The 1,153,433-nt window shown below is 43.6% G+C and overlaps 2 protein-coding genes, 1 long non-coding RNA gene, 2 other non-coding genes and 2 pseudogenes across 5 annotated transcripts; 1 reads left to right on the forward strand and 6 right to left on the reverse strand.

Moving 5' to 3' along the window:
- Positions 1–182,020: 182,020 nt before the first annotated feature.
- Positions 182,021–213,825, reverse strand: LOC124605935 (ataxin-1-like; the record flags this gene model as incomplete). Its single annotated transcript, XM_047137893.1, has 2 exons — positions 182,021–186,699; positions 213,589–213,825. Coding segments are annotated over 2 exons (711 nt in total), but the record flags the coding sequence as incomplete, so codon positions are not given.
- Positions 213,826–213,969: 144 nt separating this feature from the next.
- Positions 213,970–222,808, reverse strand: LOC124605936 (putative uncharacterized protein DDB_G0271982; the record flags this gene model as incomplete). Its single annotated transcript, XM_047137894.1, has 2 exons — positions 213,970–214,071; positions 222,572–222,808. Coding segments are annotated over 2 exons (339 nt in total), but the record flags the coding sequence as incomplete, so codon positions are not given.
- A 316-nt stretch (positions 222,809–223,124) lies between these two features.
- Positions 223,125–962,108, reverse strand: LOC124606807. The gene is made up of 5 exons (XR_006978732.1): positions 961,526–962,108; positions 808,742–808,776; positions 694,267–694,356; positions 361,089–361,190; positions 223,125–223,244 (listed from the first exon to the last, which is right to left on the reverse strand). It is a non-coding gene; the product is annotated as an uncharacterized LOC124606807 (long non-coding RNA).
- LOC124608150 lies at positions 259,720–259,837 on the reverse strand (annotated as a pseudogene).
- LOC124608942 lies at positions 627,859–627,976 on the reverse strand (annotated as a pseudogene).
- Positions 724,346–724,420, reverse strand: Trnat-ugu. Its single transcript has one exon. It is a non-coding gene; the product is annotated as a tRNA-Thr (tRNA).
- Trnas-cga lies at positions 753,313–753,387 on the forward strand. Its single transcript has one exon. It is a non-coding gene; the product is annotated as a tRNA-Ser (tRNA).
- Positions 962,109–1,153,433: the final 191,325 nt, after the last annotated feature.

The following is a 1,153,433-nucleotide window of genomic DNA, read 5'->3' on the forward strand; positions in this document are numbered from 1 at the left end:
ACTTAAATTAAATATATAAAGTTATCCTCATACGAATTGCCAAGCTGATTTTGTATGGGTTCCTTAAAATGGGTGGGATCATAGATCTCTATCAAAAGAGTAGCATAATTTAAAAACATGACATTAACACAGTTAGTGATGATAAACAATCTGTTAGTTACATGGCTGTTGTATCTGAAATAAGTATACAGTGTGAAGTTACTTGCATATACTGATGACTCAGAGGTAGTGTAAACTCATTTTTAACAAATAAATTGAACTTCTGCACAAAGTTTCAATAGTGTAAACTGATTTTTAACAAAGAAATTGAAATTCTGAACAAAGTTTCAGTTTTCAAAAGTAAAATAATGTCTTGTGGAGATAAATATATTTCACCATATTCTCACATCACAGTAGATCATGACATTTCAGTTACAGAAAATCATCTCTGAAAGAGAGGGTTTATTAACATATAATATAATTTTAAGTGTTAGGAAGCCTTTTCTGAAAATATCTGCTCAAGGTGTAGCCTTGTACAGAGGTGAACAGTGGAGAGTAAGCAGTTGAGTCAACAAGGAAATAGTACTTCCGAAAGGTTCTGCAAGGTTCGCAGGAGAGCTTCTGTAAAGTTTGGAAGGTAGGAGACGAGATACTGGCAGAAGTAAAGCTGTGAGGACCAGGCGTGAGTCGTGCTTCGATAGCTCAGATGGTAGAGCACTTGCCCACGAAAGGCAAAGGTCCTGATTTCGAGTCTCGTTCGAGCACACAGTTTTAATCTGCCAGGAAGTTTCATATCAGTGCACACTCTGCTGCAGAGTGAAAGTCTCATTCTGGAGAATAATGGTGTTTGTCATGTAAATCAGATTCACAGGTGCTGGAAGGAAGGAAAAAATTGCAGTTTTAACACTGATGGCTCTCACACCAGTAATAATTACATGTTAAATGCTATATACACTTATGGCTGCGACTACCAAACTATCAGTAGGATAGAAATGTTCACTGACAAATTGTCTACCATCTATCAAACAATGTAAAACCCAGGATGGAATAATGACAGTATTATGAAAAGCATAGATTGCTACTCACTATAAAGTGGAGATGTTGAGTCAAAGATAGGCACAACAAAAAGACTGTCAAACAAGTAAGCTTTTGTCAAAAAAGGCCTCCAATTAGACAACATACGCACACACACTCATGCAAATGCAACTCACACATACATGGCCACCAAATGACATTGCCCATATAGTACCTGCGTTGTTTATGTCAGATGTCAGATCTTTAAAAGTTGTTAGTGTGTGTGTGAGTTCATTCATTCTCTTCTTTTTCCAGTTCTCCATTTCCCACATCCCCTTGTTGTTGTTGTGGTCTTCAGTCCTGAGACTGGTATGATGCAGCTCTCCATGCTACTCTATCCTGTGCAAGCTTCTTCATCTCCCAGTACCTACTGCAACCTACATCCTTCTGAATCTGCTTGGTGTATTCATCTCTTGGTCTCCCTCTACGATTTTTACCCCCCACACTGCCCTCCAGTGCTAAATTGGTGATCCCTTGATGACTCAGAACATGTCCTACCAATCGATCCCTTCTTCTAGTCAAGTTGTGCTACAAACTCCTCTTCTCCCCAATTCTATTCAATACCTCCTCATTAGATATGTGATCTACCCATCTAATCTTCAGCATTCTTCTGTAGCACCACATTTCGAAAGCTTCTATTCTCTTCTTGTCCAAACTATTTATCGTCCATGTTTCACTTCCATATATGGCTACACTCCATACAAATACTTTCACAAATGACTCCCTGACACTTAAATCTACACTCGATGTTAACAAATTTCTCTTCTTCAGAAACGGTTTCCTTGCCATTGCCAGTCTACATTTTATATCCTCTCTACTTCGACCTTCATCAGTTATTTTGCTCCCCAAATAGCAAAACTCCTTTACTACTTTAAGTGTCTCATTTGCTAATCTAATACCCTCAGCATCTCCCGACTTAGTTCGGCTACATTCCACTATCCTCGTTTTGCTTTTGTTGATGTTCATCTTATATACTCCTTTCAAGACGCTATCCATTCCGTTCAACTGCTCTTCCAAGTCCATTGCTGCCTCTGACAGAATTAGAATGTCATCGGCGAACCTCAAGGTTTTTATTTCTTCTCCATGGATTTTAATACCTACTCCAAATTTTTCTTTTGTTTCCTTCACTGTTTGCTCAATATACAGATTGAATAACATCGGGGAGAGGCTACAACCCTGTCTCACTCCCTTCCCAACCCTTGCTTCCCTTTCATGCCCCTCAACTCTTACAACTGCCATTCGGTTTCTGAACAAATTGTAAATAGCCTTTGGCTCTCTGTATTTTACCCCTGCCACCTTCAGAATCTGAAAGAGAGTATTCCAGTCAACATTGTCAAAAGCTTTCTCTAAGTCTACAAATGCTAGAAATGCAGCTTTGCCTTTCCTTAATCTAGCTTCCAAGATAAGTCGTAGGGTCAGTATTGCCTCACGTGTTCCAATATTTCTACTGAATCCAAACTGATCTTCCCCGAGGTCGGCTTCTACTAGTTTTTCCATTCGTCTGTAAAGAATTCGTGTTAGTATTTTGCAGCCGTGACTTAGTAAACTGATAGTTCGGTAATTTTCACATCTGTCAACACCTGCTTTCTTTGGGATTGGAATTATTATATTCTTCTTGAAGTCTGATGGTATTTCTCCTGTCTCATACATCTTGCTCACCAGATGGTAGAGTTTTGTCAGGACTGGCTCTCCCAAGGCTGTCAGTAGTTCTAATGGAATGTTATCTACTCCTGGGGCCTTGATTCGATTCAGGTCTTTCAGTGCTCTGTCAAACTCTTCACGCAGTATCATATCTCCCATTTCATCTGCATCTACATCCTCTTCCATTTCCATAATTTTGTCCTGAAGTACATCACCCTTGTATAGACCCTCCATATATTCCTTCCACATTTCTGCTTTCCCTTCCTTGCTTAGAACGGGGTTTCCATCTGAGCTCTTGATATTCATACAAGTGGTTCTCTTTTCTCCAAAGGTCTCTTTAATTTTCCTGTAGGCTGTATCTATCTTACCCCTAGTGAGATAAGCCTCTACATACTTACATTTGTCCTCTAGCCATCCCTGCTTAGCCATTTTGCACTTCCTGTCGATCTCATTTTTGAGACGTTTTTATTCCTTTTTGCCTGCTTCATTTACTGCATTTTTATATTTTCTCCTTTCATCAGTCAAATTCAATATTTCTTCTGTTATCCAAGGATTTCTACTAGCCCTCATCTTTTTACCTACTTGATCCTCTGCTGCCTTCACTACTTCATCCCTCAAAGCTACCCATTCTTCTTCTACTGTATTTCTTTCCCCCCTTCCTGTCAATTGTTCCCTTATGCTCTCCCTGAAACTCCGTACAACCTCGGGTTTAGTCAGTTTATCCAGGTCCCATCTTCTTAAATTCCCACATTTTTGCAGCTTCTTCAGTTTTAATCTAAAGTTCATAACCAATATATTGTGGTCAGAGTCCACATCTGCCCCTGGAAATGTCTTACAATTTTAAACCTGGTTCCTAAATCTCTGTCTTACCATTATATAATCTATCTGAAACCTGTCCCATATTTTTCCTATATTTGTTATGAACATTGCATATTCATTTGGAGCTTGTTGTTTCTTTCCGACTTATCGTACAGGGCGGCCTGCCAGTCTGGGGATATGTAGCACTTTTGGTAAAATATTATTTCAAACTTCATTTTCCATTGAGTCTCACCAGTTCCAGTCAATCTTTACCTCCAACCTCAGGTCAAGCCCCTTCTATATTCCATGTAACCCAGGTTTTCTTTAATGAACTCTTTATTTCACCACCTCACTTCTGACGCTCACCCATCCCCCTTCATATTCTGCACATTATTTTATACAAATTTTGCTCTTATTGCTGACTTATTGACTGCCTACACCTCATTATTAGAAGTAATGGACTTGGATCTTGGTTTTCAGCTATTGATTTACTTCATAATCATTTCCTGTACATTGTGTAGGCCTATATCTTAATCTGGAACTTCTCGCTTTTGACACTTGTGTAAGAACTTTTTGTTTGTGTTATTCTCTGCCTTTGTTTGATGAAGGGATTTCAGAAATTCCCCATCACTAGTGGCTTCATATCCAGCTATTATTTTGAGATATTGTAAATGAACAACCCTCGCTGTTAGCAGTGTTATTAGGTTTAATAGATGTAAACCTACAGTTAGGCATGCTGAAAAAAAAATTAGAAATGTATACTAACCTATGAATTTCTCTGCACATGTTTCTTGCCCACTGCTTTGCCCTTTCTACTAGTGTATCTTCACGTTCATTAATTATGCGTATGTGATATGCATGAGAATTTTTTGATGCTTTATTCAGTGTTTCTTTGTCAATCATTATCTATATGTGGAAAAATAAAGAACTCATTTAAAATGTTTCAGGCACAAACCAACATTCACATCAAAGTAATCAAAATCTCTTTTAAAATTATTTAAAGTTGCACTATTTTTTGTGTATAATTCACAATGTACAAAATGTGATTTTATGAAAACTGGCATATAAGAAATCTATGATTATAACAACACCATTAGATGCTTTATCACTTTTAATTTTCAAAATCATAATTTTAATCATTATTGGTTTTGATTTAGTCAGAATAAAAGTGAAAGTTGAATACTTGTAATATCTGAAATGGAAGAGGAGTACCTATTTACCCCCATAAAAAGAAAAATTACTACAAGACTGTCAGTCAGACAAATGAAAAATTCAGTTTAATCCCTAGCTTTCAGAATTTTAAAGGAACCCCTCCTGCATGCCTGTAATCATACAGCACGGAGTACACACAGGCCAAGCACAACTATGGCAAAGGATTAAAAGAAAACTCAGAATGTGGGAGCATAAAAATAAAGTTCCACAGTTTAGTTTTAGATAATTCCTATTCTTCATCCATATAAATGACATTCCAGTGGGTTTAAACAACTATTGAAACTATAATATTTGTTCCTATTGAGATGCAGCAAGCTGGAAACTTATCCATCTGTTATGTTTTGTGCTCCCATGAATAACAGAAATTTTTTCACTCTTTCATTCTATATCTAATGCAGTTGCACACAAAATATGTAATATGTACAGCAATATGTCAGATTGCTAATTACGTGCAATTCTGTCTCAATTCATAGTTCAATAGTTTATATTTATCTTCCTTGATGTAATAATTTACTCACCCCAGGAACAACTGTAGTTCTTTGAGGTTCTTAGGACCTGGTAAGTCAACAATGGCAGCACAAGATACTGTGTGAGGGGTGAGTGCATTTTCACTTAATGTATGACAGGAGTACTTGACTTGTAGAGTGACAGCACTGACCACTGGTTTCGAGCCACTCAAACAGCAGCTGGGGAATGTGAAGGTGCTGTCTCTATGTGGCCCCAGTAACTAACAAATAGTCTAAATAATTAGCACAGTTGTGGATACCTTGGATGAGATGCTCAAGATATTTCTGAAATATCACAGAAGCTCTTGCAAACCCAAATGGCAACCTGTTATAACAATACACGCCAAATGTCATATTAAGCTCTAAAAACTTCATCTAATCATCTACCAGAAATCAAAAGTAGGCGTCAGCAAGATCTATGTCTGAAAAATATTGCCCCCAGCCAATTTAAACAATAATTACTCCTGCTGAAGAAGTAGATACATATCATTATTTGCTTGAGCATTAACAGTAGACTTTTAAAATCACCCCAAATGCCAAGTGATCCATTAGGTTTCTGAATCACGATTGTGGGTGTAGCTCATTGACTAAGAGGTACTGGCAAGAGAGAACCCACATTTTGCAACCTATCTAAATCTGCTTTAACTTCCTCATGCATAGCAAAAGGCACTGGAAGAGCCCTACAAAACTTACACACTGCCAACTGATTTAAGGAAATGTAGCCCTGAAACCCTGTGCCACAACCTGAGGTATGGTCAAACAGCTGCTTAAACTGTGCACACAGGTCAAGTTCCATGAACGGGACTGCAGGTGAAACCAAATTAACTTGCTCCTGAATTTGAAAACCAAAAAGCACAAAAGCATCTCAACCACAAATGTTAGTTGTCAGCCAAGAGTTGACTGCAACCAAACCTAGTTGCTGAGTGATGTTTTTATACTTTGCTGAGCTGACGATCTGACCCCACAAGGGGACTGACTGGTCACTGTATGTCACCACTTTGTGCTAAGGAAACTGCTGCTGCAGGGAGCCATTGTGCTGGTATGTGTCCTCATTAATCAGACACACAGCCGTGCCTGTGTCCAACTGGAAATCCACCTTAATCCCATGAACGTCCAGTTGTAACATCTCATCCACTGCTGTCTCTGGTATCGGCATGATAGTGTGCAGTGTGGTGACGGCTGAAGTTGTTAATGCATGCTGGCTGAGGCAGACACTCGTGAGATGCTCCAGCCTGTAGCATGCAAAACAGATGATGTCACAGAAAGGGTAATGATGTTGAGGCTGTTGGCCATAATCTGGACGTTATTGGACAGCACAAACATTACTGGGGTCCATCGATAATGATGGGGAGTAAAACGTTGAAAGAGCCTCTGCTAGCTTAGGGACCTGCTGATGGCGAACAAAGTGCTTCCATTTGTGCTCATCTACCGACGATGAGGGAAGGGTATCGCTAACTACTGCACTAACTACTGAATCATTTGTTGTTGGACTTCTGGATGAATGGGTACTTAGTAAATTGGATGATGATGTTGACTGGAAGTCAACAGTTGGTCATGGAGCACAATGATGACAAAGACTGCTAACAGTGTCAACAACTGTGGAATTATGAAACAGAGCTTGTGCTCTTGCAGTTACTTCGTGAGCTTTGGCAATTTTTAACACATTGCTCAAGGTGGGATCAAATGCCTCTACAGCTTTTGCTGTAACATCTTCATCTGGAGCAAGATGGAAAGTAACATCACAGATTAAGAAGTTCGCATATGATGTGCCACATAGTTTACAGGAAAAGTCACACTTGTGTGCCAACACTTGTAAGTCAACAGTCCATGCTGCATATGACTGCTCATGTTGCTTAACACACCATAGCCTCAACAATGTGAGTTTTATGGCTATAATAGTTATTTGACAAACCACCAATATCAGAAAAAGTCAAACTACTAGGGTCCAAGAGGGGACATGACTTCAGCACCACTTCATAAAATGTACTACTAGAAGATAGTAAGAGCGCACACAGGTGCCCCTGGTCAATTATTTGACTTGCCTTGCAGTGAAGAACAAGATGACATAAATAGAACTCGCAGCTCTCATTTGCCTGATTGAAACAAGGGAAGGGTGGAGGAAGAGGCAAGCCAACTTCAGCCGCTAACTGCAGCTGGTTTTGCAGAAGCTGTAACAGGTGTGTCTGCTGTTGCTGCTATAGTTCCCACCACCTGTCTTGCTGTTGTTACTGCTGTAGGTGCTGTTGCTGTTGTTGATGCAGTTGCTGCCACAACTTGAGAAACTAGGATACATACCACTCTGGAATAGCTGTACAGTGATGAATTTCTCATCACTAATTTTCTATCCCACTCTGTGTAGGTAGACATACAGTTTATAACAACTCACATTGGTGGAAATGAGGAGACGAGCAGAACAAAAACAGGTAGGCCTGCAGGTGAATGATAGCAGATATCACGAGGTGAATGAAAAACCAACACAACTCTAAGGTGTAGCCAAGTCATCTAAAGATACACCGTAACCAAAGGGAAAATCCAGATCTTAAAACGTAACCAGGCAAGACCAAAATATTCTGTTATTCAATGGTGCAATACTCAGGTTTCAGAAACTATCGAGAAACTGATTGCAATTACCAACCTGTGGTAAATCAGTAAGGTTTCGCCAGAGGGTGACACCACTTCACATGCTTGCTGCTGCTGTTGTCTGCAGCCTGAGTACCTCTGATGTCTTCTCTCTATCAATATTTGGGTTAGGCAGGAAATCCAAATCATCTTTGGATAATAAATAAACCTTCAAAACATGTTGTGGAATTAAACAAACAATGACTAGTAACAGTAAACTAGTTGTTTTATTTGATATCAGTAACAGTCGTGGTATAGCCTAAAGTATTTGCATTTAAAGTTACTAGTAAAACACACGTTCTGGAATAAAGTGGTAGATCTGTGTCAATGTGAATAATTTAAGCATTCCTCAGTGCTATAGAGACTATTAGATAATAACAACTTTTTCAACTCTTTCTTGAATGTTTTTAATTCCCACAGGCAAAGCGTTGAAGACCAAAATTGTTTTTGGATATGTTCCACCTTGAGTACACACATTTTTTTCTTCTTTTCTATCAAGACATGTATCTTGTAAACAGTGATGCAGTGTAAGTTTGAAAGTGCAGTTTCACAGTGAAGATAGGGGAGGAAACCAGCAAAAGTAATTGAAAACATACTGCACACACACACACACACACAAACTTTTCACATAGAATAAAGCATCTAACATTCCCAGTCATAAATTTTTTTTATGTAAATATCTTTTCTATATTATATTCTCTATAATTTTTTGTAGGCAGCTGTCAACAGCATCAACATACTTGGAGAAATGCATGATACACACTTTGCTGTCTTATAGTACATTTATTCACTTGTGTGTTAACCTGCTGGGTGTTGTTGTGCACGAGGAATGGTGCTATGTAATTACTGCTGTTACATGTTTCCAATGTTTTCTCCTTGCTTAAGCAATTACGCACGTCCTCTACGTGCGGCGCTGTCTGCCAGCTATGCAGTAGCTGCGCCACCTAAGCGGCCAGCCGAGCAGCGGCCACTAGACTGGGACTAAGTGCTCATTCGAATGCTAACGTGTACACATGTCTTGCTTGTCAACTTACTCTGTGACTTATATGTGTTGTTGTGTCGTTCCGAAATATATGTGTTAAACTTGAAGTTCAAACAATTGGCAACGAGGTAGTGGATTTTTCCTTTTCACCGTTGACTCACAGGGTTCCATGGCTACTGTCGAGCAACTATTGCAAAATCTCCTTGAACAGCAAACGCTTCTCACAGCGGCGATTCGCGATTTCGTTGCGGCGTCAAGTGCAGGGTGTTTCTCGTCACTGGCTATACCTCCTTTTCCTCCTTACGACGAGACGGCGGAAAACTGGTCTGATTATGAAAAACGTCTCGGACAGCACTTCTTGGCATTTCATGTCACGGATGAACAACCATGTAAGTCTCTGTTCCTTTCCTGGATTTCACCTCAAATGTATCAGTTGTTGTCGCAATTGGCTCCTTTGAAGGATCCTGCGTCTTTGTCCTTTGCTGAAATGTGCTCACTTCTGTCTGTCTATTTTCAAAACCAAACGCATGTGGTAGTCTCTCATGTCGCCTTTTATCGTTGTCAAAAACAACCGAATCAATCCTATCGCGCTTGGGCTGCTGAACTTCAAGGCCTCAGTCGAAAGTGTCAATTTGTTACTGACGTTCACAAAGAATCCTATGCCGATTCCATGGTACGGGATGCTATTATCTGGTCAGCGCCCGACAAAGAAGTTCGGCAACGTGCCCTTCAGTTGGCGAATCCGACTCTAGATGAAGTTCTCTCCATTGCGCAGTCTTTTGAAATTTCTCCCGCCGCTGGGGCGCAAATAGAGACGTGGGGTGATGTCGGGGAAATACAACCTCTGTGCGCTGTTGACGACACGTGCAGCGCGTCCCCGCCGGCCGACGTGGCCGCAGTGCACTCCCACGCGCAGCCTCGGCCTAGCCGTAAACAACCCGCTAATGGTTCAAATGGCTCTGAGCACCATGGGACTTAACTTCTGCGGTCATCAGTCCCCTATAACTTAGAACTACTTAAACCTAACTAACCTAAGGACATCACACACATCCATGCCCGAGGCAGGATTTGAACCTGCGACCGTAGCAGTCACGTGGTTCCAGACTGAAGCGCCTAGAACCACTCGGCCACACCGGCCGGCTCAACCCGCTAAGAAACTGCAGCAAAACCCCCGGCAACTTCCTTCAAGTCCGCGGTGTTTTATGAAACATTCACGTGAGGATTGTCCCCAACGTTGGGCTGTGTGTCACAACTGCAAAAAGAAAGGTCATGTGTCTTCCATTTGCAAATCCGACCGCATACATGATGTTCATGAACATGACGCTGATTCTGTGTTGTCTGTCAATTGCACTTCTTCCCTTTCAGGGAAGTTATTCCTCACTGTCCAAATCCTTGGGCGAGATGTTCGCATGCAAGTGGATACCGGTTCTGCTGCCACTATAATTAATTCTCAGACGTATCTTCAGCTGGGTTCTCCAATCCTGTCCCCTGTCACTCAGCAATAAACAGAAGATTTCTCTCTTGGGACAGTTTGATGCTGAGGTATCTTACAAATCCGTCGTTTGCACTGTTCCCATATTTGTGGTCGACCAGAGCAATGCAGAAAATCTTTTTGGTTTCGATGCCTTTCGCATTTTTGGGTTCTCCATAGATGACTCTGTCAATATTGTCTCTGATGCTATTCCTTATGTTCAACTAGATTCCTTGTCGATGACATTTTCGTCCCTTTTTTCTCCTGGGTTAGGCTGTGCAAACGACTTTGAAGCTCATATCACGCTCAAACCCACTGCTCGGCCTAAGTTTTTTCGGGCTCAGCCCGTTCCTGTGGCCCTTCATGATTGGGTAAAATGGGAGTTGGATCGTCTCACTGCTTCAGGGGTCTTGCTTCCTGTCACTTCCAGTGAGTGGTCCTCTCCTGTCGTTGTAGTTGCTAAGCCAAATGGTGATATTCATCTCTGTGGCGATTTCAAAGCCACTGTAAATGCTCAATGCCTCGACACTTACCCTATGCCCCGTCCTGAAGAACTGTTCACTAACCTTGCTGGAGGCCAGTATTTTTCTAAAATTGACCTGTCAGAAGCTTATCATCAACTTCCTCTCGACGCTGCTTCCCGGCAGTTTCTGGTCCTTAACACGCCTTTCGGTCTCTATCAATACCAACGCTTGCCATTCGGGGTTGCTAGCGCCCCTGCTCTCTTTCAGCGATTCTTCGAACAATTATTGCTCCCTGTCCCTGGGTGTATCAATTACATGGACGACATTGTTGTCACTGGCTCCACCACTGAAGAACATCTTCAAAATCTCCACACACAATTTTTACATGTCTTACAGACTGCTGGTCTTAAGTGTAATCTTCAGAAATCACAATTTTTTGAGGCATCTATCACGTACTTGGGGTTTCAACTCTCTCAGGATGGTATTCGTCCGCTTCAACAAACTGTCGCTGTGATCGATGTCCTTCCTCGCACTACATCTGTTAAGGAACTGCAGGCCTTCATGGGGAAAATAGCATACTATCACAAGTTTTTACCGTCTGCGGCTTCGGTGGCTCAGCCGTTGCATCGCCTGTTGCATAAAAACGTGCCTTTTCACTGGTCCGCGCCATGCGATGCGGCTTTCCAGAAATTGAAGACTATGCTGAAACAGGCCCCGTGCCTGGCTACTTATCGACCTGGCCAACATCTTGTTCTTGCCACAGACGCCTCTCAATACGGGGTCGGTGCAGTCCTTGCGCACCGTTTTTCTGACGGTTCGGAACAACCCATTGCTTATGCCTCCAAAACGCTCACGGATGCCCAACAAAAGTATTCTCAAATTGAGAAAGAAGCTTTGGCCATTATTTATGCTCTTCATAAGTTTGGTGTTTTTCTCTATGGCTCAAAATTTCATCTTGTTACGGATCACAAACCACTTGTTTCCTTGTTTCATCCATCAACGTCACTTCCCAACAAGGCTGCACACCGCCTCCAGCGTTTGGCTCTTTACTTGTCCCATTTCAATTATGAGATTCATTTCGGGCCAACGGCTCAACATGCGAATGCTGATGCTCTGTCTCGCCTTCCCATGGGTCCTGATCAGGCATTCGATAGGGACAAACTTTTGTGTTTCCACCTGGATGTTGCCGAGCAGCGGGTTGTGAACGGGTTCCCCAACACTGGGGACAGGCTGGCGGCTGCTACGGGTTCTGACCCTACCCTCTCCCGGGTTTTACGCTGTATTCAGAAGGGTTGGCCAGATCGCTTTTCCGCTAAGACTTCTGATCCGTTGCGGAACTACTACACTTTGTGCTACCGCCTCACGGCTAGGGATGGTGTCATCCTCCTCTCCACTGACAATGCTTCGCCGCGTGTTGTGGTACCTGTGTCTATGCGTGCTTCAGTCTTGCACCTCCTTCACCTAGGGCACTGGGGTGTGTCTCGCACAAAATCTCTGGCGCGCCGTCATGTGTACTGGCCTGGCATCGACTCTGAAATAGCACACATGGTCGCTGCCTGCGGCCCTTGTGCGTCACACGCCGCTGCCCCGAAGTCATCTTTGTCACCGTGGCCTTCGCCTGAGAAGCCCTGGGAGCGCATTCATGCTGACTTTGCGGGACCCTTTTTAGGTACTTATTGGCTCCTCGTAATTCACGCCTACTCTAACTTTCCTTTCATTGTCCCTTGCACGTCGCCTACCACCGTGGCAACCACCAGTGCTCTCGCCCGCATTTTTTCTTTGGAAGGTCTCCCCTCTACTCTTGTTACTGTTGTTTGCTTGTATGTCAAAGAAGAATAAATTTTGGTTCATTATGGCCACGGTGTTGTTCATATATTTCAGTACAATACAATTGGCAATGAGTGTAGTATTAACATCTATGTGCTCAGTCATTTGGTTTTTCCTTTGGCTCTTCTGTCCATGGAGGCAGTGCTCCAGTCTCTCTCCAAGCAGTGGCAGGTTCTTATAGCTGCTACCACAAAAGTCACAAACGCTTTTGGCCACACTGACTATGGAGGCTTCCATGTTGTCAGTGTACCCACCACCCTTTCCCTGTTATCATGATGTGGCCAAAGACTGGGGGGCACACAGAGTGTCTTCGGCAACACTTCCTTGCTCTTGGTGTCACTGATGCTAACATATGTAAGCCTCATTTTCTTTCTTGGGTTTCTCCTAGTATCTATCAACTGTTGTGCCAGTAAGCAAAACTGCAGGAACCTCTGTCATTTTTGTTCAGCAGAATGTGTAAATTGTTGTCAAATTATCACCATAAATGCAGGTGTGTCACTGCAGTGTATGTAGAGTTCTATCATTTTTATAAAAAGCCCCACCAGTCCCACCGGGCTCGGGTTGCTCAATTCCACAGCATCAGTCGCAAATGTCAATTTGTTAATTGTTGCTCATCGTGACTCATACACTGATTCTACGGCCCCATCATTCGGCTGGCTCCTGAGAAGGAGGTGTGTCAATGCAAACTATAGTGTGAGAAATCATCTTTGGCTAAAGGTTATTGTTCAGCCTTCTGAGGTATCTTGAGGCCTAGTCTGACAGTGGCATGGTTACTCCTGTTCCTGGTCATCTGGCATTGTCAGTCCTCAGGTTGAGGATGATGTGGCAGCCATACAAATGTGGCTTCTGTAGTGTGCTGGACAGCAATGTGCCAAACAATAACCACAACAACCACAGCAATGGCAGCACTCCGCACTTCCATCTTACCCATATTGTTTCATCCAACTTGACAGAGCCAGGTGCCCTAAGCGCTGGGTCACTTGCAATATCTACAGGTAAAAAGGGCACATAGTATTATTTCCAGCCCTCACCTGCAGACATAGACATGGATGTTAATTGTGTGTCTCCAGTGCTTACGAATCATAACAGTCTGTTTATTGATGTGCAAGTGATGGACAGAGTGCTCAGGCTACAAGCGGACACGGGAGCACCTGTGATTTTACTGAACTCAAAAACTTATATGAATTTGGGATCTATGGTATTGTCTCCAGTTACTCGACATTTGGTGAGTTACAATAAGCAGCATATTCCAATTTCAGGGCAATTTACAGTTCCTACTATGTATAAATTTGTGGTCCATTCCTTGACATTTTTGGTAGTGGACAATGTTGGTACCACAAATTTATTCAGTCTGGATGCTTTCAGTGATTTTGGTTTTCCCATTTTGGATACAGTGCACCTCATTTCTGACCATGTCCCTTACTAGCAGTTACATTCTCATTGTTCTGAGTTCTCATCTCTTTTCTGAGATAAATTAGGTTCTGCCACTAATTCTTCAACCCACATTACACTGAAAACCATGGTGCCACTGCTCTTTCTCTGTTTTCATCCTATTCTAGTGGCTTTGCGTGATCAAGTGAAATCAGAATCAGGCAGACTGACATTATTGGGGTCATATAGTCTATTACCTTTTGTGATTAACATACCCTCTGGGTTGCACCAATATCAGTGTCTCTGGTTTGGTGTGGCTAATGCCCCAGTGATTTTTCAGCATTTTTTGGAACAACTGACCAAGTCCATTCCCAGGTGCATCAACTAGCTTGATGACATCGTCATGATGGGTGCATCCACAGCAGACCATTCACGTAACTTACACAACTTGTTCATGGTATTACAGAGTCCAGGGTTGAAATGCAACTTGGCCAAGTCACATTTTTTTCAGCCATCCACTGTGTATTTGGGTCTGAGGTTTCTTGGGATGGTGTTTACATCATCATGTCGCCATTGTCACAGCCTTGCCCTTTAAGTGTCAAAGAACACAAAACATTTTTAAGTAAAATGGCTTATTATCACCTAAACTACATTCTAATCCTTGTGTGGCTACTTTCTTTCCTGGTCACCACCTGATTTTGGCTATTGACACCTCTTAGTATGGACTCAGGACCATTCTTGCACATCAATATGAGCATGGTTCTGACCTTCTGAGTTCAGCAGCGCTATTCCCAAGTTGAAAAGGAAGTGCTTGCTATTGTCTACACCTTCAAAAAATTTATGTGTTCTTGTATAGGTCTACCTTCCACTCTCTACTGACTGAAAACCCTTGTATTTGTTGTTTAATCCATCTGCTGCATTGCCCAAAAAAGCAGCACATTGCCTCCAGAGATGGGCCTTGTTTCTATCTCATTACAACCATGAAATACATTTTTGGCTTACTGCACAATATATAACTGCCAATGCCCTGCCCCAGCTTATGATAGGCCTGGATTCCACTTTTGATCAGGCTGAACTCCTTTATTTTCACTTAGATGTTCAGTCAAAATGTGTGTCGGGAGGGTTTCCTATTACTGGTTCCCACTTCACAGCTGCTGCGATCCCAGCCCGGTTACGCAACAAGTTGTTCATCTCATTCAGCATGGTTGGCTGGAAAAGATTCTTGGCTGGGCTCCTGATCGTTTACATAACTATTTTGCTCTCCATCATCACCTTTCTGTATTTGATGGTGTTGTTCTCCTAGCTGTGGATGGGCTGTCACCTAGAGTTGTGATCCTGGCGACACTATGTCAGTAAATGCTTCAACTCCTACATCAGGAATATTCAGGGTCTCACATATGAAGTTACTGGCCCTCTTTACTGGCACTTGTTTTGGACTGACATCAATGATGATATTGTACATCTTGCTGTGGCCTGCTGTCAGTGCTCTATCCAACAGTCAGAGGCGTCGGTGATGCTCTCTCCATAGTCGCACTGCAGCCTGTGTGTGAATGTGTCCATATTGATTTCAGAGGGCCTTTCCAACATTCTTCCTGGTTGTTGACTGATGATGCTTTCTATAAATTTCCGTACTTTATCTTCTTTCCTTCAATGTCAGCCATGGCTATGATTCAGGCCCTCTCAAAAATAACTGCTATTGAATGATTACCTTATGTGCTATATGGATAATTGTTCACAAATTTTTTGCACCCATCAAGGCATTCGCCACATGACAGCTCCTCCACTGAGGTGCTCCATGGTCACCAGGTGCTCACTCTCCTGCATATGTTCATGCCACCCTGCCAACACCCATTGGTGCGGCCCTCATTGTGGTTCACTCTTGGGTCCTTTAGTCTAGGCCACTGACTGAAGTGAATATCGGCCACAGCTGCCGAGGCTGTTGCCTCTGTATGGTGCACAGCAGTGGGTACACTGCTGCCAACTCTGCGTCCTCCCTCAGTGCCTGTCCTGGACTCACAGTGTGTCCCTGCTGTGGAGATGGTCCACCCTCCTTGTGGATGTCGCCACCTCTTGACTCTGGTCTAGGGTCCAGCCCCTGGGGCCTGTTGCCAGGTATTCCCATGATGCTTCACTACTACTGGCAATTCCACTGCCGGCAGGGCCAGTGCCTTTGAACCCTTCAACACCCATGTCCCTGGCACCCCCGACCGTCTGTCAGTGTAGTTCCACCATGTCAAGAAACTGGACATCAGCAACCTTGTCATGGTCCTCTCTTATGGCACTTCATGGGGGAATGGCTGATGTGCATATCCAGGGCTGCTCCACTTCCATCCCTTCTCACTGGTTCAGGTCCAAAATCTCTTCCCCCCGTCATCTGCTGCAGAGGGCATGAACGTTTCAACAGTTGCTCACATCCCTGCATTGGCAGAGCACCCTTTACCCAAGGGGGGAGGGGTTCTATAACCCTGTATGGATGGATAAAGCAGCAACAGGCTGCCGGTGCACTACGCTTCAAACATTCTGTATTGAAGATTATTTCTATAAAGCTGTGTTTGTGAGACCTTCTCACTCATTCATTCTCCTTCATTTTTCATTAATGTACTCTTTTCAACATGGTTCATGAAACTTAACCACAGTTCAGATTGCACTCGAACTCATTACATATGACTATTTTATACAGTTAGACCAAATCAACGGACTGCAAATACATTCTAAGCAACCATCCAAGGGTGAGCTCATCAACAATGAGTTATAATAATAATAAAAAATATAAGAAATATGCACATGTGAATGGAAAAAATTCAATTTAAAGAATAGTACAATTGCATTATTTGAAATGATCTGCTTGTACGAATTTTAGCTACTTGGTCTACCTCTCTTACACTTCAATTGTAGATGTGGCAGCCAACTTCAAGGACACCAGTGCATGTCAAATAAATGAAGAAAGTCCTCTTTACTTGGTTCTAATTCGTTTCAATAAAAATACTCAATACTGTTGCTAAATACACCATTATTCATGTGCACATATGATACATAACACTTGTAATACTTCATACTTACAGCCATACATCATCACTGTCCTTCTACAGACGAGAGAGTGGAAAACAAAATCATGTACAAAGAAAAATGAATGATGTTTTTTTTTTTTTTTTTTTTTTTTTTTTTTTTTTTTTTTTTTTTTTTTTTTTTTCGGCGCCTTACCACGCATTCATAATTAATGTCTTCGCCGATGTTTATGGGTGATCGCTGTTTCATTTTCTTGTTTTTAATACATTAACTTTACCATATCGGAGGGATTTTCACCATGTACTTACACAATTATCCCCATACTGTGCGTTGACATGGTATGGAGACCTACAGTGTTTTTAAATGTGCATAACGTAAATTTATATTCACTGATAGGGGTCGATACCCTTTATTTGTCAGATTCTCTTTTATTTAATGGAATGGATAGGTCAGCTTATCCTATGTATGTTAGAGTTCTACAAGAAATTAAAAGATTATATACATAATATGATAGGCCTTTACATATGTCTGCTTGTGTCCGTATATGTGCGGATGGATATGTGTGTGTGCGCGAGTGTATACCTGTCCCTTTTTCCCCCCAAGGTAAGTCTTTCCACTCCCGGGATTGGAATGACTCCTTACCCTCTCCCTTAAAACCCACATCCTTTCGTCTTTCCCTCTCCTTCCCTCTTTCCTGATGAAGCAACAGTGGGTTGCGAAAGCTTGAAATTTGTGTGTGTGTTTGTGTTTGTTATTGTGTCTATCAATGTACCAACGCTTTCATTTGGTAAGTTACAGAATCTTTGTTTTTAGATATAATATGATAGTCCATTACATATTGGAATTTAGCGTACCGACAATAATGTTCAGTTTGCTTCGGTCTCGCAGCTGGGTTTCACGCTTATGCACTAGCAGATTTGGCTGCTAAGAACTAGTTGCTAACAGTCAACATGTTACATGCTACTGTCTCACGTGCGTGCACTCATTTCCTTAGTGTTGATTTCATATTGAGTGTCACACTTTCACCTGAGTATCACGTATTAAAGAATTGCCATGGTGTTTGTCTTCACTCTGGGTGCAGTGGATGTGTGATTATTGTACAAAAACCGACACTGTGGCAGAATATCATCATTTTTATGGCCCGGACATTAGTATTACCCGTCGCACTCACATTTTCAGTAGAGAGAACCCTGGCCAACAGCATCCATCAATGAGGTAATTGCTTGCTCAAACAACTATAGTTCACTTATTGTGAGCCATGATACTCAGAAATTATTTCGTTGCACACGTGTGTTAATGTCACCACACTTGACCATCTACTTGTTGAAAGACACAAATAGCCATCCAAAACATTGTAGAAATTGCTTGTCTTTGAATTTCATTCCTTCACACGAAGTTTTGCTTCCAATGAAAATTCATACAGGTATTGAGTTACAACAATATATATAACATGACAGCTTATACCTATGGCTGGCATTCCATACATCGCTTATACTACAAACACAAATTTCTTCAGTTTTGAAACATCACAAATTTTTCATTAACTGTATTCTGTTACTACAGTTGTTCATTAGTTTTAACTTATCTTCATTCACATCACATATACATATTAATTATATAACACATTATTATGATACAATACAAGCATATGATATATTTATACTTTAATTTATAGATAGTGTTTTATCACTTATGGGAGCCCATTTCTTCCTTAGGTGGAGTAGGGAGAAAAACATTCAAAATAGGACTAAAACATTACGCCTTGCTGGCCTAACTACGCTTGGCACCACCTCCTTTGTCTGGGAGGGAAGAAAGGAAATACCCATCTACTAGTTCAAGGATTTATGAGGAAATGTTACTCATACAATCATAGCCTAGTTGCCAAGGAACTTTTATTTCATGGAAATAATATGTACCAACTAATCATTCATGCAGTATCATGTTGTTTCTTCCTGCGTTAGTGCTGTTTACTTCAATTCACGTGTAGCTTAGTGTGAAATACAAATAAGTTTTTACCATCATAGACTTATCTTTCTCAAATACCTGTAAATGTCATTATTTATGCTTTCATGTGACACGATAAAAATTAGTTGGTTTTTGTAAAATCATATGCTTAAATGTTTATGTGTACTCTGCAGCAAAAAGGTACTGGTAAATGTCATGGATATATACTGCGATGATGCATATTTTCATTTTTCATTTGCCCTGTGACCTTTGTATAAATATGCTTATAACTAAATTGTTTACGAGAGGTGTGCCCCATTTCTTCATTTGGTACCTGCTGCTCCCGACGTAATTCTCTTCTTCTGTGCAGTGATGATGCACTGGCTGCTGAAAGAAAAAAACAACTAACTTAAAACTAATTGCATTACTTGGTTCAGTGGCCACTGATACATTTGGTCATTACATCCATCCACAGATATTTCCATACTTTGTTTAAATTCATAGACATATGTTTATTCTGTTACCCTTTAGGATCATTTACCCTGCAAAGAGAGTTATCTGACATTTCCTACAGTATTTTGTCATTTCTTCTTAGCTTACACATCTTGTAGATTTTTTCATAATGCTTCCTTTTGCTTTTAAATATGTTGTATGTAGCTTAGAATTTAATTAAATCTCTGTGTACATATATCAATAGGTTCCTTAGTTCTTAGGCAGTAAATGTAACTGCATAGCACTTACGTTTACTTTGTATTTTAGTTAAGTACTCGTACATATCGCATTCCTATTTGGTTGCGCCTTCTGCCAGTCTGTCACGCATGTGGACAGGTCAGTGCCTCCTCTCCCACTACTGATGTCAGCGTGTATTGTTGAACAGGGACAATTGAGCCATAAGCTAATTTTTTTTTATACTTCCGCTTCGCATGAAGTGATGTATTACTTCTCATTGGTGTTAATTTTATGCCTACATGTACAAATCAAAAGAATTATTTATGCCTATACACATTACTTTTTCTTAAAATACATTCCATAAGAAAAATTACAGAGTTATGTACACTATGTACAATTATCTTGTGATGAAAAGAAAAAATGCTACCTTGCTTCATCATTCTATAAAAGCTTTTATATCTTTGTGAAGGTGGAGGCCCTTGTCTATCCCTGTTTTCTCATAGACTAATCTGTACATCCCAGGATATGGTAATTTGGAAATTATATATGGCCCTGAATTGAGTAATTGCCACTTCTTATTCAGTTTGCCAAATTTTGTCAATTTAGGGTGCGACTGTAAGAGGACTCATTGCCCTTCAAAAAATTTTGTTTCAGTTTCTTATTATAAATTTTCTATCTATACTCAGCTCTGTTTTCTAGTGTAACCATGGCTTGCTTGATTTTGTCTTGTAGTGTCATTTCTGTAGTGGGTATCTTTGGTATGGGCGACTCCAACTCATTCGTTTGTTTTCCCCAGAACACCAATTTGTTAGGTGTGAAACCTATTGAAGAATGTGGAAGATTATTGACAACTTGCATTAAGGAGTTACATATTCTGCGCATCAGGTGTGTTTGTGAGGGGGTGTACATCCTAATAAACCGGTTAAATTATTTGAAGACTCATTCTACTGGGCTTGCTTCTGGGTGAAAAAAGCTTACTAATACATGTTTTATGCCTTGTGAGGTCATAAATTGTTTCCACTTTTTCCCAATGAAATATCAAGCATTATCAGTTAGTAGTACCTTTGGTTTACCTACTCTTCTCAAATAGTCTCCCTCAACTCTTTTTCTGATATTTGTGGTTGATGCATTTTTAATGGCACACATTTTGATATGGTTCGAGAAAATATCGTATAGCGCTACTACGTATCTTACTCCCCCTTTCCTTCTTGGATATAGACCAGTTGTGTCCAGGGATAGTGCGAGGGCTGGAACATAAATAGTGGCAACTATTTATTCACAACCGATACAAAAGAGTTACATGTTTGCACCTGTTACTGTCCAAAGTAGTCACCAGCATTGTATAGAAACCACTACCAGTGATGTGGAAGGTGTAGTATACCATTAGCAGAGCCTGTTCTGTTGATGGTGCGAATGGAGTGGTCTACTGCCTGTCGAATCTCTGGAACAGTTCTGAAGTGAATTTCACAAAGTGGTTCCTTCATCTTCAGAATCAAATCAAAGTCACAAGGACTTAAGTCCAGGGAGTATGGTGGATGGTACAGTAATTCCCAGTCCCATCAACCGAACAGAGCGGCCACAGCTTGCACTGTATGCACCCGCATATTTTCATGCAAAATGATGGGTGGGTTGCGCAGAAACGCTTTTTCACAAAGCTGGTCACACATGATGCTCCAAAAACAAACAGTAATACTGAACACTGATGGTCTGCCATAGAAGAACATAATGCTTTAAGATTCTTATTTTCAGTACAACAGCCGAAAGCCAGAGCCAGGACTCCGACTACAATGCAATGGTTAATGGAGGTAAGAAAAAATATTCTCGTGCATGTGTGGGCCGCAATTGTAATTAATAACTAAAGATTTTTTGCTTTAAAGTGAACTGACTAGCTGAGGAAATTAATATGAAAAGTTTATTCCATTGTTCAACTTATATGTTCATGTTTTAAGATTCAGCGAGTCTAACATTCATTAACGTAAGAAATAATTTTCACTGAAGATCAATATTGTTAAAGAAAAGAGGACTTCAATTTTAATTCTAAATCAAAATTTGAATGAAATACCATTTTGATTAAGGCCCACCACATAAGTCGGCAACAATCACTGCTACCAATAAATTTCTGTAGTAAACAATAAATTAAATTACGATGGCAACAGACGCAAGATTGGTGCTGCAACTTTGGGGCCTGATCAAAGAAAATGCGAGATTTATTAATATGATACTTATTATTGTAATGAATGTAATTATGTATGTGCCTAATTGTTGTAAAATATTAATGCCTATATGAATTCTTATACATTTACAGCAACAAAACCACATCCTGAGGAGATCTGGAGAAGAAAAAGTGTAGAAAAGAAAACAGATTACGTGAAAGAGAAATAACAAAGGTAAGTCCTATTGTGCAAGCATCCTGTGCACTCTGTGCGGAATATCAAACCCATGTGCACATGAGATACCTTTGGTGAAAAAATAGTAAGTAAAGTGCAAATTAAATTATGCGTATTTGTGTATTTATGTGTTTATTTTTGGAGGGGATAATTATTTGTGTATGTATCAGTGTTAAAGATCTGTCAGTGGCTTAAAGTGAATTTATTATGGGTGAGATAGGACAATCTAAAGCATCGGTACCAGATGAACAAAATTCTGTTAATATGGAAAGTGAGGATCATTTGCAAAATGTAAACGAATCCCAAGCCACCTCCTTGGATAACATAATTTCCGGAGTGGGGGGCGAGGATCTGTGGACGGTGAATGACGCTCTGCAGCAGAATGGGAATAGAATAACAACTCCACTGCCTGGGCAGGAGGGCCAATTGAGTGCTAGATTAAGCGCGGCACCAGTATGCTCACCGATTGCAGACCCATTTGCAGAATTTATGTGCAGGTTAGAAGAAAGAGATAGGAGGAGACATCAGAAATTTACTCAGATGCTCTATGATCAAGAGCTACAAAGAGAACAGAAAAAAAGGGAAAAAGAAAGAATGTTACAACAGAGGGAAAGAGAAAGAGATGAGAAACTTGCTCAAATGCTCAATGAGCATGAGCAGAAAGATAGGGAGCAAGACCAAAAGCTAGAAACGAAACTAAACAGTATCCAAAGCGAACTTGCTGAGACCCAAGACGCTTGGAAAGAAATACCTGATCTTTTGCAAAGCCTAGCCGACGAGATGCAAAAACTACAGATATCGCAGGCCAGGCTAGAAGACAATGTCCAGACTTTAACCAACCACGTGGATAATGTGGAGATAGATGCATGGAAAAGTATTGATACATATTTGGAAGTGCAAGCTCAAAAAGTCGAAAAAGAATTTAATGAATGGCTAGAAGTAAAGGATCGTGAGATATCTGCAAAGATTGAAAGCGATGTAAAAACAGCTGTAGAACAAGTGACTGGGCCGCAAGTGTAAATATTGACACTAGTATTGCCACACCACACGCCGAATTTACACAGATCAAATCCCGTGTGACAGGAGGTAGCGTGCAGACTGTCTGCGTTGGAAAGCAATGTAAACAGTGGCGGACAGATCATGAATCAGACTCCGCGTACTGATTACTATAATAACACTGGCGGTATGCAGGGTGCGAGTGTGCAACCGCAACCTAATGTGAATTACGGGCACGAACAATATGCGATACCGTGCAGTGCACATCACAAAGTAATGAATGCCACAGAAGGTAGCAATCAGATGTGCAAAAAAGAGGACAATGTGATAAAACATAGGACATTCCAACCCTTCAATAGCGAAAAATGAAATGTCCACCCTATGGTATTCATTAAGAGCTTCAGAAATGTGTTTCCCAGGACATGGACAGAAAGACAAAGAATACAGTTCGTGGTCTCCTGTATTCAAGGTGACGCAGCACTGTGGACCACTGACGTGTCCGAAAAATGTCTAACGATGCAACAGTTTGAAGGTGCATTCTTGCAAAAATTCTGGTCCAATAGCGTCCAAGAAAGACTACGCAAGGAGTTGTACAGTCCAGAAATATACAATCCTAAGGTGGGAACGTTATGCAAATATTTTGAAAAGTATATAAACAAAACCAGGTACTGGGATGAGCCAATGTCTGATCGTGACATAATCAGATTGATAAAAATGAAGTTGCCCAGTGAAATTAAAAGATAATTCATCAATGTGCTGGAATGTGATATAGAACAATTCATGGAAATAATGGATTCTGCTGACTTATTGATCGAAGGCATGAAAACCAAAAACAAGTGGAACCATGGAGGCTGTAATCAACAAAAAGCCGATTACAATGGCAGCCACAGTAATGGTAGTAACTTAGTACCAAATGGTAACAGGAATGGGCAAGAGCACCGGCAACAGAATCGAGGCACAAACAATGGCAATGGTTGTAACGGCAATGGTTATAATCGTCAAAATCGGAAGAGACGTCATGATGGACGTGTGACTAGTGGATATACTGGCAACAGCAATCCGCAATGGCGGAACAATCAAAACCAGTGGCATGGTTATAATGAATTGACACCGCTGTGGCAACAAAACACAGCGCCACAATGGAACGCCAATCTAGGTCCATCACAGAACATGTCAGGAAGTTACAACCGACCACCGCAAAACCAGAGCCATGCACAGTATCAAAATACGCCATCAGGGAGGCAGGGCGGCCAACCCCACAGTAGCAACAACAACAACAACAACAACCAGAACCACAATGTGAGATTAGTGGAACTGACAGAGTCAACCCACTAATGCTCATCCATTAAACTAAAGACAGCCACAATACGCTCTCCGTTGTTGACTGCAGGATGGTGTAGTGAGAGCACATTCAAGGATGACAACCATAAACTTTGTATGGTGAGATACAATGGGGGAATAAAAATAGAAAAGGAACTTGTAGACACACTGCAGAAATGTAACCGAACCGACAAAAGTGTTGTGCAGGCTACATTGCAAGCAGATATGTACGGAGCACCAATACAGATAATAGCCGATACCGGTGCGTCAACCAGTGTCATGAGTGCAAATTTTTACAAGTACTTGAGTCAAAATAATAGAATACCAGTACTGCCAGTGAAGAATTGTCGTGTAACAGGTGCAATAGGTGCACAATCTCATATCATAAAGCACCAGGTCCAAGTCGAGTTTACGGTAGGAAATGAAGCAATGAGAAGCTCGTTCCTAGTAGTTAAGGGATTAGGTGTTGCTTGCATCCTGGGGATGGAATTTTTATGCCAGAGGGATGCAAAAATTGACCTCTTGTGTGAGGAAGTAAGCCTTATGAATGAGGGTAGACGTGTAATTTTGCCATTGTTGAGGACACGGGAAGTGCACAGTAAATATTGCTGGAGCTGTCAGTCTAGATTCGAAGAAATACAGGTAATGAATTTATATTCTAACTTAAGTACTAGACAAGCATATTATAAAGAGTTCATTACTGAAGACAGAGAGGAAAAAAGGAAACTGATAGCAATGAAAGTCAAGGAGTCAGAACATTTGACTGAAGCACGACAAAACGAATTGACTCAGCTACTTACAGATTATGAGAATGTGTTTTCGGAAAAACCAGGTGTTATCGAGGGCTACACCTATAACATCGAAGTGGTACCTCACGATACTTTCTGTCTCGCAAACTACACCATCCCATGGTCAAATAAGGAGGCAGTTCTGAAGGAAATAAGAAAAAATACTTACAAATACTTAAAGAAATTAGCGCAACTTTTACATATATGAGTAGTAGGTTAAGTTTATAGTGTATTTTTTTCTGTTTGTACATGTTCAGATTTTAGTGTAACAGGTAAAGACAATGAGGCACTCAGGATTAGTGTGATTCAATTTTGTAGATGTTAAGGAATAACAGTAATTTGAAAGCAATTTCATTTTGAAAGAAAAATGAATGTAGGTTTAGGAATATTTTACAAATTTCATTTTTAAAAAATGCTTTAAAAATATTTTTAAAAAGTTCAACAGCATGTAATGATGAAAGAATTTTTCATTAGTGTGTCATGAATATTTTTGAATTGTAGTAGTAATGAAACTTATGAAATTTAATATTATAGTGTATATGTTATTCCATGTATTTATGTCTATACCGATCCTGAAATATGATAAATCATAATTTACTATACAACATGACCCAAGGTACTTCATTTGTTATGGACAAGGTACAAAGCAAATCAGTAAATGTGATTAATGCCATCTGCTAAGGTAGAGATTTGCACAAATTTATCGTATAAACAAAAGTCACAAATCTAACACCAATCTAGGAACTTGTATGACAGGCCTAGATTACAAAACGTGTAAAATAATGTGAGAGGCAAAGTTTTGTAAAGTCAAGCCTGGCTCTGGAGGGCAAGTACGCAGTGAGTAGGCAGACATGACATGGGGACTCACCTCAGATGATACAGAAATATAATTGTATAGTCAAAAGTCTGAAGGCAAGTACGACTCTGTAAGTTGAAAATGGAAAGAGGTAATTAGTGCGTGACTCTGGCAAAATCCAGCATGAGCCAAAATCCAGTTCAGACTGAATGAAATACATTAGTGTTTGTCAACTATTTGAAACAGTTACTTTGAGCAGTGAGAAAACTGTGAAGGTGAACTGTGATACGGACAGTGCAGTGCTAGTATTGAACGCTCAACAGCGGTGAAGACGCCAAACGCCAATATTATGCACAAAAAACTGTGAATTTGCTTATAAATGTGAACTGTTAAAGTGAAATGAACCCACAGTCAATATTTTTGGGACAGACTGTAATTTCAGTGAGTACAATAATGCAAGACTGGAATGCAATGCGTGGACTGTTGCAAAACAGCGAGTGCAGAAATGGCGAATGTTTGTGCTAAGCTCGTATTGGGACACTCACCAGTGCCTGCGAGTGCTGCAAAAACATAAATAATTTTATCAAAAAAAACTGACATGTAATGGAAACAGTATTGCATCAAACCTGCATTCACGGGAGAAGATCCATGTCATGTATGCTGCAGGACAATGCTACCTTGACACTCGGAAACTGGCGAAAACTTAACAACAACTGCCACATTAATAAATGCTTCTTTCCCACTAGTGTAACCATCTGCAGTGGGAGGGAAATATTACGTTGGTTGCGAGTATGTTTCATGTACTACATCGGGGATGCGTAGCAGAGCTGACTCCTGCCAACAAGCACGGGGGCAGATATCATCCCACTCCGCCACGCCCGGGTGAGACAGAAATGCATCGCCAACGGTGCAGCCGACCAGCTGATTCTGTTATTCCGTGACGGCAAGAGACACGCTGGCGTCGAGCGGGCATTGACCTCTCCGCAGCCGCCGCGAACACCGAGCACCGAAGACACCAACCGGCGCTGTCGTGAGCTAAACGTTGCGGCGTAGATCATCAACAACACCACAATCAATAACGATGATATATTGTTATAATGACCACATTTTTTGCATAGTGCAATGAAAAATTGTTCATAACACATGCACATCCTGTACTTCAATGACATTCCAAAAAGAATTAAGTGAAAGTAACCAAAGCAGTTAGTCCGTCGCTCCGCTGAGGTTTCCCCAGGGTTTCCCTACGGCCACACCAAATGGAGAGCAAACAGTTGACACCCCCTGGACTGTTAAAATTACAGACTAACTCATAATTGTATACCTTCGAAAACTGCATAAGAAGCAACCACAAAAAGCAGCCAAAATGAATGTACCAATGTAACATGCAATAACATAACTGTCAAACTAATTGTACTCTATGTCCTTTTCTTTTGTACATGACTCTATTCGTAACCAATTGTATATTATATTGTTATGTAAATAACTTCACCTGTATTACTTTGTGTGCAAAAAACATTATTAAGTACAATGTCTAAAACATACAATGCGACATATGTAGACTGTGAAAGCAAAAACTGCGTGTGTGAGAACACTGTGGACATGAAATAGGAAATATTTATATATAAAAAAATTAAAAAAAACCACTAACATTTTTTATGACATAGACATTTTGGGGGGCAATATAGCGTCCCCAGTGAAATAATAAGAAAAGACTTAAAAAACAGTATTTATAAAGAAGAGGCATTTAAAAATTGAATAATATACATTTTTCTCATGTATCCGTATAATAATAATTTCTCTGTGTAAGTTTCGAGGGCAAAGAAATATAACAAAATGATCTAAAGAGACGACACGATACGCTCTTTTGTTAATTTTTTAGTCATCTTCACTTCTTCTCTTGTCTTGGTTGTGTGTAGACGGACATCTTGCGAGTGCTGGCAAATGTAAGCATATTTGCACTAATTAAGTAGATAATATATTGATTTAATATTATTGTTCACTTTTAATTTGTAAGAGGTGATCCCGATTTCATGTCCGCCTTCCTTTGAATTAACCTGCATTCGAGTAATTTCCAGTTCAACAATAGCAGCGGCTGATGCAGCCAACGATGCCATTATGTGGCAATATTAACTTATAAAAATTAGCGGAAGCGAAAAACTTGCCCGCTATTAACATAATATACATTTTTCTCCACAGCCGTCTGACGTTGCTTTAAGATTCTTATTTTCAGTACAACAGCTGAGAGCCAGAGCCAGGACTAAGACTATAATGCAATGGTTAACGGAGGTAAGAAAAAATACTCTCGCACATGTATGGGCTGCAATTGTAATTAATAACTAAAGATTTTTTGCCTTAAAGTGAACTGACTAGCCGAGGAAATTAATATGAAAAGTTTATTCCATTGTTCAACTTATACACTCCTGGAAACTGAAATAAGAACACCGTGAATTCATTGTCCCAGGAAGGCGAAACTTTATTGACACATTCCTGGGTCAGATACATCACATGATCACACTGACAGAACCACAGGCACATAGACACAGGCAACAGAGCATGCACAATGTCGGCACTAGTACAGTGTATATCCACCTTTCGCAGCAATGCAGGCTGCTATTCTCCCATGGAGACGATCGTAGAGATGCTGGATGTAGTCCTGTGGAACGGCTTGCCATGCCATTTCCACCTGGCGCCTCAGTTGGACCAGCGTTCGTGCTGGACGTGCAGGCCGCGTGAGACGATGCTTCATCCAGTCCCAAACATGCTCAATGGGGGACAGATCCGGAGATCTTGCTGGCCAGGGTAGTTGACTTACACCTTCTAGAGCACGTTGGGTGGCACGAGATACATGCGGACGTGCATTGTCCTGTTGGAACAGCAAGTTCCCTTGCCGGTCTAGGAATGGTAGAACGATGGGTTCGATGACGGTTTGGATGTACCGTGCACTATTCAGTGCCCCTCGACGATCACCAGTGGTGTATGGCCAGTGTAGGAGATCGCTCCCCACACCATGATGCCAGGTGTTGGCCCTGTGTGCCTCGGTCGTATGCAGTCCTGATTGTGGCGCTCACCTGCACGGCGCCAAACACGCATACGACCATCATTGGCACCAAGGCAGAAGCGACTCTCATCGCTGAAGACGACACGTCTCCATTTGTCCCTCCATTCACGCCTGTCGCGACACCACTGGAGGCGGGCTGCACGATGTTGGGGCATGAGCGGAAGACGGCCTAACGGTGTGCGGGACCGTAGCCCAGCTTCATGGAGACGGTTGCGAATGGTCCTCGCCGATACCCCAGGAGCAACAGTGTCCCTAATTTGCTGGGAAGTGGCGGTGCGGTCCCCTACGGCACTGCGTAGGATCCTACGGTCTTGGCGTGCATCCGTGCGTCGCTGCGGTCCGGTCCCAGGTCGATGGGCACGTGCACCTTCCGCCGACCACTGGCGACAACATCGATGTACTGTGGAGACCTGACGCCCCACGTGTTGAGCAATTCGGCGGTACGTCCACCCGGCCTCCCGCATGCCCACTATACGCCCTCGCTCAAAGTCCGTCAACTGCACATACGGTTCACGTCCACACTGTCGCGGCATGCTACCAGTGTTAAAGACTGCGATGGAGCTCCGTATGCCATGGCAAACTGGCTGACACTGACGGCGGCGGTGCACAAATGCTGCGCAGCTAGCGCCATTCGACGGCCAACACCGCGGTTCCCGGTGTGTCCGCTGTGCCGTGCGTGTGATCATTGCTTGTACAGCCCTCTCGCAGTGTCCGGAGCAAGTATGGTGGGTCTGACACACCGGTGTCAATGTGTTCTTTTTTCCATTTCCAGGAGTGTATGTTCATGTTTTAAGATTCAGCGAGTCTAACGTTCATTAACGTAAGAAATAATTTTCACTGAAGATCAATATTGTTAAAAAAAGAGAACTTCAAAAAAGCATTTAATTCTAAATCAAAATTGAATGAAATACCATTTAGATTAAGGCCCACCACGTAAGTCGGCAACAATCACTGCTACCTATAAATTTCTGTAGTAAACAATAAATTAAATTACGACGGCCAATGGACGTGAGATCATACACAAAAATCACCATAACTTTCACCATATTGGGGCTTTGATGCACTTTCAACTTTCGTGGCAACCCATAATAATGCCATTTGTTGGATTGGTGTTTCAGTTTTGGCTTGTACGATGTGGCCCATGTCTCATCCACTGTTACAATACGGCATAAAAAAGCCTCTCCTTCCCACTCATAGCACTCCAAGTGCATCTGAGCAGCATCGTAACGCATCCATTTCTGCATTTCAATCAAGTCCTGTGGAACCCATCCTGATGAAATTTTTCACATGCCCAGGCGTTCCTTTAGGATGTGAAGCACAGTCGTATGCACTAATCCGGTTTCATGGGCGAGCTCACAGATCATATGGCATCGATCATTGTCCACTAACATGGCAACAGCATGCACTTCTTCTTCAGAGATACTAGGATGACCTGCTGAATGCATATCTGCCACAGTTTGCTGACCTTCGTTGAAGGCTTTTACACAACATGCTACTGTTCTGTACAGCAATGCCAAGTCCCCGCACTCCTCTTGAAGACCTTGATGACACTGTAGTGCTGTACGACCACTGGCACATTCAATCTCGATCCAACTCTGTTGTTCCTGTTTCGAAAACATAGAGACACCGTTACGTTAGATCACTCCCTCACAAGTGACTGTGTTTCCCTCAATTGTGTGCACGCCAGTGACGTGGGACGGGCAAGTCCATTTGTTCGGAGGTAAGGTAGGTATGTCAACAACGTGTGCTATCAGCAACAATAGTACATTGCATTGCATAGTGTCTCCACAGCAGTGTTGCCACTATTTAAGTTCCAATCTATGTACATCTAGAGGGTTTTTTGTGAGAATTGGGTGTAACTCAGTATATTTTGACACATTGGACTGTTTTGATTTTTGACATATTACACACTTTCTTAATACCTGTAGGACTCACCTTATCAAATTCAGAAAATAACAAAGTGTTGCAATTTTTTCAGTACATTTGCCTACTCCGTAAATTCCCCATACTTCATGTGTGTCTTATAAATTTGTCGACATAATCTTCAAGAATACATACACACCATTGATCAGATTTCTCATGTTTCCTATGAATCAAAATGCCCTTGTATTCCTGATACTGTTTACTTACCTTTCCACCTTCAACTTGCTTAAGGTTTTGCATTACTTTACTCCATGTGCAAAGTTGCTATTGTATAATTTTCATTTGCTTACAAAACTTACGGTAATCAGACTGTTGTACTGTACCTTGCAATAATAATGTTTTGATTTCTGCATCTTGCTCTGTTAATTCACTAAATCCCTCTAAACCTTGTGGTAACCTAGACAAAGCATCTGCAATAACATTCAGACTTCCTGTAATATAAATGATCTCAAAATTGAATTCTTGTAAATACAGACACCACCTAGCTACTCTATGGTGCAACAGTTTTCATGTCAAAAAAAATGACAGTGACTGATGGTCACAGTACACTTTGATATTCCTGCCCCACAAAAAATATTCAAACTTTTTAAATGCCCATATTACAGTTAAACTTTCCAATTCTAACACAGAGTAAGATCTTTCTGCTTCTGACAATGTGCGACTAGCAAAACTGATGACCTTGGGTACTACTTTACCTTCTTCTTCTTGCATCTGGAAGAAGCATGCCCCCAGCCCTTGAAAGGTCAATTACCTGGGGCTTAACTACGACCAGTTGGTGTTTTCCGATGGTATAGAGTGACTTAATTCATTATATGTAGTAATTTCAGTTAGTTGCACTGTGGGGGTGCTTTGGCAATTTGTGTCATTGGCTGCTGTGCAGTTATTTTGCTGCCCAAAGGTCGGCTGCAGTACAGCATAAGGCATGGCATTGCTGCCTTGCATCAGTCACTGCAGCGGCTGACTGTTTCCGTTCATGTGCGGCATAGGGCCTAGTGATGGTGGACTGTAATTCACTCACGAGTTGAAATTTCTCCTGTTGATTTGAAAATTTCTTTTAAATAGTATGTTTTTTCTGTTCCTGTCACCATATTCGTTACCTCTGAGTATGTGACTTTACTGTTATGTGTAGTTATGTGTACCATCCTTGCTGTGTGTTTAGATCACATTTTACTGACTGATTTACATAACTATGTTGTTACTGTGCCTGATTTTCTGTTGCTGTATTGGGTACAGGTGTTTCCTCATAAATTAAGTCGATAAAATCAAGCACTAACAGAGAATATTCAGTGTGGTGCTCTGGTGCTGTAACTAATTTTTCTCTAATGTGCGATGGTAAATGAATTTTCAAAAATTTTAACACATACACCTGTGGTATTGGGTTTGTCCAGTAGCATGTCTTGTTCAGGTAATTTTCAAAGTATCTACGTAGGCTACCGTATTTGCCATTGAATGGTGTGGGATTGAAAACGTCATGTCTGAGCCTTTCGTGCTCTGCCTCAGACCAGTATTTGTCGAGAAAAGCTCATTCAAATTGAATATAAGTGCTGCAGTGTTCAGCCACTTCAGTTGCCCATAAAAGAACGTCACCTTTTGTATATCCCATGACAAATCTAATTTTCTGTGCTTCAGTCCAGTTGTGTGGAAATAAATGATGAATAGCACTGATAAATACTACAGGATTCATTCTTGTACCATCAGTAGTGAACATAGGAAACTGTCGATGTCTTAGCAAACGTTCATCTGCAAAAATAGTTGATAGATATGTGGCATTTTTGGTCATATTTATGTGGTTATTGTAGTTACCTTTAATTCCGGTTGGTAATTGCTCAGATATTGGAGTTGTGGGTATGTTTACATTTTGCACCCTACAACTGTCACTGGTACCTGCTGTGGGACTCGTGACAATTTGTGGATTAATACCGACAGGTTGTGGTTTGTTCACTATAGCCTGTGTATTATTTACATGCATATTTCTAGATCTGGTAATATTTTCTTCCAAAAGATTGCGGATCCTATTTTCCGTGGCTTGTAGGTTAATCTTTACCTTGTTCACTATTTCATTTTCTTTTCTCCAAATAGCCTTTTATACTACATCTATGTATAACTTACAATCAGTTACTAACTTCTCTGCAATGGTATTACCCTTATCTAATGTACCTGCTTCAGCTTGACTAATGATATCACTCAGATTTTCATTAATCTTCTCTCTCTCCTTGTTAGCACATGCTGGGTCAACTGTTCTACCCTTAAAGTAAGCTCTTCTAAAGCTAGAGGTACACCTTCATAGTCTTTATTTAGTTTGTTAACAACAGTGGTAATCTTTTTTACTTTCAAACACAATTGGTTTCATGTGGCTTCAATATCTGTGTTTGCATCTGTGATTTTCCTTATCTGTGGCTCTACTCGATCATGATGGTAGCTAAAACAATCTAACTTCTGTTTTAACTCTGCAAGGTTACTGTTAACTTCAGAAAGTACTTCATGCTTTACTTGTTGTTGTTGTTGTTTTTTATTATTATTTTTTTTTTTTAAATCATTCAATTTTGCCCCAATTTCAATGCAAAAATTTTTTGCTGAGTTACTGAATTTCTGTGAGACCATGTCTTATAACCCCTTGAATACTTGTTTTTGTTCTTGTTTCATTATATTTAGATCTTGTGTGATGACGTTCAGATTCTGTGTCAAATTATCAATTTTTGAACTCATATCTTGTTTCATATCACTGAAATTTGTGTTTATACTACCTAATTTCGTATTTATTTTAGATAATAACTGCCATAGCAGTGCGTCGGCTGTACTACAAGGGTCACTCCAAAAGAAATGCACACTATTTTTGTAAAAATACAGTTTTCATTCTGCATGTATGAAAGTTTTACAGTGTGTAGATACATCCTTCCAGCTTGTTTTCAAACTTAGTTCAACCTGTTCCTGTGAGTGGCGTCGTCACAGCATGGCTTCAAGATGACTGCTACACTTGATGTTCGTCAGAAGCAATGTGCTGTCATAGAATTCCTGTGCTGTGAAAACGAGACAGTGGGAAACATCCACAAGAGGTTGAAAAAGGTGTATGGATATGCTGCTGTCAATCACAGTACAGTTAGTCGGTTGGCAAGCAGGTTACCTGATGAAAGCTGGCACGGCAATATTGAGGATTGTCCTCGCAGCAGCAGGCCTCATACTGCACACCCTCCAGACAATGTGCAGAGAGTTAAGGAATTGGTGACTGCTGACAGATGCATCACAGTGAACGAATTGTCACGCTACGTTGGAATAGGGGAAGGAAGTGTTTGCAGAATACTGAAAGTGTTGGCGTTAAAAAAGGTTTGTGCCAGGTGGGTCCCCAGGATGTTGACAGTGGCTCACAGAGAAACAAGAAAAACGGTATGCAGCAAACTTTTGGAACAGTACGAGAATGGTGGAGATGAATTTCTTGGAAGAATTGTGACAGGTGATGAAACATGGCTCCATCATTTTTCACCAGAGATGAAGAGGCAATCAATGGAGCGGCATCATGCAAATCCATCCAAGAAAAAAAAAATTCAAAACCACACCTTCTGCTGGAAAAGTTATGGCTACGGTGTTTTTCGATTCCGAAGAACTCTTGCTTGTGGACATCATTCCAAGTGGAACCACCATAAATTCTGATGCATATGTGTCGACACTGAAGAAACTTCAAGCTTGACTGAGTCATGTTTGACCACGTCAGCAAAAGCAGGATGTTTTGCTGTTGCACGACAATGCACGGCCACATGTCAGTCAAAAAAACCATGGAAGCGACCGCAAAACTCGGATGGACAACACTAAAACGCCCACCTTGCAGTTCTGACCTGTCTCCATGTGACTATCATCTCTTTGGGAAACTGTAAGACTTTCTTCGTGAAACAAGGATTGAAGATGATGACTCCCTGTGCACACTGACAAACAGTGGCTCCAACAGGTTGGTCTAGAATTTTACCGTGCGGGTATACAGGCACTGCTTCCAAGATGGCGTAAGGCAGTTGAGAGGGATGGAAATTATGTGGAGAAATGAAAATATTGTTCCTGAAGGATGTATCTACACATTAAAACTTTCAAACATGTAGAATAAAAGATGTATTTAAAAAAAATAGTGTGCATTTCTTTTGGAGTGACCCTCATACTATGGTTGCTGTCAGCTGTACTTTCCAAGTTAATGTTTGTGTTGTGACCAAGTGGTGTTTGTAACGCGTGGTCAAAATTCATATTGGAATCGCTCTCCAATGTTTCATTCATGAGTAGTATGCAGCTCTGGGAGATGCATGACATTGTCTTGTCAGTTGTAAACATTGTCTTGTCAAGGTTATTCTGCTGTGGAGTGTCACTATCATTTGTCACACCTTTGATACTCATCTCTGACCTACTTAAACCTTCTGCAGTACATGCGTGGCGCCTGAACTTCATTTGTTCAATCACACTTTCGCTATTGCTCTCAACAATGGGCATATATTTTTCTGCCATGTTGTATGAAAATGCAAAAATAAAAATTTCACAAAAAATGGAAAAATTTCATATGCTAATTATTACAATTGTAATTTACGTGATGTCAAAGCCTGTTTTACATCTATTATGATGTGCAAGCTATTATATTGCAGTTCTTTATGTTTTACTGACAAAGAGTATAACACTCAAAATTTCCTGTAAATTTTTCGCAAATAAAATTTCAAGGAAGGGAATAATGAGGCAAAGGTTTCCATCTACATCAAAAGAGGCCTACCAAGCGTAACCATGCAAGCAACTTGCGTAGTCATCCTACCTTTGCTGCGCCGAACAAAACAGCTTACTATGGAAACTTTTATGTAACCTGTGTCCAATTCTTATTCCTTTCCAAAATTTTCTCCTCAATTTTTACCTTTTTGCTTTACTTGCTCCCCGTCATTACTCATGTAAACAGAGAATACAGACAAATAGTTTTTATGAACAATAACTATGGCATAGAAATTTCTTACTATAATAATAGTTACAAACCCTACTTACAACCAGTGCCCCCTGAAGTCGTGGCACTCAGGCTGCCAGTTGTGTTATAATAATTAGAAAAATATAATAAATACACATATGTGCATGGAAAAAAATTTAATTTAAAGTGTAGTACATTTGCATTATTTGCGAATTTTGGCTATTCGGACTTCCTCTCCAAAATTTCAATTGTAGATGTGGCAGCCAACTTCAAGGACACCATTGCATGTCAAATAAATGAAGAAAATCCTCTTTACTTGGTTCCACTTCACTTCAATAAAAATACTTAATACTGATGTTAAATATACTATTATTCATGCACACATATGATACATTACACTTGTAATACTTCATACTTAAAGCCATACATCTTCATCGTCCTTCTACATACAAGAGAGTGTAAAACAAAATCATGTACAAAGAAAAATCAATGATAATTTTTGTCATTTGTCCGCACCTTAAAGCACATTCATAATTAATGTCTTAGCCGACACTTACGGTCGATCGCTGTTTCATTTATTTGTTTTAAATCAATGATGATTTTTGTCATTTGTCCGCACCTTAAAGCGCATTCATAATTAATGTCTTATCCGACACTTACGGTTGATCACTGTTTCATTTATTTGTTTTTAATAAATTTTAACTTTACCATATCTGGGGGGTTTTTCACCATGTATCTACACAACAACTGCCAGTGCAGGAGATTAAATCACAGGATCAGGTTTCCTCCTGTCAGAACAATGCCCTCTCACAAACATCTCACCCCTCTGCAATGGCAATGTTATGTCCAACCAGGTATGTAAAGGTGTGGGAAGAGAGAAGAGAGGGGGGGTGAGGGGGTTGGAGGTCCTGAGATGGCCCATATCCTCAGCTTTGAAACTGGGCTAACTCCAATACACATAACACATCATATGGTTGATCTGGCACAAAGTCACTAATACCTACTTTATGAGAATTTTTATTCTCTTTTACATTCTGAAGTACTTTGTCGAAAATTGCATTGTTTCCCAGTTATAAGCGAAAAACCCGAAAGAGTCCCATTTTTCATGTTTTTCCAGTTTTGACCCATCCAGGCTGAAATTTTGGTGGGACTTTGAAAATTAATATTCAGCACCCTCAAAAACATCATAGAAACCTTGTCAAAAAACTTCTACAAAACTGTCTGCTATTTGGCCATTCTGAGCAGCATTTTACTGGATTACTGGCACTGTTCCCTTCAGTCTTTTCTGAGCATTGGTCTATCAGTGTCAACTATGTTCCACTGCCATTGTGTCCCTCTCATTCTCTCAGAATGCTATTGTCTCCTTTGCCCCACAACCACTGTCTTTTGTCTTTCACTATTTATTACATTTCTGTCTCTCTCCTTTTTGAAAATTAATATTCAGCACCCTCAAAAACATCATAGAAACCTTGTCAAAAAACTTCTACAAAACTGTCTGCTATTTGGCCATTCTGAGCAGCATTTTACTGGATTACTGGCACTGTTCCCTTCACTCTTTTCTGAGCATTGGTCTGTCAGTGTCAACTATGTTCCACTGCCATTGTGTCACTCTCATTCTCTCAGAATGCTATTGTCTCCTTTGCTCCACAACCACTGTTTTTTGTCTTTCACTATTTATTACATTTCTGTCTCTCTCCCACTGCCACTTCTTCTTCTTCTCTCTAAGCATAAAAAAGCATGAATATGTTTGCATGCCAAATTCCTTGGGAAAAATTTTAAGGGTGCTGAGAAAGGTGTATGAGGCAGCTGGTACCCCACTTTTCAGTCAAGAGTCTTTTAAAACAGCTATATATTAGCCTTTTCTGTGCTCCAATACAAACATTTTTCCACTGGGTCTCTTATTTTTCCTGCTACAGTATGGAATATCACTGATATGGAACACACTTTATGGGTCAAACTTTGACAGTTTACTTATGTGAAATTGAAATAATGCAAAAGAAATTCTACACCTCAGACCAGATTTTAAGTGCACAAAAATTTTGCATGAGTTTCAATACGATGACACGAGGCTTCCACAACCCTTCTGATGATAATGAAGAGAGTACATTTCTATGTGCTAGTCACTTAATAAACTACCGTTTCACTCACACCAAATATTACATGCATATCTTACATGTGCAAATAACGTAACCTTGATCCTCTGTGTCTTGGAAATGGACACAAATATCAAGATAACTTCAAGTTTTTCAAGATCGGGCTCTTAGGAATATATCACAAATAATTCATTCATTTCTGTGCATAGCCATTTTGAAATACGTGGCTTGGTTTTGGTTGAAAAAATGATAAAAAAACTTTTTTTGTGTTCTAAGGAACTGCCCATCAACTATTGGTGTCTCTTAAGGTTTTGGAGGCCCACTGTAGACCACATCAGATGTAAAAGAACCAACCAATTTGCCCCTTCTGCCTAAGCGGGAGGAAGTGTGTTATATTAATACTTTGACCCTGTACTGTAGGACTGTGACACTTAAGAAGATCCTTCTGTTGGGTGTACAAATGGTTCCAAGCCTAAGGGCTATCCAAAACATTTAACCCTGCCTTTCTATCACCAACAGCATCTGAGATATGAGAGCTGGAATAATTGTGTGTTAAAAAATATGCACAGCATTTTGAACATATTAGGTAGTGCATCCTGTCATATAAGTATCAATTCCTAAAGTTGTTCAGTCATAGAGATGTATGCAGGTTGTCTGTGGTTGACTTGTTGAGTCAGAAGATGAACAGGAGAGGTTGGATATGTTAAATTCTACTATATTAGTTTCAGAAGGTTGTGTTTAAGTACTGTACATGATACACCACTTAATAAGCTAAGAAGTTTTGTTGTAGACTTTCATGTATTTCTCTTCCACAGTGACACACTTAGGATTTAAGAAACCCATTGGAAAGCTCTTGTGACTAGTCTAGGCACTATACAAACATAAATCTATAAAGCATTTTCCAAGAATAAAAATTCAAGAAAGGTAACAATAAAGCTACTAACATGGTTTACAATGAATGCTGGTCCATGAGATCAGATTCACTACATAATCTAACAGACCACTTGACACTACAAAAATACCACAAGCAATGAACAGACTATAGTCTGTACCCCTAGTCTACACACTGATCCAAAAATATACACTTAACCACTAACGTATAATTGCAATAAACTAACAGACCTATTTATTTCTTGAATCAGAACAGTAAGGGATACATCCAGAATGGCAAATACTGTGAACTGCTAGATATGAAGGCTCAATGAAGTGATGTGAACTGGAACTGTACGTCACTTTTATCATGGGTTATCAAAATTGGGCAGAAAGCTGAAAATGTTTCAAAACTGAATCAGGGATACAGTTTTAATGTCTCTATGGGTTTGAAGAGGTACGGGATCAAATTGGCTGAGAAAAGATATTTATGGCACAACTCGACTAAAAGAAGGGATAAGTTGATATCACACATCCTAAGTTGCCCAGAAAAGTCAATTTTATAATAGAGGAAAGTGCCGTGGGGTACAAACAGTGAAGGCAAACTGAGGCCTGACAACAGTAAGCAGATTCAAACGGATGTTGGATCCAATAGTATGCGTATATGAAAAGACTTATGTAAGATGGACAAGTGATGAGAATGCATCAAACCAGTCTTCGGACTGAAATGCAAAGCACTCAGCACAGGTAGCCTTATTAGGAAATAACAATGCAGCAATCAAAACAAGAAACAGTGAGTATACCAGCAACAACCAAGAAGTGAATATACCATGATGAATCACATACATCTTTGGATGTGTTTGTGTTTTGTTTGTAAGCATCTTTTCCTGGTGCCACAAATAACTACGGAAGTAAGTGTTGAACTGACAAAGTGCTGCACATAACTGGCAACTGTAACACAGTCAAGGAGCAGCGTATGTCTCACAGGTCACTACCTAATAACTCTTCAGCCTTAACAACCATTCACCCCATCAATGTGCAGCTCACTTTTAGTCTGAGGTTGCTCATTTTTTCCAAAAGTTTTATACCTACATCACCATCCAGGCAGTGCAGTTATGATCACTGCTCACCAATACATACAAAACTGAAGATCAGAATTATGGATTTATGGCAGCAAATTAAATGAATATAATAAATGTACACATGCTCTTCTCTGAGACTGCTCTGAGACTGCATTACAAAAAAGTGAAATGGAGCATTGAGATAGGTGAACTAGGCCTTCACAATCATCTACTGTACCAGTATTCTTTTCTGGTATCATATACAGTGGCGAGTCATCAAGGGAAGAGCACCACTCACTTGCTGCACAAGGATATAGATATGCTTTGACACTCTGAATTGGCAGTGTAATGGATGGCTTTGAGTAAGAGCACCACTGACAATGTCAATGAGTAGTTGCAATGGAGTGAAGGAAGAAGAACTATCAAATCATCTTCTAACACCAGTTGCCTCTCTTCTCTCTTATGCTAAAAGCACAAATTATTGCCCTGGGACCTCTGTATTCATAGATTACTGGTAGCATATACACATTTTATTTTATTTTGTTTGGTGAATATAAGATGACAATAATTCTGGATTCACTTCAGAATGTCTGGTAATCTGCTTTTTCATTTTATGATATTTCATCAATAATTATGAATCTCTATATGATCATAAAATGTCCCTACTGTGAAGCAAACTCATTAGTGTTTACCATCACTTTGCAGGTTTATATGCAGAAGCACTTACTGTAGAAAGAAAAGTGTGTACACTAGGTTCTCGATACTGTGAACTTACCGACTTCAGTTCAGGTGGCAATGAAAATGTTGGATCATCAGCTCTAACAATTGCATTGGTAAGATAACAGTTAGCATATTCTGCCAATCGTTCACTAAATATCTTCTGTATGTTACAGCATTCACTGAACAGAGCTTGAGCATCCCTGATAAACACTTCCACCAGTTGATTAAGATTGTTTTCAAAAGTTTTATTCACTTTCTGTTTGCAAAAAGAATACATGCATCAACATGGAATAAAAACTTAAATGGCACTACATAGGACTAAGTATGGATATTGAAAACATTTCATGAATATATTTGGAAAGTAACTGTAACATACAAGATCTTGCTTATTCATAAAATACAGTAGGCCAGTAAATTAACAATTCTCAACTTCGTATACCAGGTTAGCAGATTATTTTTTTTATTACTTTGCCAATTTTGGTGCATATTCCTCATATCTATATTATACACAAAAACCATTAAAATGTAAATACATTTGAAATGAAATATATAGTCTATATAACAAAAAAAATAATCAATTTTTGACAATATAATATAAATTGGTAGATAAAAAATCTATTCACCATGCAGCAGCAGGAAAACACGCACCCCTCTTCCTTCTCCTTCTACCCTTCTGCTGGAAAAAGGAGCCACTGGCTCCAAAAGTTTGAATATGTTTTTATATGTGTGTTCTCCTGTTACCGTTTGGTGAGTGGAAGTATGTAGTCTGTAATTCTACTAAAAATTGACCTTAGTGATACAGTCTGTAGGTGTGAGTCTATGTCACCTGACTTTTTAAAAACTAGGACAACCTACACATTTTTCCTATCCCATGATACATTCTTTTGCTCCAGAATCTGTCACAAACAGCTGCTAGAAAAGGAGCCAGTTCTGTCCTAAAATGGATGTAGCATCTGAGAGCATCCAGTAACCTACCTATTGTTGATTGGCAGTAGAATATTTTTACACATGTCATTTTTGTACAGGAAACAAATAGGATGACAAAGAAATTAAATCACTTTCCAATTCAATGACGTATAATCTTTGTTCAAGTGGCTAGATGATATTGAGCTATTGACTGACTTTATGATTTATGATTCTAAAAGAAGATTTAGTCTTTAAATTGCATGAATACTTCTTTTACAGCTGTCCTTTTATTGAATTTGGCTGTTTTCAACTTTCGTCTCTCAACAAGGCTTCATCTTCATTACAACCTGTGATACAGATTTCTATGCTTCAGTACTAATGTATTAATTTTGCTGCTGAATGCTGACGTAACTTTCCTCTTCTTCACTCTCGATTGAAACATATTCCATCAACACATGCTCTAAAAAGCTCTTGTATTTGTGTCATTTAGAAATAGGAATATTTTCCTGCCTGTTTCAGCATCTCTTTTAATGTCAACAATCACTGATGGCATAACATAATAACTAATTTCTTTCTCTATATCACTGCTGTACTTCTATTATTAATACTGTTTTACTCTATGTTTTCTTTAATGATTTTTTTTCTGTATTATTGACAATGTTTTGCCTATAACTAGGTAGTTCCTTAGCTGACTGGGTGCTAAAACTATAGCTGGACATGGAAAATCTGTAAAAGTTTGAAGCTGAAAATAAAATTAATATGCCTAGTAAGAGAGTAGTCAGTATTCCTTGCAAACTAACCTCAAGTTGATTATTCAACGTAAGCTCTGAAGCCATAAAATCTGTGAATGCTGAATGGCAAATACTGTTAAACTCTTCTGTACACTTCTGTGCTTGGGCATAATACACCTTTGCATCACACTCACAATTTTCTATTGCTCTAATAGCTGCTTTCATGTTGATATATATCAATGCTTTCTTTTCAGTGAAGGTATCCCTAATCCTGAAAAAAATAAAAACAATCATTCTCATAATTTTAATTTACAAAAAAGCAAAGGTAAAAAACATCAATGTAAAATAAAATCAGACAAATGATAAGTCTCACATGCCTAGGTGTTGCAAATTGTGGGGATATGAAGTGAAATGATCACATACATTCAATAATATGTAAAGCAGGAGGCAGAACAGGGTTCATTTGTAGCATACTGTGAAAATTAAGTCAGTTTAGAAAGAAAATTGTATAGTGTGACAGGGCATTTTATCAAATATCCTGCTCCACTATTTTAATATTCGTACAAGCTAAAGATGATCCTGGTAGCTGATATACATTAAGTAGTGCAGAAAAAATGATCATACATTGTTCACCCCAATCTGTGTTTGAACAGAGGGTGCATCAGCAGTAACAATGAGAACAATGCTGAGTCATCAAGGGAAGAGCACCACTCACTTGCTGCACAAGGATATAGATATGCTTTGACACTCTGAATTGGCAGTGTAATGGATGGCTTTGAGTAAGAGCACCACTGACAATGTCAATGAGGACCTGAAACAAATGAATCATTTTTTATGATAAAAAGACGGAACTTTGATGTATTACACATACAACATTGTGTTGAAGGTTTAGACTATTTTGATTGTAATTAAGGAGATCTGTCATTTTGAGAGAGGAAGAATTTAAACTATACAGAAATTAAAGATAAGAGTTTGAAAGTTTATTTTGTAGCTCAAAATAGTTATTGTGACCTCATATTTCAGCATCATCCTACAAAGGATCGAAGTCCAGAAGAGATGAAAGTTCACACATGGCAGTGGGACCAAGATGCTGGACCACCAGAACCATTCATAAAAGTGAATGAATGCAGGCAAAAATAATATAACGGTGAGCGACAGATCTGACATGGTAAAAGTACCAAGTGCAAGCAGCAGCTGAAGTACATTATACGGTCAAACACACCCTTTCTTTTAGCAGGGGAGTACTGTATGCACTCAATAATGACAGCACAAATGCTCACAGGTTTGCTTGACCCATAGAAGAGCATCATGGAGTAACTGAAAAACTGAATTGGCAGGCAGTTGTCTAAAGATAGATGCCAATTATCATGCTAAAGTATACTTACAGAGTTTCAAGAAGATGTATTAACTGAAGAATCTGAGAATACACTACAGCCTCCTACATATTGTTCCCAAAGAGACCATGAAGACAAGGTTAGGCTGATTGTACTGCATATAGAGCCATTTAACCACACAGGAATGGAATGGAAAAAAAACCTAATATGTGATACAGCAGGAAATACCTTCTGCAATGTAGAGTATGTACGTAAATTTTGATACAGATATGAGGGATCAGAAGAACCACTTCTTAAGCCAGAAACTGTGCAATTAAATTGTGGAACTGTAATCACACAAAATATGAAGCAACTACACTGGTCTCTGCTGTGGTGTTGCATAATTTGACAACAAGATATTGGTTTGTTACTGGTCTGAATTGTCTTTGGTGATCCATTTAGACTGATAGAGGAAAGAGACAGATTTAGTGCACCATATATCTGGAAGTCAGGCAGACTTCAGGAAGTTATTCTAAGAGCAGTGGGAAGGATTTTCAACAGTGTCAATGTTAGTCCAGTGCCTGATTTAAGGCAGCAACCTTGCCACTGGAGATGAAGTCCTGTGTAGTGTACCCAGCATACTCACTGCTTTTGGTAGGTTTTCATTCCATTTGAGCGAAACTATAGTTTTATGCATTGTCCATTAGTTGCACTGATCAGCTTGGGTTCTTTGTCTGGCCAACTGAATTATTCAACAGCAACTTTTCTAGCTGTTGCATCTACCTTTCCCCACTCTAAACACACACACACACACACACACACACACACACACACACACACGCACGCATTATATGAAGGGTGGTCCACAGGTTTGAAATCACCCTTCAATACAAAAACACATGGATGTATAGGAATTTAAAGTGGAACAGTATGAGATAGGAGAGAGAAAACCTGTGGGGCTATGTTAGTAACATGACAGCCATTTTGGGAGCCTCCACCTTTGATACAAATAAAATTTTCAGATGGAAATAGGGTCATGTGACATATAAGACAACTGAAGAATTAAACTAGAAAAACAATGGCAATTTTCATTTGAAGATTCAAAACTGCCACCATGTTTGTTACATAGATGCATACATACATACAGGTCCCTTCCTCTCTCATCTCATACTACTTAGCTTTAAGTTTTTGTTTATCCATCCATTTTTGTTTTAAAAGAGTGGTTCCACAACTATGGAGTACTTTTACAAATGGTACTATATTATTTAAAAGTATTCATAAGCTGTATACTGCAGGGTATGAGGGCCAAATCATAATCTAAGCCTATAACAGTAAGTGGAGAAACAGTGTTGTATTAGTTGGGAAACATGCAAGAGATAGAAGTAACAAACCTTTCTAATTGTTTTGCATTTTTATCTTTGGCGTCTTCCACACATCTACTGAACTGTTCTATTTCAGCTTCCCTGATCTTATACTGTTTCAGACCCAGGTCAAACAATTTCTGCGTAATGGCACAAAACTCATCATGAAATCATATTTGCATTAAGGAAAATATTTTCTTCAACTACATCATCTGGCAAATTTCTTCAAACAAATGAACACACACAAACACACACACACACACACACACACACACACACACACAGAGTCAAAGGTAACTTTGTGTAACTTTTTCCTTAATATTAATGTATTTATGTAGTAATACTGAGTACAAAGTAATAACATTCTCAGTTTAGCACTCCATTGGCTGGATTCTCAGTTTAATGTTTGCTACATCTATTTGCCAAAGCAATTCATCATTGTAGTATTACAACTGAATAATAAATACAAGTAAGTCAAGTAACATCACAGTTCACTAATCATTATTCTGACCACAGTGAGTGTCACTACAGAGTTATAAGATAAATTTAGGATTTCAATACAGACAGCTGGTCATTAAAAGTGTGATACCAGGAAGGATAAATAGTAACAAAATTTTACTTACTGTATGTATACTACAGGATGAATATGTGATAAAATTTGTAAGGGATTTTGGTGCAAAATCAAGTACACAGAGCTACCATCTCTGATCAGTAACAATGGCTGTAACCCAGCTGAGGGCAGAGTCAAAGTAAGCTTGGATGACAAAACAGATAATTCTATGCTGCTTCTACTCTGTGTCTGAGTTCATCAATCATAGTGACAGACAAGTAATAGTATTTCCATCTATTGGCAACCCAAGACCAGATGTTTTCAGTGAGTGATAGATCAAGAAAATATGCTAGCTTCAACAACAGTTGAACAGCCCCTGCATCAAGATATGTCAGGATGGCATGGGCAATATGGGGTCTTACATTATCTAGCTGAAAGATTATGTCATGGAGATCCTGAAGATAGGGGATGGCCACTGACTTTAATGCATCAGAAATATAATCCCTCCTGTCAAAATTATTGTTTGTGAATCAGAAGTGATTATATTGTGTATCAAATGGCACTGCCCACCATCACACCAGATGCTGGGCATGTATGAAGATGACAATCTGCCAATATTCATTCTCCTTGAAGATGCTGTATGCAGGACTGGAATTTGTCTGAAAAGACAATGTGGTGCCATGTACGCAAACCGAGTAGTACATGCCATGTCAAGGGAGGCCGAGGGCATAGCAATGGTCATTGTGCCAATGGTGAGTGGTTCTTCAGAATTCGATGCACCGTCACTGTCCTTGTAGATATTTGTATTACTCCAAATGTGTCCTCTTTCTGACTCAAGATGTGTCATGGCTGTATGATTATGCACAGCCTACTGAACATACTGGTCTACAACATAAGGAGAAGAATAGATTGCTACTCACTGTAAAGATAACATGTTGAGTTGTGACATGCACAATGAAAGACAGTTACTCATTTAGCTTTAGGCTAAAACCTGGTTCAGAAAAGGAAACACACACATTCATTCACACAAGCATGCACACATGACTACCATCTCCAGCAGCTTGTACTGGAATGCAACTGTAACAAGGAATGAAAGCAGGAATCTGGAGGCGACAGGGAAAGGAAAGGGATAACACGGTATGGATGGAAGGAGAAAAGAGCCCTGTCTGGTGGAGTGTGCAGAGACTAAATGGAGGCATTACAAGACTGCCACCAATACAACAAAAGGAGGCTTGGTGGGCGGGGGGGGGGGGGGGGGGGGCATGGAAGCAGGGAGGGGGAAAGGGGAAAGACTAGAGTGTGCATTGGCAAAGCGTGGAACAGAACGAGAGTGAGGGGATGTGAATAGGGAGGTGGTGGTAGGACAGATGGGGCAGAAACTGTGGCGTGGAAGGTGTCGGAACAGTAATTTGCCATAGGGTAAGGCTGAGATAATTTTTAGAGTGGAGAATGTGTTGTAAGGATAACTCCCATCTGCAAAGTTCAGAAAAGCTGATGGTGGTGGAGAGGGTCCAGATGGCCCTGGTTGTGAGTAGCTATTGGAATCAACCATGTTATGTCCTGCAAGCTGTGCCAGAGAGTGGTCTGCTTTGCTCTCAGCCACAGTTTGGCAGTGGTTGTTTATTCTGTGGACAGCTGGTTGGTAATGATACCAATATCAAAAGCTGTGCAATGATTCCAGCAGAGCTGGTATATGACATGTCTGGTTTCACAAGTGGCCTGGTCCTTGATGGGGTTGGATAAGCTTCTGACAGCACTGCTGGATGGGAGGATTGGGCAGGTCTTGGACCTGGATCCAGTTGGCCCAGGTTGTGAAGCAGTCGCTGAAATCAAGCACATTATGTTCAGCTGTATGTTTGTGGCACGGTGGTCCTGTTTTGCTCTAGGCCAGAGTTTGGCAGTGGCTGTTCATCCTGGTGGTCAGCTGGGTCACAGTCATACGAATACAAAAAACTGTGCAGTGATTGCAGTGATTGCATAATTGATGCCACTCCCAACCTCTTGCCATAGAGATCATATCCCTGTGGTAGACCCAGGTTAAAGACCTGCTCAACCCACTCACCCAGCACTTCCCATACCAGTCCTGTCACAGGCTTATCCTACCCCATCACAGGTCTGGCCGCCTGTGAAAGCAGATATGTCATATACCAGCTCTGCTGCAATCATTGCACAGTTTTTATACTGGTATGACTACCAATCCACTGACCAAAAGGATGAACAGCCACCGCCAGACTGTGACCAAAAGGTTGTACTTTTCACCTGCATAGCACTGAAGAAACTGGCAGGAAGTTACAACACGTTGCTGTTTTCTCGAGAACCATCTTACACACACCTTCTGAAATTTCAACATTGCCGGTGAATTGCACTTCGAGAAACCTGTTCAACCTTTGCGACTGTCTCTTTCTGAATTGGCAGTCTCCACTTCTTTCCTCATCATGAATTTCAGTACGACCACATGCAAACTCTCTACACCACTTGTGGACATTTTTGACATCTGTATATGACTCTCCATACAATTTCCATCAACTGTCAATGAACGTTGATTGGTTTAACACCTTTTGTACTTAAAAACTGAATAATTGCATGAAGTTTGCACCTGGTGCTAATGGCTAATGAGAGCTTCTTCATTACAACTGGTTGCCAAGCCAAGACTGAAAGCTCTAGTGGATATGCAGTGATTTCTGTAGAGAGTGGAGGGAGCAAGAAAAATAACAGTGTGGCCAAACACTATGCAAACAGTTCAGTTTCCTTGTCACCCCCATCACTTTGGAGACGTTACTTTTGGGATAACCTTCTTAACAAGCTTTATTTCAATGGCTGGGCCAACAGAAATTGTTATAGAGGGTTTAATATGGACTCCAAACCATAGTTCAACTCAGTATTTTTCACATTAACACACATTGTCAAAGGTAAAAGAAGTGACAAGTGACAGACAATACTACTAGCCAGAGATCGAACATGAGACTTTCGGATCCATAATACCCACTGAGCTACACTAATATATCTGTATATTTTTTTCTGTTGTTGCCCTTTATTGAATACCATATTCTTTCAACCATGCAAATCTTACATTGGCTAAGTTGATGCACTGCCAATGAAATTTTATACTTCAATGATGTGTGCTCTCAGCTAGTATTCAAGAGTGGCAGGTTTTATGGATCTTAGAATGAGAGTTGGGAGATTATTAGTGAGACAAAACTGAGACTTCCAAAAGTATTATAAATAATTCTATAAACCGAGCCAGTAAAATTAAAATTGTTGAATGTTTTACTTAATTTCAATTAGTATTCTTTGTCTCTACATATTCACTTCTGGGCCATCTGGATCCTCTTTTCCAGCACCAGGTTTTCTGAACTGCACAAATGGGAGTTATTCTTAAAACACATTCTCCATTCTTGAAATTATCCTGACCTCAACCAGCAGTGTGGTAAACGACACTCTCCATCCAACAGTGTCCACCCCTCTGTTCTATCACCATCTCCCTATTCACATCCCCTCATTCTCATTGTGTGCCGCCCTCTGTCAAAGCACCTGGCCGTCTTTCCCGTTTCCTGTTCCTCTCCTTTTCTGCTTCCTTCCCCCCCCCCTTCCCCAACTCCCCCCCCCCCCCCCCAGCCTCCTGACACTGTACTTGGTGGCAGTCTTCACATGCCTCCATCTAGTCCCTGCGCACTCCACCATAAAGCACTCTTTTCTCCCTCCACCCATTCCCTGCTATCCCTTCCCATTCCCCGCCACTCCAAACTGCTGCTTTCCTTCCACATGACAGCTACATTACAGTCCAAGCTGCCAGATATTGGGGTCATGGGTGTGTGAAGTGTGCTTGCATGTATGAATGAGTGTGTGTGTGTGTGTGTGTGTGTTTCCTGTACTGAAGAAAGCTTAAGTATGTGTTAAGTATCTCTTCATTGTGCCTGTCTGCAACTCAACATGTCATCTGTACAGTGAGCAGAAATCTGTATTTTCCTTATATTGTTGATATTTCATCCTAGAATTTCCACTGTTTGTTATCCATATTTGAGATTTAAAGTATGCCCATCATCAACTAGAAGGTTGGTTTAAACACCACAGTGCTTTAGTCAACAAGGTTCTGTTGCAGGTGGTATGCCACTATGTTCCTCCAACATCTGTACAGAAACAGTTAAAGAGGGTTTAATGTGGACTCAAAACTGTGATTCAGCTCAGTATTTTTCACATTAACAAACATTGTCACAGGTGAAAGAAGTGACAAGTGACAGAGAAGACTATCAACCAGAGATCAAACATGAGACTTTTGGATCCATAACACCCACTGAGCTACACTAACATACCTGTACATTTTTTCTGTTAATGCCCTGTACTGAATACCTCATCCTTTCATTCATGAAAATCTTACAAGGACTAATTTGGTGTACTACCAATGAAGTTTTATACTTCAAGGATGTGTGTTGTCAGCTAGTATTCAAGATTGGCAGGTTTTGTGGATCTTAGAATGAGATTTAGGAAATTATTAGTGAGTGAGACAAAATTGAGACTTCCAAAAGTATTAGGAATAATTCTATAAAATGAGCCAGTAAAATTAAAATTGTTGAATGTTTTATTTAATTTTAATTAGTATTCTTTGTCTCTGCATATAAGAAATGCATTCACTTCCATAATGGGACCAGTGCTTTAAGCATGGACAATACACAGCTATGTGATGCCTATTATCAGATGAGTGTTAGGTGTTTACCTCAGAAACGAGAAATTTGATTTTGATTGTAATGGTCAAGGTGTGTCATCCAATTGAAAGCCTATAAAATAAAACAGCTGATTCATGATTTCTTCCCCTTTTACGGGGCAGGGAGGGAGGGAACGGGGAGGAGACGGGGGGTGGGGGGGTGGGGGGGGGGGGAAGAAAGCTTAATGCGGTACTTTCCCCAGGATCACTTTGCTGACTAACAAATCAGAAAATCTGAAGCACATATAAAAAGAGCTAATACCCATTCTGTTGTGTTAATCTTGTTCATCTCCTTATCATTTTGAGCTCTTATTTTGTTTCACTCTCAGTGCAAGGTAATTATTATCACCTTACATGTTATTCTTTAAACTCAGCAATACAATTACCCATACACAACTTAAAGGTCAACAATTGAAATTATAAAAAAATGAGACTGTAAGCAGGACAGATAACTAGACTGTCAAATCGGGTAAGAGCAGCTATCTGTAGTCTAGATGTCACCAATAATTTCATATCTGTGCAGATTGGACAAAAAAAGTGTTCATTCATTCATTCACACATCATTTTCCATCAATTCCATCATGAAAAAGAGCATTCAGGGATGTGGAATGAGTTAAGCTATTCATTAGCAGGCAGAAGCAACCACTTCTGGGTACTTTTGTAAAATATACAAGCAATGAATTATGACTAGTGCTAATCTACTCAAACTGATAATTATGGTAATTAATTCTAGATCACTGTACTTTATGAGAAAAACAACTACTTTGAAAATAAGGCACCACTCCTTCCATACTCTGAATTATTATCTGATATTTCATACAAAGCGTTTTAATTTTCCACACAACACTGTTAGCTGTCTGTATGCTGGTTAGACAGGAATCTATCTGATGTAATTATTAAAGTCAATATAATGTAATTGGATAGATAAAAGAGTCTACTCACCAAGTGGCAGTAGGAGAATGCACACACAAAAAGGTTTAACTTATGCAAGCTTCTGGAGCCAGTGGCTCCTTCTTCCAGCAGAAGAGTTGAAGGGGAAGGAAGAGGGGTAAAGGAAAAAGACTGGAGAGGTTTAGAGAATGGGGTACAGTTTATAAAAGTCACGCAGAACCTCTGAACAGGAGAAACTTACCATACAGGATGAGAAGGAAAGAGTGATTGTTGGGGACTGCACCAGACGAGATTTGAAAACCTGAGAGCTTGAAGGTGGAAGACAAGGTAATTTGCAAGACATAGATTACCACTAAAACATCATGCATGAAGTAATAAGAGCAAAAAGCTAAGTGCATGTAACAGAGGTGGGAGGGAGGATGGCGAAAAATGACTTAAGCTCTCAGGTTTTCAAATCTCGTCTGGTGCAGTCCACAGCAATCAGTCTTTCCTTCTCATGCTGTCAGGTAAGTCTCCCCTGACCTGGGATTCTGGGTGACTTACCATCCTCTTGAAAATGATTATTTGAAGAAACAGTGTAGATTAATTTGTAAATACATCCACTCCATCATGGTATTTTCAATTAATACCAAGAGTGAATTTCAGATGAGTTGTGCAATTCACAACAACAATACTACTTCTTCCTCCCCTCCCTTCATGGACTAGCTGATTTCACCTGTTAGAATCAACAAGGCCAAGCCATCTCTTCCATGATCTTCCCCTCTGTCTTCTCCTTTTAGATTTGCAGTCTGTTCGATCTATTTTCTTGTGTACCGAATCAACTTGTGATCCATTCCTAGTTTCTTAATTTCTGAAATGATCTTCTCTGGTATGACCTTTAACACTATAGAGACATCTCATTTCCACAGGCCAGATCCTGCTCACACCCTTTTGCATGGAAACCCTAGTTTCAGATCCATAATGCATTGTAGATACTGCCAAGACTTTGTAAAACTTGATCTGTTTGTCTTTTGCGGCTTTTTTATAGCATATTTCTAATTCTTCCATGGGTTGAAATAAACTTTAGGATCTTGCAATCAACTACATCTTTGGAATTTCATCTCATGTTAACAGCCAAGATATTGAAAGTGAGTTAACTGTTTCACTTTTAAAATATTTGTTACAACTGTATATCTTACTGATGATTTTCTCTTGTTTTATTACTGGAGATGTTAATGTTACACTTAGAAGCCAACAAATTAATATGACAAATGGCTCTTTGAAGATTATCTTCATTTTCTTGGGTTACTGTTTGATCATCTGTGCATAGTAGAGTATTTAAACATTTCTCTCTATTGTTCTTTACACCATAGCAGCCAAATCAAGCACAAACGTCACATACATACTATGAAGCAGCACACACTCAGAATTAGTAGTTACAGCAATTATATTTATTTAGGCTGTAGTTTTCTCTTTTTGGTTCATGTGCCTCATTAATCCGAATGCTACTGACTGCTCTCCATAAATGTAATTTTAAATTTGGTTAATGAAAAATTTGAATTATTTCTGCTGCTTTGTCCAGGTTATATTTCTGGCTATATTTCTTTTCTTGCGATGCGTCAGAAGATGATCTTGAGAGTGTGACTGAAGATAAATATTATGCATTTGTGTGCTTCTTGTTTTTCCTTTGCGTTTTGCTCTCTCTCTCTCTCTCTCTCTCTCTCTCTCTGTCCTTAAATTTTAAGCCTTGCTATTTTTTACGTAATTTTTTTTCTGGTCATCTCGTCACTGCTTTCCAAAGTGCATTTTTAATCTTAGAATGGTTCATTTAATCAGCTAGTGCTGTCTGATAGAGATAGCTAATACTTTTCATTTGCAGGATGTGTATCATGTGTTTTTCTACACAATACTGGAAGTTAAAATAATTACTGTCTGCAGACTGTGTGTAGGTTTCAGTGTGAAGCTCTATATTGCAGTGCAAATGGCTCTGAGCACTATGGGACTTAACATCTTAGGTCATCAGTCCCCTAGAACTTAGAACTACTTAAACCTAACTAACCTAAGGACATCACACAACACCCAGCCATCACGAGGCAGAGAAAATCCCTGACCCCGCCGGGAATCGAACCCGGGAACCCGGGCGTGGGAAGCGAGAACGCTACCGCACGACCACGAGATGCGGGCGTATTGCAGTGCAAGTGCAATGTGTTACCAGTAGACATCACCCAAAAAATAAAAAATAAAAATACCCAGATATTCAAAAATAAGTAAAAGAACACCTTATTGGCCACGCCTTGCACAATTTATCAGGTTATTTGGGCTCACAGATGTAAGTTCCACTTAACTCTAATGCTTGTATTAAAGAAATCTTGACTTTGCCAGTATGCAGACAGCTGATAGTGTTCTGTGCAAAATTACATACACATTTTCAAGCAATTAATAAAAATGGAAGCTTAGTAGTATAAGAGAACAGGCAGTAGCATTTTAAAACTAGGTATTTTTCTCTTAGCACACATATCTAAAATAATCTGGAAGTCATCGCCATAATTATCAATGTGGGTAGATTAGTAATACTCATAACTTGTTATTAGCACACTTTACAGATCACAGTGTGTGAATGAATCAAAATGAATTACTGACTAAATGATCAAAAAGTTAAAAATATGAGATCAGGTACACCTGACATAGAAGTTTTTACCCAGCAATGAAATCACAGAATCAACAGCTGCAATAAAGTTTGTAAAAGTCAGTCCTATTAAAAACAATCACAAAACTAAAAGGATACTCATTACACACTTCCACAACTTCGTCATCCATTTTCAGTAGCGCTTGACCATCTCCATCATTTTCAAATAAAGCACTAAAGAGCTGATCACTGTCTAAATACTCTACAAATGCTGCTGTGTAAGACTTGAGCTTCCTTTCTTCTTCCTCCCTTTGTTTGATGTAGGCTGCTGTTTCAGCTTCTGTATCTTCAAGTTCTTTGAGAACATTGCTGTAACACGGAAAAGCATTCAGTGAAAATTCACACATACTACTAACTTCAAGTAAAAATAGAAAGCAAACACTACTTTAACATCTACATAGGCATAATAACACTGCTACACTATACAGTCAATGCAGATACTCCATCAGCTGATGAGGGCTCAATAATAGCCAAGCAAGGAAAACCTTTGCAAGAAAAACTAACTCACTGTGTGAGTCAATCTATGGGAAGCAGAGAGTCTGAACTCAAATAGTGACAGGCATGGGATTACTCAGTATGCAGCAGGCATGCACATCTACTGGCTAACGGCTAAACACTCGGCAACAGCACACAGTATGAAGTGCAAGGCAAGGTCAACAGTGGTTGAACTTCAGGTAAACATTGGACCACCTGCAGGTAAAACCTCCACCAGTGGGTCTGCCCATACTATGTGTCACATGCGCCATCCAGGCCTCCATCAGGTTGTCCGTTGGTGGAGATACAAAATCCCTCCCCCAAGAAAAGGCCACACAGGGCCTTCTGCCACAGAACTGGAGAGGCTCCTGGAGAGTTTGGTAATAGACCAACAACTGAAGGAAGCCACTGGCTTCACTCAAGGCACAGAAAGGCCCAAAGGCTGAGCTAAAGGGAGCTTATCAGCATCAGTGGAGGCAACGCCACCACTGTCAGTGAGTTGGAGGAGGAGGGGGAGTAGGAGGAGGAGGAGGAGGGCAGATTAAAACCCATGGAGGTGCAAATGTGTGGCTCAGTGAGGGCAGAGGCTGCAGGCAACAGGAGGATGCAGGGGGCATGGAGGGAGTGGCAACAGTGATGTACACCACTGCAAGTGGGATCCCCCTCCCAGAGCAAAGTCATGACTAACACTGCATCTGGCTGACCAGAAGACCATGGTGATGTGTCCCAATAGGGTGTGGGCAAACTGATTTGCATGGCAGGTCAGGTACTCCTTGTCAACATGTACCACAAAAAAGTGCTGACCTCTGTGGCTCACACAACACCTAGCAGCCACCACTACTGTTGTCTGCAGGACTAGGCGCAAACGACAGATCCTGGAGGACAACACAGTTGTCAGTGGTGGTTTGCTGTGGCATGTGACTCAAGACGCAGCAAAGCCAGGAGACCTCACAGCCACCACCTGTACAAATGTTCTGTCACAGTGCACCCATTGGCTGGATTCACCTAGCATACAGTCATAAGAGTCAACTATGCATCAGCACAGGAAGAGAGACACTCTAACTTCTTCATTTGGGTCTTAAATGTACACATGAAGTGCACAACCTCCAAATTAGAAGCCAGGTGAAATGGGGCATTAATCAGATGCCAGATACCACTATTAACACTTCTTCAAACTTCCAAAATACGAACAGCCTACAGTTATTGGACACAAGGATCCCCCAATGGCAATCATAACTGACAGCACACTAACAGTGGCAGTCGAAAATGTGGAGGATAGCTTGGCTTCTTACAGTAAATTGGACATTCATCAACCACCAACAACCACTTGCTGCCCAAAAATTGATGTGCACTCTGTCCCAAGGGTGCTCTGGGACTGACCAGGGAGAGAACTGGTTCTGTGCAAAGGCCCAATAAGCCCACACCTGATGTTCAACATCATGATCTATTGCTTGCCAATAGATTTGATATGCATCCTGCATACGAATCATAAAGCACTGCAATGCACGCAGAATATGGAGTGTGCAAGGATGCCACTTGACAGCATTGCTCCTGTATGGCAAGCAAGAGGACCCCTTGTACAACACCGAGCCAAACACATAGGAGGAAAAAGTACACAAAAGGATCACCAATGCGAATGTGAGAGCTTCCTGCCAATCAAACTCTGGAGCGTGTCCCACTGATAGCTGTGCTAGTGCATCAGCATTGGCATGCTGGGTGGTAGAATGATGACAAATATCACAGCAGTAGTTATTAAGAAAGAGGGCCCACCTTTGCAATCAATGTGCAGTCAGTCCTCTCCAGCACCTTGAAATGAGGGCCAAATAAGGAAACCAACAACTTGTCATCAGTGACGAGGAGGAACTGCACCCCATACAGGAAAATGTGAAACTTCTTAATTCTGAAAACAATAGCTCATTCCTCCTTTTCCACCTGTGAATAATTATACTGTGCAACAGAAAGCAGCTTTGAGGCATAAGGTATGGGCTATTTGGTGCCACCTGGGTTCCAGTGGGACAGAACAGCACCAGTGCCATACTGCAATGTTTCATAGGCCAGGTTTAAAGGTCTACCCAGTGTAAAGAAAGCCAGACAGGGAGCGAAGCACAAACATTGCTTGGGAAACAGAAAAGTTCACTGACAATCTGCAAACCAGATAAACTGAATACTCTTCTGGCAAAGTCAGTTAAGGGGCCAGGCCTTGGGAATGAACTGAGTGTAATATGATACCTTACACAACATTGTGCGCTGGCAGGTTGACAATGGCATCAATGTGGTAATCAGTACATATGAGAGAGTCCGCACGAGAGGTAGCACATTTAGAACACTCAAAACAGCACTTGCACAAGAGGCCCTGCATATCAGTGATCCAGGCCAAACATGACTGTCTAGGATGCTTGTGGTGCTGGTTAAACTGCCACCGTGCCACTATCACATGGCCTTGATGTCCAAAATACTGCTTAAGTAACTGACAAAGCTCATTAAAGGAGAGTTTCTTGGACTTGGTGGAGGGCTTCAAATTTCTGACGATTTCATACTGCTGAACAAGAAGGCAGCCTTTTCAATTGGATGGATAATACGCCTTACCTGGCAGTGCAGCAAGAACTGGCACAGGTAATTCTCCCTCCTTTCCATTGACTCATCAAAATTGGCAAATGGTATTGTGGGGCAGGGGGGGAGGGGGTGTTGGTAGCAAATAAAACTGCATAGTGGGCACCAGGTCCTCCACTGGTGAGCCAAAGGCACAAAGCAAGTGCATATTCTGGTTTATCTGTGCCTGCATCTTCTGTTGCTGTTGATGATACATCTGCAACTGTTGCTGCTCCTTCTGTAGGTGCAATTGTTTCTGTCAGCACTGCAGAAATGCTGGATCCATGATGGTCCAACTTACCATTATGAAAAGGAGAAAAGAAAAGAATAGGGGCATCACAATGTAAGAATGTCTTTTGTTGCCACTTTAGCATTTGCACAGGCATAACAACACCACTACACAACATGATCATGAGCAGGCAGTTGTTTGATAATACCTGGTCAACTGCATCCTGTGAGAAGAAAATGAACTCAGAGTGTCAATTGATGGGAGAGTTTGAACTCACTTGGAGACGGGCACAGAAATGACTCAGCACATGGGAGGTGCAGTTGGCTAGTGGCTAAGCAGTTAGCAACAACACAAGACATGGGCAGAAGGTGAGGTGCACAGAGTTTAAACTCTGGGTAAACTCTGGCTGGCCTGGCCTACTGCCACCTGAAGGTAAACAGCTCCACCAGCAGGTCTGCCCATACTAAATATCAAGTGTGCCCTCCATGACGTATTCCACACTACCCCATTGTTCTACCCATATCAGCTCATCTGCCTCCATCGTAATGCCCACTGGTGGGAGTACCAAAACTACATTCATGAAGTACTTTGTCTTCACATGGGAATACCAAAACTACAGTCATATTTATTTATATCAATAACATACTTTTGGTTAAATTTTATTTCCATCCCCTTCCCACAATAAAGTGCACATATTCTGTAAATCTAAATATGATCTCTCTCTCTCTCTCTCTCTCTCTCTCTCTCTCTCTCTCTATCTATCTATCTATCTCTCCCTCCACTTTTACAGTAGTGTAAGAGTGTTCCATATATTGTATCAATTTTAGAAACAAATAGGACTTTTTTTCTACAAGAGCTGGATATATGGTGGATACAGTGAGTCAACATTGTTAGTGACCTTGAGCTCTACCTATGTTTATTTTCTAGCATTTAACTGAATCCCTATTAGTAGACATACAAATCTACAAGGCCTTCGGATATACTTATCTTTGTCAATATTTCACTCGAAGTTACAGAACAATGGTTCAGTTTGATATCTGGAGTGATACCATGGTTTGAACAACAAACAAAAACTTTACAGAATGTTTGTCTACTGCTGATATCCAGTGAAAAACAAAAAGAACCTCTATGTGGAACACTCCAGTCTGCCGGCTATCAATATTGCCACTGTATGATTACTGAAAATGAAAATACACTGCCTCCCCTGTTTCTGTCAAATTAATCACTACTTTTCACTTTCAGATATTCAGCTGTCTTGCAATTGATCTTTTTTAGTCATGGCTTGTGATGCCATTGTTACGCCACCAACTAAGTGATACATCACAACTACAACATGACCTTTAATTTTGATGACGTTTTATGTATTTTTTCAGGTGACTTACAATAGTCATTATACACTTGAGAAAATGCATGACACAAAGTCTCATTAATCTTTACTAATTATTAATACCAGTTTTGGTAAAAGACCATCTTCGCAGTATGAAAGTACACTAATACTATTCACATGCTATTGCACATACATGGAAAACTACATGTCAACTATAAATTTATCATAATGGTGAATCTTTAGCACAACAGTAAATGTTCTAAAACAAAAAAGCAGTAATCTACTAGACAGCAACTGAAACTCAATGATTGGATTTCATGATAAGAGAACAAATCTGAAATCAGATTTTGCAATATATTTTGAAGATTACTGATATATTTATAATGATGTTTTGATTAATTAAAATTACTTAAAAATCATGTTTAAGGTGAAAACAAATCAAGGTACCTCTTCTATTAGGCTTAGTGGGACTATTTCATGGAAGTTATCCCCCACAAAATCTATTACATCACTTTCAATAAGAAGTGGTTCTCATTGTCAATCAATGTTAGTAATGAAACTTCATGGCACACAGTTTTAATCTGCCAGGAAGTTTCATATCAGCGCACACTCCGCTGCACTGTGAAAATCTCATTCTGGAAACATCCCCCAGGCTGTGACTAAGCCATGTCTCCCCATATCCTTTCTATCAGGAGTGCTAGTTCTGCAGGGTTCACAGGAGAGCTTCTGTAAAGTTTGGAAGGTAGGAGACGATATACTGGCAGAAGTAAAGCTGTGAGGAGAGGGTGTGAGTCATGCTTGGGTAGCTCAGTTGGTAGAGCACTTGCCCGCTGAAGGCAAAGGTCCTGAGTTCGAGTCTCGGTCCGGCACACAGTTTTAATCTGCCAGGAAGTTTCATATCAGCGCACACTCCTCTGCAGAATGAAAATCTCATTCTGGAAACATCCCCCCAGGCTGTGGCTAAGCCATGTCTCCCCATATCCTTTCTTTCAGGAGTGCTAGTTCTGCAGCATTCGCAGAAGAGCTTCTGTAAAGTTTGGAAGGTAGGAGACAAGATACTGGCAGAAGTAAAGCTGTGAGGACGGGGCATGAGTCGTGCTTGGGTAGCTCAGTTGGTACTAAGACCCTTCAAAAGTCTTCTGCTAAATGTGTTGTAATCTACTTTATGCAATATTCTTACCGTTTGCATCTGCTGGACAAATGTTCTACTTACTTCAGGTGCACTTCCTACAAAGATAATTATGTAAGACAACAGAAAATGAGAATATGTAAAATAAAACAAAACTCTTGTCTTCAGGTCAACACAATGGGAGATACTTCCAAGGATGTAGCACGCTAAACTGAACATCTTTATTAGTTTACTCAGTGTGCTGACTCAATATTTATTCTGGACCCCAAAGACTTCTCTCAGTATACAACCATTAATGTCTAGTTCTGCAGATAGAGAATCACTACTGCTCATTTGAAATTGCATACTATGAGCCTCTGTGGGACTAAGACATAAGACAGTTAGCTACGATCCACTCGTAGACCTGTTTAGCTATCATCTGATTTGTGATTGCTAAGACTGTTTGGACCCTTGATTAGGATACTTGAGAGTCATTGTTGGCAAACATTTCATTTTTTAAACTGCTCTTTAATGTCAATGGAATGTCACTGGCATAGGTCAGAAACAAAAATTGGTCCAGTACTGCTTCCATGGCACTCCATTCCTTTTTTGTTTATTTATTTACTTTTAACGCAGCCCACCATGAATTACTCTGCTGTGCCAACTTTTTGACCTGAGAGTAGCACTTGCAACAAACATGTTCAGTTATTTGCTGGATGTATTCCAATCTCTGTTTTCCCCATGCAGTTTTTACCTCTACAGCTCCCTCTAATACCATGGAAGCTATTCCCAGATACCTTAAGAGGTGTCCTCTCCTCCTGCCTCTTCTCCTTGTCAGTGTTTTCCGCATATTCCTTTCATAATCGATTCTGTGAAGAACCTCCTCATTCCTTACCTTATCAGTCCATCTTATTTTCGACAGTCTTCTTTGGCATCACATCTCAATTGTTTCAGTCCTCTCCTGTTCTGGGTTTCCCACAATGCTGTGCTCCAAACATATATTCTCATAAATTTCTTCCTCAGATCAAGGCCTATGTTTGATACTAGTGGACTTCTGTTGACAAGGAATGCCATTTTTGCCATTGCCAGTATGCTTTTTGTGTCCTCCTTACTCCATCTGTCATAGTTCATTTTACTACCTAGACAGCAAAATTGCTTAACTTTGTGATCCCCAATTCTGGTGTTAGGTTTCCCACTGTTCCTGTTTCTGCTACTTCTCATTATTTTTGTCTTTCTTCGATTTACTCTCAATCCATATTCCGTACCCATTAGACCGTTCATTCCATTCCACAGATCCTGTAATTCTTCTTCACTTTCACTGAGGAAAGCAATGTCTTCAGCAAATCTTAGCACTGATTATCCTTTCACCCTGAATTTGAATCCTGCACTGAAATCTTTCTTTTATTTGCATCATTGCTTCTTCAATTTATAGATTCAATGGTAGAGGTGAAAGGCTACATATATGCTTACACACTTTTTAAAATGAGCACTTTATTCTTGGTCTCCCACTCTTATTACTCCCTCTTGGTTTTTGCACATATTATATAATACCCATCTTTTTCTATACCTTACCCCTACTTTTCTCAGAGTTTCGAACATCTTGCATGATATCGCACTGTCAAACACTTTTTCCAGGTCAACAAATCCTATGAACATGTCTTGATTTGTCTTCAGTCTTGCCTCCATAATCAACTGCAACATCAGAATTGCCTCTCTGGTGCCTTCACCTTTCCTATAGCCAACACGACAGTCATCTAACACATCCTCAACTTTCTTTTCCATTCTTCTACATATTATTCTTGTCAGCAACTTGGATGCTTGAGCTGTTAAGCTGACTGTATGATAATTCTCCACTTGTTGGCTCTGGCTATCTTCGTAATTGTGTAGATGATGTTTTTCTGAAAGTCTGATGGCATGTCGCCAGTCTCATACATTCTACAGACCAAAGTGAATAGTTGTTTTGTTGCCATTTCCCCCAAATGATTTTAGGAATTCTGCTGGAATTTTATCTATCACTTCTGCCTTATTCGATCTTACGTTGACCAAATTCTGATTCTAATACTGGATCACTGACCTCTTCTATGTTGACTTCTGTTTCTTCTTCTATCATGTCATCAGACAAGTCTTGCCCCTTGTAGAGGCCTTCAATGTACTCTTTTCACCTGTTCACCCTCTCTTCTGCATTTAACAGTAGAGTTCCCATTGCACTCTTAATGTTACCACTCTTGCTTTTAATTTCATCGAAGGTTCTTTTGACTTTCTTATATGCTGATTCAGTCCTTCTGACCATCATTTCTTTTTCGATTTCTTCATATTTTTGGAGCTCCCATTTCATTGTAGCTTCCCTGCACTTGCTATTTATTTCATTCATAAGTAACTTGTATTTCTTTATTTCTGAATTTCCACGAACATTTTTGTACTTCCTTCTTTCGTCAAGCACCCGAAGTATTTCTTCTGTTACCCACGGTTTCTTCGAGTTACCTTCTTTGCACCAATGTTTTCCTTTCTAGCTTCTGTGATTGCCCTTTTTAGAGATGGCCATTTGTTTTCAGCTAAACTGCCTTGTTAGCTATTGCTTAGAGAAAGTCATATCTCGTCATTCATTAGTACTTCCATATTCCACTTCTTTGCGCACAGATTCTTCCTGACTAGTCTCTTAAACTTCAGCCTGTTCTTCATCCCTACTAAATTGTGATCTGAGTCTATATCTGCTCCTGTGTAGGCCTTATGATCCAGTATCTGATTTTGGAATCTCTGCCTGACCATGATGTAATTTAACTGATATCTTCCTGTACCTACTTGCCTTTTCCAAGTATGACTCCTCCTCTTGTGATTCTTTAACAGAGTATTCACTATTACTAGCTGAAATTTATTGCAGAATTCAATTAGTCTTTTTCATCTCTCATTCCTAGTACCACGCTCATATTTTCCTGTAACCCTTTTTTCTACTCCTTCCCCTACTACCACATTCCAGTTTCCCATAATTATTAGATTTTCATCTCCCTTTATGTACCTGAACTATTGTTGTGAGTTCTGGTATGCTGTCAATTCTGATAAGAACAATCCTATCGCTGAACTGTTCACAGTAACTCACTCTCTGCCCTATGTTCCAGTCCTTAATGAATCCTACTCCTGTTACACCATCTTCTGTCACTGTCGATATTGCCCTACACTCATTTGAACAGAAATTCTTGTCTTCTTTACATTCCACTTCACTGACACTCACTATATCTAGAGTGGGCCTTAGCAATTCCCTTTTGAGATTTTCTAGCTTCCCTACCACGTTGAGACTTTTGACAATCCATGCCCTGACTCATATAACATTATTCATCCACTAGTTATTCAATCTTTCTCTCATAATCACCTCCCCCTTGGCAGTCCCCTCCCAGAGATCCAAATGAGGGACTAGTTCGGAATCTTTTGCCAATGGAGAGATCGTCACAACACTTTATCAATTACAGGCCATACGTCCTGTGGATACACATTATGTGTCTTTTATACAGTGTTTTCCATTGCCTTCTGCAACCTCATGCCATTGATCATTGCTGATCCTTCCACGTTAGGGGCAGTTTCCCAACCCAAGGGGAAGAGAGTGCCCTGTGCCTCTATCCATTCCTCCATCCTCTTTGACAAGGCCATTGACTGAATGAGGGTGACTTCTTACGTTGGAAGCCTTTGGCCACCATTACTAATGATTTTTATTCAAAATTTAAGCTATGGTGGGGCCGAACCCAGGTCAGAGGACATTTTCATTATTAATAAAAAAAAAAAGCTACCCCTAGACCTTGGGTGCCTTAGATACAATCACTCAATGAAACCCTCTGCTGTCTGTCATTGAGATAAGATTCCATCATGCAAAAGGATGCCATTAATGCATTAACATTTCAATTTGCATGAGTCACAATTGGAATCACAATGATCACATAGGTTCAGTCATACGTAAAACAGATAATAAATTTTATTTCATTGGTAGGGTACTAGAAAAAGCAATCAGTTTACAAAGGAGAAAGCTTTCAAAAACACTTGTGCGTCTATGACCCATACCAAATAGGCCTAATAAGGGATACTGAACATATACAAAGGACAAAACTAATGGTCATAGGTTTGACTGACTCAGAGGAGAGCACCACAGAAAAGCTGAAAAACGTGAACTGCCAAACAATTTAAGATGTATGTCCACTATTCCGCAACAACCTATATTAAGTATCTAAAATCAGAATACATTAGAGATCTCTATGTATCACTTTTGTAGGGGCTGTAAATATTATTAGACCAATTACAAAAGGCACAGAGGCATCCAAGCAGTCACTCTGGACATGCTACTTGTGTACATGAAGCAGGAAGAAACCCTAATATGTGATGTAATGGAAAGTACCTATAGCCAAGCTCTTCACAGTGGTTTGTAGAGTATGAGTACAGACGCATGATTAATACTTACAGAATATTTTTCCCGTTACACATTCAACCTTGGTTATTCTAAAGCTAATATTAACTGATTTTGAAAAGAATGACATTTTTGTCATACTGGAGACATATGTGATTGGTCAAATTCTTGTTTTGAAAATAATTTATTTTCCAGCACAATCACAAAAATAAATTATCAGTTTTGGGCATCACCAGCCATAATCAGATCATAAAATGGATACCTATAGTATTTCACTCCAGCCACTGAGAAAACCACATTGTCAATTTCTATTTGAAATTCTGAGTGATACAGCAAAAAATAAACCACAAACTACCAACTATCCTATATCTTATAGATCAGCACTGGTACAACAAAAAATTCCAGATGTTATGCTCTTTTTTCATCCCTCCCTTTACAGAAGATACCTGCCTTCAGTTATACATAAATACCCTGTAACACTAAATTATTCTATCTCTAAAGGTCATTCTTAGCAGGAAGTAAATTTCATGATTAAAATAGGTAAAGTAAAATAGTCCATACATTTAATACTACACATCCATACACAAGTTATGGCTGCCCAGCATCTCACAAACTATGAAACTACTCATACTGGTGTCATGATTAATTCTGCCAATGTTGGAGTAATTATCTGTATCTACATCTATTCTCTTCAAACCATCATGAGGTGCATGCAGAGGGTACATCCCATTGTACCAGATATTAGGGTTTCTTCCTCTTCCATTTACATATGGAGCGCAGGAAGAATGACTGTTTGAATGTCTCTGTGCATATAGTAATTATTCCAATCTTATCCTCACAACACTATGTGAGTGATACAAAGGGGGTTGTAGTATATTCCTAGAGTTATCATTTAAGGTCAGATCTTGAAAATTTATTAACCAACTTTCTCGTGATAGTTTCCAGCTATCTTCAAGAGTCTTCCAGATCAGTTCCTTCAGTATCTCTGACACTCTGCCACGGATCAAACAAACATTGATGCTGCCCTTCTCTGTATATGCTCAATATCCCCTGTTAGTTCTATTTGGTATGGGTTCCACATACTTGAACAATATTCTAGAATGCGTCATACGAGTGATTTGTACACAATCTCTTTTGTAGACTGACTGCACTTCCCCAATATTCTACCAATAAACGAAGTCTACCAACTGCTCTACCCACAATTAAGCCTAGGTGTTTATTCCATTCCATGACCCCACAAAGTGTTACACCCAGGTATTTGTATGAGTTGGCCAATTCCAACAGTGACTCATTTACATTATAGTCATAGAATGCTAGGTTCTTTCATTTTGCAAAGAGCACAATTTTAATTTCTGAACACTTAAAGCAAGTTTCCAGCCTCTGTACCACTTTGAAATCTTATCAAGATCTGACTGAATATTTATCCAGCATCTTTCAAACAATACTTCATCATAGATAACTGCATCATCTGCAAACAGTCCAAGTTTACTATTAATATTGCTTGCATGGTCGTTGACATACAACATGAACAGCAGGAGTACCTACACACTTCCCTGGGGCACACCTGAAGCTACTTCTACTTCTGATGATGACTCTCCATCCAAGATAACATGCTGCTTCCTCCCTAACAAAAAGTACTCAATGCAGTCACAAATTTCACTTTATACCCCATATGATGGTACTTTTGACAATAAGCATAGGTGTGCTACTGAGTCAAATGCTTTTCAGAAATCAGTATTGGATCTGCTTGACCACATTGAGCCAAAGCTTCCGGCATGTCATGTGAGAAAAGTGTGCGTTGGATTTCAAATGATTGATGTTTCCAGAATCCATGCTGGTTGGCACTGAGGAGGTCATTCTGTTCAAGATACCTCATTATGTTTGAGCTCAGAATATGTTCTAAGACCCTGGAACAAATTGATGTCAAGGATATTGAAAAGTAATTTTGTGCATCTCTTCTACTATCCTTCTTGTAGATGGGTGTGACTGTGCTTTTTTCCAAGAACAGGGCATGGTTTTTTGTTCAAGGGATCTACAACAGATTATAGTTGGAAGAGGAGATAACTCAACTGCACCTTTGTACCGCATCTGATGTGGATTCCATCGGGCCCTGGGGCTTCATTCAATTTTAATGATTCTAGCTGTATCTCAACACCACTGACACTAACACTTCATTCATATTTTTGTGGTACAAGGATTAAATTGGGCCAATTCTCCTGGGTTTTCCTTTGTAAAGGAACTTTTGAAAATGGAGTTATGCATTTCCACTTTTGCTTTACCACCCTCACTTTCAGTTCCTGTCCCATATGCTAGGAGCTGGACACTAACTTTGGTGCCACTAACAGCATTTACATATGACCACAATTTCTTTGGGTTTCATGAAACATAATTTGACATTATTCTGCTATGGTAGTCACTGAAGGCATCACAAATTGCTGTCTTGACAGCCAAATATGTCTCATTCAGCATCTCTCTATCTACAGCCCTAAACTTTGTTTAACACCTATATTACACACAAAACAAATAAATATACACTTTTTTATATATACTATATTTTAGTTGTGCTTATGATGAGGTGACAAAAACTGCTCTGCAACTGCTACTTGTACTCTAAAATACATAAAAATAATTTCAAATTCATCTAATTTTCTCTTTTTCTGATGAGATTACAAAAGCGTTGATACACACCATAAAATGCTTCAAGGCAACCATCAGCCCCCACAATGAAATATAAAGTCGTAAGTCCAGTACTGCCCAATATGGCTCCATAACAGGCATAAGAGCCACAAATAAATGATAATTGCTTCTTAGTACAGTACTGTGACAATAGAATTCCCTCCCCTCTTTTTTTTAAAACAAATTAGGTACCTATTTGGAATAATGACTGCCAGCTACACACTCAACACTGTGATTAAATTATGTAAAATTTCTTGTATAATTTGAAAGAAAGAAAAATTGCACAGTAGGATTCAGGTTTACCTGTACTTTTTTTTGGCAGCTTCTTTTTCATGTGGGTAAATAAATCGGTAATGGTAATACATTAGCATTGGAAGACACGCATAAATGTATTCAGTGAAATCATATTCTTGTGAACATGGATTCCCTTCCATTGTAAGAGATCGTAACAGAGGAAACCGCCTTAAATACACAACCTGAAAAATATCTTTCTTAATTAACTATCCTGATTTAGCAGTGTATACTATAATGCAATGTAAGTTTTGAAATATTTCCTTCACATACTAAATCGATCTTACACTATCTCTGCCATCTATTCTGTTTCTTCCAATGCTAAACAGTTTTAGATTGATTAACTGGTCCATATTTTCTACTTTTTTAATATTATTTTCATAAACTGTGAGTATTTCAAGCTTTGTAAGTTTTTCCAGATTTTCTAAAACCTCGATCTGATTGAAAGATAAATCCAGCTCTTTCAGATTTACAAGCGCATCCAAATTCTCTATCTTCTGAATAATATTTAATGTAAGTTGCAGTTTCACTAGGGATGTCATCATCCATAAATTGTCGATTCTAAGAATATCTGAAACGTATAAAATGCAGTATTTTTGTCATTAACAAAACTTATTATATATATTGTATTCTGCTCTATGAACAATGAACTAATTCGTAATATTTGTATTTGTTTTGTTGACTCTAAGAACATCTGAAACGTATAAAATGCAACATTTCTGTCATCAACAAAACTATTACATATGTATTGCATTCTACACTATCAATAACGAACTAATTCTTAAATTTCTATTTTTACTGACTCAGGTCCTCTAGTCGAATTGTGTGAACTTTCTCCAAAACTATTCCATCTCTCAAAAATACTTTTCCGGCTTCTCCGACAGGTGCTTGTTGCATAACCAAATTCTTTAATAGATCCGTATCTATAACTCCAGGTTCCGGATTATCGTGTATGACACTCATCTTGAGCTAAAAATTCAACAATCCTCAGTCTTCTTATGAAATTACACGAACTTACAATTGCAATCTCGTAACTTTCCAATTACAGCTGTCCCGTGAGTTGTTATAGCAACATGTTTCTGTGTGTGACGGAATTATGGACGAGCGAAACTGAGCGGAATGAAGCAGCAATTTATGCTTACAGGGGCCCTCACACGCTCTTTATTTATTGCGCAACAATATTGTGTCAATACATTGCGCGAAAGAGCTAGGCCAACAACGACACAATATTTCTGTGCAATATTTATGCACGGGACGGCAGAATTCTGCCTTCAGAGCGAAAACGTAGGCGCTCGATAATGTGCAACTTGTACGTTTTGTGATTGAGTTGCTTGCAAGCAGAAATTATGCAGAAAGTGTGAAATAAATCTGAAATATTTCAAGGAAACATTTCAATAGGCTACAGGCTCTTTCACAGCAGCATAGAGCCGTAAACCTAATCAGACAACGTTTATTATTAAAGAATTTGGCCACTTATAGACCGCTTAGAAGTATTGCATGGTGTTTTAATATACATCCTCTAGCCCACTTCCTGATCTCATGTCATTTAGTTTTATAGTTCTTTACGGGAATTCGTTCAGGCCGGATTGAACTTCTCTCGGTCTCGGCAGGAACTGCAGTTCATTGCGCACATTTGCCATAGAAAACGAGCCAAGTTAAAGATGATAAGGGAAAAAACGGTGCTACTAACAATGGTATTTGTTTCGCTTAAACGACAGATTGTCCTAATCCATAGCCAAGTCGTAAGATCTGTCGGAAGATCGCAAGTGGACGGACAATTTTCAGTGTGTTGAATCGCAGTCGACGAATCGACCTTAGCGCATAGGTAACAGGTATCGACCATGAGTAGCTTTCGGCTGCCTATATAGCAACCTTGTTCGGCTGCTTGGATCCGATCCTTCACGGGAAGAGCCGAAGTGGCACGAGGCAGCAGAAGCTAAAATTCGGGCTATTTAGGGGATTGCTGCCTGACATCAAAAACTGCAAGAAGTGCTCGAAAATTTTGTGTATCTGTTGAGTGTGTAGTTTTCTTTGACGTCGCATAAAAATTTTTAGGTGTGGTTTAAGTACGAAGTTTTCTCCTTTTTGGAACTGGGACAGAACCTTCAGAAACATGATGAATGAAGATAAAAAATACAAATGTTCAGAGTGCGGAAGAAGCTATAATTATAACAAGAATCTGAGGAAACACGTATCACAGGCGCATCCAGGAATGTTAAGCGATATCGCTCCGGAATTAAAGATGCAAAAGTGTTATAAATTGTAGTGTAGTGTATGTGGTAAACAGTTCAACCAGAAGCGCAATTTAATGTGCCACGAAAGAAACGCACATGCATCGGAGAATAGTTGTATAAAAATAAGATGTGCATTGTGCGATATTTCAGTCCTTTCGAAGAAATGCTATTACGATCACTTATCAGTAATACATGATGTATCGATAACATCAGAGGAGACTGAATTTGCATCTTTCCAGGAATTCGGTGACTGGAAGCAACAGACTGAGAAAAAGACGATGTCATTTTATGTCAAAAAGCGTGGAGCCTATTGCACTTCAGATAACGTCGTACGGCTTTTCTTTGTATGTCACCGTTCAGGACAGTTTTTATCCGAAAGTAAGGGCATACGCAACATGAAAACACAAGGAACAAACAAAATAGGTGGTGTCTGTCCTTCCAGCCTTGAAGTAACCGAGACTATAGATGGTAGCTGCAAAGTAAAGCACGTTATTACTCACGTGGGGCATCAAAATGTTATTAGTTATTTAGATTTTGACATAAGCTGAAAGAAACAAGCCAAGCTGTTCACATAGCAAAGAGTATTCCAAGCCATCCGATACTCGATAAAATAAAACATCCTTTGTCTTATTCCAAGTTAGTGACACCATCTGATAAAAAAAGAGATTAATGCGGTACTGAGAAGTATACTAAATCGATGTCACGAGACATAAAGACTGCGGCACCAGTGTAGAAGAGTGGGTTAACGAATTAGTGCTAACGATAACCCGTATGTCTTGTTCTACAAGACTTGAGAGAAGGGAAGACTTTCCTCATTATGAATAGGAAGTACAACAGTTGACTATATTTGCATTGGTGGAACTAATGATTTTTAACTGATATCTCTACTTGTGCATGATGGCATGAGACAAGGTTTTCCTTGAGCTTTCATATTTCAAAATTTTCTGTACAAGAGGTGCTATATAAAAAAATGCACCGTCAGGTGTTAGTCAGATTTCGCTTGCGTTGTTTTATAATGCTTAGTTTTAACAGATGGAAGAACCAGTAATAAGACTGTTTTGTTGACCTACTTATTTTATTTATTACACAATTCAATAGAACTGGTTCACAGTTATGTATAAGGCCTCCTCCTTCAAATCTTGTTTGTGGTGACAGACTGATCTGCATCACAGCTTGAGGTCTACGTTAGGTTGGAAGCTGATGATTTGGTTATGATTTGGCGAAGCCAACGAATGTGAAATCTGCTTGTGGTAACAAATTGACCAGTAGAGAAGCTTATGTTTACGTTCATGGCATATTGAAAAATGCAAGAAGGGGGGTGGGGGGCAAGGTCCAAAATGTAACTTCAATGTGTACCTGTATGTGTCAGACAAATTACAGAAATAATATATATGTGTATAAAGTAGGTGATGATGCAGAATGAAGTTGACCATGAGCTTATCAGTGGGACCACCCCAGCATTCATCTTAGCAGCTTGGAAAACCCATGTCCCGATACTTGGACCAGTGCACATGCTAATTCTCCCAAATGTGAGCTCAGTGCACTAACAATGGCTTAGCTACCTTGTTGAGAGCATGATTGGAAGGGAAGCCACATATGCATAGTCAACAAGGAGATTGAAATGCACCGACAGGGCGTGGAGAAAAGATATATGCATTAAAATAAATTGAAGGAAAGAGAAGCTAAAACTTTTCAGTTAGTGAGAAGTTTAGTGCAAGAAGGAGAAATTATAACTTTTGAGCACACATTTCCTTTAGCACTGCAGTAATTGACTTCAGAACCTATTACAGCTGTGTCTGGATTGTGTATCCAAAACTGTTATTCTAAAAACATCAGAATTTGGCAGCGGTCTACTGTTACAGAACTAATATTGGTATTAACAGAAACATGCTTGTTGAATGAATGCACTGAACAATAAAATACATGTGTTTCCTTGGCAGAAATGTGAAACAATGTGACAAACCCATAAGTGCATCAATAAGTTTAACTAGGAACCAGTTATGTAACAGACTCATTATCCTGACAGAGCAAAAATTCACAGGCAAACTCAAAGATATTTGAGGAAAGCACAACTTTAAACAGAAGTGGTTCCTGAACACATGGTTGAAGAATGAAAATACTGGCTTGTACCATCTACTTCTGAGGTAAATGTCACTTATTTTGTTCAGAAAAAAATTTATGGCTGTAGCTTCAAATTACTTTGTTTTGCATGCCATGCCTGCATCCATCAATACACATGATCACACATAGATTCCAATATCAGGTGAAACATACATAAGAATATTCTTTCTGCCATTGCGTCTGAAGTTACGAGCAGTCACACATTATGTCTTGGGTCTTGATGGGGTCTTCCCAGACCAAAATTACCCTCCCATCTTGCCCAGAAATAGATCTCCTCCAACTTGTCTCTCCAGTCACCTACAATCCATCATATATCCACTGACTGCCCACGAACGAGCGTCCCTTTGTGACTCAACCAACCATGAGTGGAGCAACTGAATCACATTCTCTCTATGGTTTCAGCTACCTCTTATCGTACCCCGAGAGAGAAATATTCTCCTGCCTATCCTCCCTATCTTTCCCTCTGTAGTATTCCATTGCCCACCCAATCTTTGTAGTATCCTTGTCTAGCCCTGCTCCCAGTCACTTGCCCCATGACTCATTCTCCTGTAATATACTTAACCTACAGAACATTTTTGTACTTTGTAAGTTATCCTCTTGTCTGTTACTTAAAAGTAAACACCATTTATAGCAAAATTGAAATTGTTAATATTTAATTCAGGTTTTATTAAAAAATTGTTGATGTGTAATGTTAAGCAGAGGTAAACATTGCTTCCCTATGGTACTTCGTCAAACTTATACAAAACATTTCTGTTATTCATAAACAACTTTCACATTTATCAATAACAACAGGAAACTCTTTCCTTTGATCATGATGAAGAACATTTTGTTGAGTAAAAAATAACAGTAATTATACATACTTTTTAAGTTTGTGTATTTAAACTGTACTTGCATCAAAAATAATTGCTTTGGTTACATAATTACTTGTAAAAACCAATTTATATTCCGTAAGGATATAAGGTCACTATGGACAAACACAGAATGATGTGCAGTTCTAATTATGTGCAAAACAAACAAAAATCCCAGTATCTCACTTACACATTCATTTATGTTTTTTGTATCCTTATCAATACTACTAGTAATCCTACAATTTACTATGTCATTCATATAGTTTACCAAAACTACGGAAAAGTAGTTTTGATAGAGTTCAGCTCTAGTCTTGTCACAGCCATTTCCTGCCACATCAATGACTGGGCCACCTGTGAAAACAGCCAAGTTGTCTACCATCATAGCTGCAAGTACTATAGAGCATTTTATGGTGTGACCACCAACCAGCTGTCTGTCTGCAGGTGAATGGCCACAGCCAAATTATGTTCAAGTGACAGCTGGTCCATCCAGTTGCCGACCATGCCACGCAACATGGTGTGCTTGCCTACAATGCCTGCTTTGTGCAGATAAGCACACAAGTGTGTGCACATGCATGGGACAAAGAAAATATTTCAAGTCCATAAATCTGTAAAGAATAATGCCCTCCAACATCAGCATGCATGGTGGTTGGAAATCAATTTACACATGATAAGGTCTACAATGGAACTACAAAGAGGAACATGAGTAGGGCTATGATGATGATGATGGAGGCAGTCATCAAAAGCTTAGAATATTGTCCATATTTTATGTGGCAAGTAAATAGATAACTTTTTATGCAGAAACATGAATAAATATCTGCTGAAAGAAAACAAAGGACTTTGTTGAAGGGGGGGGGGGGGGGGGGGGCTTTTGCAGAGCATACTCTTCAGTTAGGAAATTATGAATTGAAGGTGTCCAAAACAAAATTTCATATACAGTGACAAAGTATTAGTCACAGCTACATTGAAAAACAGTTGTAATATATAAACATAGGGACTGTTTTAAAAGAAAAGAAGTAGTCATGAAACTTACTAATATATGGAGAGTAGCTGTACAGAGTTGATAGAGAAGTTTTATCTTTGACTGATGACAATTCGGTAGTTAGATTTCATCTTTGAGAAGAATTATCTGTGCTGATCATGTGTAAACTTTCGCCACACCCCCTTTTTCTCGGTACTTACGTCATTTTTTGATATCTGATCTGTCAGTTGGCAAGACTCTGTGGATTCAGCAGGACCTGTTAGTATGTCCAACATAGCTCTGGATGAAACATCAGGGAAAAAAAGACTCATGGACCCAGCCTAGAAGATTCACCAGCAGCTAAGACAACCAGTTATGAAAGCCTCCATTCTACTAATACTATACTGTGATCTTCTTGTTTTTCAGCATCAGCTACAGGAATATTTCTGAAACTCTATTGTTCCTTGAAATGCAAACAGCAAGTTGATTCCAAACAGGAAAATAACATTTAGTCCAGCCCTCTGCTTCTTAATGCTGTGTGCTGTAGTTGGAGATAATGAGGCCTCCTCCTCTTCAGGTATAGTTAGCTTGCCTGGCTCATACCACAGACAAGTCCAAAACTGCAATCTGTCGTGCTGCTTTCCAATTTGGGAAGGAACCCAAATTGACTTTTAACACAGCACTGTCTTCATTTACACTGCCTAACAGACAATGCACTTCAGTACATGATATTAAACACACACCCAACTCTCCTTCAGGTTAGTTGAGAACCTTAGTATTGAGGGGAGGGGGTTCAAAAATGGTTCAAATGGCTCTGAGCACTATGGGACTTAACATCTGAGGTCATCAGTCCCCTAGAACTTAGAACTACTTAAACCTAAGGACATCACACACATCCACGCCCGAGGCAGGATTCGAACCTGCGACCATAGCAGTCACACAGCTCTGGACTGAAGGGGAGGGGGGTTGGTGAGACAGAACTAAATCTAATAGGTGCCACAAAAAAGTTATTCTATCCTGGATAACTGATGGTTATCCACTCATTTCTAGAAGTGTATAAGAATAGAGATGCTCGGGGGAACAGACTGGTAAGCACCAAAATGATAGTTTGCAGATAAAGAGGATTCACAAATCTGAATAATCTTATTCTAACATCCATTATGTTCTGTATGGCCTTTAACATTTATATTCTTCCATACATATATAAAGAAAACAAGAAACACACAGCAACATATGAAATATCCAAAAATAAGTACATTTCTGTTGTGAAGGTGCCATTATGTTAATACACACTAACAGCAGATCATAATTACAAATATTCATATGAGAACATTTACAAAGAGTTACTGGAAGACTAAACTCTATAACTCACTGCTTGAAAGTACTTAATCAGTCACCACTCTCACCCCAAATGTGTCCATTGTCCAAATGAATTGGTTTTAATGACAAGAAAAATTCATAATTAACAGGAGTGATGCAATCTATGAAGGACAGAATGTCAGCAGCTTTCATGTTTTCGATGAGTCTAGGTTCATCACATTTTATTTGAAGAATAGAAAGTGGATTTTGCGTCTAATGTCTTGCTGATGAAAATAGATGATGGATATTCAGAGGTCACCTTCCACCTGGAGATATTTCTTAGGTTAACAGAGAGATGCATTTGGAACATCAAAGTCACCAATTTCCCATAATGTTTTGAGCATTTACCACACATTGGTTTCACTAAATTTGCCACAACATTTAAGAGTACAGTGGCAATTATGCCCTGTGTCCTTTTTATCTGCAGTTTTTCCAGAACAAGATACATATTCTTCACCTGTATTACACACCTGCTTAAACTTCTATTGTAAAGTGCATCTCATCCTTTTCCGAGAAGACATCTTCATCCGTTCTTCCTCCCTTGATGACAAGTATCTGAGACAGAGACAGATTGCTTGGTATCAAGGCCAGACAGAAATCTTCTGCAGATTACCTGAATAGCAACAAAGATTATTACTATTACTGTTATTATTATTACATATACATATTATTATTATTAATGATATGGATATAATAGAGGGAAACATTCCACATGGGAAAAATATATCTAAAAACAAAGATGATGTGACTTACCAAACGAAAGCGCTGGCAGGTCGATAGACACACAAACATACACACAAAATTCAAGCTTTCGCAACCCACGGTTGCTTTGTCAGGAAAGAGGGAAGGAGAGGGAAAGATGAAAGGATGTGGGTTTTAAGGGAGAGGGTAAGGAGTCATTCCAATCCTGGGAGCGGAAGGACTTTACTTAGGGGGAAAAAAGGACAGGTATACACTCGCACACACACCCATATCCAACCACACATACACAGACACAAGCAGACATTTGTAAAGGCAAAGAGTTTCGCCAGAGATGTCAGTCGAGGCAGAAGTACAGTGGCAAAGATGTTGAAAGACAGGTGAGGTATGAGCGGCGGCAACTTGAAATTAGCGAAGGTTGAGGCCTGGCGGATAACGAGAAGAGAGGATATACTGAAGGGCAAGTTCCCATCTCCGGAGTTCTGACAGGTTGGTATTAGTGGGAAGTATCCAGATAACCTGGACGGTGTAACACTGTGCCAAGATGTGGTGGCCGTGCACCAAGGCATGTTTAGCCACAGGGTGATCCTCATTACCAACAAACACTGTCTGCCTGTGTTCATTCATGCGAATGGACAGTTCGTTGCTGGTCATTCCCACATAGAAAGCTTCACAGTGCAGGCAGGTCAGTTGGTAAATTATGTGGGTGCTTTCACACATGGCTCTGCCTTTGATTGTGTACACCTTCCGGGTTACAGGACTGGAGTAGGTGGTGGTGGGAGGGTGCATGGGACAGGTTTTACACCGGGGGCGGTTACAAGGGTAGGAGCCAGAGGGTAGGGAAGGTGGTTTGGGGATTTCATAGGGATGAACTAAGAGGTTACGAAGGTTAGGTGGACGGCGGAAAGACACTCTTGGTGGAGTGGGGAGGATTTCATGAAGGATGGATCTCATTTCAGGGCAGTATTTGAGGAAGTCGTATCCCTGCTGGGGAGCCACATTCAGAGTCTGATCCAGTCCCGGAAAGTATCCTGTCACAAGTGGGGCTATTTTGTGGTTCTGTGGGAGGTTCTGGGCTTGAGGGGATAGGAAGTGGCTCTGGTTATTTGCTTCTGGGTGATGCTGAGGGGATTAGATTAGGAAATGAGACACTTAAAGTAGTAAAGGAGTTTTGCTATTTAGGGAGCAAAATAACTGATGATGGTCGAAGTAGAGAGGATATAAAATGTAGACTGTCAATGGCAAAGAAATCGTTTCTGAAGGAGAGATTTGTTAACATCGAGTATAGATTTAAGTGTCAGGAAGTCGTTTCTGAAAGTATTTGTATGGAGTGTAGCCATGTATGGAAGTGAAACATGGACGATAACCAGTTTGAACAAGAAGAGAATAGAAGCTTTCGAAATGTGGTGCTACAGAAGAATGCTGAAGATAAGGTGGGTAGATCACGTAACTAATGAGGAGGTATTGAATAGGATTGGAGAGAAGAGAAGTTTGTGGCACAACTTGACTAGAAGAAGGGATCGGTTGGTAGGACATGTTTTGAGGCATCAAGGGATCACAAATTTGGCATTGGAGGGCAGCGTGGAGGGTAAAACTCATAGAGGGAGACCAAGAGATCAATACACTAAGCAGATTCAGAAGGATGTAGGTTGCAGTGGGTACTGGGAGATGAAGAAGCTTGCACAGGATAGAGTAGCATGGAAGCTGCATCAAACCAGTCTCAGGACTGAAGACCACAACAACAACAACAACCAGGTTGGGAGGGTAGTTGTGGGATGCGAAAGCTGTTTTCAGATTGTTGGTGTAATGGTTCAGGGATTCCGGACTGGACCAGACTCTGTCATAATGGAGGTACTGTTGCTTGTTGGTGGGTTTGATGTGGACGGACGTGTGAAGCTGGCCATTGAACAGATGGAGGTCAACGTCAAGGAAAGTGGCATGGGACCAGGTGAATCTGATGGAACCAAAGGAGTTGAGGTTGGAGAGGAAATTCTGGAGTTCTTCTTCACTGTGAGTCCAGATTATGAAGATGTCATCAATAAATCTGTACCAAACTTTGGGTTGGCAGGCCCGGGTAACAAAGAAGGCTTCCTCTAAGCGACCCATGAATAGGTTGGCGTACGAGGAGGCCATCCTGGTACCCATGGCTGTTCCCTTTAATTGTTGGTATGTCTGGCCTTCAAAAGTGAAGAAGTTGTGGGTCAGGATGAAGCTGGCTAAGGTAATGAGGAAAGAGGTTTTAGGTAGGGTGGCAGGTGATCGGCGTGAAAGGAAGTGCTCCATCGCAGCGAGGCCCTGGACGTGCGGATTATTTGTGTATAAGGAAGTGGCATCAATGGTTACAAGGATGGTTTCCGGGGGTAACAGGTTGGGTAAGAATTCCAGGCGTTCGAGAAAGTGGTTGGTGTCTTTGATGAAGGATGGGAGACTGCATGTAATGGGTTGAAGGTGTTGATCTATGTAGGCAGAGATACGTTCTGTGGGGGCTTGGTAACCAGCTACAATGGGGCGGCCAGAATGATTGGGTTTGTGAATTTTAGGAAGAAGGTAGGGGTGTCGGTGGGGTCAGGAGGTTGATGGAGTCAGGTGAAAGATTTTGTAGGGGCCCTAAGGTTCTGAGGATTCCTTGAAGCTCCGCCTGGTCATCAGGAATGGTATTACCTTGGCAAACTTTGTATGTGGTGTTGTCTGAAAGCTGACGCAGTCCCTCAGCCACATACTCCACCGTCGTGGAACCCTTGTCCGCCGGAAGAATGACGATGGATCGGTCAGCCTTCAGATCACGGATAGCCTTGGCTTCAGCAGTGGTGATGTTGGGCGTAGGATTTAGGTTTTTTAAGAAGGATTGAGAGGCAAGGCTGGAAGTCAGAAATTCCTGGAAGGTTTGGAGAGGGTGATTTTGAGGAAGAGGAGGCAGGTCCCGCTGTGATGGAGGACGGAACTGTTCCAGGCAGGGTTCAATTTGGATAGTGTCTTGGGGATTTGGATCATTAGGAGTAGGATTAGGATCATTTTTCTTCGTGGCGAAGTGATATTTCCAGCAGAGAGTACAAGTGTAGGACAGTAAATCTTTGACAAGGGCTGTTTTGTTGAATCTGGGAGTGGGGCTGAAGGTGAGGCCTTTGGATTGGGAGAGAGCTTTGGAGGAAAGGTTAACTACTGAATTAGGGTGTTGTGGTTCCAGATTGTGTTGATTGGAATTTTGAGGTTTTGGAGGGAGTGGAGCTGGAAGTGGGAGATTGAGTAGATGGGAGAGACTGGATTTGTGTGCAATGAGAGGAGGTTGAGGTTTGTTGGAAAGGTTGTGAAGGGTGAGTGAGATGCCTTTCCGGAGGTGGGAAACCAGGAGATTGGATAGTTTTTTGAGGTGGAGGGTGGCATGCTGTTCTAATTTGCAGTTGGCCTGTAGGAGGATGCTCTGAACAGCCGGTGTGGATGTGGGAGAGGAAAGACTGAGGACTTTTATTAAGGATAGGAGTTGACGGGTGTGTTCGTTGCTGAGTTGATGTGTAGGTGAAGGATTAGGCGGGTGAGGGCAATGGATTGTTCAGTTTGGAATTGGTATAGGGACTGATGGAAAGAAGGGTTGCAGCCAGAGATGGGAACTTTAAGTGTGAGGCCTTTGGGGGTAATGCCAAATGTCAGACAAGCCTGAGAAAATAAAATATGGGAGTGTAATCTGGCTAGGGCGAAGGCATGTTTGCGGAGGGAATGTAAATAAAACTTAATGGGGGTGTTGTGAGGTTGACATGGTATTAGAAGGTGGAAAGTGTAACATGAGGCTGAAGTGAAAATAAAAATATATGGGGAGAGATAAACGTGAACTAGAAAGTAACTGGAGATTTTGTGTGAAAAAAGGCGAAAAAGTGTTGTTTAAAGCTGGGCTACGTTGATCTTGTGGTGAACTTGAGTTGGTAGACAACGATGTGCACAAAGGTTAGGTGGTTGTGTTGCCGCCAAAACACGTTAAAGGGTGGAGAAATTCGGGAAAATTTCGAAAAAACTGCGTGTAAATGTATTAAAAGGAGTGGTTTTGTGGTGGAAGACTATGAAAATGAGGCTAACAATTGTCTGACGAAGAAATAATGACGTTAAAACCTGTGGGAAGCGGCTAAAAATGATCAGTGATGTGGGAAAAATGGAAATGGAAATAAAGCAAAAGTTATTAGAACTAGCCGAAACGGTTGTTTAATAGGTGAAAGGAACTGTTTGGGAACTAGAAATGATGGATTTTATAGAAGCGGTGGTGTTGAAAGCGGAAAAAAAAATTTTTTTTGGTTATGGTTTGGAAGTGGGTTACGTATTATTGAGTTTTTCTCAACTATATTATATAGGCGGGATAAAATTGTATAGTAGATTACGGTAAAAAGGAGAAGGTGAATACAAAGTGAAACTAGTGGCAAAAACAGAGAGAGCCAATAAGACGACAGAAAAGATTTCGAAATGCAACAGTGAGAATAACAAACGTAATTGTTGGGTTCAAATTAATGATATGGATATATTAGAGGGAAATATTCAGCTAGCCGTGGTGGTCTAGCGGTTCTGGCGCTGCAGTCCGGAACCGCAGGACTGCTACGGTCGCAGGTTCGAATCCTGCCTCGGGCATGGGTGTGTGTGATGTCCTTAGGTTAGTTAGGTTTAAGTAGTTCTAAGTTCTAGGGGACTTATAACCTAAGTAGTTGAGTCCCATAGTGCTCAGAGCCATTTGAAACATTCCCCGTGGGAAAAAATATATCTAAAAACAAAGATGATGTGACTTACCAAATGAAAGCGCTGGTAGGACGATAGACACACAAACAAACACAAACATACACACAAAATTCAAGCTTTCGCAACCCACGGTTGCTTTGTCAGGAAAGAGGGAAGGAGAGGGAAAGATGAAAGGATGTGGGTTTTAAGGGAGAGGGTAAGGAGTCATTCCAATCCCTGGAGTGGAAGGACTTACCTTAGGGGGAAAAAAGGACAGGTATACACTCGCACACACACCCATATCCAACCGCACATACACAGACACAAGCAGACAACTGTAAAGGCAAAGAGTTTCGGCAGAGATGTCAGTCAAAGCAGAAGTACAGTGGCAAAGATGCTGTTGAAAGACAGGAGAGGTATGAGCGGCGGCAACTTGAAATTAGCGGAGGTTGAGGCCTGGCGGATAACGAGAAGAAGGATATACTGAAGGGCAAGTTCCCATCTCCGAAGTTCTGACAGGTTGGTATTAATGGGAAGTATCCAGATAACCCGGTCAGTGTAACACTGTGCCAAGATGTGCTGGCCGTGCACCAAGGCACGTTTAGCCACAGGGTGATCCTCATTACCAACAAACACTGTCTGCCTGTGTCTATTCATGCGAATGGACAGTTTGTTGCTCGTCATTTCCACATAGAAAGCTTCACAGTGTAGGCAGGTCAGTTGGTAAATCACGACAGCTGCCACCCATTCCATATCAAACGGTCCCTTCCCTACAGCCTAGGTCTTCGTGGCAAACGAGTCTACTCCAGTCCGGAATCCCTGAACCATTACACCAACAATCTGAAAACAGCTTTCGCATCCCGCAACTACCCTCCCGACCTGGTACAGAAGCAAATAACCCGAGCCACTTCCTCATCCCCTCAAGCCCAGAACCTCCCACAGAACCACAAAAGTCCCCCACTTGTGACAGGATACTTTCCGGGACTGGATCAGATTCTGAATGTGGCTCTCCAGCAGGGATACGACTTCCTCAAATCCTACCCTGAAATGAGATCCATCCTTCATGAAATCCTCCCCACTCCACCAAGTGTGTCTTTCCGCCGTCCACCTAACCTTCATAACCTCTTAGTTCATCCCTATGAAATCCCCTAACCACCTTCCCAACCCTCTGGCTCCTACCCTTGTAACCGCCCCCGGTGTAAAACCTGTCCCATGCACCCTCCCACCACCACCTACTCCAGTCCTGTAACTCAGAAGGTGTACACGATCAAAGGCAGAGCCACGTATGAAAGCACCCACGTGATTTATCAACTGACCTGCCTGCACTGTGAAGCCTTCTATATGGGAATGACCAGCAACGAACTGTCCATTCGCATGAATGGACACAGGCAGACAGTGTTTGTTGGTAATGAGGATCACCCTGTGGCTAAACATGCCTTGGTGCACGGCCAGCACATCTTGGCACAGTGTTACACTGGCCGGGTTATCTGGATACTTCCCATTAATACCAACCTGTCAGAACTTCGGAGATGGGAACTTGCCCTTCAGTATATCCTCTCTTCTCGTTATCCGCCAGGCCTCAACCTCCGCTGATTTCAAGTTGCCGCCGCTCATACCTCTCCTGTCTTTCAACAGCATCTTTGCCACTGTACTTCTGCTTCGACTGACATCTCTGCCGAAAATCTTTGCCTTTACAGTTGTCTGCTTGTGTCTGTGTATGTGCGGTTGGATATGGGTGTGTGTGCGAGTGTATACCTGTCCTTTTTTCCCCCTAAGGTAAGTCCTTCCGCTCCAGGGATTGGAATGACTCCTTACCCTCTCCCTTAAAACCCACATCCTTTCATCTTTCCCTCTCCTTCCCTCTTTCCTGACAAAGCAACCGTGGGTTGCGAAAGCTTGAATTTTGTGTGTATGTTTGTGTGTGTTTGTGTGTCTATCGACCTGCCATCGCTTTCGTTTGGTAATTCACATCATCTTTGTTTTTAGATATATTATTATTATTATTATTATTATTATTATTATTATTATTATTATTATTACAAATACATACCATCAAGTATTCAACAGCAACCATTTGATAATAACCGCATATTTCATGGTTTTCAGGAACATAATTGTATGTACATGCATTACCATAATGTTTATGAAACATATTATGTCTGCAACAGATTTGCAAATTCACATACCTCTGAGGCACTGGGAATGAACACTGGATCCTGGTCAGAGATATCAGCATCACTAAGGACATCTTCATTTTCTCGTAACTCTTCAAATGTTGCTATAATCTCAGAAATTGTACATGGGTCCCTCTTAACGCCAGTCATTTTATCTGTCACTTGCTGTTGCGTTTCTGTGGCAGGCAGCCATTGTTGTTTACCATGAAGCATCACCCTGACATTTGTTGAGTGAAATTACAACTTTTTGTTGGCGTATTACATGCTGCTCCTCATAGGAATCGCTGATTGCCCTATGACTCAAAGTGTATGGCATTGCACTTATCCATGTGTTCACCTGAGCTGCATAATTGTTCTGTAATAAATAAAAACACTGTAATCTAAATTCTGGGGGGGGGGGGGGGGGGAGATGCAGCAGGAGGCGACCACATGCAAAGTGCTTGTTGGTTTTTACATTGCAGAGATCTCGTAATTGTCAAGCACTTGCCTGATATAGCATTCAATCTTTCTTGTTATTTAACTCTAGTGTCTATCAACTCCCTGTAATTTTTCCTTAAAAGGAAATCACTTGCTTTCTCCTCAGTGTAAAGCTTATCGTCCTGTCTATGAAACTGAACTGAACTGTAGGAATTTTTCTAAATGGCAAAATTTTGTTTTACAATTTACATGAGATCCTTCAAAAGTTCCTATGTCTACCATTGTAGGCCTGAAAGACTTCAAACTCAGTACAGCTTCCTCATCTGAACTGATTGTGTAAATCACATTAATATTTTGACCCTCAACCAAAATTGATACTAGATTATCTACAATGGCAGCAATCAGAAATGGAAATAAATACGGATAACTCAAAAATGACAATTCTGGGCTGTATGACAGCTTCAAAATGGCATCTGTAGATGGTGTATGTTACAAGCAACATGCCGTCATTGAATTTCTCGCTACAGAGATAGAAACTGTGGGTAAGTACAGATAGTCGTTGGACATGGAGGGTGAGGTTATAAGAAGGCAGTTCAGCAGAGCTCCACAATTTGCAGTGGTTGGGGAGACAATCCACAGCTGTCACACCTGACACACCTGACCTAGCCACCTTGGACTTCCATTTGTTTGGGCCATTCATGGAAGACTTTGAGGAGGTGATTCACACAGTGAAGCACAGGCTCCGCCACCAGGACAAGGATTGGTACCAACAGGGCATACACACCCTTGTTTCACGCCAGAGGAAGACCATAGAACAGGATGGAGATTACATGTAAAAATAGGATGTGTAGATAAAACACCATTCTTTCATGTGTAATTGTCATCATGTTCAATAAATAATTGTCGAAGAAAAAAAAATGGTGCATTACTTTCTGGGCAACCCTTGTAGTTTTAATCCAGAGGTGATGTCAGTTACAATCAAATTTTGATAAATTACTAATTACTGCTCACAAGAACATGTGATGCTGGTTCCTTGTGTGTTAGACAACCTGAACACAACCTCATAATCAAAATGATACATCATCCCAGAATGCAATTTCAATAATCAAAAAATATTTTAACAGAAGGATTTTAAGGAATGGCTCGCTGCTCAGATGTGGTGGCCATGAATGCTTAGTACGGAGAGACAAAAAGACATTATAACCCCACATTATCTCATACTGTCTCTCAGTGAGTCGATGCTCTCACCTTTGTGTAATAATTTTTTTATGCCACAATCACTTAGATATGTAAATGACTCCAATGAGTCAAACAAACTTGTGACAATTTGTGCTGCTCTTCTTTGAATGCATTCAATGTCCACTGTTGGTCGTATGTGGTATGGGTACCACACACTTGAGTAGTATTCTAAGACTGCTCGCGTAACAGTTTTGTAAGTTGTCTTCTTTGTAATCTGGCTGTATCTCCCAAGTATTCTGCCAATGAACTGACATCTGCCACCTCCTTTGCCTATGACTGAAACTATGCAGTCATTCCATTTCAGACCCATACATATTGTTTCTCTGAGGGAGAACAGTAGTCCAACTCCATTTAAAATCAAACATGAGCCATCATAGTCATGTGCAGTAGGAAGAGACAAAACTCATTACATCCTCTTTTCTCGGATGTTGGTGTGAAGCCACTGTCATACCCATACATAAACCCAGTAAGGACAAAAACCTTCCTTCTAGCTACCGCCACATTTCTGTCACCAGCTGCATCTTGGTGATGGAACATATGATTCAGGCCCGGCTGGTATGGTGGCTTGAGTCTTACCAGTTACTAACGACTGCAGAGTGAGGATTTCGAGTGCGTCATTCTACAGTTGACCATCTTGTTACTTTGTCCACCCATGTCATGAATGGTTTTCTGTGGAAATCCCACTGGCCATGTTTTTTGATTTGGAGAAGGCCTACAACATCTGCTGGAGAACCGGTATCCGCAGTGGCTGTCTGCGCTGTTTCCTTCAGGAATTTTTAAAAGACCGAAGACCGAGTTTTCAATGCGCTTGTGGGTTCTGCCTTGCCGGACACCTTTATCCAGGAAAACAGTGTGCCTCATTCCGTCCTGAATGTCATCCTCTTTGCTATCGCCATTAACCCTATAATGGCCTGTCTCCTGCCAGGCATCTCCGGCTCCCTTTTTGTTGATAATTTTGCGATCTATTGCAGTTCTCCACAGGTCTGTCTCACTGAGCGGTGTCTTCAGTGATGTCTTGATCATCTTTACTTTCTGGAGTATTGACAATAGCCTTCGTTTTTCCACTGACAAAACTATCTGTCTGAATGTATGGCAGCCCAGATGGTTTTTCCTACCTTCTTTACATCTTGGGCCTGTTGCTCTTCCGTTCATTGAAACTATGAAATTCCTCGGGCTCATACTCAATAGGAAACTCTCCTCCCATGTGTCTTACCTGGCAGCCCATTGTACACAGTCCCTCAGTGTCCTACGTGTCCTCTGTGGTACTTCCTGGGGTGCTGATCGAACCATTCTCCTCCATTTGTACCAGTCCCTTCTCCATTCGAAACTCAACTATGGGTGCTTTGTTTATGCATCTGCATGTCCATCCCTCTTAAGCCATCTCAATACTATCCACCATTGTGGCATCCGTTTGGCCTCTGGTGCCTTTTATAGTAGCCCAATTGAAAGTCTGTATGCTGAAGCTGCTGAACTATCACCGTCCTACCACAGTGACTTTCAAGCCGGCCGAAGTGGCCGTGCGGTTAAAGGCGCTGCAGTCTGGAACCGCAAGACCGCTACGGTCGCAGGTTCGAATCCTGCCTCGGGCATGGATGTTTGTGATGTCCTTAGGTTAGTTATGTTTAACTAGTTCTAAGTTCTAGGGGACTAATGACCTCAGCAGTTGAGTCCCATAGTGCTCAGAGCCATTTGAACCACAGTGACTTTCTGCTCAGCAGGTATGCCTGCCGTTTGTCTGCTATGCTTGGCCACCCATCCTGTCTCCCCTTCTTCAATGATTCCTTTGATCGCCAGTATGGGACGTATCCCTCTTCTCTGTTACATCCCGGAGTCTGCTTTCGAAGCTTGCTTCTGCAGCCTAACTTCACACTACCTGCAACTTTTCCAGAGGGTGTGAACCTTTCACCACCTTGGCTTCATGAAGTGGCCCGTGTTAACTTTGGCTTCATTTGTTCCTAAGGACACTACTCCAGCCTCGTCCTATCGCTTCAGTTTCATGACCTTCGCATGGCACTTCGCGATAGTACCTTTGTGTACACTGATGGCTCTCGGACTGACCGTGGTGTCGGGTGTGCCTTCGTCATTGGCGCTCACATCTGTACATATTGACTTTCGGCACACTACTCAGTATTTACAGCCGAGCTCTTCGCCCTGAATCAGGCCACAGAGTACATCCAGCAACACAGATTTTCAATTGTGTCCTCTGCTCAGACTTTCTAAGCGCCCTTCAAAGTCTATGTGCACTGTACACTGCCCATCCCTTAGTGCAACAGGTCCAGGAAAACTGCACTTGCTCTATGAGTTCTAGCTCATGTCAGTCTGCCAGGAAATGAAGCTGCTGCCAAGGCTGCAGTCCTCGTACCTCAGCCCACTAGTTCCTACATTTTATCCAATGATCTCTGTGTTGCTGTCTGTCAGGGGGTGGTGTCCCTTTGACATTGCCATTGGTCTTCCCTTGGTGGGAATAAGCTCGGGATTATTAAGCCTCTCCCAGCAGCTTGGACGACCTCCTCTCAGCCCTCTCGCTGGGAGGAGGTCATTTTAACCAGGCTGCATGTTGGGCACTGCCTTTTTAGCCTTCGTCATTTGATAAGTGGTGCTCCCCCACCACTTTGTACATGTTGTGCCCAAGTTTCAACTACCTGCCACTTCCTGAAGGAATGTCCATTTTTCAACCGTTCCCGCTTGGGTTTGCTGACTGAGTTAGTGGCTGTTTTAACAAATGATGTGCAGGCTGTCGACCGCATTTTACTTTTTATTCATCAAAGAAATGTGGCGAAGGCCATTTAATTTTTAGTTTTGGACCTCCATTTCTGTATGGTATCTTTTGTAGCCCTTTCTCCATGTCTTTGTTTTAGGTGTCTTCTCTTACGTCAATTGGGATTGACGTTTAGTCGTTTCTTAACTCCTCTCTGTCTTCATGTTCTACAGTTTTGATGTGGGTGTGTATGACTCCAGTTGTTTTTGCGCCCTAAGACAAAACAAAACAATAATTATCTATCATTCCACTCTCGAACAGCACATGGAAAAAGCAAACACCTATATATTTCTGTACGAGCTCTGATTTCCCTTATTTGTTATGATGTTTGTTTCTCCCTTTGTAGGTTGGCGTCAGCAAAATATTCTTGCATTCGGAGGAGAAAATTGGTGATTGAAATTTTGTGAGAAGATTCTGATGCAACAAAAAATGTGTTTGCTTTAATGATGTCCACTCCAAATCCTGTATCATTTCGTGATAATACAAAATGTGCTGCCCTTCTTTGAACTTTCTCAATGTACTCTGTCAATCCTATCTGGTAAGGATCCCACACTGCACAGCAGTATTCTAAAAGAGGATGGACAAGTAGCGTAGGCAGTCTCTTTAGTAAATCTGTTACATTTTCTAGGTGTCCTGCCAATAAAATGCAGTCTTTGGGTAGACTTCTACACAACATTTTCTATGTGTTCCTTCCAGTTTACGTTTTTCATAATTGTAATTCCTAGGTATTTAGCTGAATTTACAGCCTTTAGATTTGACTGATTTATTATGTCACCGAAGTTTAATGTATTCCTTTTAGCACTCACATGGATGACCTCACACTTTTCATTATTTAGGGTCAATTGCCAATTTTTGCACCACATAGGTGTTGTTGTTGTTGTGGTCTTCAGTCCTGAGACTGGTTTGATGCAGCTCTCCATGCTACTCTATCCTGTGCAAGCTTTTTCATCTCCCAGTACCTACTGCAACCTACATCCTTCTGAATCTGCTTAGTGTATTCATCTCTTGGTCTCCCTCTACGATTCTTACCCTCCACGCTCCCCTCCAATACTAAATTGGTGATCCCTTGATGCCTCAGAACATGTCCTACCAACCGATCCCTTCTTCTGGTCAAGTTGTGCCACAAACTTCTCTTCTCCCCAATCCTATTCAATACTTCCTCATTAGTTATGTGATCTACCCATCTAATCTTCAGCATTCTTCTGTAGCACCACATTTCGAAAGCTTCTATTCTCTTCTTGTCCAAACTATTTATCGTCCATGTTTCACTTCCATACATGGCTACACTCCATACGAATACTTTCAGAAATGACTTCCTGACACTTAGATCAATACTGGATGTTAACAAATTTCTCTTCTTCAGAAACGCTTTCCTTGCCATTGCCAGCCTACATTTTATATCCTCTCTACTTCGACCATCATCAGTTATTTTGCTCCCCAAATAGCAAAACTCCTTTACTACTTTAAGTGCCTCATTTCCTAATCTAATTCCCTCAGCATCACCCGACTTAATTAGACTACATTCCATTATCCTTGTTTTGCTTTTGTTGATGTTCATCTTATATCCTCCTTTCAAGACACTGTCCATTCCATTCAACTGCTCTTCCAAGTCCTTTGCTGTCTCTGACAGAATTACAATGTCATCGGCGAACCTCAAAGTTTTTATTTCTACTCCATGAATTTTAATACCTATTCCGAATTTTTCTTTTGTTTCCTTTACTGCTTGCTCAATATACAGATTGAACAACATCGGGGAGAGGCTACAACCCTGTCTTACTCCCTTCCCAACCACTGCTTCCCTTTCATGTCCCTCGACTCTTATAACTGCCATCTGGTTTCTGTACAAATTGTAAATAGCCTTTCGCTCCCTGTATTTTACCCCTGCCACCTTTAGAATTTGAAAGAGAGTATTCCAGTCAACATTGTCAAAAGCTTTCTCTAAGTCTACAAATGCTAGAAACGTAGGTTTGCCTTTCCTTAATCTTTCTTCTAAGATAAGTCGTAAGGTCAGTATTGCCTCACGTGTTCCAGTGTTTCTACGGAATCCAAACTGATCTTCCCCGAGGTTGGCTTCTACTAGTTTTTCCATTCGTCTGTAAAGAATTCGTGTTAGTATTTTGCAGCTGTGACTTATTAAGCTGATAGTTCGGTAATTTTCACATCTGTCAACACCTGCTTTCTTTGGGATTGGAATTATTATATTCTTCTTGAAGTCTGTGGGTATTTCGCCTGTTTCATACATCCTGCTCACCAGATGGTAGAGTTTTGTCAGGACTGGCTCTCCCACGGCCGTCAGTAGTTCCAATGGAATATTGTCTACTCCGGGGGCCTTGTTTCGACTCAGGTCTTTCAGTGCTCTGTCAAACTCTTCACGCAGTATCATATCTCCCATTTCATCTTCATCTACATCCTCTTCCATTTCCATAATATTGTCCTCAAGTACATCGCCCTTGTATAGACCCTCTATATACTCCTTCCACCTTTCTGCTTTCCCTTCTTTGCTTAGAACTGGATTTCCATCTGAGCTCTTGATATTCATACAAGTCGTTCTCTTATCTCCAAAGGTCTCTTTAATTTTCCTGTAGGCGGTATCTATCTTACCCCTAGTGAGATAGGCCTCTACATCCTTACATTTGTCCTCTAGCCATCCCTGCTTAGCCATTTTGCACTTCCTGTCGATCTCATTTTTGAGACGTTTGTATTCCTTTTTGCCTGTTTCACTTACTGCATTTTTATACTTTCTCCTTTCATCAATTAAATTCAATATTTCTTCTGTTACCCAAGGATTTCTACTAGCCCTCGTCTTTTTACCTACTTGATCCACTGCTGCCTTCACTACTTCATCCCTCAAAGCTACCCATTCTTCTTCTACTGTATTTATTTCCCCCATTCCTGTCAATTGCTCCCTTATGCTCTCCCTGAATCTCTGTAAAACCTCTGGTTCTTTTAGTTTATCCAGGTCCCATCTCCTTAAATTCCCACCTTTTTGCAGTTTCTTCAGTTTTAATCTACAGGTCATACCCAATAGATTGTGGTCAGAGTCCACATCTGCCCCTGGAAATGTCTTACAATTTAAAACCTGGTTCCTAAATCTCTGTCTTACCATTATATAATCTATCTGATACCTTTTAGTATCTCCAGGGTTCTTCCATGTATACAACCTTCTTTCATGATTCTTAAACCAAGTGTTAGTTATGATTATGTTGTGCTCTGTGCAAAATTCTACCAGGCGGCTTCCTCTTTCATTTCTGTCCCCCAATCCATATTCACCTACTATGTTTCCTTCTCTCCCTTTTCCTACACTCGAATTCCAGTCACCCATGACTATTAAATTTTCGTCTCCCTTCACTATCTGAATAATTTCTTTTATTTCATCATACATTTCTTCAATTTCTTCGTCATCTGCAGAGCTAGTTGGCATATAAACTTGTACTACTGTAGTAGGTGTGGGCTTCGTATCTATCTTGCCCACAATAATGCGTTCACTATGCTGTTTGTAGTAGCTTACCCGCATTCCTATTTTCCTATTCATTATTAAACCTACTCCTGCATTACCCCTATTTGATTTTGTGTTTATAACCCTGTAGTCACCTGACCAGAAGTCTTGTTCCTCCTGCCACCGAACTTCACTAATTCCCACTATATCTAACTTCAACCTATCCATTTCCCTTTTTAAATTTTCTAACCTACCTGCCCGATTAAGGGATCTGACATTCCACGCTCCGATCCGTAGAACGCCAGTTTTCTTTCTCCTGATAACGACATCCTCTTGAGTAGTCCCCGCCCGGAGATCCGAATGGGGGACTATTTTACCTACCGGAATATTTTACCCAAGAGGACGCCATCATCATGTAATCATACAGTAAAGCTGCATGCCCTCGGGAAAAATTACGGCTGTAGTTTCCCCTTGCTTTCAGCCGTTCGCAGTACCAGCACAGCAAGGCCGTTTTGGTTAATGTTACAAGGCCAGATCAGTCAATCATCCAGACTGTTGCCCTTGCAACTACTGAAAAGGCTGCTGCCCCTCTTCAGGAACCACACGTTTGTCTGGCCTCTCAACAGATACCCCTCCGTTGTGGTTGCACCTACGGTACGGCTATCTGTATCGCTGAGGCACGCAAGCCTCCCCACCAACGGCAAGGTCCATGGTTCATGGGGGGGGACCACATAGGTATCTTTTCTAAATCATTTTACAATTTGTTTTGATCTTCTAATGACTTTACTAGTCAGTAAATGGCAGCATCATCTGCAAACAACCTAAGACAGCTGCTCAGATATGCTCCTAAATCATTTATATAAATAAGGAACAGCAGACGGCCTATAACACTACTGTTATAACACTACCATGGGGAACACCAGAAATCACACCTGTTTTATCTAGTGGCTAGCATTACTGCCTCTGGATCACAGGGTCCCGGGTTTGATTCCCAGCCGGGCTTGTGTGTCCCCATCATTTCGTCATCATCATCATTTGTGACAGTGGCTCAATTGGATTGTGAAAAATAAAATTGGGACTTTATACGAGCCCTGATGACCGTGCAGTTGAGTGCCCAACAAACCAAACATCGTCATCATCATAACATCAAACATCTGCTTTACTCGATGACTTTGTGTCAATTACTACAAACTGTGACCACTCTAACATGAAATCATGAATCCAGTCACATAACTGAGACAGTATTCCATAAGCACACAATTTCACTACAAGCCACTTGTGTGGTACAGTGTCAAAAGCCTGCTGGAAATCTAGAAATATGGAATCAATTTGAAATCCCTTGTCAATAGTACACAACACTTCATGTGAGTAAATAGCTCCATGGAGTCGCCAATCAATAAAATAGCAAGCTGTGTTTCACAAGAACTATGCATTCTAATCTGTGGTGACTGTGTGTCAATAGACCATTCTCTTTAAGGTAATTCGTGATGTTTGAACACAATATATATTCCAAAATCCTGCTGTGTATCGACATTAATGCGATGGGCCTGTAATTTAGTGGATTACTCCTACTACCTTTTTTGAATGTTGGTGTGGCATGTGCAACTTTCCAGTCTTTGGGAATGAATCTGTCATCAGGCGAACGGTTGTACATGATTGTTAAATATGGAGCTATTGTGTCAGCATACTCTGAAAGGAACCTAACTGGTATTCTGTCTGGACCAGAAGACTTGCGTTTGTTAAGTGATTTAAGTTGCCACACTACTCCGAGGATATCTATTCTACATTACTCATGTTGGCAGCTGTTCTTGATTCAAATTCTGGAATATTTGCTTCGTCTTCTTTGGTGGAGGAATTTCGGAATGCTGTATTTAGTAACTCTGATTGGGCAGCACTGTCGTCAATAATATTTCCATTGCTATTGCACAGAGAAGGCATTGATTGTGTCTTGCTTCTTTACATACAACCAGAATCTCTTTGGATTTTCTGCCAGATTTTGAGACAAAGTTTTGTTGTGGAAAGTATAAGCATCTCACATTGAAATCCACACTGAACTTTCAGCTTCTGTAAAATATTGCCAGTCTTGTTGGAGATTTTGTGTCCATTTAAATTTGGCATGTTTTTTTGTTGTTTCTGCAACAGTGTTCTGACCCATTTTGTGTACTAAGGAGGATCAGCTCTGTCGTTTGTTGATTTATTTAGCATAAATCTCTCAATTGCTGCTGATACTATTTCTTTGAATTCAAGCCACATCTGGTCTACACTTACATTGTTAATCTGGAGGAGTGGAAGGTGTCAAGTGAATATTTACCTGCTTTTTTGAATAGGTTATTTTTAGTTTATTTTTGGAGGATTTGGGGGTTACAATATTCAATCTCACTACAACAACCTTGTGTCCACTACTCCCTGTATCTATTTTGATGCTTGTTATTAGCTCAGGATTATTTGTTGCTAAGAGGTCAAGTGTGTTTTGACAACCATTTACTATTCGTGTGGGCTCATGAACTAACTACTTGAAATAATTTTCAGAGAATGCATTTATCACAATTATGGATGGTTTTTTATGGTCCTCCAGCTTTAAACATGTATTTTCATCAACATACTGAGGGCAAATTGAAGTCGCCTCAACTATAATTGTATGAGTCATGTATGTGTTAGAAATTAAACTCAAGTTTTCGTTGAACCTTCCAGCAATTGTATCATCTGAATTGGGAGGTTGGTAAAGGAATCCAATTATTATTTTTTTCCCATTGCTGAAAATGGCCTCTACCCATACTAACTCACAGGGACTACGTACTTCAATTTCATGACAAGATAAACTACTTCTGACAGCAACAAACACGCCACCCCAACTGTGTTTAGCCTATCCTTTTGGAACACTGGTAGAGTTTTCGCAAAAATTTCAGTTGAAATTTTCTCCAGCTCTAGTCTGCTTTAAGTGCCTATAACAATTTGAGCATCAGTGCTTTCTATTAGAGCTTGGAGTTCTGGTAATTTCCCAACACAGCTACCACAATTTACAACTGTTATACAGTTTACAACTGTTATACCAGTGGTCCTTGTATCTATGTTCTTCCTGTGTTCGGCCTGCACCATTTGAGACAGAAGCCCTTTTCGTGTTTTCACGAGACCCTCTAACCTAAACAACTACCCAGTCCATGCCACACAGCCCCTGCTACCTGTGTAGCTGGCTTCTGCTTGTAGTGGACTCCTGACATAACACAAAATCTAGCCACCCTATGGCACAAGTTGAGGAACATGCAGCCTACACAGTCGCAGAACTGTCGTCTGAGCCTCTGATTCCGACCCTCCACTCGGTTCTGTAGCAGAGGTCCACAATCAGTCCTGTGAACTATGCTGCAAATGTGAGCTTTCATCTCACAAACAATACTGACAGCCTTTACCACATCTGTTAGCCACTTGAAACCAGAGAGAATCTCTTCCGATCCAAAGCAGCATACATCATTGGTACCGACATGAGTCACCACCAGCAGTTGGCTGCACCCTGTGCTCTTCATGGCATCTGGAAGGACCAGTTCCATGTCTGGAATGACTCCACCCAGTTTGCGCACAGAGTGCATATTGGCTTTCTTCCCCTTCATGACAGCCATGTCCCTAAGGGGCCTCATAACATGCCTACCATTCAAGCTCCCAAACTTGTCTCACCCAATATGCTGAATGTCTCACAAAACCTTTCACACACACACACACTCACACACACACACACACACACACACACACACACACACACACACTATCCCCCAAACCCAGTCTGCAAACAGATTTCCCAAGCCATATCTTCACATAACCGTAATCTTCCCACTATCTCCCGAGAACCAGCTGCATAGGAGCACCCCCCCCCCCTTTTCATTATGCAATGCCACCAACATGAGAGCAACTCAACTATGTCCTTCACCAGGGCTTCAACTACGTATCATAATAAGCAGAAATGAGGGACATCCTACCCAAGATCCTTTTCACTCCTCCTAAAGCAGTATTCTGCCATCCACCCAATCTAAAAAACATCCTTGTCCATCACTGTGACACTTCCACTCCCAACCTCTTGCCACAGGGGTCATATCCCTGAGGAAGGCCAAGGTGCAAAACCTGTCTAATTCACCCACCCAGCACAACCCACATGAGCCCTGCAGCAGGCTTAACTTATCATTTTTATGGACTATAGTATGCACCTTAATTTGTAAGCAATTTTTTTAAATAACATTTTTACCATTTTTAATATTAGACTGCAAAAACAGATTAAAATAATATTAGTTTATAAAACTGAACTGACCTTTAAAACCTCTGAAAATTGTTATCTGAACTGTCTTCTTCATCATCATCATCATCGTTGTCCTTGTCATATATCAGATGGTCTAAAATGCCACCAAGAGCATTACTTATGCCACAGTTCTTGAAAGATTTAACAATGATGTCTTTGCTCATTCTTGACCATGACCATTTTATCCACTGACACATTTGTTTGATTGTAGATCATTTTAAATCTCCCTTTGGCATGAATTCATGTCAGGTTTCATCCATCATCCATTTGTTCCATTCCTCTCTCATACACACTTTAAATGGTTGCTTTATCGAGACATCAAGAGGTTGCAGTTGTGAAGTAAGTCCTTCTAGAATAACAGTGAGCTCTGTATTTCCCTGTCTCAAATTCTCTTTCACAAAAATTTTCAAATAAATATGAAACTGATCTAGCACAAGAAGAGAATTCTTCTTGAATAAATCACCTTTCCTGCTCTGCCACACTCTGTTAATCTAGAATTTCATACCAGCCTTATCCACCAAACCCTTGTCATGTATGTGAACAACACCACTTGACAGCATTTCAGAAGGTTTTGGAATGTTTTTGAACTTGAAAATGATCATTGAATTAAGTTTAGTACTGTCAGCACAACATGAAAGGACAACAGTGTAGTGCATTTTCTCATTTCCACTTGTTTTTATAGTGACGGTTTTAGCACCTTTCGTGGCAACAGTTCTGTTACTTGCCGCATCAAGTGTCAGAGGAGTTTTGTCCATATTCTCTATTTGGCTCTGTTCCACACTGGTTTTCTTTCGATGTTGAATAATAAATCAACGGAAATATAATATTTTCTCTTCATACTTTTACAGCGTTTTCTGAGATATTTTGATTTTGGTTCACATGCTAAGTCCATGACACTTCATAAAACGTAGCGCCAACCGACTCCAACCTTAAAGTCTGTCATGTTCCACTGTAGCACTAGCTTACGAGCATGTATTTGAATCATTTTTGTATTAATTCCAGTGCCATTCTGATGGTGTCGTTGAATCTATTTCAATACGTCATCTTCTAGTTTTGGCCATTTACATCAGTCCTCTGTTTGCACATTTGGTCTTTCTCATTTTTTTAAAGTTCTTCTTTACTAGCCTGCCAGTCGCGAATGTGTTTTTCTTGGTGGAGGGCCGAAATGCCGCTCAGTTGCTCTGTTTCCACGTTCTTCAGCATATGCTATTACTTTCAATTTATAGCCCACATCATATTATTCATATTTTTCTCCATTGTGAAACTAGCTACTAACAAAAATATTGTATTGTTACCAATAAAATAAATCACTTTCAGTTCAAGTTCACTGGCACCTAGACTGCAATGACACGTCATAGGCCAGACAGTGTTCTGGGTTTGTTATAGTGGGGTGGGAGGGAGACAGTGTGAACCCCGCAGCTCAGCTTTGTCCCAGTGCCCTGCAGCTGCCAGTTGAATCCAATGTTGCCAGACAGAGAGGTTTTCCTGCCACATGGCCATTTTTACGGCTGGCAGGGATTTTAAATCAAACACTGGACATTTTTATATTAATTTCGAATGTAAGACACACCTGAATTTTAGAGTCAGTTTTTTGAAGAAAAAAGTGCATCTTATAGTTCATAAAATAGTATCCCTCATAGGAAAGGTGACCTGTGGAAGCAGACATGTCATATACCAGCTGTGCTGCAATTTCTGTAGTATTACATGGATAAAATGATGTTATATTGACAAAAGAGAAGATTTTTCATGATTGTAAAAAGTGATACAGTAATGCTGGGAGGAAAATGTATGAAGTATGGGTTTATCACAGCTATTTTGTGGTAACTCTAGAGGAATTTGTCTTGATCTGTAATGAAGAAAAACATACAATTGTAGATGAATATAAATATATATAAATCTAGTGCTTAGAGGTCATGAAAACATGAAGTAAGTTCCACTCTATTTAGGAAGTAACAAGCAGTTGTCTTCCACTAGTAAGCATTTATATAATGAGCCACAGTATAAGATTAAATAGGTAAAAGGATTAATATAAGTAAGTCATAAAGCAGGTTGTGACAGTAAAGGAAGTTTGAAAAGTAATAGAAAGTTTCAAGTCCACATAATATATTTTGCAAAGTGACCTCCATGATATATGTACTATCTAAATTTTACTTTCATAGTGTGTAAAAATCTATTAACCATACGACGGGGACATATGTAGCAATTACTGTACAGTTACATCAAATGCTGTGTGAACTGAATTCAAAAAGGATTAATCCCTGTACAATGTATGTTTGGACTTGCATGTCCATGAGTATATGATTGGAAAGCCAGTATCTATATTAGTAAGTGACTATCCTTGAACCTGGTAGTAACTGATAGCCTAATGGCTCCTAGGGACAACAAAAATTTGATTTTCAGTATTTCATGCGGTTACTGACCAAATTAAAAATTTTTAAATGCTGTTCATAATCTACTCTTATGTTACAAGTTTTAACACAGTAAGACAAGGTTTGGTATGTAGGATATTTGCAACTGAGAGGCATGATAATTAATTTAAAGAGATCCGCTTCAGATGTAGTAATTATTTATTCAAACCTTGACCGGTTTCGAGATTTTAAACTCCCTTCTTCAAGAGTATGAAACTGGAAACTGTAACATACAAAGGAAAGGAGGAATGAAATATAATGCAACATATGTGTAAAAGCCAAAAGAGCGGACAGCCGAAACAAGGTGATTCATTTATTGTATTTGATAATGCACTACATGCAGTCGAACCAGTCAGTGCAAGAGCTCCAGTCACTGCATGTTGGGGGAACTAGAAAATAGGGGCGGGCGGGCCCAGTAACCAAACTGCCCCAAGAATGTTATCTCCAGGTGGTTGGGACAAAGTAAACAGAAGCTAAATAAGGGTACAGAGATGTAACTGACATGATAAGGAATTATTGAATTACATGGTTAATTGTTATCACCTGTGTGATACCCCTTGCATATATGATGTTTTTCGGACTTCTGTTGTAATAGTATAATCTTAGTTTTGTATTTGTATGCAGTAAACTTGAAGATCAATTAATGATGGACTATTGTTAGTTAAAATTAACATAAAATAGGAATCAAAATGATACTAATGACATTCAAATAAAAATTGGTTGTATTTAAAATCGGAATGCTTTTCATTCTCTGTGGTACAGGATTAAATTATTAAATTCAAATGTAATCTTTGTCAAAATGAAAGAAATGTCATATAAATATGGACAAATACTGGGCATCAATAGCAAAGAAGAAACCCTTTTATGAAAACATTGTTTGTAGATGTTATCAATTTATTACAACAAAGTTGAAATTCTGGAAAATTTTATGTTTCTGTTAAATGTAAAAAATAAACTGAAAATTGTCAAAACATGAAATAGTTTATAAAGGCAATGGGCAGCATTAAATCTGATTGTGAAATGAATTTTTAACAATATTCATTTATTTATTTAATCCCTTGCAGGATTGGCAGGCTTCAGGCCCTCTCTTACATCTACGCATTCATTCTGCATATTTTACATTCCATTAAGTATGACAAGCATGTTATGCATTACAACTAACATAGAATCCAGCATTATGGCAGAAATAGTATGGAGGAAAAAAGCCTAAGTAGGTATATGCAATAGTTACATTTTGAAAATTAGAAGAAACGTAACAAGAAAAAAAATGCATTACACATTTAAGTGTGAAAAAATGATGCTGTGAAAGAAAAAGCTGCTAATAAGAAAAAAATTAAGTTGCTAATTATAATAATATCACTGAATTGGTCTCCAAAATACCTCTGAAGTTTCTGATTACTCAGTGCAACAAGTACTGAATCTTTTTAAAGAACAGTGTTTCTTAGCAGAAACTAGCTGAAAAATAGGGACAAAACTGAAACATAAAGTAAGGATACAGTAATGATCTGCACCATTCATCGTAATATAGTTTTAATAGAGTGAGTTTTTCGTTCTTCAGTAAGCATGCACTGATATGAAATTTCCTGACATTGAGTGTGCTAGATTGAGATGTGAACTCAGGACCCCTGCCTTTTGTGGGCAAGTACTCTACCAACTGAGTTTATCCAAGCACAACTCATGACCTGCCCTCACAGCTTTGCTTCTGCCAGTACCTCATCTCCTAACTTCTAAACTTAACAGAAGTTCTCCTGTGAAATGTGCAGGACTATCACTCGTAGAAGAAAGTATATTGCAGAGACGTGGGTGAGTCACAGCCTGGGTCAAGTTTCCAGAATGAATTTGCCATTCTGTCATGTAATGTCTGCTGTTATGAAACTTCCTGGCAGATTAAAACTGTGTGTAGGATTGAGACCCGAACTCGGGACCTTTGCCTTACAGGGGCAAGTGCTCCACTAACTGAGCCACCCAAGAATGACTCATAAGCTATCCCACAGCTTTACTTCCAGCAGTATCTCATCTCTTACCTTTCACACTTCACAGAAGTTCTCCTGTACCTGCCCACAAAAGGCAAGAGTCCCAAGTTTGAGTCTCTGTTCAGCATACAGTTTTATCTCCCAGGAAGTTCATACCGGTGTACACTCCACTGTAAAGTAAAAAATTCATTCTGAAATATTCCCTGGACTGTGGCTAATCCATGGTTCCACAATGTTATTTCTTCCAGGAGTACTAGTCTTACAAGTTTCACAGAAGAACTCTGAAGTCTGCAAAGTATGAGATGTACTGGTGGAAGTAAAGCTGTGAGAATAGGTTATGACTCATGCATGGGTAACCCACTCAGTAGAGCTCTTGCCCACAAAAGGCAAAAATCCTTAATTCAAGTCTTGGTGTGGCACACAGTTTTAATCTGGCAGAAACTTATATAATTTTAATAATTAAGACAGTACTATCTGAAGAAAACTGTAATGATCTTTAAAATGCTGCTATTTGAAAACTGAACTGTGTTTATGTGCTGTGGCTTTGTAATGAATGCCCTCCAAAAAATAACAAATAAGTTAACTATAAATAAATATTGAAAACTGTGATGAAAATGAAAGCTTTGAGTTTAATCAGATGTTCTGCAAAAAGTGCCAATTTTATAAAGGAACTTTCATCTAAATTTGAAAAACTTGCTCATCACACTTACATTTCAAGTCTCAACCAAATTGTTCTCTTATACTTAAAGGTGCACCTAATGTAAATATTAGCACAGAATTTAGAGTTAACATAGATCTTAGAGAAAATTACTGTCTTACTGCCCAGAACAAGTCCCAAGGCAATCTGACACTTACAAATCTGCAATGTAAGATATGATACTTGTGTGGTCTACAATAAACAAAAACTGTGTCAGTTTTCTTCAAAGAAAAATATGTAAATGTCACAAAACTCCACTATTTTACTATGAGTTTGCAAGATAATATAAAAATAAATCAAATTTTATAAATCAGTGTCCAAACCAAAATGATTTCAAGAGCAGTGCTGGTTGAGTAATTGTTCTTTGCTATTAACCATGAAAAAACTGAGCATGGTGTGACAACTTGAAAGTAAAGTTGACAAAGATCTCTGAAAGTCAAATATTATCTGCATCAGACTTGTTTTGTTTCGGAATGTTAATGTCGCCAAAGTTAATTTTTATCTTATTAGGGGCCATCAAATAAAACCAAACACCCTCCACAATGATTCCATGGAATTATTCTGTTCAAAAGTAATCTTCACACACATTAAGATATTTATCCCACTGGTAGACAAGACAAGACAATTCCTGTTTCATAGAACATGGTTGGCCACTGACAGATACACAACCACACCCACTCTTCCACTTCCTTGTCCAGCTGAAACTGAGGTCCTCGTATTTCTTTCTTCAGATCACCAAAGATGTAACAATCATACAGTGAAAGGTCTGGGCTGTATGGAAAATGTCGCAGTGTTCACCAACAAAATAGCTGAACTGTACCCTTGGTAGTTTGGGGGCCTGCATTATTGTTGTTGTTTCCTCTGCTCATCGAGTTCCTCGAGCATGGACCCACAACCAGCACTATGAAGACACTTTACAGAAACTGTGACGCTCAATAAAGTCAAAATGCCCAGGAATGCTGTCATATGGAATCATCCTGTTGCACAATAATGCCCACCACCACTGCCATTCAGGCAAAGGCTACACTTCTGCAATTTTGTTGGAAAGGACTGTGACATCGTCTGTACAGCCTGGATCTTTCACTGTGTCATTTTCACATATTTGGTGACCTGAAGAAAGAAATTCATGGATGCCAGTTTCAGTCATACAAGGAAGTACAAGTGCGAATGCAGTTGTGGATCCTGGAGAAGCTGACTACCTTCTGTGAAACAGAAATTGATCATCTCATCTCGTAGTGGGATAAATGTCTTAATGCTTGTGCTGACTACTTTTGAATGGAACTATCCCATGGCCCCATTGTGGCAGGTGTATGGTTTTGATTTGACTCTCCCTCACATTTCAGAAGAGTCTGTATAATAGATCTTGTGAAATAACACACAGTGCTTCAAACATTTTGAGGAACCAGAAGTTCCCATAACTTTACACCATTGGATGGCTTAGGAAAGTAGGAAACAATTAGATTAGTAATGATATTTAACTTGATGGGAAATATAATTCAAGAACTAAACTGAAATCCTTTGTGAGGTAAGAAAATTTTATCCGATCTAGATATGTAGCAAGTGAAGATTACAATCTGTATTACTTTTGGATCATCACAGAAGTAGACAGTGCTGAAATTATAAGTCCTTCAGGATCATCAATGTCATTCCAGTGACCCAAATGAGGGGATATTACTCTTGTGCCAAGCCTTCATGTGCTTCTTGTTGTTGAACCTCCTAAAACATTAACCATCTGGTCCACAATCTATGACATTGCCTGTTGTCATTTGCTGAGTCATGATCCATGCATGTTGCAGTTTGTTCCATCTGGTCCACAATCTATGACATTGCTTGTTGTCATTGCTCAGTCATGATCCATGCATGTCGCAATTTGTTCCTTGGTTTTTAAACAAAGTTTTATTTATTAAAAAGATATTAACACTGCAAATATAAAAAAATATTTTTGCAAATATTTTAACAATAACAGGTTTTGTAAGATGATCAGATGAAAAGTGACATAAAATTTTCACTATAGCAATAAGAATGCTGTAAATGAAAAAAAAAAAATAATTTTACTTTACCACTTTTGAAGATAATTACAGAAAAAAGATTTTGAGCTCATTCCTTTCTATTTGTGTGATAGAGCAATAATTAACCATGTTTTCTTTCTTTATTTATTTATTTTTTTATGAAATAAAGCACTAAAATGGAAGTAAGCTCTTTTTGCTGCCTTGGTGAGTTTGGTTAAAGTTATTAGGTAATTTTGTTTATAATCAGTGTATTTTACATTATACAATGACCAAATTTTACATTTCTTGGATAAAACAAATGTTAAATTATTTTCAAAATATCAGCAGTTGTCATTTTGTGCCATCACAATGTTAAAAATGTGAAAGCTTCCAAACCATGAAGTGCAAAAAAATGAAAACAGAAAAAATAAAGTGCTAAAATTTGAAATGATTTCTTACCTCTGTATCAAAAATAAACAAGTTTCATTGAAATCTGAGATGGCTTTGTTGGTTTGGCATGCTATTGCTTCAGAAGAGATTCTCAATGTTGCTTACTCATGTTGTCTTTATTACACTGCCTTTTAGGCAGAAAGTGTCAGTGTTAGTCTGAGGGATTCTTGTGAGGTAATAGTTTCCACCAACTTGCGGGCTGTCTGGTGGTGAAATGAAAAATAACTGAGATCTGAAAACAGTTTCTGATTTTGCTTTTTGACAGCCAAGCTATTGAGGTTCTTCCATAGAGCCATGGGTACTGGTAACATATTGAAGAACACAACAGAACGAATGTTCCTGATTTAATTTTGCATCTTTTTGTATTCTTTGTAGCATTCTGGTTTCAGATTTTACTGGAAATGTCTGTGACAAGGATCCTTGTTGTCCTTCGTTTCACATAAATCAGTTATCAGTCAGGGAGCAGAAATTTTTTCTTAGACAGATTGTACATGTAGAAGCATATTTGATGTAGATAACTAAGAGCTTATCTATACGCTCATGAATTTTTTCATCAGTTGTCTGTTTGATACCATTGGGTTTCTGAGCCATCTGCTGTTAGAGCTTCTCGATGTACATGTTTAATGTTCCTCCAAGTTACGTGATGCAGTTTGATCTTTGACGGCTGTGAAAAGTTGTTACTGTTGTGGTCTTCTGTCCGAAACCCGGTTTGATACAGATCTCCACACTACTCGATCCTGTGCAAGCCTCTTCATATCCTAATAATTATTGCAACCTGCATCCATTTAAACCTGCTTACTTTATTCATCCTTTCATTTCCCTCAGAAGTTTTTAACCCCCCCTTCCCCCTGCCCCTCCCCTTTACCAAAATTATTTTACCAAACTGACAATTCTTTTAAACTTGAAAGTGTACCATATCAATCAAACAATCCCTTCTTTTACTCAAGTTGCGCCATAAATTTCTTTTCTCCTCAATTCAGTCGAAATAGCGTGAGAGAGGAAGGTCACAAAAGACATATCCCAATGGACACAATTGTACCCTAGAATCAAGAAAACCAAGAGACAGAAGCAATTAGAAATAAGAGAGGGGTAAAAGGGCAAAAGTGGGAGAGTTGCCCTGCCCAGAAAGCAGCTGGAGGCCCCAGAACATGTTATCCAATCAGACACACACCCTCTACATCCAACCAATGCTTCCGCACCCTCCATTACTACAAGAAAACTGGCTACACGGACAAGATAAAATCTCAGGAAAGAGAACAATGATGACGAATCTGTCAACCAATGACAGATGTAAAAAAATAAGAAGAATTAAAAAGGTGGAAAGGGCAGGAGCCAGGCCAGGCCACCAAGCAAGGGCAGCCACATGCCCTTTGGGTTGGAGCAGGTAACTTTCCCCAATTTGTCACTTACTGCTTGACAGAGAGTTCATCAAACTAGTTTCAGACTGTTGCTTACCATTCCACTCTCAAATATCATGTGGGAAAACAAACACCAATATCTTTCTATGTGAACTTTGATTACTCTTATTTTATTACAATGGTTGTTGCTCCATATATTATAAGTGGGAGTCAACAAAATATTTTTGCAAATAGTAAACCTCATGTACTATTTTAGTGTTCCATTTCCTATTCTAATTCCCTTGGAATCACCACATCTAATTCGATTGCATTCCATTACATTTGTTTCACTTTTGTTTATGGTCATTTTATAACCTCCTTTCAAGACACCATTCATTACATTCAAGTGCTCATCAAAGTTCTTTCTGACTCTGACAGAACTGAATTACAACATCATTGGAAAAACTCAGAGCCTGTACTTCTCTTCCTTGAACTTTGGTTCTCTCTCCAAATTTCTCTTTGGTTTCCTTTACTAATTGGTCAATGTATGGATTGAATACATCAGGGATAGGCTACTACCATGTCTCTCTCACTTCTTAACCAGAGCTTCCTTTTCCTCTACTTCGACTCCTATAACTGTAGTCTGGTTTTTGTACAAGTTGTAAGTAACCTTTTGCTTTCTATATTTTATCCATGCTAGATCAACACCAAGTTGTAAAACTGGAATGTTACATCCCAGATGTCTGTCTGACTGGTACCAAGGAGAACCATTGTGATGTAGACGTGCATTCATGTTTTAAGTCGGGAGATCTGCTTCAGATAGGTATGGCTGCCCTCTTTGACACCCCTTTAACTCCACCCAGCTGCCTGTGCTACAGTGCTTGCAAGTGCTATACCGTGCGAAACCAAAATTTGGCTTATAAACAAGATGTTCTGAAAAATATTTCCAAGTGGTCTTCAGCAATTGATTAGGCAGGCAGAAGAAACTTAATAATTATCTTCCAAAATGTTCATTTTTGGCACCAGTCCTGTTCAACTTGTACATCTAATCTATCTCTAACAGTTGAGGAAGTTCGTTTATGTGGAAAATGTGGCTTTGGCCACTCAGCAGAGAAATCTTGAAGTTGGTGAAGAGAGACTCTCTGCAGATTTAAGTGCAATGCATGAATATTTCAAAAAAAGAAGTGAATACCAAATCCAATGAAGACCAGAGTTAGTTCCTTTCATCTTAACAATAGAATGGCCAATGAAAAGCTCAATGTCACCTTTAATGTTTGAGTCCTCCACCACCAAATTAAAGAAACATGTAGGAAACAACACAGCAAAACTGAGATCACACAGTAACATCATACAAAGCTGAGTAGTGCCTCATGAGTAGGCTTACTATACATCCAGGATGCAAAAATGTTCAGGACTTGAGAATTTTACGAGGGCAGTTCAATAAGTAATGCAACACATTTTTTTTCTGAAACAGGGGTTGTTTTATTCAGCATTGAAATACGCCAGGTTATTCCCCAATCTTTTAGCTACACAACACTATTTTTCAACGTAATCTCCATTCAATGCTACGGCCTTACGCCACTTTGAAATGAGGGCCTGTATGCCTGCACGGTACCATTCCACTGGTCGATGTCGGAGCCAACGTCGTACTGCATCAGTAACTTCTTCATCATCCGCGTAGTGCCTCCCACGGATTGCGTCCTTCAATGGGCCAAACATATGGAAATCCGACGGTGCGAGATCGGGACTGTAGGGTGCATGAGGAAGAACAGTCCACTGAAGTTTTGTGAGCTCCTCTCGGGTGCGAAGACTTGTGTGAGGTCTTGCATTGTCATGAAGAAGGAGAAGTTCGTTCAGATTTTTGTGCCTACGAACACGCTGAAGTCGTTTCTTCAATTTCTGAAGAGTAGCACAATACACTTCAGAGTTGATCGTTTGACCATGGGGAAGGACATCGAACAGAATAACCCCTTCAGCGTCCCAGAAGACTGTAACCATGACTTTACCGGCTGAGGGTATGGCTTTAAACTTTTTCTTGGTAGGGGAGTGGGTGTGGCGCCACTCCATTGATTGCCGTTTTGTTTCAGGTTCGAAGTGATGAACCCATGTTTCATCGCCTGTAACAATCTTTGACAAGAAATTGTCACCCTCAGCCACATGACGAGCAAGCAATTCCGCACAGATGGTTCTCCTTTGCTCTTTATGGTCTTCGGTTAGACAGCGAGGGACCCAGTGGGAACAAACCTTTGAATATCCCAACTGGTGAACAATTGTGACAGCACTACTAACAGAGATGTCAAGTTGAGCACTGAGTTGTTTGATGGCGATCCGTCGATCATCTCTAACGAGTGTGTTCGCACACTCCACCATTGCAGGAGTCACAGCTGTGCACGGCCGGCCCGCACGCGGGAGATCAGACAGTCTTGCTTGACCTTGCGGCGATGATGACACACGCTTTGCCCAACGACTCACCGTGCTTTTGTCCACTGCCAGATCACCGTAGACATTCTGCAAGCGCCTATGAATATCTGAGATGCCCTGGTTTTCCGCCAAAAGAAACTCGATCACTGCCCGTTGTTTACAACGCACATCCGTTACAGACGCCATTTTAACAGCTCCGTACAGCGCTGCCAGCTGTCGGAAGTCAATGAAACTATACGAGACGAAGCGGGAATGTTTGAAAATATTCCACAAGAAATTTCCGGTTTTTTCAACCAAAATTGGCCGAGAAAAAAAATGTGTTGCATTACTTATTGAACTGCCCTCGTATGACTGGTGAGGATTTCATTTTAATTTTAGGCCTGTATGTTCCACATCACATTTTTAATCATTCTCTTACAGTAATGCCTCTCTCAGCCTACCTTAGAGCAAGCACTGACATCAGTGGGTAGGTACGGGTATCATGTTCCCCACAGTTTTTCACTTAGTCATTTGGGAACACAACAAGGGCAGTGTATTTATGCTGTTTTTGCATTTGAAATTATTCATCTATACTTTTTTGTCCTTTTTCTCTATTAATTTTTTGTCTCATCATTTAACAATGGGCAAAAGAAAGTGCATGTTTAATATTAATCTGCAACAAATATACAAATAATTGAAATTGTATAATGACGATAACAATGAAGATGTTCACTGCACACTATGTGCTGGAAAATTTTCTGTTGCACGTGAAGAAAAGGATGATATTAAAGACCACATGAAAACAGCTAAACATAAGAATGCTCTTAATGCTACTACATCAAAAAGAAGAAGATATTCTTTAAAGCCAAAGACTGGAATAACTAATCTGGAGTGTACTGCTTAACTACTTAAAGAAGCTAGTTTTTTCATACCACACTGCTTAACATGATCTCAGTTTTGAAACAGACTGAAAATCAAAATAGTGAAAAAGTTATATGACCCAAAATTTCCAACTGCTAGACCCAGAAGTGAGACAGTTATTACTGCTAACATTATTATAAAAGATTCCATGAATACGGTTACATCTTCAATGGACATACATTGTTGAACCAGGTAATATGAAACCAAAGGGTAGGTTGCGGTTAAAGTTCTGAAAAGTACTAGATACTATCATAGAGAACTGCAAAGCAGTTTTAAGGTGTTCCCAAAGACTGACATTTCTTGTTACTATGTTTCTAAAATGATTGAGTTTGTGATATCTTCACTTGGAATATCTGCTCCAGTTGAGAAGGTTTTTGTCAGCAATGCTGAAGATTTGGTTTGCAGAATGAGGCAGACTTTCAGTTCTAATGTTAAACATCTGCTAAATGTTAAAATTAATTCAAAACTTCCTCGTTGTGAATTTTTATGATGTAATTAAAACAAACAAAACATTTGTGAAAAAAGTTATGTCTAGTGAAAACTACAACTGAAGAAATTGTTAAGATTTTTTAAAGTTATTTTAAAAATATGTTCTGTGTTGCACACAAACAAATATGTTAATACACTCCTGGAAATGGAAAAAAGAACACATTGACACCGGTGTGTCAGACCCACCATACTTGCTCCGGACACTGCGAGAGGGCTGTACAAGCAATGATCACACGCACGGCACAGCGGACACACCAGGAACCGCGGTGTTGGCCGTCGAATGGCGCTAGCTGCGCAGCATTTGTACACCGCCGCCGTCTGTGTCAGCCAGTTTGCCGTGGCATACGGAGCTCCATCGCAGTCTTTAACACTGGCAGCATGCCGCGACAGCGTGGACGTGAACCGTATGTGCAGTTGACGGACTTTGAGCGAGGGCGTATAGTGGGCATGCGGGAGGCCGGGTGGACGTACCGCCGAATTGCTCAACACGTGGGGCGTGAGGTCTCCACAGTACATCGATGTTGTCGCCAGTGGTCGGCGGAAGGTGCACGTGCCCGTCGACCTGGGACCGGACCGCAGCGACGCACGGATGCACGCCAAGACCGTAGGATCCTACGCAGTGCCGTAGGGGACCGCACCGCCACTTCCCAGCAAATTAGGGACACTGTTGCTCCTGGGGTATCGGCGAGGACCATTCGCAACCGTCTCCATGAAGCTGGGCTACGGTCCCGCACACCGTTAGGCCATCTTCCGCTCACGCCCCAACATCGTGCAGCCCGCCTCCAGTGGTGTCGCGACAGGCGTGAATGGAGGGACGAATGGAGACGTGTCGTCTTCAGCGATGAGAGTCGCTTCTGCCTTGGTGCCAATTATGGTCGTATGCGTGTTTGGCGCCATGCAGGTGAGCGCCACAATCAGGACTGCATACGACCGAGGCACACAGGGCCAACACCCGGCATCATGGTGTGGGGAGCGATCTCCTACACTGGCCGTACACCACTGGTGATCATCGAGGGGACACTGAATAGTGCACGGTACATCCAAACCGTCATCGAACCCATCGTTCTACCATTCCTAGACCGGCAAGGGAACTTGCTGTTCCAACAGGACAATGCACGTCCGCATGTATCCCGTGCCACCCAACGTGCTCTAGAAGGTGTAAGTCAACTACTCTGGCCAGCAAGATCTCCGAATCTGTCCCCCATTGAGCATGTTTGGGACTGGATGAAGCGTCGTCTCACGCGGTCTGCACGTTCAGCACGAACGCTGGTCCAACTGAGGCGCCAGGTGGAAATGGCATGGCAAGCCGTTCCACAGGACTACATCCAGCATCTCTACGATCGTCTCCATGGGAGAATAGCAGCCTGCATTGCTGCGAAAGGTGGATATACACTGTACTAGTGCCGACATTGTGCATGCTCTGTTGCCTGTGTCTATGTGCCTGTGGTTCTGTCAGTGTGATCATGTGATGTATCTGACCCCAGGAATGTGTCAATAAAGTTTCCCCTTCCTGGGACAATGAATTCACGGTGTTCTTATTTCAATTTCCAGGAGTGTATATCCAGGGTTGGAACCAAAACAATATGGTAAATGTACTGATGATTCCAAAGAGCTACAAAACCACTATGTTCTTCCTTATGGCTCATCTACTCTGCTACCGAATACTGCACTAGCTTAGTAGTCCTTGTGTAAGAAAAATCAATGTTTAGCTAAGTGCACCAATGAGGACAATTACAGGATGCATGAGGTCTACTCCTCTTCACCGGTAACAACATCTAAGCAGCACTGCATCAACAGATCTGCAAAGGCAAAGGCTTTTCTCAAGCAATATGAAAAATTAATTAAAATTCTCCAGATTTCAATTCACTCTGATGTGTCTGCACTTAGACTAAATTAGTTCAAATTCAAGCATCATATTCACAAAATTACTGCAAGCAACAGATTTCAACATCAACAGGAAGTGGTCAGAAATGGGAAATAGCATTGTCAATGACAAATACCAGACCGTCATAATATCTGGTGCACAACCAGCTGGCATAGAACTATCGTGACATGCTTGAAAGACAGCTAATGGGATTCATACAGGCCACGGCATCTGTACAGAAAGCCTCCACCGATGGGAAAAGGCATCATCTTCTCAATGCGGCTGTGGCAATGAACATCAAATATAGTGTAACCAGCACTAACAGGTCAGCTTATTCAAGAAGTCTAGAAGATTTCTTTGGTGTGACAGATGCAGCCCTTGAAAGGACTGAAAATTTAGATGTAAATTTGTAGATTTAGTGCTTTAGTTCTGTTTATTTTGTAAAATTGTGTAATTCATGTATGTTAGTTGCACTTAATATGCTGAATAAACAAATAATCGCTGCTAGCTTCATAATGGCAAAGAGTTGATTTGAGTTGACATTCTCAAAAGCTTTCTCCAATTGCTAAAAATGTATGTTTGCCTGTCTTTAACCTATATTCTGCGAAATCTAATAGGATCAGTATTGCTTTGTTTGTTCCTAAATTTCTCCAAAACCCAAAATAATTTTACCGGGAGTCTGTTTTGCTGTTTTTCCTTTCTTCTGTAAATAGTTCATGTACATATTTTGAATCAAGACTTATTAAATTGATACTTTGGTCAGCATCTTCCTTCTTTGAGATAGGAATTATTACTATCTTCTTGAAGTTTGAGAGTATTTTATAAATCTTGCATACCAAGTGGAATTATTTTGCATGTCTCATAACTTGTGTACCAGGTGGAATAGTTTTATCACAGTTGTCTCTCATGATAATCCAGTTAATTCTGTCTAAATGTCATCTACTCCATGGGATTGGTTGGGACTTTCAGAACTCTGTCATATTCTTCTTGCAGTATTATATCTCCCATCTCATATTCACCTACTTCTTCTTTGCTTTCTATAATATAGATTTCAAGTTCATTTGTATCTATTCCTTCCACATTTCAGCTATTCCTTCGTTGCTTAGTACTGGCTTGTCATCTGAGCTCTTGGTATTGAAACAGCTGTTTCCTTTTCCCCAAAGATCTGTTTAGTTCTTCTGTATGTGGCATATATCTTTCCCTTGTTATGCATTCTTCTGCATTGTGCATTTGCCATGTAGTCATCCATTTGTATTTTCTGTCGATCTCATTTTTTAGTCTAGTACTCCCTTTCAGCGGCAAGGTGGCTTAGTGGCACATTGCCGTACTACAAATCCAAACGTCTTGGGTTCGATCCCTGGTCAATTCTAGCATTTTTATCTGTCACTTACTACTTCTTTCACCTTGGGCAAAGTTTGTCAATGTCAAAAATGCTGAGCTGCACCATGGTTTAGAATCGACATTAAACTGTAGGTTCCCTGTAACTGGCTTGGTCAGTTCAAAGGTCAGAAGGAGGCAAGGGTAAAACATTCCGTACAAGACCATGCCTGGTAAACCATTGTGGTGTTCAAAACAATCTCTGAATTGATGACTGCTTTACTTTACTTTATTATTCCCTTTCACCTGTTTCATTTGCTGCATTTTTATATTTTCCCCTTCTGTCATTTAAATTCAGAATCTCCTTTGTTACCCATGGATTTTTACCTGGCCTTGTCTTTTATAACTATTTGATCCTCTGCTACTACCACTATTTCATATCTCAAAGCTACCAATTTCCCTTCTATTGTATTCCTTTCTCCTGTTTCAATTAATCATTACCTAATGTTCCCTCTGAGAATCCTGACAATCTCTGTTTCTTTCGATTTATCCAAGTTCTGGTATCCAGCTTGTACTACCACAACCCTTTTTGGGATCCTGTACCCTATTCCAATCTCATCTCCACTCTCCCAAAGAGGGCACATATGTGATATTAGTAATTTACACGAATTTAAACTGTTGCTTTGATATTGTCTACATTGTGTCTTATCAGTATATAGAATGAAGGAGACATATTTCTCGTTATCTGGATTCCAATACTGTGATACATCAAAAATTCTTCATGCAGAAACTTAGTAATTTACACTAATTTAAACTGTTCTTTTGATATGGTTTACATTTGGCCTCACTGGTACATACACACATTAAAAAAAGTTTTGCATCACCTCGGTTCCGAGAGTTCCAGAACCTGTACAGAAAATTTGAATAGAGATCAACATAAACATCATTTCTGCCCTTATTATTGCTCATGAAAATCACACATTGTATGTTGTGCCACCATACAGTGAGACTTTCAGAGGTGGTGGCCCAGACTGCTGTACACACCTATATTTCTAATACCCAGTAGCATGTCCTCTTGCATTGATGCATGCTTGTATTCACCGTGGCATACTATCTACGAGTACATCAAGGCACTGTTGGTCCAAATTGTCCCACTCCTTAATGGCAATTCGGCGTAGATCTGTCAGAGTGGTTGATGGGTCACGTCATCCATAAACAGCACTTTTCAACCTATTCCAGGCATGTTTGATAGAGTTCATGTCTGGAGAATATGCTGGCCACTCTAGTCGAGCGATGTCATTGTCCTGAAGGAATTCATTCACAAGATGTCCATGAAGACGAATGCCTCGCCAATATGCGGCCCATATGGTTGCATTATGGGTCGGAGGATGGCATTCACGTATCGTACAGCCGTTACAGCACCTTCCATGACCACCAGTGGTGTACGTCGGCCCTACATAATGCCACCCCCCAAAACATCAGGGAACTTCCACCTTGCTGCACTCACTGGACAGTGTGTCTAAGGCATTCAGCCTGACCGGGTTGCCTCCAAATATGTCTCTGACGATTGTCTGGTTGAAGGCATATGTGACCCTTATCGGTGAAGAGAACGTGATGCCAATCCTGAGTGGTCTATTTGGTATGTTGTTGGGCCCATCTGTACCGTGCTGCATGGTGTTGTGGTTGCAAAGATGGACCTCACCATGGACATCAGGAGTGAAGTTGCACATCATGCAGCCTATTGTGCACAGTTTGAGTCATAACATGATGTCCTGTGGCTGCACGAAAAGCATTTTTCAACATAGTAGCGTTGCTGTCAGGGTTCCTCCGAGCCATAATCCATAGTCAGCGGTCATCCACTGCAGTAGTAGCCCTTGTGCGGCCTAAGCGAGGCATGTCATCGACAGTTCCTCTCTCTTTGTATTTCCTCCATGTCCGAACAATATTGCTTTGGTTCACTCCAGGATGCCTGGACACTTCCCTTGTTGGGAGCCCTTCCAGTCCTTCCTGGCACAAATTAACTATGCAGACACATCACCACATGGGAATCATGTAAAGACGTGTTTTAGCAGGTGATACAAAATGTTGGGGTTTGGGTTTGAAGACAGACCAAATGACTTTCAATGAATTAATCAGTAATTTCTTAATGGAAAATGTTCAGAACAAAAACAGGATTGGTTATTGTGGGAAATTATTATGACCAAAATTTACAGAGGCAAAAACTCCATGAAAGATTTGATTCAGGAGACAAGTGCATATTAGGAGTAGGTGCTCAGGATCCGAAATTGACTGAAAACTTCAGAACAAACTCCCAAAAGATTCTAAAAGATAACTATGTAGCAATCAATACAATTTTGGTACATTTCTACAATACTTGTAGGATGATGACAACTGAAAGGGATACCAGGATTCAAATGGCTCTGAGCACTATGCGACTTAACTTCTGAGGTCATCAGTCGCCCAGAACTTAGAACTAATTAAACCTAACTAACCTAAGGACACCACACACATCCATGCCCGAGGCAGGATTTGAACCTGTGACTGTAGCGGTCGCTCGGCTCCAGACTGTAGCGCCTAGAACCGCACAGCTGCTCTGGCCGGCAATACCAGGGTTCCACCTGTTTTAATACCAGGAATGATCAGAGCAATAATGAAAGAAATGGTAATGAAGTATACTGGATCAATATGACGCACAGACGATGCAGACACTGAAGATTAACCTCAGCAAGAGGTGACAGAGAATTCCAGCCACATGACTGCAACGAAAACAGTGAGGACACTGAAGACCATGTCTGTTGTGGGTTGAACATATGCAGCGTGCCTTTAGTAGTCCAGAAGTAATAGACATGAGTGTAAGTGAAGAGTAAAAATCGTAGAGGGAGACCAAGAGATGAATACGCTAAACAGATTCAGAAGGATGCAGGCTGCAGTAGGTACTGGGAGATGAAGAAGCTTGCACAGGATAGAGTAGCATGGAGAGCTGCGTCACACTAGTCTCTGGACTGAAGACCACAGCAACAACAACATAAGTTGATTCTAATTCTTTTTTTTTTTATTTTTTTTTTTTTTTTTTTTTATTTTTTTTTTTATTTTTTTAAAGGTTACCACATGAAATCTGAACAGTACTGAGCAAGTCAAAGATGACTTTGAGGAAATAGCTAACGAAATAACAAACTGTACCACTGCACAAAAGTTAGAATTACACAATATTTTAGAAAGTAACTGTGAAGTATTTTCCAATAAACCTGGACTCATAAAGAGTTTCAAGTACCTTATACAAGTAATACTCATAAACCATTTTTATATATCGTTTGTCAGTTTCATTGTCTCAGAAAGATGCAATTTAACAGGAAATTGATAAAATGTAGAATCATGAGGACTGAAAAAGCAACAGTGACTATAAAAAGATGGATAGGCCAGAGTCATAATCAATTCTTGGATGTTAAACCAAATGGTAAAGAGAGAAATTGATTGAACTGAATTTCAAAAAAGATAACATATGCCACTGTAGGTTGTAAAATTTATCATTTGTTTGTAGCATTAATATTTTTGAGTGTGAAGCCATTTTCAAGCATATACATAGTGTTACTGAGCACCATGCCACATGAGGCATGACATGTCAAGCAATTTATCAGTTCGCATATGGAACCACATATCAATGTTGGTAAGTTCTACATCACATATGAACAGAGAGGTTTGAAATATGTTGAAGTACCATTTACAGTACAACCTGATGCCAACCTTAACAAAATACACTGATGTAGCACATCATATTGTGTGTCTTCTACTCTCATTACACCACCATAATTGAAACATCGCACTTGGAAATGTCATGGCCCTAAACAAAATTAACAGCAACTGACAACTGTCCACCTCCTACAAACAAGAAAAAATGCAAAGCATATCTTAGTCGCCACAGATTTTATGACAAATTCCCAAAGGGGCATGCTTTCAGTAATGTGCATTTAAACAACTTATTAAGAAAAAAAAACGTTTTTTAAAAAGCAGTTAATAAGGAACAATGGGTTACTTCATGCAGACTTGTCTCAATCTTTCCATATGGGCACTGACATCAGCTTTTATGGAATAGGCATAGAAATATTTCAAGAAATAGATGACCCAAAAAGAAAATTTCATAAAATTATTGCATTCACAAGATGATCATTGACCAAATATGAGACTATCATATCAGAGTATTATGGAACGATCTCTCACAAAACCAAAAGAAATCCTCATCATATGTAAAGTTAATGTCTAGACACATGATGGCATGTGACCTAAAACTGCAGATAGCAAAACTAAAGCACAAATGCTAAACTTCAATTTCAAGTGCTCCTTTACTAACTTTGTATTACATAAATGAGGGGAGTTCAATAAGTAATGCAACATTTTTTCTCAGCCAGTTTCCATTGAAAAAGTGAGGAATTTGTTGTGCGACATCATGGAATATTCCTACTTCAGCCCCTACAGTTCCACGGAGTTGTAATAGCTGGTGACATTGTATGTAGCCTTCAAAATGGCACCTGTATAGGAGGTGCACTTCAAGCAGAGAGCTGTCATTGAGTTACTTTGGATGGAAAACATCATCATCACAAATATTTGTAGGTACTTGCTGAATGTCTATGGAGAGTTGGTTGTGAAAAAAAGCCCCAAGAGCCAGTGGGCGAGACATCTATCATTAGCGCAACAAGTTTGTGTAAACATGTCCAATCACTCACATTCCTGCTGGGTACACAGCTTTGACTCTTGCACTGTTGGAACATCCAGACATTCCCATGTGAGGTGATCACACTCAAACACCTTGCTGTTCTACTGGATGTCTCTGTCAGTAGCACTGACACACTCATCCAGCAGTTGGGGTACTCAAAGGTGTGTGCCCATTGTCTTCCTCGCCACCTAACCGAAGACCACAACAAGCAAGAAGGGTCCATATGTGTGGAATTGCTTGCATGCTATGATGGACGTTATTGATGTAGCAAGACACTGGCTCCAATGTCAGCCAGTAAAGTGGTACCATTCAGGCATACAAGCTCTCCCAGTTAGGTAGCATAAGGCCATCACATTGAATGAAGATTACATTGAAAAACAGGATTTTGGAGCTAAAAGAGTGGGGTATAATGTGATGTACTGGAATCCTGAATAAAACAAACCCATTTTTCAGAAAAATGGGTTGTATTACATATTGAACACCACTTGTCAGTAAAAGTAGTATTGTAAGGAGAGAATAGGCATGATTTTCTGGCCTACTGACATCACCAATGATGCCATCTGTAAACCACCCTCCATCCCTCTCCCCCTAATAAAAGCCATTTGCCCTATGTATGAAATGGTGGGAACTTCAATTTGGCAAGAAATTCAAAATATTGGTGGGAAATTTAAAAAATAGCCCAATTGTGCTATTGTGTTTCCTGTGGGAGTAGGCGTGTTATCCTAAATATAAATTGGTAGGGAATTCAAAACGGAGCATTGTCATGTTGGCTGACGTGGAATACCGGCCCTGTTTCTATGCTGTCAAAATCTGAGACTTGGACCACGAGCACCAGCCAAACTATGACGTCAGAATCCAAGATGGCAGACCTGGAATACTAGATGGCCATAGAACTTGGTGAGTGGGGAGTGCTTTTGGAGCTCTGTGACGGCCCAATCCAATTCAGACCTGTCGGGCACTGCTTTATATCTTTAAACAAACACTGGGGATGGGAAAGGTCCCTCCCTATAATGCTGGCTCACTTGTGCTATACTGCAACAACCCTCAATTCCCCCTTGCTGACATTACAGTTTAAACAATTTACTCCTCCACACCAGCTGCCATAAGTCCACATAGTGAGAAAACCGACTTACCCTGAGTTTGAAAAAAATGGAAAATATGTTAGCTATCAAACTACAGAGCACTCGTCCTAACTTTAAAACTGAATAGCCCACTGGATGCAGTCGGTATGGTTGTAACACTTGTAGCTGTCATATGTAGTTGGGGGAAAGGAACAGGAGAGATATTCACCCGCATCTTCATTTGAACACCGCTACATCAGTACCGCGGCGAACATCAATTGCGTCATGGAGCCAACCCGTGTCTCAACGCCACACCTCGATGCATGTGCCTCGTTGGGTGCCAGCAGTTTGATATGTCTTTATACAAAGTGTAGTGACATGAAGATGTTAGACACTGACTGTACTAGAAGGATGCATGACACCATCGGTCAGTGTGCTGTAGGACAGAACAGGGCAGGAATGTTTATTTATCCAAACAAACATTGAGTGTTGACATCATCACACAGCATGTCTTGTATTTAACACCAACCAGAAGTCAGGAACGCTAACATTATGCTCCAACAAATACTGGACAAAATAATCGAAGAGTAGTCTAAGGTATATCGACCTTAAATTGTCTCTCACCATATTGCGTCGACCTTAGATTGTCTCTTAGCATATTGCAGAGTACAAGTTACACAGATTCGCCACTCTTGGATGCTTAAGGTTACTGGACAGGGGCACATATTCATTCTCTCATAGCTCCATAAGCAAGTGTTGTAGCAAAAGACACCGACTAGTAGCGATATTAGATATGTTGTACAATGTGTTGTATTCAGGCTGAAGCCTACTACACAACAAGAATATATCAGAGCAAGGCAGTATCAAAACACACAATCACAGATGAAACTCCATGTCAGGCCTCTCATTTCTGATGAATTGGAATGGTACTTGTACAGCAAAATGTAGTATAATAGGTCAACAGCAGCAGAAAACTGCTTCCCAGCATCTAGATGCACAAAGTACTACAACCGTATGCACACATCGGTGAATACTGTTACACAGTATATGGCATAGTGTGAAAAAATACCTAACAGCGCAGTAGGGCTGCAAGTAGCAGCTTAATAACACATTCCTTCAGTCATGGAACTTTATAAATTAAACCGCAACCACCTTTGCTTAAGTCAGGTCACAACACAGCTGCAGAAATAGATAGCAATCCTCTATGCTTGCAGGAAAATGAGACTCGTTTCCAGCACTAGCCTCCAGCACAAACCCTCCAGTGCCTTAACCGCCTAACCTACTTCACGTTTGGTGTTTGATGACAATGATGTTATGTGGAGGGCGTCACAATATTAGGAATATTCTAAGAATTAGCAGAAAACCAAGGATAAAATATGTGATAAAGATTAATACACGACTCCATAGGAAAGATGAGAGTCATCCTTCAGGAACTTAAACGGAATTCCATGGAGGAACAATAGTGCTGTCCTCGCAAAACAGTTTTGGATTAAGGGATATGAATATCAAGATGGAAGAAAGACACTACGAGGAGGAGTGACTTAAACAATCCAAAATTAAATGCTCATATGCAGTACAGTACAGACAGTTAATTTTACTACAGATTTACGCAATTTTACTGCGTTTTCTCTGTAGTTGTGGTTTTACTGTACAGCATTACGTAGAGAATTCGTAAAACTGAGTATTATGCATGGTCATGAAATGAAATGTGTACGAGAGAAATATTTAACTGAGAGAATATAATGTGATATAACAACTGACTGTAGCCGAAATCTTCAATCGAGTGTAATTTCAGATCGCCAGTTAGGCACACTCTTGATCCTGGGCCTGTAAGTGTGTCTGCTGCCGTTAATAATCTGTGTTATCAGAACAAACAAACCTGCACAAGAGCAAAATGGAAACCAAACGTCACAGTTTACTAGAAGCGCATAGAGGTACCGTATCTAGTGTTAAGGGACCATACATAGCTCCACGATACACTGGAGCAGGACACACAGAATTGTCTGCAGACTTTGCTTTGATGAAGCAGGGTACTCCTATCCACCCATACATCGTCAACCTACAGGTAGTAATCGGCATAACCATTTTTAAACTAAAAGCACAATAATGTAACATGTCGCCGAGTGTAGATTGGCAGAATACTAGGTCCAAACAAAAGTACAGCAGAGTCCCGCTAATCCGAACCCCGGTAATCTGAACGTTCAGTTAATCCGAACATGAAAAATGTTAGTCTAAGTATAGAAAACTGTGCGGTAAACTGCTGTACATACATACTATTTTAATTTACACAGTAAACATGTTTTAGAAAAATTGGCAATAAAACATTAGGTTTAAACAATGCATAACAATGAACTTGCTAAAATACAGCGGATATTTTATCCCCACTTTTTAGATGACAAAAACTCAGTCATTGTTTTTTTGGCGTAATGAAGACAGTCTGTTACATGGCGCATAGTTGCGCCATCGTCTCATAAACATCAAATCAGCAGGTGTAGCAATGGGCTGTTGCTCCAAATAACGTAGCGCGAGGTCGAGGGCTTCTGCTGCGTCATTGTGTGGCACCAGCTCTCCTTTGTCACTTCCGTCACAGCAGTCCACTTCTTCCTGGTCTTCAGTCACAGCAGCAACTAAATCAGCGTCAGTAAGGTTCTCCACACATGCCCCATCGTCTGCCATCCACTCATCTACGTCTCCTTCACTAGCTTCTTCACATCCAGGGACTGTCTGTATCATTTGTAGCAGATTTTCCTCTTCATATTCAACTAGGTTGTCCTGAAATTCAAGAGATGTCCACAGTTTTCGCCACGATTTTCTCAGAGTATTTTCTGAAACATTCTGTCATGCTTCAGCGGCCTTCACATTGGTCTTTTTTATTTTGTACACTAAAGGAATACATTCTTAAAAAGAAATCAGTTTTAATGTTTACAGTATGCCCTGGTCCATCGGCTGTAGAAGTGGTGTAACATTCGGCGGCAAAAACTTCGCCACAATTTTTCCATCACATAATTCCTCAGTCCGGGGTGAGATGGCGCGTTATCAATCAAAAGGACTGCACAGGGAGACTAATGATTTTCCTTAGAAAACCGTCGAACAGAGGGAACAAACTGGCCGTGAAATCATTCTTTGAACAGCTTACCATCCATCCATGCTTTTTTCTGGTTGCGATAATATACGGGCATTCTTTGAACATTCATTCTTTGAACATTCATTCTTTGAACAGTTTACCATCCATCCATGCTTTTTTCTGGTTACGATCATATACGGGCAGGGTCTTCATGTTGTAGCTTTTAAAAGCTCTGGGCCCAGCAGATTTGCCGATCAGCATTAAAGGCAGGTTGTGGCTACCAGCAGCATTGCTCCACGCTAATACAGTCACATGATCTTTGCATATTTTAAAAACAGAGCATGGTCTTCAGCTTTTGATGCCAGGCTTTTTGTTGGCAATGCTCTAAAATTAAGGTCAGTCTCTTCAGCGTTATAAATTTGTTGGGGAGAATACTTTCCCGCTCTTATCATTTTTTTCAAACTCTCCCAAGTATTCCTTCACTGCATCACGGTCAGAAGAAAGCTTCTCTCCAGTAATTGTTATGTGACAGATTCCATGACGTTTCTTGAATCTGTCCAACCAACCCGAACTCACACTAAAAGCCTCATCACCGTTCATTAACTTGTTCAGGTATACAGCCTTCTCCTGAACCAGTGCTCCACTCAAAGGAGTTCCCCTTTCTCTTTTCTGCGTAAACCAGAGGAAATGAGCTTTATCTACTTTATCGTACTGGCTGTTTCAAAGTCTGCCGAATTTCGAATATTTTTTCGGAGGACGTTGCACAGACTGTTCAAGCTTCGCTCGGTTCTTCTACCAATCACAAATGGTTGCTTTATCCACACCCAGTAACGTTGCCAGTTTAGATACATGCTCACCACTGTCTATCCGCTTCAAAGCATTCAGTTTTTCTTTGAGAGTTAACACTGTATGTTTCCGTTTACGCATGACGAAAATGCGTACATCACTACACCTGAACGAATACAGTACAACTGATTTGCGTGCCAGCCATCGATAACTAACACAACCAAGCGCTTTGCGAGCCAACTGGCAGTGCACTGACCTCAACCACTACAAAGGTCTCAACAATGCACAACAGCAGGACAGGGAGTAAGAGTGAGCCATTGTTCCCACACTGGTTCCTATTTGTTACCATGGTGTACCTACTTATCTGCTGGGTATACTTCATTCTAGAAATTCGTCACCGTAATTCAGGCTAATCCGAACAAATCGGTAATCCGAACAAGGTCCGATTCCAATCAGTACGGGTTAACGGGACTCTACTGCACAAAAAGAACATGAAAAACTGTACAATGTGTAATAGTATCGATGCATATCGCAAGTATTTGTGTTTTTCGTGCTACATCATCAGAAAAGTAACGAAAAAAAGAATGAAGCTAGAAGAAGGTATGAAGAAAACTTCACACATGGAGCGTCCACATCGCCATACGACGAATCAAGTGAAATAACACGTTCGGATCCCTGCATCTGCGAGAAACGTGCAGCAAAAGGTGTAATGTGCGCGATATGGAGAACAGTGTTCCATTATAAATGTGTAAATACCGATCCAAAACCTAAGATATGGTTCTGCTCAAAATGTCTCACAGATGATTTAGTTCACAAACTTAACGGAAAAGACCGTACAAACAAAATTATATCAGTGTTATTGGAGGAGATAAAGGTTTTAAAACGCGACTGTAACAAAGGCACGCAACAGAACGCAAGTAAATCGTACGATAAATTTCACTCAGATTCAAGATCTCAACATTAAAACAAGTTATAGGCTCTAGCGTGTGTAAAAACTACGATAGAGGTGGCAAAAATGGCGTCATATGCATAGTATGCGAAAGAGAGCTCAATTTACTGTACGAAAACTCAGTCCGTCGCAAAAAAAAAACAGCCGAAAGCACAATATCGGAGTGGAAATGTGATACCGGTAACAGCAGAGAGTTACCAAATTCCTTTAAAAAACCGATATGACGTCCAAAGTACAGTAAGTGACCACTCTGCATCAGAAAATGCTACTGCAAAGATTCAGATACCTATACCAGCCGTTGCTGCACCCCTGAAGACTCGCAAACTACGACAACATGTACCTATGTCGCAGCAAAAAATTCGTGATCGCTTGATGAAACTTTATATTCTAGCCGATAGCCGTTTAAGGGAGTCGCCTCAGCAGCTGTGAAAGCCACGAGCTTTGTCAAGGCAGGAGCGCTCCTCTCAGAAATAATGAATGCTATCCACTATAAAGAAATTATGGAGTTATCTTCAGGCGACTTTATAGCTCTGTTTGGCGGCTCAAACGACATATACAGAAACGAAACATCCACAGCTTGCTCAGAATTAAGGAAACAACTGGTTCATATGTTGCACACAAACGTTCTCTTTGTGACCATTCCACAACGCTACGATTTGCCACATTGGTCTTATGTAAACAAGGAGATTAGAGCTGCCAACGACCTTCTTTCTGATATATGCAAGCATTTCAAAACCGTTGATGTTGTTGATAATAGTGACATTGGGCGCGAGTTTCACACATCACATGGGCTTCACTTGAACAGTCTAGGGAAGGAAATTGTGACCCAGAAATTACTGGAAAAAATCAAGAGGCACCTGCAAATATCTGCAACACAAACAACAGTATCAGTAAAATCACCAAAGCCAGCTTTAGCAAGTACAACACAGATGACAGTAGCAGCAGTACCACCCCCACTACCACCAACAACAACATAAACAAAAATAATAACAACAACAACAACAGAAGAAACAGCAATAACAACTAAACCTGCATCAACAGCAGATGAACCATCAGTAGATGAGGAAAAATCAACATCAGATACAACAGCAGCCTCACTTCGTCTACATCTACATCTACATGGATCCTCTGCAAATCACATTTAAGTGCCTGGCAGAGGGTTCATCGAGCCACCTTCACAACTCTCTTATTATTCCAATCTTGTACAGCGCGAGGAAAGAATGAACACCTATATCTTTACATACGAGCTCTGACTTCCTTATTTTATCATTGTGATCGTTCCTCCCTATGTGGGTCCTTGTCAACAAAATATTTTCGCATTTGGAGGAGAAAGTTGGTGATTGGAATTTCGTGAGAAGATACCGTCGCAACGAAAAACGCCTTTCTTTTAATGATGTCCAGCCCAAATCCTGTATCATTTCTGTGACACTCCCTCCCATATTTGGCGATAATACAAAACGTGCTGCCTTTCTTTGAACTTTTTCGATGTACTCTGTCAGTCCTATCTGGTAAGGATCCCACACCGCACAGCAGTATTCTAAAAGAGGACGGACAAGCATAGTGTAGGCAGTCTTCTTAGTAGGTCTGTTACATTTTCTAAGTGTCCTGCCAATAAAACGCAGCCTTTGGTTAGCCTTCCCCACATTTTCTATGTGTTCCTTCCAATTTAAGTTGTTCGCAAGGTATTTAGTTGAATTTATGGCTTTTAGATTTGACTGATTTATCGTGTAACCGAAGTTTAACGAGTTACTTTTAGCACTCATGTGGATGGCCTCCAGCAGAAACAGTGTCAGTAAGAAAAGCAAACGGATTCACTATACGAGAAAGCATGTCACCGACAGCACCAAGAGCAGCGACCACTGAACCTCCAGCAACAGTAGCAGCTGATCAACACTGCATGAGGAGCAGCCTAAGCCTAGATACAGCTGCTTCACTTAGTGACGATTTATTATGGCACCAAACGAAGAAGAGATTGTGACAAATCAGCCTGAAAAATTGCAGATAAGTTTCAAAAATCAGCAACAAATCGGCACTTCACCAGATATTGGCAAAATAACAAGTACTTGCAAAATTTTCAAGATAATGAGTCAAAACATTTAGTGTCTCAAGAACAAAGTGTTAGAATTAGAAGTCGCCATAAACAAGTTTGTAAGTATCTCTTGTATTTGTCTATCAGAACATTGGTGCAGGGTCAGTGAATTTAGTCTTATAAATATAAGCAATTTTGAATTACCATCTCATTATTGCTGCAGTGTTTCTAAAAATGGTGAAGTATGCATATACACTAGGGCTGGGCTGCAGTATAAAGTTAGATCTGAAACATACCATTTAAATATCGAGAAACATTTTGAATCATGTGCCATAGAGCTAAAATCTGAGGAGAAGCGTAAAAAACTAATTGTTATATCAATATACAGATCACTACTAGGTGACAAAAACATATTTTTTTTAAAATTTGGAAGTACATTTTGTACAACAATGAAGTGAACTTATTACTATGTGGGGATTTTAACATCATCTTGTTAATTGAAAATGAAGAAAAAAGACAGCTTTTGAGTATCCTAAACAACTTCCACATGAAAACACTCTTCACAAACCCCACTAGAAAAGCAGAGTCATCTTCATCCCTATTAGATAATATCTTTACAAATATCGAAAATGGTGTTACTGAGGCACAAAACGTAAACTTAGGTCTTTCAGACCACAACACACTAGTAACATGCAATAAATTCTTCTGTACCTGAGGTGGTTAAATACAAGTGGGAATATAAAAGGCACTTCTACCCAGAAAAGGTTAATGTTTTTATTCAATCATTAGCAAAAAAACCTGGGAAGATGTATTCTCAAAATCATCAACTGATGAATCATTCAATGCATTTTATAATACTTTCATGTCCATAATTGAGATGTGTTTTCCAAAAAAACTTACAAGAATTAATGCCATGCCAAGAAACAGCAGCCGGTGGATAACACCCGCTATCAGAGTATCCAGTCAAAAGCTTCTCAATCAACAGAAAAGACAACCAAGATGAACACTTTGCAAAATGTTTTAAGACATATAAGAAAATTTATAAGAAAGTAATTAAACAGCCAAGGCAATGCACAATGACAAAGTAATCATAGGGACAGCAAACAAACCAAAGGCAATATGGAATATAGTGTAAAAGGAAACAAACAAAAGTGTTAAAAAGTAGGATGACATTATATTAAAAGATGATTGTTGTGTGTAACTGAGAAATGGTACTCTAGCAAATTACATAAATGACTATTTCATAAACATTCCAGTCAATCTGAGTAAAAATTTTGCTAGTAATAGTAGTACCACAGTTCAAAGAGAGTGGAGTGGTAATTCACTATTGCTATGTCCATAAATAAATTAGAAGTTCTTAAGATAATAAAAACAAGGAAGACTAAAATGTCCTCTGGAACTGACGAGGTACCAGGTTCAGTCATAATTAAATGTGCTACTGTCATAGCAGAACCACTCTCAAATGTCATAAACATATCATTAACAGAAGGGGCGTTCCCACAAATATTAAAAATTTCAAAAATAAAACCATTGTGTGAAAAGGGTAATACAGATAAATCGGGAAACTATAGACCAATAGCTTTGTTATCTGTATTTTCAAAAATAATAGAGACTGTCATGAAAAATATAATTACAAATTACCTCGAAAAATTCAATCTCTTGTCTGTGAACCAACATGGTTTTCGCAAAGGCATGAGTACAGAAACAGCAATTACTAAATCATCGAAAACATTGTAATAGGACATGACAGAAATAACAGTACAGTAGGAATAAACTTGAACTTATCGAAGGCATTTGATACTGTTGATCATGATATCTTGCTAGACAAACTAGAAGCTATAGGTATTCAGGGAGTCGCATTAAAATGGTTTCAGTCATATCTCCACAATAGAAAACAGGTAGTAGAAATTACCTCAGCAAACAATAAAAACCAAAGCACTGTGTACAGATCAGACAAGCAGACTGTACCATTCAGAGTACCTGAGGGCAGTGTTCTAGGACATCTCTTATTTTTTATTTATATTAATAATATCAAGATCCCAATCAGTGGTGCGCACATAACTTTGTTTGCTGATGACACAAATATTGTTGTAACAGACATAAATAGGGTATTGCCAACATCTGCAACCAGAGTTTTGGAATACGTACAAAACTGGTTTGAACTGAACAGGCTAACCTTAAATATTTCAAAATCTAATTATATACATCACAGGAAAACAGAGTCTTATCCTGATGTGAACCTCAAAATTCAAAATAAACAGACTGAAAGTGTAGCTGCCACAATATTCTTATGTGTGCAAACTGATGAAAATTTATACTGGAAAGCCCACATTCTCCACCTCAGTAACTAGTTAAGCTCTGCTAGCTTTGCATTACACATAATTAGTACTGTTTGTAGTAGAGAGTGTAGCAGAACTGTCTACTTTGCTTACAGCCATGCTGCTACCACCTATGGACTAACCCTCTGGGGTCATAAAAAGGCAAACACGAAACCATCTTCACCTTACAAAAACGAGCTGTTAGAATAATTTCAAACAGTACGCCTTCCAAACAGTTATTTCAACACCTAAATATTCTACCCTTACCATGCCTCTATATAAAAAGGTGTTGTTAATATAAGCATGCACATTGATAATTATAAAACCAACTCAGATCTTCATTCCTACTATACAAGAATGTGCAATGACATCCGCATAAAAAGAGTAAACAAGGCTTTAACACAAAAACAGACCAACACTAAGGGTGCTGTTTTGTACAACAAACTTCCAACTCAGCTAAAAGAAATAAAAAATTGTCTACATTCAAGGAAGCAATATTTAAATTCTTAATGACCAACTGCTATTATAGTACAAATTAATATCTGCAGTAACCTTGTAGCAAGTAACTACATTTATTTAATATGTGTTAATAGTACGATAAATCAAATGCTTGTCACAGCCTCAATGGTAATTTTTCTGAACAAAAGTGTTAAATCAATTATTTACTTGCGATGTCTTTCATGTAAAAGGCCCCAGACAAAAGTGTTAAATCAGTTATTTACTTGTAATGTATTTCATGTAAAAGATCCTTTTCATACTTTTATATTATTACAGTAATCAAAGTTGTATTGCCCAAAAATATTGTGATGGGTACAACGAAATATTGTATTATGTAGGAAACTGGACACCCTTATCTTATTTTTGTTGTACTATATTCTTTTACGAAATCCATACAATGTACATTGTCGTTGGGTGAATAAACTACTACTACTACTACTACTACTACTATTACTACTACCATCAGCTTTTTTTAGCTACCCTACTTTTACCACAATACTATTCGAAGTCTACAAGCATTTTTGTTCCTCACTTGCCTGGAAAACAACACAGTAAATAACATGGCAGTGTACTAACCTTCAGGCATCTGTTGCATCAAAATGTCTCATAGTTTGCACTGTAATGACAGTATATGCCAGTCGCCGACAAGCGCCCTTTAACTTGTAAGTTAGGTCAGTAGTACTCACACACATGCCTTGTAATTTCATAGAACTACTCTTTAAGTAATTTTTTAAATAATACCAGACATCATCACAGTCCATGTATTTTTATGAAATGAAACGTCTCGGAGTTAAATTTTCTGGTACGGTTTCTTGCAGTCTCCTCCAACTTATGACGATTAACCGGTGTGTAGTACTTATATCTAAATGGTAAATTTCTCTAGTTCATCTCTGTCAAGGCTGTAGATCATTTGTCTTACATGGGGATGACAATGTGGTAGCAGGAGGGGAACTGGCCAAAGCAGGTGGAAAGCATTTAAGAGACGCATGATCTTACCACATCAGTTGGAGTTCGTTGATGTTAAAATTGGTGTTCTGATGGAGCGAATGTCTAGAATATCGCTGTTAATTCTCGGTTCTTCTGCGATGTACATGATCAATTGTAGGTTAATGCCACTTGTCAATCCAACCATCTCGCTCTTGAACTTGTATTGCAATAGTTTCTTCCACATGTTGCTTATTAGGATACATTCCCCTATAACATATGCCTGTTTTGCTTAGAATTTCCAACATCTGTTCGCTCTCTCGTAGGAAATTTGCCCTCTTGTAGTCGAATGTGTCGCAAACTCTTCCCACCAGTGCAGCAGTGTGAAAGGAAGATACCCGGTAATCGTCATATGTTGGAGGAAACTGCAAGAGGCTGCACCAGAAAATTTAACTCCGAGATGTTTCGTTTCACAACAATACATAGACCGTGACGATTTCTGGTATTATTTATAAAATTACTTAAAGATTATTTCTATGAAATTACAAGGCACTTGTGTACTACTGACCTAACTTACAAATTAAAGGGCGCTTGTCGGCGACTAGCTTTATATTCCAAAATGATATTTTCACTCTGCAGCGGAGTGTGTGCTGATATGAAACTTCCTGGCAGATTAAAGCTGTGTGCCGGACCGAGACTTTAACTAGGGACCTTTGCCTTTCGCGGGCAAGTGCTCTACCATCTGGTACAGCACTTGCCCGCGAAAGGCAAAGGTCCCGATTTCGAGCCTCGGTCCGTCACGTAGCTTTAAAATGTCATTACAGTGCAAACTATAAGACACTTTGATGTAACAGGTCCGTGCAGGTTAATACACAGCCATGTGGTTTACTGTGCTATTTTCCAGGCAGGTGACGAACAAACGTGCTTGTAGACTTGAAGGAATGTGCTTCTGGTTTAAAAATGGTTATGCTGATTACTACCTGTAGGGTTATGATGTAGGGGTAGATAGGAGTAGCCTCCTTCATCAAAGCCAAGTCTGGAGACAGTTATATCCTACAACAAACATACACACATACATCGGTAATGACATGTTTTGTAAAGGAAGACGCTAGTACGACCCGTTTTATAGTGCATGACAAACACATATCGAAAGAATCATAGACATCCTGTTACGATCATAACATTCGTATATAGTCCAGACGAAAGTGTAGTGGTATGACGCGGAATTCACTCGCTTTGGTAAAATTTTCATCGATTTGAGCGTAAAGTTGGGTGATATGGTCTGAATGTGTGCTGGATGACCGAAGGACGTATGTGTGGTGCTGTCTTCTTGCTTCTGCGTCGATGTTATTGGTCAATTTGTAATCGTGGGAAATGTGAGGTAGCATTACTTGTGTGCATGCTGCCGATTGTGATCATTTAATATCTACTCCTTCTCAATAACGTCTCGCAAATGGAACGCCTGCACATACACACCTCGAAAATTGTTTCGATCTCTTCCTCGCTGATGTGAAATGGGGCACTGTTCTTTACTGTAAAGATCAGTTATAGAATCCGATTTTTAAAATTTCACCAGCGAGGGCTTTGTATTATTTGAACTTGCCACCGTTTTGTAGGGTTCCGTATATCGTTTTGTAAAAACGGAATCAGTATAACATCACTTTGTTGTCCGTCTGTCTTTGTGTCTGTCTATCGTTCTAACTGTTAAAAACACTTTTTCGCAGGCACTGTTAGACGTACCAAGTTAAAATAGCTGAAAATTTATGTCATGTAACTGTGGTCTATATCCCCTTGGCAATGTTACTCGTTGAAGTTTCTTCAGTCAATTCAGTCAAAAGATACGGCCATTCACGTCACTATTTTAACGCTTGCAAACTCACTCATCAAAACCTGCAGCGCATTTCCCGTTGACGTGGAATCATGAATTTTGCAAAAAGGAAGTTTTCACAGTACACCCAAAGGAAAAAAATCACAAAACTGTTAATTTGTAATTATGTGGCACGGAAAAAATTGTGTCCTTCGTTATCAGATTGACTGTTTGTTAATAACCCCTTTTTTCTCAAGAAACGGCTGAAATATATGGCACATACTGAAGTCTATGGTCCTTGGGTGCATAATAAACGTTAACTTTTCAGTCAGGACATTCAAAAGGTACGGCCATTTACTTCATCTATTTTGATACTTGCAAACTCACTCATCAAAACCTATAGGGTTTGTGAAATTGTCAATGTGTCACATAAAAAATTTCCTTATGCTTTTGAACATACATTTCATTCACCATCCGTCGAAAGTATGATAGCTGAACATCATTGCAAGCAAACATAAAATGTAAGTTGCAGTCCATGTTTCAGTAAGTAAGGAATCTTCTCTCTCTACACATATAAATTGAAGCCCCTTGTTTCCTTCTTTTTGTATGTCTGGGCTATTCTGAGGAACTACTCTAAAGACTTTGGTAAGGTCATGGGACTCCCGTGTCTAATATCTTGCCAGTATCGCTGCCGATAACAGGCAAGTATACATGAACTATCTACACACATCAAAAAAAGTTTTGCATCGCCTCGGTTCCGAGAGTTCCGGAGACTGTACAGAAAATTGGAATAAAGATCAACATAAACATCATTTCCGCCCTTTTTATTTCTCATGAAAGCCACACATTGCATGTTGTATCACCACACATCGAGACCTTCAGAGGTGATGGTCCAAATTTCTGCACACACCGGTACTTCTAGAACCCAGTAGCACGGCCTCTTGCATTGATGCATGCCTGTATTCGTCGTGGCATACCATCCACAAGTTCATCGAGGTCCAGATTATCCCACTCCTCAATGGCGATTCGGCGTAGATCCGTCAGAGTGGTTGATGGGTCACATCGTCCGTAAACAGCCCTTTTCAAGCTACCCCAGGCATGTTCGATAGGGTTCATGTCTAGAGAATATGCAGGCCACTCTGATCGAGCAATGCCGTTGTCCTGGAGGAAGTCATCCATACGATGTGCACGATGGGAGCGCGAATTGTCGCCCGTGAAGACGAATGCCTCGCCAATGTGCTGGCGATATGGTTGCACTGTCGGTCGGAGGATAGCATTCACGTATCGTGTGGCCGTTAAGGCGCCTTCCATGACCACCACTGGCGTACGTCGGCCCCGCATAATGCCACCCCAAAACAACACGGAACCTTCACCTTGCTGCACTCGCTGCACAGTATGTCTAAGGCGTTCAGCGTGACCGGGTTGCCTCCAAAGACGTCCCGACAATTGTCTGGTTGGAAGCATATGCGACACTCATCGGTGAAGAGAACGTGATGCCAATCCTGAGTGGTCCATTCGGCATGTCGTTGGGCCCATCTGTACTGCGCAACATAGTGTCGTGGTTGCAAAAATGTACCTCGCCATGGACGCCAGGAATGAAGTTGCGCATCATGCAGCCTACTGCGCACAGTTTGAGTCGTAACACGACGTCCTGTGGCTGCACGGAAAGCATTGATCAACATGGGGACATTGCTGTCAGGGTGCCTCCGAGCCATAATCCGCAGGTAGCGGACATCCACTGCAGTAGTAGCCCTTGGGCGGCCTGAGCGAGGCATGTGATCGACAGTTCCTGTCTCTCTGTATGTCCACCACGTCGGAACAACATCGCTTCGGTTCACTCCGAGATGACTGGGCACTTCCCTTGTCGAGAGCCCTTCCTGGCACTAAGTAACAATGCGGACGCGATCGAACAGCGGTATTTGCCGTCCAGGCATGGTTTAACTACAGACAACACGAGCCGTGTACGTCCTTCCTGGTGGAATGACTGGATCTGATCGGCTGTCGTACCCCCTCCGTCTAATAGGCATTGCTCATGCACTGTTGTTTACATCTTTGGGCGGTTTTAGTGACTTCTAAAAGGTTCAAATGTCTCTGAGCACTATGGGACTCAACATCTGTGGTCATCAGTCCCCTAGAACTTAGAACTACTTAAACCTAACTAACCTAAGTGATGTGTTGGTAAATCTGCCAACACCTTGTAGATATAGGAGGCCTAAATGCACGCTATCTAACGCAGGCGGGCGTGAATTCTGGAACAGGATAAGTAGTGAATTCTCATAAGAAAAGTATGCAGCGCCTCGAATACTTATCTTTTATTCTTTGATGTGAATTACAGCATTCTTGATGAGACATTTCATACGATAACTATCAAACTATGTAAGGCTAATGGCGCCTTGCTAGGTCGTAGCCATGGACTTAGCTGAAGGCTATTCTAACTGTCTCTCGGCAAATGAGAGAAAGGCTTCGTCAGTGTAGTCGCTAGCAAAGTCGTCGTACAACTGGGGCGAGTGCTCGTCCGTATCTCGAGACCTGCCTTGTGGTGGCGCTCGGTCTGCGATCACACAGCGGCGACACGCGGGTCCGACATGTACTAAATGGACCGCGGCCGATTTAAGCTACCACCTAGCAAGTGTGGTGTCTGGCGGTGACATCACACTAAGGACATCAGACACATCCATGCCCGAGCCAGGATTCGAACCAGCGACCGTAGCGATCACGCGGTTCCAGACTGACGGGCCTAGAACCGCACGGCCACACCGGCTGGCTAGTGACTTCTCTGAACAGTCAAATGGACTGTGTTTGTGATACAATATCCATAGTCAACGTCTATCTTCAGGAGTTCTGGGAACTGGGATGATACAAAACATTTTTTGATGTGTGTATATACACTATAAAGTTTGTACAGAACCCTCAGTGTGCGAGTCCTACTCGCGACTGGCCAATTTTTTCAACATAATTTGGAGCTAATGCGTGATGATCACATTCTCATATTTGCCTGGCATTGTAACTTAGGTCACATTGGGATATGGTCGTAGCACTGTCACAAACATTATACTAGAAGTATACGAATGGTGTATCCCTTCAGAAACCTACAAATCGTTCATGTCAGACTAAACTGATGTTGCATTTGATGTACAAAGTAGTAGTATCTTCCTCTTGAACATTGCCACCACTGTGTTTGGAGCTCCGTACAAGGAAAACTTGCAAGGTGAATGTATGAGTATGTCAGCTGCTGGAAAGCGATTTCCTCCTGTTGTAGAGAGCGCCGACTGTGGCTAGGCACACAGCACCTACCGTGCAATAGTCGAGCATACGAGGTCTGCTCAAAAAATTCCGGAACATTCGCAATTTTTGTACCGTGTTGGAGCGAAATGCGACCGGCATCCCTGCACACGCCTGTGTTTAACGTGTAACTGCCGGAAGTTTCATTGTTAAGGTTTTTAACATGGCTGTCAATCAGCGACTGTTGTATAATACCAAATTTTGAAACGCACAGCCCGCAGTCGCAAACACAATTAATTTGTGACCTAGGTTTCGGTGTCACAAGGGACACCTTCTTCGGACGAAATTAAAACTAAATGTTACAGCATAACGTACCAAAAAATACGATAGCTGCGGTCATACCTGACAGCGTCAGATAGTCAAAATTAAAATAAAATGCAACAGAGGTGCAAGCCACTAGGGGCTGCCATGTGTCCTCTGCTACAGTCAACACAAAACTGAAACATCATGTGACTTGGCGCCACGGCAACTTCAAGACAATACCGCCATCTAGAGGCTCATTGGTAAAACAAGCTATATTGTAAGCATCTCTCGTAACTGCAGAGAGGGAAATAAACAGACACCTGAACGGTGTACATGAAGTAATTACAATAGCGGGATACTCCATGATATAAAATACAACTAATGAATGACTGGCTGTAGTACAAAAATTCCAGAATAAATGCATGAAGTTGGAAATTTTGCGTATGGAAAAAAGGGCGTAAACTTGATATTTTGGAGGAGCTGGAAGTTTTCAAGCATTTACTTTCGAATGACGGACTTTTTCTCAACAAGCAGTTGCAGTTGCGCGGAAAAAGTTATTTCAATGGCATAAAGCCGCTGCTTGACGAGATCTAACACTTTGGTGTACCAACTACTTCTTGCAGACTCAGAGATACCTTTTCTTTCTACTTTTTACGGCTCATATTCGTAAATAACAAAAAAAACTTTCTTGGTTTTTATACCGAATCTATTATAGTAAGCAGTAATATCATTTAAAGGATTATTTCGTATCTGTTTTCTTTATGCATTTATTCTGGAATTTTTGTACTACAGCCAGTCATTCATTAGTTGTATTTTATATCATGGAGTATCCCGCTATTGTAATTACTTCATGTACACCGTTCAGGTGTCTGTTTATTTCCCTCTCTGCAGTTACGAGAGATGCTTACAATATAGCTTGTTTTACCAATGAGCCTCTAGATGGCGGTATTGTCTTGAAGTTGCCGTGGCGCCAAGTCACATGATGTTTCAGTTTTGTGTTGACTGTAGCAGAGGACACATGGCAGCCCTTAGTGGCTTGCACCTCTGTTGCATTTTATTTTAATGCTGACTATCTGACGCTGTCAGGTATGACCGCAGCTTTCGTATTTATTGGTACGTTATGCTGTAACATTTAGTTTTAATTTCGTCCGAAGAAGGTGTCCCTTGTGACACCGAAACCTAGGTCACAAATTAATTGTGTTCGCGACTGAGGGCTGTGTTTTTCAAAATTTTGAGTTTCATTGTTGTATATCTGTTATTTATTGTTCAGTGCTATATTGAGTAGAACGTTTGAGTCACACAGTTTGCCAATTTCGAGATGGCAGAGGAGCAACGCGACTTCATTAGTTTTTGCGTGGAAGTGAAGAAAACCATTACAGAGACAGACCAAATGATGGAGGAAGCGTACGGTGATGAGTACTTACGCCGTACTCGGTGTTACGAATAGTTCACACGGTTTAAAAACGGCCGGACAGAATTCAAATAGGACCCTCGTTCGGGATGCCCTTCGACGCCTACCGACGACGCTTACGTCTGGAACGTCGACAAAACTGTGCATAAAGAGTGACGGTCCGAGAGTTGCCGAAGAATGTAAAATTTCAGTTGGATCGTGTCATGATATCCTGACACAGCGTGTTGGAATGCATTGTGTTGCCGCCAAGTTCGGCCCACGGCCATGAGTTAAGACCAGAAAGACCCTCGCCTCGCAATCTGTGAAGATCTTTGGGATCGTGCAAATGAGAACAAGGTGTTCCTTAAGAGAAAAATAACTGGTGATGAGAAGTGGGTCTACGGTTATGTTGTTGAGACCAAGGTTCAGTCTTCACAATGGGTCGGGAAAGGTTCTCCATGCTCCGGCGTAACGACAAGCGCCTGCACGAAGACGAAGAGTAGAGAAGGCTGTGAGATGACGCCATCCAATAGTACGCTGACTAAAGTGCGCGTCATATATCTCGGCGGCCGAGTTTAGGTTCGTTCTGCGCATCTGACGTCACAAAACACAGTCAGCCAATGAACAGAGAACGACGTTGCCAGAGCTCAACTGCAGTGCAGAGCACGGACGAGTGTCTTCAGTTTTAGAAACGTTCAGTCATAAATAAAGTAACAGAACAAAAGCAATGTCTTGATAGCAGACTTTCTTTTACAGAAAGTTTGGAAAAAGCATTCTTTATACCAATTGCTTCATATTCTATTAATTAATTAAACCAAACAAGCAATAAGACTCCTAATTCAGGCGATAGCAAGGAAAGGTGTTTGTTTCAATCTCACGAACTGCTTTTTCGCAATAAAGAACAGCGGTAATTGTTTATTTCCTATTGTACTTCCACGAAGCGTGAGTAATTCATAGTCATACCAACAGTGTTTATAAGTAGTTGCGTGACGTGTTAGAGTCCTTATGGAGTTACAATGTTTGATGAGATGAGGTAGCGGAAAGGATAAGATGTTGGGCTGCCAAGCGAAAGGTTATGAGTTCAAACCTTGTGTGGTGCTTAACATTTTCATTATTTTAAAACAATATTGGAGTGCCTTACTTCACGAATTTTATTCGTTTGAATTAAATTTCTAGTGCTTTGCCTCTTCATTAACTTTTTCGCTGCTGCAGACACGTGCTCCCGGCATTCCGCGCTGTGCGCGATTTTGTCATCACTGCACTTGTCGCCTGTGCAGACACATGGTGTTCCCACTGCTTTGACACACTTATCATTCGATTTCACAAAAACTATTTGGCCAAAAAATTTGATTTTTACACGTCACCGTCCCCCCATAAATGACTTAATTTTGTTTTGATGTGCAGCATTAAATGTAGTAAACCATTGCACGAAATTTTGAAGAGTTTGCAGAGGTAAAAGTCCATAGCGTATACTTTCCGTATGGTCGATTTTAGTTGCCACAATGTTGAGAATGAAATGTGGACAAGATACCTAAATTTCATATAATATTTACTGTATAACAATATCTCATTTAATTTAAGTACCACATAGGCGTCGTATGTAATATTGAGAAATATTCCGTCTTTCGCGACTGTAATAAAAGTTTTATGTACACACGGCGCGTCTGGCTTTATTTTAAAGCACTTCCATCGGTGAAAGGTATGGCACATACACAATGGTATTCATGTTCTATTTCTTGTTTTTGTTCCACAGTCGCAGTTTTACCAATGGTATTGAAATATATCCCTCTTCTGCAACTGTAATAAGCGACTTATTTAGACCAGACGCGTTTCTCTCTTTTGAAGCATCATAAGAGGACTGTATTTTGTGTCCTCCATTGCCAAGTCACCTTTCGTAGTTTTGTGCTGCGGTAGCACAATATTCAACGTTTGTGTTGGCTCATCAGTGTTTTAGCAAATAAATGCTGTATTTGTGTGCCACACACAAAATTATATTTGACATAGCTCTGAGCACTTCACTGACAGACGGTATATTCAAGTCCTAATGTTTTTGTAAGTCCACAGTTTAGTTTAATGTATTTTGTCTACTTCCTTTTGATTGATTGAAGTGCTTTAAAATAAAGCCAAACGTGCCCAGTGTAAGTAAAACTTTTGTTACAGTCGCGAAAGGTGGAATATTTCTCAATATTACATACGACACTTATATGGTACTTAAATTAAATGAAATATATACGTATCTTGTCCACATTTCATTCTCAACATTGTGGCAATTAAAATCGACCATTCGGAAAGTATACTCTATGGACTTTTACCTCTGCAAACTCTTCAAAATTTCGTGCAAAGGTTTACTATATTTAATGCTGCATAATAACTGCGTTGAACATCGAAACAGAATTAAGTCATTTATGGGGGGAAGGTATCAGTCAAGAAGATAGGTAAAAATCTAATTTTTGAGCCAAATAGTTTTTGTGGAATCGAATGATAAAGAGTGTCAAAGCAGTCGGAACACAATGTGTCTGCACAGGCGAGCAGTGCAGTGACAAAATCGCCCACAGCGCGGAATGCAGGGAGCACGTCTTTGTAGCAGCGAAAGGGTTAATGCGGCCGTGGTGGCTTTACTTCATGAATTGCACGCTCCCCCCTACACGTAAGCTTGCGAACTATGCTATACTATGGCGCTGCTTCTATTGGCGCGTGCGTCGTGTGCAACTGGCAACGCAGCAATCTCCAGCGTCTGGGCGGGCATGCGCGAGCCGCCAAGATAAAAGAATTGAACTATAGCACCACACCACGACAGGAGCGTCCTCTGTCCAAAGAGAATATAAGCACCCCTCCTGCCAGCCTCGGCCGGACGGTAGAAGATGCGTAATAGGAGACGGACACTAGTAGACTCGGACTAGAAGAGCGCACTAGAAGAGCCGTGACTTGTGATCCATATGCATTACTTGCATGGACATTGTAGATACACTACTGGCCATTAAAATTGCTGCACCAAGAAGAAATGCAGACGATAAACAGGTATTCATTGGACAAATATATTATACTAGAACTGACATGTGATTACATTTTCACGCAATTTGGGTGCATAGATCCTGAGAAATCAATTCCTAGAACAACCACCTCAAGCCGTAATAACGGCTTTGATACGCCTGGGCATTGAGTCAGCGCTTGCATGGCGTGTACAGGTACAGCTGCCTATGCAGCTTCAACACGATACCACAGTTTATAAAGAGTAGTGACTGGCGTATTGTGACGAGCCAGTTGCTCGGCCACCATTGACCAGACGTTTTCAATTGGTGAGAGATCTGGAGAATGTGCTGGCCAGGGCAGCAGTCCAACATTTTCTGTATCTTCTTCGCAGGGATCGAATGAAGGGTAGAGCCACAGGTCGTAACACATCTGAAATGTAACGTCTGCTGTTCAAAATGCCGTCAATGCGAACAAGAGGTGACCGAGATGTGTACCATCACGCCGGGTGATACGCCAGTATGGTGATGACGAATACACGCTTCCAATGTGCGTTCACCGCGATGTCGCCAAACACGGATGCGACCATCATGATGCTGTAAACAGAACTTGGATTCATCGGAAAAAATCACGTTTTGCCATTCGTGTACCCAGGTTCGTCGTTGAGTACACCATCGTAGGCGCTCCTGTCTGTGATGCAGCGTCAAGGGTAACCGCAGCCATGGTCTACGAGCTGATAGTCCATGCTGCTGCGGACGTCGTCGAGCTGTTCGGCAGATGGTTGTTGTCTTGCAGACGTCCCCATCTGTTGACTCAGGGATCGAGACGTGGCTGCACGATCCGTTACAACCATGCGGATAAGATGCCTGTCATCTCGACTGCTAGTGATAAGAGGCCGTTGGGATCGAGCACGGCGTTCCGTATTACCCTCCTGAACCCACCGATTCCATATCCTGCTAACAGTCATTGGATCTCGACCAACGCGAACACCAACGTCGCGATACGATAAACCGCAATCGCGATAGGCTACAATCCGACATTTATCAAAGTCGGAAACGTGATGGTACGCATTTCTCCTCCTTACACGAGACATCACAACAACGTTTCACCTGGCAACGCCGGTCAACTGCTGTTTGTGTATGAGTAATCGGTTGGAAATTTTCCTCATGTCAGCACGTTGTAGGTGTCGCCACCGGCGCCAACCTTGTGTGAATGCTCTGAAAAGCTAATCATTTGCATATCACAGCATCTTCTTCCTGTCGGTTAAATTTAGCGTCTGCAGCACGTCATCTTCGTGGTGCAGCAATTTTAATGGCCAGTAGTGTATATAGCAGAGGACATTGATTATTTGCATGTCGCCACTTGCTTGCAACAACTCGTGTAAATACAAATTTAGGTATTGTCAATTCAATCACTGTAATAAACTTCATTAATATGATTTGTTTGTATGTTGTCTAGTCATACGAGAAAACAGCTTCTGAGGCACCCTATAAGAGACGAGTGGACAGGTTCCCACACTCCAAGACCAAAAAAAAAAAAGCTCGTCAGGTCAGGTCAAATGTCAAAAACCATGTTGATAGTTTTCTGTGACTTTGAAGGATGAATTCACCAAGAATTCGTGCCACAAGGAGAAACTGTTAATCGATGATACTATCGGGGTGTGTAGCAACCCCTGCGAGAAAACGTGAGAAGGAAACGGCCTGATAAGTGGAGAGACAATTCGTGGGTCTTGCATCACGATTACATACCCGCACATTCATCCCTGTTGGTGCGTGACTGCTGCACAAAAAACGAAATCACTGTGCTGCCTCATCCTCCATGCTCTCCAAATGTGGCCACTGCAGACTTTTTTTATTTCCAAAGTTGGAAAGCTCGCTGAAAGGACGAAGATTTGCAGGATCGACGAGATAAAAGAAAATTCGCAGACGGCGCTTCGTGCAATCCAGCAAAAGGCGTACGAAGACTACTTTCGGAAGTGGAAACGGCGTGTGATCAGTATATCAATTGTGGAGGAGTGTTTCGAGGGAAACTATGCACAATAAGTTACAGGTAAGCGTAGGAAAAAGTTCCAGAATTTTTTGAACAGACGTCGTATGCTTCCATTCAGCCTGTATGTCGGGGTGTCGGATACTCCAGACTAGTTTCGTGCAGGAGAAAGCGGGCAGTCGCGGAAGATGACAACAGCAGCCGGGCTATGAAATCACAGGGCTGCACGGTTTCTTGCTTATGTGGAACCGAGGCTCACGAGAAAAGTCTTTGTCGTCGGCCACGCGTGGAATCGAGTGATGTCATGCAGAGCTTGGAGTGCTCCGGTGGCTGTCTGCAGAAATTTGGGCACACCACTATTGTGTGCGTAAGGCCAAGCTGCGTGTGGGTAGAGTGCTGTGGCCCACACTGAAGGAAGTACGTGCACTTCCACTAACTTTTTGTCAGTTGCTCAGGTCCACAGCCCAGCAGAGAGTGTGTGATGTTAAGGGAGGAATATAAAATCCAGGAATAGAAGGTGATTAACTGCACACCCTTCCTAAAGCTAAGATCTCTTTAACACCCAACCTTAAATTTTATTGGCCACAGCATTCAGGAAGAAACAGGCAGCAGTGTGAGGGATTGCAGGGCACTCTCACTTTTCAAAAAATGGTTCAAATGGCTCTGAGCACTATGCGACTTAACTTCTGAAGTCATCAGTCGCCTAGAACTTAGAACTAATTAAACCTAACTAACCTGAGGACATCACACACATCCATGCCCGAGGCAGGATTCGAACCTGCGATCGTAGCGTCGCTCGGTTCCAGACTGTAGCGCCTAGAACCGCACGGCCACTCTGGCCGGCACTCTCACTTTTGATACGGTGTCATGCTGCTTAGTGTTAAAAGAGAATGTGATCTTTATTACTTGGTTGTTGTATTTGATACAATCTGACTTTATTCATATGACGAAATGATTGGCAGTAGTTAACGCTCTTGCTTTTGTGCTTTAGTGAAGGAATAGTGACAGGCTTTACCTGCATTCGAAGGAGGAGGGTGCCAAGTTAATTGACTGTCGTAAGAGCGTATGACAGCTGAGGGCCTAGGGGAGCTTTTTTTCAGCTAACAGCCAAGTCCCCCAGTCTCATTGTGCAGACACATTGGGTGGCGCTGGTCGGTCAGCAGACGCGTCCGGGTAGGCTGACTAGCGCCAAGCAGTCACTGCAGCTATGTGCGGAGCATTGTAAGATCTGATGACTGGCAATAAAGCAGAGGATGGGTCTTTGTTAGGTAGAAAGCGGATGAGACAGCTGTGAGTTTCTGCAAATTTCTGTGGGTGGGGCAGTGGCGGTCAAGTCTCCTGGCCCTGCTATAAAACATATTTGTGAAGGCACGAGGCTTTTAGCAAGTTTAGGGCTGTTCTTTGGAAAGTTCGAAATGGACGCAACAGAGGATATAACGATCTTTTTATGGAGGGCTGTAGTTCCATCCAAGTCATGCTTTCAGCAAAGACACGGCGTAAACGCATGGGAAAGAGGGTGCGAAGCTGAATCTTTTTTCCTTTTCTCCCAATCAATTTTTAATGTCGCTGGTTGGTCAAATCCGTGTATGCAGAGCAAGGGGGTGGTCTCCCAGCTTCGAATGCCAATCTCCAGCTCGTGACTGGATTGCGCTAAAGTGGGTGTAGTGTAAGAGTGCAAATGTGCTAAGCTACTGACAAGGGAGCCTCCCCATCACAGCCCCCTCAGATTTAGGTATAATTTGGCACAGTAGATAGGCCTTGAAACACTGAACACAGATCAATCGAGAAAACATGAAGAAGTTGTGTGGAACTATGAAAAAAATAAACAAAATATACAAACTGAGTAGTCCATGCCTAAGATAGGCAACATCAAGGATGCTCTGACCTTAGGAGCGCTGTGGTCTCGTGGTTAGCGTGAGCAGCGGTGAAATGAGAGGTCCTTGGTTCAAGTCTTCCCTCGAGTGAAAATTTTTACTTTCTTTATTTTCGCAAAGTTATGATGTGTCCGTTCGTTCATTGACGTCTCTGTACATTGTAATAAGTTTAGTGTCTGTGTTTTGCGACCGCACCGCAAAACCGTGCGATTAGTAGACGAAAGGACGTGCCTCCCCAATGGGAACCGAAAACATTTGATCGCAAGGTGATAGGTCAACCGATTCCTCCACAGGAAAACACGTCTGATATATTCTATACGACACTGGTGACGGCATGTGCGTCACATGACAGCAATATGTTGTCGACCCACCTAACTTGTACACTTGGCGAATGGGTAAAAAGATTCTTCTACCTTGCCCGATTTAGGTTTTCTTGTGGATGTGATAATCACTCCCAAAAAAGTGATGAAAAGAAGAGTTTGTCACATAAACTGCAACAAATGAATGCAACAGTTTCACAGTCGCACAGTTTTCCCTGTGCTCTGTCAAAACATATGTTTTTAACGTTTTCAAATTTTTCCTTGTGTAGACCGTCAAATCCTGCGTATGTCCAAGCAAATCTGAACATGTCGTGGAATTTTGGAGAGCGAAGTTGATTATGTGTGAGTGCCTGAACTTTGATCCGCAGCTGCTCACGCAAACCACGGGACTACGGCGCTCCTGAGCTCGCAGTTTCCTTGATGTTGCTTATCTTACGCATGGACTACTCAGTTTGTATATTTTGCTTATTTTTTCATAGTTCCACACAACTTCTTCCTGTTTTCTCGATTGATCTGTGTTCAGTTTTTCAAGGCCTATCCACTGTGCCAACTTATAACTAAATCTGAGGGGGGTGCGATGGGGAGGTTCCATTGTGAGGACGCATATAGCCACTAAACCACTTCGAGCAGGACTTTGCTATGTTTTTTTGTCTACCGGCATTCTGCCGGCGCGGCATGGCACTCATTTTCTCTGAACGTGACGTCACACGCTATGTCACACGGGACTGTCTACGTTATACAGCACTACTAACACTGTCACTATGCAGTTCGTTAATATTTGACATTTGCATCTCACTCTTAACTAAATCATAAGTGTCCTGAGCCTCGATTAACAGTAACACTGTAGCTAAAGATGAATCAAGTTGTTACAAAATAGCAGCACGCATTCTATCGTCGCAAATACACTCCTGGAAATTGAAATAAGAACACCGTGAATTCATTGTCCCAGGAAGGGGAAATTTTATTGACACATTCCTGGGGTCAGATACATCACATGATCACACTGGCAGAACCACAGGCACATAGACACAGGCAACAGAGCATGCACAATGTCGGCACTAGTACAGTGTATATCCACCTTTCGCAGCAATGCAGGCTGCTATTCTCCCATGGAGACGATCGTAGAGATGCTGGATGTAGTCCTGTGGAACGGCTTGCCATGCCATTTCCACCTGGCGCCTCAGTTGGACCAGCGTTCGTGCTGGACGTGCAGACCGCGTGAGACGACGCTTCATCCAGTCCCAAACATGCTCAATGGGGGACAGATCCGGAGATCTTGCTGGCCAGGGTAGTTGACTTACACCTTCTGGAGCACGTTGGGTGGCACGGGATACATGCGGACGTGCATTGTCCTGTTGGAACAGCAAGTTCCCTTGCCGGTCTAGGAATGGTAGAACGATGGGTTCGATGACGGTTTGGATGTACCGTGCACTATTCAGTGTCCCCTCGACGATCACCAGTGGTGTACGTCCAGTGTAGGAGATCGCTCCCCACACCATGATGCCGGGTGTTGACCCTGTGTGCCTCGGTCGTATGCAGTCCTGATTGTGGCGCTCACCTGCACGGCGCCAAACACGCATACGACCATCATTGGCACCAAGGCAGAAGCGACTCTCATCGCTGAAGACGACACGTCTCCATTCGTCCCTCCATTCACGCCTGTCGCGACACCACTGGAGGCGGGCTGCACGATGTTGGGGCGTGAGCGGAAGACGGCCTAACGGTGTGCGGGACCGTAGCCCAGCTTCATGGAGACGGTTGCGAACGGTCCTCGCCGATACCCCAGGAGCAACAGTGTCCCTAATTTGCTGGGAAGTGGCGGTGCGGTCCCCTACGGCACTGCGTAGGATCCTACGGTCTTGGCGTGCATCCGTGCGTCGCTGCGGTCCGGTCCCAGGTCGACAGGCACGTGCACCTTCCGCCGACCACTGGCGACAACATCGATGTACTGTGGAGACCTCACACCCCACGTGTTGAGCAATTCGGCGGTACGTCCACCCGGCCTCCCGCATGCCCACTATACGCCCTCGCTCAAAGTCCGTCAACTGCACATACGGTTCACGTCCACGCTGTCGCGGCATGCTACCAGTGTTAAAGACTGCGATGGAGCTCCGTATGCCACGGCAAACTGGCTGACACTGACGGCGGCGGTGCACAAATGCTGTGCAGCTAGCGCCATTCGACGGCCAACACCGCGGTTCCTGGTGTGTCCGCTGTGCCGTGCGTGTGATCATTGCTTGTACAGCCCTCTCGCAGTGTCCGGAGCAAGTATGGTGGGTCTGACACACCGGTGTTAATGTGTTCTTTTTTCCATTTCCAAGAGTGTATTTTGAGTTGTAGAGTTACGCAGCATGGCATCACTGTATAATTGTCCACAACGACACAAAAATTTGCAGTGCCTAATTAAACCTTGTAATTCAGTGATGCACTATTTATGAGTTTGACTTGCTGCTCACTGAAGGCGGAAAAGTTTGAATCTTACTGCAGCCTCGAGGGTTTGTTAATCAAAGTAAGTGATTAACTTGCTAACTAAGGTCTCAGACCCTAACTGTTCTGGTTGTTTGTCAGGAAACAATTTCTCTACGAGCCTGTAAACTTTCGCACCCACTACAGAAAGAAAAATGCTTTGCTCTTCGTACGTTGCAATTGGTGTGTCTCCATATGATTTGTTCACAGTGTATGACGCTGAACTGTATGCGATCTTTAGGGCACTACAGGAGATACGGTGTCATCTGCTACCAAATGATTCATCTGCATCGACTACTTAAGTGCCCTTAAGGCTATTCTTCACATGTAACCAGCTGAAAAATATCTTCAGATGATTCGCACCACCCTTTTCCATTTACGGAGGCAGAGCAAGCAGGTGCCATTCTGATGGGTACCAGTGCATGTGAGCATCCAGGATAATGAAGCAGCAGCTAAGAATACCTGCTTGATAAATACGATTTTTGAATGTTCTGCCCCTGCACATGTACACTGAGATGACAAAAGTCATTGTATAGCGGTATGCACATATACAGATGGTGGTAGTATCACGTACACAAGATATTAATGGACAGTTCACTAGCGGAGCTGTCATTTGTACACCGGTGATTCATGTGAAAAGGTGTCCCACGTGATTGTGGCTGCACCATGGGAATTAACAGACTCTGAACGCCGAACGGTAGTTGGAGCTAGACGCATGGGACATTCCATTTCGAAAATCGCAAAGGAATTCAACATTCCGAGATCGACAGTGTCAAGAGTGTGCCGAGAGTACCAGATTTCAAGCATTACCTCTCACGACGGACAAAGCAGTGGCTGATGGCCTTCACTTAACGACCAAGAGCAACGGCGTTTGCATAGAGTTGTCAGTGCTAAAAGACAAGTACACTATGTGATCAAAAGTATCCAGACACCCCCAGAAACATACGTTTTTCATATTAGGTGCATTGTGCTGCCACCTGCTGCCAGGTACTCCATATCAGCGATCTCAGTAGACATCGTGAGAGAGCAGAATGGGACGCTCCGCGCAACTTCGAACGTGGTCACGTGATTGGGTGTCACTTGTGTCATACGTCTGTATGCGGGATTTCCACACTTCTAAACGTCCCTAGGTCCACTGTTTCTGATGGGATAGTGAAGTGGAAACGTGAAGGGACACGTACACCACAAAAGCGTACAGGCCGACCTCGTCTGTTGACTGACAGAGACCGCCGACAGTTGAAGAGGGTGGTAATGTATAATAGGCAGACATCTATTCACACCATCACACAGGAATCCCAAACTGCATCAGGATCCACTGCAAGTACTATGACAGTTAGGCGGGAAGTGAGAAAACGTGAATTTCATGGTCGAGCGGCTGCTCATGAGCCACACATCACGCCGGTAAATCCCAAACGACGCCTCGCTTGGTGTAAGGAGCGTAACCATTGGACGATTGAACAGTGGAAAAACGCTGTGTGGATTGACGAATCGCGGTACACAATGTGCCGATCCGATGGCGAGGTATGGGTATGGCGAGTGCCTGGTGAACCTTATCTGACAGCGTGTGTAGTGCCAACAGTAAAATTCGGAGGTGGTGGTGTTATGCAGTGGTCGTGTGTTTCATGGAGGGGGCTTGCATTCCTTATTATTTTGTGTGGCACTATCACAGCACAGGCCTATATTGATGTTTTAAGCACCTTCTTGTTTCCCACTGGTGAAGAGCAATTCGGGGATGGCGATTGCATCTTTCAACACGATCGAGCATCGATTCATAATTCAGAGCCTGTGGCGGAGTGGTTACAAGACAATAACATCCCTGTAATGGACTGGCCTGCACAGAGTTCTGACCTGAATCCTATGGGACACCTTTGGGATGTTTTGGAGCGCCGACTTCGTGCCAGGCCTCACCGACCGACATCGATATCTCTCCTCAGTGCAGCACTCCCTGAAGAATAATGGGCTGCCATTGCGCAAGAAACCTTCCAGCACCTGATTGAACGTATGCCTGCGAGAGTGGAAGCTGTCATCAAGGCTAAGAGTGGGCCAACACCATACTGAATTCCAGCATTACCGATGGAGGGCACCACGAACTTGTAAGTCATTTTCAGCCAGGTGTCCGGATACTTTTGATCACATAGTGTAACACTGCGTGAAATAACGCTGAAATCAATGTGGGACGTACGACGAACGAAACCATTACGACAGTGCGGCGAAATTTGGCGTCGATGGACTATGACAGCAGTCGACTGTTATCGCCTCTGCTGGGCTCATGGCCATATCGGTTGCACCCTCGACTAAAAAAACTGTGACCTGCTCAGATAAGTACCAATTTCAGCCGGTAACAGTTGTTGATAGGGTTCCAATGTGATGGAGTCCACACGAAACCCTTGTCATCAACGAGGCACTGTGCAAGTTGGTGGTGGCTGCATAATGGTGTGGGCTGTGTTACATGGAATGGACTGGGTCCTATGGTCCAACTGGATCACTGATTGGCTATGGTTATATTCAGCTACTTGGAGACCACTTGCAGCTATTCGTGGACTTCGTGTACACAAACAACGATGGAACTTTTGTAGATGGCAATGCATCATGTCAATGGTTCACAATTGTTCGCCACTGGTTTGAAGAACGTTCTGAACATTTCGAACGTTTATGGGACGTAATCTAGAGGTCAGTTCGCGTACAAAATTCTGCCCCGGCGATACTCTCGCAATTATGCGCGCCTATGGAGGCAACATGGCTGAATATTTCTGCAGGGGACTTCCAACGAATTTTCGAGTCCACGTCACGTCGAGTTTCTGCCATTCGCCGGACAAATGGAAGTCCGACACGATATTAAGAGATTTCCCGTGACTACTGTCACCTCGGTGTTGTTGAGGCAGAGGGTCATGCGTCTGTGGGAGGAGGAGTGATTATGGTTGAGGAACAACAAGCTGCGGTTGGTGAAACCATCAGGAGAAAGTACTGTTAACTGTCCCCCGGATAGGCCACTGTCCTCTGACAAATGGACTCCTTCTCCAGCAAGAGGATCCATCAGTATGCAGTGTTCGTCGTGTGCAGGTATCTGCACCACATGTTAACGGAATGTGTCTTATATCAAGCCACGAAGGCTGCAACCAACTTAGCATCTGATATGCTCTCTGTTTTAGGAGGTCTGAACTTCTCAACACTATCTTAGATGGAAGATTTTCATGCGTTTCCCGAGTGGCTGCTTCATCTTTTATTCTACTCTCCAATCGCTCTACCAGGCACAGCTACCTGTTACACTGTTTTAGATATTGCATAGTTACAGTTTGTGAATTTTAATCACAATCTGCCTTGAGGCCTTTTTTTTGGGGGGGGGGGGGGGGAGTTCTGAGTGAAAATGTGGGTATGAGTGAGGGAGAGCGTTCCAGAGTGGCTGAGCTGAGGATTGCATTTTATATTTTACCATCTCTTGCACACTTTTCAACAAACAAAAACACGTTCGTTTCCCATCAGTTGAGTACGGACGCTGATGACCCCACTGTTGAGCCACCACCACCAGCATTTTCACCATGCTTTTCACACACCCTTGGAGCCGTGCATCAAGCTAGTCTGGCTGATGTAGTACTTATTCGTCTTCTTCTTCTTCCTTTCTTCCTAGGCTAAAGCCTGTTCAGTATCCCTCAGTCTACACCGAGATTGTCGCACCATCTTTTCCTCAGATGGCAATATTTCTTATACTAGCTGGCGATTTATTTCTTAGGATTTTCACAATCTTCTGTTCATTAAACCTATCTATGTTTTCGTTCCATTCATGCTTTTTCTTATGTATTTATGGAGTCCACTTTACATCTTTTTCTAATGCTTTCACTTCTCTCTCTATCTCGCAGTGTCTTCACAGTAATCCTTCGCAGAATTTTCATTTCCTTGGTTTCCAAAATCCTTTGCGTTTTAAGTTTCCGGTCTTGTCTCAGCTGTGTTTGTCATAATTCAAATGGTCGAAATGGCTCTGAGCACTATGGCACTTAACATCTGAGGTCTTCAGTCCCCTAGAACTTAGAACTACTTAAACCTAACTAACCTAAGGACATCACACACATCCATGCCCGAGGCAGGATTCGAACATGCGACCGTAGCGGTCGCGCGGTTCCAGAATGAAGCGCTTAGAACCGCTCGGTCCCAACGGCCGGCCTATGTCAGAATTCGTCTCACTATTTGTGTGTGTGTGTGTGTGTGTGTGTGTGTGTGTGTGTGTGTGTATTCTCGCCTTTGCGTCTTTTTCTACATCCTTGTTTTTCCAAATAGTATCATTTAAACACTCAGCCACTTTATTTGCTTTTGCTGGTTGTGCACCTCACCTGCACCACTGTATGAAATAGCAAGCGAAATTTGTCACTGTATTCAGATGTAACTTTAAGTTAATAACATTGCCGACAAAATTAATACTAATCCTAGCAAACTTTTCGCAAATGATGCACTTATCTGTAATGAAGTACAGGGAGAGGGCTGCGCTTCAGAACACTTTTCAGACTTTAGCCTCTAGTAATATAAGTTCAACATATTTTCTTATTCCATTTCGAAATGACGGCATTCATTTTAGATGTGCTGGTGAGCTGTAGTCTTTTGGTGAATCTACGAATATTACTCCGTAAAAGAAAGGTTTTATGCCAATGAGAAAGACTGTTCCAAGTTACAGCACGGTCATGTATGTACCTACGAAGAAATATTCTGTTCAAATTTATAAGTGTTACAGTTGAGAAAATCTTGTCATTACTACATTTAATAGTTTATGTGTCACATTATTACTCTACTACATATCAGTTATCATAAAGTCAAATCAAATTTAAAAAGTATTATAAAACAGTGACAAGTTAAACACATTTTAACATATAAACTATCATAAACTAACAGAGATGTCAATTTTCAAGACAGAGAAAATTGTTAAAATTAAAGAAACTCATTTCATGTGCAAATATCACGTGTTTAGTGGTAAAAGGACTTTCCGTTTCAAGGTACAAGATGGTGCACGACTGACGAAGTATGACTTCACCATCCACGCGTTATGCAACGAGTTTTAAAGATGAAGTGGCTGTCTCAGAAGTCTTTCCCTGCTTACAAACATTCATAAGGCATAGAGTATGACACATAGACAAATGCTTTTTATCTTGGATTGTACGTGACGTACTCAAGTACTTACCGTTACTTTGTTTGTTACAAGGCCCAGTGATGCAACAACAGCGGAATAGGACACCATTTGCAAACAACACGTGCTCAAACCTGGAGAAAGCCCATGTGTCCTCTGCCATCACGAGACACGGTGACCAAAAAAGGTCCACATAAAACGTGGCCTCATCTGAGAAAAGGACGTGTTTGAGATAATCGTCTTCCTCGCTCGCAGCCAGCACGGCAACAGCAGATTCGTAACGAGTACTGTAGTTCGTTGGTTGGAGGGAGAGGGGAGGGAGGTAGGGAGGGGGGGGAGGGGTGGACTGCACGATCTGTACGCACGGAGAAAGAAATTCTTTACGTAGGATGCGATGCACTAATGTCTTCAGAATCTGCAGCTCACGTAAGGCTCTGCGTACTGACTACTTGGGACTTCTCGCGAAGGCATCCTGCACTGTCTGAACAGTCTGCACACTAGGTCCAAGCCCGCCTATTCTAGGGACGTCATAGACGCTCCCTGTTTCCTTAAACTTACGCATACCTCATCTTGATGCTTTTAACATCAAGGGGCTGTCTACGGCATGGCGCCTGGAAGATTCTCTGGACTCTTTTAGGTGACTGCGTCTCGTTAAACCAGAGAACAATTGGGCTTTCTCCTGGTTTGAGTACACGCTGTTTGCAAATGGTACCTGATTCTGGGGAAGCTAACTTTAAACCCTTACAAAAGGGACAAAAATAAACAAATTCAAGTGGGTTTGATTATCATTTGTTTACTTAACCATTGAATTACAATAGCATGCAAAGAAACCTACAAACTTATTACATTTAGTTAGAAATATCTCGATTTGAAACATAAACTACCAATTCCCCGTCTTGCCCCATATGCGTGGTAAGATGGGGAATTAGCACGAATTCATCTCTAAAGCTTAAATAAGGACTGGAATAACGAAATAATGTGACGATAAGGTTTCGAAACATGGTTCTGCGAAATATAGAATCAGGCAGTACGTTTTATTTAGGCCTCTTACATTCACATAGTACACAAGTGTGGACAGCCTCGTCATTATCACTTTCTGTCCCTGCACAAGTGTCGTGGGCACCCCGACGATAAAACACAGATTTCTGTGGCACGTTGAACTGTCGAGCAGCCATGAAAGAACCCATATGACCTTCTATAACAGCATTTACAGCGCCTTCCATTGACTCCAATGACCAATCTTGCCTAGACGTTGTCGCCGATGCTGGCCGCAGTGGCCGAGCGGTTCTAGGCGCTACAGTCTGGAACCGCGCGACCACTATGGTCGCAGGTTCGAATCCTGCCTCGGGCTTGGATGTGTGTGATGTCCTTAGGTTAGTTAGGTTTAAGTAGTTCTAAGTTCTAGGCGACTGATGACCTTAGAAGTTAAGTCCCATAGTGCTCAGAGCCATTTGAGGCCATTTGTTTGTCGCTGATACTTGCGAACCATCTGAAATAAAACACGTGGAACGTACTATTGAGTCAGATCATTCCTGGTAATCTGTATTATTTAGTAAATACGATATTTCCAATAGTCAGTCGTTAAAGCATAGCAAGAATACTGACTTTGCACGTTTCGTGTATTTTTATTAACCATATAGCCTAAGGCATACTTTGTAGTTAATTAGCAAACGTTGGAATAACGAATAGCATTCTATTTACAATTGTATCCAACGTATAATGTACTTGTTCAAAACCCGCAGCGAGACGATAAGAACGTAATGGTTGGACAAATAGCAGGGGCAAGAGGGGGAAGCTCCCCATCTTGCCCCACCCCGTCTTGCCCCCTACTATGCTGTCAGGTTATATTACGCCTACATGAACACTATGTAGTGAACATTGACTACTGACACAGCAGTTTACTGTTAGTAAGACGTACTATTCAGTGCCATATATATACAGCCTGGACAAATGTTCACGAAACACATGTTTCAGGACCTCGAAAGATGTAAAACATTGCAAATCAGTATAACAATTGTACGTACCTTGCAAAGCTCACAGAAACCGCCGCGAAACTAAGGTTCAGCAATGTCAACACACTGGGACCTGTGTACTGATGATGTTGACGTAGCTATCCACAAATGGCAATACTCTGACTGTAGCTTATAGCCCTTCCCCGTCTTACCCCACCTCCCCGTCTTGCCCCGCCTTCCCCTATATATGTACACAAAAACTTGAATATCACACATGCAGTTCAGGATAAAATGTATTTGTCTATGTGTCATATTTCATTCCTTATGTATATTTGTAACCAGGGAGAGACTTCTGGAGCACCCAGTACAGAAGTTTACTCATCATAAAACTTAGTAACTGAAAAATTAACAATATCTTTAATATATAACAGAGCTCTTAAATATTTAGGACTCGGTGAGATCCTGCACAAAACACAGCCTAATCTCTGACAACAACAAAAACAGTGGAAAATGACGGAAACTGCTTATAGCAGCCTATGGTGCGCCTTCCTTCCTTCACTAGATTGAAATACCGACCAGGAAATATCATTTGTTCCCAGGCACACTATCCGCCGTCTACACCACTCTCCCCTACTGTCTGAAAAAAAAAGATGCATAATATTCACTCGGATCTTGATAAGATTTCAGCGACATGGAAAGTTGGCAAGTATCAAAATGTGCACTTCAAGAAACGAAAAATCATACTATCCTGTTGTAACGGGAGAAACTGAGTAGCACCTTGGTGTAGTGGTTATGATACTTACCTGTTGCATGCAGCGTTGTGAGTTCCAAACTCACCTGGACTGTACAATTTTAATTTCTATATTCGGCTCGAGTACATTCTAGAAGTATCCACAAATGTCAAGAATCATTGTACTTTAATGTTCTGTAGCCGTATATGTACTGAATGTGTTCTGATCGGAGGCAATTGGCTCCGCGCTATTGTATGTGCAAGTGCTGAATAAACCTTCGTTAAGAGAAGTTCGTGTTCATCATTCATCAAATTACACCTTCTTCTACGTGACATTATTCTGGTAGCGGACAATATCGACGACACAGTGGCTCCTATCAGGCCACGACAGAGCCGCTGTTTACGTGGCGAGAAACCCGAGTTCGAGCCGTATTCAACAGATCGCAATCTACCAGAGACAGAAGAAGAAGAGGACGTTACGATGACAGCAACTGTGTGCCACCACATGAGACATCCTTCCGGGTTCTCTGGTGACGATGGTCGAGATCCAAACAAGTGGCTGAAGGTATATGAGCGTATAGCCAAATTTAACAAATGGGATGACACCTTGTGTTTGGCTAACGTATTTTTCTACTTGGAGGTGAAACCTCCCCTTTGAACAATTATACAGGACTGTGCTTAAACTGACACACAATATTTTGTTAGCGCAACGCAATCTGACTTTCAAAATTCCCTACAAAAGAATGGCCCTGACTAACATTAAACTATACCTTTCACAAATCACTTACCTCACAAAAATCTTCGCTGCTCAAGCTACTGCAATACAGCGAGCGCCACTACTGCCAGCTAAATAAAAGATTCAAACTATGGAAGGCACTAACTACTGATAGGGATAGTTAGCAAATGAAAGATATTAATAGAGAACAAACAATGTATTTACCTTGATATCATCATATATAAATATAGCAGTTCATGACAAATTTCAAAACTCCGCCATCTCTCTCCCCACATCCACCACTGCTGGCGGCTCACCTCCAACTGCGCAACGCTACGCGCTGTTCACATCCAGCTGCCGCTGCCCAACACTACAATGGCGAGTATTACAACAATGCAAAGCAGCCACAGACTGCACACAGCACAGCCAGTGATTTTCATACAGAGGTGGCGTTACCAATAAAAAAACCTAAACAGCCTACTTACATAGCCCCCATGCTCCCCACAAAAAATTTTACAAATTGGGTTGGGCAGTGGCCAATACAGATTTGAAAAAATTTTCATAATTACAATAACAAAGAAATCAAATGCACACACTTATTGATACAATGTTGGTCAAAAGCTCAAATTTTCTCACAGTCCATAAAGACAGTCCTGATCGTTCATCAAGGTAAAATAGTAGTGTTTTCCTCAAAGTCTGAGCAGTAGAAGAAAATGCACACGGAAGTAGTGGATTTCCATGCAGTCTTGAAGAAGTAGCGTTGTCCTTCCAACGGAAAGACAGTGCTGACTCTTGACATGCTGACAGATAATGCGCCACAACAGAGCAAACCCACAGCAGAGTCAGTCGAAGTTTTGAAGAATATTGGTGGGTAGGTCATCACAGAGCAGACCCACTGTAGTCCTGGTAGAGATTGTGGTATTGGTGGGCCACCAGAGGTGCAGACCCACTGCAGTCCTTGTAGAAATAATGGTATTGATGGATCATCAAAGATGTAGACCCACTGTAGTCCTTGTAGAGATAGCCAGCAGCCATCTGTTGTGACTGTGCAGGTGCACAATCACCATTGAAGAGTCTTGCGGATAATATAGCAAGTCCATAAACCACCACTTGTGCACTCACAAAGTTTTCGGAACTGTCCTTAGAACCAACAATGCTGTTATCCAGTCCCTTGCTGAATTATTAACACACGTGCAAACACTAACAGTCCCTACTTCTCACATATTGTCCATATACTATGACCACAGAAACGTGTGCAGTGAAATGTAACTCACAAGTTAATAATAAAATGAACTGGTGTCAATTACAATTTTATAACATGAGAATACAATTACAAAGGTACAAAATACATCATTAAAGTACATAACAATACAGATAACATTTGTAGTACAGGCTTTACAAAAGAATAGAAATAAACATATACATCAGTGTTACAGGAATTAAAAAATGTGTAAGCATATTTATAAGGTAAATAACATATTATTAATGCCAATTATATTTGAGGATAACAGTATTCCTCATCACAGTGAATGTAGCTTAATATTAAAAGAAAAAAAAATTCTATGAAACTACACAGAGACAGGAAGAAAACAAATACACAAGGGTACACAAACACATAGTGGGATAACACCAATAGGAAAGGACAGGGTTCGTTTTCAGTGTAACATGTGGTACTGCAGTCCAACCCAAAACTTCATATATCTTTCCTCTTATTTCATCCTTTGTTTCCACCAAAAAAATTCTATCTAAGCATGCTTTCTGTATTTATATGTTCACACATTTCTTACCTCAACATTTTTTTCGTATAACTTCTGAATGCATTTCTTCCTATTCATCGCAACTCATTCTCTTAGAGGCTACCCCCTCTTAAGCTAACTTAAATCTACTGAGCTCAGATGCTAAACTAAGGGACGAGGCAATGCAGCAGCACATAAAACAATTAATATAAACAGCAATGAAAAAAAATGGAAAATCGCAAAGCAAGCTACAGTAAATCTAAATTACCTAGCAATTCAACATTACAACTAATATGAGGCAATGCGCAGCAAACAAAAAAATAAATCTGGCTTAGCAGAGTAACACAAATTAAAGTTCAGTAGCACTATGCCTGGCAAACAGCAGCTTATATCTAAACATGACATAGCTCAAGCAGAAAAAATATTACAGTAAAAACAACAATGCAGATAAGGGAAATGTATAATCACATCTTAATGTCTATGTAATTAAAGTGGTGCACCACAACAACTTATTGTAAAAGAAATATTACCATGTACTTGAAAAGAATATTATGTATGCAGTTACTGTTACTAGTCCCTTCTTATTGTTCTTTCCTTTCCAAGTGCTCCTTTTTTGAAGAATGTGGGTCACAAAATTATCATTTAATAGATCTGTTGACAGAAAGTGTTCACATTAGCAAATGCATCTAAGTTTATTTTATAAAACTAATGTTGTAACACAGCTGAAAAACAGGTATCAAATGAAATAAGCAATTACGCAAACCAAAGCATAAAAATATCATTCAATAGTCATGTGACATTTCATAAGTTAGTAGAAATTCTCTCAACTCTCGTAGAAAGACGCTTGTCGTAATCAGGTGTGCAGATGTAAAAATATTTCTCGTCATTTCATTAGGCATTTCAGTAAATATCATAAATTACGGGCTCCACAGTATGCTTTCAACAAGGAAATGTCAATAGCGAGGATAATGGCCTCCCCCTTTTTTTTTTTCTACCTGTGCTTCCGGAAAGGCACACCCTAATGGCTTGTTCTCCAGGTGTCTGACACAGCGGTGTGCCAACGACGCACTTGCAGGTGGTCACTTAACTTTCTTACGGAAATATTGAAACGTCCCCTTTGAACAATTATACACGACTGTCCTTAAACTGATACACAATATTTTTTTTTTTAGCGGTGGTGGAGAATTTCTCCCTGAATCGTAACTGTGCGCTGAACTGTTGCGTCTGAAGTTATTTTGTCTCCCTTGATAATAATTGTTTTGGTTTCCATATTGTCTGTTTCTATGGTTATCTCTGTCATATTCATAATTACGGAAGTGCGATCTTTCTCTGTAACTATTACTCTGCCAGTGGTTGTCATATGGGTGGTGTCTGTTTTGGTCACGATTTGTGTTGTGAGAATAGCCTTGTCGTGTCAAGTTATTATTTCTTTCATCGCGGAATTGCGACGGATGTGACCTGTAATTGTTGTGTTCCTGGTTTCGCGTTCCGCGATTTTCAGTGTCAATTTCTAATTCTTGTAAGAGTCCCTGAAATGCTTCAATGTCGTCTTTGCAACGTCCTGCCAAAATAATATGTCGTAAATGTTCAGGCAGTTTGATTAAGCAAATGCGGATGAGTTCTGAGGGGCTGTATGGGTTTGACAGGTACTGATTCTTGTGCAACATGTCTTCAAAATATTTCACAAGACTGGAGAATTCAGATTGTTCGAAATTTTTCATCATTATGATACCATGTTTTACTCGATCTTGTTTGGCTTGAGACCAATATGCTGAGAGGAAGGCATGGTAAAATTCTCCTTCACTGTGGCAATCGTGAATGACCGATCGCATTCTTACAGCTGGTTCATTCTCCAAGTAGCCACACATAAATTCTAATCTGTGTTCCAACGACCAGTTGGGAGGAAAACAATGAGAGAATTGATGGAGCCATGCTTGTGGATGAATGTCGTTGCCAGAATTCTTAAATGTTTTGAATTTACGTGTAGTAATGAACAGCTTATAGTCAAAATCATCATGTCGGCGAGTCGCATATCGGTCATTGTTAGGTCGTGTCGGCCGTTCCATCTCAAAATTCGGTGCACATTGCCAATTTCTTTCATAACTTCCGAAATGCCCTGTGTTATTATTTTGCGGCTTTTCCGTGTTTCTAAGTCCCTCTTCCCGTGTTGGAGCGCCAGTGTCCTCTGAAATACGTAATTCTTGTATTACCTGTGTCAGCTGATCTTGTACTTCCCGGATTTCTCTTTGGAGTTGTGTATTAATTTGATTCTGATTTTGTTTGAATTTTCTTATTTGTTCATACTCTTCTGTGTCAGTGAAGGCTACGGGTCTTGTGTCATTCAGATCATCATCTACCTTTGTAGATAAGTTAGTGACCTGATCCGAAAGTTCGGCTACTTTCTCCGATAGTGTACTTATTTCTTCAGTGTGTTTTTCTGAACCAAGTTTCAGAGTATCTATTTGTGTTGAAATCGAATCTACTGTGTCCTTTAAGTTTTCCTGAGTTATTGCAAGTTGCGTAACCGAATCGGTAGATGCAACTGAGTCAATTTTAGCCCACAAGGTCTCATGATTTTCATGAACAATGGCTTGCAGTTCTTTTATGGCTGCTTCGTGATTCTGTAATGCATTTTCATGCCGCGAAAAAATAGGTTGAAAATGCTCACAAATTTGTGTTTTTACGTCATTACAGACTTTTTGACATTTCGATTCAATGTTATGTAACTCAGTAGTTAAATCTTCACGTGTTTGTTCAAGTGTTTGTTCCAATGAGTCTAACTTTTTAAGATTTTGTTCCATTGTGTCTAACTGTTGCTGTGTTTGTCTCTGATGTTGTTCCATTGTGTCTAACTTTTCAAGCTTTTGTCCCATTTGTTGCATTAATTGTAATAACAATGCACTGGTGTCTGAAACATGTTCCTCAGTGCTTTTCGGCAGTGAAGTTGCACCGGCAACATTCACATTTTGACAAGTGGAAAATGTGTCTTGACTCATTTGAGAAAACGGTGGGAACCCAAAACCTGAGTCTACAGTATTTGCAAAATTGTGTCCTGTCATTCCCGATTCCTGAGGCAAGCTGTTGCCGACCGATCGATCGATAATGTGTCCCTCTTCACTAATTGTTTCACTGTCCACGCCATTGTTTGCCGCCTGCTCCATTTCCCTATGCACAGTTACCAAATTACTACTTTGAACATTAGTAAATTCATTACTCGGTGGCGCTAACACACTGCTTTCGTTTTCACTGTCATTTCTCAGTTTACATTGGAGCCTAGTATTACGTTTTTCACACGCCATTATTGTCACAGTATTTCACACGACAACACAGAAAAACACAATTTGAAGATCAAAAATAAGAGAACACATTAACATAGCACTGAAAATAATATCTAGTTAATTGCAGCAGCGAAATACTTGGTGCAAATCTACATGCATGCCACAACTGTTTTACTGTACAACAATGAAAGACTGCAGCTACAAAGGAGATTCTCTCTACAATTACGCGCTAGCAATAAACAAAAGCTACACTAAATACACAAACTACAAGAAAAAATCAGAAGATTCCAGTGAGGTATCCTCGGCTAAGGGTCGACATATGAAACGTCCCCTTTGAACAATTATACACGACTGTCCTTAAACTGATACACAATATTTTTTTTTTAGCGCAACGCAATCTGACTTTCAAAAATCCCTACAAAAGAATGGCCCTGACTAACATTAAACTATACCTTTCACAAATCACTTACCTCACAAAAATCTTCGCTGCTAAAGCTACTGCAATACAGCGAGCGCCACTACTGCCAGCTAAATAAAAGATTCAAACTACTGAAGGCACTAACTACTGATAGGGATAGTTAGCAAATGAAAGATATTAATAGAGAACAAACAATGTATTTACCTTGATATCATCATATATAAATATAGCAGTTCATGACAAATTACAAAACTCCGCCATCTCTCTCCCCACATCCACCACTGCTGGCGGCTCACCTCCAACTGCGCAACGCTACGCGCTGTTCACATCCAGCTGCCTAACACAATGGCGAGTATTACAACAATGCAAAGCAGCCACAGACTGCACACAGCACAGCCAGTGATTTTCATACAGAGGTGGCGTTACCAATAAAAAAAACCTAAACAGCCTACTTACAATATTTACGACAGCAGTTTCCGCTACAGTGACAGTCTCACATAAAAATATTTCACAGGTCAAGAATTAGCGTTGCAAATCTGTAGAAAGAAAATCCTAAAAATATAAGTGTCCAAATAAAATATTCGTCAGCATTGTGATACAGTCACGCATTTACGCACATTTCATAACTCTTAAAGTACGATTCTTGGTTTCCAACATACTTCTTATTCCTCATATACGGTAGCATCATCTTATTGATCATAAACATATCTCAACAGCATAGTACACATCGTCATCGTAATAATAACATCATAACACCTCAGTCAAATCTCAAAAACGTCGTAGCTTTCTGCAATAATTTCAAAACCTAAAAAAATATTCTCTGCTCATTTCAGTTGTGTCAGCTGCCTCAAACGTACTTTAAAAATCATGATCTCATACCAAATACATCATTCAAAGCTCTCATAGTATCACAATGATTCCGAAAAAAATATGAACAGTTTACGAAGTACAGACAAAATACAGTTTCATAAGTGTGAAGTTACCCAACTGTGTATTGCGTAAACATGTGTCACTGATGTAGTAAAAAAATGTTTATCTCTCAGTTAAATGATCAGATAGCTGCGTAATTTGTGTGTTAGAGAAATATGGTACCGATGTGTAAAGTTGTATAAGCAAATACCATATTAGCTAGGATCCCTTGTGGTTGCCACACACATGGTACACAAAGTAAGCGTGTACCCCCCTGAGGATTAATGTAATTATACCCTCAGGTGTTACAGATTACAGCAATGGAATGAAATGTATCAAGGAAAACTTTCTTTGTAATTCAAAAATCTTTAAAAATAAATGTTTTAAGTACAAAATTAATCACTCAAATACGTGTACTGTAGCGCTAAATGTGCGTCTTGTTGCAACATAATCTGTGTGGAAGTGTCGTAGTTATCGTCCTCCGAAAGCTAAGTTCTGCAGAAGTCAATGTACTTACCTCATAATACACAAAAGTGAAATGCTTTGCGTATAAATGTCTTAGTTATTACGCTTATTGCCGTGATGAGGAAAGTACTGTGCTGTAACGTATTGTTGTGCTACGGAAAAGGCAGTCTCATTGTAGCTATACCACAAAAGTTACTACTAAAACCTGTTTTACTTTCCAGAATAAAACAGAAAACTGTGCAGATATAAAACAGAAACACTGCAAAAGCAACATTGTAAATTGTCACTCATTAGTAGCGTCGTGATAAAATCGTGTAGCTGTCACATAAACTAACCACTGTGCCATCTGGTATCTCACTGAAAGTACTTTAAATCCAGAATATATTTTCAAGTAAACCAAAATGTTGCATTAAAATCTCATTAGGAGTACTGGTAAATGTTCTAAGTATGTAAGCCTTACAGTCGTTCCATAATCGTGCAACTAACAAGCAAGAATGTACACACACAATAACACTGTGACGTCTGTTCACTATAACAATGCATTCGTCATTTCTGTTTCAATAAGTTCTCTTGGTTCTTGACTGGATATTTAACTTCAAACATTGTTACATGTTAACAGATTCTAAGTCTGACAAGCATACTAGTAATGTAAAGTGAAAAGTTTTATGGCAATGACAAAGTTAAAAAGCAGATTATCTTTCAATAAACGGTTTTACATGTGAAATGTGGTGTAAACCTTTACTCTTCCTAGTACGCAGAGTTTCAACTTCAACGCAATTATCATGTGGTATACGTCGGATTCTGTAAGGTCCATTGTAAACTAGAAAGAATTTGTGACTCAAGTGTTTCTTCTTATGTGACAATGAATGAGCTTTAATGAGAACTTTCTGACCAATATATAATTCCTTTGCATTTGCTTTACCGTGTAGTTCTCTCCTTTTGTCTGCTGCAGATTTTATATTTTTAAGAGCCAAATCAATTATGTCTTTGTGTCGAAGTTTACGTGTATTCGGGAAAGGTACAAGCTCTCTGATTCTGTTCGGTGGTTCTTCATTCTTCAGTACAAGAGTAGGTGGTAAAGCAGTGGAATCATGAGGCATTTCATTCAGCACATTTTGAAATAATTGTAAATATCTGTCCCAATGCTGATGCTTTCTGTGACAATAAAGTCTGCAAAGCTTATTGATTTCTTTCATAATCCGTTCAGACGGGTTGCAATGTGGTGAGTACAATGAAATAAAAACAGGTTTGATTTTATGATTCCGAAGCGTGTGTGACCAAACAGCAGATCTAAATTGCGGTCCGTTATCTGAAATGACTTTAGCAACGTGGCCAACCTCACGTAAGAAATTTTTAACAAAGGCGTTGGAGACAGATCGTCCAGTGGCTTTACGTAACGGAGTGAAAGAAACAAATTTTGAAGTAAGTTCAACAGCGACTAGAACGTACGAAAATCCATTGGATGTTCTGACAAGCGGTCCCAAGAGATCAACAGCAGCAAATTCTTTTAATTTAGAAGGAATAATAGGAAACAACGGAGCACGTTGTGAGACAGTAGATGGTTTCGCCTTTTGACAAAGTTTACAAATAGACAAGACTCTTCGAATTCTTTTTTCCATATTGTTAAAATAACAAGTCGTTCGAAGAATATGATAACATTTTCGTGGACCAAAATGTGTGTAGCTGAAATGAATGTACCAAATGAGCTTATTAACAAAATCGTCAGGAATGCAAAGTACCCATAGCTTGTCATCAACAGTGCAGCGTTTGAACAGTATGTTGTTTCTAACCAGATAATAATGCCGAATCTGTGTGTGTGTCTTTTCACGCCATTTGCTCTTGATGTCTTTCCAAATCGGATCTTTATCTTGTTCATGAGCAATGTCCTTTAAAGATGTGGTGATGAAGTTTTCAAAGGCGACTTTCTGAATGTAAAGAATACTGACATTTTTCTCGAGGTTGCCTTCTGTGGTACTTTTCTCAAGCCCAGCCGGTGCGCGTGACAGTGCGTCCGCAACAATGGTCTCCTTGCCGGGAATGTAGACTATTGTGAAGCGGAATTCTTGCAGAAACAATGCCCAACGTTTTAACCTGTCATGATTTAATTTTGAAGACATAAGAAATTGTAATGCACGATGATCACTGTATACTTTTACGTGCTTACCAGAAAGAAAGAAACGGAATTTGTTAAATGCCCAAACGATAGCTAAAGCTTCTAATTCAGTAACGGAATAATGTTTTTCAGATTTTGTTAGCACTCGGCTAGCAAAAGCAATGGTTTTCTGAATGGTAGTGTCATTTTCTATGGCTTCTTGAAATAAATGGGCACCAAGACCGACTTTAGAAGAATCCGTGCTAAGACAGAAATCTTGTGACAGATCTGGATGAGCGAAGATTGGCGCGTGAAGTAACGCTTCTTTCAAAGAATTGAATTCCAATTGTGCTTGTTCGTCCCAGTTTCAAATAGTATTTTTTCCAGTGAGAGAACAAAGTTTTGGTGTAACAAGAATTTGCATATTCAGAAAACGACGGAAAAAATTTACGAGACCTAGAAAACTGCGGATTTGTCTTTTTGTGGATGGAACTGGAATGGCTCTGTTTGCTTCTAACTTTTCAGGATCCGGCTGAATGCCTTCAGAAGAAATAATATGTCCCAAAAACTTCACCTTTGTCCTACCGAATTCAGACTTTTCCAAGTTAACTGTAATTCCAGATTCTGCAAAAATACGTAACAAACTGTTGAGGATGCGATTATGTAGTTCCCATGAAGCTTCTGCTATTAGAATATCGTCCACATATAAGGTGATGTGACGTTTTAAGAACTCAGGTAATATGGAATTAAGCCCGCGAATGAATGCTGCTGAAGAAATGTTCAAACTAAAGGGAAGTTTCCGAAACTGATAACAAACGCCGAAACAAAGGAAAGCTGTGTATTTTCTACATTCTGGATGAAGTTCGATCTGATAAAAGCTGGATCTGAGATCAATGGAAGACAACACTTTTACACCATTAAAATTTTGAAGAAGTTCTTCCAACGTTTGCGGCCTGTCTGTTTCAGGAATAATGATCGTATTGATTTGTCTCGAATCTAAGACAAGCCTGATCGATCCATTTTTCTTCTCAACGACATGTAATGGATTGTTGTATGAGCTTACTGCAGGCTCAATAATGCCCTCGTCAAGCATAGATTGTATTTCTGTTCTAACACGGTCCCTATAATGTGCTGGAATTACATATGGTCTAACACAAAATTTAGTATGCTCACGAACACGAAATTGGTATTGAAATCCCTTGATTGTTCCTGTTTTATGAGTAAAAACTGTGGAATGTTCTTGTAAAATCTCAAAAAGGTCCTGCCTATCAGTGTCATTACAATTCTCAATTGTTTGAATTTTATTCTGAATTAACTCATTAATTTCAAATATGCCGTCGATATCATCCCTGTCAGTTCTTGCAGAGTGATTGTTAGTGTGTAGTTCCGTAGAAAATTCTGAACTGTTGTCCAACAGAAGGTAAAGCCGATTGATTTCTTCGTCATGGTTTGAGAGCCAATCTTCAAATTTCAAAGCTATTGACTTACCTTCCTTCTCTAAACTTATTTCAGCATCGTGAAAGTTTAAGATTGCTTTGAATTCATTCAAAAAGTCTACTCCCAATATAATTTCCGTCGACAATAATCGAACAATAAGAAAGTTCGTGGAGAAGCTGTGGCTTTGACAAAAGAATTCTAAGTTGGTTTGTTGGCGTACATCTACACTTTTTCCAAAGATTGCACCTTGTAATTTAATCTTACGTAACGGAAGTGTGGGGCAATCGTTCGATTTGTTGCATTTGCTCAAGGCTGTTTCACTAATTACTGAGATGGGACTGCCAGAGTCAAGTACTGCCGTAAATTTTACGTCATTTACAGTAATGTGAATCACAGGATATGCAATGTTGTTAAGTTTTACGTCGAGTTCCTGGAGTAAGATGTCCCTAATGTCTTCCATTTTTACGTAATTACTAGCTACGGCAGCTGCGTCATCAGTTTCATAAGTACGTTTTGTTGCTGCCAGCGGTGTGAGTCATTGCCTATTGTCTCTTTGTTGGCGCGCGTCGTTATTGGGATTTGGAGACCTAACTTCTACAAATTCACCGTGACGAGAGGGCCCTGCTCTGTTTGAATCCCGCCAGTTCTGATGCAGTTCAGGTCTGTCGTTACGAACATATCGTCTGTCGTCATGTCGGTAGATACCATAGTTTCTTTCTTGTCGGTCACATGGTGGAGAATTTCTCCCTGAATCGTAACTGCGCGCTGGTCCGTTGCGTCTAAAGTTATTCTGTCTCCCTTGATAGTATTTATTTTGGTTCCCATATTGTCTGTTTCTCTTATTGTCTCTGTGATAGTCATTACCACGGAGAGGTGATCTTTCCCTGTAGTTATTACTACTCTGCCAACGGTTGTCATACGGGTGGTGTCTGTTTTGGTCACGATTTGTGTTGTGAGAATAGCCTTGTCGTGTCAAGTTATTACTTCTTTCATCGCGGAATTGCGACGGATGTGACCTGTAATTGTTGTGTTCCTGGTTTCGCGTTCCGCGATTTTCAGTGTCAATTTCTAATTCTTGTAAGAGTCCCTGAAATGCTTCAATGTCGTCTTTGCAACGTCCTGCCAAAATAATATGTCGTAAATGTTCAGGCAGTTTGATTAAGCAAATGCGGATGAGTTCTGAGGGGCTGCATGGGTTTCAAAGATACTGATTCTTATGCAACATGTCTTCAAAATATTTCATAAGACTGGAAAATTCAGATTGTTCGAAACGTTTCATCATTATGATGCTATGTCTTACTCGGTCTTGTGTGGCTTGAGACCAATATGCTGAGAGGAAGGCATGGTAAAACTCTCCTTCACTATGGCAATCGTGAATTACCGATCGCATTCTTACAGCTGGTTCATTCTCCAAGTAGCCACACATAAATTCTAATCTGTGTTCTAACGACCAGTTGGGAGGAAAACAATGCGAGAATTGATTGAGCCATGCTTGTGGATGAATGTCGTTGCCAGAATTCTTAAATGTTTTGAATTTACTTGTACTAATGAACAGCTTATAGTTAAAATCATCATGTCGGCGAGTCGCATATCGGTCATTGTTAGGTCGTGTCGGCCGTTCCATCTCAAAATTCGGTGCACATTGCCAATTTCTTTCATAACTTCCGAAATGCCCTGTGTTATTATTTTGTGGCTGTTCCGTATTTCTGTGTTCCTCTTCCCGTATTGGGGCGCGAGTATCCTCTGAAATACGTAATTCTTGTATTAACTGTGTCAGCTGATCTTGTACTTCCCGGATTTCTCTTTGGTGTTGCGTATTAATCTGATTCTGATTTTGTTTGAATTTCCTAATTTGTTTGCACTCTTCTGTGTCATTCAGATTATCATCTACCTTCGTAGATAGATTAGTGACCTGATCCGAAAGTTCGGCTACTTTCTCCGATAGTGTACTTATTTCCTCAGTGTGTTTTTCTGAACCAAGTTTCAGAGTGTCCATTTGTGTTGAAATCGTATCTCCTGTGTCCTTTAAGTTTTCTTGAGTTTTTGCAAGTTGCGTAACCGAATCGGTAGATGCAACTGAGTCAATTTTAGCTTGCAAGGTGTTGTGATTTTCATGAACAATAGTTTGCAGTTCTTTTATGGCTGCTTCATGATTCTGTAATGCATTTTCATGACGCGAAAAAATAGGTTGGAAATGCTCACAAATTTGTGTTTTTACGTCATTACAGACTTTTTGACATTTCGATTCGATGTTATGTAATTCAGTAGTTAAATCTTCACGTGTTTGTTCAAGCGTGGTGTGAAGATTTTGTTCCATTGCGTCTAACTGTTGCTGTGTTTGTCTCTGGTGTTGTTCCATTGTGTCTAACTTTTGAAGCTTTTGCTGTGTTTGTCTCTGATTTTGTTCCATTGTGTCTAACTTTTTAAGATTTTGTCCCATTTGTCTCTGATTTTGTTCCATTTGTTGCATTAATTGCAATAATAATGTATTAGTGTCTGGAATCTGTTTCTCTACGCTTTTCGGCAGTGCATTTGCACCGGCAACATTCACATTTTGACAAGCAGAAAATGTGTTTTGACTTATTTGAGAAAACGGTGATGACCCAAAACCTGAATCTACAGTATTTGCGAAATTGTGTCCTGTCATTTCGGATTCCTGAGGCGAGCTGTTGCCGAGCGATCGATCGATAATGCTTCCCTGTTCACTACCTGTTTCACTGTCTACGCCATTGTTTGCAGCCCGCTCCATTTCCCTATGCACAGTTACCAAATTACTACTTTGAACGTCTGTTAATTCCTTACACAGTGGTGCTGGCAAGCTACACTCGTCGTCACTATTATTTCTCAGTTTACTTTGGAGCCTAGTGTTACGTTTTTCACACGCCATTATTGTCACAATATTTCACACGATAACACAGAAAAGCACAATTTGAAGAGAAAAAAATAAGAGAACACATTAACATAGCACTGAAAATAATATCTAGTTAATTGCAGCTGCGAAATACTAGGTGCAAATCTACATGCATGCCACAACTGTGTACAACAATGAAAAACTACAACTACAAAGGAGATTCTCTCTACAATTACGCGCTAGCAATAAACAATAGCTACACTAATTACACAAACTACAAGAAAAAAATCAGAAGATTCCAGTGAGGTATCCTCGGCTAAGGGTCGACATATGAAACGTCCCCTTTGAACAATTATACATGACTGTGCTTAAACTGACACACAATATTTTGTTAGCGCAACGCAATCTGACTTTCAAAATTCCCTACAAAAGAATGGCCCTGACTAACATTAAACTATACCTTTCACAAATCACTTACCTCACAAAAATCTTCGCTGCTCAAGCTACTGCAATACAGCGAGCGCCACTACTGCCAGCTAAATAAAAGATTCAAACTATGGAAGGCACTAACTACTGATAGGGATAGTTAGCAAATGAAAGATATTAATAGAGAACAAACAATGTATTTACCTTGATATCATCATATATAAATATAGCAGTTCATGACAAATTTCAAAACTCCGCCATCTCTCTCCCCACATCCACCACTGCTGGCGGCTCACCTCCAACTGCGCAACGCTACGCGCTGTTCACATCCAGCTGCCGCTGCCCAACACTACAATGGCGAGTATTACAACAATGCAAAGCAGCCACAGACTGCACACAGCACAGCCAGTGATTTTCATACAGAGGTGGCGTTACCAATAAAAAAACCTAAACAGCCTACTTACAGAGGGTACTGCCAAACAATGGTATGAGAACAATGAGGCGGAGTTCACAAATTAAAGAGCAGGGCACAGCGTCTAGGAGAAACTACAGCCTCCTACATTCAAGAGGAGCTGGGTAAAATAGTGGATGCTAGAATGAAGGAGGGAGATAAGGTTGCACATCTCATGAAGGGTGTTGCTGAGGACATGTATCAAGCCCTACTCCTGAAGGAGGTTTAGACAGCATTCATAAAATGGTGCCAGTATATCGAGGCAGTGCATCAAAAACGCTAGAAGTTTGAACGGCTTCCAAACGTCGTATCGATGTCTGTGATGGAGGAAGCAACTGATTTCACAAATGTTCCTCGTCAGATAATGAGAGAGGAAGTTCAGAAGGCACTTTGATTGCACGACGAGCAAAAAACAGAGACGCTTCAAGAGGTCATAAGGGAGGAAGTGGAACAGACGTTGAACCCAATCTCTCGTCATTCATTTCCCTTTAAAACGGTGAAAAAGTCGAGACCCAGGCGGAGTTACGTTCCTACAATGCCGCACGAGGAACCAGTTTGGGCACCAAGGAAGACTGACGTCTGGATGACCCAGTATAACCAACCAGTATGTTTCACTGCGAACGACCGGGACATGTGGTGCACTATTGTCGAGAAAGGTGGCGGATATTTGATGACGCCCGCGCCAGAGGACAGCAGACAGATCTTAGCCGGCGCCAACTCTGAGACGACGAAGATGGAGGTGAGGCCACCGAAGAGAAAAATCCTCCGCCGTCGATCACTGCAAAAATGATAGGAAACTACGTCGATATCCTCATGGATGGCCGACCAGCCCAAGCTCTTGTGCACTCTGGAGCATCATATTCGGTCATTTCGGAGAAGTACCGTCGCCAGTTGCAGAAAACCGTATTCGTCGACAGCAAAACATCTCTGCTGAAGGTGGCTAATGGGAAATACGTAAAACCTACAGGAAGATGAACCATTCGTGTGGGTATTACTGGCCATACACAGCCCTTAAAATTCATCGTCTTACAAGAGTGTAGTCATGACGTCATTCTCGGATGGGGCTTTTTGAAAGCTTCTCAGGCAATTAGGGATTGTGGTCGCTCGAAGATTATGCTAGACGAGGTGAGATACTGTGGACAGGAAGATGCGCAACCGAGTGTATGGAGACTATGTGTGCTGGATGAAGTGATGATTCCTGCAGTCAGCACTAGAAAGGTAACTGTCACGTCTCATGCCATGCATCGACCCATGGAGCTTGTAGTGGAATCTAAGAGAAGCATACCTCTGTCATCTTATTTAAGAACGGATTCGGTGAATTGTGGACAGTTAACTGTCGCCGAGAACCGCAGATCCTTCCAAGACACATGTGCGTAGCAAACGCTGAGCCGTTAATAGAAGAACAGCTTAGCATCATAGAAACCTCCCATGCCGAATCTGTGGGCGCTACCACTACGAGACAAGATCTTCTAGCTCGACTATCACCAGATCTCACTAAGAAACAGCAGAAGAAGCTACTTGCCATTCTTCAAGAGTTCTCTGAATGCTTCAATTCACAGGTGAAGAGTAAATTAGATGATCGACAGTGAAGCACCGTATTAGCACTGGAGACCACCAACCAATAAGCCAGAGAGCAAACCGTGTGTCAGCAACGGAATGTCGAATAATTCGCGACGAGGTAGAGAAAATGATGAAGAATGACATCATTCAGCCTTCGCAGAGCCCATGGTCGTCACCAGTGGTCGTCGTCAGGAAGAAGGATGGCAGTTGACGCTTTTGTATTGATTACAGGAAGCTTAATAAGATAACTAAAAAGACGTTTACCCTCTTCCACGAATTAACGATACACTAGATTGTCTGAAGGGGGCTAAGTTTTTCTCAACCATGGACATGGGATACTGGCAAATCGAAGTAGATGGGGCTGATCGTAGAAAACTGCATTCATCACCCCTGAGGGCCTGTATGAGTTTAAGGTAATGCCGTTTGGTTTGTGTAATGCACCAGCAACTATTGAACGGATGTGTCATTGTTATTTAGGTGACATTATAGTGCTCTCAGAGACATTTGATGAACATATAAAAAGACTGAGGACCGTTCTTAAGTGTCTCCAACTAGGCGGACTGAAACTTAATCCAAGAAAGTGTCTCTTCGGAGCAAAAGAAATCAAAATACTTGGACATCTTGTGTGAAACGAAGGTGTACTGCCAGACCCAGAAAAGGTGAGATCTATAACGGAATTTTCTATTTCTAAAAGTATTAGAGATGTGAGAAGCTTCCTCGGATTATGTTCTTATCACCGTCGATCAAAGACTTTTGTATCAGAGCCAGGCCACTCCAAGAGTTGTTAAAAGCTGATGCTAAATTTATCTGGGGTGGTGCTCAACAATATTCTTTCGATGTGCTGCGAAAAGCTCTGACGACTGACCCTATACTTGATCTGTATGATGAGAGAGCACCTACAGAACTACACACAGATGCCAGCGGGTATGGGATCAGTGCTGTTCTGGTGCAAATTTTGGATGGAAAAAAGAAGGTTATAGCCTATGTTTCTAGGACACTTACAAATGCCGAGAGAAACTACTGAAGTACAGTAAGAAAATGTCTTGCTGTGATCTGGGCCATGTGCAAATTTCGAAAGTATCTCTATGGAAGGCCATTCACAGTTGCTACAGACCATCATTCACTTTGTTGGTTGACAGGTCTTAAGGATCCAACAGGACGACGACTCAGCAGGTGGGCACTACATCTTCAAGAGTATGACATTACCATAGCGTACAAAAGTGGAAGAAAACACCAAGATACCGACTGTCTCTCAAGAAACCCTACGCAAGACCATGAAGACTTTGATGAAGATAGTGACTGTCTCGCTGAACTCCAGGATCTCTCTGCTGAGCAGAAGAAGGACGCCAAGATATCTCAAATTATGCTTGCCTTAAGTCGGTCAGAGGATGTGAAAGGACAATTTTACTTAATGGATTACTTTGCAAGATAAACTTTGTCCGTTTGGAAAGAGGTGGCTACCAGTGATTCCTAAACACATGCGCTTAGATGTTCTACAGAAATTCCATGACACACCTGAGACCGGACATGTAGGATTTATTAAGACATAAGATAGAATCCGCAAGAGATTTTTCTGGCCGGGTTTATTTAGGAGTGTCTGTCACAATGCGTCACACTGTCGAGAGTACCAGAGGAGAAAGGCAGTTCCTCAGAAACCACGTGGCCGACTCATACCAGTTCCACCAGCCGAAACGCCTTTCCAGCGTGTTGGGACTGACCTACTCGGACGATTTCCAACGTCTGCTATTGGCAATAGATGGATTATTGTTTGCATTGATTATCTGACAAACTATGCCATTACAAAAGCCGTGAAAACAGCCGAAGCATCCGAGGTGGCCAAATTCATCGTGGAAGACATTGCATTAAAACACAGTGCGCCAAGGTCGTTAATTACGGGTCGAGGTAAAATTTTTCAATCGAATCTTGTGACAGAGATAAACCGTCGGTGCAGCATTACTCATCACATGACGACTGCCTACCATCCGCAAACTAACGGGCTTACTGAACGCCTTAATAAGCCCTTGGCCGACATACTGTCAATGTTCGTCAATGTCGAGCAGAGCAACGAGGATGAGGAGCTGCCTTTCGTGACGTTTGCCTACAACACCGCCAAACAAGACACCACAGGATATACGCCATCTTTCCTGGTGCATTGGTGCATGGGCGTGACGCGACTACGAGGATGGACACTGTGTTTCCGTCACATCCTGATAACGTGGACGACGACTACATCGACCAGGTGTTAACCAGCGCTGAGGAATCTCGGCAGTTAGCTCGACTCCACACGCTGCAGGCTCAAGAAAACGATCACCGAAGGTGTGACCCGAGCCACCGCCCTGTTGTCTACCAGCAGGGTGACCTCGTCTGGACCCACTCCTGTTCGGAAGGTTGGTCTCTCTGAGCAGCTCCTCAGGTGCTACTTTGGACCTTATAAGGTCGTAAGACAGTTGTCTGGTGTTTCTTATGAAGTTGAAGATTTCGACCCCGACCCAAGACGGCGAAAGATCAGAGGTACGGTCCACGTCCTTCGAATGAAGCCCTATAAGGATCCTGGAACCCAGGGTAAATTCGAAACTCCAGCGACAGGCAACAAGCGGAAAGGTGACGAAGAGCGTAGCGACAAAAGAAGTCCTAAGAAGATCACCGCCAGGACGAGAATCAGTCATCAGGAGTCGGAGAATGCAGGACCGATGACTCGTTTGCCGACTAGGACGACGTAATACCGAGACGCTGTTCGCTTAAGGAGCGAGCAATGTAGCACAAGAAGTTGAGTAGCACCGTGGTGTAGTGGTTATGAGACTACGTTATTGCACGGAGGGTCATGAGTTCAAAACGCACATGGATTGTACGATTTTAATTTCTATATTCGATTCGAGTACATTCTAGAAGTATCCATAAATGTCAAGAATCATTGTACTGGAATGTTCTGTAGCCGTATATATACTGCATGCGTTCTGGCCAGAGGCAGTTCGCTCCGCACTCTTGTGTGTGCAAGTGCTGAATAAACCTTCGTTAAGTGAAGCTAGTGTTCGTCATTCATCTAATTACACCTTCTTCTACGTGACACTGTGACTACAGTATCAACGAGTCACAACCGCAATCGGTCATCTGAAGAAAGTACCTGAATGTAACAATTAGTAGGGATATAAATTTAGCGATCACATAGGCTCTGTCGTAGATAAAGTAGGTGATAGACTTCAGTTCGTTGGTAGGATTCTAGTAAAATGTAATCCGTCTACAGAGGAGATTCCTTAGAAAACACTCATGTGACCTATCCTTGACTACTGCTCATATGTGTGGGACCCATACCATATAGCACTGACAGGGGATATTGAATGCTAACAGGTTTGTTGCATCCGTTGGAAAATGTCATCGAGATGCTGAAAAAACAGAACTGGCAGTCTTTGGACTGAAGACCACAACAACAAGAAGAATTTTATCTCTTCATCTAACTAGGCCTATAGAATTCGTCATAAGCCTTACAGAGTCACAACGACCCACTAAAATCGGTATGAAACGTTATCCTTCTTAATCTTCAACGAGAATTCAGTGGACGAATGCTTTAAATTGAATTTTCTTGAAGTTCGACACGTAATCCAACCTTAAACTGCGTCAGTACAATATGCACAGAAAGATCTTGTTACGGTCTCTAAAAGCACGTTCACCTGGGGACTTATCTGGAAATTAGTGCCTGGCGGACTGAGAAACCTTTTCGTTTCACTCTTGTTAATGAGTTAAACACATTAGAAGCCTGAAAGCTTTTTGAGAATGAATAGCATCAAATGTACTCGAAATATTTGTTTGTTTTTAAGCTATGTCAAAATAAATTTTCAGCAGGCGTTCAGAAATTATGCCCTGAACCCATTCACGATTCAATCTTTCGCAACAATGACCTCCCAACACGGCCGAGCATGGCAGCATTCTGTTTCATGTCCTGAAATGAATCATCGATTCGGCAATCAGTTTAACTCTTATGAAGTTGAGTATGTACACAAAGGCTTCGACATGACCCAAAGACGAAGTCAAGGAGCAATTAAATCAGGCACTCGCACTAGACAAACAAAATCACTTCCGACCAATGCAACGTTCCACAAAGTCGACAATTAGTTGACTTCACACAACAACAATGAAATGTGATGGTGTTCCATAACGAGAAGAACAGAGGTTGTTCCACACAGCATGCAGTACTGGTGTGTTGGTAGAAGTAAAATTTGTGGACCATAATTACTGACTGTGACATGTACACTAATACTCTACAAACCACTGCGAAATGCGTGGCACAGGGTACTTACAATTGCACAATACATGAGGGCATTTCGAAAAGTAAAGATACAATGGCTCGCAGTCCTTAAATAGAACATTTATTGAGAAAACGTCAGTTACATCTTATTAACTGGATTATTTGTTATTTTTCGACATAATCACCCCAGTTATCCAAACATTTGTTAAGTCGGAACACAAGCTTTTGTATTCCACAGTCATAGAAGGTTGCCGCCTATTGTCGGAACCACATTTCAACTTCATCCTTGATCTCTTCATCGTCGTCGAATTATTTTCCACCAAGATGTGACTTCAGGTAATAGAAGACATGGAAGTCGGTGGGCGCAAGGTCCGGGCTGTATGGCGGATGGTCCAATACGTCCCATTTGAATTGTTTGAGTAGTGCTTTGGTTACGAGCGCTGTGTGAGGCCGAGTGTTGTCGTGAAGCAAGCGGACTCCACTTGTCAGCATTCCCCTGTGTTTGTTTTGAATTGCCCTTCGAAGACATTTCAAAGTCTGGCAATATGCAGCAGCATTAATTGTCGTTCCACGAGGCATAAATTCCAACAGAAGAATGCCTTGCCTGTCCCAAAAAACAGAAGCCATGATTTTCTTCACTGAAATCGAAGTTTTGCATTTCTTGGCTTTTGGTGAATTCAAATGGCGCCATTGCATTGATTGTTGCTGGGATTCAGGTGTATGGTGATAAACCCACGTCTTGTCATCTGTCACAATGTGATCAAGGTACTCATCCCCTGCTTCAGCATAGTGTGTGAGGAAGTTGAGTGCAAAGCCCATCCTTTTCTTTTTGTGTTCTTCCATTAACAGTTTTGGACCCCAGCGTGCACACAATTTCCTGTACCCCAACTTGACAGTCACAACGTCATAAAGAGTTGTCATTGACACGTCCGATATTATCTGATGCAATTATTTCATTGTGAGACGTCTATTAGGACGAATTGCTTTCTCCGTTCTCCAAAGAAGGGCATCAGAGATCACAGATGGCCGACCTGTTCTTTGTTCGTCATGAATATCGGTCCTATCTTCAGAGAAATGACTACACCATTTCATTACATTTTGTGTATTCATAATGGTCCCATAAACAGAAACAATTTCTTTGTGAATATCCGCTGGTCGCTGACCTTTTGCATGAAGAAAACGTATGACGGAGCGCACTTCGCATTTGGCGGGATTCTGAATCGGCACAGCCATTTTAAACACGACCTACTCCAACCAGAAGCAACGTTCAACTGCCGAACGAACGCGAGGAGAAAGCTAATGGTTTAAGGTTAACACCAGTGTTGCCAACTTGCTCGCCAAAACTCTTCTGTTCCTCTGGCGTACGGTGTATCTTTACTTTCCGAAATACCCTCGTATTAGGATTTCTTCCCGTACCATTCGCTTATGCAGCGCAGCGAGAATGACTGCTTACACGTCACAGTGGGCGCTTGATTAGGACAGTTAATGCCTACTTTCCAAGGTTTGCCCATGCATGTTTTTCAGAATGTTCATGTTGCTGTCCCTTGAGTCAAACAAAACTTTCACATTTAGCGCTGCCCTTCTCTGCACACGTACTGTATCCCCTGATAGCGCTGTTTACTTCAGCATTATTCTAGGAGTAGTAAAACAAGCGTCTTGTAAGCAATATTCTTTGTAGACGGTTGCATTTCCTCAGTATTCAACCAATGCCCGAACTCTGACCCTTGCTTTACCTGCAAGTGGGCCAGTGTTTTCCAGTTCATATCGCAACCAATTTTTACAACCAGCTATTTGTGTGAGTTGACTGGTTCTAATGGTAGCTTATTAATATGTTAAAACGACTGAGTCTACGTCAATGTTTTCCGCCAGCTTATATTACACAATACGAACAGCTAGAATCCCCCAAAGCACTTGGCTGGGGCACTCCTGAAGTTACTGAAAAAATCATGGAGTAAATAAGGAGTAGGAATTCAAATTCCGTCTGCACCACTTAATTCGTGTCTGGGAGTTTCCCTGTGTTTTGTAGTTCGTTGGTGGAATTATCGTGCACAGATTTTCTTTACTGGACACACACATAATACAGGGTGATTCAAAAAGAATACCACAACTTTAGGAATTTAAAACTCTGCAACGACAAAAGGCAGAGCTAAACACTATCTGTCGGCGAATTAAGGGAGCTATAAAGTTTCATTTAGTTGTACATTTGTTCGCCATTTCAGCCAATAAAGTTTTTGGTCCCTTTTTCTTCGAAGGTGCTACTGTAACTGGACTACAGTATCTGGAGATGTTAGAGAATTGGCTGTTCTCTCAGCTCGAACAAGAAGCACAACAATTCATATTTCAGCAGGATGGAGCGCCACCACATTGGCACTTATCTGTCCGTAACTACCTGAACGTCAACTACCCGAGGCGATGGATCGGCCGCCAGGCAGCCCGTGACAGAGCACTTCATCACTGGCCTCCAAGAAGCCCTGATCTTACCCCCTGCGATTTTTTCTTATGGGGGTATGTTAAGGATATGGTGTTTCGGCCACCTCTCCCAGCCACCATTGATGATTTGAAACGAGAAATAACAGCAGCTATCCAAACTGTTACGCCTGATATGCTACAGAGAGTGTGGAACGAGTTGGAGTATCGGGTTGACATTGCTCGTGTGTCTGAAGGGGGCCATATTGAACATCTCTGAACTTGTTTTTGAGTGAAAAAAAAACCTTTTTAAATACTCTTTGTAATGATGTATAACAGAAGGTTATATTATGTTTCTTTCATTAAATACACATTTTTAAAGTTGTGGTATTCTTTTGGAATCACCCTGTATTTCGCTGCGTCATGGTTTATGGTCTCTAGGGCGTGCGTCATATGCAACATGAACAGATAAGATACAGATAAGAGTAGGTACAATGGCCAGCTTATGGACCTGGAGCAATGAACTCACGGCAGCTGTACTTTCAGAAGAGTTTTGTTATGTCGTTGGCGTGATTTACATCGCCCTGATGAAATATGGTGTCCATACATAAAGCCATTCCACGTCCGTTCCCATGACAGACACACTACTGCGTTACTGCTTTCGTTAACTGTAGAAATGTAGTCTTTGTAGGCGAACATAAATCGTGAGCAGTTCACTTAATTTGGTGTGTCTCGACACGAACACACGTCAATTCATAGTTAGATGGAGTTTTAATGATGAAGCAGAAAAGTATGATACGCACGGAAGTCATTTGAAGACTTACAATGAGACACTGAATCAAAAATAGCTACTTTATTTCGGTTACATGTTGTCTTGCCTTCTTCTTCTGAGAATTCATGTAATTTACATGGAATTTGACTGTCATCGGTCAAAAGCAGTGTTGAAGAATTCATGAACGCCTTCGATATGTTAAGTTCTTAGTTATTGCCGTGATGTCCAGCGCTGGTATTATTTGTTATTATTTGTGTCTGGTGACCCTATAAGCTAACTGCGAACTTATCACTTACGAAAAATAACTTCTAATGACTTAAAATGTAAATCAACCAACTAATTGGCAGTTAGTATTATATGTTGTTGTGTTTGTCTGGTGAATAGTGAGAGCTAACTGAGAGGTCATCAGTTATGAAAAGCAATTGTTGCTGACATGAGAGTGTAAATCAACCAGCTAATGAGCAGCCTGAACGCGGCTGAGCTCATGTATGTCAGAATTCCATTGTCGCACGACTTGTTATATCATTTTAGCGCGAAACAATGGAAGCGCCTAGAGTAGATTCTGCATCAGTCCTTCTGAAAGACTTTCTTGTCACCAGTTGTCGTGCATTAAGAGTTCATTCATTCAGATGAAGTACTGTATTTCATAACTTGGATTTATTTAATCTTCCTTTTATGCATCAATACTTCATACGTGGCTGGCTTACCCAGCGGCGAATGCGTATCGCACTAAGGTTCTGTAAGAATAGTATACTGACATTTTAAACTTCAGCGACGATCCCTGTAAATGCCTCTGCTCAAAGGTAAATGTTTTGACTTATGGCACGACTGTGACAGAGCATGTAAATCTTTCTATTTGTTTTAGTTTGCATTTTATTAATCCACAGAGAGGTCAGGTGCATTTGCTGCCTTTAGATTTAATACATTCCCATCCCGGGTAGGCTACCGAGCTATTTGTTGCAAGTAATTTTCAGAGAAGGCATGTAGTATTCTTTCGCAGGATATCGTGTCTCGCTCACCACTTACAAAACTGTAATTTTCCCAATCCATTGTTGTATGGTTACAGCCTCTTCCAGTAACGACAGTTTGATTGTGGAATGTTTGTATTAGCGAACTAACGGTTTCTCTACAGTTTTCACTTACGTCCACACACCCAATATAATGCGACAGAGATCAGGAGATTTCAATTTTAATCATGTACCCTATGAAGTGTCTAACATAAATAAAATCATTCTGAATAAATAAAATCCATAAAAAATCTCAAATCTGTGGATTGAGATGAAATTCCGACAAAAATAATAAAGGCAGAATCTGATAATATTGCACCCCAACTCTGTCACATAAACCAATCGTTTGATGAGGTCTGCTTTCCGGACAGGCTGAAGTATGCGGAAATTCGACCCATCCACAAAAAGGGCAGATAGGAGAAAAAAGGATATTTTCGCCCAGTATCAATAAACTAAATTCCGCTTGAACAGAGCATGAAGGCCCAACGGTACTGACCGGCCGCCATGTGATCATTAGCCCACAGGCGTCACTGGATGCAGATATGGAGGGGCATGTAGTCAGCACACCGCTCTCCCGGCCGTACGTCAGTTTACGAGACCGGAGCCGCTAGCTCTCAGTCATGTAGCTCTTTACTTTGCCTCACAAGGTCCCGAACTCTGACCCTTGCTTTACCTGCACGTGAGCCTATATGATCTTTCCAGTTCATACCGCAACCAATTTGTACACCCAGCTGTTTGTGTGATTTAACTACTTCTGGTGCACCCTGCTTGCCAACAGCGATCGGCGGATCGGATGGTCACCCATACAAGTACTTGTTCAACCCAACAGCGCTTCATTTCAGTGATCTGATGGTGTTTCCACTGTGGCGCTCCCAGTTTCAATACTACCAATTATTTTTAAATTATTTGAGCGGCTAGTGTGTAACCAATTAGATAAATACAACAAGAAAGTAATATTATTCTTAACAATCAGTATGGAGCACAGTGCATGCTATTAATGAACTAATCACTAAAATAAGTGACCTCAGTAAGGCATTTGATAACCATAAGTACCTGCTCTTCAGATTAGCTTCTTATGTCTTCAATCGAAAATCTTTAAGATGATTCAAATCTTACCTCAAAGATAGGAAACAGAGGGTAGTTATACAACATAAGGGCGAAACAGCTTACTCTATTTGGAAGGAAATACAAGCAGACATACCCCAGTGGCCCATACTACGCCCATTACTGTTTCTATATTATATAAATGACAGACCAGGTAAAGTAACTTCAGATATGATTCTGTATGCAGATGATTCAACAGCAGTAGTCTGCTGCAAAAACACTGAAGAATTAGCACAGAAAACGAAGCATACTTTTCAAGAACTAGAAAAATCGATAAACAATAATACTATGAAACTAAGCCTAACAAAAACACAAACTATATGAAGATAGTATCTTTTCTTTCGTACATGTCCAAAAGAACAGATACCATCGGTGACCATGCAGCTCTGTTAGAATGAAATGATAATTAAATCAAGACCCTAAGCTGTCGACAGGCATTGATATACATCAACGGGAACAGTTGGAAATGTATGCCCCGACCGGGACTCGAACCCGAGATCTCCTGCTTACATCGCAGGCACTCTATTCATCTGAGCCACCGAGGGCACAGAGGATAGTGCAACTGCAGGGATTTATCTCTTGCACGTTCCCTGTGAGACCCACATTCCCAACTTAATGTCCACACACCACATTTGTAGTGCCCCTGCCCAATACACATTTTCAACTGTTCTCATTGATGTATATCAACACCTGTCGATACCTTATGAGCTTGATTTAATTATCATTACAAATCACAAACTGTACACTTCATGACCAAACAAACTGTTGAATATATTACACAGTTAAGTTATGAAAGCAGAGAAGTGATAACGGCAGAAAGTGTTAAATTTCTTGGAGTGACCATAAACTGATCATCTGGATTGCTTACTGAAGCGGTTAAGTAGTTTTGGTTACACAATGAGGGTTCTAAATGAAGTAGGTGACTCACCTGTTAGGAAAATTGTGTATCATGCATATTTTATATCAATTGTGGGATATGGCATAATTTTTTGGGCTGTTGAAAAGAAGCCTCATCAGTGTGTTCAAGCTATAGAAAAAAATTATCAGAGCTATGACTGGAACAAATAATAGACAATCATACAAACCTTTATTTGCAAGCCTTGACTTATTGATAATTCCTTCTGTGTTTACATATGAAACACTTCTCTTTGAGTTAAAAAAACCCACTTCTTTTTTCAGCAAGTCACAAAGAAGATTACATGTTAGCTTGCCACAGGCTAACATTATTTGAAAATACTCCATATTATATGCTTTGAAGCTTAGCAATAAAATGCCTCCAAAGTTCAAGGAGTGTTAGCTAGAACCCACAGGTGCAAATGTTGAAAAATATTTCAAAAGCAAATGGTACTACAGTGTGGATGATTTTATAAATGAGGAAGACAAGCAGCAGATATTTCATTTGTTTTGTTTTTCGGTTTTTTCTACATTATGTTCTATGTGTACGCTTATGTTCTCTTTTAATGGAGGTATATGTTCTTTTTACATGTGTCCATACTTATAAAGCATATATTGTCTTAACTATGTATCTATGTAGATGTATATATTTATATACTCCTTTTATGCAAGTATTTGATCTTATTATGTCCATATTTATAAACTAGAGAAACAAACATGAAAAATACTTGAAAAGAAAGATTTTGAATCACTATGGAAAATTGGGAACATCCATATGCTTTCTTTTAATGTATCTTGTTTCAAGGTATGCTTAGGTAGGCATAGAATTGATGTGTGTTTACAAAATATGATAGTATACATGTGATGTGTTATGAAAGAACCCGTGACCACTGGAGACAGTGCCACAAGTTCCTCCGAAAAATTATAACACAATACACACACACAAATGTCATACTAACAAATGTAAATGCACCTGATGATAGAGGTTTAAACCTTTGAAACGCATCGTGGAGATAAATAAACAGTGACTGGTAACAGTAAACTTGTTGTTTCATTTAACAGAATTTTTCATTGAGCAGCCACCAATTTTTCAGTCAAATGATTGTATATAACATGATATGTGACAATAAAGATTCCATACTATAACAATTTCGTATGCAACTTCTGTTTCTACTTCGGTGAATTTGAGTGACTTGTCACTGCGACAAATACACATCTGCTTTTCCTGTAAGCCCATCCATTCAATATACACTTAGATTTGACCGTGATAATGTCACTGCCAGCAATTTTGGGGTTTATCCAGCTTTACATGTAGTATTATATGAGCTTCAAAGCTTTTTAGGACTACTTCAAACTGTGAGACTCATTTGTGAATGCTTCAGAAGTTGATTACAAAGCTTTGAATTGATTCATATGTCAGGGCATTTCTTCTTTTACTAATACTTCAGGGTCTCCTCTTCACTGATTATAAAAATTATGGGCATTAAGCACCAGTACCTTATAGACTGCTGTCACTCCAGAAGTGTCAGACAGGATTTTCATCTATTGTGCCAGTATTCCCTGAAAGAAGTATAATGCAAGGTCGTGTAGTGAATAGAATATGCATTTAAAAAATACGATCACTCAAGAAACTTATGTGCTCTTTGAATTTCGGAATGACCATCACAAGGAAATGTCCCAATTACAGTTTCATATTCGACAGCAACTTTTCTTTGTCATGCACTGTTGAAACAGTAAAATAAGATTTAATGTCAGAATCATATGTCTTTGAAACAAGTACAGTCTGGTGCAGGACCACCTAACCTTCAAAACTTCAGAGAGACTAATAAAACTTCTGCAGTGACAGTTTATTAGCATCTTGGTGTGGCTGTTGAGACGGAGTCTAGTAGTTTTCAGCAGCAAACACAATTTTCATGGGGGCATATCTGACAATTGGGTCAGCTTGGAGACACTGGGAAGCATGCAAACCAAAATCTCAGATTGAGGCATTGTGCTGTCAGAGCAGATGACATCATAACAAGGGTTACTTCTACATAATTTCCAATCCTCTCTATTTTTCATCCAGCAAACACTGGTTCCTCAGCTGTGCAGCAAATAGTTATGTTACTTTCCAAAGTACCTCCGAAACTAATTATTATTTTGGGGTAACATCAGCACTTATACATCAGAGTTGCCTACCTTTGAGATCTTAACATGCTACCATGATTTTTTAACTCTCCTGGTCTTTCAAAGATGTTTAAGATCAGATAAACTAAGCCTCATCTCCTTGGAGATGTATCAAGTTCGACCTACTTTTCCTATTTTCACTCACTAATATAGTATGGCATTGCATTTTGGGGTACCTTGTCATTGGGGAACAGTGATCATTGCACAGAAGTGTATAGTGGAGATATTATGGGGTATTTACTACATAAATATTTATACACTTATAACATCTATTCCCTTATGAAGTCTCTTGTCAATAATCAGTCACAATTCAAAGACAACAGTAACATTCATTATTATAATACTAGGAGGTATGACTTATGTTACCCATTCTGCACCCTCAGTGGGGCACATGGAAGGAGTAAGGTTTCAGGCATAAAATCTTTGATCCCTTTCCCAGAGAGGTGAGGAGTTCAACAGACAATAAAATTAACCTCAAACACTAACTTCAATATTATCTGCTTGAAAACTACTTCTACTCGTTGTATCATAAATGCAAAAATGACTTGTTCCATAGCATAACAACATGATCCATGGAACATGCAAATAGCTTAAGTTTCTCTATGCTTGCAGAGTGATCGACATATCACAGCTGGCACCGTAACACTGTCATAACCACAAAGTTTTAATTTTCAAGTTCTCTGCAATAAATTATTAAAGGTCTGGTGCAACCACACAAATGCTTTATAAATGACAGAAAAATTAAAATTTTTTCCATTGACACTGTTTATTTGTTGTTATCATAGCCAAAAATGTATTATGTTGGTGCATACGTTCATAGCAATTTTGTTTTGTATGTTCGTATTCCAGTTGTTTATTTATTTATTGTCATTTTTATTTCACTATTGCTGTTTGAGTTTATATATTATATTTGGAGATAGTGAGTGGAGCTGCAAACACTAGAAAATGGACTACCAAATCAAGAAATCAGAACATTTCTGATTTAGTCTTCTGTCTGAGTACAATAATGGGGTGATACTAGAGGCGGCACCCAGAAAGATTTGCGCCGTGTATGAGATAAGCACTGCAGGAAAACAGTTTTCTTGTTTTAAGGAGAATAGTTTTGACATTAGTGGCTCTGCATGTTCAGGAAGACCTTCAAAGTTAGATGAAGATTGTTCAAATACATTAATCCACAATGATCCACATCAATGTACTCGAGAACTGGCAAATGTGATGAACTGTGATCATTCCGCCATCGTACAACATTTGCACGCAATGGGGAAGGTTCAAGAATCGGGTGTATGGGTACTGTACGCTCTAAGTCAAAATCACAAAAATCAGCAGGTTGTCATATGTCAACCTCTGCTTGCTCAACATCAACTGGCTTGTGAACAACACCAACCATTGCCATCCTGTATCATTACTGGTGAAGAGAAATGGTGTTTTTATGGTAATATAAGGAAAAGAAAGGAATGGTTGAGCACAAACAAAGACCTACTGAGATCCACAAAAGATAATGTTACGCACTGGATGGAACAGCGGCAGTGTGGTGTACTACAAATTGCTTCCCTGAGGTGTAATCATCACTTCTGACATTTATTGCCAACAACTGAGACATCTTACAGACACAGTATAAGAACAATGACCAGGACGACTGCATGAAATGAAGCTACTCCATGATAATGCCTTCCTGCATTCTGCTGGACAACACAGTACAGGAGCTTGGAAGTCATTGTGCACCCACGTTATTCATCTCATCTCGGCCCCTCAGATTTTCATCTTTCCACTCTATATCGAACAGCCTCCAAGGAACTTCCTTTCTGGGTGAAAATGCACTCTGGAAATGGCTCAATGTGTTCTTTGCATCAAAATCACTTGACTTCCATAGTCACAGAAGTAGGAAGTTACTCCACAGTTGGCAGACTACTATAAACAATGAAGGAGAATGGACTGTTGATGACTAAAGCCTCTGTTGTGTGTATCTGTTATGTTTATTATTTATGGAAAAACTCGACAGACTTAAGCACCAACCCAATAGTAATGAAAAACAATTGCTGAGCAACTGTGGTTCTTGAAATTCAGTTTTGATTAATAAATATGTTTCATAGCAACTGCTAACAGACACAATTTGTTCATATTGGTCTTTGATTGTTATTGATGCAACTTGTTTAAAGATGAAAAATTATGGCAATAAAATTGCCTAAACAGTTTGTTCTTCTATAATCTAACAATGAGGATGGCTTGCAATGGTTGAGTTGTATTCAGAACATGCAGCTTTTAATCACTATCAGCTACACTGATATAAATTTTCCATTGTGTCCCTACTTCCTTCTCTCCTTGTACTCTAACTGGTCTAGTGGTATGTCTAAAATCTCTTCAACACCGGTTTTCTTTTCTCTTAGCTATTTTCTCTTAGCTAATAACATGCTAGAACTTCAAAGTGGGAAATGTGGACTTGTTTCAGAAGTTTGTCATTCCAACCTCATGTGCATGTAATTTCTCTGACCAAAATGTAATATTTTACAAGTACTAAGGTAGTATTTTGATAGGTTGGTGTGGTTGTGGACAGAAGATATATACACAGGTTTAACATTTACGTCTTATTTTATTAACAGCAGCTTGATGGAAAATAAAATTAACATATAACTGACAAGGTATAGAAAAGAAAAACATGGCACTATAAAATTTAAATGTTGCTGCTATATTCTCAATGTACAGACATTTGTGTATACAAATAAGTATATTCATGCATGTCCAGTAACACATTCAAGCAACTAACACAGATATTCATATAAAAGCATGAAAGCAAAAATATCTATAACCACATCTCACACACCCAACAAGTACATGGGTGTGTTCCACAACAAGCGCACTCACCCACCCACCCACCCACACACACACACACACACACACACACACACACACACACACACACACACACACACACACACACACACAGGGTAAGAGAGGAACACAAAATAAAGAGGGTCCAGGGCCATATACCCTCCTCTCGATTCACACTCACACAAGAATATACAAACCCATGCTGGCTTGAACATACACACATGAATATTTACATGTCTAAATCCATTCAACAATACAATATTACACTGGAAACACTGGGCATGAAGTATATACAAGGCACTTTCATTCTCTGTATAAAAATTCAACTTTCACACATAACACATTATCAAACTATAAAGATTAACAGATTCCACGATTGTCAGCTTTAACATATTTGACAACAGAGATCTTTGCTTAAAGTATAATTAACATCTCTTTTAACATTAACATTTTCATTAAACAATACCATGATTACAGAATGAATATTTTAATTATGGTACGATACTATAGTTATTCACTTCTTTTAACAAAATACAGGTTTTAAAATATGCATTATACTTTTATTTGTAACATGGTTTAGATCTGGATTCATGTATTTTTGCAAGTTTTTATATAGGTAAAACTATGCACTCTTAGCAACAAAATCCAATGGCCTCTTTCTGTTACAGAAGTCTGTACTTAGGAACACGAATGTGCAATTGTGAGGTAATCTGAAATTTTTGTATGTGAACCATGTCTCGACAGAAAGAACTAAATCGGGAAATAGGCATCTGGCACACAAGCTATAAATTCAATCTTTCAGAAACATATTTACCTGGCACAAAGTATGGCACAATTCAGGTTACTTGATTTGATAATAAGGTGGACAAGTTTACAATATCACATCTGATGCTTTGTTGTCATAGGTGTCAGAATAATGAAGTAAATGGAGACATATTTTTACAGCTTCTTGATGTTATTCTTTCATAATCATGCATATGTTTATTAATATTTAAAAAGAGTGTGTATTTGATGCAATTCATAGTTCTTAGTTCTTTAATTCGTATGTAAATCAAATATTTACTTTTGCATATTACACCACTTTCACTGTTGGTCAAACTATGTAATTATGGATGGTGAAAGAAAAGAAAAAAACAAGGAAGAAAAGAAAATGAACACCGTATTGTAAGTACGGAATATAAAATAATAACAGGAGGCTTATTTTGATTGACATACTTATTTTTGTACAATAAACTACAACATACAAGAGAGGACCAGTTGAATAGAATTTCTACACATTTCTTTGGACTACATTTACTAACAGTGACAGGTACCAGATTTTAATATTCTTACACCAGATAAATTTTGCATACAAGTTTTTAAATGAAACTGCATCTCCTCAATATTACCACATTAATGTAAAAATACCTTCCTTCTCACAGACTTCACATAGCATCTGTAAATCCATTATAAATGGTAATGACCATTACCAGCTCCATGTTAGGTCATAATGTACTACAATAAAGCTCTTCCTTGAATATTGGAAGTTAAAAATTTCTTCAAACATTACGACCACATAATGGGACAAAATTACATCATGTTTGTTTTTAGGAACATTTTGACAATGCTAATGGACTGTATCTCATCTCTCATCTCTCTTGACTAGTAAATATGAAAGTTATGCAGTTTTTTTCAGAAAAACTATGGAAATAGAGCAATGCAAAATTATTGACAATTCAATTAGACAATGCCGATTTCCAACACCCTTCACATATTTCAAAATACTATTTTATGGCAACTTTCTGACCAGTTGACGATGACAAAACAGCTTTATAATGTACATTTACTTGTTTTCCATAGCATGTAACATTATTTGCACTGTGCTGTCAGCCCTGCCTGTATTTAGATTATCACTGAGCAAAATAATATAGTTGTTCACATTAAGAGACAGTTCCACATTAACCAGCAGTTCAGGTGAATGGTGCAGGATGGCACAAAAAATTCTGAACCCAAAGGTTTCAATTTTCTGGTCTCTATAATGGAAACAGTTTGTTTAAGTTACTCTGATACTACAATTCGTGTCTGGAAAGTCATCCTAAATGGTGGCACAGAACTTTTCATACAGGTGGCTGTAAATGATACCTTGTAGTTGAAATGTAGTAAAAATAAGTACCTCAGTTTCTAGCTAATTCACTTTCACTGTAAACATGGCACACTTTTCAACAGAAATGAGGAAAAAGTGTTAAAGTGGAAGTATGTTTCTCATTTATTGAAATGGAATCAGTGAGATTATACAACAAGACAGGTCTGACAAGTTTACTTGAAGGGTCTCCACTGAAATTTGAATGTTCCATCACTTTACTCATCAAACATTTTGTACTACTGTTAATTTATGCAAATATAAAAGAGTATGGCAAAATCTCTCACATATTGACAGAAATTGCTATTTGTTCCCGAATTACACCATAAAGAAAATATTGTCGATAAAGTTTCCTGACAAGGTCTGTTTCCACCATAATAATGAGGACAATGACAGGTGGAAAATGCAGAAAAAACAACTTAACAAATGGTTATGATTGCAAGATAAAACGCATAGTTTTTGGATTATTTTTATCCAAACTGGACAAAATTGGGACAAAACAATGTTCATAATGAATGTGGTCTTCATAAACACCAAAACTGCAATGTTTCTGTGTGTAAAGGTTTGTGGAATTTGTACATTTATGCAATATGTAACTTGATACTCATGACAACAGTTAAAGCTAAACACACAGAAATGGTTCATCATTTCATGTGTCACCCTGTGAGGTACAACGGGACATCTCAGTTGCATACATTGTCTTTGTTATGTGGCAGCCACATGATTGTCGTTGTACAAATGAAGGAAAATGAGCAATTCCCACATAATAAGGCCATAAATGGAGTTATGTGCATTTATTTGTTGGAATAACATTCAGCGACTTTCTGTCCTACTTTGTGGTAGACATTGGAATTATGATTTGTATTTATCCTTTTCATTAGAAATTAACCATGGAGCATAATGACAAACTGTTGACAAATACGTCCACATCCAGCATAAAATTGCAAATCTGTCTAGTGACTGCACACAATTCCTTTTTTAAAATAAATAATATGTTTTAGCCAATGCATAAGATTTGCTGGTACTGAAATGAGAAGATCTTAAGAGCTGCAAGACTCCACTCAGAAAATTTCCACTTAAATAAGTGAGAAAGACAAAGTCACTACAAATAACGTCAGATACACCAGCTGGACCCATATCTCATATAATTTATAGTTGAAAACGTGTCACAGGAAAAATATAATCTTTCTTTCAGCACTGTAGATGTCTGTGGTAAAATTCGCGGAATGGTTTAAAACTCATGTCTGAATCAATCTGGTACATTTCCTAACAAATTCCCTGTGTGTTTACTGAGGCACTTCCACAACAGATAACTTCACATCATTCCACAATTAACTAATGATGTAAAGAAATTTAGTTAATCAGTTATTTTGTATGTTCTCATATAAAAATCTGTAGCACCATTCTCACCACCAGAATATACGAAGTATGAAGAATGAGACAAAAGAATACGCTTTGTTTTCAAATGAGATAATGAGCACACCCCTCTGTCAAAATTTGAGACATTATCACAGCAGTCTTAAAGGACAGGCAAGCTACAGCTAATTGAAAAATACACATATGGAGAAGCACATTCTCAAAACGTGAAATGGCTACCAAGACACACACTGCACAACACCTTTTCTGGTGTCCTCAATGGATCATCAATCACTTTCAGTGACTTCTTCTGCAAATGTGAACAAACAAGTCAACACTTTCAAATTATTTTAGTTCGGTTGTGCAGTGTTCTATTATCAGTTTGTTTTATCTCTTAAATGTACAATATTTCTTAATATAGAGTAATCTTGTATCACAGCACCTAGTACACACATGCAGTTCAGAAGCTCTGCAGTAAACTTTGTGCACAAATGCCAATTGAAAACACTACACTGACACAGCCAACACATAAAAGCTGTCATTTTCTGGTCCAACAACATTTCTTTTACAAATGTGAACCACAACATAAAATATCTCATTTGAAATCTTCATTTCCTTCAATCCTTCTTGTTTTAACACAAGTATTGCAAATCAGTGATACCATGGCACCACTACAATATGGAAAAGTACATTTTACGTCAAGCACCATGAATGCTGTTTGGCTTTTATTATCACTTCAAGCCTGCATATCCACTTCAAAATAGTGTGACAGATACTAACAGACAGTTAAGCTGGATAAATCATTCCTTTGTCCGTTGTTGAAACTTTGGAGGATTGTCTTCATGAAACTGATCTGGTGCTGACCACCGTCTTTTCCTAGGATGTGATTGTTGTTGATGCAGTTGCTGAATGTGTTGTTGCTGATGTTGCTGTTGTTGTTGTTGTTGTTGCTGCTGCTGCTGTTGTTGTTGTTGCTGCTGCTGCTGCTGCTGCTGTTGCTGCTGCTGTTGTTGCTGGTGCTGTCTCTGCTGCAACTGCTGCTGTTGCAGTTGCATTTGTTGTTGATGGTGTTGCTGTTGCTGATGCTGTTGCTGCTTCTTATGTTGCTGGGAATGGTGTGATGGACTCCGTGGTGTTAGAGATATGCAAACATCTCCAACTTGAAGGCGATGACATTTGAGCCCGTAACGCTGCATAGTTCTCTCTGGAGAACACGATGCCCAACCTTGTCCGTATACAAAGAATGGTTGTTCCACTGGGCATTCGTACTCAACCTGCAGATAAAAGATACAATACTTCAGCATACACATACAGTGGAAGTTGTTGGTGGTATGTTAGCTTCACAAACTCTGAAATCAACATGGTGTCTGCTTGGTTTACTTCTGTCAACCAGTCACAGCACAGGATACGTAACATAGTCAGCTAATCAGAGTACAGGACACATGACTCAGGTTGTGATTAGATTTGGACCTAATATCACAACTTAAATTGGTGAGAGTGATACCAGCATGAGTTAAATCAGTCAGTGTCACCTTGGTCATGAGTCCTGCACTCTGATTGCCAACTTGAGCAAACCGAGCAGCCGCCATGCCAGTATCAGTGTTGGTAAAGGTAATACACCATATCTGCTGGTTTACATATTAATTCTTATGTATTACAAAATATGCAGTTTCAGTGATATATCGCATTACAGATCTCGTCAAAATGCATCATTTTTTGTATGCTTTGTAGTGCTAAAGTGGAAGGAACTGCTGCGCTGGAATTTAAAACTGGTAACTTAAATTAACATATTGTATAAGAAACTTTTGTTAGACAAATGCAACATAATAAAAGAAATATAACAACCAAGTATATTTATTTATATTTAATTCAAATACATTACTTTCCCAAACAATTGGCATTAAAATGGATGTTTCACATAATCATATTGTCTACTTGGTTTGCATCTGCACTTTGCACTAATGAAGCAACTTTTAATGCAATTTCAAACTGGCAGAATACCACTGACTATTCTTCTAAATTTTTTACGATCTCACCAACCACACATTTGACCACACACCACTGGGGATTTGATGTGAGGGGTGCGTGGGTTTGAGAGATGAATGCCGATTCAATTCATATCAGCTTTCCACTGAAAAATTCATCTGAATAAGTTCATACAAAATAATTACATCTACAACCTCTACTACTGTATAAGGCACCGTATCACAATATTATGAGAAATAATTTTCCTATTTTACATTTTTCTGGTGCAGGCTCCTGGGCAGCGTGTAACGAACTTATCCAATCAGCTTTCTGATCGAAATCGACTACTCACTGTGGGTGCATGTTATGTGCTTGAATGTAAACCAGCCACGAACCACTTCACAAGTGGGACAGTGATGTCAGTGATCAAGCGATCTAGCCAAGAGTGGGTGCATGCACAGAAACAGTACACTGTGGCATCGCCTGCTAACATCGTAAGTTAACTTATTCTCACCTACTATAGTAATGAGCTTCATGTAATTTTAATATTTATTTTATATGTCACTTCGTTTTCGTGAGCGCAAAGACTGTGTGAGGGCCTGGTATTTTTCCTACTAGCGTTCTCCCACAAAAAAGACGAAATATCTGAAAACAAAATGGTATTTACGTTTTACAACTTCTGGAGAAAAAAAAGCTTCGCTGTGCATAAATAAAAGCGCAAATAAATAAACGTTTATAATACTAATTGTTTCAACGTGAAAATTCAGATCTGTTTAACGAGAAAAATAATTTTCATGTTATTTGTTAGACGTGTTTGTAAGTATACGTCTTCTCAAGAGGATAATTATGTTGATGTTTCCTGTTCTTTCAGTTCTCAGGATTGTGGAGAGTTTACCGTATGACCTTTATCAAGACCATCCACTATGAACTTTTCTCCGGTCATTAATAAACTCTACTGTCATTGCTTGTTCCTAGATTCTGTTACTGTACTTCGATTTTCTCGTAAAAAGGATTGTTCCTCGTAACCTAATTTGCACCGATCGGGTGGCGAACTGTACAACAGTCAACACCCATAGTACATGCAACTGTGACACCGATGCGACGTCCAGGTCGAGACTCACTCCAGCACTAAAATGGTAGGGGTGCTACGGTAAACTCGCTTGTCACGAGTAGTTGACTGAGACAAAAAAAAATCGCTAGTGTAAAAGGGTCTTAAATGCGGCCCTGGTACATATTCGAAGCAAAAGAATAGTTAGTTAGTTACGTGCTCCATTGATCTACAGCACGGAAAAACAGTTATGATGTGTAACGTGTCAAATGCACAAGAAATGCGCACAGGAAACAAGTTTTCTTTTTTTTGTTTACATTGTAGTGTTATACCTAAATATTTCTATTATCTATCTCATTCCCTTAAATGGCACAAAATACATGTATTATACAGGGTGTTTCAAAAATGACCGGTATATTTGAAACGGCAATAAAAACTAAACGAGCAGCGATAGAAATACACCGTTTGTTACAATATGCTTGGGACAACAGTACATTTTCAGGTGGACAAACTTTCGAAATTACAGTAGTTACAGTTTTCAACAACAGATGGCGCTGCAAGTGATGTGAAAGATATAGAAGACAACTCAGTCTGTGGGTGCGCCATTCTGTACGTCGTCTTTCTGCTGTAAGCGTGTGCTGTTCACAACGTGCAAGTGTGCTGTAGACAACATGGTCTATCCCTTAGAACAGAGGATTTTTCTGGTGTTGGAATTCCACCGCCTAGAACACAGTGTTGTTGCAACAATACGAAGTTTTCAACGGAGGTTTAATGTAACCAAAGGACCGAAAAGCGATACAATAAAGGATCTGTTTGAAAAATTTCAACGGACTGGGAACGTGACATATGAACGTGCTGGAAAGGTAGGGCGACCGCGTACGGCAACCACAGAGGGCAACGCGCAGCTAGTGCAGCAGGTGATCCAACAGCGGCCTCGGGTTTCCGTTCGCCGTGTCGCAGCTGCGGTCCAAATGACGCCAACGTCCACGTATCGTCTCATGCGCCAGAGTTTACACCTCTATCCATACAAAATTCAAACGCGGCAACCCCTCAACGCCACTACCATTGCTGCACGAGAGACATTCGCTAACGATATAGTGCACAGGATTGATGACAGCGATACGCATGTGGGCAGCATTTGGTTTACTGACGAAGCTTATTTTTACCTGGACGGCTTCGTCAATAAACAGAACTGGCGCATATGGGGAACCAAAAAGCCCCATGTTGCAGTCCCATCGTCCCTGCATCCTCAAAAAGTACTGGTCTGGGCCGCCATTTCTTCCAAACGAATCATTGGCCCATTTTTCAGATCCGAAACGATTACTGCATCACGCTATCTGGACATTCTTCGTGAATTTGTGGCGGTACAAACTGCCTTAGACGACACTGCGAACACCTCGTGGTTTATGCAAGATGGTGCCCGGCCACATCGCACGGCCGACGTCTTTAATTTCCTGAATGAATATTTCGATGATCGTGTGATTGCTTTGGACTATCCGAAACATACAGGAGGCGGCGTGGATTGGCCTCCCTAGTCGCCAGACATGAACTCCTGTGACTTCTTTCTGTGGGGACACTTGAAAGACCAGGTGTACCGCCAGAATCCAGAAACAATTGAACAGCTGAAGCAGTACATCTCATCTGCATGTGAAGCCATTCCGCTAGACACGTTGTCAAAGGTTTCGGGTAATTTCATTCAGAGACTACGCCATATTATTGCTACGCATGGTGGATATGTGGAAAATATCGTACTAGAGAGTTTCCCAGACCGCAGCGCCATCTGTTGTTGAAAATTGTAACTACTGTAATTTCGAAAGTTTGTCTGCCTGGAAATGTACTGTTGTCCCAAGCATTTTGCAACAAACGGTGTATTTCTATCGCTGCTCGTTTAGTTTTTATTGCCGTTTCAAATATACCGGTCATTTTTGAAACACCCTGTATCTCCAGATTTATTTACTCGTATTCAAGAATTCATCTATGGTATAGAAGGAGTTGTCACGGAAGTATGATTTCAATTTGTTTTTGAAACTACTACTGCTGTCTGTCAGATATTTTATTTCATCTGGTAATTTATCAAAAAGTTTTATAGAAGCATATTTTGCCCCTTTCTGTGCCACAGGTAAGTTAAGGATAGTTAGATCTTTCTTTTTTCTCGTATTGTAATCATGAATGCCGCTGTTGATTTTAAACTGGTCCATGTTGTTGAGAAAAAATTTCATTACTGAGTAAATGTACTGTGAAGTACTTGTAGGAATTCCTAACCTTTTAAACAGATGCGTACAAGATGTGCGACTATTCCCCACACATTATTCTAACAACTTTCTTTTGAGCAGTGAATATCTTTTGCCTAAGTGTTGAGTAGCCCCAGAATATTATTCCGTGTGACATCAGAGAGTGGAAGTACGCAAAGTATGTTAGCTTACTAATTTATACATCCTCAAAATTGGCAGTTATTCTGATTGCAAAAGTTGCTGAACCTAGTCGCTGCAGGAGATCCAAAATATGAAATTTCCAACTAAGATTCTCATCTATATGTATACCCAAGCCGGCCGCAGTGGCCGTGCGGTTCTAGGCGCTACAGTCTGGAACCGAGCGACCGCTACGGTCGCAGGTTAGAATCTTGCCTCGGGCATGGATGTGTGTGCTGTTTAATTAGTTCTAAGTTCTAGGCGGCTGATGACCTCAGAAGTTACGTCGCATAGTGCTCAGAGCCATTTTTTTGGTACACCCAAAAACTTAGTATGCTCTACCCTGGCTTCTGACTTCTTTTGATGTGTTATGTTTTTTGAAGGAATTATACTTTTTGCTGCAGAAAATTGGATGTACTGTGTTTTTTCAAAGTTCAGAACAAGCCCATTCGCAGAAAACCAATTAATAACTTTTCCAAAGACCTTATTTGCATAATTTTCTATCGGACTTTCTTTTACTGGATTAATAATTATGCTTGTATCATCAGCAAACAGTGTCAGTTCAGCATCTTGTTTCACATATAGAGGGAGGTCAATACCATACATCAAGAACAGGAGGGGACCCATGATCGAACCTTGTGGAACACCTAATGTAATTTCACCCCAGTTGGATGAAGTGGCAAACTCCTTTGAATCACTTGAAGCATATGAAGAGACTTTTTACTTCCTGTTCAGTAGATATGACTTAAATAACTCGAGGGAAACTAGCTGGCTTCACGAGTACATGCGATGGAAGTAGGAGTGAGGTCAGCTGAAATCCCTGGCGCTAGTTTTTACGCTACGGCGCGGCGTATTGGCTGCACGCGAAATAGCGATGACGCGGCGAACGGCGGGCCAGGAAACCCGCGGGTCAGCTTGCGCCGCGTGACCTTGGGAGGCGCGCCGCAGCCAGCGGAGGTCGGCGCAAGGCCGCCATACCTTACTGGCGTGCACCCGCGCCAACGTGGCTAGTCGCGTAACGGGGAAAAAAGGTGTCGCTTTCCTGTCTTCGCTTCCACTATTTCGAATATACTCGCCGTCATATTCTCCCCTTCTTGGCATTTGAGGAACGGGAGCGCAGTAAGCAGTGCGCATAAACAATAACATCTCTGCTGATGTGCTCACAACGTATCTGTGTTTTCAGTGTTAGCGGCGCCAGGTTGCGCCGTTCTTGACTTTAAAGCCTATTTTACACGACGACATTGGGTTGCGCCACTCGTTGCGTGGAACGAGTTGCACGCAAATGGTTTCATATTTGACTGTAGACACGGCGAAACCAGTGTATACTTCAGTTTCGTCGTTTTCTGGGTTCCTGAGTCGTGTCTGAAATGAAAGTTTTGGCAGCTGCACGTCGCACGAGATGTGATGGAGTTGAAGTTTGTTGCGTGGAATCAGTGCATAAGAAAAAAATAAGAAATGTGATTCGATTCGTGACTGGATGAAGAAAAGACGTCAGCTCGTTTGCTCAGCATCATTCCTGATATACTTTATAACGGAAGATCCCAGAAGTTCTTTTAATTATCTTGGAATGTCACCGGAACTGTTCACGTTTCTTCTAAATAGAGTTAATTATGCGATAAGGAATAAAGGTTCTGTAATGCATGAAGCACTGTCGCCAGAACTGAAATTATACATCACATTGCGTGCATTACAATCGAGAACACTCGGCATGCTATAAGACACGGTTTTAGTTGGTGATGACGCTATTTCATGAACACCAACAATTATTAATATTAACAGCAGTAATTCTTAACATTAGCAACAATAATTATTCGAAGCAGGCCGCATTAAGCAGAGAATGGTTTGCAAACTACTCTCTTGAAGACAGATCTGTACAGTGGCAATATTTCAAAATTCTAACACATGTGAATGGGGAGCACTGCAGCGACGTTTTAAATGGATGAATATTGAATAAAGAATGCAGCTTCTTGAATTTGTATAGCCTTCCCTCCTGTGAACAATATTCTTTAACAAAGAGTTGGCCAACTCGAACGATGGGATTTTAGTCTTGTTGACAAGAGCATTGCCACAGCTAGAATTACACTTGTTTGTATTTTTCTTAATTCAGTTGTATACGTGCTCCTATCTCAATAAATTTTGCCCTGCAGCTCAGATATTGTCAGACCATCTTTATTATGATCGCACATGACGGTCTCAGCGGCAGCAAAATGTTGCTTATTTTTGTAATCAGGATCACTGAAATCCCACAAACACCTATGCAAAGCATAGATATCCAAAAAGCGAACATTATTCTCCGTTCCCCACTTCATATTTTAGTTTGTCTACACTCTACGAACACACATAACCTCAAAACTCATGCAACTAGTGTCGCCAAAGTTGGAACAGCCAAAAGTTTTTATAGGTTTCACCAACGAGTTGCGCAAACGCGCGGCGCGCATGCGCAGTGGCCGGTAGCGCAGGTGTGTGCAGCCTACTGCCATCGTGCAAACTAGATTTTAAAGCTCACAATCGTGACACAAAATGGGACTGAAGTAGTGCTTCATGCTTTCACCCGCGATGCAAATTTGCAAAGCATCTGACGAAATGCTGTAGGAAAGACGCTGTACATGCCGCAAAACGCTAGAATATGTACTCGTCACTGCGAAGAAACAGATTAGATAAAGGCACTTGCATCCAGAACTAGTAACAGCCATCAAATTCGAATTACTTTCCGCCCAGTCCTCGTATACCACAATTTGCCCAACGCACCGAACGTATCCTGACTGCTGATCTAAAAATAATTACAATTTGCGTCACTATGCGAACATGTCTACGTCGGCGGTCATCAATAGATGAAGTAAATAAAGCCGATGCAGTTCACCATCGCGAAACAAGAAAACGGCTTTTGTCATTATATCAGGTTGCCTTCCAATCAGAACGCTGTTGCACGCGACTGTTATATTGACTTGCAAATAATAGATTTCAGCTATCAGCCGTCCTTTTTAAATTTTATTGGCAGATCTAGATTTCAGCTAAAAACTGGCCATTCTCATTGCACTATCATTTTTGATCAATGCATGTACTGCCTGTTGGTCGGGTTTCATCCACAGTTCATTGCAATGAACAAGGACGAGTGATAGCTCAAATCTATTATTTACAAGTCATTATATTATATGACATACATTAACAATATTTATTTAAATTAAGTTTTGTAGGAACTTCGATTTAACTGCAGAAGCGAAGCTCTTCTAAGAGCGTTTGTTCGACAACACAAACTCCCTACCAAGATTCATGGTGCTAAGGTATGGCTTAAACACGCCACATCTCAGCTTTGCTGAGCTGAAATCACGATGAATGAACTCGTTTACGTTTCCTGTAAATCGTGTTTTGTAGCACTTTTCTCATGCTTATGTTCTTTTACATACGGTATGAATTTTAAGAGGCCTGATCAAAAACCGAAACGGCAGTGCTGTGACTAAACGAAGTGAACGTGGCAGCCACATCAGCTCATTTCAGTGCCTTCTAGATTTAAGGGTTTAAGGTTCAAAAAAATGGCTCTGAGCACTATGGGACTCAACTGCTGTGGTCATAAGTCCCCTAGAACTTAGAACTACTTAAACCTAACTAACCTAAGGACAGCACACAACACCCAGCCATCACGAGGCAGAGAAAATCCCTGACCCGGCCGGGAATCGAACCCGGGAACCCGGGCGTGGGAAGCGAGAACGCTACCGCACGACCACGAGATGCGGGCAAGGGTTTAAGGTAATCACTTTAGTGAAAACATTGATGTCCACCGATCCGTTGAATTTTTTTTTTTTTAATTTTTAAACCGGTGATACGTTATCTACATCTTGTTTTCTCATTGTAACTTTTTTGAGAGCCAACTTAGAAAACGTGCACTGATTTCCAACATTCACTTTGGCAGAAACTGCAAAAACAGACTATATTTTGCCCTTTCTGAGCTGCGTACGTGTTTCGATGTGAAATTTGCTTGAATTTTATTAAAGTCGCCAGTGTTTGTTTAAACGATCGGCGAGCCGCAGTACGTATCAGTAATGTACTAGCATTGGGAGAATGGCGATTTACATTTCATTATTTCAGTAGAAATTCACGAAAGCATTGCCTAGGCGCCCGCCTCACCTATCACTGCGCTGTGTGCGAGCTTCAGGCTGTTCTTCAGTGAAGGTACATCGTCCGCCAGTAGCAATGCAAATGCTTACTGACCAATCGTATTTCTTCTACCGAAGGTTCCAATCGCTTGTCGGAACTGAGCAGGCGATGTAAGAGCAAGCACGTTCTTTAAAAGGAAAATGCTGTCCTCTTACATTTGCAGCACTAGAAAACTGATAATTCAGCTCTAAATAGTATCTGATTCATAAGATGTGCCACACAAATTGTGAAGTGTACGTTTCATTTTCTTTGTCGTTTATTTGCTTTTTCTGTGTTATAAACGCTGTAATATTACTAAAATCCTAACGTCTTTTATATGACCCATTTGTAGTCAACTCTAACATTCTTCGCCCGCATCTCGTGTTCGTGCGGTAGCGTTCTCGCCTCCCACGCCCGGGTTCGATTCCCGGCGGGGTCAGGGATTTTCTCTGCCTCGTGATGGCTGGGTGCTGTGTGCTGTCCTTTGGTTAGTTAGGTTTAAGTAGTTCTAAGTTCTAGGGGACTTATGACCACAGCAGTTGAGTCCCATAGTGCTCAGAGCCATTTCTAACATTCTTCCGTAAATAGCTTGTCAGTATTCTGCAACCGTGACTCACTAAACTGACTAAATATGTTTTGTGTACTTCAATTTGCTCTGTGTGTTGTACATTGCTTGTTTTCTTTTTCTGAATGAAGAGACTAATCCTGGCACATATAGGGATTCGAATGCAACTCTCATCACAACAAAAAGAATGAATTATCCTTGTGGCCGTTATCTCAGCTCAGCTTTCGTGGAAGCACAGAATGCGGGCATAGGATGGCAGCCCTTCGGGGGGGATAGAGCCAGGGCTTATTGCCTCGCACAGCTCCTCACACTACGTTCTCGTTTGTTTACAGTCGCGATCGACTGCAGCGATGCACTGTCCGCACAGTATCAGCGTATGCAAAGATAATGTAATTAACACGCAAAATAAACAGTTCAGCCACCTTGTTCCCTAACACAGCACATACTGCATTGTCCAGACTGTGATATCTCTCAGGCGATCTTCTGAAGATCGTTTCATCTATGTCCATGTCAGGTGTTCACACACATTAGTATGTCGCATATCTGTTTATTGATTAACAGTTTCATATAACAGCTGTGCTATATGGTCCGGAAATTCTTTTGTGATTTATACTGCTCTTGTTTATTCCGGTTTTTGTACTAGAAAATGGCCTAAGACCAGAATGTGGACCGTACAACAATAAAATAAAAGCCGGCCGGAGTGGCCGCGCGGTTAAAGGCGCTACAGTCTGGAACCGCGCGACCGCTACGGTCGCAGGTTCGAATCCGGCCTCGGGCATGGATGTGTGTGATGTCCTTAGGTTAGTTAGGTTTAAGTAGTTCTAAGTTCTAGGGGACTTATGACCACAGCAGTTGAGTCCCATAGTGCTCAGAGCCATTTGAACCATTTTGAATAAAATAAAAATTACTATAGCCAAATGGCGGCAGTACACAAAAACGGAGGTCTTGCTGCTGCTTCGCTGCAGTTTTGCAGATTTTCAGAGGTCGGAGAGCGAGTGCGGAAGTAAATATCTACTTGGCCGAAAACTTCGATTTTTGCGACGGCAAAGGAAGCGAGCAAAAACGTGGAGGGATGTGTAGCTTACCTGCCCTCAAGCCAGTAATTTTCGTGCCAATAAGTTTCGGCTGCCTGTAACTGCAGCGCTTCGAAAACGCAGTTCCAATCAATTAAAGACTGATAAAAAACTACTTAAGGTCGAATGTGGGTGAAAGCAGCCTCTCTATCTTGTCGATTACGATACAGCAGCTAAACTTGATTTCAATGACTTAATCGATGAGTTTGCTTCGCTAAAAGAAGGGAATGCAAAGTAAAATTGTAATAAAAACCCAATTCCTGGAAAGGCGTATTTTCGCAGGTCTCCATTATAACCCATTTTATTTCTAATTAACAATTCATGCACTACTAAAAATTTATCAGGAGCAAATAAAAGCTGTTCTTTATTGTACACCATATTAAAACAAATGTACAGTAGGTACCATAATCAATAAGATATCGATTTTGTTTTACTTTCAATTGTTCAGTTTATAGAATTTATTTACTGCTATTACACACTTAATTTATTGTGTGCAATATTTTTCATCGATATCGTTTTGCTAGATTTGTTAAATCTCCGTGCAAAAATTGCAGAAACATCGTTTTATTGGGAGGGGGGGGGGGCGGGGGTAGAAGAGATGGAACTTTGGCATTCCAGGCAGGAGAGCAAGGTTTTCTCAATACAGCTTCGGATGAATATCTAACCGAGATGGTAAGACGGCAGACGCCTTTGAAAAATATAAGAAGCCAAGGATATGATAATGGTTCGAATGTGAAAAGGAAAAATATTGGAGTTCAAGACGAATTAAGGACCTTAACCCTGGAGAAGCTTTTGTTCCGCGTGGAGCTACGTCATTAGACTTTGTGAACGATGGAGCACCACCATGTCCTGATGCCATCAATTTTTTCAGTACACTGCTTACTTAATCTGACTGTAAAACTTCTCAGAGATACCCATTGGGAAAACCAAACAGATGCCTTGGAGCCTCTTACACACTAGACTGAACACTTGTATGATGCTGTTTATGAAACTACTGAAAATTCTAAAGTAAAACAGAATAGATAGTATTGCAAGAAATTAACATTTAATACCGGAAGGAGATGCAGAAATGTATTTCTGCTACAGAGAAATGTCTATGTCATACAACTGTAAAAGAAACAGAACCATTTCCACGTTCAATTAATTAGGAAGTATTTTTAAAAGTCTTGCCAAGAGCAGGAAAGGCAACTACTGGCTGAGGGAATGGGGACGGAGCAAATAACATGTAGCTTGTGTGAAAAAATGTTCTCGAAGCGGCTCTGATTTTATGTATGTGTACGAAATTGAGCCGCATTATAACACTTCTTTCGTCAGTCAGTGTAGTTACTGTAGCGCATCTTGCAGATATTCCTGTGTCGTAACAAGACGTTAATGGAGGTTCAGAGTGCGACAATGGAAGTGTAGGCTCTGGCGACAGTTTCTGAATATCGTGAAGAGAAGAGGTGTAGAGAGAGAGAGAGAGAGAGAGAGAGAGAGAGAGAGAGAGAGATGGTTCAAATGGCTCTGAGCACTATGGGACTTAACATCTATGGTCATCAGTCCCCTAGAACTTAGAACTACTTAAACCTAACTAACCTAAGGACAGCACACAACACCCAGCCATCACGAGGCAGAGAAAATCCCTGACCCCGCCGGGAATCGAACCCGGGAACCCGGGCGTGGGAAGCGAGAACGCTACCGCACGACCACGAGAGGCGGGCGGAGAGGGAGAGGGAGAGGGAGAGAGAGAGAGAGAGAGAGAGAGATGTTTTGGCGACGGCAGCTGGCCGCAGTGGAGGGACTATTTCAAGTGGGCAGATCCGCTATTATGTTTATTTTATGCACGGCGCGAGATTTCTTTTGTTTTCGGCCCGGCCGCGGACGGAATTAGACGCAGCCGCCTGTGGCGGCGGAGGCGGCGCGCCCCGCCATGGCACAAACGGTCGCCTGCCTGCCTGCCTGCCTACCCAGGGCCGCCAGGTGGCGCGCGGGAGCCCGTCTTTGCTCACAAGGAACTCGAGAGCGAACGCGGACTTGCAGCTGCTACGGTTTTGTGACGGCACAGCGTTTAATTTCACCTTGCGCATCATTCCCAACCGAGAACGGCAATATCACACGCAACAAAGAGGAATGCCATCAATGAATGCCAGATTGCCTTCTACGCCACAAATACACTACTGGCCATTAAAATTGCTACACCAAGAAGAAATGCAGATGATAAACGGGTATTCATTCGACAAATATATTATACCAGAACTGACATGCGATTACATTTTCACGCAATTTGGGTGCATAGATCCTGAGAAATCAGTACCCAGGACAACCACCTCTGGCCGTAATAACGGCCTTGATATGCATGGGCATTGAGTCAAACAGAGCTTGGATGGCGTGTACAGGTACAGCAGCCCATGCAGATTCAACACTATACCACAGTTCACCAAGAGTAGTGACTGGCGTATTGTGACGAGCCACTTGCTTGGCCACCATTGACCGGACGTTTTCAATTGGTGAGAGATCTGGAGAATGTGCTCGCCAGGGCAGCAGTCGAACATTTTCTGTATCCAGAAAGGCCGTCAATGCGAACAAGAGGTGACCGAGACGTGTAACCAATGGCACGCCATACCATCACGCCGGGTGATACGCCAGTATGGCGATGACGAATACACGCTTCCAATGTGCGTTCACTGCGATGTGGCCACACATGGATGCGACCATCATGATGCTGTAAACAGAACCTGGATTTTGCCATTCGTGCACTCAGGTTCGTCGTTGAGTACACCATCGCAGGCGCTCCTGTCTGTTATGCAGTGTCAAGGGTAAACGCAGCCACGGTCTCCGAGCTGATAGTCCATGCTGCTGGAAACATCGTCGAACTGTTCATGCAGATGGTTGTCGTCTTGCAAACGTCCCCATCTGTTAGCTCAGGAATCGAGACGTGGCTGCACGATCCGTTACAGCCGTGCGGATAAGATGCCTGTCATCTCGACTGCTAGTGATACGAGGCCGTTGGGATCCACCACGGCGTTCCGTATTACCCTCCTGAACCCACCGATTCCATATTCTGCTAACAGTCATTGGATCTCGACCAACGCGAGCAACAATGTCGCGATACGATAAACCGCAATTGCGATAGGCTACAATCCGACCTTTATCAAAGTCGGAAACGTGGTGGTACGCATTTCTCTTCCTTACACGGGGCATCACAACAACGTTTCACCAGGCAACGCCGGTCAACTGCTGTTTGTGTATGAGAAATCGGTTGGAAACTTTCCTCATGTCAGCACGTTGTAGGTGTCGCCACAGGCACCAACCTTGTGTGAATGCTCTGAAAAGCTAATCATTTGCATATCACAGGATTTCTTCCAGTCGGTTAAATTTCGCGTCTGTAGCACGTCATCTTCGTGGTGTAGCATTTTTAATGGCCAGTAGTGTAGAACTTCGGAGACGCCTTATTGGATTACGCCGTTCGCAGCCAACCAACCGCTCTGGTCCTGAAAGACAGTCCTGACTGTCTCCTTTGTGCAGGTTAATTTTTCGGAAAACTGTTCCTGCTTTTCCTTGAAGTGTGCTCATTTATGCCTGAAGCCTGCCTCACGCGGGATAATGATCTCCGCAAGTTTGCTAGATGATGCGCATGCCTGCTGGCTAGCAAGCGAGGGTGACGGCTACCTCGCTTCCTGAAACGGTGTATGAATCAGCGCAGAAAGAAGCTAGCTGGCTGGCTTCACTTCGTAAACGACTGAGCTGCAATTTTTCTCAAACGACTGTAAAGAAACTATTTGGTAAAAAAAAATTTGATTCTTGCACATCTTGTAGCTTCGCGATGAACAGCCTACCATTTCGTTAATGATCATATTTATTGTGATATTTTAGGATTAAGTAAGCTACTGCAAGAATTTCGGAAAGTTTGCAGTGAAAAATAGAGGTCCCTATGAAATTGTGTTTGGTGTACGCTGGATCATAAACGGTGACAGTCATTGAACTGTATGAAATAAGATCGTCATAACTCCTGAACGGTTTGCGTTAGAACGTTCAAACTGCACGGTTGGCGGCGGGGCACGATGAGAATTAGTATTCACATGCACGCATGGTTTAGCGAAGAAGCCCACTTTCATTCGGATGAGTTCGTCAGTAAACAAAACTGGCGCATTTGGGGGACTGAGAATCCACATTTCGTGATCGAGAAGTCTCTTCACCTTCAATGGATGACTGTGATGTGCAATGTCCATTCATGGAATAATCGGTGCGATATTCCTTGATGGCACGGTAACTACCGATCGGTACGTGAAGGTTTTGGAAGATGATTTCATCCCCATTATCCAAAGTGACCCTGATTTCGACAAGATGTGGTTCATGCAAGACGGCGCTCGACCCCATCGAAGCAGGAGAGTGTTTCATATCCTGGTGGAGCACTTTGGGGACCACATTCTGGCTCTAGGGTACCCAGAGGCCACCGGCACGGACCTCGAGTGGCCGCCATATTCTCAGGATCTGAACATATGCGACTCGTTTTTGTTGAGCTATATTAAAGATAAGATGTACAGCAATGACCCCAAAACCATTACTGAGCTGAAAACAGCCATTCAGGAGGCCGTCGATGTTCCGCCAATTCAGAGGGTCATGCGGTATTTCGCTATTCGTCTGCGCCACATCATCGCTAATGATGGTATCCATATCGAACATGTCATAACAAATGGCTCTGAGCACTATGGGACTTAACATCGGAGGTCGTCAGTCCCCTAGAACTTAGAACTACTTAAACCTAACTAACAGAAGGATATCACACACATCCATGCCCAAGGCAGAATTCGAACCTGCGACCGCAGCAGTCGCGCGGTTCCGACCTGAAGCGCCTAGAACCGCTCGGCCACCACGGCCGGCATTTCATAACCTAAATCCGAATATATGTAGTGACGTTTACATGTTGAATAAAGTGTGTGCACGCCGTAGTTTGTAACTAATTTAGGTTTTTTTTCCATATATTTCACAAATTGTCATCCTGTATGTTGCTGCATATGAAATGTAGCGAATATATTGAATGTTTCTGTAAACTTTGAAGAATGTCGCTATGTATTACCAGTCTCGAGAAAATGGATCATATGTAAAGCGTTTCGTCCTTAACTAGGGCGCCAGCGAAAAATCCAGAATGAAATGTTCACAAAATTTCTCAAATCTTGTAAACGGTTTCAGATACTGAGACAACACCTTGGCAAATGATAGTACGCAAAGATGAGAGTTATTTCGCCCCATGATTATTATATGAAACTTCTATACCCACCGCGATATACCGGATGATCAAAAAGTCAGTATAAATTTGAAAACTGAATAAATCACGGAATAATGTAAATAGATAGGTACCAATTGACGCACATGCTTGGAATGACATGGGGTTTTATTAGAACCTAAAAAATACAAACGTTCAAAAAATGTCCTACAGATGGCGCTTCATCTGATCAGAATAGTAATAATTAGCATAATAAAGTAAGACAAAGCAAAGATGATGTTCTTTACAGGAAATGCTCAATATGTCCACCATCATTCCTCAACAATAGCTGTAGTCGAGGAATAATGTTGTGAACAGCACTGTAAAGCATGTCCGGAGTTATGGTGAGGCACTGGCGTCGGATGTTGTCTTTCAGCATCCCTAGATATGTCGGTCGATCACGATACAATTGCGGCTTCAGGTAACCCCAAAGTCAATGATAGCACGGACTGAGGTCTGGGGACCTGGGAGGCCAAGCATGACGAAAGTGGCGGCTGAGCATACGGTCATCACCAAACGAGGAGCGCAAGAGATCTTTCATGCGTCTAGCTATATGGGGTGTTTGTTTTTTTTGTTCTAATAAAACCCCATGTCATTCCAAGCATGTGTGTCAATTTTTACCTTTATACCTACATTATTCCGTGGTTTATTAAGTTTTCAAATTTATCCTGACTTTTTGATCATCCGGTACAAGCTATTACAAATTATTTCAGTAAAATGATGTAGTACTAAAGTGCCATCGATAGCTGATGAAACGAGAATAACTGTGGGTTTGGAACAATATAGGTGGAAAAATTTCGCTTTGTTTTTATACCAAGAATTGGCATTTTCATAAACTGTTGACTTGTGTTTCCATCAGTTGCTGTTTTATGATTCCGTCGCAATTTCAATTGCAACAGAATGTTAGTGACATGAATATTTACTAACTCTGCTGTATTTTGACGAAAGAAACAGATTTGAATGTGACAACAAGGGAACTTAACATATTACTCAAAATTCGCCACTAATAACGTCTCTCTGAAGAAAATTAAAGTGAATAACAAGTGTAGCTAAAGCAAATCGATACTTCAGTTGAAACTTTAATGGACTCCTATACCACAGTGTGTGTTCAATAATGAAATATGTTGACTGACACTGATCATTTAATTTCATTTCGGTATCTCAGTTATCCGAAAAATATGAAAACATTCAAATTTGCACAATCCAGCCGCCTACCTATCAAGGTGTAAACTGATTACCAATATCTTTGACAAACTAAAAATGAGTAAGAAAAGATGGCACGCTATCTGTTGTTAATTGTTTTCGTATTTCTTACCTTATTGAGACATAGAAATAAAATCTGTTGCCCATTTTCACTCTATCTCATTCGTTATTAAAAATGCACTGGGGTATAGGATTTCGCCCAAATTTCGACAGATTTAGCGATTTATTTTCTCACTTATCATCACCTTCATCTTTCTTCAAAGAAACATTATCAGCGAAGAGCTATGAGTGACGCGTAAGACTCTTTGTTGGCATATTAATCGATATTTAACACCAAAGTACTGCCGCTGAGTTTGTAAATATTCGTCTCACTAACATTCCAATGCAGTTGAAATTGCGGAAGAATCGTAAAACAGCAAATGATGTAAGGAATGTCAACAGTTTATGAAAATACCCATTATCGGTATAAAAATAAGCTGTATTTATTCACATATATTGTTCCAAACTCACAGTAATTCTCGTTTCACCAGCTGTCGATGGCGCTTAAATATTACATCATTTCATTGAAAAAATCTGTACTCGCTTGAATGTCGCAGTAAATATGGAAGGTTCAAAAATGGCTCTGAGCACTATGGGACTTAACATCTATGGTCATCAGTCCCCTAGAACTTAGAACTACTTAAACCTAACTAACCTAAGGACATCACACAACACCCAGCCATCACGAGGCAGAGAAAATCCCTGACCCCGCCGGGAATCGAACCCGGGAACCCGGGAAATATGGAAGTTTCGCATATTAATCATATAGCGAATTATTCTCCTCTTCGCATACTATCATTTGCCACAATCTTGTTTCGATATCTGAAACAGAGACACAAGGAATTTTGTGGCATTTTCGACTGCGCGCGTTTTCGGGACGAAGCGCTTTACATACCATCCATTTTCTCAATATTTGTGATAGATAGCAATATCCTACAAAGTTTAAAGAAAAATTCAAAATGTTCGCTAGATTTTATACGCATCAAGATATGATCCAACATGCACCAAATGCTAATTTATAGCGATCTCTATTTTTCACCGCAAACTTCCCGAAATTCTCGCAGTAGTTTACTTAATCCTAAAATACACTCCTGGAAATTGAAATAAGAACACCGTGAATTCATTGTCCCAGGAAGGGGAAACTTTATTGACACATTCCTGGGGTCAGATACATCACATGATCACACTGACAGAACCACAGGCACATAGACACAGGCAACAGAGCATGCACAATGTCGGCACTAGTACAGTGTATATCCACCTTTCGCAGCAATGCAGGCTGCTATTCTCCCATGGAGACGATCGTAGAGATGCTGGATGTAGTCCTGTGGAACGGCTTGCCATGCCATTTCCACCTGGCGCCTCAGTTGGACCAGCGTTCGTGCTGGACGTGCAGACCGCGTGAGACGACGCTTCATCCAGTCCCAAACATGCTCAATGGGGGACAGATCCGGAGATCTTGCTGGCCAGGGTAGTTGACTTACACCTTCTAGAGCACGTTGGGTGGCACGGGATACATGCGGACGTGCATTGTCCTGTTGGAACAGCAAGTTCCCTTGCCGGTCTAGGAATGGTAGAACGATGGGTTCGATGACGGTTTGGATGTACCGTGCACTATTCAGTGTCCCCTCGACGATCGCCAGTGGTGTACGGCCAGTGTAGGAGATCGCTCCCCACACCATGATGCCGGGTGTTGGCCCTGTGTGCCTCGGTCGTATGCAGTCCTGATTGTGGCGCTCACCTGCACGGCGCCAAACACGCATACGACCATCATTGGCACCAAGGCAGAAGCGACTCTCATCGCTGAAGACGACACGTCTCCATTCGTCCCTCCATTCACGCCTGTCGCGACACCACTGGAGACGGGCTGCACGATGTTGGGGCGTGAGCGGAAGACGGCCTAACGGTGTGCGGGACCGTAGCCCAGCTTCATGGAGACGGTTGCGAATGGTCCTCGCCGATACCCCAGGAGCAACAGTGTCCCTAATTTGCTGGGAAGTGGCGGTGCGGTCCCCTACGGCACTGCGTAGGATCCTACGGTCTTGGCGTGCATCCGTGCGTCGCTGCGGTCCGGTCCCAGGTCGACGGGCACGTGCACCTTCCGCCGACCACTGGCGACAACATCGATGTACTGTGGAGACCTCACGCCCCACGTGTTGAGCAATTCGGCGGTACATCCACCCGGCCTCCCGCATGCCCACTATACGCCCTCGCTCAAAGTCCGTCAACTGCACATACGGTTCACGTCCACGCTGTCGCGGCATGCCACCAGTGTTAAAGACTGCGATGGAGCTCCGTATGCCATGGCAAACTGGCTGACACTGACGGCGGCGGTGCACAAATGCTGCGCAGCTAGCGCCATTCGACGGCCAACACCGCGGTTCCTAGTGTGTCCGCTGTGCCGTGCGTGTGATCATTGCTTGTACAGCCCTCTCGCAGTGTCCGGAGCAAGTATGGTGGGTCTGACACACCGGTGTCAATGTGTTCTTTTTTCCATTTCCAGGAGTGTATCACAGTAAGTATGACCAATAACGAAATAGAGGCAGTTCATCATGTAGCTGACGAATGAGGCTGCAAGATGTGTAAGAACCAAATTCTTTCCCGCCCGGTAGGCTGTGACGTCAGTCGCCAAACAGGACTCCCTATTGGCCAGCACTGGTAGCTTGTAGAGAACGCGACAAGGCCTCTCAAGAAAATCAGCACCGGGCCTGTCGTAAGAAACACACAGCTCCCTGCAGAGCAGCCAGTTAGCAGACGAAGTGAGCCCCGGAAGGAACCGGCAAGTAAGACTGCAGAGAATCTTAGACGGGCTTAACGGGTGTGTATTTCCTCTCTGTTTATGAGCTTGTTTACACGTTTTTATTCACCTATCATCACTGCCGTAGAAAAAAAAAATTCAAATAGCTCTAAGCACTATGGGACTTAACATCTGTCATCAGTCCCTAGACTATTTAAACCTAACTAACCTAAGGACACCACACACATCCATGCCCGAGGCAGGATTCGAACCTGCGACCGTAGCAGCAGCGCGGTTCCGGACAGAAGCGCCTAGAACCGCTCGGCCACACAGTATTTGGCAAGGTCCGTAAAAAAAATAAGGTTGAGCAGTAAGCGTTCTGTCCTGCCATTGGCTGAGGCTGTGACGTCACGAAGGAACCGCCGCTGCCTCTGCAACAGTGCTACAAGACGCAGCCCGCGCATTTAAGCGATGTATTTGTGAAATGTTTCAGTTTCTACAGAAATAGTAAAAGGTAAATTGTTATTCTGCTATTTCTAGAAAGTTACTGCTATATTCTGTAGCTTGTCCAGCTTTAAACAGACACTGCTGAGTGCTGACTTTAATAAAATCAAGCGTCTATAGATCAAACTATACAAAAATAAGTGCAAAGTACAGTCTGTTTTGCAGTACTCTACGAAGTAAACGTTCGAAATGAGCATTCAATTATCTAAATTTGGCTCTGGGAAAAGTGTTAACTTGTAGACAAGCTCTATGTAACGCTCATTTATATTCTGTTTACATCATGTCTAGAAAAACACTGTCGTTTTCACTCAAGAAATTATGCAATTGCCTCATTTGTAGGAAGCATTTGAATTACCTACCTGAACTGACACACACACACACACACACACACACACACACACACACACACATTCTTAATTTTCTCACACCTCAAACCTTTGGCTTATATTTTTATCAAGGTGGGTGTATAATGTTTGCCCTAGTTGTTAAAATTCACTTATATAAAAGGGCATTGAATCAAGGAAGTGCTGCAAAATACGATTTACAGGAAATAGTGGTAAATTAACTTACCGAGTCCGCCGTTCAGCAAAGTTGGTGTGTAGTGTGGGAAACAATAAGCCAATCCTTGGCACTGTCAGTATAGAGTCTTGCTAGTTGTGAAACAAATACAGTCAGAGGACCTTCACTTCTATCACTAAGTTTATATATTATTTAACTTTCGCAAATATTGTTTATTTACATTCTAAAGCGATGACAAATACCACTTCCTTGCTTTCCGTTGCTGAGCGGCAACTGTTTTCTTTGACTTGTCCTTTGCAGACAGCCAACGCAGTCGGATAAATGTTCTCGTCCTAGCGTAAATCTTAATGATTTCTGGGTGAATAGTGGGGAATCGCTCGGTAAGTATAGCGCACAGGTTCTTGATGACACCACTTTCCCTGGACAAACTGTCGTGTCCATGGATCTGGGCAAAAATTAATTCAAATTAGCTAATTGTTTCGAGCCACGTTTCTGAAGGCACAAGCAAACCGCCACGAGAAACCATGCCCAGCCATCCTCTCGATGTCTCCTCAGGCAGTGTCAGTAACTCCCTAGTGGGTGTGGCCAGTGATCTGTCATACTGTCTGCATCGATAAGCTACATATCCAGCAAGATATTTAAATCCTTCAGTGCTACAATCGGAAGCCAGTGACATTGGAGGCACATCGGATTCTCCTACTCCAAAATCTAAATCTTCTATCTCCTTCTCTCCTTCAACCATTGCCAACGCCTCAGACATATCAGGCAGGATATTGCCAAAAACAATTGCAGTCACGAATCTTCCTTCTTCATCTGACTCAACAGACGATGCGTTTGCTCCCAACAACAACAACAATCTTTACCTCGAATGATCATAAAAACGTCTACAAAGATAACCAAACGGCAACGACAACACGCACGAAACACAACACAAAGCTCAGGCGCACACTTCGCGCGGGCCAAGAGCTGTTCCTCAGTGACGTCATGCGCAGAACGTCAGAAATGGGTTTGCTTCTGCGCAGCAGTTACTGCTCCCTCGTGGTATTTGGTAGTTTTTACTTTTTAACTTATGTGCTATGAATATGTGCTGTTTCAAAGCGATGGGACATTGAGGGTGTTTCGAAACGAAGTTGTTTTCCGTTCGATTTGTAATAATAAAACGATGGGGAACGATATACCGGTGGTTATAGGCTTTAATATCGCCATTTTCTTGTAAAGAAGTCTGCCGTTTCAAGTCACTGGCGCTCTCGAGATTTATCAACAACGCGTCGTTTTTTGTACAATTCGTTATAATTAACTGACAGGTAATGACACATTTGCCGTTAAACCCTGTTTGACCTTGTAAGGTAAAAGACACGGCCTACAGGGTGTTCAAAAAATTGTAATAATATATTCCGTCAGGAGGTAGTATCGGTCAAAACTAGAAGTGAATGTTCCTACAGTTATGTATGGAAATCAACACCTGTTGAGATTTGGGCCAATCTGACCTATCATTCCCATCTGTCTGTTACGTAGAAGCACACACTCCATGTGATTACAATCCATTCTGTGACATCCTCCAGCCCTTCTTTGCAGTGATTCGCGCGCTCTTTCAATACACCTTGTAATGGTACTTGAATTACGTAACCATTGCGGCACCTCACTCAACCTCTCGATACCAGCAATATTGTACTGTGTTTCTGTAAAATAGTTAACATATTTCTGTGGCAACATCCAGATTTGATTTCATTAATGTAGGGGTACTTCGATACATCGATATGTATATATTGCAATGATATTATTCTTATGTGTATTTTTTCTTTTGTCACTATGATCATTGACGGACTTGTAACTCTGATTTTTGGGCGTGTAAGCGGTTATTACAGAGTCGAGCTTTGGTCGTCATGTTAAAAAGACGCAAATTGTAATCATTTTATGAAATGTGAACTTTAACAGTGAGGAAGATATTTTCAAGTATGTTTTATATTGTGAAGTGATGTTTTGGAACGAGTTACGTGATATTGCAACAAAAGTAATAAAAAAGAAGTGTAAATTAAATTCGGAGTGCTGATTACTTTTTTACATCACCATTGTCCTAACTTGCAAATGTTTAATCTTCAAGAATGGTTTATGGAACACATCTATAAAACTTTTGAATATAGCAGAATAACACCTAGGCCCCTTTGCAACCGAGCTTGGAATCATCACTACCTAGATTTTCGACGATTGAGCCATGAGTTCACTACGAGGCCAGCGTGGGAAACACGAAAAGATGAGTGCCTAGTTTATCCAATATTTCAAGAAATGACTTTATTAACTGTGCTCCAATGACACCTGCCACATAATATAACTTTGTTGTTGCCCGAAAATGCAGTATAGAGCAGCGTGAGCAACACTACAATCATAATTAATTTTTGACCTTTGTTGTGGTAGGGTTGTTAGATTGTGTCACACGCGTTTGTCACATATCCCTGTAGCGTCTGCTGACTGTCGGTGAGTCAGGCATACACCGAAGCCTTGAAATGCCCCCTTAGCCAGAAATCCAACTGATTCAGTTCCGGTGAATGAGGAGATTATGCTTCCAAACCTCCTCGACCAATACACCGCCCATGAAACGTTCCGGTGGTATACTGTCGCACTATCCGTAGAAAATGGCGTGGAGTCACGTCATGTATCAACCACAGGCAAGAGTGGCGTTTTCCAATAGCGTTGCTAATTCATTAATCACAAATCCTTGAAAGACACCGCCTGTTAATCTTTTTGCTAAAGCATACGGCCGTCACAAGTAGAGCGGCACATATCTCAACAAATATTGCTTTCGGGACGTATGTCAGAATTTTTCTTCTAAGTTTTAGCAATACTCCGTCCTGTCGGGATATGTGATTTTTTAAAAACATTTTGCATATATGTACATAACGCTTGTTACTGCGGTGTAGTGCGGTCGCAAGTTATCAGCTAAAAGGGTGCAGGGTGCCGTCCTCCTTTCTGCAAATACGTTTCTACTCGCTGGCTTGTCTTCTAAATCTTTAATTTAGTACAAACTGCAATGTTATGTGTGCCTCACTGCTTTTTTAAACTAATTTGTGCCAGATTTTATTCTGAGAAGCTCAGTAATGTATGTAAATACCGTAAATGTAAATGTGATTCAAAAAGTACTTGAAGTGAAGTGAAGCGCAGCTGGACAGCAAGAAACTCTTTAGCGCGCAATCCCCGCGCGTGAATCTTTGAGTATGGACTTTTTTTAAAAAAAAAAGGGGGAGACTGTTAATCTGTATCTTGTGGAAAGAGGGTGTGTTGCTAGGCCGTCGCTCAGAACGTATTGTTACATTTTAAGAAAATTAATATTTTAGTGATAAAACCGAGTACAGTATGTGTAAGGGTTGCCACACATTTACGTATACAAATTTTCTGGAAGTGAAGAAAAGAAATATCTTCTTTTTGGAAAAGGAGGTGAACTTCATTGTCGTCGCCGTCTATCAGTCGACATAATTGTAAGTGTACAAAGATCACTAAAATACAGGAAAAGAAATGCATTCTCTATAGTTTTCATTCAATAAGTAACAACCTCTCATAATTTCTTAATTGCAATAATTGGATTATGTTCTTCTACAATAGCATGGTGCTGAACTCCACTGACCAATTTTGATGTAGCAGGACGTGTAGTTCCTCACGAAAAGCAGATTGCTGTTATTTACTTACAATAGTGGTCCCTTAGGTATGAAAAGCTACGAAAATTTGGGCTCAAAGCTGTCTGTAATACGGCCAAGTAACTAAGAGAGTCGTATTTTAAACCTTAACGAACAATAACTTCCTCCAAATTATAATACGTCACCAACTGGTGCAGAAGCTGATCATTCAAGGAGGCAGAAACCAAAATTCAGGTACCAGTTACGACTTAAAGTAAAAATCTCAATCAAAAATCAATCTCTCTCTCCAAACACATATACAGGGTTATTACAAATGATTGAAGCGATTTCACAGCTCTACAATAACTTTATTATTTGAGATATTTTCACAATGCTTTGCACACACATACAAAAACTCAAAAAGTTTTTTTAGGCATTCACAAATGTTCGATATGTGCCCCTTTAGTGATTCGGCAGACATCAAGCCGATAATCAAGTTCCTCCCACACTCGGCGCAGCATCTCCCCATCAATGAGTTCGAAAGCATCGTTGATGCGAGCTCGCAGTTCTGGCACGTTTCTTGGTAGAGGAGGTTTAAACACTGAATCTTTCACATAACCCTACAGAAAGAAATCGCATGGGGTTAAGTCGGGAGAGCGTGGAGGCCATGACATGAATTGCTGATCATGATCTCCACCACGACCGATCCATCGGTTTTCCAATCTCCTGTTTAAGAAATGTCGAACATCAAGATGGAAGTGCGGTGGAGCACCATCCTGTTGAAAGATGAAGTCGGCGCTGTCGGTCTCCGGTTGTGGCATGAGCCAATTTTCCAGCATGTCCAGATACACGTGTCCTGTACCGTTTTTTTCGCAGACGAAAAAGGGGCCGTAAACTTTAAACCGTGAGATTGCACAAAACACGTTAACTTTTGGAGAATTGCGAATTTGCTGCACGAATGCGTGAGGATTCTCTACCGCCCAGATTCGCACATTGTGTCTGTTCACTTCACCATTAAGAAAAAATGTTGCTTCATCACTGAAAACAAGTTTCGCACTGAACGCATCCTCTTCCATGAGCTGTTGCAACCGCGCCGAAAATTCAAAGCGTTTGACTTTGTCATCGGGTGTCAGGGCTTGTAGCAATTGTAAACGGTAAGGCTTCTGCTTTAGCCTTTTCCGTAAGATTTTCCAAACCGTCGGCTGTGGTACGTTTAGGTTCCTGCTTGCTTTATTCGTCGACTTCCGCGGGCTACGCGTGAAACTTGCCTGCACGCGTTCAACCGTTTCTTCGCTCACTGCAGGCCGACCCGTTGATTTCCCCTTACAGAGGCATCCAGAAGCTTTAAACTGCGCATACCATCGCCGAATGGAGTTAGCAGTTGGTAGATCTTTGTTGAACTTCGTCCTGAAGTGTCGTTGCACTGTTATGAGTGACTGATGTGAGTGCATTTCAAGCACGACATACGCTTTCTCGGCTCCTGTCGCCATTTTGTCTCACTGCACTCTCGAGCGCTCTGGCGGCAGAAACCTGAAGTGCGGCTTGAGCCGAACAAAACTTTATGAGTTTTTCTACGTATCTGTAGAGTGTCGTGACCATATGTCAATGAATGGAGCTACAGTGAATTTATGAAATCGCTTCAATCATTTGTAATAGCCCTGTATAAATATTCATATTATTAAGATAAAAGTCATGTTATGAACCTTGTTCGATGGCATGTAGACACATATTTATAAGGCCTCTCCCTGCAGGAGTGACTAATTGTTTCCTTAGACATGGCCATGAATTGCGCGAAATTGTCGTCTGCTCGTTGATTCCCTAAAAATTCAGTACAGTGAACGCTACCGAGAGAACAACATGGCTAGTAGGTGAACAAAGGAACAAATGTGCATTTTATAAGAGGGGCTTGTAAAGTATCATACGTAGTGTTCCTGTGCCAATAATATATATATATATATATATATATATATATATATATATATATATATGTGTGTGTGTGTGTGTGTGTGTATAATGCAGACTGTATGTATGTATGTATGTATGTATTCCTGGCATCTCATCTCAAATCCCTGGACCGATTCCACCAAATCTAGCATACAAAGAGCAGTATCAGGACAGTGGGGTTTGTAACCTCCTAGCTCCAGGAGTAGAGATGCAGATAAAAAGGGTCTTTTTTCAGCCCCTGCAGTATAAGAGTTTCCTGCAAAACAGGCATGTTGTGGGAGTAGTATCGGCTGCCTTACTGATCTGTTTTGCAGGGTCTAAAAATGTGGGTGGCCACAGCCTGGAGAGGGCAGCGATGGACAGAGGAGAGGATGGACAGAAAGAAGGAGGGAATGTACAGAAAGAGGGGGGGGGGGGGTAGGAGGGAATGAACAGAGAGAGGGAGAAATGAGGGAAGGGGGGAAAGAGAGAGGGGAGAGTGAGAGAGATAAAGAAGGGGAGGTGGGAGTAAACAGGCAGAGAGATAGGAGGAGGGGAGGAGGCGTGTTTTGCAGGTAGTATCTGCACGCCTTGTTGGGGCAACAAGTGTGGATGGGCAGGGCTGAGCAGATAGAGAGGGGGGTGAGAGGAGATCGATAGTGGCAGAAAGCGGAGGATGGGGTGCACAGAAATGGGAGGAGGTGATGGAGAGTGAGGCTGAAGGCGACTGACAGAGGGGACAGACAGAGAGGGGGGGGGGAAATGTGCAGGTAGAGGGAGAAGTTAGACACAGAGAGGGGGGGGGTTGATGGACAGAGAGGGGGGGAGGACGCAGGTGTAAGCCTTAGAGAAGCAGTTTGCAGGTTGGAAAAGGATGAGAGGAGGGAGAGATGGACTAGGAGAGGGGAAGGAGGATTTGGACAGGGAGAGTGGGGAGGAAGATATGTTCGGTGAGAGGGGGCGAAGGAGATGGGCAGAGAGAAAGACAGGGAGAGGCAAGAGGAGGAGGTGAAAAGACAGAGAAAGTTGCGAAATGGACAGATGGTGGTGAGAGAGTGAGGTAGACAGAGAGACAGAGGGAGGTGGACACATAGAGGGGCGACGAGAAGATCTGTGCAATATGCGTCGAGCGAAGGCGCGGGGAAGAGACTAATCGCCCCCCCCCCCCTCCGGCCCGTGCAGCCTGCAGTGAGAGACGCACCTGTGTGCGGACCTCGCCGTAGCTGAGGGTGAGCGTGGCGCGGCCCGGCGCGGCGGGCGGCGCGTCTGCGATCCGCACGACGGTGCTGGGGTCGAGGCGCAGCTCGGCGTGCCGGTCGGCGCACGCCACGAAGTCCTCGGTGCGCATGTCCTCGACGCGCCGCAGCTCGCCCGTCGCCAGCTGGATCAGCGAGCCGCGCGTGAAGTTGCAGCGCGCCGACGGCGGCGACGCCGCGGGCCGGGGGGCGGCGGGGGCGGCGCCGGCCGGCGAGCGCGGCGGCGCGGGGGCGGCGGCGGCCGCCGAGGGGGCGGGCGCCAGCTGCGGCTTGTGCGCCGGCGGCGGGGGCGGCAGCGGGGGCGCCGGCGCGGGGGCCGGGGGCGAGGCGGCCGACGCGGAGGCGGAGGCGCTCGTCACCGTAGACGACGGCGGGCTGGGCCGCGTCAGGATGCGGTGCTTCAGCGAGCCCTCCTTGCCGCTAGGAACCTGCCAAACGCCGGCGCGCGCTTACGTGCTGCTCACAGTCATACTCTCTTGTACAGCAAGCGGATTGGAGTTGTAAGGGTCGAAGGTCGTGAAACGGGAGTGGTGATTGAGGAGGAAGTGAGACAGTGTTAGCACAAGTGAGAGTCAAGTACAAACCTTGTGGACAACTCGTACAGTAAGTAATTACAACAGAAAAAGAAAACACACCACAGATGCACAATTCGACGAAAAACGCAATTAAGACATACTGTGATGTGCGTACTCTAAGACCTTCGGTACACACACCATCAGATTGTTTTGACTTGTCACTCTAACGAAGTAGGCGTGTGTCAGCAATATATCTCGTGGTCTTATCGTGGCTTGTTTATCTTCTGCCGTTAGGTGAGACAATAGAAATGCCACTTGCACACTTAGAGTAGCAGATTGACGGTGACCAACTTTAAACAGAACTTGATTAATTTTCACAGACGTTTATTAAAATAATAAAGGGCATAGAAATTACTTGATTCTCGATACTGTTTACAATTGACAATCATAAGTTCCTTTGGTCTTGGTACGTTTATCTTATTCTCACATATCTCTGATACTTGACAAAGTGTCTATACATTTCTCTTCATGGCTATGTACAGGAATATGATAATCTTATTAAACGAACACTGAAACATGACTATAGACTAATGCAGACTGACTAATCGGAGGTCTGTAAACTCGTTATAATACCTCGCGCGCTCAGGCATCACAGCGCGAGTGTGATCCGCGAGGAGAAAACGTTCTACGTTAGCATCAATCTCATTGGCTGCGTCACATATTAATACGGGGATCGGCGGAAGCAGAATTTGGTCCGTCTCTTAAGACAGCGCCATCTCGTAGAGCGGAGACGGACGAACGCTGCGCCTGCGCTGTTGTGCTTAGCGGGGCGCGCTCTAGTGAGAAAGTTGTGTACGCGCTGACTACGCGGAAAAATGTACACAACACATACACAACGACCAATCACAAAAATAAACAAATAGGCAAATTCTTAACTGCTGCTTTGCCGATTACATGCTGTCAACCGATAAAACACATAGAAACAAGGCGACCTCTAGAAATCGATTTTCACAAGTAATTTAGTTCCAGGTGGGCAATCGAAACAAAATAACTCATCTTATAGTTTTCAGACATAAGATACAAAAGCGACCATGGATATTTGACAAAAATAAATCACTACCCTCAGAAGAGAGCACTAGTTGTCGAAACATGTTTGCTGATAGAATGAGATTTTCACTCTGCAGCGGAGTGTGCGCTGATATTAAACTTCCTGGCAGATTAAAGCTGTGTGCCGGACCGAGACTCGAACTCGGGACCTTTGCCTTTCGCGGGCACGTGCTCTACCAACTGAGCTACCCAAGCACGACGCACGCCCCCTCATCACAGCTTCGAGTCTCGGTCCGGCACACAGTTTTATCTGCCAGGAAGTTTCATGTTTGCTGATGTTGGGCGCTCAACTGCGCGGTCATCAGCGCCCCTACAAATTTTTTCACACAATCCAGTCTAGCCACTCTCACGAATGATGATGGTGAAATGATGAGGACAACACAAACACCCAGGCCCCGGGCAGAGAAAATCCCCAACCCGCCCGGGAATCGAACCCGGGACCCCGTGATCCAGGGGCAGCAACGATAGCCACTAGACCACGAGCTCCGGGCCAACATGTTTGGGTAAAACGAAGAAAAAATTGATCGTGTTTTGTAGAAGGCGGAGTTTAAAAACCCAAAAATCTGCTCCCATGTTTTACAAAAATGGTTCAAATGGCTCTGAGCACTATGGGACTTAACTTCTGAGGTCATCAGTCCTCTAGAACTTAGAACCTAACTAAGCTAAGGACATCACACACATCCATGCCCGAGGCAAGATTCGAACCTGCGACCGTAGCGGTCGCGCGGTACCAGACTGAAGCGCCTAGAACCGCTCGGCCACTCTGGCCGGCTACCCATGTTTTAAATCTGTAGATTGTGAGAGTTAAGAAATGAGGAGGTTCGCCATAGAATCTGCAAAGAAAGGAACATATGGGAAACGGTCACAAGAAGAAGGGAGAGGACGGTAGGACATGTGTTAAGACATCAGGGAATAACATCCGTGGTACTAGAGAAGCTGTAGAGTGTGTAAACTGAAGGGGAAGACAAGAGCTTAGTGTGGCTGTGCGGTTCTAGGCGCTTCAGTCTGGAACCGCGTGACTGCTACGGTCGCAGGTTCGAATCCTGCCTCGGGCATGGATGTGTGTGATGTCCTTAGGTTAGTTAGGTTTAAGTAGTTCTAAGTTCTAGGGGACTAATGACCACAGATGTTAAGTCCCATAGTGCTCAGAGCCATTTGTACCAATACATGGACTATCCGGAGAGAAAGGCCTGACACGTCGTAAAATGTAAACGACAGTGAAAATCCGATGAAGTTTTGCACAGACGTGTTGGGCAGTGTCTCCAGTATGTCTGCTGCTCGAGGCATGTTGCACTTTGCGCATAGTGAGCACGTAAAGATGCCTAGAACAATAGTGTCTCCCGCAAAGTAGGGGCGCCTGCTGCGAGGTTCAACCTAATTTGATGCAGCCTCACATGACGTACCAGTCACGCGTGTCCTTCTTCATGAACATTCTAGGCCGCACACTGCAGCGCCAATTGGGACGTCCTTGAATTGTTTCCGGTGGGAAGTGCTTGATCACCCTCTGATGTTCATTTCTGCTCACATGAACCGCTGACTACGAAGGCAACATTTTGGCATAAACAGCGCATAGAAGTGGCAGAAAACACAGGCGCTTGGCTTCTATGACGAAGGTATTGGAAAGCAGGTACAACGCTATAGCAAATATCAGAGTCGGAGGGGCGACTATATAGAGAAGAAGCTGCAAAGTGAAATAAGTGTTGCAAATAAAACATATTTGATTTTCACTGTGGTTTTCATTTCGCGACCGGTCGGACCATACTTTCCGAACAGCCGTCTTATATCCAACAAATAAGGCACGACGTAGGATGTAAGTGCTAGCTACTCTGTGATGAAGTTGGCAGAGGAGAGGAAGCATCAAACCAGACAGAAGACTGATGATTCTGAAGAAAACAAGTGCATATAACCACACTTATGTGACTGCAGATTACAGTATAGTTTTTACAAAAATTTTCTTGCTGTTTCTTTTTAATTTTAGAACGACTTCAGTAATATTTTAGTAATAAGAATAGAGCAATTACTTTACCAAAAAAAAGCAACAGAATATGGAGTATAAAACTCTTTGGACGACTATATAGGACTATGTTAGCGTATTGTTAGTTACTAACGTTATTACTTTGTTGTTAGGCTACTGTCTATTATGGTTACTGGTACGATAACAAGTACTGCTCCTTGTCAAACATACGTGCTCGTGTGAGCCATTTTTGTCATGCGAAATGAATTTTGTGGAAATATATTGCACATAAGTATTTCATGTTGTTTTCTTCTTCAGAAACGCTTTCCTTGCCATTGCCAGTCTACATTTTATATTCTCTCTACTTCGACCATCATCAGTTATTTTGCTCCCCAAATAGCAAAACTCCTTTACTACTTTAAGTGTCTCATTTCCTAATCTAATTCCCTCAGGATCACCCGACTTAATTCGACAACATTCCATTATCCTCGTTTTGCTTTTGTTGATCTTCATCTAATACCCTCCTTTCAAGACACTGTCCATTCCGTTCAACTGTTCTTCCAATTTCTTTGCTGTCTCTGACAGAATTACAATGTCATCGGCGAACCTCAAAGTTTTTATTTCTTCTCCCTGGATTTTAATACCTACTCCAAATTTTTCTTTTGTTTCCTTTACTGCTTGCTCAATATACAGATTGAATAGCATCGGGGCGAGGCTACAACCCTGTCTCACTCCCTTCCCAACCACTGCTTCCCTTTCATGTCCCTCGTCTCTTATAACTGTCATCTGGTTTCTGTACAAATTGTAAATAGCCTTTCGCTCCATATATTTTATCCCTGGGACCGATTACCTCAGAAGTTAAGTCCCATACTGCTCAGAGCCATATTTTATCCCTGCCACCTTCATAATTTGAAAAAGAGTATTCCAGTCAACATTGTCAAAAGCTTTCTCTAATTCTACAAATGCCAAAAACGTAGGTTTGCCTTTCCTTAATCTTTCTTCTAAGATAAGTCGTAAGGTCAGTATTGCCTCACGTGTTCCAACATTTCTATGGAATCGAAACTGATCTTCCCCGAGGTCGGCTTCTACCAGTTTTTCCATTCGTCTGTAAAGAATTCGCGTTAGTATTTTGCAGCTGTGACTTATTAAACCGATAGTTCGGTAATTTTCACATCTGTCAGTACCTGCTTTCTTTGGGATTGGAATTACTATATTCTTCTTGAAGTCTGAGGGTATTTCGCTTGTCCCGTACATCTCAATCACCAGATGGTAGAGTTTTGTTAGGCCTGGCTCTCCCAAGGCTGTCAGTAGTTCTAATGCAGGGTTTCACAACATACGTGCTCGCGGAGCAAGCTGTGGGCAGCAAGGCGCGAGCACGCTACCCCCACTACCGGACCAGAGCGGAGAGTGGGGAGAGTCACGTGGGGCACACAACAGCTGCCGGCAGTCAATGTAAATCCGCGGCCACCTGCAGGGATGTCACTCTCGAATTATTACTGTGACAAATGAAACAAATAAAGGAGAATGTACACGTGCCACATAATTTTATTAGCTTAGTGTATGCCTCTACATTCCTATTAATTTGTGAACTGTTACACAATAAAAGGTGTCACTGAAGTGTGGGACTCTCGGTTATCTTGTACTTTTTGCCCTTTACAATTGCATCTATGTTCGGAGTAATTGTTCTTGAGTATTGTAGGCGCAGCATGCAGTTTAAATTTCGATCAGACAATGCGTTTCTCAGGCGCGTCTTGTTACATTTCATTGCAGAGAACAGTTGTTCACAAACATACGTGGAACCGAACATTGATATTATTGTAGCCGCCAGTTTGTGCAAAGGAGGACATCTATCCTGAGGGAAGTGTCTGTAGAATCCAAAATGTTTTTCTTGTTCTGAAATTTGTCTCTGTATTCTCTGTCACACTGCAGGTCAATAATTTCTAGTTGCAGCTCAGGAGGAATCTCTTCAATATTCGCTGAATATGGAGAGGAGAACAGAACAAAATCACTGTCTAGTGCTGTCAGATCTTGAAAGCGTTGATCAAATTCTTCCTTAAGGGCAACTAAACTATGTGAATAACGTTCACAGTCTTTGTGAACATCATGATAATTTAGTAAAATGAGCTAGATTTCCTGTTTCCAGCTGACTCACCCAAAGTGTCAATTTCATTTTAAAAGCTCGTATTTGATCTATGAAATGAGTAATTAGCAGATCATTACCTTGTAGTGAAATGTTCAAAACATTCAGATGACTAGTTAAATCTGCTAAGAACGCGAGATCACATTTCCATGAAGGCTCTTTCAATTCAGGAACACACATGTTATTTATTTCCATGAACATATTTATCTCATCTAATAGGCAAAAAAATCGATTTAATAATTCACCACGACTAAGCCAGCGGACCTCGCTGTAATAAGGCAGGCTACCATACTGGCTTTCTACATCCTCAGGAAAGCTTTTAAATTGCCTGTGTTGTAGCCCATGCCTCCTTATATAATTCGTTGTACGAACAACAACAATCATCACATTTTTTAGAGTGATACTCTTTGCCCATAAGTTTTCCTGGTGGATCACACAGTGAGCGCCCCTTATTTCATTCGGCATGGGCAGTTTTTGCATTTTCTCCTTCAACAGCGCAACTAAACCTGATTTTTTCCCTGTCATCGCTGGTGCACCGTCTGTAGACACTGAAACTAAAGAATTCCACGACAGTCATATATTTTCAACACTTTCTTCAACACAACTTAAAATATCACCTCCGGTTGTAGTGTTCTTCATGGCTACTACATCGAGGAGCTCCTCCCTCACCTGAAGATCTCTATTAACACCTCTAATAAATATGGCAAGCTGCGCTGTTCCAGTGATATCAACACTTTCGTCCAGAGCTAGAGAATAAGCCATAAAATGTGAATCTTCAGGTTTTCGCGGCGCAAAGACTGCTCCATTAAATTTCGGGAATGCAGCCGCATAAATTCTGCTTCTTCTTCTAATATTTCGGCTGTATATCTTTCAGCCATCTTCAGAGAGAGCCGTACCACTGACGCTCCAGCGCTCGCTCCATCCTTTTAAACTCGCGGACCGCGCCACTGCGCATGCGGCCACAGATGAACAAGGCGCCAGTGATACAGATACGTAAGGCACTACAAATAAAACCTAAGGTGTCCGTAAGGAATGCAGAAGATGACGAGGAAACATTTAAATCCATGGCTGTTCTGCCGTATGTGGGAAGCCTTTCATCCAAAATAGGACGGATCCTCACTAAACATAAAGTAAAAGTGATTTTTCGTCCACCGGCGAAGACGGCTGCACTCCTGGGTTCCGTTAAAGATGACTTACTACTCCGCAAACCTGGAGTTTACAAGATACCATATGAATGTGGCCTTTCATACATCGGACAAACGAATCGTACAGTCCAAGAGAGGTGTACGGAACATCGCAGGTACACTCGGCTCTTACAACCCAGTAAATCGGCTGTGGCAGAGCATTGTATTGATTCTGGTCACTCTATGGTATATGAAAATGTCGAAATTCTGACTTCTGTTTCATCTTTCTGGGACTCCGTAGTAAAAGAGGCCATTGAAATCCGCTTGGCGAAGAATTTAATTAATAGAGACAACGGTTTCACATTAGATAAATCATGGAATCCGGCACTTTCAATATTGAACTTACAAAGACGTCGCTACAGTTCAGCTCCCAGTAATACATCGATCTCCCAGCATGGATCGAATGCGCAGCCACAGACGTAACTCATGCATATGTTACGTCTTTGCCGCCGATCATCGTCACTGGCGCCTTGTTCATCTGTGGCCGCATGCGCAGTGGCGCGGTCCGCGAGTTTAAAAGGATGGAGCGAGCGCTGGAGCGTCAGTCGTACGGCTCTCTCTGAAGATGGCTGAAAGATATACAGCCGAAATATTAGAAGAAGAAGCAGAATTTATGCGGCTCCATTCCCGAAATTTAATGGAGCAAGCCATAAAATCTCTGCAGATATTTGCAAGCTGGCTCTGGACGTCGTCTGCCATGTCCTGTATGCGACGCATAATGGTCATGTCAGATAATGGCACAATCCGAAACTGTTCAACTTGAGATGGACACAAATGTTCCGCTGCAACTACCAAACATCTTTATTAAATCGCAATCAGTGAAGGGGCGCAGGGATTTCGCTAAAAACAAAGCAATTTTGTAGCTCACTCTGAGAGCTGCCTCAGTTGATTTTTCTTCGTCATGCAGATCTTCTTCGGATAGCTTCCTTTTAAGTTTAATAACTTTCTGTGCACGACCTGGTCCATCGCATTTTCCACTTCCGTAGTCTTTCGCGTGGTACGACATATACCGTAGTCTTTCGCGTGGTACGACATACAATGTCGCTGCAAATTAAATTTCCTAAAAGAATTCAGCGTTTTGTGACATACTAAACATTTTGCAACACCATCTTTTTCTGTAAACAGATACAATTCCTCCCAATGGGGGTTGAACTACGAAAGCATGGTTGGGGTTACACAACGGCGACTTGACATGATTCTTAAGCAGCGAAGTGACTGTTAGAACTGATCGTAGTATTTTAAACGTTACACAGTCGGCGCGAATTCAATAGGCACGTTGCGGCCCAATTCAAACGTGCGCGCGCATTTCCCTTCCCTCCCTTCTCCGGGACCTTGCCACTGCTCGCGAGCACGTGCCTGAGCAGACGCGAGTACTCGCGCTCAAAACCGGCTAGTTGTTAAGCCCTGTTCTAATGGAATGTTGTCTACTCCCGGGACCTTGTTTCGACTCAGGTCTTTCAGTGCTCTGTCAAACTCTTCACGTAGTATCGCATCTCCCATTTCATCTTCATGTACATCCTCTTCCATTTCCATAATATTGTCCTCAAGTACATCGCCCTTGTATAGACCCTGTATATACTCCTTCCACCTTTCTGCTTTCCCTTCTTTGCTTAGAACTGGGTTTCCATGTGAGCTCTTGATACTCATACAAGTGGCTCTCTTTTCTCCAAAGATCTCTTTAATGTTCCTGTAGGCAGTATCTATCTTACCCCTAGTGAGATAAGCGTCACCATCCTTACATTTGTCCTCTAGCCATGCCTGCTTAGCCATTTTGCACTTTCTGTAGATCTCATTTTTGAGACGTTTGTATTCTTTCATCAGTTAAATTCAATATTTCTTCTGTTACGCAAGGATTTCTACTAGCCCTCGTCTTTTTACCTACTTGATCCTCTGCTGCCTTCACTACTTCATCCCTCAAAGCTACCCATTCTTCTTCTACTGTATTTATTTCCCCCATTCGTGTCAATTGTTCACTGTTAAGTTGGCAGATCATGTGACAACGCCTACCAGCTGCTGCGCGAACAGTACCTTGAAGGGGGGCCTCCTCTGCTGGTGGTGGGGCGGCTGCAGCAGTAGCGACTGGCCGGGCTTGACCGGCGGGCTGTAGGACGCAAGGTAGGTGGGCGGCACGTGGTAGGCGTCCGGCTGCGGCGGCGGGGGCGGCTGGTACTGCGCCAGCACCACCGGCTGCTCGCGGTCGCGCTCCCTCTCCCTGTCCCTCTCCCTCTCCCTCTCGCGCTCCCTGGCGTCCCTCTCGCGCTCGCGGTCGCGCTGCGCCAGCTGCGGGGCGGCGCTGGGCGGCGGCTGCGCGTGCCGGCTCAGCAGGTAGTGCGCCGCGGGGCCCGCCGAGTAGAGCGCGCCGTACGGGTAGTGGTGGTAGGCGGCGGGCGCGGGGGCGGCGAAGGCGCGCGCGTACTCCTCCTCGGACACGACGACGCCGGAGGCCGCGCTGGCGGACACCTTCACGGAGCGCGGCGGCGGCGGCGGGGGCGGCGGAGCGCCGGAGGCGGCCGACGAGGGCGGCGGGTGCGGCTGCGCGCCGGAGGTGGGCGGCGGGGGCGGCGCCAGCACGCGGTGGCAGCCCGCATTGTAGCGCGCCAGCAGCGGCGCCGGCCGCGGCAGCGGGCGCACGAACTCGCCGCCCAGCCCGTGCGCGCCGCCGTCCACCACCAGGTGGCTCGCCGAGATCATGGGGCGCTACCTGCCGAAACAGGCGACGTCACTGCCAGCGCTCTCACTCTGGCTTTAACAAGTTGTCTACTGAGCGTTACCTGGCCACGCTTTGCTGTGGCTCAGTCTGTTTCAACAGAAAAGAAGAAAAAGAGAAAGCACAAGTCTCTAATGTGTATGTGCATTTGATATACGTCCTAATCTCCTTCTCTCCCCTGTTTCTGTCCACCTACCCCTCCCCCTTTCTTTGTGCACCTGCTTTTCGTTCCCCCTTTCTCTGTCCATGCTCTCCTCCCCCCCTCTCCATCTCCTCCTGCCGCTCCTCTCTCCCCCCTTTCTCTGACCATGCTCTCCTCCCCCCCTCTCCATCTCCTCCTGCCACCCCTCTCTCTCCCCTTTCTCTGACCATGTTCTCCTCCCCCCTCTCCATCTCCTCCTGCCTCCCCTCTCTGACCCCTTTCTCTGACCATGTTCTCCTCCCCCCTCTCCATCTCCTCCTGCCCCTCTGTCCGTCCATCTCCTCTTTCCAGTTTTCTATGCCCACTTCCTCCCATTCCTCTGTCCATTTCGTCTTCCTTCCTCTCGCTGTCCTCGAGGCTAGTTACAGCTTATAACGTCCCCAGCGAAATAATAATACTAAAAGACTTAAAAAACGGTATTTATAAAGAAGAGACATTTAAAACTTGAATAATATAGATGTTTTATCATGTACACGTATTATAATAATTTCTCTGTGTAAGTTTCGAGTGCAAAGAAATACAACAAAATGATCTAGAGAGACAAGATACGCTCTTTTGTTAATTTTAAGTTGTCTTCACTTCTTCTCTTGTGTTGGACATCTTCCGAGTGCTGGCAAATGTAACCATATTTGTATGAATTAAGCAGATAATATATTGATTTAATATTATTGTGCACTTTTAATTTGTAAGAGGTGATCCCGATTTCATGTCCGCCTTCCTTGAATTAAGCTGCATTCGAGTAATTTACAGTTCAACAATCGCAGCAGCCGATGCAGCCAACGACGCCATTACGTGGCGATATTAACTTATAAAATTTAGCGTAAGCGAAATACTCGCCCGCTATCAGCATAATATACATTTTTGTCCACAGCCGCCCGACGTAGCTTTAAGATTCTTAATTTCAGTACCACAGCCGAGAGCCAGAGCCAGGACTCCGACTACGAGGCAATGGTTAACGGAGGTAAGAAAAATACTCTCGCGCGTGTGTGAGCCGCAATTGTAATTAATAACTAAAGATTTTTTGCGTTAAAGTGAACTGACTAGCCGAGGAAATCAATATGAAAAGTTTATTCCATTGTTCAACTTATATGCTCAAATCTTAAGATTCAGCGAGTCTAACATTCATTAACGTAACAAATAATTTAAGATTAATATTGTTAAAAAGGAGAACTTCACAAAAGCATTTAATCGTAAATCAAACTTGAATGAAATATCATTTTTATTAAGGCCCTCCACGTAAGTCGGCAACAATCAAAAATATAAAAAAAATAATAATATATTAAATTACGACGGCCGACGGACGCGAGAAGCTCTCCTAAAAACTTTTCACTATTCACTTCCTTTCCCTTCACGAGTTGACGACAGTAACACGCGCAACGGTCAGGCTTCGCTCGCTAGAGCTGCACATGAAACCCAAATACCCTCTGTAGGGCGAACTTCAAACTATATTGTCGTGAAATTTCAACATTCCGATTGCAATACGAGGGGAGAAAAAATTATCCTCTCTCGTAAATATTACTGGCTGTGCTTGTAAAGTTTTAAAGCATAATGACTTTTCGTTGACTTGTGGCCACTCGACTCGGAACATAAGCTCGTATTGTTCACTGATAGGGAAGAAAAGCAGCACTTTCCTTTTCAAAGGCACTGTCGCGGCATTCGGACTGTTTGGTTAGCATGAAAAATCTAAATCTCAATGTGTGGACAGGTACCTAAATCTGTTTCGTCGAAATAGCGACACATGGCAACTGGTGGAGCCTGTTGGGAGGCCTTTTCACACGTGTGACCACTTGCAGAGAGTGAAGCGATTCGCTGCGCACCGAACCTAAAGGCCCTGTCCCACGAGAGACGCGCAGCTTCTGTCTCTGGGTCGCTGCAGGCTTCCCGCTACTCGTTTTACGCAGAGCCGCATGGCAGCCCCCGTACCTTACTTCAGCCGGAGGCCGGGAGCCGCTTGTCGCCACCGTATATTCGTCTTTGCTTCGTCCTTCGCGTTTAGTTTCGGTGGACATTTTCAAGTGAGCAGCTCTGTTGTTTCTCCCCACTGTTTATCATTAGCGTATAGGTTCAAAATGGCTCTGAGCACTATGGGACTCAACATCTGAGGTCATAAGTCCCCTAGAACTTAGAACTACTTAAACCTAACTAACCTAAGGACATCACACACGTACCCATGCCCGAGGCAGGATTCGAACATGCGACCGTAGCAGCCTCGCGGTTCCGGACTGCAGCGCCAGAACCGCACGGACACCGCGGCCGGCCATTAGCGTATAGCACAGTAAAGGCTTTCCGTGCGCGTCTGGCGGTTGAGAAAATAGTGAACACATTCGACCTAGACAAGTCTAGAGCTTAAATATCTTCAACATTTCGCGGCTCTGTCAGCAACTGCATAATTTTAATAATCAACAGCCTTCTTCAGAATTACAGTAACTACCGTCTGCCCATAGTGGACATCGTCAAGCTAAAACCACAAATCCATAAATTATCGTCAGACTGTAAAACGTATCTGGAACTGCCTCGGCCGCACTTCGCGACCGCGATGCGGCAGCCACGAGTGCTGTAGTTCCAGTACGGTCTCGAGTGCTGCAAGTGACAGCATGGTGCTGACTTGGAGCGTTTCCTCACTCCGCAACGGTTCCTAAATCGAGCTGAATTCGAGAGAGAGCATTTGTTCCTATTCAATCCCTTACGCTGGATTTCTTCACGAACGACTATTTCAATTTCTATGCGGGAAAAAAAGGAAGCTTCAACCTCTACAAAACTTCTATAAAAAAAAGGAAAAGTTGTGCAGTTCAGGCGTCCTGGAAGGTAAACATAAAACAGATTACTCTTTCCAGGAACACTCTAGGTGACTAAAATCATCACTGACAGCTGAAAACTATGAAACTCAAAAACACATCATAGTCAACAGCTTCAAGGATTCGTGGTACGATTTATGCATTCGCTTCCAAAACGAAGCAAGCTGTTTCTGAGACGCTCTCTTCCGCCGAAGTCACGGACAACGTGTCACCACTGAAGCTGCTCTGATCTTTAGACAATATTAAATCTCTGCGCTCGAGACACATAAAATTTCTTCAGAACAAATGGCCGTAATTCGTTCTTGTTGAGGAACAATCTCGGCCAAGCAGCCTCAAACTGCCACAAAGCCACTACGTAGCTATATGAGGCACACACGGATCATCAAGAAAATGGAATTCCACTATTACATACGAAACCCCTAACATCCCGCAAAATTATGTTTATTTTGTGATCACATAAATATAATTTTGCAGAAAGCGTCAGGAAGTATTTCCTATTGAACACTGTTATAATGTTCTGCCAATCAGCAACGGGGAGTTCATAAAATGTTAAGGGGAGTTCCCTTCCAAGTTTTGTACGTAATGTGGACATTTTTAAAGTATTGCACGAAAACTATATTGTACATGTTTGTAGAGTTCAGGATATAATTGTGTATTCAGTCATACAGACATATTTTTCATTAGCACAAAGTAAGAGATTAATAACAACCTAGACATCAACACAAATGTTACAAGTTTTCAACTAAAGTTCACGCAGTAGGTTCGCAACAAGAGCTTCGATACCTTAATCTGGATTGACAGTAAGTGAAGGAACTGGATTGAAATTCACTTGCGTGGAAGAATCGATAATTGGTGAAACGAAATATGCTGATTTAAGACTATCGATTACTTGTTCCGCAGAAAAACATGCAATTTGTGATAGTTCACTTCCATTTAGTTCCAAACCGGAAATCTTCTGACTGACTAGCGTTTTAAATGTGTCACTGGTGCAACACAGAAACCTAAAGCGCTGACTGTGCACCGCAATGAGATATGTAAGTGTAGCTACTTGCCTTGAAAGTTGTTTTTCCTTGCCTATGATTTTTTCACCGTTACCTAGTTACCAGCGTTAAATCTCGACAATGTATGTGTTACGAAGTAAAGTCAAGCGTCAACACGCCAGTCGGGAAAGACAGGGAAGAAAAGGCTGTGAATCACACGCGACAGCAGCGGCCCGTATGTGAAGAGCCGAGAGCGACTGGTGCGGCCCAGTTCGACAGCAGCTTCAAGATTACCCACTTGGATAGCAGCGTCAACGTTAGGCACTTCGATAGCAGTTCTGGAGAGACTTCTGTCAGTTAGAGATCAGCAGTCACTGCAAAGATTGATTATTTCGTATATCGCCTTTTCCTTGCGACACATCTGTGTAATTGCCTAAATCAAGTATTGTGATAAAACTCATTAATACGACCTGTTTGATTGTTTCTCTAGCGAACCGAGTATGCAGGATTCCTACACACTACAAGATTGACGACGACGCTGGACGAAAGAGTATGATGAACAGTAACATCATGTTACAACACTGCTTCGCTGTTTTGCATTTCACACCACAAGCCTGTGGTGGTGGTGGTGGATAGTGTTTAACGTCCCGTCGACAACCACAAGCCTGTACTATCAACATTATCATACTGTCCTTTATGAACAACAGGTCTACAACAGCTTACCGTTTAATTTGCTATTGTCGGTCGGGATGGCAGAGCGGTTCTAGGCGCTACAGTCTGAAACCGCGTGACCGCTACGGTCGCAGGTTCGAATCCTGCCTCGGGCATGGATGTGTGTGATGTCCTTAGGTCAGGTAGGTTTAAGTAGTTCTAAGTTCTAGGGGACTGATGACCTCAGAAGTTAAGTCCCATAGTGCTCAGAGCCATTTGAACTATTTGAACTTTGCCATTACGTTCCCCATAAGAACACAAGACATATTACAATACGGTACCAGCTTACAGCTGCAAGTATTTCAACCACGTACGAGGTATTACACTGTAACATATGACATGACACAGATGCAGTAACTGAACATCGAAGACCCAAAACCTCCCATTGCTGATTGAACCGCAGCCCGGTCGCGGCACATATTTTCAGCTGTCCCCATCGACGTATATCAACAACACCTGTCGGCAGCTGAGGGTTTAAAATAATTATCATATACACTTGGAAACAGAAGATGGCTGAAGAGAAGCCTTGACACATAAAGAAAAAGTAGTAACATTTTAAAGTTGGGAGGATGATAAAATTTCAAGACGGTTATCGTGGTCAGTTAGCATGAGGTGGCTGAAATGTCGTTCGGACTGGATGTATGTGTAAAGTTTAAAAGCGCGCCAGAGTACGAGGCTTGCTAATTAGATGTGAAACGAATGCATGATTGGCAAATAAATATGGGGATAGGGGACAAGTCAAATAATTACGTGCGGGCTTCGAATGGGGAAGAACACAGGGATGCGGGAGGCGAGGGAGACTGCATGGGATTCGAAGAAAAGGAACAATCCAGGCATTGGAGTTAACCGATTACGGGACGCCTACACGAGTGTAGCAGGATGGGAAATGGAATTCCAGTCCTCTCAAATGCGAGTGTAGTGTCTTAAGCATGTTAAACACCATGTCATTTATTAGAGCGCTATAATCCAGTAGCCGGCCGAAGTGGCCGTGCGGTTAAAGGCGCTGCAGTCTGGAACCGCAAGACCGCTACGGTAGCAGGTTCGAATCCTGCCTCGGGCATGGATGTTTGTGATGTCCTTAGGTTAGTTAGGTTTAAGTAGTTCTAAGTTCTAGGGGACTAATGACCTCAGCAGTTGAGTCCCATAGTGCTCAGAGCCATTTAATCCAGTATTACTGGCAACGGCCTTGCCACAGTGGATACAACGGTTCCCGTCAGATTACCGAAGTTAAGCGCTATCGGGCGTGACCGGCACGTGGATGGGTGACCATCCAGGCCGCCATGCGCTGTTGCCATTTTTCGGGGTGCACTCAGCCTCGTGATGCCAATTGAGGAGCTACTCGACTGAATAGTAGCGGCTCCGGTCAAAGAAAACCATCATAACAACCGGGAGAGCGGTGTGCTGACCCCACGCCCCTCCTATCCGCATACTCCTCTGAGGATGACACGGCGGTCGGATGGTCCCGGTAGGCCACTCGTGGCCTGAAGACGGAGTGCACATTTTATAATGCAGTATTCAATGCGTTGAAGCGTTTCAGCGGTCACCATATGGACGGAAATGTTTTGTTGGCTATTCAAACAACTAAGACAAAAATTCATTTTGGATAAGAGTTTATGCCATCCGCATTTATTTCTGAGCTGTATATCAGTGGTAACTAGTGACGATAAAGGGGACCCGAATACAGGCGCATGTTCCCTTCGTAAATGAATATCATCTGCCGCCATATTTGTGATGTTTGCTCTGAAGCAATGGATGATTAGTCGTCTGTAGCAAAGTAAGTGCCTTCTGTTCGAGACATGAGAATACTGACAATGAAGAGCTAAGCAAACAACAAATTCTAGGAAACTGCATTAGTTTTTCGTCTTGCTTCCATCAGGCAACGGCCTTGCCGCACTGGATACACCGATTCCCGTCAGATTACCGATGTTAAGCGCTATCGGGCGTGGATGGGTGACCATCCGGGCCGCCATGCGGTGTTGCCATTTTTCGGGGTGTACTCAGCCTGAGGAGCTACCGAATAGTAGCGGCTCCCGTCACAGAAAACCATCATAACAACCGGGAGAGCGGTGTGCTCCCCACACGCCCTTCCTATTCGCATCCTCATCTGAGGATGACACGGCGGTCGGATGGTCCCGATGGACCACTTGTGGCCTGAAAACAGAGTGCTTACTTTTGTTTCCATTATGAAGTGGAATGTGTGGTGCCTGTTACCTTTCCTAAGGCCAAACTGATCTTCAGTTAACGAACCTCGTTTCTTCCATTCGTTGTTATACTGGACACAGGAACTAAGATGGTTGTACGATAGTTCTCAAAATTACTTACCCTTGCTATCTTTAAAATTGTGTGGAAAGCACCCATTTGATTCTACAATCGTCACCATTATAGGTGAAACTTGTGGAAGGCCTCCTTTGACTTATCTGTATTAACGATGTAAATCACAACTTGTATTCCACTTCGCAATACTCACGTTTGCCTCTGGACGCTCTTCGTTTGCAGATCCACCAGTTTACAAATCACGAGAGCTGTGCTTAATTTACGATGCGTTATCACTGTCTCTGCATCGAGTAGCTACTACCGCTTCGATCGATGAACTATGCCTACGCTAAGATGAATGCGAATTACCATCTAAAATAATATTCAGAAAAGCTGTCTAACTTGAATATGATAGACTCGAATCACTTTTTCGGCCTGGCATCACATAAGGCAATCATGCTTCTGCCTAACTTGCGCCCTCAAGTACCTTTTTCATATCTTCCCACTCGCTATAACACTAACAAGTTATATTTCTTTCATGAAAATTCCACTTCTCGAAGAGTGGTATTCCACAAAACAGATGCTACAATCAGCCTTATACGATGAAACGATACCGTCTGGATTTTCCGCCGTTCTACAGTTCAAGTACTGTCAAGACGGAGTCAGAGATACACGTTTGTGCCACACACTCATTCACTTGCTTATCGCCCCAGTGTCTGAAGTGTTTTCTATCAGCACACACACCAGCAAAGTCGTAAGGCACATCAGATCGGATTACGGCCAGCGATAAATTAGATTAAAGATAACAGTCGTCACGCATGAAGAAACAACGTCTCTTTACGCATTTTCTCAATGTCCATGTCTTGATGCCTCGACAAGTAAAGAAGATAAAGATAAGTGTTTTGAAAAAAAAAGAAAGCCCGAAGTTTAAAGGTGAGTTGGTAGGCTGGACAAAAAAAATCAGTCTCGAAGTTGCTGAAGCCATCCTCACACAACGTTAAGCGCGCCAAACCTCGTATGCATGTGGCTGATGCACGCCCAGAGCAAGCTAGTACGTCACACAGAACGTGTTCTTGAGTGTAGTTTGCGACCGTGGCACCCTCCGGTGGCAGGTACTGGCTATAATCTGGCTCACCGGCCACAAAGTTCGTTTACAAAAGTGCGCGTAAAATAGCTGCGTTAGCTCTATTAGTGATGTTCCAAGACATTGTGAGCTGGGGGCGTCCACTTTGATTAAACTCTCGCCACCGCTGAGAAAGACTAATAAAGGTGTCTTGGTAGGATGGATGCATGGGTTCTAGGGCAGCAGACACACAATGAAAGTAACACAGAATAGTGAATAGTAAAATGTACTACTCAACTCCGATAACGGTGCTTACAGCAGTTGTACACTAATGGCCATTAAAATTGCTACACCACGAAGATGACGTGCTACAGACGCGAAATTTAACCGATAGGAAGAAGATGCTGTGATATGCAATTGATTAGCTTTTCAGAGCATTCACACAAGGTTGGCGCCGGTGGCACACCTACAACGTGCTGACTGAGGAACGTTTCCAACCGATTTCTCATACATGCACACGGCAGCTGACCGGCGTTGCCTGGTGAAACGTCGTTGTGATGCCTCGTGTAAGGAGGAGAAATGCGTACCAACACGTTTCCGACTTTGATAAAGGTCGGATTGTAGCCTATCGCGATTGCGGTTTATCGTATCGCGACATTGCTCCTCGCGTTGGTCGAAATCCAATGACTGTTAGCAGAATATGGAATCGGTGGGTTCAGGAGGGTAATACGGAACGCCGTGCTGGATCCCAACGGCCTCTTATCACTATTGTCGAGATGACAGGCATCTTATCCGCATGGTTGTAACGGATCGTGCAGCCACTTTTCGATCCCTGAGTCAACAGATGGGGACGTTTGCAAGACAACAACCATCTGCATGAACAGCTCGACGACGTTTGGAGCAGCATGGACTATCAGCTCGGAGACCATGGCTGCGGTTACCCTTGACGCTCCATCACAGACAGGAGCGCCTGCGATGGTGTACTCAACGACGAACCTGGGTGCACGAATGGCAAAACGTCATGTTTTGGGATGAATCCAGGTTCTGTTTACAGCATCATGATGGTCGCATCCGTGTTTGGAGACATCGCGGTGAACGCACATTGGAAGCGTGTATTCGTCATCGCCATACTGGCGTATCACCCGGCGTGATGGTATGGGGTGCCATTGGTTACACGTCTCGGTCACCTCTTGTTCGCGCTGACGGCACTTTGAACAGTGGACGTTACATTTCAGATGTGTTACGACCAGTGGCTCTACCCTTCATTCGATCCCTGCGAAACCCTACATTTCAGCAGGATAATGCACGACCGCATGTTGCAGGTCCTGTAGAGGCCTTTCTGGACACAGAAAATGTTGGACTGCTGCCCTGGCCAGCACATTCTCCAGATCTCTCACCAATTGAAAACGTCTGGTCAATGGTGGCCAAGCAACTGGCTCGTCACAATACGCCAGTCACTACTCTTGATGAACTGTGGTATCGTGTTGAAGCTGCATGGGCAGCTGTACCTGTACACGCCAACCAAGCTCTGTTTGACTCAATGCCCAGGTGTATCAAGGCCGTTATTACAGTCAGTGGTGGTTGTTCTGGGTACTGATTTCTCATGATCTATGCACCCAAATTGCGTGAAAATGTAATCACATGTCAGTTCTAGTATGATATATTTGTGCAATGAATACCCTTTTATCATCTGCATTTCTTCTTGGTGTAGCAATTTTAATGGCCAGTAGTGTAGAATGCAGGTTTACCCTATCTGTCCAGCGTAGACTACAGTTCCATAAACAGAAATTATTAGATGATGTTCTCTGAACTAATCTGCTGTCAATCTCCAGGCAGGCAATCTCTGTCCATACATGACAACTGTATTCAATGTTTGTTTCTTCTGAACACTAGCCACTGTTTCTACCTGACATGCAGACACGACGAACGTTCTGCAGGCACCCCGTAGGAAGACTCGGATTGACTTACAAGTTGCAACTGTCTACTTCTGCTCGTGCACGGTTACTTGAGCGTGCGTCTTTCGGGCTACTCGCGCTTCCGCTCCAGGGGTGTGATTCTCGCGGGCAGAGATTGGTTTGCGCGTAGCGGTGTTCCTGCTACGGACAGACTTCCACGTGAAATTCTGGTGCCACTTGTCGCAAACTCTTCTTGTGTGGTATCTCAGCACACCACACAAGATGGGTGGAGTAAATCGCGAAGAAGATTGTGGGACTCATAGCGAGACTCAACAACAGAATCTCACGTATATTTAAAAAAAAATTCTTTGGTGTTCCTCTGGAGTCGTTAATTCAGGCCTAACGCACTTTTACCCGGGAAAACGGCTCGTCCCGGCAATGTCTATTGTGCTAATTGTCCAGTTCACCATTACACAAACACTGCTCCTCTTTCACTGTGCCTATTGCAGCACGCGTTTGCTCACTTCTCCTCGTGCCGGCCGTGTTACGAGGGTTGTGTTTTAAGAAAGGGCCGTTTTTATTTAAAAAAAAAAGATACAAATACTTTTGTAAAAAAACTTTTATTTTCTGGTTCTACACACTTTTACCTATTTTTCTACATAGTCGCCTTGTTTATATAAGCACTTGTCATACCGTACAACTAAGATTTTAATTTCCTCTTCAAAGAATTCGGCCGCCTGCTCCAGACATCCAAGAGTTCACGGCCGCTCTCACTTCATCGTCGTCATTGAAGCGCTGCCCGCCAAGATGGTGTTTCAGGTACCGGAAAAGGTGAAAATCGCTAGGAGCAAGGTCGGGGCTGTATGGTGCAAGGTCCAAAACTTCCCAGCCAAAAGAATCAGTCAAATCCCGAGTCTTTTGAGAGGTGTGAGGCCCAGCGTTATCGTGCAGGAGCAAAAGTCCTTTTGTCAGCATGCCGCGCCTTTTGTTTTGAATTGCTCTGCGGAGCTTCTTTAGAGTTGCACAATAGGCATAAAGTCCACTAGCAAAACACCGCGCCGGTCCCAGAACACAGTTGCCATAATCTTGCGCTTTGACAGCGTCTGTTTGGCTTTGACCTTGACGGGTGAGGTTGTGTGTCGCCATTCCATCGATTGTCGCTTGCTTTCGGGAGTGATATGGGATACCCATGTTTCATCTCCAGTGACAATTTGACTCAACATGTCATCCCCTTCTTCCTCGTAACGAATCAAAAAGTCCAATGAAGTAGCAAATCTCTTCCCTTTGTGGTCCTCTGTGAGGAGTCTGGGTACCCACCGAGAACACAGTATCTTAAAGTTTAGGTTTTCAGACAAAATTTTGTACAAAACCGATCTTGAAACTTGTGGAAATTCCAAAGAAAGAGTGGAAATTGTGAATCTTCTGTCCTCACGAATCTTTGTTTCGACTGCAGCCACCAAATCATCAGTGATCACAGAGGGCCGGCCTGAGCGTTCTTCGTCATGGACGTTTTGACGGCCATTTTTAAACACTCTAACCCATTGACGCACTTTACCTTCACTCATTGCATTCAAGCATAAACTTCTGTTAATTGACGATGAACTTCTGCAGCTGATAGGCTTCTCGCGGTCAAAAAACGTATCACTGACCGTATCTCACATGCGGCGGGCGATTCAATAATCGTAAACATTATAAAGTAGCACAGCGATGTTTACACGTCAGCTACAGAGCTGCAACTTGCATCAGTGTGAACGGGAAGGATGCCGGCAAGTGGCGCGGTGGCTTGTTGCGGCCTCCGCGCGAACTACGGGACTATACGAGCGAACGGCCCCTACTTAAAAAACAACCTGTGGTGTCACCGCCAGACACCACACTTGCTAGGTGGTAGTCTTTAAATCGGCCGCGGTCCGCTAGTATACGTCGGACCAGCGTGTCGCCACTGTCAGTGATTGCAGACCGAGCCGCCACACGACAGGTCTAGAGAGACTTCCTAGCACTCGCCCCAGTTGTACAGCCGACTTTGCTAGCGATGGTTCACTGACAAATTACGCTCTCATTTGCCGAGACGATAGTTAGCATAACCTTCAGCTACGTCATTTGCTACGACCTAGCAAGGCGCCATTATCAATTGCTATTTATCTTGTGATGCATGTAGCGTCAGACCGATGTTCACCAATTATGGATTAAAGTTAAGTATTCCATCAGCTACGTACTTTATTTGCCAGTCTCAACCCCTTTAACTGTTCCAGACCTCACGCCAGCCGGCGTGAGCTTAAACGCGTGCCTTTCGGCTACCGGTCATAGTGGCTTGGCTGTCTTGCCAAGTCACAACACAACCCTCGTATTCCGTCTGTATTATACACTGTACTGAACTGCGAGGTATCGGTCAATGATGCAGACCGTAAGCTTTCCTCTGGCACGTTTATAAAATCGAGCGTACCCACTTCTGAAAGGAGAGCGCTCTCGCGGATACAAATCATCGAATATCCCAGAACATATTTCTATACGAATGTGTGAAAATCTGACAGAAAACATGAGGTGAATAAAAGAAAATTTGCAGACAGCAGCAACAGACGAATGCGTGGGTCCTAGGGCAGCATACGCAGAATAGTGAATAGTAAAATATATTACCGAACTTTGGTGACGCTGGTTACAGCAACTGTAGAATGCAGGTAATTTACGCCTCTATAGTTCACGAACGTTATTTATATCAGTCTTCAGTCTTACGATGTCCTAACGGCATTACTCTCCGATATGTCATTAACTGACATTTAGTTATAACTAATCGTGCGAAAAACGATGCATTTTTTGTAAATCTTCTATGCGTCGGTGCCTTGAAACGGCTTGTTTTCATGCCACGCAAGTTATTAGAAAGAAAAGCACCAAATACGAAAAGCCTTTAAGCGCAAATAGGTGGTTTCCGTCATGTTATTACAATAAATCATGCAAAAAACGACGCGTTTTCGAGAGACCCGAAATATGCCGATACTCTGAAACGTCATATATTCATGGCACGTACGTTACAGTACGTCGTGGTCAAAATCAAACTGGGCATGGAAAATATTTCGTGCGCCTTAAGATAGGCCACCCAGCTGCCCTGTTTGCGCATTATGTAAGCTGGGTGACCCACAGTCAGGAGCACGAAATATTTTCTGGGCCCAGTTTTATTTTGACCACCCTGTATTAAAAAAAGAACACCAAATATGGACTTGAACTGCAAATGACGTGATCCAGCATGATGCCACCAAACTCTTCTTGTGACATAGAAAGCAATCTTGCGTCTCACTGGCCACATTCCTCTCCACGAAACCAAAATCTGACGCATCTGATTCTGCCTTTGGTAACTGTGAATGATCCACGGCGCGAAATTCCACGTTTAGACGTCTACCTCGCGCGATGCTCTCCATTAAAAACAATTTTAAAAATCATGTATGACACATTCACGCGGTTCCGAATTCTTCCCTTTTTCGTGAAACTTCAAAAGAAACAGTGTGTATCACAACTTGCCAGCACCATTCCCCTTGAATCTATTGCTGTCATTCGTTATTACATCAATGCTGATTCATCTCACCAGAAAAAAAAACAGCCCTGCATTACAAATCAATGGTCATAAATTCGTTTCAACTAGTCATGGCACAACTCTTCTTAAGCCTAGTCCATAACGGGACCCAATGTTGAGCGGCTGAATCGTGTCTCAATCAACACTGTTGCGATTCAGACCCACATCTTCCCATTAGCACTGCTGAGTTTTTAAAAATACTGGGAATCAGATAATTCGATATTTAAATAATCATTATCTGCTTTCGATATAACGACAATACGTAACGATTTATCGAATCAAAAAATATTGTCATATCGGCCTATTAAAATATTGGCTGCACATTGTGTAAGTATACCGTCGGTTTTAGAGAATGGTATATTTAAGTATTGATTTCTAGTTAGATATTCTGTACATCAAACAGACTGCCTATCCCCCATGTAGCAAAAATTGAAAGAAGAAAACTTAATTTGAAGATCTGTAAGTTAATAATGGGACTTCGTGCAGACAAAAAGCTTGTATTATAATATTTTGTTGGTCGACTGTTGTATTGTTACTTAACAACTGAGTACATGGTGCATTGCCATGCAATATTTCATTCTAGTTAATCTCCCATACCTTATTTTCTTAATTTGTCATTGGCTACATGTCGAAATAAACTTTCTTTCGCGCTGGTGTTGGAAATGAAGCTGAAAGTTGCAGTTCCTGTCGATAGTGCCGAACGCCGATTAGGTCATCATTTCCCCTCACACATCCCCACGCGCCGCAAAGACCAATCTTGTCATTCATTTTCAGCAACTGCATTTGGAGAATGCTTGTGTGAAGAAATAGCACACTAGTTGAGTAAAAAACTGGTTTTTAACGCAGTTGTGCGCTATTTCCTCACATGAAAAATCTTGTTATTCCAATCACACCCTCTTTCCCCCCCCCCCCCCTCCCTCCGGAGTCACATTACTTGTTTTGTGCAACCTATACTTGCTTCACACAGTCAAAGAGAAATACTAGACGCTACGAAAGCTGAAAAATTAGTACGACTCCTTCACACAGTTAAATTAAATTATGTTCCATTAGAATTTCAAACATTTATACCGAAAATTATGAAAGAAATATAATATAAAATTACAGTATCAGCACTCGATATTGCAATTTTGATATCGACATATCGGGGAAGAAATTATTGCCGATATATACAAATATTTTCTGAGAGATGTACAGATGTTTTATCAACAGTCCTAGTTCCCATGTCGCTGGAGCGCATTGCGGCTCTAAAGTGATACAAGATTCGAATCCCATCGAAACGGGATCCTCTGAAACAATGTTGGGCAGTTATCGTCGTCTGACGTGGAGTATTTTATATTTTCCAGTATGCGGACGGCGGAAACTACTCCGAAGATCCACAAATGAACAACTGCTTGTGGGACATAACACGTATCGAATACAGAAACTGCGACAAACGAGTACAGGTATTAAAATGTCGGTAGGAAAACTTTGGCGTTTTAATAGCGGAAATAGAAATAAAGTTACACTTTGAAACGCCGGTTTCGGCGGCAACACAGGAAATTAGAAGGAAGTAGGAAGAGAGGGACTTCCCCTAAAAATGTTCATGCCTCGGATGCGAACCTCTCCTGTTTCTCTTTCCTGCCATCCAGTTAAAAAGAAGTCTTGGTACTGATGTAGAAGAATAGAAAATTCATAAATGTTATGAACTTCAAATCATATTTATTTTTTTAGAAATACTGAACCAGGATTAGTTAAAGGTACCTCATATATATATATATTTTTTTCCAAATCATTTCATACTGCCAAGGCACTGAACCTTCAGCCGATAAAAAAATAATATCTAAATTAATTTCTGATTTACTGCACTTCATTTGGAGATCTCTTGGGTACAGTTTGTAGCACTAGAATTTGTGATTCTTGTAGTTCTAACTCCCACGCTCCATGTATAAAGTAACCATGAGAATCTTTCTCTTCAAAAGTGCCAGGCGGAATGTAATTCATTTGAATTAATTTGTTGTGGCAGCACTTGGAGTTCTATGTTGTGTCTTCTCTTCTATCTTTGGCATTCATTATCATAGAATAGATCAAGGGTTAGCCTATAGACTTCGTTTTCAAGTACTTGTAACTGGTGTACTGTCACTTCAGTAAAACGCCATGTTTTTTTATTTACCTTAACCTTCGACGAAACTGAGTTGCCTCTCCCTCTCCTTCCCCAACCCAGGTTCCGAGTACCTTTAACGGAGGTGGGCTCTAAGCAGAGAACTGTCACTGAGTTTCTTTCGGCAGATAAACAGAGCATCACAAATATTTATAGACGCTTGCAGAATGTCTACGGAGGCCTGGCACAGAACAAAAGCACGGCGACTCGTTGGGCGAGGCGTCTGTCATCATCGCAACAAGGTCGCAACCTGTCCGAACTCGCCGAGCGGTCTAGGGCGCTGCAGCCACGGACTGTGCGGCTGGTCCCGGCGGAGGTTCGAGTCCTCCCTCGGGCATGGGAGTGTGTGTTTGTCCTTAGGATAATTTAGATTAAGTAGTGTGTATAAGCTTAGGGACTGATGACCTAAGGAATTAAGTCCCATAACACTTTACACGCATTTGAACTTTTTTTTTTGTCCCAATTCTCATGAACCAGCCCGCCGTACATAGCTGTATTTTCTTTAACGTTGGAACGTGCGGACACTCTCATTCGAGCTGATTGACAGATCACAGTCACACACCTCTCTGCAAAATTTAACGTCTCTGTTGACAGTGCAGACACACTCGTCCACCAGTTGGGGTACTCAAGAGGCGTATATCCGTTGGGTTCCTTGCTGCCTAACAGAAGATCGTAAAGAGCAACGATGGACCGCTTGTGCGGAGTTGCTTGCGCGTCAAGAGGCTGATCGTGACAACCTTTTATCGAATATCGTAACGGGCCATGAAATATGGGTTCATCACTTCGAACCTCTCCGAAGAAAAAAATGTTCAAATCCGCTCCCTCAACCGCTAAGGTCGTGGCAGCGTTCTCCTGGGAATCTGAAGGGGTTATTCCGTTCGATGTCCTCCGTCATAGTGGAACGATCAATTCTGTGCTACCCTCAGGAAATTGGAGGCTCGACTTCAGTGTGTTCGTCGCCAAAAAAATGCAAACCTTCTCCATGACAACTCAAGGCCTCACATACGTCTGTGCACCCGCGAGGAGCTCACAAAACTTCATTGGACAGTTCTTCCGTATCCACGCTACAGCTCGGATCTCGCACCTTCCGACTTTCATCTGTTTGGTCCAATGAAGGATGCAGTGCGTGGATGATTGGGTGGTTTTTGATGTCACAAGGCGCTGACTCCGACGTCGGCCAGTAGAGGGGTACCATGAGGACATACAGGTCCTCCCCAGTAAGGTGGCGTAAGTCTGCCGCTGTAAACGGGCGTAAGTCTGCCGCTGTAAACGGAGATTATGTCGAAAAAATAGGGTTTTGTAGTCCAAAGAGTGGGGAAATAACATGGTGTATCGGAATCCTGAATAAAACCAACCTGCTTTCAGAAAAAATGTGCAACATTACTTAATGCACGTCTCTTACATATCAGGGACGTGGATGGAGAAAATGTGGGAAAACACGATTTTCTGCACTCATCGATCCATTCATGAGCACGTCGACACGGTTATAGCTGAGTGCGTCTCTCCACAATTCTCTCGCATCTGCGGAGTAATCTATCTGTGTTGTAACTCGGCGATGACATTTTATCTACGAGTGTTTACAATGAAATGTACTGCGACATGCTCTCACTTAACCGAGAAGGTCGACCATCGCTCGGCTTATCGCGTGCTCATTCACCGCCGTTATCAGCAGCGATAATAAAAGTTTCCGATAAGACAGACAGGCACCAAATGAGAGTTTCGTAACTGCCAGCTGCAAAAAAACCATGAAGGCAACACCGCCGGACTCGACGTGAGAGAGATAACCCATTATCAGCGACAATCCTGTAGTTACCTTCCATTTAATCAATGTATCGGTGACTTTACTCGTAGAATTTTTTTAAGCACACGATACAGTTTTCTTATTACTCTCTCGCGAAATGTAGTTTGCGAGAATCCGAGACTGATATAGCTGAGAGTACCCGCCCAGATTTTGAGAACGTTACGGCGATGATTGGCATCGCAAGAACCTGTGATACCGGTACGGTAGTTCAATTTCCTTGCTTCGGAAATCTTTTTGCTTCCTACCTTAAACAATATTTGGACTTCCTCCACTACTGTGACGTTTCCATCTTTGATTTTAAGTACATACTTATTCACCTTTCTACTACTCTTCCATCGCCTTCGTCTTTGGTTTGCTTATCCTTAAGGCATATTGTGTTTTAGGTAGATTGCCTATTCCTTCCAACGTTTGTTCCAAGTCTTCCTTAAATCCGGCTACTTGCTACGCCGCTGTGAGTCTCAGCATTGGTATCTTTAGCCTTCCTCTTTTCTTTCATTTCTTTTCTGCTTCTTTGACGCACAAGTTAACTAGTGGTGAGTATTGTTAATTTAAGACACAATGACTGGGGGAAGACAAAGAAATAAAGAGTAAAAATGCCCCTTAGCGCTTTTAGTAAACTCAACAGGATTTCGAAAGTACAACGAAAAACTAGCCAAGGTAGCAAATTTCATTTTTTTTATCTACTCGATGACTAATTTCGGACCGGGACTCCTTTTCCAGAATCATCGTAACACATAGTCAAAATGGTATTTCCGTAAATTCAAAAACTGTCTATCTGTTACGATAATTTGAAAATCGGTCCCGGCCCGAAACTAATAATCGAGTAAACAAAAGGAATGTATAACATTGGCTAGTTCTTCGTTGTACTGATTAACAGACGTTGCTGACCTGCAATTATTCCAGCATGCTGGAAGATCGTAAAAAGGATATCCAAAGCTAAGCTTTCGAAGGCACATGCAGATTCTCAGCTAACTCCAGCGGCACACGTTGCAAGAGAGGCGTTCAGCATCACGGTGGGTTTTAGTGTTAAATTTCAGACAGCGTACGTTCGTAGAGTAGTCAACCACATTATTGCCTCTCGAGAAAAGACCACGGAGGTAAATAAAATTAGAGACATCGGAGCCCAAACGAAGGCTTGCTAACAATCGTGCTTTTCGCGAACCTTTCGCGACTGAAATAGGAAAGGGCAGAAGTGACAGTGTTACGTATCTACACTCCTGGAAATGGAAAAAAGAACACATTGACACCGGTGTGTCAGACCCACCATACTTGTTCCGGACACTGCGAGAGGGCTGTACAAGCAATGATCACACGCACAGCACAGCGGACACACCAGGAACCGCGGTGTTGGCCGTCGAATGGCGCTAGCTGCGCAGCATTTGTGCACCGCCGCCGTCAGTGTCAGCCAGTTTGCCGTGGCATACGGAACTCCATCGCAGTCTTTAACACTGGTAGCATGCCGCGACAGCGTGGACGTGAACCGTATGTGCAGTTGACGGACTTTGAGCGAGGGCGTATAGTGGGCATGCGAGAGGCCGGGTGGACGTACCGCCGAATTGCTCAACACGTGGGGCGTGAGGTCTCCACAGTACATCGATGTTGTCGCCAGTGGTCGGCGGAAGGTGCACGTGCCCGTCGACCTGGGACCGGACCGCAGCGACGCACGGATGCACGCCAAGACCGTAGGATCCTACGCAGTGCCGTAGGGGACCGCACCGCCACTTCCCAGCAAATTAGGGACACTGTTGCTCCTGGGGTATCGGCGAGGACCATTCGCAACCGTCTCCATGAAGCTGGGCTACGGTCCCGCACACCGTTAGGCCGTCTTCCACTCACGCCCCAACATCATGCAGCCCGCCTCCAGTGGTGTCGCGACAGGCGTGAATGGAGGGACGAATGGAGACGTGTCGTCTTCAGCGATGAGAGTCACTTCTGTCTTGGTGCCAATGATGGTCGTATGCGTGTTTGGCGCCGTGCAGGTGAGCGCCACAATCAGGACTGCATACGACCGAGGTACACAGGGCCAACACCCGGCATCATGGTGTGGGGAGCGATCTCCTACACTGGCCGTACACCACTGGTGATCGTTGAGGGGACACTGAATAGTGCACGGTACATCCAAACCGTCATCGAACCCATCGTTCTACCATTCCTAGGCCGGCAAGGGAACTTGCTGTTCCAACAGGACAATGCACGTCCGCATGTATCCCGTGCCACCCAACGTGCTCTAGAAGGTGTAAGTCAACTACCCTGGCCAGCAAGATCTCCGGATCTGTCCCCCATTGAGCATGTTTGGGACTGGATGAAGCGTCGTCTCACGTGGTCTGCACGTCCAGCACGAACGCTGGTCCAACTGAGGCGCCAGGTGGAAATAGCATGGCAAGCCGTTCCACAGGACTACATCCAGCATCTCTACGATCGTCTCCATGGGAGAATAGCAGCCTGCATTGCTGCGAAAGGTGGATATACACTGTACTAGTGCCGACATTGTGCAAGCTCTGTTGCCTGTGTCTATGTGCCTGTGGTTCTGTCAGTGTGATCATGTGATGTATCTGATCCCAGGAATGTGTCAATAAAGTTTCCCCTTCCTGGGACAATGAATTCACGGTGTTCTTATTTCAATTTCCAGGAGTGTATATGCGACAGTATCATCTGCGACGAATCGCGTCTCAAAAACGTTTTACAAATATTCAGTCGGATCTTGACAATACTCGTACTTCACAGTGATACAAAGATTGGCAACTTGTTTTGAATGTTCATAAATGGGAAAAGAGTATTGTAAAATGACTGCAGTATCAATGAGTGACAACTGAAACTGGTTAACTCATACAAATACCCGTGTGTAACAATTTTCTAGGAATATGAAATGAAACGATCACATAGATTCAGTGTCATGTAAAACAAGTGGCAGACTTCGTTCATTGGCAGAAGGGTTTCCCAGCGCAACTTCTACAGCGTAGTCAAAATAACCGTGGGCCATCCACATGTTACGCACCCTCCATACCCACCCACATGTTATGCACCCTCCATACAGTTCCGGTCTCTCCTCGCGCGATTTCCATATTTTGGGAGATCTGCAGAAAGACATTCCTGGCCGACGATTTGCTTCGGACGAGGAGGTGATTCCGTAGGCAACCGCAAACATTTTTTCATGAAGACATCGACCGTCTTGTCTCGCAGTGGGCTAAATATATTAACAGTAATGGCGATTACGTTTGAAATTATAAACAGTTTACTTACTTTTACCCATCTATCTCGTTTTCATTTGACTTCCCCTCAAATGAGGTGCTGCCTTCTGGTCCCAATACTATAAAAAAATTAATTTTAAAGTTTTCCAAAAAATTGACCATCATCATTGTAAGCAACGAATGGCAAAAAGGAAACAATCAACTGTTTTTAGGAACTGGTTTCACTTTGGAAGGAATGGGACATGCAGTTTTCAGTGAAACCTTCATTTCCCCTGAGATATATCTCAAAGCAATTTCGCATTTATCTAAGACAAAGTCCCACATCTCGGACCTTCAATGAACTCATAACGGCTAAAACAAATTACAGTCCTAAATAAAAAGCAAAAATGGGCCTAAAAAAGAACACATTTATATGAAGAGTATATACTGCCCCAGTGTTTTCACTTCGAAGCCACTCATAAAGGCAGTAGTTCAACCTCAAATTCACTTGACAATAAGTTAAGATATAATTACTTTCAACGTCAATGATCTCCTCAATATAACCACTATAAAAAAGATACACGCCACAATCTTCTACATCACGTAGCACAACGTCCTACAATCACGTAGCACTATCTCCGCACCGACTGTTGCTTTTAATGCTCCTACAATGTGCTACATTTGTAGAAGTACCTCTTTGTACCACTACATGTCTATGTTTTGCGAGAGCATCTGTTGTTTCCAACGAAATACACCGGTACTTTAAAAATAATAATAAAATAGTGGTTTCAGGCAGGAAAGATTGCTATTCAAAAGAGTTAAGAACTTTTTCTGAAACGGATGTTGGAAACGACGGCCGTAAAGAAGAAATTGCTCGCCCCGTAAGACAATCACGTAAACTCCGACTCAAGACATTTAGGATAATTAGGGAAAGACGAGCCCATCAGCTCCAGGTTTAAGAAAGCTTCTTCTCCGAGAATCCAACCCAACCGTAAACAATAGCCACAGGAAGAGCACACAGACACGGCCAAGAAATGAGATGTTACACTGTTAAGAATAACGTATTGAGTTCTATGTCGGAGAAGCCCCGAAATGAGTCACAACTCTGACCACGAAGACGCCTTAATAGAAAGGAAATCAGAAAACGCCAAAGTTGCCGTGTATATGCGAAAGTTTGGAGACTGTAATGCATTGAATAGTCCACCAGTGTGAACGTCAAATGGCTCTCAATTACGATGTTAAGAACTGGGGGTGAGTGAACCACTGAAAAGGCTAACGCAAGAAAGGTTTCGTCTGTAAAGAAAATTCACGTATTTCATCTTTTATTATGATTTCTAATGCCTGAACCTCGGTACGATTTTCCACTCACTCTGTAAGTCTCATGTTGTCATTAGTAAACGCTCGTCACATTAAAACTCGAAATAAGCAGTTGTAGAACGTACCATGCACTGAATACTTACCCGTCGCAATTGGGTAATTAACTGGAAGCACCGCGAGATAATTATCGTCATATCCCCGTAAGTTACAGCTGAAACTAAATGCCGCTGCACTCTTAAGAAACACAGCACGCTTGAGAAAGCCGTACAAAGAGAGTTACGGTTCTAGAGAGAAAAAAGGATGTTCATGCAAAAGGACGATTTCATGGCGCCGAGCTAATTGAGCAAGCTTGCGGCTGATAGTGAAAGTACATTCCTCTGTCGAGATTCCACATTATTACGGAGTTATTGTACTTACTGCGGTTTTCAACCTGACTCTTACTTCTCGGCCGACGACACGTCGCAGCGCTAAGTACCGGCAGGTGAAGGTGAAAGCCAACAGCTGAGGCCCAGGTGCGCTCCACATAGGCACCAGGGTGCCACCTGGCCACGGCAATTGCGCCCCATTGTCCCCTGTTGACGGGCCACGCCCAGCTCCCAGCCGGACGTGACCTTCGTGTCAGAAGCTGGCAGTCAGAAAAGTCTGTCGTGGCTGCAGCCTCCAATTAACTAACCACACACGGCTGCTTTATAGTCGCACTGCTGAGCTGGACGAAAATGTCTCAACGCCACGACAAAACCAGTGGGAACAAAGATGTGGTATGTGGATTCTCCAAACACTTCCATTCTTTATTATTTCTACGTACTATATGTTTCGATATCTATGTTTCATCTCCTGTGGATCTTACGCCACAATCGCTCAAGTCAGTTTTCTGAACTGACAGTCCCGTTGGAAAGGAAACGGCGGAAAGTGGATTAGCTACAACCTTTTTCAAGAAAATGCTTCTGGCACAAGGAAACGTCAACAGGTTCAATCCTGGCATGGCATACAGTTTCTCTTCTTTACTTTCTTGTAACCATCAAGGAGTTTGATTCCACCACACAGTCTGTGCAAGGGAAGTTTCATTCTGACGCTCTATCGTCCACAACTACACTACTGGCCATTAAAATTGCTACACCAAAGAGAAATGCAGATGATACACGGGTATTCATTGGACAAATATACTAGAACTGACATTACATTTACACGCAATTTGGGTGCATAGATCCTGAAAAATCAGTACCCAGAACCACCACCTCTGGCCGTAATAACAACCTTGGTACACCCGGGCATTCAGTCAAACAGAGCTTAGATGGCGTGTACAGGTACAGCTGCCCATGCAGCTTCAACACGATACCACAGTTCATCAAGAGTATTGTGACGAGCCAGCTGCTTGGCCACCATTGACCAGACGTTTTCAATTCGTGAGATGTCTGGAGAATGTGCCGGCCAGGGTAGCAGTCGAACATTTTCTGTATCGAGAAAGGCCAGTACAGGGCCTGCAACATGCAGTCGTGCATTATCCTGCTGAAATGTAGGGTTTCGCAGGGATCGAATGAAGGGTACAGCCACGGGTCGTAACACACCTGAAATGTAACGTCCACTGTTCAAAGTGCCGTCATTGCGAACAAGAGGTGAGCGAGACGTGTAACCAATGGCATCCCATGCCATCACACCGGGTTATACGCCAATATGGCGATGACGAATACACGCTTCCAATGTGCGTTCACCGCGACGTCTCCAAACACGGATGCGACCATTATGATGCTGTAAACAGAACCTAGATTCATCCGAAAAAATGACATTTTGACATTCGTGCACCCAGGTTCGTCGTTGAGTACACCATCGCAGGCGTTCCTGTCTGTGATGCAGCGTCAAGGGTAACCGCAGCCATGGCCTCCGAGCTGATAGTCCATGCTGCTGCAAACGTCGTCGAACTCTTCGTGCAGATGGTTGTTGTCTTGCAAACGTCGCCATCTGTTGACTCAGATCCGTTACAGCCACGCGGATAAGATGCTTGTCATCTCGACTGCTGGTGATACGAGCTCACTGGGATCCAGCACGGCGTTCCGTATTACCCTCCTGAACCCACCGATTCTAAATTCTGTTAACAGTCATGGGGTCTCGACCAACGCGAGCAGCAATGTCGCGATACGATAAACCGCAATCGCGACAGGCTACAATCTGACCTTTATCAAAGTCGGAAACGTGATGGTACGCATTTCTTCCCCTTACACGAGGCATCACAACAACGTTTCACCAGGCAAAGTCGATCAACTGCTGTTTGTGTATGAGAAATCGGTTGGAAACTTTCCTCATGTCAGCAAGTTGTAGGTGTCGCCACCGGGCGCCAACCTTGTGTGAATGCTCTGAAAAGCTAATCATTTCCATATCATATCATATTCTTCCTGTCGGTTAAACTTCGCGTCTGTAGCACATCATCTTCGTGGTGTGCAATTTTAATGGCCAGTAGTGTATGTGCCATCTCCTGTGGGGTCTTACGCCACAATGGCTGAAGTCAGTTTTCTGATCTGACAGTCCTGTGAGAAAGGATATGGCGGAGATTGGATTAGCTACAATCTTTTTCAAGAAAAAGCTTCTGGCACAAGGAAACGTCCACAGATCCAATCCTGGCATGGTGTACAGTGTCTCTTCTTTACTTTCTTTTATCCATCAAGGAGTTTCATTCCACCATACAGTCTCTGCAAGGGAAGTTTCATTCTGAACCCTCTATCGTCCACAACTATTATCGGACTGCCTACTAACCTCTAACTGAACAGATAGAATTTTTCCACAGGCAGATGAAGACGGAATCGTGCAAAATCTCCCAACGGACAACATCACACCTGCTTAATAGTAGTATACACGATCACAGACAGAATTTCTATTTGTTGTGATGAACGGCAGCTTGCTTTAAATGTGGAAATGTGTAAGACAATACAGATGAGTTGCGAAAAGAATCTCATAATGTTCGAATATAGTAGTAGTGGTGTGCTCACTGACACAGTCTCGCCGATAGACGAAACGTTGCAATACGGCTTGAAGCGGAGAAAGGTCGGTCGCAGGAAATGCGGGTGATCGACTTCGTTTTATTGCGAGAATTCTAAGCAATTGTAGGACTTCTATAAAGGAGACCCCGTACAGAAAACTTGCGAGATCCATTCTTGAGTACTGCTCGATTGTTTGGGATTCCCACTAGTTCGAATCAAAGGAAGACATCGAAGCAATTCAAAGGCGTGCTGTTAGATTTGTTACCGGTACGTTCGATCAACACGCGAGTACTGGAGGTAAAAGGGCGAAGTTTTTGCGAACGTCATTACAAAACCGGCATTTGCGACAGACATCAGAACGATTCTATAGCTGTAAGTAGGCTGTTTATGTTTTCTCTATGTAAGTAGGCTGTTTATGTTTTCTTATTGGCAACGTTACGTAACGCCACCTCTGTATGAAAATCACTGGCTGTGCTGTGTGCAGTCTGTGGCTGCTTTCATTGTTGTAATACTCGCCATTGTAGTGTTAGGCAGCTGGCTGTGAACAGCGCGTAGCGTTGCGCAGTTGGAGGTGAGCCGCCAGCAGTGGTGGATGTGGGGAGAGAGATGGCGGAGTTTTGAAATTTGTCATGAACTGCTATATTTATATATGATGATATCAAGGTAAATACATTGTTTGTTCTCTATTAATATCTTTCATTTGCTAACTATCCCTACCAGTAGTTAGTGCCTTCCATAGTTTGAATCTTTTATTTAACTGGCAGTAGTGGCGCTCGCTGTATTGCAGTAGCTTGAGCAGCGAAGATTTTTGTGAGGTAAGTGATTTGTGAAAGGTATAGTTTAATGTTAGTCAGGGCCATTCTTTTGTAGGGAATTTTGAAAGTCAGATTGCGTTGCGCTAACAAAAATATTGTGTGTTAGGTTAAGGACAGTCGTGTATAATTGTTCTAAGGGGACGTTTCATATGGTGATTGTGCACCTGCACAGTCACAACAGATGGCTGCTGGCCGTCTCTACAAGGACTACAGTGGGTCTGCATCTTTGATGGCCCACCAATACCATTATTTCTGCAAGGACTGCACTGGCTCTGCACCTCTGGTGTCCGACCAATACCATTATTTCTACAAGGACTGCAGTGGGTCTGCACCTCTGGTGGCCCACCAATATCGTAATCTCTACCAGGACTACAGTGGGTCTGTTCTGTGATGACCTACCTACCAATATTCTTCAAAACGTCGAATGACTCTGCTGTGGGTTTGCTATGTTGTGGCCCATCACCTGTCTGCATGTCAAGAGTCAGCACTGTCCTTCCGTTGGAAGGACAACACTACTTCTTCAAGACTGCATGGAAATCCACTACTTCTACGTGCATTTTCTTTTACTGCTCAGACTTTGAGAAAAACTCTGCATTTTTACTATTATGATGAATGATCAGGACTATCTTTATGGACTGTGAGAAAATTTAAGCTTTTGACCAACATTGTATCAATAAGTGTGTGCATTTGATTTCTTTGTTATTGTAATTATGAAAAAATTTTTTCAAATCTGTATTGGCCACTGCCCAATCCAATTTGTAAAAATTTTTTGTGGGGAGCATGGGGGCTATGTAAGTAGGCTGTTTATGTTTTCTCTATGTAAGTAGGCTGTTTATGTTTTCTTATTGGCAACGTTACGTAACGCCACCTCTGTATGAATATCACTGGCTGTGCTGTGTGCAGTCTGTGGCTGCTTTGCATTGTTGTAATACTCGCCATTGTAGTGTTTGGCAGCTGGCTGTGAACAGCACGTAGCATTGCGCAGTTGGAGGTGAGCCGCCAGCAGTGGTGGATGTGGGGAGAGAGATGGCGGAGTTTTGAAATTTGTCATGAACTGCTATATTTATATGTGATGATATCAAGGTAAATACATTGTTTGTTCTCTATTAATATCTTTCATTTGCTAACTATCCCTACCAGTAGTTAGTGCCTTCCATAGTTTGAATCTTTTATTTAGCTGGCAGTAGTGGCGCTCGCTGTATTGCAGTAGCTTGAGCAGCGAAGATTTTTGTGAGGTAAGTGATTTGTGAAAGGTATAGTTTAATGTTAGTCAGGGCCATTCTTTTGTAGGGAATTTTGAAAGTCAGATTGCGTTGCGCTAACAAAAATATTGTGTGTTAGGTTAAGGACAGTCGTGTATAATTGTTCTAAGGGGACGTTTCATAGCCACCAACATACATCTTGTGTAAGGACCGCGAAGACAAGATAAGTCAGGGCTCGTACGGAAGCCTGTAGACAGCCGTTATTTCTCGCTTTATTTGCGAAAGGCCATTCACCATGGCTTGCACAGTATGTTTTGTAGATGTAGGGGAGAGAGAGAGAGAGAGAGAGAGAGAGAGAGAGAGAGAGAGAGAGAGAGAGAGAGAGCACTTAGGCGAAAGCTATGAAATTCACTCAAAGATAGAGAGTACAGCCTACAAACAAATTTACTCAAGGACAGAGGGAACAACTCCGACGAGATAAAAAATCCTTATCGCTGTGACAGCTCATAAAAAAAGAGCCGATGTCATTTTATGATTACACCAGATTGCAACACACACTTGCGAAATTACTTTATACTGTTGATTTTAAGGTTCGGAATTACATGCGTGGGAGAAGCTAAACTACTTGTAACGGTAGAGAATGCCGGCGTAACTGCGACACCTGTTCTAGGAATACCACAAACAGTGAGCGCCAGCAAATTGTTCACTTTATGCTGTTTACTGCCTGCTTCCGGAGAAGGGTGCTCGTCAAAAGGCCCTCGTGCGTTCCAAAAGTTTTGTGTAGTTTTGTTGGTTGTATGCTGGCATCCTGAATGATAGTACCTACTCAGATGTATTCCCAGGGCAGAATGTACTTACTGCTTGAAAATGTTTATATATTATTGCCAAGGCGTGGCTTTTATTGATAAAATTACACAAATAAAGTTCTGTTATTGTTTAAAAACAAGGTACGTTGCGAGAACATTCACAAGGGAACCTCCCCATCGCACCCCCCTCAGATTTAGTTATAAGTTGGCACAGTGGATAGGCCTTGAAGAACTGAACACAGATCAGTCGAGAAAACAGGAAGAAGTTGTGTGGAACTATGAAAAAAATAAGCAAAATATACAAACGGAGTAGTCCAGGTGAAAGATAGGCAACATCTAGATCCCGTGGTTAACGTGTGGATCTGTTGAGCGAGAGGTCATTGGTTCAAGTCTTCCCTCGAGTGAGAAGTTTAATTTTTTATATAATCAACTTCGCTCTCCAAAATTCCAGGACATGCTCAGATTTGCTTGGACATATGCAGGATTTGACGGTCTACACACGGAAAAATTTGAAAACGCTAAAAACATATGCTTTGACAGAACACACGGAAAAGTGTGCGACTGTGAAACTGTTGCATTCATTTGTTGCAGTTTATGTGATAAATTCTTATGTTTTCATCACTTTTTTGGGAGTGATTATCACATCCACAAGAAAACCCAAATCGGGCAAAGCAGAAGAATCTTTTTACCCATTCGCCAAGGGTACAAGTTAGGTGGGTCGACGACATATTCCCCATGTGATGCACATGCCGTCACCAGTGTCGTATAGAATATATCAGATGTGTTTTCCTGTGGAGGAATCGGTTGACCTATGACCTTGCGATCAAATGTTTTCGGTTCCCATTGGAGACGCACGTCCTTTCGTCCACTAATCGTACGGCTTTGCGGAGCGGTCGCAAAACACAGACACTAAACTCATTACAGTGAACAGAGACGTCAATGAACGAACGGACAGATCATAACTTTGCGAAAATAAAATTTTCACACAAGGGAAGATTTGAACCAAGTACCTCACGTTCCGCAGCTGCTCACGCTAACCGCAGGACCACGGCGCTCCTGAGCTCACACTGTCCTTGATGTTGCCTGTCTTCCGCATGGACTACTCACTTTGTATATTTTGCTTATTTTTTCACAGTTCCACACAACTTCTTCCTGTTTTCTCGATTGATCTGTGTTCAGTGTTTCAAGGCCTATCCACTGTGCCAACTTATAACTAAATCTGAGGTTCCCTTGTCAGGAGTTACAGCACCACTTTCTTTGCCTTGATATGTTACCTGTCCGTACTCCATTAGCTCCAGCAGCCGTCAGACCACTCATTTGTTAGGTTCTTTATCAATAAATCCCAACATTTTTTATTCATCTGTTTAATATGTGGAGGTCCATATTTCCTATAAATAACCCATCACATAAAACGGTGCTGTGCGCTTTCTTCGCACTTACGAGGGTCACTCCAAAAGAATGCACACTATTTTTGTAAAAATACAGTTTTCATTCTTCATGTGTGAAAGTTTTACAGTGTGTAGATACATCCTTCTCGCTTGTTTTCAAACTTCGAAGCTGTTCCCGTGAGTGGCGCTGTCACAGCATGTCTTCAAGATGGCTGCCACACTTTACGTTCGTCAGGAGCAACGTGCCGTCGTAGAATCCCTGTGCTGTGAAAACGAGACAGTGGGAAACATCCACAAGAGGTTGAAAAAGGTGTATGGAGATGCTGCTGTCGATCGCAGTACAGTTAGTCGGTGGGCAAGCAGGTTACGTGATGAAAGCGCGCACGGCAATATTTCGACTGTCATCGCAGCGGCAGGCCTCGTACTGCACACTCTCCAGACAATGTGCAGAGAGTTAAAGAATTGGTGACTGCAGACAGACGCATCACAGTGAACGAATTGTCACGCTAAGTTGGGATAGGGGAAAGAAGTGTTTGCAGAATACTGAAAGTGCTGGCGTTAAAAAAGGTTTGTGCCAGGTAGGTTCCCAGGATGTTGACAGTGGTTCACAAAGAAACAAGAAAAATGGTATGCAGCGAACTTTTGGAGATGAATTTCTTGGAAGAATTGTGACAGGTGATGAAACGTGGCTCCATCATTTTTCACCAGAGACGAAGAGGCAATCAATGGAGTGGCACATGCAAATTCACCCAAGAAAAAAAAAATTCAAAAACACACCTTCTGCTGGGAAAGTTATGGCTACGGTGTTTTTCGATTCCGAAGGACTCTTAATTGTGGACGTCATGCCAAGTGGAACCACCATAAAGCCTGATGCATATGTGACGACACTGAAGAAACTTCAAGCTCGACTGAGTCGTGTTCGACCACATCGGCCAAAGCAGGATTTTTGCTGTTGCACGACAATTCACGGCCACATGGCAGTCGAAAAACCATGCAAGCGATCACAAAACTCGGATGGACAACACTGAAGCACCCCGCCTTACAGTCCTGACTTGGCTCGATGTGACTAACATCTCTTTGGGAAACTGAAAGACTCTTTTCGTGGAACAAGGTTTGAAGATGATGACTCCCTTGTGCTCGCTGCCAAACAGTGGGTCCAACAGGTTGGTCCAGAATTTTACCGTGCGGGTATACAGGCGCTCTGTTTCCAAGATGGCGTAAGGCAGTTGAGGGGGATTGAAATTATGTGGAGAAATGAAAATATTGTTCCCAAAGGATGTATCTACACAATGTAAAACTTTCAAACATGTAGAATGAGCCGGCCGGAGTGGCCGTGCGGTTCTAGGCGCTACAGTCTGAAACCGAGCGACCACTACGGTCGCAGGTTCGAATCCTGCCTCGGGCATGGATGTGTGTGATGTCCTTAGGTTAGTTAGGTTTAATTAGTTCTAAGTTCTAGGCGACTGATGACCTCAGAAGTTAAGTCGCAAGTGCTCAGAGCCATTTGAACCAAGTAGAATGAAAGGTGGATTTTTAAAAAAATAGTGTGCACTTCTTTTAGAATGACCCTTGTACATCTTGTGGTTCGCACGAAACCTCGCTGTCTCTCCGGTGCTGTCTGGGACTCAATTGGTTTTGTGAGACACCACGGCTCTGCCATGCTGAAACCTCTCCCCCTGAGTCACACACAGGCAGTGGGAGGCCTGTCATTTACCCTTATGTTTTTTTTCCTACTTTATTGTCGTTTCATCACCAGCGCACCATAACAGCGAAAGGGAGGAAGCGGAAATTATGTCAGCGGCCCAGACATTTCATTTCTGAACGAAATCCTTTTGAAGCTCATGAATCGATACAATATACTGAAAAGATTTTTGTTGATGGTATTTAAAAATATCTCAGCTGGCTTTAATTTTAATTTTAAAAATTATAAATATAGTGCGGAAAGAGGAAAAGATCTTAAAAGAACCACTACACATTATCTGAAACTGGAAATAGCTGCCCTGGGGAGGGATAAACAGAAGGAAAGGACAGTATGAGTGAGGGGGCCATTTGGGTTGTAATTCGGAGATAAAAGCGAATAGAGGACGGGTAAATTGTAAGAAACAGAAACGGAGTATAGGACAGGGGTGTGCGCCAGCCACGATATCGAGAAGAAAGTAATAAAAGACCGGTAGACAGGGAGTACTAGTATGGGGCAGGGTAGGGTAGGAAGACTAAGAGTTGACAGGACAGATAAACATCCGGACGCATTTCACTGTGTGAGCGATGGATTCGGTTGAGGCTTCGTTGGAAAAGTATATGGAGAGTGTTGGCTTGGTGGTGCTGGCATTCCCGACTCATCTCCTCCTGTCCACTTACTCCTAAGATTTTACGACACTACGTTCCTACTTCTGTGCTCTGACTTCCAGAAATCACAAAGCTCCCCCGAGCTTCATCTCAAGCAGTTCTCCTCCTCTCAATTATCTCTCATGAATACAGAAACGTTCCTTTCGCCGTGATCGGAACATCCAAGGCATCGCACGAAATCAAACTTCCGACAGCGGCCATAATCAGCACCCTCCTGGTAGTATTGAGCCCTCCCAAAACTACAGTTCGGTAGTTTTGGTACACTACATAAACGACGTGGTAAGCGGTAGGATTACCGGTAGAAGTAGTAGCGAAGAAACATAAATAAATGTGTACGAGATCAAATAGAAGACAACGACTTCTCTTCGCTGTTTTCTTTTTTTTTTCTTTTTGCATATAATCAGAACCACACATCATTCAGTGTTAATCCATTCTGTATTTTGTATATTTGCACAATATAAACTGCATTTTATACGTAATACGAATTATTTGATCGCATAACTTCCGTGCTTTTATGTAACCAAAGCAATTACTTTTGAGCCAATACAGTATATGTACAAACATACAAGACTATTACAAATGATTGAAGCGATTTCATAAATTCACTGTAGCTCCATTCATTGACATTTGGTCACGACACACTACAGATAGGTAGAAAAGCTCTGAAAGTTTTGTTCGGCTGAAGCCGCACTTCAGGTTTCTGCCGCCAGAGCGCTCGAGAGCGCAGTGAGACAAAATGGCGACAGGAGCCGAGAAAGCGTATGTCGTGCTTGAAATGCACTCACATCAGTCAGTCATAACAGTGCAACGACACTTCAGGACGAAGTTCAACAAAGATCCACCAACTGCTAACTCCATTCAGCGATGGCATGCGCAGTTTAAAGCTTCTGGATGCCTCTGTAAGTGGAAATCAACGGGTCGGCCTGCAGTGAGCGAAGAAACGGTTGAACGCGTGCGGGCAAGTTTCACGCGTAGCCCGCGGAAGTCGACGAATAAAGCAAGCAGGGAGCTAAACGTACCACAGCCGACGGTTTGGAAAATCTTACGGAAAAGGCTAAAGCAGAAGCCTTACCGTTTACAATTGCTACAAGCCCTGACACCCGATGACAAAGTCAAACGCTTTGAATTTTCGGCGCGGTTGCAACAGCTCATGGAAGGGGATGCGTTCAGTGCGAAACTTGTTTTCAGTGATGAAGCTCAGTGCGAAACTTGTTTTCAGTGATGAAGCAACATTTTTTTCTTAATGGTGAAGTGAACAGACACAATGTGCGAATCTGGGCGGTAGAGAATCCTCACGCATTCATGCAGCAAATTCGCAATTCATCAAAAGTTAACGTGTTTTGTGCAATCTCACGGTTTAAAGTTTACGGCCCTTTTTCTTCTGCGAAAAAAACGTTACAGGACACGTGTATCTGGACATGCTGGAAAATTGGCTCATGCCACAACTGGAGACCGACAGCGCCGACTTCATCTTTCAACAGGATGGTGCTCCACCCCACTTCCATCTTGATGTTCGGCATTTCTTAAACAGGAGATCATGATCAGCAATTCATGTCATGGCCTCCACGCTCTCCCGACTTAACCCCATGCGATTTCTTTCTGTAGGGTTATGTGGAAGATTCAGTGTTTAAACCTCCTCTACCAAGAAACGTGCCAGAACTGCGAGCTCGCATCAACGATGCTTTCGAACTCATTGATGGGGACATGTTGCGCCGAGTGTGGGAGGAACTTGATTATCGGCTTGATGTCTGCCGAATCACTAAAGGGGCACATATCGAACATTTGTGAATGCCTAAAAAAACTTTTTGAGTTTTTGTATGTGTGTGCAAAGCATTGGGAAAATATCTCAAATAATAAAGTTATTGTAGAGCTGTCAAATCGCTTCAATCATTTGTAATAACCCTGTATTATTTTCTATTCAATAGAACATTCTTCATGATGATCAAAGGCAAGAGTATCCTGTTATTAATGAGAAACTTGTTTATGAATGACAGTGGGGTGAGAGAGAGGGAAGGGGGGTTCAAACAATCGTGTTAAGTTTGTCCATCCCGATAAGATTCAGAATCCCACTGACTACAATGTCAACCTGTCTGGTGTGAGCAGATGCACTCCTCACAGGTGAGGCGTACTCTGCACCTGACACACACACACACACACACACACACACACACACACACAGTCAGGGCAAGAGGGAACGTTCTCAGGATGTCAGGACTAGCTCCCCAGGTAATTGTTGTGAGTTTTCTTAAAATATTGATCCTCGCCCTGAACTTCAGCCTGGTTTTATGGGAGGACAGTGCACAGTGAAAAGTGACACCCAAGTATACAGCTGTTGTACAATGTTCAGGTCAACCAACTTTGATTCCATACGGAATCGTCGTGCACAGCGACCGTACATTAAGGAAGGACGGGAACACACCAATCAGCCTCAATACCATTGTTTTTTATTATTCTTGCATATCCACATTTCAGCTATAAATACCCATAGAGTGCTAAAACAAAAGGAAATTACAGAATCAGAACTGACTAACATAAAAAATATCACGTTACCCATCAGCAACGATCCATTTTAGTCAACAGAACATTTGAGTGGGTTAGCATCTAATAAACTCGCGACAGTATATGGCACCATATGACTTTACCGGCGCATTGGCAGAAGGAAAATGAGGTTATTGCTTACAAAAAGAAGTATATTTGCACATGACCTTTAAAATAAGTCAAGGAATGTCGATTTATCATGAGTCTTCATATATGAGGGCTGTTCCGAAAGTAGGGTCCGAAAGTCCGCGAAATGAAAACCACAGTGAAAATAAAAAAAAATTATTGGCAACAGCTACCTCTCTAAATATTAACCGCTCCGACTTACGACATTTGTCGTGGCGTTGTACAAACTTTCCAGCACCCCCGTCACAGAAAGAAGGCGCCCCTGCTTTCCGCCAATTCTCTACGTTGATCTGCCTTTCGTTGTTTGTGCTAAAATGTTGTCTACGTAGCCAGCGGTTCATGTGAGCAGAAACGAGCAACGGAGAGAGCCAATTAAGGGCTGTATTGTGGGTGATCAAACACTTCCCATCGAAAACGCTGCAGGAGCGTCTTCATTGCATCTGCAGAATGCGGCTGAGAATTGTCTTGAAGACACAAACGCATGACACTTATGTTTTGTGGGCTACATAGCTTCAGGCGAAATCTCTCACCAGATCCACATACTTGGCAGGAGACACTGTTGTTTTAGGTATTTCTACGTAATCACTTTGCGCTCTGAACTGAAAAAAAAAGCGATCAGCAGGCTCACTAAAGACACCGCACAACACATCTGTGCAAAGTTTCGTAGGATTTTCACACTGGTTCCCATTTCGCGCCCAATCGGGCCTTACTTTCCAAATACGCCTCATGTTAGAGGCGAAGCGATCCCCCAAATCTTCAATAATTGTTACATCACATTATAAATAAAAAACTACAGTTTTTTAACGTCAGTTTAATAAATATTAAAAAAGGAAGGGTTTTAAACTATCATATTGCAATGAAACTGGGTTAGTTACTTTTGTAATACACGAGGCGTTACATGTGCTGCATGAATTACGTCCTATGACAACCTCAGTTTCCTTCTGGCTACTCACGAATAGTATGCAGCGACTTTGTTAGATGGTAACTCACTCAAATGCTATAGAACTAAAAACTAAACTCCTCCCGAACAGGCCAAGAAGGCCCAACGGTACTGACCGGCCGCCGTGTCATCCTCAGACCACAGGCATCACTGGATGCGGATACGGAGGGGCATGCGGTCAGCGCACCGCTCTCCCGGCCGTATGTCAGTTTACGAGACCGCAGCCGCTACTTCTCACAAGGGAACCTCCCCATCGTCCCCCCCCCCCCCCCCCCCCACAGATTTAGTTATAAGTTGGCACAGTGGATAGGCCTTGAAAAACTGAACACAGATCAGTCGAGAAAACAGGAAGAAGTTGTGTGGAACTATGAAAAAAAAAAAGCAAAATATACAAACTGAGTAGTCCATGCGAAGATAGTCAACATCAAGGATAATCTGAGGTCACCAGCGCCGTGGTACCGTGGTTAGCGTGAGCAGCTGCGGAACGAGCGGTCCTTGGTTCAAATCTTCCTTCGAGAGGAAACTTTTATTTTTTATTTTCAGACAATTATCAAAGTTCAGGCACTCACACATAATCAACTTCGCTCTCCAAAATTCCAGGAAATGTTCAGATTTGCTTGGATATATGCAGGATTTGACGGTCTACTCACGGAAAAATTTGAAAATGTTAAAAACATATGTTTTGACAGAGCACAGGGAAAAGTGTGCGACTGTGAAACTGTTGCATTCATTTGTTGCAGGTTATGTGACAAACTCTTATGTTTTCATCACTTTTTTCGGAGTGATTATCACATCCACAAGAAAACCTAAACCGGGCAAAGTAGATGAATCTTTTTACCCACTCGCCAAGTGTACAAGTTCGTGGATCGACAACATATTCCTGTCATGTGACGCACATGCCTTCACCAGTGTCGTATAGAATATATCAGACGTGTTTTCCTGTGGAGGAATCGGTTGACCTATGACCTTGCGATCAAATGTTTTCGGTTCCCATTGGAGAGGCACGTACTTTCGTCTACTAATCGCACGGTTTTGCGGTGCGGTCGCAAAACACAGACACTAAACTTATTACAGTGAACAGAGACGTCAATGAACGAACGGACAGATCATAACTTTGCGAAAATAAAGACAATAAATTTTTCACTCGAGGAAAGAGTTGAACCGAGGACCTCTCGTTCCGCAGCTGCTCACGCTAACCACGGGACAACGGCGCTCTTGCGGTCGGGTTATCCATGATGTTGCCTATCTTCGCATGGACTACTCACTTTGCATATTTTGCTTATTTTTTCATAGTTCCACACAACTTCTTCCTGTTTTCTCGATTGATCCGTGTTCAGTTTTTCAAGGCCTATCCACTGTGCCAACTTATAACGAAATCTGAGGGTGGTGCGATGGGGAGCTTCCCTTGTCAGTCAAGTAGCTCCTCAGTTTGACTCACAAGGGCTGTGTGCACCCCGCTTGCCAACAGCGCTCGGCAGACCGGATGGTCACCCATCCAAGTTCTAGCCCATCCCGACAGCGCTTAACTTCGGTGATCTGACGGGAACCGGTGTTACCACTGCGGCAAGTCCATTGGCCACTCAAATGCCATGTTGACTACAATAGATCACTGATACTACGTAACATGGTGTTTCACTTATTTATTAAGTCAATCAATTCTGAGTCTGTAATTTCCTTGTATTTTAGCACTGAAAATGGCTATTTATAGCTGAAATCAGGATAGGCAAGTATAATAAAACACGAATGGGGCTGCGACTGACTACAGAGCTACCATTCCTTAAAATTTTGAAGTCGTTTGCTTGCTATGCAACGTCCAATTCGCACCGAGCTTTTCTATTCTGCAAATGAAATGCGCGTACCTGGGTCTTGTCGATGTTTGGTCGTATATGACTGACCTCACAGTAAAGCCAAGCGCACCCAGTGAGGTTACCTTTTGTTCCACCTCTTCTTCATAGTTAGTAGAGCACTGTGATGTAAAGACCAACATTTACACTTGTAATGGTTCTTTATTTACGTGACCATTACGGCACTCCAAACCCAGTTCTCGATAGCAGTAATATCGTATTACTTTTCTGCGAAGCAACAGAAATATTTTTGTGACAATATTCACACTGGTTTTATTAATGTATAGGTACTCCGATGTATCGATACATTACAATGATGTGGTTCTTGTGTGTATTCATTTCTGTGAAACTCTCATAATCTTTGACTTACTTGTAGCCGTTTTGGCGCGAATGCGCACACAGCAGTCTTTGTTTCACTTTGCAGAAGTTAAGTTGTTATTTCGCTTTGTAAAAGAACAGTCAAGTCTTGTGTTTGGTTCAAGTGGAAATTAAATGTATGAAGATTGATACAAAACTGTTTTCTTGATGATGTGACAATTAAGAAGATGAGTATGTGAATTTACAATAAGTTTAATAAAAATGTGGATCGTGAACACCAAGTCAAAAATTATTTCTACCACACCATTGTTCTGATCTGGGATTGTTTGATCATTATGAATTTCCTGACAAACCCATCTGTTAGGTCTTCAAATATTGCTAAAATACAGACCTGGTCCTTCTAGCAGTCAAAGTGGAATCACCCTAGAGTCAACAACATGAGCCATAACAACTTCGACGAAATCTACGTGGGAATCTATTCAAGGTAAGTGCCAAAATTAATGACTTTTCAACAGTGACTTCATTATTTCCATTCTGACGATACCATCCACTGTCAATAACTTTGTTTCCAGAATGAGATTTTCACTCTGCAGCGGAGTGTGCGCTGATATGAAACTTCCTGGCAGATTAAAACTGTGTGCCCGACCGAGACTCGAACTCGGGACCTTTGCCTTTCGCGGGCAAGTGCTCTACCATCTGTTTCATATCAGCGCACAATCCGCTGCAGAGTGAAAATCTCATTCTGGAAACATCCCCAGGCTGTGGCTAAGCCATGTCTCCGCAGTAGCCTTTCTTTCAGGAGTGCTAGTTCTGCATGGTTCGCAGGAGAGCTTCTGTAAAGTTTGGAAGGTAGGAGACGAGGTACTGGCAGAAGTAAAGCTGTGAGGACCGGTCGTGAGTCGTGCTTCGGTAGCTCAGATGGTAGAGCACTTGCCCGCGAAAGGCAAAGGTCCCGAGTTCGAGTCTCGGTCGGGCACATAGTTTTAATCTGCCAGGAAGTTTCAAATAACTTTGTTGTTGTCCGATAAAGCGAACATATGCTGCGTGAGCAACATTATTAATCTGATTTCTTACCTAATTTGCAAGTGGTGGTATTGTTAGACACTGATGAGCTGTAATCAGAAACAGGAGCACTGTGCTGCCCCGTGCGCCCTGCCATGCCGTAGAGTTCACGTTCTGGCTACTTGTGCGCGTACACAGAGTACCAGCAATTTGGCTCTCCCTGAGCGCACCTCGCCGTAACGGCCAGTCAAGGAGTCTTTTTCCGCATTAACCATTACGGCGCCCACTGCAGAGGAGAGGGCTGGATGTGTCGCAGCCGACCGGCGGCGTTTTATTGCCGCCAGTTTACGAGCCGGCATAAATTATTTACGCCGCAGCCTGTAGCAACATTTCTGAATTATTCAATTTACCGCCCGGCGCGGCGGTGATCGCTCCACTGCACGGCGGCCGGCGACTACGCGCTCCACGGACCCACATTTCCAGTGTGCCGTCGCGAGGTGCCACGGCGCGTAACACGGCGGAATCCCCGCTAATCAGCGGTAACCGCCGACGACGAGGCGTGCTGAGGGGTCGACAGGAGCCACTCGTCACTTACGGGCGGGCAGCGACCTACGGCGTGCATCGCAAGCCAAGAGTGGAGGAGCAATCTAGAGCTTCGAACGTACACGAATGAACGCAGCGCAGTGCAGAGAATGGACAAAATAACATAAATATCCAATACGATAAACACAATATGAGAACAGCCCTGAAACTCATCGCCTGTACTGGCAACGACGTCGGTACATTCGAAATGCCGAGCGACCCATCTACTTTGCTCTGTTATATACGAGGGTCGTTCAGCAAGTGATGTCACACATATTTTTTTCTCAGAACATATTTTCTGAGAAGAGAATTTGGTGACAATATACATCAACATGTCTTGCCCATGTCCTACTTTTCTACGCAGTAGTGTATTGACTCGACATTAATTACTTTTTGGTGCTGCTGTTTTCTCTTCCGTCAGTGTTTAATGGAGAATCTTGTATATTTGACAATATTTGTTTTACTGTACCTAACGGCGTAATATATTTTAAAATTTGATAGTGATATCATGTCTTCCAGAACAATATTGTATTCATAAATTTAAAAAAATAGCCCATTTGGACAGTCGTTGCGTCATTATCTCGCTACTGAAATATGAAATTCGTTGTGTGAACCCTCTGCCAAACACGTGCGTGTGGATCGCAGAGTAATGGTGCTGAAGCAATTACTTCACGGTCTGAAAGTCACCCCGCACTCGGCGCTGGTCGCGTAAGAGCGGCGGTGCGCCTGCGCCGCTCGCTTTCACCGGCCTGTGCTCTCGCTGCTGGCTATGGGGCGCCTCAGGTAGTAATTGTTGTGGAAGTCGGCGGACGGGCGGAATGTGGGCCGTGCCGGTCACGGATCGCCGCCCACCGCCCCTCCCGTGGCGAAACAGCCGCCCCGCCTCCCAGCACAGGTCCGCGGCGCGCGCTATAGGGGGGGGGGGGGGGGGGGGGGGGGGGGGGGGGGGGTTTATGACTAATATTTGCTTACACACGCCGCCGAGCGCGTCCAGCCTGGAATTATTCTCGAACAGGTACGAAGTGAAATAGCGGTATACGATCAAATGAAGCGTGGCCGTCGAATCGTGGTGAAAGATCGAAACTACCGGGTGATCGAAAAGTCAGTATAAATTTGAAAACTGAATAAATCGCGGAATAATGTAGATAGAGAGGTACAAATTGACACACATGCTTGGAATGACATGGTGTTTTATTAGAACCAAAAAAAAAAATAAAATACAAAAGTTCAAAAAATGTCCGACAGATGGCGCTTCATCTGATCAAAACAGCAATAATTAGCATAACAAAGTAAGACAAAGCAAAGATGATGTTCTTTACAGGAAATGCTCAATATGTCCACCATCAATCCTCAAGCTGTAGTCGAGGAACAATGTTGTGAACAGCACTGTAAAGCATGTCCGGAGTTCTGGTGAGGCACTGGCGTCGGATGTTGTCTTTCAGCATCCCTAGAGATGTCGGTCGATCACGATACACTTGCGACTTCAGGTAACCCCAAAGCCAATAATCGCACGGACCGAGGTCTGGGGACCTGGGAGGCCAAGCATGACGAAAGTGGCGGCTGAGCACACGATCATAATCAAATGACGCGCGCAAGAGATCTTTCACGCGCCATCTGTCGGACATTTTGTGAACTTTGCTTTTTTTTTTTTTTTTTTTTGTTCTAATAAAATTCCATGTCATTCCAAGCATTTGTGTCAATTTTTACCTCTCTATCTACATTATTCCGTGGTTTATTAAGTTTTCAAATTTATACTGACTTTTTGATCACCCTGTATATTTTGACGTAACAGCACACAAGCAAATTTCTCAGTATGCTGTACAGAGTAGGCCGATAAACTTCCGCCGGCCAGTGTGGCCGAGCGGTTCTAGGCGCTTCAGTTTGGAATTGCACGACCGCTACGGTCGCAGGTTCGAATCCTGCCTCGGGCATGGATGTGTGTGATGTCCTTAGGTTAGTTAGGTTTAACTAGTTCTAAGTTCCAGGGGACTGATGACCTCAGATGTTAAGTCCCATAGTGCTCAGAGCCATTTGAACCATTTTTGATAAACTTCCAAACGTTGCTCTGGAATGTTTACCATTGTGCAGAGTTGAAATTAACAGGTGGTACTGGATCCTATACGGACTGTTTTGAGATCAAATGATAGGAAATGATTATTTCAGGTGGTAGAAAGGCTTGCGTTTCATAACAACCGTCTCTCGGCCACACCCGCCTTCTTAGTCGGGATCGCTAGCTTGCGCCTGTCGGGTGGAGCTCGACTCGGAGGTGGTCTTTTCGATTCGTGGCCGTGGAAGAATTTTTCACAACCAGTATTATGCAGGCACTGGGAGGATAGGTGCTGGCTTAGGGTTCCTGATCACCAGTCTTTGCTCCCATGTCTGGATTAAATTCTAAAAACCTCCGCAGTGTGTCATGAAGTGAAAGCATGCGACACTGTTGTGGTGATCTCCGTCGGATGGGGATGTTGATCTCGGCAGCTACCACGGGGCTATTCGAGAGGAGCAGGCTATGACCCGGCACCGGGTTTCGCCTTGTCCCATCTCTAATTATTGTACAGCGCAATCATGACGCCACACTACACACAGACACACATACACACACGTACACACACAAAATGTCAAAACACTCTGTTTCTTTGCTGCCTGTTTACGTTTTATAATTATTTGTCGAAGATGGAATATTACTTGTTGCAAAAACTTGCAGATATAGATAACAGATTTAACGTATGCTGCAGCAAGATTTAGTACCTAGAAAATTGAACTAAGTTTTGCAAAATGTTTTATTCCAATGGGAATATACATCATCATCATCAGTGTTCTGCCAAAAGTCAGGTTTTCACATGGCTGTCCAGTCTTCTGCCACCCTCTTCAGGTCTGCATAATTTCCCCTTCCCTTTATGCCGTCTATCATCTTGTATCTCCTTCTTCGTCTTCTCCCACAAACTAATCCTTCCAAAGCATCTGCTAGCAAGCACTGCCTTCTCAATGAATGTCCCAACCAGTTCTTTTTCCTTTCTCTTACAACCTTCAGCAGACATCTTCTCTCACCAACCCTTTCCAATACTCTTTCATTACTCACCCTTCCCATCCAGCTTATTCTCTCCATTCTCCTCCACATCTAAATCTCAAATGCTTCTAACCTTTTTTCATCCTCTCGTCTTAGCGTCCATGTTTCTGCCCCATATAGTGCCACACTCCAGACAAAACATTTGCCAAGCCTTGTCCTTAGACCTTCATCTAATTTGCCACATAAGAGTCTCCTTCGCTATGGCAATTCGAGTTTTCACCTCCTGGAGACATCTCAAGTCTTCAGTTATGGTGCTTCCAAGATATTTAAATGCATTTACTTGGCTAATAGCACATTGTCTTATTTTAATATTGGACAGTCTGAGTCGTGTACTGATGACCATACTCTTTGTTTTTGCTGTGTGTATTTGCATCCCATATTCCACATTCAGATCTTTCAGCATGTTATTCACTGTCCGCTCACTTTCTGCCACTAATACCATGTCATCAGCAAATCTTATACATTCTATTCTCTTTCCACCAATACATATTCCTCTTTTCCCATCTAAGCATTTCGCAGTAATCTCTTCAAGGTATGCGTTAAACAACAGTGGGGAAAGGCAACAACTTTGTCTAGCACCTCGTCCAATGCTGCTTCCTTCTGACATTTCATTTCCAATCCTTATCCTTACTTTCTGGTGTAAATATAGATTCTGTATCAGTCGTCTCTCTTTCCAATCTCCTCTTCAAAATATCCATCAGCCTGTTCCACTGAACTCTGTCAAAAGCCTTTTCTAAATCTATAAAAGCAGCAGAGGTTTCTCTCCCTTTTATAAAGAGTTCTTGTAACTGATGGACCCATTTTCCAAACTTGGTATGTATTCAAGTACAAAACCAAAATGAACAAGCTTTATACCCAAGGGCGTACCCAGGATCTGAACTAGGGGGGGGGGGGGAGGGGGGGGGGGGGGAGGGGCGGGGGCCGGTCATACCAGTCTCAGGAAACAAGAACTCGAGACAACATACAGCACTTCTTATTAAATGAAACGGTAAACCAGTGAAAAAACTGCTTTTAGTAACTTCTTATTAAATGAAACGGTAAACCAGCGAAAAAACTGCTTTTAGTAAACATTTAAATACAAGAATGCACTTGTACAATCCGAGAAAACATGCAGCATTTCTTATTAAATAAAACAGTAAACTAGTAAAATGGTTCAAATAGCTCTGAGCACTATGGGACTTAACATCTATGGTCATCAGTCCCCTAGAACTTAGAACTACTTAAACCTAACTAACCTATGGACATCACACAACACCCAGTCATCACGTGGCAGTAAACTAGTAAAAAACTGCAAATATCTTCTAGGGGTGAGGGGGGGGGGGGCAGCTGCCCCTGCCCCTGCCCCTCGCTGGGTACGCCCATGTTTATACCACTGAAAAGAGGAAGTTTCAAAGCTTTTGGCGGGCAGCGGCGGGGGGGGGGGGGGGGGGGGGGAGGAGGGGGGGCGTCGACGGTTTCAGAAGCGGTCGGTGGAGTTCCCGCGGCAATACGGCCGTCATTCCGTTTCACTGCCAGCTGTGGGTGAGATGGTGACTGTGGAGCACAAGATTTTCTGCGTTCTTGAGTTCGCGAAACGTGAGTCGCAAATTGCAGTGCAGCGGGTATTTTGTACCAAGTTCGGTATTCAACTAGCAAAAGCATTAGCCGCTGGTTTAAGCAATGTACACAGACTGGGAGTGTGTGCAAAGGAAAAAGCACAGGTCGACCGCCTGTGTCGAAGGATGATGTCCACCGGTTTCAAGAAAGTTTTGTGCACAGTCATAGCAAGTCTACCAATAGAGGCAGTCGAGAACTTGGAATACCCCAACCAACTGTAAGGAAAATTTGCCGTACAAGCCCTACCGACTGCAACTTGTGCATGCTCTCAACCCCAATGAGAAAGAGAAGCGACTCGCATCTTGTGGTTTTGTGCTGGCAGAGATGGAGGATGACGCATTTCTATAGCGTGTAATTTTTAGCGACGAAGCGACGTTCAAACTTAGTGGAAATGTCAAGAAACAATGTTCGTATATGAGGTTTGAAAAATTCGCATTCAGTGTTGCAACACGAAAGAGACTCACAGAAGATCAAAAATGTTCAAATGTCTGTGAATTCCTAAGGGCCCAAACTGCTCAAGTCATCGGTCTCTAGACTTACACACTACTTAAACTAACCTATGCTAAGAACAACACACACACCCCTGTCCGAGGGAGGACTCGAACCTCCAGCGGGAGGGATGGCGCAATCCGTGACATGGCGCCTCAAACCGCGTGTCCCCACCGCGCGGCACACCGAAGATCAACGTGTTGTGTGCCGTGTCCCGTACAAAGGTTTACGGACCATTTTCCTTTGCGGAAAAAATTATAACGGGAATCACGTACCTGGACATGCTGGAACAAAGGCTGTTCCTTCGAGTTATGGAAGATTCCCAGGATTTCATTTTCCAACAGGATGGCACCGAGATGTACGAGGCTTTTTGAATAACTCCCTTCCTTTCCTCAGCGGTGGATCGGTCGCAGTGGACTTGAGGGCATGGCTCTGCAGTTCTGGCCACCGAGACCTCCTGCGACTATTTCTTACGGGATTATGCGCAGGAAGCTATTTACGTCCTGCCTCTACCACCCACTTTGAACGATCTGTTACTGCTGCCGTGCACCCAGTAACAGCAGATAGGCTATCGCGTGTGTGGGAAGAGGTTGGCTGCGTCGATGTTTGTCGAGCAGCCAACGGTAGCCACATTATACATTTATAACATTTATCACATTTCTAACTATTAAACAATTATTAAAAACTAATTAATTACAAATTATTAAATTTGTTAAATTTATATCAAACATTAAGAAAAAAACTTTGAAACTTCCTCTTTTCATTGGTATAAAGCTTGTTCATTTTGGATTTGTACTTGAATAAATACGAAGTTTTGAAAATAGGTCCATAATTTAGAATAACCCTCTATTTACCAAAGTGCGTAGAAACACACGAGAAACTGAGTTGTTAAACCCACAGATTGCTGCACAAAGTTCTCGACAAGGAAATGTTCACACCTTAGAACTTTGTATCGTGTGCGAAATGTACACTTCGAATAACACAAGAGTGGACATTATTGCTGAAGCAGCAATTACATTTCTGTTATTAACGACATGTGTAAGCAATGGGGGCAAATGGTTTTGGACCACTGTCACACGGTCATCCAGCCGAGTACTGTAGTGCCGACCTTCTTGCAGTTTGTATTGTTCATAGATGACGCCTCAATTGTGGTGGCGTTTTCAAATACTGCAATAGCATTGTCCGGAATGATGAAAAAGCATACGTTACGTGCTATTAAAGATCCCGTGGGCTGGAATTCTGAAATATCCATTAGATCTTACGTGATGCTACCCTTTTTGAGCGATGCAAGTTACCCGATGTGCATTCCAGATGTACTGTCACACTTGTTGGAGACTGCAGCTCTTGTTGCTGGCGACACGGTGTGGCTTCTACAGCACGGTACACCATCCTTTTCTGGTACAGTGTTAATGAGCATCTGAACAATCGAAGCCCTTATTGCATTCGGTGTCCTGTTCCATGGCTACAACAATAGCCAGATCATACTCCCTATCTATGGCTTTTGCTGTGCGGTTGTGGTGGAATATATGGCGAATAGCTTAACTGAGAGGGAGAATTTCCAGCAGAGCTTGGCAAACGATACTCGCGTTCGAAAGGGCCCGAGATTTCCCGATAAGCTGTAGTGCTCGATAACGGTATCAAGCGGTCCTGTGACATTTTACTCTCTGCGGCGCGAGTGCAAGCCACGCGAGAAACTACGAAGTAGAGCAACTTCACGATACAGTTCTACTTTTTGTTTTTTTGCCTTCAGCGTGAGTGCACTATCTAGGCAGCAACAAATACACTATGTTGCCTCAACATTTCTGCTACTTAGCCATCAACAATTCCAAAAGATCTGAATTTTTTTTTTCACACACAAGTGAACACACGGCCTTAAAATAACTAAACAATATTTCTTCCCTCTTGATAAAAAAGAAAACCTTTTTAATTTATAAAGGCAGATAGTCACTTTTTTCTTTATAAAAGATGTTGAGGAACATGCCTGTACAGTTACTACTCTTTAAGTCAGAAACAATTACAAAACAATTAAAATGATTACCCACTAAAAGTGATGTTTGCACCTTCTCTACAGATATTAAATATTGGCAACTAAAATAAATCTCTATGTGCGTCTTTATGTTTTCACAGCGTAACACCTCATTTATTAAATTTCCGAAATACAGAAGCTTAAACTTCATTTCTTATTTTCGTAACATTTCGGGAGCATATCTTCCAGCCATCTTCAGAGTGAACCAATTGAAGCTGCAGTTTGGTACAGTACTTCTTCCGTCGATTGAAACCACGTAAAACAAAAGTGCCAGAGATGTCGATCGGCCGCAAAGAGTATGCATAAATTGAATCTGAGACTAAGCGGTCGATCTAAGCTGGGATATTGATGTGTCATTATTAGCTGCACTTAGTGACGTCTTTGTGAGTTTATTAAACAAAGTGCTGGATTCCATGATTTGTCTATGTTGAAAGCCCTATGTTTGTTAATTAAGTTCTTCCCCAAACGTATTTCAACTGCTTCTTTCACCCCCGAATCCCTAAACGACGAACACGTACTGCAGCGTACTGTCGCTTCAACTGGTTTACTCTGAAGATGCCCGGAAGGTATAGGGCCGACATGTTACAAAAATAAGGAATAAAGCTTATGCAGCTGCATTACCGAAATTTAATGGATGGAAATCAGACATATAAGGACTTCCTTTTCATTCTTAATTAGAAGATCAGTGATGCTTGCAGGGAATAGTACCCTAAGCTTTCGCATTTCTACGAGGAAATGTTCTCTATGTCATTCTTCTACAGCTCTTCTACAAATCTGACAATTTCGTGAAGCACAGAAGGAAATAACATTAAACCACACCATTATGGAAACTCTTGTTGTATTTTATCAAACCGTACTTCTTATCCAGTATGTATGGGTACATAAACATTTATAATGACTTTTAAGTAAAGTTAACAGTCAACGACGCAAATGCTGTCCTTCAAAAACTGTTACTTGGCGCCGGCCGCGTTGGGCGATCGGTTCTAGGCGCTTCAGTCCGGAACCGCGCGACTGTTACGGTCGCAGCTTCGAATCCTGCCTCGGGCATAGATGTGTGTGATGTCCTTAGGTTAGTTAGATTTAAGTAGTTCTAAGGTCTAGGGGGCTGATGACCTCAGATGTTAAGTCCCACAGTGGTCAGAACCATTTGAAGCATTTTTTTGTTACTTGGCTTTGCACCCAACACAGTATATTATTAGTGGAGACTCCAATGTCTTACCAAGTGGGCTCCATATGATCATTTCCATCCCACATACGAGAATAACACGTAAAAAGGTTAGCTGATTTGAATCCGCTTGAAAACAGTATGGTAACGTTGGGAGGAAAAAAGGAAGAAAATTAATCAGAAATTAAATACTTAACAAACAAAATAAATCAAATTAAACAGATACTGAGTGTAACTGTGAACGAGAGAATAAATTACGACGGCAAGACGTGTTACAGAAATAGTACCACAACAGACGTCATTAACAGCGGTAACAGGGGGATAAGGGGAAGTTCGAGTGAGTAATAATGTTTTCACATATGAATTTCTCCCCCCTCCCCCTACCCTGACCCCAAAAGAAGACAGTGAAGTTCGTGTATCACTTATTTTACACTGAAGAGCCTAAGAACCTGGTATACCTGCCTAATATCGTGTACGGCCCCTGTAAGCACGCAGAAGTGCCACAACACGACCTGGCATAGATTCGACTATTGTCTGAAGTAGTGCTGGAGGGAATTGACACCATGAATCCTGAAGGGCAAGAGTACGAGGGGGTGGAGATCTCTTTTGATCAGCACGTTGCAAGGTATCCCAGATACGCTCAATAACGTTCATATCTGGGGAGTTTGGTGGCCAGCGGAGATGCTTAAATTCAGAAGAGCGTTCCTGGAGCCATTCTGGACACGTGGGGTGTCGCACTGTCCTGCTGGAAGTGCCCACCTCCGTCCGAATGCACAATGGTGATGAATGGATGCAGGTGATCAGAAAAAATGGCTTACGTACGTATCACTTGTCAGAGTCGTATCTAGACGTATCAGGGGTCCCATGTCACTCCTGCTGCACATGCCACATACCATTACAGAGCCTCCACCAACTTGAACAGTCCCCTGCTGACATGCAGGGTCCACGGATTCACGTGGTTGTCTCCGTAGCCGTACCCGTCCATCCGCTCGACACAATTTAAAACGAGACTCGTCCGACCAGGCAACATGCTTCCAGCCATCAACAGTCCAATGTCGGTGTTGAGGGCCCCAGCAGGGCGCAAAGCTTTGTGTTGTGCAGTCATCAAGCGTACACAAGTGGGCCTTCGACTCCGATAGCCCGTAGCGGTGATGTTTCATCGAATGGGTCAAACGCTGACACTTGTTGATGGCCTAGCAGTGAAATCTGCAGCAATTTGCGGAAGGGCTGCTTAAACGATTCTCTTCAGTCGTCGTTGGTCCCGCTCTTGCAGAATATTTTTCTGGCCGCAGCGATGTTGGATATTTGATGTTTTACGGGATTCCTGATATTCGCGGTGCACTCGTGAAATGATCATACGGGGAAATCCCCACTTCATCGCTACCTCGGAGATGCTGTGTCCCATCGGTCGTGCGCCGACTATAACACCACGTTCAAACTCACTTATCTTGATAACCTGCCATTGTAGCAGCAGTAACCGATCTAACAACTGCGTAAGACACTTGTTGTCTTATACAGCCGGCCGGAGTGGCCGTGCGGTTCTAGGCGCTACAGTCTGGAACCGCGTGACCGCTACGGTCGCAGGTTCGAATCCTGCCTCGTGCATGGATGTGTGTGATGTCCTTAGGTTAGTTAGGTTTAATTAGTTCTGAGTTCTAGGGAACTGATGACCACAGCAGTTAAGTCCCATAGTGCTCAGAGCCATTTGAACCATTTGAATTTGTCTTATACTTTAGATATCTCTGTATTGGAATACGCATGCCTATACCAGTTTCTTTGGCGCTTCAGTGTAGTTACCGGTATTAAAATCCGCAGTATAGAAAGTACCAACAGAAGACTCTAGATCGCGGGACTGACGTGAACTCCTCAGGCGGTCCGGGTCTTGCTCAAGCAGAACAGTAGGTTGGACTAGAGAGCCTGTATACAGTGAGAGTGGCCATAGGTGAAGTTGCCCGTGATTGGTTGATTAGCTTAGGCGCCATTTGTCTGCTAAACGTCTCTCGCGCTTCCTATGTTCGCCGTGCTTTTGAGTTGAATTGAAGTTCAGAGGACTATTGGAAACGATTAAAAGGTATTTGAATTATTGAGAGATTTGTTATGCGTTGTGCTTGCATGTTCGATTTAGTTCTATATCGTTTTTAGTACGTAATTAGCGTTTGCGATCTTAAGTACGAGTTGAAATAATAAAGCGTTTTGTGATGAAGTCGGTAGGCCTACATGTTTGAAGTAAACACGTTAGTAATTGTACAGTATTGTTTTTGACATCGGTAATTCGTTCTTCGTATTCAGTATATATGAAGGAAAGTCGTAAGAAAGTCGTAAGCAGTTCTTTACTTGTGACATGCAGAAAGTTTGAAGACGTGACAAGGAGTACTAATACGTCTCACACTTTTTGCATGTCACAAGTAAACAACTGCTTACGACTTTCATTCATCTGACGTAATAAATGTACATTAAATCTTTAGCGTTATGCACTTCCGATACAAAACAAATGCTATAGACTATTTTTTTTTATTTACGTTACTTTCATTGCAATATGTCTAGTAAACGAACTTTAAAGGAGATAAATGCAAGTAACGAATATTTTTTATAGCCACTGTATCAAATTTTCCTGTGCTTTACTTAGTAGGGTACTATGAGTATATTATAGATGTAAAGAAAGACATTTAACGAATGATTTCGACATATTGTCTTCTTCTTTTGATTCGGTGAGTGTGTACTCCACTACTCCACTACTGGCCATTCAAAAGTCCCACCCGCAGTTTGGCAGAAAAATGGCCTCCGTATCGTCCGGTTGGCCACTCTCTCCCTATACAGGCCCTCTAGGTTAGACGTTCCTGTCTGTCCACTTGTGGCAGTCCGCGAGGCCAGGAAGGAGCAGCCGTGCTCCAGGATTAACTGCGGCGCGCGGCGGAGCTGCAGGGCGCGGAATGCCGGCGGAGTGCGTGCAAATTGCTTCCGGCGTGTTGCGTGCGGCGCTGAACAATGGCAGACGTCCTCAGCACGAACGCCTCGCCGGGACAAAAGGCGCTCGCATGCGCGCCGGCTGACGTCACCGCGCGTTTCCCCGCCAGGCGGGCCGGCGTGTTCTCATCTCCACAGACCGGAACAGCCGCACACGTGTGGCGCCGGCATTGCGTAACGCACACCGGCCAGGCCGCATGCGTAGCTTACGCGTTTCTCCAGATGTTTCTGTTACCACAATAGCGATCATCCAGAAAAGGGCTATCGAGGAGGCATCACGTTCCCAGCTCTGTAAGCCTTGTGCGGTAGTTGGCTTGGCTTTGCACTGCTGTGAGGCAAAATTCTGATTTATGAAAGCTAATCTTGCGCCCAATAAGCTTGGAAACTATATGCTGGCCGGTCGGTGTGGCCGAGCGGTTCTAGGCGCTACAGTCTGGAACCGCGCGACCGCTACGGTCGCAGGTTCGAATCCTGCCTCGGGCATGGATGTGTGTAATGTTCTTAGGTTAGTTGGGTTTAAGTAGTTCTAAGTTCTAGGGTACACCATCTTCTGGAAGGGAAAGGATGCAGGAGAACCACGCATCCATGGTGCAGGATTTGCCGTAAAAACGAAAATAGTGAAAGATCTTCGACTTACACCTGTCTCAATTAATGAAAGACTGATGACTCTTAGAGTACCCATTGGTTCAGACAGATTCATCACCTTCGTCTCTGCATATGCTCCTACTTTAGACAGTGATGAAGACACAAAGAATCAGTTCTACAACCAACTGAACAGTACTCTCTCTAAAATACCCATTCAAGATAAATTAATTTTACTTGGTGATTTCAATGCCAGAGTGGGAAGGGACAACCGTTTTTGGAGAGATGTCATGGGTAAACAAGGGGTGGGAAACTGCAATGCAAATGGGTTGCTACTTCTTGGTCTATGTGCTGAGCACGAGCTTTTCATCTCCAATACCCAATTCCGTTTGCGTAACCGCTATAAGACCACATGGATGCACCCACGCTCTAAACATTGGCATCTTATAGACTACGTTATTACGCGACAGCGTGACAAGAAAGACATTCTCATCACAAAAGCAGCACTAAACATCGATGAGTGCTGGACGGACCATAGACTTTTAGTCAGCCGTTTGAGAGTACCAAAGTATCGCAAGCCACGATCCCACTTTTCAAACCCACCACGCAGAAAATTCAACATAAGCAACCTGAACAACAAAAATGTTCGCTCACACTTCCAAGACATACTGTCCGAACAACTTAACAAAGCTCCAGCAACCACAGATGACGTCGAACAAGAATGGACCACATTAAAGAACATCATCAAAGAAACTGCTGAGAATGTTGTTGGTTGTAGTGCACGGAAAAGAAGTGACTGGTTTGATGACAACCACGGAGAAATCCAAGCCATCATCAATGCAAAGCGGGATGCTTACCTATCCCTTGCTCAAGATCCATCCTGCGCAGAAAAGAAAGCACACTTTCTAGAACTCAAGCAGAAATGTCAAAGTGAAATACGAGTAATCAAGAACAAATGGTGGCAACAGAAAGCCACAGAACTCCAAAATCTTTCTGATGCAAGGAACCTGCGTGGCTTTTACGCTGGTATTAAAGAGCTGTATGGACCTATCCGCTCATCATCAGGAGCACTTAAAGCTGCTGACAACTCCACCATTCTTACTGAAAGTCAGGACATCTTAAATCGTTGGAAAGAGCACTTCAGCTCACTGTTAAACAGCCCTTCTACTGCCGCTGGAGATTTTCTCAAAAATGTCCCACAGCACCCTCCAAAACCCTGGCTGGCTGATCCTCCAACTTTTCAAGAATTTTGCAAGGCACTCAAGAGTGTGAAACCTGGGAAGGCTCCTGGACCTGACAGCATCCCGATGGAGCTTATTGAGGGTGGCGGCTTGCCTCTAAAAACTAGACTCTTCTCACTTATTATATTAATGTGGGAAACCCGCAAGGTACCAGCTGACTTGAAGAACTCCACAATTGTCACCATCTTCAAAAAGGGCGACAGAAGCGTCTGTGGTAACTACCGGGGAATATCTCTACTCTCTGTCACTGGAAAAATTTTTGCAAGAATCCTTTTAAATCGCCTCCAGACACTTTCAGAGACTATACTACCTGAGTCTCAATACGGGTTTCGACCTTCAAGAGGGACAATTGACATGATCTTCTGTGCACGACAACTACAGGAGAAGTGCAGAGAACAGCAAAAGCCTTTACTACTTGTTTTCTACGATCTAGAAAAGGCCTTTGATACAGTTCCCAGAGAAGCCATGTGGATGGTCTTAAAACGCTTCGGCTGCCCTGAACATTTTGTTGACCTGATTGAAGCTCTCCACGTTGATATGACTGGACAGGTCCTCTGCCCGAATGAAATGACTGGTGAATTCCCAATAACAAGTGGGCTTAAACAAGGATGCGTTCTTGCACCTACATTATTTGCATTGTATCTGGCAGCTATGCTTTACGAGACAACCGTAAACAATGCAGGAATAGAACTAAAGTACAGGTTTGATGGAGGATTATTCAACCAGTCCAGACTCCATTCAAAAAGGTTCACCAGTACCACTCGTGTGACAGAGCTGCAGTATGCTGATGACAATGCCTCTCCAGCTCATTCACCTGCAGAGTTGCAGCTGTCAGTTGATTCCTTCAGCAGGGCGTACGAACGATTTGGTCTCTCCATCAATATTTCAAAGACAAAGGTGATGGCGCAGCCAACTCCTGGCTCCTCCGTTCCTGACTTCAGCATATCCATCTATGATACACTCCTGGAACAAGTGGACCATTTCCTCTACCTGGGAAGCATACTGTCATCCAACTGCTCATCTGGAAAAGAAGTGGAGAATAGAGTACGTGCTGCACATGTAGCATTTGGTCGTCTTACAAAGCGTGTCTTCCTGAATAAAGACCTAACACTGTACACCAAACTGATGGTGTACAAAGCTGTAGTCATTTCCACCCTGCTATATGGTTGCGAAACCTGGACGTTGTATCGCTGCGATCTGAAGAAACTAGAACGCTTCAACCAACAGAAGCTAAGATATATCATGAACCTGAAATGGGATGACTTCATATCCAACACGGCTGTTCTAGAGAAAGCAAAAATGCATAGCATGGAAGCTCTTATCATTGGGCATCAACTCAGATGGGTCGGACATGTCCAGCGGATGAAAAATGACAGACTTCCACGCCAAATGCTGTACAGCGAAGTGAGCACAGGTAAAAGGCCACGAGGTGCCCCTCTCAAACGTTATAAGGATCAGTACAAGAAAAATCTGAAAAACTTGAACATCGATCCGAGTAACTGGTCCACAATAGCAGAAGACCGAAGTCGCTGGCGCTCAGTTACCTCAAATGCTCTTCAAAACTTTGAGCTGGAACGTCGAAGAATGGAGAATGACAAACGCCAGAGACGTAAACTCCTCCAGGCTCAGCCACGTCCTCCACCTTCCATCAGCTGTAATGTCTGTGGCCGCCTGTTCCACGCTAGGATTGGATTGCTAAGCCATCAACGACACTTCCACGCCTGAACCGTGACAAAGGAAATCTCAGGAGAGAAATGAAAACTCGGATACGAGTATCAGCCGACGACGACGAAGTTCTAGGGGACTGATGACCTCAGATGTTAAGTCCCATAGTGCTCAGAGTCATTTGAACCATTTTTGAAACTTTATGGTCATTACGTCACTGCCTATCTGCAACCCGAGAGTCTTCGTGAACTGGAAATGCTGCCTACGTGTGTGCCACGCACACCGGAAGACATCGTCCACTCCAGTCGAGGACCGCTTGAACAATCATCCGGAGAACCGCTTGAACAATCACCAGTAGTGCGACTGTTAACTTTGTTAGTGCTCAGTTCCTACGTCTTGTGGTTTGTGTGCTTATAGGTTCTACAAAGGAGGATCAAAGATCATCGGCGGGTAGCCAAGTGAGGTTCAAATGGTTCTGAGCACTATGGGACTTCACATCTGAGGTCATCAGTCCCCTAGACTTAGAACTACTAGAACCTAACTAACCTAAAGACAGCACACACATCAATGACCGAGGCAGGATTCGAACCTGCGACCGTAGCAGCAGCGCGGTTCCGGACTGAAGCGCCTAGAACCGCTCGGCCACAACGGCCGGCTGCCAAGTGAGCATTAAAAATGTCACTCCTAAATCATAAAGACACCCAAAGTGGCTCGAACTGTGCTGTACAAAAGGGAAATGCTGTGAAATCGTCGAGACCAAAGGCCGGTAATACACTATCATATTTCTGTGTCAAAGTTGATATGTCAAATATTCATATCAAAGAAATTTGATAGTGCAATAGGAAACTTCGTCAAATCGCGCCTTTCGTCAAACAAATACGAGGGTAATCCCAAAAGTAAGGTCTCCTATTTTTGTATAAGTACATAGACCTGTTTATTTACAGAATGGCTTACATCACTTTACAGCATGAACAGTTAGCTGCTTTTCAACATAATCACCATTTCTGCCGATGCATTTTTGTAGACGCTGTGGCAATTTTTGTGTGCCCATGTCATACCAGCTCGCTGCCATGCTGTTCAGAAAGTTATGAACCTCATTCTTTCACCTTGTCGTCGGAGCTGAACTGCTGGGACAACAATTAACGCTGACTGGTACTGTGAGACTCTGAAAACACTCAAACGGGCAATTCAGAACCGGAGAAGAGGAATGTTGAGCAAGGGCGTACACATTCTCCATGACGACGCTCGCCCACACATCGCTCGGCAAACCGTTGTTCTCCTGCAACAGTTTCAATGGAACATAATCATCCACCCACCCCATAGTCCTGACTATGCGCCCAATGACTATCACCTGTTCCCTAGGTTAAAAGAACATTTGGCCGGAAAGCGATTCAACTCCGACGAGATGAAAGAAGAGGTTCATAACTTCCTGAACAGCATGGCGGGAAGCTGGTATGACATGGGCATACAAAAACTGCCACAGCGTCTACAAAAATGTATCGATAGAAATGGTGATTATGTCGAAAAATAGCTAAATGTTCAAGCTGTAAACTGATGTAAACCATTGTAGAAATAAACAGGTCTTTTTTTTTGTCATCAGTCTACTGACTGGTTTGATGCGGGCCGCCACGAATTCCTTTCCTGTGCTAACCTCTTCATCTCAGAGTAGCACTTGCAACCTACGTCCTCAATTATTTGCTTGACGTATTCCAATCTCTGTCTTCCTCTACAGTTTTTGCCCTCTACAGCTCCCTCTAGTACCATGGAAGTCATTCCCTCATGTCTTAGCAGATGTTCTATCATTCATTCCCTCATGTCTTAGCAGATGTCCTATCATCCTGTCCCTTCTCCTTATCAGTGTTTTCCACATATTCCTTTCCTCTCCGATTCTGCGTAGAACCTCCTCATTCCTTACCATGATCAGTCCACCTAATTTTCAACGATCGTCTATAGCACCACATCTCAAATGCCTCGATTCTCTTCTGTTCCGGTTTTCCCACAGTTCATGTTTCACTACCATACAATGCTGTACTCCAGACGTACATCCTCAGGTCTGGGCACTTATAAAAAAAAATAGGAGACCTTTCTTTTGGGATTACACTCGTATGATCAAATCTAGGGCCTCGCCGTTGCTTTCATGATAAAAGTCGTTCGTCTTCTGTTCCCTGCAGTGTGCAATGTAATCACTTGGAGCTATCTGACGTGTGTAACGTGGCTGTAAACATGTCTGCAAAGTTTGTTTGGGGTGTTCCTTCGACTGTTTATAATAACCTTGCTTCGACAGGGGTGGGGGAGTGAGCAAGGGGCTCAGTGAGTTATGCTTCAGCTGACTTCAAATCCACAGTCAAAGCTACAGCCATCAACTTCTACATCGGGAAACACCAAGACAGCTTTTCAGCAAGCCAGAGTATATGACGGGACACTCTAAAATAAAACAAAATAAGTTCTTAGCTCTCCATTCTAGTTTGTCTATTTTTTAACTCTGGATGTCACAAGTTAAAAATTGCTTACCGCCTTCGTACTTTTCATTAATTTTGTAGCAGTTGGAACACTAATTCCCTTAATTAAATTATTCAAAAACAGAAATAGTTCTTAATGTCCATATAGCGTACTAAACCTTATTTACCTTCAGATGTTCCTCCTTCAGTGCTTTATTAATCACTTCACACGTTTCTAAAATTATTTTGGTTAATGTGCAATGTGGTATTCAAGTGTTATATAGGAAGTTATAGTTGCTCTCTCCTGTAGCAAGAAATCGCAGGGTTATGGTAAACGTGTCTTCTGCACATATAGCATACTCAAGTGATTATTCTGCTTTGTAATATTAGAAGCCATTTTACTGAGGTAATACTGAAATGCACTTTCTTCCATTCTCGCCCACTTGCAGCTCTCCTAACGAATTTTGATGAAAACTTTAACTATTTCGACGTAAGACCTACGGCTTCACCTAAGTATGTTTCCTTTTCTTCCGCCGCTTCTCTTCCAAATGCATAACACAATGGGATTGTGGCATACGCAACTGCAGCGCATTATAACCAGTTATTGCTGTCCGCCATCTTGAACTTTGATGAAAAATATGACGACAGTCTGATACCTCTTTTTATCGCCATGTCAAAGATCTTCGTCAAAGAAATTTGGGGAATATTTGATCATATTTCTTCGTCAAAGAAATTTAATACCGGCCTTACTTGAGATCAGAGACGGAGTCCAATTCTAGTGTTGCGGGTTGCATACTTCACAAATCTACACACCTCTGTTATACCAGTGCTGATGTGCTTGCTTCGTTTCCGCTGTAGTTCCGCGAATATGGCGTGTCTGACAAGGGAACCTCCCCATCGCACCCCCCTCAGATTTAGTTATAAGGTGGCACAGTGGATAGGCCTTGAAAAACTGTACACAGATTAATCGAGAAAACAGGAAGAAATTGTGTGGAACTATGAAAAAAATAAGCAAAATATACAAACTGAGTAGTCCATGTGCAACATATGCAATATAAATGTGAATATTGACTCAGGAACGCCGTGGTCCCGTGGTTAGCGTGAGCAGCTGCAGAACGAGAGGTTTTTGGTTCAAGTCTTCCTGGCAGCGAAAATTTTAATTTTTTTTTTCAGACAATTATCAAAGTTCAAGCACTTACACAAAATCAACTGCGCTCTCCAAAATTCCAGGACATGTTCAGATTTGCTTGGACATATGCAGGATTTGACGGTCTACACGCGGAAAAAATTGGAAAACGTTAAAAACATATGTTTTGACAGAGCACAAGGGAAACTGTGCGACTGCGAAACTGTTGCATTATTTGTTGCAGTTTATGTGACAAACTCTTATGTTTTCATCACTTTTTTGGGAGTGATTATCACATCCACAAGAAAACCTAAATCGGGCAAGGTAGAAGAATCTTTTTACCCATTCGCCAGGTGTACAAGTTAGGTGAGTCGACAACATTTTCCTGTCATGTGACGCATATGCCGTCACCAGTCTGGTATAGAATATATCAGACGTGTTTTCCTGTCGAGGAATCGGTTGACCTATGACCTTGCGATCAAAAGTTTTCGGTTCCCATTGGATAACCACGTCCTTTCGTCTACTCGTCTACTCATCGCACGGTTTTGCGGTGCGGTCGCAAAACACAGACACTAAACTTATTACAGTGAACAGAGACGTCAATGAACGAACGGACAGGTCACAACTTTGCGAAAATAAAGAATAAATTATTTCACACGAGGTAAGACTTGAACCAAGAACCACTCACTCCGCAGCTGCTCACGCTAACCATGGGACCACGGCGCTCCTGAGCTCACCATATCCTTGATGTTGCCTATCTTGCACATGGACTACTCAGTTTGTATATTTTGCTTATTTTTTTCATAGTTCCACACAACTTCTTCCTGTTTTCTCAATTGATCTGCGTTCAGTTTTTCACGGCCTATCCACTGTGCCAGCTTATAACTAAATCTGAGGGGGGTGCGATGGGAAGGTTCCCTTGTAAGAACTGTGGGGTTGCGGTCCCTTCGTAGTCTTCGAGTCGCCTCTTACTGAAGCGTGCAGGAGTGATGATGATGACGAGTCCCATACTCGTTTACAGAGCGTAGGGGAGCGACGCGGGAGACCGGCACCGCCTTACTAGGCAAGGTCCAAGTGCAGGTGGTTTGCCATTGCCTTCCTCCGACCGCAGTGGGGATGAATGATGATGGTGAAGATGACACAACAACACCCAGTCATCCCGAGGTAGAAAAAATCCCTGACCCCGCCGGGAATCGAACCCGGGACCCCGTGCGCGGGAAGCGAGAACGCTACCACGAGACCACGAGCTGTGAAAGGCTAGCGGTGAGTTATCTTAGTGCGGATGATGAGTACACAATCTTGCTGTTGTAAAGTAGCACTGACAATGCGAAATGATCAATTGTCGGGATCGGATGAGCTTCAACGTCGCTGTTTTATGACACTGTGGAAAATAACTAATGAACATACATCAAACTGCAACCAGTCACTTTTTTTTAATAGTTATTTATTCATTCCATGAACCGGTTTTCGAACCTTTTCAGATGATTTTCCGGAAGTTGTATAGCTATTTCAAGCAATTTATCGTAGATCGCTGGAAGAACGTAAAGTACCTAGCGACTGGAAGAAAGCGCAGGTCGTTCCCATTTTCAAGAAGGGTCATAAATCAGATGCGAATAATTATAGGCCTATTTCGCTTACGTCAATCTGTTGTAGAATAATGGAACATGTTTTGTGTTCTCGTATTATGACGTTCTTAGATAATACAAATCTCCTTCATCATAACCAACATGGATTCCGCAAACAGAGATCATGTGAAACTCAGCTCGCCCTATTTGCCCAAGAAATTCACAGTGCCGTAGACACTGGCGAGCAGATTGATGCCGTATTCCTGGACTTCAGGAAGGCATTTGATACGGTTCCGCACTTACGTTTAGTGAAAAAAATACGAGCTTACGGAATATCGGACCAGGTTTGTGATTGGATTCAGGATTTCCTAGAAGAAAGAACACAACATGTCATTCTTAACGGTTCAAAATCTGCAGATGTAGAGGTAATTTCGGGAGTACTGCAGGGAAGCGTGATAGGACCTTTATTGTTTACAATATACATAAATGACTTAGTTGACAACATCGGTAGCTCCGTGAGGCTATTTGCAGATGACACGGTTGTCTACAAGAAAGTAGCAACATCAGAAGACTCGTACGTACTCCAGGAGGACCTGCAGAGGATTAATGCATGGTGCGACAGCTGGCAGCTTTCCCTAAACGTAGATAAATGTAATATAATGCGCATACATAGGGGCAGAAATCCATTCCAGTACGATTATGCCATAGGTGGTAAATCATTGGAAGCGGTAACGACCGTAAAATACTTAGGAGTTACTATCCGGAGCGATCTGAAGTGGAATGATCACATAAAACAAATAGTGGGAAAAGCAGGCGCCAGGTTGAGATTCATAGGAAGAATTCTAAGAAAATGTGACTCATCGACGAAAGAAGTAGCTTACAAAACGCTTGTTCGTCCGATTCTTGAGTATTGCTCATCAGTATGGGACCCTTACCAGGTTGGATTAATAGAAGAGATAGACATGATCCAGCGAAAAGCAGCGCGATTCGTCATGGGGACATTTAGTCAGCGCGAGAGCGTTACGGAGATGCTGAACAAGCTCCAGTGGCGGACACTTCAAGAAAGGCGTTACGCAATACGGAGAGGTTTATTATCGAAATTACGAGAGAGCACATTCCGGGAAGAGATGGGCAACATATTACTACCGCCCACATATATCTCGCGTAATGATCACAACGAAAAGATCCGAGAAATTAGAGCAAATACGGAGACTTACAAGCAGTCGTTCTTCCCACGCACAATTCGTGAATGGAACAGGGAAGGGGGGATCAGATAGTGGTACAATAAGTACCCTCCGCCACACACCGTAAGGTGGCTCGCGGAGTATAGATGTAGATGTAGATGTAGATAATGCTGGGTGCTCGCTCTGGATACGCTTTAATGCGTCGCCATGAGCATTGTTTATCTTTTAGCTACACTACGCAATTTTGACAGTACGACTGGTAGGTTGTTGGCGCTTGCAGAAATAAAAAATCACGGAAGTTGACAGGAAGTGTTCCGGACAAATCTGATACGTTACGAAACTGAACGACGGACGCATCGGATATCTTTTATTGTGCCACTAACACGCAGTTACCATTGTTAGCAAAGTGCCAAGCATGAACGTCCATCGTTATCTTTTCAGTTCTTGCTCTAAGGGGGATAAGCAGGCTGCTAGCTTGTTGATGTACAAAATATCTAATAATAAATCAGTGCCTGCCAGAGTGGCCGAGCGGTTCTACGCGCTACAGTCTGGAACCGCGCTATCGCTACAGTCGGAGGTTCGAATCCTGCCTCGGGCATGGATGTGTGTGATGTCCTTAGGTTAGTTAGGTTTAAGTAGTTCTAAGTTCTAGGGGACTAATGACCTCAGCAGTTGAGTCCCATAGTGCTCAGAGCCATTTGAACCATTTGAATAAATCAGTACTTAAATATACAGCTCTGAAGTAGACAGTATATTTACAGTGTGCAGCTTATATGTTTATAGGCCAGTCAGTCGACGTTTCTTCCGTCGCTACATCGATATTTTCCTGATATATCGAGTGCCTATAGTGATATTCATTTAAATATCGATATCTCGGTCTCCCGACGTTATTCCATTTCGCGATCGATCGTACCTCACTTTCTGGTTAGCCCTCGCAAGGAAAATAATAAAGACAATTTTTTACATGTTTTGAAGTCAGGTACAGAGGAGATGCACATCTAGACCCAGGAATAATTATGTACTTTCGGGTGTTCTACTGAGTTGTTTCCATTTCCTACAAAATATTTCGACGACCCCACAGCAGGAGTGATAATCAGTCGCCCTGAGAAAACTTGAGAGATCACACTGCTAGGATTGGTTGGTGCAGGTATGTGGATTTTTACGTCGCATATCATACGTCCATATTCCTAGTCATTTAGTTAGTACGACAACGCATTTCACGTACATTATATGTACCATTGCCCGACCCATTGGCATGCACCATATTTTATTTTTATTTTAAAGCATACTTTGACAAGTGGAACATGTAAGATTTTCTAATTTCGAATTTCTAAGTTGGTTTTTACGTTTTCTGCTGTAGTTTCTCAAGATACGGTGATGAATGAAAATTTTGTGATTGTCTGAGACAGAAATTTAAATCATGACCACTTTCCACAATAAGTCCGCTGCTCGTGGTCTCGCGGTAGCGTTCTCGCTTCCAGAGCACGGGATCCCGGGTTCGATTCCCGGCGGGTCAGGGATTTTCCCTGCCTTGAGATGAGTGTTGTTATGTCGTGTCCATCATCATCATTCATACCCATTACGGTCGGAGGAAGGCAATGGCAAACCACCTCCACTAGTACGGCGGTGCGGGTCTCCCGCATCGTTCCCCTACGCTCTGTGACGGAGTATGGGACTTCATCATCGTCATCATCATCATCATGATTTCCACTGTAACAATTTTACCATTCTAGGTCTTGTTCGAGCATCTCCAGTGCTCTTCATTAAGAGTTACAGTAAAGTAGAACGTCAGGTAAGAGCCCTCGGCATCTCTACCTGCAGGACAAGTTGCGGATCTCGAGCAAGGAGCAATTTAGCAGTCCTGTCCTCGACCTTTTACGGGTCCAAATTTCGCTGGGCGCAAACTAGAACTTTGGTGAAACCAGCACAAAGCGGTAGCACGATATTCGTTTAGGCTGCTAGCGCTTGCTGCTTATCCGAGGTCCTGCATACCGCACGGCACTTACCCGCGCGTTGGCTACAGATTATCACACAGGTAACGGGCGCACAAACGCAGCAGAAATGGTCGTTGGAGATAACACGTGTTTCTGCGGTGACTCCTCAAACGCAGGACAAGAAATTTCGCCAACACGAGCAGCGTACATTTCCGTGGAATTAAACCGTAAACAAAGGCTATATTGGACTCGACACAGAACTGGCCTGACTCACTTGGAATTTAGCATGAACAGAAATTTACTGAGGAGCAGGTTCACGAGGAACCAACAAATAATGCAGAAATTGAGAGAAGTTGGTAAGCAGAAGTAGGACAAATTACACTGGAAGAAACGGAAATAGGTGTGAAGAAGATGAATGGGGGGAAAGCCCCAGGACTGGATGAAGTATCAGTGGACATGATATGAGCAGCAGGTCCAGTGGGAATACAGTGGCTGTGTAGGGTACTATCAAGTGTGTGGAGAAACAGTACAATACCCGACGATTGGAGGAGACATTGTTCCCATTATCAAAAAAGGCATTAAAAGATTTTGTAAAAACTACAGAGGTATAACTCTTATGAGTCATACAGCCGAGATTTTTTAACGAATTTTACTAAATTGAATAAGTGAAAAGATAGGAAAGGAGTTGAGTGAAGAACAGCATGGTTTTAGGAAAGGAAGAGGCACGATCGACCTGTTATTTTCTATCAGTCAACTGATGTAAAAAGTTGGGAGTATAACAAAAGGGTGATAATGGTTTTTATAGACATAGAAAAGGCATATGTTAACAGGGAAAGACTCTAGGAAGAAATGAAGAAGATAGATATAGAAGATGGATACATTAATGTAATAAAGACAATGTACAGAGGACACAATTGTAGAATTAGAACACCTTTGGAGAACTCTGAATACTTCGAAATAAAACAAGGACTTATGCAAGGAATTATTCTATCTCCTGCACTTTTTAATGTTGTGATGGAGGGAATGAATAGGGCAGTTAAAGATATTGTAAAAGAAAAAGACGAAACGATGATTTTTGCAGATGATATGGTAATATGGGGTGATAAAGAGGTAGATGTACAGTTACAACTTGATGCATGGAAGGAAATAATGAAAAGGTATGGATTAAAAATAAATAAAGATAAGAGTGAAATAATGGTATTTGGAAGAGAGACAGGGATCAATGGAAATATTACCTTGAATGGAGAACCCCTCAAAGTGGTGGAAAGTTTCACTTATTTACGGAGTGAAATATCAAGGGATGGAAGAATAACTAACGAAATTAATAGGAGGTTACAGCAGGGAGGCAATTACTACCAAACAATAAAACACCTGCATAAGTATTATTACTTCCCTATTGTCACCTATGGTGGAGAAACATGGACAATGACAGAAGGGACTGGAGCAGACTGCAAGCAGCGGAAATGAAATTTCTCAGAGCAGTTGAGGGAAAAACAAGAATGGACAAAGTAAGGAATGTCGAGATTAGAAAGGACCTTAACAAGAAAGTATGAGAGAAGACATTGAAAAAAAAAAAAAGAGATTAAGATGGTATGGGCATGTTAAGAGGATGCATGGGCCGAGACTCCCCAAGATTATGGAAGACCTAAAGATGGATGGGAAAAGACCTAGAGGGCGCCCAAGAACACGGTGGAAAATGGGAGCGAGAATATGTGTGGAAAGGACAGGTGTGACCTGGCAGCAAGTACAGGAAGAAAAGTGGTGGGAGGACCGAGTCAAAGGGAGAGGAATCGTCAGCACCCAGACCCGGCAGTAGATAGAGCGGGATCCGGATATAGATAGAACTTTACGTTGACATACCAAGACTGTTCATCATCACGTATTTGAAAATAATTACCAGTTGTTTATTTAATTTTTTTAAACTGTGGTCTAACATCGTAAATAACGGGAGTACACGATAATTTAGTACGAATTCTATGGTAGCTACAACCGTTTTGCAGTATTTACTAAATCAAGAGGAGCTTGCAAAAAAACTGACTACTTTTCACACCTTTAACATGTGAATCGATCGCCGGTATTTCCCCTTCTTCCTAAACTATTACTTGCTACGTCGAATGATAGACGGCACCGTTGGATACAGTGATGTAACATGTATGTTACAGTATGGCGACGCTCGACATCAGAGCCTTCAGCTACCGTAAAGTTGGTACGCGTGCAGTGAGCGTAGTACGGCGTGGTACGAGGAAGGAATCCGTGACTATATACGCACTTCCGCACCGACTCAGTGCGGCTTATCTCGGAGCGGCTGGGGCTACCCGTGGGATTACCCGCGGCTTTGCACACGGAAGAACCGCCTCTGCCGTGAGCCAGCTCGGAGTGAATCAAACAAAGGCGAAAGTGTTGAGGAACCGCAGAAGAGAGACCGAAGGAATCTCGGAATCGAAATATCACATGAAGGAGAGCGTGAGAAGCGGACCACCAAAAGCAAAGCGTGTTCTTCGCCAAAAGAAAGTCTGCGGAATCTCGGAACCGAAATAATACATGAGGGAGGGCGTAACAAGGAGAGTATCAAAAGCCAAGAGTATTTTCAACAAGAGAAAGTCTGGTTGTATCACACATAGGCTGAACTTCTGAAATAAATTTCTGAGAATGTGCGTTCGGAGGACACCATTGTACGTGAGTAAATCGTGGACTGCGGGAAAACCGAAAAAGAAGTGTCTGACGTGTGGTGTTACATCAGATAATGAATATTAAAAAAGATTAAGAACATAACAGAAGAAGTAGTTTTCCGCGGGGTGGGTGAGGAAAGAAATATTTGGAAAGCACTGACTTTCAGGGTACTAGATGGAGCCATGGAGGGCAAAAACTACAGAGTAAGGCAGAAACTGGAATATATAGGGTGGACCGGGGCGGAATGGACTGCCGGGGCAGAACGGTCTCGGCCGTCTACATCTACATCTACATTTATACTCCGCAAGCCACCCAACGGTATGTGGCGGAGGGCACTTTACGTGCCACTGTCATTATCTCCCTTTTCTGTTCCAGTCGCGTATGGTTCGCGGGAAGAACGACTGTCTGAAAGCCTCCGTGCGCGCTCAAATCTCTCTAATTTTACATTCGTGATCTCCTCGGGAGGTATAAGTAGGGGGAAGCAATATATTCGATACCTCATCCAGAAACGCACCCTCTCGAAACCTGCCGAGCAAGCTACACCTCGATGCAGAGCGCCTCTCTTGCAGAGTCTGCCACTTGAGTTTGCTAAACATTTCCGTAACGCTATCACGGTTACCAAATAACCCTGTGACGAAACGCGCCGCTCTTCTTTGGATCTTCTCTACAGGCGGTAGAATGCGCTCAGGCTGACAAGTGTTTAGGAAACCAATATCTGCAATTCTGACATATATAGAAGTGGTTGGAGACCGTGGCTGCTGCATGAAATAAATAGTTGATGATGTACAGGATATCCCACGTGCACATGCTTATCGTTTCTGTCTGCAATTAATGCCCTAGATTTAATGTAAAACACTATTTCAATCTAACGTAGCAATGATTTACGTTTCATTGCATTGAAGCATCTTTGACACTCACGTACTTTGCAAACTGCGCATTTGTTTTCGTAACCTATAAATCAAGAAAGTGTTGCACATTGAAAATTCGTTTTGTGACCGAACAAATGCAGGGCAACGTTAGTGACTGTCAAAATACAAACATCCTTGACGATGTATTTCATCGCAAGAAAACTAAAACTGCTAATACAAATGTACCAGATGGACGTTTCACGGCAACTCACAGGAAACCAATGCATAATCTGTGTTGATGAAAGCATAAAAAAACGTCTGATGATGAACTGTAAAAAATTCGAAACCGGTACCGTTTGAATAAGGTAACCTAAAACCAATTTGTGGCTGGTTGCTGTACACCATCAACAATTTAAACCAATGTCTGTTGTGGTTCAGCAACGTTGAAAGTGTTGTCGCGCACGAGTTGTGTAGTCTATCTATAAAGGTGTGCAAATTCGCTAGTCTACTAGAACATTCCCGACCATTTCCAACTAAGGTAAGACTGTCAAATTTCTTTTCTTCACAATCAGCTTTTAGTTCACCTAAATCAGCATGGCATTTGTATACAGCGTGATACACGAAAATATGCAAATACACTACTGGCCATTAAAATTGCTACACCATGAAGAAATGCAGATGGTAAACGGGTATTCATTGGACAAATATATTATACTAGAACTGACATGTGATTACGTTTTCACGCAATTTGGGTGCATAGATCCTGAGAAATCAGTACCCAGAACAACCACCTCTGGCCGTAATAACGGCCTTAATACGCCTGGGCATTGAGTCGAACGGAGCTTGGATGGCGTGTACAGGTACAGCTGCCCATGCAGCTTCAACACGATACTACAGTTCATCGAGAGTAGTGACTGGCGTATTCTGACGAGTCAGTTGCTCGGCCACCATTGACCAGATGTTTTCAATTGGTGAGAGATCTCGAGAATGTGCTGGCCAGGGCAGCAGTCGAACATTTTCTGTATCCAGAAAGGCCCGTACAGGACCTGCAACTTACGGTCATGCATTATCCTGCTGAAATGTAGGGTTTCGCAGGGATCCAATGAAGGGTAGAGCCACTGGTCGTAACACATCTGAAATGTAACGTCCACTGTTCAAAGTGCCGTCAGTGCGAACAAGTTACAGAGACTACCGTCTACCACCCTCTGCACCATGCTGCCACACTTACAGTATGTGTTGAAAATGGTTTTCATGTGTCTCAACGTAGGTGCGCACGCGCCGGTGAACGAGTAGGCCATTTAACTGGACCCCCTCGTCCGATTCATCGACCAGTGAAGACGCGAACGAGATGCGTCCGGAAGCTAACAGCGAAGTGGGCTGGGGCAGCATGTAACACTTCGAATCATCAGCGGCACTTCTTCCAGCAGGGGAGCCAAAGTCACCCGCAAGAAACGCCGATAGTTCCGGCCTGTTAGACGACGTGGAAGGAAGATTGGTCCCAAAATACGGTCCCAATTATCCCGGCCTATACAGTCCAGCCCCACCGATGTTGATAATTCGCTATCACCATACCATGGGGGTTGTGCACACTACCCCACAGATGACTGTTATCAAAGATGAAGATACCACTCCGCGTGAAGGTGGCCTTTTTCATCTGTGAATAGGACGGATGATTGTGGTTGCCAGGCGAAGAAATCAGGGACAAGACTGCTCCCGATGCGGAAAGTCTGTCGCTAGTAAGCCCTGCGCACGCTATAAGTGATAAGGGTCGTAACAATTGTCATGGAGAATGCTCCACACGGTCGTTTAGCTTACCCTGTACTGGCGGGCCAACTGCCTGGCAATGACACGGCGGTCGCCTTCCACAGTGTTAATCACATTTTCCTCCAAGTCTGCAGTCCGAACATTTCGGGTACGTCCTACATGATTTCCTGCTTCCTGAAACGACCCTGTCTCAGAATAAACGGGGAAACACTGTTGCAAATATTGAATGCTGTGGTTGTTGTCGGCGGGGATGGGTCTCACGATACAACCTCGCTGCCCGCCGCCATTTGCCTTTCCGTAAGTAAACACCACGCCGGCAAGCTCTCGATTCGTACACGGAACCATGGTGTACAACGCTGCATCAAATCCACTACAAGGTGAGTCAGCAAGGGAAGTGAATCGGACACAACATTACCAATTACTATGGCAGTAGAGGGCACTAGGGCACGACGTTTCAGGAACAGTACCACCCTCTAGCAGGAAACCACGCACACTGTACCTGTGGCTGCATGGTACAGCGCGTATCACACCGTAGTCTCTGCAGCAAAGTATAATTGAATAAGTGGTTCAAAAAAATGGTTCAACTGGCTCTGAGCACTATGGGACTCAACTGCTGTGGTCATAAGTCCCCTAGAACTTAGAACTACTTAAACCTAACTAACCTAAGGACATCACACACATCCATGCCCGGGGCAGGATTCGAACCTGCGACCGCAGCAGTCCCGCGGTTCCACACTGCAGCGCCAGAACCGCACGGCCACCGCGGCCGGCGAATAAGTGGTCTCTAGCATCGAAACTACGCATTTCCTGACGTAAGTTCATCAAACCTTTTTTGTTCCGCATCCTGTGATCCGCATCCTGTCATCAATCAACTGTTAAGAGTTTGTACACGATGGAAAAAATCACCCTCTATAATCTGGAAGCCACTGTACGGTTCTTGACGGAGGGTAACACGTACCACTGCTAGTTAATTCCATTCCTGTTCCATTTGCAGACTGAGCGTGGAAAAATCAGCTGTCTATAAGTCTCCGTACGAACCCTAATTTCATTTATCTTCGTAGTCGTTACGCGAAATGTACGTTGGCGGAGGCCGGTATTACACTATCAAATTTCTTTGTCAAAGTTGATATGTCAAATATTTGTGCAATTTTGTCATATGATGACATGTTGGAGACCGTGGCTGTTGTTTGAAGACAAATGTTGATGGTGTTAGGACAGCAACCAGCCACAAATTTACTTTGAGTTCCTTTATTCAAAGGAAACCGTTACCGGTTTCGAATCGTTGTTATTCATCATCAGACGGTTTACACCCTTTCTTTCTGACATTTGGTGTGTTTTTATAGATTAATTGTCGTGAAACGTCGGTTTCGAGTGTTTGTTTTCATAACGTTCGTCCAATCGATGCAAATGCATTCCCACTGCATCCTCGTTGTTGCACACGTAATAGTTCTCACTGTACACTTTAGATTTGTCATTCCAACCACGTACGTCGAAACCGACGCTTCACGACAATTAATCTATAAAAACGCACCAAATGTCAGAAAGAAAGCGTGTAAACCGTCTGATGATGAATCACAACGATTCGAAACCGGTAACGGTTTCCTTTGAATAAAGGAACTCAAAGTAAATTTGTGGCTGGTTGCTGTCCTAACACCATCAACATTTGTCTTCAAATATTTGTGTCAAAGAAATTTGATAGTGTAATAGGGCACTTTGTCAAATCTCGTCTGTCGTCAAATAAATTTGATCAAATCTAGGGCCTCGCTGTTGATTTGACCAAAAAATTCGCTTGTCTTCTGTTCACTGCAATGTGACATGTTACCACGTGGAGCGCTAGCATCGCTGCAACGTTCTGCCATGTGTAGTGTGTTTATAAACATTGCCGGTAAATACAATTGGTGCGTACCGACAACTCAAAATTAATACAGATGTATGAAGCTGATGAGGCGCTCTACAACGTGAGGCACCTGAATACAAAGACAGATTAAGAAGACTGGAAACCTAACCTAACCTGACCAAACCTAACCCAACTCTCTCCTGTAGCTAGGACTCTGTTATACACTGAGCCTGTCTTCTGTAGATACAGCAGTTCTTAAGTGGGTATTGTGCTTTACGGTATGAGGATACACTTCACTGAGCAAATACTGAAATGTATGCTCATCCATTCTTAAGTAATTTATGTACGACGTGACGTCCTCCGGGCAACGGCCTTGCCGCAGTGGATACACCGGTTCCCGTCTGATCGTCGAAGTTAAGCGCTGTCGGGTGTGGTCGCCACTTGGATGGGTGACCACCCAGGCCGCCATGCGCTCTTGCCATTTTTCGGGGTGCACTCAGCGTCGTGATGCCAATTGAGGGGCTAGTCGACCGAATAGTAGCGGCTTCGGTCAAGAATACCATCATAACGACCGGGAGAGCGGTGTGCTGCCCCCACGCCCCTCCTATCCGCATCCTCCACTGAGGATGACACGGCGGTCGGATGGATCGGGGAGTCCACTCGTGGCCTGATGGCGGAGTGCTTTTTTGACATCCTCCACTACAAGCTCACGTAACAAGTTTTGTTGAATGCTTTTATCGTCTCGTCGTAAAACCCACGGTTTCGTCCAGGTACGTTTCCTTTTTTTTCCCCGCTTCTCTTCCACATGCGCACACAGTGCAATTGTGGTACATGCAAGTGCTGCAGTTAATAACAAGTTGTTCTGGTCACCCATCTTGAACTTTGACGAAAAATATGATGACATTGTAATACCCCTTTTTAGCGCCACATCAAAGATCTTTGTCAAATAAATTTGACGAATGTGTCATCATATCTTTGATCAAAACTTTGACAAAGAAATTTGATGGTGTAATACCAGCCGAAGCAGAATCGTCCTGCAGTCGGTCTCAAACGCCGATTCTCCAAATTTCCGCAATAGTTCCTCGCGAAAAGAGCGTCGTCTTGCCTACAGGGATACCCATTTGAGTTCACTTTTGCGGGACGTCGGTGGTACGGTTTTCTAACAGCTACCCGCCCCCGTGACAGCGCAGTCATGCGAGCGTTGAGCGGTTGCAGAGCCGCCCGCCCAAGGCCCATCAACAAGCCCCCAGGTAGAGGTAGCGGCGTGGCGTCACCGGCTCAGTCGTAGCGGCAGTTATTATTAGAACCGTCACACCTGTGGCGGTCCGCGCACGGAGAGCTGTGGCTGCAGCTACGGTGGCGGGCGGGGTGGTGAGGGAATAATCCGCGTGTCGCAAGGCGGCGCAGGTGCCGGCTTCCAGCGCAGCCGCTGGCCGGGCGTTGGGAAACTGCAGCCGCCTGCCGCTGCCCAAGATGGAGCGCGCGCCGTAAATGCACGCCGCGCTGCGGCCATCTCGACAAGTTCGCGGCCGCCGTACTTCAAACGAGCGCCTTCAGAAATAGCGCCGTGTGTGTCCGTTGTCTGCCACGCGGCGCCGCCGGTTTCCCGTTTTAGAAACTGCGCTATCGGCCACCTCGACAGTAGAGACAGGCTGCAAGTGTTCCGCCGTTGTACACTCTAATGGCCTCATAGGTCATACCTCCCTTAAAGGAGCACGCTGCCGTAGGAAAGTTGATCAGCCGAGGAATAGGAGTCTGCGATTGGAAATGCGGACCTTACTGAAGTTGGAACACGTATTCCTGGCTTCAGACCGCACGTTTCTAGCAATTACGGATGCCTCGGCTTGTCCACTGGCCGCAACGGACCTTCGCAGCCTCTCTACGCTCTTAATCCTACCCGCACGGAGCTACCAATGAAAACTGTACCAGTCTTTTTTCAGCTTCATTCGAGGTTACTAACCCCGGAAATGTATGCAGTTAACACGGACGTCAAATCCGCACAACGCAACCCAGAACTGGCACCAAACGCCGCTGGGATCTGACTACAATACGACGCTAAAGAAAAGAAAGTTACTTCTCAATTTAAACATAAGGTAACAACGAAGCTCGAATGTTCTCGATGCCCCGTATGAGGACACAAAAAAGCGCACATTTCCAGAAAGCATAATGCTAGCTAGCAATACAACAATTCCCAAAATGAAATTTTCGCTCTGCAGCGGAGTGTGCGCTGTTATGAAACTTCCTGGCAGATTAAAACTGTGTGCCGGACCGAGACTCGAACTCGGGACCTTTGCCTTTCGCAGGCAAGTGGTCTACCAACTGAGCTACCCAAGCACGACTCACCACCCGTCCTCACAGCCTTAATTCCGCCAGTACCTCGTCTCCTACCTCCCAAACTTCACAGAAGCTGTTCTGCGTACCTGCATAATTGCATACCATCCATGTTTGGCGACATCGCGGTGAACGCACATTGGAAGCGTGTATTCGTCATCGCCATACTGGCGTATCACCCGGCGTGATGGTATGGGATGCCATTGGTTACACGTCTCGGTCACCTCTTGTTCGTACTGACGGCACTTTGAACAGTGGACGTTACATTTCAGATGTGTTACGACCCGTGGCTCTACCCTTCATTCGATCCCTGCGAAACCCTACATTTCAGCAGGATAATGCACGACCGCATGTTGCAGGTCCTGTACGGGCCTTACTGGATACAGAAAATGTTCGACTGCTGCCCTGGCCAGCACATTCTCCAGATCTCTCACCAACTGAAAACGTCTGGTCAATGGTGGCCGAGCAACTGGCTCGTCACAATACGCCAGTCACTACTAGTGATGAACTGTGGTATCGTGTTGAAGCTGCATAGCAGCTGTACCTGTACACGCCATCCAAGCTCTGTTTGGCTCAATGCCCAGGCGTATCAAGGCCGTTATTACGGCCGGAGGTGTTTGTTCTGGGTACTGATTTCTCATGACCTATGCACCCAAATTGCGTGAAAATGTAATCGCAGGTCAGTTCTAGTATAATATATTTGTCCAATGAATACCCATTTTTCATCTGCATTTCTTCTTGATGTAGAAATTTTAATGGCCAGTAGTGTTATGTCACGGTCGCCGTTATCATTTGGGTCACCGTAATCATTTGGCGCTCAGAGGTTTCCCTGTACACGCTCTGGTTCGACACTGCAGGCAGTAACTGTATGAAGTTTCGAGGTGAACAGTGTGTGCAACATTCATTTTAGTAGAGTAAAATATCCCGGCGAGTACGAGTACGTACTCCAGTTGAACAGCTTCAGCAGTTTGAGCAGGTTCGCTCAGTGGGCCTACGGGAAGCTGGATGACCGTATCGACAGACTGCTGCACATGTTGGCCACTATCGGTGGTGTGTTGTTGCTTTCGACTGTGGTCTGAGGAAAATGCCCACACCTGTGGACCCGGTTCTGTATGTGCGTGAAGTGCAGACGCATGTCAAGATTGTCGCTTTATGCGAGCAGCAGTGATGGATAGAACACCACCGAGGGACGAGTTTCGGCAACATGTTGCATTTGCCCTGTTATCAGGTACCATTGGGAACCGCCTGGTTCCAGCAGGATTAAGCCTAGCAAACAAATGATGTACAAACAGCAAGCCTATGTGTAGTGCACACAGTTTACTTTGGTTGATTTTAAATGAGAGCGCAGAGAAACTGTCAAGCAGGTGTCGCCAAAAAGAGGAGTGGTGCAGGGGAAGCATGTTTTGTAACATGTAGATAGCTAGCTTTCCTTTTTGAGAAAGAGTTAGAGGTAAGACTCGTGATGCACTAAACATTGTTATATCATTCTTCAACAAATGTTCTTAGAAATATACAGCAACAATTGTCTCACTGAATCATTAACTCTTGGTTTAATGAAGCACCAATAAAAAGTAAGTATAATTTATTTGTATAGTAAATAGTAGATTTCCGCTATTGGTCGTCCTTTTAAATTTTATTGGCAGATCAAGATTTCAACTAGAAAGTAGCCATTCTCAATGCACCACTATTTTTGATCAATGCACGTGATGCCTGTTGGTCGGCAATGAATGAATTTTGGATGAAGCCCGACCAACAGGCATTACATGCATTGATCAAAAATGATAGTGCGTTGAGAATGACTAGTTTCTAGCTGAAATCTAGATCTGCCAGTAAAATTTAAAAAGGACGACCGATAGGTGAAATCTATTATTTGCAAGTCAATATAACAGTCGTTGCGTGCAACAGCCTTCTTAATGAAAGGCAACCTGATGAAATATATCTTCCATCATTTCAAACATGAAAGTGTTCCAAGGAAATGCTTTTTCATTCTAAAGTTAAGTTAGGCAGTAATGTCGATAATGGTGGGAGGAGCAGGGGGGAGGGGGCTACTAGCTAATTCTGCTTGCACTCAGGGGTAATGGTCTGAAAAGGGTTCGGACCACTGCTTTACTGCGACACGTGTGTTTCATTCGCCCTGAATTGGTTACCATATAGTCCTACAATGATGAACTACGTGTCACTTCAATTATATCAAAAAAGGACCTTGTCCTTCATGGTGTGCCTTTTTTCCCGGCAGTGTACATAATTACAACAGTTTAGTTTCTTTACGAATTGTAGACAGCCTTTCGCTGTATTTTGTTCCTGATGACTCCAGGATTTCAAAAAGTGCACTGTATTAAACACTGTCGAAGGTCTTTTCTAAATCTACAAAAACTATAAACGTGAGCTTGTCTTTCATCAAGCAGCCTCACAAGGTAAGTCGTTTGGTTAGTACTGCTTCACTTGTTGCTACAGACGAAAACTGGAGAGACTTGTACATATTAGCGCGCCTCCTGGGAATGTGCGTGCATCCATGATGACGTGAGATACTCCCGTTGCGTCGGACTTGCTGTCCCCACAGCCGGTGTACCGCCAACACAGAGCTGGTGAAGCTGTGCGTGGGTGCACGTGCGGCAGCAGCGCCTTCCTGTGTTCCGGGAAGTGCAATCAGACGACCGACTGAGTACGGCTGGGGACACCGTCCCCCCCCCCCTCCCACCCCCGCCTCCTTCTGTGATTATTTTGGCTGAGGCACGGCTTAACGAGCGAGGCGGGCCGTGCGAGTGGCCAGCGGCCGAGAGCAAAGAAACGCGTGGGAGAGCCTGCCCACCCTCTCTCCTTCACTGTCTCCTCTCTGGGGCCTTCTTCGTCCCCCCCCCCCCCCCTTCTCGCTTTCGTGCTTACACTACTACTGACTTTTCTCTGTACGGACTGGTTTGATGATTTATCCGATCTTCTGTTGCGTGTCGCCATCTCTATACATACCAGGTACATCTGCATTTATATCCTCAGAATCACTGTAAACTGTGAGCTAGACCTTTTTGGAAACATTTCTCTGATAAGCTAGACTGTACCAAAACTACAAGACACACAGACAAGTAACACACGTCGATGGATAGAACGTCTCCCAACGTTTCGATAGCTGCAGAGCGCACAACCAGAGGGCAGGAGTGTCAGAACATGTAAACAAATAGTCCGCTCCGCACTGCCGCATCCAATTAGCTCGCCCCTTCAGGTAGGCAACCCAGTGAACAGATATCCAAAGCAAGTTGCGTCGCGCCATATCGCAACGAGCTACACATACGTGCTGCAGCGTCACAAACTGTACAAATGTTGAGCACCTGTAACGCGAACTAAAAATTTGAAGAGACGCTCCGTCCACTGATTTTTGGTGTATTTTCTGTATGTCTTGTAGTTTTTGTGCAGACGTCCTGTGAAACCCCAGAGGTACTTACGAATAACGCTCTATATCGTGTTCGCTCACGAACGTCCTTTGTGTTAGGTTTCGCGTTCCATGGGACAATTAACCGTAATGATGTGGAACGAGTCATTTTTACATTCATATTATACAGCCATATGTACACATGACTACAAGTCAACCATTTACAAACAATTTTCGACATGTAAATTAGTGATTCCGACCCACTTACCATATTACATAAACAGAAATTTCTTTACGGAATAGAAGGAGTTATTAAACAGAAAATCTATCAACTTCGTTTTCAAATTTAATTTTGCCGCCTGTCACACATGATCACGTGAAAAACCTTAGTGACAGAACTGTTCACTATTTTTGGAGTAAAATCGACTTTAACGACGAATAATGAATGTAACTTTTTTCTTCTGGTATTGCAATTATGTACATCATTATTACTTTTGAAGTACAGCGTGTTATTTTCAACAAACTTCGTGCGGGAACAAGTTTACTGTGACGAAGTAGTGAAAATTCTTAACTTCTTAAACAGGTGTCTACAAGACGATCTAGGGTGAGTAACCGATTATTACTCTCACAGAATGTTTTCGATCACTTAATACTTCCCTGCTTAAAGATGAGTTACCCCCAGAACATTACTCTAACGAAAATCACTGAATGAAAATAGGCATTAAATCACTGATTTGCCTATCCTCAAGATTTGCAATGCTTCGAAGAGCAAATATGGATGAACTCAAGTTCTTCAGCAGTTCAAAAACGTGTTTTTTCCATTTTAAATTCTCATCAATACGGACACGTAAATATTTTGAAGTTCCCACCCTAGTTATTACTTCCTCGGCACATGTTACATCTATTACTGACATAGTGCCTCTCCTAGATGTGCAAGAAATCAGTTTGGAAAGAGAAAAGAACTCATTTGCCTCGGCATACTTTATTAACAGCAAAGTATTCCAACAGTGCTAAAAAAGTTATGCAGATAACTATACATTTGTAGCTTACATGTTTCTTCTGTCGAATTAAATGATATCCTAGTTCGGACCGTCTTCTTACTCTTGTTACAGATTCTAGAAAGACTAATAATTCGATACCAGTGATTCAGAATTTCAGATATTTGGTTCTTCTTCATTAAGGAGCAATCCCGGTCACTGGCAAAAAATAACGGCGTCCCATGTGAAAGAGGTGTCCAGTCAAAAATATTCAGGTTTCCAAGCAGTATGTGTAGAACGTACGTTATACTCGTATTAAAATTTTTCTTCTTACCAGTGCTTCTATCGGAAAATAACATTAAATATATTGTAAATGTTATTTGTTTTCAAGTAGTGGTTCAAAATGGCTCTGAGTACTATGGGACTTAACGTCTGAAGTCATCAGTCCCCTAGACTTAGAACTACTTAAACCTAACTAGCCTAAGGCCATCACACACACCCATGTCTGAGGCAGGATTCGAACCTGCGACCGTAGCAGCAGCGCGGTTCCGGACTGAAGCGCCTAGAACCTTTCGGCCACAGTGGCCGGCTTCAAGTAGTGGAACTATAAATAAGTCACTGGGTCATGGTAGGGGAACATGATGGTTTCATCAGTGAAAAGATCGCTAAGTTTCTCACAACAATAACCCCTATCAAATGACAGAGCCTGTTTTTGTGAGGCACTATTCGGACATGCCTCTTTTGTAGACTTACTTTATTTTGAAGCTACAAAAGATGAAGGGAAGTGTTTATTGCCTGTATTTGATTAATGGTACTAGAGGGTTTCGGCCAGAGCTATCAGGAAGAGCCGGCCGGTGTGACCGAGCGTTCTAGGCGCTTCAGTCTGGAACCGCACGACCGTAGCTCAAAAATGGCTCTGAGCACTATGGGAAATAACATCTGTGGTCATCAGTCCCCTAGAACTTAGAACTACTTAAACCTAACTAACCTAAGGACATCATACACATCCATGCCCGAGGCAGGATTCGAACCTGCGACCGTAGCGGTCACGCGGTTCCAGACTGAAGCGCCTTTAACCGCACGGCCACACCGGCCGGCACGACCGTAGCGGTCGCAGGTTCCAATCCTGCCTCGGGCATGGATGTGTGTAATGTCTTTAGGTTATTTAGGTTTAAGTAGTTCTAAGTCTAGGGGACTGATGACCTCAGATGTTAAGTCCCATAGTGCTCAGAGCTATTTGAACCAATTTATCAGGAAGATTCAAAATCACGAAAACAAAAAATGTTACAATTTTTTAAAATAAATACTTCAACTTTTTCTATAGAGGAAACGACGAGTACTATAAAGAAAAAACACTTTGTTCCACATTATAGAACCTGTATTCTTACTACCGAATAAAGCAGGAAGGTAGTAATCCAGTTGGGTAGTGTTACAGAGTGGTACCGTCTTCTCGTGACAAACAACAGGACTCACGTGGTTACGGGGCTTAGAAATGACGCTCCTACGCCAAGAAGCCCAAGCAGCTGCTGTCATCAGGTGCGGACGGCGATAAGGAACGCGGGCTGGATCAAGTGACCGTGCTGCGCACAGGTGCAGCTAGCTGGCTGCCCACCTGCCCGCGTACGGAAAGAGCAGACCGTCTGGCACGTTGCAAGGAAAGCAAGTGTGTGATGTAATGGAATAAATGTATGGAGGAAGACCAACTCCTGTCTGCTGGAACTTCAAAGACACTAGTCGTACTTACGTATCGAGGAAAAGTCGAAATTTCTCGAGAAAGAGAAGTTGAAGTCTCACGAAGGGGGAAAGTGAGCAGACAAGTCTACATGAGTAGAGAGACAGGTAAGCCGCGCGGGATTAGCCGAGCGGTCTAGGGAGCTGCAGTCAAGGACTGTGCGGCTGGTCCCGGCGGAGGTTCGAGTCCTTCCACGGGCTTGTGTGTGTGTGTGTGTTTGTCCTTAGGGTAATTTAGGTTAAGTAGTGTGTAAGCTTAGGGACTGATGACCTTAGCAGTTAAGTCCCATAAGATTTCACACACATTTGAACATTTTGAACAGAGCCAGGTAATTAAGACGCGTTCAAACATACGATTTTATTAAATGATGTGCCAGAGAATCTTCAATAATTTATCTATTTAAGACGCGTGGTAGTATATTGTGGGTAGGAGTAAGAGAAAAGTGTAAGTAGAAATCAGCAAGCGCGAAGGTATTCAACGATTAGAGGAAACTATTTTACATAATACGAGCTGAAAGTCTTCTGAAGACATTTTTTGTGGAGTAAGAGATGAACAGTGCGAATACCGAAAGGGAGAACTGAACCATTCTGAATGTTGTGCTGCCGCCGGATCTTGCGTCGAAAGGGTAATAAATGGAGGAGTATTGTAACGTACTGAAATGAAACAACATGTGTAAGATACAATAGAAAGGTGATAAAAAGTTTCTATAGGCCACACCTTAAGGCGTCGGAATGTGATGAAAGTAATAGTGGAAAGTACAGCAGAAGGAAAGAAAATACGAGATCGAGGCACGAACGTATGGACAACTGACAAACAGCTCCATCATCTGAAAATACTGATTACAAACAGAAAATGATGTAAAAGGGTTACTGAATGTCAGTCCATCGATTGAAAACATGACAAGAAGGAAAGAACATAAAAAGTAACCAAACCGTTAGTAGAGGAAGCTGACTTATTTTATTTATATTCAAATGAAACGTTCAATAAATGGTGAATTCTGAACGCAATGGAACCAATATTCTTCGCCAAACAGCAAGCCGTTATCGCCCAATAAACTCATCGTAACGTAGCAAAGTGGTGTCACTGTGAAACTTCAAAACATAGAATTACGACTTACTCAAAGTACCCTCCGTCACACACCGTCAGGTGGCTTGCGGAGTATGGATGTAGATGTAGATACAGTCACTAAAACTCTCCGGACAGCAGTAGCTCCGTCACTCTGCGATGGCCACAGTCGAGTCTACCAAACATGAGTACAAGTGTTCCAGACTTAGTGACGACTCCGTAATCAAAGGCAAGTACCCAACGTTGGGGTTAGAGGACGGTAAATAGCGCGGATGGCACAGCGGAGCTGCCTCACCACTTACAGAAAACCGCGGACCGCCAAACGACTTTCGCAAGTTAACGAGCCCACGTCTGCGTAAAAAGAGTTCGCTTCGCAATATGACTACAGCCGCCAGCCCCTGGTGAAACACTAAACGCATCCAGCTTGCAGCTACTGCTGCGCGCAGATGAAAAGTACGTCATCCGTAATACTAGAGCGTCACATGGAAAGCAGATGATGGAAGTCAGCAGGATCGGATCTCGCGGAGCGGTGTAAAGTTGGCTCTGAGCACCATGGGACTCAACTGCTGTGGTCATAAGTCCCCTAGAACTTAGAACTACTTACACCTAACTAACCTAAGGACATCACACACATCCATGCCCGAGGCAGGATTCGAACCTGCGACCGTAGCGGTCGTGCGGTTCCAGACTGTAGCGCCTTTAACCGCTCGGCCACTCCGGCCGGCTGGTGTAAAGTTCCTCGGCGTTACAGTGACGGCAGAAACGTTGTGTCGGTGACAGGGGGCAACCTTAGCTGACTGCTTGGTTTATGGTAACTGTCGGCCGCTGTGACCGAGCGGTTCTGCGCGCTTCAGTCCTGAACCGGGCTGCTGCTACGGTCGCAGGTTCGAATCCTGCTTTGGGCATGGATGTGTGTGATGTCCTTAGGTTAGTTAGGTTTAAGTAGTTCTAAGTTCTAGGGGACTGATGACCTCATATGTTGAGTCCCATAGTGCTCAGAGCCATTTGAACCATTTATGGGAAAATAGTGACAGGTGCGCAGACATTTGGAGCCGTACTCCTCCGGAAACCTACCAACGACTTGCAGAATCCGTGACGCGCAGAATCACTATTATATTCGTTGTAGAGCTGCACCAACACGATGTTGAAGAGGTCGGCCTGTTTCGGTTCACCAGCGTATTGAGCGTCTACTGTACCGCCGGAGACGCCGCTGAGGAGGAGAAGACTAGCTTACGGTCCAGCTTAGCGCAACGTGCCGTATAGAGCATCGTGAGGCGTTAATTACGACGGACTGTTGCCCTAGTAGTACATGGAGCGCCCCGCTGCTCTGAGAAACAGCCGGTGTGTGTGTGTGTGTGTGTGTGTGTGTGTGTGTGTGCGTGCGTGGGCAGGCAGCCAAGTGCCAGGTGCGCTGGTCGGGCAGAGCCGCAACTCCCATCTACGGAATCCGGCCTGGCAGAGAGGTGGTTGCCGTAGGCCGTGTTTACCTCACCTGCTGGCTGGGTTCACCTGGGAAATGCCCGACCAGCTGGCCTGGGCTGCCGCGCAGGCGGAGGTGGTCGGCGCCATTGTTCCCATAGTAGGAGAGGCTGGTGCGCATGCAACCCTCCAACTGAGCAATCTCCTACTTGGGTAATTTCTTCTAGTTGTTACGATACTAGGCTTTAGCACGAAGTTTTGTGACGACATCCTCCTGAGGAGTGCCCGCCTTCAGATTCGAATGGGAAGCTACTTTACCTCCACAGTATTTTACCGAAGACGCTGCTACATTATTTCACACAATACCGCTGTATGTCGTCGGGAAATAAAAAACTGCTATTGTTTCCCTTTGCTTGCAGTCGCTCGTAGTACGAACAAGTCCCTGCTGGCTAATGTAACAAGGCCAGGTCAGTCAGTAATACACTACTGGCCATTAAAATTGCTACACCACGAAGATGACATGCTACAGACGCGAAATTTAACCGACAGGAAGAAGATGCTGTCATATGCAAATGATTAGCTTTTCAGATCATTCTCACAAGGTTGGCGCCGGTAGCGACACCTACAACGTACACCTACAACGTGCTGACTTGAGGAAAGTTTCCAACCGATTTCTCATACACAAACAGCAATTCACCGGCGTTGCCTGGTGAAACGTTGTTGTGATGCCTCGGGCATGAATGTGTGTGATGTCCTCAGGTTAGTTAGGTTGAATTAGTTCTAAGTTCTAGGCGACTGATGACCTCAGAAGTTAAGTCGTATAGTGGTCAGAGCCATTTGAACCATTTTTGAACCTCGTGTAAGGAGGAGAAATGCGTACCATCACATTTCCGATTGTAGCCTATCGCGATTGCGGTTTATCGTATCGCGACATTGCTGCTCGCGTTGGTCGAGGTCCAATAACTGTTACCAGAATATGGAATCGGTGGGTTCAGGAGGATAATAAGGAACGCCGTGCTGGATTCCAAAGACCTTGTATCACTAGCAGTCGAGATGACAAGCATCTTATGCGCATGGCTGTAACGGATCGTGTAGCCACGTCCGGATCCCTGAGTCAACAGATGGGGACGTTTGCAAGACAACAACCATCTGCACGAACAGTTCGACGACGTTTTCAGAAGCACGGACTATCAGCTCGGAGACCATGGCTGCAGTTACCCTTGACGCTGCATCACAGACAGGAGCGCCTGCGATGGTGTACTCAACGACGAACCTGGGTGCGCGAATGGCAAAACGTCATTTTTTCGGATGAATCCAGATGCTGTTTACAGCATCATGATGTCGCATCCGTGTTTGGCGACATCGCGGTGAACGCACATTGGAAGCGTGTATTCGTCATCGCCATACTGGCGTATCACCCGGCGTGATGGTTATGGGGTACCATTGGTTACACGTCTCGGTCACCTCTTGTTCGCAATGACGGCACTTTTGATCAGTGGACGTTACATTTCAGATGTGTTACGATCCGTGGCTCTACCCTTCATTCAATCCCTGCGAAACCCTACATTTCAGCAAGATAATGCACGACCGCATGTTGCAGGTCCTGTACTTGACTTTCTGGATACAGAAAATGTTCGACTGCTGCCCTGGCCAGCACATTCTCCAGATCTCTCACCAATTGAAAACGTCTGGTCAAAGGTGGCCGAGCAACTGGCTCGTCACAATACGCCAGTCACTACTCTTGATGAACTGTGGTATCGTGTTGAAGATGCATGGGCAGCTGTACGTGTACGCCACGCAAGCTCTGTTTGATTCAATGCCCAGGCGTATCAAGGCCGTTATTACGGCCACAGGTGGTTGTTCTGGGTACTGATTTCTCAGGATCTATGCACCGAAATTGCGTGAAAATGTAATCACATGTCAGTTCTAGTATGATACATTTCTCCAACGAATACCCGTTTATCATCTGCATTTCTTCTTGGTGTAGCAATTTTAATGGCCAGTAAGGGTTTACACTGTTGCCCCTGCAATTACTGAAGAGGCAGCTTCGTCTTTTCAACAACAACGTGTTCGTTTGCTCTTCGAAGATACACTCCTTCGACGTGTTTCCAGCAATGGTGTAGCTATCATTATTGTTCGAGGAACGCAATCCATCCCAACACTGCGCTACTTCACCGAATCTTTTGGTGCCACTTCCTCTAACTCTGGAGCTCACTCCAGTGATTGGTGGATCCCGATTCCACTTTTATTTGCTTTTTATCCTGATCGCTTCAGGCCTTCTCTTATGTCTGTCCACGGTTTCGGTCATACAATGCTTTTTACATCACCGTTACGTGAATAATAATAATGATTATAATATTGTTAATAGTAATAAAGTGATACCAACAGGAGTGCAAGGAAGATTTTTAAACAACATCTGGATGTATCTAAGGCTATTTGGAGTAACAGTACCAAGAACTAATATCAATAATACTCCAATGCTATTAAAACTGATAATAATAATAGCAATAATACTAACAATACTATTATACTGGAGATAATAATAACAATAGTGGTTGCAGCAGATACAAAATGTGACTAAGGCAGTAGAAAATTCGCATTTTATAACCGCGATTTATTTGAGAGAGAAATTCAGATAGAATGTGCCAGATACGGGTTTAAAGGAAAAGGAGGGTTGTGGATGGTGATAGATAAACGGGCATTCACTTATAATGAGATGATAAGGGAAGCATACAAAAAGAAAAGTAGACATTATTGTTGCTTTCGTAGGTAGGCCATTAGCTGTCTTTTGAAGCTGGACATGTTATTCAGTTCTCTGATACAACAATGGATAATATTCTAATCTTCCTGCTACTGGAAAGGATTGCGGTTTCATTGGGAGAGTGATAAAAAGATTACTCTTCGTACCTAAATTTGTACTTGGAAAACCACTTACGGTGTGTGGTTGAGGTTACTCCGGATACCACTACCGCATCGCCCCTTTCTGTGCCACATGCGAATCGTGCGCCTGCAGAATCTGGGTAACCGCCTTCAGAGCTGACTGTGGAACTTAAAGGGCATCCGTATCCTCGTGTCCAATCGTAAATCACGGTCTTCTGAGTGAGTTTCTTATCGGGGTAGTACTTGCACCGTACGTATTCCAACCCCTGTCTTTCCTGCTATTTTTCCCCTCTAACAATGATCAGTGACAAAAAGAGTATACAAAAATGTAAATTACTGCCTGATATCTTCGCACATGTTCTTTGATCCTGTCTCTTCTTCTAGTGTGTCTTTTTGTATATTTCTCTATTCACAGACACTGCGGAGAGCTTTCTCATTTCTTATTATCAGTCTACTCCGGTGGTACCGCTTCCAGTAGATGTTCATCAAAGTTCCATACTTCTACACTTCAACCACCTTCTGCCTTCTGTTCATAGGATGAACTTAGCTGTCCTGTATTGCTGGTGAAGGGGCAGGGAGTCTTGAGATCTGATAGTACACTTAACATCTAACGTCATACTCCTCGAGGAGAAATCCAGAATTGAAACCACTTCTAATGCGCGCTGTATCGCGGCGATATGAATTCTTCCTGAGTGTCGCGCCACGTCAAGTGGTAAAATTCCCACAATCTTTCGGTCGATCACTCCTCGCCGATCGTCAGGTGGTAATCCCTACGTCTTCTTAGTTGTTATATGATTCCCGTTTGAGACAGTGGGTCTTCTCGCACTTCAGTCACCCGTATACATTTGGCTACAGAGATAAACAGTTCGGAAAATAAGAGAACAGGACGAAGCCTACGTGGCATGGACTCAACTTCAGGGGAATGCTGAAGATTACATGAGTAGATCAGTTAACTAACGAGCAGGTATGGAATCGAACTGGAGAGAAAATAAATGGCACGACTTGACTAAAAGAAGTGCTCGGTTGTTAGCACAGAACGTGAGGCATGAATGGTTAATCAGTTTGGTAATGGAGGGTAGTGGGGAAAGGGTGACCACGGTTTGACTAAATTAAACAGGTTAAAGTAGCTGTAGATTGCAGTAGTTATACAAAGACGATAACGTGGAGAATTACATCAAAATAGTCTTTCTACTCAGGGCCGCAACACCATAAATACACTGAAGAGCCAAAGAAACTGGTACACCTGGATAATATCGTGTAGGGACTCCGCGAGCACGCTGAAGCGCCGCAACACTACGTGGCATGGACTCAACTAATGTCTGATGTAGTGCTGGAGGGAACTGACACCATGAATCCTGCAGGGCAAAAGTACGAGGGGGTGGAGATCTCTTCTGAACATCACGATGCAAGGCATCCCAGATACGTTCAATAATGTTCATGTCTGGGGAGTCTGGTGGCCAGCGAAAGTGTTTAAACTCAGAAGAGTGTTCATGGAGCCATTCTAGCAATTCTGGACGCGTGAGGCGTCGCATTCTCCTCCTAGTATTGCCCAAGTCCGTCGGAATACACAATGGATACGAATGGATGCAGGTGATCAGACAGTACGCTTACGTACGTGTCACCTGTCAGAGTCGTATCTAGATGTATCAGGGATCCTATATCACTCCAACTGCACACGCCCCACACTATTACAGAGCCTCCAACGGCTTGAACAGTCCCCTGCTGACATGCAAGATTCATGGAGCCATGAGGTTGTCTCATACCCGTACACGTCCATCCGCTCGATACACTTTGAAACGAGACTTGTCCGACCAGGCAACATGTTTCCAGTAATCAACTGTTCAATGTAGGTGTTGACGGGCTCAGGCGAGACGTAAAGCTTTGTGTCGTGCAGTCATCAAGGGGACACGAGTGGGCCTTCAGCTCGGAGAGTCCGTATCGATGATGTTTAGTTCAATGATTCGCACGCTGACACTTGTTGATGGCCCAGAATTGAAATCTGCAGCAAATTGTGGATGGGTTGCGCTCGTGTCACGTTGAATGATTCTCTTCAATCGTCGTTGATCCCGCTCTTGCAGGATCTTTCTCTGGCCGCAGCGATGTCGGAGATTTGATGTTTTACTGGATTGCTGATATTCACGGTATGGTCGTACGGGAAAATCACAACTTCATCGCTATCTCGGAGACACTATGTCTCATCTCTCGTGCGCCAACACCAAGTTCAAACTCACTTAAATCTTGATAAGCTGCCATTGTAGCAGTAATAAGCGATCTAAGAAGTGCGCCAGACACTTGTCTTATATAAGCGTTGCTGACCGCAGCGCCGTATTCTGCCTGTTTACATATCTCTGCATTTGTATCTGCATGCCTATATCAGTTTCTTTGGCGTTTCAGCGTATTTCTGTTATGCTGTACCCAATGATCCACAAGAAAAATAAGAAGTCCGGTTAGATTTCCGTCCACAAAGCGACCCAAGGCTCGAGAAGACCTCACTCTAGCAGCTAATTAGTGCACAATCTGCTCCTCGTCCACCATTGGGATTCGATTCTATTACAGGCTAACCAAGGGCCACCACCCAGTCGGGATTTAGGAACCCGCTGTACTCAGACTGATGGTTTCTCCAGTCACGCGCTGAATTGCCGTCGCGTGGTACCGGTACTTACTGCACGCTGCCCATGGGGCACAATACGCCGCGATTACCAACTCACTTGCGTGCACTTCAAACAGAACGATTTCTCCGAGCCTGCAACAGCCGCAGCAGTCAACAGCAAATCTCTACTGCACTGCGCCAAGCTCATGAACTGCAGTCGAACTATCAACATGCAAAATAGCAGTCACGAAGGCTTATTCCTGGTGTGAATTGTTTGGAATTATTTAATTATGTAATTTTTAAAATAAAGGCCCTGAAGTACGTACGTTTTTAAACTTAGTATACACAGGGTAACAGTTATTGAGTAGCCATGGAGTGTAGCCATGTATGGAAGTGAAACATGGACGATAAATAGTTTAGACAAGAAGAGAATAGAAGCTTTCGAAATGTGGTGCTACAGAAGAATGTTGAAGATAAGGTGGGTAGATCACGTAACTAATGAGGAGGTATTCAATAGAATTGGGGAGAAGAGAAATTTGTGGCACAACTTGACTAGAAGAAGGGATCGGTTGGTAGGACATGTTCTGAGGCATCAAGGGATCACCAATTTAGTATTGGAGGGCAGCGTGGAGGGTAAAAATCGTAGAGGGAGACCAAGAGACGAATACACTAAGCAGATTCAGAAGGATGTAGGCTGCAGTAGGTACTGGGAGATGAAGAAGCTTGCACAGGATAGAGTAGCCTGGAGAGCTGCATCAAACCAGTCTCAGGACTGAGGACCACAACAACAACAACATATGAAATAAAATCGTCGTAACTTCCGAAGAGTTTGCGTTAGGACATTCAAACTGCACGGTCGGCCGTGGGGCATGATGGGAATTAGTATGCGCATTCATAGTTTGGTTTAGCGACGAAGCCCACTTTCATTTGGATGGGTTCGTCAATAAGGAAAATTGGCACATTTGGGGGGACTGAGAATCCGCATTTCGCCATCGAGAAGTCTCTCAATCGTCAACGAGTGACTGCGGGGTGTGCAACGTCCAGTCACGGAATAATCTGTGCGATATTCCTCGATGGCACGGTGACTACCGAACGGTACGTGAAGGGTCTGAAACAGGATTTCATCCCCATTATCCAAACTGACGCTGATTTCGACAACATGTGGTTCATGCAAGACTGAGCTCGACCCCGTTGAAGCAGGAGAGAGTTTGATGTCCTGGAGGAGCATTTTGTGGACCGCATTCTGGCTCTGGGGTACCCAGAGGCCACTAGGAGGGGCCCAGAGAAGGCGTACAGCACGAACCCCAAAGTCATTGCTCAGCGGAAAACAACCATTCAGGAGGTCATTGACAGCATCGATGTTCCGACACTTGAGAGGGTCATGCAAAATTTCGCTATTCAACAGGTTACCTCTCATTCAGAAGGATGCTGCACGCAGCGACTTGTACGAGGGCAGTTCAATAAGTAATGCAACACATTTTTTTTCTGAAACAGGGGTTGTTTTATTCAGCACTGAAATACACCAGGTTATTCCCCAATCTTTTAGCTACACAACACTATCTTTCAACGTAATCTCCATTCAATGCTACGGCCTTACGCCACCTTGAAATGAGGGCCTGTATGCCTGCACGGTACCATTCCACTGGTCGATGTCGGAGCCAACGTCGTACTGCATCAATAACTTCTTCATCATCCGCGTAGTGCTTCCCACGGATTGCGTCCTTCATTGGGCCAAACATATGGAAATCCGACGGTGCGAGATCGGGACTGTAGGGTGCATGAGGAAGAACAGTCCACTGAAGTTTTGTGAGCTCCTCTCGGGTGCGAAGACTTGTGTGAGGTCTTGCGTTGTCATGAAGAAGGAGAAGTTCCTTCAGATTTTTGTGCCTACGAACACGCTGAAGTCGTTTCTTCAATTTCTGAAGAGTAGCACAATACACTTCAGAGTTGATCGTTTGACCATGGGGAAGGACATCGAACAGAATAACCCCTTCAGCGTCCCAGAAGACTGTAACCATGACTTTACCGGCTGAGGGTATGGCTTTAAACTTTTTCTTGGTAGGGGAGTGGGTGTGGCGCCACTCCATTGATTGCCGTTTTGTTTCAGGTTCGAAGTGATGAACCCATGTTTCATCGCGTGTAACAATCTTTGACAAGAAATTGTCACCCTCAGCCACATGACGAGCAAGCAATTCCGCACAGATGGTTCTCCTTTGCTCTTTATGGTGTTCGGTTAGACAACGAGGGACCCAGCGGGAACAAACCTTTCAATATCCCAACTGGTGAACAATTGTGACAGCACTACCAACAGAGATGTCAAGTTGAGCACTGAGTTGTTTGATGGTGATCCGTCGATCATCTCGAACGAGTGCCGCCATTGCAGGAGTCACAGCTGTGCACGGCCGGCCCGCACGCGGGAGATCGGACAGTCTTGCTTGACCTTGCGGCGATGATGACACACGCTTTGCCCAACGACTCACCGTGCTTTTGTCCACTGCCAGATCACCGTAGACATTCTGCAAGCGCCTATGAATATCTGAGATGCCCTGGTTTTCCGCCAAAAGAAACTCGATCACTGCCCGTTGTTTGCAACGCACATCCGTTACAGACGCCATTTTAACAGCTCCGTACAGCGCTGCCTCCTGTCGGAAGTCAATGAAACTATACGAGACGAAGCGGGAATGTTTGAAAATATTCCACAAGAAATTTACGGTTTTTTCAACCAAAATTGGCCGAGAAAAAAAAGTGTTGCATTACGTATTGAACTGCCCTCGTAAATAATAGATTTCAGCTAGAAATTAGCCATTCTCAATAGACTATCATTTTTGATCAATGCATGTAATGCCTGCTTGTCGGGCTTCATCCACAGTTCATTGAATACTACTCAATAGTCGTTGAAAATAAAAAAACTAAAATTGCAACCAAGATTGTTTTTAACCAGTACTGTTAAGCACTGGTTTGCTGTATGCCACATATGGGTATGTATTGGAAGAATTGAAAGCAAGCGCTCTGCAACAAGTGGAAGGCGGAGGAGGGAGCGTCACGGTCTGGGGAATGTTTGCCACTACACGAGTTTTTTCCCCCACTCGATCATTTTCGGTCCTCGTTGATGTGCTTAGTAGCTCCTTAGTAATGTGTGCAAATTTATTTGGACCACTACTCGTGTTACAGAATATCCATCACACACTGAATGAAGTTCTCTAATCGCGACACAGATAAGAAACTTCATCATCTGTTTTATTAAAATGTATGAAATAATGCAAATATTCTCATCGAACTAGGTAATTTATTATCAGTATTTTAATCAAGACGTGTTTCATCTCTAGCCGGCCGGTGTGGTCGAGCGATTCTAGGCGCTTCAGTTTGGAACCGCGCGACCGCTACGATCGCAGGTTCGAATCCTGCCTCGGGCATGGATGTGTGTGATGTCCTTAGGTTAGTTAGGTTTAAGTAGTTCTAAGTTCTAGGGGACTTATGACCTCAGATGTTAAGTCCCATAGTGCTCAACGCCAATTCTTTCATCTCTATCGATGTACTGAAAGTCAACGGAAGCGCATTTCTCATTACATAAATATAAGATTCTCTCCGAATTAAATAAAATCTGAAATGAACAAAGTGAAAACAGTATATGATTAAAATGTTACACATGCTAGTAACACTACAACCGATATATCTGGCAACGGTTAATTTCCATCTCGTATCTTTTATTTTTAATAGCAATAAAAACTCGAATGAATACGGAAATAACGAAACATTTTACAGCTGGTTCTGATTCCCCAGTTCGCGTCTGACTCGCGACATTAAATGCATAACAGTTCCTGTTTCTAATACTACGCTCTGTGTTATTATTATTTTATTTAATAAAATCGCAGTCAAATAGCCATATACAGTTACTTTGCTTAACATTGGCATTTACATTTTACATTTTTGCATATTCATTTATCTATTTCACTCTTTTACTGCACAGTTCTATGTGATATCGTTCACTGGCTTCGTTACACTGTTCACATACACATGTTGTGGTTGGGTCGTGGTAAGTTTTGTTTTTTGCAAATTATATGATGAAAGCCCTGAATAGAAAATCTAGCTATGACATGTCGCAGTTCGAAGTTTGGTGCTGTCCATGAGCAGTTCGTCAGTGCTTCGGTGCCATAGAACTCCGGCCATACTTTTTCTCGTTTGTCCTCCATGATCTTCAGTTGATTTCTGGAAGCCCTGGTGTGTGGCATCATATATCGAAGTTTGATGTCTTCGATTAGGAATGTCTCTCTCGCTAGCAGGTACACTAGTCTAGATCTTGTCTTTGAGAGTCCTAGTGCTCTTTTTAGATAAGTCGATTTTACCTTTTCTAGTGTTTCTAGATTTTTCTCTGTCAGGTGGCCCTTTATAACCTCCATCCCATAGGCCACGATTGGCAAGATTTTTGCGTTGAATAATTTCATGGAAGTTTCTAGACTGAGTAGGCGGATGTTTTGATGTCCTGTATTGCTATTATTGCTTGGGCTGCACGTTCTGTTGTATGTTTTGTGAAGCATTTGGCTGTTGGTTCCAATGTCACCTCCAGGTATTTAAAGTCTGATGAGATTTTTATTTTTTGTACTCTGATGTTGATTTCCGCATTCTTGGGTGTTTTGCCTCCTTTCCTGAAAATCACCATTTCTGTCTTTGTTATGTTTATGTGTAGTTTGATTTCACTGCACCATTTGTCTATTTTCTCAATGATTTTCTGCAGCTTCTGTATATCTGTTGAACCTACGGCTATGTCGTCAGCGTATGCATATACGTGTACATCTTCTTCATTTTCTCCAATTCGCAGTACTTCTTCAGTGGCAAGACTGTACAGCAAATGGCTCATTGGGTCACCCTGTAAGACTCCGTTCGATTGCAGAATGAGGTTCGAAAAAGAGAGGTTGTCTGATATTGTGATTAAGTTGTATTCGAGGACTGACTTGTACGCAAGAAACTACTATTTTACGTTATAAACTGATAATGTCGTTCTTAAGAAGAGAGAAAAAAACCGATTCATGTTTCTCGTTGATTTCATCACGATAGGTTCTGCATCGTATACGACCGATCTGTGAAAACTTGTGGATTAGAATTAAAAGAACTTGTATATTAGGCAAGCAAGAGATGATACACCCGGCTTCATAATGTCCTATATGAGTCGAAGCCGCTGAAGCCATGGCGACGTCCTGGCTCAACTACTTCGCTAAATTTATAATCTCGTTCAAGTCTCCTGGCATCTCAAGTAGACACAACAGCCTTGGGTAGGCTTCGCGCAAAGTCTCCTAACTCGCACAAAAACGAGGGAAACTTGCGAACGTCCTCGCGTAGTTTTTGTTCCTCATAAACACTAAAACGACGAAGATCCACATGACGTCAGGAAATGTACACACATATGTGAACTACTACAGTTTGACCGCAGTACGGGAAAACAGGTATAACGGAACAGGAGGTGGTGCGTAAAAAAACAGGATAAAAATTGGTAGAAACCAAAGTGTGCCAATTTGCGTGAGCATCCTGATCGTCCCATTGTGCATTTCCATAGCTGTTGTGGCCGCACGCGATCCAGATCCGACTTTCAGAGCTGACACAGTGCTAACAGCTAATGCTTCAATAATAGCTGCCGCAAAACGGTCACGCAAGCGCCGCTACTATCGAACACATATAAATACTTAACACGCACTCTCATTCCCCTTTCGTGACGCGTGCTAAAGATCGCATGATGCTCCATTACACACGTTTTTTTCTCGAAGGACAGCACCACACACAGTAACAATCATTGGAATTCAAATACCCTAGTATTCCATAATGACACTAAATCGCCTGAGACGAATTCCGAATTTGCTCAGTGGACATTAGCACGAATGAATCTTTCACTGGGCACATGAACTGACGACCTATCCTCTATGTGTTTATTAGATACCATTACTGTCTCTCTAAGACCCACATCACCTTTTTTTTTTTTTTCACACCAGTCTTCTGATTGGTCTGATGCGGCCCGCCATGAATGACTCGCCTGCGCTAACCACTTCATGTAGTACTTGCATCCCAAGTCCTCAGTTATTTGTCGGATATTTTCCAATCTCTGCCCCCCCCCCCCCCCCTCGCCCGCCGCCGTTTTCCAGTTCTCATACTCTATAGCTCCCTCTGGTACTATGAAAGTTACTAAGTGGTTCCTTGTAAACGGACTCTCACTGAATTTTGATAAGACACAGTACATACAGTTCCGTACAGGGAATGGTATGACGCCATTAATAAATATAGACCTTAATCAGAAGCATATAGCTAAGGTAGAATATTCCAAATTTTTAGGTGTGTCCATTGATGAGAGATTAAATTGGAAGAGACACATTGATGATCTGCTGAAACGTTTGAGTTCAGCTACTTATGCAATAAGGGTCATTGCAAATTTTGGTGATAAACATCTTAGTAAATTAGCTTACTACGCCTATTTTCACTCATTGCTTTCATATGGCATCATATTTTGGGGGAATTCATCACTGAGGAATAAAGTATTTATTGCACAAAAGCGTGTAATCAGAATAATAGCTCGAGTCCACCCAAGATCATCCTGCAGACATTTATTTAAGGATCTAGGGATATTCACAGTAGCTTCTCAGTATATATACTCTCTTATGAAATTTGTTATTAACAACCAAACCCAATTCAAAAGTAATAGCAGTGTGCATAACTACAATACTAGGAGAAAGGATGATCTTCACTATTCAAGATTAAATCTAACTTTGGCACAGAAAGGGGTGAATTATACTGGCACTAAAGTCTTTGGTCACTTACCAAATAGTATCAAAAGTCTGACAGATAACCAACAAGTATTTAAGAAGAAATTAAAAGAATTTCTGAATGACAACTCCTTCTACTCCATAGAGGAATTTTTAGATATAAATTAAGAAAAAAAAGAAAAAAGTATTTAAAAAATAAAAAATAAAGAAAAACAAAAAACACAAAAAAGTAAAGTTATATTAACTTAAGTATGTTGTTAAATTAACCTAATTATGTCATGTATTAGAAAATTCGACTCGTTCCACATCATTACGAAATATCGTATTCATGATCCATGGAACTAGTATTAATCTAATCTAATCTAAATCTAATCTAATCTGATTTCCTGACACGTGTCCTATCATTCTGTCCCTTCTTGTTGTAAATGTTTCCATATTTTCCTCTCCTCGCCTCCTTTGTGTATAATCTCCTCATTTCTTATCAGTGCACATAATATTCCATCCTGCTTCTATAGTACCACATCTCAACGTACTGATTCTAAAATCTAAGCCATACCTCTCCACCTGAACCCAGAAGGTAGGAGGCATTGTTACACGAGTCTAACAAGGTACTGGAGAAACCCGAGCTTCTTACTCTTGGTTATAATGCAAGTCCTATATCTGACAGGCTAAAATACAGACAACCACCAATAAAAGCGGATGTAGAACTTCTTGATGAAGGATCTGATACACGCCATACGCTTACGTTGATCCAGCATGGGCCACCAGGAGAACAGACTCACCGTCTAGGCGTACGTGTAATACGGCTAACAGAATCCACACAAACCACACAGTAGTTTCTTTACAAATGGAATCTCCAGATCATCCAACACATCGTGAAGGAGTGCAAAGGACATCCTGATACGAACCCTGGATGCTACTGACTGGACAGAGAAAATAAATTTAATATTACAAACTATTGTAACATACATGTAAGATGTTTACGCTCTGTGTTTTACCAGGCCTCATTAGTGCCATTTTTAATATCTGTAATATAATATGGGCTACAGGGTGAACCAAAATTCACGCAGAATGGACACCACAATTCGATTCTTTGCATACTAACACTACAAAGATGACTGTTACAGACTGTTGTTCCGAGCATATTTTCAGTGGACAATGGAGGTAGAAGAAAGGCATTCCAGAGGTGGTGGTTCTATGCTTGTAATTTTTGATTGGCAGTAGCAAGGTCGTCGAGGAATTTTCGGTCGCATTATTACGCGTTCCACTGTCTAATCTCTTACTTTTTGCAAAAAATATACCTGTAAGTTGTAGCTATCGTCTTCTAACTTGCAGAATTCGATGTTCCTGCAGTTCTTCGTGTGTTTCGCTGTAAGGAACAAGCAGACTGACCTAATTAAACTAGAAATGTGTAAAAAACAGATCGTGGCTATTACAAAGTAATAGATACAGACTACTCGTACACCGGTTTTCATTGTAGAAAGTTAATGCAGTGGATTCCACATTCCTTATCTTCGGAAAAACGGATGTAAACATTTAACTCGTCGAAATGCACAGTTGTCCTTAACAGACATTAATCCTCTTGCAGGTTGTTTTAGTGGCGTTTTTGCTTTCAGTTTTTTTAAGCTAAACTTTAAAATAGGAGCGCGTTCCTCCATAAAGTCAACGATCAACTCTCTGCTTTGTGTTAAATTGTCCGTTTCAAGGGTTACAAGCAGATTTTTTTGAAGTATTTAACAACTTACCACTTTCCCAGAAAAGCAGCGAACGGTGGATGAACTAAGTTTTCTTTCATTTGCGTATTTAATTTAATACTTTGATTCCATTTTTCTTGAAACTGAATCAAAATTTTTCAATCACTGGAAATAATAGGAATACAAAACCGGTCATTTCATAAACCAGTTATTTTGAACGGCTATAACGATCACGTTAAACTGGCGTGGAAAAAAAACCTATACAAGCGAAAACCCGTTGTTTCAACGATAACCGCCATCCCTACTTTCGACACGCGTACAAATTTGCAGACTGTCAATAATTCTCGAAATAGCTATACAGCAAGGTGAGCGAAACTCGCAGGACTAGTTCTTTTTCTCATCCAGTATCTAGCAGCTAGCAATTATTATTACCTTAGTGGTGACTGCTGAGAAGTTGTCTAGTGTTGTATTGACACGTAATCGCTTCACTTGCTTACATTCCTCGAGCGAAATCAATTGACAGCTCTCCGACAGCAACATTGCAGGTAATCCGCCGTATCGTTGGCTGCTCCCGCTAGAAGAAATGCCGTTCAGGCTGCAAACGCTTGCCAGAAAGCGACGACTAACCGGTTAGTCTTGCTGAGTCAGCTGCAGATGTGTATCTCTAATATCGCAACCTTGCACTGCTGCCGTAATTCATTCTCTAACGACGGCTGCAGACTTTCTTTTTTGCTAGATGGAGTATAATAAGATTACAGATTGTATCATAAATTGTATCTACAGACAAGGCGCTCACTGTGTAACCGCTAAACTGCGCATTTCTTCCTTGGTTTCAGAGGGAAAAGTGTATGAAGTGGAAACGTGGAGTGACTATCAGTGTGTCGCCAAAAGAGTTAGCACAGTTCTTACGAAACTGGAGCCGTATTCGGCTGAGGCGGTGTGTAAACCCGTACCACTGTCGTGATTTTGGCTGGGTCGGAGATTTTCTCCGCTCAGGGACTGGGTGTTGTGTTGTCCTAATCATCATCATTTCACCCCCATCGACGCGCAGGTCGCCGAAGTGGCGTCAACTCGAAAGACCTGCACCAGGCGAACGGTCTACCCGACGAGAGGCCGTAGCCACACGACATTATTTCTGTACAGTCACTTCATCGGTCTCCAAACAAAATTCGGCAAATTCTTCAGTAAAAAAGGAGCCCTCACCAACGTACCGATAACACCCTCTGTACCAAGCCCTTTCCTCCTCTGTCTTCTTTGCTCCCCTGCCTGTCTCTGCGTTCCTCCATCCCGTACGCTTTTTATCTCAGTAATCAGTGCACACTGTATTATGTTATTCTATTATTGACAACTACAAGGGTGGTTCGATAACCCTGGTAAAAAAAGCAAGAAAATATTGTGTTGGCAGAAGAGCCAACACCGTGTTACAAGTGGAGGCCGAAATGCACGCGTTTTAGCTCACGCAGGCTGGCGCGAGGAGGGAAGGACTATACTGACGTGAGGTCTGGAACATGACAAGGAATGAGAATTCAGAAAGCGGACGTAATTAGTTTGATACTTAACTTTAATCCATTAATGATGAACGTTGCTCTTTACGGTACGTGATTCACAATATTATCTGTTCAGAATACATTCTTGAAGAATATGGCGCCTTGCTAGGTCGTAGCAAATGACGTAGCTGAAGGCTATGCTAAACTATCGTCTCTGCAAATGAGAGCGTATGTAGACAGTGAACCATCGTTAGCAAAGTCGGCTGTACAACTGGGGAGAGTGCTAGGGAGTAGACTTGGCCACTGTTTCTATGTTTCGATACAGTGTATCGATACGTGGAACTCAGTGTTTCGGAATGGCTGTGGTTCACTGTTTCGAAACAGTCGTGTTTCATTCCGCCCCTGTCTCGGATAACCGCACCAGATTCGATCTCGAGCCAGACACAGAAACTGTATCGTTGTTTCAAAATAAGGCTGTTTCAGTCCACCTGTGCTTGGAACGGACTAATTGTATCGAAACAGTGATGTTTCATTCCGCTCTGTGTCGTACGAGATTCGGGCTCGGCACAGGTACTGAAACACAACATAACACTTCATGAAACACTTTCAAGAATGTCGAAATCTTTTTGACAAGCAATAGCATGAAGCTTAAGATATCCGAAAATAAAGCTTCGTTTCTAGCTGACTGTCCTATTACGAAATGGCGTAACATCTGTTTTATGAACACTAACCAAACAACAAAACAACGCATACTATTCACATTCAAAGTAATAAATATGTGAAAATCATTCGATTCAATTACACTTTTTTATAACATACGCTTCTCTTTTCATGTACAGTAATCATATTAAGAAACGCAAGTAAGCCTACAACATTTTGAATATAAAAAGGCGCAGAGTGACAGTTATAAATTTGATGTAGGTATAATTGCAAGTAATCTGTTTGACATATCACTGATAGTGTAATGGTGAACGGGAAGGGCTGGGAAGCATTGTGAATTTATAGTAACGGTTCGAAACACCTTGAAAGACAAAATTTTTTCTGTTATATTTTGTTATTTATTCGAATTATTTGGCGTTATTTGTGAGTCTATAGTCACTGTGCCTATTATCCACAATGATTCCCTTTGTGTGCATGCAAATTAGCAGGATGGGTATATTACCCATACTAACGGAATGTGGGAATCCCAGTAGCATATCCGTTGTTTATGCAGTTTGCTCCCACCTTCAGTTCCGTTCGTGGTGGTTGTTCTGTCTTCAGCTATGGCTGTCCTCAGCCAATTGAAAAGTATGAAAGTCACACATTACGAAAGCAGCGCATTTGCTGCAGGAAATACGAAACTGCTAAGACGCCCAAGTGTAGCGCTCTCGCACCTCATTTGTGTTTATATGGACATACTTACACAGTAGAAATTCAAGATGATAAAATGTGTAGGTTCATTAGATTACAAAACACAAACTGTTTCACTGTTTCGAAACAGCCTATCGAAACATTACATCGTACTGTTTCATTTGTTTCGAAACAGTTATGTGTTTCAGTTTTCCCATCCCTACTAGGGAGTCTCTCTGGACTAGACCTGCCGTGTGGCGGCGCTCGGTCTGCAATCACTGATAGTGGCGACAGGCGGGTCCGACGTATACTAATGGACCGCGGCCGATTTAAAGGCTACCACCTAGCAAGTGTGGTGTCTGGCGGTGACACCACAGAAAACATGTTTGTTTAGTGAACAATCCGCCTTACTTCTCCACATATTCGTCTTTAAGGGATATACATTTTGTCCAGGGATCCTCCAGCTTTTGCATCCCATCGGAAAAACAGGTTCCGACAAACTCTACTAAATACTCACTGACTACGACTATCACTCCCTCATTTGATGAAAATATTTTCCGAGCAAGCCAAGTCGGGGAAGAAATCACTTGCGGCTAAGTCTGGTGAATAGGATCGATGAGGAACCAAGTCAAAGCCCAACGCATGCTCTTTCGCCTTTGTTATCGCTGATGTGTGGGATGTGCATTATCCTGGTGAAAGAACACTTTTTTGCGTGCCAGCATGATAGGGTGTAGTTATGGTTCTGCCTTTTCCAAGTAATCTATGAGGATTATTACTCGGGAATTCCAAAAAACAGTGGTCATAACCTAGCAGCTGACAAAATGGTCTTTGCCTCCTTCGGTGCACTGTCACCAGCCATTGCCCACTGTTTTGAACGCCGTTTTGACTCAGGTGTGTAATGGCGAATCGAGGATTCATCAGCAGTCACAAATCGGCGAAAAGATTTTGCAGACTGCGATTAAACTCGCCACACGTTGTCTTGAAATGTAGTAGCGGATCCAATTTTGGTCGACTGTAAGAAATCGCGGCACCCAACACAGCTTCTTCGTGGCCAATTCTTCGTGCACGACATTATGCACCCGCTCAGTTGAGATCCTTTCAGCCTCAGTAACCGCACGAATTTTTATCCGACGTTCTTGCACTGCCATATCATGGATTCTGTGGACGATTTCCTTTGTGGTGTGACCTCAATTGGACAGCCGAATTGCGCTTCGTCTTCGGTGCTTGTCCTATCACGTTTAAATTCGTTTACTGAAGAGTAAATGGTCTTCCATAACGGTGCAGAGTTCGCGTGACCTCTATCCAGTTCTGTTTTGATACGTGCGGCAGTCCAATCATTCAAATAAAAATGTTTAAACAGCACGAAACTCGGTTTCTTCTATTTTCAGTCGCAATCGACTATCTGACTACTTCAGACGGTGTCAACAATGAACTGTGCACTATATACTGTTGAAGTTCTTTATACCATCCTTAGAATACGCAAGCTTACCAAGCATGAAGGCGGAACAACGATTCTTTCATGGAAATTTACCAAACTTATTGAACCACACTCGTAGCTGCGCCCCGCGATTAAACAGTTGGTTCAAATGGCTCTGAGCACTATGGGACTTAACATCTATGGTCATCAGTCCCCTAGAACTTAGAACTACTTAAACCTAACTAACCTAAGGACATCACACAACACCCAGCCATCACGAGGCAGAGAAAATCCCTGACCCCGCCGGGAATCGAACCCGGGAACCCGGGCGCGGGAAGCGAGAACGCTACCGCACGACCACGAGCTGCGGGCATTAAACAGTTATTTATAAAGATACGTTAATGTTGCAACACACTATCCACGTGTATGCGCCAACACAGAAGTTCTCTTGGAGGCATTCAGGTGCGAGCCACCTGCGATCCAGCAAACCACGGGGCAACGGAAAAAAAAAATCCCACCAAACTTTGAGACGATGTGAGAAGCTGATAAAATACTTGTCGATCACAACTTATTCGTTTACGTAAGGAAAGGAACTAATTTCTACGCTAAACTTAATGCATTTATTTAATAGTTAACTTTCATGGACGACGTTGGTACATCCCACGGGAACATCAGTCACGTTGACCATCCCGCGAAAACAGCGATTTTTTTTTTTTTAAGTAAAAGGTACCCTATGTGTTAATTCAGGTTTATGCTACCTTCATGCCAAAGTCCATCCAAATCCATCCAGGCGCTTCAGCGTGATAGAGTAACAAACATACTAATTCGACGGAGAAAACAAGGAAGAAATTTCTAGTCACATGCAGCGCCAAGTTTTATAACATTCGTACTGTCCAACAGTGTGTTATACCCTCCAAGTGTGTGCCTGTTACCAGCGGATACGCTCGCGTATTATAATGAAATCCCGCCTCACTGAAAGACTACCAGTTCTATATGTAAAGGCGCGACGTCTCTGTGTCGTACAGCGTTTGAATGACACCGTCGTTTGCGAGCCTTCAACTGTCTCAAAAGCTATAAGATACATCTGACGCACAGCGGCTAAAATGCAGCAGGGTTGCATGGAAGTGTGGATTAAATACTCCGAGGATTGTATAGAGATGGTACTTATTACGCTGAATCGTATTATGTAGCAGATATTAAAAAATAAAAGCACTTTGACAAATACTTCAAAAATACGATACATTAATAAAGTGACCAAACCGACAAGTATAGAATGATGACATTAAAATCAATCAAGTGAAGCAGTTAGGAAGCTAGGGTAAAATATAAGGAAAGCAAGAAAGCGGCATAGACCATAGTAAGGGCGGAGAAGAAGAAGTGGATGGAAAAATGGACAAGAATGTTAGAAGAGGACAGTGAAGGGAACAAAAAAGTACTTTACACCATGGTAAGAAATAAGAGGAACGACAGAAGCTAGTGCCTGAGGATCATGGATAATAATGGAAGAGTTGTGGAGGAAATGCATGAGCTCAAAAAGATTTGGAAGGAGTACTTCGAAGATCTGTTGAATGCCGTCAAGCGGGTAACTAACAGCGATGGAGAGCCTAAGGCAGCAGACGATTATAATAGTGGGGGAATTGATGATCTAACTTGGAATGAAGTGGAAGAAGCCATAAAGAGGATGAAAGGGGGAAAGGCACCAGGTTGGGACGAAGTAACAGTGGATATGATACGAGCAGCAGGAGAAGTAGGAACCCAGTGGCTATACAGAGCGCTGAGGGTGGTGTGGAAGGAGAACAGAATTCCTGAGGATTGGAAGAAAGGAATTATAGTCCCGATCTTCAAGAAAGGGGATAAAAGGAGATGTGAGAACTACAGAGGAATCACCCTGCTATGCCACTCTGGAAAAATCTATGAAAAGATCCTGGAGAAGAGAATAAGAAGCAGTATTGAAAGTAGACTGCAAGAGGAGCAGTATGGTTTCAGACCGGGAAATTCAACAACGGATCTCATATTTGCGGTAAGGCAACTGCAGGAAAGGCACTATGAGTACGGGAAGGACTTAATCATGGCCTTTTTAGATATTGAGAAGGCATATGACAGTATCTATAGGGACAAGCTCTGGGATGTGCTGAACGCAAAAGGGATAGATGAAGAGATAACACGAAAAGTCAGAAAAATGTATGAGGGAAGTGAGAGTTGTGTGAAAGTGGGGAGGGAACGTACTGCATGGTTCAAGCTGGAAAATGGGCTGCGACAGGGAAGTGCACTTTCGCCTTTATTGTTTATTATTGTTATGGATGAAATCCTACAGCAAGTATCAGATGCAATTGGAGATCATAAAATGAAAGCAGTGCTTTTTGCCGATGACCTGATGTTATGGGGAAATTGCGAGAAGGAGGTGCAAGAGCAGTTAGATGTATGGGAGGCAACGGCAGCACAATATGGAATGCATTTCTCTGCAAAGAAAAGTGAAATAATTGTCACAAGAAGGAAGAAGAATAGGCCAAATGTGGATATAACTTGTGGAGGGGAAAAACTACAAGTGGCAGAGAACTTCAAGTACCTGGGAAGCATGATTGAAAGTAAGGGGGGGGAAACGCAATGGAAATAAATGAAAGGTGCAGAAAAGCAGGGCAGTTCTTCAAATGCATTAGGGGGCTTATTTGGAGCAAGGAGGTGCCACAGAAATCCAAGGGAATTATATACCGAACCTACTTGGTCCCCATATTGGCATACGGAAGTGAGACATGGGTAATGCACAAAAGCGACAAAAGTAGAATACAAGCTAGTGAAATGAAGTTCCACAGCAGCAGGTTGAGTGTAACAAGACGAGACAGATTCCGAAATGTGTATGTGAGGGAAAGACTAAAGGAGGAACCAGTACAGGACAGGATAGAAAAATCAAGACTGCAGTGGTATGGACACATGAAGAGAATGGATGAGGGAAGAATTCCAAAGAGGATGTCTGATCTGCAACTGGAGGGGAAGAGGCCCAGGGGAAGACCAAGAGATAGATGGGTGAAGGGAGTGAAGGAATGTGTGACGAGAAGAGGAGAGAACTGTACGAAGGTGGAAGAGGGGGAATGGTGGAAAGACAGAACACGATGGAGAGGCTTGTGTTCCCGACAGACCCAGCCAGTGGCTGGAAACTGTCCAAGATGATGAAGTGAAGCAGTTCTGCTAGCTCATAAGTATACGAGGTTCCAAAAGATGATAATGTTTACTGGAAGTGAGAAGGATAGCACCGAAACAAGGGTATATGGCTAAGATAAACAAAAAACACATCCTCTATAAATACAGAAAATTTTAAGAAAATCACTTGGACGGAATGGACGTGAAAGCTACACACTTGGGAGATAAATGTCCTTGGGTAAGTGTTCCTCGGTTTTCTTGCCGCGTCACATTTGTTTGCGACTCACGCTTTCAACGACTTCCTCTGCCGTCACCGTCAGAAGTTAAGTGTCGTACTAATATTCCGTGTAGTAGTTCCCCATTTAGTAGGCCGAATTACCTCCACGACGCTGCCAGGTTACCCAACAGCTCCGTAGTTATGACTGATTCACACACAGCCTCCCTAGATGACGCACGCTGCGTGCACTGTCGTCCCCGTACACGAATGTACAAGAGCGTGTTGAAAAGTAATGCCTTCGACTTTTTTATGTGAAAACTCTTAAAGCTTTTTAAATACACCGAACATTATTAGTGTCCTAAACCTATGTTTCATGTCTTGCATGTCTGGCGCTGCAGTGAGTAAGATAGCGGTTTGTAACGTGATTACGTATGTCGGTGCGTGGAGAAATAGCGACCTGTAATCGAGTTTCAAATTCGAAGAGTTTGCCCACAGACGCAAAACCCTCTTCTTCAGCATGACAATGTGAGACCACACACGAGCTCTGCGACATCTGCAATAATCCGACGCCCTGGGTTCCCTATGATCGATCACCCTCCACACGGTCCCAACTTGAGCCCATCCGATTTTCATCTATTTCCAAACCATAAAGAAAACCTCCGAGGACTTCACTTTGATAGGGATGAAGCGGTGCAAGAAGAGGTAAGATTGTGGCTCCGCAAAAAAGGCAAACATGCTCCTGTAAGTAAACTGGTCTCTCGTTAGGAGAAATGCGTCATCGTCATGTTGACTATGTTGAGAAATAAATATGTAGACATGAAGAACAAAGTTGTAGAATGTTAATAATGTTTGTTTCAGTTGGAAAGCTTCAAGAGTTTTCACATGAAAAATTCGGAGGCTTTACTTTTCAGCACGCCTTCGTAAGATTCGACCAGAGGGAACGGAAAATAGATGTGGTGGAAAATGACCACGGCAAACTGAATGGATGAAAAGGCAAAACACGTCTAGTATTACAACTGGAAGTGAGGCAAGACAGAGGGGAAACAAAAAGGACAGTGGAATTTATAGGTCATATCCTTAGACACAAAACTTTAATCGTAAATATATTTGAGGACAAGGTATTGGGTACGTCGTAGGAGGAGGCTCGATGAAAATGAACTTCGAGTTTCGCATCAAACTGATAAGGTATACATACACCGACATCTGCGAAGGGGAATTGCTTTCATTTTACTACCAATTTCGGTCTTGCAATCTTCAGGGCAAAAATATCACCACAGCGTATATACAAGTTTACACAAAGATTTCCAAATACGTCTCTGAAGTCAATCTGTGTGAAAAGTTCCTTAAAATCCCACTTGAGTAAAAACTTCGCTTTTTGACGACTTCGAACACTGAATACTATGCAAACGAACGGAACAAAGAACTATGGGGAAATCAGGTGATAGAACAGAACTACAGGACTCTGTTACCACATAGTGTAGCCTTTACCAAATAACTGAATGAAGGTTCGAACATCAGTTTTGTCGTGACTCACCTGATGATGGCCGGACGTCTCTGGGCCGAAATATCGTGGCAGAATGTCGACGGGATCCGGCTGCATACCCGGAAATTATTAGAATCAGTTTTGTATTTTGTACATACGGTGCCTGCAGCTTGCAAATTTTTGTATTTTTCCCCGTTTAAATTCAGTCTGATAAGCACTGCCATCGCATGGATATTGAAAAAAAAGTGCTTCAATATACAACTGAAGCTTTTAATAGCAAGCTGTGACTTAATAATAAAATAAGACTATTGAAGACAGTCGAAGATTTTTTTTTATTTAACGTTCTACGCAACAAATACGAAGGGTCTATGATGAGACTTCCTTTCGTTTGCGATCGATTCTAAGACGTACTGTAGGGAAGCAGCCTACTCACGCCGTAGTAAATTCACATCAGTCTTTCCATTGTGTGCCAGCCAGTCCGCTGTAACTAGCTCTGACGTCATAAATGTTGCGCAATACTTTAAAAATCAAGTGAATAACCTGAAATGGTTCTAGCATGTCAGGAGTAATACTAAATTAATACGTGTTGAATATCAGTTCGATAACTTTAACCATTTTCGAAATTTGGACGTTTTTCTGTCAAAATCATTGGCGCAACAGAAAAGAGCTAGAGACTTAAAAATTTATATTTAGATTCCTTTTTCATAATAATTTAATAGAAACAGTACTTTGGATTTCAGAAACTAAAATTTTAGTGGAAATTCATGATTTTCTGGTTTTTGTCTTAAAAATTAAGGACGCAAGATAGATTAAGTAGGCTAATAAATAAGGCTAGGATGTTTATATTTAAGTAGAATGGAGATCCGCTATAACCATAAAGATGTGAGAAGTTTCATTTGAATAACTATTAAAACTATAGCGATAGCGTAACTCCAAAGGGCAAGTTCAGAGCTCGTCTACTGCGTGCAGTGTAATTAAATTAATTCTCTCGCCCAAAATATTTAACTTAGCCACGTCAAACTTTTATTATGATTACTTACATGTGTGTTGAATGCACATTTAAATTGAGAGTTTCATCGGCCATCAGCAAAAGAAGCTATGATTTATTTGGTAACTTAAAGTGGTGCATTACGAGCCCAGCGGCTAGTCGGGAGAGCCGATTTGATCAGGCGTTCCCTTAGCCGTCCGCACCGGGGCTTTATATATAAGAACGCTGCGAGAGGAAACTGGGCCCCAGTTCTCTCCAGACGCTGAATAGCACACCATTTGTGTCCGGAGTCGCTTCGCGTCGGTATCATTGCTATAAACAGCCTCGGACGCCGTATTAAGTTACTTGGGATACGCGTAACCATGACATCATTTTCGACTGAAGTGTTAATTCTGGGATGACTTTAATTATCGATCTTCAGTTTGCGTATGTCGTATTTTCACGTGCCGCCGCGGGACAAACATTCTGCCATTATTTAGCGTGGCGTTTGATGAACCTAATCATCAAATTATGGCGAGAATTCATTTCAACATTTAATTTGGACAGTTATAGTTGCATCAGCGCATTAGACTCTGAACTGCTCTGTTAGTCAGATTGTGTGGATTTTTTTTCTTTTCATCTGTGACTTTCAGAATACAGAGAATTTTTTTTTACACAATCGTTTTTGATTATGAATCCCAGACAATCTCCTAATTCCTCAGAGCTATGAGCTGTAGCTATAAGTGTATTTCTCAGATGAAGTGGGCACTAGGAATTCTAATTACAGGCTTCACGTTTTGCTAATCACTTTCTGGTTGCCAAAATTGTAGTTAGAGAGCCAGTGTTGAGAACGGCGAAAGACAGCATAAATAACATTCTGCATTTTAACAACAACAATTTCCACCCGCTGCCCCACATATGGTTAAACGGCAGGGAAATGCATAATTTCTACATTAAATAATAGGAACATATAAAACAAATAATTTCCACCAGCCACTCCACAGTACGTAGATTTACTGCATGATAAAATGACTTGTAGAATGAAACCTGTATCTGACGTTGCTGAACGAAATGATAATAATAACGTTCTTTTCTTCTTCCTCTTTTTTCCAGCCTAATGCACTGCTCACAACACGCCCTGCTAATGTTGCAGGTCTGTTACAAGTAGCCAAGCACTGGCTGCGCTGTAATCGAGACTGGAACCGGATCGTACGCAGCCGACTGGCGGCTACTCCGCTAGCAATTATGAGTAGATGGCCATGGCGCCGGCGCAATATAAACTTAATTTAATAAAAACTGGCAAAAATTACAAAAATATAATTAACGGAATCATATTGCTTCTAGAACGATAATTAAAACATTATTAGTTCGAGGTAAACTCTGCCGACGCGTAGCAGGGCAATGCTCTGCGAGTACTCAGTAATTTGCAGTAAGCCAACACACGTGGAGCGATTAAATTATGGAACGTTGCAAATGACGCGTAATACATTGCCGTGTTAATGCACGGTACGGTCACTGAAAATTTACTAACAGCAGGTGCTCTGCACACACGGGCAAAAATGTTACTTTCGTGACAGTGAACGTATCGGTTGGTGTAAGTCATCAGGGAAAACAATTCGTACCCATCGCTAATGAATGTAAAGGGTCAGGGCGGCAATTTTCTGTTCACGCGTTTTTGATGCGGAATAACATTAAATGTCTCTTTTGCCAACAAACTCAAAAATTGCCGGCCGGTGTGGCCGTGCGGTTCTAGGCGCGTCAGTCTGGAACCGCGTGACCGCTACGGTCGCAGGTTCGAATCCTGCCTCGGGCATGGATGTGTGTGATGTCCTTAGGTTAGTTAGGTTTAAGTAGTTCTAAGTTCTAGGGGACTGATGACCACAGATGTCGAGTCCCATAGTGCTCAGAGCCATTATTTGAACTCAAAAATTCATCGTCTTCAGAACGGTACACGCGCTCGAGACCGCTGTTGTGTTGGAGACATGTAGACGGTTCAAATCTCGGAATTTTAATGGTTATTACTTGGACGACAGGGGCAAGAGGGGTAGTTAGCTTAAAGTTCCTGACCGCTAGACTATGTGGTCGTTTCCGATGTCGATCTGTTCGTGGAATGGGAGGCGCGAAGCGGTGTGGCCCCCTTTGACGCTCTTGGCGAGTAATAGCCTACGTGTCCCATCACGTTTTTTCCACCCCTTAGTCATCACTTATCAACAACGCGAAGGCAACCGTTCAATGTACGGGGCGTTAAGGGCAGAGGGCCATGTAGTTACAAGAGACAGTACCGGACAAAACCACGAAAAAAAGTTTTCTGCTTACGTCGTTCGACGGTACATGACGGTTACTGCTGCTGAGTTGCTCTTCTGAACAGCATCCCAAACGATCAAACCAGATGCGTCTGTACCTCTGGTTTCTCGTACTCCAGGTACTTGGTCTATGCACGGCTCTGTTTATCGCTCACAAACAGTTCTGTAGTGATCGTTTTTCCAAGTTACTGCTATGTTAGTGACAATTTGTGAACAGTGACCAGGAGAGGCAGGGAAATGAAGGCACTCCAGCGCATCACTACGAGACTGCCACGCCAGAAGAAAAAGATGACCACAACATTTACGAAAAGTCTATGTAACATCAGTATGGCCTTATTTTAAAATTGATTTTGTAATGCCATTTAGCCGGATGATGAGGTTTACCTCTAAAAAAATGTCGCTAAATAAATAAGTAATACAATAGTTTCCAATTGTGTGGCTGGTAGCGGTAATTAAAAAAACCTTTACATATTACTTGAGACAGCCACGGTCGAAAAATAGTCAAAATGGCTTTAAATTCGTTTCACGAGTGTACCGCGAATATCAGGAATCCGGTAAAACATCAAATCTCCGACATCGCTGCGACCGGAAAAAGGTCCTGCAAGAACGGGACCAACGACGACTTAAGAGAATCGTTCAACGTGACAGAAGTGCAACCCTTCCTCAAATTGCTGCAGATTTCAATGCTGGGCCATCCAGTGTCAGCCTCCGTACCACTCAACGAAACATCATGGATATGGGCTTTCGGAGCCGAAAGCTGCACAACACAAAGCTTTACGCGTCGCCTGGGTCCGTCAACACCGACATGGGACTGTTGACGATTGGAAACATGTTGCCTGGTCGGACGAGTCTCATTTGAAATAGTATTGAGCGGATAGATGTGAATCCATGGATCCAGTATGTCAGCTGGGGTCTGTTCAAGCTGTTGGAGGCTCTTTAATGGTGTGGGGCGTGTGCAGTTGGAATGATATGGGATCCCTGATACGTCTAGATATGGCTCTCTCTGATCACCTGCATCTATTCTTGTCCATTCTGCATTTTGACGGACTTAGGCAATTCCAGCAGTACTATGCGACACGCCACGCGTCCACAATTGCTACAGAGTGACTCCAGGAACACTCTTCTGAGTTAGAATTTCCGCTGATCACCAAACTCCCCAGACATGAACATTATTGAGCATATCTGGGATGCCCTGCGACGTGCTGTTCAGAAGGGGTCTCCAGCCCCTCTTACGGATTTACGGATAGCCCTGCAAGATTCATGCTGTCAGTTCCCTCCAGCACTACTTCAAACATTAGGCGAGTCCATGCTACGTCGTGTTGCAGTTTCTTTGTCTCTTCGGTGTATAGTGATGTAGGTACAAACCCGCACGCATGTACGTACACAAACACACACACACACACACACAAAGAAAGGGAGGGAGGGAGAGAGAGAGAGAGAGAGAGAGAGAGAGAGAGAGAGAGAATTTAAACGCTACGGTCGCAGGTTCGAATCCTGCCTCGGGCATGGATGTTTGTGATGTCCTTAGGTTAGTTAGGTTTAACTAGTTCTAAGTTCTAGGGGACTAATGACCTCAGCAGTTGAGTCCCATAGTGCTCAGAGCCATTTGAACCATTTTTTAGAGAATTTAACAGTAATATTGCAGTAAATACACTCCTGGAAATGGAAAAAACAACACATTGACACCGGTGTGTCAGACCCACCATACTTGCTCCGGAAACTGCGAGAGGGCTGTACAAGCAATGATCACACGCACGGCACAGCGAACACACCAGGAACCGCGGTGTTGGCCGTCGAATGGCGCTAGCTGCGCAGCATTTGTGCACCGCCGCCGTCAGTGTCAGCCAGTTTGCCGTGGCACACGGAGCTCCATCGCAGTCTTTAACACTGGTAGCACGCCGCGACAGCGTGGACATGAACCGTATGTGCAGTTGACGGACTTTGAGCGAGGGCGTATAGTGGGCATGCGGGAGGCCGGGTGGACGTACCGCCGAATTGCTCAACACGTGGGGCGTGAGGTCTCCACAGTACATCGATGTTGTCGCCAGTGGTCGGCGGAAGGTGCACGTGCCCGTCGACCTGGGACCGGACCGCACCGACGCACGGATGCACGCCAAGACCGTAGGATCCTACGCAGTGCCGTAGGGGACCGCACCGCCACTTCCCAGCAAATTAGGGACACTGTTGCTCCTGGGGTATCGGCGAGGACCATTCGCAACCGTCTCCATGAAGCTGGGCTACGGTCCCGCACACCGTTAGGCCGTCTTCCACTCACGCCCCAACATCGTGCAGCCCGCCTCCAGTGGTGTCGCGACAGGCGTGAATGGAGGGACAAATGGAGACGTGTCGTCTTCAGCGATGAGAGTCGCTTCTGCCTTGGTGCCAATGATGGTCGTATGCGTGTTTGGCGCCGTGCAGGTGAGCGCCACAATCAGGACTGCATACGACCGAGGCACACAGCGCCAACACCCGGCATCATGGTGTGGGGAGCGATCTCCTACACTGGCCGTACACCACTGGTGATCGTCGAGGGGACACTGAATAGTGCACGGTACATCCAAACCGTCATCGAACCCATCGTTCTACCATTCCTAGACCGGCAAGGGAACTTGCTGTTCCAACAGGACAATGCACGTCCGCATGTATCCCGTGCCACCCAACGTGCTCTAGAAGGTGTAAGTCAACTACCCTGGCCAGCAAGATCTCCGGATCTGTCCCCCATTGAGCATGTTTGGGACTGGATGAAGCGTCGTCTCACGCGGTCTGCACGTCCAGCACCAACGCTGGTCCAACTGAGGCGCCAGGTGGAAATGGCATGGCAAGCCGTTCCACAGGACTACATCCAGCATCTCTACGATCGTCTCCATGGGAGAATAGCAGCCTGCATTGCTGCGAAAGGTGGATATACACTGTACTAGTGCCGACATTGTGCATGCTCTGTTGCCTGTGTCTATGTGCCTGTGGTTCTGTCAGTGTGATCATGTGATGTATCTGACCCCAGGAATGTGTCAGTAAAGTTTCCCCTTCCTGGGACAATGAATTCACGGTGTTCTTATTTCAATTTCCAGGAGTGTAGATGAGAATTTTTTTGCTTCACCCATAAAAGAGGCTGTACGGTTTTACACTTCTCTGATTAAAGTCTTGTTTTCTATACGTTTGAAAAATTCTGTTGCTGAACAGAAGCGTTGATGTAGTAACAATAATCTTAGGTTTCCACTAAAAACTGAGAATGATGGAACAATATTTATCTTATGTGGAACACTACTGTTTGTAGTGGAAGTTTTAAAAGCTTATGTTCTAAGTGATTTTAAATCGAACTTTCCTTCTGCCGTATACCATGACATAGACGTTGAAATTTTTATTTGCGTATCCTACAGGCAGAACAACTTGGCTAGCGTATTGAGAAGGGAGCAAATGTACGTTTTAATAGCACTAACGCAGTAATTTTACACGTGTCCATTTACGCAAACAAAGAGTGTGATTTACGAGACAGATACAGCCGACAACTGCCGTTGGGGGATGCTGCGGTCGCAAATCACGATGAGAGGAGCACGTTCCGTGTGATGCAGCGGCTCATTTGCTAGCGTGCTCCAAACATAATGGAAACCATGTCTGGCGTGTTTACCGATGAAAAACACGTCACGTGTGAGGGTGGATTTGGGGAATCATGGAAAACGTGAGTTCGGATCGGTCGCTGGGGAACTGAACTTCCGTCCTCCCGAATGCGAGCCTGTTATACCACTGCCTAAGCCACCTTGCTCGGCAATGTGGATGTCGGTGAGACATTAATGTAAATTTCTTGAACTTCTAGACTGGTTCAGGACAAGAAAAAGAGCAGAACAGCCTCAGACCAGACGGAAGAATGATGAGACTATAAGAGAGGAAACAATACCGTTCTTTATGGCCACTCAGTGGGTAATCACTAATGTAGAACTCAGCAGTGGAAATGGCAAGCCAGTACATCTATGCCAACGCAACTTCCAGTCTGCTTTCGAGGGAAAGGTAACAGCTACATTTAGGAATAAGTTTCTTTATCTAGCGGCTAATTATGTACTAGTTGCTCTGACTGTTAGAAAATCACGAGCTATTCCATTCGCGTCGGTAACGCCAACCCTAGAGCGCAATAATCTCGTAGCTGCCGCTGGCGCAATCACAGTGCGTGGGTTAATAATACAGTAGCGCAAGTTGTTTTTATAGTCGGGAAACGTGAGAGCGAACACGTTCTCGATCGAGGTTGCTTACGTGTAGCGCGCACACTCCAGTACCGTGATAGCAACAGCTAGTTACTGGGTGAAACTGTTTGTTTTACCGGACTAGTCTCGGGAGTTGTCCATCACCAATGGTACCTTCGGTCTTTCTTGTTATCTCTGATGGTGTATTTTGGTATGAGAGAACATTTTATCCTGTCTGAGAGTAATAAGAAGTTGGTTAGATACCGCTGATGATGGGCAACACCCTAAACTAATCAGCTAAAAACTACTATCAACAAGCAGTCCGTATCAAACAATTACTTATTAATATTTACAATTTCTACAAGCTGCAGAAGACATCATATATAGGGTGTTTCCGTAAGAGCGTCCAACAATGTAACACGACATAGAGAATGCTCCATTAAACAATTTCATTGGGGAACATTGGATCAGAGAAGCCAGCTTAAGCAGATATGGAATTAAACTTGTATGCCGCTTTGTCTGATATTACTGTTTTCCAGCTTATTTACACCTAACATGTGTACAGGTTTATAAAAAAATTTGTTCAAATGGCTCTGACAAGAGAACCTCCCCATCGCACCCCCCTCAGATTTAGTTATAAGTGGGCACAGTGGATAGGCCTTGATAAACTGAACACAGATCAATTGAGAAAACAGGAAGAAGTTGTGTGGAACTGTGAAAAAATAAACAAAATATACAAACTGAGTAGTCCATGGGCTACATAAGCAACATAGTGGACTATTTGAGAATAGGAGCGCCGGGGTCCCGTTGTAGCGTGAGCAGCTGCAAAACGAGAGGTCCTTGGTTCAAATCTTCACTCGACTGAAAATTTTACTTTCTTTATTTTTGCATAGTTATTATCTGTAAGTTCGTTCATTGACATCTCTGTTCACTGTAATAAGTTTAGTGTCTGTGTTTTGCGACCGCAAAGTTTAGTGTCTGTGTTTTGCGACCGCATCGCAAAACCGTGCGATTAGTAGACGAAAGGACGTGCCTCTCCAATGGGAACAAAACATTTGATCGCAAGGTCATAGGTCAACCGATACCTCCACATGAAAACACATCTGATATATTCTATACGACACTGGTGACGGCATGTGCGTCACATGACAGGAATAAGTTGTCGACCCACCTAACTTGTACACTTGGCGAATGGGTAAAAAGATTCTTCTACCTTGCCCGATTTAGGTTTTCTTGTGGATGTGATAACCATTCCCAAAAAAGTGATGAAAACATAAGAGTTTGTCACATAAACTGAAAACAAAAAATTAAACTTTTCATTCGATGGAAGATTTGAACCAAGGACCTTTCGTTCCGCAGCTGCTCACGTTACCACGAGACCACGGCGCTCTTGGCTTTCTCTTGTCCTTAATGTTGCCTATCTTGCCATGAACTACTCAGTTTGTATATTTTGCTTATTTTTTCACAGTTCCACACAACTTCTTCCTGTTTTCTCAATTGATCTGTGTTCAGTTTTTCAAGGCCTATCCACTGTGCCAACTTATAACTAAATCTGAGGGGGGTGCGATGGGGAGGTTCCCTTGTGAGCACTATGGGACTAAACATCTGTGGTTGTCCGCAGCTCGTGGTAGTGCGGTAGCGTTCTCGCTTCCCGCGCCCGAGTTCCCGGGTTCGATTCCCGGCGGGGTCAGGGATTTTCTCTGCCTCGTGATGACTGGGTGTTGTGTGATGTCCTTAGGTTAGTTAGGTTTAAGTAGTTCTAAGTTCTAGGGGACTGATGACCATAGATGTTAAGTCCCATAGTGCTCAGAGCCATCTGTGGTCATCAGTCCCCTATAACGTAGAACTACTTAAACCTAACTAACCTAAAGACATAACACACATCCATGCCCGAGGCAGGATTCGAACCTACGGCCGTAGCAGTCGCGCGGTTCCGGACTGAGCGCCTAGAACAGCTCGGCCACCGCGGCCGGCACAGGTTTATACGTACTGTGCTGTTTATACAGGGTGTTACAAAAAGGTACGGCCAAACTTTCAGGAAACATTCCTCACACACAAATAAAGAAAAGATGTTATGTGGACATGTGTCCGGAAACGCTTAGTTTCCATGTTAGAGCTCATTTTAGTTTCGTCAGTATGTACTGTACTTCCTCGATTCACCGCCAGTTGGCCCAATTGAAGGAAGGTAATGTTGACTTCGGTGCTTGTGTTGACATGCGACTCATTGCTCTACAGTACTAGCATCAAGCACATCAGTACGTAGCGTCAACAGGTTTTGCAGTCAGTGCAATGTTTACAAATGCGGAGTTGGCAGATGCCCATTTGATGTATGGATTAGCACGGGGCAATAGCCCTGGCGCGGTACGTTTGTATCGAGACAGATTTCCAGAACGAAGGTGTCCCGACAGGAAGACGTTCGAAGCAATTGATCGGCGTCTTAGGGAGCACGGAACATTCCAGCCTATGTGATTCTTGAGTTTCCCCGGCGTATTTGATAATCAAAATATCCACGGGTATGCTGCCGGTCTATAGTGTCCAACGGGCACAATATTTCGGCGATCAAACATGTCGCCATCATCAGGTGAACTGACGGACTGAGCTCCTGTGAACGTGCCGGCACGGAGATCCGTACGCTATGGCTGCTCAGAGGGAACTGGGTTCGGTCGCGGCGGCGGCCGATTTAAATACCCTCCGCCCGCGGCGCGCTCCCTCCGCCGTCCGTGCCCAGGGCCACGGTCGCGCGGTGGAACAGATTGCGACGGCGTCTGAGATGACGTCGGTGTGATGGCTCTGTCCGCCGTGGTCGTCACAACTATACGTCTGCTCGATTTACTCTTGATTAACCCGATCGCTGGTTCCCAAGCCTTGCTAAGATTATAGCCACAGTCACGGTTTATGAGGTCGTCATTGGTGCGAATTTCGATGGCCTCTCTAACAACGCTGTCCCAGTATCTCGACGTCTGTACCAGAATCCTCGTGCGGTCATACTCCACGGCGTGATTTTCCGACAAACAATGTTCAGCGACCGCCGACTTGCTCGGATACATCAGTCGAGTGTGCCTCTGGTGTTCACGGCATCGATCCTCGACGGTACGCATCGTCTGACCAATATACGACTTGCCACATTGTCACGGAATCTGGTACACGCCGGCCTTCCTCAAACCGAGGTCATCTTTGGCGCTCCCCACCAGTGCGCGAGTTTTATTTGGAGGACAAAACACAGTTCCGACCCGGTGTTTCTTCAGAATGCGGGCGATTTTTCCCGAGAGTGCGCCTGTGTATGGAATAAATGCAGTGCCTACCTCCTCCCTCGTGACTTCATCCATCTCAACAGGTTGTGCTGCAGTGGTTGGGCGGAGAGCACGTTGAATCTGGCACTCTGAGTACCCATTTTTTCGAAATACAGTTCTCAGATAATCCAATTCCTGGGGTAGACTCTCTGCGTCAGAGATAGTGCGCGCCCTATGTACTAGAGTTTTAAGTACCCCATTCCTCTGTGAAGGGTGGTGGCAGCTGTCTGCATGCAAATACAGATCAGTGTGCGTAGCCTTCCGATACACCCCATGACCTAGGGTGCCGTCAGCCCTTCTCTTGACCAAGACGTCAAGGAAAGGTAATTTACCCTCCGTTTCAGTCTCCATAGCGAATTTGATGTTGGGGTGTATGGAGTTTAGATGAACATTGTTTGTCGGAAAATCACGCCATGGAGTATGACCGCACGAGGATTCTGGTACAGACGTCGAGATACTGGGACAGCGTTGTTAGAGAGGCCATCGAAATTCGCACCAATGACGACCTCATAAACCGTGACTGTGGCTATAATCTTAGCAAGGCTTGGGAACCAGCGATCGGGTTAATCAAGAGTAAGTCGAGCAGACGTATAGTTGTGACGACCACGGCGGACAGAGCCATCACACCGACGTCATCTCAGACGCCGTCGCAATCTGTTCCACCGCGCGACCGTGGCCCTGGGCACGGACGGCGGAGGGAGCGCGCCGCGGGCGGAGGGTATTTAAATCGGCCGCCGCCGCGACCGAACCCAGTTCCCTCTGAGCAGCCATAGCGTACGGATCTCCGTGCCGGCACGTTCACAGGAGCTCAGTCCGTCAGTTCACCTGATGATGGCGACATGTTTGATCGCCGAAATATTGTGCCCGTTGGACACTATAGACCGGCAGCATACCCGTGGATATTTTGATTATTCCAGCCTATGACTCGCGACTGGGGAAGACCTAGAACGACGAGGACACCTGCAATGGACGAGGCAATTCTTCGTGCAGTTGACGATAACCCTAATGTCAGCGTCAGAGAAATTGCTGCTGTACAAGGTAACGTTGACCACGTCACTGTATGGAGAGTGCTACTGGAGAACCAGTTGTTTCCGTACCACGTACAGCGTGTGCAGGCACTATGAGCAGCTGATTGGCCCCCACGGGTACACTTCTGCGAATGGTTCATCCAACAATGTGTCAATCCTCATTTCAGTGCAAATGTTCTCTTTACGGATGCGACTTCATTCCAACGTGATCAAATTGTAAATTTTCACAATCAACATGCGTGGGCTGACGAGAATCCGCATGCAATTGTGCAGTCATGCCATCGACACAGATTTTCTGTGAACGTTTGGGCAGGCATTGTTGGTGATGTCTTGATTGGGCCCCATGTTCTTCCACCTACGTTCAATGGAGTACGTTATCATGATTTCATACGGGATGCTCTACCTGAGCTGCTAGAACATGTGCCTTTACAAGTACGACACAACATGTGGTTCATGCACGATGGAGCTCCTGCACATTTCAGTCGAAGTGTTCGTACGCTTCTCAACAACAGATTCGGTGACCGATGGATTGGTACAGGCGGACCAATTCCATGGCCTCCACGCTCTCCTGACCTCAACGCTCTTGACTTTCAGTTAAGGGGGCATTTGAAAGCTCTTGTTTACGCAACCCAGGTACCTAATGTAGAGACTCTTCGTGCTCGTATTGTGGACGGCTGTGATACAATACGCCATTCTCCAGGGCTGCATCAGCGCATCAGGCATTCCATGCGACCGAGGGTGGATGCATGTATCCTCGCTAACGGAGGACATTTTGAACATTTCCTGTAACAAAGTGTTTGAAGTCACGCTGGTACGTTCTGTTGCTGTGTGTTTCCATTCCATGATTAATGTGATTTGAAGAGAAGTAATAAAATGAGCTCTAACATGGAAAGTAAGCGTTTCCGGACACATGTCCACATAACATATTTTCTTTCTTTGTGTGTGAGGAATGTTTCCTGAAAATTTGGCCGTACCTTTTTGTAACACCCTGTATAGGGTGTTTCCGTAAGAGCGTCCAAAAATGTAACAAGACAAAGAGAATGCTCCATTGAACAATTTGAGTGGGGAACATTGGATCGGAGAAGCCAGCATAAGGAGATATGGAAGTAAACTTGTCGGCCGCTTTGTCTGGCATTACTGTTTTCCAGCTTATTTACAGCTAACATGTGTACAGGTTTATACGTACTGTGCTGTTTGTATACATGTAGACACTTTATTTCCTGCAAGGAAACAAAGAGGACGTGCCTGATTACTAGGAAGTCATGGTTATTAGGAAGTCATTTACTTATCCATACGGCGGCTCTGTCGTGTCGTATTTACATCGCCCCATGACAGAGCGTGCTATGATTCAACGACAGACCCACTCAGTACAGTACAATGATGGAGCAGTATCAGAATTCACTCATATGCACCTTGTGTATGCGGAAGAACATTGCAGTGTTCTCGCTGCTGAAAGGCTGTACAGGAAACGATTTCCTAACAGGCATTATCGGTCATGACGAGTGTTTATTTCTCTCGATCGGGGATTGCGAGAGCCTGTGTAATGTCCCCACAGCAAATACCCTCTACCACGCACCAATTAATCATTTTCAATCAAATCATCCACATTCATTCACTTTGGTAAAAGTTATCTGATCTGATTTTCTTGTAATAAATGCGGCGACAGCTCGTCGACGCCAAAGTATTTTCTAGTGCAGTTATTCTTTGAAACAACAGAGATGCATATATGCATTCTCCATGGTTGTTGGAGTGGTAACTAGGACAGCTTCTGGAGCAGCTGTTGAAGGATTGATGTGTTTCTGAGAGATACCTATTCTGCTTTTCTTCTCGCTAAAGCGAGCCAATTAACTTTTGTGCCGCTAGCGGTTTGTTTTGAAGAGAAAGAGATTGTAAAAGGAAAATAATTAAGGCGTGGAATCACCGGAGATCTGGACATGTAATGGAGATGGATTGAATACACAATTTCCTCCATACACAAGGTTTGTGACTTTTTTGTTTTTGAATGAATGAACGAATGAGTTTTTTTCTGAATCGTTTGTTGATCACGTTGGCCCTGTAATTAGTGGAGAAGTTTCAGCTGTGTCCAAGAGAGTCTGCAATCACTGAGTCTGTCTTAAATCGTCCAAAAAGGCTTCGTACACATCTGGAATTCGCAATCTTTCGTAAAAGGAACAAATTGTCCAAACGATTGATTCTCCCGACTGACTGCAGTGTTTAACAGTAATAATAAATGTAAAGATCTGTTAAAAGAAAAGAAAAAATTCCTTGACGTCTATATTTATGTGCTGCTCCATGACTCTGCTGTCAATATCTTTATTCTTGGCTTGTGTGTAACTTCTGTGTATTTTCTTACAGTAAATGTGTTTTTCTTTTCGTATCCAGGGTGTAATTACAAAGCTAATAAAATGTTTTCTTGCCTTTAAATAATATTTTTCATCAGGTTATGGGCCCAGTACACGTGCAAAGGCAAACAACACAGTTTCATTAAAACAATATTTGAAATGAGCGTATGTCTGTAAAGAAACATGATTGCTAGTGGCGATTATAAGGTCAGCAGTGATAAGGTTGAAGGACCTGACGACTGGGCCAAATGGAAATGGCATATTTCTATGGTGCTACGTTCATATGGACTAGAAGATATTATTAACGGTACACGTGAACGTGTAGAGTTGCCGCAAGATGCGACAAGTGAACAAAAAGAAGCGTATGTGGAATGGCTCAAGGACGACGCAAAGGCAGCAAGTCTTATAGCAAGTGCGCTAAGTAAACCTGTTGCAGAACTCGTCTTAACGTGCAAGAATGCTAAAGAAATCTGGGAAAAATTACGCGCCCGATTTGAACGTAGCAGTACTCAGCGTTTGAATATGTTGATTGAAACATTTTTCCGTGTTAAACGTGATGAATCGGAAGATATTAGTGCACATGTGACCAAACTGCAAAAGTTATTTGTGGACCTGAACGATGAATTATCAAAACATGAAGAAAATACGCTATCTGAAAGAATCTTAAATGGTCGAATTTTGTCTACACTGGGAAAAGACTACGACAATTTTAAGGATCTCTGGGATACGATACCGACAGAAAAGCAAAGCTTGAATTTATTGATTGAAAAACTCTGTACTATTGAACTGCGTGAACAAGACGTTAATGGAAGTGCAGCTTTTGTCGTTTCTAAAACAAGAAAACGGCAAACAAGTAATCAGCAAGTAAAGATGACGAAGTCACAATTAAAACAGAAGTTTCCGTGTAATAAATGCAAACAATTAGGTCACTGGGCAGCAGAGCGTCCACAGAACACTCGTGAAAGCAATAAAAGAAAAGAGAAGAAGCGAGACAGTGAACACGCTGCATTTACTTCATACGCTATGGGTGTGTGTACCAGTAATCACAGTGACCCAAATAAATGGTATTGCGACAGTGGCGCTACAAATCATATCACTCTCAACAAACAGTATTTTGTTTCGTATAGTGAATTTGATGTTCCTCAAGTAATTTCATTGGGAAAACAAGATGTGAAAATGTGTGCGTACGGTCAAGGAACAGTTTACATCCAAATCCGACGAAACAATAAGTGGTACAATGCTAGAATGGACAATGTTTTATACGTCCCTGATGCAAGTGCTAATCTGTTCTCTGTGAGAGCCATTGCCTGCAGAGGCTACAGTACTAATTTTAGTTATAATAATGTCTGTGTTCGAAAACAAGTCAGTGGCAATATTGTTATGACAGGTTATGTGAAAAATGGACTTTATGTGTTGAACATGCGTGTTGTTAGAAATGCAAAAATGAATCGTATGAGCTTGATGACTTCATCCGAAACATTGCAAGTGTACCATGAAAGGTTTGGTCATCAGAATAAACAACATGTGAAGAATATTTTAAAAGGAATGAACATTAATGTGGAAGATGCCAAGAGTGAATTTCGTGACGGCTGTGCGGTTGGAAAGATGCATAGGCTGCCATTCAAAACACGAACAATACGCGCTACCAGTACTGGTGAATTAATCCACGCGGATGTAAATGGACCAATGAGCACGAAATCTTTTGGAGGCAAGCATTATTATGTATGTTTCAAAGACGATTTTAGTAAATTTCGTCGAATTTTCTTTTTAAGACACAAAAGTGAAGTGTGTACTGTGCTTAAGCAGTTTTTAAATGAAGCACGAACTAATGGACAAGTTGTCAAACAATTTAGATGTGATGGTGGCAAAGAATTTAACAATAAGAATGTCAGTGAACTGCTTGCAGACAGGGGAATAGAGCTACTGATTCCTCCTCCTTACACTCCTGAACAAAATGGTGTGGCTGAACGGGAAAATAGGACCATTGTTGAAGCTGCCCGGTCAATGCTAAATCCGAGTAAATTACCTAAAAGGTTGTGGGCAGAGGCATGTAACACAGCAGTCTACCTAATAAATCGTACTGGAAAATCTTCAGTTGAAAATAAAACCTCTTATGAACTATGGTTTAATCGACCAGTAGGACGACTTGATCATCTCAGAATTTTTGGTACAGGCTGCTATGTTCACATTAACAAACAATTCCGTTCCAAGTTTGATGATAAGGCAGTTTTTGGACGACTTGTTGGATATGTTAATGACAAAGATGGGTTCAGAGTTTGGATTCCATCTAAAAGAAAAGTGGTGTTGAGTCACGATGTAAAATTTAAGCCAGAAATTGTTTCTGATTTACATAGTGATCATGTTGAATTTGAAGTCCCTCGGGAAGAATTTAATGATCCGAATTCATCTAAAGATGACCAATGTAAATCTCCTAGGCTGTACACTTCTGGAGGAAGCCAAACTCAAGAAAAATTGGCACTCTCGATTCTAGAGAAAGTCAAGAGTCGAGTGAATCTGAAGAAAATAAAGAATTAACAGAATTTCTAAAAGCAGAAGCTGCTGAATCTTCTAATGAAGAGAAACAGAAGAATAAAAGACAACGAAGAAAACCAACCTGGACGGAAAGTGGTGAATTTTGTATGGCAACAAAAGTTCATGCACTTGGATACAAAGATCCAAACTGTTTTTCAGAAATATTGCAGTCAAACGAGAAGGAAGAATGGATGCAAGCTATTAGTGAAGAACTTCAACCACTTAAGGAAAACAATACCTGGGTGCTGGTTGACCGTCCGAAGAATGCCAAAGTATTGCAAAACCGCTGGGTTCTACGGCGAAAGGTCGCAGTCAATGGAGGTACTCGCTTTAAAGCCAGATTTGTTGCAAAAGGCTGTATTCAGAAAGCAGGAATTGATTATGACGACGCCTTTAGACCTGTGGCACGTTATGACACCATACGAACTCTGTTGGCTGTAGCTGCTTCAAAGAAAAAGCTGCTAGAACAATTCGATGTAAAGACAGCTTTTTGAATGGAATACTTGAAGATGAAGTATATATGGAACAACCAGAAGGTTTCGAAGATGGTACAGGCCGAGTATGTTTCTTTAAAAAAGGTCTTTATGGGTTGAAGCAAGCACCACGTTGCTGGAACAAACGTTTTGTTGAGTTCATGAAGAAAGCTGGTTTTTCAAACAGTGATGCAGACCCATGCCTATTTTATCGTAGACAAAATGGAAATAGCCTTTATGTGGTAATCTACGTTGATGATGGCCTGATTGTCGGCAGTAACAAGAAAGAAATTGCTGTTTTTATGGATGTTTTACAACATGAATTCGAAATAACAACTGGCAGTCTTGACAATTTTCTTGGCATAAAAATAAAGCAATATGAAGATGGAGCAATAATGATAAGTCAAGAGAAATACACAGAAGAAATTCTGCAAAGGTTTCGAATGGCAGAATGCAATACAATCTCAACTCCTATTGGACGTGAGGACAATAATCAAAACGAAGAAGTTTAGTCATCTGTACCCTACCGTGAAGCAATTGGTTGTCTCATGTACCTTTCAACAGTAACTCGTCCAGACATCACTTTTGCAGTCAATAAAGCTGCTCGAGCTATGGAGAAACCAACCACTGAAGACTGGAATAGAGTAAAGCGCATTTTCCGGTATTTGAAAGGGACCTTAAATTTTGGAATTGTATATAATAAAAAAAGAAGAGTTAAAGATTTACGCTGATGCAGATTTCGCAGGTGATAACCGGACAAGGCGCTCAACAACTGGAATTCTTGCAAAGTACTCAGGTGGTGCAGTGTCATGGACAAGTCAGTTGCAGAAAGTAGTGGCCACATCCACAACCGAGGCGGAAATAATTGCAGCTAGTGAAGGAGCAAAAGAGTTAGTTTGGTTACGTCGTCTGCTATCAGAATTAGTGGAAATGTCGGGGCAGCCTCCAGTTCTTTACATTGACAATGCTAGTGCATTGAAGTTGGCAAAAAATCCAGAATATCATCGACGTTCTAAACATATAGAGGTCCGACATTTCTATGTTTGTGAAAGATATCTGAACGGTGAGATTTTCTTGGAACACATTGATGGACACAACCAGTTGGCAGATATTTTGACGAAACCTCTTGAACGAGTTCGATTTAATTTTCTATGTTCAGAAATTGGCATGCAAGATACAAAGCAATAATTTCATGATTTTTTCTTTTGGAGGAAGTGTTAAAAGAAAAGAAAAAATTCCTTGACGTCTATATTTATGTGCTGCTCCATGACTCTGCTGTCAATATCTTTATTCTTGGCTTGTGTGTAACTTCTGTGTATTTTCTTACAGTAAATGTGTTTTTCTTTTCGTATCCAGGGTGTAATTACAAAGCTAATAAAATGTTTTCTTGCCTTTAAATAATATTTTTCATCAAGATCTCTTACAGCAAGCCACCCGCTGGTTACCAAGACGAAGGACTCCACCAAAGATTCTATTTGGCTGATTCTTTTTATCACTATATCACGTAATGAAATCTTATATTAAAAACTATATACGTAGATAAAGGAGAGAGAGAGAGCGAATGAAAATAGAGATAATACTAATAATCCTCCATTAGTCTAATTTTTCGCCTGTCTTATCACGGATCAGCCGAGAACTGGGAGGGCCTTACTTTACTGTATAGAGTTATGTGTGAAGGTGAAGGGATCTTAAAGACAACAGATACACGTCTATACAGACAAGACATTACACAGAGATAGCGGATAGCTGCATTTATCATCTATTCTTAGATTAAAGAGACGGCAACTTATTATCCGAACATTAAAATGTTAAACCTGGTTGACTAGAAATACTGAGGGACCTGACAACATGAGGACCACTTGCACTCCAGATTTTGGGAGGTGGTGCTGGAACGTGTTGCAGCGGTGCCCACTACAACTACTCGCCGTCTTGCACTTGAAATAGGCGCTGCACGTACTAGCGTGTGACGTTCTCCACGAACAACTATTACGCCCGTATCATCCACAACAACCCCATGCAATGCTTGTGACTGACTTTGCGCCAAGGATCGGTGTGTCAGTGCTTGCTCCAACAATAAATTGATCGACCAGATTTCCTCCAAATCGTGTTGTTTACTGACGAGGCCTCATTTGATCGTGAAGGTCTTTCGAACAGCAGGAATGTGTGGGATTAGAAAAACCCTCTCGCTCTAGTAGAGTGACACCATCAACTACGTTTTGCTGTGAATATCTGGGCCGGCATTGTAGGGGAGCCGGCAAGGGTGGCCGAGCGGTTCTAGGCGCTACAGTCGCAGCTACGGTCGCAGGTTCGAATCCTGCCTCGGGCATGGGTGTGTGCGATGTCCTTAGGTTAGTTAGGTTTAAGTAGTTCTAAGTTCTAGGGGACTGATGACCTCAGAAGTTAAGTCCCATAGTGCTCAGAGCCATTATAGGAGACAATTACATTTGGCCATATCGATTACACGGCGGTCTGAATGGCCACATGTACTTGAGGTTCGTGCAAAGAGTTCTACCTGGGTTGTTGGAGAACTTAACCTTGACTGTTCGTGGGAGAATGTGGATACAACATGACGGTGCACCGCCTCACTTCAGTGTAAATGTCCGCAGCCATCTCAGTGCTGTATTCTCTGGTCTCTGGATTGGAAGGGGAGGTCTTATTCCATGACCTGCTAGGTCACCTGACCTGAATCCCCTCCATTATTTCCTATAGGGATATATAAAGCCACTTAAAATGACACCCCAGTGGATGCAGAGATGGAATTAGTTGCCAGAGTTGTAGCTGCCTGTGATTTACTTCGAAACACAGCAGGGATATTTGTCAGGGTGCCTCAGAATCTTGTTCGCTGATGTCACGCTTGCATTGAGGTCGACGGTCGTCAATTTCAGCACATTTTGTTAAGACACAAAACAAATCGTACATTCATTGTGTCAATGATGGTATTTGCAGTTAACTGTGACTAATGTAAATGAAATGTACACAGTAATGTGATTTTAGTCCTATTATCTCCATAAGCTGGCTTCCCCGACCCCAAATTGTTCAGTGCAGCATCCTCTACATCCTGTAAATTTTTTGGGCGCTCTTACGGAAACACCGTGTATACTACTGGCCATTAAAATTGCTACACCAAGAAGAAATGCAGATGATAAACGGGTATTCATTGGACAAATATATTATACTAGAACTGACATGTGATTACATTTTCACGCAATTTGGGTGCATTGATCCTGAGAAATCAGTACCCACAACAACCACCTCTGGCCGTAGTAACGGCCTTGATACGGCTGGGCATTGAGTCAAACAGAGCTTGGATGGCGTGTACAGGTACAGCTGCCCATGCAGCTTCAACACGGTACCACAGTTCATTAGTGACTGGCGTATTGTGACGAGCCAGTTGCTCGGCCACCATTGACCAGACGTTTTCAATTGGTGAGTGATCTGAAGAATGTGCTGGCCAGGGCAGCAGTCGAACATTTTATTTATCGAGAAAGGTCCGTACAGGACCTGCAACATGCGGTCGTGCATTATCCTGCTGAAATGTAGGGTTTCGCAGCGATCGAATGAGGTGTAGAGCCACAGGTCGTAACACATATGAAATGTAACGTCCACTGTTCAAAGTGCCGTCAATGCGAACAAGAGGTGGCCGAGACGTGTAACCAATGGCATCCCATATCATCACGCCAGGTGATACTCCAGTATGGCGATGACGAATACACTCTTCCAATGTGCGTTCACCGCGATGTCGCCAAACACGGATGCGACCATCACGATGCTGTAAACAGAACCTGGATTCATCCGAAAAAATGACGTTTTGCCATTGGTGCACCCATGTTCGTCTTTGAGTACACCATCGCAGGAGCTCCTGTCTGTGATGCAGCGTCAAGGGTAGCCGCAGCCATGGTCTCCGAGCTGATAGTCCATGCTGCTGCAAAAGTCGTCGAACTGTTGGTGCAGATGGTTGTTGTCTTGCAAACGTCCCCATCTGTTGACTCAGGAATCGAGACGTGGCTGCGCGATCCGTTACAGCCATGCGGATAAGATGCCTGTCATCTCGGCTGCTAGTGAGAGGCCGTTGGGATCCAGCACGGCGTTCTACATTACCCTCCTGATCCCACCGGTTCCATATTCTGCTAACAGTCGTTGGATCTCGACCAACGCGAGCAGTAATGTCGCGATACGATAAACCGCAATCACGAGAGGCTACAATTGGACCTTTATCAAAGTCGGAAACGTGATGGTACGCATTTCTCCTCCTTACACGAGGCATCACAACAACGTTTCACCGGGCAACGCCGGTGAACTGCTGTTTGTGTATGAGAAATCGGTTGGAAACTTTCCTCATGTCAGCACGTTGTAGGTGTCGCCACCGGCGCCAACCTTGTGTGAATGCTCTGAAAAGCTAATCATTTGCATATCACAGCATCTTCTTCCTGTTGGTTAAATTTCGCGTCTGTAGCACATCATCTTCGTGGTGTAGCAATTTTAATGGCCAGAAGTGTATTTACAGTGGGCAGTAAGGGCCCCAAGGCACACCCTTCTGGTACTCCTGAAATTACTTGTCTGTCTGACGACATCGCCCCGTGAAGAACAACGCTTGGAGTTCAATTTAGAAAGTAACTGTTAATGCAACGAAAAGTAAACTTTTACTAGCGATAAGTGATAAACACGCGAGGGAATACTGACCCCACGATAATCTTACATTGACGAAAGGCAACCGGTGTTTATAGCGTCGTAGATTTAGATAAAAGCGTTTGCTAATGTTGACAGCAACAACACTTTTGAAATCCTGAAGTTATCAGGGATAAAATACCGAGAGCGAAAGTTCATCTGTCAGTCGTTCATAAACGAGACTGTATTTCTTAAAAGTCATAGGAAAAGAATGGGAGGCAGTGACAGGGCAGGATGTGAGACGGGGTTGTGGCTTTTCCTACACGTTAATCAATCTGAACAGACAGCAAACATTAATGGAAACAAAAGAGAAATCTGGAAAGAAAATTAAAATTCAAGGAATGTAAATTTCAAAGTCAGCCGATTTAGTTCTAATTCTGACAGAAACGGGAAAGGACTATCAGTAGCAACTGAACGCAATGGACAGAGTCTTAAAAATAAGTTATAAGATGAATATTAATAAACCTAAAGCAAAGTAATGGACAGTAGTGGAATTAAGGTATCCAAGAAAAAAAACGCACTACGAGTAATACAGGAGTTTTTCTATTTGAACAGCAACGTGACAACGTCAGAAGTATACAGGATATAACTGCAAACTGGCAACAGAAAGGATAATGTTTTATAAAAATATATTTGTAACATCGCACGTAAATTTCTTAGACACTCTGTTATGAAAATGTCTGAAGTGAACGCTGTATGGAAGATAAACAGTACAGACGAGATGAGAATAGAAGCTTTTGAAATGTGGTGCCACATAAGAACCCGGAAGTTTAGATGGGTAGATTAGGTAACTAATGGAGGGGCGCTGAATAGAACTGCCAAGGAAAGAGCATTACGGCACAACTCGGCTAAAAGAAGCGATAAGTTGATAGGACACATCTTAAAGCTTCAAAACAAAACCTCCGTCCGAACAGGCCTTGAAAGCGCCACGGTACGATTGACTACCGTGTCGTCCTCAGCGGACAGAGGTCACTTGATGAGGATATAAATGGGCATGTGGTCAGCTAGTTAGTTAATCAGTTAATTACATGTTTTATAGATCATCTGAACGTTTCTTTTATCTAAATGATGTGGAGTGAGTCAGTTTACACGACTTGCATACATGATTAGTGTTAACATTAATAAACACATTACCATTTTATACCTGTCAATGCAGCTTCACCTACAAAAAAGTTTTTTGGATTTTTTATGGCTACCAGTTTTTAACTAGAATTTCGTCAGTGGAATAGAAGGAGCTACCAAGGGAAATGAGTTTAAATCAGGCTTAAAAATTGCTTCGACACCCGTCAAAATTTTATGTTATTGAGCAAATGAACAAAAATGCTTATTGCTGCAAACTGAACTCCTCTCTCAGCCACTGACAGCTTTAACGATTGTTAATTAAGGTCATTTTTCCCTCTAGTGTTGTGGGTAAATGCATTAATGTTCTTCTCAAATTGTGATGGATTATTTATGATGAATATCATTAGCGGAAATATGTGTTGCGACGGGGCAGTTAAAATGCCTACCTCCTTGAAGAGGTACCTACATGACGTCCATGGGTGAACACCACATATTATTCTTACTGCTCGCTTTTGTGCAATCAATACTTTCTATGTAAAGAATTATCTTAAACAATTATTCCATACATTATTCAGTGGAAATATGCGAAATATGTCAGGAGGTTGATACGTTTGTTTCCAGGAATAGCAATTATTCAATGAACAAAAGCAGCTGCTGACTCCTGCTCATGTGCTACGTCAGTTGTTGGAATGACTACTTATTGTAAAGAACTGAAGGTAGTGTGGTTTCTCAATATTTAGGGACGGTCCATTTTCAAAGAAGCACGTAATTATTCTTTGGAAAATATCGTATACTAACTCTCCTGTTGCTTTCTCTCTAGTGGGATTTATAATAACACTAGTATCGGCAGCAAAATGTATCAGTTTTACTTGTTGAATGCTAAGTGGATGGTTAAAAATGTTCAAATGTGTGTGAAATCTTACGGGACTTAACTGCAAAGGTCATCAGTCCCTAAGCTTACACACTACTTAACCTAAATTATCCTACGGACAAACACATAAACACCCATGCCCGAGGGAGGACTCGAACCTCCGCCGGGACCAGCCGCACAGTCCATGACTGCAGCGCCTTAAACCGCTCGGCTAATCCCACGCGGCTAAGCGGATGGTTATTTACCTATAAAAGGAATAGGTGTGGACCGAAAACTGAACCCTGTGGGGCTCCCTTTGCGATTTTAACGCAGTCATTAAAAATTTCTACCTTTCCGACAGTAATTATTAAGCAGAACCTCCTTTTGCTCTCCCAGCCGTTGTAATTATTCGTGATCGGAGTCGCAACATTCCAGTCAAGTAGCACCTCAGTATGCCTCACAAGGACTGAGTACACCCAGCTTGCCAACAACGCTCGGCATACCCGGACGGTCACCCATCCAAGTGCTAGCCAAGCGCGACAGCGCTCAACTTTAGTGATCTGATGGGAACCGGCGTTACCACTTTGGCATTAAAGCTTGAACAAACAATTTTTTAATGGGAGAGGGGGGGGGGGGGGGAGTGTGAGCGAGTATAATCTATACAGAGGGCGCAACGCTCGAATACGGTTGATGCAGTCTGCAGTAATACAAGAGAGACTTACAGAGGATAGGTTTGCGCGGAGAGCTGCATCAAACCGGACTGTACACTACAACAACACAGCCGGTGGTAAACAGTCCTGTAACTGCGCAGTTGAAGTCGTTTACGTTTTAATGCACACGCGACCGGTTTTAGAGTGCGGCACCGCTGCCCGATAACGGGCGGACAAATCCCGAAGAATGCAGATACACTTGCGAGCGGTCCAAAGCACAGCCGGATTAAGAGGTCAGCTCGCCGCCGGCCGGCCCTGCGTGCCGATAATCTCCCATTTGGCGCAGTCACGGCAGAGCGCCGCCCAAATCAGTACTGCAAATGGAAACGCGCGGCTCAGCAGCACATGTTTCGCACTTTGTCTCTTCCTCGCTTAATAGGACGAGCAAATGTTTGTCGCAAATGATCTGTTACGGCCGACCAAGTACGCCAAGATACTAAACGACACATAACGAATTATTGGAGACGCTGGGTGTTAGGGCTGTTCTGAGATGTAGACACAGAGGAGAAAATCATGGCGGGTGGCGTCGAACCAGCAACAACAAAGTAATAAACTGAGCACTTCGTGGCAGACTGTATTCTCGGCCACGACTCGAAACCAGAACCTTAGCTTCCAAGGACAATGCTCTTACTGAGTGTGCTACATTTTGTTTTTACTGAAAGTCATTCATTCTGATTAAATAAAAAGAAACTACAATGTTATACTAATGCTGATGGATAAACGTAAATGAAAACTTAGTCTATGGGTCCTGGCGGAGCTACCAGTACCGACCGACCGCCATGTCATCCTCCGACAAAGGCGTTATGGGACGCGATATGGGACTGCAACTGGCAGTTGTGATCTGGAACAGCTATTATTCGCTCAAGCATCATCAGTTCATATCACGAGGCTAAGTGCATCCCGTTCCACTCTTCCCAGCAATAAAAAATCCCTGGTAACACCGGGAATCGAACCCGGGTCCTCCGAATAGCAGTCAGCTGTGCTATGGGCATGGACACAGACACGGACGATGTCGATGGACAGCTTAACCATTATCACCATACCTTTCAAAAATGGTTCAAATGGCTCTGAGCACTATGGGACTTAACAGCTATGGTCATCAGTGCCCTTGAACTTAGAACTACTTAAACCTAACTAACCTAAGGACAGCACACAACACCCAGCCATCACGAGGCAGAGAAAATCCCTGACCCCGCCGGGAATCTAACCCGGGAACCCGGGCGCGGGAAGCGAGAACGCTACCACACGACCACGAGATGCGGGCTCATACCTTTCAAAAAATGGCTCAAATGGCTCTAAGCACTATGGGACTTAACATCTGAGGTCATAATTCCCCTACTTAAACCTAACTAAACTAAGGACATCACACACATCCATGCCCGAGGCAGGATTCGAACCTGCGCCCGTAGCGGTCGCGCGGTTCCAGACTGTAGCGCCTAGAACCGCTCGGCCACCCTGGCCGGCCTGAGCTAAGAGACGACCAAAACTGTGAGAAATAACCGTAGAAATCAATGTGCGACGTACGGCGAACGTATCCATTAGGAGAAGTGTGCGGTGACATTTGGCGTTAATGGGTCATAGCAGCAGACGACCAGCGCGAGTGCCTTTGCTATCATCACGTTGTCGCCTGCAGCGCCTCTCCTGGGCTGAAGACCATATCGGTTGGACCAGCCGGAAAACCGTGGCCTGGTCAGACGAGTCTCGATTTCAGATGGGAGGGCAAGAGATGATGGTAGGGTTCGAGTGTAGCGCAGACCCGACGAAGCCAAGGACCTACGTTGTCACCAGAGTACTGTGCAAGGTGCTGGTGGCTCCATATTAGAGTGAGCTGTGATTACATGGAATTGACTGGTTCCTCCGGTTCAAATGAACCGATCACTGACTGGAAGTACGAGGTGCATTTAAGTTCTAAGGCCTCCGATTTTTTTTCTCCGGACTGGAAAGAAATAGAAACATGCGTATTGTTTTAAAATGATGCCGCGTTCATTGTCAATATGTCCCAGAGATAGCAGCACCGTACGGCAGATGGAATTTTACCGCCAGCGGCGAGAATGAGAACTGTTTTAAATACTTAAAATGGCAACGCTTTCCTTACTTGAACAGCGTGCAATCATTCGTTTTCTGAATTTTCGTGGTGTGAAACCAATTGAAATTCATCGACAGTTGAAGGAGACATGTGGTGATGGAGTTATGGATGTGTCGGAAGTGCGTTCATGGGTGCGACAGTTTAATGAAGGCAGAACATCGTGTGACAACAAACCGAAACAACCTTGGGCTCGCACAAGCTGGTCTGACGACGTGATCGAGAAAGTGGAGAGAATTGTTTTGGGGGATCGCCGAATGACTGTTGAACAAATCGCTTCCAGAGTTGGCATTTCTGTGGGTTCTGTGCACACAATCCTGCATGACGACCTGAAAATGCGAAAAGTGTCATCCAGGTGGGTGCACGAATGCTGAAGAACGACCACATGGCTGCCCGTGTGGCATGTTGCCAAGCAACGTTGACGCGCAACGACAGCATGAATGGGACTTTCTTTTCGTCGCTTGTGACAATGGATGAGACGTGGATGCCATTTTTCAATCCAGAAACAAAGCGCCAGTCAGCTCAATGGAAGCACACAGATTCATCGCCACCAAAAAAATTTCGGGTAACCGCCAGTGCTGAAAAAATGATGGTGTCCATGTTCTGGGACAGCGAGGGCGTAATCCTTACCCATTGCGTTCCAAAGGGCACTACAGTAACAGGTGCATCCTACGAAAATGTTTTGAAGAACAAATTCCTTCCTGCACTCCAACAAAAACGTCCGGGAAGGGCTGCGCGTGTGCTGTTTCACCAAGACAACGCACCCGCACATCGAGCTAACGTTACGCAACAGTTTCTTCATGATAACAACTTTGAAGTGATTCCTCATGCTCCCTACTCACCTGACCAGGCTCCTAGTGACTTTTGGCTTTTTCCAACAATGAAAGACACTCTCCATGGCCGCACATTCACCGGCCGTGCTGCTATTGCCTCAGCGATTTTCCAGTGGTCAAAACAGACTCCTAAAGAAGCCGTCGCCGCTGCCATGGAATCATGGTGTCAGCGTTGTGAAAAATGTGTACGTCTGCAGGGCGATTGCGTCGAGAAGTAACGCCAGTTTCATCGATTTCGGATGAGTAGTTAATTAGAAAAAAAATCGGAAGCCTTAGAACTTGAATGCACCTCGTAGTTATGTTCGGCTACTTGGACACAATTTCCAGCCATTCATACACTTCAAGTTCCCAAACAACACTGTAATTTTTGTGGATGACAACTCGCCATGCCATGGAGCCACAGTTGTCCTTGATTGCCTTGAAGAACATTGTGGCTATTCAAGCGGATGATTTGGCCACGTAGATCACCCGGTATGAATCCCATCAAACATTTCTGGGACATAATCGAGAGATCCATTTCGTGCACCATTTCCTGCATGGGCAACACATTAGCATTTATGGTCGGCTATAGAGGGAGCATCGGTCAATATTTTTGCAGGAGACTTGCAACAACTTGATGAGTCCATGCCGCGACCAGTTGCTGAACTACGCTGGGCAGGAAATTAGGGGGTATTTCATGACTTTTGACATCTCAGTGTGTATTACACTCTCATACGTAACTTTCAATTTTCTTTGTACCTATATAAGATTTTATCATCCTTCGTGTTTCAGCGAGAGAGCGTGCTGGTGGTCATCATTATTTTAGTCCGTATCCTGTCAAAGCAGTAGCTGAGAAGGGAGCGAAACCGGGCTGTAACCCATACCCGATGTTACTCAATCTGCACAGTGAACAAGCAGCGAAAAAACCAAGGACACATTTGGAGAGAGGATTAAACTTCACCGAGAAGAAATAAAAACACTGAGGTTTGCCAATGACATTGTAATTCCGTCAGAGAAAGCGAAGAACGCTGAAGAGCCGTCGAACGGAATGGATAGCGTCTTGAAAAGATGTTATGAGCACCAATAAAAGTGAAACAACTGTAATGAAATGCAATTCAATTAACTCAGGCGACGGTGATGTATTTAGATTTGGAAACTAGACACTAAAGGTACTAATGAGTTCTGTTGTTTTGGCAGCACAGTAACTGACAACGGCGTAAGCAGATACGATATAAAATCTAAATTATCTGTAACGCGAACAGCATTTTTGGAAAAGAGGAGTGTGCTAACACCGAATGTAAATTTAAGCGCTAGGATGTCTTTTTCTGAAGGCATTTGTCTGGAGTGTAGACTTGTATGAAAGTGAAATATGGACGATAGAAAAATGCTCAAACTTAGATGGGTAGACTGAATAACTAATAAGGAGGTACTGAATTGGGTAAAAAATAATTTTATGACACAACTCGTCACCCTGAGTCGCATCCTGGAACATCATGGAATAGCGAGTTTGGTAACCGAGGGAAGTCTGGGGAATAAGAACTGTAGAGGGAGACCAAGGCTTGAATACAGTAATCAGGTTCAGAAAGATGTAGCCTGCTGGAGTTAAGAAGCCGGCACAGTCTGGAAAGGTTCATCGAACTGTCTTCCGACTGAAGAACACAACAACAACAGCAAAAACAACAACCTCTCGAAAGCCATAAGCACACAACTGTGTACTGGCAGTTCATAGTTAGCTCCTAGATAAGATTTTTGACTTTAGTGTTGCAACGCCAGTAATTCGATAAATTCCTATAAGTACGCTCGGCTTTGGCGAGAAAAATGTGAAATGACCGAGAAGCCAGACATAGTCATTGTAGTTCCAATCAGCCCCAAAACACTGTCGAAGTTTATCGTCTTTATGGCGGTTCCCACGGAGAAAGAGTTTTACAAATGCTTACAACTTACTTCCTGTGGTAGGTGTGTGCCGTATACGCTTCAACACCTGAGAGGGTCAGTTTACATTAAATTTCTTAGCTATCCAGGCACGACTAACGGCTCGTCCTCATGGCTTTAGTTCTGCCAGTACGTCTTACCTGTCCCCCACTTTCCAAACTTCACAGCTGCTGTTCCCCTCGCAAGAGAGCTAGCGCCGCAAGGGATACAGGAGAACTGTGAAGTTTCGAAAACAGGAGAAATTGGAGCGAGGTATTAGCAAAGGTGCAGGTGTGAGGGCGGGCAGTGAGTCGTGCATGGACAACTCAGTGGGTAAGAGCACTGCTTGGGAGAGGTTCCAGGTTCGATTACCATGCCGGTCCCCAGTTTTACTCACGAGGGGAGGCTGCCAATTGTTAAATTCAGATTCGATTCATACGGCGCATAATAAAAGCTCATGGCCAGAGGTGTAATGTGGCAAAGCACCAAGATGCACTTCTCAGCCGTTGTCGAGAAAATCGACAGTTAAAAGAAACCGTTGCGGTGAAATACTCTCGACGATTAGTAATTTTCTACAGCGTCGTGGCGCAGCGGTAAGCGCTCGGGTTCGTAATCCGAAGGTCGCCGGATCGAATCTCGCGCCATGCAATTTTTTTTATTATTAGTTTTTTGTAATTCAAATATAAATATATATATATATATATATATACATATATATATATATATATATATATATATATATATATATATATAAATGAATTGCTTATGCATGTTGGTGAAGGCGGATCGGTCTCCAATTGTACCGCCTCCATTTTTCCGTTTTTTTTAACAGGGTGTACCAAAGCTCTCCCGTCCGCACTGATTTTCGACAATGTTATAAGTTGCGCTAGGGACCGCATCTACCTTCTTTCGAAGTTAGCAGGCAACTACGCTGTTATGCGGCGGCTCGTTTCGGCCCATTCAACATCTGTCATTCAAGTGTAACGAGCGAGTAACGGAGTTTATATTTCATACCTGCCACAGCAAATTTGTGTTCGTGGGGTCTCTATTCTAATTCGAACGTTTGACTTACGCTATACGTATTCGTTTCGGAATATCGTTTCTACGTCTTCCGTTAACTATGCGTGGTTAAAATTATGAAGACAATTAATAACATTTGTGAAATACAACTTTGTTTGCGGAAAACATAATGATGTTCGAAGTCGCCAGTTTTTCCACGACAAACGACTTTCAACAACTTATTATATGCATAATTGTTGCAACTGATTGCCGGGAATTATATATGAATTATAAAAAACAAATACTAAAAAGAAAAGGTTACATAGCGCGAGATTCGATCCGGCGACCTTCGAATTACGAACCAGAGCGCTTACCGCTGCGCCACGACGCTGTAGAGAATTATAAATCGTAGAGAGTATTTCACGTCAACGGTTTCTTTTAACTGTCGATTTTCTCGACAACGGCTGAGAAGTGCATTTTGGTGCTTTGCCACATTACACCTCTGGCCATGAGCTTTTATTATGCGCAGTATGAATCGAATCTGAAGTTCGCAATTGGCGGCCTCCCCTTGTCAGTCAGGAAGTTTCACAGAGCGCGCACTCCACTGCCGTGTGAAACAAGTGAAACAATTATTCTGGATGAACGGAGCATTTGAAGCTAAGGAGCCAACGCACAAGTGTTAATGAATGGCAGCTCTCTTTAAATGTAGTGAAATGAAAAATAATGTCTAAAATAAATAAAAGATCGCAATAGTGTATGATAAAAAGAAAAGTAGTTGTAATATTTCTGGCTTAGTCAGCTATCATATTAGGCTCCAAGAAGCTGTTCCCAGAGCAGTGGAGATGCAAGAAGTACAGATGACGAAATGTGGTGTGAGTTATCTGTGACAGATGTTAGATACGGTACCATTCCCGTGAGAAAGACCGCCTGCATTATGCTACTGCTCTGCGATTGGCTGCTGTGTTCGGAGCAAGGGCGCCAAAACGTTAAAGTATAGTTATTATTATAAATTCAACTATTCACTGGAATGACTTCACTTATTAATATAAATCTCTCTCAACAGCTGACTACCAATCAGTCATTTTAGAATTATTGAAAACAATTTAAATCAAAAACAAAAGACTGACAAAATTGCAGTCGAAGCACTTCGGAAGCGTTCGGGTCACGCCTTTTCTGGTATGGCGCGCGAAGTGTTTCGGGGTGTTCGTCACTCTGGGTTAGGCAGTCGAGAAAAACAGACATGCTGTCTGTCGTAGGATGTGTTTCCAGTTTTTATTCAAGTTCCTGTTCGTCACTCTGGAGTAGGCAGTCGAGATGTACAGTCATGTTGTCTGTGGCAGGATATGTTTGCCAGTATTCAGTATTAAAAGATTCACTCCGGTAGTCGTGAGGCACAGACACGTGCCACAAATAGTGTAAAGACACATTTTCGTAAACATTGTGTTTGATCATGTACTTTGCTGTATCAGAAGGTGTTGCATTAAGATCATGTAGTCTTCTCGTGTGGCTATATTAAAATACGCGAGTGGCATCCTAAAGAAGTGATACATTATTTCAGAACAGAACCTCGCTAAAAGTCAGTTTCAGCCTCAAGATACAGAACCTACGACCTGCGTGCTGTTTTCTGCGCTGGGGACATCAACTTGAAGACAGCAGGTTAGTGAACTATAACAGAATCTTCGTATTCCACACAGTTCAGTGGAAACAACTAGGCGCCTCACGTGTACTGCATGCACAGAACAAATGTGCTCAGAGACACGTCATCTGCAGTAATGCAGAGAAGGTAAAGGAGGATGATCGTTACTCACACCAACAATCAATTCATTCTTCCTTTCTTGTCGTACAGTGCATATCTTGAACGCTTCACATCGTGTACGTATTTAGGAGCACTACTAAGTACACATTAATAATTCAATCAATTATCAAGAAATAACAATATCTTTACAAAAACTAAATGATCCAACATTTATTGTTCAAATATGTGTGAAATCTTATGGGACTTAACTGTTAAGGTCATAAGTCCCTAAGCTTACACACTACTTAACCTAAATTATACTAAGGACAAACACACATACCCATGCCCGAGGGAGGACTCGAACATCCGCCGGGACCAGCCGCACAGTCCATGACTGCAGCGCCTAAGACCGCTCGGCTAATCCCGCGCGGCCCAACATTTATTATTAGAATAATAATAATAATAATTTATCTATATTATCTACGAATGAGTACTAATGCCATTGGCTGACAACATACTAACGATTTAACGTTATCAGTTTCCTGGTTGTGATGCTTGTTTGCCTAAGGTCCGAATATGATTCGATTTACGAGGAATTATTTATTAGAAAAGTTTCGCTGTTTCCGAGTATAATATGAGCTACGGTTATTCGGGAAGCAAATATTATTTTCGAGACTCATTGGAGCCATTACCAACAGTAGCAGAGTCTGGAAAAGTAGATGAGACTGTAAGTGTATTTCTAGTTTACTTTTTGTGTGATAGTTCCGATTCTTTCATTTAGTAGCATGTTTTTTTCCAGTATTTTGAGATAATTATTTTGTATTTTTTATTTTGGTGGTTTCTGGCGTTTCTAGCAGATACCTGTAGCTACAATACTAGGTTATGGTTCGATTTAGTGTCCAACAGTTCATCTATAGTGTTTGTAAATTCGTAATGAAATGATGGAATCTACGGGTACTAGGCACTATCAAAGACTCCTCTTTATCCGGCGCGGTGACTACGTTTAGCGGTTATGAAATGAGACGATCAACGTACGGTCAGCGACAGTGAGTCAGAAGCTACTGGTCTAGCCCGCACGGTAGATCAGCGTGTTCTGTCAGGTCAACCCTCGGTTGTCAGTCTGAAAGATGTTATGCGACATTCGCAAGTAACTATTGACGATACAACGGCGAAGAAATAGATCGGGGGAAAAAAAAGAAAAAAAACGGTTAGCGTCGCTGTCTCAGGATCGTGGGGTCTCTGGTTCGATTCCCGGCCGGGTCGGAGACTCTCTTCGCTCGGGTACATCGTGTTCTCCTAGTGATTTCTTCTCATGTTCATCACAGATACGAGGAAGTTGCCGAAATGGCGTCACGCAGAAACATTTGCACTACGCGGCCGAGATATCCTAAACGGTGTCACCGCGCCAATACTACCACATTATCATTTAAGCATTAGCGAAGGGGAAAGATAGACCCAGATTTATTGGGTTCTGGGAAAGTCCATTTAATATATAACGGAAAGTGCAAACAAGAAGCTCGTGCAACCAATTCCAGCGTTCGGGTCCTTCTCAAGTAAACATATCATTCGACTTCGAACAAATTGAGAAACGCGCTGCCACGATCGTAACAGCTGGATAAGACCACACGAAAGTAATAAAGAATGTTTAGGGATCGTAAATGGGAATTCTTGAAAGAAAGGTGAGATTTGAACAACCTGCTTACGACGGAGTGTGTCGAACCTCTGCTGTCTATGAGTACCCACCACTGCCGATAAATGTTTGTGTAATTTGGAGTGCACACAAAACAGAGAACTGACTGTTGTGTGTATCGGATTCACGCACAGGTATCCATACAAGCAAATGTATTACGGACAAAATCAGGATGTCGTCAGAACTATATGTTGTGTGCAGCTGAAAATTAACTAACATTGTATAAACAGAGGTTAGGAGTCAAAGACATTCCAGTCTGCAGTTATCGACTTTGTACAAGAAATCGATCTTCTATGCACGAAAGTCAAGAGGTTACAGAAACTGTATCACAGCTACAACGATAAATACATCGTTTACAAGGATTATACACAGACTTAAGTGAAAAAAAATGCCTCTTCAAATATTTTATTTCCCGCTTATGTTTCATAAAGTTCGATGTGGGTATGAAACAGAAATCCAATTTTTGCCGTTCCTGACCTAGCGAAACCTCTTGATTTCTATTCTCCAGCTCTGCAGCGTAATGCGGAATATTTTATAGGGACTCCGGGAATTTTGTGTTTCTTCAAGCAAAGGGAATTAAGCAGCGTGACAGGTTACATTGAAAAGGCCACTTCGTGAAACAGCATTGCCTCTTTCGCAGCATGTCTGTCTTCGATTTACTTCCATGTTCTGAGAATCACAAGTTCATTATACAACGGTGTGACATTCTGTAAGAACAATTTGTCGGAATTCTCTTTGAGGGATGCGATTTCGTCGCATCGCTTGAGAGTGGATCTACCCAGTCCAAGTGACCGCGCAGAGAAACAGTGGCGCGTGAAGTTTCCAACATCACAATGAGCAGGGGAGTTTCGCGTTTGTGGAAAGGACATCATATTATACGAGTTCCTGCGACTTCCCGCTGCTTCACTGCTTGCTTTCCATAGTATGCAGCTAATGAATCATAAAATAATTTAATTTCTTACTAGCTCTCTCTCTCTCTCTCTTTTCCCCTTTGTTTCCAATTGCATATTCTTCACTCATAGCGTCCTGTCCTACCTCGACACTTTCTATCCCGAACACTAGTTCGCCTGTCAGTCACACATTCTAGTCCGTTTGATCCATGTGACAATACTGAATACCTTTATCTAGGCGATATTACTTCTTTCATGGAAATACGCGTGCAAAATCATATCACAATGTTATAAGGGAAAGAACTTCCCATATAGTTTCCACTCAGGGTTCACATACAGTCCGAAAGCAAATGTTTCACTTGTTTTTTCGCATTTGAACGGAGTCACTAACTTGATACACTTCAAGTTTCCCCACGGAAATGCGCTCCCTCCCAAAAGGCGATGCAACACACGGAACAAATATAGTTGTAAAGAGGCTTTGATTGTAGCAGAAGAAATGTCTTGATACAGCATATTTTAAGGACTCGAAGAGAGTATCTGTGCTTACCGTATTACTTCTTATCTTGCTGAAGGCGCATTACGTGGCACGGCAATGTCAGCTGTGTGATGTACGTTACGACTGATAACTGCTTCTCGTGACGATCTACAACTGGAAAACAAAAAACAGCTGTCTAAATAACAAGAAAAGATGAGGTTTCCTACTATGTAACCTGCAAACATCCCACCTCCAATTCTTATAAGTATCGAAGTCAACGCATGAAACACCTTCAAAAATCTTATTGCTTTACAAATGAGTTAATCTGTTAAACATATGGGGTTAAGCATGTAAAAGCTTTATGGTTGAAGACGCAAAACTCTACTATGTTGGCTTTATCAGTTTCAGACTATTCAACCATAGCCTAATGAAAAAGTCAAAACCGCAACTGGTAAACCAAAAAACTGATACTTCTTTATTTATTTATGTAATATCAAAAAAATGGTTCAAATGGCTCTAAGCACTATGGGACTTAACATCTGAAGTCATCAGTCCCCTAGAACTTAGAACTACGTAAACCTAACTAACCTAAGGACATCACACACATCCATGCCCGATGCAGCATTCGAACCTGCGACCGTAGCAGTCGCGCGGTTCCGGACTGAAGCGCCTAGAACCGCTCGTCCACCGCGGCCGGCTATGTAATCTCTTTTTGCCAAATAGTGTATAGCGTCAAACTGTTTATTTTTAGGTTTGATCACAGCAAAAGTCAGTAATAAGGGCAATTTATAATTTCTTGCAAATACTATGGTATCAACTGCGTAATTTACAAGACGGGCAAGTCACGAAATACAGTTGGGTTTTATTGTACTTTTAATACAAATAATTAAACTAGCAATGGTTAAAAAAAGAACAAAGTGTACTTTACAAAACTAAACACGTCTTTAATATATTTCACGTAAAGTTTTTGTGGGACTCTAAGTGAGAAAAAATTGAGAAAGGTAGTACATTACATTTCTAGTCTGTTGGAACTCGTAAAATCCTCTCATCACTAAGCACTGGACGTATATAGCCTGGGTAATTTGAGCTCCGTTTTAAGAAAAGCTCATTTTTCACGCGTCTCATTGTTTATGACATCATATCTGCTGAACTATATCGCGTACAATGACATAGTTTTGCAGGTACATTCAGCACTGTATGTGGATGCTGTCTGCAAATTGTGTTGCGAATGGAGTTAATTGTAAAGTAGAAATAAATTAAAACGTCATGCTGGATGCTAAAGCCCTACTGCATAAACAGCGAAAATGTAATAAGCCATGTAAGTTTTTCCTTTCATTATTTCCTGGGGTGTGTCAGAGGGAAAAAGTTTCGAAAAGTCTCTGTGTGTCCATCTTTTCAGAGATGATTGTGGGACTCAGCTGTTCGCCGCAGTATGTCAAATCAAAGACCTTTCAGTCGTCTAATTTCAAAACTTATTTTATTGTGCTACCTCTTTCGGCGATCATGCCCCTGACCGACGTGTAGGAAGATTCCAACCTCGGTTCCGGTCAAAACAGGGGCCAGTATTCAAATACTGGTATCTGTAGATTGCTGCTTGCTACAGCGATCACCTCCACAGTCATTTGCCGACTGGTTGAATGCTGGCCCCTATTTTGACCGGAAACGATGTTGGAATCTTCCTACACGTCGGTCAGGGGCCTGAAGATAGCGTAGTAAATCGCTGAAATTGGTGGTCAAATAAAATAAGTTTGATTTGACATCCAGTCTCGAAAAGAGTTGAAATTTTGTCTAAGGTGTTATACCGAATAGACCAGTAAGCCTGGTATCAATCGATATCGCAGGACCTTTACCCACTGCTTGCAGAGGTGTGGAGAATATCTTGGCGATATATGACTTGTTCACGAAGTATGTGAAGTTATATGCTATAAAACGTGCCATATCTATCCCTATTATTGAGGCAATCTGTCGTAAACCTGATACCTTTATTAAGTAGAAATGGGCCTTAACAAAGAATTTTCATTGTTAGACGCTGTCTTAGAAAAATCTTTAACATTTTTCTTTTAGCTCATCTACGAGACGTGCCGTCCGTTAGGACAATTAACTTTATTTCAGATCCCACGAGACCGGAGGCAGCTACCAATAATTTATCAATTTTACTTACAGATTTTCTTTATATCACGAGATGACATCACAGGAAGAAAAGGTCTGGTCACAGGATTCCAGCTCCATTATAGGATTTCATTTGTAGATGTTACTCTTGTTATATTGGGGAATCGAGACGAAACCACGATATTAAGTTACGTATTACAGTAGTGTACACCGAACAGACTTGGCAAATATTCTCTGGTGCAATAAGCACACGACTTCTCACGAGCCTAGTGTTGGAAAAAGATAAAAGGACAATTAATTATCGACGATTACGTAACTACCCTGAGAACTGAGCTAGTTTACTGAGTGCTTATACACGTCGGGCTAAATTAAACAACATATTACACTCTTAATAATATTCCTACATTAGTTATTTCTCTTTTATGCTGAACCATTGCATTAATGTGTGTTTCTTTTTTATATAAGTCGCGGCTCATATTTTATTTTATTACATTACCGTGTATTGGAAGTTGCTACGTGCTGACTAAAGAGATACATACAGTCTCTAACGATAATAGTTGACGTATTATGTTAAACCTTTAACGTAAGATTATACTTCTTAGTGAGTAAATTATGACAGCATTTTAAACTCCTCTGAAGCGAATCCTATCACTTAGACTACGCTGCAAGTGCTATCATAAACGTTAGCAGCAAAGAGTGACTGGTTTTATCAAAGATGGACTCTTCCCGAGCCACTAACGCAACTAGCGAGCGCGAGGCTTTGTCAGCGGAAGTGTGCTCACGTGACAGCCTCTATTAATGGCACCACTTCCATAACCTCGAGCGTCAGAAAGATAGCTCTACAGATCGAGCAGGAAGGAAACGACACACTGCAGGAAGAGTAAAGAATGAGTCATTCAGTCTGCTCAAGTTGCGACATAAAGGAGACTGCGACCGATATGTTAACTCTGAGAGCGTCTTATATAACTGCTTTTATACTGTCCTATGAGAGACAGACTTCTCACACTGCTAATGGACTATTTGTCGTCGCGATGAATTACAGCCCGACTGTCGTTCAACCTAGAACTATGTAATTACGCTATGACAAGTTTTATCTAAATCGATCAACACAGTGGCCGTGGAAGAGCAATTTACGGAAGACCTGTCCTTGGACTCCATCGGAATGACTGACAAAGAAGACCAATTTAACATCATGGTATGAGGAGTGCAGCGACCTTGTGTTACATTTAGGTTAAAATCAACGTTGCTTTACTTTTCGAATATCTTATATTTTGGAAGTACGTGAATCTGAAGCATTCTTTTGTATCATAGGTTAATATCAACAGTCCAGATCGCAATAATATTATTTACCGGTTTCGGCTTATGTTAAAGCCATCTTCAGAATTTTTGGCACTATTGCTCGTGCTGGCGGCTTCTCTTTTTTCTCGTGATACCACGATCGTACACTGTGGTACCACGAGAAAACCAAAAATTCTGAAGATGGCTTTAACATAAGCCGAAACCGGTAAATAAACTAATATTATTTCGATCTCGATACAAAAGAAACGAGACTGATGCTTTACATTCGTGTACTTCCAAAATACAAGGTGTTCGAAAAGTAAAGCAACCGTCTGGGAAAATCGGTAAGTTACAAGCTCTGCTCAAACTGGCCTCGAATATGACCAACGCTGAAACCGTGCGACTGCTACGGTCGCAGGTTCGAATCCTGCCTCGGGCATGGATGTGTGTGATGTCCTTAGGTTAGTTAGGTTTAAGTAGTTCTGAGTTCTAGGGGACTTATGACCACAGCAGTTGAGTCCCATAGTGCTCAGAGCCATTTGAACCATTTGACCAACGCTAATTGAAAATGATACTTCACGTTTTTCTGACATATACTGCAACTTCTGTTGAGGAGTTTCTTCAACACATTGTTCAGTTTCATTGCACATTTCGGTAACAGTGAGAAGTTTGTTAGCAGCATCCTTATGATATTCCCACAAGAAAACAGTGAGGTCAGGATAAATCAGGAGAGTGGGTCACAGTGCCTTTGAAATCACTTATCCATGTAAACAGTGATCCAAGTGAGTGACGGCGTTGTTGGTTGTACCGCAGCACTGTCCTCCTGTATCAGTGCGTAAAGTTGCTGGTCCTCACAAGGGAACCTCTCCATCGCACCCCCCTCAGATTTAGTTATAAGTTGGCACATTGGATAGGCCTTGATAAACTGAACACAGATCAATTGAGAAAACAGGAAGAAGTTGTGTGGAACTGTGAAAAAATAAGCAAAATATACAAACTGAGTAGTCCATGGGCCACATAGGCAACATCATGGACAATTTCAGGTCAGGAGAGCTGTGGTCCCGTGGTAGCGTGAGCAGCTGCTGAACGAGAGGTACTTGGTTCAAGTATTCCCTCGAGTGAAAATTTACTTTCTTTATTTTTGCATAGTTATTATCTGTCCGTTCGTTCATTGACATCTCTGTTCACTGTAATGAGTTTAGTGTCTGTGTTTTGTGACCGCATCGCAAAACCGTGCGATTAGTAGACGAAAGGACGTGCCTCTCCAACGGGAACCGAAAACATTTGATCGCAAGGTCATAGGTCAACCGATTCCTCCACAGGAAAACACATCTGATATATTCTATACGACACTGGTGACGGCATGTGCGTCACATGACAGGAATATGTTGTCGACCCACCTAACTTGTACGCTTGGCGAATGGGTAAAAAGATTCTTCTACCTTGCCCGATTTAGGTTTTCTTGTGGATGTGATAATCACTCCCAAAAAAGTGATGAAAACATAAGAGTTTGTCACATAAACTGAAAATAAAAAATTAAACTTCTCACTCGATGGAAGATTTGAACCAAGGACCTTTCGTTCCGCAGCTGCTCACGTTACCACGAGACCACGGCGCTCCTGCCTTCCCAACGTCCTTGATGTTGCGTATCTTCCCATGAACTACTCAGTTTGTATATTTTGTTTATTTTTTCACAGTTCCACACAACTTCTTCCTCTTTTCTCAATTGATCTGTGTTCAGTTTTTCAAGGCCTATCCACTGTGCCAACTTATAACTAAATCTGAGGGGGGTGCGATGGGGAGGTTCCCTTGTCAGGTATAGCGCTTGCAAATTGTACAGCTTCTGTGTGTTCACTGTGCCGAAAAAAAAACGATGGACATTCACCCATGCACAACAAATATGCACTTTCAGTGTTTGTGGCGAGGACTCGTGCAGCTGATGTGGAATCTTGCATCGCTTTTTGAATACCCTGTAAGTTCAGTTAGTGACGGTCACTCTCAAAATAGCGTCATCTGAGTTCACACGCCTGCGTTCACGGCATTTTCCACGAGGCTTCGCAATAGCTCCGCCGTTTTTGCCTTCCGCAGGCACAGACAGAGTCGTCCGCAGAAAACTGGTCATTCATTGGCAATGATTTGATCTATTTGATGATACAGTTCAAGATCGAAACGACTTGCGACATAGGCGCAGCAAAATCCACAGTGATCCAGGAGGGTATTTATTATTTACTCCAGTTACAGACAACAAAACGTACTTCGACTGTATCAATTTTTTACCTATGTTGCCTCGGCACAACTAGAAAATCGTGTGTACTCGCTTAAGTGAATGTGTTTTTTATACGTAAATTGGTTTCTGATGCCCAGCTTCGCATATCTGGTTACTTTCTACGACAAAATACCTCTTTGTTTTATAGGTATGAAGACGGATATTACTGACCGAAATTAACAACCTGGTATAAAAAAATTGTGATCTGGAACTGGAATAAATACACGAATCAAGTTCGAAAATTATTGCGCACTAACACGCCACAATGCGAGCAGTATCATTCCTTTCGGGTCACATCGCCTCCAGACAATGTTCCATGCCTCGAGAACATCTGCCTCGAAATCGACAGCGGCGATATTCCATTCGTACTACTCACGGATGCGTCCGTCGACAAGATGCAGGCAGCTCGGCGGGACAAGGCCAAAGCGCAACCTGTGTGCCCCACCACTAGGACCAGGAATGCTGACGTCATCACGTACGTCACGGAACCGCAACAGCCACGTCATGCCCGAGACACCTGTGTGGGAGTGGCTGTCCCCCACTCCTCACCAGCGTCCCAATCGCTTTTGGGATAGCTTTATTAACAACAACCTTCTGTAATAACACATCAGTGTTTTCTATGGACTCCAGTAGGACAGGTGAACAGAAAAGCTATACCTATCGGACATCAATGAAAACCACTCCAAAGTTCATAGACAATCCCATCGCTGTAGGCGTACATTCAACTCCGAATGTTCTTTCCATACGTAAGAGACTGAGACTAGTCAATGCTGCATCCCGCACCTGGAAGACCACGTTATCTAATCACGAAAATATTGTTTGCGCTGTTACCAGGATGTCACGAAGATAAGAACGTTAACCTCCAGCGTGACGCAGTCGTTTGACGTACACAGGCGCCCATCTAGCATCCATCACGTCATACACACGTTCAGAAGGCAATCTCCACGCTCCCCTCTATAACTGGACTGGCAGATGACTATGTACAACTGGAATCGCAGATAACTAACATTTTCTTGGTTCCTCACTCACGTTCAGAACAAACGTCATTCTAGTGAGCTATTGTAATATTACCGTCCACTTTGAACTGCTATTTTCTTACTATGCTAAGTCTGCCGTGATTCGTTCCTGGAAACAACGAATAGTTCGTTTCTGCTGTTTGCACTTCTATGGGAAATAACTTTTATGGGACTGTTGAGCTTGTGAGAAGCAAACAAGAACATATTATTGTCGTATTAGCCAAATTTGTGTTTATTTCTTCACACAATCGGATGGGACTACATATCACCTACAACTGAAGCATTACATTAGAATAAAACTGACCTCAAACTGACGGTTGGTTTGCACGCCGTATTGCTGGAGGTATTATGCTTTCGACTTCCTCCGACTTTTGTAGTTACTTATCCGCCAAATTATAGGGGAACCGACAGTTTCATGTTAACTCAGAAGCACGATGTGATGCAGTTTTTTTCACTTAACAAACATAGCCGTAAGTGGAAGGCGCGGTAAACGACAGAATAAAATCGCAGCACTGGCTGCGGATCAAATCTTCGACTTTAGGATCAGTAGTCTGGTAGAGGACATTGAAGTTCTGTTAGATAACGACGAGTTTGACTTTCGGAAAGGTAACGACGCCAGACTAGCTCCTCCGACGTTTTGTTCGAAAACAGAAGAAAGATTTAAGCAAAATCAAGGCATGTTCATGGCATTTGCCGACCAGGAAGAAGCGTTCGACATTGTAAAATGGTGCAAGAGGTTTCAAATTCTGGGAAAAATAGGAGTAAGGTGTAAGGAGTGACGAATAATACATAATACGTACCAGATGAGATTGCTATCATCACTGAATAAGGATTACGGGACATGATGAATAGAATGAATAGTGAAATGAGTTCAGGGTATGGATTCAGGGTAAACAGAAGAATGACGAAGGCAATGAGGATTAGCAATAAAGGAAACATCCAAAATCGGGGAACACGAGATAGACGAAGTTAAGGAATCTGCTACATTGGTGGGAAAATACATGACGCAAGAAGCAAGGAGGACATAAAAAACAGGTTATCACAGGCAGACAGGGCATTCCCGGCAAAGAGAAACCGGCTAGTATGAAACATCGGCCTTAATCAAGGAAGAAATACCTGAGAATATACTTTGGAGCACAGCACTGCATGGTAGTAAAAGATGGACTGTGGGAATAGCGGAACAAAAGAGAATCGAAGCATTTGAGAGGTGGTGCTGAAGAAACATTTTGCAAATTACGCGGGCTGATCAGATGGGGAATGGAGAGGATTTTCGGAGAATCGGCAAAGAAAGGAACATACAGAAAAGACTGACAAGAAGAAGGATAGAATGATAGGGCACGTGTTAACACATCAGGGAACAACTTCTATGGTACTAGGGGGAGCTATAGCGGGGAAAAACTGAGCAGAAGACAGAGATTGAATTTCATCCAACAGCCGGCCAGGGTGGCCGAGCGGTTCTAGGCGCTACGGTGTGGAACCGCGCGACCACCACGGTCGCAGGTTCGAATCCTGCCTCGGGCATGGATGTGTGTGATGTCCTTAGGTTAGTTAGGTTTAAGTAGTTCTAAGTTCTAGGGGACTGGTGACCTCAGAAGTTAAGTCCCGTAGAGCTCAGAGCCATTTGAACCATCATCCAACAAATAATTGAGAACGTAGGGTGCAATTGCTACTCTGAGATAAAGAGGCTGGCATCAAATTCGTTGAGAGTCGCATCGAGCCGGTCAGAAGACGATGACTCGTAAACAAAGTCTGTCGGGTAATCGTTAAGCCACCAGCCTTACCTCACGACACAAATGTTATGAGCATCCCAACCTTTAAGCTTCTAAGCTAGTAGCACAGTGTCATCTCGTTTCACCCAAGTAACGAATTTTTAAAAATCGCTAGATCCACTACTAGTTTAGTACCATCTTTCACTGATTCTCGCTGAATGACGGATGCAATTGCAACCGGCGTAGTGACTGCCTAGCTGGAGTAGGTGCGCTGCGGAGCAATATAACCCAATATACAATTCTTAACAGGAGCCTCGTATTCGCATACGATACGTCATATTTTGAAATTTGTGAATGCTTCTTTGGTTTACGTGACTTATGCGGATTCGATTAATCTAAATACGGGAATCTGATGACCGGATTGTATAATCCAGAAAACGATCATGTGATATGAATATGTAGCATAAAAGGCAACTGAGCGCAAAATTAGCAAATGTACGATTAAAAATCACAATGTTCTCGTCAAGAGGCAGTATCGTCGGAGACAGGCGTTTAATAAGCTCGCCATTTCGGTCCCGTCATCGCACGACTGTTTTTTTTAAGCATATTCATTAACACTCGTGAAGTAGAAAACCGAGTTACGCGCTGCTGGTCATTAGATAGTAGGTATACCACTTCCACGACGTGGGGCCATATCTTGGCACAAGGACTATGGAGAAGTGAGTAACAACGCTTGCGTTGCAAACTGGTTTACTAGGAGCGATGACTTGGGTGAGGCGGCACGTCCGTGCGCCGGGCGACTCACTCACCAGCGTGCGCCTTCTGTGACATTGCTCCGAGTGGTTGAGTCAGCTGCTCCCTGCTCAGCGGACAGTCGCGACTGAAGCCGGCACGGCTAATGGCACGCCGCACTGATGAATACTATCGCGCGACCAGATAGTGGGCCGTGTCTAAAAGTCAGCCGGCGATAGCGCTCTCCCTCTCTGTCCCACACACACACACACACACACACACACACACAGACGACACAGAGCAGATTGGCGAGATAGCACTCCGTGCTGGACGTGCGGTAGTACGCGCCGATCACGTTCCCGCCACGCGCCACAAATCGCCCTCCCCCTCCTCCGCCACCCCTCCCCGCCATCTACCGGTGCAACGTCCCCTCCCTCCCCCCCCCCCTCCGACATCCCACACCCCACCCACGACAGCCGAGCGGCGCCGTAATCAGATCCGCGCTTGCTTATCGACTCCCCCGGCCAGCCAACAGACGCTAATGTCTCCGCCATTTTTAAGCGGGTCTGCCAGTTAGCGGTGTCATAAATTTCATCGCCGCAGCTGATAGGGATTAAATGCAGCTCTGAAAGAGCGGGCCAGTGGTCCCTCGTTTCACGTACACTGACGAGCGAGTATCGGCTCACGCTTCAAAAAAATGGCTCTGAGCACTATGGGACTCAACTGCTGAGGTCATTAGTCCCCTAGAACTTAGAACTAGTTAAACCTAACTAACCTAAGGACATCACAAACATCCATGCCCGAGGCAGGATTCGAACCTGCGACCGTAGCGGTCTTGCGGTTCCAGACTGCAGCGCCTTTAACCGCACGGCCACTTCGGCCGGCGGCTCACGCTTCATTTGCCTTTCGGCTCCCTGGTCCTGTAACACCGAAAGCACTTGTAACATCAGCTCCGAAAGACTATCACATTCATACCGAATGTTCCAAAATCACCTACACGGTACATAATCCACAAAACTAAGCATTATGGTGTAAGAAACCAATGATCGGGATGTTGTGGGCTGTTCACACTGTATTTATATTTGATCACGCTTCGTATCAATATTGTCCTGACCAGTGCCTCTTTCACCATGTTTCCAGAATGGTCCTGAGTTCGAGTCTCGGTCCGGCACACATTTTTAATCTGCTGCGAAGTTTCATATCAGCGCACACTCCGCTGCAGAGTGAATATCTCATCCCGGAAACATGCACCAGGCTGTGGCTACGCCATGTCTCCGCCATGTTTCCGCAATATCCTTTCTTCCCGGAGTGCTCGATCTGCAAGTTTCGTAGGAGAGCTTCTGTGAAGTTTGGGAAGTACGAGACGAGATACTGGAGGAAGTAAAGGTTTGAGGTGGCGTCGTGAGTCTGCTTGGGTAGCGGTGATGGTAGAGCATTTGTCCGCGAAAAGCAAAGGGCCCGAGTCCGAGTTTCGGTCCGGCGCAAAGTTTTAATCTGCCAGGAAGTTTCATGCGTATGTTAATTCCGAGATGAGATTACCAACCTAATGTAGTCTTGACGCTTATTCACGTAGTGATAGCTGATTGCGGGGTGTTGCCAGTTCCATAATTAACTTTTTAGAGGAACGAAATCCACATTTTGACCATAGCAAATTTCGATTCTGAAATCGAATAACCCAGCGAACTAAGCAGTATGGTGTAAGAAACCAATGATCGGAATGTTGTGGGCTGTTCACACTGTGTTTATTTTTGATCACGCTTCGTATCAATATTGTCCTGACCAGTGCCTCTTTCACCATATTTCCAGAATGGTCCCGAGTTCGAGTCTCGGTCCGGCACACATTTTTAATCTGCTGCGAAGTTTCATATCAGCGCACACTCCGCTGCAGAGTGAATATCTCATCCTGGAAACATGCACCAGGCTGTGGCTACGCCATGTCTCCGCAATATCCTTTCTTCCGGGAGTGCTCGATCTGCAAGTTTCGTAGGAGAGCTTCTGTGAAGTTTGAGAAGTGCGGGACGAGATACTGGCGGAAGTAAAGCTTTGAGGAGGGGTCGTGAGTCAGTTTGGGTAGCTGTGATTGTGGAGCATTTGTTGACTTCTATCATCCAGCTCTTCCCTATTAAGCATGTAGCGTTCCATATCTGGTTCAAATGGCTCTGAGCACTATGGGAGTTAACTTCTGAGGTCATCAGTCCCCTAGAACTTATAATTACTTAAACCTAACTAACCTAAGGACATCACAAACATCCATGGCCTAGGCAGGATTCTAACCTGCGACCGTAGTGGTCGCGCGGTTCCAGACTGTAGCGCCTAGAACCGCTTGGCCACTCCGGCCGGCGTTCCATATCTTCTTGATCAAAGTGTTGTTCTCCATCCTCATGAAATGGCCGACAAATGTCGGTATTCTCTACCGTATCACTTGGCTCAAAGCTCTCATACAGCTTGTAATGTTATGTGTGCCTCACTGTTTTTTTTTAAAACTAATTTGGGCCTGATTTTATTTTGAGAAGCTCAGTAATGTATGTAAATACCGTAAATGTAAATGTGATTCAAAAAGTACTTGAAGTGAAATGAAGCGCAGCTGGACAGCAAGAAACTCTTTAGCGCGCAATCCCCGCGCGTGAATCTTTGAGTATGGACTCTAAAAAAAAAAAAAAAAAAAAAAAAAAAAAAAAAAAAAAAAAAAAAAAAAAAAAAAGGAGACTGTTAATCTGTATCTTGTGGAAAGAGGGTGTGTTGTTACGCCGTCGCTCAGAACGTATTGTTACATTTAATGAAAATTAATATTTTAGTGATAAAACCGAGTAAAGTATGTGTAAGAGTTACCAAACATTTATGTATACAAATTTTCTGGAAGTGAAGAATAGAAATATCTTCTTTCTGGAAAAGGAGGTGAACTTCATTGTCGTCACCGTCTATCACTCGACAGAATTGTAAGCGTACAAAGTTCACTAAAATACAGGAAAAGAAATGCATTCTTTATAGTTTTCATTCAATAGGAACAACCTATCATAATTTCTTAATTACAGGATTGGATTATGTTCTTGTACAATAGGTACTGAAATCCACTGACCAATTTTGATGCAGCAGGACGTGTAGTTTGAAGGAAGTTTGTGTGACAAGCAATCTCCTTTTCTCATGAAAGGCAGATTGCTGTTTGATCTTATTTACTTACAACAGTGGTCCCTTAGGTATAAAAAACTACGAAAACTTGGGCTCAAAGCTATCCGCAATACGGCCAAGTAACTAACAGGGTCGTATTTTAAACCTGAAAGAACAATAACTTCCTCCAAATTATAATACACGTCACCAACTGGTGCAGAAGCTGGTCATTCAAGGAGGCAGCAACCAAAATTCAGGTAGCAGTTACGACTTAAAGTAAAAATCGCAATCAAAAATCAATCTCTCTCTCTCTCTGTCCTAACACATATATAAATATTCATATGATTAAGATAAAAGTCATTTTATAAGCTCCTACTTTGATCTATGCATCTACACTGCACCTTACCTTTTTTTGAGTCCTAGGTGTCTCTCCAGGTCTTTCGTTCCTCCCCCTCCACTAGACACAGGCTCTCTTGCCTACGGTGGTCGTCTCTGTTGCGTAAAATGCGATATTTCTGATTGCTAAACATAATGCCTCGGTCTGGCGTTGTTGAACAGGCTTTTCTTTCCATAGACTGTGTTTGCAACATATCGTAGTTTCTCCAGCGTTTTATAACTGTCTAGTACGCTCTTCTTGGTCTGAAACTAGCCTACTATGTTTTTCCAGTTGAACTTGAGCCTTCGAATTGGTCTCTTAATTCAGGAACGTTCTTATTGTATGCTGTCTTCAGGTTAGTTTTGCCGCTACTAGAGCAAGATTTTCCATTGCCGTTTTTGCATCCTCTTGGTTCTCATTTAGCAGTGCCATCTCATCTTCAAAGTCCAGGCAGACTACTGTACTGTTATGTCTTTTTTTCCCCTCCTCAATTTGTAGACCTTCAACAGCTATGGTTTTGTTCACCGGTCTCCACTGTTGAACCACTTCAACCAACAAAACGTTGAACAGAATTGTTGACAACACATTTCCTTGAGGATTCCTGTTTATATTTTAAAGTTTTACAACACTGACTGGCGGTATCTGACCTTAGACAGCGTCTTTTACCTTTGAAAGCATCTCTTACTACGTGTGTTACTGTGTCCAGTACTCTATCACGACGGACATTCAACATCACGTTTCTGTCTACAGAATAACACTCGTTGGTAAACTCCACGGAGGTCACGGCAGTGTTTTTACCTTCCCGCGACGGTGTTCTAATATCCTTTTGAGTCCAAAAATCTGCTTGGTTTCGGAAACCAGTCTGATAAGTCTCCAGTACTTGACTCGTACTGCACATCCACCTACATATACAGGGTGTTACAAAAAGGTACGGCCAAACTTTCAAGAAGCAATCCTCACACACAAAGAAAGAAAATATGTTATGTGGACATGCGACCGGAAACGCTTACTTTCCATGTTAGCGCTCATTTTATTACTTATCTTCAAATCACATTAATCATGGAATGCAAACACACAGCAACAGAACGTACCAGCGTGACTTCAAACACTTTGTTACAGAAAATGTTCAAAATGTCCTCCGCTAGCGAGGATACATGCATCCACCCTCCGTCGCATGGAATCCCTGATGCGCTGATGCGGTCCTGGAGAATGGCGTATTGTATCACAGCCGTTCACAATACGAGCACGAAGAATCTCTACAATTGGTACCGGGGTTGCGTAGACAAGAGCTTTCAAATGCCCCCATAAATGAAAGTCAAGAGGGTTGAGGTCAGGAGAGCGCGGAGGCCATGGAATTGGTCCGCCTCTACCAATCCATCGGTCACCGAATCTGTTGTTGAGAAGCGTACGAACACTTCGACTGAAATGTGCAGGAGCTCCATCGTGCATGAACCACATGTTGTGTCGTACTTGTAAAGACACATGTTTTAGCAGCACAGGTAGAGTATCCCGTATGAAATCATGATAACGTGCTCCATTGAGCGTAGGTGGAAGAACAAACTAAAACGAGCTCTAACATGGAAATCAAGCGTTTCCGGACACATGTCCATATAACATATTTTCTTTATTTGTGTGTGAGGAATGTTTCCTGAAAGTTTGGCCGTACCTTTTTGTAACACCCTGTATATGGTGTTTGGAAATTGCCGTTATGAACTTCTAGCGCTTAAAGGGGACTGAGTATATAATATTCTGAATTGGATGTCCGGAAAAGTATCGTTTCCGCGTTACAACCATTTGAAAACATGTTGGCAACGCGACCACTTCTGCAAGTAACTTATTAGACGCGACGCAGTACATCACTTGTTTTAGAATTCTACTCATTAACAACCAAAGGAACAAAAGATAAAGGCGACGAACTTCTCTTCCATTACCTTGAGCTTCGCCACACAGAAGGATCATGTCTGTGTACTCCGCAAACGTGAACTCAACTGTGTTGCTGTAAGGCACTCAAGAGACACGTGAATGAAGCTCGAACCACGTCACAGAGAAAGGATACACGTCAAATGACATCAGCCGATCCGACGTAAGCAACCCCCCCTCATGACTACCCTGCTGCATACCTACGTAACAAACACGTCAAGCTGTAGCACGGAAACGGGATTTTTCTGGACAAGGGTTCCTATTCAAAATATTATATTCCCTTTACAAGTATTATCCTGGACCATAAAAGAAATGTGTTCCATGTAGCCAATATTAGAATAACCGATTAGACCATCGTGTAGCATGCTGTAGGAAAAATAAGAAAAACACGTTACAAAATAATCGCGTCATTTGTTCGAACATAGGCTACTATGACAGAGAGCAAATTTCGTTTACGTTTTGCAGAGTTATTACTAGAGATTTTTACATATGTGTGAAGAGAACTTTAACACCTTGTATAGACCACTGTTAAATGGAGCTACAAAGATTTGAAACTGGAAATTTCATGAAAATTGCTGGTCTTGGTCCATTTCCATCCTCTGCAAAACTTATTGCGCGTCTCATACTTGTATTGTACCACGACAATTGTTGACACTGGGCTTTTGTCGAAACATTCGCAGCGTGGGAAACAAAAGTTTACAACGGAGTTATAGGTGTGTGAAGGTGGTGTCCTTTAAAAAATTTTCGTTCTTCGTCACGTTCCCGGCAGGTAAGCTAAATTTTCTCATTCTTACGGTAGAGATGATATTCCAAATGTCTGACTCAGTACTGTACGCTTAAAATTTTGTTATCGGTTCCACAAACTTTTCGTACAGACCTATAAGACAAAAACTTTCAGTAAACGAGTGGATGAAGGGCGAATGGGTACTATCGGAAACGAATGTTTCGGAGTGACAGCTAGGCTGGACGGATATCACTGCAGCGATAAGAGACGACGAATATTTTGCAAAGCAGATTCTGAGTCTGGAAGCTAGAGAGAAGAAGTAGCCAAAGGCTCAGGAACAGAAGAAACAGACGGATTCTGGCAAAAGTAGCAGAAATATATGGATCGCTGGAGCATGAAAGATCAAGTGGGTGATGGAAAAGACTGGCGGTCGAACGACCAGCAGAAAATCACGTGGACCTGGAGGAGTTCAGAAAAATGTTTACTGTTAATTATCCTGTTGTCAGCTTCGTCTTGGGGAAGTGACTTGAAGCTGAGGCACTGCATACCAGCTGGTTCAGCGCTTGTTGAGAGCCACCAGCTAATCGAAGGCAGAGCAAACCAGCTCCATTAGTGTCTCATTGAGCGCTACAGTGCGGACATTCCAGCCGCGGTCGGTAGCAACTAGCGCCTGTCTGGTTATCCACCCGAGTTATCTGCAGAGGATCCATTTAGCTTCCTACTGCTGCACTCTGGTGAATTTACTACGAGAAGCATATTTTTAAACGTGTGCTGGCATTCGCATAACTTTGCTGCTTAGCTAGGTAGACGCGCAAGCTGGGTGTTGTGGTGGTGCTGGCGATACGAAGTATCGAATCAAAGCAGCAACCGATCGAGACGGCTATTTGGTCACAACAGTGGGTTCGTTTTCTCGAGTAGTGCGATTCAAATCCCTGTCCAGCCGCCCAGTTTACATCCTCCGCGCTTAATTTAAATCGACTGAAGTACTTCCTGGGGTGGTTACTTTGAAAAGGACACAGCCGATTTGATTCCCTCATCCTTGTGAAACCTGTGTACACAATATATAACGACATCGCCGTCGGTGGGACGCTAAAACCCCGTTAGTACAAAATTTCCTATAAGTGAGCTTGGTATTAAGGTGCATCCTGGTTGTATCATAATTAATAGCGAAAACTGCGACGGATGAAAGTACACGATAATACAAGGAAAAACGCACCTTTATGTACTGGAGCGCAAACGAGCCGTTAGCGAAATTATTGCGGATCGGTGGTTTGGAGCCGGCACTAACTTCAAGGCGTAATTTGTGCTATCACAGAAATACACAATCAAGGACACAGAACCCATCCGCTGAATTATAGACCCACATCACTGACGTTGATTTGCAGTAGCATTTTGTAACATATACTGCGGCAAGGAAAGCGTTTCTGAAGAAGAGAAATTTGTTAACATCGAGTATAGATTTAAGTGTCAGGAAGTCATTTCTGAAAGTATTTGTATGGAGTGTAGCCATGTATGGAAGTGAAACATGGACCATAAATAGTTTGGACAAGAAGAGAATAGAAGCTTTCGAAATGTGGTGCTACAGAAGAATGCTGAAGATTAGATGGGTAGATCACATAACTAATGAGGAAGTATTGAATAGGATTGGGGAGAAGTTTGTGGCACAACTTGACCAGAAGAATGGATCGGTTGGTAGGACATGTTCTGAGGCATCAAGGGATCATCAATTTAGTATTGGAGGGCAGCGTGGAGGGTAAAAATCGTAGAGGGAGACCAAGAGATGAATACACTAAGCAGATTCAGAAGGATGTAGGTTGCAGTAGGTTCTGGGAGATGAAGAAGCTTGCACAGGATAGAGTAGCATGGAGAGCTGCATCAAACCAGTCTCAGGACTGAAGACCACAACAACAACAACTGTGTTCGCACATTACGAAATATCTCGAACAAACCGATCTACTGACGCACGGATTCTGAAAATATCGTTCTTCTGTAACACAGCTGTCTCTTTACTCACACGAAGTAATGAGTGCTATCGGCAGGAGATCTCACGTTGATCCATAGTTTTCCATAAGGATTTTTACACCGTTCTTAACAAGCTTATTCTAATCTAATTGCTTGTGTATGGAGCACCATCTCAGCTGTACGACTGGATTTGTGACCCCCTGTCATAAAGGCCACAGTTCGTATGAACTGATCATAATAATGTCGTGTGACGAGGGCCTCCCGTTGGGTAGACAGTTCGCCTGGTGCAAGTCTTTCGATTTGACGCCACTTCGGCGACTTGCGCGTCGATGGGGATGAAATGATGATGATTAGGACAACACAACACCCAGTCCCCGAGCGTAGAAAATCTCCGGCCCAGCCAGGACTCGAACCCGGGCTCTTAGGATTGACGTCTGTCGCGCTGACCACTCAGCTACCGGGGGCGGACGTAGGAACTGATGGAAAGTCATTGAGTAAGAAGAGATATTTGGCGTTCCCCAACGAGTGCTACAGGCCCTCTGTTGTTCCTAATCCATACAAATGATCTAGGAGACAATCTGAGCAAACCTCTTAGATTTTTTGCAGATGAAGCTGTCGTTTACTGTCTAGTAAACTATTGAGAAGATCGATACTAATTTAAAAACGTTTTATGCACGGTATCTGCATGGTGAGAAAAGTGGCAGTTGAGCTTGAAATGTGAAGTCGTCTACGTGTGTAAGTACTAAAAACATTTCGAACGCGTTTAAAGGTTGCCGATGCAATTAAATGTCTGGAGATTACAGTTACGAAGACGTTAAACTAGAATCGTCACATTGAAATTGTTGTGGGGAAGGTGAACCAAGAACTGCATTTTATTGGCAAGACGAATAGATAATGCCTACGCTACGCTTGTCCGTCCCCTTCTGAAATACTGCTGCGCAGTTTCGAATCCTTACGATACGGGACTGACAGTTGAGATATTCGCTATTTTTGACTTCATTAAAACAGCAAATACGAGTAGTTAATACTTTCAGCCAGAAGGCAAATACTTGTTTGTAAATAATGATTAATGTATAATGAGGCGTCGCATAGCGACGGTGGAATTTTCTAGTGATGTAATTTGTCGTCTTTGGGCGGCAATAAAAACAGAAAAATACGGATAGATATACGATCCTTCACTATTTTGTTCTCTGGAGAACAAATGAAGCCTGGAGCGCTAAGAAGACTTGTACTGTTTTTCTGAAGTAAGACGGACGCAGATTTGTGGCAGTCTGATCTAATTTTTACTAAATGTATAAAAACGTGTATGTCTGAGTTGAGTGAAGTGTAAAGAACTGTTATAACTTACCGTGACGACGCACGAGCGACTCAAAGAAGACAATGGCTATATAAAAGAGCGCTAAATGAACATGATACGGACATAAAAATCTACCGTCATTGTTGTATTAAGCTTAAGGTACGATATATGTTTTAGTTATAATAAATATTTGTTCTGGGAATACTGAATCATTTAGCAGTGCTCATTCCTATTATCTCCTCAGTATTATTTTCATTTTAATTATGCATTTTGCTAATATTACAGACGCCAAGATCAGCAGTCCAATGTGCGTGTTACATTGATAAAAAGAAAACTGTTTTATCGTCTTCTTGCATCAGCTTTAATATTGAATTTCCTTTTGTGTGATGTTACAGTTGTTTTTGCGCCCTTAAGAACTTTCTGGTCCCTTAGGAAATTGTTTTGCCATAACAATAACTTCACAACCGGGTATGATCGTATCTACGATCATGAAGTAATTAGAAAGACAATATGATCGTATCTACGATCATGAAGTAATTAGAAAGACGATAACGCAATTTCTTATTCAACAGCACGCTAGTTGTGACTGCCTCAAGCCACGCGAAACTGCAAGTAAAAACTAATCACATCTCATAATGCAATATTTTATGACAATGGTCAATCCATGATTCTTACGCCAACTGTGATTGATAAAACAGTAAGCTAAATCTCAATTTCCAACTTTCCATTGAATAACAACATCACTCTTATTTTGTAACATCACACAGTGGACACTTAAAAAATTCAAAGAAGGGAAGCTCGTTTTCCATTACAGCAAAATAGAGGAGAGAGTTTCACTGACACGTAAGCGAAGTGGGACGGCAATAATTATAACAAAGACGTTTTTCATTGCGGCGGAATCTTATAACGAAATTTCCATCATTTAGCTGCTCCTTCAAATGCGAAAATATTTTGTTGAAACCCACCTACATAGGGAGAAAGGAGCATCTAATAAATAAGAGAAATCAGAGCTCGTACGGAAAGATTTATGTTACGGCGTAAAGTCAAGCGCCGGCACCAATCGGGAACGAAAAAGCAGAAACGGCTGTGAAGAAGAAGTCAGCCAATCGCACGCTGACCGACCCCTCACTAGGACGACAATGCGATAACAGCGGACCCCTACGCAAAGAGAACACAAATGTCGCGCCCGACTGGCCGCGCACCACTTCTACAGAAACTACACGACTAGACTTGAATAGAAGCGTCAACTGTATTACTCCACTTGTATTAGGAATTGTATATACTGAAGAGATTTCTTATTTGCATGTCACGCTTTGCTTGCAACACTTCTGTGTTATTGCCGAAGTTAAGTATTGTCATTATTCATTTCGTAATAAAACTCATTAATACGATTTGTTTCGATGTTGTCTAGCGATCCGAGAAGGCAGGCTTCCTATTGACGTCAATGCAGGGTTCAACAATTTAGGTGTCAATTTTTCCCACGTGCTGTTATATCGTAATCCGTGCCGGACCAGTATTAGAACCTGCTTTTTGCGAGCATACGCTTTTATCATTACGCTACACCATGCCCCTCTACCGAAACGATTCCTCCAGTAACGCCACTCCAGGACTTTTGGTCGAAATGTTTTAAAAGAATAGGACTAAATTTATGTGATAATGAGAGACGGGCCAAGAGGCGTTCTCAGACAGTCTAGCAATTCAAACAGCTTCCGCGAAAAACAGAAGACGTGAGTTGGAATCCACGTCGGGTAAAACCTTTCATTTGTTACAACAGGTCGGTAGGGTTGCGGTAGCGTACGCTACCTAACATGATCCTGGAGCGCTCTTGGGCTAGGGACCATTTGTGTACCCAGCAGAAGGACCGTTTTAGTGTTGCTGCTCTACAACACACAAAAAGTGGCTCCGAGCACTATGGGGCTTAACTTCTGAGGTCATCAGTCCCCCAGAACTTAGAACTACTTAAACCTAACTAACCTAAGGACATCACAAGCATCCATGCCCGAGGCAGGATTCGAACCTGAGACCGTAGCGGTCGCGCGGTTCCAGACTGTAGAGCCTAGAACCTCTCGGCCACTCCGGCCGGTCCCTACAACACAGGATCGAAGTATGAGTACTACACACTTTCTCGAGCTTAGGCAAATGGAGCAAATCGGTCGGTTCTTTTCGGTTTTGATGTGGGCTACGGTTGCCCTCAAGGGGCATACGGAGGCACCATTAGTTCACGGGCGCTTCTTTAGAAAACATAAAAAAAAGGTTTTTAACCATTTTTCGTACCAGAGCGGAGCCGCAAATTCCAAGACGGCTATGTACAGCAAATGGCTTAAATTTTTACGATATATCCCTAAGATCCCGATATCGAACAACCTTTAAAATTTTATTTATATCTTTATGCGTTTCTGGGGTACAGAGGTTCAAAGTAATCTTACATATACATGCAAAATACGCAAGTAAATTCCGGTGTGAGGCGAAATCTAAATAATAAATAATCGCAGCAAATTGTTCAAATTTTAACGGGGTAGTCTCTATCTGTACGCATTCATCTAGATGCGCCATCTTCTCGTTTCCAAAAACATTTATCCATTATCGAGACAAACACTCCAAAAGCCTGGTTTCTTTGGTACCAAAATCGAACCGCAAATTCCACGACGGCTATACAGAGTATATTCCTAAGATCCTGATGCCGAACAACCTTCAAAATTTTCTTGATATCTTCATCCATTTCCGAGATACATAGGTTAATACTGACCCCACTTGTACATGCAAAATAAACACGTAAACACCAGTGTGAGGCGATAACGTAGTTTATAAAGCGACGTAGCACGGATAAATATGCAGTACAGTGTCTGCGTTATCATCAGAAGGGTTCAGGGGAACCCCATGTTGGAGTTCTCGAGCAACGCAAATTTTCTTCGGCGGTAAAATTCGGTATGAAGTGTAAAATTAGTTATAATTGAAAAAGAAACAGCCCTCGGTCACTATATTTTTAACAAAGTAACCTGGTTTCAACACTGCTAGGAGTGTCTTCTTCAGAATTTAAAACAAAGAATGATCTATATTCTATAACATGGTCACCATGTTACAGAATATAGATCATTCTTTGTTTTAAATTCTGAAGAAGACACTCCTAGCAGTGTTGAAACCAGGCTACTTTGTTAAAAACATAGTGACCGAGGGCTGTTTCTTTGTCAATTGTAACTATTCACGGTCTCTGAACGTGCAGCCATGTACAAAATTTTGTAAAATTAGTTATGCGTTCTTTGGATTTCACATCAGTAAACTATCAAAATTTTACTGACCCGTAATTTTTATAAGAGTAACATCCTATGCTGAGGCAGGCAAAAGAAGGGAACCAGCGAACAAACACTCCTGTCGGAGCACAGAAAAGGGCGATGTGCTATTGTCCGAAAGACTGACTGAAAAGGGTGTACCAGCTTGCTCATTTTACCTTCCTCAGCACCTTTGAAAGCTGTCCCAAAAATTTTGGCATCCGAACATTCTTTTTATGCTTTGAGAGAAGGAGACAGTGGTAGTAGGCAAGAAACAGAAAAGAGTAAACACTGGCAGATGGTAGACAGTAGTTATGGTATAAAAAGAGCGAAGGGGACAGTGGATGTGGGATATACACGGAAAAGTTGAAAATACTGGAAGATAGTAGACACTGGTTGTGGTACAGAAAGACCGAAGGAGACAGTGTTTTAGAAAGAGAGGGACACAGTGGCAGCGGAACATAGTTGATAGTGACAGTGAGATGAGACATCAGCAGTGGGAAGGAATGAATGAATGACATAGTGGCAGTAAAGAGAGAACAAGATGTAGACAGTGACAGTGAGAGGAGAAAGTTGTAGTAGGACAGGACAAAGGAGACTGTGGCTGAGACAGGAGACACAAAGAGATAACGACAATGAGATAGGCTGAATGAGTGAGTGACAATGGGCAAATGGGAGTGGCTGGGTATGAGCGACTTGCGGCGATATACAGTGAGCTACAGTTAGGGGTCAGAGGAGCTCGTGCAAGTTCTAACAATACCACCACTTGCAAAGTAAGTTAGAAATCAGATTAATAATGTTGCTCACGCAGCATATGTTCGCTTTATCGGGCAACAACAAAGCCATTGACAGTGGATGTTATCGTCAGAATGGAAATAATGAAGTCACTGTAAAAAAGTCATTAATTTTGGCACTTACCTTGAATGGATTCCCACGTAGATTTTCGTCGAAGTTGTTAAGGCTCATCTTGTTGATTCTAGGGTGATTCCACTTTGACTGCTAGAAGGTCCATATCTGTATTTTAGCAATATTTGAAGATCTAACAAATGCGTTTTTTAGGAAATTCTTAATGATCAAACAATCCCAGATCAGAACAATGGTATGGTAGAAATAATTTTTGACTTGGTGTTCACGATCCACATTTTTATTAAACTTCTTGTAAATTCACATACACATCTTCTTAATTGTCACATCATCAAGAAAACAGTTTTGTGTTAATCTTCATATATTTACTTTCCACTTTAACCAAACACAAGACTTGACTGTTCTTTTACAAAGCGAAATAACAACTTAACTTCTGCAAAGTGAAACAAAGACTGCTCTGTGCGCATTCGTGCCAAAACGGTTACAAGTAAGTCAAAGATTATGACAGTCTCACAGAAATGAATACACACAAGAACCATATCACTGTAATATAGCGATACATCGGAGTACCTATACATTAATAAAACCAAATGTGAATATTGTCACAAAAATATGTCTGTCACTTCGCAGAAAAGTAGTACGATATTACTGGTATCGAAAACTGTGGTTGGAGTGCCGTAATGGTCACGTAAATAAAGAACCATTATAAAGTGAAAGGCGAGATGCATGTTAAAAAGTTCCCGCATATGTTCACATGCAAAAGTTATGAGAACATTTGTAAAGGTAGCCAGAATGAGGCATCTAGTACCCGACTTTTCTGTCAGAGTTTTTTAAACAGGAGCATATTCGCCTTTTTTGTGCTCTGATAGGAGAATTTTTTTCCCGCAGGTGTACTAATGTTCCTCCTTCAGGCGAAAAAAATTAATGTACACGAGGCAAGTCTTACGCTCCACTCACGAAGTCGGCTGTAAAAATGAAAGTTCTTCGACGAGCAATTGAATCCTTTTTGTGTTCCAGAACAGAGTGTTAATCTCCATGTAGATTGCGATTAAAATACTGTATCGTAAGACAGTCGATGGAATTAATCATTGAATATTCCATTCATTTTACTGAATCGGTTATCCGTGGAAAGGCACCACGGTTAATGCAAAACTCCGCATTGTCTAAAATGATGTATTCTTTTCCAGTGGAATTTTCTCTAAATGCATGTCGTTCAAGTAGGGAACCACGAGACAACGTTGTTCACACAAACACGCAAACACCTCCGCTAGTCACGCGCGGTCTGTGAATGGACGATAAAGAAGCCAGCGCTGTGCCCTGTCATTTGCTCGGCGCTGACGCAGCTGCAGTTAGGGACTGGCCGAGAATCAGTGGGATAACACGGCCCACGTCACAGAAGCCAATGTCAATATTTTGAGTGCAACGCCTGACCGCCTATTTCTGTACAAGCGGACTCAGTAATAATACATCACGCGTTGTCACACCGCTGCTAAATACTGTAGCCATTTAGTGAAGCATTACAACGAGAGTTGTAAAACTAGATTATGACAAGAGTAGATTACGGTAGTTTTCCTAGTAGCTTTGGTCAATTAAGATCATAGCCGATTTACCAGAACGTTAGGTGTGTTGCATACCTATCGGGCGCTACATCGTTTCGATCGCTTTCTTCGCGTACGCGATCAGTGTCTTACAGATTCCCCTAGAAACCGGGAGCGGCGAGCCGCCTACAAACTGAATGAGGATATATAAAGAACTGCCGAACGTTCGGATCATTTCTTTCTACTTAGGAATAGACAGTGTCCTGAAAGGAGGATATAAGATGAATATCAACAAAAGCAAAACGAGGATAATGGAATGTACTCTAATTAAATCAGGTGATGCTGAGGGAATTAAATTAGGAAATGAGACGCTTTAAGTAGTAGGTGACTTTTTCTATTTGGGAAGCAAACTAACTGAAGATGGTCGAAGTAATGAGGATATAAAATGTAGACTGGTAATGGCAAGGAAAGCGTTTCTGAAGAAGAGAAATTTATTAACATCGAGTACAGATTTAAGTGTCAGAAAGTCCTTTCTGAAAGTATTTATATGGAGTAGCCATGTATGGAAGTGAAACATGGACGATAACTAGTTTAGACAAGAAGAAAATAGAAGGGTTCGAAATGTGGTGCTACAGAAGAATGCTGAAGATTAGATGGGTACATCATGTAACTAATGAGGAGGTACTGTACAGAACTGGGGAGAAGAAGAATTAGTGGCACAACTTGACTAGAAGAAGGGATTGGTTGGAAGGACATGTTCTGAGGCATCAAGGGATCACCAGTTTAGTACTGGAGGGCAGCGTGGAGGGTAAAAATCGTAGAGGGAGACCAAGAGGTTAATACTCTGAGCAGATTCAGAAGGATGTAGGTTGCAGTAGGTACTGGGAGATGAAGAAGCTTGCTCAGGATGGAGTAGCACGGAGGGCTGCATCAAACCAGTCTCTGGACTGAAGACCACTACAACAACAACAGTGACAATGTTTTTAATCCCCCCAACCGGTTACTGCCCTCCGCGAAAGCAGCGCTAGCGCGCGGGGTGGACCAGTCTGACTACTATCGTTTCAAATGGTTCTGCGTCTGTCGTAATTAGTGTCTACGCGGTCCTTACAGGATCGACAGATCGGTGTTTTAAGTACACATTTAGATACCTCCCTCACTATATCATTCATGTAAGACGTTAACTTACTCAGTCCGTTGGAGGATACGGTACACTGTCATACACAAAGAGGGCATCACACAACAAGGCCAACCTCCACACTGGCGCAACATAATTATCGTCATACGTCACTGAGGGACACGTCGCCCAAATAGTTCGCAAGTGAACATCCATTCACTAAACGCGGATATAAGCAAACACACGGCATTCAGACGACTAACAATTAATGCCCACCACATCCGTTCTGACAACTGTCCTACAGTTGTAGTTATGGCTGGAGAAATAGCAAGACGCCCTTGGTCACCGCCCAAGGTTCAGCAATTCCAGTAATGTTAGTCAGCGGCACTCAGAGTGTATCAATAGTCAGTCGAGAGTGGCAACACCGTGCTTCAGGCAACATCACGACTATTCTACACTTGTTACCCAGAAGGCACAAATGGTCATTCTATTAGTTATATTAGAAATTGTTCACTGGAACAAGACTAGACCAGTGTTCAAAGAACAATAACACCGAACTCTGAACTACATTGCCACGTTTCGTCTTCATACTTCAGTTAAGTTTTATGGCACTTCAATTAACATTATTCTTAATTGCCACCAATCAGCGTTGCGATAATTCTTGCCGTAGTTTGCCTAACTCTATTAGGCCCTGCGATACGGCTGAATAGTTTCTACATGCAAGCAAGCCACCAAAATAACAGAAACTACTTTCAGTGGTAAGGGGTTCTCTTCCTGCCGCAATTATAATGAGTGCCAAGCGTATTTGCTGAATGCAACATAATAGGGTCAAGAGCTCACCTCTCATTATCACTTGTCATCTGCCAAGAAACCACTGAAAAACAAATGTTAAGAGCTCTTGTTGTACAGAAACATACTCTCTACATAGATGTTTATGTAAATTGCTTTTAATGCTTTTTTTCTTAATAGTTTCACAAAAAGTGATCGACTAGAGAGCGAAGACGACACTGCTTTCTTGCTTTAGTGAGTATTTTCTCTACGTAAGGCGCGCCAGGAAAAAAGCGACCGTTGAGAATAATATACAGCTAGAACAATCGTAAATCCCACACAAGATGAGAGACCATAATTTTACTCGGCGTTACACAGTGTCTTTCAGTTGCCCCTTGCAGATGGGAAGAGCCAAAGACCTACATACTGTTAAAGAGATTTCTTTAATAAACGGTTATCAAGCACGTGATATACGGAAATTATATCGAACTGTCAACAAAAATGTTAAATGAACAAAACACAGTCACACAAGACATCGCAACGTAAGCGAACGGTGCGTTACGCTTGCGTATAAAGGTTCCAAGCGACCACATGCCGTGGTGGAAGGTTAAAGATGTATTTCGGACAAAACCAGTTACCAAGATTGCGAAAGGACAAATATCGGCCAGAGAAGAAAGACGTTTCATGTGCGCCACAAAAAACTTGTGACTCGAATTCTAACCGTACGGCATTATGCGAGAATTAAAAAAAAAGAAAAAAACAAAAAAAAAAAAAACGGACTAAGCATGCCAGAGGAGAAACTTAGGACAGTATTAGCGCAATCTGCAGGTCAAGTAACGCTTGTTGTTAAAGATGCAAGAATTTGAGACATTTACGGAAAAGAAACGAATCCTGGAAAATTTTTGAAATGAATAGAGTGAGTTAAGGTTGAAGAGATTTTTAGGCTTATTTAATGGGGCGTTGTGGAATATTATACTACAACGTGGTCTGTACGTATCAATTGGACTCTTAAATCCCAATCAAATGTGATAGCTTCCACAATTGTATTCTGATCACACACGCGATCGGTGAGCCTACAGTAAATATCGCACACCACTTCGTGTTTCACTGTCGGACCGAACGGTACTTTTAACCCACTAACGCAGTCGCCACAACAACGGTTGTTAAGTTACAACGTCGTAAGCTGACTTCTACTCAATAAGGTTATCTAATGTTGTTGCTAAATAATTCTTACAAGTGTTACGATGCTAGCGTACGGCAGACGAAGCCGGTACTAAAATCCAACTGTGGGGGACTTATCGCTGTTTTATCTGTACATTACTTTTTCTAAGTCTGACACGATGAATGTATTACTTAACAAGAACAGAAATGGAAACATAACCTTTCGTTACTGGAAGGAAAGTTTTTCCAGTTTTTGTGTTATGAGTTGTTGTTGAATCACTTGCGTTGACATTCGTTACTTTTCATGCAGATAGTAAGCCTACCTGTCGAACCTTTTGTCTGCAACACTTCATAACCCTGAGAAGTGAACTGCTACTACAGCAGTTACCGCTGAACAGCGGCTTGCATGCAGCTGTCTTCTAATTTATCTCTCTCAATCTCCAGGTTTCCAAGTTCTTCAGCACTCTACAGTGGCCATAAAAGACGTGTTAACCTGGTACAACTAGATGACGCGTGAAAGTGGCTGTGCACGTAACTGCAACGTAAATCATACCTTTTATTTTCTCAATCTCAGTAATGGAAACCCACGAAAGCCGTCACGAAACACGTGGTAGGAAATTTCCTCCCCCTCTCTCTTTTTTCTTTTTTTTTCAGCTGCTGACTCTAGTCTAGAATCGTCTAAAGAGACTCGACTAACAGTCTTTCAGCATTTGCCAACCGCCACCACCAAACAAACGGCAGCCGATATGGGGTTACTATACTGTGTACTAGCAGACAGACCTGGCGTTGCCCGAGTATTCATTTTGCCAATTTTCTATTAGAAACGAAACCTTACACGTACTTCTGCAGTTGGCTCGGTGTGAGATGATCCTCAACACTTTCTGTAGGGGGGCAGCTGCTTCGCGATGTCTACTACGCGGTTTTGTAAACGTCTCTACGGTAACGCCTCTTCGTATCTCTACAGAGGTTGACCGTTTCTCCTAAAGCCGTCTACGCTACGCAACTGAAAGCTGTCAAAAGTGCTGCAAGGTGCCAGCAGTTTCCTGAAGTTGAATCGACTATAGGAATCTCTTACTAGTAAAGAATAAGTGCACACTACTGGCCATTAAAATTACTACGCCAAGAAGAAATGCAGATGATAAACGGGTATTCATTGGACAAATATATTATACCAGACTGACATGTGATTACATTTTCACGCAATTTGGGTGCATAGATGCTGAGAAATCAGTACCCAGAAAAACCACCTCAGGCCCGTGCAGCTTCAACACGATACCACTGTTCATCAAGAGTAGTGACTGGCGTATTGTGACGAGCCAGTTGCTCGGCAAACATTGACCAGACGTTTTCAATTGGTGAGAGATCTGGAGAATGTGCTGGCCAGGGCAGCAGTCGAACATTTTCTGTATCCACAAAGGCCCGTACAGGACCTGCAACATGCGGTCGTGCATTATACTGCTGAAATATAGGGTTTCGCAGGGATCGAATGAAGGGTAGAGCCACGGGTCGTAACTCATCTGAACTGTAACGTCCACTATTCAAAGTGCCGTCAATGTGAACAAGAGGTGACCGAGACGTGTAACCAGTGGCACCCCATACCATCACTCCGGGTGATACGCGAGTATGGAGATGACGAATACACGCTTCCAATGTCGCCAAACACGGATACGGCCACCATGATGCTGTAAACAGAACCTGGATTCATCCGAAAAAATGACGTTGTGCCATTCGTGCACCTAGGTTCGTCGTTGAGTACACCATCGCAGGCGCTGCTGTCTGTGATGCAGCGTCAAGGGTAATTGCAGCCACGGTTTCCGAGCTGATAGTCCATGCTGCTGCAAACGTCGTCGAACTGTTCGTGCAGATCGTTGTTGTCTTGCAAACGTCCTCATCTGATGACTCAGGGATCGAGACGTGGCTGCACGATCCGTTACAGCCATGCGGATAAGATGCCTGTCATCTCGACTGCTAGTGATACGAGGCAGTTGGAATCCAGCACGGCGTTCCGTATTACCCTCCTGAACCCACCGATTCCATATTCTGCTAACAGTCATTGGATCTCGACCAACGCGAGCAGCAATGTCGGGATACGATAAATCGCAATCGCGATAGGCTACAATCCGACCTTTATCAAAGTCGGAAACGTGATGGTACGCATTTCTTCTCCTTACACGAGGCATCACAACAACGTTTCACCAGGCAACGTCGGTCAACTGCTGTTTGTGTATGAGAAATCGGTTGGAAACTTTTCTCACGTCAGCACGTTGTAGGTGCCGCCAATCTTGTGTGAATGCCCTGAAAAGCTAATCATTTGCATATCACAGCATCTTCTTCCTGTCGGTTAAATTTCGCGTCTGTAGAACGTCATTTTCGTGGTGTAGCAGTTTTAATGTCCAGTAGTGTATTAAAACTTCATTCACGATGTGGCATTTTTTCATGTATCTCAGCGTTTACAATGTCGCATCTCCTGATCTCTGTGTCATACAACGATATAATTTTGCAGGCACATTCAGCGGCATATGCAGGTACTGTCTGCAAAATTTGTTGCAAACAGAGTAAGCAGTAAAGTAGTAATAAATTTAAACATCATGCACAATGTTGTAGTTTTCCATGTACCTCAGTGCTAATGACACAATAGCACGATATAATTTTGTAAGTGGATTTAGCTGCATAGGTGGATACTGCCTGCGAAATTTATTGCGAACAGAGTTAGCACCAAAGACATAATAAATTTAAACGTCATGCATGGTGCGGCAGCACTTCATTGCTTATGACGTCATACCTCCTTAACTATGCTAGCTAGGTGGTTCTTAGCCCCACAGCGATTGTTTTATGACTTTAAGCGATCTGTAAACCAAGTTTGGTTGAAATTGTTCCAATGGTTTCGGAGGAGATATGGAAAACACGCACACACACATTTATTTTTGTAACACGTATGGTTTCCGCTCTTTCTCAGCGTTTCGTGGTTCGCTGCAATGTCAAGATCTATGTGCAGCGTGGCGAATGACTCGAACATTCACGTAAGTGCTTAGCAGTCGATTGCAATCCAGTAGTTTTCATGCGCTGCTGGAAGCCCGTATATACGCAACTTGCAACGGGAACTGTGCACCGTTATCGTTGAAGCCGATAAGAAATATACAGGGTGTGAGAGAGGCATTTTAAAAATCTGGGGACAGCTTCCTTGCAGCAAAACAGAAAAAAAAATGTCCAGTAAACTTGGGCTGTAAAACGTATACCTTGATAGCTAAGACCACTTGTTCATCCTCGATGCTGTGAACCATTGCTACGGCAAGCTCTTTGCTTTCCATATTTTGACAGAAGGTAGTAAGGGCCAACAAGAAAAAAATGTCCAATAAATATGAGCTCTAATGTGCATACCTCAAGGATTACGAGCTTTTGTTCATCTTCGCTACAGTAAAACACATCTGTTCTACTGAACCATCTCTCATAGCTCTTAAAGTATGTTTTATATCACATGTTTACTTGACATTTTTTTTCTTATTTTGGTGCATTCTACCTCCTCCCAACATACACTGATCAGCCAGAACATTATGGCCAGCTACCTAATAGCCGTTATGTCCACCTTTGGCACGGTAACAACGGCGACGCATCGTGGCGTGGAAGCAATGAGGTCTTGGTAGGTCGCTGGCACCACACACGCACACACAAGTCACCTAATTCCCATAACTTTCGCGGAGGGGAGTGAGAACTTTGACGCCACGTTCAATCACATTACATATGTGTTCGATCTGATTAAGATCCAGCGGGGGGGGGGGGGGGGGGGGGGGCGGCAGCGCATCAACTGGAACTCGTCACTGTGTTCCTCGAACCACTCCATCAAACTCCTAGCCTTATGACGTAGCGCATTGTCTTGTTCAAAAATGCTACTGCACTCGGGAAACACGATCGTCATGACGAGGTGTATGTGGTCTGCTACTGGTGTACGATACTCCTTGGCCGTCGTGGTGCCTTGCACGAGCTCCACTGGACCTATGGACGACCACGTGAATGTTCCCCAGAGCACACTGGAGCGGCCGCCAAAATGTCTCCATCCGCAGGGGTCAAGCTTTTCCCCTGAGAGGCGACGGATTCGCGCTCTCTTGTGGGCATGACGAAAAAGGTATCGGGATTCATCAGAACATGCGTTGGTCTGCACTGCACCAACGTTCAGTGCCTATGGTCACGTGCCCATTTTAATTGCAGCTGCCGATGTCGTGGTGTTAAAATTGGCACATACTTGGGTCGTCGGCTGCGGAGGCCCATCGTTAGGAATGTTCGATGCACTTTGTGTCAGACACACCTGTACTCTGTCCAGCACTGATGTCTGATGTTAGTTCCGCCACAGTTCGGCGCCTGTCCTGTTTTACCAGTCTGCCCAGCCTACGACGTCAGACATTTATAATGAGGAGTGGCCTCTCAACCCCCCGACGTCTGGACGTGGTTTTAGCTTGGTTTCGTCACGTGTTAAAAACACCCCAAATAGCACACCCCGAACAGCCGACAAGTCATGCAGTTCGAGAAATGCTCGTACTGCGCCTCCGGGCAACCACAATCATAGCATACTCACTGATGCAACATGTATCGCGCGTGTGTCATTCCTCGCCAGGTAACACTGCTATCGCCTGGATGGGTTTATATCGATAGTAGGTCGGAGGTCATACTTTCCTGATTGATCGGTGTATGCAAAGCAAAGAGCTTGGAATAGGAGAGCCGGCCGGGGTGGACGAGCGGTTCTAGGCGTTACAGTCTGGAACCGAGCGACCGCTACGGTCGCAGGATCGAATCGTCCTTTGGGCGTGGATGTGTGTGATGTCCTTACGTTAGTTAGGTTTTAGTAGTTCTAAGTTCTAGGGGACTGATGACCTCAGAAGTTAAGTCCCATAGTGCTCAGAGCCATTTGAACCATTTTGAGCAGTAGAAGAGATATGGTTCACAGTGCCGAGGATGAACACGTGCTAATAGCTCTTAAGGTATTTTGGTGAAAGGAAAATGTCCCCAAATTTTTTAAAAGGCCATTTTGAAACACTCTATAGATTGTTCCTGCGCACAATTAGTAAAATTCCCTCGAAGGCATGACGTCGGCAACTGTATGGTTTACCAAATTATGCAATAACTTGGAGAGAGCCATCCAAATTGCAATATTAAGTTTCTTTATTAGTTGATGACTCGTTTCGAGCCTAATGTCATTATAAAATCATCCACTAAGCTGTTCAGTAACATTCATTACGGCATCCACATGACTATTCAGTCCAGTTAAACACATCTTGTAAATTAGTGCACAGCTTATACTTAGGTGAATGAAGTTCAGCCCTGCACTAATTTACAAGATGTGTTTAACTGAATTTAATAGTCATGTGGGTGTGGTAATGTGTGTTACAGCATAGCTTAGTGGATGATTCTACATTTGTTAGATTCAGTTTCGTTCCATACACCTAAAAAATAGATGATTCTCGTGAGTGTGGACAAGTCAGGAAGTACGAGGGATATTCGGAAAGTAAGTTCCGATCGGTCAAGAAATGGAAACCACTGTGAAAATCTAATAAAGCTTTGCACATATGTGTTCGACAGTGTCTCTAGTATCCCTGTCGATTGCATCACTTCGCTCTTTTCAGTTCTGAGTGCATGGTGAGCACATAAATATGCGTAGAAAATAGTGTCTCCCGCCAAGTATGAGGTCCTGGTGAGAGATTTCGCCTGATGTTATGCAACCCACATTACAGAACTGTCATACGGTTCCTACTTCATGACAATTTTCGGTCGCAATCTGCAGGGGCAATGAAAATGTTCCTACAGCGTTTTCGATGAGAAGTGTTTGATCAGCCGCACTTTAGTCGGTAATTAGCTCCCTCTGTATTTCACATCTGCTCAAATTAACTACTGACTATTTTCGCACCGACAACGAGCTATAGATAGAGCGTAGAGAATTGGCGGGAAGCGCAGTCGGCTATCTTCCATAACGAGGGTATTGGAAAGTTGGTATAACGGTGCGACAGATGTCCTAGCTGGAGCGGCGACTATGTAGAGAAGTAGCTGGAAGGTCGAGCCAACTGTCGCAAATAAAACGTATCTGATTTTCAATGTAGTTTCCAATTCGCGACTAATAGGAACTTACTTTCTGGACAAGCCTTGTGCAACATAAAGAACATAAAGTTGGCCTGATCATTTGTCAGGAGACTGTCAAAATAGGTGAGTAAATTACAGTAAACTGGAACTGCTAATATTTACAGAATTAATACACTGTCAGAAGGAAACATAGTTATGCAATTTTAATACACTACTGGCCATTAATATTAATACACCATGAAGATGAAGTGCTACAGGCGCGAAATTTAACCGACAGGAAGAAGATGCTGTGATACGCAAATGATTAGCTTTTCAGAGCATTCACACAAGGTTGGCGCCGGTGGCGACACCTACAACGTGCTGACATGAGGAACGCTTACAACCGATTTCTCATACACAAACAGCAGTTGACCGGCGTTGCATTGATAAAGGTCGGATTGTAGCCTATCGCGATTGCGGTTTATAGTGTCGCGACATCGCTGCTCGTGTTGGTCGAGATCCAATAACTGTTAGAATATGGAATCGGTGGGTTCAGGAGGGTAATACGGAACGCCGTGCTGGATCCCAACGGCCTCGTATCACTGGCAGTCGAGATGACAGGCATCTTATCCGCATGGCTGTAACGGATCGTGCAGCCACGTCTCGAACCGTGAGTCAACAGATGGGGACGTTTGCAAGACAACAACCATCTGCACGAACAGTTCGACGATGTTTGCAGCAGCATCTACTATCGGCTCGGAGACCATGACTGCGGTTACCCTTGACGCTGCATAACAGACAGGAGCGCCTGCGATGGTGTACTCAACGACGAACCTGGGTGCACGAATGGCGAAACGTCACTTTTTCGGATGATTCCAGGTTCTGTTTACAGCATCATGATGGTCGCATCCGTGTTTGGCGACATCGCGGTGAACGCACATTGGAAGCGTGTATTCGTCATCGCCAGACTGGCGTATCACCCGGCGTGATGGTATGGGGTGCCATTGGTTACACGTCTCGGTCACCTCTTGTTCACATTGACGGCACTCTGAACAGTGGAACCCGTGGTTCTACCCTTCATTCGATCCCTGCTCCACCACGCGCCTTAATCACCGCTTGGCACCGTGAACGCATTGAAAGAAATAACTTTTTAATGTACTCCTCACTCAGTTCATGAAACCACACACACACACACAAGGGTCTCCAAGAGCTCCCCTTTATTTCGTGGCTTCTTTTTGGTGATAGCATTTCCCATAACCTTCCAACAGTTCTCAATAGGATTGAGATCAGGGCTGTTTCCAGGCCACTCTAATACCCGAACTCCATTTCATCGAAAGAAAGATTTTACCTGACTTGTAGAAGTTGGTTCAAATGGCTCTGAGCACTACGGGACTTAACATCTATCGTCATCAGTCCCCTAGAACTCAGAACTACTTAAACCTAACTAACCTAAGGACATCACACAACACCCAGTCATCACGAGGCAGAGAAAATCCCTGACCCCGCCGGGAATCGAACCCGGGAACCCGGGCGCTACTTGTAGAAGTACGTGATAATTAACCAAGAAAGTAATCTGCTTCGTGTTTGGTTCAAATATTAGTCATAGGACTCACCTTCCAAGCTCTATGGCAAGGAGCGGAGTCATCCTGAAAAATGCAATTGGAAACATCTCCAAGCTGGTCTCTAATGGTTGACATAAGGCATCTGCGTTGACAATGCCACTGATGAAGTCCAGACGGCCTACTCCGTGACTGGGAATGCACCCCCAGACCAACTGTCCTTGTGGGTGTTTGACTGTATGTGTCATGCATGATGGCAAAAATTCTTCACTTTTTCTTCGACGCACTAACCCTTTTCCATGTGAGCCATGCAGATTAAATTTGGACTCGTCTGAAAAGATTACTTTGTTCCACATCTCTGGTGTCAATGTGGCATGTGCCTTTGCCCATTTGAGTCACTGTTGTCACATTATCTTGGTCAATAAAGGCTTTCTTCTAGGACGATAGGCTGAGAGTCCAGCCTCCATAGTCTATTTCTTACAGTTCTGCTGGTTACTGAGATGTCGCACATTTCTTACCAGTCTCGCTTTAGCTCAGTTGATGACAGGCGACGATCACTGAGCGAAATCCTTTTCGAAATATTAAAGATTGTAATACCGATGTCAAAGCAAATATATTACAAGGAAAAGATATATCAGATAACAAAATAAAGACAATATGGGATATAGTGAAGGAGGAGACCGGTAGAACCAGACATGAAGAGGAACAAATAGCATTAAGAGTAAATGATACATTGGTGACAGATGTGTATAGTGTTGCAGAACATTTTAATAAACATTTTATAACTGTTACCGAAAAGATGGGGTTGTCAGGTTCGGTAGATGCTGCTATGGAATACCTCAGACCAGAAATTTCAAGCAACTTCCATAATGTCCATCATAAAATCTTTAAAATCAAAAACATCTAGTGGGTATAATTAAAGAATGTGATTCTGAGCTAAGTAACATATTAAGCTATCTGTCTAACCAGTCATTTATCAGTGGAATATTTCCTGAATGGCTGAAATATGCTGAAGTTAAGCCACTGTTAAAGAAGGGAGATAAAGAAATAGCATCAAATTTCCGTCCAATTTCACTGTTGCCAGCATTCTCAAAAATTTTCGAAAAAGTAATGTACAGTCGGCTTTATAACCAACTTATCTCAAATAACATACTGTCAAAGTCACAGTTTGGATTTCTAAAAGGTTCTGATATTGAGAAGGCTATCTACACTTTCAGTGAAAATGTGCTTAATTCATTAGACAAAAAATTGCAGGCAACTGGTATATTTTGTGATCTGTCAAAGGCATTTGACTGTGTAAATCACAATATCCTTTGAAGTAAATTAGAGTATTATAGTGTAACAGGAAATGCTGCAAAATGGTTCAAATCTTATATCTCTGGCAGGAAACAAAGGGTGTTAGTAGGAAAGACACAGGTTTCAAGCTATCAGGCATCATCCAACTGGGAACTAATTACATGTGGGGTCCCACAAGGTTCCGTTTTGGGGCCCTTACTTTTTATTGTGTATATCAATGACCTTTCATCAGTAACATTACCAGATGCCAAGTTCGTTTTGTTTGCCGATGATACAAACATTGCAATAAATAGCAAATCAACCGTAGTCTTAGAAAGATCAGCTAATAAAATATTTGTGGACATTAATCACTGGTTCCTATCCAATTCTATGTCACTAAACTTTGAAAAAACACACTACATGCAGTTCAGAACTTGTAAGGGGTGTCCCACGAGTATATGTCTAACATACGATGACAAGAAGATAGAAGAAGTGGACACTGTTAAATTCTTGAGATTACAGCTTGATAATAAATTCAACTGGGAGGAGCACACCACAGAACTGCTGAAGCGTCTTAACAAATCTCTGTTTGCAATGCGAATTTTCTCAGACATAGGGGATATAAAAATGAAAAAGCTGGCACACTATGCTTACTTTCATTCCATAATGTTATATGGTATTATTTTTTGGGGTAATTCATCAAGCCAAGCTAAAGTTTCCCAGGCACAAAAACGTGCAGTAAGAGTTATATGTGGTGTGTACTCAAGAACATCCTGTAGAAGCCTGTTTAGGGAACTAGGGATACTAACTACTGCTTCCCAATATATTTATTCCTTAATTAAATTTGTCATTAAAAATATATCACTTTTTCAAACCAACAACTCAATTCATGGAATCAATACTAGAAATAAGAATAATCTTCACAAGGATTTAAAGTCACTTAGTCTTGTACAAAAAGGTGTGCATTATTCGGGAACACACATTTTCAATAACTTGCCAGCAGCCATAAAAAGCTTAACAACCAATGAAATTCAGTTTAAGAGAAGCCTAAAGGATTTATTGGTGGCCAACTCCTTCTACTCCATTGATGAATTTCTCAGTAAAACCAACTGATTTGTTTATATATAAATATATAAGTACAATATAACTTCTGTGCAATTTCAGTGCAGTAATGTGTTCATTGTAAATAAGTATTATAGTAGTTGTATTACATGTTTATTACCTTATAAATAAATAAAAAAATTCTTTATTTTAAATTCAGTGCATTAGTATTTGTAAAATGACTTTCATATAGTGTTCATTAAAAAATGACGATCATTCGACTTGGGACCTGTGATATGGTACATTAGCTTATTTGTTTTAGTTGTAAATATTTGTCATGTATTGCTGTTTTTCTGACATGTTCCACATCCTGGAGGACCTCCTCACTACGGATCAATTGGAATGAAAGTAAATCTAATCTAATCTAATCTAATACCCTGTCCTGTTTGGCAGTAGACGCCCTTTTCCGACCTCTTCCTTTCTCAATATCAACTTTTCCTTTTTCCCTGTATTTTTTCAGTAACCTCGAAATCGTAGACTGATTAAATCCTGTCTTAGAGGCTGTCTCTCTGGTGCTGAGACCAACAGACAAATAAGCGAGTATAGCAGCTTTCTCTTCTGGCGTTAATTCAACTGACCTGCCCATCTTCTCACTGCAAAGTCCTAACTCAAAATGGCAGTATAAACACTGGTTTCATTGTAAAACCAAACGACAACAACAAAGAGTTGTGTATTGTTGGAGAACATGCGTGAAGAAGTCCCATTATTAAGGCAAGAATATGTCAGCAAAGTTTAGCAACAATGGGACTGGTATACCCTGAAGCAAACTGCTGCAAAAGACAAAAAGACGAAGTAGTTCATGGTGACGCAATAAATATTTCCACCACTGTACATATTCTGCCGACCACTTTACCTCCCACACTAAACCCAGGCAACGCCCCCTTTCCCTAATCTGGTCGAATGGAGAGAGTCTTCCGCGCTGCCGTCGCCTTGTCGCGAGAACGCAGCCGCCAGAGCGCGCATGCAACTGGTCTGGCTGGAGCCGCGTGTCGTGTCAAGGCCGTTCGCGATGCCCGCCCCCACAGTTGCGGAAACCCGCCCCGTGACCGGCAGCGATCGATAACAGCTGGCAGCCCTACAGCGGCGACCCGTAAATTATGCACTCTCCGCTCCTCCCCCGCTCTCGCATTCACACCGCGCATTTATTACGCCATTCAGCCCCTGACGTCGAGGTTTCTACAAAAAAAAAAGCGGGCTCTGAAACTCGTCCGTAACTGTATCATCAGATTCTTCATTTGTGTGACTATATTGTCTGCAGTTGCTCAACATGCAGTGTTGAAAAAGATATGAACATCATACGAATCAGTGGAGACAGATAGCTCCTTGCTTTCCGAGAAAATTTCCACATACACAAAGCATTAATACAAAATAGTTCCTCTATGACCAATTGGGAACCAGACACTATATAAAATAACTCAAGAAATTACATGAAAAAGAAAAGAGTCTTTTCCATCCTTCACCCTCTCCACCCAACCGTCCACCCACCCCTCCCAATTTCATTTCACTTGTGACTACGATGGGAGAGAAGCTCTTGGCCGCCTCCTAAATCATTTTAATTCCCTGCATCCTAGCAGCAAGTTTAGCATGGAGGTGAAAAGTGATGGAAAGCTTCCGTTTCTGGATGTTCTGGTGTACAGAAAGTATGATGGGACACTGGGACACAGTGTTTATCGAAAGCCTACGCACACGGACCGTAACCTGCATGCTTCTAGCTGTCATCCATCGTTCCAGCGTACGGGGGTCCTACGGACGTTGGCGAGAAGAGCTTATGCCATTTCAGATGGAGAAAGCTTGACACAAGAATTGGACCATCTTAAGGTTATGTTCAAGCAGAATGGCTATACAGAAAAACAGATCCGTCGTGCTTTCCAGTTTGGACCTTCGCCTGAACCACCAGAAGATACCTGCAAATCGGTGGCTTTTCTGCCTTTTGCTGGGAGCATTTCCTCGAAGATAGGAAGAATTCTGAGAAGATATCATATAAAAAGAATTTTTCGTCCGCCAGCCAAGATTAAAGCGCTTCTTGGCTCTGTTAAGGATGACTTGGGTTTGAGGAAGCCCGGTGTGTACAAGATCCGTTGCCACTGTGGGAAGGCTTATATTGGTCAGACAATCCGGACCATTCAGGACCGATGTGTTGAGCATCAGCGGCACACACGGCTGCATCAACCTGAGAAATCTGCAGTGGTGGAACACTGTCTCACCGAGGGACACAGAATGCTGTATGACGAGACACAAATGGTTGCCCCTGCATCTCGCTATTGGGACTCTGTTTTAAAAAAATCCATAGAGATTCGTTTATCTGACAATCTTATTAATAGAGACAAGGGTTATCTTTTAAGTAAGACTTGGGACCCGGAGTTATCAGACATTAAAAAACAACGGTCTGTGTTTCGATCGTCGGAATATAAAAAAAAAAATTTAATTTTTGATAGCGATATCTCGATTTCGATAGAGGGCATTTACGGCACCTTCTCGCGCACGCGTTGTGGGTCTTCTGCGGCCTGTATAGGGGCCGCCGCTTGCGCTGGGAAGTCAGTTCCGGCAAGATCGTGCACCAGCACTCTCACGTGAAGATGGCGGCCAGTTGGACCGGGGGAATATTGTGTCGCGAAGACGTTATGATCCGGCTGCACACCCGAGAAGAATATTCTTCATTTCACTTGTCGCTCCTCACCAACTCTCCTGTAACCAACACTCCATCACACTACCTTACACTTACGTGGACTCAACATGGCTTCTCCTTCCTCCCCCTCCCCCAAAATGAGTTCTCCTTCACAGTATATACAATGAACCGCCAAAGAAATTGGTATACGCATGCGTATTCACATACAAAGATATGTAAACAGGTAGAATACGCCGCTGCGATCGGCAGAGCCTATATATAAGACAACAAGTGTCAGGCGCAGTTGTTAGATCGGTTACAGCCGCTACAATGCCAGTTTATCAAGATATCAAGATTTAAGTGAGTAAAAAAATAGAACTACTTAATCCTAACTAACCTAAGGGCATCACACACATCCATGCCCGAGGCATGATTCGAACCTGCGACCGTAGCAGCCGCGCGGTTCCGGACTGCGCGCCTAGAACCGCTAGACCACCGCGGCCGGCTGGGACACAGCATCTCCGGGAAAGCGATGAAGAGGGGTTTTCCCGTACGACCATTTCAGGAGTGTACCATGAATACTAGGAATCAGGTAAAGCATCAAATCTCTGACATTGCTGAGGTCGGAAAAAGATCCTGCAAAAACGGGACCAACGACGACTGAAGAGAATCGTTCAACGTGACAGAAGTGCAACCCTTCCGCAAATTGCTGTAGATTTCAGTGCTGGGCCATCAACAAGTGTCGGCGTGCCAACCATTCAACGAAACCTCACCGACATGGGCTTTCGAAGCCCGAGGCCAACTCGTCTATCCTTGATGACTGCACGACACAAAATCTTATGCCTCGCCTGGCCGCGTCAACACCGACATTGGACTGTTGGTGGCCGGAAACATCGGACGAGTCTCGTTTCAAATTGTATTGAGCGGATGGACGTGTGCGGGTATGGCCACAATCTCATGAATCCATGGACCCTGCATGTCAGCAGGCGACTGTTCAAGCTCTGTAATGGTGTGGGGTTTGTGCAGTTGGAGTGATATGGGGCCCCTGATACGTCTAGATACGACTCGTTCGCCAGCATCCTTTCTGATCACCTGCATCCATTCATGTCCATTGTGCATTCGGACGGACTTGGGCAATTCCAGCAGGACAATGCGACATCCCACACCTCCAGAATTGCTACAGAGTGGCTCCAGGAACCATCTTCTGAATTTAAACACTTGCGCTGCCCACCAAACTCCCCAGACATGAACATTATTGAGCATATCTGGGATGTTTTGCAACGTGGCGTTCAGAAGAAATCTCCACACCCTCGTATTCTTACGGATTTATGGGCGGCCCTGCAGGATTCATGGTGTCAATTCCCTCCAGCACTACTTCAGACATTAGTTGACTCCATGCCACGTAGCCGCGCGGGGTAGCCGTGCCGTCGAGGCGTTTTGTCGCGGTTCGCGTGGCTGCCCCCGTCGGAGGTTCGTGTCCTTCCTCGGGCATGGGTGGGTGTGTTTTGTCCTTAGGTTAAGTTAGTTTAAGTTAGATTAAGTAGTGCGTAAGCCTAGGGACCGATGACCTCAGCAGTTTGGTCCTTTAGTCCTGACCACAAATTTCCACGTCATGTTATGTTGCGGCACTTCTGCGTGCTCGCGGGTGCCCTATTCGATATTAGGCAGATGTATCAGTTTCTTTGATCTTCAGTGTAAACACACGGCAACATAATTAAATAGAATTACGCACATACAATTACATAAAAATGGTTCAAGTGGCTCTGAGCACTATGGGACTCAACTGCTGAGGTCATCAGTCCCCTAGAACTTAGAACTAGTTAAACCTAACTAACCTAAGGACATCACAAACATCCATGCCCGAGGCAGGATTCGAACCTGCGACCGGAGCGGTCTTGCGGTTCCAGACTGCAGCGCCTTCAACCGCACGGCCACTTCGGCCGGCTACCATTACATAAAATACACAAAAAGAGTATAGGTAAAAGACAAACTAGTAGCAATGTTATGTTGGCAACACTACAAAACACAAAGCACAATAAATGCATAAGTATGAAAATAAACAAAAAAAACAGTGGTGTGCGAAAAAGGATGCTCTGTAAAACGTGGGAGATGCATAGTTCTGAAGAGAAACTAAAAATTAGAGCACAAGATGAGCTAGCAGACGGCATTTCCCAATGAAGGCGAGAAACCAAACGGGAATAAACGTAAGTAAAAAGCAACATACTGTTGGCGATCTGTTTTTCGATCTTAAAGGCAATTCAAATTATAAATATCTTTAATTACAGACCACTGACTATGCTTTACCTCAATAAAGCGAAACGCGTCTGGTGGAGAAAAAAAAAAAAACGCATTTTCTTGTAGCTGCAACGAGAGAACGAAAATACCGTTTCCTCAGGTTCACCAAAGTAGATCCTCGCATGTGAGATTTTTTTTCCTTTATCACCTACATGGCGAAACAGATTGCCGAGCCTACGTTAAACAAAGAACCATAACTGAACATGCACTGCGGTGTTCTGGTTGACCGCTGAGCAATATATATGCTCCTAACACAATCTGTCAGAGAGGTGTTCATAGAGACTTTCATCCCCAGAGCTTGACCACTATACGATGCTGAGGCTGTCGAAATAGCCCCGTTATCGGACAATGCAATATGCTTTTTTATGCTTAAATGTCGGCAAACAAAGGCTGCAAATCAGAAAATACGTATCGAAACTTTATTCTCGGGGTTTATACTAACGGAAAACGCGTAATTTTCACTTTGTACTGTTGAACATTTTCAAAGAAAGAAGTTCTCTTACGCATGACAGTTACAACCATGTTTGTAACCACAGCCTAACTGCACCACAGACAGAAAATAATGGTAGAAAACTAGAGTTATTAGAGCAATTAAAGATGGTACTATCACACAGAGAAAATTTTCTGAAAGCTTGATAAGTAAGCAAACTGAGTTTTTTCAACAATTTCAAAACTACAATTTCAAAACTTTATGGTTTCCTAAATAAATAAAAATTCAATCGTTGTTAATCATATAAGGCCAGGTCTAATATATGTAGAAATAACTGGTTTTCAAACGGCACCTGTGTATAAGCAATCATGTAACATCTTTGAATCATCTCAGAAATAGCAACAGCTGTGTAGATGAGATAATGTAACGTCATAACAGTTGCATATTTCTTCACTTGTTTGAATTTTGTTTACAAACGTGCTGTGAGGCGAAAAGTATGTATACGTACGAAAACATGTCTGCACATACTGAGACTAACATCTGTGTAACCACTGCATGAAACAGTAAGTAATTTCTCGTTTTGTATTTTACGTTGCTTTTTTAAAAACAGTAGTCACAATATGTCACCTTTTCATATAGCTAGAACTTAGAACTACTTAAACCTAACTAAGGACATCACACACATCCATGCCCCAGGCAGGATTCGATCCTGCGACCGTAGTGGTCGCGCGGTTCCAGACTGTAGCGCCTAGAACCGCTCGGCCACACCGGCCGGCAATTTAATTTTCAATCGAACTTGACACTACATAAAAAACTCAGGCAAACTAAACTCACTGGTGTCTCGGATGCACAGTCCTAGAACAAGTTACTCACGGTACGTATTGCTCGTACACGGGGTTTGAATTTACAGGAATAAGGAACATAGTCCGAGCAGGACAGGAACTGCGTGCAGGAAAGAAAACATGGCGTGTGACAAAATGTGTTCAGCACTTCGCGTCACTGTCGACCAGTATGGTAATGAGTTGGAGGAATACAGAATTGTCTTCTAGGTCCGAGTCTAACACGAACTTCGAGCGAAAAAAAAAAGTTGTGTTTGTTCTTATTCTAACGCATCATCCCGGCAATCGCTTTAATCGATTTACGAAAACCTCGGAGTACGTTACATTGGGTGGCCGCTCAGGTACCTGAATCTCGCACAGCGCGAAAGCGATTCCTGTGTCTTAACCACTGCGCCACTTCGCCCACTGGGCCATCTGTGAGGACGTACTTCAGACCTGAATTGTTTACACAAGACGGTAACGTTTTGCCTACCCTGAACGGTGACGTCGTAAGCACCCGACGAGATACTTAACAGGATTAGCTTTTCTAGACCTGCCACGCTAAATCTCGTGTTCTTGATTTGTAGGTTTAAGTTACCGATATAACCTCCAGTGGTGCTATAACCAGGGCGCCTGCTGGTTCCTCTCGGACGAAATCATAAAACTGTCCTCGGGCTGGTATTTCTGTAGGGCATTAAAATCGCCCGCGCACGGCAGCATGGCCACAGTCTGTTCACGCTGGTAGCTGGCTGCACTCGCAGGTCAGTGTTAACGCATCTCATTTCGTGCGGTATTCGACAATACACACGTAACTGTTGGGCGAAAGAATGGCGTATTATAGAAACAACGGTTCCGAACACGTAGCTCGCTTTCTCATAAGTGATTTACTTTCGCTGTTTGCTCTCGGAAAGCACGTACGTACGAAGAAATTCTGGGAAAGACAGGGGCACAGAATGTACGGGAAAACTTACCACACATTCGTAGGTCTTTCCTCCGGAATAGTTTTCACCAGAGCTTGTTAAGATGTGTGCGGACCCTTGAGCGCTTCCGTCAATATTGGCAGAAGAGCGCTGAGAACACAACCTCGCTTCCTGTGTTCGCGGGAAGGTTGCGTCAACAGGCCGCGGCGCCGTCCAGCGTTCTTCCCCTGATCTGCTGCCGTCTTACCGATGGCCGTTGGGTATGCCGTTGGCAGGAATACACGACAGACGGCACGTGGTTTCAACCTTTCAAGTCCCAGATGCGGTCTCACAGACCGCTAGCGTTTCTTGTTACTCCGTTGCGAATGCGTAGGAGTGGGTAGGAGGTTACGGCATTACAATTGTTCTTTTCCCAAGGTGCAATAATTTCGTTCGTCACTAACCACCTGAATATGACTACAACCTATACTACAATGAAGAGCCAAAAAAAACTGCTACACTTGCATAATATCGCGTAGGGCCCCAGCGAGCACGCAGAAGTGCCGCAACACGACGTGGCATGAACCCATAGTTGTAGTCTTGGATGCTACATTTACAGTTCACGTCGTAACCCTTAGCTTTCCAGGGAATTTTTTTTTTCACATTCTGTCCCAGGTGCGGTCTAACAGACCGCTATGTTTAAATAGCCACAAAAAATTGCGTTCAACAGTTTCAGTGAAACAGTTTAGTTTTTTACGTAAAAGGTTATATTAATACCACGAAAAACTTTATTGAAATAAATTTTGGTTCTTACGAAAAGAACGCATTTAAACAAAAAGCTGCACAAAATGAACAAAATATTACATGATAATGTTAATGCTGTGAAAACTCAAATATCATGCACTCTTATTTTACTTTTTGCCATATTTTTGTTGTTTATTATGTGTGTAATAATAAAAACTTTAAAGAAACCCCCATAAAACAATCAAAAAATTGCACTAGTAATTTTCAGGTTTTTAGTTTTCTTCTCAAAGTTTTTCGTTGCATTGAATGCAGAAATCAAGCTAGGATTGCTTCTTGCAGCAATGACACATTTAAGACGTTTTTCTCTCCTTTTTTTGGGTCACGGGTGGAGCATTTCTGCGTTTTTCCTAACGTTCTACAACGACTTCTGCTCTTGGGTCCACTACACTCGAAACACGGTGTATGGATACACGGAAGTTCAGGGTCTATGTCACAGTTGTTGACTCGTTTTTTATCTGTGGTGTCACCAGCGAGCTTGCATTTTTCTTCAATAAATTAAAGCGACTAGCCTGAGTATCGTGTCTGTAAGAATTGTGAAGAATAAACGCGTTCACCCCGGGTATGTACAACAAGCGAAAAAATAATGCTATTGGCCATCACTGCAAGAGGCGTCGACGACCAGCGATATTTGTTTCAACTGAATATATTTCTAGCAGAAACTTCAGCTAAAGAATCAGTCTCAACAGTTCTGTCTTTATCAATTTGATCACTTGTTTCATTGCCGGCCGCGGTGGTCTCGCGGTTCTAGGCGCGCAGTCCGGAACCGTGCGACTGCTACGGTCGCAGGTTCGAATTCTGCCTCATGATGACTGGGTGTTGTGTGCTGTCCTTAGGTTAGTTAGGTTTAAGTAGTTCTAAGTTCTAGGGGACTGATGACCACAGCTGGGCAAACAAAATCGTCTTCACTTTCGCACTGTTACTATTCTGAATTGTGTTCACTTTGGGAATTCACAGTTTGAATCCTGCAGGGCTGTCCATAAATCCGTAACAGTACGAGGGGGTGGAGATCTCTTCTGAACATCACGTTGCAAGGCATCCCAGATATGCTCAATAGTGTTCACTTCTGGGGAGTCTGGTGGCTAGCGGAAGTATTTAAACTCAGAAGACGGTTCCTGGATCCACAATGTAGCAATTCTGGACGTGCGGGGTGTCGCATTGTCCTGATGGAATTAACCGCGCGGGGTAGCCGCGCGGTCTCAGGCGCCTCCTCATGGTCCGTGCGACTCCCCCCGTCGCAGGTTCGAGTCCTTCCTCGGGCATGGTTGTGAGTGTTGTCCATAGCATAAGTTAGTTTAAGTTAGATTAAGTAGTGTGTAGGCTTAGGGACCGATGACCTCAGCAGTTTGGTCCCATAAGACCTTACCACAAATTTCCAATTTCCTGCTGGAATTGCCCGAGTCTGTCGGAATGTACATTGGACATGGATGGATGCAGAAGTCAGACAGCATGCTTACGTAGGTGTCACCTGTCAGAGTGATAATGGGGTTCCATATCACTACAACTGCACACGCCCCACACCAGAACAGAGCCTCCACCAGCTTAAATAGCCTAAGACCGAGATGCAGGGTCCACGGATTCATGAGGTTGTCTCCATACCCGTAAACGTCCATCCGCTAGATACAATTTGAAACGCGACTCGTCCGATAAAGCAACATGTTTCCAGCCACCAACAGTCCAATGTCGGTGTTGACGGGCCCAGTCGAGGCGTAAGGCTTCGTGTCGTGCAGTCATCAAAGGTACACGAGTGGGCCTTCGACTCCGAAAGCCCATATCGATTATGTTTCGTTGAATGGTTGGCACGCTGACACTTGTTGATGGCCCAGCACTGAAGTCTGCAGCAATTTGAGGAAGGGTTGCACTTCTGTCACGTTGAACGATTCTCTTCAGTCGTCGCTGGTCCCGATCTTGGAGGATCTTTTTCCAGCCGCAGTGATGTCGGAGATATGATGTTTTACCGGATTCGTGATATTCACGGTACACTCGTGAAATGGTCGAGCGGGAAAATCTCTACTTCATCGCTACCTCGGATACGCTGTGTCCCATCGCTCGTGCGTCGACTATAACACCACGTTCAAACTCACTTATCTTGGTAACCTGACATTGTAGTAGCAGTAATCGATCTAAGAACTGCGCCAGACACTTGTCTTATACAGGCGTTGTCGACCGCAGCGCCGTATTCTGCCTGTTTACATATCTCTGTATGTGAATACGCATGCCCATACCAGTTTGTTTGGCGCTTCCTTGTATTACAGCTTTTTTCTTGCTAGCGGTCTCTGAGACCGCACCAGGCACTTTGCGGTATGGATTCAGTAGCCAAGTCTTCATCCGCTGATCATGTTACGGACCCTGACTTTGAGGATACTGCTTTAAAATGGTTTGAGGACAGTTTAGGAAGTGATGTTGGATTAGATGGTGACAACGAAATTGAAAGTGAATATAATTCATAATAGTAACAGTGCGAAAGTGAAGACGATTTTGTTTTGCCACCTGTGAAATCATTGAATGAAACAAGTGATCAAAGTGATAAAGACAGAACTGTAGAAACTGATTCTTTAGCTAAAGTTTCTGCTGTAAATATATTCAGTTGAAACAAATATCGCTGGTCGTCGACGCCTCTTCCAACGATGGCCAATGGCATTATTTTTCCGCTTGTTGTACATACCTGGGGTGGACGCGTTTATTCTTCACAATTTTACAAACACGATACTCAGGCGAGCCGCTTTAATTTTTTGAAGAAACTTGCAAGCTCGTAGGTGACACCACAGATAAAAAGCGTGTCAGCAACTGTCACATAGGCCCTGAATTTCCGTGTATCCATACACCGTGTTTCGGGTGTAGTAGAACCAAGAGCAGAAGTCGCTGTAGGAAAAACGCAAAATTGCTCCACCTGTGACACAAAAAAGGAGAGAAAAACGTGTTAATGTGTCATTGCTGCAAGAAGCGATCCTAGCTCGATTTCTCCATCGAGTGCAACGAAAACCTTTGAGAAGAAAACTAAAGACCTGAAAATTACTAGTGCAATTTTTTTGAGTATTCTTTAAAGTTTTTATTATTACACACATAACAAACAACAAAAATATGGCAAAAAGTAAAATAAGAGTGCATGAAATTTGAATTTCCACAGCATTAACATTATCATGTAATATTTTGTTCATTTCGTGCAGCTTTTTGTTTAAATGCGTTCTTTTCGTAAGAAACAAAATTTATTTCAATATATTTTTCGTGGTATTAATATAACCTTTTACGTAAAAAACTAAACTGTTTCACTGAAACTGTTGAACGTAATTTCTTATGGCTATTTAAACACAGCAGTCTGTTAGACCGCATTGGGACAGAGTGTAAAAAAAAAAAAAAAAAAATAAATAAATAAAATCCCTGGAAAGCTAAGGGTTACGACGTGAACTGTAAATGTAGCATCCAAGACTACAACTAGGGGTACATCTACATGGATACTTTGCAAATCACACTTAAGTGTTTCGCAGAGTTTGCAGTAGCTGCACTACTTAACGGTTCATAATTTTTCTTGTCCTTAGTACTGGATTGGTGCCAAGGTTCGTAGTGTTTCTCCGTAAGTTTAATAAACACAACAGATAAACATAAAAGAGATCTTTATCATTAATGACATATTCTCCTTGTTTATTCACAACAGTCTGCTAACGCTGGGGTAACTTTTCGATTCCGCGACTGAAGAAATCACATGGTTTCCAGGCGAAGAACTCGTCGAGTCTTGTTCGGAGGGCATTTCCATCTGGAAAGGAAGTTCCTTGCAGGTTGCGGGCACAGAGCGGAGAATGTGAAAATCTGACGGCGGAAGATCAGGTGAATAAGGTGGGTGCAGAATGACTCCCCAACTCAACTCCTGTATAATTATTATTAGTATTATCATTATCATTTTAAAATCACATTAACCCTGTAATGCCTCTTGTTACATATGTGTAATACCGAGAATGTTTTACATTATTTCCACAATAAATTAATATTTACCACGAATGCTTGATTTACACTTATGTAACTACATTAGGAATACATTTTATTTCGCTACAATGGAAACTTAATCTGCCAGCTTCTTTGAGTTCTAACAACAATACCGCGATCCCACACAAGGGATGGTATCAGCGTGGCCAAGCCTTTGGCTTTTCAATAATAGCCTACTTCTTGTTTCCTTGTCGAAAAAAGCAGTAAGTCGTCAGATGTGAATCCGAATCGTTTCTGTTCGCATTAAAATTGATAACTGGTTGAAAAGTGGAAGTCTGAAAGGAAAACAGGGTTTAACAAAATCGTAAGTTGCGTGAACATGTCACTCAGCTTCTAGCCCTAACTCACGAGGTGCGGTCTCTCAGAACGCGGGAAAATTTGGAACTGTCTCTCCAAGATCAGTTCTGGCGGAATGCTTCTACATTCACACCTACATTTCTTACAGTACGAACTCTACAATATTTTGTTGTGAACTGCACTGTTGTCTTCTTTGTTTGTTGTTTACACGTTTTATTGACAGATGTTGTGGTCTCCTAGACCGCGTCTCGTGAACTATGTACGTTTTTTCTTCCGTATAGTACAAGATGTGCTCGCAGGAACTTGTGAATTTTAACGATCAAAAGTTGGATGAAATTGTTTGTCAGTGGATGGAGGAAGATGTCAGTGATAAAGAGCAAGAATAAGCCGGGTTTTACAAGAGCCAGTGATCGCAGTTCTGCTAACAGAGGGTCATTCAGAGAAAGAACTTCAGGACAATAGTGATGTGGTCCTCTGTTTCTTCACTAAAATCCTTAATCTGTTAGTTAAAATCAAATATGTTCTGTGTGGTGATAAAGAAAACTGTGAACCCCAGCACTGAATGTCACTTTTTCAGAATATCGTTTGTACCTATGGATGGCAATTTCTATGTGCAAGTTGAAATCCTAGCATTTAGTTTATGTGAAAATTTACTTGCTACAGAGGTACTGTAATTTTTGAGAATCTAAAAGTCAGTTCTCTAACAGTTCGTTTATGTGTACTATTTACAAAGCCGCACAAAATTGATAAAAAGTTCTGCAGGCTTAATTTATCACAGTAAGATCAAAAAGGATTATTTAAACAACACTTGAGTAATTCCAGAGTGAAATGTCATTTAACTTAAATTAAAAATTTTAAATTATTTGCGACTTAAATCTCAGATTAAACGCAGGTCTCAGAGACCCCCACCTCGTAGTATAGCGTACGTTACAGAAAAGCCACCTCGCGAGTTAAGGGCTAGTAACGTGTGTCGATCCGACAAAAGTGAACCGTGTGTAAAGAAAAGAAACTAAGATTATAACTACATTACGTTTGAATTTTCATATATGGGTGACAAGGACTGTCCAAGACCACAGTGTGTTGTCTGTGGCGACATTCTTGGTAAAGTAGTCTGAGACTTCTCTACTTAAACGCGATTTAGAAACTAAGCACCTCATCCGGGTAAACAAATCCGCTGCAACAGTGAATTACAAATAAAAACCGACAATCGATAAATAAACTCATAGCAACAGGAATACCAACATGTAAAACAAAACCACTACGAATTTATGCACCAACCTAATACAATTTAAACTTATTGCTCACCCAACAGCGATGTCTGTAACGATATATCCAAATTAGCGTGCCTTATTTCAAGGCACTACCACACAACAATCGCAAAGTGCAACTGTGTTGAATTAAAATGCTGCATTAGAAAAAAAGGAAAAAATGTATGGCCGAAGCGGAATTGCGTAACATCCGTCCAACAAAAGTTCTCAAGTGGCAATGATTTCACTAAAATGCTAAATACGCATTCTTAAGGTGTTGATGGAGGTATCATTTAGTTCATGGGCGGTTCCTAAGAAAACCCGAAAAAAGAGTTTTTCGCCATTTTTTCTCTGTCAGCAGTTGATATCTAAATAACTAATCGCAGTATATTGCTCAAATTTTAACGGTATTTTCTCTATGCAACTATCTAGGAGTGCCATCTTCCCATTTTCAAAAAATTTTATTCGTTATCGTGAAACACATCAAAAACATGGTTTTTGGGTACCAAAACCGAGCCGCGGATTCCAAGACAGCTTTTCACAGCAAACTAGCTGAAATGTTTCTAACATCCCGATGTCGAACAACTTGGAAAACTTTCCTGATATCTTTATCCGTTTCCGAGATAATGAGGTTCAAAGATACCCTACTTGTACACGTGAAATCCGGAGTGCGGCGAAGACGTAGTTTATAAAGTGAAGTAATTCAGAGAACTATGCTGTAAAGTGTCTCCGTTATTATCAGAATGGTTCTGGGAACGCCACGTTGAAGTACTGAAGCACACGGAAAACGTTTTTGCACGTAAAATCAGGTCTGAGGTGTAAAATTAGTTTTGCGTTATTTCAATCACACGTAAGTGAGCTTTCAAAAATTTTCTGAACCATGACTTACTTACCATAAAAGTGTCTGCCCTGTTGCAGTGGAAAAGTGCTCCTATCGGAAAACAAAAAAGGCGAATAGGTTCATCTTTATTAAAAGACTCTGCCTGAAATGTGAGGTACCACCTGCTTCACCCACCTTCCTTAGCACGAAGGAGGCTGTGGCTCAACAGGAGACAGTGACAGTTAGAGAGAAACAAAGAGACAATGAGTTGGTATGAATGAGTGAGTAAGAATGGGCAAGTGGGAGTGAACGGTTATGAGCGACTTATAGCGAGGGACTAATGGGCTTGAGCGAGTTACAGTTAGGGGGGCTTGTGGGAGCAAGAGGTGAGTTGCATTTAAAGAGAGCGCGGATACATTCGCATGTCAAAATTCGTGGGAAAATTTTTAAAGCTGCCGAGGCTGGTAGGAAAAGCACCTAGTGTCCCAATTTTCAGTGAGAGTCTTTTAAACAGAAGCGTATTCGTGTTTTCTGTGCTCCGATACGAGCATTTGTTCCGCTGGTATGTGATTATGCGTATAGTAGTAAAGAATGTACGGTATGTAGTTTCTGTATTTGCTTTATTGTATGTAGGGAAAAAAATTAAATGTAAGGTTGTCGCGAAATTTTGAAAAGAACGGGGGCTATCCAGAGAGTAACAGACGTTTTGGTCTATCGTGGTTCGTGCGCTACAGCCGCCATCTTGGCGCCTCAACGTTCCTGCGCGCAGTACGCATCTAGTGTTGGTAGCGTGTGGTCTGTCTCTGGTGTTGAAATGTGCGCTACAATAGCAAATCCCGCAGTTGTAAGGTGCGTTCGTTCTGTGATTAGGTTTTTGTTGGCAAAAAGCTGCCACCAATTGAAATTTATCGTGACTTTTGTAATGTGTACGGGACAGGGGTAATGAGTGAAAGCCGAGTGAGGCAGTGGTGCATTGATTTTACAAATAGCCGTGCTAGTGTTCACGATGAGGGCGGCAGAGGTAGGCCTAGCGTTGTGACTCACGAACTGGTAACGAAAATCAACGACAAAATTTGTGAAAATTGCCGTTTTACGATTACGGATCTTTAGCAACATTTTCTCCGAATTTCTCGGAGTTTAGTGCTTGAAATTTTGGCGGATTCGGTCGGTTACCACAAATTTTGTGCTTGGTGGATTCCCAAAATCCTAATGGGAAGCCACAAAAAACAGAGACTGGTTGTAGCAATGACCTTCCTCGAACACTCCGAGCGAAGTGGCGCAGTGGTTAGCACACTGGAATCACTTTCGGGAGGACGACAGTTCAAACCCGCGTCCGCCCATCCTGATTTAGGTTTTCCGTGATTTCCCTAAATCGCTTCAGGCAAATGACGGGATGGTTCCTTTGAAAGGGCGCAGCCGACTTTCTGCCCCATCCTTCCCTAATGTGATGGAACTGATGACCTCGCTGTTTGGTCCCTTCCCCTATGTCAGCCAATCTACCTTCCTTGAGCATTGCGAGAAAAACACTAACAATGTTATTGATAGTATCGTAAATGGGAATGACACTTGCTTGAAGCACAACAACTATAAAACAAAATGGCAGTCGATGGAATGGGGACACACAAATTCACCCAAGAAACCAAGGAAGTGGCTGCACACACTGACAGCAAGGAAGATCACGGTGTGCGGGGCTAAAGACAGACTCGCAATCAACGTGTCGCCAACGCCCTCTCGACCGCCAGTATTTAGATCGCCACGACAGACTGGAGGGCCTCAGATCCTACACGATTCGATTCCTTTCCCGCACCTTCTCCTTTTGCTCAAACTGATATGGATCCTTTACACCTCCCGCTACCATCCTCGCCCATCCCAGCCCACTGCCGCGCCTGTATTCTTGCACCCCACCTGCTCTCCATCTTCATTCCCTCTGTATCCTTTGCCAAGGTGGCTTCTGCCAACTCCCCCTCCCTGAAGATGTCCCTGTCCTGTCCATCTACCAGCTCTGACTCCCCCCCCTTCCGTTCCTCCCTTTTCCCCCAGGGCTCCATCTCTCCCTCCTCACCTTCCTTTTTCCACCCCTCCTCTTTCCCACGTCTCCCACCTCCACCCCCTTCCCCGGGCTTCCAAACTCTCTCTCCTCCAACCCCCCTGCTCTCCCTTCTCTCTTCCACTGGCACCACCCCCATCCTTCCTGCCCTCCTACCTCTCCCTTTGACCTGGAGGTAGCCCCCCCCTCTTCGTCAGTGTGAGTGTTTCGCCGATGATCATCACCAGTGTTTCCGTGCGTCAGTGTGTCTCCGTTTGTGTACAGTGTTTTCATCAGTGTTCTACTACGTTCGTGTCTCCACCTGGATGTCTTCGTCTGTTCAACTGGTGCCACCTTTCATGTACAGTGCCTTCCGTCGAACGAGTTCTAATTTATTGTGCAGTGTTCATCATGTTTACCATGCTTTTTATGTTTTCTCTACCATCCGTGTCTGTATGTTGTGTCTCTTTGCCGAAGGACGGCGTATGTAGGCCACTGCCGGCCCGCCTCAGCTGAGGCATGAAATCACAATAAGGAAAAAAAAAAAAAAAACTGGAGGGCCCAGTCAGCCCTGTCGCAGACAGTCAGTCGCAGTGACAGCCAGCTCAGTTACTACTCTAGCTGGTGTCTGTCAGTTAATGTCATCGGCTACAAGAGAGTAGTGTACCCAGTGGGACTATTACCGAAGAGCTTGCACCACAACAACTTGCTGAGAGAAAAGTAGCTCTCTTGTTTTTACGAATAAAGAACCCTGTTAGTACATGTGTGCAGCTGTGTTGCAGAGAGAGGATACCGTCCGCTTCCCATGGTACAAGACTCTGCAGTGGCAACGACGACACAAAACATGGCTACTGTGTTTTTGGACGGTAAGGGAGTGATTCTCGTTGGTTTCCATGAACATGGGCGATTAACTCGGACAGGTATTGTCAAACGCTGCGAAAGTTATGGTAGGCGGTACGAAACAAGCGACAGGGAAAAGCGTAGCGCACAAATATCGTTTTTTCACGAGAACGCACATCGACACACGGCCAATCGTACCCGAGAGCCCCTTCGGGGTTTGGGACGGGAGGTGTGTGGTTATCCAACATACAGCACGAATTTGGCGTCGAGGGACGTCCCAGCAATGAAGACATGGCTCGCTACACAACGCTTTCATACTGACGCCGAACTGCACGCCCTTATGAACCAGTGGTTGCAATTGCGGAGGGCAGATTTCTACAGAGACGGTGTTGAAAAACTTGTGAAATGTGTACAGGCTGAAAAGTATTTAAACCGACAAACACTGGGAGGTTCTAGGGGACATCAAAACAAATATTTTTCCCTAAAGTCATTTTTTCCTATGAGGGGTATTTAAACTGGTAGAGAAAGATTTCTCTGGCGGCAAATTAATTAAACCAACAAACACTTTTCCATTTTTTATGACCAAGAGAGAACAACTAGGTAGCACATACGGCCCAATTAAACAGTCCCCAACAACACCGACCCACACATTAACGTAGAATCTCACTTGATGAGCGCTAGTAACTGTGGCATGTGGGTTATCTTCACTCCAAGCACGTGAATTGTGCATGTTGAAGACTCCATCACGCCCGAACGTTGCTCCATCGGTAGACAACACAGAGGATGGAAATGTAGGATGCATTTCACACTGTTCCAGCCACCACTGCGAAAACTATGCTCTGGGTGGATAATCAACTGGTTCCAGGTTGTGGACACGCTGTTATTGAAATGAACGTAACAAATGCTCTCGAAGGGCTGTTCTTACATTCGCCTGATTCGTCCCCTATTTACGTGCAATTGCACGAGTGCTGATTGAAGGATCCCGCTCCACATGCTGCAAGACAGCTTCCTCAACTTGCAGCGTTCTTACCGTGCGACGGCATCCCTGTCCAGGTAATCTGCTAAATGACCCGGTCTCACGCGGACGTTGGTACACAGCAGCAAAGGTCGTATGATGCGGGATACGGCGATTAGGATATTATTGTTGATAAACCCGCTGTGCAGCTCGTCCGTTGTGGTGCGCTACGTAGTGTGCACCAACCATATCAGTGTACTCACTCCAGGTGTATCGCTACATTAGTAAACAGAGACAATGCACTACTACACTGGTGGACAGCAGTTGCCTACAACTGAAGAGCGTAATACGCCCTCTAACAAGTGAAGAGCGTAATACGGCCTCCATCGGTTTAAATAATCCTCATAGGGAAAAATGACATTAGGGAAAAATATTTGTTTTGATGTCCCCTACAGCCTCCCAGAGTTTGTCGGTTTAACCCATTAAGTACCAGTGCCCTATTTTGAGAGCAGAGCACATATTTATTTACAAATACACAATAAATTATTAATTTGCAACTATTACTGTTCTACATCATTTGTTGATGCTTTTTATAACAAATATACGCTTAAGGAAATTAAAAGCAATAAATCCTACCATTAATTGATTACTGAATACTAAGGCACACTTTACGTTATTACAAGTAGTTACTTCATCGACAATTTAGTAATTTTTTAAATATGTGGCAAAGATCTTTTTGTGATTATTTACAGCCAACAATGTGTCTTTTAAACTACTTGCATTGTTAGCTCAATTTGAGTTATATTTATTGTTTTCCATTGTTATAAAATTTGGTGTACTTGAAATAGGACATTGGGACTTGGTGTTATCATTTCAGTTATTTTTATTACATCACGTTCGAATATGAAACTCTGCTACTGCTGATGCATTTTCTGTTTAGAACGTGGTAATTTTAACAGTTTTTGTTGCTGAGGTATATTATTATTATTGGTGTTTTTCCCTTAAAGAGAGCATTTGGACTAAACTACATTGTCAGTTCCTTTTGCTGCCTTCCTTGCTGCCCAAACTTCCCTGATTCGCTCGCTGTGTTTCTGTTTCCGGTCCTCTGTCCATGCTTCTTGTCGGCTTTGTGTCTTCGGCTTTATCTTGATTGCCTTTTTGGTTGCACATATTTCTTTCATCTTCTGGCTGTGATCTTGCTTGCGTTCTTCGGTCCATTTTATGCCTGTTCGTTTGTCACATTGTATCTCATGTAGTTTACTTTTCTTAATGATGTTTCCGAACTTTATTCTCTCGTTTATTGTGTCTGCTGTTATGTTGAGTTGGTTCACGTCGTTTTCTACCTCTGCCACCCATTTGTTGTTTCTAGTGGTTGCCCAGTCAAAGATCTGTTTGGTCAGCCTGTGTGATGGCATTCTGTATAGGTGTCCATAGAATTGTAGTTTGCGTTTTCTAATCTTTTCTGTGATTGTCTCCGTATGTTTGTACAGTTCCTCTGTAGGTTTCTTGATCCATATTCCATTGTTGTTAGTTGCGCCAAATATTTTCCTAAGTATTTTCCGTTCTACTTTTTCTAATTGTCTGATACGTGTATGCCCTAGGATTAGTGTGGTCTCTGCTGCATATAATGCCTCGGGGAGCACCACCGTGTCGTAATGGCGTAATTTGGCTTTTTGTGAGATAGACTTCTTGTTGTGATGATTCCACACTACTTTGTGTGCCCTGTCCAGTTTAGTCTTTCTTTCTTCGTTTGAGTCTCTGTTATGTCCACTCATCTGTAGTGTTTCACCGAGGTATTTGAAGTTTGCCGTTTTGTAAATCGTGCCATACTTTGGTTCAGAGATGAGAGTTTCTTTATGCTCATAAACTGTGTCTTTTCGTAAGAGATCTGTAGTCCAGTTTTGGAAGCGATTTCGTGCAGTTTTTCAATAGCGTCTTTTGTTTGCTTTATACCTTTCGTGACAATCGCCAAATCGTCTGCAAAAGCCAGGCATTTAATCTGTAGGTTTCCTAAGGTTATCCCCTGTTGTGATGTTTCCCATTCTTTTATGACCTTATCTAACACCAGATTGAAAAGGAGAGGTGAGAGGCCATCGCCTTGTCGGACACCTGTGCGAATTTCAAAGGGCTCTGATAGTTCCCCACAGAAATTTACTTTGGAAGTCGTGTTGGTTAAAGTTTGCTCTATGATAGCCCGTGTTTTGTTGTCTACTGTGTATTCTGCTAGAATTTTGAAGAGAGTTTTCGGGTCGATAGAGTCGTACGCCTTTTTGAAGTCAACAAAGGTAATGATCAGGTTCTGTTTGTGTTGTAAAATCATTTTCAGGTTCCAAATTTGTTCCGCACAAGACCGCCCTTTACGGAAGCCTGCTTGGTATTCCCCAATCAAGTGGTCGGTCTGGCATTCTAGTCTGTTCAGTAAAGCTTTAGAGAGGATCTTGTATGTGACCGGTAGTAGGGATATTCCTCTGCAGTTGTTCGGGTCAGTTTTGTCACCTTTTTTGTGTAGTGGGTGTATCAGGGCAGTTTTCCAGTCGTCAGGAATTTTCATGGTCTTCCAGATGTCTTCCAAGATCCTGTGGATGTCTTTGGTGAGTTCTGGGTCTTGTAACTTCCAGATTTCCGCGATGATGCCATCTTCTCCTGGTGCTCTACGATTCTTGAGTGACTTGATTATTTCTTTAACTTCTTCTAGAGTTGGAGGTTCACTATCTGGATTGTATGTGCTCGTTTCTATCATCATTTCTTCAATGGGGGGGGGGGGGGAGGGGGGGGTCCGTGTTGAGCAGTTTTTCAAAGTACTTTGCCAGAATGTCACAATTGTTTTTGGTATTGGTTTCTAGGGTATCATCCGGTCTTCTGAAGCACAAGTTGGGTGGTTGATATCCAGTCATATTTTCTCTGAACGTTCCGTAGAAGTTTCTTGTATTGTTCTTCATGAAGTCCGATTCGATCTCTGTCAGTCGCCGTTTGTCATACTGTCGTTTTTCACTGCGAATGATTTTGCTTGATTGCTTCTGTGTTTTCAAGAAGTTCATCCAATTCCCTTGGGATTTATGGCTACTAAATTTATTCCATGCACTGATTCGTTGGTCAATAGCTTGGTCACATGTGTGGTTCCACCAACGGTGTTTCCGTGTGCGTGGTGCTTGTGCTAGTTTCATGGCCTCTCGGATTCTTCGTGAAAGTTGTGTCCAGTCTGTCGTTTTCTCCATTTTAATTTTGTGTAATATTTGTGTCTGGTTTAAAGTAACGTATTCTGGATCTGGTCTAACAATTTTGTTATCGTGGAGCTTTTTCTTGGGCAAAAGACGAATCCTGATCTGTAGTAGATGGTGGTCTGAGTCGAAGTAGCCTTTACGGGTGTCTATGTTCAAAATTTCTTTTTGTGAGTCTTTCTGCACTATTACGTGGTCGATTTGTAGTTCTTGCTTTCCTCTGGGGACTTTCCATGTGGTAAGTTTTCGTGTTGGTTTCTTGAATTTTGTTGACATAATGGCGATGTCGTGGCTTTTGCAAAAGTCTATCAGATGTTTTCCGTTTTTGTTGGTGCCCTTGTGTGGAGTATGTTTTCCTGTGATATGTCTGTATATCTTTTCTTTTCCGAGTTTGGCGTTGAAGTCTCCCAGTATTATTTTGACTCTATGTGCAGGAATTTTTCTGATAGTTTCTTCCATTGTCGTCCAGAAGTCATCAATTTCGTCCGGGTGCATGTGCGTTGATTATTGTGTAGGATTTATTGGCTGATTTCACTGTGATGGCGCTGATTCTTTCGTTTGGCGACGAAAAGTCGATTATGCTGTCCGTGATGGACCTGTGTACTGCAAATCCTACGCCAAAAAGCCTTAGGTTTTTTCAGTTGCCTCCATGGTTCTCCTTTGTATATTCTGAAATTCTCCGTGTTGAAATGGTCTTCATCTGTGAATCGTGTTTCTTGCAGTGCACATATTTTGATTTGAAATTTTTCGAGAGTGTCTGTCAGTTGTTTCATTTTTCCTGTCTTCATCAGTGTGTTCACGTTGAGTGTGCCGATGTAGTGTTTGCGTTTGGTCTTGAGGGAGTTTGGGAAGCTCCGATTCTTCTCATGATGTCCGTGAGCCCCCGGAATCCGATGCTCACGACAATCCCAGTCTATTGACTGGGGCCCGGGGTAATGAGATTTTTCTCGTTGTACCATCATGATGTTTAGTAGTTGGATGTATGGCATGCTGCCGAGTACAACCTGACTTTCCAGATCAGGAGGTTGGTTGAAGCCGCCACTGACATGTGGAGCAGACGCCTTTTGTAGCCGCCCACTGTGGGAACAGTGAGGTATATATATATATATATATTACAGGATATTAAGTTACTTCGAAATTTACAATTGAAGAAGTGAAGGTCTTTGTGGGATTTCTTCTTTTTGCTGCCTACCATAAGCTCCCTGCTGAGAAGCTATACTGGTCTAAAGATGACGATGTTGGCATACCAATTATAAAGATAGCTATGTCAAGGAATAAATATCAGAAGTTGAAAACATTGCTTCATTTTTAAGATAATTACTTAGTTACTTTGAAATTTACACCCTGTATAATAATATTCAGTTTTTCGATATTGTTAATTTTTTATTTCAAAACACGTTACCTTCTGGATAGCCTTCGTATTCTGACGTGTCCTAAAGAAAAAAATTAGGTTGAGAGATGTGGGTGTAGAGTGGTGGGAAACATTGTTTTCCTGAGTTCAGGCAGTGCGTGCGGGCGCCGGGAGGCAGTGCGGGGGCGGCCGACGGCAACACGTGACGCCGGCCTCCAGGCGTTGGCGGGGTCAGCGCGCTCCCGCTGCCTCTGTCGCTGTCTGCCTATCGATTGGCCAGAGTGGAGTGCCGGGCTGGTCGCAGCCTGCATATTGCAGCGCGCGCCTCGTCCGCCGCTTATCCGCCCGTGTCCGCCTCTGTCTCCGCGGCTGTGTAGCCGGCCGTGTGTGTGTCTGGAAAATAGCCACGCCCTTCGGGACCGGCTGCCCTGCGGTCAGTTCGCGCTGCATCTGGAAGGCACGTCATCCACTGAGATACTGTTGGAAAGGCGCTGACATAGTCTGCAGGTGGAGCCGCCCTCGCACGTGGCATCGACGTGCACGCGAGCGAGGTGACTGGCGAGCGCCGAGAAACGGTCACACGGGTCGTGATAATAAGCTCCACAGTCGCATTTGTCGGCTGCTTCTCACGTACCAACCACCCAGGTCCCGAGTACAGTTACGCGATAAATACACTACCGGGCACTAAATTGCTACACCAAGAAGAAATGCAGATGATAAACGGGGATTCATTGGACAAATATATTATACTAGAACTGACATGTGATTACATTTTCAAGCAATTTGGGTGCACAGATCCTGAGAAATCAGTACCCAGAACAACCACCTCTGGCCGTAATAACGGCCTTGATGCCCCTGGGCATTGAGTCAAACAGAGCTTGGATGGCGTGTACAGGTACAACAGCTGCCCATGCAGCTTCAACACGATACCACAGTTCATCAAGAGTAGTGACTGGCGTATTGTGACGAGCCAGTTGCTCGGCCACCATTGACCAGATGGTTTTAATTGGTGAGAGATCTGGAGAATTTGCTGGCCAGGGCAGAAGTCGAACATTTTCTGTATCCAGAAAGGCCCGTACAGGACCTGAAACATGCGGTCGTGCATTATCCTGCTGAAATGTAGGGTTTCTTAGGGATCGAATGAGTGGTCGTAACACATCTGAAATGTAACGTCCACTGTTCAAAGTGCCGTCAATGCGAACAAGAGGTGACCGAGACGTGTAACCAATGGCACCCTCATACCATCACACCAGGTGACACGCCAGTATGGCGATGACGAATACGCGCTTCCAGTGTGCGTTCACCGCGATGTCGCGAAACACGGATGCGACCATCATGATACGGTAAACAGAACCTGGATTCATCCGGAAAAATGATGTTTTGCCATTCGCGCACCCAGGTTCGTCGTTGAGTACACCATCGCAGGCGCTCCCGTCTGTGATGCAGCGTCAAGGGTAACAGCAGCCATGGTCTCCGAGCTGATAGTCCATGCTGCTGCAAACGTCGTCGAACTGTTGGTGCAGATGGTTCTTGTCTTGCAAACGTCCCCATCTGTTGACTCAGGGATCGAGACGTGGCTGCACGATCCGTTACAGCCGTGGGGATAAGACGCCTGGCATCTCGACTGCTAGTGATACGAGGCCGTTGGGATCCAGCACGGCGTCCCGTATTACCCTCCTGAACCCACCGATTCCATATTCTGCTAACAGTCATTGGATCTCGCCCAAAACGAGCAGCAATGTCGCGATACGATAAACCGCAATCGCGATAGGCTACAGTCCGACCTTTATCAAAGTCGGAAACGTGATGGTAGGCATCTCTCCTCCTTACACGAGACATCACAACAACGTTTCACCAGGCAACGCCGGTCAACTGCTGTTTGTGTATGAGAGATTGGTTGGAAACTTTTCTCGCGTCAGCACGTTGTAGGTGTCGCCACCGGCGCCAACCTTGTGTGAATGCTCTGTAAAGCTAATTTTTTGCATATCACAGCATCTACTTCCTGTCGGTTAAATTTCGCGTCTGTAGCACATCATCTTCGTGGTGTAGCAATTTTAATGGCCAGTAGTGTAGCTACCCCAACTTCATTAGCGATTCTTGAAGATGCGAGGAGAAATTCCGACAGAACAACGGATACGAAGATACTTAACTCGAGACGTGTGGCCTCTGTGACTGCGCGAAAATTTTCGAACTCTCTCACCAAGGTCAGTTCTGGCAGAATGCTTTTATACCCTTTCTACCCTTCTTAAATTATCAACCCAACAATGCTTTGCTGTCCGTTGCACTATCGCCTTCTTTGTTTACTGTTGACGAGTTTTAGTGATATGTGTTGGAGTCCCCCAGACCTCTCCTCGTGAACTTCGAAGCAGTTTTTTCAGTAGAGTAAAAAATGTGTTTGGAGGAACATCTCAGTTTCATGTCCATTATAATTATCCGGGCTGTTATGCCGTGGTCGGTTGATGAATTCTGTGGTGATTCCCAACGTTTCGTCTCCGACTGCGGGAGACATCTTCAAGGGGGTCCGTAGCTTGATGGAAGGTCTAACACACACACTGGCTCGCTACTGACAGTAGCCCGGATAATTATAATGGACATGATATTTCCGGCCGTGAAAGTTTACATTTTAGTATCTCAGTTTCAACTACTCTAAGTTTGATGAAACTGCTTGTCAGTGGATGGAGTAATATGTCAGCGATATAGATAAGGAAATACCAGAAAAAGACGACCATTTTGCAGTAGACAGTAATCAACGTTCTGCTAGCGGAGGATCATTCAGAGGATCATTATCATCACAACTCCGATGCGGCCCTTTCCATTTCTCCAAAAAAATACTGAAAGTGGTATTTAACATCGAATGTGTTCTGAATCAATTTTGTAAACTTCCTTTTTGTACCTACTGTATAGTGCAATTGTTATGTGAAAGTTTGAACACAGGAATTTAGTTTTATATGAACATTTACTTGCTATAGACATATTATAATTTTTCAGACAGTAATTCAGTTCTTTAACAGTTCATATGTGTGTACTGTTTAAAAAAATTACACAAACGTATGTGATTTTGTTTGATAAAAAGTAAAATACTGAAAGTTTAGTTAGTGCAACAAAATCAACAATGAGTATCTAAAGAACACTTAAATAATTTCAAAATAAATGTTATATGAATACATATGCGCCTTAAACCTCTGTTTAAACATAGCGGTCCCAAGGGCTCCACCTTCTGATATATATTACAGAAAAGCTAACACGCTAGTTGAGGGTTAACATGTTGAAAGCAGACCTTTGAAAATATTATATTTCCTGCTTGAGAAAATTCACTGATACTGGCACAGATCTGAATATCCAAACAAAGTTTCATACACTTTAAAATATTACATCGACGGGAAATGGAATGGAGATTCCCAAATTACGAAAGCAATAACTCCCGATCTACAGTTCGGGAATGGAGATTCCCAAATTACGAAAGCAATAACTCCCGATCTCCAGTTCGTTCTTTCTTTATTTATTTATTGTTGTTTACAATTTCGACATCCACCATCTGGAATCTAATGAGGGTCGTATTTTCACATAGCCACAGAAAGCGGTATACAGTGTAATTAACATTCGCTTCGAGATTGTAATTTACTTTAAGCATTCTCAAGTAATTGGTGAAATTAAGTGTAATGGAAGTAGGAAATACAAAAAATATTAAATAATACGGAAAAACATCCAAAACCCTTAAACCATGATTTTACACTGTACACTGAGTACAAGCAAATAACGCAGTCAGGACCCGCCTCCATAGCCCAGGTCGCTTACACAAGCGTCTGCCCAAATCGGAGTACGCCGGTTCGATTCCTCAGGATGGATGCAACTTTCACTGGCAGGATATGGTCGGCAAGGGTAGGAGGGCTGGAAAAGTAAGTACCTGATCACTAGATTTCGCGCCAACGTCCTGGACTGCATTCCAAACATCTCCGGAACGTCTCATGAAGTGATCGCATGTGAGTCGGATGGAAACATTAAGCTCTGCGGCCCACTCGCTGCTATTCGAGAGGAGAAGGCTATATGTTGAAACCGGGTTTCACCCTCCCCCTTCTCTCAATACCATAAACGTCATCGCGTCATACAACATAAACATGACAGTACAGTATACACACACCCATTACACCCACCTACACTCCACAAAAACACAGACGACACTCAGATACCCGCAAGGAAAGGGGCCAATGTGAACGGTAGAAGAACGTCTTTTCTGGCGGCTGATCCCACCCCGTAGAATATCTCAGCCAACAGTGCCGTACGATATTTACATTTTAACGCAGTCAGAATTTGTATTTTTATTCGCTTAGATAGCTTACAAATTTATCTCAAACCGAGTCTCCACTTTCATATAATACTACACACATCTGCCGAACAAAACGTCCGGAAAGCTATATTTCCCATGCACATACTTGTCCTTCAAGGTGCGTAGCACAGTTTACCACCAACATAGCGCTTACAGACATTTTATTACAGCAAATCGCAACCAAAACGACGGTTTCTGCTGTAGCTTTAGAGGTCTGGTGTCTTGAAACAGCACATTTTCATAGTATGTAAGTTATCACTCTAGCAATAGAAAGCTTTATTTCAATATGACATGTGCTAGGTCCAACCTGTGACGTAGAAAGCGATCCTTCATCGCAGCTGTGCACGAGACGGTATCGAATCACCCAATTTCATGGCTTTCGTGGAACATACTGACAGAAAATAACCTCTCTACCAGAATAACACAATAGTGGCGCCGGGCTTAACGTCCCCATCTATAGCACGGAGCACTATCGACAGCGTCATATAATTTCTTCTCATGATATACGGCAGCAACGTCTGAGCTTTACTTCATGGCTATGGTGCCTTCGGAAAGCGGTGGGCGAAGATATATGTATGGCTGCGAAAGTGGATGTGCTTTTTAAACGTACGGCTACTATGCGTGTGCTCTATCCCTGCCAGATACGAACTTTAGTATGCCGATTGTAAACGTAAAATCAAAGAAAATACTCTGGAAGAACTAAGTTCGTTGTGTGTGAGGTTCCTTGTTCTACGGTACTTTTTCCTTTCCTTTGGGAGTTAATTCTCAGAATTGCAATCTAGGAAAGTAAGCCATCAAGCATCATCCACTTTATGGCCAAGTACTTCATAATCAAAAATATGCACTGTTCTCTATAGTCCCTCTTGACCTGTGTCAGAGTATCTCAAGGGACATCTTTCATTGCTTTGCTCTAAATTCGTGGGCCTTTCTGTAGCAGCATACGGAAATTAACTGATAATATCCATTCGTGTGTTCAAATTTCACAGAAGTTAGTCCTGATTCCAAAATACTCCACCACTGATTGTACTCATTTTCTTTCCAGAAGAGTCGTTGTCTTACAGAGTTTTCATTCACTTTCCCCAATTCTAATCCCATTCCAGCCTTCCACTTAATATCACAGCTTTCCGGACCGTTTTAAAGGCTTAGCTACGCTTTCAGTAACCATCTGCCCACACTCACACGCATCCTCTCCAGTCGTGAAAAATGTCCCCCTTCTTTCAAATATCTTCATAACTAAAACACATCCCTAAACCCTAAGCAAACCTTGTCTCCCTAGTCCCCTCCAATGCCAGACTGCTGCCGTGACTATACCTATGCATTCCCCACCCCTCCGCATACTCCCACATCCTTCATATCGTGTAACAAGAAAAATCACCTGGCTCCCACTTCTTAACTCTATCTGACATCTAGTCATCAAATGGTTCAAATGGCTCTGAGCACTATGGGACTTAACATCTGTGGTCATCAGTCCCTTAGAACTTAGAACTACTTAAACCTAACTAACCTAAGGACATCACACACATCCATGCCCGAGGCAGGATTCGAACCTGCGACCGTAGCAGTCGCTCGGTTCCGGACTGGGAACCTAGAGCCGCTCGGCCACCGCGGCCGGCATCTAGTCATCCTCCCGGCCATTATCTCCAGCCCCTGCACCCTCCCTTAGATCAAGGCGCCAATACCTGTCCCAACGCCTTGATCACCCCAATCTCGCTAATTTCAGTTCGAGCCCCTCCTCCCTAGCGACCACATTTTCCAACGCACCATCGTCACCCGTAACCCAGACATAGCGATTATCCTTCCGTTCTCCAAGTCATCTACCTACATCTACATTATATTCCGCAAGCCACCTAACGGTATATGGTGGAGGGTACTTACGGCACCACTAATTGATCCCCCCCCCCCTACCCTGTTCCATTCGCGAACAGCCCGTGGGAAGAATGACTGTCGATCAGCCTCTGTACTGGCTCTTAATTTCTCCTATTTTCCCACCTGGTAAGGATGCCATTTCAGGCCACTTTCTCACTTCATATATTCTCGGGCAGAAGCCTGTCTTCCAAAGTGTGCAACACTACTCCAGCATACAAGTAGCCCTTTTCCGTATTACTGGGAAACGGCTACATCTAACAACCCAAACATAACAAATAATGGCATAGGAGAGCCAGGCCTAACAAAACTCTACCATATAGTGAGTAAGATGTATCAGAGAGGCGAAATACCCTCAGACTTCGAGAAGAAAATAATAATTCCAATCCCAAAGAAAGCAGGTGTTGACAGATGTGAAAAGTACCGAACTATGAGTTTAATAAGCCACGGCTGCAAAATACTAACGCGAATTCTTTACAGACGAATGGAAAAACTGGTAGAAGCCGACCTTGGGGAAGATCAGTTTGGATTCGGCAGAAATGTTGGAACACGTGAGGCAATACTGACCCTACGAATTATCTTAGAAGCTCGATTAAGAAAAGGCAAACCTACGTTTCTAGAATTTGTAGACTTAGAGAAAGCTTTTGACAATGCTGCTTTTGACAATGTTGAGTGGAATACTCTCTTTCAAATTCTGAAGGTGGCAGGGGAAAAATACAGGGAGCGAAAGGCTATTTACAATTTGTACAGAAACTAGATGGCAGTTATAAGAGTCGAAGGGCATGAAACGGAAGCAGTGGTTGGGAAGGGAGTGAGACAGGATTGTAGCCTATCTGTATATTGAGCAAGCAGTAAAGGAAACAAAAGAAAAACACGGAGTAGGTATTAAAATCCAGGGAGAAAAAATAAAAACTTTGAGGTTCGCCGATGACATTGTAATTCCGTCAGAGACAGCAAAGGTCTTGGAAGAGCTATTGAACGGAATGGACAGTGTCTTGAAAGGAGGATATAAGATGAACATTAACAAAAGCAAAACGAGAATAATGGAATGTAGTCGAATTAAATCGGGTGATGCTGCCGGAATTACATTAGGAAATGAGACACTTAAAGTAGTAAAGGAGTTTTGCTATTCGGGGAGCAAAATAACTGATGATGGTCGAAGTAGAGAGGATATAAAATGTAGACTGGCAATGGCAAGGAAAGCGTTTCTAAAGAAGAGAAATTTGTTAACATCGAGTATAGATTTAAGCGTCAGGAAATCGTTTCTGAAAGTATTTGTATGGAGTGTAGCTACGTATGGAAGTGAAACGTGATCGATAAATAGTTTAGACAAGAAGAGAATAGAAGCTTTCGAAATGTGGTGCTACAGAAGATTGCTGAAGATTAGATGGGTAGATCGCATAACTAATGAGGAGGTACTGAACAGAAATGGAGAAAAAAGAAATTTGTGGCACAACTTGACTAGAAGAAGGGATCGGTTGGTAGGACATATTCTGAGGCATCAAGGGATCACAAATTTAGTATTGGAGGGCAGCGTGGAGGGTAAAAATCGTAGAGGGAGACCAAGGGAAGAGTACACTAAACAGATTCAGAAGGATGTAGGCTGCAGTAGGTACTGGGAGATGAAGAAGCTTGCACAGGATAGAGTAGCATGGAGAGCTGCATCAAACCAGTCTCTGGACTGAAGACCGCAACAACAACAACAACAACAACAACAACAACAACAGGAGGCCAAACGAATTACCTTGGCCAAAGCGCTACGACGAAGGCCTACGGTAGCGGCCTCACTTGCAGGTGTGGGTTCGGTCAGCGCAACGTCACCCGTTAAATCGACCAGTGCCGCTGCCCACCTGAGTGACGTCAGCGCTGGGAGAATGACAGACTTACGGGCACTTTCATTACGTAATTACCTTAATGGCCGCCCATCCAAAAGGCATCCGCGCAAATTCTGAGTTCGTTAGCCGTGACGTACCTCCTGCGTGTCGCAGTCAACCTACCAGATATTCTCACTGCACGAACACTGACCGCTAATTCCGGCACCGCGTATGGTGATCATCTGCAACCCGCTCACTGTCTCTGAACGACGAGGTTAGCTGACCTTTAGATCCCACGTGGTGTAACATAATTGCCAAATAATAAGAAAATACTTCGATTCGCATACCGAGCAAAGTGCCACAGTGGTTGCAGCACTCGATTCGCATCCGCGACGACTGCGGTTCAAATCCTCGTCGTACATAGCAGTTTTGGATTTACTGTGGTTTTACGAAATCGATTACGGCAACGGCCGGGATCTTTAGCACAGAAATGTCTCACACCATTTTTTTCCACCTATCCTTGTACCAGCTGACGTCTTTAATGGCTTCATCGCCTTCGGGGTCTGCCCCGGTAGCTGAGTGGTCAGCGTGACAGACTGTCAATCCTAAGGGCCCGGGTTCGATTCCCGGCTGGGACGGAGATTTTCTTACGCTCAGGGACTGGGTGTTGTGTTGTCCTAATCATCATCATTTCATCCCCATCAACGCGCAGGTCGCCGAAGTGGCGTCAAATCGAAAGACCTGCACCAGGCGAACGGTCTACCCGACGAGAGGCCCTAGCCACACGACATTTCCATTTCCATCGCCTTCGGGAAGTAACACTCTACTTTTCCTTCTTCTACACCCACATCTACATCTACTTGATTACTCTGCTATTCACACCAAAGTGCCTGGCAGAAGGTTCAATGAACCACCTTCATGCTGTCTCTCTACCGTTCCACTCTTGAACGGCACGCGGGAAAAACGAGTACTTAAATTTTCCCGTGCGAGCCCTGATTTCTCTTATTTTATCGTGATGATCATTTCTCCCTACGTAGGTGGGTGCTAACAGAATGTTTTCGCAATCGGAGGAGAAAACTGGTGACTGAAATTTCATGAGAAGATCCCGTCGCAACGAAAAACGCCTTTGTTTTAATGATTGCCACTCCAATTCAGGTATCATGCCTGTGACACTATCTCCCCTATTTCACGATAATGCAAAACGAGCTGCCCTTCTTTATACTTTTTCGATGTCATCCGTCAGTCCCACCTGATGCGGATCCTACACCGCACAGCTGTACTCCAGAATAGGGCGGACACGCGTAGTGTAAGCAGTCTCTTTTGTAGTGTGTTCTGCCAATGAATCGCAGTCTTTGGTTAGCTCTACCCATAATATTATGTCATCGTTCCAATTTAGGTTATTTGTAATTGTAGTCCCTAAGTATTTAGTCGAATTTACAACCCTCAGATTTGTGTGACTTATCGCGTAATCGAAATTTAGCAGATTTCTTTTAGTACTCATGTGAATAACTTCGCACTTTTCTTTATTCAGAGTCAATTGCCACTTTTCGCACCATACAGATATTTTATCTAAATCATTTTGCTTGTCGTTTTGATCATCTCATGACTTTACCAGACGGTAAATGACAGTATCATCTGCAAACAATCTAAGATGGTTACTCAAATTGTCGCCTATGTCGTTATTATATATCAGGAACAATAGAGGGCCTATAATACTTCCTTGGGGAACGCCGGATATTACTTCTGTTTTACTCGACGACTTTCCGTCTATTACTACGAACTCTGGCCTTTCTGACAGGAAATCACGAATCCAGTAGCACAACTGAGGCGATACTGCGTAGGCACGCAGTTTGGTTAGAAGACGTTTGTGAGGAACGGTGTCAAAAGTCTTCTGGAAATCTAAAAATATGGAATCAATTTGACATCCCCTGTCGATAACACTTATTACTTCATGAGTATAAAGAGGTAGTTGTGTTTCACAAGAACGATATTTTCTGAATCCGTGCTGACTATATGTCAATAAATCGTTTTTTGCGAGGTACTTCATAATGTTCGAATTCAGTATATCTTCTAAAACCCTACTGCAAATCGACGTTAGTGATACAGGCCTGTAAGTCAGCGGATTACTCCTACTTCCCTTTTTGGGTATTGGTGTGACTTGAGCAATTTTCCTTCTGTTTCCCAGTCTGACCTAACAATGCCTCATTAATTTCTGCGGTGGATGTATTTCGGTGGAGGTGTTCTTTTTATTACTGTCTTTCAGTGCCTGTGTGGTAATTTGGAGCAGGCTAAGAACAGACTACCAATCCAAACATCCAGGTCAACTTCAAATCGACAGAGTATCTTTTTCTGTGACTTACTGCTTCTTTCCACTCTGGCAACGATGTGAATAGTGAAGATGAAACAGTGGTTTGGTTCAAACAGTGGTTTGGGTCTCATTCGACGCTAAGCTGTGGGCCGCACTGTAACTGGTCAAGCAAGGGAGAAGCACACCAATTCCAATACGACAAAACCTGTAACCAAACTTCAGCTTGGTGACAGAGTTACCTTGTAACAATTGTATGAAAAATACACTTCATGCCATATCCCATAGCACGAAAGGCACCATTGAAGTAAATGAGGCATGTACAAACTGACCTACAAATATATCGTAACTAGCTGTGTACTTGGTGCAGTCCGAGAACTCAGCTAATTCCATTAGCCCATCTCTTCGTTGCCCCACCTCTCTCTGTCCATCTCTTTCACCTCCACTGTTTGTCTCCTCCTCCCACTATGTTTAGCCATCTGCTCCTCCCCACCCTCTGTGTCCATCTGCTCCTGCCTCCTTTTTCCATCTCCTCCATCCCCCCATTCCCCGCCACTGGGTCCATCTCCTCAAGCCCGTCTCTTCTCCATTCCCTTTATCTCCTTCCCTCTCTCCGTCTATCTCCTCCTCCCCTTCTCTGTGGCTTGTCTTCCAACCTCTCTCTATCCACCTCCTCCCCTCCCTCACTCCCTCTCTGTCGATATCCTCGTCCCTTTCTCGGTTTATTTCCTCCTTCACCCTTTCTCCATCCATTTCCTCCACCATCCTTTCTCGGTCCATCCTGCTCCACCTCCTCTGTCCATCTGCTCCTCTCCCTCTCTGTCAGTGTCCTCCTCTTCCCTTTATCTGTACATTTCCCCCCTGCCCCTCGCTGTGTCCATTTGCTCCTCCCTCATATGTGTATCCATGTCCTCCTTCCCCCTGCCCATCTGTCCATCGCTTCCTCCTCCATTTTCTCGCTACATCATGACACCCACCCCTATACGAGACTGCTAGTTCTCACCCCAACAGTACTTATTTCTACATAGTAAAATGTGTACTATGTTTGGCAGAAATTGATCCAGGGCATTAGCAGGAGCTTCTTAGCTGCAGCTGTGCCAGAGAATGCACATTTCACATATATTTCACATATATTTTTAGTCACATATATTTCACATATATTTTTAGATATTTCACACATTTTGGTACATATTTCATGCAGCTCAATCTCTACGACGTCATAATGTGTCTCTAGTGGGTACAGCACTTGCCCGACGGGTACAGCACTTGCCCCCAATTAAAACTGTGTGTCGGACCGAGGCTCGAAATCGGGATCTTTGCCTTTCGCGGACAAGTGCTCTACTACAAGAGTACTTGCCCGCGAAAGGGAAAGGTCCCGATTTCGAGTCTCGGTCCAGCACATAATTTTAATCTGCCAAGAAGTTTAATAACAGGCATAGTGAAAATTCCATTCTGGAAACGGTCTTGTATCTACGGATAAGCGGAGACACGTGCCAGCCTATTTTGACCCTTCTTCCAACGAGCAAAATTTCTAGAAAAAAAAGTAATGGCAATTGCCGTGTTCGCCCTGTAACCTTGCAATATCTACAGAAGTTTTAAAATTCAGAAAAGGAAACTTCATTCATCTTAGACATCTTGTTATTTTTTACAGAATGTAGTCAGGACATTAACTCCGACAGCGTGAAGCCCATGACGTTCATATCACGAAAAACCGTCTCACGTGCAGCAATGTATTGCAGATTGCTATTGTATTATCATTAACGTCAGATGAGCATGCCCAAAACAAAAATCTACTATTTTATCAGTTCCCCCCACTCCACGTGGCATTTATTAAACGCCACCTAACCTCAAAACACACGCAACTGGTCGTTTCGTGGCGTGAAAGTTGGAATCCCCCAAGCTGAATACACCACTGGCCATTAAAATTGCTACACCAAGAAGAAATGCAGATGATAAACAGGTATTCATTGGACAAATATATTAGACTAGACAGACATGTGATTACATTTTCACGCAGTTTGGGTGCGCAGATCCTAAGAAATCAGTACCCAGAAAAACCACCTCTGGCCGTAACAACGCCCTTGATACGCCTGGGCATTGAGTCAAACAGAGCCTGGGTGGCGTGTACAGGTACAGCTGCCCATGCAGCTTCAACACGATACCACAGTTCATCAAGAGTAGTGACTGGCGTATTGTGACGAGCCAGTTGCTCGGCGACCATTGACCAGACGTTTTCAGTTTGTGAGAGATCTCGAGAATGTGCTGGCCAGGGCAGCAGTCGAACATTTTCTGTATCCAGAAAGGCCCGTACAGGACCTGAAACATGCGGTCGTGCATTATCCTGCTGAAATGTAGGGTTTCGCAGGGATCGAATGAAGGGTAGAGCCACGGGTCGTAACACATCTGAAATGTAACGTCCACTGTTCAAAGTGCCGTCAATGCGAATAAGAGGTGACCGAGACGTGTAACCAATGGCATCTCATACGATCACGCCGGGTGATACACCAGTATGGCGACGACGAATACACGCTTCCAATATGAGTTCACCGCGATGTCGCCAAAGACGTATGCTTCCATCACGATGCCGTAAACAGAACCTGGATTCATCCGAAAAAATGACGTTTTGCCATTCGTGCACCCAGGTTCGTCGCTGAGTACACCATCGCAGGCACTCCAGTCTGTGATGCAGCTCAAGGGTAACTGCAGCCATGGTATCCGAGCTGATAGTTCATGCTGCTACAAACGTCGTCGAACTGTTGGTATAGATGGTTGTTGTCTTGCACACGTCCCAATCTGCTGACTCAGGGATCGAGACGTGGCTGCACCATACGTTACAGTTATGCGGATAAGATGCCTGTCATCTCGACTGCTAGTGATACGAGGCCGTTGGGATCCAGGACGGCGTTTCGTATAACCTTCCTGAACCCACCGATTCCATATTCTGCTAACAGTTATTGGATGTCGACCAACGCGAGCAGCAGTGTCGCGATACGATAAACCGCAATCGCAATAGGCTACAATCCGACCTTTATCAAAGTCGGAAACGTGATGGTATGCATTTCTCCTCCTTACACGAGGCATCACAACATCGTTTCGCCAGGCAACGCCGGTCAACTGCTGTTTGTGTACGAGAAATCGGTTGGGAACTTTCCTCATGTCAACACGTTGTAGGTGTCGCCACCGGCACCTATTGTGAATGCTCTGGAAAGCTAATGATTTGCATATCACAGCATCTTCCTCCTGTCAGCTAAATTTCGCGTCTGTAGCATGTCATCCTCGTGGTGTAGCAATTTTAATGGACAGTAGAGTAGTTCCGCCAACAACTTTCACCACTGCAGTCCGCGCGTGGGTAGCGACTAGTACTACAGTTTCGAAACGAAGTGTCGGTGTAAACAAGGAGACATTAGAGCGGCCTCCCCGGCAGCCGCCACGTTATCAATGGCGGCGTCGTATGAATGGCGGCGTGGCGCGGCGCGCCGCTCAGCGGCACGCACGCACCCCGCCTGCTTCCTAGCCGGCGGGCCCGGCCCGCAGCTAGCAGTCGGCGGCTGCGCCCGCAGCGGTGCGGCCGGGCGGGGGCCGCGCGGCAGCTGCCGGCGTTCATTGAGGCCGCCCTCCCCGGCGCCATTGAGCGCCGCCGCCGGCAGATCGATGCCCAAGTGGGTCAGTGGCCCGGCGGCGTATCGACCCGCAGGAGGCCCGGACGCCCCGCGCTGGCGCCGCCGGCCCGCTCAGCGCGTACGCCGCCCAGTGTAAACACAGCCAGCCGGCGGTCGGCAGCGGACAACACGCCGCACCACACACTCCTTCCGCCTGCCTCGTTTCACATCACATTCCTTAAGCCGTCGGCACACGCACCGTGCATCCGAACGTTGAGCCATGAGCGTGCCGAGTTTCTGACGTCATACGACGTTCGGGAGTGGTGGTGGTGGTTAGTGTTTAACGTCCCGTCGACAACGAGGTCATTAGAGACGGAGCGCAAGCTCGGGTTAGGGAAGGATTGGGAAGGAAATCGGCCGTGCCCTTTCAAAGGAACCATACCGGCATTTGCCTGAAACGATTTAGGAAAATCTCGGAAAACCTAAATCAGGATGGCCGGAGACATCCCGAATGCGACTCCAGTGTGCTAACCACTGCGCCACCTCGCTCGGTCGTTCGGGAGTCTTTCCGAACGTGCAGAGCAATATCTGGCATGTCAGATATTCTGAGCGTGCGTCTGAGCGTTGACCAATGAGATGGCTCAACGCCACCTACGTCACAAGCATGCCGTGTCTCTTCAGTACAGAGTTGTGAGACGCCATATTGGCATTCATTTCAAGCCTAAATGTATACAGGGTGTTACAAAAAGGTACGGCCAAACTTTCAGGAAACATTCCTTACACACAAAGGAAGAAAATATGTTATGTGGACACGTGTCCGGAAACGCTTACTTTCCATGTTAGAGCTCATTTTATTACTTCTCTTCAAATCACATCAATCATGGAATGGAAACACACAGCAACAGAACGTACCAGCGTGACTTCAAACACTTTGTTACAGGAAATGTTCAAAATGTCCTCCGTTAGCGAGGATACATGCATCCACCCTCGGTCGCATGGAATCCCTGATGCAGCCCTGGAGAATGGCGTATTGTATCACAGCCGTCCACAATACGAGCACGAAGAGTCTCTACATTTGGTACCGGGGTTGCGTAGACAAGAGCTTTCAAATGCCCCCATAAATGAAAGTCAAGAGGGTTGAGGTCAGGAGAGCGTGGAGGCCATGGAATTGGTCCGCCTCTTCCGGTCACCGAATCTGTTGTTGAGAAGCGTACGAACACTTCGACTGAAATGTGCAGGAGTTCCATCGTGCATGAACCACATGTTGTGTCGTACTTGTAAAGGCACATGTTCTAGCAGCACAGGTAGAATATCCCGTATGAAATCATGATAGCGTGCTCCATTGAGCGTAGGTGGAAGAACAAACAAAAATGAGCTCTAACATGGAAATTAAGCGTTTCCGGACACATGTCCACATAACATCTTTTCTTTATTTGTGTGTGAGGAATGTTTCCTGAAAGTTTGGCCGTACCTTTTTGTAACACCCTGTACACATCCCTCTGTCTGCAGGGTAGCTACTTTTCTCGCTTACTGATTGCGACAGAAACAGTCCATCGGCAGGGGAGCAACAAGAAAGGAACTATGTAAAGAGAATGCGAATGTACGCTAATCATTTCTTTTTGATCACTGCATTTGTGCCTACTTTAATTACGACAACTGCATGCCTCAAAAACAATAAGGAAAGAAGAAATGGGAATGGGAATGTTCGAAAAGAAGAACGACATACTCCATATTAATCTACTCTCTAAAATCCGATATCCCTTGCGGCGGAACATTAGTTAATAAAGTGTAGCGGGACAATGTTCAAAACATGACTGAAAATACGTTCACTAAATAGAGATAAGAACAACTATGATTCACATATCATCTAAAGTCGACGTACAATTTTAAAATGTTAGAAATAAGGAAATGAAGTAATACAGAATGCCATGCTTGTAACGTACGTCGTTGTTCTACATTGTTTAGCTTTGGTATTTACAGGGTCACAGAGAAATCATCCTAGGTTTTGGAGAGAAAAGCCGTAATTGTAATGATCTGCACCACAACAGAAACAAGAAGCACAACTTAAGGAAAAATGATGTAATGTGTGTTCCAGCTCGCAAACAACATTGAAACATATAGTTCCTGTGACTCAATATGGGCAGAGGTTATAATCGACAACCGGAATAAATTAATAACTGGCTCCTTCTACCGACCCCTGGTCTCAGATGAAACAGTTGCTGAACAGTTCAAAGAAAAGAAAACTTGAGTCTCATCGCAAATAGGTACCCTAATCATACAATTATAGTTGGCAGTGACTTCAGTCTACCTTCCGTATGTTGACAAAGATACATTTTCAGACCCTATTGTAGATAGAAAACAACTTCCGTAATTGTTCTAAATGCTTTTTTTAAAATTACTTTGAACAATTAGTTCACGAGGCTATTCAAATTGTAAATGGTTACTAAAACACACTTGACCTCTTACCCACAAATAATCCTGAGCATCACGACGGATACAGGGATTAGTGAACACGCAGTCGTAGCGAGGCTCAATTCCGTAACAAAGAAATTCATCAAAACTAAACGCGAAATATATCTATTTATAAAAGCAACTAAAAATTCGGTTGACGTCTTTCTAAGAGACGGTCTCCAATTCTTCCAAACTATGTAAGTGAAGACCATATGTGGCTTAAGTTCAAAACAATAGTACCAACAGCACTCGAGAGAGTCATACCAAATAAAATAATAAAGAGACGGAACTGATCCCCAATGGTACACAAAACACGACAGAAACCTGCTGCAGGAACACCGAAAAAGTTATGCATATTTTTGAAAAACACAAAATCTCCAAGATTGGCGAAGTTTTACTGAGGCTCGAAATTTGATGCGGATTTCAATGCAAGATGCATTTAATAGTTTACACAACGAAAATCTCCCTGGAAATGTGGCGGAAAATCCAAAGAGATTCTTGTCCTATGTTAAGTAAACCAGCGGAAAGGCTCAGTAAGTACCTTTACTGCGCGACAGCGATGAGAAGGAGGAGGGGGAGACAAGGGACCCAACCCTTCGGAGCAGGTAAAATCGTGGCAAATGTCCGGCGTGGCAAATCTCCAGCGTTGCAAATGTCCGCACACCGGGACAACACGCCGCACCACACACTACTTGCGCCTACCTCCTTTCACATTACATTCCTTACCTCGATGGCTGCGGCAGGTTCGAGATTTGGCCAGTAGCCCGGATCGGTTCTTTTACACCACAGACATACCGCACACATTATCACCGGCGTTACTGAATCCAGCACTTCAATACAGCAATATGGCGGCGAGCGCAAAGGGCGTGTAAAAATCTGTTTGTTTACTGACAAAACACTCTTAATAAATAGGACTACTGATAGGAACACTTTCATAAGGAGCATACTATTCGAAGAAAAGGCAAAGTTGTTCAAAACCGGTTAAAAGCATATCACTAAGCTACGTCTGTTAACACCATATTTATGTAACCCTATATAATGTACATAAACCATTTAATAATTGCCAGTATTTCAGATAAGACAAGTTGTAATGGCCATTAAAATTGCTACACCAAGAAGAAATGCAGATGATAAACGGGTATTCATTGGACAAATATATTACGCTAGAACTGACATGTGATTACATTACGGCCTTGATACGCCTGGGCATTGAGGCAAACACAGCTTGGATGGCGTGTACAGGAGCATTTGCCCATGCAGCTTCAACACGATACCACAGTTCACCAACACTAGTGACTGGCGTATTGTCACGGGCCAGCTGCTCGGCCACCATTGACCAGACGTTTTCAATTGGTGAGAGATCTGGAGAATGTGCTGGCCAGGACAGCAGTCGAACATTTTCTGTATCCAGAAAGTCAAGTACAGGACCTGCAACATGCGGTCGTGCATTATCCTGCTGAAATGTAGGGTTTCGCACCGATCGAATGAAGGGTAGAGCCACGGGTCGTAACACATATGAAATGTAACGTCCACTGTTCAAAGTGCCGTCAGTGCGAACAAGAGGTGACCGAGACGTGTAACCAATGGCACCCCATACCATCACGCCGGGTGATACGCCAGTATGGCGATGACGAATACACGCTTCCAATGTACGATCACCGCGATGTCGCCAAACACGGATGCGACCAACACGATGCTGTAAACAGCATCTGGATTCATCCGAAAACATGACGTTTTGCCATTGGTGCACCCAGGTTCGTCTTTGAGTACACCATCCCAGGAGCTCCTGTCTGTGATGCAGCGTCAAGGGTAACCGCAGCCACGGTCTCCGAGCTGATAGTCCATGCTGCTGCAAACGTCGTCGAACTGTTCGTGCAGATGGTTGTTGTCTTGCAAACGTCCCCATCAATTGACTCAGGGATCGAGACGTGGCTGGATGATCCGTACAGTCATGCGGATAAGATGCCTGTCATCTCGACTGCTAGTGATACGAGGCCGTTGGGATCCAGCACGGAGTTCCGTATTACCCTCCTGAACCCACCGATTCCATATTCTGCTAACAGTCATTGGATCTCGACCAACGCGAGCAGCAATGTCGCGATACGATAAACCGCAATCGCGATAGGCTACAATCCGACCATTATCAAAGTCGGAAACGTGATGGTACGCATTTCTCCTCCTTACACGAGGCATTACAACATCGTTTCGCCAGGCAACGCTGGTCAACTGATGTTTGTGTATGAGAAATCGGTTGGAAACTTCCCTCATGTCAGCACGTTGTAGGTGTCGCCATCGGCGCCAACCTTGTGTGAATGCTCTGAAAAGCTAATCATTTGCATATCGCAGCATCTTCTTCCTGTCGGTTAAATTTCGCGTCTGTAGTACGTCATCTTCGTGGTGTAGCAATTTTAATGGCCAGTAGTGTATTTGGTAAGTAATAAGTATAACTGCATTTTGCATAAAACTAATGACATTAACCATCACCGTGAGTGACGTCATGATTTTTGCATTTTACGTAACCATTCACAGCTAATGAATTTTTTTGTTATCCGTTCATTACTAAATCGTTTCCACTCCTTGCGATTTAATTGAAAAATATTTTATCACTGCAACATATCCATTTGCATCTGACTAACATAATATTTACCAAATATTTAATATTTTCGCCTAATAGCTAACCAAGTATTCTTACGTAAATGTAACCGAGCGAGGTGGCGTAGTGGTTAGCACACTGGACTCCCATTCGAGAGGGCGAAGGTTCAATCCCGCGTCCGGCCATCCTGATGCAGGTTTTCCGTGATTTCCCTAAATCGCTCCAGGCAAATGCAAGGATGGTCCCTTTGAAAGGGCACGGCCGACTTCCTTCCCCATCCTTCCCTAATCCAATGAGAGCGATGACCTCACTGTTTGGGGTCTTCCCCCAAACAACCCAGCCTTACGTAAATGTAACAGTAATGCAAATCAGTAATTACAGAAACAGTAATTTTGCTCGCGTAGTTAGCTGGCGAGTGGTAATTTTCTTTACCGATTAACTAAATTTATAATATTTTTCAAAATTTTGGTAACTACTGCGATTCCACTTCATTCTTTCTTTTCATTACACTTTTAACCGAAATTCTTTTTCTTATCGCCATTGCTAAAAGCACTGAGCATTGACAATTCGGTTATAGCCGCACATCTTTCACGGATTTCATTTATTCCTCGTTGTAGACGCCTTTCCTGCACAACAAGAAAGTTCAGGTGCACTGTTCATTTAAATCCTAATTAACTGGAAACGTAAAGAGTTGTTATACAGGTACTTGTGAAAACTCCACGGAAATTCGTGTAGTAGTTTCGGATTTTGGAGAATCTTGTTCAGGCAGACAGCTTCATAGACTGGTTCATAGTCGGAAGACTGTTTCGACACAGCTCACGCTAGTGCGTTCTGTGCCATCAGCAGCGCTGTGGTGCTTCCTTCCTAGAACACAGGATCTCTAAATTTACCCAACAGGATCTCGCTACAGCGGCGTAGCCTTTCTTTCAAAGATTTCCACTAAGTTCCCCGAGCATCTACATTACACTTTCATATGGGATTATGAACCTAGCAGTTAGGGCTGTTGACCGTACATCGATATTTCTTCCTACAAATATCGACATATGTTACCAATACTTGTCCCCGATATATCGACAGAAAAACGGTAATATTGAGTGCCGATATCTTTATGTTATATATTTCTCACAATGTTCGTAAAATATTTCAAGTTCTTCTTCTGAAATTGCTGTAGGACATAATTTTAGTTTCACTGTGTGAAGGAGTCTTACTGCTTTTTGAACTTTCTTCACATCCAGTCTTTGTCTTTGACTGTGTGAAATAATTATATGTGGCACAAAAGAAGAACTCCGATTGCACTGGACGGTGGTAGGGGGGGGGGGGGGCGGTGGTCGGGACAGCGGTGTAAATGGAGTAACAAAATTTTCGCTGCGAAGAAACAGCATACCAGTTGGGTCAAAAAACAATTTTTAACGCACCTAGTGTGCCATTTCTTCACATCGGCATTATTCAGAAACAGTTGCTGAAAATAATAATCAAAAATCTAAATGGCAAGATTGGTCGGTCGGAGATATGTAAGAGAAAATGGTGACGAAATCTGCGCTAGGCGGTACCAAGAGGAACCGTAACGTTTAGCTTCACTACGCAATTTTGACACTACAGCTGCTAGGTCGCTGACGATTGCAGCAACGAAAAAACAGGGATGTCAACATGAAGTGTTCCGGACAAATCCGATATGTGACGAAACCGAATGATGGACCCATCCCGATAATTTTAAAACTAACAACATTCCTTCTAGCAGCGCGCTTGCTGTAATGCCTGCCCGATAACATCGATTCCAGTTTTCTCGAAGTGGCCACACGACGCAGTTTCCTTTACAGTTGTACCGCGTTCTCCCAGAACCCTTCCAGCGAATGGAAGTCTTCCATTCGAATTCCGTATTACTTATTATGTGCGTTTCCCGCGTCATTTATCGACCCAGTAGTACTCATAAACATTTGCACAACGTGAAGACTCCAGATACAAAAACTAGACAGTATCGTGTCCTTTCTCTTCGTAACGGGCATTCACTTGCATTATTGGGCATAAAGAGAGATTTCATTCAGTTAGCGACTTAGGGAAATATTTGCACTATATTGACAACGTTACTTCGGAGCACTGCTATACATTTCACCACGAGAAATTCTGACACAGGCTTTCTGCATGTTCAAGACATAATCGTCCACTAACATAGCATAGGCAGTTATCGAAGCTGACCCCATATGTTAAACCATTTAGGTATATTGAGAACAACAGGTTTTAGTACACATTCTTGCATCTCGCCTGGTGCTACTTTCGTTGATGTTGAGCGGTTCGCCGGCCGCGGTGGTCTAGCGGTTCTAGGCGCTCAGTCCGGAACCGCGTGACCGCTATGGTCGCAGGTTCGAATCCTGCCTCGGGCATGGATGTGTGTGATGTCCTTAGGTTAGTTAGGTTTAAGTAGTTCTAAGTTCTAGGGGACTGATGACCACAGATGTTAAGTCCCATAGTGCTCAGAGCCATTTGAACCATTTTTTTTTTTTTTTTGAGCGGTTTCCGTCCAGTCTACGAAATTCTCTTTGTACCAGCAAACGCTGATTTTAAAAATCACCGTATTCTGCTGAGACTAATTTGAGACAGCGCCATCATCTGGCAGATTTTACAGTTCGGAGGGGTATACGCTACAGAGCATCTCAGTTATATGACAGCAATGTGGAAGTAAGTGTGCCTGGAATATGGCACCACATTTTCCGGCTGCCAAGTTTGCTGTCAACGCTGAAGTTAAAATTACATTATTCATTCACATTTCATTACTAGTCATTGATTTCACTACACATACAATCTCCTCCTCCCTACCTCCCCCCCCCCCCCCCTCTCTCTCTCTCTCTCTCTCTCTCTCTCTCTCTCTCTCACACACACACACACACACACACACACACACACACATGTGACACTCCTGCCTTTCCATTAACCACTCGTCTATTCTCAGCTACCTCTCCAAAAAATTTACCGTGTACATAACCATTTGAAAGGGTCATACCTGTTTTTGTACTCTGTTTGCCGCCGATAGGGATCTATTTGCACTCTGTTGGCAATGTTACTTCGGAGCACTGCTGTACTGAGACCCACAGCAAAAATTCTTTCGTACTTCACCGGAATATGTAAAGTTTCAACTGATGCATACATAACAGTTAGCCACCTGATACTGCTGCCGAATAGCGTCTTGCCAATAAATATCCTTACACTGTATATATAAAACAAGGTGTTGTATGTATGTTCAGCATTTCCTCCTAAACCAAATTTGGTACACATTCTGTTTGCTATATGAGAATCAGCACTGTAAGAGTTAGAACCTCCTAGCTCCAACAGGAGCGAAAATACGGTCCAAAAGAACTTTCTGTCCCCTGACATGTTGGCTACCCTGCAGGACAGATGTGGTGTGAGAGTAGTAACAGCATGCCTTGCATGTGGATGTGCATGGTTGAGCAGGGAGAGGGAGGAGATGGATAGTGAGATAGAGGAAAGGATGAAGTGGAGAAAGGGAGATAGACAAGGGAGGAGTTGACGGACAGGGAGAAAGAAGGAGGAGGGGATGCACAAGGAGACAGGGAAGGATGAGATGGACAGAGAGAGCAGAGAGGAGGAGCTGGACAGGCACACAGGCTGGAGGAGGCATGTTGTGCAAGTAGTATTACAGGGGCTACACGTGCAGATAGGCATGTCTGAGCAATGGAAGGGATGAGGAGAGATGGATAGTGGGAGACTGGGGTAGATGAGGAGGGTAGAAAAAGTGGGGAGGATGAGATGGACTAACAGAGAGGGGGAGGAGGGGATGGACAGGGAGGAGGATGTGGACAGAGGGAAGAGATGTACGCGATATAAGTGTCAGACACGTACGCGAGCAAAATAGCGGAAAAAAGATCAGTGCCTTATAAAAATGTATGTATGTATGTTCAACGTCTCCTAAACCACTGAACCGATTTCACTGAACTTGGTACACACATTACTTGTCATCATGAAAGAAGCACTGTGGGAGTAGGAGGAGTCAATTACGTCTCAAAGGGGTGCAAAAGACGCATAACAAGTAGGCCCAAAGACTCGGACTGCATTCAAGAACGAGAATGCATTTAAGAATGAGAGCGCTTAGCGACTTGCAACAAAATTTACACATAATTTCAAATCTTTACGAAACATTTTCTATCTGACACCCCCACAAAATGATAATTATTCTCCTCCCCAGGAACCATGGAACTTGCCGTTGGTGGGGAGGCTTGCGCGCCTCAGCGACACAGATAGCCGTACCGTAGGTGCAACCACAACGGAGGGGTATCTGTTGAGAGGCCAGACAAACGTGTGGTTCCTGAAGAGGGGCAGCAGCCTCTTCAGTAGTTGCAAGGGCAACAGTCTGGATGATTGACTGATCTGGCCTTGTAACACTAACCAAAACAGCCTTGCTATGCTGGTACTGCGAACGGCTGAAAGCAAGGGGAAACTACAGCCGTAATTTTTCCCGAGGGCATGCAGCTTTACTGTACGATTAAATGATGATGGCATCCTCTTGGGTAAAATATTCCGGAGGTAAGATATGCCCCCATTCGGATCTCCGGGCGGGGACTACTCAAGAGGACGTCGTTATCAGGAGATAGAAAACTGGCGTTCTACGGATCGGGGCGTGGAACGTCAGATCCCTTAATCGGGCAGGTAGGTTAGAAAATTTAAAAAGGGAAATGCATAGGTTAAAGTTATATATAGCGAGAACTAGCGAAGTTCGGTGACAGGAGGAACAAGACTTTTGGTCAGGTGACTACAGGGTTATAAATACAAAATCAAATAGGGGTAACGCAGGAGTCGGTTTAATAATGAATAAAAAAAATAGGAGTGCAGGTAAGCTACTACAAACAGCATCGTGAACGCATTATTGTGGCCAAGATAGACACGAAGCCCACGCCTACTACAGTAGTACAAGTTTATATGCCAACTAGCTCTGCAGATGACGAAGTAATTGAAGAAATGTATGATGAAATAAAAGAAATTATTCAGATAGTGAAGGGAGACGAAAATTTAATGGTCATGGGTGACTGGAATTCGGTAGTAGGAAAAGGGAGAGAAGGAAACGTAGTAGGTGAATATGGATTGGGGCTAAGAAATGAAAGAGGAAGCCGCCTGATAGAATTTTGCACACAGCACAATTTAATCATAACTAACACTTGGTTCAAGAATCATAAAAGAAGGTTGTATACATGGAAGAAGCCTGCAGATACTGACAGGTTTCAGACAGATTACATAATGGTAAGGCAGAGATTTAGGAACCAGGTTTTAAATTGTAAGACATTTCCAGGGGCAGATGTGGACTCTGACCACAATCTATTGGTTACGAACTGTAGATTAAAATTGAAGAAACTGCAAAAAGGTGGGAATTTAAGGAGATGGGACCTGGATAAACTGAAAGAACCAGAGGTTGTACAGAGTTTCAGGGAGAGCATAAGGGAACAATTGACAAGAAATTGGGAAAGAAATACAGTAGAAAAAGAATGGGTAGCTTTGAGAGATGAAGTAGTGAAGGCAGCAGAGGACCTAGTAGGTAAAAAGACGAGGGCTAGTAAAAATCCTTGGGTAACATAAGAAATACTGAATTTAATTGATGAAAGGAGAAAATATAAAAACACAGTAAATGAAACATGCAAAAAGGAATGCAAACGTCTCAAAAACAGGTTTCGACAGGAAGTGCAAAATGGCTAAGCAGAGATGGCTAGAGGACAAATGTAAGGGTTATCTCACTAGGAGTAAGATAGATACTGCCTACAGGAAAATGAAGAAGACCTTTGGAGAACAGAGAACCACATGTATGAATATCAAGAGCTCAGATGGAAACCCAGTTCTAAGCAAAGAAGGGAAAGCAGAAAGGTGGAGGGAGTATATAGAGGGTCTATACAATGGCGATGTACTTGAGGACAATGTTATGGAAATGGAAGAGGGTGTAGATGAAGATGAAATGGGAGATACGATACTGCGTGAAGAGTTTGACATAGCACTGAAAGACCTGAGTCGAAACAAGGCCCCGGGAGTACACAACATTCCATTAGAACTACTGACGGCCTTGAGAGAGCCAGTCCTGACAAAACTCTAGCATTTGGTGAGCAAGATGTATGAGACAGGCGAAATACCCTCAGACTTCAAGAAGAATATAATAATTGCGATCCCAAAGAAAGCAGGTGCTGACAGATGTGAAAATTACCGAACTATCAGTTTAACAAGTCACGGATGCAAAATACTAACGCGTATTCTCTACAGACGAATGGAAAAACTGGTGGAAGCTGACCTCGGGGAAGATCAGTTTGGATTCCGTAGAAATGTTGGAACACGTGAGGCAATGCTGACCCTACGACTTATCTCAGAAGCTAGATTAAGGAAAGGCAAACCTACGTTTCTAGCATTTGTAGACTTAGAGAAAGCTTTTGACAATGTTGACTGCGATACTCTCTTTCAAATTCTGAAGGTGGCAGGGGTAAAATACAGGGAGCGAAAGGCTATTTACAATTTGTACAGATGGCAGTTATAAGAGTCGAGGGGTAAAAGGGAAGCAGTGGTTGGGAAGGGAGTGAGACAGGGTTGTAGCCTATCTCCGATGTTATTTAATCTGTATATTGAGCAAGCAGTGAAGGAAACAAAAGAAAAATTCGGAGTAGGTATTAAAATCCATGGAGAAGAAATAAAAACTTGGAGGTTCGCCGTTGACATTGTAATTCTGTCAGAGACAGCAAAGGACTTGGAAGAGCAGTTGAACGGAATGGACAGTGTCTTGAAAGGAGGATATAAGATGAATATCAACAAAAGGAAAACGAGGATAATGGAATGCAGTCGAATTAAGTCGGGTGATGCTGAGGGAATTAGATTAGGAAATGAGACACTTAAAGCAGTAAAGGAGTTTTGCTATTTAGGGAGCAAAATAACTGATGATGGTCGAAGTAGAGAGGATATAAGATGTAGACTGGCAATGGTAAGGAAAGCGTTTGTGAAGAAGAGAAATTTGTTAACATCGAGTATTGATTTAAGGGTCAGGAAGTCGTTTCTGAAAGTATTTGTATGGAGTGTAGCCATGTATGGAAGTGAAACATGGACGATAACTAGTTTGGACAAGAAGAGAATAGAAGCTTTCGAAATGTGGTGCTACAGAAGAATGCTGAAGATTAGATGGGTAGATCACATAACTAATGAGGAGGTATTGAATAGGATTGGGGAGAAGAGAAGTTTGTGGCACAACTTGACTAGAAGAAGGGATCGGTTGGTAGGGTATATTCTGTGGCATCAAGGAATCATCAATTTAGTATTGGAAGGCAGCGTAGAGGGTAAAAATCGTAGAGGGAGACCAAGAGATGAATACACTAAGCAGATTCAGAAGGATGTAGGCCACAGTATGTACTGGGAGATGAAGAAGCTTGCACAGGATAGAGTAGCTTGGAGAGCTGCATCAAACCAGTGTCAGGACTGAAGACCAGACCGCGGTAAAACAGCTGCATCAGGCATGACATTGTAATATATTACTTCTTTACTAGTAACTCTTATTCGCAACACATTTCGTGACAGTTCCACGTATACAACTGAATGTACCTGCAATTTTATGTTGTTGTACAACAACTAGTTCACGAAATGTGACGTCATAAACACAAATTCGTAAAAAACAAGATTTTCTTAAAACTGAATGCAAATTCGCCAGTGTTTGACAATAAGAGCACTTGGCGACTTCCAACAAATTTTAAACTTGATTTCAACGCCTTTCGGAACTTTTTCTCGCTTGAATGTTTAACGTCAAATATTTGACACATTAACTCATTCGCAAAATAATCAGACGTTTTGAAACTGTTTTATACAGGGGAATTAGATTCTTCAAGGAATCGGGGGTAAGGAACCACCTACGTCCCATAGGGATGGGAATGACATTGATCCATAACTATGGAACACGTGGCGCAGTTTCAGCCAGATTTGTTAGGCACGTGACTTATTATCTGTATAAAAATACTGCGGGAGTAAGCGTCTCCACTAAGACTAGGGCTGGAGGTATGGATGAAAAGGAGTGACGCAAAAATGTTCGAAAACGAAATTTTGATAGTTATTTTACATATTTCGTTGACTTGAAAAAATCTTAAAAGTTCGAAAAAGTTTTAAAAGTATAAAGTGCTTGTCTCTTACTCGTGCTAATCTGTGTGTCAACCTGGTAGCGAGAGTGAGCATAGCAGCGAGCCAATAATTTCGTCAACGTGTTTCGAGACCTAACCTCAAGCCACACGGTTGAACACCACAAATAAATTTAACATCCTCTCTGGACACAGACATATACGCACGCAATATACTTCACATACGCAAATGTTCAACAGCTCCTCCTAAGCCCCCTACATAGGTTTCGGCCAAATTTGGTACACATATTACATACTAGCTGAAAAAAATTGTTGTTGGGATAAAAACCGTCAACCCAGTGGGGTGGAGTGGTGGTGGTGAGCAGAGAACGGAGAGAGGGACGTGATGGACAGAGACAGGGGGTGGATAGAAAGAGGGAGAAGAAGGAATTGGGTGGAGAGAGGGGAGAGGAGGAGATGCATAGACATGGAGGAGAAAGGGGCGAAGAGGAAGAGTGGGGGAGGCGGAGATGGTATAACAAAAGGCTGGAATAAATAAATACCGAGGCAACGCAGTGTTTCTCAGTGGCATTTCAGTTGAAAAGGCGTTATTTGGTAACATACCGGAGACTTTAACTACACTACTGGCCATTAAAATTGCGACACCAAGAAGAAATGCACATGATAAACGGGTATTTATTGGACAAATATATTATACTAGAAATCACATGTGATTAAATTTTCACGTAATTTGGGGGCATAGATCCTGAGAAATTAGTACCCAGAACAACCACCTCTGGCCGTACTAACGGCCTTGATACGCCTGGGCTTTGAGTCAAACAGAGCTTGGATGGCGTGTACAAGTACAGCTGCCCATGCAGCTTCAACACGATACCACAGTTCATCAAGAGTAGCGACTGGCGTATTGTGACGGGCCAGCTGCTCGGCCACCATTGACCAGACGTTTTCATTTGGTGAGAGATCTGGAGAATATGCTGGCCAGGGCATCAATCGAACATTTTCTGTATCCCGAAAGGCCCGTACAGGACTTGCAAAATGCGGTCGTGCATTATCCTGCCGAAATTTAGGGTTTCGCAGGGATCGAATGAAGGATAGAGCCACGGGTCGTAACACATCTGAAATGTAACGTCCACTGTTCGAAGTGCCGTCCATGTGAACAAGAGGTGACCGAGACGTGTAATCAATGGCACCCCATACCATCACAGCGGGTGATACGCCACTAAGGCACATTTCCAATGTGCGTTCACCGCGATGACGCCAAACACGGACGCGACCATCATGATGCTGTAAACAGAACCTGGATTCATCCGAAAAAATGACGTTTTGCCATTCGTGCATCCAGGTTCGTCGTTGAGTACACCATCGCAGGCGCTCCTGTCTGTGATGCAGCGTCAAGGGTAACCGCAGCCATGGTCTCCGAGCTGATAGTCCATGCTGCTGCAAACGTCGTCGAACTGTTCGTGCAGATGGTTGTTGTCTTGCAAACGTTCCCGTCTGTTGACTCAGGGATCGAGACGTTGGTGCACGATCAGTTACAGCCATGCGCATAACATGCCTGTCATCTCGACTGCTAGTGATACGAGGCCGTTGGGATCCAGCACGGCGTTCCGTATTACCCTCCTGAACCCACCGATTCCATATTCTGCTGACAGTCAATGTATCTCGACCAACGCGAGGAGCAATGTCGCGATACGATAAACCGCAATCGCGATAGGCTACAATCCGACCTTTATCAAAGTCGGAAACGTGATTGTACGCATTTCTCCTCCTTACACGAGGCATCACAACAACGTTTCACCAGGCAACGCCGGTCAACTGCTGTTAATGTATGAGAAATCGGTTGGCAACTTCCCTCATGTCAGCACGTTGTAGGTGTCACCACCGGCGCCAGCCTTGTGTGAATGCTCTGAATAGCTAATCATTTGCATATCACAGCATCTTCATCCTGTCAGTTAAATTTCGCGTCTGTAGCAAAATCTTCGTGTTGTAGGATTTTTAATGGCCAGTAGTGTAATTCCGTCCAACTTGGACAAATTTAAGTAAAGCGTTGCGTACGGGCAGTACTTACAAACCAGTTCAACAGTCTTCATCGACAATGTGTAGCTGTTATTTTCTGTTCAATATGAACCAGTCGTTTTATATAACACGCTACGCGGAGTTGCTATGTGAATTCTGTTATCAGAGTCCAATACACGCCGGAAAGGGATACCGATTGGTAGTGCTACAACAACGTGACCGATAAATTTTACTCCAGATACCGAGTAAGCTGCAGTAGGAAGAAACGCTAGCGTTCCACAAACTGGGAATACTCTGAAATGCCAGAAGTCGTGAGATAGCGGAACGCAAATACTGGAGTGGCGTTATCATCGCGTGAAAGGCGTATTATTAGGCAAAGCGTTATCACCTCTTTCTCTTGGGCTCTGGTGTGCGTTACGAAACAATCTCTAACGTGACTACGTGAGTTGGCAAGTGACGGACTCTGACGCTTGTTGACTATTCTGCTCCGGACGTTGTCTGGACATTTATCGTCAGATCTGTACCGGAGGTATCTGTCGAAATGAGTCTGGTAACGCCCAATGTGAACGAATGTTCATCTGCATAGCACTTGGAAGTACTCATCTTTGTTGTCGATTTGTTCAGCGCATGGTTGCAATTACATAGCTTCACAGTTCGACACTTACTGGTTTGCTGGATACTAACTTATTCATTTGATGGAACTCAGTTATCAATATGTTATTACATGTGAATTTTTATAGAAACAAACATCGCTCTTGCTTACAAGTCAACACTGCTAACTTGCTGCCAACCTAAAATTACTAAGAAAAATAATGAAGCAGGATGTAGCAGCAGATATATGTAAGGTTTCCACTTCCGTCCGATGTAGTCATATTTCAATGCAGTAATTATCTAAGTCATTATCGGTCAAAAGGAATTTTGACTACATTTGTCGTTGGTCAGAGGGACTTGCTTCAAACATACGAGGGTCACCCCAAAAGATATGCACTTTTTTTTTTTAAATCCATCTTTTATTCTACATGTTTGAAAGTTTTACAGTGTGTAGATACACCCTTTAGGAACAATATTTTCATTTCTCCACATAATTTCCATCCCTCTCAATTGCCTTACGCCATCTTGGAACCAGCGCCTCTATACCCGCACGGTAAAATTCTAGACCAACCTGTTGGAGCCACTGTTTGGCAGCGTGCACAAGGGAGTCATCATCTTCAAACCTTCCTCCACGAAGAGAGTCTTTCAGTTTCCCAAAGAGATGATAGTCACATGGAACCAGGTCAGGACAGTAAGGCGGTTGTTTTAGTGTTGTCCATCCGAGTTTTGTGATCGCTTCCATGGTTTTTTGACTGACATATGGCCGTGCATTGTCGTGCAACAGCAAAACATCCTGATGTGGTCGAAAGCGACTCAGTCGAGCTTGAAGTTTCTTCAGTGTCGTCACATATTCATCAAAGTTTATGGTGGTTCCACTTGGCATGATGTCCACAAACAACAGTCCTTCGGAATCGAAAAACACCGCAGCCGCAACTTCTCCAGCAGAAGGTGTGGTTTTGAATTTTTTTTTTCTTGGGTGAATTTGCATGATGCCACTCCATTGATTGCCTCTTCGTCTCTGGTGAAAAATGATGGAGCCATGTTTCATCACCTGTCACAGTTCTTCCAAGAAATTCATCTCCAACATTCTCGTACTGTTCCAAAAGTTGGCTGCACACCGTTTTTCTTGTTTCTTTGTGAGCCACTGGCAACATCCTGGGAACCCACCTGGCACAAACCTCTTTTAACGCCAACACTTTCAGTATTCTGCAAACACTTCCTTCCCCCATCCCAATTCGTTCACTGTGATGTGTCTGTCAGCAGTCACCCATTCGTTAACTCTCTGCACATTGTCTGGAGTGTGTGCAGTACGAGGCCTGCCGCTGCGAGGAGAATCCTGAATATTGCCGTGCCCGCTTTCATCACGTAACTAACTGTACTGCGATCGACAGCAGCATCTCCATACACCTTTTTCAACCTCTTGTGGATGTTTCCCACTGTCTCGTTTTCACAGCACAGGAATTCTATGACAGCACGTTGCTTCTGACGAACGTCAAGTATAGCAGCCATCTTGAAGACATTCTGTGACGGCGCCACTCCGGGAACAGGTTGAACTAAGTTTGAAAACAAGCGGGAAGGATGTATCTACACACTGTAAAACTTTCACACATGCAGAATGAAAACTGTATTTTTACAAAAATAGTGTGCATTTCTTTTGGAGTGACCCTCGTAAATAAACTGATGGCAGTTCTAGACGGCGTCTGTCCCAGAATATCAGTTCTTTTGATTTGGAATCACTACTTACAATAATTTGATTGAACTGGATTGTAAACTGTCAAAATAATTAGCTGACGCATGACATTCACTTGCATTTTGTGTACGAGGATTGTTTGTGACCTCAAAATCTGTAATGAATGTTCGCGAAATAATTAGTGTTTTAATGTGGCTGCATTAATGAACACAGAATTAATTGAAACGAAGTATTTTGTTGACATTCGGCTGCCTGTACCAAAGCAGACATCCTCCGTCGCCTGCAATCACTCTAATCAAAGTGATGCTATGTGGCCTGGGCAGATCACCACACACCAGGAATGATCCATCAACTGAATGCATCGCTGCCCTACAAAGAGTGTCATGTCGCTACGTAGTACGCCTGCTTCTATCTTGAAATAGCATACCGAACCCAGGGTAAGACGCTGGACTCGAATTCGAGTGGGCGGTCGTTCAAATTCCGTCAGGCCATCCAGATTCAGCGTTTCCATGTTTCCTCCAAATCATTTAACACGAATCCCTGGACGGTTCCTCAGAAAGTGCATAGCCGCATTCCTCTTACAATCTGGGTTTTTGCTCATCTTTAATGGACACGTTGTAGACAGGGCTTTGAACCCTGCTATCCTTCTTTCTCTTGCAATAAATAGAAGTGTAATTTGAGGTGTAAACAGAACTGAGAAATGGGTATGTACCTTATATCACCTTCACTTATAGATATCCATACGATTAACTGTTTAGTGCGTCTTGTTTCAAGGAAAGCAAGAATAAAGTAATGTTTTATTGTATTCTTCTGTCTTAGGACACAGAAATTGTGACCCGAGGCTAAAATATGCAGGGCGATTGAAGTAAAACTGGCCCGAAAAATACGGGATGTTTAAAAAAGAATGACCTGATTTTGGACAGTAATAATTGCAAAACATGGAACGTGAAGCAAGGAAATGCGTGTTGTTTGAATGGACGTGGCCTAGAGATTCGCAAAATCACCGTTAGATGTCAGTCAGTGCGTCTTCTCAGTTTGCAGTCAGTCAGAAGTAAGATGGCGTCCATTCATGAGACGGGGTTTTGTGTCCTGCAGTTTGCGAGGAGTGAGTCAGCAATTTTGGTCCAACGTGCTTCTCGTCGGCGTTGTGGCATTGATCCAAAAATATATGTCGTTGGTATCGATAATTTGAAGAAACAGGATGCTTGTGCAAAGTTAAGAGTCCACGTCGATCTCGCACTTCTGATGACGCGGTGGAAAGAATTCGGCAAACGTTTGAGCGCAGTCCACGAAAGACTACTCGCCGCGCAGGCAGAGAGAACTGGCAATGCATCATATGACTGTCTAGCTAATGTTAAGGCGTCGTTTGGCCTATAAACCATACGGACTGCAATTAGTGCAAGCTCTTCGGGTTGGTGATAATAGGAAACGGGTTGACTTCAGCAGTGTTCTGCTAAAGGACATGGAAGACGGTACATTTTTACCACGGTTAATTTTCAGTGATGAAGCAACATTTCTTGTTAGCCGTAAAGTAAGCCAACACAATGTGCACGTATGGGGAATTAAGGACCCTCATGACATTATTGAGCACAAAAGTGACTCACCTAAAGTGAACGTTTTTTGTGCCATTTCTCGTGAGACAGTGTACAGTCCCTTCGTTTTTGAGAAAAACACAGTGACTGAAATGAGCTATCTTCAAATGCTGCAGAACTGGCTTTTTTTCGCAACTTCAGGACTCCGATGATTTCATTTTCCAACAGGCTGGAGCTCCACTACAGTGTCACAACGTATGTCAGTTTTTCAATGACACTGCCGGACGCTAGATAGGGCGTACGGGATCCCGAGACACTGCTCTGCATTCTCGGCTTCCAAGATCGCCAGACATGACCCCATGCAATTTTTCTTTTTGGGGATATGTGAAGAAAAATGTATTCGTCTCCCCTTTACCTCGTGACACAGAAGTGAAGGACAGAATAATTGCCACCATAACTTCCGTAAAAGCAGATACAATATGTAAAGTTTGACGAATTTAGTTAGCGTCTGGATGTTATCCGTGCTGCTACTGGTGGACACACATAGCATTTGCAATAGCACAGCTAAGGCTTTACGATAGTGTGAGTATTTTGAAACCCATCCCATGTTTGTAGTATGTTTTTATCAATAAATAGGAAGTTTTGAAATCGGGTCATTATTTTTGAAACACCCTGTATTTGATACACCTTACGACAGGCGACCCAACTTACTTCATCCGCCTCAGGCTGTAATGTAATCAAGCCTGATATACATTCTGAAACATTCGATACGAATGTATATCGCTCATTATTTCTTTGAGAGCGATGTAAACCATCTACACATCTTTGTGTCAAAGTAATCTTTGTCGTCTTGCATGTTCACACTTGATGGGAAGTTGTTATGTAATGACACCAAAAATCATACTTTGTGTTGCTGTAGAAAAAAAATGGTTCAAGTGGCTCTGAGCACTATGGGACTTAACTTCTGAGGTCATCACTCTAGAACTTAGAACTACTTAAACCTAACTAACCTAAGGACATCACACACATCCATGCCCGAGGCAGGATTCGAACCTGCGACCGTAGCGGTCGCGCGGTTCCAGACTGTAGCGCCTAGAACCGCTCGGCCACCTAGGCCGGCCTACTGTAGAAAGGAGGCATCGTTAGTTCGCATTGGTGACTCAAGGGAGCAAATGGATGTTAAAAGTTTAATGTTGTTAATTCGATATCTGAACAGTTGAAAATACAAAAATTAAAACTGTAGACTGTTTTTCATTTGGTAGTTAGTGTTCATTCGAACATTCACAACTCTGGAATGTGTATATGTTCTTCAAAGACAATCAGTTAAGTAAAACGTTATAGCCGGCTGGGGTAGCCGAGCAATTCTAGGGGCTACAGTCTGGAACAGCGCGACCGCTACGGTCGCAGGTTCGAATCCTGACTGATGACCACAGAAGTTAAGTCCCATAGTGCTCAGAACCATTTGAAAACGTTATATTTTAGTAAAGTGACGTTTTCTTCAGGATAATGATGGAAGTTCGTTCAGAGGACACGTCACTATACAGGCGCTGCTGGAGATGAGGCTTGTCACAAAGTGTAGATGACGAAGTTGTGTTGCCCGTCTTAAGGTGCATGAGATATTTTCTGGGCCATGTTTAAATCGCCCACCATTGCCTAGTCTGTGCTAAAGTGTCGTGACAATTACTATCAGCGTGCAATCGAGACTTAATTCACATATTTCGTAATTTTAGCTTATTAGTCAAAGAAACTGCAGTCTGCAGGAGTTAGTCATCGACTTTATCCAAGCAGTCTACATTTCATTAATGATAATTGGAATTATATCACACCGTTCAATATCTTGTTCCAGAAAACACGTTCTCATTTCTTGACCATGCTTAACGTTACCAGCGAACTTCGTTGGTAGTATTTTACACGTGGCAAAGACGCCAGGGAGTTACACGGCCTGGTCGATATAATGAAACTGAGCCAAACAATTGAAAATCGCTGTGTTCAATAACTGTGTTATACACGGTGACTACGTTCCCCGTAGGCCTGTCTTTGAGATGATCTCGCTATCGGGGGCAAGCCATATCACCGAGCGAGGCGGTTTACAGATAAGAAGCGGGACTCGTACTGCCGAGGAAGGCCGTTCGAATCCTCGTTCAGTCATCCGGTTTTATGTTTTCCCTGATTACCTTAAATCGTCCAAGACGAATGCGCGATTGGTTCGTTTGTAATAGTGTCACCGCAGGAATTTAAACCTTTACATTCTTCCCCTCCTTTTTTTTCCAAGTTAAATCGAGACAAGAAAAAGAGGGAACTCGATTTACTATGGGCTCAGACTTCCTAAACCTACACGCTTCTGCGGATTACGGATGAATTGTTGTTTACGATGCATCTCCCAAACAAACGACGTAGAGTGTCTATGAACCGCACAGCAAGTGTATTAGACTAGGCGGCTTTTCTTTGAGGCGCCTGCAGAAGCAAACACTAAATATTCTGCTGACATACAAATTACGAACAACGCTGAGGTCGAGTCGCCGGATACAATCTGACAGCTACTATCTCGCCCGGCCAGTACGCGTTAATGATCACCCTGAAGCCTTAATTACTGAGCACTGTGTCAGACTGCTGCATCGAGAGGCTCTCTCAGAACGTAACTGGACAAAGGTCGCCTCTATCTCGGATTTGCGGAGGCCTTGGCGTTAATTACATTATCAGGACTAGTAATATATTTTAAAAACATTCGCCTGTCGTTAATTTGACTTTCCTACTGAGGTTTCGTGCACTCCGAGATATTGGTGCGGATGTACCGAGGGCACATCTCTGAAGTAATTACGATGCGGTTTGTGGCAGTTAGCCGCTGTTCCTCTTGTCTTAGATATATGAGAATCACAACAAGACTTAAACGGTTCGGTCATACATAGTGGCATGGATAACACTCTTCTTATCAGTTCCCCCAAAGCAGTTTGTAGGAACCTACCTTCATAAATACAACCTTCCCGCGTCGTTATTTATTTTGCTTCGAATAAAGGTCTCAGATAGGCGAAGAGGGACCAGAAGATATTGCAGGAGAACTTCTGTAAACTTTGGAAGGTAGGAGACGAGGTACTGGCAGAAATAAAGCTGTGAGTACGGGACGTGTGTCGTGCTTGGGTAGCTCAGATGGTAGAGCACTTGCCAGTGAAAGGCAAAGGTCCCGAGTTCGAGTCTCGGTCCGACACACAGTTTTAATCTGCCAGGAAAGTTTCATATCAGCGCACACTCTGCTGCAGAGTGAAAATGTCATTCATTCTCGACATAATCCAACCGCGAACAAAATAAGGTTATCTGACTGCTTTCAAACTACTGAAATGCATCCTAATAAAATGTCATAATCTGTAAAGTTACACCGAACTATCAACAAAAGACGAATACGACACTACGCGTAACCACATGGATGCACAGTGGGATCCGTCTCGGTTGGACGCCCTGTCCATTCTTACGATGAACTGGTAAATAATCTTACTTATGATACTGTTTTTGAGTGCTCGATATTACTCTTATTTAATAGGAGTGTTTTATTTGCAATGTATCGAACCGGGGTATCTTCATATATTAACAAAACAACACTCAATTAAAGAATAACGGAATTAACAATGAATGAGAGAGGAGAACAGTGCTGAAACTGTGCCAGGCAAAGTTATTGACATTCCAAAGCAACGCTCATGGTCACATTTTTAAGTAAAAGTTGTTTTTAAAAATAAATAGAAATTGTTGTTTCGAAGAACTTGCCGGTAACAGTCTTCTTTATTTAACGGATGACTGCAAACACGATGATTTTTACTGTCTCGTCACGACTCGCACCTTTAACGATACGACGAAGTTACTCATTAAAAAAAAAAAAAAAAAAAGTCCGCACAACATTTAGATATAGATGTTGTCACCTTTTTTCACTCTTCTGTAATGCTTTACATTTCGTCTACAAGTAGCTCTACTTCACGGCGTATCGCAGATACCATTAATGATGCGTATTTTTATCTACTATCTCACATGCATGCTATCTTATGAGGCGATATGAAGAGCAGTGACAATAATTTCACAAATAATAAAGTATTTTCTATAAAGAGATTTTGGTGAAGCTTTATTCCTTTTTTGTTTCTTTGTCGCTGTTTAGACTGCAATAATACCTGCGATTGTGGAACTTGTTATTTTTCACGAAACGATTGCGTGCTGCATGTTGTGAATAATAAGCATTAATGAGCCACCTTCCTACACTGATGTTCGTGAATATTGTGGACCAGTTTAGTAATCTAGTTTTCAGTCTTTACCTTCCTGCACAACCGTACAGGTAAAGGAACAGCACAATATTTGGCGAATAGTTCTCGTACTTCCACAGCAGTAGCGTTGTTAATGAAGCACCACATTTTGAAGAGTGTCCACCGGAGAGACAGTCCCGGTTACAACTACTCGGGTGAGCTGTGCCGACCTAACCCATCCCCACATGAGACGTGGACGCGAACGAGGGCGTGGTTTCCAGAGTACTTAATCCGGAGCGTTTTTACCAACGTGACGTCTGACAGCAGTTCGCTCCAACATCTGTAGTCGGCTACTTGTAGCACACCGAACACATGTATTATTTTTTTTTTAATGTTTATTCAGCTTGCCGCCACAGTTGCATACAGTCTGTAATGCTGACTAGTTTCGAACGCTTGTATTCATTTTCAAACTATTACCTGCATCTCTAACGTTTAAGTGTAACATAATTCCAGTAGAACATTCGAAACACTTGTTCATAAATCAGGTTCTATTAACTACATTGTATATGTGACATAATGCATGGACACGACTTTCGAATGTGACACTGGAATTAAGTTACTATCAAAACCACATTTACGCTGATTTGATGTATGAGCAAGTCTGTTCAATGTTCCACATTAGAGATCCAGGTAATCGTTTCTAATGAAAGCAAGCATTCGAAACTAGACACCATCAAAATTTATATGCAACTGTGACGGAAACCTGAAGAAATGACAGAGATATTAGTTCTTCATACCAACGTAATGTTGGAATTGCGTACACAGAAGCACAGACATACGCAGTAAATATCCTGAATGTCAACAACACTGAAATTTGCGGGGAAACTACGGGAAACGATATTATAGAATCAATCAATGTAAGAAAGGTGCTAAATGACGCGAATTTCGGTCTGAAATGGATGAATAACAGAGCAATAAATAAGTAAATAAATAAAGAGAGAGAGAGAGAGAGAGAGAGAGAGAGAGAAAACAGTTTTGTTGTTCACAAATGACAAGCTGTACAGATGTGAGGTGGCCAGAAAACTACAAGCACAAAATTGTTTGTCACCTAAGGCATGCTGGCCGGTGCGGCCGAGCGGTTCTAGGAACTTCAGTCTGGAACCGCGCGACCGCTATGGTCAAAGGTTCAAATCCTGCCTCGGGCATGGATGTGTGTGATGTTAGCTTAGTTTAAGTAATTTTAAGTTTAAGTAATTCTAAGTAGCAAAACTCATGTACTACTTTAATTGTCTCATTTCCTAATCTAATTCCCTCAGCATCACCCGACTTAATTCGACCACATTCCATTACCGTCGTTTTGCTTTTGTTGATGTTCATCCTATATCTTCCTTTCAAGACACTGTCCATTCCGTTCAACTTCTCATCCATGTCCTTTGCTGTCTCTGATAGAATTACAATGTCATCAGCGAACCTCAAACTTTTTATTTCTTCTCCATGGATTTTAATACCTACTCCGAATGTATCTTTTGTTTCCTTTACTGCTTGCTCAATATGCAGATTGAATAACATCGGGGATAGGCTATAACCCTGTCTCACTCCCTTCCCAACCACTGCTTCCCTTTCATGATGTCCCTCGACTCTTATAACTGTCATCTGGTTTCTGTAGCCGGCCTGGGTGGCCGAGCGGTTCTAGGCGCTACAGTCTGGAACCGAGCGACCACTACGGTCGCAGGTTCGAATCCTGCCTCAGGCATGGATGTGTGTGATGTCCTTAGGTTAGTTAGACTTAAGTAGTTCTAGGTTCTAGGGGACTGATGACCTCAGAAGTTGAGTCCCATAGTGCTCAGAGCCATTTGAACCATTTTTTGGTTTCTGTACAAATTGTAAATAGCCTTTCGCTCCCTTTATTTTACCCCTGCCACCTTCAGAATTTGAAAGAGAAATGTATTACCAAAATTTTATTACTCTATATGAATTATTTTTTGGTGTCGCGAGCTTTTTTCCGTCAGTGTAAAAATTTCAGCTGATATTAAAGTGTTTCCATATCACAATAATTTTCAGCCTAAAAAATTAAAAAATCTCGGCGAAATTAGCAGCGCAATAGGTGTTGAACATGTTTGGAAAGAAAGCCGTTGTCTTGCATAATGTGGACTATGTCTCCAAGTTTACGCAACATGTTACGAAAACCAGACGGAATTTATTGTGCAGTTCTCGATCTTAAAAGCTCCTGAAAGTGAAATCCCACGTTATCGCGTCACAGATGTAGTCACGCTCCATGGCTGAATTTCCGTCCACGTCCCGTACGAGGGCGGCTTAACGCTGGAAAGTTGCCAGATTCGCACGGGGCGTTTTCTTCTTGGTGACTGAACGTGGGGTGATAATTTGAAACTGGCAGCGTAGTAAATTCGTCCGCTTACCCTGTAGAGTGGAGACGCGGCTGCCCGCTGATGTTGGATAGCAGTGCCGCAGGAATGCGGGTGGGCAGGCGCTGATGGCTGCGTGTGGTGGTGTGGCCTTGACGCTGCGATCGGCCGACCGAGCATTGCGAGTACTCACTGGCCGGCTGCCCACGCCGCAACGGCCGCGCTTATTACTGCTTGCGAGCGCTGAGCGCTGCCCGACCGTTACCTTAACGTTACGTTACATCCAGCGGCGTTCCGGCTGCCGCCAGCACTTCTAACATATGATTTTCGGGCTGTTCCCGTAGGCTAGTGCTGCTCCGGTTTCCGCGGGATGCAAAGCCTGTGCCTACTGACATGTAGTCCGTGCGACGTCACGGAGCCAGTGCCGCGCAACGGCGAGTCCTACGTGGAAGCCCGGTGGTTCCACGCTTGTCCCGATCTTACAGGAGAAATGTATTCGCAATTGCGAATACGAGGTCTGTTCATAAAGTTCCGGAACTTTCTCCATAAAATTGTTCTACGCTATTTTTACTTATTGTGCACGGTTTCCTTCGAAATACTCTCCTCCACAAGTTATAAGACGTGTGTATTTCTATTGTCTATTGTCAAACCACAATTTATAAAAGATGTTTATATTTTATTAATAGGATTAAGTAGGAATAATTAATATTCGTCATTTTGGAAATAATTGTGGTAGCAGCGAATGTCTACACCAAAGTATTGTTGGCGGGAGAGACCGCACATTGATATAATTTTAAAAAGGGCGGGAGAGACCGCACATTGATATAATTTTAAAAAGGGCGGGAGAGACCGCGTATGGATACATTTTGAGAAAAGAGCCGGAAAGACCGCGCACTGATACATTTTGTAATGGTAGCAGGGATTGTCTGCACCAGAAAGCATTATTGGCGGGAGAGACCGCACTTCAGCGTTCGTAGGAAGTCAGTAGTAAGCGAGATGTGAAGAGAGTCGGTAGCATGTCTGAAGCGAGAGGTTGAGAGGAGCGGTGTGCCTGCCAGCCACCAGCTATGATTTACAAGAGATTATAAACGGATGTACAGAGATGTCCGCTAACTATTATCATAAGAGGAACTAATGTTATTGATTTTTTTATTTTTTTTTTTAGAAACTCAAGACTGCTGTTGGTATGTTTGCGCAATGCTAGTTGTAAGATTATTGTAAAAAGTAGGTCCCATTTGAAGAATTGTTTTCAGAATATAATTAATTTTTGCCAGCAAATTGCATTACTGATTATAACCCATCCCAAAAACCATCAACGTAAAACTTTGCAAAATTTTATTGTTGTCCAGAAAAAGTTTAACTATGAATTACGTAACTTCAGTCAAATTAACTGAAGAATAACGTCAGCTTTGGTAATAAATGCAGCCACTTATTATGACAGCCCAACAGCAGCTAATAGAGTATAGTAAAACAGAGCAAGTACATTCATGTCGCAGTTCGATGTAGCAGTCAGATGGCGATCCAGTAACAGTAAAAAAGGTAAGGAACAGTTTTGGATTATTGCAGGTAACGACTGAGGGCCACGACGACGACACATTCTATGTTTCGTCGAAATAATCAGAAAATCACTTTTAATAATCAGCATTTAAATTTGTATGCGAAGATTGCACTTATTATTATTGAGGAAGAGAATTAATTTCAAAGGGAAGATTTCATTTGTATTATTAAGAAAGAGATAGAAATCCTAAGGGAAGGTCTCATAGGTTATTGTAGAAGGGAAGGTTGCGTAACAAAATAGATATAGAGGAGACGGGAATGTTTCAAAGTGATACATCTCTCCCAACGCCATTTCCACTTCCGGAAGCAGTCGTGCCGGATCCGGCGAAGCGCCGTCCACGAATTTTCCGTTATTTAGTCTATTTTTGCAAGTCTTCGTCCTTTCAACGGGGCCTTCAACTTTGGAAATAAAAAAAAAAGTCTGCATGAGCCAAGTTTGGAGAGGACGGAGGATAAGGCAGCATAGTGAATTCTTTTTTGTGCGACAGCCACGCACCAACAGAGATGAACGTGCGGATGCGTTATAGTGGTGCAAGAGCCATGAATTGTCTCGCCACAGTTCAGGCACTTTCCTTCTCACATTTTATCGCAGGGTTCGCAACACGCCCCGATAGTACTATCGATTAACAGTTTGTTCCTGTGCCACGAATTCACGATGAATTAATCCTTCAAAGTCAAAGAAAACGATCGGCATAGTTTTGACATTTCACCTGACGTGACGAGCTTTTTTGGTCTTGGAGAACCTATCCCGACACATTGTGACGACTGAACCTTGGTCTCAACATCATAACCCTAGATCCACGTCTCATTACAAGTTGCGATTCGCTTAAGGAACATCTCGTTCTCATTTGTGTGATCCAAAAGTTCTTCACAGACTGCAACGCAAGGTCTTCCTGGTCTTGACTCATGGGCCGTAGGACGAATTTGGCGGACCTGCCGCAGTAGCCGAGCGGTTCTAGGCGCTTCAGTCCGGAACCGCGCTGCTGCTACGGTCGCAGGTTCGAATCCTGCCATGGGTATGGATGTATGTGATGTCCTTAGGTTAGCTAGGTTTAAGTAGTTCTACGTCTAAGGGATTGATGACCTCAGTCCCATAGTGCTTAGAGCCATTTGAACCATTTTGAACTTGGCGGCAACACGATGCACTCCAAGATGCTGCATGAGGATTTCATGACATGATCCAACTGAAGTGTTACATTCTTCTGCAGTCTCTCGGACAGTCAGTCTTTGATTGGCACGGACAATTTCGTTGACGTTCCTGACATCGGTAGACGTCGAAGGGCGTTCTGAACGAGGGTCATCTTTAACTTCCGTCTGGCCCTTTTTTAAACCGTGCGAATCATTCGTAACACCGAGTAACTCTTCCATCGCAAACTGTGCGACACAACGTTCTACTCATTCAACAATTACTAACAGACATACAAGAATGAAACTTCCGGCAGATACACTTTAAACACAGGCGTCTGCAGGGATGCCAACCGCATTTGGTTCCAACACACCATTGGCGCGAAATTACGAATGATCCGGAATAGCCGGCCGCGGTGGTCTCGCGGTTCTAGGCGCGCAGACCGGAACCGCGCGACTGCTGCGGTCGCAGGTTCGAATCCTGCCTCGGGCATGGATGTGTGTGATGTCCTTAGGTTAGTTAGGTTTAAGTAGTTCTAAGTTCTAGGCGACTGATGACCTCAGAAGTTAAGTCCCATAGTGCTCAGAGCCATTTTTGCAAAGCCAACCTCAGGAAGTGGGGCTTCAGTAATGAGCAGGAAACTTGTCAGTGTGGTGACGTACAGGATGAACAGCACCCGCTGGTCTGAAGGAACCTACCGGCTGCATGAACTCTCTTTGATCTTGTTGCAGCCAGCGAAACTGCTGTGATAACCGCCGAATACTGGGCCCGTCAAAAAATATAATCATCTTGCTGCTTGTTTATCTGCTGCTTGTTTGTATATATTATTGAATCTGTGTCATAAATAGTACTGTACATATTTTATTTTGCAAATTTGTTATGTGAACCAAGACTTATTAGTTCTTGTAATTATTTTATGTCCTGGACTCGAAAAATGAAATAAAAAAAGTGTACGTTCCACAATTCCTCCCAAACCAATGGACGAATTTGAACCAAACTTCTTTCTGTATGGAGCGACCCACTGTACGAGTTTCAAGTATTCAGGTATGACAGAGCCAGCGGTGAAGGTGAGAAAGTAATGTAGCTAATAACACGCGAATTCGGAGACTTTCTTCACCTAGTACTTGAGAATGAGAGCACTTATTAACTTGTAACACACTTTACACACAATTTCAAACATTTTCTCACTTGCAACTCCTACTAGAAAATCTGAAAAGGGAAATGCAATGGTTCAATCTAGATACAGTAGGGGTCAGTGAAGTCAAGTGGAAGGAAGACAAGGATTTCTGGTCAGATGAGTATCGGGTAATATCAACAGCAGCAGAAAATGGTATAACTGGTGTCGGATTCGTTATGAATAGGAAGGTAGGGCAGAGGGTGTGTTACCGTGAACAGTTCAGTGACCGAGCTGTTCTAATCAGAATCGACAGCAGACCAACACCGACAACGATAGTTCAGATATACATGCCGACGTCGCAAGCTGAAGATGAACAGATAGAGAAAGTGTATGAAGATATTGAATGGGTAATGCAGTATGTAAAGGGGGACGAAAATCTAATAGTCATGGGCGACTGGAATGCAGTTGTAGGGGAAGGAGTAGAAGAAAAGGTTACAGGAGAATATGGGCTTGGGACAAGGAATGAAAGAGGAGAAAGACTAATTGAGTTCTGTAACAAGTTTCAGCTAGTAATAGCGAATACCCTGTTCAAGAATCACAAGAGGAGGAGGTATACTTGGAAAAGGCCGAGAGATACGGGAAGATTTCAAATAGATTACATCATGGTCAGACAGAGATTCCGAAATCAGATACTGGATTGTAAGGCGTACCCAGGAGCAGATATAGACTCAGATCACAATATAGTAGTGATGAAGAGTAGGCTGAAGTTCAAGACATTAGTCAGGAAGAATCAATACGCAAGGAAGTGGGATACGGAAGTACTAAGAAATGACGAGATACGTTTGAAGTTCTCTAACGCTATAGATTCAGCAATAAGGAATAGCGCAGTAGGCAGTACAGTTGAAGAGGAATGGACATCTCTAAAAAGGGCCATCACAGAAGTGGGAAGGAAAACATAGGTACAAAGAAGGTAGCTGCGAAGAAACCATGGGTAACAGAAGAAATACTTCAGTTGATTGATGAAAGGAGGAAATACACACATGTTCCGGGAAAATCAGGAATACAGAAATATAAGTCGCTGAGGAATGAAATAAATAGGAAGTGCAGGGAAGCTAAGACGAAATGGCTGCAGGAAAAATGTGAAGACATCGAAAAAGATATGATTGTCGGAAGGACAGACTCAGCATACAGGAAAGTCAAAACAACCTTTGGTGACATTAAAAGCAACGGTGGTAACATTAAGAGTGCAACGGGAATTCCACTGTTAAATGCAGAGGAGAGAGAGCAGATAGGTGGAAAGAATACGCTGAAAGCTTCTATGAGGGTGAACATTTGTCTAATGTGATAGAAGAAGAAACAAGAGTCGATTTAGAAGAGATAGGGGATCCAGTATTAGCATCGGAATTTAAAAGATCTTTGGAGGACTTACGGTCAAATAAGGAAGAAGGGATGGATAACATTCCATCAGAATTTCTAAAATCATTGGGGGAAGTGGCAACAAAACGACTATTCACGTTGGTGTGTAGAATATACGAGTCTGGCGACATACCATCTGACTTTCGGAAAAGCATCATCCACACAATTCCGAAGACGGCAATAGCTGACAACTGCGAGAATTATCGCACAATTAGCTTAACAGCTCATGCATCGAAGCTGCTTACAAGGATAATATACAGAAGAATGGAAAAAAAATTGAGAATGCGCTAGGTGACGATCAGTTTGGCTTTAGGAAAAGTAAAGGGACGAAAGAGGCAATTCTGACGTTACGGCTAATAATGGAAGCAAGGCTAAAGAAAAATCAAGACACTTTCATAGGATTTGTCGACCTGGAAAAAGCGTTCGACAATATAAAATGGTGCAAGCTGTTCGAGATTCTGAAAAAAGTAGGGGTAAGCTATAGGGAGAGACGGGTCATATACAATATGTACAACAACCAAGAGGGAATAATAAGAGTGGACGATCAAGAACGAAGTGCTCGTATTAAGAAGGGTGTAAGACAAGGCTGTAGGCCTTTCGCCCCTACTCTTCAATCTGTACATCGAGGAAGCAATGATGGAAATAAAAGAAAGGTTCAGGAGTGGAATTAAAATACAAGGTGAAAGGATATCAATGACACGATTCGCTGATGACATTGCTATCCTGAGTGAAAGTGAAGAAGCATTAAATGATCTGCTGAACGGAATGAACAGTCTAATGAGTACACAGTACGGTTTGAGAGTAAACCGGAGAAAGACGAAGGTAATGAGAAGTAGTAGAAAAGAGAACAGCGAGAAACTTAACATCAGGATTGATGGTCACGAAGTCAATGAAGTTAAGGAATTCTGCTACCTAGGCAGTAAAATAACCAATGACGGACGGTGCAAGGAGGACATCAAAAGCAGACTCGCTATGGCAAAAAAGGCATTTCTGGCCAAGAGAAGTCTACTAATATCAAATACCGGCCTTAATTTGAGGAAGACATTTCTGAGGATGTACGTCTGGAGTACAGCATTGTATGGTAGTGAAACATGGACTGTGGGAAAACCGGAACAGAAGAGAATCGAAGCGTTTGAGATGTGGTGCTATAGACGAATGTTGAAAATTAGGTGGACTGATAAGGTAAGGAATGAGGAGGTTCTACGCAGAATCGGAGAGGAAGGGAATATGTGGAAAACACTGATAAGGAGAAGGGACAGGATGATAGGACATCTGCTAAGACATGAGGGAATGACTTCCATGGTACTAGAGGGAGCTGTAGAGGGCAAAAACTGTAGAGGAAGACAGAGATTGGAATACGTCAAGCAAATAATTGAGGACGTAGGTTGCAAGTGCTACTCTGAGATGAAGAGGTTAGCGCAGGAAAGGAATTCGTGGTGGGCCGCATCAAACCAGTCAGTAGACTGATGACCAAAAAAAAAAAAAAAACCTACAAGATGATGAAGGGAAAAAAGTTTATCGCTTACTACATTTTCGCTGTTCATGCAGCAAAACGCTCGCATCAGGCATGACGTTGTAAGTTATTACCCCTTCACTACTAAGTGTATTCGCGACGCAATGTGCAGTCAATATTCACATACTCAACTGAATGTAGCTCCAAATTTATACTATTGTACGACACACTGTTCAGAAGATATGACGTCATAGAGATTGAGCTGTGTAAAAACGAAACTGCAAGACGAAATGCGCTGGAGATATCGGTGGAATAGGTGTACAAACGTGTGAGAAATGTGTTAAATATACATATGTAGGTGGCATATTCGTGCTCTCGCGAAGCCAGCTCCCCAGAAACCTCTAGATCGGTTGCAACCAAACTTGGTACACACATTACAACTCGTAAAGAAATACTGTGGGGTAAGAACTAAGAACCTGCTATTGCGGTCGGGAAGAGACAGAAGGGCGGTAGGAAGAGCTGGACAGAAAGAGAGGGGTACAGAGGACATGGACAAAGATATGGAGGAGAAGGAAATTGACAAAGTGTACTAGCACACATCCGTTGGGCATTTTGATCACAACAGCCATACATCAACACTTTATCGACCTTTTCCGCAATTGGCAAACGGTCCATTTTAACACAGGTAATGTCCGTCCGCACTGGCGGGAATGTTACGTGATACCATGTACTTATACGTTTGTGATTATTGCTGCGCCATCTATCTCAAAGCGAAAAAAAATGGTCCAACTTATTCATATTCCTTTACGCACTACACGAATATGTAATAAAAAATGGGGGGTCCTGTTTAAAAAAACCGCAGTTTATATCCGTTTGACCTATGGCAGCGCCATCTGGCTTCCCCCTTCAAGCTAGACAAGTTTCGTTCTTTGTCGTTTTTTCGTTTGACGCTTATTTCGTGAGATATTTGGCCCAGTCACTATCAATGGACCACCCTGTATAGCCAAGCGAATGGGTACTGCCTCAGCAAAACAAGTTCTTTGGTGAAGTGATGTCTATGAGCATCGCGAGAGTAAGTCCCGTATTCTGGCAACAGTAGTACCGATAGCAGCCTTGTGAATTGGCGATCGCAGCATGGTAATGTGGGTGACACGTGTATCACCCCCTCCAACACGACCCCGGACCGAGCTGTCCTACTGACAGCGCACAGGCGGACACCAGGCTCCTCTGCGCATGCGTCTTCCCTGGCAGGGCATTCCCCAGAGAGCTGGCTCCCCACCACACAACCAGCGCGGGAGAAGGGGGGGGGGAGTCCAGAAGGCGGCGGGGGCGGGGGGCAAGGTCGCGGCATCGATCCCCGGGCGCAGCGCACACCCCCTCCCCGCCGCCCCTCCAGCACACGTGCACACACGTGTCCGCCCTGCTTGGCCCAGCTCCGCGTATCCCCCACAACAGGTGGGGCGAGCAGCTGCGGCCGGTGTATGCCCCAGATTCCTTAAACTTCGACCCCACAACACAAGAGCGACGCAGCGCAGGTCTCCTTCCGCAGGTCGACAGTGTGTGGGCAAATGGGAGCGGTCGTTCCGTAATAGCTCGCAATTCACATGTAACCTGATGAATCGTCTGTGACAGGTCAGCCCCACGTGATAACATGGCTGGCTGGCAGCGAGGTTTTTCTTTAGTTATTAAGCGTGGCTGTGTGTTAGTTGTTCTTCTAAGAGTGAACAGTTAATAGTTCCTGTTTCCTCGCTATGCCCTAGCAAAGGACTTGACATTATAATTTATAGTTATTCAGGATGCACGATCTATACTGTTAATTGACGTTCGAAGGGAAATTTCCACTAAAAAAATTAAGAAGGAATACGAATGTAAAATTACTAATCCTCCTAGATTTTAAGCTTGTGTTGCAGAAGTATCATGGGAAGTAACAATACACTGGACTCCAGCTGGTGATGTTCATGTCTTCAGGTTTGTTCAGGAGTGGTATGTCTCAAGTTTCATAGGTTCTACATGACTAACTTGAATAAACGGTTGCTCGCCACTTGCAAAAAAATAGTTCAAATGGCTCTGAGCACTATGGGACTTAACTGCTGTGGTCATCAGTCCCCTAGAACTTAGAACTACTTAAACCTAACTAACCTAAGGACATCACACACATCCATGCCCGAGGGCATTATTCGAACCTGCGACCGTAGCAGTCTCGCGGTTCCAGACTGTAGCGCCTAGAACCGCTCGGCCACACAGGCCGGCTCGCCACTTGCAGCTAGTTCTTTTAGATATACCGCTGGAATGTTATCAGTCCCTTTCCCCTTTTTCATCGCAAGTCAACCAAAGCTCTGTCAAGCTCTGACACTGCATCTCCTACGTCGCCCGAATCGACAACAGTTTCCTCAGACTGCTCTTTCCTTTCGCTGAAATATTTCATTTACTGTGCTCTTTCGTGTGGACTTGTAGTTTTATTTCCTTCGTTGCTTCTTTGAAATAGTGTTTGATGAGTATAGGATGAAAGCTATATGCCTGTCTTACGCCCTTTTCAGTACATGCTGTGCTTCAGCCGATAATGTATCATTGCTAGTAGCGCCCGTGCGGCACCTGCTTTCAGCTACTGTGCGTGCTACGGCCGGTTTCCAGCATCTACTGGAGGTGACGATCGGGTTTTCTGTGATTCGTCAAAGTGGTTGATGATCTAAGCCCTGCATAATGCCTTAAAGCAATGGTTACTAACCTTTCTTAGACCATTACACTTGAGTGCTATGAAACATTAGCTAGTATCCTCCCCCCCCCCCCCCACACACACACACACACACACACACACATCATCACCAACCCTAGCACCTAACTAAACTATAGAATGAACGATTTTTATTGGGACATTTTATTTTTAAAAGGATGAAAGATGAATAATATATTGTGTGTTAGAATGAATGACGAAGGAATTCGTGGTGCATCGGAAGTGCTACCCATAATTCCTTTTCGCATGAGAAACAAAACTATCCACACTGAGAGTAGATACGTGTTACAAAACAAACTTACCCTTTATTAATCGTCTCCATTGCGGCACTTGCTTGACCTGTGCACTGCAAACTGATTTAAAATCAAACAAGCCGGCGGCTGTGACCGAGCGGTTCTAGGCGCGCCAGTCCGGAAGCGTGCTGCTGCTACGGTCGCAGGTTCGAGTCCTGCCTCGGGCATAGATGTGTGTGATGTACTTAGGTTGGTTAGGTTTAAGTAGTTCTAAGTCTAGGGGGCTGATGACCTCAGATGTTAAGTCCCATAGTGCTTAGAGCCATTTTAAAATCAAACAAGTTCAGTTGTGTGCAATACACTTACTGTTTGTAAATCACTTGATTGCTGCACTCCTTACTTCGGAACTGGCAAAAATCAGATGACTTCAGGGTGCTAATGCTTTGTGTCTAACCACTCTGATAGTGAGAATAAGAATAATAATTATACTGTGTACAGCAGTATAGTAGATCTTACGTAGTTACTGCTGTGTTGTGCTGTCAATGAATTCATTTATCTGTTTCGAAGCGACTAATGAAGCAACTTCTGGACTACTATCTACAACTTGGAGAAGACGTCTTCTCCAGATATTTACAAAAAAATGGATCAAATGGCTCTAAGCACTATGGGACTTAACATTTGAGGTCGTCAGTCCCCTAGACAGCACTACTTAAACCTAACTAACCTAAGGATATCACACACACCCATGCCCGAGGCAGGTTTGAACCTGCGAACGTAGCAGGAACGCGGTTCCGGACTGAAGCGCCTACAACCGCTTAGCCACAACGGCTGGCGAGGTATTTACCATTTGTTACGTATATGTCTCAGTTTTATCATCAGCGATGTACGGGACAAAGCACAAGATACGTATGTTTTGGGTGGACTATGAGCGGGACCTGTAACCTCCACTGCATTAATGCTAGTAATTGAGAAAAAGTAATTATTGATAACTTATATAATCAGTATTAGAGTATTACAAACTTGTGATGATAGTAATGATCTTTTGAAAATAATTGACAGAAATATAATCGAATCGCTTAGTTTTTATGCCACAGAAAATTTCATTTTACCCCTCAGGGGGTAATTATCCCAAGGTTGGGAACCATTGGCTTAAAGACTAGTAACTTCCATGCGAAGGCATGTGTTTTCCAGTACCGTTGGGAGGTAACCTGAGAGAACTGACGCGCTAATAGCTAAAACTACTGTACGATCTGCTTAGCAGCTCATGCGTCGTTGCCGAGAATAATACGTGGAATAATGGAAAAGAAAACTGAGGATCCGTTGGATGCCGATCAGTTTGGTTTTCGCGAGCGTAAAGCCGCCAGAGAGGCACTTCTAACGTTACGCTTGATAATGGAAGAAAGATTTACACTCTTTCAACTAAGGGCGTGATCGGCATTACACGTAGATAATAAAAGATATCGCTTTATTTCTTTCACTGCTCACTACAGGGAAGATTTGTCCTTCATGCAATGTTCATAAAGCATTAGTTTACTTTGAATTCTTGACTGAGATACACAAGAAGAGACATGAGGGCAGCTCACGCGTCGCGTTTTTGAGCCTGTGTTTCTCTGCAACCACCCCAAAAGTCTGAAAATAAAAAATCTCAGTTCTAAACAGCTGTCAACGCAAATTCGACGCATTTGGAGGTCACTTCCGAGTGAATACGGGCTCAATTTGCCTCCAAGCATGCCTCGGAGATGCCAAGCAATTATCGACGCTGCGGGTAACTGGTCGTACTATTAATTGTAATTGCATTTTTCTTTTGTTCGTATATGATGTATGTATATGTTTTAGTTTGCTTTCAGATACACTTTTCTGCCGATTAACCCGACCGCGATCTCACTTAACAGAATGTAAGAAGAAGAAAGACACATCATAGGATTTGTCGTCCGAGAAAATGTGGTCGACAATGAAAAATGGTGCAATATGTCCGAAATTTTGAGAAAAATTGGTGCAAGCTATAAGGAACGAAGCGTAATAGGTAATATATAAAAGAACCAAGGAGGGGAAATGCGGATGGAGGACCAATAACGAAGTGTTTGGATTAAAAATGGCGTAAAACGATGATGCAACATTTCTCCCCTATTCTTTATTCTGTACGTCGATGTCAGAATGACAGGATTAAAAGAAAGGTTCGCGAGTGTGATTAAAGTTCAGGGTAAGACGATATCAATGATGATATCCGTTGAGGGCAATGCTATTCTCGGTGGAAGCGAGTAGGAATTGCAAGACATAGTGAACGAAACGATTAGTCGACCGAGCGCAGTAACTGAAGAAACCGAAAAGTAATGAGGAGTAGCAGAAATGAGATTTGGGATAATCTTCATATCGAAACTGGGGACGAAGACGTAGACACAGTGAATGAATTCTGCTATCGTGGAAGCAAATGATGTGTGACGGACGAAGCGAAGGCACAGTGAAAGAGGGCATTCCTGGCCAAAAGAAAGCTGCTAGTATCAATTGTTGACGTTTATTTGAGGTAGAGATTTCTGTGTTGCACCTTTGGAACATAGCATTGTATGCCGGCCGGGGTGGCCGAGCGGTTCTAGGCGCTACAGTCTGGAACCGCGCGACCGCTACGGTCGCAGGTTCGAATACTGCCTCGGGCATGGATGTGTGTGATGTCCTTGGGTTAGTTAGGTTTAAGTAGTTCTAAGTTCTAAGGGACTGATGACCTTAGAAGTTAAGTCCCATAGTGCTCAGAGCCATTTGAACCATAGCATTGTATGGAAGTGAATTACGGACTGTGGCGGAAGTTGAGAAAAGATAATTGAAGCGTTTGAGGTATGGTGCTGTACAAGGATGGTGAAAATTAGGTGGTCTGATAGGACAAGAAAGAGGATCTACGCAGATTCAGAGAGGACAAGATTATATAGAAAACATTGACAAGAAAGGACAAGATGATACAGAGAGTGGGCATAACAGGAAAACACCTAAAACACATTACCACGCCTATACGGTGTAGAAACAGCACTGGGATTCAAAACAGCTTCCAGTCTCCAGTCGCCTCGGGATGAATAAATACACGTCCTGTATGGTTTTCATGGGATCTTATACCATTATGCCTGCAAATTAGTGGTGAGTTCGGCTAACGACGATGGAGATGGATAGCGATGACGCAAAAGCAGACCACAAACTCTCAATAATACTGAGATCTGGTGAGCGCGTTGGCCATGGGGGATGCGATGATTCATCCTCATGGTAACAAAACCAGTTCTGGATGATGACAGCTGTGTGAACAGGGGCCATTTCGTATTGCAACACAACGTCGCCATTTGGGAGCAAACACTGTACCATGGACCGAATCTGAATGGCCAAAAGGGCCGCATAATCCTTGCCAGTATTGCCACCTTGCAGAGTGATCACTGGGCACGTGGAATACCACGATATGGCTGGCAAAATCATCATCGAACTCCCGCCAGGTTTAGGTCCTGGGACGTAAACTTAGCCATAAGTTGGAAACAATGTGAAACGAGAGTCATCCGATCAAATGACTTTCTGTAACTGCTCCACCAACTGTTACCACCATTTAGCATCACTGATGAGTGGGTTTGGAATTCAAGCTCACTCTGCAATCCCCTGCTTCTGGAGCTGCCTTCGTGTCGTTTTGGTGCTGATAGGGGTAGCGAGTGTGACATTCAGCTCTGTAGTGACTTTTACGGCTGTCGTCGTCTCATTCCCGTCACAGCGCACTTCAGTAACCGTCTCGTCACTATCACACGGCTCATACCTTCTTGCCGGTTGTAACACAGTAGATGATATGAAACTTCCTGGCAGATTAAAACTGTGTACCGGACCGAGACTCGAACTCGGGGCCTTTGCCTTTCGCGGGCAAGAGCTCTACTAACTGAGCTACTCAAGCACGACTCACGACCCGTCCTCACAGCTTCAATTCTGCCAGTACCTCGTCTCCTACCTTCCAAACTTCACAGAAGCTCTTCTGCGAACCTTGCAGAAGTAGCACTCCTGGAAGAAAGGATACTGTGGAGACATGGCTTAGCCACAGCCTGGGGGATGTTTCCAGAATGAGATTTCACTCTGCAGCGGAGTGTGCGCTGATATGAAACTTCCAGGAGTGCTAGTTCTGCAAGGTTCGCAGAAGGTTGGAAAATAGGAGACGAAGTACTGGCAGAATTGAAGCTGTGAGGACGGGTCGTGAGTCGTGCTTGGGTAGCTCAGATAGTAGAGCTCTTGCCCGCGAAAGGTAAAGGTCCCGAGTTCGAGTCTCGGTCCGGCACACAGTTTTAATCTGCCAGGAAATTCCTTATCAGCGCACACTCCGCTGCAGAGTGAAAATCTCATTCTGGAAACAGTAGATGATGTTTTTCCGCTTTCCCTGAATGCGGTATAAATCCTCGATACGGTGGCTCTTGAAACGCCAAGCCCCTCGGCTACCTTCGTAACGGAACCACTAACGACACCAGTACCAGTAACTGGTCCACGTTGGAGCTCACTTAGCTCCGACAAAACGCTCTCAAAACTACACAGAACACATTTGTAGAGGTGCCGTTCATGGCAAAATACAACAGTGGAACCGCCAGACTTGGCTAGCATCTACATTTACACGGTGACAATTATTGAACTATATGAAAAAAAAACACTCTTTATTCGATATGTAAACTTCACAACAGATATTCAGATTTAGGTTATGACACGTTCAATATGCCTGTCATCATTGGCGATGATGTGGCGCACCCGAATAGCGAAATTCTGCATGATCCGCTGAATTGTCAGAACATCGGTGACGTCGATGACCTTCTGAATAGCTGTTTCCAGCTCAGCAGTCGTTTGGGAGTTATTACTGTAAACTTCGTCTTTAATATAGCCCCACAAGAAGGAGATGCATGTTTTCAGATCCGGAGAATATGGCGGCCTATCGAGGCCCATGGCAGTAGCCTCTGGGTACCCTAGAGCCAGAATGCAGTCCCCAAAGTGGTCCTCCAGGGCATGAAACACTCTCCTCCTTCGATGGGTCGAGCTCCGTCTTGCGTGAAGCGCATCTTGTCGAAATCAGGGTGACTTTCGATAATGGGGATGAAATCGTCTTACAAAACCTTCACGTACCGTTCGGTAGTAACTGTGCCATCGAGGAATATCGCACCGATTATTCCGTAACTGGAAATTGCACACCACACAGTCACCTGTTGAGCGTGAAGAGACTTCACTATAGCGCAAGACGGATTCACAGTCCCCCAAGTACGCCAGTTTTGCTTATAGACGAACCCCTGGAAATGAAAGATGGGTTGGTCACCAAACCGAATCATACAGCGTACTAATTCCTAGGGTGCCCCGCGGCCAACCGTGCAGTTAACGCGAAATGGGTCATATTTTCTGTATGTCTTGTAGTTTTTGCGCAGTCGGTTCTAGAACCCCAGAGATGTTTAGGGAATAACCCAGCCCTACATCAGTTACAGTACGCGGGCGCGACTGAGATTTCGTGGGGCGACATGACCTCTCCAGTGGAGAGTCGAAGGCACCTCTTGGACCGGTCTGTCCCTGTAGTATGCTACAAGCAAGAATGCCTAGCAAGACGGCGGCGGTAGGGGGGCCGACACGTGGGCTCTCTCCAGAGGAAGGGCTCTGCACGTGCCGAGATGCACGTGGGCGCGCCTGCAGCCGCAGGGCAGTCTAGACTCCAGACTCCTGAGAGCCGCCGGCGCGCACTCGAGGGCTTGCGTCTGCCTTCTCAGACACTCGTCTCCGCTCTCCCGCTGTTGCTACGGTGACAGCGCCTTCCCCCACCGTCGCTAGGGCGGTAGCAGCCTTCCTCCCACTGTTGCTAGGGGCTGGTGCAAACAACTGCTTGCAAACAAGATAGAGCGCCAAGCGTATGTTTTTTAACTCGTCCATACCGTCGGCTAGTCTGATGCCATCTCTCAACTATTCCTGCCTCGAGTTAATGCTTTTGTCTTCGCCTACGATCCCCACACATGACATTTTTGTAATAGTTTCTCTTATCTGCATCTACACTACTGGCCATTAAAATTGCTACACCATGAAGATGACACGCTACAGACGCGAAATTTAACCGATACGAAGAAGATGCTGTGATATGCAATTGATTAGCTTTTCAGAGCATTCACACAAGGATGGCGCCGGTGGCGACACCTACAACGCGCTCACATGAGGAAAGTTTCCAACCGATGTCTCATATACAAACAGCAGTTGACCGGTGTTGCCTGGTGAAACGTTGTTGTGATGCCTCGTCTAAGGAGGAGAATTGCGTACCATCACGGTTCCGACTTTGGTAAAGGTCGGTTTGTAGCCTATCGTGATTGTGGTTTATCGTATCGCGACATTGCTGCTCGCGCTGGTCGAGATCCAATGACTGTTAGCAGAATACGGAATCGGTGGGTTCAGGACGGTAATACAGAACGCCGCGCTGGATCTCAACGGCCTCGTATCACTAGCAGTCGAGATGGTAGGCATCTTATCCTCACAGCTGTAACGGATCGTGCAGCCACGTCTCGATCCCTGAATCAATACATGGGGACGTTAGCAAGACAACAACTATCTGCACCAACAGTTCGACGACGTTTGCAGCAGCATGGACTATCAGCTCGGAGACCGTGGCTGCGGTTATCCTAGACGCTGCATCACAGACAGGAGCGCCTGCGATGGTGTACTCGACGACGAACCTGGGTGCATGAATGGCAAAACGTCATTTTTTCGGATGAACCCAGGTTCTGTTTCCTGCATCATGATGGTCGCATCCGAGTTTGGCGTCATCGCGGTGAACGCACATTGGAAGCGTGTATTCGTCATCGCCATACTGGCGTATCACCCGGCGTGATGGTATGGGGTGCCATTGGTTAAACGTCTCGGTCACTCTTGTTCGCACTGACGGCACTTTGAACAGTGGACGTTACACTTCAGATGTGTTACGACCTGTGGCTCCACCCTCCATTCGATCCCTGCGAAACCCTACATTCAGCAGGATAATGCACGACCGCATGTTGCAGGTCCTGTATGGGCCTTTCTGGATATAGAAAATGTTCGACTGCTGTCCTGACCAGCACACTCTGGTAAATGGTGACCGAGCAACTGGCTCGTCACAATACACCAGTCACTACTCTTGATGAACTGTGGTATCGTGTTGAAGCCGCATGGGCAGCTGTACCTGTACACGCCATCCAACCTCTGACTCAATGCCCAGGCGTATCAAGGCCGTTATTACGGCCAGAGGTGGTTGTTCTGGGTACTGATTTCTCAGGATCTATGCACTGAAATTGCGTGAAAATGTAATCACGTGTCAGTTCTAGTATAATATATTTGTCCAATGAATACCCGTTTACCATCTGCATTTCTTCTTGGCGTAGCAATTTTAATGACCAGTAGCGTACAACTTTACTCTGCAAACTAGTGTAAAGTGCACTGCACACGTTACTTCCCACGGTATCAAGTATTACGTTTTCTTCTCGTTCCATTTACTTATAGACTACGAGAAAAATTATTCCTTAAATGCCACTTTCTGTGCTTTAATTAACCTTGTATTCGCAGCGATAAGCAGGTAGTTGTAGTAACCCCTAGATTCGTCTCTTATTCTGAAATTCGGTAAGAAGGCTTTCTCGGGATAGTTGACGCTCGTCTTCAATCGTCTGCAGCTTCAGGCTTTTCAGCATTTCCTTGACGCTCTCCCTTGATTCAACTAGCCTGTGAGTAAAAGTCAACGACAATTACTTTTGCAATGTTTAATTTCTTTTACGGTGAGTAAACCCCCCCCCCCCCCCCTCGTCGACAGTACACGTTATTTGTTACTGAAAGTGTCTTGGTATTGCTAAGAGTGTGCTAAAAGACATTTTCATAATCTGGATCCTACCTCTTTTTTAAGAAAACGAGTGTTAGAAAATGGGTTGGTATTGCTAGGGCTAATGTTGACGAATAAATAAAATTTTTCAAAAAAAAAAAAAAAAAAATTGTTCAAATGGCTCTAAGCACTATGGGACTTAACATCTGCGGTCATCAGTCCTCTAGACTTAGAACTATCTAAACCTAACTAACCTAAGGACATCATACACATCCATGCCCGAGGCAGGATTTGAAGCTGCGTCCGTAGCAGTAGCGCGGTTCAGGACTGAAGCGCCTAGAAGCGCTCGGCCAACATTTTTCAAAAGAATTAAAATTCCCGGTACCTTTTTTGGACACACCTCGTATTTGTATGCATCTAATAGATATAACTTCGTAAAATTGGCTGCTACCCTTGAAGCAGAAAGTCTGCAGTCGTACGCTATAAGGGCAGGTGTAGGGCAAAATTGCGAAAAAACTGAATTTTTTTATTGCGTAATTTATTAGACTGATTCTTTAAGAATAAAATCGCAAAGTTTCATAATCGAATTCTTGCTAGAAACATGTTTAAAAAATTTGTTTGGGCGTCTGCGCCTAAAAAATTAGAATGATAAGAACTTAAATAAACTGAACCTCTAGCAGTAATTATTAAAGAACAAATTGCCACGCCCCATCTTTCTATGCTGTGATCCACACCTTCTCTACGCTATACGTTTTTTGTTCGTTAACTTTTCGTTCATACAATCGAAACGAACTACAGATGAGTCTAGAAGGCTGTGAGAAAGATTATCTTTGCTTGTTCCTTTTTTGTTACAACGTGGTTGTTTTACCAGTACATGCTACAAACTTATTTGTCTTTAGTTTTGCATATATCAGTCTGAATCGCTCGACATGGGTTGTAACAGTGTACGCATATTCAAAAAAGTGAGGAAATGTCGAAGTTCACGTGTAAAAGGTACAGGAAAACAATTTTCATGCCGTACTCTGTCCAGTGCCACACACGGCGCAAATGTTTCTGTCTCCACTGCTGTCGCCCCTTTATTGAACTCTAAAGAAGAAAATGTCCGAAACGTTTCAACTCTCAGGTACGTAGCTATTCCTGAACTGCTAAAAAACTGTGTACATGGGAAAACACAGATACAATTGAGAGCTACAATAACCTTACATGGATGCGTCGATATGAAGATAGCTGCATCTGATAAGAGTCTAGTGTTCAAAAGTGGAAATGCAAGTAGGATTAAGTGCCAGCAGAGATTAGGCTTGCATCTAGGTGCATTCACCCTGAAGATACTCGTAAACATCCATGAAACGCGACTGGACAAAGCTCAGGCAAGAGAAGAGATTACTCCAGGAGAACGAGGGAGGGAAGGGATGTGCGCACCATTAGTCACTGGAGGTATAGCAATGTTGTCAAAAGTTGAATTAAAAATTTTTACACATGAACTGCGTTAAACTGGTTTTTTTAGCTATAATGTATCTTTTCTCAGGAACTATAAAAGCTAACATTCTAAAATTTGGCATAGTTCTTTACAATTACTTATCCGTTATCTTTTCTCAAAGAAAAGTTCTCCTTTAAAATTTGAGAAAAAGTGAGCAGTTCTGGGTAACGCAAAACTGAAAAATTAATTTCAAAACAACCATGGCTATAAACAGATGCAATGTAAACAGTAAAATTCCAATTTTATTGTTTGATTAGTTTACGAGAAAAGCTACATTATAGAAACAATGGTAATTAATAATACAAATCCTAATAAAAGGTATGTCGATGCTCATTTACAAACCAAAATTGCACAAAATATCAAGCATTATGGTGTACGCAGTAGTCCCAAGTTTTACTATTTAGTTGTAATATTTTTGGAAATATATATGTTTAAGTACAAGAATGCATTTTCCCCAACGTCTGCCCTTAGTTGAACTTCGCCTTAAGATCCTATCCTCGTTGGGACATCGGGTGTAGCTCTTTCCGAAACGCGCCGTAGTCCTAGTGGCTGAGGCTACATACACTACCGGCCATTAAAATTGCTACGCCAAGAAGAAATGCAAATGATAAACGGGTATTCATTAGACAAATATATTATACTAGAACTGACATGTGATTACATTTTCACGCAATTTGGGTGCATAGATCCAGAATAACCACCTCTGGCCGTAATAACGGCCTTGATACGCCTGAGCATTGAGTCAAACAGAGCTTGGATGGCGTGTACAGGTACATCTGCCCATGCAGCTTCAACACGATACCACAGTTCATCAAGAGTAGTGACTGGCGTATTGTGACGAGCCAGTTGCTCGGCCACCATTGACTAGACGTTTTCATTTGGTGAGAGATCTTGAGAATGCGCTGCCCAGGGCAGCAGTCGAACATTTTCTGTATCCAGAAAGGCCCGTACAGGACCTGCAACATGCGGTCGTGCATTATCCTGCTGAAATGTAGGGTTTCGCAGGGATCGAATGAAGGGTAGAGCCACGGGTCGTAACACATCTGAAATGTAACGTCCACTGTTCAAAGTGCCGTCAATGCGAACAAGAGGTGACCGAGACGTGTAACCAATGGCACCTCATACCATCACGCCGGGTGATACGCCAGTATGGCGATGACGAATACACGCTTCCAATGTGCTTTCATCGCGATGTCGCCAAACTCAGATGCGACCATCGTGATGCTGTAAACAGAACCTGGATTCATCCGAAAAAAATCACGTTTTGCCATTCGTGCACCCAGGTTCGTCGTCGAGTACACCATCGCAGGCGCTCCTGTCTGTGATGCAGCGTCAAGGGTAACCGCAGCCACGGTCTCCGAGCTGATAGTCCATGCTGCTGCAAACGTCGTCGAACTGCGTGCAGATGCAAACGTCCCCATCTGTTGACTCAGGGATCGAGACGTGGCTGCACGATCCGTTACAGCCGTGCGGATAAGGTGCCTGTCATCTCGACTGCTAGTGATACGAGGCCGTTGGGATCCAGCACAGCGTTCCGTATTACCCTCCTGAACCCACCGATTCCATATTCTGCTAACAGTCATTGGATCTCGACCAACGCGAGCAGCAATGTCGCGATACGATAAACCGCAATCGCGATAGGCTACAAACCGACCTTTATCAAAGTCGGAACGGTGATGGTACGCATTTATCCTCCTTACACGAGGCATTACAACAATGTTTCACCAGCCAACGCCGGTCGACTGCTGTTTGTGTATGAGAAATCGGCTGGAAACTTTCCTCATGTCAGCTCGTTGTAGGTGTCACCACCGGGGCCAACCTCATGTGGATGCTGTGGAAAGCTAATAATTTGCATATCACAGCATCTTCTTTCTATCGGTTAAATTTCGCCTCTGTAGCACGTCATCTTAGTGGTGTAGCAATTTTAATGGCCAATAGTACAAGAATGCATTTTTCCCTACATCTGTGCTTAGTTGAACTTCACCCTAAGTTCCTATCCTAGTTGTGACTTCGGGTGTAGCTCTTTCTGATACGCGCCGTATTCCTAGTGACTGGGGCTACACAGATAAACAACATGGAAGATGCAGCACGGACCTCGCTGCACGCCGAGAGAGCTGGCAGCAGTGAGACGTGGAGAGCTAGCGACCGTGCCGCGCTGCGGCGTGCCGTGACGTGACGTCAGCTGTTCCGGCTGGCTGCATGTCTCTGTCTGTCTGTCTGGCGACACGCGTGGGCGTGCGGGGGCAGGCCGTGCAGTTAGGCTGCCGCGACACACACAGCACGTGCGTGGCCTCGGCTGGACCCGCGCGCCGGCCCTCATTCCGCCAATACTGGCCTCACCGCTCGTTCGCTCTCTCCCTTCCTACGCTCTCCACCGACGTCGGTTAACCGCGAAGCAACAGCATACCGTCCACGTATCTCGTGCTGACAAGCAGTATCTAACTGAAATCAGTTGACACCAGCCGTCACAAAAATGTACACAGGATGTTCGGTAATTCCCGCTACAAAAATGGTTCAAATGGCTCTAAGCTCTATGGGGCTTAACATCTACGGTCATCAGGACCCTAGACTTAGAACTACTTAAACCTAACTAACCTAAAGACAGCACACACATCCATGCCCGAGGCAGGAATCGAACCTGCGACCGTAGCAGTCGCACGGTTCCGGACTGAAGCGCCTAGAACCGCTCGGTCACCGAGACCGCCGACAAGAAAGAAAGAAATACTCAATGTCAAATTTTAGGGTCTATGCTGCAACGATATTGGCAGGGCAGCGAGGAACAGGTGGGGCGGTAATATATTCCCCATTCTATCAATGCCCTCCATTTACGTATCGCTCTATAACCAGCACAGTGGTCACAATGCATCAGGTGGGATTATATTTGTTGAGTAAATCAGATTATTTTTGTGGTGTCGAAGTGTGTCTACAGAATGAGGAGGAGGAGGAGGAGATTCTGTTTCTTCAGACAATGTCAGATACAGTGTATTACGAGCGTCGAGTGGAAATGACGATCGTAATACTGACATTGAATATGTTTGTCTCCTTGAGACCATGTGGCGATTATTCAAGTAAATTTGCGAGTAATGGGGTCGGTATGACATATGGAAGTTAGGAGCGGTCCTGGACGTATGCTCTGATAGCCGACGTGCGAGAGCTCGCGAGAAGCGGCAAATCCGGATTCGACTCTAGGTCCATCCGAAATTTTCATTTGTCACGAACAGATAACATCTTCATGCCGAAAACAGCTAATGCCAAAGACTCCGCAATTGTGAATAAAATTCATATACGTATGTTCCTAAACGACTGAAATGGCCACCCAGGTTCCGCTGCAGGCTGCCTATCCAACGCGTCGCAGGGGCAACAAAAAATTAAGTTTTCAGTATGTCGCATAGTTATTGACAAACAAAAAACTTAAAGTGCTGACATATTCCAGTCATAAAGAGGTATAATCTTACGTTAAATGGCTCTAAGCACTATGGGACTTAACATCTGAGGTCACCAGTCCCCTAGAACTGAGAACTACTTAAACCTAACTAACCTAAGGATATCACGCACATCCATGCCCGGGGCAGGATTCGAACCTCCGACCGTAGTAGCAGCGCGGTTCCGGACTGAAGCGCCTAGAACCCCTTGGCCACAACGGCCGGCTCTTACGTTAAATGTTTAGCATAATAACTCAAATATTAAAGTTAGAATCTGTGTATATACTTTCAAGTAGTGTAACAATCGACGCGCAAATTACCTAAAGTATATTTAACCACTTACGACTTCCAAGAAATATTGCACATAATTTCAAAACTTTTCGAAACGTTTTATCGCTGACACGCACGCAGTATAATCAAAAGAAAATAGTGTTTCACGTACTAAATGTTCCTTGTTTTTGCTGTAAAACTTTTGCATCATGTATGACATTATAACCACAAACGTTTAACATTCTTAACGTCAAATATTTAACACATTAGCTCATTTGTAATCAGACGCTAGAAGCTGCATTATACAACGGGGTTAGGTTCTTTAAAAGAAGTGGGGTTGGGGTTACTGGTTGACCCAGGAGTTCCTTGGCCATTTTCTCCTCGCACCATCTCGCTGTTGGTTTCCACTATAATGGACGACTAACGACCAAATTGTAAGATGCACTCTCGCAGAGTTAACACTGAAAAAATGGTTCAAATGGCTCTGAGCACTATGGGACTTAACATCTGTGGTCATCAGTCCCCTAGAACTTAGAACTACTTAAACCTAACTAACCTAAGGACATCACACACATCCATGCCCGAGGCAGGATTCGAACCTGCGACCGTAGCAGTCGCTCGGTTTCGGACTGAAGGGCCTAGAACCGCTAGACCACCGCGGCCGGCAGTTAACACTGAATAAAAAGTTCTCGGTTTCCAGCCGCGCCAACTGATTAAAACTGCATGAGCTGGCCAAGCTCTCCTTGACTGCCAGTGGGCTGCCGGTACGCCCCTTATGCACACTAGTTGCCGGCTGTGACGTCATTGGTGCCCTCGGCACCACCGTATACGGATATACGTTGACTCGGCGTTCGATGCGCCTGCTTCTACTGATCAATCGCTGGATCCCTCGCCGTGCTGAGCTGCGGGCCAGCGTCTCTATTTAGAGAGTTATCAGTGATTTTTATTTCGATTACTTCTTTGATTAAACAATCCCAGAAGTTGTTACTGCGAGCCACGACGAATGTTTCGTCAAATTTTATCCGGTGTCAGTTTTCTAAAGCATTCTTTCTTTCTTTCTTTCTTTCTTTTGCTGGTGCCTTGTCCGGCGGTTTCGCAGGGTCGGCACGGTTAGGAACGGATTTTGCAAGGTTAGTTTTTAGGGGTGGCCGGATGCCCTTCCTGCCGCCACCCCGTACGCCCCAGGACAGAATTAGTGTACCCCAGCTGTCTGCGTCTAGTGTAATCCATGAAATAGTGCGAACGTGGTCAGATGTCTGCGAGGCGTGTAACTGAGGTGGAAAGTGGGGACCAGCCCGGTATTCACCTAGTGGGATGCGGCAAACCGCCTAAAAACCACATCCAGGCTGGCCGACACACCGGCCGCCGTTGGTAATCCACTGGGCGGATTCGATCCGGGACTGGCGCGCCTACCCGAGTCCAGGGAGCAGCGCATTAGCGCTCTCGACTAACCTGGCGGGTTGTCAGTTTTCTAAAGCATATTCAGCTGAAAATATTTCGGCGTAGTGGTGGCGATAAAACCCTCATGCTCCTTCCTGCGGACAAACAGTACGCACAGCGGAAGAAGGCAGGAAGCAGAATGAGAGGCTTTATTGCCTTCGCTACCCCGAAATATCTTTAGCTGAGAATGCTTTAGAAAAGTGACACCGGATAAAATGCAACTTCCTGCGTTCTTCCACACTGTGTACTGTTTGTTCACAGGAAGGAGCAAGAGGGTTTCATCGCCTACACTACCCCGAGATATTTTTAGCTGAGTATGCTTTAGAGCATGCCGGGGTCGCCGTGCGGTTCTAGGCGCTACAGTCTGGACCCGCGCGACAGCTACGGTGGCACGTTCGAATCCTGCCTGGTTTATGGATGTGTTTGATGTCCTTAGGTTCGTTAGGTTTAAGTAGTTCTAAGTTCTAGGGGACTGATGACCTCAGAAGTTAAGTCCCATAGTGCTCAGATCCATTTGAACCGTTTTATGCTTTAGAAAACTGACACCGGATAAAATTCGATGAAGCATCCGTCGTGGTTCGCACAAACGGTTTCTGTGATTGTATAATTAGAGAAGTAATCGAAATAAATATCACCGATAAAAGCCTAAGCAGAGACGCCAAAGTATGCCCCTACATTAGGATGACCGACTTTCTAAACGAAAATAAGGGAAGTTCTTATATCCTTGACAAAAAATACGGGAGATTAGTAGCACGGCAAAATTTCACCAAAAATCAAAGCAGTATTTGTAAAAGTAGACTATTTATTTACACATCACAATTACTTATACATATTTTGCAACAGATTTTGCCTCAGTCACTAGTTCTACATCATTTTTAGCAAATTCAAAGAATTCACTACACGAATAAGGAAAATTCATGGCAACTTGTAGTTCAGCCTTGATTAGGTTTGTGCTATTTCTGTTCCTTACATCAGTTGTCTCTGCTGTCTACGAACGAATCCTGACAGTGCGTGCAAAATTTAAATGATTGAAAAATATTTTTACATACCTGTACGTGATAAGAAAAATAAAGTTAAAAACGGGAGATAAACGGCCACTGAGCCTGAAAATACGGGAGCCGGGAGATTATGAAAAAATGTCTCTAAATACGGGAGATCCCGAGAAATACGGGAGAGTTGGTCACCGCCCCTACTTGGCGATGCCGCGGGCACCAGTGACGTCACAGCTGGCAGTTAGTGTATATAAGGGGCATACCAGCAGTCACACCAATTGACAATGGGCAAGGAGTGCATGGCCGCAAGCTCGTGTAATTTTAACCACTCGACGCGGCTCGAAACGCGAGAACTTTTTATTCAAAGACCGAGGTGATCACAGGAAGACATTTGCCCTCCCGGTCGCACTGTTCCACTGCAGCCTCCACGGGGCACCTAGGGTACGAGCAATACGAGGGACGTTTGAAAAGTCCGAGCAAAACTAAAAACTACTTACGTGTTTCGGGGAAAATCTTTACTATTTTTCAACATAGTCTCCTTTTAGACTTATACACTTCGTCCAATACTGTTCTAATTTGTTGATCCCTTCCAAATAACAGGAATTGTCCAAGTCCGCAAAATAGCTATCAGTTGCTGCAATCACCTCCTCGTTTGAATGAAATCTTTGTCCCGCCAGTCATTTCTTCAAATTGGGGAACAAATAGTAGTCTGAGGGAACCAAGTCCGGAGAATAGGGGAAATGTGAAACGAGTTGGAATCCTATTTCCATTAATTTTGCGACCACAACTGCTGAGGTGTGTGCTGGTGCACTGTCGTGATGGAAAAGGACATTTTTGCGGTCCAATCGCCGGCGTTTTTCTTGCAGCTCGGTTTTCAAACGGTCCAATAATGATTAATAATATGCACCTGTAATAGTTGTACCCTTTTCCAGATAGTCGATGAGGATTATCCCTCGCGAATCCCAAAAGACAGTCGCCATAACCTTTCCGGTGGAAGGACTGGTCTTCGCCTTTTTTGGTGCAGATTCTCCCTCGGTAACCCAAAGTTTAGATTGTTATTTGGTTTCAGGAGTATAGTAATGTATCCATGTTTCATTCACAGTGACAAAACGACGATTAAAGTCCTGCGGATTTTTCCTGAACAGCTGCAAATCATCTTTGCAACACTTCACACGATTCCGTTTTTGGTCAAGCGTGAGCAATCGCGGAACCCATCTTGCGGATACTTTTCTCATGTCCAAATGTTTATGCAAAATATTATGTACCCGTTCATTCGAGATGCCCACAGCACTAGCAATCTCACGCACCTTAACTCTTCTGTCATCCATCACCATATCATGGATTTTATCAACGATTTTTGGACCGAGGGAGGTGGCGCAGTGGTTAGACACTGGACTCGCATTCGGGAGGACGACGGTTCAATCCCGCGTCCGGCCATCCTGATTTAGGTTTTCCGTGATTTCCCTAAATCGGTCCAGGCAAATGCCGGAATGGTTCCTTTCAAAGGGCACGGCCGACTTCCTTCCCGGTCCTTCCCTAATCTGATGAGACCGATGACCTCGCTGTCTGGTCTCCTTCCCCAAACAACCCAACCCAACCCAACCCAACGATTTTTGGAGTCGTAACCTCCACAGGGTGTCCAGAACGTTCAGCATCACTTGTGCCCATATGCCCTCTTAGAAAATTTTGAAACCACTTATAAACTGTTCTAATCGAAGGGGCAGTCACCGTAATGTTTATCAATCTTCTGTTTAGTCTCCTCAGGCGTTTTGCCTTTCATAAAGTAATGTTTAATCACCACACGAAATTCTTCTTCGCCCATTTTTTGACAATCACTCGAGTTCCTTGATTCACACGAACGCCAAACACACAAAGAAATAGACCAACATGGCTGGAACTTGGTGTACGTTCTTTCCAAAGATGCTACTAACTAAACATGACCTCGATACGCACCGGTGGTGCCATCTCTCGGACTTTTCAAACGCCCCTCGTAATTTGTATTTAGTGGTCCCCAGCACATCTTTAGTGCCTCACAATGGGTTTGAGTGTCAGAATTGCGCCGCTGTGGTGTTGCCCACTTCAGCGGGTAACATCCCAAGCTGACTGCCCTTCTTGCGTAAAGCGACAGTGTGCGCACGGCCTAAGCTTCAAATAACCCTGAGACTGACAGTCTACCGACCGGCTGGCCCAGGTCACGACTGAGCAGATGAGATGGCACGCTCTACTAAACTGTACTGAGAATGTAAGTGGTCAACAGACAGTATGGAAAGAGGTTTCCTATGAAACGAACATAAACTACTGCAAGTGACTGCAAAACTTTCTATAATATATACGAGGTGCGGCTAGAAAAAAACCGGACTGATGCTGGAAAAAACATTTATTTACAATTATTTACAATTTCATGTTATCTCCTTCAATGTACTCTCCTCCTCGGTCTCTACACCGCTCCATACGAATTTTCCACTGTTCATAGCAATGCTGCCGATCATTTTCGATAAGTCCATACATTACTTCCGTCGCTTTTTCTTTTACTGCTTCAACAGTCTCAAATCTAGTTCCTTTCAAAGCTGACTTGACTTTAGGGAAAAGAAAAAAGTCACAGGGGGCCAAATCAGGTGAGTAGGGTGGATGATCTAAGATGGGAATGTTGTGTTTTGCCAAAAACGTCTTCACTGACAACGCACTGTGAGCTGGGGCATTGTCTTGGTGAAGGATCCATGACTTTTTTCTCCACAAATCGTTCCGTTTTCTCCGTACTCGCTCACATAGGGTAGCCAGGACGCTAATGTAGTAATGCTGATTCACTGTTTGTCCCTCTGGTACCCAATCAATGTGCACAATCCCTTTGATGTCAGAAAAACAATCATCATTGCCTAGAATTTCGATTTTGACATTCGTGCTTTTTTTTGTCGTGGAGAACCAGGAGTTTTCCAATGCATCGATTGGCGTTTAGTTTCGGGATCGTAAGTAAAAAACCATGATTCATCGCAAGTAATAACATTTTGTAAGAAGGTGGGATCACTTTCAATGTTTTCCAGGATGTCAGAACAAATCATTCTTCGGCGTTCCTTCTGTTCAATTGTGAGACACTTTGGAACCATTTTTGAACACACTTTGTTCATGCTGAAACTTTCATGAAGATTCTGCCTAACACTTTCCTTGTCAACTCCTGTTAACTCAGACACTGCTCTGATTGTTAAACGGCGATCTTGTCGAACAAGTTTACCGATTTTTTCAATGTTTGCATCAGTTTTTGCTGACAATGGTCTGCCAGTGCGAGTGTCATCACTGGTGTCTTCGCGGCCATCTTTAAATCGTTTAAACCACTCAAACACTTGTGTTCGCGATAAACAATCATCGCCGTACACTTGTTGTAACATTACAAACGTTTCACTTGCAGATTTTCCTAGTTTGAAACAAAATTTGATGTTAACGCGCTGTTCTTTCTGTACACTCAACATTTTCCGACGCACGAACAAAACGTCAACTACTTAAAACAGACGCCACGGGCAGACTGAGTGCAGGAGGCAGATGAAACTCGAGCAGTAGGCGGGGCGAGAGTCACGTGACAGGCCACGCGACTTTCAGCCTTATTGCATTCGTTTTATTGTTTCACCAGTACTAGTCCGGTTTTTTTCTAGCCACACCTCGTATTCTTTACACAGGAATCAGCGTAAGGGAGAGCACAAGTAACCAGTGTGAAACTGATCTCCACCGACAAAATTTCGGAGGTAGTTCGTGGACGTTTTCTAAGTATCTTGTTAAAAGGATCCCGCGGCCTCAGGCGCTTGATTACGGAGCAATTATGCAATCACGGTCTATTGTGCTTGTTATCCCAATTACCTTTGCTTCTCTGAAACTACCATCACAGCAGAGAAAAAGCCTGTGATGCGCAATCACCAAAACGCACAACACAAAACACAGAGTAATGCAACATGCCTCAGACATAAGCAAATGCTGCGGTTGCCGTCACTGCAGGAATAGCTCAACGTAGCGTCCTGCTGCCACACTTCCATTGCCTTCAGTGAACCCATGCACGAGGTGCATATCGGCAAACACTCCATCAGTAAACCTATGCATAAAGCGGTACATCACTGACAAAAACTAAAGCAAACCTGAGGCACAGAATGCAAGCTTGCGGTAAACAGAAAAGTGGCCAGTACTATTGTCAACAGTCTGAAGAGTGAATAGAACAGGTTCGTTTCCAAACCGTACATACATCACATAGCGTTGACACTGGTATCGCTAAGCAGGTTGTTGTGACTTGGCAAGACAGCCAAGCCACTAGGAGAGGAAGCCGAAGGGCACGCGTTTAAGCTCACGCAGGCTGGCGTGAGGTCTGGAACAGTTAAAGGAATAGAGACTAGCAAAAAAGGTAGGTAGCTTCTGGAATACTTAACTTTAATCCATAATTGGTGAACATCGGTCTGACGGTACATGCATCACAAGCTAAATAGCAAATGATAATGGCGCCTTGCTAGGTCGTAGCAAATGACGTAGCTGAAGGCTATGCTAACTATAGTCTCGGCAAATGAGAGCGTAATTTGTCAGTGAACCATCGCTAGCAAAGTCGGCTGTACAACTGGAGACGAGTGCTAGGAAGTCTCTCTAGACCTGCCGTGTGGCGGCGCTCGGTCTGCAAGCACTGATAGTGGCGACACGCGGGTCCGACGTATACTACCGGACGGCGGCCGATTTAAAGGCTACCACCTAGCAAGTGTGGTGTCTGGCGGTGACGCCACACAGGTAGTATCAGCCCAAGGCAAACACAAAGATAAATGGGGGTAAGAAATTAAGCGGCATGAAATTACTCTGAAACGAACAACCGAAGACCACGTGTCTCTTGCGCCCGGCTAGCCGCGCGGTCTAAAGCGCTGCTTCCCGAGCGGGATGGCGTGCCGGTCCCCGGCACGAATCCGCCCGGCGGGTTAGTGTCGAGGTCCGGTATGCCGGCCAGCCTTGTGAGTGGTCTTTAAGGCGGTTTTCCATCTGCCTCGGCGAATGCGGGCTGGTTCCCCTTATTCCATCTCAGCTACACTGTGTCGGCGATTGCCGCGCAAGTACCGTTTCCACGTATGCGCGTACAACATAATTATTCTACCAAGCAAACGTTTCGGATTACACTCGTCTGGCATTAGATGTCACTGTGTGTCCACTGGAGACGAAACCGCACAAAAATCCAGGTTTCGGTGGGGGGCGGCGGTGGCCTGTTGTGGGGTTGTGAACCACTGAGGGCTACGGCGGGACAAAGCCTCTCCGTCGTTTCTAGGTCTGCGGTTTAATACAATACAATACGGGTCCCTTGTATCAAAACATTCAGCAAAAGCAATTTTTTAGGAATATTTCTCCTGGAGAAACAGCGGTCTGGGTGAAAGTACGTTAAAATGGATTAAAAACTTTTTTTTTTACTTTCAACATTGCACCACAGCCAGCAGTCGTGATAATCTAATATATAACAAACTATCAGCCTCGATTGCGGTAATGAAACCAACCTTTACCTAGGTTTCAGCCCAAATAATGTGACTACGCCTATTCAGGCTGTTTCAGTTTTATTTCTAGACCATGCTCTTTTAGACAAATTATAGATTCAGGTATATCTTCTGAAGAAGGCTCAATTATTTGGGCTGAAACCTAGGTGAAAGTTGGTTTCATTACCGCAATCGAGGCTGATAGTTTCTTATATATTGGATTAAAAACGGTCTCGACCACCATGAAATATTTATTTACAACGATTCTCGGTTTCGGTTCAAAAAATGGTTCAAATGGCTCTGAGCACTATGGGACTTAACATCGGTGGTCATCAGTCCCCTAGAACTTAGAACTACTTAAACCTAACTAACCTAAGGACATCACACACATCCATGCCCGAGGCAGGATTCGAACCTGCGACCGTAGCGGTCTTAGGGTTCCAGACTGCAGCGCCTTTAACCGCACGGCCACTTCGGCCGGCTAGTCGTAATGCAAGAAGGATACAAAACATTGGTAAAATGCATTCATTCAAATCTATTGACTGTGTAACAAATGAAGATGAAGCCACCAACTATCCAATTGAATTTTTAAACTCCTTGGATGTGCCTGGCTTACCACCGCACGATTTACGCCTAAACGTTGGCTCCGTAATAATCACGCTCCGAAACATAAACCAACCAAAACTGTGCAACGGTACGTGTTTGGTGGTAAGTAAATTGATGAACAATGTTACTTACGCGACGATAGTCAAAGGAAAATGCGAAGGTGAGGAAGTTCTCATTCCGAGGGTCCCGATGATCCCAACAGATATGCCGTTTGAGTTTAAAAGACTTCAATTTCCGACCCGTCTTGCATTCGCCATGACCATTAACGAATCACAAGGCCAATCCTTCAAAGTTTGTGGTTTAAATGTAGAATATCCGTGTTTTTCACATGGACAGTTATATGTGGCATGTTCACGGGTCGGAAGACCATCTGCGTTGTTTGTTCTTGCGCCTGATAATAAAACAAAAAATGTCGTGTATCACAAGGTACTTAATTGAAGAGTGGAAGCTATGCACCAAAAAACATTAAGAATAAAGAATTATTCAAATATTTAATTTTTTTTATTTGTATTTCCTAATAAAAAATTGAACATCCAAAATCTGATTATTTATTGGCTTTTAGACGGAACAGAGTTCGCCGAGTCAGCTAGTTTAAAATGAAGAAATCACATCGATCTAGTTACAGAAAACGCACAGCAGGAAAAGAAGAAAAACGATGGTTACGTTTCAACGCTCCGTCGACGGCGAGGTTATTAGCGTCGTATTAACATCATGTTCCATCCTCTTTGTAGCGCCTCGGATGCGTACAAGTTCGAGCGCCGCACGTGTGGGAGGTCGTGCTTCTTCGCTTAACGAAGCCCTGCTCATTTAACTACAAGCGCTAACCAGCCAAGTCACGAACGGCGAGAACGTTACATCACAAATCTTGCTGCAGTAGGAAGCTGCTTCCAAATATTGTGAGGTCATTGTACGAATATAGGTTCATAAGCAGTGAAGGAAACAACTCAAGTGGGAGTGTTAAAACTAGAAGTAAGGTACGCTTGTATTCAGGAAGCTTTGAGTTGGAGCGTGCAGCTTTCACCACTGCTGTTCAACTTGTACGACTTGCCGACTGTCGGCAACAGAAACCAAAACATTGCTTTAAAAATGATTCAAATGGCTCTGAGCACTATGGGACTCAACTGCTGTGGTCATAAGTCCCCTAGAACTTAGAACTACTTAAACCTAACTAACCTAAGGACATCACACACATCCATGCCTGAAGCAGGATTCGAACCTGCGACCGAACGGTCGTGCGGTTCCAGACTGTAGCGCCTTTAACCGCTCGGCCACTCCGGCCGGCTTTGCTTTAAAACAAGCGTTCAGTGCATAGTGTTGTGGAATGGGAAAAAAACCGCAAATTGGCGTTCATAAGAAGAAGAAGAACACCAAAAATGCAACAGGAGCGTAATATGTAGGAAATTGTCCACGCAACCTGCCACTGATGATGCCTTGCAGAAAATAAAGGCGAAACGCGTATGGCACTAAAATTGTGTTTTATTCAGTTGCTGTCAGACGGTCCATAAGTAAAAATTATTAATATACCGTAATATTACACGCAACTGAGGAAGACAGGACTATAAAAGTTGAAGACATCAGTGCTAAGATTCGAATGACGAAATAACCCATCTGGCCACACACAGGGAGAAGTAGGTGACTGTTGGAAAGGTAGGGACAGCATACTTCGCATAGAAAATAATCTACGGATAAAGCAAAGACGAAGACGATGACTGTTAGTAGAAGAAGAATAGCGACTTGGCAACGACAGGTAGTGAAAGAAAAACTCTCTTCTCGCTGAACTTTAATTCCCTCACTATATTTTTGCTTGTTTTCCTGTGCTGCTTGCTCAGTGTACAGATGAATAAGATTAGGGATAGGCTATAATCCTGCCTCACTTCCTTCTCAACCATGCTTCCCTTTCATGCCCCTCGACTGTTGTAACTGATTTCTGCATACGTTGTGTACAGCCTTTCGCTGCCTGGCCGGCCGCGGTGGTCTCGCGGTTCTAGGCGCGCAGTCCGGAACAGCGCGACTGCTACGGTCGCAGGTTCGAATCCTGCCTCGGGCATGGATGTGTGTGATGTCCTTAGGTTAGTTAGGTTTAAGTAGTTCAAAGTTCTAGGGGACTGATGACCACAGCTGTTAAGTCCCATAGTGCTCAGAGTCATTTGAACCATTTTTTTCGCTGCCTGGATTTTACCCAGCTCCCTTCACAATTTCAAAGAGTGTATGCCAGACGGCAGTGTCAAAAGTTTTCTCTAAGCCTACAAAAGCTAGCAACGTAGGTCTGCCTGTACTTCACCTGTCTTCTAGACAACTCGTCAGGCAGTAGTGCCTCACTGTTCCAACATTTCTCTGTAACCCGAACTTATCTTTCTCGAGTTCGTCTTCTACCAGTTTTTCCATTCTTCTCTAAATAACTCCTGTCAGTATCTTGCAAGTACGGGTTAATAAACTGAGAGTCCGGTAATAACCACAGTTGTCAGCACCTGTTTCCATTGAAATTGAAATAGTTACATTCTTCTCGAAGCCTGATTACTTTTAGCCTGTCTCATATACCGATGGTTGTAATTACAGTACTCACGGAGGTCCAGTGTGGGCTGTAATTATCGTTTGGGAGCGAAACTTGGTAGATACGCTAATGCGTTAATGCGGAACCGATTTTCACTGAATAATTACACTACTTGCCATTAAAATTGCTACACGAAGAAGAAATGAAGGTGATAAACGGATATTCATTGGACAAATATATTATACTAGAACTGAGGTGCGGATACATTTTCACGCAATTTGGGTCCATAGAACCTGAGAAATCAGTACCCAGAACAACCACCTCTGGCAGTAATAGCGGCCTTGATACCCCTGGGCATTGAGTCAAACAGAGCTTGGATGGCGTGCACAGGTACAGTTGCCCATGCACAGTTCATCAAGAGTAGTGACTGGCGTATTGTGACGAGCCAGTTGCTCGGCCACCATTGACCAAACGTTTTCAATTGGAGAGAGATCTGGGGAATGTGCTGGCCAGGACAGCAGTCGAACATTTTCTGTATCCAGAAAGTCAAGTACAGGATCTGCAACATGCGGTCGTGCATTAACCTGCTGAAATGTAGGGTTTCGCAGCGATCGAATGAAGGGTAGAGCCATGGGCCGTAACACATATGAAATGTAACGTCCACTGTTCAAAGTGCCGTCAATGCGAACAAGAGGTGACCGAGACGTGTAACCAATGGCACCACATACCATCACGCCGGGTGATACGCCAGTATGGCGATGACGAATACACTCTTCCAATGTGCGTTCACTGCGATGTCGCCAAACACGGATGCGACCATCACGATGCTGGAAACAGAACCTGGATTCATCCGAAAACATGACGTTTTGCCATTGCTGCACCCAGGTTCGTCTTTGAGTACACCATCGCAGGAGCTCCTGTCTGTGATGCAGCGTCAAGGGTAACCGCAGCCACGGTCTCCGAGCTGATAGTCCATGCTGCTGCAAAAGTCGTCGAACTGTTGGTGCAGATGGTTGTTGTCTTGCAAACGTCCCCATCTGTTGACTCAGGGATCGAGACGTGGCTGCACGATCCGTACAGTCATACGGATAAGATGCCTGTCATCTTGACTGCTAGTGATACGAGGCCGTTGGGATCCAGCCCGTCGTTCCGTATTACCCTCCTGAACCCACCGATTCCATATTGTGCTGACAGTCATTGGATCTCGACCAACACAAGCAGCAATGTCGCAATACGATAAACCGCAATCCCGATAGGCCTTTATCAAAGTCGGAAACGTGATGGTACGCATTTCTCCTCCTTACACGAGGCATCACAACAACGTTTCACCAGGCAACGCCGGTCAGCTGCTGTTTGTGTACGAGAAATCAGTTGGAAACTTCCCTCATGTCAGCACGTTGTAGGTCTCGCCACCGGTGCCAACCTTGTGTGAATGCTCTGAAAAGCTAATCATTTGCATATCACAGCATCTTCTTCCTGTTGGTTAAATTTCGCGTCTGTAGCACATCATCTTCGTGGTGTAGCAATTTTAATGGCCAATACTGTAGTTCCAGTTTTGGGCCCCAGGTGCAAATCTGGTGCTGTACACCATCTCGTTGACGCCTCCCGTGCTCTTACTGAACAAAACTGTGTACTGTAAGCGATCGTTAATAATAAAATCAATATTATGCCTTTTTCACTTCATTTATCTTTATGCCCATGTCCCGTTCCTAAGTCATTACATGTTTAAACATTTCTGTTCGTCTTTCTTACATATGGAAATATTTCAATACGTCTTTCTCGTATTCACAGCACCAGATTTGCACCTGATGGTCATAATTGGAGCCAATTTTTTTTCCAGCGTAAATCGGTTCCGCATTAACGAATTAAAATAATCAGTCTTGATTGCGAAATTTTTTTTATTCATATGACCATCTGAAGATGGTTCTGAATGGACCGAAACTGGTCATATGAATAAAAAAAATAATTTCGCAATCAAGACTGATTATAAGTAACATCATAAAATCACTGATTGCTGTTATCCCAATCAGACATTATGTCTGTTTTTGAAAATAATTAAAATATCTACCAAGTTTCGCTGCCATATGATAATTACAGCACCCACTTGACCTCTGTGAGTAACTACACTTTAATTATAACCACCTGGTATCTTGTAAAGAGGGTGGAATATGTCATGACTGGCCCATCCAAAGATATCAACAGATGTGAGGGGATGTCGTTTGCTTCAGTGGCCTTGTTTCGGCTTAGATCTTTCAGTGCTCTGTCAAATTTTGATCGTATTGTTATTACTATTGAAATCTGAGGCATCATTGCAACATTAAAAGTGACGGACGACAAGTGATATTTCGGAGGGGGGGTGGGAGGGGGACGATAGGGGGAACACACACAGTAACATACTGTGGCCCCTCCCCCACCCCCTGCCCCAGACCACAGAATCCAGCCCTGGCCGTGGAGTAAATACGCGTGAGCACTCTGCAGTTAGCGATGTTTGACGTCACGCTTACCCCTTAGCAGTCAGTCCCTCGAGATGGGCCTGCTTTCTCCCGCGGCGCCGTAATGGCCCGGGGCTAGGCTGGCTATGTGGCCGGTGCCAGTGTGTGCGGGAGGCCAGGGCAGGGCGGGTGATTTATAAGGCGCGCCGAGCGAGAGCCATTTGTTTAAATCGTCGCGCCGACGCGACGCCCCGCTGCCACACGGCGGGTATTTTTCTCATTCCCCGCGCGCTGTCCACAGGATGTGCTCTGCGAAGCATCCGCTCACTCACGGCGTACTTTCATCGCGTTTACACGCGAGAGAGGCGGGAACAGAATTTCTTAAACAGGATTTCCTTGCCTTATTTAAATGTTAGGTCTGACCCGAATTTGCTAGTCTCGTTAAATACGAAGGGCAGTACAGCGTATTCATAGCACAGCGATTCCCACTAAAGATTAAATGTGCGGTTGATAAGCAGTTCGAGATTACACAAGTAGTGTGGCATTCCTTTCTCTGTGTTATCATGACATTCAGCACCTTACTGTCTCCATTTGTACTAGACTAGCAGAAGGTGCTAGGTGCCTATTTGCATCTTGCATATCAGGACAAAATAATGAAGTTCTAGAAGCGCTGCTAACCTGGCGCTTCACACGATGTCATTCTCCCAGTCCACAAACAGCACGTAGGTCCTGAGTACCGTTAGTTTTTTTAATGGCTCTAAGCGCTATGGGACTTAACATCTGAGGTCATCAGTCTCCTAGACTTAGAACTACCTAAACGTAACTAACCTAAGGACATTACACACATCCATGCCCGAGGCAGGATTCGAACCTGTGACCGTAGCAGCAGCGCGGTTCCGGACTGAAGCGCCTAGGACCGCTTGGCGAGAACGGCCGGCATTCTTTTTAATTGAGGATTGTATGTACAGCAATAAAACGAACTATGGTTGTTATCTAATCTCAGTAACGAAATCTTTAGTTCGAATGGAAAAAAATGGCTCAAATGGCTCTGATCACTATGGGACTTAACATCTGAGGTCATCAGTCCCCTAGAACTTATAACTACTTAAACCTAACTAACCTAAGGACATTACACACATCCATGCCCGAGGCAGGGTTCGAACCTGCGACCGTAGCGGTCGCGCCGGTCCAGACTGTAGCGTCTAGAACCGCTCGGCCACTCCGGCCGGCCAAAACACAGGACAGTAATGTTAGTTAAGTGCGATGGGAACGGACGTGTGACACGATATTACGCACAGACATTTTCTATTCTCCGTGCAAGAAGACCTATTACACAGTGGCTGCTCGGAAATGTATGACAACTGGACTGCGGTAGCTGAATGGGCCGCTAATAGCAGGAAATGTTGAAGCGTAAGGAGCAGAATTGTGACGGCGAGACTGGTTGCGACGCGGAGCTGGTGCCGCGGTCACACCACGGCGTCCGTGCGGATCCCGGACCCATTAACTTGCCTCCGGACGCTGCGAGCAATTACGTGAATCGGCACAAGAAATCCAGCGGCCCCCTCCTCCGGTGTGCACTCCAGTCCGCAGATAGATAGCAACTTTTTGCTCCGCAGTATTACCTTGTACTGTCCCCTTGCTCTCGCATTAGCAAGCACCACGACGCAAGAAGACAATGCGGCTTTCCAAGTGTCCTGAATAATTAACTTTTTCAGAGGTTGGTTTCCATTAGCTCTGTTTGCCTCTTTTGTGTTTACAAAGAATGCAGGTTGAAGATACTGCCCTTCTATTGGGAACAACCGCAACTGAGTCTTTTTATGTCGCGCATTACCTAAACATTCGCCTGTACCAGAACGAAGCAGCAGTCACGAAGTAGGTTAAGGAACGACAATCAGTTGGCCAATGATTACCTGCGGTGCTTTAGTTACAAGATAACTAAAAGAAAAAACTTCTTCAAATGCTGGTGCGTGGCATCAAAGATACTGCTACAGCCGCTCAAGGCTTCTCCTCATTTGCGATCTTCCAACAATTACGTAGTGTACATTATTTCCAACAACAAACCATCACGACTGTTGTGACCAGACGAACCTACTTTCGTCCGGTAATAACAATGTGCTATTTGATTCCACAGGGAGAAGGCTCCTCAGACTAGAACACACGAAATATTACTTCACTTTATAACGTAACTGAATAAATGATTTTCTTTGCCACAGTTCTTTGCCACAAGATTGATTGATAATTTATAATTGTCACAGACTACGAAAGCATCACTCGACGCACAGCTCAACAAACTGTTCTCTTGTGGTACAAAATTGGAACTTTTACGAAAGTAAACTTTGTCGCTGTCCTACACGATGATGTCAACTGCTGTAACTGAGAGAACGAGCTGGTCTGAGCTCTTGTGTTCTCGACACGATGTTGACCTCAGCGTGAGGGCGCTGCTATGGTGAGATGGAGAGCATGTCTTTTGGACTTCCTGCCACTAGCTGTGGATTACAGCGAGCCCTCGCTGGTATCTGTGGTTCTGATTCGCGTTCCCGACTCTGGGCCATATCACGATCATGATCATCATCATCATCATCATCACGTACATTTTGAAGTCCCTGCCTGTCTCTGTTCAGAACATAAGCCTGTACATCTTTTCTTCCTCCCATCACGTTCACCTCTCCATTCTTTCCTATACTTCTCTCTTCATCGCATTGTCCTTCTCTCTAACAATCCATCTGTCCCTCCGTCTTGCCTCCTATTATCATATCATCCGCCTGTCTAAGTATCCTGTCAATTCCTATTCTTTTAACATGCCCATAGCATCATCTTTTCTATGGTCTCCTGCATTGATTTCTTCTTTACTATTTCTCTCACTCTGTCATTCTTTACTCTATCCACTCTACTAAGCCCTTATTTAATCTCCCATGCCTCTATCCAGATCACCTTTCTCTTCTTCGTTACCCACGTTTCTGATGCATACGCGAGTATTGGAGCTCAGTATGACATTTGCTTGTTTTTTCGCGGTACATCCTAGCTCCAGACGATGCTTGTTATCCTGTGCAGGAAACCATGGGCTTACCTTCCCCTACCACTTGTCTTCTTATCATTCTTCCTTACGTCTTCTATTATGCTCCCCAGGTATGCAAGTTGTGGTGTGCGTACTGTAAGACCTTCGGTACACACAACATCAGATTATTTGACTTGTCGCTCTAACGAAGTAGGCGAGTGTCAGCAATATGTCTCGTGATCTTATAGTGGCGTGTTTATCTTCTGTCATTAGGTCAGACGATAGAAATGCCACTTGCACGCTTAGAGTAGCAGATCGACGGTGACCAACTTTAAACAGAACTTGATTAATTTTCACACACATTTATTAAAATAAAAACAACCATATAAATAATTTAACTTGGTGCTGGATGCTATTTACAATTGACAATCTGAAGTTCCTTTGGTCTTGGTACGTTAATCTTATTCTCACGTATCTCTGATACTTGACAAAGTGTCTATTCATTTATCTTCATGGCTATGTACAGGAATATGATAATCTTATTAGGCGCAGACTGACACTTGACTATAGACTGGTACAGACTAATGCAGACTGGTACAGACTGACTAATCGGAGGTCTGTACACTCGTCATAATACCTCGAGCGTTCAGGTATCACTGCGCGAGTGTGATCCGCGAGGAGAAAAGGTTCTACGTTAGCAGCAGTCTCATTGGCTGCGTGACAATAATGCGCGGATCGGCGGAAGCAGAATTTGGTCCGTCTCTTAAGACAGCGCCATCTCGTAGTGCGGAGACGGACGAGCGCTGCGCCTGCGCTGTTGTGCTTAGCGGGGCGCGCTCTAGTGAGAAAGTTGTGTACGCGCTGACTACGCGGAACTATGTACACAACACAAGTACTTTAAATTTCGCCCTCTAATAATTATATCCCTTCCTAGTGTCCTCTTATCCCTCGTTATCATCATAACTTCACAATTCTTTGCACTAAATTTCAATGAATACTGACCCAGCAAATCCTTCCATACATTTAGCAATTCTTCTACCCGTCCTTCTTCACTTCTCCACACCATTAACGAGGCGTGTGAGAAAAGTAAATAAACTAACAACACTGCGTGCAATCTGGCAACACCCTGTTGTTCTATTTATGTAAACCGGTGTATTCAACCCTTCCAAATGTTCAGTCCGAGTTTCAGCGCCATCAGTTGTGTCTGTGCTTCTGTTGTGCGTTACAACAGAATAGCGGAATTTAGAGCAACGTTATGTCATCAAGTTTTGTGTTATACTTAGCGAATCTGCGAGTTTGGCCTTTGAAAAGTTAAAATGGGCCTACGGGGAACATTCCTTATCAAGAGCAGATGCTTTTCGCTGGCACAAATCATTTTCGGAAGCTGAGAACACCTTGAAGCTGAAACTCGCACAGGAGGCTTTGAACTTAAAAAACCGATTTAAATGTCGAACGTGCGCGTACTCTTTTGAGATCACACCGACGTTTAACAAGTGCTTTACGAAGGTGTCCTTGAAAGGGTCAGGAAAAGTGTCAAGCCAGTGAGACCGGACATTGCAGACAACTGGATAGTGCAGCATGACAACGGCCCACGTCGCACGGCCGCTCCCATCACGGAATTCTTTAGCTCAAAAAGCGTCCCTTAGTCCAGACTTTAAGCACTGCTACCAACACTCAGAAAAACAAATCCGCCGGTGTACAACTGCCTAAAGGTACTACTTTGAAGGGAACAATATTGTTGTTTGGGAAAAAAATAAAAACTTTGTTAGACTGTAAATCAGTCTCATTACTTTCCTCAAAGACCTCGTAAATCAGCACACACCAACAACGAATGTAAGGCTTCCACATCAATTACAACATGACTAGCCGCGCGGTTTGAGGCGCCATGTCACGAATTGCGCGGCCCCTCCCAGCGAAGATCCGAGTCATCCCTTGGGCATGGGTGTGTGTGTGTTGTTCTTAGCATAAGTTAGTTTAAGTAGTGTGTAAGTCTAGGGACCGATGACCTCAGCAGTTAGGTCCCTTAGGAATTGACACACATCTCAACAACATGACTAAACAATATGTGACAATACAGTGGGACAGTGACTTTGGACGCGAAAGGCATTCAAGAAATAACGGTTTCTTAGAGAGTAAAGAAGAGATGCGTGTTTTGGTAACTATTACCAAGGAGACAGGAAAAGAAACAAATGGAATAGCGAATACACTGGAGCGTACGACGTAATGAAACTAAAATGGAGATCGGCAGGAGCTGCAGCCAGGTGGATGGAAGACGGACCAAGGAAGTTGTTTGTTGGGTTACAAGAGCTGAGAAAGGGCCGAGGCGATGTTTTAACGGAAAATAGGCGGATCGCATTAGAAAACATGCATAAGTGGTACGTATGAGTATCACAGAAAGCTTTAATACATGGAAAAGTCTAGATGACGACTTTATCCAGCAGTGGCTAATAATTATGAAGATGATGACAATATTGCTTCTGGGTAGTACCTCCCGCTAAATGCTGTAGGAAGAATGATGGGACGAGAAACAGGACAACAGAGATAAATGGGTTGGTGCATCTGGGAGTGGGGAAGCTAATGTTGGCCTGTGAAGTGCGATGTATTGGCTTGGTAGATAACTTCGTAGCGTTTTTCTGTAAGTTTAATAAACATAACAAATGGTTCAAATTGCTCTGAGGACTATGGGACTTATTATCTGAGGTCATCAGTCCCGTACTTAAACCTAACTAACCTAAGGACGTCACACACATCCATGCCCGAGGCAGGATTCGAACCTGCGACCATAGCGGCAGCGGTTCCAGACTGAAGCGCCTAGAACCGATGGGCCACGCCGGCCGGCTAATATACGCAACAGATACACACAACAGGGGCTTTAGTGATCAATAATATATTCTCCTTCACTACACAGTCTGCCAGCGCTGGGGTAATTATTTCGCTACTGTAGAAATTACGTGGCTCTGAGGCGGAGAACTCATGTTCGAAGCGCATTTGCATCAGGAAAGGAAATTCCTCGAAGGTTGTTCGATAGAAAGCGGAATAGGTCAAACTAAGAAGGCCCAGTACCACGTGAATAAGGTGGTTGCGAAATGACTTCCCAACCCAATTTCTGTATAAAGCGTAAAGCGGGCAGGCGTTAGCGTGGAGTAGCACCACTTCCTGGTCGTTGTTCTTGGATTGCGTCTGCAAGACGTCTCACTTGTTGACAATAAAATGTCAGTAGTGATGCTAACACCTCGACAAAGCACTTCGTAGAATAGCACACCATTTTCTTGCTTATGCGGGCAGGCCTTTGGTGAGGGAGTTGTTGTTTTGTTTGGGCTCAACCTTTCCCTTCTTTTCCTTACGTTATCGCAAAGATACCATTTCTTGTCACCAGTAATGATACAGGATAGGAACTGTCTGTGTTGTTCACGTGCCAACTGATGACGAGCAGGCAACATGCTGTTGTGGCCAGCCGCTGATTATCGTGATTTTGGCTTGGAGCATGCGGTACCCACACACCGAATTTTTGAACCTTCCCCATTCCATCAAACGTAAACAACAGTGATATGATCACAGTTCAAATCACATTTGCCAGTTCTCGAGTGCACTGATGTGAATTAGTCCGTTTAACTTTATCAAACACCGAAGATCATTCTGACCGTGTAGAGTCACTAATGTCAAAACGATCCTCTTTAAAATGAGGAAACCATTATCTTGCTGTGCTCTGTCCAATGGCGTTATAGGCAAATACGGCTGCCTCCTGTGTTGTGTCTACGTCCACAGCCATACTCCGCAAGCCACCTGATGGTGTGCGGCGGAGGGTACTTTGAGTACCTCTATCGGTTCTCCCTTCTATTCCAGTCTCGTATTGTTCGTGGAAAGAAAGATTGTCGGTATGCCTCTGTGTGGGTTCTAATCTGTCTGATTTTATCCTCGTGGTGTCTTCGCGAGATACACGTAGTAGGGAGCAATATACTGCTTGAATCCTCAGTGAAGGTACGTTCTCGAAACTTCAACAAAAGCCCGTTTCCGAGCTAGCGTCTCTCCTACAGAGTCTTCCACTGGAGTTTATCTATCATCTCCGTAACGTTTTCGCGATTACTACATGATCCTGTAACGAAGCGCGCTGCTCTCCGTTGGATCTTCTCTATCTCTTCTATCAACCCTATCTGGTACGGATCCCACATTGGTGAGCAGTATTCACGTAGTGGGCGAACAAGTGTACTGTAAGCTACTTCCTTTGTTTTCGGATTGCATTTCCTTAAGATTCTTCCAATGAATCTCAGTCTGGCATCTGCTTTACCGACGATTAATTTTATATGGTCATTCCATTTTAAATCACTCCTAATGCCTACTCCCAGATAATTTATGGAATGAACTGCTTCCAGTTGCTGACCTGCTATATTGTAGCTAAATGATATGGGATCTTTCTTTCTATGTATTCGCAGCACATTACACTTGTCTACATTGAGATTCAATTGCCATTCCCTGCACAATGCGTCAATTCGTTGCAGATCCTCCTGCATTTCAGTACAATTTTCCATTGCTACAACCTCTCGATATACTACAGCATCATTCGCAAAAAGCCTCACTGAACTTCCGATGTGATCCACAAGGTCATTTATATATATTGTGAATGTGTATGTCGAAAATGTTCCCATTTCTCCACTTGGCACTCCATTTTCTAGTGCCCACAGCTCCACTCACTATCTCAAAATGACAATATGTGAACACAAATAGCAACAGTGAACAAAAATAAAAAAATGAAAATCGATAAATAAACCCATAGCAACAGGAATGACACCTTGCAAAACAAAAACGCTACGAAGTTATGTGCCAACCTACTGAACGTGGAGGCTGGAACAGTAATGCACGCAGGTGAGCCAGGTTGCTCGGAGTGGCATCACTCTTGATCTAAGGAAAGCTATTGTTCAAATGTGTGTGAATTCCTAAGGGACCACACCGCTGAGGTCATAGGTCCCTAGACTGACACACTACTTAAACTAACTTACGCTAAGAACAACACACACACCCATGCCCGAGGGAGGACTCGAACCTCCGGCGGGAGGGACCGCACAATCTGTAACATAGCGCCTCAAACCGCGCGGCCACTCCGCGCTGCTTAAGGAAACTACATGGGGACCTTGTCTCTAGCTGGTAGAGTAGGCACATGTCGCCACAAGTTCTGGATTAGGAAGAGGCTATTTGCGCCCAAGAGGAGACGACATTAAACCTCTTCCGGCGAAGATCCAGGTGACCGAGGAGGCTGCTAGCGCTACCACAGGTCTAATTTTAAGCGGCCAATTTACTACACACGCCTTAAAAGCCACAACAAAGCGCATGTTAAAGCGAACCGGAAAGTCTCGTGTGTTTTGGTGGCCACAAAACGCACGTAAGTACCGCACATGCAAACAGTCTGTCATGGCGTCGAGTGCTAAAAGGAAATCAGCAATTCTTGCTCTCTGGAAAGCTACTGCATTTTGAGCCATGGCAGTGAACAACACGAAAAGATAAAAACAGTTATTACGAGTGAAAAAAACCATGAGCAGTGGGGGCGGGGGGGGGGGGGGGGGGGTGCACTTGACATTTCTTCGAAAATAACTTCTCTTAGAGGACAGATACTAGTTTCGAAATTAAAAACCCGTACTTTCGGTACGTAAACATCCTCTGCGTCAAGCGCCAATTTTCTTCAAGGTCTGAATGACTTGTCTTTCTCGGCAGTACTGCGAACGCAGAGCTATTATTTTCTTCTTAATTTCCTCTACGGTTGTATGCGCTCTACACTCTTTCAACGTGCAGCACAGTTTAATGGTGCATCACGTTTGTGCCTGTTGTGATAATCTCTACTTCTGATGTCAAAAAGATACGGCTTCAGTTCGTACTGTCAAACAAAACACACTCGCGGTCTTTACACGAAGCTGCCTTCTTTCTTTCTTCTGGAAACGCCTTTTTTGTCTGCGCGCCGCTGGAGCTGTGACGTGCACAGCCGCAGACGTCGTCGCTGCTTCAAAGCTCACATGTGATTGAACGCTCCGGTTTCTTTCGGTAGTATTCGTGTAACAATACAAGCGCTGATAGAGACTTGCCTTCGGTACCGGGCTATTGTTGCGCGCTAAAAGAAAGAAGTAAATGGCCACTAATGCGCCGGACCGTGCAGGCGGTGTGCGAACATCTAAAAGGCAGCCCGAATCTGCAGCCTTCTTTGGTAAACCCGCCTTACCACAGGTATGGACTGCACGTTCTCCACTTTGTTTCCTGAGTCTCTTCCTTAATCTACATCTACATTCAGGCCACACGCCGAATGGCAGAGGGTAGTTCCTATCGTGACATGTACAGCATTAGGCTTCCTAAAGTTTCATTCCCGTATGGAGGACTTAATTGCCGCTGTGCGTTCAGTAGTTAGTCTAAAACTGTTATTAACGCCGTGCATTTTATTTCACACGATCTATTTGTTCGCTCTTCCTCTGTTCGCTATAATCGTTCCTACTACGGCTCTTTGTTCCAGACAATTCCTTCGCAATATACAGTGTGATTAAAAAAGAATACCACAACTTTAGGAATTTAAAACTCTGCAACGACAAAACGCAGAGCTAAGCACTATCTGTCGGCGAATTAAGGGAGCTATAAAGTTTCATTTAGTTGTATATTTGTTCGCTTGAGGCGCTGTTGACTAGGCGTCAGCGTCAGTTGATGCTAAGATGGCGACCGCTCAACAGAAAGTTTTTGTGTTATTGAGTACGGCAGAAGAGAATCGACGACAGTTGTTCAGCGTGCATTTCGAACGAAGTATGGTGTTAAACCTCCTGATAGGTGGTGTATTAAACGTTGGTATAAACAGTTTACAGAGAATGGGTGTTTGTGCAAAGGGAAAAGTTCTGGACGGCCGAGAACGAGTGATGAAAATGTAGCACGCATCCAGCAAGCATTTGTTCGCAGCCCAGGAAAATCGACTCGCAGAGCTAGCAGAGAGCTGCAAACTCCACAATCAACTGTATGGAGAGTCCTACGAAAAAGGTTAGTTATGAAACCTGAACGTCAACTACCCGAGGCGATGGATCGGCCGCCAGGCAGCCCGTGACAGAGCACTTCATCACTGGCCTCCAAGAAGCCCTGATCTTACCCCCTGCGATTTTTTCTTATGGGGGTATGTTAAGGATATGGTGTTTCGGCCACCTCTCCCAGCCACCATTGATGATTTGAAACGAGATATAACAGCAGCTATCCAAACTGTTACGCCTGATATGCTACAGAGAGTGTGGAACGAGTTGGCGTATCGGGTTGATATTGCTCGAGTGTCTGGAGGGGGCCATATTGAACACCTCTGAACTTGTTTTTGAGTGAAAAAAAAACCTTTTTAAATACTCTTTGTAATGATGTTTAACAAAAGGTTATATTATGTTTCTTTCATTAAATACGCATTTTTAAAGTTGTGGTATTCTTTTTGAATCACCCAGTACTTCTCAGCCAAGCCGACCCCACCGTTCTTATAAATGGTTCAAATGGCTATGGCGGCCTTTATCGTAATAGTTGCGATTCGTTTTTTCTGTCTAGTTTTTTGTTGTTGTTGTTGTCCTGTGAGCTAATTTTACCCAACAGAATGAGGCTACGAAAATAGAAGTAAGACGGCTGTCACGATACTGCAGATGGAAACCCATCGGAGTACATTATCTGGGAGCCTGTGAATGTGTACAGAACGAAACCTCACAGCTTTAGCTGCCACAACCTTACTGCGTGCGCAGGGTATAGCATAAATGACATTGGACCCTTCCGTGCTCAAGGTCACTGCCTTGTTTTGATCGATGTTATTATTATATTTTATTATTATATTATATTTATATTTATATTTATTTATATTTATACTTATATTTAAACCGTATAAGGGGATGTTACAGGCAATTCACTTCGATTTTGGTTCTATATATTCGAAATGAACACCAATTTCATAAAGGGGTATCATGCACCTCTTGGAAACACTTGAGAAAAAAATTGCTCTTGGAGATTTTCCGAGCGCTGTTATATGCAGAACATTTCGAGCACTTTAATGGAGCCGCCGGCAGCAGACTGCATAGCACCACTCCGGCTGCTGTATGACGTTCGCCCGCGCTGCTGACCGAGCATACCGCGAAACGTCGAACGTCTGGACCGGCGCTGCAAGTGGACTAAAGTTGCACCAGCCCCAAACAATACTCATCATCGTCATTAGTCATCATAATTCATTGCACATATACTGGACATTTGGGGCCACGGCAGAAGACAACAATAGACATACACAAGACAGACATAGAACACAATGAAATCATTAACACATCAAGTCCACGGATCAGAGGCAAATTTGTTAATGTAGTCTGAGTTACAAACACAGTAGTTTTCATCATACAACGCAGGTATTTACGTCCTCTGTGCCCTTGGTCAATTTTCTTTTGTGGGCATTAGGCCGTCGTCCAAGGCCTAACGGTCTGTCTGCCAATGCCGGAAATATCGCCAGGGGCTGCGATTCAGAAAAGTGTTAACAATCTCAGACAAGCTCAGCAAGTCTAACAAACGGATGCCACGATGTTGGGACCACTGATTTACTTCAAACTTTGTACACCTTTAGTAGGCCATTAGAACAACATACTGTGCGAGTAGTAAGGTGAACTACTCCGGAAATTCGGAGAAAACCGCAAGACAGTTTTACGCGACTGTTATGTACCTGATGTATTCGTGCGAAGGTGCCGGCCATGACAAGTCAGTATTGTCACGTGGTTAGCGTTCGCGCTCAGCAAGAGGGTCGTGAACGAGGCGACGGTTCGAACCCCGGCAACACTTACTTTTAAATCTATATTTTTTCATGGCTGGTCACGTTTTTTAAATTTATATGACATCTAAGACGAAATATAATGAAAAAAAAAAACACGTGGGTTTTCGCGAAGTTGTACTGAATTCAAACGCGTTGCTGCTACGGTCGCAGGTTCAAATCCAGCGTTGGGCATGGATGTGTGTTATGTCGTTAAAAGTAGTTTTAAGTCTAGGTGACTGATGACCTCAGATGTTAAGTCTCCTAGTGCTTAGAGCCATTTTTTTGTAGTGAATTTCGTATGTTGACTACTTACTATTTTTAATTACATTTTCAATGATGAACAGGCTTGGAAAGCCCAAGTCAAACCTCCATAGATAATGATACGAATGACGATATTCACAATGAGTAATACATTGAGTCACAATGTGCCAGACCATAACAGTAATGTACAATTCCTTGCTGGATGTGCTCTCGATGTCACACGTTGCACGATGGTATTTGTGACATAGACATGGAAATCATAAATTGAAACATCAACTGCATCGAATGAATGCAGTTTTCCCACATTTACTGGGAATGTTCAGAGTTTCTCAGGGAAAAGGCACCTCGTTGAGATTATCAAAAAATTTCTCTTTTTTCTGATAATTTGGATGCAAACCAGTGATGAAAAATCTATTGATTAAAGGCGCAAAACAGACGCGTGAAACTTCTCTTGCCAGTTTATCGGGAGCGCACCTTCCTACTAAAGACGTACAAAGTCTGGAGTAAATCTGCGGTCCCGACGTCGTGGCCTGCCCTTGTAAGTGTTTATACGTATCCCCGCAACATCCGGTTCATGACGCCATAAAACCGGTGCCCGAGGCCCAAGAGAAAGACAGACCGTGGCGCGAGTCACATTGCAGGTCTGGCGAGAGCCAGCAGCCGTTTCCGGCGAGCAACGAGTAACCAATTCAACAAACCCTCGACAGCGCACGACAAAACTAAGACGTTCAGCTCGCGCCTTATCAATTACACTACTGGCCATTAAAATTGCTACACAAAGAAGAAATGCAGATGATAAACGGGTATTCATTGGACAAATATATTATACTAGAACTGACATGTGATTACATTTTCACACAATTTGGGTGCATAGATGCTGAGAAATCAGTACCCAGAACAACCACCTCTGGCCGTAATAACGGCCTTGATACGCCTGGGCATGGAGTCAAACAGAGCTTGCATGGCGTGTACAGGTACAGCTGCCCATGCAGCTTCAACACGATACCACAGTTCATCAAGAGTAGTGACTGGCGTATTGTGACGAGCCAGTTGCTCGGCCACCATTGACCAGACGTTTGCAGTTGGTGAGAGATCTGGAGAATGTGCTGCCCAGGGCAACAGTCGAACATTTTGTGTATCCAGAAAGGCCCGTACAGGAACTGAAACATGCGGTCGTGCATTATCCTGCTGAAATGTAGGGTTTCGCGGGGATTGAATGAAGGGTGGAGCCACGGGTAGTAACACATCTGAAATGTAACGTCCACTGTTCAAAGTGCCGTCAATGCGAACAAGAGGAGACCGAGGCGTGTAACCAATGGCACCCCATACCATCACGCCGGGTGATATGCCAGTATGGCAATGACGAATACACGCTTCCAATGTGCATTCACCGCGATGTCGCCAAACGCTGATGCGACCATCATCATGCTGTAAGGTTCGTCGTTGAGTACACCATCGCAGGCGCTCCTGTCTGTGGTGCAGCGTCAAGGGTAACCGCAGCCACGGTCTCCGAGCTGATAGTCCATGCTGCTGCAAACGTCGTCAACTGTTGGTGCAGATGGTTGTTGTCTTGCAAACGTCCGCATCTGTTGACTCAGGGATCGAGACGTGGCTGCACTATCCGTTACGGCCATGCGCATAACATGCCTGTCATCTCGACTGCTAGTGATACGAGGCCGTTGGGATCCAGCACGGCGTTCCGTATTACCCTCCTGAACCCACCGATTCCATATTCTGCTAACAGTCATTGGATCTCGACCAACGCGAGCAGCAGTGTCGCGATAGGATAAACCGTAATCGCGATAGGCTACAATCCGACCTTTATCAAAGTCGGAAACGTGATGGTACGCATTTCTCCTCCTTAAACGAGGCATCACAACAACGTTTCACCAGGCAACGCCGGTCAGCTGCTGTTTGTGTATGAGAAATCGGTTGGAAACTTTCCTCATGTGAGCACGTTGTAGGTGTCGCCACCGGCGCCAACCTTGTATTAATGCTCTGGAAAGCTAATCATTTGCATATCACAGCATCTTCTTCCTGCCGGTTAAATTTCGCCTCTGTAGCACGTCATCTTCGTGGTGTAGCAATTTCAATGGCTAGTAGTGTACATACCGATTTACCGTGGGTCCTGCACGGAGCCCTGCGATCGCGAACTTTGGCGGACATGCCAAGTAGTGTGACGTCACATGTTCGTTGCGGGGCCCGTATTTATCGCGAGCCTCGACTGCTGCCTAATATTGCGGAGTCATGTCGAATCGCGCTGTAGAGGAGCAGGGGGAGGAGATTCGTGTTTCACGTCCCGTCGACAACGGGGTCATTAGAGACGGAACAGAAACTCAGATTAGGGAAGGATGGGGAAGGAAATGGGCCGTGCCCTTTCAAAGGAACCATCCCCGCATGTGCCTGAAGTGATCTAGGGAAATCACGGAAAACCTAAATTAGGATGGCCGGACGCGGCATTGAACCGTCGTCCTCCTGAATGCGAGTCCAGTGTGCTAGCCACTGCGCCACCTCGCTCGGTAAACGTGCTATGGATTTTGTAGTGGAGAAGAGCTAGCACTAAGGCCCACAACTTGTTTAGTTTCAGTCCTCTTCCTTTTCTGTTACTTGATTTTGTGCTTTCCAGGTACTATGACCCATCTGTACGGCCAACTAGCACAGTTATGATTGGATCTTGATAAAACTATAGAATCGCACTGCACCCTAAAAGACCTAGAGCTGATGGTTCCCTGTTCCCAGTGCACGTTCTCCAACTGCCGATTTATCCGGATTGTTCAAAATGTTCAAATGTGTGTGAAATCTTATGGGACTTAACTGCCAAGGTCATCAGTCCCTAAGCATACACACTACTTAACCTAAATTATCCTAAGGACAAACACACACACCCATGCCCGAGGGAGGACTCGAACCACCGCCGGGACCAGCCGCACAGTCCATGACTGCAGCGCCTGAGACCGCTCGGCTAATCCCGCGCGGCTATCAAGATTGCCCACACGACAATTCCTCTTGTGTTCCGTTAAGTCGGTCGTTAACGATTTTGTAGATCCCACATACAGTTCACCGCATCTGTAAGGGATTTTGTATAAGCACGTAGTGGCAAGCAGCAGGCGTAAATAATCTCCCTTCAGAGGAAGCGGCTACTCTGACAAAGACTTTAATAACGCACTACACCCTAAAAGATCTGGAGCTTGAAGTGAAAAAGAACCAACTAAACGTAAGATTTTCCTCTCAATTGAAAATACAGTCACAGATCGCATCAGCAGAGTCTTCAGAGGAAACAATGTTCGCACAGTGCCCTCAGTGGTATTCGAGTCCACAACATTCAGCATAACAGCCAAATAACTTAACCACTACGCTACGTTGCCGTTTAGAATAACAGTGCTACTTTCAAGACTACCGAATCACAAGAGATTCTGAAGTTCTTTTTCCTCGATTTCGCATGACGATGGCCCACCAGCACGAACGGCTGTAGGGTGTGTACCTGTGGCCCTAACCTACAGATGGTTTCAAAAAGTTGATTCGATCCCTAGGTTTCTGCTTCTCAGTAAAGACTTTTCCCCTTTAATTGCAGTAAACGAACTGCTGGACGTTACTCAGCTACAGGGTGTTTCAAAAATGACCGGTATATTTGAAACGGCAATAAAAACTAAACGAGCAGCGATAGAAATACACCGTTTGTTGCAATATGCTTGGAACAACAGTACATTTTCAGGCGGACAAACTTTCGAAATTACAGTAGTTACAATTTTCAACAACAGATGGCGCTGCAAGTGATGTGAAAGATATAGAAGACAACGCAGTCTGTGGGTGCGCCATTCTGTACGTCGTCTTTCTGCTGTAAGCGTGTGCTCTTAACAACGTGCAAGTGTGCTGTAGACAACATGGTTTATTCCTTAGAACAGAGGATTTTTCTGGTGTTGGAATTCCACCGCCTAGAACACAGTGTTATTGCATCAAGACGAAGTTTTCAACGGAGGTTTAATGTAACCAAAGGACCGAAAAGCGATACAATAAAGGATCTGTTTGAAAAATTTCAACGGACTGGGAACGTGACGGATGAACGTGCTGGAAAGGTAGGGCGACCGCGTACGGCAACCACAGAGGGCAACGCGCAGCTAGTGCAGCAGGTGATCCAACAGCGGCCTCGGGTTTCCGTTCGCCGTGTTGCAGCTGCGGTCCAAATGACGCCAACGTCCACGTATCGTCTCATGCGCCAGACTTTACACCTCTATCCATACAAAATTCAAACGCGGCAACCCCTCAGCGCCGCTACCATTGCTGCACGAGAGACATTCGCTAACGATATAGTGCACAGGATTGATGACGGCGATACGCATGTGGGCAGCATTTGGTTTACTGACGAAGCTTATTTTTACCTGGACGGCTTCGTCAATAAACAGAACTGGCGCATATGGGGAACTGAAAAGCCCCATGTTGCAGTCCCATCGTCCCTGCATCCTCAAAAAGTACTGGTCTGGGCCGCCATTTCTTCCAAAGGAATCATTGGCCCATTTTTCAGATCCGAAACGATTACTGCATCACGCTATCTGGACATTCTTCGTGAATTTGTGGCGGTACAAACTGCCTTACACGACACTGCAAACACCTCGTGGTTTATGCAAGATGGTGCCCGGCCACATCGCACGGCCGACGTCTTTAATTTCCTGAATGAATATTTCGATGATCGTGTGACTGCTTTGGGCTATCCGAAACATACAGGAGGCGGCGTGGATTGGCCTCCCTATTCGCCAGACATGAACCCCTGTGACTTCTTTCTGTGGGGACACTTGAAAGACCAGGTGTACCGCCAGAATCCAGAAACAATTGAACAGCTGAAGCAGTACATCTCATCTGCATGTGAAGCCATTCCGCCAGACACGTTGTCAAAGGTTTCGGGTAATTTCATTCAGAGACAACGCCATATTATTGCCACGCATGGTGGATATGTGGAAAATATCGTACTATAGAGTTTCCCAGACCGCAGCGCCATCTGTTGTTGAAAATTGTAACTACTGTAATTTCGAAAGTTTGTCTGCCTGAAAAAGTACTGTTGTCCCAAGCATATTGCAACAAACGGTGTATTTCTATCGCTGCTCGTTTAGTTTTTATTGCCGTTTCAAATATACCGGTCATTTTTGAAACACCCTGTATATTAATGTGCTGCGCTACTTTGCCTTGGCTACCTGGTGGCATGCTACGCTGCTGCTGCCGGGATTTCAATGTGCAACAGGACTGCAGGCACATACCTGTAAATAAACAAACAAAAAATAGGTACTTTCATTTTTTTCCAGGAGGTAATTAAAATGTTATGAGTTTCCCTCGTATGTGGCCGTCACTGTTCAACGTTTCGTGAAAGAATGTGATGAAGTTTCTCTTGCGTGACACTGCATACGACACGCCCACCTTTCGCGCCTGTACTGCGTGCGTGTGTGGTTTACAACGGAGCGAAAGGAAGCGAACGACTATTCGCAGACAATTCGTCAGTGTTCACTGCCATTCACCTGTGTCTGCGAACAGGTGTTTACACGACAATATCAACTATACGGTACTGTTTTACGCGTAATAATTGGCACACAGGGTCCAACACTAATTCGTTAGCGCAGCGACACAAAACTCCGAGGATTGTTTAGCATGGCGAGCGCACTGGTTTTGACAAAGTAAGCAAAATGACACAGGGAAGGAAGACTATAGGTATCTGGATTTGTACGTAAACGTCAAAATCGTGGAGGTAGTGCGTTGTAACACTGAACTACAGCCCCGGGTAGTCCAAAACTTTGCACATATGACGGCTGACAGTTTTTGCCGGACTCTCTCAACAACCTGTGGAGAAAATGTAAAAGCAGAGCACTAATTACCGGTGACCACCATAACCTGCAGAAGGCTAGTACTCACAGTTTAGTTATTACCAACATGAGGCATTTACTTTAGTGGTTGTTTCAACTTTGAATACCTGCTACAGCTCAATTTCTGATGTCTATAATGACACATGGGAAACACTTCTTGCATATTATTAACGTATGTAAACGGAAGATAATGTCAATAAAATATGATTAACGAAATGTGAAATATAGTACATATGACCTGTTACATAGTCTAATTGATAAAATCTGTTATATAGTTTGTTAGAGGGTAGATAGCAGAATCCCGGGTAAACGATTTTCGTTTATAATCAGAAACTCTACCACGGCAGTGATAGATCAGCCACGTAAATACAAATACCATGAATATAAGCAGCGAGAATGATCAGGTCTTTCGTGTATTTTTAATTTTAATAATCACGTAAGATACACATTCGCACTTGTTTACTTCTGAGGAAATGTATTGTTTTTCTTCTTCAAAGACAAAAATAAATACATAGCTATCCAGCTGATGCAACCATCTGATGAATTTATCGTCCTTCTCACGTCCCCAGTTGCACTTTACAGTGCTTCGACAATTTTCTACCTATCACATTTCTTTCCCTTTGCCATTTGTCCTGTGGATCTCCTGGCACCCAGAACAAACTGCGACATCTACATTCTTCCATCGCCAACATTACAATCTGTTCACACAGCTCCAATGCTCACGCAGCGCATGTCAACAACAACAAAAGTAGACGTGATAGCAGACGAAAGATTTGTGTACTTAGCAAGAGCAGGCATTGCCTGGAGGGAAGCGACTGTTAAAACTAAGCTGTTGATAACAGCCAGAAGACACGCTTAGTACTTTTTATTGACCGGTTTCGCTAGCCAAACAAACCAAAAATTTTTATTCATGACTCATAAATTAGAGTTTTTGATACATTCCCCGATATAGAGCAGAAAATACTATATTACTGCCGATAGGTTGACAATAGTATAGTTCTATTTACGGGAACCACGCAACATTTAGGTGAAGTAAGAAACTAAATCCGATGCACACAAAAATTAAGTCCAACGTTGAACATGGAACTGATAATAGCATCAATTTTCTCGATTTAGCAATTGGTGGATCGAACGGAAATCATATTTTTAAAGTGTACAGGAAGCCTACAATGTGGTATAATTATCGAGAATAGGTGAAATCATCCGACCCTGCAGAAGAAAGCAAATTTCTATCCAGTTTACACAGAATGTTGAAGTTACCACTCACAGACGAAGACCGAGCTACACAATTACAAACAAAAGAAAAGATAGCATTAGCATTAAAAAATAATTACCAAGAACGCGATATGATGAAACTGTGCGACATTATACAGAAAAAGGTTAAACGAAAGAAACATAATTATAGCCACGTCATCAGAAAAAAAAGATATATTACAGTCGCACACAAAAGTCCTTTAACAGACCGTAATGCGAGATGATTCCCAAGACAGAAAGTTTAAGTTGCATTTCGAACTAACAATGCCCGTATATACGCACTAATAGACAAAAAGGATGTACACGAGAACAGTAACAGTAATTCAGGAGTACATAAAATGAATTGCCAAAATTGTTACAACACGTACATTGCCCAAACTGTAACAGCGTTTAAAATGCGTTACAAGGAACATTCCAATTTAAATTCAAATCGTGCAACATTGCGTGAACATCTGAGAACTAAACATACGTTAGGTGAGATTCAAGATAGTATTAAAATTACCGCACCGCACACAAAGACCCTCTGTTAAATTTTTAGAAGAATTGAAAACTTTCGTAGAAAACAAACAATCTGCAAATTTACTAAACGAACAAAATGAATTTATTTTATATGGGTTCTTCCAGTTATTTGATGAACTGCTGTAGATAAGCGACCAAAAGAAAACGCCTGCCGTATTATCCTAACAGAAACATTTTTAAAACCGGTAATTTTGAATGCATATTTGTAAAGATATTTTTAAGTATGTATTTTTATACAGGATTTTTAAAGTTATTGTACTCTTACTGATGTATTTTGAAAGATAAGCAGATATGTACAGATATAACATGTCTATACACAAGCCCATAAAAGGAGACGATGTAAATTATCTTTGGCTACAATATGCCATAGACGTTACAAGTACTGCTGGACAGTCAATGTAATCTTTGGTGCTGTCAGCGTCATCATTTACTACTGCACTTTAAACGTCAAGTTTAAGTACTATAGTACAGCCAGTTTAATCTTTAGTGCTGTCAGCCAACTTTAGACTGACTGCAAGTAATGTAGACTGACAATGGCAAGGAAAGCGTTTCTGAAGATGAGAAATTTGTTAACATCGAGTATAGACTGGAGTGTCAGGAAGTCGTTTCTGAAAGTATTTGTATGGAGTGTAGCCATGTATGGAAGTGAAACATGGACGATAAATAGTTTAGGCAAGAAGAGAATAGAAGCTTTAGAAATGTGGTACTACAGAAGAATGCTGAAGATTAGATGGGTAGATCACATAAGTAAAGAGGACGTATGAATAGGATTGGGGAGAAGAGAAGTTTGTGGCACAACTTGACTAGAAGAAGGGATCGGTTGGTAGGACATGTTCTGAGGCATCAAGGGATCACCAATCTAGCATTGGAGGGCAGTGTGGAGGGTAAAAATCGTAGGGGGAGACCAAGAGATGAATACACTAAGCAGATTCAGAAGGATGTACGTTGCAGTAGGTACTGGGAGATGAAGAAGCTTGCACAGGATAGAGTAGCATGGAGAGCTACATCAAACCAGTCTCAGGACTGAAGACCATAACAACAACGCAACGTCAATGTAAGTTTCCCGTGTCATCTCAATTTGTAGCTTTCACTGTGTATATTCTGATGATGCTCTTGTTCATTTGAAGAGCGAAACCGGTAATTCAAAAATACTTGTGGCTGTTTTCAAAAATTTTGATTTCTGTACTGATGGTTCGCTCAAAGACAGACAACCAACAGAACACGAGCGAAGGCTAGCGAAAGCGAACTCATCGCGACTGAATGCAGTTCGCTCGCGTTCGCTTACCGTTTATATCAGAGAGAATTCTCGTTCGCTAGAGCTCGACTGGCGTAAACCGGGCTTGTGAAGCGAATCTTTGGTCGAATAGTAGACTGCAGCAGCAGTAGCGACGGCGCGCTCGCAGAGAAACCTGACTTCAGAGCCGGTGCCACCTTGCGGTCTGATGGTGCGCGCATTATTACACGGCTGACAAAAAGCTGTTTGCCGAGGCGAGCGGAGCTGCATTCTGCGCATGCGCTGGCTGGGCCGCGCTAATCCCAGACCGGCGCAGCGCAACCCGAGAGAACCCGCGACTCGGGTTGCGCTCATTAAAACTCGCGACCCGCCGCCGGGGTGGGGAGTTGCCGCGCCGCGACGCCTGCGAATGAGCCCGCAGCCGTCTTGCGGTTCCACTCGTCATTATAAACGCGGCTCGCGGACGAATTTCGCTCTCCTCGCGGCTCGCACCTGAAATTAAATCCAGTACTGAAACAGCCACCAACCCCGTGGCTTTGAATACCACGGCGCTTCACTTGACGCGGCGGCGCTCTACACTGCCGTTGATTGAACATCAGCTATTGGATTAACATCGACTCTTGGACTCACCTCTTTGGTGCCCACTGATTTGGTTACAATCCCACACAGATATCTCAAACCTAAACGTGTGAGTCAGTGCTGTTTCTAGTTTACCGCCTGTATTATGTGTACAGCTACTACTACAGTACCAGGGCTAGAAGTGCTAATATTCACTTCGAATAAATAAAGTTGCATAATTATTAGAGTTCTGTACCGCACTGTCGCTTGCTACAAAAAGTGCGCGCTTACGGTCTATCCGACGACACATGCGGTTGGATAGAAAGTTTTCTAACAGACAGGCGGCAGTATGTCACCTGAACGGGGTGACTTCAACAGAAACAAGCGTACCTTCAGGTGTGCCCCAAGGCAGCGTAATAGGTCCTCTGGTTTTTACGATTTACATAAACGATCTGGTTGATGGTATTGACAGCGGCCTTAGACTGTTTGCCGATGATGCTGTTGTCTACAGGAAAGTAGTACCACACGAAAGTTGTGAACAAATCAATGAGGATTTGCAGAAAATAAATGCGTGGTGTAATGACGCAATTATCTCTCAATATTAGTAAGTGTAACCTACAGCGTATAACAAGGTGAAAATCCCCATTAACGTACGAACAAAATAAATACCCAGTCTTTGGAAGCGGTAACGTCCGTCAAGTATCTGGGTGTGACTCTTCGAAATGATCTCAAATTGAATGATCAGATTACACAAGTAACGGGTAAGGCGAACTCTAGATCGCGGTTTATTGGTAGAATCCTGAAGCGATGCAGTCCTTCAACTTACAATACGTTAGTTCGACCAGTCTTGGAGTATTGTTCGTCTGTATGGAACCCTTACCAGTTGGGTCTGATTCAAGACATTGAGAAGTCCAAAGAAGAGCGGCGAGATTCGTGACTGGTACATTTAGCCATCGCGAGAGCGTTACAAATCTCATAGAATGTTTGAAGTGGGCCACACTTGCAGATAGACGGCGCGCTAAACGGAAGGGGCTGCTCACTAAATTACGAAATCCGATCTTCACCGAGGATGTAGAGCATATATTATTACCACCAACTTTCAAATCGCGCAATGATCACCAATCAAAGATAAGGGAAATTAGAGCTCGTACTGAGCGTTCAGAAAGTCGTTTTTCCTTCGCGCGATCAGCGAATGGAACAGAGGGCGGGAAATATGACTTTGGCGCGAATTGTGCCCTCCACCGCACACCGCCTGGTGGCTAGCGGAGTATATATGTAGATGTAGTTGTAGATGATAGAAAGGGAACCCTTACACGATCACTTTGTTGTCTGTCTGTCAGACTGTTGGTTCAAATGGCTCTGAGCACTATGGGACTTAACATCTGAGGTCATCAGTACCCTAGAACTTAGAACTAGTTAAACCTAACACACACACATCCATGCCCGAGGCAGGATTCGAACCTGCGACCGTTGCGGTCGCGCGGTTCCAGACTGAAGCGCCTAGAACCGCTCGGCCACAGCGGCCGGCTGTCACAGTTAAAAACTCTTTCTTCTCAAGAACGAAACGTATCACGTTGAAATTTATGGCTAATACAGAGATCTACGGTGATTTGGCCGTGTAAAAACGTGAAGCTTTTTGGTCACTGAAGTCAAAAAGATATGGCCATTTATGTTACGTATTTTGATATTCGCAAACTCATTTGTCAAAACCTATACGGTACTTCCCTTGCCCTAGAAACATGACATTTGGCAAGAACAAAGGTTTCAAAGTTCAAGTAAAGAATAAATACGAAAAATTGTTTATTTGTATTCCTACCATACGAAAAAATTATTTTTGACATTTCTTATCCCACTGTCTGTTAATCTCTCCATCCGTTAAGAATGTTTTCCTCAGGATCGTGTAGACGTATCAACATAAAATTTATATTACACACTAAGGTCTTCAGTCAGCTGGTAGTCTGAAATAAGTTAAGCGTCTGACTCAATGCAATCAGAAGCGCGGCGATTTATGCCACACAAACTCGCAAACTCGGTCACTAAAATCCATAGGATACTTCCCGTTGATCTAGAATCACGAACTGCGGTAAGAAGAGAGGTTTCACAGTACAAGTAAAGGACAAAATCAGAAAATTATTACTTTGTAACTGAGTCACAAAAATATATTTATTTTGTTATTTGTTATGCAACTTCAAATCTAAACCATTCTCGAAAGTCTTGGAATTCCCGGATCCGATATCTTAAGAGTATCAACGTCGATAACAGGAAAGAAAAAAAAAAAAAAGTTCAGGTTCTCGATTCCCAGGATGGATGAACTGTCTGTATACACAATTATGTACGGAAACCACAGAACGCGATTCCTAATGGCACCTGGCCAAGAGATACTTAAACCAGCCACAAATATGGTATTAAAAATGTTTTTCTTATTTTTTCAGCATGTTGAACAACATGGTACAACGCATCTGCAACTGGGTAGTTATTTGGTAACGAATTACAGTATCAGAAACACTTATTTTTTGACGACGTAACCATCTGAAACAGGCCTCGATGGTTGAGGCGTCAAAAAAATTGCAACACAATTTGATTCACTATTACTGGTTTCGCTGATCAAAGGCGAACACCACCCCATAATCATTTCCCTGGCGGAAAAGTTTACCGAGCGGTGCTTTGCAACCACTAACGTCTTGTCACCAGGGCAATGATTACCTTTTTTTAAGGAAGTGGTACCACAGAGCTCATAAATAATTGAAAAAGGTCGTGGTTAACCGCCATGAACTGCTGATGAAATTTTTTTTTAGTATGAAATAAGTTTCGGTCAACAGAACCGTCATCAGCTATCACAAATTGATTACGACAACTTACAAGCAATATAAAATCACAATGGCATCAAGTAATATAAAACCTGTGTTCGTGACTGTTGACGACTACTACTACCACTATTACTACTACTACTACTGTTTGACTATATTTTGATCGGCAGCTCTTGACAGTGATCATCGTGTTTGCTTGCGTCCGATGTGTGAATCAAGTTACGTGAGCGCCACTTGCAGTTGTTTCATTTCATTACTGGTTTTTAACGTACGAGGTCTATTCAAAAAAAAATCCGGAACATTCGTAATTTTGCGCCAGCGGTGTGTTGGGGCGAAATCCGGCTGACATCTCTGCACACGCTTCAGTTAAATGTGTAATTGCCGGAAGTTTCATTATTGAGCAGAACGTTGCGTCGCTATGTCGCACAGTTTGCGAATTTAGAGACGGCAGATTTAGCGGAGCAACGCTTCTGCAATAATTTTGTGTGAAACTGAAGGAAATCTCCACAGAGACGCACCAAACGAGGGTAGATTGGTTGATTCCAAGGAGGGAGGGGCGGACCAAACAGCAAGGTCATCGATCCCATCAGATTAGGGAAGGAAGTCGATCGTGCCCTTCCAAAGTAGCCATCCCGGCATTTGCGTGAACCGATTTAGGGACATCACGAAACCCTAAATCAGGATGGCCACACGCGGCTTTGAACCGACGTCTTCCCGAATGCGAGTCCAGTGTGCTAACCACTGCGCCACCTCGCTCGGGCCAGCCGCTGTGGCCGAGCGGTTCTAGGCACTTCAGTCCGGAACCGCGCTGCTGCTACGGTCGCAGGTTCGAATCCTGCCTCGGGCATGGATGTTTGTGATGTCCTTAGGTTTAAGTAGTTCTAAGTTTAGGGAACTGATGACCACAGATGTTAAGTCCCATAGTGCTTAGAGCCATTTGGACCATTTTGAACCTCGCTCGGTTCCAAGTGAATGGTTCAAATGGCTCTGAGCACTATGGGACTTAACATCTGAGGTCATCAGTCCCCTAGAACTTAGAACTACTTAAACCTAACTAACCTAAGGACATCACACACATCCATACCCGAGGCAGGATTGGAACCTGCGACCGTAGGGGTCGCGCGGTTCCAGACTGAAGCGCCTAGAACCGCTCGACCACCAGCGGCCGGCAGGTTCCAAGTGATGCAAGAAGTCTACGGCGATGAATGTTTAAGCCGTACTCGGTGTTAGAAACGGTTCACACAGTTTAAAAATGGCCGTACGGAAGTTAAAGATGACCCTCGATTAGGACGCCCTTCGACATCTACCAACGACGCTCAGGTCAGGAACGTCAACTAAATTGTGCGTACCAATCGAAGACTGACTGTCACAGAGATTGCACAAGAATGTAACATTTCAGTTGGATCATGTCATGAAATCCTGACGCAGCATTTTAAAACGCATCGTGTTGCCGCCAAGTTCGTCCCACGGCTCATGGGTCAAGACCAGAAATATGTTCCGTCTCGGAATCTGTGAAGAGCTTTTGAACCGCGCAAAAGAGATGTTCCTTAAGAGAATCCTATGCCCCCGGGCGGACCTTTTTATTTCCAAACTAGAAAACCCCGTTGAAAGGGCGAAGATTTGCAACGATAGACAAAAAAATAATTCGAAGACGGCGCTTCGCGCGATTCAGCAAGAGGCGTAGCAAGACGGCTTCCGGAAGTGGAAACGGCATTGGGAGCGGTGTGTCAATTGTGTAGGAGAGTATTTCGAAGGAGACCATACAAAATAAGTAAAAGGTAAGCGTAGAAAAATTTTATGGTCAAAGTTCCGGAATTTTTTGAACAGACCTCGTACATCGACGCACAGTGTGGGACACAAGAATTGTAGAACTGGGTGCCTTTCACCCTTGACGACTAGAAACTCTCGATCAAAACCCTTTTTCGCTTTCATAATGCGAATCGTCTACCTTCAGCTCAATTCAGCGGCGTTATCAGAAGTAGCCGTACCAGTTCTCATTAGCAGCGGGCAAATCTACCTCAGGATTATGTTGATAATCGCTACAAGGGTTCTACACAAACGAAACTAGTACAGGCATACGTATTCAAATACAGACATATGTAAACAGGCAGAAGACGGCGCTGCGGTCAGCAATGCCTATATAAGACAACACATGTCTGACACAGTCGTTAGACCGCTTACTGCTCCTACAATTCCAGGTTATCAAGATTTAAGTGAGTTTGAACGTGGTGTTATAGTCGCCGCATAAGCGATGGGACACAGCATCTCCGAGGTAGTGGTGAAGTGAGGAATTTTCCGTGCTACCATTTCACGCGTGCACCGCGAATACTAGCAATCTGGTAAAACATCAGATCTCCGACATCGCTGCGGGCGGAAAAAGAGCGTGCAAGAACGGGACCAACGACGACTGAAGAGAATCGTTCAAGTGACACAAGTGCAACCCTTCCGCAAATTGCTGCAGATTTCAATGCTGGATCATCATCAAATATCAGCCTACTAACCGTGCAATGAAACATCATCGATGTGGGCTTTCGAAGCCGAAGGCCCACTTGTGTACCCTTGATGACTGCACGACACGAAGCTTTACGCCTCGCCTGGGCCCGTCAACACCGACACTGGACTGCTGATGATTGGAAACATGTTCGCTGGTCGGACGAGGTTCGTTTCAAATTGTTTTGAGCAGACGAATGTGTTCAAAAATGTTCAAATGTGTGTGAAATCTTATAGGACTTGACTGCTACGGTCATCAGTCCCTAAATCTACACACTACTTACCCTAAACTATCCCAAGGACAAACACACACACCTATGCCCGAAGGAGGACTCGAACCCCCGCCGGGAACAGCCGATGAATGTGTACGGGAATGGAAACAACCTCATGAGTCCATCAACCCTGCAAGCGACTGTTCAAGCTGGCGGAGGCTCTGTAATGTACGTGTGCAGTTGGAGTGATACGGGACCCCTGATACTTCTAGATGCGACTCTGACACGTGGCACGCACATAAGCATCCTGTCTGATCACCTGCATCCACTCATATCCACTGTGCATTACGACGGCCTTGGCCAATTTCAAGAGGGCAATGGGACACTCTATACGTCCACAATTGCTACAGAGTGGCTCCAGAAATACTCTTCTGAGTTTAAACATTTCCGCTGGCCACCAATCTCCCCAGACATGAACGTTATTGAGCATATCTGGGATGACCTGAAACGGGCTGCTCAGAAGAGATCTCCACCCCGTCGTACTCTCACGGATTTATGGACAGGCCTGCAGGATTCATGGTGTCAGTTGCCTCCAGCACTACTTCAGACATTAGTCGAGTCCATGCCACGTCGTGTTGCGACACTTCTGCGTGCTCGCGGGGGCCCTACACAATATGAGGCAGGTGTACCAGTTTCTTTAGCTCTTCAGCGTACATCAGCGTAAGTCTGTCGTCTCGTTACAAAATGTAATTTGCACGGAGACACGAAGTTTTCTTGCGGATGCCGAGGGAACGGCGCACAGTAAAACGTTTCTCCTGAGGAAGCCTGGGAGAAGTATGTCGGTGGAAGTGGGTGATATCCGTGCCGCATTACAGACGCGTCATTGAGCCAGAGCTCCAGAGGTGGAGAGACTCACGTATCGTAGCCCACAATTGCCGAGCCGGCCACAATGAGCAGCGTTGGACGCGGCCTGCGTCCCTCTCATTCACAAGCGGATGCACTAACAGCACCGTCATCGCCTTTGCCACAAGAAGAAAGGAAAAAAACGCAGTAAAGTTGAAAGAGTTGTACCCAGACCGTCGAGTCACGCTCGGCGCTAGCAACAAAAAGCTGCGATTCGCAGCCGCAGCGTTGCTGCTTAAACGGTGCGGCGCTGCATCTCGCCTCGGTTTTACAATGAGCCCGCTACCTCGTTCTAGACTTCAGTTAGCACTTTACGACAGTGAACGTCGCGGACAGCCGCAAAACTCGTAGTGGAATCACAAAGCAGGCGAGCTTCTCCAAGCTTTCCTGCGAGGTGCGGCCCCTTCACGCGGAGCCGCAGTGAAGCGCTTCTGGGTGGCACTTTCCGCTAGCGAAGTACTGTTATGGAGGTAAAAATAAGAGGAGTTGTCATGACGTCACAAACTTGAAGCCGACCCAAGTGAAGATCCGCCATGTTAGCTGCCCCAAAACATTCGCTTCTGGTGGTCTGACTCCTTGTAGTCGTGAAGGGTTTTAATAAAAAAATGCCGTCTTGCGTCGCTTACGGTGTACTAATCGTTCTGATTGTAGTCTAAAGTTTAAACAAATCACATTTCATTCGTAAGTGGACTTATTTAAGCGCTAATTTCTTATATATACTTGAAATTCTGATGCACTGTAAAGTTTTAGAGTATGGTTTTAACTCTTTGATTTGACTTTAGATTCCCTCTCAATCCAACGCGAAGAGCTCTCTTGAGGTAAGCAATACACTTGGTTTTCATTGTTTGGTTATTCCCAAGGAAGTCCGCAGCTCGTGGTCGTGCGGTATCGTTCTCGCTTCCCGCACCCGGGTTCGATTCCCCGCGGGGCCAGGGATTTTCTCTGCCTCGTGATGACTGGGTGTTGTGTGATGTCCTTAGGTTAGTTAGGTTTAAGTAGTTCTAATTCTAGGGGACTGATGACCATAGATGTTAAGTCGCATAGTGCTCAGAGCCATTCCCAAGTAACTGAAGAGTCCTGGCAAGAAATAGCCTGGAAATGGGGACTAATGTTTTAAAATGCAATAATTTAATATGAAAGTAATGTAACTACATGTAGCCGGCCACGGTGGCCGAGCGGTTCTAGGCGCTTCAGTCCGGAACCGCGAGACTGCTGCGGTCGCAGGTTCGAATCCTGCCTCGGGCATGGATGTTTGTGATGTCTTTAGGCGCTTCAGTCTGGAACCGTGCGACCGCTACGGTCGCAGGTTCGAATCCTGCCTCGGGCATGGATATGTGTGATGTCCTTAGGTTAGTTAGGTTTAACTAGTTCTAAGTTCTAGGGGACTAATGACCTCAGATGTTAAGTCCCACAGTGCTCAGAGCCATTTGAACCATTTTTAACTACATGTAGTTAATTAAATCTTCAGTAAAATGTGTGGAACACCTGTTACAGTGGTTAAATTATAAGTACTTAAAGGGTTACATTTTTGCTAAAGCAAAGTTCCCTATCTAAGTCCAAGCTATTTACATCATTACATTAATCACTGTGTTGTCGTGTTACCCTGTATATTGCTGTTATTTGCCACACTGAATGTCACTTGGTAGGTACAATTTAAAAACAAAGCACATGCGTAAACTACAGTGGCCCTGAAAATCTTAAATTCAGTTCTTTTCCATCGTAATTTAACGAATCTTTCACTTTGTTGACATGATAGCTTGCTTGTTTATATCATCCCTGCATACATCTATGGGACACCAAAGGAAATAAGGTAAGTTTCTTGCAAACATGAAAGTTTTAAATTTGCATTTGACTTGGAAATGCACCGAATACAAATCGGTGTCTCTAAACTATCAATCATTGCTTTTGGAATTCTGGCTTTATCAATTATCGACACAAACACTATGAAAGTGAATAGAAACGGATTACGAAAGCACGCTTTTCATAGCACATACTTCTCAGTTATTCGAAGTGTATAAGCAAAACGGAATTACAATACTGAGGCCAGAAGCGTCATATTTTCGTCTCGTATTACTGTATCGAATATGCATTTAAGACCAGAAAAACGTTTGCTGTTGCGTTCCTTATGCTGTGTTGTTCACTAAAACAATGCAACATTTATTATATAAAACAAATATCGCGTACACACGACAGAAATAACGAACAAGAAGCTATTGTAAACACTCGTCTGCTAATGTTTTGGGGGATCCAAGATGGCGGCAGGCCCCGCCCACTGGCTTCAAAACAACGTACAGCGTAAGCCTGTAGCGCCATCTCCCCTTACTCTACCTTCATGATTATGAACGAGCGCCTTCACGCGTGCAGCCCTATCGCGCTTTCGCGACGAGTGACAAAAATTTTGAAGTGCCGCGGCGTGTAGAAGGCGTTCCGCTGAAATCGGAAATCGGCCACGCGACGTCCGTCGCTCGCTGCCACTGAGACGCCATATTGGATTCATCGTTTTTTGGTTGTCTCCGTATTATCAGCTGCGTACTATGACAGTGCACCGTTTCAAGGCAATGGCACAATAATGATCTGTCACAAACATGTCACACCGGGTACGATTTGTCTTATTGTCGTATTTGGAGCCACGAACTTTGACGGTCGACTTTAGAGTTGTGCGCAACTACGTCACTTCCGCTCCGACAACAAATGAGCGTTCAGTATGTTCTGAGCGATCTGCTGTGAATGCCGTAGTTAATGCGAGCACTGACCGTGATCGTAGCGAGTTGTTGGGTGAAATTCGATTCCATCTGTTGCGAGTTGTCATTGGTGATTGTAGTGATATGTGATAAATCCTGCGCAAGTAAGCCAGAGATATAATTTGCAGGATATACGCTTTCTTCAGGGAGGAAGCAAGCGCATGCGCGCACCGCAACTGTCGCTTGGAATCGTCAACAATGCAATCGCCGTCCATGCTTCGACATGTACAAACCGCCATCCTTTGTGGATCGGACTATAATAACATACCGGTTATTGGAGTCCTTAGGACTTTTAAGATGAACAGTAATAATGCTCAGAATTGTGTGCGATCACTTCGGTCATGTGGTTAGATATGTGCGGTTACCGAGAAGTTCATGTCCTGGTACATGCTGATACCTTATTTTTACATCTTCGCCTTTGTAACACATTCTGGAAGTTTCTTATTGATGTAACAGAAATAGGATATGTTGTGTAATATTCAAGAGTGCTCTCTCAGTAAAGAGTTTCTTAGATTTCAGTACTTCAGTCTGATTAAAAAACAATGAAACTGCTGCAACTGAAACAACCAGCAATGACATTTATATTCTTTCTTGCCATAATGTTTGGCCTTTTTTCCCGGATACGTCACCACTTCCGAGTGTGCGGTCAGGCACGAATCTAAATAGCACAGCTTAAAATTACTACGAGTAAAATGTGTGAAGCCAGTCTAAATGTCTGTCAAATAGTATCACTGCATACATTGTGTTGGGTTTCCTGCAGTTTATTAGACTTTTCCATGACCAGATAGAGCAAAACATTTGTAATCTACATACCACTGTAATTCCGATCCCATCACCAGACCATATTAGCGTAGTCTGAGGAATTTACCTGAAAAAGAAGACAAAACGAGATTATTTATTTAACTGTGCATTGAACGAGAAATACACTGTTTTACAAGGCTTTGAAATGAGAACACAGCTGAGAATCAAAATAATAATAATAATAATACTCCTGATAGCCCCCGCTGGTTAACAACCACTAGAATAATTCACCACGCGTAAGAACTTCAGCCAAACACACGCACGTCGCACCTGCATGTTTTCTAATGTCATCCATCCACCTTACGTAAGGCGTCTTCTCGTTTCCCTTCCATTCTTTTTTGTTTCCTTTCTGTTGGAACCCGGCACAGGACTTCCATCTGCCACACACTCAGTTGGCTAGATACCCCGACACCTCTAAATTTCACGACAATCATTATTACATTATCCGTTCCAATATGCCTCCTGTCTCTCGCAGTAGGCCTAAATGCCAAACAGCATCTCTCCACGGAGAACTGACACTGTGTTTCGTTAAGTCAAAGAACATACGAAGGCATTAAAAGAGGGATGCAGTTCAGTGGTTTGCAGTTGTAACAGGCCTGTTTTTTTATGTTTTTTCATGCAGAGGAGGTACTTTATAATCTGCAGTGGCATCTCCGATGCGAATGCATGACCAGGTGAGGAAGAATTAATCGTAAATGAAGTGTACCGTTTGTATTCAACTGAAACAGAGAGCTTTCTGAAAGCACGAAAGATGGCGATTCAACGTCCCATTGATGACGAGGAGGTTAGTGCCGGAGCACAAACTCGCAGGGATGACAGGGGCGGAGCACGCCTTGTGTTCGCTTCACAAAAACCCTCTCAACATTCGTATAAATTATAGATCATATCTTGCAAACTGCAGACAGCAGGTGGACTGCTACATTGCGTCCTTCCAGATTACCGTAAGGCTTTCCACAATGAACCACATTGCCGGCTAATACGCAAGACACAATCACATACGCCGTTGGCTCGATGGATAATCGACTAATAGAGGCCAGTTCGTTATACTGGACGGAGAACGTTTAACAGAAACGAAAGCAACATGGGTGTCTTCCAAGGAAGGACCTGCCCGCATCTCGTGGTCGTGCGGTAGCGTTCTCGCTTCCCACGCCCGGGTTCCCGGGTTCGATTCCCGGCGGGGTCAGGGATTTTCTCTGCCTAGTGATGGCTGGGTGTTGTGTGCTGTCCTTAGGTTAGTTAGGTTTAAGTAGTTCTAAGTTCTAAGGGACTGATGACCATAGATGTTAAGTCCCATAGTGCTCAGAGCCATTTGAACCATTTTGAAAGGAAGGACCTGTAATGTACTCAGTATACATCAACAGTTTATCAACAGTGTCAGGTTGTTGCGGATGATGCCGCTGCCTACAGGAAGAAGTCGCCGTTGGGCGATCGCAACGAAATGCAGAAAGACTTGGGTAGAACTTGCACTTGGCGTAATGAATGACAACTCTCTTCAAATATGCAAATATTCCACATGATGCCCATCACAAAGAGACGAAAGCCGATTGTAACCGCTTAGAAAATTAATGGCCACCATGTTGAGGCCGTCACATGGGCTGAATGATGACGAATAACGCTAAGAAGAGATAGGTAGCTGGACAAACACGGAAACGTGCGCTAGGAAAGGCGCACGGAGGGCTACGAGTTGTTAGAAGGGCCCTGGGAAGCGCACTGCATCTGTGAAGAAAATCACTTAAGGCGCTGGTGTGACCAATTCTGCAGTGCCAGTAACTCCCACTAATCCCCCCCCCCCCCCCCCCCCCCGCACTTCCGTCCAATCTTTGAAGAATCCAACTCCCGCAAATAAAACAGCTTCAAACGTCTGATTACTTTACATATGAGTTAGTGTGTCAAACATTTACTGAGAACTATTAACATTTCTCTGAAAAGCTAGTTTTTCTTCTATCCTATGTATCGTGCAATCATATAATTCTGTAGGTATCTTCAGTGGTGTGGATACTGTTTGCAAAATGAGTAGAGAACAGACGTAGTAATAAATAGGTAACAAATTAAAACATCATGCCTGATTCTGAAGTTTCACTGCATGAACAACATTATTTTGTACGGGTTTCAGCGCCAAAAAGTTGCCAAAAGGTCTGAAAGAATGCATTATAAGTATTAAGGATCGTTACTCGCCGCGGAGAATAGCTTCAAAGTATGCAGCACAGCAGTATGTGTAATCATGCGAACGATAATGTGAAGTAAAGTTTGTTGGAAGTCGCTAAATGCTCTCGCTCTCAAATATTGTATTAATATACTCTTCATAATTTGTACACTGTGAGTTACGATCCCTCAACATAAATAAATGGTTCAAATGGCTCTGAGCACTATGGGACTTAACTACTGAGGTCGTCAGTCCCCTAGAACTTAGAACTACTTACACCTAACTAACCTAAGGACATCACGCACATCCATGCCCGAGGGCCGGCCGAAGTGGCCGTGCGGTTCCAGGCGCTGCAGTCTGGAACCGCGAGACCGCTACGGTCGCAGGTTCGAACCCTGCCTCGGGAATGGATGTGTGTGATGTCCTTAGGTTAGTTAGGTTTAAGTAGTTCTAAGTTCTAGGGGACTAATGACCTCAGAAGTTGAGTCCCATAGTGCTCAGAGCCATTTGAACCATTTTGAGCCATGCCCGAGGCAGGATTCGAACCTGCGGCCGTAGCGGTCGCGCGGTTCCAGACTGTAGCGGCTAGAACCGCACAGCCACTCCGGCCGGCCAACATACATACACAGTTTCTAAATGTAATACTTGACTTACATAGGGTGTGTTCTATAACGTAAGATTATACACCTTAATAACTAGATTATGGCAGTATTTTAAATTTTTAATTCAGTTCAATAATTGTATGAAATACTGAGAATCAAATTTTCATTGCTCCTGGAAGCTGATTTAGATAGGCAACCTGCAGAAGGGACCGGGTGACTGTTCTAGCTGGATGGCAGCCTGCCCTGGCGAGCGTTCGCAGTCCGTATCAGTTATCCATGACAACATATATTTTCGTGACGCTCTGCATGGCAGATGCGTATAGCAGATACGACAGTATCAGATAAAGAGACGCTCATGGATCGCAAATCTGAATCTCTGAATGAGGGGCGAAGTTGTTCTCAGGAAAATTAGCTCGGTAAATTCAAAGAACCTAAATTTTAGTTGGACCAACGGCGGTGCACAGTGGTAACACCGGTTCCCGTCGAATCACTGAAGTTAAGCACTGACAGGCTTGGCCAGCATTTGGATGGGCTACAGTCAGGGTCTGCCGTGTGCTGTTGGCCAGTGGGTTGGACTTAGCTCTTGTGAGGAAAATTCAGCAGCTACTTGACTGAGAAGTAGCGGCTCCGGTCTCGTAAGCTGACATCGGCCGGGAGAGCGGTGTGCTGACCACACAGCCCTCCCACATCCGCATGTAGTGACGCTTATGGGCCGACGGTGACACGAATGCCAAATGTTCAAATGCGTGTGGATTCCTAAGGGACCAAACTGCTGAGGTGATCGGTCCCTAGACTTACACACTACTTAAACTAACTTAACACTAGGACAACACTCACAACCATGCCCGAGGGATGACACGGATGTCGGTCGGTATCGTGGGGTCTTCACATAGAGTGGAGTTAAGTTTATAACATTCTAGTAGGAACGTGAGACTATTCTGGTGCGGCCGTCATATGACAAGCGCTGATACCATGATAACAAGATACGATAGATCAGGTGGTGTGCAGGATCAATTACACATTTCACTTTTCCCTCAGTCAGTAAGCCAACTGAATACAAAAGATACGAAATAATAATTTTCGTTGGCAAGCTAAGTTAACAATGCATCGAAGTGGAAAGAAGAGCGAGGTTGCTCCCACGGAAGATTTTTCGCTTACATGGAATTACCGCTCCCTGATGTCTCAATCATGCTCGGAACTTCGACGATTGCATAGTCAGATATGTGCTGGTTCCAGAAACCACAAGTGGCAAGTCTGACGTGAAATTTCCGCAGTACTGACGTTCACCTAACTGATGAGAACCACAGAAGTTCAGTATGGCGATGACGAATACACGCTTCCAATGTGTGTTCACTGCGATGTCGCCAAACACGGATGCGACGACCATGATGCTCTAAACAGAACCTGGATTCATCCGAAAAAATGACGTGTAGCCATTCTTGGTTCAAATGGCTCTGAGCACTATGGGACTTAACATCTGTGGTCATCAGTCCCCTAGAACTTAGAACTACTTAAACCGAACTAACCTAAGAACATCACACACGTCCATGCCCGAGGCAGGATTCGAACCTGCGACCGTAGCGGCTGCATCACAGACAGGAGTGCCTGCGATGGTGTACTCAACGACGAACCTAGGTACACGACTGGCAAAACGTCATTTTTTCGGATGAATCCGGGTTCTGTTTACAGCATCATGATGGTCGCATCCGTGTTTGGCGACATTGCGGTGAACGCACATTGGAAGCGTGTATTCGTCATCGCCATACTGGCGTATCACCCGGCGTGATGGTATGGGGTGCCATTGGGTACACGTCTCGGTCACTTCTTGTTCGCATTTACGGCACTTTGAACAGTGTGCGTTACATTTCAGATGTGTTACGATCCGTGGCTCTACTCTTCATTCGATCCCTGCGAAACCCTACATTTCAGCAGGATAATGCACGACCGCATGTTGCAGGTCCTGTAAGGGCCTTTCTGCATACAGAAAATGTTCGACTGCTGCCGTGGCCAGCACATTCTGCAGATCTCTCACCAATTGAAAACGTCGGGTCAATGGTGGCCGAGCAACTGGCTCGACACAATAGGCCAGTCACTACTCTTGACGAACTGTGGTACCGTGTTGAAGCTGCATAGGCAGCTGTACCTGTACACGCCATCCAAGGTCTGTTTGACTCCATGCCCAGGCGTATCGAGGTCGTTATTACGGCCAGAGGTGGTTGTTCTGGGTACTGATTTCTCAGGATCTATGCACCCAAATTGCGTGAAAATGTAATCACATGTCAGTTCTAGTATAATGTATTTGTCCAATGAATCATCTGCATTTCTTCTTGGTGTAGCAATTTTAATGGCCAGTAGTGCATTTAAACAGTGCCACTCATATTGGCGTGTTACCCTATAAACATCATCATTACGAACGTTACAGTTTTGACTTGATGCGCTAGGAGCGCTGCTGTCGCACCACGTGACGGAGCGGCCCGCAAGCTTCATTAAGTGTGTGACTCAGGCCCCGGGTCGCTAAAGATTGCCCGTGCCTGCACTGGCTAGTTGCAGCCACTTTACACTGGCCTGTGTACCTGGTTGGCAGTGGGGCGGGCGAGGCGCGCCCTACTGCACAGAAACCGACCCGGCGGCAGCACTGACTCACTTCCGGAGCGCTCGCTGCGGAATGCAAACACAGCGGCGCCGCGCCGCGCCTTCCTGCGAGCCGTTTATCTGTCTGTTGTCTATCAGCTACCTCCTGCATAGTGGCCACACAGCACAGGGTAGCGTTCATGCGCTGGCTGCAACAGCAGGGCAAAGGATCTAATACCAAAAGATGCACACTCACTCCGCTGTCTAGAGACTGAAATCAAGGAGGGTAGGCGTAGGTGAGGGTAAAGCCACGCGCGGGGTAAAAAACCACACAGAGTTTTTGAACTGACCGCCATCGGTTCAGGCGTTCACCACTAGGTGTCAGCTTTCTTTTACTGTAAGTTAACGAGGCTGTAACTTAACGTTCCATGAAAGATCGTCCCGGCAGGTCGCTACAGAGGTGAGAAAATGAATGGCTCAAATGGCTCTGAGCGCTATGGGACTTAACATCTTAGGTCATCAGTCCTCTAGAACTTAGAACTACTTAAACCTAACTAACCTAAGGACACCACACACATCCATGCCCGAGGCAGGATTCGAACCTGCGACCGTAGCAGTCCCGCGGGTCCGGAGTGTAGCGCCTAGAACCGCACGGCCACCGCGACCGGCTGAGAAAATGAGGTAAGTCTGTTTCCTACTACCCACATGTAACTTTTCTAATGGTTTACTTGAACACTGTATAATGTAGGGTTTCACAAAAAGGATCAGCGAATTACGCCATGACACTACTGCATTTAAGGTACATTTTTCGCGACGAAATAATTGTTCCAGTTGGTCCCCAAAAACCAACAGTGGTAGATTTGTCAGAAAATGGTGAAATGGAGGAAATGCCCGCACGTGTTTTGGTGTAAATCTCCCCAGATCCAACAATGTGACGACAACCTCTCGATGATAATACCCACAAAAGACGGAATTCAACACACACTGCGTGATAGTATCTCACCTGAAGATGTAATTTCACTGCCTAAAATAAAGATTTAGGGGAAATGTTCTGGTAAAGCATTGAAATCTTTGGTTCTAACGTCGACATCCAATAAACAACGAATCGAAGAAGAACGTGCCACAGAAAGAAAACCACGTGCTATTGAAACTAAACGACGTAAGCTAGATTTCATACACCAATGGCAAAAAACGAGGAAAACATGTCAAAGAGCCAGTTGATTATTCTTCATAGTTAGATTAAAAGACTTTCGACATTATGAAGCTCCGATAATAGATATGGACTTCCTATTTGGTCAGGAAGAATCCGAAGAAAAATACCCTTGGACTTCAGGCAAGTATGCGATTTCTGTATCCCTCAATCACTTTGCTGTAGTAAAAGTACAGGGTCGAAAAGAAAACTCATTCCGTTTGAAGTGCTTTTATTACGCAGTCTTCCACATTTATAAATGTTTACCTCTAAGTGGGACAAAGATCCGCACGAGGAGGCTTTACCCCACTTTGTGGGGTAAAACATGGAAAAATCTTTGTGCTGAATTGTAAATTTCTCTGTAATTAATAACCAGACAGAGCTGGAATTTGGATGGGAAATAGGTACCAACTCACTGTATGTCTTCAATTTGAAATTGCGAGAAAATCTAACCCACACTGACCGGAATGTTAGAAGCCCACCCACCCTACTTTTATAATCTACACATCTAAATCGACATACACAGAATGATGTGACTGAATGGCGACAGACTGCAGAAAACGATGGCTGAGAGGATAAAGAGCAAAACAGATGGTTGCGCGGGGTAGCCGCGCGGTCGAGGGCGTCTTGTCACGGTCCGCGTGGATCCCCCCGACGGAGGTTCGAGTCCTCCGTCGGGCATGGGTGTGTGTGTTGACCTTAGCGTAAGTTAGTTTAAGTTAGATTAACCAGTGCGTAAGCTTAGGGATCGATGACCCCAGCAGTCTGGTCCCGTAAGACCTTCCCACAAATTTCCAAATTGCAAAACAGGTCATATAGACATACAGCCGGAAATACATGTTATTAATCAACAGGGGACCCGTGCGGAACTTTCGCACCTTCATGGTTTTAAATACAGGTAGTATTTGAAACGAATTTAATAGTTGAGATAAGCGAAGTTCGGGGAATGACGAGAAAACATCTTTAAAAATAGACCGAACGCGATGAAATAATAATCATGAACTTATGATACATCCTTTATATACAATTCCATGCAGATTATTTTGAAGAAAATTCTCTACAGAGCATACAATACTTCGGTGCAAACGATATCTAACATAAGAATGTAATCATCGTGTATTTTTTGTTTTTCGTTTTTTTTTAAGAGATACAGAATGTTATTTGATTCAGTTACCCTTGAAGAGGCTACATACGGTTATTGGCCGTGAGTAAAGGCGGGATTTGATAAACACAATACTACTCTTTGTGGCGTTTGTTTCTGCTACTTGTTTATAGTATCGCAAATGTAATTTTAATAGGCAACTGTCATCCAGTCAATTGGAAAGGCATGCTGAGATCAGATGGTGCGAAGTTTAACCGTGGTGTTACAACAGATTTCCCGGTGCCAATCAGCTGAGCATTGATTGTGAACAGGGAACCCGTGCGAAATTTTCGCACTTTTATAGTTGTAAATGATGTCAGTGTTTGGAATAAGTGCAATCATTGGGATAAGGCTAGTTGGTGGCAATTGAAAAATATGTTGGTCGTTTCGGAAATTATATTGTACAACAGTCAGAGATAACGCAGTGGTCACGGTTATTATCTATGACAATGCTACACAAATTATCCTGTTAATAAGTACGAGGGCAGTTCAATAAGTAATGCAACACATTTTTTTTCTCGGCCAATTTTGGTTGAAAAAACCGGAAATTTCTTGCGGAATATTTTCAAACATTCCCGCTTCGTCTCGTATAGTTTCATTGACTTCCGACAGGTGGCAGCGCTGTACGGAGCTGTTAAAATGGCGTCTGTAACGGATGTGCGTTGCAAACAACGGGCAGTGATCGAGTTTCTTTTGGCGGAAAACCAGGGCATCTCAGATATTCATAGGCGCTTGCAGAATGTCTACGGTGATCTGGCAGTGGACAAAAGCACGGTGAGTCGTTGGGAAAAGCGTGTGTCATCATCGCCGCAAGGTCAAGCAAGACTGTCTGATCTCCCGCGTGCGGGCCGGCCGTGCACAGCTGTGACTACTGCAATGGCGGAGCGTGCGAACACACTCGTTCGAGATGATCGACGGATCACCATCAAACAACTCAGTGCTCAACTTGACATCTCTGTTGGTAGTGCTGTCACAATTGTTCACCAGTTGGGATATTCAAAGGTTTGTTCCCGCTGGGTCCCTCGTTGTCTAACCGAACACCATAAAGAGCAAAGGAGAACCATCTGTGCGGAATTGTTTGCTCGTCATGTGGCTGAGGGTGACAATTGCTTGTCAAAGATTGTTACAGGCGATGAAACATAGGTTCATCACTTCGAACCTGAAATAAAACGGCAATCAATGGAGTGGCGCTACACCCACTCCCCTACCAAGAAAAAGTTTAAAGCCATACCCTCAGCCGGTAAAGTCATGGTTACAGTCTTCTGGGACGCTGAAGGAGTTATTCTGTTCGATGTCCTTCCCCATGGTCAAGCGATCAACTCTGAAGTGTATTGTGCTACCCTTCAGAAATTGAAGAAACGACTTCAGCGTGTTCGTAGGCACAAAAATCTGAACGAACTTCTCCTTCTTCATGACAACGCAAGACCTCACACAAGTCTTCGCACCCGAGAGGAGCTCACAAAACTTCAGTGGACTGTTCTTCCTCATGCACCCTACAGCCCCGATCGCGCACCGTCGGATTTCCATATGTTTGGCCCAATGAAGGACGCAATCTGTAGGAGGCACTACGCGGATGATGAAGAAGTTATTGATGCAGTACGACGTTGGCTCCGACATCGACCAGTGGAATGGTACCGTGCAGGCATACAGGCCCTCATTTCAAGGTGGCGTAAGGCCGTAGCATTGAATGGAGATTACGTTGAAAAATAGTGTTGTGTAGCTGAAAGATTGGGGAATAACCTACTTATTGAACTGCCCTCGTACTTTAAAACAATAAGACAGTCTCTTATTCGTGGTTGTTAAGTTAGCTTCGTAAAATATAGGTTGGAAGATGGGCATCCATTATGCCCTTTAGCCGCTGAAAAGTTATGCTGGCTTGAAAAATAATAATGTAAATCGTAAGTGTACAGTACAATGCGCTTCACGACATGCTCGTTGTGAGACAACCTTTGGACAAGGTGTTCGAATTACTGGCCCCCATGGGCCTGCAGGCACGCTCGAACACGACGCAGTGGCGACTGAAACACACGTTCGTAAGTGCCATCCTGCAACCGAATTGTGTCCTAGCCAGCGTGAATGCGTTGCTTCAGAATCTGCACGTCTGGTAAGGGCATCGCATACACGACTCCTTTTCACGTGCCCTCACACCCACAGGTAGATATCTATAGCGTTGTGGTCAGGCGAGAAGGTGGGCCATGCGAGTTGGAAAAAATTTTTGTTCAAAATTACTTGAGTATTGGCAGCCACGTCCGCGGCTCGAGGTCTTGCGGTAGCGTTCTCGCTTCCCGCGCACGGGGTCCCGGGTTCGATTCCCGCCGGGGTCAGGGATTTTCTCTGCCTCGAGATGACTGGGTGTTGTGTGTCTTTCATCATCATTTCATCCCCATTCACTCGCAAGTCGCCGTAGTGGCGTTAAAGAACTTGCGGAGCGACGGCCGAGCCGCCCCGTGAGGGGTCTCCCGGCCACCAATGCCATACGCTCGTTATTATTGACAGATACGACAGAAACCGTGGGAGGCCCGTAGCCGTAGCAAACATTTGTGGTTGCCAGACCTTAACCCTATCACCTCAACACTTCCCACTTGCACTGTGCAGGAGTTTCGGGTAACTTGATGTCCTGAGTGTTCGTTGCACCCTGTGATTTTGTTTGTTATCGTTTTTACAGCTGCAGAAGTTATTTTATTTGTCACGTGACACTGAACAATGTCAGACGGAAGTTCGTAGAAAGTTGTGCGCGGAAAAGTTCGTCGTCATTCTCTTCGACAGTGGATTGTCATTCGAGGTCAGTGGAGAGAAATGGTAGCGCGTTGCGTGTCTACATAGAACTGCTGCAGTTTTGAATAAAAAAGGATACTATTCTGAAGGATGGCAAGGAATGTTTAGACAAAGAAAAGGAAGCTAGATAATACACTACTAGCCATTAAAATTGCTACACCACGAAGATGACGTGCTACAGACGCGAAATTTAACCGACAGGACGAAGATGCTGTGATATGCAAATGATTAGCTTTTCAGAGCATTCACACAAGGTTGGCCCCGGTGGCGACACCTACAACTTGCTGAAATGAGGAAAGTTCCCAACCGATTTCTTATACACAAACAGCAGTTGACCGGCGTTGCCTGGTGAAACGTTGTTGTGATGCCTCCTGTAAGGAGAAGAAATGCGTACCATCACGTTTCCGACTTTGATAAAGGTCGGATTGTAGCCTATCGCGATTGCGGTTGATCGTATCGCGACATTGCTGCTCGCGTTGGTCGAGATCCAATGACTGTTAGCAGAATATGGAATCGGTGGGTTCAGGAGGGTAATATGGAACGCCGTGCTCGATCCCAACGGCCTCGTATCACTAGCAGTCGAGATGAGAGGCATCTTATCCGCATGGCTGTAACTGATCGTGCAGCCACGTCTCGATCCCTGAGTCAACAGATATGGACGTTTGCTAGACAACAACCATCTGCACGAACAGTCCGACGATGTTTGCAGCAGCATGGACTATCAGCTCGGAGACCATGGCTGCGGTTACCCTCTACTCAACGACAAACCTGGGTGCACGAATGGTAAAACGTCATTTTTTCGGATGAATCCAGGTTCTGTTTAGAGCATCATGATGGTCGCATCCAAGTTTGGCACATCGCGGTGAACGCACATTGGAAGCGTGTATTCGTCATCGCCATACTGGCGTATCACCCGGCGTGATGGTATGGGGTGCCATTGGTTACACGTCTCGGTCACCTCTTGTTCGCATTGACGGCACTTTGAACAGTGGACGTTACATTTCAGATGTGTTACGACCCGTGGCTCTACCCTTCATTCGATCCCTGCGAAACCCTACATTTCAGCAGCATAATGCACGACCGCATGTTGCAGGTCCTGTGCGGGCCTTTCTGGATACAGAAAATGTTCGACTGCTACCCTGGCCAGCACATTCTCCAGACCTCTCACCAAATAAAAAAGTCTGGTCAATGGTGGCCAAGCAACTGGCTCGTCACAATACGCCAGTCACTACTCTTGATGAACTGTGGTATCGTCTTGAAGCTGCATGGGCAGCTGTACCTGTACACGCCATCCAAGCTCTGTTTGACTCAATGCCCAGGCGTATCGAGGCTGTTATTACGGCCAGAGGTGGTTGTTCTGGGTACTGATTTCTCAGGATCTATGGACCCAAATTGCGTGAAAATGTAATCACATGTCAGTTCTAGTATAATGTATTTGTCCAATGAATCATCTGCATTTCTTCTTGGTGTAGCAATTTTAATGGCCAGTAGTGAATCTAAGCTTGAAACTCGTGGGAAAAAACATTATGTCGATAAACGGATCAACTGTGCAGAATCACTGCCGAGATTCCTCGTCGTTTTTAAGATTATTATCGGAGAAAGGAACATCTGATACTAAGGTACTAGTCACCCTTAATGAATCAGGCCACTTTCAACGGAGTCACACATTGTTATTCTTAGTTTTCCACGACCTAGTGTTTCAAATTGAAATTTCTGTGGTTGTAATGTGTTGATCGAAAGGGAGGATATAGCGCCAAGCGAATGCATATTTTTAATGTAGATTCGTGGGACGAATATCGGCCTTAAGAAATGTGGCTCAATTCTGGTCACGTTTTCAAGTAGGGCTGGACAAAAGAGACAAGTAAAAGAACTATGGCAATGCCTTATTCTCCGTTGTGCAGGCATTTCTCAAGGCTTTCCATCAAACGATATCCCGCCTTTTAAACCAAAGGAGGCAGGAGATGATTATGATTAAATGAACCACGTTACGTTTACAGAGTGGTTCGTAGAATCACTAACACAAAATCTGGGAAACGGTCAACAATTGTTCCAGATAAGGCATCGTACCGTTCAGCTGTTGTTGACAAAGCACCCACCGTGGCAAAGCGAAAGAGGGGAATGATGGATTGGCTTCAGCACTGTAATATCGATGTCAGTGATAACCTTAGAAAGATGGAGATTATGGAACTAATATCTCTCTACCAACTGCAGTTCCAAATACGAAATCTACGTACTGGCAGTTTTCTCAACGCATTAAACACGCATAAATTTTATCTTTTCCTCTGTCACAAATAAATAGTTGGATCATAAAAATTCATAGCGGATTATTAATAAGCCTAGAGATCCGTAAACATACGAGCGATTCCTTGGTACCTGCCGGCGCTAGCAACCGATTGTGCACCTTATTTAACTGACATTATCTCCTGTTAGAAAACGCTGCCGCATTTGAAAATATTATGAATTCTTATGATTTCATTCGTCGAATGTGTTCACCTAACTTCAGAAACAAAAACGTTTCCCGCATATCGGTAACGCGGCCAGAAAAAGTATTTTCGTAAACTGTAGGACATCCTCTTAATAATTTATGCCGCAAATAAAAATAAAATGGAAAGATGGTGCAGCTCCTCCGGAACACATTGCTGTCAGCTCCATATTTATATAGTAAATGGTTTGCGAGTTTGAGCGAATTGAATTAAACGAAAGATTACGCCTTGGTTATGTGGGGGAGCCGGCCGCTGTGACCGAGCGGTTCTAGGCGCTTCAGTCCGGAACCACGCTGCTGCTACGGTCGCAGGTTCGAATCCTGCCTCGGGCATCGATGTGTGTGATGTCCTAAGGTTAGTTAAGTTTAAGTAGTTCTAAGTCTAGGGGACTGATGACCGCAGATATTAAGTCCCTTAGTGTTTACAGCCATTTGAACCATTTTTTTTAATGTAGGGTACGTGGCAACTGTGCCCTGCACCTCCACAAGTTCCTGCCAAACTGTCAACATTAAAGCAATTTTGAACAGACTACAGTATAGATGTGTGAGCGCGTAGGCGTCACGGACAACGTTACTGCCTTCGTACGTGTGGACCAAACACATTATAGTCCGATATAAATTACTTGATAGTTGACACTTCACTCGCTGCAACTGGTTTCCTCCAATCAGAGCGCTCAACGTCACGCCCGAACCGTTCACCGTTCCCGACCTACAACGACAGTTACTTCCAATTCCTTGTCCGGCATTCTTTCTTCATGTTTCTGGCTCCTGATTCGTGAGTGTGACACTTTTACTTCGTATTTCATCACGCATGATAACCACACCGGACACGCACGCATGCACACACACACATCAAACACTACTTGATACTCCTGCACAACACGCGATTCTGCGTCACGTCTACAGTTACGACAATCATAGAGATTGATTTACATTAGATAAGCTTCGCACGGCATTAAGTGAAGCCGAATTTTTGAAGCCTGCAATTTCAATCCGACTGGAACGTAACAGTCATAAATATCACTGCTTATCCCACTGCTGTGGCGTAGTGTAATGGTTAGTACATCACCCTCGCGTGTAAAAGGTCGTGGGTTCGAATCTCATCAAATGTAGCGGATATTATTTTATTATTTTATTTATTTTTTGTATTTCTAAATCAAATCAAAAGAGTCTGATTATTATTTTTATTCAATTAAGTGATTTAAATGTAATGTTTGTATTTCGAATTATTTGTGCGTGTCACTTTTATTTGCTCTTGTTCTTCTTCCTGTTATACTTTTTTCGTTTGCAATCTGTGTCCCCTATAATCTGCAGCCAAGTGCCAACGAGGACTGCGCATCGGTTGCTAACGCGCCAGCTTGTCTAGCCAGTATGACGATAGTTTCACGTAACTCATGACAGCGAGAAATTATAGTTTGCTTTCATAGCTCAAACTGACGTTTTTCTGTTCTGAGTTTGCTCGTCGACGTTAGCCTTGATCGCCGTGAACAAAGCGATCTTGATTTTGCTTCTGGCGCAAATTGTTGACCGCCGTTTTCTCTGATAAAAACTGCACATCGCGATGTTGTCGTCAGCTCACGATATCAGCTTAAATTCAGGTCTACAAAACGCGTCGTCTGCCGCAGTTCAGTCATTGGTCTCTTAAAATCAGCCGTCCACAGAGCATCTCGCATTTCCAACATACCTCGCGCCGGCGACTTCCAACATTGCTCCGTGTTATACATTAACAGTACCTGTCAAGTGACCTGCCGTATGCGTGTCACCTACAACCGAGCGGTACCCAGAAGCCGATGTGGCAACACTGTAGCGGCAAGTGACAGACGTCAACTACAAAGTTATTTTAATCGGACAATACCCGGCCGAGGTGGTCGAGCGGTTCTAGGCGCTACAGTCTGGAACCGCGCGACCGCTACGGTCGCAGGTTCGAATCCTGCCTCGGGTATGGATGTGTGTGATGTCCTTAGGTTAGTTAGGTATAAATAGTTCTAAGTTCTAGGGGACTGATGACCTCAGTAGTTAAGTCCCATAGTGCTCAGAGCCATTTGAACCATTTTCGGACAATAGTGTGAACAGAACATTCCCGCTTGCCTGAAGTGTTCTTACATGTGCTTTCAGTCACTGAAGTGTACACTGTCAAAGCTCTTTTAATCTTCACCATCAAGAGGGTGTACCTCCGTAGTAATGCATTTCTCGCCATGTGTCCGTATGAGCCTTTTTGCTCCTTATCCTCTCAAGGGCAGTTTCCTGCTGTTTCTCCCCATTCACCAAACACACCCCACATAAGTGGCAGTGCATGGGGAGGATTCTTCGTACAAACATTAGTGAGGTTCTGTCCTACTGAAAGGGATGCAGTCATCACTTCGGTGAAGTACTTTGATGGAAGTGCAATACGCTCGTAAGTTTATATGAAGTCTTCCAATCGTCGGATGAGTTGCTAAGAAACCAAAACGGTAATTATATCACTTGTGTTGTCCAAAGCTGTAAAGATACAATGAACTATTTTTCTTTTTGTATTGTCTTTCGGCTACATTTCGTTTAGAACCAAGGCAAGAATAGAACACGGTGACAGAAGTGCGCAGGAAAAGGGCCGCAAGGCGGGAACGGAGTCGTTCTCGTCTATTGTTCAATCTGTATACTGACGAGGTCGTGAAATACTCGTATATGAAAGCGATGTTCATAAATAGACATTACTGTCCTCTCTCAGTGAGGAAGAGATTTACAGGACCTATAGAATGGAACGAACAGCCTACTTAGCATATACAGTGAGAGTCAGTTGCCCCTAACGCCGTCGTTTTATGCAACCCGCAATGTTATACCTGGCCTTCATAAACCACGCGCGAGATTTTCGTATTTCCTCCCTCGCTGTGCACAAACTGTTAATCGTACAGAAAAAAGTGAACACGACCTTACTGCAGCAATATTATTTACTTAAATTTTTTAATTTAATTTGTTTAAATTTTTCGCTAGAGGCAGTTTTCGAGTTATTTGAGAAAAACGTACAAAGTTACCTTCACGTGCACCTCCACTTCCAGACTCGGCCCCATTGGTCAGGATTTCTACTACGTTGTTAACGGCACTCCCTCGTACCATCGTACAATTATTTCCTACTGCACGAATTATTACCCACATTCTACCTTTCTTGGTAGATGAACGGATGTCAAAGCAAATTTTTTTTTTAATATAGAGATCTTTACGCGTTGTCGAGATACGGTGGTTTAAAGTGGAGCTAAATGTAGCACATAAAATTCGTTCTTAGTGAACTGAATGCGTCGAAACGGTTTAAAGTGATTTATATAAATAAGAAGTACATTCTTAGGAGAAAAGTGAAAAGTCGACTACAAAAATCTAGAGGGCTGTTCAGATTGTCTCCCAAATCGTTTACATAGATCAGTATCAGCAGAGGGCCAGATATTACTAGCATCATTCGGATTTTACGTGCAAAACACGTTTTTGTTAGATTTTTACACGCCCCACTTCTATGTTCCAAACTTCTGCGAATCGGTTCAAAGCTTGTAAGAAGGTAGACAAATACATGTAATTAATGGTCGTCCTGTCGTTTTGTGAGAGCTTTATCCGTTGGCACGCTGTAGGCAACATGCTTCGAAAGACAATAAAAAAATTATCCTCTATTTTTCCTTTTCGTACTTTTAATAAAAATATATACAATATGTTGAGCACTATTTTGCTTTACCTGTAGTGTGCGTAACGTAAAAACTTATAATTACAAAAAGTTTTTGCATAGGGACTCGACCACACGACCGCCGGATTACCACTATGGACTGCTTCCGCGGCTCCAAACGCTGCCTGATACCTGTTGTTGTTGTTGTGGTCTTCAGATCAGAGACTGGTTTGATGCAGCTCTCCATGCTACTCTATCCTGTGCAAGCTTTTTGATCCCCAAGTAACTACTGCAGCCTACATCCTTCTGAATCTCCCTCTACGATTTTTACCCTCCACGCTGCCCTCCAATACTAAATTGGTGATCCCTCGACGTCTCAGAACATGTCCTACCAACCGATCCCTTCTTCTAATCAAGTTGTGCAACAAACTCCTCTTCTCCCCAATTCTATTCAGTACCTCCTCATTAGTTACGATATCTACCCATTTAATCTCCAGCATTCTTCTGTAGCACCACATTTCGAAAGCTTCTATTCTATTCTATTCTTGTCCAAACTATTTGTCGTCCATGTTTCACTTGCATGCACGGCTACACTCCATATAAATACTTTCAGAAACGACATCTCTTCTTCAGAAACGCTTTCCTTGCCATTTCCGTTTACATTTTATATCCTCTCTACTTCGACGATCATCAGTTATTTTTCTCCCAAACAGCAAAACTCTTCTAGTACTTTAAGTGTCTCACTTCCTAATCTAATTCCCTCAGCATCACCCGACTTACTTCGACTATATTCCATTATCCTCATTTTGCTTTTGTTGATGTTCATCTTGAATCCTTCTTTCAAGACACTGTTCATTCCGTTCAATTGCTCTTCTAACAAGGGGAGGCCACGACGTTTGGAACGTGGATTTACTACAAACTTCGTACACTCGTAGTACTCCCATGAGGACAACAAAATGTGTAGGCAGTAGCGCGTACTTCTCAAGCGTTACTGAGAAAATCCCCAGATAATTTCGGTCGTCAAATATATACCTGCGCGTGGCCATTTTTTACATGAAGCGGCGGCAGCCGTGTGGGTTTCGTTCAAGCCCCGTAACCGTTGAATCGGTGGGCCGAGTCCCGTTCGTCAGGTTTTTTTTTAATTTTCAACACAGTCTTTCTTTTTTACTATTCATATTACAATTAATATAACGGGAAAAATACGTGTAATCGGATGAACTTTTATTAAATTTACAATGTCTCACGGCGATCCGTATTACCCTCCTGAACCCACCGATTCCATATTCTACTAACACTCATTGGATCTCGACCAACGCGAGCAGCAGTGTCGCGATACGATAAACCGCAATCGCGGTAGGCTACAATCCGACGAAAGTCATGCGGTACCTCCTGATATCGTGTCGGATCTTTTGCCCGGACTAGTGCAGCAGTTCGACGTGGCCTGGACTCCAAGTCATTCGAAGTCCCCTATCGAAATACTGAGGTATGCTCCCTCTATAGCCGTCCATAATTGCGAAAGTGTTGCCGGTGCACGATTTTGTGCACAGTGGATGTCGCGTGTAGTCCATTTCGTAAGCAGTCCGCGTAAAGCTCGCTCGAGCGGATGGGAGGAGATGGCGTCCAAGTGCTGGGCGGCGCTGAGGAATAACAAAGATGTGTGGCGATGTATCTGCCCCTCAGCAGCCGCGACACGTGCCAGAAGGGGCGTGTGTGATGTGAGCGAGCGCGTGACAGATGGCGCCGGCATTCCCTGGCGATCGCGCAATTCCCGGCGCTGTATATCACGCCCGCCTCGCTAATGGAGGTGTGGCGCAGCGTAGGCCGCAGGGCACCAGCGCCCCATCAGACCTGTGCCCTGGCTGCTGGCGGACGTGTGAAGGGGCAGCACCGCCCCTGTCCTGCCATTAACCCCCACCACCGAGCGAAATGCCACGTATAAAACAGCTCAGAGCGCCTGGTTATTTCACACTTTAAGAGTTATGTAGCATCTTGAAAGACATTTAAATCAAAACATCTTGACATCACGATCTTAATCCACCCCCAGAAGTTTTATGCTTCGAGAGAAGCTCTGTTTAGCTATTAGATGTAGGCTCTTGAGCCATATGATACACTGCTGGCGATTAAAATTGCTACACCACGAAGATGACGTGCTACAGACACGAAATTTAACCGACAGGAAGAAGATGCTGTGTTATGCAAATGATTAGTTTTTCAGAGCTTTCACACAAGGTTGGCGCCGGTGGCGACACCTACAACGTGCTGACATGAGGAAAGTTTCCAACCGATTTCTCATACACAAACAGCAGTTGACCGGCGTTGCCTGGTGAAACGTTGTTGTGATGCCTCGTCTAAGGAGGAGAAATGCGTAACGGATCGTGCAGCCACGTCTCGATCTCTGAGTCAACAGATGGGGACGTTCGCAAGACAGCAACCATCTGCACGAACAGTTCGACGACGTTTGCAGCAGCATTGACTATCAGCTCGGAGACCGTGGCTGCGGTTACCCTTGACGCTGCATCACAGACAGGAGCGCCTGCGATGGTGTACTCAACGACGAATCTGAGTGCACGAATTGCAAAACGTATTTTTTCGGATGAATCCAGGTTCTGGTTACAGCATCATGCTGGTCGCGTCCGTGTTTGGCGACATCGCGGTGAAAGCACACTGGAAGCGTGATTCGTCATCGCCATACTGGCGTATCACCCGGAGTGACGATATGGGGTGCCAGGTCTCGGTCACCTCTTGTTCGCATTGACTTCACTTTGAACAGTGGACGTTACATTTCAAATGTGTTTCGACCCGTGGCTCTACTCTTCATTTGATCCCTGCGAAAACTTACATTTCAGCAGGATAATGCACGATTACATTTTGCAGGTTCTGTACGCGCCTTTCTGGCTACAGAAAATGTTCGACTGCTGCCCTGGCGAGCACATTCTCCAGATCTCTCACCAATTGAAAACGTCTAGTCAATGGTGGCCAACCAACTGGCTCGACACAATACGCCAGTCACTACTCTTGATGAACTGTGGTATCGTGTTGATTCATATTGGTTCAAATTGCTCTGAGCACTATGGGACTTAACTTCTGCGGTCATCAGTCCCCTAGAACTTAGAAATACTTAAACCTAACTAACCTAAGGACATCACACACATCCATGCCCGAGGCAGGATTCGAACCTGCGACCGTAGCGGTCGCGCGGTTCCAGACTGTAGCGCCTAGAACCGCTCGGCCGGCTTATCGTGTTGAAGCTGCATGGGCAGCTGTACATGTACACGCCATCCGAGCTCTGTTTGACTCAATGCCCAGGCGTATCAAGGTCGTTATAACGGCCAGAGGTGGTTGTTCTGGGTACTGATTTCTCAGGATATATGCACCCAAATTACGTGAAAATCTAATCACATGTCAGTTCTAGTACAATATATTTGTCCAATGAATACCCGTTTATCATCTGCATTTCCTCTTGGTGTAGCAATTTTAATAGCCAGTAGTGTATTCACAATCTGCAGCCGATATTTTTATAAGCAGGTACGTCGATCATTTTTCATCGATACTTTACTTCCATATAGCCGAGACTCGATAGTGATTTTTTTGAAATATTGATATAAGAAACCCGAAATTTTTAAAAATATCGCAGCCCTATTTCTGCTAGTGAAGGCCGAATAAATAACGGGGCCGCGGTACGGCATGTCACAGTGCACAGTGTCCACATGCCGGAGGACAGTGAGCGGCGCTCGGCTGAGTGTGTGTCTGTGCATGTGTGCCGTGCGCGCTCTGTTTAACGAGCTAACACGCCTAGAGGGATCTCCGGCACGTTTCCTGGTACACGCACCGTTACTCTGCGGCAGGAAGGTTTGTCCGAGCAGGAAGTGGCGTCGGCAACACAAACGGCAACGTTATCGCGTTGCACAAAGTGTTGATGACCTGCCCCAAAGTGATAGCGGCCGTCTACAACACCCGCTGACGCCGCCCGCTAACCGCAACTCACGACTCGCAGAAACGCGATGAGGACATCACGCAAAAGAGCGATACAGCTCTACATCGCGGACGTCAACCTGTTGTAGAACTGCGGTACATGTTTTACGCTGGCGTGCTGTGATCTTCCCAGGGAACAGAAGTCTCTGTCAACAGAGTTACCGAGCGAGGTGGTGCAGTGGTTAGCACTCTGGACTCGCATTCGGGAGGACGACGGTTCAAACCCGCGTCCGGCCATCCTGATTCAGGTTTACCGCGATTTCCCTAAATCGCTACAGGCAAATGCTGGGATGGTTCCTTTGAAAGGAACACTAAGTTGCGCTTTCTTTGGGACTGCGCACCTCGTAGAAGTTGTGTGAAGAAATCTTGTGCCTGCTACGGCGCAGGTTCGAATTCTGCCTCAGGCATGTATGTGTGTGATGTCCTTAGGTTAGTTAGGTTTAAGTAGTTCTAAGTACAGTGGTGGAAATATTTATTGCATCACCATGAATTACGAGGTGCATTCAAGTTCTAAGGCTTCCGATTTTTTTTCTAATTAACTACTCACCCGAAATCGATGAAACTGGCGTTACTTCTCGACGTAATCGCCCTGCAGACGTACACATTTTTCACAACGCTGACGTCATGATTCCATGGCAGCGGCGAAGGCTTCTTTAGGAGTCTGTTTTGACCACTGGAAAATCGTTGAGGCAATAGCACCACGGCTGGTGAATGTGCGGCCACGGAGAATGTCTTTCATTGTTGGAAAAAGCCAAAAGTCACTAGGAGCCAGGTCAGGTGAGTAGGGAGCATAAGGAATCACTTCATAGTTGTTATCACGAAGAAACTGTTGTGTAACGTTAGCTCAATGTGCGGGTGCGTTGTCTTGGTGAAACAGCACATGCGCAGCCCTTCCTGGACGATTTTGTTGCAGTGCAGGAAGGAATTTGTTCTTCAAAACATTTTCGTAGGATGCACCTGTTACCATAGTGCCCTTTGGAACGCAATGGGTAAGGATTACGCCCTCGCTGTCCCAGAACATGGACACCATCATTTTTTCAGCACTGGTGGTTACCCGAAATTTTTTTGGTGGCTGTGAATCTGTGTGCTTCCATTGAGCTGACTGGCGCTTTGTTTCTGGATTGAAAAATGGCATCCACGCCTCATCCATTGTCACAACCGACGAAAAGAAAGTCCCATTCGTGCTGTTGTTGCGCGTCAACATTGCTTGGCAACATGCCACACGGGCAGCCATGTGGTCGTCCGTCAGCATTCGTGGCACCAACCTGGATGACACTTTTCGCATTTTCAGGTCGTCATGCAGGATTGTGTGCACAGAAACCACAGAAATGCCAACTCTGGAGGCGATCTGTTCAACAGTCATTCGGCGATCCCCCAAAACAATTCTCTCCACTTTCTCGAACATGTCGTCAGACCGGCTTGTGCGAGCCCGAGGTTGTTTCAGTTTGTTGTCACACGATGTTCTGCCTTCATTAAACTGTCGCACCCATGAACGCACTTTCGACACATCCGTACCTCCATCACCACATGTCTCCTTCAACTGTCGATGAATTTCAATTGGTTTCACACCACGCAAATTCAGAAAACGAATGATTGCACGCTGTTCAAGTAAGGAAAACGTCGCCATTTTAAGTATTTAAAACAGTTCTCATTCTCGCCGCTGGCGGTAAAATTCCATCTACCGTACGGTGCTGCCATCTCTGGGACGTATTGACAAAGAACGCGGTCTCATTTTAAAACAATGCGCATGTTTCTATCTCTTTCCAGCCCGGAGAAAAAAAATCGGAGGCCTTAGAACTTGAATGCAGCTCGTACTTCGTCTTTTTGTCTTTTGCGGCGGGGTCAGGGATTTTCTCTGCCTCGTGATGACTGGGTGTTGTGTGATGTCCTTAGGTTAGTTATATTTAAGTAGTTCTAAGTTCTAGGGGACTGATGACCATAGCTGTTAAGTACCATAGTGCTCAGCGCCATTTGAAGCCATTTTTGTCTTTTGCAGCAGTTTGCTTCAGGTTATACCAGTCCCATTGTTGCTAAACTTTGTTGACATATTCTTGCCTTAATAATCTGACTTCTTCACGCGTGTTTTCCAACATTACACAACTCTTTGTTGTTGTCGTTTGGTTTTACAATGAAACCAGTGTTTATAATGCCATTTTGAGTTGAGACTTTGCAGTGAGAAGATGGGCAGGTCAGTTGAATTAACGCCAGAAAAGAAAGCTGCTATACTTGCTTATTCGTCTCTTGGTCTCAGCACCAGAGAGATAGCCTCTAAGACAGGATTTAATCACTGTACGATTACTGAAAAAATACAGGGAAAAAGGAAATGTTGATATTGAGAAAGGAAGAGGTCGGAAAAGGGCGTCTACTGCCAAACAGGACAGGGTATTGAAAAGGATTTCGCTCAGTGATCGTCGCCTGTCATCAACTGAGCTAAAGCGAGACTGGTAAGAAATGTGCGACATCTCACTAATCAGTAGAACTGTAAGAAATAGACTACTGGAGGCTGGACTCTCAGCCCGTCGTCCTAGAAGGAAGCCTTTATTGACCAAGATAATATGACACCAACGACTACAATGGACAAAGGCACATGCGACATGGACACCAGAGATGTGGGACAAAGTAATCTTTTGAGACGAATATAAATTTAATCTGCCTCAGGTGGAAAAGTATTCGTGCGTCGAAGAAAAGGTGAAGAATATTTGCCATCATGCATAACACATAACACCCACAAGGACAGATGGTCCGCGGGTGCATTTCCAGTCAGGGAGTAGGTCGTCTGGACTTCATCAATGGCACTGTCAACGCAGATGCCTACATAAGCATCCTTGAAAGGAAGCTTATGCCAACCATTAGACACAAGTTTGTAGATGTTTCCCATTGCATTTTTCAGGATGACTCCGCTCCTTGCCATAGAGCTTGGAAGGTGAGTCCTATGACTAATATTTGAACCAAATATTACTTTCTTGGTTAATTATCACGTACTTCTACAAGTAGCGCCCGGGTTCCCGGGTTCGATTCCCGGCGGGGTCAGGGACTTTCTCTGCCTCGTGATGACTGGGTGTTGTGTGATGTCCTTAGGTTAGTTAGGTTTAAGTAGTTCTGAGTTCTAGGGGACTGATGACGATATATGTTAAGTCCCGTAGTGCTCAGAGCCATTTGAACCAACTTCTACAAGTCAGGTAAAATCTTTCTTTCGATGAAATGGAGTTCGAGTATTAGAGTGGCCTGGAAACAGCCCTGATCTCAATCCTATTGAGAACTGTTGGAAGGTTATGGGAAATGCTATCACCAAAAAGAAGCCACGAAATAAAGGGGAGCTGTTGGAGACCCTTGTGTGTGTGTGTGGTTTCATGAACTGAGTGAGGAGTACATTAAAAAGTTATTTCTTTCAATGCCTTCACGATGCCAAGCGGTGATCAAGGCACGTGGTGGAGAAACAAAGTATTAAATGCTACAGTGTGTTCATATGAGGCAATACTAAAACACTAAAAGCCATCAGTGTTATGGTACAACATTAATATGCAGTGTTTCTTTCAACATTAGTATTCACATTTCAGAATAGCAAACAGAATACCTAGCATATCCACATACACTCATTTTTCAAGAAAGTGTTACATTATAAAAAATAAACATTTTTATAGAAACAAAAGTTAAGAATAAAACAAATTGACAAAAATTATTGTGTATATTCATTTCTGATAGAAATAAGAGAAATCAGGCAAATTTAGCTCAGTTATTCAATGATTGTAACAAAAATTGTTGATTGTATGACGTGATGCAATAAATATTTTCACCACTGTATAGGGGACTGATTACCTCAGATGTTAAATTCCATAGTGCTTAGAGCGATTTGAACCATTTGAGCCATATTCTGTGTTTCAGTGAAACAGGTAAGAATCACTTTTCACCTTTCTTGATGTAGTTCTGGTACTGTGTCGCATAACCTACACACAGAATACACGAACAATAACCTTTGTTTATTGATTGCATTTTGAAAGGCTGGCTTGCAGTATACCATATTGCATTCACATATTTTGCAAATGTGAGGTGTGCTGCCAACTGTTGACTCTGAACGAAAGAGCGCGCAATTACGCCCCCAAAGGAGCACAGTTGCAAATTTGGATCTCTTGTGTGTGTTATGGAGTCCGTAGTATAGGTTTTGTTCCTGAATCACTTCAAATTAGGTTGCCGCTGCTGGGTACGAAGGAGTCTGCGTTAAGGAAAAGGCTGAAAGTTGTGAGCGGAGAACATAGATTTTGGCGTTTCCAGACGACTAGGTGAAGCGCATTAATGTGGGAGATAGTGACACGAACAGTGCTCCTCAGTTGAGGGCGATAGTGCGTTCATTTATGACATTTGCTAAATGCGTACTTTTTGGGTATATTTTGCGTACTCTTAAGCGCAGATGGGCAAAACAGTGCGCATTTCCCGTTTTTTATATTTTTGAAGAGTTGGGTAAAAGTATTACCTGTCTGCTGCTGTAGATTTCTTAACACACAGATTTTGTGTTAATAAATATAAACCTAAAATGATTTTATGCAAGTCAGCAGGCTTTCGTGGCCGTTGTCACTGAATTTAAAATATCCTGAGTTATCAGGCCGCGTCATGTTTCTTCTAAAATGTTCGACGTTTCGACCCCTCTGCTGTGATCTTCCTCAGGATCTTTTGGTGTCCACTAATGCTAGAACACTGTCACAGACGAGTGTCGCGTCCACTTATAAAGGGGGAGTTTTCTGGCGTTCGTGCTGGAGAAGTGATAGCATTGGTTAAAATTCATGTGGCTACCATTGATGGGCCATCGTCATAGGCTAATATTCCCGCTCTGGTGCAGAAGGGGCGTTGGTTGCTCATCTCCTGTGGATACCACTGGCGGTCCATCGTCATTGGGTAGAAAGACACTATTCCACCCTTATGCTGGAGAAGGGTTATTGGTTGAAATGCCTGCTACCGCTATTGGTTGGTCGTTATCAGTGGCTAGAATCGAAACGGACAGAGCAAGAGAGGGGGAATGTTTACCCAAAATATTATTGTCCGCCGGGGTGACTTGCAGCGCGTTGTTTACACCGCGGCCGCGTATTTTCTTCCTTGATGGCGGGGAGCCACGATGCCGGAAGCCTATAGCCGTCCTCTCATTAGATGCATTCTTAGAAATTTCGACCGCTTCTCGGACCTTTCTTCTATAAATGTTTGTTTCTTTAGCCAGTACACGTACGTTATTAAAATCGATGTTAGAGCCACAGTTCTCGTGATGTTCCGCTACTGCCGATTTTGCACTTTGTTTTAGCCGCATGTGCCGTTCGTGTTCCTTAATGCGTTGTTTAACAGTTCTTCTCGTTTCGCCTATATACACTTTGCCGCAGATACATGACACTTGATACGCGCCTGCATTGTGGAGGTAATAAGGTGCATCCGTTTTCGTCGCAAAAAGTCTTTTATTTTGTTCTGACTAAAGAAAGACGGCCGGCCGGAGTGGCCGTGCGGTTCTACGCCCTACAGTCTGGAACCGCGAGACCGCTACGGTCGCAGGTTCGAATCCTGCCTCGGGCATGGATGTGTGTCTTGTCCTTAGGTTAGTTTGGTTTAAGTAGGTCTAAGTTCTAGGGGACTGATGACCTCAGCAGTTGAGTCCCATAGTGCTCCGAGCCATTTGAACCATTTTTTAAAGAAAGATGTCTGAATACCACTTTTCTTTAAAATTCTTCTTATGCCGTCAGTGACCCCAGAAACGAACGGTAACCTGACGGAGTGAGAAGGCGGTTCCTCGTCATCCTTATTAGCGGCATAAATATTCCGTCTAAAAGCTCTGTCGATTGAATAACTATCATACCCATTTGCCTTCAATGTCCTCTTTACAAAGTTCAACTCCGATTGCAAGTTGTCGTCATCGCTGATAGGGAAGGCACGTGAACACAGAGTGTTGAGTACTGATTGCTTCTGGGGTGGGTGGTGGTGCGAAGTGGCATCTAAATACCTGTTTTAGTTAGTCGGCTTTCTGTACACTCTGTGACCTAGAGTGCCGGTTCCCCTACTGCTCCGTAACAGGACGCTTGCCAATGTAGAAACAACGGAAACGCCAAGCAGCTGCTGCTGCCGTAGCCACACTGTAAGCGCAGACAAACTTGAACCGACAACGCAGCCCCCTCCCACGCTCGACTGTCAATCCGTTTGTTATTTTGATGGGGCACAGTGCATCCCCTGAGAGGAGCTGCGGCCCTCCGCTCTTGCAGTGCGTGAGCGTGGCCGAGCAAACACGGCGGCTCTGCGGCTGCGAGTCGTCTTCATCGGCGCCGCGGCGCGAGCCGTCGGCAGGAAATTTCGCTAAAAAGCCGGCGGCGACAGGCGAGGCCCGCGCTCGCCTGCCCGCCTGGCTTTGTTTACGTCCCGCGGGAGAGCCGGGCCGGGCGCTAACACAAAAATATTTTCGCTCGCCGTCCGGGCTGGCGAGCAAGCAAGCAGCGCCGACGAACGACGCCGCGCAGACCCGCCGCTGCCGGGATGCGTCGACGCGCCGCCGCCAGCTGCCTAAACACCGCCGTTTTAGATGCACCACGGCCGGTCAACAAGGAGTGCACGCTGTCAGATAAAAAAACCGCATAGACCAGAGTCACTACTTATAGAGGGTGAACATAAATGAAACCGACAACCTGCAGGGGCGAATTTCTTATCGGAAATGGAGGAAAAGAGGTCCTATGAAAATGTGTCTAGAAATGCATAGTTGCCCTAGTAGATTGTGCTAACGTACGAGGGTCACTCCAAAAGAAATGCACACTATTTTTCTGGAAATACAGAATTCATTCTGCAGGTGTGAAAATTTTAGTGTGTAGATACATCTTTCCCGCTTGTTTTCAAACTTAGTTCTACCTGTTCCCGTGAGTGGCGCTGTCACAGCATGTCTTCGAGATGACTGCTACACTTGACGGTCGTCAGAAGCGACGTGCTGTCATAGAATTCCTGTGCTGTGAAAACGAGACAGTGGGAGACATCCACAAGAGGTTGAGAAACGTGTATGGAGATGCTGCTGTCGATCGCAGTACAGTTAGTCGGTGGGCAAGCATGTTACGTGATGAAAGCGGGCACGGCAATATTCAGGATTCTCCTCGCAGCGGCAGGCCTCGTACTGCACACACTCCAGACAATGTGCAGAGAGTTAACGAATTGGTGACTGCTGACAGACGCAACACAGTGAACGAATTGGGATAGGGGAAGGAAGTGTTTGCAGAATACTGAAAGTGTTGGCGTTAAAAGAGGTTTGTGCCAGGTGGGTTCGCAGGATGTTGACAGTGGCTCACAAAGAAACAAGAAAAACGGTGTGCAGCCAACTTTTGGAACAGTACGAGAATAGTGGAGATGAATTTCTTGGAAGAACTGTGACAGGTGATGAAACATGGCTCCATCATTTTTAACCAGAGACGAAGAGGCAATCAATGGAGTGGCATCATGGAAGCTCACCCAAGAAAAAAAAAAATTCAAAACCACACCTTCTGCTGGAAAAGTTATGGCTACGGTGTTTTTCGATTCCGAAGGACAATTGCTTGTGGACATCATGCCAAGTGGAGCCACCATATGTGACACTGAAGAAACTTCAAGCTCAACTGAGTCGTGTTCGACCACATCGGCAAAAGCAGGATGTTGTGCTGTTGCACGACAATGCACGGCCACATGTCAGTCAAAAAACCATGGAAGGGATCACAAAACTCGGATGGACAACACTGAAACACCCGCCTTACAGTCCTGACCAGGCTCCATGTGACTATCATCTCTTTGGGAAACTGAAAGGCTCTCTTCGTGGAACAAGGTTTGAAGATGATGACTCCTTTGTGCACGCTGCCAAACAGTGGCTCCAACAGGTTGGTCCAGAATTTTACCGTGCGTGTACACAGGCGCTGGTTCCAAGATGGCGTAAGGCAGTTGAGAGGGATGGAAATTATGTGGAGAAATGAAAATATTGTTCCTAAAGGATATATCTACACACCGTAAAACTTTCAAACATATAGAATAAAAGATAGATTTAAAAACAAAATAGTGTGCATTTATTTTGGAGTGACGCTCGTATGGAAGTTCCTCTTGCAACGTGCCGTGTTTTCCTTACGTGCCGCAGGCAGTGATAGATACAACTTACTGTAACCAGCTGAATGTTCCGGTATTATATAGGGAACAAGCCGGGACGGTCTTCGTGTACGGCCAAGAGAATGAAAACGGTTGGTAGGCAGCACATCTATACCAAAACAATTTATGGATATCCATCTCAATGCATGGACGAGGGACTTCAGCTGATGATATACGCTGAAGAGCCAAAGAAACTGGTACACCTACCTAATATCGTGTAGGGCCCCCGCGAGCACGCAGAAGTGCCGCAACATGACGTGGCATGGACTCGGTTAATGTCTGCAGACGAAAATCTAATAGTCATGGGCGACTGGAATGCAGTTGTAGGGGAAGGAGTAGAAGAAAAAAAGGTTACAGGAGAATATGGGCTTGGGACAAGGAATGAAAGAGGAGAAAGACTAATTGAGTTCTGTAACAAGTTTCAGCTAGTAATAGCGAATACCCTGTTCAAGAATCACAAGAGGAGGAGGTATACTTGGAAAAGGCCGGCAGATACGGGAAGATTTCAATTAGATTACATCATGGTCAGACAGAGATTCCGAAATCAGACACTGGACTGTAAGGCGTACCCAGGAGCAGATACAGACTCAGATCACAATATAGTAGTGATGAAGAGTAGGCTGAAGTTCAAGACATTAGTCAGGAAGAATCAATACCCAAAGAAGTGGGATACGGAAGTACTAAGGAATGACGAGATACGTTTGAAGTTCTCTAACGCTATAGATACAGCAATAAGGAATAGCGCAGTAGGCAGTACAGTTGAAGAGGAATGGACATCTCTAAAAAGGGCCATCACAGAAGTTGGGAAGGAAAACATAGGTACAAAGAAGGTAGCTGCGAAGAAACCATGGGTAACAGAAGAAATACTTCGGTTGATTGATGAAAGGAGGACGTACAAACATGTTCCGGGAAAATCAGGAATACAGAAATACAAGTCGCTGAGGAATGAAATAAATAGGAAGTGCAGGGAAGCTAAGACGAAATGGCTGCAGGGAAAATGTGAAGACATCGAAAAAGATATGATTGTCGGAAGGACAGACTCAGCATACAGGAAGGTCAAAACAACCTTTGGTGACATTAAAAGCAACGGTGGTAACATCAAGAGTGCAACGGGAATTCCACTGTTAAATGCAGAGGAGAGAGCAGATAGGTGGAAAGAATACATTGAAAGCCTCTATCAGGGTGAAGATTTGTCTGATGTGATAGAAGAAGAAACAGGAGTCGATTTAGAAGATATAGGGGATTTAAAAGAGCTTTGGAGGACTTACGGTCAAATAAGGCACAAGGGATAGATAACATTCCATCAGAATTTCTAAAATCAGTGGGGGAAGTGGCAACAAAACGACTATTCACGTTGGTGTGTAGAATATATGAGTCCGGCGACGTACCATCTGACTTTCGGAAAAGCATCATCCACACAATTCCGAAGACGGCAAGAGCTGACAAGTGCGAGAATTATCGCACAATCAGCTTAACAGCTCATGCATCGAAGCTGCTTACAAGAATAATATACAGAAGAATGGAAAAGAAAATTGAGAATGCGCTAGGTGACGTTCAGCTTGGCTTTAGGAAAAGTAAAGGGACGAGAGAGGCAATTCTGACGTTACAGCTAATAATGGAAGCAAGGCTAAAGAAAAATCAAGACACTTTCATAGGATTTGTCGACCTGGAAAAAGCGTTCGACAACATAAAATGGTGCAAGCTGTTCGGGTTCTGAAAAAAGTAGGGGTAAGCTATAGGGAGAGACGGGTCATATACAATATGTACAACAACCAAGAGGGAATAATAAGAGTGGACGATCAAGAACGAAGTGCTCGTATTAAGAAGGTTGTAAGACAAGGCTGTAGCCTTTCGCCCCTACTCTTCAATCTGTACATCGGGGAAGCAATGATGGAAATAAAAGAAAGGTTCAGGAGTGGAATTAAAATACAAGGTGAAAGGATATCAATGATACGATTCGCTGATGACATTGCTATCCTGAGTGAAAGTGAAGAAGAATTAAATGATCTGCTGAACGGAATGAACAGTCTAATGAGTACACAGTATGGTTTGAGAGTAAATCGGAGAAAGACGAAGGTAATGAGAAGTAGTAAAAATGAGAACAGCGAGAAACTTAACATCAGGATTGATGGTCACGAAGTCAATGAAGTTAAGGAACTCTGCTACCTAGGCAGTAAAATAACCAATGACGGGCGGAGCAAGGAGGACATCAAAAGCAGACTCGCTATGGCAAAAAAGGCATTTCTGGCCAAGAGAAGTCTACTAATATCAAATACCGGCCTTAATTTGAGGAAGAAATTTCTGAGGTTGTACGTCTGGAATGCAGCATGGTAGTGAAACATGGACTGTGGGAAAACCGGAACAGAAGAGAATCGAAGCATTTGAGATGTGGTGCTATAGACGGATGTTGAAAATTAGATGGACTGATAAGGTAAGGAATGAGGAGGTTCTACGCAGAATCGGAGAGGAAAGGAATATGTGGAAAACACTGATAAGGAGAAGGGACAGGATGATAGGACATCTGGTAAGACATGAGGGAATGACTTCCATCGTACTAGAGGGAGCTGTAGAGGGCAAAAACTGTAGAGGAAGACAGAGATTGGAATACGTCAAGCAAATAATTGAGGACGTAGGTTGCAAGTGCTACTCTGAGATGAAGAGATTAGCACAGGAAAGGAATTCGTGGCGGGCCGCATCAATCCAGTCAGTAGACTGATGACCAAAAAAAAAAAGTGCTGGAGGAAACTGACACCATGAATCCTGCAGGGCTGTCCATAAATCCGTAAGAGTACGAGGGGGTGGAGATCTCTTCTGAACAGCACGTTGCAAGGCATCCCAGATATGCTGAATAATGTTCACCTACGGGGAGTTTGGTGGTCAGCGGAAGTGTTTAAACTCAAAAGAATGTTCCTGGACCGACTTTGTAGTAATTCTGGACGTGTGGGGTGTCGCTTTGCTCTGCTAGAATTGCCCAAGTCCGTCGGAATGCTCAATGGACATGAGTTAATGCAGGTGATCAGACAGGATGCTTACGTACGTGTCACCTGTCAGAGTCGTATCTAGGCGTATCAGGGGTCCCATATCACTCCAACTGCACACGCCCCACACCATTACAGAGCCTCCACATGAAACAAATCCGGAGTCCTGCCTCTTTACTGTATGCTTCGACAAACATGACACTTTACATGAATCACAAAACTGTAGAATACAGTTACTCCTATCATATACGCAGAATTACTTCGAGAAACGAGAGTTTTTCTTAAACTACTAAGCGGATCATAAAAAGGCGCCATGGCCCTACGGACGGAGTTTGTTTATCCCACTTGTCTGCGTTAGTGTTACCCCATGTGAACATCTGTGAACGATTTCTGAATGTCTGCGAATCGTGTAACGTGGGCAACCACCTACAAACCACTCCAGGCTAGCCAGCATAGAAACCTTCTTCGGGTGGATTCGATCCAGGACGCATCTCCCCAAATCCCGGAGGAGGAGTGCTAACGCGCGCGGATATCCGGGAGTGTGATGCGAGGCAATACCAACCCTACGAACTATCTCTGAAGGCATCTCAAGAGAAACAAACTTAAACTAGGGAGAAAACATCCTTCCGATAATGTCGACTGGATTACAGTCTCCGAAATTCTGGAGATACTGAGGATAAAATACAGGGAGCGAAAGTTATCTACATATTATACAGAAACAAAACTTAGCCAACAGATGTCGGAGAAAATGAAAGGGAGGCAGTAGTTGAGAAGGGAATGAGGCAAGGTAGCAGCCCATCCCTCGTGTTATTTAATTTGGACATTGAGCCATCAGTAAAGGAAACCAAGGAGAAATTTGGAAAAGTTCAGGGAGAAGGAATAAAAACTATAAGGTTTGCCAACGACGTTCTATTCTAAAGAGCAATGATGTGTGACTAGCTTCTCAAACGAGTCATGAACAGTACACATTAAATGTGTTGTGTCTAGACAAGACAGCCTAGACACAATGAGAGGAAGCCGAAAGGCACGCGCTAAGCTAAAGCAGGAAGGCGTGAGGTCTGAAACAGGATACGTAACGAATGCTATAAAGAAAAGTACGTAGCTTCTGGAATACTTAACTTTAATCCATCCTTTTGGTACATCTGGAGATTGTGGCGATACAAGTGAGACTCTTTAGATACATGCAATGTTACTAATGGCGCCTTGCTAGGTCGTAGCCATTGACTTAGCTGAAGGCTATTCTAACTATTTGCTCTGCAAATGAGCGAGGCTTCCTCAGTGTGCATCGCTAGCTACGTCGTCCGTACAACTAGGGCGAGTGCTAGTCCGTATCTCGAGACCTGCCTTGTGGTGGCGCTCGGTCTGCGATCACACAGTGGCGACACGCGGGTCCGACATGTACTAATGGACCGCGGCCGATTTAAAACTACCACCTAGCAAGTGTGGTGTCTGGCGGTGACACCACAAAATGTCAACGCCACTTGTATTCGTTTTTCTTTTCATTCCTTTCTTAATGTTTCATGAAAGGATATTTTTTCTTCTCATCTAGTGACGCAGTACGATCATCTACAAACTTGCAATAAAGCACTGCTTGTACGTCCAAAGTATGCCAAAAATAGCGTAGCACAGATCCTTTCAAAATCGCTTAGCAAGTGACACCTACGAAACAGTGCTTCTTAGTATACACTAATTAACGAGGAATGCCCTACGGCAGGTGTTTTTGGCGCTCCCGACAATCTGAATGTCACGTATTGTGTGCCAACGAAAGGAACAAAAAGGACGCGCAATTAACCTTGTGCGACCTTCTCGCAGCAGGCCGGACAAAAAGTTTTACACAGTACACGCCACGGGGCAAAGTGGCACAGCGCTGTCGCAATGGATTCGCTTGCTTGTTGCGCAGACAAAAGCTACGTTCCTTTACAGCTACTCAACCGTTTATTTTTCTCTTCTCGGAAGTCATCGACTTTGCCGTAAAAAGACATGCAGTGAATTACCAGTCAGTATTTAACTGAAGCATTTCCTGAACATACAACACGAAAACGACTGTTGAGATGCAGTCGTAAAAACATTTGCTGTAGGCTGGCAAGATAAGAATTCCATCAGTACGCTTCCACAGTGTTTTCAGGGATGATCCGCTGATACACTTCAGCCATTCGGGAGAAGTGGGGATCAAAACCCTTGTCCGGTCAGCCACATTTAGGTTTTTGTCTATTGTCTAAACCGACTACGGCCAATTCTGGAATTCAAAATGTTTGATAACATTTTTGGGGAACAGCTATCTTGTAAGTTATATAAAATCAGTTAGAAAAACAGTCTCAATCGCGATGATTATTGCATTAAAATGACCGGTTTCGATCCAGACTTAGGCAATCTTCAGAACAGTACCGTCACCTGAAGTTGACGATGTCTAGAACGGTCAGTTGACTTCAGCCGCTGAAACTGAGCAGTTTCAGCGACTGAGGTCTTCTGGCCGTTCTAGACATTGTCAACTTCAGGTGACGGTACTGTTCTGAAGATTGCCTAAGTCTGGATCGAAACTGGTCATTTTAATACGAGGTGCGGCTAGAAAAAAACCGGACTGATGCTGGAAAAAACATTTATTTACAATTTCATGTTATCTCCTTCAATGTACTCTCCTCCTCGGTCTCTACACCGCTCCATACGAATTTTCCACTGTTCATAGCAATGCTGCAGATCATTTTCGGTAAGTCCATACATTACTTCCGTCGCTTTTTCTTTTACTACTTCAACAGTCTCAAATCTAGTTCCTTACAAAGCTGACTTGACTTTAGGGAAAAGAAAAAAGTCACAGGGGGCCAAATCAGGTGAGTAGGGTGGATGATCTAAGATGGGAATGTTGTGTTTTGCCAAAAACGTCTTCATTGACAACGCACTGTGAGCTGGGGCATTGTCTTGGTGAAGGATCCATGACTTTTTTCTCCACAAATCGTTCCGTTTTCTCCGTACTCGCTCACGTAGGGTAGCCAGGACGCTAATGTAGTAATGCTGATTCACTGTTTGTCCCTCTGGTACCCAATCAATGTGCACAATCCCTTTGATGTCAAAAAAAAACAATCATCATTGCCTCGAATTTCGATTTTGACATTCGTGCTTTTTTTTTGTCGTGGAGAACCAGGAGTTTTCCAATGCATCGATTGGCGTTTAGTTTCGGGATCGTAAGTAAAAAAACCACGATTCATCGCAAGTAATAACATTTTGTAAGAAGGTGGGATCACTTTCAATGTTTTCCAGGATGTCAGAACAAATCATTCTTCGGCGTTCCTTCTGTTCAATTGTGAGACACTTTGGAACCATTTTTGAACACACTTTGTTCATGTTGAAACTTTCATGAAGAATCTGCCTAACACTTTCCTTGTCAACTCCTGTTAACTCAGACACTGCTCTGATTGTTAAACGGCGATCTTGTCGAACAAGTTTACCGATTTTTTCAATGTTTGCATCAGTTTTTGCTGACAATGGTCTGCCACTGCGAGTGTCATCACTGGTGTCTTCGCGGCCATCTTTAAATCGTTTAAACCACTCAAACACTTGTGTTCGCGATAAACAATCATCGCCGTACACTTGTTGTAACATTACAAACGTTTCACTTGCAGATTTTCCTAGTTTGAAACAAAATTTGATGTTCACACGCTGTTCTTTCTGTACACTCAACATTTTCCGACGCACAGACAAAACGTCAACTACTTAAAACAGACGCCACGGGCAGACTGAGTGCAGGAGGCAGATGAAACTCGAGCAGTAGGCGGAGCGAGAGTCACGTGACAGGCCACGCGACTTTCAGCCTTATTGCATTCGTTTTATTGTTTCACCAGTACTAGTCCGGTTTTTTTCTAGCCACACCTCGTACAATAAACTTGGCGACACTGATTCTACAATTCTGGGATGGTTCCTCTTAAAAAGAAAAAAAGGTCGATTTGCTGCCCTATCGCATCTCGGGCTTCTTTGCTGATGAGTTGTCGCCGTTAGGAAGTTGAACACCAACCTTCACACTTTTATTCTGATGATGATGAAGTCCCATACTCCGTGAAGGAGCGTAGGGGAACGATGTGGGAGACCCCCACCGCCGTACTAGGCAAGGTTCTAGTGGAGCTGGTTTGCTATTGTCTTCCTCCGACCGTAATAGGGATGAATGATGATGAAGATGAAGACGACACAACAACACCCAGTCACCTCGAGGCAGGAAAAATCCCTGACACCACCGGGAATCGAACCCGGGACACCGTGCTCGGGAAGCGAGAACGCTACCGCGAGACCACGAGCAGCGATTCTCATATAGCATTTATTTACAATGTAAAATTGTCTGAAAAAAGCTGTACAAGTCACATATTAATAAGATTTCGAAGTTATGTAAAGATTAGCAACTTCTGAACTAAAAAAAAGTTAAAAAGTAGTATCCTATATCTACAATATCAGTGACTCACAATTAGAACAAGCAACTGATACAAATGCGTTGGTGTAGCAAATTAAACTCTAAGACAAAAAGCACGACGCACAACGAATGAATTATTCGAATGCGCCGGCCAGAGTGACCGAGCGCTTCTAGGCGCTACAGTCTGGAACTAACTGCACGACCGCTACGGTCGCAGGTTCTAATCCTGCCTCGGGCGTGGATGTGTGTGATGTCCTTACGTTAGTTAGGCTTAGGTAGTTCTAAGTTCTAGGGGACTGATGACAGATGTTAAGTCCCATAGTGCTCAGAGCCATTTAAACCATTTATTCGAATGCGGCGTAAATCGGTAGGTGTGAAGCACATGATAACAATTTCAGAAAAACTGGAGAATGAGCTTCAATAATTGGGCAAGTCAATAATGCGTTGGACCACATCTGGCCCTTTTGCAAGCAGTTATTCGGCTTGGAATTGATTGATAAGATTTGCTGGATGTCTTCCCGAGGGATATCGTGCCAAATTCTGCCCAACTGGCGCATTGGATTATCAAGATCCCGAGTTGCTTGGCGGGCTCGAACCATAATACTCCGAACGTTCTCAATTGGGAAAAGATCCGGCGACCTTTCCGGCCAATGTGGGGTTTGGAAAACACGAAGAAAAGTCGCCGATACTCTCGACGGGTGCGGGCGGGTATTATCTTGCTGAAATATAAGACCAGGACGGCTTGCCATGAAGAGCAACAAAACGGGGCGTAGGATATCGTCCACGTATCCCTGAGCTGTAGGCGTGCCGCGGGTGACAACCAAATGGTTCCTGCTATTAAACGAAATGACGGCCGTGTGGCGTGTGACAGTCAGTTTCGCGTCCCATTCCTGTCCGGGGCGTCTCCAAACACGTGTTCGCTTGTCATCGGCTTAGTTCGAAGCGGGACCCACCACTGAAGACAATTCTACTTCAGTCAATGAGACTTCAGGCCGAAGACGTGTCTATAGACGCTCGTGACAGCAGGGGGATACCACCCTGAGTGTCACCCGACAACCAGCAGTGATGGTGTGGGGTGCGGTTGTTTTCTTAGCAGCACCAATTTGCCTGCCACTTGCGGCGTTTTCTTAGCAGGACCAATTTTTCTGTCACTTGCGGCACCCTTAAAGCATAGCGTTAGGTCGACGATATTCTACGTTCCGTTTTGTTGTCCATGTCAAGCAGCCGAGCGGAGTGGCCGCGCGGTTTGAGGCGCCATGTCACGGATTGCGCGGCCCCTCGCGCCGGAGGTTCGAGTCGTCTCTCGGGTATGGGTGTGTGTGTGTGTTGTTCTTAGCACAAGTTATTTAAGTAGTGTGTGGTAAGTCTAGGGACCGATGACCTCAGCAGTTCGGTCCCTTAGGAATTCACACATGTCAAGCAATCCTGAGCTTGCATTCCAGCAAGGTAATGCTAGTCTAGACACGGCGAGAGATTCTACAGCTTGTCTTCGTGCTTGCCAAACTCTACCTTGGCCAGCAAGGTCGCCGGATGTCTCCCCAACTGAGAACGTTTCGAGCAGTATGGGCAGGGCCCTCCAATCAGCTCGGTTGGATAATTCGTCGTGGCGTGTTTTTTTTTTTTTTTGGTCTTAAATTAACTGGCAGCCAAGAATGAAGATCCAATAGTGAGTGAGGAATCTAGGAACATTCTACTGCCAGCCTGTGTGGCCGAGCGGTTCTAAGCGCTTCAGTCCGGAACCGCGAGACCGCTACGGTTGAACACCAATCTTTTCACTTTTATTCTGATATAGCAATTATTTACAATGAAAAATTGTCTGAAAAAAGCTGTACAAGTCAGATATTATTAAGATTTCGAAGTTATGTAAAGATTAGCAACTTCTGAAATCAAAAAAAGGTAAAAAGTAGTACCCTATATCTATCAGTGACTCACAATTAGAACAAGCAACCGATACAAATGCATTGGTGTAGCAAATTAAACTCTAAGACAAAAAGCACGACGCACCACGAATGAATTATTCGAATGCGCCGGCCAGAGTGACCGAGCGCTTCTAGGCGCTTCAGTCCGGAACCGCGCGACCGCTACGATCGCGGGTTCGAATCCTGCCTCGGGCATGGATGTGTATGATGTCCTTAGGTTAGTTAGGTTTAAGTAGTTCTAAGTTCTAGGGGACTGATGACCTCAGATGTTAAGTCCCATAGTGCTCAGAGCCATTTGAACCATTTCTCACGGGAACACCCTCTACAATCATTCTCGAAGTCTTTACACTACAGTGAAAGATTGTTATTAATTGAGCTACGTTAAATTGACTTTAAATGATGCATGTGAGCGCTCCTGCGGCTATGTGTGCATATTTACGGACTAATAAATGACCGCAGTCATTACCGATAGGAGCGACGCATCAATTACGACCCTTAGCACATTATGACGCAGACATACCGAAGACTGGTTCTATGGTATCTTTCTTGAATTTCATGAAGTTTAGTCGGGTTTGCATCGTAAACTGAGACTATGCGTGAGACAACTCAACCTGAAAACGAAAAGTTGCTGTTAAATGTTAAAAAAATGGTTCAAATGGCTCTGTGCACTATGGGACTTAACTGCTGTGGTCATCAGTCCCCTAGAACTTAGAACTACTTAAACCTAACTAATCTAAGAACATTACACACATCGACACCCGAGGCCGGATTCGAACCTGCGACCGTAGCGGTCGCACGGTTCCAGACTGTAGCGCCTAGAACCGCTCGGCCACTCCGGCCGGCCTGTTAAAAGTTACCCTGTTCCTTGTACACAACCGATTCCGATCATGTACGGAAATTTTCTGAAGCTTCATTAATTGTTGAGAGCATTCCCAGGCAAAAAGGAGCCCGTACTCCGCAGTCGGCGCCCTCTAAAAGAGCCCTCCCTACAGTGGTTGCAGTCCCCGGCTGTTGTCGCATCGGTGCGGTGCTGTCCCCCCCTGGGCCGGGCTGACACCTGCTGCTCCGACAGCCGGCAGGCGCGACGCCGCGTCAGCTGCGCCGCTGTCGCACGCGCATTCCTTCCCTGCCGCCGCTGCTGCTGCTGCTGCTTATAATTACAGCTTCCATTGTGCCCGTTCCTCGGCTGACCCTCTCAAGGTTTGCACCAGCCACTATAACCTCGACACACTCATATTTAACTTACCCGGCAGTTATCTCATCTACTTTTAATCCTCCAACACGTACAACATAATAACATACACAACGCACGAGAATTTACTTCCTTTCTTCTTTAATATGACGATGGCTTTCATCTAGGACTGTAGATATTTTTAAAAATATTAGGAATCCGATGTGTGGATATTTAAAAAAAATGTCATTGCCTGCGCTCGTCATATCGAAAAAATGTATCGATACATCGCCGGAAGAAATATCCATGTAGTGGAAAAAAAATATCAGCTGCACATTGTAAATATACTGCCAGTTTTAGAACTCTATATTTAAGAATTGGTTTATTATTAGGTTCAAAATGGCTCAAATGGCTCTAAGCACTATGGGACTTAACATCCGAGGTCATCAGTCCGCTAGACTTAGAATTACATAAACCTAACAGAAATACATCAGACACATCCATGCCCGAGGCAGGATTCGAACCTGCGACCGTAGCTGCAGCGCAGTTCCGGACTGAAGCGCCTAGAACAGCTCGGCTATTATTAGGCAGTCTGTACACAACAAGCTAGCAGCCTGCTTATCCATCTTACAGCAAGAATTAAAAGGAAAACACATAAGTGTGATTTGCAGTGTATCTATGTGAACGTAGATGCAAAACACAGGGAACACCCGGCACATGGTAGGAGTAACTTTCATTCGTTAGTGGCATCTATTGGTATATCAATGTTATACCGAAAGAGCCTAACGCACAACGGCACATCCCCGGTACGGTTAGAGCGAATGAGCCAAAGCAGACGCCTGTCCATCCTTTCTCTGCACAGTCGCGCGTCTCCCCTAAAAGTGTTCAGACAAGCAAGTACGAACTTGAGTTGCTTTCTTCAGTGAAGAACTTTTAGTTTATGCTGACGTAAGACGGTCTTAGAAAGAAGGCTGCACAATTAAAAACACTGTGCACATAGCTGCTACCGTAACTGCCAAGTATTAATAAAGCTGTTCACTGATTGTTTTTCTACTGTAAGCACGTTTAAGGGCCCGCATCTCGTGGTCGTGCGGTAGCGTTCTCGCTTCCCACGCCCGGGTTCGATTCCCGGCGGGGTCAGGGATTTTCTCTGCCTCGTGATGGCTGGGTGTTGTGTGCTGTCCTTAGGTTAGATAGGTTTAAGTAGTTCTAAGTTCTAGAGGACTGATGACCATAGATGTTAAGTCCCATAGTGCTCAGAGCCATTTGAACCACGTTTAAGGTTGATCTTTCTAAACACTGATTGTACTTATTATTAATAAACGAATGACAACAGCTTAATAAGTCTATATTACTATACAAAACAGTCAGTTTGACTTTTAGGGCAAAATGTCCGCCTAAATATAGCGTCGAGTCAGGTTTTTCTAGTTTTTGGATTAGGCAAACATGTATGCGTAGGTGACTTTAGGTCACAGCTAATAGTGACTGGTGGAATTCTAACCGCACCATGTGTCCTCATTGTTTGCCTTAAGTGTGACAGTATGGTGGTGCCATTTTTCGACAGGGCAGTGCCATCCACACGTAGCACATCTCTCTATGAACTGTCTGCGTAATGTTGACGTGTTCCCGCAGCCAGCAAGATACCCAGATCCGTCTCCGATAGAACACTGGAGGGATCAGTTCGGATATCAACTCTGCCCCAGTACCAGTATCCATCATTTCCAAACCAGTTACAACAGTTGTGGTCCAGGTTGCCTCAGGAGGGGATACAACCCCACTGACAGCCTGGTCAACCGAATACGTGCACGCATCCGGGACAGAGGGGCTGTAATGCCATAGGCGTAAGTAGCCACATACTGCTAAGTTCTTTATGAATCTGCCTAGACATTGTAATCACTGAAATGGCATCACATATCCTCTCAACCCGTGAAGATTCAATTCCTTTCCTCCTTCACTTCTGGCTGCTTCACTTTTTTCCAGGCAGTGTATAGTTCTTGAGGAAAACGCTCTTTACAGCCCCGATTTATTTATCGTCTTTGCAACAGAGATAAACGTAAACGCAAATTACAATAAATTTATGTTTTTAAATAAATGAAATGTCGCTATATCGTTTTTACCCAAAAAAAATCAAAGTATATCGGCTATAACCTTTTCACCGATATATCGATCTGTCGATATCGAAGTGCATGCAGTTACCACTGTTAGCAAAGTGGTTATCTCTATTACTCCACTCTCCAACAGTGCGCAGAAGAAACGAACAATTGTATCTTCCTGTGCAATCTCTGATTCTCCTTATCTTATTACAGTGATCGTTTTTCCCTATGCAAGTCGGCGTCAACAAAATATTTTCGCACTCGGAGGAGGTAGTTCGTGATTGAAATCTTTGTTTCAATTATGTACACCCGAATTCCTGTATCATGTCTGTGACACTCTCTCCCCTGTTTCGCGATAGTAAAAAACTTTCTCGCTGTACTCCGTTAATCCTATCTGGTAACGATGCCACACCTCGCAGCAGTATTCCAAAAGAGGACGCACAAGCATAGTGTAGGCAATCTCTTTATTACATTTGTTATATTTTCTAAATGTTCTGGGATTGAAACGCAATTTTTGGTTTCCCCACAACATTTTCTAAGTATTCTTTCCAATTTAAACTGTCCGTAACTGTAATTCCTAGGTATTAAGTTGCATTTATGGCCTTTCGATTTGACAGATTTATCGTGTAACCGAAGTTCAACGGATTCCTTTTACTACCCATGTGGATGATCTCATACTTTCCGTTAATTTAGGGTCAATTGCCAATTTTTGCGCCATACAGATACCTTTTCTAAATGGATTTGCAATTTGTTTTTACCTTCTGATGAGTTTATTAGACAATAAACAACAACACCGGCTGCTCAGTTTGTCTCCTAAATCGTTTATACACGTAAGGAAGACCAGAAGGCCTATAACACTACCTTGGGGAAAGCCAGAAATCACTTCCGTTTTACTCGATGACTTTCCATCAGTTACTACGAACTGGACCTCTCTGACAGGAAATCACGAATCCAGTCACATAACTGAGACGATATTCCATAAACAAGCAATTTCACTTCAAGTCGTTTGTGTGGTACAGCGTCAAAAGCCTACTGGAAATCTAGAAATACGGACTCAATCTGAAATTGCAGGCTGTGTTATTCAAGCAGCGTACTGTAAGCTCCAGAATGGTCCGGTATTCATCTCGGGAATAAGCCGAGATGGTGTTTGTGTACAGCCAAGTACATGGAAACAGTCGAAAGGCAGATTGGCTAAACCAAATCAAGTAGCCTCATAGACACCAACCACATCGCACAACATTTAAAGTTCTTTCCGGGCGTTTGTGTGATCGTGAGTCCTTTCAGACAGACGAACGTGCAGGGACCGGATTTGGAGGACTGGGTACGATTGTGTGTACCTTGTACGACAATGCATTCGAAGAAGGCCACTCTGAACATCTGTTGTGTCATGGACGCGATGCAGCTTCGCACTGTGTTCCGCGATGATTTGTTGTCGTTGCTCGCACATTTCCGGACCCATGTTTATTGGACCTTTTTTCCTCCGTTTCCAGCCAGGAACCCGTCCCTGCAGTTCGTCGGTTTTACTAATGTTTACCCTGTATGTCTTTTCCTGTATCTTCGTATCCTCCGCACTTACGTCATTAGCTTGGAACGGGCCTTCACTGTGTCGTCTACTTCATAGCTAAAATTCCCGATTTGTACATATTTGGCCGGACACGACTGTAAAAAACCAGACATGTCTGGCTAAGGCCGAACATTCATTTATTTATTTCTCAAATTAAGACCTGCTGCCTATTGTTATATAGCAGGTCGTACACTGTGTGATTTTACATGTTATATCACACAAATTCAGTCTTATTACTAGTACATTTTTTGATAACTTTACAAAAGGATAAAATAAAAATATAATACAAATAAAAATATATAAACAAGTACATATGTATATAAACAATTTTGTTTGAAGTTGTTGGTAACCTACATAAATATAATAAGTAAGATACATAAAAGGCTGTGGACGTATTTTAAATTAAAATTAAAAAACTATTTAATGGGAGAAACAAGAGATGTGAGTTTGACTTGTATATAATGTGCCAGAAATTATTATTATTATTATTATTGAGGGGGGGGGGCGCGTTTTAATAGAGCTAAAGCAGCAAATTCATGCGCGCCCATTTTCGTAAACAACGAGTGTGATTTTCGAGCCAGATACAGCTGACAACCTGTCACTGGGGAGAGCTGATGTTGCAAATAACGAGGAGGATGCACCAGATCGTTTCGAAGCGTGCACACACCACGATGGAAATCACGTCTGTCGCGCTTCATAATGGGAAACACGTCCCGTGTGAGGATGACTTTACGAGGTTATGCAGGCGTGGATTAAAGTATAATGAATGATTGGCTGCACTGCACAGTTGCCATGGAATTGGCTCAGAGGAGACAGTGATATATTTCGCCGAGAAAATGCTCCCAGTTGAACTATTACAGCGTGAACCAACGAAGTTATTGGGCTACTACATTAAGCAAAAGCGAATGTCATTTACATGCAGTTACTATACGCCTTTTTAGCTGATGCCGCACCTGACGCAAAACTGAATCGATATTGCGTCACGAAAATGTTCCATGTGTCAAAGCTTTGAAACTGCATGCTTTCAACGCAAGCAATTTCTGTCAATACAGTATATCGGAAAAATGTATTCCAATACGTTGCCTGCTCGGTTCAATTTGTCACGTGGAAAGCGAGCTTGGACGGCGTTCCGCAGCCCGGTGAGGAAATCACATGGCTGATTCTGTTGTTCACACTTGGGAATATTTCGCAACGTGAAATCCTGCATTATGACGTCACGTTAGCGTTCAAGTCACGTGCGTAGATAGCTGCGCAGGAAAGGACGCCGTCCACTGAGAGGAGGCTGTAACACAATCGAAGGTAGGTGTGTGTGTGTGTGTGTGTATGAGAGAGAGAGAGAGAGAGAGAGAGAGAGAGAGAGAGGTCTATTCACCGGCACATGAATGCGTCTGGGACACCTTCTGAACCATTACACTTTTAACCTCTGATCTACTGCTGGCAAGCATTCAACGCTGCGGAGAATGCAGTGAATGGGTGCATGCGAGCATCAGAAAGGTTACATTCGATGTGCTTTGTTGGCCATCGTACTAGAGACAAATTATGCGACGTACTGCTTTGCGGATTTAATCGAAAGCCTTTACTGGCGGACCCGGATTAACTCTCTGTACTGCTACACATATAAAATCAGTCTAAGTAATGGTTTCCAGGCCCTATTTGACCAGTGAGACAGGGTAAAACCGCTCACCATTCCACCGCGCCCTAGTCCATCGACCAGCAGAAAAATATCAAGATCCGAACGCTGGGCTGGAGAATTACATTTCAACTGGCTCCTAACGGCTTCTATGGATAATATCCACGACGACCAAAACAGGAAAGCAATTTAATGTCAGTACGTGGAAAGTCACACATGAACACCACACTAAAATTGTGGGGTCCTGCCCACTCGTCTCGTGGAGCGTGCCTAAAGGATGCTGCGTTCTCGGAATGCTCTACAACTATTCAAGCAAAATTAATGTAATTGTATTTATTACAAATAAAAAGAATGACAATACTTAACTTCTATTTAGAACAAGTGGTCGCACGGGATGGGCGACATGCAAATAAGTGTCCTTTGCTATATACGATGTTCACGCAAGCAATTGATACGGATCACACGTCACTGCTATCGACCACTCTCTACTAGGCCATGCCATACTACTGGCCATTAAAATTGCTACACCAAGAAGAAATGCAGAACGTAAACGGGTACTCATTGGACAACTATATTATACTAGAACTGACATGTGATTACATTTTCACGCAATTTTGGGTGCAAAGATCCTGAGAAATAAGTACCCAGAACAACCACCTCTGGCCATAGTAACGGCCTTGATACGCCTGGGCATTGAGGCAAACTGAGCTTGGATGGCGTGTACAGTTGCAGCTGCCCATGCACCTTCAACACGATACCACAGTTCATCAGGAGTAGTGACTGGCGTATTGTGACGAGCCAGTTGCTCAGCCACCATTGACCAGACGCTTTCAGTTGGTGAGAGATCTGGAGAATGTGCTGGCCAGGGCAGCAGTCGAACATTTTCTGTATCCAGAAAAGCCCGTACAGGACCTGCAACATGCGGTCGTGCATTATCCTGCTGAAATGTAGGGTTTCGCAGGGATAGAATGAGGGGTAGAGCCACAGGTCGTAACACATCTGAAATGTAACGTCCACTGTTCAAAGTGCCGTGAATGAGAACAAGAGGTGACAGAGACGTGTAACCAATGGCACCCCATACCATCACGTCGGGTGATACGCCAGTATGGCGATGACGAATACACGCTTCCAGTGTGCATTCACCGCGATGTCGCCAAACGCGGATGCGACCATCATGATGCTGTAAACAGAACCTGGATTCATCCGAATAATGACGTTTTGCCATTCGTACACCCAGGTTCGTCGTTGAGTACACCATCGCAGGCGCTCCTGTCTGTGATGCTGCGTCAAGGGTAACCGCAGCCATATTTTTCGTACTGCGCGCTTTCTGTTGGAAGAGCAGGGATACTGAAGTTCATAATGCACGGTGAAATATGCAGAAGTCTTTATCCAGCAGTGAGTGTCAATTGGTTGATGGTGATCTCATAAATTTTAGAATCTAATGAAAAAATGACAGTGCAGTTCATGTTTTTAGAGTTACACTCGTCGGCAGGCTTAAACAATCCTCTTTTATATCTATTTCTTTAAGTTTTTTTGCTTCATCTGGCAAGATATTGGTCTAATCAGACATTCTCAATGAGTCAACGTCACAATTTGTATACTAAATGAGCAACATAGCAATAATAAAAACAATAATGTACAACCGAAGGTGCCTGTTAAATCTAATGTATAAACGACTAAATACGGCTATGGAGTCAGAATACGGTCAAGTAACATCAATTATATTGATCTGATATACAAACGTATTATGTACAAACATTACTAATGCAGATTTATTGCGCTTCGGTAATCTGTGCACACGAAATGTTTGAAAACGTTGTATTTCATGTTTTGTTAATAACAGTGTACCTTCTAATATAGGTAATGGTTTCAGAATAAACCAAAATGATCGAAAATTTTTATTTGCAACTGTGACGGAAACCATAATTAATGAATTACAAATTTATTGAGTTGCTGATCCCGATACCAACGCACTGTTGGAATTACACACAAAATAATGATAGTAATAGTAATACGGTTCAAATGGTTCAAATGACTCTGAGCACTATGGGACTTAACGTCTGAGGTCATCAGTCCCCTAGAACTTAGAACTACTTAAACCTAACTAACCTAAGGACATCACACACATCCATGCCCGAGGCAGGATTCGAACCTGCGACCGCAGCGGTCACGCGGTTCCAGACTGAAGCGCCTAGAACCGCTCGGCACTCCGGCCGGCAATGGTAATACGTATAGAACGATATTGGACATGTGGAATTTCAGATATTTCAGTCTGATTAACATTAAGTAATTTTCCTATTATATTCTTGTCGAATGTGAGTAATGACATCTGACAGAAACGTGTGATAAACAGGAAGAAATCATTGTGGAGAAGAAATTCATTTGGCCATACAAAGAGCGAAAAATAACAGAGTAAGATTAGTAGTTGAGATGGAAGGAGTGAAATTGAAACGCAACGGGAATTGAGAAGCATACACAATTTACAGAGTTACTGGTTGCCATCGGTTAGAAGGTGAACAGCTGGGATATTGCGAGAAGCAAGCTACACCGATTATCACATTTAAAGCTTTAATCTTCTCTTGAATGCAGAATGTTTTTGGATAAGACGCAGATTATGCGGTAGTTTGTTGCACAGTTGTATGGCTGAGAGGGAGAAGCAGATGGCGAAACGTTTTACTTACAGGGGGCGTACCTGATATGGTACTGAAATTCTAGAATGGTGACAGGTTTTTTATCTGTGAGGGGTGGTATTGCAGACAGCAATGATTCAGAAAATGATGAAGGAAAAGGATCCTATGAAAATCACTCCGCCTATCCGGTCGCAACCAAGCTGACAGCCTGGAGGAAGGACTGATATCATCAGATAACCGAATGTTACACGCACACGTAGTATGCAAGTGTTTACCGCTAGCTCGAGTCGTCTGGATTTGTCACTGTGATTATCGCGCTGAACTACACCACAGCAGGAAACTTCTGGTATGACTAAAGACAGGGCTAGTTACAGTTTAATTTGAGGTAGAAATGTTTTTTTCTGAAGTTTTGGATTGCGCGAAGATAGCAGAGGAATTTCCCACACGCTGCAGTAGTTTGTTCTTCCCAATTTCGATGCTCATCCAAGATTACCCTAAGCCTTTTACTGCATTTTCAAACTGTAACTGGACACGATAAGAAGTACTGGAGGAAACGTTTTACGAAAATGTCCACTCCCGCGGGAGGTAATAACCTCCACTGGTGCAGAGACTCCTGCGGAGGAATGACCAGCAGATATAAATCGCGGGCAGCTATTTGCGAGCGCGGCCTCGCAACGGCCGCCAGATTCCTGTGGACAGAACACAATGGGGGCGGCGGCGGCGGCAGCGGCAGCCGGCAGTTTCTGAGGATCTGGCCGCCCCAGGCAGGCAGCTGACCTCTCCCCGCCCGGCTTGGCAATACCAGCCACTGGCTGAGTCGACACTTCTGGGCGTGCCCTACCATGCTAGTCACCTGTAGTAGTGCACGTACACTACTGGCCATTAAAATTGCTACACCAAGAAGAAATTCACATGATAAACGGGTATTCATTGGACAAATATATTATACTAGAACTGACATGTCATTACATTTTCACGCAATTTGGATGCATAGATCCTGAGAAATCAGTACCCAGAACAACCACCTCTGGCAGTAATAACGGCCTTGATACGCCTGGGCATTGAGTCAAACAGAGCTTGGATGGCGGATATAGGTACAGCTGCCCATGCAGCTTCAACACGGTACCACGGTTCATCAAGAGTAGTGACTGGCGTATTGTGACGAGCCAGTTCCTCGGCCACCATTGACCAGACGTTTTCAGTTGGTCAGAGATCTGGAGAATGTGCTGGACAGTGCAGCAGTCGAACATTTTCTTTATCCAGAAATGCCCGTACAGGACCTGTAACATGCGGTCGTGCATTATCCTGCTGAAATGTAGGGTTTTGCAGGGATCGAATGAAGGGTAGAGCCACGGGTCGGAACACATCTGAAATGTAACGTCCACTGTTCAGTGCCGTCAATGCGAACAAGAGGTGACCGAGAAGTGTAACCAATGGCACCCCATACCATCACGCCGGGTGATACGCCAGTATGGCGATGACGAATACACGCTTCTAATGTGCGTTCGCGATGTCGCCAAACAGGGATGCGATCATCATGATGCTGTAAACAGAACCTGGATTCATCCGAAAAAATGACGTTTTGCCATTCGTGCACCCAGGTTCGTCGTTGAGCACACCATCGCAGGCGCTCCTGTCTGTGATGCTGTGTCAAGGGTAACCGCAGCCATGGTTTCCGAGCTGATAGTCCGTGCTGCTGCAAACGTCGTCGAACTGTTCGCGCAGATGGTTGTTGTCTTGAAAACGTCCCCATCTGTTGACTCAGGGATCGACACGTGGCTGCACGATCCGCTACAGCCATGCGGATAAGATGCCTGTCATCTCGACTGCTAGTGACACGAGGCCGTTGGGATCCAGCACGGCGTTCCGTATTACCCTCCTGAAACTACCGATTCCATATTCTGCTAACAGTCATTGGATCTCGACCAACGCGAGCAGCAATGTCGCGATACGATAAACCGTAATCGCGATAGGCTACAATCCGACCTTTATCAAAGTCGGAAACGTGATGGAACGCATTTCTCCTCCTTACACGAGGCATCACAACAACGTTTCACCAAGCAACGCCGGTCAACTGCTGTTTGTGTATGAGAAATCGGTTGGAAACTTTCCTCATGTCAGCACGTTGTAGGTGTCGCCACCGGCGCCAAGCCTGTGTGTATACTCTGAAAAGCTAATCATTTGCATATCACAGCATAATCTTCCTGTCGGTTAAATTTCGCGTCTGTAGCACCTCACCTTCGTGGTGTAGCAATTTTAATGGCCAGTAGTGTAATTTTTCCGAATAACGCTGTAATTCGTCACGGGTTCGTTGCGGGAGGGCGGTAGGAGGAAGACGCTCCCTGCAGAAAGAAAACCTCTTCGCCGTCGGATCAGCCGCCTGGGAGGGCGCGCGGCGAGAACAAAGGGTGTCGGGTGTCTGACGGGTTATCGCGGCCAGCGCCCATTAACCGCGTCTGCTGAGTCCGGTCTGCCCTCTCGCCTCCTGGCATGTCCTTTCGTGCCGGCGTTGTTTTTGTCACCGCTCGCGGCTGCCCTGGAGATACGCGAAGCGCGGCTATTTTCGTCCGCGGGAGCAAGCTCTCGCGCCGTGGCGACCTCCGGGGACGGCGTTTAGATCCGCAGACACGGCGTCCTGAACGAACTGGATCTGTCTGACCGATTACCGTGCAGAAGAAGGACTTGGATTCAGCTCTGCCCAATCTATGTCCGTAGATTTATTTGCGATAACGAGGGCATCCTACGGCCTTCCGATCTTTTGTAAAAGTCCGGTGCAAAATATTGTCACATAGGCTATTCGTTTCGCGTGTGCTAAGGTCGCAGATGTCACGCGATCCCTCTATAATATCGCGCAGGTCATAGGGGACAACATGCTCACGCAGAAATTCGACACAGCGTACATTTTCCCGAAATTGGTTGTTACAGAAAAGGAATAGGTCACTGCATCCATGTCGCACAGTTCATGTCCGGTTACCTGTGAAACAAGTCCTCCACAAGATTATTCAGTACACTCTTCCAACATGACCAGGGCTGAGCGCAACGGCCTTCGAGTACTACGTAATGATGAAAGTATTGTGGTACTTCCTGCTGACAAGGGCAATGCCGCCGTAATTATGGAGCTCGAGGACTATGATACGAAGATCTGTGCGCTACTGAACGAAGATACTTATCGGAATCTCCCAAGCGGCCCGACATCAAGAATAGTAAGAAAAACATTAGAACTTCTTAAGCGATCTTCAGTAGAAGACAGTGAGGTTAAGGATCTTCTCCCACAGGCGTCTAGACCACCTACTGCTTATGGTTTACCGAAGATACACAAGGACAGGACACCATTTTGCCTTATTGTGTCTACAATAGGTTCTCCAACATAAAAGCTGGCGAAGTACTTGGCCAAGCTCCTCGCTCCACATGTGGGACACTGCGAACATCATATAATAAACTAAGCAGAATTCATCAGCAGAATCAACCGTCTACGCCTCGGTGAGGATGATATTATGGTCAGTTTTGATGTAGTGGTGCTGTTTACGAATGTGCCTATCGAAGACGCCTTGGACCTAATTTCCCAGTACTTTGTAAATGACGCAGTCGAGCTATTTAGGCACACTCTTACTTCCTCCTACTTCGTGTACAACGGCCAGTATTACGATCAGACAGACGGCGTAGCAATGGGTAGCCAGTTGGCTCCAGCTGTTGCAAACCTCTTCATGGAGAATTTTGAGGATATTGCCACAGATACTGCGCCATTGAAGCCGAAGTGTTTCTTTCGATATGTTGACGACACGTTCGTCATTTGGCCACACGACGAATTTTTGGAACACCTCAATGGCATCAACAGTAATATGCAGTTCACCATGCAGGTGGAAAAAGATAATGCACTGCACTTCCTCGACGTCCTTGTCCACTGTAAAGGAAATGGGTGCCTTGGCCACAGCGTCTACAGAAAACCTACCACACAGACCTGTACCTGCACGCCACCAGCCATCATCATCCACCACAGAAGCGCACACAGTATTACAAACATTGGTGCATCGTGCAAGAGTAAAATCAGACGACGATAACCTGCCCCATGAACTGAGCCATCTACGCAAGGTTTTTAGGGATAACGGCTACAGCGCCCATCAAGTGAAAGAAGTGATTTCTGGGAAATATCAGAATAAGACCACCGACGAAGAGCAGGAAAAGAAACTTGCTTTGTTGCCATTCTGTGGCTCTGTGTCGGGCAAGATCAGCCGCCTGTTGAAAAGACACAAGATCAAATCAATCTTCAGGCCTCCAACGAAAATCCGTCAATTACTGAGGCCAGTTAAAGACGCAGTAGGTCTCAGAAACACCTGGAGTCTACGAAATACCTTGTGAGTGTGGCCAGAAGTACATGGGACAAACAGTGCGAACTGTGGAGCAACGCAGAAAAGAACATGATAGGTATTATCGCCTACGCTATCCAGAGAAATCTGCGTTAGCTGAGCATGCGTTAGAAAACGGTCAGCACATAAAATTTGACGATACCTCTGTCGTGGCTCGCACTAACGGCTTCTGGGACAGTTTAATAAAGAAAGGTATTGAAATAAAAATTACCGCAAACACCCTGAATAGAGACGGTGGCATGCAGTTCAGCGCTGCGTGGGATCCAGCGATCGCGCGGTTGAAGAGGGCACGTCGAACGCCGACTCAAAACACGCCCATACATGGCAATGTCACGGGCACCAGTGACGTCACAGCCAGCAGCTAGCGTATATAAGGGCCCACCAACAGCCTACTGGCAGTCTTATCACTTGACAATGGCCAAGGAGTGCTTGGCCGAAAGCTCGTGTAGTTTTAAGCAATTGATGCGGTTGGAAGGCCGAGAACATTTTATTCAATGTTATCGCCGCGAGACTCTGCATTCATACTCTTCTGACTAGTCAGGCGTAATCTTTGGCTAGTTTACAAAGAAGATTGGGGGGGGGGGGGGGAGGTGGGGACTGCCCTCCGAGACGTCGAGGACGCACTGCAAATAGACGGGGCAAGACACATGATAATACTTATTGACTCCGGCGCACCGCGAAAATCTTAGTTTGTGTTGTTAACCAACAATTATATTCGCGTCATCGTGAGCGGAGTACATGAACTCTCTGAAGCGATATTCATGTTCATCAAAGCGCTACACTTGACAATTTCGATTGTTGCATAGATTAACTATTTACTCTCTTTATTTCATTTCAAACAGCTGTATTTGACGACTTATTATGATCGATTCCAAGATATGATTGCTTCATCGTCAGGCACAGCCCATGACAGTCAAAGTACAAAGCTGCATCATCATGGTACGTATCACGTATAGCTCCAGCTTAACTGGCAGCTTCAACCAAAATACCACGTCAAAAAATGGTTCAAACGGTTCTGAGCACTATGGGACTTAACATCTGTGGTCATCAGTCCCCTAGAACTTAGAACTACTTAAACCTAACTAACCTAAAGACATCACACACACCCATGCCCGAGGCAGGATTCGAACCTGCGACCGTAGCGGTCACGCGGTTCCAGACTGAAGCGCCTAGAACCGCACGGCCACACCTGCCGGCTAATACCACGTCCAAAACAGGTTATCACTGACAGTAATAGACAAAATATAAACACATACATACTGAAGTTAGCTACACATGTATAGGTGTATATTTTTGCGACAAACAAGTTAGCAAATTCCCTGACTCTTCACCAGAAGCGGAGTATACAAGAGCCGTTCAAAATTAACTTATTTTACAGTGTTAGTCAACTTTTTCAATGTCGACAAGTAACAGCAATGAGCCTCATCAACCAATGTGGTGCACACATTACAGTGTGAAAGGAAGTTTCATCTTCCTAATGTTAATCCTGTCAAGTACCGTGTCCGCTATACTCAAGATTTGGCTATTTTATCTCATTTAACTTCGCGGGCATAAACCTATCCAAAGGCAGGAATGTCGTGTGCGCTACCAGTCTGTGAATCGTGTAGATTTTGTTCTCTTTGTGATCATATTGCAACTGTTTGCTCTTTGTGATCATATTTTAACTTTGCGTATCGTATTTTCTGAAGCGGAAACTGCGGGCCAGCCAAGCATTTGCCTAAGCGAGCGTGGGAAACCGCCTAAAAACCATACTCACGCTGGCTGGTGCACCGGCTACGGTCGTTTACCCGCCGCGCGGGTTTCGATGCGTATCTGGCTCACCTCCCAGTCTCGCGAGCTAACGCGCTGTGCGTTACGCTTTACGAGCAGCTCTGCGAAAAGGAAGTTTCTCACCTAAAATGATGTAGCAATTATTCTCACTCCCGTATAATTTTGCGTTGTTCGCAACCTGATGCTTCTTATAACTGAGGTGACAAAAGTCACGGGGTAGGGATATCTACGGGGCGTGTTTTTTTAAGTAACTACCGTTTTGAAATTAAAAAAAAGATGTGCTAAGATATCTCAATAATTTTATTTTTTCATGAAAGCCTGTACCTTAATCTACGCACTGACGCCATTAAAGTCTGATTCTTCCCTATTTACGTTGTATACTGAGTGTTTAAGATGCCTCCGATAATCGTGAGTCCCGCCGACTGTGAACTACAGGCTGTTATAAGATTTCTTACTGCTAAAGGGCTAAAAGCGATCGATATTCATCGTGAGATCTGTGCAGTTTATGGAGAAAACATTATGAGTGATGGAATGGTAAGAAAGTGGCTGAGAGCATGTCCTCACAAATGTGCATGATGAACAACGGAGTGGGCGTCCTTCGGTCGTTAATGAAAGTTTGGTGCAGGAAGTGAGGTGAGAGAAAACAGACGTTTTACGATTTCCTCCTTGCGGGATGACTTTCATAATGTTTCTAGTAGTGTTTTGTATGGCAATGCGACCGAGCGCTTGAATTAACGAAAACTGGGTGCACGTTGGGTGCCGAAAATGTTGATGGATGTGCACAAAACCAAACGTTTAGACAGTGCATTGACTTTCCTTCAGCGGTACCACAACGACGGTGATGATTTCTTAAGCCAAATTGTTACGGACGATGCAAGACGGGTGGCCTACGTCACACCAGAATCAAAGGAACAGTCCATGGAAGTTGAGCATGGGCATCGTTTTGCTGCAATACAATTCCCGTCCGCATGTGGCAAATCAGACCAAAGATCTCATCATATCTTTTCGATGGGAAACTCTAGATCATTCTCCGTACACCCCCGATCTTGCGCCCAGTGACTACCATCTGTTCCTGCACTTGAAGAAACACCTGGGCGGTCAGCGTCTTCAAGACGATGACGAAGTCAAAACAGTGGTGATGCAGTGGTTAACAAGTCAGGCGGCAGACTTGTATGAGGAAGGTAGTCAAAAACTGGTACAAAATTACGACAAGTGCCTCAATATTGACGGAAATAATGTAGAAAAGTAGATTTAGGTATAGGCTTTCATGTAAAAATAAAATTATTGAGATATCTTGGCACGTCTTTTTTTAATTTCAAAACGGTACTTACTTAAAAAACACGCCTCGTATACAGGATGAGTCACCTAACGTTACCGCTGGATGTATTTCGTACACCACATCAAATACTGACGAACCGATTCCACAGACCGAACGTGAGGAGAGGGGCTAGTGTAATTGTTTAATACAAACCATACAAAAATGCACGGAAGTATGTTTTTTAACAGAAACCTCCGTTTTTTTAAATGGAACCCCGTTAGTTTTGTTAGCACATCTGAACATATAAACAAATACGTAATCAGTGCCGCTTGTTGCATTGTAAAATGTTAATTACATCCGGAGATATTGTAACCTAAAGTTGACGCTTGAGTACCAATCCTCCGCTGTTCGATCGTGTGTATCGGAGAGCACCGAATTACGTAGGGATCCAAAGGGAACCGTGATGGACCTTAGGTACAGAAGAGACTCGAACAGCACATTACGTCCACATGCGAACACCTTTTTATTGGTCTTTTTCACTGACGCACATGTACATTACCATGAGGGGTGAGGTAAACGTACACACGTGGTTTCCGTTTTCAATTACAGAGTGGAATAGAGTGTTTCCCGACATGTCAGGCCAATAGATGTTCAATGTGGTGGCCATCATTTGCTGCACACAATTGCAATCTCTGGCGTAATGAATGTCGTACACGCCGCAGTACATCTGGTGTAAAGTCGCCGCAGGCTGCCACAACACGTTGTTTCATATCCTCTGGGGTTGTACGAACATCACGATACACATTCTCCTTTAACGTACCCCACAGAAAGAAGAAGTCCAGAGGAGAGATCAGGAGAACGGGCTAGCCAATTTATGCGTCCTCCACGTCCTATGAAACGCCCGTCGAACATCCCGTCAAGGGTCAGCCTAGTGTTAATTGCGGAATGTGCAGGTGCACCATCATGCTGATATCACATACGTCGACGCGTTTCCAGTGGGACATTTTCGAGCAACGTTGGCAGATCATTCTGCAGAAACGCGATGTATGTTGGAGCTGTTTGTTACAACACGCAACAGAACGTCGGAGGTTTCAAGCGTCAACTTTAGGTTACAATATCTCCGGATGTAATTAACATTTTACAATGCAACAAACGGCACTGATTACGTATTTGTTTATATGTTCAGATGTGCTAACAAAACTAACGGGGTTCCATTTAAAAAAAACGTAGGTTTGTTTTAAAAAACATACTTCAGTGCATTTTTGTATGGTTTGTATTAACCAGTTACACTAGCCCCTCTCCTCACGTTCGGTCTGTGGAATCGATTCGTCAGTATGTGATGTGGTTAACGAAATATATCCAGCCGTAACGTTAGGTGACTCACCCTGTATATACAGATGGCGGGAGTAGAGCGTGCACAGGCTATAAAAGGGCAGAGTATTGGCGGAGCTGTCATTTATACACGGGTGAGTCAAGTGGAAAGGGTTCCGACGTAATTATGGCCGCACGACGGGTATTAACGTAGTTTCAACGCAGACTGGAGCTGGAGCTAGACGCATGCGGACAACGTAGCAGTCGATGGCTTTCACTTAACGACCGAGAGCAGCGGCGCTTGCATAGTGTTGTTAGTGCTAACAGACAAGCAACATTGAGTGAAATAACAGCAGAAATCAATGTGGGACGTACGACAAACGTGTCCGTTAGGGCAGTGCGGTGAAATTTAGCATTAATGGGCTATGGCAGCAAGACGACCGAAGCGAGTGCCTTTGCTAACAACAGGACATCGTTAGCAATCTCTTCGTCATCTGCAGAGCTAGTTGGCATATAAACTTGTACTACTGTAGTAGGCATGGGCTTCGTGTCTATCTTGTCCACAATAATGCGTTCACTATGCTGTTTGTAGTAACTTACCGGCACTCCTATTTTTTTATTCATTATTAAACCGACTCCTGCATTACCCCTATTTGATTTTGTATTTATAACCCTGTATTCACCTGACCAAAAGTTTTGTTCCTCCTGCCACCTAACTTCACTAGTTCTGACTATATCTAACTTTAACCTATTCATTTCCCTTTTTAAATTCTCTAACCTATCTGCCCGATTAAGGGATCTGACATTCCACGCTCCGATCCGTAGAATGCCAGTTTTCTTTCTCCTGATAACGACGTCCTCTTGAGTAGTCCCCGGCCGGAGATCCGAATGGGGGACTATTTTACCTCCGGAGTATTTTACCCAAGAGGACGCCATCACCATTTAACCATACAGTAAAGCTGCATGCCCTCGGGAAAAATTACGGCTGTAGTTTCCCCTCGCTTTCAGCAGTTCGCAGTACCAGCACAGCAAGGCCGTTTTGGTTAGTGTTCCAAGGCCGGATCAGTCAGTCATCCAAACTGTTGCCCCTGCAACTACTGAAAAGGCTGCTTCCCCTCTTCAGGAATCACACGTTTGTCTGGCGTCTGAACATATACCCCTCCGTTGTGGTTGCACCTACGGTACGGCTATCTGTATCGCTGAGGCACGCAACCCTCCCCACCAACGGCAAGGTCCGTGGTCAATTTGGACCGGGGGGGGGGGGGGGGGGGGCGCAAAACAACACCACTTACCAAAATGGTAGAGGTATAGGGTCTTTCTCAGCCATATGTTACACATGAAGAGGTCATGAAGAAAATCAGAATTTACGCATAGTCACACACAAGCAGAAGTGGAATGAAATAAAAGAAATCGAAGTTCTCAGGTTCTTCCGCGGACGATGTGGGCTATTGTTCCTGCGTTGTGCTGTTTTAACGAACCGTCTTAGAGGAATAAGTATTACAGAATAAATTTTCGAATACTTGTGCCTTCCTTTTCGTGAGGGCCAAGTAACGCTCCACAAGTTATTGAATGCTTCACTGTCCATCCGCAGAAAGTTAATGTTATCATCACGGTCTGAATGTAACATTTCCATTAAAATGTTTTCAGTTTTATATTTCTCTCACATTTTGAACCATTACCTGGACCAGCGGCTTGTTTTCTTCTTCTTTAAACACTGTGCCAGACAGAGTCAGAGTTGTTGTTTTCGTGCTCTTCAGTCCGAAGAGTGCGTTGATGCGGCTTCCCGTGTTACTGAAAATGCTTTATCTGCACTCTGTCTAGTGCCAAAATACAGCATACGTTAAAAGCTTATGCTTCAAAAGTAAGGTTAAATTGACAAGCTTTCTCGGTACGTGTAGGTGTGCAGGCTTGTTTGAGAGATCCGTGGCAAGGTAACAGCGAAGGCGAAAGAAAAGTTTGCTCCTCTAGGAGGGCCTTGACAAGCTTTAAAAAATTTCACTATCCATTCGAAGAAAGTTGATGTGATCATCGCGTTTTGATGGTAATACACTACTGGTCATTAAAATTGCTACACCACGAAGATGACGTGCTACAGACGCGAAATTTAACCGACACGAAGAAGAAGCTGTGATACGCAAATGATTAGCTTTTCAGAGCATTCCCACAAGGTTTGCGCCGGTGGCGACACCTACAACGTGCTCACATGAAGAAAGTTTCCAACCGATTTCTCATACACAAACAGCAGTTGACCGGCGTTACAGCATCATGATGGCCGCATCCGTGTTTGGCGACATCGCGGTGAACGCACATTGGAAGCGTGTATTCGTCATCGCCATACTGGCGTATCCCCCGGCGTGATGGTATGGGGTGCCATTGGTTACACGTCTCGGTCACCTCTTGTTGGCATTGACGGCACTTTGAACGGTGGACGTTTCATTTGAAATGTGTTACGACCCGTGGCTGCACCCTTCATTCGATCCCTGCGAAACCCTACATTTCAGCAGGATACTGCGTATCAAGGCCAGAGGTGGTTGTTCTGGGTACTGATTTTTCACGATCTATGCACCCAAATTGCGTGAAAATGTAGTCACATGTCAGTTCTAGTATAATATATTTGTCGAATGAATACCCGTTTATCATCTGCATTTCTTCTTGGTGTAGTAATTTTAATGGCCAGTAGTTTATTTCCTTTAGCAGATATTCATGGGCTAATTTCTCAATTTAGGCCATTCCCTGGCCCAGAGTCTTGTTTTCTTCTTCTTCTTCTTCTTCTTCAAACACAGTGCCAAGGGCAATGCTAGGACTGGTTTTATCTGCAATTGTGGCCGTTCTCCCTACTGTCAGAACACTTACAAAGACGAATGGAGTCTGGTTCGAAGTGAGGTTTAACTGACGAACGTTGTCTGGACGTGTACGGGCTTGCTTGGCAAATACGTGGCTAGGTAAGAGCAGAAACTTCCTGGCAAACTAAAACTGTGTGCCGGACCGAGACTCGAACTCGGGACCTTTATCGTTCGCGGGCAAGTGCTCTACCACTGAGCTACCCAAGCACGACTCAGGACCCGTCCCCACAGCTTTAATTCCGCCAGTACCTCGCCTCCTACCTTCCAAACGTCGCAGACGCTCTCCTGCATACTGGCGGAATTAAAGCTGTAGGGACGGGTCGTGAGTCGTGCTTGTGTAGCTCAGTGGTAGAGCACTTGCCCGCGAAAGGCAAAGGTCCCGAGTTCGAGTCTCGATCCAGCACACAGTTTTAGTCTTCCAGGAAGCTTCATATCAGCGCACATTCCGCTGCAGAGTGAAAATTTCATTCTGGAAATATCCCCCAGGCTGTGGCTACGCCATGTCTCCGCAGTATCCTTTCTTCCAGGAGTGCTAGTTCTGCAAGGTATGCAGGAGTGCTTCTGCGAAGTCTGGAAGGTAGGAGACGAGGTACTGGCGGAATTAAAGCTGTGGGGACGGGTCGTGAGTCGTGCTTGGGTAGCTAAGTGGTAGAGCACATGCCCGCGAAAGGCAAAGGTCCCGAGTTCGAGTCTCGGTCCGGCACAGATTTATCTGCCAGGAAGTTTCGTATCAGCGCACACTCCGCTGCAGAGTGAATATTTCATTCAGGTAAGAGCAGTTTTGGCAGACACGTTTGATCGTTTACGGGAGCCTGTACAGCTGTTACCTCGGTCCACCTGGTCCGGAGCGGCGTAATTAGAGCGAGCTTATCTGTATGGGGTCGCAGGCGGGGAATTGGGCCGGCCCCCATTCTTGCGAAAGCGGCCGCGGAGGAGCTATTTCCAGCGTCAGGTGTTGCGAGCGGCTCCCTCCATTCACAGCGCGCTGCCGCGGTTGCGAAACCGGCGCCGTCGCAGCCGCCGCACGGGCGCGCGGCTCAATTGGCCGGGCTGGTTGACAGCGAGGTTCGCAATGAGGTAGTTGCTGCGGTCGCCCACACGTAGCGTTACGCAATAGCGCGCTAGTCGGGAGCTCCGATAGGTCCGGCCACTGTCTGCGAACAGCTTCCGTAGCCTCGGAATAGAAATAAGCTCGCCGCACAAAGGGCTGGTCAGCCAGTCAAAAGAGCATAGCGAACGGATTGAGACAGAGTAGAATTGCTGCAGAGCTCCTACCGGGCGGTCACGTAACCCGCACTGCAGACTATACAAGTTATACACACAAGGGTTCCCCGGGAGCCTAGTCATGTTAATCCGAAGCTATCTAACGAACAGAACAGGTAGAAATAGCCACCTCCACCAAAAGGCGTATTCGTGCTGGGGTGCCACAGGGATCGGTCCTGGGACCCGTTTTGTGCAGTCTGTACACTGCGGAGACTCCAACGGTCCCCCTGGCGCACACTGCACAGTACGCTGACGACACCGCCTTTTACACTCGCAATGCCAATAAGGACCTGGTCATTCGTAGGTTACAAAGGGTTTTAAATAACACAGAAACCTGGACCCGTCGCTGGCGCATCACCATCAATCCTGAAAAGACACAGGCTATGCTGATCACCCGGAGACTCGTGACATGCGGGGCCCCCTCATGCCCCCCCCCCCCCCCCCCCCCGGCCGTGGATCCCGACTCCCCTGGCGCAGATCCGTCTCGGCGTAACCTTGGACTCGAGACCAACGTGGGAACCCCATATAGACGAGATCCACAGGAAGGTCTGCACTAGAATGTCCATCCTATACCCAGTCTTCAACACAACCAGCTCCCTTTCCTGCTTTGTAGGACTAAACGTCTATCAGGCCCGCACCTACCCATGGGATTCCCTGTGGTGTCACCGCCAGACACCACACTTGCTAGGTGGTAGCCTTTAAATCGGCCGCGGTCCGTTAGTATACGTCGGACCCGCGTGTCGCCACTGTCAGTGATTGCAGACCGAGCGCCACCACACGGCAGGTCTAGAGAGACGTCCTAGCACTCGCCCCAGTTGTACAGCAGACTTTGCTAGCGATGCCACACTGACAAATACGCTCTCATTTGCCGAGACGATAGTTAGCATAGCCTTCAGCTACGTCATTTACTACGACCTAGCAAGGCGCCATTACCAGTTTATATTGAGATTGTAATTATGTATCAAGAGGGATGTTCTCCAATTATGGATTAAAGTTAAGTATTCCAGAAGCTATTTACTATTTTTGGCTACTATAATTCCTTGTCATTTTCCAGACCTCACGCCAGCCTGCGTGAGCTTAAACGCGTGCCTTTCGGCTTCCTCCAAACTCCGTGAATTGGCTCCTGCCAGTTCACAACATTCCCCACCGACGATCTGCACGCCGTTGCCGAAATCCCACACCTCAAAGATTCCAGGATCTGGCAAGGGCTTTCTATGAGAGCTCTTCCAAATCTGGAAATAACCTCATCCACTCCTTAGGTCGGTATGACATGTCGCGCGACAAGCACAAACGCCCCATGACGATCTTCGACGAGTAAGTCGAAGAGAAGAATACCAAAAATCTCCAAATCCTAACACCAATCCTTAATCCTTAAAATACCCAACATCTCGCCAACTTCAGGCAAGTACTAGACACCACCAGAACACCAACACAACACACAGACAGCCAAAACAGTCAAAGACAATCACACACTGACAACACACATTGTGGAGTAAAAGCCAACAGGCTACAAACTCCTCTATACACATCTCCAAGGAGGAGAAAGTAAAAGGTGAGAGAGACTGCAGACGTAGGTCATGGCAGTCGACTGGTGCGTATGCACGGGTCTGGTGTCGAGAATCAGCGTAGTATTAGGTTGGTGCCTAAGTTCGTAGCGCTTTTGTTTTCAATGTTGTAGTGTTCCTATTGTCATTTGGAGATAATGACTGGAGCTGTGGACGCTAGAAAATCGAGTCCGAAGTGGAGAACCGGAACATTCCTGACATATTCCTCCGTTTGAGTTCAATACAGGGGTGACAGCAGCGAAGCAGCACGAAACATTTGCGCCGTGTACGGGAATAATGCCGTTGGACAGAGCGCGGCAACAAAATGGTTTTCTCGTTTTAAGGAGCATCGTTTTCACATTACTAACTCTCCACGTTCAGGAAGACCTTCAGGGTTTGATGAAGACCGTTTAAACGCATTAATCCATGATGATCCACGTCAGTCTACTCATCATCATCATCATCATGTGTTCTGCCAAAAGGCAGGTTTTCACATGTTAGTTCTCCAGGCTGTCTAGTCTTCTGCCATCCTCTTCAGGTCTGCATAATTTCCTCTTCCCTTTATGCCGTCTATCTCTTGTATCTCCTTCTTCCTCTCAGTCTTCTCCCACAAACCAATCCTTCCAAAGCATCTGCTAGCAAGCACTCCCTTCTCAGTGAATGTCCCAACCAGTTCTTTTTCCTTTCTCTTACAACCTTCAGCACACATCTTCTCTCACCAACCGTGTCCGCAGCTCGTGGTCGTGCGGTAGCGTTCTCACTTCCCGTGCCCGGGTTCCCGGGTTCGATTCCCGGCGAGGTCAGGGATTTTCTCGGTCTCGTGATGACTGGGTGTTGTGTGATGTCCTTAGGTTAGTTAGGTTTAAGTAGTTCTAAGTTGTAGGGGACTGATGACCATAGATGTTAAGTCCCATAGTGCTCAGAGCCATTTGAACCATCACCAACCGTTTCCAATACTCTTTCATTACTCACTCTTTCCATCCAGCTTATTCTCTCCGTTATCCTCCACATCCATGCCAATGTGATGAACTATGGTCATTCATTCCACCACCGTGCAACATTGGCATGCAATGGGGAAGGTTCAACAATCGGGTGTATGGGTCAGCATGCTCTAAGCCAAAATTACAAAAATCATCGGTTGGTCATATGTGCATCCCTGCTTGCTCGTCACCAACTGACTCGTGAACGACACCGACCATTCCTAACCTGGTGACGAGAAATGATCTCTTTATGCTAACACAACGAAAAGAAAGGAATGGTTGAGCACACATAAATCAGCAACTCCCTGCACAAAGAGCTGTGTGCATCCACAAAAGATAATGTTACGCAACTGGTGAAACAGAGACGGTATGATGTACTACGATTTGCTTCCCCAAGGTGTAACCTTCACCGCTGACAACGATTGTCAACTGAGGTGTCTTACAGACACAATCCAAGAAAAATTATTAGGAAGACTGCATGAAGTGCTGCTGCTCCGCGATAACGGAATCTTGCACTCTGCTAGACCGACAAAAAACACTACACAGTTCTTGGGTTGGGAAGTCATTCCACACCCACCTTATTCACATTATATTGCGCCCACAGATATTCACATTTTCTGTTCTCTCCCCAACGACTTCCAAGGATCTCGATTTCCGAATGAAAATAGGCTCCGAACACGGGTGGACGAGTTCTCCGCCTCAAAACCACGTGGGACCTACAGTCGCGGAATCTTACCCCAGCGTTGACAGACTGTTGTAAATAGTGAAGGAGAATGTATTTTTGATGCGGCAGCGGAATGGTCCGGTATTCATGTCGGGAAGGCAGGCAGAATCTGGTCTTCCAAATCTGGTACACGCAGAGTCCGCCACCTCCCTGCAGAGCCATGATCACATAAACACCCAAAAAATGATTGAAAGGTTGTGTGACGTGGTTGGTATCTGTGAGGGTATTTGCTTTGGTATAGCCGCGCTGCCTCTCGACCGTTTCCATATGCTTGGCCGTACACAAACATCTTCTCGGCTTGTTGCTGACAAAACTACCGCACTATTCTGCTGCTTACCATGCGCTCCGTCAACCACACAGCCTGCAACACACAAGCAACACATGGCACGTGGACTGTCATTCATCAGAGCCACCTACCGTGGCAACGATGCATTTCCGGACACGTGTTCACAGGACCCTTTCTCTCTTCATTTCCAATCAGGAATCCGTCCCTGTGGTATGTTGGTTTTAAGTTCGCTCTATACAATAGATCTATTTGTCTGTGTTCATATTTTTTACTTTTATACTTAGTTACAGGACCTACAAGCTATTTTTTCCATTCGGTGTTCATGTTACAAGTTAATCGTTTTGAACATTTCTTGATTGTCGACGACGTCCAATTTGTGAATTGTAATACGAGGGTGAGTCAAATAAAAACCTTAAATATTATTTATTACGTCTCTGAGTGGTCCCAAACATATGGAAATCGCTTGGAGCAAGGTCTGGTGAGTATGGTGGATGAGGAACACACTCAAAATGCAGGTCTGTGAGTGTTGCAACTGTTGTACGCGCAGTGTGGGGCCTTGCATTGTCATGTTGCTAAATGACACCTGCTGACAGCAATCCACGTCGCTTTGGTTTGATTGCAGGCCGCAGAAGATTTTTTAGAAGATCTGTGTATGATGACTGGTGACAGTGGTCCCTCTAGGCATGTAATGCTCCAAAATGACGCCTTTTTCGTCCCAAAAGAGAGTCAGCATAACCTTCCCTGCTGATGGTTCTGTGCGAAACTTTTTCGGTTTTGGTGATGAGGAATGGCGCCATTCCTTGCCCGCTCTCTTCTTCCCGATTGTTGGAAGTGAACCCAGGTTTCGTCCCCAGTAACGATTCTTGCAAGGAAGCCACCCCCTTCCCGTTCAAAGCGCCGAAGAAGTTCTTCACAAGCATCAACGTCGTTCTCTCGTTTCAGGAGTCAACTGCCGTGCCCCCCATCTTGCAGACACTTCGTGAAACTGGAGCACATCATGCACAATGTGGTGTGCTGACCCATGACTAATCTGAAAACATGCTGCAATGTGATTCAGTGTCACTCGGCGGTTTTCCTTCACTATGGCTTCAACTGCTGCAATGTTCTGTGGAGTCACTACTCGTTGTGCCTGACCTGGACGAGGAGCATCTTCCACTGAAGTCACACCATTTGCGAACTTCCTACTCCATTCGTAGCCTTGCTGCTGTGACAAACATGCATCACCGTACTGAACCTCCATTCGTCGATGAATTTCAATAGGTTTCACGCCTTCACTTCGCAAAAACCGAATAACAGAACGCTGTTCTTCCCTGGTGCAAGTCGCAAGTGGGGCGGCCATCTTTATACTGATACTGCGACGGTATGTGTGCATCAGGCCCCCACAACCGCACGAGTGGTCGACTGTGAAGAGCGGACATTAGAGTGGTAAACTGACGCGCGGAGTTCGAATGTTTATACATCGCTTTTGGTTATAAAATGCCTTCCCTTGAGTTCAGAACATATAAAATGGTATTCTGTCGGTCGGAAATCTTGCCTCCTGACAGCGTGTAACCATTTTTGTAACAGCTGTGGTTTTGAGAAAGGAAACCAGCAAATAGATGCACAGACATTATGCTAATACCTTGTTACAAAAACATTTATTAAGCAAGTGCACTGACATACAAAACAACTTAAAATATTCACATACCTGTGAAATGTAATATTCGTTCCTTTTTCGAATTTATTTGTACAATTAATCGCTGCACAACTCTTCACCATTGTACTTCTTTTGATTGGAACGTACAGACAGTAGAATTACGAGTAACGAATACTGTATGTACGCCCCAACAAATATACAACGTTGAATCAGGGTCTTCATAAACAACAATACTACACAACACATCAGACTACAACCACTATAATGGCGTCCAACCGAAGGTTCAAATTATCCCGTGACTGCAGCGCCATCAGTGAGGCTAGTTATTTTTTACAAGGTCTTTGGTGTGCATCTGCACTGTGCTGCCACCAACAGGCCAGTCTGCACACTGTCTGTAGCACGCTTACCAACTTACAGGATAACGGCGCGAAATTTCGATTTGTTATTACGAATCTGAGGTTATCATTTGACTCACCCTCGTACATACATGCCATAGAAGGGCGATTTCTGCACCTGCCGGTCACTCATTTTCTGTCGCCCCCCTGATGCGCATGGCGAGTCATTAGCAGCTAATATTTCTTCTGTCATAAAAGTTAACAGTACGCTTTCAAATGAGCCTTACTAACGATTGAACTTTACACGTCGCACTCGAGGGGCTTCTCGTCAGAAACATTTCGTCTACAAAACAACTCTCGCTCGGTAGGTGCTTCTTTTCCGGGCTTCCGCGGGTAACTACCGGCGCCCTGCCCAGTGGGGTAGGCGGGAGACGGAGGCGGCAGAGGCCTCGCCGTGATAATCACGCCGGATGCCGGCTTCCGGGCGTCGGCGAGTCTGCCCGGCTGCCGGGCGCAAGGAGCGCAGCCAGAGATAAAGTTGGTACGAGTGCGCGGGGAATATCGTGGCCGGTAATGCAGAATCGGCAGAGCACGCTTCGAGGGAACAGTCGTGGTGGGGGTCGCGCAGGCCCCGTAGGGATGCCGAGCGCTGGAACGAAAGTGCGCTTCTAAACTGAAGCCTACGTTCATAGTTTTTGTAAATATTGAGTGTGGCCCCTCCACACCCACACTTGCATGGAGACCGTTCAAAACGTTCAAATGTGTGTGAAATCTTATGGGACTTAACTGTTAAGGTCATCAGTCCCTAAGCTTACACACTACTTAACCTAAATTATCCTACGGACAAACACACACACCCATGTCCGAGGGAGGGCTCGGACCTCCGCCGGGACCAGCCGCACAGTCCATGACTGCAGCGCCCTAGACCGCTCAGCTATTTCCGCGCGGCAGGAGACCGTTCAACAACATGTATTGTCACCTCTGGCTTCATTAGTAACTAGAAAGAATTTCCATGAAAATGCAACAAAAGCAGCGATTTATTTTCACCTGGCTTCTTAAGCATTGCTAACTTTCGGAGAAGCGTCGTGAGTGGCGCACTTTGAGTAAAACCTACATTTCTCCTGTTGTCGTCTTAAAATACGTTTTGCCGGCCGTAGTGACCGAGCGGTTCTAGGCGCTACAGTCTGGAACCGCGCGACCACTGCGGTCGCAGGTTCGAATCCTGCCTCGGGCATGGATGTGTGTGATGTCCTTAGGTTAGTTGGGTTTAAATAGTTCTAAGTTCTAGGGGACTGATGACCTCAGAAGTCCCATAGTGCTCAGAGCCATGTTTTGAAAATACGTTTTGCTGAAACACAGCGAAGTTTGCACAGTGTCACCTCATGAAGATATTGTCCAGGCGCAACTACATCTACATCTACGTGATTACTCTGATATTCAAAATAAAGTGCCTGGCAGAGGGTTAAATGAACCACCTTCAAGCTGTCTCTCTACCGTTCCACTCTCGAACGGCACGTGGGAAAAACGAGCACTTAATATTTTTCTGTGCGAGCCCTGATTTCTCTTATTTTATCGTGATGATCATTTCTCCCTATGTAGGTGGGTGCCAACAGAATGTTTTCGCAATCGGAGGAGAAGACTGGTGATTGAAATATCATGAGAAGATCCCGTCGGAATGAAAAACGCCTTCGTTTTAATTATTGCCACTCCAATTCACGTACCGAGCGAGGTGGCGCAGTGGTTAGACACTGGACTCGCATTCGGGAGGACGACGGATCAATCCCGCGTCCGGCCATCCTGATTTAGGTTTTCCGTGATTTCCCTAAATCACTCCAGGCAAATGCCGGGATGGTTCCTCTGAAAGGGCACGGCCGACTTCCTTCCCCATCCTTCCCTAATCCGATGAGACCGATGACCACGCTGTCTGGTTTCCTTCCCCAAACCAACCAACCAACCAAGTCACGTATCATGTCTGTGACAGTATCTCCCCTATTTCGCGATAATACAAAGCGAGCTGCCTTTCTTTGTACTTCTTCGATGTCATCCGTCAGTCCCACCTGATGTGGATCCCACAACGCACAGCAGTACTCCAGAATAGGGCGGACAAGCGTGGTGTAACCAGTCTCTTTAGTAGACCTGTTGCACCTTCTAAGTGTTCTGCCAATGAATCGCAGTGTTTGGTTTGTTCTACCCTCAATATTATCTATGTGATGGTTCCAATTTTGGTTATATGTAATTGTAATCCCTAAGTATTTAGTTGAATTTACAGCCTTCAGAAATATGAGAGGATTCTGAAACAGGGGTTTATCAATAGCGAGAAACTGAGGAAAAGTAAGACCGAAGAGCTTGTGAAAGATCGCGTCCGCCGTACAAATACACTGAAGAGCCAAAGAAACTGGTACACCTGCCTAATATCGTGTAGGGCCCGCACGGGCACGCAGAAGTGCCGCAACACGACGTGACATCGAATCGACTAATGTAAAGCTTTGTGTCGTGCTATCATCAAGGGTACACGAATCGATACCGATAATGTTTCATTGAACGGTTCGCACGCCCAGCATTGCAATCTTCAACAATTTGCGGAAGGGTTGCACACATACAGGGATGTGCGTTATCATGAAGCAGCAGCACGGAACTTGGTTCATGATCCAAGGAAATTGATCTTCGACAAACAAATTCTTCTCCCTCCGATGGATGTTATAGAATTTTTTAATCTTTGCTCGTTCACTACGTTTATTGTTGGAAATAACAGCAATATAAAACCGAAAGTCGGTTATTTCAGAAACCCGTTATTTAGAGCGGTTTTAACCGTCAGCTTCAAGTGGAGAAGTGGAGTTGTATAAAAGCGGTATAACCAAATAACCGGTTGTCTCAGCGATTACCGCTATCCCTGCCGCCGCCTGGTAGCTTCACTTTTATTGTCTACTACTTATTTTACCACTTTCCGTCACACCATTTGAGTGTCCTGAAAAATAATGCCTCCGAATTTTTTATCTGAAGACTCCTAAAGCTTTTCAATAAAACTAACTTTATTAACATTCTACATATTTACTCTTCATGCCTACACATTTATTTCTTAAGTCACCTTGCCGACGGACACATTTCTAGCAACGGGAAACCCGTTTATTGTTACCGTCACTGTAGATTGTTTGACTTGGTGACGAAACCATAACCTCATCTCTGCTTGCTCAGCTTCATCGCTATCAAACGGAAGTCCTCGAAAGTGAAGTTTTGGAAACAGATGAAAATCGGATGGTGCAAAATCGGGATCCTATGGAAGATGATCGATGACACTGATCCAGAGGCGCCGGAATGTTGCACGAGTCGCAACCGCTGGTGTGTGGTCTGTCGTTGTTATGTTGAAGCAGAGCGAACTCTTCGGATTCGAGACTTGATTGCAGCACGCCCTCTCTCACGCACCGACATAGTTCCGTTATACAGCGCCATGTTACACGCTACAATTACGAGTCCTCAAGCGACAGAGGGCTGTAAATACACAGGCATGAAGAATAGATACGTAGAAAAAAAAAACTTTGAAGAGTTTTCATATAATAAATTCACAGGCATTACTTTTCAGCAAGTCCTCATATTCCGTTCAACACGTAAATGGTTCGCAAAATGCAAATACGTACAAAATGTGAAACTTAAAACATTATTTTAAGGAGGCTTATAATTACTGGTTTTAAATATTTATGAAACATAATGATTTAGTACAATACCTTTACGTCGCTTTATTAAATCTACCAGTTTTGCTCAATTAACGGAATACCTGCAACGAAAAAAAAGTCATAATTAGCACATGTTGAGAAAGAAAAAACACTGATAGTACATCGACAGAACTATTTTCACAAAGTCTTGATTTACAAACAGAAACAACATGAATTACACGACATGACCGTTTGTACCTACATCTTGTAATATTATTGGTATTTCCGTCCTATGAAAGCTTTGAGTACCCTTTGAAAGACATTTGTTTTGTATAATTTACATAACTGTAAAGATGCGCATCTAGCGCGGACGCTAATACATCGATTGCGCAGTCAAAAAAACATTTTAACAGAAGCTGAACTGTCGTTCAGCTTCGATCTAAATAAAAGATGACAGTAAAAAACGTTTGTAGATCTTCAGATTTTAATGTGCTTCTGCTTGTTATGTGAAAATGTTAAAAAAGTGAGCGGTCTTGCTAGCGTGCAGACAGCATTATTAATTTATAAAATTAAAGTAATTCATGTTCGAAACTGTAAATCAGCAAGTTATTGTTATCGGAGGTGTTGAACAGTGCAAGAATTGTCTTCAACGAAACGAGAAAAGTAGTGACTATAATTTGTGACAAAAAAAAAAACGTGAACCAAGGAGACAGCACAGGACAGGCTGAAATCTGATCGCACCAAACTGTTAGAAAAGTAATTATGTAAGTTGTATTGTTTATAAATAAGCCCTAATTTGCTAGTGAGAATTGTTTGAATATATTTAGTGTTTACCAGACTTCTTATTCTGTTCTTTTCCTTTATACTTTTTTATCCTCCGTGCCATATTATTTTTATAAATGTCAAACAGCCTTTACTACAGCAGAGAATACTGCTGCATCCTGGTCGTAGACAGAAGGCCGCTCCTTGTCTTCTATACAAATTATAGCTGCCCCATTTATTAATGATATCATTTGCAAAAGCAATTTTTTTTCTTACTATTCATTGTTAAAGGTCCCTTAGATAATTATAAAATTCATACTGATTACGTAAAGAAATCCGGGTTGTTATTTTCCAAGTAATAGAAGTCTTTGCGTAATCAAAAAACTAGCCTCCTTCTGACAACGATCAGGAGCCGACCAGAAGACGGACGTCTTCGACCGCTTTCGTCTGTCCTGTGGCAAAGATGTGCCAAACTGGGAACACGGCATTCTAGTATGAAATACAGATTTAAATTGATAGAATTGAAATATATTTAACGTAATAATAAGTTTTTTTATCATACTAGAATCTCCCGCATCAAAATCACAGAATGCACAAAGGTAGCCGGTTCGTACACTAGGTAATACGTTAACATGGCGAAGAACAAGGCTGCACTGATGCGTCTTATTCTTTCGAGTCGTAAAAACAGAATCAAAAGATTGTAGTAGGCATTCCACAAATGATCTTTATGGATAAATTAATAGTCAAGCAAGACGTATTCCTAGTGTGACCAACAAATTCGCCAAGTAGAATACAGTAATTTATATAGTGTTGTCTCTGAAGAAACTTTCGGACGCCAAGATTGGTAAAGTATTTAATTAGATTTAGATAACCGGTTTCGACAATGCTCATCAGTTCTGATACGAAGACGACAACACAGCCTTGCCGAAAGCGGTTATTTCATCTAATAAATGCTTTACTAGAAATCTTCGCGTTTGGTAGTTTCTTCAGAGTCAACACTGTTCGCAAATCGCCCCGTCGTTCATATAATGTTAGGAATATATACGGGGTGGTCGATTGATCGTGACCGGGCCAAATATCTCACGAAATAAGCGTCAAACGAAAAAACTAAAAAGAACGAAACTTGTCTATCTTGAAGGGGGAAAACAGATGGCGCGATGGCTGGCCCGCTAGATGGCGCTGCCATAGGTAAAATGGACATCAAATTTTTATTTTAAACAGGAACCCCCATTTTTATTACATATTCGTGTAGTACGTAAAGAAATATGAATGTTGTAGTTCCACACACTTTTTTCGCTTTGTGATAGATGGCGCTGTAATAGTCACAAACATATGGCTCACAATTTTAGACAAACAGTTGGTAATAGTTAGGTTTTTTTTAAATTAAAATACAGAACATAGGTACGTTTGAAAGTTTTATTTTGGTTGTTCCAATGTGATACATGTACCTTTGTGAACTTATTATTTCTGAGAACGCATGCTGTTACAGCGTTATTACCTGTAAATACCACATCAATGCAATAAATGCTCAAAATGATTTCCGTCAACCTCATTGCATTTGGCAATACGTGTAACGACATTCATCTCAACAGCGAGTAGCTCGCCTTCCGTAATGTTCGCACATGCATTGACAATGCGCTGACGCATGTTGTCGGTGGATCACGATAGCAAATATCCTTCAACTTTCCCCACAAAAAGAAATCCGGGGACGTCAGATCCGGTGAACGTGCGGGCCATGGTATGGTGCTTCGACAACCAATCCACCTCTCATGAAATATGCTATTCAATACCGCTTCAACCGCACGCGAGCTATGTGCCGGACATCCATCATGTTGGAAGTACATCGCCATTCTGTCATGAAGTGAAACATCTGTAGTAACATCGGCAGAACATTACGTAGGAAATCAGCATACATTGCACCATTTAGATTGCTATCGATAAAATGGGGGCCAATTATCCTTCCTCCCATAACGCCGCACCATACATTAACCCGCCAAGGTCGCTGATGTTCCATTTGTCGCAGCCATCGTGGATTTTCCGTTGCCCAATAGTGCATATTATGCCGGTTTACGTTACCACTGTTGGTGAATCACGCTTCCTCGCTAAATAGAACGCATGCAAAAAATCTGTCATCGTCCCGTAATTTCTCTTGTGCCCAGTGGCGGAACTGTACACGACGTTCAAAGTCGTCGCCATGCAATTCCTGGTGCATAGAAATATGGTACGGGTGCAATCGATGTTGATGTAGCATTCTCAACACCCGACATTTTTTAGATTCCCGATTCTCGCTCAGTTTGTCTGCTACTGATGTGCGGATTAGCCGCGACAGCAGCTAAAACAGCTACTTGGGCATCATCATTTGTTGCAGGTCGTGGCTGACGTTTCACATGTGGCTGAACACTTCCTGTTTCCTTAAATAACGTAACTACCCGGCGAACGGTCCGGACACTTGGATGATGTCGTCCAGGATACCGAGCAGCATACGTAGCACACGCCCGTTGGGCATTTTGATCACAATAGCCATACATCAACACGATATCGACCTTTTGCGCTATTGGTAAACGGTGCATTTTAACACGGGTAATGTAACACGAAGCAAATACCGTCCGCACTGGTGGAATGTTACGTGATACCACGTACTTATACGTTTGTGACTATTACAGCGCCATCTATCACAAAGCGAAAAATGTGGTCCAACTAAAACATTCATATTTCTTTACGTACTACACGAATATGTAATAAAAATGGGGGTTCCTATTTTTAAAAAACGCAGTTGATATCCGTTTGACCTTTGAAGCGCCATCTAGCGGGCGAACAATAGGCCCTCTGGTTTCCCCCTTCAAGCTAGATGAGTTTCGTTCTTTGTTGTGTTTTCGTTGATGCTTATTTCGTGTATTTGGCCCGGTCACTATCGATAGACCACCATGTATACGTATACAGTGTTACCCGCCCGAATAGCCGAGCCTGTTAACACGTTGCGGGGGAAGGGGAGGAGGGTGGAGGATGAAAAGGAGGAGGAGTAGAAGAACAATATATGACAATGCATAGAGAGACATGGGCATAACTCGTTACCATTTGTAAATATTGTTTCCTCTACACTGTGTTATGTACTGAAGCACTAATACTCTTACAGACATTCGAGATAGTACTGAATGCCGATACCTCTCCATTTACTTTTATTTAAAAAATCAATATATTAGGGGCGATCAGAAACTATCAGTCAGAGGGCGTTGCTGCACGGTATACACGACGTAGAGCGACTCCGATGCGAGTGTATAAGCATCGACATGTAGGCAAGGGATTAGTGTCGCATTCATGTCTTTCCAACGTGCGTGAAGTAAACGCAGAAACGTGAACTATGGCGACTATTACCAAATGCGTTCAAACGAGACCAACGTGCTGTTATTCTTTTCTCGGTTGGCGAAAGACAAACTCCGGTAAACATTCATCGGAGAACGAAAAAAGCGTGTGGGGCAGCAAGTCCGCCAAAAAACACCGTTGTGAAATGCTGCGCGAAGTTAGGCCTGCCGATCCGGGAGGTCAGCCTCATCCATTACGGGAAACAATAAGCGAGCGGCTGACGGTGCGATTAGGACGAACCGGCACATGACCATTCGTACGCTAACAACGATCTCGATGTCATCTCCACATCAGCTTCGGTAGCGTGCAACACATTATTCGGCATGAGGTAAGCTACCGAAATGTCTGCAGCCAGTGGGTACCCCGGGCGCAAATGCCGAACCAAAAGCAAACCGAATGGCTGTTTGCCTGAAGCACCTGATGCGTTTCAGTGTTGAGGCGACACGTTCCTTGAGTGCATTGTTGCCGTCAACGAGGGATGGTGCTTCTTCATGATAAACGCACGCTCATGTCGCAAATGCCGTAAAGCAAAAGTTAAGCCAAATGGCTCTGAGCACTATGGGACTTAACATCTATGGTCATCAGTCCCCTAGAACTTAGAACTACTTAAACCTAACTAACCTAAGGACAGCACACAACACCCAGCCATCACGAGGCAGAGAAAATCCCTGACCCCGCCGGGAATCGAACCCGGGAACCCGGGCGTGGGAAGCGAGAACGCTACCGCACGACCACGAGATGCGGGCTTAAGCCAACTCAAGTGGCAGATACTCCTGCACGCGCTTTGCCGCCCCGATCTCTCCCCATGTGATAAATACGCCTTCAGTCCGTCAAAAAAAGGTCTTGAAGGTCGACGATTATTGTCAAAAATGGGTCAAATGGCTCTGAGCACTATGGCTCTGAGCACTATGGGACTTAACATCTGAGGTCATCAGTCCCCTAGAACTTAGAACTACTTAAACCTAACTAACCTAAGGACATCACACACATCCATGCCCGAGGCAGGATTCGAACCTGCGACTGTAGGAGTCGCGCGGTTCCGGACTGAAGCGCCTAGAACCGCTCGGCCACCGTGGCTGGCGATTATTGTCGGACGAGGATGTGCAGAGGCTGGTACGGACTTCTTCACGCAACAGGACAACGTGTTTTACCAAATAGGTATCTTCAAATGGTACATCGGTGAGATGTTTGCCTCATTTCTCACGGCGATGTCGTCTGATTCGTATACCGATTCTGGACTGTACGGCCTTCGAACTTGATTAAAAGAAGGAATAAATCGATAAGACATTCTGAGGCATCAAGGAATAGTTGGTTCCGTACTGGAGGGAAGAGTCGGAGTAAAAATTGTAGAGGGAGGCCTAGGCTTGAATACATAAAGTTCGGCCAAGTGGTTGTACAAGTATCACACGATAGATGCATCGAAACAGATGACTACACCAACAGCTGGAGATTAGGTACACTATGCGACACCAGTAATGAGAACTACAGAACTGACTTGAAGGCGGCAGTGTGGTTTGGAGCGATCTCGTGCCACTGTCGGAACCTCCGAACGCCTCGTCATGGATTCTCAGTGGGTGTGGTAATGTTCCTGGGTATTCTCCCTCCACTTGGTTTGTGTGCCGATCCACAATGCATCGATGCGTGGTTGCCGCAGGGACGTAATGAACAAGCTGTCTCCGCCATATCCGAGGTATGCTCGATGGCGAACATACAAATACAAGACGCAACCGCTATAGTTCTCGCAAAAATGCATGTAGGTTATTCACCACAAAACCTCGCAGTGCAGACTGACATATCCCTTGTGGGGCAGAATCAGGAACTCTTGAGGCTGGCGTCACGGTGATCCAGACATCGGCCGATTCATCTGACCACCTAAATAGGCCAAACACGCAACAAGCAGTGTAGCAAATGTGCTGACTGAATGCAACCGACTCTAACGATTCATATTTTCGACATCGAACGGTAGATGTCTGGGAAATTCAAATCTGTTTGTTTTCTTCGACCGATCTGGGCAAAGATCCACTGCAATAGTACATGGATTGCTTAGAACACGTTGCTGTAAAATATTTTTTATCAATCAGGAGTACGCTGATGTACCCCTACGTGCTTCCGCAACTCCATCTGTACTTGGCGAGGCGCTGAATGGTGTGTGGCGGAAGGCACATCGAGTTCCACTCTCACTGTTCCAGTCGATAATCTTACACTTTTACTTTCAATACCTTTTCGCGAGATACACAAACGAGGTAGCAATATATTGCTTGACACATTGAAAACCAATGCTCTAGGAACGCTGACGGTAAACCATACCATGATGCACAGCGCCTCTCTTGTAACGTCTGCAAACAGCAGCTGGATGAGCAAGTTCGTGAAGCTTTTATGGTCACTAAGCGACCCTGTGATAAAACATGCTGCTCTTTTTTGGATCTTCTCTATTTCCTCTTTATATCCTACCTGGCAAATGGTTCAAATGACTCTGAGCACTATGCGACTTAACTTCTGAGGTTATCAGTCGCCTAGAACTTAGAACTAATTAAACCTAACTAACCTAAGGACATCACACACATCCATGCCCGAGGCAGGATTCGAACCTGCAACCGTAGCGGTCGCTCGGCTCCAGACTGCAGCGCCTAGAACCGCACGGTCACTCCGGCCGGCTACCTGGCAAGAGTCCAGATTGGTGAGCAACATTCACGTGATGATGGAACAAAAGTTTTGTAAGCTGTGTCATCTGTGGGTGGACCACACTTCCAATAAACCTCAGAGTGGCATCTGCCTTCCCTACGATTAGTTTTATGTGACCGCTGCACTTCAAATCGTTCGAGATATTTGATGGCTGCGACTGCCTCCAGTGATTGTTCGGCAATTATGTAATCAGAAACAACGTTCATTTCCACCTTTTTACGCACAGTACGTTACCGTTGTTCATGTTGAGGACCAACTGCCAATTTCTGCATCAAGTGTGGATCACCTGCAAGTCTCTCTTCATTTCGCAACAGTTTTCTCGGATTGAAACTTCGGCTTGTACACCTGCACCGTTTTTGAACAGCTCCATGGAGCTTCCGCCGTCATTCGTTATGTCCCATTTCACGAAAAAAGAAACCTGTTATCTTTCAGTTGCCGTGTCGTTCCTTACTTGAAATTGCGGAAAGAGTATTGACTCAAAAAGCCCGCTGGGGACGGGCGCCCTACTTCCGTAAATAACTGCCTGGGTGTCAGTGACGCCCCACGTTGCTCGCCTGACGCCGTACACTCTGTTATGGATGCAGTTGTGGCAGCCCTAACCTCGGCTGCTGCCGCTGCCGGGGGAAGCCCCTACCCGCTAATGCCGTTAGGGTGGCCAGCCTGAGCCCGAAGCCTGCCACAGCCACGGCCGCCACTTCCGACACCACCCTCATCTCCTGGGTCTGTCCCAGTACGCAGCGTGTTGGAGGTCAGCATTCAGAGCTCCACCACTTACTCTAGATCAGTTCAGACTGAACAGTTGCGGACAAAAGAAGCTGTCACCGCCACAATCTATCACGCAAATACCACGTAACCGCCTCTACGCTTGATAATGGCCTTAATTCGAAAAGGAGTCGACACGTTTCTCTAGGTACGTCATATCCACCTGAAGCAGCTCACTGATGATTACGCCCCCTAGAGTTATCAAACTACAGAGACTTTCACTACTACTATCCATCTGGTGTTCCAAACTGTCCCACACCTTAGAATCAAAGCTTTCACAACTGGATGACATTACAGCTGGTAAAACTTTCGGCGTATAAAGTGGTGTTCCACGAAACTCTGATGTTCCTTACGTTTCGTCCACAACTGCGCGGGAGGTCTTGAGAGGCGTTGCTCCTCCGTAGAGTCTTTTAAACACAAAATCGTTTGTTTTACATTTTTTCTGAATACTTTGCTCCTCCATCGCAGTTCTTTCGAAAACGTCCGGCTTATTATTTGCATCTTGACAGAATAAAAATGTTATTAGAAATATTTTACTGAGTTTGCAGTCTTTTCAGTTTTACATAACTTCTGGCAGTCATGTTAAGTTTTTTCCATGCACGTTGAGACCATGTTTAGCTTATTTTTTGTCACTGCAATATCATTTGTTTAGGCGTAAAGTGTCCTTTACAAAGAGGCAGTGCGTCATAAAGTTTTATTGGTCGGTAAGTGCTGATTAAAAACAGTTTGGGACCTCAGAACTCTTGCGATAGCGCTATTAACTCTTGCCATGTGTTCACTATTTCAGCATTTACTCCTCATTACGAGCTAATTTTACATGCTTAAGAACGATACCTTTAAACATCTGGATCTCGGTAACGGGTAGTGATACTGAAGAAGTTAGTTTTACGAATTGATGGTAAAAATTCCGACGATTTGCCATGAGTTGAAATTATAGAGGTGGCCATCTCCACAACTGGTACTTTTCGTAGCCTAAAATCATGTTTTTACAGTCGGTTCTCAGGAACTGTCTATGAATAAACTGTTCTTTCATAAGACGTCTCAGATCCGCCGTAGCCTGGGCTGTGTAATGTTTAAATTTTGCTAGGTTTGTTACCGTTGGGTTCGAACAGCACTTAAAGTGTTATGGAGATGCTTCGGGAACTCAAATGGGAATCCCCGGAGGGAAGGCGACCTTTTTTTTTTTTTGAGAAAATTTATAGAACAGTCATCTGTAGCTGACTGCCGAACGATTCCACTGCCACTGCGAGTAAAGGTCCACGGATATAAGATACGAGGAATTAGAGCTCATACGGAAGCATATAGACAGTCGTTTTCTCCTCGCTCTATTTGAGAGTGGAATAGGAAAGGAAATGGTTAGTAGTGGTACAGGGTACCCTTCGCCACGCACCGTACGGTGTCCTGCGGAGTATATATATATATATATATATATATATATATATATATATATATATATATATATATTAGCGATAATGCAAACAAGTCCATCGGACATCCTGTAACAAACGTCCATAAAAGCAGAAGAAACGTTTTACTTGGCTCTAAAGTACTGCAATTAATCGGCTAAAAGGAAATACGGTACAGCTAATAAGTAGAAAACACAAAGAATCAGTCATAACAAACTTCCCGCCGTACGTCAAACAGGGAACTCAAAAGATTACGATGATGGTCAAAATACAAAATGAAATTAAAGAACAATCCAGACAGAACTTGTTTTGAACAGTCAAAGAAGGTATACAAAGAGAAGAAGAAAGAAGTGACATGCATAGAGTCCGGATTTCAAATGTCAGTTCCCGCAAAAATAATTCTGAATACATCGCCTTCTACGACGGTCACTCCAAAAGAAACGCACACTATTTTTTTTAAATCCATCTTTTATTCTACATGTTTGAAAGTTTTACAGTGTGTAGATACATCCTCTACGAACAAAATTTTCATTTCTCCACATGATTTCCATCCCTCTCAACTGCTTTACGCCATCTTGAAACCAGCGCTTGTATACCCGCACGGTAAAATTCTGGACCAATCTGTTCGAGCCACTGTTTGGCAGCTTGCACAAGGGAGTCATCATCTTCAAACCTTCTTCCACGAAGAGAGTCTTTCAGTTTCCCACAAGATGGTAGTCACATGGACCCAGGTCAGGACTGTAAGGCGGGTGTTTCAGTGCTGTCCATCCGAGTTTTGTGACCGCTTCCATGGTTTTTTGACTGACATGTGGCCGTGCATTGACGTGCAACAGCAAAACACCTGCTTTTGCCGATGTGGTCGAACACGACTCAGTCGAGCTTGAAGTTTCTTCAGTGTCGTCACATATGCATCAGAATTTATGGTGGTTCCTTGGTTTTTGAATTTTTTTTCTGGGGTGAATTTGCATGATGCCACTCCATTGATTGCCTCTTCATCTCTGGTGAAAAACGATGGAGCCATGTTTCATCACCTGTCACAGTTCTTCCAAGAAATTCATCTCCACCATTCTCGTACTGTTCCAAAAGTTGGCTGCACACCGTTTTTCTTGTTTCTTTGTGATCCACTGTCAACATCCTGGGAACCCACCTGGCACAAACCTCTTTTAACGCCAACACTTTCAGTATTCTGCAAACACTTCCTTCCCCTATCCCAATTCGTTCACTGTGTTGCGTCTGTCAGCAGTCACCAATTCGTTAACTCTCTGCACATTGTCTGGAGTGTGTGCAGTACGAGGCCTGCCGCTGCGAGGACAATCCTCAGTATTGCTATGTCCGCTTTCATCACGTAACCTGATTGCCCACCGACTAACTGTACTGCGATCGACAGCAATATCTCCGTACACCTTTTTCATCCTCTTGTGGATGTTTCCCACTGTCTCGTTTTCACAGCACAGGAATTCTATGACAGCACGTTGCTTCTGACGAACGTCAAGTGTAGCAGCCATCTTGAAGACATGCTGTGACGGCGCCACTCACGGGAACAGGTTGAACTAAATTTGAAACCAAGAGGGAAGGATGTATCTAGACACTGTAAAACTTTCACACATGCAGAATGTGAACTGTATTTTTGCAAAAATAGTGTGCATTTCTTTCGGAGTGACCCTCGTAACTTATAAAAACTGTGTTTTTCGCATCCTTATTCAGATTCGTATACAAAGATCAACCTCATGCAACAAATTAAAAAATTTTGAAAAAAAGAAGAATGCCTTCGACGAGACACCGTAAGGAGTGTGGATACAGCATGTGTCCGAGTACTACCAGGTATACCGGTATGAAATGAGCGTTAAGATACAAATGTGTCGATAGGGAACATTTGTTGTGAACGAGCCTTAATTTTTTTTTGTTTAGTTGGTACGACATCTGTCAAAGATATTTAGTATACATCAAGTCATGGGACAAACAACATCATATGTTTTCATCGTGTTAACAATGTCGAATTTTGTACCAGAAGCGATGATTTGCGGAGAGCATTACTTTTTTGTTTTCATTTGAAAAAAAGTGCTGCAGAGTCGCATCGAATACTTGTCGAGGCATATGGTGATCATGCTCTATCAGAAGCAACATGCAAAAGATGGTTTCAACGGTTCAGAAATAATGATTTTGATGTGAGAAATGAAGAACGTGGAAGACCACCAAGAAAGTTCGAAGACGCCAAATTGCAAGCAATATTGGATGAAGATGATAGTTTGAGTCCGAAGTAAATGGCAGCAATGCTAAATGTTGCACAACAAACGATTTCTGACTGTTTAAAAGCTATGGGAAAGACCCAAAAGTGTGGAAAATGGGTGCCACATGAATTGAATGAAAGACAGATGGAAAACCGAAAAACCATTTGTCAAATTTTGCTTTAAAGACATAAAAGAAAACCAATTTGGTTCGAATTGTTACTGGCGATGAAAAATTGATTTATTTTAAGAATCCTAAACTGGAAAAATCATGGGTTAATCCGGGACAACCATCAACATCGACTGCAAAACCAGATCGATTCGAGCCGGCCGAAGTGGCCGTGCGGTTAAAGGCGCTGCAGTCTGGAACCCCAAGACCGATACGGTCGCAGGTGCGAATCCTGCCTCGGGCATGGATGTTTGTGATGTCCTTAGGTTAGTTAGATTTAAGTAGTTCTAAGTCTAGGGGACTAACGACCTCAGCAGTTGAGTCCCATAGTGCTCAGAGCCATTTGAACCATTTGAACCAGATCGATTCGACAAGAAGACAATGCTCTGTGTTTGGTGGGATCAGAAAAGTGTGGTGTATCATGAGCTTCTAAAACCCGGCGAAACTGCGAATACTAATCGCTACAGACAACAAATGACCAATTTGAACTATGCATTGATCGAAAAAAGACCAGAATGGGCCAAAAGACATTTTTTTACTAGACAATGCACCTGCACACAAAGCAAAACTGGTTCAAGATACAATCAAAACACTTGGCTGCTGCCCCACCCGCCGAATTCACCAGACTTGGCTCCTTCCGACTACCACTTGCTTTAATCAATGGGACACGCATTGGCTGAGGAACACTTCGATTCCTACAAAGAAGTCGAAAATTGGGTGTCTGATTGGTTTGCTTCAAAAGACGAACATTTCTATTGGCGTGGTGTCCACAAATTGCCAGAAAGGTGGTCAAAATGTATAGAAAGCAATGGTCAGTACTTTGAATAAAATGTTTTTACTTTTCAATTCAAAATTAGTGTTTCATTTTCACAAAAAAAAAAAACGCTCATTTCATACCGGTACACCGGGTAGTTTGCGCTAACGTAGCTGAAGACATACTTCAGTTGCTGGCAGGACGTTCCTGAAGTCTCTGTTGGCGGACTGGCAGCTGCAGCGGCAGCGGTTACCGGCGGCCGGACGGCTGTGCAGCAGACATCAGTATTTCAATGAACCTCTCAAAGCGGTCGCGCATCCGGTCTGATTAATACGCTAATATCTGACTAACAAATACGCGACTGCCCGGATGAGCGCATAACGCGCCATGTATTTGCAAGCGGAAAACCCTGGGGGGAGACTTCCGGCTGCGTTATCTGGCCGGCCGCATCTGCGTCGCGACCACCTCACCTCACCTGAGGTCGACGCGCTTTGCTGACCGACAAAAATCACCGGCAGTCTCACTACAGGGCGAGCAGTGGAGCGCATTTATGACGTTCCCGCGCCGCTCGAACTTCTACGGAAGATCCTACGGGGCAAGAAGCCGAAACAGGTGAACCACCGAGCGAGGTGGCGCAGTTGTTAGCACACTGGACTCGCATTCGGGAGGACGACGGTTCAATACCGCGTCCGGCCATCCTGATTTAGGTTTTCCGTGATTTCCCTAAATCACTCCAGGCAAACGCCGGGATGGTTCCTCTCAAAGGGCACGGCGGACTTCCTTCCCCCTCCTTCCCTCTTCCGATGAGACCGATGACCTCGCTGTCTGGTCTCCTTCCCCAAAAACAACAACAACAGGTGAACCGGTGAACGAAATACAGCCCAGCTAACACAAGTCGTATACCCGGATGACTGTAACTGCAGTTTATTCCACACGGCAGACCACGACCAGATGGAGACTCTCACTTCAGTGACACGGCGATGCTTCTGAACAGTGAATCCCAACCTGAGGGCAATTATCCCCAGAGGGTAAAATGAAATTTTCTAACAGGTAAAAAAAAAAAAAAAAAAAAAAAGTTCAGTACCGTTTGAGACTCTAAATTCAGCTATTTTCAAAAGATCATTATTACTGTCATCACTATTTCGTAAAACTGCAATACTGATTACATAGGTTACCAATAATCACATTTTTCATTTCAAATACTAGCATTAACGCTCGAGACAATATGGTGAAATGACTGCATTAACAAAATAACATCTTCCTTGTTCCTCACACAGTCCTCCTACTACACATATACGAGGACAGTTCAATAAGTAATGCAACACATTTTTTTTTTCTCGGCCAATTTTGGTTGAAAAAAACCGGAAATTTCTTGTGGAATATTTTCAAACATTCCCGCTTCGTCTCGTATAGTTTCATTGACTTCCGACAGGTGGCAGCGCTGTACGGAGCTGTTAAAATGGCGTCTGTAACGGATGTGCGTTGCAAACAACGGGCAGTGATCGAGTTTCTTTTGGCGGAAAACCAGGGGATCTCAGATATTCATAGGCGCTTGCAGAATGTCTACGGTGATCTGACAGTGGACAAAAGCACGGTGAGTCGTTGGGCAAAGCGTGTGTCATCATCGCCGCAAGGTCAAGCAAGACTCTCCGATCTCCCGCGTGCGGGCCGGCCGTGCACAGCTGTGACTCCTGCAATGGCGGAGCGTGCGAACACACTCGTTCGAGATGATCGACGGATCACCATCAAACAACTCAGTGCTCAACTTGACATCTCTGTTGGTAGTGCTGTCACAATTGTTCACCAGTTGGGATATTCAAAGGTTTGTTCCCGCTGGGTCCCTCGTTGTCTAACCGAACACCATAAAGAGCATAGGAGAACCATCTGTGCGGAATTGCTTGCTCGTCATGCGGCTGAGGGTGACAATTTCTTGTCAAAGATTGTTACACGCGATGAAACATGGGTTCATCACTTCGAACCTGAAACAAAACGGCAATCAATGGAGTGGCGCCACACCCACTCCCCTACCAAGAAAAAGTTTAAAGCCATACCCTCAGCCGGTAAAGTCATGGTTACAGTCTTCTGGGACGCTGAAGGGGTTATTCTGTTCGATGTCCTTCCCCATGGTCAAACGATCAACTCTGAAGTGTATTGTGCTACTCTTCAGAAATTGAAGAAACGACTTCAGCGTGTTCGTAGGCACAAAAATCTGAACGAACTTCTCCTTCTTCATGACAACGCAAGACCTCACACAAGTCTTCGCACCCGAGAGGAGCTCACAAAACTTCAGTGGACTGTTCTTCCTCATGCACCCTGCAGCCCCGATCTCGCACCGTCGGATTTCCATATGTTTGGCCCAATGAAGGACGCAATCCGTGGGAGGCACTACGCGGATGATGAAGAAGTTATTGATGCAGTACGACGTTGGCTCCGACATCGACCAGTGGAATGGTACCGTGCAGGCATACAGGCCCTCATTTCAAGGTGGCGTAAGGCCGTAGCATTGAATGGAGATTACGTTGAAAAATAGTGTTGTGTAGCTAAAAGATTGGGGAATAACCTGGTGTATTTCAATGCTGAATAAAACAACCCCTGTTTCAGAAAAAAAAAATGTGTTGCATTACTTATTGAACTGCCCTCGTACTTTGTATCGCCCATCTGTGGCAGTAAAATTGATACATACGAGGGTTGGAACTTTAATAGTGGCAACTACTTATTTACAGCTCGTACAAAATAGATACGTGTTACAGGTCGTACAAAACAGATGCGTGTTTCAAAGTTTTACTGACCTTCAAAGTAGTCACCAGCATTATGTATAACCCGTTGCCAGTGATGTGGAAGTCGCAGGATACTCTTAGCAGCGCCAGTTGTGCTGACAGTTCGAGCGGCGCGATCTATTGTCCGACGAACTTGTAGCAGTTGAGAAGCGAATGCCGTGAAGTGTTTCCTTCAGTTTAGAAATCGAGTTGAACTCACGAGAGCTTAAGTCAGGGGCGTGCAGCAGGTGGTATAACACTTAGCAGCCCCATCAGTCAAACAAATCAGCAACAGCTTGCACTGTACGTGCTTGAACATTGTCTCTCTGTATGCTGTTCATTTTTGGAACACAACCTACGACCACCTTAGAGAACGCCGAAAGAATAAACCCTGTGTATTTACAAGACCCATCTAATGTTCCAAGTATCTTGGTTTCATTCAACATCACTTACATGTTTCGATGGAAACACAAGAGCACTGTTACAAAGACAGGACTGACAACCTAATACAGCATAGAACAGGGCACGAATTTCGGGAAGGCTTCATTTCACCTGAGACCGTTGATCACAAAACGAGTAACGTTTTTTCCTGTGCCTCCAACTTTTTTCCTTTCTAACGCTATTCCTGTAAGTTAATAACTTTTAACTAAGCAACCAACTTCACCAACGAAGTGAAGTCGACAAATTCTTCCCTCAGTATTTTCCCGAGACTGATGACAAGCACGTTTAACCGTGAAATGTTGGCGTTCCGAAACGCTTGTGCTTGAATTAACAGCACAGACAGTGTTAACGGGAAAACCGGTGACGGCGTCCGATCGCAGCTTTTATCTGCATTACGGTGGGAATTTCTACCTGAATTACAGAGCCGGAGCTCTGAAATTGTTCTGAACTTTAATGAAGAGGGACATACTGGTGAGTCTCGGTAATCGCTTAGGCTTAAATACAGAGGAATATTTATTTTCGCTGTGGCGGACGCGTAGCATCTATGTTCTGCACAGGTTTTTTTTTTGTTTTGTTTTTCTTTAATCGAATTTTTATTTTGTTCACAAACTGCAGCAACTTCTAAACTTTATACGCTAATTAGGGCCATAGAAGCATGGTCTTTTCCAAACGTACTTACGATCAAAAAGCGATTCTCGTAGCTGGAGTCCAAGGATTTTGTTAAACCTAACTAACCTAAGGACATCACACACATCCATGCCCGAGGCAAGATTCGAACCTGCGACCGTAGTGGTCGCGCGGTTCCAGACTGAAGCGCCTACAACCGCCCGGCCACTCTGGCCGACTAAGGATTTTGTTAATCATGCCTTCTACGTTCTTATTGTGATATTTCCACAGGAAACTTTCATCACCTCAGTAATACATTTTTATATCTAACTGAGAAGTGAAATACCAATTTGCAAAGCTGTGGCTTCAAAAATTTAATATAACAAAATATTTTCTTAAAAATTTTCGCCCCATTAGTGTTTGAATTCGAAAAACAGTGAAAAGCGTATTTTTTAATTATTTTCTAACACAGAAGTCGAATACAATTATTCATAGGTTTAGCTTTGAAAATGCTTTCATAATGAAATGATTTCATAAAACTTTTCGTCTCCTATTTCACTTCCTTAACTTGTGTTTTTTCATTTCGAACCGGGAAACCAAATATTAATTGCCAATGATTTAGCTTTAAAAATGCCTTGACAATGAACTATTCCCATAAAACACTTCATCCCTTTAGTGGTTCAATTTCCAAAAACAGTAAAATCCATAATTTTTATTTTTAACAAAGAGGCGAAATACAAATTTTCATACATTTAACTTCAAAAATTCTTACGTAATCAAATATGTCCATAAAAACTTCCATTTTCTATTTCATCCCCATAGTGGCTGAATTTCCCAAAACAGTGAAACACGTATATTTCATTTCTAACACTAAAAAATGTATTTTTCTTTATTTTTAACCGCGAAGTCAAATACCAGTTTTCATAGATGCAGCTTTACAAATATATGAGTAGTTCTTCAGTAATTTATTTTCAAGAAAACGTCCACCCACTATTTCATCCCCATAGGGTTTAAATTTCTAAAACTGCTGAAACACGTATTTCTTTATTTCTGACCAAGAAACCAAATACCAGTTTTCGTAGATCTGATTTCGTAACTCCCTTAATAGCGACAACCTTTCATCCCGTATTTCACCCCGTCAGGGGTCTTCACAATTCAAGTTTCTGTCTTTAGTGGCTTGGGCTGATGAGTCATTGAGTCAGGGCACTGCTTTTTGGGTACACAGATTGAGCACTGCTGCTTTACTTATTCTAGCAAAAGTATTTGACTGAGTGGACAATGTTATCCGCGAAAACCAAGGTTGTCTCGGAGTCAGGTAATGAGTGTAGGAGAACAAATGAAGGAATCTTGAATCGACGCTCATGACAATGTCCTAGTGGAGATGGTTTGCCATTACCATTCATGAAGTGGTAAATGTGTATCAGTGTCTTGTAGACGACTGCAAAGAGTGCTTATACGGTATAGTGTCAATTGTGTGTTGTTATGGACGAAAGCAAGGGAGAGGTTGAAATCCCATGCCAGCACACAGCTACTGCTCTCGCATTGCACCAATGGACCCACCTGACTTGTTTGTCCCCATCCGAAAGGGGGACCACCGTCAACAGCATCACATGCCCTCACTTCATGAAACACTGCAGAGAAGTCGGGAATTTCTCCACGGCTCCACTGGCGCAAAGACACGTGATCAGGAACTTTGCGTCACATCTCCTCCCCTTACCGACCAAATAATGACACTGAAAATTTTCCACCACCAGGATTCGAACCGCACAAGCGTGCGTTAGTGATTTCGCCTACGGAGGAGGGTGGGTCCAGCTTTACCGTTCCGAAGACTAGGCTTTTAACGGAAACGCTGAAGAATGGTTCGTCTCATATCTAGGAATTGGAAGGCTGCCCTACAGTGTTAACGAGCGTATTCGAATATGACTGGGGTATTGAAAGTGAGTGTGCTGTAAAATTCTGCTTCCGGACGTTGCATTATCTACGTCTAAATATAGCAGATAATTCCACAATTCAGAATTAATAGATAGAACGCCTAAGTGAATGAAACTTCTGCCACATTTTTAACTTTACTCTTTGTTCTAGATAAATTGTGAAATATTTTGAAAGTGACTTGATTTTGCTTATAAACATCCCCTTATCTTCCGTTATTTGTCGGTAGAATAATTCCACATTCAAGGTTGAATAGCACATACTCTATTTTCTTTCTATTGATTTTTGTTTATTTCAAACACGTTTTCGGCTTATTAGGCCATCTTCAGGAAACAACTGAGTAGCTTCTGGTTCTTAGGCAACCAAATACTATGGGCAAAGATACAATCACTTGCAACACCGATGTACGTCAAACTCGTTTCTTAACGTTCAAATTACATTTTACACAATGGGTAATGTTAAGCACAATAAATAATTTAGCTATATATACAGGGTGTCCCATTTATCTTGACCACGCTACATAACTGTTTGTCCGGATGCAAACAACAGAATGTTTCAAGCAAATGTTCTTTAGCCGCCAGAGGGATATCAATCACCATCATTGCCTTCGTTGTAGCTTTGTTTTTTACAAAGATATGAACAACGGTATGACTTTTTTAAATGGCACCCTGCATTTTTTATTCGGTAATTCCTTTTTTCTCCTAAAGACTTATTCAAAAATATATCACAGTGTTCCATTCACTGAAACACAACGTTATTAATTACATAACACAACATTGACGTTGACGCTCCCAGCGCTTAGTGCAGTTACTCGTGGTACTGGAACACATCCACGTGCTGATGTTGACAGAGGACAAATGTAAACATAAGTAGATGCACACCCGTCATTCCGTCAACCACCGTCAGTTGAAGAGTTGTGTGAGTAGAATGTACACCAACGAAGAGAAGGTAGAAATGCTACTCATCCGCCGGCCGCGGTGGTCTAGCGGTTCTAGGCGCTCAGTCCGGAACCGCGCGACTGCTACGGTCGCAGGTTCGAATCCTGCCTCGGGCATGGATGTGTGTGATGTCCTTAGGTTAGTTAGGTTTAAGTAGTTCTAAGTTCTAGGGGACTGATGACCACAGATGTTAAGTCCCATAGTGCTCAGAACCATTTGAACCATTTTTTTGCTACTCATCCGTAGGGAATGTAAGTTAGCGGAACAGTAATTGCAATACTGTTTTCTTATGTTCGGCTACATTTAGTACAGTAGTTTAGTCCTTTTAAATACTGTTGTGCACAGTAGCTATACAGTAAATGCTGTCCTTCCTACAAACTGCATCGACATAACGTTTCTTTTATTGTTGTTGAAGGTGAAATGCTACGCAGGCAGCAGAACTGTACAGAGAGCGATATCCTGACAAGAACCCACCTTCACGATGAATGTTTTCTGGTCTTTTTGGGATGCTTCAGGAAACGGGAAGCTTCAACCCACGACAACGCAATCGTCGTAGCACTCGCACAGACGAAGCTGCCGAAGTAAGTGTTCTCGCTTCCGTTGCTGTGAATCCACAAGTGAGCACACGATACTTTGAACACGAAATTGGCATTTCTAAAACCAGTGTACATCGTATTACAGGTCACCGGTTCCATCCTTACCATGTACACTTACATCAAGAATTGCGTAGGAATTATTTCCAGAATCGTGTACAGTTCTGTCAGTGGACACAGCAGCAAATCCTCGCCAACCCGAACTACTTCTCCAATGTTCTGCTTACCGACGAATATTCCTTCTCAAACAAAGGGCAGGTAAATACAAGGAGCATGCATTATTGCTCCAGCGACAACCCACGATGGCTTAGACAGGTGGAACATCAGCGTCAATGGAGAGTTAACATCTGGTGTGGGATGCTTGGTACTACAATTATTGGCCCTTATTTCATCAACGGTAGGCTAAACGGCACAACGTATGGCAACTTCCTCAGACGAATTCTTCCGCCTCTTCTGGATGAAGTGCCGCTAAGAACCAGAATGCTTATGTGGTGTAAACACGAAGGATGTCCAGCACATAATGCCTTGCGTGCACGTCGTGTTCTGAACCGCAGGTATCCAGCCAGATGGATTGGTCGAGGAGGAACAGTTACTTGGCCTGCTAGGGCTCCCGATTTAAATCCTCTGGACTTTTTTCTTTGGGGATGCATTAAAAACGTTGCCTATCGCGATAGAGGACATGCGATAGAGGACATGCAGGAAAGTATCGTGCTCGCTTGTAATTCTCTTCAGCAGGCAACACTGGAAGCAGTAAATAATTCTTTCACTCAAAGAGTGCACCAGTGTATCGGTGTCCAGGGTCACCATTTTGAGCACCTTTGAATGTTCTACTCTTGGGCAATGGTACAGGAGAGTCAAAGTCAATTTTGTGTTAACGTTTTTACTTGGCTTTCGTTTGTTTTCTGACAACTCCAGCTAGTGGACGTGTTTGTGGTCCCGGGTTCAAAGTCAATGTTGTGTTATGTAATTAATAACTTTGTGTTTCACTGAATCGTACACTGTGATATATTTTTGAATAGGTCTTTAGAAGAGGAAATGAATTACCGAATAAATCGACGCGCAGGTCGCCGAAATGGCGTCAACTCGAAAGACCTGCACTAGGCGAAAGCTCTACCCGACGGGAGGCCCTAGCCACACGACATTTCATTTCATACCGAATAAAAAATACAGGGTGACATTTAAAAAACTTACTGCTGTTCATATCTTCGTAAAAAAAACGAAGCTACAACGAAGGCAGCCTGACGGTTAAAGAACATTTGCTTGAAACATTTTGTAATTTGCATCTGGACAAACAGTTATTTAGCGTGGTAAAGATACCATATATATACGCTTGTGTGTGTGTGTGTTTTGACATTGTCTGAGAAACAGTTAAATTGAGCACTCGTCATTTATGGTGCGCAACAAATGTAAACTAAACTTTAGGCAATGGACAGTATTACACACAATAATTAAGATACATAATCCTACAGTATCATAGATTGTATGGTTATGATGCAGTCGACCAGCCACATACACACAAACCGCCACAATCATACATACTACTACACAAAATTAAACCACAATAGAATTTTTTGAATGATTTCCTGATGCCTTCAACTGCTATTCTCTTTATTTCATGTACGATTGTACAATTTCAGCCTCAAGCCATTTTCAAGTACTTTACGGATGATTTTTTAGCAGTAAATTATGCGATGTATGTCGTGCTCCTATGGCTCAATGTTATGCTTGAAAATGGACTAAGGCCCGAAATTGTACAATCGCACATGAAATAAAGAGAATGACAGTTGAAGGCATCACGAAATCATTTAAAAAATTAATCGCATCTCCAGACCATACCGCATTGAAAATTCAAGTAGAATTTCTTATTCCTTACCTTGCTTACCCCACAAGCTTCAACGGTATAACTTGTAATGCTTTAATATTGTATATTTTGACTACATACTGTATTTAATAGTGCCCGTTGTATAAAAATGTTATTTACAATGTGAAACGTGTGTTCCTCAACTTAAGTTACTAGCGCTCCGTTAGATACCTCTCAGCCAATGTCACGACCTCACAAACTACGGCATGAAGAGAATCGGTTCAACAGTTTTCAGGCAATGCAGAAACCTCACAATATATTGGATTACAACCATTTAACCTGTAATATTGTGTACTTTAATTATTTATTGTGCTTAACATTGCCGGCCGGGGTGGCCCAAAGATAATAGGCGCTACAGCCTGGAACCGCGCGGCCGTTACGGTCGCAGGTTCGAATCCTGCCTCGGGCATGGATGTGTGTGATGTCCTTAGGTTAGATAGGTTTAAGTAGTTCTAAGTTCTAGGGGACTGATGACCTCAGAAGTTAAGTCCCGTAGTGCTCAGAGGAACCAGAATTTTTTTTTTGTGTAAAATGCAATTTGAACGTTAAGACATAAGTTTCATAGGCAACAATCTACGCAAGTGAACGGATCCTTGCCCATAATGTTGGATTACCTAAGAAGCAGTATTAGTTTGAGACGCTAGTCAGTTGTTTCCAGAAGATGGCCTAATAAGCCCAAAAGTAGCTCAAATAATTCAAATGGCTCTGAGCACTATGGGACTTAACTTCTGAGGTTATCAGTCCCCTTGAACTTAGAACTACTTAAATCTAACTAAACTAAGGGGAAAAAATGGCTCTGAGCACTATGGGACAAAACTTCTCAGGTCATCAGTCCCCTAGAGCCTAGAACTACTTAAACCTGACTAACCTAAGGACATGACATACATCCATGCCCCAGGCAGGATTCGAACCTGCGACTGTAGCGGTCGCGCGGTTCCAGACTGTAGCGCCTTAACCTAAGGACAGCACACACATCCATGCCCGAGGTAGGATTCGAACCCGCGACCGTAGCGGTCGCGCGGTTCCAGACTGTCGCGCTAGAACCGCTCGGCCACTCCCGCCGGCCCCAAAAGTAGTCTCACATAAACAAAAATCAGTACAACAGAAAAAGTGTTGTTGTTATTCAACCTTAAATACAGTGGTCACACAGCAAAGTTTTTCTCTGAGGGGACATTTACGTCAGCGCCTGCAAACGGCTGCTCGTACGAGTAAATACCTGTATTTAGCGGTGTAAAATACGTTTTTACAGTTCAGTGTTGTTTACGAGCTTGTTGCACCAGGCAGCCAATTTTCTTTGTTTGTCAATAACACGTGTACTCGAAATGTCATAGCACCCCACTGCCTTCGCTGGCATTTCCAACGAGGTCAGATTCCGGGGCGCAGCCGCAGGTGTTCGGCGTGGTTCGCCAGGTGTGAAACACGGCCCAGCGACCGGAGTAACACGTAGCGGCCGGCGTATTACGGTCACGTGCCACCTTACTACTTGCGCTCACGCCAGCCGGGCTGGAGATGGGGGCGCAGCACGGGACTCCCGGGTCACGGGAAGTTCTGCAACACCGCCTTCTCACACCTCTTCATCCTTGCACCACCCTACCAAGAGCGTCCTCAAATGTTTGTATAGTTCAAAATACACTATTCGCCATTAAAATTGCTACACCACGAAGATGACCTGCTACAGACGCGCAATTTAACCGACAGGAAGAAGATGTTGTGATACGCAAATGATTAGCTCCTCAGAGCATTCACACAAGGTTGGCGCCGGTGGCGACACCTACAACGTGCTGAAACGAGGAAAGTTCCCAACCGATTTCTTATACACAAACAGCAGTTGACCGGCGTTGCCTGGTGAAACGTTGTTGTGATGCCTCCTGTAAGAAGAAGAAATGCTTGCCATCACGTTTACGACTTTGATAAACGTCGGATTGTAGCCTATCGCGATTGCGGTTGATCGTATCGCGACATTGCTGCTCGCGTTGGTCGAGATCCAATGACTGTTAGCAGAATATGGAATCGGTGGGTTCAGGAGGGTAATACGGAACGCCGTGCTGGATCCCAACGGCCTCGTATCACTAGCAGTCGAGATGACAGGCATGTTATGCGCATGGCTGTAACTGATTGTGCACCCACGTCTCGATCCCTGAGTCAACAGATATGGACGTTTGCTAGACAACAACCATCTGCACGAACAGTCCGACGTTGTTTGCAGCAGCATGGACTATCAGCTCGGAGACCATGGCTGCGGTTACCCTTTACTCAACGACGAACCTGGGTGCACGAATGGTAAAACGTCATTTTTTCGGATGAATCCAGGTTCTGTTTACAGCATCATGATGGTCGCATCCAAGTTTGGCACATCGCGGTGAACGCACATTGGAAGTATGTATTCGTCATCGCCATACTGGCGTATCACTCGGCGTGATGGTATGAGGTGCCTTTGGTTACACGTCTCGGTCACCTCTTGTTCGCATTGACGGCACTTTGAACAGTGGACGTTACATTTCAGATGTGTTACGACCCGTGGCTCTACCCTTCATTCAATCCCTGCGAAACCCTACATTTCAGCAGCATAATGCACGACCGCATGTTGCAGGTCCTGTACGGGCCTTTCTGGATGCAGAAAATGTTCGACTGCTGCCCTGGCCAGCACATTCTCCAGATCTCTCACCAATTAAAAACGTCTGGTCAATGGTGGCCGAGCAACTGGCTCGTCACAATACGCCAGCCACTACTCTTGATAAACTGTGGTATCGTGTTGAAGCTGCATGGGCAGCTGTACCTGTACACGCCATCCAAGCTCTGTTTGAGTCAATGCTCAGGCGTATCAAGGCCGTTATTACGGCCAGAGGTGGTTGCTCTGGGTACTGATTTCTCAGGTTCTATGCACCCAAATTGCGTAATCACATGTCAGTTCTAGAATAATATATTTGTCCAATGAATACCCGTTTATCATCTGCATTTCTCCTTGGTGTAGCAATTTTAGCCAGTAGTGTATAAAAAAAGTTGCAGATAAACTGAGGAGATGCAATATAATGACTACTACCCACTATAAGACTGATTATCACAGGTGGCGCCGGTCAACACGTGACGTGATAAGGAAAATACACTGAAGAGTCAAAGAAACTGGTACACCTGCCTAATATTGTTTAGGGCACCCGCGAGCAGCAGAACTGCCGCAGTACGACTTGGCATGGACTCGACTAATGTCTGAAGTAGTGCTGGAGGGAACTGACACCATTAACCCTGCAGGGCTGTCCATAAATCCGTAAGACAACGACGGGATGGAGACCTCCTCTGAACAACACGTTGCAAGGCATCCCAGATATGCTACATAAAGTCCAGGTCTGGGGATTTGGTGGACAGCGGAAGTGTTTAAACTGAGCAGTGTGTTCCTGAAGCCACTCTGTAGCAATTCTGGACGTGTGGGGTGTCGCATTGTCCTGCTGGAATTGCCGAAGTCCGCCGGAATGCGCAATGGACATGAATGGATGCAGGCGATCGGACAGGATGCTTGCGTACGTGTCACCTGTCAGAGTCGTATCTAGTCTTATCAGGGTTCCATATCACTCCAACTGCAGACGCTACACACCATTACACAGTCTCCACCAGCTTGAACAGCCCCGCGCAGACACACAGGGTCCATGGGTTCATGAGATTGTCTCCATACAATACACATCCATCCGCTCGATACCATTTGATACGAGACTCGTTCGACCAGACAACATGTTTCCAGCCATCAACAGCCCAATGTCGGTGTTGACGGGCCCAGGGGAGGCGTAAAACTTTGTCGTGCAGTCATCATGGGTACACGAGTGGGCCTTCGGCTCTGAAAGCCCATATCGATGATGTTTCGTTGAATGGTCCGTACGCTGACACTTGCTTATGGCGCAGCATTGAAATCTACAGCAATTTTCAGAAGGGTTGCACTTCTTTCACGTCGTCGTTGGCCCCGTTCTTGCACGATATTTTCCGGGCGCAGCGATGTCGGACATTTCATGTTTTACCGGATTCCTGGTATTCACGTTACACTTGTGAAATGGCCGTTTGGGAAAATGCCCACTTGATTTTGGTAAATCAAACGTACAAATAGGAGAGTATTTTGCGCCGGCAGGTGAGGCTGCTCGGTTCTAGGCGCTTCAGTCTGGAACCGCGTCGACCGCTACAGTCGCAGGTCCGAATCCTGCCTCGGGCATGGATGTGTGTGATGTCCTTAGGTTAGTTAGGTTTACGTAGTTCTAAGTTCTAGGGGACTGATGACCTCAGATTTTATGTCCCATAGTGCTCAGAGCCATCTGAACCATTTTTTGAGAGTATTTTGCCATATGCTTGTTATGCAAAATTTTATTATTTACCGTTTTATTCCACTATGTACAGATTTTTTTGATGCAAGAATCTAATTTTTAAGGGCCATCGACAGCTGGCAGAAATATTGAGCCATGCTGCTTTTATTGACGTCCAAAACTGCAAAACTGTTGCTGGTGCAGGATTTTGCGCACGAACGTACCTCTCGATTACGTCCCATAAATGTTCGGTGGAATTCATGTCGGCCGTTCAGCGTGGAACTATCATTCGCTCGAACTGTCCAGAATGTTCTTCAAACCAATTGCGGAAAGTTGTGGTCCGGCGACATGGCCCACTGTCGACCATAAAAATTCAATCCTAGTTTGGGAACAAAATGTTCACGAATGGCTGCAAATGGTTTCCAAGTAACCGAACACAGTTATTTCCAGTCAATGATCGGTTCAGTTGGACCAGAGAACCCACCCCATTCCATGTAAGGACAGCCGACAACAGAATAAACAGAATAGAGCCACCACCAGCTTTCACAGGGCTGCAAGTGGTTTCCAAGTAACCGAACACAATTATTTCCAGTCAATGATAGGTTCAGTTGGACCAGAGAACCCACCCCATTCCATGTAAGGACAGCCGACAACAGAATAGAGCCACCACCAGCTTTCACAGTGCTGCAAATGGTTTCCAAGCAACCGAACACAGTTATTTCCAGTCAATGATCGGTTCAGTTGGACCAGAGAACCCACCCCATTCCATGTAAGGACAGCCGACAACAGAATAGAGCCACCACCAGCTTTCACAGGGCTGCAAGTGGATTCCAAGTAACCGAACACAATTATTTCCAGTCAATGATAGGTTCAGTTGGACCAGAGAACCCACCCCATTCCATGTAAGGACAGCCCACACCAGAATGGAGCTACCGCCAGCTTTGACAGTGCTGCAAATGGTTTCCAAGTAACCGAACACAATTATTTCCAGTCAATGATAAGTTCAGTTGGACCAGAGAACCCACCCCATTCCATGTAAGGACAGCCCACACCAGAATGGAGCTACCGCCAGCTTTGACAGTGCTGCAAATGGTTTCCAAGTAACCGAACACAATTATTTCCAGTCAATGATAGGTTCAGTTGGACCAGAGAACCCACCCCATTCCATGTAAGGACAGCCCACACCAGAATGGAGCTACCGCCAGCTTTGACAGTGCTGCAAATGGTTTCCAAGTAACCGAACACAATTATTTCCAGTCAATGATAGGTTCAGTTGGACCAGAGAACCCACCCCATTCCATTTAAGGACAGCCCACACCAGAATGGAGCTACCACCAGCTTTGATAGCGCTGCAAATGGTTTCCAAGTAACCGAACACAATTATTTCCAGTCAATGATAGGTTCAGTTGGACCAGAGAACCCACCCCATTCCATGTAAGGACAGCCCACACCAGAATGGAGCTACCGCCAGCTTTGACAGTGCTGCAAATGGTTTCCAAGTAACCGAACACAATTATTTCCAGTCAATGATCGGTTCAGTTGGACCAGAGAACCCACCCCATTCCATTTAAGGACAGCCCACACCAGAATGGAGCTACCACCAGCTTTGACAGCGCTGCAAATGGTTTCCATGTAACCGAACGCAATTATTTCCAGTCAATGATAGGTTCAGTTGGACCAGAGAACCCACCCCATTCCATGTAAGGACAGCCCACACCAGAATGGAGCTACCGCCAGCTTTGACAGTGCTGCAAATGGTTTCCAAGTAACCGAACACAATTATTTCCAGTCAATGATAGGTTCAGTTGGACCAGAGAACCCACCCCATTCCATGTAAGGACAGCCCGCACCAGAATGGAGCCACCACCAGCTTTGACAGTGCTGCAAATGGTTTCCAAGTAACCGAACACAATTCTTTCCAGTCAATGATCGGTTCAGTTGGACCAGAGAACCCACCCCATTCCATTTAAGGACAGCCCACACCAGAATGGAGCTACCGCCAGCTTTGACAGTGCTGCAAATGGTTTCCAAGTAACCGAACACAATTATTTCCAGTCAATGATAGGTTCAGTTGGACCAGAGAACCCACCCCATTCCATTTAAGGACAGCCCACACCAGAATGGAGCTACCACCAGCTTTGACAGCGCTGCAAATGGTTTCCAAGTAACCGAACACAATTATTTCCAGTCAATGATAGGTTCAGTTGGACCAGAGAACCCACCCCATTCCATGTAAGGACAGCCCACACCAGAATGGAGCTACCGCCAGCTTTGACAGTGCTGCAAATGGTTTCCAAGTAACCGAACACAATTATTTCCAGTCAATGATAGGTTCAGTTGGACCAGAGAACCCACCCCATTCCATGTAAGGACAGCCCACACCAGAATGGAGCCACCGCCAGCTTTGACAGTGCTGCAAATGGTTTCCAAGTAACCGAACACAATTATTTCCAGTCAATGATAGGTTCAGTTGGACCAGAGAACCCACCCCATTCCATGTAAGGACAGCTCACACCAGAATGGAGCTACCGCCAGCTTTGACAGTGCTGCAAATGGTTTCCAAGTAACCGAACACAATTATTTCCAGTCAATGATAGGTTCAGTTGGACCAGAGAACCCACCCCATTCCATGTAAGGACAGCCCACACCAGAATGGAGCTACCGCCAGCTTTGACAGTGCTGCAAATGGTTTCCAAGTAACCGAACACAATTATTTCCAGTCAATGATAGGTTCAGTTGGACCAGAGAACCCACCCCATTCCATGTAAGGACAGCCCGCACCAGAATGGAGCCACCACCAGCTTTGACAGTGCTGCAAATGGTTTCCAAGTAACCGAACACAATTATTTCCAGTCAATAATCGGTTCAGTTGGACCAGAGAACCCACCGCATTCCATGTAAGGACAGCCCACACCGGAATGGAGCCACCACCCACTTCACAGTGCCTCGTTGACAACTCGGCTCCATGGTTGCGTGTGGTCTGCGCCATACTCTAACTCTACCGTCAGCTCTAACCAACTGAAATCGGGACCCATCTAACCAGGCCACAGTTTTCCAGTCGAGTAGGGCCCAGCCAATATGGTCGCGAGCCCAGGAGGGGTGCCGCAGGCGATGTCGCGCTATTAGCAATGGCACTAGCGTCTGTCGTCTGCTGTCGTTAACACTAAATTTGGCTACACTGTCCAGACGTATACGTTCGTTGTACGTCCAACATTCACTTCTCCGTTTATTTTACGCAGTGTTGCTTGTCTGTTAGCACTGACAACTCCACCCAAAAGCCACTGCTCTGGGTGGTTATGTGAAGGCCGTCGGCCACTGCGTTGTCCATGGTGAGATGTTATACCTGAAATTTGGTATTCTCGGGATACCTGGCACTATGCATTTTGGAGTACTGGATTCCCTAACGACTTCCGGAATGGGATGTCCCGTGGATCTAGCTCCAACTACCACTCTGCGTTCAAAGTCTATTAATTCTCGTTGTACGGCCATAATCACGTCGCAATCCTTTTCACAAGAACACCTAAGTACAAATGACGGCTGTCCTAATGCATTGCACTTTTATACATTGTACACGCGATACTGCCGCCAACTGTGAATGTGCATCTTGTTGTCCCATGACTTTTGTCACCTCAGATTCCCTACCGTGTCACGTACCCGCAACGCCACCAGGCAAGCACTCGACAAAACATAAAAACACGTACAACCGTCCTTATGATTTTATTATTTTGTCGCTACCAGTTTCGACACTTCATTGCGTCATCTTCAGGCAATAAAGCGTCGAAACTGGTAGCGACAAAATACATTATTGGCCATTAAAATTGCTACACCAAGAAGAAATGCAGATATTAAACGGGTATTCATTGGACAAATATATTATACTAGGATTGACATGCCATTACATTTTCACGCAATTTGGGTGCATACATCCTGAGAAATCAGTACCCAGAACAACCACCTCTGGCCGTAATAACGGCCGTGATACGCCTGGGGATTGACTCAAACAGAGCTTGGATGGCGTGTACAGGTACAGCTGCCAATGCAGCTTCAACACGATACCACAGTTCATCAAGAGTAGTGACTGGCGTATTGTGACGAGCCAGCTGCTCGGCCACCATTGACCACACGTTTTCAGTTGGTGAGAGATCTGGAGAATGTGCTGGCCACGGCAGCAGTCGAACATTTTCTGTATCCAGAAAGGCCCGTACAGGATCTGCAACATGCGGTCGTGCATTATCCTGCTGAAATGTACGGTTTCGCAGGGATCGAATGAAGAGTAGAGCCACGGATCGTAACACATCTGAAATGTAACGACCACTGTTCAAAGTGCCGTCAATGCGAACAAGAGGTGACCGAGACGTGTAACCAATGGCACCTCATACCATCACGCCGGGTGATACGCCACTATGGCGATGACGAATACACGCTTCCAATGTGCGTTCACCGCGATGTCGCCAAACACGGATGCGACCATCATGATGCTGTAAACGGATCCTGGATTCATCCAAAAAAATGACATTTTGCAATTCGTGCAACCAGGTTCGTCGTTGAGTACAACATCGCAGGCGCTCCTGTCTGTGATGTAGCGTCAAGGGTAACCGCAGCCATGGTCTCCGAGCTGATAGTCCATGCTGCTGCAAACGTCGTCGAACTGTTCGTGCAGATGGTTGTTGTCTTGCAAACGTCCCCGTCTGTTGACTCAGGAATCGAGACGTTCCTGCACGATCCGTTACAGCCATGCGGATAAGATGCCTGTCATCTCGACTGCTAGTGATACGAGGCCGTTGGGATGCAACACGGCGTTCCGTATTACCCTCCTGAACCCATCGATTCCATATTGTGCTAACAGTCATTGGATCTCGACCAACGCGAGCAGCAATGTCGCGATACGATAAACCGCAATCGCTATAGGCTACAATCCGACGTTTATCAAAGTCGGAAACGTGATGGTACGCATTTCTCCTCCTTACACGTGGCATCACAACAACGTTTCACGAGGCAACGCCGGTCAACTGCTGTTTGTGTATGAGAAATCGGTTGGAAACTTTCCTCGTGTCAGCACGTTATAGGTGTCGCCACCGGCGCCAACCTTGTGTGAATGCTCTGAAAAGCTAATCATTTGCATATCACAGCATCTTCTTCCTGTCGATTAAATTTCGCGTCTGTAGCACGTCACCTTCGTGGTGTAGCAATTTTAATGGCTAGTAGTGTAATTAAATCAGAAGGACGACCGTAGGTGTTTTTATTTTTTGTCGATAGTAAACGGTCGTCGTCTCAGAGTCATTTTGCCAACAGTATTTGGACATACAAAAGGCAAACATTCAGTCGCGCGACGGGCAGTGTTCATAATGTTTTGTTTCATCTGTTAGATGAAGGAGTGGATGTTAAGTGGCTGGTGATGCTGCAGAGTAGGTGTCGCCGGCATTTCGGCAAAATTACGCACAGAAGGAGCACAAACGAACCCTGTCCGCAATCTCCTCGGTCCAAAAGTGGACAGGCGATAGTACACACGATACTGTACGGAGTGATGCAAGTTAAACGACGGAAACAATGATAGTAATCAAAAAAACTAAACTCCTCCCGAACGGGCCATGAAGGTCCAACGGTACTGACTGGCCGCCGTGTCATCCGCAGCTCATAGGTGTCACTGGATGCGGATATGGAGGGGGGTATGGTCAACACACAGCTCTCCCGGCCGTATGTCAGTTTCCGAGACCGGAGCCGCTACTCCTCAATCTAGTAGCTCCTCAGTTTGCCTCACAAGGGCTGAGTGCACCCCGCTTGCCAACAGCGCTCGGCAGATCGGATGGTCACCCATCCAAGTTCTAGCCCATCCGGACAGCGCTTAACTTCGGTGATCTGACGGGAACCGGTGTTACCGCTGCGGCAAGGCCGTTGGATAGTAATGTTAATAGTAACAATAATGATAATAATAAAGCGTCTTCGCCCCTTCGGGGTTTCTGAAGTGGCTATGAAGCACTACACAGCGTATATGTAGGCAAATCAGAAACACACAACTTTGACGCTGAATGGGTTGAGAAGCCTGAATCCCTCTTCCTGTGATATGTCTCCGTCAGAAAATTGCCAGCGTGGGCCACGAACACTGACCGACTTCACGCGCAGAGGCGCATGTGTCACGTTTTGGGCGTGCCATAAAGACACGCACGAGGGCTCCACATTTTCTGAATTGCGTTGCTTCATTAATTGTTTCTTTAATAAACCCACAGTGGCTTTTGTCCTTCCAGAACGCTAAGCTAGTGAACATCATATTTTCGACAGTGCCCCACAATTTAAAAAGCTATCTGCTCGAGCTGATACGTGAGCTTGTCAGGGTCAGCACTGTGTAACTGATAACTAGATTTGAACGTAAGGCCTTCCAAGCAGCGGTACTGGTGGCTAGTTCATTTTGCTCATTCGATATAATAGGGCAGTATTTCAGCAGGCGCTGGCTTCTCATATTAAGCTGTTTAGCGACATACATTTCACAATTCTCTCGCAATTCTCGGGAGGTACTGACTTCGCCTGACCTTTCGCCGTCGTCTGTTTTCTCCAGGTCTCATCCGTCACCTACTCACCCATTTCGTCCTCTTCCTACAGCACCTTCGAACACTGTCATAAAACGGAAACACAAACCCATTAGCCTCTTGTCCGCGGTACACTGGTAAACCTTCACACTTTTCAAAAATGCTGTTCCACTGAGATAGCAATACACAATTTCACTGTCCACATAATAGAGTATTTAAATAATAAAATGTCACCAATTGGAATTTTCTGTGACTTGTTCAAAGCATTTGATTGTGTGAACCATGACATTGTGTTACAGAAATTACAGTTATATGGTATAAATGGAATAGCATATGAGTGGTTCAAGTCGTACCTACAGAAAAGGAAGCAAAAAGTTTCCTTATATGGGTCAAGTGATTTAAGTAAGTTTGCCACTTCATACAACTGGGGTGAAATTACATTAGGTGTTCCACAGGGTTCAATCATGGGTTCCCTTCTGTTCTTGATATATGCTAACGACCTCCATTCCTATCTGAAACAGGAAGCTGTTTGCTGATGATACAAGCATCATTATTAATCCGGTAAAAGAAACTCCATTTGAAAATGACACAAATAAGGTCTTCGGAAAAGTCATTAATCGGTTTTCTGCAAATGGGCTTGCCCTAAACTTTGAAAAATCACAGTACATCCAATTTTCTGCTGCAAAAAGTACAGTTCCTTCAATACATGTAACACATCAACAGAAGTCAGTAGACAGGGCAGAGTTTTTGGGTGTACACATGGATGAGAATCTTAATTGGAAAATCCATATTTTGGATCTTCTAAAGCGACTAGACTCAGTAACTTTTGCAATCACAATAATTGCCAATTCTGAGGATATAGAAATTAGTAAGCTAAAATACTTTGCACACTTTCACTCTCTGATGTCATACGGAATAATATTTTGGGGTAACTCCACATTTAGACAAAAAATATTCACTGCTCAAAAGAAAGTGGTTAGAATGATGTGTGGGGTTCATAATCGCACGTCTTGTAGGCATCTTTTTAAAAGATTGGGAATTCTTACAACAGCCTCACAGTACATTTACTCACTAATGAAATTTGTTAACAAAAACGTGGACTAGTTTAAAAACAACAGTGACATTCATGATTATAATACCAGAAAAAAGAAAGACTTACACTATCCTTTACTCAACCTATCTTTGGCACAGAAAAGGGTAAAATATGCTGCTACAAAATTTTTCGACAAATTGGCAGATGAAATAAAATGACCGACAGACAGCAGTAATAGCTTTAAAAATAAACTGAAATCATATGTTCTTGACAACTCCTTCTATACCACAGATGAATTCTTGAATAGGAATAAATAAATCTATAAATATAGTATATGCATTTTGTGCCATTTAAGGTAATGGGGTAAATAACAGAAATATTAATCCTTAAATATGTATTGTAATATATACATATTAAAAAATCTTGTTTCATATGTGCATTTCTTGTGCACTTGGCGCGTTCCTCATCATAACGGCTACCGTACCATGCAATTGTTCAATGGAAAACGCAACTAACTAACTAATTTATGTCCTTTCTTCTATCCGCCTCCGTGCCTCCTTGTCCACCATCTCCCGCCGGAACTTCAACCAACTTCCTATAGTCAAGCATGACTTTAATCCCGATGTTTAAACCGACCACTGCCCCCTGCAACATTGGATGCCTGGTGGCGTTGCGGTCACGTGACGCGGCAACTGAAGCATGCAAGCGGAGCAAACACGAACTGGCGATTATCCTAGCGAAGATACGGGCTGCAGATGGGAAATACATTGATATAAGATTATTACACAGAGCCTGTGAATGGGTATCTCGAAAACGGCGAAGTTGGTCGAATGTTGACGTGCTGCTGTCGTGAGCATCTACGGAAAGAGCTACGACAGTGAAACTACCACTCGGCGCTCAATGGTTGGACATGCGAGACTCTTCACACAACGTTGGGTTCAGATGCTTGTCTACTTTATAAAGTAGGATAGATGGTGATCTGTGGCACTTCTGCCTAAAGAGCACAACGTTGGCGTACGCCAGGTGTTTCGGAGTACACCGTTCACCGTACATTGCAACGTGGAACTCAGCAGCAGACCAGCCCTAACCGTGGGATCCGCATCAGGTGGGACTGACGGATGACATCGAAAAAGTACAAAGAAGAGCAGCTCATTTTGTATTATCGCAAAATAGGGGAGATAGTGTCACAGACATGATACGTGAATTGGAGTGGCAATCATTAAAACAAAGGCATTTTTCGCTGCGACCGGTTCTCCTCATGAAATTTCGATCACCAGTTTTCTCCTCCGATTGCGAAAACATTCTGTTGGCACCCATCTACACAAATAGAAATGATCATCACGATAAAATAATAGAAACCAGGGCTCACACAGAAAGATTTAAGTGCTCGTTTTTCCCGCGTGCCGTTTGAGAGTGGAATGGTAGAGAGACAGCTTGAAGGTGGTTCACTGAACCCTCTGCCAGGCACTTTACTGTGAATAGCAGAGAATTCACGTAGATGTAGATGCTGACCCAACGACATCGTCCATTACGATTGCACTGTGCACGGGGCCATCGGGATTCGACCGCCGATCAAGAAACATGTCAGCTCTGCGGGTGAACCACATAGGTCGATAGTCGTCTCCGCAAACGCCGTCATTTGAGGTGAACGACGACTCGAAACGCGCAGCGTGCCACGGACGCAGGCTGCTAGAGGCAGTATTATGCTACGAGAGACATTCTCCTGAACTTGCATGGGGCCTGTGGTTGTAGTCGAAAGACGCGCTGACAGCTGCCAACCACCTGCATTCCTTCATGCTTGATGTCTTCCCCGACGGCGATGTCATCTTTCAGCAGGATAATTGTCTGTGTCCCGGAGCCAGAAGCGTGCACAGTGGTCTGAGGAGCATTATGGTGAACATCGGATACATGATGAGCGTGTGTGTGAATTCCTATGGGACCAAACTGCTGAGGTCACCGGCCCCTAGACTTACACACTACTTAAACTAACTTATATATGTGATGTCTCGGCGACCAAATTCGCCTAGCGGGAATCATACGGAACCAATCTGGGTCGCTATCTGGCGGCATCACCGCGTTCGCAAATCAGCGGCCCATTATTTACGCGGATCATATGACCTATGCGTAGACATCTAATGCCACGTATCTCCATAAACCTACCAACGTACTGTCGTATCCCTGATACGCAGAATCAGTGATGTATTTCGTTCCGAAGACGGACGAACAAGCTATTAAACAGGTCATCATGATGTTTTGGCTCTTCAGAGTATTACCTTCTTACCAGCTATAGCCAACAATGCCTCTCCTGTCGACGGTCTCAGTGTATCTACATCCATACTCTGCAAGCCACCTGACAGTGTGTGGCGGAGGGTACCTTGAGTACCTCTATCGGTTATCCCTTCTATTCCAGTCTCGTATTGTTCGTGGAACGAAAGATTGTCGGTATGCCTCTGTGTGGGCTCTAATCTCTCTGATTTTATCCTCATGGTCTCTTCGCGAGATATACGTAGGAGAGAGCAATATACTGCTTGACTCCTCGATCTTCGGTGAAGTTATGTTCTCGAAACTTCAAAAAAAAAACCGTACCGAGCTACTGAGCGTCTCTCTTGCAGAGTCTTCCACTGGAGGTTATCTATCATCTCCGTAACGCTTTCGCAATTACTAAATGATCCTGTAACGAAGCGCGCTGCTCTCCGTTGGATCTTCTCTATCTCTTCTTTCAACCCTATCTGGTACGGATCCCACACAGGTGAGCAGTATTCAAGCAGTGGACGAACAAGTGTACTGAAACCTACTTCCTTTGTTTTCGGATTGCATTTCCCTACGATTCTTCCAATGAATCTGGCATCTGCTTTACCGACGATCAACTTTATATGATCATTCCATTTTAAATCACTCCTAATGCCTACTCCCAGATAATTTGTGGAATTAACTGCTTGCTGGCCTGCTATATTGTAGCTAAATGATAAAGGATCTTTCTTTCTATATATTCGCAGCACACTACACTTGTCTACATTGAGATTCAATTGGCATTCCCTGCACCATGCGTTAATTCGTTGCAGGTCCTCCTGCATTTCAGTACTATTTTCCACTGTTACAACCTCTCGTTATACCACAGCATCATCCGCCAAAAGCTTCAGTGAACTTCCGATGTTATCCATAAGGTCACTTATATATATTGTGAACAGCAACTGTCCTACGACACTCCCCTGCGACACACCTGAAATCACTCTTACTTCGGAACACTTCTCTCCATTGAGAAATGCTGCGTTCTGTTATCTAGGAACTCTTCAATCAAGTCACACAATTGGTCTGATAGTCCATATGCTCTTACTTTGTTCATTAAACGACTGTGGGGAACTGTATCAAACGCCTTGCAGAAGTCAAGAAACACGGCATCTACCTGAGAACCAGTGTCTGTGGCCCTCTGAGTCCCGTGGCCGAATAGCGCGAGCTGGGTTTCACACGATCATCTTTTTCGAAACCCATGCTGAGTCCTACAGAGTAGATTTCTGGTTTCCAGAAATGTCATTATACTCGAACATAATACGTGTTCCAAAATTCTACAACTGATCGACGTTAGAAATATAGGTCTATAGTTCTGCACATCTGTTCGACGTCCCTTCTTGAAAACGGGGATGACCTGTGTCCTTTTCCAATCTTTTGGAATGCTATGCTCTTCTAGAGACCTACGGTACACCGCTGCAAGAAGGGGGCCAAGTTCCTTCGTACTCTGTGTAAAATCGAACTGGTATCCCATCAGGTCCAGCGGCCTTTCCTGTTTTGAGCGATTTTAATTGTTTTTCTATCCCTCTGTCATCTATTTCGACATCTACCATTTTGTCATCTCTGCGACAGTCTACAGAAGGAACTGTATTCTCTCGTTTCTGTCGCTCTTTCACTTTTCACTCACCCTCAGGCGGCTCTTTAAACTTTCTAAAGCTCCACATTCGATATAATGGAATCATCCTTTCACCTACATCGCAAACATTATACTTTTCAAAAACCATCACCTTCATCACATCGTAACAGACACTCCGTATAGTATACGTCTCCGATCCATCTTTCAGAAAGTTCTCATCTAAGTATTTTTTTTTTATTACGAGGAATCTAACAGAATCCTCTAAGTCCAAGTCTAATCATTTCGTCACTCTCTCTGTTTTTTTTTTTTTTTTTAAACAGCTTCTGTGAGACCATCCAAGCCAAAGCTATTTGGCCATAAAACGAGTGAGTTCATGGTTTACAGAACGACGAATAGATAATTTATAAACAAATGAAACTAAGAAAATGATAAAACACGAAAAAATTTCGGGAGGGATTATACAAATAAGTAACACATCGCAGAAAAAGTTATTCACTACTGCGAGGCCGTGCCTTACAGAGCAGACTGTGATTGCGACAAGCAAACCCTTGAACATGAATTTGAACGTTTGCGGTTTATCAGTATTTTTCAATTCTGCTGGGAGCCTACTGAAAATTAAAATTATTGCACACAACTTCCTGTACTATGCTCAAGGAAGTGCAGTTCTTTCTTGCGTCCAGTGTTCTCGCTATGAATGGTGCAGTTTTTTCCTCACTAAGTCAATACTGTTAATGACAAATTGAACGGTAGGATGTATGTACAGTTTCGTAAGTCACTATCACGTCATCGATGCCTGCCTTTTCCACCCGTTTTTCTGTTAGTTCTTGGTATGCCCTGCATGCAGCACTCCATTACTCATTGGGCAAACCTCAATTTTTTGGCTGTCTGCGCATTTAATGCCTATGTTCTACTTCCTTAAGTTATACTGCGGAGAATATACACTGGTTATTGACTTTCATGTCTGAGCTACACAGGGAACCACCTCCTCAGTAAAGCAATCAGTTTTTCAAATTAACTCCAATCCATTTTTATTCTCCTGTACATTTCTTTAAAGTGTGTTTTTCCAGTTATCGTAAGTATACAAGTACATTACTTTGGCTTTACTCGAATTAATTTTGAGGCCTACAGGTATACTTGCTATGTTCAATTCGCCTATCCTTTGCTGAAGGTCTTCCGATCGGAAACAAATTCCATAGTGTCATCTGCAAATCAAAGATGGTTCAAGATAAGCTCAATTCATGCGCATTCCTTCTACATTCTAGCTCGATGATCTGAAGACCTTACCCATGGTTGCAGATACTAGTTTCGGTGAAATGGACTCACCTTACCTGAATCAGTTCCAAACACCTCACTATCCTGATTTAATCGAACGGAAGCTACAGGTTCTTGAATATATCAACCAACAAACTTACATACGTACATTCTGCTCCTTGCCTCCGAAGTGCCGCCAGAACAGACTTTCTTGTGGCAGAGCAAACCCCGTCTCATATGTCTATGAATCGCATAGAAAGTGATAACTGATATTCATTACTTCTTTCCGTAACTTGGGTGACTATCAGTAGATGGTCCATTGAGCTATAACCACGACTCGACCATTAATCGCGTAGTAAGGCGACGTTCGTTTCACGAACGTCGCACACTGCGAATTACTTTTTCAATATCTGCCACCAAAATGTAATTAAAACTAGAATAAATAAAATGTAACAAAACGAAAATGCGGCATCATTTAGGTAACATAAAAACGTAATTTTCGCGGTTCTCAGAATGAAATATATATCGTCCGTGAATATGAGTGTGTTAATTAGGTTCCGATTATGGAATACGGTTCTGAATCGTTGAAATGTATCAAGGCAGCGGAGCGCTTTTGCGAATTTCATTCATTACGAAGCTTGATTCAGTATTTAATCTCTAAAACCCAGGCAATAATGTTGTCATTTTTCATTTGTGTAACTCACCTGTGATCATTTACTATCTAATAACAAGCTTTATTTGTTTCTTTTCTTGAGGTAGATAATAGAGACAATTGACTGAATTTTCAATTAAAGTACTTTAATCTCTTCAATTATAATTTTAATTTCAAATATGCATTTTATTAACGTAGTCAATTGAATCTGAAGATCTCTTGTCCTGACAAATTCACAAAACGAATGTTTGCTTCTAGCTTTCTGTTCTTTAGTTGTTAGTGACTTAATTACCATGTTATTGAAATGTTGTGTTTCGAAAGGTAAAGTTGGAATTTAAAGAGAGAAAATATAAGCAATCCGTTATTAAAGATGTGATCAAACCTACTGGTCGTACGTATATCACCACAGCATTACCTACAAATGTTATCTTTGGCTCCTTTTACTGCAATGTAAGTCCTTCGTCGATAGGCATCAAATGGAAGTGACCGATGATTACGAACCCAACGAAAGCAACGATAATGTAATATACATATATAATATATGTATATAAACGGGGCGATCGTAATATTTAACAATTAGTGTTAGTTACGTTGGTTTCAGCATCTAATAACGAGCGTTACTACATCTACTACACAAACATTTTTTTCGGCACTTCCGATAATCAAACAACCAGCATAGAACAACCCGGCACTTTAGAAAACGAAACCCAGCATTAAAAAAAATAATAAAAATAAAAAAGCTTTGGAAATATCTTTGATGTGAAACAACATGCACGCTGCATATTTCGGTATTACGAAAGTATAGATTCGAATTCGACCAAACACAGCACGTTAGTTTTCGAGGCACTGAAATCGAGATCGCGGTGCCCTCTTGTAAGCCAGGCATAGATTACGTCACGTGATCTCGCCAGGCGATGACAACAGATATTCAGAACATTGGACACGTGACGTAGCCAGCCAATAGCAACATCACTGTTAAGTAGCACGAACACACAAATAGGAAAAGTTCATGGTTTAAATTAATATGCATAGTGTAGGTACAAGAAAAGCTAAGCTTTCACATATAATATCGGATTCGAAGATTAATAAGCTACAAGAGAACCTAGGCTTTCACGTGTAATATTGGTCATTTTTGTGTGTGTTACGTTTCAAGATACATCACATAAATGTGCCAGTAAGATTTAAAATAATGGAAAAAGTCTTGTCTTCTTGGCTCGAAATTATCAAAGTGTTACGTTTCAAAAGAGAGTCAGGCGCCCTGTGATTTAAGGAATTCATCGCGCATTCTCACACGTGACATAATTTCATTTTACGTAAAAGGAAATTTACTTTGAAAATAATTCTTTTCCAACCACCATTCGCAATATTTTCTCGAGACCTGTTAGAAATAGGTTCGTTTCAGCAGTTGCCAGAGAGCGCCAGAAAACAGGCGTTAATGTGCGTGCGCAGCTACGATGACGTAGGAACCCTGTGTGTTCGCACGTATAAAGCATTAACAGATCTTACATTAAGTCATAAAAGAAACATGACATAAGAGCGTACTCCAAGAGCATCACAATTTCGTAAACCATACTGAAATGCATAATTCGGCAAAAAGTCCATATTCGTATGTCCAGATTCACAATGAAGTGGGTCCCCTTTTCAGTGTTGTTTTCGGGATGTAAATTTTCTTTGAGTACCAGTACTGTACTATCTCATGTTTGGTTCTTTCCTGTGGCACGATACCATACACGCCAGAAGATGACTCAAATGCGCATGCGCATGAGTCCACTGGCAACTGGACAAACGAACCTAATGTAAACAGCTGTGACGTCAGGCTCATCGGAAGCAGAATGGTCCGGCACAAAGTTTTAATCTGCCAGGAAGTTTCATATCAGTGCACACTCCGCTGCAAAGTGAAAATCTCATTCTGAAAACATGCCCTACGTTGTGGTCTGAAAATATCCCCTAGGCTGTGGCTAAGCCATGTCTTCGTAATATCCTTTCTTTCTGGAGTGCTAGTTCTGCAAGGTTTGCAGGAGAGCTTCTGTAAAGTTTGGAAGGTAGGAGACGAGGTACTGGCAGAAGTACAGCTGTGAGGAGGGGGCGTGAGTCGTGCTTGGGTAGCTCAGATGGTAAAGCACTTGCCCGCGAAAGGCAAAGGTCCCGAGTTCGAGTCTTGGTCCGGCACACAATTTTAATCCGCCAGGAAGTTTCACATCGAAAGCAGTTTGTTGTTACGAAATAGTGCATAGTCTTCGTCCTAAGGCGTATGACACACTATACTGTTGGCAGACGCTTGCGAGTGCACCGTGTTTTGTTGTTACAACTGCCGCATTTTCTTTGCAACTAAAGTTTCATTCTGCTTTTTTATTTCTCTCGTTTATGTTTTATTGCTGCAATATTACTCTTCAGTAGCGGGATGCAGTGATATTCTTTGTTAAGAGTATCAGTTGTTATCAGTCAAAATTACAAAAATTTAACTGAAAACGAAAAAATGAAAAATTCTCGGGTTTTTCCCGGATTTGCCGGTTGTCCCGTGGCGTATACACCCTGTTAATGTAATGATGATGGCCACGACGACTACGACAATGCATTCTCAAATTGTCGTTAACTAGCAAGTAAGAGAAGTATTTAAAAATTCGTGGCACTATCTCACTTTTAAGTCGTAAACACGTGTTACATGTACGTCCAGAGAGGCGCCTTCATTATCTTGTCTGCAGTTTGTTTAATATTTTACCGTTGTAAAATTGTAAATATTTTCAATTGAAATAAGATCATTGTCTGAAGGTTTCCAGCCTCCACAGTAAGTGACCGAAAATCCGTTTTTTTAATGTCTTGTGCCACGTGACAGCGTTGTCTCCCAATCTACATCTACATCTACATTTATACTCCGCAAGCCACCCAACGGTGTGTGGCGGAGGGCACTTTATGTGCCACTGTCGTTACCTCCCTTTCCTGTTCCAGTCGCGTATGGTTCGCGGGAAGAACCACTGCCGGAAAGCCTCCGTGCGCGCTCCAATCTCTCTAATTTTACATTCGTGATCTCTTCGGGAGCTATAAGTAGGGGGAAGCAATATATTCCATACATCATCCAGAAACGCACCCTCTCGAAACCTGGACAGCAAGCTACACCGCGATGCAGAGCGCCTCTCTTGCAGAGTCTGCCACTTGAGGCCGGCCGGTGTGGCCGTGCGGTTCTAGGCACTTCAGTCTGGAACCACGTGACCGCTACGGTCGCAGGTTCGAATCCTGCCTCGGGCATGGATGTGTGCGCTGTCCTTAGCTTCGTTAGGTTTAAGCAGTTCTAAGTTCTAGGGGACTGATGACCTCAGATGTTAAGTCCCATAGTGGTCAGAGCCATTTGAACCATTTTCTGGGAGTTTGCAAAACATCTCCGTAACGCTACCACGCTTACCAAATAACCCTGTGACGAAACGCGCCGCTCTTCTTTGGATCTTCTCTATCTCCTCTGTCAACCCGAACTGGTACGGATCCCACACTGATGAGCAATACTCAAGTATAGGTCGAACGAGTGTTTTGTACGCCACCTCCTTTGTTAATGGACTACATTTTCTGAGGACTCTTCCAATGAATCTCCTGGCACCCGCCTTACCAACAATTAATTTTATATGATCATTCCACTTCAAATCGTTCCGTACGCATATTCCCAGATATTTTACAGAAGTAATTGCTACCAGTGTTTGTTCCGCTATCATATAATCATACAATAAAGGATCCTTCTTTCTATGTATTCGCAAAACATTACATTTGTCTTGTTAAGGGTCAGTTGCCACTCTCTGCACCAAGTGACTATCCGCTGCAGATCTTCCTGCATTTCGCTGCAATTTTCTAATGCTGCAACTTCTCTGTATGCTACAGCATCATCCGCGAAAAGCCGCATGGAACTTCCGACCCTGTCTACTAGGTCATTTAAATATATTGTGAAAAGCAATGGTCCCATAACACTCCCCTGTGGCACGCCAGAGGTTACTTTAACGTCTGTAGACATCTCTCCTTTGAGAACAACATGCTGTGTTCTGTTTGCTAAAAGCTCTTCAATCCAGCCACACAGCTGGTCTGATATTCCGTAGGCTCTTACTTTGTTTATCAGGCAACAGTGCGGAACTGTATCGAACGCCTTCCGGATAGTCAAGGAAAATGGCATCTACCTGGGAGCCTGTATCTAATATTTTCTGGCTCTCATGAACAAATAAAGCGAGTTGGGTCTCACACGATCGCTGTTTTCGGAATCCATGTTGATTCCTACAGAGTAGATTCTGGGTTTGCAAAAATGACAGGAAACGAGAGCAAAAAACATGTTCTAAAGTTCTACAACAAATCTATGTCAGAGATGTTGTTGTTGTTGTGGTCTTCAGTCCTGAGACTGGTTCGAAGCAGCTCTCCATGCCACTCTATCCTGTGCAAGCTTCTTCATCTCCCAGTACGTACTGCAACCTACATCCTTCCGAATCTGTTTAGTGTATTCATCTTTTGGTCTCCCTCTACGATTTTTACTCTGCACGCTGCCCTCCAATACTAAATTGGTGATCCTTTGATGCCTCAGAACATGTCCTACCAACCGATCCCTTCTTCTAGTCGAGTTGTGTCACAAATTTCTCTTCTCCCCAATCCTATTCAATACCTCCTGATTAGTTATATGATCTACCCATCTAATCTTCATCATTCTTCTGAAGCACCACATTTCGAAAGCTTCTATTCTCTACTTGTCCAAACTAGTTATCGTCCATGTTTCACTTCCATACATGGCTACGCTCGATACAAATACTTTCAGAAACGACTTCCTGACACTTAAATCTATACTCGATGTTAACAAATTTCTCTTCTTCAGGAACGCTTTCCTTGCCACTGACAGTCTACAGTTTTTATTTTTTTATTTATTGTTCCGTGGGACCACATTTAGGAGAAGTCTCCATGGTCATGGAACGAGTCAATACATGAAATTATAACACGATTGTAGAAACAGATAAAATGAAATATAAGAAACATATTCAGGCGACAAGTCGTTGGTTTAAATAAAGAAAATCAAGAATGTAACACTGGAATTTGCTTAATTTTTTAGCTCTTCCAGGAGCTCCTCGACAGAATAGAAGGAGTGAGCCATGAGGAAACTCTTCAGTTTAGACTTAAAGGTGTTTGGGCTACTGCTAAGATTTTTGAGTTCTTGTGGTAGTTTATTGAAAATGGACGCAGCAGAATACTGCACTCCTTTCTGCACAAGAGTCAAGGAAGTGCATTCCACATGCAGATTTAATTTCTGCCTAGTATTAACTGAGTGAAAGCTGCTAGCTCTTGGGAATAAGCTAATATTGCTAACAACAAACGACATTAAAGAAAATACATACTGTGAGGGCAATGTCAAAATTCCCAGACTATTGAATAGGGGTCGACAAGAGGTTTTCGAACTTACACCATACATAGCTCGAACAGCCCGTTTTTGAGCCAAAAATACCCTTTTTGAATCAGAAGAATTACCCCAAAAAATAATACCATACGACATAAGCGTATGAAAATATGCGAAGTATACTACTTTTCGTGTTGAAATGTCACTTATTTCAGATACTGTTCTAATGGTAAATAAAGCGGCATTTAGTTTCTGAACAAGATCCTGAACATGGGCTTTCCACAACAGCTTACTATCTATCCGTATGCCTAGGAACTTGAACTGTTCCGTCTCGCTTATAACATGCCCATTCTCTCTGATTAAAATGTCAGTTCTTGTTGAATTGTGGGTTAGAAACTGTAAAAACTGAGTCTTACTGTGATTTAGCATCAAATTATTTTCCACAAGCCAGGCACTTATATCATGAACTACATTATTTGATAATGTTTCAATATTACACACAAGATCCTTCACTACCAAGGTGGTGTCATCAGCAAACAGAAATATTTTTGAATCACCTGTAATACTAGAAGGCATATCATTTACATAAATAAGAAACAGCAGTGGCCCCAGCACCGACCCTTGGGGAACGCCCCATTTAACAGTGCCCCATTGGGACTGAACATCATTACCACTCTCAATATTGCGGAGGATTACCTTCCGCTTTCTGTTCTTAAAGTAGGAGGCGAACCAATTGTAAGCTACTCCCCTTACTCCATAATGTTCCAACTTCTGCAGTAATATTTTGTGGTCAACACAGTCAAAAGCCTTCGTTAAATCAAAGAAAACACCTAACGTTCGCAACCTTGTATTTAATCCGTCCAAAACCTCACAGAGAAAAGAGACTATAGCATTTTCAGTTGTTAAGCCATTTCTAAAACCAAACTGTACATTTGACAGCAAATTATGTGAATTTAAATGCTGCAGTAACCTTGTATATACAACCCTCTCGATAACTTTAGCAAACACCGATGGCATAGAAATAGGTCTATAATTGTCAACATTATCCCTGTCTCCCTTTTTATAAAGTGGCTTCACTACCGAGTACTTTAATCGGTCAGGAAACCGACCACTCCTAAAGGAGAAGTTACTGATATGGCTAAGTACTGAGCTAACATACGTGGAACAATACTTCAGTATTCTGCTAGATACCCCGTCATATCCATGAGAGTTCTTGGTCTTTAGTGATTTAATTATTAACTCAATCTCCCTCTTGTCAGTATCATGGAGGAGCATTTCAGGTAACAGTCTCGGAACACTTTTTTCTAAGAGCGCTATATGATTCCCTGTTGGGACTAGGTTTCTATTTAGTTCACCTGCTATATTCAGAAAGTGATTATTAAGTACTGTACATATATGCGACTTATCAGTAACACGGACATCCCCACTACGCACTGATTCTATATTCTCGACCTGTCTCTGCAGACCAGCCACTTCCTTTACGACTGACCATATGGTTTTAATTTTATCCTGAGACTTAGCTATTCTATCTGCATACCACATACTTTTTGCCTTCCTAATAACTTTTTTAAGCACCTTACAATACTGTTTGTAATGGGCTGCTGCATTTAGATTTTGACTGTTTCTAACGTTTTGACATAATTGCCACTTTGTTCTACAAGATATTCTTATCCCTTTAGTCAGCCACGCAGGCTGCCTGTTTGTGCTAGTACCCTGTTTTGAACGTTCTAACGGAAAGCAACTTTCAAAGAGCACGAGAAAAGTCTTGAGGAAGGCATTATATTTATCGTCTACTGTATCAGCACTATAAACATCTTGCCACTCTTGTTCCTTGATAAGGTTTACAAAAGTCTGTACAGCAACTGGATCAGCTTTCCTAAAAAGTTGGTAACTATATTTAACATGTGTTGCAGCACAAAAATCTTTTGGACTTAAAATTTGTGCATCATGATCTGAAAGGCCATTCACCTTTTCGCTAACAGAATGCCCTTCTAATAATGACGAATGAACAAAAATATTGTCTATGGTTGTTCTACTGTTCCCTTGCACTCTCGTTGGAAAGAATACGGTTTGCATAAGATTATATGAATTAAGGAGGTCTACCAGCATCATTTTCCCTGCACAATCACTTACACAATTAATATTGAAGTCACCACATATAACTAACTTTTTGTATTTCCTATAAAGTGAACCAAGAACCTCCTCTAGCTTCAGCAAAAATGTTGTGAAATCGGAGTCTGGGGATCTATAAATAACAACAGTAAGAAGTTTAGCTCCACTAAATTTAACCACACCTGCACAACATTCAAACACCTTTTCAGTGCAGTACTTTGAAACATCAATTGACTCAAATGGGATACCGTTTTTCACATACATGGCTACTCCCCCACACCGAAAAGAGCTCCTAGAAAAGCTGCCAGCCAACCTGTATCCTGGTAAAGGAAGCCTCTGAATTATCTCCTTATTTAAGAAGTGTTCAGATATACCAATAATTTCAGAGTCAACATCTATAAGCAGTTCACTAACTTTATCTCTAATACCTTGTATATTTTGATGAAATATACTAATTCCCTCATTAATCGGATACCCAAGCTTTGTAGAAAGTGGTTTCTTTGTTAGAGAGACTTCCCTTAAGCAGGAATACCTATCAGCTGACTTGAATCTAAAAAAGGTACAGCTCTAACACCCACAACTACCAGAATTTTCCCATCCTCTCTGCTTCGACCATCATCAGTTATTTTGCTCCCCAAATAGCAAATCTCCTTTACTACTTTAAGTGTCTCATTTCCTAATCTAATTCCCTGAACATCACCCGACTTAGTTCGACTACATTCCATTATCCTCGTTTTGCTTTTGTTGACGTTGATCTTATATCCTCCTTTCAAGACACTGTCCATTCCGTTCAACTGCTCTTCCAAGTCCTTTGCTGTCTCTGACGGAATTACAATGTCGTCAGCGAACCTCAAATTTTTATTTCTTCTCCATGGATTTTAATTCCTACTCCGAACTTTTCTTTTGTTTCCTTTATTGCTTGCTCAATATACAGATTGAATAACATCGGGGATAGGCTACAACCCTGCCTCACTCCCTTCCCAACCACTGCTTCCCTTTCATACCCCCTCGACTCTTATAACTGCCATCTGCTTTCTGTACCAATTGTAAATAGCCTTTCGCTCCCTGTATTTTACCCCTGCCACCTTCAGAATTTGAAAGAGAGTATGCCAGTCAACATTGTCAATAGCTTTCTCTACGTCTACAAATGCTAGAAACGTATGTTTGCCTTTCCTTAATCTTTCTTCTAAGATAAGTCGTAGGGTCAGTATTGCCTCACGTGTTCCAACATTTCTACGGAATCCATGATACGCGAGCAAAAAACATGTTCTAAAATTCTACAACAGATCGATGTCAGAGATATAGGCCTATAGTTTTGCGCATCTGCTCGACGACCCTTCTTGAAAACTGGAACTACGTGTCCTCTTTTCCAAACTGTAGACGCCGCCGAGAGATACGCGATGTGCGTGACTGGGGGTCGGCAGTCGCTCAGACACGCAGCGCGCAGGCGCACGGCAGGTCAACGCCCCCGCGGGTTTCTTCGGTTTACAGTGTGCGCCGGTCTCCACTTAGCCGCTCCGGCGAAGCCATCCAGGATTGCACAAAAATGGAATGCAGCGCCGCGTTCTACTGCACAGCGCATAAAGGGCGGACGAAAAAGCCCGCCTTCGGCGGCGCGCGGTAGCAAGCGGGAGCGCGCTAAGGACGAGGCAGGGAGGGAGTTAGGGAGAAGGGGGATGGGCGGCGAGGCGGTAGGCGGGCGAGGAAGAAAATTACTCTTCCTGGAGGGGCCGAGTGGAGCGGTCCGCTTTCACAGGGCGGGGTCGTCTGCAAACACAGCCAGCGCTCTGTGTAAGGGCGGGCGGTGGCGGCGGCGGCGGCTGCCATTAAGACCCGACCTGGACCCGACGTCGCGGCGCGGGTTTTATTTCGAGAATGGAACGGCCGCTGGGGAGGGGAGGGGGCGGAGTGTGAGTGGGTGGTGGCGGGGGGGGGGGGGGGGGGGCGCTGCGGGTACAGAGGCGAGTCGCGGGCAAAGCTGCGCTGTGCAGTACTGTAGCATACGGCTGCTCCGGCAATTAACGCCGATGGGCGCCCAATTAACGAACGAGCCGTCCATCTTCAGCTCACATCGGCTCCGGTCTTGCTCTAATGCCGCCACATAGAAACAAGTACGCGGTCCTTTTAGAGGTCGTTGGCGCACGACGCATCCCGCCTCGGGCGCTTTTTGAAAATATTTTAGCTCATCCTTGTGAGATTTCGGAAAGCAGTTTCATATTCACGGAGAAGAAGTTTAAAAAACTTTAAGATCTGCCAGAGAGGGTAAACTGTTTCAGACATCAGTTGAAGACAGTGGACACTTTCTGGAAAAGATACTCTGACATGAAAAATTAATGGAAAACGACGGTAATGGTGCGTAGCGCGTAACAAAGCAAGACAGAGATATCCTACTTCCTTTTCTGCTACTGTTGCTACAAATTTTTGCTCTTTTCCGACCTGTGTATATTTGTGATAAATATACCGACTATATCTGGAATCTCCATATCCTTATCTGTGATTATTATGAATGATGGCCAGCTACACTGCTCTGTAAATTATTTTTATTTTATATCATCCACGATGAACCCATTTCAGCATGTTGCCAGTCATCAAGAGGTCTGTAAATACGCAAGTAAAAAGCACACCATCTTCAGGCCAGAAGTGGCCCATCGGGACCATCCGACAGCCGTGTCATCCTCAGTTGAGGATGCGGATAGGAGGGGCGTGTGGTCAGCACACCGCTCTCCCGGTCGTTATGATGGTTTTCTGTGACCGGAGCCGCTACTGTTCGGTCGAGTAGCTCCTCAATTGACATCACGAGGCTGAGTGCACCCCGAAAAATGGCAACAGCGCATAACTTCAGTGATCTCACCGGAACCGGTGTAGCCACTGCGGCAAGGCCGTTGCCCAAATAACGAGGATTTTAATATTATGGTCTGAAACTATGATCAGAAAAGCTATAATACACCGTTAGGTGTTTTTACCTTACGTGTAACATGGTTGCTGTCACGTTCTGTCTTTTTTAGAATAATTACTTTTTTCCTAGGTGTACAATGGAGATCTATATCTCATTTTAGTTGGTTCCCATGTATGCTACTTTTCTGACAGCTTGGATGAGAGTGCATCAAAGATATTACAGTTTACATAGTTACCATCATAAATAAGTGATGTGTGAAATTCAGTTGTTTTTTATTTTTATGGGTTTCGTTTCTAATTATGTTTTTGTCTGGAATTTGTTTTAGTTTTATTGGAAATTTTTATTTTACATTGTTAATTTTTTCGTAATACTTTTGTTATTGTTCATGATTTATTTTGGTGTTATGTCTTTTATACTCTTCATGTTGTTATCGCTGTTACTATGGATTTGTTATTTAGCGTCTTTAGATAGAAAGAGCACACCAAAGAAAGTGAAAACAACTCATCCACAGTTTTTCAACATCTACAAACAAAAACACGACGTAGAATCTATAAACGAAGCACTAGAACTCGTCAGTATTACGCAGAAGGGAACATTCGTGAACATCCTTGAGGAAATAGAGATGTTTCCACATGCAGCAACCCTAAAAATTTACTGAACGAACAAACCCACCTAAAGCACAAAAAGTACATAGAAGACTTCACTTACATTATAAATCAAGAAAACGGGTAAATAACACATATCCATAGTAACAGGGATAACAACATGAAGAGTATAAAAAAAGACCTAACACCGACATAAATCATGGAAAATAACAACATTATTACGAAAAAATTAAAAATGTAGAAATAAAACTAAAACAAACTCCAGGCAAAAGTATAATTACAACCAGACCTGTAAAAATAATAAAAAACAATTAATTTCACACATCACTTACTTGTTCAAATGGTTCAAATGGCTCTGAGCACGATGGGACTTAACTTCTAAGGTCATCAGTCCCCCCACTTACTTGTAATTGTAAGTATGTGAACATGTAATATCGCTGATCAACTGTCATCCAAACTGTTAGAAAAGTAGCATACATGGAAACCAACTAAAATCAGATATACATCTCGGAAACCAACTAAAATCAGATATACATCTCCAATGTACTGCTAAGAGAAAGTAATAAATCTAAAAATGACAGAACATGACAGCAACGATGTTATACGTAAGGTAAAAACATCTAACGATGTACTATAGCTTTTATGATAATAGTTACAAAACTTTATATTAAGACCATCGCTTACTTACGTATTTACAGGGCACATGATGATGGCAATATACCAAAATGGGTTCACCGCGAATGATATAAAATAAAAACAATTTACAGAACAGCGTAGCTAGCTAATATTCCTAATAATCATGTAATTAAAAGACATATTTTGCACTGTGGCCCCAAAGAACAAAACTTATCTGTGATAAAAGTTTATAACACGCATTATTCACTAAATAGTTTACATGCCACTGGTGCCAAAGTGGTGATTACTGTGGACAAATACGTTTCCTGTAAAGATATTTTCAACATTTACGACATTCAAAATTACATGCACTTCGCAAAATTCGATCCCGCTGAGAATTGTTTGCTTTTGGATTGACGTAACTTGTTCGAAAGCTGTCATTCTCCTCGTTCTCAAAAACACTTAACATTTCGAAAAACGTAATGTTTCGAAAGTTATTTTTATTTGAAGTGAACGTGTGCTACGGTTTTCGAATCTATAAATGCTATTCTTTCTAATCAGCGTCAGAGTTTCCTAGCACCGATTTTTCTGGGTCCTAAAATATTTCATTTCCAAACCATCAGTTTATGAAATATTCAAATTATAAATTTCAAGTTTCCAGAAAATTCGAATGGTGAAATTGCACATTCAAAATTACGCATCATAAAATATTATTAGTAACTTTCTCGCTAAAGCATTACCAAAACAAAACAAACGAATCTAATAACTTTTGCTATTTTTACATTACACAGTTTTCAGTTAAACAGAATACCTACCTTCTGTAATGCATACATGTGCTACATATTTTCCGCATAGTTCCCATTATCGTTGAACGTATAGTGAAGATATAATCTGAATTACCCCAAAAGCGTGTCTACGCGCATCTATGTGTACCAGATGTGCACAAAGCCATAAGGCCGGAGGTTTGGCAATCAGTGAGTACACTTACTGTATTTATTCATTTATTTGTTTATTTAAACTGATCTGATTACGGTCATCAGGCCCACTCTTACATCTGAGCATGGTCTCAGATAATCAATATATTTTTTACATCATCGTTTCTTAAGAAGTATAATTTTAAAATGAGAAATAATTTTAAAATGATTTGAGTGCCTCAGGTGGCAATGTGAGTAAATAATACTGACTATGAATTAGTTAAGTCAAAGCTGACATTACTCGTACTACTGCAGCTGTTACCACGAATAGTGATAATAGTAATAATGACAGTAATAACCATAATGATAGCGGCAAATAAAAAAGGAATTTGTAGATGTACAGGATAGATGTTTTCTGTTACAGCAAGTTCTGGGGAAAGCAAATTTAAGGAGACTGCACCAACTAAGAACTCTGGGAAAAAAGGAAGATATGGTTCGGAAGAAGGATGTACAAGGGTAACGAGTGCGTACACGGACAATGGTAATCCTTATTGTTGCTTTAGTAGATATTTCATTAACTGCCTTGGAGCTGGAGATGTTATTACGTTCTCTAATATAGAGCGGGAGATTATTCCAGAATTGGTTTCCTGCTGCTGAGGAGGACTTCAAGAACGTGACTGAACGATGGAGTGGGACAGAGAGGATTTTGCTCTGATGGGGACGGCTCCTTCTGCCCTGCTACTCAGACACGAGTGTTAACGTCGAGGAGAAATATGAGGGACAGTGTACGGCGGTAGGGCAATAGAAAAGACAGAGGGTATGAGAATCTTGTCTGCAGGCAGCGACCACAATAGCTGTGCACATGATAATGAAATATGATCAAGAGTCGAACATCACACATATAACGAACACAGGCATTCATAACCAGTTCCAGGCGCCGTGAGCCTCCCTGAGAAAGGCCTTGTAGGATTACCACGCTGTAATAAATAACTGGAAGTATAAGTGTCCGTACAAGTATCCTTTTTTTCAGGTCAAGAGAGAATATCTTTTTATATTTTTGAAGGGCATGGAGAGATGCTGTTGCCTCTTGCACACTACAGTTACGTGCTTACTCCAAATTATATTTTCATGTACTATTTATTATTCCTGGCCTCTTTACTGAAGGAGAATAGTTTATAGGGTTAAAGATGGTAGAAAAAAATGGTGCAAATGGCTCTGAGCACTATGGGACTTGACGTCTGAGGTCATCAGTCCCCTAGAACTTAGAACTACTTAAACCTAACTAACCTAAGAACATCACACACATCCATGCCCGAGGTAGGATTCGAACCTGCGACCGTAGTGGGCGCGCAGTTCCTGACTGAAACGTCTGGAACCGCTCGGCCTCTCCGGCCGGCAAAGATGGTAGAGATTTCCGCTATTTCGGGACAATGAGCCTAGAATGACCAAGCAGTACAACTTGGGTTTTGGATGGGTTGAGCTTTAACCCCATATCTTGCGCCCATTTTGATAGTGCACCCAAGTCGATGCTGAGATTCTCCTCTTTTTTCTCTGTGTCTCTCTGTCTTCAGGTTTATTGGTTTTGCACTTAGATACAACTGGAGATCGTCGGCTTACATTTCTTACCTCTAACAGGGCAAAACTGATGGCTCATCATTTACATACAGTGAAAAGAGAAAAGGACCTAACATCGAACCCTGGGGGACACCTGACAATATATGTCTCTGTTGGGTCCGAGATTTACATCCAGTGAGGATTGTCACAATTTATGCCACGAACTGCAACTTCCAGACTTCTTTAGGCTAAATAGATACTTTATAACACGCAGTCCTGGTGTTAGCAAACTTACATATTTTTAATTTAATACGCATGCTGATCATCTTAAATGTCAATGAGATGAAATAAATTCAAACGTTGGAAATCTTCAATTCATCTGTCTTAATTCAAGATATTTGATAATCATTCTAAGAATTTGTTCAATAATCAGCGAGACATGACGACGATCTGGATGCGTTCATCTGGAGTGCACCCTTGTATGAAGTGAAATGTGGTCGAGTAACAACAAACGACAAAGCTTTTGAAATGCGTGCTCCTCATTAGACGGGTAGGTTTGGAAACTAATAGAAAGGTACTGTACAGAACTGGACAGAAAGCAGCTCTCTAGCCTAACTTGACTAAAAGAGTGGTAGGTCTACATGGTACATCCTGAGAGATCACGGAATAGTAAATTTGCTAATAGAGGAAAATTTGAAGGATAAAAATCGCGGAGGGAAACAAAGGCCTGCCTATAGTAAGCATGTCAAAATGGGTGTAGGTTGCAGTAGATATGCAAATGTGAAAAGAACTCCAAACCAAGGACTAGCATGGAGAGTTGCATTAAACCAGTCTTCGGTCTGAATACCACAACAAAAACATGTCCATCTTCAGATATCGACATTTGTATCTCTTTCAAAGTGCACAGCCTCAGCAATACGGACGGCGTCTGCTGCTGCCGCAATATCCTCACTTTTTTACTGTGCAAGTCACCTTGCGATGAGTGGCGGAGTGTGCTTTGCGCTTCCCCTCTTCGCGAACGGTTCGTGGGAAGAACGGGTGTGGGCAACCGAGCGTATGATATCTAACTTGTCTGACTTTCCGCTCGTAGTCATTTCTTGCATCGTCTGCTGTTGCATATTTACGAGCATCTCCGTGGCGCATCTCTCGGTTATTGAGCGAACCCAGACTGATGAGCAAAGGGATGTTTCGCAAGCGGTGGTTTCTTACACTCCTCCAATAAATCTCAACCCAACAACAGCTTTTCCATAACAAGTTTTATGTGGTCCTTCCACTTCAATAAGTTCCGGCTGCTGACTTCTTGAAATATTACTGTTCTTAGTGTTTTCAATTATTTTACACAGTATTACTTTTACATCTCAGGATTTCGCACAGCTAACAAAGAAGTGCTCTATTCTGTATGTCAGCAAGTCCTGAATCCATTCGTCAGCATCTGCCAATAAGCTGGTATTGCGATCAGTAAGCGAAATTCCTGAAGTGTCTTAAATGCCTTTCAGAAGTCAAGAAACACGTCATCAAACTAGGCGTCGTCATATACGATCTTCTCGCTCGGTTGGGCGCACAGCACAAGCTGGGTTTGATGAAATCTCCGAGACGCTAAATCCGAAACCAGAGAATGTACTCGTATACTACTTGCAGAAACACTGCACTCATGTACCGCATCTGATAACTTCATAATTTTCTTCACTCACGCTATTGATAGTGGCATATATGTGCTTCGTAACATGTGTTCTAGTCTGTGCATTGATGAGGGGTTGAACTGGAAAAAACACACTGAGGATCAGCTGAAACGTTTGAGTTCAGCTACTTATGCTATTAGTGTCATTGCAAATTTTGGCGATATACACCTGAGTAAATTAGCTTACCACGCCTATTTTCATTCTCTACTTTCGTATGGCATCATATTCTGGGGTAACTCATCATTGAGTAAGAGAGTGTTCATTGCACAAAAGCGTGTAATCAGAATAATTGCTGGAGCTCATCCAAGATCATCCTGCAGACACATTTAAAGAGCTTGAGATCTTCACTGTAGCCTCACAATATATATATTCGCTTATGAAATTTGTTATTAACAACCCGAACGAATTCAAAAGTAACAGCAGTGGGGTTAAATCTAACTTTGGCTAGGAAGGGGGTAAATTATGCTGCCACAAAAGTCTTTGGTCACTTACCTAATAGCATGAAAAGTCTAACAGATAGCCATATAGCATTTAAAAGGAAATTAATGGCAGCTCCCTCTATTCATTAGATGAATTTTTGGATGTAGTAAGTGGATAATTTCCCCAACCCCCACAAAAAATTAAAAATATTAAGTGTCATGTAATATTTTGTGTAATGTAATATCTTGTATAGACTCCTTTTATTAACCTGACACGTTCTACATCATTACGAAGTGTGGTATTCATGATCTATGGAACAAGTACTAATCTAATCTACAGACGACGGATTCTCTGAAAGTCTTTCGTCGTGGACGTCTGAACTTTTCGGAAAACTGCCTGTGAACCAAAATAAACAGTGAGTCTGTGAAATGTGTGGGTGCAAAGACTATGGGGTATTCACGTACGATAACCGATTTTGTCTACAGGCGTAACTAGCGTTTTCTCCTATTCGAAACCGTTTGCGGAAACACAATAAAAGTTTGTAGAGTATGTGTTGTTGGATGCGGTCCTCTCTACTAATCTTTAACTTCTTAACAGCTACCGCAGTTCAACCATACAGATAAAATACGAACAAAATAAAAAAACATAGACCTATAATAGTATCTCATTTCGATTCGTTCTAAGAGAAACATTATAAAACGCAGAAAGAACAAAAAAATCCCAAATCCTACGAAAACTGAAACTGAGAGACAGAAATCAACCGTGTACCAGCTGGTGCTCGATCTGGGCAATGTTCTTATCGACTGAGCTATACAGGCATCCTATTCGGATAACTGCTCTTCCGAACACTCGCCACTTCCAGCTCGCCGATGATATATTAGAAGCGCATAGGGAAAACCGCTTCCTAAACGCTTGCAGAGTATGTTTTTATGCTCTGTCCAGCGTACTATTACAAATTAGTCATTGAGCTTATGGAAGATGGTGAGTTAATTCGAGCGTATGCTATACCGTTCGTGGTAGATTTATCTATCCATTTGGACGTTCAAGGAAAATACTCACCAGACTTAAACGTGAAGTTCGTCAAACGTTCCGCATGAAAAAGTTGTAAAAAATTTCCGGCATTCGTAACGAGTGGTGATCCTGGAAGCACTAAACCATGTCCTACCAGCTGGATTCGTTTCGTTGGATAACCGCAAGACCGTAGCATGAGGAATTAGTAAACACTCCTGAGGCACTTTCTCGTTTCCTTGAACTATCGATCTTGAGATAGTACACACCAAGATCCTACACTGCGGATTTACAGGTATCTGAATCTCTCTCAAGGAGAACAAAGAAGCGCCTCAGATCACATCTGGGATTCCTTCAAGGCCAATTCCAACTGCAGCGTAAGGTGCAGTCGTCATCACCCAAGAGGTTGGACAACGATTTTGTTCACACATGCAAGCAAGTGAGACCATTTCGTACGTTTGTCTATATTGTTTAATGCGATCAGAGAGGTCGATAAAATAGCAGCTGTGGTCTGTCCTATGGATACACTTAGGACTCATCGAGTTAGTTTATTCATCCATATGTCGTTTACAAAATGATATCATACTTGTCATATTATCTGAAGCAATTCGTGCTTACAGTAATATTACAAGTATCTCATGTAGATCTCGATTAAAAAGTCGAGTTGTTAATTCTGATATACTGTATAGTGTTTTAATACATATTTGCACACAAGTTGAAATTCATCTAAAAAAAGAAAAAGGAGTTTGTTTAGCATCCTCCTCCTGTAGTGTTTCCTCTGATCATCAACGTCTATTGATTCCACATGCCATTAGCGTACACTGACACATTTCGTAAGACAATGAAATATCACAAAAAATTTTATAATGGAATTCTTCACAAAAGAATCAGATGAACCGAGTGGCAGGAGCAGTCTCATGGAGAGACACTTCATCGGAGGAAGTACGTTTAGGAATGACCCTAGAGAAGAATGAAGATTAACTGAACAAATATGGATCAGATAACATGTGCGTATGCCGGTTTTTCTGTGTCTTACACACTGTGATACAGCCCCGAAAGTCCAAAAAGTTTCGAGACTGGATTAATAAAAAAAAAAAGCTGAAACTGGGGTTTAAATGCTTCACGTGCTCTATATAGTTTCCTCCGAATTGATTACAACGCACACATGACGTCCATACAACCATGTTAAATTGTCAGAAAACTAAACTCCTTCTTAGGGATGTTGGTCAACTCACGTGTCAAACACCGTAAATGTCGGTTATACTAAAATGTAAACTTTCACGGCCGGAAATATCATGTCCATTATAATTATCCGGGCTGTTATGCCGTGGTCGGTTGATGAATTCTGTGGTGATTCCCAACGTTTCGTCTCCGACTGCGGGAGACATCTTCAAGGGGGTCCGTAGCTTGATGGAAGGTCCAACACACACACTGGCTCGCTACTGACAGTCAGTGTGTGTGTTGGACCTTCCATCAAGCTACGGACCCCCTTGAAGATGTCTCCCGCAGTCGGAGACGAAACGTTGGGAATCACCACAGAATTCATCAACCGACCACGGCATAACAGCCCGGATAATTATAATGGACATGAAATGTCGGTTATGTTACCAAAGCATTGACCCATCGTGTGAGTTTCTGCACTTTGTCGGGGGCAGGGTCGGTTGCGGTGTGAATAAAATAAGATTTCCGATATGAAGAAATAGCACATCAGGTGCGTTAAAAAAACAATTTTTAACGCAACTAGTGTGCTATTTCTTCACATCGACATTCTTCAAAAACAGTTACTGAAGATGATGAACAAAAATCTAAATGACAAGATTGGTCTTTACTTTGGGCGGAGATGAGTGAGGGGAAATGCTGACGTGATCCGCGTTCGGCGCTACGGACAGAAACTCCAGCGTTTAACTTCACTACGCAACTTTGACACTACGACTGCTAGGTCGCTGGCGTTTGCCAAATTAGAGAGAGAGAAAAAAAACGGGGAAGTCGACATGAAGTGTTCTGGACAAATCCGATATGTGACGAAACCGAACGACGGACCGACCGGACACCTTCCATTGCGTCACGCCATACCGTTCCTATTGGTAGCAAAGTGGTTATCGCCCAGCGTGAACGTGCATCGTTTTCCTTACAGTTCTTGCTCCAACGGGGAGAAGCAGGCTGCTAGCTTGTTGACGTACAGAATAGCTAATAATAAATCAATACTTAAATAGACAGCTCTAAAACGGGCAGTATTTTTACAAGGTGCAGCCACTATTTTTGTAGGCCGGTACATCGATACATTTTTCACCGATACATCAATACCTTTTGCGATATATCGAGTACCGAGAATGATGTTTCTTGAATGTCGGATTATCGATATTTTTGAAAAACATCAACAGCCCTAGCGAGTACAGTGGCGATCCAGGGAGTGGTGCCACTATTCAAATGTTTTGGGGAGTCACAGCGGTGTTACTCCTAGCGTCACGGTGTGTGTAGCCATCGGGGATGATTTGAGGTCACGGCTGCAGGTGGCAGGGGGAACTCTGACGACATAGTGGTACTTCACGGACGTTCTGCGTCTCATTGTATCGTGGTGCCATTTTTCAACGAATGGCGCGAGTCTCTATGAACTGTCTGCGTCATCTTGACGTACTCCCACGGCCATGTAGATGCTCAATATCTCCTCGGTAGAACACTTGTGGGACCAATTCAAACGTCAACTCCGTCACAGTCCCTGTGTATTAGCTGTGGGTCAGCTCACTTCGCCAACGGCCTTGCCGCAGTGGCAACACCGGTTCCGTCAGATCACCGACATTAAGCCGTCAGATCACCGAAATTAAGCGCTGTCGAGCTGGTGACCATCCGGTCTGCCGAGCGCTGTTGGCAAGGGGGGGGGGGGGGGCAGTCAGCCCTCATCATGCAAACTGAGGAACTACTTGATTGACAAGTAGCGGCTTCGGTCTCGTGAACTGACATACGGCCGGGAGAGCGGTGTGCTGACCGCATTCCCCTCCATATCCGCATCCAATGACGCCTGTGGGCTGAGGATGACACGGCTGGCGGTCGGTACCGTTGGACCTTCATGGCCTGTGTGGGAGGAGTTTACTTTACCTTCAGTCAGCTCACTTCAGGAGAGAACACAGTGGCTTTATGAAACGATTCCCTACTGAGTCAGTACATACACCCACGACAAAGGGGGGAGAGTGCAACGTCCTACTGATAAGTGGGCCCATACTGCCATATTCTTCGTAGATTTCTCAACCAGTTAAGTTTCATTTCGGTTCCTCCTCCGCCTCCTGTGAGTGGCTCACTCTATCGGGCAGTGTATTTTGTGTGTCATACAGAGACAGAGAAAGAGAGAAAGAGAGAGAGAGAGAGAGAGAGAGAGAGAGAGAGGGGGGGGGGGAGGGAGAGATAATGCTGTTGGCCTACTCCAAAGCAAGGTTTCCTAAACTTTTTTATGGAACACTGGGATTCCGTGGGAAGTGAATAAATGCTCCGCGAAAAACTATTAATAACAAGACGGTTTTTTTCGACACCTTCGCAATAATATTTATTTTTTAAAATTTGTATTATGATTTCTATGTGTTGCTTACGATTTAAAATTGAAGTAATCACTGAGTGGAAAAATTTTTCTCATTTTTCAAACTTTTTATAAACTTTCAAATAAACAGTGTGTTCCACAAAACACCAAGATTCTCAGAGTGTTCCGTCGGGAGAAACGTTTGGGAAACCCTACTGCGAAGATATAAATACTTAGGTAGTATTGTCCTTTAAAACGAAAAGGGCAGTTAAACACTGCTTTATCGCTGGCCAGAAAATGCGAAGTTTCGTACCTGACTTTACGAGTGCTTATCTTTCTCGTTGTGAAAAAAACATAACGTTTTAATGTGTCTTCTGCGGTTTGGTTTCACGTCTATGGCTCACTTCTTCAGAGAAGGGAAGCGACCGACACAGCGGCGGCCTTCGTGGAACACGGCGTCACTGAAAAACCGCAGCTCGCCTCTGCCAGCCCGTGCCCGCGAAGCGGCGGGAACTTGCCGCCGCAACGCAGCACACCACCTCCAACACCTGTGCGGCGCTCAGCTCGCTGCAAGCTATGCTGCCGCAAGGTATTGCTCTATTTTCCTCAACAAGTTGTACCGTGCATGTGCCTGGGGGAAATATCCACAAGTCCTGCTCCCTATCTGAGCATTCGTGAAGTATTTTCATTGCCAGTGGTGTTCCTGCTGTATTTTCCAAAGCTATAGCTTGAAGTTGTCCTACGTTGTGTGCGCGAACAGCACAACTGGGGGATCGGATTTGGTGCTGATTTATTGCGCTGCCGAAAGGGGTGGGCACCAAATGAACTTAACTTTGGCGGCATGTATGGATGACCGGGTAAGTCTAGGAGATACCGATTTGAAACCCGTTCAGAAATAAATTTCATTTGTCACGAAACATTTATTCATTACATTACAGTTTCAAGATTTCCGACGAGTGTGTGACGTTACAACTTATAGTCAGGTCAAAGATTGGTTAATTTCAAATGGCTTGTACAAGATTCTAAACCACTGATACACTAGAACATTTCGTGGTAATTAGCATCTTTATCAAATGAGGAGCGCCGGAACAAAAAACCCATGAATCGGCAGAAAGTAACAAATAGTGATATCTAAATGGCTCCACAAGCTATAAAATGAAGAAACACGCCATAAAACACTTGGTGTCTCGTTGTGCTGAAAATTATTTTGTGGCAGCATGTGTTATTACTCCCGTATCTCCCCCCTACAGCTCAAACACGCGAATACAGCAGAAGTGGACATATCGGGTGTTGTTCCGGCGCTCCTCAAATACACTATCTAGCGGTACCCGGCCACGTTTTGCTGTGGGTCAGGCTGCTTACACGGAAGAAAAGAGAAAGCACTCGTTTCTAATACACAAGGAAATTGGATATACATCTTAATCCCCTCTCTCTTCACCTCCTCTCCCCCTCTCTTCGTCCATCTCCCCCTCCCACTCTCACTGTTCATCTTCTCCTCGCCCCTCTACTTTACCGCATTACTTATTCAACGCTCACACGTAACTTCTTTCTTTGATCATCCACAATAATTAAGGTCGACGAGCAACCGAGCAGACTTTTTTTTCCCCCAATCACGAACACAAAAACGTCTCTTATTTCCTTTGTTAAGCAGCTATTTAATGCAGACAAGCGTAACTCCGTCACTATTCGTAATTTCGTGCAGCGCCCAAAATTTTTATATCAGGGACGACTCCAGTACAGAAAACGACGAAGCGGAAATGTACACTGGTATCGCTGGGTCCGCAATCATACACGATATCAGTTTCGCGAAAGTAGTTTCGCGAAACGGATTTCACAATCTAATGTGGTGGTGTACACTGGCCTGTTAGAACGGCGAGTTGTGAGTACGCAGAAGGAAGGTCGCTCGCCGAGGCATGTGGTTGCGCAACGCGCCGGTACGTGCAGTCTGCTCCGCAGAGCGTGCCCTTGGTCCAGCCGCAAGTTCGCACTCGCAAAGGATACGTACGCTCCGCCCATCAAGATGCCACGTGTCGCCGCACGTCCCGACACTAGAGTACGCAACTGTCTGGAAGGAACGATATTTCAGTCATACTGGGGACACCACTGATTGCTCAAATTCTTGTTTTGAAAATAACGCGAAATTACCAGTTTTGGAGGGCTTCGTCCTGATGCCGTTAATTCACTCCGACCACTCAGGAAAACACCACCACCACTAGACGGTGAATCTTTGAGATTTCTATCCACCCGTACTGGCGAAGAGGCAGAAAAATCACTAGACAAACCTAAGCCAATGACCCGTCAACAAGTAGTCACGAAAGTAGAAATTTTCTTTTTTTTTTTCATAATGCTGGTTTTCCGGCCGATATTCGGGTCCTTGGTGTTTTTGTTTTGTGGGCATTAGTTCGTCGTCGAAGCTATATTTCTCTGCCTAACGTTTCGTCTTCCAGTGACGCAGACATCTTCAGTCACTATAATGACTCCTAAAGCAGTTACTATCTAACAAACCCTGCACACCGATCTCTTCATACTTACATGGGTGGTCCATTGATGGTGACCGGGCCAAATATCTCACGAAATAACCGTCAAACGCCGGCCGGAGTGGCCGTGCGGTTCTAGGCGCTACAGTCTGGAACCGAACGACCGCTACGGTCGCAGGTTCGAATCCTGCCTCGGGCATGGATGTGTGTGATGTCCTTAGGTTAGTTAGGTTTAATTAGTTCTAAGTTCTAGGCGACTGATGACCTCAGAAGTTAAGTCGCATAGTGCTCAGAGCCATTTGAACCGACAAACGAAAAAACTGCAAAGAACGAAAACTTGTCTAACTTGAAGGGGAAACCAGATGGCGCTATAGTTGGCCCGCTAAATGGCGCTGCCATACGTCAAACCGATATCAACTGCGTTTTTTTAAAAAAAATAGGAACCCTCATTTTTATTACATATTCGTGTAGTACGTAAAGAAATATGAATGTTTTAGTTGGACCACTTTCTTCGCTTTGTGATAGATGGCGCTGTAATGGTCGCAAACGTGTAAGTACGTGGTATCACGTAACATTCCGCCAGTGCGGACGGTATTTGCTTCGTGATACATTACCCGTGTTAAACTGGACCGTTTACCAATTGGGCAAAAGATCGATATCGTGTTGATCTATGGCTATTGTGATCAAAATGCCCAACGAGCGTGTGCTATGTGTGCTGCTCGGTATCCTGGACGACATCATCCAAGTGTCCGGACCGTTCACCGGATAGTTACGTTATTTAAGGAAACAGGAAGTGTTCAGCCACATGTGAAACGTCAGCCACGACCTGCAATAAATGATGATGCCCAAGTAGGTGTTTTAGCTGCTATCGCGGCTAATCCGCACATCAGTAGCAGACAAACTGCGCGAGAATCGGGAATCTCAAAAATGTCGGGTGTTGAGAATGCTACATCAACATCGATTGCACCCGTACCATATTTCTATGCACCAGGAATTGCATGGCGACGACTTTGAACGTCGTGTACAGTTCCGCCACTGGGCACAAGAGAAATTACGGGACGATGACAGATTTTTTGCACGCGTCCTACTTAGCGACGAAGCGTCATTCACCAACAGCGGTAACGTAAACCGGTATAATATGCGCTATTGGGCAACGGAAGACACACGATTGCTGCGACAAGTGGAACATCAGCGACCTTGTCGGGTTAATGTATGGTGCGGCATTATGGGAGGAAGGATAATTGGCCCCCGTTTTATCGATGGCAATCTAAATGGTGCAATGTATGCTGATTTCCTACGTAATGTTCTACCGATGTTACTACAAGATGTTTCCCTGCATGACAGAATGGCGATGTACTTCCAACATGATGGATGTCCGGCACATAGCTCGCGTGCGGTTGAAACGGTATTGAATAGCATATTTCATAACAGATGGATTGGATTACGGAAGGCGAACTACTCGCTGTTGAGAGGAATATCGTTACACGTATTGCCAAATGTACTGACGTTGACGGACATCATTTTGAGCATTCATTGCATTAATGTGGTATTTACACGTAATCCCGCTGTAACAGCATGCGTTCTCAGAAATGATAAGTTCACAAAGCTACATGTATCGCATTGGAACAACCGAAATAAAATGTTCAAACGTACCTACGTTCTGAATTTTAATTTGAAAAACCTACCTGTTACCAACTGATCGTCTAAAATTGTGAGCCATATGTTTGTGACTATTACACCGCCATCTATCACAAAGCGAAAAAAGTGGTCCAACTAAAACATTCATATTTCTTTACGTACTACACGAATATGTATTAAAAATGGACGTTCCTATTTAAAAAAACGCAGTTGATATCCGTTTGACGTATGGCAGCGCCATCTAGCGGGCCAACCATAGCGCCGCCTGGTTTCCCCCTTCAAGCTAGACAAGTTTCGTTCTTTGTAGATTTTTCGTTTGATGCTTATTTCGTGAGATATTTGGCCCCGTCACGATGAATGGACCACCCTATATACGCAACGGTCGAGTCTAGTCATCGCCAAACCACGGCGTTCGCAGTGGGACCGAAAACGGTTCCAGAGGTCACTCGACTGCCTACAGCTTTGCAACTGTGCGTCCTGTCTCCTTCAGTTATTGGCGGGAGCAAGAAGGTCAGAAAAGATTCGACTCTACTCTGCCGTGGCGAGTACTGTACACTTTCTTCCCAGTTGTTGGAAAAACCAGCACACTTTTACGAACATATGCAAAGAGAAACGTTGTCTTACATAGCCGAAATGATTCGCCGTGACATTGAAAAGCAATATAACAAACACTGAGCAGAACTTGAAATAAATTCAGAAAAACAGACATGCGTCAATTAACTTTCAATGGCTGTCTTTTAGCAGGTGTGTGAAAGACAAACGTAAGTTTTGGAATAAGATAGTCAGAACACCTTGAACACTAAAGAGTGGAAACACACAGACCACATTTACAAACCACCTCGTATAACAGAATCCACCATCCTACTGACATAAAAACACCAGTAAGTACTAACAACCATTCGTAGACAGCTAAGGACTACCTACCACAACCCACAAAAGATGGACCAAAGTAGCTTTTAAAGTCAAAATTGGCGTACGCAACCTTTCTCACTACAACACAAAATTTTTTGTGGTTATAATCTAGATCGATAATTTGAGGTACAGATTTTGACTTTGCTGCATATGACATGCTGCATGAGACACAGACATGAGGCTGAATACTTTTAATAAATTATTATTAAATTTTTACGTTGCTCGAAACTTGCGGTTTCCAGTAAAGGAGAGATTTCGAACCATAGATTCCGAGACATCTCCCTGCTGTTATCTTTCTCATCCTCATGACGCCACACCCTCGTTCTTTCTTGTACTAAACCTTAAAATTTCGCCGCGCATGATTAGCCGAGCGGTCTGGGGCGCTGCAGTCATGGCCTGTGCGGCTGGTCCCGGCGGAGGTTCGAGTCCTCCCTCGGATATGGCTGTGTTTGTCCTTAGGATAATTTAGGTTAAGCAGTGTGTAAGCTTAGGGACTGATGACCTTAGCAGTTCAATCCCATAAGATTTCACACACACTGGCATTTCTCACGATCTGTGTTTTGCGTGTGGGAATATCACCAGATTCGACTTGCTGAAACAACTAATTTGAATTCCACCGACCGTCGTCTGAAGTCTGTGCGTTCGGACGTTGCACTGACAACGCAATGGCTCAATCCGACGTGCCGAAACCTACCCTGAAATTTTACACGAAGGAAAAATAAACCGAAAGGCATGCCCTGTCAAAATGTTAGCTGCTAAGACACACTGCAAGTATTTAAAAAAAAATTGTTAAAGTAGCTCATTTTTGCCGCAAGAAGAACCGCTTATAATTGCGGTTTGCACAGCCTTCTGAATAGCGCGCCAGTCGGAGAATAAGCATTCGTGGTCGTGGCAAGAGGACGTAGCGCCGCGTTGAGCGCGAAGTCCAAAGTGCACACACGCGAATTTTATGCATAGAAACCGTATCAAGAACGTCTCGATTCACTGATGTTTTCAGCAACTTACGGTTCGTATCAACAGACAACCGTTGCACATGTAACTGTTACACAAGTGACAAGCAGAGGAAATAAAATCAAGGCAGTGTTCGATGATACATCGGAGGGGGCTTCATAAATCGGGACTTTGATTTGTGTCGCACACACCGGATAATAGAAAAATTAATGCGTTCAGCCACTTCACAGTAAATACTAGTTTTATTTAGACAGAACCAGAATGGAGTAAGGAACGGTCGTGGCCGCTGCTCTGTATATTGTACCGCGTACCAGGCATGCTTGAGCAAATTCGTAAAATGCGGAAATGACTAAAGTTTGACAGTACTGTTCTGCTGATAAACCTGAAATGACAAAGTGGTATCGAAAATTATACTGTCCGACTATTTTCTGAAAAATTCTTTACACTATTGAAAAATATTCTTTATCGAGACGCTAAATTACACTAAAAGTTCTGGGTGGTGTTTGAATTATATTAACAGTCTTTTCGTCTTCGTACTAAAAACAGACGTGCCCTTACGTCCACGTCTAAAGTCCAACAAAACTAATGAATTATTTTCTGCAAATGATAAGAGGGCGTTTCGAATATAACCATTAATATTATAGTCTCACATTTTTTCTTATTTTGCTACATCCATTGCAAGATTTTGCAAGTAAACAGTACTTTTTTTTAATTTCTGGTACTAATTTGCCTTGATGCTCCTCAAGACAGATATAAAGTTGCGGAAACAATAATCCATCGACACAATCACTGGCATTGTTGAATACGAATGTGTCGTAACATTCATCGACTGCACAAGCGACTACGTCTATTTTTTTTCACTCGAAATGATAAAGTGCAGTTTGCAGGGAACCTGACTGATTGGCTGTATACCCAACATTTTGCGGATAACGAGAAGCTTCGTCTTCAGGTCAGCTACGAATTTCTCCACAGTATTACCTGACATATCCTCTACACGTTTGCTTGAGGTAAACTTCGTTATTTCGCGAGTCCCTTTTCTGTATAATTTCCTGAATCTGTTTAAACAAGTGGAAGAAGACTGGAAGTTGGTAATGTTCACCGCCCTTGCAATTCAGAGCACCCAGTCTCGTAGATTTCTGTCGGCATCGGTGCTTCAAGCTCTCTCTCTCTACCGTCCCACTCTCGAACAGCGCGCCGGAAAAACGAACACTCACATCTTTCTGTGCGATTCTGATTGCTCTTATTTTATTATGATGATCATTCCTCCCTATGCCAAGAAAATACAGGGTGTTTCAAAAATGACCGGTATATTTGAAACGGCAATAAAACCTAAACGAGCAGCGATAGAAATACACCGTTTGTTGCAATATGCTTGGGACAACAGTACATTTTCAGGCAGACAAACTTTCGAAATAACAGTAGTTACAATTTTCAACAACAGATGGCGCTGCAAGTGATGTGAAAGATAAAGAAGACAACGCAGTCTGTGGGTGCGCCATTCTGTACGTCGTCTTTCTGCTGTAAGCGTGTGCTGTTCACAACGTGCAAGTGTGCTGTAGACAACATGGTTTATTCCTTAGAACAGAGGATTTTTCTGGTGTTGGAATTCCACCGCCTAGAACACAGTGTTGTTGCTACAAGACGAAGTTTTCAACGGAGGTTTAATGTAACCAAAGGACCGAAAAGCGATACAATAAAGGATCTGTTTGAAAAATTTCAACGGACTGGGAACGTGACGGATGAACGTGCTGGAAAGGTAGGGCGACCGCGTACGGCAACCACAGAGGGCAACGCGCAGCTAGTGCAGCAGGTGATCCAACAGCGGCCTCGGGTTTCCGTTCGCCGTGTTGCAGCTGTGGTCCAAATGACGCCAACGTCCACGTATCGTCTCATGCGCCAGAGTTTACACCTCTACCCGTACAAAATTCAAACGCGGCAACCCCTCAGCGCCGCTACTATTGCTGCACGAGAGACATTCGCTAACGATATAGTGCACAGGATTGATGACGGCGATATGCATGTGGGCAGCATTTGGTTTACTGACGAAGCTTATTTTCACCTGGACGGCTTCGTCAATAAACAGAACTGGCGCATATGGGGAACCGAAAAGCCCCATGTTGCAGTCCCATCGTCCCTGCATCCTCAGCAAGTACTGGTCTGGGCCGCCATTTCTTCCAAAGAAATCATTGGCCCATTTTTCAGATCCGAAACGATTACTGCATCACGCTATCTGGACATTCTTCGTGAATTTGTGGCGGTACAAACTGCTTTAGACGACACTGCGAACACCTCGTGGTTTATGCAAGATGGTGCCCGGCCACATCGCACGGCCGACGTCTTTAATTTCCTGAATGAATATTTCGATGATCGTGTGATTGCTTTGGGCTATCCGAAACATACAGGAGGCCCGTGGATTGGCCTCCCTATTCGCCAGACATGAACCCCTGTGACTTCTTTCTGTGGGGACACTTGAAAGACCAGGTGTACCGCCAGAATCCAGAAACAATTGAACAGCTGAAGCAGTACATCTCATCTGCATGTGAAGCCATTCCGCCAGACACGTTGTCAAAGGTTTCGGGTAATTTCATTCAGAGACTACGGCATATTATTGCTACGCATGGTGGATATGTGGAAAATATCGTACTATAGAGTTTCCCAGACCGCAGCGCCATCTGTTGTTGAAAATTGTAACTACTGTAATTTCGAAAGTTGGTCTGCCTGAAAATGTACTGTTGTCCCAAGCATATTGCAACAAACGGTGTATTTCTATCGCTGCTCGTTTAGTTTTTATTGCCGTTTCAAATATACCGGTCATTTTTTAAACACCCTGTACTTTCGCACTCTGAGGAGGAAGTTCGTGATTGAAATCCGATGAGAAGGCCCTTCCGCTGCGAAAAACGCAATTCGTATATCATATCCGTGGCAGTCTCTCCCCTAATTCGCAATACGATAAAACTAGCTGTCCTTCTTTGAGCTTTTTCGGTGCCCTCAGTCAATATTATCTGATGGAGATCCCACACCGCACTGCAGTATTCCGGAAGAGGGCGGACGCGTTGTGTAAGCAACCTCTTTAGTTAGTAAACCTGCTACATGTTCTAAGTGTTCTAGCACTAAATCGCAGTCTTTGCTTTGCTTTTCCCAAAACGTTATCTATTCGGTCGTTCAATTTAAGTTATTCGCAGTTGTAATCTCTAAGTATTTAGCTGAGTTTACACCCCTTAGATTTGTGAGATTCATCGTATAACTGAAATTTGGCGGATTCTTTATAGTGGTCATGTGGATTTTTCATGCTTTAGAGTCAATTGCCACTTTTTGCACCAAACAGATATCTTGCCTAAATCGTTTTTGCAATCCGTTTTGATCATTACAGGACGGTAGATGACAGCATCACCAGCAAACATTCTAAGAGGACTCCCAGATTGTCTCCTAAATCATTTATGTAGATCAGGAACGGCAGCAGCAGGTAATTCAGAGGGTTTGGAGTTAAATGGAAATATTAAGATATTAGAGTATGCAGACGATCTAAACATCATTAGCGATAGGAAAGAATCTGTAACAGCAAATGCGAATGCGTTAATCAAGGTTAGTGAAGATGTAGGTCTAAGGATAAGTGAAGACAAAACTAAATACCTGGTTACTACTAGAATGCCAACAGCAGTAGATCGGGAAATGTTAAGAATTAGAGACATGCAGTTTGAAAAAGTGAACACTTTTAAGTATCTAGGCATGGACATCACTTCGAGAAATGAGACTGAATCCCAACTGAAGAAGAAATGCGTGCTACTTCTCACTGAATAGATTACCTTCATCACATATATTGTCTAGGAATTTAAAGATTAGAATATACAAAACTATTATTCCACCAGTTATGCTGTATGGGTGTGAGACTTGGTCTCTCACTGTGCAAAATGAAAAGCCGTTTCGAGTATTTGAAAAGAAAATTTTGAGGAAAATTTTCGGAGCAAAAAGGGATGACATTAGCGGAGAGTGGCGAAAACTGCATAACGAAGAGGTTCGCGAACTCTATTCAAGCCCTGACATAATCAGTATTATTAAAACGCGTAGGCTGCGATGGGCGGTTCACGTAGCTCGAATGGATGAGGGCAGGGCAGCGCGCAGAGTACTGGTAGGGCACCTAGAGGGAAAACGTCCTGTGGGGAGACCGAGGCGTAGATGGGGGGATAATGTGAAGGCTGATTTGAGGAGCCTAGGTATTGAAGGTGAATGGAAGGAAATAGCCCAAGACAGGGACAGATGGCGAAAATAGGTTGCTGCGGTAATGGACTCGTCGGTATGACCAGTGAGTGTGAGAGAGTGCGTGTGAGATCAGGAACGGCACAGGGCCTATAACACTTCCTTGGAGGCCGCCAGCTATCTCTTGTGTCGCACGATTGCTTTCCATCCATAATTACGAACCTTTCTGACAGGAAATCACAAACCCGGTCACACAACTGAGACGATACTCCATGCGCGCGGAATTTAATCACAGCGGTGTGCGGCCGGCCGACACGCGGTAGAGCCAACAAATTTGCGCGACGTTGTTGCGATTACTGACGCCTCACCGGACGCGGTGGCCGAGCGGTTCTAGGCGCTTCAGTCCGCAACCGCGCGACTGCTACGGTCGCAGGTTCGAATCCTGCCTCAGGCATGGATGTGTGTGACGTCCTTAGATTAGTTCGGTTTAAGTAGTTCTAAGTTCTCGGGGACTGATGATCTCAGATGTTAAGTCCCATAGTGCTTACAAGGGAACCTCCCCATCGCACCCCCCTCAGATTTAGTTATAAGTTGGCACAGTGGATAGGCCTTAGAAAACTGAACGCAGATCAATTGAGAAAACAGGAAGAAGTTGTGTGGAACTGTGAAATAATAAACCAAATACACAAACTGAGTAGTTCATGCGAAGATATGCAGCATCAAGAAGACTGAGAACGCAGGAGCGCCGTGGTCTCGTGGTAACGTGAGCAGCTGCAAAAGGAAAAGTCCTTGATTCAAATCCTCCATCGAGTGAAAATTTTAACTTTTTTTCAGTTTATGTGACAAACTCTTATGTTTTCATCACTTTTTTGGCAGTGATTATCACATCCACAAGAAAACCTAAATCGGGCACGGTAGAAGAATCTTTTTACCCATTCGCAAAGTGTACAAGTTTGGTGGGTCGGCAACATATTCCTGTCATGTGACGCACATGCCGTCACCAGTGTCGTACAGAATATATCATATGTGTTTTCCTGTGGAGGAATCGGTTGACCTATGACCTTGCGATCAAATGTTTTCGGTTCCCATTGAAGAGGCACGTCGTTTCGTCTACTAATCGCACGGTTTTGCTATGCGGTCGCAAAACACAGAAACTAAACTTATTACAGCGAACAGAGACGTCAATGAACGAACGGACAGATAATAACTATGCAAAAATAAAGAAAGTAAAATTTTCACTCGAGGGAAGACTTGAACCAAGGACCTCTCGGTCAGCGCCTGCTCACGCTACCACCGGACCACGGCGCTCCTGAGCTCACATTGTCCATGATATTGCTTATGTGGCCCATGGACTACTCAGTTTGTATATTTTGTTTATTTTTTCACATTTACACACAACTTCTTCCTGTTTTCTCAATTGATCTGTATTCAGTTTATCAAGGCCTATCCACTGTGCCAACTTATAACTTAATCTGAGGGGGGGTGCGATGGGGAGGTTCCCTTGTCAGAGCCACTGACGCCTCGCCCAACGACTCACCGTGCTTTTGTTCACTGCTAGATGTCCGTAGCCATTCTGCAAGCGCCTACGATTACCTGCAATGCTCTGGTTTCACTGGATGACAGATACCTGCTTGGAAAGCACCTCCATTACAGACGCCATTTTGAAGGCAACGTGTAGCGCAGCCACCTACCGGAACTTCATGAAACTATAGGCGCTGATGCTGTAATACTCCACAATATCCCACATCCAATTCCGCATGTTTTCAGTCGAAATTAGCCGAGAAAAAAGTGAGTTGCATTAATTATTGAAGGCCCATCGTAGTATACTGGGTGATCAAAAAGACAGTACAAATTTGAAAACTGAATAAATCACGGAATAATGTAGATAGAGTGGTACCAATTGACACACGTGCTTGAAACGACATGGGGTTTTATTAGAACAAAAAAAAAAAAAAAAAAAAAATACAGACGTTAAAAAAATGTCCGACAGATGGTGCTTCATCGGATCAGAATAGCAATAATTAGCATAACAAAGCAAGACAAAGCAAAGATGATGTTCTTTACAGGAAATGCTCAATATGTCCACCATCATTCCTCAACAATAGCTGTAGTCGAGGAATAACGTTATTCTGGTGAGGCATTGGCGTCCGATGTTGTCTTTCAGCATCCCTAGAGATGTCGGTCGATGACGATACACTTGCGACTTCAGGTAACCCCAAAGCCGATAATCGCACGGACTGAGGTCTGGGGACCTGGGAGGCCAAGCATGACGAAAGTGGAGGCTGAGCACACGATCATCACCAAACGACAACCGCAAGAGATCTTTCACGCGTCTAGCAATACTTTGTTTCTTTATTTGGTTCTAATAAACCGCCATGTCATTCCAAGCATGTGTGTCCATTTTTACGTCTTTATCTACATTATTCCGTGGTTTATTAGGTTTTCAAATTTATACTGACTTTTGATCACCCGGTACATCGGTTGTTCGTGCATAAGGTGGTTGTGTAATTGTGTGTTATGCTCGATGGGCGTAAGAAGAAAAACTTAGCACACACACACAAGAATAGTATCCGTATCTCATTACGATGTATCTCCGTATTCCTCCTCATATTTATTCCTCGCGCTTACGTCATTAGCTTGGAATATTCTGTGTTTCGTCCCTAAAAAGCCGGACACCTGGCAACCCTAGCTGGGTCAGCCACTATCGACCCGCCTGGTCCAGACTGACTTTTGATCACCCGGTACATCGGTTGTTCGTGCGTAAGGTGGTTGTGTAATTGTGTGTTACGCTCGATGGGCGTAAGAAGAAAAACTTAGCACACACACACAAGAATAGTATCCGTATCTCATTACGACGTATCTCCGTATTCCTCCTCATATTTATTCCTCGCGCTTACGTCATTAGCTTGGAATATTCTGTGTTTCGTCCCTAAAAAGCCGGACACCTGGCAACCCTAGCTGGGTCAGCCACTATCGACCCGCCTGGTCCAGACTGACTTTTGATCGCCCGGTACATCGGTTGTTCGTGCGTAAGGTGGTTGTGTAATTGTGTGTTATGCTCGATGGGCGTAAGAAGAAAAACTTAGCACACACACACAAGAATAGTATCCGTATCTCATTACGATGTATCTCCGTATTCCTCCTCATATTTATTCCTCGCGCTTACGTCATTAGCTTGGAATATTCTGTGTTTCGTCCCTAAAAAGCCGGACACCTGGCAACCCTAGCTGGGTCAGCCACTATCGACCCGCCTGGTCCAGACTGACTTTTGATCACCCGGTACATCGGTTGTTCGTGCGTAAGGTGGTTGTGTAATTGTGTGTTATGCTCGATGGGCGTAAGAAGAAAAACTTAGCACACACACACAAGAATAGTATCCGTATCTCATTACGATGTATCTCCGTATTCCTCCTCATATTTATTCCTCGCGCTTACGTCATTAGCTTGGAATATTCTGTGTTTCGTCCCTAAAAAGCCGGACACCTGGCAACCCTAGCTGGGTCAGCCACTATCGACCCGCCTGGTCCAGACTGACTTTTGATCACCCGGTACATCGGTTGTTCGTGCGTAAGGTGGTTGTGTAATTGTGTGTTACGCTCGATGGGCGTAAGAAGAAAAACTTAGCACACACACACAAGAATAGTATCCGTATCTCATTACGATGTATCTCCGTATTCCTCCTCATATTTATTCCTCGCGCTTACGTCATTAGCTTGGAATATTCTGTGTTTCGTCCCTAAAAAGCCGGACACCTGGCAACCCTAGCTGGGTCAGCCACTATCGACCCGCCTGGTCCAGACTGACTTTTGATCGCCCGGTACATCGGTTGTTCGTGCGTAAGGTGGTTGTGTAATTGTGTGTTATGCTCGATGGGCGTAAGAAGAAAAACTTAGCACACACACACAAGAATAGTATCCGTATCTCATTACGATGTATCTCCGTATTCCTCCTCATATTTATTCCTCGCGCTTACGTCATTAGCTTGGAATATTCTGTGTTTCGTCCCTAAAAAGCCGGACACCTGGCAACCCTAGCTGGGTCAGCCACTATCGACCCGCCTGGTCCAGACTGACTTTTGATCACCCGGTACATCGGTTGTTCGTGCGTAAGGTGGTTGTGTAATTGTGTGTTATGCTCGATGGGCGTAAGAAGAAAAACTTAGCACACACACACAAGAATAGTATCCGTATCTCATTACGATGTATCTCCGTATTCCTCCTCATATTTATTCCTCGCGCTTACGTCATTAGCTTGGAATATTCTGTGTTTCGTCCCTAAAAAGCCGGACACCTGGCAACCCTAGCTGGGTCAGCCACTATCGACCCGCCTGGTCCAGACTGACTTTTGATCGCCCGGTACATCGGTTGTTCGTGCGTAAGGTGGTTGTGTAATTGTGTGTTATGCTCGATGGGCGTAAGAAGAAAAACTTAGCACACACACACAAGAATAGTATCCGTATCTCATTACGATGTATCTCCGTATTCCTCCTCATATTTATTCCTCGCGCTTACGTCATTAGCTTGGAATATTCTGTGTTTCGTCCCTAAAAAGCCGGACACCTGGCAACCCTAGCTGGGTCAGCCACTATCGACCCGCCTGGTCCAGACTGACTTTTGATCGCCCGGTACATCGGTTGTTCGTGCGTAAGGTGGTTGTGTAATTGTGTGTTATGCTCGATGGGCGTAAGAAGAAAAACTTAGCACACACACACAAGAATAGTATCCGTATCTCATTACGATGTATCTCCGTATTCCTCCTCATATTTATTCCTCGCGCTTACGTCATTAGCTTGGAATATTCTGTGTTTCGTCCCTAAAAAGCCGGACACCTGGCAACCCTAGCTGGGTCAGCCACTATCGACCCGCCTGGTCCAGACTGACTTTTGATCACCCGGTACATCGGTTGTTCGTGCGTAAGGTGGTTGTGTAATTGTGTGTTATGCTCGATGGGCGTAAGAAGAAAAACTTAGCACACACACACAAGAATAGTATCCGTATCTCATTACGATGTATCTCCGTATTCCTCCTCATATTTATTCCTCGCGCTTACGTCATTAGCTTGGAATATTCTGTGTTTCGTCCCTAAAAAGCCGGACACCTGGCAACCCTAGCTGGGTCAGCCACTATCGACCCGCCTGGTCCAGACTGACTTTTGATCGCCCGGTACATCGGTTGTTCGTGCGTAAGGTGGTTGTGTAATTGTGTGTTATGCTCGATGGGCGTAAGAAGAAAAACTTAGCACACACACACAAGAATAGTATCCGTATCTCATTACGATGTATCTCCGTATTCCTCCTCATATTTATTCCTCGCGCTTACGTCATTAGCTTGGAATATTCTGTGTTTCGTCCCTAAAAAGCCGGACACCTGGCAACCCTAGCTGGGTCAGCCACTATCGACCCGCCTGGTCCAGACTGACTTTTGATCACCCGGTACATCGGTTGTTCGTGCGTAAGGTGGTTGTGTAATTGTGTGTTACGCTCGATGGGCGTAAGAAGAAAAACTTAGCACACACACACAAGAATAGTATCCGTATCTCATTACGATGTATCTCCGTATTCCTCCTCATATTTATTCCTCGCGCTTACGTCATTAGCTTGGAATATTCTGTGTTTCGTCCCTAAAAAGCCGGACACCTGGCAACCCTAGCTGGGTCAGCCACTATCGACCCGCCTGGTCCAGACTGACTTTTGATCGCCCGGTACATCGGTTGTTCGTGCGTAAGGTGGTTGTGTAATTGTGTGTTATGCTCGATGGGCGTAAGAAGAAAAACTTAGCACACACACACAAGAATAGTATCCGTATCTCATTACGATGTATCTCCGTATTCCTCCTCATATTTATTCCTCGCGCTTACGTCATTAGCTTGGAATATTCTGTGTTTCGTCCCTAAAAAGCCGGACACCTGGCAACCCTAGCTGGGTCAGCCACTATCGACCCGCCTGGTCCAGACTGACTTTTGATCACCCGGTACATCGGTTGTTCGTGCGTAAGGTGGTTGTGTAATTGTGTGTTACGCTCGATGGGCGTAAGAAGAAAAACTTAGCACACACACACAAGAATAGTATCCGTATCTCATTACGATGTATCTCCGTATTCCTCCTCATATTTATTCCTCGCGCTTACGTCATTAGCTTGGAATATTCTGTGTTTCGTCCCTAAAAAGCCGGACACCTGGCAACCCTAGCTGGGTCAGCCACTATCGACCCGCCTGGTCCAGACTGACTTTTGATCGCCCGGTACATCGGTTGTTCGTGCGTAAGGTGGTTGTGTAATTGTGTGTTATGCTCGATGGGCGTAAGAAGAAAAACTTAGCACACACACACAAGAATAGTATCCGTATCTCATTACGATGTATCTCCGTATTCCTCCTCATATTTATTCCTCGCGCTTACGTCATTAGCTTGGAATATTCTGTGTTTCGTCCCTAAAAAGCCGGACACCTGGCAACCCTAGCTGGGTCAGCCACTATCGACCCGCCTGGTCCAGACTGACTTTTGATCACCCGGTACATCGGTTGTTCGTGCGTAAGGTGGTTGTGTAATTGTGTGTTATGCTCGATGGGCGTAAGAAGAAAAACTTAGCACACACACACAAGAATAGTATCCGTATCTCATTACGATGTATCTCCGTATTCCTCCTCATATTTATTCCTCGCGCTTACGTCATTAGCTTGGAATATTCTGTGTTTCGTCCCTAAAAAGCCGGACACCTGGCAACCCTAGCTGGGTCAGCCACTATCGACCCGCCTGGTCCAGACTGACTTTTGATCGCCCGGTACATCGGTTGTTCGTGCGTAAGGTGGTTGTGTAATTGTGTGTTATGCTCGATGGGCGTAAGAAGAAAAACTTAGCACACACACACAAGAATAGTATCCGTATCTCATTACGATGTATCTCCGTATTCCTCCTCATATTTATTCCTCGCGCTTACGTCATTAGCTTGGAATATTCTGTGTTTCGTCCCTAAAAAGCCGGACACCTGGCAACCCTAGCTGGGTCAGCCACTATCGACCCGCCTGGTCCAGACTGACTTTTGATCACCCGGTACATCGGTTGTTCGTGCGTAAGGTGGTTGTGTAATTGTGTGTTATGCTCGATGGGCGTAAGAAGAAAAACTTAGCACACACACACAAGAATAGTATCCGTATCTCATTACGATGTATCTCCGTATTCCTCCTCATATTTATTCCTCGCGCTTACGTCATTAGCTTGGAATATTCTGTGTTTCGTCCCTAAAAAGCCGGACACCTGGCAACCCTAGCTGGGTCAGCCACTATCGACCCGCCTGGTCCAGACTGACTTTTGATCGCCCGGTACATCGGTTGTTCGTGCGTAAGGTGGTTGTGTAATTGTGTGTTATGCTCGATGGGCGTAAGAAGAAAAACTTAGCACACACACACAAGAATAGTATCCGTATCTCATTACGATGTATCTCCGTATTCCTCCTCATATTTATTCCTCGCGCTTACGTCATTAGCTTGGAATATTCTGTGTTTCGTCCCTAAAAAGCCGGACACCTGGCAACCCTAGCTGGGTCAGCCACTATCGACCCGCCTGGTCCAGACTGACTTTTGATCACCCGGTACATCGGTTGTTCGTGCGTAAGGTGGTTGTGTAATTGTGTGTTACGCTCGATGGGCGTAAGAAGAAAAACTTAGCACACACACACAAGAATAGTATCCGTATCTCATTACGATGTATCTCCGTATTCCTCCTCATATTTATTCCTCGCGCTTACGTCATTAGCTTGGAATATTCTGTGTTTCGTCCCTAAAAAGCCGGACACCTGGCAACCCTAGCTGGGTCAGCCACTATCGACCCGCCTGGTCCAGACTGACTTTTGATCGCCCGGTACATCGGTTGTTCGTGCGTAAGGTGGTTGTGTAATTGTGTGTTATGCTCGATGGGCGTAAGAAGAAAAACTTAGCACACACACACAAGAATAGTATCCGTATCTCATTACGATGTATCTCCGTATTCCTCCTCATATTTATTCCTCGCGCTTACGTCATTAGCTTGGAATATTCTGTGTTTCGTCCCTAAAAAGCCGGACACCTGGCAACCCTAGCTGGGTCAGCCACTATCGACCCGCCTGGTCCAGACTGACTTTTGATCACCCGGTACATCGGTTGTTCGTGCGTAAGGTGGTTGTGTAATTGTGTGTTATGCTCGATGGGCGTAAGAAGAAAAACTTAGCACACACACACAAGAATAGTATCCGTATCTCATTACGATGTATCTCCGTATTCCTCCTCATATTTATTCCTCGCGCTTACGTCATTAGCTTGGAATATTCTGTGTTTCGTCCCTAAAAAGCCGGACACCTGGCAACCCTAGCTGGGTCAGCCACTATCGACCCGCCTGGTCCAGACTGACTTTTGATCGCCCGGTACATCGGTTGTTCGTGCGTAAGGTGGTTGTGTAATTGTGTGTTATGCTCGATGGGCGTAAGAAGAAAAACTTAGCACACACACACAAGAATAGTATCCGTATCTCATTACGATGTATCTCCGTATTCCTCCTCATATTTATTCCTCGCGCTTACGTCATTAGCTTGGAATATTCTGTGTTTCGTCCCTAAAAAGCCGGACACCTGGCAACCCTAGCTGGGTCAGCCACTATCGACCCGCCTGGTCCAGACTGACTTTTGATGACCCGGTACATCGGTTGTTCGTGCGTAAGGTGGTTGTGTAATTGTGTGTTATGCTCGATGGGCGTAAGAAGAAAAACTTAGCACACACACACAAGAATAGTATCCGTATCTCATTACGATGTATCTCCGTATTCCTCCTCATATTTATTCCTCGCGCTTACGTCATTAGCTTGGAATATTCTGTGTTTCGTCCCTAAAAAGCCGGACACCTGGCAACCCTAGCTGGGTCAGCCACTATCGACCCGCCTGGTCCAGACTGACTTTTGATCACCCGGTACATCGGTTGTTCGTGCGTAAGGTGGTTGTGTAATTGTGTGTTATGCTCGATGGGCGTAAGAAGAAAAACTTAGCACACACACACAAGAATAGTATCCGTATCTCATTACGATGTATCTCCGTATTCCTCCTCATATTTATTCCTCGCGCTTACGTCATTAGCTTGGAATATTCTGTGTTTCGTCCCTAAAAAGCCGGACACCTGGCAACCCTAGCTGGGTCAGCCACTATCGACCCGCCTGGTCCAGACTGACTTTTGATCGCCCGGTACATCGGTTGTTCGTGCGTAAGGTGGTTGTGTAATTGTGTGTTATGCTCGATGGGCGTAAGAAGAAAAACTTAGCACACACACACAAGAATAGTATCCGTATCTCATTACGATGTATCTCCGTATTCCTCCTCATATTTATTCCTCGCGCTTACGTCATTAGCTTGGAATATTCTGTGTTTCGTCCCTAAAAAGCCGGACACCTGGCAACCCTAGCTGGGTCAGCCACTATCGACCCGCCTGGTCCAGACTGACTTTTGATCACCCGGTACATCGGTTGTTCGTGCGTAAGGTGGTTGTGTAATTGTGTGTTATGCTCGATGGGCGTAAGAAGAAAAACTTAGCACACACACACAAGAATAGTATCCGTATCTCATTACGATGTATCTCCGTATTCCTCCTCATATTTATTCCTCGCGCTTACGTCATTAGCTTGGAATATTCTGTGTTTCGTCCCTAAAAAGCCGGACACCTGGCAACCCTAGCTGGGTCAGCCACTATCGACCCGCCTGGTCCAGACTGACTTTTGATCGCCCGGTACATCGGTTGTATGTGCGTAAGGTGGTTGTGTAATTGTGTGTTATGCTCGATGGGCGTAAGAAGAAAAACTTAGCACACACACACAAGAATAGTATCCGTATCTCATTACGATGTATCTCCGTATTCCTCCTCATATTTATTCCTCGCGCTTACGTCATTAGCTTGGAATATTCTGTGTTTCGTCGCTAAAAAGCCGGACACCTGGCAACCCTAGCTGGGTCAGCCACTATCGACCCGCCTGGTCCAGATTGACTTTTGATCACCCGGTACATCGGTTGTTCGTGCGTAAGGTGGTTGTGTAATTGTGTGTTATGCTCGATGGGCGTAAGAAGAAAAACTTAGCACACACACACAAGAATAGTATCCGTATCTCATTACGATGTATCTCCGTATTCCTCCTCATATTTATTCCTCGCGCTTACGTCATTAGCTTGGAATATTCTGTGTTTCGTCCCTAAAAAGCCGGACACCTGGCAACCCTAGCTGGGTCAGCCACTATCGACCCGCCTGGTCCAGACTGACTTTTGATCGCCCGGTACATCGGTTGTATGTGCGTAAGGTGGTTGTGTAATTGTGTGTTATGCTCGATGGGCGTAAGAAGAAAAACTTAGCACACACACACAAGAATAGTATCCGTATCTCATTACGATGTATCTCCGTATTCCTCCTCATATTTATTCCTCGCGCTTACGTCATTAGCTTGGAATATTCTGTGTTTCGTCGCTAAAAAGCCGGACACCTGGCAACCCTAGCTGGGTCAGCCACTATCGACCCGCCTGGTCCAGATTGACTTTTGATCACCCGGTACATCGGTTGTTCGTGCGTAAGGTGGTTGTGTAATTGTGTGTTATGCTCGATGGGCGTAAGAAGAAAAACTTAGCACACACACACACAAGAATAGTATCCGTATCTCATTACGATGTATCTCCGTATTCCTCCTCATATTTATTCCTCGCGCTTACGTCATTAGCTTGGAATGTTCTGTGTTTCGTCGCTAAAAAGCCGGACACCTGGCAACCCTAGCTGGGTCAGCCACTATCGACCCGCCTGGTCCAGACTGAGGCGTGCGCGTGCCGACAGCGTATTTCCGCGCTGCCATTGACGCCGCCCCTGTGAATGCACGGCACGGCACGGCACGGCACACGGCCGTGCGTCCCACGCAGCCAGCCCACCCAGCCGGAAGGCGACACCGAGCCACGCCGTAGCACTGCACGCGCCGCTGGTCAAAAGCGACCCGCCGAGCCAAAAGGGCCCTGCCGAGGCGGCTGCGTCCGAGCGCGGGCTCCCCAGACAGCGAACGCGCCAGTCAAAGGCCGTTGTCGCAGCACGTATCAGCACATCACCCAGCGGCGCGTGGCGTGGTCCAGTCCGAGAGAGCAGTTTTCGGGGAGTCTGGACGAACGATCGGCGGAATACTGCGATGCTCGCAAACAATCGAAGCACTGCGCTCACAGCTCCAAGTCTAGGATGCCAACCATGCGCTGGACCGGGTGTGGCGAGCCGTCCACACCCCATACCCGGCCACGTACGCTCGTTCCCTGTGGTACGTGGTGGTGATCTATATAAATGACTTGGGTGACAATCTGAGCAGTTGTCTTAGGTTGTTCGCAGATGATGCTGTAATTTACCGTCTAGTAAGGTCATCCGAAGACCAGTATCAGTTGCAAAGCGATTTAGAAAAGATTGCTGCATGGTGTGGCAGGTGGCAGTTGACGCTAAATAACGAAAAGTGTCAGGTGATCCACATGAGTTCCAAACGAAATCCGTTGGAATTCGATTGCTCGATAAATAGTACAATTCTCAAGGCTGTCAATTCAACTAAGTACCTGGGTGTTAAAATTGCGAACAACTTCAGTTGGAAAGATCACATACATGATATTGTGGGGAAGGCGAGCCAAAGGTTGCGTTTCATTGGCAGGACACTTAGAAGATGCAACAAGTCCACTAAAAGGACAGCTTACACTACACTCGTTCGTCCTCTGTTAGAATATTGCTGCGCGGTGTGGGATCCTTACCAGGTGGGATTGACAGAGGACATCGCAAGGGTGCAAAAAAGGGCAGCTCGTTTTTTATTATCACGTAATAGGGGAGAGAGTGTGGCAGATATGATACGCGAGTTGGGATGGAAGTCATTAAAGCAAAGACGTTTTTCGTCGCGGCGAGATCTATTTACGAAATTTCAGTCACCAACTTTCTCTTTCGAATACGAAAATATGTTGTTGATCCCAACCTACATAGGTAGGAATAATCATCAAAACAAAATAAGAGAAATCAGAGCACGAACAGAAAGGTTTAGGTGTTCATTTTTCCCGCGCGCTGTTCGGAAGTGGAATGGTAGAGAGATAGTATGATTGTGGTTCGATGAACCCTCTGCCAAGCACTTAAATGTGAATTGCAGAGTAATCATGTAGATGTAGATGTGAAGGGCAAATTAGCCACACGCCAGCGCCTCCATTCCATCCATCTCACCGACGCCCCTTGTAATATTTCTGGCTTATTCAGCGATCATATTAGGCTCCAGGAAGCTATTCCCAGGGCAGTGGAGATGCAAGAAGCATAGAGATGACGCAATGTGGGATGAGGTACCGGTGACAGATGTTAGATTCGGTACCATTCCCGTGAGAAAGACCGCCTGCATGATACTGCTGCTCTGTGATTGGCTGCTGTGTTCGGGCGCCAAAACGTTAAACTTTAGTTGCTATTATTAATTAAACCTGTCATCCAAATTACTTCATTTTTAAATAAACGTCTCTCAACAGCCAGCTGTCAATCAGTCACTTCAAAATTATTAAAATCAAAGTATTACTAAAATAAAAGACTGACGATATTACTGCCGATGCACTTCGGTGGCGTTCGGGTCACGCCTTGCTGGCTTGGCGCGCGAAGTGTCTCTGGCAGTCCGGCTCTTCAGTTCTGATCGTTCCAGTAGACAGATATGTTGTCTGTTATAGCAGTATTTGTTTCATGCAATTTTATTTACTACAGTTCCGACCGCCGCTAGGTACAGACATGTTGTCTGTAATAGTAGTATTTGATTCACGTAATTTTATTCTCCAGATCTGACGGTTCCAGTAGACAAACATGTTGTGGCAGGATGCATTTCATGTTATTTTAGCCAGATATATAGACTGTGGAAAGATATGTTCATTACGTTGTGATCAAGAATAGTTTCTCGTGTCTATATCAATAAAAACGCGAGTGGCATCCCAAATGAGTTATAGTTTATTCGTAGCAGCAGTTCCTCGCGAAGTTAATATCAGCCTCAAGAAAAAGAAACCACGACCTGCGTGCTGTTTTCTGCGCTGGGGACATCATCATCATGAAGACAGCAGGTCAGTGAAGTGTACAAGAAGTTATGTATCCCACACAGGGCAGTGGAAACAACTAGGCACCTCACGTGTACTGCATGCACAGTACAAATGTGCTCAGTGACACGTCATCTGCAGTAATGCAGAGGAGGTAAAGAAGGGTGAAAGTATTGACACTATCTCACTTTTATTCCCTTTTTCTTGCCGTACCCTTTGTGTCCGCACAGTGCCGTCGTCGATTCGGATGCTCACCGCCTGACATGTGCTGTGACAGGCAGATGCTGGGATCTTATACAACGTACAGCCAGAGTATGTCACGCCGGACGAACTCGTACACCCAGATACTACTTACTTTCCCACTACAAGAACGAACGCCCTCAACTGGCTGAGCGGCATGGTGCTATATTACATTTTGCAAAGCCGCTCCCGAACACGCTCTGAACTTGTGGGTCCACCTTACAACGACTCATGAGCCGTTCCGCCACCATGGATTGTACCGCTCACGAATATCGAGCTATTCAGACGCATTATTCGAGGATTCTCCTGCCCATTGGGGGGTTCCGAGTACTAGAAGGCACACTTAAAAATGATTCACGGCACACGACTGATCCTCAGAGCAAACGGTTTAGAGGGAGTCCCCCTTACATACATTACGCGAAGACGACTCGGGCCGGCCGGAGTGGCCGTGCGGTTCTAGGCGCTGCAGTCTGGAGCCGAGCGACCGCTACGGTCGCAGGTCCGAATCCTGCCTCGGGCATGGATGTGTGTGATGTCCTTAGGTTAGTTAGGTTTAATTAGTTCTAAGTTCTAGGCGACTGATGACCTCAGAAGTCGCATAGAGCTGAGAGCCATTTTTAAAGACGACTGGGAAGCTTCTGGTGGCGGTAGTAGGATCCCGTTAAATATATATAGCTAATATAAAAGTACATAAATAACCCGCCAGGGTAGCCGAGAGCGCTAACGCGCTGCTTCCTGGACTCAGGTAGGCGCGCCAGCCCCGGATCGAATCTGCCCGGCGGATTAACACCGAGGGCCGATGTGCCGGCCAGCCTGGTTGTGGTTTTTAGGCGGTTTTCCACATCCCTCTAGGTGACTACCAGGCTGGCCCCCATGTTCCACCTCAGCTACACGGCTCGCAGACATCTGAACACCTTCGCACTATTCCATGGATTACACTCGACGCAGACAGCTGGGGTACACTAATTCCGTCCCGGGAGGTACGGGGTGGCGGGAGAAGAGCATCCGGCCCCCCCTTAAACATTAACATGCCAAATCCGATTAATATATATTTTAAAGGATGTAACGTGACTTCATAGGGAACAGTTTATTTGGTCGTGTAAGGGAAGATACGACGGCTGTCATGCGAGTCCTTAGGGGCTGCTTCGGGAAGCCTAAGCCCAGCGCTTCAGCTACCTCCACGCTCCTTTATAGAGGATAAATCAGCGCTGTTGGTCTGTTAAATGTTAAAAACTTACGGGACAGTTACTTTTGACAGACATAACATTGTGTCACACTGTACGAAAATGAAACGCCTACAGCAGTCCTTACGATCTTATTTATTGTGTAGCTACAAGTTTCGGCGCCTCAATGCGCCATCTTCAGGCCGTAGTTGATGTTGAAGAGGTTAACGCCGCGAGACATATGCGGTGTATACATGCATCGTGTTATCCCCTTCAGCATCAACTACGGCCTGAAGATGGCGTATTGAAGCGCCGAAACTGGTAGCTAAACAACAAGTAAGATCCTAAGGACCGGTAGAGGCGTTTCATTTTCTTGCAAGCCATGGTCCCCAAGACCTCCAGTCAAAAGGATGGACACACAGAAACTACTCTGTCACAAAGTCATCATACAGATCAGTAACTACTGTACGAGGGCTATTCGGAAGGTAAGGTCCGATCGGTGGCGAAGTGGAAACCACAGTGAAAATAAAAAAGTTTTATTTGCAACAGTTTGCTACACCTTCCAGCTACTTCTCTACGTAATCGGCGCTCCGACTCAGACGTCTGCTGTAGCGATGTACCAACTTTGCAGTAGCCTCGTCATAGAAGGCAGCCGCCTGTACTTTTCGCCACTTTTGTACGCTGGTCTGCAGGTCGTTGTCTGTGCCAAATCATTGCCTTCATAACAAGTGGGTCGTGTGAGCAGAGATGAGCATCGTAAGGAGCCAAGTCCGGGCTGTACGGTGGGTCATCAGATAGCAAGGGCGTCCTCATTACCTATACAGGGTGGTCTGTTGATCGTGGCCGGGTCAAATATCTCACGAAATAAGCGTCAAACGAAAAAACTACAAAGAACGAAACTTATCTAGCTTGAAGGGGGAAACCAGATGGCGCTATGGTTGGCCCGCTAGATGGCGCTGCCGTAGCTCAAACGGATATCAACTGCATTTTTAAAAATAGGAACCCCCATTTTTTTATTACATATTCGTGTAGTACGTAAATAAATATGAATGTTTTAGTTGGACCACTTTTTTCGCTTTGTGATATATGGCGCTGTAATAGTCACATCCATCATGTTGGAAGTACATCGTCATTCTCCCATGCAGTGAAACATCTTGTAGTAACATCGGTAGAACATTACGTAGGAAATCAGCATACATTGCACCATTTAGATTGCCATCGATAAAATGGGGACCAATTATCCTTCCTCCCATAATGCCGCACCATACATTAACCCGCCAAGGTCGCTGATGTTCCGCTTGTCGCAGCAATCGTGGATTTTCCGTTCCCCAATAATGCATATTATGCCGGTTTACGTTACCGCTGTTGGTGAATGACGCTTCGTCCCTAAATAGAACGCGTGCAAAAAATGTGTCATCGTCCCGTGATTTCTCTTGTGCCCAGTGGCAGAACTGTACACGACGTTCAAAGTCGTCGCCATGCAAACAAAACTTTCACAGCAGGCTTCGTCGTACCAAGTAAGTGTCTAGTATGGTAAGAGAAATTAGAGCTCATATAGAGACAGTCCTTTTTCCCTAGTTCCATTCGAGAGTGGAAAAGGAATGGAGATAGCTAGTGGTGTACAAGGTGCCGTGCGCCATGCACCGGATGGTCGCCACAGCGGAGTACGTATGTAGATGAACGTATGCTGTCGAACTGTTTGTTCGCCAAATGCCAAGTACTGCGCAGAAAATCCGATGACAGCCAATGTATAGCCGCTGCCTGTCATGCTTCGTATCATATTACAAGACTGTGTCCTCTTCTTCTTTTCCTGGTGCCTTTGTCCAACAGTTTCTCAGGGTCGTCATGGTTATGGTCAGATTTGGCAGGGTTAATTTAAGGTGTGGCCGGATGCCCTTCCTGTTGGCACCCCGTAACGCGAATAATGATGAGGATGATGATATAATGAGGACAACACAAGGACAACACAAATACCCAGGAATCGCGCCCAGGACCCCGTGATCCAGAGGCCGCAATGCTAGCCACTACACCACAAGCTGCGGACCACATTACAAGACTGTGTCTGAAGAACAAATTTACGTGCACAGGTAAAGTGCGAAATGAGGAAGAGTTCAAAGTAATAGGTGAAGAAAGAAGTATATGTAAAACCCTCAGCAGAAGAATTGACAAGCATTTGTTAATTTGAGCAGTCAACGCGAAAAGTAGCAGTCCTTGGCAAAGACTAGAGAACATGTCGAACAGATAATAGAATATGAAACTTCCTGACAGATTAAAACCGAGTGCCGGACCGAGACTCGAACTCGAGACCTTTGCCTTTCGTGGACAAGTGCTCTACCAACTGAGCTACCCAAGCACTACTCACACCCCGTCCTCACAGCTCCAATTTCGCCAGTACCTCGTCTTCTACCTTCCAAACTCGTGCTTGGGTAGCTCAGTTGGTAGAGCACTTGCCCGCGAAAGGCAAAGGTCCCGAGTTCGAGTCTCGGTCCGGCACACAGTTTTAATCTGCCAGGAAGTTTCAGCGCACACTCCGCTGTAGAGTGAAAATTTCATTCTAGATAATAGAATATGTTAGGTGTAAACTAAAAAGGTAAATCTCTCATCAACCCAAAGAGTGATTTTAGCACCAAAGTGCTTCACAAGGCATGATCCTATCAGGGGGTACGCTGTGGCAATCCCCTGATCTTTGAACTGGCCTAGCCTACCCTGCCAGTTATAGGGGAATTTATAGTTAAACGTGAACACCGAACCACTGTCGAACACGGGATTTGTCGCATTTACAAACATTTTCAGAGTTGAATGAAGTGAAAAGTGAGAGATAAAAGTTCTTGGATTGACTGGGGATCAAATCAGAGTCCTTTGGATCAGAGAGTCCTTTGGATCCGCAGTCTTTACCACTGAGACAACCAGCTACATGTTCACATGTAATGGTTACATCAGGATGAAAAGATCAGCACAAGGTATGACAATATGATGGGCTGCATCTAATCACTCGTAAGACTGAGGACAAAAATAAATGGAAGTCAGATTGCCAGCCATGTCAACTACCATAGCTCGGACACGATGCTGGTACTTGGCATCAGTACCAAGTTCAGCAAACATCGCGCAAAACACGCAGTTAGCATGGACAAAAGATGACAACACTATTTTCTTGTGTATCTGTTTGAAATATATTAGTCGTATTCTGGAGTAGTCTGAAACAAAGAACCTACAATCAACAAACTAATCTGTATTACTAAACTGCTAAAAACCGTTACGAAATCTCCGTTGTATGTTTCATAACTAACGGCTTCCAGGTGCAACTAAAATTTGATATTCAGTATTTCATATGATTAGGGACGTAATATAAAAATAAAAAGCCTCGTCATTATCTACCCATTAAGATGTATAATCTTAAGTTACAAGTTTACCGCAATACACTAGATGACAAATCATGGGATAGCGATATGCACAACTACAAGTAGCGATAGTATCGCGTACACAATGTATAAAATGGCAATACAGTGCAGGAGCTGCCATTTGGGCTCAGGTGATACATGTGACGAAGTGTCCGACGTGATTATGGCCGCGCGACGGGAATACAGGGTGATTCAAAAATAATACCACAACTTTAAAAATGTGTATTTAATGAAAGAAACATAATATAACCTTCTGTTATACATCATTACAAAGAGTATTTAAAAAGGTTTTTTTTTCACTCAAAAACAAGTTCAGAGATGTTCAGTATGGCCCCCTCCAGACACTCGAGCAATATCAACGCGATAATCCAAATCGTTCCACACTCTCTGTAGCATATCAGGTGTAACAGTTTGGATAGCTGCTGTTATTTCTCGTTTCAAATCATCAATGGTGGCTGGGAGAGGTGGCCGAAACACCATATCCTTAACATACCCCCATAAGAAAAAATCGCAGGGGGTAAGATCAGGGCTTCTTGGAGGCCAGTGATGAAGTGCTCTGTCACGGGCTGCCTGGCGGCCGATCCATCGCCTCGGGTAGTTGACGTTCAGGTAGTTACGGACAGACAAGTGCCAATGTGGTGGCGCTCCATCCTGCTGAAATATGAATTGTTGTGCTTCTTGTTCGAGCTGAGGGAACAGCCAATTCTCTAACATCTCCAGATACTGTAGTCCAGTTACAGTAGCACCTTCGAAGAAAAAGGGGCCAAAAACTTTATTGGCTGAAATGGCACAGAAAACGTTCACCTTAGGCGAGTCATGTTCATACTGAGTTGTTTCCCGCGGATTCTCAGTGCCCCATATACAGACATTGTGACGGTTGACTTTCCCGTTAGTGTGGAAAGTTGCTTCATCACTAAACACAATCTTTGAAACGAAAGATTCATCTGTTTCCATTTGAGCAAGGATAAAATCACAGAAATCGATTCTTTTAATCTTATCAGCTGCAGACAGTGCTTGAACCAATCTCAGACGATAAGGTTTCATAACTAACCATTTTCGTAGGACTCTCCATACAGTTGATTGTGGAATTTGCAGCTCTCTGCTAGCTCTGCGAGTCGATTTTCCTGGGCTGCGAACAAATGCGTTCTACATTTTCATCACTCGTTCTCGGCCGCCCAGAACTTTTCCCTTTGCACAAACACCCATTCTCTGTAAACTGTTTATACTAACGTTTAATACACCACCTATCAGGAGGTTTAACACCATACTTCGTTCGAAATGCACGCTGAACAACTGTCGTCGATTCGCTTCTGCCGTACTCAATAACACAAAAAGCTTTCTGTTGAGCGGTCGCCATCTTAGCATCAACTGACGCTGACGCCTAGTCAACAGCGCCTCAAGCGAACAGATGTACAACTAAATGAAACTTTATAGCTCCCTTAATTCGCCGACAGATAGTGCTTAGCTCTGCCTTTTGTCGTTGCAGAGTTTTAAATTCCTAAAGTTGTGGCATTATTTTTGAATCACCCTGTATAACAGACTTTGAAAGGGGAATAGTACTCCGAGCTAGACGCATGAGACGTATCATTTCAGAAATCGTCATGGAATTCAATATTCCGAGATTCATAGTGTCAAGAGTTTGTCAAGAATATCAAATTTCGGGCATTTCCTGTCGCCACGGGCAACGCAGTGGCCGGCAGCCTTCACTTAACGACCGAGAGCAGCGACGTTTGCGTAGAGTTGCCAACAGACAAGCAATACCGCGTCAAATAACCGCAGAAACCGATGTGGCATGTACAACGAACGTATCCATTAGGACAGAGCGGCGAAATTTGGCGATAAAGCGCTATAGCAACAGGCGACCGACGCGACTGCCTTTGCTATAACATCACGACATCGCCTGCAGCGCCTCTCCTGGACTCGACACCGTATCGGTTGGACTCTGGAAGACTGGAAAACCGTGGCCTGGTCAGATGGGTCCCGGTTTCGGTTCGCAAGAGCTGATGGTAGGGTTCGAGTATGGCGCAGATCCAACGAAGCCATGGATCTACAATGTGCACAAGTCACCGTTCAAGCCGGTGGTGGCTCCACGGTGATGTGGGCTGTTTTTGCATGGAATGGACTGGGTCCTTTGGACCAACTGAACCGATCATTTATGGGAAATGGTAATTTTCGGCTATTTGGAGACCATTTGCGGCCGTGGACTTCATTTTTCCAAACAACGATGTCATGTCACCGGCCCACAATTGTTTGTAATTCGTTTGAAGAACATTCTAAACAATTCGAGCGAATGATTTCGCCTCCCACATCGTCCGACATGGGTCCCATCGAACATTTCTGGGACATAGACGAGAGGTCAGTTCGTACACAACATCCTGTGCAGGCAACACTTTCGCCATTACGATCGGCTGTATGGAGAGCGTGGCCCAATGTTTCTGCAGGGAACTTCCAACGCCTTGTTTATTCCATGTATCCTATGATTGTTGTGAGTCAACGTAAGTCAGTTTTTATGGCAGCGTAATTCACGGTGCGAAAAATGGTTCTAATTCACGATGCAAAAAGTGGTTCAAATGGCTCAGAGCACTATGGGACTTAACATCTGAGGTCATCAGTCCCCTAGAACTTAGAACTGCTTAAACCTAACGAACCTAAGGACATCACACACATCGATGGCCGAGGCAGGATTCGCACCTGCGACCGTAGCGGTCACGCGGTTCCAGACTGAACCGCCTAGAACCGCTCGGCCACTTAACGGTGCACAAATTACGCAGATGATATTCATCCATTATTTCAGAATTAGAGCATTTAGCCACTTTCAATAAACTTCACACACAATGTCAAACTTTTGAATTCCCCCCACCCCACGGCATACACACACAACGAACACTGAAAGCAAAGTAGTTTACCGCTTACTACGTTTTCCTTTTCACGCAGTAAAACTTCACCATAAAGCATGACCTGTAAGTCTATTACTTCCTAACTACTAAACCCAATCGCAACAAATTTTGCATGCAGTATCCACATATGAATGTACCAGCAAAATTATATCACTGTACGACATACTTCACGGGATATGACGTCGTAAACATTCAGATGAGCGAAAAGCTAGATATTTTATGCGTGGGAGATCTATTCTTTAAATAATCAGTGTGAGTATTACTGGTTACCAACCGGTTCATGATCTTACAACAGCCGGTCGCTCGTGGCCGAGCGGTTCTGGGCGCTTCAGTCTGGAACCGCGCGACCGCTTCGGTCGCAGGTTCGAATCCTGCCTCGGGCATGGATGTGTGTGATGTCCTTGGGTTAGTTAGGTTTAAGTAGTTCTAAGTCTAGGGGACTGATGACCTCAGATGTTAAGTCCCATAGTACTCAGAGCCATTTGAACCATTTTCTTACAACATACGTCAAAGAGATTACATGGCGATATGAGATACTGATGGCGTGCTGTCTTACAGATTACAGGTGAATCGATTTAGCACAGTGTCAGTAGTGTGTAGTGAGAAACACTGCAGACCTACTCAACAAGTCAGCTCCTGTTTGGGCTTTGTTAAACTGCTCGTAGTAATCATAAGGTGGAAGTACAATTGAGCACGCATCAGTGCAGATTTTGCGCTTCCACAAATTTAACGACGCGCCGTATAAGAAATAAAATGTCTTGCGTGAATGACAACACTCACGAACTTGTGGGAACGCATACGGCTGCTTCATGTTCTGGTCAAGGCCGTACGATCTGGCGCAATGCTCTGCGTGACTGGGGGGCAGCCGTTGCGACTGCCATCGATACCGGAAACCAAACTTACGACATGAACCAATAGTAATACAGTAGCGCACTTACTTCCTCTCCAGGCCACAAACGTCTTTCCATCTTGCACTTAAGTATTTTTAATTCCCTCTGCATATTTAGGTTGTATCAGTATTTTCATTTACGCAGAGCTTATATACCCAACGCCCTAAGTAAACTGTTTCACACATGCTAATAATTTTTCTACATCTGCACACTTTCCCCCTATGCTCTTTCCAGATGAAAATACAACAGTACGTCGCTTTAATTTGCCTTTCTTCGTATACTAATTTTCCACACATTCCAATTCATTATTGCACATCTCCATTTTAAAGCCTTTGAATTTCTTATTCTCCACTTTTACAAAGCACCACGTTTGACTTTCACTGAATGCTGTTTTTCGTCTTCGGTTCTAAGTCAATACTTGATACCAGTAAACTTGCAGTCTTGAAGGGGCTGTGACAGACGCCCGAACAACAGGGAACTCACATGCATTGACACTATGAAATAGTGCATTAATAATGGCTAAGCACTATCCGAAATCTAGATTTGCGTGAATAAAACCTGCAAAAAGGACGATTGATTGCCTTGCTTTTTCATTTGTATACCAGTAAACTAATTTTGGGCAAAAAAAACCTTTCCTTCATCTCCTTCAGCATTAGTTGCTCCCGACAAGTCATAAATATGGTTTCCAACGCAATACAATTCTTTTCTTGTTTTCCCCCGACATGAGATAGTGACTTTAACCCTTCTCTCTCTATGGCAGCTGGTGTATCGAAAGTGTTCGATGCACGGTACTTTTTACTGAGTCATACACTACGGCTTGTTTTCTTGTTTCCATTCGCGAATGAACTATGGGAAGAATGACTCCTTGCTCTAGTCTGTGCAAACTATTATTCGCCTAATTTTATCTGCGCTGCGTCTCGGGATAGAAACGTAGCGGAGTCAGAATATCCGCCGTTTCTGCCCTGGAAGACGATTCTTGAAGTTTTCTAAGCAGTTTCTTGCGGAATTTGTGGTGTCTTCCTTGAAGTGTCCGCCACTTACGATCTTTCAACATTTCCGCTGCGCTCTCTCGCCAGTCATACAGGATTAAGCTTCAACAGCCCCGTTTCTTGTTTGCGATCGATATCCCTTGTTCGACCGACCTGATACTCATCTCTTTCAATTACTAGCCCTACAAATGTTTCGCGTGCAATCTATTTTGTGGACAAAGAACAGTTTCCAATAGCCAACGAAGGAATCGTAAGTCATTAATTTACCTACAACTGAGTTTATGTGCCCGTTCCATTTCATCGATATAGCAATCTGAGGATACCACGCTTTTACATCTGTGCAGTAAACAACTGTGCACTTGGCAACATGAAGAGCTAGTTAGCATTCATTGGTCCCGGCTGATGTTCTGTCGAAAACTAGCTGGATATTACTGAAAATTTTACCAGATAGAATTTACGCCTCTCCAAACCCAGCTTCCCAATTTACTATGTTACTTTGTTCTGCAGTGGTCATAAAAAAGTTAGTAAATCATTTGAGATCTTATATTTAAACAGGTGCTTCATCTCAGCTACGTATTTAACTAAATTCTGGGATCCATTCGATTATTCCGTTGTGAAAACATATACATAGGTGTACATCTAGATCGCTTAACTTACATGGATATTCATAAATAAATAAATAATGAAACTAAATAAAGTAACATGGAAGTGTATGCCTTCCACACTTCACATCATACACCAATGAGCAAAGCATTACGACCACCTGTTTAATAGCTTTTTGTCCCGCTTTCCAAACACAGTACAACAGAGATTCTACTTGGCTGCGACACTACATGTTATTGATTTGAAGAGCATCCTGGAAAACTCAAGCGAATGATTTGGCCACCCAGATCGGCTGATATGAATCTAATGAACATTTATGAGACGTAATCGAGAGATCAGTACGTGCACAAAATCCTGCACCGGTAACACGATCGCAATTATAGACGGCTAGAGAGGCAGCATGCCTCAATTTTTTTTTTCAGTGGACTTGCAAAGACTTGTTCAGAGTTGCTCAACGGCTGGCAAAACGAGGTCTCACAAGATATTAGGAGGTATCCCATGGCTTTCGTCACCGCAGTGTAAATCGCGCATCGGTGTGATTATTATCTTTGAATAAAAGCTTCATTTCTGTTCGCCTGATTGCGAATTTCTTTGTTATCTTCTGTATTAAACTGTAGTAATTGTTTATTTGTTTGGTTAAAGTTTCAATCAGCTGCGTTACTTGGCAGTGGCACATCATGCGAAAGTTACTTTTGTACTTTAAGATCTGTAAACCAGTGTAGTCAAACCGCCACAAAAATACGACGCGCGCAGGATTCTCACTAGTTAATTAAAATACACTGAAGAGCCAAAGGAACTGACGCACCTGCCTCATATCGTGTAGGGACCCAGCGAGCAACAGCAGGGAAGCTACACGACCTGACACGGCCTTCATTAATGTCTGAAGTAGTGCGGGAGGGAATTGATACTATGAATCCTGCAGGGCTGTCCATAAATCCGTTAAGAGTACGAGGTGGTGGAGATGTCTTCTGAACAGTGCGGTGCATCCCAGATATGCTCAATAATGTTCGTGTCTGGTGAGTTTGGTAACCAGCAGAAGTGTTTAAATTCAGAAAAGTGTTCCTTTAGCCACTCTGTAGCAATTCGGGATGTGTGGAGTGTCGCACTGTCCTGCTGGAATTGCCCAAGTCCGTCGGAATGCAGAATGGATGCAGGTGATCAGACAGGATACTTACGTTCGTATCACCCGTCAGAGTCTTATCAGGGGTCCAATATTACTCCAACTGCACACTCTCTAGAGAGCCTCCACTAGCTTCAACAGTCCCCTGCTGACATGCAGGGTCCATGGATTCATGAGGTTGTCTCCATACCCGTACACGTCCATCCGCTCGATACAATTTGAAACGAGACTCGTCCGACATGTTTCCAGTCATCAACAGACCAATGTCGGGTTGAGGGGCCCAGGCGAGGCGTAAAGATTTGAGTCCTGCAGTCATCAAGGGTACACGAGTGGGCCTTCAGCTCCAAAAGCCGATACGGTCGCAGGTTCGAATCCTGCCTCGGGCATGGATGTGTGTGATGTCCTTAGGTTAGTTAGGTTTAAGTAGTTCTAAGTTCTAGGGGACTGATGACCTTAGAAGTTAAGTTCCATAGTGTTCAGAGCCATTTTTTGCTGTGTCCCATCGCTCGTGGGCCCACTATAACGCCACGTCCAAAATCACTTAAATCTTGACAACCTACCACTTCAGCAGCAGTAGCCGATCTAACAACTGCATCAGCACTTGTTGTCTTATATAGGCGTTGCCGACTGCAGCGCCTAATTCTGCCTGTTAACGTATGTCTTGTACTTGAATACGCATGCCTATACCAGTTTCTTTGGCGCTTCTGTGTAGGATTCCGTAACGATAAAAAATTGTATGTGATGGTAAACAATACGTGAAATGTATTCACAGCTGCGAAGAGGGAAACGATGGGCTCCATAGTGGAATGACGACAGTGTACCGGACTGGTACTCGAACCCGCTTTGCGCGAAACATCGCTTGAACCTTTCGAGAGTCTAAATATTAAAAATTAAATTTTTTAATCTTCTTGTTTTTATTAGATTATTAGACATAAATGAGGCAGAAAAATCTGAGATATCAGTGTTGTATACATTAATTCAACATATACAGAGTGGTTTCAAAAGGAGCCACTGTGTATGGTTCCGATGATGCACTTGGCCATCTGATTAGTCTGGAAAACTATTTGTTATAGTATACTATCCCCAAATCGAGATCACTGTCTTCAGTTAATACATCATCTCCAGTTTCACTCCTCCAGTCAATCTGACTCAGAATTTCCGCTTGATTTAGTGTGCGAGAGTACATCGCGTGAAACTGGAAATACAACTTGTCACAACTACTCATGACGCTGGTAGAGCCGCAGTGGTTTCAGCTGCCCGAATCGACGAAAGTATTGCAAAAATTCGAGAGCATGTGCTCACAGACTGTCGACAGACAATTGATCAGCTGTCAGGGATTACTGGGTTATCTTGGGGCTCGTTTCAGCCCGATCTGTGGCAGACAGGAGACTGTTTCTTCCACCGCGACAACACACCTGCGCGCATATCCTCCTCTGTTAGACAGGTTCTGCCTAAAAATGGCATGGTTACGCTGCCCCACGAACCTACTTCGCCAGACCTGGCTCCGTGCGACTTTTCTTATTGCCGCGCATGAAAAGGGGCATGAAAGGACACCGACTTGACGACACTGCAGTAAAAAAAAAAAAAAAAAAAAAAAAAAGGAGGAGGAGGAGCTGTCAGCCATTTCTACAAAACATGTTTCGAACAGTCGAAGCACCGGTGGGACAAATATATTGTCACGGGAAGTATTTTGAAGAAAATAAGGTCGCTTTGTAAACAGTTTCAAAATATATAGCTTTAAAAAAATAATTCCTGATTTTTCCCCGCGTATGACACAAAAATGAGAAAATCCTACGCGGCTTCAAACGGAACCACATCGTCTGAAAGGGTTAACCTCTTTGGCTATCCCTGCACGATTCACAGCCAGACCCAAACTTCTGAAATACAAAACCTGCAGTGGTACACATTTAAAATTGCTACACCAAGAAGAAATACAGATGATAACGGGTATTCATTGGACAAATACATTATACTAGAACTGACTATGATTACATTTTCTCGCAATTTGGGTGCATAGATCCTGAAAAATCAGTACCCAGAACAACCACCTCTGGCCGTAATAACGGCGTTGATACGCCTGGGCATTGAGTCAAACACAGCTTGGATGGCGTGTACAGGTACAGCTGCCTATGCAGCTTCAACACGATACCACAGTTCATCAAGAGTAGTGACTGGCGTATTGTGACGAGCTAGTTCCTCGGACCACCATTGACTAGACGTTTGAAATTGGTGAGAGATCTGGAGAATGTGCTGGCCAGGGCAGCAGTCGAACATATTCTGTATCCAGAAAGGCCAGTACAGGACCTGCAACATGCGGTCGTGCATTATCCTGCTGAAATGTAGGGTTTTTCAGGGATCGAATGAAGGGTAGAGCGACGCGTCGTAACACATCTGAAATATAACGTCCACTGTTGAAACTGCCGTCAATGCGAACAAGAGGTGACCGAGACGTGTAACCAATGGCACCCCATACCATAATGCCAAGTGATACGCCAGTATGGCGATGACGAATACACGCTTCCAATGTGCGTTCACCGCGATGTCACCAAACACGGATGCGACCATCATGATGCTGTAAACAGAACCTGGATTCATCCGAAAAAATGACGTTTTGCCATTCGTGCACCCAGGCGCTCCTGTCTGTGATGCAGCGTCAAGGGTAACCGCAGCCATGGTCTCCGAGCTGATAGTCCATGCTGCTGCAAACGTCGTCGAACGTTTCGGGCCCGCATCCCGTGGTCGTGCGGTACCGTTCTCGCTTCCCACGCCCTGGTTCCCGGGTTCGATTCCCGGCGGGGTCAGGGATTTTCTCTGCCTCGTGATGGCTGGGTGTTGTGTGCTGTCCTTAGGTTGGTCAGGTTTAAGTAGTTCTAAGTTCTAGGGGACTGATGACCATAGATGTTAAGTCCCATAGTGCTCAGAGCCATTTGAACCATTTGAACGTTTCGGGCAGATGGTTGTTGTCTTGGAAACGTCCCCATCTGTTGACTCAGGGATCGAGACGTGGCTGCACGATTCGTTACAGCCATGCGGATAAGATGCCTGTCATCTCGACTGTTAGTGATACGAGGCAGTTGGCACCCGGGACGGCGTTGCGTATTACCCTCCTGAACCGATCAATCCCATATTTTGCTGACAGTCATTGGATCTCGACCAACGCGAACAGCAATGTCGCGATACGATAAGCCGCAATCGCGATAGGCTACAATCCTACCTTTATCAAAGTCGGAAACGTGACGGTACGCATTTCTCCTCCTTACACGAGGCATCACCACAACGTTTCACCAGGCAACGCCGGTCAACTGCTGTTTGTGTACGAGAAATCGGTTGGAAACTTTCCTCGTGTCAGCACGTTGTAGGTGTCGCCACCGGCGCCAACTTTGTGTGAATGCTCTAAAAAACCAATCATTTGCATATCAAAGCATCTTCTTCCTGTCGGTTAAATTTCGCGTCTGTAGCACGTCATCTTGGTGGTGTAGCAATTTTAATGGCCAGTAGTGTAATTCCAATACAGATGCGTGACATTTTAACTGAAAGTCGCTGCCTAGAATCGGCAGAATACGATACTGCAGTGCGCGTGTTGTTCAGACTTGCATGCACGTCCGAAGAAACACTGGATCGTACTTCTTGATCACACAGACGCTGCAGTACCGTAAATGATACACCTGTTGGCCGGCTGTAGTGTGTTGCTGGCTGCCTACCTGTTGAGTGCAGTGTCATGAAGTCCGCGGCGGCAAAGCTACGGCCGCCGTCGCCGGTGATCGCCAGCTGGTGCTCGTCACGGCTGCCACCTGCGGAAATAAATAAATCCTTCTGCAACAGACGTGCCGCCCGGGTCACAAGGACAACCACTGGCGAGAAGCTCCAGATGGCGAAGCAGTGTGAAGTGAAAGGCACGCTCTTTCGCCCGTGGTGTAGGCGAGCACGTGTCGGCGGCGCTGAAGGGCTGCGGGCCGATTTACGTCCCCGCCAGTGAGTCCACGGCGAGGCAGCTGCGCGCTCTCCTGTAGGGAGCACCTGTGTCGTGTACTCGTTACGGATCGCGATCGTAAACTGCTAGCTGCTGTGCTGCCACTGAGCACCGCTGTCGTCTATTAGTTTCAGAACAGGGTGCAACAGACAAACACCGACAAACTACGGGAGTCTTCAGGACTGGAACACTGGTCTGGAGACGTCATTCAACGATGTTCCCATTATAGGGGAGGTCTCTTGCCTCTGAGTCACTCCTCGGCAGGCCCAACGCGTCGGTTCTGAAGGAGAGTCATCGTTTATTACTGTACGAACCTTCAACATCGCAGCGCGTCAGCAATCGTTGGTTAATATATTAAAAAACTAGAAACCCGCCTCGATTCCGAATGAAGCACGTAGTGTTAACCTAGGTTTCGGCGTAGATAACTACACCTTCTTCAGAACAATAAAACCCACCCTACGCCGGTGCGAGGTGGAGGTTACACCATTAAGTTAAGTAGTGGTTTAGACTTTGATATATATGTACTGTTTGTGTTTGCCTTTTTTTCGTATATAAATGTATAGCTATGGTGTTCTTTTAATCATTGACAAAGGTCTTCTTAGGCACTTGTGGGCTTTATTGTTTTGAAGAAGGTGTAGTTATATACGCCGAAACCTAGGTTAACACTAGGTGCTTTTTTCGCAATCGAGGCGGGTTTCTAGTTTTTTAATAAATTTATTACTGTCTCCGTATTCCCCACTCCCTCCCTAAATGTAACTTCTCATCATCCTCACTTTTAAGGTGCCACAAATGCGTACAAACTTAATAACAATAACAACAATGAAATATACAAAATACTGTAATGTATTCCTCTGTGCGTGCCGCTGTGAATCTGCGACCCGGCCGCACAGCCCAGTTGCTGCCTTATGGTATGGTAGCCCTCCATTCCCCATCCACGAAGAAAGTTTCGGTTCAAAACTGTGAGGGCTTGCATGGGTGTCAAATGGGTGAAAGAACAGCGAATGAAGTGTTCTAATGGCCCAGTCTAGCCAGTAAGTTCCTTCTAGAATCATGGAAAGTCTTGTAGAATGTTCCAGAATGTTACACAACATTCCAAAAGGTTCGAAAATGTTCCACAACATTATACCATCTTCCAGAATGTTTGTGAATCTTACATAATGTTCTAGAGGTTTTCAGAATATTTGAAAATGCTCCTAGATGTTCAACAATGTTATCGAATGTTCCATTATCCTGTTGTGGCGATATGTTCAGATGGTTCAAATGGCTCTGAGCACTATCGGACTTAACTTCTGAGGTCATCAGTCCCCTAGAACTTAGAACTACTTAAACCTAACTAACCTAAGGACAACACACATCCATCCCAGAGGCAGGATTCGAACCTGCGACCGGAGCGGTCGCGCGGTTCCAGACTGTAGCGCCTAGAACCCCTCGGTCACTCCGGACGGCTGCGATATGTTCCAATTCAGCGAGGTATATAAAGGCGATGGCGAGACGAGTGCGTCAGTACGCATTTCAAAATCGATTAGAGTGGATCAAGGAAAAGTGAAAGAAATGAAAATGAAGGAGAATTTCTTGATGTTGTGAAGTGGCATTTTGGTGTATTAAGTAGCATTAGGATTTAAGAGGATGCCATTATCATGGAGTATGGCCAACCAATTATATTTTAGTCCATGTACAATGATGACCATCCTATGCATGAATTATGCATGACTTCTATATTGTACCACTTACGAGGAAGACTCATCCACAATATTGCAAAATTTTACATCCAGTGCAGTTGTAGAGCTTTTTATATTTTGATTTGCATGTAAACCTGGCATATTATCGCGTTAGAGGAAGGACTTGTGAAGGAGCAGAGCTCAAAACTAGCTAGCAGTGGTTAATAAATCCCCGTTTTATAACAACAGCTTGGCACAAGGGTCACTCCAACTGAAATGCACACTATTTCTTTTCTAAATCCATATTTTATTCTACATGTTTGAAAGTTTTACAGTGTGTACATACATCCTGTAGGAACAATATTTTCATTTCTCCGCATAGTTTCCATCCCTCTCAACTGCCCTACGCCATCTTGGAACCAGTCCCTGTATACCCGCACCGTAAAATTCTGGACCAAACTGTTGGAGCCACTGTTTGGCAGCGTGCACAAGGGAGTCATCATCTCCAAACCTTGTTCCACGAAGAGAGTCTTTCAGTTTCCCAAAGAGATGATAGTCACATGGAGCTAGGTCAGGACTGTAAGGCAGGTCTTTCAGTGTTGTCCATCCGAGTTTTGTGATCGCTTCCATGGTTTTTCGACTGCCATGTGGCCGTGAATTGTCGTGCAACAGCAAAAATCCTGCTTTGGCCGATGTGGTCGAACACGACTCAGCCGAGCTTGAAGTTTCTTCAGTGTCGTCACATATGCATCAGGTTTTATGGTGGTTCCACTTGCCATGATGTCCACAAGCAAGAGTCCTTCGGAATCGAAAAACACCGTACCCATAACTTTTCCAGCAGAAGGTGTGATTTTCAATTTTTTTTTCTTGGGTGAATTTGCATGATGCCACTCCATTGATTGCCTCTTCGTCTCTGGTGAGAAATGATGGACCCATGTCTCATCACCTGTCGCAATTCTTCCAAGAAATTCATCTCCACCATTCTCATACTGTTCCAAAAGTTCGCTGCATACCGTTTTCCTTGTTTCTTTGTGAGCCACTGTCAACATCCTGGGAACCCACCTGGCACAAACCTTTTTTAACGGCAACGCTTTCAATATTCTGCAAACACTTCCTTCCCCATACACCTTTTTCAAGCTCTTGTGGATGTTTCCCACTGTCTCGTTCTCACAGCACAGGAATTCTATGACAGCACCTTGCTTCTGGCGAACGTCAAGTGTAGCATCCATCTTGAAGCCATACTGTGACGGCGCCACTCGCGGGAACTGGATGAACTAAGTTTGAAAACAAGCGGGAAGGGTGTATCTACACACTGTAAAACTTCCACACATGCAGAATGAAAACTGTATTTTTACAAAAACAGTGTGCATTTCTTTTGGAGTGAGCCTCGTAGAAACTGTATTCTTCAATTTTTGCTCCATTATTATCGAGGTATCGATAGTATCGATATAAAACTAATATCGAATGCGGTTGGAACGTCCCATGTCGCAAAGAAAAGACCCCTAAAGATCACGAGTCACAGCGGCACAGTGGGGGAAGTGGTCGTCGCCAGGCCGCGGGAGACATTCCGCGCATCGCATGCCGACTTCCAATAGCTCACTCCGGAGCCGCCGAGGATTTGTCTCCATTGTTTCCTGCCGAGAAGCGAGCAGAGGGCGATGTCGATAGGGGCCCGCGGCGAGATAAGCGGGACACTGTTGCCGCGGCGACGACACAGGCACGGCCCGTTTCAATTCCGCGGCTAACAATAGTCCCTCGGCACCGGATTCCACCGCGACCCCCACCCCCACCTCCAGCCTCTTTCCTCTTCCCCTCCCGTCTCCCGTGTGTCGCCAGCCTTTACGCTACCCCCCCCCGCCCCTTCAACTCTGTCCAAGACTACACCCGCCAACCGAGCAGGTGAGTCACGCACTTGTACCGGCCATGACGTAATACACCGTCTCTACGATAACACCCGCATCTAACGTTCCGCAAGCCAGCTTTCGCACGTACATCCTAGTCAGTGCATCGTGTATCCCTACACCGCCCTCAGCCAATTTATCTACACAGGCTCATCAGGAAAGACACCGCAATTTGTCAGTGTAGTCGTACAGGAAGACACCACCCAACAGACATTAACGAACCTCTACACGAGCTTTAAAGACATTACGAATGGTGGACAATAGACAATGCCGCTAACACCACTTCCCAGCATGAAGATCACCATGCTGCTAGCGTACAGCAATTACAAAGTCCCCCATATCCCGCACGGCAACGCCACATGGACGACATAGAAATAAGCATACCTGGCGTACAGAAACAACTGAAAGATTTGAAAACAAATAAATCACCAGGTCCGGATGGAATCCCAGTCGATTTTTCAAGGAGTACTGTACGCCACTGGCCCCTTCCCTTACCTAGCTCGCATTCATCGTGAATCTTTCGCCCAGCACAAAGTCCCAAGCGACTGGAAAATGCGCAGGTGCCCGCGAAAGGCAAAGATCCCGAGTTCGAGTCTCGGTCCGGCACACAGTTTTAATCCGCCAGGAAGTTTCAACTATCAAAGGCATTTTGTAAAATCAAACAAAAAAAACTATTCTGAAAAGTACGTGAATTTTAACAAGGCTATTGGTGTGGGCACAACTATCCGCTGTTTACTTCTATTCTAGTTACAAAAAAAAAAAAGTTTTTGTGTTGTCTCTCTTAAATAACTGCCAAATCGGTAGCCAAGTGTTTCACGCCATCTACTACACACTAAACAAAGTGTTAAAAAAGAAGTTTCGATGCGAGTATGTTTTCTTAAGGGTAACGAAATGGTTCAAATGGCTCTGAGCACTATGGGACTCAACTGCTGTGGTCATCAGTCCCCTAGAACTTAGAACTACTTAAACCTAACTAACCTAAGGACATCACACACATACATGCCCGAGGCAGGATTCGAACCTGCGACCGTAGCAGTTGCACGGTTCCTGACTGCGCGCCTAGAACCGCGAGACCACCGCGGCCGGCTTAAGGGTAACGGTAGTGCATCTTTTAATCCATTATTACACTAGGGGGGGGGGGGCTGATGTCAGAACAGGCAGAAAATAACAAAAAAATTATTGGATTTGGCTCTCACGAAAAGGGCCAAAGGCCTCTGGAAAATTAAATAGTAATACTGCTGTAACAAAACGGTGTTTAATTTATGAACAAATATTACAATAAATTTCATTCCTGTAGTCCCCCCCCCCCCCCCAACCAGTTAACGATACATTAGATACGGAGCTATTTGGGCAAACAAAGAGAAATCAGTTGTAATTTTTTTTTTCTTCTTTCGGGCCAGCAGCACAATACAGTATATGTCAGATACTGACACGAATATTTGCAAGACGCACCAGAACAGCTGCTTATAATAATTTTTATTAACGAGAGACTGTTTGGATTTATCGCCATTGTCACGTGTCTGCGAATTCCATTTTGATGAGATCGCGTGTAAATGTGAATGTCATTTATATTAGAGTGACTATATTGTGCTCTACATTTGAAAAATCGAAACCACACTGCTGATACAATCGGAAACAACACTCCAAATCCTGAACAGAAAAGCAAAAGGTTTTGAAAAGAACGCTCTTGAAGAACTGGAAATCTATATACACTAGAGAAAATATCCATAAGAAATATTAAACGAACATACAGAATTCAGACACAGAATCTACTTCAAATACTTCATTGAATTTTTGGAAGACGAAAGTGGATTAATCGTAAATAACGTATGCAACAACTAAAGATAATCGTGACAAAATTTAGTTAGTCAAATAATATCGCTGTTCACCTGTGTAATCTTTGTAAAGATATAACACTGTCAGAGTAGACCTGTCAAACTATAATTAACGTAGTATTTTCAATACTTTTAAGTCATTTACCATCTAATCAAGACGTTTGCCGGCCGGAGTGGCCGTGCGGTTCTAGGTGCTACAGTCTTGAACCGTGCGATCGCTACGGTCGCAGGTTCGAATCCTGCCTCGGGCATGGATGTGTGTGATGTCCTTAAGTTAAGGCGCTACAGTGGAACCGCGCGGCCGCATGTTCGAATCCTGCTTCGGGCATGGATGTGTGTCATGTCCTTAGGTTAGTTAGGTTTAAGTAGTTCTAAGTTCTAGGAGACTGATGACCTCAGAAGTTAAGTCCCATAGTGCTCAGAGCCATTTGAACCATTTTATAAGACGATTCACTAACGACATAATACGGACGTCACATTATTCTAGACGTGAGTGCAACACAGTCACTTTAACATACATGATATTCACGATTGTACATGTTCTAACCAAAATTGTATTCATAGGCACTTAACAACGTCGATAAATGCCTAAGTTCAAAAAATGTGTGTGAAATCTTATGGGAGTTAACTGCTAAGGTCATCAGTCCCTACGCTTACACACTACTTAACCTAAATTATCCTAAGGACAAACACACACACCCATGCCCGAGGGAGGACTCGAACCTCCGCCGGGACCAGCCGCACAGTCCAGGACTGCAGCGCCTTAGACTGCTCGGCTAATCCAGCGCGGCAATGCCGAGGTAGTCTGTCGTTAAAAAAGATAAATTATTATAAGCAACTGCTCTGGTAAATCTTTCTAACAATTGGAAATGGCCTTTTTGAAGGAACCATTCGCCGTCTAAGGATGGTCCGGATATGAACGCCGATCCTGTCGCACACAGGTCGCTGGGTCGTAGCCACGGCGCAGCCTCGCTTGGAAGTGGGCCACCATGGACTACCGTGGCAGCGCAACACAACCTGAACTATCAGATATCTGCTCCGCAGAGTACACAATGCGCAGGTGGAAGCCATCACGCGCGCTCTGCGTATTTTTAGCACGAGAATACAGAGAGGTACAAGAGTCCAATGCTAGCGAGTATTCGCCCGCTTTCATGATCGAAAACGGGTAAAGATTGTGCGAGCACGAAACATCAGAACACACAGCAGTCTTTTCAATATACTCTGCCGGGCACCTGTTTCTTAAGTACAATGCGTAACAAACAAAGAAAAAGTGAGGCGCTCAGAAGACGTGGCTGGATGACAGCTAACTTCGTACACGTGCACAGCGAGTAGGCGATGACTGGAGTTGAGTGCTCTACGACAGTCACAACGGATGTCAAAGTGTTCGTGTTTGTCACTGTTAGCAGGCCTAGTAGAGTATTTACGAAGCGTGAACAGTGTCAGATGTTGAGTGATCGTGTGAAAGAAACAGATGTCGCGTACTCCTATAGTGTAGAATTATCAACACCTGGCAGAGTTTGTAAGCTGCCTTATTCAGGGTGTACGCGCGGACAAGGAAAAAAATTCCCGGATTTCCCGGTTAAAGACACACTTTTTCTAGGGTGAAAATACACTTTTTCCGTGTTAAGTGACTGCATACTTTCCCTCGGAACTGTAAAACTTATCAATGCTTTGAATGGTTAATGTTTTATAGACCGGTGTAGAACTTCCCGACACTTTACAAAACGAACTCCAGCAAAAAAAAGCGCGTTTTGGAAAGATCTTTGATGTGCAGCAACATGTACGCTGCATGTTTTCGTATTACGATACGCTGCATATTTTCGTGTTATAAAAGTATATATTCGAATTCCACCGAACACAGCACGTTAGTTTCCGAAGCACTGTAATCGAGATTGCGAAGCGCTTTTGTAAGCTTATCACGGCTGATGTCATGTGACCTCGCCAGCTAACAAATTACATCAAAACTCTACAGATATATCTGCAAATAGGATTGCAGCTCACATACAGGCTACAACCAGAGCCCCAAGGGGCAAAAACCATACAAGAACAATAAACCGTGAACTTACAGCCCTTAAGACAAACGCCTGTCGGAGTGGCCGAGAGGTTCTAGGCGCTACAGTCTGGAACCGCGCTACCACTACGGTCGCAGGTTCGAATCCTGCCTCAGGCATGGATGTGTGTGATGTCCTTAGGTTAGGTTTAAGTAGTTCTAAATTCTAGGGGACTGATGACCTCAGAAGTTAAGTCCTAAGTGCTCAGAGCCATTTGAACCATTTTGAACCTTAAGACAAACAGCACATCTTTGGAGCAATATTCTTTCAAATTTATCACTACTGAAATCAGAAACGCGCTGAAGAAGGCAGGTAAGGAACCTGGACCGGATGGAATACACCCAGAATTCGTTCTTCAGCGTGGAAAATTTGCCAAAAAGGGCTTGCAGAGTTTTATACAATTGCAATGACAACAGAAGCATACCACAGAAAATGAAGAAGCCCGACATCAACGCACTGCTCAGTGTCATACATAAGCTGCTTGACGGACTCCAATATAACAGACTGAGCACAAAACTCCTGGAATCAATCCCAAACGAGCAAGTAGGGTTCCGTCCCAATAGAAGCTGCACTGACCGAGTGTTTCCCTGACCTCGTATATAGAGGCAGGCTACCAGAAACAGAAAAAACAATTGCGTTCACAGATCTGATCGCAGCCTATGGCACTGTCTGGAGACAAGGGCTGTTGTACAAACTAATCCAAATAATTCTGTGCAGCTATACTATCAGACTGAACGATAAAATGTTTGTTGGGAGATATTTTGAAGTGTTCATCGGAGAAAGAAAGAGCTCCAGCAAGGTACCCAACAACGAGCTACCACAGGGGTTCACATCCAACTGCCCACCACTACAATAGCGAATATTTCAACATCAGTCCTTGCTTGCACCACTGTTGCTCGATCTTTGCATCTCTGACATTTCAAACACACAACCAAAGAAGTTTGGCTACGCGGACTGGGCCGCAGCTGCGCAACACGGATCATTTGAGGCCACTGAAGACATCCTGTGCTCCGATCTAAAGCCACTGTGTGGCTAGTCTCGCAAGAAGAGAGCTCAATGTTATGTTTGAAGCGAAATGCCTTAACCATGACAACTATCCCAAATATACAGGAGTTACACTAGAGAGGACGCTCTCTTACGAGGAGCACCTGACAAAGGCAGCAGCCAAAATGAGGACAAGGAACACCATCGTCCATAAATAATGCAGCAACACTTGGGGCTCCGAAACAGATACACCCTGCACATCAGCAGTTGGGCTTGTCTACTCAGTGGCCAAATACTGCGCTCCAGCATGGATTAACAGCCCGTACACAAAGAGAATTGATGTGGTATTAAGCAACACCATGCGCATCATCAGTCGCACGATAAAATCTGCACCTACCGCCTGGATGCCAACTCCGAGCCATATACCACCATCAGAGATTCGCGAAAAAATGCTCTCCTCAGAGGCAACAACAGGGTAATTAATAACCCTTAGCCAGCCGTTGTGGCCGAGCGGTTCTAGGCGCTTCAGTTTGGAACCGCGCGACCACTACGGTCGCACGTTCGAATCCTGCCTCGGGCATGGGTGTGTGTGATGTCCTTGGGTTAGTTAGGTATAAGTAGTTCTAAGTTCTAGGGGACTGATGACCTCAGATGTTAAGTCCCAAAGTGCTCAGAGCCATGTGAATAACCCTCAGCTGCCCACAGATAACGATACAGCTGGTCTGGAGCGTAGAAGTCTTAAATCGAGAAGGCCCCATTACTCACTGCTAAAGAGGTGACGACCTCTAACTTTAACATCGACAGTCTCTGGAAGGAAACAATACTGGCGAGAACACTGCCCACCGAAATGCCAAAGCTTAATCATAAATGAGAAGTCGCCCCTCTTAAACCAGTCGCGCAAAGTGTGGACAACTTTAAACCGCATACGCACTGGTCACAGAAGAAGTGCTGACGCCCTCAACAAATGGGAAAAGATACCAGTCCCAAAGTGTGAATACGGTTGATTCCAGCATAAACGAGGGCTGTTCATAATATTTTAACGCTCATGATTTCTCGCGCTAAAACTTAATCTTAGAATATTCTCTTAGCTTAATGTGCAAAAAACACGCTATAGTAGTTTCATTGTTGGGACTCATGCTTGCCGCTTGTGAGAGGCAGGCGAAGACTAGAGTTGGGCAACACGATTCTTTTTCCCGATTCGATTCCTACGATTCAATCTCACATTTCGAATCGATTCCTACGATTCGTTCATGATTCATTCTAGTCTGCGATGGCACGATTCTTACGGAATGCAAAAAGTTCTACATCTTACTCACATATGGCAGGACATGTCAGAAATTGTCAATGGGGTTAGAATCGAACTGGGTCATGATAAGATATGCCAGAAATAGTTTATTTATGAGTAAACACGCATGTGACGTTACAAGTGTGATTCTAGATTTATACGTGTAATGCCTTAATTGATGAAACGTCACGTTTGATTTGATTGCATTTATTGTTTTATTTCAGTATGGCAGGAAAGAGGAGTCGATTTGTGCGATAGGTGGTGCAAAATTACGTGGTATGCCAGGTTGGTTGTGTGGCTTGAACGTATCTAACTGCAGACGTCTCTTTTATAGTAAAAAAATCTAGCAGTGAGGCAGACGTGGTTTGGCTCATATCATCCTATGTTTTTCTGTGCTAAGATGTCTTTCCAAGTCCACATCACCCTTGTAATTCATAACGCAGCTGACAGTCCTCCCACACAGCAAATTTAGCTTAACTTTCATTTCTTCTAAATACAAAGCATACGTATTTTGCTTTTAATTTGTCTGAGAACTTGCCGCTGTCACTACTGTTTACGTGAGAAGACGACATACTTCTAAACAGTAGGATTCAATCGAATACAGTGACATTACTTCACTAAAATTTAATATGAATCTGAACACGATAACATTCGAAAACTCGAACTTGAAATTATTAATTAAAAAGCTTTTGTTTAGAGACGGTGTTACACGGCGATCCGCCAAGAAAGGTATATTCTCTCTATATAGGCTCTGTAATATTGATCTAGTGCGACAGCCAACACTGGTGGAACTAACAGAATTAGCAAATTAGCAGTGAAGTAATGTCGCAGTATACGATTGTATCCTACACTTTAGAAGTATGTCGTCTTCTCACATAAACAGTAGTGGCAGAAGCAAGTTCTCCAACAAATTAAAAGCAAAATACCTATGCTTTGTATTTCGACGAAACAAAAATTAAGCTAAATTTGCGGTGTGTGAGGGCTGACAGCTACTTTATTATGAAATATAAGGTGCTGTGGAATTGGAAAGAGCACAGAAAAACGTAGAATGGTGGTAGCGATAGTAAATGGGAAATGCCTTTACGCTCGTTCCCGTCAGCCACTACCAATTGTCAGCTTGGTTTTCACGAGTAATATTACGGCCCACGAACTTCGTTTGTTCGTTCCGAGCTTCCTTTGTTCACACGCATCCTCCACTTGACTGCCATCTGGCGGTCGTAATCATTCGGCACGACTCTGCATGATTCGGAAGTTGCCTTCGAAGCATAGGGTACTAAGAATCGATGAATCGTTGGAACTTGGAATCGTCACGACTCGGAAACACGCAATCGTTCTTACGATTGTGATTCTTGAGTTTCTCCCGGCGTATTTGATAATCAAAATATCCACGGGTATGCTGCCGGTCTATAGTGTCCAACGGGCACAATATTTCGGCGATCAAACATGTCGCCATCATCAGGTTAACTGACGGACTGAGCTCCTGTGAACGTGCCGGCACGGAGATCCGTACGCTATGGCTGCTCAGAGGGAACTGCGTACGGATCTCCGTGCCGGCACGTTCACAGGAGCTCAGTCCGTCAGTTCACCTGATGATGGCGACATGTTTGATCGCCGAAATATTGTGCCCGTTGGACACTATAGACCGGCAGCATACCCGTGGATATTTTGGTTCTTACGATTATTTTGAACGACGATTCGTCCGTATCACGATTCGATTCTTACGATTATTTATTTAGAGTCGTTCAAATGAACGACTCATTCAAGAACCGCCACAACTCTAGCGAGGACAGATACGTTCAGCATCAGCTACCGCTGCAACGGAGGTAACACGCGAGGAACAATACGCGGGTTTGAAATTCTGCTTTCGTCTCAACAAATCTTCAGCTGAGACGTATACAATGTTACAGGAGGCCTATGGAGAGTTTGTTCTCCCCTACAGCTCAGCTCGAAGGTGGCTTAAAATGTTTAAAGAGGGGAGACAATCAATTTCAAAGGAAGGTGGACCCGGTGGTCCTGTTACTGCTCATACGGAAGAAAACATCAACACTGCTGCTGTCATTGTGAGAGAGAGGCTCGACGAATTACCTTAAGACCACTTTCTGAAATACTGAATATCTCATGGGGTGCCACCCACACATTGGTGATAGAAAAATTACACAGACACGTGTTTGTGCGCGATGTTGATTCCCGAAGAAAAGGACATTCGCGTGTAGGTCTGCATGCAGTTAAAGTTGAAGTTAGAGGAAGATCCGGGATTTCTATAAAGTGTAATCACTGCTGATGAAACTTGGCTACATCATTTTTATCCTGAGAGCAAACAGTAAAGCTCAGTGTGGAAACCTCCTTCATCACAAACCCCCAAAAGGGCAAAAGTGGTTGCTTCTACAGATAAAGTTATGGACATGTCATTCTTTAATATTTATGGAGTGGTTTATGAGCATCATGTACCTGTACACACATAACTGGAAAATACTACAGGGATGTCCTGAAAACATTGCAAGTCCATATCAGGCGCAAAGGGCCACATTCCTGTGAAGCAGGCTGGATGCTGCACCACGATAATGCGCGGCCGCATACTTCCAACCTTGTTGCTGAATATCTTGCAGCGCCGGCCGGAGTGGCCGAACGGTTCTAGGCGCTTCAGTCTGGAACCGCGCGACCGCTACGGTCGGAGGTTCGAATCCTGCCTCGACGATGGATGTGTGTGATGTCCTTAGGTTAGTTAGGTTTAAGTAATTCTAAGTTCTAGGGGACTGATGACCTCAAATGGTAAGTCCGATAGTGCTCAGAGCCATTTGAACCATCTGAATATCTTGCAAATATCAACGTGAAGTGCAACCCTCACCCTCCCTATAGTCCGGATTTAGCCCCATGTGACTTTTTTCTATTCCCTAACCTGAAGAAACGCCTTCGTGGGAAGCATTATCAATCATCAGAAGCAGTGGTGAAGGCTGCGGAGGCGATTTTGAAGGGCCTCTCAAAAAAATGGTTTGCAGCATGTATTGGCGGAAACGCTGGGAGAAGTGCATCGCATTCATTGGAGACTGCTTTGAGAAGGGCCATCAAAATTATGAGAGTGAGTAAAGGTATGTTGTCAAAAAATAATTTTTTATTGAACGGCCTTCGTAGTAGGAGAATGCCCAGTTCAAGCTTACAAGGGAACTTTCATCGACTTCCTAGCTGCAACAGAGGAGGCTATCAATTATAAACAGTGCTTGGATGTCAATTTGTTATGAAATTGTATGGAAAATGCATAAGAACAGCGCTGTATGCCATACAATAAACCTATGAGTCAGAAGCACAGTAGTGTACTGTGTGTGGAAACTGTAATAGTGTTGCTCCGGGCAGGTTGAGCAGCGTGGCTGGCAGAGGCAATTAGACGGGGAAAATGCTGAGACGCCCGGTGCGTCACTTCAGTAGCAGGCAACTTGAGTCAGGCGTGAGTAAGGGCGTCGTTATCCAGCAGTAGTCCCCCGTCTGCCAAAACCGCAGCGCAGCAAAGCGACGTGGGCAGCGCGTCGCAGCTTGTCCATCCAGCCAGACAGCCCACACAACTCGCCGGCCAGCCTGTCTCAAAGGGCGAGCTCCGTGCGCCGCCACGCTTCGATCAATCTCCGTGCTAACCGTGAAGGCCCGTACAATAAGGCTGGCCCTCCCGTGTCACTTACACTGTGTGTCCCAGTTTCGTTACGACTGTGGCTACGAAAAATAAAGGACACGGATTATTCCATACCTTATCAATCCACCAACAATCATCGGGAGCACCACACCTCTCGTTCTCTTCTGATCCGGTTTTCACACAGTCCATCTTTCACTACCATACAATGCTGGGCTTCAAATGTACACTCTCAAAAATATCTCCCTAAAATTAAAATTGCTACACCAAGAAGAAATGCAGATGATAAACGGCTATTCACTGGACAAATATATTATACTAGAACTGATATGTGATTACATTTTCAAGCAATTTGGGTGCATAGATCCTGAGAAATCAGTACCCAGAACAACAACCACTGGCCTTGATAGCCTGGGCATTGAGTCAAACAGAGCTTGGATGGCGTGTACAGGTACAGCTGCCCATGCAGCTTCAACACGATAACACAGTTCATCAAGAGTAGTGAATGGCGTATTGTGACGAGCCAGTTGCTCGGCCACCTTTGACCAGCCGTTTTCATTTGGTGAGACATCTGGAGAATGTGCTGGCCAGGGCAGCAGTCGAACATTTTCTGTATCCAGAAAGGCCCGTACAGGACTTGCAACATGCGGTCGTGCATTATCCTGTTGAAATGTAGGGTTTCGCAGGGATAGAATGAAGGATAGAGCCACGGATCGTAACACATCTGAAATGTAACGTCCACTGTTCAAAGTGCCGTCAATGCGAACAAGAGGTGACCGAGACGTGTAACCAATGGCACCCCATACCATCTCGTCGGGTGATACGCCAGTATGACGAATACACGCTTCCAATGTGAGTTCACTGCGATGTCCCAAACACGGATGCGGCCATCAAGATGCTGTAAACAGAACCTGGATTCATCCGAAAAAATGACGTTTTGCCATTCGTGCACCCAGGTTCGTCGTTGAGTACACCATCGCAGGCGCTCCTGTCTGTGATGCAGCGTCAAGGGTAACCGCAGCCATGGTCTCCGAGCTGATAGTTCATGCTGCTGCAAACATCGTTCGTGCAGATGGTTGTTGTCTTGCAAACGTCCCCATCTGTTGACTCAGGGATCGAGACGTGGCTGCACGACCTGTTACAGCCATGCGGATAAGATGCTTGTCATATCGACTACTAGAGATACTAGGCCGTTGGGATCCAGCATGGCGTTCCGCATTACCCTCCTGAACCCACCGATTCCATATTCTGCTAACAGTCATTGGATCTCGACCAACGCGAGCAACAATGTCGCGACACGATAAACCGCAATCGCGATAGGCTACAATCCGACCTCTATCAAAGTCGGAAACATGATGGTACGCATTTCTCCTCCTTACACGAGGCATCACAACAACGTTTCACCAGGCAACGCCGGTCAACTGCTATTTGTGTATGAGAAATCGGTTGGAAACTTTCCTCATGTCAGCACGTTGTAGGTGTCGTCACCGGCGCCAACCTTGTGTGAATGCTCTGAAAAGCTAATCATTTCCATATCACAGCATCTTCTTCCTGTCGGTTAAATTTCGCATCTGTAGCACGTCATCTTCGTGGTGTAGCAATTTTAATGGCCAGTAGTGTAGTAATGTTCTCTTGGCAAGGAATACCCTTTCTGCCAATGCTAATCTGATGTCGTCCTTGCTCCGTCTGTCATGGGTTGTTTTGCCGCCTAGGTAGCAGAATTTCTTGATTTCATCCACTTCGTAATCACCCATCCTGACGTTGTTCCTCGCAGTTCTCTTTTCTGCTACTTCTCATTACTTTCCTCTTTCTTTTATTTTGTGCTGCACGGACTGACTTCTCGATTATGTCGCACAAATCTTCGACAGGCTTCGGGCGACCTGGGTTCCCAAATTATTCGCTCATTATGTCCTACACTTCGCTTGGACGTCCCCTTCTGGAGTATCGCTGTGCGGTATGGGATCCGAATCAGACAGTATTGAAGAAGGGCATCGAAAAATTTAAAGAAGCACAGCTAGTTTTATATTATCGCGAAGGAAGAAAGATAGCGCCACGGATAAAATACACGAACTGAGGTAGCAGTCATAAAAAAGTTGTTTTTCCCTGCGATAGAACCCTCTCATGAAATTTCAGTCACCAACTTCCTCCTCAGAGTGTGAAAATATTTTGATGGCGGCCATCTACACTGAGAGAACTGATCATAATAATAATATACGAAAAATCAAAGGTCGCTCCGAATGACTTAAGTGGATGTTTTCCCACGTGCTGTTGGAGAGTGGAACGGTAGAGAAGTAGTTTAAAGGTGATTTGATGAACCCTCTGCCAGACACTTACTACGATTTGCAGAGTCATCAAGTAGTTTATATGTCAGTGGAGGATACCTAGCTAGTGTCAGAATTTACAGAGCTGCACAGTGAAAGACAGCTGAGTAAGTTTAACGTCTTGTTAGTTCGGAGGCGCGGGGTAGCCGCCCGGTCTAGGGCGTCTTGTCACGGTTCGCGCGGCTCCCTCTGTCAGAGGTTCGAGTCCTCCCTCGGGCGGGGGTGTGTCTTGTCCTTAGCGTAAGTTACTTTAAGTTATATTACGTAATGAGTAAGCTAAGGGACCTCAGCAGTTTGGTCCATAGGTTCAAAATGGTTTAAATGGCTCCGAGCACTATGGGACTTAACATCTGAGGTCATCAGTCCCCTAGAACTTAGAACTACTTAAACCTAACTAACCTACGGACATCACATACATCCATGCCCGAAGCAGGATTCGAACCTGTGACCGTAGCAGTCGCGCGGTACCGGACTGAAGCGCCTAGAACCGCTCGGCCACCGCGGCCGGCTTGGTCCATAGGATCTTACCACAAAGTTCCAAAAATTGTTAATTCGTACATTGCATGAACTTCCACGACTTCACATTACATTACGATTATGTCGATATTTGGGCCTACATCTTCGAGTGTAGAACAACTGTTTTCCGCAGTGAAGAGAAACAAATCTACCCTCAAAAGCTCACTGAGAGACTTCTTATAAGCTTACCTTCGAAAGCAGTGCTCAGGAACTGGTACCACATACTGATGCTTCAGTCAAAAGCTAAGTACAGGGTGACAATTACTGATCTATATGAAAAAACATAAACTACACTCTTGGAAATTGAAATAAGAACACCGTGAATTCATTGTCCCAGGAAGGGGAAGCTTTATTGACACATTCCTGGGGTCAGATACATCACATGATCACACTGACAGAACCACAGGCACATAGACACAGGCAACAGAGCATGCACAATGTCGGCACTAGTACAGTGTATATCCACCTTTCGCAGCAATGCAGGCTGCTATTCTCCCATGGAGACGATCGTAGAGATGCTGGATGTAGTCCTGTGGAACGGCTTGCCATGCCATTTCCACCTGGCGCCTCAGTTGGACCAGCGTTCGTGCTGGACGTGCAGACCGCGTGAGACGACGCTTCATCCAGTCCCAAACATGCTCAATGGGGGACAGATCCGGAGATCTTGCTGGCCAGGGTAGTTGACTTACACCTTCTAGAGCACGTTGGGTGGCACGGGATACATGCGGACGTGCATTGTCCTGTTGGAACAGCAAGTTCCCTTGCCGGTCTAGGAATGGTACAACGATGGGTTCGATGACGGTTTGGATGTACCGTGCACTATTCAGTGTCCCCTCGACGATCACCAGTGGTGTACGGCCAGTGTAGGAGATCGCTCCCCACACCATGATGCCGGGTGTTGGCCCTGTGTGCCTCGGTCGTATGCAGTCCTGATTGTGGCGCTCACCTGCACGGCGCCAAACACGCATACGACCATCATTGGCACCAAGGCAGAAGCGACTCTCATCGCTGAAGACGACACGTCTCCATTCGTCCCTCCATTCACGCCTGTCGCGACACCACTGGAGGCGGGCTGCACGATGTTGGGGCGTGAGCGGAAGACGGCCTAACGGTGTGCGGGACCGTGGCCCAGCTTCATGGAGACGGTTGCGAATGGTCCTCGCCGATACCCCAGGAGCAACAGTGTCCCTAATTTGCTGGGAAGTGGCGGTGCGGTCCCCTACGGCACTGCGTAGGATCCTACGGTCTTGGCGTGCATCCGTGCGTCGCTGCGGTCCGGTCCCAGGTCGACGGGCACGTGCACCTTCCGCCGACCACTGGCGACAACATCGATGTACTGTGGAGACCTCACGCCCCACGTGTTGAGCAATTCGGCGGTACGTCCACCCGGCCTCCCGCATGCCCACTATACGCCCTCGCTCAAAGTCCGTCAACTGCACATATGGTTCACGTCCACGCTGTCGCGGCATGCTACCAGTGTTAAAGACTGCGATGGAGCTCCGTATGCCACGGCAAACTGGCTGACACTGACGGCGGCGGTGCACAAATGCTGCGCAGCTAGCGCCATTCGACGGCCAACACCGCGGTTCCTGGTGTGTCCGCTGTGCCGTGCGTGTGATCATTGCTTGTACAGCCCTCTCGCAGTGTCCGGAGCAAGTATGGTGGGTCTGACACACCGGTGTCAATGTGTTCTTTTTTCCATTTCCAGGAGTGTATTTACAAACTACGGCGAGTGCACACGGAACATGTAAGCGTCACTACAGACATTCAGATTTAGGTTATGACATGTTCGATACGCCTGCCGTCATTGGGGATGATATGGCGCAGACGAATAGCGAAATTCTGCCTGACCCGCTGACTTACCGGAGCATCGATGCTGCCGATGACCTCCTGAATGGCTGTTTTCAGCTTAGCATTGATTTTGGGGTTGTTACAGTACACGTCGTCTTTAATGTAGCCCATCAACAAGGAGTAGCATGTGTTCAGATCCGGAGAATGTGGCGGCCAATTGAAGCCCATGCCAGTGGCCTCTGGAAACCCCAGAGTCGGAATGTGGTCCCCAAAATGCTCCTCCAGCACATCAAACACTCTCCTGCTTCGATGCGGTCGAGCTCCATCTTGCATGAACCACGTCTTGTCGAAATCAGGATCACTTTGGATAATGGGGATGAAACCATCTTCCAAAACCTTCACGTATCGTTCGGTGGTCACCGTGCCATCAAGGAATATCGCACCACACAGTCGGTCAAGAGACTTCTCAATCGCAAAATGCGGATTCTCAGTCCCCCAAATGCGCCAATCCTGCTTGCTGACGAACCCATCCAAATGAAGGTGGGCGTCGTCGCTAAACCAAACCATATTCACATCATACTAATCCCCATCACGCTCTGTGGCCAACCGTGCAGTTTGAATGTCCTAACGCGAACCGTTCAAAAGCTATGACGATTTTATTTCATGTAGTTCAATAATCGTCACCCTGCAAACAGTATTCATTGATACCCTGTGTTTCTGTTTAATGCGCGAATAAAGTAGTCGCACAATAAACGTTGATGTCAATTCAAACTTCTTCCAAAATCGACACTGATCATTAGGCTGCATCAGTCGTTATAAATATGATTCGTACTTAGGTGCCCATGTTCTTCGCCTCATCGATTAAAACAAATGTCAGTTTCATTTCATTGCCGTTTCCCATTAACGCAGCAGTGTTACGTATTAAATTTGGCACGAAAGGCATTAATTAGGCAACGTAAATCGATACACCTCCGTAGAACCAACACTCACGGCCGCAGAATAGAGTCGTCGAAAATAGTTTCTCGTGCTGAGTTGCCTTGTTCCGATTCCTCCTCCCCTCCTCTTCCCCCATTATTACACTACGCCAGGCCCGGATCTAGGAGGGACACACCAGCGTATATGCCCCGGGCGGCAACTAGCGGGGGTGCCAAATTCATATTCTTGAAGAAAAAAAAAAACTAGTTCCACAAAGTGCCTAGCATCGAGCGCATCTCCGTCTATCGATTACTTGAAACACATCACTGTTGGTTTTTGAACACATTCTAAGTTCATTTCTGAACGAATCATAAGTTGATTTGTGAATGCGTGCATAACGTACGTGATGTCTCTGCTAGGGCTATCCCTGTCGCATCTAGGAATAAGAAACTTTGCGGCAGACAAAAGGGGACGGGGCTGTAGGAGCCGAGCCGAATAAACCCGAACGGGTGAATGCAATCACTGTTTATGTGGTTTATTGGGTGTGCGAATGGTCAGCATTGTTATAATTACTAGCGAAATCCATAGATTGAGACTGCTAGAGAGGAAATAAAAAGCTAACAGGAATAACAGGTAAGAAAGGTTACATATTATCTTCTCGGTGTATCCAAGAAACTGAAATTTTGACAGAAAATTTTTGGCAAATCGCAACACTACTAAGGGCCAGTTGTACAGTTCCCGGTTGGCAGCAGCGTTAAGTTCAATTCTTGAAATAGCGTGGAAAACGTGTTGTACGAACACGTAATACCGCCTAACCGGAGAATAAACGCGGGATGACTAAACCGCTGTTTCTGGCAGGGTTAGTGAAGTTAATCGGAGAATAAGTTTTGGCAATGGTAGGAATAATAATAGAATTAGTGATGACAAAATTCTTTGTTAGAACGAGGAAGGAGGAGAAATGGGGACATCACACAAATTATATGGAAGAATATGAAGATTGCTAATTTATATAAACTTCGTACTACCACTACTTTTCGATCTCGTGCTTGCGATAGGGTGCGTATGAAAATGTGAAACTATTTCCTAAAATAAAACTATTCGCTTGTAATGATGGGCCTAATAGCCTTTTGTTATTGGTTCTTCGTGGATTATATTGTGTCGTGTTATTTATGTAAATGAGGTACATAGAAATGACTAGTGTCCGAAAACAGCCTCGCTTATATGGTGTGTGTTACAACTGCTGCAACATTAGAAGACCTATTTCCTTCAATGCAACAAACAGTGACAAAATAGACATAATCAAATCGACAAACCACACCAGTCTTGGGTACTATTCGTATTAACCGCTTTTTCAGTATTAGACAACGACATTTTGATTTTTCGTGTAGGAAAACGTTTGACGAACTTTGATGAGGTAACAGATTCTTTGGCGGAAAGGAAAAGCTGCAGCATGATTCGAGAGAGAAAAAATGCTGGGACCTGAGGACTGAACAAATACGTACTGTCTTGCTTGTCTCTTGCCTTTACTGCTTTTATGTTTCCTATATTTAATTTTAGGTCACACAAAAGAGAAAGTTATTAGCTAAAAGGCAACAAATAATGCAAAGTTTCAGAAGAGTTCCTATTCTCCTGGTTAGAAATAATCGAACCCAGTACAAATTATGAGCTTTTTTAAGGGGTTGGGATGTCAAACAGACCGACTGGTAGCAGGAGAGGCACCACAGGACATTTCAGTTTCCACTGTCCTGAATATAGATTTGATGGAATCTATTATAAAACATACGCGTTTGAATTCCACACGGCGGAATACAATGACGTGCGATACAAGAATGCTGCGTGAAGAGGCGTGGCACTGCACTTTGGCACACTTAAGACCAAATAACATGTTTTACATTTCCCCTAACATATATGTTTTATACGAGGGCAGTTCAATAAGTAATGCAACACATTTTTTTTCTCGGCCAATTTTGGTTGAAAAAACCGGAAATTTCTTGTGGTATATTTTCAAACATTCTCACTTCGTCTCGTATAGTTTCATTGACTTCCGACAGGTGGCAGCGCTGTACGGAGCTGTTAAAATGGCGTCCGTAACGGATGTGCGTTGCAAACAACGGGCAGCGATCGAGTTTCTTTTGGCGGAAAACCAGGGCATCTCAGATATTCATAGGCGCTTGCAGAATGTCTACGGTGATCTGGCATTGGACAAAAGCACGGTGAGTCGTTGGGCAAAACGTGTGTCATCATCGCCGCAAGGTCAAGCAAGACTGTCTGATCTCCCGCGTGCGGGCCGGCCGTGCACAGCTGTGACTCCTGCAATGGCAGAGCGTGCGAACATACTCGTTCGAGATGATCGACGGATCACCATCAAACAACTCAGTGCTCAACTTGACATCTCTGTTGGTAGTGCTGTCACAATTGTTCACCAGTTGGGATATTCAAAGGTTTGTTCCCGCTGGGTCCCTCGTTGTCTAACCGAACACCATAAAGAGCAAAGGAGAACCATCTGTGCGGAATTGCTTGCTCGTCATGTGGCTGAGGGTGACAATTTCTTGTCAAAGATTGTTACACGCGATGAAACATGGGTTCATCACTTCGAACCTGAAACAAAACGGCAATCAATGGAGTGGCGCCACACCCACTCCCCTACCAAGAAAAAGTTTAAAGCCATACCCTCAGCTGGTAAAGTCATGGTTACAGTCTTCTGGGACGCTGAAGGGGTTATTCTGTTCGATGTCCTTCCCCATGGTCAAACGATCAACTCTGAAGTGTATTGTGCTACTCTTCAGAAATTGAAGAAACGACTTCAGCGTGTTCGTAGGCACAAAAATCTGAAGGAACTTCTCCTTCTTCATGACAACGCAAGACCTCACACAAGTCTTCGCACCCGAGAGGAGCTCACAAAACTTCAGTGGACTGTTCTTCCTCATGCACCCTACAGCCCCGATCTCGCACCGTCGGATTTCCATATGTTTGGCCCAATGAAGGACGCAATCCGTGGGAGGCACTACGCGGATGATGAAGAAGTTATTGATGCAGTACGACGTTGGCTCCGACATCGACCAGTGGAATGGTACCGTGCAGGCATACAGGCCCTCATTTCAAGGTGGCGTAAGGCCGTAGCATTGAATGGAGATTACGTTGAAAAATAGTGTTGTGTAGCTAAAAGATTGGGGAATAACCTGGTGTATTTCAATGCTGAATAAAACAACCCCTGTTTCAGAAAAAAAATGTGTTGCATTACTTATTGAACTGCCCTCGTATATCAAACTCTTCAGAAACATATGAGCTACAAAATGACATATTTTTGCAAAACCGATTTATTTAAAAAAAATTACGTCCTATCTCAAACGCTCAAGGGGGGAGGGGGGCACTGTCAAGTTTTTGCTCCAGTTTGGAAATATCGTAAATGGGGGGCTGGTGTCTGTGAGCCGGCCGATTGCTCACTGCTGGTGCCTGGTTCACAACGCAACGCTCAAATTGGCAAGGTGCGCCACCACATGTTCCCTACAACTTGGGAAACGTGGGGACAGTACTGCAGAATGACGTGTGCTTTTACAAACGAGTTCAACACTATGGTGCTCTGGGTAGCAAGAAATAGCGACACAACCCCCCGGCGCGTTCTCTAAGCGATTCGCCAGCGGGCAGCTGTAGGCCGGTACTACACTATCATATTTCTTTGTCAAAAGTTGTTATGTGAAATATTTACGTCAAAGAAATTTGATGGTGTAATAGGGAACTTTGTCCAATCTCGCCTGTCGTCAAATAAATATGGTAAATCTAGGACCTCGCCGAAGATTTGATCATAAAAGTCGTTCGCCTTCTGTTCACTGCAATGCGAAATGTAACCCCTTGGAGCGCTGGCGTCGCTACAGCTATTTGACGTCAGTGTAGCGTGTTTCTCAACATGGCTTCAAAGTTGGTGTGTTACGTCGACTCTTTTTTTAATAACTTGCTTCCATTAGTATAGGGGGTGAGCAAGGGGCAGAGTGCATGCTACTGCCTGTGAGTTGATGTGAAGGTGGAACATGCTGCGAGCGACTTCACGTCCACAATCACGGCTACAGCCATACACTTCTACATCTGGAAACATCCAGGCAGCTTTTCAGCAAGCCGCGAAAGAGGATGTGGTCACACTCTCAAACAAAAACTCCTGTCTCAGCTTTCCGTTCTACTTTCTCTATTTTTGAACTCTGGATGTCACAAGTTAAAAAAGCGCTTCATCTGTTCCGTACTCTTTATTAAGGTTGTTCAAAATGGCTCTGAGCACTATGTGACTTAACTTCTAAGGTCATCAGTCCCCTAGAACTTAGAACTACTTAAATCTAACTAACCTAAGGACATTACTAACATCCATGCCCGAGGCAGGATTCGAATCTGCGAACGTAGCGGTCGCGCGGTTCCAGACTGTAGCGCCTAGAACCGCTCGGCTACACTGGCCGGCTTATTAATGTTGTAGTTGTAGGAACAGTAATTCCATTAATTAAATTATGCAAAAATAAAAATAGTTCTTATTGTCCATATAGTGTGCTAAACATTTATTTACCTTCACATATAACCTCTTCATTGTTTTATAAATCTTTTGACACGATTCTGGAATTATTTTGGTTAATATGCAACGCGGTGTTCGAGTGCTGTGTTGTAAACTAGAGTGGTTCTCTCCTGTATCAATAAATCACAGCATCACAGTTTGCCTGTCTTCTGCACATATAGCATTTCTCAACAGAGTATTCTGTTTTGAAGTATGAAAAGCCACTTTACTGAGCAAATACTGAAATACACTCTCATCCACTCCTATGTAATTTATGTATAAGACTTGACGACCTCCATTTGCAGCAGTCTTAACAAATTTTCCTGAATGCTTTTATTATCTCGACTTAATACCTATGGCTTCACCCAAGTATGTTTCCGCACGTCTTCCAAATACGTAATGCAATTGCGGTACGAGCAACTGCGGCGCGCAATGACAAGTTGTTGTCCGCCGTCTCGAAATTTGACGAAATATGTAACGATAGTGTAATACCCATTGTAGCGCCACGTCAGACACCTTTGTCGAAGAAATTTGACGAATGTTTGATCATATTTATTTGCCAAATTAGTATTGCAGGGCAGCGTGGAGGGTAAAAATCGTAGAGGGAAACCAAGAGATGAATACACTAAGCAGATTCAGAAGGATGTAGGTTGCAGTAGGTACTGTGGGAGATGAAGAAGCTTGCACAGGATACAGTAGCATGGAGAGCTGCATCAAACCAGTCTCTGGACTGAAGACCACAACAACAACATTCCCCCTTCAGTGTTTTATAAATCACTTGACACGTTTCTGGAATTATTTTGGTTAATGTGCTATGCGATGTTCGAGTGCTGTGTTGTAAACTAGAGTGGTTATCTCCTGTATCAAGAAATCACAGCATCACAGTTTGCCTGTCTTCTGCACATATAGCATTTCTCAACAGAGTATTCTGTTTTATAGTATGAGAAGCCACTTTACTGAGCAAATACTGAAATACACTCTCATCCATTCGTAAGTAATTTATGTATAAGACTTTGCGTCCTCCATTTGCAGCTCTCGTAACAAATTTTGCTGAGTTTGTATTATCTCGACGTAATACCTATGGCTTCATCCAAGTACGTTTCCGCACTTCTTCCAAATGTTGTTGTTGTTGTTGTTGTTGTGGTCTTCAGTCTTGAGACTGGTTTGATGCAGCTCTCCATGCTACTGTATCCTGTGCTAGCTTCTTCATCTCCCAGTACCTACTGCAACCTACATCCTTCTTAATCGGCTTAGTGTATTCATCCCTTGGTCTCCCTCTACGATTTTTACCCTCCACACTGCCCTCCAATGTTTAATTTGTGATCCCCTGATGCCTCAGAACGTGTCCTACCAACCGGTCCCTTCTTCTTGTCAAGTTGTGCCACAAACTCCTCTTCTCCCCAATCCTGTTCAATACCTCCTCATTAGTTATATGATCTACCCATCTAATCTTCAGCATTCTTCTGTAGCACCACATTTCGAACGCTTCTATTCTCTTCTTGTCCAAACTATTTATCGTCCATGTTTCACTTCCATACATGGCTACACTCCATACAAATACTTTCAGAAACGACTTCCTGACACTTAAATCTGTACTCGATGTTAACAAATTTCGCTTCTTCAGAAACATTTTCCTTGCCATTGCCAGTCTACATTTTATATCCTCTCTACTTCGACCAACATCAGTTATTTTGCTCCCCAAACAGCAAAATTCCTTTACTACTTTAAGTGTCTCATTTCCTAATCTAATTCCCTCAGCATCACCTGACTTAATTCGACTGCATTCCATTATCCTCGTTTTGCTTTTGTTGATGTTCATCTTATATCCTCCTTTCAAGACACTGTCCATTCCGTTCAACTGATTTTCCAAGTCCTTTGCTGACAGAATTACAATGTCATCGGCGAACCATAAAGTTTTTATTTCTTCTCCATGAATTTTAATACCTACTCTGAATTTTTCTTTTGTTTCCTTTACTGCTTGCTCAATATACAGGTTGAATAACATCAGGGAGAGGCTACAACCCTGTCTCACTCCCTTCCCAACCACTGCTTCCCTTTCATGTCCCTCGACTCTTATAGCTGCCATCTGGTTTCTGTACAAATTGTAAACAGCCTTTTGCTCCCTGTATTTTGCCCTTGCCACCTTCAGAATTTGAAAGAGAGTATTTACAAATGCTAGAAACGTAGGTTTGCCTTTCCTTAATCTTTCTTCTAAGATAAGCCGTAAGGTCAGTATGGCCTCAGGTGTTCCAACATTTCTACGGAATCCAAACTGATCTTCCAAATACACAATGCAATTGTGGTACCAGCAACTGCGGCGCGTAATGACAAGTTGTTGTCCGCGGTCTTGAAATTTGACGAAATATCTAACGAGAGTGTAATACCCCTTGTAGCGCCACGTCAGACGCCTTTGTCAAATAAATTTGACGAATGTTTGACCATATTTATTTGCCAAAGAAATAGTGTAATACCAGCCGAAGCGAGTTGCCAGCGGGGCAGCCAGAGCCAGTACGTACCTCCCTATCTGCTGCCTCTGCCCTGCAAATTGCCGTCGCAGCGTGGAGCCGATGCAAGCCAAGCTGCCGAGCGGGCCCTTTGTCCCCCTGCAGTCCCGCTGCCTTTCGTCTTCGCAGGCCACACCGCCGCTCTTCACGGCGAGCCAGTAATTGGATTAGGCGTCTCTCTCTCTCTCTCTCTCTCTCTCAAAAGGTGCCGCCCTTCTCAGGCAGTTCTAGCCGCTGCGCGCGGCGCCTTTGCTGCACTTGTTCCGCACACACGTCTGCCCAGCTCCAATAAAAGCGCTACCGCTGGACCAGCGCTAACCAATTACGGTTCCACATTGCACTCTTTTCTCAGGTGATTTCTCTTAAGAAGGAGATGGACGAAGATGAAGGGCAGATTAAATGCCAGAGCTGATTGGCTGGTTGTTGCGCGCACGTCAGTGCAGTCGTTAGCATTGACGCATTAAAAAATACGAGGCCCACTCCAAAAGAAACGCACACAATTTTTTTTTAATCCATCTTTTATTCTACATGTTTGAAAGTTTTGCAGTGTGTACATACATCTTTTAGGAACAATATTTTCATTTCTCCACATAATTTCCATCCCTCTCAACTGCCCTACGCCATCTTGGAACCAGCGCCTCTGTACACGCACGGTAAAATTCTGGACCAACCTGCTGGAGCCACTGTTTGGCAGCGTGCACAAACCTTGTTCCACGAAGAGAGCCTTTCAGTTTCCCAAAGAGATGATAGTCACATGGAGCCAGGTCAGGACTGTAAGGCGGGTGTTTCAGTGTTGTCCATCCGAGTTTTGTGATCCCTTCCATGGTTTTTTGACTGACATGTGGCCGTGCATTGTCGTGCAACAGCAAAACATCCTGCTTTTGCCGATGTGGTCGAACGCGACTCAGTCGAGCTAGAAGTTTCTTCAGTGTCGTCACATATGCATAAGAATTTATGGTGGTTCCACTTGGCATGATGTCCACAAGCAAGAGTTCTTCGGAATCGAAAAACACCGTAGCCATAACTTTTCCAGCAGAAGGTGTGGTTTTGAATTTTTTCTTCTTGGATGAATTTGCATGATGCCACTCCATTGATTGCCTCTTCGTCTCTGGTGAAAAATGATGGAGCCATGTTTTATCACCTGTCACAATTCTTCCAAGAAATTCATCTCCACCATTCCCGTACTGTTCCAAAACTTCGCTGCATGAGCTACTGTAAACATCCTGAGAACCCACCCTTCACAAACCTTTTTTAACGCCAACACTTTCAGTATTCTGCAAACACTTCTTTCCCCTATCCCAACGTAGCGTGACAATTAGTTCATTGTGATGCGTCTGTCAGCAATCACCAGTTCGTTAACTCTCTGCACATTGTCTGGAGTGTGTGTAGTACGAGGCCTGCCTATGCGAGGACAATCCTCAATATTGCCGTGCCCGCTTTCATCACGTAACCTGCTTGCCCACCGACTAATTGTACTGCGATCGACAGCAGCACCCCCATACATCTTTTTCAACCTCTTGGGGATGTTTCCCACTGTCTCGTTTTCACAGCACAGGAATTCTATGACAGCAGTCATCTTGAAGACGTGCTGTGACGGCGCCACTCACGGGAACAGGCTGAACTAAGTTTGGAAACAAGCGGGAAGGAGGTATCTACACACTGTAAAACTTTCATACATGCAGAATGAAAACTATATTTTTACAAAAATAGTGTGCATCTCTTTTGGATTGACCCTCGTACTACAGGACAGCAGGGAAAACGAGATGCAAAATACATGTTTAATATATATTTGCAGGACTGTGGCCACACTTTCAGCGATTGTTCGTTGCTAAATGCAGGGTGAAGATAAAGTCTTCTCCACATTACGAAAATTTATTTCTAAGACTTTGCTAGATAAAAGTACCCAGTTTCAGCAGAACGAAAAACCAGACAAAGTTGCAAATTATTACTTTTTACTCATTCGATGATTAGCTACGGGCAGAGAGCAATTTTCAAATCATCATAACAAAGTCGAAAATGGCATTTCCGAAGATGTCAAAGTTGTGTAGTAAACAGTGCATACAGATGCAATGTTTACTGCACAGTTTTGACATCTTCGGAAATTCCATTTTCGACTTTGTTATGATGATTTGAAAATTGGTATCGGCGCGAAACAAGTCATCGAACGAATAAAAAGTAATGATTTGCAACTTGGATTGGTGTTTGATTCTACCGATTAACAGAAGTTGCTGAGCCAAGCTACTCCAACATGCTGCAGGTTCATAATTACCCAGTTTGTTGCAAACGGTAGCTTAACCCTCCAAGTGTACACCAGGGTTTAAAATAGCTCTGAGCACTATGGGACTTAATTTCTGAGGTTATCAGTCCCCTAGAACTTAGAACTACTTAAACCTATCTAACCTATGGACATCACACACTTCCATGTCCGAGGCAGGATTCGAACCTGCGACCGTAGCGGTCGCGCGGTTCCAGACTGTAGCGCCTAGAACCTCTCGGCCACCCCGTGCGGCTACACCAGGGTCACAGGGTGGGATCCTTACCAGGTAGGATTGACGGAGGAGATCGAAAAAGTGCAAAGAAGAGCAGCCCGCTTCGTGTTATCGCGTTATAGGGGTGAGAGTGTCACTAATATGATACGTGAGTTGGGGTGACAGCCACTGAAATTTTCTTTGCGGCGAGATCTATTTACGAAATTTCAATCACCAACTATCTCTTCCGAATGCGAAAATATTTTGTTGACACCTACGTACGTAGGGATAAATTATTATAATAAAATAAGAGAAGTCAGGGCTCGAACGGAAGGATTTAGGTGTTCCTTTTTCCCACGCGCCACTCGAGAGTGGAGTGGTAGAGAGGTAGTATGGAAAATGGTTCGATGAAACCTCTGCCAGGCATTTAAGTGTGAATTGCAGAGTAACCATGGGTAAGCTTGGAGTTCTTTGTTTCTTACGTTCGGAGTTGTGAGACATTGTTATTTAATTACTCTGAGAGAAATACACTCGGAGAAAAAATCGCAACACCAAAAAATAATTAATGTAGAGCAATGAAATTTTGAGAATATATCTGTCTAGCTAACGTATGTAACTGATTAACATGTCAAGATCACAGGTAAGCGCGAGATAAGACAACGAAAATGTAAAACGCTGGTACACCAATAACCGGTTTAACCGCCAGAATGTTGAATGCAAACGTGCCTGCATTGTGTTGTACAGGTCTGGATGTCGGCTTGCGTGATGGACTTCTATGCTAGCTGCACTTGGTCGGTCAATGAGGGTCGGCGAATGCTGTTCGTGAGTGACGCCGGAGCTATCTCCCGATGATGTCCCACGTATGCGAAGTTTTTCTCCTGTTTCTCAGAAGGAACATACAGTCTCTCGTAGCCCTATGACACGATCTCGTTCAGTACAGTGAAGTGTTGATAACTGCGTCTTTCTCAGCTCACCACGTCCGGTCTCAAAGGTAACTAACGTTCACGAGTGTTGCAGCGTGTATTTAAAGCTAACCTGATTTGAATCCTCATAGTGGTGCTGCTAGTGCCACTCTTTGTGCACGAAATTTTAATAGACTTCACCTTTAAGACGTAGAAAGACGCCTACTAACTTAGGTTTATGTCGCGCATCTCCTTCCTGGTGCAGCGATTTTTTTTTTCCGTCAATGTATTTTTTGAAGCGTCATTGTGATCCTGGAGTACACTTTGTGTAACCGTTCTGTCGCTGAGTGTGAAGTACATTTATGTGAAAATGGCACGTAGGAATGACATTTTACTAACGGGAGACGCTATGCGGGAAGCATTGTTGGAAGAACTCAATCGTGAAAGTGGCGTAAGTGATGAAGTGATAATTAAATGGACACCCTAGCTGCAAACAGGCGTTGATATACTTCATTGGGGACATGTTGAAAAGGTGTGCCCCGACCGGGACTCGAACCCGGGATCTCCTGCTTACATGGCAGACGCTCTATCCATCTGAGCCACCGAGGGCTCAGAGGATAGTGCGCCTGCAGGGACTTATCCCTTGCACGCTCCCAGTGGGACCCACATTCCCAACATGTCCACACCACTACATCTGTAGTGCGCCTAATAGATGTTTGCCCATCATACTCATTACTCGTGGCAGATTAATCTACCAAATCCCGTACGAGTTCGGGCATAGCGCGTGCGTTCGCACAAGAAGGTCAATGGCCGGGAAGCCATATTTTAACTATATATGACGGTAGTATCTGATCCCCAAAGAACAGTTACCGTTGATGACCATGCAGCTTTGCTAGAAATGAAATGATAATTAAATGGACACCCTAGCTGCAAACAGGTGTTGATGTACTTCATTGGGGACATGTTGAAAATGTGTGCCCCGACCGGGACGTAAGTGACTTTCGTGATGAAAGTTATTCGAAAGCTGATGCTCCTACAGCAGTTACAGGCAATGGCGAAACTGATCAGTCTGCCGAATCTTCAGACAGCGATGAAGAAAACACATCCGTCCACGGCAAGAATCGGCATTGTTGGAACACAGTTGTCCGTAATAGAAAACGCCTGCCAGTTGCCTATAACATTGCAGTCCATATTCCAGTCGTGTGGAACTAATCAATGAATGCACTTATGAATAATTGGTTCAAATGGCTCTGAGCACTATGGGACTCAACTGCTGAGGTCATTAGTCCCCTAGAACTTAGAACTAGTTAAACCGAACTAACCTAAGGACATCACAAACATCCATGGCCGAGGCAGGATTCGAACCTACGACCGCAGCGGTCCTGCGGTTCCAGACTGCAGCGCCTTTAACCGCACGGCCACTTCGGCCGGCTATGAATAATTGACAACACTTCAAAATATTTGTATAATTTGTGCATTTCATTGAATGGATAGCATCCTCGTCTAATTAAAATCTAATGCAAATGAAGTCTTCAGATCCACACCACTTTCAAGTTTCATCACTGAAAAGCTCCCACGAAAGACGTATCGGGATACCAGACCAGCCTGACTGTCTCCCGCCATACGGCCGGACGACCACCACTGACGCTCTGGGGCGCCATTTCTTTTCATAGCAGGACCCCTTTGGTTGTCATCTATGGCACCCTTACAGCACAACCGTACGTCGACCATATTCTGTGCCCCATTTTGTAACCCTTCACGACAAGCCATCAAAAAAACGTTCAAATGTGTGAAATCTTATGGGACTTAACTGCTAAGGTCATCAGTCCCTAAGCTTACACACTACTTAACCTAAATTATCCTAAGCAGAAACACACACACCCATCCCGGAGGGAGGACTCGGAACTTCCGCCGGGACCAGACGCACATTCCTTGACTGCAGCGTCCTAGCCCGCTTTTTTTATACAAATACATAAATAAGATTTACATACAAGTTAAATGAAGGTGATAATAAAAAATAAAAATTCGTATTCCAAGCGGATTTTTTTATCTTGTTTTTGGGAGCAGGAAGGCAGGGTAAACAAACAATCTTTATTCGTACAATTGTACTATCTTAGGGATAAGAAAAGGATCGAGACAGCAAAAACAAAGCAAAAACAATTTGGAAACCAGAAAATCAACGTAAAGGCCGCCCTTTTTTTGTGTAATATGAATAAAGTAAGTGACAATCCTAGTCACGGGCGGGAGTGAAAATGAAGTTATCATCTGCATCACAATCCCTGCAGCACACGGTGTCGCATCATAAATCTGGCAGACAGCCATATAATCTTGACCATTTCTGCCTTTGTGGGCGGCATATATTTATGTATTTCTCCTGCGTCGACCATGTAGGGGCCAGTTTTCTTCTCAGTGTGCTGCATGCCAATATAACTGAACCGCGCAGTATTGTCTCTAGTCGTTCTGCTGCAGGAGTCTTCTCAGTTCTGGGACACCCCAGCTGTCGGGCGGATTGTGAAAAACACTTCCTAAAAAATTGGAAAAGTAAGTCCTGTATTTCGTATCACTCCGTATGAGCTCGTGTTGTTCTTGTAAATACATCCAATAATCCATCACGGACTTAATATCGTACGAATACAAATATTTCGTCGCATGTCCAGCGATCCAGTTGACCGCATACGTCTTTTGTTTGGGAAAAAAGGTCTTGTCCGGTAGAAAAAGTACATCCGATGTGATTTCTGTGTAGTTAGTGCGCCGAAGGAAGGCCAGTATTCGACGCGTCAGCATCCAGACGTCCCTCGCTGCGCCACACACTAAACCATGTTCTTCCGTTGCTAACAGTCCACAGTTTGTGCAAAGAGGAGAATCGACCATATGAATTGTATGTAATCGACTCCTGGTCACAAGTTTACGGTTTATAAGAATATACCACATCGATCTCGCTGCTGTTGACAGTAATGGAGTATGCACTGCACACCAAATGTGATTCCACGTTCTCGACGGGTATTTGAATTCCATTACGTTGCGGGCATGGTGATCCATCAAGCACCTATAGATCTCCCGAGTCGTGGGTATTCTCGTCGAAAGTACTTTCAGACGAACATAACTGTAATCAACAAGAAATGAGGCAATGTGTGCAAGAGAAGGCGAAATATTGCCCACCGCAATAGGGGGTTCGTACGAAGGCGGAACAAGTACTTCTATCAGAGCTGACGTTATGGTGTGCTTTCGTTGTTGCCAATTTAGTATCATCGCTCGCATGTAAAGCGCCAGAGCTTTGTTACGCACGTTTGTGAGGTTGAGGCCACCGTTCCGGAATTGTAGCGTTAACGTGTCATATGTGATCTTAAATAACATCCCAGTACTAACATAGTAACCAAAGGCAGCCATGAGGCGGTCAGCAATACCCTTCGGTATTGGTAGGATCTGCGCTAAACGGGGCAGTCTTGACGCTATGTGAACGTTGGTGTATGCCACACGTTGGATCATGTCAAAGGCTCTCAGTGAGTTGTTGCGTATCGTCAGACGAACATTCTGCAGAAGCCGCCGATAACTCGCCGCCGCTGACCGCCGTAGTGAACGGGTAAATGTGATCCCCAGACATCTCAGCGATTCCACCGTCTGAAACGGTCCCGAGCCCGCTCGGCTAATTCCGCGCGACAAGCCATCCTACGCTTACATTTCAGCAAGATAACGCCTGTCTGCACACGGCGAGAGTTCCTACTGCCCAAAAGAGAACCTTGCAGCATCATGGTCGGGCCCCTCAACCACCTCAGGTTTTCGGCGACCTGACGCGCCAATCGGACACAATCTGGCACGATGTCCCTGAGAAGCACATCCAACAACTCTGTCAAGCAGTACCAGGCCAAATAATTACTCTCATGCCCGCGAAAGGCAAAGGTCCCGAGTTCGAGTCTCGGTCGGGCACACAGTTTTAATCTGCCAGGAAGTTTCATATCAGCGCACACTCCGCTGCAGAGTGAAAATTTCATTCTGGAAATTACTTTCATAACGGCCAGAGGTGGTCCAACGCATTATTGACTTACTCAATACGTAAAGCTGTAAAGCTCTTTCTCTTGAATAAATCATCCCTGTTTGTTTTTGAAACTGTAATCATTTTTTTTAGTAAAGACAGCCCACTGGTTGCAATGTAATTTATAGTCGAATTGACGACGGTTTCGACTCATAGACTAAGGGAGTCTTCATCAGAATTTATATCAGATACGTAAAACTGAAGAAACTGCAAAAAGGCGGAAATTTAAGGAGATGGGACCTGGATAAACTGAAAGAACCAGAGGTTGTACAGAGTTTCAGGGAGAGCATAAGGGAACAATTGACAGGAATGGGGGAAAGAAATACATTAGAAGAAGAATGGGTAGCTCTGAGGGATGAAGTAGTGAAGGCAGCAGAGGATCAAGTAGGTAAAAAGACGAGGGCTAATAGAAATCCTTGGGTAACAGAAGAAATATTGAACTTAATTGATGAAAGGAGAAAATATAAAAATGCAGTAAATGAAGCAGGCAAAAAGGAAAACAAACGTCTCAAAAATGAGATCGACAGGAAGTGCAAAATGGCTAAGCAGGGATGGCTAGAGGACAAATGTAAGGATGTAGAGGCTTGTCTCACTGGGGGTAAGATAGATACTGCCTACAGGAAAATTAAAGAGACCTTTGGAGAGAAGAGAACCACTTGTATGAATATCAAGAGCTCAGATGGCAACCCAGTTCTAAGCAAAGAAGGGAAGGCAGAAAGGTGGAAGGAGTATATAGAGGGTTTATACAAGGGCGATGTACTTGAGGACAATATTATGTAAATGGAAGATGATGTAGATGAAGATGAAATGGGAGATACGATACTGCGTGAAGAGTTTGACAGAGCACTGAAAGACCTGAGTCGAAACAAGGCCCCGGGAGTAGACAACATTCCATTAGAACTACTGATGGCCTTGGGAGAGCCAGTCATGACAAAACTCTACCATCTGGTGAGCAAGATGTATGAGACAGGCGAAATACCCACAGACTTCAAGAAGAATATAATAATTCCAATCCCAAAGAAAGCAGGTGTTGACAGATGTGAAAATTACAGAACTATCAGTTTAATAAGTCACAGCTGCAAAATACTAACGCGAATTCTTTACAGACGAATGGAAAAACTGGTAGAAGCAAACCTCGGGGAAGATCAGTTTGGATTCCGTAGAAATGTTGGAACACGTGAGGCAATACTAACCTTACGACTTATCTTAGAAGAAAGATTAAGAAATGGCAAACCTACGTTTCTAGCATTTGTAGACTTAGAGAAAGCTTTTGACAACGTTAACTGGAATACTCTCTTTCAAATTCTGAAGGTGGCAGGGGTAAAATACAGGGAGCGAAAGGCTATTTACAATTTGTACAGATACCAGATGGCAGTTATAAGAGTCGAGGGGCATGAAAGGGAAGCAGTGGTTGGGAAAGGAGTGAGACAGGGTTGTAGCCTCTCCCCGATGTTATTCAATCTGTATATTGAGCAAGCAGTAAAGGAAACAAAAGAAAAGTTCGGAGTAGGTATTAAAATTCATGGAGAAGAAGGAAAACTTTGAGGTTCGCCGATGACATTGTAATTCTGTCAGAGACAGCAAAGGACTTGGAAGAGCAGTTGAACGGAATGGACAGTGTCTTGAAACGAGGATATAAGATGAACATCAACAAAAGCAAAACGAGGATAATGGAATGTAGTCAAATTAAATCGGGTGATGCTGAGAGGATTAGATTAGGAAATGAGACACTTAAAGTAGTAAAGGAGTTTTGCTATTTAGGGAGTAAAATAACTGATGGTGGTCGAAGTAGAGAGGATATAAAATGTAGACTGGCAATGGCAAGGAAATAGTTTCTGAAGAAGAGAAATTTGTTAACATCGAGTATAGATTTAAGTGTCAGGAAGTCGTTTCTGAAGGTATTTGTATGGAGTGTAGCCATGTATGGAAGTGAAACATGGACGATAACCAGTTTGGACAAGAAGAGAATAGAAGCTTTCGAAATGTGGTGCTACAGAAGGATGTTGAAGATAAGGTGGGTAGATCACGTAACTAATGAGGAGGTATTGAATAGGATTGGGGAGAAGAGAATTTTGTGGCAGAACTTGACTAGAAGAAGGGATCGGTTGGTAGGACATGTTTTGAGGCATCAAGGGATCACAAATTTAGCATTGCAGGGCAGCGTGGAGGGTAAAAATCGTAGAGGGAGACCAAGAGATGAATACACTAAGCAGATTCAGAAGGATGTAGGTTGCAGTAGGTACTGGGAGATGAAGAAGCTTGCACAGGATAGAGTAGCATGGAGAGCTGCATCAAACCAGTCTCAGGACTGAGGACCACAACAACAACACGTAAAACGTTGAGCATTGCAGCCCTCGTCATACAATTGTAACACCAAAAAGGTCACGTCACATAATGAAACATCCTACGTAAAAGTTTTAGTGTCATTTCTAGTTAAAAATTAAAGATTGCCGCTTTAACTAGAAATGACACGGTTGCTGCAAGCAGCTATGTTTAAAGTTATGACATTACATTACCTATTTCCGTCCCATTCGATTACTTCTTCGTGCGCGTCTTTTCTTAAAACTGTATCTCCGTAACACCTGCGTGTTGTTTGAAATTACCGGTAACACATCCAGCCATCCGCCTGTGAGTTGCACCGACGTTTATCTTTAATCCAACCTGGTGTGTATCCCAAACACTCCCAAAGTACCTACCAGTACTCAATTAGTGTTCTATATGCGGTCTGCTTGACAGATGAACCACGCTTTCCAAAAGTTCTCATAATAAACCCAAGTCGACCATTCACCTTCCCTGCTACGAGGGTGAGTCAAATGAAAACCTTAAATATTTTTTAAAATACTATTTATTGTGCAGAAGTGGTACAAAGCTGTATCACTTTTCAACATAATCTACCCTACGCTCGATGCAAGCTCTCCAGTTTACAAAGTTCATAAATTCCTTTAGCAAAAAATTCTCTTGGTAGTCCGCGTAACCACCCATGCACCGCGTGGCGTACCTCTTCATCAGAACGGAACTTCTTTCCTCCCATTGCGTCTTTGAGTGGTCCAAACATATGGAAATCACTTGGGGCAAGATCTGGTGAGTATGGTGGATGAGGCAGACACTCAAAATGCAGGTCTGTGATTGTTGCAACTGTTGTACGGACAGTGTGGGGCCTTGCATTGTCTTGTTGCAAGAGGACACCTGCTGACAGCAATTAACGTCGTTTTGATTTGATTGCAGGCCGCAGATGATTCTTTAGGAGATTTGTGTACGATGCACTGGTGACAGTGGTTCCTCTAGGCATGTAATGCTCCAAAATGACGCCTTTTTCGTCCCAAAAGAGAGTCAGGATAACCTTCCCTGCTGATGGTTCTGCTCGAAACTTCTTTGGTATTGGTGACGAGGAATGGCGCCATTTCTTGCTCGCTCGCTCTCTTTGTTTCCGGTTGGTGGAAGTGAAAAATGGTTCAAATGGCTCTGGGCACTATGGGACTTAACATCTGTCGTCATCAGTCCCCTAGAACTTAGAACTACTTAAACCTAACTAACCTACGGACATCACACACATCCATGCCCGTGGCATGATTCGAACCTGCGACCGTAGCAGTCGCGCGGTTCCGGACTGAGCGCCTAGAACCGCTAGACCACCGCGGCCGGCGGTGGAAGTGAACCCAGGTTTCGTCCCCAGTCTCGCAAGGAAGCCATCACCTTCTCGTTCAAAGCGCCGAAGAAGTTCTTCACAAGCATCAACGCGTCATTCTCTCATTTCAGGAAGTCAGCTGCCGCGGCACCCACCTTGCAGACACTTTGTGAAACTGGAGCACATCATGCACAATGTGGTGTGCTGACCCATGACTAATCTGTAAACATGCTGCAATGTCATTCAGTGTCACTCGGCGGTTTTCCTTCACTATGGCTTCAACTACTGCGATGTTCTATGGAGTCACAACTCGTTGTGCCTGACCTGGACGAGGAGCATCTTCCACTGAAGTCACACCGTTTGCGAATTTCCTACTCCATTCGTAGACTTGATACTGTGACAAACATGCGTCACCGTACTGAACCTTCATTCCTCGATGAATTTCAATAGGTTTCACACCTTCACTACGCAAAAACCGAATAACAGAACGCTGTTCTTTCCTGGTGCAAGTCGCAAGTGGGGCGGCCATCTTTATACTGATACTGCGACGGTATGTGTGCGTCTGCACTATGCTGCCACCTACAGGCCATTCTGCTCGCTGTTTGTAGCACGCTTACCAACTTACAGGATAACGGCGCGATATTTCGATTTGTTATTACAAATTTAAGGTTTTCATTTGACCCACCCTCGTACAATCCATTTCATATTGCTCTGCAACGTTAGTCTAGATACGTAATAGACGCGAATGTGTCAAGAACACTACTAACGCTGCACTCGGAACACTGAGTTTGTTTTTCCTACTCATCTGCGTTAACTCACATTTTTCTACATTCAGAGATAGTTGCGTTCCTTCCTTCCGACATGGTGGCACAGCACCTCGCTGCGGACATTCGGAGCGTTCATGTGGAGCAGGTAGGTAGTCTCTTAGTGAGGACGTAGCTTCCAGGGATACTGGGTGCAAATTTACAGATTGTTGGTTAAAAACAGTATTGGTTTCAATTTTAGTTTTCTTTTATTTTTCAACGACGCGTTTCGCCTTATTTAGGCATCTTAGGGTATCTACGTAGAAGGGTATCTACATAGAAGCAGCCGCCCATATAACACTCAATACTGCGTAATTCGGAGCTAGAACGTCTAGCAAGAAAACTTTTTTAAATAAAATGCGAGTAAAATTATTAGGCTTAAAAAATACACACCAACGTGGAAGACGGACGTTATGCGGGTAAATTCCCCCCGCTGTTTTTTATAGCTACATTGAAATGTGTAAAATGCGTCATCTTTTAAAGCGACAAAAAAAAAGTTTTCTTGCTAGACTTTCTAGCTCCGAATGACGCAGTATTGAGTGTTATATGGGCGGCCTCTTTATCTGAAATTACGGTCCTGTGTTTTTAATGTTCTCGTCCTAGTGGTGTATGTTACGAAAAATCTCTTTATGTACTGCATCTGTGTGTTCTATTATACGAGGTGTGGCTAGAAAAAAACCGGACTAGTACTGGTGAAACAATAAAACGAATGCAATAAGGCTGAAAGTCGCGTGGCCTGTCACGTGACTCTCGCTCCGCCAACTGCTCGAGTTTCATCTGCCTCCTGCGCTCAGTCTGCCCGTGGCGTCTGTTTTAAGTAGTTGACGTTTTGTCTGTGCGTCGGAAAATGTTGAGTGTACAGAAAGAACAGCGTGTTAACATTAAATTTTGTTTCAAACTAGGAAAATCTGCAAGTGAAACGTTTGTAATGTTACAACAAGTGTACGGCGATGATTGTTTATCGCGAACACAAGTGTTTGAGTGGTTTAAACGATTTAAAGATGGCCGCGAAGACACCAGTGATGACACTCGCACTGGCAGACCATTGTCAGCAGAAACTGATGCAAACATTGAAAAAATCGGTAAACTTGTTCGACAAAATCGCCGTTTAACAATCAGAGCAGTGTCTGAGTTAACAGGAGTTGACAAGGAAAGTGTTAGGCAGATTCTTCATGAAAGTTTCAACATGAACAAAGTGTGTTCAAAAATGGTTCCAAAGTGTCTCACAATTGATCAGAAGGAACGCCGAAGAATGATTTGTTCTGACATCCTGGAAAACATTGAAAGTGATCCCACCTTCTTACAAAATGTTATTACTTGCGATGAATCGTGGTTTTTTACTCACGATCCCGAAACTAAACGCCAATCGATGCATTGGAAAACTCCTGGTTCTCCACGACAAAAAAAAGCACGAATGTCAAAATCGAAATTCAAGGCAATGATGATTGTTTTTTTTTTGACATCAAAGGGATTGTGCACATTGATTGGGTACCAGAGGGACAAACAGTGAATCAGCATTACTACATTAGCGTCCTGGCTACCCTACGTGAGCGAGTACGGAGAAAACGGAACGATTTGTGGAGAAAAAAGTCATGGATCCTTCACCAAGACAATGCCCCAGCTCACAGTGCGTTGTCAGTGAAGACGTTTTTGGCAAAACACAACATTCCCATCTTAGATCATCCACCCTACTCACCTGATTTGGCCCCCTGTGACTTTTTTCTTTTCCCTAAAGTCAAGTCAGCTTTGAAAGGATTTGGGACTGCTGAAGCAGTAAAAGAAAAAGCGACGGAAGTAATGTATGGACTTACCGAAAATGATCTGCAGCATTGCTATGAACAGTGGAAAATTCGTATGGGGCGGTGTAGAGACCGAGGAGGAGAGTACATTGAAGGAGATAACATGAAATTGTAAATAAATGTTTTTTTCCAGCATCAGTCCGGTTTTTTTCTAGCCGCACCTCGTACAGCTTGTTTTCTCATTTTAAATTTTCCGTCTTCATTTATATTTTACTTCGTCAAAATTTTAGGATAAGTTAAGCACAGGTATTGCCCCCAGTAATTCCATCTTATCAATGTTTTATGTCCATTACATTTATAAATTTTAGTGGGTATGTATATCCAGTTTACGATCTCTCATTTTTAATCACTGCTGCGTCGCAGCGCCACCTCTAGAGGTGATTCTGTATTGAGCTTCAGTACTGGCACACGACGCTGTGGCGCATTATGCTTACTACCTGAGTCCCCATCTTAGTCTGTTACTCGCTCCTGTGAACGGGAACGCGTTATGCAGATCTTGGTGCCTCTCGCGTCCATCTAGAAAAGGTAATGATTTCACTGTTTTATATTTCTAGTTTTTACTGAGTTTAACGAAGGCGATGTTGGCGTGATATATTCGACGATGCCCTTTGGCTACACTGACTAAAGGATTCTTCTACGAAATACCAAATTAAGATATTTGCTCTTTCAATAGGTGATCTGTTTATACTTTCAATAGGTGATCTGTTTATGCATGCTTATAGGTTATCCAAGTCTGCACAGTGCGATCGCGATTCTTAAATATATGTATTTGTTCTCTGTTTTCTACGTAGATAACCTGAAGATGCCTAAATAAGGCGAAACGCGTCGTTGATAAATAAAAAAATTTAAATCGCAACCAAGACTGTTTTTAACCACTACTTTTAAGCACTGGTTTGCTGTATGCCACATATGGATTGGAAGAATTTTTACAGATTGTTGCATGGCCGCTGTTTTCATACATCCGATAAGGGACACACACGTCTCAGCGCTCTATACGGCGTATTACTTTAGTTGGTGCGTATCTGTCCCACCTGTTATTAGAATTTTTATCGCGGGGTCGCAGGTTTCTACAGGTCAGGCTACGCTAGATCCAAAGCGTTGACATGCTGGCTGCAGGCCCAGCGGGACACGGGCACTCCCATTCGGCGTGTCCCACCAGCGCGACGCGCCTGTTAAATTTATGTGGAAACGCCTCCCGTCGCGCCGTGTTCGGCCCGCACTGCCGCGGCATGCACATGGGCGCACGCACGCTGCTGCGCGCGGCACGTACCGACATTAAATTCAAACGGCGTTCCGTTCGACAAGCTGCGCGGGCCGTGTAGCGCGGGCAGGAATCTCCGCGGCGAGAGGTGAATCACGGCCGAGCTGTTTGTTGCGCAGGCACCGCGGGAACCTCGCAAGTGTCTGCCGAGACCGTGAACGCCGCGGCGGAATTGATTCGCTACAGAACGCAAATGGTTTCGCGGCGAACGGGAAAGCATGCGAAGTACGGACGGCGGCGTCTCGTCGTGCATAGCCGTGCTGCCTGCCAGCTAATGTTTCCTGTAACACCGCCCCGCTGCACTGACGTCTACATCTGTACTTGTACTGTAAGTAGGCTGTTTATGTTTTCTCTATGTAAGTAGGCTATTTAGGTTTTTTTATTGGTAACGCCACCTCTGTATGAAAATCACTGGCTGTGCTGTGTGCAGTCTGTGGCTGATTTGCATTGTTGTAATACTCGCCATTGTAGTGTTAGGCAGCTGGCTGTGAACAGCGCGTAGCGTTGCGCAGTTGGAGGTGAGCCGCCAGCAGTGGTGGATGTGGGGAGAGAGATGGCGGAGTTTTGAAATTTGTCATGAACTGCTATATTTATATATGATGATATCAAGGTAAATATATTGTTCGTTCTCTATTAATATCTTTCATTTGCTAACTATCCCTATCAGTAGTTAGTGCCTTCCATAGTTTGAATCTTTTATTTAGCTGGCAGTAGTGGCGCTCGCTGTATTGCAGTAGCTTGAGCAGCGAAGATTTTTGTGAGGTAAGTGATTTGTGAAAGGTATAGTTTAATGTTAGTCAGGGCCATTCTTTTGTAGGGAATTTTGAAAGTCAGATTGCGTTGCGCTAACAAAATATTGTGTGTCAGGTTAAGCACAGTCTTGTATAATTGTTGAAAGGGGACGTTTCATAGTACTTACCGTGCCACTGTTAAGTATGTGGCGAGGGATATCACTATTAAATCTCAGCCTCTCCGCCCCCCCCCCCCCCCGGCCACTTAAGTCAATAGATTGCCCAGAAGCTGATTATTTTTTTCGTTCAGTCGGGGTTACCGTTAAGAATTCTTTTTCTCAGGATCGGGCACACGTATCAAGCGCAAATTCATCAGACACACTAAGGACTATAGTCCCCTGCCGGCGTAAAAAATTCACGTTTCTAAGTCAATTCAAAATGTTCAGATGCGTGTGAAATCTTACGGGACTTAACTGCTAAGGTCATCAGTCCTTAAGCTTACACACTACTTAACGCAAATTATCCTAAGGAGTAACACACGAGGGAGGACTCGAACCTCCGCCGGGACCAACAGCACAGTCCATGACCGAAGCGCCTTAGACCTCTAGGCTAATCCCGCGCGGCTAAGTCAATTCAGTCGAAAGATACGGCCATTTACATACTTTATTTTCGATACTCGAAAACTCATTCATTTAACACCGATAGGCTGCTTTCCGATGACGCATACTCATGAAACCCGTCAAAAAGCAAGGTTTCACATTAAAAGCAAAGAAAATTGTTAATTTGTAATTATATAACTCGAAAAAATATTCTTTTTTTTCACCGCCTGTAAAGACCCATTTTCCTCTTGAACAGGCTGGCGTATCAAATTCAAATTTATATCTCATATTAAAGTCTGCGATCCCTTATCTGTGTAAAGATTTTAAACTTGTAAGTCATTGCAGTCAAAAAATACGGCCATTTATGTCGCATGTTTTGATACTCTCGAACTCACTACCCAAAATATACAGGTACTTCCCAGTGACGTAGAATCATGAACTGGCCACCAAACTCCCCAGAAAGGAACATTATCGAGCATATGTGGGATGCCTTGCAACGTGCTGTTCAGAAGAGATCTCCACCCCCTCCTACTCTTACGGATTCGTGGTGTCAATTCCCTGCAGCACTACTTGAGACATTAGTCGAGTCCATGCCACGTCGTGCTGCGGCACTCATGCGTGCTCGCAGGGGCCCTACACGATATTAGGCGCGTGTACCAGTTTCTTTGGCTCCGCAAAGTATATCGAAAACTAGCAAAAACTAGGCAGTTTTTAAAAAAGCTGGTATATTTTTAGTCAAATGAACGTTTCTCATTCACTGTACGTCCAACTTTACCTCTCTGTTCATTATGCTACACTGAACTAACGTAACAGGCGACTCAACGGAAAACAGTACCTCGGCAAAGAACGTGGGTGTCGTTTGCAGCCGGCCGCTATGACCAAGCGGTTGTAGACGCTTCAGCCCAGAACCGCGCTGCTGCTACGGTCGCAGGTTCGAATCCTGCCTCGGGCATGGATGTGTGTGATGTGTTTAGGTTAGTTAGATTTAAGCAGTTCTAAGTTATAGGGGACTGATGTCCTCAGATGTTAAGTCCCACAGTGCTCAGAGCCATTTGAACCATTTTGAACAATTATTGAACTATCTGAAAAAAACGTAAATTTGTTACAAACTACGGAGGGCACACACTTTATTCAACATGTAAACGCCACTACAGATATTAAGATTTGACATGTTCGATATGCTTGCCATCGTTGCTGACGAATGGGGAAATTCTGCATGACCCGCTAAAGTGTCGGAACATCAATGTGGTCGATGAACTCCTGAATGGCTGTCTTCAGCTCAGCGATGGTTTTGGAGCTATTGCTGTACACCTTGTCTTTAATATAGCCCCACAAAGAAGAGTAGCAGGTATTCAGATCTGGAGAATATGGCGCCCAATCGAGGACCACGCTAATGACTTCTGGGTACCCCAGAGCCAAAATGCGGTCCCTAAAGTGCTCCTCCAGGACATCAAACACTCTCCTGCTATGACGCTATGACGGAGTCCGACTCCGTCTTGCATGAACCACATCTTGTCGAAATCAGGATCACTTTGGATAATGGGGATGAAATCAGCTTCCAAAATCTTCACGTACCGTTCGGTAGTCACCGTGCCATCAAGGAATATCGCGCCGATTATTCCGTAACTGGACACTGCGCCCCCACAGTCATCCGTCGAGGATGAAGAGACTTCTCGATCGCGAAATGCCGGTTTTCAGTCCCCCAAATGCGCCAATTCCGTTTACTGACGCACCCATCCAAATGAAAGCGAGTTTCGTCGCTAAACGAACCCCCATTCACATCAAACTAATTCGCACCGTGCAGTATGAACGTCCTAACGCAAATCGTTCAGAAGTTATGACGATTTCATTTCATATCGTTCAATAATTGTCAATCTGTACCTTGTAATATTTATTAACCTCGACTTAAATTTTTTTGACCTACTGTTCAATCTACATATCGAAGAAACAATGGCGGAAATAAAAGAATAGTTCAAGAATGGAATTCGAATTCTGGGTGAAAGGGTATCGACAATGACAGTGCTCTGTAAAGGTGAACAATTACAAGACGTGTTGAACGGAATGAAAAATCGAATAAGTACACTGAAGAAAGGTGAAAGGAAGGAGGAGGAGCAGAAATGAGATTATCGATAAAGTTAACATCAAAATGGCAACCACGAAGGGAATTCAGCTGCCACTGAGGCAAAATAACATACCACGGACGAAGCAAGGAGGACATTAAAAGCAGATCCTGGTCATAACTGGCCTGCTAGTATAAACCATTGGCGTTAATCTGAGGAAGAAATTTCTGAGATTTTACGTTCGGAGCGCAACATTGGATCGCAGTGGATTATAGACTGTGAGACTCTTTCAGGAGTGTTAGTTCTGCAAGGTTCGCAGGAGAGCTTCTGTAAAGTTTGGAAGGTAGGAGACGAGGTACTGGCAGAAGTAAGGCTGTGAGGAGGGGGCGTGAGTCGCGCTTGGGTAGCTCAAATGGTAGAGCACACTTGCCCGCGAAAGGGAAAGGTCCCGAGATCGAATCTCAGTCCGGCACACAGTTTTAATCTGCCAGAAAGTTTCATATCAGCGCACACTCCGCTGCAGAGTGAAAAATCTCATTCTGAAAACATCCCCCAGGCTGTGGCTAGGCCCTGTCTCCGCAATATCCTTTGTTTCAGGAGTGCTAGATCTGCAAGGTTCGCAGGAGAGCTTCTGTAAAGTTTGGAAAGTAGGAGACGAGATACTAGCAGAAGTACATCTGTGAGGACGGGGCGTGAGTTGTGCTTGGGTAGCTCAGGTGGTAGAGCACTTGCATGCGAAAGGCAAAGGTCCCGAGTTCGAATCTCGGTCCGGCACACAGTTTTAATCTGCCAGGAAGTTTCATATCAGCGCACACTCCGCTGCAGAGTGAAAAATCTCATTCTGGAAACATCCCCCAGGCTGTGGCTAGGCCCTGTCTCCGCAATATCCTTTGTTTCAGGAGTGCTAGATCTGCAAGGTTCGCAGGAGAGCTTCTGTTAAGTTTGGAAGGTAGGAGTCGAGGTACTGGCAGAAAAACGGCTGTGAGAACGGGGCGTGAGTCGTGCTTGGGTAGCTCAGACGGAAGAACAGTTGCCCGCGAAAGGCAAAGGTCCCGACTTCGAGTCTCGGTCCAGCACACAGTTTTAATCTGCCAGAAAGTTTCAGATATACAGCTGTTAGTATGTAACCCAAACAAACTTAAAGCAAAGGCAAATGAGGGCGTTCACGGTTGATTTTCAAAAATTCCACTGCCAACCGCAATGCACTTTTGACTTCTCCTGATAACACCACGTATAGCTCTTCTGAAGTCGTCTTTGCGTTCTTTTACGAGGGCCGCATTACTCATAATCAGAACGATGAAATCGGCTCTTGTAGTTACCTTTTCTTTGTAGACTTCACCTTCCAACCATCGCCATAAGCAAAAATCCGGGGCATCTTGGCGGTCACGAAACGTGCCCATATCTACCGATCCATCTTCCGGGGAACGTGTTACTTGGCGACTACAATACGCAAGAGCCCCGTCGTGCTTGATGTACATACGCATTCTTGTAGCCAAAAGCAATCCCTTCCAATAATGCTGGAATTTCATATTGAAGAAAGTGCGGATAACGTGATCCTGTAAGACGACGACCAGCTTCTCTCAGTTAAAGTCAGACACATACAGATAGCAGCGAAAAATACAGGTGGCGAAAGGTTATCTACAACTTGTACAGACACCAGACTGCAGTTGTTACAGCTGGAGGACATGAAAGGGAAATAGTGGTCGAGAAGGGAATGAAACAGGGTTGTAGTCTACCCTGAAGGCATTCAATCTGTACGTTGAGCAGAGTAGTACAAGAAAGTAACTGGGTGTTTCAAAGTTTGGGGAGAATACATTAAAATCTTGAAGTCTGCCGGTAACATTGCAGTTCTGTCAGAAGGAACTGGATCAGTTGAACGGAATAGGTAGAGAATTGAAAGTCGGTTGTACAACGAATTTCAATGGAAGTGAAAAAGGGGAAGAGAATGTAGACGAATTAAATTGGGCGATGCTTAGTTAATTAAATCAGGAAATGAGACGCAAGGAAGACGAGATTTGCTATTTGGGCAGCAAAATTATCTATGATGGCCTAAGTAGAGAAGATATAAAATGCAGACAGGCAATGGAAAGAAAAGCGTTTCCGGAAAGGAGAAATCTGTAAACATCGAAGATAAATTTAAGTATTAGGAAGCCTGTTGTGAAGATGTGGCATTGTGTGGAAGCAAAATTTGGACGATAAGCAGTTCAGACAAGACGAGATTAGAAGCTTTTCTAATGTGCTACCAAAGACTGTTGAATGATTAGATGTGTAGATCGCGTAATTAACGAGGCACTGAATCGAATATGGAAGAAAAGAAATTTACGGCACAACTTGACTGAAAGAAAGGACAGATTCAGAGGACATATTCTAAGGCATCAATAACTAGTCAATTGTGGGAAGTGCGGGGAGTAAAATTTGTAGACGGAGACCTACATATGATTAGAATGAGCAAGTTCAGATGAATCTACAATTGTTCATTAGCAGAGTTGTATTTGCAAGTAGCGAAGATGAACACGTGCTCATAGCTCGTAAGATATGCATTTTAGAGCACATGTTTACTGGATATTTTGTTTCTTATTTTGCTCCATGCTACTACTTCCCAAAATAGGGAAAGCAAATAGCTTGCAGTAGAAGAGATTTGCTTCACAGTATCGAAGATAAAAAATTGCTCGTAGGTCTTAAGGTATGCATTTTCGACCCTATGTTTACTGAGACATTTTTGCTTATAGTATCGCTTACTTTCAACCGTATGCATTTACGCCATTAATTATGATACACCCTGTATAGTGTACACTGCCTAAAGGTGTGTACACAATTCTCATTATCTGATATTTAACTATGACAAACTGTATCAACATGATGCCCTTTTGGTAGATCATTGTACCGTAATACTGAAACGGTATATTTTCACAGATTACGAGTTATAATACTAAAAACATATATATCGATATATAGTTTGCCGTCATTTTATTATAAAAAACCGTAGCTCAAACGACGCGTTTTGGAGAGATCCTAAACTGGCTGATGCTTTGAAAGAGCGTATATTCATACCACGTGCTGTATGATGAAGAAAACCCACCAAATACGTACACTACTGGTCATTAAAATTGCTACACTGCGAAGCTGACGTGATATAGACGCGAAATTTAACCGACAGGAAGAATATGCTGTCATATGCAAATGATTAGCTTTTCAGAGCATTCACACAAGGTTGGCGCCGGTGGCGACACCTATAACGTGCTGACATGAGGAAAGTTTCCAACCGATTTCTCACACACAAACCGCAGTTGACCGGCATTGCCTGGTGAAACGCTGTTGTGATGCCACGTGTAGAGGAGAAATGCGTACCGTCACGTTTCCGACTTTGATAAAGGTCGGATTGTAGCCTATCGCGATTGCGGATAATCGTATCGCGACATAGCTGCTCGCGTTGGTCGAGATCCAATGACTGTTAGCAGAATATGGAATCGGTGAGTTCAGGAGGGTAATACGGAACGCCGTGCTGGATCCCAACGACCTCGTATCACTAACAGTCGAGATGACAGGCATCTTATCCGCATGGCTGTAACGGATCGTGCAGCCACGTCTCGATCTCTGAGTCAACAGATGGGGACGTTTGCAAGACAACCATCTGCATGAACAGTTCGACGACGTTTGCGGCAGCATGGACTATCAGCTCGGAAACCATGGCTGCGGTTACCCTTGACGCTGCATCACAGACAGGAGCGCCTGCGGTGGTGTACTCAGCAACGAACCTGGGTGCACGAATGGCAAAGCGTCATTTTTTCGGATGAATCCAGGTTCTGTTTACAGCATCATCATGGTCGCTTCCGTGTTTGGCGACATCGCGGTGAACGCACATGGAAGCGTCTATTCGTCATCGCCATACTGGCGTATCACCCGGCGTGATGGTATGGGGTGCCATTGGTTACACGTCTCGGTCAGCTCTTGTTCGCATTGACGGCACTTTGAACAGTGTACGTTACATTTCAGATATGTTACGACCCGTGGCTCTACCCTTCAAAATGGCTCTGAGCACTATGCGACTTAACTTCTGAGGTCATCAGTCGCGTAGAACTTAGAACTACTTAAACCTAACTAACCTAAGGACATCACACACATCGATGGCCGACGCAGGATTCGAACCTGCGACCGTAGCGGTCGCTCGACTCCAGAGTGTAGCGCCTAGAACCGCACGGCCACTCCGGCCGGCGCTCTACTCTTCATTCGATCCCTGCGAAACCCTACATTTCAGCAGGATAATGAACGACCGCATGTTGCAGGTCCTGTACGGGCCTTTCTGGATACAGAAAATGTTCGACTGCTGCCCTGGCCAGCACATTCTCCAGACCTCTCACCAACTGAAAACCTCTGGTCAATGGTGGCCGAGCTACTGGCTCGTCAGAATAAGCCAGTCACTACTGTTGATGAACTGTGGTATCGTGTTGAATCTGCATGGGCTGCTGTACCTGTACACGCCATCCAAGCTCTGTTTGACTCAATGGCCATGCATATCAAGGCCGTTATTACGGCCGAGGTGGTTGTTCTGGGTACTGACTTCTCAGGGTCTATGCACCCCAATTGCGTGAAAATGTAATGACTAGTTAGTACTAGTATAATATATTTGTCCAATGAATACCCGTTTATGACCTGCATTTCTTCTTGGTGTAGCAATTTTAATGGTCAGCAGTGTAGTTTAAGTCAACGCAATATACCGGCTTCTAAGGTCTGCTTGCCCAGGTACAAACAATGGCGCATCACAAAGTCTGACACGTCAGATTCTTGATTTCACGATCTGCACTGTAGTGGAACACTGGAATTCCACTCTGTGACGTCACCAGCTTCTCTTCCACGCGCGTTTCGACTTAGTGGACTCGTTTTTATCATCTCAGGGCCTTGCCGGCGAACTGCGAGCAGCAAGGTGGCGGCAGGAACGTGCGCTTTCCCACCTGTGACTCTAGCCCGCGCTGGCGGGCTGGAGGAAATCACGTCCGCCCGGCCTTCCTTATATCGTGGGAACGGCCGGGCGGGACGCAGGAAAGCTGCGGTCAGCTGGTGAGCTGGTCCGCTCGTCCCCGCTGCGCCTCACCTGGGCGGCTTTCGCGACCGCCTGGCTGGGCGTGCCGCGCTTTCTATACACCAGTCTTCCTCCGTTTGCGCTGCACGGACGCTCTATTCCGACCCGCCGAGCGGAAATCGCTGCCCCGGCAGCATCCGTGTCAGCCACGCGGAATCGCTCCAACTCCAATCACCGGAGCGTCACTCTACCTTCGCAGGCACAGGGGCCGGTATGCCAGCTAGCTCTTCACGGATGAAGTGCAAAATACGACACTAGCCGTCAGGTATGACCTGTGATACACGAGGGTCACTCCAAAAGAATTTTTTTTTTAATTCCATCTTTTATTCTACATGTTTGAATGTTTTGCAGTGTGTAGATACATCCTTTAGGAACAATATTTTCATTTCTCCACATAATTTCCATTCCTGTCAACTGCCTTACGCCATCTTCGAACCGGCGCCTGTATACCCGCACTGTAAAATTCTGGACCAACCTGTTGGAGCCACTGTTTGGCAGCGTGCAGAAGGGAGTCATCATATTCAAACCTTGTTCCACGAAGAGGGTCCAAAAGAGGTGACACTCACATGGAGCCAGATCAGGACTGTAAGGCGGGTGTTTCAGTGTTGTCCATCCGAGTTTTGTGATCGCTTCAATGGTTTTTTGACTGACATGTTGCCGTGCATTGTCGTGCAACAGCAAAACATCCTCCTTTTGCCGATGTGGTCGAACACGACTCAGTCGAGATTGAAGTTTCTCCAGGCGTCGTACTGCACACACTCCAGACAATGTGCAGAGAGTTAACGAATTGGTGAATGCTGAAAGACGCATCACAGTGAACGAATTGTCACGCTACGTAGGGATAGGGGAAGGAAGCGTTTGCAGAATACTGAAAGTGTTGGCGTTAAAAAAGGTTTGTGCCAGGTGGGTTCCCAGGATGTTGACAGAGGGTCACAAAGAGACAAGAAAAACGGTATGCTGCGAACTTTTGGAACAGTACGAGAATGGTGGAGATGAATTTCTTGGACGAATTGTGACAGGTGACGAAACATGGCTCCATCATTTTTCACCAGAGACGAAGAGGCAATCAATGGAGGGGACATCATGCAAATTCACCCAAGGAAAAAAAAATTCAAAACCACACCTTTTGCTGGAAAAGTTATGGCTACGGTGTTTTTCGATTCCGAAGGACTCTTGCTTGTGGACATCATGCCAAGTGGAACCACCATAAATTCTGAATTGTCCAACATTTTCAGGGGAACATTAACTCAGGCATCCATGAGTCCAGTGGAGCTGTGCAAGGTAGCGTACACTGGTTGCAGACTACGAACACCCCTTCATGATGGTCGTGTTTCCCGATGGGTTTTCGGGCCAAGGATGAAAGCATTTCCGAAACGGCTACGTTTGTAAACTGTTCGCGTGCCGTCGTGGTTAAAGTATACCGTCCATGGCAAAATGGTGCTATCCAAAGCCGGCGCCGAGGGAACTGTGGTGCACCACGGCCCATAGATGACAGAGGTGAATGGCGGCTGCCGAGATGAGTACGCGCGAACAGACGCGAAACTGTCGAGCAACTGACCGCCCAGATGAATCAGTGGGCTGCCAACAGTGTCTCGTTAACGATCGTTCAGCGAACGTAGTTGCAAATGGCCTTCCGCAGCAGGCGCCCCGTTCATGCACCGATGCTGATTTCTGTCCGTAGGCGACGAAGATCGTAATTTGCACGCTAATACCACAACTGGCTGTCCACTGACTGGTGACAGCTGACCTTTTCAGATTAATCACGTTTTATGCTCCATCGGACAGATGTCCGTTGGCGTGGACGGCGTGAGACGTATCAAAGCAAACCCCTGCAGTAATCGTCGGGATGGTCCAGACCAGAGGAGGGGGCGTTAAGTCTGGGGAATGCTTCCGTGGCATTCCCTGGGTGGTGATCTCAGGTTATGGAAGGCACGCAGGATCAACACAAGTATACATCTCAAAAGCCAAACCAAGCTAACCAATCGCAAACCACTACTATAGCGCGCATCTTGCTGGATCACGGCTGATATCCTTCATATATTTATAGTTCAGTCATCTCCATATTGCGAAGTTCACCCAACTGAGATTGCAGACCTCACCCTTCTGATAATAGGGGGTTCACGCTGCGACAGACAAGGCTTTGATCGGAGCAGCAATTCCCCAACCTAAGCCTATGACCGACCTGTTTCGACAGCTGACTACAACGGACTATGTCAGTATTGTCCCAGTTGTAATATATGGACTGTATTGAGTGTATAAGTGTACAAATGTACTATGACGTTTACCTGGAATTAATGTAATTTCTAACGCCTGTGCTATATATATGATGTTGTATACCGTATCTGTAGTTATTCATTTCACTGGCTAAATGGTTTTGTCAAACGTCAACAAATTAAAAAAAAAGTATGCATCTATCCTTGGGGACCATATTCACGCTTTTGATAGATGGTTACATTGGACAACGTAGTTTAAACAACTGCCACACATATTATGTTCGCTTTCGTACAAGAAAAATATTTTCTCATTAGAAACTCGAAAGTGATACTGTCCCTCAGTCCGAAGACTGGTGTGGTGCAACTCTCTACGCTAGATTTCCTGCGCAAGCCTCTTCACATCTGCATTACTATTGGAACCTACATAGGCCCCACATTCCAACGCACTTACTGACGCTTTTGATAGATGGTTACATTGGACAACGTAGTTTAAACAACTGCCACACATATTATGTTCGCTTTCGTACAAGAAAAATATTTTCTCATTAGAAACTCGAAAGTGATACTGTCCCTCAGTCCGAAGACTGGTGTGGTGCAACTCTCTACGCTAGATTTGCTGCGCAAGCCTCTTCACATCTGCATTACTATTGGAACCTACATAGGCCCCACATTCCAACGCACTTACTGGTGTCCCTCCTACAAATTGAGTCCCTCCTACAAATTGAGTACGGCAGTAATATCGTGATATCTGACATTTACCAGCGAGACTGATTGATTGTACGAGGTTGAGTCAAATGAAAACTTTAAATTTGTAATAACAAATCGAAATTTCGCGCCGATATCCTGTAAGTTGGTAAGCGTGCTACAAACAGCGTGCAGAATAGCGTGTAGGTAGCAGTTAGTGCAGATGCACACATACCGTCGCAGCATCGGTATAAAGATGGCCGCCCCACTTGCCACTTGCACCAGGGAAGAACAGCGTTCTGTTATTCGGTTTTTGCGTAGTGAAGGTGTGAAACCTATTGAAATTCATCGACGAATGAAAGTTCAGTGCGGTGATGCATGTTTGTCACGGCAGCAAGTCTACGAATAGAGAAGGAAGTTCGCAAATGGTGTGACTTCAATGGAAGATGCTCCTCGTCCAGGTCAGGCACAACGAGTAGTGACTCCACAGAACATTGCAGCAGTTGAAGCCATAGTGAAGGAAAACCGCCGAGTGACACTGAATGACACTGCAGCATGTTTACAGATTAGTCATGGGTCAGCACACCATATTGTGCAGGATGTGCTCCAGTTTCACAGAGTGTCTGCAAGGTGGGTGCCACGGCAGCTGACTTCCTGAAATGAGAGAACGACGTGTTGATGCTTGTGAAGAACTTCTTCGGCGCTTTGAACGAGAAGGTGATGGCTTCCTTGCGAGAATCGTTACTGGGGACGAAACCTGGGTTCACTTCCACCAACCGGAAACGAAGAGAGCGAGCGAGCAAGGAATGGCGCCATTCCTCATCACCAAAACCAAAGAAGTTTCGAACAGAACCATCAGCAGGGAAGGTTATCCTGATTCTCTCTTGGGACGAAAAAGGCGTCATTTTGGAGCATTATATACCTAGAAGGACCACTGTCACCAGTGCATCATACACAGATCTCCTAAAAAGTCATCTGCGGCCTGCAATCTGATCAAAGCGACGTGGATTGCTGTCAGCAGGTGTCCATTTTGCAACATGACAATGCAAGGCACCACACTGCCAGTACAACAGTTGCAACAATCACAGACCTGCATTTTGAGCGTCTTCCTCATCCCCCATACTCACCAGACCTTGCCCCAAGTGATTTCCGTATGTTTGGACCACTCAAAGACACAATGGAAGGAAAGAAGTTGCGTTCTGATGAAGAGGTACGTCACGCGGTGGATAAGTGGTTGCACGGACTACCAAAAGAATTTTTTTCTAAAGGAATTTATGCACTTTGTAAGCGCTGGAGGACTTGCACTGAGCGTCGGGGAGATTATGTTGAAAAGTGATACAGCTTTGTACCACTTCTGCACAATAAATATTTTTAAAAAATATTTAATGTTTTCATTTGACTCACCCTCGTGTATTTCCAGACTTCCGTCGGAGTTCATGGTCACATTTTTGGGCACATTACAGCGCATAATTCAAAGGCGAATAGCAACCACGCACTAAGTATGAAACCGTTGTGTTCTTAACAACTATACTACATCAAGTTACCTTCCATTAGGAATTTGGAATGCACTCAACGATATATATGACTTTCAAAATGATGGAGAACAGCAATCAGTCGTCCTTTCCTTTCAGGCTTTATTGAATGAACAGTGGCAGGAGCCCGACAAGCAGCGGACTGACGTACTAGGACATGCATTGAAACTCTAAATTACTGCAATGGTAATGGCTAGGCACTAGACGAAATCTCGACTTGCTTCAATAAAGTCTGAAAGGAAAGGACGACTGATTTCTGTGCTCCATCATTTTGAAAGAAAAACTGTACTAGAATTGCTGACAGGGTAAAAAGATGTTTAGAGCGGCGTACAAGATTAGTAAATATCCTAGAGTTGCCAAAACGGCCGCGATGCACACAGTTCGTGCAATGAACAGAGTCGTACTGTTTACCTGGGCAAGGCTGAATGGTCGTTTTAAAAATCATCCAATACATCGCGAAGGCAAGTGTCAGCCGTGTATCAATGTCTCTGCTTTATAGTTGTGTTTAAAATAGACACGCGCATGTTAACATTTCGCGATAGCTCGAAATCTGTGTAGGTACGTTTTGAATATTAATTCGTAGCACGGCGTGATTAATTAGAGATGCACCGTTGCGTGACATTGTGTTCTTACTCTATGAGGCACAGCGGATCGACCTGGGATATTTAATCACGCTGCCAACTTTTCTCCGATAGCCCGTCAAACGTCCGTGTTGAAAATATCTTCCACCGCAAAAACATTTCACCGGACGCATATGGGACAAGCGTCACTGCATCGTTTGCGAATTCGGCTGCATAATTTTCATTAAGAAAATGAAAGTAGAGAGAGGTGTAGGTGAGACAAAACCACAGAAATTTCAAGAACTGACCGGAGAGGGGAGCACTAAAGCGCAGGCGACTATTTTGGCACAGCAGTTCAATACCCGATTAACGTCATCCGCATGGGGGCGGCAGTATTTCTGCAGGCGGCATCAAAGAACGACTTTTATAAGAAATAAAATAAGGGGGAGGGAGAGCAGAAACGGCGCGGCTAAGAGCGGCCGTGCGTAAATTCCGACGTCAGCTATCACCGGCAAGTGGCGGCGCGTCTGTTTACACGCGCGCAAACAGTTTACGGCGGGAACGCCGACGCGTGTTTTGATCCGCCATGACGGACCTCCCCTGCCACGCCGTATTGACGGGCGTGTTTTTGTTACAACGCCCGTAAATAAAACCGCCTAGTCCATCTTGTTATTGCTGCCTCATCACTGATTACAACAGGCAACTGTGAGAAGAGGGGAAAGAGGATCGTGCATGGAACTAGTCACAGATTTATTCCTATCTGAAACAGATAGTTTAATGCAATTTTATCATATGATGACATGGTTGGACACCGTGGCTGTTGTTTGAAGACAAAAGGTGATGGTGTTGGGACAGCAACCAGCCACAAAATTACTTTCAGTTCCTTTATTCAAATGGTACCGTTACCGGTTTCGAATCGTTATGATTCATCTTCAGACGGTTTACATGCTTTCCTTAGAATATGTGGTGCGTTTTTTACAATTAATTGTCTTAAAATATAAATAATACAAAAAAATGGTTCAAATGGCTCTGAGCACTATGGGACTTAACATCTGTGGTCATCAGTCCCCTAGAACTTAGAACTCCTTAAACCTAACTAACATAAGGACATCACACACATCCATGCCCGAGGCAGAATTCGAACCTGCGACCGTAGCGGTCGCGCGGTTCCGGACTGTAGCGCCTAAATAATACATAATTATAAGTACGCCACACACATATGGTTGCGTTACAGATTTTCATTGGATGAGACTTACGTGAAATGTCGGTTTGGAGTATTTGTTTTCATAACATTCGTCCAACAGATGTGAATACATTCCCACTGCATTCCTATTGTTGCACACGTAAATTTTTCTTACTCAACGCTTTAGCTTTGTCACTGAAAAGATTTCTACAACGCACCACATGTTTTGATACAAACATATGAGTATCAAAGATGCTATTATACAGGGTGTTACAAAAACGTATGGCCAAACTTTCAGGAAACATTCCTCACACATAAATAAAGAAAAGATCTTATGTGGACATGTGTCCGGAAACGCTTAATTTCCATGTTAGAGCTCATTTTAGTTTCGTCAGTATGTCCTGTACTACTCCATTCTGATGATCAAATTGTAAATTTTCACAGTCAACATGTGGGGGCTGACGAGAATCCGCACGCAATTGTGCAATCACGTCATCAACACAGATTTTCTGTGAACGTTTGGGCAGGCATTGTTGGTGATGTCTTGATTGGGCCCCATGTTCTTCCACCTACGCTCAATGGAGCACGTTATCATGGTTTCATACGGGATACTCTACCTGTGCTGCTAGAACATGTGCCTTTACAAGTACGACACGGTTAAAGGCGCTACAGTCTGGAACCGCGTGACCGCTACGGTCGCAGGTTCGAATCCTGCTTCGGGCATGGATGTGTGTGTTGTCCTTAGGTTAGTTAGGTTTAAGTAGTTCTAAGTTCTAGGGGACTGATGACCTTAGAAGTTAAGTCCCATAGTGCTCAGAGCCATTTGAACCAAGTACGACACAACATCTGGTTCACGCAGGATGGAGCTCCTGCACATTTCAGTCGAAGTGTTCGTACGCTTCTCAACAACAGATTCGGTGACCGGAAGAGGCGGACCAATTCCATGGCCTCCACACTCTCCTGACCTCAGCCCTTTTGACTTTCATTTATGGGGGCATTTGAAAGCTCTTGTCTACGCAACCCCGATACCAAATGTAGAGACTCTTCGTGCTCGTATTGTGGACGGCTGTGATACAATAGGCCATTCTCCAGGGCTGCATCAGCGCATCAGGGATTCCATGCGACGGAGGGTGGATGCATGTATCCTCGCTAACGGAGGACATTTTGAACATTTCCTGTAACAAAGTGTTTGAAGTCACGCTGGTACGTTCTGTTGCTGTGTGTTTTCATTCCATGATTAATGTGATTTGAAGAGAAGTAATAAAATGAGCTCCAACATGGAAAGTAAGCGTTTCCGGACACTTGTCCACATAACATATTTTCTTTCTTTGTGTGTGAGCAATGTTTCCTGAAAGTTTGGCCGTACTTTTTTGTAACACCCTGTATATCGTAACATTGAAGACGTCCTATGTTTGGAAAAAGACCATATATTCACTTATGCAACTGAAACGCCTTTTACACTAGTACAGAGACACATTGATTTTTTGAGTTTTTGAGCGGATACTGTTACATTAATTATAAAGTTGGTCCATTTTTTTTAGAACTAGATACGTAAAACAGTACATTATTTAATTACATTCAGCATCATGAGAATTATAGTAACATATAAATTTGCTACTTGATCTGCAGATAGGCGTAGGAATATTATTTGCTTTGGAGGTTGGAAAATAATTTTTGAAAATTTTTCAGGAAAGGGGTGCTAGCTAACACTGTTTGTTCATTAAGGACACAGTCTGGGGCGCTGTTCTTGTGTGTGCGTATTTCTATTTCTTCTAATATATTCATAGTGGCTCATTTTTCTGCTAGCTGTAAAAGTTTTAAGTTGTTCTCAATGTTTCTCACCGAATGGTTATCTTCAGCAATATGGATTGCAAATGCAGATTTGTTCAAGTTTCCAAGCCTTAAAGCATCAATGTGTTCTTTGCATCTAATTTCAAAACTTCTGACTGTCTGTCCAATGTAGAATTTTGGGCATGTAACGCATTTGAGTCTGTATGTTCCTGATTTATAGTAGGGACTCTTGGAGGTATTTACGTCATGGATTACTTTTTGTCGTAATTTATTATTTGCGGAATAGCTGATTGTGATATTTTTCTTCTTAAATAAGTTTGCTATTTGGTATGATAGTGGGCCTATGTATGGGAGAGTAGCATATTTAGGTTTGGCTTCTGTGGCACACTGATTTGGCTTGAAGTGACTGCTGTGAAGTGGATCTGTGGTTTTTGTCTGCATTTTGTTGTGGAGTTTTTCTATTATTATGGGTTTATATCCATTATTATGAGCCACTGCTCTAATTAAATTGATTTCACACCACCTATTAAAAGGAAAGCATGTAAACCGTCTGAAGATTAATCATAACGATTCGAAACCGGTAACAGTACTTTGAATAAAGGAACTGAAGATAATTTTATTTCAGTTTAGTTTCTACTCACAAATCGAGAAGACCAAGTGCAGAAGTGGAAAAAACATTTCGAGGACGTTCTGAACCGCGAAACTACAGATGACAAAGTAAGTCAGTTGAATGGGGGCAAGGAAGGACTCCCACAAGATTAACGTAGAACCGCCATCCAAAGAAGAAATCGCTAAAGCAGTCCAACAAATAAGACATGGAAAAGCTCTGGGCCTGGACATCAGTCCAGAGCTACTTACAGTACACCCTTCTATAGCAGCAGAAATTTTACACCCATTCCTGACAGCCATATAGATGAATGGAAAAGTAACGAAGGCTTGCTCATCACGCTGCCCACAAAAGGAGACCTATCAGTATGTGATAATTGGAGAGGCATCACCCTGCTGTCGATCGCAAGCCTATTCTGAATTACTCTTCCTAACAAGGGAACCTCCGCATCGCACCCCCCTCAGATTTAGTTATAAGTTGGCACAGTGGATAGGCCTTGAAACACTGAACACAGATCAGTCGAGAAAACAGGGAGAAGTTGTGTGGAACTATGAAAAAATAAGCGAAATATCCAAACGGAGTAGTCCATGCGCAAGGTAGGCAACATCAAGGATAGCGTGAGCTCAGGAGCGTCGTGGCCCCGTGGTTAGCGTGAGCAGCTGCGGAACGAGAGGTCCTTGGTTTAAGTCTACCCTCGAGTGGAAAGTTCAATTTCTTATTTTCAGACAATTATCAAAGTTCAGACACTCACACATAATCAACTTCGCTCTCTAAAATTCCAGGACATGAAGCTTCCTGGGAGATTAAAACTGTGTGCCGGACCGAGACTCGAACTCGGGACCTTTGCCTTTCGCGGGCAAGTGTTCTACCGACTGAGCTACCCAAGCACGACTCACGACCCGTCCTCACAGCTTTAATTCCGCCAGTGAGGACGGGGCGTGAGTCGTGCTTGGATAGCTCAGTCGGTAGAGCACTTGCCCGCGAAAGGCAAAGGTCCCGAGTTCGAGTCTCGGTCCGACACACAGTTTCAATCTGCCAGGAAATTTCATATCAGCGCACACTCCGCTGTAGAGTGAAAATTTCATTCCATTCCAGGACATGTTCAGATTTGCTTGGACATGTGCGGGATTTGACGGTCTACACACGGAAAAATTTGAATACGTTAAAAACATATGTTTTGACAGGGCACAGGGAAAACAGCGACTGTGAAACTGTTGCATTTATTTGCTGCAGTTAATTTGACAAACTCGTGTTTTCATCAGTTTTTTGGGAGTGATTATCACATCCACAAGAAAACCTAAATCGGGCAAGGTAGAAGAATCTTTTTGCCCATTCGCCAAGTGTACAAGTTAGGTTGGTCGACAACATATTGCTGTCATGTGACGCACATGCCGTCACCAGTGTCGTATAGAATATATCAGACGTGTTTTCCTGTGGAGGAATCGGTTGACCTATGACCTTGCGATCAAATGTTTTCGGTTCCCATTGGAGAGGCACGTCCTTTCGTCTACTAATCGCACGTTTTTGCGGTGCGGTCGCAAAACACAGACACTAAACTTATTACAGTGAACAGAGTCGTCAATGAACGAACGGGCACATCATAACTTTGCGGAAATAAAGAAAGTAAACTTTTCACTCGAGTGAAGACTTAAACCAAGGACCCCTCGTTCCGCAGCTGCTCACGCTAACCACGGGACCACGGCGCTCCTGAGCTCACGCTATCCTTGATGTTGTCTATCTTGCGCATGGACTACTCAGTTTGGATATTTCGCTTATTTTTTCATAGTTCCACACAACTTCTTCCTGTTTTCTCAATTGATCTGTGTTCAGTTTTTCAAGGCCTATCCACTGTGCCAACTTATAACTAAATCTGAGGGGGGGGGGGGGGGGCGATGGGGAGGTTCCCTTGTAAGAAGGTAGCTGCTGGAAGAAACGAAGCAATAAGTTGGTGCAACAAAGCAGCAGAGGTAGAACGGAGGACTACGGGGTCTGGGCGTGTGGTGGCTTGCTGTCTACACAGTTTCAGTCTGGATGAGGGAACGGTGTTTGGATTCGTGGGTCCCAGGACCATGGCACTGTTTGGACGGTAGTTATTAACTACAGTGAGCATCAGCTATGAGGTTAAAGGAGATCGTGCCAGTTGAACTTAGCGCAAATATTTCTAACGCAGGAAACTGCACCTTGCTTGGTCAGTTTAAATTGTTTACCGTTCTCATTTATTGCAGCTGTGGTCAGCAGTCAGTACCTGGTGTGCTCTATTTTTTATATTCTGTTCTCCTGTTAACTGATTGTATAGTATTAGTTTAAAGTGCCGGCTTTCGTCGGGGTATGTTTTGGGATATTACAAAACGTTCAAATGTGTGTGAAATCTTATGGGACTTAATTGCTAAGGTCATCAGTCTCCTAAGCTTACACACTACTTAACCTAAATTATCCTAAGGACAAACACACATACCCATGCCCGAGGGAGGACTCGAACCTCCGCCGGGATCAGCCGCACAGTCCATGGGGATATTATATTCTGAGCTTAGCTGTGATAACTGTGTGTCTTTTGTTTCATACTTTTACTGTTCCATTTTTATTGTGGTGTACTGCTTTATGCCCATTATTGTAAAATTAAGATACTCTAAGGGGCACATGATTTTACTGTGTGTTCATATTGTGTTACACGTTAAGTATCGCATTTTGGTAATATGAGTGCTGAATGCTTTACTTACGTTCTCCTTGTGCATGAACTCGGAATTGATTAATAAATAGATTTAAAAATTGTCATGGATTTACACCAACACAACCCCCAACTACTTTCCATTCCTACTGTTTCCTGCACCACACGAGAAATACTAAGATAATGCATTGCAAACACGGTTGTGATACCAGAATGCCTGCACACAAATGAATGCCTACCACTCAATGAACTAATTAGACAAACTATAAATGTTACAAAAAATGGTTCAAATGGCTCTGAGGCCTATGGGACTAAACTGCTGAGGTCATCAGTCCCCTAGAACTTACAACTACTTAAACCTAACTAACCTAAGGACATCACACACATCCATTCCTGAGGCCGGATTCGAACCTGCGACCGTAGCGGTCGCGCGGTTCCAGACTGTAGCGCCTAGATCCGCTCGGCCGAAATGTTACAGATAAATGCCACGAGGAAAGTGATACCTCCAATAAGAAGGAAAGTAGCCTGGAAACTGAGAACGAATGATGAAATGCACCAATATAGAAAACATGTGGAGAAAAGAAGACTGATGTTTTAAGACATTAGGCTGACAAAACGTATCTTCAAGTATTCCTGGGAAAATAAATTAATAAGGAACAGGATCTGAGAAGTTAAACAGATTTAGAAATACACAAAGTAAAAGCAGAAGAAACTGCAGAAGGAGATACGAGGGTCACTCCAAAAGAAATGCACACAATTTTTGTAAAAATACAGTTTTCATTCTGCATGTGTGAAAGTTTTGCAGTGTGTTGATACATCCTTCCCGCTTGTTTTCAAACTTAGTTCAACCTGTTGCCGTGAGTGGCGCCGTCACAGCATGTCTTCAACATGGCTGCTACACTTGACGTTCGTCAGAGGCAACGTGCTGTCATAGAATTCATGTGCTGTGAAAACGAGACAGTGGGAAACATCCACAAGAGGTTGAAAAAGGTGTATGGAGATGCTGCTGTCGATCGCAGTACAGTCAGTTGGTGGGCAAGCAGGTTACGTGACGAAAGCTGGCACGGCAATCTTGAGGATTGTCCTCGCAGCGGCAGGCCTCGTACTGCACACACTCCAGACAATGTGCAGAGATTTAATTGGTGACTGCTGACAGACGCATCACAGTGAACGAATTGTCACGCTACGTTGGGATAGGGGAAGGAAGTGTTTGCAGAATACTGAAAGTGTTGGTGTTAAAAAAGGTTTGTGCCATGTCAGTCAAAAAGCCATGGAAGCGATCATAAAACTCGGATGGACAACACTGAAACACCCGCCTTACAGTCCTGATCTGGCTCCATGTGAGTGTCACCTCTTTTGGACTCTCTTCGTGGAACAAGGTTTGAAGATGATGACTCCCTTGTGCACGCTGCCAAACAGTGACTCCGACAGGTTCGTCCAGAATTTTACCGTGCGGGTACACAGGCGCTGGTTCCAAGATGGCGTAAGGCAGTTGAGAGGAATGAAAATTATGTGGAGGAATGAAAATATTGGTCCTAAAGGATGTATCTACACACTGTAAAACTTTCAAACATGTAGAATGAAAGATGGATCATTAAAAAAAAAGTGTGCATTTCTTTTGGAGTGACCCTCGTATTTTCAGTAGAAAAAGACTTAAATTTATAGAAGACCGGAGCTGTAAGGCCACAGGTATGAAGTGGTTTGAAAAAAGAAGCAAGACATGGTAAACAGATAAAAGATTATTGGACGAAATGAAAAAAAAGAAAATGAGACAGAACTGAAACTGTCACTTGGTTCCTAGTTGGCTACTACGAAAGATAAAGTAAAGCGTGCCATTAACAGTTTTTAACCAAGACCTACTACGTACTGTTGCCCATTTCATAAATTTAGAAAACTGCGAAAATATTTTATGTTTTTAACTTTTTGAAACTTTAAAATTATCTTCGTATAGTTTTTGCTGAAAAATCTGAAAATGTACCGTTGCTGATCCATCCAGTTCCCGACGAGTGGGGGAATGACATTGTAATAAAGGACAAAAAGGAGAGCACACCTAAAAATCAAGATTATTACATCTTTACCCGTCACTGATTGCACGTGAACACGTCGCATATCTTCGTTACGCATGGGTAGAACTGTCCCTTCCGTCCATTCGACCGTGACTACCTGAGGAGTGGCTCGTCTTTTATCTTGAGGGTCTCGTACGGCGCGAATAAAGAAATGACAAGCGTTAACTGTCCGTTCTCCAGCCAGGCAGCGGCTTTTTGTTTCTTTTTTGCGTCTGGCGGCAGGCACCTGTCGGCGCCGCTCGGGATGGTCGCACGCACCGGGTCGTAAATATAGATGAAGCGGTCGCATGCGCAGACGCCGTAGGCTGGCCTTTGAGAGGCCGGCAGCGGACACCGGGTGACGTCAGCACAGCCAGGCCAGCGGTCCACACGACACGGACGCGTCTGCGTGTACCATCGTCGTGATACGCGCGACCCGAGAACCTTGCAACGACATAACTTCTCTCAGTCCAAAGAGTGGGTTAAGTCAGACGGTTTGTGATGTAAAACTCTAGCGTGCGGACTGAAATGCACCTGGGGGATAGGAAAATCTCCATTACTGTAATGGTCGATAACAATGTTTGTAAAAGCTCTCAACACTAACTCATAGCTGAATTACGCGATGCATGTGATCGCATATACGTAATTATTTCATTCAGCAATTGTAATTATTGTATCCTCTCCCCGATGCCATTCAATCTGTATATTGAGCAAGCAGTAAAGGAAACGAAAGAACAGTTCGGAGTAGGTATTAAAATCCATGGAGAAGAAATAAAAACTTTGAGGTTCGCCGATGACATTGTAATTCTGTCAGAGACAGCAAAGGACTTGGAAGAGCAGTTGAACGGAATGGACAGCGTCTTGAAAGGAGGATATAAGATGAATATCAACAAAAGCAAAACGAGGATAATGGAATGTAGCCGATTAAGTCGGGTGATGCTGCGGGAATTAAATTGGGAAATGAGACACTTAAAGTAGTAAAGGAGTTTTACTATTTGGGGAGCAAAATAACTGATAATGGTCAAAGTAGAGACGATATAAAATGTAGACTGGCTATGGCATGGAAAGCGTTTCTGAAGAAGAGAAATTTGTTAACATCGAGTATAGATTTAAGTGTCAGGAAGTCGTTTCTGAAAGTATTTGTATGGAGTGTAGCCATATATGGAAGTGAAACGTGTACGATAAATAGTTTGGACAATAAGAGAATAGAAGCTTTCGAAATGTGGTGCTACAGAAGAATGCTGAAGATTAGATGGGTAGATCACATAACTAATGAGGAGGTACTGAATAGAATTGGAGAGAAGAGAAATTTGTGGCACAACTTGACTAGAAGAAGGGATCAGTTGGTAGGACATGTTCTGAGGCATCAGGGGATCACCAATTTAGTAGTGGAGGCCAGCGTGGAAGGTAAAAATCGTAGAGGGAGACCAAGAGATGAATACACTAAGCAGATTCAGGAGGATGTAGGCTGCAGTAGGTACTGTGAGATGAAGAGGCTTGCACAGGATAGAGTAGCATGGAGAGCTGCATCAAACCAGTCTCAGGCCTCAAGACCACAACAACAACAACAACAATTGCAATTAATAAAGACATTTCTTTTGAGCTATAATCAAGTAAAACACTTACGTTCCGGAAGCTGTCGAAATTTTACTTAAGCTGTTCCACATACAACTTTATTATTGAGCACTTAGTTATCAGTCCGTTGATCGTAATAGTGTAGCTGCTGTCATTAAAACTCTTTTATTTAATGAAATGCGATAAAATTACGAGACCTAGAGAGTGTGTATTACCTAACATTAATATGTAAATGTTATTTGCATTAGCCTTGACTTATCTCAACTGACACCTCCTTTCCTCTACTTCTGGAAGAACAATTTTCTATTTTCAAAAATAATTTGTTTGAAAGGTTATTGGTCTCAAAAAAATCTCGCATTTTGGTTTGTCTTCCGTAAAACTCAGTAATATTTGAATAATGAATCTATTTTCTTACAAGTCTATATCCTAGGCTTCTAAAAATATATATTTTGTCGAGCTTAATGTGCTAATTATAAAATTGTCTCCATGAAATTTACGTTTTGCGAAAATTCTCAAGGGAAATAAATTGAGTGTTGCGATAAGAAATGATAAGTCCTCAAAGGTACATGTATCACAATGGAACAACCGAAATAAAATGTTCAAAAGGACCTACGTTCTGTATTTTAATTTAAAAAACCTACCTGTTACCAACTGTTCGTCTAAAATTGTGAGCCATATGCTTGTGACTATTACAGCGCCATCTATCACAAAGCGAAAAAAGTGGTCCAACTAACACATTCATATTTCTTTACGTACTACACGAATATGTAATAAAAATGGGGGTTCCTATTTTTAAAAAACGCAGTTGATATCCGTTTGACCTATGGCAGCGCCTTCTAGCGGGCCAACCGTAACGCCATCTGGTTTCCCCCTTCAAGCTAGACAAGTTTCCGTCTTTGTAGTTTTTTAGTTTGGCGCTTGTTCCGTGAGATATTTGGCCCGGTCACCATCAATGGACCACCCTGTATAGTCGTTGCCGAACACAGCGCAGTATTCTGCCTGTTTACATATCTCTGTATTTGAATACGCAGCCAAGCGGGATTAGCCAAGCGGCCTAAGGCGCTGCAGTCATGGACTGTGCGGCTGGTCCCGGCGGAGGTGAACACCAACTCAAAGGAAGGCCTCGGCGCTTGTTGGTGACGTCACGTCAGCTAGGCACGGCGAACGCCGAGTCTGTTGCAGACAGAAACGCCTGGGCGTGCCTATCACTATAAATCTCTTATTTTTGGACAAAATGTTTGGTATTGTTTTGGATTCTGTAGTTTTATTTAGATGAAAAATTTTCTTACTATCGTAAAGCTACAAATGAAGATCATAGTTCTGTATTACTGAATCCTGTCGAAACAAACGAAGATCAATATGAGAAGATGCTTTGCCCCATTGCAAGCTTCGGAAATTTTACATTCAAGTAACTATATTTACTTGATCCATTTTGTTATCGAAACTTACCCCAACCCCCTTACAATGAAATCGTTTCTTTTATTTATTTATTTATTTTCGTTTGACATCGTCACTGGGAATGTGAACAAATTTACATGTGTAAATGTCCAACTGTTGCCAGTCATTAGATTACAGTCGTTTTCGACGAAAGGAATTATAAACAGGAAACAAAATAGCTTCATACATCGAAAATACTGCTGAGCTTAAACTTTTTTTAAAGAAGCACATTAGAAAAGATAAATATTCCCCTCCCTCAACTGAAAGGAGAAACGTTATAAGACAAAAAAATTTATTTGATGAAATAAGTATATCTCTTTTGCCTCTTCTTCTGTCCCCCCCCCCCCCCCCCCCACGCCGGCCACGGTGGTCTAGCGGTTCTAGGCGCTCAGTCCGGAACCGCGCGACTGCTACGGTCGCAGGTTCGAATCCTGCCTCGGGCATGGATGTATGTGATGTCCTTAGGTTAGTTAGGTTTAAGTAGTTCTAAGTTCTAGGGGACTGATGACCGCAGATGTTAAGTCCCATAGTGCTCAGAGCCATTTGAACCATTTTTTTTGTCCCCCACCCCCTGCCCCAACTTGTACAATCGCAAGATATTTCATTAACATTCAGTGCTCCTCACCCCATAGTCAACCAAGATACCTAAAGAAGAGCAGCAATATGTTCACAGTTTCTTGTAAAAGCAACCCAGTACAAACGTAACTTCGTCAGATTTACAAATAAAGAAACACGAATTCTGTTGCTGCTGGACCATGAAGTTGTTTTTGTGTGTCAATTCTTAAAACAGGTGGAAATTTTAAGTTCAGGAGTACACTATTTTTTAAGAAGCGTAATGAACTGCACAATTAATTGATTGGCCGGCCGGAGGGGCGGTGCGGTTCTAGGCGCTACAGTCTGGAACCGAGCGACCGCTACGGTCGCAGGTTCGAATCCTGCCTCGGGCATGGATGTGTGTAATGTCCTTAGGTTCGTTAGGTTTAATTAGTTCAAAGTTCTAGGCGACTGATGACCTCAGAAGTTAAGTCGCATAGTGCTCAGAGCCATTTGAACCATTTTGAATTAATTGATTGCAGAAATCTCTCAGAACAATGTATGTTGGTCAACTACCGCCAATAGTTTCACATTTTCCTGTGTCAGAGAGGGAGACACCACCATTATGAGTATGCCTGCAACAGACCTGGCGTTCGCCGTGCCTGGCTGACGTGACGTCACCAACAAGCGCCGAGGCCTTCCTTTGAGTCGGTGTTGCGGAGGTTCGAGTCCTCCTTCGGGCATAGGTGAGTGTGTTTGTCCTTAGGACAATTTAGGTTAAGTAGTGTGTAAGCTTAGGGACTGATAACCTTAGCAGTTAAGCCCCATAAGATTTCACACACATCTGAACACTTTTTTTGAATACGCATGCCTATACCAGTTTCTTCGGCGCTTCAGTGTGGTTCTACTGGGCGGAGACTAAAGGCATTCCACTGGCGTCACTGCGAGACCTAAGCTAAGCCAGCAGACCGCCGTGGCGTCCCAGTGCGGTAGGGCCCCAAGCGAGGCCCCGCTCTGCAGTGTAAACACCGGACGGCGAGTGCCGGCAATAAGGCTGTCTCGGAGGACGAAACAAATAAATCGAGCAAAATAAAATTCGCTCTCCGCTCGTTAAACGATCAGGGGAACGGCTGCTGCAGGAAGCTGTCGGCATAGTGAGGGAGTGTGGCAGTAAAGGAGACGTCTGGAGGCCATAAAGCGCAGCGCTCGGCTGTCCGGCGTGCCCGGTGTCTGCTGTCTGATGGGGCCCGGCTACTCGACACGTGTCCCACTCCACTGGACGCTCTTTTTGTCGGCGGGCGGCCGCCTCCCGAGAGGTTTTACGCCTCGTCAACAACCCGGCCATTACGCCGGCAGAAAGGAGACGCGCTTTTACCGTCCCCTCTCTCTTTTTGCCCCGACCGCCTCTGTCTTCTGGCGGAGGCGGGCCGAAGGGTACCGGAGGGTGACGAAACGTTTAGTGTCCGGGGGGAGCTCGTGCGAGCAGCTTGCAGTCAGCTGCAGCTCTGTGACAGCCTCTAGACGGGAACGTTAAACCTCTCCGGTCCTAGACCGGTGGCGTTCACTCATTCATCTTTCAGCACACAAAGTGAGGGTGTAGCGACTAGGCTGAAGCAACCGGGTAGCCTGCATGAAAAATACTAGCGCCAAAACCCATACGAAAGGAGCCGTACACAATCACAAACAACACAACAAAAAATGATGATGGAGAATGTGCTGGCCAGAGCAGCAGTAGAACATTTTCTGTATCCAGAAAGGCCCGTACAGGACCTGCAACATGCAGTCGTGCATTATCCTGCTGAAATGTAGGGTTTCGCAGGGATCGAATGAAGGGTAGAGCCACGGGTCGTAACACATCTGAAGTGTAACGTCCACTGTTCAAAGTGCCGTCAATGCGAACAAGAGGTGACCGAGACGTGTAACCAATGGCACCCCATACCATCACGCCGGGTGATACCCCAGTATGGCGATGACGAACGCAACCTGGATTCATCCGAAAAAATGACGTCTTGCCATTAGTGCAACCAGGTTCGTCGTTGAGTACACCGTCGCAGGCGCTCCTGTCTGTGATGCAGCGTCAAGGGTAACCGCAGTAATAGTCTCCGAGCTGATAGTCCATGCTGATGCAAACGTCGTCGAACTGTTCGTGCAGATTGTTGGTGTCTTGCAAACGCCGGCTAGGGTGGCCGAGCGGTTCTAGGCGCTACAGTCTGGAACCACGGGACCGCGATCGCGACCGCACGGAGAGAAGAAATGCCTACTGGAATTTGGCTAAGCAAGCACTGTTACATACATCAAATCGGTAATTTTTTTTAAATAAATCGGTTTTGCAAAAATATGTCATTTTGTAGCTCATATGTTTCTGAAGAGTTTGATATACGAGGGCAGTTCAATAAGTAATGCAACACATTTTTTTCTGAAACAGGGGTTGTTTTATTCAGCATTGAAATACACCAGGTTATTCCCCAATCTTTTAGCTACACAACACTATTTTTCAACGTAATCTCCATTCAATGCTACGGCCTTACGCCACCTTGAAATGAGGGCCTGTATGCCTGCACGGTACCATTCCACTGGTCGATGTCGGAGCCAACGTCGTACTGCATCAATAACTTCTTCATCATCCGCGTAGTGCCTCCCACGGATTGCGTCCTTCATTGGGCCAAACATATGGAAATCCGACGGTGCGAGATCGGGGCTGTAGGGTGCATGAGGAAGAACAGTCCACTGAAGTTTTGTGAGCTCCTCTCGGGTGCGAAGACTTGTGTGTGGTCTTGCGTTGTCATGAAGAAGGAGAAGTTCGATCAGATTTTTGTGCCTACGAACACGCTGAAGTCGTTTCTTCAATTTCTGAAGAGTAGCACAATACACTTCAGAGTTGATCGTTTGACCATGGGGAAGGACATCGAACAGAATAACCCCTTCAGCGTCCCAGAAGACTGCAACCATGACTTTACCGGCTGAGGGTATGGCTTTAAACTTTTTCTTGGTAGAGGAGTGGGTGTGGCGCCACTCCATTGATTGCCGTTTTGTTTCAGGTTCGAAGTGATGAACCCATGTTTCATCGCGTGTAACAATCTTTGACAAGAAATTGTCACCCTCAGCCACATGACGAGCAAGCAATTCCGCACAGATGGTTCTCCTTTGCTCTTTATGGTGTTCGGTTAGACAACGAGGGACCCAGCGGGAACAAACCTTTGAATATCCCAACTGGTGAACAATTGTGACAGCACTACCAACAGAGATGTCAAGTTGAGCACTGAGTTGTTTGATGGTGATCCGTCGATCATCTCGAACGAGTGTGTTCGCACGCTCCGCCATTGCAGGAGTCACAGCTGTGCACGGCCGGCCCGCACGCGGGAGATCAGACAGTCTTGCTTGACCTTGCGGCGATGATGACACACGCTTTGCCCAACGACTCACCGTGCTTTTGTCCACTGCCAGATCACCGTAGACATTCTGCAAGCGCCTACGAATATCTGAGATGCCCTGGTTTTCCGCCAAAAGAAACTCGATCACTGCCCGTTGTTTGCAACGCACATCCGTTACAGACGTCATTTTAACAGCTCCGTACAGCGCTGCCACCTGTCGGAAGTCAATGAAACTATACGAGACGAAGCGGGAATGTTTGAAAATATTCCACAAGAAATTTCCGGTTTTTTCAACCAAAATTGGCCGAGAAAAAAAATGTGTTGCATTACTTATTGAACTGCCCTCGTACTATCTTTTTTCCAGCATCCCTGCAAGTTTGTATCGTCGTCATGGAAACATCGTGCATAATGACAATCATAAACCCGATTGCAACTCCATCTCCACTACCCGCCCTGATATAAAATTCCTTATTTCCTTTAACATTGCTCTGGTGCAATCTGACACATCTTCAAAAATAAAACAAAACATTCCCGTTTAAAATCTGAACTAACCAATGCCAACCACCCTCCAAATACTTTCACAATTAAAATAGAAAAAAACCTACGTTCCACTCTACAGTGAGAAAATACACTATTTTCCACCCTCCGATCTTACTTATTTGCCGGCCATTCATTCGAGATGCCCACTGCTCTAGCAATCTCACACGCCTTAACCTTTCTGTCATCCATCACTATATCATGGATTTTATCAATGATTTCTGGAGCCGTAACCTCCACAGGGCATCCAGAACGTTCAGCGTCACTTGTGCCCATACGGCCACTCCGAAAATTTTGAAACCACTTATAAACTGTTCTAATCGAAGGTGCAGAGTCACCGTAATGGCCGGCCGGTGAGGCGGAGCGGTTCTAGGCGCTTCAGTCTGGAACCGCGTGACCGCTACGGTCGCAGGTTCGAATCCTGCCTCGGGCATGGATGTGTGTGACGTTCTTACGTTAGATAGGTTTAAGTAGTTCTAACCTCAGATGTTAAGTCCCAAAGTGCTCTGAGCCATTCGAACCATTCTTACTCCTTTTCTGTTTGCTACCATCACTCCCACTATCTTCCTTTTGTTTTCCACAATATTAATAAGAAACCGACGCAACTGTATTGATACACATTTATTATGTACGACCAGTTTCGCTCAAACGAACATCAGGTTACAGTGCCAACAGTCTTCAAAAGAAATCTCCACAAAGTCGTGTCAATATTATGACTTAAGAAGTACAGTATCTTACCTAACATTATGGGTAAATTCTGAAACATGACGATCATATTAAAACTCAGTCGATGCTTGCTGTCAACAATAAACGGTCGTGATACAAGAAATGTGTACCGAGACAGTTGTGGTGGTTTCTTATTAATAGTAACAACAATCAGCTGGGGAGCTCAATACGGCCGAAGTTATTTCCCGTCTGCCTCACCAGGCAAAACGTGTAGTTCAATGGGCAAAACTTGTCCAGTGTTCCCAGCATGTCATGTTGCTGCAGGAGATATCCTTCTTGAGAATGAGATAATTAGCGCATTTGTCATGATTAAAACTGGCCAGTGGGTACGTGTTACAGATTTTCTGCCGATTCCGTCGAATGGACGAATGAATCTGCCTCTGGTGCACAATCTGCCGGTAAAGAACAGCAACCCACACGTGCCCTCGGCCAGTTAATTATTTAGTTAGCATCACTTCGCCGCAATGTCAGTACTTCAACGATGTGGGCGGCTACATAACCAGTTACACTGTTTGGCGTCTGTGTCGGTACAGCTGGCAGCCACATGTACCGCACACCACCGAAACAATGAAATTGTGATGTAACCGCTGGCAAACTCCTTTGGCCAACGGCGCTCGCTCAATCTAGTGACCACCTTCTTTCTGGGCTCCTGTATCATTATTTATAGGATCGCTGACGACTGGTCGACCATGTGGATGTTATAGATAGATTTTTCTTGGCAAACTCCGCGCGAGCGTAGCATCTGTCCCGGCCTTCGGAGAAAAGGTCTAAAGGAACGGCATCCGGAATGTTTTCTGTGGAACTGTCAGGAAAGTGTTCGCATGACTATCCATCCACAACTCGGTGAGTTGTCCCGCAAATATACTAGAGTGGAGGGGAAGCCGTAATGTAGCGCTTCGGAACCCTGACAAACTCTTCTCTAGCTTTCAAATTACGGTTATGTTTCCCGTGCAGCAAACATAGAGCATAAAAAAAAGAAGGGAAAAGTCCGCTTAGCAGCACAGTGTAACGTCCCATCAAGTTTCGCGTAACTCGGATGGGCAGCTAATTAGATTAATACGAGGTGTGGCTAGAAAAAAACCGGACTAGTACTGGTGAAACAATAAAACGAATGCAATAAGGCTGAAAGTCGCGTGGCCTGTCACGTGACTCTCGCTCCGCCTACTGCTCGAGTTTCATTTGCCTCCTGCACTCAGTCTGCCCGTGGCGTCTGTTTTAAGTAGTTGACGTTTTGTCTGTGCGTCGGAAAATGTTGAGTGTACAGAAAGAACAGCGTGTTAACATCAAATTTTGTTTCAAACTAGGAAAATCTGCAAGTGAAACGTCTGTAATGTTACAACAAGTGTACGGCGATGATTGTTTATCGCGAACACAAGTGTTTGAGTGGTTTAAACGATTTAAAGATGGCCGCGAAGACACCAGTGATGACACTCGCACTGGCAGACCATTGTCACCAAAAACTGATGCAAACATTGAAAAAATCGGTAAACTTGTTCGACAAGATCGCCGTTTAACAATCAGAGCAGTGTCTGAGTTAACAGGAGTTGACAAGGAAAGTGTTAGGCAGATTCTTCATGAAAGTTTCAACATGAACAAAGTGTGTTCAAAAATAGTTCCAAAGTGTCTCACAATTGAACAGAAGGAACGCCGAAGAATGATTTGTTCTGACATCCTGGAAAACATTGAAAGTGATCCCACCTTCTTACAAAATGTTATTACTTGCGATGAATCGTGGTTTTTTACTTACGATCCCGAAACTAAACGCCAATCGATGCATTGGAAAACTCCTGGTTCTCCACAACAAAAAAAAAGCACGAATGTCAAAATCGAAATTCAAGGCAATGATGATTGTTTTTTTTGAGATCAGAGGGATTGTGCACATTGATTGGGTACCAGAGGGACAAACAGTGAATCAGCATTACTACATTAGCGTCCTGGCTACCCTACGTGAGCGATTACGGAGAAAACGGAACGATTTGTGGAGAAAAAAGTCATGGATCCTTCACCAAGACAATGCCCCAGCTCACAGTGCGTTGTCAGTGAAGACGTTTTTGGCAAAACACAACATTCCCATCTTAGATCATCCACCCTACTCACCTGATTTGGCCCCCTGTGACTTTTTTCTTTTCCCTAAAGTCAAGTCAGCTTTGAAAGGAACTAGATTTGGGACTGCTGAAGCAGTAAAAGAAAAAGCGACGGAAGTAATGTATGGACTTACCGAAAATGATCTGCAGCATTGCTATGAACAGTGGAAAATTCGTATGGAGCGGTGTAGAGACCGAGGAGGAGAGTACATTGAAGGAGATAACATGAAATTGTAAATAATTGTAAATAAATGTTTTTTCCAGCATCAGTCCGGTTTTTTTCTAGCCGCACCTCGTATATACGTTGTGTAATAAAAACAGGTATGGCCAAACTTTCAGGACAAACTCCAGACACGGAGCAGACGAAAATATGTTACTATTTTACTATTTTGTAGTGATTCTCCAGCAGAAAGAGGTTCCAACTCAATGGTCTGGAGATGACCACAGTAGTGGTCGAAACCGTTCACCTTAATAAATAAATCGTAATCAAGACTGCTTTTAATAGTAAATATTTGTAACACATTGATCACTGTCACTCCCATAATGTAATCAAAAGTAATGAAAATATTTTATTTGGACTTGGGATTCAGGAAGCCGCAATTCCGTTTTTGAACTCTTTTTCTAGAACACTTTACCGTACATTAGTCGTGGAAGACATAAAGGAGCAGATCATACCAGTATTTAAAAATACCCGCCGAAAGAGCGTACTCGTGCGGAGTTTGAATGACATCCGACAAAATATTCCGGGTGCTTCAGGTCTGTGGCAGCCGGTGTAAGATGTACAGAAGATCAGGAAGATGATTTCTTTTCAGTAAGATTGTCATTTTCTGACAACCATTGATGGTGTGCTCAGTTAATGTTAAATACTTTTTTTGATACCAATATTTTATTCGCATTTAAAATTTATACAATTTATGGATGCGTACGTATTAAATGAGCTGGAAAACTACACGGATTTTCCCCATAAAATTAATTTTGCTGGGGACTGTGGATCTACCGAAGTCTCGCCGAAATACAGATCATTTTACGAACTACCAGCATGCTGGAGTGGCTGTGGGTCACCAACTTATGTTAATCAGTGCAACGAAAAGTCAGTGAAAAGCTGCACATTTCACGTTAGTTTTTTTTGTTTTGTTTTTGTTTTTTCCCCATTTGATGACTAGTTTCGGACATAGACCCATTCGCTGTAACTATTGCTTGCACGTTTCTGACGTGGTTTTCACATTTTCGAAAATACTGTTTTTGACTATGTTACGATGGCTTGGAAATGGGTCTCGCCCCGAAACTAGTCATCGTCCGAATGAAAAAAAAAAAATACCGTAAAATTTACAACTTTTGTGTGGTTTTTCGTTGCGCTGTCAAATCATTTTGACACTCGCCATGAGTATTAAAAAAAGGTCCATGATGGTACGGTCAGTTAAAACGAAAAAGAGGCGTTCAGTTCAAATTTGATTCGCGGCCACGGTGGCAAGTAGGATGACCTATTTTTCTCGGTGTCCTCAAGCGGCGAATCTAAGAGACTAGAACCCTGCATGACTCCAAAAAGCAGAAGGAGAGGTCAGCGCAGCCTCCTTTGGAAGGTTACTAGTGGATGCACATCACGTTTAAATAAAACTAAAAGCTACTCTTATGCGGCCTCTCGTATCGTCCGTTTGTTTCTGGATTGTTCGTGAGATTGGTGCGGAAGCCTGCCGCCATTATATACAAATTTCCTTTTCCTGACGGACACACGTCCAAATCGTCCGATCAAAACTCTGGCATCTCTCCCCCCACATCTACCACAGCTGGCGACTCACCTCCAACTGCGCAACGTTACGCGGTGTTCCCATACTGCGTAACGTTACACGCTGTTCCCATACAACTGCCCAACACCTACAATACCGAATATTCCAACAATGCCAACCAGCCACAGGCTGCACACAGCACAGTCAGTGATTTTCATACAGAGCGCTACGTGGAGAACGGCTGACACTAACTTTATCTGGCGGGCCTGACTGGCTAACTTCAATGCCAATTAAATCGGAAACGGCGCAACATATCGATTTCTTTGTGAACAATAATGTCTCATCAAAATACGCCCTGCAGCATCCTCACAAGTTTTTCAGACTTCATGCCTCTTTGTGACTTGTCCCAGTGTCTGGGGCTTTCTGCAAACACTTCCCGGCTGAAACACCTGCTATAGGTACTGTTTGCAGACGTTGTCAATGTCAGAGAGACAAAAAGATCTCTCAGGTAAGGTATTATTCATCTGAAGACAGCGGCAGGAAGTTACAAATGTTCAAATGTGTGTGAGATCTTATGAGACACAACTGCTAAGGTCAGCAGTCCCTAAGCTTACAAACTACTTAACCTAAATTACCCTAAGAACGAACACACACACCCATGCCCGAGGGAGGACTCGAACCTCCGCCGGGACCAGCCGAGGAAGTTACAGTAAGGGCAGCTATCTCTTTAACGTGATTATATTGAGACAAATTTAACGGTGATTAATATGGTGAAAAACTTATTAATTGCCCAAGACTGTATAAAACAGATGCCACAACAGCATCAATGTTGTTTGCAAAAACCGATTTTTGTCGTGCATCATGAAATTAATCGCTGACAGAGGCACGGTTACAAGGAAATTCTACAGTTCGATTGTGAACAGTCTTTGTAAAGGCTTGTGACTGCAAAAAATGGAACGATGCGAATCGAGGCATTATTGCTGAATTAGGACTTTGCGAAAATCTGGAAGTATCATGCGGTTTGGTCGAGTATCGAGAGCGGTGCAAGAAGTATGGGCCACCGCAGAAATACTGCAGAGAAAAGCGGTACCACGAGACGCCAATGAGGGATTATGAAGATCCGTGCCTCCCCTAGTTCCGGGGCGTCACCGCCAAGTCTCTGCTGTGAAACAGCGTCACCAGAGGCCAGGAGGGCAGTTCTGCTCGAGGTCTCATCCTGCCCACTTCCAGGAGCTTCCTGTCGGAGGACCGTGATTGTGCTGCCTGTTCGCCGTGACACAGCCCGTGTCAACCGTCGGGGAGTGAAGAGACTTCCGTCTCCTATGAACTGTGCTTACGAACCAACGCTATCACAACTGTGTCACAAGTGTCTACGAACTTGTGTTTTCTAGTGACTGTAGTGAGGCCACAGTATAGCCATTTTGAACTTGTATTAGTCATTCAGTAATGAAGGCTCATTTAGTGTGGTCTGAACCACAAGTGCAGTTTCATAGTTACAGCCGAGCCTGGCGAGCAAAGGTAAGTTTTATTGTAATTAGTGAAGTATTACACAACTGACCATTAAAATTGCTACACCACAAAGATGACGTGCTACAGTCGCGAAATTTAACAGACAGGAAGAAGATGCTGTGATATGCAAATGAGTAGCTTTTCAGAGCATTCACACAAGATTGGCGCCGGTGGCGACACCTACAACGTGCTGACATGAGGAAAGTTTCCAACCGATTTCTCATACACAAACAGCAGTTGACCGGCGTTGACTCGTGAAACGTTTTGTGATGCCTCGTGAAAGGAGGAGAAATCCGTACCATCACGTTTCCGACTTTGATAAGGGTCGGATTGTAGCCTGTCGCGATTGCGGTTTATCGTATCGCGACATTGCTGCTCGCGTTGGTCGAGATCCAATTACTGTTAGCAGAATATGGAATCTGTGGGTTCAGGAGGGTAATACGGAACGCAGTGCTGGATCCCAACGGCTTCGTATCACTAGCAGTCGAGATGACAGGCATCTTATTCGCATGGCTGTAACAGATCGTGCAGCCACGTCTCGATCGCTGAGTCAACAGATGGGGACGTTTGCAAGACAACCATCTGCACAGTTCGACGACGTTTGCGGCAGCATGGACTATCAGCTCGGAGACGACGGCTGCGGTTACCCTTGACGCTACACCACAGACAGGAGCGCCTGCGATGGTGTACTCAACGACGAACCTGGGTGCACGAATGGCAAAACGTCATTTTTTCGGATGAATCCTGGTTCTGTTTACAGCATCATGATGGTCGCATCCCTGTTTGGCGACATCGCGGTGGACGCACATTGGAAGCGTGTATTCGTCATCGCCATACTGGCATATCACCTGGCGTGATGGTATGGGGTGCCATTGGTTACTCGTCTCGGTCACCTCTTGTTCGCATCTACGGCCGTTTGAACAGTGGACGTTACATTTCAGATGTGTTACGACCCGTGGCTCTACCCTTCTCTCGATCCCTGCGAAACCCTAAATTTCAGCAGGATAATGCATGACCGCATGTTGCAGGTCCTGTACGGGCCTTTCTGGATACAGAAAATGTTGGACTGCTGCCCTGGCCAGCACATTCTCCAGATCTCTCAGCAATTGGAAACGTCTGGTCAATGGTGGCCAGGCACCTGGCTCGTTACAATACGCCAGTCAGTACTCTTGATGAACTGTGGTATCGTGTTGAAGCTGCATGGGCAGCTGTACCTGTACACGCCAATCAAGCTCTGTTTGGCTCAATGCGCAGGCGTATCAAGGCCGTTATCATAGCCAGAGGCGGTTGTTCTGGGTACTGATTTCTCAGGATCTATGCACCCAAATTGCGTGAAAATGTAATGACATGTCAGTTCTAGTATAATATATTCGTCCAATGAATACCCGTTTATCATCTGCATTTCTTCTTGGTGTAGCAGTTTTAATGGCCAGTACTGTACTTATTCAGTGCTTATTACCAGCTACCTCTGTGTTCAAGAAGCATCAGCATTACAGAACTGTTTCGTCAAACGCTCACAGCAAACTAACTACTCTGACGTTTATGGGTTGCCACTGCTTCGACAATAACAAATGAGAAATTTTAAAACGATAGAAATGTGACATCGACATGGCGCCATCCTAAAGCTTAAAAAAGGCGAGCGCCGTGGCCCGAGGCAGGGGTTCGAGCGCAGTGAGTAGAGCGGCCGGATTATTGATCGGCAGGTGAGAGGAGCAGAGCCGGTGTCGCCGCAGACGCGTCTCCGGGGTGCTTACCGGGACGAAACGCGAGACGCTGAATGGCGGCGCCGCGCGCATTCCTCGCGCTCCGGACTCGGGTTTCAGCGGCACGCACGCGCTTTCGCACTGTCTGCCACAGCTCACTCCGCTGTGCTCCCCCGACTGCGTCCGTCCGCGTCCGAGGCTGGTTGCAGAATCGGCAACGGGCAAACTCACTCACACGCCAGGCAGCTTCTGAACCCAACAACTGTCACCACATAACGGTAATGTCTGTCGCAGCGGATTAGTTGTGTGACATGTTCTCGGCGCACTTGTCACGTTAAGTCTCAGGTGACAATGCGAGCTTCCGCAAATATCCACCACTGCAACCGCCAGAAAAGCAGCTGACTCTCGAAGACATGAAGTATTGTGCCCACTGTGATTACACTGGAGCCAAAGATGAAACGTCACTCGCAGAGTATTTGTTTCCATAATGTATATGGCACAGGACATCTCAAGTAACTGCCCTTAACAACACACACTCTTTTCCGTGATAAATATCCAACCTGACACATAATTGTTTAGAGGTTTCATTGACGTTAGCTGCATCTGAGTACGAAATGTATCGACGGTACAGATGAAAATTTGGGCCGGAACGGCACTCGAACACGGATTCCCCACTTTACGCGAGTGGTCACCTTAACTGCCTCGGCATCTGACCATGCTCCCCTCCCTCCTCCCCTCCCCTCCCCTCTCCTCCCCTCACATCTCCTCTCGTCCTCTCCTCTCCTCTGCTCTGCTCACCTCTCGTCCTCTCCTCTCTTCTTATCTCCTCTTCTACTCATCTCTCCAGTCCTCGCCTCTCATCTCGTCTCGTCTCCTCTCCTCATATCTCCTCTCATCTCATCTCCTCTCTTCTCGTCTCCCCTCTCCTCCTCTCGACTCCCCTCATTATATCGCCTCTAGTCCTCTCCTCTTGCCTGCCCTCATCATATCTCCTTTCCTCTCCAGTCCTCTTGCCTCACCTCATCATATCTCCCCTCATCTCCTTTAATCTCATCTCCTCTAATCTGCTCTCCTCTAATCTTCTCACCTCACCTATCCTCACCTCTCCTCTCCTCACCTCACCTCTCTTCTCCTCTCATCATATCCCCTCCTCTTCTCTTCTCTCCTTCTATCCCCTCTGCCCTCTCCTCTCGTGTCCTTTCCAATACCCTCTCCTCACATCTCCTCTCATCTCACCTCTCCTCTCCTCTCCTCTCCTCTCCTCTCCTCTCCTCTCCTCTCCTCTCCTCTCCTCTCCTCTCCAATCCTCTCCTCACATCTACAAGAATCTCCTCTCCTCTACTCTCCAGTCCTCTCCTATCTCCTCTCCTCATATCTCCTCTCCTCACTCCCCCCCACCCTCTCCACCCAAATTCCCAGACTGCCATACACTACTCACGTTAACATCACTTACCCATGAACCCCTTATTCGCGCATATTCCTGTAAGAGATCGGTCATGGTGTGCACCTGCATTGGAAGAAAGGTAGCAGTGTGCACTCACCTGTTACCACTGACAGATTTCACACCCCAGATGCTGTTAATGTCAATGAAACCATTGAACAATTAGTTATAGGCCGCTGGATCAAACAGAGCGTCCGTTCTCTCGGAAGAGCTACACAATAAGGTGAGTGTGACACACATAACACACACACAAACACAACACACACACACACACACACACACACACACACAAACTTCTAATGTTTATCTGACAACTGAAAACATTCTCCCAAAAATGAGTTAAAGTAGTCGCAACCCACGGTCAGGATGTTTCCCTCATTTATTAGGTGCGTGAATGAACTAGAAGCCTACTCCCACAGATTACCAGTTAGAATTTCCTCTGCCCCAACTTGTTGGGACATTTTACTTAAAAGAACCACGACTTAAACTAGTCGGATTCCAAGTCACTGTAATTCTTCGAGTAAAAAAAAGCCAAAAAACACAAAAATACTCCTGAAAAGCCGTGGATGATAAACGCAACCGGGTAGGGATTAGGTACACTACGTTTGTCGAGCTAGTCATTGAGTGTATGTTGTGAGCTCATTAACATATATATATACTATGACAGGCCCTAGCACAAGCTTTCATTTTTTTTTGTCTGGACCGAGAACTAAATTAAAAACAGTTCACATCCCCCAGTTCACACGTTGGAATTGGAAACACTCTCATGAACATTCTCGATTGGGACTCCCTCTGCCGATACATCAACTCCATGTCTGACACATTGAGAATTTACAATTTCTAATATATCTATGGGACCAACATCAAAAATACCAAAATATAAAGCAATATTTATCACTACATTAGACATAGCTTTTAAAAAAACCTGGGGCCATTTCACCCTGCCAGCAACAACAAATCAACGGACTGCTATCAACACCACGACGCACCAACCTGGCAAGAAAGCTGCACCAGATGGACGAACGAGTCATTCCTCTAAAGCGAAGTCTGACTCCCAAGAAACAGCGACCCACAACGAACGTCGAGCTGCAGATTACGAATCGACAAGGATCGCGAATACGGAAAATTGAAAGAATTCTCATTATTTCTTCCCGTTCGTTTACGGGACGTGTTTTTGCAGTTGCGTATTCACTTGATGACTAATAGCTCTTCGTTCCACGCAGACGTTTTTAAAACACTTGAGGGTCAATAGCTATCTTTAATCAAGTCATTCCAACATATCGGTAGCTTTGCACATTACTTTCCCACTATTTGTGGTATTATCATGAATATGGAGTTTTTTATGTCCTTTGTAAAAGCGCGGTTCGTTTGTACAGTCATGTCGTCCGGCAGTGGAATTGGTGCCTGTTATTCATGAGCTTTACGGCCTATGGTCAGAATAATAACTCAGTTTAAAAGCTAATCTCTCTTTCATTCTTTTCCTCACGAAACCCTTTGTCAGTCCTTCGCTCTTTAACGATTATTTCCACATGTGCTCATTTCAGCTTTGTTTATGGCTCCAAGATGTTCACGTGCATATTACTATGTTGGTGCATAAGTTCGTAACGCATTTGTTTTGCATGTTGGTATCCACTTGCTACGGGTTTCTTTATCGACTGTAATTTTTTATTTTTAGTTCACTGTTACTGTTTGAGTTTACATATTGTCATTTTATCGTTTCGAGATTGGAAATGGGGAGGCTAGAAAGTGGAATGCGAAGGTGATAAATCGATACATTTCCGACATATTCCTCTGTTTGAGTTCAATTGGGGGAGGGGAGTGGGGGGTGACAGCATCGGAGGCAACCAGGAATAATACAAGTGGACTGAGCACGGCAAGAAAATGGTTTTCTAGTTTTAAGGAGAATCCATCTGATATTAGCGAGTTTCCCATTCGGGAAGACCTTCAGCGTTTGATGAAGATCGATTAAATGCATTAATCCATCACCATGATTCAGGTCAGTGTACTCGAGAACTGGCAAAGGTGGTGAACTGTCACCATTTTGCACCATCGTGCGATATCTGCTTTCAAGCGAGGAAAGCTCGAAAATCACGAGTATAGGAACTGCATGCTCTAAGCCAACATCACAAAAATCAGCGAGTGGCCCGTGCAATTCGATTCTACACAGAGTACACGAAAGAACTTGCCCCCCTTCTAACAGCCATGTACCCAAGTCTCTAGAGGAACGGAAGGTTCCAAATGATTGGAATAGAGCACAGCCAGTCCAAGTCATCAAGAAGGGTCGTCGAACAGATGCGCAAAACTATAGACCTATAACTCTGACATCGATCTGTTGTACAATTTTAGAGCATCTTTTTTGCTCGCGTATCATGTCATTTCTGGAAACCCAGAATCTACTCTGTAGGAATCAACATGGATTCCGGAAACAGCGATCGTGTGAGACCCAACTCGCTTTATTTGTTCATGAGACCCAGAAAATATTAGATACAGGCTCCCAGGTAGATGCCATTTTCCTTGACTTCCGGAAGGCGTTCGATACAGTTCCGCACTGTCGCCTGATAAACAAAATAAGAGCCTACGGAATATCAGACCAGCTGTGTGGCTGGATTGAAGAGTTTTTAGAAAACAGAACACAGCATGTTGTTCTCAATGGAGAGACGTCTACAGACGTTAAAGTAACCTCTGGTGTGCCACAGGGGAGTGTAATGGAACCATTGCTTTTCAACATGGTTCAAATGGCTCTGAGCACTATGGGACCTAACTTCAGAGGTCATCAGTCCCTTAGAGCTTAGAACTACTTAAACCTAACTAACTTAAGGACACCACACACATCCATACCCGAGGCAGGATTCGAACCTGCGACCGTAGCGGTCGCACGGTTCGACACTGTAGTGCCTAGAACCGCTCGGCCACCCCGGCCGGCGCATTGCTTTTCACAATATATATAAATGACCTAGTAGATAGTGTCGGATGATGCTGTAGTATACAGAGAAGCTGCAGCATTAGAAAATTGCAGCGAAATGCAGCAAGATCTGCAGCGGATAGGCACTTGGTGCAGGGAGTGGCAACTGACCCTTAACATAGACAAATGTAATATATTGCGAATACATAGAAAGAAGGATCCTTTATTGTATGATTATATGATAGCGGAACAAACACTGGTAGCAGTTACTTCTGTAAAATATCTACGAGTATGTGTGCGGAACGATTTGAAGTGGAATGATCATATAAAATTAATTGTTGGTAAGGCGGGTGCCAGGTTGAGATTCATTGGGAGAGTCCTTAAAAAATGTAGTCCATCAACAAAGGAGATGGCTTATAAAACACTGGTTCGACCTATACGTGCGTATTGCTCATCAGTGTGGGATCCGTACCAGATCGGGTTGACAGAGGAGATAGAGAACATCCAAAGAAGAGCGGCGCGTTTCGTCACAGGCTTATTTGGTAAGCGTGATAGCGTTACAGATGTTTAGCAAACTCAAGTGGCAGACTTTGCAAGAGAGGCGCTCTGCATCGCGGTGTAGCTTGCTGCCCAGGTTTCGAGAGTGTGCGTTTCTGGATGAGGTATCGAATACATTGCTTCCCCCTACTTATACCTCGCGAGGAGATCAGGAATGTAAAATTAGATGGATTCGAGCGCGCACGGAGGCTTTCCGGCAGTCGTTCTTCCCGCGAACCATACGCGACTGGAACAGGAAAGGAAGGTAATGACAGTGGCGCGTAAAGTGCCCTCCGCCACACACCGTTGGGTGGCTTGCGGAGTGTAGATGTAGATGTTCGTCTAATGGCTCGTAAACAACACTGAGCGTTCCTATCCTGTACCGGTACTGGTGACGAGAAATAGTGTCTTCGTGCTAACATAAGGAAAAGAAAGGAACGGCTCAGCTCAAACATAGCGGCAATTCCCCGTACAAAGACCTGTGCGCATCCACAAAAGATAATGTTATGTTCTCCAAGTTATTTACATTTCTCCGACTGCTTGATTTTCTCTTGTTGTATTTCAATATGAGGAGGAGCGTGTTTGATGTTTGTGATGAATTCAGTTTTGTTAAATGCTATTTTTAGGCCAGTCTTAGCAGCAATTGATTGTAGGCTGGACACTTCAACCTTAGCTTCGTCAATATTATTTGCAATGAGCGCCAGATCTTCAGCAAAAGCCAAACACTTTCCACTGAGGCCATTTCTTTTGTGTCCAATTTGAATCCCATAACCTGGCGGTACGGTTGTTTTCCATTTTCTATCTTTTCCTGATTGTTGTAAATAGTGAAGGAGAATATATGACTGATGACTGAAATCTCTGTTATGTGTATCTGTTGTGTTTAACTTACGGAAAAACTCTACAAATTTATGCACCAACCCAATATATATTTGCGCCGAGATACGTCTAGCAGACATAACATTTCTAGACACCCCTTTCAGCAGCCACATTAATTTCCGATTTATATGCAATTTGCAGCTAAGATATGAGTGAGCAGCAGCGATCTTCAAGATATGTGCTGTAGCGAAGAATGCTTCGAGCCTTTGCCTTCAACTGCAGTCGTATGGTATTAAAACGTACCGTTTGCAGTTATATCGGCATTGCACATATATTTCGTAAAAGGAAGGATACGCGTACACTGATAGGTTATGTTGTTCAGTCTTGGTTGCAATTTATCTTCACTTCTGCTTGTGTTAAAGGCCCCTTTATTGTTGCGTTGAGATATGAAAATTGGTCCGCTACCTCATAATTCACGAAAAGTAGTCAGATTGCGATGTTGTTCAATTTCAGGAAATTAAAACCAGAGACATAATACGCTACGTACTCGGATTAAAGCTAGAAGGCAGTCGCAGCATTCAAGCTGACTGCGTATGCGAAGAAGGGGCGCTACTACAAAATTCGAGCACTTCACACACGGAAACAGAGATTGCATTGAATCAGATATGCATTATGCTTGCGATAAGCGAGCTACAGTACACTGTGCGTTATTTTTCGACTGACATTATTAGCACACAACTGAGTAGCCGCGAGACCGGTAAGACGGCATATTTGGGACATAAAATTGACTGGCGCGAAACTGTGCACAATTATCGGGCAACATGGACCAGTAAGGACCAAGGTGTGACGTGAGTAGGAAATGGGACCGAAGAGCGACAATCTGGGGAGACCGCTGCCGCGGGAAATTGGTTTCTGACAGATCGCCGGTGGAACTGCCGAAGCAGAAAGAACGGTCCGGTCACAGAGCACAGCTTTGGAGTTTCAACAGATGCTCCATATGTTAACAGACAATCCACTCTCTAGTTACAAAATTCGTGCTTACTCGCAGGTGTGGAAGAGCACTGGCGAAATATTACGACAGCGGGAACGTTTTCTTCCGTTGCAAGCATAGAAAATACACCAAATGCTGTGCATCTCACTATTTATCCCTCGTAATCGGCGAGTACAATACAGACTACACATAGCTTTCTTAAAAGATGTGTGTGTAATACTGTTAATTCTAAAAGCAAGCTACTCGTAAGATAGCCTGAAAGATAGCTGACAAACAGTTGTTGCTTTAGCTGCAATAAGCATTCAATGTTTTCGAGCGTCGCCGTAAAATGTATCACTTCAGATATAAATTGAACCGCTGAATAAATTTCTAGGGCCGCGCGGGATTAGCCGAGCGATCTAGGGCGCCGTAGTCATGGACTGTGCGGCTGGTCCCGGCGGAGGTTCGAGTCCTCCCTCGGGCATGGGTGTGTGTGTTTGTCCTTAGGATAATTTAGGTTAAGTAGTGTGTAAGCTTAGGGACTGATGACCTTAGCAGAAGTCCTATAAGATTTCACACACATTTGAACATTTTTTTAAAATTTCTAGGCAAGTGTTATACTCACGAAGATTTATCACTCCTCCTGCCGACATTGCTGTATTCACTAAAATAAATCTGTAACAGGGAAGCTGATTTTTATACTTCACCATCTTGCTCAAGGACTGTCACGTATTGTTAATCAGGGATTTATTTTTCTTTCTCAGCGTTTGGTGAATGTTATCTCCGACTTGACGGAAAAGTTTTCTTATTCATATTTTCCTTATCCGACTGTGAATCTATGGTTGAAAATAACATACATGCTTTCTCTTTTTATTTTTAGTCTTTCTAGTCTAACAAAGTAATCAATGTGGCCAAAGGTTTTGAGGAAAACATCATGCCACATAGAAGTCAGTTCATTCCAATAGCACAGTATGATTGCGATAAAGATATACCAGTTTCATTACTCTCTATACGATTTTTGTCATGTAAATCACAATGAGCTAATTTCGTCATAATACCATCGCCAGATGTTCTGTAAATATATTAACAGGTGATATCATAAACTGTAACTATGATTGGAAAAGTAATATACATTATTGGTGTTTTTACCTTACGTGTAATAAAGATGCTGCCATACGCTGTCTTTGTTGGAATTTGTATTTAGACGTTACTTGGATGTTCGTTGAAGGAGTAATGTTGTATCTGACATTTAGACATAGTTTAGTCAGTTTTTTATGCGTTTTTCTCTCTTGACAGCTTGAATGACATTGGATCAGCGATATTACATGTTTAAAAACCACTGGAAGTAGGTAATGTGAGGAAATTCGGATATGTATTGATTATTTTCTTAGGTTTGGTTCTAATCTCTTTACCAGAAATTTCGGTTTTTTTTCTTTTTTATGTAATAATATTTTACGTCTATGACTTGCGATGTTTTCTCACAGACACACTCTACTATATTAGACTGCCATCCGTGCTTGTTTTACTGAAACCTGACGCTTGGTGTGGGAAGATGGCGGCGAACTTTGTGTATGGTACTACTACGATTTTCTGAAACGAAATGAAGTTATCTTTGTGAGATGGTCTAAACAAGTTCTGCAGTTGAGCAATTATTAGCGTACTAGATGAATTAAATATGTATACTGTAGAATCGTGGTACGTGAAGAACATCAATTTACACGCTTAAAGCAGACTGTAGTTTTAGCAAGAACACTCAAATGAATAAAGAAACTGGTTACCAACGACAAACAGCACATTCTACTTACAGGAGCACTTTCACAACGAGCATACTATTCGAAGAAAAGTCGATGTTGATCAATACTGGATAAAAACATATCAGTGAGCTACGTCTGTTAACACTGCAGTTTGTCTGATCTGAAATACCGGCTGCGTTTAAATAGTTTATGTATATTTTAAGGGTCTTGATAATAAACTATTTAAACGCTGCCATATTTCATAAATATAACTGTAATCTCATTATTTAGGCTTACATACAATACAAAAGCAAAAATTGTGAGATGCTTCTTGTTATTCTTGTACTGGGACATGTTCCTTTCCTTGTATCTTCCCTCTGTTGAACAAAAAAATACAGCCAAACACGACGCACGTATTGACCATTACGTGAAAACCCTAGTGGCAACGTAAGCATATCAGTTCATTCCATATCTTATGGCGGTTTTATGGGTAAACAGCTGTTTACACGGCCTTTGCGCACGCCACCATATACGGTATTGTCAGTCTAGTAGCATATGTCTATGTGTTTTCTTGGTGCTATAACTTTGTTGTGCGCTATTTATAGTGTTACCACACACACAGTGTAACATAACAGTCGTGACACACCGTTTCGTTTTTGTTAGCCACAGGGATAGCAGCGCCCCAAGTGGCCAGTAAGGGACACTTCTGAACACAACATCAGATCAGTGCGAATAGTATTGTTTGTATTGATTTTTAACAAAGTTCTTACAATAGAATGTGTATGTAGTGCCATAAAATCAATGACACTGTATTTGTCATTATTTTGTTTCCTGTTTCCTAAAGATCCTGGGAAGTACGAAACGGCATATTACAGTACGATTCTCTTGTAATGTACAGTCATTTACTGAATATTGTCGTTTTCCTTAAAAAACAAAAAAAATGCTAGTAAACACCAGAAGTTGTGGCCTTTTCCAGAAAGACGTCGTTCATTTACCCAAAAAAGTAGAGTTTTGTTCGCTAGACTTTCAGTCAAATCAGTGAATGTGGAATGTAGGAAACCTACAAGGAACGTAATACCTATATTATTTAATTACCAAATAAGCCATCACACCTGTATCTAAAGGAAAAACTACACAGACGCAATAAAACTGTTTCCTGACACAGGAGAAACAAATTCCACAATTGTTGCTAAATCTGATAAGCAATTAGTTTTCAAACAAAAGTAATTACATGTACAAAATTATTCGTGTATTAGAAAGTCGAGTGAAGTGTAAGAATGGGCGAAACATTAGACTGAATAAAAAAATTAAGTGTCAAGGGAAGTGTCTATGATAATAACAACAGACGACGACAGAAATATATGCGTTTCACACACAAAATATGTGTTCATATTCTCTTGCTTTCAGCGAAATAAGCTGCAAACATACACTTCTTCAAAGGAATTTCTCATGAATAAGTTGTAGCTTATGTCACTAAATCATTGTGATTCGTCTGTTTTTACATAATATATTTCACGATAATTCAGGTCACTTGGTAATTCAATAAGGCCTGGAACACAAAAATATAACAATCATTTCGTTTATGTAGAAAATAATTAAAAACAAACATTATCCTTACGATGCATGTCGACTGCTTTCTTTTTCACCGTTTGGAGCGCTAGTGTCGCTCCAGCTGTCAAACGGTAACAACTTTTGCACCAGAGTGCTACGGCTATGTGTTACTTAATATCTCTGGTTTGTTTATTTCAATGAAATATACAGGACCTGAGAAACTGACCTCCAGTCGTTTAAACAAAATAATGTCTTTTAACACGAGACTCAGCTTCGCACTACTATTAAAAAAATCACAGGCAAATAAACGTTGTTTTCTCTCCTATGCACTGTGGCACCTAATTGATATCAGTGACAGCAGGCAACTCTCGCTGGTCACTTCCCGACTTAATAACATCAGAGGTCCATGCGTGAAGCGCTACATTTGGTCCAATTCTCGCGCTTCTACCAGGTGTACCGGTATGAAATGAGCGTTAAGATACAAAATGTGTCGATAGGGAACATTTGTTGTGAACGAACCTTAATACTGCTACAGAGTCGCATCGAATGCTTGTCGAGGCATATGGTGATCATGCTCTATCGGAATCAACATGCAAAAGATGGTTTCAACGGTTCAGAAATAATGATTTTGATGTAAGAAATGAAGAACGTGGAAGACCACCAAAAAAGTTCGAAGACGCCGAATTGCAAACAATATTGGGACAGATGGTAAACCGAAAAACCATTTGTCAAATTCTGCTTCAGACATTAAAGAAAATCAATTTTGCATCGAATTGATACTGGCGATGAAAAATGGATTTATTTTAAGACTCGTAAACGGGAAAAATCAAGGGTTAATCCGGGACAACCAACAACATCGATTGCAAAACCAGATCGATTCGGCAAGAAGACAATGCTCTGTATTTGGTGGGATCAGAAAGGTGTGGTGTACCATGAGCTTCTAAAACCCGGTGAAACTGTGAATACTAATTGCTACAGACAATAAACGATCAGTTTGAACTATGCATTGATAAAAAAAGACCAGAATGAGCCAGAAGACACGGCAAAGTAATTTTTTTACACGACAATGCACCCGCACACAAAGCAAAACTAGTTCAGGATACAATCAAAACACATGGCAGGGAGCTGCTACCCCACCCGCCGCATTCACCAGACTTGGCCCCTTCGATTCCTACGAAGAAGTCGAAAATTGGGCGTCTGATTGGTTTGCTTCAAAAGACGAACATTTCTATTGGCGTGGTGTCCACAAATTGCCAGAAAGGTTGTCAATATGTACAGAAAGCAATGGTCAGTACTTTGAATAAAATGTTTTTACTTTTCAATTCAAAATCAGTGTTTCATTTTCCCAAAAAAAAAAAAACGCTAATTTCACACCGGTACATCTGGTAAATGATCGCTTCCGCCGCGCCCTGGCACAAGGAATTGTGTCGTCACGACGTAACGTGCTAGGTGGCAATACATTAAGAATGTTTCCCGCTACAGTTGGGCGTCAAGTATTAATCGACGAATTTTATAAAAGTGCACAAAATCCATCTGTATCTTTCATTATAAACAGGCCTACAGTTTCTATACCATAAAATGTCCAAATACGACTTCGGGGTGTCCCTCTTACTTAGGAACGTGACGGAGCCTGCGCATGCAGCTGATTAACCGTAATTGGAAGCCTTGATAGATTTACTACAGAAATTATGACTCATAATACAGATGAACAGGTTTAATAGCAGGCAAGCAAGGCAGCGGAACTGCGATGTGAGGTGGCTCCTATACCCAGGCTGGAGTGCAGACCTACTTTGTTGCTCGGTAATTCTCGTGCGAAGCCATCTAGGTTTACAACGCCCGCGGGCGAGCGCCTCTAGATCGTGCGCGGTTAATCTATTTGTAGCGAGTGTGGGTAACAGCGGAGTAATAAAAAGAGCCAACTGTAAATGGCTGTGTGGTCGTGCTCTGCCCACTGCGGACGCGAGAAAGCTGCCTGCACGGAATTCCCGCAGCAGCCTCATGATGATTCATAGGCGACAACTGCCTGCACAACGGTACAACCTACTGAAGCTATCTTAATCCACGTTTTGTCTATTAAAATTAGCTTTGCACATAACATCGCTCTTCACTAAGAGAGTAAAAGTACTGCGACGTTGTTCCTACTGGGCCCAGTTTTTTAAATAGAGGACTGACACCAAATATCATTCTTGCAGCACGTTCCTGTGCGATCAATGCTGTGTGTTCATGTGTGGAATTGACCCAATAGAAGAGAACGGGACTAGACGAGTAGATGTTCTTGTTGTGGTCTTCAGAGACTGGTTTGATGCAACTCTCCATGCTACTCTATCCTGTGCAAGCTTCTTCATCTCCCAGTACGTACTGCAGCCTACATCCTTCTTAATCTGCTTAGTGTATTCATCTTTTGGTCTCCCTCTACGATTTTTACCCTCCACGCTGCCCTCCAGTACTAAATTGGTGATCCCTTGATGCCTCAGAACATGTCCTACCAACCGGTCCCTTCTTCTAGTCAAGTTGGGCCACAAACTCCTCTTCTCCCCAACCCTGTTCAATACCTCCTCATTAGTTATATGATCTACCCATCTAATCTTCAGCATTCTTCTGTAGCACCACATTTCGAAAGCTTCTATTCTCTTCTTGTCCAAACTATTTATCGTCCATGTTTCACTTCCATACATGGCTACACTCCATACAAATACTTTCAGAAACGACTTCCTGACACTTAAATCTATACTCGATGTTAACAAATTTCTCTTCTTCAGAAACGCTTTCCTTGCCATTGCCAGTCTACATTTTATATCCTCTCAACTTCGACCATCCGCAGTCATTTTGCTCCCCAAATAGCAAAACTCATTTACTACTTTAAGCGTCTCATTTCCTAATCTAATTCCCACAGCATCACCCGATTTAATTCGACCACATTCCATTATCCTCGTTTTGCTTTTGTTGATGTTCATCTTATATCCTCCTTTCAAGACACTTTCCATTCAGTTCAGCTGCTCTTCCAGGTCCTTTGCTGTCTCTGACAGAATTACAATGTCATCGGTGAACCTCAAAGTTTTTTTTTTCTTCTCCATGGATTTTAATTCCTATTCCGAATTTTTCTTTTGTTTCCTTTACTGCTTGCTCAATATACAGATTGAATAACATTGGGGATAGGCTACAACCCTGTCTCACTCCCTTCCCAACCACTGCTTCCCTCTCATGCCTCTAGACTCTTATAACTGCCATATGGTTTCTCTACAAGTTCTAAATAGCCCTTCGCTCCCTGTATTTTACCCCTGCCACCTTCAGAATTTGAAAGAGAGTATTCCAGTCAACATTGTCAAAAGCTTTCTCTAAGTCTACAAATGCTAGAATCGTAGGTTTGCCTTTCCTTAATCTATTTTCTAAGGTAAGTCGTAGGGTCAGTATTACCTCACATGTTCCAACATTTCTACGGAGTCCAAACTGATCTTCCCCGAAATCGGCCTCTACCAGTTTTTCCATTCGTCTAAAGAATTCGTGTTAGTATTTTGCAGCCGTGGCTTATTAAACTGATAGTTCGGTAATTTTCACATCTGCCAACTTCTGCTTTCTTTGGGATTGTAATTATTATATTCTTCTTGAAGTCGGAGGGTATTTCGACTGTCTCATACATCTTGCTCACTAGATGGTAGAGTTTTGTCACGGTTGGCTCTCCCAAGGCTGTCAGTAGTTCTAATGGAATGTTGTCTACCCCCGGGGCCTTGTTCGACTTAGACGAGTAGATAAAATTGCAAAATACGTGGTTGTGTATGACCGAATAGCGAACACGCATAGAAAAGTCAAGAGGAGATCTTTATCCAACAGCAGGTATCCAATGCCTCCTGCTGTTCTGATGGTGCTGGTCGTAGAGGCGATGGCAAGCTTACTGCAAACTGAAACGTTCGGTACCTGCGTCAACAAGCATCTAAATATCTAACACTCCGTCGGTAAACCCGTCTTCCAGTAGTGCGCTGGTTACGGAAATTTGGTAATGACGCAGCTAACAACACGAACTTTCAAAAAAACAAGGAATTTAATTTAATTTCGGCGAGGAAGTAGGAGGTCGCATCGAGAGCAGTGTTTATTTCGACTTGTTACGTTTTTAAAGAGATGAATACATAGTGCATTCATTCAGTAAAGAAACATCTGCTGAGCGCGGCTACAGTTTTGTTTATTTTGTTTTTGCTTTGGCTGCAGTAACCTCCCATTTTTCTGGCGATATAATTATCCCACACAGGCTCTCGCAATCAGCAGAAGACAAATCAAAGACTACACCGGTTCTCTAGCGGTTTATGCGGTTTCTATTAAGTCTCAGGCCCTTATACCAGATACTTGATATTAACACGCATAATGAGCTAAGCGAATATTCAATAGTCATTATACTAAAAAAGAATTACTATACCGGTACAATAAGAAACCAAATTGATCTCATTCTAACGAACTGTTTGTCATGTCGTATTTATAGGGTGACAGTTTTTGAACTATACCAAAAAAAAGCAACATAAATTAGTCACAAACTACGGAGTGCACATACTTTATTCAACATGTAAACGTCAGTACAGATATTCGGATTTAGGTTATGACATGTTCAATATGCCTACCATCGTTGGCGATGATGTGGCGCACACGAATAGCGATGCTGTCGATGACCTTCTGAATGGCTGTTTTCAGCTCAGCAATGTTTTCGGGCATTATTGTTGTACACCTTAGCCCCACAAAAAGAAGTCGCATGTGTTCAGATCCGGAGAAAATGGCGGTCAATCGAGGCCCATGATAGTGGTCTCTGGGTACCCCAGAGCCAGAAAGCGGCCTCCAGAGTGCTCCTCCAGGACATCAAATACTCTCTTGCTTCGATCGGGTCGAGCCCCGTCTTGCATGAACCATATCTTGTTGAAATCAAGGTCACTTTGGATAATGTGGATGATATCATCTTCCGAAACCTTCACCTACCGTTCGGTAATCATAGTGCCATCCAGTAATATCGCACCGATCATTCCGTGACTGGACACTGCACACCACACCGTCACCCGTTGAGGGTGAAGAGACTTCTCGACCGCGAAATGCGGATTCTCAATCCCCCAAAGGCGACAGTTTTGCTTATTGACGAACCCATCCAAATGAAAATGGGCTTCGGTGATAAACCAAACCATACACCGCATACTAATTTTCATCGCGTCCCGCGACCAAACGCGCAGTTTGGCCGTTCTAACGCAAACCGTTCAGAAGTTAATGACAATTTTATTTCATATAGTTCAATAATTGTAACCAGAAATCGCGCACTTACGGCACATCTACAGCCATATTCTGCAAACCATTGTGAAGTGCGTGGCAGAGGATATTTCCAGTTGTGTTGATATATCACATTTTAGTACGGAAATAACTGTGTCAAATGTGTGTAGGAACCAAAGACGTTACTCTTTGCATAAGAAAAGCGAATATTATCATTGCATTATCTCTGATTTTCATTATCTGTGTTGTTAAATGTAATGTTAATGACTCTGATTTCGTTCTTGTCCTGATAAAGACGGAAGGAGCTTATAATTGTGAATATTACATATTACAGCTCGATAGAAAAAGTCCTATTCAAGGAAGAAATAAACGAGTGGTCATCTGTGATAAATAATAGGTGACAGTCGAACGTAAATATTACTCTTTCTAGTCATTCTAAATACTTTAGGAAGTTTCAGCTACACGAACTCGATGTGGAGTTGGATATTGGCGAACGAACCGGCAAATAAACACGGCGACTTTCAACGGACTGGAAAGCACGCAACAAGAAATCTGCCACAGTTGCTTATCAGCATATTACCAAACGATAAAAAACACACACCGCGAGTTTAGTTTCAATGCACATTTCAATACACCATCTGAAAACCAAGAATACGTTCTAAACTTGTCTGTAAAACCAGAAAATACAATAAAAATAATAATATCGTAACACGTACGAGATTCCATCCCCTTGGGGCACTGTGCTTAAATACCTCCGTGCAGTACAAAATAAGGCTGAGGAAATTATTACTCTAATATTCCAAAACGGGGTGACTCCGCGGTGATGATACAAACTTTCAGGAATGATGGAGAAGGACAAATGTATCAATCTGAGGTAAGGAATCCTGGTGCAGAAACGGCAGAGTCGAAAGTTATACGCGAAAATCGTTCTGACACCTCTGACAGTGAGGAATACAGGTAGCGGTACCGTTATTGCTAAGATTCTAGGGTAGGCAACTTTCACAGCCGGTAGTATGGACCATGACTAAGGAAAAAGATTTTAAACATGGTCTGTAAAATCCGTACCTCAACAGCTGTGAGTACTTGTTAATCTTCGACACTGTGAAACGCATCTCTTGTTCTGCAAACTCTTTCGTTTGCATATTTTTGGCCGAGCGGTTCTAGACGCTTCAGTCTGGAACCACGCGGCTGCTGCGGTCGCAGGTTCGAACCCTGCCTCGGGCACAGATGTGTGTGATGTCCTTAGGTTAATTAGGTTTAAGTAGTTCTATGTCTAGGGGACTGATGACCTCAGATGTTAAGTCCTACAGCGCTTAGAGCCATTTGAACCATTTGCATATTTTTGGAGATGGCAGTATGGACCAAATCAAGAACAAATGTCCAGTAAACATGGGCTCTAAAATACATTGAAGCATTACATGGGTAAACGTCCGAGTACCTAACGAAATCTTTGCGCAATAATCTTGTCGGATGTCCATGAAAGTCAGATATACCTTGTGTCACGTGAGGGTAGGAGAGTTAAAACAGGTAGTAGCGCGTGACGTAATTTCAAATCAAAGGTTGTTGTTTTTTTTTTTTTTTTTTTTTTTTTTTTTTTTTTTTTTTTTTTTTTTTTTTTTTTTAGTGCTATCTTTGCTGAGCGATTGCCACTGTGTAAGAAACAATAGGTAATGAGTTTTTTTGACATAGCAGATCACAATGCTGCGTTAAGCGAGTTTTTTTTTTTTCTTCTGAGTTGCCCAAGTGCGCTGACAAGCTGTAATCGAGCGCGGGTCCTCTTTAATTTTAAAGAATTGACTTAAAACTGATAATCCATAATCCGGAGCTGGTTTGGAAAACATTCTAGAGAGCCACGGCCAAACTTTGTTATAAACAGATCGCGCGCGGACTTTGAAATAATGGCGCGAAGTTTGAGATGCGCGGTAGGCTATCGCGCTTATAGTCGCGTGAAGGATTAAGTGACACTCCCCGCAATTTCTTGACACTAATTTGGTAACAATTATTAAACAATTATTGGAGGTTACAGTAATCGTTTTTGGTACTTACAGTAAATGGGGTTTGATTTACTATTTGAATACGACATATATTAATCACGGAATAGTCGATTGGATTGATACGTTGGTTAGCAACCAATAAACAGATTGTAATGGAATTACCGGAACGGTCATTTCAATCATTGGTGACCACGACACGCACACCAGAAAACTAACTACTCTCGTTGTGAATGACATTTGGAACGGATGAGTTTCGTTTCAGCTCTTTGGGATCGATAAACTTTATCCGAAGTTGGAACTTTATGAACTGTGTCGTGTTCCTTCCATTTAGTAGATCGATAAATAGTCTACACAACAATTTTCACCTTTTGAAAAGAGAGTACTTATCGTTTTAGAGAAATGTTTCAGCTTTAGTCATCAATCTTTCCAAAACGGAGATAAGGGTGACGATCACACATAGCACTACGTCCTCGTGATGAACCACATATGTGCCCCCTTCTCCCTCCCTTTTGCCGAAAACCCTGAGATATAGCCGCGGTACGACGAAGGAAGAGGGTTTGGACAGCCGAGGAGAAAAGAAGAAAACGACGACGACGGAGCAAGAGAGAGAGAGAGAGAGAGAAGGAGAGGGGAGGTCACAACATACTTCAAGGGCTATGAGCACTTGTCCATCTTTACTACTGCGAAAAGCCGAGCGGGATTAGCCGAGCGGTCTCAGGCGCTGCAGTCATGGACTGTGCGGCTGGTCCCGGCGGAGGTTCGAGTCCTCCCTCGGGCATGCGTGTGTGTGTCCTTAGGATAATTTAGGTTACGTAGTGTGTAAGCTTAGGGACTGATGATCTTAGCAGTTAAGTCCAATAAGATTTCACACACACTACTGCGAAAACATCTCTTCTGCTGAACAAGTGCCCTTAGTACTTAAGGTATGCGATTTAGAGCCAATGTTTACTAGTTTTTTTCTTGTTTTGATCTATACACCCACTTCTGATAGTTTCCTACCCTACAATCGCAGCAAGAACAGTACCGGCTCATGTATTCCACTGTCAGACTATCACAACGATTTTCGCTTATAACTTTCAACTTGATCGTTTCCGCCCCAGGATCCGTTACCCCAAATTGATACATTTACCCTTTTCCATCATCCCCGAAAGGCTTTAGTATCATCACAGAATCATCCTGTATTATGACATATATGTTGGTGTGGGCAGCTTACAGGGTTTTACATCGCCTGGACCTTGCCATGATTATCTTTTTCTCTTGTGGTTTTTTGTTCCTCTTCCGATTTTCTCACATCTTCCATAGCTTCTTCGAACTACAAGGTGAGACGTCGTGAGTTCAGACATTACTCACTCTTTGTGCTGGAAATGGCTTTCGACGTGGGCTATAGAAGCGCGTTAGCAGCGTTAAGAGAACGCTCACACTGGATTACACGCCGTGGTGCCGCAACACGACGGGAGCGGCTCAGCAATACAGCGATTCGTGTGACGAGAGGCGGCCGCAACACGATGTCGCGTCACGAGAGCTGCCGGCTTTGTGGGGGGGTCACGAGTCAGGCTGGGCGGTCTCCAGTCGCCGCGTGACCACCACTGACTGAGAGACACGCCTCCGTGTAGCGGACATTGCTCCGGCACAGCATTACAGCTACCCGACAACCAGTACACCGCCCCGGCGCAGACCGGACCCAGTCACTATACGGTCGTTCCGAACGGAATCGCCAGGTACTTCGCGAGAATCTACACTACTGCCCATTAAAATTGCTACACCAAGAAGAAATGCAGATATTAAACGGGTATTCATTGCACAAATATACTAGAACTGACATATCCTGAGAAATCAGTACCCAGAACAACCACCTCTGGCCGAAATAACGGTCTTGATACGCCTGGGCATTGAGTCAAACAGAGCTTGGATGGCGTGTACAGGTACAGCTGCCCGTGCAGCTTCAACACGATACCACAGTTCATCAAGAGTAGTGACTGGCGTATTGCGACGAGCCAGTTGCTCGGCCACCACTGACCAGACTTTTTCAATTGGTGAGAGATCTGGAAAATGTGCTGGCCAGGGCAGCAGTCGAACATTTTCTGTATCCAGAAAGGACCGTAAAGGACCTGCAACATGTGGTCGTGCATTATCCTGCTGAAATGTACGGTTTCGCGGGGATCGAATGAAGGGTAGAGCCACGGGTCGTAACACACCTGAAATGTAACGTCCGCTGTTCAAAGTGTCGTCAATGAGAACAAGAGGTGCCCGACACGTATAACCAATGGCTCCCCATACCATCATGATACGCCAGTAAGGCGATGACGAATACACGCTTCCAATGTGCGTTCACCGCGATGTCGCCAAACACGAATGCGACCATGATGATGCTGTAAACAGAACCTGGATTCGTCCGAAAAAATGGCGTTTTGCCATTAGTGCACACAGGTTCGTCGTTGAGTACACCATCGCAGGCGCCCCTGTCTGTGATGCAGCGTCAAGGGTAACCGCAGCCGTCTCCGAACTGATAGTCCATGCTGCTGCAAACGTCGTCGAACTGTTCGTGCGGATGGTTGTTGTCTTGGAAACGTCCCCACCTGTTGACTCAGGGATCGAGACGTGGCTGCCCGATCCGTTACAGCCATGCGAATAAGATGCCTGTCATCTCGACTGATAGTGATACGAGGCGGTTGGGATGCAGCACGGCGTTCCGTATTGCCCTCCTGAACCCACCGATTCCATATTCTGCTAACAGTCATTGGATCTCGACCAACGCGCGCAGCATTGCCGCGATACGATAAACCGCAATCGCGATAGGCTACAACCCGACCTTTATCAAAGTCGGAAACGTTATGGTACGCGTTTCTCCTCCTTACACTAGGCATCACAACAACGCTTCACCAGGCAACGCCGGTCAACTGTTGTTTGTGTATGAAAAATCGGTTGGAGACGTTCCTCACGTCAGCCCGTTGTAGGTGTCGCCACCGGCGCCAACCTTTTGTGAATCCTCTGAAAAGCTAATCATTTGCATATCACAGCATCTTCTTCCTGTCGGTTAACTTTCGCGTCTGTAGCACGTCATCTTCGTGGTGTAGCAGTAGTGCACAAAAAATAGCTATTTCTCGGCAAGGCGAATTGTTTGCTCGACTGGTGCAGAGTAATGGGAACAGCCGAATCAGAACAATCGATTCAGGCGGTTGTTGGAAAGCATTCGATTTATGCGGATGTAGCTTTAAGTATCGGTTCAGTTATACACTGACCGGTCTCATTATAGTGGCCACGTGACAAAGCCTGAATAACCACCTTTTTGAGCGTGGATGTACAGGAAAAGAGACACTGAGGTTCTGGAAGATGCCGACAGGGGTGTGGAGCCATGCTGGGTGCGTTAGTTTTCTCAGTTGAGGATCCACAGCCCGAACAGCCCGCTCGAGGTGTCGAGGTGGTCTCACAGATTCTCGACTGGGCTTTAATCAGGGGAATCTGGCGACCAGGGGAGTATGGTAAACTCATCATCGAAACACGTACGTACACTGCGAGCTATGTGACATGTTGTACTGTAGACGCCATTGTGTCGAGGAAAAACAAACTACATTTGGGGATGCTCACGGTCCCCAAGGACAGATGCATACTTGTTTTGATCCAGTGTGTCTTCCAGAATGACTGGATCAAGCACGGAATGCCACGAAGACTTTCCCCAGACCATAACGCTCCCTACTCCTGTCTCGACCCTTGGGATTCCGCAGGTTGTTCGCTTTCAGACGTTTCACGCCGTATACGTCAACGGCCATCTGTCCACTGGAGCACTATATGTGATTCATCTGAACAGAGCATCTGCCGCCAGTCGGTGGGCGTTCAGTTACGGCATTAACGAGCGAATTGCAGCCTCCGTCGCTGATGAACAGCAGTCTGTATGTGCGCACGAACCAGACGCCTGCTGTGGAGCCCTTACGCAGCAACGGTCGTTGAGGAGTTACTGCTGGTGTGGTAGTCTCTTGGCTCATCTGTGCGCTGTCAGTTGCCTTTCTCTTCGCCCGCACACACCTCCGCAGCCGCCATTCAGCACTGCCATCTACGACCTGTGGTTCACCACAGCAGCCGCTTTTGGATAGGGCTGTTTTGCCACGCACGGTGTACTTTAATCACGGCAGCACGCGACAGTTTACGAACTCGGCCCGAAAATCAATGATCATGCTTTCTTGGACGTCAAATCAATCGCTCCGTTTCTGCATTACAACAACTGCACTGTTTCCCGCGCCTCCCTGACACGCTTTGTATGCCCTCCACCGCTAGTGCTGCCACCTACCGTCTGAGAGTGCTAACTGCACGCTGACGTCGAACATAGCTGGTGGTTACGTTAATGTGACTGGACGCTGTACGTTAATTCTTTCGAGTCACGTGACTCCGTGGTGACAACCGAATGAAAACAATCGATTCAGACGGTTGTAGCTTTGCTTACCCCAGGCGAATTAGGAAAAATAGCGAAAATCATTTATTAAGTTTTGAAAATTTGGGAAAACACTCATAGGTTATGTGGAAGCAAGACACAGCGAATTTACCTTCCCAAGCAGGCGAGCATCACCCTCCCCCGCCCCTTACTTCGATTTTTTTGTATCTTTTTTCAATTTTTACGAAAAACGATTCATTTTTCGAAGATATCTGCTACGACAGAAGTATTTCCACTAAAATCCTGTTCAAAGAACGTCACTTCCATATGTTAGGCAAGGTAACCAGAGTTTTCGAAACAGTCTATCTGGAAGATTTAAAGACCAGTTAAATCTTTCTTCTCTTTTTCTACATCCACTTCTACATCTACATTTATACTCCGCAAGCCACCCAACGGTGTGTGGTGGAGGGCACTTTACGTGCCACTGTCATTACCTCCCTTTCCTGTTCCAGTCGCGTGTGGTTCGCGGGAAGAACGACTACCGGAAAGCCTCCGTGCGCGCTCTAATCTCTCTAACTTTACATTCGTGATCTCCTCGGAAGGTATAAGTAGGGAGAAGCAATATATTCGATACCTCATCCAGAAACGCACCCTCTCCAAACCTGGACAGCAAGCTACACCGCGATGCAGAGCGGGTCTCTTGCAGAGTCTGCCACTTGAGTTTGCTAAACATCTCCCAATGAATCTCAACCTGGTACCCGCATTACCAATAATTTATTTTATATGATCATTCCACTTCAAATCGTTCCGCACGCATACTCCCAGGTACTTTATATAATCATACAATAAAGGATCCTTCTTTCTATGTATTCGCAATACATTACATTTGTCTATGTTAAGAGTCAGTTGCCACTCTCTGCACCGAGTGCCTATCCGATGCAGATCTTCCTGCAGATCTTCCTTGCCTTTCATACGTATAAAATGGTTCAAATGGCTCTGAGCACCATGGGACTCAACTGCTGAGGTTATTAGTCCCCTAGAACTTAGAACTAGTTAAACCTAACTAACCGAAGGACATCACAAACATCCATGCCCGAGGCAGGATTCGAACCTGCGACCGTAGCGGTCTTGCGGTTCCAGACTGCAGCGCCTTTAACCGCACGGCCACTTCGGCCGGCTTTTCATACGTATAGAAACAGACATGAAGGACATAAATGTTAGTACGGAAATCTGAAGGTAGAACAAAAAATAGTGTGTGTGTGTGTGTGTGTGTGTGTGTGTTTTTTTGAGAGAGGGAGAGAGAGAGAGAGAGGAATTAAGAAACAGTTGCCGTCTGTGTAACACATTTACAACCATCATACGTACAACATCCTCGCAACGGAAATACCACAATATCTGGCGAAGAGTTCTCGGGCTTCCAGCCGGGTGGCGATGTCTTCAAACTGCGACGTTTCGACGAGTGACATACTCATCATCTTCTGGCGAAGACATCGCCACCCGGCTGGAAGCCCGAGAACTCTTCGCCAGCTGTATACGCCGGGAAAGCATACATTCACATTTACTACAATATCTGTTGAAAAAAATAATCTGTGTTATATATTTACGAAAAATTATCCTATGAATCTTGTAAAGTCTCTGGAACCATAATTTCAGCATTCTCAGTCAAGTCGGTGATATCTGAATAATCGGCAATACCGTAAGGAGTCATTCTTAGATCTTGATATATGATGGCTGCAGCTGTCATTCGCTCATATTTTTCATTGACACTGTACCATTTTTAGAATCAGGACTACGTCTCCATAGCGTTCAGTCAATTTGGTATTTAGAATGACTGTATCTCCTTCTGTAAGACATTCATCGACTTTCTGCAATAAATCGGGCAGTGATAATTGAAGAATGTAAAACCGCATACTTCTTGGAAAGCGCCATGGAAGTTGGTATCGTGAGGGCGGTCTTTGTTTCGAACAGAGGAAGGGTTTGACACTAATTTAGCCTCTAACTCACATTCTCCAGCGTAACTGTTTATTATTTCAAACATTATCGCTATAACAATACATTTATCCCGTTGTGAGACAAAATGGTCAGCGCCTTTATGGAAAAACGTCTGCGGTTGCCTAATGAATCATGACTGTACACGGGCTTGCACTTCTTTCGTAGCAAATCGACGGTCACGAAGGTCTTTCTGTAGGGCTTCAAGAATATAGACAGATCGGGACTGTATGGAATATAGTTACAGCTGTCAAGGTTGTTTCGGTCACACTGCAGAAGTTTTGATGGGAAGTCCTTACACATCCTCCATACAGGTCCGATATCTCCCCACGCAATCTCGATATTTTTGGAACCGCACAATAGACCTGGGGCGGCGGTGGGGTGGGTGGACTGCTGTACCCTGTTGTGGGGTTGTGTACCACTGCGGGCTACGGCGGAGACGAAGCCTCTCCGTCGTTTCTAGGTCCCCAGTTCCATACAATACAATGTTTCAGTACAACTATATGTCTGTATTCTCTTTTTGAGAACTCTCGAATGACATTGACAAGTACATCGTTTGTACACTAGTTCGGCTGCGGTCGTTTACAAATTAAGACACTCATATCACAAAGGGCCTAAGGTAATGGCTAACTACCTTCACTGCAACTTGTACAGTCCAGCAATGCTGGATTTTCCCCGACGCTCATTAACGATAAACCAAACGTATATGTAGTCTTATCTGCGAATACGTATTTTAAAATCCGCAGTAATTAACACGTCCGTGTACGATACAATCGGTAGTTGTGTCAGATAAAATACCATTACTGGCACTCGGCTGTCAGGAATTTCGAAACGCTCCACGCGCAAAAAAATTCTACATTTCATTATGCCTCTGACATCATCTAAAGACCGTACAAGGAGCATACCATATCAAGCGACAATCTGCAGGAAAGGTACGATAAACCAAGACGAATCAAGTTAATAATAACAACGAGTATTCTCTCTGAAGTATTTATTACGCTTATCAGCGACCTGATCGCATCGCAGATCTTACTGTCTTCGAGCATAATTTACGGTTAGATTGCTAAGAAGGTATTATTCAGAGATAAATAGCAACGACATTGGAAGGTTATCTGGAGAAGGTAGAACGTGAGCTGAAATTTTCGCACATTGATAATAACAAACAGAAAATGTCACGGACTAAACGATTGTCGCCCGCTATCTCGTAACAGGAAGAAAACACTCAGCTTGAAATGTGGGCTTTAAAATGCAATGCAGTGCGAATGGGAAGCTTGAAGCTTGTTGACGAACTAAAACTGTATGCAGGATTGGGATTTAAATCTCAGCCTTTGCTTCTCGCAGGCAACGAATTTGAGACACCCGGACATGCTTCGTGTTGTGACGCAGTGATAATTTCTTGACTGAAATTTTCACTCTGCGCTGGTATCAAACTTCCTGGCAGATTAAAACTGTGTGCCAGACCGAGACTCGAACTCAGGACCTTTCCCTTTCGCGGGCAAGTGCTCTACCGTCTGAGCTACCCAAGCACGACTCACGACCCGTCCTGACAGCTTCAATTCTGCCAGCACCTCGTCTCCTACCTTCCGAACTTCAGAGAAGTTCTTCTGCGAATCTTGTAAGGTAGGAGACGAAGTACTGACAGAACTGAAGGTGTGAGGACAGGTGGTGAGTCGTTGTTGGGTAGCTCAGGCGATAGAGCACTTGCCCGCGAAAGCAAATGTCCCGACTCTCGGTCTGGCACAGGAAGTTTGATAATTTTTGTCTCACAGATGGGGCGTTATCTCCACAAACCATCATCGGCAGACGATATGAGTCTCCGCATTGATGGCTACAAATGCAAAGTACACGTACTGGGTCTGCTTAAACAACGAAGTTCATCTTCGTGCTTTCAGTCACTGGGAATCATGGAGACCAAAAAATCAGTGTGTCGATGTACAATGACGGAAAAAAGGCAGCACCAAGGAGTTACGTAGCATACACGAAAGTTGATAGGCGTGTTTCTACATCCGAGGCATAAGAGGGGCGACAGACGCCATTAGCAACACCTCACTGATTCTGGACGGCCTCGTGTAATAGGGCTAAGAGAAGTTGGGTGTTCCTTCTGGGATATTGCAGAAAGACTATGCGGGATTGTGGCCATTGTACATGATTGTTGGCAGCGGTGGTTACGAGAGTGTACGATCGTAAGAATACGTCTCTGGATGGTCACATGGCACTACCGAGAGCGAAGACAATCGTGTTCGGTTTATGGCTCTGGCGCATCGTACTGCATTTGCAGCAGCAATTGGTACCCAGTGACAAAACAAACTGTTACAAAATCGGCTACTTCAGGGACGTCTCCGAGCCAGAGGCCCTGTACCGTGCATTCCACTGACCCCAAACCACCTCCATTGTAGGGCAGGGCGAATGTCTCTTCTGCCTCTGATGAAAGCTAATTCCGCCGCGGTGCCAGCGATGGCTGTGTATTGGTTAGGAGGAGGGCCTGTAACCAACCTGTCTGCGTGATAGATACACTGGACCTACAACTGGAGTTGTGGTCTGGGGCGCGTTTCAGTATGACAGCAAGAGCACTTTCGTGGCCATCCCACACACCCTGATTGCAAATTTGTGCTAGTGAGTGCCATGTCTGACAGTAGCGTTATCGTCAGAGAACTGCACACAGAAACTAACACCATCAGCAGGAAATAGACAATGAACGTTCATAAGAAGACGTGCAACCTCATTTAATACTGACGGTTTTCGACGCAATTGCTAACCACTCCATGGATAGCCGTTTTGTTACCAGTTTGAAGTGATGAACGGATGTTTCAACGCCTGTGACGATGTTCGAAAAAACTGTCGCGATCAGCCTCGTTACGCGCAAGCAGCTTCGCACAGATGGTCTCCGTTGCTGTTGTTAAGTAGGCTGTTTAGGTTTTTATGTTGGTAACGCCACGTAGCGCTCTATTTGAAAATCACTGACTGTGCTGTGTGCAATCTGTGGTTGGTTGGCATTTGGAATATTCGTTATTGTAGTGTTCCGCAGTTGCAGGTGAGCCGCCAGCAGTGGTGGATGTGGGGAGAGTGATGGCAGAATTTTGAGAGCGGACGATCTGGACGTGTGTCCGCCAAAAAAAGGAAATTTGTAAGACTGGAAATTCCAATCCCAAAGAAAGCAGGCGTTGACAGATGTGAAAATTACCGAACTATCAGTTTAATAAGTCACGGCTGCAAAATACTAACGCGAATTCTTTACAGACGAATGGAAAAACTGGTAGAAGCCGACCTTGGGGAAGATCAGTATGGACTCCGTAGAAATATGGGAACACGTGAGGCAACACTGACCCTACGACTTATTTTAGAAGCTACATTAAGAAAAGGCAAATCTACGTTTCTAGCATTTGTAGACTTAGAGAAAGGTTTTGACAATGTTGACTGGAATACTATTAAGTTCCGAAGGTGCCAGCGGTAAAATACAGGGAGCGAAAGACTATTTACAATTTGTACAGAAACCATATGGCAGTTATAAGAGTCGTGAGGCATGAAAGGGAAGCAGTGGTTGGGAAGGGAGTGAGACAGGGATGTAGCATATCCCCGGTGTTGTTCAATCTGTATATTCAGCAAACAGTAAAGGAAACAAAACAAAAATTCGGAGTAGGTATTAAAATCCATGAAGAAGAAATAAAAACTTTGAGGTTCGCCGATGACATTGTAATTCTGTCAGAGACAGCAAAGGACTTGGAAGAGCAGTTGAACGGAATCGAAAGCGTCTTGAGAGGAGGATATAAGATGAACATCAACAAAAGCAAAACGAGGGTAATGGAATGTAGTCGAATTAAGTCGGGTGATGCTGAGGGCATTAGATTAGAAAATGAGACACTTAAAGTAGTAAAGGAGTTTTGCTATTTGGGGAGCAAAATAACTGATGATGGTCGAAGTAGAGAGGATATAAAATGTAGGCTGGCAATGGCAAGGAAAGCGTTTCTGAAGAAGAGAAATTTGTTAACATCGAGTATAGATTTAAGTGTCAGGAAGTCGTTTCTGAAAGTATATGTATGGAGTGTGGCCATGTATGGAAGTGAAACATGGACGACAAATAGTTTGGACAAGAAGAGAATAGAAGCTTTCGAAATGTGGTGCTACAGAAGAATGCTGAAGATTAGATGGGTAGATCACATAACTAATGAGGAGGTGCTGAATAGGATTGGGGAGAAGTGGAGTTTGTGGCACAACTTGACAAGAAGAAGGGATCGGTTGGTAGGACATGTTCTGAGGCATCAAGGGATCACCAATTTAGTATTGGAGGGCAGCGTGGAGGGTTAAAACCGTAGAGGGAGACCAAGGGATGAATACACTAAGCAGATTCAGAGGGATGTAGGTTGCAGTAGGTATTGGGAGATTAAGGAGCTTGCACAGGATAGAGTAGCGTGGAGAGCTGCATCAAACCAGCCTCAGGACTGAAGACAACAAAAATGGATGTCATGAACTGATAATTAATATATATATATATAAACTTCTGAACACTATTAAGGTAAATACATTGCTTGTTCTCTACTAAAATCTTTCATTTGCTAACTATGCCTATTGCCGCGCGGGATTAGCCGATCGGTCTGAGGCGCTGCAGCCATTGACTGTGTGGCTGGTCCTGGCGGAGGTTCGAGTCCTCCCTCGAGCATGGGTGTGTGTGTTTGTCCTTAGGATAATTTAGGTAAGTAGTGTGTAAGCTTAGGGACTGATAAACATAAAAACAAACAAAAAATACTGTGCCTATCAGTAGTTAGTGCCTTTAGTAGTTAGAATCCTTTATTTAGCTGGCAGTACTGGCGCTCGCTGTATTGCAGTAGTTCGAGTATCGCAGATTTTTGTGAGGTAAGTGATTCATGAAAGATTTGGTTATTGTTAGTCAACGCCATTCTTCTGTAGGGACTATTGGAAGAAAAAGTGTGTGTCAGTTTAGTGATGAGCAGAGTAAGTAAAGAGAAAAATGTCTGAGTACGTTCACGTTTGCTCAGCTGTTTGAAAATCAAGTAACGTAAGAGGTTTACCAGCACAGTCATTCTTAATTTTTCTAAGGGGATGTTTCACTTTTTATGGTCTTGTGTTAGGCGGCGTGGAGCCGAAAAGGCACACACATCTGAGTGCCCTAACTGGTGGACGAATGGGTCCGCCACCACAGAGGTCCATTTGAGCAGCGAGGTGTTTGACTGTGATTCGTCGATCACCTCGAAGGAGAGTGTCCGCACGTTCCAACACTGCAGGAGTCTCACCTGTGTGTGGCTGGCAGGCAAGCGGGAGATCACCCAGGTTTGCGCGACCTTGACTCCTCGCCCAACGACTCATCGTGCTTTTGTTCACTGCCAGGTCTCCGTAGATATAGTGCAAGCGCCTAAGAATATCTGCGGTGCTCTGGTTTTCCCTCAAAAGAATCTCAGTGACAGCTCCCTGCTTGGAATGCACTTCCACTACAGACGCCATTTTGAATGCTACACATAGCGCCAACACCTACCGGAACTACATGAAACTACACGGGCTGAAGCGGGGATATTTCACGATGCCCCACAGCAAATTCCGCTTTCTTTCAACCGAAACTGGTAAAGAAACGAAAAACTGTTGCATTACTTATTGAAAGTCCTTCGTATAACTGAGGTGCAGCATAGAGATGCATCTGGAATTTCAATTCGCCCTTAGACGCAAAACAGCAGCAAACCTGCAACCAAAATATAACTGAATATCCATATTTTCTGTGTCACTCAATGGTTCAGTGCATATTTGTGAGAGTCCAAGTCCAGAGTTGGGTCCTCGGGCCTAAAGCCGTCGGCACACGGGCCGTGCTGTCGAACTTTAACGTTGAGCGTGCCAAGTTCAACGTGCTGCTGAACGCTCAGGAACGATGCGACTTGTGCATACGGTACGTGGGCCCCAACGTGGAATACGCGATCGCAATACACTCCAGCGGCGGTTCAGGGATGTTTCTAGTTCGTAAATCACACTGATTATTCAACGGGCGCGGGTAGAATTCCCACTTTAGATGTATTAAAACGCACATTTCCTCACATCGTCCACGAAAAGGAAAGTATCATGTCCAATCAATAAGGACACAGGCTTATAAAAGTTCCATTACAAACAGTGCGGTACAAATTTGGAATACTTCTCCGCATAAGATAAACATTATTTCATCATTCCCACATTTTAGTAAAACCTCAAGGTCTTCCTTGATCACTGTTCCTACCCTGTAGCAGAATCTTTGAAACATGTGTATTACGAAGCGTAAAAGAAAAAGGAGCAAAGTATCTTTATACAAGTAGCGCAAGCTGTCCTGTGGATTAAGTCAATCGAACAAAGTCACCCCTCAAAAAGAGGTGAACTTACATTTACTTAACATTAAATATTATAGTATATTAAAGTAATAATAAAGTACCAGAACCTAATAAAAACGCTAATGTTAGGGAAAAAAAACTTGTGTCAAGAAGCGAACCACTGTCAACTCTGTCAATGATTTGTTAACGTGAAAAATGACAAGTTTGCATCACGGTTCCAAGTCCACGCTGGACTGTAGGTCCCTACATGATTAACTGACTTGGTCAGTTCAAAGGTGGGACGAAGACAAGGGCAAATCACTTTCCAACTTTCGGGCCGAGGAAAGCTTTACTTCAGTGTACATATTTTTACACAGGTCAGTGCCAAAGCTAACGACTTTGAGCTCTAAGTCAAACTATCAAGGATAGTAAATGAATATACTTGTGAAGAAATAAATGCCGAGAGACTGGCCATTGACGAGAAAGAAAACAGTGCCTCGCATTTATCACTCAGCATGAAGAACTAAAAAAGTTCTTGACCTACCGCTAGCAACAGCGCAGTAAGCGAGAACGCCTCAGGGCAGAAACGAGCTTACTCCACACAGTCGTTCGTGTCTATCCAGTACAAGGTCCTTACTCCCGTTATCGACAGTGCACTCGCTAGAAGAAAAGCCGCCTTTTTACAGAGAAAAGAGAACAACAAGATAACGCAGGCTGAAGAACAATTCTCTACTCGCAGCTGCACGGCTCGATGCCGGCGGCCGACTTGTAGCTAGCGGAATGTTCCCACGATACAGAACTCTCTTATCGACTCGGTTCTAGTGTTTACACCTCCGTCCATTGACTTGAGGGCAATGACAAGAGGCTACACGGACGGGGAAAATGTGACGCGAGAGCAGTTCCTCCTATCTGACAACCGTTCACGTTATTTTACACGCTCCATCCAGAGCGTCAGGCGACCAGCCAAAGTGATGGCACAGTCTAATATAGATACAACCACGCTATTCAGGTGCGAAAGTTGTTACCGTTTGACAGCCGCTCCAACCAGTGAGAAAGCAGTCACATGCGTCTTAAGGGAAATGTTTGTTTTTAATTATTATCTGTTTACTTAATGGAATAGTTGTTATATTTTTGCGTTCCATTCGTTGCTAAGTTTCAAAGAGACATGAATTAACATGAAATACATGCAAAAACAGCCGAATCACATGATACAATGACATAGGGTACAACTCATTCTTGAAGAAAATCTTTCAAATATGTCCATATTTGCAGCTTATTCCACTGAAAGCAACAGAATATAAACAAATTTAATGCGTGAGAAGCATATATTTCTGTTGTCTGCCGGCCCTGGTGGCCGAGCGGTTCTAGGCACTTCAGTCTGGAACCGTTGACATATGCATTGAACAGTTGACATGTGCGGGAAACAATTGACATATGCAGGAAATTAGAACAGATCTTTAAAATTACTGAAATAGCTATGGCTTGCATTTCAGTAATTTTAAAGACCTGTTCTAAAGTTATTTCCTGCATATGTCAATTGTTTCCTGCATATGTCAACTGTTTAACAATTACACATTTAGCATTATGAAAAATTCATCTTTAACCACGCAATGTACAAAACCATCTGTGAAATGTTTACAAACATGTGCTAACGAATGCGCCTCTTGAATGAAGTGATGTGCTTGAAAACGATGGAGGAAAAAACTTATACTGTTACTAAAACGTTAAAAATGCTTTTCTTGGATTATTTGGTAAGTTTACAGTATTCATCTTTTCCACTATTTCACATATATTTTCCGCGTCTGACTTACGAAGTTTGTAACCTAACATCAAACCTTTACGTGACAGGAATATGTATTTCATCTCATTCAAGAGAACAAATAAATCATGTATTAAGACGAATTACACCTGAAGATGCACCCACAGGGTCCGAAATGCATCTTGCACTGAATAAAACACTAAAAATTGTGACTGAAGGCGTTTTTCAATTCATACCTCAAGTGTATTCGGTACAGTCACGTTTGAAGCTGCAAAATATGGGTAAAATTAAATTTCCATTTTAGTTTTATTAAACAACGACAGAGAAAGAAATATTTAAGCATGTCAAATCAGATTCCTATAGCAAAAAATGAAGATATTATAAAAAAAGTTAAAAAGTTCAACCAGCAAACGAAACGATACGTACATGACGTGTCAGAAATTTAGCGACAGACTTCGAGTGGTTGTAGAAGGTATCTTGAGGAACAAATGCAGTAGAGAAACGTGTGTTCGGAAACGACATCCAACGACACTACACAGCATCGAAGTTACAGGCACCGGCGCCTGCCACTAGGGTACTCCTTCGGCATCAAACGTGACTTGGTACGCTGAAGGACCGTAGGCGTAACGTCTCGCAATGTCGTTTGCTATTCAGTGATCGCAACTGACAGCCACGATAGCCAGTGGAGAAGATGGAATTATCTGGTGGATAGAAAGGCCTTGTCTCCTACGAATGCAATGCTATATTGCCTCTGTGGGTGACGGTTTCAGACACTGGTTTCCATCTGCATCTATCTACATCTACATCTATACTCCGCGAGCCACCTTACGGTGTGTGGCGGAGGGTACTTATTGTACCACTATCTGATCCCCCCTTCCCTGTTCCATTCACAAATTGTGCGTGGGAAGAACGACTGCTTGTAAGTCTCCGTATTTGCTCTAATTTCTCGGATCTTTTCGTTGTGATCATTACGCGAGATATATGTGGGCGGTAGTAATATGTTGCCCATCTCTTCCCGGAATGTGCTCTCTCGTAATTTCGATAATAAACCTCTCCGTATTGCGTAACGCCTTTCTTGAAGTGTCCGCCACTGGAGCTTGTTCAGCATCTCCGTAACGCTCTCGCGCTGACTAAATGTCCCCATGACGAATCGCGCTGCTTTTCGCTGGATCATGTCTATCTCTTCTATTAATCCAACCTGGTAAGGGTCCCATACTGATGAGCAATACTCAAGAATCGGACGAACAAGCGTTTTGTAAGCTACTTCTTTTGTCGATGAGTCACATTTTCTTAGAATTCTTCCTATGAATCTCAACCTGGCGCCTGCTTTTCCCACTATTTGTTTTATGTGATCATTCCACTTCAGATCGCTCCGGATAGTAACTCCTAAGTATTTTACGGTCGTTACCGCTTCCAATGATTTACCACCTATGGCATAATCGTACTGGAATGGATTTCTGCCCCTATGTATGCGCATTATATTACATTTATCTACGTTTAGGGAAAGCTGCCAGCTGTCGCACCATGCATTAATCTTCTGCAGGTCCTCCTGGAGTACGTACGAGTCTTCTGATGTTGCTACTTTCTTGTAGACAACCGTGTCATCTGCAAATAGCCTCACGGAGCTACCGATGTTGTCAACTAAGTCATTTATGTATATTGTAAACAATAAAGGTCCTATCACGCTTCCCTGCGGTACTCCCGAAATTACCTCTACATCTGCAGATTTTGAACCGTTAAGAATGACATGTTGTGTTCTTTCTTCTAGGAAATCCTGAATCCAATCACAAACCTGGTCCGATATTCCGTAAGCTCGTATTTTTTTCACTAAACGTAAGTGCGGAACCGTATCAAATGCCTTCCTGAAGTCCAGGAATACGGCATCAATCTGCTCGCCAGTGTCTACGGCACTGTGAATTTCTTGGGCAAATAGGGCGAGCTGAGTTTCACATGATCTCTGTTTGCGGAATCCATGTTGGTTATGATGAAGGAGATTTGTATTATCTAAGAACGTCATAATACGAGAACACAAAACATGTTCCATTATTCTACAACAGATTGACGTAAGCGAAATAGGCCTATAATTATTCGCATCTGATTTATGACCCTTCTTGAAAATGGGAACGACCTGCGCTTTCTTCCAGTCGCTAGGTACTTTACGTTCTTCCAGCGATCTACGATAAATTGCTGATAGAAAGGGGGCAAGTTCTTTAGCATAATCACTGTAGAATCTTAAGGGTATCTCGTCTGGTCCGGATGCTTTTCCGCTACTAAGTGATAGCAGTTGTTTTTCAATTCCGATATCGTTTATTTCAATATTTTCCATTTTGGCGTCCGTGCGACGGCTTAAGTCAGGGACCGTGTTACGATTTTCCGCAGTGAAACAGTTTCGGAACACTGAATTCAGTATTTCTGCCTTTCTTCGGTCGTCCTCTGTTTCGGTGCCATCGTGGTCAACGAGTGACTGCAGTTTATTTTTCCCATGGAACCCTTTTCGGTATACAGGAGAAAAATAAAATGCGGATGGAAACCTGCGTCCGAAACCGTCATCCACAGAGGCAACAGAGCATTGCATTCACAGGAGACGTAGTCTGTCTACGCAGCAGCTACGTCCATCTCACGCACTGGCGATTGTGGCAGTCAGTCGCGATCACAACACCGCGAGACGTTCCTCCTATGATCCGTCAGCGTACGGAGTCATGTCTGCCGCCGAAGGGGTGGCCTATTGGCAGGCGGCGGCGCCAATAACTTTGACGCTGTGTAGCATCGTTCGATCTCTGGACACAGATTCCTGGCCTCGATTTATTCCTTAAGACACTCTCTACAACCCCGCGAAGTTTGTATCCAATTTCTGGGACACCCTGTATCTATAGAGATAATCGGAAGCGCCATGTTGAAGGATTGAGAGAGTGGCAATTACTTATATAAACCATAAAATGTGTACTACGTGAAAAACGCAGTCTCGGAAGACGCAAGAAGAGACGGCATGAATGTCTAGAGTGACTCACGAAGGCGGAACAGACGTCACACCTTCTCAATGAAAGTGATGAAGCTTGCCAGGAAAAATACGAGGGCAGTTCAATAAGTAATGCAAGACATTTTTTTTCTGAAACAGGGGTTGTTTTAATCAGCATTGAAATACACCAGGTTATTCCCCAGTCTTTTAGCCACACAACACTATTTTTCAACGTAATCTCCACTCAATGCTACGGCCTTACGCCACCTTGAAATGAGGGCCTGTATGCCTGCACGGTACCATTCCACTGGTCGATGTCGGAGCCAACGTCGTACTGCATCAATAACTTCTTCATCATCCGCGTAGTGCCTCCCACGGATTGCGTCCTTCATTGGGCCAAACATATGGAAATCCGACGGTGCAAGATCGGGGCTGTAGGGTGCATGAGGAAGAACAGTCCACTGAAGTTTTGTGAGCTCCTCTCGGGTGCGAAGACTTGTGTGAGGTCTTGCGTTGTCATGAAGAAGGAGACGTTCGTTCAGATTTTTGTGCCTACGAACACGCTGAAGTCGTTTCTTCAATTTCTGAAGAGTAGCACAATACACTTCAGAGTTGATCGTTTGACCATGGGGAAGGACATCGAACAGAATAACCCCTTCAGCGTCCCAGAAGACTGTAACCATGACTTTACCGGCTGAGGGTATGGCTTTAAACCTTTTCTTGGTAGGGGAGTGGGTGTGGCGCCACTCCATTGATTGCCGTTTTGTTTCAGGTTCGAAGTGATGAACCCATGTTTCATCGCGTGTAACAATCTTTGACAAGAAATTGTCACCCTCAGCCACATGACGAGCAAGCAATTCCGCACAGATGGTTCTCCTTTGCTCTTAATGGTGTTCGGTTAGACAACGAGGGACCCAGCGGGAACAAACCTTTGAATATCCCAACTGGTGAACAATTGTGACAGCACTACCAACAGAGATGTCAAGTTGAGCACTGAGTTGTTTGATGGTGATCCGTCGATCATCTCGAACGAGTGTGTTCGCACGCTCCGCCATTGCAGGAGTCACAGCTGTGCACGGCCGGCCCGCACGCGGGAGATCAGACAGTCTTGCTTGACCTTGCGGCGATGATGACACACGCTTTGCCCAACGACTCACCGTGCTTTTGTCCACTGCCAGATCACCGTAGACATTCTGCAAGCGCCTATGAATATCTGAGATGCCCTGGTTTTCCGCCAAAAGAAACTCGATCACTGCCCGTTGTTTGCAACGCACATCCGTTACAGACGCCATTTTAACAGCTCCATACAGCGCTGCCACCTGTCGGAAGTCAATGAAACTATACGAAACGAAGCGGGAATGTTTGAAAATATTCCACAAGAAATTTCCGGTTTTTTCTACCAAAATTGGCCGAGAAAAAAAAAGTGTTGCATTACTTATTGAACTGCCCTCGTAGATCGTGAATTGCAACACTTGCTACATCAAGAAATATCACATAAGCAGTTAACAAAAAATAGTCTGACTTAGATGAATATTGGGCAAGGCATTGACTCAGTACTTGACTTCCAACACTAACTGCAAAGAAGATTCAACAACGCAGGGATAGCTTAGGGAATGTTACGTAACAGGGCTCTTTTACCTTAGTTAACGAAATCCAATTTACATCGCCAACATATTATTCCCCGAGCACAGCTATCTACGTTTAGCTTCTGTTTCGAGCAACACGTTTTCCCCTTACTCGTTCACATTTTGAGAAAGCAACCGTTTCTTGGCTGCCGGAGAATATGTATCGAAAGAAATTTCTTGTCACTGACGTTCTACCAACAGCAGTTTCTAGCATTTCACGCGCCAGATTATGTATCACCAAAGTACAAATTCACATCCCTAATTTAGCTGACACGTAGCCACTTACTTGTACAACATAGCAGGTGTGTAATATTTCCATTTACCTGCGGGTATGGACGGCCGAGGCGGCTGGGGCGACCTGTAACAAAAGAAACGAGTCACAAATTGGAAGACAAGGAAGTGCAAAGGAGTACTATGTCACTAGAAAAGTACACTTCCTAAAAATTAATGTCGTTTTTCAGTGAATAATATCTCGATAGTGAGGGACATGTACTGCAGTAACATTTAATAATTAAGAACATAACAAAACAAAAATGAGTATTCTTTTAGTTATTCATGAAATGGGTCGCTTTTCGCTGTCCGCAAAAAGAAGGTCGTGTTCGGCCAAGGAGACTGGGCCATTAATAATTTTTTCCCTTAAGTAAATCATACCATCGAGTAGAACCGTGAAGTGTCTCTACTAACAAAGTCAACATAGCTGCCCATAGTATAACGAGATACAAATAACGCTTTTTATAATTCGTTCCCGGTAAGATATTTCCAGAAATGAATGTATATATATGACTAAGTCTGTAGAAGCACATCCAGCGTCATAAAAGTGGGCCAGGGTAACATTTTGTGTTGAAAGTAATGTTTGTTTACATTTATGAATTGTGCATTCCAGCACACTCTGTGAGCCCCTGACATAGGTGCACCACTGGCCAATTGCATTTTTCACATTTTATTTTATTTCGAAAATATATGAGGTGGTAAAGTGAGGTGGGACAGCCTGTATATATCAATGATCTTCCACTTAACATAAATCAGACAGAGTTGGTTCAAAAATGGCTCTGAGCACTATGGGACTTAACTTCTGAGGTCATCAGTCCCCTAGAACTTAGAACTACTTAAACCTAACTAACCTAAGGACATCAAACACATCCATGCCCGAGGCAGGATTCGAACCTGCGACCGTAGCCGTCGCGCGGTTCCAGACTGTAGCGGCTGGCTCTGAGCACTATGGGACTTAACTTCTGAGGTCATCAGTCCCCTAGAACTTAGAACTACTTAAACCTAACTAACCTAAGGACATCACACACATCCATGCCCGAGGCAGGATTCGAACCTGCGACCGTAGCGGTTGCGCGGTTCCAGACTGAAGCGCCTAGAACCGCTCGGCCACCACGGCCGGCGACTGTAGCGGCTAGAACCGCTCGGCCACCCCGGCCGGCAGACAGAGTTGGTACTTTGTGCAAACGACACAAGTGTTTGCAATTAAAACTGTTACACAGGAAGCAAATAAAGTAATCTTTTTTGAAGGATTATTAAGTGTTTCTCTGCAAGTGAATTAATTACAGAACGAAAGTCACAGTAGATTTGGTTCTGCACAAGAAATGGAGTAATACCAACAATTAATGTAGCACATGAACAGGAGTCAATAAACGCCGTAGAACGTTCAGGTTTTCCGATGGATATACTCATGATAGTTTAAATTGGTAGAAACATCGATGTGAGCTACTCATACCAAAATACTCAGAAGGTATCCCTCAACAACACCTGAAACTTTGTCGCCGGTGTTCTGGTTCATCCTGTCTAGGGGATTACATCACCGGTGTGACTAGCAACCCGTGGGTAATTACCCAACTCCGTTACTATTTTTATCATCATCGTCGTGTAACGACTAACTGTATCTTTCAGCTTTCAGCCCCCCTTAGTGAATAGAATATGTAGGCTTAACGTCTCCAAATTGATAACATTTGTAGTTACTTATGTCATATGATACGTAATTAATCTGAACTGATTATTACACTTTACGAATATTTCTGCCAAGTCTGAGTAATAACTGTTACGCTCGACTTAAAAAAACTGCAGGATATGTATCATTGAAGAAACAGCATTACTGAGCAGATCAAAACTAGAAAAAATATTACACCCAGATTCGGTACTCGTACTTATCGTACCTTTGCCACGCTACCTACCTTCTGTGTCCATTTTCTAGCGAAAATATGGCACGGAACGAAATTTTGTAACAGATATTTGTCCTGTTACTGCGCTGTGGCCTCCGAGTGCGCGAGTTTTGGTTCGCTTTGGTTCACCCTTTATATCGTTTACCCAATAAGAATCTTTCTGTCTGATAACGAAGCAAATTTTAAATCTAGCTACAGATCAGTTCCTTTACTCCTATTGTAAGTCTGTGGGCTGTTTAGTAACCCGCAAATGACCAGCATTTAGGAGCGGCGTTCAATAAGTAATGCAATTTTTTCTGCTCGGGTAATTTCACCTGAAAAAATGAGGAATTTGTTGTGGGACAACCTACAATATTCTCGCTTCAGTTCCTATAGTTTCATGGCGTTCCGATAAGTGGCGGCGTTATAGGTAGACTTTAAAGTGGCATCTGTAACAGAGATCCGTTCCAAGCAGACAAGTATGGTTGAGTTTTTTTTGGTGGAAAACCTGAGCATCGCAGATATTCAAAGGCGCTTGTAGAATGTCTAAGGAGACCTGGCACTTAACAAAAGCAAGGTGAGTGGCTGGGCGAGGCGTCTGGCATCTTCGCGGCAAGGTCGCGAAAACCTGTCCGAGCTCTAGCGTCCCGGCAGCCGCACACCGCTGTGACTCCCGCAATGCTGGAACGTGCGGACACCCTCATTCTTGATGTTCGACGGATCACAATAGAAGACCTCGTTGCTCAACTGGGCGTCTCTATTGGTAGTGCTGTCACGCTCGTCCACCAGCTGGGGTACTCAAAAGGTGTGACCCACTGGGTTCCACCGAGCGAGGTGGCGCAGTGGTTAGCACACTGGACTTGCATTCGGAAGGACGAAGGTTCAATCCCGCGTCTGGCCATCCTGATTTAGGTTATCCGTAATTTCCCTAAATCGCTCCAGGCAAATGCCAGGATGGTTCATTTGAAAGGGCACGGCCGACTTCCTTCCCCGACCTCCCATAATCTGATAAGGCTGATGGCCTCGCTGTCTGGTCTCCTCCCTGTCTGGTCTCCTCCCCCAAACAATCCAATCCACTGGGTTCCTCGCCATCTAACAGAAGACCACGAAGAGCAACGAAGGACCATCTGTGCCAGATTGGTTCGCATTACGAAACAATGGTTCATCACTTCGGACCAGAAACCGGCGATCCATAGAGTGGCGCCACACCACCCCTCCTCCAAAGAAAATGTTCAAAGCCACACCCTCAGCTGGTAAAGCCATGATGACAGGGTTCTGGGACTCTGAATGAGTTATTCTAATTGATTTCCTCCCTCATGGTGCAGTGACATCTCTGAAGTGTGTTGCGCTACCATCAAGAAATTGAAGAAATGACTTCAGTGTGCCCATCGCAAGAAAAACGCGAACGAACTTCTCCTGCTCCATGACAACGCAAGGCCTCACACAAGTCTGGGAACAAGGAGCTGACAAAACTTCACTGAACTGTTCTTCATTAATTCACCATACAGTCCGGATCTCGCACCTTCCGAGTTCCGTCTGTTTTTCCCAATGAAGGATGGACTCCATGGGAAGCAGTACGTGGATGATGGGGAGGTTACTGATGGAGCAGGACGTCAGCTACGACATCGACCAGTCCTATTCTGTATGCTCCGCCGATCGGTTCGGTAGGTGTGCGCCGAGCGGTGGGTTTACGTAACCGAGCGTCTGTGCAATTCTGTAAGCCATTCGGTAGAGAGTTGTTATGGCTCGGGATAAACCGAGTCGTGCCCGTGCCGTGTTGCCGCTTATCCTCGCGCCAGCCAATTAAAGGCAAGTGACCACAACTGTGGGCATGTTCACCCGACGACTGCGCACCAGGCATACCCCACACCCAAAGCAGCCATCCGGCATGACTACCAGACATGCCATTCCCATTATTGTTTTCGACTGTAGGGGCATGGAGGATTGTGACGCTTGGTTGACTCACGGTATCCCATCCCCTTCTGATTAGACCCATGTCCCAAGAATTTTAAAGTTTTCAAAGCCTAGAAGAAAAAAAAATCACCACTGCACTTGATAACTGATAAGGATTGGCCAACGGATTTACTCATTTCAGGACTTGATAAACATATGTACCTTCCAATTTAGCCATTTGACGACTTACTATATAAATATACCTTCAAGTGCAAAGGGATAGCTGTAGCTCAACCAAATTACAGGCAGCCTCACTGCTCAGTCTGTACGTCGCCACAAATTTGCTTTTGGCTGTTTCAAAGAGGTTCGTCTCGTCCCACAGATTACGTTGCCAAACCGCACGGCGCCGCATTTCCTAGATCCACTTTCGTCGCTCTTGCCTTTTTAACAGTACTGTGCGCACCATGACCACATCATCTACATCTACACGGATTTTCTGCAAATTACACTTGTGTGCCTGGCAGAGGGTTCATCGAACCATATTAACAATAATTCTCTGTCACTCCACTCTCGAACAGTGCGCGAAATAAACGAACACCTGTATCTTTCCGTGCAAGCTCTGATTCCTGTTTTTTACTGTGAAGATCCTTTCTTCCTCCGTAGGTCGGCGTTAACCAAATATTTTCGCATTCGGAGGAGAATGTTGGTGACTGAAATTTCGTGACAAGATTGCGCTGCAACGAAAACCGCCTTTGTTTTAATGGTGTCCACCTCAAATCCTGTATCATGTCCGCGACACTCTCTCCCCTATTTCGAGACAATACAAAACGTGCTGCTCATCTTTGAGGTTTCTCAATGCACTCCCTTAATCCTATCTGGTAAGGATCCCAGACAGCACAGCAGTACTCCAAAAGAGGACGGTCAAGTGTAGTGTAGGCAGTCTCTTTACTATATCTGTTACATTTTCTAAGTGTTCCGCCAATAAAACGCAGTCTTTGGTTTGCTATCCGCACAACAATATCCATGTGTTCTTTCCAGTTCGAGGTGTTCGTTACTGTAATTCCTAAGTATTTAGTTGAATTCATGGCGTTTAGAGTTAACTGGTTTATTGTGTAATCAAAGTTTAACTGAATCCTTTTAGGACTCCTGTGGGTGACCAGACACTTTTTATTATTTAGGATCAACTGCCAATTTTCGCACCAGTGGGATTTCTTTTCTAAATCGTTCAGCGATTTGTCTTGATCTTCTGACGAGTTCACTAGACGATAAACGACAACATCATCTGCAAACAACCTAAGACGGCTGCTCAGATTGTCTCCTAAATCGTTTATACAGACAACGAACAACAAAGGGCCTGCAACACTACTTTGGGGAACGCCAGAAATCATTTCTGTTTTATTCGATGACTTTCCGTCAATAACTGTGAACTGTAGTTCCATGATTCTTAGCTGAAATACAAGCACACCACTTCCCACTTGGATGGGTCTCAGTGATTCTTCAAGAAAATTTAATCACTAACTCCAAAACTAAATATTTCTAAAAATGACATTTTATCTCCACAATCAAAGAACGTCAAACTGCACGAATGGCCTTACTGACACCTCACCAGCTCTCAGTACCGTAGACGAATAATCGGTAGGTGGACCGATTGTTAACAGGTGCCAGTAGCGTATAGAATAGCAACTTCGGGTTACCGAACAGAAAATCATGCCACTGCCGAGATTACCCCACAGAACAAAATGGTATGGACGATAGTTTGGAAATTTGTGGTAAGGACTATGGGACCAAACTGCTGAGCTCATCGGTCCCTAGGCTTACATACTTAACGTAACTTACGCTAACACACACCCATGCCCGAGGGAGGACTCGAACCTCCGACGGGGAGGCGGCGGGGGAGGAAGCGCGTACCGTGACAAGACGCCCTAGAGCGCGCGGCTACCCCGCGCGGGTATGGAAGATACGTAATAGGACTACAGTAGAGTGAATGAAATTTTCACTCTGTAGCGGAGTGTGCGCTGATATGAAACTTCTTGGCAGATTAAAACTGCATGCCAGACCGATACTCGAACTCGCGACCTTTGCCTTTCGCGGGCAAGTGCTCTACCATCTGAGCACCCAAGCACGACTCACGCCCCGACATCACAGCTTTACTTCCGCTAATACAGCGTCACCTACTTTCCAAACTTCACAGAAGCTCTCCTGCGAACCTGACAGAACTAGCACTCCTGGAAGAAAGGATATTGCGGAGACATGGCTTAGCCACAGACTTGGGGATGTTTCCAGAATGAAACTTTCACTCTGCACCGGAGTGTGCGCTGATATGAAACTTCCTGGCAGATTAAAACTGTGTGCTTCTGTGAAGTTTGGAAAGTAGGAGACGAGGTACTGGCGGAAGTAAATCTGTGAGGACGGAGCGTGAGTCGTGCTTGGGTAGCTCAGTTGGTAGAGCACTTGCCCGCGAAAGGCAAAGGTCCCGAGTTCGAGTTTCGGTCCGGCACACAGTTTTAATCTGCCAGGAAGTTTCATATAGTAGAATGGTACCAAGCGAGCATACAGGCTCTGCAAGTAAGGTGGCGAAAGGCAATCGCATAGAACGGAGATTATGTTGAAAAATAGAGTTTTGTAGGCGAAAGAGTGAGGAATAATGTGGTCTATTGAATTCTTGAATAAACCAACATGCTTTAAGAAAAAAAGATCTTGTTTTATGTACTGAACGCCCCTCGTAGCTTCACAAATCACATACACGTACGCTACAAACTGACTCGCTCCACAGCGTCGGGAAAAAAAAAAATCCAGCGAATAATCTGCGGAACATGTGGCTAACCAACTGATGGTATATCTCGTCTGACAGCTAGAGCAAACACGGAGCTTGAGGCCGAAGAGATGGCGGTGCCCAAATTTACTCTCAGCGATCTCCACGTCCTCTGCCTCGGTAGAGGAGCACTCGCGCGGCCTTGGGCAGTACTCGGCTTGTTCCGCGCTGAGCAAACCACTCGCTCTCACATCGTACACCTGCCGACGTCAAGGCAGCCGCGGTGCCGCTGTCAGCGGGTGTTTACTCAGGTGCCACGGCAGCAGTTGCGCACGGAGAATTATACCGCCGTACGCACATTCTTTCTCTCCGCCGGTAATCGCCAGACTCGGCGGCATTGTGGAGAGGTGGCGGTTGCCGAGTCAAGAGTGGCCGATGTCGCTAAAGCCCAACCACACGTGGAGGGCTCTCCACTTGGAGGTACCCTGTTCCAATCTTGGTACTAAAGGTAAGCATAAAATGTCCCGATACTGCGTAGATTTGAGCTATTCTGTTTCGAGAGGTCGGGTCCATTATAAAAAAACATCGAATGATAAGCGACTTCCCTTACAATGACAACAGAAAAACGCTGAGCAAGAGGAGTATAGTTTCTACAAAATGCCCGGTTTGGGGAACAACACAAGATGTACAACTTTGCTTCCGCCGTTTGCCGATAGGTGACGACAACGGTAAGTAGCAGTCGAAAGAAACAGATCGCAGACGTCAGGCAGTTACCTTGGACCTCGGTCAACATAACCTCAGTCAAACATTAGTCCATTTGTGACTGCATCATAAACTTGTTCTTGATTGAAACTGTCAGTTTACGAGCTTAATTCACGTCATTTGCGGGAGGTGTTACTGTTTTGTTTCAAAATCAAGAAAACAGCGGCTGAGTCTCATCGAATGCTCTCAAGTGCGTATGGTAAGGACGCTATTAGTGAAAGAACGTGCCGTGAGTGGTTTCAACGCTTCAAGAACGGTGATTTAAAGTCATAGACCGGCACACTGGTGGAAACAGCAAGCGATTTCAAAACGTCTCAAGTTTATGGCCATGATTCAGAAAGAGGGAACTTGGGTCCCGTCTGAGCTGAAACCAAACGTTTGTGTGTTTGTGAACAGTTGCTTCACAGGCAAAAACGGAAGTGATTTCTGCACCGCATTGTGACCGGGGACGAAAAATGGGTTCATTACGATAACCCTAAACGCAAAAAATCATGGGGATATCCCGGCCACGCTTCCACGACGACGGCCAAACCGAATATTCACGGCTCCAAGATCATGCTCTGATTTGGTGGGACCAGCTCTGCGTCGTGTACTATGAGGTGTTAAAGCCAAGTGAAACAATCACAGGTGGTCGTTGTCGAACGCAATTAATGCTTCGGGGCAGAGCATTGAAAGATAAACGGCCGCAGTACAGCGAGAGGCACGATAAAGTGATTTTGCAGCACGACAACGCTCGACCCCACGTCGCAGAAGAGGTCAAAGAGTACTTGGAAACGTTAAAATGGGAAGTCCTACCCCACCCGCCGTATTCTCCAGACATTGCTCCCTCTATCACCTGTTTAGGCCAATGGCGCATGGCCTGGCTGACCAACACTTCCGATATGATGAAGAAGTCACAAATTGGATCGTTCGTGGATCGCTTCAAAAGATGAACAATTTTTTCGATGCGGGATTCGTACACTGCCCGAAAGATGGGGGCAAGTAGTGGCCAACGATGGAAAATACTTTGAATGATACAAGTGTAACCAATTTGTTTCATTAAAGCCTCAAATGTTGGGGAAAAAACGGCGGAAGGAAAGTTGTACACCTTGTAGGAATCGATAGACATGTCGCGCGCGACTTCCTGATTTATACACTCCTGGAAATTGAAATAAGAACACCGTGAATTCATTGTCCCAGGAAAGGGAAACTTTATTGACACATTCCTGGGGTCAGATACATCACATGATCACACTGACAGAACCACAGGCACATAGACACAGGCAACAGAGCATGCACAATGTCGGCACTAGTACAGTGTATATCCACCTTTCGCAGCAATGCAGGCTGCTATTCTCCCATGGAGACGATCGTAGAGATGCTGGATGTAGTCCTGTGGAACGGCTTGCCATGCCATTTCCACCTGGCGCCTCAGTTGGACCAGCGTTCGTGCTGGACGTGCAGACCGCGTGAGACGACGCTTCATCCAGTCCCAAACATGCTCAATGGGGGACAGATCCGGAGATCTTGCTGGCCAGGGTAGTTGACTTACACCTTCTAGAGCACGTTGGGTGGCACGGGATACATGCGGACGTGCATTGTCCTGTTGGAACAGCAAGTTCCCTTGCCGGTCTAGGAATGGTAGAACGATGGGTTCGATGACGGTTTGGATGTACCGTGCACTATTCAGTGTCCCCTCGACGATCACCAGTGGTGTACGGCCAGTGTAGGAGATCGCTCCCCACACCATGATGCCGGGTGTTGGCCCTGTGTGCCTCGGTCGTATGCAGTCCTGATTGTGGCGCTCACCTGCACGGCGCCAAACACGCATACGACCATCATTGGCACCAAGGCAGAAGCGACTCTCATCGCTGAAGACGACACGTCTCCATTCGTCCCTCCATTCACGCCTGTCGCGACACCACTGGAGGCGGGCTGCACGATGTTGGGGCGTGAGCGGAAGACGGCCTAACGGTGTGCGGGACCGTAGCCCAGCTTCATGGAGACGGTTGCGAATGGTCCTCGCCGATACCCCAGGAGCAACAGTGTCCCTAATTTGCTGGGAAGTGGCGGTGCGGTCCCCTACGGCACTGCGTAGGATCCTACGGTCTTGGCGTGCATCCGTGCGTCGCTGCGGTCCGGTCCCAGGTCGACGGGCACGTGCACCTTCCGCCGACCACTGGCGACAACATCGATGTACTGTGGAGACCTCACGCCCCACGTGTTGAGCAATTCGGCGGTACGTCCACCCGGCCTCCCGCATGCCCACTATACGCCCTCGCTCAAAGTCCGTCAACTGCACATACGGTTCACGTCCACGCTGTCGCGGCATGCTACCAGTGGTAAAGACTGCGATGGAGCTCCGTATGCCACGGCAAACTGGCTGACACTGACGGCGGCGGTGCACAAATGCTGCGCAGCTAGCGCCATTCGACGGCCAACACCGCGGTTCCTGGTGTGTCCGCTGTGCCGTGCGTGTGATCATTGCTTGTACAGCCCTCTCGCAGTGTCCGGAGCAAGTATGGTGGGTCTGACACACCGGTGTCAATGTGTTCTTTTTTTCCATTTCCAGGAGTGTATAAGCTTCGATACGTACAAGTTGTATTCAAAAAATTTCGGAACATTAGTAATTTCGCGCCAATGGTGTGTTAGACCGAACTGCGGATGAAATCCCTGCACACCGCTATGTGTACTGTGTAACTGGCGGAAGTTTCATTGTTGTTTGTCTCTTAGACCTGTTGTTTTCCTTCACAGTTATTTAGAGATTTATTATGAGGTCCGGAGCAACTAGCAGTCCCTCATGTTGTTCAGTGCTGCACTGAGTAGAACTTTGTGTCGCACAGTTTGCGCATGTCGAGATGGCAGAGTTAGAGAGGCAATGCATTACATTTTGCGTGAAACTCAAGAAAACTTTTACACAGACACACCAAATGATGCAGGAATCCTATGGTGATGAGTGTTTAAGACGTATTCGGTGTTAGGAATGATTCACATGGCCGGACGGAAGTTGAAGATGACTCTCTTGCAGGACGCCCTTCTACATCTACCGACCACGCTCATGTCTGGAACATCAACGAAATTGTGCATGCCAACTGAAGTCTGACTGTCCAGGAGATTGCAGAAGAATGTAACGTTTCAGTTGGATCATGTCATGAAATCCTGACACAGCATGTTGGAATGCACCGTGTTGCCGCCAAGTTCGTCCCACGGCTCATGAGTCAAGACCAGAGAGAGAGCTTCGCCTCTCAATCTGTGAAGAGCTTTTGCAACGCGAAAATGAGAAAGAGATGTTCCTTAAGAGAATCGTAACTGTGCGATAAGACGCGGGTCTACGGTTACGGTGCTGAGACCGAGGTCTTATCTTCAGAATGGGTTGGGGAAGGTACTCCAAGACCAAAAAAATCTCGTCAGTTCAGGCCAAATGTCGAAGCCATGCTGATAGTTTTGTTTGACTTTGAACGATTAAGTCGTCATAAATTAGTGCCACGAGAACAAACTGTTAATCGATGGTACTATCGGGACGTGCTGCGAAGCCTGCGACAAAATGTGAGAAGGAAACGGCCTGAAATGTGGCGAGACAATTCATGGCTCTTGCATCACGATAACGTGTCCGCTCCTTCATCCCTATTGGTGGGTGAATGTTGCACAGAAAACGAAATCACTGCGCTGCCTCATCCTTCGTACTCTCCAGACCTGGCCCCTGCGGACTTTTTTTTTTTATTTACAAAGTTGAAAACCGCATTGAAAGGAAGCAGATTTGAAACGATACACGAGCTTTTCGCGGATGATGCTGTAGTATACAGAGAAGTTGCAGCATTAGAAAATTGTAGCGAAATGCAGGAAGATCTGCAGCGGATAGGCACGTGGTGCAGGGAGTGGCAACTGACCCTTAACATAGACAAATGTAATGTATTGCGAATACATAGAAAGAAGGATCCTTTATTGTATGATTATATGATAGCGGAACAAACACTGGTAGCAGTTACTTCTGTAAAATATCTGGGGGTATGCGTGCGGAACGATTTGAAGTGGAATGATCATATAAAATTAATTGTTAGTAAGGCGGGTACCAGGTTGAGATTCATTGGGAGAGTGCTTAGAAAATGTAGTCCATCAACAAAGGAGGTGGCTTACAAAACACTCGTTCGACCTATACTTGAGTATTGCTCATCAGTGTGGGATCCGTACCAGATCGGTCTGACGGAGGAGATAGAGAAGATCCAAAGAAGAGCGGCGTGTTTCGTCACAGGGTTATTTGGTAACCGTGATAGCGTTACGGAGATGTTTAATAAACTCAAGTGGCAGACTCTGCAAGAGAGGCGCTCTGCATCGCGGTGTAGCATGCTCGCCAGGTTTCGAGAGGGTGCGTTTCTGGATGAGGTATCGAATATATTGCTTCCCCCTACTTATACCTCCCGAGGAGATCACGAATGTAAAATTAGAGAGATTCGAGCGCGCACGGAGGCTTTCAGACAGTCGTTCTTCCCGCGAACCATACGCGACTGGAACAGGAAAGGGAGGTAATGACAGTGGCACGTAAAGTGCCCTCCGCCACACACCGTTGGGTGGCTTGCGGAGTATGGATGTAGATGTAGATGAGATAAAAGAAAATTCGCAGACGGCGGTTGGGGCGATCGACCAAGATCCGTACAAGAATTCCTTAAGTGAAAACGGCGTTGGGAGCGGTGTATCAATTGTGGAGGAAAGCATTTCGAAGGATACCACGTACAGTAAGTAAAAGGCAAGCGTAGAAAAATTTTGTGGACAAAGTTCCCCAGTTTTTTGAACAGACCTCGTACAGCGATTAAAAGTGACTGATCAGCAAAGGACTTCCGCCGATTGGCCAAAAAAACTGAAATGACCTGTTTTCAAAACAAATGTATTAGGTTTGATAATAACTAGTTAAAATTGGGACAAATAATGGAATAATCGAGAGACGGAAGAAAAAAATGGGAAAATCGGGTGATCCCTGCCTAAATCAGCAGAGCTGGCGAGTGTGCAATCATCAATTGATACCCGTATTATACTAATGGTTTTTCAGGACAGATCTGTCTATAACCAGCTGAATAAATGCAATTTACATTCTGCCAGACAATTTTCGCTTTAACTTATTCAGTTACCAGCAGTGGCCTGAAACACATACACAACACATGGCGCCATTGAATTTATACGCCACAAACAGTTCTGCTGCTGACCGTTCTTGATCAGTACAAGTAAAGAAACATCTGAATTGATCAAGAAAGTGTCATGAAGAGAACAGAATATTCTCAAATGTGGTGGTAAAAGGAATGCTGAAGATTTGATGGGTAGATCGCACAACAAATGAAGAGTTACTGAAGCAGACTGAGGAGAAAATAAATTTGTGATGTAAATTGAGCAAAATAATGGAGAGCTTCGTTCTTAAGTTACATACAGAGGCATCAGGGAACAGTTAATTTGATGCTACACGAAGCTGTTGGAATTAAAAAATGTAAAGGAACCTCAGGTTCCAGTGGATTTTAGGTAAATAGAGAGAGTTGAACAAACTTCGACAGAGAGACTACGGTGGAGAGCTGCAACAAACAGGTACTCGGACTTAAAAGTATTAAACAATAACAATTTTCATTACATTCGCCTTAGTAAAGCTTTTTCTCCTGAAAGAATTTACACAAAACTACTGGCCATTCATGACGTTAGTGTTTACTGAGTAGCATTACCCTTAATCGATGCTATTTACCTCCCTGCAACAATCACACTTCATATAAACTGTGTCCCTGTGACAGGCAGTCCTCCTGTTAACACAATTCTTTGTCATCTTTCTCTCTCTCTCTCTCTCGCTCTCTCTGTCTGTCTCTCTCTCTGTGTGTGTGTGTGTGTGTGTGTGTGTGTGTGTGTGTGTGTGTGTCTGTGTCTGTGTGTGTGTGAGAGAGAGAGAGGGGGGGGGGGGGAGGGGAGGTGATAGATCCAGTTTGTTTAAATGCGTCTCTTCCTCGAGATAAGCTAACCGCGCTTATCAAGATACTGGCGGAAGTGGCAATTCCTTTGATGTTGTGGTCTGACAGCGCGGCAATTGTGACACAACGGACCTCCTACGTCACATTCGACTTCCATGCACAAACACTGCAGAGCAGATGCTACTGATTTTCGCATGATCTGCACGGCCTCTGCAATTTGTAATAGTACTCTATAAATCGAACCTTCAATTTGCTACAATAATTCTGTTACATTTCTGGCCCCCACAGACAGTTTCGATTTTGTTCAGAATACTGCACGTATGGTGGAGAGACAAGGGTGCGATGCCCCGTTAGGTATATGTCCTTCTTCATGCTGCATTATCATTATTATTGTCACACTGTTGAAGGTTACAACGTGAACATAAAAACTACAAGATTATAAAGAAGAAACAAATCTTATGTCGCGCAAACATTAGACAGGCACTCTGGCTTGACTCATGTTTTGGTATAGGTAATAGGAAGTCTACAAGAAACAGAATAAGATCAATTAATGCTGCACGTTAACAGGAGCCAGTGAATAGGGTAGAATTACACTAGGTTTTCGATGCACATTCTGATGAAAATTTGAAATGGGAGAAACTTGTGAGCTCTTCAACAACTTTGGCTCCTCATGTAATTGCTAGTCTTGGAAGTAAATAAATCCAACATCATATTTTCGATGTTGACACTCATTCGCGTCGTCTGGCAAAATTTTGTGGGATAAACTCGTCACAGAGGAAGAAAACACTGTTTGTACAAAAGAGCGCTGCGAGAATCGTCAATGGTGTTCTCCCCACAATCGTCTCACAGATGTCTCTTCTGCGGTCTGCCGCAAATTCTGTTTCTCTAAACTTCACCAAAAGCGTTTTCCGAAGATATCGTCTATTTTGCACTGCGACGATTCCTATCTAAGCTCACGGAGCACTTCAGTCACGCTATCGTACTGATCGAATCTACCGGTAACAATGTAGCAGCATATCTCTGAATTGTTTCTACGTCTTCCTTTGATATGGCGTGGTCAGGATTCGAAACACCTGGGCGTATTCAATAATAATATGGCGTTTTGTACGCGGTCTCCTAAAGAGCTGCGCTACAGTTCTCCAGAAATTGCCCAATAAATTTGACCATTTACCCTCCCAACAAGTAACTTAGGTGATGGTTTCACGTCATTTCCTTTCGCAACATTACACCGGCATATTTCGTGAGCGTGACTGGATCTAGTAGAGATTCATTAATACAGTTTGTGTACCTTGCTAAACCGAGATAAGGAACTGACTGTCGGAAATAAATATTTAGCTTTTGTTAGTGACATAAGTAGTTTACACCTTATATCGGCAACTTAATTTCATAATACCTCTCGACGACGGTACGAATATGAGTACGTACCATGTACTCACATGTTTAACTTTTATCACAATATTTTAAGGGTCTGAAGATGGCGGTAAGCCGAAACCGGTAATAAAGTGTAAAGAAATCTGTGTGTTCAAAACGGACTTGTGAAAATAAAAGGGTCAAAAATAAAATGATTGCGAACTCATTTACAGACTTAATGTCTTCAATTGATAAAAATGTACCTGTCAGAAACATCGGCACCAATTCCTCCCTCGCAGGTGCTCTACGCCTCCGAGTTAGGCAACCCCTTCGACATCCCTTAGTAGGGGTTCCCTAGCTTCAGGCGTTCGAGCAACCTCGAGACTGAATTGCTGTCGAAGTTTTCCGACAGATACAGTTTTACAGTGCCATAAAAAGGTGCGTGGTTGGCACTGAGTGTGCTGCTTAACTGGGGAGGGGGCGGGGGGTCATAGGGGGCTCCTTTGCCCTTTTATTCACGCACATGCCCATGCTGCATGACGTTTTAATTTATTACTTTTTTACTACTAACAGCATTCACAACACATCTTGCACACAGTATCCACATAGGAGGGGGTACCCCAAAAAAACGGAATTATTCTTGAATAAGAGAAAGTCGCGCGGAACCATGCCATTTCTAGCCAAAAACTGTCTAACAAAGAAGACTGTGTGAGCCGGTGCTTTGTCGTGGAGGAAGAACCAGTCTCCTGTCGGCCACAAATAGCATCTTTTTATGACGAACACTTTTCCTAAAATTTCCAAATAAAAGATTTGATTGACGGTCTGACCTAACGGAACAATTTTTTCAATATTTTCGTTGATTCGGGCAGTTGATGGACGTCCAGAACAAGGCTTGTCATCAATCGATGTGTCGCCATTTTTAAATCTAGAAAACCACTCGTACACATTGAGTTTTTCCCATAGCGTGATCTTGGTAAGCCGTTTTCAACATTACAACAGTTTCAGCAGAATTTCTACAGACTATAAAACAAAATTCCACAGCTGCACGTAAATCACTTGAACCTGCTATAATAAGACACGAAACAAGAACAAAACCGCGCTAGCAAAAACATTCACTGCAGATGAACAGAACAAGCCAAGTCACAACACGGGCCACTGAACTGGTCTAGCGGCAGAAATGCGTACTACACAAGCTTTGCCCACGGCAGCGCTATTCCGTTTTTTTTTTTTTTTTTTTTTTTTTTACCTCCTCGGACAGCACTGAATGCAGATGCAAAATTATATCACTGTATGACACATGGTTCAGGAGATATGACGTTATATACGATGAGCTGCGTGAAAAACCAGCTTCTGCTCACAACGGAGTGCGATTAAAATTACCCAGACTACACTCGTCCAGCGTTTCACAATGAGAGCACTTAGCGATTTCCAACAGACTTTAAACGAAATTTCGAACCTTGTCTTAACGTTTTCTGCCTTACATGCTTAACGTCTAGTAATTAAAATATCAAAGTTATTTATGAAGTAATTAGACGATTCATGCTATTTTCTACATGGGAGTTCGATTTTTAAAAGAATCAGGGGTTTGCTGGTCATTGAATCTGGCTGACAGACATACTGCAAAAGGCAACTTTCAATCTGCAACAAAATTTCACTTTCAATAGACTCTTCTGATGAACGAGCTTTTAATTTTAAAACGGAACACAATTGATCACTGGGAACAATCAGCTCTGTTTGAATATGTTTGTAACTTTATGAAAGACCTAGACCACAACGTGTCGTAGAAATGAAATATGTGCATCGTGAAAGCTAGTTATTGCTGAACAGTGAATGTAATAAACAGCTCTCAGTGGCGGCAATTAAAGCTGTTACCCACGCTTGCTGCTTTGTATTGGCGCAGACAATGGGAAACACAGTATTACGCTGTATTGCAGGCTATTACTGTCGTCCGGATTTGCATCCCGTTGGCGAGAATTGGAAATGGAAAACGAGGTCAGTACCATAAAGCATTAAAGCACCAATACCTTCTATTCGTGCTGATAGCTGATCTTTAAGTTTTTCTTACATAATGCGTGCATGTATGGTGACTACAACCGATTCTTGAAACACCAATTGTGCAGTCCATCTAATTAACAACGGCAGACAAAAAATTTTCTTCATTTGTATACTATCGATGCATTTGTGTGGCATTCATAGATTTTGAGAAATTTTTACCTTCCTGTCAACAAAATCTGTACCTGTGTCAGTATACTGTGGAATACATATGTATTTACATATTGTTACATTCAATCTTGGATTTTCCATTCTTTGATATGTATGCTAAGAGCTTCCGCTGGAGTGCATGCGGACAGTGAAAAATTAAAAACTGAAAGAGGAGTCAAGCATTGCCAACGTATACTCAGTGGTCTTAGAAGAAGTTTTTGTCTTAGAAGAAGTTTTCAGATCCCTAAACCTGAGAAAAAAAAAAAACAGGAAAGCAATATATATTGATGAAGCATCTCTGAATCATCTCCATTTTGCTGATAACTTTGCCTTTAACGAAGGACACTTCAACAACGAGTGGGAGAAATTGGGAGACCAAGTGTGAAATCGAATTAACTACGATTTCATGGTACCAGTGGGCGAGCTTTTGTATTTTCCTGCTGAAGACAGATTCAACCTTTCTGAAACATATTTTAACAGAAAACCATCCATACGATCTCAAATACGACTCCTGCCATATTGTCAGGAAAAGCAGAAAGATGACCCCCGCAGGGAAAACTACAAATAAATAAACATCTGATAGAAGATACAGGCTTAGTCTTCAACCGGTAAACCCGGTTCTTGAAAGAATCGAGCTCTCATTGGCTACTGAAACTTGGGAAAAAACCTGAGATTTCCAGGTCTGAGGATGAACATGGTATCAAAAACATCCTGATAAATTAATGGGGAGTAGGAGTCGTACCACAATAATGGCCTTTCTTTCCTCTCAGCTGAGCTATAGTAACCGCAGTTTTTAAACATGGATAATTTATATAGAATGGTATTCATATCATTGACACACTTGCCAGATAAAATGTAATTCCCTGAGAATTCCAGGTTTCCCAGAAACATCGCCACCCTGCCCATGTATAAAACAGATTCAAACGTCTGATTACTTCATAAATGAGTTAATTTGTTAATTTAAGCAAGTAAGCGAGGAAACTTAAGGAAAGGTTTCAGATTATTCTTAAAGCTTGATGGAAGTCGCTAAGTGCACTCATTCTCCAGGTGACTCGCTCTCCATTTTAATCGATAGCTATGTTTCAGTGTTTATGACCTCATATCCCATGAGCTATGTGTCGCAGAATGATGTAATTTTGCAAATACATTCAGTCGTACACGTGGACACTGAGTGTCAACTGCGTTGCAAAGACAGTCGGTAGTAAAGGAGCAATAAGTTAAAAGTTCATGTCTGATGCTAAGGTTGACTGCATAAACAGCGGACATGCAGTAAACAATAAACTATTTTTCTTCGATCGTTTTGTGGGGAGTGTGAGGGAAAAAAGGCTTCGTAATAGTTTACATGTGTGAAGCTTCGTGCGAAGCCCCTAAGAGCTCCCATTCTCAAGTATTGGATGAATATAGTCCGGTTATGTCGGCGCTTTCAATTATGCTGCCTCCTGACAGACAGACGGTTTCTAACTGTAATACCTGTCTTGTTGTGTTAAATTTTCAACAAAAGATTAAACCCCTTAATGAGCAGACTATGACAGCATTTTAAATTCGGTCACTAATCAGCCGAAATACTGAAAAATGAAATTTTTGTTGCCCCTGAAATCCGTTTGACAGGCGATCTGCAACTGCGTTCTACGAGTAGTAACGTACATGACGAAACAACTTCTTCTTCTTCTTCGCGGATGGATCACTTAGGACCACGTGTAATCACCATTTGTTGGCCTTTCTTTTCGCCCAGTATTCCTTCATAAACAACGAATGGGCTAGCTTCCGTTGCGTAGACCACGTATGTCGGTTAGTTTTTCTCTCTTCTTCCTCAAAACCCCGTGTGTTTGTGATTTTTCTGATTTCGTTTCTATCGTGTAGATTTGGAGACCCTAATTCTCTCAGGTCTTTTTCTGTCTGTTTGTACCAGTTCGGTCTTGTAGTTTTGTTCTTTAAAAATGTATGGATTTTGTGCGTTAACCTGTTTGAGTCCATTCTTTCTAAATGCCCCATGAATTGGATTCTTCTCATGCGCATTGCGTCTGTTATTTTGGAGATATTTTTATATATTTCTGCATTGGGCTTTGGCTTTAGTTCTTGGTCCTAGGATTTTCCTCATTATTTTACGTTCTTTCTTATTTATCTCATTTTTTAAATTAAGTTTCACTTATGCAAATGTTAGCTTACAATAATAAAATCAACTTTATCATTAATTTTATTAATGCGTAAAAGATTTTCTTAACGATATAAAAACATGAAAGTAAATGTAATACTGCCCGCCCTTTGTAAATACTATACAGCTGTGGTTACGACATTCATTTGTCATTTAGCGACGTGGGCGTTCAATAAGTAACGCAACTCTTTTTCGCTGAGAGCAGGTTTTTTTTTTTTTTTTTTCACAATTCCAATACACCATATTATTCCCCACTGTTATGGTGCCACATCACTAGCTGCACCAATAGCCTGCGCATCATCCACGTACTGCCTCCCGCACAGTCCAGTTGTGCAGCGCAGTGTCTGATTGTTATAGGCTACGTCGATTATGTCGAATGAGAGTGTCCGCACGTTCCATTAAAAGAGTAGTTACAGCTGCGTGCCGCCGGCCGGCATGCGGGAAATCGCGATTTTGTTGCGATGAGGACAGACGCCTCGCCAACGACTCACCGGGCTTTTGTTCACTGCCTGCCCTCCACAGACATTATGAAAGCGCCTGTGAATAGCTGCGGCACTCTGAAATTCTGCGAAAAGAAACTCAATGACAGTTACCTGCTTGGGGCTCACGTCCGTTACAGACGCCATTTTGAAGCTAGGTACAGCGCCGCCACCGACCGGAAATTCATGAAACTACAAGGCGTGAAGCTGTAATATTCCACGACGTCCCGCGACAAATTCCCCATTTTTTAACCGAAACTGGCTGAGAAAAAAATATTTTGCATTACTTATTGAAAGCACTTCGTAGCAGCACAATAGGGGATCTGATTGTCCAGCTTAACGAATGACGGCACGGAAGCTCAGCCTGTTCGGTCAAAGGTCTGCTGGCTGCCCTCTGGGGGAAAAAAAAAATTCTGAGTGAAGTATTCAACGATCAGCTTGAACAGATGACATATGACATCCGCCCAGACCAAATGCCTAGAACAATAACAGGAAGTGGCGCCCAAGTCTTCCCCCTTTTAAAATGAAACGTTCTTATGACACTATTGCAGATCCCATCTGGGGTTGTTTGGCCGTCTTCTGCAATCGAGGAACCACTTCGGGTGGCATGGGTCTCTTTGCGATGAAAGTGACACGAAATGACTAGGGAAAGCTCAAACACGCGGTCCCCGAACAAAGAAAATCTCTGACTCCGCCGGGAACCAAACCCGGGACCTCGCAACTGAGAGACAGCTATTAAAAAAAGCTTAACTTTTAACAGGTATAAATGAAGCTTAATATAATGGCATTCCTCAAAGATCAGTGCTAGCCCTCCTTTGTTTTACCTGTACATAGCAGACCTGTCTAAGACAGCATCAGAGAAATTTGGATATGTTGACGACTGGGCTCTTGCTGCGACCGACAAAGACCTGGGCGTTACCGGGTCTGTCTTGACTGAAGACCTACAAACTGCTGGAAACTACTTCTGTGACTGGAGGTTACAGCCAAGTGCTACGCAAAGCACAAGCCGCCAGCTTCCACCTTGAGGACAAGCTCCCAAACAAGGAAATAGATTTTGAAGGGAGGCAATTGTGCCGTAACAAAAGCCCACATCATCTAGGGGTCACTTTTGACAGGACGCTCAGCTTCAAAGAGCGTATGTTGAAAACTTCCGCTAAGGTGAAGTCAAGAAACATCTTCCAGTGGCACGATATGGGGATCATGAGCTCATGACTAAGGACAGCTGCTCTTGGACTGATGTACCCTGAGGCAGAATACTGCGCTGCAGGCTCGATCAACAGCCCAAACACCAGACTCGTCGATACGCTGCTCAGTCAGAATACGCGCATCACCACAGGAGCCATCAGATACATTCCAATTTTCAGGCTGCCCATTCTCACCTCCCCTACCTCTACGCCGAGCTCTCAAGTGGGAGTTTACAAATATAGGTACTGAGCGAGGTGCACAAACCAAACTCTCGATCAAGTTAAAGTTCGATGGGATTCACTTCGGGCGATCTGGGTGGCCAAATCGTTCGCTCGAACTGTCCACAATTTTCTTCAAACCAGTCGCGAACAGCTGTGGCCCGGTGACAATGCGCATTGAGATCGATGGAACATGAAGTCCACGAACAGCTGCAAATGGTCTCCAAGTGGCCGGACCATACCATTTCCAGTCAGCGGTGGGTTCAGTTGGACCTGAGGACGCGGTCCATTCCACGTAAGCACAGCCCACACCGTAATGGACCCACGGTATGCTTGCACAACGCCTTATTGTCAACTTGGGTCCACCGAGCGAGGCAACACACTACGCAGAACACTGGACGACGGTCCGATCCCGCGTCCGGCCATCCTGATTTAGGTTTTCCGTGATTTACCTAAATCGCTTCGGGGAAATGGCGGTTTGGTTCCTTTGAAAGTGCATGCCGACTTCCCCATCCTTCCACAATCTGATGGGACCGATGACGTCGCTGTTTGGTTCCCTCCTCCGAATCAACCAACCAACCAACAATTATAGCTGGCGAGCCTTAGCTCCCTATACATGAGGACATTCCTGTACTCAGTTCGCCACCGTCATCCACCTCTGTAAGATGCAAAATGTGGAGAATGGAGGAACAACAAGCCGGCTGGTGTGGCCTGCGGTTCTAGGCGCATCAGTCTGGAACCGCGCCCCTGCTACGGTCGCAGGTTCGAATCCTGCCTCGGGCACGGATGTGTGTGATGTCCTTAGGTTAGTTAGGTTTAAGTAGTTCTAAGTTCTAGGGGACTGATGACCTCAGATGTTAAGTCCCATAGTGCTCAGAGCCGTTAGAACAATTTTGAAGACAGATAGACAGAAATGTGGCTCAACACCACCACCCTAGAAAAGCTTAAGACGCCCTGCATCTCGACCAGGCCACCAGGATTTGAAGAGCATCGCAAGATCTGATCTGCACTCAAAAGACAGGCCAAATAGTTAAAGGTGTACTGAATCAATGTACAAATAGGGATTAACATTATCGTCTAGCTGTGACTGTTGGGCAGAACCGCCCAAATCGCCCCATCTCTCGCGATCCTGTGAGTTCTTGTTAGCAATTAAGGCATCACCTTTGTATGTACAGCAGTTGGACACAGGCCTGCGCTCTTCTGTGTTTCGTAAATATTGTAAATTTAATCAACTTCACGACTTTCTTTTCTATGCGTAAAATGTTGCCTTGTGTGACGTGATGCTAGCTATACGCTAAACAAATAACTAAATGTGAATGATCACGCAATTCGAGGAAATGCTTTAGCCACCCAAATCGCCATACATGAATGCCATCGAAAATTTACGAAACATGATCAGAGGTCAGTTCGTGTCCAAAATCCTGCACCGGTAATACTTCCGTAATTCTTGTAGAGGCATCATGGCTCAATGTTTCTCTCATGGACTGTGTAGCTGGTCCCGGCGGGGGTTCGAGTCCTCCCTCGGGCATGGGTGTGTGTGTTTGTCCTTAGGATAATTTAGGTTAAGTAGTGTGTAAGCTTAGGGACTGATGACCTTAGCAGTTAAGTCCCATAAGATTTCACACACATTTGAACATTTCTGAACAATATTTCTGCAGGGGCCTTTCCGAGCACTTCAGTCCATACCACGTCGAGTTGCTGCTCTATGCCGTCAAAGGGAGGCCCGACGCCGGCCGGGGTGGCCGAGCGGTTCTAGGCGCTTAAAAAAAATGGTTCAAATGGCTCTGAGCACTATGGGACTTAACTTCTGAGATCATCAGTCTCCTAGAACTACCCAAACCTAACTACCCTAAGGACATCACACACACCCATACCCGAGGCAGGATTCGAATCTGCGACCGTAGCGGTCGCGCGGTTCCAGACTGTAGCGCCTAGAACCGCTCGGACACTATAGCCGACCTCTAGGGGCTTCAGTCTGGAACCGCGCGACCGTTACAGTCGCAGGTTCGAGTCCTGCCTCGGGTATGGGTGTGTGTGATGTCCTTAGGGTAGTTAGGTTTGGGTAGTTCTAAGTTCTAGGGGACTGATGATCTCAGAAGTTAAGTCCCATAGTGCTCAGAGCCATTTGAACCAACTGATGATCTCAGATGTTACGTCCCATAGTGCTCAGACCCATTTGAACCATTTTGAACTGATGACCTCAGATGTTAAGTCCCATAGTGCTCAAAACCATTTGAACCATATTTATTGGAGGCCCGACACGACATTTGGTGGTGTCCCAAGACTTTCGTCACCTCAGTGGAGATGCTCCGCCGTCGTCGGGGGAAAGCGGCCGCTACACGCTGCTCTTAATTCGGCTGTTCACGGGGCTAAACGTTACTCCCAGACGCCTGTAATTACAGGATAAGCGGTGGCTGTTCGATAACAATCGATACTGCGATATAAATAATCTGGAACGAGCGCATTTGATGAAAATTACCTGAGCTTAAACTCGCATTTAGCGCAAGATCAAAGCGAAGGCAAACTGGCGGCGTACGTGAGCTAAACCACACCTCCAGTAAACAAGACGAAGAGGAAACGAAAGAGTTTGCGTGGGAACCTGTTTCGTAGGCAATAACCGTGAATCACCAGCTGCAAATTTTAATCAGTTGCGGAATATTCATGACATGTGATGACATTGATACGCATCATGACTGCACTTAATGTTACTGGGGGAAAAAAAACGGTGTTTAGTGAAAACGGGTTCCGCGACTGGCTTCGATATGCTGTTCATTCTAATCGCTGTTTTTTTTGTAACGAAGCAGGCTCCCTATAAGCAGAAGTGACAGAATGTCGCTCATACGATCTCGACGCCGGTAGTCAAACTGCAACTCATATCAAGTCGGTAAAACTGGGCTGCTGTTAAGACACTACTGACCATTAAAATTGCTACACCAAGAAGAAATGCAGATGATAAACGGGTATTCGTTGGACAAATACATTATACTAGAAGTGATATGTGATTACATTTTCACGCAATTTGGGTGCATATATCCTGAGAAATCAGTACCCAGAACAACCACCTCTTCCCGTAATAACGGCCTTGATATGCCTGGGCATTGAGTCAAACAGAGCGTGGATGGCGTGTACAGGTACAGTTGCCATGCAGCTTCAAAACGATACCACAGTTCATCAAGAGTAATGAATGGCGTATTGTGACGAGTCAGTTGCTCGGCCACCATTGACCAGACGTTTTCAATTGGTGAGAGATCTGGAGAATGTGCTGGCCACGGAAGCAGTCGAACATTTTCTGTATCCAGAAAGGCCCGTACAGGACCTGAAACATGTCGTCGTGCATTATCCTGCTGAAACGTACGTTTTCCTGGAGATCGAATGAAAGGTGGAGCCACGGGTAGTAACACACCTGAAATGTAACGTCCACTGTTCAAAGTGCCGCCAATGCGAACAAGAGGTGACTGAGACGTGTAACCAATGGCACACCATACCATCACGCCGGCTGATACGCCAGTATAGCGATGACGAATACACGATTCCAATGTGCGTTCACCGCGATGTCGCCAAACACGGATGCAACCATCATGATTCTGTAAACAGAACCTGGATTCATCCGAAAAAATGATGTTTTGCCATTCGTGCACCCAGGTTCGTCGTTGAGTACACCATCGCAGGCGCTCCTGTCTTTGGTGCAGCGTCAATGGTAACCGCAGCCATGGTCTCCGAACTGATAGTCCATGCTGCTGCAAACGTCGTCGAACTGTTCGTGCAGATGGTTGTTGTCTTGCAAACGTCCCCATCTGTTGCCTCAGGGATCGAGACGTGGCTGCACGATCCGTTACACCCGTGCGGATAAGATGCCCGTCATCTCGACTGCTAGTGATACGAGGGCGTTGGGATCCAGCACGGCGTTCCATATTACCCTCCTGAACCCACCGATTCCATATTCTCCTAACAGTCATTGGATGTCGACCAACGCGAGCAGCAATGTCGCGATACGATAAACCGCAATCGCGATAGGCTACAATCCGACCTTTATCAAAGTCGGAGACGTGACGGGACGAATTCCTCCTCCTTACACGAGGCATCACAACAACGTTTCACCAGGCAACGCCGGTCAACTGCTGCTGTGTATGATAAATACACAAACTTTCCTCATGTCAGCACGTTGTAGGTGTCGCCACCGGCGCCAACCTTGTGTGAATGCTCTGAAAAGCTAATCATTTGCGTATCACAGCATCTTTGGTTAAATTTCGCTTCTGTAGCACGTCGTCTTCGTGGTGTAGCAATTTTAATGGGCAGTAGTGTATGTGTTGCCACACAGAGTGTTCTGGCGAGGGGTGACCAAGTCAGACACATGCCCGGCGCACGTAGTATCAGTGAGTGTGGTCTGTCCCTGTAAAGAATGAGGAAGGCGCGCGACCTATCTGAATTTCACCGAGGGCAGATTGTGATGGCTCGGAGGCTCGGCACGAACATTTCGGAAACTGCACGACTAACCGCGTGTTCGAGGAGTGCTCTGGTGAGTGTCTTCAACAAGCGGCGAAACTAAGTTGAAACCTCGTCCATACGTCGTGGGCTTGGGCGGTCAGTCTTCATTGCAGGTGTCGGACGTCATAAGCTGGAGAGACTGGTAAAACAGGACCGGCGGCGAACTGTGGCGGTACTAGCATCAGGTGCAACAAGTGTGTCTGAACACACAGTGCACCGAGCACTCCTAACGATGGGCTTCGGCAGCCGACGACTAACTCATGTGCCAATGTTAACACCACGACATCGGCAACTACGGCGGAAATGGGCACGTGACCATCGGCACTGGACGTTGGCGCAGTGCCACAGCGCTGCATGGTCTGACGAATTCCGACACCTTGTTCACCAAGGCGATGGAACATGGGGACCAGCCCGGTATTCACCAGCGGGATGTGGAAAACCGCCTAAAAACCACATACAGGCTGGCCGGCACACTGGCCCTCGTCGTTAATCCGCCGGGCGGATTCGAACCGGGGCCGGCGCGCTTACCCGAGTCCAGGAAGCAGCGCGTTAGCGCTCTCGGCTACCCTGGTGTGTCTAAGGAATTACACTCATACAATAAACTAAACAAAAAAAAAGAAAGAGTAGACTATAGGTCAAAGAGAAACTAGTGGCAATGTTACGTTCATGCTGGCAACACTACGAAACACAAACCACAGTACATACTTAGAATTATAAAAACGAACAGAAAACAATGGTGTAAGAAAAAGTGTGCTGCGTGTAACATAAAAAAAAACAAAGCAAGTAAAAATTAGACTATAGCTATCAGCGTCTAAAGAAGAAAAACGTCAACGATGCGCTAGCAGACGGCATTTTCCGAAGCAGGACAGAAATCAAGCGGAAATCACCGAAAGTAAAAACCAATATATTGTTAACGAACTGTTTCTCGAACTTAAAGCAAATCAAAGCATGGGCGTACCCAGCTAGGGGTTGGGGGGAGGGGGGCAGCTGCCCCCCCCCCCTCCCAGAAGATATTCGCAGTTTTTCACTAGTTTACTGTTTCATTTAATAAGAAATGCTGCATGTTTTCTCGGATTGTACAAGTGCATTCTTGCATTTAAAATGTTTATTAAAAGCAGTTTTTCACTGATTTACTGTTTTATTTAATAAGAAGTGCTGTATGTTGTCTCGAGTCCTTGTTACCTGAGACTAGCAAGACCTGCCCCCCCCCCCCCCCCCCAGTTCAGATCCTGGGTACGCCCTTGAATCAAAGTGTAAATAACTCAGTTACGTATCACTAATGATGCTTTATATCCATAAAGCGAAACGTGTCTGGTAAAAAGAAACACGCATTTTTTGTAGCTGCAACGATAGAACGAAAATACCCTCACGAATTGTAAAGCAACTACGGACAATAGGGCCACACAAATACGCTTGTCTGTTCTCTTCAAGAGTAGCTCTGCGCGGTATGAGATCCTTACCGGATACAGTATTGACGGAGGATATGGTGAATGTTCAACGAAGGGCAGCTTGTTTTGTATAATCATGTAATAGGGGAGAGAGTGTCACGATTCGTTACTCAGGGGTGGCAGTCATTAAAACAATGGCGTTTTTAATTGTGGTGGGATCTTTTCAGAAATTTTCAACCATCAGCTCTCCCCTCCCATGCGAAAATATTTTCATGATGTCCAGCGACATAGTGACAAATGAAAATCGCGATACAATAAGAAAAACGGTAGCTCGCGTGGAAAGATTTAGGTGTCCGTTCTTCCCGTATGTTATTCGAAAATGAAATGGTCGAGAAGTGGTCCTGTGTATCCTCTGTAAGTGTGAATTGCAGTGTGGTCATACCGCTGCAGACTACCTTACCCCGGTTAGGCGTTTACACGTGGAATACAGCTGCAGCTGAGCTACGGTGAGGTAGGACACCACCGCAGAACTAGACGGAAACGAACAAGGCAATGCACTGGAAATTGCTCCCAGGCTGCATTCCGCGGTCGTTGCTCCCGGCTCATCCGAAGCGCTGTTTCCCCGTGGCGGGGGCGTTATCTTCTGGCGTCACTGCCCCCGCCAGCACGTCGACGGAAAGAAAGGCAGTAGTCCGGCAGGACGCGATACGCTACAAATTAATTTCACTACTACCGCCCGATTCTCGGAACGACGCTCAGCAATAACACCCTGCCCGAGACAAAGCGCAAACGGACAATGAGCGATCCGCTGGCACGGGCGATAATTAACTTTGCAGCGGCACTCACCGGGTTCTCCGAACTGCGCACTCAGCAGGGTTCAACAACAAAGTACTGTGTGTACGTAAGCGAGAAGAGTGTTCGATGAATGACCACGCGCGCAGGTTTAATTTACAGATGGGCAAACTCGTTCATCCTTGGGAACTACATCTACATTTATACTCCGCAAGCCACCCAACGGTGTGTGGCGGAGGGCACTTTACGTGCCACTGTCATTACCTCCCTTTTCTGTTCCAGTCGCGTGTGGTTCGCGGGAAGAACGACTGCCGGAAAGCCTCCGTGCGCGCTCCAATCTCTCTAATTTTACATTCGTGATCTTCTAGGGAGGTATAAGTAGGAGGAAGCAATATATTCCATACCTCATCCAGAAACGCACCCTCTCGAAACCTGGACAGCAAGCTACACCGCGATGCAGTGCGCCTCTCTTGCAGAGTCTGTCATTTGAGTTTGCTAAACATCTCCGCAACGCTATCGCGCTCACCAAATAATCCTGTGACGAAACGCGCCGCTCTTCTTTGGATCTTCGCTATCTCCTCTGTCAACCCGACCTGGAACGGATCTCACACTGATGAGCAATACTCAAGTATAGGTCGAACGAGTGTTTTGTAAGCCACCTTTAGCGAAAGCTAGACAGAGTTACATAGTAGAAAAAGGGCAAAAGTATCTCTCAACGATGATACTCGTTCAAATATCAGGCAGTGTCAAAGCATTTCACTTTAAACATCTTTTAGGCGACTGTGAACAGCTCCTATATATATTAAACGAAGTTCCTGACAGGTAGTTCACTGGTGATCGCTCTTTTTTGGAAACCGTTCATATTTACTCGTTCACCGTTCATTTGTGCTTGGCATATGGTTCTTATGAAAAACTGAAAATTAGGAGCGTAGGTGACTGAAGGATGAAAGGCGCCAAGAGGGAGAACTTGCCTCCGCCATCGAGTACAGAGCTTTTATTCATAACAGAATTCTCACAAAGTTGTAATTTTCGTGATTCTGCAAAAACCTCTAGTTTAGCCAACTGTAGCGTTATGTGGCTGATCGCAGAGAAATAATATTAGGTGGCGCACGAAAAACCGGCCCTGGGTACAGACAGCTCGTCAATTACGCAGGATTTGTTGACCGCTACCAGCAGAATAGATAAACATGTGATAATTAGGCAGTGAAGAAACAACAACTTCGAAACAACAGATGACGATTGATAGGCGAGAATGAGCAGTCTAGTACTCGAGGCCGATTTTTCGTGCGCCACCCTGTACCACTGAAGTAATACTGTAGAAGCTATCATGTTCTCTTTACAAAATGTGACGCCAGGCACTCGATTATGGAGCGCGAGCTTAATTCGGTTGTAAGTCGGTCTGCCTTCCATAACAATGAACATGTTCTTTTAAAAATGGTTCAAATGGCTCTGAGCACTATGGGACTCAACTTCTCAGGTCATCAGTCCCCTAGAACTTAGAACTACTTAAACCTAACTAACCTAAAGACATCACACACATCCATGACCGACGCAGGATTCGAACCTGCGACCGTAGCGGTCGCGCGGTTCCAGACTGTAGCGCCTAGAACCGCTCGGCCACCCCGGCCGGCATGTTCTTTTACCTTGGATCAAAAAGAGACGGAAAACGTCCAGTCGTATGTACCGTGCCGACTTTCCTTACAAATTGACACTACAATCAGCTCTGTAGGTACTACGACCTAATTTATATGAACTTTCAAATTAGTAAAGTCCTTTTTGAAACACGCTGTACTATCCTATATGTGTACTATCATTTGCAAAAACCCCATTCGATATCTCAACCCATTTGTAGAATATGAAGAATGTTGTAGCTATTTCATCCTGGTTTTATCGCGATCGCATATGAGTGTGCTACATCAGATCAATTTTCTCGCGCTTGGTGAAAGACAGAGACCTCTACCCAAGTGTAAATAAATATTCCACACGTTCGCAAAATTTCATATCAGCAACATTTATGTAATATGCAATGTCATAGTGAGCGCCATTTTACATTGCAAACTGTTTAGAATTTCGTGCAGTGTCTTACTTACAAGCAAATATCACAGTAACTATGACCATTAACAAAATGATGGGCGCATCGTCATGAAGCTCGTATATAAAGCCATAAGTAACGCAAAAATGTAAAATCTTTTGAGAAATACAGCAGGTTGTGGGCCTCGATTCTGTCATGGGCGATTGGCGTTAACGGGGGCAAACGCTGTCGGCCTCCCCTTCAGAACACACGAATGATCTCGCCCAGAGCTTTGTACGAGAACTGGTCACTGGGCAACGCCCACTGTATCGTGCGCGGAGTCTACCAGCAAACAGCAGTGTACAGGATTTGGTGACAAAGTGGTATACTAGAGAGTCAGTTGCAAACGCACAAAAGAATCGAGCCGCGTCGATTCGCACACCTGCTGTCATTGCATATATTCGAACACGAATGATCCAGAATCCAAAGAGGTCGACATATAGATTGTCGCAACAATTTAACGTTTCGCATAATTCTTGTCAGCTTGTTTTACACCATGAACGGATGAAGCGCTACAAAATGGCAAGTGTCCAAGAACCGAAGGATGAAAATAAGGCAAAACGTGTGATTTACTGTACCTGGCTACGTCACACACTTGAGAACGGAAAGTTCGATCCGTAGATGTATTTCACGAGCGATAAAGCTAGGTTTCATCTGGCAGGACATGGGAACTGCCAGAACACCAGTTACTGGTCAACAAACAATCCCTACACAATTAATGAGGAACCTCTTCAGGGTGAAAAATGGGAGTGTGGTGTGCCGCGTCAGCAATTCGGATTGCGGGTCCCATATTTTCTGAAACGACAGTCCACACTACTGCGTATACGCGAATCTTTGAGGAATTTCACGCACACAGTTGCCTCGCCCATGAACATCAGGATGAGGCGACCTGTCACACTTCACGCGAGTCATTTTCACGAATTCATGGAAGATTCACAGGTGAATGGACTGTCAGCAAAGGATTGTGGCTGCGTTCGCCCGATCTAATCGCTTGTGACTTTTATATGCGGGACCGTGTGAATGAAAAAAAGTCTACGCAAATAACCCATTGACGTTAGAAGACTTGAAGGGCAATATTCGTAATGAAATTTTGAGTACTGACGCGGCAGAGTTGCGCAAAGTGCATATTTACATGTTGGGGCTCGCGTAAAAGTGCGTTGAAGCACAAGGAGGTCATGTAATGTAAAAGACAAGATCAGTTCAGTAAATATAGACATTTGCATTTTATCAAATTATTACAACTTTATCAATTACAACTTATGCTCGTGGCCGGCAACAATTCGTGCGTACTGGCGAACGGGGCCAGTTTTTCACGCGCCACCCTGTAGCATCTCCTTTACATTCTGGGTGAAATATACGGAGTTATCGGAGGGGTGAGAGGTCTGCACCGGCATTCGCTGGTCCACTCTGCAACTCAGCTTTCCGTGACGTCTGGAGCGTGGCGTGCGTCACTTCGGTGTTGTCTTCAGCCACCGTCAGCGTCAAAGATGAGAAACGTGAAAGAGAAACGCCCGCCCACTAGGAACCACGATTGTAGCTCTGAAAGTATGAAATTGTTGCACTGAAACAGACAGAAAAATAGGCCGTATACCAATCTGTAGATTAAAATGAACTTTTAATTGTCTTAACAACTTTGGCTGCGTATGACGTCACAGCTGTCAAAACATTTCGGAAATGTCGCTGTACCCAATGAAGTAACTTACTTATCTTAACGCAGTACAGATCGCCACAAAATGTTGTTCCTCTACGGCTCGCCCCTGTAGCGTATGTCTTAACACATGTTCTACTGTCCTGTCCCCTCTTCTAGCTGCTGCTTTCCACAAATTCATTCCTCGCCGGTTCTGCGAAAAACCTCTCCATTTCTTATCAGTCTACTCAATTTCCAGCATCGTGCTGTAATACCTCAGCCGGCTGGTATGGCCGAGCGGTTCTAGGCACTTCAGTCTGGAACCGCGCGACCGCTACGGTCGCAGGTTCGAATCCTGCCTCGGGCATGGATGTGTGTGATGCCCTTACGTTAATAGGTTTGTTTATAAATAAATAAACCTTCTGCTACCAGTCACGATTTTTCTTTATTTTACTATTCGCACGACGCGTTTCGAGAAATAATTCCCATTTTCTAATTGCGTTTTTTTAATGTGTGTTAAGCCATTTCTTTTTATGTTGTCAGTGTGTGTGAGTCTGCTTCATTTTGTTGACTTTTAAGTTTTCTAATGGTCCATTTGTGTAGAGTCTCACACAGACTTAACATCACACACAACTTGTACACTTTACACATCGAAAATATCTTATATATAAGATATCTTATATATAAGATATTTTCGATGTGTAAAGTGTACAAGTTGTGTGTGATGTTAAGTCTGTGTGAGACTCTACACAAATGGACCATTATATATATATCTATACTGTCTTATATATAAGATATTTTCGATGTGTAAAGTGTACAAGTTGTATGTGATGTTAAGTCTGTTTGAGACTCTACACTAATGGACCATTAGGAAACTTAAAAGTCAACAAAATGAAGCAGAGTCACACACACTGACAACATCAAAAGAAATGGTTTAACACACATAAAAAAAACGCACTGAAAATGGGAATTATTTCTCGAAACGCGTCGTGCGAATAGTAAAATAAAGAAAAATCGTGACTGGTAGCAGAAGATTTATTTATTTATAACCAAACCTATTGTATCTACAGTCGCAGGCTTTCAGAAACCATTTATAATGGATCAAATCAAAGTTCTTAGGTTAGTTAGGTTTAAGTAGTTCTAAGTTCTAGGGGACTGATAACCTCAGATGTTAAGTCTCATAGTGCTCAGAGCCATTTGTAATACTTTATTTCAAACGCTTCGATCCCCTTCTTTTCCGTATTTCCTACGGTCCATGATTCAGTTTCAGACATTATTGTGCTCCCGGTGTACGTTCTCGGAGACGTCTCACTCAAGTTGCGATCTACCTTCGGTACTACCAGACTGCTATTGGTTCGGGATGCTTGTCTGTGCTAGTCTGCTGCTTACGTCCTCTTTGCTTCGTCCATCCTGTGTTTGCTTCCATGATAGCAGAATTTCGCCTAGTAGGCTCCGATTTTGATTTTGAGTTTGTCGCTAACCTCATTTATACTGGTCCTCAGCAGTTCTGTGTTGCTTTGTTTCAGTCGCAATCTATACTGTCTCCTTAGTATACTGCAACTGGTGTAGTAATTCTCCATCATCAAGCAATGAAAATGTCTTCATCGAATGTTACCACTGATATTCTTTCACCCTGAGTTTTAATCCCGTTTCCAAAACCTTTTACGGTAGCTAGATAGCTGAGGAGGAAAATAATATCCCTCCCTCATTCCCATTTCAGAAAGAACTTGTACCTTGTGTAAGCGATACTACTGTCATCTGTATATGTGCTTATAGCTATCCCATGACTTGCGTCAACCCACTGTACATTAGCCAAATTGTCTGAGAACGTCTGGAGACAGGTGAGATGTTCGACTCATTACTGTAATGTATTGCCAGTACCCCGCTCCTAAACCCCACTCCCAGCAACATACGTCAACAACTCTTTGGGCACCGGCAAATGGGCGCTTGTGTTTTGTGCAGATGGGAAGTGCACTCAGTTGTGAGCAGTTTCGAAGCTGGACGCGAAAACACCCGGCCGCTATCTGTTTATGCGCATGCGCCAGCGTGACCTTGACTTTGAGCGGCGATATCTGCTATCGGCTACTGCATACCATAAGCAGCGGGCGGGCGAGATGCGAGTCTACAGTAGCAGCTGGAAACAGGCGCGTGACGCACGCGTGCTCGCTAGCTTCTCTTTGACACGCGCGTGCGGCCTCCGAGCTACCGTGTGTTAGAGTCTCGTTCGTCCGTAATTAGCACCTGCCTGCGAAAACCGCCTCGTCGCGTAATACTACACAGGGGCTGGCCGTCTTCTACAAGCTTCACTTCCCGTGTGTTGGACAAATGGGAACAGTTCCGCTACTGCATTAATACCGGGAGCACCGCTGTTTTCAGCCGTCGACTTTACAAGTCGCTCTCGCAGAAGAGAACCGCCCACAGAAGGCCAATTGTCTGTGTACTTTCGAGTGTCGATTTGACAATTTCAGTTTGTAAACCAATGAACATATCGCGATATGACTAAAATGTTTCAATTTAACAAGACTTCTGAACCTTTATGTTCTCCATACAGAAGTGGTTCGTGTTTTCATGAAGCACGAAGTTAGTCAAATGACTTCTTGTAACAGATTACGCGTTCAGCGATAGGATTTTTAGTTTGTACCTTGATTTTGTTGATTTTTAGTACCAAGTACCTCGTTCGTTGCTCTGGTTGGTGGCAAGATTTTAGGGGCGGAAAAAAATCTCCACCCGAACAGGCCATGAAGGCCCAACGGCACCGACCGGCCACCGTGTCATCCTCAGCCCCAGGCGTCAATGGAGGGGCATGTGGTTAGCACACCGTTTTCCTGGCCGTGTGTCAGTTTATGAGACCGTAGTCGCTACTTCTCAATCAAGTAGCTCTGCAGTTTGCCTCATAAGGACTATGATGATGATGATGATGATTGGTTTGTGGGGCGCTCAACTCCGCGGTTACCAGCGCCCGTACAAATTCCCAACCTTCGCTTAGTCTAATCTCGCCACTTTTATGAATGATGACGAAATGATGAGGACAACACAAACACCCAGTCATCTCGAGGCAGGTGAAACTCCCTGACCCCGCCGGGAATCGAACCCGGTCGTAAGGACTATGTGCATCCCGCTTGCCAATAGCGTACGGCAGAGAGAACGGTCATCCATCCAAGTGCTAGACCAGCCCGACAGCGCTTAACTTCGGTGATCAGACTGGAACCGATGTTACCACTGCAGCGAGGCCGTTGGCTAGGGGCCAGGTAAGGGCGTAAAAAATTAATTTCACATCAAACCGTGTTTGACGCTTCTGCATGTCTCCCATCAGTATAGCAAATTTCTAAATTCAAGCAAAAATTCATTCGCACCAGGAAATAGCTCAACGCCTTTATGCCCATTTTCTTGAAACTAAATAAAAGACGTAACTGATGCCAAATTTTGTTGCACTGGTTGTGTTGTGGTTAAAAATGTCCAGCACATTCTCCCCACCTCAATTGCTTCGGGAAATTTCAAAAACTGAGGACAAAAAATAAGAAGTTGTGATCATTTGTCGTCCTCAATCAGTTTCAAGGGAATTGAGGACAAAGCATGAAAATTGTGGATTGTCCCCAGTAAATGGGGACGTCTGGTCACTTTAGTTTAATGATTAAATGCATAATACGAGATTTGCATCGTTGTATTGTTGGGTTTGGTGATGTTGGAGGGGGGGGGGGGATATCGGGGAGATCGATAGATCGATGGTAGTAAAAAAGAGGGGGCGTAATTTTCATTTCTCGCCTAGGGCGGCAAAATACCTAGCAACGGCCCTGCTCCTAGATGAATGCTGTGAGCTGACGTTGACATGAGCTTTATGCGCGTACTATTAAGAACTTCAATCACGAAACAGGAGCGACTGCGTCTTATGGCCAACGTAGACCTGAGTAATGCCTCCCGCTATATAACAGGACGCCGTACGTAAGATGTGAGCTTTAAACATGCACTGTAATCCATTTCTCGATAAAACGAAAATCATTTAAACGCCTGTCTCAATGTAAGGAGCCCTGTGGAAGTAGGGGGCGAAATTTGTGTAACGGCGTCCCGCCACTGAGTGGTCGGCTTTTGTCAACTAGTGTGCGTTCGAGAATGGGAAAGAATTACGACATACCACTGCGATTGTTTTCGTACATAACAAACACACATATTTCCTTCCACGTTATATTAGCTATATCCCGTATCTCTTCGGCTTCTTTAGGTGTGACTCGTCCACGTAACTGTACACATGTTCTAAAATTCTACAACAGATCGATGTCAGAGATATAGGCGTATAGTTTTGCGTCTGCTCAACGACCCTTCTTGAAAACTGGAACCACCTGTGCTCTTTTCCAATCATTTGGAACCTTCCGTTCCTCTAGAGACTTGCGGTACACGGCTGTTAGAAAGGGGGCAAGTTCTTTCGCGTTATGTGTAGGATCGAAATGGTATCCCGTCAGGTCCAGTGGACGTTCCTCTGTTGAATGATTTCAGTTGCTTTTCTACTTCTTGGACACTTATTTCGATGTCAGCCATTTTTTTCGTTCGTGCGAGGATTTAGAGAAGGAACTGCAGTGCGGTCTTCCTCTGTGAAACAGCTTTGGAAAAGGGTGTTTAGTACTTCAGCTTCACGCGTGTCATCCTCTGTTTCAATGCCATCATCATCCCAGAGTGTCTGAATATTCTGTTTCGATCCACTTACTGATTTAACGTAAGACCTGAACTTCCTAGGATTTTCTGCCAAGTCGGTACATCGAATTTTACTTTCGAACTCACTGAACGCTTCACGCATAGCCCTCCTTACGCTACCTTTGACGTCGTTTAGCTCCTGTTTGTCTGAGAGGTTTTGGCTGCGTTTAAATTTGCAGTGAAGCTTTCTTTGCTTTCGCAGTAGTTTCCTAACTTTGTTGTTGAACCACGGTGGGTTTTTCCCGTCCCTCACAGTTTTAATCGGCACGTAACTGTCTAAAACGCCTTTTACGATTGCCTTGAACTTTTTCCATAAGCACTCAACATCGTCAGTGTCGGAACAGAAATTTTCGTTTGGATCTGTTAGGTAGTCTGAAATCTGCCTTCTATTACTCTTGCTGAACAGATAAACGTTCCTCCTTTTTTTATATTCCTATTTACTTCCATATTCAGGGATGCTGCAACGGCCTTATGATCACTGATTTCCTGTTCTGCACATACAGAGTCGAAAATTTCGGGTCTGTTTGTTATCAGTAGGCCCAAGATGTTATCTCCACGAGTCGGTTCTCTGTTTAATTGCTCGAGGTAATTTTCGGATAGTGCACTCACAAGGGAACCTCCTCATCGCACCCCCCTCAGATTTAGTTGTAAGTTGGCACAGCCGATAGGCCTTGAAACACTGAACACAGATTAATCGAGAAAACAGGAAGAAGTTGTGTCGAACTATGAAAAAAATAAGCAAAAATGCAAACTGAGTAGTCCACGTGCAAGATAGGCAATATCAAGGACAGTGTGACGTCAGGAGCGCCGTAGTCCCGTGGTTAGCGTGAGCAGCTGTGGAACGAGAGGTCCTTGGCTCAAGTCTTCGCTCGAGTGAAAAGTTTACATTCTTAATTTTCGCAAAGCTATGACCTGTCCGTTCGTTCATTGACGTCTCTGTTCACTGTAATAAGTTTAGTGTCTGTGTTTTGCGACCGCACCGCAAAACCGTGCGATTGTTATTGAAGTCGCGAGCTATATTTGCTGGATTCATATTGCCCACGGAATACATCTCACGTATTTAATGCACTCTCGTCCATAGTAGCGAACAGTCAACTGCCAGCCAGGGATCCTCGTTAGCAGGAATACTCTCTCTTCCGTGCGCTGTTGTCGACTAACGACGTGTGTTTCGATGTTTGTTTAGGTGTAGCGTCCCCATACTACGGAGCAGTTATCTCGCATCGGACGAACGGACTGGCAGATAATAATTGTCTGAAAAGAAAAAATTAAACTTTTCACTGGAGGTAGGACTTGAACCAAGGACCTCTCGCTCCGCACCTGCTCACGCTAACCACGGGTCCACGGCGCTCTTGAGGTACCATTATCCTTGATATTACACACGGACTACTCAGTTTGTATATTTTGCTTATTTTTTCACATTATCCTTGATATTGCACACGGACTACTCAGTTTGTATATTTTGCTTATTTTTTCATAGTTCCACACAACTTCTTCCTGTTTTCTCGATTGATCAGTGTTTCAAGGCGTATCCACTGTGCCAACTTATAACTAAATCTGAGGGGGGTGCGATGGGGAGGTTCCCTTGTCAGTATAATGTCGCTTTATTTGCATTTTTTGTGCTCCAATGGGAGCATTTTTCCGTTGGTATCTCTATGTACGTATATTTTCAACGCTGTAAGGTAGAGAGAAGACAATGAGAGTTTTTTTTTCTGTGCGTCATGTGTAAGCGGTCGGGCCACGAACTCGCCAGTTGACCGCCCAACATTTTGCGGATCCGCCAGCCGGTGCGCTGCGGGCGCATTCCTCGGCGTGCTGTGTTCTCCCGCCCTGTCCTGCCGCGGCCCGGCCGGTGCGTACATCAGCGCCGCTGCAGAGGACAAGACGTCCCAGACCAGACCGGACCGGACCAGCGCAGACCTCCTAAAATGGTCCCGGCGCGCCGGCCGCAGCCCGCCGAAACGCAGACAGGTGGCCAATTAGCGCTCGACCGGTCCGCCACATGCCGGGTCCTAAAAGGCCACGACAGGCGTCATCCGGCTGCCAGGCGACGCAGCGCCCTGGGGACCTCCCCCCCCCCCCCCCCCCCCACGACCGACAGGCGGCAACAGAGGTCTGTCTCGGAATGTGGAAGACGGACGACGCGCACTCGCAGAACAGGCGCCCGCGCTTTTGTTCGTCGCTTTTTGGAAGTCTGAGACTGCGAAACCAGAAAGGGCCGTGTGTAAGGTTACTTTACGACCGGTCTCGAGCGTATGGGACCTGTCCGCCCTGGCCACGATCGGGGGTGGGGGAACGAGACCAACTCGCACGAGACATAGCACAAAAAAAAAAAACTGCTCACTTCAAAGGTTCATCATCCGTCCCTACCGGCTAAACGCCTTTTCCAGTCTACTTCCGTAAGTGATATACTGCTCAGCCGAAGAATTATCGTCCCTGCACACCGCGAGACTGACTGCCGCCTATCGGCGCCACAGGAATGTATAGCAGTAACGAACATATACTATGCGGTCAAAAGTATTTGGACACCCCCAAAAACACACGTTTTTCATATTAGGTGCATTGTGCTGCCACTCCACATCAGCGACCTCAGTAGTCATTACACATCGTGACAGAGCAGAATGGGGCGCGTCGCGGAACCCACGTGGTCAGGTGGTCGGGTGTCACTTGTGTCATACGTCTGTACGCGAGATTTCCACACTCCTAAACATCCATAGGTCCACTGTTTCCGATGTGATAGTGAAGTGGAAACGTGAAGGGACACGTACACCACAAAAGCATACAGGGCGACCTCCTCTGTTGACTGACAAGAGACAGCCGACAGTTGAACAGGCTCGTAATGTGTTAGTAGGCAGACATCTATTCACACCATCAAACAAAAATTCCAAACTGCATCAGGATCCACTGAATGCACTATGACAGTTAGAGCGGGAGGTGGGAAAATTGGATTTCATGGACGAGCGACTGCTCATAAGCCACACATCACGAAGGTAAATGCCAAACGCCGCCTCGCTCGGTTTAAGGAGCGTAAACATTGGACGATTGAACAGTGGTTAAACGTTGTACGGAGTGACGAATCACGCTACACAATGTGCAGATCCGATGGCAGGATGTGGGTACGGCGAATGCCCGGTGAACGTCATCTGCCATTGGGTGTAGTGCCAACAAATTCGGATGCAGTGGTGTTATGGTGTAGTCGTGTTTTTCATGGAGGGGGCTTGCACCCCTTGTTGTTTTACGTGGCACTATCACAACACAGGCCTGCATTGATGTTTTAAGCACCTTCTTACTTCCCACTGTTGAAGAGGAATTCGGGGATGGCGACTGCATCTTTCAACACGATCGAGCACCTGTTTGTAACGCACGACATGTGGCGGAGTGGTTACACGACAATAATAGCCGTGTAATGAACTGGCCTGAATCCTATAGAACACCTTTGGGATGTTTTGGAACGCCGACTTCGTGCCAGGCCTCACCGACCGACGTCGATACCTCTCCTTAGTGCAGCACTCCGTGAAGAATGGGCTGCCATTGCCCAAGAAACCTTACAGCAGCTGATTGAACCTATGTCTGCGAGAGCGGAAGGTGCCATCAAGGGTAAGGGTGGGCCAACACCATATTCAATTCCAGTATTACCGATGGAGGACGCCACGAACTTGTAAGTAATTTTCAACCATGTCCGGATACTTTTGATCACATAGTGTATATACAGAATGACAATTATTGAGCTATATGAAATAAAATCGTCATAACTTCTGAACGGTTTGTGTTAGGACGTACAAACTGCGCGGTTGGCAGCAGGGAATGACAGGAATTAGTGGTTTCGTTTGGCGATGAAGCCCACTTTCATTTGGATGAGTTCGTCAATAAGCATAATTTGTCCGTTTGGGAGACTGAGAATCAACATCTCGCGATCGATGAGTCTCTCTACCCTCAACAGGTGACTGTGTGGTGTGTAGTGTCCAGTCACGAAATAATCGGTGGGATATTCCTTGATGACACGGTGACTACCGAACGGTAAGGGAAGATTTTGGAAGATGTTTTCATCCCCATTATCCAAAGTGACCCTGATTTCGACGAGACGTGGTTCATGCAAGACGGAGCTTGACCCAATCGAAGCAGGAGAGTGATGCCCTGGACGAACAGTATGGAGACGGCATTGTAGCTCTGTGGTACAGAGAGACCACTGGCACGGGCCTCGATTGGCCGCCGTATTCTCCGGATCTGAACGCCTGCGACTTCTTTTAGTGGGGCCATATTAAAGACAAAGTGTACAGTGATAACCCCAAAACCTTAGCTGACCTGAAAAAAAGCCATTCAGGAGGTCATCGACGGCGTCTATGTTTTGACACTTCAGCAGGTCACACAGAATTTCGCTATTGGTCTGCGTCACATAATCGCCAATGATGGCAGGCATCGCGAAGAAGTGATAACCTATATCCGATTAGCTGTAGCCACGTATTACGTGTTGAATGAAGTGTTATTAATTTACGTTTTTTTTCATGTACGAGGGTCACTCCAGAAGAAATGCACACTATTTTTTAAAAAATCCATCTTTTATTCTATATGTCTGAATGTTTTACAGTGTGTAGATACATCCTTTAGGAACAATATTTTCATTTCTCCACATAATTTCCATCCCTCTCAACTGCCTTACGCCATTTTGGAACCAGCGCCTTTATACCCGCACGGTAAATTTCTGGACCAACCTGTTGGAGCCACTGTTTGGCAGCGTGCACAAGGGAGTCATCATCTTCAAACCTTGTTCCACGAAGAGAGTCTTTCAGTTTCCCAAGGAGATGATAGTCACATGGAGCCAGGTCAGGACTGTAAGACGGGTGTTTCAGTGCTGTCCATCCGAGTTTTGTGATCGCTTCCATGGTTTTTTGACTGACATGTGGCCGTGCATTGTCGTGCAACAGCAAAACATCTTGCTTTTGGCGATGTGGTCGAACACGACTCAGTCAAGGTTGAAATTTCTTGAGTGTCGTGACATATGCATCAGAATGCGTCTGTCAGCAGTCACCAATTCGTTAACTCACTGCACATTGTCTGGAGTGTGTGCAGTACGAGGCCTGCCGCTGCGAGGACAATCCTCAATATTGCCGTGCCCGCTTTCATCACGTAACCTGCTTGCCCACCGACTAAGTGTACTGCAATCGACAGCAGCATCTCCGTACACCTTTTTCAACCTCTTGTGGATGTTTCCCACTGTCTCGTTTTCACAGCACAGGAATTCTATGACAGCACGTTGCTTCTGACGAACGTCAAATGTAGCAGCCACCTTGAAGACATTCTGTGACGGCGCCACTTACGGAAACAGGTTGAACTAAGTTTGAAGACAAGCGAGAAGGATGTATCTATACGCTGTATAACTTTCACACATGCAGAATGAAAACTGTATTTTTACAAAAAATAGTGTGCATTTCTTTTGGAGTGACCCTCGTAGTTCAGTAACTATCAACCTGTAAGAGGAGGGGAGACGAATGGGGAAGCATTCTATTCTCTGACTGACGTTTCAGCGGGCCGAGTGGCTGTGGTCTCTGGGCTGCCAAGACTTTGCTGTGTTGCTGTTTCTCACTGAGGTGGCAAAAGTCATGGGATAATTGCTAATATGGTGTCCGACCTCCTTTCACCCGGCGTAATCGAACGACCAGGCGTGGGCATGGGCTCAACAACTCGTTGAAAATTCCCCTGCAGAAACACTGATTCATGCTGCCCTCCATAACTGCGAGAGCGGAATTAACGACCGAGAGCAGCTGCTTTTGCGTACAGTTGTCTGACGTTGTCCTTGAGGGCAGTTTACTTGCATTCGACCGCCGTCTGTATCACAGACGATTATGTCATTGCTTAGGTGAGACGTTTTGTTGCCTTATGTTTGTCAGTTCTAGTATGACAAGTGGGATCCCACCTCGACGCGATTCCCTTGCCTCGTTCCTAGGAGCGGGCGACGGCATTCCGGCAGTGTGCTGACATGGACGCGTGACCGGGCCGGGGTGTTATATCACACCTCCCGAGTCTTCTTGCGCAACGCTCTGGCTTCCCTGAAGTCGCCCGCTCCGTGCCAAACGGTGAGCTACCAACTGCATGAGCGTCGACTCCCGTATCACGCCAGTGTTTTGCTGCGGCAACAAGACGGCGCGGAATAGCAAACACTACTCGCGCCGCATTCGCAAGTCCTCACTACTTCTGAATAGAGATGGCGCTCTACCAAAACTACAGCAGTTTTGGTACAGAACATGAATGACGTACGAGGGCTGTCCAGAAAGTAAGTTCCGATTGATCGCGAAAAGGAAACCACAGTGAAAATCAGAAATGTTTTATTTGTAACAGTTAGCTACACCTTCCAGCTACTTCTCTACGTAGTCGCTCTTTCTGACTTAGACACTTGTCGTAACATTGTACCAAATTTCCAATACTATCATCATAGAAGACAGCCGCCAGTGCTTTCCGCCAATTCTCTACGCCGGTCTACAGCACGTTGTCTGTGGCAAAATGTTGTCTTCATAGACAGCGGTTCGTGTGAGCAGAGATGAAACTCAGTGGGAGACAATTACGGGCTGTATTGTGGGCAATCAAACATTTCCAATTGAAAACGATGCTACATCTACATTTACATACATACTCCGCAATCCACCATACGGTGCGTAGCGGAGGGTACCTCGTGCCACAACTATCATCTTCTCTCCCTGAAACTTCCTGGCATATTAAAACTGTGTGCCCGACCGAGACTCGAACTCGGGACCTTTGCCTTTCGCGGGCAAGTGCTCTACCAACTGAGCTACCGAAGCACGACTCACGACCGGTACTCACAGCTTTACTTCTGCCAGTACCTCGTCTCCTACCTTCCAAACTTTACAGAAGCTCTCCTGCGAACCTGCAGAACTAGCACTCATGAAAGAAAGGATATTGCGGAGACATGGCTTAGCCACAGCCTGGGGGATGTTTCCAGAATGAGATTTTCACTCTGCAGCGGAGTGTGCGCTGATATGAAACTTCCTGGCAGATTAAAACTGTGTGCCCGACCGAGACTCGAACTCGGGACCTTTGCCTTTCGCGGGCAAGTGCTCTACCAACTGAGCTACCGAAGCACGACTCACGACCGGTACTCACAGCTTTACTTCTGCCAGTACCTCGTCTCCCACCTTCCAAACTTTACAGAAGCTCTCCTGCGAACCTGCAGAACTAGCACTCCTGAAAGAAAGGATATTGCGGAGACATGGCTTAGCCACAGCCTGGGGGATGTTTCCGGAATGAGATTTTCACTCTGCAGCGGAGTGTGCGCTGATATGAAACTTCCTGGCAGATTAAAACTGTGTGCCCGACCGAGACTCGAACTCGGGACCTTTGCCTTTCGCGGGCAAGTGCTCTACCAACTGAGCTACCGAAGCACGACTCACGACCGGTACTCACAGTTTTACTTCTGCCAGTACCTCGTCTCCTACCTTCCAAACTTTACAGAAGCTCTCCTGCGAACCTGCAGAACTAGCACTCCTGAAAGAAAGGATATTGCGGAGACATGGCTTAGCCACAGCCTGGGGGATGTTTCCAGAATGAGATTTTCACTCTGCAGCGGAGTGTGCGCTGATATGAAACTTCCTGGCAGATTAAAACTGTGTGCCCGACCGAGACTCGAACTCGGGACCTTTGCCTTTCGCGGGCAAGTGCTCTACCAACTGAGCTACCGAAGCACGACTCACGACCGGTACTCACAGCTTTACTTCTGCCAGTACCTCGTCTCCCACCTTCCAAACTTTACAGAAGCTCTCCTGCGAACCTGCAGAACTAGCACTCCTGAAAGAAAGGATATTGCGGAGACATGGCTTAGCCACAGCCTGGGGGATGTTTCCAGAATGAGATTTTCACTCTGCAGCGGAGTGTGCGCTGATATGAAACTTCCTGGCAGATTAAAACTGTGTGCCCGACCGAGACTCGAACTCGGGACCTTTGCCTTTCGCGGGCAAGTGCTCTACCAACTGAGCTACCGAAGCACGACTCACGACCGGTACTCACAGTTTTACTTCTGCCAGTACCTCGTCTCCTACCTTCCAAACTTTACAGAAGCTCTCCTGCGAACCTTGCAGAACTAGCACTCCTGAAAGAAAGGATATTGCGGAGACATGGCTTAGCCACAGCCTGGGGGATGTTTCCAGAATGAGATTTTCACTCTGCAGCGGAGTGTGCGCTGATATGAAACTTCCTGGCAGATTAAAACTGTGTGCCCGACCGAGACTCGAACTCGGGACCTTTGCCTTTCGCGGGCAAGTGCTCTACCAACTGAGCTACCGAAGCACGACTCACGACCGGTACTCACAGTTTTACTTCTGCCAGTACCTCGTCTCCCACCTTCCAAACTTTACAGAAGCTCTCCTGCGAACCTTGCAGAACTAGCACTCCTGAAAGAAAGGATATTGCGGAGACATGGCTTAGCCACAGACTCGGGCACACAGTTTTAATCTGCCAGGAAGTTTCATATCAGCGCACACTCCGCTGCAGAGTGAAAATCTCATTCTGGATCTTCTCTCCCTATTCCACTCCAAAAAAGAAGGAGGGAAAAATGAGTGCCTATATGCCTCTGTACGAGCCCTAATCCTCTTATCTTTGTGGTGTTTCCGCGAAATATAAGTTGGCGGCAGTAAAATTGTACTGCAGTCAGCCTCAAATGCTGGTTCTCTGAATTTCCTCAGTAGCGATTCACGAAAAGAGCGCTTCCTTTCCTCTAGAGACTCCCACCCGATTTCCTGAAGTATTTCCTTAACACTCGCGTGATGATCAAACCTACCAGTAACAAATCTAGCAGCCCGCCTCTGAATTGCTTCTATGTCCTCCCTCAATCCGACCTGATAGGGATCCCAAACGCTCGAGCAGTACTCAAGAATAGGTCGTATTAGTGTTTTATAAGGGGTCTCCTTTACAGATGAACCACATCTTCCCAAAATTCTACCAATGAACCGAAGACGGCTATCCGCCTTCCCCACAACTGCCATTACATGCTTGTCCCACTTCATATCGCTCTGTAATGTTACGCCCAAATATTTAATCGACGTGACTGTGTCAAGCGCTACACTGCTAATGGAGTATTCAAACATTACGGGATTCTTTTTCCTACTCATCTGCATTCATTTACATTGATCTATATTTAGAGTTAGCTGCCATTCTTTACACCAATCACAAATCCTGTCCAAGTCAACTTGTATCCTCCTACAGTCACTCAACGACGACACCTTCCCGTACACCACAGCATCATCAGCAAACATCGGCACATTGCTATCCACCCTATCCAAAAGGTCATTTATGTAGATAGAAAACAACAGCGGACCTACCACACTTCCCTGGGGCACTCCAGATGATACCCTCACCTCCGATGAACACTCACCACCGAGGACAACGTACTGGGTTCTATTAATTAAGAAGTCTTCGAGCCACTCACATATCTGGGAACCAATCCCATATGCATCTTCATTGCCCCTGCAGAATGCGGCTAAGAATTGCCTTGCAGACGGAACCGCACGATAGTTATGTTGGCTGCATAGCTTCAGGTGAAATTTCTCACCAGGCCCTCGTACTTGGCGTGAGACACTATTTTCTAGACATCTTTACGCGCTCACTGTGAGCTCAGAAATGAGAAGAGCTACGTGATGCTATCTAGGGTCATACTAGAGACACTGTCCCACACATGTGCAAAGCTTTATCGGATTTTCATAGTCGTTTTCATTTCGTGAACGATCGGAACTTACTTTCTGGACACCCCTCGTAGTAAGCGGTCCGATTACGGGTAGAACTGGTGGCATGGGTAGGAAAGGCTTTCAGAGTCTGTCCCCGTTGCGTGGCCATAACCACGTCGCACACATTTTCACATGAATCACCTGAGTATTAATGATAACTCTACTGGTAGCTCTGCCAATAGACTGCCCTTTTACCTTGTGTACACGACACTGTCGGCATCTGTGTATGTTCGTATCACTATCCCATGACTGCCACCTCAGTGTACCAGAATACTGCTTGGAGGTGTAGGACCTCACCTGTCAGATGTACAGCAATGGCCGAGGGTGTACAAAGAGGGGATGCACGAACGGTCACAGGTTCGCCTGGAGAGGGACTTAACAGCATGCCGAAAAATCTCAACTAGCAGACGCTCAGAGAAGAACCTTCTTAGAAAATTTTGTGGGAGCTACGTACATTCTTTACTCCTGTGTGCCGGCGTAAACTGTCGCCAGCACACTGTGCGGCAAAGAGGCTGCGAGAAGATCGATAGTAGGCGCAAGCAGCGAGCTTATCAGAAGAGGGGCCAAAGACAAACTCGCAAGAAACGTGCCGCCAACGGCCCCTCGGCCGCCAGTATTTAGAACAGTCGCAGCCCAGTGGGAGTCGCAGTTAGCTCGCCCTCTAGCTCAGAGTCAGTCAGTAGTGTGCGTAGCGGGACTTGTACTTCACCAACAGTGAGGCTAACGTGGGCTGTTACGGAAGAGCTCGTACCACAACAACTAGCTTAAGTAGCTTTCTTATTCTTATGAATAAAGAACCATGTTAATATATGAGTGCGGTTGTGCTATAGAAAGAGGATACCGGACACCAAACAACGTCCTCTACTTGCTTCCCAAGGTACAAGCCTACACTGACAACGAAGCGACACAAAACTCCTCTGAGTATCGGTCCTGTCAAGGTGATGCCTATATTGGGGTAATAATAATTCCCACATACTAGCAATGACCTCTGTGGTACACTTTGTAGTGGCTCGCAGCACACAATTACAGAAATGAGCGACCTGCGAACAGTTACCATCCTGACTGCACAAAGATTAAAAACACAGCTTCACGAAAAGTCGAAGTAGCGGCATCTGTACCAAAGACCATAGCTGAAAAAAAGCGTTGGAGCATTTTGTTATCTTTTTTTTATTATTGTTTCCCTGCTGGGGTGAGCCTTCAGCTACTAATTACCTGCTCTGCAGTCATATAGTATTTCCTTGCAACGAAAAGGAAGATAAAAAACATTTAAAAAAAGTGCAGATTTCTTGAATACGGTTTGTAAGCAGAATGATTATTTCATTTTTTGGAGGAGTGCACGCGAGTTTCAAGATAGGTGATGCTGATAAAACGATGGCTACTACGGTGGTCATGATGATTGTGTTCTTATGCTGCAGAAAGGATTGCTGTTGGGGATGATATCGCTGGAGTTACCTGCTTGTGTTCGATGATGAGTGTCGGGTACATAGTAGGGACGGATGTGTGGCAAGCAAAGTGGAGACGGGAAACAGTGCGAGGGGCGGGTTAACGGATGAGGACCCGCAGTTGGGTGCAACAGGACGGGAGTGCGATTAAACGAGGCTCCCCACGGGGTAGAAAGTGAAATACGAGTGGTTCCAGAAATATCTAGCACTGGAATTCAGGTGAAATATGGAACGGACAGCCAGTATGATTTGTTGAGAAGATACAGAATCGTTCAGGAAGAAGGAGATTTTACGGCGGTAGGAACATATCAGATTATATTTTCAGTCGGGCACGACAGTAGCCGAAACTGGAAACAGTGGATTGTAAAATATGTGTGATCAAGACAAATAAAGTGCCATAATACGAAATGGTTCAAATGGCTCTGAGCACTATGGGACTTCTGAGGTCGTCAGTCCGCTAGAACTTAGAACTACTTAAACCTTACTAACCTAAGATCACACACATCCACGCCCGAGGCAGGATTCGAACCTACGACCGTAGCGGTCGCGCAGTTCCAGACTGTGGCGCCACAATACCACGGCGTGTTCATTAACAGACTTTTATGTCTTCAATAAGATATAAAGGCTTAAAGGGTTTTAAGGCAAAAGATATAAGAAATCGGGAACAAAATGCACAGAAGAAGGAAGAAGACATACGGAAAACGTGGACTACAGAAAAAATAGGAAACAACAAAGAAATATGAGGAACTGTAGTTGTTGCTTGTTCCTAGTTGGTCAATAGGAAGATAAAAAATACATATAATTTAAAAAACTTGAATATAGTTGCGATTCAGCAACTGAGTAAATTTGAAGAGACAAGAGTGTTTATCAGAGTGACGTACGCTGAGTCTAATATGGCTGCTGTCTTCAGTCATGGTATGTGATGTTTCTGGTTTTCAAATCAATTTTTATATACGATATACGATTTTTATATACGATATATATTTTCGTATCACAAGAACCGCTCAGCTTCAAGTAATATAATTTACCACCATGTGATGTGACAAGGCCCACTCCTTCTGAAGGCCATATTTTCATAAATATCGAAGCCTAGGTCAAGCGCTAAATAAACCTCTGATTTGCAACTGGTTGGCTGATTTTTTCTTCTTCTTACGTGTATACTGATGAGCCAAAGAAACTGGTACACCTGCCTAATACCGAGTGGGGCCCCCGCGAGCACGCAGAAGTGCCGCAACCCGACGTGGCATGGACTCCACTAATTTCTGAAGCAGTGCCGCAGCGAACTGACACCATGAATCCCGTAGGGCTCTCCACAAATCTGTATGAGAGGGTCGAGACCTCTTCTGAACATCACGTTACAAGGCATCCTAGATATGCTCAATAATGTTCATGTCTGGAGAGTTTGGTGGCCGGCGAAAGTGTTTAAGAACCTTCAACATCGCAGCGCGTCAGCAATCGTTAGTTAATATCTTAAAAAAACTAGAAACCCGCCTCGATTGTGTAAAAAGCACATAGTGTTAACCTAGTTATCTACGCCGAAACCTAGGTTAACACTAGGTGCTTTTTACGCAATCGAGGCGGGTTTCTAGTTTTTTTTAATAGAAAGTGTTTAAACTTAGAAGAGTGTTCCTGGGACCACTCTGTAGCAATTCTGGACGTGTGGGATGTCGTATTGTCCTGCTGGAATTGCCCGTCGGAATACACAATGGACATCAATGGATGCAGGTGATCAGACAGGATGCTTACGTACGTGTCACCTGTCAGAGTCGTTCTAGGTCAGGAGTCCCATATCACGCCAACTGCATACGCCACACACCATTACAGAGCCTCAATCAGCTTCAACAGTCCCCTGCTGACATACAGGGACCATGGATTTTCATGAGGTTGTCTCCATACCCATTCTGTCCATCCGCTCGATACAATTCGATGCGAGACTCGTCCGAGAACGCAACATATTTCCAGTCATGAGCAGTCCAAACTGGGCGTTGACGGACCCAGGCGAGGCGTAAAGTTTCGTGATGCAGTCATCAAGGGTACACGAGTGGGCCTTCGGCTCCGAAAGCCCATATCGATGGTGTTCCGTTGAATGGTTCACACACTGGGACTTTTTGATGACCCAGCATTGAAATCTGCAGCAATTTACGGAAGGGTTGCACTTCTGTCACGCTGCAACTATTCTCCTCAGTCGTCGTTGGTCCCGTTCTTCCAGGATCTTTTTCCGGCCGCAGCGATGTCGGAGATTTGATGTTCTACCGGATTCCTGACATTCACGATACACTCGTGAAATCGTCGCACGGGAAAATCCTCACTTCATCGCTACCGCGGAGATGCTGTGTCCCATCGCTCGTGCGTCGACTGTAACACCACGTTCAAACTCGTTTAAATTTTGATAACCTGCCATTGTAGCAGCGCTAGCCTGTCTAACAACTGCGCCAGACACTTGTCTGATACAGGCGTTGCCGAGCGCAGCGCCGTATTCCGCCTGTTTCCATATCTCTTTATTTGAATGCACATGCCTATAGCAGTTTCTTTGGCGTTTCAGTGTAATTTAAAATTGTCGCCGTCAAGAGTGTTACATCTCCAGGCGATTTGTTTTTCCTTGAGCGGTGCGCACCGGACACTTTTTAATAAAATTTGTGACGCGACCGCAGCGTGGTGAGGTCAGCAGCAGTACAGCCTTGACCGCACGGCTCAGCACGGCTATCGACGCGGTCATGACTTGGATCGCTCGCTTCAGATTACGTCGTGCAAGAGGGACGTGGGACGACTGCGAGACGATCCGCCGATTACGGCCGGCACGGACAAAGCGTGCGCCCGACAGTCAGTTGCCTCCCTCACCGATTTGTCACCGTCCTCTCAAATCGCCGCCTCCTTCACTCACGGATTAGAGCTCCACAATGCATTTCTTTTCGTCTCGCTTGTTTTAACCCCGCAAATAGGCGACACCGCCAACACGTGCGGCGGAAACCTATCGACCTGTCGCGCGATCACACGATATCGATTAAGTTTTTTTACCATTTCTTGTCGCTGAGTAGCTGATTCGGGCACTACGTTCAGACTGGAAATGACACTGCCACTTCAGTGGCTCTTGCTGCTCGACGAATGACACAAAGTAACACGTGCTATGCAAAACACAGGGGACAGAGATCGGAAAGGCAGCTACAATACATTACGGAATGGTACAGTATACAACCAAAATTTCACATCAATTTGTTCTTTTTCATTTCGAAAGCGTCGTATTCTTGCATGTTAGCTGCTGGTACAGCAGCTACGAGGGTCACTCCAAAAGAAATGCACACTATTTTTTTTTTTTTTAAATCCGTCTTTTATTCAACATGTTTGAAAGTTTTACAGTGTGTAGATACATCCTTTAGGAACAATATTTTCATTTCTCCACATAATTTCCATCCCTCTCAACTGCCTTACGCCATCTTGGAACCAGCGCCTGTATACCCGCACGGTAAAATTCTGGACCAAAATGCTGGAGCCACTGTTTGGCAGCGTGCACAAGGGAGTCATCAACTTCAAACCTTGTTCCACGAAGAGAGTCTTTCAGTTTCCCAAAGGGATGATAGTCACATGGAGCCCGATCAGGACTGTGAGGCGGGTGTTTCAGTGCTGTCCATTCGAGTTTTGTGATAGCTTCCACGGTTTTTTGACTGACAGGTGGCCGTACATTGTCGTGCAACAGCAAAACATCCTGATTTTGCCGATGTGGTCGAACACGACTCAGTCGAGCTTGAAGTTTCTTCAGTGTCGTGACATATGCATCAGAATGCGTCTGTCAGCAGTCACCAATTCGTTAACTCACTGCACATTGTCTGGAGTGTGTGCAGTACGAGGCCCGCCGCTGCGAGGACAACCCTCAATATTGCCGTGCCCGCTTTCATCACGTAACTTGCTTGCCCACCGACTAACTGTACTGCGATCGACAGCAGCATCTCCATACACCTTTTTCACCCTCTTGTGGATGTTTCCCACTGTCTCGTTTTCACAGCACAGGAATTCTATGACAGCACGTTGCTCCTGACGAACGTCAAGTGTAGCAGCCACCATGAAGACATGCTGTGACGGCGCCACTCGCGGGAACAGGTTGAACTAAGTTTGACGACAAGCGGGAAGGATGTATCTACACACCGTAAAACTTTCACACATGCAGAATGAAAACTGTGTCTTTAGAAAAATAGTGTGCATTTCTTTTGGAGTAACGCTCGTATTTTCAAGCTAAAAATGATATTGCCCGTGTAGTGGCTATTGTTACTCGACGAACGAGTCAAAAAACATGTGGTATGTACGTGAGATATGACCGCCGATACAGTTCCCCGCTGTCGATTGGTTGAAAGGATACAAACTTACCGACTATCGGACCAGATCTGCGGCTTCCTTGCAGACATGTCGTAATGGACGGAGAAGAACTTACAAGTGTAAAAATAGCTTGGGAGATCAATAGCTGTTCGAGTCCTCCCTTGGGCATGGGTGTGCGTGTGTGTTGTCCTTAGCGTAAGTTAGTTTAAGTTTAGTGCGTAAGCTTAGGGACCATAAGACCTTACCACAAATTTCCAATTTTTTTCCAAAATTGTTATAGGTCCGTTTCAGTTTACGACATATACTAGGTGTTCGGGAATTTGGTTGGTTAGTTGATTCGGTTGGTTCAAATGGCTCTGAGCACTATGGGACTTAACTTCTATGGTCATCAGTCCCCTAGAACTTAGAACTACTTAAACCTAACTAACCTAAGAACATCACACAACACCCAGCCATCACGAGGCAGAGAAAATCCCTGACCCCGCCGGGAATCGAACCCGGGAACCCGGGCGTGGGAAGCGAGAACGCTACCGCACGACCACGAGATGCGGGCAGTTGATTCGGGGCAGGGGACGAAATAGCGAGGTCATCGGTCCCATCGGATTACGGAAGGATGGGGAAGGAAGTCGTCCGCGCTCTTTTATAGCAGCCTAAGCCTGAAGCGATTTAGGGAAATCACGGAAAACCTAAATTAGGATGGCAGGACGCGGGTTTGAACCGTCGTCCTCCCGAATGCAAGAAGAGTGTGCTATCGGAAAGTCGCTGTACAGTTACAAAACGTGTTGGAAATGACGTCCACGAGAGTTCGAAACCGCTTAATTTTATTGTAAAATTGTAAAGCACTTTCTGCACATCTGATGGTGATAGGCCTCGCACGTAAGCACTTATTTCAGTTTTTAAGTCACAAAGCATGCGTGTGCGACTGCGACATGATTTTGCTGTTCCTCAAAGAAGAACGTCTGATGAAGTAAGGTCTGGCGAGAAAGGGGTCCATAGATTTTTTGAGACATATATGTTCCCCAAAAAAACTCTTCCAGAAGATGCATAGTGTTGTTAGCTGTGAGCGTAGTAGCGCTATCTTGTTGAAACGGTGAGTAGTTGAATTCACCTTCCTTTAGCTGGCCGCTGAAATCGTAGACCATTAAACATTCACTGTCAGCGGTTTGTTCAGAAAAATAAAGGTCCAACAATGCGTCGTCTGTGTACTGATAAACCGCACTCCAATTTTCTGATCAGGCAATGGCGTTTCAACCAGAGAACGAGGACTCTGCGTTGACTATAATCGCGTGTTTCGGACGTTAGCACGACCAAAGAGATAGAACCAAATCTCCCAATAAAAGCTGAAAACCATTTTCAGTAGCTGATTCGCTTTTCATGATTCGCATTTTTCATTCTTGCGCGGTTCCACATTTACGAGTGTTTACCGAACCGCTTTACACTCCGTGCAAGTCCTACGTCTATTTCTTGAACCAACTTGTGCAGTGATGTAGCTCGACTGTGTTGCAGAGAGCCAGAAGTATCGAAAGGCTGTTCGTTTTGTTCAAGTGGTCTTCTACACACATAACAAAAAGTTTTGCATTACCTCCGTTCCGAGAGCTCCGGAACTTGTACAGAAAATTGGAACAGAGATCAACATAAACATCATTTCCGCCCTTTTTATTGCTCATGAAAACCTCACACTGCATGTTGTACCACCATAAAGCGAGACCTTCAGGGGTGGTGGTCCAGATTGCGGTACACATCGGTACTTCGAACACTCAGTACCACGTCCTCTTGCCTTCATGCATGCCTGTATTCGTCGTGGGATACTATCCACAAGTTCATCAAGACACTGTTGGTCGAGACTGTCCCATTCCTGAACGGCGATTCGGCTTTGGTTGGTGGGTCACGTCGTCCATAAACAGCCCTTTTCGATACGGTTCATGTCCGGAGAACATGCTGGCCACTCTAGTCGAGCAATGTCGTTATCCTGGAGGAAGTCATTCACAAGACGTGCACGATGGGGGAGCGAATTGCCGACCATGAAGACGAATGCCTCGCCAATATGCTGCGGATATGGTTGCGCAATTGGTCGGTGGACGGTATTCACGCATTGTATAGCCGCTACGGCGCCGTCCATGACTACCAGAGGCATACGTCGGCCTCTCATAACGCCACCTCAAAACAGCAGGGAACCTCCATCTTGCTCCACTCGCTGAACATTGTGTCTAAGGCGTTCAGCCTGACCGGGTTCCCTCCAAACACGTCTCCGACGATTGTCTGGTTGAAGGCATATGCGACACTCATCGGTGAAGAGAAAGAGATGCCAATCCTGAGCGTTCCATTCGGCATGTTGTTGGGCCCATCTGTACCGCGCTGCGTGGTTGCAAAGATGGACCTCGCCATCGTCGTCGGGAGTGAAGTTGCGCATCATGCAGCCTAATGCGCACAGTTTGAGTCGTAACATCACGTCCTGTGGCTGCACGAAAAACATTATTCAACATGGTGGCGCTGCTGTCAGGGTTCCAACGAGTCATAATCCGTAGGTAGCGGTCATCCACAGCAGTAGTAACTCTTAGGCGGCCTCAGTGAGGCATGTCATCGACAGTTGCTGTCTCTCTCTGTGTCCTCTGTGTCCGAAAAACATAGCTTCGGTTCACTCCGAGATGCCTGGACACTTCTCTTGTTGAGAGCCCTTCCTGGCACAAAGTGACAACCGCGGTAATGACCGTCTAGGTATGCTTGAACTGCAGGGAACACAAGGCGTGTACCCCCATCCTGGTGGACTGACTGGAAATGATCGGCTGTCGGGCCCGCTCCGTCTAACGGGCGCTGCTCATGCATGGTTGTTTACATCTTTGGGCGGGTTTAGTGACATCTCTGATCAGTCAAAGGGACTGTGTCTGTGATACAATATACACAGTCAACGAATGTCTTCAGGAGTTCTGGGAACCGTGGTGATGCAAAACGTTTTTGATGTGTGTATGTATAGATGAAGAGGCTATACCGCGCAAATGGGATCATCAGCAGAGTACGTGCCCTGCTCCACCCTGATCGTGAAATTTCGCTCTGGTAATTGGTTTCGGCTTCTTCCCGCACACGAAACGATTTCTCGTCACGGACATTACAGACAGCTCGTTTGGCTGGCCGTCGGATAACCCGCACTGAGTCATTACCTAAGTTATCACTTTTTAATGGGAGCTCGAGGCAATATACCTAGACCATCAAACTGTTAGTGACGTGTCACTGCGTCGCCGAGCGGACGGAAAGTTTAGCACACGTGTGCCTATACTCCCCCTATCCCTACACTAAAGTTTCGTCGTCGCCACCTCGTGCCTCAGAGAATAGCGTTACGGCGCAGCGCTTACAATCTAGGTCAATACTACCAGAGACTACTGCATAACACATCGTCCTCGAGGGCAAGTTCGCCTTTCGGCGCGGCAACTTTAAGATCCATCAACTTCTAAGGCCTGCTGAGCAGCCGACGTTCTATTGGAAGAGGTATGCCATTGTTTGGCACTGCTTTTCTCCTGTCTTTTCACTATCCTACACAGCCGGTTGTAGGGAGACGGACCCAGAATGTACCGTCGACCCCGAACAACAGTGCCGCTTGGCGTTTTCACGACAACAAATCGTTGCCGGGCGTGAAAGAAACGATACCTCACAGAAAAAAACCTAGGGCCGACTGCAGGTCGAACCTTAGCGTTTTGTGTTTTTTACAATGTAGAGGAGAAGAATCTACGAAACAGCTACAATTTCTTCCCGAGATTTATCTGTAGACCGGTTACGAAAAATAGGCTTCGTTTGAGGCGGAAAAAAACTTGTGTTTCGTGAATTATTTCCGCTGCAAAAATAAACATAGCACCAACCACGTGGAATTGCATCAAGGCAGATCTGAATTTTTGTCTGGCACTTACGACCCACAAACGAATTTAAGTTTCGGGCATTGTGAATAACGCTTTAATCTGTATTACTCGTGTAGGGCCTCTGTCAGTTGAATTCAGTTTATCGGGTGTCCTAGTTCCCTGGACCAGAAAAGAGAACTTAGGAAAAAACATCACGTCGCGACTCACGATTGTCGAGTGTAATCGATTTATCTGGCGCCATTTTGGTCAATTACCTGTCAATTTCCGACCTCGCACGCGCGCCATTTGGGTAGACTAGGGGCGAACCCCTGACTACAACGATTGCATCACGCCGAAAATTTAGTTTCGCAATTCACGTTCACATCAGCTTTGTCACGTAGCATAACCTCACGAGGCACGGTGAGTCGGTCACTGTTTATCTTACACACATGGATCTACATGAAATGTACTCGCAGTTGCGAATACGAGCAACCATCTGCAGTATAAGGCAATGACGACAGTGCAAATTTGAGCAGGGCCGGAACTCGAACCCGGATTACACGCTTGACGCGAGAGGTCGCTTTAACCTCTGTGGCTACCCTTGCATGACTCACGACCAGACCGAAACGTCTGTATGTTGCCGTTCCTGCGTCACACAACCTGTACTCGCAAAGTCGCTATGTACCGGGTGATCAAAAAGTCAGTATAAATTTGAAAACTTAATAAACCATGGAATAATGTAGATAGGTAAAAATTGACACACACGCTTGGAATGACATGGCGTTTTATTAGTACAACAAAAAAAAAAAAAAGCTCACAAAAGTCCTACAGATGGCGCTGGACAGCAAAACGTCAGTGTCTGCGCATGACAATCGTGTATAAAAGGAGCTGTAATGAGAGAGAGAATCAGATGCGCCAGGAGTCGCAGCATGAAAAGGCGCTTTTAGTGAAGCTGTATTATCAGAATGGGGAATGTGCTAGTTCAGCGTTACGATTCTATCGCTATAAGAAGGGGATTCGAACGGGTAAAGGTCCGTTGACAAATGCAGCTGTGGCGAGAATGATTTCGAAGTTCGAAGCCACGGGTTGTAGACGATAGACCTCGTAGTGGCCGACCGAGCACAAGGTGGAATGCTGCTGAGACAGTTCAGGAAGAAATGGAGACTGTAGACGGTTCGTCTATGCACGTGGAAGTCAGCGCTCGTGCAGTCGCACGTCGCACCGGCATTCCATACACTACTGTTTGGTTGGCACTTAAGCGTACCCTCCGATGCTATCTATACAAAATCCATCGGCATCATGAACTGTTACCTGGCGAGTTGGTGAAGCGGAGGGCATTTGCGGTGTGGGCGTTTCAAAAGATGGCGGAAGATGACGATTGGTTGAGTAACGTGTTGTGGACCGACGAAGCTCATTTCACGCTCCGAGGTTCTGTCAGCGCCCACAACTGCAGAATTTGGGCTACCGAAAATCCTAGAACTGTCGTGGAAACTCCATTGCACGACGAGAAAGTCACGGTATGGGTTGGATTTACCACATCTACCGTTATCAGGCCTTTTTTCTTGGAGAAAATGCGTGATTCTGGTTTTGTAACTGCTACTGTGATGGGTGAGAGGTACGCCGATATGTTACAGAATCGCATCATCCCCAGCCTGGCTGATAAACACCTGCTGGAACGTACGATGTTTATGCAGGATGGCGCTCCGCCCCATATTGCTAGACGCCTGAAAGATCTCTTGCGCGCGTCGTTTGGTGATGATCGCGTGCTCAGCCGCCACTTCTGTCATGCTTGGCCTCCCAGGTCCCCAGACCTCAGTCCGTGCGATTACTGGCTTTGGGGTTACCTGAAGTCGCAAGTGTATCGTGATCGACCGACATCTCTAGGGATGCTGAAAGACAACATCCGACGCCAATGCCTCACCGTAACTCCGGACATGCTTTACAGTGCTGTTCACAACATTATTCCTCGACTACAGCTATTGTTGTGGAATGATGGTGGACATATTGAGCATTTCCTGTAAAGAACATCATCTTTGCTTTGTTTTACTTTGTTATGCTAATTATTGCTATTCTGATTAGATGAAGCGCCATCTGTCGGACATTTTTAAAAGTTTTGTATTTTTTTTGTTCTAATAAAACCCCATGTCATTCTAAGCATGAGCGTCAATTTGTACCTCTGTATCTACATTATTCCGTGATTTATTCAGTTTTCAAATTTATACTGACTTTTTGATCACCCGGTAATTCTCGTACATTTTAATTGAGAGTCGCTGTCTGGTATGAGGATAAATACGATATTGCATAGCCTGTGTTCTTAAGAAGAACGATTAAGGACATTGCATCATTCTTCTTAACAACACGGTCACTGTAACATTGTACATACGGATCTCGAATATTGTGTATTGAACTGGGGACCTAGAAACGACGGAGAGGCTTCGTCCCCATCGTACCACTCAGTGGTTCACAACCCCACAGCAGGCTACAGCAGTCCACCCACCCCACCGCCGCCCCACACCGAACCCAGTGTTACTGTGCGGTTCGGCCCCCAGTGGACCCCCGCCACGAGAACGTCGCGTATCAAACGAGTGTAACCCCAATGTCTGCTTGGTAGAGTAATTATGGTGTACAGAGTTTCGGCGGTTGTCGGCAGTTTATCGCATAATTTGGCAAAAACGAAGGTAATGGTATTTCGAGGGAAAGACTAAGTTCGATAAAAATATAACTTTAGAACAAGTCCGACACTTCAGTTAAAATTTGGACGTTTTTCCTTAAACATGTCCAACAATATGTATGCAAGGCACAGCAGAAATACTAATAAAATTCTACCTAACTGTTCGTTTGCCGCGCGCGGTAGCCGCGTGCTCTAGAACGCCTATTCACGGTCCGCGCGGCTCCCTCCGTCGGAGGTTCGAGTCCTGCCTTGGGCATGGGTGTGAGTGTTGTCCATAGCGTCAGTTTGTTCAAGTTAGATTAAGTAGTGCGTAAGCTTAGGGACCGATGACCTCAGCAGTTTGGTCCCGTAAGACCTTATAAAGGCACATTTGCATGCCGAACGTGAGTTTCCTCGGAAACGCGAGATATTAATTAAATAAATAATCAGTGACAAATAAATAAAGCCTATGGCACACAACTGCAGCGCTGTGTCGCTGATAAAACAAAAGCACAATTACGTTACTCGTATGTTTGATTAAGAAAGGAGAGCTCTGGTTGAAGTGGTGCGAGAAGCACGTATTTTAGTTTATTGTCTGGCACACCGCCATATTTCATGTTATAGAAAATTACTGCGAGTTGCAACCATACTAGGCACTCGATTCTGAAAAGAATTTATATTTATAAAAGTAAGTAGGATTGTGAACTGTAGGCTTATTCATTGAATATATCTGATTTAACTAACTGTGTAATTTTTTGTTTAGTAGACAATCACCTCTGTACGACGTTTTGGCATGGCTGGCAAATTATTGTAATATTGAGATTTAGTTTATGAGTCCGCACCTACCGCAGCAGTCTTTGGAAACGATTTAATTACGAAGTCCGATTATTTCAGTTTTATTTCACGGTCAACTACGAGTAACATTGCCTTTACGAAAAAGCCATTGTCAAGCGTCTGATACCGAATAATTAAAACCTGACGACTCATAGGAGGGACAATCATACAGATAAAATAATTAATATTTTATTTTATTTATTTTATATTGGCGACCGTGACAGGACTTGTTATTTTGTCATTTGTTACATTGTTCTCTTTGTTTCATGTGAAAAATCAACTTTCTGGACCTGGACTTGACTATATGAGAAATAACAAAAATCAGAAGATATTTGCCAATTATAAAATTTTGCGGGAAGACGCAAAGAAGCTTCCAGCAAAATAAGGTAAGACGCAGCATCTTTGCATTAGCAGGCTTGACCAGACGTATAATTCAGTGTATTAGCTTTTCAGTAAAATTCTGTAGTGTTTCTTTTCCGCATAACAGTTTCAGTGATAAATTCCATTCTCAGTATTTTTCCTTAAACAATAACGTATGCAACAATACCAATACACGAGTGTACAATATGGCCGACTTCTGTACGATATCATGTAACATGGCCAGCAGCCATTACCAATGATCTCAAATTCAGTTTATATTTTTAAATTAACAGACAGCCATTGTTGCTACGACCGATTCATGCTCAACTGCATTTTATTTTAAAATCAGTGTCAAATATTTTCTTGAAACATATATCACGTGTGGCATGGTAATAACTAGAAAACAATACGCAAAAATGGAACAGCAAAGACGTACTATTCAGACGCAATCCGACTCGGACGAGAGACAAATGTTAGAAAATGACTTTACGACAGCAACCGGTAGTGACGATTCATCAAACATTGACGCAAGTGTTGACGAAAATTTTGACAATAGGCCTTCCACCACAAAAATTTCAAAGTCTCAATCAGAGCCCATGTTAATGCATGACGTCACGTCTAATGACGCGGCGGGGGCAGAGACCTTGCAAACGGCAAACATTGCCGACATGTTACAAATGCTAATGAAACAAAACGCAGAAAATATGGCAACCTTACAGACGCAAAATGAACAGTTAAAGACACAAAATGACGGAATCAAATCTGATCTCATAGCACTCAAGACAGGTAATGACACTTTATGTAAGCGTGTGGAACTTATAGACTCCACACTGACCAAACAGATGACTGAACTCAGTACTAAATTTTCCCAGCTTAATACGAGACAAGAAAAGACTACAACTGACGTAGCACTTTTACAGACACAAGTAAAAAACCTTAATGTCACGTGCGAAGTTCTTACTGAACAAATTCAAACATATCCTTCAGTACATGACAACCTTGAAAAACGAATTACTGACGTACAGAATAAATTTGATAATGTTGAACAACACCTGACTGACATCTTACAATCTGATGCCACAGCTCATTTTCAAAATATTAATAAAGAATTTCATGATTGGGTAGTCAACAAAGACAAACATTTTGATAGATGCTTACGTGAAAATTTACCAACAATTGTGCACGACTCCGTAGCGCAATACATTACTAATAACAAACAGCTGATCAGTGACGCAGTACAATCCGTCACTGCACCCATGGGACAATTCACCGATCGACCACAGTCTGAATGTAACGAAAATATCAGTCAAAATGCACAGTTCAGGAACCAATATACATTCGAGTATGACACACACATACCGCACACGACAAATACACAAGAACAAAACACACCACGACTACAACACATACCACGATGTGCAAACACAAACACAAGCTATTATCATGGTAAACCACAGCAACATTATCGTAATTACTCGCCAGCTGGACATAGCAGTAATTACAGTGGGACAAATCCATATCATAATGCAAAGGAAGACGAAAGCTTAATGAAACACAGGCAATTTCAGATTTTTATCCCAGAAAAACGAACCATTCATCCGGTGATTTTTCTCAAATCTTTTAGTAACGCATTTCCACGCACTTGGAGTGACCGGAAAAAGATTTCATATATTGTCGGTTACATCCAAGGCGATGCAGCTGTCTGGGCATACAGTCAAGCTGACGTATGTACCACGTACAGTGAGTTTGAGCGTGCTTTTCTGAACAAATTCTGGTCGCAATCCGTTCAGGAGCGACTCAGAAGACAAATTTTAGAACCTGAAACTTTTAACAGTAAAAATGGTAACTTACGCAGATATTTTGAAAAATACTTGAACAAGGGACACTTTTTAGACGAACCAGTCGCAACGCGAGATATACTCCGTGCGTTGAAGGCCAAATTGCCTTTCAACATTAAAGAAAAACTCCTACATATCCCGGATGACGATTCAGATTATTTTTTAACAGCTTTAGATTCGGTTGACATGTTACTTGAAGATCAGCGCTTCGCGCGGCAAAACAGCAGCCACAATGTTTACACTAGTAGTATGCAAAACATGCAGGCTGGCCAACACAATTCTGGCGCGCCCACAGTTGGATACGCGGTACAACAAAAACAGCAAACTCACATGCCGTCTCAGTACGGAAATCAAAATCAACACGCGTATTCCAATACAAACAATAGTTACAACAGTAATAACATTTCATGCGGCAATCCATACAAAAGGCACCGCGGTAATAACTACAACGGTAACAACGGATACAAAGGTAATAACAAAAACACAAACAGGAATAGAAATAATAATAACTACGAGCCAAGACAGCATCAAGGTTGGACTCGTAACGATCAGTACTTTCATTCAAACTCTGCTTTACCACAGCAGCCACCAGGTCAAAATTGGAGCATACCTTACGACCGACAGGTAAGTTATAATGCGCAACAGCAACAACAACCGCAAAAGTTTGGAGGTCATAATAGGCAATATCCGAATGTGAATATAATAGAAATGACACCTGATGCACAACCTCAATCTGTGTCAGTACCTAGAACAAATGCTAATCCAACTAACTAGAAACAGTCACTACTTTGCCCCAGGTCGTGGCTGAAGAATCCTTGGGGGGCGGCTTCAATGTTTATCAGTTATTTGACACCACACTTGAACAACAGAATAATGATATGCCGAGTAATTCTAAACAAAAACTACCTGTTTTATTTATAAGATACAACCACAATAACAATATATCAGATGAACTTTTACAAGACAGTACACAATGTCGTTTAAACACAAATGAAATTGTTTTAGCATCCACTACTGGTGTAGTAGGTGGGATTCCAACTACTATTATCCTAGATACAGGTGCAGCTGTGAGCGTTTTATCTTTTAATTATTATAAAAAGATGTGTGAATTGGAACCTGTGCCTGAGTTTCCTGCCCAAAACTGTAAAATAACTACTGCACTAGGTAATAAGTCATGTAGGGTTACGAAGCAAGTTTTTGTAAACGTTAAAATAGGTAATGGAACCGTACAATGGCCATTCCTGGTTGTACAAAACCTTGTGACAAATTGCATATTAGGAATAGATATTATGAGCGAGAAGGACTGCATTATAGACTTCTCCAAAGGTAAATGTATTTTAAATGATAAAAGCAGGGTAATTATTATTGATTTGGACAGGAGAACTCTAAAGCATGACAAACACTGTACAGGGTACAAGGTTCAGTTAGTACTTGACAAAGACATTCAAGACATGCAAACACGCTCATCTGACGCAGAGCTAATGGACTTGAAAACATTGCTTGATCATAAGATAAGTGAAGCTACAGCTCTCAGTGTACATGAACGTATAAAACTACAGGAAGTGTTATCCAAATATTTACAAGTTTTTACCAAACGATTAGGTGTTATTATCAACACGTATGTGTACAAGATTGAAGTTAAGCCTCACAAGATCTTCTACCATAAGACATATAACGTACCGTTATCTCAACGACCTGCTGTGTGGCAAGAATTAAAACAAATGTTAGACTGGAAGGTCATTGAACCATCCACCTCACCTTACTGTAGTCCTCTACTTGTTGTCAAAAAAATCAAATGGAAGCATTAGGTTAGTGTTAGACGCACGAGCTATTGATGAAATAATTTTACCGGTTCACACAAAACCTGAAAATTTAGAAGAGCAATTACAGAAATTTCTAGATGCAAAATATTTTTCCACAATAGATCTCGCTAATTCGTTTTGGCAGGTGGGTATCACTCCTGATTCTCGGAAATATACTGCATTTATGTTCGGGGGGCGAACCTATCAGTTTTGTGTTCTACCCTTCGGACTGAATGTCAGCTCTGGGGTATTCATTACAGCCCTGGATACCGTGCTTGGCGACGATTTAGTTGAGACAGTGACACACTTCAAAGAATTTTAGAAAAATTTGCACAAGCTGGAGTCACAGCCAATCTTAGAAAATCAAAGTTTGCTTGCAGTGAGATAAAGTATTTAGGACATATCATTAATTCACAGGGCATACGTCCGGATCCCAGTAAATTAGATGCTATCAGAAACTTTCCTAGCCCTCGAACTAAAAAGCAGTTAAAATCATTCCTTGGGCTATGTTCATTTTTCAGGCGTTTTTTGCCACAACCACTTTTGAACAGTAAACATCTGCTAAATCTACTCAGAAAGAATCAAGTTTGGATCTGGTCGGAACAGTGCCAGAATGACTTTAATACAATTAAACATGCTTTAGTGAATGCTAACATATTGAGCCATCCAGATTTCAATTTAGATTTTTGTACGACTTGTGACGCTTCACGTACTGGCTTGGGCTGTTGCTTATTTCAAGTTGTAAAGAATAAAGAGGAGGAACAGATAAGAATTATTGGGTTTGCGAGTCGCACTCTAACTGAATGTGAGCGTACATACTCCACTACTGAGTTAGAAACACTTTCCATAGTATGGGCATTCAAGAAATTCAATTATTATTTATTTGGAAAACATACAGTAATTGACACCGATCACCAGGCCCTGACATTTTTGTTAACTTGTAAACTTGTACATCCTAGACTATCACGATGGGCAGTTACACTTCAGAACTACTCTTTTGAAATTAAGTACATAAGAGGTAAGGACAACACCATTGCAGACACTTTGTCTAGACTTCCACAAGGTATGAATGATAACAACAGTGACTTAGAAAATATAAACGACTACAGGATTCTCTTAATGCAAGACAAGCAGTATCACCAATATTATATTGATATGTGCAGAAACATGGCTGAATTACAAAAATCTGATCCTCACTGGTATAAAATAATAACATTACTGGTAGAAAAACACAATCATCCTTCGACTAAGTATTACAAGTTACACAATGATGTGCTATTTTACCGCCGACATCCAAATGCTACTAATTGGTGTGTATGCATTCCCAAAGAGTCTGAACGTAATTTAATTTGGCACACACACTTAGTTTGGGGTCATTATGGGACAAAAAAGTGTTTAGCGAAGCTCAGTACATACTGTTATTTTAGCAATATGAGAAGAAAAATTTACAGGGAACTGAAAACATGTGTCATATGTCAAAAATCAAAACCTCAGAATTTATCCACAAAAACAGATTTACATTCTATTTTACCTAGTAAACCCCTGGAAATTCTGTGTACTGACATCGGTGGACCGCATCCAGCAAGCTCTGGAGGCGTCAAATATATCTTAGCTTTTTACGATATATTTTCTAAACATGTTAAACTTTATGCTTTAAAATCCGCCACTGCAAGTGCTATAATACGAAGATTCTCAAGTGATTACCTGACGCACGTGGGAAAACCTAAAGCAATTCTATCAGATAATGCAGCATACTATTCTGGGTACAAATGGAGAAATTTCTTGAAGGACAATAACATTAAAAGTATATTTATTTCGAGGTTTAGTCCACAATGTAACGCGACTGAGAGACTTTTCCGAGAATTAAATCGTTTCATGAGGACATATATTTCATCAAAACACACTAATTGGGTGTCCTACCTAAGTCTTTTCGAAGACGTACACAATAACTTAAATATTTACGATACAAATTACACACCTAACGAGATCATGTTCAATTGCAAACAGAACGATCAGTGGATAGAACCATTACCTAAGTTGTCAGACAAGGAAATCACACCTGAACAGAAAATAAAAGAAGTATTGACTACGCTGACACATCACGCACAGATACGAAACAAACATCACAGAAACATAATAAAAAGAAAACAAAAATTCGAGGTAGGAATGCTTGTACTACTTCGTACTCATCATAAATCTGTTGCACTCAAACGACGCAACGCTAAGTGGCGTCTGCTATATGAAGGACCTTATATAATTGTTAACATACCGCACCCTGGTGCGTATCTGTTACAACATCGTAGAACTAACAAAATTATTGGGCTATACGCACACCGAGATCTTAGAGCATTTCATGCTGAATAATGTCAAAGTCATACCCATCAAAATATTGCTAAGCAACTCGAAAAACTCTGTTGCTACAACACAGATAATAAGTAGTATAGAAATTTTCATTTCAGCGTTCCAGAGTCGCAGTTGAAGACAGAAGAACTTTTCTTTCAACGCCGCGGCTCCACCGAGAAGACTGAATATTAAAGTAAAATTTATGATTACGTAGCAGTGAATGACATGTTAATTTTTCACGGAACATTTGTTATTGTAGGTACCACTGACTTGGTATGACACCTGACGAACTGACAGACGTCATCTGTGAAGCGATCTTTTACTTTGAGAAATAGATTAGACGCACATCTCTCAACACGAAAAGCATCTATCAGTAGTCAAGGCCACACAGACACTCTACACACGCACAAAACGCGAGGAATAGAACATTTTCTCTCTCTTACTATTTTGAATATTTATTGAGTAGTGAAAACGCCTGGTCTTGCCTACTGATGTAATGAATGTTGTGTCTAACCTATCTTAATTTCAGATGACACCACAAAAAACATCGATAATATCCCAGCAAAACCGCTAAAGAGGATGTAAATATCTGCAATTCATGTAATAAAATGTGACACAATGTAATAACCTATAGCGATGTAAAGATGATGTAAACATGTTTATGTGCAACTGTATTATGTTTATACTAAGAAAATATGTGACGTGTGTATACATAATTACTTTTTTTTTTTTAACTGATGTATCATGTAAAAATTTGAACAAAACGAGTGCCAAAAAGACATTGCATAGTGAACCTCTGTTCACGGACATTAACGAACATTACTAACTCTGCAACTACGCAGAAACCTATGTGAAGGAAACGGTTAATGTCATTCATTATGCATCGTACCTATGTAAACGCGATGAACGATTTCCTCGATTAATAACTACGAACATTTAGGTGAGCTATATTCAAAAAAATACTGAAAATGTGAAGTGAATAATTCGTGCATCGTCTAGTGACATTACTACAGTACCCAACTTCAAGATGTTAACTGGATTAAATGGACACAAAGTGCCTGTCCAGAAAACAACACGACGGGTGGAAGAATTTTGGTTGGAACTTCAGGGAATGAAATGTTCTCGAAATGTGACGGACACGCTTACCTGGACTGTCCAAGGATCGACGCCAGCTATGTGCCGTCCGAGGTTCTGCAACCAAGCTTCCACGGAATAAAAAAAAAACGAACTGCACGTGGACCAATTACTCGACGGGTCACGTCTGATCTGTAATAAGCAATGCTTTTACTTACAACGAACTGCATCACAACGACTATAATGGAAATGGGAAATGGACACGCTTATGTATTAATCACGTTGTTATGCAACGATGTTACTGTGATCAAAAAACTTTACCACGACGATACTAACCTGTAAAAAAAAAAAAAATTATTGTGCAGCAGATGAATATGAACTGTAATAACGACACGATGTGTATAGGTCAATGCACCTGAAAAATACGGACATTTTTCTTTGAAGTATTTCAAAACAATACTATGTAACTAAGAACATTCAACAATCTAAGTTGTATTGTGTTATAACGATATTGTAAATTTAAAACTAAGTTACCTGTCATAGAATGAAGTCTTCATATGTAATCTTGGTTGAATATTTTCTTTGTGCAACGACTGAAAAACGCGCGCACACGAACAATATGAACTGCAATACTGTGCCGCGTGATCTAACTGTACGACATAACGGCAGTCACACAGACGCTTCTGCGCATGCGCGCACTCTATCTGCCAACATAAGAACTTTTACGGCGCACCCGCGTCATTCAAAGTTTGTATATAGTGTGTATAATGTCTATAATGTAGGTCATGTAAATAGTTGTAGATAACTTAGATTTTCTTGTGCCTTTAGGTGAATTGCTCGCCTGCAGGTGTGTCCTTTCGCCTCGCAATTCAGGGGGCAATATAAAGGCACATTTGCATGCCGAGCGTGAGTTTCCTCGGAAACGCGAGATATTAATTAAATAAATAATCAGTGACAAATAAATAAAGCCTATGGCACACAACTGCAGCGCTGTGTCGCTGATAAAATAAAAGCACAATTACGTTACTCGTATGTTTGATTAAGAAAGGAGAGCTCTGGTTGAAGTGGTGCGAGAAGCACGTATTTTAGTTCATTGTCTGGCACACCGCCATATTTCATGTTATAGAAAATTACTGCGAGTTGCAACCATACTAGGCACTCGATTCTGAAAAGAATTTATATTTACAAAAGTAAGTAGGATTATGAACTGTAGGCTTATTCATTGAATATATCTGATTTAACTAACTGTGTAATTTTTTGTTTAGTAGACAATCACCTCTGTACGACGTTTTGGCATGGCTGGCAAATTATTGTAATATTGAGATTTAGATTATGAGTCCGCACCTACCGCAGCAGTCTTTGGAAACGATTTAATTACGAAGTCCGATTATTTCAGTTTTATTTCACGGTCAACTACGAGTAACATTGCCTTTACGAAAAAGCCATTGTCAAGCGTCTGATACCGAATAATGAAAACCTGACGACTCATAGGAGAGACAATCATACAAATAAAATAATTAATATTTTATTTTATTTTATTTTATTAATTTTATAACCTTACCACAAATTTCCTATTTTTTGCTGTTCGTTTCAGCACTGTTGTATGAGAGCAGAGAAGAATCTCAGATTCAAGCAGCAGAAATGAGATTCTTAGATGAAGTCAATGGCTGTTTCAAAATCCCTACAGTAGTTCCTGATACTAGCCTCCACACACCGACAGAGAAAAGCGGCGAGAGAATTTTATATTATGTGACGATACAATTAAGTAGTTCAGTCTTGAACAGAGAATGCACGATAGTCCAGAGAGAGCGTTTTTATAAACGAACAGTCCAGATGGCCTAGACTGCGTTGATGATGATGACGACGACATGACACAGCGCATATTGTTCTGTGCGGAAAAAAACCGCAGACACTGTTTTTCTTATAAAAGCAAAACTTTTCTACGTCAGTTGCACAGATGCTTCAAACAAATTTCTCCAAATTCACAAGACTAGACCTTCAACAGGAGTGAAGATAGTAGAAATTTTGGGTAGATTTTTACTTGCCCATCGCAACAACAAATTTACCTTGGCGCTAGAAGATTCGAGTACTAGCCGGTCGGGACGTCCTGGTTCAGCTGTTTCGCTCCCTCGCTAGTCCATCTACCTTTTAGCTCTATTGTGAGAATACGCCATAAATTTCATTTTTGAATAAAACGGAGCATACCTCACTAGCATATACATGTAGAAGCATTCTTGACAGTGAGCTGCCTCAACGGCGGTTCGGCCATAAAGGCTGCACGGATCTCGCATCGGATCACTGGCCTCCAAAGTAACCCGCTCTCACCGTATGTGATACTGTTTTGTAAGGGGCTTGTAAAAGACTATGTTTGTCTATATTTCTTCCCCACCAACAGCTTAGAATGACGTGGAAACAGCAGTAAATGCAGTCCCTCCAGATACGTTCGCAGGAGTGTGGGTCGAGTTTGGTATCGACAGGATGTTTCTCGTGCGTCCAGTGGAGGACATACTGAGTATTTATGAGATGTATACGAAAACTTTGATACTAAAATCTGACATGCTAGAATTTCAGTGAATTTTCTTGATTTAAGAATAGAGTTGTAAAACTACCGGATATAACCGTAGATTAACACAACTAAGAATAGGCTACTGCAGTTTTACTAGTAGCCTTGGTCAGTTAAGAACGTAGCCACGTTACTTGAATGTTAGGTGTGTTGCATAGCAATCAGGCGTTCCCTACTTTGCTTTGTTTGGGTAAGAGATCACGGTAGATTCTCCTAGTAATCGAAGCGATGAACCGTCTAGAAACTAAGTAAGGATGTATAAAGCATGCGAAACCGACGGAACATTTTTGTTCTACACAGTTACCCTCCTCTCTGTCGCTTAAAAAGAAACAGTGTTCATAGCAAAGTTGAAATCGTCAATGTTTAATTCAGATCGTTCAAATGGGTCTGAGCATCATGGGCATCTGAGGTCATCAGTCCCCTAGAACTTAGAACTATTTAAACCTAACTAACCTAAGGACAACACACACAACCAAGCCCGAGGCAGGATTCGCACCTGCGACCGTACCAGTCCGCGGTTCCGGATTGAAGTGCCTAGAACCGCTCGGCCACCACGGCCGGCGAGAGGGCATACAGGACCCTCACAGCTTTTTTCTTACGATGTGTACTTGTTTTGCAAAAACAGACATAATGTCTGATAGGATAGCCGCAATCAGTGATTTTACAATGTTACTTACAATCCGTCTTGATTGAAAAATGTTTATTCATATGACCGGTTTCGGTTCCTCTAGAACCATCTTCAGATGTGATATTTCGGTTACTGGAGTAACTCGTCCCAATAGAGCTGTAACGCAGCATGTGCAAGTTGCTGTATTTGGACGGGTTACTCCTGTAACGGAAATATCAGATCTGAAGATGGTTCTAGAGGAACCGAAACCAGTCATATGAATAAACATATAGCAATCAAGACGGATTATAGGTAACAGTGTACTCGTTTCGAGAATGAGATTTTCACTCTGCAGCGGAGTGTGCGTTGATGTAAAACTGCCTGGCAGATTAAAACTGTGTGCCGGACTGAGACCCGAACTCGGGACCTTTGCCTTTCGCGGGCAAGTTCCATCTGAGCTACCCAAGCACGACTCACGCCTCGTCCTCACAGCTTTACTTCTGCCAGTACCTCGTCTCCTACCTTCCTAACTTTACAGAAGCTCTCCTGCGAACCTTGCAGGACTAGCACTCCTGAAAGAAAGGATATTGCAGAGACATGCTTTTGCCACAGCCTGGGGGATGTTTCCGGAATGCCTGGGGGATGTTTCCAGAATGAGTGAAAACCTCATTCTGGAAACATCCCCCAGGCTGTGGCTAAACCATGTCTCTGCAATATCCTTTCTTTCAGGAGTGCTAGTCCTGCAAGGTTCGCAGGAGAGCTTCTGTAAAGTTAGGAAGGTAGGAGACGAGGTACTGGCAGAAGTAAAGCTGTGAGGACGAGGCGTGAGTCGTGCTCGGGCAGCTCAGATGGTAGAGCACTTGTCCGCGAAAGGCAAGGTCCCGAGTTCGAGTCTCGGTCCGGCACACAGTTTTAATCTGTCAGGAAGTTTCAGTGTACGAGTTTGTTTGACAGTTTTGCGTGTTTCGGCACTGTTCTGGCACAGACACCACAGTTTGGCGCCGCAGTTAGGAGATCCAGTTGGGTTGGGGGGGGGGGGGGCACGGCCCGCACGTGTGCGGGTGGCGTGCTCCTCGCCTGAGCACGTGTCGTGACTGTGCGGCCACCTGCAGCGCTGGCTGCGCACCTGTCCACTCTTCTGGTACTCGGCTGGCAGATGGCGGGACGGCGCTGGCAGCTTTCCTCGCCCCCTGCCCGCCGCGGCTCCAGCCAGCCTGTTCAGGAGGCACGGGCGCGGAACGCACGGACCTGCAGACCTGCCTGCCACTGGCCACCGGTCGCGGCTTCCGCCCTTTCACCAGCACCGCTGGCCGCCGCGCGCTCTTTCTCTGTGCCACACCCAGCCCTCTGGCTCTGACGTCTCCCCAACCCCCACTACCACTTCCTGACTCAACGCGCTACGAGCAGAGGCGACTTTACACGAGCCGGAGTTAATCTTGCTAACAAAGGCACAGGGTCTCGCCCTTAGCGCTAGGATTTCACCCGGAAGAAGTCCCGCCCATTCACCCCCCTCTACGCCTATCCATAGTGTAAGACCCTCCCCTAAACAGCCGCCAGTTCCACAAACTGGAAGCTACATCAGAGTTGTTATCATCGCCACAGTCCAACACATGTTAGATTGTGATGAGATTCAGTAATGATAAGAAATTTAAGTTTTTCTGGATAGTAATATAATATGAATGTGCACTATTAAAGAAATAAAAGCATTTATGGAGAATTGAAAGCATCGCCAGCAACAGAAAACAAAAAATAATGCGATGTTATTTAAGGGCAATAAGGACACATTTTCATTAACTAAGTCACTTATTATAATGCGTTTATTTGGGGGGAAACAGCAGAGCAAACATACAGTGCGAAAACAGTGGTCTTGAATCTGTCATGTCGGTAGTAAAGCCACGGATGCAGTCCACTAACTCTGTTGTCTAAAATCAACGCTATATAGAAATAAGTGAAAGTCGTTTTCTTTATGTAGGCCCTCATAGTGGCTCACGAAAATTAAAGAATATAAGAATGCCATAAAGTAGAAATGCCTAATGAAAGTAGTAAGATATTTGCTTATATGCCATATTTCGTTAGTATTTGCATGGGTAATGGGTGAATTTTAACTTGTAAATTCTTCCTATGCCATACCTGCGTATTATAAACGAGGTTATTAAGAATGGTGGCTGTTCCTGTGTGATTAGTGTCCTATATGCTATTGCAAACGTCTCAGGAAAATAATCTTTCGTTATTCTTTGTCCTGTCTGTTTTTAATCAAAAGATTTATTAATTTCGTAAATGTCATTCAAACCATTTTTTAAAAAAAATAACGATGATGTGTATGTTTGTCACAGAGCAGTTATGGAGGAAATAAATGCTGCAGTGTTTCACGGCTGTAAAACGTCCTTCATGCTGTGCTAGTTCTTCTTCCACCCCTAAAACTTTTCAGCAAAACTATTCAGTGAATAGCACGCAAAAACAGCTTGGATCGATCTAGCAAGAGCAAAGTAATTTTGATACCCTCTGGAAGTATAGTGAACATTGGTGCTTGTTTCACATATACTGTCTGAGTTCTGAAAGTATACTGTGGTTCCTCTTTCTGTAAGCAAATTATTCTTTGAGGGTAGGTTTTTCCTGTTGTAGCTTTGGGTGCTTTTTCTCACATAGAAGTATGTTTCTTCATAGGCTACTCATCTGAATACTGAGTTCTCGTACTTAAAGAATCCAGTGCTAAATTGTTTTCTCTTATGTTCGCTGTGGAAGTACCTGGCACAGCTGAGGCCAATCGTGCACGTTTTTTGTAACGTGTCTTTTAACTACCTGGCAAAATTTAAGACCTAGCAAGATATTAATTTAACATTCACTCCAAGTGCAGCCGAACGCGGCAAACCACGTGGGTCAACTGAAGCGATGCCCAGGCGCCGAACGAAGACCGGGAAAACCGGGGGTGAGTGAGCGGGACTTGTTCCGGGTGAAACCCTAGCGCTAAGGATTCCTGCATAGGGCACTTCCTGAGGAAATTGAAATCTTCATCACCACACATAAAGCACGGGAACACTTTCTCAAAGACCAAACTGAAATTATTCCTTCAGAACTTTGAAGACTTACTAGGACACAACAGTCGATCAGCCAACCACACCTCTCCCACTCCACCCTCCCTACCTTCACATCTTATATACACTCGCTGTACGGAAAAACTTTCCAGTATTTATGGAGGATGCAGTATACTAAAAAGCAAGGAAAAAAGTTCTTATAAAGACTGGTCGTAATTGGGGTCTAGTAACTCTACTGTCAATGAACACCATATCTCTCCACCACTCTCCACAATGTGTGCTCAATGTGAACAGGATACTAAACACTTTTACATATGGTATACAGGTTGTGGCTATTTGGCAACGTACACTGGCAAAAGTCAGTGGATACCTCGTAACATCTTGTGGGATCTCCTTTTGACCGGCGTAGCGCAGTTACTCGACCTGGCATGGACTCAAAAACTCGTTGGAAATATGCCGGCAGAAGTACTGAGGCATGCTGCCTCTATAGCCGTCCACAGTTGCGAAAGTGTTGTGCATGAACTGACATCTCGATTGCGAGCCATAAACGTCAACGAGATGCCTGTTGGCCATCTGTCCTAAATGTTCTTCAAGCCAATCGCAAACGACTGTGGCGCGGTGACACGGCACTTGGTCATCCACAAAAATTCCATCGTTGTTTGGGAACATGAAGTGCACGAATGGCTGCAAATGGTCTCCAAGTAGCCAAACATAACCATTTCCAGTCAATGATCGTTCAGCTGGACCAGAGGGTCCGGTTCATTCCATGTAAACAGAGCCCGTATTGTTAAGGACCCACCATCAGCTTGCACAGCACCTTGTTGATAACTTGGTTCCAGGGCGTCGTGGGGTCTACGCCACAGACTCTACCTATCAGGTCTTACCAACTTCATCGGGACTCATCTGATCAGGAAACGGTTTCCCAGTCGTCTAGGCTCCAACTGATCTGGTGAGGAGCCCAAGAGAGGCGCTGCAGGCGATGTCATGCTGTTACCAAAGGCACTCGCGTCCCTTAACTCCTGCCGTAGCCCATTAACGCCCAATTTCGCCGCACTCTCTTAACGGATATTTTCCCACGTTGATTTCTGTGGGAATGTCATGCAGTTTTGCTTGTCTGTCAGCACTGACAGCTCTACGTAAATACCACTGTTCTCAGCCCGTCGATCGCTGCGTTGTCCGAGAGGAGGGGTAGTATCGGAAATTTAGTATTCTCGGCACGCTCTTGACACTGTCGATCTCGGAATACTGAAATCCCGAACGATTTCCGGTATATGTTCCAGGCGCCTAGCTCCATTTACGTTCAAAGCCAGTTAACCCCTGGCGTGCGCCTATCCGCTGACAACTGCCAGGTGGAAGGCCCGGTGGAGCATCTCGACACCTCTCCCCAGCGTATCGTGCTCGGCGACATTTAAGCCGAGGGAACGGACAGGACAGTCCGCTCGCTACTCCACTTGCGCGGTTCGATGCGACGCTTCCCGAACTAGCCGTAGATTACAAGATGGCAGGAGGAAGAGACGTCGAAACATCTAAGAAAAGATCGGTAGATAATTTTTGAAGACGGAACAGTGTCAGTGCCTAATCCATGAGGTGCAGAAGAAGAAGAAGAACAAGAACAAGAAAATGAAGAAGAAGATGATGATTATGTAACAAGAAAACTTGCTCCGTAATAAAATATAGGTTATAGCTATAACACGACAACAAGATCCTTTGTAAAATATATCATTTTAAAAATCGAGCAGTCAAACGAGCTCTTCAGTAATCTTGTGATTATCAACGTCACAGAAAACAAACGACAGCGTGTAAAACAATGAAAATGCTCAATCAAACAGGAATAAATAACACTCAGCAAGAAAAACGGATAGAATATTACAAGAATTCGTAGTACAGAAAAGTGCTGTATTTAACATCTCAGCGTTTATTCGGCGAAGTAAATGGGTTATTAAATAAATAATAGAAAAACAGAGAGAGTATACCACAATACGGAAACCCAATTAGAAAAAAAAAAAAAAAAAAAAGTTCAAATGGCTCTGAGCACTATGGGACTAAACTTCTGAGGTCATCAGTCCCCTAGAACTTAGAACTACTTAAACCTAACTAACCTAAGGACATCACACTCATCCATGCCCACGGCATGATTCGAACCTGCGACCGTAACGGTCGCGCGGTTTCAGACTGTAGCGCCTAGAACCGCTCGGCCACTTGGGCCGGCCAATCATTTAGCGTTCATTGATTTTATTAAGGCATTGGATAATGTTGACAAAGAGAAACGATTACAACTTTACATATAAATGGCACATTAACACTATATGCAGCCACAAATAAAGGAGTAAGACAAGGGTGCAGCATTTCAGCCACACTTTTTAATATTTATTTAGATGACGCAGTTCGGATATATAAGGAGATTGTGAAGGAGGAACAATATTTCCCGTTTCAATTCCCTCAAAGTCAGTATCGCCATTAGACTGTTTTTTATTTGCAGTGTTACATTTACACGATCACGATTTCGGCTTCAAAGAGCCATTATCAAGTGTTTTAAGTGTTATACGGTGCCTAATATGGCATACTGTCGTATTTAAAATACTGTACACTATTGGACACATTGTCTAAGGGTCGACATTTCTGGTAAAGCCTACTGCTTTGTTCTATCACTATTGAATTTTCTTTTATATGCAGACGAGGCCACACTGATGGCGAAGAATGAAGATGGTCTACAAAGGGGAAAACATTTATTAAGGTAAGGTTTGTGAAGAGTGCCGTTTGACGATTTCATAAAAGAAGACAAAGTCAGGAGCTTTTTAAAGTACATATACTGCACGGAAACAAATTGTGATCAACAACAGAACAGGTGAAACATGTTATCTATTTAGGTTGTGATGTCCCATATGAGTATGACGAAGACATAGAGAATGAATTAGTAAAGTGTGGGAATATATGTGGGAACAATAAAGAGATGTGTGGAAAATAAAACGAGGAAAGAAACAAGATTGAAATTTAATAAGACAATGGAAGTTCCAGTGTTTGTTTACGGAAGTGAATTGTGGGTTGTGAGTAAACGTCAAGAAACTCTCAACCAAGCAACGGAGACGAGGTTTCTGGGAGCAGTAAAGGGGTGCACAAGAGCCGACAGATTTTGAAATTCTGAAATTAGGTTAACATACAAGAAAACAGGAGAAACTGGAATGAACGTCTCGAAGGAATGAGTGAAGAGGGATCATCTCTCCACATAAGAAGATCTAAGCCAGTTGGGAGAAGCAGTAAAGGAAGCAATAGATACTGGAAAAAGGGCCAAATGCTTGAAGTGAAGATGGTGGTGATTAGGAAAGAACTGAATATACAGGGTGACACACGGGAGACGGACTGTTTTTAATGAAATAATACTCGGCCAACTTTAAAATTAATGAATGTTTATTTACACAAAATCAAAGCTCATTATTTGTGAAAAATAATGTCGTCAAGGTGGTGTCCATCATTTCGAATGCAGGACTCAAGTCTCTTCTCAAAATCCCCCATCACACGGACTAAAGTCTCTGCAGGGATGGCAGCAATTACTTGAATGATTGCATTCTTCAGCTAGTCCAAATTTCGTGGTTTGTGGTTATAGACACAGTTCTTAAGGTACCCCCACAGAAAAAAGTCAAATACTGACAAGTCGGGAGACCTGGGAGGCCAAGGAACATTGCCAAAACGTGAGACAACCCGGCCAAGAAACATGCGTCTAAGAACTGTCATTGAAGTGTTTGCGGTGTGCGATGTTGCCCCATCATGCTGGAACCAAACGCGAACCGAATTAACAGTAAATGTGCCCCGTTCTCTTAAAAAAAAAAAAAAAAAAAGGTCAAATAATGCCAACACAGCCAAGAGCACACCAGACTGTTACTTTTTCTGCGTGTAGAGGACGCTGGTGGATAAGGTGTGGATGCTCTGGAGCCCAGTAACGTAGATTCTGCTTATTCACGGTCCCGTTTAAATGAAAATGAGCTTCATCGCTCATCAATAAAATTTCATTTTCATTCGATCCCAAAATCACTTGCATTCTGTAAGCGAAGTCTCCTCGTACAGCAAAATCAGTTTCCTTAAGTTGTTGGACAATGAGTATTTTTTAGGGATGGAATTTCAATTTTCATGAAACTGTCATAGACAAACGCTCGAGGTTGCAAGTCCCACTGCTCCATAGTGACTGAGTAAATGAAATCGCGTCTAGTGTGGATCGGAACTATCCCCACCACGACCACCTCCCACCACCGCGCCCTCAGATAAGAAGATTTAAGCCGGTTGGGACAAGAAGTGAAGGAGGACCGAGAAAGCAATTGATACAGGAAAAAAATGCCAAATGCTTGAAGTGTTGCTCCTGCTGATTATGATGTTGACGTTGTAATAACAAATTCAACATTCAAGGAGAATAGCGGCGATGGTACAATACAAGATTGCGAAGATTATAATAGGTTTTTTTTCTAGTGGTGCGAGGAGGAGGTGAAGGCCAATTGCCCCCTCCTGGGGTGTCCCTTGTTTAAATCTATGTTTCACAAAGATGTGGCACGTAAACAAAACTTTGGTTTAACCGACGTCACAACAGACGGTCACAAGTTACCGTTTCCTTTCAGAGAGTTATACATTAAAAGAATACGCGTCTTCAGTAGACGGCGCCCCCTTGCGAGTTCTTTCCTGCTAGCTACACTCTCCTCAGCAAGTCGCAGCTAAGCTGAATTTAACGACTGAGCGCATCTGCCCGAGGACGCTCGTTACGTAACGAGTAACGGGGAAATACCGCGACTTGCTGCTCACTAATGCCTCCTCCTCGTCTTCTCCCATTGAGTGCCGCGGCTGCAGAGAGCCATGCCCTGACGCTCGCGACCACTCGGTGTGACGTTAGAGGCAAACCAGAAACGAACGTGACGTGACCTGCGACACCTCATCTGGGCGGCGAGGCCACCATTCTGGGCGCCGTGACGTACGAGCGGCGTTTGAAAAGTCCGCGCGAAGTCCGAGACATGGCACCGCCGGCGCGTATCCAGGTCATGTTTAATTAGTAGCATCTTTGGAAAGAACGCACACAAAGTTTCAGCCACATTGGTCTATTTCTTCGTGTTTGGCATTCGTGTGAATCAAGGAAGTCGATTGGTTGTCAAAAAATGGACGAAGAATTTCGTGTGGTGATTAAACATTACTTCATGATAGGCAAAACGCCTCAGGAGACTAAAGAGAAGCTTGATAAACATTACGGTGAAGGCTCTGAGCACTATGAGACTTAACATCTGAGGTCATTAGTCCCCTAGACTTAGAACTACTTAAATCTAACTAACCTAAGGACATCACACACATCCATGCCCGAGGCAGGATTCGAACCTGCGACCGTAGCGGTAGCGCGGTTCCAGACTGAAGCGCCTAGAACCGCTCCGCCACACCGGCCGGCCATTACGGTGACTCTGCACCTTCGATTAGAACAGTTTATAAGTGGTTTCAAAATTTTCGGAGTGGCCATATGGGCACAAGTGACGCTGAACGTTCTGGATGCCCTGTGGAGGTTACGGCTCCAGAAATCATTGATAAAATCCGTGATATAGTGATGGATGACAGAAAGGTTAAGGCGTGTGAGATTGCTAGTGCAGTGGGCATCTCGAATGAATGGATACATAATATTTTGCATAAACATTTGGACATGAGAAAGCTATCTGCAAGATAGGTTCCGCGATTGCTCACGCTTGATCGAAAACGGAATCGTGTGAAGTGTTGCAAGGATGGTTTACAGTTGTTCAGGAAGAATCCGCAGGACTCTAAGCGCCGTTTCGTCACTGTGGGTGAAACATGGATACATTACTATACTCCCCAACAATTTAAACAATGTGTTACCAAGGGAGAATGTGAACCAAAGAAGGTGGCGACCATTCCTTCGGCCGGAAACGTTATGGCGACTGTCTTTTGGGATTCGCAAGGGACAATCAACTATCTGGAAAAGGGTAAAACCATTACAGGTGCATGTTATCCAACGTTATTGGACCGTTTTAAAACCGAGCTGCAAGAAAAACGCCGCCGATTGGACAGCAAAAACGTTCTTTTCCATCATGACAATGCACCAGGACATACCTCAGCAGTTGAGGTCGCTAAATTAATGGGAAAAGGATTGCAGCTCGGTTCACAACCCCCCCCCCCCTATTCTCCAGACTTGGCTCCCTCTGACTACTATATTTTCCCCAATTTGAAGAAATGGCTGGCGGGACAAAGATTTTATTCAAACGAGGAGGTGATTGCAGCAACTAATAGCTATTTTGCAGACTTGGACAAATCCTATTATTCGGATCAACAGATTAGAACAGCGCTGGACGAAGTGTATAGGTCTAAAAGGAGACTATGTCGATAAAAATAAAAAAAGGTTTACCCCAAACACGTAAGTAGTATTTATTTTTGCACGAACGCCCCTTTCACAACATTTTCTCTAAGTCGAATGGCTCTGGTTTCTTCCTCCTTCTCCAAACACAATTTCATCTTCCGGCGGCAGCTTGTTGTACTAGTACAAACTGCCCAGAACTTTATACCGTATCTACCACTATATATTGTCGAAATGGACAGCGACCTCGACATGTGACCAGCTGTTCATCCACAGTCACGCGCCACCCTGGAATGTAGGCATCCCTAAGTGTAACTTCCCATATCTCAAAAACTTCTCTGACTGATTCCAATTTGTCAGTCGATCTATGTGCATGTCGGCCTGCTGCACTGTCAAACTGAACACCCCCACGCCCACCACCAGAATAGCATGGAAGCGGTTGCGAGACATAATTTCATTGAACAGTGGTCGGCCATTCTCAACACTCCAAGGCTGGCTGATCACGTTTCTTGACAACGCAGCACTCCACCATCTCATCACAGTCATCATCACCATCATCATCATCATCATCATCATCATCATCGTGCCCACAGATGACTTCCTGTGCATCACTTCACGCAAGAAAGTGTAAACTCAATTACGGATACAAGAGTCTCTACAAGAGTCTACCAACAATGTACCTCTCAGGATTAGTAGCACCCATTAGTTAATTGGTTGCAGCCAAAATGTTTAGTTCTTAGAACTCACATCGTTATTTTTCTTTTCTTTCTATTAAAAAAAATATATGTTGAAACCAGTAGATTCGTATCGTGTGTAATAGGTTTATATTTATACGTACAGTGATTACTTTCATACGTCTAATGTTTTCACCACTAATATTTTTATACATTGCAGTGATTAACAAAATATATATTACCTCAAGGCAAGCAGCAGTCTTTCTTGATATAATTTCCTCTATTTTGCATCCTGTGTCTAATGACTGGGCGAATTTTTTCAGCCGTCTCCTCCAACAGTTTCTTCGACAAGCTATGAATTACTTTGAACTTTACTTTGCCTTTTTCGAGTTGTCGTGTTAATACAAAATTTAATCGCGCCTAATTATCGCGAATGAAAGAAAGGATGAACTAAAAATTTCCGATTTCTAACTGCGGGGCTAGCCGTTGTGGTACAGACCGACAAAAAACAGCACTTTTGAGTCGACCGCCAGTCGAAAAAGCATTAATGGGCGGAGACCGTGCAACACAACTCTCATCGAACTGTTTCAAAAATGTCGCGTTGCCCCAGTGCACGAACAGCCTGAGACATCGTATTAGGAGTCTGAATGGTCCTACCAAAGACGTGCCCCCTTTTCATCAATATTAGTGTTATCTATATCTACATCAATACTCTTCGGTTCACTGGCGAAGTGCGTGGCAGAGAGTACATTTTATTGTATCATATATCGAGGTTTAGTCCCGCTCCATTCACGAACAGAGAGCTTGGGAACACTGACTGCTTGTGTAGGCATACAAGCCACCTGTAATTCATCTAATCTTGTCTACAACAATTCAACGTTTCTTTCCTACCTTCATGACGGACAAGAGCTGACATCGCTAGCGTCCAATAAAAACCGCTCTACAGGAAAGATAAAATGGTTCAAATGGCTCTGAGCACTATGGGACTTAACATCTGAGGTCATCAGTCCCCTAGAACTTAGAACTACTTAAACCTAAGGACACCACACACATCCATGCCCGAGGCAGGATTCGAACCTGCGACCGTAGGAGTCGCACGGTTGCGGACTGAAGCGGCTAGAACCGCTCGGCCACCACGGCCGGCACAGGAAAGATAGTAGGTGCTGGAGAATATTCGTAATTTTGTAATACCATATGAGCTGAATCTCGAAAACTTTGCATAGTAATAATCCCTTCCACAGCGATCGTACGAGGGGAAGCAAAGGAACACCTTAAACGTGCAATTACAATGAAATGTCGTGTGCAAGGGCCTCCCGTCGGATAGATGGGTCGCCTGGTGCAAGTCTTTTGAGTTGACGTCACTTCGGCGATTTGTGCTTCGATGAGGATGAGATGATGATGATGAAGACAACGCAACACCAGTCCCTGAGCGGGGAAAAGCTCCGACCCAGCCGTAAATCGAACCCAGGCCTCTTGGCATGACAGTCCGTCGCACTGGCCACTCAGCTATCGGCGCGGACCGTGAAATTAAAAATGGACACTTCGCGCCATTGTTCTGTAACTTGGCAGTAATGTTACCGATGATGTAAGAAATGCCCCGTACGCGGCAGCATACTACGGACAAATGAAACGCAGCCACACTACCAGTTCAAAATGGATGGCCCACTTGCGAGATACGCCACGGAAGACAGCGTTCTGTCATGCGTTTCCGGAGCACTGAAGATACGAAACCTATTGCAGTCCATCAGCGAATGGAGGTCCAGTGTGGTGATGCATATCTATCACTGCAACAGCAAGTGTATGAGTGTAGAACTGAAATGACGTACAAGTGCAAACGGTCCACGAACTGCAGCCAAACGATAGCCCTTTGCCGTATGCGTTCGCGTGTCCCATCCTGCCCTCCATAGACGCTGACAATGACTATCTGAAAAACTAATCAAAATATCCACGGGTATGCTGCCGGTCTATAGTGTCCAACGGGCACAATATTTCGGCGATCAAACATGTCGCCATCATCAGGTGAACTGACGGACTGAGCTCCTGTGAACGTGCCGGCACGGAGATCCGTACGCTATGGCTGCTCAGAGTTCCCTCTGAGCAGCCATAGCGTACGGATCTCCGTGCCGGCACGTTCACAGGAGCTCAGTCCGTCAGTTCACCTGATGATGGCGACATGTTTGATCGCCGAAATATTGTGCCCGTTGGACACTATAGACCGGCAGCATACCCGTGGATATTTTGATTATCAAATACGCCGGGAGAAACTCAAGAATCACATCTGAAAAACTGCCTGTTTTAAGAAGAAGCAACGTTCCTCATTTTGGACATACACTGCTGGCCATTAAAATTGCTACACCACGACGATGACGTGCTACAGACGCGAAATTTAACCGACAGGAAGAAGATGCTGTGATATGCAAATGATTAGCTTTTCAGAGCATTCACACAAGGTTGGCGCCGGTGGCGACATCTACACCGTGCTGACATGAGGAAAGTTTCCAACCGATTTCTCATACACAAACAGCAGTTGATCGGCGTTGCCTGGTGAAACGTTGTTGTGATGCCTCTTGTAAGGAGGAGAAATAGGTACCATCACGTTTCATACTTTGATAAAGGTCGGATTGTAGCGTATAGCGATTGCGGTTTATCGTATCGCGACATTGCTGCTCGCGTTGGTCGAGATCCAATGACTGTTAGCAGAATATGGAATCGGTGGGTTCAGGAGGGTAACACGGGAACGCTGTGCCGGATCCCAACGGCCTCGTATCACTAGCAGTCGGGATGACAGGAATCTTATCCGCATGGCTGTAACGGATCGTGCAGCCACGTCTCGATCCCTGAATCAACAGATGGGGACGTTTGCAAGACAACATCCACCTGCACGAACAGTTCGACGACGTTTGCAGCAGCATGGACTACCAGCTCGGAGACCGTGGCTGCGGTTACCCTTGACGCTGCATCACAGACAGGAGCGCCTGCGATGGTGCACTCAACGACGAACCTGGGTGCACGGATGAATCTAGGTTCTGTTTACAGCATCATGATGGTTGCATCCGTGTTTGGCGACATCGCGGTGAACGCACACTGGAAGCGTGTATTCGTCATCGCCATACTGGCGTATCACCCGGCGTGATGGTATGGGGTGCCATTGGTTACACGTCTCGGTCACCTCTTGTTCGCATTGAAGGCACTCTGAACAGTGGACGTTACATTTCTGATGTGTTACGACCCGTGGCTCTACCCTTCATTCGACCCCTGCGAAACCGTACATTTCAGCAGGATAATGCACGACCGCATGTTGCAGGTGCTGTATGGGCCTTTCTGGATACAGAAAATATTTGACTGCTGCCCTGGCTAGCACATTCTCCAGATCTCTCAGAAATTGAAAACGTCTGGTCAATGGTGGCCGAGCAAATGGCTCGTTACAATACGCCAGTCACTACTCTTGATGAACTGTGGTATCGTGTTGAGGCTGCATGGGCAACTGTACCTGTACACGCCATCCAAGCTCTGTTTGACTCAATACCCAGGCGTATCAATTCCGTTATTACGGCCAGAGGTGGTTGTTCTGGGTACTGATTTCTCAGGATCTATGCACCCAAATTGCGTGAAAACGTAATCAAATGTCAGTTCTATTATAATATATTTGTCCAATAAATACGCGTTTATCATCTGCATTTCTTCTTGGTGTAGCAATTTTAATGGCCAGTAATGTATGAATTCCACACTAGGGTTTCGGGTTACCAAAACCCACATAACACACATGAATACATCCGTGATATCCAGTAGGGTAATGTTTGGTACAGCCTGCTGAACTACAAGGCAATAGACCTATTTTTCTTCGCAGAGAAAACCACGGCGGGAACGTTTACCTGGACACACTGGAACAGTTCTTGCTACCACAGCCATCCATCATCGTCAGGCATGATGGTGCACTCCCACACTGCAGTTTGAACGTGCGGCATATGCTGCATGACACATTTGCTCAGAGCTGGATGGGCAGTGATGGTCCCATCGCATGGTTCCGTGCTCTCCTGATGTCACGCCAATAGACTTCTTTTTGTGGGGTCACGTCAAGGATCGCGTGAGCGCGACACCACTCAAAGACCTCGCTACCCTCCGTGCACAAATCAATGAAGGAATCACAACTGTTGATGTACGGGGCAGAACTCGAACATTGCCTTGATGTCCTCCGAGCGAAGAGTGGCGCACACGCTGCAGTTCTGGCGTAGCAGAAAAAAAGCTTTGAGAGCTGCTATACGTGTAACAACAAAACCAAGATGCGCGCCTCTAATAGTTTCCAAACTATCACTTCCTCAAACGATTGTGGAACTTAGTGAAACATATCAGACAAAAGTTGGCAAACATCAGCATTAGAATCGCCTAAAGTGACAAGTGCAGACTTCCTGACGCCTTATCCAGCCAAGAAACGCAATCAACTGCCTGAAGTGGCTAACTGCATACTACATATTAACGAAAGAAGATAACGGCACGACGGACTTCTTGGTCTATCTAACAAATGAGCACCGTGTGTTGTTGCGAAACAGAAATTACAAACGAAACTACGCCAATTTTTTAATCAAGAAATTAATGTAAATAAATGAAACATTTCAATTTACTTCAATTATCCAGAATGTCCATTCCACTGAGTGAAAAGCTATTAGTAGCCACACATTTTCTCTCAGGACTGTCGCATCTATCAGTGGAAAATGAGCACAGACGATGACCACTTTAGTTAAAAAAGAAAAAAAAGTTTTTATTATGGCGTAGGGAGAAAACGCCCACGACGTTAACTCAGGAGTTTTATTTTTCCTTTTCGTCCTTACCTCTGCTCACTAAGACGATAATTGCTTTATGACGCCTGGAAGTACAATGCCACAGTTTTAAATTCCTTTAAAAATATGAAGAAGAAATGTTACATTCCACGCTGAAGATTGTTTTGCTTGATCCATTTTAAAATATACAAACGCGGACTTTTTTGCTTTGCAGCCAAGTGGAGATTTTTAACCGTGTCATGCAAACATGCAAAAAAGAGACATCTGTTAACACAAAAAAAAGAACCGAACCAGAGAAAAAGTTTATTTATGTTTGGTTTCAAACGGAGAAGAGTATTATTGTCTATATGTCATCGCATTTATGGGAAATCTTTTTGTACTTCACGCGACAGCTGAAACGTACGCCGGTAAAGACAAATATTAGTATGCGGAAAAAAGCGCTGTAGGGGTCGAAAGAGGCCCTTAAAAAAAAAAAGAAAAAGAAAAAACGGATTGACGCAACTGCCGTTTAAGTTCGCTTTCGTGTTTCAACCTGGCAGAAATCTTCGAGTTGTCAGTATGGGTTTATTTCTTTCTTTCCATACTTTATTTTTATTGTGCTCTTTTCATGTTGCAGTAGCTTCTGTGTATTATGTAGATTTTCTGACTCCGTTTTACTGACGAAAATATTCAATTAAATGGAAGTTAAAAAACAAACATGGCGTCGGGATAAGGTTTCACCTACCTTCCCTCTGGTGACAAGCTAGCGACTCATCATTCGCGTTATTCCCTCTGTTTCTGAGGAAATAAAACTCTCGACTGTACATCTGCGCTAAATTTTCTACAGACACATCTGAAATAAAGCCTATATATCACCGTAATGAGGATGAAAGCGCGTCGACGACAAGATTGGCTTGGTTCAAATGGCTCTGAGCACTATGGGACTTAACATCTGTGGTCATCAGTCCCCTAGAACTTAGAACTACTTAAACCTAACTAACCTAAAGACATCACACACATCCATGCCCGAGGCAGGATTCGAACCTGCGATGATAAGATTAGCCGATGACATTGCTATCCTCAGTGAAAGCGAGGAAAACTCACAGGACTTACAGAATTGAATTAATTGACAGTAAATCGAAGAAAGACAAAAGAAATGAGGAGCAAAAGAAATAAGTGATACACTTGCCATCAAAACTGGGGCCACTAGGTAGACGAAGCTAAGCGGTTTTGCTACCTTGGAAGCAAAGCAGCATATGACGGGCGGACTGACGAAGGATGGAAGGAAGGTTAGAATTTAAGGTCCCGTCGGCAGCACGATCATTAGCGGCGGAGCACAAGCTCAGTTTACGAAGCCATGGGGAAGGAAATCAGCCGTGACTTTATGGCAAAGGAACCATTCCGGAATTTCCCTGAAGCGATTTGGGAAAATCACGGAAAACCTACATCCGGATGGCCGGACGGGGATTTGAACCGTCGTCCTCCCGAATGCGGGCCCAGTGTGTTAACCACAACGCCACCTCCGTCGGTATGGCGGATGAAGCAAGGTTTCCTGGCCAAAAGATGCCTACTAGCGTCAAAAATCGGTTTTAATTTGGGGAAGACACTTCTAGGATGAATGTTCTGAGAATAGCATTGTGTGGAAGTGAATGATGGAACACACGAGAATTAAAGTGTTATAGAAGGGTGTTGAAAATTAGGTGGACTGGCAAGAAAACAAATGTGAAGACCCACCACAGAATCGGCGAGGAGGGAAACACGTGGAAAACACTGACGATAAGAAAGGCAGGATGGTAGGAAATGGGTTAAGAGATCAGAGAATGACGTCCGTGGTGCTAGAGAGAGTTGTAGAGGGTAAAAAAAGCTGTTGAGGAAGACAGAGATTTGAATACAATACTAGCCATTACATTTGCTACACCAAGAAGAAATGAGGATGATAAACCGGTATTCATTGGACAAAAATATTATACTAGAAATGATATGTGATTACATTTTCACGCAATTTGAATGCATAGATCCTGAGAAATCAATACCCAGAACAACCACCTCTGGCCGCAATAACGGCCTTGATAAGCCTGGGCATTGAGGCAAACAGAGCTTGGATGGCGTCTACAGGTACAGCTGCCGATGCAGCTTCAAGACGATACCACAGTTCATCAAGAGTAGTGACTGGCGTATTGTGACGAGCCAGTTGTTCGGCCGCCATTGACCAGACTTTTTCATTTGGTGAGAGATCTGGAGAATGTGCTGGCCAGGGTAGCAGTCGAACATTTTCTGTATCCAGAAAGGCCCGTACAGGACCTGCAACATGCGGTCGTGCATTATGCTGCTGGAATGTAGGGTTTCGCAGGGATTGAATGAAGGGTAGAGCCACGGGTCGTAACACATCTGAAATGTAACGTCCACTGTTCAAAGTGCCGTCAATGCGAACAAGAGGTGACCGAGACGTGTAACCAATGGCACCCCATACCATCACGCCGGGTGATACGCCAGTATGGCGATGGCGAATACACGCTTCCAATGTGCGTTCACCGCGATGTGCCAAACTTGGATGCGACCATCATGAGGCTGTAAACATAACCTGTATTCATCCGAAGAAATGCCGTTTTGCCATTCGTGCACCAAGTTTCGTCGTTGAGTACACCATCGCAAGCGCTCCTACCTGTGATGCAGCGTCAAGGTTAACAGCAGCCATGGTCTCCGAGCTGGTAGTCCATGCTGCTGCAAACGTTGTCGGACTGTTCGTGCAGATGGTTGTTCTCTTGCAAACGTCCCCATCTGTTGACTCAGGGATCGAGACGTGGCTGCACGATCCGTTACAGCCATGCGGATAAGATGCCTCTCATCTCGACTGCTAGTGATACGAGGCCTTTGGGATCCAGCACGGTGTTCCGTATTACCTTCCTGAACCCACCGATTCCATATTCTGCTAACAGTCATTGGATCTCGACCAACGCGAGCAGCAATGTCGCAATACGACAAACCGCAATCGCGATAGGCTACAATCCGACCTTTCTTAAAGTCGGAAACGTGATGGTGCGCATTTCTTCTCCTTACACGAGAAATCGGTTGGAAACTTTCCTCATGTTAGCACGTTGTAGGCGTCACCACCCGCGACAACTTAAAAGCTAATCATTTGCATATCAGGGCATCTTCTTCCTGTCGGTTAATGTTCGCGTCTGTAGCACGTCATCTTCGTCGTGTAACAACTTTAATGGCCAGTAGTGTACATCCCGCAAATAATCGAGGGCTTACGGAGTCAGTGCTACAATGAGATGAAGAGGTTGGCACAGGAGAGAAATTCGTGGCGGGCCGCATCTAAACAGTCAGAAGAATGATGATCTAAAAACGAAATCGGACTAATGTACTCCATAGAGGCTGCTGAAGAAACGGTAACAGGTGCCTCTTCGGCCACGCGGGATCTATTCGCCTCTCTGTTGCCCAACCCTTTTGACAAATGGCAGCCTCTCCAGGTAGACACGAGAGGTCACGATGCTCGGTTCGCAGTCGGCCGTATGCCTAAGTCGTGCATTAAATTTCAAATGTTTGTGCAGCGCATACGAATGGCGTCACGTTACGAGATCGTGGCGGCTGGCTGTTTCTCCGGGCGCGGCCTGTTGAGGAGTGCGAAAACAATGCTGCCCCTTTGTCAGTAGGATCATGCATCCCTTTGGGTCTGAATCCATATCTACATACACACTCTGCAAGACACCACGAGACAAGTCGCGGAGGGTTAATTGTACTACTACTTGCTCTTCCCACTCCTGTTCCACAGCTAATGGAGCGAGGGAAAAGCTACCGTCTCTATGCCTCCGTACGAGCACCAATTCTTTTACCTTGTTTTCCCGGTCTCTATGAGAAATGTACGCTGAAGAGCCAAAGAAACTGGTATAGACATGCGTATTCAAATACAGAGATATGTAAACAGGAGGAATACGGGGCTGCGGTCGGCAACGCCTATATAAGACAACGAGTGTCTGGCACAGTTGTTAGATTGGTTACTGCTGCTACAGTAGCAGATTATCAATATTTCACTGAGTTTGGTGCTGTAGTCAGCACACGAGCGATGGGACACAGCATCTCCGAGGTAGCGATGAAGTGGAGATTTCCCCGTACGACCATTTCACGAGTTTACCGTGAATATCAGGAATCTGGTAAAACATCAAATCCCCGATATCGCTGCGGCCGGAAAAAGATCCTGCAAGAATGAGGCCAAACACGACTGAAGAGAATCGTTCAACGTGATAGAAGTGCTACCCTTCCGCAAATTGCTGTAGACTTCAATGCTGGGCCATGAACAAGCGCCAGCGTGCGAACCATTCAGCGACACATAATCGGTATGGGCTTTCGGAGCCGAAGGGCCACTCGTGTGCCCTTGATGACTGCACGACACAAAGCGTTACGCCTCGGCTGGGCCCGTCAACACCGACACTGGACTGTTGGTGGCTGGAAACATGTTGTCTGGTGGAACGAGTCTCCTTTGAAACTGTATCGAGCGAATGGACGTGTACGGGTATGGAGACAACCTCATGAATCCATGGACCCTGCATGTTAGCAGGAGACTGTTCTCTAACGGCGTCGGGCGTCTACAGTTGGAGTGATATGGGACCCCTGATACACCCAGATAGACGTACGTAAGCATCCTGTCTGTTCACCTGCATCCATTCATGTCCATCGTGCATTCTGACGGACTTGTGCAATTCCAGCAGGACAATGCGGCGCCCCACACGTCTAGAATTGCTACAGAGTGGCCTCATGAACGCTCTTCTGAGTTTAAACATTTCCTCTGGCCACCAGACTCCTGAGACATGAACATTATTGAGCATATCTGGGATGCTTTGCAACGTGCTGTTCAGAAGAGATCTCCACTCTTACGGATTTATGCACAGCCCTGCAGGATTACTGGTGTCAGTTCCCTCCAGCACTACTTCAGACATTAGTCGAGGCCATGCCACGTCGGGTTGCGGCTCGTCTCCGTACTCACGAGGGCCCTAAACCATAGTTGGCAGGTGTACCAGTTTTTTTGGATATTCAGTGTATAAGATGAATATCAACAAAAGCAAAACGTGGATAATTGGATGTTGTGTTGTGTTGTGGTCTTCAGTCCACAAACTAGTTTGATGCAGCCCTCCATGCTACTCTATCCTGTTCAAGCTTCTTCATCTCCAAGTAACAGTGCAACCTACATCCTTCTATATCTGCTTAGTGGATTCATCTCTTCGTCTTCTGCGGGTTTTACCCTCCACGCTGCCCTCCAATACTAAATTGGTGATCCCTTGATGCATCAGAGTATGTCCTACGAACCGATCCCTTCTTCTAGTCAAGTTGTGCCACAAATTCCTCTTCTCCCCAATTCTATTCAGTACCTTCTCATTAGTTACGTCATCTACCAATCCAATCTTCACCATTTTTCTGTAGCACCACATTTCGAAAGCTTCTATTCTCTTCTCGTCTAAACTAGTTATCGTCCATGTTTCATTTCCATACATGCCTACACTCCATACAAATACAGGGCTATTACAAATGATTGAAGCGATTTCATAAATTCACTGTAGCTCCATTCATTGACATATGGTCACGACACACTACAGATACGTAGAAAAACTCATAAAGTTTTGTTCGGCTGAAGCCGCACTTCAGGTTTCTGCCGACAGAGCGCTCGAGAGCGCAGTGAGACAAAATGGCGACAGGAGCCGAGGAAGCGTATGTCGTGCTTGAAATGCACTCACATCAGTCAGTCATAACAGTGCAACGACACTTCAGGACGAAGTTCAACAAAGATCCACCAACTGCTAACTCGATTCGGCGATGGTATGCGCAGTTTAAAGCTTCTGGATGCCTCTGTAAGGGGAAATCAACGGGTCGGCCTGCAGTGAGCGAAGAAACGGTTGAACGCGTGCGGGCAAGTTTCACGCGTAGCCCGCGGAAGTCGACGAATAAAGCAAGCAGGGAGCTAAACGTACCACAGGCGACGGTTTGGAAAATCTTACGGAAAAGGCTAAAGCAGAAGCCTTACCGTTTACAATTGCTACAAGCCCTGACACCCGATGACAAAGTCAAACGCTTTGAATTTTCGGCGCGGTTGCAACAGCTCATGGAACGGGATGCGTTCAGTGCGAAACTTGTTTTCAGTGATGAAGCAACACTTTTTCTTAATGGTGAAGTGAACAGACACAATGTGCGAATCTGGGCGGTAGAGAATCCTCACGCATTCGTGCAGCAAATTCGCAATTCACCAAAAGTTAACGTGTTTTGTGCAATCTCACGGTTATAGTTTACGGCCCCTTTTTCTTCTGCGAAAAAAACGTTACAGGACACGTGTATCTGGACATGCTGGAAAATTGGCTCATGCCACAACTGGAGACCGACAGCGCCGACTTCATCTTTCAACAGGATGGTCCTCCACCGCACGTCCATGATGATGTTCGGCATTTCTTAAACAGGAGATTGGAAAACCGATGGATCGGTCGTGGTGGAGATCATGATCAGCAATTCAAGTCATGGCCTCCACGCTCTCCCGACTTAACCCCATGCGACTTCTTTCTGTGGGGTTACGTGAAAGATTCAGTGTTTAAACCTCCTCTACCAAGAAACGTGCCAGAACTGCGAGCTCGCATCAACGATGCTTTCGAACTCATTGATGGGGACATGCTGCGCCGAGTGTGGGAGGAACTTGATTATCGGCTTGATGTCTGCCGAATCACTAAATGGGCACATATCGAACATTTGTGAATGCCTAAAAAAACTTTTTTTGTATGTGTGTGCAAAGCATTGTGAAAATATCTCAAATAATAAAGTTATTGTAGAGCTGTGAAATCGCTTCAATCACTTCGACCATCGTCAGTTATTTTGCTCCTCAAGTAGTAAAACTCATCTACTACTTTAAGTGTCTCATTTCCTAAACTAATTTCCTCAGCACCACTTGATTTAATTAGACTACATTCCATTAGCCTCGTTTTGCTTTTGTTGATGCTCATCTTATATCCTCCTTTCAAGACACTGTCTATTCTGTTCAACTTAGCTTCCAGGTCCTTTGCTGTCTCTAACAGAATTACAGTGTCATCAGCAAACCTTAAACTTTTTATTTCTTCTCCATGGATTTTAATACCTACTCCGAATTTTTCTTTTTTTTCCTTTACTACTTGCTCAATATACAGTTTGAACAACATCGGGGATAGGCTACTACCCTGTCTCATTCCCTTCCCAACCACTGCTTCCCATTCATGCCCCTCGACTCTTATAACTGCCATCTGGTTTTTGCGCAAATTCTAAATAGCCTTACGCTCCCTGTATGTAATCCCTGCCACCTTCAGAATTTGGAAGAGTATTCCAATCACCATTGTGAAAAGCAAAGCACAGAGGGAAGCTCCGCGGAACTCAGGGACTTCGAACGTGGTCAGGTGATTGGGTGTCACTTGTGTCATACGTCTGTATGCGGGATTTCCACACTCCTAAACATCCCTAGGTCCACTGTTTCCGATGTTACAGTGAAGTGGAAACATGAAGGGATACGTACAGCACAAAAGCGTACAGGTCGACCTCGTCTGTTGACTGATAGAGACCGCCGACGCTTGAAGAGGGTCGTAATGTATAATAGGCAGACATCTATCCACACCATCACACAGTAATTCCAAACTGCATCAGGTTCCACTCCAAGTACTATGACAGTTAGGCGGGAGGTGAGAAAACTTGAATTTCATGGTCGAGCGGCTGCTCATAGGCCACACATCACGCCGGTAAATGCCAAACGACGCCTCGCTCGGTGTAAGAAACGTAAACAATGGACGATTGAAGAGTGGAAATAAGTTGTGTGGAGTGACGAATCACGGTACACAGTGTGGCGATCCGATGGCGAATGACCGGTGAGCGTCATCTGCCAGCGTGTGTAGTGTCAACAGTAAAATTCGGACGCGGTGGAGTTATGGTGTCGTCGTGTTTTTCATGGAGGGGGCTTGCACCCGTTCTTGTTTTTTGTGGCACTATCACACCACAGCCCTACACTGATGTTTAAAGCACCTTCTTGCTTTCCACTGTTGAAGAGCAATTCGCGGATGGCGACTGCATCTTTCAACACGACGAGCACCTGTTCAAAATGCACGGTCTGTGGCGGAGTGGTTACACGACACTAACATCCATGTAATGGACCAGGCCTGGATAGAGTCCTGACCTGCATCCTGCAGAACACCTTTGGAATGTTTTCGAACGCCGACTTCGTGCCAGGCCTGACCGACCTACATCGATACCTCTCCTCACTGCAGCACTCCGTGAAAAATGGGCTGCGATTCTTCAAGAAACCTTCCAGCACATGATTAAACGTATGCCTGCGAGAGTAGAACCTGTCGTCAAGGGTAAGGGTGGGCCAACACCATATTGAATTCCAGCATTACCGATAGATGGCGCCACGAACTTGTAGGTCATTTTCAGGCAGGTGCCCTGATACTTTTGATCAGATACTGTACCTCCGTATTTAAATATGCATGCCTGTACCAGTTTCTTCGGCGCTTCAGTGGGTCTTCTTTTCATGTGTTATAAGCCAGATTTCTAAAAACCATCTTAAACAGCAAACGCGCAGAAAAAAGTGCCATCAGGAGCCTCCGACCCTAGCAAGACGATATGTCAGGCAAGTTATACGGGAGGTCAGAAATCGAAAGCGTGGCCCTCGCAAGGAAATAGAGAAGACGTCGCACTGGGAATTGGCACAGGTAGTTACGTTAGCACGGTGGGAGTTTCGCCGGAGCCGTGGGACTTGGAGCACGCGCGAAGGCAGCCAGCGCTGAACCGCCCTGGTGGGAGCCGTGTAGTATAGCACATCCCTGCTGAGATCACGGCGCAGCGTGGCGTAGTGGAGTGCAGCGCAGCGCGAGTTTATTCGACCCGGGGTCGCGGCTCTGCCTGCCTGCCCGTGCGTGAGTGAGTGAGAACGTGTGTGTGTGTGTGTACGTGCGCGCCGGTGCCGCGCCAGCGCAGCGGTGGAGTCGAGTGGGAGAGGGGCGGGGGGAAGGAGGGGGGGTTACTACTGCCCCCCTCCCACTGCCGCCCGCCCTACACACACGCCTTTGTCGCCGAGGCACCAGCCTTGCCGCCGCCGCCAATAGGCAGCTGCGGGCCGCACAGCGGAGTTCAGTGACTCGGGAAGCGAGCGCCTTATATTCCGGCAGCGTCACTGACCACCTATGTGTCTGCCTCACAGGCCGCTGCACGCACGCACACGTCCCGACACCGCCGTTCCTCTCTCCGTAAGAAAACTCGCACCAGAGACATAGCGGTGGCCCTTTTACTGGAACGCAGGTCAGGGGTTTCGCTAAAGCAGCGTTTCCCAATCTTTCTGAGACCATTAGCCCCTATCAGTGTTTGTTAGCAGCTCCCCCCCCCCCCCCCTCCCCCACGTGCCACACCTGCACCACATTTAATCTTTAAAATGAAAAACAATTTTCTTTGAACACTTTCATTTTTAGGCGACGAAAGATAAATTATATTTGGTTTTTGTAACTGTCTTACTAAACCACGCCGCGCGGGATTAGCCGAGCGGTCCAAGGCGCTGCAGTCATGGACTGCGCGGCTGGCCCCGGCGGCCGTTAGAGTCCTCCCTCGGGCATGGGTGTATGTGTCTTTGTCCTTAGGATAATTTAGGTTAAGTAGTGTGTAAGCTTAGGGACTGGTGACCTTAGCAGTTAAGTCCCATAAGATTTCACAAACATTTGAACTAAACCACGAACTAATGAGTCAATGAGACAATTCGTACCACACTTGTTTTGTAAATAAAACCTCCCAGACACGTTTCGCCTTTTTCTTGCTCTAAGGCATCTTCAGTGGGATAGTATGCTATGATCTGTGTTTCCTCTTGTTTTTAACATATTCCTTTCCTCTCCGACTCTGTGCAGAACCTCTGAGCCGTGGCGGCTGGCGCTAGGGCGTTCTACACTACTGGCCATTAAAATTGCTACACCAAGAAGAAATGCAGATGGTAAACGGGTATTCATTGGACAAATATATTATACTAGAACTGACATGTAATTACATGTTCACGCAATTTGGGTGCATAGATACTGAGAAATCAATACCCAGAACAACCACCTCTGGCCGTAATAACGGCCTTGATACTCCTGGGCACTGAGAGCTTGGATGGCGTGCACAGTAGTATACTGCTTCTCTAAAGTGAGTAGTATCTATATGAACTCAAGTCTGCTCTCTCTTCCGAGCTATCTGTCTTTTTACTGGTTCGGTGTGGCTAACACCGAATTCCACTCCTGTGCCCAATTCCTGTAGCACAGGTACAGCTGCCCATGGAGATTCAACAGGATACCACAGTTCATCAAGAGTAGTGACTGGCGTATTGTGACGAGCCAGTTGCTCGGCCACCATTGACCAGACGTTTTCAATTGGTGAGAGATCTGGAGAATGTGCTGGACAGGTCAGCAGTTGAACATTTTCTGTACCCAGAAAGGCCGGTACAGGACCTGCAACATGTGGTCGTGCAATATCCTGCTGAAATGTAGGGTTCCGCAGGGATCGAATGAAGGGTAGAGCCACGGGTCGTAACACATCTGAAATGTAGCGTCCGCTGTTCAGTCAATGGGAACAAGGAGTGACCGTGACGTGTAACCAATGGCACCCCATACCGTCACGCCTGGTGATACGCCAGTATGGCGATGACGAATACACGTGTTTATATAATTCAATTAAAGTGAAAATTTGTATATTTCCATCAGTAAGAGGGCAAATTTACGAATTGAAGTTAATAATAAAGTCTGTATGAGTCAAATTAAAATTGTAAAACAATCACAAGCTTATCCATCACCAGTGATCCCAGACTTCCTATGTTCCTTTAATAACTGCGGTGAGATTGTAATTCTGATTTTCTAAAGAAATGAGTGGTATCGTGGTTCAGCCAACTCATTCCTTTCCTTATCAGTCCACCCAATTTTCGACATTCGCCTGTGGCACCACAACTCAAATGCTTCGATTCTCTTCTGTTCCGGTTTTCCCATAGTCCTTGTTTCACTACCATAGAATGCAGTGCTCCAAACGCACATTCTCAGAAATTTCTTAATCAAATGCGAGAACAGGACCAACGACGACTGAAGAGAATCGTTCAAGCCCTTTGTTTGCTACTAGTGGACTTCTCTTGGCCAAGAATGCCCTTTTTTCCAGTGCTAGTTTGCTTTTGATGTCCTCCTTGCATAACACATTACGTGATGGTTGGCAGTCGAACTATTACAACTTCTGCTAAACTGCGATCTTACATTGAATAAACAGCCACAGAATCTAGTGTTGCAAGAACTGTACCCTTAACCAAAGCTCGTTTACATACTGTAAATCAGTTTCCATGTTGGGAAGTGATAACAGTTCATTTAGGTAAATATTGTTTTTACGTTATAATTGTAAGAGGGTCACTCCAAAAGAAATGCACACTATTTTTGTAAAAATACAGTTTTCATTCTGTATGTGTGAAAGTTTTCCAGTGCGTAGATACATCCTTTCCGCCTGTTTTCAAACTTAGTTCAACCTGTTCCCGCGAGTGGCGCCGTCACAGCATGTCTTCAAGATAGCTGCTACACTTGACGTTCGTCAGAAGCATTGTGCTGTCATAGAATGCCTGTGCTGTGAAAACGAGACAGTGGGAAACATCCACAAGAGGTTGAAAAAGGTGTATGGAGATGTTGCTGTCGATCGCAGTACAGTTAGTCGGTGGGCAAGCAGGTTACGTCATGAAAGCGGGCACGGCAATATTGAGGATTGTCGTGGCAGCGGCAGGCCTCGTACTGCACACACTCCAGACAATGTGCAGAGAGTTAACGAATTGGTGACTGCTGACAGACGCATTCTGATGCATATGTAACGACACTGAAGAAACTTCAATCTCGACTGAGTCGCGTTAGACCACATCGGCAAAAGCAGGATGTTGTGCTGTTGCACGACAATGCACGGCCATGGAGGCGATCACAAAACTCGGATGGACAACACTGGAACACCCGCCTTACAGTCCTGACCTGGCTCCATGTGACTATCATCTCTTTGGGAAACTGAAAGAGTCTCTTCATGGAACAAGGTTCGAAGATGATGACTCCCTTGTGCACGCTGCCAAACAGTGGCTCCAACATTTTGGTCCAGAATTTTACCGTGCGGGTATACAGGCGCTGGTTCCAAGATGGCGTAAGGCAGTTGAGTGCGATGGAAATTATGTGGAGAAATGAAAATATTGTTCCTAAAGGATGTATCTAGACACTGTAAAGCTTTCAAACATGTAGAATAAAAGATGGATTTAAAAAAAAAATAGTGTGCATTTCTTTTGGAGTGACCATTGTATACATTGTGTAATGTTTGTCGTGTTTTGGTAATAAGACACTTTTGTGTTTGGAAACACAGCCGATATTTACCTGTAATGTCTGTCTGTAGTTAGGGACTGTAGTTTCGATCCTTCATTCCATCGTCTTCTTTGCTCCCCGTGTTTTGGGCACGCACAAATTCCAATCCGAGGAAGAAAGTTGATTTCGAGTTGGCTGGCGCGCTGGCGGAAGCAATATACATCTGGCCGGTAATCAGTTTAGCCGGTGAGTTAAAAGCCCGCCAGCAGTCGGGTTGCATCTCGCGCGCAGGACAAAAGCGTCCAAAACTCCTGACAGAGCCCCTTGTCGGGCGGAAGCTAACCGACTAAGCGCATTGCGAGCTCGCAGCAAAACGGATTTTTCAGAGGCGGGGCAGCAGCATCTCATTTCCGGAGTGCGGGGACTGCCCCAGACGCCTCGGCGGCGCGCGCAGGAAATTAAGCAAATGAGATAGCTCCCCAAACGGAAAGTAATTAACCGCAGCCGACGCGGCGCGGCCGAAACTCTTGCCGGCGGGACGCGACGGCAAAGACAAACAAGCGGCGAGCGGCCGCCGTCGGCCATGATTCACGCTTCTGGGAAGAGCCGCGGCGCGGCGCGCTGTCACCAGTATAAATACGCAGCGCCAGTAATTGATGACAACGAGGCTAATGCGCGTTTGTGGCGCGCTCTCGTCCCTCTTTTTGTGGCCTGGCGCCAGTGGCTGGCGCGGATCACTGGCCGACCGATCCCGTCTGACGCAGACGCAAGGGGCTACCCGTAGATGCCTCGCCGAGGGTCGTCTTTCGTGCGGATCGCGTCGTCCTCCACGCTCGCGAGGGCGCTCGGAATTGGTTCGGCACTGTCCACTAGAGTTGCGCTCTACCAGAACTACGGTTTTGGTACAATACATACACTGAAGCGCCAAAGAAACTGGTATAGGCATCCGTATTCAAATACAGAGATATGTAAACGGGCAGAATACGGCGCTGCGTTCGTCAACGCCTATATAAGAGAACAAGTGACTGGCGCAGCTGTTAGATCGGTTACTGCTGCTACAATGGCAGGTTATCAGGATTTAAGTGATCATACCATGTAAGCTTTCACGGCCGGTATAGTCTTCACTTAAAACTTCCGGGTTGATAGGCCGTGGTCGAAGTATAAAACTCTCCCCCGACTGCGGGAGACATCCTCGGAGGTGCAGCGCAGACGAAACGTCAGGGGAGAGTTTTATACTTCGACCACGGCCTATCAGCCCGGAAGTTTTAAGTGAGTTTGAACGTGATGGCGCGCGAGCGATGGGATAGAGCATCGCCGAGGTAGCGATGAAGTGGGGATTTTCCCGTACGACCATTTCACGAGTGTGTCGTGAATATCAACAATCCGGTAGAACATCAAATCTCCGACATCGCTGCGGCCGGAAAAGGATGCTGCAAGAACGGGACCAACGACGACTGAAGAGAATCGTTCAACGTTACACAAGTGCAACCCTTCCGGAAAATACAGCAAATTTCAATGATGGGCCATCAACAAGTGTCAGCGTGCGAACCATTCAACAAAACATCATCGACATGACTTTTTCGGAGCCGAAGGACAACTCGTGTACCCTTGATGACTGCACGACGCAAAGCTTTACGCCTCGTCTGGGTCAGTCAACACCGACATTGGACTGTTGATGACTGAAAACATGTTGCCTGGTCGGACGAGTCTCGTTTCAAATTTTATATAGCGGATGGACGTACAAAGGTATGGAGACAACCTCATGAATCCATGGACCCTGCACATCAGTAGGGGACTGTTCAAGCTGGCCAGGGCAGCGGTCGAACATTTTCTGTATCCAGAAAGGCACGTACAGGACCTGCAACATGTGGTCGTGCATTACCCTGCTGAAATGTAGGGTTTCGCAGGGATCGAATGAAGGGTAGAGCCATGGGTCGTAACACATCTGAAATGTAACGTCCACTGTTCAAACGGCCGTAGATGCGAACAAGAGATGACCGAGACGTGTAACCAATGGCATCCCATACTGGGTGATACGCCAATATGGCGATAACGAATACACGCTGCCAATGTGCGTTCAACCGCCATGTCGCCAAACACGGATGCGACCATCATGAGGCTGTAAACATAACCTGTATTCATCCGAAGAAATGCCGTTTTGCCATTGTTGCACCCAGGTTCGTCGTTGAGTACACCATCGCAAGCGCTCCTATCTGTGATGCAGCGTCAAGGTTAACAGCAGCCATGGTCTCCGAGCTGATAGTCCGTGCTGCTGCAAACGTCGTCGAATTGTTCGTGCAGATGGTTGTTGTCTTGCAAAAGTCCCCATCTGTTGACTCAGGGATCGAGACGTGGCTGCACCATCCGTTACAGCCATGCGGATAAGATGCCTGTCATCTCGACTGCTAGTGATAAGAGGCCGTTGGGATCCAGCACGGCGTTCCGTATTACCTTCCTGAACCCACCGATTACATATTCTGCTAACAGTCATTGGATCTCAACCTACACCAGCAGCAATGTCGCGACACGATAAACCGCAATCGCGATAGGCTACAATCCGACCTTTATCAAAGTCGGAAACATGATGGTACGTATTTCTCCTCCTTACACGAGGCATCACAACAACGTTTCACCAGCCAGCGCCGGTCAACTGCTGTTTGTGTACGAGAAGTCAGCACGTTGTAGGTGTCGCCACCGGCGCTAACCTTGTGTGAAAGCTCTGAAAAGCTAATCATTTGCATGTCACAGCATATTTCTCCCGTCGGTTAAATTTCGCGTCTGTAGAACGTCATCTTCGTGGTGTAGCAATTTTAATGGCCAGTAGTGTATAAAGTATAAATATTGACACTCGGTACTGCTATTATGATATCGACATATGGGTGTAACAATATCGCCGATGTATGCTCAGATTTACTGGGAAAAATATCGATAAATCCTTATTTTATCGACAGCCCTAGTATACACCAGCGCAAGCTACACAAGATTTTGCTCGACTAAGGTCGGAACGCACACCTTTCTTTTTCTATTCTGTCCGGCTTTTGAACCGCGATGGCCCACTGGCCGGCGTGACAGAGAGTACAGGCAGCGCCAGCTGTACGTGACGGGCCGCTGCCGCACCACTCGGCGCTGCCAGGGGGTTCCCCGCGCGCCGCCTGCTCTCAGCCCGGCGCGCTCTGACGCCCCACCCTGCTTCCCCCTCGCCGCCCCGCAAAACCGGCATAGCTCTCTATCTCTCTCTCTCTCTCACCCTGCCACGTTTCCCGCCATCTGCTGTCGCCTTCTGAGGCGCGGGCGCGCCGCCTGGGCGGTCGCTGCCTGCGACCTTTGACTGCCGCGCCGCGCCGGTCTCGACTCGCCCGGTCCGGTCCACCCACGTCGGCGCCCGCCGGTACTGGGGCGGCCCCCAGCTGCCTGCACGCCACGCCACCCCACCCCGCGGCCAAGGCGCGCCGGCCGTGCACATTCTAACCGTACACAACGGTAGGCGCACTTACAACAGTCCGATTAAAATTACTTCTACATCTACATATACAGGATGTTACAAAAAGGTACGGCCAAACTTTCAGGAAACATTCCTCACACACAAATAAAGAAAAGATGTTATGTGGACATGCGTCCGGAAACGCTTAATTTCCATGTTAGAGCTCATTTTATTACTTCTCTTCCAATCACATTAATCATGGAATGGAAACACACAGCAACAGAACGTACCAGCGTGACTTCAAACACTTTGCTACAGGAAATGTTCAAAATGTCCTCCGTTACCGAGGATACATGCATCCACCCTCCTTCGCATGGAATCCCTGATGCGCTGATGCGGCCCTGGAGAATGGCGTATTGTATCACAGCCGTCCACAATACGAGCACGAAGAGTCTCTAGATTTGGTACCGGGGTTGCGTAGACAAGAGCTTTCAAATGCCCCCATAAATGAAAGTCAAGAGGGTTGAGGTCAGGAGAGCGTGGAGGCCATGGAATTGGTCCGCCTCTACCAATCCATCGGTCACCGAATCTGTTGTCGAGAAGCGTACGAACACTTCGACTGAAATGTGCAGGAGCTCCATCGCGCATGAACCACATGTTGTGTCGTACTTGTAAAGGCACATGTTCTAGCAGCACAGGTAGAGTATCCCGTATGAAATCATGATAACGTGCTCCATTGAGAGTAGGTGCAAGAACATGGGGCCCAATCAAGACATCACCAACAGTGCCTGCCCAGACATTCACAGAAAATCTGTGTTGATGAGGTGATTTCACAATTGCGTGCGGGTTCTCGTCAGCCCACACATGTTGATTGTGAAAATTTACAATTTGATCACGTTGGAATGAAGCCTCATCCGTAAAGAGAACATTTGCACTGAAATGAGGATTGACACATTGTTGGATGAACCATTCGCAGAAGTGTACCCGTGGAGGCCAATCAGCTGCTGATAGTGCCTGCACACGCTGTACATGGTACGGAAACAACTGGTTCTCCCGTAGCACTCTGCATACAGTGACGTGGTCAACGTTACCTTGTACAGCAGCAACTTCTCTGACGCTGACATTAGGGTTATCGTCAACTGCACGAAGAATTGCCTCGTCCATTGCAGGTGTCCTCGTCGTTATAGGTCTTCCCCAGTCGCGAGTCATAGGCTGGAATGTTCCGTGCTCCCTAAGACGCCGATCAATTGCTTCGAACGTCTTCCTGTCGGGACACCTTCGTTCTGGAAATCTGTCTCGATACAAACGTACCGCGCCACGGCTATTGCCCCGTGCTAATCCGACACATCAAATGGGCATCTGCCAACTCCGCATTTGTAAACATTGCACTGACTGCAAAACCACGTACGTGATGAACACTAACCTGTTGATGCTAAGCGTTTCCGGACACATGTCCACATAACATCTTTTCTTTATTTGTGTTTAAGGAATGTTTCCTGAAAGTTTGGCCGTATCTTTTTGTAACACCCTATATACTCCGCTAGCCAACCGGTGTGTGGCGGAGGGCACAATTCGTGCCAAAGTCATATTTCCACTCCTCTGTTCCACTCGCGGATCGCGCGAGGGAAAAACGACTGTCAGAACGCCTCGGTACGAGCTCTTATTTCCCTTATCTTTGAATGGAGATCATTGCGCGATTTGAAAGTTGGTGGTAATAATATATGCTCTACATCCTCGGTGAAGATCGGATTTTGGAATTTAGTGAGCAGCACCTTCCGTTTAGTTCGCCGTCTATCTGCAAGTGTGTCCCAATTCAAACTTTCTATGAGATTTGTAACGCTCTCGCAATGGCTAAATGAACCAGTCACGAGTCTTGCTGCTCTTCTTTGGACTTTCTCAATCTCTGGAATCAGATCCAACTGGTAAGGGTCCCATACACACGTAGAACACTCTAAAACTGGACGAACCAACATATTATAAGCTATTTCCTTTGTTGAAGGACTGTATCGCTCCAGGGTTCTACCAATAAACCGCAAACTAGAGTTCGCCTTACCCGTTACTTGTGTAATCTGATCATTCCATTTGAGATCATTTCGAATAGTCACACCCAGATACTTGACTGATGTTACCGCTTCCAAAGACTGATCATTTATTTTGTACTCATTCATTAATGGGGATTTTCGCCTTTTTATACGCAATAGGTTACACTTACTAATACTGATAGATAACTGCCAGTCATTACACCACACATTAATTCTCTTTCGTGTACTACTACTTTCCTGTAGAGGACAGCATCATCGGCAAACAGTCTAATGTCGCTGACAATACCATCAACCACGACTGTTTATGTAAATCGTAAAAAGCAGAGGACATATTACACTAGCCTGGGCACACCTAAGATTGCTCTTGTTTCTGTTGAAGTTACCCCGTTCAGAAAGACATACTAGTCCCTGTCTGTTAGAAAACTTTCCATCCAACCGCATATATCGTTGGATAGACCGCCGTGCGTGATTAGCCGAGCGGTCTAAGGCGCTGCAGTCATGGACTGTGCGACTGGTCCCGGCGGAGGTTCGAGTCCTCCCTCGGGCATGGCTGTGTGTGTGTTTGTCCTTCGGATAATTTAGGTTATAAGTAGTGTATAAGCTTAGGGACTGATGACCTTAGCAGTTAAGTCCCATAAGATTTCACACACATTGGAACATTTTTTTTCATTGGATAGACCGTAAGCGCGCACCTTTTGTAGCAAGCGACAGTGCGAGAAACATGGCATCAACCTGGGAGCCAGTATCTAGAGCCTGTTGTATATCGTGCACAAAGAGGGCCAGCTGTGTCTCGCATGACCGCTGTTTCCTAAAACCGTGCTGGTTTCTACAGATGAGCTTCTCAGAGTCTGGAAAGGTCATTATGTCTGAACACAAAATATGTTCCATGACTCTACAACAAATCAATGTCTGTGAAATTCATAGTTGGCATCTGTCACTTGTCACTACAGTGTTGCCACATTCGCTGCCATCTACCGTTCCGTTATAGCGAAAAGCAAACACGACAGGTCACGCCATAAATGCAGTTAATGTGTAACGCGGAGCAACGCTGGAAGCGGCCGCAGCGAGATATGACAGCATATCGGAGAGCCTCGCCAATGCTCTCGATCTGAGAAGGGGAAAATCATGATGCGCTGAGGTGTGAACTGAAGTTTGTGTTAGAGACGGCATTGACCTACAATCGCACCAGAAAGTATTGGCGCAGTTAAATTTTAGTGACTGACCGTACGACTTATGTTAGAAAATAAAGGAAAGGCAAACCTACGTTTCTAGCATTTGTAGACTTCGAGAAAGCTTTTGACAATGTTGACTGGAATACTTTGAAGGTGGCAGGGACAAAATACAGGGAGCGAAGGGCTATTTACAATTTGTACAGAAACCAGATGGCAGTTATAAGAGTCGAGGGCCATGAAAGGGAAGCAGTGGTTGGGAAGGGAGTGAGACAGGGTTGTAGCCTATCCCCGATGCTGTTCAATCTGTATATTGAGCAAGCAGTAAAGGAAACAAAAGAAAAATTCAGAGTAGGAATTAAAATCCATGAGGAGAAATAAAAACTTTGAGATTCGCCGATGACATTGTAATTCTGTCAGAGACAGCAAAGGACCTGGAAGAGCAGCTGAACGGAATGGACAGTGTCTTGAAAGGAGGATATAAGATGAACATGAACAGAAGCAAAACGAGGATAATGGAATGTAGTCGAATTAAATCGGGTGTTGCTGAGGGAATTACATTGGGAAATGAGACGCTTAAAGTAGTAAATGAGTTTTGCTATTTGGGGAGCAAAATAACTGATGATTGTCGAAGTAGAGAGGATATAAAATTTAGACTGGCAATTGCAAGGAAAGCATTTTTGAAGAAGAGAAATTTGATTTTAGTGTTAGGAAGCCATTTCTGAAAGTATTTGTATGGAATGTAGCCATGTATGGAAGTGAAACATGGACAATAAATGGTTTAGACAAGAATAGAATAGAAGCTTTCGAAATGTGGTGCTACAGAAGAATGCTGAAGATTAGATGGGTAGATCACATAACTAATGAGGAGGTATTGAACAGAATTGCAGAGAAGAGAAATTTGTGGCACAACTTGACTAGAAGAAGGGATCAGTTGGTAGGGCATTTCGTGAGGCATCAAGGGATCACCAGTTTAGTACTGGAGGCCCAAAAAATGTAATTCCATCTTTCGATCAGATTTAGAAAAATAAGATTTCGCTGCATTTGACGAAATTCGAACCTGCGAATTTCTACACGACATGTTTACACCACTATGCCATTACACTTCAGAAAGTTGTATCCGTCTGGTGATCCGGTCGCAGCGATTAATTTCAACCTTCAAAAATTCGGTTTCACGGAATGTCGTGCGAAGCTTATCGAATATAAGCCGATCTCTATAATCATAATAACTGTATAGGTAAAGCGAAAGCGCGTCTTGCGCGCAAGGGTCCAGTAGTGTTTGGTTTGTGCTGCCCATGACACGCGTGTTTCGATAGCATCGTTATGTGTGTGTGTGTTGTTTTTGGTGTAGTTATCATGTGTGATGCAATACGAAATATAACGGCCAGACCCAGGATTCGGGATCCAAACACACCTAGAAAGAAATCCGGAAGGAATTGGAAGTGAACGAGCTTTTGTGACAGTTTAGCAACGGCGAACGGTTCAGGCCGACGTTGAACGCTCTGATTGGAGGGCACCAGGTCCGGCGCGTGAAGTATCAACTGTCAACTAATTTTAGTAGGTCTGTAGCAGACACAACATTGCACACGTCGTGCTTAACGTGACGAAATCCACAGATGTAAAGTGTGACATTTCTGGCTTTAGAAGCCATGCTATCCCACCCTAAGACTCACTTCATAATTTGGGTAAGTTCCGACGTTAGAAGTGGAGTGGGATGCAGTCAACAGATCGTATAGTGAGTACCAATGTCGTGAGAAATTGCACTAGTTTAGTTGGAGGATGGTCTGACTGACTGTCAGCAAAGGAACCAGCGCCCCAAATTTCTACACTTCATTTATTAACATTTCATAAAGTTCAATTCGGATTTTATTCTCAATCATACCAGCAAATCCTTAATCTCATTTTCATAACAGTTTCCATCAACATTAGTATAACTACACTCCTGGAAATTGAAATGAGAACACCGTGAATTCATTGTCCCAGGAAGGGGAAACTTTACTGACACATTCCTGGGGTCAGATACATCACATGATCACACTAACAGAACCACAGTCACATAGACACAGGCAACAGAGCATGCACAATGTCGGCACTAGTACAGTGTATATCCACCTTTTGCAGCAATGCAGGCTGCTATTCTCCCATGGAGACGATCGTAGAGATGCTGGATGTAGTCCTGTGGAACGGCTTGCCATGCCATTTCCACCTGGCGCCTCAGTTGGACCAGCGTTCGTGCTGGACGTGCAGACCGCGTGAGACGACGCTTCATCCAGTCCCAAACATGCTCAATGGGGGACAGATCCGGAGATCTTGCTGGCCAGGGTAGTTGACTTACACCTTCTAGAGCACGTTGGGTGGCACGGGATACATGCGGACGTGCATTGTCCTGTTGGAACAGCAAGTTCCCTTGCCGGTCTAGGAATGGTAGAACGATGGGTTCGCTGACGGTTTGGATGTACCGTGCACTATTCAGTGTCCCCTCGACGATCACCAGTGGTGTACGGCCAGTGTAGGAGATCGCTCCTCACACCATGATGCCGGGTGTTGGCCCTGTGTGCCTCGGTCGTATGCAGTCCTGATTGTGGCGCTCACCTGCACGGCGCCAAACACGCATACGACCATCATTGGCACCAAGGCAGAAGCGACTCTCATCGCTGAAGACGACACGTCTCCATTCGTCCCTCCATTCACGCCTGTCGCGACACCACTGGAGGCGGGCTGCACGATGTTGGGGCGTGAGCGGAAGACGGCCTAACGGTGTGCGGGACCGTAGCCCAGCTTCATGGAGACGGTTGCGAATGGTCCTCGCTGATACCCCAGGAGCAAAAGTGTCCCTAATTTGCTGGGAAGTGGCGGTGCGGTCCCCTACGGCACTGCGTAGGATCCTACGGTATTGGCGTGCATCCGTGCGTCGCTGCGGTCCGGTCCCAGGTCGACGGGCACGTGCACCTTCCGCCGACCACTGGCGACAACATCGATGTACTGTGGAGACCTCACGCCCCACGTGTTGAGCAATTCGGCGGTACGTCCACCCGGCCTCCCGCATGCCCACTATACGCCCTCGCTCAAAGTCCGTCAACTGCACATACGGTTCACGTCCACGCTGTCGCAGCATGCTACCAGTGTTAAAGACTGCGATGGAGCTCCGTATGCCACGGCAAACTGGCTGACACTGACGGCGGCGGTGCACAAATGCTGCGCAGCTAGCGCCATTCGACGGCCAACACCGCGGTTCCTGGTGTGTCCGCTGTGCCGTGCGTGTGATCATTGCTTGTACAGCCCTCTCGCAGTGTCCGGAGCAAGTATGGTGGGTCTGACACACCGGTGTCAATGTGTTCTTTTTTCCATTTCCAGGAGTGTATATTTAGATGACGCACTTCGTCCATATTCGGTTCCCGCCAAAAATGTGCTCCGAGCGATGTGATTTGGGGTGACAAATTGTAATAAAACTGGTTATAGTGAGATAAATGTTCTACCCGATCTTGGATCATATGAGCCGGCCGGAATGGCCGTGCGGTTCTAGGCGCTACAGTCTGGAACCGCGCAACCGCTACGGTCGCAGGTTCGAATCCTGCCTCGGGCATGGATGTGTGTGACGTCCTTAGGTTAGTTAGGTTCTAAGTTCTAGGGGACTGATGACCTCAGAAGTTAAGTCCCATAGTGCTCAGAGCCATTTGGATCATATGAAGTGAACGATACTGCGGTGAAGACGTAAAAACCGAAAATCCCCTAATACAAAGCTATAAATACTTAATGTTCTTACAATGATGATTATGGACTTCTCAAAGAAAGATACACAATTAATTGTATTGCATTTATGAAATATATGTCCCGAAGATTATTTTGCATAAATAGATCGATATTTGACAGTAACTTCTTTTCTACATGTTGTTAGAGGAAATTCTTTGTTCTTTTGTGCAAGTGGTTGTGCGTGTCAGACGTACGAGGATGGAGAACGAGTTATGCGTGTTTTACTGATTTGTATTGTGAAGTGAAATGACTGAAAATATATGTGTAATTCTGCAGAAAGTCCGCCAGACGTCACATTGTCGTTGAAGTAGTAACCCGATCATTCTCTATACAATTAAGATGAACCAGGAAGAGAAAGAGCCAACGACAGACAGCAAAGAAGAGCAACAAAAAAGAGGAATATTTTTATTGTTAACAGAACTGGTTATTAACATTCGACTGTCCCTGTCACTCGCTGCAGTGTGTCACTATCTCAGTGTGGCGAGCGCTGTGAAAATGTGACCAGCCGCTCGAATTACTTACTCCAAATATCACTACGTTCAACATTGGGCAACAAGGCGGTGGGGGCGGTCAGACACTTCAGTCTTGTAGCAGCAGTCGAGTCGCGTACAAGGTGTCTGTCGTGCGCACCAATTCGCCTTACAACCCGCACGATTAAAATCTGAGTTGTGCACCGTGGAAAATGATATTAAACACTTGGGAAATTGCGTACATAGCAGAGAAGATAAGAATAAAGGTGTAATTCAGTTTGTGAATGTAATTTCCCCAATGTACCGTGCGTTTTATGATGAATATCGGGTTTTTAAAGCTTTGTAGGATCTGAAACTTCCTGGCAGATTAAAACTGTGTGCCCGACCGAGACTCGAACTCGGGACCTTTGCGGGCAAGTGCTCTACCATCTGAGCTACCGAAGCACGTCGCCCGGTACTCGCAGCTTTACTTCTGCCAGTATCTCGTCTCCTACCTTCCAAACTATACAGAAGCTCTCCTGCGAGATTACTGCATTCAACTTACAACTATAAATAATATATTTATTGAAAGAGAAACGAAAACAGTTCTTCATAAAACTGTTCAGTGAGAGCACCATTCGCCACACGTCCACATAGTGTCGATAACCGAGTTCTTTCCAAACCTTCGTCACTGTGTTTGGCGTAATACTTGCAGACCGCTACGGTCGCAGGTTCGAATCCTGCCTCGGGCATGGATGTGTGTGATGACCTTAGGTTAGTTAGGTTTAAGTAGTTCTAAGTTCTAGGCGACTGATGACCTCAGAAGTCCCATAGTGCTCAGAGCCATTTGAATACTTGCAACAACTATTTCAAACTTATTTCTTAAGTCGGGTAGACCAACTGGTAGCTGAACCTTTATAAGCCTCCAAAGGTAAAAATCATATGGTGTCTGATCGGGTGAACGTGGAGGCCACGCAAACAACCACTGTCAGCTGTCCCCTTGCGATTCGTGCAGCGGCCCGGTAAAACGTTATTCAGCCAATCGCGTACTCTGTTATGCCTGTGAGACGGTGCACCGTCTTGCTGGCCAATAAAGTTCTGTGGTTCAGCTTGTTCCAGTTGAGGAGAGAGCTACACTTCTAGCGCATCAAGGTAAGAAACACCAGTTATAATTGCTTCACCGAAAAAGAAAGGCCCATAAACTTTCCGCCTGAATATGGCACAAAAAATATTCAATTCAGTGGAGTTCTGTTGCAATTGTATCATGTCGTAAAGCTTTGCTTACCATTAGGCGTGCACACTGTGTATTGAAATTTCCACTTAGATACGTCGATTCATCACTGAAGACGACATGATCCAGAAAATCTTCATCGTCATGCAACAACATTTCGCTTGCAAAGTTGGCACGTAAACCGCTTGTAATAACTGCCAAACGATGACGTGGTTATAAGCGTCTCCTTAAGTTCTCCACAAAGACGTCACTGGAATTGCTAATACACCTACGCGTGAAGGACTTTCTAACTCCTACAACAGTCATTCTTGCTCTTGGTCGTCCTGTACTCTTCCGTTTGCAAAGACAGCCAGTGTCTTCAAACTGGTGATACCATCTATGAATGTTATTATCAATTGGAGTATTCCAATGGAACTCAATACTGAACGCGCCTTGCACTGTAAGAACAGACTCAGCCCTGTCAAACTGTAAAACACAAAGAGCTTTCTGTCCACGTGTCGCCATGTTTGCTACTGGCGCTTTCTACCGGATGACAAAGGAAACAGTGCCTGTGTTTACGCACAGATACAGAAACGAAACTGAGTTGCTCTTTGGTTTGGTCTATTATTTATAATTGTAAGATGAATGTAATAAAGGTTATACCCCGATATTCATTTCGGAACACCCAGCACGTTATGTTCAAGACTTATTAGTGTTTAATGATGTGTGATACGTGTGACTTTGCAGGCCTACGTTTTAAAATTAAAATACATTGTCTACAATTGGATCCTTTGTCTGCAAAGTGATTCGTGCAATTAAATAAAAGGTATCTGGCATCCCAAAATTGGAACTTGCCCGGATTCGCGACCCGAATGCTACATTTGCGCTGGGAGAACGATGTCTTTACAAGATATCAGGCGGCTGAACCAGCAAATAATCTCACTGGTTTACCTTGATGCTGTACAATACACATTGTCCCCTGCACGTTCCAGTACGAATGGGAATAGGTAGGTGTTACCTGCGGTAACACGGAGGACGTTGTTGGAGGGTGCGTGTTGCATTGGACACTTGACTGCATCCGTCACATTCGATTGTTAGTTCAGTTTCGGTCAGTCTGACTGCCTTCCAATCCATTCACTTCGTTAGCTTTAATTAACGACCTAAAAGGTAATTTCAGGAGTACCCCTAGGAGTAAAATCACCTACTGATATACTACTTCACTTACTTTTATTTATACTTTCAATACCATTACCAAATTCGATGGTCAGGCTACCATCTTCACGTGGGTTACAGTGTTTTTAAATTGCCTTATTTGTTTGTGACGTAGGCTGCACGTCTGCATTACTAAACGGATAAAATAGTTGTCCAGTTCCAGCTATAGACTGCGTTTCTACCGGCTTCGAGCGGCAACAAAAATTAGATTTTCCGTTATTTCATAAATTTAAAATGTTGTCATAATCTACTCATTAACATGGATTAGCTTACGTTAAAGGTTTCACACAACACGTGAAGCATTAAATTTAGAAACTGTCTTCAGGCAGGCGGAAATCATGGCGTGCAAATTACCAACTAGATTCATTCGAGAATGAGAGGACTTAACGTCTTCCAACAAACTTAAAACATAATTTCAAATCTTCTCGAAACTTTTTTTGGTTGACAATCGAGACAAAAGAGTGAAGGGAAAAAAGTTTACCGTTTACTACATTTTCGCAATTCATGTAGTACAACGTACGCATCACACATAAGTTTTAATTCGTTACTTTTATACTACAGACTCTACTCCCAAAACATTTTCCAAACAGTATCCACATATACCAGTGAATGTACCTGAAAAATTATATTATTGTACGACATATAGTTCAGGACATGACGTCATAAACAATGATACGCGTCAGAAAGTAGCTTTTCTCGAAACGGGGAGCGAACTATCCAGCATATACCCATTTACGTGTGATAATGAATTAAGTAATCGGACGTTGTTTCGTACATGGGATTTCGATTCTTTAAATAATCAGAGCTCCGTGTGCGAGCGACTGTGGGCGCGGCGGGTCTGCAAGTTTTGAATAAAAACAGAAACTACAACTCACAATTTATTTTCATTCGCACTACACATTTCAGCTTCGTACTATAATATTGTTTTGTTTTTGTCTCTTGCTACCATACAGTGCGACACACTGACCGAAAATCGCACACAACACGTAGAGGGAGTGGGCAAAAATGTGCAAACACCAAAACAACACAACACAGTAACATGCCTAATACGGCGTAGGAAAACCGCTGACATTCAAAACAGCTTCCAGCCGTCTGGATAAATACAGGTCCTGTATGGTTTTCAAGAGAATCTTATACCAGTCTTCCTGCAAAATAGTGGCAAGTTCAGGTGGTAAGAAGCCATAACAATGAAAAAAAAAAAACACTGATGATGCCGCAACTGCAATGAAACATGTGTGGGACAAAAAACAAAACAGGCGGGCCCCACTCAAAAACATTTGTTACCGTCTCAAATAGTACTGCGCGACCAAGAAAGTGGACACTGGCTCTCTGTGTTCCTCGGACAAGTGACTCACTCATCCATCCCTCGTCGCATATGCCACAGGCGCGCCCTCCATCAGCCCGTGAGTCAGGCAGGCATCAAAAACAGCGCAGCGCGGGGAACAGGTTGGGGCAGTTCAGCTGTCGCGTCGCGGCCACAGCACAGGCTGCCCGCCTCCAACCTGCATCTTACGAATGGCACAGCCGCGGCGTTGCCGAATTTCTCGCAGGGACCAGCGCACGTAGCGGCGGCCGATGCGGAGTGCAGGCATTCCTCAAAGAGCGCCGCCGCGCTCAAAAACTCCGGCATCGCCTTAAGCCGTCGGCACACGGCCCGTGCATCCGAACGCTGAGCTTGAGCGTGCCGAGTTTCTGACGTCATAGCGTGGAATGCCATATTGGCATTCATTTCAAGCCTATATGTATATATGCCGTTTCTGAGCACCAGCAAATCGAGAATCACTGGAAAACCCGTTGTTAACTGTGTGATTCGTTCCAACAAAATAATGAGAAACATCATATTCGTGGCAAAAGAATTACTGTAACTTGCGTATTATGAGAGTAGGCTATTGGAAGGCAGCGAAACACTGAAGGTCCACCCAAAACGCATTGTTCTTGGTCAATTTGTTATTATTAAATTTCAATTAGTAACATATCTACGATTAAGGTATTCAGCAAGGCGTAAAATAATATGATTAGTTATTACTGGTGTGTCGCTCGTTTAACAATGCCGGCACGGTAACTCAACGTGTTCGGTCAGTTGCCCTCTGTAATAAAAAAAAACTGAGTTAATGGATCAACAACGAACTGAAACGGGTATCCTGCGACGTCCGCCCCGAGCAGATGCAACGAACTAAAACGAACAAAATGAGATTAAAAATAAATATATAAAATAAAAAAAGAAGCGGAATGCGTTGCGTTGCTGGTCTGAAGTGAGATGTCTGTTGGGTTGGTGGTTCGCGGCTTGACACTTTAAAATGTTTTTTCTTAACATTCGCGTTTTTATTACGTTCTGATACTTTATTATTAGTTTAATATAAGTATATACTATAATATTTGATGTTATGTAAATATAAGTTCACCTTTCTTTGAGGGGTGACTGTTCGATAGGCTTAGTCTACAGGACAGCTGCGCTACTTGTATAAAGATATTTTGCTCCTTTTTCTTTTACGCTTCGTAACTGACATGTTGCAAAGATTCTGCTACTGGGTAGGACCAGTGATCAAGTAAGAGTGACCTTGAGGTTTTACTAAAATGTGGGAATGATGAAATAATGTTTATCTTATGCGGAGAAGTATTCCAAATTTGTACCGCACTGTTTGTAATGAAACTTTTATAAGCCTGTGTCCTTATTGATTGGACATGGTACTTCCCTTTTCGTGGACGATGGGGGAAATGTGCGTTTTAACAGAGCTAACGTGGCAATTTTTACGCCCGCCCGTTGATTTACGAACTAGAAACATCCCTGAACTGCCGCTGGAGTGCGTTGCCATCGCGTATACCACGTTGGGGCCCACGTACCGTATGCACGAGTCGCATCGTTCTGAGCGCTCAGCAGCACGTTGAACTTGGCACGCTCAGCCTTAACGTTCGACAGCACGGTCCGTGTGCCGACGGCTTTAACGTTCGACAGCACGGTCCGTGTGCCGACGGCTTTAACGTTCGACAGCACGGTCCGTGTGCCGACGGCTTTACGCTCCTCCCGGAATGACTGTCAGCGACCGCTCTCACCAAGACTGCACCGAGACAAAGTATGCTCCTCCTCTCGTAAAAGACTCCACACCAGGCATGGCAGTTATCGCCGAAACACCGGGTTTTTGGTTACATCGGTGTTTTTCCACGCATATTTAACCAGACTTAAAACCGCTCAAAATAACCGGTTTCTGAAATAACTGATCTTCCGTTTTTTTTTTTTAAATTCCTATTATTCCCTGTAATCAACCTATAAATAGAACAAACACTGAAAAATTTTGACTCACTCAGTTTCACGATACGTAGAATCAAAATATTAACTTAAACTTTTCTCGAAAATCTTTAAGTCGTTGAATACTACAATCACCAGCATTCTCCTATTGGAAAAAAAAACACTATAAAAAAAAGGGAAATCACGGAAAGATATAGGTGTTCGTTTTTCTCCGCGTGCTGTTCGAGAGTAGAAAAGCAGAGAATTTTTCTGAAGGTGCTTCAATGAAACCTCTGCCAGGTACTTAAGTGTGGTTTGCAGTGTAGCCATGTGGATGTAGATGTTTTGGTTCTAATTTTTTTTGAAACTTTATTTAAAAACCACGTAATCGAGACCCAAATATTGGTATTTGGGCATTACGAATGATCAGTGTTAAAAAGTAAAAACTGAGGTTGAAGGTCTCTCCTTTTCGTATTAATTTTTTTCGTTTTCAAGCGCTAAAAGCAGATGAGGCCATATTATGTATAGTCACAGGCTGCATATCAGCTACTTGCTACTTCATTGTACACTATGAATGAATTGTTGTTAAGTTTGTAATTTATTTGCTACGGTCGCAGGTTCGAATCCTGCCTCGGGTTCGGATGTGTGTGATCTCCTTAGGTTTAAGTAGTTCTAAGTCTAGGGGGCTGATGACCTCAGATGTTAAGTCCCATAGTGCTCAGAGCCCTTTGAACCATTTTTTGTAATTTATTACTGTTACAATACTTTTCCTTCTCCTTTTACTATTTCATGCTTCACACTGCACAGAAACAGGAGACTTTTTTCTTCATCTCAGTGTGATTCTGAACATTGCTCACTCAATAGCTCTCTGTTTTTGATTGGTTTTCGCAATAAAAGTCGATATCTGACAGCCCTCAAGTCAAAACTGGTAGTTAAAGTACCTGTTCCAGTCACGTGACAATCTTTATTATGAATACCGTATAGTGTTGACCATGTCTGCGAATAGAATGGCTGCGTTTCGTCCACTCTCGCAATATTTTTCCCCAATTAATTGTACTGGGAAAATACGTGAAGTGAACTGCAAATCAATAATCTGTAAATGAGCGAATTAAGCTCCGACTACTATATTTAAAACGCATCTGCTGCGTACGTGGCACCTACAGTGTGGCGCACGAAATATTTTACCATTTTGTTTTTGAATATAAACTTCATTGTCCATACGATCTGAAAGGTACATATACTACAATGAAGAGCCGTCCATGGAGATTTGTTCTAACTCAGCACATGGTCAATATGTCCACCATTTCATTTCCTAACTTCCTTCAAACGAATACTGAAGTTAGTGATTACCCTACGGCACGTGTCTTCCGTAATTTCACTGCAAGCTTGAAGAATAAGTCTTTTGAGCTCCATTAAATCACGTGGACGTTTCGGGAAAATTTTTTCCTTTAGGTACCCCCGAAGAAAAAAGTCGCATGGATTGAGGTGTGGACTATTGGGGGGGGGGGGGGGGGGCAATTTTGTCCGTTATTGAAGCGACCTGGAAACCTGAGTGAAATGATCCGCATGTCGAAATGCTCGTGTAAATACTCCAACATAGTGTTTGCAGCATGTGGCCTTGCTCCATCTTGCATGAACCACTGCGTGTTGAAGGGCAAGGCAGTAGCAAGAAGCTGTGGAATGAAGCTACTGCGAAGCATGCTCAAATAACGCTCGCTGTTCACAGTTTCTTCAAAGAAAAAGGGTCCAATAAGTCCGTGACTGGAAATTGCCGCCCACGCTGTAATCCTCGGAGCATAATGTTGTCGTTCATGAAGCACTTGTGGGTTTTCAGTGGCCCAAAAGCGTACATTTTGTTTGTTAACCACACCGTCTAAATGAAAATGCGCCTCGTCTGAAAACCAAACGTTGTTGAGAGTTTCTTCCCTATCCTCCGCCCACTAAGCAAACAGTAGTCTCTGCTGCTTGTGTTCTTCAGTGAGCTTCTGTGCACAGGTCATCTTGTATGGGTAGATATGGAGGTCACTTTTAAGAAAGCGTTGAACGGAGCGTCTGGATATTCCCAGTTGCCTTTCTACGCGATTTCCCGGGACTTCTCTGTACAGCAACACGTACCGCTTCAATATTCTCCGGAGAACAAACAGGCTTAGGCCGAAGTCGCTTCGCTTCCAAAACTGTTCCTTCCCGTACAAATTTATCGTGCAACCTGTGGATGGTCTTCTTGCAAGGGACCCATCGTGTGTTAAACTGTTGTCGAAGACGCCTCGTGAGTCACAACAAGGCTTTCCGTTTCGTGAAAAAGTAACACAATTGCCGATCGTTGTTGTGTCGTCAGTCTTCCATTGTCAGCCATTGCTGCTTACTAGTCTCCTAGCGGCAGTATCGTGAATTACACGTCATTTCGTAACTAATTTGTTTTTCCAAGCTGTGCTGGTACTGCTGTAGACCCAGCAGGATATCTAACGTGCGTCGTAAATTGTGAAAGAAACAATTGGTAACACATTTCGTGCGCCACCCTGTATTTGGGAAAGCGACAAGTAGCGCACAGGGGCTGCAAACTTCTCTCTACGTCTGCATACTCAACAAAGCGCTGTGAAGTACGTGGCACTGTACTGCGTGTCAGGGTTTCTTCCTGCTCCATTTGCGTATGGAGGGCGCCAATAATGACTTCTTGATCGCCTAGACTAAATCTTATCTCCGCGGTTCCAACGGTGGAGATACGTACTTAGCTTGGTACTGGTTCCTGAAACTTGTAGGTAGGCTTCACAGGGTAGTAGAGTGTCTCTTAAAACGTCTGGCAATTGAGGTTTCTCAGAGTTTCCGTGACTTTCTCTCGAGAGTCAAAACAAACATGCGACCGTTAATGAGCTTCTGACAGTTTTGCGGAGTGGCACTTGTGCACAGGTGGAACGTGTTGACATTTCTGCGGAGCCCAAGATATTTGTAGTTTTTCGTTTTCACGTTTGTTGCCTTCGACAACTTACAAAGAAACCGTCTGATTCCAACCTAACCTAGACGTCGCGCTAAGCTGCAGATCAGTTTGTCATCACAAGCAGGCGTTTTGGTTTCACATTCACTGTTTTCGCCAACTCACTACCAAATTGTCTCATTCCAAAGTAACCTCAACCTCGTCTGAAGATGGGCAAGCTAGTCTGAAACTGATAAATCAAGATAAAATATGAGAAAGTGACTGCGTAGTTTTCTCAGTCTTTCAAGATACATTAAACCTAATTTCTAACAGCATGTGCCACACACTACGTCACTCTGTGCTATGCTTGAAGAAAAGAGCGAAATTCTTTGCGTGCCTGAATGCTACCTGCGAAAAGGAGCATATCCCAGCAAGAGCCTCAGGCTCCGCAGAAGTGTCAGCCCGCAAAAGTTTTCCAACACCGCCGTTCATGCCGTGTTTCTCTCTACAACTACAAGCTCTTTCACAATTTATGTTACACGCTTCTAAGGATTGTACATGACGTTTTACACACCGAACCCACCTCCAGAAACCGTTTACATTTTACAAGAAAACAAGATGTACATATTTCCCTCTTATTTACTCTGAAATTACAGCAGCTGTTCGACATGAAGATCTTGAAGTTTGGTGCATACAGTGGTAGTGGTGGTTATGTTTAACGTCCCGTCGACAACGAGGTCATTAGAGACGGAGCGCAAGCTCGAGTTAGGGAAGGATTGGGAAGGAAATCGGCCGTGCCCTTTCAAAGGAACCATCCCGGCATTTGCCTGAGACGATTTAGGGAAATCACGGAAAACCTAAATCAGGATGGCTGGAGACGGGATTGAACCGTCGTCCTCCCGAATGCGAGTCCAGTGTGCTAACCACTGCGCCACCTCGCTCGGTGGTGCATACAGTGTACCTGCGCAGCAAGCTCACTTTGTGCAATGGCAAGCTCACTTTGTGCAATGTATGTGGTGTATGGTAAACCACTTCTGCCGCAGCCATGATCCGTGCAACCAGATCTTCCGACTGGACAGGGGCCTCGTAAACAAGACTCTTCATGTGGCCGCACAAGTCCAAAGGCGTTAAATCTGGGGATCTTGGTGGTCAAGCATGTGGTCCACCTCAACCGATCCACCTTGGACTACGTTTAAAAATGGTTCTGAGCACTATGGGACTCAATATCTGAGGTTATCAGTCCCCTAGAGCTTAGAACTACTTAAACCTAACTAACCTAAGGACATCACACACACCCATGCCCGAGGCAGGATTCGAACCTGTCGGCCACACCGGCCGGCAGACTACGTTTAGATGCATTTGGAAGCGAACTGAAAAATGTACTGCGTGCCATCATGGTGTAATCACAATTCGTGCCGAGTGTCCAATGGCACATCTTCCAAAAACACCGCTAGCACTTGTTGCAGGAATATGAAGTGCCTGGCACCTTTCGTGGGAAGGAAGGATGTAAGGGCCAGTCACACAACCACCGGAGATTCCTGCCCATGCATTGATGCTGAAGGTGTGCTGGTATCTTCGTTTACAAGTTGGTTTAGGGTTCTCTCGATTCCAAATGTGGCTATTTCGAGCGTTCAAAACACTTTCCCTGTAGAAATGCGCTGCGTCCGTGAGCAAACTTCCCCTTGGAATCTGAGGAAAATCCACCCAACGGTGGAAAAACCAAGTACAGAACGCCGTACAAAATCTTCTGGAAGCATGGGGCGTATCTCGTGACGGCGGTATGGGTGGAGTTGCTGTTCATGCAGAACACACCATACCAGAAGAGCGAGACTCATACAAGTAACGTGCAATGGCTGGAGTATTCGTCGATGGGTTCTCCTCAACATGATGGTGCACTTCCTCTTCCAATACACACTGCACTGCCTTCTTGGAGTACCTCAGTTTGATCTGCCGCTTGTGTATTTTTCACTCTTCCTCAGCCTTTCTTCTGTTGGTTCAAAATGGTTCAAACGGCTCTGAGCACTATGGGACTTAACATGTGAGGTCATGAGTCCCATAGAACTTAGAACTACTTAAACCTCACTAACCTAAGGACATCACACACATCCATGCCCGGGGCAGGATTCGAACCTGCGACCGTAGCGGTCGCGCGGTTCCAGACTGAAGCGCCTAGAACCGTTCGGCTTTCTTCTATTTTGTCAGACATGAGATAAGATGGTGTCACACCATTTGGAAAGTACTCGTGGTACAGACGGTGAGCTTGTCTTCCATTATAGCCACCTTCACTGTAGATTAACAACATTTCAGTGTACTCAGCGAATGTGTACTCAGACATCCCGTTACTGCAGTACTATAGTTGAGAGTCACGAACTATGGCGGTGCTTTTTCTGCACGCCTACGTCAGGTTTTCTCCGACAGCCAATGAGCTTTCAGTAGTGTTCTGAGCGCTCTACTGTGAATGCCGCAGCCAATGCGAGCATTAAACGTGATCGTAGCGAGTTGTTTAGTGAATTTGGATTCCATTTGTTCCGAGCTGTCATCGGTGATCGTGGTGGTAAGTGGTAAATTGTGCATACGCAAGCGAGAGAGATAATTTGCAGAGTAAACGCTTTGTTCGAGCGGAAAGCACGCGCATGCGCATACCGCAGCTGTCTCTTGGAGCCATCAACAACGCAATCTCCGTCCCACGCTCCGACATGTGCGAACCGCCACCGTTCGTGGATCGGACTGTAGTAACCGTAATGTCAACTGAAGCATCACAACAGGCATGTGGCGCGCGAGAGAGTAGCTCATCTTTTCCGAGTAACGTAGAAACGAACCGTTTCCGGATATGGATTCCTGTGTAAAAGATGTTCTACGAAGTCCCTTCTACAACCTCTACAAGGGGTAACATGAAATGTGAAACAGCCTGATACGGTAAACAAGGCATTTTCGTCCTTCTGGTATGGATCTCGCTCCTTGAGCATTATTCGAAGTGGTAATTCCAATGAATACGAGCTCCTACTCCGCTGACAACTACACTACTGGCCATTAAAATACCTACACCAAGAAGAAATGCAGATGATAAACGGGTATTCATTGGACAAATATATTATACTAGAACTGACATGTGATTACATTTTCACGCAATTTGGGTGCATAGATCCTGAGAAATCAGTACCCAGAACAACCACCTCTGGCCGCAATAACGGCCTTGATACGCCTGGGCATTGAGTCAAACAGAGCTTCGATGGCGTGTACAGGTATAGCTTCCCAAGCAGCTTCAACACGATACCAGAGTTCATGAAGAGTAGTGACTGGCGTATTGTTACGAGCCAGTTGCTCGGACCATTGACCAGACGTTTTCAATTGGTGAGAGATCTGGAGAATGTGCTTGCCAGAGCAGCAGTCGAACATTTTCTGTATCCAGAAAGGCCCGTACAGGACTTGCAACATGCGGTCGTGCATTATCCTGCTGAAATGTAGGGTTTCGCAGAGATCGAATGAAGGATAGGGCCACGGGTCGTAACACATTTGAAATGTAACGTCCACTGTTCAAAGTGCCGTCAATGCGAGGAAGAGGTGACCGAGAAATATAACCAATGGCACCCGACACCATCACGCCGGGTGATACGCCAGTATGGCGATGACGAATACACTTTTCCAATGTGCGTCCACCGCGATGTCGTCAAACACGGATGCGACCATCATGATGCTGTAAACAGAACCTGGATTCATTCGAAAAATGACGTTTTGCCATTCATGCACCCAGGTTCGTCGCTGAGTACACCGTCGCAGGCGCTCCTGTCTGTGATGCAACATCAAAGGTAACCACAGCCAGGGTTTCCGAGCTGGTAGTCCATGCTGCTGCAAACGTTGTCGAACTGTTCGTGCAGATGGTTGTTGTCTTGCAAACGTCCCCATCTGTTGACTCAAGGATCGAGACGTGGCTGCACGATCCGTTACAGCCATGCGGATAAGATGCCTGTCATCTCGACTGCTAGTGATACGAGGCCGTTGGGATCCAGCACGGTGTTCCGTATTACCCTCCTGAACCCACCGATTCCATATTCTGCTAACAGTCATTGGATCTCGACCAACGCGAGCAGCAATGTCGCGATACGATAAACCGTAATAGCGAAAGGCTACAATCCGACCTTCATAAAAGTCGGAAACGTGATGGTACGCATTTCTCCTTCTTGCACGAGGCATCACGACAACGTTTCACCAGGCAGCGCCGGTCAACTGCTGTTTGTGAATGGGAAATCGGTTGGAAACTTTCCTCGTGTCAGCACGTTGTAGGTGTCCCCACCGGCGCCAACCTTGCGTGAATGCTCTGAGAAGCTAATCATTTGCATATCACAGCATCATCATCTTGTCGATTAAATTTCGCGTCTCTAGCACGTCATCTTCGTGGTGTAGCAATTTTAATAGCCAGTAGTATAAAATCGTGTCCCAATGAACAGTTCTATATCTGCATGTGCATGGATCCTCTGCAAATCACATTTTTAAGTGCCTGGCAGAGGATTCATCGAACCACCTTCACAATTCTCTATTATTCCAATCTCGTATAGCGCGCTGAAAGAACCAACACCCATATGTTTCCGTACGAGACTAGTAACAATTCTAATAGGTCTACTGCTGCTGCGAACACTCTGCCCTTCAGGCTCTAAAAGCACATTGCGTTACAACTCCTCCGATTCGCGTTCTCGTGCGTTGTGCCACAATGTCGCCGTGCCGCACTGAGATGGTATCTCCCACCCTCCCCCGCCGCTAGCTGCCCGTGCCAGATTTCATCTTAATGCCCCGACCGCGGCCGGCGTAATTCCCGCAAAGAGGGGCGGTCACCATCGCAGCCTGTGTGTGTGTGTGTGTGCAGTCAGCGCGCGGTGGGTGCCGACTGCCCACACGCGCCTATCTTATCGGCGACACTTGCAGCGGTCAGAGTTCCGCGGCAGTAAAACAAATTGTCGCGTCGGCCGTGGGTGAACGACACGGCCTGGCAGGGGGGCGGAGCTGCGAGGGCGGAAGCAACAGTGGCGGCGTGCGGCGGCCTCATGTCGGAGTCGCGGCAGCGGGCACCACGGCGTACCGCACAGCTTGGAAGTACTCTAGAGACGTGTGCCTCCACAGAAGCCTCTATCCAGATACCATCTCAGCGCGGCACGGCGACGCTGTGGCACAACGCACGAGAACGCGAATCGGAGGAATTGTAACGCAATGTGCTTTTAGAGCCTGAAGGGCAGAGTGTTAGCAGCAGCAGTACACCTATTAGAATTGTTACTTGTGGTGTGCGTGCTGTAAGACCTTCGGTACAAACACACTATCAGATTATTTGGCTTGTCGCTCTAACGAAGTAGGCGAGTGTCAGCAATGTGTCTCGCGGTCTTATCGTGGCGTGTTTATCTTCTGCCGTTATGTCAGACGATAGAAATGCCACTTGCACGCTTAGAGTAGCAGATTGACGGTGACCAACTTTAAACAGAACTTGATTAATTTTCACACACACTTATTAAAATAATAACAATCATAAACCTTACTTAACTTGACTCTGGATGCTGTTTACAATTGACAATCTGAAGTTCCTTTGGTCTTGGTACGTTAATCTTATTCTCACATATCTCTGATACTTGACAAAAGTGTCTATACATTTATCTTCATGGCTATGTACAGGAATAGGGTAATCTTATTAGGCGCAGACTGAAACTTGACTATAGACTGGTACAGACTAATGCAGACTGGTACAGGCTAATGCACACTAGTACAGACTAATGCAGACTGGTACAGACTAATGCAGACAAATGCAGACTCGTACAGACTAATGCACACTGACTAATCGGAGGTCTGTACACTCGTTATAATAGCTCGAGCGTTCAGGTATCACTGCGCGAGTGTGATCCGCGAGGAGAAAAGGTTCTACGTTAGCAGGAATCTCATTGCCTGCGTTACATAATAATACGCGGATCGGCGGAACCAGAATTTGGACCGTCTCTAAGACAGCGCCATCTCGTAGTGCGGAGACGGACGAGCGCTGCGCCTGCGCTGTTGTGCTTAGCGGGGCGCGCTCTAGTGGGAAAGTTGTGTACGCGCTGACTACGCAGAACTATGTACACAAAATTACTAGTCTCGTACGGAAAGATATGGTGTTGGTTCTTTCGACGCACTATACGAGATTGGAATTATAGAGCATTGTCGAGGTGGTTCGATGAATCCTCTGCGAGGCACTTAAATGTGATTTGCAGAGTATCCATGCAGTTGTCAGCGGAGTATTGGAGCTGGCGTGTGTCCGGGGTTCGGAGAGCGCGGGCCACAATACCTTAAGCTACGTTTTCATAGCTGCGTAAAAATTTATCGCAGCATGGTGCAGAATACGCTTTCGCTCTCCGATGCGGGTCGCAGGACTCTGCGTGAAACGCTTTAGTATGCGCGGGGCACAACGTGAAAAATGAAACTAGTTTTTGATGTTGCTGAGCAACTGTCATGCAGTATTCCTTTATAAGCAACACACCGCCATCTGACTGTTTTATTGTTTATTTAAGTAAAACGCAGGTTTCGGTCAAGACGACTGAAAGACTGTTGTTGTTGTGGTCTTCAGTCCTGAGACTGGTTTGATGCAGCTCTCCATGCTACTCTATCCTGTGCAAGCTTTTTCATCTCCCAGTACCTACTGCAACCTACATCCTTCTGAATCTGCTTAGTGTATTCATCTCTTGGTCTCCCTCTACGATTTTTACCCTCCACGCTGCCCTCCAATACTAAATTGGTGATCCCTTGATGCCTCAGAACATGTCCTACCAACCGATCCCTTCTTCTGGTCAAGTTGTGCCACAAACTTCTCTTCTCCCCAATCCTATTCAATACTTCCTCATTAGTTATGTGATCTATCCATCTAATCTTCAGCATTCTTCTGTAGCACCACATTTCGAAAGCTTCTATTCTCTTCTTGTCCAAACTAGTTATCGTCCACGTTTCACTTCCATACATGGCTACGCTCCATACAAATACTTTCAGAAACGACTTTCTGGCACTTAAATCAATATTCGATGTTAACAAATTTCTCTTCTTCAGAAACGCTTTCCTTGCCATTGCCAGTCTACATTTTATATCCTCTCTACTTCGACCATCATCAGTTATGTTGCTCCCCAAGTAGCAAAACTCCTTTACTACTTTACGTGTCTCATTTCCTAATCTAATTCCTTCAGCATCACCCGACCTAATTCGACTACATTCCATTATCCTCGTTTTGCTTTTGTTGGTGTTCATCTTATACCCTCCTTTCATGACACTGTCCATTCCGTTCAACTGGAGGAGAGATATTTATTTATTTAATCGTATGGCTAGGGTGCCCCGTCGGGCAGACCGTTCGGCGGGTGCCGGTCTTTCAACTTGACGCCAAATCGGCGGCCTGCAGTCCATGAGGATGATAGGATGATGATGAGGACAGCACAACACCCATCCCAGGGCGGAAAAAATTCCCGAACCAGCCGGGAATCGAACCCCAGATGATTGACAATCCGTCGTGTTGACCATTCAGCTACCGGGCGCGGACGGACAGATATGATATTGCGAGAAGGATTTGACCGAAACCTAAATCGAAACAAGGCCCCGTGAGTATACGACATCAGACAAAACTCTGCACCAAGTGTGCAAGATCTATGAGGCAGGCCAAACACCCTCAGACTTCAAAAGAATGTAATAATCCCAATTCCGAGGGATGCAGCTGCTTACAAGAGTGAATATCACCGAACTATCAATTTAATAAGTCATGTTTGCGTAAAACTAAAATTAATTCTTTACAAAAGAATAGAAAACTGGTAGAAGCCAACCTTGGGGTAGATCATTTTCGATTCCCCAGAGAAAGGTAGGAACACGCGAGGCAATATTGACCCTACAATTTACCATAGCAAATAGGTTACGGAAAGGCAAATTTCCGTTTATAGCATTTGTAGAGTTGGACGAACTTTTTGACAATGTTGACTGGAATACTCTTTGAAATTCAGAAGGGAGCAGGGGTAAAATGCAGCAACCGAAAGACTATTTAAAATTTCTACAGAAACGAGACGGTAGTTATAAAATTCGAGTGGTATAGCCAGCGTTACTCAATCTGTACAATGAGTAAACAGTACAGGAAACGAAAGAAAAATTTGAAGTAGGGATCGAAGTTCAGGGGGAAGAAATAAAAACTTTTACGTTTGCTGATGACACTGTAATTCTGTCAGAGACAGCGAAGGGCTTGGAAGAGCAGTTGAACGGATTGGGCACTGCCTTGAAAGGACGATATAAGATGAACATCACGAAACGAAACAGGGATAATGGAAAGTAGTCGGATTAATTCAGGTGATGTTGAAAGGATTAGATTAGGAAATGAGACACTTAAAGTAATAGACGAGTTTTGTTATTTGGGGAGCAAAAAACTGATGATGGTCGAAGTAGAGAGGATATAAAATGTAGACTAGCAAGGGCAAGAGAAGTCTTCCTGGAAAAGAGAAATTTGATAGCATCGAATACACAGTAAGTTTTAGGAAGTCTTTTCTGAAAGAATTTGTCTGGATTGTAGCCATGTATGGAAGTGAAACACGATCGATGAATAGTTTCGACAAGAAGCGAATAGAAGCTTTTGAAATGTTGTACACAGAAGAATGCTGAAGATTAAGTGGATAGATCACATAAGTAATGAGGAGTTACGAAATAGAACTGAGGAGAAAAGAAATTCGACGCACAACCCTAGTAGAAGAAGGGATTACGGTACATTCTGAGACGTTAATGGAGGAAAGTGTGGTGGGTAAAAATTGCAGAGGGAAACCAAGAGATGAAAACAGTAAGCAGATTCAGACTGCAGTAGTTAGTCGGAGATGAAGAGGCTTGCACAGGATAGGGTAGCATGGACAGCTGCATAAAACCAGTCTTCGGACTAGTGACCACTGCAACAATAAAATATATAAAATTTTTTGAAATAACAAAAACATTTTTTTCGAATAAAACAACATGTTTTGCTGATGCCAGTCACTGCTTATATATACCGCTAACACGTTTCGAAGGTTTGAACGTCCGTCATCAGGTGGATTTACATATGTTAGCATGACAATGTGTGTGTTGTTACAATTTTGATATATTTATGGATTCTTCCGTCGCTTCTTGATAGAACAAATCCATATTGAGGGTTGAATAACACTCAGGCGGTTTTTTGTTCTACTGATTTTTATTTAAGACCTGAAGATGGCCTAATAAGACGAAAACTAGTTAATACAAATAAAAATCAGTAGAACAAAAAATCGCCTAAGTGTTACCCAATCCTCAATCTTGGTGTAACTTGTGAGACTGCCTCCAGTGGTCGCAGGCTCCTTCCTCTATCGTAATACTTCACATGTAAAGTTCCACATTTCGTAAATAAAGATCAACATTACCGCAGTTCATGCCACATCTGGCAGATGGAGGTCCGGCACGCTGCTAAGAGGTATCCCATGATCTGTCACCCCAGTGTAACACAGGCACAAAGGAAATCTGAAACAAAACTCTGAAAGTGTCCCGTGTTGTGCAGTAGGGCCCAACCGTGAACAATAATAATAAATAAAATGTTTTAATAGGATGATCTGTCTACATCAGCACTTTAGTACACAGTTTTTGCATAAGTTCCGAGAAATTGTGATAGAAATACACTACTGGCCATTAAATCTGCTACACTACGAACGACGTGCTACAGACGCGAAATTTAACCGACAGGAAGAAGATACTGTGATATGCAAATGATTAGCTTTTCAGAGCATTCTCACAAGGTTGGCGCCGGTGGCAACACCTACAACGTGCTGACATGAGGAAACTTTCCAACCGATTTCTCATACACAAACAGCAGTAGACCGGCGTTGCCTGGTAAAACGTTATGTGATGCCTCGTGTAAGGAGGAGAAATGCGTACCATCACGGTTCCGACTTTGATAAAGGTCGGATTGTAGCCTATCGCGATTGCGGTTTATCGTATCGCGCCATTGCTGCTCGCGTCGGTCGAGATCCAATGACTGTTAGCAGAATATGGAATCGGTGGGTTCAGGAGGGTAATACGGAACGCCGTGCTGGATCCCAACGGCCTCGTATCACTAGCAGTCGAGATGAGAGGCATCTTATCCGTACGGCTGTAACGAATTGTGCAGCCACGTCTCGATCCCTGAGTCAACAGATGGGGACGTCTGAAGGCAACAACCATCTGCACGAACAGTTCGACGACGTTTGCAGCAGCATGGACTATCAGCTCAGAGACCGTGGCTGCGGTTACCCTTGACGCTGCATCACAGACAGGAGCGCCTGCGATGGTGTACTCAACGACGAACCTGGGCGCACGAATGGCCAAACGTCATTTTTTCGGATGAATCCGGGGGTTCTGTTTACAGCATCATGATGGTCACATCCCTGTTTGGCGACATCGCGGTGAACGCACATTGAAAGCGTGTATTCGTCATCGCCATACTGTCGTATCAACCGGCGTGATGGTATGGGGTGCCATTGGTTACACGTCTCGGTCACCTCTTGTTCGCACTGACGGCACTTTGAACTGTGGACGTTACATTTCAGATGTGTTACGACCCGTGGCTCTACCCTTCATTCGATCCCTGCGGAACCCTACATTTCAGCAGGATATTGCACGACCACATGTTGCAGGTCCTGTACGGGCCTTTCTGGATACAGAAAATGTTCGACTGCTGCCCTGGCGAGCACATTCTCCAGATCTCTCACGAATTGAAAACGTCTGGTCAATGGTGGCCGAGCAACTGGCTCGTCACAATACTGTGGTATCGTGTTGAAGCTGCACGGGCAGCTGTACCTATACACGCCATCCAAGCTCTGTTTGACTCAATGCCCAGGCGTATCAAGGCGGTTATTACGGGCCGAGGTGGTTGTTCTGGGTACTGATTTCTCAGGATCTCTGCACCGACATTGCGTGAAAATGTAATCACTTGTCAGTTCTCGTATAATATATTTGTCCAATGAATACCCGTTTATCATCTGCATTTGTTCTTGGTGTGGCAAATTTAATGGCCAGTAGTGTAAATACCTAACAGAATCTGAAAAGTGTTCGTCCGAAAATTTGTCATGTATATGTGTCGGGCAAGTTATTTAATAATTATGGTAGTAACAGATACGAAAAACTAGAGAACGTCGTAATTTACTCATTTTAAAATCGTATTATGCGCGCACCGTTCCCAGTATTCCACGCGGCACTACGACTATTAACACTTGCGCGCAGAGCGTGTTTGTAATCACACTTACTTCAGTCGTTTCCCCGTACCTTTGGCAAATCAACTGCGAGTGTGCACCTTTTCCCGGTTGGAATTTTCTCTGCAACCGGTCGGGCTCCACACGCCTACCCACGTGGGCTGGCACGCACGCAAGCATTGGAAAGGTGTCTTGCGTCAAGCGCAGTTTGCGAGGTCTGAAATACCTCGCCATTTTCGAGACTGGTAGTTTTCATATTAAATTACCCGACAAAGATGAGTCACGGAGAAAGGCAGGAGGAAACGAAATTGAACTCCGCTGGTTGAGTGGGTATGTGATGTTATTTCACTGAATACAAAATCGAATCAAATTGACAGGGAACTTGGCACTATAAGCCCTCTTATTGGTAAGATGTTGCATACCTTCTGGCCTGGAAGCATGCCGTGATTTGTTTGTGAAGGATGTCATATACCGGGTGATCAAAAAGTCAGTACAAATTTGAAAACTGAATAAATCACGGAATACTGTAGATAGAGAGGTACAAATTCTAGGCGCTTCAGTCTGGAACCACGTGACTGCTACGGTCGCAGGTTCGAATCGTGACCCGGGCATGGGTGTGTGTGATGCCCTTAGGTTAGTTAGGTTTAAGTAGTTCTAAGTGCTAGGGGACTGATGACCTTTGATGTTGAGTGCCATAGTGCTCAGAGCCATTTGAACCATTTTTTTTTAGTAGCCTTCCTCTGTACAAATTTTGTATAGTTTTATACCATGCTTGAGGATACTGCCTAAAAATCTGCCTGGTCTGGAGAAGGAATAAAAGAAGCCACGGTTATCTACGCTAAGCCACTATGGCCGCAGCCAGTGAAGCTGATGACACCGGAGTGCTTACACGACCAGCGATATCGGCAGAGCGGAAAACCAGATTCGGGAGCCCCGTTGTAAACGTACAGCGTGGTGCGGCGTGCCTGCCGCACTGGTTTTCCCGCGCACCTTGCGGCAGCGGATTGCAGGTGCTGCGAGCAGGTCGCGGCACGATGGGAGTGTAGCGGGGTCTGGCGCCATTAGAGGGGGCCACAGGTTGCACGCCAGTATTGTTAGCTAGCGCCGCCACCCATCCGCGTATTCACCGACGACGCCCCGCCGCCCTCTGAACACCCCCCCCACCTCTCTCCGCCATTCAACAGTGACAGCACAACAAAAGCTTCGCCAGGTCGCCTCTTCGAAATGTAGTCCTAACGAACCGTCCCTTCCACTTCCACAGCGAGACCCGCGCTTGCAATACCGACACGGGAAAACCCAGAAAACAAGGCGCATACTCAGAATGCCACGTAAAAGGCGCCCTTAGATGCTCTATATTTATAGCCATACTAAAAAGGGATTTCCACATCGCAGACCCCTTAGATTTAGTGGTAACATAGCACAGTGGGCATCCTCTCAAATACTGAACACAGATCAAGCATGAAAACATGAAGAATGTGTACTGAACTGTGGTGCAGTCTGCAACAGCAACGAGGTTGTGGGTGAGTGCTCAGGACGAACCGTGTTCAAATCTCTCTACTACCAATTTTTTTTCGCAACCTTATGAACTGTCCGTCCGGTCACTGAAGTGTTTGTTCTCTTTCTGTAATCTTGGTAGTTTTCATCCATGTTGTTAATGTCGCAATTGAAGTCTTGGCAGTTGTCATACTATACACTGGTTACAGAATATGAGTCATGACCTAAGAACACGTTACCATTGCAAATAAATAGCATGAATAGTAAGAGCAGGCGAGATACCATATAAACGGGTGTGAACTATGTTACAAAAAAGGATTTCAAGAGGCAAGACTTCCAAATCGGGACGCAACTTCAGAATCGATAAAAACATGTTTTGACAGAGCACAGAGAAACTCTGTGATTGTGAAACTGTTGCGTTCATTTGTTGTAGCAAGGAGGCATATGTTCAAAAATGGTTCAAATGGCTCTGAGCACTATGGGATTCAACATCTGAGGTCATCAGTGCCCTAGAACTCAGAACTACTTAAACCTAACCTAAAGAAATCATACACATCCACGCCCGAGGCAGGATTCGAAACTGCGACCGTAGCGGTCGCACTGTTCCATACTGAAGCGCCTAGAACCTCTCGGCCACAACGGCCAGCAAGGTATATGTCACTCACTACTCGTACAAATTAGGTGCGTCGATCAGATTCCTATCATATGACACACATGCTGTCACTAATGCTGTGTATGAGAAGGCGAACAGTAGGGTATATATATATATATATATATATATATATATATATATATATATATATATATATATATATATATATATATATATATATATGGCACGCATGAGGTTTGAACACGGTTCCCTCGCTTGACTTCTGTGTTGGTTTGAACACGGTTCCCCCCCTTGACTTCTGTGTTGAATTTTTGACGGGCTGTCCACCAAGCCCTCTTACAACTAACTCTGAGGGGTGTGCTGTGGGCAGTTTCCCTTTGAGTTTTGAGCAATAATATTGTCCGTCTGAGTTCGCGTTTATGATTTGCGCAACACACCGAAAGAGACTGCTAAGCTTTAAAAATATTGATGCTCGCTCAACATATGAGAGTATTTTGATAAGTCTGGTAAATTTCCATGAAAGAATGGAACATTTTTTGTTGCGCCTTCATGGTTGGTAAGCTTGAACAGTCCAAGGATCGTATAAAGAATTTCAATAATGTACACACTACAGTTCATTGTTGACAGCCGTCTGAACTGGTCCGTGTTTTGACTGCGACATAACTTCTAATAGGCATGCAGAAGGGACGGCACAACAGAATTTGCAAGTCCTTCATTACACTAATACTTATTATTAAATATTTTGGAGGAGATGGAGATATACGCCCATTACAGAGATGAACCGTCAGTGCTTCTCAATGAACTGTTGGATTTTCGTGAAAAACATTTTTATGATCTCTCTGACGAAATTCTATGAGCATGTATGTACTCTTTTGTTCAGAAAATCATAGGACCCAGTTCTATCCATGGCAGAAATGTACCTTAGAACAGTACATAAATATTTATGTCACAATCTTAAAACTTCCAACTTGAAATACAACGAAATATAACTCCATTTTTAATAAATCAGTTTTATGACATTAAAAAAAAAGTATGTAATATCATATCACTCTGCAGCTGATCATTCCATTATTACATATATCTCCAGTGCCAAATAATGTTAATATAAGATAGAATCTAGCATAGGTGTATACTTGCAGTCAAGTCACAACTCATATATCGTATCGATATGATGTCACACTGCCAAAGACATTCACAACATCGTTGGCTTTGAAACCATTGCGGTAGTACCACCTTTGACCATAGAGGGCACACTGAGTATACATCGCCTATACAGTTATTTTTAAAGCTTTTAATTGATATTTTATACAATATTTAAGTAGTTCCATGGTTGTAAAGAGATATTTTATACATAACTATTTTTTTGTTATTATTGTACTTTCTTTTTTTTGCGTTTTGACCATTATGTCAACCCGTTTAACGCTGATTGGTTGACGTGAGGTAGACGGAGAAGAGGTAGGCGGAGCATCTTCGTATTTAAGCGTATGCCTATCACTTGCTGGCACCAGTTAACATCACAGCAGCTGAAAAGAGTGCTCCACCTACCATCTTCGAAGGTTGCCATGGGTATAACAGGTCATATTCTATTTTATCCTTATAAGCATTTTGTCATATTTTATTGTCAATGTAGTATGGTTTCTATTTACTTTCTAAATTAAATTACAGGTCTGATGATGGTCATGTGATATGATCGAAACCGGTCATGTTCTTGAAGCATATGTGGTGTAATCAAGACTGAGTTTTTGAAAGAAATTTTTTTAAAATACAGTGGGACTGGTGTGTTTTGCGACTACAATTTCTTAGTAAAGCTTAGTAAAGAGACCGTGTGTTTAACAGTGAGTATTTAATTTAACTAAAATTGCTTTAAAAGTAAATACAGTGCAATTCTTTACTCAGAATCCTTGCACTTGATACTATTAATTGGCATAATTTTGATTTGGAGTTACATCTCTTTAGTGTACGAAAAAGAAGCGGAAGACGGATAGTGAGAGTAGACATTTTAAAGAGCAATGGGGACAGCAGTATTTCGTGATTGGTTCAAGTAATAATGCAATGTTTATCATAATTTTCAATGCAACAATATCGGTTCTCAAAGATGATGATGATGATGATGATGATGATGATTGGTTTGTGGGGCACTCGATTGCGCGGTTATCAGCGCCCGTACGAATTCCCAATCTTTACTCAGTTCAATCTCGCCATTTTCATGAATGATGATGAAATGATGAGGACAACACAACCACCCAATACCCGGGGGGAGAAAATCCCCCAACCCGGCCGGGAATCGGACTCGGGACCCCGTGATATGGTTCTAAAAGAATACAATGTAAAACCTCGGTATGAGACTAAACATTCCCACAGTTATTCCATATTTACCGGAAGCCAACGGCTATAAATACATGCGTCTTTGAAAGGCGGTTTCAAATCTCAGCAAATGTTGTTTAAGAAAGTAAATACTAAACAGCAAGCAGCAACTCGTGCTTGTTTTCGCGTGCCTTACTCGTACCAAAAAACGTAAAAAACATTCACTGATGGCGAATTAATAAAGGAAGACATGACTACAGCAGTTGAAGAAATGTTTCCAGAAAAAGTAAAAAACCAGTTTCTCAGCAAGTACTGTGGCTCAAAGACTAAATGATATTGCTTAAAAGATTTTAACTCAATTGTCTGAGAATACTCTACACTTTGATTGGTTCTCTTTTGGCTCTGGATGAGTCAACAGATGTTTCAGATATTGCATAGGTGTTAATTTTCATTCGAAGGATAAAGAAAAAATAATGAAGCGCTTCTTGACGTTCATAACATTCACGGCACATCCACGGGACGAGAAGTTTGTTGAGGAGTAGAATATGGTGTTCAGAAAAACAATCTTCAGTGGAAAACCGATGAAGGCAAAAACATGTGTGGAAAAAATAAAGATGTCGTTGCCCTCGTGTCAAAAGTGGTGGAAAATGACAGTGGATCAAAACCATTAATCCTACACTGTATCATTCATCAATAGTCTTTTTGTGGAAAATGCTCGAATATGCCATAAGGTTTACAGCCACTCATGTCAGTTTTAATTATATAAGATCAGATGCTCTCAGTCATTGTCAGTTACGCGAGTTTACTGAAGAGATTGAAGAAAGTGGTTCATCATATTATACAGCAGCACGCTGGCTTGGATGTGGAAAAACTACTGACACGATTTTTTGAACTCCGGACAATAACAGTGATCTTCGTGAATGAAAGGAATCGTCCTCTGGCTGAGTTACAAAACAATACACAGTTATGGAGTTACCATTTTATTTTTACAGATTTAGCTAAACATACGTACGACCTTAATTTAAAATTACAAGGAGAAAACCAGTTACAGCCTGAATGGTACACTCATATTAACCCTTTCAACAAAAATTTCTTTTGTTTCAGTCCCAATTGAACACAAAAATCTTTTACGCATTTTAATACACTACTGTCCATTAAAATTGCTACACCACGAAGATGACGTGCTACAGACGCGAAATTTAACCGACAGTGTTTGGCGACATCGCGGTGAACGCACTTTGGAAGCGTGTATTCGTCATCGCCATACTGGCGTATCACCCGGCGTGATGGTATGGGGTGCCATTGGTTACACGTCTCGGTCACCTCTTGGTCGCATTGGCGGCACTTTGAACAGTAGACGCCACATTTCAGATGCGTTACCACCTGTGGCTCTACCCTTCATTCGATCCCTGCGAAAACCTACATTTCAGCAGAATAATGCACGACCGCATGTTGCAGGTCCTGTACGGGCCTTTCTGGACACAGAAAATGTTCGACCGCTGCCCTGGCCAGCACATTCTCCAGATCTCTCACCAATTGAAAACGTCTGGTCAATGGTGGCCGATCAACTGGCTCGTCACAATACGCCAGTCACTACTCTTCATGAACTCTGGTATCGTGTTGAAGCTGCATTGGAAGCTGTACCTGTACACGCCATCCAAGCTCTGTTTGACTCAATGCCCAGGCGTATCAACGCCGTTATTACGGCCAGAGGTGGTTGTTCTGGGTACTGATTTTTCGGGATGTATGCACCCGAATTGCGTGAAAATGTAATCACATGTCAGTTCTAGTATAATATATTTGTCCAATGAATACACGTTTGAAATTTTGATGTAACTGCAAACGATATCAAGATTTTTCAAAATCGTTTTAACGCCGAGGTAGAAACTACTGTTCCAGAGCTTGAAATAGAAACGGTTGAGATGAAGTGTAGCGATTTTTATAACGATTGCACTCACACAGTTTGATCAATTGCCTAAGTTTGCTCGTGGCTTTTTTCTACTTTCGGCACTACTTATCTCGGTAAAAAAAAAATAAATAAATAAATAAAAATCCCAAAATGAAATACACAAAAAGTACGCACAGATTTAAATTAACTGATGATCTTTGAAGTAGCTGCCGATAAACTAGATCCATAACTGTAAACAATTGTAAAGAGGAAGTTATAGCTACACTATTCTCATTAATCATTATTACAACGCTTAGTTTCATTGCATGAATTGGCTACGTAAATTTTCAGAAAATCTCATATAATTAACTACAGTGTAAATGTTCAATTACATTATACATGTCAGTTAATGTGTATCTCAACTGATCATAAAGTAAAAACAACGTATTATTGTTTGTATTTTGTATAATGCATTTGGACTGTACATTTTACAATGTGCAGTGTTACTTCGCTTAATGAGCACGATTCGTTCCTCAATCTTACTCGTAGTTAACACACGTTGAGTGAAACGCTTTTTTCTGTGGGAAACTAAGTGGGTCAATGCAATTCGGAAAAAAAGGGTACTGAACCATATCTATAATACAGTGCTGTAATTTTTATATATAGGACAGTGCATCCTATGTTAGAAGCAAGTTGTCTAGAGGTGCTTGTTTATGCCTGTGCTCAAAATTTGTCGAAAAAGAAACACAACGTTATCGTTAACTAAATTCGTAGCGTGCATAGCAACTGCATTATGGGCGTCTTTAACGACGACAAACCACAATTGGATTCATAAACAGGTACTGCAAGGGAAGGCGTTACCATACGTTAGCGGAGGACAATTTTTGCAACATCGTTGCAGGGAATTTGCAACATCGTCGCGGAAGTCGAAGCAGAGCTTCCAGTTGCCAGCACTTGCGGCGCGAGATGCCCTGCGATCTGTACAGCTGACTGAATGTAGCAGTGTCAGAGATTCTCCTTCACAGAGCGTTAGTTTACAGGAGAACGCGTGACTGTGTTTATAGTGGCCAACGAGACCGGTCCAGGCCAGAACGTGGTTATTAAAGACTAAAAAAAATGATACTTAACAGACACACTAAGTGAAACATCGTTCGTTAAGCGCGCCGCTATCATACATCTCCTTCCACCTGTTGTGCGTATCACGCTCTGTGGGAGGTTCTCGATGAGCAGATTCGACTGTAATAAAAAAAAAAAGAAAGGAAAAAAAAATACTGCGGGCGGATACCACGCATGTCTGAGCCGTTACTACGGGCCCGGTGTTGATCTGTAGGCCGTAATTTGGAGACCCTAGTAATCTGTCTTAGTCTTTTCAGGTTTGGAGATCTCTTCCAGCATTGTGGAAAGCGAAATCTGACGCGTATTGTGAACAGTTCACCAATTCGTGAAACATTCCTCGTTCATCATTAAAAAACTCATCTGGCTCTGCTGGAAGTTCTTGTAGAATATTAGTATGGTCGTGTGTAGAATGTCTTCCAAGCCGCGTTTCGCCCATCGGGGCGTCCTCTTTCTTTTCTTTTCGTAACACGTATCGAATGCAGTTGCAGTACATGCAAGATGTACAACATCGAGTGCCGACTCTTCACTACGAAGGCACCCCGTGCATAAATATTGCGCAATAGTATTGTGCCGTTCTTGGCCTTGCAGTTTCGCGCTATATGTTGACACAATATTATTGCGCAATAGATACTAAACGCGTGAGGGCACCTCAAGCATTCCTACAATCCCCCCCCCCCCCCCCCCCTTCAAAATTACACGTTCGTGCATACCGCACATCTACTTAACTTCATCAGTCGTTATGCTAGATCTAAATTTTATTCCTTTCTAGCTTAGGGAATAAACTAAACTCTCTGTGCCTGACTTTATGCAGCATTTACTTTATACCATGCGCTTTCTGTGAATCATTTGTTTTTATTTCTGCACGTCTGCAATAGCTGCCAGCATGTACCTGAAGAAAGCTGTTTGTCGCCGTGTCAGCATGCATTTGATAAATAATTGTAATATCGGTTTGTTTTTAGTAATTTTAAAATAGAATACGAGTACAAAATGGTGTAATATGTTAATGTACCCTACACTCTCGTATAAGTGCTTTTTATTTCATTACACCAAAACAATGACTTTTTTTCCATGTAGCACTGGGTCTACGTTATTTTCATAATACGACTCTGAAGATGTCGAAAATTATTGTATACACACACGAGAGTATTTATGCTCAACGTAAGAAAACAAAGTACATATGGAAAGCACTCTATGCCACAATGATGCTGCATAGGCGAAGTGGTCACAGCAACTTAATTGCCAGAGGGCCCTTAATACCTTACGACACGCCGTTACAAGAAAAGAATGACAAAACGTCGTACCCGTAAATTATCAAGATTATGTAGTTAATGAAACATCTAATCAGAGAAGGGGAAAGGAAACACTAGAGTATTAATGCTCAACGTAAGAAAACAAAGTAAATATGGAAAGCACTCTATACTAGGTGAAGACAAATGCTCATATATATATATATATATATATATATATATATATATATATATATAAAGTTCCTGTGACCGCCTATGCGGCATTCTGGCAGTCATGCCGACAGAAGGCGCTGATTATTTACCACTGTCTGTTTTTAATCTTTTGGCTTATTTCCCTGTTTATTTTATCATTTTTATATTATTTTGTGACTCCGAAAGCTTGTTCTTATGTTGTGTCATATTTTTATCTAAAATTCGCCACAAGAGCGCATTAGAATTACCATCAATTAAGTTTTTTCTTTTTAATATTTTAACTTTGGTCATGTTATTAATTTATGACGTTTTATTACTGTAATGACTTAGACACACGGTAAGCCCACTATAGATTTTACTCATTGTATTCTTCTTTTTATTTCATATCGTACAATTTATGATTGAAGTATATGTTGTGCCTACGTAGGGACATCTAACCTCCTAACGACACAAACATTTTGTGGCTACTGTACGGCAGTTTTGTTATGAACAGTAGCGCTTTTAACAAGGTGACTCTAGTACGTACCAAATTTTATATATCTGCGAAGATGATTTTGTGTCTATCTTTTGACGATGCCACTATGGTTCCCTTATATTAGGACATGTTTCCGAAACAGTTATGCCTCGTCATATTTGAACCGCATAATTTTCACCCCTATGCCAGTAATACTTTTCATTATGGCCTATTTTATTGTTTTAAGCTGTAGACAATCCACTAGTTGTATTTGTATTTTTCCCATATTTTGCTGCAGATATGAAGATGGCTATAGCTGTCCGAAACCAGTAGTCTGAGAACCGAACAAGTTTGTGATCATAGATGAAAACATCTCCAATCTAGTTTCTTTCTATACAGTTAGTCATCGTTTGTCATCTGGGTACGGTATCATTTATAACCATAGTAATAACTGAAGCATTATGTATTACAATTAACTACAGATCAGTAACGAGCACCACATCTTACATTAATGAATTTAACAAAAAGCAGCTTAGCTCCCGTAACTGAAAAACATTTTATAAATCACATGGTATAAGACTTTTCGTAAAGATAAAGCTGTTCTGTCGATCAACAACTTCGGGGATCTTAGCATGACATCAATTTCAAACCATATAAGACGTCATTTTTGACATATAGTTATAAGTGATAACAAGTATTCAATATTCCGTATTTGATATCCGCTGCCGCATTTTTTTTCTTCATTTCCCGACGGCAACTGTTTGTTGAAATTTTGCCTATTTTGTGTTAGTAACTACGTTAACTGTTATCAACTACACCATATTTACACACTACTTGAACAGCAACAACAAGAAGGCAGACCAAAACAAAATTTGCTCGACCTCTGTCGATATTTCGATATTGGAGATAACTGTCACTGCCTTCACTACAGCCGGTCTACTAATCTTTGGTGTTGGTATGCATGTGGAGAAGACTTTAGTAGAGCTTTTGTCTCAAATATATTTGCCTTCTCTCTCTCCTTACATATATGTTCCAGGCGTTTCTTAGCACACGCCACACCAGCGAAAAATTCAGTGCTTACTACGGTACATGATTTTTTGAGTTGTCACAAACGACCAATGATGAGGCTTATGTCTCGAAACAAGTTGTGTACGTACGATTTTAATTTAGTGCCAATGAGGTGTGATAGTTTAAACTACCCATTTATTTCGTCTATTTAAGTTAGAAAACGAAATGAGAGTTATAATTACTTTCAAAATTAATGACCAGTCATAAACCTGTTAAACGTAAACAACAGCAACGTTTGCTTGCGCAACCAAAAAGGTAATGCACACCGAGATGTTCCACAAAATTACTGTGGCACATTTGTATTTAGTCCCCACTTAGGGGCTCCGGAACGCCCTATACTTGCAATGTTAAAATAACGCTTATAAATTACAACTTTCCTCACAAAGTATTTGAGGTAGGAAGTTGAACTTTTTAGAGGTTATTTATTGGAATATGGGCTACAACTTAACACAGGGATTTTACAAAATTTTAGTTCAGTTATTAAAGATGATTTTTTTTTTCAATTGTAATGAAAATTCACATTTTTTTTGCAATTTTTTATTTATATATTCAAAAATATACAGTTTTTTGGAAAAAGGCTGTGTTAAATTATGCAGAAGGTACTGTGTAACATTTACTGAAAGTTTGAAACAAATATGTTTGGAAAATCCTTAGAAAACATGTAATTAGTATGAGAAAATAAAAGTTTTGGGAATCGAGCGACAAAGATTGGGTTAACTTTTTAGTGTATTCCGGGTCCATAGGATGGATTATCTTCATCCTCTGCAAACTCCTCCTCCAGCTTCCTCTTGTTCCTCCTCCTGTTTACTCTTGCTTGTATTTCTAGACTCTTTACAGCCCTGTCTGCAGCCCGAAGGCGTTCCTTGTCTAAAGCAAGCATCGCTCGTTGTTGTGTTCGTAGATTTTGCTACCATTTTTTTCAGTTGCAGTTACTGCAACACTGTTCCAAAAGGTGGTCATGTACGAACACTTATCACATTTCAGTTGTATTTCACTAGCAAGTCCTACGTGCTTTATTATGGAGAGTTCCAGACCAACTTCACTACAATGAATACATCCTACACAGTTTGAAAAAATTCCTTTGAGAACCGACATATCAAATATTTCATTCACATCCGATTCGCCCATAAAACATTCATAGTTTTCACTCACTGAACCAAGCTTCTCCTGTGAAGTATTTTCTTTTCCACTTTGACTGCTATGGGCAGGTGTACTTGAGAGGTTAGGTTCACTCAATTGGTTATCGTCTTTATTGTTTACAGTAATAACACATACCTTTGGCTTTCCAACATTTCTCCTTTTCTTAAAAGCCTTCAGAGGATTTCTAATAACTTTACTTTTACTCATTATTATACTTCAACAAAACAGAGACTCAAGAAACAGAATTAATTACGAATATTTTCGAGATAACGACATAGTAAATAAACATGAAACAATCGACAATCACACCAGCGATATATATTGAACCATCACAGGTTAGCCACAACACATACTTTATTTCACATCACTAAAATGTACCTGATGAACACTGACGTTAATAATAACACCATTTGACAGCAGTTTAACAGCGCCACAGTGGGTCACGCCCATGTAGAACACATTTCAAAAAAAATTTAAAAATAGTTGTAGTCTCCGGAATTGAATAAATTATATATCTATTAAAAGGTAATAGTCTGCAGATTCAGAAAACGCAAAAAAGTAAAAATTGAACTTTTCATGATTTTCAGCCTTTCAGGAGCCCCTTAAATGTACATCCGCTCGGGAAGACGACGGTTCAATCCCGCGTCCGGCCATCCTGATTTAGGTTTTCCGTGATTTCCCTAAACCGCTCTAGGCAAATGCCGGGATGGTTTCTTGGAAAGGACACGGCGTCTTCCTTCCCCGTCGTTCGCCGCGCGGTCTGGGCGCTGCAGTCACGGACTGTGCGGCTTGTCCCGGCGGAGGTTCTAGTCCTCCCTCGGACATGGGTGTGTGTGTTTGTCCTTAGAATAATTTAGGTTAAGTAGTGTGTAAGCTTAGGGACTGATGACCTTAGCAGTTAAGTCCAATAAGATTTCACACACATTTGAACATTTTTGAATGTACATCCGCAATGGATGTTGTTGTTGTTGTGGTCTTCAGTCCTGAGACTGGTTTGATACAGCTCTCCATGCTACTCTATCCTGTGGGAGCTTCTTCATCTCCCAGTACCTACTGCAACCTACATCCTTCTGAATCTGCTTAGTGTATTCATCTCTTGGTCTCCCTCTACGATTTTTACCCTCCACGGTGCCCTCCAATGCTAAATTTGTGATCCCTTGATGCCTCAAACCATGTCCTACCAACCGATCCCTTCTTCTAGTCAAGTTGTGCCACAAACGTCTCTTCTCCCCAATCCTATTCAATACCTCCTCATTATTTACGTGATCTACCCACCTAATCTTCAGCATTCTTCTGTAACACCACATTTCGAAAGCTTCTATTCTCTTCTTGTTCAAACTAGTTATCGTCCATGTTTCACTTCCATACGTGGCTGCACTCCATACAAATACTTTCAGAAACGACTTCCTGACACTTAAATCTATACTCGATGTTAATAAATTTCTCTTCTTCAGAAACGCTTTCCTTGCCATTTCCAGTCTACATTTTATATCGTCTCTACTTCGACCATCATCAGTTATTTTGCTCCCCAAATAGCAAAACTCCTTTACTACTTTAAGTGTCTCATTTCCTAATCTAATTCCCTCAGCATCACCCGACTTAATTTGACTACATTCCATTATCCTCGTTTTGCTTTTGTTGATGTTCATCTTATATCCACCTTTCAAGACACTGTCCATTCCGTTCAACTGCTCTTCCAAGTCCTTTGCTGTCTCTGACAGAATTACAATGTCATCGGCGAACCTCAAAGTTTTTACTTCTTGTCCATGAATTTTAATACCTACTCCGAATTTTTCTTTTGTTTCCTTTACTGCTTGCTCAATACACAGATTGAATAATACCGGGGAGAGGCTACAACCCTGTCTCACTCCTTTCCCAACCACTGCTTCCCTTTCATGCCCCTCGACTCTTATAACTGCCATCTGGTTTCTGTACAAATTGTAAATAGCCTTTCGCTCCCTGTATTTTACCCCTGCCACCTTCAGAATTTGAAACAGAGTATTCCAGTTAACGTTTTCAAAAGCTTTCTCTAAGTCTACAAATGCTAGAAACGTAGGTTTGCCTTTTCTTAATCTTTCTTCTAAGATAAGTCGTAAGGTTAGTATTGCCTCACGTGTTCCAGTATTTCTACGGAATCCAAACTGATCTTCTCCGAGGTCGGCTTCTACCAGTTTTTCCATTCGTCTGTAAAGAATTCGCGTTAGTATTTTGCAGCTGTGACTTATTAAACTGATAGTTCGGTAATTTTCACATCTGTCAACACCTGCTTTCTTTGGGATTGGAATTATTATATTCTTCTTGAAGTCTGAGGGTATTCCGCCTGTCTCATACATCGTGCTCACCAGATGGTAGAGTTTTGTCATGACTGGCTCTCCCGAGGCCATCAGTAGTTATAATGGAATGTTGTCTACTCCCGGGGCCTTGTTTCGACTCAGGTCTTTCAGTGCTCTGTCAGACTCTTCACGCAGTATCTCATCTCCCATTTCGTCTTCATCTACATCCTCTTCCATTTCCATAATATTGTCCTCAAGTACATCGCCCTTGTATAAACCCTCCGCAATGGATATACACGACAAATACATTAGGGCAACATACCGGGACGACGTATTTAATGATGCATCACTTCATTTAAATGCAAACGAAAGTCGAAATATTGCAGTTATAGTCCAGTGCTGTTTTACAAATATCGGCGTTTCATCTTTGGTTCAAATAGCTCTGAGCACTATGGGACTTAACATCTATGGTCATTAGTCCCCTAGAACTTAGAACAACTTAAACCTAACTAACCTAAGGACAGCACACAACACCCAGTCATCACGAGGCAGAGAAAATCCCTGACCCCGCCGGGAATCGAACCCGGGAACCTGGGCGCGGGAAGCGAGAACGCTACCGCACGACCACGAAATGCGGACAATTCATCTTTCATTAACTGAGCAGAGACATTTCTTCCCGTTACTTTGACATCGTAAAGACGTGCCTTGATCACAAGTAGGCCTACGGTGGAGCCCTGAAAATAAAGCTTCTGATCCAACGTACAGCGACAGTAGGTGATAATCAAGACAAGCAACAGAATTTGTCATTTATGTGACGTAACTGGCTCTCGAATTACAGATTCCGAGCCACCAATCTCGACGAAAATGCATGACAGAATATATTTATGTAATTTATGCCATGATGGCCTGTTCAAACACCGTGACTGTAATTTGTTTTCACGGATGGAAGAATTTGAAGCAACTAGTCGGTATTCACTGCAATTTCCTCCGTCAATTTTAGAAAACGTATAATTCTTGAGTAGTGCACTGCTGCACTTAGTAGTTCGACCCGTTAAGCTGTCGATTGCGGCTTTCTCGTGGCTTCTCCGTCTTTCTTGCTCGATTTGCCATTAAACATTTATAGCAGGCTGCATCCCGCGTGTTCACGGGCTTGTTGCACGTGCAAGGGGAGAGAAGACGGGCGCTCGCTTCTCGCTAGGCACTCTGTAATTGACTTGGATCGTCTTCGAGTCAGCACCTGCTTACAAGATTTACATCCGCTGCTTATAGGTACGTTTTTCGTCTTCCTCAGGTTAGCTTTACATGATGCTGTATAAGTACTACTGTAGTCCATGAAACCAGCAATGAGTTGTGTGAAAAGAAAACAAATGCGTACAATTTATTTAAATGCAAAATAGTGAAATGGCTTAACATTATTGTATTACAATGTGGCTGATAATCATAAAATAATCGAAAACATTGTGAAGTGATTCCATGAGGAGACCTTTCAACGGAGTAGAAGTTGCCCGATAAAAAGGTCTTTATTTCAGCCCTGAACTTCACCACACTATCAAGACAATTGATATGTTGTGTTAGGTTGCTGAAAACATACGTACACATGTATCTGACTCCTATCCGTACCAAAGTTTAGTTCCTAAACTCTACATCTACATCTGCATTTACACTCCGCAAGCCACCCAACGGTGTGTGGCGGAGGGCACTTTACGTGCCACTGTCATTAACTCCCTGTCCTGTTCCAATCGCGTATGGTTCGCGGGAAGAACGACTGCCGGAAAGCCTCCGTGCGCGCTCCAATCTCTCTAATTTTACATTCGTGATCTCCTCGGGAGGTATAAGTAGGGGGAAGCAATATATTCGATACCTCATCCAGAAACGCACCCTCTCGAAACCTGGACAGCAAGCTACACCGCGATGCAGAGCGCCTCTCTTGCAGAGTCTGCCACTTGAGTTTGCTAAACCGTAACGCTATCACGCTTACCAAATAACCCTGTGACGAAACGCGCCGCTCTTCTTTGGATCTTTTCTATCTCCTCCGTCAACCCGACCTGGTACGGATCCCACACTGACGAGCAATACTCAAGTATAGGTCGAACGAGTGTTTTGTAAGCCACCTCCTTTGTTGATGGACTACATTTTCTAAGGACTCTCCCAATGAATCTCAACCTAGTACCCGTCTTACCGACAATTAATTTTGTATGGTCATTCCACTTCATATCGTTCCGCACGCATACTCCCAGATATTTTACAGAAGTAACTGCTACCAGTGTTTGTCCCGCTATCATATAATCATCCAATAAAGGATCCTTCTTTCTATGTATTCGCAATACATTACATTTGTATACGTATTGTACCTCAGCGTATTTTTGTGGACGTTACTGAAGGTTATTCACGCTTTTCAATTTTTTTAAAGGATATATACAAGTAGGCCTATTACTGATAACAACGGCATTAATATACAGAAGTACTGGAAACGACTGTGAATCTGTCGAGTGTTTTAATGAGGTACCTGTAGAATAACGCTAGATATACTTTTTATAAGACGCTTCTGTATTCTAAAAATATCATTCTTATAACTTCAATTTGGATAAAAACATACTCTGTAGCTCATATCAGTGAATGGAGAATATGCAGCAAAAACCAGTTTCTTCAGTTTTGTACTGCCTAAAGCAGTAATTACGTGGAGTGAAAATATATCTGAACTAAGGATTTTCATTAACTGTACGGTGTGGGTTTTCCCGTTAAAGTTGTCATCCCGTTAAAGTTGTTTCCAACGACTTAACGCTTACTTGCTGCTTCATCTCACACCTTGCGCAGTCAGCCTGAAGCACTTGTAAATTCGTCTCTCACTTGTGAATTCCTGGACAGTTTTCCTCGTAGGACCGTTACATCGCTGAGCCTTCTTCACAGCATCTTTGGTCGGCTACCGACATATGCATATGTATCTGCACTGGTATTTTCCATTAGCTGTCTCTTCTACAATTCCAGCGCAGTCCTACATCTTTTGCTCCTCTTTGGAAGTCTCCACGTCCATGGTCTGCTGTATTCACATGAACAGCTGCTCCCTCGTATCCACATTACCAATGTAGAATTTGTTTCAACCATTTGCTTGATGCCTTCATTCTTCAGTCTGTCCACTTCTGTGATTTTAAAACACATCTCCCTATACATAATTTGCATTGTGGATAGTCTTCGTTTCTTTTTCCAATATCTTCGTAGTACTTGACTGAAAGTCATCGAGTAAAACAGAAGTGATTTCAGGCGTTCCCCAAGGTAGTGTTATACCGATAGAAAACATTTGGGAGACAATCTGGGCAGCCGTCTTCGGTTGTTTGCAGATGACGCTGTCGTTTATCGACTAATAAAGTCATCAGAAGAAAGTAACAGACCTACTAAGAAGACTGCGTACACTACGTTTGTGCGTCGTCTTTTACAATACTGCTGCGCGGTGTGGGATCCTTACCAGATAGGACTGACGGAGTACATCGAAAAAGTTCAAAGAAAGGCGGCACGTTTTGTACTATCGCGACATATGGGAGAGAGTGTCACAAAAATGATACAGGGTTTGGGCTGTACATCATTAAAAGAAAGGCGTTTTTCGTTGAGACGAAATCTTCTCACGAAATTCCAATCACCAACTTTCTCCTCCGAATGCGAAAATATTTTGTTGACACCGATCATCACGATAAAATAGGGGAAATCAGAGCTCGTACGCAAAGATATACACTGCTGGCTACCGTAAATGCAACACCAAGAAAGGCAAGAGGTAGCACAACAAGATTTATTTTGTAGATAACATATTGACCAAGTATCAAATGATTACGTTTACAGACGTCTGTAACATGTGGTTCCTGCCAGAATCAGTAGCCAGAGTAGCCGCCATTGTTGGAGATCACCGCTGCCACACGTCTCGGCATTGAGTCAAAGAGACGTTGGATGTGTTCCTGGGGTACAGCAGCCCAAGCAGCTTCCACACGTTGTCAAAGATCATCTGGTGTGGCAGCTGGGGATGTAATCTGGGTCACTCGTTGAGCAACCATGGACCACATGTTTTCTATCGGCGAAAGATCCGGAGAGCGAGCCGGCCAGGGAAGCAATTCAATCTGGTTATTGACGAAGAACCCTTGGACAATGCGTCCCACGTGTGGTCGCGCATTATCCTGTTGAAATATGGCTGTGGCCGAGCCCTGAAGGTAAGGAAGGACAACTGGCTCCAGCACCTCGGATATGTAGCGCCGGCTATTTAAAGTACCGGCAATGCGTACTAGAGGCGTGCGAGAGTAATATCCAATACCGCCCCATACCATAATACCCGGTGCAAGACCAGTGTGGCGGTGCATAATGCAGCTGTCCAGCATCCTCTCTCCACGATGTCTCCACACTCGAATCCGACCATCGTGGTGCTGCAGACAGAAGCGTGCCTCGTCAGTAAAGACAACGTCATTCCATTCTGCCGTCCACATCCGTCTGTCATCACACCATTGGCGACGGAGACGTCTGTGGTTCTGCGTCAATGGTAGACGAAGCAATGGACGTCTTGCGGACAGACCACTCTGCTGTAAACGGCGTCGAATGGTACGCGCAGACACTGGATGATGCGTTACAGACGCAATGTGCTGTGCTACGGTTCGGGATGTCACTGAGCGATCCGTCACTGCCATGCGCACAATTTGCCTATCAGCACGTGCAGTGGTGCACCGAGCACCGAGGTGAATGCGATCGACCACGTCGGTCCGTCGTACCCTCCTGCATCCAACGGTCACATATCCGCATTACAGTTGTTTGGTTTCGTCCAACACGACTAGCGATTTCTCTGTATTATAATCCACAATCTCGGTAAGCCACTATCCTTCCTCTGTCGAACTCGGATACTTGATCAAAAGATGTTCGCTGTTGTCTACGAGGCATAACTGATCGTCTTGTGAAACAACCACAAGGTAAACACACGTGCCGAACGTACACTCGTCGAAATCGCCAGGCCTTAAATGGCGCTATGAGGTGGTGCCACAGGCGCGCGTGATGTGCGTCTGCGCTGAAATTCTAATCAGTTGCATATCTCATCGCTGCAAACCCATGGTGTAAATTTCACTTGATTCGGATGCTTCCTTCAGGGTGTTGCATTTACGGTGGCCAGCATTGTAGGTGTTCATTCTTTCCGCGCGCTATAAGAGTTTGGAATAATAGAGAATTGTGAAGGTGGTTCGATGACCCCTCTGCCAGGCACTTAAATGTGATTTGCAGAGGATCCATGTAGATGTAGATCCTATTCCACCCACCTCCTTCGTATGCCACTGTGCTTTTTTTTTTTTACACAAAACTCTTATATGGTAGCTCGCTTGCAATTCCGGGGTATTATTATTCCATTGCACTGGATGTAGATGGTGTCAGTTCGACACACGAGTCCTTATGCGAGGTTATGCTCTTTGTAAATCCCTTCTCGTTTATTATACGTCCGTGAATCAAATTTAAAGGGGATCTTCTTTTGTAAATTTATTTAAGATTCAGAAAAATTCGTACATACGCACTTACACTGAGGTGAAAAAAGTCATGGAATGGCGATGTGCACAGATACAGATGGCGGTAGTGTCGCTCATACAGTACATACACGGTGTTTCAAAAATGACCGGTATATTTGAAACGGCAATAAAAACTAAACGAGCAGCGATAGAAATACACCGTTTGTTGCAATATGCTTGGGACAACAGTACATTTTCAGGCGGACAAACGTTCGAAATTACAGTAGTTACAATTTTCAACAACAGATGGCGCTGCAAGCGATGTGAAAGATATAGAAGACAACGCAGTCTGTGGGTGCGCCATTCTGTACGTCGTCTTTCTGCTGTAAGCGTGTGCTGTTCACAACGTGCAAGTGTGCTGTAGACAACATGGTTTATTCCATAGAACAGAGGATTTTTCTGCTGTTGGAATTCCACCGCCTAGAACACAGTGTTGTTGCTACAAGACGAAGTTTTCAACGGAGGTTTAATGTAACCAACGGACCGAAAAGCGATACGATAAAAGATCTGTTTGAAAAATTTCAACGGACTGGGAATGTGACGGATGAACGTGCTGGAAAGGTAGGGCGACCGCGTACGGCAACCACAGAGGGCAACGCGCAGCTAGTGCAGCAGGTGATCCAACAGCGGCCTCGGGTTTCCGTTCGCCATATTGCAGCTGTGGTCCAAATGACGCCAACGTCCACGTATCGTCTCATGCGCCAGAGTTTACACCTCTATCCATACAAAATTCAAACGCGGCAACCCCTCAGCGCCGCTACCATTGCTGCACGAGAGACATTCGCTAACGATATAGTGCACAGGATTGATGACGGCGATATGCATGTGGGCAGCATTTGGTTTACTGACGAAGCTTATTTTTACCTGGACGGCTTCGTCAATAAACAGAACTGGCGCATATGGGGAACCGAAAAGCCCCATGTTGCAGTCCCATCGTCCCTGCATCCTCAAAAAGTACTGGTCTGGGCCGCCATTTCTTCCAAAGGAATCATTGGCCCATTTTTCAGATCCAAAACGATTACTGCATCACGCTATCTGGACATTCTTCGTGAATTTGTGGCAAACTGCCTTAGACGACACTGCGAACACCTCGTGGTTTATGCAAGATGGTGCCCGGCCACATCGCACGGCCGACGTCTTTAATTTCCTGAATGAATATTTCGATGATCGTGTGATTGCTTTGGGCTATCCGAAACATACAGGAGGCGGCGTGGATTGGCCTCCCTATTCGCCACACATGAACCCCTGTGACTTCTTTCTGTGGGGACACTTGAAAGACCAGGTGTACCGCCAGAATCCAGAAACAATTGAACAGCTGAAGCAGTACATCTCATCTGCATGTGAAGCCATTCCGTCAGACACGTTGTCAAAGGTTTCGGGTAATTTCATTCAGAGACTACGCCATATTATTGCTACGCGTGGTGGATATGTGGAAAATATCGTACTATAGAGTTTCCCAGACCGCAGCGCCATCTGTTGTTGAAAATTGTAACTACTGTAATTTCGAAAGTTTGTCTGCCTGAAAATGTACTGTTGTCCCAAGCATATTGCAACAAACGGTGTATTTCTATCGCTGCTCGTTTAGTTTTTATTGCCGTTTCAAATATACCGGTCATTTTTGAAACACCCTGTAAAAGGGTAGTGCATTGGCGGGGCTATCATTTGTACTCAAGTGAGGCATGTGAATGAGGATTTTGACCGCATGACGGTAATTAAGAAACTCTGAACGCTGTATGGTAGATGGAGCTCGACGCACGGGACATTGCATTTCGGAAGTCGTTAGGGAATTCAGTATTCCGAGATCCACAATGTTAAGAGTAGGCTGAAAAGGTATTTCCACTCAGCACGGGCGACGGCCTTTACTTAACGACCAAGGCAAAGCGTCTGCAGTGATTTGTTAGCGTTAACATATGAGCAACAGTGCCTAACCGCAGGAATCAATGTGGGACGTACGCGGTCGTATCCCGATTTCAGTTGGGTTCGAGTGAGGCGAAGACCCCACAAAACCTAGGGCCTAACATGTTAACAAGGCACTGTGCAAGGTGGTAGTGGCTCCATAATGGTGCGGGCTGTGTTTACATGGAATGGAATGGTTCAAAAATGGTTCAAATGGCTCTGAGCGCTATGGGACTCAACTGCAGTGGTCATCAGTCCCCTAGAACTTTGAACTACTTAAACCTAACTAACCTAAGGACATCACACACATCCATGCCCGAGGAAGGATTCGAACCTACGACCGTAGCGGTCGCGCGGTTCCAGGCTGTAGCGCCTAGAACCGCTCGGCCACCATGGACGGCTACATGGAATGGACTGCGTCCTCTGGTTCAAATGAATCGATCATTGGCTGGAAATGATTATGTTCGGCTACTTGAAGATCGTTTTCGGCCATTCATGCACTCCATGTTCCGAAACAACGATTGAAATTTTGTGGATGACAATGCGGCTCGTCTCCGGGCCACAATTGTTCGCGCTTGGTTTGAAGAACGTTCTGTACAAATCGAGCGAATGATTTGGCCACCCAGATCACCCGACATGAAACCTCTACCACAAGCTATTGATTTTTCTATTAGCTGTTTGTGACAGCATTTCCCAAATAATATTCTACCTGTTTAACACACACTCATTCTTTTAAGATTCGTCCACACAACCTACTTAGAGAGGACATGACATTCACGTACAGTTTTTGCAAGTCTTATTTCCTTTTTGAGGTATCCAACTTACATAGAAAGCTAATTTACATTCCTCTGGGATTCATTCAGACAATCGTTAAGGACTTCACCTGGAGTATGTGTATTCGTCCAGGAACCAATGCTTTGTTTTAATCACATTTTGAAGTTTTCGGCTCACCTCTTGTACTCCATACAAATCAAAACTCTCACGAATTGATTTAAACCATCGCGCGTTGCCATTTCCTGCCTGCTAGTTGCTAGAGTACTATCCAAACATTCCTTTAAGGACCTGCCTGTGCGTTTCTGTTCTAAACCGCGTGTTACTTTATTTCACAAGTTACTTTCAGTTTTCACGCAAAACAACAGGCTATGGCCAGCAACAGTTGTCACTTCTATTGATCGGGGCACGCTTTGCTGATATTTCCCTTCGGAGACTAGACACAGTTCAACCGCGTTTTCATACCGACCCTCAGAATTGCAAGTCTTGGACTTCCAAACATTTTCTTACTTCAGTGCTCCCAACCATTAGTGTGCTCAATGAAGCGCAGAAGTTCCGTTTAGTTCTTCGTTTCAGCGGCTTTAGGTCCGACACTTTCAGTCGATGAAGATCTTACTTTATTCATTTACTTCGTTTTACCTTAAGTTCTCTCTTTCCAAAAGACAAAATAAACGAATAAATAAAAGTTCTCTCTTACAGCCACAGTTTCCAGGCATTGATAACGTCGCTGTTCCATTAGTTTCACGGACTGTGGTGATTAAGTTTTGGCACATAATGTATATAGGTTGTCTTCCGATAGAAGTATATATATTTCGGTTTCCATAACTGTAAAATCAGTATCGATACCAAGTATATATCGCAAATGTCGAATGGTGCTGTAGAAAATAAGAACCTTTCATTACTAATGAAAATTAAAATTTACTCTGTATTAATGTTGTACATACACGTAACACAACTGCAGAAGTAAAAATTACGCACCATGTACAGACTATAAAAACACATGATATTTCGCCAATAAATACGAGTTATATTAAACATGAATAGAAGTGTTATTCGAGTACTGATTTTTTTCTCATGACTTGCCTTGAATTCAAAATGACTGCTTTTCTCGTGTGATCAAGTGCTACTGTCTTAAAGAAAAACTTGTAATTTGCCTTGGAATAATGGGTGGTATGAGTAGTATATAATTTTGTGATTTGTCGAGGTCTATGTTTTCTTCGCGACTGGTATACTTTGGCGGTACTTTTTACAATTGTATTTGATACTACAGTTTGTTCAAGAAAATATCGCACAATTCTCAAATTTTTCATTACATTCTAACTTCTCTATAGTACAGTCTTTCTTCAATATTATAATTTTTGATTATCTACACGACATACGCAGTAAATAAATTTATAACTGCATTTTCTACGAGCTTAGGCACCAACAATTTTATATACAACTATTGCGGCGACAAGAATATTATGTGACATACCGCTGCGAGAGCTATTATTAAAATTATATTTACTTTAAATTTAAAAAGTCCGACCACATTCTGAATGAAGATGACTGATGTGAATTACGCCAAGCTACAAAATTAAAGTACATCACAATTCAGTCTTCTCATCTCTTCATTTTAGTATCTCATGTTGTCTTAAATTTAACTTCTGGGACGGATTCAAGTGCTATACATCTTTTATCGATCAAAGAAATCTCGTTTCTGATTCTTGAACGTCACTTGCCTTGTAAATACATGAGTATTTTTTCAAAATGAGTATTTTACAAAATGTGAAAGTAGTTTTTTTTCGTATCTGGCTTTATTTTTATATAAAAAAACACTGTAACATTAAGCTTACTTAGTGGATCATGTGTAAGGTACAGAGAAGTCTTTAGAGAAGATACCGGCTCTGTTTTTAGAAATGTTGTCGATTAAACACTAGCACGGCATGGCGTATTATGGAGTTGGTTCAAAATACAGACCTTCGTTTGATAAGGTTACATAATAGTTAGTACCTTACGTACCAATGTCTTTTTGGCAAGACATATAACTTTGCGAGGGAACAGCTTGCTTGTAACACTTACCCTATTAGAATAATGTTCAATCCATTTATATTGGGAAGAATTTGTTTTAGAAATAAGCAATAGTAATATATTACGTCTAGAAATTATGGATTATTCGGTAGGGTTTAAACAAGTTTAAGCCTTGTTAACATTTTGAGTTTCAACCAGGTCGTAAGATTGTAATATTTTAGTTCAAATTGTAAATAAAATGGGAAGACATAACAGCTTGTTGTAAAAACAGAGGTTTCAATGGTTTCACCGCTGCATTAAGAGTAATTTCTCACACCCCGTTGATATAGCAGACACAAACGACTGTTTCATCAGAGATTCAAAATGAAATGCACTGTTCAATTTAATCGTTGAAACCTTGCTGGGGGTGAGACACAAGCTTTTTCTTTTTACATAACCATCTAACTTTGGAGCAAATCGGTAGTAACCGTTTTCTTTCAACATACTGATAATTTAAGTTTTTTCATGACCTTCGTTCGAAATTTGCAGTAAACAGATATTCTATACATTGCACACAAGCTGTCGATATTTACGTAGCACACAAAAAATATGCTACAGGCCACCGTATCATTGTTTATGTGCAACATAAGAAATTCGTGCATAATCTACAATTAAATAAATACATATTTCACATAGTAGGCGCAGTTCTATTTATGATTAATGTTTGTAAAAATCGCGCCAATCTGTCATAGTATTTACCAACATATATTTCATGAAACAGCTGCTGTAACATATTTTGATGTGAGCTCTTTGCCTAGCAATGTTACAATTTCGCACTACGTTCATCATTTGGTGTTAAATTGATTTCTGGATTATTACTGTGCATACGTGAGTTTATTTCGGAAAGAAATCACATGTGTTTACGTACAGAAACGAAATCGCGTAAGTGAGTATAATTAAAATTAAATTCCAGAACCTCGAAGTGATACGGATGATGAGGAAATGGCAAGTGTATGCAAATGCAGTCACGTAAGTAAGTGAAAAAGTTAATAAATTGACGCCCGAAAAGCAATACGGATCGATTAATTATTTTTATTCGAAGTTTAAAAATTGAAGCATTCGCCCCTCCGTTGAAACATACCGTGTCTACATGTACTGCTAGTGGGACAACTTCTTCGTTGAGCCTTTTGCAACATACCAGTGTTTATCCACTGAGAATGAACGTTCTACCTCTTTCCTTCATTTTTCACGGAATTTGCAAGAGAAAAAAATGGTATCTGACAAAAAGTAACATAGTAATCAATAACGAGGCGGTACAAAGGAAACAAAAAGATAGCTCTTACAATTTTGAGGAAGTAATCTTTTGCCCGAAATGGTAGAAGGTCAAATCCGAAAGCGGCATTTTCATTTCATACCACCGCAACAGGAAGCTTTTATATAATCATAGAAATTCTTTAGAAAAATTTTTTAACTTTTAAATTCCGGCTGTACTTGGAACTTGTCTGCTATTTAATTAGAAGTTTTCTAAAAATTCTCACAGCACACACACACAAGCTGCGCACGTATAGGAGAGCCACTTTCCACGAAACTTTACATCCACTTGGTACCAGCGCGGAAAGCGGTGACCCACATTCGTTTGTGAGCTCATCGTTTCATTCTGCCACCAGTTTGACACAGAGCAAGGATGATGTGGCTACAGCCAATCGCAGGCCGGCATCTGCCGGGTAGTAACAGGGAGTCTGGCGCAGCGCTTGATAAAGCCGAGACGGAGGGAGAAAAAAGAAAAAAGTTCCTCTCCTCTCTGCCACACTCTCTTTGCTTCTCTCTCTCTGCGTCTCTCATTACCGTAACGTTCTGCCGTCAAGCACCGCGCCTCGCCTCCCAACTTTTAATGAAAGAACTTCTCGGCGCTCGCACTCGACAAGAACCCGCAGCTGTTTTATCTCTTTATCTTATCTCTCGCCCTGGAATTCTGTAGTCTCCTCGTATCATTGCTGCTGCTCTCTACGATTAAACAGTAGAAACACGACACTGACCTTCAGTTTCGTAGGGCCGTGGAGCGGAGACGTCAGTCCAATCCTGTGATCGGCTGCTGCGGCAGTGTTTTCACTTTCACGACGGTTCACACTTCACGCCTTCTATTCTACTTCAGAAATATTACACACTGAGCACACGATACACACGGACATCCGCTCCTCACTGTCTCCCCGTCGTCGGCGGCGACACAGAACAAAGGAGCCGAGTGGTTCTGTCCGCACTGCGCCGCGCTGTCACAGGCCACCCGGCGGCCGTAGTACTACGCGTAGTAGCAGGAGGAGAGGTAATAGTATTTCTCGGCCTCGCCGCTGCGCGCGCCCCCACCACTCTTGGCTCGCACACAAACACGCACTGTGACGTCACTCACGCACTTTCCACTCCTCCGCCGCCGTCGCGCGCAGCCTCGATCTCTGGGGCCTGTGCGACCGCAGGGTGACGTGGCGAGATGCCTTCCTGCTTCGACTTTCCCGCGAGACGGCCACACCAACTCGCGAAACGCACTGTGTCGCTACCCTCCTCCTCCACTGCAGCCGCGTTCGCAACGCCTGCCACCGACTCCTAGACTCTCTCTCGTCAGCTGTTCGCTGCTGACTGGTGGACTCGCCTCGGCCTGCACCGTGTGGCAGTCGAGCGGCAGCGGTGGCGCCTCGCGCGGCCTCCCGGAGAACTACGCTCGCTGCCCGGCGACGAGAGCCTGCCTTGCATTCCGCAGCAGCGATGCGCTGCCAACAACTGCGACAAAAAATCACCGCCCTCTCCCTCTCACACCACCCCCCTCTCACTTTCTGTCTGTCTGTCTCTCTCTCTCTCTCTCTCTCTCTCTCTCTCTTTCTTACCCCCTCCAACTCTGTTCTCCCAAGCAGCTCGTTCCAACTCTTTCCCACACGGCAGAGCCGGTTGACGGATACTTCAGGCGTGCTGCCTTTTTTTTTTCACTTTTTCTCCTCCGCCTGCGCCACGCCAGCCAGCTCCTTTTTGTTCTTTGTTTCCGATTCGCTTTGCTACTGAAAAATGTGGACAGAGATATGGGGAACGGGTGGGGCAGGGGGGAGGGAGAGAGAGACGGAGTGCTTTATTGACTGGACGCAGCTGCTTTTTTTAGTCAGGAATGTACCCAAACAACCGGCGGCGAGCGACCACCGTAAAGCGCTCCGCCGGTTGGCATTCTAACGCGCGGCACGGAAACTCGTTCCGGAGACCATTATCCTCCCGCTTTAATGTCTCCATGCATCGATGTCTACAAGCAATTACTGTGAACACCCGTCTGCGGAGAAACTGAAAACGACAGTGGCGCTACGGGCGAATGCTTCTGAGTTTATGGCGGAGCGAGAAGATGAAAATAGTCAACTGCCGTTTCCTCAACAATATGGTCTTGCTTAATTTTTCTCCATTTCGATGATGATGGGCTGCCTGTTCTGCAGCTCAGCAGTTTCGCTTATGTAGAAAGCTGTGTGTTTACAACAAGTTGTCAACCACAGATTCTCATCTTAGCTGCAGAAAGAAGCAAAGTATGTGAGTTACCAGTGATGGGATGAATGGAATATAAATAATCGATTCAGTCGATTGTTGGAAAACAATCGACTTCTTCGGTTGTTGTTTTACGTAATGGTTGAACAATTAATTCATTCTTTTTTGTGAAAACAGTCTTTTTATGCAAGAGAATAAAAAATAGATTACATCACTCGTATTTTTACTAAATGGTCGGATTGTTATTCAATCATTTCTTTGGAGTGAAACCAGTCTATGGGGAAACCGAACGAAAACATTTTATTCAGTCCGTTGTAGCTTTACATATTAACTAAATTACTCATTCTTCTTTTTTAAAGTGAAATCAGTCCGTAATTTTCCTGTCTGTTGAACAATGTATTCGTTCTTTCAGTAAATACCACACTTTAGTGTTTCTGTCGGCTGAGCAATCCACTCATTCCTTGTCAAACCAGTCTTTTTAACAATTTTAAACTTATTAATATATAGCTGTGGATTAAGTTCATTTAGATGCAATTAACTCGAAATTAATTAAGCTTATGTATCGTTGGCTGCACGAAGTTAGGCATAAAAGTTCCGATAAGGTATGGTGGCCAAATCATTTTTGGAGCAAACAGGAGAAACCTCAAAATGAACACAGGTTTTTTTTAAAATTTGTAATACTAATGTTAACCAAGTGATAGCCTATTAACTATTAGTAAAAATTGTAAAAACAAATTTACTCTGATTTATTTCTGCAGTTTTATTTAATAAATGACATTTAATATACACAACAAGAAACAAATTTAGTATGGTGTTTCAGAATATTATAGTCATGAAATTTTTAATGAAATAAAATTAACAAAGACTTTCAGTATTACTGTGCGCTTGTGAATGGGGTTGGTTCTTCTTTCCGATTGTTCGACCTTTGATGTCTTCGCTAGTTTGAGGATTTACAAAATTATTTTGTAGAGTTTTCCTACAGCCCGGTGCACTAAATCTGTTAATGTGTTCCTCTGACATGAACTGATCAACCATGTCAGAACGTACACCATGAATGATACTGAAAAACAGTTCCATACACTGCTTCGTAATCACATCGACCTTTCATGATAAAAATCCACTGAATTTTACAGACTCGTTTCAGCATTGTATTTTGCAGTACAATGGCAACAACACGACTAATACGAGAACCCACTGGTCCCCTTGTCTGACGTAGCATCAACAATTACCCTATTCTGACAAATACAGTGGTTAAGTGGCGCGACAATAACGCTTCTCAAGTTGCGACGCCTGGAACTGTTACAACAATATAACTACTCTCCAGCCACAGTGCTGCTCAAAATAAATTACTGTTCCTGTTTATAAATATTGGCACTGTGAGACTACGGAGGTTAGAGAAATATGCTAAAACGTGTTACTTTATTGTGTTGTATTCCGTTTAATTGAGTTTAAATCTCGGAAAACTTAAAGAATTTCGTAAAATGTATTTAAAAACTAAATTTCGGGACACCATATGTTATGATGAAAAATGAAGACAACCCCTAACTTAGGTGTTCTTGAAGAGTGAAGGAACACTGCCAAATTTTTGCGATAAATTTCCTTCCGGTTTACTAGCAGTTGTGATTATGCCTCTTGCCTCTTAATCAATTATGATCTGAATGTAGGACTTAAACACCTAATTCAGCCATTTATTTGTGAGGAAGGTAAACGTATTGTGCAGAAAATTATCTTCCTGCAGCGTATGTACAAACATACCCATGCACTAAAACGTGTTTACATTATACAAAAAATGGTTGAAATGGCTCTGAGCACTATGGGACTTAACATCTGAGGTCATCAGTCCCCTAGAACTTAGAAGTACTTAAACCTAACTAACCTAAGGGCATCACACACACCCATGCCCGAGACAGGATTCGAACCTGCGAACGTAGCGGTCACGCGGTTCCAGACTGAAGCGCCTAGAACCGCTCGGCCACACCGGCCTGCTTACATTATACAGACTTTGAAAAGTATGAGGTATATTAGTTCAAGGCATGACATTCACACATTTGTACTTCAGTTCCTCAGTTACGCCTAACCTTTCTCTTAACATCACTGTAAACAATCTGATACCACCTCCCCCCCCCCCCCCCGTCCACCCCTCCCGTGGGCAGCTGGGTGAGCCAACAGGTCGTTGGAATCGTCTGATCGTAGACGCATTCGTTTCTAATCACAAACATTTGATCGTTTGGGCATTGTTCAATTATTATTATTGGCTGCTATGTGTTGTTAAATTATTATTATTGGCTGTTCTCTGTTACCACTTGACTTCACTGTTATTGTCGTTCCAATACTTGCTTTGAACTGATGGCTAATACGCGGCTTTTAGTTCAGTTTGCAGTCCATGTTTATGCATAAGCATTTCCTTAATAGTGAATTGTGTCTGAATCGAAATACCGAAATTCTCACTGGCGTGGGAATGGAAGAAATCACGTAACCGGTTAAAAAGTGGTACAAGTTCAGTGCCACGTACAGTATTTGCAAGGATGAGTGACATTCTAAAAACATATTAAGTAAAGGAATTCAAAGAAAATTCACGAACGGCGATAAATGTTTCTTGCGGAAAAAAAAGACGGGTGACATTATATGCTCAAAAACCAGGTTCAAAAATGGCTCTTAACACTATGGGACTTAACATCTGAGGTCATTAGTCCCCTAGAACTTAGAACTACTTAAACCTAACTAACCTAAGGACATCACACACATCCATGTCCGAGGCACAGGATTCGAACCTGCGAACGTAGCGGTCGCGCGGTTCCGGACTGAAGTGCCTAGAACCGCTCGTCCACCGTGGCCGGAAAAAACCAGGTGATTATGTCACGAAACAGTTAGACAATGTACCTCATATGCTTTCTGTTCACGTCACCTCAGAATTTACCGGAAGAGAATTATCGGTGATGGGTGAAAACCAGCGGGAAAGGATAAAATGAGCTCTAATAAGTTAAAATAAAAAAGTAATTGTTTATTTACTTAAGAAATTTATAATGTAGCCCCAGTTATCAATCTTTTAAAACCAATCAAAAATCCTTAAGAACTGCCCGAAGTACGAAAAAAATCTTGCTGTAGTAAATACATTCATAAATTTTGCAAATACGTCATCCACCTCACCTTGAAATAAAATACTCTCGAAAAAAAAGACGTCTCACCACGTAGTATTTATCCGAATGGGACGGAAATCATCGAAGACTTGGTCTACATGTGCTCTCAAACACATGAATATAATTTTTACAAAAACTGGACCATTGCTTCAAGAGAAATAGCTTCACAGGTTGAGCAAGTCAGTAACGCGTTCGTCCACCTGTGGCCCCTACGCAAGCAGTTGTTCGTCTTGGCACTGACTGACCGAGTTGGGCACGTCCTCCTGAGGGAGATCGTGCCAAATTCTGCCGAACTGGCGCTTTAGATCGTTTAGAACCTGAAAGCGCTGGAAAGCCCTGCCCATAATGCTTCGAACGTTCTCAACTTGGGAGAGATCCGGCGACGTTATTGGCCATGGTAGGCTTTAACAAAGACGAAGACAAGCAGCAGAAACTCTCGCCGTGGGCGGACGGGCATTATCTTGCTGAAATGTGGCTTGCCATGAAGGGCAACAAGGTGTGGGGGTAGAATATCGTCGACGTACTGCTGTGTTGTAACGATGTCGCGGATGACAACCACAGGGTCCTGGTTGTTGGGCCGTATGGCGGCGACAGTGAGGTTGATATCCCACCGCGGTCCGGGGCGTCCGAAGACGCCTCTTCGTTGGTCTTCGGGGCCCATTTCGAAACGGGAGTCATCGCTGAAGACAATTCCGCTCCAGTCAATTAGATTCCAGGCCGAAGACGTAGTTCCAGATGAATCTACACTGAGAAGGAACTTGTAACGTTCTTTCTAAATGTGTAACGTTCTTAAAGAAATTATGTGTTTGTTTGCCAATGCATATGAAAAGCGTAATGTTTGTGTTATGCAAATATACTGTGTGATGTGTTGCTGAGCAAATGGTGTGCTTAATGGGTGAGCCGTGTGTCGGCTCTCAACATACATCGCGCTGTAAAGATTGTTCTGAGTCCTTCCATTCAATCGTTAATCGATTCTTCCATATTTATCGTTATGCTGTGTACGATTCTGCTGAGATTCCCCTCTGGTGGCGTGTCTCATGGAGGTAAGAATAAGGGGAGATGGAGCTACGTATCCCAGCCGTACTACGTTTTGAAGCCATGGGGGCGTGGCTCGCTGCCATGACACTCTGACCAAAACATTGCCAGTGTGCTATAGCGCTGCGTGTATTGCAGTCGCTAATTGCACCATATACGCATGTAACGTCATCAGATTGGTTGTTTCAAAGTTTTTGTTTAAAATAAAATCTCGTAAAGACGAAATTCCGCGTTTCTTCTGATTAAAAATAGTTTTTAATGTAATATTACGAATAGCTAGCCTTCAGTGTAAACGATACAATTTTGTTAATTCAGTAATAAACGTGTATCACAAACTAAATAATAGAAACTGAAAACTAAGTTAGCTATACCCTCCCTCCAAAGCCCCATAAATACATCTTGTTTGTAATACGTACTGGGACATTTCAGTTACGTTACATTATTGGGAAACACTGTTCATTACCACCAATATTTACTGAAATACGGTACATAGAATGGCAAATCTACACAGTGTCCTGTTTAGGCCTATACTTTACGCCAGTTAATGTAGTGTTAGCTTTTAATTTGGTACATGATGAAGACAAAGTGAGTTACTCAACACTTCTATCGACGATACGTACGTATTATACTGAAACGTGAACTTGAAAACTAGGAATTTATTTCTTTGAATTAACATACCTTTTGCAAATGTTTTGGGTGTGTAGGGAAAACTGATGGTACAGCATTTTCACGGAGCCTTATTGTTGAAAGGGAAGTTCGGTCTATGTCCTCTTCTCGGAAATGTTGAGAACATATAGTGCTCCATTTAGACGCACGCCAATTCTTCCTCCTCACGGCATTCTCCCACATAGCTTTCCGACTTTCATTTTTAGGAAATCTAAAATCATACAGGAGAAAAACACGCTATAGTGCGAGTACCGATGTAGCACACGTTCATTCACAATGAAGTTGTAAAATCACACTTAACGAGACAACTTGCACACGAAATGTTATTCCCTTTGATTTCGCATCACAATCAGAACGATTCGTACATCCGAACACCACACAAGTCACCATAATAGCGCAAAATCCTTCCAAAAGCGAGCGACAAGCCTATGCACACAAGCTTACAGCAGCAATGTTTTGGTCGGATTGAGATGGCTACCCTCGGCTTCACATAGCTTCACAGCTGTGACGTCACGGCGTCTCCCTCTATTCTTACCTCCATGGCGTGTCTGGTCTTACCGATCTTCGAGTCGCTGCTTCCTGTTAGCCTTGTGTAAGGGAATAAGATCTTTGGGGGGATGGCCGGTTGGTTGCCTAGCGGTGACGATTCGGTCGGTCGGTTTTTAAAATCGGGAATTAGAGAATGTCGAACGATGGGACCGCGACGTGGCGTGGCGGTGGAGAGTTGGCTGTTGTTCCGAGAAGCCGCGTGGTCTATCCTGGCCGTGCGAGACGAGTGGGACGGGTTGACGGGAGAAGGCTGTAAGCTCTTGCTGTGAGCACCCGGGGGCCATCCGGCTGTGGTTCCGAGTCACTACTTGGCGGGAGCGGCAACGGATGTCTTTAAATTTTCCATCTGAAGGCGGGAATGATGGAGTAGTAACTCGCCTAACCTGAGGAGTGGTATTTCGCCGCCGTGGGTGCAGAGAAGACGAGGGCTCCGGTGACAGAGCGCGTGGCTGCGTGACTGTGCCCAGTTGGGTACGCTGACGACGTGGACACGGTCGGGTGTGAGGAACCTTTGCATCGGAGTTCACCTGCTGTTTCTCTGATAAACTGCAAGTTAAGTTGGTTAAAGGTTTAGATGTTAATTGAAGAATTTTGGTTTGTGCAACCAGCGTCTTTTCTGCCTTGTGGCCTCCTGTGTTCAGGTTTCCTATCCCTGTCGCCGGTGTATAGATAGCGAGTGATCTTTTCCACTTCTTATTAGTACTGCTCGGTAGAAAGTGTATTTTTGGGCAGTGATTATTGTTTTAGATTACTTTTTTTCTGCCTTGTGGCCTCCTGCGTTCGGATTTCCTGTCCCTGTCGCTGGTGTAATTATAGACCGTGATCTTTTGGCTTCTTATTAGTACTGCCTCGGAGGAAGTGTATTTTTGGGCGGGAATTATGGTTCATTACTTGATTCCTCCTCCTCCCCTGGCCTCGCGTGAGGTCGATGTGATTGCTGAATGTGAGGCGTTGTGGGTCTGTTAGTCCGCTTCTAGCCTGAGCATCCTTCTGCAGACAATTGTGGCCGCCCTTACACCCGGTCGGTTAATTATTTCTATCCCAGGGCATTTTGGTGGCAGGACATGGTATTAAAGTTGTTAGTTATTGTAAAATGTTAAATGGTTGTATTTTACTCTGACTGTTTTTGGCCACTGTTTAAAAAGGTTAAGTTTGCCTTTTATTGATGGATTTTTAAAATTACGTGGCTTTAAAACTGTTAGTTATTGTAAAAGGTGAATGACTGTGTCTTTAGTTTGATTGTTTTAATCTACTTGGCATCCTTTGAAAATGCTAGTTCTGCCTCCCTGTTAGTGAGCCCTTGAAATTTAATATCTTGTTGTGCCAAAGTTTAATATAAGTTGGCTCCCTACATGTTCGGTAGCGAAATTGTATGCAAATTGTTTTTTTTTTGTTTCATTACTTGGAAAGTTTTAATTTTGTAATTAAATGCTTTATCAAAGTCTGTTTTAAGTAAAATGGCTTGGCTATTAACGGTAAAGTAAAGTTTTTAACTTCATTACTTGGGAAATTTTGATTTGTTATCAAATTTTTATCAAAGTCGGTTTTAAGTAAAATGGCTTGGCCGTTAACTGTAAAGCAAATTTTTTTGAAAAAACACTCATGCCTACTAGCTTTTTTGGATCTGTTCCTGGTCAAGTGATAAAGAAATGACTTTTAATGGTTGGAGTAATCAATAAGGAAACTGTAAATTGCAACTCGACAGTAACCAACTAATTTTGGCCCCGTTTCCCAACTGGGGGTTTTCCTTTATTAATCGTAACACCTGTCTCAATGGGTTTTACTGTGATCCAAAAAAATTAAACAACTTAATCTGGAAAACCAATACGCAGTGCCCATAATGAAATAAATCTCTCTGAAATTTACCCAGTCTCGTGAGCACCAGGTTGTATGGCCCTGTGCCGATATACAAAGAAATACATTTTCCTTAGCTCTAGAGTCACAACGGATGTAAACTTGGTATGCTGTTCTTTCCACAGTTGGCATAGAAAATATTCACTCTTGACACAGCGAAGTTCAATGCCGGCCGTAAAACACCTTCATCCAAATAATATCAGTAGATAGGCCAATAAATGAATAACCTTACAAATGTTCAGTGATATTGGATATTGGATATTGGCTCAGCACTGTGCAATGCTGCCTGCATTGAGACTTTTACAAACATTAATACGAGGGTAATTCCAAAGGTAAGGTCTCCTATTTTTTTATAAGTACATAGACCTGTTTATTTGTACAGTGGTTTACATCAGTTTACAGCTTGAACATTTACCTATTTTTAGACATAATTATCATTTCTGTCGATGCATTATTGTAGACGCTGTGGCAGTTTTTGTATGCCCACGTCATACCAGCTCGCGGCCATGCTGTTCAGAAAGTTATGAACATCTTCTTTCACCTCATCGTCGGAGCTGAATCTCTGGAACCACAATTAACGCTGAGAGGTAATGTGAGACTCTGAAAAAACTCAAACGGGCAATTCAGAACCGGAGAAGAAGAACGTTGAGCAATGGCGTACACATTCTCCATGACAACGCTCGCCCACACATCGCACGGCAAACCGTTGCTCTCCTGCAACAGTTTCAGTGGAACATAATCACCCACCCACCCTATAGTTCTGACTTGGCGCCCAGTTCCCTAGGTTGAAAGAACATTTGGCCGGAAAGCGATTCAGTTCCGACGACGAGGTGAAACAAGAGGTTCATAACTTTCTGAACAGCAAGTTGTAGAAATAAGCAGATCTATGTGCTTATAAAAATGCTGGAGACATTACTTTTAGGGATTACTCTCGTACCTTTTTGATTCAAGTACATTAATATTTTACTGATTGTGATTGAAAAACGATTTCCTTTAGAAAAATATTCAGCAGTTTTAAATAAACACGACGTGGAAGAGGATGGGGTACTGGTAAGGGGATATGCTAAGACCGAATGCTTCAGTTTGTATTCAAAATAAAGTTTCATCTTCACGAAATCTGATATTAAACGTTTTACATTAACTGCAAAATCAATTCTCACTTACTGCCGCAATTAAAAATACTTGGATTGTTACATGAGAAAAAGTCTGACATCGTTTGACAAAATATATTCCAAAATTTAATTTCTCTGTCAGAATTAAAAACCACACAAAATATTACACATTTAATATACCTATTCAACCTATGCATCAAATCTGATGGTAAATACTTGGGTCGTATATTCAAGGGTCAGTATGGTAAAATTCAGACATTCCACATATTGCGTTGCTGCATACTTACAACTAAATACACAAAATTTCATTACCTTACAGATTTGTTCCAGTTGCTTTCCCTTTGAATTACAGTATAAATTCATTACTCTTCTATAATTGCCATGCACAATGATCAATATTGTTAACGATTAGTATTGCGTCAATTCTTGATAATCACATAGCTTCACAAATTGATAAATCACACTTTGCATTTTTATAGAAATTTACTGGCTCGCTGTGAGCATAAACAATACCATTCGCCACTTCAACAACTAAATTCTACAGCTAGCCGCTAGCTGTAAGTCTTTGCTGCAACAGCAAACTGCGCTCTGCGCGCTCCTACTTACAATCGATTCTGGCCAGAGATCACTGATTCTGCCACTCAGGCAGCATCTTTGGTTCAGTGGTGTCAAAGATACAATCTCTTCTACTTATGACAACCGTTTCAGATCATTTTTCACGAATTATATTACAAAATCGGGCTTCACGTACAAGTAGGCCCCTCACAAACTTTATCCGTGTGAAGTGGTACTCAACAAAAATACGTGTTAATGTTGCTGACTAAAATGTGTGGGTGGGTCTAGATGAAACCACAGATGTGGGTGGGCGTTATGTTGCAGATGTTATTGGTATTCTAAAATCTGATACCCGGGCAGAAATGTTCCTCCAGACGTGTGAAGTTCTCCAGATAGTGGACAACTCGACAACTGCCAGTCTTTTTGACAGCTCTGTGGAGATACTGTGGACAGATGGTGTGAACAGAGAGAATGTTTTGCTGCTATAGTAAAGTATGGTGCTTCATACCGCTAAAGCAGCCAAGGGACTTCTGATTCTCTACCCCAGTACGATGTACCTCCCTTGCCTTGAACATGATTTACACAGAGTTGCTGAAGAGATGCGATCATATTACTCTGATGTGGACCAATTAATTTCCTGCGACAAGAAAATGTATGTGAGAGCTCCAATACGGGTGCAGACGCTCAAGGAATCCTAAGTACCTTCACTCCCGTCGACCCCCCCCCCCCCCCCATCAGTATGTTCATATGCGATGGGGTTCTTGGCTTAACGCTTTCGGGTGTAACTAAACCAAAATAGAGCCCGGTAGCGATGAAAGCGGGTTTTAGAGATACCTTGTCGGAAACATACATCAACACCAAGGGTTCGGTGGTATCGAGAGCCATCACACGACTGGAGGGTCCTGGTATTCGCCTGTGTGACGCCCTGGATATTGTGCAACATGTGGCGAGCGAGATAGGTTGAGCTCGTTGTCATGCTGCTGACAAAAAATTACAAAATATTCTCCATCCGAATCAGGGATATTCTGCGATGTGCAAAATTTATGATAGTCTTTCTGGGAATGTTATAACATTTGAAGACAATGAAACGAAGCTGGCCTGCAGTGACCTCTCCGCTTTCAAATATGGTCCTACGACGTCCTGTGAAGTGGAGAGGAGCTTTTCCGGGTAAAAAACAATCCTCGTCGACAACTGTAGATCTATGGAAATAGAAAAACCGAAAATTCATCTTGTGATGCAGTGTACGGACTCTGAAGACTGACAAGATGCATTAGCTAATTCGAAATATGAACTCGAAATCTTTCCCCACAGTGCCGTTGTATAAAACATTCTCGGACTTTTTGCCACGTCAGTTGATAAAACCTCGAGCTTTCGACGATTACCTCTATAGACTTCATCAGGAGCAACTGACTGTCTAAACTGGATCTGTGGTGGCCTTATATAACCCATAGACGACTTGCAATTGGTCGCTAATTACGTAATGCTGTCGTAAATGGTGTCAGTGTTTGCGCTGGTGGTGCCACCTCTCCCATTGTAGTGTAAACGTTGCGACGAATATCTCTGGCTCTTCTCTGCATCGACATGTCCTTCCATGCACCGCAAAGATTATATGCGCTGACCGTTGAAGTTCTCACTGCACATTCTTATTGCTACAGCCTCTTTAATTACATAATCCCAATATGTAGGAGCCTAGGACAAAAATTCTGTTTTGCTAAACAATATTTTGTGTTTGTTTGTAAGACTATGTTGAGCATCTGCAGATCTCTCCAGTTCTGGACAGGCGGTGCGGCATTTCTCACAAGGCGACGATGACGAGGTAAGATTTAGCTGTGGCGCCATCACAACAAACGTTGACACTATCTGCGACAGCATTACGTAATTATCAACCAATTATGAGCCGTCTACAGACTGTGTAACGCCACCATAGCAGCAGTTTAGACAGGCAGTTGCTCCCGATGAAGTCGATGGAGGTAGTCGTCGAAAGCTCGAGGTTTTATCAACTGACATGGCAAAAAGTCCGATAATGTTTTATATGACTCTATTAAAGAAAAGTCCCTAATATTCGTACTTTTGCGCCAATGGTGCGTTGGAGCGAAATGTCGCATCCTTGCACACTTCTGTGTTTGATGCGTAACGGCCGGAAGTTTTGTTGTTGTATGTCTGTTATTGTTCAGTGGTGTATTGAGTAGAACGTCGTGTCGCACAGTTTGATAGTTTCGAGATGGCAGAGTTAGAGGAGCAACGCGTCTACATTAAATTATACGTGAAGCTCAAGAAAAGCTTTACAGAGACACACCAAATGATGCAGGAAGCCTACGGAGCCGGGTATTTAAGCTGTACTCGGTGTTACGAATGGTTCACACGGTTTAAAAATGGCCGACGGAAGTTAAATATGACCCACGTTCAGGTCGCCCTTCGGCGTCTACCGACGACGCTCGTGTAAGGAACGTCAATGAAATTGTGCGTTCCAATCGAAAACTGTCCGAGAGATTGCAGACGAATGTAACATTTCAGTTGGATCATGTCATGAAATCCTGACACCGTATCTTGGGATGCATCGTGTTGCCGCCAATTTCGCCCCTCGGCTCATGAAAAAGAAAGACTTCGCCTCGCTATCTGTGAAGAGCTTTTGGATCGAACAAAAGAGAACGAGATGTTCCTGAAGAGAATCATAACTAGTGATGAGACGTGGGTCTACGGTTATGCAACGAGAGACGACATAAAAGAAAATTCGCAGACGACGCTTCGCTCGATCCAGCAAGAGATTTACCAAGACTACTTCCGGGAGTGGAAAAGGCGTTCGGAGCGGTACACAATAAGTTAAACGTAAGCGTAGAAAAATTTTGTAGATAAAGTTCTGGAATTTTTTTGAAAAGACTCTGCGTCTGCACATTGCAAATATAGGCTGCAAACCACTGTGAAGTGAGAGAGCCGGCCGGAGTGGCCGAGCGGTTCTAGGCGCTACAGTCTGGAACCGCGAGACCGCTACGGTCGCAGGTTCGAATCCTGCCTCGGGCATGGATGTGTGTGATGTCCTTAGGTTAGTTAGTTTAAGCAGTTCTATGTTCTAGGGGACATGACCTCAATAGTTGAATCCCATAGTGCTCAGAGCCATTTGAACCGTTTTTTTAAGTGGGAGAGAGTATTGCAGTACCTGTTTACCATTTGCGTATCAAGGTTTTTCCCGTTTCATTCACGCTTGGAGCGTGGAAAGAATGGCTGCTTGTGTACCTCTGTTATCTGATTTTATGTGCTCGATCTCTTCTGGACAGATGCATTTTGTTTGTCACCAGCCTTGTCACTGATTCGATGCAGCCTGCCACCAATAGCTCCCTTGTGTCAAGCTCTTCATTTCAGAGTACCACTCAATTATTTGTTGGGTGCGTTTCAATCTGTGTCTTCCTCTACAGTTCCCTCTGCTACCACGGAAGTTATTCCCTGATGTCTTAACACGCGTACTATCAACCGGTCCCTTCTTCTTGTCAGTATTTTCCATATGTTCCTTTCTTTGTCGATTCTGCAGAGAACCTCTTCATTCCATGTCTTACCAGTCTGCCTGATTTTCAACATCCTTCTGTAGCACCGCATCTCAAAGACTTCGATTTTCCTCTTTTCTCTTTTTCTCGCAAACCATCATTCACTCCCATACAGTGCAAATGTACAGTCTGAGAAATTTCTTCTTCGGGTTAAGGCAGATGTTCGATACTAAGAGATATCTCTTGCCCAGGAATGCCCTCTTCGCCTGTGCTATTCTGTTCTTATGTACTCCATGCTTCATCTGTCTTGTGCTACTTTGCTTGGAAGGTAGCAGAATTCCTTAATTTCGTCTACTTCGTGATCTCCAATTCTGATGTTAAGGTTCTTGCAGTTCTTATTTCTGCTACTTCGCATTAACTACATCTCTTTTCGGTATACTGTTAATCCACATTGTGCACACATTCGGCAGTTCATTACATTAAACACTCATTTTCTGCTTCACTTTCATTGATGGTACAATGTCATCAGCGAATGTTACCACTCGTATCCATTCACCCTGAATTTTAGTCACCCTCTTCAACTTTTCTTTTGCCACTTCAATGTATTGATTGATCTGAAGACTACAAGCCTGTCTTAGACTCTTTCTAAAATGAGCACTTCATTCTTGCACTTCCATTCCGATTGTTCCCTTCTGGTTCTTGTTCATACTGTATACTATTTGTGGACTTGTGTTCCGTCTATCCAACTAATTGATCAACATAATACAAAAAATCGAACACATCACTGCAAGAACACTGCGATATACACAGAACAAACACAAACGAAAAATCGGAAACTCACTAACAGAAAAAAAAACAGAAAGAAAAGCGCAACCAAGTGCAACACACCAATCGCCACAAATTTCACCCAAAAGAAACACTGCTATCAGAAAACGGCTCAGCACAAAATCAGTACAAAAATAGATAACTACCGAAAATCTGATTGTAGAAACTGAAAGCATCCTAACAGAGGAAGAGAAATAAGAAAATAATACTATAAATATTGGGCTAACACGAGAACTATTGAAGAAAGAAATAAACCTAATAATCACCATGTCAAAGAAAGAGCAAAACAGGAAACTTTAAACAGAAAACGACACCACTAAGTAGTTAAAAGAAAAACTACAAGCTGTCAACATCATAGTCACAAGAGCTAATACAGGGAACAGCGCAGTACTGATCAATAAAGAACAATATATAGAAAAAACTAAAGATTTCATCTCCTCAAACAATATCATAAAACTGAAATCTGGTCCAACAACACATTTCCAGACATACATAAAAAACACGAAGGACATCAGACACATATGCACAGATAAACAGAAACAAACACATCACACAGAAGAACCTAAAAGTAACACTGATAAGCCAACCCAGGTCCCCAAACCACTTATTCCATTGAGGCCTGCTATTAATTTCATGAATGCAGCATCATACCATGTGGAAAAACACATAAACAAAATCATAATGCAACATTATGAAATGAAGAACAGCAGTGAAAAACGCAAATGAACTCATAACACAAATAAAAGACTTACATATCCCACAAACAGCATCACTCATCTCTTTTGACATAGAGTATATCTACACCTCAGTACTCACTGCAGATACAATAAAACTAATTGAACAAAACTTACTGACATACAACAAAATACTAGCAGACAATATTAATGAAATAATTAAACCCTCAAAGCAATCACATCCCAAAATTACTCCCAGTTTGAATAGGAATTTTACTTACAAGAAGATGGGCTTCCAATATGATCCGCAATATCAGGAACATTGGCAAACATAATCACAATCTTTGATGCAGTCATCACAAAGAAAGGATACAAAACTGTTTACTAGTACAGATATGTGGATGATATAATCTGTATGGTAGATGAACCAACAGAGAAAATTGATAAACTTCATTCAGACATAAACAATGCACGTAAAAATATTCGGTTCACCATGGAAAAAGAAACATAAAAGCAAATACATTTCTTGGATACAACAATAAAGAGAGATAACAATAAACTCACTTGTGACATCTTCAGAAAGCCAACAGCCACGGACACAATTATACATGCTTCATCCAGCCACCCGCAAAATAAATAAATAGCGGTTCTACGACACATCTTACACGGACTAAATAACATACCACCCAGCAAAGAAAACTACGAAAAACAATTACAAACAATATAACTCATACCATCAACTATGGTTACAACACCCATATGGTACAAAAACTCAACCAAAAAATTAAAACAAAGCTAAAGAAAACTGAAAACGATCAGAGAATAGAAACACCAAAGAACCCCACAGACACTACAGCACACATGGAAACAAAAAACAGTAACACTCAGGACATGACTAACAGAAAAAAGTAGTACACTTTAACCTAAAAATACAAAGCAACACAGAAGATAGCAAATATACTAAAGAAACAGGGATTACACATTGCTTACAGAACAAGAAACACAGTCCAGTCACATTCACAAACAGACATACCGGATAAGTACCAAGTAACAGATACATACCAGTATAAATAGAGTGCCAAGAATGTAAATCTATATCTGGGGATGAGAGATAGGAACTTCAAAACTAGATATGATGAACATATAAGAAGTTTGAAATACGAAAATAGCCATTCTGTCTACGCTGCACACCTGATAAAACATGGACACAAAAAATAGCTCTGAGCACTATTCGACTTAACATCTGTGGTCATCAGTCCCCTAGCCTTAGAACTACTTAAACCTAACTAACCTAAGGACATCACACACACCCTTGCCCGAGGCAGGATTCGAACCTGCGACCGTAGCGGTCGCATGGTTCCAGACTGAAGCGCCTAGAACCGCTCGGCCACACAGGCCGCCAACCATGGACACAAACCATCCAGCATGGAACATGACAGGACAGTTATTAGAGTGACGCCCGTGACATTGCAAGAAAACTTTGACATACAAAGAGCCAGTGCAATGATGAAGAAGGTAATCAGGGGCCAAATTCATATAAACAACAACGCTCAGATAGTGTTAGCCACTAAAACAGTGAAACGTCCCCTTTGAACAATTATACATGACTGTGCTTAAACTGACACACAATATTTTGTTAGCGCAACGCAATCTGACTTTCAAAATTCCCTACAAAAGAATGGCCATGACTAACATTAAACTATACCTTTCACAAATCACTTACCTCACAAAAATCTTCGCTGCTCAAGCTACTGCAATACAGCGAGTGCCACTACTGCCAGCTAAATAAAAGATTCAAACTATGGAAGGCACTAACTACTGATAGGGATAGTTAGCAAATGAAAGATATTAATAGAGAACAAACAATGAATTTACCTTGATATCATCATATATAAATATAGCAGTTCATGACAAATTTCAAAACTCCGCCATCACTCTCCCCACATCCACCACTGCTGGCGGCTCACCTCCAACTGCGCAACGCTACGCGCTGTTCACAGCCAGCTGCCTAACACTACAATGGCGAGTATTACAACAATGCAAAGCAGCCACAGACTGCACACAGCACAGCCAGTGATTTTCATACAGAGGTGGCGTTACCAATAAAAAACCTAAACAGCCTACTTACAACAGTAACAAACAGAGATCCGAAAAATAACTTCAATAAATAGTTAATGAATCTTCCTCTCCCCCTTGTATCTCTCTCTCTCTCTCTCTCTCTCTCTCACACACACACACACACACACAGGCGCACACGCACACACACACACACACACACACACACATACACACACAAACATCAATCATTAAAAAAATCACACTCTCAAGAAAGAACGACATATTTACATACAGAAAAAGAAACACACACACACACACACACACACACACACACACACACACACACACACACAAAAGAAATGATAACATCAAAACACACACACAACACAAACAAAAGACGAATAATAAACACACACAGAAGGTTGGCAACAGTACACACCGATAACGCAACACAAAATGTAAAGTGCAAAGGATTGTATGTGACGTGTTGAATCAAGTGTGGGTGAAAGACCGCCGGAAATTGGCCAACTGGAGCATGGACACTAATAAACACACCTGCAGGACAACACAGATGGGCTAACTGCGCCGGAACTCATAGTAAGTAACACCGAACGATAATTTCATATCACGACATTTGTGCTACAAAAGTTGATTCTAACCTAAAAAATGAGGAAAACACTAGAAAATGTAACTTAATAACATATTGTAACTACCATAAAATATGTTTATTGTATGTATGAGAATAAACATCTATTACAGACCACTGAAGATGCTTCACAAATAAAAGATGCAAAACGGGTATGGCAATAAACAAACTGCCTTCAGTTAGTTGCGTAGACGGAACACACCTCCGCGTATTTTGAAGCGACTGAGGAACGACGGAAAAACACAAAAAATGACGGTGTATGGGCCTACTACTTGTTTTTCCCTAGAGCTAACTCCTATTTTCTCAGAATTTGAACATCCTGCGCCAGTTTACGTTGTTGTTGTTGTTGTGGTCTTCAGTCCTGAGACTGGTTTCATGCAGCTCTCCATGCTACTCTATCCTGTGCAAGCTTCTTCATCTCCCAGTACCTACTGCAACCTACATCCTTCTGAATCTGCTTAGTGTATTGATCTCTTGGTCTTCCTCTACGACTTTTACCCTCCACGCTGCCCTCCAATGCTAAATTGGTGATCCCTTGATGCCTCAGAACTTGTCCTACCAACCGATCCCTTCTTCTGGTCAAGTTGTGCCACAAACTTCTCTTCTCCCCAATTCTATTCAATACCTCCTCATTAGTTACGTGATCTACCCACCTTATCTTCAGCATTCTTCTGTAGCACCACATTTCGAAAGCTTCTATTGTCTTCTTGTCCAAACTATTTATCGTCCACGTTTCACTTCCATAAATGGCTACACTCCATACAAATACTTTCAGAAACGACTTCCTGACACTTACATCTATACTCGATGTTAACAAATTTCTCTTCTTCAGAAACGATTTCCTTGCCATTGCCAGTCTACATTTTATATCCTCTCTACTTCGACCATCATCAGTTATTTTACTCCCTGAAGAGCAAAACTCCTTAACTACTTTAAGTGTCTCATTTCCTAATCTAATCCCCTCAGCATCATCCGATTTAATTTGACTACATTCCATTATCCTCGTTTTGCTTTTGTTGTTGTTCATCTTATATCCTCCTTTCAAGACACTGTCCATTCCGTTCAACTGCTCTTCCAAGTCCTTTGCTGTCTCTGACAGAATTACAATGTCATCGGCGAACCTCAAAGTTTTTACTTCTTCTCCATGAATTTTAATACCTACTCCGAATTTTTCTTTTGTTTCCTTTACTGCTTGCTCAATATACAGATTGAATAACATCGGGGAGAGGCTACAACCCTGTCTTACTCCCTTCCCAACCACTGCTTCCCTTTCATGCCCCTCGACTCTTATAACTGCCATCTGGTTTCTGTACAAATTGTAAATAGCCTTTCGCTCCCTGTATTTTACCCCTGCCACCTTCAGAATTTGAAAGAGAGTATTCCAGTTAACGTTGTGAAAAGCTTTCTCTAAGTCTACAAATGCTAGAAACGTAGGTTTGCCTTTTCTTAATCTTTCTTCTAAGATAAGTCGTAAGGTTGGTATTTCCTCACGTGTTCCAACATTTCTACGGAATCCTTACTGATCTTCCCCGAGGTCCGCTTCTACCAGTTTTTCCATTCGTCTGTAAAGAATTCGCGTTAGTATTTTGCAGCTGTGACTTATTAAACTGATAGTTCGGTAATTTTCACATCTGTCAACACCTGCTTTCTTTGGGATTGGAATTATTATATTCTTCTTGAAGTCTGTGGGTATTTCGCCTGTCTCATACATCTTGCTCACCAGATGGTAGAGTTTTCTCATGACTGGCTCTCCCAAGGCCATCAGTAGTTCTAATGGAATGTTGTCTACTCCCGGGGCCTTGTTTCGACTCAGGTCTTTCAGTGCTCTGTCAAACTCTTCACGGAGTATCTTATCTCCCATTTCATCTTCATCTACATCCTCTTCCATTTCCATAATATTGTCCTCAAGTACATCGCCCTTGTATAAACCCTCTATATACTCCTTCCATCTTTCTGCCTTCCCTTCTTTGCTTAGAACTGGGTTGCCATCTGAGCTCTTGATATTCATACAAGTGGTTCTCTTCTCTCCAAAGGTCTCTTTAATTTTCTTGTAGGCAGTATCTATCTTACCCCTAGTGAGACAAGCCTCTACATCCTTACAATTGTCCTCTAGCCATCCCTGCTTAGCCATTTTGCACTTCCTGTCGATCTCATTTTTGAGACGTTTGTATTCCTTTTTGCCTGCTTCATTTACTGCATTTTTATATTTTCTCCTTTCATCAATTAAATTCAATATTTCTTCTGTTACCCAAGGATTTCTATTAGCCCTCGTCTTTTTACCTACTTGATCCTCTGCTGCCTTCACTACTTCATCCCTCAGAGCTACCCATTCTTCTTCTACTGTATTTCTTTCCCCCATTCCTGTCAATTGTTCCCTTATGCTCTCCCTGAAACTCTGTACAACCTCTGGTTCTTTCAGTTTATCCAGGTCCCATCTCCTTAAATTCCCGCCTTTTTGCAGTTTCTTCAGTTTCAATCTGCAGCTCATAACCAATAGATTGTGGTCAGAATCCACATCTGCCCCTGGAAATGTCTTACAATTTAAAACCTGGTTCCTAAATCTCTGTCTTACCATTATGTAATACCTTTTAGTATCTCCAGGATTCTTCCAAGTATACAACCTTCTTTCATGATTCTTGAACCAAGTGTTAGCTATGATTAAGTTATGCTCTGTGCAAATTTCTACAAGGCGGCTTCCTCTTTCATTTCTTCCCCCCAATCCATATTCACCTACTATGTTTCCTTCTCTCCCTTTTCCTACTGACGAATTCCAGTCACCCATGACTATTAAATTTTCGTTTCCCTTTACTACCTGAATAATTTCTTTTATCTCGTCATACATTTCATCAATTTCTTCATCATCTGCAGAGCTAGTTGGCATATAAACTTGTACTACTGTAGTAGGCATGGGCTTTGTGTCTATCTTGGCCACAATAATGCGTTCACTATGCTGTTTGTAGTAGCTAACCCGCACTCCTATTTTTTTATTCATTATTAAACCTACTCCTGCATTACCCCTATTTGATTTTGTATTTATAACCCTGTAATCACCTGACCAAAAGTCTTGTTCCTCCTGCCACCGAACTTCACTAATTCCCACTATATCTAACTTTAACCTATCCATTTCCCTTTTTAAATTTTCTAACCTACCTGCCCGATTAAGGGATCTGACATTCCACGCTCCGATCCGTAGAATGCCAGTTTTCCATCTCCTGATAACGACGTCCTCTTGAGTAGTCCCCGCCCGGAGATCCGAATGGGGGACTATTTTACCTCCGGAATATTTTACCGAAGAGGACGCCATCATCATTTAATCATACATTTTATGTTATAGAACGCTTTTCACAGTTCGACATGTCCTGTGAAAGTACCGTGTTTTTTCTTAGCTCTTGCTCCCACAGTCAATGCAATGTCAGAATTATCTCCATAATACCCTTAGTTAGTGGGCTGAACATTCACCATTCCTTCCTTGAAAGGCGGTGTTTGAAGTTTCCCATCCAGGTTCTCGTGAGGTGTAAGTCGCCTCTCTTCGAATGTCTGCCGGCCTAGATTTTCTAGCATTTTTGTCATTGTCTCTTACTAGCTGAACAAGCCCGTAGCCTTTCGCATCGCCCTTCTTCGCTTGGGCCCAACTCTTCTGTTAGTCCTATGTGGTAGTGGCCTACACTTTAGCACTCTTCAGGTGTGAGCCGAACATAATTCGGCCTTGGCACACATTTTCTAAATGCAGTGTTTTTTTTAAATATTTTCTGAATTCTTTCCCGGCGTAGCTATGGAACACAAGACTGTCCCTATTAGCAGAAAATGGTTAAATATTGCCAAGCCGACCTGAACGTTTAATTATCATTGATAAGACACACTTCACTATACATTTAAGTTATTTGAAAGAACCAACAAATTGTTAAATTTCAACGTTAACTATCCGCCTATAAATGCACAAATGTGAAACTAGTAATAAATTCCGTCAGTCTCAGGATCGCTGTAAAAGAAAAACATTTTCTTAATTCACTGCTAATTTTTATCTGCTCCCGATTTACGGGTTTGGTTAATTTTTCTTAGCGGAACAATTTTTTAAATGTGCCGCCGCTGCAAATCGTTCGGTCGCGGCACAGCCCAGCAACACCAGCGATAATTGCTAAAAATGCTGAAAATTCTTTAAAGAAATATTATAGATGACATGGGCAAGCTAATTTACATTAGTAATACACACTTTTGATAAATTATAATGTATTTAGACCACAACAATAATTCAACTTACATTAGTTTGTAATTTCTCCTCTAATGGCGGCTAAATCTAGATACAGACAAATGAAGTCTACCCATTCATAAAATGCTACGTCACAGGTTCCTCTCTCTCTCAGCTCTCGAGGAAGACGACAAAGAATGCACACTATGTATTCCTATTTATATCACTATCAACCGTTAATGTCTCTTTGCAATCTGCGGCTGTATTTTACATTTTTGTTATCGCAGATATTGACACATTTCGTAATTACGTTATGAGTGTAGAAATATTACAATCATAAATACATCGAGAATATTACTACAGAAAATATTACAATAATAACGAAAGTCCTTTACACAAAATTAAATAATATTTTTTGTTAAATAATTACAGTATATACAAATTGCTTCATAGCGGCGTATATAGTACAATTAAATTTTAGTTTATTAATAGTGTGTGTTTTGCCAGGGAACGTTACAGCCTACACTTTAGCACTCTTCAGGTATGAGCCGAACAAGTGTTTTCTATGCAGTCTATTTTATAGACAGACTGCAGTTTTCGAGTATCCCACTAACAAATCGTAACTCACCACTTATTTTAACTACAACAGAGCCCATGGTTCGTTTGTAATATACTGTGAAGTTGTACTTTATTTGTGGTATATAATGCAATCGATATCAAGTACTAACGTTTGATATGAAGGCTCTGGAAAGAACACTACCATGGACATTATTTACATTACATTACATTTATCGTTTTCCATGGATCCCTTGGAGAGGAGTCTCTGGGATGTGGAAGGAGTCAAAGGTTTTTTTCTTTTTTACTCAGATACATGGATATTGTACAATTCTAATGCAGACAGAGTTATGAGCTATAATTCTTGTGAAGATATTCATCGACAGAGTAGAAGGAGTTGACCAACAGGAAGTTCTTTAGTTCACTCTGAAACCGATCTTTATCACTTTGATATGCACTGGTAGGTTATTGATTATATGAGTACCCATGTATTTGACTCCTTTGTATTAATATTACGCTTTTATAGTCCTTACACAGATTGTTTTTGGTTCTGGTATTATAATCATGTTTTGCACTACTTTGTGTAAAAAGAGACATGTTAACAAAGAACATATATGTACTGAGAACTAGTAGTTAGAATACCAAGTTTCTTAAAGAGGTCTCTGCATGATTATATAGGACTGACACCAGATATAATTCTAATGACTCGTCTCTGAATTTTGAAAATGTTTTCTTTGAGAGAGGAGTTTCAACAAAAGAAGATTCCATAAGTCATTAGTGAATGGAAGCGGGTCGAATAAACTAACATATTCATTTTTATATCACCTCTTTCTGCTATCATGCGTACAGCAAATGTAGCTGAACTAAGGCGTTTCATTAAGTCTAGAGTGTGAGTTTTCCAATTTAGGTTCTGGTCAGTTTGTAGCCCTAAAAATATGACACTGTCTACATCTTTAATTTTATTGTTTGAATACATTATACATATAGGATCAGGTATCCTCTGTGAGGTCCTAAACTGAATGTACTGGGTCTTGTCAAAATTCAGTGACAATCCATTTGCTGTGAACCACTCGATGATACTTACAAATATTTCATTAGCTGATCGCTCAGTCAGATCACGGCTATTGTTTTTTATACCATTACAGGTTTGCTTTAGTGACGGGAAAGTGTCACAGGCATTTCAGAAATGATATCTTCCCGAAAGAAAGACAGCAAATACGCTGTAAAAAAGCACTTTTAAAAACTAAAGAACATCTATGGTGTAGAAAATCTGACTAGGTACTTCCCTTAGGCAACTACACCGGCTGAGTCGTTGTTCCCAGTGATGAGAGGCTTCAACTGGTGGAGCCTTTAACATTTCGGCCACATTCTTTTGAATGTTCCCCAATGTCCCAAAATCACATCCTTTTAAAACATTTTTCGGTTTCGGGAAAAGAAAAAAGTCACAAGAACTCAGGTGAGATGAGTATGGGGACCGTGGAACAACAGGAATGCATTTTGAGGTCAAAAATTGTGTGGCGGAAGTGGCCATGCGACATGGGGCGTCGTCATGATGCAGCGTCCACTTACCTGTAATGTGAAAAACCTTCGGTAAACCGAGCGAGGTGGCGCAGTGGTTAGCACACTGGACTCGCATTCGGGAGGACGACGGTTCAATCCCGTCTCCAGCCATCCTGATTTAGGTTTTCCGTGATTTCCCTAAATCGTTTCAGGCACATGCCGGGATGGTTCCTTTGAAAGGGCACGGCCGATTTCCTTCCCAATCCTTCCCTACCCCCGAGCTTGCGCTCCGTCTCTAATGACCTCGTTGTCGACGGGACGTTAAACACTAACCACCACCACCACCTTTGGTAAAAATTTGACTTAACGATGAAAGTGTTTAACAGGTCACCTGTAATACCTTATTGTTAAACGTCGGTCTGATGTCACAAGAGCACACACACTTGAGAGGTGGCATGAGCCCCCTCTCATATTTCTATCTTACGATTTTCCTCTCTGATTGCACGCAGTGAAAAGTCGCTATTCCTTCACACGCGGACTTCCCACGCAGCGTCTCTCGTCACCCGGGTGGTCCGGTGACAGGCGGGCTCCGCTGATCTGGAAAGGGTTAAGCCGACGGGTGTGAGGAAGTCGAGTGAATGCTTTGCAGACGCCGACATTGTCAAAAGACACGCCCGGAGGGGTCTGAAGTAGCGGCTGGGCTAGAGGTTCCGTTACTTCACAGAATCTTAGCGAAAACACTTTCTGGCGGGCTACCAGCGAGGCGTGGGAATGACTTGTGTACCCAGGCAGTTGTGGCGGGAAAATTCCCGCGCTTTCTGCAAAATAGTAACTGTGATTGGCTTGCTCAGGGCATAGCTCCGTGACGTAGCAAAATCAGCGCAGAAATTGGCGCCAAGAATCTCCATTGGTGGAATGGTAGTGCTCCGGCAATGGAGTGGTATTTTCCGCCGGTTTTCGAGTTGCTGATTGGAACGTTTAACCACGGCCACTGTCGTGGGGGCGGGAATGTTGGTTGTTCGGCCTGTACGGGTGCTCTAGGTGGTCAGCTCTCGCCTTTCGGTCGAGGACGTCGAAGCAACCAGCCATCGCCTCCGGTACGCCAGTTCGTGTTCTGGCAGTTAAGAAGACAGTTTGGTAATGTATGTCCGCAGCACTGGCAGATAGGGATTTTCCTAGGTGATAATCAGAGCTCAGCAGAGCGCCCCTGTTCGTCTTCTTCTAACTTTGTTCTGTCTTGAGTAGCAGCAATTAATGTTGGGTTAGCTGTGTGTCTCTCTTAAGATTTGAGTGGCAAGGAATTGGCTCCACATACCACTTCGTCATAACCTCACAATCTAGTTTAGGGACAACTTCACCTTCACAGCGTTTGTTTGAGTATCCAATTTGAGCCAATTTGATGTATTATAAATGTTTCATGTGTTTTTGTTTATTATTTTGTGTTTAGTCTTAATAAATCATATTGTTATTTTGGACAGAACTTTCATTCTGTTAACCGGTAGAGCAACCCATCATTTCTCACTACGTTAATGAAACCTTCCTTTATTTAACTTATTTATCAAATTAAATTATTGCAGGTGCCAAACTCTTTTCTACTCCACTTGCAGGGTTGATTACAGTCAGTTCGCGTATATTTTTGAATCCATGTGCAACAGCAAAAGTCGGAGTTAGAATAGGGGGGGGGGGGCTTAGAGCATCATTTACATATGTAGATTCTAGAAGAATTTAGTGTTAAATACACTGCTTGCCCCGGCACCTCGCATGGGACTGTGGAACAACAGGAATGCGTTTTGAGGTCAAAAATTCCGTGGCGGAAGTGGCCATGCGACATGGGGCGTCGTCATGATGCAGCGTCCACTTACCTGTAATGTGTTTTCACCTTCGGTAAAAATTTGACTTAACGATGAAAGTGTTTAACAGGTCACCTGTAATACCTTATTGTTAAACGTCGCTCTGATGTCACAAGAGCACACACACTTTCGACGTTTTCGCCGGTTTTTTAAGTTGAAAGTCTCTCTGAGCGAGGTTCAAGTGCAACGTGTTCTTGGCCTTCCAAAAAATGATTTGTGCAAGCGAAAAATTTGTGCTGTTGATAAGGAATGTTCCCCATAATCCTGCCTCAAGTTTTCAAAAGTCACACTCGCGGATTTCCCAAGTTTGACACAAACTTGATTGCAAAACGTTGCTCTAAATGCCGCTGATCGATTTCCATACCGACAACAAAAAACACACCCTCACTAATGGTGCTCTCAAAAATCACGTGACGGCTATATCAAGCTGAAACTCGGATTGAACGTCTGGAAGCGATGAACACTCCAGTTTACTCAAGTGGAACAACACAGCATTGTCAAATTGCTCGCAGTGTTGTCATTATCATTACTTGTCTCACAAATCTTGTATAATACTGGTTAGGGATAATTACTTTCTACTCTACTTGTTGTTATTCCGATTTTCGCATTTGTGGATGTAGCACAAACAAGTTTTTCACTTGTATCTTGCACAAAAACAACGCAATATCCGCCATTTTGTCGACTGACGTCTTTGTTTGGATTGGAAAATTGTGTCTGTGATGAAAGTTATATTTTACTTGCAGGTTCGGAATGTACTGTTTCTGCTTTAAGCTTCTGTACAACTAAAAAGAAAAGAAGTGAAATTCTTTACCATGAATGTGCTGAGAGTTGTGGCTACTAAATAAGTGCTGTAGTGCCTGTTTAATTATACTATACCGAATATTATAAAAATAACATTGTACAATTTATGTAAGACAATTAATAGTACGCATTTCACTCACAGTTGGGGCGACAAGAGTCTTACATGAAGTAGAACACTATTTGCTTTGGATGATGTCAATTTTCATTTTTTTCCCCTGTCAGTACTGAGCATGTGGTTGTGTGAGCAGATTATGCAAATTTCTTAGAAGAATTTTTTGGGTAACTCTGTTTGGTCATTGTGTATTTGTGAGAATAAATTTCAATTTCTTCAAGGAAACTCGTTCTTTCTCCTTTATTGACTAGGTGGGATATTTGTAAGTTGTGAGGATATGTCTGTTACTTGATGCTCGCCTTCAGCTACATATAGGACTAATAGGATTTGATTAGTATATTTAAACAAAGAACATCCATGTGTTCCCGGAAATGTATACTGAAATTTCTCCTTGTTTGGCCAATGTATATTTTCATAAATAAATTGCAGTCAAGTATATTGCTGTTCGATTGTAGCCATTGTTGTATTTTTGGTATTATGGATGTCTTTGCCCTTTATTTGATTATTTTTGTAAAAACTGATTTGACATTTGTTCTTCAGAGAAGGTTTGCTACTTTATATGATAGTTTTCATAAAAATGGCATGCTCACATATTTTCTATGCGTGATGTAGAATTATTTAGTGCTGGTTTGTGTGTGGTTATGTGAGAATTTAGTTTAGCTCATCTATCAATTTTGGACTGTAACTGTTACTGAAAACTGGTGCTTTAATAGAGTTTAGTTCACCAGTTTGGTCAGCTGTTTCTTATGGAATCTTGTGCATTCTGTTGAGCATTTCCCTGTATGAAGCAGTTTTGTGCTTATCTGCGTGACATGAAGTTTTATTGATTGTGGCCTTTGTGTATGTTGGTTTCCTGCATGTTTGATATTTAGGTTTGCTTTTGGAGCTACTTACGGAGAGTTCTGGGAAATTTAAACCTTTGGCTGTCTGGTGTTCAAGAGTGAAGATCATATTCTGATGCATTTTATTTATTTCTTTTGCAAGGTTCTCAGTTTCTTCAGTTGTATTGTCAAGTAAGGTTAGTATATTATTAACATACCTTTTATAATATATTAGTTTGTTAACTATCTAGGAATTCTATTTGAAGGGTTTACATTCTGAGTTGATGAAAATAGCATGCAAACTGATATGGCAACTGTCCATAGCTAGGCCATCTTTGAGCTGGAGTATTTTGTTATTAGAACAGAAATAGCTATGTGATAGGACTAGTATTAATAGATGGTCTAAATAGTAAAATAGATTCCCACATAACCGTCCAATACTGAAAAATACCGTATCACTGCTAACAGAAAAATATATGACCAAGCCATTTTTACGAAAACTGTCGTATAAAATAACAACAAACCTTTTCCGAAGAACAAATCTCAGAATCAGTTATTACATAAACAATAAAATGAAGGACAAAACTATCCATAGTACCAAAAATACTACAATGGCTACGATCGAACAGGAATATACAGACTGGACTGCAATTTATGTAAGAAAAATCACATTGACCAAAGAGAAGAAATTTCAATCTATGTTTCCGGGAACAGATGGATTCTCTTCTTTTAAAAATACTAAGCCCATCTGTATTTGTCCTACATGTAGCTGAAGGTGAGCATCAGTGACAGACATAGGTCACAACTTACAAATACCCCACCTGGCCATCAAAGAAAAAAGAATGAACTTACTTGAAGAAATTGAAATTTATTCCCACAAATATTCATCCCCAAACGACCAAACAGAGTTACCCAAAAACATTTTTCTAAGAAATTTGCATAATTTGTTCATACAACCACATGCTGTGTGCAATCATGAAAAACCATAATGCAAACTGAGCACATCCAACGCAAATAGTCGTTCTACATCATGTAAGTCTCTTGTTCTCCCTTAACTGTTTCTAAACCTCACTCCAACTGTGAGTAAAATATGTAATATTAATACTTTTATACAATTTGTACTACATTATTTTTATAATATTCAGCATAGTCTAACTAAACAGTCACTACTGCACTTATTAAATAATCGCACAAAGCGCTCACCATATTCCTGCTAAGCAGTTTCATTGTCTTTTCTTTTCAGTAGTACAGTAGCTTAAACTAGAAACAAATAGCGTATAAAAATAATAGCAGAAACTTTCACAAGACTTAAATTAGAGAGATTAGAGCGCGCACGGAGGCTTTCAGACAGTCGTTCTTCCCGCGAACCATACGCGACTGGAACAGGAAAGGGAGGTAATGACAGTGGCACGTAAAGTGCCCTCCGCCACACACCGTTGGGTGGCTTGCGGAGTATAAATGTAGATGTAGATGTAGAATTAATTCCGTACGAGACAGCGCACAGCTATGACATCTAGCTGTCGAAATAGTAGAATTTGTATCGTCTGCTAGCATGTAACCGTTGCTGTGGTCTTGAGTCCAAAGACTAGTTTCATCTCCGAATATCAAAAGTAACCTACATCCTTCTGAATCTGCTTAATTTTATTCATTTCTTTGTCTTTTTACACGCTTCGTGCCCTACAAACTCAAACACACACACACACACACACACACACACACACACACTTCCAATACCAAATTGGTGATACCCTGATGTCGCAGAATGTGTCCTAACAACTGCTCTCTTCTTCTAGTCAGGTTACTCCAAAAATTTCTTTTTTCCTCAGTTCTGTTCAGTACCTCCACATTAGTTACGTGATCTACCCACCTAATCTTCAGCATTCTTCTGTAGCACCACATTTCAAAAGCTTCTGTTTTCTTCTCGTCTGAACTATTTATCGTCCATGTTTCACTCCCATGCATGGCTACACTCCATACAAATATTTTTACAAAAGACTTCCTAAAACTTAAATCTGTATTCGATGTTAACGAATTTCTGTTCTTCGGAAACACCTTTCTTTCCATTGCCAGTCTACATTTTATATTCTCTCTACTACATAAGTTATTTTGCTGGTCAAATAACAAAACTCATATACTACTTAAAGAAACTCAGCGTAACTTGAGGTAATTCGACTAAGTTTCTGTTATCCTTGTTTTGCTTTTTATACCCTCCTTTCAAGATACCGTCCATTCAGTTCAACTGCCATTCCAAATACTTTACCATCTTTGACAGCATTACAGTGTCAGGGGCAAACTTAAAGTTTTTATTTCTGCTTCAAATTTCTCTTTGTTCCGTTTATTGATTGCTCAGTGTACAAACTGAATAACGTTGGAAATAGGTACAACCATGTCTCACTCCCTTCAGAACCACTACTTCCCTTTCATAACCCACCCCCCTCCCCCCCGTCTCTTACAACTGCCTTTTGGTTTTTGTACAAGTTTTTAATTTACCCCTGCTACCTTCAGAATTGGAAAAAGAGTATTAAAGACAACACTGTTGGAAGCTTTCTGTAAGTTTAAAAATACTATAAACGTAGACTGGGCCTTCGTTAACCTATCTTCTAAGATAAGTCGTAGGGTCTGTATTGCCCTGCGTGTTCCTACATTTATCGTGAATCCAAACTGATATTCCTCGAGGTCGGCTTCTTCTACTTTTTTCCATTCTTCTGTAAATAATTCCTATTAATATTTTGCAGCTGTGACTTACTAAACTGATAGTTAGATATATCCACACTGTCAGCACCTGCTTTCTTTGGAATTGGAATTATTACATTCCTTTTGATGTTTGAGGTTATTTTACTTGTCTCATACATTCTGCACACCAGATAGAAGAGTTTTGTCATGGCTGCCTGTCACAAGGTTGTCTGTAGTTGTGACGGAATGTTGTCTATTCCCAGCGCCTTGTTTCGATTCTGGTCTCTGTCAAATTCTTCTCGTAGTATCATGCCTCCCATCTCATCTCCCCTACGCCGTATGCCGCGAATCACTCCTTTCTGTCTCGATATTGTTTTCTGTAATGCTCTACACATTGCCATTAATGGTAAACATTTTTACAGTTTTTTGCAACTTTGGAGCTGACACTACCTTTCACTTCAGCCAGAAAGTCGCAACTGATTTTTGTTGCTGCACTTCTTCTTCTCACTTTGTCTTCTTTGTGTTTGGTCTGAAAATTACTTTCCTTTCTATTGGGCAAAATGGAAGGAACAAAGCCGGGTCAGATACTGAAATGAGGAGAAAAAAGTTTTATGTAACGGCAACAATGTATCAAAATACTGAACAGGCGTTAAAATATAGCTATTTTATTGCTTTGCAAACAATACTTACCCCTGGCTTAGTAAATTCTTATTTCTGAAGTCCTTCTCTACAAAATGATCGGAGCACACTATTTGACTCCTATTTAAATGCTCTAGTCCATTTTTTCTAAATACTTCATTAAAGATCTGCTCTTCTATTACGTATAACCTACTGTTTACATCTAAAAATAACATAAAATAAGCTATAAAATAATAACTTTCTGAAGTATACGAAGTAAAACTAACACACTGAGAGACACTACCCTCCAATTTATATTCTTACTTACATTTCTTTATTCCTCGGGATTATATAGAAAGGAACTTTGATGCCGGTAATTATTGCACTCATATATGGCACAAATTACGCCTCTTCCAGTCATTTTCAGCTGATAAACAAACTGAAGCTATCATTCATCGATGCTCTCGTCTGTTTACATACGCGGGGATGTTAGTAATCTATGCTGCAATCGCTATCGCACTCTTTCGGACAGAGTTTTCGCTTTTGTCTTCATACGCTATTTGCTAGAAATTGTACCTGCTGAACCTGTGAGTAAAATATAACTTTGACCACAGATATAATTTTCCGATGTAAATAGGAACTCATGCTGGAGCTTAAACTAAAATTGTACTTCCAAAAGATTAACGTAAAATATAAACTTCGACCATAGATATATTTTTCCATTGTGAAGAAAGAAATCATACACAAGTTTAAATTAGAAACCGTACTTTCAGAATCTGTAAGTAAAATGTGACTTTTACCACACATATAATTTTCCGATGTCAACAAAGATATCAGACGGCAACATGGCGGATACTCAGCGTTTGTGCCACGTATTATATAAACGCGAAAATCGGAATAGTAACAGAGTAGAAGGTAAGTACACGTAACCAGCAATACATTTTAAGCATATAGCTCGAGAACTGTAGTACTTACATAGAATTGTTAATTTTGCACAGGCCACCTGCAGCATCCAAACTTCTGTCAAATGTTTTTAGAATGTACGTACTGTAGATTTACGTATGTATTTGAAGATGGATGAAAGCCTTAAACGCACGTTGGTATAAATAGAAATACATAAAAAGGTGGCTAATTGCTGTATTTATTAAACTCATATAATCCACAACCACAGAGCTCAACAACCATTACAATGGATAAATTAATGTGATTATAATTTCAACGAAATGTCGATAGTTCTGATAATTCGTTACCATTTCTCTACGTTTTGCTCAACGTTTCAGGCATCAAGCAGAACTAAAGCGCAGTGTTGTCAAATAAATTGTTGATGGTGAACAGCAACCAGCCACAAATTTTTTTTTTTTAGATTACTTTATTTAAAAGGAAACGTTACCGTTTTCGAATTTTTCACAATGCATTATCAGACGGCTTTTTCGTGCTTTCATCGAAACAAATTATACGTTGGTTTCCCATGAGTTGCCGTGAAATGTCTATCTGGTGCATTTGTTCATGCAGTTTTCTTGCAATGAAATACACTCCTGGAAATTGAAATAAGAACACCGTGAATTCATTGTCCCAGGAAGGGGGAACTTTATTGACACATTCCTGGGGTCAGATGCATCACATGATCACACTGACAGAACCACAGGCACATAGACACAGGCAACAGAGCATGCACAATGTCGGCACTAGTACAGTGTATATCCACCTTTCGCAGCAATGCAGGCTGCTATTCTCCCATGGAGACGATCGTAGAGATGCTGGATGTAGTCCTGTGGAACGGCTTGCCATGCCATTTCCACCTGGCGCCTCAGTTGGACCAGCGTTCGTGCTGGACGTGCAGACCGCGTGAGACGACGCTTCATCCAGTCCCAAACATGCTCAATGGGGGACAGATCCGGAGATCTTGCTGGCCAGGGTAGTTGACTTACACCTTCTAGAGCACGTTGGGTGGCACGGGATACATGCGGACGTGCATTGTCCTGTTGGAACAGCAAGTTCCCTTGCCGGTCTAGGAATGGTAGAACGATGGGTTCGATGACGGTTTGGATGTACCGTGCACTATTCAGTGTCCCCTCGACGATCACCAGTGGTGTACGGCCAGTGTAGGAGATCGCTCCCCACACCATGATGCCGGGTGTTGGCCCTGTGTGCCTCGGTCATATGCAGTCCTGATTGTGGCGCTCACCTGCACGGCGCCAAACACGCATACGACCATCATTGGCACCAAGGCAGAAGCGACTCTCATCCCTGAAGACGACACGTCTCCATTCGTCCCTCCATTCATGCCTGTCGCGACACCACTGGAGGCGGGCTGCACGATGTTGGGGCGTGAGCGGATGACGGCCTAACGGTGTGCGGGACCGTAGCCCAGCTTCATGGAGACGGTTGCGAATGGTCCTCGCCGATACCCCAGGAGCAACAGTGTCCCTAATTTGCTGGGAAGTGGCGGTGCGGTCCCCTACGGCACTGCGTAGGATCCTACGGTCTTGGCGTGCATCCGTGCGTCGCTGCGGTCCGGTCCCAGGTCGACGGGCACGTGCACCTTCCGCCGACCACTGGCGACAACATCGATGTACTGTGGAGACCTCACGCCCCACGTGTTGAGCAATTCGGCGGTACGTCCACCCGGCCTCCCGCATGCCCACTATACGCCCTCCGTCAACTGCACATACGGTTCACGTCCACGCTGTCGCGGCATGCTACCAGTGTTAAAGACTGCGATGGAGCTCCGTATGCCACGGCAAACTGGTTGACACTGACGGGGGCGGTGCACAAATGCTGCGCAGCTAGCGCCATTCGACGACCAACACCGCGGTTCCTGGTGTGTCCGCTGTGCCGTGCGTGTGATCATTGCTTGTACAGCCCTCTCGCAGTGTCCGGAGCAAGTATGGTGGGTCTGACACACCAGTGTCAATGTGTTCTTTTTTCCATTTCCAGGAGTGTACATTCTCAAAAATGGTTCAAATGGCTCTGAGCATTATGGGACCTAACATCTGAGGTCATCAGTTACCTAGAACGTAGAACTACTTAGACATAATTAACATAAGAACACCACACACATCGAGTGCCCGAGGCAGGACTCGAATCTGCGACCGTAGCAGTCGCGCGGTCCCGTACTGAAGCGCCTAGAACCGCTCGGTCACCACGGCCGGCTAAATACATTCTCAAGGATGTTTGTATTTTCACAGTCTCAAACGTTGCACTGCACTGTAAACCACTTTCGTTCACTCATGAATCGAATTTTCAATATGTACCACATGCTCTGCTTCGTTGTGAATCATAACATGTGATGCACAATGAAAATTTGTTTCGCGACTGGACGAAACTGTTTTACAATGCAGTGCAACGTTTGAGACTGTGAAAATGCAAACGTCCTTGAGAATGTATTACAGTGCAAGAAAACTGCAACAACAAATGCACCAGATGGAAATTTCATGGCAACTCGGAGAATAACAAAATGTAATTTTGACTGGAATACTCTCTTTCAAATTCTAAAGCCGGCAGGATAAAATACAGGGAGCGAAAGGCTATTTACAATTTGTACAGGAACCAGATGGCAGTTGTAAGAGTCGAGGGGTATGAAAGGTAAGCAGTGGTTGGGAAGGGAGTGAGACAGTGTTGTAGCCTCTCCCCGATGTTATTCAATCTGTATATTGAGCAAGCAGTAAAGGAAACAAAAGTAAAATTCGGAGTAGGTATTGAAATCCATGGAGAAGAAATAAAAACTTTGAGGTTCGTCGAAGACATTGTAGTGCTGTCACAGACAGCAAAGGACCTGGAAGAGCAGTTGAACGGAATGGACAGTGTCTTGAAAGGAGGATATAAGATGAACATCAACAAAAGCAAAACGAGGATAATGGAATGTAGTCGAATTAAGTCAGGTGATTCAGAGGGAATTAGATTAGGAAATGAGACGCTTAAAGCAGTAAATGAGTTTTGCTATTTGGGGAGTAAAATAACTGATGATGGTCGAAGTAGAGAGGATAGAAAATGTAGACTGGCAGTGGCAAGGAAAACGTTTCTGAAGAAGAGAAATTTGTTAACATCGAGTATAGATTTAAGTGTCAGGAAGTCGTTTCTGAAAGTATTTGTATGGAGTGTAGCCATGTATGGAAGTGAGACATGGATGATAAATAGTTTGGACAGGAAGAGAATAGAAGCTTTCGAAATGTGGTGCTACAGAAGAATGCTGAAGATTAGGTGGGTAGATCAGGTAACTAATGAGGAGGTATTGAATAGAATAGGGGAGGAGTTTGTGGCACAACTTAACAAGAAGAAGGGACCGGTTGGTAGGGCATGTTCTGAGGCATCAAGGGATCACAAATATAGCATTGGAGGGCAGCGTGGAGGTTAAAAATCGAATAGGGAGACCAAGAGATGAATACATTAAGCAGATTCAGAAGGATGTAGGTTGCAGTAAGTACTGGGAGATGAAGAAGCTTGCACAGGAAAGAGTAGCATGGAGAGCTGCATCAAACCAGTCTCAGGACTGAAGACCACAATAACAACAACAATTTGTTTTGATGAAAGCATGAAAAAACTGTCTGATGATGAATTGTGAAAAATTCGAAACCGGCGACGGTATTCTAGAACCAATTTGTGGCTGGTTGCTGTACAGCATCAACAATTTAGAACTAAAGTGGACGAGATACTCGACGGCAAGGCTGCTTCGCTGGCAGCTGCAAAGCAGCGCGCCGGCCGGGCCATTGAACGCCGGGCTGGGTGCGTTGGCGGAGCTGCGTGGAGGGCAGCGAAGGTCTCCGGTGGGGCGGGCTGGCAACCGGGACGCGCCGTACGTAGCCCCGGGGGCGAGGCGGGCAGCCGCATAGTAACGTAGAGAGAAGATTTAAATCGCGCCGGCCGCGCGAGTAGGGGCGGCGGCAGCGGTCGCGCCACGGGTAGAGGGGGACGGGGAATAAGCGAGGCTGTGTTGGCAGCGCGCAAGGCCGCCAGGGCCGCCCAGCCACGTCAATGAGGCGCCGTGGTGGGGGGAAGGCTACGCACGGCGCCGCGCGCAGGGGCCCCGCCGCCGCCTCCGCTCTACCCCCACCCCGCCACTGCCGCCTGGCCCGGCCGGACACCGTGTTGCCATGACGACTGCGCTCGGGAGAGTGGCCGGCTATTTTCGAGCCCAGCATTCTGCCCGCCGGCTAGCAAGTGGAATCCTACTACAGTCCGGCGAGGCCCGCTACTACGAGCCGCCCCCCTCCCCTCCCGCCCCCCACGAAGCTTAGCGCATGCAGTCTCTCCTTCCCTCCCACTCGCCACGCTGTCCACAATGGCCTACCTGGCTGGCTCACTCCGTCCTACTCGCCCTCTCCCTCACGCCACCGCCCCCTCCCACACTCGTCGGGACTTATTCCATTCCCACTTTGCGTTCTATGGTCGCCTAGAGTAACATATACCATCCAACTCTCACCTGCTTTGATCATACACTGTAAGCTTTCACGGCCGGTATTGTCTTCACTTAAAACTTCCGGACTGATAGGCCGTGGTCCAAGTATAAAACTCTCTCCTCACGTTTCGTCTCCGACTGCGAGAAGTAAAGCAGCGAACTGCGAAGAGAGCTCGAGGAAGCGCTGATTATATAGGCAGTACAGTGGGCGCCACTGTCGATCACATGGCGTCGGCTATGAGATTGTCTCTGGTAATGCCAACATTCTCGATTGAAAGTAATCGATCGTCGCGCTTGCGGTGCAACGATGACATCCAAATTTTGTCCAGTTTAACACCTTCGTCTTTCCTGTTAAAATTATAATGATGTTTATCAATCTCGATGGCCTCTCTATACAAGCGTGCATAATAATTCGAGGTTTTTGATATGACGCTCGTCTCGCTGAATTTTATTTCATGATCACCTTCCTGGTAAACATGTTCCGCTACGGCCGATTTATCCGTGTGACCCAGGCGGCAATTCCTCTTATGTTCGACAAGACGGGTGTTCACACTTCTCTTTGTGGTGCCGATGTAAACCTGTCCACAACTACAAGGAATTTTATACACCCCCGGTGTAGCCAAAGGGTGTCGTGTATCTTTTGCCGACCTTAAAAATTTTTTTATTTTCCTGGTGGGTCTGAAAATAGTTTCCACCCCATACTTGCCTAAAACTTTCCCAATGCGGTCTGTGACTTTACTAATGAACGGAAGAAAAACTTTGCCCTTGGACGACTGTTGTTCGTCATTACTCCTGATTCTCTGCCTAGAGCGAAGTGCTCGATCTATATCCTTGCTAGAATAGCCATTCTTCACGAAAGTTGACAGTAGATGTTCAATCTCATCTTTTAAATAAACAGGTTCACAAAGTTTGTACGCCCTGTCTACCAAAATTTCATTACACCTCTTTTTTGTCTAGGGTTGTGGTTTGATTCTTTGTGTAGATAACTGTTGTGACTTGGCAAGACAGCCAAGCCACTAGGAGAGGAAGCCGAAAGGCACGCGTTTAAGCTCACGCCGACTGGCATGAGGTCTGGAACAGTTAAAGGAATAGAGACTAGCAAAAAAGGTACGTAGCTTCTGGAATACTTAACTTTAATCCATAATTGGTGAACATCGGTCTGACGGTACATGCATCACAAGATAAATAGCAAATGATAATGGCGCCTTGCTAGGTCGTAGCAAATGACGTAGCTGAAGGCTATGCTAACTATCGCCTCGGCAAATGAGAGCGTAATTTGTCAGTGAACCATCGCTAGCAAAGTCGGCTGTACAACTGGGGCGAGTGCTAGGAAGTCTGTCTAGACCTGCCGTGTGGCGGCGCTCGGTCTGCCATCACTGATAGTGGCGACACGCAGGTCCGACGTATACTAGCGGACCGCGCCCGTTTTAAAGGCTACCACCTAGCAAGTGTGGTGTCTGGCGGTGACACCACAATAACGATCAGTGTGTGTGGGCTTTCTACGCACCTTATGGCCCAACGTTCCGTCCCGTCGTTCAATCACAGACACAGCCAGGGAAGTTCAGTTGCCCATTCCTTTCCGTCTCCATAGTGAATTGGATTTTCGGATTAATGCTGTTTAAATGTGTGAGGAAGGCATCCAACTCCTCTGCTCCGTGAATCCATAATAGCAACATGTCATCGACATAGAGATACCACCTGGCTGGTCTCTTACTGGCAGTCTGCAACGGCCGTTGTTCAGAAGTCTCCATAAATAAGTTAGCCACAGCAGGACTGAGAGGACTCTCCTGCTTATGTCAGCAGTTGCCAGTCACCATTTACTCGTTCACACACGCAGAAACAAGCACTACACGTGTATATGTGAAGCATCTGTACCGCCGCTATGATACATCTCCCGAAAGGATGGCTAAAGAAACAAGAGTTCTCGAGGTGTTGTCGACTCGATCTATCTATCTATATTTATACTCCACAAGCCACCCAACGGTGTGTGGCGGAGGACACTACGTGCCACTGTCATTACCTCCCTTTCCTGTTCCAGTCGCGTATGGTTCGCGGGAAGAACGACTGCCGGAAAGCCTCCGTGCGCGCTCGAATCTCTCTAATTTTACATTCGTGATCTCCTCTGGAGGTATATGTAGGGCGAAGCAATATATTCGATACCTCATCCAGAAACGCACCCTCTAGAAACCTGGACAGCAAGCTACACCGCGCAAGCTACACCGCGCCTCTCTTGCAGAGTCTGCCACTTGAGTTTGCTAAACAACGCGCCGTTCTTCTTTGGATCTTCTCTATCTCCTCTGTCAACCCGAACTGGTACGGATCCCACACTGATGAGCAATACTCAAGTATAGGTCGAACGAGTGTCTTGTAACCCATCTCCATTGTTGATGGACTACATTTTCTAAGGACTCTCCCAATGAATCTCAACCTGGCACTCGCCTTACCAACAATTAATTTTATACGATCATTCCACTTCAAATCGTTCCGTACGCATACTACCAGATGTTTTACAGAGGTAACTGCTACCAGTGTTTGTTCCGCTATCATATAATCATGCAATAAAGTATCCTTCTTTCTATGTATTTGCAATACATTACATTTGTCTATGTTAAGGGTCAGTTGCCACTCCCTGCACCAAGTGCCTATCTGCTGCAGATTTCCCTGCATTTCACTGGGTTTTCTAATGCTAGAACTTCTCTGTATACTACAGCATCATCCGCGAAAAGCCGCATGGAACTTCCGACACTATCTACTAGGTCATTTAAATATATTGTGAAAAGTAACGCTCCCATAACACTCCCCTGTGGCACGCCAGAGGTTACTTTAACGTCTGCAGACGTCTCTCCATTGAGAACAACATGCTGTGTTCTGTTTGCTAAAAACTCTTCAATCCAGCTACACAGCTGGTCTGATATTCCGTAGGCTCTTACTTTGTTTATCATGCGACAGTGCGGAACTGTATCGAACGCCTTCCAGAATTCAAGGAAAATGGCATCTACCTGGTAACCTGTATCTAATATTTTCTGCGTCTCATGAACAAATAAAGCGATTTGGGTCTCACACGATCGCTGTTTCCGAAATCCACGTGGATTCGTACAGAGTATATTGTGGGTTTCCAGAAACGACATGATACGCGAGCAAAAAACATGTTCTAAAGTTCTAAAACAGGCCCATGTCAGAGATAAAGGCCTATAGTTTTGCGCATCTGCCCGACAACCCTTCTTGAAAACTGGAACTGCCTGTGCTCTTTTCGAATCATTTGGAACCTTCCGTTCCTCTAGAGCAGGGCCGGCCAGAAATTCTGAACGCGTGCGGTGCTCCTGCACATGTGCAACTTCCGGGTCACAGCGTGCACGCCGCAGCCGTCAGCGTTCATGTAGTGCATGTTTCTACTCACAGATGTCGCTTTATCCACTTGCTGGGATACTCTGTACCGGCGCATTCTAGTGCTCTTTCCACAGCTTGCAAGCCAACCACGGGAAGGTATTTCGCGTATTAAACATTTAAAATACTGTCACAGTCTACTCATTGAGACGTCTACTTTTATGTTAACAATTTAACCCAGTAAGACAAGTAATACAGTTAACAACCGTGGGTTATTATTAAGGCAGCTTGACTGACGGCACGTAAATACGCGTAATGTTTTTGATCTAGTATTTAAGAAAGAGAGCACTTAGCGACTTCCAAATCCTTGAACGCCATGCTCTCCGCCTCGCCTATCGCATCCGTCTCCCCTCCCCCACGCGGATCCTGTATGATCTCATCCCCTTCCCCCACCTCCTCCTTTTCCTTGAAAGGATACGGATCCTGTACACCTTCCGTAAACTCGACCCTCTCACCCACTCGTCTCCCCGATCCTCACCCACCCCCGCCCGCTGCCGCGCCTGTATTCCCATGTCCCACCCGGTCTCCATCTCTCCACCCTCCTTACCCTCTCCCAAGGTGGCTTCCGCCAGCTCCCCCTCCCTGATGATGTCCTCCTCCCCTGCATCTACCCCTCCTATCAACTTTGATCCTCCCCCCCCACCTCCTGTGTCCTTTCCTTTAGGCACCCTCCCTCCCCCCCTTTCCCTTCCCTTCTCTTTCCTTTCCCCCCTTCCTCCTACCCTCTCCCCCGGGCTTCCCCTCCCCCTTCCTCCCTCCCCCTCTCTCCTTTGCCCATGGCATCTCTGCTCTCCCCTCTCCCATTTCCCCTTCCTCCTCCTCCACCTCCTCTCTTGGCAGGTCCCCGGACTTGTACACGCTCAGTGAACATTCGCGCGCCGGAGATCATCGCCATCAGTGTTTAGTGTGTGTGCATCGTTTTGTGTTTCGTGCAGTTACAACTCAACTGTTCACATGTGCCGTCGCCGTTCTCCGTGTTTTATGCGCCGTGTCTCCAAGTGTTAGTGTTTTTTTTTTTCATCCAAGGTGAACGGCTTCTTGTGTCTTGTTTTTTTGTATCTCCCTTTTTTGACCGCCGTTTTTTGTATTGTATGTATCACCTCTCTGTCCTGTTTATTGTTCCACTTAAGGCTGAAGAGCAGTGTACTATGCTGCTGACAGCCCGCCTGTATAGGTGTTTAAAATTACAATAAAGGAAAAAAAAATAGCGACTTCCAACGAACCTTATTCATGATTTCAAATAACATTAAACTAAGGCAAGGTTTCCTACAACTAATTCTCGGTGCCCTCAGTTACACCCACATAATTTCTGTCTCACTCACCTCTGAACAGAATGATAACCGCAGACCTCTCGATGATCACCTGTTATTTCAATACCATTATTGCTATATCTTTCACCAGTTACGTCTGAAATCTGCATATAACCGACAATTAGATGAGTGTTATGTTTTATCGACTTCAGCTGAGCGTAGCCCTTCACATATTAAAAAAAAAAAACCTAAATGTAAGTATACATTGGAACAATCGGTTTAAAGACCAACTTTCCTGATAATAATGTAACATGGAGCAGAATGAGGCAATAATGCACAGTTAGTAAACAATAATTTTTAATTATGAAAGGAATAAATCCAAACACGTTTATCACTGGTCATGAGGAGTGATAATCGAGTTGATGTGTCTCATCCATTTTTCTTAAGGACATTTAATTTTCCTTGCCGTTCTTCAGTGTTGAGTACACTACACTCGTCTTTGTGATATGTATTGTAGTGTCTTTCAATTGAAAACTTACGCTGGCCGCCTATTATTCGGCGGCACAGCAAACATTGTGAGTTTTCACCAACGGCTACAAAAAAGAATTTCAGTTCCCAGTCATTTTTAAACGACTGAGAACACAGATCTCCCGTCCTTTGCTTTTCACAGTACCTGCCATTTCTCAGTACTTCTCTGTTAAGGTTACGGTCACCAGGGGTAAACGAGACTGGGTATGTTGCGCTCTTGCTTGTACCATATAAACAGGGAAGTGGAGCCGCCGCCGTTCATTTAGCACACATGTCTAATAAAAGATGTCGCTGTCGCTCGCTGTGGCACACGTGCGCACATGTGCAGCACTTCCGCACGTCTGCACACTGTGCAGCGTTTGGCCGGCCCTGCTCTAGAGACTTGCGGTACACGGCTGTTAGAAGGAGGCAAAGTTATTTCGCGTACTCTGTGTATAATCGAATTGGTATCCCGTCAGGACCAGTGGATTTTCCTCTGTTGAGTGATTTCAGTTGCTTTTCTATTCCTTGGACACTTATTTCGATGTCAGCCATTTTTTCGTTCGTGCGAGGATTTAGAGAAGGAATTGCAGTGCAGTCTTCCTCTGTGAAACAGCTTTGAAAAAGGTGTTTAGTTTTCAGCTTTACTAGTATCATCCTCCGTTTCAATGCCATTAGCATCCCAGAGTGCCTGGATATGCTGTTTCGATCCACTTACTGATTTGACGTAAGACCAGAACTTCCAAGGATTTTCTGTCAAGTCGGTACATAGAATTTTACTTTCGAATTCACTGACCGCTTCACGCACAGCCCTCCTTACGCTAACTTTGACATCGTTTAGCTTCTGTTTGTCTGAGAGGTTTTGGCTGCGTTTAAATTTGCAGTGAAGCTCTCTTTTCTTTCGCAGTAGTTTCCTAACTTTGTTGTTGAACCACTCTCCCCTTCCCTTTGTCCTCTGAGCAACAGCTCAGGCGGTCCGGTCAACTGGCTCTTTGACCCGCAGTTCATCTCGGCCCATGTCTCTTTCTATTAACGAACAACCACCATAGTTACGAGCTAGGGAGAAGACAAAGCATAACACTCTGCACGACGTCCAGGCTATGGCGTTTTTTGTGTGTGAACTTCCAAGCATTCTATTCTTTGGTATCGCTCTTCACTCTGAAATTGAATGGCACATCCCTCACACACATAAGCACCGTTTGCATTGTTGCGATCACATCACGATCTCGCTGTGGTCGCTTTTGATCACCTTTCACTAGCTCATTGGAACTTATTCTTGCCCGCCAACACCCCCCCCCCCCCTCTATACTGGCGGAATGTTACGTGATAACACGTACTTATACGTTTGTGACTATTACAGCGCCATCTATCACAAAGTGAAAAAAGTGGTCCAAGTAAAACATTCATATTTTTTTACGTACTACGCAAATATGTAATAAAAAATGGGGTTCCTATTTTAAAAAACGCAGTTGATATCCTTTTGACCTATGGCAGCGCCATCTAGCGGGCCAACCATAGCGCCATCTGTTTTCCCCCTTCAAGCTAGACAAGTTTCGTTCTTTGTAGTTTTTTCGTTTGATGCTTATTTCGTGAGATATTTGGCCCGGTCACGATCAATGGACCCCCCCCCCCCACCCCTGTATACATGACGTCTACTTATTTACGTTCAATTCTAATAATTTCTTCGCAGTGGGTCGTTCTTTTTACCTTGGAATGTATACTGTCTTTCGCAAGAATGTCTTTAATTTGAAAATTTAACTTCTGTAAGTAAAGTGCCCATCGAGACGCCAGACCATGGCTTAATTTGATCGACATTAGAAACATCAGGGTCTTGTGGTTGGCGCATTTCACGGTTATTCTGCAACAGAGATAATACTAAAACTTTTAGAAAGTGTAGGCGATGGTTAACGTCTCCAATTCTGTAACGGATTGATTACGTTTCCTCTTATTGAGCACACGGCTGGCAGATGCGAGCGTTTTATGTAGTTTTTTCTCCATTTACACCCAGCTCTTGGAACATCTCCATCCTGATACCAGTTTTGTTTAATCCGACGCACTGGAACCGTCAGATTAGTCTGGGCTAGGATAGGCGCTTTCAACAAAACTCTTTTCAGTTGATTTAATTTCTTATTTTCAGCCTTATTCTGCTCAATATTTGTTATAAGATCTAGATGGAATCCAACCGTTGACAGACACCAGTGTGCGATTTGTGCTTTTACCAGTGGGAGGGATGTCTTTGGCGGTTAGTGTAATTATATATGTTACTAGCTTGGACCGTGGCGTTACCCATGGTTAAACAGTTTGAAAGGGTACAGTACCGCCCGACATTGAAAATAGGTACAACATACTTCATTATTTTTGTCAGAACAACACATTTTTTTGTAAAATAACTCAATTTCAATTAATACAGCGAAGCTGGATACCAGTGTGGAAAAGAATGACAATTTATTTATTTAATTGATCACATGTGCACTCCCTCAAAATAAATCCCTACATCCAGTTTGGTGAGATCTGTGAAATGAATGAATGTATGGTCGTCTGCTAACCGTAGATAGTGAATGTGAATATATGATCATCTTTGAGACGATCCTTTGGGACCAAAGAGATGAAATTTACCTGAGCTTTGAGCGCCTGAAACGTGGCTGACCAATACGGTAGCAAGGTGCTCCCCCACTTCGACAGAGGTGCGAGAGAACCTGAAGAACGGCCATGTTTCAGCACTCTGCCGCTGGATCTTGTGCTGTTAAGACCTGTCTTGGGTGTGCTCCATAAAGACAAAAGAGTGGAGACATGGTATGCATGTGGAATATTTAAGAGTAGTTTGAAATAGTAATTTCTCTATTTCAGGAACTTTTGTGGGGAGAATTAAATGTCAGGCAGGTAATATTAATGGGATCGTAGTAATCTTCGGAAGTGACCAACGGTCACAATGAAACCACGTGTAGCAATAAGTTGAAATACTTCTGTGTGCTTAAGTTAAGCTGAATTACTAGCGTGTGCACAATAAGTTGAAATATTTAAGAAATAGCGTGTGTACCATAAGTTGAAATATTTAACAAATGGCGTGTGCAGGACTTGAAATTAGAGACGAGTACTTCCACGTGGTGAGTACTGTGTGAGTCTCAATCTGTGTATGAGACAAAGGATAAAGAGAAGTACTCGTCCATGGTATCAGTTGAGGACTCGCGTGTGTGATGAATATGTTCTTAATATTACTTTGCGTGATATGATTCCGTGTGACGCTAGATTCAAAATCTGAGAGAGAAGCAAGGTGAGTCGGCCGTCTATCCAGCAACGCCACTTGGCTTGCATTGCACAGGAAGACGTGCATATATTTCCAGAGTTCATAGTAGGAAAGTAGAATTACGAAGTGGGGCAGTGTCGTGTGAAACTGGGATAAATACTAATTGAAGTGGGAAAGCTGAAAGTGATAGTGTTGTGACTATTTATTATATTGTATTCCATGTTGTAGTGTGGTGTATGTCATGTAATTTGGGTATGTGTGGTTTGCATGGGAGAGTAGCAAGGTAGTTTCAAAATATTAGTGGGTTATGCTTGTTCCATCGGTACCGCTCGGTCTGGAGGAAAGTTTCGTGATGATGATTGTGAGAGTCGAAGTGTGCGGTATAATAAAAGATCCACCATCCTATCCAGAAAGTACACTGTAGCGTTAAATAATTACGAGACCATAAGGTAGAGAATCACCAATGTAAAGCCATGCCCACTGGGCGGAATTTCTCATGTGTTATTGTTGTAGGTTATAGAATTTGTGTGTTTAGGTTATAGAATTTATCGGAATAAATAAGATAGGAAAAGAAAAAGATTGGTGGACTTTTCCTTCGAGTTGTATGTTGTCATGATGTCCCGCATTTATAATGTGTGCGCCATTCATATTCAGTGCGGTGGCCACGTGTTGATAAAAGCCGTTAAATAAAAGAAAAAAGAGAATGTGGTATTGCCAGTGCGTAGTGAACAGTCAGACTTCTGTAAATTACTGATAGTCAGATGTGCGTTTCCGTTGCGTATTATTCATACAGGAGGATAATTTGTAACTTAATTGTGAGTACGAGAGTTCATGTTACCCGATAAATAAGAATGAATCCACTCGCATGGCAGACCACTCATCTTGCAGGCCTGACTCCTTGATGCCACAGTATGAGCGAGACATGTGGGTGCCTCTCAAGTTATTTATAAATAGATCTTAATGCCGAAACTCGCTATTCACGCGTATGCACTATCAGAAAAGCCACTTTGTGAGATGTTTTAGTAAACCTTCAAATTTAGATCTCTCCTGAGTTGATCAGGAACCATCATGTCTCAGTTTTTCAAAAAGATGGACTAGAGAACTGTGACTTTCAAGAAAAGCTCGAAAAGCATTAAATGAGGAAGCAACCCAACGTACGCGAAACTTACGGCCTAGTTTTAATAGCTGCGAGGATAATTCTTGTTAAACACTTTGTGGTAGTCTCTGATTTTTGGAACTTCGAGAAAACACAGAATACAAGGAATCTAAAAAAAGCATGTATATGGTATACATCTGCTACATCATTCATAACATCGTAGACAGCTAATTTCATTTTGTGGTTCATGCAATGAACGACAGTTAAATCCTTATGTAAATGTCTACGCAGTAGAGCGGCTACGCCTTTGTAAGGTGCAAGCATTGTTGAGCCACCATCTGTTGCGATACGTTCAAGGTGATTTTTTAGTTCATCATTTGTAATGCCATACTTTTCAAGAGCTGCTAACTGTATGCTGAAAATGTATTCTCCTGTCCCACTTTCTAATTCAACAATGTCAAAAAAATAATCGCAAGCAACTCACTCAAAGGACAACCGTATATATATTATTAAACAAGTTTCAATTGAAACCGTTGTACTTTCGTCCATCATGATACAAGCTCGCAAGTAAACGGATGACGCACCTTAGACGAAAGCAACAATGACAACATGATAATGATGATTTAGTTCTAAACGTTGTGAAATGCTTAACTACTACATGCATGGAGAGCTGCATCAAATCAGTCTCTGGACTGAAGACAACAATAACAACTACTAGATAACACTTTTTCAAAATTAATAAGCAAACATATTAATAGTATTAATAGTAAGACTGTATTAAAAACTTTCAGTGTTTGGCTCCACAAATTTAAATTATATGTAAAGTTTTACTCCAGTGCGTGGGAAATAAACATCCCAGGTGGGATGCATAAACTAAAACCAGAGGAGGGGATGGTCTGATGCAGAGAGGGGGAAATCCCCCCCCCCATCGCCCCCTGCAAATTGCACACTGGCAGACACCATTATTGGAGAATGTCAAGGAAGATTTCGTCACGGGAGATCTACTATCGAGCAGATCTTTGTCCTACGCCAGATCGTAGAAAAAGAGCGGGAGTTAGGCCAAGAACTACACTTGCTATTTGTCGACTTCAGAAAAGCAGATGTCTGCATTCATCGGGAAAGTATGCTGAGGGGTCTAGAAGAGTTCGGTTTTCCCAAGAAACTAGTAACCCTCACGAAGGCCTGCCTGATGGATACTACAGCAAAGGTAAAATGGTGACTGAAACATTCAAAATGAAAACTGGGCTGCGGCAGGGCGATGGACTGTCACTTGTTCTTTTCAGTCTCGCACTAGAGAAGGTAATGCGAGAGATGTCATCTAATGAACTCACTGGAGTCCAGACGGGGGTGTGAACATCAAGTACCTCGGATATGCCGATGATGCGGTGCTACTATCTGGGACGCAAGAAGAATTAGGGGAAATGGCTGACATTCTGGAAACAATAGCGAGGAAAATTGGACTTCAAATCAATCGTGACAAGACGGAATATATGGTTCTGCACCATAGACATAATGAAACTCGAGAACCACTTCCACCCTTACAGACTACTGAAGGTTCTTATCTGGACACAGTATTCAGAGATGAACGATCCAGTACAATGGAAATACAGGCAAGACTACAGGCAGGTAATGGCTGTTAACACGGCCTTAATTCTCTCCTCAAAACCAGAAGTTTGTCACGAAATTTCAAAATAAACATGTACAAAACACTGCTACAGCCAGTAGTACTATACGGATGTGCCATCTGGAGTACAGTCAAACAAGATCTGATGGTATTTGAAAGGAAAGTCCTTCGGAAGATTTCTTGACCAGTTTACGATAATGAGAGTGAAAAATGGAGGATTCGTCATAATACTGAGTTGTATGTTAATTGCAAAGAGCCGAGCATCGTGGCTATAATGAGGACACGACGACTCCAGTGGCCAGGGCATGTTGCTCGAATGCAGGACAACAGATGGCCGAAAACTGTACTCAACACCAAGCCAACGGGCAGAAGGCCCGCAGGAAGACCCTGATCTCGATGGAGTGACTGAGTATCCAAAGGCCTTCAGATTGTGGGACTGCTGGAAGGATGGCAGAAAGGAGCCGAAGACAGACTGAAGTGGAGGCAATCTCCCAAAGCAGCGCGCGGTCCATTGGGCCTGATCGCGTAAAGTATAGTAAAGTAAGTATTTTCAGCCTCATCCCGTTTCCAAGTCGTCCGCTGTGGCCGAGCGGTTCTAGGAGTATCAGTCCGGAAATGCGCTGCTGCTACGGTCGTAGCTTAGAATCCTGTCTCGGGCACGGATGTCTGTGATGTCCTTAGGTTAGTTAGGTTGAAGTAGTTCTAAGTCAAGAGGACTGATGACCTCAGATGTTAAGTCCCATAGTGTTTAGAGTCATTTGAATCTTGAACCCGGTTCCAAGGTATGTTGTTTCCCTTGAAAGTGCCCCTGGATGATGACGAAATGTTATTTCCTATAAATTGCCTGATCTGTTCTGTATCAAACAAGAGGTGCACAACAAATACCGCGAGAGGCTGCCACCACACCAGCACAGCCACTCGCCTGGCATCTTTCAGCCCTGTGCACAGCAGCCTCCAGATGATGCCCACAAACCTGGACCTCTTCGTTCCAGCGCACTGTGTATGTCGCTGGCGGAAATGGCGCGGAATGATAGCTGCAGCTAGACGCTTGGGACATTCCATTTTGGAAACCGTTAGGGAATTCAGTATTCTGAGATCCACAGTGTCAAGAGTGTACCAGGAATACCACATTTCAGGCATTACCTCTCACCAAGGACAATGAAGTAGCTGACAGCCTTCACTTAATGACCGAGAACAGCAGCTTTTGCTTTTGCTTTTGCTTGTGCCTTTGTCCCGTAATGACGCAGGGTCGGCACGGTTAATCGGATTTGGCAAGGTTAATTGAAGGGGTGGCCGTATGCCCTTCCTGCCGCCACTCCGCACCCCCCGGGACAGAATTAGTGCACCCCAACTGTCTGTGTCTAGTGTAATCCATAGAATAGTGCGAATGTGTTCAGAAGTCTGCGAGCTGTGTAACTGAGGCGGGACGTGGGGACCAGCCCTGTATTCACCTAGTGGGATGTGGAAAACCGCCTAAAAACCACATCCAGGCTGGCCGGCACACCGACCTCCGTCGTTAAGCCGCCGGGTGGATTCGATCTGGGGCTGGCGCGCCTACCGGAGTCCAGGAAGCAGACCGAGAACAGCAGTGTTAATGTAGATTTGTCAGTGTTAACAGAGAAACAACATTGCGTGAATAACAGCAGAAATCAATGTGGGACGTACAACATTAACACAACTACATGTTACAATGAGACTTCGACTAACTGTCCTACTAGATGATGTTGACTGCTGAAGCAGAAGTCGCAAACTGGGCAGAACTCTTGCATACTCGACACTATATTGACCTGAGTGGGAGGGCGCTGCACCACTTAATGGGGAAGTGTGGCCTTCAAGTGCATCTCGGATTCAGCGTTGCGCTTTGCAGCAGAATCTCACTAATGTCTGCAGTGGCCCAGGTCACAGCAATTTATAAAAAGGGTAGAAATTTAGATGCACATAATTACCGACCAATTTCACTGACATTGATTTGTTGTAGAATCATGGAACATATTTTGTGTTCAGACATAATGACCTTTCTAGACTCTGAGAAGCTCATCTGCAGAAACCAGCACCGTTTTAGGAAACAGCGGTCATGCGAGACACAGCTGGCCCTCTTTGTACATGATATACAACAGGCTCTAGATACCGGTTCCAACGTTGATGCCATATTTCTCGACTTTCTAAAGGTGTTAGTTCCGCACTGTCGCTTGCTACAAAAAGTGCGCGCTTACTGTCTATCTGATGACATATGCGGTTCGATAGAAAGTTTTCTAACACACAGGGAGCAATATGTCGTCCTGAGCGGGAGGGACTTCAACAGATACAAGCGTAACTTCAGGTGTGCCACAGGGCAGCGTAATAGGTCCGCTGCTTTTTACGATTTACATAAACGATCTGGTTGATGGTACTGACAGCGGTCTGAGACTGTTTACCGATGACGCTGTAGTGTACAAGAAAGTAGTATCACACGAAAGTTGTGAACAAATCAATGAGGATTTGCAGAAAATAAATGCGTGGTGTAATGACTGGCAGTTATCTCTCAATATTAGTAAGTGTAACCTACTGCGTATAACAAGGCGAAAATCCCCACCAATGTACGAGTACGAAATAAATGCCCAGTCTCTGGAAGCGGTAACGTCCGTCAAGTATCTGGGGTGACTATTGGAAATGATCTCAAATGGAATGATCAGATTACACAAGTAACGGGTAAGGCGAACTCTAGACTGTGGTTTATTGATAGAATCCTGAAGCGATGCAGTCCTTCAGCAAAGGAAATTGCTTACAATACGTTAGTTCGTCCAATCTTAGAATATTGTTCGTCTGTATGGGACCCTTACCAGTTGGGTCTGATTCAAAAGATTGAGAAGGTCCAAAGAGGATTCGTGACTGGTACATTTAGCCATCGCGAGAGCGTTACAAATCTCATAGATAGTTTGAAGTGGGACACACTTGCAGATAGACGGCGCGCTGAACAGATGGGGCTGCTGGTTAAATTCCGAAATCCGATCTTCACCGAGGATGTAGAGCATATATTATTACCACCAATTTTTAAATCCCGTAATGTTCATCATTCAAAGATAAGGGAAATAAGAGCTCGCACTGAGGCGTTCAGACAGTCGTTTTTCCCTCGCGCGATCCGCGAGTGGAACAGAGAGGGGGAAATATGACTGGCGCGAATTGTACCCTCCGCCACACACCGCTTGGTGGCTAACGGAGTATATATGTAGATGTAGAGTATTGACATGTGTTGCCGACTTTGGTGGGGCATTGCAATCACTGGACGATACGGCAGCCAAGAGAGCGAAGCAGGTTAAATATTATTTCATTAGGTTTAGGATATCAAGTACAATGCTTCAAGCTGTGCCAGAGTGAAGTACGGTTGTGGAACATACTCTTAATAAATATTGTTTGTTATGTTGCCGCATCTTTGTTATAGTGCAATCCTACCAGACAATTCTTTCTTTCCAAGAGCAGTGTACAAATCACCCACAATTAAGGAGCCGTAGCAGGAAAACAATTTTCTGCTAATATGAATGTCTGGGCTAAATTTATAGAAGCAGTCGGTTGCTAGTTTCAGAAGATAAGCCAAGAAAGCTCATTATTTGTTTATTGGTAGTCGGTGGCAGGAACTCCTGCATCACATTTAACTTATCGTCATTGGGACAGATTCCGTTCCCGAGAAATCCGGTGCCCCAGAGAAGCAATTTCTTTCTGGTCAAAAAGGGATTTCGTCGTCTAGTGCCGTGTCGAGAGCCTGTACAAAGACGCAGGAAGATGTAGATGTGACGAATGATAGATTTTTGAACTGGTAGGCCGGCCGTAGCGTAAGAAAGCAATTTACAGTCAGCAAGTGGCATCTAGTTCGCTAGTTCGTTGAGCGCCCGTAAGCTCCAAGCACACGCACACACACACACACACACACACACACACACACACACACACACACACACACACTCACTCACACATATATACTCGTGTCTAGTTCGATCTGCCAAAAGCTCTCTTGTAACTCCGTCACCGAAAAAGTACCTTCACCATGGAATCTATGAAGCAATTCTCCCTGATACACAGGGCGATCTGTTCAGGCAAACTATTGTGTTTATTTTATGGGAATCAAGCACCAGTCTGATAGAGTCAGTTGTGGTACTACCAGGGAGGACTGTTTTATCTGCTGCTAGCCCCCTCAATCACGGCTTGTTCCAGCATCTCCTGTATTTGCTTATGCTCTGTATATGGTAAGAGGTACACAGAAATACCATGAGCGGCCGACACCATAAAGACACCACCATCCGCCCGGCGCCTCCTCAGTTCTGAGCAGCTGGCCGCAGATGGAGCTCGCTAATCGGGACTACACTATGCTCCCGCATCACATCCATCAGCGTGTTGCCGGCGGCCAGAGAGAGCGCTGTCATAATTTCCATCCCTCTCAACTGCCTTACGCCGTCTTGGAACCAGCACCTGTATACCCGCACGGTAAAATTCTGGACCAACCTGTTGGAGCCACTGTTTGGTAGCGTGCACAAGGGAGTCATCATCTTCAAACCTTGTTCCACGAAGAGAGTCTTTCAGTTTCTCAAAGAGACGATAGTCACATGGATCCAGGTCAGGACTGTAAGGCAAGTGTTTCAGTGTTGTCCATCCGAGTTTTGAAATCGGTTCCATGGTTCTTTGACTGACATGTGGCAGTGTATTGTCGTGCAACAGCAAAACATTCTGCTTTGCCGATGTTGTCGAACACGACTCAGTCGAGCTTGAAGTTTCTTCAGTGTCGTCACATACGCATCAGAATTTATGGTGGTTCCACTTGGCATGATGTCCACAAGCAAAAGTCCTTCGGAATCGAAAAACACTGTAGTCATAACTTTTCCAGCAGCAGGTGTGGTTTTGAATTTTATTTTCTTGTGTGAATTTGCATGATGCCACTCCATTGATTGCCTCTTCGTCTCTGGTGAAAAATGATGGAGCCATGTTTCATCACCTGTCACAATTCTTCCAAGAAATTCATCTCCACCATTCTCGTATTGTTCCAAAAGTTCGCTGCACGCCGTTTTTCTTGTTTTTTTGTGAACCACTGTCAACATCCTGGGAACCCACCTGGCACAAACCTTTTTTAACACCAACACTTTCAGTATCCTGCAAACACTTCCTTCCCCTAGCCCACCGTAGCGTGACAATTCGTTCACTGTGATGCGTCTGTCACCAGTCACCAATTCGTTAACTCTCTGCACATTGTCTGGAGTGTGGGCAGTACGAGCCGGCCGGAGTGGCCTGCGGTTCTAGGCGCTACAGTCTGGAACCGCGAGACCCCTACGGTCGCAGGTTCGAATCCTGCGTCGAGCATGGATGTGTGTGATGTCTTTAGGTTAGTTAGGTTCTAGGGGACTGATGACCTCAGAAGTTGAGTCCCATAGTGCTCAGAGCCATTTTTTGCAGTACGAGGCCTGCCGCTGCGAGGACAATCCTCAATATTACCGTGCCCGCTTTCATCACGTAACCTGCTTGCCCACCAACTGTACTACGATCGACAGCAGCATCTCCGTACACCTTTTTCAACTTCTTGTGGATGTTTCCCACTGTCTCGATTTCACAGCACAGGAATTCTATGAGAGCACGTTGCTTCTGACGAACGTGTAGGAGGCATCTTGAAGACATGCTGTGACGGCGCCACTCACGGGAACAGGTTGAACTAAGTTTGAAAACAAGTGGGAAGGATGTATCTACACGCTGTAAAACTTTCACACATGCAGAATGAAAACTGTATTTTTAGAAAAATAGTGTGCATTTCTTTTGGAGTGACCCTCGTATTAGTAAATGTTAGGGTTATTTCTTATTGTGTTGCCACATTTCTGTTCTTGTGCTACCCTGTCAGGAAAGCATATCAATAGAAAGAACTAGCGTGCTTACTGACACCTTTATTACAACTGTAGTGAAAATACGCTTTCTCCTACTGTGGGTGTTTGAGATGAATTAATAGTGACATTCAGTTACAACATCCTAACAGCTTTTCCACCCATTCTTTGTAGACCGGGGGAGTACTATAACAATCCATGAAAAACTTTGTGTGCTTTTTAATTTTAAACATGTGTTCGTTCGTTACTATTGACTGAGTCTCTGGACAGTGCTGCCGCCTCTGGAGGTATTTGTACGTGAGGGACAGTGGTCAGTGGGCCACCCCTCCAAGGGCACCTAACGGTATACTCGCCGCGGCGAGGGAGAGATTTGGCAGTGGTGAATGGGCTTTCGGTCGGGCGGCAGTCCTTAGCTCGCGGCAGCGCGCGCCATGTAAACGGCAAAGATATATATTTTGATTGCTAACTTACCTATGAATAATAAGTGATTATGTCAACTCTAGTGTTTCATTAAAATCCGAATGGATTCGAACCATTATACAGTCGTCTTCAATTCATTGCCCTCCGGTACATTTACGTTTTCGTCTGCGGACGCTAACAACATGCGAGTAAAATTCTTAAAAGTAGCCATTTTACTGAGTAAACTTATGTGTGCTCAATTAAAATGTTCTTGAGCTCTATGGGCTCCCTTCTGCGATGTCTTGTATCTCTAAAACAATCGCTTGTATGATACATAGAATTCGACCATGCTCTGCAATATCTCGCTTGCAGTTCCCATATTTTTATGGGTGGGAGCAGAGGCAGTGTGGGGAATTAAACTACTGGCCATTCAAATTGCTACACTAAGAAGAAATGCAGATGATAAACGGGTATCCAATGGACAAATATATTATACTAGAACTGACATGTGATTACATTTTCACGCAATTTGGGTGCATAGATCCTGAAAATCAGTACCCAGAACAACCACCTCTGGCCGTAATAACGGCCTTGATACGCTTGGGCATTCAGTCAAACAGAGCTTGGATGGCGTGTACAGGTACAGCTGCCCATGCAGCTTCAACACGATACCACGCTTCATCAAGAGTAGTGACTGGCGTATTGGGACGAGCCAGTTGCTCGGTCACCATTGACTACACGTTTTCAATTGGTGAGAGATCTGGAGAATGTGCTGGCCAGGGCAGCAGTCGAACATTTTCTCTATCCAGAAATGCCCGTACAGGACCTGCAACATGCGGTCGTGCATTATCCTGCTGAAATGTAGGGTTTCGCAGTGATCGAATGAAGGGTAGAGCCACGGGTCGTAACACATCTGAAATGTAACGTCCACTGTTCGAAGTGTCGTCATTGCGAACAAGAGGTGACCGAGACGTGTAACCAATGGAACCCCATACCATCACGCTGAGTGATATGCCAGTATGGCGAATACACGCTTCCAATGTGCGTTCACCGCGATGTCGTCAACACGAATGCGACCATCATGATGCTGTAAATAGAACCCGGATTCATCCGAAAAAATGACGTTTTGCCATTGTGCACCCAGGTTCGTCTTTGAGTACACCAACGCAGGCGCTGCTATCTGTGATGCAGCGTCAAGGGTAACCGCAGCCATGGTCTCCGAACTGATAGTCCATGCTGCTGCAAACGTCGTCGAACTGTTCGTGCAGATGGTTATTGTCTTGCAAACGTCCGCATCTGTTGACTCAGGGTTCGAGACGTGGCTGCACGACCCGTTACAGCCATGCCTGTCATTTCGACTGCTGGTGATACGAGGCTGTTGGGATCCAGCACGGCGTTCCGTATTACCCTCCTGAATCCACCGATTCCATATTCTGTTAACAGTCATTGGATCTCGACCAACGCGAGCAGCAATATCGCGATACGATAAACCGCAATCGCGATAGGCTACAATCCGACCTTTATCAAAGTCGGAAACGTGATGGTACGCATTTCGTCTCCTTAGACTAGGCATCACAACAACGCTTCACCAGGCAACGGCGGTCAACTACTGTTTGTGTATGAGAAATCGGTTGGAAACTTTCCTCGTGTCAGCACGGTGTAGGTGTGAATGCTCTGAAAAGCTAATCATTTGCATATCACAGTATCTTCTTCCTGTCGGTTAAATTTCGCGTCTGTAGCACGTCATCTTCGTGGTGTAACAATTTTAATGGCCAGCAGTGTATCTTTGTGACAAGGTCTAAATCGATATGCAGTGAGGTAGAGCATCTCTGCTTGTCTCTGTCCTGTTGAAAAAAAGCGTGACTTTTTCTCTGCTTTACCGAGAGATGCACACCTCTTCCTACATATCTTACTGTGGCATACTGCCCACAAACTGACTTCTGTAATCAGCTGCTTATTATGATGACGTTCGCCACGAACGTTGTCGCTTGACACTCGAAGGAAACTATCTCCTTTACTTCAGCACTTTCGCCTTTTGTCGCTACTCTCACTCCTGTTTTCTGCAATGGGATAGCTGCCCACTATGGCTTCCGACGTTCCCTACGGTGAGAGACACAGTCATTTGCGTGTCGCACATCTTCGTCAGAAGATCGCTTCTGGTATGTTTATATTTTAGCATGTTTAGAGCATAGATTTGGCCCTTGTCTGTACTCGTTTCATGCTTATATTTCAGCGAAGCCCGATGATTTCCGTTAGGAGTCGGATCTCGAATCTCAAACATGTAAGATCTCCACATCTTCGTTCGTCTCTGTCGCCAAATTCTTTCTCCTGTGCTCTCTCATCTACTCACCCAACTCCTTTGACAATAGATTGAAATCATCCACATCATCCTTCCGTATATTTGATGAAGAACCGTATCATCTCACCAGTATTATAACGGTAATCCAGATGCTGATTTCGTTTCAAAATAGCAGTAAAATACACAGAGTATACATGTAATTGCGTAGCTGACAGAGCTGACAGAGAATCGAATAATTTTTGACTTCGTACTACAGAACGGTTTTATGGTTAAGTGGACTGACGAGGTAAGAAATGTGCAGGTTCTTCGCAGAATTGGCGAGAATAGGAATATGTGGATAGCACTGATTAGAAGAAGGGACAGGAGGTTAGGACACGCGTTAAGAAATCAAGGAATAATGTCCACAGTACTAGAGGGAGCTGTTGAGGGTAAAGAACCTGAGGGAAGACGAGACTGAAATAGAGCCAACAACTAATTTGCGATATAGGGTGCAACTGCTACGAGTACTATGAAGACGAAGAGGTTGGCACAGTAGAGGAAAAAGTGGTGGGCCATATCAAACGAGTCAGAAGACTGAAAGGTCTCTGTTGGATTCCTTTCATGTTAATTTCTTAATCTGTTGTCATTTACGGCATAAATTCCACTTCTAAATTTACTGTGGCGTTTCTGACTATCTGGGAGGAGACTGAGCAGTGGAACGTGTTACATTTACACATAATCAAGTACGATTTGTCACACTACTACACTTTAAAACACAGTTTATATGTAATTCATGTCACACAGTCTCATACGGAACCTACATCCGCTTTCTTTTATATACTGTATATGATAAGATACTGTCATCCCCCTTCCCTTCTGTGTGAGAGGATGAATGAGCAAATGTATTTGTAGTTGCATGCTTGAGGGTAGCAGACAAGCCCGTCTGCTAGAGAACAGTAGGACCAACGTCAGAACAGGTAGCTACGCTTTCTAGAAGCAAAGAAGTTTCTATTCTTAGTGTGTTCCTGTCTGTCCCTTGTCATGTTGGTATAGGAAGCTGCCTCTCTGGTCACTTCCGTTTGTATCTGTTAAGCACCCTCGGTAGCGGCCCAGGCAGTCTGCCCACGGTGAGCGTCTGAAGTGGTAAGATCTCCGGCTAAGCGCGTCTCTGCTAAGTCCGTAGCACAATGGATATCTTAAGTTCAGCCTAACTGGAAATTTAATCACCTTTATTTCAGGTTTAGCTCTAAAATATCTAATGTTATCTTAAATTGCAACGCAGTGTATTTCGAGTGTGAAGTTCAGAATATCTTCCAGTAGTTGCTTTGTCACTACTTTGTGAGTAAAGTGGAACCACGTGTTGATCAGTAACTCTAACTAAGATCGTGAATCTTAAATGCGAATGTGCGTGAGATTATAACATCTCGTCTTGACAATATTTTTCAATACAGCAACTTTTCTTTATGTTCAACCCACGTGGGGTGTACTTTGTGAGACCAGTACCACGTGCTTATACAATTGTTTGACCCATCAGGTTAATAGCAAGACGATAGTAACCAGTTGGAGGTTTTTCTTTTGTAAATTGCGTTTCGATGTAATTTATTTTAATTATCAAAATTATTGTGGAGTTACACTCTTTGTGTAAAACAAGTTGACCACGTGAAGCATGTGGTGTAAGGATCAAAGTAGCCCTCAGCTATCCTTTTCGCGAAGATTTCACAGAGAGTTAGTATGACTTTAGTATACCAGTGTGTGGTAATTACATGACGGACAGGATTGCGCTACGAACGTAACTTCTTTGGGTGAAAATTGAATCGGTTGGTTGTGGTTAATTTCCTCTTGGATATGTTTCAACGTTCTTTGTGTGTTATTTTATGAATGCAGCGTTGTAAGTAGTCTCCCAATCTTGGCTCCCTATTTGATGTGTTCCGTAAGATTACAAACTAACATTTACACAATCCTAAATGAGGCACCAGTTTAGTTATGAATCAAGTTTGATATGCTGAAATTTTAAGGGAACAATGATCAAGGTTAAAATAAATATCCAAATATAAACTGATTTATTTCTTCTTATTTAAATTGTCTTTTTATACATATGTCACCGGTTATCGTAAGATGAGTACTAGCAAATTATAATTAATGTTAGTCTGGTTGGGAATTTGGTAAGCTAGACTGGATACCTGGTGAAACAGTTGCGCAGTAATCCAAGGTTAACTTCCTCAGATAGCTCACAGCTTTTAACCCGCCTTTATTGTCTATCAACACCGCTTTCATAAAAAATTAAAGCAACAACATTACAAGACTGATGAAAAAAACCTCTCAATATCGATTTTCATTGATCTTAGTACTCTGTTAGCATGAAATCTATCAAGAGATCATTCTCATGATTACTAAAAGTTGCCGCCGAAGACTGCCTAGATGCCGGCGTAATTTGAATTTCAGTAGTCTTTTGGGTGATGAGGAATGGACCTTCTAGAGACCGGAACTTCGCCTGTGAGATGAAGTGAGGCATCGGAATCTCAACATCGGTAATAATTTGATCAAGAAAGACATTTTCATCAAAGTGATCCAATGCCAAAAATGTCCGCGTTGCAGTCATCCTCTTTTTGTTGCTTTGTCATTCAGCTGCTCGGTAGCCCATCATGCTCAAACTTTGCTGTAGCCAAGAAGTACTGATAGAAGTTTATCAAGCAAAGACCGACTAATATGTGGGAAAGACGCGTAATCATCTGAAGTTATGTGTCTACATTAAACAATTTCGTTTAGTCTTCAGTTGGTTTATTCTGAAAGACAGTCCTCCAGGTCAAGTTTTTTTTATGCACTTTTGTTCATCCGTTCTCGAACGTTTCATACTACTTTCTCGCATTTCTTTCGTTCGTTACTGTATTACGATATACTTCCATTTGATGATGGTGAATTTCTCCAGGTTTCAACTTTCGAGCTTTCAAAAATCGAATAACACTTCTGAGAGCACAATCGACTGTGCTTTGTACCATATACACTGCCGGAAGTGGAAGGTGTTACTCCACGAGCGCCTAGACTGAACGCTAAGATAATGGTATCCCAGTATTCCAATGGCTGCGGAAAGTTTTGATTAAAATTTTATCCTCATGTGATCTTATTTGTACTACAGATAAAAGCCAGTCCTACATATAAAGATTGTGCGAGTACAATATGTCTACTGGGTGTGTGTGTATCGTTGTGGGTACTTGCAGATGAAAATCACAACAGGCCTACTGCACGCCATGGAGCAGACATTCACAGTTAATCGCCTTTTATTGGACTTTGAGAAGGCTGAATCATTGGCATGAGGACCTCGATAGCATCACACTGACAGATCACATAGACAGTTGGCACAATTACTGCAGAAGAATAGGCACGAACCATTCCAGGCCTACAACACGAGAAGATCGTACGATTGTTTGACAGTAGCTGAAACCTGGGCAGAGGTTGCACGCTGAGTATCGGGAAAAATTACAGGATGCAGGGCGACGTTCATCACTGAAGCCATAGCATAGACGACAGAGACGCGTATGGTGTAACGCCAGAGTCAACTCGGATACTGACAAGGGAACCTCCCCATCGCACCCCCCTCAGATTTAGTTATAAGTTGGCACAGTGGATAGGCCTTGAAAAACTGAAAACAGATCAATTGAGAAAACAGGAAGAAGTTGTGTGGAACTGTGAAAAAATAAGCAAAATATATTGGATACGCACTTGGTTGACTGTGCGCATTTACAACGAAGATTCAGACTTTAAAGTTTTACATTGTTTCACATTACAAAAACACTCTCACCTGATGCTACATTATGAACAGGATTTACCTTAAGAATAGGATTAGATGTTTTCATATACACAGTCTCTGATATGTACAAACCTTAGTTTGTATCACTATTTTCGAAATCAGTTTTATCCATCTTGTTCATTCATCCACAACATATCATGCACACGATGCTGCCACTGTGAAAGTCAAGTTTAGTTTTGTTAATAGGTGAGAGTCTTGGGTGTCCGGACATTTGCCACGGTTTTACCTACTCCGGAGGGTTCGGTCCCTTGTCTCCCCTCCCCCTCCTCCTCCTCCTCCTCCTCCTCCTCCTCCTCCTCTTCCACACCCTCACCTGCTCGCCCAGTTTGCTTTCGAAGTTCCTAACGTGACCATCAGTGTGGAAGAACAAGGGCAGGCCTCCTGCTCATTACAAAGGTTACGCGTATCTCAAACAGAGGGAATCTAAAAGAAGGTGTTGTTACGTGGATGTGCTTACGCCGATTTGCGGATCATTGCAAGGGAAAGCTGCTTTCGAGGAACGGAGAAATGTTCAGCGTATTAGAACATCTCTGTGGACCACCTGACGATGCAGCTCTGATAGTGAGAAAGCAAGTGGAAAGAGCGAAGAGAAGGTCTCGAGAAGAAACTACACAGTTATCGGAGATATACGCGGATGAAATGGGAAATCTACATAATAAAGTTTATGACTTTGTTACAGTGATGCCTAATTCAGAATCTATGAAGAGAACCATGCGTCGTCGATGGAGTCAAGAGTGGGGGAACCAACGAGAGCCTAAGAACTCTTATGAAATTGATCTTCATGAAGATCTATTAAAATGGGAGATGTCAGTAGTTTTCTTCTGGAAGACGATAGATTAGATGTGAGAATAATGAATTTTAGTGGAAGCAAAGGAAAAGAAAGTTTAAAAACATGTTCTCATTTTTTTATGGATGGAACATTTAAGAGATGCAGCAAGCAGTTTGCACAGATCTACACCGTACACGTAGACTTAGGAGGCCCGATTAAAGAAACAAACATTCTTCCTACTGTATTTGCACTGCTCCCTATTAAGAAGAAAGACACATATGTTCGTCTGTTTCATCTGATAAAACAGGCAGTCTCTGAGTGGTGTCCTAAACAAGTAAAGGTGGACTTTGAGGCAGCTGCGATATCGGTCATTCGTCAAAAGAACTCGAGTTCTCGGTCTACTGAGGAGTACTGCTAGAACGAGGATTTAAGACTTCACGTCGGCATGTGTGCAGCTCTGGCAGTTGTAAAACCGGAGGACGTAAGCAATGGATGGATTGAGATTCATGCAGAAGCTCCTGATAACGGAAGGTTCTCTCGATTTTTTGACTATTTTGTGGATAACTGGCTAGGGAATGAGGATATCGCAATAGAAATGTGGGATTGTTACGGAAAAAGGCACCGAACGACGAATGCTGTTGAAGGGTGGCACAACAAAATAAATAGTATTATTGGAAACCCTCACCCTAAAATCAACTATTTGGTGGAGTGCTTGAAAAAGGAAGAAGAGCTCAAAAACTGCATGCACTTGAAATTGGAAATGAATCTTGAAGGTAAAAAGAGGAAGAAATAGTACTTGAAGCTGGACGACAAGATAGAGAGAATCATAAAGAATTATGAAGAGACTGGCAACATTAGGCCTTGCTTGAAAGCCATTGCCCATATTCAGAAACTGGACTAAAATATGTCAAAAATAATGTATTAAAAACTATGAAGACCACCGAGTCCTCGCAGGTTACTGACATAAAATTATTAAAACATTGAAGCAGCATTATCGGAGCTAATATTAAGTTGTGATTGTAAATAGAGCGTACATTAGTTCAGCGCACACGCCAGAATGGTAGATGGTCATTTATCATTTTCACAGTCCAAATCCTGTGCAAAGTGTGATGCGAATCAGCCTTTAATGTAAAAATTAAAAAGTGTTTCAAGCCACACAAAAGTATCCCAATTGTTGTTACGTTAAGACAACTTTTTTCTCCCTTCCAATATTATGGCCATACTATTAAATAATTTTGAGTTCTAAAATAATTTTCTGAAGCTTCATAATCGCAAATATCATCTAAAATATCATGGTTTGTTAAACTGATAGTATACGCTTTCGTAAAAGAAAATGGGAACTGAACCTTTGAATTGCACCTAAAATTGACATCCCAAAACTGATCTGATGCTAAGGTAGACAATTTTGGCACCTCAAATATTTTTTATTTAAGTTTAGCCGCAAACATTTATAGTAGATGTAAATCTACTTAAGTACATTTAGATATAGTCCTTTGAAAATTAAAATTTCTTACTAAATTGTTGATTATCTTTAAACAGGTCAGTAAAAGCAAGGAGCTTGCTACTGAAAATTAATTGTTACTAAAGAACATGAGGAACAAATGTATTAGACGTACTTTTCTCATACATTAGAGACTTTTTGAAAAGATATTTGATCATTTCCTCTGTCACTGACAGTATAATATCAGTTGCTTTGCAACACCAGGGATATCTACTTCTAAATTATGTTTGCAGCTGTTCTCATTTCGCATTCTGGAATATTTACTTCGTCTTCTTTGGTGGAGGAATTTCGGAAAATGCATTTACTAACTCCACTTTAGTGGCACTGTCATCAGTAACATTACTGTCGCTGTCGTGCAGTAAAGGTACTTACTGAGCCTTTCCGCTGGTTTACTTAACATGGGACCAGTATCTATTAGGATTTTCCGCCACATTTCTAGAGCGAGTTTCGTTGTGGAAACTATTAACTGCATCTCGCATTGAAATCCGCACTAAACTTCGAGCCTCAGTAAAACTTCACCAATCTTGGAGATTTTGCGTTCGTCTAAATTATACGTGCCTTTTGCGGCGCTCCTGCAACAGCTTTCTGTCGTGTTTTGTGTACCATGGGGGATCAGTTCCGTCTCTTATTAATTTATTTGGTATGAATATCTCTAGTGCTGTTGATACTATTTCTTTGAACTTAAGCCACATATGGTCTCCATTTACATAGTTTGGAAGGATTGGAGACTGTCTCTTAGAAAGACGTCACCTTAATTTGTAGCTGCTTTTATAAATAGATATATTTAGTTTTGGTGAATTTCTTTGTTAGAGAAGTGAGCCTCTCTACGACTGCGTGTTCACTAATCCCTGTATCCGTCGTGATGCTCAGGATTATTTGTGGCTAAGAGGTCAAGTGTGTTTCCGTAACCATTTACAATTTGAATGGCCTCAACTAATTGTTAAAAATAATTTTTAAAACAGCATTTAGAACAATTACAGAAGTTGTTTTCTATTTACAATAGGGTATGAAAATGTATTTTTGTCAACATGCGGAAGGTAGATTGAAGTCACTGCCAACTATAATTGTATGAGTAGCGTACCTATTTGTGATGAGACTCAAGTTTTCTTTTCTTTGAACTGTTCAGCAACTGTTTCATCTGAGACAGGGGGTCGGTAAAAGGAGCCAGTTATTAATTTATTCCGGTTGTCGAGTATAACCTCTGCCCATACTAAGTTACAGGAACTATCTGTTTCAAAGTCGATTGTGAGCTTACATTATTTTTCCTTAAGTTGTCCTTCTTGTTTCTGTTGTAGCGCAGATAATTACAATTACGGCTTTTCCCTCCGGAACCTAAGATGCTTTCTCTGTGACCCTGTAAATACAGGAGCGAAACAATGTAGAACAACAACGTACGTTACAAGCGTAGCATTCTGTATTATTCACTTCCTTATTTCTAACATTTTAAAATTGTAAGTTGACTTTAGATGACATGTCAATCATAGATGTTCTTATCTCTAGTTAGTGAACGAGTTTTCAGTTGCTTTGAACATTGTCCCGCTACACTTTATTAACTAATGTTTTTAGAGAGTAAATTAATATGGAGTATGTCGTTCTTCTTTTCAAACATTCACAAACCCATTTATTCTTTCTCTATTGTCGTTTGGGTATGTAGTTGTAGTAATTAAAGTAGGCACAAATGCAGTGGTAAAAAAGAAATGATTAGCGTACATTTGGATTCTCGTTTCATCGTTCCTTTCTTGTTGCTCCCATGCCGATGGACTGTTTCTATCGCAATCAGTAAGCGTGAAAGGAAGCTACCGTACAGACAGAGGAATCTATATTTATACTTCGCAGAACTAATTACATACTGACATAATCGTCGGTATTGCTTTCGTTTCCCAAAAGTTATAAATATTTCGATTTCGGAAAAGAAGCTCTGTATTTGGCCAAGATGTCGAAGAAGAAGGTCCCTTTCATACTGGTTGTATCGAGTAAGATGTTGAGACGGCGGTTTGAAAGCGGACAGAAGAGGTACGAGGAAGGGCGTCCCTTACCTGAGGGATCGCTTCTCAAGCTACCTGGCGAAGGGGCAAGTGTGGCAAATGTCCGGCGTGGCAAATGTCCGGCATTCAGAGTCTTGATACTAGTTGTATCCTGCAGTACTTCAGATAAACGAGGTGTTTGGTGTTGACTCATCTTACGCTCGACATTGGATGGCGTCCGCCCGTTCCCAATCCTATCAGTCTTTCGGTGTGTATCGTGCTTTCATCATCACGCAGATGACTCCCTGCTTTCTTGCGTTACAACAAGATATTGACAAGCAAAATACAAATTTTATCTGTAGCAGTAGTGCACATAAGACTTACATTTTCTCTTTTAAATCGATGGTACATGAACAGAGGACAGCAGCAGCTGTGCCAGTAGCAACAGCGCAAGTGACTTCTTTCTACATGTAACTGTCTCACACTTATACATAGTCAGCGAACTTGGGAATGCTTCACAATTGCTAAATATGTAAGGGAATTGTATAGGCGTCCTTATCTACCTTCTTCATCCTCTCTCTGTCCACTTCCTCCTCCTCCTCTTTTTGTTCATCACTTCCTCTTCCCATTATCTTTATCCATCTCCTCCACCTCCCTCATCTCCTAGTACATCTTTTTCTCCCCAAGTCTCTCTCTATTTCCTATCCACCCCTCTCTGTCGACCTCCTCCCTCCTGCTCACTCTGTCCATTTTCTCCCCCTCCCTTTTGCTGCCCATCTCCTCTTTTCCTTTCTCTCTGACTTTGAGCCTTGTTTATTGTTACTCCAAATGGGAAATGAAGTCACTTAGAATGAACAAGTAGACCGATTGGGATCATTAATATAAGATGGTACAGGAGAGACCTCTCCAGCTGCTGGGCCTGTGAGGATAGTAGCTTCAGTGACAGTATTTGTTGTAGTTTTAATCTGTGAACAGATAATACTGCTAAGTTTCAGATGATTCAGATTCCACAGCAGTGTTCTAAGCATAAGCCGATAAGCTATAAATACATTCCTCTTTCCTCTTAAAACTTACTGCAGTGAAGAAAACAAAGCAGCACACTGTAGAGTATACAGTTTCTGTTTATAATTACATATGTAATGAGAAAGAATATATGCTGAGAAAACAATTTGTCTAATGGTTTAAAAGCCCTGATATCTAAGTTAAAGTGACTAAGTTAAAACTGACTGTGAAAAAGAAAAGGAAACTGCACATTTTCATAGCACAGCATTTTCTTTCTGACAGTACAGTGTTTTTAAAAAAAATATATAGCCTCTATCTGTCTGAATGTTAGTAGAGTATCCTGTAACAATTTGAAGTAAAACGGTCAAGAACTTTTAGAGATTTTTGCTATCAACTATTCCCCTTTATATATTAAACATATACTTCAATATTACATTTGCTAAAAATAATTACTGCCAGTCTCTGTTTAAATGTTTATGATAGCATCATGTAAAAATTTCAAATAAGTGGTCAACACAATCTACATATATTTAGGTCATATATAATATGTGGATTATGACCCTTTGAATGTTTATTAGGCTTTTTAAAAATTATATATATATATATTTCAGTAGGAGAGGTGGGTTGGATTTCAATTTCATCAAATTGCGTAGATATTGCCTCTTCCATATACTGCCTTGCGTTTTTTAATGAATAGCTGGATCCTATATTTGGCTAGAGACTTGAAATAAATGAAGCACACAGGCAGCAAACGTCCTGAGACTCAAGCATGCACCTCATGCTACTGGTAATCATGATGTGATTGATGTACTACATAGGCTACATATTTTTAATATATATATATCAGTAATATTTAAAATATATACTACATAGAGAGGAAATGTATTTAGCAATAAACTCGAAATATTCCTGACCAATTTACTTCAAATTTTGCATTATATTGTTAAAAACATTCAGAATTACATAGACTACACACTTTTAAATATTTATAGCTTATAAAAACCTAAATCTATAGTACTATACAAAAATAAGTCGTTTTTAACATTGTTACATAAAATCTTGAATAGTTTATGACCAATTTACTTAAGATTTTTACAAAAGACCGTAATAAATGGTCAGGACATAAGCCATATATACATATAAATGGTCAAGGAAGATTCTCAGCCACATAGGTAGTAGCTCATTGAAACAGGGCATTTTTTTCAGATGGACTGAAATTCACTATCATTAATCTGTTGTATAAATAAGGGGATTGGTCTGATGCTAACAACTACCACCCAGTCTCACATCTGGCAGCTTTATCCAAAATTCTTTAAAAAGTAATGAATTCAAGAGTAGAATTACATATTTGTAAAAGTGAAGTATAACAAAATGTCAATTTGGTTTTCACAAAGGCTTTTCAACGGATAATGCTATATATGGTTTCACTGATCAAATATTAAATGCATTGAATAACCAAACATCACCCACTGGGATATTTTGTGAAGGCCTTTGATTGTGTGAATCATGAAATTCTCCTAGATAAGCTTACGTATTGCAGTATGCATGGGACAGTGCACAAATGGTTTAAGTCATATTTAACTGGAAGAATGCAGAAAGCTAAAATTAACATTACAGATAGTCTGCAAAAATCAGCAGAGTCCTCTAACTGGGGTGATATCAAGAATGGTGTCCCACACAGTTCAGTCTTGGATCCCTTATTGTTCTTAATATAGATTAATGACTTGCCACTCTATATTCATGAAGATACAAAGCTAGTTCTTTTTGATGATGATACAAGTATGTTAATCACACCCAACAAACAAGACTCAGCTGGGGAAATTGTAAATAAAGTCTTTCAGAAAATTATTTAGTGGTTCTCTGTAAGTGAACACTCACTAAATTTTGAAGAAACATAGTATATACAATTCTGTACAGTAAATGGCATAACACTGGTAAATATAGACTGCAAACAGAGATCTGTTGCAAAAGCAGAATATTCAAATTTCTGGCAGTGTCCATTGATGAGAAATCGAATTAGAAGAAATTCATCGATTATCTGCTGAATGGGCTATTTATGCTATCAGGGTTATTGAACATTTTGATGATAAACATGTCAGTAAATTAGCCTACAATAGACATTTTCATTCACTGCTTTCATACTTTGGGGTAATTCCAATATCACCTTGCAGACATATATTTAAGGAACTCGGAATATTCACAGTACCTTTGCAATGCATATATCCACTTATGAAATTTGTTATCAATACCCCATTCCAATTCAAAAATAACAGCAAAGTACATGGCTACAACACTAGAAGAAAGGATGATCTTCACTATTCTGGGTTAAATCTGAGTTTGGTGCAGAAAGGGGTGAATAATGCTGCCACAAAGATATGTGGTCATTTGCTAAATAGCATTAAAAGTCTGACAGCTAGCCAACTTACATTTAAAAACAAATTAAAAGAATTTCTGAATGACAACTTCTTCTACTAAACAGATGAATTTTTAGGTATGTAGTAACTGTAAAAAAAATATTTTGTGAAAAGAAATCTAATGTCAAAGTGACACGTCACACATAATTATGAAATATCATATTCATGATGTACTGAAGAAGTATTGTAAGATGGCAAGAACTATGCCCCTTACATGAATTCATTAAAGATCAACTAACTCACATTGAGCGAACAGCAGGGCTGAACAAAAATGACTGACAAGGCACAATGCATCTTGTAGAGGGTATAGTATGGACGTATTGGAATAATTAATGTCGGGTGATGGTTTTAAAGTAATTCACACGACATGAAAACTTTGTGGAAACGCGTCGATTTACTGGAGGCTAGTTTACCCCATGGAAGTACTCAGAATTGACCGTGGCCGCCGGGGGAGTAGCTAAGGGAAGTGACAATAGGCAGCTTAGGGCGGCTCAAGCTCTGAGAAAGCAGTAATGGTGCGCAGCCTCCAGCTGCCTTAAGATGAGTGACAGTGAGTGGGTGGTTGACCCCGACTCCATGCTGGTGTACCGGGAAACAGATGGAGAACTTGTACGACTGTTGATAAATGTCTGTCATCCCGTTTTCTGTGAAACATGCGAGAAAGCCGCGCAAAGCTACGGTGGAGCGGTGAACAGAGGTCAAAATATGCGTGTTTGTGACTTCACGCTGAATTCGTGGTCCGCAGAGTCTGAAGCAAATCAGGTGAAGAGCGACAGAACGAAATACGCCGGCCTCCGATGGGAACGTAGGACCAAGGAATTTGAAGTACTCTCCTGGGAGTCAGTATTCCGGAAAACTTGGTGTTTCTGCAGACGCTAACCTTGTTGGGTGGCCTGGGAGGAGCTAAATTGCAGAAGTTAAGAGGAAGGGAAATTTTGTGGGAATTTGTTCACTTCCCAGAGCAGGCATTGGCCGGCGCTGGGAAGCGACGCATAATTAACGCGACTTGCGCTGCAATTGGCGTAAGTGTCTTTGCTGGAGGGGAAACCGAGGCAAAGAGCGGACTGTGAGAAGTCTCGGTAGAGGTCTTCTGTTCCCAGCTTGCCTAGAGTGCGGACGTGGCGTTCTTGACTCAGCTTGCCTGAGAAAGAGTGAGCATCTCTGCAGTTTAGGACTTAGAAAAGGGAACGATTGAGCTTGGAGATAGGAAGTTTTGGTTCAGCTATGTACTGAGCAAGATAGCTAGGAGTGAATAGATGAGCGCAGCCTTGGAGCACCATGAGGTCGGCCGACGTCCACACAACGACGCCGCTCCGCCACGCTGTATTTGGTGATATTGCGCCCGCTCCAGCCACTGATTAATTTGTTGGATCACGTCGGCAAAGTTTCCACGAGGGTTTCATGGGCCGTGTATTGTAGAATTCTTCTCGCACTTCGCATTACGCCAGGGTCAGTCAATAGGAGTTACTTTTGAGTTATTGCGCTTTACTCCACGCAAACGCAATTTATTACCACTGCCTGATAGGAGAGTCTTGTAATGAGATGATTGAAGGTCGGGAGTTAAAATAAATTTGTGCTAATCGACTGCATCTGTTTTCAATCAAGTAGTTGAAATCCAAAGTCACTTTCTTAATTAATTTTATGTTCAACATTTGCATCTGGTGTTCAATAGCTGACTATAACATCAATGTGCACCCCTTTTTAATTAAAAGTGATCAATTCTGAATAAATTAATGTCAACACTGCCATCGCAGTTCAATCAGGAGTCACAGGGCCATATTACCTTTTTGCGTTATCCGATATTGCGGCAGTTTTGCACTCTCTGTTGATCTGTTAGTCAATTAGTTGGGGTGAATACACGCCAAAACCAGCTAAGTGACGGGTGGGGTGTTAAAGTATTAATGTACATATGCATGCATGTAGTTACTGCATGGCTAATCAAGTTTTAATGGCTGTATCTATCTTAATAAAGTCGAACCGACACTGAAATGTATTTTGTGGACAATTGTTATCTTCAAACACATTGTGGCTTCACGTCCTTTAACATCACCAGCTAGAGATTCTTTGCATGCAGGAGGAATGTTACATTCTCTTCCTAAACATGGTTCGCAATGCAGTGGCAGTGGCAGTATTCTGAGGAGGGATGGATGGGATTGTTTGAGGGAAGAGACCAAACAGCGAGGTCATCGGTCTCCTCGGATTAGGGAAGGACGGGGAAGGAAGGCGGCCGTGCCATTTCAAAGGAACCATCCCGGCATTTGCCTGAAACAATTTAGGGAAATCACGGAAAACCTAAATCAAGATGGCCGGACGCGGGATTGAACCGTCGTCCTCCCGAATGCGAGTCCAGTGTGCGAACCACTGTGCCACCTCGCTCGGTGGTTCCCAATGCATTTCCAATCTTTAACCTGATTAATAGTGTGCTATGACATATGATAAAATTTTCAGCAGCTGGCTTCACCTTTGTCAAATCTCATGTATTCCATTTTATATCCATCTGAAACATGAAAATGGATCAGACTGGTTTACAGGATGACCACATGGTTTTATTCAACAACTGTATGATAAAAAGTAGGGCTTACCTTCGGACTCATTTCATATCCACTCTTTAATCTGATTTGCAAGGCGCTATGTGGTATTTTAAAATTTTCAGTAGTCTTTTTAATTGATAAACCTGCAGTAATAGCTTGTTTTGCCTTTTTCAAAACGTCTACAGTTCATTTAGCTTGCTCTGTCTTCCTTGTACATTTTTAACAAGCTGACACATCAAGAAAATCGATACTCTTGCGGCAATTGTTGCCAGTTTTCAGGGCAATTACCATTATGACGAATACGTGATTTCATTCAAAACAACTGTATGATGAAAAATAGGATATACCTTGATGCTGTGTAATAAATAATATCTTAGCAGAAGCTGTGAAACATGCAGTTAATTGCGATGTTTACTGCAGCTTCAAAAAATCCTGCTCACTTGACCTGCAAATGAAAACTAACATGATAGCTCATGAAACTTCCTGGCAGATCAAAACTATGTGCCAGACCGAGACTCGACGCTATGAGGACGGATGGTGATTCGTGATTGGGTAGGTCAGTCAGTAGAGCACTTGCCCGCATTAGGTAAAGGTCCCTAGTTCGAGTCAGGAAATTTCCTACCAGTGTACATTCTGCTGCAGACTGAGAAGTTCATTCTGAAGATGGATTTTGCCTCTTAAATACAGAAGACCACCGCTGAGTCAACTTCAACTGACCCAGCCCTGACTGAGAACATTGTGAGCAAATAGCAGATAAGCCTGACACTATGTCTGTCATATTACCAACACCACACGTGGGAGTCACATCTCTGATGCCTTACAAAACTGTACTATGAATCTACATTAACAGGTTTTAAAACATGTGGAGGAAGCTTTTACTGCTGTACAATGCTGCAATGTTAAATACCAAGCAAATGGAGCGAGAAATATCATACAAATAACTATCTACTCGTAGTCTGTCTTAATGACACTCATACACTGTATTCGATAATGCAATACATTCTGTTTACCCTCTAATTGAGCAGGTTCTGTATCGCTTATAATCTGTAACTACTTCACCATTTAAAAGCTAGGTTCAGTGACATATTGGCAGCTTTGTGTCGTCAGTGAGAAAGTCTTTAATTGAAATTATTATAGCAGCAAATATTGTTAAAATCTGGTGGAGCAATAATTATGCACTGATATTTATCCACATAACGCTAAAAATGATATCACATACGGTTAGCACCTTCTCACTTGAAAATTAACATCTCAACAACCCAGTGTTAGCAATTCTCTCATCTCCACACAATCTAATTTGTTTATTCGATCAACAATTCTCTCAGAACGAATGCAGCATGTATTTCACATACGGACAGTTGTTTGTGTTATGAAAAATTCTGCACAGCTTCGCAGAACACATACAACAGGCAGCTCATCTTACGAGTGCTCTGTCTGCGCAGAACGTGTTGTACCCGCAGCATGCTACCTGAGATATTTGCTGATAGCAGTCCTTTCAGAGCCTGCTGCCGGCATGTAGCGCCTACTGATGTGTGACAATTTAAAAAAAACACGTGTGTGGACAGCATGCTTCAAGGTGGCTTGTTTTATATCGTGAAAATGTGATATATCTACATTATGCAAGCGACCACTTCAGAAACAGTTCGCGTAATTATTGGGTGGGATGTCGCATATTGAACAGTATGCATTGGATCTTGGGGATAGATGGTGAAAGGTTGTATTCAGTTTCAGAGGAGAAATGAAAATAGAGGCAGAATTATGGAACCAATGTTGCAAGCTGGTCATCATAGAAGGTGAGAACTTAGCCGTTGCATGTGTGTGTATGAAAGTTTACGATGCCTGTTGAATGTATAATGAATGTTGCTATTAAAAGTGTAACATAAAATAATAACTACTCCACAAGAGCAGTTGCACACAGCTGATGGAGACCATTGTATTTGATACTGGACTTGGTGTAAGATTATACGTTTGCCCATTCCTTTGGGAAGGTAGCGGCGAGACTAAACTAATCGACTATGGATTTTGAAAGCCTCGACTTGTCCTGACTTCTCGAGCTGGTGAAATTTGAGATGTTTGAAGACTGTAAAACATACTAAGAAGTTTTTCTTGTTGAGACCTGCTAGCAACTGATGCCTCAGGAGGAAATTACGGACTTGTATAAATGGGAGACAAAAACTAGTAGAATAAAATTGTTTGTGCTGTTGCTACTGGTTGTTGTGTATGTGTATTATTGAATTAAAGAAAGATGTAAGTCTAATGTGCATTACTACTACCACTACTACTAAATTTGTGTTTAACTTATCAATTAATTGTTGTAATTCAAGAAACAGCTGCTTTTCTTGTAGCATGAGACTACTGTTTGCTATGTTTTCTATTTGCCTGTGTAGTATGACGTCGATGGCACAGTCAAATAACCAATACAGAGAGACAACTGGAATTTGACATAAGCGTTTTTCAGTTAAGAGCAATACAGATAGATGAAATTTACTAATGAGCTAGTGAAGTACTAGGCATAAACATTTTTTTAGTTGTGTATAAAACAAATGACAGACAGAAATGTAATGATGCGTGTGTGTGTGTGTGTGTGTGTGTGTGTGTGTGTGTGTGTTTTGATGCTATTTTTCTTAAGTTTACTGCCACTGCCAGTTTTAATATTTAAATTTCACACTAATTTTCAAATATGCGAATGTCAGTTTGAAGGGTCGTTGCCCCTGCCCCTCCATAGAGGCAACCCACACTAACACTTGCACTCTTACAGGATATTCAAGTGTAAAGCCATCCAGGCTGTCTATATAAATACTAATTAGTCACATCTCATTACTTCCTGTTTTCTTTCTTGCTTTTCCATTTGCGTTTTCCCATTTCTATATGGGGCTGATATTGTCATACAGGGTATTTCAAAGTCTGAATCAAACGTCTAGGGGTGATAGATCACATCATAGCGAACAACTTTTGTTTGAGAAATAATGTTCGATGATGCTTTCCAACAGTATTAGGCGTCCTTTAGTATTTCCCAGCCCGGGGACGACGAGTTTTCACCATACTAGCAAGATACACGAACCTCGTGTGCTGCATACTACCCGCCCAAGCAGTTTTTAACAAGAAAACCCTAAGAGTGAGTATCTGTAAGAGGCGAAACATATTTTTGACGCTAATCAGGAACTTTTAAGTAGCTCAGTCTAGCCTCTTTCACGTGGGACATATGACTGGACACTGTAGATGAGACACATTGCACACACACGACCCAGGATGCCAACGCCCAGCCGTCTCGCAGGGTCATAACCCGTGAAAAAGGGTGCTTCACGTTACAGAGGCGACAGCAAAGATTTTGTGTGTAACGTAAGTTGTTTGACATGATGTATCACCACACGACGTTTTCTGGAAAAATTTTGAAACATGCTGGACATTGGTTTTGGCAGTGGTCGTGGGATCTGGTGGCCACTACTCACCCCCGTCCCGCTCCACCATCCATCCAGGAATTTTCTCCGTCTAGTGTAAATCTCATATTCCAGTGTGGCAGCATTTTTTAAGTATTTGTATAGTGTGTATCCCAGGCGGAACTGAATGCCGGGAAGGTATTTGCCTGGTCGGACGTGGAAAACCGCTTAAGGAGACATGGAATCGACAGTTTCGCAATGTTCAAATGGCTCTGAGCACCATGGGACTGAACTGCTGAGGTTATTAGTCCCCTAGAACTTAGAACTAGTTAAACCTAACTAACCTAAGGACATCACAAACATCCACGCCCGAGGCAGGATTCGAACCTGCGACCGTAGCGGTCTTGCGGTTCCAGACTGCAGCGCCTTTAACCGCACGGCCACTTCGGCCGGCGTTTCGCAAAGTAAAATTGTATATAACTTACTTTTTCTCAGGATCTATATTAGCTAGAGAGATAATTTTTTTACAGTTTGTGCTCATATGTATCCTGTCAACGTTGAAACATTGATATTGTAGAATCTTGTTCGAAATCTCGACTATTATTATTTTTCTCTGTGAGCTACACTTTTCAAAAAAGAATTCTTCATATTATTGCCTATATTTTTTTTATTTTTACAAGTAATGGACGTAATAATCTTTCAGTACATACACATTAGCTGCCTAATCACTCACAGAAAATTTGATAGTTCTATTCGCAGTAAAAGTTGAGAAAAGGTACATTGTAGGTGGAAAACTGAAACTTTCAGGACATTGTCTTCGAAGTTAAAATATCCCTGGTCCATAGCTGCAGTCTTCATCTTCCAATGCATCCTGAAGTCTTCACAGCATCCCTTTTCATCTTCCGTGCTTTCTTTGCTGAAATTTTGAGAGACTTGTCTCGATCTCGTTTCCTAGCCTGGTTCAAATGGCCCTGAGCACTATGGGACTTAATTACTGAGGTCATCAGTCCCCTAGAAATTATAACTACTTAAACCTAACTAACCGAAGGACATCACACACATCCATGCCCGAGGCAGGATTCGAACCTGCGGCCGTAGCGGTCACGCGGTCCCAAACTGACGCGCTTAGAACCGCACGGCCACACCGGCCGGCCTTCCTGGCCTGATCTAAGGCCAAAGTGGCACTCACAATGTGGGAGCCAACAGGAATTCTTAGCAGCTCAAGAACCTGGCATTTTGTGATGTTACCTTGGTTAAATGTTGCCACAGCGTCACATAGAGCAAAATGAAGCGTGCTGCTACCTACTAACACCGTCTTTGGGAGACGATACTACATTGCACTGTTCACACTTTCGTTTGGGTTCTGTGTTCTCCCCTGAAGACATTTATCCAGGAAGTTTACATCAGACAGAGCTCTGAAGACTGGTTTAATTTCCTTCATTACAGCTGCTAGTAAACTGTGGTGATGATTCTAATTCTTCCTGTTGTTTTTCCTCTGTTATATTTACACCGACTATTCTAATCATCAGAACATAACCCGTAACTGGAATGCTCGTTTGTAGAGGCAATGTGGAAAAACAGTGTCCATACGACTTTCCTCATAGCTTGCAAATCATTTGTATTTTGGACGATAGATAGAGCATAGTAGTTCGGAATGTAATCTATTGCAGCATCAGTCAGCCTCCCTTTACCATTCTCATATTTTTCCATAACTTAGATTTATTTCCTTTTATTGTCGTTTAGGTCCCATTCTTTTCTTAACGTGTCCCACACACTCGAGCTTCCGTATCTCAACATTTTTTCATTTGGTTTGCTTTCTATAACATGTCTGAAGGCTTTTGAATCACTATTCCCAGAATAATGCAAATAGTGAGGATTAAATATTTTTACTCTAGCAATCACCATACCACCACTGTTGCCTGAGTAATTCGCAGTACACTTATCACTATGTTCATTATTCAGTTTATTAGCACAGCGACAGTATTTTGACATAATATACACGCCAGTAACCTTTCCAGTGAACACTTGCAGCTGTAACAACGCCATTGTTGGAGGTATGACCCCGTTTCTGCAATACACCATCGAAATCTACTGAGAGGTCACAGGAATTTTCAGTATCTTGGACTGCTTCTTCTACGGCTTCACGCATTGTTGTACGGGTTAAATCCTCAGCTGCAGAGCCTAATGCGTAGTTGTACATGTCAAATACTAAAGATGGTGGAGGAAGGTTCATTACACCACACAGCACAGCTCGTGCTGCTCTTCCTTTACCGATTGCTCGCTAATATCCCACATTATAAACTTCAATGTCTTCTATTTTCATTGAATAAAAACTGGAAAACTTGCAACTGTTGTTACTTTCATTGCAGATTAGAAGAAACTTAGCAGCCAGGCCGGTGTGGACTTCAACATGTAGAGAATCATTTCCCGTATAATATCTATTGCAACACAGATTCTGTTGAACTCGGGACAATTTACTGATGTCGATAATCTCAAAAACTTCCTTGCTCTTTTGAAACATTTTATACATCTTTTCAGCGTCTTTGAACTTCATGCTGGACGCACTTGTAGCAGGGCAAGGTGCACAACATTCGCTGGGGTTCTGTGCATCAGCTGCTTGGCACATCTTGCTTCTTCACCGTTGAAGATATTGAAACAATGTTTCATACTTAGTGTATCCTGTTCTTCACTTTCTTCTGCCAATTCACGCCTTTTTTGATCACTTTTCCGCTAACTCTTGCCATCTTCATACAAAAATACAAACAATACGCGAGAATTTTCTTCGTGTATTCACCACTCGCAAATAAACACCGAAGTCAAAGATATAAGCAGGAAACAAGGGAGCATCGTTTCCAGGCTGGCAAACAGTAAAGCTGCGAATATTTCACGTAACACACATTAGTCACTGGAAACCAGCGGTCCTGAAATCACGATGAAAGACAGACAATCTCCAGACGGCTATGACAGTAAGAAAAACTGAGCGCACAACTTCGAAAACTGGTAAATTATTATGGTTAGGATTGGAGTACAACAACTCGCAATACATAATTTTAATGAGGAAGCCCCGTATAATATTTTAAGACAGTATAAAAAACTCTATTTTCATCGAAAATGCAATTCCATGTCTCCTTACTAAACACATTCAGGCTGGCTGGTTCACCAGCGAGGTGGAGTCGATCCGTTCCAATCTCGCCTCCCCGTGTCCTGGAAAGAGAAGCGGTAGCGCTCTCGGTTATCGTGGTGGGTCGTTACTTACTGGATCACTCCTGCAAAATTATGAGCCAGCGTTTTGGTCGCTACTGGAAGTCGCCTTCAGCAGGGTACGTAATACTACCGAGCGAATGCGACTTCCACTCTAGCGTAGTGCTTCTGCTCCAGCATCAACAATTCGTCATCCTGACCGTCAACATGGGAGCAGTGGCGGCTCACAAAATTTCAGTAGCATATGCCATTTTTACACTACTGGTCATTAAAATTGCTACACCACGAAGATGACGTGCTACAGACGCGAAATTTGACCGACAGGAAGAAGGTGCCGTGATATGCAAGTAATTAGCTTTTCAGAGCATTCACACAAGGTTGGCGACGGTGGCGACACCTAAAAAGAGGTGACATGAGGAAAGTTTCCAACCGATTTCTCATACACAAACAGCAGTTGACCGGCGTTGCCTGCCGAAACGTTGTTGTGATGCCTCGTGTAAGGAGGAGAAATGCGTCCCATCACGTTTGCGGTTTATCGTATCGCGACATTGCTGCTCGCGTTGGTCGAGATCCAATGACTGTTAGCAGAATGTGGAATCGGTGGGTTCAGGAGGGTAATACGGAACGCCGTGCTGGATCCCAACGGCCTCTTATCACTATTGTCGAGATGACAGGCATCTTATCCGTACGGCTGTAACGAATCGTGCAGCCACGTCTCGATCCCTGAGTCAACAGATGGGGACGTCTGCAAGACAACAACCATCTGCACGAACAGTTCGACGACGCTTGCAGCAGCATGGACTATCAGCTCGGAGACCATACCTGCGGTTACCCTTGACGTTGCATCTCAGACAGGACTGCCTGCGATGGTGAACTCAACGACGAACCTGGGTGCACGAATGCCAAAACGTCATCACGTGATGCTATGGGGTGCCATTGGTTACACGTCTCGGTCACCTCTTGTTCGCATTGACGGCACTTTGAATAGTGGACGTTACATTTCATTTCATATGTGTTACGACCCATGGCTCTACTCTTCATTCGATCCCTGCGAAGCCCTACATTTCAGCAGGATAATGCACGACCGCATGTTGCAGGTCCTGTACGGGCCTTTCTGGATACAGAAAATGTTCGACTGCTGCCCTGGCCAGCACATTCTCCAGATCTCTCACCAATTGAAAACGTCTGGTCGGTGGTGGCCTAGCAAATGTCTCGTCACAATACGCCAGTCACTACTCTTGATGAACTGTGGTATGGTGTTGAAGCTGCATGGGCAGCTGTACCTATACACGCCATCCAAGCTCTGTTTGACTCAATGCCCAGGCGTATCAAGGCCGTTATTACGGCCAGAGGTGGTTCTTCTGGGTACTGATTTCTCAGGATCTATGCATCCAAATTGCGTGAACATGTAATCACATGTCAGTTGTAGTATAATATATTTGTCCAATGAATAACCGTTTATTATCTGCATTTCTTCTTGGTGTAGCAATTTTAATGGGCAGTAGTGGATGTTATTACTATGAATACGCATGCCATCTTTTCCATCCAACCATCAGAAATTACATACTCATACGATTAAGTCGAGGATATCCAACGCTTTATGATATAAAGCTAGAAAATATTCGCAAAAATAATCTGTTCGTACTCGTAGGATCAAACTGAAAACCAAAAATTTGAAATAGGAAATAAGGTCAGAATGACTCAGAAAATCCTGCAAAGTATCTGCGAAAACGCCACACTAATACCCCTCAAAATGTGGAAACAGGATATCAACATTAAAACAGGATTATTAAACTCTGATGCCATCTATAACACTTTGTTCGCATGTGAAAATCCACATCTGTTCATCTTTAACGGATTTTTTTCATTACTTTCATAGTTTGTTACATACTGTCGGCTGGCATGACTGAACTAGAAGAAAATGTGTTTTGTAAGCTGTATTGCTAGGTGTTAGTTAGGTAAAGTGCCGACAAGGCCCAGTATACGACTAGATGGATGTGGAAACCTCTCAAAACCAATGTCAAACTAGCTGGTAGAATCAACTTTTGGCAGGCTAAGGCAGAAACGAGGCAGTCCTCGTCTCTCCAGCTTGTCACACAATTGTGTAGCATGTCTACTGGAATTCAGAATTCATATCTTTGTAACTGCTCGTGGTGCAGTTTTGCATCCATGTAGTTTGAAAGGGTTCTAATCCTGGAGATCACATGTTTTCAATCTTGCAGTGTCATACTTTTTTCCTCCTTTCTTCTAGCTCAGAAAATGGTATTTTCTTTTCTCGATTGCTGTCTACGGATTTAAATACAAACGTACGCACCTAGAATGTAGCAAGACTCTGTCCTTCCGAGTGCAGTGCAGATCTGTCTCGTAAAACTGAATGCAGAATCAGTGTGGTAATCTGAGATGGAATCCGTGCGCCAGGGTGTTAGAGTGCCTCATTTCTGCAGCTCTGTAGGGGTTCAACTGGAAACCAGCAAAAAAGGTTGCAGATACAGTGTTCAAAATAAATGTTGCACATTGCTTTATTGCCAGTACTAGACATAATGCCGGCCGCGGTGGTCTAGCGGTTCAGGCGCTCAGTCCGGAACCGCGGGACTGCTACGGTCGCAGGTTCGAATCCTGCCTCGGGCATGGTTGTGTGTGATGTCCTTAGGTTAGTTAGGTTTAAGTAGTTCTAAGTTCTAGGGGACTGATGACCACAGATGTTAAGTCCCATAGTGCTCAGAGCCATTTGAACCATTTTTTTTGAACCAGACATAATAGAAAACAAAATTGATTTTCTTCTGTCTGGTGCAGTCATAAAAAACAAAAGCAAAATAGACAAACACATTTCCGAAATAGAAAAACGTAAACAGAACAGTTTTGTTCAAATGGCTCTGAGCACTATGGGGCTCAACATCTGAGGTCATCAGTCCCCTAGAACTTAGAACTACTTAAACCTAACTGACATAAGAACATCACACACAGCCATGCCCGAGGCTGGATTCGAACCTGCAACCGTAGCGGTCACGCGGTTCCAGACTGTAGCGCCTAGAACCGCTCGGCCACCCCGGCCGGCGCCTCGATAAGGGCGGCAGTCTACAATACACTTGGGTGTATTGCTTTTACTCCACACACGAATATCAGTATTGTTACGGTGGAGACTGATTTGGTCCTCATCAGAAAAGAGCGTTGTATTCCACTGCTGCTGAGTCCTCAAAGAGTGGTTTCGTGCCGAACCCGATTTTGAGGTGAGCTTCGAGAGGTCCCCACACACGTGATCTTTGTTCATGGAGCCTATTTCGTATCATTTGTATCGACACATGTACTCCTGGAGCTGTTTGGAACCGCCACGATATATGTGGAGCATTGTGTTGAGAATTTCTGCTTGCTGTTTTTCACAGATCGGAGTTGCAAACATGTTTTTTTTTTTGTTTTTTTTTGTTTTCACTGCTACTTCTGTGACGATCCTCTACTGATTATGTAGCTAGAAACTTGTTCCACATTCTAGAGACACCACTTTGACTCACAGCGATATTCGTTGCGATATCCACCTGTTCCTGCTCCATTAGAATGACTATACGGAGCCTCTGATCGTAGGTTGTTATTCTGCAAACCATCACATAGTAACACATCTCTCGTAATGACACGCAACTCAAGTACTGCAACGTTTGCAGGTGACACGGATGCCATAGACTACACATATTGGCCCCCCACAGTGGAAGTATGGAGTGTTTCTAATGGAATTACACTGCAGGCAAGCCATTGTACTGATAACAGAACGCGTTACCAGATTACGACGTTCAGTATAAAACTTTTGGCAATATGCAACGTTTATTTTGACCAGTACATAATTTTGACATGGTCCTGTGAAAGTTCGTATGCATCTCGACCAGAGATTAGCACCGAAACCGCAGCTGCACCAAGGAATCTGCATAACTTCTCGTGAACAGAGTGACAACTAAGAAAATCCACAAAATTTTCGTATCCTTACCTTTTACTTATTTTGTATGGTCTCCTTCGAAATACTCACCTCCACAATTGCTAGAGCTGCAGCTAATCTTTGGTAGAAACTCGTGAGAATTGTGTAATGAATAAGAAGGCTGTACTCACCAGGTTCCAGAACGAGGTGACTGCCCCTGCCCCTTGCATACGCCTATACGCAGTTGTAAGTGCCTCACGATTCTTGGTAGAAAAGAGAGAGGAATGAGGAAACTGACAGCTGTCAGCGCGACGTGGTCAGGAGGAATAGTTAGGATTTCACACGGAACAAGTCCCGCCCACTCACCCCCGGTTTTCCCGGTCTTTGTTCGGCGCTTGGCCATCGTTTCAGTTGACCCACGTGGTTTGCCGCGTTCGGCTGCACTTGGAGTGAATGTTAAATTAATATCTTGCTACGTCTTAAATTTTGCCAGGTAGTTAAAGGACACGTTACAAAAAACGTGCACAATTGGCCTCAGCTGTGCCAGGTACTTCCACAGCAAACATAAGAGAAAACAATTTAGCACTGAATTCTTTAAATACGAGAACTCAGTGTTCAGATGAATAGCCTATGAAGAAACATACTTCTATGTGAGGAAAAGCACCCAAAGCTAAAACAGGATAAACCTACCCTCGAAGAATGATTTGCTTGGAGAAAGAGGAACCACAGTATACTTGACACTTAAGTTTCAGAGCTCAGACAGTATATGTGAAACAAGCACCAATGTTCACTATACTTCCAGAGGGCATCAAAATTACTTTGCTCTTGCTAGATCGATCCAAGCTGTTTTTGCGTGCTATTCACTGAATAGTTTTGCTGAAAAGCTTTAGGGGTGAAAGCACAGCATGAAGGACGTTTTATAGCCGTGAAACACCGCAGCATTTATTTCCTCCATAACTGCTCTGTGACAGACATACACATCACATTATTATTTTTAAAAAATGGTTTGAATGACATTTACGAAATTAATAAATCTTTTGGTTAAAAGCAGACAGGACATAGAATAACTACAAATTATTTCCCTGAGACGTTTGCAAGAGTATATAGGTCACTTATCACACAGAAACAGCCACAACTCTCTGTAACCTCGTTTTAATGGAAGAATTTACAAGTTAAAATTCACCCATTACTCATGCAAATACTAACGAAATATGTCATACAAGCAAATATCTTACTGCTTTCATTAGGCACTTCTACTTTACGACATTCTTATATTCTTTAATTTTCGTGAGCTACTGTTGGGTTGGCAGGAGAGCCAACACCGTGTTACTAGAGGAGGCCAAAATGCACGTGTCCAGGCTGGCGTGAGGAGGGAAGGACTATACTGACGTGAGGTCTGGAACATGACAAGGAATTAGAATTCAGAAAGCGGACATAGCTAGTTTGATACATAACTTTAATCCATTAATGATGAACGTCGCTCTTGACAGTACATGATTCACAATATTATCTGTTCAGAAGACATATAGTAACTGAATATGGCGCCTTGCTAGGTCGTAGCAAATGACGTAGCTGAAGGCTATGCTAAACTGTCGTCTCTGCAAATGAGAGCGTAGGTAGACAGTGAACCATCGCTAGCAAAGTCGGCTGCACAACTAGGACGAGTGCTAGGGAGTCTCTCTAGATCTGCCGTGTGGCGGCGTTCGGTCACGCCCGCAGCATCAACCGACTTAATTCGACTACATTCCATTATCCTCGTTTTGCTTTTGTTGATGTTCATCTTATACCCTCCTTTCAAGACACTGTCCATTCCGTTCAACTGCTCTTCCAAGTTCTTTGCTGTGTCTGACAGAATTACAATGTCATGGGCGAACCTCAAAGTTTTTATTTCTTCTCCATGGATTTTAATACCTACTCCGAACTTTTCTTTCGTTTCCTTTACTGCTTGCTCAAAATACAGATTGAATAGCATCGGGGAGAGGCTACAACCCTGTATCACTTCCTTCCCAACCACTGCTTCCCTTTCATGTCCCTCAACTCTAATTACTGCCATCTGATTTCTGTACAAATTGTAAATAGCCTTTCGCTCCCTGTATTTTACCCCTGCCACCTTCAGAATTTGAAAGAGAGTATTCCAGTTAACGTTGTCAAAAGCTTTCTCTAAGTCTACAAATGCTAGAAACGTAGGTTTGCCTTTTCTTAATCTTTCTTCTAAGATAAGTCGTAAGGTTAGTATTGCCTCACGTGTTCCAACATTTCTACGGAATCCAAACTGACCTTCCCCGAGGTCCGCTTCTACCAGTTTTTCCATTCGTCTGTAAAGAATTCGCGTTAGTATTTTGCAGCCGTGACTTATTAAACTGATAGTTCGGTAATTTTCACATCTGTCGACACCTGCTTTCTTCGGGATTGGAATTATTATATTCTTCTAGAAGTCTGAGGGTATTTCGCCTGTGTCATACATCGTGCTTACCAGATGGTAGAGTTTTGTCAGGACTGGCTCTCCCAAGGCTGTTAGTAGTTCTAATGGAATGTTGTCTACTCCTGGGGTCTTGTCTCAAATAAACGTATTATAATAAGTGAATTAGCTAAAGAAAATTTCTCCTTATTGACCTTAAATAAGATCACGTTATTTTTTGTTTTCTATTGCAGGCGATGCTTTCAATTCTCTATAAATATTTTTATTTCCATAATAATGCAGATTCATATTATATTACTACCCAGAAAAACTTAAATTTCTTATCATTACTGAATCTCATCACAGTGTAACTTGCGTTGGACTGTGACGATAACAACTTGGTTGTAGCTTCCAGTTTGTGGAACTGGCGGCTGTTTAGGGGAGGGCCTTACGCTATGGATAGGCGTGGAGGGGGCTGAATGGGCGGGTGAAATCCTAGCGGTAAGGGCACGTGGTGTCGGGTGTGCTGCAGTGTTACGGTACAGAGCGCCCGCTGCGTGCGTGGTGCGACCTGTGAGGCGTACGCGCCCCACTAAAGGGGATGTGCCGCGCGGCCACGTGGCGCTGGCACGACTATCGATTGCAGCCCAGACTCGACCAGTCGCCCATTGTCTGCCCCAAGGCTGCGACTCGACCAAACGCCGAGGTCAGCCTGCCCTGCTGTCGACACCTGCGCCGCTGCACATGCACAGAGTGCAGCGTTACTGAAGATAGCAAGTACTGTAGAATGAACAAAGGATGAATGTTGGGGCGCAGGTCCAACTGTATACACGGGATAAATGTAGGGAACTCCCGGACAGTGCAGGTTTTCTCTGCTGCATCGGAGAGGCCTGTACCGTAAAAATTTCTCGAACACACATACCCCGAGGCTGCAGAGAGTATTTCGTCCCAGGTCTCTCTGACGAATCAAAGAACGTCCTGAGGGAGTACGAAATGCTTTACGAACAGGACCTCTTTAGTGAAAAAGTAGTCCAAAGTGGAGAAACACTGATGGAAATGATTAGTGAATCAAGACAAAGGAAATGGGTCGAAACTGTGGAAAGAATGGATATGACCCACAGTAGCAAGGTCGCTTGGAACTCTGGGACACCTAACAATGCTCTTCAGTAACACCCAATCAAATTGCCCATCAGCTCCTACTAAATGGAAAACCCAACAAGAAATGTCAGAAAATAAAAATCAGCAGAATTCAGAGTCAAGAGTCAAGCATGTTCGAAATACCATTTACCATGAAAGATCTTAATCATGGAATGAACTCAATGAAAAACGGGAAAGCAGCGGGAGTCGACGATATATGCGTGGAACAGATCAAACAGCTCGGACCTAGTGCCAAGCAATGGATCCTGGAGCTCTTTAATCATCGCTTAAAAACGTGTAAGATCCCAAAGATGTGGAGGAAATCAAAGGTAGTGGCGCTACTAAAACCTGGGAAAGACGCAGGTCAACCGAAGAACTACCGCCCAATAGCACTCCTGTGCCATCTGTACAAACTGTACGAACGAATGATCCTAAACCGCATAGCAAATATCGCAGACCAGAAGCTCATTCCCCAACAGGCTGGATTCAAACCCGGGAAATCATGCACCAGTCAAATCCTAGCACTCACAGAACACATAGAGGAAGGGTTTGAAAACAAACAAATAACAGGTGTAGCATTGGTGGACTTAGGTTCTGCATACGACACTGTCAACCACAGAAATCTCATGGAAAAACTGTACTGTACATTTAAGGATCATCAGTTCACAAAAATCATTGAATCTCTGCTGCAAAACAGGCAGTTCTATGTAATGATGGTCGGAAAAAAAGCCGATGGCGTCGACAAAAGAACGGTCTCGCCCAGGGCAGTGTGCTGGCCCCCCTACTATTTAACCTATACACCAATGATCAACCAACACCGGAACGTACTACCCATTTCTTGTATGCCGATGATCTGGCCATTACAGCGCAAGGAAATAGCTTCGAGGAAGTAGAAGGGAAATTAGAAAGCTCGCTACACGTAATCTCTGAATACTATAAAGAGAACTCCCTCAAACCACATCCATCTAAGACACAGGTTAGCGCTTTCCCCTTCGCACAAAACAGGGAAACAGGAAGCTGAACGTCACCTGGAATGGCAACAAACTGGACCATACGGACAAACCAACATACCTTGGTGTCGCCCTGGATAGATCACTGACGTACAGATATCACTGTGAAAAAACCTGCCAAAAAGTTGCTGCCAGGAACAATATTTTAAGAAAACTGACGAATAGTAAATGGGGAGCTAGTCCGACTGTATTACGAACAACTGCTCAAGCACTTTGCTTCTCCATGGCAGAATATGCATGCCCTGTATGGTCTCGATCCACACATGCCAAAAAAGTCACTACAGTCCTTAATGAAACATGCAGGCTAACAACAGGATGCATGAAACCCACTCCACTTGGGAAAATATACAAAGCAGCTGGATTCTCATCTCCTGAATCCCGAAGAATTGCGCACGAACATACAGAAAAATTTAAACAGATTTTCGACGAGCGCCACCCGCTGCATGGTTCTTCATGTGGACGTAGCAGACTTAAATCCCGCAAGAGATTCCTCACTAGTGAATTGAACGAACCTCCGAAGGACTACCCTGCCTCACGAGAAATACCCAGCGGCCGTAAATCAAGCTGGAAGTTTTGGAGAACACTGAACCGCATCAGAACAGGCGTAGCCCCAATTAAAGCAAACCTAGTCAAATGGGGCTTCAAGGACGAAGGAGACAACAAATGCGACTGTGGTGAAATTCAGGATATGGAACACCGTCTACAGTGTCCCATCTGCCCCACAAGGTGTACCCCTGACGAACTATGGCTTGAGAAGAGAGAAACATTGGACTTGGCCCGACATTGGGCTGAAAGGCTTTGAAACAAATCTCCGGACACGAAAAAGTAAAGTAAAGCAAGTTCAGATAAAAACTGAGAGGCACCCACATGCCTTGCTCATACTGTGGCATCAAGCAGTCAGGCCTGCAAGACGAGTGGTCTGCCAAGCGACTGGATTTATTCTTATTTCTCGCAAAAACATCAATGACCGATTATGAGCTCTAGAACCCACAGTGAAGCTACAAATTATTCTCCTGTTTGAATAATACGCAACGGAAACGGATAACGCACATCTACTATTAGTAATTTACACAACTCTGATTGTTCACTACGCACTGGCAATACCACATTTTCTTTCTTACCCAACGGCTTTGATCAACATGTGGCCATCGCACTGAATATGAATGGCGCACACATTATAAATTCTGGATATCATGACTACACACTATTCGAAGAACAAGGTCACCAATCTTTTTCTTTTCACTATCTTTTTTATTCCGATAAATTCTATTATGATTCAAAGATAACCTGAACACACCATTACATTTTCTACAACAATTACAAATGAGAAACTCCGCCCAGTTGGCATGGCTTTACATTGATGATTCTTTATCTTATGGTCTCGTAATTATCTAACGCTACAGTGCACTTTCTGGATAGGATGGTGGATCTTTTGCTATATCTCACACTTCGACTCTCAATCCCATCATCACGAAACTATCCTCCAGACCGAGCGGTACAAAAGGAACATGCACAACCCACTGCCTCCGAACCTATCTTGCTGCTCTCCCATGCAAACCACACATACTTAAATTACATGAAATGCATCACACTAGCAACATAGAATACGTCACAAAGAATAGTCACAACAAAAATGGTTCAAATGGCTCTGAGTACTATGGGAATTAACATCTGAGGTCATCAGTCCCCTAGAACTTAGAACTACTTAAACCTAACTAACCTAAGGACATCACACACATCCATGCCCGAGGCAGGATTCGAACCTGCGACCGTAGCGGGCGCGTGGTTCCAGACTGTAGCGCCTAGAACCGCTCGGCCACTCCGGCCGGCAATAGTCACAACGTTAGAATCACTTCACTTTTAACTTTCCCACTTCAATTAGTATTCATCCCAGTTTCACAGCCGGCCGAAGTGGCCGTGCGGTTAAAGGCGCTGCAGTCTGGAACCGCAAGACCGCTACGGTCGCAGGTTCGAATCCTGCCTCGGGCATGGATGTTTGTGATGTCCTTAGGTTAGTTAGGTTTACCTAGTTCTAAGTTCTAGGGGACTAATGACCTCAGCAGTTGAGTCCCATTGTGCTCAGAGCCATTTGAACCAGTTTCACACGACACTGCCCCACTTCGTAACTTTTCTTTCCTACTACAAACTGTGGAGGATATATGTACGTCTTCCTGTGCAATGCAAGCCAAGTGGCGTTGCTGCATAGACGGCTCACTCACCTTCCTTCTCTCTCAGAGTATTAGAGTGAGAATCAAGCGTCACACGGAAAAATAACACGCAAAGTAATATTAAGAACATATTCGTCACACACGCGAGTCCTCAACTGATACCATGGACTAGTACTTTTCTTCACGTGGAAGTACTCGTCTCTAATTTCAAATCCTGCACACACCATTTCTTAAATATTTCCAACTTATAGTACACACGCCAGAAATTCAGCTTAACTTTAGCACTCCCAACTATTTCAACTTGTTGCTACACGTGGATTCATTGTGACTGTTGGTCACTTCCGAAGATTACTACGATCCCTTTAATATTACCTGCCTGTCATTTAATTCTCCCCCCAAAAGTTCCTGAAATAGAAAAATTATTATTCCAAGCTACTCTTAAGTGTTTCACATTCTCTCCACTCTTTTGTCTTTACGGAGCACACCTAAGACAGGTCTTACCAACACAAGACCCAGCGCCCGAGTGCTGAAACATGGCCGTTCTTCAGGTCATCTCGCACGTCCGCCGAGGTGGGGGAGCACCTTGCTACCGTATTGGTCAGCCACATTTCAGGCGCTCAAAGCTCCAGTAAATTTCATCTCTTTGGTTCCACCAAAGGTGACCAAAGGACTGTCTCAAAGATGATCATATATTGCACATTCACTGTCTGTGGTTAGCAGACGACCATACATTCATTCATTTCACAGATCTCACCAAACTGGATGTAGGGATATATTTTGTGGGAGTGCACATGTGTTCAATTAAATAAATAAATTGTCATTCTTTCCTACACTGGTATCCGGCTTCGGTGTATTGAGTGAAATTGAGTTATTATTACAAAAAAATATGTTGTTCTGACAAGAATAACGAAGAATGTTGTACCTATTTTCAATGTCAGACGGTACTGTACCCTTTCAAAACATACTGTGGAGAGGCGCTCTTACCATCGTAAAAGAGGTAAACATAAATAGGAGGACATATACCTGGATGAAGTAGAGACTGGATTTGGTGACACAGTTACGATTACAGTGAAATTCAAGTGGAGGTAGGCGAGATATGTAGTGAGACGAACAGATGGCAGCTGGGGCAAGGAAGTTCTTTTCAGGCTTCGAAGAGACAAGAAAGGTGCGGGCTTCACAGTAACTACGCACCCTCCGACTCATAGTTGCAATGTTAAAAGTTTTGGTTGGTTTCGTTGTCTAGGGGCTGGGATACGTAGTTGCCGCATTACAAGCCACTACTGCTGAGTCTTCAGTATACAGTATCAATACACACATGAATCGAAAGGTCCAAGGTTGAATGGGGGCTTAATTAGAAAAGAATAATGAATAAATACAATAATTTTACTAGCTGTGTGACCGGTTACGAAGTCTCGTAACCGGTTGGCCCTGACTACTATTAGCACGCAATCTGACTGCATAAAATAATAATAAAGAATGACAAGCAATTTCCATTAACACAATTAATTAAGTTCCCTGCAACTATAAAAGCTACGAAACAACAAAGCACAAGTGTAACTGTTCTGTGTGTGGTAGTGTGACTCAACGTACATGTATCTGGCTCGGTTCTTTCTCAATACGAAAAAATATTTTAAACACCATTTACAATGAACTAGTTGGAAAACCAGAAATACTATAATTGCGCATAGAACCCAGAATTACAAGTCTAATAAATGAACACGAGCCAGATGCTTTGTTGACTGTACCTGTGAGCAAGAAGGATTGTCATTAAATAAAACTGTAATGCCTTTTTAACCTCATTATATATTGACGAAAATTTTCCATTACACCAGCATCAGAAATCAAAAGCCTATCTCCTCAAATACCCTCTGACAATTTCAACTTCTTCCATCTATTCATTACACCAACCGAACAGCATCTACTCTCTCGCCCAACCGAACAACAACTGCCCTCGACATCCTCTGAACTACTACTGCACCAGTGGAGGCGGCGGAATAATGATCTTCGGCGCAATCTCTGGCGCTGTGACTCAGTGTAGCCACCTTTCAAGGTTCCTATCGCTCGGCAATTGCGAAATAATATAGAAATTTGTAAATGAAAGATTGCAATTAAATAAAATCTGCGGGTACTATTTTAACGACTTTAAATGACGAGTACAATAGCAGAAGTACGTTTGAAAATGCCATATATTTCTGCAAAACACTTATTGGTGTCGACGGTCCAGCAATTAAATAAAAGTTGAATAACAGGGAAACAATAGATTCCTATTGGACGTAATTAGCTCTATGAGCAACAACATAGCTCGCGAGATATTCACTTCTAAACGCACACTACGTCTTCACTGTAGAAACCTCGGAAATCTCACGAGTTCACAAGTACGCACTCCGAAGTATTTCTATGTCTCGTGACCGCGCGCAAACCGCTCAAGTCTCTCTCACGACCGTGCGCGACCCTATATGGACACGTATGGATTGCTGCATGTGGCTCACTTAGTGACAAAATGACTGACACATATATATTGATGCGTGTAAAACCATAATCTGACACATGTATGGACACGAAAAACTTGATATATCTCGTGTCCTCTGCCGTACTCTCCAGGGCTGCCTCACTGCCAGAACTCCTCCAAACTCCTTTTTGCAACGATCACTGTGATTGGCTAGAGCGATCCCGCCCTATCTTCAAGCCAATGCACACTCTCAACGTAATGAAACATATACGAAATACTGGATTTACATTTAAATACTTGAAATTAAATAAATATTCCTACGGCTGGGCCATAAACACGCTCTAACACACGTTATTAAATACGTAAACAATTACTTACTTTACTTTTTCGTGTCCGGAAAGTACAATTTGTTCGCCCATTATTGGACAATGTCCAATGCTGCTTCTTTAGCCAGCCATAGATCGTTGAGGGTGCATCTGTGGGGGCAGGCAGGGCATTGTAGGAGATGTTCCATGTCCTGTTGAGTGCCGCAGTCGCATTTGTCATCATTTTCGTCCAACAAACCCCATTTGATCAGATTAGATTTCACAGGAGCCACCCCAGTTCTGATGCGGTTAAGCATTCTCCAGGTTTTCCAATCACCAGAAACGTCGCTTGGTGGGTCCTCTCTTAGTGGATACTAGATGGGGGGCTCATCTAAGGCGCAACTTAGGAAATGGCGTCTCGATTTGAGTCTGTTGGAGCCACACTCTAGGCCAAATATTGAGTGACGGGCATCAAAGGTTTGTTTTAGCTCACAATTAAATAAACATATATCAAAGAAAAGAAGCAAAAGGTAGGCCAGGAGCCTAATGTCTCTATGCTTTCCAAAACACAGTAAATAATTGATCAGTTTCTTCATGAATAGCATATATCGGATATTAACAAAGGCATAGATGTATCAATATATTTATAAGCATGCTGCTACTGTTTTTTCGTGTAACTGTGGAGTACTTATGGCCTGAGACGATCGATAGTAAACGGCCACTTTGACCTCCAATAACTCATGTACTATTTAAGTTACGTGCCTGTAATTCATACCAGTTTAGGTTTACACTAATAACTTTCTAAAGACACGGCGATCGACAAAACAGGAAGAATCGTTTAGATTTTGGTAATTCCTTGCTGGGTGTTACTTGTGTAATTTATCGCCAGATACTAAACTCTAAACTAATAAAGATATTTAAAATCTGATTACACCATCAGAATCGTCGTGCAAATAATAGTAATGTACATGTTTTTTTTTTTTTTTTGAGGTATCATGATTCGTCTGGCTACTATTAATTTCTGTACGAACTGTGAAATGTCTGCCATTAAGGTTTCACGAAGTCCGCCATCTTTGGCACTCCCGGCATAGACGTCTCCTTCATCGACACAAAGCACCGTCCTCGCCACAGTGTCAACATGGAATTCCCAGCCACGCGCCTGGACCGGCCGTAGTGCGGCATCGGGCTATAAGCTAACGTTCGGGACCACGTGGTTGCTGCCGGGCCGCGGCTTTGACGAGGGTCCGGAGCGGGCACGCCACCTTAGAATGTTTTGAGGGCGGCACAATTCGCCCGTTACCTCACAAAGGACAGAGGCGAGGATTTTATGGATGATAGCTAGACGACATTGAGAAACATGCAGGAGTAACGGGTGTAAGCAGGCTGTTTAGGTTTTTATGTTGGTAACGCCACATAGCGCTCTGTATGAAAATCACTGATTGTGCTGTGTGCAGTCTTTGGCTGCTTTGCATGGTTGGAAATTCGCTATTGTAGTGTTGGGCAGTTGGATGTGAACAGCGCGTAGCGTTGCGCAGTTGGAGGTGAGCCGCCAGCAGTGGTGGATGTGGGGAGAGAAATGGCAGAATTTTGAGAGCGGACGATCTGGACGTGTGTCCACCAGAAAGAGTAAATTTGTAATATTGGATATCATGAACTAATTTTATATATATATATATATATATATATATATATATATATATATATATATATATATGTTGGAACACTATTAAGGTAAATATATTATTTGTTCTCTATCAAAATCTTTCATTTGCTGACTATGCCTATCAGTAGTTAGCGCCTTCAGTAGTTAGAATCTTTTATTTAGCTGGCAGTAGTGGCGCTCGCTGTATTGCAGTACTAGTAACGAAGATTTTTGTGAGGTAAGTGATTCATGAAAGGTATAGGTTATTTTAGTCAGGGCCATTCTTTCGTAGGGATTTTTGAAAGTCAGATTGCGTTGCGCTAAAAATATTGTTTGTCAGTTTAGTGATGATCAGAATAAGTAAAGAGTGAAATGTCTGAGTACGTTCAGTTTTGCTGAGCTGTTTGAGAATCAAATAATGTAAGAAGTTTATCAGCACAGTAATTCATAAATTTTTCTAAGGGGACTTTTCACGCGATTCAAATGCCTCAAGAGGATGAGGAGACAAGTAACAGCTACACGAGAAACAGAACCGTACCAGCGACTGGAGACAAATGCCGCTGGTATTAACATCATAATTCCACATATAAATTGGCACCCATTACAGATTTCACGACGACGTGTCAGACCCATGTCCTGATTTAGGTTTTCCGTGATTTTCTTAAATCACTTCAGGCAAATGCTGGGAAGGTTCCTTTGAAAGGACACTGTTTGACTACTTTCCCCCATCCTTCCATAATCCTATGGGACAGATGATCTCCCTTTTGCTCACCTCTCCCGAATCAATCAACCAACACAGATTTCAGTCCACCGTACATATAGCTGCAGCGTTTACTTGTTCGGTCTGTGTCCTAGCTCTATTTACATCTGTGGAGAACTCACAGCTACACAGACGGCGGGTAAAAGTGTTGCGCCATCGACATCTTGAGAGAATGCTGTTGAACTGATTTTTTCCAGTTTTCTGACTGGTTTGTTGCGGCCCGCCACAAACTCCTCTCCTGTGCCAAGCTCTTCATCTCAGAGTAGCAGACTTTTTGCCCCCTACAGCTCCCTTTAGTACAATGGAAGTCATTCCCTGATGTCTTAACAGATGTCTTATCGTCCTGTTCCGTCTCCTTGTCAGTGTTTTCCACATATTCCTTGCCTCTCCGATTTTGCTCAGAAGCTCCTCATTCCTTACCTTATCTGTCCAGGAATGTTCAAAATTAGGTGGACTGAAATTTGGCCGAACTGATACTCCAGTATATCCATGCAACGAGATATTTTGATTATACATTCAACCCTTACGCGAGTTTATTTTTGGTAAACAAAAGAAACATTGTAACACCCCACCTGTTGCTTGTCTGCATTTTGCGTGTATTGGCCCCTGTCAAACAACTTACAGAGACATCAGGAGTGCAAATGTACGCAAGAATGCTTAACGCCAGGTTTAAATGTCGCCCTGTCACCCATAATTAATCTGCAGTGGTAGTGTTGACGATAAATCACACCTATTTTAAATTCCAAACGTGAACCATAACGAATACATAGGGGGTTCAATGATATCAGACAATTACATAGAAATAAACTGAAGCAAAGGATGAATTCAGGATCAAATTACTGAAAGTAAAAGCTCTACTGAATCTATAAATTTATTATGAACTGCAGATCAATGCTGAATAAAAACACAAATGAACCATTTGCAAATTACCCGCCTAGCTGGGATTGGCAGTGATCTGTGACAAAATCGGTACAAAACGCGATCTCTTATAAATTGGCTGACCGCCTGACATCGACACAAAACGAAAAAAAAGAAGAACCACTACATTCAGTACTCCTAACGCAGGCCGAAGAGGGAGCGATCTCCCCGTACTACTGCTGTTGTGGCTGCGGTCTCCGGCAGGAGACGGCGCGGCTGTGGAATCCGGGTGCGACGCCTCGGACATCACACCCCTGCAATACTTGGACAACAGACTGGTGTCCGTAAACTTCTCAAATTGCAAAGAGCAAAGAGCAGACATGGCTCGTCGTCCTCTCAGAACGAAAGCCCAAGACGGAAGACCACGACAGAGGGTCGAGCAAGATCGCTCTTTACTCGTCTCCGCCTACGGCAAAGACCACCCTTGTCATCTAGATTATCGTTGATCATTTTCAACAACTGTTTCTGAAGAATGTCGATGCGAAGAAATGGGACACTAATTGCGTTAGAAATAGTTTTTTAACGCAAATGGTGCGCTGTTTCTTCACATCGGAAATCTTGCTATTCCATTCACACCGTCACCCCCGCAGTGCAATCGGAGCTCATTTATGCCACATATACTTGCTTCACACAGTCAAAGAGAACGATTGGACGTGACGAAAGCTCAAAAAGTAGTAAGACTCCTTCACATAGTGAAAGTAAATGATCAAACATTCATTTCGTTCAGTGTGAGGCGTAATCTCTGTGACTATGAATTAGGGATATTGTAAAATATCATTTTACTGTTATATCGATATCCCGTTTGCGCAAGGGTATTATAAAATTGGGGAAACGAACAGTGTTGTACGAGAAGGTATGAGGCTGCCGAATGCTCTTGCAAGTACTCGAGAGGATTCTCGCTGATTTTAAACCAGCCTGACTGTAGGATTAATGGATGACAATGTACTAGTTCGTGATTCTAGCTGCTGGCTCAGAGCACAGTGGTTACACGTTTGCAAAGCACAACAGCGCCAGAAAGTCGACGCAACAGTGTGGTGCTTATCTAATCGTTCAAGAAATCATTTTGCACTCACTCCGACAGACGCCCCAAGTGAGGCTCGGCATTTAGCTGCAGACTTGGCCACGCGTGAGTTTGCGCTCGCACGTTAAGTCATTATCAGGAGAGCGGCGCGGGCAGACGGAGGGACAAAAGGGAGCGAGTGTTGCGCTCGGCCTGCAGCAGACATTAAGCGCCGTGCAAGTGTTAAGGGGATAAGAGACCCGACGTCGAGATTAAATTCGCAATTAATTCCGCGATAAGCTGTTATCCAAGGCCGCGGCGCCATGCAACTGCAGCCGGCTACAAAGCATTTATCTGGCCGCGAAAACAAAGCGCCGTAAACACTGCGGCTGTCGCTTTCTCTCGTTCAACAAACGTAAACGAAAATGCTGTTCCTTTGTCCACGTATTTTCGTGAAATGCAGAATGAAAATTCTGCAGACAGTACCGGCAATAGTTGGGATTTCCGCTTGTTATACCAACTGAAGGGGCACTAATAGGAAAATTTTACTGCGTGTTTCCGTAAGAGCGTGCAAAAATTTAATCGGACGTAGGAAGGGAAACTGGGGTCGGAGAAGCCAGCCTAACGAGATAATAGCATTAAAATCACATTACGGTGTAATTTATACACTACTGGCCATTAAAATTGCTACACCATGAAGATGACGTGCTACAGACGCGGAATTTAACCTACAGGGAGAAGATGCTGTGATATGCAAATCATTAGCTTTTCAGAGCATTCACACAACGTTAGCACCGGTGGCGACACCTACAACGTGCTAACATGAAAGTTTCCAACCGATTTCTCATACACAAACAACAGTTGACCGGCGTTGCCTGGTGAAACGTTGTTGTGATGCCTCGTGTAAGGAGGAGAAATGCGTACCATCACGTTTCCGACTTTGATAAAGGTCGGATTATAGCCTATCGCGATTGCGGTTTATCGTATCACGACATTGCTGCTAGCGTTGGTCGAGGTCCAACGACTGGTAGCAGAATATGGAAGCGGTAGGTTCAGGAGGGTAATACGGAGCTCCGTACTGGATCCCAACGGCCTCGTATCACCAGCAGTCGAGATGATAGGCATCTTATCCGCATGGCTGTAACAGATCGTCCAGTCACGTCTCGATACCTGAGTCAACAGATGGGGACGTTTGCAAAGACAACAATCATCTTCACGAACAGTTCGACGACGTTTGCAGCAGCATGGACTATCAGCTCGGAGACCATGGATGCGGTTACCCTTGACGCTGCATCACAGACAGGAGCGCCTGCGATGGTGTACTCAACGACGAACCTGGCTGCACGAATGGCAAAACGTCATTTTTTCGGATGAATCTAGGTTCTATTTACAGCATCACAATGGTCGCATCCGTGTTTGGCAACATCGCGGTGAACGCACATTGGAAGCGTGTATTCGTCAACGCCATGCTGGCGTATCACCTGCGATGATGGTATGGGGTGCCATTGATTACACGTCTCGGTGACCTTTTGTTCGCATTGGTGGCACTTTGAATAGTGGACGTTACATTTCAGATGTGTTACGACCTGTGGCTCTACCCTTCATTCGATCCCTGCGATACCCAATATTTCAGCAGGATAATGCACGACCGCATGTTGCACGTCCTGTACGGGCGTTTCTGGATACAGAAAATATTCGACTGCTGCCCTGGCCAGCACATTCTCCAGATCTCTCAGCAACTGAAAACGTGTGGAGAATGGTGGCCGAACAACTGGTTCGTCACAATACGCCAGTCACTACTCTTGATGAACTGTGGTATCGTGTTGAAGCTGCATGGGCAGCTGTACCTGTACACGCCATCCAAGCTCTGTTTGACTCAATGCCCAGGCGTATCAAGGTCGTTATTACGGTCAAGGGTGGTTGTTCTGGGTACTGATTTCTCAGGATCTCTGCACCCAAATTGCATGAAAATGTAATCACATGTCAGTTCTAGTATAATCTATTTGTCCAATGAATACACGTTTATCATCTGCATTTCTTCTTGGTGTAGCAATTTTAATGGACAGTAGTGTATTTACATTTGTTAACTGCAAATACCATCATTGATATAGTGAGCGTACCATTTGTACTATATCTTATGAAATGTGCGGAAACTGACGACCATCAACCTCAATGCAAGCGTGACATCGACGAAAAAGATTCTGACGCACCCTGACAAATATCCCTGCTGTGTTTCGAATCGAATTACAGGCAGCTCCAATTCTGGCAACTAATGCAATTTCCGTATCGTCTGGCATCTCATACCTTCCCCCATTGGAAATAACCAAAGGGATTCAGGTTAGGTAATCTCGCAGGCCACGCAATAGGATCTTCGCTACCAGTCCAGTGATCAGGAAATACTGTAGCGTTGCTGGTCCATCTTATTGTACTGTACGTCTCTAAATAGCACTGAGTAATGAATGGGCCTATCTTTTTTTAGACAACATAGTGGTGTGGAGATAACAGCGATTAATTTACTTATAAACAATTATTCAAAATGACGGTCACAATCGCATTATGTATGTTGTCGCCAACCGGTTTCGACCCGCGATGGGGTCGTCATCAGGGCAATTTACACCATTTGGTCGCTCGCTGGAGTCGTCACCCTGCCTGTGCACCAACCGTGCGAGTTGAAACCGGTTGGCTGCAAAATAAATAATGCTATTGTGACTGTCATTTCGAATAATTGCTTAATGGGTGTATCGTTGATTCATAGCACGTTCTACCGTGGGACAATGTAAATACGATACAACAGAGACACTTTATGGACAAGTGAACAAAACGTGCATCGTGACTTGCTGGTAATCAGAGTCGTCGTCCTTCTTTCCTTGCAGAAAATAAATAATGTACATGTAAATAAACAGCACAGTACGTGTAAATTTGTACGCTTGTTAGTTGTAAATAAGCTGGAAAACAGTAATGCTAGTAAAAGCGGTAGACAAGTTTACTTCCGTATCTCCTTAAGTTGGCTTCTCCGACCTCAAGTTCCCTACCGGAAATTTTTCAGTGGTGCATTCTCTGCGCCGTGCTACGTTGTTGCACGCTCTTACGGAAACACCTTGTATAGATTACTGTTATTATTTTTAATCTTCCAAGTATCTGTAGTTTTGGAAGCCGAGGTAGGTAATTACACTGGTGTCCAAAAGTTTAAGATGAAAGTAAGTTTCGCAAAAATTGTCTCTTCCAAGTAACATAACTCGATGCTACTTGGACCATACACATACGGAACCGCTACAGTATAGTTCAGAAGGCCACTGAAAGACAGACGCAATGACACAAACAGAAATGACATTTTTATTCAAAGACAGAACACTGAAGTCACTGCGACTGTGCGGTAGCGTTCTCGCTTCCCACGCCCGGGTTCCCGGGTTCGATTCCCGGCGGGGTCAGGGATTTTCTCTGCCTCGTGATGACTGGGTGTTGTGTGATGTCCTTAGGTTAGTTAGGTTTAAGTAGTTCTAAGTTCTAGGGGACTAATGACCATAGATGTTAAGTCCCATAGTGCTCAGAGCCATTTGAACCACTGCGACTGATGATGGTCCCCAGGACCTTACAAAGGGCGGGAGATGGTTCCCAATAGGGTGTGTGATTCAGAACTGTTAAAAAAAATCGATATATAGACATTTTTTCACGAAAAATATATATATGTGGACGATTCCCTATCACCAACATAATGATACAGAAAAGCCAATATCGATTGCGGATATCTTTATTTTATACCATATTCTTTTCTCAATTTTCAATAAATACACTCCTGGAAATTGAAATAAGAACACCGTGAATTCATTGTCCCAGGAAGGGGAAACTGTATTGACACATTCCTGGGGTCAGATACATCACATGATCACACTGACAGAACCACAGGCACATAGACACAGGCAACAGAGCATGCACAATGTCGGCACTAGTACAGTGTATATCCACCTTTCGCAGCAATGCAGGCTGCTATTCTCCCATGGAGACGATCGTAGAGATGCTGGATGTAGTCCTGTGGAACGACTTGCCATGCCATTTCCACCTGGCGCCTCAGTTGGACCAGCGTTCGTGCTGGACGTGCAGACCGCGTGAGACGACGCTTCATCCAGTCCCAAACATGCTCAATGGGGGACAGATCCGGAGATCTTGCTGGCCAGGGTAGTTGACTTACACCTTCTAGAGCACGTTGGGTGGCACGGGATACATGCGGACGTGCATTGTCCTGTTGGAACAGCAAGTTCCCTTGCTGGTCTAGGAATGGTAGAACGATGGGTTCGATGACGGTTTGGATGTACCGTGCATTATTCAGTGTCCCCTCGACGATCACCAGTGGTGTACGGCCAGTGTAGGAGATCGCTCCCCACACCATGATGCCGGGTGTTGGCCCTGTGTGCCTCGGTCGTATGCAGTCCTGATTGTGGCGCTCACCTGCACGGCGCCAAACACGCATACGACCATCATTGGCACCAAGGCAGAAGCGACTCTCATCGCTGAAGACGACACGTCTCCATTCGTCCCTCCATTCACGCCTGTCGCGACACCACTGGAGGCGGGCTGCACGATGTTGGGGCGTGAGCGGAAGATGGCCTAACGGTGTGCGGGACCGTAGCCCAGCTTCATGGAGACGGTTGCGAATGGTCCTCGTCGATACCCCAGGTGCAACAGTGTCCCTAATTTGCTGGGAAGTGGCGGTGCGGTCCCCTACGGCACTGCGTAGGATCCTACGGTCTTGGCGTGCATCCGTGCGTCGCTGCGGTCCGGTCCCAGGTCGACGGGCACGTGCACCTTCCGCCGACCACTGGCGACAACATCGATGTACTGTGGAGACCTCACGCCCCACGTGTTGAGCAATTCGGCGGTACGTCCACCCGGCCTCCCGCATGCCCACTATACGCCTCGCTCAAAGTCCGTCAACTGCACATACGGTTCACGTCCACGCTGTCGCGGCATGCTACCAGTGTTAAAGACTGCGATGGAGCCCCGTATGCCACGGCAAACTGGCTGACACTGACGGCGGCGGTGCACAAATGCTGCGCAGCTAGCGCCATTCGACGGCCAACACCACGGTTCCTGGTGTGTCCGCTGTGCCGTGCGTGTGATCATTGCTTGTACAGCCCTCTCGCAGTGTCCGGAGCAAGTATGGTGGGTCTGACACACCGGTGTCAATGTGTTCTTTTTTCCATTTCCAGGAGTGTATTTGAAGTTGTTCTTTTGAAATTGTAGTAGAACATAACTTGACTTTCAGTGTGTGAAGGAGTCTTACTAGTTTTGAGCTTCATCACGTCCAGGCTTTCTCTTTGACTGTGTCAAGAAAGTATAGGTGGCATAAAGAAGAAGTCCGATTGCACTGGAGGATGGCAGTGTGAATGGGATAACATGTATGAGGTGGAACTAAGGGCCTCATGGGAAAAGGGTGGCCCGGCTGAGTCACGCAGTTCGACTCTTAGTCTCATCAGGAGGTGTGGCCATTAATTGCACGTGTTGATCACGTAGGCTGACGTGAGGCTCAATGAACTATACTTGCCGGGTTGTATCTGGAACAGCTTAGGTGATTAGAAAGTTAGTAGACAGGAATACAATCAAATACTTAGCTTTAATTCTGCATCAGCGGTGAACGTCGATCTTGACTTTGTACAATAATATTTACAAGTGCAGTTATAGGCTGAACTGCTAATACATCTTTACAATTCTGACTGATTCACACATATAGATCAATTGCCAATGCATAAACTGTATGTGGCGCCTGGCTAGGTCGTAGCTACTGACTTAGCTGAAGGCAATGCTAACTAGCGTCTCCGCAAATGAGATCTCTGAAGCTATAACAAGTGAACCATTCCTATTAAAGTCGGCTGTAGAACTGGGCAGTGTGCTAGCTTGTCTCGCAAGACCAGCCGAGTGGCGGCGCTCGGTCTGCTAGCGTCGACAGTGGCGACTCGCGGGTCCGATGTGTACTGACGGACCGCGGCCGATTTGCAGCCTACAACCTAGCAAGTGTGGTGCCTTGCGGTGACACCACAATAAACAAGATTTCCGTTGCGAAGAAATAGCACGCCAGTTGCGTTAAAATGCAATTTGTAACGCAACTAGTGTGATATTTCTTCATATCGGCATTCTTCAAAAACAGCTGCCGAAAATTATGAATAAAAATCTAAATGAGAAGACTGCCTTTGCAGTGGACAGAGACGTGTCAGAGTGAATGTTGACGTAATCGGCGCTCCTCGCTACCAACTCGGCGCTAACAACAGAAACTGCAATGTTTAACTTCACCACCCAATTCTGACACAATTTCTAGGTCACTGGCGTTTGCGGAAATGAATAAAAAAAACAGCGAAGTCAACACGAAGTGCTCCGGACAAATCCGATTATGTGACGAAACAGAACGACAGACACATCGTATACCTTGTATTGTGCCACTTACCTGCCGTTACCACTGTTAGCAAAGTGGTTATCGCCAAGCGTGAACGTACATGCTTTTCCTTTCAATTCTTGCTCTAAGTGGGATAGGTAGGCTTCTAGCTTGTTGATATTCAGAGCATCTAATAATAAATCAATTCTTAAATATGCAGCTCTCAAACTGGAAGTTTATTTACAATGTGCAGGCAATATTTTTTTTAGCTGGTAAGTCGCTTTTTTCTGTCGATATATCGATAACATTTTTCGATAAATCGAGGGCGGAACTTGACATGCGTTTAAATATGGATACATCGGATAACAATCCTAGTGTGATCATTGCAGACGACAACGCATGCTTTCCAAATTGCTCCCCAACTCGAGATTGGTGAGGAGTTCTCGTGGTAGGGCGTTCCTCTCCTCGACCAACGACGTTGACAATTGTTGGATGGTCATTGGTCAGTGTGGACGTGCTGCAACATGTCTCACCAACGCTTCCCCACACGTGATACGAGGCGTGTTTTTTAAGTAAGTACCGTTTTGCCACACCACGGCCGCAGCGCTGCGGTCGGCGCTCTGCGCATGCGCACTGGGTACCTACATCTGTTGTCTACGCACTGACGCCATTACAGTCTGATTCTTCCTTGTTTACGTTGTGTACTGAGTGTGTAAGATGCCTCCGATAATCGTGAGTCCCGCCGGCTGTGAAGTACGGGCTGTTATAAGATTTCTTAGTGCTAAAGGTCTAAAAGCGATCGATATTCATCGTGAGATCTGTGCAGTTTACGGAGAAAACATTATGAGTGATGGAATGGTAAGAAAGTGGGTGATAGTATTTAAATATGGTCGCACAAATGTGCATGATGAACAACAGAGTGGGTGTCCTTCAGTTGTTAATGAAAGTTTGGACCAGGAAGTGGACAATAAGGTGAGAGAAAACAGACGCTTTACGATTTCCTCCTTGAGGGATGAATTTCCTAATGTTTCTCGTAGTGTTTTGTATGGTGACCGAGCACTTGAATTACCGAAAATTGTGTGCACGTTGGGTACCGAAAATGTTGACAGACGTGCACAAAACCAAACGTTTAGACAGTGCATTGGCTTTCCTTGAGCGGTACCACAACGATGGTGATGATTTCTTAAGCCAAATTGTTACCAGCGATGAAACATGGGTGGCCTACGTCACACCAGAATCAAAGCAACAGTCCATGGAATGGCGGCATTCAAGTTCATCCAGAAAAGTGAAGTTCAAGCAAACAATTTCTGCCCAGAAAATCATGTGCACAGTTTTTGAGGCAGGAAAGGAGTATTGCTTGTTGAATTTCTGCCTTGTAATGAGACAATCAATGCAGCATCTTACTGTAAGACATTGCACAATCTGCGCCGTTCAATTCAGAACAAAAGACGTGGTAAGTTGACCAAGGGCATCGTTTTGCTGCAAGACAATGCCCGTCCGCATGTGGCGAATCAGACCAAAGATTTCATCACATCTTTTCGATGGGAAATTCAAGATCATCCTCCGTATAGCCTCAATCTTGCGCCCAATGGCTACCATTTGTTCCTGCTCTTGAAGAAACACCTGCGTGGTCAGCGTCTTGAAGACGATGTCAGAACAGTGGTGATGCAGCGGTTAACATGTCAGGCAGTAGACTTCTATGAGGAGGGCATTCAAAAACTGGTACAGCGTTATGATAAGTGCCTCAATATTGACGGAAATTATGTTGAAAAGTAGATTAAGGTACAGGCTTTCATGTTAAAATAAAATTATTGAGATTAGCACATGTTTCTTTAATTTCAAAACGGTACTTACTTAAAAAACACGCCTCGTAGATGAGATGCAAGTCGGGGGAACGGATACGTCAGTCCAGTCGCCGAGTATCTTCTCGGTCCAAGAGCTCCGCCACCTACGCTCCTCGATGCCGTCACGCACTGTTATCCATAAAAATGAAGTCACGGTCGAATGCACGCATGAAAAGATGCGCATGGGGAAGGGTACTGTCTCACAATTACTTTGACGGGTGAGTATACTGTGTACAAAGATTTGGAGGTCAGTACGCCCATAACATCTGGACCATTAGAACGATCATTTTCGACAATGCTGGACGTGTCCTCATATGAACGAGAGGTGGGGACACTCACGTACACACGAGTATTTCTTTCAGTTACCTTCCGTACTTCACACACTGTATCAGTTGTTTCTATATTTGGTCGAGGATTCATCGAGCTATGTTACTTGGCAGTGACACATGGTCCGAAATTTACTTTCGACCGTAAGTTTTGCACACCAATGTATTTTTGTATGATAATGTTTCTTCCCACTTATTTCAGGGATTTATAGAGAGAGGAACGGTCTGTGTGATTAGATTTCGGCTAATTTCATATTCACCGTTCCTGAGGTAACAGTACGACTAATATTCTCATATTCCTCGCCGAATGAAGATAGATCAAGGAAACCTACGTTTCTAGCATTTGTAGACTTAGAGAAAGCTTCTGACAATGTTGACTGGAATGCTCTCTTTCAAATTCTGAAGGTGGCAGGGGTAAAATACAGGGAGCGAAAGGCTGTTTACAATTTGTATAGAAATGAGGTGGCAGTTATGAGTCGAGGGACATTAAAGAGATGCAATGGTTGGGGAGGGAGTGAGACAGGGTTGTAGCCTATCCCCGATGTTATGCAATCTGTATATTAAGCAAGCAGTAAAGGAAATTAAAGAAAAATTCGGAGTAGGTATCAAAATCCATGAAGAAGAAATAAAAACTTTGAGGTTCGCTGATGACATTGTAATTCTGTCTGAGACAGCAAAGGACTTGGAAGAGCAGTTGCATGGAATGGACAGTGTCTTGAAAGGAGGATATAAGATGAACATGAACAAAAGCAAAACGAGGATAATGGAATGTAGTCGAATTAAGGTGGGTGATGCTGAGACAATTAGATTAGGAAATGAGACACTTAAAGTAGTAAAGGAGATTTGCTATTTGGGGAGCAAAATAACTGATATGGTCGAAGTAGAGAGGGTGTAAAATGTAGACTGGCAATGGCGAGGAAAGTGTTTCTGAAGAAGAGAAATGTTAACATCGAGTATAGATTTAAGTGTCTGGAAGTCGTTTCTGAAAGTATTTGTATGGAGTGTAGCCATGTATGGAAGTGAAACGTGGACCTTTGGGCTTGGATGTGTGTGATGTCCTTAGGTTAGTTAGGTTTAAGTAGTTCTAAGTTCTAGGAGACTGATGACTTCAGAAGTTAAGTCCCATAGTGCTCAGAGCCATTTGAACCATTTGAAGCGTGGACGATAAATAGTTCGGATAAGAAGAGAATAGAAGCTTTCGAAATGTGGTGCTACAGAAGAATGCTGAAGATAAGATGGGTAGATCACATAACTAATGAAGAGGTATTGAATAGAATTGGGGAGAAGAGGAGTTTGTGCCACAACTTGACTAGAAGGAGGGATCGGTTGGTAGGACATGTTCTGAGGCATCAAGGTATCACCAATTAGTATTGGGGGGCATCGTGGAGGATAAAAATCGTAGAGGGAGACCAAGAGATGGATACATTAAGCAGATTCAAAAGGATGTAGGTTGCAGTGCAGTAGGTACTGGGAGATGAAGAAGCTTTCTCAGGATAGAGTAGCACGGAGAGCTACATCAAACCAGTCTCAGGACTGAAGACCACAACAACAACAGCAATGTTTCTTCCCACTTATTTCAGGGATTTATAGCGACAGGAACTGTCTGTCTGAGTAGATTTCGCCTAATTTCATATTCACCGTTCCTGAAGTAACAGGACGACAAATATTCTTATATTCCTCGCCGAACACAGCAGTACAAAATTAGTCAAGAGATTTTCTCAAACAATAATCTTGCTCTTTCCTGTTTTTCCATTTACCACAAGTGTAAAATATCAATGTGAAGGCTGTTGTGTTGCATGGTTGCGAAACTTGGAAGGTGACTAAACGCTTCAAAAACCAGCGCCAAGTTTTTATCAACCGCTGTCTCCGGCGTATTTTAAATCTGAGATGGCCAGATATAACGACAAGTGAAGATCTTTGGAGGGAGACAAATCAACAACCCATCAATATACAAATCAAGGAAAGACAATGGAACTGGATTAGGCATACGTTGAGGAAACCAGATGGAGCGGACGAAAGGGTGGCATTGGATTGGAACCCTTAACGAGTTAAAAAACGTGGTCGTCCCAAACAGACTTGGAAAAGGACGATTGAGAGAGGAGCTGCAGAGGGTGGGAAAACCTGAAGTGAAGAGACTTGGTAGAAATCGTACCAGGTGGAGGAATTTCGTCACGGCCCTTTCTTCCTGAGGGAACGACAGGAATTAAGTAAGTCTCAAGTGTAAAAACACCGCATTTACAAAACTCCACCTTGTTTTCCTTTTTCTTATCCTTTATCGATACAAATTTTCACATCTGTGTCTCGTACTCTGTGGGTCACGCCTTAATGTCTGTAACAGTGTCGTTCGAACGTTTCTTTAATTTTCTACTTTTTTTCTAAAGCTGTAACAGGTGCGTCTATTCTGCAGTGATCACTAAATCTACCCTCAATTTCTTCAACTCCCATGTACAAAACACCTCCAGAGGTCTAATCAGTTTACAAACGAGTTAATGCGTACATTACTTGAGGATGTAAAACGTTTATTGACGAAATTGGGTAATTTTCTCTCCGTTTTCATGCAAATGGTTCAAATGGCTCTAAGCACTGCGGGACTTAACATCTGTGGTCATCAGTCCCCTCGAACTTAGAACTACTTAAACCTAGCTAACCTAAGGACATCACACACATCCATGCCCGAGGCAGGATTCGAACCTACGACCGTAGCGGTCACGCGGTTCCAGACTGTAGCGCCTAGAACCGCACGGCCACCAAGGCCGGCCAAATTCGTCTGGCAATAGACCACGCCACTCGAACTGACAACACAACTGGCACTGCTAAGAGTATCCTACGACTTCCACTTCGCTGGCAACACAATGCTGGTGACTACTCTGAAGGTCAGTGAGACTTTGAAATACGTATCTATTTTGTACGGGCTGTAAATAGATAGTTGCCACTTTTAAAGTTACAACCCTCGTATGTAGATACTGTCTGCAAATTATAGTAAAGAAGTTATAAACTAAAATATCATGCCTTATGTTGAAGTATTACTGCATACATAGCGAAAATGTAGTAAGCGTCAATCTTTTTCGATTTCACAATTTTTGTGTAGTGTGCCACTGAGAAACATATTGGAACGTCTCTGTTAGATTAATTTCGTACTATTTAACTTGTATTTCGTGTTGTTACGCTCAATTATTTGCAATTTACTTTTGTACTTCGTGTTTGTCCGCATTCAGTGGTACCCAGTTACATTAAAGAATCAATTTTCCAATAAGCATCTAATCCTACATTACCTACATTTTGTGCTCCCAAATTTCCTTTCTCTCTTTATGATCTGTACGAATGAGTAAGTGTGTATGTTTAATTTGTCTTTTATATGGTAGGAGTACAGCACCTGGCTGTTTGGTATTGTAGCAAACGTGTAGCCAACGTAGCTTCTGGTCTCTTCCAGCTACCTGGGGGAAGTTCGTTGCAGGGAGAGCCTGCTCTGCGCACTCTGGACTGGACCTTTGATGAATGATGAAAGGTACTTTTAAGAGCGACTTGGCGTTGGTGAGTGCGTTAATGTGTGGTGGTGTGTAGCTATTCTGATGTACACGTTACATTAGCTAGTCAATTTTAAAGTTCGGTAGTCGAATCCTTATCTTTTTCAGAGTAAAGTCAAGAGTGTATGTTCTGTATTTAGTAAGTTTTTCTGATCCTTGCTTTGTGTAAGCAGAACACGTGGTGTAGGATGTTCGTTACACCAGCACAATTTAAAAATCGATTGTCTGACTTTTCTTTTAATTGGAATGTACACTACTGGCCATTAAAATTGCTACACCACGAAGATGACGTGCTACAGACACGAAATTTAACCGACAGGAAGAAGAAGCTGTGATATGCAAATGATTAGCGTCTCAGAGCAAGGTTGGCGCCGGTGGCGACACCTCCAACGTGCTGACATGAGGAAAGTTTCCAACCGATTTCTCATACACAAACAGCAGTTGACCGGCGTTGCCTGGTGAAACGTTGTTGTGATGCCTCGTGTAAGGAGGAGAAATGCGTACCATCATGTTTCCGACTTTGATAAAGGTCGGATTGTAGCCTATCGCGATTGCGGTTTATCGTATCGCGACATTGCTGCTTCGCGTTGGTCGAGGTCCAATGAGTGTTAGCAGAATATGGAATCGGTGGTTTCAGGAGGGTAATACGGAACGCCGTGCTGGATCCCAACGGCCTCGTATCACTAGCAGTCGTGATGACAGGCATCTTATTCACATGGCTGTAACCGATCGTGCAGACACGCCTCGGTCCCTGAGTCAACACATGGTGACGTTTGCGCCGGCCGGAGTGGACGAGCGGTTCTAGGCCCTTCAGTCTGGAATCGCGCGACCGCTACGGTCGCAGGTTCTAATCCTGCCTCGGGCATGGACGTGTGTGTCGTCCTTTTGTTCGCATTGACCGAACTTTGAACAGTGGACGTTACATTTCAGATGTATTACGACCCGTGGCTCTACCCTTCATTCTATCCCCGCGAAACCCTACATTTCAGCAGGATAATGCACGAAGGCATGTCGCAGGTCCTGTACGGGCCTTTCTGGATAAAGAAAATGTTCGACTGCTGCCCTGGCCAGCACATTCTCCAGATATCTCACCAATGGAAAACGCCTGGTCAATGGTGGCCGAGCAACTGGCTCGTCACAATACGCTAGTCACTACTCTTGATGAACTGTGGTATCGTGTTGAAGCTGCATGGGCAGCTGTACCTGTACACGCCATCCAAGCTCTGTTTGACTCAATGCCCAGGCGTATCAAGGTCGTTATTACGGCCAGAGGTGGTTGTTCTGGGTACTGATTTCTCAGGATCTATGCTCCCAAATTGCATGAAACTGTTATCACATGTCAGTTCTAGTATAATGTATTTGTCCAATGAATACCCGTTTATCATCTGCATTTCTTCTTGGTGTAGCAATTTTAATCGCCAGTAGTGTATGTGTGAACTTTTCTCGTGCGCTGGTGTTTCATTTCTTCTACTTTTAATTTCGTTTCAGTTTTAAGATTGTGTAGCTTCGTTCATGCCACCTGGTGGTAACTTCACCCTGTGTAATTTCCTTACCATCTTGAATAAGTTTAGTTCTTAATTCCGCGTGATATTTTATTGCTGTTTGTGTCTATACGATTTACATTTGTGCTCTTGATTTTTTCAGGTGTCTTAATAATTTTGCTTTGTTCATGAATGTTCACGGTTTTGCGGATGTTTCACGCCACCGTATCTTAGTTTGATGTGCAAGATGTCGCAGACAGTTTTCTTTGTCGGAAAGTGTTCCATAGTATTCTTCTTCAGGTTAATCCGGTCATAGCGATGGGGATGAACCAATGAGACTCTGACGAACTGGGATGGCCAAAATTCTCTTCATCTCTATTGTTGTGTGTGAATCGTGTATGTTTGTGTGAACTTTTCCCATGCACACCTAAGAGTTTCTGCAATGTACCTCAGCACTCAGTATAATAATAGTATAAGTGAGTTTATGAATTAAACAACAGGCAACGACAGATCACAATTTGGATTTATTTTGTGAATTTTTAATATGACGTTTTATATTAATAAACTATGTTAAAGTGTGATGTCTGTTTCTCATACAAACCCGTCCCCTTTTGTAAGATTATTTTTAACACATCACACTTTGTGTTCCTGAAGCGCAAAACACAGGCCTTATATTTGTAGACATTGTCTATTATATTCTTTTTTTTTTTAAGCTTAAGCTCCTGCTTGCTCTGAATTATTTGATTTAACGTTTGTACTTAAATTGTTCCCATGTGCTCATTCTACATGTTTATTTGGATCTTTTTATTAATATTAACACGTTAGTTATACTTCCCAATTCAGTGATTAATTCAATTCTTATATTAAATCTTCCCAATTTTCATTAAACTGGGTGGCGACCCAGGAAAAATTTGTGCCGCAGGAAACTGACAGTAGACTGCAGAGCTTCACATTGGCCAACTTCCCCCAGTTTCTGTTTGCAAATCACTCTCCAGATAACCATTGACGCATTAATAACAATTTATCATGTGTATAGGTAAAATCTGTTGTAAGTCGCTAAGTCCTCTCATTCTCAAATACTGGCTGAATATAGTCTGGGGAATTTGTGCGCTGTGACCAATGCTGCCACAAAACAAATACACAGTTTCTAACTTCAATACTTGACTTATTGTGTTAAATCTTTAACGCAGGATTGTACCACACAATGAGTAGATGATGAGAGCATTGTAAATTTTTTAATTCGGCCAATAATTACATGAAATACTGAAAATCGAGTTTTTCGACGCCATTAGATATGCAGCCTGCTGGGGCGGATGACTCACGCGAAGTCGCAGCATTTAAAGCATAATACTTAAAACATGGATGTGCTTTTTTGTGGTGAAAAGATCTTCCTAGTATTGCAATTGTCCCATTATTTTTGACCTTAGTTTCTAGAAAGGGCTCGTGCTTTACAGTTTTGATTGTATGGATTACAGTAGTTCTTATTTGTCATGAATGAAACTGTATAAATGGAAATCAGATGAGCGTTTGGCGTCACTGGCCGGGAGGCCCCTCACGGGGCAGGTCCGGCCGCCTCGGTGCAGGTCTTACTACATTCGGCGCCACATTGGGCGACCTGCGCGCCGACAGGGGAGGAAATGATGATGAAGACAACACAACACCCGGTTCCTGAGCGGAGAAAATCCCCGACCCAGCCGGGTTCAAATGGCTCTGAGCACTATGGGACTCAACTGCCGAGGTCATTAGTCCCCTAGAACTTAGAACTAGTTAAACCTAACTAACCTAAGGACATCACAAACATCCATGCCCTTGGCAGGATTCGAACCTGCGACCGTAGCGGTCTTGCGGTTCCAGACTGCAGCGCCTTTAACCGCACGGCCACGTCGGCCGGCACCCAGCCGGGAATCGAACCCGGGCCCGTAGGACGGCAACCCGTTACGCTGACCACTCAGCTATCGGTGCGGACACTATATAAATAAAAAAAATACGAACTCGAATGCACATGTAAACAAGTATCTAGATAAGGCAATAACTAAATCATGTTCCCTATAGAGCAAGTCAACAAAGTTACTCTGACGGAAAAAATCGAAACACTAAAACTGAGTTGTGCGACGTACACGAAAGTTGCTACGTGTGTTTGTACATCTGAAAGGTGATGTCTGTTCAAATTTCGCGCCAGTCGCAATACAGCGCCACTATGTGGATGAAAATCAGGCTTGCTTAAATACGCTCTGTAAAAGTCGTGAACGTTAGTTACCTTTGATATTGGGCGTGGTGAGTTGATGTTAGTCAAGAATGCCGTTAAGGCGGCAAAGACGCCATTATCAACACCTCACCTTGTAAGACGTGTATATTTCTATTGTCTATTGTCAAACCACAATTTATGAAAGATGTTTTATTAAAAGGATTAAGCAGGAATAATTAATATTTGTCATGTTGGAAATAATTGTGGTAGCGGGGAATGTCTGCACCAAAGTATTGTTGGCAGGAGAGACGGCACATTGATATAGTTTTAAAAAGGGCGGCAGAGAGACCGCGTATGGATACATTTTAAGAAAAGAGTGGGAAAGACCGCGCATTGATACCTTTTGTAATGGTAGCAGGGATTGTCTGCACCAGAAAGCATTGTTGGCGGGAGAGAACGCACTTTAGCATTCGTAGGAAGTCAGTAGTAAGCGAGAAGCGAAGCGAGTCGGTAGCAGGTCTGAAGCGAGAGGTTGAGAGGAGCGGTGTGCCTGCCAGCCACCAGCTATGATTTACAAGAGATTATAAACGGATGTACAGAGACATCAGCTAACTATTATCATAAGAGCAACTAATATTAATGAATTATTTTTTTTGAGAAACTCAAGACTACTGAAAGTATGTTTGCGCAATGCTAGTTGTAAGATTATTGTAAAAAGTAAGTCCCATTTCAACGTTTGTAAAATCGTTTCATTCAGAATATAATTAATTTTTGCCAGAAATATTGCATTACTGATTATAATCCATCCCAAAAATCATCAACGTAAAACTTTGCAAAATTTTGTTGTTGTCAAGAAAAAGTTTAGCTATGAATTACGTAACGTCTGTCAAAATAATTAAAGAATTATGTCAGCTTTGCTATTAAAGAATAACGTCAGCTTTGGTAATAAATACAGCCACTTATTATGACCGCCCACCAGCAGCTAATAAAGTATAGTAAAACAGAGTAAGTATATTCACGTCGCAGTTCGATGTAGCAGTCAGATGGCGATCCAGTAACAGTAAAAAAGGTAAGGAACAGTTTTGGGTTATTGCAGATAACGACTGAGGGCCACGACGACGACACATTCAATGTTTCGTTGATATAATCGGAAAATCACTTTTAATAAGCAACAATTAAATTTGTTTGCGAAGATTGAGAAAGAGAATAAATTTCAAAGGGAAAATTTCATTTGTTATTATTAAGCAAGAGATAGAAATCCTAAGGCAATGTTTCATAGGTTATTGTAGAAGGGAAGGCTGCGTAACAAAAGAGATATAGAGGGGACGGAAGGTTTCAACCTCACTGAGTTTGAACGAGTTCGTGCAATAGAGCTGCGAGAAGCTATTCCTTCCGCGATATTGCAGAAAGGTTTGACAGGAATGTAGCCACCGAACATGATTGCTGGCAGCGGTGGTCACGAGAATATACAGTCGCAAGAAGACGGGGCTCTGAGTGGCCACGTGAAACTAACGAGAGGGAAGACCACCGTGTTCGGCATACTGCATCTCCAGCAGCAATTTGAGTACCACTTGGCACCACAGTGAGGCATCGAACTGTTGCAAATCGATTATTTCAAGGATAGCTGCGAGACAGACGCCCGGTAGCTTGCACTCCATTGACTCCAACACAAACGCCATTTGCGGCTTCAATGGTGTCAAACTAGAGCTCATTGGAAGGTACGGTGGAGGTCTGTTGCGTTTAGTGCCAGTGAAGGCCTAGTGTTGGTTAGGAGACAGCCAGTTGAGGATGTACTACCAACCTGTGTGCGTACTAGACACACTGGATCGACACCAGGATTTATGGTTAGGGGTGTGATTTAATTTGACAAGGGGAGCATTCCCGTGAGTATCCCACGCATTCCGATTGCAAATTTGTACGTCAATCTGGTGATTCGAAATGTTGTGCTGCTATTCGCGAACAGCATTCCATGGGGTGTTTTCCAACTGGATAACGCTCGACCACATACCGCTGTTGTAACCCAACATGCTCTTCAGAGTGTCGGCCTGTTGCCTAGGCCTGCTCAATTACCAGATCTGTCTCCACTCGAGCACATACAGATCATCATCAGACGGCAACAACACTGTCATCCATAAACAATAATTAACCGTCCCTGTATGGACCGACCAAGTGCTACAGGCATGGAACTCCATCCCACAAACTGACAACCGGGACCCGCAACCACACAAGCCATACCCGTTTGCATGCTTGCTTTCAACATACTGACGGTTACATCGGTTATTAATGTACCAGTATCTCCCATTTGCAACGGCTTATCTTTCGCTTACAGTAACCTGTGGTCTTGCAATCACTTAAATGTGTTAAAATTAAAATTTAAAACGGTCTTGATCACAATCTTGTCAATTTTTTTTAAATTGGAGTGAGTGACCGGTTTCGACTGTATGAAAGTCATCTTCAGACTCTGTTAAGATATATTGCCAAAATAGTAATGACGTTATAATAAGCATGTGAAAAAACACGTAAAATAGGATAAATGGTAATAAATTATACCCAGAGCGGTGGATGGAGACTGCTAGATGAGTTCTGTCGACCCTCGACGCTCGTGTAACCGCTGACAGCGCATGGAGGGAAAGGGTATTGATAGGGCTGGTCACACCCACCGTTCTGAGTACATCATAAGTAGCCAATCAGAAAACACGTTCATGATTAAATAACTTTATACATAACGAAGGAACAGTTACAGTTGGAATACATCGTAATGTCAATTATTGATCATTATTCGTCAATGAATATAAAATATACAAGTAAAATTAATATTGACAAAGGCGTCAAATTCTGCCAATTATAACTTGTTACAGCACCATACATTGTCGCAGTGGGAATAAGACGCTATTTCCTTGGCAGCCCCCGACATATATATGCAAACACTGTTTTCGAGATCGAATTGTCAAGCCTTTCGCAAGTACACAATAATCTCTGATCATCTGATGCCTGCCTCACCGGGCTATGACGCCGCTTCCACGGCAACTATCGATGCACTTTAGTAAATTCGTTCTGCTGTTATTACAGAAATGTTGGTATGATTCCGCCATAAGACAGTTATTTTCCATGGCGCTGACAGCAGAAGAGAGCAAAATTAACCATATTTCTATGGCATCACGTAACCGTAACATACGACCTATCTCCCCCTAGTACAATCTTTGACAGCACCACTAACGTCTACAGCGGAACAGGACGCCATTTTCATGGTAACCCTCGATTATCCACGTAAACGCTGGGGCAACGAAAATCTTTGGTGCAGATTTTGTAGTTCTCAATGTAGAGGGCAGCATACTCTAAGCCTTATTTCATACCAGTGAACCATTTTAATTGTATAATTTATATTCGTTGACGAATAATGATGAATAATTGACATTACGATGTATTCCAACTGTAAATGTTCCTTCGTCGTTATGTATAAAGTTATTTAATCATGAACGTGTTTTCCGATTGGCTACTTATGATGTCATACTCAGAACGGTGGGTGTGACCAGCCCTATTAATACCCGTTCCCTCCATGCGCAGTCAGCAACCCGAGAGACAGAACTCATCTAACAGTGTCCAACCGCCGCTCTGGGTATAATTTATTACTATTTATCTTATTTTTATATGTTTATCATGTGCTTATCATAACGTCCATACTATGTTGGTAATATATCTTTACGGAGTGTGAAGATGGCTCTTTCATAGAGTCGAAATCGGTCACTCACTCTAATAAAAAAATATTTTAGCAACATTGCCAACAAGACTGTTTTAATTTTAACCACTTTTTAAGATCGTTGAATACGTTTTCAAAAATTTCAAAAAACTTAAATATGTTACCTAGACAAATGTATCCCCGAAACTTGAATTATTTTTTGGTATTGCGATTTCTTTCCGTCAGTGTATGTACGACTTACCACGAGTTTTCACCTAACTGGCCCCCAGCACGAAGTGCATTGTGACACACACTGACTGTATAACTCTCCAGAAAACTGACACGAGGGGGCTGTGTGATCCTGCTGGGTGTCATCTGAAGAATATATTCCGTTAAAAAAAGCTGCTTGCCGCTATGGTTGCCGCTTTTTTCTATTGAATCTCTTAATGGATTGTCCTACAAGAAGACTGTATCTTTTGGAAGGGAGATCCGAAGAAAGTCTACAAATGTATAACGAAGACTCTACCTGGCTGGTCCTAACAGATAGTAACCCCCCCCCAGTAGAGGTGTCCCAGCAGTCATGACGGCTCTCTTCATACAAAGGAACCTATGTGTAGTCTCTCCCTACACTTCCCTTCAGCACATAAATATTCCATCAGAATCTGTTCTGTAAGTTGATATCCTCTTTTAGTCAAGTTGTGCCATAAATTTCTATTGGGGCCCGATTAGTTTCAATACCTTTCCATTAATTATCCGATCTACTGGTCTAACCGTCAGCATTCTTCTGTAACATAACATGTCTAAAGCTTCCACTGTCTTCCTGCCTGCACTATATATCGTCCTCGTTCCGCTTTCGTCACCCCAGGCAAATACTAAAAGTAAATGCTTTCCTAAGACTTAAATTTATGCTACACGTTAACATATTTATCTTTTTCAAAAACTGTTTTCTTCCTATTGCAAATCTGCTTTCTAAATTCTCGTATGCTGTCGTCAGTTACTTTGCTGCCAAAAAGCAAGAATTATCCCCAATTTTTAGTGTTTCATTTCCTAATCTCATTCCTTCAAAAGCCATTGATTTACTTGGACTATTTTCCATTATTATTGTTGATGTTCAACTCATAACCTCATTTGAAGCCACTATCTACTCCGTTCAACTGTTCTTCAAAGTCTAGCAACAACTCAGAGAATGGACACCTACGAACGGTTTGTCGACATAGAAAAAACGTTCAGCAACTTAAGGTAGTGCAGGGCCTTCGAAATCCTCCGAGAAATTGTTATACCCTTTTCGGGAAGATGGGTAATAAGCAATATGTACAAAAATCAAGAGGTAACAATGGGGATGGAGGTTCAAGAGAGAAACTCTCGGATGGTAAATTTGTAGAGCTCCTTCAAAGTTACTTGTAAAAGTGGTCTTTCTGTAAACAAGATGATGTAGGGTGTCAAGACAAGTGAGTTCTAACCAAAACCACGACCGTAAGTTCTTTTATTGCCGAGAGCGAGTCTTCAAATAGGGGCTCAGAAAGGTAGCTTTCTCAGTTCTGTCGATTTTCTGTTGCAGACAATACGTGACTTCCGCGCAATGTGATCAGTCTCCATCACAATGGGCATCATAATAGGAGCCGTGTCGACGAAAACATTGCACTGAGAGCTTACACATTCAGAGTAAGAACCTCCAATATGGATTGTTACGTTTACTGTTTGAGAGGCGTTAATTACCTTGGCCAATCTGTAACGCCTCCTATATATATTTATACTATTTATTCTCTTTTTTTTTTACGTCAAAAGGGTCGGCATTATTATCCGGACTTTTGTGCTGTTAGAACTTTGCAGTTATTTATCTTTAATGTAGTGATTTATTTTGTTTATACGATCCCCTATTAAGATTTTAAAACAAATTTACATTATGGGTAAAATGCCATACTTGCAATTTATCCCCACTTTATCACAAAATCGAACAAGCTACGTAATGAAAAAGTTACAGTGTATCTAAATCATGACATTCACAACTCATACGCCAGTGGTAAGGCAATCGAGTTCCGAAGAAACAATGACACGCTGAACAATAGCCGTTAAGTTTTTATATCAATTTTTACTTGCTTACAAGGGAACCTCCCCATCGCACGCCCCTCAGATTTAGTTATAAGTTGGCTCAGTGGATAGGCCTTGAAAAACTGAACACAGATCAATCGAGAAAACAGGAAGAAATTGTGTGGAACTATGAAAAAATAAGCAAAATATACAAACTGAGTAGTCCATGCAAAAGATATGTAACATCAAGGAGAGGGTGAGCACAGGGTCGCAGTGGACCCGTGGTTAGCGTGAGCAGCTGCGGAATGAGAGGTACTTGGTTCAAGTCTTCCTTCGAGTGAAAAGTTTAATTTTTTTATTTTCAGTTTATGTGACAAACTCTTACGTTTTCATCACTTTTTTGGGAGTGATTATCATATCCACAAGAAAACCTAAATCGGGCAAGGTAGAAGAATCTTCTTACCCATCCGCCAAGTGTATAAGTTAGGTGGGTCGACAACATATTCCTGTCATGTGACGCACATGCCGTCACCAGTGTCGTATAGAATATATCAGACGTGTTTTCCTGTGGAGGAATCGGTTGACCTATGACCTTGGGATCAAGCGTTTTCGGTTCCCATTGGAGAGGCACGTCCTTTCGTCTACTAATCGCACGGTTTTGCGGTGCGGCCGCAAAACGGAGACACTAAACTTATTACAGTGAACAGTAAACTAATTACAATGAACAGAGACGTCAATGAACGAACGGCCAGATCATAACTATGCGAAAATAAAAAAAAAGTAAAATTTTCACTTGAGGAAGGACTCGAACCAAGGACCTCCCCTTCCGCAGCTACTGACGCTAACCACGAGACCACGGCGCTCCTGCGGTAACATACTCCTTGACGTTTGATATCTTGAGCATGGACTATTCGGTTTGTATATTTTGCTTATTTTTTTCATGGTTTCACACAACTTCTTCCTGTTTTCTCGATTGATATGTGTTCAGTTTTCCAAGGCCTATCCACTGTGCCAACTTATAACTAAATCTGAGGGGGGTGCGATGGGGAGGTTCCCTTGTTAGTATTGTGTAACATCCAACACAGTTTTGTGACACGAACTACACATGTTAAAACAGAAGCCAGTCCTTGTCATCAGACAACCCACCTAAAACCTGCATATTTTTGAAAATGCTATAGAAACTCTGTGCTGAAAAATTATTATGAATCTGAAGTTGTCTTTTGTGACTGAGCCTTGAGAAAACAGAACACTCCATACAGTACCAGTACAGATTACAAAGCTTGAATCATATGTATTGGAACTGATCCCATATAGTTAACAGTATTTAAATAAGTTGTCAGAACAACGCACGACTGAGGCCCCTTGTTGTTGAACTCCTTCACTAAGAACAACAGAAGTTAACAACTTTAGTAGTAAACACTAACCTTCATGGCTGTGAAGCATCACAGGTCATTTAGCATCTCACTTTACCGTGAATGACAAAATGCTTGCTGAAATTTGCTCATACAAAATAGGATACAAATTGGCAACAGTGTAGTTAGTGGCCAACTAAACACGTCGAACTTGTTACACTGTCAAATTCTAGGAAAACCCTAATCATCACCCTATTACAAAAACAAACTGAAAGAAAAATAACAGCTGTTGCCATTCGTGGCGAGATCTATCCTCAGCTTGTTTGTGATCGGCTTGTTGCGTCATACTGGACAGCTCACGTACCATTTGCACGTTCTTCATCCTTGCATACCTCATTATGTGCAGTTATTATTCCAACAGCAGTGCTTATTACAGGACATCGACCCGAGACTGATAATGATTATCTTGAGCAGAGTGCGGCCTCACTTTGTCTGGACTAGAATTTCTTCTTGCCTGGCATGCAGCGCAGAACAGCTACGTCTTCCCAGAAGCACACACCGCCTGTCACGTACTGAGCTTTTTGTGCGCGCTGGGATTCCTCAACATTTTGCGTGCGGGTACATCCAAAGATTTACAAATTATCTGCCTAACCAAGGTGAGACTAAAAACGCTCTTTGATAATTAGAATTTGTTTTATGTAATTACTGCACATTTCTACTGATGCATTTTATGTAGAAAGAAGCAATGAAGTTGCAATAACCATATACACTGAAGAGTCAAAGAAACTGGTATACCTGCCTAATACCGTGTAGGGCTCCCGCGAGCACGCAGAAGTGCCGCAACACGACGTGGCATGGACTCGGTTAATGTCTGAAGTAGTGCTGGAGGGAACTGACACCATGAATCATGCAGGGCTGTCCGTAAAAGCATAAGAGTACGAGGGGGTGGAGATCTCTTCTGAACAGTTGCAACGCATCCCAGATATCCTCAATAATGTTCATGTCTGGGGAGTTTCGTGGCCAGAGAAAGGGTTTAAACTCAGAAGTGTCCCTGGGACCACTCCGTTGTAATTCTGGACGTGTAGGATGTCGCATTATCCTGCTGGAATTGAGCAAGTCCGACGGGATGCACAATGGGTGTGAATGGATGCGGGTGACCAGACAGCATTTTCAGAATGAAATGTTCACTTTGCCACTGATATGAAACTTACTGCCAGATTAAAACTGTGTGCCGTACCGAGACTTGAACTCGGGACCTTTGCCTTTGCGGGCAAGTACTCTACCGTCTGAGCTACCCAAGCGCGACTCACGCCCCGTCCTCACAACTTTACTTCCGTCAGTACCTCGTCTCCTAGCTTCCAAACTTGCCCGCGAAAGACAAAGGTCCCGAGTTCGAGTCTCGGCGCGGCACACAGTTTTAATTTGGCAGGAAGTTTCATGTAGGACAGGACGCTTACTTACGTGTCACCTGTGAGAGTCGTATCTAAACATATCAGGGGTCCCATCTCACTCCAACTGCACACGTTCCACACCATTACAGAGCTTCCACCAGCTTCAACAGTTCCCTGGTGATATGCAGGGTCCGTGGATTTGCGAGATTGTCCCCGTATCAGTTCACGTCCATCCGTTCGATACAATTTGAAACGAGACTCGTCCGACCGCCGGCCGCTGTGGCCGAACGATTCTAGGCGCTTCAGTCCGGAACAACGCGGCGGCTACGATCGCAGCTTCGAATCCTGTCTCGGGCATGGATTTGTGTGATGTTCTTAGGTTAGTCAGGTTTAAGTAGTTTAGGTCTAGGGGACTTATAACTTCAGATGTTAAGTCGCATAGTGCTTAGAGCCATTTGAACCATTTGAACTCGTCCGACCAGGCAACATGTTTCCATTCATCAACAGTCCAATGTCGGTGCTGACGGCCCCAGCCGAGGCGTAAGGCTTTGTGTCGTGGTCACCAAGGGTACACGAGTGTGCCTTCGGACCCAAAAACCTATATCGATGATGCTTCGTTGAAGATTCGCACGCTGACACTTGTTGATGGTCCATCACTGAAATCTGCAACAATTTGCGGAAGTGTTGCACTTCAGCCACGCTGAACGATTCTCTTCAGTTGTCGTTGGTCCCGCTCTTGCAGGATCTGTTTCCGGCTGCAGCGATGTCTGAGATTTGATGTTTTACCGGATTTCTGATATTCATGGTACACTTGTGAAATGGTCGTACGGCAAAATCCCCACTTCATCGCTACCTCGGAGATGCTGTGTCCCATCGCTCGTGCTATGATTATAACACCACGTTCAAACTCACTTAAATCTTCATAACCTGCCATTGTAGCAGCAGTAACCGATCTAACAACTGCGCCAGACGCTTGTTTATATAGGCGTTGCCGACCGCAGCGCCGTATTCTGCCTGTTTACATATATCCGTATTTGAATGCCGGATGCCTATACCATTTTCTTTCGGGCTTAAGTGTAGAATCGATACAACCAATAAACGATATTAGACAAATAAAAAGAAATTTATACAAAACAGATATAAAGCTGTAATAGATGTGTGTAAGATAGCAGTGTAATTACGTTACAACTTGTTTGAGTCTTGAAATGTTCCCTATTGAAAAAGGGAACAATGCAGAATAGGGAAGACGTCTGAATATCGGTGGATGGCCATCAGTCGAAATATCGTGGCAAGTCGTCCGGCTGCAATCCCGAAGACGTTTTAACTTAGGCTATCAGAAGATGATTTACTTGTTACCGTCAGCAGATACATGCTTACTTTGTTTATATAGGGTATTCATTTTAAGTGAGGACATTAAAATACCTCGAAAACTACACATTGGATCGAAAGAAGTTATAATTCCTGTTTGTTTGTCTCGGATGGAGACATCCAGCGATACCGCACTCGACCAGCCATCCCACACCGTGCGTGTGTGGCGGGGACAGCTTTGAAATCTTTAATTGGAACCCCCGTTTTTTATTGCAGATTACTATTCTACAGCGAAATCTACATAGAACTGTATGAAGAATTTTCTACGTTTCGCCACAGATGACACTGTAATGGGACGCACAGAAATGGGTACAAAAAATGGTTCAAATGGCTCTAAGCACTATGGGACTTAACATCTGAGGTCATCAGTCCCCTAGACTTAGAATTACTTAAACCTAACTAACCTAAGGACATCACACACATCCATGCCCGAGGCAGGATTCGAATCTGCGACCGTAGCAGCAGCGTGGTTCCGGACTGAAGCGCCTAGAATCGCTCGGCCACAACGGCCGGCTTGAAATGGGTACAAAATCGTAATTTATGACATGCTACTCAATGGCCGATGAATATCCAATGGCACTTGGACCCCACCTCCATGCTGCGAGGGTAGGTCAGGCCAATATTTCATAACTTGTAATTGGAAACCCCTCTCGCAACGTTATATTCCTCCGACATATCGAACAAGGGATTACTTGTCGCACGAACGTGGTCGTGTAGCGAATTACGACGTAGGTTGTACACTGTGCCCGGAGCTCATGTATCGTGCAGGCGTAGAACGGACAGCGGCTCTAAACGTTACAATACTTGCGTTGTGTTTATTGCCTGCACATCTAACTGTCATTTGACAGACGTGCAAGTGGACGATGAATGGTGCAGTCACAGAGGAATAAATTGTAATGACCCTAATTCATGGTGAATGTAGGAGAAATTTTGAGGGTGCCGTCGCTTGTATGCATAATGTTTTCCAGAGAAAGTTCGTTCTCCTTCGTTCTTTTACACGTATGTGAACGCCTTTATGTCTGATGGCAGCGTACAGACCAGCAAAAGGAAACGAAGCAAACGTGTTACAGGAGAAGCTAATGAAATAACTTTGCTTGCGTTGTTGTACCACAACCCACGGACAAGCGCCCGGCAATTACACCGCGATTTCGGTATGTCACAATACTGCATCGTCGTATGTATCATCCATGCCCCGTGTCACTGCATCAAGAATTTCACGGCGCCGATTTCCATTACCGGCTAGTGTTTTGTATATAGGCATGTTCTAGGGGACTGATGACCACAGATGTTAAGTCCCATAGTGCTCAGAGCCATTTGAGCCAATATCAGACCAGCTGTGTGGCTGGAGTGAAGATTTTTTAGGAAACAGAACACAGTATGTTGTTGCCGATGGAGAGGCGTCTACAGACGTTAAAGTAACCTCTGGCATGCCATAGGGGAGTGTTCTGGGACCCTTGGTTTTCACAATATATATAAATGACCTAGTAGATAGTGTCGGAAGTTCCATGCGGCTTCTCGCGGATGATGCTGTAGTATACAGAGAAGTTGCAGCATTAGAAAATTGCAGCGAAATGCAGGAAGATCTGCAGAGGATAGGCACTTGGTGCAGGGAGTGGCAACTGACTCTTAACATAGACAAATGTAATGTATTGCGAATACATAGACAGAAGGATCCTTTATTGTATGATTGAATGATAGCAGAACAAACACTGGTAGCATTTACTTCTGTAAAATATCTGGGAGTATGTGTACGGAACGATTTGAAGTGGAATGATCACGTCCGTAGCTCGTGGTCGTGCGGTAGCGTTCTCGCTTCCCACGCCCGGGTTCCCGGGTTCGATTCCCGGCGGGGTCAGGGATTTCCTCTGCCTCGTGATGACTGGGTGTTGTGTGATGTCCTTAGGTTAGTTAGGTTTAAGTAGTTCTAAGTTCTAGGGGACTGATGACCATAGATGTTAAGTCCCATAGTGCTCAGAGCCAATTGAACCAATTGAATGATCATATAAAACTAATTGTTGGTAAGGCGGGTACCAGATTGAGATTCATTGGGAGAGTCCTTAGAAAACGTAGTCCATCAACAAAGGAGGTGGCTTACAAAACACTCGTTCCACCTATACTTAAGTATTGCTCATCAGTGTCCGTACCAGGTCGGGTTGACAGACGAGATAGAGAAGATCCAAAGAAGAGCGGCGAGTTTCGTCAAAACGTTATTTGGCAAGAGTGATAGCATTACGGAGTTTTTTAGCAAACTCGCAGACTTTGCAAGAGAGGCGCTCTGCATCGCGGTGTAGCTTGCTGTCCAGGTTTCGAGAGGGTGCGTTTCTGGATGAGGTATCGAATATATTGCTTTCCTCTACTTATACCTCCCGAGGAGATCACGAATGTAAAATTAGAGAGATTCGAGAGCGCACGGAGGCTTTCTGGCACTCGTTCTTCCCGCGAACCATACGCGAGTGGAACAGGAAAGGGAGGTAATGACAGTGGCACGTAAAGTGCCCTCCGCCACACACCGTTGGGTGGCTTGCGGAGTATAAATGCAGATGTAGAAAGCGTGAGTTGAGTAACCGGTCACTGAAGAGCAGCGTCACGAAAATTAAAGAGTACGACAACAACAGAAGTCACTGCAGAACCGAATGTTGCACTCGCGAACTTTCTCAGCACCAAAGTAACACGAAGGGAGCTCCATGGGTTAATTGCAGGGCGGCCTGGAATTTCAAAACCAGTCACTAGTGGTGCAAGTAGCGTGTCGGAAAAACATGGTCTGAAGCCATAAAACCTGGTCTATGGATCAATGGAAGAAAGTCATTTGGTCAGATATGTCTTGTTTCACAGCGCTTCCAACTTCAGGCTGAGTTTATGTCCCAAGAGCGAAACAAGGCGGGGGTACGGCGTGATGATGTGGACAGACCTAGCGCAGTAATCCATGCACCCCATGGTCACGCTGCATGGCCCCATTACTGTCGACGTTCCTGTGACAATTTTGGCTGATCAGGTCGCTCTCACGGTACAATATTTGTTCTTCAGTGGGGATGATATCTTCGAGAAGACAGGGTCCGTGTTCACTCGGTTCGCAGTGTCCAGGACTGGTTTCGTGATCACGAGGACTAATTATTGCGTCTCCCCTATCCGCCACAGTCGCCAGAGCTCAATATTTTTGAGCTTTTCTGGTTTACTTTGGAGAGAAGACTGTGTGATCACTATCCACCTCCATCACCATTGCCTAGAATTGCCAGTATTTTGCGGGAAGTATGGTATAAGATTCACTTGAATACCATACGGGGCTTGTATTTATCCATTTCGAGACGACTGGAAGATCTTTTGAATGGCAACGTGTAAAGTTGATGCATTAATTTGTTCTGATTGCGGTGCTGATATTCAAGACAATAAAAGCGGGTTAAAAGCCGTGAGCCATCTGGGGAAGTTAACCTTGCATTACTGAGCAACTGTTTCACCAGGTATCCAGTCTAGCTTACCAAATTCCCACTCAGACTAACATTAATTATAAACTTTTAGTACTCATCTTACGACAACCGGTGATATATATGTATACATGGTGTTTCAAAAATGACCGGTATATTTGAAACGGCAATAATAACTAAACGAGCAGCGATAGAAATACACCGTTTGTTGCAATATGCTTGGGACAACAGTACATTTACAGGCGGACAAACTTTCGAAATTACAGTAGTTACAATTTTCAACAACAGATGGCGCTGCAAGTGATGTGAAAGATATAGAAGACAACGCAGTCTGTGGGTGCGCCATTCTGTACGTCGTCTTTCTGCTGTAAGCGTGTGCTGTTCACAACGTGCAAGTGTGCTGTAGACAACATGGTTTATTCCTTAGAACAGAGGATTTTTCTGGTGTTGGAATTCCACCACCTAGAACACAGTGTTGTTGCAACAAGACGAAGTTTTCAACGGAGGTTTAATGTAACCAAAGGACCGAAAAGCGATACAATAAAGGATCTGTTTGAAAAATTTCAACGGACTGGGAACGTGACGGATGAACATGCTGGAAAGGTAGGGCGACCGCGTACGGCAACCACAGAGGGCAACGCGCAGCTAGTGCAGCAGGTGATCCAACAGCAGCCTCGGGTTTCCGTTCGCCGTGTTGCAGCTGCGGTCTAAATGACGCCAACGTCCACGTATCGTCTCATGCGCCAAAGTTTACACCTCTATCCATACAAAATTCAAACGCGGCAACCCCTCAGCGCTGCTACCATTGCTGCACGAGAGACATTCGCTAACGATATATTGCACAGGATTGATGACGGCGATATGCATGTGGGCAGCATTTGGTTTACTGACGAAGCTTATTTTTACCTGGACGGCTTCGTCAATAAACAGAACTGGCGCATATGGGGAACCGAAAAGCCCCATATTGCTGTCCCATCGTCCCTGCATCCTCAAAAAGTATTGGTCTGGGCCGCCGTTTCTTCCAAAGGAATCATTGGCCCATTTTTCAGATCCGAATCGATTACTGCATCACGCTATCTGGACATTCTTCGTGAATTTGTGGCGGTACAAACTGCCTTAGACGACACTGCGAACACCTCGTGGTTTATGCAAGATGGTGCCCGGCCACATCGCACGGCCGACGTCTTTAATTTCCTGAATGAATATTTCGATGATCGTGTGATTGCTTTGGGCTATCCGAAACATACAGGAGGCGGCGTGGATTGGCCTCCCTATTCGCCAGACATGAACCCCTGTGACTTCTTTCTGTGGGGACACTTGAAAGACCAGGTGTACCGCCAGAATCCAGAAACAATTGAACAGCTGAAGCAGTACATCTCATCTGCATGTGAAGCCATTCCGCCAGAGACGTTGTCAAAGGTTTCGGGTAATTCCATTCGGAGACTATGCCATATTATTGCTATGCATGGTGGATATGTGGAAAATATCGTACTATAGAGTTTCCCAGACCGCAGCGCCATCTGTTGTTGAAAATTGTAACTACTGTAATTTCGAAAGTTTGTCTGCCTGAAGATGTACTGTTGTCCCAAGCATATTGCAACAAACGGTGTATTTCTATCGCTGCTCGTTTAGTTTTTATTGCCGTTTCAAATATACCGGTCATTTTTGAAACACCCTGTAAATAGGACACTATAAACGGAGGACTGGAAACTTTTGCCCATGAGACATGTGGCAAAAGAAATAAATCAGTTTATATTTGGACATTTATTTTAACATTGATCATTGTTCCGTTAAAATTTCATCATATTACACTTGATTCATAACTAAACTGGTGCTTTATTTAGGATTGTGAAAATGTGAGTTTGTAACCTTACGGAACACATCAAATATGCAGCCAAGATTGGGAGCTGCATTCAACACTGCATTCATAAAATAACACACAGAGAACGATGAAACATATGCAAGAGGAAATTAACCACAACCAACCGATTCAGTTTTCACCCAAAGGAGTTACGTTCGTACCGGAATCCTGTCCATCATGAAATTACCACACACTGGTATACTAAATTCATACCAACTCTCTGTGAAATCTCGAAAAGAATAGCTGAGGGCTACTTGATGATTACACCACATGCTTCACGTGGTCAACTTGGTTTACATAAAGAGTGTAACTCCACAATAATTTTGATAATAAAATAAATTACATCGAAACGCAATTTACAAAAGAAAAACCTCGAACTGGTTATTATCGTCTTACTATTAACCTGATGGGTCAAACAATTGTATAAGCACGTGGTACTGGTCTCACAAAGTACACCCCACGTGGGTTGAACATAAAGGAAAATTGCTATATTGAAAAGTACTGTCAAGACGAGACGTTATAATCACACAAGCATTCGCATTTAAGATTGATCTTAGTTAGAGTTATTGATCCACACGTGGTTACACTTTACTCATAAAGTAGTGACAAAGCAACTACTGGAAGATATTCTGAACTTCACACTTGAGTTACTATGCGTTGCAATTTAAGATAACATAAGATATTTTGGATCTAAACCTGAAATAAAGGTGATTAAATTTTCAGTTAGGCTGAACTTAAGAAATCCATTGTCTTACGGACTTAGCAGAGATGCGCTTAGCCGGAGATCTTACCACTTCAGACGCTCGCCGCGGACTGACTGCCGGTGGGCCCTACCGAGGGTGCTTCCAGATAGGAAACGGAAGTGACCAGAGAGGCAGCTTCCTGTACCAACATGACAAGGGATGGACAGGACCATACTAAGAATAGAAACCTCTCTGCTTTTAGAAAGCGTAGCTACCTGTTCCGACGTTGGTCCTACTGTTCTCTACCAGACAGGCTTGTCTGCTACCATCAAGCATGCAACTAGAAATACATTAGCTCATTCATCCTTTCACACAGATGGGAAGGGGGATGACAGTATCTTATCATATACAGTATATAAAAGAAAGCGAATGTAGGTTCCGTATGAGACTGTGTGACATGAATTACATATAAACTGTGTTTTAATGTGTAGTAGTGTGACAGATCGTTCTTGATTATGTGTAAAAGTAACATGTTGCACTGCTCAGTCTCCTTCCAGATAGTCAGAAACACCACAGTAAATTTAGAAGAGGAATTTATGCCGTAAATGACAACAGATTTAAGTAATTAACATGAAAGAAATCCAACAGAGACCTTTCAAACGTCTTCCCTACACCGTATTAATAAGTTCAGATTTCCGCGAACGGATGCCTCCTATTCTGCTCGACGGCATTCCAATACCGCATCAGAAAACAGTTAAGAACTTGGGTGTAACTTTGGGTGAGCATCTCAACTGGGCGGAGAATACAGCCGCAGTGTGCCGGAAGACGTCCGCTTGTCTCTATGCTCTCAAAAAGTTTCGGAACGTATTTCCGCAGGACTTGAAACGCCAGCTCGTTCAAGCACGCGTTCTACCGAACCTCCACTATTGTGATGTAATTCAACAAGGCATGAGTAGTGAAAACAAAAGACGGCTAGAACTAACTTTGAATGCCTGTGTGCGTTACACCTGCAACATTAGTCGATATGATCATGTTAGTGCTTCATACACCCAGCTAGGGTGGCTGCGGCCGGACAAATTGCGTGACTACTACACTCTATGTCTACTTCACCGACTCCTCGTCGCGCAAGCACCCCAGTACCTTGCTTCAGAGATTAAACACCTTTCATGCCATCATCATCGAAACACGAGGTCACTCACAAAACAAGAACTTTTGCAAACTCCTCAGTTGACGCTGTCCGCCTCTGGAACAAACTGCCCTTTACCTTGCGCAAAATTCAGCCCCCTGCTGCTTTTAAGAAGAAGTTGAAGCACTTTCTACTATCATCCTCATAGCGTTCTCCACAAAATTAATGTACGAGGCCAATCCTCTCATCCGTCAAATAGCAAAGCTAGCGTCTCCTATCTTGCTCCTGAGATGCCTTCCTCTTCATCTACCTCTATTAAACACGCAATCTTCTTTTCCTTTATATTTCATTAATTATGTTTCATCATGTCTCTATTCTTCTCGTCTCTTCACCATCAGTCTCCCTCATACTCCCTGCTGCTAGCACTCCTATCTGAAATCTGTCTCTTCAATAATGTCTAATTATAACAGTACTTATCATCTATGAATATAAACTCTATATGTATGTATTTTTCCAAGTGTGCCTTTGTAATTGTTTATTTCACTTTCTTTACTAGAAGTAGTTTAACAGGCCTACTAAAACTTACGGAAGTAAAATAAGTAGAATGCCTGGTTAGATGTAAGAGACGGCCTGATGGCCCTAATCTTGCCAGGTTATATAAATAAAAAAGTAAAAATAAAATAAATAAAATATTAGGCATGGAAATGTGTCGTTTTGGTTTTTATATGCTTTTGCCCACCCCCTGTACATAATGACTGGAAAAATTTTACAATTCGGAGATTAATCAGACGTTATTTATTTGCCTTTCTCAGGACTCATGCCACCATCTGTAAAGTCGAAAGGAATGACCTGACAACGCAGTTGGACTGATGTTTGTCACGCGAGGGATTCGAGGAATTAATGTACGCTGTATGTCGTCTGCATTTCAGTTGTACAAGTTCTCTTCCACACTCTCTGTGGCTGTGTATCATCCTGTAACACGACCATATGCACTATGTGGCAAAAAAAGTGTCTTTTCCCCATATTATGGGAAAAAACCGATGTGTTGTAACGTACACATGTGACTCGCGGCAGTTCAGGACCGACGTCGCATTACTGTGCAGTTTAGTGTTTCCACAGCGTGCTTGCCGAGTGGGGTGCGGCGGTGGTAAAATATTAAAGTATTTCCTTCGATATGCATTGAGTTCTGTTATTCGTACAGGACGTCTAGCAAGCAGTGTATGCTGACGAACAGGTAGAAACCGCATTCTTACATTTGCGAAAGGTATCGACTCTGTACGACATAATCGACTGCTAACCAAGATCTGATCATACAGGGTACCATCGCAAATGTGTGTTCGGCTCCAACAAAAGACTGAAACACTCACCCGGTCACCCAGCCCCAGTTGCAAGTTGCCTGTCTAACGGCTTTCAGGGACAACACGAATTTAATTTTCAATATTTCATATAATTAACGACCAAATTTAAAATGTTAATATGCTGTCGTAATTTATTTAAGAGATGTTGCCTTACTTTCAGCGTTTCACACAGTAATTCAGTTGTTAAAGTTATTGGGTTGGTGCATAAGTTCGTAAAGTCTTTCCATAAGTTTAATAAACGCAACAAATACACACAACAAAGACTGCCTTCAGTAACATTATCTCCTTCACAATTTACAACAGTCTGCCAACGCTGAGGTAAGTTTCCGATTCCGCGACTGTAGAAATAAAGTGGTTTTTGAGGCGAACTAGTCCAATCATGTTCGGTTCGCATTTTTATCCCGAAAGCAAGTTCCTTGATGGCTGTTCGATAACGACCGGAAAAGCTGAAAATCAGAGCTCAGGATGATACGGACACAGTGTGTGCGGAATGACTTCCCAAGCCAACTTCTGTATAGTGTTTTCTGTCAGTCTAGCAGAATGGGGTAGGTATTACAGTTGTTCTTGGATTGCGTCGCAATATCTCTCAGTTCAAAAATGGTTCAAATGGCTCTGAGCACTATGGGACTTAACTTCTGAGGTCATCAGTCCCCTAGAACTTAGAACTACTTAAACCTAACTAACCTAAGGACATCACACACATCCATGCCCGAGGCAGGATTCGAACCTGCGACCGTAGTGGTCGCGCGGTTCCAGACTGAAGCGCCTAGAACCGCTCGGCCACTCCAAAGGACAAAATGACAATATGTGAACTCAGATGGCAACTGTGAAATAAAAATCAAAAACGACCATCGATAAATAAACCTGTAGCAGTAGGAACACTAGCATGCAAAGCAGAAAACGCTACCAACTTACGAAACAGCCTAATAGAAATGTGCATACGTCTCGACGCAGAATAACTCGGGCTGCGTTTTTCCCAGATTATATTCGTCCAATGTTTGACAATGAGTCATTTAACGAATTCCAACGAACTTTAAATATAATTTCAAACCATTACACATAATTTTAGGCCATTTCGAAAATTTTTCTCGCTGACACCCGGCCAGATTCATGAAAGGAAAAAAAGTTAACGCTTGTAATACTTTCGCCGTTGATGCAATAAACCTTCAGCATCACGTACGATGTTTTAATTTATTGATTATTTACTACTCACTGTATTCGCAACTAATTTTGCAGGGAGAATACATGTATGCCACTGAACGTAGCTACAAAACTTGCCCCCGCGCTTGCGCACTGTATACACTTTTTTTTCCAACGGGTGGCCAGCATTTAATTAGATTGAAAATGCTGCTTTCCTACTGTTAACTTCACTGATTATTGTAAGTGATGCTGGGCGAAATGCTATTGAAATTAACAATTTGCGGATTTTATTGTACAACATTTGTTTCGTTAAACACACTAACACTGATATTAACAGACACAAAGACCACTCCAGACAAACTGTGTTCCATTACACAGTAACCGTATGCGTGAGCGACTTCAGCTCTGCCTGAACGCTGTTGCCTCCAAGTTCGGTCGCTCCATAACAACTGCAGTCGTCCTTCTGTTGCCTGCGCGTAATCGATCCAAAGATCGCATGTAAAGGGTACTGAGACGCCCAGCTTAACCCGCAGGACAGGACAGGTAGTTTAAATTGTGGGAAGGGGCCAAAATAACGGGCTGTCAGTTACACTCGAACATACAACTTTATTATTTGATCAAACATTACAAGAACCCCAAAAAATTTTTTTAAACATACAGCTTTAATCATTGGGACTTAATTACCGGCTGAAAGCCACTTTAATTTAAAAACGGCTGAAGACCAATAACTTAAAACGCAAGCATAATCAGAAATTTGAATGCAAGCCTTACCTTACAACAGTTCTTTATTTAGGCTGAAGGCCCACAGAATCTGAAATTTTCAGAGCAAACAATTTGAATTCAAAATGGGCTGGAAGCTCAACACTTAAGGCTAAACAACATTAAAATTATTTTTAAAAAATACAAGGCCTTACGTAAAACTGTTCTTAATTAGGCAGAACTCAACCAAAACAGGAATTTAAAAGCTAAAGCCTTATCTTAAAACAGTTTTTTTAGTTAGGCTGAACCGCGCGACCGCTACGGTCGCAGGTTCGAATCCTGCCTCGGACATGGATTTGTGTGACGTCCTTAGGTTAGTTAGATTTAAGTAGGTCTAAGTTCTAGGGGACAAGACCTCAGATGTTGAAGTCCCGTAGTGCTCAGAGCCATTTAGTTAGGCTGAAGGCCCAAAGAATCAGACACTTCAAGAGCAAACAAGTTAAATTGAAATCGGCTGAGCGCCTAACACTTAAAACTCCATGACATTAATTTTATTAAATACCAAAGACCTTACGTGAAACAGTTCTTTAAATTAGGCTGAAGGCCTAAAGAATCTTACGCGTTAAGGGCAAAAAAACCTTAATTTTAAAAAAATCGGCTTGAAGCCATACAAGTACAAACAAGAACCAAATAAAAAAAGGCAATAGACCGAAGGGCGCTCAGATGTTTGAGGGTCGGCCTGGAATTCAAACACTAACGCTCGCTTAGGTGAGAGAGGGAGTCGGGCCAACCATTCACGTTCCGACGACAACCCAACCGGTCAACGGACCCACCGACAAGATAACTTCCACTTCACCCGACCAGCATACAACAGGGAGATCAGCGGAACAACGTAGAAGATATTGGCACCCACAACCAATCATACACGTAGCTGTCAAACTACACACCGTGCTGGATAGCAACAACACTAGGAGGAAATTACACTGCCTGAAATTTACTTCAACGCCCAGGGCAGGTAACCGGAACGTTAACGGCCACAAGGTTCAAATGGTTCAAATGGCTCTGAGCACTATGGGACTTAACAGCTATGGTCATCAGTCCCCTAGAACTTAGAACTACTTAAACCTAACTAACCTAAGGACATCACACAACACCCAGTCATCACGAGGCAGAGAAAATCCCTGACCCCGCCGGGAATCGAACCCGGGAACCCGGGCGCGGGAAGCGAGAACGCTACCGCACGACCACGAGCTGCGGACAACGGCCACAAGGCAGAAGATTCCGCTGGTGCACTTCCATTCAAATAACCAAATACAGTGAAACTCCACCGGAGGGTGACTAGAATTTTCCAACTAGAAAACGACGTTGTTGCTCGCGGGAATATCTCCAACAGCCGATAACGAACTCCAAACGACACAACGTGGACCGTCTTGACTTGCTGGTAGATTAAATCCAAACTCAACTTTCGTGTCCAGGGTCGGTGAGCCACGGACCTCGTAGCAATGGGAACAGCCCCACACATTACGACACCGCGTAGAGACCGCCAGCGGCCCCCCGGCCAAACCACGCCATGCAGAGATTTCCTCGCTGCTCGACGCCAACTGGCCGACTGGTCGCACACCGCCCAGCCGGAAACTATAAGCGCCACGTCAAAGCTAGTCCAAGGTGCGACTATCGATACACACCGCTGCTGCCACCTGCGGAAGGAGAGGAAAACAGCATAATCGCAACGACGGTTTAATCCAGGCCATAGCATGATCCAGCCATGGCTCAGGTACTATACCCATACAAATTGCGTCACTGTACGACACATAGTTCAGGAGGTATGAGGTCAAAAATCAATGAGATACGTGAAAAACCAGCACTTCATAAGACGTAGCGTAAATCATCCAGGTTATGTTCATGTAGTTTTGATTTTGCTTTTTCGTTAGTTTGTGGGTGATTAACCCGAAATTAGTAAAGATAACATATTTAACGTTTTCCGTTTCGAAGAATAAAAGTTTTACGTGCTTAAAGTCCGATATTTAACATGATTATTCATTTACTTTCGAAGCTGTTTTATACATGAAAAATCTGTTTTTTAAGGAAACAGGGATGGAGGGGTTATTGGTAAGACCACTAATGTTATAAATATACAACGACGATTTATGACGTAGGATCAGCGAAACTATAAGATAGTTGTTTGCTGACTTACCAGTTGCGTTGAGGAAAGTATAGGCATTGGTGGTATCCTCGCCGCTGCAGCGGTGGCCGCGGAGTCGCACCCATCTTGCCAGCGGATTAATGCTTGAGGACGTACTATAAAGCTACAAATGTAAAGGCTCACTCTTCAGTCGTGATTTCACTGCACTCTTGTACCGTTCTCACTGCGCATCATAGTTTTGGTCTCAGGATTCGCTACACCTTTGGTTTTGCTCTTGGATTACTCGTTGGTCTATTTACGAGGGGTCACTCCAAAAGAAATGCACACTATTTTTTTTTAAACCCACCTTTTATTCTACATGTTTGAAAGTTTTACAGTGTGTAAAAACATACTTTAGGAACAATATCTTCATTTGTCCACATAATTTCCATCACTCTCAACTGCCTTACGCCATCTTGGAACCAGCGCCTGTATACCCGCACGGTAAAATTCTGGACCAACCTGTTGGAGCCACTGTTTGGCAGCGTGCACAAGGGAGTCATCATCTTCAAACCTTGTTCCACGAAAAGAGTCTTTCAGTTTCCCAAAGAGATGTTAGTCACATCGAGCCAAGTCAGGACTGTAAGGCGGGGTGTTTCAGTGTTGTCCATCCGAGTTTTGTGATCGCTTCCATGGTTTTTCGACTGCCATGTGGCCGTGAATTGTCGTGTAACAGCAAAAATCCTGCTTTGGCCGATGTGGTCGAACACGACTCAGTCGAGCTTGAAGTTTCTTCAGTGTCGTCACATATGCATCAGGTTTTATGGCGGTTCCACTTGCCATGATGTCCACAAGCAAGAGTCCTTCGGAATCGAAAAACACCGTAGCCATAACTTTCCCAGCAGAAGGTGTGGTTTTGAGTTTTTTTTCTTGGGTGTATTTGCATGTGCCACTCCATTGATTGCCTCTTCGTCTCTGGTGAGAAATGATGGAGCCACGTTTCATCACCTGTCACAATTCTTCCAAGAAATTCATCTCCAAAAGTTCGCTGCATACCGTTTTTCTTGTTTCTTTGTGAACCACTGTCAACATCCTGGGAACCTACCTGGCACAAACCTTTTTTAACGCCAGCACTTTCAGTATTCTGCAAACACTTCCCTCCCCTATCCCAACGTAGCGTGACAATTCGTTCACTGTGATGGGTCTGTCAGCAGTCACCAATTCTTTAACTCTCTGCACATTGTCTGGAGAGTGTGCAGTACGAGGCCTGCCGCTGCGAGGACAGTCGAAATATTGCCGTGCCCGCTTTCATCACGTAACCTGCTTGCCCACCGACTAACTGTACTGCGATCGACAGCAGCTCTCCATACACCTTTTTCAACCTCTTGTGGATGTTTCCCACTGTCTCGGTTTCACAGCACAGGAATTCTATGACAGCACGTTGACAGCAGGTTGAACTAAGTTTGAAAACAAGCGGGAAGGATGTAAAACTGCAGAGCGAAGACTGTATTTTTACAAAAATAGTGTGCATTTCTTGTGGAGTGACCCTCGTATTCTGCTGTGCCTTCTCCACTGCCCATCTTCCTCTTGTTGTTCGATTCCTGCGTACGCTCAGCGATCGCTGGTGATGGCCCTTTGTCGGTCTGCCGGTTTCTGCCAGTTCCTGAATAGTTCCCGAGTTTCTCAGATTGTGGTCACTGTAGGACGATGGTCAAGAATTGCTTAAGGGGCTCCGGAAAGGCTCAAAATCATGAAAAGTTCAATTTTTACTTTTTTGCGTTTTCTGAATCTGCAGACTATTACCTTTTAATAGATATATAATTTATTCAATTCCGAAGACTACAACTATTTTTAAATTTTTTTTGAAATGTGTTCTACATGGGCGTGACCCACTGTGGCGCTGTTAAACTGCTGTCAAATGGTGTTATTATTAACGTCCGTGTTCATCAGGTACATTTTAGTGATGTGAGATAAAGTATGTGTTGTGGCTAACCTGTGATGGTTCAATATATATCGCTGGTGTGATTGTCGATTGTTTCATGTTTATTTACTCTGTCGTTATCTCTAAAATATTCGTAATTAATTCTGTTTCTTGAGTCTCTGTTTTGTTGAAGTATAATAATGAGTAAAAGTAAAGTTATTAGAAATCCTCTGAAGGCTCTTAAGAAGAGGAGAAATGTTGGAAAGCCAAAGGTATGTGTTATTACTGTAAACAATAAAGACGATAACCAAGTACACCTGCCCATAGCAGTCAAAGTGGGAAAGAAAATACTTCACAGAAGAAGCTTGGTTCAATGAGTGAAAACTATGAATGTTTTAAGGGCGAATAGGATGTGAATGAAATATTTGATATGTCGGTTCTCAAAGGAATTTTTTCAAACTGTGTAAGATGTATTCATTGTAGTGAAGTTGGTCTGGAACTCTCCATAATAAAGCACGTAGGACTTGCTAGTGAAATACAACTGAAATGTGATAAGTGTTCATACATGACCACCTTTTGGAACAGTGTTGCAGTAACTGCAACTGAAGAAAATGGTAGCAAAATCTACGAACACAACAACGAGCGATGCTTGCTTTAGACAAGGAACGCCTTCGGGCTGCAGACAGGGCTGTAAAGAGTCTAGAAATACAAGCAAGAGTAAACAGGAGGAGGAACAAGAGGAAGCTGGAGGAGGAGTTTGCAGAGGATGAAGATAATCCATCCTATGGACCTGGAATGCACTAAACAGTTAACCCAATCTTTGTCGCTCGATTCCCAAAACTTTTATTTTCTCATACTAATTACATGTTTTCTAAGGATCTTCCAAACATATTTGTTTCAAACTTTCAGTAAATGTTACACAGTACCTTCTGCATAATTTAACACAGCCTTTTTCCAAAAAACTGTATATTTTTGAATATATAAATAAAAAATTGCAAAAAAATGTTGTGAATTTTCGTTACAATTGAAAAAAAATCATCTTTAATAACTGAACTAAAATTTTGTAAAATCCCTGTGTTAAGTTGCAGCCCATATTCCAATAAATAATCTGTAAAAAGTTCAACTTCCTACCTCAAATACTTTGTGAGGAAAGATGTAATTATAAGCGTTATTTTAACATTGCAAGTATAGGGCGTTCCGGAGCCCCTTAAAGACTTTTACAAATTTTCCACATGGTGTATGGATGCCAGCTCTCTTTAAATGTGAATGACTGTATAACTAGACCGCGAATCCTTAGGTTAAAACCCTTTCTTTTCCCGAGTTCCTAGTTGCAAATAAACTTGTACTTATTTGTTTCGTGACTAAACTCGAAACCGTGAATTGTGTAGCACCTGAAACTGCCTATTTCGACTAAAAGGTGAATTTTGTTTACTAACAGCCGCTCACATGGTTGCAGATGACATGATGTCCGCTTAGTAAAAAAAAAAACGGCAACAGAAAAAAAACGCACAGAAAATATCTTGCAAACAGCGACAATAATTGCTTAAAACATGCTGTAACATACAATAAATAATGTAGTATGATAGTATCCATAGAAAACTATATTTCAAAAAACGAATAGCAAAAATGTAATAATGTGCTACTGTGTGTGTAATCATGCTATTCTCTACATGTTTTAGATTAAAAAAAAACACTGATGATGGTGACATTTGTCGCCGAAACTGGTTTGGGAGGATAAAGAAATAAACGAATAACAAGGTGTTTTGCATCAAGACGGACTCAATTTCTGATATTACTGTTTTTCTGTGCAAACACGGACCAAATTGGAAGAGTTCCAAGATGAAATCATTGCCTGATTAACAGTTTGTAAGGCGTCCAAAGTAAAATTATTCATTAGCCCATTCGCAGAAGGTAGCTCTCCGATTGAAGTCGTTCCCTTACAGCTTCAGTGTTCGTGACAGGTGGTACGGGTGAAACTTGTGACCGCTTACTATTCGTGACACAGGTGTGAAGTAGATGGCAGTGACTGAGCTGACATGACGATCGTGGTGTACTGCAGCTACAACAACCATTTTCATAAACTTCACTTCTTACTGGTCTTCGTCTGTTACCGCTACAGCTTCTCTAACTACTCTCGTAGACGTTGTTCAGCACGTAAGAAAGTAATGACTGACGGAGCTCTTCGACCAGGCATAAACCATGTCAACGTGCTCGTTCGATGTGTGCGCTCTGTCTACTCCACGCCAGTAGCCGGGGCAGACCGAACCTCGTTTGTTTGTGCATTCCGACACGCCTCGTATACCGCCGTGTAAGGATACGTTGCAGAAACTCACCGAACATGACTTAACCTTTTCAGGGGAAGTGGTTCCGTTTGAAACCACCTACAATTTCCTCATTTTGTGGCAAAAGGGCAGTGGCTACATTTGGGACACCATTCAGCAGCCTAGTTGGTGCTGCCCTCTTAGCGGCTGCCACTGGAACCGCTTCAAAATCTGTAAATATTAGCAAGTAGTGAGGCGAGTAGGATAGCCATTTTTGTACGCTGTGAGTGAACGTCTTTGTTCTCAAATTGTGACTGTATTCTTCTGTATTAGGTAACATTTATGCATGTATTAAATGCAGAATACTGTTCTGTTTACATTAATACTATATTTACTGCAATAATAACCAAAATAATGCATTTGTTTCCGTGAATGTTGTGGTGGTTCCATTTGAAACCACCCTGTATGTGTTCAGTTTATGTATATATCATTTAATTTTTACATTTTTCTGTCTCACTGTATGAAAATTAATACAATGAAAACAAGGAAAAATTAAAAATTAATTTTTTTTATTTTGACCCTGAAAGGGTTAAGACAGGGCACCGGGGAAGCTTGTCGCTCCGTAACACCGGCAACTTTACATTTCCGTCCGCAGGTCGTTTAGAAAGTACACTGCGTTCTGCATTCAGCAAAATGGGCTCTCGTCTGAACGCCTCTCTTAAATGAACATCCCGCCACCAGAACATCCATCCGAGCACAGCTCAGTATGTACAACTTTTAACCTCTTCTACCTCGCTAACTAGAAAAATAATAGAAATTTGATTTAAATTTGTTTGCACACAGTTGCTTTAAATGATCTTCTACATAATATATACTAACAATGTTCTGTTTAAAAATTATAACAGGTTTCCATAGCTTTCTGGAAAATAAGTAGCTCTATGCATAACTTTCTGGAAAATAAGTAGCTCTATGATAATAATTCTGCAGAAAAAAATAACGTGTCTTACGTTTACCTATCTACATTCCTTTGTCTTATTATTCTGTAAATTACAGAGGAAATTTTTGTATCACATCCTGTCACGTAGATGTACCTGGCGACATATTGTACAATGCTGCATATTCTCTCCATGCACTTTGAAGTGGTTTGTTGAGCACGAATTATTGAAGGTAAATGCGGTATGCTACGAAACTACGTTCGTGTCCCGCCCTTATGAGCTTTTCATTTACAGGACATCAGATCATATTCTTCTTTCCTTTTTCCTTCTATCTCTACATCTCATCATATTCTTCCTTCCTTTTTCCTTCCATCTCTACATCTCCTACATAATTTCAGAATAAAAACAGTCCTGGCAGCAAAAGTATTTAATGTCAATGAAGAATAAAAACAGTCCTGGCAGCAAAATTATTTAATGTCAATGAGGCGTTTGACCCTTTTGGGCACCATCAGACTATGTAAATGTCCGAAAGAACAGATACCATCTTCATATAGTTAAGGCTAACCAGCCATTGACTTTCTTCTTCTATGCTGGATGCACACGCATTGCCCGAACTCTTACGGGACTGCCGCGAGTAATGAGTGTAATGGGCAGGGCCACTACCAATGTAGTGTGCGGTCATTAAGTTGGGACTGTGGCTCTCACGGGGGGCGTGCAAGGGATAAATGCCTGCAGTCGCACTATCCTCTGTACCCTCTGTGACTCAGATGGATAGAGCGTGTGCCATGTAAAAAGGAGATCCCGGGTTCGAGTCCCGGCCGGGGCACACATTTTCAACTGTCCCCGTTGATGTATATCAACGCCTGTCGACAGCTAAGGGTCTTGATTTAATTATCATTTCATGCTTAATAGCTAGTTTGTTCGTCTTTGGAACGAAATACATAATTCATTCTGCGTGTCACGGATCTGACACTTTGTTGGTAGCTTTGTGAAGGTATGTGGCGTTAGATGTCTACCCATAGGTCATGTAATTCGCGTAAATAACGGGCCGCTCGTTTGCATAGGCGGTGATGGCGCGCGATAGCGACCCATATGGGTCGCGTAGGATTTGCGTCAGGCAAATTTGATCGTTCACTGCAAGGCTGCTCAGACCAATTTAGCAGCCGCGCGGGGTAGCCGCGTGGTCTAGGGCGCCTTGTCACGGTTAGCGCGGCTCCCCATCTAGGAGGTTCGAGTCCTCTCACGGGCATGGGTGTGTGCGTCGTCCTTATCGTAAGTTAGTTTAAATTAGATTAAGTAGTGCGTAAACTTAAGAACCGATCACCCGAGTAGTTTGGTCCCATAAGACCTTACCACAAATTTGGAACTTTGCAATTGAGCATGGTTCTGGCTCCGAGACACGGGCAATTATACTACTGAAAGACATCAAGCATGAAGGGATGCTGGTGGTTCGCGGCTGTCTGCGTGTCTTCGATAACTACCACGGGTCCCATGAAAGCACAGGAGAATGTCTCCCACAGCATAGTGCTGTTCCCACCAGCCTGCGTTAGTGGCGCCCTGCACGTATCGAACCGCCGTTCACCTCTAAGGCGACTTTGGTAGAGGCGACCATCGACCTAGTGTAGCAAAAATTTGATTCACCCGAAGAGACGACACGTTTCCATTGATCGACGGTCAATCACCGAAGGTCCCGTGCCCGTTGCAATCGTAACTCACCATTTCGTCGGACCAACATGTGAGCATGTAGGGGTGGTCTGCTGCGGGAGCTCCACGTTCAACAATGTACGATGAACGGTGTGCTCCGGAACACTTGTGCGTGCACCAGCATTGCGCTCTTTCGGCAGAGATGCCACAGATCACCATCTATCCTGCAGACAAGCCTCCGAACCCCACGTTCTGTGAAGAGTCTTGGACGTCCAATCATTTAGTGGCTGGTAGCAGTTTCGCTCTCCTTCTGCCCCTTCCCGTGGGTACTCACGACAGTAGCTCTTCGACCAGCATCACCGTTTTCGAGGTACTCTTTCAGAGGCACTGCGTAACAAAAATCTACCTTGTCAAAGCCGCTTATCTCAATGGATTTCCCTATCTGCAGCCCACATTCTCGCTAGGACGATCCCCCGTCCGTGTCTACTCCGCTTACATAATTTTCCTACCGCGTCACGTACCCACAATACCACCAGGTGCCATCCAACGTCGGGGCGGGCAGTCGTCGTAATGTTTTGGCTCATCTGTGTATACAGCGTGTGCCATTAATCTTGACCACCCTAAATAACTGTTTGTCCAGACGCAAATTACAAAATGTTTCAACCAAATGTTCTTTAGCCGTCAGGGGGACACCAATGAGCATGATTGCCATCGGTCTAGCTTTGTTTTTTACAAAGATACGAACAACAGTATAACTTTTTTAAATGGCCACCTGTATTTTTTATTCGGTAATTCATTCCCTCTCGTAAAGACCTATTCAAAAATGTATCACAGTGTACCATTTACTGAAACACAACCTTATTAATTACATAGCACAACATTGACGTAGAGCCCGCGATCACAAACTCGTCCACTTGGACCGCGCGACTGCTACGGTCGCAAGTTCGAATCCTGCCTCGGGCATGGATGTGTGTCATGTCCTTAGGTTAGTTAGGTTTAAGTAGTTCTAAGTTCTAGGGGACTGTTGACCACAGATGTTAAGTCCCATAGTGCTCAGAACCATTTTTTTCGTCCACTTGGTGGAGTTTTCAGAAAACAAACGAAAACCTAGTAAAAACATAACACAAAATTCACTTTGACTCACCTGTACTACTGCCCAGGAGTAGAACGTTCAAGCCGGCAGCGGTGGCAGAGCGGTTGTAGGCACTTCAGTCCGGAAGCGCGCGATCGCTACGGTCGCAGGTTCGAATCCTGCCTCGGGCATGGATGTGTGCAATGTCCTTAGGTTAGTTAGGTTGTAGCAGTTCTAAGTCTACGGGAAGTTAAGTCCCAAAGTCCTTAGGGCCATTTGAACCATTTTTTTAGAACATTCAAAGGTGCTCAAAGTGGTGACCCTGGACACCGATACGCTGGTGCACTCGATGAATTAATGAATGATTTACAGCTTCGAGTGTTGCCTGCTGAAGAGAATTACGAGCAAGCACGATACGTTCCTGCATGCCCTCTGGAGTTGTCGGAATATCGCGATAGACAACATCTTTATTGCATTCCCAAAGAATAAAGTCCAGAGGATTTAAATCAGGAGACCTAGCAGGCCAAGTAACTGTTCCTCCTCGACCAATCCATCTGGCTGGATACCTGCGGTTCAGAACACGACGTGCACGCAAAGAATTATTTGCTGGACACCCATCGTGTTGATACCACATAAGCATTCAGGTTCTTAAGGGCACTTCATCCGGAAGAGGAGGAAGAATTGCCGTCCGGGGTGGCCCAGCGGTTCTAAGCGCTACAGTCTGGAACCGCGCGACCGCTACGGTCGCAGGTTCGAATCCTGCCTCGGACATGGATGTGTGTGATGTCCTCAGGTTATTTAGGTTTAAGTAGTTCTAAGTTCTAGGGGACTGATGACCTCAGCAGTTAAGTCCCGTAGTGCTCAGAGCCATTTGAACCGTCTATTATTCCAATCTCGTATAGCGCGCGGAAAGAATGAACACCTAAATCTTTCTGTACGAGCTCTGATTTCCCTCATTTTATCGTGGTGATCGTTCCTCCCTATGTAAGTCGGTGTCAGCAAAATATTTTCGCAATCAGAGGAGAAGGTTGGTAATTGGAATTTCGTGAGAAGATTCCGTCGCAACGAAATACGTCTTTCTTTTAATGATTTCCAGCCCAAATCCTGTATCATTTCTATGACACTCTCTCCCATATTTCGCGGTAGTACAAAACGCGCTGCCTTTCTTTGAAATTTTTCGATGTACTCCGTCAGTCCTATCTGGTAAGGATCCCACACTGCGCAGCAGTATTCTAAAAGAGGACGGACAAGTGTAGTGTAGGCAGTCTCCTTAGTAGATCTGTTACATTTTTTAACTGTCGTGCCAATAAACGCAGTCTTTGGTTAGCTTTCCCCACAACATTTTCTATGTGTTCCTTCCAATTTAAGTTGTTCGTAATTGATTGACCGGCTGGAGACAGGAGAATGAATACGGCGCCTGTGTAAATGTTAAGACATTGCGTCGTACAATCGACCTGGACGCCTTTGTGCCAGCGGTGACACTGTATTCAGAAGTTGGCAGTACTTGCGCCTCCAGAACTCGTGATTTCGCTGGTGGTGCGGGTTGTTTATCAAACAGTGGCAAGGAGGAAGGATGGGTCACTTGCGGAGCGGAGACCGGGAAGTTTGCCCACACGCCCTAGCGTTGCAAGCGCGGTTCACAGCTGGTGTCTCAGGTGACATTGGAGCTGCATGTTGCCTGTGTGTTGTGGCAGCCACTAGTCCAGCGGATTCAAAAATGGTTCAAAACTAGTCCAGCGGATTCAAAAATGGTTCAAATGGCTCTGAGCACTATGGGACTTAACTTCTGAGGTCATCAGTTCCCTAGCCTTAGAACTAGTTGAACCTAACTAACCTAAGGACATCACACACATCCATGCCCGAGGCAGGATTCGAACCTCCGACCGCAGCGGTCGCTCGGTTCCACACTGTAGCGCCTAGAACCGCTCGGCCACCACGGCCGGCCTCCAGCGGGTCGTACGGAAGAAGAGCGTGAATGTACACGATGTGGAACTAGCCGTGCTCTTCCTAAGCTCCGTACTCGTGAGATTTTGCGAGGAATGGTAGTGAGCTACAGCGAGTTCACTGGAGAGCGTCTGGGTTGTGAAATTGTGTCAGCGTTGCTTGCTGGAGACGTTATTTGCTGACTAGTTTTGCAAGTCAGGTTAACTCGTGTCATCTGACTATTCTGTAATGCGAATGAAGCTGTACTCTGTTTTTTATTCTGAGTATAACTGAGCCGTTAGGATACTGGCCGGAGCGATTGACTGAGCTTAGAGTTACACCTATCACCAAGAATGTATTACAATAATTCGCAAATTTCACATTGACACAAATTTCTGTATCGCTATCAGTTTTGTGGATTCAGTCCCGCTACGGAAAAACGTGACTTTCCAAGTTAAAAGAAATTCTTAGCTCCGATTTACAGTAATGGTCCGAGCACGGGGCTCACAACCCGAACCACACGCCACTGTTAAGCACTAACGAACGACTGGGTCCCTTACTTCGATTGCACATAATTCATTAAGGTCCATCCAACACATTTATTTCAAATAACATAAATGAGGTTACATTTGAATCTGTCTGACATTAAACAGGAATAAAAAAAAACCAATTTCAGTATCAGCTGATTTAGTGCGTAAAGCGCGAGTTAAGCCAATAACCAGATAAACTAAACAATTCTCCGTAATTCAAAAGAAGGAGAAAAACAAAATTGAATCAATACACCCCACTGACAAATATCCAAAAAACCTGACAATACTACTCAAAAAAATACGGTGAAGTGGGGAGCAGTCATTCACCCGACAGAACACTTCAAAATGAGTTCAATAATACAGCTGCGTGCCCCAGAAAACTGCAAGACATTAAATACACTTCATTTGACGAATAACAAATACTCATTAACATTACGCCATTCCTGTTGAACTGCACTGTCCCCAAGAAACAGGCGCTTATTCTGAAAGAACAATTTTTTTATATGTTTAAATTACAACATTAAGGAATCCTAAAAGATGACCAATCGACCCCCCCCCCCCCCTTTCAGTTGAGGCACAAATCTTTCCTCTTTCTAGGCGGAGGCTGAGCCAGAAACACAGAATGCCACCAAAACACAGTTTTGCTGTGAAATCTTACAGGACACCCGGAAGCAGTAACAGACAAGGGATCGGCACCCACAAACAACACAGGCTAAGAGTCAGGCTGGGGGCACATCCTACGAGAACTTGTTCACACTATGCTCACCACAAACTGTAGACATTTCGGCCGAACAGGCGCTTGCCGGTCGCAGGTTCGAATCCTGCCTCGGGCATGGATGTGTGTGATGTCTTTAGGTTAGTTAGGTTTAAGTAGTTCTAAGTTCTAGGGGACTGATGACCACAGATGTTAAGTCCCATAGTGCTCAGAGCCATTTGAATCAGCCATGCGCTTGCAGTGGCTGCCAGAAGGACGAAGCAACCAACAGGCCCACGCCGTGCTTCTCACATAGGCACCTCAATTTGTACAAACATCTGGGCCAACACCAACTCCGGACTCCCCTCTCACTGCGAGGCTTGGCACAGTTTATATGGAATGCCTTCCAGGCAACCAGTAACCGCCGCAGGAGTTTCACGATTAGCAAACAGCCCCAGCGTAACAGACATCACACATGTGCTTACGCCCGAGCCACGACTGCGCCAGTCTCACCGGCCGCCCCAAACTGACTGCCTCTCGCCGTCCCTCGCGCCCCCGCCGAAAACGCAAAGATACTCATGCCCGGGGACGCGCCAAAGATAACAAGCCGATCATTGATGATCGACCAGCGATCTGGCTCAAGTAAGAGAAAATAAATTTAACTTGATTAAAAGACGCACAATAAATCATTACTACGCAAGAACGTCTGGCTGAACCAGAAATAAATCAATGTGCTAAAACGCAATATCCCATGCAGGTATCTTAACCAGGAAAGCTTTAGTCAGACAATTAATTTTACAAGCTCTGCATCGGAGTACAGCCACCAGTGACAATTACAGGTATCTTACGATCCCGCACGTAATATGGCATCATACAGGTGTAACTAATTTTCTGAAACAGATAAGATTATGCGAGAGTCTGAGCTCTAGATTATAATAATTATTCACAATGGCAGCAATCTGGGAATACTGAGTAATTTTCCACTAATATGGCTTCCTCAAAATGTCCATTCAATTACACTGTTGGCGCTAACAAAGAACACAATTACCCCTATATTCCCAGCAGAAAACTGGCCGGTAATCTTTAATGGCAGTTTACTAAGAAATCTAATTGCTTATAATCACGCATCACTACAACCAAAACATAAAACGCAGAAGTTAAAAACCAGAGTAAGACATAGTTTAAAACCTTTTCCGATCAACAGATGAATTTCCAGCTTCAGAAAATATCATGATCATATGAGCTTTTAGATACACTGTACCTGGCCGGAATTTCGACTTTTGGCGGGAATTTCTTTGTCACAGGACTGTGCTGACATCCCACCCCACTCCCCACCCGGGAATTGACAGGAAATTAAAATCAGCGGTGCCCTTTCGAATCCTGATTCTACTGCCTGGAAGGCCCAATTGCATCCCCTTACACGTGGAAACTGTCCAAATGTGGGAGAGCAAGGTTAGGTTAGTGTACTTTATTTACTTTAGTCGGGAAACTGACGCAAAGATCGCTCCTAATTACATAGTTAATCACAAACATTGGATCTAAGTACTCAACCATATGCATACTGCTACACAAGGATGGCACAATATCGAAAAAAATCTACACTCCTGGAAATTGAAATAAGAACACCGTGAATTCATTGTCCCAGGAAGGGGAAACTTTATTGACACATTCCTGGGGTCAGATACATCACATGATCACACTGACAGAACCACAGGCACATAGACACAGGCAACAGAGCATGCACAATGTCGGCACTAGTACAGTGTATATCCACCTTTCGCAGCAATGCAGGCTGCTATTCTCCCATGGAGACGATCGTAGAGATGCTGGATGCAGTCCTGTGGAACGGCTTGCCATGCCATTTCCACCTGGCGCCTCAGTTGGACCAGCGTTCGTGCTGGACGTGCAGACCGCGTGAGACGACGCTTCATCCAGTCCCAAACATGCTCAATGGGAGACAGATCCGGAGATCTTGCTGGCCAGGGTAGTTGACTTACACCTTCTAGAGCACGTTGGGTGGCACGGGATACATGCGGACATGCATTGTCCTGTTGGAACAGCAAGTTCCCTTGCCGGTCTAGGAATGGTAGAACGATGGGTTCGATGACGGTTTGGATGTACCGTGCACTATTCAGTGTCCTCTCGACGATCACCAGTGGTGTACGGCCAGTGTAGGAGATCGCTCCCCACACCATGATGCCGGGTGTTGGCCCTGTGTGCCTCGGTCGTATGCAGTCCTGATTGTGGCGCTCACCTGCACGGCGCCAAACACGCATACGACCATCATTGGCACCAAGGCAGAAGCGACTCTCATCGCTGAAGACGACACGTCTCCATTCGTCCCTCCATTCACGCCTGTCGCGACACCACTGGAGGCGGGCTGCGCGATGTTGGGGCGTAGGCGGAAGACGGCCTAACGGTGTGCGGGACCGTAGCCCAGCTTCATGGAGACGGTTGCGAATGGTCCTCGCCGATACCCCAGGAGCAACAGTGTCCCTAATTTGCTGGGAAGTGGCGGTGCGGTCCCCTACGGCACTGCGTAGGATCCTACGGTCTTGGCGTGCATCCGTGCGTCGCTGCGGTCCGGTCTCAGGTCGACGGGCACGTGCACCTTCCGCCGACCACTGGCGACAACATCGATGTACTGTGGAGACCTCACGCCCCACGTGTTGAGCAATTCGGCGGTACGTCCACCCGGCCTCCCGCATGCCCACTATACGCCCTCGCTCAAAGTCCGTCAACTGCACATACGGTTCACGTCCACGCTGTCGCGGCATGCTACCAGTGTTAAAGACTGCGATGGAGCTCCGTATGCCACGGCAAATTGGCTGACACTGACGGCGGCGGTGCACAAATGCTGCGCAGCTAGCGCCATTCGACGGCCATCACCGCGGTTCCTGGTGTGTCCGCTGTGCCGTGCGTGTGATCATTGCTTGTACAGCCCTCTCGCAGTGTCCGGAGCAAGTATGGTGGGTCTGACACACCGGTGTCAAAAATGGTTCAAATGGCTCTGAGCACTATGGGACTCAACTGCTGAGGTTATTAGTCCCCTAGAACTTAGAACTAGTTAAACCTAACTAACCTAAGGACATCACAAACATCCATGCCCGAGGCAGGATTCGAACCTGCGACCGTAGCGGTCTTGCGGTTCCAGACTGCAGCGCCTTTAACCGCACGGCCACATCGGCCGGCACACCGGTGTCAATGTGTTCTTTTTTCCATTTCCAGGAGTGTATATTGAGTAATTTCTTCCAGCTTGTTCAACAAATTACACGACCTGAGAGCGTCTCTTGCGTTCACTGTCTGTAAATAAACTGTCATGCACTAGAAATAACATTAGAGAATACAATCTTTCATGACATTGGCTCACATGTCGGAAGAAAACAATCATTTTACATTCGACAACAACAAACAATAATTCGAGAGAATGTAGCTGTTTCGTACACTATGAAAGGTCCCCTTTTACGAATGCGATGCAATATCATACTAGCGTTTACGAAACTAATCGTGAGAGCCTGTCTCGCCCTGTATAGGTGGGTGATTGAAATTTCGTTAAAAGATAACGTCGCAACGAAAAAAAAAAAGAAAAGCCTGTCAGGAATCATTCCGTGGTGCCCCAACCATCTCTTCCACCTGCTAGGCGCCACGTCACTGATATCAGTTTGATAGGCAAATTAGTTAAATTGATCATGAGAGTCACTTCGCACGGCGATTAATTTTGTTTTCAGAAGTCGGACTACTCTCGCCAAGTTGGACAACTGGGAATCCATGGAGGGAACAAGACATTCTTTTCAAGGACACTATTGAGAAATGACATCTGAAGCTTACCACAGGGGGATTCTACAGCCCATACATTTAGCATGAGGACAGCGCTATTAAAAACATGATCATATGGCCTATGTTACCATCACCCTGCATAACAAGCGGTCTTGAGTCTACAGGCACACGCGGGACGCTGGAAGTGTTACGCTTTCAGGCAGAAATGCTGTCTGCAATTTGGATTCATGTCTATCCATTCAACCACATATTTGCGTTGGATCCTGTAGAGACGCCTTTTAATGATTACAGTCACTGATGAATTACATTCGTGCCATTCTCGTATCTCGAAGTGAGTCAGCTTTTTTTTAACCTATCTGCTAAAGACCCCATACACCAAGATCTCCAGCGCTGGTTTTTAGACAGTCCCTTTGCATCTCGTAACTGCCCCTAAGTATCTGCCCCGCCCTCCCTGCAGCTTACACCATGTGATCGTTCCAATTAAAGTCTGACCCGTACAGAAGTTGGAGAATGCTATATCTAAGACCTTCTGCATCCTGTGGGGAAACAGGATGAGCTGAGTTTTTACCACTCGATGGAAATGGGTACATGTTGTCATAGCTCATCTAACTGTGTACAGTGTGTAAGGCCAGCGCCATATGAAGCTTTCCCCTGCAACATGAGGTAGTAGGAGAGAGAGTATGAGCAGCTATGGTGGTGTTTCTTGTGGGGAAAATTAGGAAGACTACATGGCATGGAGGAAGGACGAAGATTTTGCTACTGCGTTACGACACATCTCCAAACTACATACAGGTACTGCAGTCCAAAGGAGATCTGTGTATCTTTGGGTGCATTCATGTCTATCGCCCAAACATATGTTCGAAAATGGTTCAAATGGCTCTGAGCACTATGGGACTCAACTGCTGAGGTCATTAGTCCCCTAGAACTTAGAACTAGTTAAACCTAACTAACCTAAGAACACCACAAACATCCATGCCCGAGGCAGGATTCGAACCTGCGACCGTAGCGGTCTTGCGGTTCCAGACTGCAGCGCCTTTAACCGCATGGCCACTTCGGCCGGCAAACATATGTGACAATCCTGTTAAATATACAGGTACTGGTTCATTGGAGCAGGTGGTTTGTGATCAAAGCCACTTCCATTGACTGATGTAAAGTTTCATGACATGTACTGTAGGATGACCATATCCAACAATCAATCACTTGAGAGGGTTCCTGTGTTGTTCATTCATAAGCAGTTTAATACATTGTTTTTTTCGACTGTAACACACCCAGTCAGTGTACACTGCAATACATTTTGTTTTTTCTACCATGACTTAGAGATCTGTCAGCTGCTGCTAAACCAACATTAACATGTGCAAGACGTCGTGGTCTCCTGACCTTCATTGCTTACATATTCCGCCCTCACAATCATATTCTGCACATCAAGACGCTTCATTCGAACCCAAACTCGATAAGATAAAGCCAATGTTGTATGTATTCATGTAAACGATATGCAATTAACAAGTAAGCGCACCGTGGTTGGAATAGTCGAGGCTGACATACACACATACATTCCAGACACGATAGTCACAGAAGCTTTTAGTTCGGGAGAGAAACCACAAAACGGGACGCCGGTCCCTTCAGAGGACGACCCAGCCTATGCCGGCCGGTGATCGCCCGTGTAGCAGACAGCGTGGGCCTGAGTGAAAAGTGGGAACGACCCCGTGTTTGGCTTAAAAGCAAATTCCACTACACTGTGTGGGAGTGGCCAGCCTACACATTCTTTACACATAGCACGCAACTTCAGAGTTTTTAACAGGGGGACAGCAAACGCCAAACGCCAATGCTACAGGTTCCCGGATTGGTCACCTTAAATGAAATGTCATTCTCCCGTTTTAGAAGCGCAATGCTGATTGGCAGACGATATTTCTGACGCCTTGAGCTGAAGGTATAATGGAAGCGACCGAAAGATATACCCCTTCATGTCTGGCGTGGAGTGGCGCCGTTCCGTTGTCGCTCTTGGAGCGAGGAACAAGTCTCTCCTCAGTACTTCACTGGGAGAGCACCTCTGTCGAGAGCGAATCGAAGTGCTACTCTATATTTTCCGGTTAAGCGTTGTTCACTGTGTTGGCCGACACACTTATTGTGCGATGTGAATGGACAGAGTTATAGTTAAACGCCTGTGAGCGAATTTTGAGTGGCATCGCGGTGGACTGATTATCTGACCGGTGTACCATGCCAATAGTTAGACTAGGGGCGAATAGGAATCCTTGACTTCATCAAGGCATAGGGAGAGTTTGATTGGCAAAGGTCAATCCAGATAGAACTAGAGTTATCTTATTTGTCAGCAGCAAGCGGTGCAGACAGCAGTCATCGAAGCTTATGGTATTGTGCGCTACAGCTATTGCGAGCCTCATATTTCCTCCACAACAGTACACTTCACTGCATTTCACACGCAACAGCCTCGACCGTACCTAGCAACATTCTAAAGGATAATTATTCAAGTTGAGTAGGTGCGTCTCTCAGCCATTCTGCCAAGTCAACTTTGTACAGAAATTTCATTGGCGAATCCTATCCTTGAGAGGTAACTTCACATTCCGAAAAGAACCAGGATATAACTTGTCCATTTCATAACTAAAAGTGCCATTGTGATTTCTCAGAATTTTTGCAAAATAAATAATAATTTTCGTTAGTTTCATGTTTTTCTTACACTAACTAGCACTGCTCCAGTACCCAAGTGTCCCACTAGTTACACAAGAAATTTTGTGAATTTTTGTGTCATTTTCTGACAGCGGACGACTCCAGAAGATATTTACTGCTGAAAATTTTTCAGGCATTTCTCTTTAGAACGTTAGGAGCGTCTGTCTGACTTCTGTAGTAGTGTGAGGGTGGAAATTGCAACTTGCAGGAGCCACAGGGTAAAGGGTACATCTCAGATTAATCCGTTGCGCAGAATAACAGATCAACTCTACACCTCAGACATAATTCGATCCACTGGCTCTCACAGAAAACTGGACATCGCATGGCATAAACTATACAGCTACCACAACACAGGCTGTTATAAATAAAACACAGAGGTGATGTTTCTCATTGACAAAAATGTGGAAGACGTTGCAATATATGGAAACTGAAAGAGTTTGTGGTATTGTAGAGTGCTTCCAACAGATATTCTCATCTTTCCATCGACAGGGTAGCGGATGTCTCGGTGCTGTGTTTCGAATAGCATTGTTCCTTCAGTTCGCAGTAATATGCATGATTACTCTTCCGGTGTTGACTGTCGCCGGAAGATGCTGTTCCCAACGTGCATGAGGTAGCACAAAAAAAAAGAGGCACTGTTATCTTATTGGTGAAATAAAAAAATAAAAACATGTGGAGAACATCGGAGCATATGGAGATGAGTCTGTAGCAATGAGGAAAGCTTCCAAACAACTGTATTAAGGTGATGACCTCTACATTTAATCCCGTGCTCCACAGCGACAAGTAGCAGATATCCAGTGTTCCGTCAAGGTTCCCTCCATCTCAACGGAGTGGTGTCAGTCAATCATTGCGTGGTAATCAACAGCATACCCAGTGGACGGTTGGGATGGGAAAGGCACTATTGATATGGAGCGATGTACACACCGCAGTTGATAGCGTGATCAATTTTTGCAATTTTACCCAGAAGTCGGAGAGAGCAATATCTACCACATTCTACAACCTGTGTAGAAACAGAGTGAGCTGAGTTAATGCTAGAGGAGCGTGTTTTGACCACTCAGTGAAAGTGGAAACATGTTGTCATAGATCTGCCACCTGTGTACGATGTGTAAGGACAGTGCCAAATGAAGCCTGCTCCTTCAACACGATGTAGTGTAAAAGACAGTGCGAACAATTACGGTGGTCTTTCTTCTCGGGGAAATTAGGAAGACTGAACATCATACAGGTATTGCAGTCCGAAGCAGATCCGCATCCCTCGGGATCCATTCATGTCTATCACCCAAACATTCTATCATCGCTATTCTGTACCATCCAACAGAGAAAACTTAAAAACTATAAAAGCTCTACTAATTTCATCAAATATATCTTTACCGCATCTCTCTCTTCCGATATATCAAAAACAAATACCGTCTATGTACCGGCATCGACGATATGTGGCGATCCTATTAAATATACAGGGCTATTACAAATGATTGAAGCGATTTCATAAATTCACTGTAGCTCCATTCATTGGCATATGGTCACGACACACTACAGATACGTAGAAAAACTCATAAAGTTTTGTTCGGCTGAAGCCGCACTTCAGGTTTCTGCCGCCAGAGCGCTCGAGAGCGCAGTGAGACAAAATGGGGACAGGAGCCGAGAAAGCGTATGTCGCGCTTGAAATGCACTCACATCAGTCAGTCATAACAGTGCAACGACACTTCAGGACCAAGTTCAACAAAGATCCACCAACTGCTAACTCCATTCGGCGATGGTATGCGCAGTTTAAAGCTTCTGGATGCCTCTGTAAGGGGAAATCAACGGGTCGGCCTGCAGTGAGCGAAGAAACGGTTGAACGCGTGCGGGCAAGTTTCACGCGTAGCCCGCGTAAGTCGACGAATAAAGCAAGCAGGGAGCTAAACGTACCACAGCCGACGGTTTGGAAAATCTTACGGAAAAGGCTAAAGCGGAAGCCTTACCGTTTACAATTGCTACAAGCTCTGACACCAGATGACAAAGTCAAACGCTTTGAATTTTCGGCGCGATTGCAACAGCTCATGGAAGAGGATGCGTTCAGTGCAAAACTTGTTTTCAGTGATGAAGCAACATTTTTTCTTAATGGTGAAGTGTACAGACACAATGTGCGAATCTGGGCGGTACAGATCCTCACACATTCGTGCAGGAAATTCGCAATTCACCAAAAGTTAACGTGCTTTGTGCAATTTCACGGTTTAAATTTTACGGCCCCTTTTTCTTCTGCGGAAAAAACGTTACAGGACACGTGTATCTGGACATGCTGTAAAATTGGCTCATGCCACAACTGGAGACCGACAGCGCCGACTTCATCTTTCAAGAGGATGATTCTCCACCGCACTTCCATCATGATGTTCGGCATTTCTTAAACAGGAAATTGGAAAACCGATGGATCGGTCGTGGTGGAGATCATGATCAGCAATTCATGTCATGCCCTCCACGCTCTCCCGACTTAACCCCACGCGATTGCTTTCTGTGGGGTTATGTGAAAGATTCACCTCCTCTACCAAGAAACGTGCCAGAACTGCGAGCTCGCATCAACGATGCTTTCGAACTCATTGATGGGGACATGCTGCGCCGAGTGTGGGAGGAACTTGATTATCTGCTTGATGTCTGCCGAATCACTAAAGGGGCACATATCGATCATTTGTGAATGCCTAAAAAAACTTTTTGAGTTTTTGTATGTGTGTGCAAAGCATTGTGAAAATATCTCAAATAATAAAGTTATTGTAGAGCTGTGAAATCGCTTCAGTCATTTGTAATAACCCTGTACAGGTATTTATCCATTGGAGCAGGTGGTCTATGATCAACCTCGCTTGCACAGATCAGTGTAGAGTTTCATCGCTTGTATTGTACAAGAACCTTCTCCCACAGGTTATCATTCGCAGGAGAGGGTACCTGTTTAGTTGTTTGATATACTGCTTTTTCTGCTGTAACATGCTTTGCGCACTGTCATTCCTTTTTGTTTTTCGGCACTAGTTCGACATCTGTGTCAGGTTCTAAACTGACACTAACGCCTTTTGGTCCATTGGCTCCGTCAGTAAACTAGACATTGCACGGCGTAAATGCTGTTGGTGCTGCTGATCCCACAACACACCCAGGCACTGGATGATTCAGATAAAAGACAGTCACAACACAAGGAAACTGGAAGAGTCTGAGGCATCGTGCAGCGTTTCCAAACTGCTGTCCAAATATGACTGTTGACCCCTACATTTACACTCATCATTCACAGTGACAGGATAGCTGATGGTGCTGTGCTCCGTTTGATTGATTCCTCACTTGCTGGCACACACGCGATCACTGTTTCGGTGTTAGCCATCCCTGGTAGGTGTTGCCCCCTCCACCAAGACTCTTTCCCCATCTCAAACAAGCGATGCCAGTCAGTCATTATGCGGTAATCAACAGCGTACCAGTGGGCGGTTGGGATGGGAAAGTCACCGCCATAGTTGATAGTGCGGTCAATTGCAGCAATTTTATCGAAATTTCAACACTGGCTAGTGACATGGCAGCATGCTAAGCAGTTTCTCTATCATCGCTAAGGCCGGTATTACACTATCAAATTTCTTTGTCAAAGATTTGATCAAAGATGTGATCCAATATTCCGTCCAATATATTTGACAGAGATCTTTGACGTAGCGCTAGAAGGGGTATTACACTGTCATCAAATTTTTCGTCAAAGTTCAAGATGGCTGACAACAACTTGTTATTAACCGCAGCAGTTCTAAGTACACCAATTGCATTGTGTGCACATGCGGATAAGAAGTGGGGGGAGAAAATGGAACCATACATACGAGGTTGACAGTCTTAAAAGTCCTGGGATTACAACTTGATAATAAATTCAGTTGGGAGGAGCACACCACAGAACTGCAGAAAGGCCTTAACAAATCTGTATTTGCAATTCGAGTGTTAGCAGACATAGGCAACGTAAAAATAAAAAAGCTTGCATACTTTCATTCCATAATGTCATATGGGATGTTATTTTGGGGTAAATCTTGAAGTCAAACAAAAGTTTTCAAGGTCCAAAAGCGTGTAATACGTATTATTTGTGGAGTAAATTCACGGACCTCCTGCAGAAACCTCTTCAAAGAACTGGGTATACTAACTACTGCCTCTCAGTATCTTTACTTCTTAATGAAATTTGTCGTAAATAATATATCTCTTTTTCCAACAAACAACTCAGTTCATACATACAATACCAGGAACAAAAATGATCTGCACAAGGACTTAAAAGCACTTACTTTAGTTCAAAAAGGGGTCCACTACTCAGGAACACTCATCTTCAATAATTTGCCAGGAAACATAAAAAATTTAGTTAGAAATAAAGATCAGTTTAAAAGGAGCCTGAAAGACTTACTACTGGCCAACTCCTTCTACTCCATTGGCGAAATTTTTAATAGAAGCAAATGATATATTGTATTTATTCATACTATTAGTATTGTTATTTCAGCTTAAAAAAATCGTCATGTTCCACATCCACGAGGATCTCCTCAGCACGGATATATGGAACGAAAAACTAATCTAATCTGGGTGAAGCCGTGGGTTTTACGACGACACGATAAAAGCATTCAACAAAACTTGTTACTTGAGCTTACAGTGGAAGACGTCAAGTCGTACATCAATTACTTAAGAATGGATGAGCATACATTTCTGTATGTGGTTAATTAAGTGTATCCTCATATCACAAAGCACAATTTTCACTTAAGAACTGCTACATCTTCAGAAGACAGGCTCACTATAACACTCCGATTCCTTGCTGCAGGAGAGGGTTATGTTAGGTTAGGTTAGGTCAGGTCAGGTTAGGTCTCCAATCTTCTTAATCTATTTTTGTATTCAGAGTGCCTCACGTTGTAAAGCGCCTCATCAGCTTCAGACATCTCTATTAATTTTGTAGTTGTCGGCACACACCAATTGTATTTACCGGCAATGGTTATAAAAACACTACAGACGACAGAACGCTGCAGCGATGCTAGCGCTCCATGTGGTAACATGTCACATTGCAGTGAACAGAAGACAAGCGGTTTCTTTGATCAAATATACAGCGAGGCCCTAGATTTGATCAAATATTGGACGACATTTGACAAAGTCCCTATTACACTATCAAATATCTTTGACAAAGATATTGGACAAAGATATTGGACAAAGATATTGGACAAAGAAATTTGATAGTTTAATACCGGCCTAAACAGCCCCTTTACTATCATTCCATGTAGGCTTTCACGGCCGGCGTCTTTATCAGTAAACTCTTCCGGGCTAAGTTGCCGTGGTCGATCTGTAGAACTTCTTCTCCCTGACGTTTCGTTCTCAACTACGGAGAACATCTTCCGACTCACCTCGACTCACCTCGGAAGATGTTCTCCGTAGTTGAGAACGAAACGTCAGGGAGAAGAAGTTCTACAGATCGACCACGGCAACTTAGCCCGGAAGAGTTTACTGATAAAGCCCCTTTACTACTTTGCAAGTACCATTGCAAATGTAAATAGATGACTGTGCAGTACATCCATTCATTGTCTATTCTCAAACATCTACATCACCAAAGTACACCAGACAGCAACCTACATATCTCTAGCACTTCGATCACAGTGCGTAATATACGATCTTTTGTTGAAAATGTGTTTTCCTTTTTTACTAGTTGCTTGATTATAGATGCGCTGATGTCAAATAAAAGTGTTTTCCATCGCGGAACGAGAGGCCTATTGGAGGCCTGGCTAGTTTGTGTCATGTTAGTACTGCAGGTGCGCTCCCTAACCATTAGGGGCAGCTGTGTCACTATAGATGAACAAGTTGCTGTTCTTTTACCTCCTATTGTTTAGTTGGCTATACACATTATTGGCATAGGAGCACCACCTTAAGGCAGCAGTCAGATAGTGGAAAGCCAAGTGCTGGACCATTCTCCGGATGGGTGGGGCTATCGCTGTAAATTTCCTTTTTGTGCTAAGGGACGCCACCTCAAAGGCATGCCGCATATCACGAGTAACGGTGGAGGGCCTGGTGCGGTCTGCAGCCATATGTGGGTCGGCAGAAAAACAGCAAAGGGCAGGCAGTGGAGACGCGAGAAGCTCTGTGGAGCATCTGGCCATTTGAAGAAGCATGTGTCCTCCCCATAGATAGATAGATGGATGGAGGGGGGGAGGGGGAGTAGGAGGAGTGAGGGGAAGTGAGAGAGCCTTGGTTTTTGGCAGTGTGAATCGAGAAGAATTCATGTTCAATTACCACCCCCTTTGCAGTCTTTTAGGATGACGATTTTCCCCAGTACATGTGCTGCATTATGACCAGTTCATTACGAGTGCTGGTCTTTTGACGGTAATTTCCAAGCGTAATTAGAAATGAGATGCATTTTTTCCATTAATTGTGGTACCATGTATTGGCTTCGATTACCTGGGCTGCAGGATGGTTTCTGAGCAGGCATCTGTAGCGAACTCTGATGTCAAAGAGCGATAAATACTGTATGGTTACAGGTAATACGCTTTTTAAACTCCTCTCTCTCCAACACCAGTATCTCATCAGTTTAACATATTTAACACCAAAAATAATAAAGATAATACCTTACACCCCTGTCTTTTTGCCGCCAGCTTGTAGGTGTGGGTTAAAGTTTGAGTGTGTCTGACCCTAGTTTCGATTGGTAACACCAGTTGCATACTATCGTCACTTTTTGAGTTGTATTGCGATTTTGTGCCATCCTTGTCTAGCAGTATGCATATGGTTGAGTAATTAGGCCCAATCTTTGTGATTAATTATGTAATTATGATTGATCTTTGCATCAGTTCCCCGACCAAAATAAAGAACACTACCCTAACCTTCCTCTCCCGCATCTGGACAGTTTTCATGTGTTAAGGGGTGCACTTGGTATTTCCATCCAGTAGAATCAGGTTTCGAGTCCCAGAAAGAGTACCGCCATTTTTAATTTCCCGTCAATTCCAAATTCCAAGCGCTTCTGGTGGTATAATTGTGTTGGGGGGGGGGGGTGGGGGGGGGTGCAATTGGGGCAATTGGGCTTTCCATCCAGCAGCACCAGGAAAGGGCACCGCCAATTTTAATTTCCCATCAATTCCCGGGTGGGGGGCGGGGTGGGATGTCAGCACAGTCCTGGGACAAAGAAATTCCCGCCTAAATTCGAAGTTCCTACCAGATTCGAAATTCCCACAAAAATTCTGTCGATATGATATGTTTGGGAAGGGGGAGCTGGGAGGAGGAGGGGCTAGGGCACATGTGTAGGCTGAGAAAAACATGTGACGTCATCTGGGGGCGGGGGTTGGAGTGGTCGGGGGTGGGGGTGACTGATTGATCAATTTAATTATTTTGCGTATCAATTTGGTATCAAATTTGCGCTGGAAATCCCAATACCCTAATACTAGGGCGTTTCTGTAAGAGAGTGCAAAACTTTAAGACGACATAGAGTATGCTCCACAACAATTTGAGGTAGAGAATTTCGAATTGGAGAAGGTAACTTGAGAAAATAATGCGAATAAAGTCAAGCTACTGTGTACTTTTTTTATTTACGTTAGTTATCTGCAAATACCCTCACTGACACAACGAACATGTCATTTGCACTGTAGCTTACAAAATGTGCTAAAACTGACGGCCATCACTCTTAATACAAGCATGACATCGGCGGACAAGATTCTGACGCACCGTGACAAATATCCCTGGTGTGTTTCGAATCACTACACAGGCAGCTACAATTCTGGAACTAATTCCATTTCGGTGTCCACTGGGGTCTCATGCAAAAATGACTTTAGATATATGCCAATAGGAAAGAATCAAGGGGATTCAGGTTAGGTGACCTTGCAGGCCATGCATTAGGACCATCCTTCCAATCCAGCGGCCAGGAAGTACTGTACCGGCGCTGCTCCATCGTATTGTACTGTACGTCTCTGAATAGCACTGAGTAATGAATGGATCTGTCGTTGATTAATAGCACGTTCTGTCACTGGACAATCTAAATATGATACAAGAAAGCTACCTTACGGACAAGTAAAGTAAACAAAACCTGTATCATGACTTCCGGGTAATAGGCTCGTCCTCCTTGTTTCCTTCCATGAAATAAAGAAATTACAAGTAAATAAACAGCGCAGTATGTGTAAAGTTGTATGCTTATTAGTTGTATATCAGCTGGAAAACAGTGTTGCTAGACAAAGTGGTAGACAAGTGTACTTCATATCGCTTTAAGCTGGCTTTTCCGATCCCAGTTTCCTTATCTGAAATTGTACAGTGGAACATTCTCTACGTCCTGTTACATTTTTGCACGTTATTACGGGAACACCTTGTATAGTACACGACACCTTCGAACTCAAATGCATAATTAACAGTAGTCTGTAACAGACTATTATTAACAATCAGAAAAGACAGATGTTATTATCAAAGGAGTTCAGTTCTTCTTTTAGTTACGATCAGACAGCATACAGATTCACTCGCACTGCAGAACATTCAGATAACGTTTATTAACTTGGCTTCCAAAACTAGTCAGGAAATAATGCTTCCCGCAAGCAACACTGACGGAACTTCACACCGCCCAGTGAGTATCTCACTACTATTCCTTGCAGAATCTCACAAGAACGGAGCATAGGAAGAGCGCGGCTAGTTCCGCATCATGGCCATTCACGCTCTTCCTTCCTATGACCCGCTGGACTAGTGCCCCTTGGGATGCACGGTATATGTCAACGCGGTATTCAGATTGTTCCCATGCTGCAGTGGGCATGTCTTGAGTTACAGCTTCCGTAGCTGCTGTTATGCGATGTCTGAGTTCATTCACTGTTGTTGGTAACGGAGGCACTTAAACAGAGTCTTTTATAAACACAAACAACAAATAATCATATACAGTCAGGCCCAGTGACCTTGGAGGCCGGTAATGTAAGGCTGAATCATGTGGTCCAGTGCGACCGATCGATCCTTCAGTAATCCTTTGATTTAAACATTCCCAAACATCCAGATGCCTATGTGGCGGTGCCCCATCCTGGTAGTAAATGAAGTCGTTCGAATCAGTCTCCAACTGTGGGAAAAGAAAGTTCTCTAGCATATCGAGATATGCGCTTCCTGTAACAGTGTTCACGGCAAAGAAAAGTAGACCATACGCCTTTTCCCGTGAAACTGCCAAAACACATTAAATTTTGGAGTGTCAAAACAGGAACCATGTAAAACCCGAGAGTTTGCTCTTTCCAACAATATGTTGTTCACGCACATAGGCCTATCTCAAATAACAGAATAGTAACGATTGTTTAAATCGGGTGACTCTTTCTGACACTGATGTACATCTTTACCATCAGGCAACAGGTCCTCTACTGACCATGAACTGCAAAGAGGAGTGGCCATCTGGTATCCCAGTGCCCATGTGGATTTATGTCTGTCATGGCGAACGGTATTAAAAGCTATAATCAACCAGGGAAACGAAGGGTCCGAGGTCCCTGGTCCTTACTATGATACGCAATAAGGGCCAAATAGGGGCCGATCGTAGATTACAGGTAATGCATTCCGCATACGAGCGATTGGGATAATACAGTGTGGTTGTTAGATGCCGTATACCCATCCGTAAACAAAACTATCTAAAGCTAGTAACAGTGAAAGATTATCTGTCACTTTGAACTAGGGAGGTCCAAAGCTTTCAAAAGTTTTACTCTAAATTCCGAAGAATCACTAATTGAGCTGTTGCCCCCTTACTTGGCACCAACCAAACGAATCTAGTAAACAGGCGAAAATGTATTTGTATCCTACCTTTGACGATGGCAACAGGCCTACAAAGCCAATTTACATGCGCTGAAATTGTCATCTATCGGTTCAATAGCCTATGTGCTAGCTTGCGCGGGTTTGCTTGTGGCACAATCTTCACAGATAGCCACTCTCTTCAGAACGTCGTTACCCATTCTTGGCCACACAAAGTGCTGTCTAATTTTCTCCCGTGTGCTATACGCTCCGAACTGGCCTCCCACCAGAGACTCATGGAAATACTGGAACAGTAATGGGATCAGTTCGTCAGGAGCAACTATTTTTGGCTGACCTCGACCCCCCGATTTGCAACACACCACCATATCTCGTGTCCGCCCCATTAGCTGAATGGTCAGCGCGTTGGATCGCCACGCACGGGGGCCCGGATTCGATTCCCGGCTGGGGAGGGAGATTTTCTCCCCTCAGGTGCGTCCTCACCACCATTCCATCCCCACTGTAGCCGCGCAGGTCGCCCAGTGTGGCGTCGCACTCAGTGAGACTTGCACTTGGCGGCCGAACTTGCCGACTGGGAACTCCCGGCCACTGACGCCATACGCTCATCTCCATTTACCATATCTCGTAAGATATGTCGTTCTATCACTTCACTCCCGTGTAGCCTTTGCTTCAAATCGAAAATGCATGGGTTACGGTCTTGGAACTCTAATATCCCGAAACCGAAGCGACAGAAGCAATGTGATCTTGTACCCTTTCTACTGCATCCTTCGGTTGACTAATACCATTCTGTTCAAACATGCAAGTTAATCGATCCGTCCAAACATTTTGAGAACCCCTCATACTGTTGTTGTTGTGGTCTTCAGTCCTGAGACTGGTTTGATGCAGCTCTCCATGCTACTCTACCCTGTGCAAGCTTCTTCATCTCCCAGTACCTACTACAACCTACATCCTTCTGAATCTGCTTAGTGTATTCATCTCTTGGTCTCCCTCTGCGATTTTTACCCTCCACGCTGCCCTCCAATGCTAAATTTGTGATCCCTTGATGCCTCAAAACATGTCCTACCAACCGATCCCTTCTTCTGGTCAAGTTGTGCCACAAACTTCTCTTCTCCCCAATCCTATTCAATACTTCCACATTAGTTATGTGATCTACCCATCTAATCTTCAGCATTCTTCTGTAGCACCACATTTCAAAAGCTTCTATTCTCTTCTTGTCCAAACTATTTACCGTCCATGTTTCACTTCCATACATGGCTACACTCCATACAAATACTTTCAGAAATAACTTCCTGACACTTAAATCTATACTCGATGTTAACAAATTTCTCTTCTTCAGAAACGCTTTCCTTGCCATTGCCAGTCTACATTTTATATCCTCTCTACTTCGTCCATCATCAGTTATTTTGCTCCCCAAATAGCAAAACTCCTTTACTACTTTAAGTGTCTCATTTCCTAATCTAATACCCTCAGCATCACCCGACTTAACTCGACTACATTCCATTATCCTCGTTTTGCTTTTGTTGATGTTCATCTTATATCATCCCTTCAAGACACCATCCATTCCGTTCAACTGCTCTTCCAAGTCCTTTGCTGTCTCTGACAGAATTACAATGTCATCGGCGAACCTCAAAGTTTTTATTTCTTCTCCATGGATTTTAATACCTACTCCAAATTTTTCTTTTGTTTCCTTTACTGCTTGCTCAATATAGAGATTGCATAACATCGGGGAGAGGCTACAACCCTGTCTTACTCCCTTCCCAACCACTGCTTCCCTTTCATGTCCCTCAACTCTTATAACTGCCATCTGGTTTCTGTACAAGTTGTAAATAGCATTTCGCTCCCTGTATTTTACCTCTGCCACCTTTAGAATTTGAAAGAGAGTATTCCAGTCAACATTGTCAAAAGCTTTCTCTAAGTCTACAAATACTAGAAACGTAGGTTTGCCTTTCCTTAATCTTTCTTCTAAGATAAGTCGTAAGGTCAGTATTGCCTCACGTGTTCCAGTATTTCTACGGAATCCAAACTGATCTTCCCCGAGGTCGGCTTCTACTAGTTTTTCCATTCGTCTGTAAAGAATTCGTGTTAGTACTTTGCAGCTGTGGCTTATTAAACTAATTGTTCGGTAATTTTCACATCTGTCAACACCTGCTTTCTTTGGGATTGGAATTATTATATTCTTCTTGAAGTCTGAGGGTATTTCGCCTGTTTCATACATCTTGCTCACCAGATGGTAGAGTTTTGTCAGGACTGGCTCTCCCAAGGCCGTCAGTAGTTCCAATGGAATGTTGTCTACTCCGGGGGCCTTGTTTCGACTCAGGTCGTTCAGTGCTCTGTCAAACTCTTCACGCAGTATCGTATCTCCCATTTCACCTTCATCTACATCCTCTTCCATTTCCATAATATTGTCCTCAAGTGCATCGCCCTTGTATAGACCCTCTATATACTCCTTCCACCTTTCTGCTTTCCCTTCTTTGCTTAGAACTGGGTTTCCATCTGAGCTCTTGATGTTCATACATGTGGTTCTCTTATCCCCAAAGGTCTCTTTAATTTTCCTGTAGGCAGTATCTATCTTACCCCTAGTGAGATAAGCCTCTACATCCTCACATTTGTCCTCTAGCTATCCCCGCTTAGCCATTTTGCACTTCCTGTCGATCTCATTTTTGAGACGTTTGTATTCCTTTTTGCCTGCTTCATTTACTGCATTTTTATATTTTCTCCTTTCGTCGATTAAATTCAACATTTCTTCTATTACCCAAGGATTTCTACTAACCCTCTTCTTTTTACCTACTTGATCGTCTGCTGCCTTCATTACTTCATCCCTCAGAGCTACCCATTCTTCTTCTACTGTATTTCTTTCCCCCATTCCTTTCAATTGTTCCCTTATGCTCTCCCTGAAACTCTCTACAACCTCTCGTTCTTTCAGTTTATCCAGGTCCCATCTCCTTAAATTCCCACCTTTTTGCAGTTTCTTCAGTTTTAATCTACAGGCCATAACCAATAGATTGTGGTCAGAGTCCACATCTGCCCCTGGAAATGTCTTACAATTTAAAACCTGGTTCCTAAATCTCTGTCCTACCATTATATAATCTATCTGATACCTTTTAGTATCTCCAGGGTTCTTCCATGTATACAACCTTCTATCATGATTCTTAAACCAAGTGTTAGCAATGATTAAGTTGTGCTCTGTGCAAAATTCTATCAGGCGGCTTCCTCTTTCATTTCTTAGCCCCAATCCTTATTCACCTACTACGTTTCCTTCTCTCCCGTTTCCTACACTCGAATTCCAGTCACCCATGACTATCCCCTTATACTATATACGTCAAACTTATAAAGCCAGGATTCTTGTTGTCCTTCTAGCAATGCACCTAGTAATTGCACATTGTAATTGTCACTGGTGGCTGTACTCAGACGTTGAGTCGATAAAACTAACCGATTGTAAAATTTTCCTGGTTGAGATATCAGCTTGGAATATGGTGTTTTAGCTCATTTATTTATTTCTGGTTTAACCAGATGCTCTTGCGTAGTAATGATTTATTGCGCATCTTTTTTAATCGAGTTAACTTTATTTTATCTTAATGTAAATCGGAGCTAAAAATTTCTTTTAACTTTTAAAGTCACGTTTTTTTCTCTTGGCGAGACTGAGTCCATGACACTGGCTGTGATGCAGAAGCTTGTGTCAATGTCAAATTTAGGAATTATTGAATTATTGCGATAATGCTTTGTTAAAGGTGTAACCCCAAACTCATCCAGTCACTCCATCCATTATCCTAATGGTCTAGTTATACCATTACAATTTCACTTTAATATTGGGAAGACCTAATCGTACGCAGCTTGTGGTCGTGCGGTAGCGTTCTCGCTTCCCGCTCCCGGGTTCCCGGATTCGATTCCCGGTGGGGTCAGGGATTTTCTCTGCCTCGTGATGACTAGGTGTTGTGTGATGTCCGTAGGTTAGTTAGGTTTAAGTAGTTCTAAGTTCTAGGGGACTGATGACCATAGATGTTAAGCCCCATAGTGCTCAGAGCCATTTGAACCATTTTTTTGAAGACCTAATCCTCCGAGATTGCGGAGCCTGGACCCCATTTTATACCGAACTCGAAAAGTCGACGGGATAGTTGTTTGAGTCTGTGGGCCACCTCCACGGATAGCGGGTATATCTGTGCAATGTAATACATTGTACAGAAAATATAGGTGTCTCAGACCCGACCTTGGTGAAAGACGCTAAGGGAACGGCGTTCGTGTTCAAGAATCGCTCCCTGAACACTAGTCGTATTTCAGTTGGGTTGTGATTTACTATGATGCCTAAAGTCTTTTGACGTTCGACCACCGTCAGCCAAGGAGTTGCCCCGTATTCACAGACCGAAAATCGTTCCCCCAGTACAGTCCAGCCACGTAATTACAAGGCAATACGGCGAAGGAAGGGTTCCAAGAGCAAAACAAATGATGACATGGATAAGAGTGTTCCGTGGGGTCGATCGGGTCGGATAGAAAACCGCGGGTAAGGTGACTGTTCACAACCACTGAGGCGTGGACAACGGTGAAAAGATTGGCTAGGTTCTGGCATGTATCGTGAATAAAACCCAAAGCAGTTAACAGACTCGTTGAAAAACTGTGACTGATACAGTAAAACGTTCTGCGGAAGTCGAGAAAAAGCAAGGCTCTGGAGATATTTGTGTCCGCAGCCACCGAAAGGACATCGCAACATTCGATAACAGAAGTGGCCGAGCGGTTCTAGGCGCTACAGTCTGGAACCGCGCGACCGCTATGGTCGAAGGTTCGAATCCTGCCTTGGGCATGGATGTGTGTGATGTCCTTAGGTTAGTTAGATTTAAGTAGTTCTAAGTTCTAGGGGACTGATGAACACTGCAGTTAAGTCCCATAGTGCTCAGAGCCATTCGAACCGTTTGATAACAGGAGTCCTCTACGACCCCATTCCCTTCTCCCACCTTCTCCTTTTCCTTGAACACATCCGCACACTGTATATTGCCCGCCTCCTTGATCCCCCTCACGCCCTGGTGTCTCCACCCCCAATCAGTTGCTGCGCCTTTACCGTTGTGTCCCACCCTCTCTCCATCTCCACATCCTCCGTCTCCTTTCCCAACGCAACTTCCACCATCTGCCCCTCCTGAATGATGAGCCTCTCCCTGACATCTACCCTTCCTACCAACTCTAACCCCCTCTTCCTGCCTCCTCCTCAGGGCTCCCTCTCCTCCCCCTCCCTCCTCCTTAGCGGCTTCCCCCTCCTACTCCCCCTCCCCCTCCCAGTCCTGTGCCCCCTTTCAGTGTCTCTGCACTCCCTTCAGCCTTGTCTTCCCTTTTCGTCTCCTACTCCACGTGTCTCCTGCATCTTAGTGTACCTGCTGATGCCCCTACTCTCTTCATCCCGCCGCTTCCCCTGTTGCCCCTTGCTCTCCCCTCTTTTTCCATCCTTTCTGACCTTTCCCTCGGCAGGTCCCACCTGGCAGTTTTATTCTTCGTCGTGTGCGCTCCAAGTGGGTTTTAAGTGTGTTGTTCTGGAGTGTTTTTAATACTGTGGCCAACTTTTAACCTGTGCATGTGCATTCACTGTCTTCTCTGTGTTTTTTTAACTTTCTGGTGACTTTTTTAACTGTCCCCAATGAACGTCTCCATGTCAGTGTATTTTTACCTCCATCTTCTCTCCTTACTCTCTTTTATGTTCCCCTTTTTTATCGCCTTATGTATGTAACATTTTATTCTTGTTTTAGTTGTCATGTCACTCGGCTGAAGAGCGGCGGATTGTGCCGCTGACGGCCCTCCCCTGCCCATATGGGACAAGGGAATGAAATCACAATAAACGAAAAGAAAGCACAGCCAGTCAGTCTAATCTTTGCGTGCGTCTCTTGACATATCGCCTCGACAATAGACGGCATGTTTACCATTCTTTGTTTTCGTTGCTAGTGTACGTCTTGGATTCGTTTGGTTGTCTCTGTCACCCCGTTGCTTCTTGCATGTTGTCGTCGTAAGGTCTCGCTCGATCGTCCGTCGTAGTTTTGTGTCTGTCCTTTCTGTTCATTTCTTTGTTAGTGGGCCGCTCTCCTTTTGGCCCCACCGCGCTTTCTCGGTCACAACAAAGACGAAACAATTTTACAGGCATCTGCAAAAAAATTAATGTGACGGTTGCAGCACAATGATCAGTATAACAGGCAGGTATTTTATCCACTTGCAAAAGTGCCCGTACAGGGAATCAGAAGCGCAAAAGCGGTCAAGTCGACTGTTGGAGGTGGCGGTAAAATAAGTGTAACAGACAAATGAAGGTTACCGACAAGCCCATGTGGCACGCAGGTGCAAGGAGCGCAGCATGCCATGGATTTCTTTACTAAAACTAAAATTATAAGACAATCACCGGCCGAAGAACATCATTAAAATCACCATCCAATGGAACCTTTGTCGAGGATTTACGAAGAAGATCGAGAGAACGATCAGAGTCAAACGTGGCATGGTACTTGCGATTTGCTTCCAATAATACGACAGGAAGCAGCAGGGCCAAACATACACAGCCTGTGTTAAACAGTGTTCATTAGCTTGCACAATTTAAATACAGTAAAACAGATAAATGTCACGATCTCACAGCATTTCTTAAACTCCTGTTAAAATCTGCATAACAAATGCGCAAAACATTAACAAAATTTCTCCTGGTATAAGTACTTAATACAATCAAAACTTTCCAAACTCTGAACCCACAAGACTATCTTGTACAATGAGTTCTCCTCCGCAATGTAAATACATACCAAGGTATAACATTAAGGCATAATATAAGGCACACCAATAACAATCAGCCAACTTCTAAAACTTCAACGCTCGTCAATGAAGACGCTGGGCACACGAACTTCTGACGAAGGAATAATCCAGTTGATGCCAGTACAACTAGACACTAATTAAACAACAAACAATTAATGAAAAACAGCGCCTCATAATCTCAACATTCCCTTAGAACGCATACACATGCAACCCTCCTTTATAAAAACTGAACTTCACAGCAGCATAAAAGGTACAAATATGATACAAATGGCTGATAAGGGAACACAGAATTAATAAGGTGGAGAGTTTAGCAATCTGATCGGGCACTAATTACAAAGTGACCCAGTTTTACGGGTTTACATGCATATTTCGAGTGAAAGGTGCATCCGACAAGGCGGCGGAGGAATGACCTACCAAGCTTAACGACCTGACAGAGCTAGGAACAAAGAGAACACTCAAGGACGAGATCGAAACAGAAGGGCAGGAACATGGGGCCCGGTCTAATGAAACACAGTTCCACTGGCAACGGCCAAGTCGTCAAATTCCGGTGCCACGTCCCACCGTACCGGACGCTCTCCGCACAACAGAAACATAAATCAACTACAACAGCACACTTGCAATTGCACATTCACATTACATAGAAGAATAAAACCAAGCGGCGCGGAGTGGCCGCGCGGTTTGAGGCGCCCTGTCACGGATTGCGCGGCCCCTCCCGCCAGAGGTTCGAGTCCTCCCTCTGGCACGAATGTGTGTGTTGTTTTAAGCATAAGTTAATTTAAGTCAGTTTAAGTAGTGTGTAAGTCTAGGGATCGATGATCTCAGCAGTTTGGTCCCTTAGGAACTTTCACACACACACACACACACACACACACACACACACAATAAAACCATAAGAAGGCTCTCCCAATTATTTTTTTTTAACTGAACTCTTAAGAATTCATTTAAATATTGCAATACATGTGTAAATAAGATTGCTCCTTGAAAGGCAATGGCAACAGCTGAGTATTACTTTAAAAGCGCAGAAGCCCACCGGAACTACACTTTCCCAGTATCTGATGTAGTTTTACAACATTGTCCCTCGTTACGGTGCATAGTTTGGTACTTCATGGCCAAGAGTACAACAATTTTAGATATATCATCACTCAATAATAAGCACCTTACCGGGTTTCCTTACATATAGCTGCAGGTCTTTCATGAAGTGGTAGAAAACTAAGCTGGAAAGCCCAAGCACCATTATCATGGCATGTGTGACATAACCTTGACATATCAGACTCGTCACTGAAGACAACATAAGTAAACCATTAACAAATATATATAAGCTCACAATTGCACCTGTTTAAATCAAACACACCATATGCCCAGGCGAACAGTTAATGCCAGGTGATGCTCCGACAAGCTCTTCTCATCATTCGCTGCGTGGCGAGAAAGCCAAACGCCACGCTCGTGCTGGAACCCGAAGCCTTCCCACCGTCCCCGGCTGCAGCACTCCAGTAATGCCACGCACACTGAACATGCCTACGACGTAAGGGCCAACCTCCCGACCAGCTGTAACCGCAACCGACAGACCTCACAGTGAGAGCAGCTGCCTCGACGCCGCAGACTTACACTACTGGCCATTGCTACACCAAGAAAAAATGCAGATGATAAACGGGTATTCATTGGACAAATATATTATACTAGAACTGACATGTGATTACATTTTCACGCAATTTGGGTGCGTAGACCCTGAGAAATCAGTACCCAGAACAACCACCTCTGGCCGTAATAACGGCCTTGATACGCCTGGGCATTGAGTCAAACAGAGCTTGGATGGCGTGTACAGGTACGGTAGCCCATGAAGCTTCAACACGATACCACAGTTCATCAAGAGTAGTGACTGGCGTATTGTGACGAGCCAGTTGCTCGGCCACCATTGACCAGACGTTTCCAATTGCTGAGAGGTCTGGAGAATGTGCTACCCAAGGCAGCAGTCGAACATTTTCTGCGTCCAGAAAGACCCGTACAGGACCTGCAACATGCAATCGTGAATTATCCTGCTGAAATGTAGGGTTTCACAGGGAGGGTAGAGCCACGGGTTGTAACACATCTGAAATGTAACGTCCACTGTTCAAAGTGCCGTCAGTGCGAACAAGAGGTGACCGAGACGTGTAACCAATGGCACCCCATAACATGACGCTGGGTGATACGCCAGTATGGCGATGACGAATACACACTTCCAATGTGTGTTCACCGCGATGTCGCCAAATACGGATGCGACCATCATGATGATGTAAACAGAACCCGAATTCATCCGAAAAAATGACGTTTTGTCATTCGTGCACCCAGGTTCGTCGTTGAGTACACCTTCGCAGGCGCTCCTGTCTGTGATGCAGCGTCGAGGGTAACCGCAGCCACGGTCTCCGAGCTGGTAGTCCATGCTACGGCAAACGTCGTCGAACTGTTCGTGTAGATGGTTGTTGTCTTGCAAACGTCCCCATCTGTTGACTCAGGGATGGAGACGTGGCTGCACGATCCGTTACAGCCATGGGGATAAGATGCCAGTCATCTTGACTGCTACTGATACGAGGCCGTTGGGATCAAGCACGGCGTTCCGTATTGCCCTCCTGAACCCACCGATTCCATATTCTGCTAGCAGTCATTGGATCTCGACCAACGCGAGCAGCAATGTTGCGATACGATAAACCCCAATCGCGATAGGCTACAATCCGACCTTTATCAAAGTTCGAAACGTGATGGTACGCATTTCTCCTCCTTACACGAGGCATCACAACTACGTATCACCAGGCAACGCCGGTCGAGTGCTGTTTGTGTATGAGAAATAGGGTGGACACTTTCCTCATGTCAGCACGTTGTAGGTGTCGCCACCGGCAGCAACCTTGTGTGAATGGTCTGAAAAGCAAATCATTTGCATATCACAGCATCTTCTTCCTGTCGGTTAAATTGCGCGTCTGTAGCACGTCATCTTCGTGGTGTAGCAATTTTAATGGCCAGTAGTGTAAATATCCGAACCCGCGATGAACAACCGACTCGCGGCCGGCCAGAGCGAACTCGATGGGAGACGACACTACAAGTAGAGGTACTGGCCCCAGCCACGCCATGTATCAGGGCACAGAGAAGGACTAATCGCAAAAGGACTATACTCTATCCCTACCATCATCGGGAACTTCGAAACATTGGAATGGTATTACCTCTCTAAAAAACAAGGCAGCATGCATAGTGAGTTCGGAAGCCACATTAAAGACTATCGTGAACCCACGCACTCAAAACTAGTGAAATAAAACTTCGTGTAAAAAAAAAAAAAAAAAAAATGTAAAACTTCTGAACGAGATTCATATATAAACTGTCGGAAAGTGGCGAGCTAGAGTTCAGAAACAATATGTTAATATTCAAAGTGAGAAAGGTATATACTTGCATAGACACCTGAACCAGAACAAAAACTACAAAATTACAAAATCATCGTCTGACAGAGTTATTTGGAGAGGAGAAGTTACTCTATCAGCTATTTTTCATAAAGATTTTGTTACAACGTTACGCAAATTGAGCGAGACTCTAGAAAGTTAACAGTCTGGTAGGGCGCTAAAAGCAGGAGGTATTTTTACGGTTCTTAGTTCATAGAAACGCCATGTTGGAAGTTGAAAGCAAGTGGCGGCGAACCCATCCCTCAGTAAATCTTGACGGACAGGCCCACAGCCGCACAGGGCAGACAGTGGCCCCTGGTCAAGACAGGTCTTCAGCAGGACAATGCCGCTATACCTGCATTGGTGCAAGCCAAAGGACGGGCTGGGAGCGATAGACTGAAGGGACGCATCTACACAGTGGAGTCGTAAACCGGGCATTGTGTGCTGCGCCACGCATAATAAAAATTCACAAGTTTTCGTGTTCGCCGATACTGCAAATAGGCCCGTGGCCCACTTCCATCGGACGCCTCGGTCGTATAAGAAACTCTGGCGTATGCGAAACATTTAGAGATAGAATCTTTATGACACCTCATAGCTAGCACTAAGATGCTCCAAGGCACAGATGATTTGGATAAAGATCTTTAAGACTGTTTCTGTTCACTTGTTGCCGTGGGAAGCGACAACGACTCTGGAGAAAAACATCTACATTTTTACTCCGCAAGGCCCTAAACGGTGTGTGGCGGAGGGCACTTTACGTGCCACTGTCATTACCTCCCTTTCCTGTTCCAGTCCCGTATGGTTCGCGGGAAGCCTCTGTGCGCGCTCGAATCTCTCTAATTTTACGTTCGTGGTTGGTTGGTTGGTTTTGGGGAAGGAGACCAGACAGCGTGGTCATCGGTCTCATGAGATTAGGGAAGGATTGGGAAGGAAGTCGGCCGTGCCCTTTCAGAGGAACCATCCCGGCATTTGCCTGGAGTGATTTAGGGAAATCACGGAAAACCTAAATCAGGATGGCCGGACGCGGGATTGAACCGTCGTCCTCCCGAATGCGAGTCCAGTGTCTAACCACTGCGCCACCCCGCTCGGTTTTACGTTCGTGATGTCCTCGGGAGGTATAAGTAGGGGGAAGCAATATATTCGATACCTCATCCAGAAACGCATCCTCTCGAAACCTGGACAGCAAGCTACACCGCGATGCAGAGCGCCTCTCTTGCAGAGTGTGTCACTTGAGTTTGCTAAACATCTCCGTAACGCTATCACGCTTACCGAATAACGCTGTGAGAAAACGCGCCGCTCTTCTTTGGATCTTCTCTATCTCTTCTGTCAACCCGACAAAAAACACATATAACTCCGAATCGAAGTACAAATTATGCGCTTGATCTGTGCTAAACTTGATCTTGTCCACCGACTAGTCGTGCGTCTCTAAAGAGCTGGGCTGCACATACCACGTGAATTTATCAAAACTGAAACTGACAGTACCTTTACACGGAACAGTCGTGGGAAGTATGTTGGGTATCACAGCGAGAGACAACGCCACGTCAGGAGGGGCTGCACAAACACCAGACACTAGACGACACACAGCAATGCGACGCGCACAAGGACTCAAGCGACAATGGACAGAAAACAAGGAAGACACGAGCTGCTACAGAAGAGGTGGAAGTAACAAAGGAAACTCTGCCCTCTTCAGATTTAGCGGTAAAATGACCCAGTGGATAGCCCGTCTAAAACTGAACAGATCAAGCAAATAATCAGGAAGAAGGTGTACTGAACTGTGGAAAAAAAATAGAAACAGTGAACGGTCCAAGTTCATCATGTACAACATCGAGCGAATTTCAAGAATCACGGCGTCGTGATTGGGTGGTTACGGTGTTGGACTCGCTTTTTTTCCACAAAATTATGAATTCCCGCCCGGTCATCTACGTGTCTTTTCTTCTTCTTCAGTCCTGGCAATTGTCATACTATGAATTATTCATAGAATATGAGTCATGTGGCACGAACATATTGGTGTTGCAAATAAACGTGATGAATAGTGAGAGCAAGGCGATATGCCGCATAGACCTCTCACAGAAATGAAAGCAACAAACCAGTGGAGTGAACTACGATACAACAAAGGAATTCAAGAGTCAAAACTTGCATTACGTAACGTGATAGACATACCATGTGGTACTTAACGTCTGCAGGTCCCTTCGTTACACCTCTGAGTTGCAAACGGACGTCACATAACGTCACAGACACAGATTTGAGTACAGCAAGCAGACACGTCAATGACCGGACCGACAGCTCATAATTATGTGAAAAAAAAGTCCATCACCGTGACCCCACGATCGTGACCCCGTGGTTCTTGAAATTCACAACTTTACTTCCGCCAGTAGCTCCTCTCCTACCTTCCAAACTATACAGAAGTTCTCCTGCGAAACTTGCAGGACTAACACGCCTGGTAAAAAGAATATTGTGGAGACATGGTCTAGCCACAGCCTAAGGGTTGTTTCTAGAATGAACTTTCCTCTCTGCAGCGGAGTGTGCGCTGATATGAAACTTCCTGGCAGATTAAAACTGTGTGCCGCAGATGAAGCTCGGTGTGGGGGGGGGGGGGGGGGGCGAGGGGGGGGGGGAAGGGGGGAGAGGGGGGAGAGGACATGGGCAGCGTCTGTGACCTGTGCTTGGGAAGGCGAAGGTCCCGTATTCGAGACTCAGTACGGCACACAGCTACAATCTGCCACAAAGTTTCATAAAGAGAAATATTTTTGCCAATAATCTGTATCGTGCAATATTTTTGCAAGCTGTGAAACACTTCGTCAACAAATGTTTCTCACTTTTACAGATTGCCACCGCAGGTCTTTCTCACACGTTCCGTGCTTGAATTTTTTCCACCGCAACCGTCCATCCAATGTAGGATACTTGCGGAACAACATGTGTTTTGTTATGAGAACCGTCAAACAAAACATTCTGAAAAAAGTCGGTCAAATGTTTTGTGAAATGATTTGTATAAAAGACAGAAATAAAACAGCGAAATATTTGACACACTTCATTTCACCCACACGATTTCGAGCATCATTTAAAGGTGCGTCATATGGTTGTGTAATATGTATTTTATTTCTTACTTTTAGGCAAATCACTTTACAAAACATTTAACAGATATTTTTTACTCTTTTTATTTTCAGATTTTGTTCATAGAGCAAATTAAATCTTAATCAAAATTCACTTGCTTTCATGAATTCAGTACTTGCTTCGAAGGAAATCATTAGGGCTCGTACAGAGGCATATAGGCAGTCATTTTTCCCTCGTTCTGTTTGGGAGTGGAACAGGGAGAGAAGATGCTAGTTGTGGTATGAGGTACCCTCCGCCACGCACTGTATGGTAGATTGAGGAGTATAGATGTAGATGTAGATGTAGATGTAAAAATCAGATATTACGCCAATGCAAATTTTTTTGCTCAAAATAAGTCCACCGTAGACAGATGAACTTTTTGATACCTCATTTGTGTTTCTGGTGTCTTCTGTTTTCGAAATGTCGTAAATTTGGTACTTGATTCAGACGAAGCCTTTTTGACAGTTAAATGTCACAGCAATAAAAGCTTTAAAGTGCAAAATAGCTAGGCGTTCAAGAGTTCATCACTTTTTGATACTTCATTTACATAGTTAGCAGCAGATGTCAGCAGCAGTGCGTGGACCATTACATTTTTTCCACAAATCACCAATTAAGTTTTATAATTACGCTGTTTTCTTTCAAGCAATTAAATACTTCATTTTTTTTTCAAAACTGAACTTCACACTGGCCAATTTCGCAGCCCGTCTGTTTACTTCCAACTCTTCATTTGGCCACAAAAAATTCGTTGTGTAACTTTCCATAAAATCACTTATTCAGTTTTTTATAATTGTCGCCAAGCGAGGTGGGTCTGTGGTTAACACATTGGACTCGCATTCGGTAGGACGACGCTTCAAATCCGCATGCGGCCATTCTGATTTAGGTTTTCCGTGATTTCCCTAAATCGCTTCAGGCAAATGCCGGGATGGTCCCTTTGAAAGGGCATGACCGACTTACTTCCCCATCCGTCCCTAGTCCGATGGAACCGACGACCTTGCTGTTTGGTCCACTCCCCCAAATCAACCAATTTTAACTGTCGTTACTGCACTAAACCAGTTCACCTCTTTTTTTGCAAAACTAGACCTCACGCTGGTCAATCTGATAGCCCATTTGTCAGTTTTCTACTCTTAGTTTGGCTACGGAAATTGTGACAAAAACCTACTGCGTAATTTATAAGGAGTGATGTCAAACATTTGACCAAATGGTAAATATTTAGAGAACTTATGACTACGCAATTCTAACAAAATCGACTGCAGTTTGTAATGGTTCTTTATTTACTTGACCATTACGGCACTCCAACCACAGTTTTCGATACCAGTAATATCGTACTCCTTTCTGCGAAGTAACAGACATATTTTTGTGACAATATTCACATTTGGTTTTATTAATGTATAGGTACTCCGATGTGTCGATATATTACAATGATATGGTTCTTGTGCGTATTCGTTTCTGTGAGACTGTCATAATCTTTGACTTACTTGTAACCGTGTTGGCGCGAATGCGCACAGAGCAGTCTTTGTTTCACTTTGCAGAAGTTAAGTTGTTATTTCGCTTTGTAGAAGAACAGTCAAGTCTTGTGTTTGGTTAAAGTGGAAATTAAATATATGAAGATTCCAGAACGAGATTTTCACTCTGCAGCGGAGTGTGCGCTGATATGAAACTTCCTGGCAGATTAAAACTGTGTGCCGGACCTTTGCCTTTCGCGGGCAAGTGCTCCACCACCTGAGCTACCCAAGCACGACTCACGTCCCGTCCTCACAGCTTTACTTCTGCCAGTACCTCGTCTCCTACCTTCCAAATTTTACAGAAGCTCTCCTGCGAACCTTGCAGAACTAGCACTCCTGAAAGAAAGGATATTGCGAAGACATGGCTTAGCCACAGCCTTGGGGGTGTTTCCAGAATGAGATTTTCACTCTGCAGCGGAGTGTGCGCTGATATGAAAATTCCTGGCAGATTAAAACTGTGTGCAGGAGAGCTTCTGTAAAGTTTGGAAGGTAGGAGACGAGGTACTGGCAGAAGTAAAGCTGTGAGGACGGGGCGTGAGTCGTGCTTGGGTAGCTCAGGTGGTGGAGCACTTGCCCGCGAAAGGCAAAGGTCCGGCACACAGTTTTAATCTGCCAGGAAGTTTCATATCAGCGCAAAGGTCCCGAGTTCGAGTCTCGGTCCGGCACACAGTTTTAATCTGCCAGGAAGTTTTATATGAAGATTGATACAAAACCGTTTTCTTGATGCTGTGACAATTAAGAAGAAGTATATATGAATTTACAAGAAGTTTAATAGAAATGTGGATCCTGAACACCAAGTCAAAAATTATTTCTACCATACCGTTGTTCTGATCTGGGATTGCTTGATCATTAAGAATTTCCCGAAAAACGCATTTGTTAGGTCTTCAAATATTGCTAAAATACAGATCTGGACCTTCTAGCAGTCAAAGTGGAATCACCCTAGAATCAACAAGATGAGCCATAACAATCTCGACGAAATCTACGTGGGAATCCATTCAAGATAAGTGCCAAAATGAATGACTTTTTTTTTTTAACAGTGACTTTATTTTTTCCATTCTGACGATACCATCCACAGTCAATAACTTTGTTGTTACCCGATAAAGCGAACATACGCTGCGTGAGCAACATTATTAATCTGATTTCTAACCTACTTTGCAAGTGGTGGTATTGTTAGAAGTTCCATAGCTACAGGACACTGTAAGGTGTAAGCCGTATGCAGACCGGAGGTGGTTTGCTGTCAAGTCTCCCGCATTCAGAAGATGACGCTTGCGACAGACGACCGTCATGTTTCGCAACGCAGAGAATGCCCTCGAGGTGCTGATATGCTGAAAAGCGCTGCAGTACCTCTCGATTGCAGCTTCGAATGCTGCCGATGTCACGTTGTCAGCGCCGAGCCCGAGACTGCAGTGAATAATGGATGGTGTTTACTGTGCTCTCCGGTTTACAGTGGCGTGTGACACTCACTCTTACGGGGCCATGAATATTTACGCGAGTTCCGTAGAGCTTGTTTCATCTGCGTCGATAGCGCATGAGAATGACGCTGGAAGCCAAACTCGGGTACAGCCCACGTGTGACATCAGCTCCCAACTGTTTTCACAAAAGCATTCCAAATTTCCTCTTACGAAGTGTCCCAGTGTCATAGGCATTTAGAGTGGAGCCTGTAATTCCATATTCCAAATTGCAAGAAATGTGAATAATAGCCGCTTTGGCATTAGCCTGTGTCATTGTGAGCCACTGAAACTAACAAGGGAACCTCCCCATCGCACCCCCCTCAGATTTAGGTATAAGTTGGCACAGTGGATAGGCCTTGAAAAACTGAACGCAGATCAGTCGAGAAAACAGGAAGAAGTTATGTGGAACTAGGAATAAAAAAATATACAAGCTGAGTAGTCCATGTGGAAGATAGGCAACATCTAGGATATTAAGAGGGCAGGTGCGCCGTGGTCCCGTGGTTAGCGTGAGCAGCTGTGGATGAGAGGTCTTTGGTTCAAGTCTTCCCTCGAGTGAAAAGTTTACTTTTTTTTATTTTCGCAAAGTTATGATCTGTCCATTCGTTCGTTGACGTCTCTGTTCACTGTAATAAGTTTAGTCTCTGTATTTTGCGATCGCACCGCAAAACCGTGCGATTAGTAGACGAAAGGACGTGCCTCTCCAATGGGAACCGAAAACATTTGATCGCAAGGTCGTGGGTCAATCGATTCCTCCACAGGTAAACACGTCTGATATATTCCAAACGACACTGGTGACGGCATGTGCGTCACATGACAGGAATATGTTGTCGACCCACCTAACTTGTACACTTGGCGAATGGGTAAAAAGATTCTTCTACTTAGCCTGATTTAGGTTTTCTTGTGGATGTGATAATCACTCCCAAAAAAGTGATGAAAACATAAGAGTTTGTCAGATAATAACTGTCTGAAAATAAAAAATTAAAATTTTCACTCGAGGGAGGACTTGATCCAAGAACCTGCTCACGCTAACCACTGGACCACGGCGCTCCTGAGCTCGCACCATCCTTGAAGTTGCATATCTTACCATGGACTACTCAGTTTGTATATTTTACTTATTTTTTTTATAGTTCTACACAACTTCTTCCTATTTTCTCGATTGATCCGTATTCTGTTTTTCAAGGTCTATCCACTGTGACAACTTACAACTAAATCTGAGGGGGGTGCGATGGGGAGGTTCCCTTGTAAGCATGAGTCTGACGTTTCGATCGAAATTGCAGAGATGTATTCAAAAAAATCCTAAACTATTTTATTAAAACGTGGAGGAAGCATACGTAAAAAATATGTTTCACGTGCTCTTTTGTGCAGAGCAACGATGCCAATAAACTCAACCGGCCGGAGTGGCCGAGCGGTTCTAGGCGCTACAGTCTGGAACCGCGCGACGGCTACGGTCGCAGGTTCGAATCCTCCCTCGGGCATGGATGTATGTGATGTCCTTAGGTCAGTTAGGTTTAATTAGTTCTATGTTCTAGGGGACTCATGACCTCAGATGTTAAGTCCCATAGTGCTCCGAGCCATTAAAAAAAAAGAGAAAAAAGTACTTCAGAGTTCCTTTACACTGAAGCTCCAAAGAAACTGGTATAGGCATGCGTATTCGAATACACAGATATGTAAACAGGCAGAATACGGCGCTGCGGTCGGCCAACGCTTGTATAAGACAACAAGTGTCTGGCGCAGTTGTTAGATCAGTTACTGCTGCTACAATGGCAGGTTATCAAGACTTGAGTGAGTTTGAACGTGGTGTTATAGTCGGCACACAAGCTATGAGGCACAGCATCTCTGATGAAGTGGGGACTTTCCCGTACGACCATTTCACAAATGTACCGTGACTAACAGGAATGCGGTAAAAGATCTATTCTCCGATATCGCTGCGACCGGAAAAAGATACTGCAAGAACGGGACCAACGACGACTAAAGAGAATCGTTCAATGTGACAGAAGTGCAACTCTTCCGCGAACTGTTGCAATTTCAATTCTGGGCCATCAACAAGTGTCAGCGTGCGAACCATTCATCATCGCTATGAGCTTTCGAAGCCGAAGGGCCACTCGTGTGCCCTTGATCACTGCACGACAGAAAGCTTTATGCCTCGCCTGGGCCCGTCAACACCGTTGATGACTGGAAACATATTGCCCGATCGGACGAGTCTCGTATCAAATTGTATCGAGCGGATGGAAGTGTAAGGGTATGGAGACAACCCCATGAATCCGTTGACCCTGCATGTCAGAAGGGGACTGTTCAAGCTGATGGAGGCTGTGTAATGGTGTGGGACGTGCGGAGTTGGAGTGATATGGGATCCCTGATACGTCTAGATACCTCTCTGACAGGTGACACGTACTCAAGCATCCTGTCTGATCACCTGCATCCATTCATGTTCATTGTCCATTCCGATGGGCAATTCCAGCAAGACAGTGCGACATCACACACGTCCAGAATTGCTACACAGTGGCTCGAGGAACACACTTCTGAGTTTGAGCGCTTTCGCTGGCCGCCACACTCCCCAGACATGAGCATTATGGAGCATATCTGGGATGCCTTGCAAAGTGCTGATCGGAAGAGGTTTCACCCTCTCGTACTCTTACGTATTTATGGACAGCCGCCGGCCGTTGTGGCAGTGCGGTTCTGGGCGCTACAGTCTGGAGCCGAGCGACCGCTACGGTCGCAGGTGTAAGTAGGCTGTTTAGGTTTTTTTATTGGTAACGCCTCCTCTGTATGGAAATCACTGGCTGTGCTGTGTGCAGTCTGTGTCTGCTTTGCATTGTTGTAATACTCGCCATTGTAGTGTTAGGCAGCTGGCTGTGAACAGCGCGTAGCGTTGCGCAGTTGGAGGTGAGCCGCCAGCAGTGGTGGATGTGGGGAGAGAAATGGCGGAGTTTTGAAATTTGTCATGTACTGCTATATATATTATGACTATTAAGGCAAATACATTGTTTGTTCTCTATTATAATCTTTCATTTGCTAACTATGCCTATCAGTAGTTAGTGCCTTCAGTAGTTTGAATCTTTTATGTAGCTGGCAGTAGTGGCGCTGGCTTTATTGCAGTAGCTCGAGTAACCAAGATTTTTGTGAGGTAAGTGATTTGTGAAAGGTATAGGTTAATCAGAATGAGATTTTCACTCTGCAGCGGAGTGTGCGCTGATATGAAACTCCCTGGCAGTCGTGCTTCGGTAGCTCAGATGGTAGAGCACTTGCCCGCGAAAGGCAAAGGTCCCGAGTTCGAGTCTCGGTCGGGCACACAGTTTTAATCTGCCAGGAAGTTTCGTATAGGTTAATGTTAGTCAGGGCCATTCTTTTGCATGGATTTTTGAAAGTCAGATTGCGGTGCGCTAAAAATATTGTGTGTCAGTTTAAGCACAGTCATGTATAATTGTTGAAAGGGGACGTTTCATATGTCGACCCTTAGCCGAGGATACCTCACTGGAATCTTCTGATTTTTTTCTTGTAGTTTGTGTAATTAGTGTAGCTTTTGTTTATTGCTAGCGCGTGGTTATAGAGAGAATTTCCAAGGTAGTTGTAGTTTTTCATTGTTGTACAGTAAAACAGTTGTGGCATGCATGTAGATTTGCACCAAGTATTTCACAGATGCGCTTGCAATTAACTAGATATTATTTTCAGTGCTATGTTAATGTGTTCTCTTATTTTTGCTCTTCAAATTGTGTTTTTCTGTGTTATCGTGTGAAATGTTGTGACGATTATGGCGTGTGAAAAACGTAATACTAGGCTCCAAAGTAAACTGAGACATGACAGTGAAGACGAAAGCAGTGTGTTAGCGCCACCGTGTAATGAATTAACTAATGTTCAACATAGTAATTTGGTAATTGCGCATAGGGAAATGGAGCGGGTTGCAAATAATGGTGTACACAGTGAAACAATTAGTGAACAGAGAAGCATTATCGGTCGATCGGTCGGCAACAGCTCGCCTCAGGAATCCGAAATGACAGGAAACAATCTCGCAACTACTGTAGACTTAGGTTTTGGGTCCTCACCGTTTTCTCAAATGAGCCAAGACACATTTTCTGCTTGTCAAAATGTGAATGTTGCCGGTGAAAATGCACTGGCAAAAAGCATAGAGAAACAGATTCCAGACACTAATACATTATTATTGCAATTAATGCAACAAATGGAACCAAATCAGAGACAAATGGGACAAAGGCTTCAAAAGTTAGACACAATGGAACAACACCAGAGACAAACACAGCAACAGTTAGACACAGTGGAACAAAATCTTAAAAAGTTAGACACAGTGGAACAAAATCTTAAAAAGTTAGACACAATGGAACAAAATCTTCACACCATACTTGAACAAACACGTGAAGATTTAGCTACTGAGTTACATAAAATAGAATCGAAATGTCAAAAAGTCTGTAATGACATAAAAACACAAATTTGTGAGCATTTCCAACCTATTTTTTCGCGTCATGAAAATGCATTACAGAATCACGAAGCAGCCATAAAAGAACTGCAAACTATTGTTCATGAAAATCATGAGACCCTGCAAGCTAAAATTGACTCAGTTGCATCTACCGATTCGGTTACGCAACTTGCAAAAATTCAGGAAAACTTAAAGGACACAGTAGATACTCTGAAAATTGGTTCAGAAAGACACATGGAGGAAATTAGTTCATTATCAGAGAAAGTAGTTGAACTTTCGGATCAGCTAAATAATTTATCTACGAAGGTAGATGATAATCTGAATGACACAAAACCGGTAGTCTTTAATGACACAGAAGAGTGCGAACAAATTAGGAAATTCAAACAAAATCGGAATCAAATTAATACGCAACACCAAAGAGAAATCCGCGAAGTACAAGATCAGCTGACACAGGTAATACAAGAATTACGTATTCCAGAGGACACTCGCGCCCCAATACGGGAAGAGGGACATAGAAATACGGAACAGCCACAAAATAATAACACAGCGCATTTCGGAAATTATGAAAGAAATTGGCAAGGTGCACCGAATTTTGAAATGGAACCGCCGAAACGACATAACAATGATCGATTTGCGACTCGCCGACATGATGACTTTGACTATAAGCTGTTCATTATTACACGTAAATTCAAAACATTTAAGAATTCTGGCAACGACATTCATCCACAAGCATGGCTCCATCAATTCTCTCATCGTTTTTCTCCCAGCTGGTCGTCAGAACACAGATTAGAATTTATGTGTGGCTATTTAGAGAATGAACCAGCTGTAAGAATGCGATCGGTCATTCACGATTGTCACAGTGAAGGAGAATTTTGCCATGCCTTCCTCTCAGCATATTGGTCTCAAGCTACACAAGACCGAGTAAAACATAGCATCATGATGATGAAACACTTTGTACAATCTGAATTTTCCAGCCTTGTCAAACATTTTGAAGACATGTTGCATAAGAATCCGTATCTTTCAAACCCATACAGCCCCTCAGAACTCATCCGCATTTGCTTAATCAAATTGCCTGAACATTTAAGACATATTATTTTAGCAGGACGTTGCAAAGACGACATTGAAGCTTTTCAGGGACTGTTACAAGAACTGGAAATTGACACTGACAATCGCGGAACGCGAAAACAGGAGTACAACAATTACAGATCACATCTGTCACAATTCCGCGATGAAAGAAATAATAACTGGACACGACAAGGCTTTTCTCACAACACATATCGTGACCAAAACAGACACCACCCGTATGACAACCACTGGCAGAGTAATAGTTACAGAGAAAGATCGCATTTGCAAAATAATGAATGTGACAGAAACAATCATAGAAACAGACAATATGGTAACCAGAACTATTATTATCAAGGGAGACAGAATACTTTCAGACGCAACAGTTCAGCGCGCAGTTACGATTCCGGGAGAAATTCTCCACCACATGACCCACAAACAAGAAACTATGTAAACTACCGACATAATGACAGACCTGGATTCCATCAGAACTGGCGACCTTCAAACAGGGCAGGGCCCTCTCGTCAAGGTGAATTTTTACAAGTTCGGTCTCCTAATCCCAAAAACGACGCGCGCCAACAAAGAAACAGACAATGACCCACACCGCAGGGAGCCACGTGCTCCGGCTGGCTCAGAGAAAAATAACATAGACGCTAACTTTGAGAAAAAAATTCCAGTATTCTTTACCGACGTATACCATATGACAATTGCATTCAAGTTCAAACTCTGAGTACTATGAAGAGTAAAGAATTTCACCACACTTCACATATAAAACCGCTTATTGAAAGATAATCTGCTTTTTAACTTAGTCTTTGCCATAGAACTTTTTACTTTACATTGCTAGTAGGCTTTGTCAGACTTAGGAAACTGTTAACATGCAACAATGTTTGAAGTTAAATATCCAGTCAAGAACCGAGAGAACTTATTTAAACAGAAATTACGAATGCATTGTTATAGTGAACAGACGACACAGTGTTGTTATTTGTACATTCTTGCTTGTTAGTTGGACGATTACGTAACGACTATAAGGCTTACATACTTAGAACATTTACCAGTACTGCTAATGAGATTTTAATGCAACATTTTGGTTTACTTGAAAATACATTCTGAATTTAAAGTACTTTCTGTGAAATACCAGATGACACAGTGGTTAGTTTATGTGACAGCTACACGATTTTATCACAACGCTACTAATGAGTGACAATTTACAATGTTGTTTTTGCAGTGTTTCTGTTTTATATCTGCACAGTTTTCTGTTTTATTCTGGAAAGTAAAACATGTTTTAGTAGTAACTTTTGTGGTATAGCAGCAATGAGACAGCCTTTTTCGTGGCACAACAATACGTTACTGTACAGTACTTTCTTCATCACGCCAATAAGCATAATAACTACGATATCTATACGCAAAGCATTTCACATTTGTTTATCATGAGGTAAGTACATTGACTTCTGCAGAACTTAGCTTTCGGAGGACGATAACTACGACACTTCCACAGAGATTATGTTGCGACAAGACGCACAGTTTAGCGCTACAGTACACGTATTTGAGTGATTAATCTTATACTTAAAACATTTATTTTTAAAGATTTTTGAATTACAAAGAAAGTTTTCCGTGATACATTTCATTCTATTGCTGTAATTTGTAACACCTGAGTGTAAAATTACATTTATCCTCAGGGGAGTACACGCCTACTTTGTGTACCATGTGTTTGGCAAGCACAAGGAGCCCTAGCTAATATGGTATTTGCTTACACAACTTTACACATCGGTACCATATTTCTCTAACACAGAATTACACAGCTATCTGATTATTTAACAGAGAAACAAACATTTCTTTGCTACATCAGTGACAGATGTCTACGTAATTACACCGTTGGATAACTTCACACTTACGAAATTGTATTTTGTCTGTACTTTGTGAACTGTTCATGTTTTTTCAGACCCATTGTGATATTATGAGAGCTTTGAATGATATATTTGGTATGGGATCACGATTTTTAAAGTACGTTTGAGGTAGATGACACTATTGAAATGAGCAGAGAATTTTTTTTAGGTTTTGAAATTATTGGAGGAAGCTACGACGATTTTGAGAGTTGACTAGGTGTTATGATATTATTACGATGACTATGTGTATCATGCTGTTGAGGTATGTTTATGATCAGTAAGCTGATGCTATAGGAGTTATTTGATTATGCTACGTATCTGTTATGATGAAATATTGCAGAAGTGTCGACGAATAAGGTAAGGAATAATGAGTAGTGGTTAGGGACTCTGATTTGTGAAAAAGGATGTTGGAAACCAAGAATCGTACTTGAAGAGTTATGAAATGTGTGTATATGCGTGAATGTATCACAATGGCGGCGAAAATTTTTTGGACACTGTTATATCTACAGGATTTTGTTTCTACAGATTTGTAACGCAAATTCTTGACCTGTGAACTTTTTTATATGAGACTGTCACTGTAGCAAACTGCTGTTGTAAATATTTCGTTAAGAAAGGTAAGTGACCTTGACGTAATGGTTTTGGGCACCCAGCTGAGAGGTAGCCGTCTGACAAAAGAAAGCCATTAGGTGGAGAGAAAAAAAAAGGCCATTATCCTCGCTATTGACATTCCTTTGTAGAAAGCATCACAAATACGACACGCTCATTACTTGGAAACATATCGTACTTTCTGATATTTACTGAAATGCCTAATTAAATGACAAGAAATAGTTTGTCTATACACCTGTCTATACTACTGTCTTTCTAGATGAGATATTTTTTTTACTACTTATGAAATGCCACATGGCTATTGAACGATGTTCTTATGCTTTGCTTTGTACATAGTTGCTTATTTCATTTGATATCTAGTTTCTAGCTGCACTGCAGCATTGGTTAAAATGAAATTTTATAGATGTACTAATATAAATATTTTCTGTCTACAGATCGAGTAAATAATAATCTTTTTCAAAAAAATTAGGGAGCACAAAAAGACATTTACCTTCACGGGAACTGCATTCATAATTTTCTTTTCAAGTACTTAGTAATTTATTTTGTAGAATAAGTTGTGGTGCACCACTTTAATTACATAGACATTAAGATGTGAATATACATTTCCCTTGTCTGCACTGTTGTCTTTAGTGTAATGTTTTTTTCTGCTTGAGCTATGTCATGTTTAGATATAAGTTATTTCATTTGCTGCTGCTGTTTGCCAGGCATAGTGTTACTGAATTTGACTTTGTGTTACTCTTCTAAGCCAGTTTACTACTGATCTATTTTTCTTGTTTGCTGCTCATTGCCTTATATTAGTTGTAATTACTGTAGCTTGCTTTGCCATTTGAACATTTTGTCATTGCTGTTAGTTAATTGTTTTGTGCTGCTGCATTGCCTCGTCCCTTAGTTTAGCATCTGAGCTCAGTAGATTTAAGTTAGCTTAAGAGGGGGTAGACTATATAAGAAACTATCTATGATGGATTGGAAGAAATACATTGAGAAGCTATAAGAAAATGGTTTGGCCAAAAAAGTAGTGTACAGTGGAGAAAAACAATTTTTGAAAGAGGATGTGAACAGAATGCAGAAAGCATGCTTGGATAGGATTTTTTTTTTTTGGCTGGAGCAAATGTTGAAATAAGAGGGACGCTCTATGGAATGAAGTTCTGGGTTGGACTGCAGTACCAAATGTTACACTGAAAACAAACCCTGTCCTTTCCTTTTGTGTTATCCCCCTATGTGTTTGTGTACCCTTGTGTATTTGTTTTCTTCCTGTGTCTGTGTACTGTTTCATAGAATTTTATTTCTCTTCTAATACTAAGCTACATTCACTATGATGAGGAATACTGTTATCCTCAAATATAATTTGCATTAATAATATGTCATTTACTTTGTAAAGATGTTTAGATATTATTTATCTGTTCTGTTTTGTTGCTCATGTGTGAAGTTGATGTTTCAAAAGTAATTCTGATCTTTTATGTAGGTACTCATAATTCGTGTAACACTGCTGTACATGTTTATTTCTATTCCTTTGTAAAGCCAGAATTACTACAAATGTTATCTGTATTATTATGTTTTTAATGATGTTTTCTGTATCTTCGCAATTGTATTCTTATGTTATAAAATTGTAATTGACACCAGTTCATCAAATTAAGTAACTTGTAAGTTCCATTTCACTGCACACGTTTCTGTTGGTCATAGTATATGGACAATATGTGCAAGTAGGGACTGTTAGTGTTTACACGTGTGTTAATAATTCAGCAAGGGACTGGATAACAGCATTGCTGGTTGTAAGGACAATTCCAAAAACTTTGTGAGTGCACAAGTGGTGGTTATAGACTTGCTATATTATCCGCAAGACTCTTCAATGGTGATTGTGCACCTGCATAGTCACAACAGATGGCTGCTGGCCATCTGTACAAGGACTACAGTGGGTCTGCATCTTTGATGACCCATCAATACCATTATTTCTACAAGGACTGCAGTGGGTCTGCACCTCTGGTGGCCCACCAATACCACAATCTCTACCAGGAATACAGTGGGTCTGCACCTCTGGTGGCCCACCAATACCACAATCTCTACCAGGAATACAGTGGGTCTGCACCTCTGGTGGCCCACCAATACCACAATCTCTACCAGGAATACAGTGGGTCTGCACCTCTGGTGGCACACCAATACCATACTCTCTACCAGGACTACAGTGGGTCTGCTCTGTGATGACCTACCCACCAATACTCTTCAAAACTTCGACTGACTCCACTGTGGGTTTGCTCTGTTGTGGCCCATGAGCTGTCTGCATGTCGAGAGTCAGCACTGTCTTTCCGTTGGAAGGACAACACTACTTCTTCAAAACTGCATGGAAATCCACTACTTCCGTGTGCATTTTCTTTTACTGCTCAGACTTTGAGAAAAACACTGCTATTTTACTGTGATGAACGATTAAGACTGTCTTTATGGACTGTGAGAAAGTTTAGCTTTTGACCAACATTGTATCAATAAGTGTGTGCAATTGATATCTTTGTTATTGTAATTATAAAAAAAATTTTATCAAAACATTATTGGCCACTGTCCAAAACAATTTGTAAAATTTTTTGTGCGGAGCATGGGGGCTATGTAAGTAGGCTGTTTAGGTTTTTTTATTGGTAACGCCACCTCTGTATGAAAATCACTGGCTGTGCTGTGTGCAGTCTGTGGCTGCTTTGCATTGTTGTAATACTCGCCATTGTAGTGTTAGGCAGCTGGCTGTGAACAGCGCGTAGTGTTGCTCAGTTGGAGGTGAGCCGCCAGCAGTGGTGGATGTGGGGAGAGAAATGGCGGAGTTTTGAAATTTGTCATGTACTGCTATATATATTATGACTATTAAGGTAAATACATTGTTTGTTCTCTATTAAAATCTTTCATTTGCTAACTATGCCTATCAGTAGTTAGTGCCTTCAGTAGTTTAAATCTTTTATGTAGCTGGCAGTAGTGGCGCTCGCTTTATTGCAGTAGCTCGAGTAACCAAGATTTTTGTGAGGTAAGTGATTTGTGAAGCGTACAGGTTAATGTTAGTCAGGGCCATTCTTTTGTATGGATTTTTGAAAGTCAGATTGCGTTGCGCTAAAAATATTGTGTGTCAGTATCAGCACAGTCATGTATAAATTTTTCAAAGGGGACGTTTCACAGGTTCGAATCCTGCCTCGGGCATGGATGTGTGTGATGTCCTTAGGTTAGTTAGGTTTAATTAGTTCTAAGTTCTAGGCGACTGATGACCTAAGAAGTTAAGTCCCATTGTGCTCAGAGCCATTTGAACCATTATGGACAGCCCTGCAGGATTCATGTTGTCAGTTCCCTCCAGCACTACTTCAGACTTTAGTCGAGTCCATTTCACGACGTGTTGCGGCAGTTCTGCGTGCACGCGGAGGCCCTGCACGATATTAAACAGGTGTACCAGTTTCTTTGGCTCTTCAGTTTAATTACCACCGTTTCCAGAATTGCAGTTGTCCTATGGTCGACTGCTGTTTGGACACACAAGTGCGATTGGCAGTGGGGTGTTCATACTTGAGGGAATTTCATTAATGTGAGTAAAACTAAATTTTGAAGCGTGTTTTTCGAGAGCCCACTTACTGAAATATGTGCGCTTATTGACCTAATATTGTCCTTTTTTCGTAATTTTTGGCAGCTGTAACAATAATTCCCTGTTGCTGTTGCGATTTTCAGTCAGAAGACTGGTTGGTTTCAGGTCTCCATGCTACTCAATTCTGTGCAAGCCTCTTCATCTTCGAATAACTATTGCAACCTCCGACCTTTTGAGCCAGTTCAGTGTATTCCTCTCTCGGTCTCTCTCTACAATTTTTACCTCCCTTCCTCTCCTCCCCACTTTCCTCCAGTATTAAATTAGTCATCTCCTGCTGCCTGAGAACTTGTCCTATCAACCGATCTCTTCTTTTAACCAAGTTGTGCTACAAGTTCCTTTTCTCCCCACTTGTACACTGCTTGACAATTTCTAAGGAACAACTGACACTTGCTAAAGGATAACTGTCAGTTGCTGCGGAACAACCATAAATTGCTACAGAACACGCAACCAGCGACAATACAAGGAAATGTAGAGGGCGGGACGTGCTAACTGCAACGAAGCCTATGCACGATGATCCAGTGTGCATTCGACAGTGCGTTGTTTGACAAAAGTTGTTGTGAAACCGAATAATGGGACATTCCGTGTGGTACGGCAAGTCATGTTTGGAGTGGTTACGATCGTGGACGAGGGCAAGCTGGACAGCTCACAAAAAATGGCTCTGAGCAGTATGGGACTTAACATCTGAGGTCATCAGCCCCATAGAACTTAGAACTACTTAAACCTAACTAACCTAAGGACATCACACACATCCATGCCCGAGGCAGGATTCGAACCTGCGACCGTAGCAGCCGCGCGGTTCCGGACTGAAGCACCTAGAACCGCTCGAACACCGCGGCAGGCGACGACTCACAACGGGGCGAGGTGTCACTATCATAGCCTCAGTAATGGGTGTGTCCAAGAGTGTCATTTAGCGATTAAAAAATGCCACTGAAGCACTGAAAATGAAAGAGTTATGCCAAAGCATGCCGGTGGTCGAAGACGGACCGCCACGCCGCAAGAAAATCGATACGTAGCCCCAGTTTCGAAAAGGAAGAGACACAGACTAATTCCTAGGCAGACCGGTGCAGACGTTGCAGCTGCTACTGGTACACGTGCCCCTGCCAGAACCATTTCACGGCCGTTACATCAGGCTGGTTTGTATGCTCGGAAGCCTGTTAAATGCATCCCACTTCGAACATTGTATCGTTGAGAAAGAGTTGGGAGGTGTAGGGAGGATGCTGGTTGGGGTCAGCAACTGTGGTCCACAGTGATGTTCTCTGACGAATCTCGCTTCACTGTGGCAAGTGGTGCTTGCCACCAGTTAATGTCGAGAGAAAGGGGACACGTCACGCAAGACCGAATGTTCATGTAAGTCATCGGTGTGGCGTAGGCATTATGGTGTGGGCAGGCATTAAACACAAAAACCCTGGCGGAGAATGTGACTCAGTTGGTTCTGTCGTGGCTGGTACTACATCATGCTTTTCTGTGGCTGGACAGTTTGACTTTGGGAGGTGGTGGATGACTGGAGAGAAGGCATGGGAGATCTGTTTTTGTACAAGGCTGGGAGGGTAATTATAGTCTGTGAAACAGTGCTGCATCTCTTTGCGCGAGGTACCGTTACAGCACATTGATGTTGCTGGGAGATTATTCTGGGTCATGCACGTTTGTTGGGAGGTGCTGTACGTCCCGACTTTCTGTTTATGGATGACAATGCCCGCCCACACAGAACAGCTGAGGTGTTGGACACAAGTGTAAACTGAATACATTAAACGTATACAATGGACTGCATACTCCCCGGGTCGAAACCCTATACAGAATGCCTGCGATGCTGTTTGCCAGACGTGTTTCTCACCAGATACCCTATCCCTGCACCGTTCAAGAATTGTGAACCCTCTTTGAGAGAGGAGTGGGTCAATGTCGCCTAAGGATTCCCCAGCATGCTAGCCAGGATGAACAATAGGTGCAAAACTTGCATTATTGCATTAGGAGGGCATATTCCTTACTGAGAGTCAGATATTGACCATTATGTTGGGACAGTGACATGTGACGTCTGTTATTCTGCTTTCACATGTGGTGAAATCTCTAACATTTTTTTCTGTAAATATACCATTCCACCTCTGTTATGTATATTCTGTGTTTCATGTTGTCTATCGTTACCCATGATTATTCCAGCCCAACAATGTCTCTGTTCTGTAGCAATTGTCAGGCAGCGTATTTAGTGCCTCCTCATTAGCTATATGATGTACCCATCTGATCTCCAGCATTCTTCGATAGCACAACATTTCAGAGGCTTCTATTCTCTTGTAGTCTGAACTGTTCATCGTCCACGTTTCACTTCCACGTAAGGCAACACTCCAACAAATATCTTCAGAAAAGACTTCCTAACCAACATATATTCGATGTCAACAAGTTTATCTTCTTCAGGAAAGTCTTTCTTGCCATTGCCTTCTTGTTTGAATTTCTAGTTGATCTACATCAATGGTCGGCCAACTGCGGCTCTCGAGCCACGTGCTGCTCTCTGGCCCCTTGAGTGTGGCTCCTTCACAAAATACGACGTGAGGGCGAGCATGTACACTGAGACTGAAACTTTGTGGACCATGCACAGAGTCGATTTTCCGTCTGTAAGAGTCTATTTATTTCGCTGTAATGTCACATCTCATCTAATGGATTTAATAGTAAACTACAGGAGAAAGGAAAGACGATTTTATCGATGTTAGAAGAAGTTACTCCAATCGAAAACTAATTACCTCTTTTTGCTCAAGATTTTGCAACAGAAACTTTCATTCACCTTCCACGCCTGATAAAAAATCGCCAAGGTAATCATTTTGATATTGACGTTTGCTATTTCAAAACAACACTTTTTAATACGACGCAAACTTTTCTCAACACCTTTCAGGAATTCAGAGAGAAGCGACATTAGAGTTTGTTAAAAAAATCTATTGGTGCTACTGTAACAGAATTAAATTTTTTTCCCTTTGATATTGACATTGAAAACTTTGAAATGTAATTGCTGGATTTAAAAGACAAAACGTTGTGAAGCTCGAAATTTGAACGTCTTTCTGCTGACATAGTAACAGTAGAGATGAACACATATGAACTTGGCTCACAACACAAATGGTCTGCCTTGAAAAACCCGGAGAACGAAGATTTGTTGATTTTTAACGCCTGGAATAGTGTTCCTAACAAAAAAAAAAAAAAAATAGCGTTTGCTGTTCTTCACTCATTCGGATTTACGTGTTCATGTGAACAGTCGTTTTCAGCCACAAACCTTGTCAAGAGTAAATTGAGAAGTCGTCTTACTGCTAAGAACCCTGGAATCGTACCTACAATTAAAACCAACAATATTCAGTTTGTCTTACCCAAAGTTTCCAAGGACATGGAAACTCAACTGTAACAATTTAATATTTGGTATACATAAATGCACAATGTTTCTAATAACAAAATGTAACCCCCAAAGAAAACCTCACTGTTGTACAACCAACAATTAGTGTCCAGTGCAACTGTTCACAGCAAAGACCAAAAAATTGTAATTTTGTAATAATGTGTACTATAAATAATTCTAATTGTTATCATACATGGTACTGACAAACCATGAAATGTGATTTATTAAGTTAAAGAACAGTTTTACAGAACAAAAAGTCAAAAGACCCGTTTGACAATTCCAAAGACAACACCACAAATAAAGATCGTATGTAAGTTGTTGTATCTTACTCCAGAATGTTTGGGTCGTAATAACGCAAGCTCCTTGTAAACAATAGCCAGTAGTTATTTGATGATGGTCTAATAAGCCGAAAACTAGTTCGTACAAATAAAAATCAGTAAAACCAAAAACCGCCTAAGTCTTATGCAATCCTCAGTATGGAATTGTTCTATCAAGCAGCGACGGAAATAAATAACACATGTAAGACACTTTGTATTTATAGAAAACTTACAGTTTAATTTTGTCGATAAATAATACTGTTATTAAGTATGATATCAAGTTCTATTCGACATATTTGTAGTTTAACTGAGAACCGAAACTGTAAGCAAATTTTAAGTTATTGTTAGCAAGCGTTGTCAAGTGAAAGAAGATATAGTGTCGAGTATTGAGAAGGGTATGTTGCCATGGTTTGGACATATAGAAAGGATGAATAAAGGAGACAAACGAAACTGTACAAGAAGAGTGTGGGTGGGTGAGTTAGAAGTGACCCACCTCAGTGAACGTACCTCAATCAGATTGAGGACGTTTTCAGGAAAGACCAGCTTAGGAATACCCTGATGAAGTTAACAGCGATGTACCTAGCTGTACACATTTTATATTAAACGATATTGGTTTTAAAATTAGTTTAACAAGTTTTTGGGTGAACGATCTGTATGTTAGTATCACAAGGCAATTTAATTTTTTTCGGTTTTGTAGTGATTCAAGCCGGTACGACACACACCAAAGGAGATCATGCAAGTTTTAATTTTTGCAGTTGCTGAGGAGAAAGCGGGTCGGCGTCGACCAATACACCTTGTCACTCGTAAACTACAGTAGCTACATGTAACAGCAACATAAGCCTGCAACACGCCAATGTATGTTCAAAGTCATTATGTGTTTTTTAACTTCCTCAATGCACAAATAATTTATTCCGAGTATATAATTACTTTTTCGCTTTAGTAATGGTATTGGTAATTTTTATACGGAGACGCACTACACTCGATTTGAATACAGAC

The sequence above is a fragment of the Schistocerca americana genome, chromosome 3 (assembly GCF_021461395.2).
Source record: "Schistocerca americana isolate TAMUIC-IGC-003095 chromosome 3, iqSchAmer2.1, whole genome shotgun sequence".
Classification (NCBI taxonomy): Eukaryota; Metazoa; Arthropoda; class Insecta; order Orthoptera; family Acrididae; genus Schistocerca; species Schistocerca americana.